Raw genomic sequence first — 1,034,077 nt, 5'->3', positions numbered from 1 at the left:
AGCTCCAGTGGTAGCCAAAGGTAGCCAAAGATGCCAAAAAGGGGTCTCCCAGTGGTTCAGCTCCAGCAAACGAGAGCAAAGCAGCTCCTCTTGGCCATGTCCACAAGACCTTCTGACTGGCCAAGACCAGCGTGCTGACCATGACCATGTGCTACTGCTTGGCTCAGATCCTGGCTTCATTGACATGAAAGCTGCCACAGAGATGTCATTGGAAGAGCCTGCAGAGGAAAGTTTGGTCTAGAGCAGTCGGTGCAGAAGTGCCAGCCAGAGAACACAGGACCCAGGAACCGATAGCACCTGTGCAGAGACATGACATTAAAGGCCGTCAAGGAGCACCGGCTGTGGGGCCAAAGCACCTTTCCAGAGCAGGGCCAGCGTGATTTGCCTCTGCTCTTGCACGTGTTCAGGGCATGTGGGGCTGGACCCCAACACAGACCCTTACAGACTAAAGTCCAGTTCATCCTGGAAAGCAGACCTGGGGCACCCTGCTGGAGCCGGCCAAGCCAGGGCTCCTCAGTGCCTCTGTGGGGCAGCCTGCATGCTCATGAGCAGGCAAACGGCCACGTTCCTACCATGCCCCCTGATCAGGACTACAGACACATCCCATGTTGGTCAGGACTTTCTGCATGGCTTAGTATCGCACATGACCCCAATACTGAGCAAAAGCTGTAAAATGCAGCTTGCCCCACTCCAAAAGCTCAGCTCTGATCAACTAGGATCCCTTACGGGGCCCTTTTGGTGACCTGACCCCATCCAGAGCCCTGCATGCCCTAACCAGTTAATTGAAATTGCAGCAGAATGACCAGTTTCTATGTTTGCTTGCCAAATTTGTCTCATCTGCATGGGCTGCAGAGCATTGAGCTCATTTAGATGTGCCACGTTCCCTTCCTGTCTTTGCCCTATAAATAGGCCACTCAGTGCAGCATGTGATGGAGAAGAGAGGAGATGTTCACCAGGTAAAAAGAGAATATTGCCTGAAATGTACCCATCTCTGCAAAGGCTCTGGGATGGAAAGAGGAGGAGATCTGCTTCATGGCATGACACCAAGATAGCTCTGGCTAAGCTGTGCTACTGGTAGGGTGACTCCCTGGAGCACAAGAGCTGCCTCTTCACCCCAGTAGGGGCAAGAATAGGTGCGCCTGCAGACCTAGAGGGTATCTGCAGTCACAAGACTGTCAGGCATGATCCTTCATGACATGGCTTCCACGCGTTATGAGCCTTCTCCAAAGGGATGACCTTGCTTGCAATTTTCTGTGCATTTTACTGTGCTGGGCAGTTCCCACGCAGTGTGAAGGGGCGCAAGCCAAAACTTTTCTATGCTCTGAGCAAGGAAATAAGGACAGAAGCATGAAACGTGAAGGATTTTGATTGGAAAGTTCTGCCAGTCTAAATAAAACCATTTTTCAAGGATCACACCTTTTCATCGGGATTTGTGGCTGGCAATAACAGAATCTGCTGCCAACCAGCCAGCACTCTGCAGATCTACCCAGGTGGGCCTTCTGCATCTCTCATTTGTGTTTCATCAAGGGAGGTTCAGAGCACTGTATCAATCCTCTGCCCATCAGATAAGAGTGTGAAGTACTCAGCTAATGCAAATGTATAGTAAATCAATAACATGCCACTACTAATACACTTTAATTAAAGCACAACAGACTGCAGCTCCTCTGCAATTACAAGGAAGGGGAATTGGCTGATGTGGCATCAGGAAAAGGCAGCTCAGAGATTTGAGGATAAAAGAAAACCTGTCCTAGAAGTGGACCAGGGAGTGGGAGGGATCTAAACAAGGAATGGTGGAGTTCAAAGGGAAAAGACAAGGGCTGGAAAACAACAGTGTGAGTGGCACTGCCATGGCATATGCAGATAATAGAAATATCCTGTGGGCTGATGGGGCAGAAGTGCAATGGGAAGAGCAGTGCCCATGGATGATGACTCACAGCTACTGGAGTTGAGACCCTGAATGGCTCACTAAAATCTCTCTTCACACAGCGAGGTTCAGTAAAATTAACACAAATGATGAGTGAGGCGCACAAGAGGCAAAACTGAAAGAGAATAAGTCAGGAGCTAAAGAGATGTGTTGGAAAATGTGGACCATGCCTCTCCAACAGGGAGAGCAGGACGGGTATTAAAGACCTCCCTGCTCTGCTAGCAAGTGCAAAATTTAATCTGGAGGAAATCCTACACTGAGAGTGGCGAAGAATATTGAGCATCCCTGTTCTGACACTGCTGAAACCTGTCCCTTGGGCTAAAGTCATGGTGTCACCATAGGGCAGAAACCCAGGGCAAGCCTGTGTACCCTCCTGGAGTGAGGGCAGGACCAGGGTGGTGCCACCACTGTACCACGCCGTATGGACAGCATCGCCCGAGATGCTCTCCCAGGCAGAGAGGTCTCTGGTGGGTCCATGGCCCTTTTCACAGTTCCTACCACGTCTGCCCTCGCCAGCCTGCTGCAGAGCACAGCGCCGCGGGGAATGGCCCTGCCTTTCAGAGCAAACTGAGGTTTTGATATGGCCACACAGTCCCAGAAGCGAGTGCCTCTGGGGTGAGCTGCTCATGTTTGTACTTTAATCCAGCCCTCCTAGAGACTTCGTAGCATATAACATTTTGCTCAGATATGTTAATTGAAATTTAATTGAAACAGGTTGGGTAGGAGCTCTCAGAGGGCTTAAGATCTGGAGAAACGACAGTCAACCAAGGAGAGTGTTACACTTCAAGGCAACAATTTGGGCTCATTAGGGCCTGGGCTAGGTCTTAAAATAGCTGTCAATTCTCTGACAGCAAACACAGCAGGAATGTTTGTGGGTTGCACTTAATTTGGAAGAGGAACAAGCATGAATGGACAGAGAAGGGATTTGAAAGGTTCGAGAGAGAGAGAGAGGGCTTGTGCTGATTTTTTCCCAGTGAATTTGAGGGGATCGGGTGAGAGTAACATGCTGCCTGGGAGGGAGAAATCAGGAGGCAGAGTCATGGGAAGGTCTGAAAGCATGGAGGGATATGATGGGAAGGTGAAGATGAGTTTGCAGAGTGAAATGGTTACAGAAAGGCTGGCACAATTTGGGAGGACATCTCAAAAAGCCAGAAGAGAGAGATGGCTGTCCATCAAGGGAATCAGCTCTACCAGAAATATCCCACCAGGTAGGAATTTTTGGGAACTGGCTTATATTTATCCATGCTAGCAATATTGGATCTATTAGACCTGAACCCTCTGAAGCCCCTCAGAAGCTTTCTGTTGTTCTCCATGGGCTTCTGATTCAATCCTGGAGGTGATACCTCTCACCATGCAGCCCTGGATGAGTCCATTCCAGCCAGCATTGTCCCTTCCCTTGTGTGGGTCTCACATCTCAGCCCGTATCCTTGTAATCCCCAGCCGGCTAAATGCATGTGGAAGGTTACCTGCTATTGATATGCTATTCCTGACATGTTTGAATGAAGTACCCTTGTCCCTGGCTGCCTGCATAAATGATATACAGTATTACACCTACTGCATGAAATGTGAAGTAAATAAATAGAGCACTTACGCAGCAGGATTACCCTGAAATTTGTTTCCATCCTATCACTGTGATTTGGTCGTCTATGGGCATCAGCTCTGCAATATAATAAGCAAAACCTCTGAAATACCTTCATGAGAATTAGGGTTCTATAAATTAACTGATTACTGATAAAGCCTAATTATAAATTAGGTCTTATTATCAGAAGCTTCTGAACTACACTGAATGAATTAAAGCTGTAGGAGCAGAAATATTTCAGTTAACCATGTGAACTCTGATAAATGTCTGAAGAGAGACTGCTTTGCAGTGCTCCCTGCCCTGGCCCAGGGCATTAGTGTCAACTTTTACACTAGTATGCAGGACTGTACCCTGAGACAGCCCTCCTGTACCCCTGCATTCAGCTGTAAACTGTTCTTTGCTCCTTTCTCTGCCATTTTCCCACGGATCAAGGTGACTTCTCCCTAGAGGTGAGATCATTTCTCCTCTGGTTACAAAAGCCCCCAACTGGCCCATGGCTGAGAGCAAAGACATTCAAGGGAGGAAGTGTGGGGCTGCAGGAGGCAGGGGGTCAGAGTGCTCAGATTTAGCTCTCCTCTCTCTTTCCTTGGAAAAAAAAAAATCCTAATTGTCATGAGCTACTTGCTAACCCTTGTCCTGCAGAGTCCTTGTTCTGACCTCAGTGGCAGTCTGCACACAAACACAGGGGCTGCAGGGCTAGAGGTGAAAAGAGGTTTTGTTTGGTGACTTAGTCTCAGCTGAACACTCTTTTTCTTACTGTAAAAGCAGCATTTCTCTGCCTGCTTCCAGCTGATCTGTGTCAAGACATCTTCATTTTTCAGGAAGTGCTCAAACCTGAAGAAATTTCAAAATATCCTAAGATTTTCTTGGTAAAACTAGTAAATCTGGCTACTTTTAAGACACTGGAATGCATGTCCTTTCATAAACACCTTTACAGCATTTCTCCCGTGCTATGTAGGTGTGTGTGGGAAACAGAGAGAGCTCAGATCAAACACAAGAATATCGTCAGCACCAGGAACCAGGGTTCAAGGAGCAGGAGGAGCATTGCTGCAGGGGCAGTCCTGCGAGGGCAGGTTGCTGACAGCCCCACCAGCAGCGGGTACCTCCTTGAACTGTTTCTTATGGCTCACACTTTCCTGGAAGTGTTGAAATAGCTGGCTTCAGGACTGGTTTCTCTGTAATATTTTTTTTTCCTGATTCTGACTCACCCTTAGGTTTTGGAGCTGCATGTTTTTTGTTTCTCCTTTACTGGTTGTTCTGCTATTGCTCTGTATTGAAGTAGGAAATCCTTTGCTTTATGGAAGATTTCTCTTTGTTAATGGGAACTGGGAAATTTAAGAATGGAGTACACAAAAGCGAAGGACCTTTAACACGTGTCTCTGAATGTAAAAGCTGTCCTATGTTGATGACTGTCTTGCTCAGAAATATTTTCATCTCCATCTGGAAAACAGTTTGGTGTCTTGCCTGTCCTTCCAGAAACCCAGTTGTCTGGGGGTTTGGATTTTTCTAGGTCACAACCTCCATTTGCCTATGGCCAAGGCAGCAGTGCCACCACAGGTTTGTAGCTGAAAGAGCTCCTCTCCCTCTCTGATGTTCCCCAGGCTCGTTTACAAATGGTAGCCTTTATTTTGCTGTCCTGCTCAGGCCTGGGTTGTTAGCTCATTCCTGTAAGAAAGGTTCCCTGTTCCCTGTCACCTGACTTTTGGTTCTTGTACATGAGCAAGCAGATCTGCACGTAGTCCAGTTCAATAAACTGGAGCCCAAGAGCTGGATCATACACTGTTCAAGACATTTTTTCCATCACTTTAAGTCCTGTTCTTTATGCCCTATCCATGGTTTTTAAAAATCCTCCGGTCTCCTGAGTGCTGGCCCCAGAGCAGCAGAAGGACAAAGGCAACTCATGGCCCACCCCATCTCCAGGCAGCACCCAGCAATTGTGTGCATCCTGGTGCAGTCTGGAACGTGCTGTGGCACCTGGAGGGACATTTGTGAAAAAAACTATTCTGCATTGATCTCCCTAACTGGATGTATGGCTGTCAATCCTTCAGTTCAGCTGCCTCCAACCCTAATAATTAGCAGAGTAATTCAGGACAGTGCTCAAGAGGTATGATTCAGAAGATGTGGGTACTCTCATCATTAGAATGAAAAAAGATGCTGAAAGGCAAAGAGTTATGTACTTCAGGCCATAAAGGATCATCACAACTGCTGAGCAGACCTTCTGCCTAACAGAGCCCAAAGACTCCCACCAATAACTTATAGTTCAAACCCATAATTTCAATTTAACATCTTTGAAAAGATAGCAAGACACCATCATCCAATTGATGAAAAAATCCACTGTGTCCCCAGGCATGCTATTCCCATGATCAATTACCTCACTATTAAAAATTGCACTTTATTTCTGGCCTGAACATGTCTACCTTCATTTTCAAGCTGTTGGCTCTCAGTCTGCCTTTTCGTACTCTCAGAGAATCACCCACTCTTTGAGCTGCTTTCCCCATGGAAGATATTGAAATCTGGGAGTTATATCTTTTGGACTGATAAAAAATATATATATATATATATATTTAATTGTAATACTATTTTCCAGCCTTTGAATCGTTGTTATTCTCTTGTACCTACCCAAAGTGTCAACAACTTGTTGACACAGGAGCACCCGTATGAGATATGGTTACCAGTTGTGAGCTCACCAACCTCAGACCCTCAGCTCTGGGAACACTTCCTTTTTCTCACTCTGGAGTAGTCCTTCACTAAAGGAAAAGTTTGGACTATAAGTGAAAGCAGAAAATGCCACAGCAGTTGTGCCCCTGAGGAAAGAGGTGTTGCATAATCCCTGTGGGAATCCTACAAAATATGATGGTGTCTTTTTAGGAAAAAGGTAACACCTGGGAGACAGCTTTTTCTCAAGGTATTTTGTGGTCTCCTGGGCAGCTTTGTTGCCCAGAGGAGGCAGTCACCTGCCTTTGTCAAGGGCTTTGGTGGTCCATACATTTCACTCATGGGAGCAACAGAAGTGTGTCCCCGTCCCCCTGTGCAGCTGTAACAAGCAGGACATGGCTTGGTCCCTGTGACCACCATGCTGCTTCTCACTCACCACCTCCTCGCAGCTCTCCTTTACGTTCAGGAGTGGTGGTTTCTGGAGGTGTTTAGCCAGTCCTGGTGCTGTAGCAGAACTCTGTCCAGCAGTGCAGGAAAATGTACAATTACCTCAGAAAGTGCATGATTCTCAGGCAGGTGATTGTTGGGTACTGGCTGGGGAGCAGCATGAAATGCCTGTGAGTGCACTGAGAAAATAAGACCCATCTGCTTCTCCAGTATGGAAAAATCATCATCTGGCTTTTTAAGGAGAAGTTCCCTGTAAAGCTGTTTTCATTCTTCCCCAGCAGAGCATACAGATGGGATAGGATTGTTTTCATGATGACAAGGATTTGCTTCTTCTATTTGCCAGTGCAACCAAACATTTAATTATAAAAGCTCCTGAAATTAAGTAGATGCGAAAATTAAGATGAATATGCTCATTTTTGCCAATACTGTGAAATGCTTTTACTCTGAAAGACTCGTTTCATTACAATATACTGTAACGGAACGTTAACACTCACATAATGACCTTAAAACCTGCTTAGAATGCACAAACAGGTCATTGCTGTTCACTCTCTAAAGAAAAGTTATAAATCCCTAAAAACTGAGTTTACAATGGAAACACTGACAGACCTTTAATTGTCAGAGAACAACACCTGACACCATAATACTATGGCTCAGTATACAGCCTCTCCTTGATTACAGACTATACAGGATATACATCTGTCTGAAAGTCTCCAAGATGTATTGGTTTCCTTACTTTGCTCTGCTCAGAAACATTTGAAGAAACAAAAATTCTCATTCAGGTAGAGTTAGGTTGTTTCAGGGCTAGGCTGAGCCGCCGGGCTGTGCGTGCCGCTCGAGTCCTGCGAGGGAGAGAGCCACAAGGCCCACTACTGCCTGCAGTGCGTCCTCCCTGCACTCCCCCATCTCTTGCACCGAACACTCTGGGTGTGCACATCTGGAGCCTCTGTGGAGTCACATCTCACACACGCCTGCCCAGGATGATGGGCATTCACCTGGTGTCCCATAGAGAGGAGGACAGAGCAGCCGAGAGCATCTCCTGTGCTGAAGCCCGGGTCAGTAGTGGGAGGAAATGCGGTCCCTGAATTGAAGTATTCTGGCTCCCCAAATCCTGCAGGGGGGCCGGGGGTAAGGGCCTTACCTAAAAGGGCTGTGCATCTCCATTGACCACCTTCTCCACTGAGACACCAATGATTAGACATAATATGGACCGATTCCTCCCCAGACCTGAGAGGCTAAGGGCAACAGCTCAGCTGAAATTGCCTTGTCTTTTTGGAGGGAAAACCCTCCCTGTTGGAAAGCATCAAACTGCTGTCATTTTGACCCAGATGGAGTCTCCTTGCTCACCCAGGACTGTGATGCCATTCTGCTGCCTTGGTTTGGCAGGGGGAAATGAGAGGCCATGCTGGTGACAACTCCATTGTGACTGGGGGAAGGTGTGGAAGTGATGAAACATGGGGTCACCAAGACTGTGAGACCTGCTGAGACATATCTGGGCTACTCAGAAGTCAGTCAGATTGTCCTGGGGGACTTGGCTCATCCATCCAAATACCCTGGGGACATGCTGGCTTCACCTGCACTGCACGTTGGCACGTGACGTGCATGCAGACCCAATCTTCTCCCAGCCTGGCAAAAAGAGTTGGTGGGCGCACCCTGAAATAGAGACCTACAGCAAGGGGTAACAGTGGGCAAGGGTTCTCGGACGTCCCTCTAATATACCTATGTGCACACCCATTGCCACTGTATGATTGCAATGATAGCAACAGAAATATCACCCATTGTGTTCTGTTCCCACTCCCAGACCTGCCTCTTTTTGTAGATGGGGGCTCAGAATGCACATGTTGGTCTTGGATGCGGATTAATTTTCTATTTTAATAGGAGTTTGTTCAACTGTGTGGTGCATGCATGGGCATAGGTCCCTGGCCGTTATCACTTTTGCTGCTCTGCTTTGCCATCTCTTTACTGGGATGGAGTTGCTTTTTAAAACAGTCCACATAAAGTTAGAGCCAACAGGGCCAGAACACCAATTTCTTGGGCATTCTTGGGCTCTAAGACACACCACATGTTTGTTTTTAAGATGTTTATAATTTTTCATGAAATTTAGGTGAGGAAGAATGATTTCCTATGAATGGCATTGCCATCTCTGTTCATCTTGTTTCTGGCTTTTGGTTTGGTTCTTTTGGAAACTAATGTTTTATGATCCTGGGAAACTACCATGCAAACAGCATGCCTTGGTAGCTTTAGCTGTCATGCTCCTCAGTCATCAAGACCTGTTGTTTCTAGACAATTTATAATTTAATTTGAATGCAACATTATTTGTAAGAGAGCAGCAGAAGGACCCAGCCAGGTACCAGCCAGCTCCTCACTACTACAGCTCTGAGCCCCTCCTGCTCTGGTAGCCAGGGCAAAGTCAAGCAGCTCTAGACCCCATGGTAGGTACACATGAGCCTTTTTTGCTTAACATTTATGTTTAATACATCCAGAGATTACCATGGTCCAGCTGAAAGAAGTGGCAAAGGAACTGAAGTGCTCATCTGTGTCAGTATGAAGGATGGATGCCTGCAAGGCCAGCATGGAGCACCTCCATTTCTTCAGCCCCCCTGAATCTGGAAACCTGCTCGTGCCACTTGATGGCAGGTCAGAGTCCGTGCCAGGGAAGCTGCCTGGTGTTTTCCCTTTGCAGCTTTCCTCAGCCGAGCTTCAGGAACTGCAGGAGGGAAATGTCACCAGCTGGCTGGAAAACCCATCAGAAGCTACGGCAAAGGGAACTCTGAACCTTGCTGTGAAAATCCCTTGTTAAATAATGAATTTCCTGGCAGCAGTGTCTCAGGATGAAGGCTTAGTGTGGGAGTGCCAGAAAAGTGACCCTATGTGACAAAGCAGCTGGAAAATGACAGAAGAATTTGATCAATCAATCTTCTTAATTCTCCAATGAAAAATTGAGCCTTTACAACAGCACAGTGAGGATGCCAAGCCACCTTGTTTTATCCTGATCTTAAAAAGACATCCTCACATACTTCTTAAGGAAGGAAAACCCATGTGAATAAATGATTCACAGGAGATTGTGGTTCACCTTACAGTGAGGTGCAGAGAGATGATCCTGGCTCAGAAAGCACAGGAGGGCAGAGCTCATCCAGCATCAAAGAGCCAACTAATTCAGAAATATCTTATGCTCTCTTCCTTTGCTGTGGCAGATTGCCTGTGGAGCTGTCAGGCAGCTGGGGTGTGCCAGGCAAGGTGGAAGGGAAAAGTGCAGCCAGCAGAGTGAAGACCCAGGAGCCATCAGTGATGCTTACTTGAGGGTTTTCTTAGAGGCAATGAAGATAGGGCACAAAGCTGGTCAGAGCAGCTATTGAACATTTCTTCACCTCTTTCTCTTCTTTTTAGATATATTGTGGCTTTTATCACCCTCAAGCAGCAAAATATTGGTATTAGAGCCCATAAGGTATGGAGAAAGTAGGACCATCTGTGAGGGCAATCAGGATACCGATACCTTGCCCTTCTAACCTCCTGTTTCCAAGCCTTGTAGCTAGACAGAGCTGAAAACCTTTTGGATTTGTATTTTCTCGGCTCCATCTCTGCTCTCAGGTGGGTTTCTCCTGAGAATATTACAAAAATAGTGCAGCTGGCATCAAGTGTCAGGAGGAAACATTGTCTCTCTGCCCATCAAACAAGTCCTGATGACCTTGCCTGAAGCTGAAAGCGCAGAAACAAGCTGCAAGTTGAATGCTGGGCTGAAGATCCAGGGCCTGTGTGCTGTAGAAAATTTGTGTCAGATGCATTGAACTTCCAGTAAGTCTCTACAAACTGTTGTCAGAATGAACTGTTGACGTTTCTCAGCTATTTGGCAGAACAGGTGGAAGGGGTACAGCAGCCATGGCCTCGCTACAGTCTGCATGGGGTAGACGTGAGAAGTTTTCTCAGGGCTGTCAGGATTTTAGCTTGTTGCTAACAGAAGTGAGGCAAGTCTGGAAAAATGCAAACTGAGGTCCCCTTATAGGCTGTTCCCATCAGGTTTCTGCCTCCTGAACTGCACTGGGGTCACTTGCTACAAACGCGCTTGCAGGCACTTGGCCAGCCTGGGGCCGGGGTGCTGAGCGGTGCTGAGCCACGCTGGGGTTTGCTCTTTCCAGTGGCTCATGTTTGCCAGCCATTCCCTTTTGTAAAGGGTCAAGCTTTCCATTTTCTCCTTCAGACGGTAATTGTTGTCAGTCCTGAGTATGCCTGGTGCTAAGACAGGAAGACAGATACCAGTGCTTGTAGCAGGAGAAATCAGTCTGTGAGCCCCCTGTTGTCCGGTGGCCACAGTAGGTATCGAGCTGGTCACGTCACTGCAGCTTTATGCCCTGTTCATGTGGAGCTGCTTTTCCTTCAGTATAGGCCATTTAAGTAAAAGCAGGAGTTAAGGCAGTCACTTTGCACAGATGGTGCTGTCATCATCCTATGATGATCTCACAGTCTGTTTAAACTGTTTAAAAGTAAGATTTCTAGCACCGGGATGGGATCTTGAGAGCCCAGACTCGAAACGACACTCCTTTTTGAGCCAGGCTTGAGGGAAGCACCCAGGTTGGAGTAGGGTCCCCTCCACCTTCCGACCGCTGACCCACCAGCAATTGCAGAAGAGCACAGACACAGAGCACGTGGAGCGAGGGCTCAGTGAAGGGCAGAGCAAGACCCCGTGGATGGAGAAACTCAGCAGGTGTGCAGTGCCCATGCACAGGGTGGTCTTTACCTTCTGCTTTCCGTTTTGCTTTCAGCATCAATTAAACAACCCAGATTTACCAACCAAAATGGCTGGGTGTAGGATGGGCTTGTGCCCAGGTCTGTGTGACACTGAGACTTCCTGCCACCATTTTCTGGAGAGCAGGAAAAGAGACCCCAGCACAGCCAACCCCCGTTAGGTAGTGGGGGGCATTTTTCTGTTCCCATGCTGTGCCCTTATCCTCAATACAGATCCAGGGCCATTGCATAAGGAGCACTTATCTGAGGAACATGGAGGATATTTGTCATTTTTCCATATTTCTAGGCAGTGCTGCAGCCAGTTTGGTCTTGTCATTGACCACTAAGTGTAAATATTACCCTCAGCTCTCATAGCTGCTGAGGTCTGGAAAAGGATCACCCAGGAAAAGCGGGGTGTCCTCACACTCGCCCAGCCCAAGTGGAACTTGAAGCTGGCTGGGTCTGCTTGGTGCCCCAGGACCAAGGACTGTGTTATCCTCTGATCCAACAGTGTACATTGTACATGCCATGAATCTGTTGTACTTACCCTCGTGTTTGTAGTAAAATAACACTGCATCTTTGCATGTGGGCTGCCAGGCACCAGCGTTCCTTTGGTGCTGTCATTACAGGAGAAACGCAACACCAACAATATACTGTTATCACTACAAAGTGACAGGACTGTAGCTATATCTGTGCTAATGTGCCGCACTGTATGATAATTACAAATGCTTTTCATACATGCTTTTTTGTAAAAAGGAGAGAGAGAAGTCTGAAGAGAGTCTGAGCCAGTAGCACTGCATGAAACCCTTATTCTGCAGGAGATGCTGGCCCAAGAACCAGCAAGTCATTTTGTAGTTTCAGCCCCCCCCCCCCCCCCCTTCACATGAGCCTGTCTAACACACTGCCATGCACTCAGCCCTGCTGACCTTGCTTTATAAATAAAGGAGTAAAAAAATGCTGTGTAGGAAGACTCCACTTAGCCATCTTCCTTTCCACATGCCCAGACTGAATATGCCTTTGAACTTCAAAAGGACACTCAGATGGCATGAGTGAACACTTAGTGTCTCAACACAAATGTATGTCAAGGCAAGCAGATGTATTTTTTTCTGTCTGTTAGTATTCCAGGATAATATTAAGCAACATCTGTTAGATCTGAACATTTTATCATCAGCATATCTCTCACTTTATACTTCAGCATCCTAAAAGAGCAGATGTCTTGTACTCCAGTGTTGATTTTGTAAGACATTGCAGTGATGGTGGGTTGATATTCAAGCAGTGGCAGCAGGATAACATGAGTAGTTCTAAGCCAGTAAGCCTGGCACAGGTCCCAGGCAAAATAATGGAACCACCACAGATTGAAAATGAACACCTGAAAATCAACAAATGTTGGTCCACATGGTTTTATAGCAATTAGATCCTGTCACACCAGCCTGATTTCCTTTCTTGCTGGAACTGGAGGTTGTTTGAGAAACATATTGCGTAGATGCAGCAGCTGTTTGTAGTGCCTCTGACAGGGCAGTAATAGAGAGATTGGCATCACATGGGCACATTCACGTGCATTAGTGTGAAGCCAAGTGCAACTTGTGCATCTAAAGGCAAAAAGGACATCCTGGAAAACAGAGGCTCCAAAAATGGATTGAGGAGCACTGTGGGCAAGTGAGCCCATATAAGCTGCCAGAGCACAGAGTTAAGGTAGGCTGCTGCATACTGACGTGGGGTGAGGTAGAGCAGGGAAAGGTTTCTTCTCTCCACTTACAAGTGCTCACATCAAGCCTGGATCACGAGTCACCAATCTGATGTACACACTTGTAAAAGGGAGATGGAGAAGCTACAGAAAAGAGCCACAAAATAATTTGAGGACTGAGGAAAAAAGAAAAGAAAAGAAAAGAAAAGAAAAGAAAAGAAAAGAAAAGAAAAGAAAAGAAAAGAAAAGAAAAGAAAAGAAAAGAAAAGAAAAGAAAAGAAAAGAAAAGAAAAGAAAAAGAAAAGAAAAGAAAAGAAAAGAAAAGAAAAGAAAAGAAAAGAAAAGAAAAGAAAAGAAAAGAAAAGAAAAAGAAAAGAAAAGAAAAGAAAAGAAAAGAAAAGAAAAGAAAAGAAAAGAAAAGAAAAGAAAAGAAAAGAAAAGAAAAGAAAAGAAAAGAAAAAGAAAGGAAAGGAAAGGAAAGGAAAGGAAAGGAAAGGAAAGGAAAGGAAAGGAAAGGAAAGGAAAGGAAAGGAAAGGAAAGGAAAGGAAAGGAAAGGAAAGGAAAGGAAAGGAAAGGAAAGGAAAGGAAAGGAAAGGAAAGGAAAGGAAAGGAAAGGAAAGGAAAGGAAAGGAAAGGAAAGGAAAGGAAAGGAAAGGAAAGGAAAGGAAAGGAAAGGAAAGGAAAGGAAAGGAAAGGAAAGGAAAGGAAAGGAAAGGAAAGGAAAGGAAAGGAAAGGAAAGGAAAGGAAAGGAAAGGAAAGGAAAGGAAAGGAAAGGAAAGGAAAGGAAAGGAAAGGAAAGGAAAGGAAAGGAAAGGAAAGGAAAGGAAAGGAAAGGAAAGGAAAGGAAAGGAAAGGAAAGGAAAGGAAAGGAAAGGAAAGGAAAGGAAAGGAAAGGAAAGGAAAGGAAAGGAAAGGAAAGGAAAGGAAAGGAAAGGAAAGGAAAGGAAAGGAAAGGAAAGGAAAGGAAAGGAAAGGAAAGGAAAGGAAAGGAAAGGAAAGGAAAGGAAAGAAAAAAGCCCTACAGTCAATGATTTAAAAAGAACAATCTGTTTAGATTGTAGAAAGGACAAGTGAGAGGTGACTTGATTAGTGTGTAAGTACCTTCGTGGGGAGAAAATACCAGGTACTAAAGGGCTCTTTAATTTAATGGAGAAAAGCATAATAAGAATTAATGGCTGGGAGCTGAAGCTGGGGAAATTCAGACTAATAAGCCACAAGGTTTTAACAATGGAGATGATTAAATGCTGGAATAAAGTCCTGAGGAAAGGAGAGCATCCTCTGCCTCCTGATGGCTTCTGTTCAGGACCCAGGTTTCTTTTCTGGAAGACATGCTGTGCCCAAACACCAAGGATTTGCCTTTTTGCTGGAGTGAAGCCCTCTCTGATAAAGCAGCCAGTCTCAACAAGGCAATGAGACCTTCTGGCTGAAAATTACTGTGGAAAATTGCCTTCCTACCTGGATGTGCCAAGGGTAAAGGGACCTCTCCTCATGAAAGATATTTCAATATGCACGTTTGGGTCCACGGGGCTTTCAGAGATGGCTGCAGAGCTGCCAACACTGGGTCTTGGGTGGAGTGATGCATTTCAGCATCCGAGGTCACTCACTTAGCATCAGTGCCCTCTGGGGCCATTATAATTTCATTCCCCATCCTTTCTCTGGCTCAGATATTCCCTCTGCATTGACAGAGCTGTCAGGGCCTACAGAGAGTTTTATCCTCTTTCACCCCAGAGCATTTAGTGATGCTCAAGTCATACCTCTCCCTGAGCCCTGTAACAACGTGCATAAGTCCTTCCCAAGGTCACATCCCAGCTGTGAGAACCACCACGAGTCCAGCCACGCAGCCATGGGCTGACTAGTGCGTATTCACACAAAAGGGAGATCCAGCTTCCATCCCTTTCACAGTTTTCTTTGGTGACCTCTTCTAATTCCACACAGGTTAATGCTGAAATTGTCACTATTGAAAAGAAGCTTTTACTGCCCAAGTTGTCCACAGGAAGTTATCTTTGTTGTGTTGTAAGATTTATTTATTGTAGTTGCCTTTGTTCATTTTCAGTGTATTTCCAGTTCCTTTAGCAGCAATGTTTTCATGACTCCCTTTGCAATACACGTGCACTGGTATTTATTCTGCATGTGGGTGCTTGGCCAGCTTGAAACTACTCTGCTATCCCTCTGCCTATCTATAAACATTTCAGTCACTCAGTCATGGAGCCAAAGCAATACCAGGTGACTTATGTGACAGCTTATTCACCATAAATAATGAGCAATGGAAGAAAACTACCACTCTGAATATTTCACAAGCCATCAGTAGACAGAAATATGTTCCCATTATAAGTACATTTGTAATAACAGAGCACATTCATACAAAACAAACAGTTCACAGTTAATTTCTGAGATAAAAAGAAATACAGCATTAATGGAACAAATGGCTAATCATGTGTCACTCCAACTGGTTTAGGGAACTACCACAAGTCTTGCATATTTCCGCAGAAAACCAGTAATGTATCACAGTGTTTAACCACTAGACTGAGCTATTGCAACAGACCACTGGTGCCAGCAGAAGGGCCAGGGCAGCACACATATTTTAAGAAGATTTTTTAACCAAGACAGATATTTTAAGAGGCAACCTCCCACCTGTTTAAGTCTGACCATTTCTGTTCCTGACAGCATGCCTGGGGCATTCATTTTGTGTATATGTACCTTCATTTGTAAAAATTTTCCATTTAAATCTTATCGGTTTATCACTTAAAAGCATTACATCTTATTTCTTCACCTCACTGGGAATCTAATCCCTCCCCCATCTCCACTTTACCTGGGTCTCCTGTGGTCTTTAGTCTCAGGAGTAAGTCATCTGAACACCGACTAGTTTTTGCTACTTGGTCTCCAGATTTATTTCTTTTACTCCTTGGAGATTGTGGTCAGCTAAGCCAATAGTTGATTTCCTAATATTAAAAAATAGAGACACAAGAAAAGAGTGTTTTCCCTGGTAGACCTGGATCTGTTATTCACAAAACAGTTAGAAATAGCACTGAGTTTTGTAGAGTGGTTTGGCTCAATTTCTAAATTATCTTTTGCTGGAGAAAAAATATTGGCAGGACTTCAAAATTCTCAAGCAATCTTTATCAAACGCTTTTGAGAAAGCTGCAGTTTGTTGTTTTAGGGGATTAATTTGGATTTGTTGCTTTCATCCCCAATAATATTTAACAAATCCAACCTAAGAAGAACATACATATCACCTTCTTTATTTCAATACCTAAGATTTGAACATCTGTTTGGTTATCATCATCTGAGAGAGGTATGTTGAAATCCAGAAGAGGGACACCTACCTAATGAACACCACAAAATGTCAGCCATAGGATACAATGTCCTTCATGGAGGATGCAGTGGGGAGGATCCTGCTGTTGGACTTTTGGATATCTGCTCTGGGAGGATCACAGGTTGAGACACTATGGTGCAGGCTTCATAAGATGTCTCGCTAGTCTCCTTGTGCTGAGAAAAGCTAATGGTGGTTACCTGTGTGAGTACCATTGGCCCGAGGAGGAACAAGAAGGAAGTTTTAGACATAAAGCTTAATTTGATAATGAAGATTTTAAATAGCAAGATCTTGACAGTGTAATAATGCTCTCAGAATAATGTATGCAGCAGACAAAGAAGCAGAAAGAAAATGTCTCAGGGCATGTATGAGAAAAATATGTATGTTATTGGGATCTGGAATTGATAGAAATTCAGCATTTTTTTTTGGTATTGATAGAATGTGCCCTTGAGACTTGGGTTCCTACATGGCCAAAACAAACCTCAGCTGGAAATGGCCTTTAAGAATTAGGGTTAAAAAACAACAGCTAAGCCAAGACTAAATATTTGCATGTACCTATCTGAATGCTAAAATTAAGCTAGGTGAACAGGAAACTCAATTCTAAAGGAGGGTATTGACTTAACAGGCCTTCCAGATACCTGTTGGACAGCACTGACTAGGGTGTAATTAATAAAGAAACGTATCAGGGTGTAATTCATACCAGGGTGTAGTTCATACAGTAACAACGGAGTAAGTGGCAGCAGTGGAGAAGAGACATTAGGGAAATCTTAAAGGTAAATAAAAAGTTTGTTGTATCAAGAAGTAACACACAGTTCCTGTGGACTGAAGTTTTATGTGTATGTGGAAAGAACTGTGGCTGGAGGCTTTGGTCTATGCATAAGAGACAACACCATGCTGGTGAACGGGGTCATCAAGCACAGAGTAATATTCGTCAGTCGGGGCAGAAAACATGAAAATCGAAGTAGACTTCAGTTACCCCCGTGGTGATTAGTGACTGCTACAAAGGGGTGAGGTGCTGAAACTACATTTTCAAGCAGCGTAAGTGGCTGTTTCTTCAGAGAATACGAAAGAGAAGAAGCAACTTTTGATTTAGTGTGCAGAAGTCCAGGAGACCAGGAGTCCAGGTTCAAGGTCTAACCATCAAAATGCAGCTCCGCAAGAGTGACCATAATAGACTGAAGTTCAATTCTCTATAGGAGTGTGGGGGAAAAAAAAGCAGAAATCACTCTGGTAAAGTTTAAAGGGAAATTTTTTTTTTTAAAAAAAGAGGAGACTAGTTAAAAAGGAATTTAAAAGAATGGCTAGAAGGGTAAAATGATTGAAAGTGGTGGGGATACTTATGAAAAACATCACATTAGAGGCCCTGGAACATTATTAAAAACTTTAAATGGACAAAAATAATTCTGGCCATGGTTATACAGCAGCAATAAAAGAAGTGACTAGAACTAAAAAGATAAGTTTCAAATGAGGAAAATAAACTCTAGCAAGTTAATGTAAAACCATTAACATGGGCCAAAATTTTTATGCTTAAGGAAGAACTTGCTAAATACATAAAAATTAGCAATTACATTTTTTTCAAGAATTAGAAGGTGAGCACACACCATAGGGCTCGTGCAGCCTATGGAAGATCAAAAGTCAGTGGGACAGCTATGGATGGAAAAGGCCAACGGTAAAGTTAAATAAACAGAGGAATTTAGTAGTCTTCCCACATGGGAAATTTTCATTACAAGGGATGAGTATAAGGAACTGTTTTATATTTTAGAGTTGAAATTTAAAATTGAATAATAAAAATTCATCAAGACCAGATGATATTTTCCGAAGACTGAAGAAATCAAAAAATGAAATTCCAGTCTATTAACTGTCACTTCTATCTACATAAGCACCAGAAAATAGAAGATGGAAAATTTCTTGCTGACTTATTAAAAAGACTTGAAGAAGAAATATGGAAAGCTACAAAATGGGAAGAGTATTTTTTTTTTTGTAAGGAAAGCTGGTAGACACTATAATAAAGGACAAGATAAGCAGGCACACAAAACAGAACAAGATGGTGTCTGATCCAAAATTGATCAGTAGAGCATTCCTAGATCCTGAAGATGAGGACAGATGTAGCCATGAGTACTTGGATTTCCAAAAAGCTTTCAACAAAGTTTGCCTCAAAAGAAGTCATGGGATAAAAAGAAAGGACTTTCTACAGTCTAATGGACACTTAAATGTTATGGAAAAAAGAGGGGAATCACAGTCAGAGAGTTTTATGTCTCAAGAGAGTATTGCTGGAGTTGGGGGAATCTGCCTACGACAGTACATTAAACAGTGCCAGGGAACCTTCTTGGGCAGTGCAAGTCAATAATTACAACATAATGCTGTCAAATTTTATGCCTGGCCTCTAGGTTTTTTTGGTTTTGTTTGTTTATTTGTTTGTTTTCCCAGCCAATGTACACCGTACTGAACAAATCATCTGGCAGTTGGCAGAGCCCAGGGATAATATCCAATTATCAGTGTGGATACAACCACTCTTTGCCAGAGAGCAGACCAGTACTAATGTAAGGTATGGGCACTTGTCACACCATGCCAAACGTGGTATAAAAGTATAATATGAAAATGTATAAAGATTGCTGAGCCACTATCCATCATATTTGAAAAGTCATGGCAGTCCAATGAAGTTCCCAGTGACTGGAGGAGAGGAAACATAACCCCCATTTTTAAAAAAGAAAAAAAGGAAGACCTGGGGAACTGCAGGCTAGTTAGTCTTATCTCTGGGCCTGTCAAGGAAACGGAGCAGATCCTCCTGATAACCATGCTAAGAGACCTGGAAAATAAGGAGGTGATTTCCGACAGCCAACATGGCTTCACTATGGACAGATTGTGCCTGACAAATCTGGTGGCCTTCTGTGATGGGACCACAGCATTGGTGGTCTAGGGAAGAGCAACTAGTGTCATCTACCTGGACCTGTGCAAAGCTTTTGACATTGTCCCACACAACATCCTTTTCTCTAAGGTAGAGAGACATGGATTTGAAGGATTTCACAGATTTCACAGATTTCTCTAGGTTGGAAGAGACCTCAAGATCATCGAGTCCAACCTCCGACCTAACACTAAGTACTCCACTAAACCATATCCCTAAGCTCTACATCTAAACGTCTTTTAAAGACCTCCAGGGATGGTGACTCCACCACCTCCCTGGGCAGCCTGTTCCAATGCTTAATAACCCTTTCGGTAAAGAAGTACTTCCTAACATCCAACCTAAAACTCCCCTGTCGCAACTTTAGCCCATTCCCCCTCGTCCTGTCACTAGGCACGTGGGAGAATAGACCAACCCCCACCTCTCTACAGCCTCCTTTCAGGTAACTGTAGAGAGCGATGAGGTCGCCCCTGAGCCTCCTCTTCTCCAGGCTGAACAAGCCCAGCTCCCTCAGCCGCTCCTCGTAAGACTTGTTCTCCAGACCCCTCACCAGCTTGGTCGCCCTTCTCTGGACTCGCTCGAGCACGTCCATGTCCTTCCTGTAGCGAGGGGCCCAAAACTGAACACAGTACTCGAGGTGCGGCCTCACCAGAGCCGAGTACAGGGGCAAAATCACTTCCCTCGACCTGCTGGCCACACTGCTTCTTATACAGGCCAGGATGCCGTTGGCCTTCTTGGCCACCTGAGCACACTGCTGGCTCATATTCAGCCGACTATCCACCAATACTCCCAGGTCCTTCTCGGCCAGGCAGCTTTCCAGCCACTCATCTCCCAGCCTGTAGCTCTGCTTGGGGTTGTTGCAGCCCAGGTGCAGGACCCGGCACTTGGCCTTGTTGAACTTCATGCAGTTAACCAATGGATGGACCACTCAGTGGGTAAGGAACTGGCTGGATGGCTGCGTCCAAAGAGTTGTAGTCAACCATTTGATGTACAGGTGGAGACTACTGACAAGTAGTGTTCCTCAGGGATCCATACTGGGACCAGTGTTATCTAACCTTTGTTGGTGACATGGACAGCAGGATTGAGTGCATCCTCAGCAAGTTTGCCAATAACAGCAAGCTGTGTGGTGTGGCCAACACGCTGGAGGGAAGGGATGCTATTCAGAGGGACCTGGCCAGGCCTAAGAGGTGGGCCTGTGCGAACCTCATGAGGTTCAACAAAGACAAGTGCAAGGTCCTGCACCTGGGCTGAGGCAATCCCAAACAGGAATAGAAGCTAGACAGAGAATGGATCAAGACCAGCCCTGAGGAGGACCTGGGGGAGTGGTAGATGAGAAGCTTGACACGAGCCGGCAATGTTCACTTGCAGTCCAGAAAGCCAGCTGTACCCTGGGCTGCACCAAAAGCAGCATGGCCACCAGGGCGAGGGAGGTGATTTTCCCGCTCTGCTCTGCTTTCATGAGATCTGACCTGGAGCCCTGCATTCAGCTCTGGGACCCCAGCACAAGAAGGACATGGAATTATTAGAACAAGTCCAGAGGGAGGCCATTAAGATGATCAAGGGGCTGGAGCACCTCTGCTATGGAGACAGGCTGAGGGAGCTGGGGTTGTTCAGCCTGAAGAAGAGAAGGCTCCGGGGAGACCTTACAGCAGCCTGCCAGTGCCTAAAGGAGGCTACAGGAAAGGTGGGGAAAGACTCTTTGTCAGGGAGTGGAGTGATAGGACATGGGGTAGCAGTTTTTAAATTAAGAGTGTTTAGATTTGATATCCAAAAGAAATTCTTCACAGTGGGGGTGGTGAGGCCCTGGCCCAGGCTGCCCAGAGGAGCTGTGGGTGCCCCATCCCTGGCAGTGCCCAAGGCCAGGCTGGATGGGGCTGGGGGCAGCCTGGGCTGGTGGGAGGGGTCCCTGCCCATGGCAGGGGTTGGAACCAGATGGGCTCTAAGGTCCCTTCCACTCCAAACCATCCTATAATTCTCTGGTTTAATCTTTATAGAGAGTTCTTGGGAACATCAGCCCAATCCTTGATAATGCTCGTAAAGAAAATGTTAGAAAATAAAACAAAACAAACAAACAAACAAACAAACAAACAAAAGGAGTGAGCAGAAAACAGCATGATTGCATGTACAAATCTGTGGAATGACATTATTTTGAAATATTATACATTCCTATTGAAACTGTTCCACAAAGCTTTCGGCAAGCTAGTAAAGTTTCAAAGAAGGGCAGGAAGGATAACCAGAGATTTAGACCAACTTCTGTTGTGGGTTTTAGAAGGCTACCACTACTCACCTTGGAAAAAAGATGGTTGCAGAAGACAGAGAAAGATTGTGGTGGACAAAGTCCTACTAACATAGAAACAGTGAGTAGAGAACAGTCGGTCCCTATTTTCCTAAACTCTGTGGTCACCATATCGAGTTACGAGGCAAGTGGTTTAAAAGCAGGAAAGATCATCTGCATAATTACACTTCTTAATGTCTGAATGTGTCTGAGCACATTGTTGAGCCCAAAGGTACAAATAGGATCAGAAATAGGATCAGAAAGCAGTGAAACAGACTCATGCATAAGAAGGATGGAATCTGAAACACGATGACACAGAATAATGCTCAGTGAAAAGTCCTTGAGGCACTCTGCTGGAAGCTGGGAGACTCACCAGGGAAAAGCCATTCCACATTGGTCCTGTTTCTCTGGTTCTCCTGAGCATTCTCTGGTGACCACTGGCAGGGACAGGTAATGGGGCAGATGGAGCTGACCAGGGATGTCTGTTCCTTCATTCTTACTACACCTTGATGCAAAATTAGTCACTTCCACAGTATACGGATTCTTAGTCGGGTGTTTGGGGGATTTTTTAATAAAAACACTAATAACAGGAGTGGACAGCAGTGAATTAGAAATTCTGACAACAAAGGAAAGAGCTGATATTTATTCTGCTTAGAGAACTAAAAATACGATCAGTCTTTTAAAAAACTGGGACACGTATTTGTCAACAGTTATTTGGAATTAAAAAATGCACTTCTTAAAATGTATGCTGGTGTCACATCTGATTCAACAGTGACATGAGTGTATTTCTTGGTTTGGAGGATATTTTTTTCCAGTAACTCCATGTTCTAATGAGCTTATCATGAATCACTGAACAAGCATCATTGACACAAGCTTTGAGGATAGGACCAGCCCTTGACAGTATCTGCACAGTCACTTGGCTTTCCTCTTTATTTCTCACACTGTTTGTTGCATTGAGAGCTCCTTCTGCTAGGCTGTTTGATCCTGGTGAGCATGTAGCTAGTTCTGGTCATGAAAACAGTATGTCTTGCATAAGTATATTGTGTTTTGTTGTGTTTTGTTTTATTTTATTTTTATTTTATTTTATTTTACTTTATTTTTTAATTTTAAGAGCTTGCCACAATGAACTGAAACAAATTTGATATAGTAAGACACCAGAACTCCAAAAAATCCAAACCCACTTGAACTAAAAAATAATGAGTCCAATACTTGCACAGTGAGTTAGTCATCTGTGACTCTTGGAGGCATCAAAATCTCACTTGATGAATTGTCTGTGACATTCCCAACAGTCTACTAGATGTAGATGGATGAAGGTCCTTTGTTGAGCAGGTGGCCCATCTTCCACATGTGCAGAGCTGTGCCCCTCACCACCTCTAGCTGTAACCAGACCATCTTCCACTCTGCTTTCCTTCCACTAAATGTCTAAGTTGTGCCTCCCCCAGCTGTAAGGCCTCCAAAGTCATTATGCATTGGGGTGAAAAATGAGATTTGGTGGGGGTGTGAGCTCAAAAATTGCTGGGACTGGACCAGAAGGATGGAGAGACAACAGAGTCCAATGAACCAGGGTGAATGAAGAACTGGAGAGGGAAGGTCAGGCAAGATGAGTATGGGTATGGAGGGTTGAGCAGGGAGATGCTGCTGAATCCAGGGACTTGATGCTCAAAGTCCAGGCTGGTCTGCCTTATGAAGCTGGCTTTCGGTAGCCCTTCTTGTCTCATCTGTCATCCAAAGGGACCTCCTTTAAGAGCAGATGATGACAGAGCACACTGCGAGTGTCACTGCTCCTTCCCTGTCTATGAATGTATGAACTGTCAGGCTGTACAGGAGACTCATCTGTCCCAGAGCTTGTCTCTGACAGCCTAAGAAAGAGTGACAACTGGGCAAATATACCGGGTACATTTCCCTAAGAATCTCTTGGCTTATAAATGTTTTCAGTTTATCAATAGTTTGAACTAGATGTGGCTTCTGTATTTCACAGAGGATGAACCACTTAATGAGCTATTCTGGTCTCCTGCTGAACCTCTGTAAACTCTAATCACCCACAACATGCTTTGGCAAGGCAGCTTGCAGGTGTATTGCCCCTTGGTGAAGGCCCTCTCTTTTTATTTGTTTCAAAACTGGTTCCTGCTGGGTTTTCTTGATAGCCCTAGTGGAGCTGGGAAGAGTGAACTTGTCTGACTTCTCCAGGGCTGCTTGCAGTTTTGCAGGCATCTGCCACAGCCCCCTCAGTTGTCTTCTCTCTAGGTTGAAGAGTCCTGCTCTGCTTAGTTGTTCCTCACAATGGGGCTTTCTCAGACCCTTGACCATAACTGATGTCTTCTCCAAAGCTTCTTCAGGTCTAGTCTAATCTCTTTGAGAGGAAGGGACTTGCAAAGGAAGCTGGCACACAGGCTTCTGACTCCTTTGCTGTATGACATCTTGAAAAATATCAGCTAGTCCAGAGCTACCAGGACCGTTGGGAAATCAACTGAAATATTTTTTAGATGTGGAATAATTAGTTGACCTCCTCATGGGCCAGAAGCCAGTACAAAAGGAATCCATTTTCCCCAAAGGAGATGTTAATTTTGATTAAACATGGGATTTTTAGAATGAAAAAAAAAAATAAATCATTTGGAACTACCATTCTGAAGCAAGACAAAAGAATCTTTGTTTTGATTTGAAATAAAAAATAACATTTTAAACTTGGAAATGAATAGTGAAAGGCTAAATTTGCTTTTGAAAGTTCCTTTGGGGTGGATGGGAATTTTTTTGCCACACTCTTCCTTAAAATGCCACACTTCTAGGCCACTTATATATTTTTTTTCTTTGCTCCAGAACAGAGAATTCATCAGTCAGTGATCAGCCTCTAAAAGTCATGAGCCACCAGGAGGAATATGAAACATGCTTGGTCGTGAGCTATCTTTCCCCAAATCCATCATGCTGCTCTTGGCAGCTTGCAGAGGAAAGCCTTCTTCAGGTTCCTGAGGGAACGAGCATCTTGAATACTGGTAGAAAAGGGGAAAAAGAAGGCAGCTGGGAATCTCCGTTCCTTCACAGGGTTGGTCACCTTCACCCAGAAGTTTCCTCCACCCTTATCTCTTCCCTCTATCTCTGATGGAGCTGGGTCAGCCGCTTCCGGACCGGGGAAGATCTCTGGTCCTCAACGATGGGAACTGCGCTGTGCCAAGAGCCCCACTGCTCCCTTCCCCTTGCAGCCTGCTTGGGAGCACCAGTGCTAAATTAAACCAGATTGCGCTTTTCCCACTTTAGTAATTTAGATAAAAGTAACATTTTGTTTGAGAGCAGCAGCAATTATACCCTGGGGTTTGGGATTAACGTGATTAATACTTTCTTCATCTCCAAGTGGCCCTCCCACCCCCTCTTCTGCTGCAATCAGAGTCTTGTCTTTCAATGGCGCTACAGTGGATAGCGTTACCCAAAAAAGGGGCTTTGTGCATAAATCCTTATTAGGGAGTATTGCAAGTGTTTAGCAATGAGCATCTTGGAAAAAAATAAAAGAGAACTGTATCGCAATGCATTAGTGTCTGTATCACATGAAAAGCCTGTCACTTCACCACCCAGGGAACTAATGAAGATCCCAATTATACAGCAATAAAATATACATATGCAGTACAGAGGGACTTATACATTTTTAATTTTTTTCCAAAGCCAAATGCAGAAAGAAAATTCTAATTAGCAATTTTGTCATTTTTAAATAGAAAGGTATGCAGTCATGGGAAACGCCCAGGAGCTGCATTTCATCCCCAGCAAACCCCAGCGAAGCCAGCCCCACCACCCGGCACTGAGCCCCGTCCTGCCCTGCCTCCTTCTGGCAGGAAAAACCAGGATTTTGGGGTCCCTCCACAACACATCACTGTCTAAGCTCTAGAGCTTAAAGCTCTCATCCTGCTCTAAGGACAATCTGGATGGGCAAGGAAGGGTGTGTTCAGCTCCAAGCTCTCTGCTGTGCTCAGCTCTCCAACCAGCTCCACATTGCTAATGAAGATTCCACCTTTCTCGGGGAGACCAGAGATGTGAAGACCCAGAGGACGCTGTCTGGGGGTTTCCAAGTCCCACAGGAGCAAAACAGTGTGCTGGGCCACCCCGTGATGGCAGGATGGCAGCAGACATCTGAGCCTCCAGCTGCACCCTCCAGCTTACATTTGTTTTTCTCTTGTGGTTGTCAAAGCTGGAGGGATGGCTGTGATCTCCCAACCCCTCCCTGGCCTTGAGAGAGAAGACCCCGTCATCAGCTGCATGATATCACAGAGAAAAATTGGATGGAGCTTTATCAGCAAAACCAGCCAAACCCCCTCCTTTCTCCCTAGACCACAGCCCTGGAGATACTGGGGACTGCTGAATAGTGCCCCTACCCAGAAATCCCAAGCAAATGGTATTGTGGAGCAACAGAAGAGAAAACCTGCCCTTTTTTCCCACTCCTTCTGCAGAAGACCAGCATAACCTGATAGTTCACTCTTATTTTCCTGATGCTCCTGCCCGCATGCCCTGGGAACGCAGTGAGCCTGCAAGGAGGAGCTGCACGTTTGTCCCCACTGCGGGCTCCTGTCCTGGCTGCTCCCCCACTGCCCCACTGCCACCCACCAGTCCCACCACCCTGGTGGGAGCACAGGGACACTGCGGGGATGCCCAGCATCCCCTCCATGCCCCCTGCAGCACCTGGAGGTGAGATTTGCAATCACAGACCTCAGCCCAGCTCTGCAGACAGCACGTACGGCACAGATGGACTTCCAGACAGTTTAGCTGCAGCCTCATGAACTTGTAAAAAAACAGTTTTTTTCTTTCCTGTGGTACATAGTACATATTCATCTGGTTGCTGTCCATAGGAACAATAAAAGACTTACCTAGCCAGACTGCCATCCCTCCCAATCAAGAGTTGCTCCAAACCAAGAAGCTATCAGAGCTATCCAGCACACATACACATACAAGAAAACCCTCAAGAGCTGTTAAACATTAGCATAGCAATATATTTCCCTTAATTGCATCCAAAGAAATGATTGACCTATTTGAGTTTCCAAAAACTATATATATGTAAAAACATCAATCTGAGACAGGAACTCAACTTGGAAAGTTTCTGACAAAATGCTCAAGATCTGGCAAGGTTTTAAGCAATTCAGAACAATGTTTTAAAACGGAGTTGTCAGGCAACCTGAAGCATAAAGCAGTTCTGCCAGCTCCTCTTGTAATAAAAATAAATGATCATTTGTTGCTTTCTGAATTCTAGTATGCAGAGTGAATATATTATACAATGTCCTATGTCCCAAACTCCATCTTCATTTAAATTTTAAAGTCACTGTAATATGTTGCATAAATATAAGGGGAAAAATAATTACTGATGATAGCATAGTTCTGAAAAGTTTTCAAGCATGCAAAAAGCACAGAAATTGTTATTTTGACATTAATCAGTGAGCAGGCCCTGAGCATGTCAGAGTTGTGACAGACAGGATCATTATCACCAGACATGGCAGGAACTTTCACCTAGCACAGAATTATTGGGGGAAAAAAAAGAAACCTTTCTGGTTTTTTTTTTTGTTGTTGTTTTGTTTTTTCATTTACAGAAAAATTGAAAATGTTTCAAACGTGTATCGTAATAATAGTGGTTGAATTCTTTTGCTTATGGAACTGATTACAAGATATCCAGGAACCATTTCAGCATAAAACCCACCCTCCCGTAGCCCCCATAACGGGCCGCCTCGTTCTGGCTGTGAAGGTGCAGGTGATGCACAGATCCCCTGGGGGTTCAGCCAGGGCGCCCAGCCCTTTGCTGGGTAACGGTCCCACTGCTCATCATCTGCTTTGCCAGGCTTCCCTGCTCTGACGTGCTCTGCTGAGTCTTTGCAGAAAGGCAGATATGGTCCCCTCTCTGTCTAGCCTTCAGGTGCTTTAACACCACTTGAGCCCCAGTAAGAAGAAAGAAATGACTCAGATAAAGTAGACGAGGGCCTCTGGTTTATTTTTTTCTCTAAGTTAAAAATTTCTTCCTGAAATCCAGCTATATACATAACTGTCTTATTAATTACTGCTATCTTATCTACCGTGATAGTTTTGAACTGCAAGTTTAACTGGAATAAAAAGCAAAGTTTAATTAATTGGTTAATTATTTCTCCCTCTTATAATAAGAAGATAATGTTCACAGAGACAAAACAGAGGCACAGATATACCCTGCAGCTGGTTTGTCACCGCTGCATGTTCCTCAATGCCGGGAGCAGCCTGCAGTGGTGTCCCCCTGAAATCAGGGGCTCTCCTCCAGGTTCCCTCTCCTTCATCCTCCTGCTCCTTGAAGGAGTTGTTAACCAAGCAACTAGAGTTGCTTCTGAGTTGTCTAAAGGGTTTCAGAAGGCTAGTCCTGATAGAAAGTTTGGGAGAAAACTATCCTAGTGGGAGAAATAAAAAACAGGATGACTTTTTTTTTTGATTGTTTCTCAAACGTCTGAAAGCAGAACTCCTTTTGGAAATGTGAAAGTAATTAAATCAGTGATACCCAAGGGGAGAGTCACTCCTGGCAGGCAGTATGTGAGTAATGGCCTCATCCAGGCAGTGTGGCAAAAGCTACAAAGGCAATTCTGAAATCTTCCCAGCATGGGGCAGAGGGACGTTCAGAGCTTCGATTAACTGTCTGCGTCCCTTGCCAGTGCTCCAGCAGCAACATTTGGGGTGAGTAGGAAGTGTCTGTAAGAAATTCTGCCAGCAGGATGCTGCCCTAACCCCCTAACCTCAGAGCTATTAAATGAAGCAATGATCAATGAATATGGGGTAGATTCTGCCCACCTTAAAGATAAAATAAAATAGATAAACCAAGGGAGAAGGCTATATAACTGTACTGCAGCTAGCTGAGCTATCTAGGGAGTTATTCCAGTCTTTAGAAGACAAAGTATTTGCAACACTGATATCCAGAGGCTGAACATGACAGATTTAGAAATAGAAATTTTTTTCCATCCAGGTGAATTATCAGCACAGAAACTTCTGCAGCAATGTAATTTTTCACATGGAGACATACAGCAAAATACGTTATCAACATTTTCTTGCAACACTATTCATAAATACTGCATTTGGCATGCTAGACTTACATCAGCATCACATAAAGAGATTCACAAAACTTAGTCACTGTGATGAACATATCAAGATAGTCTCGATATATGAGTGCAGAAGACTATTCAGTAGGTGGATGTAATTCAGAGCTTTTCGGAGAGGTCCTTCCATGACCTTTTAGGGAAGAGCTGAAGATTGCATGGGGAGGGCAGGGTCTCGGCTGAGGACATGCTGAACAGGTGGGTGAGCAGGCACAGAGCGTCTTGATGAGAAAGGACAGTGAAACAGTGTTAGTGCAAGCAGAAAAAACATTCTATGGTGAGCAAATGAGAGGAACCTGCTGAGAAAGTCTGAGATGTAGGTTTGTGACAAGGAGGTGTATTGGTGGGCCTACAGCAAGGCTGGACCCCCCAGAGCATGGCATTTGCTGAATTAACAAGTGCCAGTTCAGTTTTAGTGGAGGGCTAAAGCACGATGAAAGTGTGGAGTAAATGGTCTGAGGTCTGTAAGGGCTCTGGAAACTGGGCAGGGGGCACATAGCCTCTGTGCTGCCCATTCCCCTGGGGCCAGGCTTGAAGCACCCTCCTTGCAGGACAAAACTTTTTCCAACACACAGCTGAGAAATATTTCCCTGACTTACACTCATCTGCTCCCATTGTCCCAGTTGTCCCTTACTGTAGTTTAAATAATAAATCCCTATATGATGCAGAATCAGAAGATTTCCTCCAGTGTGACTGGTTAGAGAAACAACATTATTTCTTATCAAGAAAAGCACATTTTTATTCAAAGCATTCAAAGTTAGTCTTGCACCATCTAGTTTAATAAATCCATTTTGAGTTCTACTCTCCTTTCACTGATCCCACTTCTTTCATTTTTCTGTGTCCAAATTGGCTCCAACAGCTCAGATACCACAGGGATCAAACTAGCTGGCTGATAGGTGCTGGGTTCCTCTTTTCTTTTGCCCTGGGAACTCCCCCGCCTACTCTTCATAGCTCCAATGCCACCCTCAACTTAGTAAATTTATATGAAATAATCACTACTGGGACTAGAAATTGATGTTCTGGATATTTTTAGAAGTCCAAGATTATCTGGCCCCCTGGCTACTCAGCATTGAGTTGCTCAGAAGTTTCTCCTCCATGGAGATGATCGACTCCGTTTTCATGCCTTCATTCACAGCAGCATCCTGGTGTTGCTTCTGCATTCAATGTTTTCTTCATTTGTGATAAATGACGCAAAATATATGTGGAGTTTTGGGGCTATATCCAAAAAATCTTTAATCTTCACTATCATTGATCAGCAAATGCCTTTCTTTCTCTCTCTCTCTCTCTCTCTCTTTCTTTTTTTCTTCCTTCCTTCCTTCCTGTCTTTCTTTCTTTTTTGTCTTCCTTTTTTCTTTTTTCTTTCTCTCTTTCTCTCTCTCTCTTTCTCTCATCTCTTTTTATTCATAACAAGAACAAATCTTTTACAATTTGCTTCGATTCAGTTTTAACTCAGCTCAACTTTTATCAATTCTCACTTTTTTTTATGCACTTTCTGAGATTTAAGACATAAGTTTATTTGCTGCTCAGTTCTTTCTTCTTGTCCTTGCAGCCTGTCTGCTTGATCCTAACAGACTTTTGGATGAGGTTATTCATTGTGTTAAACCTGGAGCCCAGTCTTCCAGGATTTTTCCACTTGCTTTGGAAGCCTGTTCCAGACACTGTTGCATATTTGATTTCAATATATTCCCACTGCTTTCTCACTTATGTCTCTGAGCTGCTCAGGTCAGTTATCTTAGTTCATTTGGCTTATCATTTGCCCTTTAAAATCAAGAGCCATACTTGCAGACTAATAAAGTGAGTCCTCCATTTGTCAGAAAAAAAAAATAATTCAACATAAAGTTATTTATTAGTAACTGGCTCTGCCAGCCAAATCCAAATGTAAAGCAGTATCACTCCCAGTTGGTAGAAGAATTTTGGAGAAGGTGTACCTGCCACAGGCAGGAACATCTGGGGTGGGCCAGCCTGTAGAAGACAGTGTGTCACGAACCAATTCTCACCTGCCAGAATGTGATGCTGGCTCCAGTGGAAGATGAGCAACTTCTGCTCCAGCAAAACAGCTCCAGTGTCAGGAGGAAGAAATGTCATTTCCTTTTGGTGCTTTCCAAGCAGAACCTGATTTAAGAGGCCCAGAGAAAGGACAGTCACTTGGAAGGGCCTCAGAGGTGTACCTAACTTTTCTCAGAAATACATTTTATGACATTTCAAGAGGCTCACTGTTTTTCTGCAAATAGCAGAGTTAGACCTAAATTAGGCAATGTTCATCATTGGGAGAAAGTGTTACTAACTTCTGTATGACTTAGGGCAGGAGTGGACATCAGTGTAGTATCTTAGCAATGCCAACAGAGTAGAAAAACTCCTGTATGAACTAACTGGCCACAAAAATCACAGCCAAACCCTATCTCATAAGAGTTTGTTTTCCTGTGTGCCATCACTGCATCTCCACAGCTGGTTCCCATGGGTACCACTGCACTATTTGCCCTAGAACCAGCTTAAACCATACTACCTGAATCAACTCATCTCTGCATAAACCAGCAACTCAGGAATATGAAACACCACTAGCCATTTATCTTAAAATACATTTGTCTCAGGAATTTACCTGTGCTTTTTCTATGTTTCTTTAGTGAGAAATTAATCTGTCTGTCAATGTGTCCTTCCATTAAACCTGCACTTGTTTATTTTAAAATAAAAGCTGCCACACTGAGGATAAAAACATGCAATGTTTTATGTGGGAATCTGAAAGAATATTATATTAAAACGCACATTCTTTGCTTGTTTCTGAATCCCATGAGACTCTCTTTCAGGGAAATTCAGCTGGGAAATTCATTCTTCTGCATTAAGATGAATTAAACCTTTTCAGTTATAAAAGTTTCTTCGTGTAATGCACACACCTCTAGTGAAATTTGCTTTAAAACAAACAATAAATAGTACTTTGACCCAACTGCTCCTCTGTTCCTGCAGTAAAAACTGCAGCCACATACCCTGGTCCATCAAGACAACTCTGCAGAGATGTGGCTGAGTGCAATACACTTACCCCTAGCTGGAGATCCCTGATCCCTGGAGTAGCCCCACAGCTGGAGGGCATCTCTGGGAGAGGACAATGAGGAGGATCCCACAGACTCCACTGTTCCTTTGCATTCCGACTACGGGGTTAGGTGGCTAAGGGACAAGTCCTGGACTCTCTCCAAGATCCACCTGTGCTGGGGTGGTGTTTTGAAACGTCATAGGTATCATCCACCATCCTGCCCCACTCAGACAGCCCCACACAAGGCTCTCCAAAACTCCAGTTTCAGAACCACTGCATGTGGAGCCTGAGTGGGGACATTCTGTATCTGAGGATCCTGCCCACAAGATCACCCCATGCATGGTCCTGCTGGGTCTGCAGGGAAAAGACCTGTGGGTCTTCAAGGGCTTTTGTACACAGAACAGATGAAAAGACTTCTTGGGCCTTTTTTTTTTTTTTTTTTTTTTTTTGGTTTGTTTCCCTGCAAAGTAAAATATCAACTTTATACTGATGCACACTTTGCCTTATCCAGGTCACCATCTCCAAATCCTTCTCCTGTGCAAATCGGACTCAAGTGGAAGAAGAGGATGGCAGGAGCTCAGGCACGCAGTAGTTCTCCTCGGAGAATGAAACGTGGGCGCTGCCTTGTCAGAAAACAGCTGTGATATGGATGTGTGTGTTCAGCCTGTGAGGCTGCTATAATTAAAAGTCCTCGCTGGGATTCTGACTGACCCTTAGCTTTATACACACACGGATGTCAAATGTCAAACTGTCTCCCCAGCTCCAGCAAAACTGGCCTGATGAGACAGCCGCTAGTGAAAGTGGAGCAGTCTATTGGGACATCTGGCATTCAGCATAATTGTTTATGAGACAAAACTTGCCAGAAGCAGCAGCAGGCCAAATTGGAAAGAACTAATGGCTAAATATTGGGGAATTATCTGGCTGGAGCAGTATGGCCCAGCCTGGTTAATTAGGAGCTAGCAATGAATATAGAATTGCTGTTAATTTTAACCCACCATGCCTTTCCTGAGGCGAAATAGTGAGAGTATCTGTATTACGTGTTTTGGTAAATGGTGGAAGGGAATGTTTAACAATGGTGGATTTTCTTCTTTATCTTAAGTGCTACACCCTTCGTCTTGCAGACACACACCTGCGCTAGCAAGCCAGCTAAGCTGATGGCAGCAATCACACTGGCATTTGACCCTGGGTGCCTTTTCAGTGCCTTCTACAACTATTTCCTTCAGTGGCAGCAGCACTCTGGTGCCTGCACACTGCAGACAGAGCGGCTCTGCCTGCTGCCGAAGGCCCCCAATTTCCCTCGTTCTTGGTGCCGGTGACTGCTGGGTGTCCCCGCAGGGCAGGAGCCAAAGCTCTGCTGCTGCAGGGTGAGCTGGACAGGGGGACGTGGGGCAGGGTGCGTCCCAAAAGCTTTCCTGTTTGTGTCAGGATTTAGACTGATCAGGGTTGTGGCACTGGAGATATCAGCCTATGAAGAAATGAACTTGTTTGGCTCTAACAGTCAGACAATGACTGACCTGATGAGTGAAAGCCCACTTAGCCTCAGCAGTCCCTTCTGAGGCATCTTGGGCTTCTGCATTGTGTGTTCAGCCTGGCCATCACTTGGGAGGGTCTGCTTGTGTGGCAACTTGATGACAACTCAAAGAAGGTTGCTTTGAGTATAATCTTACTACTTGCTGAGGAGGTAACATTTCCACCCTCAGATGTATTAATCCACAAAAGGTACCAATTCCCAAAGAGCAGAAATGATTTTGGTAAATGTCTGTGATAAGACAAAAAACATCTCCAGCTACTGTAAATAAGAAACCATCACAGTCTGGAAGTTCATTCCCTCAACAAGACAAATGAAATCAGTTTGAATTTTGGACCACTGCCTCTGGATACTTTCCATGGAAACATTCAAGCTTTCAGCAGGGCCTGGGGCATATCTTGGCAAGAAAAACCTGCACTTACAATTCTCTCTATATATTAACACTGATTTGGGCAATCAGGCTTACATCTTGGCTAACGCTCCCACTTAAGTGTTTCATATCTCAGATTTCAATGTTCTCAAAGTGCACCTAGTGTTCTCAAACTGTAGCTTTGATTTCTCCAGAAATGTGGGAATGACATTTACTCTAGTACTAGAGAGTGATGTGCATCAATGAAATATCCCAAGAAGATGACCCTGATTGTTTTTTGCCTTAACTCAGGCATAAGATTTTCCAAATATGTGCGAAAATTCCCTAAGTTGCTCAACAAATTCATCTTCTATTGAACTCATGATCAAAATGTCCAAATATGGCACAATGCATGGAATTATGGAAAGCAGAGCTACTCTGAAGGGTTGAAAATTTCCCCAAATGACAGAAATGTCAATTCAGGATTGGAATAGTATGCTGAGCCTCAAGACTGTGCAGCTGCAGCATCTTTGATATGCCCAAGGAAGATCTGATTCTGTGAGATCTTCCAACAACAGCAACAAATTATTTATTAAAGGCAAGCATGAGATACAGCTGCTCTTGGTACCTCGTTCATGACTCATTTGTCATGAAAGCCACAATTGCCATTTGGTCTGTGTATAGGCACCACTAGTTCAAACCACTTGAACTCAATTGCCCTAGCTGCTCAATGAGTTGCCCAGTGTCTGTTTCTGTCCTTGTCCATAAAACAAAGTGATACCATGGGCCGTCATTTTAGCAGTATGACTTTCAGATCCAGTAGAATGATATCAGGCTGGCTTTATAGACTCCTAACTCTTCAGAACACCTTTGAGGGGATCCTCCAACAGTCCTTCTTAGCCATCCTTCTCTGATAATGGACTCTTTGAACACCAATTCCCTTTTCTCACAAATGAGGCTTTTGTGCTCACTCGTACTCTTCCTCAGAGTCAGAGCAGACTTCCAGCAGGCAGGTGCTGGTGATGTGAATGGCAAGACCATTCTGGTTTCAGAGATTACGTCGTGAAATGGCGAGGTTTGGGTGCCAGAAAGAAATGGCTGAAGGTGTCCTCACAGAAGACCATCAGAGCAGGGCCAGAGCTCATTCTGTTTTGCATTTCTGGTCATTTCTAGTAAGAAGAAAGATTTTGGAACGGTTCAGAGGCCTGAGATAGGAGGAGATTTACATGAGGGACCAGGTCTTCTACCCCACCATGTGGCATCTTTCATGTGCTAACATACATCCTCCATCTGTTTTCATTCCACTGCTGTGTCTGAACCTGGCCATTCTCAAAAACAAGCATGTGCTTTGAACCACTCGAGTAATTCTTAATTTTTATCTAAGAAAATAGAAAATAAGGATGTCTCAGCACTCAGCACTAGGAAGCAAGCCCTACCTCTGTGCAGCTTCCAGCCTGATTCCTCAACCTGCCCCGTTCTCCTTTCCTCACTTACTTCTTCTCTCACAGGATCCTCTTGCCATGATCCAGGAGAAACGAACAGAAATATTTTAGGAAGGAACACTTTTTCTGGGAGGGGTTCCAAATGACCTTTCTTCCTTAATTTAAACTTAATTTTATCCCACATTTTAAAAGCTGATTGCACCAGGTTGTATAGCATTTATACAGACAACAGAAAATAGAGTCTGAGTGTTGTGATGAACTGCACTTTCCATATTATTTGTGACAATATATTTTTACTGGAAATTTCAAAACATGTCTGGTGGGATATCACTTGGCTCCTGTATCTGCTGAAGTGAAATAAAATCCTGTGTTTTTGCTAATAGCTGTGAAAATTCTTAGCAGGCGTTAATAAATAGGAGAAAAAAAACTTCTCTCTCTCTCTTTTTTTTTCCTCAAAAATATAGATTATTAGATTGGACTTGGAAAAAAATCATGAACGAAAAATGCAGAAAGTAACTGGATGGGATCTACAAGAACACCTAGGGAAGAAATATACCTTTTCTCCCCTTGAAATGCATTTCTTGCTGGAGCAGCGGTACAGATGCATACATTTTATCCAATTTATACAATGTTATATTTCTTCTCAAATGTTTAAAAACCTGTTACACGGTTTTTAGAGCTCACTCAGGGGTATGTCATTTTAGCTTTTCATCAAGCTCCAATGCATGTATTTCTTGGTATATATTCTAAAAGAAGCAAGCATTCTTCATTCACCTGGTATCAATTAAAGATGCAGAATTTTTAGCTTTCCATCCTGAGTGGAGCACTCTCAGAGAGCCACCACTGCTGGGTTCCTGGTGACTTAGGTCAGGGTGAGATGTACAAGCAGCATTTTCTGCTCCCACCTTACGAACAGCGGAGGCTGAGAAGAGGAGCAATGCCTCTGTGTAAAGCTGGGCAGAGTTTAGAGCCAAAACAATATTCTTGTCTGTTTGCACCCTTAAATGCAAAGACACCTGGCCAACACTGTGCAGGATGGACATGCCCCAGGACCTGATTTTAGATGGGGGAGGCACACCAGTTCCTTTAGCAATTAAGGATGAAGAAGACTCAGTATGCCTGGAAGGATGCTCCACATGTGTTTACATACTCTCTCATCCTCACCCTGGTGTTACATGGATCCAGATCACTGACACTGGTAAACCACCAGCAATCTCTGATTCAGAGAGAAAAACTGGTGAAGAAAACTGCCTACCATCTGAAGGAGGTGCAGGGTTAGAGCCCCTGAGCCCCTGAGACCCGCTGTCTGCCTCCTTGTTCCCCTGGCTCTTCCCACCCTGCCCTCCAGGTTCCTCGTGCTGTTTTCTCCCCTCTACAGCCAAGATGGGCCTTGCCAAGATAGAGGGATATGTGTTTGGATGTCCTCGGTGAGGGCAGGCCAAGGGAAAGGCTTGCCTGGGTGAGGGTGGTTGGTTTATGAAACCCTTCAGGAATTAAACAAATTAATACCCGTGCACAGAAAATGGGAAGATGCCATAAAATTAAGGCTAGTGGTGTGGGTAAAGCTGAGCACTGGAGGATCTGAACATGCCCAGCTTTTTGTACGAAGATCACCAGGACATTTTAAGTCCTTATATTAAAACCAGGTATTTCTGTTTTAAAGGTATGCTCCGGGTTAACCAGACGTCACAGCTGAGGGGGCCAGAAGCCCTGGCTGTGACAGCTGTGGCCAGGTCACAAATATGAACTCTGCTGGTTCTGTCTACCCTCAGTGCTTGGGAACACTCGTGGGGTCCTGCTACGTGTCCAAGGCATGGGGCACCACCAGGGCTGAAGAAGGCAGAGGTTCAGAACAGACCATCAGGCTGATATGGCACGTGTCCCTAAATGCAGGCAGGCACTGCGCTGTTGAGTACAGGTTTCATCAATTACTTTTGCTGTTGGCGTTTGTGCTTTTTTTCAGACAATTTTTAATGACCTTCAGCTCTGTGATGTTGAGCTGCGGGTCATACCCCACCCACAGCCACCTGTGTCACTGGTGTGCCCCTGTGTAGATGGGGACAGACGTCCTGCACGGCTGCAGAGAACGTGTCTCCAGCTCATTTTCCACTGCATCGGTGTCATGGAGCCTGGTGTGGTTCAAATAACTGTGATTACAGCCTTACATTTTCTGTGATTCAATTAACAGCCTGATTAGTAAGATACTATTCCATTTTATAATTAGATTAATGGGAGCATTCATTCAGAAGTTGTTATCTCACTTAATAATGACCTCACTGATTATTCTATCTCCTTTAACTGACTGATTTTGATTAAAATAAATATAGCTCACAGCACCTGGAAATTCATTCTTCTATTCAGAAGGAATCTGATAGAAAGAGATTCCCTTTTAAGAATTTCTTGAGAGTGATTAAATATTTTGGTCCTCCTGAGGCTGAATTTTCATGTTTTTAAAGATGACATTTTTGAAATATTTGATAATAAAATATTTATCAAGCGCTGTATTTATATTTTCAATACATCTGTTTCTACTTTGACTGTTTGAACATAATTTCAGCAGAAATATATATTTGCATGCTGTGCTGATTTAAAAAAAAAAAAACACCCGCAAGTGTTTATGCACACACATACATTTTCACACACACATAGACAACGTACTGCTGAACATTACCATTCATGCAATCCTGTACCTCACACACAGATTTCTGCTTTAGGAAGAAACACAGCCATCAGTCATTTAGCCAACTGAATTTATCAGATTCCCTGCTGCTTATGATGTTATTTTGTATATTAATCTATTTTCTAAAAGCAGTAAGAATTAGCAAGAACAACTGCTAAACATTTTAATATGGAAAAAAAAAGGCAAAAAGCCAGGAAAATTAAGTTAGTAGGCTTGTCAGAACAAGCAAAGCACACCTGATTATCATGACACAATTAGTGGCAATCACCAAATCTGTGCTGTTTTAGGCAATTTCAGTTTTGTCACCAGGGGGGTGAATGTGATCATGACCATTGACAGCACCTGTTTTGTGAGGTATTGAGGGAACTTTACAAGGCCTTTTTATCAAAAAAATATATAGCTTTTTTTTCAGAATCTCAGGTCTAGGGACAAGCAGCCCCTGGTGGACGGTGACCAGGGTGACCTGCTCTTGCTCCTATGGGAAGGGCTCAGCTGTAACCCAATTTTCCTGGGGTTCCAAGGAGACTCTACACCCCCCATTTGCAGATGCAGTGGTGAGGTGCAGAGCACAATGTGTTTCCTCCATATTTCAACACTAAATGCTGAGGACCAAGAACTACACGGCTTTGCTCTGGTTAAAAGGAAAAAAGAAATCCCATTGGAGCAGGGCTGGCTCTGCTTACAGAGTTCATTGCCTCACTGGAGTGGATGGGGGGACACAGACTTTTGCTGGAGCGGGGCACAGGCTGGTAAAGATACAGGAACCACTGATGGCCAAACACAACTTGGGTTGGTATTTAATGAATTGATGCAGCTGGTTTTCTCCAAAGGCAGCCAACCAGCCACTATCAGCCTGATGCTGACCCAACAGCAGCATCAAAATTCACTGCTGATAAAGGAAGAAAAGCTATCGGGAAAAGCTGCAGCTAACAGCAGGGTCTGGACTCATGCAGCTGGTGAAATGAGAAACTGCTGAAATTACCCCTCTTCTCAGGCCCTGAATAACCTGACAAACAGAACCCATAGCCTGGTCTGCTAGGAGCAGGTCACTTCCCATCACACCCTAATCCACTCTTAAATACTTCCAGCCCAGCCAATCCACCTGCGTCCCCAAATCCTACTCGTGTCGCTTGACCTGGCTGCCACAGCACCTTCCTGCAGCTCCAAGGCAGAAGGGAAAAGATGCTGCCAGAGATGAAGAGAGGCAGTGGAGCTCCTCCCTTGGGTCACTGCCTTGCTAGCTCTAGAAAGCCAAACAACTAAAAGAGGAGCAGAGCAGCTGCAGAAGATGAAAGCCCCTGATTTGATCCAAAATGCCCATGCCAACAAAGTGGGGAGTGCAGTAGAAACTTCAAGGTGAGAGTCAGGATCAGCAGGATCTCTACTTGCTTCAAGACCTTTCACTTACTGTGTTAAAGCATCTCCCTTCTGAATTTCTCCCTTCTGGGCTCCTTGGCATGCTTTCTCTGGCTGCACTTCTCACCTCTGCTCCCTGTCCCCAGCAACCCAAGCCCCTGCACCACCAAACCACGGGACACCCTCACCTTTCCCAGCCCACACCTTGGGACACAGGGTCCAGCCAGCAACTCTGGAGGATTTGCTCTGAGCTGTGTGATGGTCTCAGGGCAAAGTTTCACTTTCTGGAGGAGCTGGTGGCAGAATCTGTTTAAAACACTCTGGTTCCCACTCTGTGCCCTAGATTTCTGCTTCAAAAGTTTTTTCCCCCATAGCTTTTCTTCCTTATGTGTAGAAAAATGTTTACTTAAAGGTTAAAAAGCCATTGCCTGTGAGTCAGCAGAAGAATCTGATGTGCGTGGAGCTAAGGTGCTGTCTAGACAAAGACACTATAATGAGGACCTAATTAAATGAAAGGTGCCTAAGAAAATCAGGGTGGACAAGAATTTTCTGCCAGGTGTCAAACTCCAGCACCTCTCTGAGTGCATAGGGCAGACCCACAGAGGTTGATGAAAAGATGACAGTCCAGAAACGTGGACATTTGTGATCATCTATAAATAGAAATTCTGAGAATCCTGCAGAGCAGAGGGACATCGGAGAGGACTCTTCTAATATGAGGCAAACAGCCTTAAAACAAGAAGTCCTAAACCAGACTTGTCCCACACCAAGCCTGGCCCATGGTTGTACAGCTTTTCCCAGACTGTATTTCTTTGCATGACACCGTGCTTGGACTCCACTCACTGGGGAACATCACCCCCTCTGCTCCTTGACAGGCAGTCTAACTAAGTAAGGGCACAGCCTCCAGCACCAGAGAAGACCTTCCTGGTCCAGCCCAGGTTTCTGTGCTATTGATTCACCCATGAAAATGACTCCAGAGAATCTCATATAGATCTTAGAGACATTATCCTGTGCATTTGCTCTTATTTAGTTTTCTGAAGCTTCCCAGGGCCCGTCTGTTACCTCTGTAGAAGCAACGGGCTGGTGCTTGGTGGACAGAGGGTGGGCACTCAGGTCCATGGACATAGCAGAATGCAAATGAACCAGGAGGACACGAAAATGACCCAGTGCAGCTGTATTCTGACAGCAGCCACCACCACGTGCTGTAGCGCCTGCACAAGCCCAGCACTGTGGGAAGGTGTGTGCTGCACCGCACCGGCTAGGCAGCGTGAGTGTATGTAGCTGAGAAAGAACAGAGCACCATATTTCCCTTGTTGTCTGAAGAAGTGTTACCGTTCTGTTCCTCGCATGGTGTGTGAAGTCTGTCTTCTATTTTTCATTTTATTTTTTGGCGTATTTCTTGAGGAGAAAATGTTGTGCATTTGTTTTTCTAACATTTCAGGCTGGAGGTCCTGAAATGGATCTGACTGAAATAACGTCAGCCACATTTGACTCATATCAGAAACACAACTTGCAAATCCTTCAACCCATACATGTAATCACAGGTTCTGAGGTCTAAAGGTTTGTCAAGAAAAATAAATCCAAAGAGTAGCACTGATGGGCTACGTCTCCTTCTGAACTATGCTCCTGAAGTCTTTAGTCTGTTTTAAAGTTAGCAGTTTCTCAGAAAAATCCCAAGTCAGGGAGGTACTGTAGTCCTTGGCCTTATAATCTGGGGAGCGGCTTGTTCAGGCTGCTGAGTGCCACCTTCATACTGCACGCAGCATGATCTTTTCTCCTCTCAGACCATCACAAGGTGCTCTCCCACCCGAATTGTCTCCTTGGAGCACCTAATGACTTTGCAGGTCTAACAGCCAGCCAGTCAAATGTTTCTAACTATATATCAAACAGAAAAATAGTCTGGAAAGGCATCTCCTGCCCAAGGCAAGTGATGAGCAGAGGAATTTCCAAAGCACTGTGATCAATGAGAATGTGTGTTCAGGAGTACCTCTCAAACCTCCCAATCCCAAACATGAGGAACAAGAACTTGTTCTGTTCAGCAAACACAAGTGAAGAGATTCAGCTTCCATCCACAAACACCATGGGGCCAAACTCCCAAGTTATATCTAAGTAAGGGTAACAGCAGGGAGTGCAGGGAGAAATGGTTTCACTGCAAAAGGCTGAGCATGGCAGCCTTTGACAATGACAGAAAATGAACCCAGTCCTTATTTGATTAGTAATTAATAGGAGCAATAACTGATAGCAATATTCTTTGAATGCTCTCACTTGGGCAATAAGAAAGCTCACCCAGCCCAGGCACTTGTGCCTCACTACAGTTTCACTGGTGGCCGGGTGGTGACAGGTACTTAGGAGTTGTCTAAACTCCAGAATTTACTGTCCTTTTCATACCAATACAAAGTGTTGACTTTGTTAAAGTACTGTACCTGTCCTTACGGAATCTGTGCAACGCTCACACACCCAGCTGTGGGGGTCCAGCCGTGCTCCCCAGGTTGCTGCCAGGCACACCGTCGCACTTAGGTATGTCTCTGTGTCCCATTTCCAAGCACAGACTGGCGCTTCTCAGCCTTTGAGTCTTGAAGGACCACTTAGCCTGACAAAACAATAAATAAAATAAATAATAATAATAATAATAATAATAATAATAATAATAATAAAATATCCACAAAAATATTTTTTGCAGTGCCATCATGTGATTTTTATTTACAACCCACCAAAAATGAGATTAAATTCTGAAAGTTCACTTAAAGTTTTTATTTTCTTGTAGGATTTTTAAATCCACTCACTGACTTTGGAACTCAGTTTGGAACTCACACAAGTGACTCCTACACCCTCTTCACAATGACTTTGCAGAATATTCTCTAAGCTGATATCTGTAGAGATATGAAATTTAATGTATTTTCAAAGCCAAAAACTATTGGCTAATTGATCCACACAAAGAAGCAGTGTTTAATCACAGATAAAAAAGCTTTGGGTTGATTTTTTTTTCTTTTTTTTCTTTTTTTTTTTTTTATTGTACTTAAATGTAAAGTTTCCTCTTGTGTGATCTCATGGTTTAGTGCACAGTTTGGTCTATTTGCAGATCTACAGAAAAGCATTTTCACCGTAGCTTTCTCTTTGTGACCACTCAACTTCCATTCTCCAGGTCATTACACCTATGTATCTACTTCCAAAGGTCAAAGAAGTTTTTGTGGACTAAATAGGACTTTATTTTATATTAAATCCAAACAGAGGCATTAGAAGAGGCAGAACCTAAGAACCACCAAAAAAAAGAATCCATAAACATTTATTTCCCTTTGCAGGTCTCCTTTGAATAGCCAAGGAACTGCTGTATGGATGCTCATCTACAGTAGATATCCCCAGTTTCCAATGTGGTTTTTAGGAGTAGAGCCATAAAAATACTCACAGAGCTGGATTGCACCAAGCTATAAAGCTCAGAAACAGGAAGATTATTATTTTTTCCTGACTGGATAACAACAATTCTGAACATTTTGAATTGAAGTGACACAGTGACGTGGCAGAGTCTGTCAGTTTCCCAAAAAGAACATGAGTATTTCTAAAGGAGCACAAGTACTTCTAAAGAAGGTTGCAGAATGTTAATTGCCTATGGATACTGTAAAATAAGAACTAAAATACCAAAGGTTACTAGGTCCCCATCAGTCATTTTTTTTTAACGAGAATTCAGGCTGCAGCTCAGACTTGCTGTAAAGGTAAAAGCCTTTTTCTTATGTACCTGCAGATGCAGGATGAGACTTGTCCATGTCTTTCTCTCCCAGACTCAGGTCATAAAACACTATCTCCATCTACAGAATCCGTGCAAGATTGACATTCTCCTATGCACATTTCTGACATGCAACCTTTAGAGGCTTTACCAGAGAGGAAAATTAGAATGAATGCCCTAAACCTATAAAATAAGAAACATGAGATAAAACAACTGTCTCTACATGGAAACCTCAATATCTCCCTGTATCTGCCCCCTCCGGATAGCATCTGAGGGGTCAAACACTGCCCCAGTTACACCAGTATAATCTTCTGAATTCTACAGGTGCAGCTAGTGCCAAGATTCAGCCCTGTCTGTTGAGTTTTGCTGCAGAAAATTTGGAGGATGAGTTTAATCTTAAGTCTTTTTTTTTTTTCCCAAGAGCTGGGTAAATATTTGTTTTCAGCATGTGCGATGACTCCAGTGACCACAACAAAACAAAGTTTCCAGCTGAGCAGGCATGACATAATGTATCTGACGCTGCAGCCTGAACCACCCCAAAGTCCCCACTATCACCAGACCCTCCTCTGGATGGCACCAGGCCACACAGACAGACCGTACCTACAGACAGACCGTACCTGCAGACAGACCGTACCTACAGACATACCCAGCCCTGCAAAGAACAAGATAAAGATGTAACAAGCAAGTTGTCAGGTGTACTGGGCTGATGAACCAAGCTCACTAATTCAGAGTGGGGTGTATTCCATTTCCACTGCGTTCCTCTGCCAGCTCCTGGTTTGGCTTCTCCAAAGTTAGGCTGGCTCTTTGCATGGTCTGGCACAACCTCCCCTGGGAGGCGGGGCCGTTAATTACCTGTGGGTGCTCAATGAGGAACAACATGTCATTATTCACAGCTGGTCTTGCTTTACCAAGTGATGATCAGATGAGTGCTAGGTGAGGTCTAAGCGCACCAAAGGTGAAGGGCATGGTGAATTTCTCGGGCAGTCTGAGGATGTGTGAAGCACTCGTGACACAAAGATGTAAGCCTGATACAGATGCTCAGTAAGAGAAAGTTGTAACTTCTATTACAATAATTTATCATAGAATCTTGGAATGGTTTGGGTTGGAAAGGAACCTTAAAGCCCATCTGGTTCCAAACCCTGCCATGGGCAGGGACCCCTCCCACCAGCCCAGGCTGCCCCCAGCCCCATCCAGCCTGGCCTTGGGCACTGCCAGGGATGGGGCACCCACAGCTCCTCTGGGCAGCCTGAGCCAGGGCCTCACTGTCCTCCAAGTAAAGAATTTCTTCCTCATATTTAATATAAACCTACCCTCATTTAGTTTAAGGCCAATACCCCTTGTCCTGTCACAGTACCCCTGACACAGAGTCCCTCCCCAGCTTTCTTGCAGCCTTCTTTAGGCACTGGCAGGCTGCTATAAAGTCACCCCAGAGCCTTCTCTCCTCCAGTCTGAACAACCCCAACTTCCTCAGGCTGTCTTCACAAGACAGGTGGCCCAACCCTCTGAGCATCCTTATGGTCCTCCTGTGGGCCCAACACTGACTCCATCAGTCACAGGAAAGGCTTTAGCCTCTCTGCCCCCCAAAACAGAATGAGGAAGACAACAGCTCTGGATGTGTTTTCATGTATTTCACTGTTCATGTTAGCAGGAGAGAGAGAGGTCAGCTCAAGGTAAATACGAAATGAAAAACTTCCAGCTCAGCATCAGTATCGGTCTCTAAGAATAAGGAGAAATACTCAGGTTTCTGAAACAGTCAGACCTAAATAATAAATGTGAGTAAAGAATGGGTCATTAAAAATGCCTTAAATTCTGCATCTGAAATATTTCAGTGTCCTTATTCTATGAAGGATGTTGAGCCTGGCCTATTTGCACATTGCAAGAAATACAAGACTTTCTGGAAACGTGTAGGGTTCTTTCAAAAGTCTCAGTGCTGCTGAATTGTAGCTCAGTGTTCCCCTGAACACCAAGAGTGCAATCTCACAGTGGGACAACAGGACTGGCCTATCTCCTGCATCATTCTGACCTTTCTTCATAGCCCTGTTGCTGCTGAGCAGATGCCACATCTCTGATAGCTGACCTCACAGGTGTTTCTGCTGGCAGAGATTGCACAGAGCCAAACACTTGAGCCACATACCCAAAGGTGATTATCTATGAATACAGCAATGCACAGAGATAGGAGGCTAAAATTCGTGTTAGCGGGCTGTAGTAATCAACTGAGTGCTTCACAATTACCGTCAGAAGTTCTCCAGGGTCCTCGTGGACCTGCCTGGTCCATCCTCTCCACTAGGACTGGATGAGCTCAGTCGATGTGAACCGCAAGAGAAGTCTGTCTTTCTGTAAGATCGTCAAAGACAGAATTAACAGCTTTCAACGCTAGCAGTTTACATGCTTAGTTTTCAGCCTTCCTTCTGACTGTACGAAACCATGCCTGGAGTGACTGCAGCCCCTGTTTCTCATCCTCCCTCTCTGAAGATGCCCTCAGCACTGCTCGTTCTGTCCCCACCTTCTCACCCCTCTTACTGCAGCTTAAACAACTCACAGCTTTCTGGACTTATTACCTTCCTCATTCTCCTCTGGACCTATGCAAACTCTCCCACATTTTTCCTGAAGTGCAGAGCCCAAGCCTGGATCCCAGATCCTGCTGAGGCCTCTCCAGCACTGAGAAGAGCATCGGTTGTAGTCCTCATCCAGCAGGATGAAACACCCATTTGTAGACTCCTGTAGCTTGGTCCTTTTGTAGTAGCAGAATATCCCTGCTCATGTATCCCTCCATCTCTTCTGAAATCCTTTTCTCTAACCAGCACTGTTCCTTTATTATTATTATTATTATTTTATTTTTCCTTTCTAGGCTGTTTCTCACATTTACCAATAAATTTTTGATTCAACCTTGTCTTCTGACATTTTAACAGAGCCTTTGGGCTTGGTGTCTTCCATGGCTTTAAAATGTGCATTCTCCCACCATCATCCAGTTCCCAGGAGAGATGTATGTGGAGACCCCCTCTGCATCTCTCTGGGTAGCTCATGACAATGTCCTCAGTACTCAGCAGTGCAGCCACCTGTTGTGGATTCACTCAGATTTTTTTTTCCCCTCACTTCTTCAAGAGCATGTGAGCACTTAAAAATCGTGTTCTTAAAGTACAATTGCCCACAAAACTCTTTTCCTAATTTTGGAACTAAATTAATTAAACAGCAGATAATTTGCTTTTGTTGAATCCAAATATGTATCTTGTCTTCTTTCTAGTCCTTGCAAATAATTTGACTGAACAGGAGCAAAGTTAGTGAGTTAGTGATTCTTGGACTCAAACTTTACTTTTTACATTCCTGACGTGCTGCTGCTTTTCTCCAGTATTTCAGCACCTTGCCCATCCTTCATGGATGCCTGAAGACTGAAATTTCATTAATCAACTCTTGTAGAAAGCTGAGATGAAGTTGTTCAGGCCTGGCCAATTTGTGAATGTCTGTTTAGGAACATGTTCTCTGTTCCACCCTTATTCAAGTCTGAGAACCTTCCATTTAACACTATTTTTAATTGTGACCTCTCTCTGACTACATTTGACTTTTTTAGTGAATGCCAAAAAGACATTAAATGTTTTGGTCACCTTCCTGTCACCTATTGATATCTCACTCTACTTGAATAGTGGATCAAACCTTTGCTTGATCTTTCTCTTCTGACTAATGTACAAAGAGAATGCCTTCCTGTTAGATACCATTGACAGTCTTATTTGTCCTCCCACAACCTACACATCTTCTCTAATACAGATACTCCTAACAGCCCAGCCTTCAGAGCAACTATCTAACAGCCACCATCAAAAGTAAATTGAAAATTTGCCACTGTTTCATTTCCTTTCCTTTTGATGTTGTTGTTGTTCATATATGCTCTGACCTTTTTTCTGTGACGTGGCTGCAACCCAGGAAAACGTTAAAAATTCCTGCCTTAGTATAATATTTGAAGTCCAACCCCTCACTTTCTGTCAAAGCCATGAATAAACAATGTTTACAAAGGGAAAAAAAACCCTAAGATCAGCAGTGTAAGTCTCCATTTACCAAAATTTTAGACTTCAGTCCATCATGATTGACATCAGTTGAAATGAGGCAGATTTGAAGGAGAAGGGGATGTCTGCAAACATAAGGATATTAAGGAAGTTCTACTAACCTCTGCATGTTTATTGATGTGTCCAGAAACACAAATGCTTATTCCATTCACATTTACTCCCCAAAGACCCCTTGATTGTCTTTATTTTTTTAAGGTAGTTTCTAGTCCCTTTTCAGTCTGCTGTTCCCATGGCCTCAGTGATACTTGGAGGCAGTAGGCTGCATAGGAGAGTTTGTCCTTCACTGTCACCGTGCACACCCTAATTTTCAGATTGTTTTGGGAGCTGGCAAACAGAACTGCTGTACTGGCTTACCTAAAGCACTGTTTGGAAGTCCCCCAACAGCCTTGCTATAGAACATGGTGGCAGCTCAGCTGCAGAGCTGCAGCCACCTTTCTGCTATGGCATAAGACCAACACGCCAGCAATTCCATATAGTCAGGTTCATGGGAAAGCCATAATTCATCTCCCATTTAAAATTACAAGGAGGTTATGTAAACATGGCTCCTTTAGGATTTCCAGTCTTCTGCTTGAGTTGGCCAAAACTCTTGCCTCGAAAGTTACGGAGTTTGCCTTGGGATGAACAAGCCCTACCTTGTGTGTTGTGTGATTAATGCAGCATTGCCTGGAGCCGTGTCAACAAGAATATGAATGCAAGAGAAGAACAGTGAAGGCTGCCCAATAATCAATCTTGTACTAATGATACCACCTAAGCATGAGTTCATAGAGGAGCGCAGCTGGCAGCTACTGACCAAGTTCAGATCCCAAAGTCATTGCTTTTTGCCTACAAATTAATGCTGCTCCTGAGGAAAAACCTGTCCCTGCAGGCAGGGTGATGAAGCTGTGGCGTCGCACTGCTGCTAAGACAGGACACGCTACCTCTGACGCTGTTCCTTGCACTCTTTCTCCTCCCAGCACTTTTCTGGAACAAACTGCTGGTAGCAGAATTGAAATCAGATCCTTTGTAGGAGTAGGGCTGGTCCATTAAAGCTAAAACTGCTAAATACAGGGAGGTTTTTGAGCAAATCACTTTCATTCAAATCAGCCATAAACACTTCAGGTTTTAGAAAGAGTCTCGCCCCCTGAGGGCAGCATTAGCCAACACAGTTGTGAGCAAAGGACTTGACATCCTTTCGCTCTCTGCTGCTGAACAATCAAGTACCAGAATCTTTTGTAATTTTAAATGGTATTCACCTAGCAAATGGTAAATGTACCACAGCTACTATTATATCCTACTGCTAATGAGGAGGCAGTGCTGGTTCCTGGTTTCTGGGGGGCTAAATTCTGCAGGTTTTATTCAGTTTTCTGGGAAGAAATTTGTTTGGATGAAAACTGGGGGCTGTAAGTCCGGCCATTATGGTACAGCATTGAATGGCACCTCACTAAGCAGAGCTCACGCCATAGGAAACTGTCATTTTTTCTTAGCTTAAGTGCTTGCAGTTGTGCCGAGGCTGCTATTTAATTCAATCACTGGTTACATTGTCCAAATTAACTTCTAGGATCAAGTTGTAAATATTGAAAATAACCATAATTCTGCTTCCCAGAGCAGCCTATGCCTTAGAAAGGGCCCAACCTTCAGCTAGTATGTATAAGAGGATCTCAGCTGAAGTCAGTGGAGATGTGCTGATTTATACCAAGGGACTTTAGCAGCTCATTAATTTTGCAAATCAAGCATTTGGACACTGGAAAATGCCTCTAGGAAATGTAGCCAGGTTTCTGGTGCACCTTAATTGCCTATGTTCATTATGTTGATTGGTGAACAGAGACGCCACTAGAGTAAAGGCTGAGGCTTACATACTGTTTAACAAATGAGTTCTTCTGAAGTCTGTTTTATATGGAAAATTGATCAGGATAATTATACCACCGTTATAATTTTACCAGTACGACTCCCACTCACGTTCCTTCCTACAGATGCTTTTTCCAGTTTAGTGTCTTTGCTTTACTTTGAATGCAATGCAAGATAAAACAAAACAAAACAAAACAAAACAGTGCTGCATACAAGTATTCATGTGAGGACTCTTGCTTGTAGGAGTATAATTACTCTGGCAGAGTTAAGTTGCTGAATTTTCCTTTGCAGGCAGACTGAATCCATGTGCCTAAATCAATCTGCTTCCTTGGATTCCTTTGAAATTTGCAGCAGGAGTGCTGAGATTTCTTTGGTTTTGTTCATGCTAAGAGCAGGCGTTTCTAGGATTTAGCACCCTCTAACAACCCTTCTAATAGTTATGGTTAGTTACTGGGGGAGCAGTTTTGGAGCACACCTTGAACCTGCGTACCAGTTTGTGCTTCTCTAATGGAGAAGACCTGCTTGTAAAGTGCCTCAGCTAGGTCTTTGGAGGTCAGCAACCCTCTGAAGAATAAATTAGAAAATTTAGCTGAGGAAAAGTGGGATCTGCAATGAAACTTCATCTAAAAATACATGCCAGGTAAAGGTAATACTCACATCATCAGCAGGACTGGAGCTCTTCTGCAGATGAAATCACTGTCAGACAGCTCAACATGATTAAAAAGGGCCAAATCTTGCCACTATTGACCCAAACAACGCCCAAATATGGAACAATAGAATGGAGATAAAAGTGTGTCACGTGAGCTCCACCCACATCTGCACTATGGGACTGTGTGCAAAAAGAAACAAGCTGAAAATCTCAGCAAGGTCAGCCCGTTATTTAATGCCTTTTTGAGCATCACAAAGTTCTGTTCCAAAGACTAACCTAAAATCAAATTTAGATCGTATTATCCCACAATCCTGTCATCTAACTCCAGCATATGCCTTTCATAAAAACATTAAATTTCACGAGAATTCATCCAGTCTATGTAAAATAAGGGATCTCACTCATCATTTCACTCTTCAATGGGATGTAGGCTTTCAGAAAACAGGAATCTGAAATAACTGTGAATTATCACAGAATCGCTGATGTTGGAAGGACCTCTGGATATCTCCCAGTCCTGCTAGAGTGGGTTGCTCAGGTCCAGATTCCATTGGGTCTTGGATGTCTCGAAGGATGGACACCCTGCACCCTGCCTGAGCAGCCCACTCCAGAGCTGGATGGTAGCCAAAAAGGAGGGTTCCAATCTGGCCATCCACTGTACCCAGCAAAAGCCAAAGCCATTGAGCGGCACCAAAAGCATCTCTGACTTTTCTCTTCCTGACCAGTAAATGTTTTGTTCAGTGTGGGAGACAAAAAAAGCATGTCCACATCAGTCTGTTCACACTAGGACACCCTCTAGATACATAACACACTAGTTTAGCTCTCTCTGCTGGAATGCAGAGACATATTAGGTCCAGGGTCTCCCTGTGGCTCTCACGTGTCAGGGTTGGGAAAGCTCTGAGCACATGTCTGAATCAAACGGAGAGTTTAACCCAGGATTCGGCCAGAAGCAGACTGAATTCAGGTTCAGAAGAAGAGAGGTAGTGCCAGGACTTGGGCAGGAACATAAAGGAAGGAGAAGATGAGGCTAAGAAGGACATTAGTAAGTGTTACAGGAGCCTGTGGGTTGGATTTAAACAGCTGAAGAGATATTTAGGCACCAAAAGCTATTTGTGGATGTAAGTGACGACCCTCACTGAAATAGTCATAACAAACCTGTAATGGGAGATTCTCTCCACTGCTGAAGCTATGCACAAACAGCAATAAATATTTCAAGTGAAATTGTAATGTGAAAGTCATATTTTACGGATCTTTTTTTCTCCCAGACTAAAATGGAAAATCTAGTATTATATGGTATTATAATCTCTTGACTTCTTGCAATGATATTATACAACCACTCTGCCTGGCAGGCAAGCTGGGGCTCTTGGACCATATGGCCAACAGATCAGGGCAAAAGACTGACATTTTCAAATTCTTTGGTGCTCCCCTTTAGAGCTTCACTTTCCTTTTAATGTAATACTTGGATGAGTTTCCTGATTTTTAAAACATTTTGGAGGAAAAGAACCTGGAATCATTTTGGACCCTTGCATAGGCTGCTGTCAGAGCCAGGGCTTATAAATTCATAGACCCCCACCCCTAGTTCTGATCCATATCAGAAAGTTTTCAAACCCGGTCTAAGCAGACCCTGGTTGGAAGAGTGCAGCCGAAGTGAATAAAAGTAGCAAAGTTATCAAAAAGTGAGAACTGAGTCTCATAATAGGAAGTGTCAGCACATTTATGCATTACTACCTGTATTTATTGTTTTTTTCTACCCCAAAACTTGTTCACCTGGATTACATTTATTGCTAGGTCACTCTGCTCTTTGTTTAGTGAATTTTCTTTAGCTGTCTGCCAAGACAAAAACACTTATCTGCACTATATGATTATTTTTTTTGCAATGAAATATATTTCTAATACACTCCGCTGTAACTTACTGTCCAATACACCAAACATTTAAAGAGTAGATTGAATTATTTTTAAAGCAATTTTCCTGTTGCATGGAGTCTCATTTTCCACCATACCTCTACTATTTCTTTCCTACCAGCTCATTCTAAAGCTTGAACTCTACAGAGATGGCAGTAACACCTTCTTGCTCCAGCATTTCCCCACCACCACAACCACCACCTTGTGCATAAATTTAATATTCACCTGTTCATGTGCACTGTCCCCCACTTCAGAGTCATTGCACATCCTTAGTGGGCTTCAGATTTCTTACAACAATTTTTCTGGAGTTGGAGAGTAGACAATGCCTTAGCTTCTCAGTTCTCTTAAACGGGTGGTTGGGCTGAGTCTGTGAAGACTGTCTCAGTTCCCAGCTCCCCAGGTATTTCAGTGGCACTTTACCAGCTTGAGGAGGCATCTGGAGCCAAGCACATTTGCAACCCTGGTCTTTTGCACTTAGGTTGGGTGTTGGGACATGTTATTGAGCTGCTAGAGCTGTGAGAGACCTCTTCTTTGGATCAGGTACACACTTTTGATCCATGTACCCCAAACGGTCTCGCGAAGAGGACTGGGATAGTATTTGACTCTGCCAAGACAACTGCTTTGAACCACTGTAAATTTCATAAATTAAGCAACCTAAATCCCAACATGCCAGTATGCCCAGGCATACTTAGGGTGACTTTTAAAGGCTCTTAATTTAGCCAATAATAGTGTCAGGAAACTGTACAGGAATAGAAACTGTAATACAGCTCACTGTACTGCAGAAATCTGATTTTCCTAGCATAGTGATCATGGACTGGAAAAAAGCTCTGCCATTATTTCATTGAAGAAACCTGATCAAGCAATATGTCTGAAGACATCCTGAACTACTCACAGATGTTGCAAGAGAGAAAAAGACACCAAAACTGGGGAATAAATCATTTGCCCAACTCTGCTGGCAATGTGACACCAGATCACTTGGAAGTCTTGGGATGTTTCCAGGAAGGAAAAACTGGTTCATTTTATTTGAGATTCCAGCCTCAGTTTGAACTGACAGCACTTCACAGGAAAAACAAAGCATTCAACCATCCCTCCAATCACAACTGCTGTGGCTGTGTTTGTATCTTGCTTTTATTTTGTCTATTTCGTCTCTTTTCAGAATGTTAACAAATTTGCCTATGTTCTACAAGGGCATTTTGACAAGGTGAGCTTTTAACTTGTTTGCAGAGATCTGGGCAATGGATCATCCCATGTGTTTTCATAACAGCTAAAAGGAATGGATGATAGGTGCCCCATAGAGTGATCAGGCTTTCTGCCAAGTGTTCTCGTAGGACCTTGTCCTAAGTTGATGGAGGTCTGAAGGTAATAGGATGCAGCTGCAGAATGTTTGTTGCTTATTCTCTTCAAGGCAGCTGAGGACTACTGTAATGCTCAGTGATTTTGTTTCAGTAAAGCAATAGTTTTGCTCTAACTGGATTTCCAGGTGAGTAACATCTCTGAGGCTGTGTCTAGTAGTGCACCTGTGCAATCTCGTCTCACCACTCAGCTCAAGTTTGGTTCAGATCAAGCATGAGCACTGTAAACAGTCTCAAAGAAATTTGACCTAGCAAATTATTTTGTGCCAATTCAGTGCTTTGCATGAACTGTTACTACGCATTTTGATATAGAGGCAGGTGACTTACCATCTCTTGGACACTGTTGTAATGAGCTAACCTTCTCCTGCCGTAGAGACTGCTGTTATGATCATTTTACAAACTGGGGATGGATCTTAGAGCAACTTGATGGTTTGATCTCAGCATATTAGCTCATTTATGCCAGGTGGCAGGAAAAGAAGAAGGCCTGGGATGAAGAGAGAAGAGAAGGAAAGAGAGCAAGTACATAGGATAATAGAATCACAGAAATGTTGAGGTTGGAAGGATCTCTGGAGTCCAGCTGGTCCAACTCACAGTAGAGCCAGCTAGTGCAGATTCCTGAGACCTTCTAGACTCAAACACTGGAAAGGCTCATATGGAAAGAAGATGGTCCAAAAGGCCCTTCTGTAGCCTTTGCTCCATTTCAAAGCCTCTTTGACCTCCTCTGAATTTCCAGAGCACGTGGAGTGAAGGGCACCAGAGGTACTTGCAAGTCCCATTTATTTTGCTTGTTTTGCAAGACATTAAGCACTCCTGCAGTTATGAGTAAAGTGATCACCTAGATGAGATTTTTTAGACAGCAATGACAAAATGTATGCTGACTATTCCCCACAGCAATGGTCCCAAGAGGAATCCCAAACAACAACCAAACTAACAGGGTGGCAACAAAGAAAAAGTAAGGTTTGATAAATCACAATACAAATGGATCAGAACAAGGTACATCCAAAATAAATACCTTAAAGGTCTCAGCTCATCCAGTGTGATGCATAGGTACACTTCTGCAAGCTAATGGCTCATGTTTACTGAAGGTGGAAGCAGCCTGTTTGAGCAAGTTCCTAATCTTCCTTTAATACTGATCACTGGCATTAATCACTGCATTAATACATTTTTTTTTATTTTAAAGGAACACCAGGTGAGTACACTCCCAATGGCAATAGTTTCCATGCTGCTCCTTCCCATTGCCCTCAATCAAAAGGCTGTTGGTGAAGGGAAGCTTGAGACCTGGTTGGATTCAGCCCTTCGGATTTGATTATTTTGGGACTGGCAGTTTCAGTCTGTCCTCACAGTGGGATACGGGCTGTAGTATAAAACTGGCTTGAATTAAAAGGTGAGGTACAGAGCTGTTCATAGGTCAAGGCAGGAATTTCCGTTTTCTGACTTGCTAAATCTTGGAGACTAACACTGTCATTCCAGCTGTGTTATTTTATGGCAGAAGTCCTCCTCACCCTGCATGCAGCAGGGGGACATCCTCAATCTCACCAAAACATGAAATACCATTCACTAATTATGTCTCATTCTTGGCACTACCTCTGTGGTCCTGCTTGCAGGCTGGACTGACCCAGCAGGAGCTCCCTCTCACAGCTGGCCAAAATTTACAGTTCATTTGATGTTTCAACATTTTGCTCACGTTCTGAATTGGAACAAAACCAAATTCTCAGATTTCCCCTGTGAACTGGTAACGTCACTTTTTTTTTGTTGTTTGTAACATTAGCAGGATGACTCTGAGACAGAGTCCAAGCAGGACAAAATCAAAGAGGTCCTAGCCTCACCTCTATCACATCAGGACAGCTCTACTGCAGGACACTTTCTACAAGCCCATTGCTACCATGAAAGGTGGATGAAGCTCCCAAACACCATCTCTAGGCTAAAATACCATATCCTTGTCCCAGCATGTTTTGACCTCTGTTATTGGTGGGTTTTGTTGCATGCAGAGTTGACCACTCTAATGAAAGACGCTTTTATAGAGTTTGGGGTAAATTTATGCAATTTTTACAGACACTCAAATAGTTTTCAGCATTCTTTATGATAATTTGAGTGTCTTTTACAGATGCCAAAGTGACAGAGGAAAATTGAAGATGATGACAGTGTCTACTCAGACTTGCAAACTGTTTTGCCTGGTGGAGCTTCTGACTGCAAACACCACCTGATCTTAGAGCAAGGCACTGGGAGCTACACACTCAACTGCCGAGGGTGCCAGCTTGTCCTGAGGTGGTGCCACCTAAAAGAGAGTGGGTTAACTCCCTTTGAAGTCAGGGCCAGATTCAATTCAATAGGTCAGGACCAGAAAATCTACAGGTTAGGTGAAAGTTTATGTTTTTATTAACCTACATAGTCGATATCTTCAGTCAGCACAGTTCAATGTGGCACTTAAATGCACCCTTGCTACAGCTGTTGCAGCAAAGCCACCATTAGCAGCAAGTGTATCCTGACTATGCAACAGGAAGCAAGGAGTCAGCAATTAAACATCTAGAGACTCAGTATTGTCTGGTGGCTCTTGTGCATCATCACTCTTGTTCTGATTAGACAAAAGACTGCTTCATCCAGTTGGCTTTTCAAGCTGGGAATTACCCATTGTATCATGCTGTCATTGATGTCAAATATAAATTCTGATCTACTTCCAAAATCTGAGCAGACAATTCTGCAGCAGATCATTTAAACAATGTTTTAAGAGAGTGGTACTTGATCCCATCCTCGCATATCTGTGGGAGGCTGATGATGTAGATCTATGAAAGCTCATAGGACTCTAATTCTTTAACTTCTTTCACTGCTTGTGTTTGGATTGACATACTGAGCACAGAATCTACACTGTGATATGGCTGTATTCATTTAAATATTTCGATGTAATTAGTGCTTTCAATTTTTCCTGAAGAAAAAATCCCTCCAAAGTGTTTTCCTCCCTCTGTTTTTCTGTTTCTCTTCCTTGCAGAGTTTTGTCCTGAGCAATTTGTGTTTTGACTTTCATTACAAACAGATTGAAAAAGATTGAAAAAAAGGAGAGGAGAGGAGAGGAGAGGAGAGGAGAGGAGAGGAGAGGAGAGGAGAGGAGAGGAGAGGAGAGGAGAGGAGAGGAGAGGAGAGGAGAGGAGAGGAGAGGAGAGGAGAGGAGAGGAGAGGAGAGGAGAGGAGAGGAGAGGAGAGGAGAGGAGAGGAGAGGAGAGGAGAGGAGAGGAGAGGAGAGGAGAGGAGAGGAGAGGAGAGGAGAGGAGAGGAGAGGAGAGGAGAGGAGAGGAGAGGAGAGGAGAGGAGAGGAGAGGAGAGGAGAGGAGAGGAGAGGAGAGGAGAGGAGAGTAATCATAGTAACTGAACCACACAGCAAAAGTCATCAGGTTTTCCTGGCATGATTTGTTGTTTAGTAGGCCTGCTGTTTATTTCTTCTTGATGTTGGATGCTGCATTATACTCTCCTCCTCTCTCTCCTGCAGTCAGTCCTGCGGACAACAACCCTGCTGATGTTACGGTGATACTACTCAGGAGAGTATTTTTACCATTGCATGAGGCCAGGGGATAGACTTAGGATACTGGTTTGTATTCTCTGGAAGGGATACCTCAGCAATGAGACATCACAAAAAGAAGAGGGGCTCATTGCATCTGCACTGCCTGGAGACAACCACGCACATGCTTATTTTCCAAGAGATTGCCCAGAAGTGATACTTTGAAAATACCTATTACTTTGGCAGTTATTTGCTGTCAAGAGGTTATTTAAAATGGGAATAGCTATATGCAATATATATTTGTAGTATACTTGGAAAGACAAAGGTTGATGTATTTTTCCCATGTAAACAAAGTATTTACAAAATCATCAATAACCAAAGATAAAACATTAAGCTACATCTGCTGTGCAAGAACATTTTAAGATCAGCAGTCTTGGATAGCTTGTAGCAGAAGTCCTAAGAGAACTGACTGAGAAGGTCTCTGGCTTACAGATGTTCCTTTTTTACTCATCCGGGAGTTCAAGGCAAAAATCTAGAAAACAGGAGTGGTAACTGTATACCAAGAGGGCAGGCAGAATACCTGATGAAACTGCAAACCAACATCAGTCCTGACAAAATAATGGAAAAGGCAGAAACAGCTCCAGCTGTTAATGAAAGCAAGGGTAGTAACATGGTGAATGTCAATCAACAGGATTTTATGGAAAAATAGACCATTTCAAACAAACCTGATTTCCTCCTTTTCTCACATTGCAGATGTGATTGCAGCTGACATAATGGATGCACTGTAGTGTGCCAGTGTCTACTCTGCAACCCAAGGGAGCGATGGAGCTAGTGTAGTCAAAGCTAAGCTAATTTGAATTAAGCAGATGAAGAATTGATAGTGAAGCTCAGCTTGGAAGACTTACGAACATTTCCCCAGGTTTCCAAGCAGATTTCACAGCTTAGTTCCTGTTCTGGTTACACTGCTCTCTCATGATGTGAGATTAAGGCTGCTCTGAGTGCAGCTACTCAAATTGTGCTCACTGCTTGCAGTGCTGCACTCAGGGATATCAACAGTACATGTATTAAAAGGCTCACTAATGCCGAGCAATATGAAAGATAACAGTAATGAGGTGGCCATGATAACCTGGGAATGGCAGAGGGTTAAGGTTCATGCTGAGTGGTTGCTGGCAGTGACAGTGAAAGATCCAGAGAACAGGCTTCTGAACATTTACAGTCTTAAAGCTTTGGCACCTCAAATTTTTGTTTCAAATTTGGGTTGCATTTTTTGATGTTATCAGCTCCTTTAATAAAAGATCAGATACAGTAAGTGCCAGTGAGGAACAGCACCAAAGGCAAACGCTTCCAGTAGGATGCTGGTGGCTTTACGGTCTCCACTTATAAAAGATTATGAAGTGACTTAACTACGCTGTTCATAGGGAGAAATGCTGCATAACTGAGCAAGGTGCTAATAACCTGGAAGATGTAACAGCTTGAACCAGTGGCTAGAAGATGAAAATGGACGTACTGAAATGAGAAGTAAAGCCCAAGTTTCTAACAGTGTGGCACATAAGCTACTGAAGCAAGCCACCAAGGTGATTCTCCTGATGTCTGCAAGCTGGGGTTTCCTCCCTGGAAAATCATCTTTGGCCGATGACAAGCTGCTGGCATCAATGCGTGTGTACTTGGTCCCAATTTCCAGGAGCAGGGTGCATGTCAGGGGCCCTCCCTTACATTCACGGGAGCTGGAGATCTGCATATGAGACCTCAGGCAGCAAGTTCCAACCAAACATGCACTGTTCTCCTCTAGGAAGTGCTCAGTACCTCTCCCCGATATTCCAGCAGTGGTTGTACAGTCTTTCTAGATAATCTAGTCTAACACAAAATTATCCCAACATCATATCTTAAAGATAGTGTAACTTTTTCCTCAAATCATTCCAAAGCAGCTTGAAAAACAATTGACTGTTCCATGTTTCTTGACTAGAGAAACCCAGTTCTTTTAATCTGTCTTCAGAGGTCATGTTTTCCAATCTCTTATTGGTTTTACCATTCTTGTCTGAATTCTGTCCAACATTTTTTATGTGGTGCCCAAAACTGGACAGAGACTCCAGCTGGGGCCTCATGAATGCCAAGTAGAGTGAAATAACTACCTCCCATATCATAATCCCATGTGAGACTCCTGCTATATCAGCCCAGAATAGACTGTGGCTTTGGCTATTATTTGAGACAAACTGGGCAGCTATTCTCCATTTGTATGCAAGCATTTAATTTTCTTTTCCTGCACATGTCCTTACTCGGTTTCACACTGTTGACACCCTTTGTCCAGCCTCTCAAGATCACTGTGCATGTTAACAGTGTCTCACAGCTCTCTGATGCCTTGCACAGAAATGGGTTTCACAGGTATACTTTGAGTGGTGCCATATGCATTATGAAAGAAATCTTGATGACTGTCACTTCGGTAGTTGAGGATCCTCTGTGAGCTTTCTTGTAAGTTTTGTGTAAGGAAGGGAAGAGCTCATCATTGTTCGCAGTATGTGAAAGGAACCACCGCTTTCTCTAGCACAGCAATTTCCTCCACAATGCCAGGAATTACCCCTGGCTGCGTGTGGCCAGCACCACATTGCTCACAGCCAGCCCCTCCTCTGCTCTTGATGAAGCTGGTGAGCACCCACAGAAGGAGTTACTCCGTACTGTTATTTTACATGCAGACTCTCCTATGTCACTCTGCTCGCCACCTGGACCTGCTGCCACCCACAAAGTGCTGCCTGGGCACGGGAGCAGTGGAGAGCCCGCAGTTGAGCACAGCCCACGTCAAGGTGGACATCAGCACTTGGCAGGTCGGTTTGTGCTCTTCACCCTCGTGCTTACACCAAATGCAAAAATATTTCTGCTCATTGCAGCTCTGAGATTTTGTGGCCCTCAAGAAACTCTTCCATGAATTTGAACACATTTGTATGAGACTGGATGAAGATGAAAATTCTGAAGGAGTTAAATTAGATCGTTACCAATATAAAACAAATGGGTAGATTAAATCTTAAGGAACTTGGTTATCTGGTGGGTCTAGTACTCTGTATTCCTTCTTGCAGTATTGCAAATAAGAATATTCAGCTCCTTGAGTGCATGGAAATATGCCAACAAGCGGCACAAGAATATCAGAGTACATTAAAATCAAAATAAGTAAACATCAGAATGAGTTAAAATCCAAGTGAGCTATTGCTAATGGCTTTCAACCTTCAGTTTAGTTTTTCTTTAAAAATAACTATAAATTTAGAAGCTTTACAGGAAACTAAGTGAATATGAAACTAATCCCCTGAGATTGGTTTCAGATTTCAGCTCTATCAATCTCTTTTCTCTTTCTGTGTGAAATAAAGAAAAAAGAGTAAGAAACAGTGGATATAGTATGTGTGGTTTTTTTCACCATGAACATAGAAATATTAAGAGTAGATGTAACTTGATTAGAATTGTGTTTAATATCAAAGCACCCAGTAAACAGACTGAGATATTTCAGAATTTGGGGGGTTTCAATCATATTTTTATTTCTTTTTAGCAGTAAAATATTGAGTTTTAATATATTTTTTCCTTTGAATGATTCATGACTTGTGATGTAAAATCCCTATGGCCATATCACCTAGTCTTTCAACTACACAGCGTGCAAACATTTGTTGTCAAACATGGATCCCAGAACAAAGGAACTGGTCTCTGGCTGAATTTTCAGGGGAGGAGCTGCTCCCACGAGATTTTGACACAACACAGCACTTACCAACACAATTGGCTGATTGCGTGACTTTTTCACTGTTCAAAATAATGACAGTTTTGTGATAGCTGGTTATCCTGAATGGCCAACTGGTCAGAAAGACCCAAAAGTATTGCTGGTGACGTTTAAACTCTTATACATATGCTTTTAATAGGAATTTATGAGCAAATAACCTACATCTTGAATGCATGAGCATCTTTCAAATTCTAGTCCAAAGTAGTTTGTAAAAGTAAATTCTTTTGAAATGTTACTCTTGATGCCTGCTAGATATGGAATTATTCGTGGTCGTATCACAGTACTGTTATAGAGTATGTATTTTTTTTTGGCCATGAAACCATGAGAAAATATGGAACTAAACCAGACCAAAAGTAACTAAAGAAGAAATTGGGCTAAACCATGCCAAGATATTCATGTTTTGAAAATGACTTTGTTGAATTACACACAGATCTGTACCTGTCATTCATCCCCTACTAATACATCCTGTGCAGACCCATAAAATACAGTGGGTGTAGAAAAAGATGATGATGCTACTCATTGTGCAAGAATAAGAATTAAGGCTTTGCAAATAATTGAGCTATTCTTTCAGTTTCAATTTGATGGATTTCATATTTTTATTGCTTTTTATCTAAAACTAAAATATATTTTCTGTGCCCTTTTGGCTACAGCAACAAAGCAGTCCATATGCAAAATTGTCAAAACATTTCACCCAAAGTTGTTTTGGCTTGATTTCTAAGATATTTCTTCTTTTCAGTAAAAATTCCCATACAGCTAGATTTCTAACTGAACCACTTGACAATGCATATCAGAAATGCACATTTTTTTCCACACATTTTCACCCATTTTTCTTTTAACAATAATTCACCCCCAGCCTTAAGATTTTTGGATTAATAAAAGCCAAATACAATCAACACCCTAAATTTCAAGAGAGTTCTAGGTATGTCTTTTCATGTTCTTCCTCTGCTACCTACTGTATGCAAGGAAGTGCTGTTTCTGTGGAAATGGTGGCTGAAGTTTATTTTAAAGCAATTATAGGACACGTATCCTCAAAACTGTCTAGAAAAATATGTGTGCTCACAGCCAGTCCGATTTCTCCAAGGGTTTTAGACTTCAGAATAAATCTAAGAATCACCATCAAAAGCAGCTCAGATATTTTTAAGATCTTGGCTTATCAAAACTGTGTTTTTCTTTGAATTTTCCAGCTCTAGGTTTATATTTGGCTTGTCATGTTGGGTAACATCAGTTGCAGTAGTTTATTATTGGATGTAACACAATTTGACTGATGCAATGTGATGTGATAGGTCACAGTCTGATGTTTCATTTCAGTTATTAAAAATGGTTTGTGAAGCTGCAGCAAAGGAAAGCCTGGTCTGAAAACAAGGAATGTTGTCTGGCATTAGCCTGCTCAATTTTTATTTTTAAAATCTGTAACTTGATACAGATTCAAGTCATGTTTTACCTTACATCAAGCAGAAAGCGCCCAACAGTAGGACATGGCATGTTTCAACCTTCTCAGTGGCAGAAGACACTAAATCAGGGCCACAACACATCCAATATTCAGGACATTTCCAACTCCTTTCTGAACATGACTGTTTAGTCACATCTCTTGGTACCAGTGGTGGGCATTTCACAAAATAATCCCCCCCACCTGCATTATTCCATCCGTCCGCATCCCTGTACCCAGAGACACTGGTGGGGAGTGGATATCACGCAGAAGGTCCACAAGCACTTCACTCCTGGGAAGGGGCCGCTTGCCAGCCCTGCTGTGGGGTGGCAGGGGAGTCACTGACCCCATGGACCCCATGCTCAGCCCAGCCTCCCTGCAGCCCTGGGCCTTTGGTCCCAGTCCCATCCGTCCCATGTGCCCAGTGCCCCTGGCCAGGAGGATGCCCTTGGCAGTGAGAGATTTTGCCATTTGCCAGCAAAGCAAAATCCACAGGAAAGAATGCTAGTAGAGGAAGAGATTTATACAAGATTTATACAAGAAAGTATTCCTTTATTTGCCTGTACCTCCCTGACTTCCTTTCCTTTCCTTTCCTTTCCTTTCCTTTCCTTTCCTTTCCTTTCCTTTCCTTTCCTTTCCTTTCCTTTCCTTTCCTTTCCTTTCCTTTCCTTTCCTTTCCTTTCCTTTCCTTTCCTTTCCTTTCCTTTCCTTTCCTTTCCTTTCCTTTCCTTTCCTTTCCTTTCCTTTCCTTTCCTTTCCTTTCCTTTCCTTTCCTTTCCTTTCCTTTCCTTTCCTTTCCTTTCCTTTCCTTTCCTTTCCTTTCCTTTCCTTTCCTTTCCTTTCCTTTCCTTTCCTTTCCTTTCCTTTCCTTTCCTTTCCTTTCCTTTCCTTTCCCTTTCCTTTCCTTTCCTTTCCTTTCCTTTCCTTTCCTTTCCTTTCCTTTCCTTTCCTTTCCTTTCCTTTCCTTTCCTTTCCTTTCCTTTCCTTTCCTTTCCTTTCCTTTCCTTTCGTCTCGTCTCTTCTCGTCTCTTCTCGTCTCTTCTCGTCTCTTCTCCTTTCTTTTCTTTTCTTTTTTAACACAATTTCCGGCTTTAAGCACTGTGGAAGCAGGGATTTACCATTTGGAAATCTGTATATTTTGCAGAGGTTTCCTAGGACCAAGTCAGCAAAAGGAACCAGGATTCCTACGTAATTAGGAGGAGTGGTGCCTTCTTGCTCAGATAAAGAAACTCCAGGTTTCCTTTCTTGTACGGGTGCAGTTCACTTCACAGTCCTGCACCTCTAGGTTTGTTTTAACACAGTCTTGCAGTGACACAATAGGTGTGATTTTTTTTTCCCATCTTTTTGGCTGCCTGTTTTGGATTATTTGGGGTTAGTCACTTATCAGGGACACACAGTAAGCTGTGTACTGTATAAATGTACATATTATATATATATATATATATAGCCAGCCAAATCCAGTTCTTGTTGGCACTGTACTACTATGGACCACAAGAGAGTTCGGGTTTTAAAAGTGAGTCAAACTTCTCTGCCTCTGACAAATTTAGAAGTCAAATCAGATGACTGGAATGATCCAAACAAGAAGAGGGAAAATTGGGAGCTGGAAAACTTATTTGAGGACAATGGGGTATTTCAACACGGATATCTGGGTCCATAGGTCAGTGAGGCAGCAGTGCTCACGATTGCTCACAAGTGCTTACTTGCTCAGCAGCAAATGTCTTGTTTGCCTGGAGAGTATCATTTATCACTTTGTGTGCAGATTCTCTGGGTTTGGTCAACTTTTTTGATTTTTAAGTAAAATAATATTTCACAATAACATTCTCACACAGCTTTTCAAATGAAATTACGGATGCACTTTGAAAGCATGTTCAAATTGACTCAGAAATTTTCTATAAATGGATTCTGAGTGATTTTTTGGAACAAGTGAAAAAAATATCCAAACGACATCCTAAAACCATTGCCCAGATTGTCTGCATGTCATCCCTGAGGCTGCATTCAGTTCTGCTCAGAGCTGGGTTTTCAAATGCATCTAATGTAGAAGTACAAGCCCCAGCTTTTCAAAAGCATTTAGAAACCTCATTCCCTCCAATTTCTGTGGAATTTAGATGTATAAACATCTTTGAGGATCACCCTTAGGCATCTCTGTATAGCAGAACTCCATCTCAAAACAGATATTACAGAAAGACAAGGTCTCTTTTGTGAAAACAGACTTCAAAGATGGGCGGTATTAATTTTGAATTATTATGTATTAGTTTTGAAGGAGACAAAAAAAGTGGGAACTAGGTACAGTAATAGGAAATAATGTATGATTTAGATGAAGGAAATCATTTTATGATTCATTATCTTCATATCTTGAACACCAGAATCCTATGAAGTTGAATGACATGAAACTTAAAAATACTGAGGGAATATTCAGTAAGAGATCACTCTGAGGAGCTCAGTGTCACAATTCAGCCTTCAGGCCAGAATTTTAGCAGGCCACACCAAAAGAAGTAGATTTTTTTTTTCTTTTTGTCTTTTTCCCTAAGAGAGAGAAAGGCCCCAAGAGATTATCCAAAATGAGGAAGTGGGGAAAACATTCTTTTTACCTGGAAGATCTGTAAAATTTTCTTTTGAACACTAGTGAACATTGTCAGCTCTGGAGCAGAACCACCGATGGAATATCCAGATTGCTACTGACATTTCTAAGTGCAAGCTGAGGCATAGGTTCAGGAACCCATCCTCTCTCCATCATCCCTGTACACCACAAGGAACATTAGGGAAATCCCAGTGAAATGCTATGGGGCTGAACTGACCTTCCCAAAGGTGTTTCCAGAAGCTCTGCACACATTCTGTGCACAGAAGTGACTTTGTTCATGCTGGAATATGCTACTTATCAACCACTGCCGGCAGTGCCAGAAGTGACAGCAGTCAGAGAGCGAGTTCTCTATCAGGATATCCTAAACCCAAGAGACACTCATGTGTTTGTTATCTTGTGTGTTTTAAATTTTCTCTCATGACAATGAACAGATGGGTGCAGTGTCCTCTTCAAGGCAGGGATGTTAGAAGATGTCCTACCATTTGGAAAGAGGCAGAAACAAAGTGCTTAAGGCGGCATATTCAACAATTTTCCCAAAAGAGTCAATTTATCCTGAAATCTGTGTAGCTGCTATTTTTCTTTTGCTCTGTCCAAGCACCCAGCTCAAGACAACACACTAACTAGCCCAGAATTTCACTTTTCCCCTGAGACCATCCTCATACCTTTAGGGACAGCCCTGCAAACCAATCCATCCCCTTACGCTCTTCAGAAGTTCAGGAGGCAACACCCCAGTTCCCTACTGATGTTATCTTTCAGTGCAAGGGCGATGAGCCCTTGGTTGCATCTCATCTACTCAAAATGCTCGGATGTGCTACCAGGAATCACTCCTGGAGATTTCTACTTTGACTTCTTCACGTTGTAACTAGAGCCTGTAGCATCTGGCTACAGCAGTGTCTTTGTCAAGACTGAACACCAAGGACAACCATCAGCTGGTGGAAATATGCCCACTGATGTTTATAACTCCACTAACTGGACCATCTACAATGTCCACAAATCTGTGGAGAGACAAAAGCTCCCTGGAGAAAGTTCAGCCCCCACCTCCAGATGAGGCAGATTCCCCACTGAGGGTGCCCAAGTCTCTAGGCTGACTACAGAGACACCCAGCACAGACATCCAAAGCAAGAGGAGAGGAATCCTAATGCGACATCATGCATGCTCTGCCAGAAGGCCCTGAATAATGTGTGCTTTGTGAAGCTGAACCCATTTCTGTAAATAACAGCAGAAAAAACCTCTGCAACTCAGGTGAAAGACTCGAGATCACCAAACTTCAGCAAGGTGCATCGAGCTCCTTTGAGAGCCACGGTGTAGCAAAGTGGCACAGATATTTTCAGAAGCAGTTTCATGACAGCAGAATGGGGTTTTGTATGGCATGTCCCAATATGCTGGACTTTGGAAATAATTGGCTTTTACATCGCGATCAGGAAATTGTGTCATTTAGACATATCCTAAAAATGCGTAAAAGAAATGCTTGCGTCCCAAATTCAGCTGCTACAGTATGTTAGTACGTTTGCTACACACATTTTTCACAAGTAATAATGAGTGACAAAAATAACTGACCTACTTATAACTCTGCAAATACCTGTACCTCACATTTGGAGGCAGTGAAATCAGCATGGAGACATTTAGAACAAGTCTATTCTTGAATACCCTTTTTTAACTCTCTGTAAATTATTCCAATTTGGACAGTTTTTAATGTAATTTTTTTGTACACCTTGCAACTCCCTGGAGCTGTTTTTGTAGTTCCAGGCACGTCTGTACCAAGTACAAAACCCTGACGATCATTAATATTACAAGAGTTGGGCTCCCTCCATAGAGGAGAGTCCACTCCTGCTGTGATACCCTGCTTGATGGAGCCCATGGTCCTGTGCCATGCATCAGACGGAGCCTAACCTTTCTGTTAAAGGCTTTTTTTTTTTTCCCCAGGCTGAAATGACCATTCTCTCCTCACTGGGAAAGTGACCCTTGAATCTTTGTAGTGCAAAGATGCAGCTCCATTCTGAGGACTTTCAGGGTCTGAGTTGTTTCTGGCCTTCTCCAGCACATTGGCTTTTGCTCTGCAGATGGTGAGAGGTAAGTGCACAACCTCCTGATGTCCTCTTGTATGGGTCCAACCTCAGCAGGTCAGCAACCTCCTCCTGTGTGACTGGAGCAGGACCTATCAAGCAGAGCATGGACCAAGCCTTGAATTACCCCACTCCTACGCCACATGACGCCCACCAACTTGTATGAGACATGGAGAACTTCTCATCAGCTGCCCCATCTCCTCTTTCCTCCACCACAGGATCCTTTTCAGCTTCCCCACATTTCTTCTTGGCTTCATCAGTCTTCCATAAGAAAAGCAACTATACAATTTTTTTCTCTCTCTCTTTTTTTTTTTTTCCTTGAGGACAGCAGTTCCCCCTCCCTGGTTCCTCTGTGGATACAGTGACACGGAGTGCCTATTGCTAAACATTCCTTAGGCCTTTTAGCAGGATTATCCCAAGCCTGCAGATTGCTACAGACAGAACTGAAATGCTTCAAGTTTGTTATTGTTTTCTCACACAGATGAGTCCCAGCTCCCACATTAATTATCATGGCTAGGTTCTTCCAGTCTCCATCCTACTTAAAATTCTTACACAGCTGCAAAGTAACTGTAATGAAATGCAGCTGGACAATAGTTATAAAACTGATTTCCCTCAAAAATCACTGATGTTTGCTGCTCCCACACCTTCCTGGTAGCAGTGGCCAGCTATTCTGTGGTCCACTATAGAAGTGATTCCCCACAGGTCTAAATCTCTGTGGAATGGCAAAAAAAATAATAATTATAATTATAATTTAAAAAAAAAATAATCCACTTATTGAATCTGAGTCATCTGATCTGGCGTGATTTGGCCCAAGCAAACTCCCTGTGGATGTTTCAGTACTCAGTGCACAGGGACAGACTTTGCATTTCTCCATATTTATCTCTAGGGATCACATCTTCCTGGGGGATGTTCTGGGGACACAACAACAGAGTCCACCAGGTCTGGATACATTAACTAAAATCTTAGTGAGAATGGACAAATCTACTCCTCCTTGTATGATAATATTCTATTTTAAACTTCTAGTGGTTCTTACCACTAGAATGCTAAATAGGTATGCCAGTGCTTCCAATACTATTCAAGGATAGTTGGAAGAGGAAAAAATACCACCAACATCATTCTTAAAGGTAAATGCTGAAGTGAGGGTTTTCTCTTCCTATTTTGATAGAATTTAGCATCGTATAAAAAAGGTAATTTGCAGCAATTTGGTTTGATTTCTCTGGAAAGTCAGACTAAAGTTATGCCGATCTGACTTCCCTTTCTTTGTCCAAACTATTCTGGAATTTGGGTTTTCATTCTTCTGACAAAAGTGAGAATTGCCCTCAAATATGTTTTCCTTCTTCACATTTTTCTGACAAAATCTTCTATTTTTTGACAATCTGTCTGAAACAGCAGGTCTTTGATGCTTGGACCATAATCACATTTTAAAGGAATAAATATTGAATATGTCTAACACTGAAAGCAAACCCTTCAAAACTCATGTAGCATGTTTCAAAAATTTAAGAGCAAGATTTTTTAATATGTTTGTGGACAGCTCTGCTCTTGAGTCCATATTTTCACAAGAGCTCAGCACTTGCAACTCCAGCTGAAATAAATGCCAGGTCCTCTGTTCAAAGGATGTTATTGATGTGTGAACTGAATTTAAAATCATTGTTTAAATGCTGAACGGCAGAAATCTTTTCAGATGCTGCATTTTTAAGTCACTGCCTGGCGGTTTCCAAAGGAAAGTTATATTGGAGTCTGTGTTGTTAATATTCCTTCCAATATCGTCTTAGCTTTGGCATATGAGCCTGGAAGTGTTCTTCTCAGCCATCCTGGCTTGACACACTGCCTCTCCGCAGCCAGCCTTCGCCAGGAGATACTTCACTGCAGCACCTCACAGAAGCTCGTTCCACATGCTGATCTACATTTGTGCATGTGTACAGGTGCAGATACATTAACACAGAGGTTTGGGGAGATGCTAAGGGGCAAGTTAGTGTAAGCCGAGGTTCGTTACCATTCCTGCAATCCTCAGCTGCAACAATCAGCTCAACTCAACTGCAGGTTTCTGCAGTCCATGCCAGTGCAGGTGCCAAAAATGCTCTCCTGCATATGGCCATTTCTGCCCACATTTAGAGGAATTGGGGAAATTGGAGGAAAAGGAAAAATCAGATGTCTTTTTTTAGCCTTGTACTCTAAAAATGTTAGCAAAAGTTGTGGAGACTTTTTCTAATGGACAGAAGGGTCAGCACTGCCCAGCAGGTTTGCTCATCATATAGTCAATGGGAGGAAACAAGAATCTTGGTTTCTTTGGCCTGACGTGCTCCTTGTTGGTGTTGACTGTTGCAAACTCAGCTCTGTTGCATGGCACTTTAGAAGTACACTGCCTTTGCGTGGGTACCAGAAGTACATCCAGAAGGTGCCGCATAGCACAGAAGGAGAGCAGGGCAGAGATGCCGCAGACAAGTTCATCAACATTTTCAAGCTAAGTGACTTTCACCAGAAACTGGTTTCCTTCTATAAATGTCATTTTTCCCCAAAGTCTCTTGACTTTGCAGGATACATGACAAAAATGGCATGCTAGTGATATTTCTATGGCAATAGTATCCCAGTGGTTACTGAAAATGTGGTTTTTAAAAAGCTGTTTTAGTTTGGTTTGGTTTTGTGCTTTTTTAGTTTAGTTTTGTTTTAAATACCCAATTTGTTAATAAACCCTTCAGAATGGATACAAAATTTTTGCACAAGTGAGAGACACCTACTTAGAAACTATTAACAAATTCCTTCAACGCCACAGGGCAGAGAGCTCAGGTTCTTTTGTATTTCGGATGAACAAAGATTGGATACTTTGCATTACGAGGGGCTTTGGGGGGAAGATAACTTTACAGAAAGTATACAAAAAAAAAAAATCAAGCCTCTGTCTTTGTCAGCATCCCACCTCTCTCAGGCAGACCTCGCCTGGGACGGGAAGGAGCCTTGTGCAGCGTGTCAGGACCATTCCGCAGCAGGAGTGCCCATGGCAGTGATAAAGATCAGCTCACAGATCGCACCCCTATCCTCCTGGCTCATCAATTCCACTTTCATACACAAAACTGTTCAAGCAAACACTATCATAAAAAATCCAAGATGTCACCACCATCAAGCATTTCAAGCCCAATGCTCTCTTCACATCTCAAAGGAGGAAGACTTGCAAACATCTAATACAAGTAGGAACGATGAATAATAAATGAAAGAAAAAGCAAAAACCAGGAAACAGTCAGAAGTCTGAGCAGCTAATTGCCGTACATTCTCCACAACAAAGTGACAGACAAGGAAAGGCATCCTGAAGCTGGGCAGGGGTGGATGTGACAGCAGAGGTAACACGTGAGATCAGCACCTGAGCAGCGGGAGACGTGGTGTTTCCCTCTGTGTTTCCATCCCTGCACCTCTGTGCACACACATTGGCAGTGACACCATCCCACACAAGGGGTGTGGTGCCCAGCCCAGCACCTGCAACAAAAACAAGCTCATGAGCATGCAAAGTCCAGGAGGACCAAGTACAAGTGTGGGTGGATACACATCTGTACAGGCAGTTTGATAAAAGTGGGGGGCAGATACCACAACAAAAAGCATGCAGCCAATTCATTCCACATTGCAGTTTCAAAATCTGAGACTCATTTTCCATAACAAAACACCCCAAAGGCCTCTCCATGGCCCATCTAACCCTGCAGCCCCCTTTTCCCTTCCTCCCTTGTCTTTCTCAGCTTTGATGCACTGATGGCCTGAGAAATGCAATTGCCCAGAGCATTTTTGGGCACATGCTGCAGGGTGAGGTTCCCCCTTACCAAAATGAAACTGAACAAGACCCACCCAGGCCTATGGCCCATTTGCTCTCCATAGTTGTCCCATAGCCCTCTGCTGCCCCACAGGCCCACCCTGCAGCTTAGGAGATGGCTTTGTTGTGACATCTTGGGGAACACAGAAAGCCCAAACCCTGGTATTCAGAGGAGTCTCTATGCTCCAGACCAGACACCAGACCAAGAGTGGAATGTGCAGAGTACGTGTTTCTGGTGATTTGACACATTTTCTACTTAAAAACCATCTTCCTTTCCATCTATTTTTGTGGCACGCTCTTCCCCAGCTCCTTTCACACCATAACATAACAACAGATCTGCTCCCGCAGCCTTACATTCTCATGCAATTCCTCCAATAGCTCTCCATACCATCAGCAGCATATTTGTTAGTTGACAGTTTTTATTTTATATTTCATTTGCTATTTGTCAGCCCAGTAACACAGATTCAAATTCCTTTTTGATGTTTTCATGTTATTTACAAATGCTTTAAAGTCGCAGGGAGCTCGCATCAGCATGGGCACCTCCCTCTAGTGGTCCAAAGGCAACTCAGATTTTTCTTGCAAAAGAAAAAGCTTTCAGGCAAAACATTTTCCTGGAGTTTTGTGTCTGTCCAGCACAAAACACGGTGTGTGGGGCTGATGGGTGAGCAGCACAGTCCATGAAAATGCCTACACCTCCACCCCAGCACAGCAGGGAGATGTGGTACAGCCCCATCCCATCCGACAACCAAGACCGCTGTGGGGAGACTGTCATGCTGTCTGCCACAAATATTGTTTCTTTCCTTAGAAAATAATAGGGAAATGTGCAGACAAGGTCCTGTGATGAAGCTGGACTCAATCCCTGCTTTGTGATTTTGAGACCATAAGGCTCAGTAAGCATGGAATAATAATCTAGTTCTGCTTTGTACTCTGTGGTTATAGAAATCACTAGGCTGTAAAGTTAAAGTGATTTAAAATACTGTTAAGCTGCGAAAACTGAAATTAAGAGTCTATTAAAATTTCACAGTCATGGTCACTGTACCCAAACTTTACCTTCCCCTGCTACTGCTGTTAATAAATGCCATATTTCAAGACATTGCACCAGCAGAGGCCAGGGGCCAGTTCCTGCCTGGCTGCATGTGCTGTCCTTCGTGTACTACCACACTGCATTCTCCTGGACATGGTGTCCAACAAAAGACAATATGGGCAAGTTTAGTTTAAGCACTGTACTGGAAAATGACTACAATTCAGAATCTAAGATAATGGCTTATAATTTTTCAAAGCTATTGACAGATGAATTTTCTTCCCAGATAAGCTCATCTGTAACCTTCTATCTCATTGCAAAGCTACAATATTGGAAACATTATTTGAGTATGTTTGAACATATTTTTTAGTAGTTTTCTGGTATGAATATTAAATAGCAATAGTAGCTCTACTTGTTTTTCCTAATAGCTGTTTTCAAAGCCTGGAACAGTATTTTAAAATGTAAAAGTAAAATAAAGGATGTGGTGCATCTATCAAGCAGTATCTTTGCTTTATCCAGCTCCTTTGCCTAGGTAAGTTATAAGATAAGAAGATAGCCTCAGTGCTGGAACCAGATCTGATACCAAGACACAGAATCCCACTGCAGTAGCTCCTTAAAGCAGCCTTCCTATGTACCTAGAGTAAACATAAAATCCACTCAAGTCTCTCTGTAAAGACAATTACAGAGCTCATCTTGACAGCTGTAAAGTCTGATAGCAAGAATATAGCCGTATGCATCATCTTATAGGCTATAGATTGAAGAAAAAATGGCCCTATTAATAGAAGAATGCAGGTATTCCTGGTGGAACAGTGACCACTTTCTTCATCAATTAGTCATGGAAACAATGAGAAGTGGATGCTATTTTTGACATGGTTTTGACAAGTGATAAAGACTTTTAGAAGATCTGGTAATAGAAAATAACCTTGGATTGCATGATCAGGAGTTGATTTAATTTGAATCAAAGTGAAGGGGGAAAAAACCTGCAAGTTGGGTTTTAGTTTAAAAAATGGCAAACTAGGAGAAACCACAAAAACTATTTAGGGAGGTCAAGTGAACACAGATGCTCAGGGAGCCAAATGTGGAAGAGGCATGGGACTTCTGTAAGTCAAAGGTCCAAAAGCATATGGAATTTGCAACCCTCTGGAGTGGGGAGGAAGCAGCAGGGGAGACTCCCAGGCCAGCTCCATGAACAGCAGCCTCAGGAAGGATGTGAGCAGCAAATGCTGGGGTCTGAGGACAGGAGAAAGGGGCTGAGCAGCAAAGGTGGTTCCATGGGAGAGGTGAGGAGCGCAGACAGAAAAGGAAGATGGTGTCGTACCGTGGTGCTGTGGGATCCTAATAGAAGAGGTTTAGACAGGTTTATAAATAACAGGAGGATGAGGCAAGAAGTGGGGCTACTAGACCGTAAGGTTGGAGCAAGGCTTAAAATAATGAGTTGTAACAGTTCCACACTGATATATTGACTTTCGGCTAGAAAAGGCTGATGAACGAGAGTTTTGAAATGGACATTCCTGTGCCTGAGGAGAAAGCCTACATCAGAACACTAAATGCACTGCATTTCTGCTCTGAACTAACCGAAGTAGTAAGGAACCTGTGGAGCAGCACTGTTTGTCCGCCATGATACATGGGAGTTTAAAAAATGTTTTGAAGGAAAGATGGAGAACAGGAAAGTAAATATAGACTACGAGGAAAAGGGACACTGATTCATCCACATTAGCCCAGGACGGACTAAGCCAGTACCCTCTTTCAATTCAATACTGGATATTCTAGGCAAAGGAAATGCAGATCTAATCTACATGGACTTCAGTAACATATATCAAAGACTCTCAGAGTCCCTCTCCAGCTTTCTTTTTTTTCTGTCTCCCATAACATCCTGCTAACAAAGATGAGAAAGTGTGGGATAGATGAGTAGATAGTAAGGTGGGTTGAGAACTGGCTGACTGGCCGAGCTCAGAGGGTGGTGACTGGTGGCTCAGAGTCCAGCTGGAGACCTGTGACTAGTGGTGTTCACCAGGGGTCGGTGCTGGGTCCGGTCTTGTTCAACATCTTCATTGACTACCTTGATGAGGGAATAGTGTCCGACCTCAGCAGGTACACCAATGATACAAAGCTGGAAGGAGTGGTCAACATGCCAGAAGGCTGTGCTGCCATTCAGCGAGACCTGGACAGGCTGGAGAGCTGGGCAGGAAGAAACCAAATGAAGTTTACCAAGAGCAAGTGTAGAGTCCTGCACCTGGGAAGGAACAACCGCACGTATCAGTACAGGCTGGGGGATGACCTGCTGGAGAGGAGCTCTGTGGAGAAGGACCTGGGGGTCCGGTGGACGACAGATTGACCATGAGCCAGCAGTGTGCCCTGGTGGCCAAGAAGGCCAAGGGGATCCTGGCATGCATTAAAAGGAGCATGGCCAGCAGGCCAAGGGAGGTGATCCTCCCCCTCTACTCTGCCCTGGTCAGGTCTCCCCTAGAGTACTGTGTCCAGTTCTGGGCTCCGCAGTACAAAAAAGACAGGGATCTCCTTGAAAGAGTCCAGCGGAGGGCCACAAAGATGATATGGGGCCTGGAGCATCCTCCCTATGAGGAAAGGCTGAGAGACCTGGGTCTGTTCAGCCTTGAGAAAAGAAGACTGAGAGGGGATCTTATTAATGTTTACAAATACCTGAAGTGTGGGAGACGGAGGGGTTTGGCCAATCTCTTTTCAGTGGTTTGTGGGGATAGGACAAAGGGCAATGGCCACAACACAGATCACAGGAAATTCTGCACCAACATGCGAAAGAACTTCTGCATGGTGAGGGTGACGGAGCACTGGAACAGGCTGCCCAGGGAGGTTGTGGCGTCTCCTTCTCTGGAGATATTCAAGGCCCATCTCGACACCTACCTGGGCAACCTGCTCTAGGGAACCTGCTTTGGCAGAGGGGTCTGACCTGATGATCTCTTGAGGTCCCTTCAAACCCCTACAATTCAGTGATTCTGTGATTCAGAATCACAGTCCCAGGCAATGCTGACTTTCCCTACAGCTCTCGTGGCCAAGGAGTGTTCACCTGCCCCAAAAAGCTCCACGGAGGAGGAGGAGGGGGTCCATGCCACTGTGGTGCCATCTGGTCCAGAGCTCCTTCATCCCCACCGTCAGGGTCATTCTCATATGTTACAGCAAGGAAAAACTGAGCCAAATGCTCACTGCACCCAGCATGAAGGCACCAGAGGCCAAAGCAGCTCAGCTGCTGTATCACACTCGGGAGGGCTGAATGTGGATGTGGACAGAAGATAGTAACCCTCTAAAGATGGTTGCAATACTTCACCCACCCCTCATATTTTTCAGATGCTCTACCAACACCTCTGGCTGTTCAGGGTCAGCAGCGGTGCTCAGATCCCTGTGCCAATCCCTACTCATTGCTTTGTTCTTTTTGCAGGAGTCCTTCCAAACTCCTCTCAAGCACGGACTCCCTTGTGGAGAGTTGTGGTCTGGTGTGAGCTGGGAGTAGGTTTAACATGATTACTGTGGTCCTGAGCAGCTTGAGCTAATGGTTTACCAGCCAGGCCCCTGGTTCCCATCACTCTTTGTTGTTTAGTGCGTGGATGCCCTGCACATCTCATTTCTTTTTAGCCTCAGTCTACAGAAATTTGCACCCATCTCCAATGAGGGCCTTCACACCAACGCAGCAGTGCATCCCCGGGTGCGGGTACAGCTACGGGGTGCTGCTGTCAGGGCAACATCACCCTGGGAAGAGCCCAAGCAGGAGGAGCAGCTCTCACAGATCCATGCTTCGGTAACTTTGTCTTCATAGAATCATGGAAAAATTAGAGACCTTCAAGACCTTCAAGATTATCTGGTCCAACCATCACCCTACCACCAATGTCACCCACTAAACCACGCCCTTACGAACCAGGTCCAACCTTTCCTTGAACACCCCCAGGGACAGTGACTCGAATACTTCCCAGGTCAGCCTGTTCCAATGCCTGACCACTCTTTATGAGAAGAAAAGTCTCCTGATTGTTTTAATTGTTGAAGAGTAGTGCTCTTTGATCAATTCTTTGTTTTAATCGTTGATGAGTAGGGGCATGATGTTTCCATTTTTCCACTCACCAGGGACATCGCCCAAATGAAAGGACTTTTCAACTGTGATGGAGAGAGGCTTGGCAACTACATCAGCCAGTTCCCTCAGGACCCTGGGATTCATGTCATCAGGTCCTGTGGACTTGTACCTGTTTAGATTCATCAGGTGGTGTCGAACCTGCTCTTCACTTACAGTGGGTGGGACTTTGATCCCCCAGCCTCCATCTATGGGTTCAGGGAAATGAAGGACTTGGGAAGCCCATCTACCAGTGCAGACAGAGGCAAAGAAGTTGTTCAGTACCTCAGCCTTCTCCATGGCTGTCGTTACCAATTACTCAGATATAGAAACTCACTCCAAATATAAGAAATCAGCCACCTGTAATTGCTTACACACTACAATTTGCACCCCTCAGTCTATTTTCACAAATTTTAAAGGTGCATGGTGGCCCTCGGGGACTCCTCCTGTCACCCCAGCGCAGCAGCCCGAAGGGAGCTGGGTCCTCTCTTGTGCTCTTCCTCGAGGCTCTGTGCAGAAGGGATGCCACCTCTTGCACAAGGGCTTGGTGGATGGGAAAGAAGCACTCACACAACCCCTGAGAATTGGTAACAGATTTCTTTATTGCCGGGACATCTTGCAGGTAAGCCTGCGGGATGTCCGTGGTGTTTGGTGGCTCCAAGCTAATGCTTGGGATGGAGCCTGAGCATCGAGCAGGGAGCTGGCCGGGCACTCCTGCGACGCTGTTGGTGCTCTCGGATGGAAGAGAGCAACGACATGCTGCGGTAGTCCCAGGTCTGTTCTGGTGGAGATAGATCCACTTCCATTTGTTCCTCCACATCTTCTGGTGGATTCGTCTCCATGGGCTCCACAGTGTTTGGCAGAAGGATAAGCCAGTCTTTGCCCAGGACTGCCCAAACAGGATGCCTTCCATCCCGAATGTTTTCAGGCCAGGGTGCCGAACCAGGGGGTCATCCAGTTCCACCCTGAGGTCCCATGCCACCGTCAGCTTGATTTTCACGCATGGGTTCGATGCTGCCATCTGTTTTCCAGCCATGGCTGGGTCCCACGCTCCGTTCCGGACTATGGGCACGCCTCTGCTCCCCACGTCTGTCTGCCTGATGCTCCCGATTTTGCCCCACGCCACCGTTGCGCCTACGGGAAGGCCCAGGCCCCCTGTCGCTGGATGTTAGAGGGGGCGGCCTGTTCCCCGCATCGTTGTGGTACCAGTGGTACCACTTGTACGTGTGTGTGGGCTGCGCGCCAGAGGTCTCTCGAGCACTGGTGTCTCTTGTGCTGCCGGCGCTATCCCTCCGCCCATGACACTTCTCCTTCTTGTTAGCTGCATTCCTTCTTGGTGCTTCTTTGGACGGCATTGCTGTCCTCGCACACCAAGCAGGGCTGCTTCTCGCCGTGCCGCTTCTAGTCTCCTTCCTGCCGCGTACGCCGGCTGTCAGAGGACCTAGTCGCTGAGCGAGTGGTGGGCCAGCTGCAGGGGGGCCTGTTTTATAGGGCCCGCAGCACATGCGGGGCACTGGTGGCCACTGTGACCTCAGCAAGCCTCTGCGATGCAGTGGCCCATGCGTGGCCAAAGGCGGCTGTGTTGGGAGCGGCCTGGAAGATGGAAGAAGGAGGAGGGTTGGGGGGCTGAGGGCCCCTTTTCTGGGGCTGGCTCCCCCGGGCCATTTGGCTTGCCAGAGAGAAAGGCTGCCCCTTGACCACAGGGACTGCCCTGCACCTCCCATCCTGTGCCCTGGGTTTATTTTTAACACTGTTTTTTAGGTAATTAAAATTACTTTACAGAAAAGAACAGAAGCAAGGTGCATCTTCAGGCCTAATTCCCATGTGCGCTTTGTGCTCTGAGTGAGGAATTTCTACCTCACGTCACACCCAAGCTAAATCTCCCCTCCATTTGTTCAAAGCCATTATTCCTGGTTCCATGGCTACACTCCCTGACAGAGTCTCTCTCCAGCTTTCTTTAAGCCACTTTTATGGGTTAGGTTAGGTGGCAAAACTGCAGGACCTTGCAAATTGCAGCCTGATAAGACCTTGTTCCACATGTTCCACGTGACCTTTTCCAGCTCAGGCTCTAGTCTCTCGTCAGTGTAACACAGAATCACAGAAACATTAAGGTTGGAAAAGACCATATATGATACAGTGCCTCCTGGGAAATTATTATTTAATCTGAAAATGATGGGGATTAGTGCAAGAATTGTGAGGAGCTAAAAACTTAGCTGAAAAAAACCACAAACAATACTGAAAGGGGAGCTATCAGGCTTGGGAGGGGAGCGGTGAGGTTTCACAACTCAACCTCGGAGCAGATCAGACTGGTCTTTTACTTAGTGACCTTGGCTGAGAAGGTAGGAATGAGGTCAAGAAATTACTGCTGATGCAGAAGTGGAAGGCAAGGGCAGCCCAGTGGAGGATCTGAAGAATTCAGTGACTTTGAGGACCAGAGCACTGGAAATGTAATGAAATTCCCAAGTAAGGCTTCGGCTCATGCATTTTTGAGCTCAGTACCAGAGTTTTTGCTATACTATAAGGACTGCAGCTGGAAGCAAGAAGAGGAAGAGAAATACTTGAATAGAGTTGTTGTATTGCAACTACCGTGATGTAACTGTGAAAACTCTGAGAGATATGAGGCAAGAACAGATAAAGTGTTTCCAAAGGAGATATCGCATGTTAATATTGCTGCACAAGCTGTTGATCAAACCTCATCTGAAACACCGTGTACAGCTGCAGTTCAAAAAGGTGAGCAGAAATTGGAGCAAGTACAACAAAGGGGCATGAAGTCTGTTCTCCAGGAGGAGATGAAAAGCTTGACTCAGGAAGCCAGGCTGGTAAAGGAGTGATTGATCTTTATAAATTAAACAGCAGAGTAAACTTCAGGGAAGTAAAAGCTCTCTAAAGAGCAATGCTTAGCACAAGAACAGAGCTGCACAGACAGTTGTGAGCAGCTTTGGTGGAAAGTTAGAAGAAGGTTCAGAACAGCAGGAGTCAAGTCTTTATGATAGGACACACTGTTGCTTTCAAACACATCTATTAAAGGGATTATCCAAGGTGATTGCCAGAGAGAGAACAGGTAGGACAACGCAAGCAGGACCCTCTTATTCTATAAATCACTGTGAAAAGTATATGCGTTCACTCCAAAAAAGGCAAACTGAAGTTTTACCGAAACTCCAATCTCTGAATTTTCCGCAAGGAATGACCAATTTTAAATTGATTTTTTGTTGTTGTTGAATGGCAAGAAAAAATGTTTGTTCTCCTTCTTGAGGATCCAATTCCAATGGTCTGTGTATGTTGGGACCTAGAGATCAGCTTTAGCTGACTCCAAATGAAAGAGGCTTCCATTGGCTCTTGCAGGTTTTTATCTGATTGCTTGCTTCAATTGTTACATTAACATTGTTGGTATATCACAAGAGATGCAAAATGGCCCGCAAAGGCGAGGCAGTGTGGCCCTGGGGCTGCAGCATGGTGCCTGGCCCCTGGAGCGCAGCAATTTTTCCTGGGTCACAGCCGTGTTCACATGGCTCTACCTCCAGCACAGCTGGCCCAGGGTTTATCTCTTCAGGCTTCTTGTTGCTCTCCAGAGAACATACCCTGGTCCATAAAGACACACTCCATAAGCCGCTTCTCTTCTTTTCCCAAGGAAATCAGCTGCCCTTCATGAAGGAACTTGCTATTTCTGTACCCAGATCCATGTCTCTCAGGAGAATGAGACATTAACTGCTATCGCATAACCTGAAAATGTTCCTTCCTCTAATTAAGCAATAATTAATAGCCCCAAAGTACTGTGTGGATTCTCAAATTCTCAACTCTATACAATAAGTATCTAGTCTGTTTTCTGCTTTTCAGTTTCAATTTAAAAAGCTAATATTTCCTTCTAGTGTCCTTGTGCCCGTGGTCACAGTACTCATCACACTACTATCACAGTACTCTTATTTGTTCCTCACATGGAACTATACCAAAAACAAACCAAAAAAAGCTCTTCCTCATTTATTTTCTTCTTTTTGTCTTTTGTTAACAGCTCCATGCCTTGACTCAGGTAAGAACACTATTTTCACAGGCATTGCAACCACTGTTGACATCCCCACCTGCAGCCCACTGCAAGCACCTTGCTCCATCATGCCTTTTTCCTGATCAGTCCCGGAGGTCTTCTGCCCAGTCCTCACAACACAGCCAGAATTAAGGTGGATTCTGCGTTGCATAGAAAATACTATATTTAATCTACATTTTTTTGTTTTCTAATGATTCCTAACAATACAAGACTTCTTACAGAGGGAACTTAGTTCATTATTTCTGGGTGCCTGTGATGCATGGGCTGTGTTTTGTTGCAATTCTAACAATTAGGTTCTGGCAGGCACAATGTGTGATGCCTTTAAGTGAGCATTCCTTCCTGGGTTGATATTTTACACCTTCGGGCAAGGCAGAAGGAAGAGGAAGGCCAAGCACCTGATTTCACCTTTACTGCTGCCCTGACAAGTCTTCCACTGGAGTGAAAGGCCAGAACCTCCTTCTCTTTTGGTGTGTGTGAAACATCTCCTGTTGTCTCTCTAACTCTCTTCTCCATCCAGCCCCGGTTCTCCAGTGCTGCAAACACTCATGGAGCAACATCAGCTGCCAGCAGCAAAGCCTATTCCCCCCAGAGCAAGCATTTGTGAAGGTTTTGTCCTGGTCACCCCCACAGAGCTTAGGACAGCCCCAGATCTGCTGAGAAAGACCCACTGGGACTAAACCAGAGGCACGAGCTACTGCTCAGCCAGACAGCCCTGGGTGGAAACCAGAGATCCCTGGAGAGATACAGGCTTCAGGCTGTTTTTTGTTGGTGCCTTTGAATGCCCATTACAAACCACAAACCACCCAGGGACAATGCGGCTGCAGTTCAGCAGAGCCTCCCCGTGACATTCTGCTCCCTGGAGAGCCAGCACTGAAGCTGTTACTGCCTTACCGCTCTGCAGGACTTGCCATGGGTGTTTCCAGCTGGTGACTTGGCTCCATGGGTTGCCGGAGCACTTGGTTTTCTCTGTAGCCCCATTATTCTTTGTGTCTTGAGTGTGTCTACCTCAAGGCGATTTGAGGCAGGTCTATTCCTGGACACTCTTGTCCAAGTGGATAGGAAAATCTCCATTCATGGGGCTGGTGAGAACCCTGTGATGGGTTGATACAGTCCACATGCTTCTGCTGAGCTGGTAAGCACTAATATGTTATTTTAGAAAATAGTGGTTATTAGCTTTTACCATGGAAAACTTACATTTGTGGGACTCTATTTTTACCACTCCATGCCACCACTATTTCTACCACTAATTTATTGACTAGGCTAAGAAAAATGTTGTTCCATGAATTGTAACTGTTTTTATGCCAGCACCAAGTTCATCATGGCTCCAGCAGTCTCTTAATATGGAGCAACTGTGTCCTGTTTTAACTGGATATTGTCTATAAAACAGCACAGGCAGCTGAGCTGAGTAAACAGTTAAGGTGACTGGCTGGTCAATGGTTTTTAATGGAAACAAAAGGGCTCAGTTTGCTTGTGGTTTGTATGTGGGAAATTCTGAGAGTTCATCATATTTGCTAAAACCATTTCAGCAATGGCTGAAAACATCCCAGCAATGAGTGAGCTGTCATGGAAATGATAGAGAATTCCAAAAGTTACACAAAATTTTGGCTTGAATGATTATCCAGACTGAAAAGTTCGTTATTTATTACTTTCTAATCTGTCATTTGAAAGCATTTCATTTATTCTTCCCAGTCATGGAGCAGAAGCAGCCCTTGTGCGGCAGGTCTCCTACCCTCCCCAGCTCAGACCCTGCTCACAGGTATTCCCCAGCCTGGAAGCAAACAGGTAAATGCTATCAGAGATCGGGCAGTGCGAGGGCCTACTTGAAATGTGCCCAACAGAAAACTGGAAATAAATCTTAATTGAAACTAAAGCTTGGCCTACTTTTTTGCAAAGAAGTTGTTGATGCCATTCATGATGGCTTAGGATTTCAGTTATCCAGCTTCTCTCTTCTCAGACTTTGGTCTCTGGTTGTCTCCTTAGGGTCCTTGTGCAGGGAAGAGAAGACAGATGTACCCTCAGAGAGCTGTTGGTCCATCCTGCCACAGGAACAAGTGGTCTGAACGACCAGCAGAAGGAGCTGCTCTCCCACAGTTGATTGCAAAGGCCTCTGGGCAGCCACTACAGAAGACTCCAGGCTGTCAGGCAGGGACATGCAGATGATGCTAATCCTTAACATTAGCACTCTCTGGTGCTCTTACTTTCTGCTTTGTAAAGGAAAGGACTTAGGTATGATGTGGACACAGCCCATGCTTGCTGGACCTAAGTCTGCATGTCCAGGAGGTGACTTATAGCCCACCACAAGGTGACCCTACACATCTGTATTACCCCCCATGAGATGCCCATGGCTCAGGCTGTGTGTGCCCACCCTATAAGAACCCAAGCTGCAGACTCCAGCAACCACAAGGTTGCATTGCTCGTGCTGCAGGACATGTGGTGATGGCTGTGCCAGGCACAGCGTGTTCAGCTCACACGCACTGCAGTGGATGAGCTTAGCACCAGCGGCCAACATGGGACCTCGATGATTTTTGGTGAGTTTGGACTCCTGCAGGGGCTGGGCACTTGCAGTGCATGTGCAGATTACATTCCCATGGCAGCCTGGCCAACCAACCTGCCTCCTTCCCTTCCCAAGGTTTCGACTGGAGGTCAACACAGGTCTGATGCACAGGGTGGGAAACAAGTTGTTGCTTTTTCATACCGATGTCCTCCAAGGACATGTGAGCTCTTTGCACAGGATTGGAAAGGACAATGTTGGGAGAAGGCGGTCAAGTACGTCACTGCTTTCCTACCCTACTGTTTTCAAGGCTTTGTACTATGTTCCCAAATGGAGTGACATTTCTCATGTGCAGCATGAGTTGCTGCTGGCTTCTGTGCTGGATACAGCCTGTTGCCTCCTTCTGCCAGCTTCATAGCACACTGTGGTGCAGTGAGAGCCTAAATGGGGAACAAGCACCAACAGTCATGCTCAGCACAGCACTGTGTTGAGCTTTTTATCTTCAGGTTGCTCTTCTGTAGAGCATTAGATCAAATTCTCATGGACAATTAGAACTGGAAGAATATTAACAAAGGAGAAAATTATGCATTGAACATTTTGCTTGCAAAATTCACTGAATAAATTATTCAGATTTAATGTGGAAGAATAATGGAGGAAATAATTGAATAATGAAATATCATAAAATTAATGAACTATTCTATTAATAATTTTACATCTTGGTCCAATACAATAGAGTGGAAAACAACAAAAAAAAAATAGAAGAAATAATCTGGGCATGTTTTCATGAAAGCAGAGCAATGAGTCTGTTTATAAAACCACATGCAGCATTGTCAGCACTCATGAATTTATCATGACTCCTGTGATGTACACTACTACTCTTAAAGCCCCTGCACTGAGCATTGAGAGTCGCAGACTTTCACTTCTGTGCTGACACTAAAAAAATCAAAATGACTACCTGAATTTGGGCCTGAAAAAGCCCATATCCTTACATGATACCTGGTGATTTTTAGGGCAATCTTCTGATCTTTCAAAGTCTACTTGCCATGTGTTTTTGGATCACAGTGGTAAAACCTCAGGAAGGTATGAAACTGCCAGAGAAGCTGCTGACTGCCCCTGGGTGGCAAGTGTAGGGAAAATGCCCATAAACATTGTCAGAAGATGGTGAGCCCCATGCACATAATGGATTATTTCCAATTATATCAGAACTAGATCTTGTGGACTATATTCAGCTCAGAAATCTATATTCTGTGTGGTCTTGTATACAATTAAATTTTGTTTTCATCCAAATAAGGAAAAAAACATTCCCAGTGATTTTATTATGCCCAAAATCCTTCCTTCAGCACAGCTCAGGTTAGGTGGAGGATCTGTGTGTTACTACATCAATGTCCTGGTGTTTTGCTCTCAATTGCAAAACTGTACTCCCCCATGACTGCTGCTTTACTGCAGTTCCTTTTGGCTTCCACATCCTTTTCACATGGTGGAGGAGAAAAGGTGATTTTTAGGCAGTAGTTTGCTGCCTTCTACCTCCGTGTGTGATACACCAGGAGCACTGGTTTCTCTACTGGCCAGACTGGAAATAGTTGTCTAGGGGGTGTTCAGCTCCAGACTGCTGATAGTTACATTCAAGTATCTTCACAGAAACACCTCCAGGTGTTCTGTCAGTGTCCAAGCTCCCAAAATAGTCACTGGAGAGTTCAATGATAGTGGAGCTGGACCCAACAAGTTCACTCTAATGTAGACACCAGTATCTGTCCAGCTGAACCACTGGGCTCCAGTGACAAGATCTACATCAGCTACTGAGGGAATATAGACAACAGCTCTTAGGAAGATGTTTCAGTTTAGGTGTCCACAAATCTGCCTGTATTCTGAGGCCTCCTCCCCAGAAATCTAGATCGAGCTGAGATGAAACTTCAGGAAGACTCAGTGTCTTAGCACGGTCCTTCAGGACAGCTGAGGCAAATCTAATCGCTGAACTACCCATCCTCCGTGGGTCCTGGGCATCCACAGCTTTTTGTTTTGTCCAGAAATGCATTGCAGAAGCTTCATTTCACATTGTTTACCCCAGAGCACACAGGGTTCAGGTGAATCTCCCTCTTCATGCAGCTCAAGGGTAGTCTTGCTGTAGGCCCACGTAGCAAGGCTTACGTTTCATTTCATTAGTTACCATAACTGATGAACCCGCAGAGGGTCAGTATGTTCTTTAGCAATTAACTGAGCTCCAGAGACTGTAATTTGTCTTGTTCATGTTACAGCACCAAATGAATTTTGCTGTGTTTAATAATCATTCTAAAAGCAGATCACAGAGCCGGGAGGGAGGAGAGATCGTATCAATCATTTGTTTTCTAACTCTTTCAAGGAATTTCCTACTGTGTTTAATTTCTTGCTGGTAAGTCCTACACGAGCCTCAGGAAGGCAGGCACCGCTATTATTATTCATTTTTTAATCACCAGAGGAAACTATTTAGCTGCTATAGAAAATTAACATGCTCCCAAATTCAGGAGGAGCCAACAATTGGGAAAATGCAATTTTCACGGATGCTGTCACATTAGTCTAAATGGTATAATTTAGGGCAGCTTCATTTAGGGATTTCTGAAGGAAATTTAGCTAAAGCCCTTGGAACATTGCTGCAGAGAATCACTTTTGGACTATGAGACTGGGCTATTAGCCCACTATGCAAATGAGGTGGAGAGAGAGAAATTGGCTCACCCAGCCTCTCACATCCCTAATATCCCTAATCCCAGGCTGGGACCTGAGGTGGTGGCTTCCTGGGTGAGAGCACAGGTTTTGCTGCTGTGATTACTGCATCTGTCCCGTCTTGGCTGGATGTGGAGGGGTATGGGAAGTAGCCAGACAGAAAAAACAGCTCACAAAATAAAGAGCAGAGCAGAAGGGGGGGGGGGGGGAGTAGGAAAAAAGAGGAGAGGAGAGAGGAGAGGAGAGGAGAGGAGAGGAGAGGAGAGGAGAGGAGAGGAGAGGAGAGGAGAGGAGAGGAGAGGAGAGGAGAGGAGAGGAGAGGAGAGGAGAGGAGAGGAGAGGAGAGGAGAGGAGAGGAGAGGAGAGGAGAGGAGAGGAGAGGAGAGGAGAGGAGAGGAGAGGAGAGGAGAGGAGAGGAGAGGAGAGGAGAGGAGAGGAGAGGAGAGGAGAGGAGAGGAGAGGAGAGGAGAGGAGAGGAGAGGAGAGGAGAGGAGAGGAGAGGAGAGGAGAGGAGAGGAGAGGAGAGGAGAGGAGAGGAGAGGAGAGGAGAGGAGAGGAGAGGAGAGGAGAGGAGAGGAGAGGAGAGGAGAGGAGAGGACATTGTGTTTGTCCTGAAATCCATCTCAGTTCGAAGGAATTGTCAAAAACCAGTGTAGACAAATCATCTGTATTCTGTGGGAAAAAGATGCTTTTACCTCTTTCCACCTGAACTCATCCACTGGCACCATTCTGAGGTCAGCCTCCAGGGCTCAGAGGAAAATAGCTTCAGATAGATCCTCTCGAGGCAAAGCAGTTCCCTTCAGCCTGCCTGCCTTGGTCATGCTTTTTAAAGCCTTCCCTTTCCATTAACTAGCAGCATTGCAGCACCTCAGCTAGATGTTTTCTAAGAACAGCTCTCCAGGATGCTCGGGATTTAGCTCAAGGAAGAAATGATGCCCAGCCTATAAAAGCCTGGAAGTTGCAACTGTAAAACACCTTGGAATTAGAATGGCAAAACAAACAAACAAACACTAACAACAAAACAGAAAGCCCCCAGAATCCCTTGATGATGCCCATTAGTACTTGTCCTTTCCCTCCAGGGAAGCCTTCCAATAAAAGCTGGGGTCTCCTTGGTGGGAGTTTGTCCTTCAGGAGAAACCCTTCATCTGGTTTTCTGCTATGACATCCTGCAGGTGGGACGTTTCAGTTTCACTTAGCTCTCAGTGCCACCCCAGGGGAGACATTTCTCACCTGGTTTTCTTCTCAGGTGTCAAGTGTGCAAAATTTGAAATGAAGTGTCAGAAAGGAAGTTTCCATAACAATATTAAAATTTTACAGTTATTTAAAATGAATTAATCTGAACTATTTTTTAAGCATTGGAAAACTTTTAAAACAGCGATTTTCTTTTCATCTTCTTTCTTGCCATTCCCATGGCAAAGACATCACCAGCTCGGCCTGTTTACGTTGACCAAGAGGAATAACTTTACTAGAAGGCGTGGGGATCAGGTCTGGGGCTTTCCTTGGGGGACGTGCACCAAGGTTGGGGTGATGGAGAGCGAGCTCCGGGTCTGCACTAGAGGGCACTCTTGCCATGCAAACGTGTCGATGCTTTCCAGAAAGACTTAAGATATTTCCAAGCCTGCAGTCGATCCAGAGTACAGAGGGGAGACAGACAGCTACTGCATGAGGAGGGGCTGCAATGGAGAAGCCCCTGTACACCCTCCTGCCTTCCACCCCCTGCCAAAATCTCCTTCTGGCACCACCACTCTTCTCATAGTCCTTGGAAAGGCAGCCCTGTCTTCAGGAGAGGTTTCAAACAGAGCTAGGAGTTTGCTATCTCCGGGGTTGCTTCAGGCTCTCTGATCTGCTAGAGAGGGGGCACAGGGGCCAAGCAGGGATGGTCAACCCCATGGCGTGCTTGTTCATTTATACCAGCAGGTTATCACTCTGGGGTTGCCAGCTGTGTGCTGGGAGGAGACCACAGACATCCTATGATGCTGGTGTTGAGTGTGTGCCTCAAGCACGGCTGGGTCATGGTCCCCTCTCTCTTGCGCTGGAGCAGAAGTTCCTCACAGTCTCCAGCAGGAGCAGGCACACCATCACCCTCCCCCCCCATGCCAGCAACTACCATTTCAACCCCATGACACTCAGTGCTTGCCACACACATGGAGCCTGGTCTTGCCTCTGCTGCCAAAACCCAGTCCCACGGGGATCAGATTCCTCTGTGTAATGTTTACTTGCTGTCAGGGTTTAGTTCAGATGATATGAAATATGCATGGCAAATACAATCCCCATATCACATCTACTGTAGGGCACTGCTGAGCTTTAGACAACAACTTTCCTGTCTGCAGTCAGTTTATTTATTAAGGTGACCAATCTGTCTGGGAGCCTGGTGCTGCTGCCTGAAAATTCTGCTTTAATCACCTCTGCCCTGCCCTTGCTTTAGGGATTGAATAATAAATCCTTGTGGTGCCTTAATAATGAAGAAAAAGAAGGATCACATTTTAGTTTCCCAAGGAGCTGAAAGCTGTGTTGACTGAATGGCTTCATTATTAACTTTTCTTGCATTAACTGGGCAAACGAGCTTCAGCAAAGGGGCTGTGCTTATGCTGGGGATAGGTGTGGGATTTGGTTCCTGCTTGGATAAGCAGCAGGGGGTTGGGTGTGCATCAGGCAGACAGGTCCTTTTGGCAGACCAATATACGAAGGTTCATATACTTACAGTCAAAACAGACCCTGGATGGTGTAGGAAGGACTGGGTAAACTTTGAGTTCATATGCTCAAGTGCTTCTCCCTGCAGGGATTTTAGCACTGTTGTTGGTCTGTTACTTCCCTGTCTCTAAGCCCAAGCCTGACTGGGTTCAAGGATCAACTGGAAGGTCCTTCCAATCCCTAATATTGTGTGATTTTGTGATCAGCAACCCCTGGTGGAGCTGCAAACCCCCCTTTCTGGGCTTTTGCAAATGTTCCTTTCATTAAGACTGCTGCCAGTCTCATTTCCCATGGCTGATTTCTACCTTTGGATGATAGGAAATCCATCTCTTCTGAGGAGCTCTGCCCCACGCAGGCTGTGGAGATACGCATTGTGCTGAGCTGGCACAAACTGACCAATGAGAGATTTAATATCAAAACCTGCTCAGAGAGGACAGAAAAAAAGATGGTCTTGGCTGATAGTCCCAAGAACGGGAACATGTAGCTTTGCATGTGCATTTTTTCTCTCTGGTATATCAGCTCTTCTCTTCTAATAGTTATTTTTCCTTGCTAAAGGTTTAACCTTAAAACCTAGAGGTGTCTTCTGTCCATCCCTCAAGCCCTGAACTCTCTATTTGTTGTCCTTTCAAGCCGTGGGGGAAGAGCTCTAGGGGACCTTCCTCCATCCAGATAGGTGCCTGCTTCTGGTCTCTCAGTTACAGGACACAGATGTACAGGCTGGATGCTTACAGCACAAGCCAGCCTCCTGCCTGAACCACCAGACATTTCCTGGGATGTTCTGGAGTCTCTTTTGAGAAAGCAGAAGTTGGGATGGTAAAGATGAGATCAGAGTTGCAGAAACAATGCCACAACCATGAGGACTTCCCTTCCTACCCAGTCAGCTTGCAGAGTGCTCGCCCATGTTGGCCTCAGCTTTTGCTTGTGACCTCTGTATTCCCCACCATGTCCAAGGGGGATGAGTGGAGAAGAGGGTTAGTCCCATCACACCCGAAGGATGCAGGCACCCTTCGGCAGGCTGATGGTACAACACAGCCAACCCAACCTTTAGCCCCAAGGCCAAGGGTTAAAACATGCCAGGGGGCAGTGTCTCTGACACCCAGCCTTGCTTGGTACTAAGAGAGGCTTGGGCACTTTTGACCGGGTGGGAAGGGGTAAATACTAAGGATTTTCGCTCAGTAGCAGAGTATCCAAGGGCTGCTCAGGATTCTGCTCCATCAAGCATGTTCTCAGGCCATGAGCAACATACAGAGGTGAAGGATTGCCCATTACAGAGGGCATGCAAGAGTGTCCTAAGAAAAGCAGTAGGGCCCCTGAACTTGGAGAGTGCACAGTGGGTCAGAACATGGCCTAGACACCCAGGTCCCCTTGGCTTGGCCAGCCCCTCACTGCTCCTAGCTGGGTGGCTCTGTCCTTTGCTACCAGATCTTCTTTCACAAGGAACCGTATGACATGGCTCCCACACAAGAAGTATCAGTGGTGCCCAGTGACAGGACAAGGGGCAGTGTGCACAAACACAAGAAGTTCTGTCTGAACACCAGGCAGCCCTTCTGTGCTGTGCAGATGACAGGGCACTAGCACAGGTGAGGCCCAGAGAGATTGTGGAGTCTCCTTCTTGGAGATCTTCTCCAGCCGCCTGGACATGGTGCTGGGCACCTTGCTCTGGGTGGCCCTGCTGGGGCAGGGCTTGGGCCAGAGGTGTTTTCCAGACTCAACCAGTCTGTGATTCTGTGATTAGTTTCCTGTTTAGTCACCTGGATAGGAGGAAGGTAGTTCTTGCGAAGCAGAAAAGCCCAGGACTGAGCAAAGGCAGGGCGGCAGGCCTTCCAGTCCCTGGCGCCAGGCCACCAGAGGCCTGCTGATGGCACCACTGCTATCTCAGTCAGCATGGAGAGCTCTGACATCTTCTGAATGGGGGCAGACTAGTGCAAGATGCTATTTCCTTCACAAAGGGGATCAGCACAAAGTGACAGGTCTGAGATCCAGCTGTATTTTAATGAGCTTGCCATGCCAATGACTGCTGTGTCTGGAGGGGACTGGTTCTGCCTCAGTAGCACAAGGGGCTCGTAGCTTGCTGGATCCTGCCCATCCAACAAGAAAAGGGGGAACTTCCATCTCATCTGCATTTAATGAGCAAAGCACGCATATAGCTGCCATCCGTGTCAGCCAGACCCCAGCTCTTGGAGCCTGGAGGGCTGGAAGAACAAAACACCATTGGCTTTTCAAGACCCATTAAAGGGCAAACTGGATTCAGAAAGTCTGTCTTTCTTCCTTTGAAGACTTATTTCATAAATGAGAGACAAAATAATAAAGGTCTGGAATGAAAATAAAGGACCGGACCACATGTAATTAAAATGGAATTTTTTTAATTACTGCTCAAATAAGTAATTCTAATAGAGCAATACTGCTCTGTATGCAGTTAGAAAGTTACTGCCCTCCTCTGCCTCATTATAGCTCAGGGGCCAAATGGTTTTAGGGTCTGCAGATCTGCCCCCAGACCACGTTTCTATGAGCACTGAAACCAATGCACTGCGATGAGGCTGTGGCAGCCAGATAGGGCCGCCCAAGAAGACAAAGCACCCCAACAGCAGCGTGCTGTCGGGGAGATGGGAGCCTGCACAGAGCCCTATTCTCAGTTGCAATCAGACAAGCTGCATCCCCAGTTGTGTGACCGCAGCCTGGTTTACTTGGCTGGAGCTGCCTTCACCTGCTTTTCTGGGACCTGGTAGCAGCTTGCCACTCAGCACATACTGCTGTGATGTCCAAAAGCTCCTTCTCAGACCAAGGTTGGACACAGACTTTGGAAGACAATGGTGCACACACACACACACACTGTAATATTTGGGACCTGTATAAAACCCCTGCCTCTAACTCAGATTTTGCATTCATGCTACTGCAGTTTCTAAGTCATCCCACAATAACCTGCTGCAGAAATGAAACATTTCTGTCCCATAACACAGTTAATAGACCCACCCTAGCAGGCAACTCAACAGAAAAGTTCTCTGTGGAAGCTGGTATGGGAACCCAATGATACATTCCCTAAAGCTCCAGCACCTTCCAGCTACACAACATTTAAGTGCACCCTACCCGCCTTTCCAAGGCATGAGGAACAAAATGACAAGCCTGACGCACCAAGTCCACACACTGACTGTAAAGCGTGTGACACTCTCTCCACCCTCCTCTGTCTCTGCAGAGAAGCCTTTATCTCATGCAGTCATCTGGAAGACCTTCTGGAAGGGCTCAACTGCAAGTGTAGGCCACAGCTGACCTAAGCTCATCTTGCACAAGGCAACATATTGAATCTCAGCTGTTAGAATGATCGGCGTTTCAGAGGTCATCCAAATAGAGATATTAAGACCCCTGCAATCCCATCACCTTGTCCTTTGAACAATAGGCGAACACCCCTAAGTACCTTGTAATTGGTTTAGACACCATCTGCTTCTTCACATGTGTGAAGAGTTATTGATTTCAGGTTAGTCCCTAGAGTGTTTATTTTGTAGCTGGCTTATTGTAAGCTTGGTCATTTGTGCTAAAATTACCCTGTCTATTCACTGGTGGCTGCACCCACAAAAAGAGAGATCACAGATCACCATGCTCTTTCTGGTTTAGAGAACAACCTTTGCTCTTAGCTTGCCCCGGGTAACCCTACTCAAGTCAGAAGGACTGCAAGGGCACATCCCAGAGAGCAATATCTGATACTTGACTTTTCTCATGAAAAGTGCCTTGTCTCTTCCCCACAATTTAAGCCTGATGAGTTTGAGCAAGACACATTTCATTTGCTGTCATGCTTTGCTCATTAAATCCCCTAAAATACTTTTATTTATTAACATATTTCTAAATGATTTTATTACTTAACTAAATTTATTTATTTACAAGGGATTGTGGAAGAGAAAGACAGATGCAGTGGTTCCTTGCTAACAGTCACCCAAACCACAACGTGATATTGACAAAGAAAAAGCACTGGATTTTGGGCACTTCCAGCATGTTGCATAAACTTTGGACAAAGCAGCTAATGTATCTCTCAGAAAGACATTTCCCCAAACTCAAGGGCAGATATTCAGATGACTTAATTGTCCCCAGATGTTGCTTGTCCACATGAATACAAGCCAGACCCCCTCAAGCACAGATTTAATGGTGTGAACAGCACACATTAAACCATGGAAAGTCTGGGGTTCTTCTTGCAACGTGTTATCTTCTAATTGACAGGATTAACAATGGATTCAGTTGCAAACCACTGAACTCTGAGCAAGCAATTAAACAAATAGAGTCAAAGCAAATGCTCCTTTAGCTTTTTCATTCCTACCAGTCATTCAGGTGTGCTGAAGTTTTTTGCTTATTTTGTTTTTAATAGGCTCATTAGAATGGTCCAAACATGAAGAAAAGGAAACGTGCTGGTGGTTCTTTTTAATGTCCTGAAAGATAATGAATGACAGCTTTTCCAAGAGACCCAGAGAGAGTTTTGCTCAGTATAAGACCAGAAATGAGGCTGTATACTGTCAGAGGGGTTGATAGGAAAGAGATTTCAGGGGCCGTTTCCTGAGGGCACCCAGAAGACATCCTCTACATGACTCTGGTCATTCTGGATGAACATCAGTTTCCTGAATCCTACTAGGACAGGTGATACCTTCAGGAACTTCAATAATCCAGAGTGCAGATATTTGTTCAGGAATCAATTGTTCTACATCTGGTTGATATGGAGTAATAAGAGCATTACCCAAGGGTCCATACTGAGGCCCAGTGAATTATAACTTCAGCCACAGCAGCATGTGAGTCATGGACCTGCTCTTTTCCATGAGTATTGAGTCAAGCTCACCCAGCACTACTTGCACATCCTTTCTGTTGAAGCTCTCTCCTACCTTGCAACAACATCAGCATTGCCCAGGCAGCAATCAACATGCAACAATGAATGAACCTGACCAAGGCACAACAAAGGGTACCTTGTCTGGTGGTCTCATGGTGCAGTTTGTATCAAACAAATTCCTGTTTTCACATCCCATTCCTTTGGTCACTAAACTGTTCTCAGCTGCCCTCTGTGAACCAGATCTGAGCCAATGTGCTCAGGGCAACACCACTGCATTCCAACGAGATTCTTACAATACAGTTTTAAGTACCCTCTTGAAATTACTTTAATTTTGCAAACTTGCCATGTGATGCTGTTACAGTAACACTCTAGAGCGAGTCTTCTGGAAATGAAACAGTATGAGAGATCCCCACTGTCAGGCAGCTGGAGGTGTGCGGGATCACCCCTAACACAGTGTAAATCTCACAGCACATTACAGTGTGTAGCTTTGAATTAGACCATCTGTGCTGGTTTCCTGCTTTACATTGTCTTTTGTAGAGCAGCAATGTGAAGGTCACCAGAGCAAGTGGGAGACTTTGCCATTGCCTTCAGCTTCACCTCTGCAGTTTTACAGGGAGAGTTATCCAGCCACAGGGCCAAGAGTTTCCTGCAGGACCCAGGGACTGCTGAGCTCCCCATCCCCTTGTTCTTATTTCTTACAGGCTTATATTTGCAAGAAAGCAGACAGTTTGCTGGATCCAGACAAAGGATATTTTATCATAACACGCTCCTTACTGACATTTAGTCTTCCCATTTGCTTTATTTTATTTTTTTCCCTACAGAGATGTGATGAGTATTTGAACTATCAGTGGTACGGTGCTTTCCCGTCTGAGCCTCAGCAAGCAGAGTTGTTGAAGAAGAGATGAATGGGGATGGAATACAGATGCTGCCAGGGACCAGCATGGAAGTCTCACCATGTTCCAGTTTGTATGATTTACACTGATGGGTCTCATTTGTGACACAGTGGCAATATTTGCTTATTTTCTCACTGAAATACTGTGCTTTGCAGCCGTAAAGCAGTACAGCTTGTACATCTGCATCTGCTAAAGTAGTTACATCAGAACAGAAGTGTAAATCCGTATTTTTATGCACTTCCATTATTAACCTATCCTAGCAATTACTGCTTGAAAGGCTGTGATATACTGCGTCCCTTATCCCGAGGACAGGAAACTGCTATTATTTCTTCTGTTATGATTAACATGTAGATGAGCACCGAGACTTACTCAATAAACTGAAGTCATTTTTCTTCGGCAGCTAACAGGAGCACTGGGGGATTTGTCGTGGCTCAGAAATGGTTAAGTGCCTGTAGCTTAGCAACTCATCTGTAATTAAGGGCATCTGTCTATAAAACATCCTCCTCTATTATGGGCTGTTGTGCTGACAGGTGCTAATGGCTGCCATTAGCTGAGGTTTTGTTCCCAGACAATGACAGAACTCGTTAGAGGCGGTGGCTCTGCCAACCCCCCCGGGACCAGGGGGCCATCAGGCCCTTTGTGTGTTGGGCACCATCTGCCCAGAGTGGTGGCCCTGGGCTCACTGCAGGCCCTTGGCATGACGGGGTTTGGGGTGCCCTTGGACAGAGCTGGGGGTGCCCATGGAGAGAGCAGGGGTTGCCCACGGAGTGGGATCGAGCTGAGGGACCTGTTAAATGCAGATGGCTTGCAGAAGGTGCCAGCTAGAGCACAAACCCCTGTCCTTCTGGGGGGGCTGGAAGTGGTTAATATGATACTAAGAAATATATTTTTTTAAGTTTCGAAAGTGTTCTTGACAATTCTTGGAAAGGCAGCATTTGACTGGTGCTTGCTAATCTCTCTAGGCCTAACCGGCACTAACGGCTACATTAAGTTCTCCGAAAAAGTCAGATTTTACTCTTTGCTAATCTGAAGTGGGTCAAGGGTAAAATTTCGGCCAGCTTTGTATTCCAAGGGGGACTCCAGGGAGACGTTACAGCAGCCTGAGAGGGGCAGCTGCATTCCAGAAATGACTCTTGTTCTCTCAGCACGGGGAACAGAACGGGCACCCTTGCAGCAAGATGTTTATTCCAAACATCAGACAATTTTTGCAGAGCTTGAACTCTTACTCAATCCAAACAAAACAAAAAAGCAACAAACAAACAAAAAAAAACTTTTACAAGGGTACATTAAAGGAAACCAGCAACTTTAAGGAAATGGTTGCATCTCGGCTCCTCACAGGCACCAGCAGGCAGGGCAAGTGCAGGAGAGTAAACCCAAACGTCAAGGTTCATTTTAAGGCCAGGAGCAGCTCCGTGCCCATGTAATATTGCATTAACTTTTTCAGCTTTCACTTAGCTAGCTTCATCTTCCTATTGTCAGAATGATCTAAAACAAAACAAAGCAACAACAACAACAACAACAACAAAAACTCTTTCAGCTGTGGCTCCAAGTACAAGAGCAAAACGTGTTTTTTCTTCTCCATGCATCAGATCAAATATGCTGCTGAAAATTGATGGGTTTCTTATAATTGATTGTATATACAACTTACCAGCTTTTGATAGAATGATTACTGGGGTCTGTACATGCCATTTACAGAGTCCGTCACATTTTCAAGCCTTTGTTTGCATGATGAGGTGGTCTCTCATCAACAGTATCGCAAGATTTGAGTTGAAAGCTGGGCTCCAGTAGGCTGTTATTGTTGGTTTGCCAGAAAAATCAACGTGATGTAACAATTTCTTTTGCTGTAGATAAATAGCCCTGTAAATAATGTTACCAAAGCATGCTGTTACTTCAGGATGGATCTTTCCAGCTGTGGAAAACAAACATCTGAGCTTTGTTTTGTTGCTTTATTGCAAGAGATGCTGCCCATTACTGAGCTTTCGCCTTTACATAGCAGCAGGAGGTCACTGTCCTGTGATTCCCTTTATATGACTTTTTTAAAGAATATATTTTTGAAGATTGCTAAAATTATCCATGATCCATGCCAATAAGGTCTAATTTGTCATACACAAACATTTCCACTTTGTAGCAATTTCCCTGATCTCTGGGTAAAAGCAAAGAACACAGTGGAAGCTTTTATTTTCCATGAAAAGCAGAAGCATTCTAACTGCCGTGTTTTACTTTTCATACTCCGCATCTCGTAGGTAAAACTAGGACAACTCAACAGCAATATCAGACAGTCTGGATCATAAAAAAACAGGCATGCAGACAGGAACCATCTAATAGGAGAAATAACCTGAAAGATTTTTTTCCAGTGCTTGGAATCTGCAACAAGCATTGGGGATCTATCCTTAGACTGCTATTGCCAAAACAGTCAGGTGATATTTAATTTTGTTGCAGCTAGAAAGATAAAGTTTAAGTTAAAACAGTCAATATGGGTAACTGCAATGCATAATGCTCCCCGAGCAAACAGTAGCCAGCATGACAGGGTTGACCAGGGCAAAAATCAGTCATGAGAACCGGAGGAGCCAACTGTATTAGATAAACATCTCAGCCAGAAGGGGGTTGCTGGCATACAGAGAGAATAAGAAATAAACATTTTAACCCCAAATTGTGCAATTGTGTTAAGTTTCCAAACCCCACCCTGCTGAATTCCTCAACCATCACAGTTGCCACCATGTTACCATCTTGCACTAAATTATATTTATCCTAATTTAATAGCTAACAATAGCCGGACAAGGTGGGCTGCGTGTCAGAGCCCAAGCAACCAGCTTCACCAAGACTGCTCCTAGGTACGTGACAAATCCTGCCTGACAGCAGGATGGCTTCTACATCTTGCTGCATGAAGGAGACAAAGAATCTATTCCAGAAGAAAAGTAGAGCTATGTCAACAGCCCAACTGAGCATTGTGCTCACACAGAATCACAGTATCATAAGAATCCTAGAATGGTTTGGGTTGGAAGGGGCCTTAAAGCCCATCCTGTTCCAACCCCTGCCATGGGCAGGGACCCCTCCCACCAGCCCAGGCTGCCCCCAGCCCCATCCAGCCTGGCCTTGGGCACTGCCAGGGATGGGGCACCCACAGCTCCTCTGGGCAGCCTGGGCCAGGGCCTCACCTCCCACAGAGTAAAGAAATTCCTCCTTAGATCTAATCTAAACCTACCTTCTTTTAGTTTAAAATCATCACCCCTTGTCCTATCACTCCACACCCTGAAAATAGTCCCTCCCCAGCTTTCTGCAGCCCCCTTTAGGCCCTGGCAGGCCGCTGTAAGGTCTCCCCAGAGCCTTCTCTTCTCCAGGCTGAACAAACCCAACACGCTCAGCCTGTTGCTATAGCAGAGGTGCTCCAGCCCCTTGATCATCCTCATGGCCTCCTCTGGACTCGCTCTAATAATTCCATGTCCTTCTTGTGCTGGGGGCCCCAGAGGTGAACACAGGGCTCCAGGTGGGGTCTCACAAGAGCAGAGCAGAGTGGGAAAATCACCTCCCTCGCCCTGCTGGCCATGCTACTTTTAGTGCAGCCCAGCATACAGATGTTTTTCTGGGCTGCAGGCACACATTGCTGGCTCTTGTGGAGCTTCTCATCAACCAACACCCCCAGGTCCTTCTCATTAGGGCTGCTTTCAATCCATTCTCTGCCCAGCCTGTATTTGTGCTTGACACTAATATAATCTATTAGTGCTGATTTTGAACTGAAGAAACATCTCCTGCAGAAATGCTGGGGAAGAACTTTATATCTTTTTGATAATCAAGTGCTTCTTAGAGTTGAAGCCAAACCGTAAATGCAGCTTAGATTCAGGCAGTCCATCACACAGACAACAAAACACAAATCCAGAGACAGTTTCTCATTAACATAACTCACACTGAACAAGAAAATCCCGCACTGATGCCTCCATTAATAGTCTTTTCATAATCACCCTGGACAATCCTTTCAGAAGGACTTGGCCAAGGCACTGTGTGGAAGGGCTTAGGGGCCAGATATTTCAGATCCTTCGGACTCCACCAGCAGAAAATTCCTTTATCACCAAGCCTGCTGGCAGCAGTGGCTGTCTGCACAGCAGGAACCTACCAGACAGATTAACATTTATGTCTCTTTTAGCAATTATTATTCCTTCTAGTATTCTTTACTTTCCACAGCAGCAGTCCCATCAGAGGCCCTCAGAAGAACCCTTCCAGCAGTGCAGGAGACACAGAAATAAATAAGTCTTGCTTCAGTTCACACAGCCTGCGCAGTAAGGCAGATGCTCATGTGTGCTTTGCTACTGATCCTAGCTGCACCACCACAGTACAGCTGGCAATCTCTTACTAGCTGGTAGAGGATTATCACAGTTTTCCAACAAGGAGAAAGCCTGGGATGGAGTAACATTACTTGTCCAACAGGAGCAAAATCCGCTGAATCTATGAAAGAGGCAGATTTTCCTACAGGCCATGGAAAATAAGCTACTTGCAGAAGTGTTCGTGGTAAAAAAGAAGCAGCTGCAAGTCTTGCATCCTCCAGACACTTTATCTGAGGATGTAGGTATAATCCTGTGGGGAGCACTGCCCCAAGGTGAGCTGCAAACACCGTGCGTGGCCTGGGGCAGGCCTCAGCAGCCCCCCGTTACCTGCTGGAGCTGGCGCAGAGCAGGAGCTGCGCCAGGGGAGGCTCCCGGAGGGGTGGCAGAGATCACACGGGCACTGAACCAGGAGACAGCCCCAGCTGCTCGGGCACAGCACCAGCATGTCTGGTGCCTGGTGCTGATGGGAGCTGAAGCACAGGGGTGGCAGCGGCAGCCCCTGCTGTGCCAGCGACCCATGTGTAAGTCAGCCAGCAGTGGTGACTGCTTTCCAGAACAGCTCATGGCCCTGCAAGGGCCTAGCACCAAGGTAAAAATATCAAAGTATCTCAGGGAACACTGATTTTGAGAAATGCAGTTGGAGTGGGAAAGCAATGAAGCAGCCTTTCCAACAGTGCTACACCAGCAAGCCTTTCTCGTTCACACCACTCCAGCACTTTTTATTACCAGAAGCATTTATTTCTCATCAAAGTGCTCCCAGCATCTGTACACATTCAAACCATATTATTGTTCAAAGCAGTGTCTGAAACAGCCTGTACCAAACTGTTTCCCCTATTTCCTTATTCCAGCCAGTGTCTCTCATGGCTCAGCCATGTGTTCCCATGCTACGAGCCCAGCTGCTCTTGTAAACCGTGCTCCAAGCACATGTTCCTGCATGGGAAGTTCAGAATTATTTTATTGGTGTTATGTCCTCACTGTATCCCTCAAAGGGTTGCTTTCGGCAGGGTTTGTACAAAGTTATTTGATTGGCTTCAAGCTTCTTTTTGTGCTTACCCAATGCCAAGCTCAGGCGCTGAACCCATGCCAGGTAATTCGTCATTTCTCCCTAGATGCTATAGACAGAGTCGTGCTCTTAGCTTGTCGGATAAAGGCCCGAGAATTGCTTTTCAGCCCACCTAATGAGGGTTTGTGTTTTTCTATGCTTGGGAGGATGGACAGTCTTAATTTCCGATTTCTTTCAAAGAGAGCAATTTTCTTCCACAAAAAGACCAGGAATAATAGATACAATGTGGCTTTTTCTGAGTCACCCTTTAACCCTTTGTACTGATGTTTTTCTTTGTGCGTCTTCCAACTAAGACCCTGAAACTCAGCATCCTCTTTCATTGCTGCTGTACATTTCCCCCAGCCATGAGACCTTTTGGTGCCTAAGGGCTTCATGGACCACGAGCATCCTCTCCCTGGTTTCCCCCAGGCTGACAGCCTCCATAAGCACTGCTCTTAAATTCCAGGTACCCCAGACAGGGCTTTTCTACCCCAGCTCTGCAGGACTTGCCTCTTTGACGTGAAGACCCCAAGGCGTGGTGCGCAAGTGGCTCTGTGGGGAAGGGACTTGCTTTCTCCTCTGCCTGGGAATCCTCCAAGTGACAGCCGAGTGCACAGCACTGAGGTGGAGGCTGGATGTGAGGTCTCCCAGCCAGCCTGGGACGGCTCATATTTACCACTTTTACACTAGTACGTGTGGGGATGTTAGGGTTTCTTGTTATCCAATGTTTGATCAAATGCTACACACTAAGCTCTGTTTCACTCCCTTTGCTTCTTGTTCTCTCCACATTTACTCCATTTTTGCCAGTATTTCATCCCCAGCTTGAAGCTTAGACTTTGAAAAGTGGTCAGTCACACACAGACCATTCAAACCAGTCTGTTTCTTTGAATTGGTATCCTGAGGGCTTACCAAGAGATGACCTTTTGCTTAATAAAGCATCAAAACAGCATCTCATTCATGCAAGGGCTTGGTAAAAAGCTACTCTACAGCAAGAAATGGCTCCACTTTCACTTTTATTAATTTATTTATTTATTATGCTGGGGCAGACATCAGCTGGATTTTTCCATGCAGCAGGGTGGCCTGCACAGACTTGTGAAGGTGCAGACACCATCCAGCTCCCTGGCAAGACCCCACCAACCAGCCCAGATGTTGCCTTCAGCTTCCATTATCTGGACCCAACTTCGTTTACAGGTTTATCCCTCAGATGCTTAAGGATTTGCTGCTGACTAGCTGAGCTTCAACACACTCATGTAACTTCAGTGCACCTTGCTTCTTGCCAGGCATATCTGCATTAGCCTGCCCTACCTTTGTGCTGTTGTTTCTATCCTTGCTATCACTGACTGACAGGGGCTCTGCTGCCAGGATTTGTATTTCAGGTCTGCATTCCCATCATCTCATTTGATTAAACACTACTTAATTACTCTGTTAATAACTTAAAGTCTATAAATCCCTCCATTTTAATTGATTGTCTCTGCTCATTTCCATAAGCACCTGGAAGTTCTGTTTTGCCTACAGCCAGAGAGGATGCAGTCTCTGCCCATGGATAAAGCAACAGTCAAATCACTGTTTTCTCCATTTATCATTGGAGAGATTGAAACTTTTCTGCACTGACTGACCACAGCTGCCACACTACTTTAGTATCTGGGCAAAGGATCCCTCCAGTTTGCTACCCAAAACCTCTATAGCCAGGATAAAGGGTCCATGAAAGCACAAAACACAGAAGGAGAGAAGCAGTTTAGGAGAAAAAGTAGATAGGAAAGAAGCCCCAAATTAAGTCAGATAATGGCAAAAGCCCCAGATTGGCTTAGAACCTCTCTTCTGCGGGCTAAATGATCATCACATGCCTTTGGGGCATGTATGGATAAGCAGCACTGGCTTCAGATGCTGCAGTGCAGCTCTCCCAGCTCTGACCTTGCCTCTGAGCACATCCTCATGCAAACAGCTCCCCTTCCATGCCTTTGCTGTGTTATGCATTTTAGAAATGAAAATTCAGGCTGGTGCATCAGGTTGCTGTCCTGCTTGGCCAGAGTTCTGCAGGTGGTTCATGATCAGCCCCACTGCTCCCATGCTCCTGAGCTGTTTTGTAACTCTGGCAGCTTTTGCAGCTCTGCAGCTCAGGCACTGTCTCCAATGGCTCAGCAAGCTGCATGGTGGCTCCTGCTGTTTGCTGTGCTTTGATTTGTATTTGGGACCCCTTAATTAAGGGGCTGAAGGGATGCACCAACTTCTTGCAAACGTCAGATATATGCAGACCATAGCAGGTCCTGCAGTTTTCTGAACCCACCTGAAATGATAACATCCTCCTCTATCCCCAAACATAGCTTCACCCTTGCAGCATCCTCCGTACTGCCTCTTTTGGGTGGACAGGTCCAGTGACAGATAAGGGGGGCAAATTTGGAGCCACAGCCTCATTAGAGAAAAAGGTCACAGTGGCCTTGATAAAGATGCAAAAGAAAAGGCTCAGGAGACATGGAGATGTCCAGGGTAGGAGATGGTGAGTGTCAGGTGGGAGAGCAATAGCACAGGGACCAGCAGGGAGAGTAGGGGAGGAGGAACAGCGAGGCAGCTAATGAACATCACACAGCACAAGTGAGGCTTTAGCTGCTCTGTGAGAGGATTTTCAGACATAAGGAGGAAAGAAAGGTTTCAAAAGTGGAATTCACACAGTTTGATTTCCCACCATGCAGGCCATCACATTTGTTTTCCATCTTCAGCTCTGGCCGGTGCTGCACAAACGAAGGTTTGTTTAAAGTCTGACTCACCCAAGGCACTCTGGTACATCCGCATTGTCAAAAATCCATCACAGCAGAGCTGCAGAGGAAATTAAACCACTTGGAAAAATATAAAAAATGTTTGGTTACTATGGAACCTGGCTTTGAACTAACAGACACAAGGAAAATTGGAGGCAAGACTTGAGCCTGATGCTCATTTGGCCTCGTGCACTAAGTGTGGCTGCAGCCACGGGATCCGTTTGCCCAGAGCTGAGCACTGCTGTGCAGGGAGCAGCGTGCATCCAGCCACTTGCAGCTCAGCCTCCTTCGTAAGGCCGCTGTCCTGGCCATGCCTGAGCACAACCGGCCTCTTCAGGATGGTGCTTCCACTGCCTGGAAAGACTTGATGCAGATGTTATCCCCCTTTGAAGGGAATTTCTTTTCTGATTTAATTGCCTTTGGTTTTAACAGAGAAAGCCATCATGTCGAATGACTGGCTGTAAAGCTGCAAAGCTGTAGCTTAGAGCACAGGACATGTGAAAGGTCAGGATGCTGAGGATAGAGGAGGCAGAAAATGCACGCTGTATTTGCAAAATTCTTGGCATTGAACATCCCCTTTCCCCCCAATTCAAGCACCTGCTGGACCTTCGTGATGGTGCATGATGCAAACATGCTGAACAACAACGTGATGACCAGGACCCCAATGACTGACAGCCATCATGGTTCTGAAAATCAGCAGTGAGTCCAAAGCCAAAGTGAGTCCAAAGAATTCTCTAGCAAAAAGAAAAAAATAAAGCATTCACACATCCCAGCAGGCTGTGACTTCTGCGTTGTGTTGCCACAAATGGAACAAGTCCAGACTCCATAGAAGTAAGAGAAGTAAGAAAGAGGCACGAGATACCTGTTACCACTGCTGTGTGTGCTCACTTTGGAGGATTCTCCAAAGAAATGACACATCCCAATGAAATATCATCCAGTAACTTTGGATGTGTGAAGCAGTTTTGTTGAGGAATCTCACTCCCTGGTTAAATCCAATCCAACCAGTCCTTTGTCAAAAAGTCCAGACAAGGGTTGGACAGAAGCACAGAGCTGTGCCATGCAAATGTAAACCAACAGAAAAACTCTCCTTGTTGATAGCAACACTGAACTAGTGGCACCTGAGGCTCTTGATGTCTAATTGGAAAATTAATGAGGGAGGAAAGGGAATGAAGGGTGGGAGTGGTTTTTTTTTTATGTTCTGACTGCCTTCAGTGAGGAATGAAACTACAGGAAGGAGGAAAACACCGAAAATTCAGATGCCAAAGAATAACTTAGAAATGTGAAAGTGCACACATCAGCCACAGTGCTTGAAGCACATCCTGGACTCCAAAGAAAGCACTGACATGTTTGAAGGGCAGAGAGGAGAAAAGCAAACACAAAGCCAATTTCCAAAGGAAAGTAGTGGGATACAAAGAATCCCACTTCTATTTTTTAGAAGCTTAACTTCCCAGTTTGATAACTTAGTGCAACAACTGCGAAGAGGGAAAATATTATTGCTTATTGTTTGTTAATCAAAAGTAAACTTTTCCCAAGCTACTTGGCTGGGGTGAGACATATATGGCTCTTGATGTCCTTGCTGGGATGAGCTGAAGAAGAGTAAAAAACAGGTATGGGTTGACATGGTATGTTACTACTTTTGTGACTGATTTCTGCTAGAGCCATTTGGAAAGAGATGAGAGAATCCTTGGAACAGCTCTTCCTGGCAAAGCAGGTTTTGCTTATGCTCCAGAATTAACCGAGAAAATTATTATATGAAATGTTTGGAAGGGAAAAATCACAGATGGCCCAGAGGCTCCATAGCTCAGGGGTTAGAGCACTGGTCTAGTAAACCAGGGGTCGTGAGTTCAAATCTCACTGGAGCCTAGGGCGGGTCTGTGCCTCCTGAAGATCTAGCAGCTTTACCTTTCTGCTTTTTCCCAAAACACTGCTCACATCATTTTCATCAGCATCCATTCCAGCCTAAGTGAAATGCAAACATCATAGAGCACCTACACCAAATAACAAGCGGAGAGAAATAGCAATGGTCAGATCTAAATCCTTGGATATTCAAATGTTACTAAAGTACAAGAATTGGAGATAGGAAAAAGGTAATAATGAGATATAAAGCCATACGAATCGCACAAACACTGCAAAGCTCATTGATGAGTGAGTCTGAGATGGCTGCTGGATACTCAGTCAGCTCTGGTTCATCTCTGCATACTTCAGCACAACAATGAAATTATGTTTCCAGAGTTCAGTAATTACAGAGTTCGCTGAGAAATAATAAATACGGTTTGTGGAGGAAGAGTAACACTGGTCATCTGCAGAGGTTTTTGGAGAAGAGTGGGCTAGAACATTCCCATTTTTTATGGAAAAAGGAAAGGCTGGGAATTTAACTTATTTTTGCACCTTGAGTTCAATGAATTGCAGTTTAGATTTATGGGATTTCATACTCTACATTTAGACTTTTCCCATATTTTTTGCTCATTTTCAAGTAGGTTTTCTATTTTGTTCCATCAAAATGATCCAAAACATCAACGTAAAAGGACATTTCTGGATTTGAAAAGGAGATTTTCCATCCACAGGTGGGAAAAGAAAAAGCTCAAAGGTCTGAAACATTTTTATCTTGTGGAGGTGGACATGGCCCTTGGTGGCTCCCCTTCATTCTGTTTCCTTACAGCTCTGATTTCCCCAAGCAAGGAGCATGTTCCACTGCTGGTGGGATGATGCATTTTCTCCACATGAGAAGTGACCTGCAGGAATTTCCTAGCTTCCTTCTGTATATGTCACAGTGAGGCTAAAGAAACAAAAACCAGCAGGGTTCCCATTAATCTGCAGCCTAATAAACTAGCACAAGTTATTGTTATTTTAACCGAAGATACTGGAAAATGGAAAGATGTGATAGTGTTTTACTAAAAGAGTTTGTCTCTAGACTGTTGTGGCTATATGCCTGTTTACCCTGCCCCTCTTTCCAGCTTATCTCTTTATTTTGCTTTTATGTGACACCACTGAGCAATATCCAAAAAGATCTTTGTGGTTCAAGTTCATTTCTGCGATCAGACTCGTGGTTTCAGCTTAGCTGAGGCTGATAATGTTGGAAATGTTCCTTTGAAAAATTAATGTCTTTCGTCTCTGCAAAGATGACAAATGTTCAGGATATGTTTTGCTGAATTCTTAATCTACACTGTACTGAATATTAATGTAAAAAATCCTCTTCCAGAAGCCCCGTTGTAACACATAACACCAAACATGCTGATGCTATTTGTTAAAAATGGGCTTGATGTGAAGATGGCTTTTAACAGCAGTCCTTGGACCGGTCCTAGCTAAATCCCTTCACATCAATCACCTGACATCTCTTTTTCTGCTGAAGATAAAGCTTTTCAAAGATAGAGTTTGGCAGGAAGGGTGAAGATGCCAAAGACCTTTAGACCAAAATCTTGAAGCCCATGTAAATGTGGGAGGGAGGAAGACTGGCTCTTCATCTTCATTGACCTGTGAAATGGAAATGTTCACACGAGTTCAGAATTGCAGACAAGGTTGTGTGGCTCTGCCGCAAGGATATAACAAGGCTGGTCCCCGTATGTGTTTACTTGGGAAGAACTTCCACTCTTTAAACTCATGACCCACTCTAATCTAGACCGAGACAGTCTTTCATTGCTTTGTTTAGAGAGGTTTAAATACATCTTCCTGTATATCCTAGAAAACTTGGTTTTCATACTTTCCTGAAAACTTCAGAATACCACTTCTATTAAAAAAATAAAATAAAATAAAGTATCTTAGATACTTTTCATTTCTCTGGCATGTTTTTCATTCCTGGGTCTCCCTCCACGGGTTGTATCAAGCTGGACAGAAAAATCATTTATTCTAATATAAGCAACATTGAACTTTGAGGCACAGCAGCCTGGATCATTGAGGTGCCCACAGTCCTTCCCTGAATCCACGGACCATCTGTGTTTCTGTCTCAGCATGCCTGAGCATGGGTCTAGAGTCAGCAGTTCAGCCTATATGGTGTGGAAAAAGCCTGCCCTTATTGCTCTGGCTCGGTTGTACACAGCTACACTTTCCATTTTCATTTATTTCCCCTTCAGGGCTGAAAAGTTCCCTGTTACCTCAGAGGAGTTCTTGGTGTTGAGCTTTCTTCAAGACAAAATCCCATGTCCTTCTTACCATTCCTCTTACTTAAGTGTTCGGAAGTTAAGTAAATTCTAGTGAAGGCCTCATATGTCTCAACTAAGCTATTTCTTAAGCCATATGGGAAACAACTGATAAATCATTTAATCCAGAGAGGGAAACTTTGAGCAAGAGCCAGTGAAAATGTTCCCCTGTTTACAGACTTTTTAGATTTAGAAATACAATTTAGGCTAATGTTGATTAAAATCTAACATACAAGAGTATCAAATGACAGCCTTGTAGCCTCACCCCAGATGAAAAAAAAATATATAAATAATAAAATCAGCAGAGCTACAGAATTCAGGGTGGGGAAAAATCACCCAAGGATATCTGTTTTCCAGTTCTCCTATAATGAATGTGATCAGTCCCTTATTTCAAGAAAAAGAAAAAGAAAAGAAAGAAAAAAAAGAAAAAGAAAAAGAAACAGAAACAGAAACAGAAACAGAAACAGAAACAGAAAAAGAAACAGAAACAGAAACAGAAAAAGAAAAAGAAAAAGAAAAAGAAAAAGAAAAAGAAAAAGAAAAAGAAAAAGAAAAAGAAAAAGAAAAAGAAAAAGAAAAAGAAAAAGAAAAAGAAAAAGAAAAAGAAAAAGAAAAAGAAAAAGAAAAAGAAAAAGAAAAAGAAAAAGAAAAAGAAAAAGAAAAAGAAAAAGAAAAAGAAAAAGAAAAAGAAAAAGAAAAAAAAAAGAAAGATATTGTGGTTTTAACAGAAAGACAGAAAGACAGAAAAAGTAAGAAAGAAAGAAAGAAAGAAAGAAAGAAAGAAAGAAAGAAAGAAAGAAAGAAAAGAAAGAAAAAGAAAGAAAGAAAGAAAGAAAGAAAGAAAGAAAGAAAGAAAGAAAGAAAGAAAGAAAGAAAGAAAGAAAGAAAGAAAGAAAGAAAGAAAAGAAAGAAAGAAAGAAAGATAGATGTTTTGTTTGCATCCTAGAGAAATGGTAATTGGTTATTTGATGGCTCCTGCTTAGCTGCACCAGCCTATGCTGTTAGCCTGCCACTGCTGTACTTCTCACCCCATCCCATGCTCCTGAGCTGCCCCTCAGCAGCTTTTCCACAGACCCTGAACTATACATCTATATAAGGTCAGATAAATTGCACAGTGAAATGCATTATCAGTGCAAGGAGGTGCTAAGCATCTTGCTCAGCTGGAGATATTTCTACTGTGGCCATTTCAGTGGGAGGAAACACACCTGCTGGTGTCCCAGTCCTTCTGCCGACATCTCTGGGAAAGCCAAACTGGCATTTGGGAGAAAATCAAATGCAAACCCTAACAAAAAATAATTCATACCAAATAGCTAGTATAAAATTAAGAATGAGAAATGCTGACAAGTTCATCCATGCTTTGCAGCAGCCATGCACAAAGGTAACTGCAGCATCCCAGCCTCTTACTGTCTGTGGTGCTCACCCTCACAATTTCTGTACCTATCAAACAAATTAGACTAGGAGACCTTGTATTCTAAACTGCAGGTCCTGCGGTATTTAATTGTGGCATTATTGCTCTTCTGGACTCCACCAGTGAGATACCATTGACCCGATCAGTGCAGGCTGAATATGAGGCTACCTTGTGTTCTTCCCAGCAAACACACTTATTACAGTAGTCGATACCTCCATGAAAGACCTGGAAAAAAAAATTGTTGTAGTTACAGCAAATTTAACTAAGCTATAAAAAGCCAACCACATCCGCTTCCACCCAGGCACCTTGCCATGCAAATAAGTACTTCAAGGCAGACCCAGGACAGGAATAGGAGTCGCACATTACGTGTATGAAGACACAGCAGAGGAACGGAGGGTCTACCGTAGGTGAGGAGTTTTAAGGAGTTTGTTGTGTTTAGTCTCGCAACAGGAAGGCTGAAAGCAGACATGACCAGCCTGTATAAACACCGCAGGTGTAAACAACTAGAAAGAGAAAGAACTATTTGAATTAAATGATAACATTGGTATGAATGAATACATTAGGCTGGAATTCGAAAGGATATTTCTAGCAAGCAGAGGAGTAATATTTTCAAATGGCCTCAGCAACAGGAGGAGCAAACACCCTGAGAGGTCAGAAGGAGCTCCAGCAAGTCCTGGAGGAGCCGGATAACAAAGCTAGACTCCATGAGCCAAGAGCTCTCATCCTGTACCCTGCTCATTGGAGACACAACCTTGTTTAAATTCAGCAGTGTGCTCACTTGAGCGAATACATGTGTGTGTCCATGTGTATTTTTATCAGTAACTTGTTTCTTCAAATGCTTCTGCCATTCCCAGAAGCAGGAGGTAATGCATTTAAAGACTGTTTTCTCCTCCACCCTGGGGAGCTTGTGATGTACCTGTTGATTGCCTTGCCTCCCCCCTGCCTGTTAGGGAAACTGTTCAGTGAGCCTAGTTAGAGAGCTCAGTTGCTCTAATAATGGTCATCTATTTATAGCCTTTCATAATTTGTTTTATGACAAAGGGTTTCTGCAAGATGCTCCTTGATTCTTGCAAGTTTGTAATGATTTTTCCCTACCTGTGTTATTGAAAGTAGCTTTTGTGCTCAGAAAAATGACTGTAATAAAGGCCATTTCATGTGCTCGGAGTAAATGATAGGGACTTTAATAGGTTTTTGATGAAAGCTTAGAATTTCTCTTTGTTTTCCTTCAGTTCTTTTCAATCTTCTGGGTCAGTTGAACCTGGCTCACACTAAAACTTGTTATGACAGAACAGGGATGGAGTAAAATGATCTGGATGCAGTACAGCCTTGCCCATTGCTAGCACAGCAGCTCAGTCCCCTGCCCAGAGCCTCTGGCTATGGCACATTGCAAAGAGCAGAAGGGCAAATTCTGCAGACCACACTGGCTGTGCTTAATTTGCTCATTCCATAGCTGTCTCTCACCAGATTTGACAATTTAACTATGCTTGTTAGGCCAGCTATTAAATTTTGTTGGAACTGCTACAACTGGCCTGACGAAATACTCTGCAACATTTTCCTCCCATAGAGCTCCATATTGTCATTAGCTGCCACTGCATCTCTATTGTCTCTGTGGCCTCTACTGCAGTACTGCATCATTTTTCCTTCAGAAGAAGATCTTCAGGCTTTCTACATTTTCTACAGCGTTTTTAATCTGAAGAACTTTTCTCTTGGGGTAGCTCCAGGTGAAATCACTGGTGGTCTGTACTGCCTTCATGGCTGCTGGGGGAGCATCAGAGTCTTCTGTTGTCTGTCTGTCTGTCCGGACTCGGACTTTTCACAGCCCCCTTCTTTTTGGAGGCAAACCCGACAGGGAGAGCTGAGTCCTGCAGCCACAGCCATAACAGTGCTCTGTTCAAGACTGAGTGGGGCCTCATAAACAGCCAGCTGTGAATCAGGCTTCAGGTTCACATTTCTTTGTTTGTCCTCTTCTTACCTGGTAAAAAGCAGCCCGCAGCTGTCTGGGTTTTCTTCACAGCTGAAGCTTTCGGTGGTTCTCTGACAGGCTCCAGCTTTGTTGTTCCTCCGTGGCCAGGCCTTGGCCCTGTGCCACCCCTCTGCCGTTCCCCTTTTCTCGTTTCCTGACCTTTGCCGTTTGCCTTCATGCTTTGACTCCCCACTTCTGTGCATTCCCACTCGGTGTCCAGGCCTCAAGGAGAGCTGCAGTTATGGGATGTTCCTGGTACCGGCCAGGACTTCCCCAAGCATCCCAGCAGCCAGATCTGGCTCACGTTGGAAGGCGCGCTGGACAGCATCTGTGCCATCAGTGAGATGTGTCTGGGACCACCAGGAGGCATTAGTCCTCCACTGAGGGCAGGCAGGTGCTGGGAACGCCATGCAGGCCTGCTCTGCTCCAGAAGTCTTGTTCCTGCTTGGCTATAGTGCCCAGCAATGCCTTCAAGATAACCGTGGTGATGGAAAAGACGGAGCATTATAACCAGTGTCAAACTTTGTGTCTTGAAAAGTCAAACACAATTTGATCTGGCCTCTTTTCCATTAAATCAGCTTTGGGGCTTGCTCCCTTGCCATGAGAGGGCAGCACCTGGACTTTCTGGAATAGTTCCTGGGTATTGAGCTTCCAGCAGAGATGTACCAGGCTCCTTGAAAACATTCAGCAAACCTACAGGGAATATTTTTTCATCAAGTTATGCAGATAATGGGTCTACACCAAACCCTTCACATAGCTTTTCTTCACAGTTGGACTGTTTGCTTTTTTTATTATCAGTTTTACAAAAGGATCTCAAATTGCCAAGAAATTCTCCTACTTCCACTCAGGATGGAGGTGAATTGTGTTTTGTTTTGTTTTCTCAGCTGTTGTAACCAAAGCGTTTCAAGAATTTGTGGGGACCAGACAGGGATTATGAGTCTTAGCCTCCAGCCAGGCCTTTGGGTTTCCTATACACCCACGGCTGTAATTCCTGAGCTCGTCACCAGCACCAAACGTGAATGCACAATTAGGGAACCTGATGTTTGCTTTCTGTCACGAGTGAGCCTTGTGTTTCCTTTCTCAGGAAGGCAAAGCTGCCTGAGATGCACATTTGCTTTTATTTTACCTTGTTTCTTTCCTTCCCCCACTGAGGCGGTGGGAGCAGCAGGATCCAATTTGCAGAGGAACAGTGCAGTACTGAGTAGCTCAGCACACACTGGAGTGCAGAGAATGCTTTCATGGAGCTGAACACAAACAAGCTGCTCTCTATATTTGGGTCGCTCTGGCTGGAAACCAAAATAGCAATTTCGGCAGACACTATGCATCACATGGATGTCCATCTGAATGCTTCCAGGGGGTGGCACATTCACTTTTGAAGAAAACCATGCTCTAGGAGTTACCCTGTTTTTGTTTGTAGAGGTAATTTTCCTGGGAACCAGGCAAGAGCTTCCTGATTCAAATACAAATGACTGTTTGCAGCTGTGACAATGCTGTCGGAAAGCACAATCATTTTATTGTCATTGATGTTCCACTGATAACATCAGCTAAGAATCCATCCCATGTTCTTTTCAGGGATCAGACCAGGAGAAGTTCATGTCAAGGCTGAGACCAGGTGAAGCTCATCACATATCTACAACATGTGAACGTGAGGGTTTGAGACATTAAGGATTAGTTCCAAGGAGTTCATTTTCCGCCATGAAATTCAGAGACTGAGCATAAACCAAAGAAGATGAATATCCCCAAAGAGAACAGAATGAACCTTTTCAGATGGTTTCATTGGCAATGAACTTTTTTCACAATAACTGGTTGTCTCGGTTGATTTTGGAATGAGCAGTCAGAACTGAAACAAAGCTGTTGGGTTTTTCTGAGTGGGAACTGAAATGTTAGATTCTCTGCTGACTTGTGCTGGCCCCATAGTCAAATGTGATATTCCCCCTGGCATTTCAATGTGTTAATGAAGTCCAGAGACGACCTCAACTCTTGTTTTATATTTCACAAAACACTAATGGCAAATTCAGCCCCCTGGCCCCAGCCAACCAGATGGCCAAAATGTAGCCTTGGCTCTGTTTCAACACCTTTTATAGCCTCAGGGCAGAGCCTCAGCTGGCGCACACCATCACAACTTGAGACGCTCCAGCCATTTCCCTCAGCTGGAGATCTGCTTTTCCAAGTGTAAATATTGTATATTCTGAGTCTTTACCCCAAGGTAAAGTTTATCCTCATTTCAGTCCTGAGCCCAGTCCTGGACCTAGTCCAGAGCCTGGATGCTGTCCAGAGTCTTCTCCGTGCTGGAATCATCCCTGATTCAAGTAACACCTTTTTCCATGCTGTATACTGCCATGCCCCATAGGTCCATTGGTGCCATATACCATTAGATATGATGCTGGTGTTGCGACTCCAAACTTGCAATTGTGTGGGAGGATGTTCCCGTGGGAGCATCTGGTATAATTCAGGGAAAATTTTGCCTGCCTTGATGGATACTATCACCTTTCCACAGGCACTGGGACAAGGGTATGCCCTTTCTGCAAGGTGAGCAGAATGAGCTCTGAAATTATATATTCTGATGGCAGCAAAAGGTTTATGTCCTTTCCTTCTGGCCTCACTAATTTAAGCTACACTGTTCTACAGCTTCTATTTTCTCTCGTACCACAGCTTTCCTCTGGGGCTTCTAACCACTTAGTTTCTTCAGAGATTCAGAAGTAGAGAATTAATCAGGCACTGAGGTAGTGACTCATATTGAAAGAAGGGAAGTACTAATTTTACACCGCTCCCCACCTAGAATACAAACAAGATCTCCTTGGGATCTCATGGGGGAAGATGTCGGTGTCAAATGCAAAACAATCAAAGGCAGGAGCATGGTTTTGGGTCCAAGGTGCACTTGCACAAAGCAAAGCAAGGGCAAACAGTGAAGGGGCAAATGGCACCCAGTTGGCATCCCCTACTGGTTCCATGTGCTGGAGGCTTAGGTCAAGAAAATCCTGGCTATTTCTCACCTGGACAGCCACTGGTCTTCCCCCCATCTACAGATAGACCCACAGTTCAGCATTAAAGCAGCCTGAGACTGAGGAAATGCCAGGCAGTAAGTGACCCAGGAGAAGGACCCAAGGACAGATGTCAGCAGGGTGCAATTTGTAAGCGGTCCCACTGCAGAGACACAGGTACCATTCCCACACTTCTCCCGAGCCCCTGCGAACAAGACCCTGGTGGATGTGCTTGGAGTGAGGATGGCACCAAGATTTGGGTTCACACAGGTGTTTAGGAATTGAGGTACTGATTCAGAGACTTGTATAAAATGCCTGAGGCTGTAAAATCATATAGGAGTGACTGGGAACAGGTTTTCTTCTGGTCTGCAAGCTCTTACAGCAGGTAACCAAGACTACAGCAAAGCTGTGCCCATAGCACGTGGGAGGCTTGGAGGTGAACCTGCAGCAAACAAGCCCAACTTTGGGGTTGATTCATGCTGAGCATCAAATGGGTAAAAGAAAAAATTTGTGAGCTGTAGACAGGAAAATAGTTGCCCAGTAACTCTGCAGTGCCCATAGGGTTTTCCTCTTCGTTTCCCTGGTACGTGGCTCCTGAGCACAATGTCCTCACAGAACCAGTTCAGCTGGAAATGGCTCACATTTCTCTGCCGACCACAGATTGCTCACAGGCATTTAGGATTTCACTTGCTCACCTTCGGTTCACCTCTGACACCACATTCCCTGCTCACATCTAAAGCTGAGCTAAAAATGTCCAGGATCTCAGTGCTGGAAGGGGCAGGCAGTGCCTTCACTGCATCCCTCAAGCTCCCTGTGCAATGCTGGGATTCTGGGGACACAGAGCACAACAGAGAGAAACCAAGCTCATCAGCTGCATGTTTCAACAACACAGGATGAACACATAACACAACTGCATAGAGTAAGGAAAAAAAAAAAAAAAGTGTTTCACTGAACAAATACAAAGTTGTCCTGATTATGAGCATCCACTTGTGCCAGGATGCCTGTGGGAGCTGCAGTGGGTATCTCAAACAGCCATCAAGGCACAAAGCATGCCATATAAATGACCACCCTGAGGTCAACACTCAAACTGGAGGATAGTCAATGCTTCCTTTCCCAAGCACTGTTCATAATGCTATTTACACAGCTTAAATCCTGTCACAGTGGTAAAGGGATGCCCCCAAGAGGCTCAGATGCTTTCAGAGAAAGCTCCACCTGCCTCATCTGTAGGTGGTTAGGAGAGGTTCCCATCTGAAAATCCTGCACAGGGCAGAGGGAACACGGGCGAGCAGCCCCTGTGGAAACCAGCATGGGCATTGCTGGCCCTTGCCCCTGAGCACAAAGCAATGGAAACAATAAGAAATACTTAAAGTTTCTGCCCACACGTAGCAGCTTGCAGGAAGCTCAGGACATAGGTGAGGGCTGTGTAAGGAAGAGGTGCAGCAGGGCCAGGAGGGGGATGCAGAGGCCTGGGGGCAGTAGGAGAGGCAGCGTGGGCTTTGGGTATTATGACTGGTGGAAGTCATGAGTCAGGTAGCGGGAAGCCTCATTTCCTGGCATTACAGCCTGAAAATCCCCGTGTTGTTGTTTCCTGCTGCTCAGCTATTCAGGCTGATGCAGCCACCTGCTGCCCTTCCCCACATTGTGCTGGGTGGCCGATGGGAGATGTCACTGACCAAGAATCCCTCAGCCAGCGAGAAAATGACGTTAGGATTTCAGTTCTTTCGCATGCTGTTGTGCAGCTCCAAAGGCAGAATAATGAGTGGGAGAGAATTTGCCAGATGCATCCTGCAGATCAAGAGATATGCCAAAGCCAGATACGGGTGGCAAGACCCAGTCACTTGGAGTGCTCTGTAGTGGGAGCTCAGCAGGACCAGCACCCAGATGTCAGCTCAGAGGTGACCAGTCCCAAGGCTTGGCCAGGGAAACATCTGTGAGGTTGCTGTGTTGGATCCTTGAAGCTGTCCTGCTCCACCAGGCCAGCACTGAAGCCCTCCTGATGTCCTTGCCACCTGTGGTCGCTCAGTGGTGCTGTGATTTACTGAAGCAAATCCATGAGTGGCAAGGAGCTGCCCAGTGCCATGTCCACAAGACAGAAGGTGTGCTGTAGTGACAGCACACTAGTGTCCAAATCCTGGTGGATTTACTCTCAAATTTCAGAGTATGTTCAAACAGCACTGAGGTATCTACCAAATCAGCCTACAAACCACCCATGTCTCACATTTTCCCTCTCACTTGGAATACTTTTCATAGAGGCACGTTTCCTCTGATGGTGAGTGGTGATGGTAAGAGCAGGTCTCTTCTCCAACCCATCCTCCTCTGAGCTCAGAAGCCCCCACTTAGCCTCTACACATGCCCATAAGGCCCAACAGCATCTTCAGCAGCTCCTGCATGCTCTTCCTCTGGGAGTTTGGCCATAACCTCTCCCGTCCCCTCCTCCCCTGCATTTTTTGGTCCTTTTCCCTTCCTTTCTGCAGACTGGCTACAATGGAGAGCCCCAGGAGGCCAGCAGCCTTCCACCTGTGCTGACAGAAGGGCCCTGCGGCACCCTGCTCTGATTGCACCAGCAGCTCCCTTTCTCGCCAGTGCTGTCAACAGCATTGACACATCGGAGGACAGGTGCCAGGAAGGCCCAGCTATCCCCTCTGAGACACAACGAAATGCAACCAACAGCTGCAGGCAGGTCAAGGAGGGGATACCCCGTGGCTCTAGGAGATCCCAGCCATGAATCAGTGCCAAACTAGATTAGTGTCAATTGAAATTTTAGCTGATTCCTGGGTACCCACAAAGGTTGCTTTGTTCCCTGCAGTTGGGCCCCAGCCCTACCCAACACAGCGGTGCTGGGCTTCCTGCCCCATCAGTGCTGGCATGCAGCTGGCCCCCACCTGGGGGGGATGGAGGCTGGAGAACCTCTGCTGTCCGTGGGGTAAAAGGAAGGAAGCAGTGGAAGAAAGGAGCTGCTCAGGGTGGTCTTCTCTGAAATGTGGTCAACTGATGAACAGGGATAACGAGGAGAGAGACAGAAACCACTGGCCACATGCACAACTCCTTTTCCAAGACTGCAGTAAACCATCAGAGGAGATTTTGATGCCTTTTGGGGCAGCAGTGTTAAGAAAGCCTTGAGTGGTTTTGTCAAGCACTGCCGCAAGTACAGTTTTAGCAGGAGAAGGGCTTTGTCTGAGCAATTCCACAAGAGCAAAGGAAGCACAAAAAGAGCAAATGGATGTGGACCAGCTTTTCCTACTTGGACTCATTTGTTACAGAAGCATCAGAAATGCTGGAAGCTGGAAAGCTTCAAAAAGTAAAGGTTGCTGCCAAGGCTTATGTTTTCCTGCATTGTTTGAGCTTTTGTTTAAGTCCCGTCCTCCAAGAGTCATGGAATTACATAAGGTTCCTCATTTCTGCTAACTAAAAATATTCTCTTAATAGAGAAAGAACCTTTCACAGAAAATATGACGTTAGCAGGAACCTGAAAACACAGAAAGTGGAAGGTGAAGAAAAAATCAAAACAATAGGATTTCTTCTCCCAAGAGGTGACACAGTACTAAAGCCAAAGTTATGGTTGGGGGAATATGTCATGATTTTGAATCATGTCATTGTTGGCACAGTGAATACTAGCACTATTTGCAACTCCACACAGCACCCTTGAAGTCCAACCATCAAAACAAGATTTTTCCCGAGCATCTTTTCTTTTTCTTCACAGCAGATCTCTTTTATCCTTAAAAACACCAGCTTGAGAACTGTGTCCCTCCATCATACTGGTGTTGTGCAAGTGTTGCTGTCTTCGGACAGGCTGATTCTCCCTGTGCTATGAACCTACACAATAAACATAAAAGCAGCCGGTGCATGGCATACATCTGTTCCCAGCCCTCCCTTGGGGCTCACTTCAGCTCTTTTGAGTTCTCCTTCAGGCTCCAAAAGCCCCAAGTTGTAGTGACCCCGAGTTATAATGACACTGAGGTGGGCTATGATCCCATCAAGGACCCAGTGTCACAAATGAGGTCTGGCATTTGTAATCCATTGAGTCCAGCTGGCTCTGCTTGGGTCCTGTGAAACCCATGCGTGTGTCCCAGGCTGGCTCTGCAGAGCTCAAACTGCTCCATCCACAGCCCTGTGCTGCCCCAGATCACAAGCTGCTGGACCACATGGTTCCCGTTAGCACTGAAAGGATGAGCAGCACTCAGAGCCCTTCAAACCCCCACCACGCTCTTACATGACTTCAAAAAAATTCCCTGCAGGCACTTCACAAAAAAAAAGAGAAGCAAATAGAGGGCAGCTGCAGCCAGGACAAGGCGTCCTGTGCTGAAAACAGGAGACTTGAGGAGAGTTGAGGGCTATCAGGAGCAGTATCTGCCCATCTGACATTCCTAAGCTCAAATGAAGCAAGCAGGGAAATAAGTGACATTCCTCAGAAAGGAACCATCTTTTCACCCCACTCGACACCTGTGTTTGCTCCTGTGACCAGCTGGCAGCCAAGCCCTCGGTGGCACACAGCAGTGGTGCCATCCCTGCTCTGCTCCGCAGGGACCTTCGGGAGAGGGGATGGGGCAGCGGAGAGCTGCAGAGCCTGTGCTGGGTGGGGGGGACACCCCCAGCCCCTCTTCCCCCAGCTCTGCTTGGAAGAGCTGGTGAGCACATGTGCCTCTCTGCACTGAAACGCCTCAGCTTGCTCCCACGCCTGAGCACTGGAAAATGAGAATGTGGAGCTGAAGAATGAGGAGCTGAAGAGCAGACTTTGGCAAACCAGGAAAATGAAGCTCACATTAGAAACCACAATGCGCTAGAAAGCGGTCCCCCACCATGACTGTGAACATCAGCATAGCTGCATTAAATATTACCCTATGGTGTCTGTGGGTGGCATTCTACACACTCCTTTCTAACAGGAAACGAGAGCAAGCCAAAAGAAGTATACCTGCAGCGAAGAATATTATTTCAACAAATTGCTGAATGTCACCTTGTTTTTTCCTCAAAAAAATCAGGTCACCAGCAAATGACAATTCAATTTTTTTCATTTCTTTGGTAGGATTTCTTGCCAGTCTCTTCCCAGCTGTTATCCTGAAAGGATACAGAATTAAAATCTGCTTGGGAGCCTCCAAGTCTCTTGTGGTCTATCACATCGCACCCGGGTGGCTTCCATGTGGGTGAGGACCAGCAGCACCCAAAAGCAGCCACTAACCCGTCACAGCTGCTGGGGGCTTTGCTGCGGATGCACACCCACCCCAGCTGCTGGGGGCTGGTGGGAAGGGGGTTTTCCTTCCAACGGTGCCACGATGCAAATGAACATGGTGGGAAGGCCATGAATGTGATCCCAAAAGGAGGCTGGTGACGGCTGTGATATTGGTATCTCTTGGTCAGACTGTAATTCAACAAAGTAAGAGCCAGGAGGACTTTGAAGGCTGGTCATACTTTCTATTCCAGCAAAGCTGGCAGAAAATCAATGTAAAAAATGACACATCTCACTTATACATCTGGCCACACTGGTGCCCTCAGCCCACGGTGCCTGACCAGGGGTTGTTCCCATCCTGCTGAGCACTTCCCCACCACCCCAAAAAAGACTGAGTGCAGGAACAGGGTGCCCAGGTGAACCAGGGAGGGACAGGAGGTGAGATGGATGCTTTTTGGCGATGAGAGAGGTTTTGCTCGTGGATTTGGGCACACCTCTGCAGAGGGCAGCCAAGACCAAGTGCTAACAGTCAGAGGGCCAACAGGAACCCTCAAGCAGCTACAGGTGCAGTGGCTATAAACAGCTCCAAAAACAGGTTCATTTTGTGTACCAAAGATTTTTCAAAGATTTTTTTTTTATACAATATGATATCATATGCTTAAAAACATATAATGTACATTAAAATGCAATAATATGTGTTCAGACATGCCCATACAACATCCTAACTGGTGGCCTGGCCACCTCTACTGTCCCACCCAGCTGGAACCAGCTGATACAGTAGCTGAGCTTGAATATAATCAAAATTAGGACTATTATTTGCTACAAACACCGTGATTCCTGATCAGAGGAGATATGAGGATTTGCATCAGTTTCTCGTACTCTCTGCAGCTGCATTTCCAGCTGATGCCACTGTTTCTGTGCTCACTGTGATGGTGGGAGAGCCCGGCCCATCTGCCAGCTCCTGCTGTTCAGCCTGCGGCACAAGAACGCCCAAATCCCTGTGCTCACGCAGAGGGATGCTGCTCCCCTACCCCATCTGCAGCATTCACCCAGCTGGGTGCTCTTTGCCCACATGATGCCAACTCCAAGGGTGGCAGAAGACTAGATGGGAGGAGGACCAGAAGATCTCTTTCATCTCCATTCCCAGCTCCTGGCCGAGCATAGGGGCTCCTGGGAGAAGCCCCCTCCCCACCTCATCACCCATGGGCAGAGCTCCTCAGAGGGTCCCCAGCCAGAAGACATCTTCCCACCATGTGCATGGACCTGCCTATGGAAACCAAGAGAGATCTCCAAAACAAAGGCACAATTTTATGCGCACTTAAAACAAATGGCTCAAAACCAGGAGCTGCTGGCTCTTAGTGTAGAGATATGAAATCCCTGACGCCTTCAGGCCAAAAGCAGTTTGGAGTTATGCTGGATGTAAGATTACAAATACAGATGACGTTTTGGTTGCAATCCATATTTTTGTTACATGAGGCACACAAAGTATAAGTGAAGCGTGGTTTTGTTTATAACGTGTTGACACTTTCCCAGGTTTCCAGCCATTCAAAGCAAGTCAGGGGAAATATCTGATCATTTAAATCTATTTTCCATTCCAAGCCTAAGCCTTTATGAATAAAACTAACAATAGTGATTCAGAAATAACTCTCTCTTCCATATATAACTATAATTTTTCTGTGAAAAAAAAAAGAAGAAAAGAACCCTCTTGATGTTCAGGCAGTGCTATTTTATTCAGTTGCAGTAAAAACACAGAAGAGAAGGCTCAGGAGACTGCTTATTATAATGGATGTTGTTTTTTGTACTTTACAGGATGCATTTTCTATCAGAATTTGTAAAATATTAATCAAACAAACAGAAAACAGCACAGGAACTACAACTTGAAATGAAGGTGATTTCACAGCAACACTGAATCAGTAATGGCACATTCCCCATCTTTTTTCTGTCAACTGTGCCACCTAAATGCTTCATTTACAGGAGGTTTGCTTTTGTTTTGGTGTTTCTTGACATTTTATTGTCTCAGTTTCATTGAAATAAGAACAAAGGGAAGAAAGTCTCTGTGAATAACAATGTTAAGAAGCAATTAGCCAGTAGAAATCAAAATACATGATCATGCGATTAAAGTATGTGACAATTCTCATGCACAAGAGGGATGAGCTACACTCCAGTAGACTATATTTACACCAGTGTATTTCATATACAGCTTGTCATGCTCATTGCACAGGCTGCGATTCTTACAGCACGAGGGAAACAACAGTTGGGAAGTTGTCTGTATGGTGCCACTTCGCTGTCTCCCCCATACCTCACCCCCCTGACTGTTGCCCCAGAACCATCTCAAGCTGTCCAAAGGAGGGCCACCCACATGAGCTTGGTTTCCACCAGAAACCAGTGTTAAATGAGCACAGAGCCTGAGTTTTGTGCTTGCCTGCCTGTCAGCCCTCTCTAAATATTTCTTTTGAATCCACTGGCAATTTCAGCTGGATATGATGGGAGAAAATGAATTCAGAGTTTCTGGGTTTGGTCAGTCTTTATGACAATTAACAACTGATGAAGGAAGTAAATCCAAACTGATTCCCCCCTCCAAAGGGATATCCGGGTTGCTCAGCATCATGTGATGGGCAGCACATGCCTGGTTCCCATCTCTGGCTCCTGACAAACATGATGTGAAGGTAGGCTGGGTCCAGGGAAGAAGCTGGGGACACTGCCAAGAGACCCAGTGACACAAGAAGAGCCTGGGAGGGCTGCAGTGGGGTTTTTAAGGAGAATGTGGAAAATAAAGTATTAGGAGATGTGCAGAGCATGGCTTTTAGACAAGATGAATTCCACCTCAGACAGCTACACACTGCTTCCACAAAGCACCTTAGTGAAAGCTCTTTCTTTTTTAAATAAGAAACTTGAAGTGACTGGTCTTATGATGATATTTGAAAGCCAACTCAGCCCCAGTCTAAAAAAATTCTTTAGGAAACAGGTTGCTTTCTGGGCCTTGCCCTAAAATGTGCCTTGTCATCTCCTAACAGCTCACTGCAGGCAGGCAGGATGGGATACACTTAGAAATCACCCAAAGTGTTTATTCTTTCTCTTGCTGGATGATCAGGGCATGTGCCAAATTGCTTGTATCAAAGCCTGCCTGAAGCCCTTTTGACATTCAAAAATGTCCGATATAAGTAAAATTCACTAATAAGTACATTATTCTCCGTCTGTTTTGACCAGTAGCAGTGGGGATCTATGCAAACGGCAGTGCAACTCCGCTAGAGAAATAACTAAACACTCAGATACAACGCACAGCGAAAGCAGCCTTTACAAGCAATTGCCGCTCTCATCACAATTGGTCTTTTCATGATTTCATCCTCAGTTCCATTCTTCCAGATACAGAACTATAAAGGAAGATAACAAAAAATATATAACTAAACCATGGGGCAGTGGCTGCACCCCCAGCCTGAGAGCCAGCAGGGCAGGGAGGGACATGGTGCCTACAGGGTGGCACAGATGGGCGGGTGGGATGGCCATCCTGGTCAGAAGGAATGAAAAGAAAAGAAAGCCAACAACAGCGGGTAAGGAAGGAAATCAGCTGGGTAGAGACAACAAGGAAAAGTGTAAAGCAAAGGTGAATATACCAGAGCCTGTCCTAAAAGTTTCTGGGAGCTGTAGCTGTGGGCAAGAGGTTTGCTCTGGCAGATCATGGCCTGAATGATCTAATGGGTCTTTTCCAGCTGAGCCTTTCAGCCTCCACAAAGCTGCTGCAGTCACTTTACGTAATCCATTGGAACAAGAGGCATTCCAGAAATAGTTTTCCAAAAGAAAAGTACTGAGTTAGTTCAACTTTTTCTTAAATCAGTAGTGAAGGAGGGGGAGAATTTTCACAGGGGCCCCAGAGGGAGCATAGTTAGTATCAGAGTGTTTTTATTGCCACATGAAGTTTTTTTCTGGCTCTATTTATACTTTTAATTTGAAGTGGAGTACATTCCTGATGAGAAAAAGACAAGAACATGTTTATTTTATGCAGAAAGCAATCTCCTTTTGCATTGCAAAAACTGTGCACTGGAACAGGATGGGATCATTTCTCTCCAACTTTTTCTTGGTAGTCCTTAACATTTGATCCAGTCCCTTCACTGGTAGGGGATGTCCAGAGCAATGTCCCTGAAGGGGATTGAGAGAAAGAGAGCGGTGGCTCATACCCTGCACTCTCTTGTACTGATGTTCTTTCCTTCCAGAGAGTTCAGATCCAGAGTGATGCTGTCCTATTCCCATCACAGATGCACGATCTCCCCAAGCCTAGACTGAATATTACAGTAACCTCATGACACTTTCTTTCCCCAAGCCCCTCTGCTGTTTGAGAACACACTTGTACATCACTAGCCAACAGCTCTTGGGGGAGGAAATCCTGCTTTTTATACAGCTATTTAAAGATTTTTACATGAGTTTGAGAATTTGTTTAGCATCAGCCCAGTGCTTACTGCAGTACAGGACACAGAAGGATCTCCAAAAACTCACTGAAGACAACGCAAGGCAAAAAAGGCTGAGAATGATGGGGTATGGCAGGATGGTGTGGGGTAGGAGGGCCTTGTGCCCTCCAGGACAGCACGTCCAAGGACAGGTCAATGAGAATCTGCCCTTAGCCTTCATTTTCCTAGTGACTGAAGATGTGAGGTTGTGTGCTGGGGACTAGTTCAGCTCACTTCTCCAGCCTCCTTCCATGGCACCTTCACACAGCAGCTCCTCTGAAATGTCCCCAGTCAAGGAATGATCACTCTGCTCTTGAAATTGTTCTTCGTCTTGTTCCCTAAGCATGCGCCATTGAGGCAGGGTACTGAGCTGGAAAAGAACCTGCTGTGGCTGCTTTTACCCCAGCCTATCCTGTTTTCCATCAAGCATCAACTCTGCAAAAGGAAGGAGCAGTGATGCTTTGAGAAGTGTCAATAAAATAAAATAATAATAATAAAATAAATATTATTGATAATAAAATAATAATAAAATAAATAAACTTTGAACAGTGGAAAGGTCTCAATTCCTACGGACAGTACCTGAAATCTCCCCATTTGTATTATGAAGTCCCAGCCCTGTACAAAGCAGCAGAGACTGCTCTGGCCTCCCAGCCAGCCCCAGGGTGCTAATCAGTCCCAGGCCTTGCCATTAGCAGAGGTGAAGATGCAGCACCTGTTGCCCACTCCGCTCAGAAAAGCAGCAGCCTGGTGGACTTTGGGACCATACTGTCCTTCATCCCATCCTGCTCTCCCCTCAGCTCCAACCCACAGGGATTGGGTGCAGCTTGCAAGCAGCACAGAACAAATCTCCCGTGGCCTCAGCGCACTGGAGAGAGGTCAGGAACCATGGTTGCTCTGCCAGGTCCTGCAAAAGCTGTTGCTACAATTGAGTACCGTTAGCTGTTGACAGGCCAGCTGGAAGGAGTCAGTTTTAAATGATGCTGGAAGATCCCCATGGCTGAGATCTCCATAGCCGAGGCACTGAGATCACTTCTTGATGCTCACAAGCCGTGCACAGCCTTTGGCAGGGCTGGGGCAGCAGCACTTCCCGGGTCGCCTGATGCTCACGCTGCCTTTATAAGGCCTTGCAGGAGCAGGAGGACAGCGCTCTGAACACCCGAAGAGCCTTGCACCTCTGCTGATGGCATATACCCAAAGTCATTCAAAATTCAGAGCTTTGCTTTGCTGCTGAGCCCTTAGATGGCAAGGAATGGCCAAGCAGGTGGTGTTGCTGCCTGGAAACTCGCACCCAAGGCTTCAAGACCTGGCTGGGCTCAGGGGGCTCAATGTAGCAGCAAGGAGCCTGCAGTGACCTCCTGCTCAATGCAGCAGACACAGCCCTGCTTCCCAGCTCATCTCTACCTCGGAAGATAAAGGCCAGGGTTAAAATGCCCTGTGAGACTCACCCTCTGGCCACCTCTGATACACAGGGCTCTGGACCCACCTGAAAAGTGTTGGAGCCTGTCTCTGATCTCAGTGAGTGGTGTAAATTTTTAATTTCTTGCTAACAGCTGGAGCTGGAGCTCCAAACATCTTTTTACTCCCTACCCTAGAAATAACTACTAATTAAAGTATCATGGAGAGCTAGTGTTTGTTCCCACCAAGACAATTCTAACCCACAAATATTTTGCCAATGTTTTTCCATTTTAACAGTCCCAAAAACTGAGCAAGGGTCTTAATCATGAGGCCATCTCAGGCCCGTGTACTCATAATAAATCCTGAAGAGAATGACATGCCTGCATTAAAAACATTTATTTCTCTGCGAGTTTGGTTGTGCATTTCATGCCTGGATGCAGGAGTGATAACGTGGCTCTATTTCTGTCCCATCAGCGCAGCTGGATCCCCATTCCTTTCAACGGTAAATATCCGTTAAAAAGAACATCTGCGACACAGAAATCAAAACATTGTGGCCGTAAATAGCAGCAGGAGGGGAGGCTTGTTAGACTAACATGATTGTGTAGAAAACACTGGGAGTGAAAAAGAAACAAGGGGTTTAAAGGGAAGGTGAAAGATCAAGGAGGGTTAAGGTCAGGGAGTTTCAAAGGGTGGAGGTACACCTCTAAAAGGGCAGGCAGAATAAGAGCGCTTACAGTGCAGTAGGACGGGGTCTAGTAGGAATCTGGTTGTGATCACTCGTGTCCCAGGTGGTGTGCGGGGTGGTGCTCACCTGGCTACCCCTCAGATTACTGACATCCCCTTGGGAAACGTGTTCCTCTAGGAAATGAGCTGCTAAATAACAAAGAGTCTTTCAGACCACAGAGGACTCCATCAATGCAAGGCTAATAACAGAAAAGGGCCTAAAGAAGTGGAAACAGTTTATAATTCTTATCAACCTCCTAACAGTATCCTTGTTGGCAACAGAGCCCAGCAAGAGAAGCCATCTGCTCCTAGAGCACACCAACAGCTTACAGGGAAATTTCTTCAGGAGCCTGGGAACAGCAGCACACCTTATCTACAGCCAACCTGAACATGCAGCGGTATCATATGTTTCTCCATCCACTACTGAAATGTGTTCAAAGAGTGGCTCTCTCTGACAACCTGACAAATATTGGTGCTGAGCAGAGAGAGACCAAGAACAAAAGTGGGCAGATCCCCATAGACCTGACCAGCTGCACCTTTCCTGCTGCTCTGGCCCCACTCAGACACCAAGAAAAGGCTGATGCACACAGCACAAACTATGGCAGGAATGTGTAAACATAATTAATTATTGCTACGAAAAAATCAGTATATATATTCTGTTTTCAGAACATAAAAATATAGATTTCAACATTAGCATCTCGACTTTTGTGGAATGTAAATAGTTGAAAAGAATAAATCAGGTCCCAAAAGTTTTGTCCTTTGCAGAATGCATTCTCCTCACCCCACTCCAGCATTTCAGGAACTGACTCAGTATGTCAGAATGACGATTCTGAGAAAGGGACTGAGATTTTTATCTTCATCTGGATTTCAGATTAAAATCATAGAATTGTAGAATCATTGAGGTTGGAAAACACCTCCAAAATCACCTGGTCCAACCATCCCCCTGCCACCAATGTCACCCATTAAACCTTGTCCCCAAGCACCATGTCCAGCCTTTCCTTGAACATGCCCAAGGGATGGTGACACCACCACTTCCCTGGGCAACCTGTCCCAACACCTGACTGCTCTTTCTGAGAAGAAATGTCTCCTAATTTTCAGCCTGAACCTCCCCTGGCACAACTTGAGGCCATTCCCTCCAGTCCTATCACTAGTTACCTGTGAGAGAGGCCGACCCCCAGCTCCCCACACCTTCCTTTCAGGCAGTTGCAGAGAGCAATAAGGTCTCCCCTGAGCCTCCTCTTCTCCAGACCAAACACCCCCAGTTCCCTCAGCCGCTCCTCACAGGACTTGTGTCCCAGGCCCTTCACCAGCTCCGTAGCCCTTCTCTGGACACGCTCCAGGGCCTCGATGTCCTTCTCGTAGTGAGGGGCCCAAAGCTGAACCCAGCACTCGAGGTGCGGCCTCACCAGAGCAGAGAACAGGGGGACAATCACCTCCCTGGCCCTGCTGGCTGCACTACTCCTGATACAAGCCAGGATGCTGTTGGCTCATGCTCACAAGTCTATGCAATAGGATGACTGTTTTCTTTCTGCAAACCTGATTATTACGGTGTTAGAGATAGGACTGGTACCTAAAACCTGAAGCCTGCTCAGTAGACAGCATTGAGGTGTTGGAAATGTGGTTTTGGGTGCCCAGGGAAATATCTGGACCTTTCTTTACAGATGTTTTTCTCAAACATTTCCACCTTGTTTCCTTGACTGAGGAAAGCCAGGCTTATACAAAGAGAAGATATGCGAAGGTAAGACCCCACTGTGTGACAAGAGCAGCAGAGGAGTGCACACAGTTCCTGCAGGGCAGAGCTGGGCAGTCAGGGGGGAAAAACACATCCAAGTCCCCAGCACAGAATAAACTTCTACCACTTGTCATCTTGGGCAAACTGCTGCTTTCAGATGGATTTCAACCTTCCCAAAAATTTCACAAGGAGCCGAGCACCTCTATACAATTAAGGATATGGGCCCTGGCCTGCAGCTGTAGCATGACCATTCTGCGTTTAAGCCTTCAGGTGGGACAGGCCACCACCTGGTCCATCACACACACAGAGGGCAGCTGCAGAGACCAGCCAAGCACCTCGAGCACTCGTGCCAACATGCCATTTGGACAGCGATGCCAACAGCAGAGACACTGGGATGTCTACGTTTCCTTTCTGAGCACTAGAGGGGGAATGCATTGCTATTTGTTCTACACCATGAGTTTATGTGCAAAGAATTTCTCTCTTCTACTGATCAAATTCCTGACTTTGACAATAGATACTTGATAGTTCTCTACATCTCTAATTTTATCACTCTTTTAAGATGTTATTTTAATATGTAGGTCAACAACACGCTCAAGCCCAATATACAGAGAGTGCCTTCTTTGGAAATGTCTGGCAATCAGGGTGCAAATACCTTCAAAACTAACAGTCCTGGATATCAGCCCCACTGCGCCCAGGCCAGTCAGTATTGTAAATGGGAATTTTTGGATCAGCAATTTGCATTTCACTTCACGTAAACATTTAGATTTAGGGAAGCTCAGAGTAAATATTGCCTTTAACTTTCCACTGGTCAATATTTACTTCTTCTGTCAATAAAACCTGATGTTCATTTCAGCAGAAGGCTATGCTAGTTTGAACAACACAGATTCCTCTCTCAAACAGGTGCCTGCATGAACAGGAGGCAGAATGGTTGGTTTAGTAGCATCTGCAGTAACATTCAGTAACAACCTCAGCAACCAGGCTGGCAAAGCAAGGAAGATGGTCATTTTCAGAGAAAACTCCCCCAAAACCACCTGAATGTGAGCTTTGCTCAAAGCTGAGCAAAACACCAGCACCTCCGAGCCCTGCTGACTGCTGACAATCCAACTGTGCTCCTCTGGTCTCCCCCGGCTGTACAAGCTGCTGCAGACCCAGACTGTGGCTGAACGAGGCAGAGGTGTCCCTTGGCAGCTCAGGAAAGGAGCCACACTTCCCAGGATTGCTTGGTGACCTGCCTGCCTCAGTGGAGATGAGTTTGCGTTGCCCGTGGTTGTGGTCTGGTGCCAGCTTCTGTGGTGCTCCTCTCTATGCCCAGGTGCTGTCACAGAAATGCCATCGAGGAGGAACTCCTGGAGGCGCGCATCCTGCTCAGAGCAGCTGTCCCTTGCCAGCTCCAGACAAGACCAGCACGGTTTATGCAGCCCCACCCTGAAGACCTGATCCAGCAGTGCACTGCCCCTTCCTTTGTGCCATGTGAGTGGCAGTCTGCCACACAACAGCCGCATTGATCCCAGGAGGCAGACCAAGCAGGTAGATGTTCCTGCTGTGGCCTTGGCTGTCCCCTGGCTGAGCTCTCTGACCAGGGCCAGAAGAATAATGCCCTAAATCCTGAAGGTCTGAGCTCACAAATCCCTTTGCCAAAACAGAAAAGCTGTGGAGAGGCAGGAGTGCAATCTAAGAAGATGCTTGTGGAATGGCATGCCTCTTCATCTACATTCGTGGCAAGTGCAGCAACAATTGGGCACGTAGTGGGGATGAGGCAATGGGTTCAGGTGCCAGCACACGTGTTTCTGTGCAGATTCAAACACCACTTCTGATAGCTACACTCACGTTCTGCACTGCTTCGCCAATAGGCTGCCACTATAAAAGGCCAAAATTCAGGATCAAATATGTGGCTCTAAGACATCACCATGGGCAATAAGATTGCTTACAAAAACAAAGGGTCATTGGTTTTCCAATAGATGGGTTTTTCATACAGAGCCAGGAAGGATCTGACTCACAACCTCATTTATAAAGCCAGCACTCTGCGCTGAAGCCTTGTAAAACAAACCAGTCCTCTCTGTGTCTACTAATAATAATTTTTCTTGAAGAGGCTTGTTACAGACACAGGCAAGGGCTGCAGACTCCAACTGTGTTATTGTGTTATTTAATCAGTTCCCACAAGGAGCAGAGCACAGAAAGCAGCAAGGCGGAGGCAGGAGCTTGGACTGGTGCCAGTGCCAGAGGACTGGGGAACTTCTCCAACAGCTCTGTGTGCCCCGTTCGGAGAAGGGGTGGCTCTCTGAAGGCCTCCACCAAGGGTTCAAAGTAACAGGAGTGCAGCTCCGTCACTACTTGACTAACACCAAGAAGTGTGGCAGCTGAATGTGGGGGATCACCAGGTCCAGTTGCACGCAGAAACAAGGGAAAATGAAATGGCACTGCTGCTCAGGGGGATAAACAGATGCTCCTTCAGCGAACGGGGAATGACACCGCAACTAATTGCTTCTTTCTCAGTATGAAGCTGTAACTGTTCCTGGTCCTCGCTTGTGGTTTCTGTCTGAGACACTTCTCAGGCTCTGCTGTTCTTTCCTCTGGGTCTGGAGACCTGTCTGGCCCAAGGCTACGTGCTGTGGTCACCGCTCACCCCACCACATGAGCCACCTGCTCCTAACTTTTAGGCCTTGATATGATGACTTTCTCTCTCCCACTTAACCTCACACTTCTCTGCAAGCACAGTGCCTCCAAACGTCACTGCGGAATGGCACGCGTGCCGTGCTTGGTTAGAAATGTGCTGGCATGTTTCGGGCCAGAACTTCAGACCCTCTGGGTCATGGCCACTGTAATCCTGCTAAATCCCCAGGCTTTGCCTGGCGGGGCAAGTTCCCTTTGCTGCTTTGGGGAAGCATGTGCCTGAAGCTGTTCACCATTTCTGCTTTGTACAGCCATCCTCAGAAGCTGCTTGCTTTCCCTCACCACCACAGCACATCTTAATTCCCCCATGTAGCTGACATGCAGACCATCACACTGCTGTTTGGAAACAGGAGACAAAATAGGTCGCATGAAGGATAAACGCAGCTGGGACCAGAATAAAAGCACTCACACAGTGAGGTGGGGGGGGCAAGTGAGTGGGGAAAAAATCACAAAGAAAGTTGAAGACTTGCAGCTGGGAAACACATGGGCAGTCAAGAAAATTAAGACAAAGAGAGATCAAAGCAAAGCCCTGAATGTACTGTTGGCCCTGGGGGGTGGCAGCTGCAGAGATGCAGGTGATGAAAATCAAGGAGCCAGGTCCCAGCTCAAAGACATCAGTGAACGGGATGAGGGGTGCATTAGCTGCCTTCCAATGCACCCCTTGAGTTATTCAGCTGCCCAAAATGCAGAGCTGCTGACTGTCACTGTTCTGGCCAGATCATTACTGCTAGATGCTCATGTACTGAAGGTGGTAGCATCACTGCATGCACAATGCCCAGCTCTGCAGAAAATCAGTCTGTATGACAGCAGAGGCTGGACTGTGGAGCATTAATTTGCATCTATTTGAAATTTAAATTAAAGTTGAGGCAAGTTTAGTGAAAATCTTTCTTCTGCTCTGAAGAACATGAGCTGTCTGAGCTCAAGAGGGAGGGCCAGAAGTGCCTTTTTTTTCTTATTTTGGAGATGAGTTTCTTTGATCTCAAGCTGAGCATGCCAAACCTATGAACTACACTAACTCATTGGAGTTAGCAGCAAAGAACCTGAGCATCCTGTTCTATTTCTCTTTTGTTTAGTTCCCACTACACAGGATAAGAGCAGAGCAGAGCCCTTCCTCCCTGCAATGCATCAATCCGTGCCGGTGGCGGCTCTCCTTTACAGATTTTCCTGCTGTAAGTGAATGTGCTGATATCTAGATTTGTTTTTCTTGTTAAAATGCTGCTCTATTTAACTAACACAATAAGAAAGCCTACACCAGGTGTGGCTGATGAAAAGTGTAATGCTCTGCCAATTCCAGCTAGGAGAGCCCCAGAACATTGCCCCGTATTGTGACCAGCAGTCACGTGTGGATCAGCTCGGCTGAGCCCGCTAACAGCAGCCAACGCTGGCATCCTCCACCACAGCAACTCCAGGCAATCTTACTCCAGTGCAACAACCCAGCACCTAGGTCCTGTTGCCTCCTGTGAAGAAAAGCGAGCCAGGACCAGGCAGCCCCAGGGCACCAGCAAGGCCACCACCGGAGCTCCAGGGCAGCAGCAGCACTGTCGCAGCGGGGGCAAGCTGGTGGCACACTTCCAAGGGGGGAGCCTCCGCAGCCTGCAGGCAGAGGATGGGGTAATCCTTGTGAAGCTAGAAAAAAGAGGAGTTTTCATGAGAGTAGTTGCATTAATAGGGATGCCTGGGTGCAGACCTGCTGACCTGTCTGCCACATGGCCCCTCACGCTGGTGCATGTCACTGAGGTGCGATGCAGTGGGCACACCGCCGCAGCCTCAGGCCAGCCTGTCCAGAAACTGCATCTCCTGAAGGGCCACCTCTATTGTGAGCTGTTTGGGCAGCTTCCCAACGGCTGAGACTGCTAATTGTGCCTGTGTTTTAGTGAGCTTTGGGCTTTTTGAGGGGTTTGGACAGCTGTCTGATTGCCATGACTTGCAGAATGGTTCCCAGTGCAGGGAGAGCTTTGAAGCTGTGGGATTGCAGGAAGCTGCAGGAAGCAGATGGATTCAACTGACAAATTGAAGCTCACTGAATTTTCTTTTAATTAACTTTTAATTGGCAAATTTGGGGCTCATGCATTTTTAGTATAATTAGCTGCTTAAATTAGCTTTTAACAGAGTTTTAAATTTAGAAGCATGCTTTTTATATCCCATGTCTGGTTTTACACTGTATCCGTGCTGTGATTTTTTTTAAGTGGACTGCTTTAACTATGGTGCCAATGGACAAGGAGATTTGGAAGCTGCTACAGGGACCTGGGGCAGGAAGAATCAGATGCACAATCCCACAGGGATTATCCCTACTCTTCCTTGTTGTGTGAGGTTTCCAGCCACTTTGCACTGTCAGAAATACAGGATCAAAGGAAGACCCGAATTTAAAAGACCGTGGGAAGTCATCTTCACACTCCCTGTCCCAATGAACATGAGATTGAGCAGACTGTCAAGATCTACACAAGGGACACACAACCATGGAAGCCACTGCTGCAGGTTTGCAGAGCTGACAAGTCCCGTGTCACCACGAGACAGGAGACTGCAGCTGGAGCAGACACAGGTGAGATGTCTCTGAGTGCAGCTTTTCTTGTTGAAGTCAAGGTGTTGAGGGATTCTGATGCTGAGGGAAGTTCAGCTAGTGCAGCCTCAGATGTTTGCCTGGGGAAGAACAGCAGGACTGAACAAATCTTTCACCTCTCTGGGCTTGCTGCTCAGTGTTTAATACCACCAGCAGCATATCTCTGCCTCTCTTTCTGACCAGATCATTGCTAGGGGAAGCTTTTTTTCCCATCTGTCCATTCCAACTCCTGTAGAGAGGGGGAATTGAGAAGGTCCCCTTGCCACAGGCAGGAAGACAGCAGAACACAATGCATTGCTGTCATCACCAAGGATCTTCATGGCATTTCTTGTGACCACAACTCCTCCTGTCAGACCTAAAAACCTATGTGCCTGCCCCAGACCTGTGCACCCCGATGAAGCTTTTGAAGTTGGTAAATGGGTCCCTGTCACCCCATTTAGTGGCCAGGAGGAGACAGGCATGCAGAGAGAGAGAGATTCAGGCCACCTGGAGAGGTTGCCCTTGGATGTGCTCTCCAAGGAGCCATGAGCTACTAAGTTCCTAAGCAAAGATGCCTCCATAGATTGGGATGGATTTGGTCCAAAGGATGGGAAGACAGGTGTCCCGCAGCGGGGTGTACAAGGGTGGGTCAACAAGTCCCAGCAAAGGACAGAAACCTTTGAGTGTCCCAGCTGAAATCATTACTAAAGAAAACCCAGCACAAGGTGTCAAGAAAGTGACCATACATCCATGACCTGCCCCTCTTTCCAAGACTATACCTATATATAAAGGAAGTAAATTCACAACCTGGCAGTTCCATTCTGGTCTCAATCCGCCAGGGATAAGGGCAGCAGCGAGGACAGAGCAACACAGCCCATAGCGAGGGCTGCTGCAGTGTGCAAGCTCCTGTGTGCTTGGGCAGCAAGTCTGTGTCGAGCAGTTATCGGGGTGGTTATTGGGGCAGCTGAACAAAACCCATGCTGGGAAGGGCTGAATACAGTGTGAGTACAGCTACACAGGCATGAGCATAGCGGGGGTAAGGCCAGTCTGAGCAAGGGCTGCAATATGTAAATCTTTTTTATCCTTGGGATGAGTAAACTCTACATTTTTCTCCTTTTTCCTAAGTTCTATATAAATAGAAAGAGAAATATGTTGGGGAAGAATGACCTTTACCCAAACTGAACAAGAAAGGCATTGTTGGGTGTCTTTTCTTTCCTGGTAAAAAGGTCAAAAAATATTTTAAGAACTGCTGAAAGAATGGAAATGTGGGTAAGTGGAAATCCAAGTGGAGTAGGAAACAATAGTGTGGATTAAGTCATTCCCAGCAAGAACGCAAGGACAGAAAATTGTCAGGGATTCAAGCAGTCTGCACCCCGTTTTTTTCTCCTGTTATGGCTGAAGGGACGACCGAGCTCAAGACCGGCATATCCTGGAGAGAACGAGTGGGTGGGGAAGCCACAGCAACCGTGACACTGTCCCAGGGTGGCTCCTCCAGGCTAAAGCACATCCCTGGGAGGTGGACGAGCCAGAAGGGCCCTCACCTTTGGGGAGCTTCTCCCCACCGGGCTGGGAGCCTTGGGGACTTTCACCCCCCTCTCTGTCAATGACTGCATGTTTAATGATGGCATATTAAATGGTTGCGCATTTTCGGTAGCCTCTGGTTATCATCTGTCCCCAGCACTCACTCAAGTATTTAGGTTCATGCACACCCAACAGAGAGAGTGCAACTATCCGGAAGCCTCCCACACAAACCTTTTGCCAGGGAAAAAGCTGGATTTACACAAAATAAAAATAATTAAAAAAGAAAAAAAGAAGAAACAACAACTAATTCCTGGAAGAGGTCAGATTTCTGCAGAAATGCTGGGGAATATGGAGGGGAGGTGAAAGAGGGGACAGTTTTCCACTGATGCTATGACCAAAGCAAAAAAGAGGTAGGTACTTTCACTGTGATTTTCTTCAGAAATTTCTACCAGCATTCCTGACGCCTTTCAAAAAACATTTTGCTTTGCCTTGGGGACTGTGGGGCCATGGTTTCTCCTGCCAAACAGGCCTAGGGAGTGCAGCTGGAATCAGGAGCCAAAATTGCAGAGCAGAGCAATGAACTTGTTCCCTGTCAAATCAGGGCATCCCCACTTTCCCTGTGCATGACAGCCAGGGGCTATTCCCCCATTGTCTCCTCCCCATGTAGATTTTGGCTGGAGACCCCACTACCCTGCAGAGGTCCCACTCTGCTCCCCACCCTGCTCCAGAGCAGCCCCAGCTCTTGTGCTCTTGTTTCATCCTCTCAATTTACTTGCCTGGGGGCTTTGTGACCTCCCAGCTGTCCATCCATTCTCTCCCAATATTCAAGAATCCAGCTGTCCTTTTAATCTGCAGGAAGGGAAGTTTAGGATTCAGTGAGCTGGAGAGCAGATGGGCAGACACTAGGATGAATGGAAACCATTGCCTGAGCAGAGATGAGAAATAACACATCCATACCACCACAGGGCTGCATCGAGGGCAGTGATTTACCCGGTGGCAGGAAAGCGAGCAGGGGGCTGGAGCAAGCTGGAACATGTGAGAAATCCTCCTTGTCAAGAGGGGGTGAGGAGAGCTCCAGCTGTTTTCAGGGAACCTCTGCACCTGGCCAACCTAATAAATCTGTCATGAATTCAGCAGCCGCCGACGGCCGTCACTGCAGAATGGCTCCTATCGTGCTTTTTTGCACATCCTGCCTAGAGGAAATGTGCCCGAAAGTATTAAAGCATGCTTAACAAACTGATCACATCCTGAGCCTTTCAGCCCTGCAGCGAGTTAGCATCAAATACCCAAAGGGATATTTCCTCAGAACACCAAAAGGGAATAAACTGACAAGTTAAAACGCTAGGTTTATCAAATTGGGGTAGAGGCTTCCCTGCTTCCTAGGTGATTTCAAATAAATTAGAAGCCCATCTGTTGTGCTTGGTTCCAAGAAATTAATTACTTCCAAGGGTGATGATTTTTTTTACAATGAAGTAATTATCAAGCTAATCATAAAGACAAAGGTGGAAGCCTCAACAAGAGCAAATTGCCATAACTCCAGCCTGTAGCTGGGCGCTCCTGAGACTCCCCTGGGACTATTGGGCTCCAGGAGATTGATACGGTTTAATAAATAATGGTCACACCATGTATTGGCCATGCTCAGAGGCACACAGGAATGGGCTCAAGAGTCTTAACATGTACAATTTTGGAATTAGCACTGCATTTTGCCGGGAAGTTGGGAAGCTCTTGCTATTTTGGCAAGAAAAAATGATTGTGTTGAGCACAGCATGGCTTGGTGGACATTTGGCCTTCAGGAAATGATTTAGAAAGTGCCTTAAATGTTCTGGCAAAGCTGGGCTTATCACTTCGGGACTTACCGAAAACCAAAAGGAATTAAGACATGCTTTTTAAAAACTATTTAATTGATAAAGATGTAAACAGCCACTTAAAGAGGCTTTCCAATGTAGAGCTCATGTTGGAAATAAACGTAAACTTGGGATCAGTTTAACTGAGAGAAATGCTTCCTTTGGTGCAGCAGCGAACATCAGTAAATAATTCTCTGTGTACAGGACTGGTAGAGCAGCCCTGATATACAGTTTTGTCTGAAAAGGGACACCAACTGGAGCAGCAAAAACCCTGAGTTTGGCAGAAAGCATGCCTGGGGATGGGACAGGAGGGCTTTCTATTCAGCCCTCTCCAGCCTCTGCCCATGGGATAGAAACCAGCCTGCTCCCTTTCCTAGTGTTATTGTCATGCGGAGCTTCTCAGACCACACAGAAAGGGCCCAGCCGGTTTTACACCAACTCACAGGTTCACCTGCTAAATATCTGCTGAGCAAAAGCACAGTACTGGCTCAGAAACCAGGTCTTCCTCCATTTCATTCTTTTTCTTTGCCTTGATGGCCATCCCGAGCTTGATCTCTTCTCCACAGTTACTCTAGAGAAAAGAGAAGACAAATAAAGACAAGTCTTGTATCTAGCCAACTGATTTTAGTATTTAAAACAAGAACAACAGCAACAACAACAAAATTAATTACAGCAACTGGTGAAAAAATTAATATAGTATATCCAAAAACGGTGATGATTTAGTGACGAAAAAAAAGGGAACCCAGCTGACATCAAGGATAAAAAAAGACAGGCTTAAGCTCTTCTGGAATACATATAAGCAGGAATATAGGGTCCCCAGGGACAGGGAGAAGGGCTTCCTTGCCTGCCTTCCAGAAAATTATGGAGGAAAATATAATTTTTCTTAATGGGAAAAGGTGTTTCCAGGAAATTATGCAGGCAAACCTCTCAAACATGCAACGCTCCTGTTCCCTCTACGTGTCTGCTTGAGCTGCAGCTTCGCCCAGCGCTGCTGCAGCTGCCTTGAGTCAGGCAGTGGAGGAACAAGGAGAGGTTTCTGCAGCATCCATGCAATATCCCTGCCACTTCTAAAAATATCCAGCACTGTGGAGACGAGCTTCGGCTTCACACAATTGAATGTTTCAGTGTTGGCTCAAACTTTTCTTCTAAGCTACGTCATTGTTAAAGACACAGTGTTATTCATGTGGAGGCCAAAGACTTTTTTCCCACATAGCAAAGTGCCAAATAAGTGATGAATCAGGACTTCGGGGTGATTTATCTGTTTCAGCCGCTCCTTAACTGTATTTTCTATTTCTAGCACCCGCTGTCATTCAGGAAAATCTTGTAGGTATCAACAGCAACCATGACTCACTCTCTGGCTCTCCCAGCTGTTAGGAACAATTTTCACTGTGATGCAGATTTTGGCATACTGTCTTGCAACGAGCTGCTATATGGGACTGGTACCATGACTGTGGAGAGGGAAAATGTTTGACATCATATGAGTCAACCTAACTCTTGTGGCCTTGTTTGTAGTCATTATTAACAAGTCTATTTAGTTGGAGGTATTTTAATAAACTTGACGGTGATAATAGTTTTAATAATGGTTTTAGCTGTTAATAGCACTGTTACCTGCCTACATCTCCCATCCTCCAGGGAGTTTCTTCCTTTTATTTGTGAAGGCCAAGTGAAACCCAGACCCCTGGAAGCCAATAGCAAGCTTTCCTTTGAGGAGAACCAGTGTTTCAGGTCACACATGTACTTTTCCTTTCTGAGATGTTCCCTCCTGTACCTCACACATCTGTGTTAGGAAGGTTGATGGTCAGGTTTGGGAGAGCCAGCAAATGCACCAGAAATATCAAGAACAGCAGAGTAAACCCAGATCCACACTGGAAGGAAACTGCGTGGCTGGAAAGCAGGAAGACATTTATCTAGTTATCCCATTTCAAGGACACCTTCATCCTCATGCACTGCAAGGTACTCCTGAATTCAGGGCTCCAGATCAGATCCTTGTACGTGTGCCCACTAACAAGTCCCCCCCCCACACACACACACATGTTCACAGGTCAGCTCCCTCCAGCTCCCAGCCCTGGAGGGAAGGAGATGCTTTACAAAAGGCCCAGATGCATCTGAGGTTGGCACCCAGGCATCTGGTCCTAAGGCAGGGTCTTTAATCCAGATATCTTCCTCTCCAACCAAATGTACAATAGCCTGCTGCTCCTGACTTCATGAATTAAAAAGACCTGGCATCTCTTGGCCCTCATCACACCCAGAAGGTCACACTGGGGAGAGAGGTGCTGCAGAGGACAGGTTCTGTCTCACACTTTTGAGACAGGTTTCTTGCTGTCTTTTGGAAGATTCAGGCTTTGGGGAAAACAATCATAAATAGCTCATTGTGTAGCTGAACTTCAGCGGAGCACAAAGTGCTTGAACCAGGAAGCTCTCATTTCAAACAGATCCTGGAAAAAAAAAAAAAAAAAAGGAGGCAAATTTAACCTGGCAGCAGCTCCCAGTTTGCAGAGTCAGAAAGTTGCAACATTACAGAGACGATTGCTTTCCGTGCTGGACACCTTCAGCAACTGTTTCTGATCCCACATTCACCATTGTCCAGACTCAGGCAGCCTTGCCCAGCACCTGCTCAGATTCATGCACCTGAAGCCAAAAAGGGGCTGTGGGCTCCAAATTGCATCTCAGGGACTGTAGGCTCCAAATTGCATCCCAGGGACTGCTGGCTGGAGAATGAGGTCCATCTCTTGGTGCAGATGGGCTAGGCACGAGGGTCTGAATCTGGCCAGGGATGGTGCCTCAGCCTCATGGCTGGTCCTTCCTCCCTGCAGTCCTACACACACCCTGCAGGAGCACTTGGGCAGATGTCATTGTACCTGCTATCATGGCATGAGGGAGATAAAATGTGCAATATCCACTTTGTGCAGTTAAGACTGAGGAAACAGCTGCTTTCTGCAGTCACCCTGGTCTTGCTGGAATGTTTCTTCAGTAATGAAGGAAAAACACCTCTTCTTCCTGCTAGACTTGTACTAAATCCCCAATATGCTGCTCTGTAGGGATGAGGCAGCACTTTTGTGTATCTGTCATGGTAAATATCCAGCATGCACAGAGGGATGGATGGGGCCACTGGGAATGGAAGCAGGGCATGTTCCACTGCCCACCCACAGCCTGCAGTGCCTGTAAATAAATTGCACAGTGGTCAGAATCAAAATAAGCAGTTCAGGTCTGCAAGAAACTTTTCTTGCCAGCTCTGGCAACTTCTTGTGTTTTCTTTTGCTGTAACTTCCAGAAAGACATGTCATCCTGAGCGTGGAAATGTGAACAGAGGGGTGACCTTGGGAACGCAACCAAAAATCTCCCAAGGCCTTATCCCACTTGGAGGCTCAGGTGGATGAAATTCTTCAGCAGGCATGCAACAACGCTGGAACAACAAAGTTCAACAAATATGACAAAGTTCAGTGCAAGACTGTTTAGACAGGCAGGCGGATTTTATCCCTTATTCTGTCATATCCACTAGTTCACCAGCACCAGGACACTTTTGTGCTTCACTGACAGAAACACAGAATACAAGAGACAGCAGCTATTGAAGCCTTGTCATATATCTTCTAGTTTGATTCAGCTGGCAAGCACATGCTGGTTTTGGATGTGTCTTTCATAGCCTTTCGGAGCTGACAGTGACTCTGATCTTCTGGGTCTCCATCTTGACCCACCTTTGTGAGCCAGGAGGTGACATTGTTCTTTTGTTCACTGCCTTTCCCATCCATACCTGTGCTTCCTACTGCTCCATTCCTGCTGTTTATGTTCCAACCTGCTGATGGCTTCAGTCTGTCCCTTGGTTCAGCCTGTCCTTCATTTTCATGGTCTGAATGTAATGAGGAACTGCATGTAGCTGTGCCAGTATCTTGATAATTGCTGATTTGAGTGCCATCAGCCCATGTCTTCACCTTCTTCTGGTGCTTCTGCACACAAATGGTCCCACCATATTCTGTTCATGCCAGCTTTGGAGTTTTTAGTAGAAAAATAAATCTCTATGGACAAAGCTCAAATGGCACCTGTTTGCAGGCTCCTAGCAGAAGGCATTGGATGGCCAGAGATCTGGGATGAAAGAAGCGGGGAAGACCCTGACTCTGTGCCTGGCTGTCTGCTGTCTGTATGCACAGACATCCATGTCTGGGAAACTGTGATGGAGACCTTCTCTATTGCTCCTGACAGTGCTGAGAAGAAAGTGGCTGAGCAAGCTGTAAAGAGAAGTTGTCGCATGGTCACAGCCATGATGGGCTTGGGAATGCTACACAGGGAGATTGCCAAACCTGCACTATTAAAACATTCAATTAATGGCTAACCTTGTGGTGTTCTCAGATCTCCTTTGAGGCCCTCTGTACAAAGCAGTATAACCATCCCTCAGAGAGAATGGATCAACACAGAGAAGTCCAGCATGGGCAGCAGAACCAGTCATGGAGAGGGCTGGGCAAGCAGAGACAAGCTCTGGAATGGAGCAGAAGGGCTCCTGCCAGCTCAGAGAAAGCCTCAATGGGAGGATCTGGTTTCCACATGAATAAACAGTTGGCATTGAGCATGAAAGAGCTGTGAACGGGGCTTGGGGAGAGGCTGTGGGCACTGAGAGGGAGATCATTGATGGGGAAGGTCAGATTTATGGCAATCAGAGCAGCCACCAGTATTCATGTGGTTGGGGGTTGCAGCTCTGGAAGCAGGACTTCCTCAGGCTCCCACGCTCCGCTCCATCCCAAGGGCTTGCTCTGGGGGACGGGTGCTGGCAGCCGCGGCCACATGCAGGCCCCAGCGAGGGTGACGGCACAAACCAGGCCCAGCAGGCAGCGGCACCGGGGAACAGGCCGACGCTCGGCGCTGGCTGCAGGCCAGCCCCCTGCTTCACTTTCACTCACCATGGGACATCACAGGAGACACTTTCCACCTCTGAGACCAGTCTTCCTCCTACCAGAGGACTGTGGGGCAGCCCATGGTTTCACCACAGGACTGGAAATCACCGGAGTCACTGGGGGCTAACAGGTCAGCCAGCAGTGCCAGGTGGCTGTGGGCACCATGAGGCACATCCCATCAGCCTGCCTTGCTGCAGGGTCAGGCCTTGCTCTCTACGCTGACGAAAGAACAGAGGCTTTCCTGGAGACCGGTTGCACATGGCAGAGGAAAGGGCTGTTGCCTATGTGGCAGGGAGAGCAGCAGCAGGAAAGTTGGAGGTCTGCCTGTGGGGGGAGGCCACGGGATGGGTTTGGAGGGCACGGTGCTTTCTGGAGAGGCAGACTGGGATTTCTACACATAGAAATGCCTCTTCCTGTGTGTATCATTTTTTTGCCCAGGGAAATACAATTTTGTGTACTAATGAGACAGCACAAAACAAGCAGAACAAAACAAACAACAATTCAAAACAGGAGAGCGCAGCTGACTTGGGTGATTCATTTATTCTTCTGATGGAAGAAAATTAGCAAGGTCCCACCAGCAGACAAACCGCTCAGGCTGCAGAGAGGCAACAGTCTCCCACTCAAATTAAACTGACTTGTCATATTAATTCCAGATATTATCTTGGCAGAAGTGGTGCTGCTGTACGCAGCTTGCAGCAGCAAAAAACACTTGTGGCACTGCTGGGATTTTTGAAGAAGTTGCTGTGCCAGCTTGGACCAAGGTTTCATCCTACCCAGTGCCTTGTGCCCATCTCTGGCCCATAGCAGCTGCCCAGGACACTGCTCAGGTCTGTAGCTCTGACCTCCAACAACACCTCCAATCCTTCCTCAGGGACACCACCAGTATCTCCACCACCTGAGGGGCTCTCACTGTTTCGGGGCAGCTGCTCACGGGTGGGCATGAAGAGAGCTCACCTGCAAGTATGTGTCTCTCCCTGCCCCTTGGTTATTTCTGCCTGCATAGTGGGACGATGCCTTCTCGCCCCCTCCCCAGGCCAGCCGGGCACATTGGCCCCATGCAGGCCAGGGAGCGGCTGCCAGGTCTAAATCCCATTGTGGGAATGGAGCAATTTCTGCTGCATCATTGCAGAAACAGCCAGATTAAGGTACAAGCCAGTACTGAACGATGATTTTGTCCCTAAACACAGTGCAAACGGTCTTTTTATGAGTAAAGAATGTGTAAGTACCTCTTAGACCGATGGAGTCCCTTCTGAAAGTGTTTCCCAGGGCACAGATGATGTGAAGTGAGGCCATTTCTTCCTTTAAGAGCTGGGAAGAAACTCAGTGCAGGACAGTAGATGTTCTTGGAGATCCTCTGCTGAAGGGCATCGCCCTTCCACAGTGGGATTCAGCCACTAGGTTGCCAATGGCAAATCACCTCCAGGTGTCCACCAGGGTGCCTCAAGGCCAATGCCCACATCTGCTCCTCACAGGTCCAGTTCTACTCTTAAATGGTAAAGGATTCACTAATGCAGAGAAATGGCAGAAGACAAAGAACTCTTTCAAATTGTCATTGGGGCAGGAAAAAAAAAAAGGAGGTCACATCAGCCAGCTTGCCATCCTAGTATCCCCTACAGCCCTTACCTGCTCACAACACACATATAATTAGGTCACCTGGTGGGAGCAGGAGGGATGGAGCAGGTCCCCGAGTGGATGGGGATGACTGATGTGTGTTCCCTGTGGAGCCTGGAGCCACGGTGAAGAGATGGATGGAGGAGGATGTGGAGGGGAAAGTGTCCTGATTGAAGAACTTACACAAAACTAGGTCATACCTCAAAACACTTTTCAAGGAGTTTTTGGGAGGAGTTTGACTTTGAAATTCCTTTATAAAAATAAGAAGTGTCCTACATAGGACTGAGTAAAAACTGATACAAGCATCCCTTGGTAATGTATACAGCAGTAGTAAACTCCAGAATAGCATCAATGTGGGATTTGTGCCATCAGCAGAGAGCCAGCAGAGACCAGCAGCAACTGAGAAACAAAACTTCTCTGGAAAACTGCTGTGTTGGGTCAGTGTGAGGGGACAGTCTTCTGCCACCCTGTCAAGACAGCTGGGACAACTGCACAAAGAGCTGGGACATTTGGGGACATGAGTTAGAGATCTTCTGCAGAGCAGGGCCTTGGCCATGCTGAGGTACAGCTGAGGTCCAGAAGGAGAGGCACCTGCTGCCTGCTACCTGCTCCTACAGTAGGACCAAACAGTCTGTGCTCAGACTCTGCAGTGCCACAGATGTGGAGCACACCAAGGTGATGCAGCATGTCTAACCACCTTGCTGCAAGGGAGGATGGCCAAGCATGGCTGGAAGGTTGTCTTGCCCCAACATCCAAGGGAAGGTTGAGTGAAGGAGCTGGCCAAGGGCTGATGTCCATCCAGGCAGGATTATATAGAAAACCATCCAGTGCCTGCAGCTGGCAGCAGTAGGGTCAGATGTTGCCCACAGGTAGAGCATCCTGGAGGAGCTTCTTGGAGGAGCATCCTCAGCTTGTCAAGAGCCTGTATGAGCACCATCATCAAGCTGTGGGCCTGCCCTGTACCCAGGCACCAGGCCCAGCACTGGGGCAGAAATTGCTTTGGCCTGGGGTCTGTACCCTCCCTTCTATTTATGTTGCCCTGAGGGGAATCTCCCACCTGACGGCACTGACTACAAGTTTCTGTCTCATCCTCCAAAAGCCTCTCTTCATTGCCCTGGACAGGACTTCTGGGCACTACATCTCCCAAAACTGTGCGTGAAACAGCCAAAGTGTAGAGGTGACGGAGGCGCTGTGAAGACAGATATGTCCCTTACTTGGGATGTTTAGGGAAAAAAAATATATATAGCAGCTCTCAAGCACACCTACTCTTCCTCAAAACAATATGTCCTGCTATTTCTGTCCACAGCACAAACCCTGATGGCACGTGGAGACCAGAGCTCAGCTTTCTTTAGGTTGGTACCACTTAGGAAGTAAATCTGTGCAGAGCATCTGTGCTGACCATTGCAGAGCCTGTCTAATGCTGTGTATACTACTGTGCTGCACTGATCCAACATTCACTGGGGCCTTGGGCTTGTCCAAGCCAAGCAGGTGCCAACTGTGTGCTAAAAAGAAGCTACGTGGATGCTCTGCAAGCAGCAGTGTGGGTGACAGTGCTGAGCATTGCCTCTGTGCCTCTGTGCACAGTCCCCAGCTGCCCTGGGCCTGCCTACAGTTGTAGCATCAGCTCTTCCTTCCTGGCTCTTCCAGCATTGCCTTCTCACTGCAAATGTGCTTGTGCACCTCAGTGGTTGCCTGGTTTTTCCCAGGACTGTTATCATGTCTGCTCCTTGTCCTCTGGCTTCTCTCCAGGGCCACGTACAAATACAGGGCAAATGCTCTATAATTTTCCAGATCCTGCATGGAGGTATTTGAGCTGTGTTCTCTGCTCAGCCCTGCAAAGTCTCAGCGGGCTTGTGCCAACATCCCACAGAACCTTGCCACTTTCGTGCACTGTCATGTCACTGTGTCTCAGTACATGTTTCTCTGTAAAGGTCAGCAAAGGATCCTGAAGAAATTTCAGAGCCAGTGCTTTACCAAAAGTCAAAACCTATCTGCTGTGTTGCTATTCCCATGACTTTTGTCATTGTATGTAAATAAGTGGTTTATGTTTGCTAGTAGGATTTATTGCTGCTGTATTTTTCTCAGGGAGTGATCATTGTTGTATTGCCTCCCTAGTTCTCTTTTGGAAAAATGGTGAACACCTGCAGAAGTGATCTGGTTTGTGTGAATGTGGTCCTGAAGCCCAGGGACAAGGACAGGACAGGATACCACACTTCTGCAGTCACAGATCACAGCAGTGTTCCTGTCAGTCTGGCACAACTCCACCTGGGTCAGCAGTTCTGGGTGTAAGCCTGCTCAGCCAAAAGCTAAACTGGCTCCAAGTCCCTTGCAGGTGGCTGAATGAGGTGTTCAAGAGCCTAAATCCAGATGTCCTGGCCTGAAACATCCAAGGAGGATATTTCACTCCCTGCTCCTTCCCAGTGGAAGGGAGGATGAGATTGAAGAGGAAGCCAACCAAGGAACATGGAGATGAGCTCCTAGCATTTCAGCCACTCTTTCAAACTCAGGTTTGGGCTAATGCTCAGATCCAGCTGAACGTTGGCTGGCTTCTCAATGCAGAGCTGGGCGTTGGGTGCTGGGTCTTCCAGCCCCATGTAGATACCTCAGGTACCTTGGAACATGATCACCTCCATTTAAGCACACAAATGCCCCAGTGCTGCTCCATGCCCCGTACCAGCACATTCAGGAGCCTGAAGCTCCAAGCAAGTCACTGGGACAACCTCGTGACAGGCACTGGCTCACAGCCACATCACGCAGAAATAGGCTGAAATTTTGGCTCTGCTGCAAGCAATGGCAACATTCCCACCAGTTTTCATGGGGCCTTAATTCCCCCCAGCTCACAAGTGATGATCCCAGTGTTTTGGCCACAGCCACGTTGGCCCCACCATGGTGTGATGCCAAAGGGCAGCACTGGTGCCCGCAGGGACATCAGGCACGGGTCCCCAGCCTCTGCCCTCATGGGAGACCTGGGGCATGTCCAAAAGCCACGGCCATCCTGGCTGCCTGCTGTCCCTGCCAGCCCCATGAGAATCAGCCCCTGGCCCACCTCCGTCACCCTCAGTCCCCAGCGGCTGAAGTTGTGCTGTACCATATGAAAAAAAGCAAAAACTGACCCCAAAATCTCCTTCAACCCATTAGATGCTCTGGAAAGAAAACCAAAGGTGCATTTTTAACCCAGTTTATTTTCACCACCTGCACTTCTGGTGATCTCAGACTTGAGATGAACATGCCTAAAGGATGGGGCAAGGCTACACGCCATTGCACTGTACCCCCTCCTGCCTTGTACTTCTTATAAAATCCACCTGGAAAAATAATCCCGGAGGCTGTGCTGACAAATGACTAAGTCTTCCTGGTGCAGCAGTTTGCCCCTCCACTTTCCACGTGTGTGCTTTGGAAACCAAACAGAGAGAAACTCTTGGGGTGGCCAAAGAAAACACAGCCCTTTCTGGGCAAGTGCTCTGCTTATAAATAAACTGATGTATGGACAAATTACCAAGAAGCATAAATACAAACCCTGCCATCGGCCAGGCGTTTCCAGACTGCAGAGCCAACGAGGGGCTCTTTTGGCACTGTCAGATGTTATTGCTGCTGCTGGGTTGATTTACAGCAGCTCTTTGTGCATTGCTGGCTCCGGTGGGGGAGAGGCACTCACAGGAGACCGTCCTTCGCCATCCTTCATCCTCTGGATGTAAACCCAGCAGAGGAAACCCCAAATCTCCTCTTGTAGCCATTCTCTCTCTCTCTCTCTCTCTCTCTCTCTATATATATATATATATATATAAAATTACCATCATGATGTGATTTCTTCGCTTAACAGATGTTTATGAAGAATTTCTGAGGCTGTGAGGAGGAGCAGCCACAGTCTGCAAAACAGATCAGGACCAGGGCTACTTTCTGCCTCTCTGAGTGAGGGACAGGGATATTTTGGGAACTTTTAGCCTGGAAAGGCAGGAAGGGAGGAGTCAGGATGGAAACAGGGGGCCAGGTCTTCAGCAGACACAGAGCTCCAACAGAGGTAAGGGAGCCCTGCAGCGCTTCTCCCCAAAATCTGTGAGCAGAGGCATTACCCCTGGGAAGCCAATGCTGTGCCCTGGAGAGCGGGGTACCCGTGGTGCAGAGGGTCTGGATCAGGCCCCGTGGGATGGGGCTGTTTGTAGGAAGGATGTGTCTGGAACAAGAATCGCTGTGACCTTCTCCAGCTGGAATGTGGGAGATTTACGGAGTAAACGGTTTTCCAGCCATGCGTGAAAGCCTGAGAGCAACGTCTATACATTTCTGGGTAAAACAACAGGCAGGCAACTGGTCAGATCACAGCAGGGATTTCAGGGGTCCTCAGAGTCATCAGGGTAGAAAAACCTCTCAGAACAGTTTTTTTCCCGGGGGGGGGCGGGGGGGGGGGGGAGAATGTTTTGACTGACATTACCACAGGAAATGTCGCATTTAAATATATGTATATATATATAGTTTATATAGTTAATATTCTTGATTGATCGAGGGTCTGGATCACCTCTGGATCACCTACAAGGACAGGCTGAGAAAGTTGGGGTTGTTCAGCCTGGAGAAGAGAAGGCTCCGGGTTGACCTTATAGCGGCCTGCCAGTGCCTAAAGGGGGGTACAGGAAAGCTGGGGAGGGACTCTGTGTCAGGGGTACTGTGACAGGACAAGGGGTAGTGGCCTTAAACTAAATGAGGGTAGGTTTAGATTAAATATGAGGAAGAAATTCTTTACTCAGAGGGCAGTGAGGCCCTGGCCCAGGCTGCCCAGAGGAGCTGTGGGTGCCCCATCCCTGGCAGTGCCCAAGGCCAGGCTGGATGGGGCTGGGGGCAGCCTGGGCTGGTGGGAGGGGTCCCTGCCCATGGCAGGGGTTGGAACAGGATGGGCTTTAAGGTCCCTTCCAACCCAAACTATTCAGTGATTCTGTGATTGAAAATAAGTGTGTGTTGTTTTTTTTTTTATCCACTGAACATGGCTGCTGGTCGCTGCCCTAGAGACAGCACTCCTAATTCAAACCTAAGTGTTTGGGGTACACGAAAAAAAAAAGTTTCTAAATTTTTTATCAAAAACTTCTATTTATTATACTGAGCCAAAGGCCCAGATTAGATCAAAAAGCTAGAAATGTCCAATAGATGCATTTCCGTGACTCAGTGGCCCAGCAGACATCTGAGCTGCAGGACTACCCAACAGGACTACCCAAGCCTGAGCAGAACGGCAGCTGAAGCTCCTGCAGCGTTACACAGCACAGGTGGAAGAGGGGGTTCCAGGCAGGATTACACAGAGGGGGTTCCGTCGGTTCTTCATGCAGCGCATGACCAAAAGCAGTGTTAAACACTGCTTAGGCAGCTGGACCTGGCCAGGTGATGGTCTCGTGTACATGAGACTTATACTGTGACTGACTACAAGGGGGATTTTCAATCTGCATATTTAGGTCTTGAATGTAGTGTTGCATTTTCTGTGGGAATAGAGAAGAGATTGCACAAGGCTGAGTACAGACAGTGGTAGTAGACAAAAGACATTTTGCAGTATGAGCAAAGGAAATTTCTCAGATGCTCATTGTGCACTGTCAAGTGTAAAAGAGGGTCATAAAAACAGTTCTGGTGTAATTGTTAAGAAGAAAAGCTCTTCAAACTTCCTTTTGTTGCTAAGATATAGCAAAACATAAAAATAAGCAAATGATCGCTGCAGAAGACACAGATGTATACCACAGTGGTGCTCATAATCATTCACGGAGAAACTCAGTTGTGACAGCAAATTAAATACAGTTGTTTTCCATGGCTACAATGCTACTTTGTGGTAGGACAAAAGCTTCGTGTATTACCAATAATGTATTAGCTACTCTTTGGAGAAAATAATTCAAGACTTGGCTAAAATGTTCATACTTTTCTTTGTGGTTACTGAAGTCTTGAACCATGAGGATTTCAAAGCCTTTCAGATAGGTTAGCACCACTCAATTAAAAGGGTAATAATCTGCTGTCTGATTATCTTCAAGGATGAAACAGCACGAGGAATATTTGAAAATGTGAAAAGAATTTCAATCATAAGGTTTGAGTTCTGAGGATGAATCATCATTTGCCACCGAAATTTTGATTTTCAAAGTCACCACTTTATCCAGATTTTTTTTTTTAAAAAAGGCTGAATATTTGCTTCTCATTGCTCAACTCACATATGCAAAACATAGCAAAATATGGAGTGAATTCATTGTGTGTTCTTGAATGCTGAGTAATAAGTTTATGAGCTCCTTCCCCTATCAAAGGGCTTAAGAATTGCAGAGGGGTTGGGATCTCTCTCATATTAAATACAAGGAAATGTTGAGGCAGCCCCTCGTAAAATGGCCCTCTCTTCATACAAAAGTTATTCCAGCATGTTCCAGAGAAATAGCACAGCTGAAGTCTTTATATCCTTTAATACAATACAGATGGCCAGGGAGATGGAAAGTACTTTGTGCACGAGTGTTATGGGTTTGCAATGATAATTTTAAAATGCATAATAATACTTTTAAAATGAGACTACATCAATCCTTTCATGCCAAAATTTAAGACATGCATTCACTGAAGTGTAAATTACAGCCAAGGACTGACAACAAATTCCTTGGCTGTAAGCGATGGCCCCTCTGAAAGAAATGTAACAACAGAATAAGAGCAGAATAAGTAGCAAAGGGTTTTCTTTAGCTGTGTGCAGAAGCTTTCAAACAACTGGCTTCACAGTGATTTCAGCAAATGAAATTCACTTAACCTGATTCAGTCATCTTCCCCAAAACAAATGCTGACTTTTCTGGAAATCATAAACATCACCAAAGTGTTGAAATTTGAGAGCAGGTTTGTGGGACGCTTCTGTGTATCAGGAGTTAGTAAGCACGTGTATGAGCACTCTTGAATTAGAGAAGGGTCTAATTAGGAAACTGAAAATCTCATTTCTCTCTGTTCCAAAAAATGACAGGGATCTCATGCCATCACTATGGATGTCTCAGCGTGTGCCCTGTATAAGAAGGTCTGGACTGCAACAACTTGCTAAATATCAGTTCAGCTAGAGGAAACTTCTAAAGAACAAGTCTCATGAGGATCAGCTGAGGGAGCTTGGGTGTTTAGCTTGGAGTTAGAAGTCTCAGGACAGATCTTACTGTATTTTACAATAACCTTAAAGGAGGTTGTAGTGAGGTGGGGACCAGGCTCTTCACCCAAGCACCAGATGATAAGACAAGGAGAAATGGCCTCAAGTTGCACCAGGAGAGGTTTAGGTCAGATATTAGGGGAAAATTCTTTACTGAAAGGGTTGTGTGGCATTGGAATAGGCTTCCCAGGGAAGTGGCTGAGTGGCTGATCCCTGGAGGTCTTCAAGAAACATGTAGAAGTAGAACTTAGTAGCAAGGTTTAGTGGTAGACTTTAGTACTAGGTTAAAGGTTGGACTGTATGATCTTAGAGGTCTTCTCCAACCTGAATGATTCAGTGATTCTATGACAAGTCTTGAATTAACCTCATTTATCCATATAAAGTGTTTTGTGGATGAATTACAAAAAAAAAAAAAAAAAAATGAGTGGAAACCTCATTGTCATCCTTTCTATAAACAATAATAACCTCTTAAATAAGGCAGGGTTGGCAAGGCCATCTTCATCTTTTTGAGAAAAGATGCCTACACTCCCCAGAGACTCCCTCCAGATGCCTCCATTACAGAAAGCCATAACCTCCCAAAAGCTTTTTTGACCCCAACACCATTTTGCAGTGGGAGAAGTAACCCCAGTGGGATGAGGGGGACCCCAATGCCCTCCCCTTTTCCTGAGCAGCTGCCACCAGCAGGGACAGCTGGGGCATGCTGGCTGCATGAAATGGAGACCCCACCACAGAAATAAAAAAATAAAAATAATAAATAATAATAATAATAAAAAAAACACTCCAGCATTTGAGACAACCAAAAAGCTATGCTCCAATTTGCAAATTGTCCTGTTTGTGCTCCTGGGAGCTGCCGGCTTCAGGGCAAAGCTCTGGCAGTGCCATTGTGTGCAGCTAAATTTGCAGCTGCCGCCTGGTTTTGCTGCATCTGCGGTGAGCTTCCTGCACCAGGCGTTGCAGCTCGACGGAGGTGTCCCACTGTCTGGCTCATGTTTTGGGGCTGATGGGCACAAATCAGAAACAAAGGCTGCTAGGAAAGCTGGTGCGCAGGGCTCCGTGCTCCTGTGTTCTGGAGTCACGGTGGGTAATTTAATAACAGCCTAGGCTGGAAGGGAGCCAAGAGGCACAGTGAAGCGAGACAGTCTCCATTTGGCTTATTAACTTCTTTCTTCATCCCAATGAGTTTTTCCCAAGAAAAAATAAAAAATCCTCTCTCTTATGGACCAGCATGGGGTAAGCAGATTGGAGGGCAGGCCAAGACCCACATGTCATGTTTCCTTTTGCTCAGAGAAACCCAAGCACCAGTGCTGGGGCTCCTTGGCCTCGTGCCCACAAGCACCAGCTGACCCTTAAGCTCTCCATAGGGACGTGTAGCTCTGGCCTGTCTCCTGCCTGCCTTTGGGAAGGGGAAATCAAGTACTACCTAAATAAAGCAAATGCTAATGAGTTAAAAGGGCTTAAATGGATTGTTTTCCTTTGCTTTCTATTTTGGTGCTCTTTTCTTGGAGAAACCGAGGATGCAGCAGCCTGGAGGTCTCCATCTGAGCAGTCTGCCCCCAGGTACTCAGACCTCATCTCATTAAAAGGGACCTTGGGAAAAGAAATAATAACTGCAGCATTCTAGATGGAGGATGTATGGAATCATCTAGAACACGGTGAAATAAACTTTACTTAAATCACTTGCCCAAAATTTCTGTAAGTTAATTAGATACTGGGTATCCTCTGCTCAAAGATAAATTCCCACAATGCCAAGCAAAGCACTGATGTTCATGACATCAACCCATGGGCATGAGCTGTCTGGGGATCTCTGGTATGCCCTATCGGCAGCTATAACCTTTGTACAGGAGATGATGTTTAGTGGTTGTATTTTCTGGCTGTTTCTGGAAAGCGAATGGCATAATCCTCAACTCGGATATGACTGCTTCCAGCATAAACAAATCCAGGCCGGTTTTGGATTACAGATCTAGAGTCTGAAAGTATCATCATGCAGGATGTTTATTTGACTGTTTCCAACTTTTTTTATTTTTTTGATTTGTTTTCAGTATCTACATTCATCTGAAGCAGGACAATACAGTCTAATTCACCATTTTTTAAATACTTTTTTCAAGCTAAATGTCTGTCCCCTACTATTTCAGCATTTTTTGCTTCAGAAGTTGAGAAACAACCAACTTACTTAGAAATAACTAGTTTCCATTTAGGACATGACATTCTTCCAAGTTGTAATAAAGCCTAAGTATTCTATATACAGCAACCAGCACTGAGAGCATCTGTTATCTTTGGCACAGGTAGTCACACATTATAGCTGCTGTAACAATAGTCCACGTCCATCCTCAGGCTGGAAACATTTTCTTAAATGTGTTTACACATAGAGCATCTGACTTCAGTGTTTGGTTAGCTTCTCATCACTTAGGTGACGTTTCTCAGAGCGTGTAGGACAGTTGGATTCTATGAACTTGATTTCACATTGTACTGGCAGTTTCCCAGTGCTGTTGTGGGATTGCTGGTTGTGACAGCATATTGTCCTCTGACAGCATAGACTCCCCTGAGGATACGCAGGGACAGACTCATCATTCTGACTGCAAACATATCGCGTGCAGATATCTCCATCTGAGCTACGCATCCAGGCTCCCCTTAAAAACAGTGGAGAGGAAACCAGCTCAATGCCATAAATTCAAGGTATAAGATGATGGAACAGAAACGATTGCAGGAGATATTTGGCTTCAGCTGGAGTCTGTCTGTGGGCAATGGGTAAGATCAGTCCCATTTTGCCAAGTGTGAGGGCTCAAAAGCCCACGTGTGCTTACAGCCATTGACGCTCTAGGTGTCCTTGCTCCAAGACTGGATGTTGCTGGACATAGCTGAGTCTGGTCTGGGGCAGGACATTGTAGGAAATGTATTGTGAGAAAAGAAGAGTACGTTTTCCATACAGACTGATTTACTTCTGGGTATTTTCACCTCCTGAGATACATGGGATATTGGAGTCCTTTCCTGGCCATGCTGCATAGGGCAGCCTGGGAATCCCCATGGCTGCTTCTCTGTGGAGGGCCTGAGGACTCATCTCCAGCCCCCAGAGAAACCCATTGCATGGTACACACGCCAGCAAATAGGTAAAGCATCTGCTAGGTGACTCATCACACTTAACAGATAGAGGCACTCAGTGCATTTTCCTTCTGGCCCCTTGTTGCCAGTGGCTTCTCTTGTTGATGGGATGAAATTTTCCAGGTGGGAACAGTTTAGATAAGCACACAGTCCTGGAAGGCACTTATGGCGGAGGTGAATCACTACTGCCACTTCACAACACCCAGCCCTGAAGACCAGTGCAGGCCATCAAGTGTACCATCAGCCACCCAGGGGAGGCCTCGGGAGAAGCACTTCAGCTCCCCTTGCTTTGCTCCGCTCCCAACTTGGGAGAAAACCCCCATACTACAGACCCCTAGCCAGAAGACCCTGGAAATCAGAGCTGAGAGCCATCTTTGAAATATGTAAGTGTTTTTTCCACCCTCCTCCCCCATGAAAAAAAGCAGCTTTCTCAAAATATCTACTACAAACCTCTATGTCTGCTCAGATCTGCTTTCACTAACAAACCTACAGGGAGCGAAGCACCAGAATAGGGAACAAGTTAATTCAGTGCGTGCCCTCCTCAGCCCAGCATTACGGCAGCGGATAAGTGTATTTTTGTCCTCTTCCTCTGAGATATTTTTAGCCGCTCAAGTGACTTGTGGCAGTTCCCTGAGGCCAGAGTGATTCATATAGTTTGGAAGAAGGGCTGCAGAGACAGAGCTGGATCTCTCTTTGGGAAGGGAGAGTCATCCCAATAAAATCAAGAGCTAGTTTCAAAGGCATACAGACTTTGAAAAATGGAGCGATATTTCCAGAATGAGTTTTTTTGGCTCTGGCTAAACTGGAGCTGTTGAATTTTCTGATTATTATATCATGGGGGGAGGGATTTACTTTTTCTGATGTTGGTGAAAGCGAGTGATTAATATCCCAGGCTGAGCACAGGCAGTGTGCAGTGCAAGACTGCACCGTGGAAACACCCCCTCTCCCCAGTCATAAGCATCTTTTAACCTTCATATGTCATTTTTGTCCTGCCTCCCTCCCCTGCAGTCCATCCATACAGATCAATACTCCTCCTCCAGACCTGTGACATGTCAGTGCCTATATAGGGCTTGCAGAGGCTTTTTCAGGCTCTCCTTTGCAGCAAGTGGACTTTTCTAATATTTGTGAAGTTCAGATATCAAAGGGAGGTGGAGAACAGAACAGCTCTCCTGCTCCTCCAAATCTGTTTTCCCCTTTCCACAGGCACCCCCTAAGATCCTGTTCAAGAACTGCTTCCCTCTAGACTGATGAAAACCAAAGCAAGGAATTTCACATTAATCCATGGGAGATGAGATGAGGTTGGTTCAGAAGAGAAGTCCTTCCTCTAGTCCTTCTTATTCCTGTACTTGGGAATGGGTAACTCCCCAGATGGACATAGGCCTCCCATTGAGCCCCAGTGAGGTGAGCTGAGTGTGGGCTGGAAGAGTATTTTGATGTTTTTCTGCTACCTGGAAGAACATTAGGAGGGAAGGTTGTCTGCCCAGCGTGTCACGGGAAGGGCAGTAGATAGCAAGCCTGTCCAACAGCTCATTGCAAGAGAGGGCAACTAATGGGACCACAGTGAAGAAAAGAAAAGATCAGAGAGGGGAGCAGCAGCACAGGAAACAACCAGAACAAACTACCTTCAGCATCAGGAGTGCAGCTGATGACTGCTGCGAGATCTGAGGGCTGTGGGAAGAAGGCCTCCTGGCAGGAAGCATCTACAGAAGGTGGATAAGATCTTGAAGCCAAAAGGAGGATGAGAAAGCAAGGAAAGGAGACCCTTGGCCAGTGTTTGCTGTTTGGCGTAAGGGTCTGAAAGTTTTGTCTTTGGGATGCTCCTTGGGGCTGAAGCAGAAGCCCAGCTTCCAGCCTCAGTTCTCAGTTTCCTTGATCATGTGGATTCTTCTGGACTCCAAACCTCCCTCAGCAGCAGTGCTTTGTGGCCAGATAATTCCTGGCTGCTCTTGTATGTACATTGTTAGAGACTGTAAGTGACCCAGCTACACAGGGCAGTTCTTGATCAATGGGTCCTTCACGAGGTATTTTTGCGATGGACAGGAGCCAGCGAGATCATGTGCCCAGAAGTCGATTATCATCTTTTGCCGTCACAGGCTGGGACACGACAGTCAGGCTCCAGAAGTTATTTACAGCAAACCAGCCAAGCCCTTTGGCAAAGCAGCTGGTGAACTCCACCACCAAAGACTGAGTCCGGGATCTTTCTCCCCATGACCAGCACTGTAACAAAAAGAGCTTCTTCGAGTCTCATCTTGCCTGGGAATCAGCATGAGCCCACCCTTGCTGTGCAGAGAAGAGGCAGGTCTAAGGTGTCCACACTCGCTTGGTCTGCTCCTGCTGCCAGCCCACACCACTGACTGCTCGTCTCAGCCACGAAAGGCAGGGTGGGATGACGATAATGTGGGAAGATTGTCCTGACTTCTGCAGCCAGAAGAAAAGGCTGGTACCTGACAAATTTAGCTGTCACCAAGGAAGGGCAGGCACTTGCTCTGTGTCTTTACTGCAAAGGTTTCTCCTCCACAGATCAGGAACACATGGAAAAAAATAATCTGTTTTTCAGGTTTTACCCCAGAATAGCAATGAGCAGTGAAAGGTGACCATGAACTAAGACAATATTGATCAAACCCTGGGGACGTGCCAAGCTCTGCAGAGGAGGCACATGGTGCTTAGCCACGTGTTATTAGGCACACAAACGTCTTCCAAGTGCAGCTGAGCCAGGACTAGAGAGTGAACCAGGCTGAGACCCTCCCCGAGGCCCAGGAGGAGCCACAAAGCAGGAAATGGAGCACATGGGAAAATTCAGCATAAAACCTCGCCACAGAGCTGTTCTGGGAGCGAGTTTCCCACTGGAGAGTGTGGTCACACTGGAACCAAAACTTTTCATAAGAGCAGGCCAAAATGAAATGTCTGATTTCTAATTTCATGCTTCTGCCAGGGCAGTTTCATTTGTAGTTTACAGGCTGTGCATTTCATTGATTTAAATTAATGGTTTAATAATAATGTCCTAATTCAAAAGTAATGCAGCATATTAAATTTGATGCTCTGGACAGATGCTAAACAGTCTTGTGATTATATTAATGTTTATATTCTGACGTTAACAGAAAGAAACACCTCAGTGTTACAGAGTGGAAATCTGTTATCTGTTCTGGGGCGAATGCCGACATTTTGGGTTTTCCTTCAGATTTAGAACTTCACTCCGTCTTTGACTTATTCACATTTTCTGCTGTACAGAAGAGAGTAACTGAGGTTGGAAGGGATCTCTGCAGGTCTCTAGTCCACCTCCCTGCTCCAAGCAGGGCTGTATCCAAAGATGGATGAAGAAAATCCACAAAGATGGGATTTCCACATCTGCAGGACACTCTTCCAACCTCCTCCCTATTCCCTGTGGCAGCTTGTGCAAGAGATCTACAGAGAGCAAGCAAAGGGCACATTCAAGCAGCAGAGATCTGCTGGGAATGAGAGGAAGAGCTCATTTCCTGAAACATCAGTGTCTTGTGCCAGCCTGGATGCTGCAGGAACATTCCCATGGGATGGCATGTATGGCATAGAAGCTGTAGGACGCTGACATCCCTTGGAGATGGTTGGAGCAAGGTGGGATATCCATAGCATCCAAAAGTGTTGGACACATCTGCCCAGGAGGTTGAATTGCTTCTTAATTGTCCTAATAAAGCAACTGAAAACATCTCTTTGCCTTCCCCCACTCACAGGTGGTCTCAGCCCCAGGAAGTCTCTGCACACAGATGGGATCCTGCACACTTCTCCAGGGTGCAGTGGGCAGAATTTCATGGTGATTTTTGGTGCTTATAGACCACTGAGATTTATGAAGCTGTAATTACCATCAAGTGCCATCCAAGTATTGATGGTATTTTTGAAGCCTGCTGCAGGAGGCATGAGAGCACTGTGAGCCAGGGCTATTACTCCAGGCCATCATCTACAATCCGAAGGATTCAGGTGTCCAGTCTTGAAGAATTTCTCTCTTCTGGTTTAAACAGGGCTAATCAGGTTCATCATCTATGCAGTTTCAGGGACAAGCTAATTAAAACAAAATGCACTGGCATGCACTCTTGCCCACAAGATTCCTCTAGATAAAACAATGTGCAACGTGCCTGGGTTTAATGCTTCAGGCTGAAAGACACAAAACAAGTCATCACGTTGCTACAGGTAGGCAATGCACAGCATCAGAAAAATTGGCAGTTTAGATGCATTTTGAAGGGAAAATAGCTAACTTTTATTTGTGCTCCTCATGCTCTTGCAGAAAGATGCAGTGAAGAAAGATTTCTTACATTTATTTTCATTCATTGTGCCATGATTTTCCCTCCTTTTCTGATTGTTGTTTCTAAAGAGAAAATGGGTTAAAATCAAAATCATATCTTGGCTTAAAAAGAAACAATGAGACGGGGGACACTCCCGTCTACTGTCTACTCCCCAGCTTGGAGCCAAGCAGCTTTTCCGAACATCGTGATTTATGTAAGGCAACAAGAAGCCCAAACCACAAACCAGTCTCCTGGAATAAATTGCGAAGAGGATGAAGAGTAAGAGTCATTTGGAGGAAGAGCAAGATGGGCTGCCAGCACTCGGAAAAGGCAGAAGATAGCAAAAATGGACCCAGAAATGCCATGGGCTGCCCACAACGGGTTGAGCACCCATCAGGGTGGTGGCCTCAGAGCTGCTGGCAGGGCAGGGGGACCGTCCCCTCCTCTGGAAGACAGGCCAAGGCTGATCACAAACACCATTCAAGGGCATCGTGTCAAGATTTGGAGCAAACACTGCTTGGCACAGTCCACAATCACAGCTAGTGTGCTTGCATCTAGGGCTGGCAAGATCTGGTTGAAAATCAACCTTTATTTTTGGCTGATGTTTATCGACAGTTATCATTTCTGGTCAGGTTCAGCTTCTTCCTGCTTTTCCAAGCTCCCAGACCTCAGATCCACCCCTTTGCCTCTGCTCCAGAGACTTATGGGATCGTTTGGGTCCATTTCACACCCCTTTTCTCTCTCCAAATCCCTCTTTCTCCTTTATCTCAGCCCCTAGATTTCAGTGAAGGAAAGAGGCTGAAACTTGAAACAGTGGAAAAGAGGTAGAAATTTCACTGATGAAGTCCACAGCGTGAGATGTGCCCAGGGAAGCAGAGCAGCATAAAATCTACATTTATTTTTTAGAAGTAAATGCTGCCAGCAGTCTGAGACATCATCTTCCTAAATACAGTACAAAGTATTGTTTGCATCCTCATGCATGCCCTACCTTTGCTCTTGCACCAAGCTCTGAGTTTAGAAAGCAGCAAACATCTCGCTCCCACCCTGAGTCTGCAGTGTGTTAGCAGAACCACCACGGCCAGCCCTGCATCCTACTCTCCGGAATAAGAGATGCTCATCTCTGAGGCACTTGTCTTCTCCTCCACAGCCCAATAATTTTGAAGAAATAACACCTGTAAAGAGCAGGGGTTGAATTTGTAGTCCTGGTGTGTCAATGTCCTTTCCTTTCCACTGTAATGTAATTTATTGCTTTATATTATTGTTTTATATTGAATTATTATTATCGCCACTATAATGTTTATATTATGAAAGCTAAGTAGTTTAGGTGTTTATTATCTCAGCATTATCAGTAGTTTTTAGGCATGTTCTGGACCATTCATCAGGAAAAAAAATGGTAGAAGTGCCTATCTTGCTTGTGTAGAAAGCAGTCAGGGGCTATGTAAGAGGGGAATCATGATTTGCAATGATATAATGTTTAGGAAAAACGACATACTACTGTTGAAATACATAAATGTTTAGAATTTGTTTATCAAATAAACCGTGGAATTATAGTTGTTTGCTTTTAAAAGAAATAGAAAAGATTCCCACATCAAAAAAAAGTAATAATTCAGAATCATGGTAGGAAATACGCTGTGGATCATTAGTTAGCATCATGAAAAGCAGTGTAATTATATAAGAATTACAAGTAGTTTTGCTGAGAGAGATTGATTACTTACTTGCACCGAGAGGAAATGATTTCATAATTCCTCCTCTGGATGTTTCCCAGATTTTAAGGCATTATGGTTTTCATTTAGTTTTAATTGGCAGAGGAGCGGTAAGTGAGCAAAGATGTACGAAAGGGGCTTTCTCCACGCGTTAGCGGTCCTGTGCTTGGAAAGTCAGCTCCAGGCACCGCCGAGAGCACCGCACAGCTCTGAGCACACAGGGCTGAGCAACATCCTGGCAAGGCAGGCAGCTTGCTACGGCAGCCCCAAACCCGGGATTACTCACATATCACCACTGGTGCCTTACAATATGCATCATTCAAGTTCTTTTCGGGGGTATTTTATTTTTTTTTAATGGGAATTGAAGTATCCAGTGGAATCCTTGGCATTCATGTCTAAGTAATTTATGCCTCCATCTTTATGTGGAGAAAAAGGCACTGATGGGAGCACAAGTTGTGACATTGGAGCGTCAGCTTGATCCCTCATCAGAGATGCTGTTTCCAGTTTCGTGATGGCAGAGGAAGATTTGCCCTCATGATACATGGGATGCAGGAAGAAAACATGAAATTGCAGAATTATATTGCTGCTAAAATGGTCTCCTTGATTATAAAATAAAGGATTGGGGTAAGGTACTGGGAAGTCTGCAGCTTCACAAACACGCTGGAGTGGTACAAGATGCCTAAAACTGGGATCCTTACAGGAACTGGCTGCTTTGGCATCACGTCCCATGCTCCTGGGATGCCTCGCCAGTCCCCCCATTCCCTATGGGACAACACCTTCAGAAGCAGGGTTTGGGAACTGGGCTAGATATTTGTCACCTCCTCCTGCCTGGGGCCTATATTCACCCAGCCCTGTGGCCACTGGGACATCCACGGGCCGCATCGGTCACGCAGCATCACCTGTGCATTGCACAGGGTGCTCAGCTGGAACCAGTGACATGGAGCAAGTGGCTCCCTTCTCACTCCTGCACCTCTGAGCAGCCCCATGAAATGTGCCCAGCACCAGGCAGGATGAGGCCAAGCAGCAATAGGCTCCGTGCACCACTGCGGGGACCCATGGGGACAGCAGCAACAGCCTCAGCCCCACCGCCACCCACTTGTTGCTGCCACCCACATGCTTACACCTGAGCTGAAGGATTTCCAAAAGCCTTTCACAGAAGGAATCCAATATCCTGAGCAAGACCAAAATATCCATCTGCTCTGCTCAGCACCACAGTGCAGCTGATGCCCACCAAGAGCTCCCATGGAAGCAGGGTGGTTGCAAAGTGGAAGTCAGGCAGGGTACGTGCCTCTCTGCTCTGGCCTGCTGGGGCTGCAGGAGAGGCTCAGTCCCTGGTTTTTGCGTCTGCTGTGGCCAGAAAGATGCAATGACTCACAGTCTAGCAGCCAGCTGGGAAATTACCATCAACACAAGCCAGGGTTATGGTGTAAGCAAGCAAGCATCTATTATTCCCAAGAGTCAAATAGGAGCAACACATTCAGAAACGGTATAAAAGAGAGAGCAGAAATTAAAGGAAAACAGGCTTGGCTCTACCAAGATGAGCCAAAGGTTTCTTTCATTCTCCTCTGGGCTGCTGTGCACCAGCACGTGGCCAGGGCTCCTGTGCAGACTTTCTGCTTTCACGCTTGTGGATGCTGAGCAGGATTAAGATTGTTTGTTTGCCTTTATATAAAGTCCCTTTTCTGAGATGAGTGAATAAAGACTTAGGAAATGTCTTCCCACATCCCCTAGGGATAACTTGTTTCCTTGATTAATTAGGAGATGTTTCAAGCACTGCTCCCTGCCTTCAGGCATCCAGCTATGCTTCACTAGACACATCAACAAGCTGGCTGGAAACATCCCTCTCCACCTGAGTGACCATGTTCATGCTCCACTTCCAGCCTTTCCCCACCTTTCACACACAAAAATTGTAACTCAGCAACCACACTTCGTGCACTCCTGCTGATAGGACTAAACCTGAGAGCTCCTACAGTCCGGAGGTCAGCCCTGAAAGCACTCGCTCACTCTGGGGACCTGGGGTGACAGCTCTGACTCTTAGCCCCCCTCTGGCGGGTGCCATGGTGCTGGCACTTCATTATTTCAGGGCAATGGCATTTCACTGTGCATCCAGTTAGCCAGGACTGCAGGGCTCCCAGGGCCACCTCTTCCCCCAGTCCTGAGCAGGAGACGAATTAACCCTGTGGGAGCCCCTGAGACCAGCAGCGTAGCATTAAAGGCTCCAGCCTCCTTTCCAATCCAAAGATGACATCCATCACTGCCCGCCCCCCCCCCCCCCCCCCCCCCCGCAGTGAATTCCTCAGGCTCTGCACATGCTGAGGGAAGAAATATTTCCTCTTGTGTGTTTTAAATTTATTGCCCATTCATTCCAGGAGAGCCCTTCTGCTCCTGTCAGAAGCAGGATGGCGGGATGGACCAAGCCACCTCCAGACTCTGACCTGCCTCAATAACAACTTCTCCAGCTTTCCCTGTTGTCAAACAAAGGACACTGTATGGCAGCACCCACAGCCCAGCAACCTGGAGTGGGGGTCAAGTGCTTGGACTTGGGAACCAAGTTCTGTTTGAGACATGTTAGAGTACCTAAACAGCCATGACCCAGCCCGGGGCTCCTGCAGTCCTGATCTGAAGATGGAAGTCAGGTAGGACAAGCCAGGCCATCTCTGAAGGCACTAGATGCCAGCGTCCATGTGCACGAACCACAAGCTGAGCCCCAGCTATATGGCAGGAAGGGCAGAAACATAGACCCCGGCCTGGACACAGCTCCCCAGATGACCATTGCCAAGATCTGTACCTAATGTAGGCAGACCAGATGTAGAGTGATCATCAAGGAGCTGCTGAAGCCTCGCTATGCGGGAGCCCAGCCTCTGCAACCATTGATCCCTTCCAGCCTGTGGGCTGCAGGAGGAGCAGGCGATGTGGCATTCAGATCCCAGGGAAGACCCTGCCCTGTGAGGGCGGCCACCTCAGGCACAGGGAGCAGCGCCCGAGCCATTCGCCTTAACTGCGGGGTGGCTGATCTCCGGTGGCTCTATCGCCACCCCAGGTCTCACCCTGGACGTTTTCCTTTCTGCAGAAGCGGCCTCTCGCCAGGGCCTCCAAGGAAGGAGCGCGTTACTCTGCTCCCCCAAGGACAGAGCAGGGGTGGTTTTCCTATCCCGGCCTTACTTCCCACCTGTTATTTGCCATTTCGCGGCGCAGCTTCTTCCCCAGCCTGGTGTGAAGGTCAACTGGTGAGGTAGAAAGCAGCACAGAAACATCCACCAGGCAAAACAGCCTGGTGCAGGGGCACCTCCAGGCACAAATATCCCCGGCTGAGGGCAAAACATGGCAAAAGCAGGCTGCCCCTATCCTGATGGCCACAGATCACCTCACAACTGACAGAAGATAGCTTAGTACGGCCTATTCTGGCCATCAAACCAACCAGAAACCTCCAGGAAGGAGAATGGCCAAAATCAGAGCCCCAAGGGTGGGGATGAGCTGGGCTTCCCCCGGCTCACACCCAGCACCAGGTTCAGATCAGGGGACACTGGAGCTGGAACCTGGAGGAAAGACTGTCCCAGAGAAGCACCCCAACCTCTGAGGGGAAACATCTGCTCTTCTGGGGACAAGCAGCCACAAGGCAGGTGCTGTGGGGCTGTGGTCTCACGGACCCCTGGGCTCAGACCCCTTGCACCAAGGCAACATCACCAGCCACGTCCCTGAAAGCCATCAAGCCATTCATCATCCCTTCCAGAGAAAAGCAGACCAACAAACAAAAAACTCCCTTCCCTCCAGAGCTAACCTATCAACCCTGGGCCCAACAGGGATACTTCTGTGGATTTTACTGGTAGGGTCAGATCTGGGTTCAGCTGGAACTTGGACAACAGCGTGATGGTGCTGGGACCTGCTGAGCCAGTAGAGCACAATGACAGGATCTCTTTGTCTGCTGGAGCATTGCTGGAATCAAAGGATGTTTACCCAGCTTGTGGGGGATCACTTGATTGGAAAGTACATCCCCAGAGCTCCAGTCATGCTTGTCTGCCTGCCAGCTCTCCCCACCTCCTCCAGAGCCAGAGCCCTGACCACATCTAAGCCTCCCAGAATAGTGCAAGACTAAGCAGATTCATACAGATAACAGCTCAGGCAATACTTTAATTTTTTTTCTGCTCTTTTGTTCCTCCAGCCACTGTGGCGGACCCCAGCTTTCAGTGGAGATGTCATACAGACATCTCGTGGAAGGAAGTCACCACTGGAGGAGCAGTCACTCACCAAAACTGTTCATAGCAGGAGCAGGTTTACCAGCACACAGAAAATGTGGGGAGAAGTTGGATGGCACAGCTGGGAACTCATGAGAGGTGGTCTCATGCTGCCACGTGGCGTACCTGAGAATCCAGGGTCAACCTGTTCCTCCAGCAAAGAGGCCAAGTCTATGTTAAATCAACTTGACCACGAGCCCATACAGCCCAAACACCCACTGCTCCATTTCTGACTTGTAAATAAAAGCAAAACCTGCTTTTATCATCCTGTCAGTCTGCCTTTCTTGCTCCAAGGTGCATGCTTTCCCAGGAAAGTCATCTCTCCTGACACCACTGCTGAATGGAGGTTGCAAGGAAGGGGCTGGTTGCTGCAATGTGTTGTTACTGCTGCAGGAGATTTTACATACGTCCTTCTGACTGCAATGGTCTGCTGTCACAGCAATCAAAATGAATTGGAAAGCTCCACATGGCAGAGTAAATTGGGCTGTATATCAGACAAAAGGTTAATGCATCTATGAGAAGACCATGCTTTGCAATTTAATAGCCCCTTTCATCTGCAGAGTTCAGAGTACTTGAAAGTGTTTATAAATAAGCCTGCCACATCTCTCCAGAGGAGACTTAATTCTTTTTTAAGGTTGGCCAACTGCACGGGAGAGAGTTGAGAAACTCAGCAGAGATCTGAGTGTGATGCTGGGAGCAGAGACCCCATCTCCTGCTGCTCCGGCCCCTGTGGCAGAGCCAGTGCCCCATGTCACCTCATCGCCAGACTGGGGACTGACAAAAAGGGCATCTCCCAAGGACTTTCATGAGGACCACACAGCCTGGTTCCAGAAGGTATATTCCTCACCTTAAAGTACGTTTATGGGATTTATGGGATATCCGTATCTCATGTTTTCTGCATGCCCCTTTCCCAGTGAACCAGCCTCCCTCGTGGAGCAGCACAGAAAACAAAACCACAGGGTACCCAAAAGTCTCCAGACAACCAAGGCCAGCAAGCACAGAGACAAGGTGATTTTGCCTGCTCTGAGCATGGCTGCGGTCCTGTTTTCCAGGATGCTGCCTGATTCGACAGAAATGCCAGGAAATAATTTTTAGCTGCCCCAGTGTTTAAGGGCACAACAAGCGTGGGAGCTGCAGGGTCCCGCGGGAGGCAGCGGTGTGGGACGTCCTGTGCTGGGCCAGCCTTCTCCTGGACGTGTCCCTGTGCCACCCACAGCAGGCGCCCAGATGCCTTTGGCTGCTCTCACTGCAGAGAAAATCTCCCAAATCACGGCCCAGGGGCTGCAGAAGACACAGGTCCCTCCTGCCCTGCAGGACTCCAAAAGCAACCAGGGTGGGATGGTGCAGCCCCAGCTGGTAGAGGGGCTTGGGGAAGTGCCGGCTCTGTCCCCTAAGGACTTTGGGGTGTAGGTAGAAAGGAAGAAGAGAGAAACTGCTGCTTTTCCCACCCTTGGGACCAGCCAGGGATCAAACCAGGACATGCACATTGATTTGAAATCCCAAAAGCAAGCTGCAGAGACCTGACCTGACACCCTTCCACACCTCACACCAGCTGGTGGCCCAGGTCCCCAGCACGGTGTGCCATCACCAGAGGGCACCCCCAGCTCCTTTTGCCACTGCCCACACCACTGCTGTAGAGCTGTGCTCAAGGAAACATCAGCAGGAAAGGCTGCAGATTCCAGCTCCCTCACCCACACGTTGTGAGACCCTTGGTTTAGAGGGACTAAGAGAGCCCTGCCAGGCCCCACCAGTCAAGTCCAGGGTGCCCACACCCACCGCATGCAGCACTCAAGGGGCAGCAGAGAGGGGGTATGCCTTCTGCAGCCTCCAAAAAAACCCACCATCCCTCACCAGGCTTGGCTGTTGGGCCCTTCCTGCATTTCAGGTCCTTCTGCCTCCCACCACAGGTTGCTACAAGACATCCCAAGGGGCAAGCACCCAGATGTGGCCCCAGGTCTGGGCAGGGAGCGAGGTCTGGCCAAGCCAGGAAAGAGGCTCCAAAGGGCTCTCCAAACCTACAACCACCCCTGAAGGAAGCACGGGATGGCTGAGCCCCTCCAGAGGGGCTGGACATCTCCTCAAGGAAAAGACTAGGCAGTGGTGGGTGGGTGGGCTCCAACCCACCAGCGTCCACAGCTCTGCCCTCTCCCAGCTGGCCACAGAGGCAGCACCAGCGGATGGGAACAGACCCGGGGACAGCAACCGGTGGAGAGGAAACCACCTCCCGTCCCAGCAGCCTTTCCTGCCCTTCCCAGAATAGCTCTGTTGTTCTGCAGCCCCTTCTCTGCTTAGTCAACTGAGCTCCCATTAGCTCCTTTTCTGCAGCCTCGTTAGTGCAGGGGATAAATGGACCGATTGTTTCCCCTTTGCCTTGAATGAAGGGGTATTTTGTTTATTAAGAAGTTATGCTGTTAATAAGGATCTTCTCATAGCCAAAAATAACCAAGGCCACAATTGTTTCCTCCCTGCCTCCTTATCTGTGCTGGAGGACTCACAAGGAGAGCCGCGGCCAGAGCATATGCAGCTCCTTGCTAAAAATATGCCTTGGAGCAAGGAAAAAAAAATGAGACATCGCAAGAGTAGCAAAGGGCATTAGCAAAGTTCTCAGACATGCAGTATCAAAAGACCGTGTTTCAAGAACATCTCCAGATGTTTGCTAAGGATGTCAGGTCTAGGGTGGTGTGTCTATGGGGGAGAAGACCCTCTGCTCGGAAGGGCAGTCTCACACCCCACACCCGGCAGCACATTTTGGCTCCCCCAAGGACAGTCACTTCAGGTTTCCCATGCAGAGCCCTGCCTTCATCTGCCTCTGGGTGGGTCCTGGTGTTTTGGGGAATGCTCAGCTCTCCCCGCAGAGGTGGAGAACAGCCCAACCAAACCTAGCCGTGTGGCAGTAACAGCCTCCAGCCAAGCAGCCACCAGCTGCTCTGGTTCAGTTGGCCATCCCAGTGCACTCAGACAAAGCATCTGTGCCTCCCAAACAGCCCAAGTATCTTTTCTGCTGCTTGGATGCAGGATGGACCTTGGGAGACCAAACTGGCTGTGCAGGACACACGGCCACCCTCCTTGTAACCACCTTCTCCATCTGCCACAGTGCTCAGACCCTGGGGTCCTCACCACTCCCCAGAGAACCTCCGAGCATAAGGTCCAACATCTCCTAACCACAGGAGGGCCTTCAGCCCTCACAGTACCCGTGCAGGGAGCCAGCCCTGCTCCATACCTGGTGCTAGGGAGACCAAGGAACCAGGTCAGCATTAGGAGTGTCTAGGAAGGTCTCAGAGGTTCCCTTCAATACCTCTCCAGTTCAAGGAGATGCACACTACAACCGTGTGAACCTACAAACAGTGCCCGCTACAACTCTGGCCTCACATCAGCAACTCCTAACTCTCCCTCTTTCCCCAGCTGTTCCTTTACACTGTTTAGCTGCATGTAATTAAAGGTCATCACTTCACATGGCCAGAAGTCTCTGAATTGCTCCAAACCCTGTCGTGGTGGGCAGAGGTTGCCCCAGGTCACGGTGCTAGTGCTGCTCTGACCTGGCCAGACCCCAAGACTGAGGGGCGAACCCTTCACGGTGACCTGGGAGACCAAGGGTGAAACTTCCTTCCCCAGAACAGCTCCACCAGAGCATCCTGGCCCCTCTTCCGCAGGGACAGGCTCTCACCAAGCCTCCACATCCCACAGCCACCCATCATGGCCAGCTTCAGCCCCTCTGGGCAGCCCTGGCTCCAGGAACATCTCCCATGGGCATGCAGCTGGGGCTTTACTGCGGGAGCGTTGCACGGGCCAGGCTGGGGGAAACTCTGCATCGAAGTACACAGCAGCTTTGGAACCACCTTGTGTTCCTTTTCCAAGAGCCTGATTTTTGCTTTCTGGCCCAAGCACTGCTCATTTTTCTACAGCAATGAAGATAAATGGCGATAAATCTTCCACACTCATTTCACAGAGCCAAGAGTGATCTCAGCCCTGAAGCATTTTAGTATCCTGCAGTCTGTGCTACACCCTAAGGCCCTGATCCAGCAAACAGCGTACAGGGGTCCGTAGCCTCAAACACATAAGCACCTCCTTTAAGGAGGTGAGCAGCCCCTCTGAACTCAATGGTACCTCTGTGCTCAAGAGTTTTGCTGGATCAGCTCCTAAATAAGCAGCCTGCACGCACGAGAAAGCGCCGCCAGCACCAAAGCCCCATGCACCACCCCTGCAGGACCACTCGCGGGGACCCAGGTGTTCCCTCTGTGGCTGCCACCAGCAGCAGGGTGGGACCCAGCCTGCACAGCCTCCTGCGTGGAGGCCTGCTTGCTCAGCAGGTCAAGGCGCCTACCATCTCCTCACTTTCCCCTTTGGCAAACACATGAGGTATTTGGGATGAGTGTGACTGCCTGCCTTCTTCTAACAAGACCTCTTTCCCACCAAGCAGCCCATCCTCTGGGGATGCAAAGGCCCTTCTCAGCTCAATGAGCAGGTATGAGGGGTGGAAGCCACATTTTCCAGGCAGCAATAGGCCCAGCTGCTTGATAGTTTTCAACCACCAGTATTTTTCCAGCACCTTTCAATGCTACCACAGCACAGGAGGTGGTGCAAGACCCTGACGTGTCCTGCTCGTCCTGCCTGCCCTGGCCTCTCCCTTCTGCATCTGGTAGCAGGAGGAATTGTCCTGCCATACCCAGCCTAGAGATCTCCTGACACTCACCACATCTCGTCCTGATATCACAGCCATCGCAGTGCTCTGCGCGAGTCGTCTGCCCCATGAAACCCAACAGAAAGCACAGAGCAATCAGCTGGGCTGTGAAACAGAGCTGAATGCAACAAGGGCATCCTGAAGTTGCTCCAATTTAAGGAAATTGAGGCAGTTTGCTGGGCTGAGCCAAATCACACAGGGCCATCACACTGATACGGCACACTGAGCTGGAAGCAGGGTTATTGATCTGCAGCCGGTGGCAGGCAGCCAGCTCTGCTCAGATATAGCCTGGTTTCTCGCCCTGCTCAGGTGAGGAGGCTCGCTCCCCTGATGAGGATGCAAATGCTGGGTTTGGTCACAAAATGGTGGGGGAAGCACTGCTTCTCCGCAGTTTCCAAATTCTAATCAAACCTAAAGCCAGAAGATGATGCTCTTCACTGGAGATGGTACTCCAGACACGGAGGCATTTCTGCTGGCCAGGGTGGGCAACACAAACCCATCAGGTAGCGGTCCCTTCCCACCGCAGAGGGACAGCATATGCATCTCAGTCTGCAGCTTCAGGTCTCCTAATGCCCTTCCCCTCCTTGCTTCTCCTGGGTGAGCAGGATCTGCATGTTTCTTAACCCACAAGTGGGGGGTCTGTGCCCTGCCGTGAGGCGCAGGGTCTGCTGTGCCACAGCCTTGCTCCCCACCATTATTTCAGTCTGTTCAGCGTAAGCGCAGGGTGGTCCTTGCTAGATGACTTGACCTTGCATAGTACCCATGAAAAACGACTGTTTCTAACATCCTGGGGCAGGCTTTGTCAGGGCTCTTATCAGAAAATGAGGTTAGAAATTCCTGAGCTCCCAGAGCTGGTGCCAGGTCACAGCTCTTATCTCCAGCAGTCTCTGAGGAAGGAGGGAACATCCAGTGTGTTCAGGAGAAATGTAGAATTAAATGTCCTGGCTGGTTCCTGTGAATCCTTATAGGTTGGGATGGAGCCCAAAGACATTGAGGGATTTTTTTTTAAACTCCCCTGAGTTTCTGGTGTTAAAAATTCATAATCATTCCTTTCCAGTGGTTCTCTGGTTCCAGCTTACACACAGGCTCACATCACAGACAAGTACCTCTTTGAGATGCAGCTATTAGAATATTTCCACCCTCGCAAAGTATCTGAGGAATCTTCCTCTGAAAGTGGCTGCGGATAGCACGTCCGTTCCTCCCTCCGCACCCCCTGACGTACATCCCGCTTGCTGCCCATGCAGGTTGGCGTTGCTGAGGACTTTTTCTACCACCAGAAATGTTGCTCTTTGAAGGCCAGCAAAGGGAGACTGTGCCCCAGGGAACTGGCCTGGCCACACAGCACGTTTTTCTGGAGCAGCCCCAGAGATGGGACAGTGCAGGCAGGGCGTGCAGCTCAGCCCTCCTCCCGCTCAGTGTGCAGCATGGAGACAGCCATCCTGCAGGGATTTTTCTCCCCAGCCCAACAGGGGTTACACACCCCTGCTTGCTTTGCAAGCCAGGAACCAGCCCCATCTCCTGGGGTCATCCACGGAAGTTCTGAGGCAGCCCAGATCTGTGGGACCACTGGGGAGGTCTCCACTGGCACAGGACAGACAGTGCTTTACAGAGCCAGTCCCACCCTGGCATCCCCATCACGGGCAAGCCTCAGCAGCTCGTGGCATGTGTTTTAAATCGCTTCCACATTGTTGGGAACTGCAATGGCAAAGGAACGGGGCTGTCCCTGCCCTGCAGACACAGGACACACAGGCATGGGACCAATCTCTGCATGTGCACAGTGGCCTGTGCTGCTTGCAGGCTCTTTTTGAAACCTTAACTGCAGGGAACTTCCCCCACAAAGCCCAGATGCAAACGGACCCAGACTCACAGTGCCACTTCCCAGTCATCTCCCTTGCGCAAGCATCAGAGGATGCTCTTGAGCCTCGTGCTGGCCTCTTGCCCAGTCATGACTCCCATTTCATGCCCAGCTGGAGCTTAGCTGCAGAGCTCAAGGCTATTTCTTTTGGAAACTGCTGCAAATGCAGCATCAAGGTCCTGAGGAAGGACTGACGAGGAAGTCCAGATGGCTGCTACAAGACGCTGAGCCAACTGCACGTAAGGTCTGCGCAGCAGCTCTGCTGTGACCAGCTTTTGGGTCAGGCCATCCAAGACCAGCACTTCCCTGCTCCCTTTGCCTGTGCCTAGGTAGAGTTGAGTTCAGCTTTTTTTTCAGTAAACTCACTTTCCAGAGCCTGTGGCAAACCCTAGGGCAGATGGGGAACCAAATACTCAGGCCATCTGCTGGCTCCCCAACCAGGTATCATCCCTCTGAAGGGAGCCCTGCAGAGCAGAACCCCATGCTGCAGCCCAGACCAATCCTCGGGTACCGACCCCCCAGGAACAGAGAGCGAACAGATGCAGCCACAGACAAACAACACCCTCAGCTGCTTTATAAACACTCAAACACAAACCTCACCCCTGAAGGCTTTAAAACTTGCCATCAGCAAGAGAAAATGATGTGCTATAGTCTTCACCCTGCAGAAACAACCTGGAAGCCTCCAGCCTGGTTTGTATTTGCCAAAAAAAAAAAAAAAAAGAAACCAAGGTGTTGGCAGCAGAGACTGCTATGGGGCAAGAAGTCCGTGGGCTGAAGAAAAGAGCATGAGGCAGCAGCACCACCAAAAATCAGTGGAAAGTGAAGGAAGGATCAGCTGAACAGATGGTGGCAAGAGCAGGCCGTCACCGGAGGTGGGCTCAGGTCTCACTCATGCTGCTGGGTCCAAGGAGGATTGCCCTGGAAGGAAACCTGCACAGCAGCTTACAGCATCACCGCAGCCTGCTGCTCCGGTGCAGCTCAGACGGGGTCCCCTGGGACCACACCGCTCTCCCCTGGGTTGTGCTGTGCAGATCCCAGCAGCGTTCCTCACACACTTGTCAGGGCCGTCTAGGTTCTCTCAGGACCGCTGACCTTGAGCCCAGCCCCTGCACTACTTTCTTGCTAAGCAGCTGCTGCATCACCCCCAGGCTACACCTTGTCGTTTTAAGGCAAAACAGCACCCGATCAGTGCTTTCCATTGAAGCCTGGTCAGGTGCTGACCTCCAATATGATTCACCTGAGAGCATTGTTTGCTTGGGCAGGCAACGACAGGAAAAGGGCGGACAGCTTTAAGCTGAAAGATGGGATTTAGATTAGCTGTGCCCCATCCCTGGAGGTGTTTAATGCCAGGCTGGACAAGGCCATGGGCAACCTGATCTGGTGGGAGGTGTCCCTGCTATGGCAGGGGGGTTGGAGGTGGATGGGCTTTAAGGTCCTTTCCAACCTGAGCCATTCTGTGATTCTGCAATTCCGTGATTCTGTGATTCTGTCCATGCCCCACTGGGAGCCTGGTGCATGTCCTTGCCCCCAGCCCTGCTAGGTGCCCATCCTGCAGGCACCACCCAAGCCTTTTGTCTCTCTGAGCCTGACTGGCATGAACAAAGACCTAAATGCTGAGTGCAGGGAAGCCAAGGGACATGGGTTTCCATTTGCCTGCTGCGAGGGGCTCGCTCAGCAGCAGCTGTGCAGGGAAGCTTTCCCAGGGCTCTGCTAGCAGACACACGGACGCAGCTCTCCTGTCCTGCTGAGTGGTCCAGACCCAGGGAGAATTAGGAACTCTGTCATGTGGTCAGTGGAGGTAAGTGCCTCCAAGTCATGCTGGGGTCAACTGGGGGTGCCCGCCAGACACACTCAGGGCTGGATTAGATCCAGGAGTGCTACAAGTGTCTGCCAACACCCTCTCCCTCAGCCTTCTTCTGTCCAACCAGCCTACACTGGACATCAAAAGGGATGTTTTAGGAAAATCCCATTGCTCCTGCGAGGAAGGACAGCAGGCTGCCCTGTCTGCTTGGTGTCTTCATGGGCCATGGCCTATCCATCACACAAGCACATGCCCTGGTAGATGCTCTAAAGCTCCTCTCTTCACACCATGCCCTGGAAACACTTGCAGGACCACCCGGGCTGGCCCAGGCAATACCAGTGCAGACCAGGGTTATCCTCCTGGGATGTGCAAATGTAGCCAGCCCTCCTTCTTTGAGGGGCCCTGGTTGGGTAGAAGCTTCTTTGGGGTCTGCTTTCTCCAGCTCTGGTACACAGGAGCCCTGGGTCCTGCGAGTCTGACCCATCCTGCAGAGGAGCTCAGAGCCCATCCCTGGGAGGCAGCATGCACACACTCCACATGCAGAGGAGCTGCTCGAGGACAGGGAGGAGCTGAAGGACAGGTCTGTCTTTCTCAGCATCCTCACATGCCCCTCAGAGGGTATGTGCACAAAACACACCCTGTCCTGCCCATCCTTAGACAACACAACCCCCACAGCTGCAGGAGAGGGGACCTTGCCCTCCTGCACCCAGGCTGTTTGCTGTGACCCAAGGGACAAGTTCCCCCCAGCCACAAGCTCCTGGCCCATGCTATAGAAATCCTGTTTCTGAACCATTTTGGCCATGGTTTCTGCGATGTCCTCCTTAGCTGAATCACCAAACCCCACAGATGTGGGCATGCCGCGCCACTCCTGACTCACCCCACAGTGCCACTACGTAGGACATAACAGGGCTGCCACTCCCTTCCCCTCCCAGCGCTGGGCGATAGCAGCTATGCCTCACAGCAATATTAACCTGGACCTTTTTCCACATTTGGAGGAATCCTGCCACAGACCAGCCACCCCAAGGGCAGGGTCAAAGGATGGGAAGGGTTAGGGCAGCAGGTGAGCTCACCTTCCATCGTGCGCAGGAGGTGCCTCATCACCCTGGGGACAGGAGCACTGGAGGAGAGCATGGGTAAAGCCCTTTACTCTCACATTCCTGGCTAATACCCCGTTCTGTTGTTTTTCCTCACCCACGCACCAGCCTGTTGTGTAGCTATTGCAAGAGCAGAAGAGCTCACGGCTTGCAAAAATGAGAGTGTGTGTGAAATGAAAATAGTCCCGTGGCAGGAGCTGGGCTGGAAGGCGGGAGCGAAGCAGCCAGGGAAATGACTAAAACAGAAGCTCAGTCAATTTCTAAGAAACAACACTGCAACAAACTGGATTCAGTCCCAAACTGGAGACTGCTCCCAGGAGGACCACGAGCGCTTCAGAAGGCTCGGGGCATGAATGGAGGGGCAGGGGAGCCGTGTCCTCGCGCTGGCAGGGGACAGAGCCACCCAGATCTCCTCCCCGTGGCCACCCAGGCAAGCACCCCCAGAGGGGGTCAGCTGTGATAAACACAGCTGGTTCTCCTGCCTTTTGTTGAGAAACATAACTGGCAGAGAAGTGGAGTCCCCAGCGCTGCTTCTGTGGCTCCTCAGCCCCAAATGAGCAGCGAGCCCTCTGGCCCGTGGCCATGTGCCCTGTTCTCCCAAAGACCTTGGCCAGAGGACAGGAAAAGACATGGGTGGCCTGCCCAAAACCTGCTGCGGAAGGATGTGTGCTAAGGGCCTCGGTGCTGGCAGTGATGAGACATCTGGGTTGGAGCAACTCAGGCTCAGAAGTTCCAAACTCACCCCGCTGCTGCCGTGATGCTGTTTGGGGCTGCAGGACCCTCTGCGGGGTGAGAAGGGGGCAGGAAAGGACCAGGCAGAGGGGCCAGGGAGCGCAGAGGTGCTGCAGCTGGCCAGGGCTGGTGTTCAGCCCCCTCAGGGTGAGGACTCCCAAAACACAAGGGTGTCCTTGCACGGGATGGCTGGGGCAAAGCCTTCTCTATCCACTCCACTTCCCAGTACTTTTGGGGTTTCCCTAGTGTCTGGAAGAGGTACGTCCATTCCTGCCCACGTGCCGGCTTCCCAGTTACACGGGTCAGCAGAGAATATTGGAAAAGGTGACCCACAGACACTCAAATTAAAATGAAGCCAGCCTCTGCAGCAAACTCAGCAATTTGATGCTCTGGGGAGCAGTACCCCTGCCTTTGGAAGGTCTTGAGGCAGCAACACTCGACCCCAACCCCTCTGCCCACAGACTGTGCTTCCTCCAAAGCTTGCTCCTCGCAGAGCTGCCCTCCCAGCTGGCTGCGGGATGGGGATGGGAAAAGCCGAGCTGAGGAGTGAGCACTGATAAGCTGCTGGGGCAGGCAGCAGAGAGGCGGAGAAGCGCCAGCACACCGCGATTGATGTGAGCCTGCACTGCTGATAGCAGCAGGGTTCTGTTGCAAAAGCCCTGGCAGAGCTCAGTCATTTCAAAGGAAATCCAAGCCATGCCCGGCAGCCACTGTGGCCCCGAACCAAGGCATCGTCCCCGGAGAGGCTGGTCTTGAATCTGTATTTTTGGAGGATTTTTGTGGTTTATTGCAAAATATGTCCAGAGTGGTCCCCACAAAACATATCTGTGGCTGTGCAAGAGCTGGCGGTGAGGCCAGGCGGGAGGGGAGGATAAGGGCTGGAGCCATCCCCAGTTCAGTGCTTGGGGTTCTCACGCTTGCTGCCACCGTGGGACAAGGCCACCACATGGTGAGAAAGGCCCTGAAAGCCCCTGAGATGCAGCAGGCGGCTGCAGGCAGGGGGTCCCCATGGACTTGGCACCCAGGTGGAACAGCAAGCAGAAGAGAGCCCTGCTCATGCAGCACATCTCCAGAAGAAAGGCTGCAGACCTGAGCCACCACAAAAGAGCATTTTCCAGGAGGGTCATTGCAAGGTAGGAGGGTACTTTTACCATCCATCAGCAGGACAGCTCTCCCTTTCCTCTCCCCTCCACTGTCAGGGAGGTTTGACACTAATCCTGGTACCTCCACTGAGGATGGGACCTCTGGGACCACCTGCTTTGGCTCTGCCCTCACTGCAACGCCCAGAGAGGGGTGCAGGGATGGGCTTGCGGGTGTCCTTGGGGACACCAATGCCCCAGCTCCGGTGCCCAGGATAACTCCAGAGCTCCTGCTGGCTCCTGATCAATGGTGGCCAACAGAGAGTGTCAGAGGCCACCAGGAGATGCTGAGGTTCCTGCTCTGAATCAGCGTCTGGAGAGCTGTTGTCCACAGAGACAGCAGGAGATTAGGAAAAGATCTGTGAAAAGGGCTTAAAAAAGCTATTTAAGGGATTTCCAACATGGAGTGCCATGACTGTTCATTTTCCTGACCTGGAACATCCAGATCTTCATCTCTCCCATGTCCAAATTAGTCTGGGCATTGTTTAACCCCAGCTTAACCAGTGGCTGTATGAAGACTTGCTGTGCTTGCTGGGATGGGCAAACAGCAAACACCCCCAGCCCCAGCACAGCCCTGGGATGTGCAAAGCCGCCGTGAAAGCATCGGCCGTCCCAGTGTTGCATCTGGTTCATGCCAGCCGTGGAGATGTGAGCAGGACTGCTCCTGCAGAGGTTTGCAACCCCGAGCAGGGTCTGCAACACATCAGGCTGATGAGATGCAAATGAGCAAATCTCCCAGGGCTTTATTTCCATGAACAACTGCAGTTATTTTAGGAGCGCAGCACAGTGGGGAGTGCATTTGCAGGGCCAGTCTGGTCCAGGAAGAAAACAGATATGTTTTTTTTTTTTAAAAAAAAGAAAACAAAAAAAAACACCCACCACTGTAGCTAGATTGGAAAAATGTTGTGTTTTGTTTTTCTGTTTTCTGTTTTCCTTTAGCCTGCCATTCTTCTGACACTCTGGAGCACTCTAAGGTTTTCCAGAAAATGAAGAGGAGCCGCCAGAGCTAAAAGTGGCGAAGGCGCCGAACGTTTCCAGAAGCCGCAGCTGGAAAGAACCGAGCGCTGCGCTGCACAGCTTCCAGCCCGGGAAACACGTCCCTCACCTGGCCTGGCACCGTGGGGGCTGCGCTGTGCGGACATGGGGGGGCAGGGGAAGATTTTTGCCTGTCCTTGTGCTTGGGGAGCTGACACACGCATCGGTGACCCCGTGCAGCTGCGGGCAGGCAGCACCGCAGGAGGCTGGCTGCAGAGAGGAGCAGATGGGGCCCAGGCAGCAGAGGGCTTCAAAGCTGGGGTGCCTGGGGATGATCAGCCTCAGACCAGATGAAGAAGGACTTCTGAGGCCTTCCTGTCTGGCCCAGATGATTTTTGCTTTTCCTGAACTCCACCTGAAATTTGGCTGTGATTTTTGTGCAAAGACAAACTGTGCAGCCAAAAAGTTGGTGGCACAGTTTCAGCAGTGTCCCCATCCCACCCAGCACCCAGAGAATATCCACCAGATGCAAAGCCACATAAGGAGGCTTTGCCAACATGACATGTCCCAGGATTTGCCAGCTTTTACTTTTATTGTCTTTTTTTTGTTTACTTTTATTGATTGGAGGCTGGGAGCCCATATGTGTGGGCAAAGACGGAGGAAGAGGTGCGCAGGGGAACCACCGGGTCCTGGGCAGTGGGAAGAGGAGCAGGAGGAGGAAGAAGAGGACAAGCACTGGCAGCCACATGGCAGCCAGGCCAGCCCCGGTGGAGACCTGTATGTTCTGGACAAGGGGAGTGTGTCTGAATGAGGCCTGCTACTTTTCCCAGCACACTTTCGTCCCTCCACAACTCTCCTCTGCAGAGGGACCAGTTCCCCTGAAGCCTTTTTAGCTGTGGTGATGGACCAGGAGGTCCAAGCTGGGCCCTATTTGGCTCTTCAAGCAGTGACCCTAAAACTGCTCCTCAGCCTCTGCGCTGCATGGAGGACAGAAACAGATTGCCTCCTGCGAGATCTGTCTGTAAGCACACTTCAAAGCTCCCACACATCCAGAAAACACCCACAGGACCTAGAACAACATCCCGATTTGAACCCCCTGGTTTGACACTCAGCCGGTGGGAAGCACACTCAGCGCGGTGCTGAGCGCTCCTGGGAAATAACTTCCCCGACACGCGGACACCTGGCAGCAGATGGGTGCTGGTACAGCAGAACCCGCTATGCTCGCTGCCGGAGTCAATTCCTGGGCTGTAATGAAGCTGCAGTAATGAGTGTGTCTATAATTCTCATCTAATTAATGCTGTGCCAGTGCTTCAGTAACTACTACTTTATGGCTTAGTGATAAAAGTTGACACTGCGTTGAAACGTGACTTGCAAGGGCTCCCATTCTGCTTCCTTCCTTTCTATTTATCTTAGAAAAGGAAAGATTGTCTGCATTACCTTATCAGGCTTCCCACCTGTAACAACCTTTTGGTTTCCTGAAAAATAATCTAGTTAATTAAGTCAATTGTTTGCGTTCAAATGACAGATTAAATGAAATATGTTGGGTAGTAGCTGCAAGAGCCCTCCAGGATCCCCATCCAGGATCTCCATCCCGTGTCTGGTTCCTGCACAGGTATCAGGATGCTGCTCAGGTGTTATCTGGTCGGCACATCTGTGGGGCCAAAAATATTTTTAAAATTAGTACTGGAAAACAGGGTAATCTGGGGATTGAAATTTTGTAGTCTTATCATTTATGGAAATGAGTTTGCCCAGCTAGTGGACAGGGCAGAAACCTGTGCTCCATGTGACCATCCTACAGCCCAACTCAGGCCCTCAGCAGGCTGATCTTTGGCACCCAGCCCCCTTTTTCTACCCAGAACAAAACAGATTCAGAGCCGGTCAGATGGCAAAGGAAGGAGCTCTTGCCTCAACTCAGTCCCATTCGGATCTTGGCCTTCTACATCTCCATCCCACACCTCCTGTGTGCGCATGTCCTGGAAGACATTGCCCACATTCACCAGTGAAGTGAGGGGCAGACTCGGTGTGCCAGGGGAACACATCCCCAGGGGTCTCCAGCCCAGCCCCTCACCAACACTCAGTCAGGTCAGGGATGAATTTGTCTGGACAAGTCTTGACCACAGCCAACGATGGAGACCCCTGCGTCTCTGGAGACCTGCTTCTCTGCTGTTTCAGTGTTATCATGGAAATATTTTTCATGATGTCCAACCTGAAGGTCTGAAAGTTGTTACACATTGTGACTTGCCTCTTGTTTTGTCACCTGGTGCTACCAAGGAGAGTTCAGGTCTATCACCTTTGTAATGGTCCTTCCCCAGGCAGCAGGGTGCTGCCAGATGTACCCTTTGCCTCCTTGTCCCCCAGCTGGAGCAGCCCAGCTTCCTCCATCCCTCCACACAGGTCCTGTGCCCAAGTCCATGTCCACCTCGGTAGCCTCTGCAGGAACTTCTCCAATTCTCCACCTCCCTCTTGAGCTGCTTGCAGGGAACAGGCCACAAAATCAGACACACCAGTCCAAACACCTGGGGACATGCATGGGAGATACATCAAAGAGCAGACCAGTGCTTGTCCTGCTTTGCCAGCCAGCTTGTGCCACGTGAGCCTGTTTGCTGCAGAACTGGGCCAGGAGGTTGGTCTGGTGCTTTGGTCTGGTGCTCGGTGACCGGTCACTGCCATCGCCGGTCCAATGAGCAGGAGGTTTCACCCATTTGTCTTTGCCTAGAAGTGCTGCAAGGCATCGGGGAGAACAGGGCTGCTGCACCAACAAACTGACGCACAGCCTGCGTGGAACTTTCCATTAGAAACACGTGCACGCTTCTAAAATAATTACCCTATTAGTTCAGGAAGGGACAAGAAATGACTTACACATGGCTCCTGTGCAAACACTCCGTCCCTGGTCCCCACCTGCTCCCGCTTGGTTCTTCCCCCTCTCCCACCTTCCTCTTCCTCTGCCCAAGGATGAAGGCAGGGAAGGGGCGGGGGGGGGTGCTGGGTGCTCCCGTGATGGGGATCCCATTTGCCACCTCCAGCTCTGCCCACACCCCCTGCACAGCTCCCCAGAGGGCAGCAGCGGATGCTGGTGGCGGGTCACCCTGCGGGGAAGGTTCCTCCTGTCCTCTCCACGTCACGTCCCTGCAGAGCGCTCGGCCGCAAAGGGAAGCCTCGTTCATCCTTCGTCCTCTTCTCCTGCCTTCCGCAGCGCCTCCGGGCAAGCTGAGAGTCGGCATTGTTGGCCTTCCTCCCCCCACGCCAGGGAATGTGTGAGCTGGATGGTCTGAGTAAAAATGACCTAATGCAGAGAAGAATCAGAAAATGAGCAATGAGAGGGTCATAACAATGCTTCCCGAATGAGTTAGCAGCACCCAGGGGACTCTTACCGCCGCTGGATTTCCTGTCCTGGCAGCAGCCCAGCCGGGCTTATTTTATTTCCTTGACAGACAGCATCTGAGTCTGTTTTTATTTTTACTTCAGGAGTGTGCTATTTTCTCCTTTTTTGCTCCCCCAGATTTTTGCAGGATCAGCACTGTGAGTGCCAGCCCCAGAGCTTGGTGGCCCTTGTCCTTCCAGCCCCAAATCCAAGGATGCACCTGGAGGGTGCTCCCCTGGGCAGGATGAGGCCCCAGGCAGGGCAGCACTGAGCCCCCCAGGGTCACAGCTGGGAAGGGCACAAACTTCACGATGCTCCCCTGCAGCCCCTGGCCCTTAGCAATCCCAGGGGAAGCAAAAGTCCCCAGACAAACCCAGAGACCCCATTTCCAGCGCCATCACGCAGGCAATCCTAGGCTGGGTGCTCCTGCAGCAGGTCACCAGACACCTTCCGGGGAGCTCAGACACCCAAAAAAGACTTCATCGTGCTCCTGACCACCTAAATAACTTGCTGAGCATGGCTAAGTGGCTCACACAGAAAGTCAGCTGTTTCACCGGGGCAGGGGAATTCTTGTGTCTGCAGTTTCAGTATCTAGCTATTGAGTTGTGTTTAGTCTATGACTATAAAGTAGCCTTGTTTCTATTCTGAGAATATTTGTCTAATCAGGGGTCCAAGGAATTATTTTGCTCAGTAGAAAGCTATGTTTGTTTGGATAAGTTTTTGCCTCAGGATGGGTGCCTTGGAATAGCCCAAGAAAGTCTGTGTGGTGCTGGAGTGTCTTGGGACACAGTGCACACCTGTAAAAAGAGGCAAATTCTTCACTGATTTTGCACAAATAAGAGAAAGGCTTTATGCTCATGGCTGCTGGAAGCTCTGACGTGATGCTGACATGCTGAACCTGAGCGCACAAAGCGCTGCACGTCCCCACGTGCTGCGGCTGCTCCTTTGCACGCAGACGAGGAGCGGTGCTGACCGCGCCTGGCCCCGCTGTTGTGGGATGGCCACGCTGCTTGTTACCTTCTCCCAACAAACCTTCATCCACAACGTGCTCAGCAACTAAAAATATTTTAATTTTCTATTTTCAGAACTTAATTTTTTTTCTGTAAATCACAGATGACCCCAGCACCCTTCTCCGGCCGCTTCAGCTGATGAAGTCCTGATCTGAGGGACACGTGAAGACCTGCTAAACCTGACTTATCAGCCTCCCAAGCCCTTTTGGTTCACCCCAGCCTCCTCACCGCTGAGAGTGTGGGAAAACCATGGTGACAAACCCACGGCCTCAGGACATTTTTACCAGCAGTCTTCACCTTTTTCACCTTTGGGGTCATTGCATTTTTTGAACCAGCCCTTCAGGACTTCTGGATCATTTTTCCCCTTTTTCCCCTTTAAAGCATTTCCTCGGAGCCCTTTGCCCCCTGGCTGCCGTCCCCTTGGTGAGCTTCATCCCGCGAGCACGCCGAGGGCACCCGCGCCTGGCGGACTTTACCCTGCGTGCACACAGCAAACAGAGCAGAGCTGTGACTACCAGCAGCTGCGCAACCACGGGGTTTTAGCCCCAGGATAAATCCCTGCTATCTGCCGAGATAAGGCCTGCTCCAGCATCCCTCCTTTTTGGGAGGCAGAGATTCCCCGATGGGGATTCGCCTGAAGCAGCGATTTTTCACAGCATCCACGGTGCCACCACACGTCTTGGGCACAGGTAATGTTTTTTTCTCTGTGAAAGGCTGCTCTTTCCTCCCCAGGGCCACCCCAAACCAGGTGACCCCCGCAACAACCCCATCCGTGACCCGATGTCCCCCAACCATCTCCCACCCAGCTGTTCCAAGTTCCTCACACCCTTCACACCAGAGCATGAGGCCTTGAAGAAAATGGGGCAGCTCATCTGCTTTGTACCACGGAGGGGACAAAGCTGGAGCTCCGGCGTCACTGCAGGGTGTGTGATGGGACACATCCTGCTGCCGTGGGCCAGCAAGGGGCAGTGCCAGTCCCCGAACAAGGGACACACACCTGATGTCTCCGCCTCCCACCCCAGCCTCACCTTTCCGACAGATCAGAGCATCTCCGAAGCACGTGGGGATGGTGTTTGCAGAATGACTCACGCTAACCTGAGCTGCTGGCAATAAATTCTGTTACAGCAATAACCAAACCTCCGTCGCTAATGCGGGGCTATTTCCGTCTTCTCCAGGGAGCGACCCTGAGCGCCCCTATCTTCGTCTTTCACACACGCCGGTGCCTCAGTCCCTGAGGGGACTGTCTGTGGGCAGCTCAGTGGTGGTGATGCAAAGCTGGGCACCAGATTCCTGCTCCAAGTGTCCCAGAGTAGCTCCAGCCCTTGCTACCCGCCCTGACAGATGGGTTCAGACAATTCACACAAGCAAGCGTGGTTGGGGCACGTGCTCCTGGGCATCACCCAGCCTCAGGAGGGGGCGCATGGCAGCCAGAGGTGGCACAAGGCACTGAGCTGTGCACGCTGTCCCCACGCAGCCCCCCGCAAGCAGGGCAGCCCCAGGGGGGAGGAGAAGGGCTGAAGGCTCTCAGGGATGGGGACAGTGAGAGAGTTCGGAGGAGCCAGCCAGGGCAGCCCTGCCCCACAGGAGACATGGGCACAGGGTGGTTCATGGGGCTATGGGGACATCCTGGGGCAACGGGGTTGTCCTGGGCCACGTGTTGGGGCTCAAAACAGCCGGGATGCCAGGACCGTTGGCACTGTTGCCCTGGGGAGGAGAGCTCTGCCTGGGCGATGGGGACCAGGGGACATCCCTACACCAGCCAGGGCCAGCAGTGCTTGCAAGGAGGCTGCACCAGCAACGGTGGCCAGGTCACAGCTGGGGGCCATAGCAGGGGTGTCAAAAGCAGCCCCAGGAGAGCCCCGCAGGCATTCTGCAGCCTGGAGGCATTCTGGAGGCGTTCTGCTTTCAGTCGTCCCTGGAGGGTCCCTCAGCCCTGCCTCAGTTTCCCCACCTGGGCATCACCCACTGGCTGGATAAGGAGGGAGGCGCGGATGGATCCCCAGAAGGGACTGTGCATGTTGGGGGAGCTGTGCCCACAGGACACAGGGGCACCACGCCACCTCCACCCCCAGGCATCCTCAGCAGCCCCTCCACACCACGAAAGGGACGGCCCCCTGAGCCACAGCCCCGCGATGCCACGGGCACATCGAGCCACCCGAGCCTGACCGCAAGCGGCTGCAGCGACGGGCACGAGACATTTTAACTATGGGACGCGCCGTGACCGGCCCCTGCAGAACGTCCCCATCACGGACCCCAGCTGTGCTGGGGGGGAGCAGCCCTGCCGAGGCACGCAGCCCGGACCTGAAATAGTGATGCCAGGCTTTCCGTTGCTGCTTTTGGTGTGTCCCCAGAGGGACCTGGTGCTACACGAGGTCACTTACGTTTCTGGGCATTTCCTCACTCAGAGGCTCGTGCCCCGCTGTGTATACACAGCAAATGCTGTCCCTGGGAACAGACTCATTTTGGGCAAAACTTTCTGTTTCTGGCCTCAGCCTTTAACCCAGGAGCATCTGGCAGCTGCTGCATCATAAAAAGCAGCTCAGAAATTCATGGAACTAGCTTTTTCCCATCTTTAGCTATGCAATAACAGGATTTTACGCTCCTTGGTGAAACAGAGCAAGCCTGGCTCCACCAGCACTGAGAAACATGCCATGAAGAAAAGGCTACAAGAAATTATATTCTCCTTTTATTTACCTATGACCATGACAATGTATTTTTGCTAGCTGCAGAGATGCTTCGCACTGTAAACTGGGCACCCGGACGCATGCAGTCCGTCCAGCTCCGCCAGGTTCAGCAACAACCCCCGCGTCTCAAAACGCAATATTTTTATCCAGAGTAGGGAGAGCATCTGATTCACAGAGCTGCTTATCTCCATCAGCAAACCCTCTGTCGTCAGGGCAGGATATGTACACCCAGGCTCCCCCAGCGGCCCGCTGCTAGGGAATGTTTTTTTTCCTTTTTTTTCCTTTTTTTTTTTCAGATAAAACCTGCAAACTTAGAAAATGTTGCACGCACTCATAAAAGAGAAGGCTTCCGCTCCATGGGAGAACTCCGCCGCGACACGCACAAATATTGCACTTGTAATTTCGGAACGGGAAAGGACACGAGGATTTCCTATTATACAGCAATGCGTCCAGCTACAGGAGGTCAATAAATAAACCAGGAGGCGAGGGGTGGGAGCAGGAGGGTCGGCTGCACCCCTGAGGCGCAGGGCAAGGACCTGCCACGAGCGAAGGAAGCGCCAGGCCCCTGCGAGTCGGCTGCTCCGGGGTAGCCAGGAGGCACCTCTGGCAGGAGAAGCGCAGCAGCACCGCGGGGACGCTCCAGTTCAGAAGTCTTTTGTCCAGGGATGGTGCTCGCTTCGGTGATGTTTTCCCCTTGCCGGAGCCCTGCACAAAAGTCTTCCTCCTCCCTCCTCCTTGCCGAGTCGGGATCTCTCATCGCCTTCCAGCGATGCTCACAGCTCAGGCTTCACAGTAGTCTTGTGGGAGCTTCCCTCCTGGCTAAAATCCATGCCGGAGCCACCCCGAAGGCGTCGTACCAGCGATGGTGAGATGGGGTGGGTGACGGAGCAGTACCAGACTGCTTGGCTTGTTGGTCCCCTCAGCCTCGTGCTCGGTGCCTTCGGCTGCCCCACGCCCGTCGGCCGCAGGGGTATGGCTCGGGGGCACGACCAGCAGCAGGAAGGCACGCTCCCGCCGTCCCCCCGGTGAGGCCACCACCGCCGGTTCCATGTAAACACGCAGCTCCCAGTCTGCCCCGAGAGAGTCCTTGGGTCTACAGCGGGGAGCTGGCTTTCTTCTGGTTAATTATGTCTAAGTACAAGTCAGAGCGCAGGAAGCGGGGGTACGAGTCCTTCTCCATCAGCCCGTAAATCCTCTTCTGCGCGAGGTCGAAGCAGCCGCGGGTGATGTTCTGCAGGTTCTCCTTGGTGTGCTCCCGCGTGTATGAGTCCAGGTTCACCTGTGGGAAGGGAGAGCAGCACTGTGAGCAGCTCTGCACGGCCACGAGGCACGGAGCCACGCGCCAGGGCAGGAGCCAGCCTCACCTCCTTGCAGGACTGGATGGCGATGTACTCCGCAAAGATCTTCTTGGCCTTGGAGACCATCTTGGACTGGGATTTGATCTTCTTGTACTCCTCGCACGCCAGCCAGAACTCCAGGTTCTCCTCGCTGAACTCGGTGCGCAGGAAGGCCCTGAAGGCTGCGAGCCCATCTGCGGGACAGACACACGGCTCTACTCCCGGACAGACACACGGCTCTACTCACAGAGGTGCAACCTAAAATCCCTCCCTGCGTCACCCCCTAAAAAAATCCCTCTCAAATTCCTGTGCAAAGCAGAGGGTGCAGGCAGCGCTGCCTGGCCTGGCAGCACCAATGTGAGCCACACGAGTGCTGAATGCCCAGGTCTCAGCCCAGCGGCGTGCACACAGAGCCGAGAAGCAGAGGCTCGGTGGGGAGCGGGGGCAGCGATGGGGACAGGACCCCCCTGCCATCCCTGCGGGGATGTCAGCGTGATGTGGGGTGCCGCAGCTGCGATGCGTGGTAGGGCAAGAAGGGGAAAGGGTCTAAAGCAGCTCCTGCTCTGCAGACCCCAACCTTGCATGCGAATCAGAGCCTTTCCCTCCCCAAGAACCTCCCCCCCCCCCCCAACTCCTATAGCAAAGTCCCCCCCAGCCTGGGAGGAGAAAAATGGGTACAGGAAAAGGGCAGCTCATTGCCAACCCCCTGCTCCCCCCCAGGCACAGGAGGGATTAACAGAGGAAATCGCAGCTTTCCCCATGCACATGCCTGGACATCCCCTGGTGGCAAAGGCAAACGAGAGGGGCAAACACTCACATTTGTGCAGCAGCAGCTTCTCCAGGGACTCCCCCCACTTGAGAGCTTCCTCGGGCGCAGGCCTGCAGGAGAAGGGCCGTGCGTTGGCAAAGCTGCGGCTGCTGCCTGCCACACGCTGCCCCCACTGCCCGGGGGCAAAAACCTTTCCAGCAGCAGCAGTATCACCGCGCGCCCTGCTACGGCCGGCACCGGCACCCGCAGCACACGAGCAGCCGCAGGCAGCAGCTCTGCAGGAAGGCAAGCTCTGCCTTTTGAGTGGCAGGAAGAAAATCTGATATACAGAGGGCTGGCTGGGCAGCCGTGGCTGAGCGAGCACTGGAAAAGCTCGGGGCAATGCTCAGGAGCTGCGTGACAGCAGGGATTTCAGACACCCCATTCAAGCCGCCAGGCACGAGGCCGGGCAGGGCTCGTCTCCGGCTGCTGGAGCACCTCCAGAGCCAAGCGGTTTCCCAAAGCATCCTCCAGCCAGTTGAAAGTTTCACGTACTGGGCAAAAGCAGGGAAATTTCCAGCCCAAGCTGCTGCTGTGCTACTGGCACAGGGCAAGGACCTCCCCGCTGCCTGAGGGGGTTTTTCAGCCAAAAAAATGCTTTTAACACAGCTCTGGCTACACGAGCTGTTTGCCCGCAGCCTCCCCCCAGCCGGGGTGACCACCCCGGAGGTGACACTCAGCCCAGCCAGGGCTTGTCCCCAGCCCCCGTGCACCTGGGTGCTCCCCGGTGCCGTGCCCCACGCCGCCCACCCGCGGCACCTACTTGAGCGACTTGAGCACTTTGTCCAGCTTGCCGGAGGGGTTGGCTCCTGGGGACTCGTTTCTCCGCCGGAAAATCCCCAGCCGGTTCTTCATGTCCTTGGCTCTAGAGAAGAAGAGCGAGTGTTAGGAGGCGGGCAAGGTGGGACGCACACAGCACCCAAGGGTGCCGGGACCCGCTGGCAGCCTCGTCTCGCCCGCCACCTACTCCTTCATGGTGTGCCGGCGCTGCAGGCTGCCGTTGTGCGGCCGCTGCACGCCCAGCAGCATCTCGGCGTGAAACTCCAACGGCTGCGGCTTGGAAAGGTCACGGAAAAAGGGCATGGCTGTCGGGACGGCGGCTCCCGGCGTGACCGGCCCGGCCAAGCGCTCGGGCGCTCTGACGCCGGCTCGGGGCCGTGCTCCTGCCCGGGGCAGCGGGTGCGGAAGTGGGAGGGCTCAGCGCGGGCGCTGCGAGCGCTGCGTGGCGTGGACGAGGCGTGGGTGAGCAAGGGCTGTGTCAGCCCCGCCGCTGCTTCGGGCGGCCCCGCCGTTGCTGGGGAAACTCTAGGAAAGGTGGAAAAAGCAGCGCCGAGGGCGGAGAGTTGGGGCCTTTCAAGGGATGGCGGGGAAAATAATCGCGGCGGGGATTTACGAGCGCTATTTATAGAGCACGGGCGTCCTGGGGAATGCGGCGGGGCCGGCGGCGGGGCTGAGTAGGGTTCGGAGCTGAGCGGGGACAGCGGCGCTTTGCCGTGTCCCCTCTGCGGGGCTGGAACCCTCTGGTGCTCACACTTGTCTGGTGCCAGCCTGGGGTGGGCACGGCCATGGGGACGTCTCTGTAACGGGGTGGCTGGGACATGCTGGTGACCCACAGCACTGCCACCCTCCTTGGGTCCCCGTACTGCTGTCCCTGGAGAGGCAGACACACGTGCACCTGGGCACGGAGCTCCCCGTTTCCCCAGGAAGCTGCCACCAGCACGAAGCAGCAAATTTTGGCAGCTGCCATGGGAAAGGGCCCAGCCCTGCCAAGGCTCCCAGCGGGCAGCGGAAGGTGGCAGAGGTGACGGGGCCAGGACGGGCGCGGACGATGCTGTCCCCTCGTGGCACAGCTCCTGCATGACACCACAGCATGCTGGGGACACGCAGGGGACACACAGGGTGACACAGGGCACAGGGTGTTTGTCCCGCACAGAGGGCACTGAGGCCACCAGGGTGGATGGAGCCTCAGGGGGGCACGGCCGGGCCACCCCAGCCACCTCCCACGGGTCCCACATCGCTGTGTGCCCGGAGGAGCCACCCCTGAATGTGGCCTGAGCCCCACAATGTGCCCAGGGCTGGCTGGGGACACACAGGACACAGGAGGGTTTAAGTTGCCCCACTCTGACTGATGCTGTCTGAACCCACAGCTGTCCCCAGCTGCTGCCAGGCACCATCACAGCCCTAACACGGGACAAATGGATCCAGGCGAGGAGCCTCACACTCCAAACCCCATCTGCATCCCATCACCGCCCCACCAGCAAGCCACCGCGCGGGACGAGCCACCCCACACAGCTCTGAGCAACAATTTCAGCACTGTTCCCAGTTTAGCAACACGGCCACCGCAGCTGGGAGCCTGGCAGGGCTCGCAAAGCACTGAGGAGCCCTTGTGTGCGCACATCCGTGCGAGGGAGCAGCGCACGTGGGCTGCCCGCTCCGCACAGCCCTCTGCAAGGCGCCGGCCACCCGCAGCGGGCAGCCCCGCAGCGCGCCGGGCTGCAGGTGCTCACCGGCAGATCTGCCAGCTGCAACAGGCCAGGAAGCAACACCCAGAGGAGTTCCCACGTTTAAAACCTGCAAGACACCGCTCTCTCACTGCTCCCCTTGCAGATGCTTGTAAATAAATAGCAAACAGCTCAAAACCTGGTAGCACCAGCTGTGGGCATGCACAGCGCCCAGGTGCAGCCAACCTGCAGCATAAGGTGCCACAGCGAAAATAACATTTCATAAGGAATTGCCGGTTTATGTCTGCAGTCACCCCTACACAGTGATCTGCCCCCAGCACAGCTGCGAGGCCCCGTCCAGCCCTGCCTCCCCGTGCCACATCCAGCCCTGTCCCTGCCAAGCGCATCGCCCGTCCCCGTGGGGAGCTCCGCTCCTACCTTTCCAGGTATTTCTCGGAAAAGTCCACCATGGTGTGGTACATCGGGGAGCGCCCGCCTGCGAGCAGAGACGGTGCCAGAGAGGCGAGTGCCGAACCCCGGCCACTTGCACCATAAATACTCCTGGTGGCCAGCTGGCCACCCGGCCGCGCAGCCAATAGCCGGGCGGTGCGATGCGCCGCGCTCCCCGCGTCCGCGGCTGCCTCAAGGTGAGCACAAAACCCTCCCTGCACCCGCCCCCGCCCCCCCCCCGCCCCGATTCCCCCAGCTCACATGGGGGATGTCCCTGCTGCAGATGGCAAGGGATTTATTTTAATTTCAAGTGTCTGGAGTAAAGGGGGGGGGGGGGGGGTGTGGATAATGAAAAGAGCTAAAAATAGCCAGCTGCAGCGGTGCGTGGGAGCGCGCGGGACAACAGTGCCGCTCGCTGGCAGGCTGCGCGGCCGTGAAGCCGTCGAGCCGGCGCGTGCAGCCGCCCGCCTGCACAGCCAGGGCAGCTGCAAACACGTGTGGCTGCTCCACCTGCCCCAGCCACGTGCAGCGGGGACGGCCCCGGGCCCCGGCACCCTGCGGCAGCGATGCCCCGACGCATCCTGCCTTGCAAAACCGGAGGCAGCTCGTTCCAAAACAGCCCTGCCAGCACTCCAGCCTCCAGCAAGCTGCAGTTGTGATCGTGGGAAGCAAAGGCCACGGCTTCCTTGCCCTCGCCCAGACCAGCTCCGGGGCATCCCAAATCCTTACCGGCAGTGGCAGGGCTGTGGGTGTCCCTTGGTGGCCCCCATGCTCGGGGCTGCCCCCACCATGCTGCCAGCGTGCTGCGATGCACACGCCCCACAGCCTGTCCCTGCAGGGCGAAACCTCCTCCCGGCATGGGGCCAGCAGGAAGGAGGCCCCCAGGTCACGTTTCACAACTCACACGTCCTCTCACCGAACCCGGCGTGGCGGGAGAGGAGCTTTGCTGACCCCGGGGAGCTGCATCCCCATCCCCCCAGCTCCTTCGTCCCATCCGTCAAAGTAACACCAAGCCACGGATGCTCCCCACTGGGCTGGGCAATGTCCCCGGAGCGCATCCCACCTCCTCCCCGAATATCACAACTATGTGAAACCATAGCTCATGCCCATCTTTGCTGCTTTCCTCCTGGCAAAGCTTGGGTGAAGGAGATGGGGGGGGGACCCCAAAGGTTTCCCACATGAGCAGGGCTCAGCCCGACTATCTGACCATGGGAAGCAGCCATGGCACAGTCCGATGCCACCACAGCGTGACACTTACAGGCTCCTGCTCCTTTTCTTGCGGGAGGTCTCGTCCCCTTCATCGCAGCTGCATTCGGGGTCACCTCCGCTCAGCTGTAGGGAAGAGAAAAACAGCGTCTGCATCACCGTACTGGTGCATGACCGTGTAGGTGCCAAGTGCCACCAAAAAGCCCTGCCAGCATCTCCTACGGGTCCCCGTGCCCACACAGCAGCCACGTGGCTCCTTCCCCCCGCCACATCTGGCTGCAGCAAAGTGAGGGAAGCCAAGCTCCTCTCCCCTCCACCACGGGAACCTGCGTCCTCCTGCCTGTCCCACGGCACCCCCAGCCCACAGTGGACACCTCACAGGTGGTGGCCCGGGTTCCCCTCTAGTGCTGACAGCAGCACCTCCTGCAAGGACACCCACATCCCCCTTCCCGAAGCTTCTATCCCAGCTGGGCTGGGCACCCAAAAGAAACTCAGGGTCCCCCGGAGAGGCTCAGCCAGAACTGAACCACATCATGGCAGCTTTGGGGAGCACCCAGGGGTTCCTCTCCCTGACCACCACCCTGGGGTGGCCTGGGCAAGGTGGGCGAGGTGGCAGCACCTCGGAGGTGCTGCAAGGTTGGGGTGCCACCAGTGCAGCCTCTGAGCTGTGAAGCCCAGGGCCAGGCATGGGGAACCCTTGGACCACCTTAGCTCAGGGGCTTTGCTACTTCACCCGTTACTGAGCACGGCTGGAAGGGGCTCACGGCCAGCCCCACACCCACACCCAGCCCCACATCCAGCCCAGCCCCACGCCGCTTGCTCAGGGCGCTTTCCAGGATCGCCGTCCCGCAGCCGTGCCGTGGGAACCAGCTGCGCAGCCCAGCGGCCCTGGGCTCGAGACTTTTGACACTTCCTTCCATTCTGCGCCCGGGTTTCCGGAGTTTATCAGCCCCAAACAATGCGGCCCCTGCAAAGCGCCTTCCCCCCGCAGATAGGGCCCGGCGGGCGGGCCGGCCAGGGCGACGTGCAGCCGGGGCACGCTTCCTGCCATTGTCCGGAGAGGCCCCGCCGCGCTCAGGGACAAAAGGCAGCAGTGGCAGACCTCGGCCCGAGGGGTCCCAGCGCTCCCGGCCACAATGTGCTCCTAGAACAACAGGGCCCCGACCGCGGGAAGGAGGGGAGCAGGGATCCGTGGGCATGATGGTGTTAAAAGGGACAACAACATGAGCCCCTCTGCAGTGCTGCCGGGGAATAAAACACGGTCTGGTGGACATAGCAAGGCCACTGGGTGCCGTAGTCCTGCAGGCATTGCTGGGGCTCGGTGCTGCCGCGGGAGGGGATGCAAAGGGGAACTGTACATTGTACGCAGCGTCCTGGTCTCGGAGGGTTTCATTGGACTCCTCAAAATGCACAGAGCTCCAAAAGTCCCTCCCAAGGGTAGGCGGGGGAATGGCCGTGGCCGAAGCCCTGTGCACGGAGAGGCAGCGCGGTGGGAGCAGGCTGGAGGACCCAGGGGGAGGCGGGTTGAGGCAGCAGCCACCCGGAGCCGGACAGAGCCACTGTAGGAACAGGGACAGCCAGAGGTTCCCTTGCCAGCACTGTCTGTCCCCGTCCCTGCTCTGAAAAAGCCAGGTCTGGTAGGCAACGGGGCTGTTTCTTTTGGGGGAGCTCAGCTTGCAGCCTGGTGGCAGCCGGCGCTGCAGCAGCCCCTCGCTGCCGAGCTGTGTGCTCGCGGGCTGCACACACAGCGGCACCGTGAAACCTGCCTCGTGCCATGCCGGCACCTCAGGCGCCCCGCCACCGCCACCACCTCCAAGAGGGTCTGGGCTTCCCTTTTGCACAGCAGCCCCATCTGGCTGCTCTGTCAGCCCTGTAAGGGCTCTCACCTGCTGGCCAGGGCCTCCGAGCCCAAATCACGCTCCAGGAGACAGCCTCAGAGGTGGCTTTTGAAGCAGCAGGTGGCTGGCATGGGGAGGGTTAACCCCATCAAGGGTTTAACCCCATCGTGCTGCTGTGCTTGGTGGCGTGCGGGGCTCGGCACCAGCACCTCCTGCCAAGGAGCCAGCCGAGGTGAAGCAGCATGCAATGTGGTCCTGAGCACTGCACGGTGCTCTCAAGCAGTGTGACGTGGTCCTGAGCTGTGCAGCAAGGTCCCAAGCCAGGTGGCAGGGTCCCAAGCCATGCAACACGGTCCTGAGCCATGCAATGAGATCCCAAGCTGTGTAACAAGGTCCCAAGCCACGCAACGCGGCCTTAAGCCATGCAGCGCAGTGCCAGGCAGCACAACACGGCCTCAAACCACGCGATGCAGCCCTGAGCAGGGCCCTACCCACGGCCGCTGGCAGGGGCTCAGGCAGGCAGGACAGCACGCGGCCGCTCTCAGCGCTTTCACCCAGGGGGACTGAGTGTGGCGGTCTGGCTGGGATGTTACCTTTCCCTGCAGCAGCCCATACGGGGCTGTGCTCTGCGCTTGTAGCTAGAACAGCACTGTCCTGGCCCTGCCACTGTGAGCAGCATTTCACATGTGCAAACACCCGTGTGAGCCTCTCTCTGTGGATCTCAGCAGATGGTAGCTCTTGTGGGGCCCTGTGGGCTCTGGTGACACCATGGGGATGCCCACCCCAGCACCAGCACATGGTGACATCCCCAGGGTGCTGAGTGTCCCCCAGAGCTGGCACTGGGGACCTCCCTGGCCTGTCGGACACCAGCTTTGCCACGGTCATGGAAAGAGGGGCCCCACACAGGGACAGCTCCACCCTGGGGACATCACCCATCCCCAGGGCCAAGCAGGACCCAGCCGCCCCGCGGAGCCAGCACCTTCCACGTACCTTCCTGTGACCCGAGAACAGCAGGGTGAGCTGGTGGATGGAGCCGCCGTTCTTGGTGAGCTCCTTCTTGAGGGTCCTGGGGGAGGGCAGGGCCCAGTGGCCCTTGGTGCCCTGGCTGTCCGAGCAGTTGAGGGTGGTGTCGGAGGTGAAGCAGTGGCTCTTGGCCTCCTGCAGCAGGCTGCCCTCGCTGTGGGTCCGGCGCCGCAGGGAGTTCTGCACGCTCAGCGTGTAGACGGGCTGACAGCCCGACGTCTCGATCATGCTGCTGCGCTTCGCCTCGCTCCTCTCCAGGTAGTTCTCGTCGCTGTCGTCGTCCTCCTCTTCCTCCTCGTCCTCGTCCTCATCCTCCTCCTCGTCTTCCTCGTCCTCACCGTCCGTGGTGCCACCGGCTGTGCCCGTCGCGCTCTGGCTGAAGGTGCTGTCGAGCCGCACCTCGGGGATGACGAAGGCCGGCAGGGCGCCGTGCCGCTCCTCTCCCTGCTCCGGCTGCTTCTCTGCCGGGAGAGGCCCCTGGGCGGCTGCCGGTGCCTCGGCCGGAGCCGGGGCCTCTGCGGCCGGAGGAGCTTCGCCTGCAGCCGCCTTCCCGTCCTCTGAGTGCATCTGCCCCGGCTTCTCAGCGTCCGTCTCCAGCATCTGCCCAGGAGATAAAGAAGGATGAAGGCAGGAGCATCCCAGATCTCTCGCTGGCCACCCTCCCACGCAGCCTCTCCACTCCCAACATCCCAACCACAAGGCTGGCCCCAAACCCTACAGCCCTAACAGTGCTCCAGTGGGGTGGGACGGCATTGTCGCCTTGTCCCCCCCAGCACCCAGTCCCACTCCTGCTCCCCAGAGCACCACGTCCCCGCTGTGGCTATGGGGTGGCAGCAGAACGGAGCCACCCAGCTCTGTGCTCCAGCAGCACCGTGGGCGAGCGGGTTTGAAGGAAACCAGAGGTCATGGGGTCGGTGGTTCCACCACGGAGGCAGAGCTCAGAGCAGCCTCCTTACCCCGACAGCTCCCTCCTCCCTTTGGGAGCAGCTGAGGGGCTCAGCAGAGGCAGGAAAACCCAGAAACACTCACCCAACAGCTCCAGCCCCTCCTGCCTTGCATTATTAAGGGCAGGAGGGAAGTGCTGGGCTCTGCTCATCGGCCGATTGCCCAAGGCTCAGCCTGGCCACAGCCCTAAGCAGTTCGGCCCCCCCCGGCCGCGGGGTGCCCCATGGCCACGCGCTGTGTCCTTGCAAAACCACAGCCGCTCCTACCAGCTCTGGTCAGTTTTTTAAGCCTTTGGGGCCGTCTTCTTCCAGCAAGCGTTGCCCTTTCAAAGGGAAAAGCCTGGGGTAGCCCAAGGGAAAAAACCCCAAGGATTTTTCATGAGCCGGGGGGAGCCTGTGACGAGCTTCCCTGCCAGAGCTGATCCTGTCCCCCCCGAATTTCCCTTGGCACGGATGCTGGGTGAGCCAAAGGGGCAGCAACAGCTCGGCAGGGGAGATGGGGTGAAGCAGATAGAAAGCCCCACCCCAGAAAGCGCTGCCCACGCTGGTGTGCTGGGGCAGGTGTTGTTATACAGAACCCCAGGTAACAAGTCGCACAGCAAAAACCATTACCGTACCCCAGACAAAATCCGGGCATTTTCAAGATCCCAATGGAAAGCAGAAAGTCAGAGTTAGCAAAGCCACCATCCCCATATAAATCAGGTTTACTCCAAAAGGAGTTGGGAATTAGCCCGTCCAGCCTCACATCCCAGTACAAAGAGAGGTGAGGGTGCAAAGACCATGCAGCACCCAACAGCACCCACAGGGACCTCCTAAAGGGCCCCAAAAACGGGCCAGGTTTCCAAAAACTGCTCAGGTTCAGCTGCCCACAGCCAGCTGCCACCTGGGCAGCACACAGGGCAGCTCGCCCACGGCTGCCCGTGCCTTGGTCATCCCCAGAGGTGCCCCCTTACACCAGTGACCATGGAGAGGACCCAGCTCCATCCCCTGCAGCCTGGCGTGCAGCAGCCAGCAATTTGGCATCATCCGACCTGCCCCAGAACAGCTGGATGTGGTGGGAGGCACAAAGCAAACGCTGGGTTCAGCCCATCCCTGGGGCTCTTTCACTCCCCCAGTGTAATTTCTTGCAAAAGGGGATGTTTCCAGACCTGCCGTGCAAGGATGCTATTTGCACCAGTGTGTGTTTTACTGATGTTGTTTACGTCTTATTTGTATTGCAATCACTGTCATCATTATTTCATGAAATAATTAGAGGAGAAACCCACGCAGCCCTCAGTTCACCCCTGCAAAGCCCTCCCTGTCCCTGACAGCTCCCTATCTGTCCTGTCCTTCTGCTGAACGTTTCTGGTTGCCCACATCTGATAAGGCCCTAGAAGGAAACGAACAGGCTCCTTTAAAATGAGAGACATTTGGGGATTAAATTAAATCCCTTCGCTAATTCAATCAGAGAATCTGCAGCTCTTCAGCGGCACAGAGGATGTGAGCAGGAGACTTGCCACCGAGCGAAGGTTTCATCTTGGGTTGAAAGCATCACCGGGGCTGTGAAATCCTGTCCTTGCAGAAGAGCCATGGATGAGCTCTGCTGGATGTCACCTGGTGGTGGGGAAAGGCAGGGAAGGATGGGACAGGCACGTGGTCGTGGTTGGTCAATGAGCCCAGCCAGGGCTGGAGGCACCAGGGACTTCATCAGCACGGAGCCAAGGGACACCTTGCTAGGCAAGGCCAATTTGGGCCAGTGAGGACAGGGCTACGACCAGGTTTCCTTCCCACCATCATCGTAGCCAAGGGGCTCCAGGAGGAGGCAGGAGACGGAGGCAGTGTTGCTGCTGCCTCAGCAGGGAGGTGAAGGGGACTTCTGTCCTTACAACTTAAGGACTCTGCTGAAGCACTTGGCCTCTGCTCAGCAACTTGGCCTCACTGCCCTCAACATCTGGGTCTTCCATCCTTAAGGTCTGCATCCTCCTGTCCTCCGTATCTGGGTCTCCCTGTCCTGAGCCAGGGAGGCTGAGGAGCTTCCCTGCCTCCTCCCCAGGGGGCCTCACACATCACTCTTTCAGTTTCTGCTTCAGACTTCGTTGCCAAGGCAGCACGTCCCAAGAAGGGGAAGAGAAAGTAGAAGAAAGAGCTGTCTCCAACCCCAGCACAGCTTTCTGGGGTAGCGTTAGGGAAGAAGAAGGCTTGCTTTGAGATCTACTGAGTCCCTAATATTGATTACCCCATTGACCAAACCTCAACACACCTCAAAAAAGCCAGACTTTGTCCTGCCTACTCCAGCATCTTCACCTCTACCCGCTGCCTGGACTCCCTCTGCCTTTGGGCAGCTCATCAGTCACTGCCACGAAGGTTTTCCTGATGCCAAGACGGAGGAGAACGACTGCAAACCTCTGCTCTTCGGTCTGCAATTTGATCCAGTTTTTCTGGTTGCTGCTGCTCTGACGCCAGCAGAGCAACCTTCAACCAGCAGATGTGGGTTTGTCAGCGCGGCCTCGACTTCTCCAGCACTTCTTTAAATAACATGCCCTTTGTGGTGGCCCATGGCTGGGACTTCCAGCTGGGAAAATACCGGCCACAGTGACAGCACAGCTGTGAGATGAAGCCTGTGCTGGCCTTCCCCTTGTGCTGCCTGTTCTCACACGTTGCCAGAAGTGCCGTGATATCTGACAGCCCTAAATCCACGGCTATGGGAGGTCAGGGGATTTTTTTGAGGGTCTCAGCTTCTTATTTCAAACCCTTGTGCTCCTCCTGACGATGGAGATGCTGTGGCTCAAGCAAAGCCTGGACACAAGAAAACTGAATTCAGCCTTTCCTCATTTGTGACGTGGATGCTCAGATTTTGCGATGTGCATCTTTCTCTTGTGATGATACTGGGGAAGAGGAGGCTGAATGTGCCCGTAACTGCACTGCCCTGTGCCCAGGCAGCTCCTCAGCAAAAATAGGGCTGGGAAAATAGGGAGGTCCCTGCAGGTACTACACTGTTGGACATTGAGCAGAGCAGGAGAGCACAGAACATGCTGCTCCAACTGCGCTGGAGCTCCCGAGGTACTGCTGGAGGAGCTGCTCCCGTGGGCTGCCCCTGGTCTGCAGCATCCCTGTCCTCCTCCAGTCCCATGGAAGAACTGCTCTGGTTCCTGCTCCCCCTAATCCTACCCTTGTTCAAAGGTGCCCCCAGCTCACCCATCCCTAAAAGCATTTAACCCCATGGCAATGAGACCACATCTCTCTCCAGGGAGATTTTGGGGAGGACACAGTGCATTCCCTGTGCAGTGGAACACCCCTCCCCAGGGCAGATGGGATGCAGGAGCAGCACCTACATCCCCCAGGGAAACACCAATGTTTCCAAAACACATTTTTCCCAAAGTAGTAGGGAAAAGAAAAAAAAGAATTTCAGGGGTCGTAGCAAGGGACAGACTGTGTGCAGAGCCATCAGATCAGAAACTTCTAACTGGCCCTCTGCAACGCTACCAAAATCATTGATGATGAGCTCCTTAAAACTTAAAAAGAGGCCATTAAAGACCAATCAAACACATAGCTATGGGAAGCAGCATCTAAAGACACAGCACGGGATTGACAGGAACGAAATGAAGCCAGAAACTTGAAGCAGAACTACCAAAACTTGAGTAAATTTTCTTTGGTCATTCTGAAAGTGCTCCCGAGCATCAGCCCCCAGCAGCGCCGCTCCTCGTCCCTGAGCTGCAGAGGCTCAGCGCAGCGTGGCCGGAGGCCAAGGGCACATCGCACAGCAGGGTTCTCTACCCATTCGCTGCTTCATTACTGCATCGATGAATAATTGATACAGAGCAATTAACGTAACAGCAGAAGCAAGCAGGGATGTATAATCCCAAACAGCAGGATCCAACAGCGTGCTGTGGCGGGGTGGCGAGGGTGGATGTATGCCTCCAGTGAGACACCCACGGGGGTGTGAGTGCCCGTAATGCCCAAAAAAACTGGGCTTGAAACGTTTCAGAGTCCTGGAAGGAGAAGCTGCCCTCCGTGGGAGGAAATGATCCCACGCCAGCAGCCTGCACTAATCCCATTACCCCATTACCGCCATCCCCAATTGATGGCTCTGGAAATGGGCCCTGACTGGGGCATTGCCCAGCCCTGCGGCCGCACTCTGCGCCTCTCCCTGAGCCACCCGCTCCCTGCATCGCGGCAGGGGACAGGAGCTGCTGCCGTGCCAAGGGCAGCAGCCTGGCACGTGGCGGGGGCCGGGATTTACATTGCAGGGGTCAGGTCCCGCTACACACAGGATGGAGCCAGGTCGGGTGGCTCTTGCACTCTGCATTTTGGGATCAGATGGCTGAAGGTGTTGGCAAACGACATGGGACAAAACCTCCCTGTGCCACGTGCTCCAGTTAATGTAGGTTTAATGCCAGTGCAGCACCGACTGCTTGGCCCCCGGACAGCCTCGGCCACCCCAGCCCCCGACCTGTCCCCAGCCCAGTGCCTCCCTCCCCACCGAGGCTACGAACACGCACCCAGCTCTGAATTTAGAGGCAAGGTCTGAATTTGTTCTCTTGTCCCCAGTGCCAGTAAACGGAAAGTTTCCAAAAGGTTGCAAAAGCCCTGGGGCAGAAGGTGCGTTGTCGCGCTGCGATGCTGCTCTCTGCAGCGAGAGCCAGCCGACGTGGAGCCGACGGCACAGCCACACACAGCCCAGATTTGCAAGGGAACCTCAGAAAGTCCCCATCACTGCAAACACCCCCTTGTGCCCACCAGTGCTGCTCTTTACCAGCCCTTCCAAAGCTGCCACAAACAAAGCCGGGCGGCAGCAGCAGGTTCCCCAGGAGACTGCCAGGAACAGCCCGCGGGGACCGGGACCTGTTATTTAAAAGGACACCAGCGCTCCCGAGGCACGGCACAGCTTCCCCGACCTGCCAGATCCCGCCCAACCAAGGCTACAGCCCTCAGGCTGCAAACTTGGCAAGCAAAACATACCAAACGCGGGCTCTCAGATGCATCCCAGCTGGAGCAGCATCTCCCTCCAGCCCCGACGTGTGCCCGCGGCCGCGGTCTGGCGGACGCTGGCGCAGCGCGGCTCTGCCCCTGCCGTTATTAATGTCTGTGTCAAGCAGCAGCTGAAGCCGCCCCAGCCTCTCCCAGACACCGCTCCCTCGTGCCCCGCGTGCTATTTACGGCTCTGCGAGCCATCCCTGGGGGCACCATTACCTGCTGGTAGGAGTGGACGTCCGCTCTGCCTGGAGGGAGAGCCATGCATCACACCGAAACCCGCCGCCTCGGCTTCCGCAGCTCTCCCCTTCTCCTGCCCTGTCCTGCCCCTGAGCAACGCTGAGCCGCAGACCAATTTCGGTGCTGCTAATGAAACCCTGCTGCAGGTGGGCGGTTGGGTTTTTTCCAAAGTACTTTCTATGGAAAAGGGGCAGCTCTGAAGAGGGGGATGCTCTGCGGCGCGGTGTGCCAGGGTTTATCTGCACCACCGCCACCGTTCACTGATGGGTGCCCACGGCCGCGGGGGCACGCCGTGCTCAGCTCCCCTTCATCAGGGGTGCACAGCCCAGGGTGTCACCATGCCAGGGGTGCCTCCTGGGATTCAGAGCACCCCCAGTCCCGTACTTGGAGATACGGCTCCAGTCTGCCCAAGCTGGGCACCAGCCTTGGTCTGCAGCCTCCCCGACCCAGGTAACCCAGCGCAGGAAGGCAGTGAGATGATGTCTGGGTCATAAATATCCCTGGCAGTAAGAAAGCAGCAGGGTGGGGAAGGGGAAAGAAGGAGCAGATCCCAGCAGCAGCAGCAGCACAGCGGGGCTCGGAGAGGGGCACGGATCAGCACACAGACTTGAGCAGGCCCTGTAGCATCCAATCTTCAGTCCTGTCCTGGCCCTGAGCAAGATCCCAACTCTTTCCCTTATCCGTGTGATCCCAGAGGTCACAGCTTGCCCGGGGAGAGCCCAACCACTGCTGCCACCCCTAGCGTGTCCCCAGGAGAGCCCCACAGCTCGACAGGGATGGCTGTGGGGGCCGGCATCCCCACCATGGGTACAGGTGAGCCACCTGACGGCCACGCAGAGCCATCTCCCGCACCCAGCGCAGCCAGGCTGAAACCCAGTTTGTCAAAATGTGTCCCCACATCCCGAGGGCTGAGCCCTCAGCATCCCTCCCCTGCTGGGGCAACAGGCAGATGTTACACGGTGTGGTGCTGGCTGGAGGGGAACCTCTCCGTGGTGTTATCAGCAGGGGCAGAGCACTGTCCCCCTGCGCAGGATGAGGGAGGTGACGGCAGGAGCCTGAGCTGCTGCACTCAGCCACCGCAGAGCTGTCGCAAAGGTCTCGTCCCAGTGGCGCTCACAACAGGACCACAAGGTTGGCGCTGAAAGCCACTGCTGCTGCTGGCATGGATGGTGGCAAGGAAACGACCGCCTTAGAGAAGGGATCTGGCAGAGCTGCTCTGGCTGTGACCAGCACCGACAGGGCCATGTCTGAAGGTATCCCGATGGTGCCAACGACCCCAAGGGTGGCTACAAAGCCTAACACAACCCACCTGCGGTCACCAAACCTTCCCCTGCAGCTGCATCAGGAGGTGCCTGTTATGGGGCAGGATGCTGAGGCTCCCGGAGGGAGCAGGATGAAGCTGTCTCCAACTCCTGCGCCACTCTGGGCATCACCACCCAGAGCCCCCCAGCACTTCAAACATAACATCCTTCAGCTGTGCAAAAATTTCAGGGTTCAAGTAACTATTGCAATGGCATCGGTGACCCCCCTCCTCCTCCCCAGGGCCACCTTGTTTCCCTGGGGCACCAGTGGGTCCCCGAGGGTGCTGGTGCGAAACCACCCCAATATCCCCCATCAACGTCTTGGCACTGCATGGACATGATGCCTTAGGGAGCTGTGCAGCACGGGGCACAGACACCAGCAGCTTCAGAGCCAGCCTGGCTGTGCATTCACAGCCCCCTGCTAGAAGGAAAGAGCAGCTTCCCGAACCAGGAGCTGTTTGGGTGCAGGAGAGCAGCGCTCCAGCCCAGCAGACGGTGCCAGCCCTGCCTTGCACAGCCAGCATCCCCCCGCCACAGGCAGCGCTGCGCCAAAGCACTTCCAGCGCCTTCATTAAATCACATCAGCGCTGGCTTCAACCACTTAGTCTGTGCCTTTGACAACCCCGTGCAAATGATCTCAACGATGCTCAACCCCCCCTGGGCTGCTGGCACTGCTCCCTCCAGCATGCTCGCTGTTACGAGTCCTTCTGGGGATTCACGAGAAACAACCTTCAAGGGTTTAAAAATGCCCCTGGCTGCGATAGAGGTGCCGGCGGCTGCTTCAGCCCACACTCCACCACCACGTCCTCCTGTTCGGGGGGACGTGGCATTGCACGCAGGAGCACATTGCACACAGAAGCACATTGCATGGCGCCAGAGAAACAGGAGCTGGTGTTTGCTGGAGGGGAGAGGTCTGCTCGTCTAATGGCTTTGGAGTCCAGCTAAGCAAACGAACAAATAAAGCTGGAGCCAGGGCTTTCAGCTGGCCCCATCTGCTCTGCCGCCCCTCCTGGTACGCGCGTGCCTTGGGAGCCTGCAAGCGGCTGTCCCGAGCTGGTGGCCCCAATCGCATCTCCGTGCCACCATCAAGTGGTGGACACTGAGCATGATGGAGCCAGGGCTTGGTGCGGGGGGAAATGCTGAAAAGCCTGCCCAGGTGAACCCTTGCCGCCCTGCGCTTTTCACCACATCCTTGTGCTTGGGAGCGGAAGCCAACTGTTGTGCACGAAGGGGTCAGGGGGATGGAGGAGCCCCAGGAGCCCTCAGCACCCACATGGGCTCGCCTGCACTGCAGGGAGCTCACAGCCAGGTCAGGACAAGACCCTGCATAAAGAGCACCCCTATGTTCATAAAGGGATGTTTGGGACATGCTTTGAAGCACCACAGGGAGCTGAAGCATCCCCCCACATAGCCTTCAATGGTCTGGTTGTGTCTGGGGCTTGCTCCTGTGGAAGAGGGCTACCAGCCTCCCGGGAGAGCTGACCACAAAAGGGAGCACACTAAACACGGGATGGCTCGACCTGGGTGGCTCAAGCTGCAGCTACTTCTTCTATGGTCACATTCACACACATTGCTATCTATTTAACTCCTATCGCAGCTGAATTAGAGTCAACGTGTTGTCCTCCTGGCCCAGCGGGTGCCGAGGGCGAGCTCCCCATGTCAGCGTGCATCGAGGTCACCAGCGTGGATTCAGGGCCCCGCTCGCTCTGGTGGCACAGGGGCCTCCGGCAGAGATGTTTTCCTCCAGACTCCTCAGTGGTCGGAGCTGAGCTGGACCCTGCTGGCAGGGGGACAGGGTCTCCGTTCCTGCAGCCTCCCAATTCACGGTGTTACCAGAGCAGCCTTTGGCTGTCCTTAATAACAAGTTTTTCCGGCCCAGGGCGAGACTGGGCTGTGCTCGCTGGCTTGGAACAACACAATTATTTGCTTTACTTTTGTAACCTGGCTCATAAGCGCTGCCAGCTGAGGCTTTAACCCTTACTGAGGCAGAATAAACCCCGATGTTTTCTCCTCCATTTGAGCAGCCTGACAGCAGGAGCAGGGGGCTGGGAGGGCGCGTGGCAGGGGCCGGGCTGGCCCTGTGGGTACTGCGTGATGCGGACTGAAACCTTGGTCCAAAAGCAGCGCAAGGTGCAGATTCCTCCCCTCCTTCCTCCTCAGAGAGCTGATGGTGCTGACCATGCCCCCGCTGAGCACAGTGCCCCATGAGTGCTGGGTCGGGGAGAGCATCTCCCCCGTGTCCCCCAGCCGAGTGCTTGTCCCAGCCACCCCAACACCTTGGCCGCACCAGCTCAAGGGCGCACACGGGGAGCCTCCAAAGGGATGGGGAAGAAAGAGAAACAGGTTGCTGAGGGCAGCGAGCTGCTGGGCATGGGGAGGGCAGAGGGATGCAGGCACACAGCAAGGGGCACGCCGGGGGCCCGGGGGGTGAGGAAGAGGAGGCAGGGCAGGCATGGGGGACAGGGGAGGGGTTGCCCCCACCTCCAGGAGCCTCTCCCTGCAGTGCAGGCGCCTGGGGAGTGCGGCCGCCCCTCTGTCTGCGGATCCACCGCCTCGGCACGGAGCCCTCCCGCACCCGCTCCGGCCCTGGTTTCAATCATCCCTCAGTTACACGCTGTTTGCTTTTGTTGACAGCACATTTACTTGCACTTGTCAAGCACGCTGTGAATAGTGAGAGAATCAGCCCTGCCCTTCCTGATCAGAGGAAGGGGCAGGATGGGGCCGGCCCGGCCCTCCCGCGGGCGGCTCAGCCCCAGAGCCGGGGCGCAGGATCGGTCCTTGCCTGCTCGCACCGTCGGCAGCCACGGGACAGAGAGCGGCGGCCGGGATCTGAAAAGTGCTGCGGATCCACCACCTCCCACGGGAAACAAGGGGAGCGCCCGTCCTGGGCTCCCACGGCCCAAAGTCCACACCACAAAGTGTCCGTAATTATTTAGCTTAAGGATAATCTACATCTTTCAGATACAGCCAGCCATCATCTCCGAGGTAATCTCAGGTCACGGAGTCAGAAGGAAGAGTAATCAGCCGTTCTGAGTGTGGAAGACACAAAGAAACAAGCAGTGAGAATCAGACGGTCGTAGCAGGTTCGTTATCATCAGGGTGTTGTGCCACTAATTTCAGCCCCGGCAGCCAAAGCAGCTGGAGCAGCTCCAGCCCTGGTGCCTTGTCCTCACCCCTGCTCTGCAGATTGCCCTCTCATCAGTCCTGCTAATGTGGAAACTGGACCAGTGCAGCAATGCAGGGTTAAAAAAAGCACCGTGCTCTGCACAGATGGCCATTATTTGGCCCAAGGAGGCAGCCTGGCTAACTCGATTAATTCATAAAGCTGCTTTTGCTGTAATCACATTGCCGTGGCTGTGGTTCCTCACCAGCACTGGCCCACCTCCCGGCTCCGCACCTCCCTGTTTGGGGATGTTTGTCACCAAATGGGATCCCCCCAGTGATGTGTTTTACAGGGCAGGTCCACAAATCCCTGTCCAGCACAACCACGGGGCAGGGAGCAGCTGCCCAGGGCAGACCCGGATCTGATTACAAAGGTTGGGAAGGGTTTGTGGATGGAGAAAATACCAACAAAACAACTCCTGGGAGCTGCTGCAGCCCACAGGACAGGCTCGCCACTCAAGGAAGTTCAGCCAAGTCCTACAGTGGCAGCAGAGAAGCCACCAGAGCCCCACTTCCACCCACATCCCATCACCTCTGCAGGAGCCACCAAGGGACTGGCCAGCAGGACCACACATTCAGCCTGCAATGACTGGCAGGAAAAGCTCATCAGGACCACGGCTGGAGCTGGTTTATCCCTCAGGGATTTCTCTCCCTACACCTCCAGAGCTGGATGCACCAAGTGCTGGTGGCTCCCAGAACGCAGCAGCTTCGCCTCCCAGGAGATGCTCCCCGAGGTGGTGATGGCAGCTGCGCAGAGCCATGTCCCTGAGCCAGAAGAACATGGCCCCGGGGGCCTTGAAAACCAAGAAGTGCCATCCCAAAGTGCAAAATCTGTCTGAATTCCCACACCACCACGCAGCTTTACTCAGACAGTCCAGCCCCTGCTCTCCAGATGGGACCGTCCTGCAGGAGCGTCTTTGCCCCACCACACACCATGTGCTCGGTGCAGGACTAGTAGCAGCATTACCGTGTTGGGGGGAGAAGCCGTTCCCTCCGTGGGGGCTGCGGAGGAGCCGCTCCCTGCCCGAGCAGTGTCCCCTCCTCTGGCAGCAGCACGCAGCTGGCACAGCGCGCGGCTCTGCCTGGCACCGAGGCCACGCCGGCTCTTGGCTCCCGACGCCCAGCAAAGCCCACGTCCCCAGACAAGCTGCCTCTCGCCAAGCTGGAGCAGTTTCGAAGGCTTTGAAAATCAGATTTCCATTTGGAGTAGAAATCAGCCATGCAGAAGCTGATATTCCCAGCCTAATTTTCCTGTTCACAGAGCACAGACACCAGCCGATTTCCCTAAATAGCCCTAATATCAAATGGCTTGCAAGCAACAAGCAAAAGCTAATGGACCACTTCTCCATTTCAAGAAGCAACCGATTTTAGAATCACAGAATCACAGAGTCATTTGGGTTGGAAGAGACCTCTAAGATCATCGAGTCCAACCCTTGACGTAGCACTGCCAAGTCCACAACTAAGTCATGTCCCTAAGCACCACATCTACACACATTTTGAATACCTCCAGTTATGGTGACTCAGCCACTTCCATGGGCAGCCCGTTCCAATGCCTCACAGCCCTTTCAGTGAAGAAATGTTCCCTAATTTCCAACCTACACCTCCCCTGGCACAACTTGAGGCCATTTCCTCATCCTACCGCTTGTTGATCAGGAGAAGAGACCGACCCCAACCCCGCCACAAGCCCCTTTGCAGTAGTAGTAGACATAAGACTTGGTCTCTAGAACATGTTCTCCATGTCCTCTGGCACATTTTCCCAGCTCCTGCCCCCCGCACACCTCCCGCAGTGCCGGTGTCCCCAGGGATGCCCACCCTGACGCAGACCACTCGCGGCAGCCCTGGCTGCAGCCCGGCCACGTGCGCGGGCACTTAGCGTGCTCTGATGCCACACTGAGCATCCTCGTCTTGCTGCTCAGGAGCTGCTCCCCGCGCTGTTTCCTCTCGCCCTTCAGGACCATGTTTGTTTTAAACTTGTAGACAGGGCAGTTTCTACCTTGCTGGGATGGAAAATGGCGCTATGGACTCCGTTAAGCACCAGGCAGTTGCTCCCACTGCTTCTTTTCTCCCTTCTAGCCCTATATCCTACCAGTGGGATTTCCAACAGCTTCAGCAAGTGTAGACAAATTCCCATTGTCACAAACCCGGAGGGCTCACCCTGGCTGTCCTCCACTCTCCAAAGCTTTCCCTCTTCCACAGAGGCACAGAAAAGCCTTAGAAAGGTTTGTGCCCTCTCTTACAGCCTTTTTTCACCTGTCTGGTGGCCAGGCCCCTGAAATAGCCCAGGAAGCAGGCACTCCCCAGAGCTTTGCTCTGAGCCACGGGGCTTGTAGGTCCAGCAGAGTGCCAGAACTGAGGCATAACCCCACACCCTGCCTTGGACACAGAGCCTGGGGTGGGGAGGGAGAGAGAGCTCATATTGTGATGGAGAGCTGACAACATCTCCCCCATTGGAGAAGCTCAGATTTAATGAGACCCTGCAGGGCTTCATCTCGGATGGCCTCCCAGCCCAGGCTGGATTGCACCCAGGCCGGGGCAGAGCCACGGCACCGCGTCATGCCTGCAAGCCACAGCACGGGCAAGCGAGAGAGGTGGCAGAGCCTTGTCACCGGACTGAGCTGCCCGGGGCTCTTCGCATGGCTACAGCTTTGGTTGTTAACCACGTTCTCAGGCTTTTTGCGTTGTTGCTATTTTGGTAGGTCTGGAACAGGCAGGAAAAGGAATCCGGAGGCTCCGTCTCCTGCAGAGCTGATGTTTGGGCTGACCCAGCGTGGGACGCTGCGGGGCACAAGCCGCATTGCTCTGGCAGCAGCGCAGCTCACATGGCGAGAGTGAAAGCCGCCTGCCCCCGAGCCCGACCAGACCCAGCACCAAGGCTGCACCCACACTTCCCCTGGGCACGGGAGCTGCTCATCACCAGGCACAGGGAGGTATTTGGGTGTTTTGCCCCCAAGATTCGCATTTGCATCACTTAAAGCACTTTAACTGCTCAGCACAGTGTGTTTCCCTAGTCCCACAGCTGTGGGTCACCCACCAGCCATCCGAACCCAACCCCTGGGGGACCAGAGGAGCCCAGCACAGACTGCCGCTGTCACATACCTCCCCTTAGAGGCATCCCCGGCCACGAAGCAAGTGGACAGAGGTGTTAACCACATCCACACCAGGCACACATGCCCGACAGTGCTTCAAACCCACTCCACGCACACATTTCTCGTGCCAGCACTGCCGAGACCACACTCCCAGGCCAGGCTGAATCTCTTCAGTGTGGGAAAGTGCTGGTGCAGCCGTGCTAGGTAGGAAAACCAGCGCTCAGAGGGCCTTTCTGTGCTTCGAGGCCGTCAGTGGGGGCCGGACCAAGCCTCAGAGTCCACCTGAGTGCACAGAAGGGACACGTCTCCGCACCACTGCTCCCATGACCCGAGCCTTTTAATCAGGACCCAGAGATCACGGCCTCGACCTCTCCCTCTGGACTGAGTCCTGCCCTACAGCCAGGCTCTCCAGAGAGGCTGTACACTGGGTTGCACGGTCTCAGCTGTCCAAATACAGATGCTAGGAGGCGTCAGGAGCTGGCAGCTCCCTGAAGTCTGCCTCGACTCGGGTCAGCGGATGCAGATGCAGCCACTGCTTCCCCGAGCAGGGCAGGAAGCTGCAGACGCAGCAGCGCCTGAATGCAGACTCACTCCTCACCTGGCAAAAACCAGCCCCCGGAGCGAGCCGCCTGGCAGGAGCATCACCAGAGGAAAGCCCCCACCGCAGGCAGAGCCCCGTGATGCTCTGAGCAGGGATCTCGAGCAGCAGGGCTGCGTCCGCACGGGTCGCTTACCTTGTTCTCTGTAGGAGCCGATGCCGGATGTTGCTGCTTGGTGATGTTCTCAGCCAGACACCAGCAGATCCTCTTCTTCTGCTCCTGGGAGTAAGCCTCCAAACTTAATAAGCACTCCGACTTCTGACGTAAAGGAAACACAGGCAGAGAGAAGGTCATTAGCTGTGTGTCGCAGGCCCCAGCTTTGTTTGCAAACTACTCGCTTCCAACACACTGTCAGATGAACGCGAGTGTAACGGGAGAGCGCGCACCAGCGTCCGGCGCTCTGGGCATGAGAAAGTAAAACAGATGGGAAATCAGCCGCACAGTGGCATCTCCTCCAGACAGAGGGAGAAAGGCTGCTGCGGTGCAGAGCAGCAGATTTCTGCTATAATAAGTGGGAGCAGAGCAGTACGGCACGGGCAGAGCACCAGCAATTCTGCACCCTGTGCCATCACAGTGCAAACTTGCTAATTCAGCTAAATTAGATGATGGAAATTGCTCTTTGCTGTATGCAAACATCAGTGAGGGGCTGTAGCGCGAACTGATGAAAACAAGTGCCTTTGGGCTGGGCAGGGCTGGGAGGGGTGCAGGGGCAGGCCAGGCTCTCCCTCGCTCCTTCATTAAGGCACGCATCGGGGTCGTTTGGAGGAGGATGCTCCAGCTCTGGTCACGCGCCGCCTGTAAGCAACGTGCAGCAAGGGAGGAATGGAGAGAAAGGACAGGAACCCACCCCAGCTGAGCCCATCGCAAGCCTCAGAGCCTGCCCACCGCCCCAGCCCCTTCCCTACACAGCCCTGTTGTGATATGGACCTGTTCGTCTTTGACATATTTTCTTTGGGCCAGGTCCCTCTCATTTAAGAAAGCTTCTGACCAAATTCTCTTACAAATGTCTCCCAGTGCTTAAAATACTCATCTCTTGTGCTAAAAAAAAAAATAAATCAGGCTTTAGTAGCAACTGGTGCCCGTTAGGATTTTGCAGGTCTCGCTTTAAAAAGGGTCCAGAAATGCCCACGGCTGGGTTACCACCTTGTGTGGTCAGATGTGAAAAAGAGCAGAACTTTGGGACAGAACCGCAAAGGAAGAAAAAAGTCACACACTAAAAGGGGATAAAAAAGGCCTTTCATTTCCCCCTAGGATTTCCTTGCAAAGGGGCAGGACTCTGCTAGCCTGTTTTTCCCAGAAAGGTCAGACAGAACTAAGGAACTTGCACTTTGTGACTCCAGAGACAACACAACCAAAAGGGGAAATGCCATTTAGTCACACCATTTAAGACTCTGTTTGCATTGGATGCTAACTCGTTCACGTGTAATTCAAAATTCCTGCTAAAGAGGTAAACAAACCAGCCTCCTATGTAAGCTCTAGAAAAACAGATCTCTAGTCCAGCTCTTTGCCCCACCAAGGAGACTTCCAGAGAGACAAGATTTGATTTTTCTTACGTCTGTGCATCACAACATCTATTCCTGGAGCAGAAATGGGCTTAAATATTGAAAATGCATACTCGGGCTTGCTTATAAACCATCAAAATCAAACAGAGGTTTGTGATTCAGGGACACAAGGTGCTGTGTCTCCCCTTGCCCCGTATCCCAACTGCTCTGATGCCCTGTGCACCCGCTGGCGCAGCACAGTGCTCTTTCCCACATGTCTTGGTTCCTCCCAGTCCCGTGCCGGCAGATCACCAGGCTGTACCCCTGACACCCACTGGTCCCTCAAAAGGCACTTAATTGGTTCTGCTTTCAGAGGAGGGGATGGGTGCCCATCTGCCGTGCTGGAAATCCAGGCTGGCACTTACCCACCCTGCTCTTGGGGCAGAAGCAAACAATGGCAAGGACTCAATGGAGCCTAAAAAATATCAGCACAGCTGCTAAGAGTCGAGCGCCACAATGATGCTGTAACTAATGTACGCTCCGCTCCCTACCAAGCTTTTGCAATTCCCCGGGCGCAAGGTTTAAAGCGATTCCAAGGGCGTCTCATCTCCCCTTGCTCATGATGGATGCACAGCTCACCTACCCCTGCTGTGCAGCCCCTCGCTGATTTGATTACAGTCCCCATCTCTCTGATTGAATTTGGCATAAAGCGATGCTCAGCCGCCACCGGCTGCCGAGAGCAAAGTGCCCCTCTGCCTCCCACTGAGCCTCAGCAAGCCGGCGAGGCTGCCCGGCCCCAGCCCGGTGGTATTAAGGCCAGCAGAGGAGATCACCCTTTTGCCCGGTCCAAGAAGTCAGATGGGGAAGCCAACTGCTCCCCCTTTTTTTTTTCCAAGCTGTATTTCAGTTTTATCCAACCCGGGAGCACAGGCTGATTGATCCCTGAGGCACCGTGGGCAGGGCTGAGGTGCGATGTGAATTGCCAAAATTGCATTTGCCCGATCTGTACACATTTTGCTATCATTTCTACTCTACAGCTGTGAGGTCTCAGCACCTTTACAGTGATCTTAAACCTCTCCAACACATTTTCAAAGAGAAGAACCATGTCTCACCATCTCTCATCAAACTGCTCCCCCCAGACAAGGTGCACCTGTGTTGGGGAAGGACGCAGCCCAAACCTCAGGGCTGAGCACTCCCAGCTGCTAAAGCACAGGCTCCGGCTTGCAAAGTGCTTTGGGATCCGGCCAGACGGAGAACAGACCGACTGCTACGTGGGACAGAGCTCTACCTAACGGCACATGTCCCCAGAGGCCAGCCCCAGCCTAGGGACCAAGCTGAGCAGCTCAGCACAGCCCAGAGCAGGGAAGCAGGGCTGCAGCACGAGCCGCCGCGCTCGGGAGCCGCTCTGGGAACCGGCCTCCCCGCTATTGTTTTCATTCAGGGAGGCTGCCGCTTCGCCTGCCAATATTTACAAAGAGAAAACAGGGTTTAATCTCACAGTGCTGGGAAAGGAGGATGCAGATGGCGTGAAGGGGGCGTTTGTGACCAGATAAAGTGAGCGACTGAAGTGGCTGCCAGTTGCTTTCTGACTGCGCTCACCCCAGTGTTTCGAAAAACATGTTATTGCAGGTGCCACACGGGAGCCTCCGGTGAGCCCCCGGCTCTGGGGCAGTGCCGGACCCTGCACCAGGGCAAGGCCCCATGGGAGAGCAGAAGTAAAACACGTGTAGGTGGAGGAGGACCCAGACTGGTCAACACAAGCCCCAGATGTGCCGTTTTTCGGCCAGGGATTGCCCAAAGGACGATTCCCATTTGCTACATGGGAAAAGCTCTCTGCTGCCGGTGTCCCCGGGCTGAGCCCCAGCCCCACTGCGGGGAGACGGCAGGACTGGGGTCAGGGCAGGCAGAGCTCCCGGGTGCCCCGGCGGACACCGGCTCCACAGCCCATAGATCAGCCGAGGGCCTCCTGGAGAGCAGCACCATGTCGCAGGAGGGGCCCCCAGACCCTACACACCAAGCCCCTGTGCTGCAGACACGTCCCTCGGTGCAGGACCCAGCACAACAGCATCGTGTGCACAAGCACGGCTCTACACATCGCTGCAAAGCAAAGATGCAATAATAACGAGCCAGCCTCAGCCTAACACCTTCAAAGCCTTGAGCTCAGCAACCGGCCCGGCCCAGGGGCTGAGTCCATTCATTGCCACCACCCCTCACACCAGCAGATGCAATCCCAGGGCAGCCAGGTCCCTGTTTTCCCCAGCAGATCAGGGGATGTGCTCGGCTCCCCTCCCCAGCCCCATAAACCCCCTGCAAGGTTCATGGCAAGGTGCTGGGGGGCCACGGCTCACAGCCCAGCTCAGCTCTGCCCGGCCCCTGGCCTCGATCGTTCTGAGCCTTGGTCCATGGCCAAAGCCAGCAGAGATCCCAGAGGGGAAGTACCTCGGAAATGGGCTCCAGACTACAATAGCTTTCAAATCACAGAGCAAACCCTCCACCGGCGAAACAGCAAGCCCTGGGAATATCCTGTGCACAAAACACGGGCAACTGCTGGCTGGTTACTTCATGACCCGCAGACCTAGGTCTGATGAGAAAGTTCAGTCTGCTCCTGTGCTGGGGGGGCCATGGGGGCCATTCTCTTCCTGTGGTTTTTGGACTGCTGGGCACACCGGTGGTGCCCAAAAATCAAACACTGGTGATAAGAGCACGGGTCCTGTTGACAGCCAGGATAACCAAAGGAGCTCACGGGTGCTTGAGCAGAAGACGTGCATGGAGCAGCCATTCATGGAGCACAGCCATCTCTGCAGAGAAGAGCAGCTTGTGGCTGTGCGGCTTATTTTTCGGCCAGGGAGGCTCTATAGCTGAAGGTAAAGAACAGAAGCATCCCATCCTTGCTTGCAACACCAAGGGCTGGCTCCTTGGAAATGGGTTTTCGTTGTCCTACAGCCACCCATGGACAGTGAGCGGTGCCAGCATTAAGGCAGCACTGCCACTGCACGCTGCAGAGCCACCCGTGCAGGGCCACCCGTGACCCCAGCTCCCCCCGGGCCGGTCTCCGGCACAGCGATGCTGCTGTCAAGCATGTGGGGAGGAATGATGCCGCAGGGACACCGCATAGGGGCAGAGCCTGGAGGATGCTAAGCCTCCAGGAGGATAAGATAATACAAAGCACCTTTTTTTCACCCATGTTCAGAACAGCCAATGAAGACAGGGCTCGATTTGTTTTTGCAGAGCAGCAGGCTGCCCTTAAGTGGTTCATGGTGAAGGTGACAGCCTTCGCGGGAATCCCCAGCCCCAAGATTAGCTAGATACTGAGCTCCCCATGCAAACACTGCTTGGGCAAACAGAGATCAGGTCCAGCACCTTCCTGCTCTGCAAGCACCCTTCCCTCTCAGGCAGGAAGGGAGGCTAGTGCCTGAGCCTTTTTTAAAATCTCTCCGAGACTTTAACCACATCATATCAGCTGCTCTTTTTGCCAACTTGTAGGAATTAGACCACAGAATTAGCACCAGGATAAAAAAATTAAGAACTTCTCCTAACAGTACATTTTGTGGTCATCTCAAAACTCAGGTTCACGTTGAACAGCAGAAAGACTCACAGAACCAAGGAAGCAAAGTTCCCCTGCTTATCTGTTTCTCCAAGAGAAACATGAGCCCTCCCTGCTCTGCCCTGAACTGGGAGCTGTCCTAACATCTGGCCATGCATTATGCCAACCCAGAGCTTCTGCCACTGGTGTCACTTCATATCATCTAACCTGGCTGAACACGCACTGGCAGAAGAGACAGAGCCCAGGGTTCTGTCTGCACAGAGGAGCAGCCTGGCCACCAGCTCCAGAGCCATGGCTTTGCGTGCTCTGGCCCAGAGTAAATGCCAGGAGAGTGCTGGCTTGAAGCAAACGAACGTTATTTGAAGGAGAGACCCTCTAATACAACTGCAAGCATTCCAGTTGCACTGAAATGTGGGGCACATCCTGGGGATGCAGGGCAGGGCTGTATTTTAGGAATGCATCAGCATTTGGGGTAATCTGTGCATGGGTTCACATCATGACATCCTTAAGAAGCACTTTTCAAGACGTTGGCAGCCTTGCTCTGGTGTTAGATCCCCGTGCCTGCAGTTTGGACTTCTCAGCCCTGTGCCCAGAGAAATCCAGCGACTGAGACCTGCCATCCTTTGGGTGGAGGAAAATGGAAATTTCCGTTCAGGAAAGAGTTAAGCTGTTGCTGCAGGCGTGAGACGGCAGAGATTCAGCCTGTGCAGATCGAGCATCCAGCTTTCACGTGAGCTGGGTGACTCAAGGTGATGCACGCCACAGCCCCGCTTGGTGTGCGGCTCCGGCAGCCCAGAAATGAGCCACCACTTGCAAGACACGCAGGAATCAAAGGAAATGTCAAAGAGCAGGAAGGGATTTTTCATCTGGCAACATCTCCTGAGAAGGACCAGCTCGGTGGGTAGGGGAGGGAATCATCCTTTTTGCCAAACAGGACTGGGAGCAGGAAGGGGGAGGCAGAGGAGCACACCACATCTTCTCTAAATGTGATTCAAATTAATGTAATAAAACTGACAGGAGCAGGCAGCAAGGAGTGTGCCTGGATTTTTGTTAATGAAGCCCTTAAGTGTGACCTATTCCAACATTTCTAGCCTTGGCTGAGGTGTATGCTCCATTGCAGCCCCTTGGATAAATGAACTTTGAAATCCCAGGGGATCTTCCACCTCACTGCAGCACAACAAGCCCCAGCCACGAGCTCATCTGACAAATAACACTGCCCACAAATCTGACAAACGTCTCTTTTCCTATTACAAATTTGAGAGAATGAGATACAACTTGAACTGAGCACATAATCCACCCCACAGATAACCGCTAATCTCCCACCTTCTCCCTTCCTGCATGCAGCACCCGGTGCCAGCAGACGCCTGACTTTCTTTTTCCAGGCACCAGAACCCCAACTACCTCCACCCCGCGTCGCTCCAGCATCAGGAGGACACCACAGCACAAAGCTCAGGATTTCGTGTTTAGCTGAGGCTGAGGGACTCCTAAATCACTGCTATTTTTTGTCCAGCAGCTGCAGTTAAAGCCCTCCCGCAGGGAGTTGTGCTGGGGGCTCACACACCGGGCCCTCCGGCTGCCTTGGAGTCAGGGCCGGGCACAGCCTTGAGGTTTTCTGAGCCCATCTCTTTAAGCTGGCCTTTTTGGCGTTGAGTTGGAGCCATTTGTGGGTGTTTTCTTGTATTAAACACCAGAAGTAGAAATGGAGCACTTCAGAAGGAGGGACCAAGACATCGTGGAGGCTGCTCAAGCCTCGTCAGGGAGCAGAGGAACCAGGAGGGGCAATCACACTGCAGAGCCCAACCCAGGGTACCAGGTCTTCTAAAATGCCAGGAAAAAGGAAAAGGGAAACGAGTTCGTTGGCTTTGACTGCCAAAAACATCCTGTTTGGAGTGGAAACAAATTCATCCCAAAATGCAATTCTTCTGGCCGTTACTTTTGGGTCAGAGAAGAGAGGAATGGGGAAAATCCCAAACTGAATCACAAACTTTTATCATTACTGATTCCATCTTTACACTGCAGGAGCTTGTGGCTGCTGATTACCCTTTCTTTCCCCAACAAACCTTCCTCAGTCACTTCTTACCACTGCAGACCTGTGTGTACAGTCCTCTCACCCTCCTGATTTGTGAAAGCAGCATTAGCTTTGACCCACCTTAACAACTAAGCCCACTGCTCTGTCACTTAACTACCCTCTTTATCACCTCCTACTTCCCCAAATTTTGAGTCATACACACACGTTATCAGGCATGATTTGCTCTTTTCTACCATGTCAACAACTATTCTGGAGGCAATAAAGTAAGAGCCAGGCTTCCCGAGCTCTCCCAGAGAGAGCAATGCTCACAAATGATGCTGTTGAGGTTTGAGACCAGGGTTTTTAACTATTTATTAGGTACCACAGCAATTTCCTGTCTTTCTAGGTTTCCAGGCCGTGTTGCGTCATGGCAAACCAAGTGCCTCTGAGGGCATCTGCTCCAGTATCTACCACGTTGGAGTGTGTCCCTGAGCCTTTAAGGCCTCTGTACCACAAGTAAACTGCTTTTCTAGGTTCAGATTCCCTGCATGGAGACTGGGGCCTACAGTGATTTAAATTTAGCAAAGCCCTGTTCCTGGGAGGAACAGAGGACACCATGGGGAAAATTAATTATCCTATGGAGCAAGCCGGGATATCTCCAGGAAGGCCACGGAGGTGTGCACGTTACACAAGGCACAGTATCGGCCCTCACTGCAGCAGTGGCTCAGGTTAAGGAGCATTTGTTCAAGGGGTGCCCTTGCCAGCAGCTGGGACACAGCTCCATCCCCGCCGGGGGATGCGAACAGGAGCAGCGCCCACAGGACCACACGGGAGCAGGGATGTGGCCGCAGAGACCCAGGACTGAGGGGACGGTGTCAGTTCTCTGAGGCTTGCCTAGAGGATCTCCCGTGCGGACGATGCAGATCTCTGAAGCAGAACGAGATCAAGCACAGATCCACAGCATTAATTTGCTCGGGTCTGTAAGCGTGCTCAGCGCAGCAGGCCAAGGAGCTGCTACTGGAAAGATTTTCTGTCAGAGCAATTTCCCCAGAGAAACACCAGTGTCTGCAGATGAAAACTTCCAGAGAAAAAGATCGATTTTGCTAGCGCTGCTACAATGAAAAACTTAACGAGCTATTTGATTTTAAGTCAGTTTGGTCTGAACATGTTGGGTTTGAATCAAAAAATTCTAACAATGCAATAAAACACTGATCTGCGGTTTCCTATCAGTGGGATATTTCCGGAGCGGGAAAGGGTGTGAATATGGTCCTGGACCACGCTCACGTCTCTGGACCAGCTCCCCGGGAGGCGATCCATTCCCACCGCACAATAGGTGCTTTCTCTGACAGGTTTTACACGTGTCATCACAGGGGCTGTTTGTGCCCTGCAGGAAGGGGGCGATGGGGCCAGTCACCCACACGCAGAGTCCTGTGGGGTGGAGAAATGGGGCCCACACTGACTCAGCCCAAAGCTTTTGCCAGCAGGGGCTGCACAACTGACTTTAAACCATTTCATTTGGATTTAAAATACTGACACAGAACTGGGTTTGTATGTGTTGATAGCACATTCATATAACAGCTGGCAATTAGAGAAGTTACACAAGCTTCCAGGTCTACCTGACCAAAAGGTACCGTCCTCACTACCCAAATCCTGCCTTGCTGGGACCACCACAGCTACCCCACGACCACCACAAGGAGCCAAGAGCGGACAGCTCAGTGCAGGACCCTCCTCTGGTCCTGCACCCTTTCCAGCACCAACCTACATTCAGCATTTCCCACCCAGGAGGCCATGTGCTCCACCGGGATCGGGGCCGTTTGCACAAGGACTTCCAAACACCACAGTTCACACCCTGAAGAGCCTGTAAAATAAACACTGCTCCTGCTGTAACCTACACAGGGCTATAAAGATCGCAGTTTACCATAAGCCTGCAAATGCCTATAATGCACAGGATTTAAGCCCTGTGAGTGTCTTATTGACACGTGGTTAGGCAGGATGACTAACAGCAGCTTTTCCATGACACACCAGTTTCCCTGAAGTTTTCTTTCTTGTTGAAAGTTAATTAGGCAACCCCTAGACATTTTGAAACATACTTTCATTTCAGATCGCACTGGATCCAAACGCGCAAATGCCACCTTTTGGGGCAAAACATCACCCACAACATCACCCCTCTGGGTGAGAAAGGAGCAGGAGGTGCGCAGGCTGCTCAAGGCCTCAGCAAAGCAATATTCCTGTGGCAAATGTTAAGTCGGCCCGGCCCCGTGGGCTCCCTTTCAACTCACAGCAGCACTAAGTACATTACAGCTCGTTGCGGGTGATTTGTGGGTAAGGAACAGCAGTACGAGTGCTTCCACCCACCCGCAGGCCCTGTCACGGCAGCGCAGGGACCTGTCTGCCCAGGTCTCGGTGACGGAGGAGCTGGGACCAACCCTAATGCCCCAGCCAGGCCCCCACAGAGCGGAGCCCACGGATAGCTCCCAGCAGGACAAGGCCCTGCTGACCAGCCCAGGGACGGGGCATCGGCTGCAAAGGGCAGGCCGGGAGCAGGTCAGGAGGGAGAAACACCCCTCGTGGGTGACACGGGACAGAAGAGCCACATCCACACGAGTGTCCTTTCCTTCTGCACCCTTCCTCAGAGCTTTCTAGCTGCCAAGGGTTGTCGCAGGGGTGGGCAGCAGGACAGAAGCATCTGCCAGCAGGACGCAGGCTCAGGGCACTGCTGCACCACAGTGCTGGGACCCTGAGGGTGCCGGGAGTGTGCCAGGGCCACCACCACACTGGGGACACCCTCGTGAGCCTCCCACTGCCCCGAGTGCAGCCTCGAAGCAGAGCCAGCCGCTCTCTGCAGGCAGCCATCCTTGCAGATGGAAACCATCTCATTATCCAGACAAGGATGCTGAGCTTTGCACCAGCACAACAGGAGGTCACACACAGGAGCCTGGCACCCAGCAGACCCCACGTCCGTCAGGCAATGGGGCTGGGCTGGCCTGGAGACCCCCAGCGCAGCCCCCTTGTGCCACTGCGACACAGGAGTGCTACGGTGGGTCCCGGTCACTGCTTTTATTTAACAGCAGGCCATGTCTCAAACACAGCCCTCCACAGAAATACCCTCAACAGGACAAACCAATGCCCCCACCAGCCCAGCAAAGCGTCCAAGCCCATGCAATGCCTCCATGCACAGCCATCCCACAGGAATGCCTTTAAAAAGGACCATTCCCTCCCTCTCAGGGGCTACCAAGTCTTAAAGCCTCCAGATGACAACCCCAGGTCCCTGCAACTAAAGCTTCACTGCTGGGAAGCGAATGTGGGGGAAAAAAGAGGGGTGACCTGATTGTGACATTCTTCCTAGCTCTCCTGCAGGAAGATGCTTGGACACCCCCAGGCTGGTGCCCAGAACAGCATCCCATCACTTAGCAAGAGCCCATCTCCATCCACCTGAGGTCCCCTTCCACTGAGGACGGTTCAGTGAGCCACAAGAAAAGCCTTTTTCTCCTGTCTTTGCAGGAAAGACCCAACAAAGGCCATGGGGTTGGGGGATCCCCACACATACCCCGCAGGCTAGGGCACATCAAACCCAATCTCCCCACCTTGGTGAGACCACTGGGACCCAAAGCAACCCCAGGGGTCCAGGAGGAGGCCTTTGGGTGGCACAGGGCATCTCCTGCTCAGCAGGATGCCACCTTCAAGCTACGGGCTGCCCTGAAGACAGCCAAAAGCTGGGGCTTGCACAGTGCAGGGTGCAAGCACCCACTGCTGGCTACAGGCACAAGGCTGCCTGCTCCAAAATACCATGGGCGGACAGGAGGAACAAGAAGGGTTTTGCAGAGACCCATAAGCGTGGCCTGTCCAGATGTACTGTCCTCTACAGGGGAGCATGCCTGGAGGAAGGCGAATGCTTCACATTTTCTATGCAACTGCAATGCTCCAAATGCAATGGGAGCATCTCAGCAGAGCCCTGAGAGCCAGGGCCACCTAAGCCCAGCAGAAGGTGAAAGCTAAGCCCTTGCTGCATCTCAAAGATGAGCCTCACAGGGCCACATGAAACGCAGCCATCTCTTGTTCAGTTACTCCTACTTAGGAGCCTGGAGCTCTGAATTAAACTCCAAGATCCGCAGGCATTTTTCCAAGCACACAAGAGAAGGCAGGAGCGCCCCATCGCCCAGCCGGGACGGCACCGGCAGGCAGCCGCCGCAGCGTTTGAGTCACAGCATGGGGGCAGCTGGGCACAGAGACATCACCCGCGCCGAGCAAGGCCCTGAGGAGTCAGGTCGTGCCCGACCGCCCGGAGAAGAAATAAAGACGGGGAAGGGACAAGAGGGGGACCTAAGAGAGAGCTCGACAGCCCACGGTTGCGCAGCAAGTCAGGCTTTGGCCCAAGTCCCAGCCGCTCAAGGTGAACAACTTCCATCCTGGACATTTTCATCCAACTTTCACAATAGCTTATTATTTCGTGGTGCTGCTGAGCAATGTTTGCTTTTCTCCTCAGCGCCCTGGGGATCTTTCCCAGACCCAAACTTCCACGCTGAAAACACAAGGCCTTGAAACCAGGAACACGCTAAAGTCAGTTGAAAGGAAAAAAAATAACAGCTGCAGCATTTAGTGATTAGGCAGGACCAGTCACTGTGAACCAATTTTGCAGTCTCCTTGGCTGCTTCACGACACAAAAGTAACCGTGCCAACGTCTGAGCGATCTCAAATCTGTTTAGAGCATTTAGCCGTGCACCAGCCACGCGCATTTTTAGAGCTATGATTGTGTCTGTCTTACACTGAGCTTCCTTATTTTATTAGAGGGCTTCAAACCTGGGCGCTTGAAAACGAGAAAAGCAAGATCCCTGAAAAATAAAGTAAACACAGCTGGCAAGGAATCCCCGGGTGAAAGAACCCCAGGAGAAATCAAAGGTGAGATGCAGCGAGGAAGGTCCACCTGCAGAGCACAGGGGGGGAAAGAAAGCCTGTCTCGGTGCCGCCCAGCCTCTCCCAGCTCTCAGATTCCTTTTAGCAGCTTCTTACTAATATATTCTGGCTACAGCCATTATGTTTCCTTTCCAGACCTCTGGCAAACAAATTAAAAAGGAAGTTAAATACAACCCGTCCTGTGCTTCTTGCCCCAGCAGACAGAAGCAGAGTTGTTAGTACGTGTTCAGCTCCCACTGGAAAGTTAATTTGGAAACCAGCAACACTCACCTCTGCAAGGTAAAGGATGCAGAACTTCCGATCTTCCAAACCTGTAAAGAAGAGAAAACAGGATCAAAATTAAGCTACAACTGCATTTCTGCAAGCAGAGACACTGACAGAGGAATTGGCTAAGAGACAGCGTTTAATGAATATTTATTGTTGTCATCCTACAGTACCAGGCTGTGATCTGGGAGTGATGTATGCTGCATCTGCGGGGCCATGCACCGGGCAGGCTGCGCCTGCATGGTTTCTTGCATCAACTCACTGCGCTATCACAGATTCTCCTTTGGGCTTGTCCTTTTGGGAAAAGGGTTGATTCATTCAGAGGCCACGTGTGCACTCTCCTGCCTGGTGTGCCACGGCACGTGCAGCTCGATTCATTTTGGGTGCCTGTCCTGGGCACCAGGGTCGGGTCTCTCCACATTTCCACAAATGCTTTGCTCCCAGGAGGACTCACCAGAGCAGCTCTCGTTCTTATGTCCTTGCTCATTCCCAGCTTCTCCCCCCGCAAGAGCCCCCAGAAAGGGCAGCTCTGCCTAGTGCTGCCTGTCCCAGCCTCCATCAGAGCCAGGAGCTGGGGTCGGTGCTTCTCCAAGGAGTTGGAGCCAAACCCCAGAGCACAGGGAAGCGACTGAGATGGGGCAGTGGCAAGAGCCCACCCTGCTCCACCAGGCTGAGGGCAGCTCCCCAGGGTCCTGCCAGCAAGGTGCCACTCAGGAGACATGTCCAAGGGACCTCCCCTTCCACAGCTTTGGGAAGGGAGAAGGTGCTGGAGGCAATGCAATGGCCAATGCTGCAACCCGTGTCGTGCTAAATCACAGAGCAGCCCGGTCTCCTCCCCGCCTCGCCGCCAGCTGTCCCTGGGGACGAATGTGTCATGCTCCGGCTGCTCCACCAGGCTCCTGCAGGCCCAGCCTTCCCTGTCCCCAGCACAAAGGCTTTGCTGAGGGTTTCCCTGGTCTTTGATCCCCACTGGTGGGACACAAGTCTGCCCAGCCCAGGGGAAGCCAGCTCCAGGCACACATCAGCCTCGCAGGAGGAGGACATGAAGCCACCACGCAACTGGGTCCCCTCGGCTCTGAAGCAGGACACCCACCTCCCAGAGCCGCTGTGTCACCGCGCTTCCCACCAGCGTGCCCTGCCAAGGCTTTGTCCTCGCTAGCGTGCAGCACTGCTGGGCAGCAGCTTTCATAACCCTTTTAACAACGTTATCTCTGCCGTGAGATCAGCTCCGCAGTCTGGGCACGGCTGCAGATCCTTTCCAAAGCAGCATCAGCGCAGGCTCTGCTTCGTTTCAACAGCCCGTGCTGTGCCCACGACGGGAACAGGCTCCGCACAGCGGTGGAAACGCCCCGCTCCCAGAGGGCAGCGATTCTCCTGCCTGCACAGGCAGCAGCCCAGAGGTACAGATACGGGCTGCGACCCACTGAAGGGCTCAGATGTCACTTGAGTCCCTCTGCAGGCAACAAGAAGCCCGTGAACAAGCGCAACAGCCTGGAATCGTTTGCTGGATGTCTCTTCCAGCTGCCTTTTGGGGGACGGCAGGCTTGCCTCCGCTGCCAGCTTTGCTTTTAGAGCACATTGCAGCAAACAGGCTGGAAAGTCACTAAAGGGATACTGTGCCATAACACGCTGCTGGAACCCAGCCCCAACAGTACCGGTGCCAAGGACCTCCTGTATGAGGAGCTCCTGGGTGTTTCCGTGGGGGTCCCCCCCTGCTCCAGCCTGGCCAAGAGGCTCCAGCACCGCCCCGCTGCATCCTCACCTCCAGGAGGGCAGTGGTGACGGAGCACCTGCCCACCTCTGTATTATGCAAAACCCATCCACCGCTCTCCACAGCTCTGCCCAAGCTCTCCCAGCACCCACAAAGCCCAGCAGGACCATCAGGGAGCGTTTTCCTTGCTAAGCCACAGCCTTCGATGGGAGCCCCTCAGCCGGAGTTTTTCCCACGGAGGGAGGGTTTGGACACAGGATCCGAGCCTCCTGCTGGCACACATCAACCCTTTCTGCTGCTTCTGCTTCCCATGGTGGCCAACAGCACCAGACGTCCCATCTTCTCAGCTGGGCTCTGCACAGCATCAGCCATGAGCAAATTCACCACAGAGGCGAGAGGCCCAAAGGGGAAGCATCCAGGCAGCAAGCAGAGAGCAGCTCCTGAGCTCTCCAGCCCATCTTGCAAAGCAGCTTGCAGGAGAAGCAATGGCCCAGCCACTTGTCCTCAGGAGCTTTAACCCTGTCTGACCCGAGGAAGAGGCCACCCCCAGAGATGTGCACCCTTGGCAGGGAAAGGTGATGCTGGAGTGCAACAGCCTGGGGTAAGACCCCGCTCTTTGAGCCCCTATTTATTCCTTCTGGCTTTCCACAGTAAGAATTGAATCCAACAAAGCCCAAAACCACCAGAATTAAGTTCTGTTCTGTTCCCTTCTGTGTATCTCAGTGCTAGTGACCTCCGCAGCCAGCAGGTCCTGTCCCCATCCCTGAGGCTCGCCACCTCATAATCCACGTGGCCAGGCAGCACAGCGCCTATCGGACACGCAGAGCAGGAAGCCAGCCTAGACTCGGGAGCTGCCACAATCCCATTCTTCCATGAAGAATTGCCTTCAGCTGGGAAAAACTAGGAACTAACAGACTCCTCCTCACGCTGCCCAGCCCCACAGCTGGGCTCCAGCTGATGCCGATCCCCAGCAAGGCATGACAGGAGGCAGGAGAGCAACGGCAGTGCCAGGAAGGACAGACCCGAGCGCAGATTTCAACACAAACCAGGTTTGCTGGGATTCTTTCCCTGGGGATTCTCCAGTCTCCGCAGGGCCAGGCGGGAGCTGCCCAGCTCGTGCTGCTCGTCCCCTGCCCTGCAGCCCACCAAGGCCACGAAGGACAAGGGGGCAGCCTCAGCCCCGCGCAGGGCTCCGTCCCCACCCGACACTGTGCCTTTTTTTGACAGCCGAACAGTGTGAACACCTTCAGCCAAATACCCTGAAATGCTAAAAGGAAATAAGCAGGAGGAAAAAAAAAACTCACTTTAAGATATTTCCGTTTCTTCGTGACGCGTTGTGACAGGGACTGGCTTGTCTTTCACTCGACCCATCCCTGCCCCGGGGCTGGGCTGCTGCACAGGCTCAGCGCAGGCAAGAGGAGCACGCGAGGTTTGCGGGGACACGTCCCTGTCCCTGGCTAAGCCCCGTGTGCCCGTGCTGATGTGGGGCAGGCATTTATGCAGCTCCCGGCACAGCAGCAGCCTCCAGCGCCACCCTGCCTCTGCCCACCTCCCCTGTGCAACCCAAGGAGAACACGCGCCGCTCGTGGGATTCGGGTGGTGCACACCAGGTATTGGGTCAAGAAGATGGGAGAAAATGGAAAAAAAAATGGTCCTGCTCCTTTCCACAGCCTCTGCGTGGCACAGGGGACAGTGACAATGGCCACAACAAGGGCACCCTGCTCCCCAGCCATCGTATCTGCCCAGCGAGGGCAGGGCTGCATCCAGTACCCTAAGAGGAGCTCACAGGGTGCTGGGGGGCCCTGGGTGTGTGGCGAGAGAGAAAGGCTGCTGTGCACATCCAGACCAAGCACTTGAGAGCGGACAAGCGTGTCACCCTCTGTGGCATGTGTCCCCAGGGAGGTGTAGTTGGGTGTGAGCCCATAAGGCATGCCAAAAACCTCAAAAATCAGAGTCTGGGCCTCTGGATATCATGAAGCTGTTGGCTGCAAGACAGAGTGCATTGGGATGTTGGGGAGAGCAACGGGATCCGGCCTAGGGATGGGGCTCACGGGTGGGGGTCCTCATTCGGGTTGCTAAATGGGATCACTCTTCTGTCCCCAAGCCAAGCACACACCCCCGGGGGGGGCAGGATCCCAGCAAGGCAGCAGTGGTAGCATGGAAATTCCCACAGTATCTAGTGAGGAAGCCAGCCCTGTCGCACTGGAAACATTGGCCGGCGTGGTGCTCATCAGCCATGTTCAGCTTCTAAAGCAGGAAGACAGAGCATTGTAAAGCAGATTATACTGATTTGCTTTCGCACAGTGCAGCGAGCGGCAGAAACAGGAAACATCACAATGGTCTTCAGTGTACCGGAGATGTCTCAATTGTTATACTCAGCAATACGCCTGTTCCTATTAATGTGCCATTCAGTTATTTAGGAGACCAACAGAAAATCTCTGGCAAAAGGGACAGGCATCTTTTCGCTTGTTCCACCCACCTTTGAAGCAGCCCTACCCAAACCAGGAGGGCGAGCTGCCTGAAAACTGACTGCGCTGGATTCCGGGCGTACGGGGGGCGGTCCAGCACGGCGGACACAAACATCCCCTTCGGAGAGGCTCCCTAAGCTGCTCCAGATGTGATCTAGCCAAGTTATTATGGTAACAAGGAAATAAGTGGCAGAAAACTGCTCACGAAATCCAACTGCTGTGCCTGAGGTTAGGAGGCACATTCCTGTGCCGAGCTGCAAACAGACCTTGGTGCATGGAGCCGCCGCTGCGCTGCCGGGACGAGCAGCACGAAGGTGATTTCTTCAAGGAGGAGAACAAGAGCAGGGCTGTTCAGCAGCCTTTGAGAGCAGCCAGGAACCGCACGTGCAACGAAGCAGACGCTGACCGACAAGTGCTTCAGTAAGGAACAATTTCTTTTGTCCTTTTCTTAGAAACAAACGCTGCTGAGAACAAACTCAACAAATCCCAGAGAAGCTCAATGGCTTTTCTAACCAGCTGGTGCCCTCCGTGTCCCTCTTCCTCCTCACTGTTTCTGCCCCCACTAAACAGGTCAGTGAATGAATCTGGGCACAGAAAAGTTGTTGGAAATGGGAAATAAGAGATGGGCAGCCCGCAGTGCCATTGCAGATCCCCAGCACCAAGGCTCACGCATCGCGGGGCAGGTGGAGAGCCGCAGCTCAACACCAGAGCTCCCTGTGCGGCTGGAGAAAATCATGGGAAGTGACAAAAGTCATCCTGAAAATTATTTCTTTTGGAGGAGCAGCCACGCTCTGGATTAATCCCTCTTGTTCAGAGCCACAGAAAAACGCAGAGATGTCTGCTCACACAACTACAGAGTAAGTCTGGGCTGGAAGCAGCCTCCGGCCATCTCCGTTCCGCACCCCTGCCCAAAGCACCCAGGTCAGGGTGCTCAGTGCTGTGTCCATTCGAGTCCCGAACACCTCCAAGGATGGAGGTCCCACAGCCTCTCTGGGCATTTGACCACCCTCATCACATGAAAGCTGTTCCTCACACCTAACCCCAGTTTTCCACAAGCCCCATCCAGCAAAACCCACTGCCTGGGGCTGCCAGAGCCCTGCGCGGCCAGAGGCGGGCGGCCATGCACAAGAGGAGCCCGTGGCCAAACAGCGACCACACCAAAGAAGGAACAAGGTGGGACTGGGCCTGTGGCCAAGAAGTGGCTCCACTGTAGGAAATAGGATGTGGTAGAGCAATTTGCTCATTCCTCTTTTGACCCCGAGTAGCTACGGCCATCATAGCCACACAGCCTCAAAATTTCATCTCAAAATAACTCATTTCAAGACATGCCCCTGCCCTAAAAGCCCTCCGTGAACCCTCAACTGCATGTGAAAGCCCAACCAAGGTGAAGTGAGCAAGGGCACAGCCCACAGCCGCCCACCAAAGCCAGGGTTTGCTCTTTCCTCCCTGACGGGGTGTGCGGGGGGAGCGATGCTAGCAGAGGGAAACCGTGGGCGGCCGAAGGGAGAAGTAGCGAAGCAAAGGTCAGTAGGGCTCAGCCAGCCTCTCCTAGAGACAACTTCTGAGCTCTCTCGAGGCACCGCTGGTGAAAACCTCAAAACTTCGTTTCCTTTCTCAGCAAGCCCCCGCTGTAGGCAGGGTAACAGCGGTGAGGGAAGCAGCCCAGCAGAGCAAGACCCCAGGGAGCGCCAGTCCCGAATTGCTCAGGCAGGGCTCCGAAGCTGTGCCACCCAAGTGTCCCCAGGGCATGCCAGGGGATGGAGCTCCCTGGGACTGGGTTAATGCAGGGCTGGGAAGGGTGCTGCTGTACCTGCACCCCAACAAAGGACAATCTGGCAGCATGAGCTGGCCAGCACTGCTGCGTACTGGAAGTAATGGGACAGGGGGGTGCTATCCTGTTGCTGGCCAGGTGGCTTTGCAGCTAGCAGCCCAGAAAATGACCCGAACACCTCCAGCTGCTGCCGCAGACACTCACCCTCCTGAAGCTTCACACTCTGCAGGTAGAGAGGGTTCCTCAGCACGTTGCAGCGCCCGGGCTCGTCCTCCTTGGTGAAGAGCAGCAGGTCCGAGTACACGAAGAGAGTCACCTGGATGGCACAAGAGCAGTAAAGAAGGTATCAGGAACTCATCTCTTGGCACTCAGTGTCTTGGAAGGGTCCTCCACCCCGAGGAGACGCACCAGCCATGAGAGGCAGCCCGGACACCCCTGCCTTAAGGGTCTGGTTGCTGCTACACCCCTCGGGGTGCTGCAAGCAAGCCTCAGACAAGGCTCCCCCAGCTTGGCAGCCACGTACCGAGGCTTGTGGAGTCCCGTGACAGAAGGGATAAACCTGCCCGACAGTGCAGCGCCGCGCAAACACACCCTCTCTGCTCTCTCATGTCACTTCCCATTTACATAAGTTATAAATCAGGGGAGCAGGAGGAGAGAATGAGTTACCAACTAATCCCAGCACACTGCAGAATTTGCAGCCTAAAAGCAAATGTGGTCTCCCTGAACACACTCTCGGAGGAGCCTCTCCCTGTTTTCACTCTTCGCATGCCCTCTTTTGTTCCCTTTGAGGGGGGGAAAAAAAAAAAACTTTTTTTTTTTTTTTTTAACAAAAGCAGAATCCACAAGAGCAGTTGCAGGGAGCAAACTTGATACCTTTTAAACACCACTGACAGGTAGAAAGCAAACACTGAACTGCACGTCTGCCCAGCTCTGTGCTTGAACAGCCACTCAAGTGTCCTAGAAGCTGGGAGCTACTCCAGAGCAGTAGTATGTGCTCACAACTCAAAAGGCAGATTTTGTTCTGTTTCTGGCTCTTGCCTGAGGTTGCTCGTTCAATCAGTACAGATTATTGTGTTTTTTAAAATGGAAGAATCAGCTCCTCCGCTGTACTGGAGATCCTTGACCCAGAAGCCTGGTTGGGGTGAGTGGCCTGGTGCAATCGCTGTGCCAGGAGCTGAGGTTTGAGCCTGTCCAGCTCTTCAGCAGAAGGTGGGGGCATGCGGCAAAGCTTAGAAGATGCCAGGAAGGGGCTGCAACATGCCAGGGGGCACACTGATGCTGGACCCTCTGCATAATGCCGAACCATGCTCTGCTCTGGTCTCAGGACACAGCACATGAGCACACGGCTGCTTTTAGCTACTCCTCAGGATGCTCCCAAATGCCTCCCAGCACAAAAGGAGAGCACTTTGCAACACCGAGCAGCAGCAAGGAGGGTTTTGTGGCCTTTTAGCAACTCATTTGCAAAAGCAGAAAACAACCCAGCATCCCAGGGGCTGGCACCACTGCCACCACCAAGTCACCCTCTGAAAGGTGACTTTGCCCAGGACAGGGTCTGAGTCACTGTTTATGGGGACGCATTCCCGGTACAGTTTGTCTCCGTGCCCGGCGGCTGACGGGCACATGTCAGGAGGGGGACGAGCTGGGCAGCAATTTATCACACGGCGCTGAGTCGCGTGTCAGGACAGCGCATCTGACTTTGCAACCAAAATCAGGCCCTTCCCACATGATTTCTCCTTGCTGTGCAAATTTGTTTTTGTGGGATTCTTAATAAGCAGAAAGCTACCAGCATAGCTTTAATGGACAATTAAACCAGGGAGTGTCTGTTTCTCTCTGTATTATTTGGAAAATCCCTTCCCCTTGCTCTCAACACAGCGTTGGCCTAGTGCCCACATTTCCCCTCTTCATTACTTCTGACATTATTATTACTAATACAAGGAACAACAAAGTACAAACCACACTATAAACTTTCTCCCATGCCTCTCTTGCTCCACGCAGTACCCTTTCTGGGGCATGCCTCAGGGCCACCCCAGGACCCTCGGTCTCAATGAGATGGTCAGGCATTCTGAGAAGAGCAGCTCAGCAAAGCCAAGGAAGTAAAAGCATGACCAGCAAGCGATAAGAGTAGAAATGGAGGAAAGAAAACGCACACCTAACACACAAGGAATTTTAAAGGGAAAGAAAAAGGGACAGAAGAACTAGCAGGGAAAAAATACTACTTTGAAACCAAACGGATTTAAATGGGGAATCATGGCAACACAAACACATGCAAAGTGTTCGCGGGTACCATTGTGCTTTTACGGGAAGATGGGACTGATAGAATTCAGGATGCAGAGGAGATAAAAGCACAGTTGGTGCTGGTTAAGTAAGAGCATCTCTATTAGATGCTGCTTCCAGGAAGACATTTGATATCAAAGCGGCTCCGCACAGCAGGGAGGTTTACAGAAGTTGGGGGGGGACACAATGCGAGGGTGCCCCTCGCAGGCACGCACAGCACAAAGCCCACCAACAGCACCCCAGTGCTGCAAGGCAGGGCTCCGGCTGGCCCCGCTGGTGGAGGTGGGAGCGAGACCCCACTGCAGGGCTGAGCACGGAGCCTGGAGCCCTGGCGACCCTTGGGCAGCAGCCGGGAGGTGGGAGAAGAGGCGAGGGCTGGAGGCAGCCGGCCAGGGATGCACCCAGGGCTGCCCCCACGCCGCCACCGAGGTGCAGCGTGCCCCTAACAGCCCCTTGCAGACAGGTCTGGTACCTGCCACAATGCACCACGGGGCTCAAAAAACCCAAAGAGCAAACAAAATAAACACAGCGCCTGCACTCATCCAGGCATGGCACAGAATCCACCAGAGCTGCTCCTCAGAGAGTTCGAGTATCTTTGTCTGTTTTCCAGAACTAACTTCACACTCTAAAATGAGAAAGAAAACGAATGGGATGATGAAAGGACTCCTCTGAAGGCGGAGACAGGCACACCTGTGTTATTACTAGAGCGGAGCATGGCCACATGGCAGTCATCACACCAACATTTCAGTGGGAGTGAGTAGATTTCTCAGGAAAAAACGTTTGGAGAGGCTGACACTGATGTCTCAGAAACCGTGCATCAGTGTGTGCTTGCTCCACAGCAAGCAGCAAAGACCCTTCTGCGGATAGATTTGACTAACTACAGAACTTAACTAGCAAAACATTGTTACAGAAGGAAGAGGTACGTTTAAAGAGTTTCATAAAAGAAAACATGAGAAAATGAAAGCCAGGAGGAGAGGTGGGAAGTGCTGGGTTATGTGCTTCCCCAGGAGGGGAACAGGGGACCAGCGCCGCACCGCCGCAGAGCCCTGCCGCAGGAAGGGGGAAGCAATGGCCGTGCCTCGTCAAGCAAAACATGGTAAAAAAACATAAAAAGGTGCTCAGGAATTAAGCCTTGCAGCCAAAGCACCCTCCCAGTTAGGCTTAAGAGCTTTCCTCCTAAGCCTGTCCTCTTCTGCATACCTACGCACGGCCGCTGCTGTTTGGGGTAGGGCAGGGAGGGGTCTGCAGCCGGTCACTGCAGCGGTGCATCAGCACGGCCCCGGCAGGACGGGTCAGTGCCAACCCTGCCTGCTGACACAGCTCCCCCTCTCCAGCAGCAGTTTCACAGCCATGCCCAGCAAAGCAGAGGGAGCTGAGGAAGCGAAGTGAAGCAGAGGCAAAGCGAAGAAGAGATCTTCCATGACAGAGCTCTCAGATGCTGATCACACAGTGGTGATCGCCTGCATCTCTGGCCAGAGATTGCTGTCTGCAGTTGGCTAGAGCAAGCCCAGGTACCTCGATCACACATCTTTCCCTAGGACTGATCCACACATATTTTATATCCCTTTACTAGTACTGGATTCTTCTCCAAAAGAAATGGGTGCAACCTCAAAGTCCAGTTAGAACAGCAGGAGGGTTGTATCTGCAAGGCTCACGTGTCCCCAGTCACTGGGATGGCCTAAATGAATGAAGCTTTCTTAATCTTCCTCAAATTTTCCAAATCTAGAGTTATCCTCGGGGCTGTCTGGGGGGCCCATGCAAATCTCATGTACTCTAGGAAGCAGACATGACTGGTGGACTCACCAGACCACAAATAACGCTGCTCCCTGCATATAGGCTGCTAACACCCACTCACTTCTATTTGCTGCTCCCCGATCACATGCTTCAAAGTCACAGCTTTCTGGGCTCTGCACAGCTCTGCACAGCCAGTAATTCACTTGGTTTTCACAGAGACCACAGGAACGGGAGCACACAAACAAAAATAATCAAGTTTCCACAGCTTAGTACATCGGCATCAGTCAGCTGAGCCCCAGTCTAAGTACAGAAGCGGTCTAAGTTTGTGGGCAGGGTAGGTGCACACACACTGGGCACGGTGCTTTGGAGATGGGCAGGAACTTCCCAGGTCAGGGAAACTTTATCAGGTTCAGTATATGCTAAAGCCTTTGAGACGCTGTTTGCCATGCTACAGCCCTAGCCCTCTAATCCTGGATTTTGACTTCCGAATGGGCCCGTACTAAATAGATGATCTCCTACCAAGACATCCCAAGCCTTTCAGCCCACAATGCATTTACCCTTTTACAACCTCACACATTTTTTCTGTCAAGATTATTGGCAAGGGGGCTATATACTCAGCAAGGAGTTTATACGCTCAGCTAGACTTTGATGAAGACACAACACCACACTTGCCCAAAGCAGATCCATGGTGATGATTTCACCTGTCAATCTTGAGCCTCACCTTGGCTTACTGGAATCAAACCCTTTTCTACTGTGAGCATTTGGGGAGAGCAAGCACTGAAGGCTTCAAAGGGTTGTGCACCTATGCTCAAGCACAAGTATAAGCAGTGGCCGAGCAGATGGGGAAATGGTGTCACCCAAATCAGAAATGATGAAGATGAGGACATAAAGAGGCAGTGGAGAAGAAGGAATGGAGTGTGTAGGACTAATGTGGTGGAGGGAGGAGGTGAACACAAGCTTCTGATATTGTCAGCCAAATGAAGCTGTCTAAAAAAAGACTGAAAATAGGATCTTGAAACATCTGTGCCAGGGAGTAGGGTTTTAGTCAATCCATTGTGTTGACCAAACCCAGCCACCCACTGAAACAAGGAACTGGCAACTCCATCAACGGCCAGGAGGGCCAAGAATTTGCATTCAACACCTAGGAAAAACAACAAAAGGCCCTTGCCTTGCAGAGAAGGGCCTAAAGCCTGGGTGTGCTGGTCTCCGTTCACCAGACTCCTGGCAGAGCTGGGGTTTTCGGGGTTCAGGGGAGGACCATCCTGACCTGCAGACCCTGCCAGGATGGCAGAGAGCTGAGAAGGGGCTGAGTGTGGTCTGTGTTGTGAAAGTACCACAGGGCATTGGGAAATTGCCTCCAGGTATGTTAGAAAGGCACCAAGAAGGACAAAACCCACATTCAACACCTTGAGCGCAGTCGCCTGCATCACGCAGGTTCCTCTGGCACTCCGCAGGCTGGAGGGATTTCAGAAGACTGTAAAAGCGGGAATTGCAACAAAGTCTAGACAGGATGTGATTAAGGCCTGAACAAGGATTGCCGCAGAGGTAAGGTCAGGGAAAGGACAGATTCTGGCAAGCCTCCAGAGAGATAGGTTGACTCCTTTAGGAGATGGGAGAGAGCTTGCTCAGTGACAAGGATGCATTGCCAGGCATGGAAACTGCCAAGGGGAAAAGATTCTGGTGTAAAGAATAAAAATGAGACGCAATCTCCATTTCCAGCCCCTTCACCTGGGCTCTCTTCTCTCAAGCCACTCAAGCAAAGCAGAATAACACGCAGTCCTGCAAACCACAGGAGCAGTGGTCCAGTTTGAGAGAGGCTGCATGGGAGAAGCAATGGAAAAATGGGAAGATACAAGGCACAAGGTAGAAAGGACCCGTCAGAAACAAGACAGCCTCTGCTGAGGCAGCAGAGAAGCCTGGAACGGGAGTGAGCTCAAGTGAAGAGAGAAGTCGGAGCCCTTCTGAACCAGGGAATCTCCATTGTGGCCAGGCTACTTTAGGTCCTGCTGGCCTCAGAAGTTTCTCTCACAGCCTGTCAGGACTAAAGCAGACACCCTTGCCTTGCTCCACCAGAGAAGGGAGGTCTCTGGCCTTCCAGAAAAGTACACACCGATTCCTTGAAGCTCTGCAAAGCCCTGCTGTGACGCTGTAAGTGACGCACTGCAGACATTCCCAGGGATGTGGCTGATGTCCCGGGGTCCTACCTACAGCTGCTGGCTCCTGACAGTACCAGGCTCATCACCACACCCCAGTTCATGCTGAGGGAAATGCTCCTGCCTTCCAAAGCAGATGCTGCCACATGCTTGTTCCCATTCAGTGCTTCTATTTTTTTATTCTGCGCTTAGTCACAGCTTCTTGCCTTGCCCCTCTGCCAGGCGTTCACAGACACTACAGCCTCAAGGCACCATCATTCTCAAAGGCTGTCTCACGTTCCTGGCCAGTGTACAGCATCCTGCCCTTTCCTGGCAGCAGCTCCAATTGGGAAATCCTCTTCCAGCCTCACGCTCATCCTTAGGGTATCATAAGCAAACAGAGTCATTTCCCTGAGACAACCTCCTCCTAATCCCGTCCGCAAATAGGTCTCCAAAATGGCTAAGGTGGCCATTTGGTGACCAAGCAGCACACCTCCTTCAAACATGCTTGTCCTGAGACTCTCCATCATCTAAATACGGACATCCTCATGCACATATGCTTCACCCCAGCTAAAAAATGATGTGAGTTACTCATAATTATTTTACATGTGGCTGCTTTTTCAGACCTCTGAGTCTGACCAGAAGGCAAGTAACTCCAAACCATCCAGGAAAAGCATCCCGACTTCAAGCTAGCCACCACATTTCCAAGCCATCGCAGCACAGCTGTGCTGCATAGCCATGCGTTTATCTGACTTTTCATTCAGGCAGGTGCCCAGAAGACCCTGAACAGCAAAGAACAGCAGGACAGACAGGGGAAGAGTTTTATTTACAAATGAGTGACAAGTTCCCTAATGGGTGATACAATTTTTCACAGAGCTTGGCAGGAAAAAAAAAATAAAAAAAGAATCAAGTCAAAATAAGAGATGAATTACATGTTGAAAACCAGAGGGACAGTGAGAGAAGTCACTCAATGCAATCTTGAACGGTTTTGTACTGTTCAAGCAAATCATTTCTGGGATTCTGCCACCCAAACGGTGTTACACAGAAACTAAGATTACTCAAGTAAAAGTTCCTCTGTGGTTCTGTGAAGATGACACATTGTTCAGTCCAACTAAATTCAAAATATTCTGTACAGTAGTGAGATTCACTGAAAAGGCCCCAAAAGAATCTGTAGTTTCTTTCAGCACTTGTGAGCAGTGCACGAGTGGGTTGTCCCGGCTGCACTGTTCACTGAGACACCTTCTCTGTCCCACGTTGCACAGTTTGCAGACTTTACAGCTAGAAGCGAGCAAAGCCAACAGAAAATGTACTCAACATTTCCAAACTCTGCCAGTTTGGATGCTGAGAGCTGTCAAATACATGGGTTCAGCATGCAACCAAAACTTAGTTGTTTCCCCAGATTTTTAATAGCTTTCTAATAATGTTGCAGAAAAGAAGCTGAAATAACACAAAGGAGAGGATTTTGGAAAGGACACGAGACCTGCTTCATGAACTAAATTTCTAAGAAGCCCTGTGGTGTGTTCTATGGCTAGATCTCTAAACTGGCACAAAATATTCTTGAACTCCCTCTTCCTGAGTCTGAGACTGGCATCAGTTTGCCCTGCACAGTTTCTCCTTCATGAGTGTGAAGGAAGACAAGAAAGAGCTGATTTCTACCAAAAAGGACATATCAACATTTAGTTTATCCCATGGTAAACTGACTACAAGTTTTTCCAAATATCATGGTAATAGAAGTACCGCACAGTAGACCATTTCCCTTCTCAATCTACTACATGTGTGCAGAAAAGCGAGTTTAGAAAGCTCAGACAGCATGGAAAGTGTCTTACCTGTATAGTCCTGCTTCTGCTCTCATGAAGAAGCAGCTCCTCTGACAGAAGCAGAGTCCGGGCTGGGTTGCAAAGATCTAAGGGCTACATTTGAAAGGAAAATGAAAAAAAAAAAGAAAAAAGAAAAAGAAAGAAACAGTCAAACCTTCCACTGGAAGTGTGGTTTGCCAGAAAAACTTTCCACCCACCAAACCCACTTTGTCTTCACTTCAAGCTGTAACTCATTCAGGGAGAGCCGCCCCACGCTGCCCTCAAAAGGACAGAAAGCCAGCAGTCCAGTGCCACGACAGAAGAGAAAACCTTACACCTAACACCTACGTCAGGCTCATCTATAAAAAGACAATAATCAGCTGCTCGCTGCTTTGTACTTTAACAGCTCTGCACCACGCAGGCTGGGTTATGGGTGCTCTTCAGCAGGAAGCACAACCACAGCAGCAGCACGTTAGGTTCCCACCTCCCTCAGACGTTTGCTACACGATTTTATGGATGCCTTTCACGTAAGTTTAAGCGCCTTTAAGACGACTGGCCTTCCCATGCCACATCCAGCTCGCAGGTCAGCGCCTCCAGCTCGTCTCGGTTTCACACCGGAGCAGAGCAGGAGAGGTTGAGCTGTCCCGGCTGCTGCCCAGCCCGGGCAGCCCAGCGCAGCCCTCGGAGGATCCTCCGGAGCCGCATGGCCAGCAGGCGGGGGCAAGGGAACCCTGCACGGGGGCTGTGTAGGACGAGACCGTGCAAAGCATAAAAACCACTTCCTGAAGTGGCAGAAACGGCCCAGACTCAACCTAAGACAAATTTTGGCCGGATGAGTAAATAGCCAGGAGTGCTAACTGTGTTCCTACCCAACACCAAACGGAGCACGCAGCCGTGGCTGGTGGTAAGGTCAGCGGCCACCCAGGTGCTGCTGGGGAGGACAGAGGTGAGCACGAGGCCAGCCCCCAACACCAGCCCGTCTGCCCCAGAGGAGTTCCTCATCTCAGGCCAGAGTCACAGACAACAGAGATCATGGGTTTGAGCCCAAAGCAGATGGCCTGAGCTGACACGATAGTATCGCTGCTAACAGGAGGATCGATGGCTTCCCACAGCCTCAGAGATGCTGCATCCATCAGCAATGTCCCCAAATATACAGACCTTCTGGGGTTTTGGCCATATGAAGGGCAAAAATGGAAGGCACGGAAGTAGTTACAGCTACCACCACCACATTTAGGGTGTGATTTCATGAAAGTCATTTGTGGAACTGGGGAGCAAGAACATCCTCTGCCAAGACACTACTGCTCTGGATCCTTGTCAATTATTTTAGTGCTGGCCACCAACTGGACGACAAAACCTTTGTCCACACACTAATAACAGCACGAAGAACCCACACTGATCTTCAGTTGCGCCAAGCTGGTTGCTGAAGCCTGAACACTGGTATACCTTCTCCTGTTTCAAGCAAGCACCCAAGGGCCTGACTTGAAAGCTGAAAAGGGAAAGTCCAGCTCGGGCAGGACACAGCTCCCTCAGAGAAAGTACCTGGCACCGTGCTGAACACAGCCAGCTCTGGGGAAGAGAGCTGAGGCTGACAGGGGATCCACGCATTGGTATATTGGTACGTACTTCCAGTGTACTTCCAGCCACGCTCACCTGCACGAAGACGGGGAATACCAGCACTTTGGGAGCCAGCGTCACGTACGTGCCGTAGCTGGAGTGCGGGATGTGTGGCCTCACTATGGTACAGTTCTGGTAGTTCCCATAGCTCTTCATTGTCTGCACAGTCTTCATCAGCCTGGATTTTCTCCCAGAGCCCATGTGTGACTTCCCTTTGCATCCATTTCCTGGACCAAGAGAGGAAGCAGAAGCGCACAGAAAATCAGAAGAGAGCTCTCGCAGAGTTACCGCACGTCGCTGGCGCGGCTCCTGCTCTCGCAGGCTGGAGGATGGCACAAAATCTAATGGGAATAGCTGGAGCCTGGAGCTGCAGGGACATTCATCACTCTGCTGTCAAAGTCTCTTGGGGTTTCATGAAATAACAGCGCTGACTTCATTTTTCCTAATGCAAAATGAGATGCCCCATCACGTTTACGCACAATCAAGAGCTACGTTCTTGCTGGACCAGGACTCCACTGGGCTACCCCTCAGCACCAACACGTCCGTGTGCACACAAACACGAACCCAAAGTCACAGCCACCCCAGCTGCAGGCCAGCACATCTTCCTGCGTTTGGGTGTATGCTGTCTTCTGCACAGTTTATGAATACAGTGCTTCAGAGAAAGAGATGTGGTGCAATTATATATACCTCCCTATGCAGTAGCAAGAGCACAACATAAAAAATAAAGAAAAAGAACAACCCCAAACACGACCTGAATCACACAAGCACCGAGGAGGTTCCCCTTTCCCCCCATCAGGAAATAGCTGCCTGCACCACCAAACTACAGCCATTCCCTTTCCAGTGGGGGAAAATCATCTATGATTAACTCTGGGTGGGGAAAGAACACTGGAAATGTAAGCCCTGGGACATTTTTATGCACAGAAGTCCTGCCTGTGCTGAATTCAGGGTATGGCAGTTAGAAAAGTACGGGAATTTCACATCATGGGGTGGGGTTGATGCTTTTTATCACAGCTTTTAGAAGACATTCAGATTAGAGAAAGGGACAGAAGCGATGAACGCATTCATGCACAAGGGATCAAGCCATGTCTTTCCAAATCATTCTGGGATGTGATGGTTACTCAGATATGGGGGTGACTTTGAAAAGGATGACCCCAATTTGCATGAGGCTGGCACAACATCATCCACTGTCTTTCAGCATCACATTTTGGTGCTGGAAGAAGTCCGAGCAGCCTGACTGGCTTTTCGCTCTGTCCCACTTTACCACAAAAAGCCATCACCCTCACTTAATAGAGGGATTACACAGAAGCGGTGTAACCCAGCCTCAGCTGGGCGAGCACAGCTACGACTTCTCCCAGCAAGCCAACTCCAGCTCCCACGGCCACTCCACGCCTGCAGCCTGCATCGCTCAAGGCCAGCAGACATTAGGTGATATGCCACACCAGTCCCAGAATCTCTAAAATAATTGCTAACTCTCTGATTAAAAGCACTATGGATTATTCTTGTTCCATACTACCTGCTGCTTGAGTGAGCCCTTCCTCCCCCTATTGCTGGGTAATGGTTGCTGTATAGGATTTCTAAACCGTTTCCTCCCGGCCTTTGAATACATCCAGCCAGCTCCCAGCAGCATTTTGCCTCGTGAGTGCAGGCACAGGACACGGAGTGCCCTGAGGATGCTGTCCCTGGGCAGAAACTACCTCTGCGTTGAGGTGAGAGCATCACAGGCTGTTGGGAGCTGGTGCCTCTACTCACAAGCACCTATGAGCACCAAAACAGTTCAGTGGGCAGCAGTGCTGAGGATGCCTTTACATATCTCCTCTTCCCCAGACCCATTAGATGGAGACAAGGGGAGACCAACAGACAGGACCAGAACCAGATGGGAGGTGCCCAGCAGCCCTCTGTGCTGCTCTGCTCTCTGGTGCACCAGGACAGCACGGCTGCCAGCAGGGAGCAGCTCTGCAACATTTCCTCCTGAGAGCACAAGATCCATCAGGTCCCAGAGCCTTAGCACCCTCTGGTCAACCCTGCTCTGTCCTAAAACTCACAGGCAACAGCTCCCATGGGAAATGAGTGTGTCTCTAACCAAAAATTCAAGCTTTCTTCTGAAGAAGCCCCTCTGAAAACTTACAGCATCTCCTCCCTCCAACAGCTGATGAGCCAGAGCAGCTCAGGTCCAGCAGGTAGACCAGGCAAGAAGCTGGAGCATTAGCCCAGGACCCTCACCCACGGCAATGTCTCAGGACCATGAGGAGCAAATCCTCCTGCAGCCCACACTAGAGGGGTGCCGCAGAAGAGACCCCCGAGCAGCCCCGTGCCCTTCCTCCCATCACAGCAGCTTTCAGCGTGGTGGCTTCTGCCTCTGCACCACAACAAACACCCATAGCCTTCCTGAGCAGAAATGGGCCAAAACGCTTCTGAACGTGGCTCAGAGTAGATAGGGTCTGGTCCAAAGCAAACATATGAACCTACCCAACATATATTCCACTAAGTATTAGGAAGTAGTGTGTTTACTTTCGGATAAATGCCAGCAGAGCCAGACCACGCTCTGCTGGCAATCCAAACCCGCTGTTTACTGTTTGCTTTAACAGCCTGCCTTTGCAGGGGGGCAGTTCTCGTGACCCAGGGGTTGTTTCCACCTCTGAGTACAATAATTCTGACATTTTCTCCTTCCTTTTCTCATGGTTGCACTGCCAGATAAAAATCAAAGCACAAGAGACAGCCCAACACAGGACAGATATAAACTGTCTGGGCCACTCATGGTTTGCTTTTCCACTTATCCCTAAATCACCTCATTTCATTTGAGGCATTCATCACCTGCACAGGTCCCGTTTTCTGCACGCTGGCACAGAAACACATCCAGCCTGCCCGAAGCATCAGCTCCTGTCTCAGTGTGACTGGTGGCCACCTCCGCACTGCCACGCTTAATCATCGCTCAGGATAACTACTGCGTTCTTCTCTCTGAAGACTTAGAGTTAAATAAACCGAAAATAATCATTAAAAATTACTATGGGAAGAAGCCTGAGTCTTTCAAATTCCACTCTGCTGTGAGAACAAGTCCCCGCGGCTCAGCTCGTCTTCGCACAGGCTCCCCAAACGGCAGGGAAGAGCTGCAGTTATCCCCGGTGCAGAACAGCCCCTGCAGCTCCGCCGTGGGAAATTCTTCCAGCTGCAGAGCCCCAAGGATGGGGGCATTCAAACACCAGCGCTCGCTCCTGCTCCCCAGCGTCCCCATCACAGCTTTGCCAGCCCCACACCTCACCATCCTGGGGCACTGCCCAACCTTTATAGGCAGCACAAGCTTTTCTAGCTGGAAATTGCACTGACAGCAGTGCCCGCACCAGGGAGGGACAGCTGAGTCAAAAACTCCTGCAAGATCATACTTAGGAGGTCGGCTCTGCTACAGACACACAGATAACCCTCGGGCATCCGAACAGAGCAGAGCGCATGTGCTGCCTCCCAAAGTTCCTGAATCAAGCAGCAGGCAAAAGGTGTTTTTGCAAGGAGCTGAGCATGCTGAAAACTGCAATTTCGTTAATAAAGTCAACAGCACCCAGTGAACACACTGGGGAGTATCCCCAGAACTCACTACTCTTGGGTTGCTTGTGACCCTGGTCTCCCACGCCAAGTGACAGTCACCTGTTGCTGTCCTGCTCAGGAAGACCTCCTGTTGGCCCCCGCTCCCTCTTTCGCAGCCCAGGATTCATGCAGTCCCCCCAGCCCTGACGCACACCCCACCCTACTCTCCCTGCAAGCCCAGCCATGCATGGTTCTCCAGCAGATCCATTGCAAAAAGTGAGTTTATGCTTCAAAGGTTTTCAAGGAGAGCTGGTCCAGAGACTGCCAGCAACCTTGCAGCAGCCCAGGAAATGAATATTCCCTAAACCTGGCCCTTCAGCCTGCACTGCTGTCTGCACAAATCCAGCTCATGGCCATCCTCACTCCCCTAGAGATAAAATGAACTGCAAAGCAGGGCGACACTATTAGCACCCCCAGGTACAGTATCGTGCCTGAGAAGGGAAACACGTCACGGATAGACCCACAGACGCCTGGGGAACTGCCGTATCATAAATATTTAGCACTTTCACACTTCGTGCTTTCATCATCCCCCAGCGGAAAGCCCCTGCCACCAGCCTCCCTTCTTCAGCCGCGCTGTGAGCACCCACAGAGCCCTTCTCACCATGAGGCTCACTCAGTCACATCAGCAGCTGTGCTCTCCTCTGGGCTTGGTGGAAGGGTTCTTGCTTTTATGTTTGACCCAAAGAATGGGAAGATGCCGCAGCCAAGAGCCTCAGGCTCCTGCCACTGTCCTCAAAATGCGAGGGACTCCAATGCGGGGCTAAGAGCAAGAGCTAGCACTGGAAAGACTGGATCTAGCTCTGCTGGGTGCTCTGAGCAGTTTCCAGCACATCAGCAACTTACCCACAGTAGCATTGTTCTCTTGGTAGACAGGCCTCAGCAGCTGTAAGACACAACCCGGAAAGGAGACCGTCACCTGAAGTGGGCTCAAGGCAGACTTCACAACAACAAACAGCAAATTTCAGCATGCCCAACCCAGCAAAGCCAAAGCACTCCAGAGAGGTGAAAATCTTTTATGCCCACCAGAAAATGAGAGCAATGTTCTGTGCTGTGGCCTGCACAGTGGAAGCACTTCCCATACCCCTGTCCTCTGAGGGAGCCCTGAGAAGAGGCAGCAGGTCACTGGCCTCGGCTCTACAGTCCTAGTGGTAAATGCTTTAGGAGCAGAGCGGAAGGTTCCCCAAGGTAGCTCTGGCTTAGAAACATGGCAAGTGCTCCAGCAGACATGTAGAGGAGATGCCCCATAAGTGTGGGCCAAGCGAGAACCCAGCAAGCACAGCCAACAGCCGCGTGCAGTAACTCGAGCGCGGGGCTGGAAGGCCGCCCTACCTGGCTCCCGGGGTTCAAGGGTGCTAAGATGATGTAGTTCTGGTCAGCAGCAGAGGGCACCCGGGACAGGGGCGGCATGGTGTTTGGGCTCGGCTTGCCAATCTCCGTGTACCTCTCCCAGCCGTTGAGCACCAGCCCGTCGCTCCCGTTGTACAGTACGTGGCAGCTCCGGCGCTGCTCGGCCCGCGGGGGCATGGTGCTGTTTTTCTCCCGCTTGTTGGGCGGTGACTGCAGGTCGTAGGCAGACTTGCAGGAGGATCTGCGGATCATGCCATCGTGCCCTGATTTGACCTGCGGGACGAGCCTCCAGACCAGCAGAATGATCTCAGTGGGGCAGTTCCTGAAAGAGACGGCACGAGGCGAGTCAGAGACGGAGCAGTGGACGGAGTGAGGCACCCCGAGGCACAGCCGGACAGCCACAAGCCCTTCCTCCCTGCAATGCCTCTGCCCTTCCCTCCCCAGCCCCTGCATCCTTTCTTCTTCCCCTTCAAGGAGTCCTTTCCCAGACCCCTGCATCCCTCAAAGCCTTCCCCTTCCCACAGCCACCCAAAGCTCCTGCTCCCCTGCCCCGGGCTTCCTCGAGCTCTCTCCCCATAGTCCCACACTGATGCTCACCGGATTTCATGTGCCAGCTCCACACATTTCCAGTGCTCCACGGGCTGCTCGTTCAACTGCAGCACCGTGTCGAGCTGCTGCAGACCGGCCTTTTCGGCTGGGCCACCTGCGGAGGGAAGGGATGTGTGGGTGTCAGTCACCTGCCAGACACGGAGCTGAGCGTGCTGGGGCAGGGGGTGCCCTGGGGTGAGGGGACACCCACGTAGCACAGCTTCACAGCTTGCACCACGCACTGCAACAAAACTAATCTGCTTCCCCTAACAGAGCTAAGGTTGTTTTTCAGTTTTATGCATTGTATTTTTTGAGTGTTAAATATATCACCGAGGAACTGATAGAAATCTGTTGAAGTTCATGAATTTCACAGCGCTTGGGCACAATGCTCTCCTCGGCAGTTTGCTATGTTAAATACGCATTATATGTTAACATTAGGAATTAGGAAAAGAATATGAATGCATTGTTTTTATGTTGAAACTCCAGGACATGAACAGATGGGTCTCTGTTTCTAGTTTGTGGCCAGAGACACTGTTCCTCATGGACAGGGTGTTGCCAATAGTCCGACACGGGAAGCCAGGGGGATTTCCTGGTGTGCAGTGGGGAGCACCAGGGGGACGCTGAGTCCTGGAGACTCACACCAGGAGGATCCATTCAGGCAACCAAGGGCTCCTGCAGTCCTGCTCCTTCTGTGCTGATCTGGCTCCCCCCGACAGACGCTTCCCACACGTCTCCCAACCACCCAGACAGTTCTCAGGTTGGAGAGGGAACAAAATGTCTACACATTACAGCAACTCACTGCCAAAATAGTAACCCAGTGGCCTCTGTCCTCATTAGAGGCAACAGAGAATTCAGTAAGTGAAATTTCTTCAAGGTAGCCAGAGTCCTGCAAAGCATGGGAGCTTCTGAGCCACAGCCTGCTCTGGGAAGCAAAAAGGAGCAAAGTCATTCAAATCAAGAGGGATGAAAATGAGCCAATCTCTTACCAGAGTCCACTGCCTGCACACGGACTGGGGAGTCACAGCAGATTGTGAAGCCAAACCCATCGCTTCCTCGAGGGATCGTAATCTGAAAAGAGACACCAGAGTCACCCTTTTAAATAGGAAAGCACCCACTGTATGTGATCAGCGAGCATCCCTCACTCCAGCCACACGCTGCTTTCAGAAACACAGACACACGGCATTTCCAGAAGCAGCTGCAGAGCCCAAAGGAACTGCCGTGAGGAATGCTGTCACTCTGTGACCCCACACGGACAGTGGGTCTCTCCCCCGCTGCAGCCGAGGGGATGGAAAGAGCACTAAAAAGCAATGTGAAATCAAGTCCAAAGACCAATGGAGATGAGCAACGCAAAGCAAGTGTTTACTGAGCACATGCAAGTCTCCGTTCATGGCTTTTGCAAGCGTAAGGAAAGGTCAGACAAGCCACTGGAAAGGAAAACCTGGCAGTCTGACTCTGACACTGATTTCTAACACAGCTTCTCCAAGCAAGTCACTTAAACATTTCATTTCCAGCTGGGCAATACACAAACAGCAGCACTCCTCCAGAGGAAGCCGTGAGGATCAGTGCACTCCTGTCTGCAAGGCATCTGTGCTGGAGCGGGCTCTCGTGTACTACCCCATTAGCTGGGGTATGTTTTCTCTTGCTGAGTTTGAATAGGATGGATGCTGTGTTGACTTAGGTTCATTTCTCCTCCTGATTCTAGAAACAATGAGCTTATTAATAAAATTATATTTATTTTTTCATGTTGGCTTCCAGCAGCAGCTCAACACGATGGTTCCTGTAAATACCTGATTATCCCCAAGACATTTGTCAAGATTCTTGTTTTACGGACAGAGAAAAGAAAAAATCCAACATCTCTGCCCCGTGTTATTTAGAGAACAAGCGGTCAGAGAGAAGAGAAGGAATCCAGTGAAGCAGCCAAGGAGAACTGCTTCCACACTCTTTTACCGCGGGAGGGCAAATCCAGCAAGCTTTCATTTCTTTGCACCTTTCCCCTGCCTAATTGCTCAGCACGTACACACACACACACACAAAAGGGGGTGGGCAGGAGGCTTCAAAAGAGAAACTGTCTTTCTCTGACAAGATCATAAAATAGGTCCAGTCCCACTACGCTGAATATTTTTTTCTCTCTGGAGCTTGGTGGATTCTCAAATAGCAAAGCGACTGCTTTTGGCTCTGTGCCTCCAAACCAACCTCACACCTTAAATGCAAAGCTTGGGGGATCTGAGTTCTGCAGAAGCATCACCACCAGCACCGTGGGAGCCAGCCCAGCATCTCCCCTCCACATCCACTTCCCAGCCCAAAGCTTTCCGCGTGCCGAGAGCTCTCCCACCCCTCCGCGAGCTGGCTGGCTCTTGCCCACCACCAACAGAGACACCTTCCCTGTGTTCCCTACACAGCAGCTTCTCACCGCTGATCTTCGCTTTCCTCAGCTCCCACCACCATGCCCAATAACAGCGAGCTGAACATCCACTGTTGCCGCTGCACAGAGCTAAGAAATATGAGTGCCTGACACAAGCTGCAGGGTGGGCAACAGGATGGTGCAGACTCCAGGACCACGGCTGGCACAGACTCGCTGTGCCCAAAACTTCATCAAAAGGTGCAGAAGAAATTGCCAGAACAGCGAAATGAGGAGGTCCAAGACACAAATCACTGTTGTCACTAATACAAACAGAGCAGCATTCCTGCATGAGGCAGTCACTATAGCCCCAATAAGAAGTGGTCATTTTTAATTAAGCTAATTTTTCGTGCAATCCCCACTGAGCTAAACCATGACACGGAAGATTAACACGGGAGCACAGAGAAAAGCCGACCACGAGCTGGGAGCCCCAGCCCAGACTGCAGTGGAAAAACTGTTTGAAAGTGCAAGAGACTGGGACCTGCGCAAGCAAAACCAGCACCAGCGTCGAGCACGGAGTGGGTCCGAGAGAACTCACAGCAGCTTCTGCAGGGCGCAGAGACCTGCCTCTCACACAGCAGGTCGCCACTGGCTGCAGCCAGCTTCACGCAACGCTTCGTTCCCGTACGCATTCATGCTAAAGCACCTTTTAAAAGAGAGAGCAGCAGCCTGGCAGAGACTTGGCTGCGTGTGTGCCTCTATAAGCATTAAATTAAGGCAACACCTCTCAGGTTAGCACCTTCATAGTCAGCGTGCTAAGTCAGACCCTTAAGTTACACGGTGAACGCTCCCTGCATCTACCCCCACTGCACACTGCAGCAATGCGCAGAGATAAGCCAGAGCTGCCCGGCCAAAGACGTTTTCCTTCTGTTCCTAATATTACCATTTACAAACGAGAGCAAATCAACAAGTAGCAGCAGCACACACGCAGCCCCTAAGGGGGAGAAAGCCCCCAGACAGCCGTGAACTCAAGCGAGAGCTGCAGCAGTGCGTGCACGCCGTGGCACACGGATCTCCGCGCGGGCGCGGGGCCGCACAGACCTGTCTGTATCTCCGCTCCGAGCACACCTTGCAGAGTCCATTGAAGCGGTTCATGGCTGGGAACCCTAAACTCGCCGCTAGCCCATGAAAATCCAGTCCCCCGCAGCAGCCGTGATCCCGATCTCCTCGTGTCGCACCAGTGTGGAACAAACCACAGTCAAACTGGCATGACCGCCCATGGGAACCCAGCTCCAGAGAAGAATGGCAGGAAGCCACCTTTCACCTCCCCAGCCCCTGTCTGCGCTGTATGCCGCTTTACGATAAGCCAGAGGGCTTCCTGAAAACCCTAAGTGACAAGGAAGAGAGAGAGTTTTATATTAAAATTCCTGTCAACTATTTAGTATTCCCTAGTCCCCGCTCTGTTGATGTGGCTTTTGTTCCCGCGGCATTCTTCAGCCGCACGGAGCACTTTGTTATTGCAATGTTCTCACAAACACTCTGAGGATGTTTAAGCGGCGTTTCACAGGCACCGGCTGTGCGAGCTTCACTTCATTAAAAAGACAGCTTGCACTCCTTACACTCACAGAGGACAACAGAGAGGATTTTTTTTTTTTAATTTTTAAAAAAAGAAAAAAAGAAAAAGTTTGGTTTTGGAAGCACAGACCCAAAGGACACGCACGTCCCAATGTTTTGTGCTCACAGAGTCACAGAGGGGGAGCAGAGAGGTCAGCTGAATTGTACCTACGGGGTAATTTCAAAATTAAAGACAAAGAGAAACTCCGAGCCCAGCCAGCAGCAGGGCACAAAGCAGGACACACCGAGTCTGCATGGCACAGCCCCAACTGGCAGCGCTGCAGCACAACCTTCTACACCCCTACGTGGGGATGGAAAAGGAGAGGAAAGGCTCGAGGAAACCCAAACCCTGGACTCCCCTGCCCAGCAGCCAGGGTGGCAGAGCTGAGGGCGGCTGGGATGGGTGTGCAAGGAGCTCCGGTGCTCCCAGGGGACCCGGCAGCGTGGCGGAGCTGCCGGAGGCGCTCCCGGAGCCGCTCGGGGCGCATTGTCCCAGCCGCCGGGCTGGAGCTGGAAGGAGGATCGGTCTTCCTTCCCAGCCACCATCTTTCAAGTCCGCGGCGACTGCCGGAGAGGAAGGGAGGAGAGGGGCGCTGGCTTTGTTTGTCTTGCTCAGTCCTACGCTTTAAAACAAATAACTGAAAACGCAGCTGAGGGAAGCAGCAAAGCGGAATTCAGCACAGATAAATCACGGGGCCGGCTGAGCCCCATTTCCGATGCAGGCCATGTGTTCGCGTTCCCATTTCCCATCCTCGCCTCTCCTATAAATCACTGAGGCTCCACCGTGGGCCTTTCCCTTCCCAGAGCAAACGGCCCCGGGAGGAGGAGGGGAGCAGACGCACCCGTCCGTGGAGCCCTGGAGCCGGCCAGGGGCCGAGGCTGTGCTGCCGGCAGCCAGCCAGCCCTGTCCTCATCGCTCCTGGTTCCCGTCACTCCCAGTACACGGCTGGTACTTTGTTTCTGTGGTGATACATTGGAAAACAAGGAGGTCCTTATATAGCAACAGGGAGCGAGTGTGGGGTTACCAGCCCCATTGCCCACCTCCGCCAATTGGTGCTTGACTGGGAACACTAATTGCCTACAAAAACCATGGTGTCGACGGGGGATGACGCAGCTCCCTCCTCAGCACCATCCTCAATAATACGCCAACCCTCCAGCTCATTCGAAAGCCCCACACATGGGCTCTGCTCCCGGCAGCTCCCAGCCCCACATCCCCATGCACCTCGTGGGTCAGAGCTCTGCCACACCTACCGTCAGCTGCTTCATGTTGGCGGTGTCCTGGCTTTCGCACGTTGCGCCCTGACTTCCCGGCACTGGCTCTTAAGGAAAATAATAATAATGATAATAATAATAATAATAAAGCCACATCAACCCAACAGCACACAGCTCCTGACAGCCCCTCTCCCCCCATGCCACATCCACACACCATAAATAAGATCTTTATGTGCTAGGGGGACATCTCTGGGCCAGGGCAGGCCTGAACGGAAGCCCCAGGGGGTCTGCACTTGTGGAACAGGCGATGCCCCCTCACCCTGCTCTGTCCAGCCCTGGCAGCATGTCAAGGAGACCAAGGCAGGAGAGAAAGCTCCCCACGAGCCTGCACGGACCCCAAGAGCCAGAGCCCAGCCCCAAGTCCCCGTGGGAGACGCACCTCTGCTCTGCTTCAGCCGCCGCACAGCTACCTTCAGGTGCTTGGTCCTGCCCAGGTCCTCCCCGAGGAGGTAGTACCAGCCGCTGATCTCCTGGGCGGGAGGAGAGAAGCTGCTTGATGCAGGTACTCCAGCCCCGTTTAATTCAATCTGGTTGCCCAAAGCTCCAGAAGGGTCCTGCTGCTGGAGCTGCCCTGGCCAGAGCCGTGAGGCCGCCCGGACACGCTCCTGCATGGAGGCGCAGCCTGGAGCCCTTCTCTTAGGAGACGTGGACCGCTAAACTCCCATGCCCGTGCAGGAGGGACCAACCAGCACAACAGTAATGAGATCCTAGGGTGTTATGGAGAGACAGGGGGCAGGCAAGCTGCTGGTCCCAAGTAAACCACCCACATCGTGTTTGCAGCTGCTGGCAGCCTCGCAGGGAGCCCACGGCTCCGGCCTCATCACCAGAGCTGGGTGCCCAGACCAACCTGCAGCAGAGCTGGGTGCCCTGCACCGGAGCTCCCCCTGCCCCTGCCCCATGTTTGTGCTGTGGGGGCGCAGCGCTGGCCTTGGGGACCCCTCATATCTCTGCCAGGGAGCCACCGCAGCCTCCCACTGCCCCCCTGGCAGCCAGCAGAAAACAGAGGACAAAACAGCCCGGCCCAAGCCTCGGAGTCAGATGGGGTTGCAGGACCCACGCTCCCAGAGGCCAGAGGAGAGGGATCTGTCTAAAAAAGTCTGACAAGGAGGGGACATCTTGCAGGGGACAAACATGACCAGAGCAGAGGCTGCTCCTGGGGACAGCTGCAGTTCAGAGCTGCTCTAATTATCTGCACTGCTGGGAGAGAAAGAAAAAAGAAAAAAAAAACACCCTGCATCTCATTTGTTCAGCCTACCTCTTATCCTTGTCTCAGGTAATTGCAACAAATAGCTCCTTTTTAACCTCTTGCTAAGGAGCACATTTCCACACCTCGGGGGATGAATTAACACTTCCACAAAGCCCTTGCAGCCTCCCTAGGTCCTCTCGGATGTGCCAGCACCAGGCCTGGGCTGCCCAGGGATGAAAACCCTAACCGCTGGTGGCTAGGATGAAACATTTCAGTGTTTCGAGGGGTCAGCAGGAGCCTTGCAGGCTTCGTTAGGAAGGCAAAGCCGCGCGGTGTGAAAGCTGTATTAGCAGGCGGCAGCCAGGCTGGGGCAGCAGCAGTGGTCGCAGCGGGGACACAGACCAGCACGGGCGCCTGGCAGCACCGCTGCCTCCAGGAACATCTCGAGATGCGGCCACCTCTACGTTCGCCCTCCCCAGCACCACCTCAGCTGGTGAAGCCCCTGGTTGCTGTGTCCCCACAGAAAGGAGCGACTGTCCCACTGTCCCCTGCCTCGGACCCCTCCTCCAGCAGCCTCCCCATCCCTGCCTCCGGCCGTCACACCGATACCAGTCTCCCAGTGGCCGTCCATACTGGCAGTGGGACCACGGAGCTCCTGGGCACCTTCCGAGCACCTTTGCCCCACGGTGCGAGGAGCCGGCTCCTCCCTGCTCCTGCCCCAAAGGTGCACCACGTCCAGCCACCGGCCTGCAAGGGTCAGCCCCAGCCCAACACGCGGCACTCCAGCACAGCGGTACCTTGTCCAGGGCCAGGAGGGACTTCACGCCGAAGCTCATGCACCCGATCAGTTCACTCTGTCTGCAGAGAGTCAGAGACCATCAGTGAGTGCTTGCTGAAACCTCCCCGCGGACCATCTCCCCCATGCCCATCTCTGCAGGGACCCCGCAGGTACCCCTGCCCACACCAGCAGCTGGGCAGTGCCCAGGACGTGCCCCTCTCCCCGTGCTTTGAGCAAACGTGGTGTAAGCACACGGCTTGGCTGCAGCAGGGGCAGGGAGGAGCTGGGCAGCAGCATCCTGATGATCACCTCCAGCCTCCCTGCTGCTGGCAAGAGCCTGGCCAAGGAGGCAGAGGCAGCCTGCAGGGTGCCAGGCCCCTTGCTGCTGCGCTTTCCTCCTCCCTGCGTCGCCCCAGGAGGGAGGGAAGGTCCCTGGCCCAGTCCCCAGCCCCACTTGGCTTTACCCAGTGGTGCAGCCAGGATGTTTAAATGCTGGCCCCGGTAACAGCCACCGAGCAGCCGCAATGTGGACAGAGAATGCCGAGGGCAGGACTCCCTCTCCCCAGCCTGCACGTGCTGCACTGACGTCAGGGACAGCGCTCGAGGCCCGAGGCACCAGAGGAGCTCATGTGGGGTGGCCAGAGCAGATGATGGGTTCACCGTGGTGCCGGCCCCGTTTTAAAGAGACCAAAATGCACCTCGGAGCCCCATACCTGGAATTTCTCTCTCGGTTCCAGACTGTGACCAGGAGACGTTTCTGCTCATCCTCCTCTTGCACTGGGCTGTAACAAGCAGAGGGGACAGCCCATGAGCACTGCTCTGCACAGGAGCGCTCAGCAAGGGCTGCCCCCATGTTCGTGGCCCCCTCGGAGCTGGGTCTTCTCTGCTCCCTGCACGGAGCACTGCAGCATCACCCCGGGTGGCAATCTCCCCACATGAGCCACTGCTGCCCTGATTTACTCATCCCTGAAAAAACAGCCACAAAGGGACGCAACCTCTTCTGGGCAGGTGCTGGGGACACTGCTCAGGTGGTTTAGGGAGAAAAAAAGCGTCATGCAGAAAGACACACATCCACCATTGAAGAGCAAGTACAAGGAACAGTTCATGCTCTGAAATAACTGTTCTGACCCAGATTAGATGTTGCACTAGGACAGAGGACTGACAGACTGGTCTGCTAGCAATAACAAGCTCTACCGAAACATTATGTGCCATACAGCTCCTTTCCCATGCAGAAACATGCTGTAGCTATAGCAAATCCTTTTACCTTCTTCCTTCGTACCAGTGCCCATACTACTGCAGAGGTGCAAAGTCTAGGAAATGGAGTGTGTTTGCCCAAATCCTGCCCACCAAGAAAGTCCAACCGTGCGGGAGCGCCACTGCCATGCTGTGTGCTGACAGCTTTACGAGCCTCCACAAAGCTCTGCCCAAAAGTTCAAGGCATTTCAGCTACAAAAAACAGCAGAATAACGTCTGTCACTCCTCATCTCAGCAGCAGACCTGCTCATGCATGATGCATGTTTATTACAGACCATAATGCAAAAGCAAACACAGAGTCTTGGTGTCGCGAGGGTGCCCAGGACAGCAGCCACACGGGTCCCCCACCACTCAGTGGGAACAGAGTTGGGCGATGAGCCGGAGCTGCCGCTGCCCCGTCATACTCACAAAAGAAAGTGCTCGTGGAAGACGGGATTTTTGCTGTCTGGCACAGTCTTCGTCTTCTGCCTGCATTTCCAGTCGGCATCTGGCACGATCGACATCTTTACGCAAGGAAACAAGCAGCACATCAGCCACCTCAAAGCAAGCACGCGGCTGGCAGCCCTGCTGCTGCGGTGGCAGGAGATGGCACAGCCACTTTTACGGGTGGCTAAGCCTCAAAGATCCAACTGAGCCCGTGCTAACGGGTGGCTTAGATCGCTCTACCCTATGTATGCCAAGCAATTGCACTACAAAACTCCTTAGAGTGCAGGGGAAGGAGAAAAGCAGAAAATCAGGGGCGGACGTGTGCAGATGCTGCTGGCTGATCTCCGACCCGCAGCCCCCGCGCAGGGCGGATGGTCCCTGCGCTGCGTGCCCTGTGGTGGGAGCAGCCTCCCAGGAGAGCCTGGGGCCACGCGGTGCTGGCCACGCGCTTCTCCCTCGGTCACCCAGCGCGAGGCTCTTGCACCGAATGGCTACCACAGCCCTTACCAGGGTGTGTTCTGCTTTCCTTCTCTGCTGTGCCAACAAACCCCACGAGGTTGGGAAGAGGCCAGCCACCTCCCTGCACGCTGCGGGTGCTCAGCCAGAGCAGGACAGAGAAGCCCAAGGAGGAAAGAGAAGAGACAGGCAGCCCAGAGCACGCTTGGAGGAGCCAACCCCAAAACCCCAAGAGAGCGCGAAGCGCCCCACACAGAGCCCCAGCAGAACCTACCTTCACGTAGGAGTTGCACGGCCGGCACTCCTTCCCCAGCAGACCTTTCGCTTCCATGACTGGAAAGGAAACGAGGCAGTCAAGGCCCAAAGCACCGGGGAAGGCATCTCCCGGCACCGCAGCGCTCTGCTCTGCGGGGCCGAACCTGCCTCACACTGCCGGACCCCGCACAGCTCCCCACAGCCCGGCCTCGCCAGGCACCCACAGACAGGCAGGCGTTGTGCTGTAATTTTTCTTTAACACAGCCGTGTTCTGCTGGCACCTGTGGTGAGGATGGCAGCAGATTTAGTTCAGCGTCCGGATGGCAAGCTGTATTTCATTTGCCGGACCTCTGTGCTCCCTGCCCTGGAGCCAAACGCCCCATCAGGTTAAATACCAAGGGCTGCATCCCAAGGCAGCCGTGCCAGCAGGGACTCAGCACCATCCTGCTGCCAACAGTGGGGAGCCCTGCCCTTCCCCAACGTAGCTGGAGGCAATATCTGAGCTGCAGAGCCCCGATAGCCCAGGACAGGCTCCCGGGGCGATGCTAAGCTCGCTCCTAACATCCCCAGCAAGGCAATGGTGCCTTTGTCAGGAAGAGAGATGTGCTCCTAAGAAACATGGTAGTCCGGGCAGAAAGCCCCGTGCACAAGGGGAAAGGGGCTCTGCAAGACCCTCTGGTGCCTTCTGAAGCAGTTTGCAAGGTTTGCCAGGACAGGCTCCACCAGGAGCCTCCTGCTCCAGACAGACCTGCTTTGGGGTTAAAGGTGTTGGGGTGGAGAATGAAGAAATAGGATGGATCACCCCGCCGTCACACAGCTTCCTCCTGCACACGCTGACTACCCTGAGCACCCAGTGCATGCGGCAGGATGTTGGGTCCCAGGCCTTGGGCCGCACTTCTGCCTCTGCTCAACCATTTCTCAGCTCCAGGCCCCCACTTTGGGGGACAACATCCAGAATAAGACAGTGACTTGCATCCATGCTGAGCCTGCTCCAGATGGAGGGATTTGGGGTGAAGCTGGTGTCAGAACTGGGCTGGTGGGAGCCAAAAAACATTTTCCTGCTGTTGTGTCTTTACAAAGCTTCCGTGCACAGCTGGAAAAGGGCAGCAAGTGGAGAAGAACAGGGGCTGAGCATGGCTCAGCCGGTCCTCGTGGCCCCACCAGTCTCAAAACATCCTCTACCCCCATTTCATTACAAGCAGGCAGGGGTAAGGCTGGCCGTAAGTTGGCTGTTGCCAATATTTTTGGCTAATATAAAGGACATTTCAGAGGAGACAAAACATTTCAGATTTTCTCTTCCAGTTTTTTTTTTTTGGTCTTTTTATGTCTTCATACAGAGCAAAGTAAAAACTTTATATAACTGGAACACAAAACACACTGTGGTCACCTGAAAATGAAAGTTTCCAGAAATTTTGGTTTGGCCACTAAACCAAAGAACTGCTGTGCTGTGGAGCTGTTCCTGACAGGCACCACAAATCCCTCCAGGCCTGAAAGAGCTCAAAGGCAGGGCATGGCAGTGCTGTCCCCACCGCTAGTCCCCCATGGCTCTGGGGCCACCTCCCCACACGCCCTAGGGTGACACTCACCATGCAGTGCTAGGATCCGGCCCCGCAGCTCGATGGACAGCTTCAGCTGGCCTGGAGGAAGGAGAGGGGAGACAGTGAGGGAGACAGAGCTCGCACCAGCGCTCAGCAGGATGGAGACTTCACAGCCCCAAGGCTTGTGCAGGGCCAAAGGCGTCCTGCTCTGCCCTGGGCACAGGGCATCGCTCAGGGAGCCAGGGAAAAGAGGTGAGAACATCTGCTATCAAAAAACTCTTACACCTTCAGATGCAAAAAGCATTCAACAAAAACTGAATACCGTTTTCTCAGCACAGAGTAAGCTGCTGGCATGAGGCAGGAGTCATGGCAGAAAGGAAGGCAGAGCATCAAGGCGAATAGTTGGATTTAGCAGAGGGTGAGCTTAGCCTTGCCAATGGATGCAGCGTGCTCAAATCCTCCCCCTGCCCGCATTCAACTTCCCCTGCACCTCTCTCCTGAGCTTCTGTGTGGTCACGGGGCTGTCACCTCCGCAGAGGTGCCAGCAGGCCAAGCTGCAGATGGCCTGGACGAAGGCCAAGGACAACCAGTGGCTTTTGGTGGCAGGAAGGTGCCTGCACAGGGTCAGCCGAGGCACTAACCCGGTGTCATGCCTCCGCTGCTGCGGGACCGCGCTCCTCGCACACCTCCCCCCTGCTTGCCCTGCTGCACGCCTCACCCAGCCGGGTGGTGCGGGGGAAATGGGGAAGCTTTAAAAGCCCTTCAGTGGCTGTCACATCCAGAAACAGCTCGTTATCATGGGTACTGTCGAGCAGAGAGGACATGGTGACAAGGGCCAGCACAACACAGCTCGCAGCACAAGCCCAGCCGCCGGGCAGCAAAGCATGGGGAGGGCACCCACACCGCAGCCTCCCCGCGGGGCTGCGTCCCATGGGGATCCCAGCCAGCTGGGGCTGGTAGCAGACAGGTAATCTCCTAAAACCAAGAGTCAATGCCTGCTTTAATCTAGGATTAAACAAGAATGGTTTCGGACGTGTTTTGACACTGAATAGTTGTCAGGTGGCCAACGAGGCCAGCAGCTGCCAACCCCAGGCCGAGCAGCGCCGCGCTGTCCTGCAGCCCAGGGCTTTTGATCAGGGAGGTCGGGGAGAGCCTCGAGGAGCTACATGAACACAACGTGACTTTGCAGCAGGACTGGACGGAGATACCCTTAGCCCCAATGCCCTGGCTCGGCTGCAGCCCCCTGCCAGGCTGTGGGCCCGGTGCCCCTCATCGCCGTGAGCAGAGCGAGGAGCGGCCAAGAGATCCCAGGCAGGACGGCTCTGGCAGCCTGGCGGTGAGACGTGACCACCACAACGCCAAAGCGAGAGTCGTACTTTCCAAGTCCAACACCGTTTCTAAAAAGCTGACCCTGGGCTCTGAGGGTCTGCACCAGGAGCAGAATCGGACTGACCAAAAGATGGAAGTTAGGGAGCAAACCAGGGAGACGGCACCGGCTGGACCATCGGGACCCCCCCAACCTGCTAAAACCACCGCAGCCGGGACCGAGTCTGTGGCAGGAGTCACACAGCAGTGCCTGACGCTGTGCAGAGGGGTGGGGAGAGCAAGCAGGGGACAAACCAGACACCCACCGAGCACCTCTGGCCGTGGATGACAAAAACAAGGGAGGAAGTTTCAAGCTGCATTACTGCAGGGCTTGGAGACCAGAGCAGGGAGGAGATCGTGCTTCCAACCCACCGACAAGATATGGGGCCAAGTGAGCCGCATAACACACGGCGGACCTGCTCCCTCCTGTGGGACTGCCTCCCTTCTCCCACAGGGGGAGAGCAGCGGGTCTGCCCGGAGGTGGGACACGTCAGAACCAGATCCGGGCACGGCCCCAGGAGCCCTGGCAAGGATAAAAAAGCAAAGGGGGTTGGCAGGGCCGAGGCCAGGGCGGCCATGCCTGCCCTTAGCGGTAGGTAGTGAGCCAAGGGAGCAGATCTTGGTGAGGGCAGAGTGAGAGCACTTCTGAGAGCATTTCTGCCCCCCTGCAGGTGGAGAAATAAACTAGAAGAGAGCTCAAAGTCTGTCAGGGACAGGGCTGGCTGAAACCCAAGTGCAAAGGCTGGAGGACCCAGGCCGGCCTCTGAATCCAGAAAGCCTTCTGCAGAGACACAAGGACCAGATGGGAGAACTATTTCTAAAGAACAAACCAACAAAGGAGAATCCCAAATACACCTTTGGCTGGCAGTAAAGTCACCATCTGCAAACACAGCATCCACACCTGGAGAACACACTGCTACAGCCCGCTCGGCATGCAGGTGATGGCCCTTCAGCAGAGCTGAGAATAAAATCCAGCTCTTTCACGGCTGTGAAGCCAACCTGCAGTTCCTGCTGCCTTTCACAACACCCATGCCAGATCCCCAAGCTCCCGCTTCTTATCTGGAGCTGCAATTTGTGATTTTTGGCACTGCCTGGACCTGTCCGCAGGCAGCTGATTCCCAGCATTGAACAGCCAAGCGGTCACAGCCCCAGCGCCTGGGAGGGCCACGCACGCAACCCCCCCTGGCTGAGCAAGGGCTTGGGTCTGCGGGCAGCAGCTCTGCTCCGCCATCTCACCCCTACATGTCCTTATTCCCACACACCAACAACTCTGCATCAGCCCCAAAGCCTGCCCACAGCACCCGGACTGGCACGAAGGCTCAGCTGGCAGCGCTTGCTGGGGTCTAGGTAAAACGCTGCCGGTGTTGGGAGCAGGCTCTGCCCCCCAAGAGGCTTCCTGAAAAAGCTCCCAAGGGAGGTGCTGCCCGCCGCCGTGCCAGCCTGGGTGCGAGGTGCAGATTTTGGGGGTGATGCAGGGTCTGACATCTGTGTAATTGCTCTGGACCAACCCAAAACCAAACATTCTCAAACACTCCTGGAGAATCAAACAGACGGAAAATATCTCTGGTGCAACATCTTATGTAGTCCAAAGCAAAATAGCCCAGATACGCTTCTTTTCCCTGGCATACAAAAAACAAACAAACAAACAAACACACAAAACTAACTTGCAGACATCATTTGCACACATCTAGACATCATTTCAACTTAAAAAACAAAACAAAACAAAACAAAACCATTTTGTAAAAGACACACCGAAGGAGTGCATTTACTGGGGTGGGGATATCTTATCTTACGGGATTGTTTAACCTGAAACAATTAACAGAACTTGTACCTCATTTTTCACTCAATAAAAGAATGTTGACAGAAATTTTTCAAATCTCTCTCCAGCTCACGTGTGTGTACGTGTTTGAGAGTGCACACCTATGTGTGCATGTGGAAATGTATGCCTGTGTACACGTGCAAGTGAAAGCAAGGCGAGAAATAAAGACAGGACACAGACTTCCTCAGGTGGGGTAAATCAGGGCAGTTCTATCTCATATCAACTTATGACAATGAGAATATCGCCTCCAGTTTCATGCCACCAGAGCCACCTCAGCCTTTTAAGATTTTAACCCTTCTGCTATCTCCAGATCTCCAGCGCGGTGGGAACCATCTCGCTGTTCCTCTATTAGCATTTAACAGCCACTGCAGCGCAAAAGCAGAACGCCCTGTCTAACCAAGCATGACGAGGAGTCAGGCCAGTAATGAATAAGCCCTGGGGAGGAGAAAGGAAGCTTTTGTGCTGGGTAATTCGGGGGGAGGAAGCTCCTATGCCCAGCCCTGGCCTGAGAGTGGCTGGGGCCACTCAGATCCGGGGGCAGCCCCCAGGGCCAAGGAATGAGGGATTGGGTCAGATGGGACTGTGGCCTTGGGCATCGGGTGCATTGCCGCTGCTTCTGGTTTTAGCTGTGCAGGGGCAGTGCCTGTGGCCCCTCTGTTGCTGGTGACACCAGCACCAAATTGAAGAGAGCAGGGAGAAAATGAGCAAGTTTGCCTCACCAGAAGTACCAAATATTGGCCCGCAGTAGGTGAGGATGTGGAACAGTCAGTGGGAAAGGTCCTCTCCTTCCCATGAGGGGCAGGAAATGTTTCTCTCAATGCCTTTGCTACCAAGCATCTCTAAAGCCACAAAGGGCAAATCGCACACCCCATGCACATGCCCCAGCCAGCCTGCCTGACCCCAAGGGTGTCCCAGCCCACTCATGCAGGGGAAGCACTCCTGGGTTTGCAGCAATTCCGGTGCTTCTATGGGGCCAGGATGGGACAGCAAAGCTGCTGTTGAAGAAGCCGGCCCAGCCTGAGCTGGTGGAGAGGATTTGCTGCACCAACTCATGCACTTGGACAGATCGGCTCAGTGGCAGCAGTCACATTTTCTGAGATGCACAGAGCAGTAACCTTCCTCCAGGACTGGGTGAGCAGAAACACAACCCCTGTCTAGGCAAGCTCTTAGGCTGCATTTCCACCACTCACCAAAAGGAAAAGGTCAGAAAAAGATTTTCCCCTGGTTTACCTTTTTCAGCGCACCCCTAAGATGAGCCAAGGGAAACAGTTTTAGCAGGGGGGCCCAGCACAGCTCACCCAAGTCGCCTGGATCAATAAGGTTAGTATAAATAAAAATAGGTGCAGTGAAAAGCCAGAGGAAGGGGAAAGAGCAGGCAGCTCATCCCGCATCAGGACCCGCACGCAGCTCCTGGCTGCACGCCCCATCACAGGGAGCAGGGCTCAGCCAGGCTCGCAGCACCGCTGCTGAGAGGGCACCCAGCACCCGTCCTTCTGGCCCCCAGGAGCTGGCAAAGAGGCGATTCAAGCTGAAGAACAAAGCCGGCACAAGGAGAACAGGGATAAAGCAGGTAGGAACAAGCGGAGCTGGTAACTGAACAAGTTCCCACCCATGAGAGAAGTTTGCTGGGCTAAAGGAGGGCACACACGAATGGCATCTGTCTGGAGCAGATTCAGCAGGAGGGAAAATCTTGTCCTTGTTGGTCATCTCTGGTGAATGGAAAAATGAGGTTTCTGCTCCTTAAAGTGGTTTTCTGGCTTCATTGAGGGAAAATGCAGGTGTTGCCTAGGCCAGGACAGATGAGAACCACAGGACACGAGCAGGGTGTCCTACCCAAAAGGGGGCCTTCTCAGGAGGGGAAAGCGGTGTCTGTGCGGGAGGTCCCCATGGGCACAAGGCAGAGCACCCCAAGGCCTTAGGCCCTGCCACCAGCCCTTTTGAAGTGACCTCGGTGACCCACAGAGTGGGGCTGTGCTGGCCCTGCCCTGCCTGGGTGCTCCTGCTCGCAGCACCACGTCTCGCCAGCCCTGGTCAGCCTGCAACGGGAGCTGTGGCTGCAAAGACGATGCTTGGCCCCAGCTCAGTTACAGGTGCAAAAGGCACCACAAAACTCACAACATTGGGCATGGATAAAGTCTTTGGCTCAAAAACAAGAGGATTTCAGCTTCCATGCTGTCCTGAGAAGTTTGACACTTAAAATCCAAAAGGGGAAGGAGCAGCAGCCCTGGCTGCCCAAGGCCTCTCACGTAACCCTCTCCACACCCCCATGGCTCTTTCATGTGACTGTGTGCACTGCTCATTTACAGAAACAAGCAGCAGCTCTGAAAGAAAACTTCTGCTTTAGAAGGTGGTGTAGGGCACCCAGCTTCCTTCTCTGACAAGCTGCCACACACCACGAGCAAAGGCCGTGACACCTGCTGCCGCAGTCACCCGCTCAGGGTGGCCGTACAGGGCTCGCCGCCAGGCCGGCTGCAGGCCACAGAGCCCACCGCAGCCCGCGGGCTTCTTCAGCCCACACGGCAGCACCAGGACGGCCACAGAAACACCCACACATAGCAAGGAAGGAAATAGGGGCTCTGTGGCGGCTCTGGCCGGCCCCACAGAGCAATCCCAGCTTGTGCCCATCCAGGGGGCGAAACGACCCGGGTGTTCAGCCTCTGGCCGAGCGCTACGGCACTGCTCGGCGGCTGCAGCCAGGCTTCAGGGCGCTGCCCGGCGTGCCTGCTCGATCGAGCCACACATTATTCCAGCTCAGCGAGGCAGAAGCGAGCGGGCTGCTCAGCGTTAACGCCTTGGGGGAGCAGCGCCTGCCATTCCTACAGCCACAGGGGCTTCGGCCACAGGCTGCTGCGGCTCCCTGTGCTGTGCCACCCAGGGCCACAGCCACGGCCCCCCCGGCACCGCGAGCACCCCGGGGGCTCACCGCTTACCGAAGGTGCTGAGGTAGAAAGAAGCTCCCAGGGGTTCAGCCCGGCGGGTGCAGAGCGAGACCCTGCGGACATTGCCGGGCTCCATGGCAGGACACCTCTAATTAGCCAGCAATTGGAGCCCCCCCGGCTCGCCTGGGAAAGCCGTGCAGCCGTTTCAGCCAGGAGGGCCAGGCGGGCGTGCAGCCGGGTTTCCAAGGGACGCGGTCCAACCGCCGGGCGTTTGAGCGGCGCAGCTCCCATTGGCCCCGCGGATTTGAATGGAGACCGCACCTGGGTGAACAAACAGGCCCAGGCCCCAGCACTGGGCTGCGAGCAGCCTCTGCCCTCCCCGGCCAGCCCCGGCCCACGCGCCGAGAACAAACTGCTGGGAAAAGGGAAAACCTCGCAACGTTTCTTCTCCCGTTCGCCGTGCCAGGCTGTAATTCTGCTGGTTGCCATCGGGCTGGCGAGCGTGAGCTCAGGACAGCGGCATTCACAGTGCCCTGGGGAAATTTCCACAGGCAAGGAAGGGGTGCAGGAGAATTCACCTCTGGGGGGTTAACCAAGGAGGGAAGGGGCGGCAGGGCAGGGGTTAAGCGCGTGCTGTCGTGTCACAGGGAAAGAGGCACACAGCCCTGCAGGGGACAGGTCTGCAGACCCCAGAGCAGCCCTTCCCAGCCCCTGGGGGCTGGCAACGCGCCCACCAGTTGCAGGCACTGGTTACACAGCTTACTGGGAGGCACCCAGAGGTGGGCACAAGCTCTGCAGCGTGTGGAGAAAAGGTGGAGGTGGTTTCTCTGAGCAAAACCTCTCCCCGGTGCCTGGGCTGCCCCAGAGCTCTCTGCTTCCCACCCACAGCTCCATGCAGCCCTGCTCCCACAGAGCAGGACCCCACGGGGGGGGGGGGCGATCTCCAGAAGTCCAGACACCATCTCCTGCACAGTCCAGGACGCTGGACACACGCACCCTGCCCTCCACCCCACGCGCCCAGCCAGGGCTGAGCCCCAGGCTCACCTGCAGACGCGCTCACACCCCCATCACTTACCTTTCCCTTTCACCCGTGCGTGGCTGATCTTCCTCCTGCTCCCCGATGGCCCCCTCTGCCTCCTTGGGGAGGAAGGTGCAGCCCCACGTCGCCCCTCCAGCAGCGCCGCCACGTGCTCTGGCCCCAGCATCCAGGGGCTCTGCCCCGTCCCTGCCAGAGAAAAGAGGAGATGGGAATAGGCAGGGCCAGGACACGGAGCGGGGACACAGGGGACGTCGCAGGCTCTGCAGTACCCCTTGTTTTAACAGCCACAAGGGTGTGCCCCCCTTGCCCCCAGCTTTCTCCAGGACACCACGCTGCCAGGTCTGTGCCGAGCTTCCCCTGGCCAGCTCCACGCAAGTGCCGGCAGCGCTGCCCCTCTCCCACACCATTACCCCCTGCCCAGGAAGGGTGGAGAGGAGAGACAGCGATATGCCACAGCCAGTGCTGCACCAGTGCAGAGCCCCATGCTCAGAGGGAGTCACCCCCATGCACGTCTCAGCTGCAGCCTCAGCCCTCACCGTGCCGCGCACCAAGTGCATCCCAGAGGCTTTGGTCAACACCAAAGCCTCTTTGGTCAATTGTTACCTTCAATTATATTTAAAACAGGCTACTGGCCCCATCAGGTTTTATTAGCCCATGGGCAGCTCTCCAGGACGCTGGAGATGCTGCCGTGACACTGCTTGGTGTTCAGGACTGTTTTGCAAGGTGCCAGCTTGGACTCAGCACCCAGCCCACAACCTGCTGAAGAGCTCAGGCTCCAAGCAGCAGGGAGGCTCCATGCAAGGAGGCATCGGGGGGTTTGCTTGTGGCCAGCACCCTGCGCATGGCACAGCGGCCCCAGCCTGCCCCTCCTTGGTCACAGCCGTCACACCACCAAAGGGCAAAGACCCAGAAATGGGAGCCTTGATGGAGAGGTACCTCCCAAACGCAGCTCACAGCAGAGGAACCACCACAGCCCAGTTTAACTACTCAAAGTCATAAATATCCACCTATGTGTCTCCCACAGATTTGAGCAGCACGGGACTAGTGCAGCACAACCGTCTTACGCTGCCCTTACGCAGAGGCAGTGCTAACGTCCCGTGGGATGTCCTGAGCTGCAGAGTCACAGGTTAATTCCCCCACCAGGGAATTTCCCCTCTGGCAGGGGTGCTGGGCAGGTCCAGCTGGATTTACACCAGTAAAACTGTCTGAAACTGCAGGAAAAGCAACAGAAGGAACAGAGTGAGCAAGGGAGGGATGCTCTCTGGACAGCCCAATTTATCACTGCCAACAGACACCTATTGTACCACTGCCATAAATCACAGCCCCTTTGGGCATCAGGAGGAGACAGATAACTGCCCGGAGTCTCCAAAGGCCCCAGACAAAGAGCTCAGCCCCGTTTGAGCTGCCTGCCCCCCACAGCGCTCAGCCCAAACCTTGGCAATCTGCACAGGCCTTGAGAAGGCGCATGGCCAAGCAGCCAGCTAACGCCGCCCACCGCTTTACTTGCCTCCTAAGATATTTAGAGCCTGCAAGGTCCTGGACTTTCTGCGGGCAGCTCCCGTGCAGAGATCCTGCCCCACAGTGGCAGGGTGCCAGGTGCCTCCTTATCCCTTCTGCACACAGCAGCACAAGCCACAAGCATGGCACCAGCCCCAGAGCCGAGTCCACACGGGCTGCGTGGGAGCCACTGACCTGCTCAGGGATCCACATCCATCCCCACTGACAGAGGAAGAGGCACCAGGCACCATCCACAGATGATCTGCTGGCATGGCACAGCACGGCATGGCACAGCACAGCACCTGAGCAGCCCTCCTGCACTCAGTAGGCTCCAGGTCTGTCCCCTGTCCCCTCCACAGGGACCCAGAGATCAGAGTGGGATGAAGAAGAGGACCCTAAAAAGATGTGTTTTCTTCTTTAGTTGCTACCCTACATAAAACGCAGAGGGTGCACAAGCAGCAGAGGTTATTTCAGCGAGCAGAAACCCCGTGGGACAGGCAGAGCCACAGCACCAGGAGCTCCCACATGCTCCATGGTTTCTCTGCAGCTCCCCCACACCTATCCTTTCCCATGACACTGCAGGATGTGAGCGCAGAGGAAAGCCAGATCCCTGTTTCCCAGTGAGGCTGACGCTGTCAGACGTAAGTGAGGGGAGCAGGAGATGCAGCCCAGTGACACAGGTCCAGGCCCTGCAGCCTGGGCCACCAATTTAACTCCTTTGGCTACCTGGAGGCCCCACAGCTCCCCGTGCTACCTGCAGCCTCTGGAGCTCCCCAGTCCTTCAGGACCCTGTGACCTGGGGACGCATGGGGGAGCCGGCACTGTTGGCTCCTGCCTCTCCTACAGGCACCTGAAGCAGCGAGCTCGGACCTGGGCCAGGTCTGGTGGAGCACAGTGGGTGCAGGTGGAGAAAGGCCTAACCCAGCTCCTGGGGCTCAGCGATTAAAGCATCTCTGCCCTAGCAAGTACCTGGATTCCCACATCTGGCACGGCTGCTTTGCGTGGGTAGGGATTAAAGCAGACAAGCTGGGGGGATGAACCCCTTCAGTCCTCGCAGGCAGCACCTGGGAGAGGAACCAAGTCAGATGTCTCGACGTTACGGAGCATTACAGGAGCTCTCCCTTCCTCCCCACAGGGAGGGTCCGGGGACTCCTCATCATCCCAGCCGCAGGGGGTGCAGACAGACCTCGTGAAGACTCAAAGCCCCTTTCTTACAGCTCCAACAGCAAGGTCACAGATGGAGGTCCCCAGAAGACAGCCTCCCGATTGCCTTGGGTCACAGGCAGAGCTGCTGTCACCCCCTGGGACGGGAGGCTTGAAGAAGGACCCTGCCACCAGCCCCAGCATCCATCCCTCACCGCGTCCCCCAGAAGCCTTGTTGATGCTGGAGCACCACACGCAGTTCACAGGTAAATGGTGTCAAGGCTCTGTCCTGGGCAATCAGGAACCAGCAATCAGGTTGGACGGGCACTGCTCAGGGATACAGAGCGATTTCTAAGGGGAACAGGCACTTCAGAACATTTCTCCCTTCACACTTATAAAAACTCTTCCCCTCATTTTGTTCAGCTGAACCCGTTTGCTGACATTCCTGGTGATCTCCATCTGCGAACCATCCAAATTGAGAATTTATCCCAACAAATGTACTAGTCCTTTGAAAAAAGACACGTGGGATTGCATGTTTCAGGGAACAGCATCCCAGCTATCAGTGACCAGCACAGCACATCTCAACCCACAGAACACACAACACCAAGCAGTCCCACTGGGGAGACAAGCAAGGGACCCACTCCACAGCCCCAGCGATCTCCCTGAATCTCTGTTAACACAAGCAGAGCGCGCACCAGCCCCAGTTTTGCCCTGTCCTTGCCTACTTCACATCCCCACGGCAGTACCAAGACCGCAGCTTACATTGCTCCTCTCCAGCACCGCCAAGCCTGCAGCAGTCCCTGGCACAGGGCCACACGCAGCTGGAGGTGTCTCACGGGGCCATCCTGTCTCCTAGGAGCTCCCCAGGCTCACACAAAGTCTCCCCTCTCCCTGTATTTATTGCAAAATGCTGTTAAAAGGCCAAAGGAAAGACAAACAGGACAGTAAAAAAATAAATGCACAGTTTCTCTAAAGCAGCCGGTCTCACAGATTTGGGTAAAAGAATCCCATTAGAGAGGTTTTTTCCCATCCAAACAAAATAACAGAAGAGGTGAAGAGTCCCTGTGGGACTCTGAGGGCTCAAAGCCATGGGAGCCCCACACATGCAGAGGGATTGAGGTTCATCAGCTGCAAAAATCAGTCCTAATTCTCAAACCCAGCAGGCTCAAACCCACTCCATCCTGCAGCGCATGGCACTAACAGAAAGCCCCACGGTCTGCCGCTGGCAAACGCAGTCCCACAAGGAGCTGGGCATCTCCGACACCCCACCAAGGGCCTGCGGGAGATACGGTTCCTCGTCTCCTCCACGCACCGGGATGTGGTTCGGCGGTGATAACCAGGCACCTGCCCGCTTGTAACGCACGCTTCGCACAGCAGGCAGAGCAGCACCGCGCGCTCCGCGGAGGAACCACCCGAGCACTCACTTGCCAGCAGCGGCGCTCCCAGCTGCTCCATCGCTCCCACGCAGGACGGTCCCTCGCCCCAGCAACGTCCGAGCACCAGCACCCGGCGCTCACGCTGTGATTTAGCTGCCACGAGCCTTTGACCTTGGCACTGCTGAAAAGGAGGGGGAAAAAACAGCACAGAAATGTCCAAAGGGAGCAGAGGTTGTGACTTAGAAGTCACAAATTAAATTGCGTGCCAGGAAGAGACAGTGGAGACGTGCCCCGCTCTTTGCAGGCTCCCAACAGTGAGTTACCAACTCTTTCTAACTTCCCTCTTAACATTCAGACCCCTGGAGACTGACCTTAACCTGCATTTCTATTACAGTCCCGAGCAAACTGCACATTCAGCTGGTTGGCTTGGGAGTTAATGACTTTCTTTTAAAATTTAACACAGTTCTCCGTCACAAACTTCAGTTTGTCAGCACTAGGATCTGCCTTTGGCTGGATATTCAAATCCAAACATGTGCTCGCACAGTTATGCCAGGCAAAACGGTGCTACACACTCACAGAAAACTTCCAAGGTTAAAGCTGGCTTTGAAACAACAAAACTAAATCAGGCTGGGAAAATTACCTGCCTTCCCAGATGACAAGAGGATTTTTAGGAACAGAAAGGCTATTTCTGGGTAATCCTGCTGGGATTGCCAAAGTCTGCCATAACGGGCGGACGCAAAACCTCAGCACTCTCCCAGCAGTGGAACTGCTGCAACCCTCTCTCCCTGGGGTCTGCAGCAGACATCGAGTCCAGGGCGTAGCAGGGGTTCCCCGACACCATCTCTGCAGCAAGCACAGCAGTCTTTCCCTGAAAAATGCCAGTGAGGAACCAGCAGAGCCACAGACTGGCTGATTACTAAATCCTTTTCCAATCTGGGACCAAGAGACAGGTTTCCCCTGCTGCAAGGGTATCTTTAGAAACACCTCACCGGCTCTGCTCGCATCCTGGAGCCTGCGTGTCCCACTGGAGCTCAAATCCGTGAGCCAGCCACGGCACCAGCACCGCATCCCCACGTGGTCCTTGCTGCTGCCTTTGCCAAGCTGCTGCCGTGTCCGCTCACACCGTAGGCAGGATGCACTCAAGGCACCATGCTCCTGCAAATCTGCACCTCTCAGCAGGGGAGAATCCTTATCACACTAGGGATTAAACTTAACATTCACAGCTAGTATATAGCTACAGCATAATTAGACACTTCTAGAGGTATGTTTTTCTGAGCCAATTCTGAGCCTGCAGTGTTGCTGTGGATTACTGGCTTTGGACAAATGCTAAGTACTAAGCTGTTGCTTATTCAGTTTAATGCAATAAAAATGATATAACGATCGACCTCAGTCTTTAAAACATTTCTCATAAAAGATAAGTTTTAATCTAGTAAAAGGTCCACGGGAATTATGATTTTTGCCTTGGTGTGGTCACACGGACCAAAGCAATTAAGCCGAAACAGCTTAAAAAGTTACTGCCCGTCTCCTGAGCTGAATTGTGTGCAGAGCCCGACGCTGTGCTCACATTCGGCGGCTGAGCTGCTCTGCCAGCTGGCAGGCACTGGGCACCTGGGCTCTGCTTCGTGCTGCTTCGCCCAGCGTCTGGCACTACCCGACCCCTCCGTGAGCCAGCTTAGCTCACTGATCCAGCGGAAAATGAACTCTTTCTGGCCTGGAAACCGAACCCCAGGAATGAAGGTGTGTGTTACTGCCAGGCAGGTCCAACAGCTTACTGTCACCGAAAACTGTCCCATTTGGGTGGTGACATACCATTAGTTCAGCCTTAACGTGGCCACCTTAAGCCACCTCTCTAGATTCATTTGCCTTCTGGATCAATTAGCAGAGCATAGCCTGATTATTACATACCTCACTTCGTGACAGCTCTGTTCTCTGTAGTCAGCAAGGGGTTCTTCCTTCCCCCAGGCTGAAAACATTCACTTTTCCAATGCTATTAAAGAGCACGAGGTTCATCTGTCTAGGTGAGATAATGTCTGACCCTGCTGCAGAGTTCAGGCCTGGAAAAATAGGTCTTTCTGAGCTGCAGTACAAACAGAAGCAAGATTCATGGCGAAACAAATGCAAGCAAGCAGTATGAAAGGCAAATCAGAGGTTACCCTACAGGTTTCCTCTTTGAAAGGAAAGTGAATTAACCTTCCAAAGTGAATTAACAAAGTTACCATTAATGTAATAATTGGTACATGCAGCTGAAAATAGCTCCTTAGCTTGTACACATAATTTGTCCAAATATCTTTCTTCGGTCAGATAGGAACATCTATTCAATCAGCAGAACTTCAGGCTGGTCATTTTTCAAAGTCAAAACCACTGAATTGGCTTATGGTAAAAGAGGATCCCTGAATGATATCTCAGGGATGAAAGAACTGGATCTGAGAACCTTAATCAGAGGTGATCTACCCTTACAAGACCTGAGGTTGGAAGAGAAGTGTGTGAGTGGCACCTACGTGCTAGCACGCTGCACTGGGAACTGGGCTCCTCTTCGCGGTAGCTATTTTTTCTATAGGAAATGGAGAAAAAGGAATGATTGGAAACATTGGAATCAAATTTCAGGACTGTTATACTTGACAATTTGGAAGATATTAAAAATAAAAATAATAAACTTACTTGCTTTCAAAACCAAAAACGAACAAACGAAAAAAGCAGAGCAGCCAGGGACAGTCTCTAAGATAAGACAAATTTAAACTAGAAACTAGTAAAAACAAATGCCTGTAACAATATCCCATACCACTGAAGTCACTCTGATCTGAGCTGTGTGCCTGCCTTCAGCTTTGTGAACATTTGGTCTCCTCTTTGTTACAAGCACCAACAGAGGCAATAAGACATGGGCTTGGGTTCGTGTCATTGAGGGGGAAGGGGTGTGAATTGGTTCACAAGCCTACCGGGGTAGGAATACACTCAACAATTTGCAGGCTCAGGGACTAACAGAGCCTTACGTACACCTACCTTGCAGCCTGAGAGCAACCCTGGCAGAACCAGCGGGGCTGTGCTCAGCGCACAGAGCGAAGGTTGCATGGATCGGAGCTTCGGCGGGTACGTGAACCACTTTACAGCATATTTCCTCCCCAGTTTTGAGGAGGGGAAAAGGTTAAACTAGACGTAATTTGAGTCACTGACAGCCTCAATATTACAGGACCTGCATTCCTTGTATCACATCTATCACAGCAGGGCTTCAACAATAATGGAAATTATATATTTGTTCCCCAGTAACTACTCTACATGAGAATAGTCTGTAATTTTTTAAAATCATTTATTTGGTCACGATGACACTGAAGTATCATTTTCACAGAAGTTAAGCAAGATTCAAGACCATCTATACTAACAGTGTGCTCCGCACAGTACAGAAGGCACTCGGTAAGCTCTGTATCCACTGCAACAGAAACATAGACGTGATATTTCTGTGAAATTCTGAGAAAAACAAGCAGGCTACCAGCCTCCTGCCCACCCTTACCACAGGCTTAAAACTCACAGAAGGTGGGTGTTCAGAGTAATTCACCTGACATTAGTGTTTTCTTCTGAGCTTTTTTAGAAGCTCAGAGGTGCAGCAGAGGTGGAAAGAGCCCTGTGACATTTGGAACATCTGCTCTATCTCCTCGAAGACTGGCTCAGGGAGATGTTCACAAGTTCTGGTGACAGAAATTAATCTGAGAAAAGTAAAGCAAACCTAAGATGAGCACTGGGGACCGAATGGTTAAAGACTATGGAGTGTACTGCCACAGCAGTTCTGTTGGTGTACTGACCCCATTTATACAGCAGCCAGCATTTCCAGCTAGGCAAACAAGAATTCACCTGATAGCAGCTGTAATTTTTCTTTATGCAGACCACACTCCCAGGGCCTACATGCTAGAAAAGCAAGAAATTGCTATCTCCCACACCACGGTGTTTGCTGAGCCATGCAGGAGACCTGCAGGCCCTCAGCCCTTCCAAGAGCACGAAGGTTACTGCAACCACAACAGCCAGACTCCTGTGCACAGCGCTACCTTGAGAAATTACAGAAGGCAAGCACAGCAATTCCTTCTTCTTGATTATTTGTCAGTGGTGATCCAATTCTTGAGGACAGCCAGAAGAAAACCCTTTAAGGACAGAACCACAAGATTTGTCTAATACTGATGAATCACTTGGTTAAATGGGAGATCACACCTACAGGCAATCACTAGGAAAGCGGTGATCAATGAGTTCGTAAAGCAAGTTCCTGGTAGTCTGATATACAGAACTCATTTACAAAGACCTAACCAAAGCAAGTTGCTGAGGTTCTCACGTAGAATTAAATCATTAATGAGTGAGGTTTTATGTATATAAATGAGGAAAAAAATCATGTTGAAAATTGAGCGCCTAAACTTCACAACAAGTCATTGAAACCACCTGCCAAGAAAAGCAATAAATGATCTTCTCCTTGAGGTCAGGAGTCAAGTTTACCTTACCAAAGAGATTCTTTATTTGAACAAGCTATTGAGATAAATTCTGGTGGAGACACCTGTTATATAGGTCAGACTGGGCAACCTAATGATCGTTTCCATCTTAAAAAATAAACCAAAATAATCTGGGAGAAGTGTTCAACTCGACCAACTATCTCACGTGAAAAACAAGAACTGCCTTAACTTCACGAGGATTCCAAGTTAGTTCTTCCAAGAGTAAGAATGCTCTTTTCCTTCCTTCAGTGAATTTAAGAATTTAACTATAACTTTATTTTCTCTTTAAGGCTGTAAAACCTGAATCAGTTTTCTAAACAGATCTAAGCACGTTCCTCTCCAATTCTCTTCAGTGTATCCCAGCACTGCGGATATTTTCAAGTAACCATGCCACAAATGGCTTCACCCCACTGGCTCACACCTGCAGGCATCATCTTTGCAACCACACCTGGTAGGGAGAGCAGGAAGATGGTATCATCTGTTTCAACAGTCTGCAGAACAGAAAATTTGTGCAAATTAATTTAGCGGGAAACATAAATAAATAAATAAAGAGGATATATACAGTATAAAATAAAGTTAACAGCACAAAACTGTAGAGAATCAGATTGTGGGTTCTCCTCAGGTATACCCATCCTAGGCCACCACAGGCTGACAAGCTGGCATCACATCCCACAGCTCCAGAGCTTTCATACTCAAATACCTTTTCTGGTCTCATCACGTATAAAACATATAAAACATGACTTACAGCTCATGAAGTTTCATTCACAGCTTACAGTGAAGCACGCACACTCTTGTTATTCTGCTAGTGACCATTGCATCCAAGAAAGAGGGTCCGTCGTAACAAGCCTTGCTCACGAGCAGAGGAGCCTTGGGTCGTGCCCCTGGCTTTGGGCCAGCATCATCTCCGTTTTAACTCCAGCCTACCCCCTCCGCCACACAATAACACAACTCTGCCTTGCTTTGTTCTTAAATTAGGCATATAGGAAACAACCTCGCCCTCTGGCAAAACAGAAAACAAACCAAGCTTCTGATGACTCTTCTAACAACAGCAAGTCGACAGCCTGTCCAAGGCCGGCATTAGCACCATCTGTTACAGTTACAAACGGACCAGCTCAATCAGTTGTTATTTCATTAAAAAGTAATGCAACACCTGCTGCAGCACCTCACCTCCGAGAGCCACAGGGTGACCGTAGAGTTAACAGCAGAACAAAGCGTGCTGGAAATGAGACTCGAGAGACGTGATTTGAATGTACAGTGATAGCCTTTTATTAATTCAATCACTATAAGTGGAAAAGTAATCAAGTTGTCACGCACACAAGCCTTCCTTCAGGTCTGACCTCTGTGTGCTCCAAATGCCACGCGCTATCCGCAGCATGCTATTACACGGAATGCAAGCTATAACCGTTACCTATAAACTTGTCTCACGAACGCCCACAAACTGTCCCCATTACGATACTGCCCCTGCCACAGGAAAATGCATGCTTTCTGGGGAAAAAGGCTGCACTGCCAATTACCGCTCCCAGCTTCAAGCACCACCCCAACACAGCGCGGTGCTACGACCAACCTATTACCCTCTCGCACTGTGAGTTTACTTAATTACCTCATCAGGTTATCGAAAGAGGGAAAATCCCGTGAAATTAACAGAACAGAAGTTGAGGCCAGGCACGACAGTTACGGGGCAGGGGTCTGCCAGGCGGCACGGCCTCACTGAAAGCAGTGCATGTGCCCTGCACGCCCCGACACCCGCGCTGTGGTGAATGGAGCCAAATCCAGTTGGAGGCCGGTCACTAGTGGAGTCCCCCAGGGCTCAGTGCTGGGGCCGGTCCTCTTTAATATCCTTATCGATGACCTGGATGAGGGGATCAAGGGCACCCTCAGTAAGTTTGCAGATGACACCAAGTTAGGTGCGTGTGTCGATCTGCTCGAGGGAAGGAAGGCTCTGCAGGAGGATCTGGATAGGCTGGAGCGATGGGCTGAGGTCAACTGTATGAAGTTCAACAAGGCCAAGTGCCAGGTCCTGCATCTGGGGCGCAACAACCCCAAGCAGCGCTACAGGCTGGGAGATGAGTGGCTGGAAAGCTGCCTGGCGGAGAAGGACCTGGGAGTATTGGTTGATAGTCAGCTGAATATGAGCCAGCAGTGTGCTCAGGTGGCCAAGAAAGCCAACAGCATCCTGGCTTGCATAAGAAGCAGTGTGGCCAGCAGGTCTAGGGAGGTGATTGTCCCCCTGTACTCGGCTCTGGTGAGGCCGCACCTCGAGTACTGCGTTCAGCTTTGGGCCCCTCGCTACAAGAAGGACATGGAGGTGCTCGAGAGAGTCCAGAGAAGGGCAACAAAGCTGGTGAGGGGTCTGGAGAACAAGTCTTACGAGGGGCGGCTGAGGGAGCTGGGGTTGTTCAGCCTGGAGAAGAGGAGGCTCAGGGGAGACCTCACCGCTCTCTATAGGTACCTTAAAGGAGGCGTAGAGAGGTGGGGGTTGGTCTGTTCTCCCACGTGCCTGGTGACAGGACGAGGGGGAATGGGCTAAAGTTGTGCCAGGGGAGGCTTAGGTTGGGTGTTAGGAAGAACTTCTTTACCGAAAGGGTTGTTAGGCATTGGAATGGGCTGCCCAGGGAAGTGGTTGGGTCGCCACCCCTGGAGGTCTTTAAAAGATGTTTAGATGTAGCCCTTAGTGATATGGTTTAGTGGAGGACTTGTTAGTGTTAGGTTAGAGGTTGGACTAGATGATCTTGGAGGTCTCTTCCAACCTAGACGATTCTGTGATTCTGTGCCAGGTCCAGGTGCCAGCACAGGAATTGCTCCCGCCGGAGGCTCCTCACCGTTGCTGCTGGCGGCCGCAAGGCGAAGGCCCAGGGGGTGAGGCCGGGGGTGCCCCGGGGGTGCCGCGGAGGCCCAGTGGGGGCTCCTGCTGCAGGGAGAGGCAGGGAGCCATGGAGGGGGCGAGGCACCTGTCCTGCCCCACGGCCACCAGCCCTGCCCCACGGGCACTAATCCTGTCCCACGGGCACCCATCCCTGTCCCATGGGCACCTGTTTGCCCCACAGGCACCATCTTGTCCCATGGGCCCTGTCTGCCCCACAGGCACCAACCCTGTCCCATAGACACCAGCCCTGCCCCACAGGCACCAGACCCACGCTCTCTCGCCCCCCCGGCCCCCATCGGGTCAGGCTCCCACCAACTCCCTCAGCCCCCCCCGGGCCCCCTCCAGTTCCCCCCCCCCAGGTTCCTTCAGGCCGCCACGGCTCCGCCTTGCCCCGCCCAGCTCCGTCCCCTCACAGCCCCCCCCCCCAGCCCCGCCCCGCCCCTCCGGCGCCTCCTCGTCGCCAGGCAGCGGCGGGCGCGGGGCAGGACGGGACGGGAGGGGCGGGCCGCGGGGCACGCCGGGACGGGGCGGAGGTGAGCGGCAGCGCGGGGCCGGGGCCGGGCCGGGCCGGGCCTGGGTCGGGCCTGGGTCGGGCTCGGTTCGGCCCGGCCCGGCTGGGCTCGCCCCGCGCTCCCCGTGACGCCGTCCTTGCCTTGCAGGGGGGGGTCCCAGGATGGCGGAGAGACCGGAGGACCTGAACCTGCCCAACGCCGTCATCACGCGCATCATCAAGGAGGCGGTGGGTGCCGGCCGGGGGGCTGCGGGCGGACAGGCGGACGGACAAACAGACGGACAGACCGACACACACACACACACACACACAGACGGACATGCACACAGCCCGCCCGCCCCCGCCGGGGCTCCCCGTGCCGCGGGTTTGCCGCCCAAAGGCCCGGGGAGGTCCGGCCCTGTCGGGCAGAGGGCAGAGGCCGCGCCCTGCCTGGGCAGGGGCCTTCCCCACGTCGGTCACTTAGCGGGGGGTGTTCGGTTTGGGGCCGTCAGCGAGCAGCTCGGGGGCTCGCAGGGTATCGGGAGCGTGGCGGTCACCAGGTGAGGTGGTGGCCGCCTCCACTGCTGAGGCCGAAGTGTCTTTGCCTCTGCGCGGCTTATTGTGCCTGAGAGAAAACAGTCGCGTTTCTGGGGGCCTTCAGCTGGCATCAAACTTCCTGCGGTAGCGTCTGAGATCAGCACACAGTTTCTAGTCCTGCTCAGTGCTCTGAATGCTGTCAAAGAACCAACACATGTGTTAGGCAAGTTTAAGTCACTTACAGCAGCTGCTGATAAAACTTGAATTTGCTTTCTAGCTTCCTGATGGAGTGAACATTTCCAAAGAAGCTCGGAGCGCGATATCTCGAGCAGCAAGCGTGTTCGTGCTCTATGCAACATCCTGGTAAGAATTTATTGCATCGCATAACTGGAGCACTTGGTTTTTAACTCACCTCTATGCTGGCTGTCCTGGAGATCTGTTTCAGTCTGTGTGTTGGTACTGTCAGACTAAATAAAATAATCTTTAGCATAACCCACACCACCAGATTGCCATAGTTTGGTTTGGATTGCCTTTTACAGCTTGATGAAGGCAAGAACCCTTGGCTGACTTTCCAGGCTCGCCATGTGGCTGCATTTGGGCAGATGTGAGCCAGCAGAGTCAGCCTTGGAGCTGGCCACGTGGATACAGCAACATCTTTGGGGGGTGGGGAGCATGCGGGTGGGCGTCTGCCCAGAAAATGCTCTGCCAGCAGTTGCTTTTCTGGTGTTGAGTACTCATGGCTTTCTGGAATTACCGCCTTGTAGCCCGTATTCAGACTTTCTCCTTCTTTCCCCCGGCTATTCATAGAAAAGATTCATGGAAGCAGAAAACTTAAAGATGTGGGAAAGCAATGCAACTAGATGAAAACACTAACAGGCAGTGTAAGCGAGAGGGCATCTTAAACTATTATAGTAAGTGATTTAAAAGCCCTGAATATTTAGGAGATTTTCTTTCTTGAAGTTGTTTGTGTCTTTGATAAACAAGAATAAATTGATGACAGTTATCAATTATCTGTCTTCTTCTTGTTTTTGCCTAGTGCAAATAACTTTGCCATGAAGGGGAAGAGGAAAACCCTGAATGCTGGCGATGTTCTCTCTGCCATGGAGGAAATGGAGTTTCAGCGATTTGTAGGCCCTCTGAAAGAATCCCTGGAAGGTATCGTCCTCAGCTCGTGTCGAGGGAAATGAAGCAGCAGCAAGTCCTGTTTTCCTTGAACATTGGACAAGCAACACTTACTTGCCTGTCTTGTTTCTCTTTTCTTTGCCCAGCATCCTACACTGCAGGTTGCCTGGGGATTAATAATGTGCACCTTAGCAGAACTGGGATAACATTATTTCACAACTGATGAGGATTGAGAAAGTCTCATCTGGTATCAATCCCCTATTATGTTACCTAAGGAAATTCTTAGGTGCTGCCTGTAAATGTGAACTCCTGCGACCTTTTCAGCATTTTTCTGCTGAAACTTAACGTGATTTCCTATGGAGCTGGTCAGCACAGCTCAAATAATAGGGTGAGTTGCTGCTCTGAGCTCATTGCTCCTGCTTTAAGCCTGGAGAGCTAGTGGACGTTGGACTTGAGCTACTGTAATGTTCATGCAGTGGCTGGCTTGCAGTTTTTCACTGTTTTCTTTTTAGTTTACAGACGTGAACAGAAAGGAAAGAAAGAAGCAAGAAAAGATAAAGACAAAAAGACAGATTCAGAGGAACAAGATAAGAGCCGAGAGGAAGAGAATGATGATGATGATGAAAGGATGGAGGAAGAAGAACAAAACGAGGAGGAGGAGGTGGACAACTGAGCTTGCTGATGAGACGTGCAGGGGTTGGGTTTTTGTAGGGATATAAACACTGTAAAGAAATCTTGCTGTGTCCCCTCTTGTTTCCAGTAGAGCATTGTACTGTTCTTTTGGGGTCCATCTCTTTTTGACTTTAGCTTGTATATAAAGGATTTGGCTAAAACATTTTTAGTGGGTGGACCACCTCATCCCTGCGCACAGGGGGCTTGGCAGCCTCCCCAGGTTCTGAGCCGGCAGCAATGGGCTATTTGTGCTGGGTTGGCTCTGAAATAGAATGAAAAAAAAAAATCGAAGCTGCCCAGGAGAACCTGAGAGAATTGTTGAATAAGCTCGTTAAGCCAAGTCAGAGGCTGAATCTTTGTTAACCCATTGGGGCTTAGAGACTACACGATGATCTTAAGAGCCTTAGAAGCTGACCGCTTAAGCTTTTTGTCTATGTAACATTTTTTTCTTTAGTTTCTTGCATTCTGCCTGTGCCTTCTATTTTTTGCTCTTTGACAGTGATGCGTGTCTTTCAGCCTTACTAGCTGTGTGCAGCAATGCAGCACAGCTGTACAAGGGCCAGCGAACTGAGCTGGTTTTCTCCCCTAAACGAATCTAAATCAAAAAACCTCACCGTACTTACAATGCAAACTAAATACCAGAAGTGCTTGTTTTGTGTCTTTAAAACCCTTGGAGATGAAGAGGGTTTACTTTTTTTTTTTATGAAAAATCTGAAGCAAAACTAACTGGAAAAGTGTGTATGAGGAATAGTAAAAGGAAGGCTGGCTCACGTGGGACGTTTGCAGGGCAGCAGTGGATCTGGTGGTCTCACCTCCCTCCTCCGCAGAGCTGCAGTTCCTGCAGGCAGGTCGGTGGTTTTTCTGCAAGTCTAAATGTAGTGTTAGAATAGCAGTGTGTTGTTTTTTTTTTTCCTCCTGAACTGGAGTGGACTAATTACTTCAGAAGACATTCAGGGTGTGCAGCCTACCTCCAGGAGTGCAGCGAGGGCAGTGCAGTCCTACGTAGGAAGGCCAGCCTCAAGTCTGTGAATTTTTTTACGTATCCCCATCGAGAAAATGGGGTCAAACCAGCAGAATTAGCTGTTAGAATAAGCTTCTTTTGGACGCAGTGCTTTATTATTTGACCGATCTTTTTTCAAGACTAATAAACCTAATGTTTCAACTTAACTGAGAGCTAGCAAAGGAAATGAACATTTTAGGTACATTTACGTAAACCTCCCGGTTTTGCTGATGTGCAGCTTAAACAGGAGCACGTGGGAGGAGTAGTACGTCCTGTGTTTTATAAAGTTGATGCAGAACCCCCCTGAGAGCTCCCCAGCCTTGCCAGTTTTATGGCACAGTGACAACACGCAGAGACCCAGCTCCCGGAGAGAGCTGAATCACCAGCGATCTTCTGCCATCCAGTTTCCACTGGCACACAGTCAGTAACAGGAGACAAGGCCGCACTGACAACGTCTTCCCGAGGTCTACCAACGAAGGGGTGCTTCTAGCTTTTTTTTATATTCTCGTACCTGTGTGGGACGCGTGCTCTGGCGGGACCGACAGTTAAATAAAAGCCAGACTTTTTGCAGCCGCTGCCTCCTTCATTTCCACAGGACGGGCTGGGCTCAGGGCCGAGGGCGGGGATGGGGAGGGAGCCGTATGCAGGACGGAACGGGAGCGCGCACGGGGCCGGGAGCGCGCACGGGGCCGCGGCCGCCGCCTTCCCGCGCCCCGCCGCGCGAGACTTCCCGCCTCTTCCCCGGGAAGGCGGGGCGGGGGCGGGGCTATGCAAATCAGGGGGCGGGGCCAGGCGAATTCCGCGCGGCAGGAGCGGCGGCAGCAGGTGGGCGCGGGCCGGGGCGGCGGGGAGGGGAGGGGAGCCCGCGGGCGGCGGCACCGGGCCGGTGGCGGTGCCGGTGCCCCCCCCCGCTGTGCCCGGGGCTGCTGCAGCGCTCCGCGGCCGGGAAGCGCCCTCCCGGCTCGGCCCGGCCCGGCCCGGCCCGGCCCGGCCCGGCGCCCGGCGGTTTTCCCGTCCGCGTCCCCCTGCAGCGTTCCCCGAGCAGGGCTGCAGGGGTGGCCGAGGGGCTGGGGGCGCGGTGCGGCCGGGGGGGGCTCGGTTTGTGCGGCCCGGAGCAGAGCAGGCTGAGGGGAGGCCTCCTGGCGGCCTGCAGCCTCCTCCCGAGGGGAGCGGAGGGGCAGGCGCTGAGCTCTGCTCCCTGGGGACGGCGACAGGACCCGAGGGGACGGCACGGAGCTGGGACAGGGGTGGTCAGGGTGGTGTTAGGGAGAGGTTCTGCACCCACAGGTGGTCCGGGGCTGGCACAGGCTGCCCGGGGACGTGGGCACGGCACCGGGCTGCTGGAGCTCAAGGAGCGTTTGGACAAAGCTCCAAGACACAGGGGCTGGTGTGGGGTGGTCCCGTGTGGAGCCAGGAGATGGACTCGGTGGCCCCTGTGGGTCCCTTCCAGCTCGGGCCGTTCCGTGGCTGTGCTTCATGACGAAGCCGGTGGCAGGCACCCAGCTGGCACGCGGTGCTGAGCCCGCTGCTGGTGCCAGGACCCCGGCACTGAGGCACTGTGAGAGCTCGAGCCCGGCTGTGCCCCGCAGGGACCTGTACCGGGTTTTGGGGCCGTGGGGAAGGTGCAAAGCAGCGAGTGGTGGCACCCTGCCGATTCCCACATGGGTGCTCCCTCGGCATCTCAGAGTGCACTGGTTTCCAGACGGAAGATGAAAACTTTCCTAATGCCTTGACCTTTGTTAGTGGCTGTTAATTAAGCTGCAGCAGGGTGGGAGCCGTGCGGGGATCTGCGTGGCTCTGGGGCCGTCAGCACATGGGGACACATCTCCCGGCCGGGCCGCACCTCGCAGCCGCTCGCGCTGCCCTTCCTTTGCCCGCCGCAGCCCTGCCCTGGCTTTCGGGCAGTTTTGGGGCATGCAGCGGCTCAGCTTCTGCCAAAGGGGGCCCCAGGCAGCGGGGTACCCCCAGCTGCGGCTGTTATCCCCGCTCCGCAGGCCCTTGGGACCTTCCCCACCGAGGGTGGTGGCCTCTATCTGTCCCGTACAGCACAGCCGCGGCCGGCTGCCTCCCATCCCACCCCGTCCCCCTCCCCTGCCTCCCACGGGATTAACTGCCGGAGCATTTTCTGGATTCTCGAGGTGCATTTTGCTCACTGAACCCTTTGTTCCCGGTGGCTGCCCGCTGCCAGCCTGCCTGGAGCCCTGCCCGAGCGGCGCCCGGGGGCTCTCGGCGAGCAGGGACGGGCTGCAGCAGCCCCGGTCTCTCAGTTATTTCCTAAGGGGCGCCGTGACGCTGCCAGCGCGCTGTCAGCTCGTCTGCATCCCACGCAAACACCGCTGTAATTTTTTATAGTGCTTTTATGTATGTAAGCTGGCAAGTAAGCGAGAGGTGCCCTTTCTGTATCCCCAAGCTAGGAATGCGAGGGCTCGGTTCAAGCCCGGCCTGAACGTGATGCCCCTGTTACAAGTGGGGCGGTCTGCTGCAGACTGGGAACTTGGCTCTGCGTGGGAATGTTTGAAGGGTCTTGAGCTTATACCAGTGTAGCACAGGTGAACACCTCAAATTAAAGGTTTTGCAGAGGAACGGAGCCATCTCCTGACCGGCTCTGTCGCTGCCTGCTGTAGCAAGTGCCCGTGTAAGACGTCTTTCCCTGGACCACGGTCCTGGAGGGCAGACCCAGAGGTTTCTGTGTCCTGCAGAGAGCCGGGCACGGTGGGCATGGGTAGAGAGAGGATCAGTGAGGCTTATTGCTGGGGAAATCCCTCCTGGTTCCTGGATTTACGGCAGAAAACAGGAGGGCCGTGGTGGGACTGGGGACGGGGGCTGCTCCCGGGGTGGGTCCCGCAGTCAGCCCAGGGCCGCCAGGCTGAGGAGGAACCTCTGCTGCTTGCAGAAGCCAGTCCCCAGCTCTCTGCCCTCAAGCTCTCAAAACAAAGTCCGTGCTGTGCGGTTGGTTTGTTTCCTGAAGCTGAACCTCGGCTCCTGGGCAGAGGCAGAGCTGGGGGAGGCCGTAACCTCTGCCCGGGAGCTGGCCGGGCCCCACGCCCTCACCGTGCTCTGGGGGCCCTAAATCCTGCGCTGCTGCCCCGGGGCCAGCACTGCCGCCCCTCCGGCTCCTCTACTCGAGGCTCCTCCGCTCGGGGTGGTTGCAGGACCTTGCCTGGATGAGGTGCTGGCGCTGCTGGGGTTATCCCATGGCTCACAGCAGCTGCGCTCAGCCAGAAGTGCTCGAAGCCGCCCCGAAGGAGCGGCCTGCCCCTCGGCTGTGCTTTCCAGGCCGTCCTGGCCGCAGCAGCCGCTCCTGTGCCGCGCCGAGCGCCTCGTCCCCGGGGAACGCCAGCTCCTTCCCCCGGCTCTGGGTGCGCTGGTGCCAGCCCTGTGGTACCCCCCAGGTTTTTCTGTGGGCAAAAGGCAGCGGGGTTTAAGCAAAGCAAAGGATTTATTGTTGTGAAGCTTAAATCTGACTTACCTAGTCACAGCTGTTATTAGTGAGACCTAGTTATTGCAGGGAAAAAAAAGAAAAAGAAAGCATTAAAGGAAGAAGTTTTAACGATAACACAGCTAGAATTCGGCTTGTGCATGCTGAATACTTGCCCTTTGTTACCCCGTAAGCACCTCTGCCCAACTCCCACGTTTGCATTTCTTTATCAGGCGGTACGTAAGTGGGCATTGGGGTTGTGTAACCGCGGCGTTCATAGCCTCGTGGCTCCAGCGCCATCCCGTGCCTCTCTTCTTCACCCAGCGCCCATACGTTCCTGTAACTGCCCCTTTCCCACTGTGGCCGTGACTACTTTGTGCTACACAGACCAATTTTCGACCGCTGTCTGTATGTCACACAGCTGTATCGCACAATCGCACAGAGCTAAGCAAAAGTAGAATGAATTAAGCAAAGACCATCTCATCATAGAAGATCGCTGTTCCAGCTCCACAAGCTGAAACGGAGCTCCAGGCAGCGCTGGGCAAGTCCTGAGGCCGTGCAGAGGTGGTACAGAGCCCGCGGCTGGGCACCGACAAGGTGTTACGGTATTTACTGGGTTACAGGGGGAGAGGCTCCTGCTTCACCCCCGCAGCCTGGGAAGCAGATGCCCTGGGGAATTCGCTGCTGCTGCCCCGCTGCAGCTCACCAGATACCGACCAGAACCACGCTGGGCTGCCACGCTCTCTCTTAACTCACCTCGCAGTCACCGGCCTCAGCCCCCTCCTCCTCCTTACCAGCACCCGGCCACTAACCTGATGTTTTTGGCGTTTCAGAGTCTCCTTTCTCGGCTTCCTCGTGAATTCCCAAGATGCAGGCGGACTCACTCCTTCACAGCGGCTACTTCCACCCCGTGCTGCGCTCTTGGCAGTGCACAGCAACCACCTTCGATGCCTCCAACCTCATCTACCCAATTTTTGTCACGTGAGTGAGCCCTGGTCTCTGGGTTAGGGACAAACCAAGCTCAGCTTGACCGCACATAGAGCTACAGGCTTGGGCGCCCCCTGAGCGCTTGGATGGGTTCAGACACCCCAAAAGATTCCCTGTAGACAAGCCTGGGATGGGGGCTGGGTTCTCTGGGCACTGCACACCTCCGATCTTCCTTCTCACACCAAGTGCTCACATCTCTGTCCCATCCGACTTCTGCAGTGACAGCCCTGATGCGGTAGAGCCGATCGCCAGCCTCCCTGGACAAGCCAGGTAAGAGCACAGACACGCAGCACCGCGTGCCCCCTGCCACGAGCAGGGCTGACATGGGCCCGAGATGAGCACAGGCCAGGGGTGACCCTCCCAGCCCCCCGTATTCCCTGTGTTGGGGACCCCCCAGCAGCTGGAGGGGTGGGAGCATCCCTCTGCTTCAGGAGAGAAAGAAATCAGATCGGGATGTTTGGAAAATACCGACACTGGCAGGGAGGGTGCCAGGGCCCCGCGACGTCGCAGAGCACTCGCACGGTGTGGGCTGGGCACGCAGAGAAGTTGGGAGAGAACGGGGAGCCCAGAGGCAGCTGGACACGGCTCCTGTCCTGCGTTGGGTCCTGTTGCTCCGTCAGCTCCTGTCCTCACTCGCTGCGGCGTTGGCAAGGCTTGGTCGGAGGCCAGAGGGGGATGTTCCCGTCGGGAGTCGGGAGGTGGGCAGGATCTCCCTTGTGTAGGGCAGAATTTCCAAATCTGTCCTTGCTGCGGGGCGGCAGGAGGTGGGTCGGCGTGGGAGGGGCACCGGGCACCTCAGCCAAGTCGTACAAAGCACCTCGCTGCTCACGGCTCTGCTCTGCTGGCCCTGGGCCCGTGGCCACGGTTGTGCAAGCAGAGTGCGTGGCGGAGCGCGTGCTCTGAGCCGCGCCAGGCACTGCGCCTGCTGCCCAGCTCACCGTGCTGAGCCCAGACTCGGCTTTCGGGGCTGCAACAGGAAAGCGGAGATAAGGGATTCAAGGGCAGGGCGTGCTTGTCCTTTCAGAGCAGAGACAGAGCAGAGCTCAGCCCCCTCTGTGTCCCTGCCGGGTAGATAACTGTCCTGTAGCCCCAGATAAGGTCCTGCATTGTTCCTCCCAGCACCAGCTCCCCTCTATCTCCTGCTGCTGCTTGCGGAGTGGCGCTGCTCACAGACCAGCACCCGAGTTAGTGATGAGCCCAGGTCCATCGGAGCGGCCCCGCAGGCAGGGCCCTGCGAACGGCCGGCTGGGTGGCCGAGCACTGTTAGGCCGGGGGGGTTGTGCTGTCCCTGGGGGCACTCGTGGTGTCTTTGCTGGTGCCTGGCAGCCTCCCTTTATGGAGCCAGAGAATCACAGAATGGCTTGGGTCGGAAGGGACCTTAAAGTCCATCTGTTCCAACCCCTGCCATGGGCAGGGACCCCTCCCACCAGCCCAGGCTGCCCCCAGCCCCATCCAGCCTGGCCTTGGGCACTGCCAGGGATGGGGCACCCACAGCTCCTCTGGGCAGCCTGGGCCAGGGCCTCACCGCCCTCATGGTAAAGAATTTCTTCCTCGTGTCTAATCTAAACCTACCCTCTTTTAATTTAAAGCCATTACCCCTTGTCCTATCACTCTACTCCCTGACACAGAGTCCCTCCCCAGCTTTCTGCAGCCCCCTTTAGGCACTGGCAGGCTGCTGTAAGGTCTCCCCAGAGCCTTCTTTTCTCCAGGCTGAACAACCCCAACTCCCTCAGCCTGTCTCCATAGCAGAGGTGCTCCAGCCCCTCATGGCCCTCCTATGGCCTTGTTCTAATATTTCCCTGTCCTTCTTGTGCTGGGGGCCCCAATCTGAACACAGGGCTCCAGGTCAGGTCTTACGAGAGCAGAGGGGGACAGTCCCCTCCCTCGCCCTGCTGGCTGTGCTGCTTTGATGCAGCCCAGGACACAGCTGGCTTTCTGGGCAGTAAGCGCACGATGCTGGCTCACGTTGAGCTTCTCATCCACCAACACCCTTCTCAGAGCTGCTCTCATTCCATTCCCCACCCAGCCTGTATTTGTGCTTGGGATTGCCCCAGCCCAGGTGCAGGACCTTGCACTTGGCCTTGTTGAACTTCCATTTGCTCTTTTTAGGTACGGAGTCAACAAGCTGGAAGGGATGCTGCGGCCCCTTGTCGAGGACGGCCTGAAGTGTGTGCTTATCTTCGGGGTGCCCAGCAAGGTCCCCAAGGTCAGTGTGTGTGAGCAGGTGGTGGCAGGGAGCTTGGGGTGGCCACAGGGGTGGGGGGGAGAGCGGTGTGGGACTGGAGGGGGGTCTCCATATCAAACACAGGCAGCTCAGGGGCTGTGGCATGCTGGTACCCCGCTGTGCAGAGCAGGATGGGGATGGGAGACCACAGCAACACCTGAAATGCTCCCGGAAACCCTGGGTGCCTCTGCTCTGTCCCTGTAAACACGTGGTGCGACACTGCAGGGTGGAGGAGAGCAGAGAGCTCTGCACTGCCGCAAGCAGGATGGGTGGCTCGAGAGGAGCGCGTCCTGTGCTCCCTCTCCTGGCCCTGCCTGGCACTGGGAGCTGCTGCAGGGTGGCCCCAAGACCTGCGCTCACCTTGGTGTCACTGCTCCGTCGCCCTTTTCCACCACTGGTGATCTCACCGCTCTGTGGTACACGGCCTCGCTGTTCAAAGCGTGTTTCTTGGGCAGGTCTGCTGCCATGGAGGGGCTGGTGGGAGGCCCTCAGCTCTGTGTCCTGAGGCATTTCTCTTCTCACAGGATGAGAGAGGCTCTGCCGCTGATGCGGAGGACACACCTGCCATCCAGGCCATCAAGAAGATCCGCTCCACCTTCCCAGAGCTGCTCATTGCCTGCGATGTCTGCTTGTGCCCTTACACCTCCCACGGGCACTGCGGTGAGCACTCAGCCTGGGTCCCAGGGCGCTGCTCAGGCACCGTCCCGCAGCAGCACCTTCCCCTGACTGGGACGCCGGGGATTTGCTGCTTTCTGCTGAAGAGCTCTGGGTGCTGGTGGGGCCAGGCCAGCTCCTGCCTCAAGACTTCCCAGTGCTTGCATTAAGTCTGGGAGACCTCCTGGATTCTGGCAGCAGCTGGACAGGGTGGGAGGCGCATGTGGATAAAGAACCCGCTCCCTGTCCCTGAATCTGTCTGAGCACCCACCCAGGTCCCCCATCGCTGCCTTCCTTGCCCTGGAGCACCCACACGTTGAGTCCAGCTCCCGGGGGCTGTGCCGTTGGCCTCCTGCTCACCGCCCCTCCTTACCCAGCTCTCTAACGGATTCCCCGCTGTTGCTCTGAGCATCTCGAGAGCTTCCTCCGAGAGCCGTGCTCCCACCCTGGGGGTTGAGGCAGTCGCCCAGCTGTGCTGCCCAGTGCCCGACTCCAGGTTTGTCCCCTAGGCATCCTGCGTGAAGACGGCACCATCCAGAACGAGATCAGTTGCCAGCGGCTAGCAGAAGTGGCACTGGCTTACGCCAAAGCAGGTGAGCAGTCTCCCGGCAGCAGCACCCACGCTTGGCTCTTGCAAACTTGCCCCCTCTCACTTAGAGCTGGCCCAAAAGCAAACCCTGCCCTGGCTCCAGTGGGAGTGCTTTCACTCGGGGCTGCAGAAGCCTCCACCTGCCCTCCACATGCCACCCCTGAGGAAGTTGCAGGGACCCCAGACCCTTCGCTTTGGCCCTAAGAAGGAGATGTCTGGGTCGCCTCCTGCAGGCAGTTAGAGCCCTGGGCGGGTCTCGGTATCTCCGGCCTTTTCCCGCAGGCTGCCACATCGTTGCCCCCTCGGACATGATGGATGGGCGCATCGCGGCCATAAAGCAGGCGCTGATCTCCAGTGACATGGGCAACAAGGTGAGCGTGGGACCTGTCAGGAGCAACACCAACAGGGGGGCCGCGCCACGAAGTGACCTGGGCAAAGGGTGGAAGAAGTGAACCCCCCCACCGTGCTCGTGACACGCCGCAGGCGTTTTCCTGCCCCAGTGCTGCGTGCAGGATGGGAAGGTCCTCGGCCAGACACACGGGCAAGCGAGGTGCCAGGCCTGCGGCAGCGGAAGGAGGATGTGGGGCAGGGTATAAACCAGCCGTAGGAGGGAATCGCTACTGCCCCAGAGCTGGGATGCAGCACAGAGCTTCTGGCCCTCATGGCTCCATTCTCCGCAGGTCTCGGTGATGAGCTACAGCGCCAAGTTTGCTTCATGCTTCTACGGTCCCTTCAGGTGAGGCTCTGCAGGGAACGGCCCCAGCCAGCACCAGGCTGGCCAGGTGTGTCCCAGCTCGTTACCTGGGAATGGGGCTCAGCCAGAGCCGGGGCTGGAGCCTACCTGGTTGCTTTGGAGCACCTACTTCCTACTTCCTCGGTGTAAGAAGGAACAAACGTACCTTGCCCAGGAGAGGCCGGCTGGTGGGAAAGTGCTGGGTGAATTCCTGGGTGATCTCCTGTCCCACCCCTGCATCTGCTCATCCTGGCAGGCAGAGGGAGCTGCCTGCAGCTGCCAGGAGCAGCAAGGAGGGGGGTCACAGGAGCCAGTGTTGCCCCAAAGGGTGCATTTCGGGACAAGCCTCAGCTCATCCAGCTAGTAGACGTCCCAAGAAAGGCATGGCCCCAAGAGAGTCCCTGAGGGACCTGGCCCGGAAAAGAGCAAAAGGGAAATGTCTGAAGTAACTTCACCCCAGCCCTCTGGGTTTGGAAGCACGGCTCCTGCACTTGCTGGGGCTGTCCCCACGTCCTGGTGTGGATGGGGAAGAAGGAGCAGCTGCTCTGGCTGTTGACCCAGCCCGTCCTCACACACGAAGCCATGCAGGGTGAGAGGCAGAGGGAGCCGTGCTGGCACCGATCTCTGCCCTCTGCCTTGTTCCCAGGGATGCTGCGCAATCCAAACCCGCCTTCGGAGACCGGCGATGCTACCAGCTGCCGCCAGGCGCCAGGGGCCTGGCGCTGCGAGCTGTGGTGAGTCAAACCTCACGGTTCTGTCGCTGTGGGGACTGGAAAACCCTCACACGGCGCCCAGGCAAGAAACCTTACACCCAGCACTGCAGAGGGGCTTGGGACAAGCTGGAGGCAGTAGGGGGGAGGCGCGCCAGCTGAAAAGGCTGAGGGGCTTCGCCCTCCACAAGCGAGAGCTGTGGTGCCCACCAGCTCACCAGAGAGCTGGTGCACAGCAGGGACCCGAGGACTGCGTGTTCGGAGCCATGGAGCTGGGTGTGCTGTTCCTGCTGAGGCTTGGGGGGACAAGGACATGTCCCTGGACAAGGAACACGCAGCCCTGGCTTTCCCCAGGCAGCTGGCGAGGGCAGCGCCAGCTCCTCCATCGCAGCCTGTCCATGGGCTCCTGCGGCCTTCAGGGGCTCACCCAACCCTTCTGTGGCCCTGGGCCCCTGCGGAAAGCAAACACTGGGTCAAAACTGCTGGGAAAACCAACGGGGCGCTTGCTGGTGTCGTGAGCTGCAGGGATCGCGCGCGTGCTCTCCTCGCAGGACCGGGACGTGCGTGAGGGAGCAGACATGCTGATGGTGAAGCCCGGGATGCCCTACCTGGACCTCGTGCGGGACGTCAAGGACAGAGTAAGGCCTGCACGCTTCCTGCAGGCACGGGGGGCTCGGGGTAACCCCCGAGGAAGGGGAGCAGGTTGGGGGGTGGCCAGCATCATCATTTCAAAACCTACGGGGATGCGACTTGGCGTGGCAGCTGGGTGCTCGGGGAGGGGACGCCGCCCCTCCGTGCCCTGGGTGGCCGAAGGGCCCCCGGCGGGCGTCCCCCGCTGACCTCCCCGCCCGCAGCACGCCACGCACCCGCTGGCGGTGTACCACGTCTCGGGGGAGTTCGCCATGCTGTGGCACGGCGCCCAGGCCGGGGCCTTCGGCCTCAAGGCCGCGGTGCTGGAGGCGATGGCCGCCTTCAGGCGAGCAGGTGAGAACCGGCCGGGATGGGGCCGGGTGGGAGGGGGGCGTCGGGCTCCGGTTCCATGCTCGGCTGCCGGCCCCTCTCCTCCTCCTCCCTCAGGGGCCGACGCCATCATCACGTACTTCGCGCCGCAGCTGCTGCGCTGGCTGAAGGAGGAGGCGGCGGCGGGGCGGGCCTGAGCGCGGCGGGCGGGACCGGGGGGGGGGGCCGGGGCCGGGCTCCCGGGGCCGGGCGGTTCCCGGCGGGGCGGAGCCGGCCCCGGGCAGCGCGGAGGAGGTAGGTGCGGGCCCGGCCCGGCTCCCCCCCAGCCCCCCCCCCCCGCGCACCTCGGCCCTGCCGCCGCCTCCCCGGGGCCGCGCTTCTCCCCCCCCCCCCGGGCGATGCGGGCGGGAGGCGGTGCCCGCGGCCCCCCGGTGCGCGCTGCCGGCCCCCGGCTGCCGGCCGCCGCCGCCGTGTTTGCGTAGGGTCGCCCTTAGTCGTGGCTCGCAGCGGGGGCGATGCTTGGGCTGCGCTTGGTGACGTGGGACGTGAAGGACACGCTGCTGCGGCTCCGGCAGCCCGTGGGGCAGAGTTACTGCGCCGAGGCCCGGGCTCACGGCGTGCGGCTGCAGCCCGAGGCGCTCGGCGAGGCGTTCCGGGAGGCGTACGGCGCCCAGAGCAGGCGCTTCCCCAACTACGGCCAGGGCCAGGGCCTGAGCTCCAAGCGCTGGTGGCTGGACGTGGTGAAACAAACCTTCAGGCTCGCGGGCGTGCACGAAGACCGAGTCCTCTCGCTGATGGCCGAAAACCTTTACCGGGACTTCTGCAGCGCGCGCAACTGGGAGCTGCTGCCGGGAGCCAGCGAGACCTTGAGCCGGTGCCGCCGGCGCGGCTTGCGCATGGGGGTGGTCTCCAACTTCGACAACCGGCTCGAAGACATCCTGGCACAGTGCGACCTGCGGCGCCACTTTGAGTTCGTGCTCACCTCGGAGGCCGCGGGCTTCGCCAAGCCGGACGGGAGGATCTTTGAGCAAGCCCTGCGCCTCGCCGGGGTCCTGCCCGAGCAGGCGGCTCACATCGGGGACGACTACGCCAGGGACTACAGGGCCGCCCGAGAGGTGGGCATGCACAGCTTTCTGCTCCGCACCGCCGGGCAGGGTGGGCAGCCAGAGGTGCCCCCGGGGCACGTCCTGCCCACGCTGAGCCACCTGCTGGCCCTCATCGAGAAGGGGTAGCTGCAACAGCTGCGTTTTGGGGAAGGACCGGTGCTGCTGCTGAGTAGTGAACCACTCATAGCTGTGATTTCTTGCTGCAGTTTGGGACAAGGAAAAGAAACAAACACTTCTGAGTGCAGGGAGAAGCATTGCCCACAGAGCAATAGTGTCGTTAATACAATAAAGTATACTTGGCACGCTCAGCACTCCTGCTGTGTTCTTTCAAAATGCTGTATGGGAGAGGGTCAGTGGTGGTGTCTTCCCCTGCTGGAGCTGGGGACTGGACTGGGAGCAGCACAGGATGCATTTCACCCAGAGTCCTTCATCTCTACACTCCAGAAAGCCAATTCTGTCCAGAGGGATGGAGGCAGACATCAACATTTATCCCTCCCAGTCATCCCCTGCTCACGCAGAGCTGTGGCCGCTCCTGTCCTGGTGACAGGCAGCCAGCAGAGTCCACCCAGAGGACACTGTGACCCTCCACACCCCGGTGGCCCTCAGGTTTGTCACCTCACCAGCGCCTCCCTCCCCTGGAACCATGGCAGGAGGCAGTCACAGCCCTCCTGCAGGCAAAGCACTCTGGAGTTGGGGATGTCTCCTCAGTTTAACGTATTGCCAAAAAAAAAAAAAACAAACTTTTAATTATTAATTTGGACATTGAGAAATAGATGACAAATTTTAAACACCAAGAAAACACCTCCCTTCCCCTTCACCCAACAGTGGCGTCAGTCCAGCACCTCTCTCCCCTCCTAATAGCAACCACCCGTTTTCACTGCGTTACACACAGCCTTCCCCACCCCTGTGGTGAGCAACACGCAGCTCAGTTTAGGTCAGTGCTAATGGTTATTTTCTACTCCTCTGCTCTGGCACGGGAACCTCCATGGGCCACAGTCCTCTTGGGGTGTCTCTGCTCCCATGTGGGTCCCCCATGGGTGACAGCCCCACCTGGTGGCATCCTTCCTGCAGCACGGAGCGCCTCCTTCCAAGTGTGTCCCCAACAGTATCCCTTGCTATGTGCCTCCTCCCTGTTGTTTCTTCATACTTACCTCATTTCCCTGATTTTCATTTTTATTTTTTAACCCCACCATCAAATTTAAACCTTTACAAAAGGTTTTTCATTCCTGCAGCATGAATTGCCCCCTGCCTGTGCTCCTCCCCCTGCCAGGGTTGGAAAGAAGCCCTTGTTCTGCAGAGGAATTAAATGATTCACCTGAAAAGGGCTGGCAGAGCCAGGCGTTACGCTGACCCCATGCTGCAGCACAGCTGCTTTCACAATTTGGCTCTCCCCCACTTGCACTCCTAGCTCCACACCGAGCAAAATGCAGTGTTGGGACCAAGGTCCCCCCCTAATGAGCTGGGCTCAGCAGGAGCTCTGCACCACCCAGCTCCTCTCCCAGCCCTGCAGCCCAGCCAGCAGCGCTGAAGCTAAGGGGAGATCACAAAAGCCTTTGGCCCAAGCAGTGCCGTCAGCAGCACGTTACAGCGGCAGCGCAGTCTGCTCCCAGCACAGGGGGGTTGTGGCTGAGCTGCAACGCTCAGGGCCGTCGGCTCACACACCTGCACGCACCAGTGGCATCCCCCAGGGCTCAGGAAGGCTGGCACTGTGTGGAGAGGACACAGGGACCGATGCTCGTTTTCCCCAAAGGTCCCTGCTACAGGGTAATAGTGGGGTCCCGGAGGGCACGCATCAGGTGTGGGGTAGCCTCGAGGAAGAGGAAAGCTGTTGTAAAACAAGAGAACAGAGAGGTTGAAGGCAGGTCTTTTCTGACCGCTGTACGCGAGCTGGTAGCCCAGCCTGGGCACCTTTCACCACATGAAGGCACTGTGTGTTGCATATACCATCCCTGCACATACAATCATCTATTCATGCCCCGCCAGCGAGCGCAACGCTTCGCTCACTGGACGAGCGAGATGCTGTGGTGCGCCACCGCAAAGACGGGATAGAGCGGTGCCGCAAAGGTCTCCCTGTGGGAGAAGAGGATGGCACAGGAGTCGGGGTCGTAGAAGAGCACCTCCCCTCCTGCAAAGTCAACCAGCACGCCGATCTCGGCCGGGGACTTGATCAGCTCCACAGGCTGGGGCTGACCTGCGTGCAAGAACCTGAACTCCTTGTCGTAGCGTGAGAAAACCCAGGAGGCAGCGTTGAAGCCCAGGCGGACCTCGTTGCCAGACCCCTTCCGCGGCAGCGAGCCGTAGCAAACCCCCAGCTTGTAGGCGCAGCTCTTCTCCACGCTGATCTTCCATGCGTGGAGCCCTGTCTGGAAAGCTGCGGTAGCCAAAGCGTTGGGCCAGTGGTCAAATCGGTCGGGGCAGTCCAAGTCCAGCTTTGCTTTCTTGGGGCTGAAGGTCAGGGTTTTCTTGTCTTCCGACAGGCTCAGGTGGGGGCTGACAGTTTTCTCGTCAATGTGAATTTCTTGAGAGCCTGGGAGAGAAGCGAGCAGTGAGCACAGAGCGGGCTGCCCCTGCCCAAACCCCCCAGAGCAGTCACAGCCAGAGCCATCAGCATCGCCCCTGCAGATCCGTCTGCTCCCGCAGGGTGACAGGGTGACAAGGACAGCACTCATATTGCCACTTCTCGTGGCCTGGGAAAGGATGGAAGGAGCCAGCTGGGAGCCAGGGACCAAACCCAGAGAGGAATTAGCACTCGTTAAACCCAACAAATATGCCCGAGGCAACAGCCTGGGGGCCCTGCCCCATCCGGCCAGGCTGCCAAAGCCACCTCTGTGGCTCTGCCGCGTTCAGATTTCCCCAGCTGCCTCTCCATCCCTGCGCTAAATGTTTCGCAGTCGCACACATTTATCTTATCCTGTCACAAAAGACAATTCAGCAGCGTGGCCAAGCCGTGGTTTGGGTCATCCCAACGAAGAACAGTGATCCGAGCAGAGGCTGGGAGCAGTTTCCACGCGTGGCAAGGGGCAACCCAAACCTCAGCCCTGTTCCCTGCAGTGCCCCTGCCCGGGTGCTGAGTGGGGGCCGGCTCCTCCCCGAGCCAGGTGCGTCAGGGCCGCCTGCTGCTTGGGAAAACTTGCAAAGCCAGTACCACAGGAACAAGGAGGGCTGGGCGGGGAAATCCCTTCCCTCCTCCAAAGCACACTCAGCCCAAGCTGTTCATCCACCCAGCACTGCCCGTCGGCCCTAACTGCGTTCGGAGCAGCCTCAGGAAGTGGCACCAGGCATTAGAGATGAGCCGGGCTGCGACTTGCCTCAGTTTTGCTGTGACGCGAGGACAGGTCCTTAATTCACAGGACAAAAGCAGCGATTCGCACCCTCAGGGTCAGCACCCAGCACCACTCGCCCTGCCTGGGCCACACGCTTCCCCCTGCGCCACCCCTCCCCACGGGACGCGCAGCAGTCTGCGAGCAGGGTGTGAGCACTGAACAACTGCTCCAATATCCCCCCTGCCCCATAAAATCCCGAAGCAAAGGGAAAAGGCTGATGCCCAGGTGACTCACCCCTGCCCACTCCCGGGGAGATGGAGTTTCGCTGCAGGTGCCCCTCCTCGCCCTGCCTTCCCCACCCTCACTCATTCGTTTTTATGTCCTCAACTGCCACAGAAGCAGGGCTGGAGCCGGTGAGTCATTCGCCCTCCCAACCGTCCCGCTGGGTTGGGCTGCAGGAAGATCTCGACCACGCGAAGCCTGTTCCTGCCGTTTCCTCATCACCCTCTGCCTGGCGCTCAGCAGCCGGCAGGATGAGGCCCTCAGAGACCCAAACCACCGGGCTGCACCCTGAACGCGGCCGTCCCAGAGCCCGACCTGCACACCAGGGACGTGCCACGCACCCGCAATGTGAGAGGCCTGCCCCTTAGGCGGGAGCTATCACAGGTAACGGGGAGCAGGAAGAGGAGCTAAGGCAGCACCCCCTCCAGCTGAAGCACACAGCCTCGCTTGCTCACAGCTTGTTCCACCGAGCGCCAGCCAAACGCTTTGCAGCACGCCTGCCCGCCACCCTGCGCTCAGCGCAGGTTTCCGCAGCTCACGCTGTGCCCGCGCTGCCTGCTCGAAGGCTGGCTTTCCAGGAAGCCAGGCGCTGCTGCGAATTCACAGAAAAGGGAGCAGCACCAAACTTCAGCTCCCGCTGAGAGAAGGGCACTAAACCTGGTGCTGTGCAACGCACATCCATCCTCGTACAGCGTTGCCTTCTGGTGCTCATCCACCCAGGGCAGGGCTGCCCTGATCACACCCGCGTAACTTCGCTGCAGAGACGTGGTTCCAGAGGAGCACCTGAGGGAGGGAAAGCGCTGGCCTAGCAGCAGAATAATTCAGATCAGTGAATTTTCCTCCTTCAAAGTGTTTTGTCACCATTAAAACTGCCCTCTGGATACTCCTGCATATTCTGACAAACAACTTCCCCAGGAAGTCATCTCACCTCAAAATCTACTTTCTTTGTGTCACCCCCTCAGCACGGTACCCTCAGAGTGGCCTTGCCACTTCCGAGAAGCGATGGACGCTGAGTAGGTAAGTTCACGTCTGTTAAGTAGTTACGTGTTAGTTGCAGCACATTTTACTATGTTTAAAAATCAAAATTCCTATTTCCAAACTCACCCACCTGCAACCCAAACCCTCGTGCCCAGATGCAGGCAGCACGGTGAACGCAGAGCCCCCAGGCCGCAGAACGTCACCGCACAAGAGCCCGGCACCTCAGCCAGCAGGACGGCTGCAGCCTGCGACTTTTGAAGGCAGAGAGGGGCGAGATGTCTCACCTCCGGAGGGCTCGCTGCTCGTGGCCGGCCTCACCATTCAGTGCCTGCCCCGGAAGGACCGGGGTTGCTGGCTGCGAGCCCAGACCCCTCCTCAAACAGTGCCAGGGGCTTTATGTGAGCTCCACGTTGAAGGCAGAAGCTGCCAAGCCCAAACGTCAGCGATAAAGGCCTGGCTGCCACGTGAAGGCATCAAAGGACTCGCTTTTATTTCTGAAAAAGTGAAATGGAGGTTCTGGTACCTTCTGGGTCCCGAGCTTTTGAGAGCCTACAGGGACAAACTGCCAAGGCTTGGGATTAACCTTTTTAAAGCAGATAAACAGGATGGTCACTAATTCAACTGTCTCTGGGAGGAGGGAGCACTAAGTAAAACGTAACATTACGGTGTCTTCATGAAAGCTAGGACCACCGCAGTTAATGTTAAATTTTTAAGGCTATGTCCTGGGTGGACTATGGACTAGCGAGACAGCAACAATAAGGCAGACACCCTCAACATATGACAGTGACTTGTTACACCTAACCACACAAAAAAAAAGGCATCAGAGTGAAATTTCCATGTAATAAGTGCACCAACAGTGCACCCGCTGCTAGGACCTAGTGACTTTAGGTCACTACATCTGACAAGGACATTACTGGGAAAGGAATCCATAACAAAATCACGTCACAACAAAGGGGTTAGGGGAAGGTTCCCTGCTTCCCTTGACAGCTCTGGACATCTGCTGAGAACCTGCTTAGCTCTGGCAACGTACAGCTGCAGGATTTTGCATGAATGCCAGTAATCAAAGACTCAAAACAGAGCAAACTGAATTAACTGCAAAGGGAGAACACCACCAGAGTTTGCAGTGGAAGAAAAATGCTGGCATTGTCTGGTGTGCACAGATTCCCAAGCCAATACTTAAAAGCCCTAGAGCAATACCAGTTGGAAGCACACACATTTAAAGGGATCTGAAAAGAGGGAAAAACTGGGAACCACTCATTGACGTCAAGGGCAAGGTCAGCAAAAAATCAAAAGTTATCACTTAAGCTTTGGGAAGATCACCCAAAGGATTGCTGACGGGGAGACACACGGGACAAAACTGTTCACATTCTGAAGGCTGTCACCTCCTTTGAGGAACAAAAAAAACAAACATTTGAAACGCTCTACTGATGTCCTGTAAATAATACTAGAAGCAAACATTTCACAATCAGCAATTCAAGCAGATCGCTGGTGAAGAAGACTGTCTCTGACTGCTCAGAGCTGGCAGCACCTTGGTAAAACTGTACGCAGAGCACATCACTGGCCTGGCAAACGCCTCTGACGCCACGTCGGCTGTACAGCGAGAGCTGAGCCAGACCACAGACCCCAAACGTTCCTAGCAAACCACCAGCTTGTGCACAGCCACAGGGTCTGCTTATGATCAGAAAGCTACTGCATTTGCTCTATTCTCGCTCCTGCATGTTATAGAGTGCCTTACAAACACCGCACAGGTGATTTCAACCCCTTTTAAAACCACCAGTAGGGCAATGCTGAAAGCAGTAAAGGCCAAGTTCCTTATGGCAGCAGGAGTTTAACTGGTGTCACCAAGTGATCCAGGAAAATGGGAAACGAAACCAAGTGAGGTTGTGCAATGGAGACGATAAAAGACATGGTCTTTTCAAACTCCACTACTCCTCTTCGCCACCAGCAGCTGCTCTGAGCCACTGTCCCCCTCTCCTGAACCCCCTACAGCTGCTGCTGCTGCCCACCTGGCTGGGGAGCGCCAAGCAACCTGCAGGGCCTGGGTCAGCAGAGGGGGCAGGAGGCACCAGGTCCTCCACCTGCCAGGGCAGGACGCAGCATCAGGATGTTTCTACAGGCAAAAATCGAATGAGCTTGCAGAAATCCAGATCTCCAGAGAGGACGACACCTGAGCAAGACACTGACCTGTGATGCAGGAGAGAACAGCAGAGGCCCACAGCCGGTGCAGCAGTGGACTCTGAACGCACTGCTGATTAAAGTTTAACTTCACAGACTCCTGCGGCTCCAAGATTCCCTCCGCCACCTCTGTCCTAGCAAAGAAACGCAAGAGTTATTTTGAAGTCTAGTGATTAATTGACAGTCTGAGAGGTCTTTATAGAGATCACTGGGAAGCAGTTCAGAAATATGAGCTGGAGCAGTTGCAAGGGCGGCACTTGCTGCAGAGAAACTACAGTGGGGGTTTCTAGACAAGCTCTCCTCCTCAGCGATACTTTCGGTTGGCTTTGATCACAGTCCCTTCTGAAAGGACTTCAGTGTTTTAAAACACAGCACCATTAGCCTGAGTCAACAGCTTCCTCGCTCAGCACACACAGATTAAATGCCTCTGAGACCAGCCATCGAGATACAAGAGAAAAATAATGAACAGGCTGTAGGGAGGGAATCAGGTTTCCCTGTGAGTTTTTTTGTGGACAAAGCCTGACTGTTAGAGCAGAGCGAGCCGGGACTCCAGAACTCACGCACCGTATCAAGGAGGTTAAGGATCTGCTGGGTTCCTGTGGCTTCCAGCACCACATGAATTCATGTTTGCGAGCGAAGGCTGAGGCTCTGGCACTGGCTGCCGGTGATGTGCTGCAGCAGGTTTATTGTTCTCTACAGGCCGGCTCCAGGCAGAAATACTCCCGGAGCACGCCAGCTCTTCGGGTGGACAACCCAATCCTACCTCCTGCCACCAGGCCAGGGACCGGCTTGCTCCATCTCGCTAGGAGCCCCGTGTTGTTTGCTGAGGAGCTGGAGGTCTCCTGTGAGCAAGTGCCAGGGCATCTGCCGGTGCCTCTGGAGAGCCATCGCACATCCTGGTGTCCAGTGTTTCTGGTGCAGTGCAGCATGTGAAGCAAAGACCAGAGGACACGTTGGCATCTCTGTGCTCTGTCCTTGTCCTCAGCAAAAGCAGCACAAGGGAGGAAAGAAGGGGTGTCACCGCTGGCAGAGCTATGGCACGCTGCTCACACCAGGAACACAGAAGGTGCAGGCAAGCTTGGAGAAGGGGTGAGGAAAAGGCCCAGGAGCGGCCAGGTACTAACCTCTCGAAGATCTCTTTTTCTGCACGCTGGGGACAAGGAGAGAAAGAGTCAACACAGCTGAAATTAATTAACCCCACAGATTAATCCCAAACACAGGCTGGGACATAGCAAACCTGGGCCCCAGGGAGCACCGTTCTCCTTCCTGACCCACATAAAACACCCCTCACCCCAGCCCTGACCTCAGGGAGTGTCCAATATCCATTTTCTTTGGCTGCAGCACTTTTCACTCCTTGACTCAGAAAATGAGTGGGAATGGCTGACAGTGATGCACCTTCCCTCTATCTACAGCTCTGTTCTGCTGAGCCAGGGACTGGGCAGGTGACAGAGGCTCCAGCGGGGCGTGGGAGCTTCCAGACAGCCTGCCCTGGCTCTGCTGAGCATGCAGGCTGCAGTGAGCAGAAGACTGAACGCAGCTGGTTCATCTGGTGCAAGGGAAACCCAGGGGAGACCTATGACAGGTAGAAGGTCCCTGGAACCACAAAGAACCAGATCAGACCCCGGACCCATTGGTATACACCAGGCTGTCTGCATCTGGGAGACTCTTAGTGCTGTGCCCTGCCCCAGGTGTGAAAACCCCAGCCCCACCTGTGTGTCAGGCCCTCTTCTGCATCCCTCCTTCCTCCCCACCCTGCTGGGGCACTGCAAGAACATCCAGTGCTTGCAGCCAACAACCCTGAAAGCTTTCAGTAGATGGCAAAAGTGCAGCAAGGGATAGAGAACCAAAGCCAAGACACAAGTAACCTTGTGAGCAATCCCACTTGTTTCTACGCCTGCTGACAATGGTCCATTCCCCAGGTTCAGCCCAAATATCAGAGGAGAAGAATTTTTGAGCCCTGCTAAAACAGAGAGCTGCAGGGCACGCTACGTGCCTTTTCATTTTCCTGTGAGATGACACGTATCTACTCCTGATGGACACAACTGCCAACACCAATAACCCAAGGTGGAGAATGTATTAGCTCTATTTCCCCTCCATTTTGTGGTAAAAGGAGAAAGAAGAGGGCCTCATGATTTTCTCCCATCGATACCTGATGGACCTTGCGTTCCAGCCTCCACCGTCGACAGTGAGGCCACAACGCAGCCACCAGATGCCGAGGCAGGACAGACATCGTGTTTACCACTGAAGGGACAGTCATCTACCTTCTGTCCCCGGATCAGTTCTGTCTTCCAGGCAGAACTTCTGCCACCCTCTTCGCAAAGTTAGATGTGAAAAGCAGCAGCTAAGAGCAAGGAGGAGGAGGTAAAATGCCTGCCTGCTTGCATCTAACCTGAGAGGAGTCACCTAGTAAAGCACGACAACTTAATAGCCAGAAAAGCAACCGAGCAAAGGCAAGCACAGGCTGCTTTGTATGATAAATACCCCACACAGAGGTATGCCAGACAACAGGTCGGGCTTTGAAGAAGAGCTGCAGGAGCTCCCAAGGATCACATTTTTATTAAAACTAGACAGAACACTAGAAAGCTGATGGCCCAGTCTAACTGCTCCGGCTGTCCTGGCTGTCAAGCCTGGAAGGCACCTGAGTGGGCAGCATCAAGCCAATAGCTTGGAGATCCAAGCCTTAATGGTCCTGACAGCTAAACCTCGCTGCAAAGGTGGGGGAAAAAAAAAACTCAAAGCAGAGGTGAAACCAGGCAGAGCAGACACTCAGGAACCACTAAGAAAACAAGGGGGCTTCTCTTGAACAGTTGAAAAAGCTTCTTTGAGCTAGACCTGCAAACGTAGGTCGTGCCCAATCCCATCTCCTGCTGTCACTGCAGCAAGCTACTGAACACCGTATTTAAGTCTCACAATACCCAGGTCATTGTCTAGGTCGTTTCTGGGCTGACGGACCTGTCCCTCGGTATGAGGAGGGGTACTCACCACCAAGCCCTGGTCATCCAGGTTGGTGATCATGTCCACCAGGTAGGTTCGGAGGGCATCCAGCTTCTGCAGAGCCTCAGTCCAGTGCGCCTGCTGAGTCAGGATGCTCTGGTGCACCCGCTCCTCCTCTGCGTGCACGTTCTCCAGCAACCGCTGTTCTTCATTTTCACACACCTTCCCTACAAACATCAGCCTCTGGATGACCAACTCCCGTGCCCCATTGGCCGCAGTCTGCCAGAGCAAGGAGAGAGGAGAAATATCAGTCTTGCTTCAACCCAAACAAGAGCACCAACAGCAGCTTTCTGTAGGCTCAGCTTTTAAGATTACCCTGTTAATGAGCCCATGCCACAGTAACCATCGTGATGCAAACGGAGGTGAGTGGGATAACCAGGCCCAAACCTGCTGACTGCCTCCAGGCCCAACCAGCCACCAGAGTAAATGTGCAGTAACCACTAATCACTGTGGCATGTAATGACAACCTCTGCCAGGGACGAAAGTGCCATCCCTCCTCCGAACTTCCAGGACTCACTACTAGCAAGAAACAGGAGCTGACCACGAGAACTGTCTTTGTCCTCAGTGACAGCGAGGCACAAACAGAAACAGGGCTCTGAGACACTGGTCCTAGTTCAATGTGAGACGGCAGCACACCAGCACAAATACATTTCTTCTATTTTTTTGGCAAATGAAGAAGGAATCGCTGGCGCGTTCTGGCTTTTTTAAAACTTCAAATAACAGAAACAGATCTTGAAGCCTGCAAAATTACCCCAGGCGGGAGCGCAGACCAGAGGCGCATTCAGCAGTGCTATCTCAGCACTGCCCAAAGGGAAGGCATTCGCGGAGCAGACACGACGTGGGGCACTGAGATGGAAAGTGCTTGGCGACACAGCGCAGCTCCCCGGAAAAGCAGGCCTGAGCCACTGGGCGGGCACACACCCGCACCACCTTTCCGTGCCTGGACAGCCAGCACGCTCGTGCCGCCTGCTCCACACATGCCGCGGCGCTCGGCCTCCACGTGCAGCAGCGAAGCAGCTGTAAGAGGAGGAGGAGGAGAAGCCCCAGGAGCAGAGGAGCCCCCCGGGGACCACCGCGCCGGGGCGAAGGGAAGGGAAGAGAAGGGATTTACCAGGACGCTCTGGCTCTTGGCGGGCAGCACCTCGGCCATGTGCTTGGCGATGGCAGCGCTCTGCAGCTGCAGCCGCTCGCACTGGTCCACGAGTTTGTTCTGAAACACAGAGCCACGGGCTGTGCTCGGGGCCGGCCACCACCCCCCGCACCCCCACGCCCCCGGCACCCCCACACCCTGCCAGGGTCCCCGCACCCCTCCCGGGCCCCCCGCACCCCGCCGGAGCCCCCGCGGCCGACCCCGGGCAGCGCCGGGGTGGGACCGGATCCCCCCGGGCCTCGGCCGGGCCCAGGCCGGAGCCGCGGCGCCCCGGGCCCCGCTCGCCGCCTGTCCGCGGGGCCCGGCACTGCAGCTCGGCGGGGCCGTGCCGAGCCCTGACCCGAGCCGAGCCCTGACCCGAGCCGAGCCGTGCCCCCGGCGCTTACCCGCAGCTCCGCCGCCCTCTCGGCCGGCGCCCCCCCGGCCCGCTGGGCCATGTTGCGCGGCTGCGGCCGCCGCCGGCACCTGCGGCAGGTGCGGGGGGGCGGGAGGCCGCGGGGCCGGGCCGGGGCGGGCGCTGCCGATCCCGACCCCGCCCGGCCCGGCCCCTCCCGGCCCGGCGCGGCCCCGGGGGGGTGACCCCGAGCTCCCAGCGCAGCCCCCCCGGGCCCGGCCCGCGGCGGGGCGCGGCCCCACGGCCCCTCCTGGCAGGCGGGGCCGCCGCTCGCCCGGCCCCGGCCGTCGCCAAGGAGCCGCCGGAGCGGGGGGCCCGGCCCCGGTGGGCGAGCCTCGGCCCCGGCACCTCCTCGGGGAAGCGGCCCCCGGCTCGGTGCGGGCTCTGCCCCGAGGTGTCCGCGCCCCGTCGCCGGCTTTGGCAGCGGGGTGAACGCGTGAGGCGGCCGTGGGGGCGCGGAGCCTGCCGCCGGCTGGCCTCGCCGCACGGGGAGCCGAGGGTTTGTGCCACACCGGCCGGGATTTCACCCGAATCGGCCGCTCCTACGGCTGCCCGGTGTTGGCAGTCACCTCTCGGTAAGGCTCTTCTCAGGGGCCGCCTAACGCCCCGCGGGGATGGGGCGAGCGGCCCTGCCGTGCCTGCTGCTGGGGGTGTCGCAGCGCCCTTGGGCCGTGGGGATGTCACCGCGGTGTCGGAGCAGCCTCAGGTATGGGGTATTTAGGGGAGGGAAAAAAAAAAAGTAGAAAATGTTTTTGATTTCTTTTAAGCAGTGCATGTAGAGGGAAGGGAGGACGGGAGATTCGCCGGTGCAAAATGTGGTCCTTTGAGGCGTAGCGTTGTACGAACCCCCTGCTGCAGGGCCCCTGAACGCAGCGCTGCGTGCTACAAAGATTTGCGACTGACCAAGTTCATGATAAGCTCCTAGGAAAGCCTGCCAAGTAATAAAACCTGACACGTGCGTCCTGCCAAAGAACTACCGTTCGTTCGTTCAGGAGTCCGAAAAACCTGCTCGTTCCTGCAGCGGGCAGGACGCGGTGAGGCACCACGCAGCTCCCGCTGCCCTCGGAGCCCCCCGGGGTCTCCGTCAGCTTCTCTGCTCCGAACCCCTGAAGTCCGGGTCGGGAGGGCCGTGCGCCTGGAAAGCTGACCGCAGGTGTGGGGAAAGATTCCCCGGCCCGGTGCGAGTGCAACGATGGGAGTCGGTGGGGTTGTTACAGCAGGCTAACGAACCAAATCTGACTTCTCAGACTTCCGGAATCGTTGCGCGTTATTATTGCTGCTGTTAGGCACCGAGCTGGGGTGCCTCACGTGAGGCAAACCTAGTAAAAAAAAAAAAAAAGGCAGCTCATGAATCAAAGCATTTGCAGTTGTTCTCTTGTGGAAATATGCTGCATTTGCATGCAAATCATGGTAAAAGGCACTTCTGATGCTGTGTCTTTCCTGCTGGGTTACACAGCTGATTCTATTGTCTTGCAATATCAGCATAACTTTAAAAAAATCAGAATTTAAGTCTTAGCTTTTTCCTGAAATTTTATTTTGCAGGAGAAACAAATTCCCATGTTTTCCTATTATCACAGAAAAATCATGTTTGTTCTTAATGTACTGTAACGCTCCAGAAACTCAATCTGATCAGAAGAAGAAAATTATCAAATTAACGCTGCCCCTGAGCTGTGAGATTTATTGTTCTGTGACATTTATTGTTCTTTGCATCTTTTGATGCGAACCCATGGATAGAACAGGCGGAGATTAACTGGATATTACTAATTGCTAATCACAAAGGCTGTCAGGATAAAATTAGAAAGGGAATGTATTGTAGAAAACCAGCCCCTCTTGCTTAGTGCTTCCAGTATTTGGTTCTCAAGATTTTGTGGGAGAGACTTGAAGCATGTGTTTTCTTCACTAGCTCAAGTAGGTAGGGTGTTTTTTTTCTCATATTTTATTCGCAAAATACTACTTGTCCAGAAGATGGGAGTGTTAGCGTACACCTAGTGCAGACTAAATCCCATTAATACGTCTTGATCTAAGAGAATCCAATTACTGTACATGGCAATTCACTGTCATTGAAACAGGTTCGCTGGTGACTGCCCTTCATCTGTGACCGTAGCCGGTGTCTTTAATCAGTGGGGGTTGTGTCACACCCAAGCCAGCCAATTTCCCAGAACATGACCCTTGAGGATAAGTTGTGGAGACTGGGATCTCCCAGGAATATGGAAGTCCCTGTACTGGAGTAAGAGGAGCAGTAAGGCGCAAAAAGAAGTATAGGCAGCAGCTCCGTCTCTGTTGTGGCCTCACCATGCTTGGGTATTCTTAAAGCTCAGCTGAAAGGCCCCAGTAACCACATCTCTGCAGCTGGCCCTGCTCTAAGCAAAAGGTTGGACTGGGGAGCTCCAGACATCCCTTACGCTGAGATTTTTTTCTCTTATTCTAAGCAAAGTTAAGATGTAGATACCATGTTACCTGCACTTTATCCTGTGTATGCAAGAAGCAAAAATCTCTCTGTATTCCTGGTAATGCTGTGTCTCCTCACCCTCAGGTCACGTCCCAGCAGCAAGCACCTGAGATGATGTAGTGACGCTCAGTGCTGCTGGCCGTAGTTGAAGCCGTGCTCTTCAGCAGTGGGATGGGGAAACTGCAGAGTAAAATCAGCTTCCACAGCACCAAATACAGGTAAAGCAACGTCAGATGATCATGTCTTAATAAACCATGTATATGAATGGAGAATATAGCAAGCGTGTGGTTCATCAGCTTCATTATTGAACTTATGAATTAGAATTTATTTTTGACCCTTGCTTCTAAATTCTGCCTAGCTTATTTGGGGGACTAAAATCTAAAATACAGCTCACAGGAGTGGCTGAACGTGTAAATGTGACCAGTGGTTATGCTCTGTGATTGCTAAGGCAGAGCTCTCTCTGAAGGCTAAAAGGTCTAGGAGTGGCTGTTTAGCCCAAATATCCAAACTGCTTCATCATCTCTTCAGACTGCCATCAGTTTTCATCGGTAAGATGCAATAATTATCTGGCAGCAAAAGTGACGATCTTTGCCTGGAGGATCAGCCGAGAGCGCAGGGTGGCGGGGGACTAGAAGCACCTGGCAAGGCTGGTTTGGAAGAGCCGAAAGTGCTGGGCCTGCCAGGACAGCAGCAAAGCCTGAAAGGCGTTCATGGAAGTGGAGACTGGAAAAATTGAAATGCGGTGTTCTTCTGTTCTTTGCGCTGGTGTGGAGTGAGCAAACACACAAATATTTAGCAACTCGAGATATAGAATAGACACGCTCCATCTCACCTAGTCCAGGAGACACATTTGTCTGTTGACAGCTTCCCTTCAGCTTTTTAAAGTCAGATGTTGTCATTCTGCAGTCCAGTCAGTGGCACAATCTCCTAAAGCTCAGTCCAAGCGGGTAACATCACCCTGACTTTGCCTTAAAATGCACTGCAGCTCCTGCCACTGTCCCTCTGCCTGTTGCAGGGCTGATGGCTCCGTGGAAAAGACAGGACCTGGCAGAGGTGTTCAGCAGCACAACCCCGTGCACGCCGATGCAGTCACTTCTGTGGCTGCTCTCAAAGCAGACCTGTGTGTGTCAGGAGGAAAGGATAAGGTATGGTACTGGCCCACCACAGGGCACAAAACGCAGTCACGGGCAGGAAAATACATTGGCAGAGACATTAGAAAAATAAGGGGATGTGGTTTAAATGTGAGTTTTACATGTTTCTGTGATTGCTACCAACTTTGTCAGTGATCTGTCTGAATTGAGAAAGAAAAGATGAGCTTAGAGTAAGGGCACACACTGAAGCACACTGGGTCAAATTTCATAACGTACTCCAGAGGTCAGGTCATGTCAAATACTTTCACCCAAGCTTAGAACCAATGAGCTAACCCTTCTCTGATGTTACCTGACAAAAGACAGGCTCCAAAGGGAGTTGTATTGGCTGTAGGAGCTCAAAACCAAAAGTATCTGTTCCCTCTTCAGTCTTGGTCTGTGCACAGGTCTGAGTATAAAATAAACCAAGATTGTGCATGAGCCTTCTTTGTCCTGCTTTGCTGATGATGATTTCCTTCCCCTGGTTCTCTGCAGAGCGTGGTTGTTTGTAACTGGAGATCTGGAGCTGTGCTGAGGCGGTTCGTTGGCCATGAGCATGAAGTCACCAAGGTGAGCATCAACTGAGTCTGGCTGGGGTCTTCTGCACCTGCCAGAAACTGGGAAAACAGGAATGATGGAGAACGGTTTGTCATCCACAGAGGGTTCACTTTGCTCTGTCAGAGTTACCTGGGTATCAGGATGTGTTAGGTGTTTTTCCCAAGCTCCCAGCTGATACTTTGCTGTCCAGAAAAAAAGCACTGGTTGCAGCCAGAGCAAACAGGGCACCAGGACACTTGGCTATTTGCTTATCTTCCCTTCAAGAGACTGCGTGGCAAAAACTCAGAATTAATTACTAGGTCAAGTGTTTGATTCAGAGATGCTCTTCTCTTTTCTTCAGGTTTCATCCCACTAAACTTGTTATTCTACAAAACAGCTGTGCCCAGAAACAACGGGGCTTTAATTTTCCATCCAGCATCCTGATTACAAAACCAAATATGCTACTCTGAGAGCAAACATGCAGGGGTGCATATGTGCTGTGCATGGCTTGGCCGGTGCGCCTCCCAGCTGGGAGTAGCCAGGTATTCCCTTGTGCTCTGGGACGCTGAAGGGATGAAGAGGGCTGGTGGTGCTGCCCTAGGAAGAACTCAGAATTCACATTTCATTCGTCCCACTGTTCAAAGTGACTGTGCACTGGGCTTATTTGGTTGTTTTTTTGTGTTTTGTGTTTTTTTTAAGGAAGTTTTTCCCATAAAATTAATTGTTTCTGAAAACAGGATGGGGGAAAAGGCTTATTTTGCAGCATTACATTGATTCCAACGTCTTCTTTCAGAAGCTTTAGCACACGTGAGCTTCAAAGCTGGAATTCAAATTTAGCAGCGAGGTGCCTTTGTGCCAGGAATGTGCTTTTGCTTACTCCTGTGAGAATACATCCAAAATTGGAGCAATTTTTTGCTCCAACAACAATTTGTATATGTTGATAGCATGCCCCCCTCCTCCAGTTGGTGTCTGTGCAGGTGCCCTTCCCGCAGAGCAGAGCTGACACGATCTGCTGGAGTCAGGCTTTCCTGGTAATTGCACCGTTCCATCAGGTGCCAGAACCCAAGTCAGAAAATCGGTCTTCAGCATTTCCTTTTCTCCCTGTGCTCACCAGGAGGCTCCTTCATTGCCCAGCTCAAGTGGCTGTGGAGGCTGGGAACCCCCTTTGCCACTCAAGGCGGAGGAGAATGGGTGTGAGGCTGTTAACCCAGCAGATCTCACCATCACTCACAGTTTGATTGTGGAAAGATGAAGAAGAAACCAAGAAAACGACAAAGACGCATTTGTTACCACCCTGCCTACTCACAAAGGCACTGCGCAGAAATGCCTGGCTCAGCCTCCAGTTTCTTTCCTTACTATAACAACCTGAAAAGGAAGCTAACCCGCCGCAGCCAGCGACTGCCACAGAGCCTGTCTGCAGCCTGGGCTTGTCCCCATGTCATCCCTGACCTCCCGCTGTGCAGGAGCTGGGGAGTTCAGCCAGCTTCTGCACTTGCTTTGGGGAAAGCAGGTTAATACGTGTGTTGCCTGTAGCTGTGGTCACAGGGAAGGTGATCAGAAACTGTCCAGGTTCGGTACAGAGCCAACAACCTGCGCTGTTCCCCGGGACTTGCCCTTGTGCTGAAGAAGGTAGCAGGAGGAGAGGAGGCATTTAGCAGTCGTGGAACAAGTGCCTCCAGACAGCATGCAGCTGAGCTCCATGATCTCTAACCAACCTCAGCACCAATCACTTCTTTTCAGGAGCATCTGTTGTCACTGTGCTATAGGGGTCAGGAAAACAGATTGTCCTCAAGGACAGGAGAGGTTTTCTCCTCCGTCAGCCGTGGATTTTCCTTGGCAATGCTCCTGTTGCTCAGTGTAACATCACTCTGTTTGTCTCTGTGGCTCCGCTGCACCTTTGGGGCCTAAGAATCCATTCTCGGTGCTTCACTGCTTCTTTCCCCTCTGAAGTTTTGGCTGATGTTTGGCTGGAAGCCTTCTTCAGCCACTTCCTGGGACAGTCCTGCACCCTTGTCTGCTTCTGGTGAGTCTGTCTGGGAGATGAAGCCCACTCAGGTACACAGCCTGTGGAGTGCCAGGTGGGCAGAGTGACCCTGAGCACCTTGGGAGTTTTATCCCCTCACAAGTGGGAGAAGCTGGGGTCCATCATGAAAACAGTTCTCCTGCAACTCCTGGGAGCGAAATTTATACCTGTGAACCCAAGAGCCGGTGTGTATTCAGTCTTTCTCATCTAAGACAGCCCTTCAGTGCTACACAAGGGATCTGCACCGAGCTGGGATCTGGCATTCATCTGCCTGGGCCAAGAACAGGCAAGCATTTTTCCTTTTAAGTGTCACAGGTGAGTACCAAGATGTTCTCCAGCCCATGTCTCCAGTTCAGGGCATCCCTGAGGACAAGGGGGGATGCTGAGGGCTTTTCCTTCCACAGATCTTATTAAATCCTGATGTCTCGTGACTACTGTCTGTGCGGAAAGCGCGAGTAGTGATAGCTCTGTAGAGGTCTGATGGTATTCATGAAGGTGCTAGTTCAGAGTGGGAAGGGAGATGATGAATCAAGTTAGTGATCTAACCTCTTCTTGAAAAATTCCTTTTGAAGGGGAGGGGGATGCAAAACAGAGACCTTCTCTGAGCTTTCAGGGCAAGAGAGACGCAGCCTTTCAGTATCATTATTGCCCCAGAACTAAAGATGAAAAATAGCCAAGTGCTATTGACGTTCTTCTTGTACCAGAAATCTAAAACAAGGTCCATCATGGGGTAAAGTCCTCATTCCTCTGCTGCATGTTGTTGGGAGCTGCAGCTGCTGCCTGCCCTCTCTGGTCTGGGGCTCACAGCAAGGCAAGGCAGAGCCCCAGGCCCCGCCACACTGGGCTTTGCCTGTGGCCAGGATCTAGCAGAGCAGGAGCAAGCAGGAGTCACAGGTCCTCCGTGTGAGCACTGAGCAATGCAGCATTTGCAAAACAGCATGAAGGTGAGGCTCTTCCCTATCACATCTATGCATGTCTTAGACTTTGACGTGATGGTGCAGCATTGTGCTTTCCCTGCACACGGCTGGGCTGGGCAGAAGGCTAACCTACTTCTCCCATCTGGTCCGCGACAGGTCACCTGTGCCCTCGACTCAAATAGAATCTTCAGTGCGTCCCGGGACAAGACAGTAATGATGTGGGAGCTTCACAGGACTTCAGGGCCAAGCCAGCACTTCCCAGGACATGACCTGGTTGTTACTGGACTGGCTGTGAGCCCAGGTGAGGACCAGCATACTCCTATTCCCCAAACAATTATTTCTTCACAGTTTATCATCTTGACAATTTTCCTATGTTTACGCGTGGTTGCAGATGCCACTCAGCTGTGCACAGGCTCGCGAGACAACACCGTTTGCAAGTGGGACGTAGAGACCGGAGGGTGTCTGGGCAGAGCTGCTGTCTCCAGGAACCTGGTAGGAGCCGCTGGTTGCTTGCGTCCTGTAATAGCAACTCGCTGCCTACTCGGGTACTTTACGAGTAAACCCACGTAAAGTGAATTTGCCTTGAGCTTGGCACTACAATAAGCCCTCGAGGCACTGCACAGATTGCCTTTATGTTTGGGAAGATCAAAGCTTGGGGCTAGTTACCCTCTCCTCCAGGAAACAGCACCTCTCATAGCACAAAGATACCAAGAGACATGTGGCTATTTATTGATTCCCTCTTGTACCAGCTAGGGAGTGGAGTTGTATCTTCTGGTGCCTGTGGTACCCTTATTTCCATGGCACCGTGCCCCGTTGAGCTGCTGGTGCCTCTCTGCCTGCTAATAAACCCCAGCCACCTCTCTAGGGTCAGACCAGCATTGGTCCCAACAGCACTGGTGGGAAACAGAAAAACCTTCATCCATCATTTCCTGCTCACTACCCAGCAGGAGGAGAGCGAGGACGGGAGAGCTTTGTGGTTGTGTACCTACAGGCAGATGTCAGCCTGGGCTGCACGCAGAGGTGGGGCGCATGCTGCTCATCCCTTCCCCTCCACAGGTAACACATCTGTGCTGGGTTCCTGGGGAGCCCTACGTCATCCAGACATCAGAGGATAAAACTGTCAAGTAAGTCTTACAGGTGGCCACAGAGAAGGGAGTTACAACCTGGGGCACATGGCAATGGATTATAGAAAATGTCGGTACACAAGGGGTTGGTTGGTTGCTTTTCATAAAGTCCTGGTGTAGCCAGAAGCCACCTCCAGCTCACCTGGGTCTTGGAGGGTGGTCTCTTGCCAGGAAGGACGGCATGGGGACACCCGTGGCCGTAAGCAGCACTGGGCAGCAACTACGGGTAAAAAGAAAAATGGTTCAGAGTTCCACGGAGCTGCTCTGGCTAAATATTGATTCAGGACTCAGGGCGTGGGACAGACAAATGCAAGTATGCGGTGACAGCATTGGGAGGAAGGAGGGAGACTGCCCCGTGGTGGATGAGATCGAAGGCAAAGTGAGGGCACCGAGGGAAGCCCTTCGTGGCAGTAATGCCCCGTCCTCCTTCCCCGCTCTCCTTGCTTCCAGGATGTGGGACAGCCGGGAGCTGCGGGTGGCACACACGTTTCCAGGCAAGCAGCACATCCAGACGTGCTGCGACGTGAGCCAGGACGGGCGGTACGTCCTCAGCAGCAGCAGCGGCTTCGCTGGGGAGGGCTGCGAAGCAACCGTGAGTTGGCTGGGCAGCAAGTCCTGCTTTTTTCTGATTTTTCTCTAATCTCCACCGCACACAGCAGAGGGCAGCAGATCAGTGCTCCAAGGGTCTGCCTGCAGCAGAGCACACATCCCACTGCTTTGGCCTTATTCTGCTGTCACCAGCAAGGCCTGAGCTTAGTTCCTTCCTGCCTGTCTCTTTGGTGAGTCTTCTGCAATAAGAGGTCTTTTTCCTCATTAAAGCACTGGGATTTTGTTTCAGTTTGCAGGGACGTGTTTGAATAGACAAATGGTGAAAATCCTTTGGGGTCTGAAGTGCTCTAGGACTGTGAGCATAAGCAGGGGATAGAGGCAGTAGGTGTTGCACTCTGAGGATTGGCAAGGAGCTCTTTAGCCTCATCCCTTTCTTCATAAAGCAGCTCCATGTTGGCAAGTGACAGTAACGGAGCCTGAGCTCTAAGCACTGCCTGTTGCCTTGCAGCTGTGGGACCTGCGGCAGACGAGGAGCCGAGTACGTGAGTACAAAGGGCATTTCCAGACCACAACCTCATGTGTCTTCCTTCCACGGGGCCCTGCTCTCGCCCCCAGCATTGCCACATCCTCGTACGACAGCAAAGTGAAGGTCTGGGACCAAGCCACTGCAGGTGAGGAAGGGTGCTGCCCACTGACTGTGTGCTAGCTACCCTGGGAAAACAAAACTGCTTCCTTGGTTTCTGTCTCCCTGGGGTGATGAGAACACACCTGTGTGTGCCTGTAACCTCTGGATTTTAATCAAATGCAGCCACGGGGCAGGGCGGAGATAAGCAGCAGAGCAACCGGTGTTGTGCCAGGGGCTTCTGTCTGCCCTCCGGCACAGGAGGGCATTTGGGTGCATGAGGTTGGAGGTGGTGGGTGTCCTCCTCTAACCAAAAGGAAGCAATGACAAGCTGGTTTTGAAAGGTGTCCAAGTTCAACAATGAAATGCAAATGATAAAAATGAAAAAGGGCAGTGGAACTCCAGGGCTTTCCTCAGATACAGGTGGAAAGTTGCAAAGCACAGACTGCGCTGCATTGCTGGGGGCTGGTCAGCAGCTGCCCTCGCTGTGATCACCCTCTGAGTGGGAACTGCAGGCATTTCGGGGTTAGCATGCTTGCTGGAGGATTTGGTGAGGGCTAAGTCCTCACGTAAGCTGGACACAAAGGCTGGTTACCTGCCAAGCCCCGACACAGCAGCAGGTTTGTTATCTAATGCCTTGCGCAGAGGGCAGAGACAGTCCCTTTCGGGAAGCTGTTTGGGTTCACAGACGTGCTGTGTGCTGGGTCCAGCAAAAATCATTAGCATTAGGCACTGTGCTAAGCACCTCTTCACTCACACTTATTTAAAATAGAATAAAAGTAGAAACCTGATGTTGTCCCACAGTAAAACTCTCACCTTCTCTTTTCACTCACCTCGCCTTTTACCCTGGTGCCTGTGCACGCTGAGACAGCCGTGGGGTCAGCAGCAGCTCTGTGCTTCGATTCTTTTGACCTTCAGCTGTCAGCTGTAGTTCAGGTGCTGTCTGACAGGCGTACGTCGCTGCAAAGGGCCGTTGCCTGTATGTCCTTGTCACACGGCTCTGCAACCAGCTCAGCATGGGGCTGGTGCCTGCATAAATACCACGTCAGGATTTCTTAATAATGGACACAAACAGAAAGGCTGATGTGGCTCTGAATACTCTAAATCTTACTTTCTTTTCCCCTCTTTTAGAGGTTTATCAAAACTGCGTGAGGGGTTCATCAAAACCCTTGGAAAAAATTTTTCTTGATCATAAGCAATCTGGGAGAAAAAGGCACGTTGTAATGCCTCCACGTGAGCCCTGCAGCTCTGTCTGTCCGTCCGTATTGGTTTTCTCTCCGGGGAGGTGCCCGGCCTCAGCCTGGATCCCTGTTCTGGCCACTGCCCGGCAGAGCCCGCAGGGACCCCATGGGGGCTCACCCGGCACAACGGGGTGTGCACGCGTGGCTCACCTCCCTCGCTGCCGACCGAGGGGCGAGCAGACGGGCAGATGGCCACACGTGGACAGAGCCAGGAGGTGGGAGCTCGGGGTGGTTGTTCTCTATCTTGGAAAACAGCATGTCCTGAGTGACTTCTCTCTTGCCTCCCCAGCCTGCCTGGCCACTGCGTGCCTCGAGGGAGCGGGACCGCTGGCCTCGCTGGCCGTCTGCGACAGCTCCACGCTGCTCTGCGCCACTTTTAACTCAGGGATCCACTCACTGCGGATGAGAAACGGTGCCGACCTGGAGGAGCTGGCAGTATTTTGACCATAAGAACCTTTCCAGCAGACTGCCCCACAGGGAGCCAGTTCCCCGTCAGCTTCCCCTGATTGCAGGCACAAGACAACGCCGCACCTGCAGAGCTGGGGGGGGCAGCTTGGGGGGTGTTCTGCTTACAGCTTGTAGGTGGTGGGAAGCAATTAGAGCTGTCTAGAAGAAAAGCCAAATCGTAGATGCATTCAGGCCAAGTTCTCACTCCTGCAAGAGCGCTGGGTGCTTGATTTGCAAAACCTCCATGCAGACATGAAGTGGGCTAGCAGAAGAGGACCGAGGCACTATGAGAAAGCGTGTACCATCCCTGCAGTGTTTCTCAGGTCTCATCAGAGCACTGCTGCCCTACAGCAGGAAAGCTGTTTTTAATGGGAGGAAAAAGAACAACCACCTTGGCCTTTATCAGTCAGCATGAGAAATCAGGGATCTCCGTCTTCTTCCCTGGATGAGATTTAAATCAGCATCGCTGTTCTGTTTCGCTGAGCCCACTCATGGCAGCGCCTCCAGAGGCTGAATAATCTACATATTTACATTGCTGTGATGCAGCAGGCTCTCAGGGCACATCTGGCTCCTGTTTGTGGAGCAGGTTGTTCACATGTGGCCAGTTTGGTTCCTGGCTAAGCCAACGGGCAGCACCGCAGGCTGCCAGGGCATCAAGCAGGGAATGCGTCGTCCTTCTCATTGCTCCAGCTCGTTGTCCTGTGTAGTGGAGCCAAACACTGTGTGACAGAAATCTTGCACTGGCATTTATACCCCAAGGACAGTGTGTGTGTAAATGCAAATCGTTCATTGGTGTCCAAAATTTCATCCTAAGCCAGCCAGAAACATGCTGCTGCCTCAAGGGGGAGCAGGCTGGCTAAGTGCTGGGCAAAGGCTGTCCCATGAATGACAACCTGATGAGGTACGCCCTTGGGGAGCTTGTCCTTATGGACAGGGAGATCCCTGGCTCTGCAGCTGGGAGATCGTGCTTCTGGGCTCGGACAGTCCCTTTAGCAGACTCTTCAAGAGGTGCTTGAGCACACAGAGCCATGTATCTAGGCTTATACAAGGAGAGATTTCAATTAAATATTTTTCTGTGCTATTTCCTGGCCTCCAGCCTGTTAACATGTTCGCTGGGAGCAAACGAGAGTACCCAGCACATGGCAGGTGCCACCACATTGCTGGAAGGAGAAGGCACACAGCTCTGCTAGAAAAATAACCCATGAGTAGTTTGCTGTTGGTGTTGAAACAGCACGGTCCCAAGTACACTGCAAATATTGAAAACAATGGGGTGTCTGCTTTCCCGAGGAACAGGGACAGCTCCAGGTGACAGAGGGGAGATGAATGTCCGCTCTTTTCATCTGAAGCTCTTTACAGGGGTCAGGGTGCACATGCAAATTATCTTTTGATTTTTCCAGACCACATTTGCAAAACTTCAGTTTAAGGAACAAACAACAACTAGGAAGTTTCCTCACAGTGTAAGTTAGATCAAGACAATCCTGCACTGAAGTAGCCTTCTTTGTATCATACCTCGTGAGACACAGCAAAAACTTCAGCAGGAGATAACGTCCATGGATTTGAAAGACCCAATTTGTGAGACAGCTCCAGGAGCTAGGACATCAGATAGCTTGGGATGGCGTATGGAAAAGAAAAATCCTCGGCCTTTAACATCTACTGCAAGTGCAATAGCAAAGCACATACAGGCCTCTATGTTCAAACTACCTTGCAGAGGCAGAGGCACATCTTTCCTCCAACAACTGACAGCTAACTCTTTTTATTTTTTGAATGCAAATTAACTTTGAAGCCACAGACTCCTATCAAAGCATCCTGGAAAACAGAAGGTAAGAACGGTATCGAGGCTGTACAGCACACCATCCATGAAGTGCTGTGTGGCTACCTACAGGTGTGGAAAACAGACTGGAGAAAACTTGTGAGCCTAGCTTGGAAGCAGGTTCATCTCCAGATGGAGATGGAAGCAGATGGTTCATCTCCAAATTACGTCAGAGAAACAGTATCTGCAGCATAAAACAAGAGTCCTGAAAAGTAGAAGAACATCATCCAAGCTTTGACTCCAACCAAGCCCTGACAAACAGATGCTTCAAAACCACCTCAACCAGGAAACAAAGACACAGCCAGTGACTACAGCCATTGTAATGCATGTTACAATAGCCTTTTTTTTAAATTTAATATAAAAAAAACAAGTCTTAGTTCAAAGCCATTAACATCTCTGTCCCAGCTGACCATCAGCACCTGAGCTACTCTGCTGTCCACAACTTGAAGGTTCTGTCGTAGGAGCATGTCGCTATCAGCTGACCATCAAGGGAGATATCCAGTCCCATCACCTTTCCCTCATGACCCGCCAGCGTCTTCAAAGGGGACCAGCCAGGGTGAGTCCAGATCTTCGCCGTGTTATCGTAAGCGCCGGTCAGCAGGAAGTTGCCATGATTGGCTGCAGTTAAGGATGAGAAAAAGGGAGAAGTGAGATTTGCAAAGAAAACCGTGACAGATCATCTAGCACTAACCAGTACAAACCCTCCTGATCTGAGGATGTGGTTCGGAACTGCCCCATCCCCTGCCGCCTCAGCTCAGGGAAGGCAGGGATGAGGAACAGACAGGAGGTACTTACGTTCAAATTTCACCCCAGTCACCAGGTTCTGATGGGCAGGAATGGTGTAGATGCACTTCCTCTGGCGGAGGTCCCATACCTTGCAAGTATTGTCACCACTGCCAGTTGCGACATGGTAGCTGCCAAGGTCCCAAGTAGGAAAGCGTTGAAAGCTAAGCTTTGTACTCAGAGCTCCCACGTAAACCACGCAAACTCCTTTCTTACCCATTTGGGGAGAAATTAAGTCCATAGATCTCCTTCAGGTGACCTTCCAGAAACATGATACAGCGTCCCGTGCGCAAGTCCCACACGCGACCAAAAGCATCCAGTCCACTGAAAAGAGAGAACCCGACCAACATCACCCATCAGATTCAGCAACTGCCAGAACACACTCAGCCTCACCAGCAGCGGGGCACTTGTTATCAGTCAGCACCAAAACCTCGACAGTGCTTCGCATACGGTCTTGATTCAAAGCAAACTCACCCAGTCCCAGCAAGAGACCCATCCGTGTGAAAGGCGATGTCATAGACCCCTTTGCTGTGTCCCTCCTGATGGAGAATCTCTTCCTGAGCTTCCAAGTCCCACAAGCGCCACGAGTGATCATAGCTACAAAAACAAAGCATTTCTCCAAATAAATATTTTTCCATACTCCCGATCTGCGCACATAATCCTGTTTGAACTGGGCACGCGCATAACAGCTGTCGGCACATTCACACTGGCTGGTTCAAAACCGTTTCTTGCACATAGGAAAACATGCCAGGAATGAGACTGTCCACACCAAAACCTCAGAAATCCCCAGCACAACCCTGGGGGAGCAGGGGGCTTCCCTAGGTCCAAGTAAATGTGGCATTCTTCAACCCCAAAGGGATCACACAATGGGCAATGCTGATCTGTTGGGTTAGGAGATGCAGTGTACAAAAACCACATGCCCTGCTCAGATGCTGTTGCTTTCTGAGTTGACAGCGTGGAGTCCAGGTGGCCTCAGAAAGCCACACAAAAGGGAAGAGGAAAAAACAGTTATTAGTAACTGCCACAGGATGATTAATAAAAGAACAGGGAATGTTTGGTTAACTTTGTAAAGCCTTTAAAGCTGAATTTGAAGGAAGAGAGAATAGAGCGGAACAGCGTTGCTTAGAAGGATCATCCCGACTGCCAGAACACAGGTACCTCACTGAAATCCCCCTAGCAGTAGTATCCATTTCTGCCTCTGGAATTAGCTTTTCAGATAACCTGTGCACCATTCAGCTCCAGGGCAGCACAGTCTCCCTCTCCCTCAGCAGTGTTCGTGTCTGCCCACCACATCTCCCATCCCACGCTCACGAGTCAGCAGCAGCCAGTGGGCTGCTTCTCTGGCAGTTGGAAGTCTCCAAGGAGAACAACGGGATATTTCACTAACTTTGTGGATGCTTTATTTCCAACTGGAGACCAACTGGGTCTCAAGTGAGAAAGGAGGTCTTTCAGGAATCTCACTGACAGCAAATAGTAATATCTTAAAGCAAAAAAAACAAAAAAAAAAACAAATCTCCATACCAGGTAGTACCCAGGAACCTCCCAGAGGGGTGCCACATCACACGTGCCACTCTCATGCTGTGACCTTCAATATCTGCCACTGGCTCATCACTGGAAAAGAGAAACAGAAGTCATCAGATGCTGGTCAGGGTGGCTGGCTCTAGCCAGGCCTTTGCAGCTACGATGTCAAGAAAGCTGCTACTTAAGCACTGCCCAGATAGGAAAAGTCAAGAGTTTTGACTACAGTGACTCTAAATTCTGCCTTTTGTTCACCCAGCTAAAGCTCTAAGTCTAACCCCTTTATACACACTCATATCCTCAGTTATAAGTTCTCCTGGGATAACTGGTTTCAAAAATTATCAAGGTCCTTGTTATTAGCAATTTGAAAGTCTCAACAGCAGAAACGAAGCTCAGAGTGCACAGCAGGGAGCTTTACTGTGACTACACAGAACACATCCCGTACCACCTCATCCCAACCCTGCTATTCTGATGAAACCCAGGGCAGGCAGGAGAGAGCAAACATTTATTTTCCCAGAATTACAGCAGCAGCTCAGCAGCCTTTAGCGGAAGATCTGAACAGCATTAAGAGCGTCTTTCCAACAGACCAAATAGAGATGTGGTCACATGGGATTAAGAAACAGCTGTTGCTTGGCACCAGTATGCTTCTGCAATTAGAAACCGTGGCTCTCAGGTAAAGATAACAAAGTAAGGACCTCAGAGCTGCCTTCCTCTTCCTGAGGCACTGCAGGGCTCCACTTTTCAAACACAGCAGATGCTACGGCTCACACTTTTCTCTTCTCAGGCTTGAGATAGATGCTCCACGTTTTCTAAAACTACACTGTGCAACGGCACAGAGCCAAAGGTTTTTCTTACAGGATGAATCTTTGTGCATGGTTACGTATTTGGCTAGTAACTCTCCGCATATGGGTGCTTTCCAATAACCCAGAAGTTCATTTAATATCAAAGAGGAGAAATTCCCTCCCAAATGAAAGGTTAGAATGAAAAACACTCCAGATCTTCCATCCATCACCCGAAGCAGTTTGCTAATGCCCAACAGCCATTCTGACTTGATTCTTTCCAGACAATTTCCCCTCACCTTGATTCCCCTATCAGGGTGATCTCTTTTTCTGCCACAGAAGATGGCATATACCAAGGCCAGGGATTGCACTGGTATAACTACAAGAAAAGGTTATATTTGCAGGAGGATGGTAAATGACCAATGTTTAATAACTCAACCCCCAAAGCACCAATGCTGCAACTGTGCATGTCCAGTGTCATTCTAACCTTTCAAGGCTCCAGAGTTTGACAGAACCATCAGCTGCACACGAGGCCAGGTTAACGTCCTTCTTGTCTAGGGAGACGGTGGCTTTGGGGTGGAAGACTATTGCTCCTACATTGGTGTTATGTCCTTAACAGAAAGGAAAATCAAAATTCAGAATCTGCCACAGGATCTTGTTAGGCAGGTACCAGAGCGTACTTTCACTGTGTCCTCCCATTTTGGGTGAAGTCACACAGCTAAACTGCAGTTCCAGCAGCGCCCACTTAAAGAATATCAGACACCAAGATTTGCAACCCTCAAAATGCAGTGAAAATTCAACATATGAATGAAGAGATTGTATTTACTCAAACCTCTGTTCACTGTTCAAAGAACCTCACTCTTACTACATTGTCTGGCCAAGAATGCTAGTACTTGGCTCAAAATAATTCAAACCAGGTTTTTAAACAAGGTAAAACAAAAACATCATCCAGAAAGAGAAATAACAAACTGGTCTTTTCTCTAAGAGAAGGGTCAGGACTTCCTCTGGATTATCTGACACGTGTCCATGCTCTGCAAGCCTGAGTAAAGCTCTCGTTAGAATAAAATATGCCCAAGGAACACAACTTTTTGAGTTACAAAACAATACAGGTATGGGGATTTGGCCCAGAGAGGAACAGAACTAAGCAAAGAATTTCAATGAAAGTTGCTCTACCTCGCAAGGTGTGAACAAGGTTGCAGTCAGGCACAGACCAGAGCTTACAAAGTCCGCTCCTGGTGAACACAAGAAATAGAAGTCAGTGTAGACAGGAATATCAAACAAATTTTCTAACACAGAGCTGCAAGAACACAATGAGAGGTTCTGCACTGGGTAAAACACCAGCGTGCTTTGGGACTAATGGGCTCAGATTCAAATTCTTGCAAAGCTCTGAAGTGGAGTGAAGATGCAGCTCTGAGTAGGAAGAAAATGCATTTCTGAACTCACACAATGTACAGGCCTACAGTAACATCCCTCTCCTGCGCTCCTGCTGTGCTGCTTCATCCCCTAAAGTACATGTGCTTTTTTTTTTTAAAAAAAAAAAAAAAAACACTTACCAACAGGCAGTAGCCAAGAATTTGGAATTGGGGCTGAAGTGGCAGTAGGACAGTGGGCGATCATCTCCAATCTGACTGCAGAAGTTATTCAAGGACTGCAACCAAATGCAAAGAAAACAATAAGTAAGTAAACTACAAACGACCTAGGGAAAGCCCTGGCCAAAAACTGAGGGGAAGACGAGAGACATACAAAGGAACAGACAGGGCACTTTGGAAAGTCACTTCCAAAAGGAGGAGCTACCTCAGAGCCACTCCGGCTTCAAGCAGGAGGGCCACGGAGACAGTCTGACCGATGGAAGCGAGCACGGCTCGGTGGCACAGCTTAGTGCTCACCGTGTCACCCACTGCACTCGCCACTAATAACCCTGCAGGCCTGCTTTGCGACTACAGCTTTGACGGGGACCTCACTGCAGTTTGGGCCTCTTTCTACACCTCAGCCAAGGAACATAACCAGAAAAAGTAGGGCAGGCAGTGCGGTGCTCACAGGGGAGAGGCAAATCCTCTGGCAGCTAATGCATCTGGGGATAAACAGGATTAGAGCAGCAACACACTGCGTGCTTGAGCCATTCTGTTAAGTTAGGAATCGAACTTAACATGCTTGAAAAGGACGTCTCAGAGTCGTTCTAAAAGACATTTTCCGTTACCGTGTTGGTTATTATTTTCCATGTTTTTATGGAATAATGACCATGGCACAGGAAGAATTAAACAAGCAGTCCCTTCCTAGCCAGCTGAACCTGTGACAAACCCAGGAAGCAATCTCTTTAGCTTCACAGGCAAGTGACAAGGCAACACAGGGGTGTCTGTTCATCCCTCTGCAACATGGGGGAACAACAAAAGTAGGTCTCTGAATCGCTGAACAGAGGTAGAACATGCATATCATCAGAAAAGAGAGTAAATGCAGAGACCTACAACAGAGACAGGCAAAGCACAGCAAACTACATGCATGTGGACAGCACCTCCAGGCAGCTGATCTTTCTCTGACCTCCTTAGAGGTCAGCACAAAGTCTTAAAAATGGCAGCAGAGTAGATGCCAAACCTACTCGCAGGGATTTGTGCAGCTCCTGTCTCTGTGATGTCCTGGTTGCTTCTGGAATCTCTTTGAGCAGTCGCGCTTCTTCTAGCCGCTTCACTGCCCTGGGAAGAGCAAAGATGGAGTAACAAGTCCCTAAGTTTTCCCTGCCCTGCTGCTGGAAACCCTCACTTCCCCCATACTGGGCTAACAAAGTCAGTCACTATTAAGATTTGTCTACCAGAGTCTGTTCCCCACTCTTTTGATCTCAAATTTCCTGCACTACCCACAGCGGGATTAGCAGTTAGATCTTACAAAAGGCTGTATCTCTCCTTCATTCACGTTGTTTTTCTTTACCTGGGAAGTGAGTAGTTAGCAAGCCACAGCCTTGCTGTTTTCAGACTGCGTGGTCCTTCATGGTACCAGGTTTGCTGATACTGTAAGACAAGGAACAAAGCCAAAGAAAAAGCTACCATGATACTGCTCTTCCAGTCAGTTGATGTGACTTCTGCTTACATCAACCTCCCAAAACAGTAAGGGAAAAATGGACTCAGGAAGGAGAAAGGAGAAGCAGAAAGACAAGTCAAAGCCAGAAACAGATGCAGTATATCAGAAAGTTTTTTCTCCCCGAGTAGGAAGACAAACAATAACAGACTTGCTATACTATGTAACAGTCCAAACATCTAATCTCCTGATTCATATGCTGTACACAACATAGAGTTTGGTCTGGAGTGCAAGCCAGAGTTCACGTTCCCTATTCAGATAATACATCGCCAGTTTTGCTAGAATGGGCGACACAGAAGAAGGAGCAAGAAGGGATGACGTGAGAATCCACAGACCGACCAAACCCAAAAGCTTTGGACATATTGGAGACCATCAGAACAAGGTATCCAAAAGGTTATCATACACATCTCCCTCAGCACTGAGAACACGTTACCTCTTCTTTGGATTTTTTTGACCTGTCGTCATCTTTTCTAGTCTTTTTTAACGCATCTGTGCCAACCACCGAAAGGATATTTCTTAATCTGAAAAGAAAGATATTAGGTCACATTCACTCGGCGAATTCTCATCTAATCTCACAAACACTCACTGAGTGCCATTCTTTCCTCACAACTCTTGCCAGGTAGGAATGTAACATCACTGACTGGCAGCGCTCATCGCATGCCGACTATAAGGAAAACATCAGGAATTAGATAAACTGGGTACAGCCGAGTGCTCCCTGTTTGCAACAGACAAGGGTGGGCACAGCACCTCTCCCTCCTTTCAGCAGGACCTTCTCCGAAGAGCGTGATGGGCTCCCCGAGTGCTCGCAGGCAGGCTTTCACTTCAGAGTCGTCGGTGGACACGTTGATTTGCCGGGCTCTCTTCCTGCGCTCAAACTCAGCCAACACTTCTGCCTGCCGCTCGCTCATATGATCTTCCAGATCAAAAACCTCACCTGAACCAAAAACAAAACCATCAGATTGAAAACAGCAGCCGGACAAGGGATCTCTCTCCAAGAGGCAGACCCAAACAAAAAGACAGTCAAGGCTGAGGTCTCACCTTCACAACCCTAAATTACGCTCAAACTTGATCAGAGAGACTTCTGGCTATATCAAGTTCAAGAGCAAGGGGAAAAAAAGTGTTTAAGCATTCTCACCGCTACTTATGTTAATGTTGCCAGCCTCGATCGCAGCTTTCATCCCTTCTTTCCCCAGCAGACCCGATTCTCCTTTCGCCAGACGCTCCCTCTCCTTCTCCTCCAAGCTGCCATAGAAGATGGGCGCTTTCTTGGCGGGCAGCGCATCGCTCTCTTCCGACGGTTTGCTCTTTGTGGCCTGCAAGGGAAAGGCAGAGTTTTAGGGCCCCTTCGGCACATTTTGGCTGAGCAGCAGGCGGGGAGCAGCACGGGGAGCTCTGCCGGAGGCCGTGAGCGCCCCGAGGAGCCCCTGGCACCGCTCGAGGGGCTGGGTGCGGGCAGTCAGGCCGAGGCCGTGCCTCAGGCGCCGGGATCAGAAGCGGAACACCACGAGGCACAGCTCGCTCGGGCCGCATCGCGCCCCCTTTTTTCTCCCCAGGACCTCCCCGGACCAAGCCTTTGAGGCTCCGTTTTTTGTGTTTTTAACTTCAGACGCGAAGCTCTCCCTTCCCCTGCCCCGGCCGAGACGGGGGAGCCACCGCTGCCCAGCGCCCTCCCGGGGGAGCAGCGGGCGGCGGCGCGGCCCCGGCCCCAGCCCCGCGGTTACGGGGCCAGGGATGCGGCCAGGACACGGCGCAGACACGCGGGGAGCCGCGGGGAGCCGCGGAGGGCCCCGGCCCGATCCCGGCCCCGGCCCCCACCTCGGGCGGTGCAGGTGGCCGTGCCGGGGGCCGCGCTCCGCCTCTCGCCGCCGGTGCCCGCGCGGAGGCCATGGCGGCGGCGGCGGCGCCTCACGGCGGCTTCCGGGCGGGGCGGGCCGGGCGCTGGAGGCGGTGGCGGAGGCCGGGGCGGGGCGGGGCGGGGCGGGGCGGGCGGCGCGGGGCAGGCCGGGAGGAGCGGCGGCGGCGGGGCGGTGGCGGCGGCGGGGCGGCCATGCTGCGGCGGAAGCCGACGCGGCTGGAGCTGAAGCTGGACGACATCGAGGAGTTCGAGGGCGTCCGGAAGGACCTGGAGGTGCGAGCGGGGCCGCGCCGGGGGCGGCCGCCACGGGACGGGCCCGGGTCCCTGATCCCGGCCCCCGGGTCCCTGATCCCGGCCCCCGGCCCGCCCTGACGCGCCCCCCCCCCCCCCCGCAGGGCCGCAAGAAGCAGCGGGAGGAGGCGGAGGCGGCGGCCGGCGAGGAGGCGGCGGCGGCGGCCACGGCGCTGGCGCTGGGCACGGAGCACAAGAGCCGCGAGCAGCTCATCAACGACCGCATCGGCTACAAGCCCCAGCCCAAGGCCGGCGGCCGCGCCGCGCACTTCGGCACCTTCGAGTTCTAGCGGCCGGCGCCGAGCCGGGGGGGGGCTGCCCGGGGCCCTCCTCAGCGCGCCCGTGAGCGCCCCTCGGCTGCTTTGTGTTAAATAAATGTCTTTGGTTTTTTTTATTAGTAGGCCAACAAGTCACGCACGCCGCTGGGGAGGCCGGGCAGGCTGGGCCGGAGGCACCGGGAATGCGGCCCCGGGGTGGCGCGGCCCTTCCCGCACCGGGCCGGTGGGACCCGGACCTCGGTGCCCGACCCCTTCAGCCCCGCTGGGGGCGCGGGGCAGCCTCTGGCGTCTGACGGTCTCTGAATAAAGGCCCTGGGTGTCGCAGATCTGGGTCCCCCAGGCAAAGGGTCTCGTAGACGCTGCCCTGTTTTTTACTGCGAAGGCCGGGGAGGCAGCCCCCGGTCTGTGAAACGCCGCTCGGCCCAAATGACCCCGTGCCACGGCCGGGCCCTTGGAGGGGCATCCTGCATCTGCTGCTGGGATGATGTTAGCACTAACTTCACACTTCCCATGTTGTAGGTGTGCCAAATTTCAGGCCAGGCTGGGGAAACGTACAGAGCCTCAAACTTTTCACACTGTTCCTCAGACTGGCAAGTCACAATCCGGACTAGCAGTCCTAACACCACGTAGAATTACCAGGGATTACTCTGCCATTCAAACATCCTTTGGTTGCAGTGGGGAAGAAAAACCAACCCAGAACCTCATTTCTCATGAGTGGATGAAAACAGTCAACAATAATACTGTGGGTGGGGGACTGCTATTCCTTGCTGTCTACAGACACCTGCTATACACCAAGCAGGCTCGTTTTTACAGCTCCCTAAAGTTCACATCCTTTGACTCCCTCTGCACCAGAAAGCAGATAAAAGGGGCATCAATTCCCACTTTCTAGCTCAGCTTTCTCCACACTCTGCTAAGTTTAACTGGACTGGAACAACTGGATTACCCTCACACCAGTAGCTTCCCACGTTGCCATTCTAGCACCTTCAGGTCTTCCTGATCATGGCAGGGGCAGGCTCAGAGGATGCTGCTCCTTACTTTGCTCCCCAGCCACAGGAAGATGGGCACTTGTCCCCTGCTGCTCACTCGCACTGTCACAGCAGGCACAGAAGAGTCGTGCCAGAGAAAAGGGGCTGGGGCAGTCCAGGCCACAGTTTTCTGGCGCTGGTAAAGCAGACGCTTACTCTTGGAGCTGCGTTCTGAATGTTTCAGTAAAAGCTGCTGGCCTTCACCTCAGCTGTAGTCTCTGCACTGAAGATTGTTTCTAAAGCACACATCCACCACAGTAAAATGCAATCTATTTTATTGGTTAATTATATACAGGAGACTTGATAACACAGTAACATTAGACAAGTTACCTCCACAAAAAGCAAGAGTAAAATCAAAAGTGACAGTCCACTGTAAACAAAACTATACATCCTGTTGGATCTGTTGGGACTGGCTCCAGACCAACTGAAAAGGCACTCCAAGAAAAACAACGGAAGCCAGCTGATGAACGCAGCCTGGATACTTTGTGCACTTCTTCCAAGATGATAATCCAGAGGCACAGCGTGTGGAGACTGAATATCAGGGTGCGATCAAAGACAGACACAGGACATCACATTCTAAGCATGCTACATGTGTTGACATATGAATTTAATTTACTCAAGTCTAATAATCATTAGAGTCCTCACCTCCCTCCAAGCACTGCTCGATGCGAGTTTAGTGTTAACATCAGGACAACTTAAATACAGCCAGCATAAAGGCTGGGACTGCAGCAAAAGCAGTCAGCGCAAGTCATCGCCGGGAGGCCGGGTTTTGCTCAGTCTGGGAAGGCAAACACCAGCCTGGGCCAAGAGCACGGCAGCTGGTGGCAGCTGGAGGACCAGAGGGAGGCTGGGACACGGGGAGGTAGGTGGCTTGTCTGGATTGTCAACATTTAACCAAAGAAAGCATGGCCAGAGCTGGGATTACAGATGTCTCTCTCCCAGTTGTGCCTCCCTGCATCAGCAAGCTCAGCAGCACAGAGGGCACAGCTCTCCACTGGGTGCCAAGGGGGCAGAGCTACGGGCAAGAGTCCCCACTGCAGACAGCACATTCTGTAAGAGTGCCATCTTCTCTCCTGAACCCCCTCCTCTTCGGGCCTTCCCTTGTGCACCTCTCCCCAAAGCCCCTGATGTTCATGCTGTGACGCTCACGAGCTGCTGGAAGGCAGCTGGGGCACCTGCTGGGCTTCGGAGACTTCAGCCCAGTTTCCTGCTAAGTCAGCGTCACCTCCCTCTGCGCGCTGGAGAAAGCCATGTACGGGGTGGGCAGGGATGACTCTTCGAAAACAGAGGTGTTCATCCACAAGGGAGAAACAATTCAAGGGAGGTTACATGTACAGTGATGCAGAACTGAATTTGTATCGTAAAAGCCACAGCAATTGCATGATCCTCAAGTCACCTGTCTGATCGTTTCAATCAGAGAATTCACATCTGGTCACTTGAATGCGAAAGGTGGCTAAAAAGCTCCAGTGACAGCAAGATCAGGCCAAGCACAGGCTTTATTTTAGAGAAAGACATAGCAAGAGGTATATGAATTACCTAGCGTCAACACACAAAGCCACTGTACCCTATAACCACACATCCCTGTAACAGCAACAGCTCCAGCTTGTTCCAGAGACCAAATGTAGAGGTGTTGGGAACATCGGCTCTGAAACCCTTCAGGGATGAGGTCTCTGCAGCGTAAAGCTTTCAAAACACATACAGCCAACTCCAGCACGTAACTGCTTCACGTTTCTCTGACAAGCACTAAGATGTCCTCGCAGCTCTCCCATAGGGACTGGAAGGGTCTGTCTTCCCCTCTCACAGAGAAACATGACTCCCAAAGGGCACAGAAGATCTTCACTTCGTGACTGATGCAGAGAGAGGGCATCAGTCTACCTGTGACTTCTGCAGCCTGCTACAGACAAAACTCCCTTCAAAGACCTGACCAGGGAAGAGCTTAGCCTGTCTCTCATCAGGAGATTGCCACAATTTTTCCATGAAAATAGCTTTACTTCTTTCACCCAGAAGCAAATTTGTTACTGAAAGAAGCTATTTAGAAGCCTGAGCTTGCTTTTAATTCATCTCCTTCTGCTCTATATTTGCACTGCCCAAAGAAAACAAGATGACCAAATAAACACCTGGCGTCATCCACAGGAAGGTTGACTTTAGGTGGTGCAATTCAAGACCCGGCAGGACGCCAGGCAGCAGCAGTAACAGGCTTCCTGCTGCCATTCGGAGGGCGAGCTCTGCTGGCGGTAGCATCAGCACAGAGAAGAATCCACACATACAGGAAAGGGCTGTGCTCCCTAAGGCATACAGGCCAGAGGAACGTCTTCACAAAGATCAGCTTTCCTTACGTACCTACTCTTAACAGCGCGACTAGTAGCGTCTTTGGAGGGGAAAAAAAAACAACAAACTGCTACTGAGTGTGCCCAGACACTTTCAACTCAAAAGCATTCCCTGTTCATGTGGCACATCCTAGTCATCAGCCTGAAAATGGTGTCTGTTTTTCAGTGGCCTTCTGGAAATCTCACCACCTTCCCTTCAGCCAGTTACAGGCAAGAAGAGAGCATCCTGGGCAGAACAGGCTCCAGCTCTGCGCCATATTCTAACTGCACAACATTCCCTACAACAAGGAGCAGGGTAATAAAAGTGCTAAACCAAAACTGCTCCTTGGAAAACCCAAAGTGTTTTCTGCACATCACCCATCCAGGAAGCTATCCTGTTTTGCCCATGAAATGTGTAAAGCTCATAGCACCGAATGGGAAGTTCTTTACTGCGCTACATGTATCCACCGCTGGCACTCTCAACTCCTGCACTTCCAAGTTAACAAAGTCACAGCATGATTATTAAGACAAAGAGGAGTCATTTGCATTAGGAATATTTTTTGAATCAGCCCAAGCTGCTCCAAATTTCACCTGAGAATTAACTGAAGGCTGCAGTAATCCTATCTTTTCTTTCTTCACTTTCCTAAATCTCTCTTTCACAGAAACAAGGTTGTTTTCTTTTTTCATTTCACTCAAGGAACAACCTTTCAGACATGTTAGCCTTTAGTGTCAAGAAATCATTTAGCTCTTGCTTCATTAACAGAATTAGTTTTAGTAAGCCAGAAGTCTAGCTCTAGACCCATCCAACATGAAATCAGTATGGGTTCATTGGTCTATTTAAAATCTTTTTGCCCCGTGAATACACAATTCTTGTTCTGCATCTACTCCACACATTTCCATGATTGGGAAGTGAAAGCAGCCAAACTGAAATGTTATCACTTGAAGCTGAGTAAAACCACTGGATGTATCAGAAGACTAGCAACACTCGTCATACTCTGATGGGCTTGGAGGACAGACTCACCTGGACCCCTGAAGCACTGGGGTCAAGGTACTCTCTTGCCAGGACAGACCTGAGTGTGTCTGATGTGCAGCACCAAGTCTTCCTCAGAGGCTGAGTCCTATGGAACTCTGCATTAGAAGGTGCCATTGGCCCCAAAAGCCACAATGCCAGGAAGATCTCCTCCCCTGGCATTATGTACATATTAAAAAAAAAAAAAAAATTAGAATAGCCATTCACACATGTAGGCTCCATTGGAAACTCTGATCTTTACCTACTGTTCATAAAACCTTCACAGATGTGCATTTACAATTTAAAAACAAAATGTTTAAAAAAAAAAGAAAAGAATAACCTCTACATTTCTGTCAGCCAACTAATTTCAATCATGGCAAAATCTAAGACTACAGCAAATCCTAGCCAACGGCTGCCACGGGACCCTCAAGAGTCAAACCAGCTGCCTGCCTGCAGCATGGGGGAGCAGCATATTCCAGCTCCTCACATCCCTGCACCCCAGCTAGGAACTTGTGGTGAACTCCAGTTGATTTTCTTTGTATCTTTTCTTTCAGCTTAGGAATGATCCAGTCTTCATGATGGCTGCATTTCAAGAGAGCAGTGGGATGGAGGGGCATCTGGGCAGCGTCCAGTGTTAATGGCAGTGCTCAGTGATATCCACAACAACTGCCTTTTTCCAGCTGAAGAAGAAATAGCCCATCCCTGCCCCTGCTGCCACAGCTATGCAGAGGTATCCGTTGTACGTCATAAAGATCAGCATAAGGAAGTAACTGACCACGACTTGAATGATGTGCAGTACTGTCTGCAGGAGGTGAGGGAAGCTCAGCATCTGCTGCCTGACAACACAAAACCCAAAGAACAGTCAGCATCCGTGAGACGCGGATGGGAAAATGCACATTCCTTACAGGAAAACATAGCTCAGGCTGATGAGATGCCAAGGTGGGTATGAAATGGTGGAGGAGATAAAGCAGGCTGGACATAAACTTTTGCATGCATTTGTCATTTGGAACTCTTTTTCCCCACAGAGCTGACTGACAGTGAATGAAATACGGTACTTGCTGGGAAGACAAAAGTTTTAGATGAGAAATAAAACTAAAGTTTATTTTAACCCCATTAATAAGCAAAATGGCCTTTTTTTTCTTTCCTTTTTTTTTTTTTTCCTCTGAGAAGAGGCTTTGACTAGCTGTCAACAGGATGATTCTAAGGATTTTGTGTCAGGGTGGCTGGCGATAACACCCAAATTTTGTTTCTGGGAGCTCCCCAGATGTGTTCTTTACTGCTTTGGAAAGAAATAATAATAATAAAAGCTCATCTGCCTCCTTGCTGCTTTCTCTCTTTTGTCCTCCATCCTGAAGGCTGGCCAAGTGATTCAACTGTCAAGCAACGTCCAAGTCTGCAATTAATATACTTTACAAAGAGTTATACTGACTGGAGAAAGTTTATTCTGTCCCAGTTTTTGCCTTTCTCAGGTGCTGCAGAGATTTGTCTCATAATGAAGCGAGATTCTTACCCAACAGTTTTGTGCGTCTCCATCAAGATAGTGCCATTGGGACCTGGCACTGGCATGGAGTTGTAGCGAATGCTGACTTGGGATTTACGAAGCAGACATTCTCGGGCAATCTTAAGGCCTTCATAAAACATGGCTAGGAAGAAGACAGCCACAAAAGCACCAGCCATTTCTGACAAAAGAGGAAATGTTATTCTATCTGTGGAACACAAGATGTTTGCTTTAAAACATGTCAGAAGAGACATCGTGTGATTTAACAACGCCACCCTGCATGGCCTCCAGCAGGGCACTTGTGCACACACATACAGGTGGTAAATGTGAATTTAACTCACACACCAACTGGAATTTCATACATGAAATGAAACCATCAGTCACTTTAGCTAGTAAGACTAGTAAAACTCAAACTACATGAACATCTTCCTCCTTCTTTCACCCCACAGATGCCATTTAAAACAGATTTGCTGTGGCGTGTCTGGATATTTTTGGCATAATAAAAGGTAATACCAGCAACATTCATCAACCACAAACATTTTATTTGGAATGGACGAGACAGCATTACTAACCTCCAGGAGTATTGATTGTAAGTCCAGAAAACAGCAACGGCACATTCTCATAGCTGAAGTGGAAAGTCATTGCCTGTCCAAGACATAAAAAACATCAAAATGAGCCTGAATAGTCCACGCTGAGATGGAGCTCACAAAAGATTTATCAAAGGCTGTTGTATTATACCAAGAATTTAGATCATTTCAGTCGTTCACAAGATAGACACAAAAAACCTCTGTAGTTGATCTAGTTTAACTGACACAAGTTAGCCATGGCTGAAGATGCTCCAGTTTCCATCTCTAGCTCTTTTAGGTAGTGCCCCTAGTCAAAAGGCATATTCCTTCAAGGTCCTGCAGAGGAAACGTGCCTTCTCTTTGCTTTTGGAGCTCGTTTTCTCCTCAGCATCAGTATCAGTAGTAGTCAGGGATTGGGGATGTCTCTGTGGAGCTCACCCTTGTCTCCCCGTGACTACTCATGGATTGGGGTACAGGGCACTTACTTCTCCTTCCCAACCTCGTATGAGCTCACACGGGGAAGGGCTTGTATAGCTGAATCCTCTGGCCCAATCCTGCACTGTGCCAGCATACTATCGTCTCCCTGCAGAACCCCCTAATACTCTATGGGAGAAGGAGAGGCCTAAATACATGTACAATAACTAGTATTATACAGAGAGAAGGAACAGAGCTCCCCCTGGGTGAAAACAAGGGCTTCTGGACCGAGACAGTGAATGCTGTGGGAGACACCAGTGATCCCAGCCCAGCTGCAGTACATGTCATCTTCCCATCCAGGTAAGCACATTGCAGCTTAGCATGTTTTGAGCACAACAAACATTCACGGCCCCAGAGCAGAGTGACTATAAAACACCAGTTTTTAAAATTAATTTAGTATCTTTACATTTAAGCCAAAAATCCCACAAATCAAAGAGTGTTACAGCCTAATTCCATAAACCACAGCTGAAACAGGTATTGATACTTGGTGCAAGTGAGGATGGGAATATGCATTCATTAGCATGTGTCCAGTTTATTACCCAGGATGCTTTACCTATTTACTTCCTTCCCTGATCATTGTACAAGCAATGTCAACTCAAAATGTCGTGCACTTAATCAGACTTCTCAGCTGCAGGATAAGGCATGGTCCTGTAATTATCCGTTAAGATAAGCAAGTGACACTTGTAAAGAAATGGTAATTATACAGAAAGTAACAAATTGGAGAATGTCACTACTTAGCTGTAAGATTATATGGAGAGCTTCATGAGGAGCTCTTGAGACCCTTTTCCAGAGATGTCATCAGTGATGATGCAGGACTGTAAGCTCCACCGGCACTCCTGGGCTCTGTACAGGGCCATGTTCAGAAGGGGAAGGGTTCTCTAATCCTCTCCTCTCCTGCTGTGATACTGTTTGCAATAGAAGTAGCAGCAGTGCTGCTATTTGGGGCGTATGGCTGCCAGGCAAACTTTAACTGAAGGCTTACAAAATGCATTTCTGAGTACATCCCCATTTTAGATTGAAATGCACACTCTCCCCCCTCCCTTAAAAGCTTAAGCTATATTTTAATAATCTCAAACTCACTCCAAAAGTATTTAGACAAGGGAGGAAGAGCTGATAAAGGCCCTAGAAGGAGGCTACACACAATGACACAGATCCTACGGTCATCATGGGAACTACAAAGCTTCAGTGATGCCAGCGTGCACAAGCCTGAACTTGCTTAAATCAAAGCCAGCTGGCGCAGCAGGACTCAGGACCAGCCCACCCTTACTGCCAGTGTGGCAAAGAGCCCTGGTAGCAGTTTGCTCCCCAAACCCAGCGCGTGCCTAAAGTTCAGGAGAAAAAGGGCACCGAGTTTGCTTGCCTGCAGGTCAGCACAACCCACTGTAATAGCGTGCAATCCTCTCAGTGCCCGTTACGGTTTTAGCTAACAACCCAGGCAAACTGCATCCGCCTCTTTTTCTTGCAGGAAAATACTCACTTTGAATTTCTGCCATTAGCTTGCCAGAGACTGGCCTGGCTGCTAGAAACGCCTGGCTGGCTGCTAGAAAGGTTTTTGCAGGGAAGACCACTTTCCCGTAGGATCCCCAGCTCTGAAATACATTTCATGTTGCTTATCACCTCCTACCACTCTCACCACAGGAGAGCACAGTAGGGCCTGGGTTTAACTGGACTGATTCATGCCTTCTAAAGCTAAGCTAAATTTCCAGTTCTGAAGACCACAGTCTTCAAGATGACAAGTTACTCTGAACCACAGACAAGGAAAAACACTCCAGTTCATGCTGACTGTGCTACTCACCATCATCATCATCCCAGATCCATGATCATGTCCCGAGGCTGCTGTAGTGTGGTGATGATCAGGATGCATGGTTGGCAACATGGAGCTGTTCATGTGGGAATCGTGAGACATCTTTACTACAGAGATAATCAAAAAGACATGTGGAAAAATGAGACAAACAAAGGGGAAAAATTATATGAAGCACTTTTCTAAACAGAGGATGGTTTCTCTACTGCTGCTGCAAGAGAAAATACTCTAAGCCGCCAAGGTATCGCCTGAGAATAACTGTCTCTGGATAAACTTCTGGAGCATCCTCATGGTCCTGCACTCTGACTGCAAAGAACATACAGCAAAGCAAGCAGGAACATTTAAAGGAGGTGTGTCCCTCTCAGCTTTACATCATTGTGTTGCTGCACCATCCTCAACATTCTTGCCAGAAGGGCAGCCTAATGTGATTGAGGTAGCACATGGAGACAAGTGCTCAGCATAAAGGCACATTTCTTATCTGTAAGAGGAAGAAGTCTCTTCTCAATTGCAGTCATGCAAGAGGCAAAAATATCTGGTGCCCCTTTTAAAATTGCATATACTAAAGGATCAGATTACAGTATTTCTCTTAATTGACAGTTATGCATTTTATTGGGAACATGTTTAACCAAGAAACGACGTTAGGTGGTACAAGACCTATCGCCAGGCAAAGGTCTACAATAGCCACAGGCGATCCAATTTCATTTCCATGAGCTTTACTTTGTCACATCTCCCCTCTAATCACATTACACACAATGAGAAAAACATTGAGAAGGCTGCCAGTCTAAATCCCTAATCAGGTTACTGAAAATGAGGTACGTCTGGCCATGCCACGTTAAAAATAAAAATGCACCTAGTGGTTAGATGTGCCCAAGGCCTCTGCACTCTGCACCCAGCACAACCTGGGATGGAACCAGAAACAATTCTTGGTGTGCACTGAAAGTTCACCAAGCGGAAACAGCAACAGGAGTGAAAACAACCCGGGAATACCAGTCAGTCCTGAAACAACAGGATTCATCAGAGTGATGATCCCGGCAAAGACAGCCCCAGCACCGTCCAGGTGAGATACCACTGAAGATAAGCACTGATGCTGCTGTGCTAGATCCTGCCTGGAGCACTCCGTACCCTCCTGGTCCAGTCCACAAGTAAAATAAACTGAAATCAAATCAAAATACAGACACTTTATCTGATTAAATTATTTTAAAAAAAAAAGAGAAGAGGAGGACTTCCTGCTAGACAAATCATCAGGAACATTTATAACAGAGAAAAGAGCTTAAAAAGCTCTGAAAAAATAAACTATTAAAAAGCTCTAAAAAACTAAACTAACTATTTTAGTTTAGAAAACTAAAATACATTTGGTGTTTGAACAGATAGGTGTGAATATATTTAGACCGGAAATCAGAAGTGAAACTCTAGACAAGCTCTCCAAGCTGAAAGCAGAACTAGCACGCAAACACCCAAACGGCAGCCAGCTGACGGTGGAGCTGGTTCGGTCTGTGACAGTGACCTTACGGCAGGGCTGTGCAGGGACCACTGGTGGCCCGGGACATGACGGTCGGTGTGTCCTTGTGGACATCAGTGACAGGAGGTGGTCTCAGAAGGCTTCGGAGTTAAAGCAGAAGGGCAACGAGAGAAGTTAAAGATTTGTGGGAGATAAGGAAGCTAAGTTAGCAGTGCTGGGGAGGAAAGCAAGAGAAAGAATTAAAACTCCTGCAAACACTGAAATTAATGAATGCGAGTAAGCACCCGTATGCGCTCCAGTCAGCTGGTATCAGCCATACAGCAACACACAGCTCAGGTGTTTTCTGCTTCTCTGTGCAGAGAAAGTTTGCAGCATACCTCTCACTGCATCAGACTCCTTCACAATAACTTGCTTGGAAAATAACTCATAGTATAAGCTACTGGCACTGGCTAAAAGCAGAACGTATTCCCTGCCCACAGTTCTAGTATTTCGTGGCTATTCCACTTACCTCCCCCTCCAATCTGTGCTTAAATACTGAGGCCAGAAAAAGAGCTCCGAAAAATGTTCAGGGAAGAAAAAAAAAAAAAAAGAGAGAGACTAATGCAAGAAGCAGCTCACCTGACACGGACAGGCATTACTGAAGGAAGCCTGCAGAGCAAACAGAGTGATTTTCACATAGTATAGCTTTAAAGCTCACTGTTTCTGAGAGTAAATGTTCAAGAGCTAGAACTGAAGTCCCAAAATACAAACGCTTGCAAAGGAATCCTCTGCCAAGGCACACAAGCTTCAAAATATCTTTTGCAGCAGAGAAGGAAGAGCAGCCAAGGTGGTTTATACCATGGGATCAAAGATAAGCGTGCCACAAGAGGAATGAAGTAATGTAAGAACCGCCCCTCTCCCCCGGCCAAAATCTCGTCTCCTCCTTCTTTTAGCTGACTGCTCCATAACTTTTGCTCTGGCATTCTCACCGGTGACTGCAGCCCAATCTCACCGCTCATTCACTTCAGAACATTACGCTGCCACCAGACTCCGCAGGTCCCAGCGCACTCCACGGAAGCCCTGGCTCCTTCCCAGGTTAAAACTCCCTTCGTGGTTGGTTTGGGTCCAATTTTTCACTGATTTACTGCCACCGGTCTTCACAAAGAGTGAAATAGCGTACGTCTTCTCTAGGTATTTACAGTGTATTACCCTTGCAAACGACAAGGCCAGTACTTCAAGCAGCTGCACGTGGCTGGGCAGCCGCTGCACGACGTACGGAGCGTGCTGGCTGCTCACCTGCGTGGCTCCTTGCCCCCAGTCCCCCCGGTGCTCTGACACCGAGCCCGCCCCCCACCGCGGTTACCCAGCCCTGAAAGATGTTTTGTGAGATCCTGAAAAGCGTGGGGGATTAAGTTACTCAAGAGAAAATAGCCAAGACCGACCCTTCAGCCGTCTTTCTGTTACTAAAGATAACCAATGTGCGGACACAACGCTGTTTAAAAATAAATCACTTCCAGCAGAACAACCCGGTACAGTAAGCCTCTGGGTTTTACATCTTAACAGGTCTATTTACGCTTGTCTCAGGGTAAAAAGCAGTATCTGGACAGCGGGAGCAATAGATTAATGCTAATATTTCAAGCTGCAAATCTCTGGTTTGCTTTTGCAGGCTCCAAGAAACAGGCTAAGTGACATGAGCTGTGCCTGTCACGAAAAGAAGGTCACCCTTTTTAACAAGCCTGGTGCCATACCTAGGAAAAAAACAAACACACCCTGGTTTCTGTTACAGCAAACTCTCTAAATAGGTTTAGCCTTGAACAAACGCGGCATTTCAGCAGCAGGTATTTTTGTCTGAATGGGTGACTTGATCTCCCAGCCGGTGCCTGCTCCACATGTTTGCACAGAGGGAAAGGGAGGCGCTGGGGCGCGTTCCTGAGCACGCCCTGGGCAGGGGACCAGGAACGGACAGCGGCTGCCCCAGGCCCCGGCACTGCTCGGTGTTTGCACACCTGAAGACCTCTCGGTGTACCTGCCTCCACGCTGCTCTGTTACCAGGGACGCGCACATGCGAGGATTTTTTTTTCCCCTCTGCAGTCATCTACCACATAAGAAAACAAATAGGGTGGAACGGGGCAGAGGAATGAGGAAGTTCTTTCCCGGGGCTTCATTCTTTCCCTCGAGGTGCTGCTGTCCCAGGTCAGAGAAGCCACAGCCTCCATTTCACGACCCCTTAAATTCTTAGGGAAAACAGCAAGGCCCAGAGCTACGTGCAGCACCTCTCTTGCTTCGAGCTGTCATCTCAGAGCAGGACGGAGCTCAGCACGCAGGCAGGCTCTGTTCGCACAGAGGTTTGTACCCCTCCACTGCAGTGCCGCTGGGGCAGCTCAGCAAACCAGGCTGGTTCCGGGGAACCACAGAAACCTACAGGCAGGAACAGGACCTGGCAACAACAAACTGTTCGCTCAGGTTCAGCACTGGGATTTACTTTATCCCTCTGCCAACATTTCACCAGCGCTGCCTCACCTCACGCACAGAGGGAAGCCATGGCAGTGGCTCCGGGGCACGCAGAAGGGAAGGAAGACGGGTAGTGCCAGTGCACAACAGAAAGAGTGGGAAAAGGAGCTGAACCTGGTGAGAAGCCAAACACAAAGCAGGCTTCTCAAGCAGATCTCAGCCACAAGACAACTGCCGTTATAACCTCTACAATAGTTTCTCAATCTCTTGTGGCTCTGCTCTGGAAACAGTTAATCCAGAATCCTGTCAATTCATAGGAAATCATGGTTTTCTGCGGCAAACAGCCTTCCAGACACCCAAGGGAGACACACCTTTTCACACAGAGGACACAACAACATACAGGATACACGAACAGGACAGGCTATGGGAAGGAAGGATCTGCCAAGCTCCCAGAAAGCGCTGTGCAAGTCAGCTCAGTCTGAAACGCGGAGCATGAACAGAGCTTCCTCAGTCACATTCAAAAGGAATGAAGCCACTTTCCAAATCAGAAGTCTAACAGGATTAATGACGGAGCCCTGAATGAACACCCCTTCCAGCAGCAAACTCTTCCCTTCAAAACAGTGCCCCATCTTTCCCATGCCAGTTCAGAAAAAGCAAGAAATAAAACTAATTCCCCTGATTTTGCCCAAAAGCCTTGAAATACACCTCTTCAGTTTTCTTTACACTAATTATTTGTTCAATAGAGGCTGCTCTGGCTGCTGGGACCCAGTGCAGCAAGCACGCCAGCCCTGCCTACAGGGCTAGCTCCTGCACAGCACCCCCGGATTTCTGCCCGAGCACAGCTGCGTGGTTCTTACCTAAGTGTCTCCAACAGCGTTTCTGATAGCGAGAACAGGGTCAGGGGTTCCTTCTCTCCTCCTGAACAAGAGGTGAAAAACATTTGGTAAGATTTACTGGCAATTAAAACGAAAGAACCCGAGAGAAAGCCAAGGGAAAAAGATTAAAAACAGCAAGTTGAAAAGGCAAAGGTCTCTTGCTTGCACATCATGTACAGCCCCGTCCTGCATGACACAAAGGAACGCTACATACGAAAGACGTGAGTCATGCAAAAGGCAACCCAAATTTCAGTGCTCTACTCACGGCACTCCAGCTGGCAGACTGTGAGTTACACTGGCTCTGAGCTCGTGGCCTCAAGCCCAATCTTTTCCTTTTCGTTTTTTTTTTCCTCCCAAGTGCTGTAACTGGAGGTGGGATGGGAAGCCGAGCGTCTGCACACGCTCCAGCACCACTCCCTGGCTCCAGCCGTGGTCACCACCGAATGGTCTGAGCTAGTCAGCATAGGACCCGCGCGCTGCTTCCACTTCATTCGGTTTCCTGGCAAACTTGACAACTTTAACTGCTTCCTTTCCAAACTTGTGGACTTACTGCTCTTCCTCCAGGATCCCAGGCTTAGCTTCAGAGCTGCTTAAAGGGACAGGGGGACAGCCACGGGACAGCCAAATTCCACCTGTTCCTACTACAAGAGCAACCAGCAACGCCAGCCAGAGCCCTCCTGTGCCAAGCTGTATGGGCACACTTTAAAGACAGGGGGATCAAACAGATTGGTCTGCAATTTACTGCAATGTGCTTTACAAATACACACCGCTGCTCTCCAAAGCCAAAACTCCCCTCGGAGCTCTCCTAGTTGCAGTTTCAGCAACCCCAGGCTGAACTCGGATGCCCGAGGAGGGGCTGAGCCCCCACCTCCCCCAGCTGCGTTTGACCCCCATACCTACATACCATACTGCACGCCTCTTTCCCCTTGCACAACTCCAGCAGAATGAGCTCTTACTTGTGCATTAAGAATGTAAGCGATGTTCACAAGGTCACAGCAAAAATGCGTAGCTTGGCCTGGAGCCGTGTCACTACCCCAGAGTCCCACCCAGGAGCTTTCACCAGAAGTTTAGGGCTTCCTAAAAGCTCAACACGCTAGAAGGGGTCCAGACAAGGAGCAAGGAAGAGAAGGGAACAGCTTCAGGAGGCGAGCTCCGATATGAAGGTTAGCTTGCCAGGCTGCCTTAGCTTGGATTTCCTGGGTTCTGTCCAGGACAGGAGAAGCTTGCGGATTGAATCAGCGGAGTCAAGCAGAAAGACACTCGCTGCGTGACAGAGCGCACCTTCCACCTGCAAGCACCAGGCCCGTGGCCGAGCTGTTGGTGCAGATGGGTTTCATTAGGCTTAGAAGGAAGAAGACAGGCACTCTGGAGGATGTCCAGCTCGAGATACCAGAGGGTGGAGTGCAGGATGTGATGGGCAGAAGAAGAGCTCCACCAGAAGCACGCCGCGTGCAGCTTCAGGAGGAGACGGCGCCTGGGCAGCACGACACGCAGAGGCTGGAAGCAGTCAGCAAGGGCGTGAGGAGGGAGATGCAGCAGACCAGCAGCACGTGGAGAGCAGTTCTTCAGCAGACACCAAGCACAAGTGGAAGAAAGGACTTTTAAAAATAACCTTGGGGGCTGTTAGATTGCAGCGAGGGGAGAAAGCCACGTGGGAGAACTGATCCTCCGCCACCACCTCCACCAAGGACCCCAGCTGGAACCACTTCAGCACAGCACCCAGCACCCCAAAATCACTCCGTTGTTCACGAACCGTGCCTGAGACAGACGGCTTGCCCAGGCTGAGGTGGAACCTTTCTCAGACCACCCCGACAAACTCCTTGACTAAGGCAGGTTATGCAGGGAGAGCGAAGCAAAACCTTGTGCCACCCACGCAGGGAGCTTCGAGGGTGAACAATTAATCCAGCATTCAGCTCAGGCTCTCTGCAGAACAGCCAGATCCCATGGCTGGGGGCAATGATTACGCTCTGCAAGTACACGCCCCTTCCTCAGTGCCTGAGGGGACTCGGGGGGGGGTCTTTGCAAAGCCCCCAAAGAGCCATGCCTAAAGCGCAGTCGTTTTGCCGTTTTTAATTTTCTCACACTTCATCTGAGCTGCAAAGCTCTATCCTTCAGGGCTCCTGGCTGCCACCGTTTGTCTGGTTTTTTCTTTCCAACTCTTAAGTTTCTTTGCCACATTCCACACTTATACCAATACCTATTTGTCGCTCTCGTTTTAGGGCTGCTCTTTCCCCAAGAGACAGAGGCTGCACCCTCCTGATGAAGCTGTCACGTTACTGTCCTGCACATCACAAAAACGAGTGGTCCAACACTGGAGCACGGATTCCCGCTGGGATGCTGGCTCACACAGACTTCCTGGAGCTGCAAATCAGTTGGCAGCTCAGAGCACCTATATACATCAGTCAACTTTTAATTAAAATTGAGATTAGCAGAAGCTGATGAAGTATCAGTGTTGGTGCTCTGTGTTGAACCAAAGCAAGACCCACACATACAGCGAAGGTAAAAACTGACTGCCTTCCCCCAGCATGATCCCTGTTACTGAAGGAGGGGCCACAGCTCTTCCTCTTAACATGGCCCCAGCCACGTCCCTCTCAGGGAGTTTATTTTCATAGCAAACTTGTCTGATCACCTTCTGTTAGAGACCCTGCTTGATCTGCCTCCCTGCAAGGGGAAGGTCAGTCCTAAGCTCTCAGCTTATGCAGACTCCCCAGGAAATCTCTAAATCTTTGAACACGAAAAAAAAAAAATGATCTGAGGACAAGCTGTTCTTTACAGGACAATGCACCAGACTGCATGAAGCAGAGTATCAGTCTGCCCATGCCATTACTAATGGGCCCAGTGAAGTGGAAGGCAGCAGAAACAATCCTGCATAGCAAAAACACTGACTGTAAAACCCACAACAGTGGAGGAAAAGCTAAGAAATGCTAGCAAGGGATCTGTACAGATGGAGAAAATAACGTTGTGTTAGGCAGCCTGAGCAACAGAGGGACTCCTCCCCAGACAAACGTGTTGCTCAGCCACACCGAAACTGCGAGAGATGGAAAAGCGATAAATGGTGGACAACCGCAGGCAGCGCGGCAGAACTGAGGAGTCCTTGCCAACGTTCTCCTGGCTGCAGCCTCGCTTCTGCTACCCAAATCTGCCGGTTACGGCCCCGTTCACGCACCTGGAGCACGCACACCTCGCGTCAGGACCAGCAGCGGTCCTCTGGTGCCTCACAGCGAAGCCCCAAACCCCACCAGGCTGAAGTTCTGCTGGTGCTGGCCACCTCTCAGCCCCATCAGCAGAGCAGGTAAGCTTCCTTCCACTAAGATCTCAGCCATGTTTAGCACGAGGCAACAGCACTAATGCTGCCACTCCTGGCTTTGTGCCTTGTTCTCACAAACCTAGGTCAGCAATGCAGGGGGGCCCATCAGCACAGGGAGCAGCAGGAACTCCCCGCACCTACAGGAGAATCCAGGACACACTCTCACACGGACTAACCTGCATTAAGGTTTCTTTTGAACGCAGGACTGCAATCTTAGAGAACTCTCCATGCTAGGCCCAACCTGGGGGTCACCACCTCCACCTGCTCCCCGCCACCCCGCTCTTTGCGGGACACAGGGAAGATCGCCGCCTCTTCAGCACAGCAGCTCCCTGCGGTCCCCTGCGCCGTGCGACACGTGAAAACATTTCTGAAGGTGTGCGACAGGCTTTTGGACTCAGGAGACAGCAGCGGGTACTCCTGCCTAGACCACAGTCATGCAGCTGAAAATAGAGCATCGTCCTGGCACTGAGAAATGCAAAAGCTTAGGAAGGGCACGACAGCGGGAGAGCCGCTGGAGTTGCACTTGGCAGCTCCTGCGAGCACCACGGGATGAAGGCTTGCAAAACACGGCACAGTACTTGCCTTGTCTACAGGTGCTGGTTTTGCAGACACCGCTGAGCACACATCTGCCCCAAAACACTGGCTCGAGGGAGCTATTTTTGGGTGATGGACAGATGCTGAAACCATCACGGTGCTGCCGATGGTTGGCGAGCTGTGCGCACACGCATGCACGGCTCTTAGCCACACAAAGGACAGCCAGGCAGGAGGCAGTGACAAGTTTTGGAGAAAAAGACATGAGAAACAGTATCAACTGAAGCATTCTAGTATACCAGCAACCTTCTACCTTCCTGATAAAGCACCAGTACTTTCAACCTGAGTGATCCCAAATTAATGTGGAGCCCCTGGTGGGACAGTTTAAAGGATCCGAGCACATCCCAGCCTTGGCCTTCTTTGGCAACCCCAGCCAGCGGGACTATTATAAGCTGACCAAATCAAAAGTGCAGCTCAGGAAACAAAGCCCGGCCGCCTTGGCCCAGAGCCGCTCACCCACTGACCAGAAGCAGAGGCCAGGGACAGAGCTGTCAGCGGCGCGTTGTTTTTTCACTGCTAACACACGCCAACAAACATCTCAGTCGGCATTCAGAAAAGGGGAGATGCCGCACCAGGGGGCGGCGACTCGGTGACAGAGGTGGCCAGATTTAAAGGCAGCCAGAATCTCTTCAGTAGCTCAAAATCTGCCTGCTCACCTCTGAGGGCGCCGAGCCTTCCCCTTCCCTCACGGTACCGCTCCAGCCCCGGCAGAGCCGCAGCTCCTCCGGCCAGCCCAAAGCGAGGAGGTGCAAGTGCCGTCGGGTGCCAGCAGAGCTTTCGCGCCCCTCCCGAGCAGCTTCTTCCCTTCTGTACGTAGGCAGCACCGACCCACACCCATTTTCATTTCTCTATTTCTTCCATCACCGACCTTTCATGTCCTGTATTCGCTCTGCACTGTTTACTCCTCTCCTTTTTGCCAAGCTGCACGGGGCAGTCGCCCCCCTTTTCTGGTCCCCAAGAGCAGAGACGTGCCCGGAGAACAGCAGGAACATGCCCCCGAGAGCAGAGACGTGCCTGAGACCGAGGCACCTCACAGACACAGGGCCTGGGGAGTCAGCGCCAGCCCCACGGCTCCCGGAGCAGGGCAGCCGCCTTACCAAGGCTGTCTCGCTCATCTGGGTGTGCCACGGGATCACAAGTGCCAAAAACTGACAGAGGATGCTACGTTACCGTTTCTTCATAAAACTGCCAGGCTAAAGGGCTCCTCCACCAGGATTCCTTACAGCCAGCACCGGCACCAACGCAGAGCTAGTACCAACAAGTTTCCATCAAAGGCTGTTCCCAGGAGGCATCTGCCGAAGAACCTCTTCAGCACTCCCTGTGCATGCCGAAGGCTTCTGAAGCAATTATCCCGAGACTGCAGTCTGGCAGGCCACTTTATCACAGCTCCATCTCTCCTCCTCAGATCATCAAGGCTACGAAACAGCAGCGCAGAAACACGTCCCCATCTCACAAAACGCCCAACACCCAGGGAACAGAAACCTGGAGGCCTCCCCTCGCCCCAGGGACCGAGCTGTGTTTAAGCAGAGATAAGGCAGAGAGGTTAAATCCCAGGGGTTTAACAGGCCTTGGTGGGACGCCAGCAGAGCTGAGCGCCTTCTCACTGTGCCTGACGTTCAGGCAGGACCCTTCTGCTAGAAACTTCTCGGTGCTTGCTGTCAGCCAAAGCGAGCGGCCCAGCCCTCCTTGGAGCCAGCGGAGGGCAACAAGACGGCAGCAGGGAAGAAGAAAGAAGAGCGGTGCCACATGACCCGCACTTTCCAACATTGCACAACTTCTTGAATAAATAGACACTTCCTTATCCTCGGCAGCGGTTTCTGCAGAGATGTTACACAACCGAGCACGGGAACGGTGAGCAGTGAGATGCGATCCACGCAGCTTGAGAGCCGGACACATCCTGCTGCTTCGCCCCGTGCTCAGGGACTGAAGCAGGGCCCGTGCCTCGCGATACACTTCAAACACTTTTTAGTCTAAAAAACCACAATCTACATTTGAAAACTTATTCTGGCAGAGATATTAAATAACTTCTGCTTCCTGATCCCAGCTCTGAAGAAGCTGACATTCAACCCCTCTTCCTATTTTATACGTCCTAATCAAGGACAGCTTCTAGCATGGATTCTTCTATTTACAAGAGACTTTTTTATTTTTTTTAATTTAATGATGGCAAAACTCACATCTGAAAAAAGAAATAACAAAAAAACCTTTTGTGTGCAACTTTCTCCATTGTGTTCACTAATTTAGCAATCAGATTCCTGCAGGTTCATGCCACCTGCAGCACTGGTATGTATGAAAAGGAGAGAGCTTGCCTCACACAAAAAGGGTGTCCCTGCCCAGAGGGTAAGGAATTGTATCATTGTTTGTGACCATTCAGTGGCCACACGCGGATGCAATCAATCCCTAACAAACACTGGACAAGGTACAGCTTGCAAGCTGATATCTGATAAAGCACTGCTACATGGTTTGCTGAAGTGGGAATACACACACCAGTATAAACACTATTAGCAGCTCTGACCAGACCCAGCTAAAATGGTGCCTTCTAGTCTTAAATCCTGTACAATGGTAAAATAATCTCAGGAGACACACAATGAAACTAGGAGCCAGCAAGCACATTCTCAAGTAAGCAAGCAAAATTTTCTGCAGTTGCAAAAATGCCGTGTGACTCACCGTGCCCTAAAAGTGCACTAGCTGGCCTTTAATACAGGTGAAAGATTACAGATGTTATCTAGCGAGATCATAAATACCTTTGTCTCATGCAGATAGAACTAATGCACAAGGTAATAAAACGAATAGCATCATAAAAGGAAGCCAAAAGTCCGTCAACGCAATTCAGAAGATTCACAGATCTTCCTCTACTTGACCTTACTGTTCCTGATGAGACATCAGGAGCGCCTGTGGTTGAAATTTTTCATCACAGAACCGCTGAGGCCTAGGAGACCTCCTGAGATCATCTCATCTAACTTCCCTGCTCAGCTAGAGCAGCTTGCCTGGTCAGCACCTCATCACCACCTAGGCGCTACAGCAACGTGTGTGGTTTAGTGCCCTGTACGTGCCAAGGACTTAGCAGGTCTCGCAGAGATGGTGAGGAGCTGCTGCATGCTCTGGAGAGCGAAGGCTCTCCGACTGATGGACATGGATCCAGATCAGCAGTCTAACTAAAAAGCTCCTGCTCTTGAACATTTCGTCCTGGGAATCCTTCGGCAGAAAAATCTTCCCTCCAGTCAGCTCAGGCCATGTCTAAGGCACTGCAGTGGGAACAAAGACACTTTTAAGTGAATGGATCAGCTGACAACAACTTAGCCATAGACACAAACCTGCACACACGGAAAACGGGCTTGGTTTTCACCTTTGGATATTTTTCACCATCACAGCCCGTCTTAAGCCAGAAAGAGCCAGCAGCCACACAAGTTCTAAATTGACTTTCAGGCTATGTTTTGAGAATCTGGACAAGAAGGAAAGCACGCTCCAGAAGTCCTCATAAATCCGGTTTTAGGAATCCATTCCACACATATGACATGAGATATACCCATGTAAGCAATTCATGCTTGTTTTTCCATCTCCAGTACAGCCACACACTCATCGCAGGGCAACACCTTCACCGAGCATTAGCTTCTACCACATGTGAAAGCTTCCTTGAATAAAAATCCCAGGAGCACATTTCGCCCTAATTTCTCCTCCCTTTCTTCTCACACTTAAATGGCTGTTTGCCTGCAGTTGCTCCTCAGGTGCGTGTCTGTATGCAGACACAGCATTTTAAGGCGGCCACTCAGCCGTCCGCCTCCCCTGGAGCTGTCATGCTGCAGCCTGTGCCAGACCTTGCCGCAACAGCCACGCGTGGTTGATGTCAGCTCACACGGGAACACGCTTGGGTTTCCGAGTCCTGGTCTGGCATGTCAGGGTCACCTTTTCATGGCAGACTTTTCACTAAACAACTAACAGTTTGCAAAACAGACTTTTAGAAAAATATTTAGTTTTCCCTGCTTACAGAAGCGCAACGCATGCCTGCTCGTTTCACTCTGTGTCACCGTCTATGACTCTGCCTCCAAACAAAAGCTCACTCTACCAGAGCCGAGGAACAAATTATTTGGGGCTTCAATTGTCCAAAACACTGGTTTGTTTTGAGAAGCCTGAAGCTGTTTTTCAGCAAAATGCAAGGTGGAATATATGTCACCATAAGCAAAATCCATGCTACTATGCTTTTAATTAAGCCCAGGATGTCGATCTCTGATCCAGCGGATGGTTAAGACCAAAATAAAATATACATCTCCAGAGGCACTTTCCTACTCTTGCTCTCTCATCTCAGATACAAGCAAGAAGATGGAACGTGTGACATACAAACAGTCACGCCAATCCTTGTAAGAGTTAGGGAAACAGATTCATAGCCCTAGTCCATAGAACAGAGCACCTCCACGTTTTGACTTTGGGGGATGCAAAAATACAATCCCACCTTGAAGCTTTGTCACCTCAGCAGGGAAAAAGATCTGCGATATCAAGAAACAGGAAAGGGCCGTCAAACCAAGCCGTGCTCTGGGAAGGGACTTGCCTTTGGAAGAGTCAAGTAGTCTTGGTCTCATGACACTCTTCTGACAGGATTACCTCTAGGGTATAGAAAGCTAGAAGTAATAGCGATCAACAGATTTTTGATCCTAGCTCTGAGTGACAATAAACCACCCTGGGAATAAGCCTTAACACTGCCTTTTTCATCTAGCTCTCAAATCCTTGGGCTGCCACAGAGCTGCTAATCCAAAGTAGAAATGATTCAGAGCTTAAAAAAAAAAGAATCTGAGTACTTACTATTCCAGGGACAGATTTTCCATCTACTGCCTCCAGGAGACCAGTCTTCTCCAAATGGGCTACAATCCTGAGATGGATCAAAGTTTCCAAACTTTCAGATAATGCTGACAAGCAGAATGCATATCATTATCTACAAGAAGGCTAATCATTAACTACTTGCTTGGATTTAACTATGATCACTTTTACTCCGCTTTAAACCTGTTTATTGCCTGATCCACAGCCAATTTCAAGCCAGACCTATTACCTGCAATCTGGTCAGTGGGGAATTCAGCTTCTCCTACGTAGGCAAAAGCAGGGATAAAGGCTGAAGCAGCAGGGATTTGGGCTACATTCTACTCTGGGTGAAACCATCTCTCACAAAATATTGACAATCCCTATTGTTACAGCCAAAGATTTCATATGACCCAAGATAAATATTTACTGCTCAGCCTATGCAGCCCACAGAAGGCAGAAGTCAATCATGTCAGGACCAGATGAAGGGCTGGGATGCTCACAGAAAGCTCCACGATAGCTAAAGTAACTCCCGAGTTTTCCTCACAAGACCTTTGCAAAAATGCACCGAGATTTTAGAACTCTGCCCTTCTAAGACTGATTAAATGTGCTGTAGAGATGATTTTCAAACACACTGCACAAAACATGTTTCAGATTTTAATTTGCCAGAGAAATTAGTGCTTTGCTTGCTTTTGGATATCGTAACAGAACAAGCTTAGGTTCATTTAGTAGCTATTCCACAAAGAAGAAATGTGAAGTTTTCAGGGGTATAGGTCAGTTTCTAGGGGTTTAGAGGGGTGGCAAAAGATGACAATGAGGCAGATACATGATAAAATGTGCAGAAAGTCTCCGATGACATGTCCTAGTCAAACACCAACTCTCTGACCTCTCTGATTAGTAGCTGGCATCAGCAATTGCGATGGAAGAATAAATGTGACAAAGAAGAAAAAGTTCAAGAAGCTCTACTGGGCTCTGCAATACAAATGCCTGTATTGTAGGCACAGTGGTTTCAAGAGCCGCATGAAAAGGAATCAGCTGGCAAGCAGCGCACATGATCCTACAATGGTGATGCACTGGAAAGTTTTACTTAATTCAGCAAACTAAGGAAAGTTGTATGACTGCCAAAAGGCGTTTTTAAGCTATTTTGTATTCTGCCCGTTTTGCTTCTCCACTAAAAAAGAGTATTAGACTTTATTATGCACAGAGCACGATATTTTATAACTAAGGACATCACTTTGCGTTTATGCTCTGTATGAAGAAGAAGGCTACACAGAAATGGCTTTACAAGTACAACCAAACACACAGCAGGAACACGAGGAACTCTTTCCTTTAAATTGCGTAGGCTTCAGTTTGACAGTTTCTGTAGCTTATTTCTCTGGCCTTCTTCAGTCTCACCTGACATCACCTTAAACATTAAGGTTCAGTACTTCCTTGTGAGATAATGTCTTATCCCAAGTTCATGAGGGCCACCAAAGCTAATGGTAACCTGATTTGTATAAAACTCTCCTGGCAGAGAACCCAGAAATCATGACTCAGTCTCTCATGAAGTCCATTAGACCAGGAGCTCAGATAAACATGGGAGCCATAAAAGAGGCGACCAAGAGAACCAGACCAATGCTCTAAGTTGCATTTCGCTTCCATAATATTCCATGGCTGGGTGTGTTCCTCAGGAGCTTGAGCTGCTACTTCCCTTATCACTTTGATGTCCAAAGGTTGACTTACCATATCGGAAAACCCGCAGGGTATCTTGCTGCCCTCCCACGGAGCACTGCACTGACAGCAGCCGCTGCTGTCACGTCCTGAGGGCTGAAGGAGAATGAGCTGGGATCGCCTGCCTGCGGGGAGCACTGCCTTTGAGCCTGCTCCATTTGTTAGTGTTTTTCTTTCCCAAGTAAAGGATGCAAGCTGGAAAACGCAGGCAAGCTGTGACAATACGTTGTCAAATCTCTATAGCACAAAGCCTTTCAGAGCAGGAAAAGTTAACTGAGGTAGTAACTGATTAATCAGATGCCTGGCTCTCAGCACTGCCTCTGTCCAGACACAACACGGAGAAACCCAGCCGGGAGCTGCGAGGAGCTGCCGGGCTGCACCGTGCACTGAGGCCGGGCACTCACGACACCAAGCCCGCAACGGGCTGCTCAGCTATCCCACACAGAGCGTGTTCAGTGTCTGAAAGAAATCATACAAGAAGCAGGCCGGGTCACAGGGACAAGCACCTCCTTCAGCAGCCTGAAGCCACTCGCCATGAGGTTCTGCTTTTCAAACAGCTGCTTCTCCAAGCTCACAAAGCAGCAGGCTAGCCGGCAGGCTACCGAGCATCAGCCTGTAAGATGAGGAAGTGCACTGCATCTTGGAGGTGGCCTGAAAGTACCTAATCCTAAAAATCCAAGTCCAATTAAATTACCTATAACAAAGAAAAGCCTGTAAGTTTAAGTGTACGCACACCTTCCACCAAGAGGAGACACATTAAGTCTTCCAAAAAGAAAAAAGCTAACACCGTCAAGCTTTCTCTTGGGTAAGTTAGCCAAAAGATCAGCTCAACATATCAAAAAGCTCATTTTCCAAGCTCATGCTCCTTGAGCACAGGAATGAGATTTGAATCTTTGATCCCTACTGAGCGTGCATGGGAAAAGATGGCTTTGTGAAGCAAAGCAGCTCCCTGAAGTCACCGGAGAGCACTTGGTGCTCTCGCTCTTCGCTGTACAACAGCTGTATCTTCTTCCTGGCGTTCTCCCAGCTTCGCAGGCCCGATATCGGGATGTGCTGAGCATCCAGTAAGAACAGAAGAAGCTCAATCACTTGCAACATTTTGGTCCGTTATCCAGAAATACCATGGTCAGCTATATTAATTTACACCAATATTAGAGCGAACGGATTGTATGCACGTAGACCTTTTTAAACAGATTATAAACGGCTTCCACACCTGTGGTAAAACGACTGTGGGATTTGGTAATTTTATATGCGTGCACAGTGAAAGAGCAAAAAAAATTAGATTTAAATTTAAAATATTTTTTCATATAAGCAATTATTCCAGCTATCAATCAGTTGCTCAAATGGAAAGGACTCTTGCAGATATGAACTGGTGAGAGAGAGGGAGGAAAAGACATCTTGTGAAATCCTTGCTGAGACGATGGCAACCACGACTGGAGCAACAGAGAAGGAAAGACATAAGAAAATATTTTATCACAGCCTCCCCCATCTAGATTGGCTTCTAGACCAGAAAAGTCAAGTTCCAGGACCAAAAAATGAAAGGCTTTAGAAAGTTAATTTGTAGTGCAACAAAACAGCAGTTTAATTTGTCTGCAATAACTAGTTCCATTATTCTCTGCATTAGCAGATTCCAGCTTTCAGCTGAAGAAAAGGTTAATGAAAAAATCATTGGTCTCGAGTCCCCTGGGACTTGACTGGGAATATTTCCAGAAACTAGGATTGAAACAAAAGGCAATAGTACTCTATTAACTAAGATTTGATTTTCTTGAAAAAACAAACAAACAACAACAAAAAAACATTAACTAGATTGAGTCTTTTTCATCCTTCCCTAAGAAAAATTGCCAAGACTCCAGCAATTTCCTGGCAGATTCCTGGAGAAGTTCATGCTGGCAGTCTGCTTCAGCTCAACTTCGCAAAATTCTGAGGCAGATTACTGCTAACTTTCAGGGTGACCTTCAGTCAAGTGTGGAGAAGGCAGGTCTCAGAGACATGAAATTTTCCTGCTGGGCAGAGGAGTCTTTATAGCAAATACAGAAGCCAAAAAGGAAAGGAAAAAGTATGTTTTAGTTCAAAGAATAAAAAACTTTTGTCTTCCCTCTGACCTAACGTCTGACTGAAAAACAAGATAGCTGAAAGGAAGCTCCTTAGGGCACTGACTAAAGACTTACTGTGCGAATACGGCAGGTCTTCTCATTTATTTGTACTAGAAGACTGTTAAAGATTAGTATTCTCAGTGCCTTCCCTTCTCGAGAGTAAAACTCTCATCCAGGGATAGGGTGTCTCACTCATCCAAAACTTGGAAGTTGCTCTGTAGAAGTGGGAGTGAGAGAAGAATCCTTCCAAACCTTTTTTTGAGAGAGAAGAGAAGAGAAGAGAAGAGAAGAGAGAGAGAAGAGAAGAGAAGAGAAGAGAAGAGAAGAGAAGAGAAGAGAAGAGAAGAGAAGAGAAGAGAAGAGAAGAGAAGAGAAGAGAAGAGAAGAGAAGAGAAGAGAAGAGAAGAGAAGAGAAGAGAAGAGAAGAGAAGAGAAGAGAAGAGAAGAGAAGAGAAGACCTTCTTGTCCTTGCACCACTGCAAGCCGGAATAACTGTCAGGGACCACACCTTTAAAACAAAAAAGCACACATGCAGAAGTGACCTGAAAAGCTTACTTAATTCTTCATCTTTACTGTAGCCTGGAGAAATTATTGTAATTATCCACCTATCTCAAAAGCTGCTCTAGATTAGAAATCCAGTAAGAAATAAGAATAATTCTCTGTAACTTCCAACAATTGGCAAAATTTCAGTAGAGAACAGCTGTATAAAATCTAGCAGTTCATAAGACAAAGTTGCGTGGGAGTGTACAGCCCCTCTGGGAATATTGTTCTTTTCTATTTTTTTTTTTTGGGGGGGGGGGGGGGGGGGGGGGAAGCAGGGAATGAAGTAAAAATGCATAGCGCAGATTTCAATCTACCTAACAGAAAGCATCACTTTAATTTTGTGTCATGCAGCAGAGCCGCCGCAGCTGGCTTCACCAAGGTATTCACGCTGCTCTGAAGCCAACACGCATTTAAACACTAATATTTACACATCATTCTCAATGCCCCACGTTTTAAGGAAGGCTGAGGAAAAGTAACACATAGTCCAAACCCTGCAGAAAGTCTCAGAAAATGTTACATCAGAAGTAGTAAGAATCGGAGCAATTAAATTAAATCCTAACTTAGCCTACACGATCCCATATTGTTACGCACAAAAATACTGCAGAAGCTTTACTTACTTCAGGCTCTAGCAGAGGCAAGTGAAGATCAAACAGATTAAAAGAAACTAATAAATACTTGCGAAGAGAGTTTAGTCCACCCTTGCACAAAATACAACACTAGTAAGCATTCTGAAGCTTAGTATTTGAGCATGGACAGGAAAAATTGGTCTATGATTGTGAATTTGTGTGCAGCCACAAGCCCGCTGGAAACTCATTTGCTGAAGAGGGCGATGAACAAAGCTTAAATTAAAAAAAAATGGTAAGTGGTTAAGGTTAGGCTTAGAAATGAGGCTTGCCTTAGTGCTGCAGTACGCATTTCTACCAGAGACTTTCCCCCGCTTCGCTGGAATTAAGACTCTGTGCCGAATCCCAGTTTGGGAAAGCACGTTGGATTCTCAGCTCAGGGGTTGTTCGCGGGACAGAAATCCTTGATTGTACCGGAACTGTTATGTTTTACATTCCTAAGTCTTCCTGCTATCTAAATTAAGCCCTGTACTAAAAAAAAATAATAATATATTTTCAACAGGACTTAATAACACCAGTATTCTTAAGTCACTTGAAAATTAAATGCTAGTGCATCACTAGGCCTTATCCATACAGGCCTTCACTGTTTAAAAAATACATCCTGACTACAAACTTGACAGAAACAAAGGAGGCAAAGCACCAAATTCTCCTTTCACTTCAGAAACGCAAGAAGCCCACCCACCTGAAGTTCCGCTTCTATTAGCGATTAACACCAAACTATTTATAAGATATCTATCACGTGCGTGTGTGTGTTTTTTAAATAGAAGCATAGTTTGTCCCTTTGCAGGTTTCACTCTAAAATAATCACACGTCCCTCAGCGAGAAGGGCATTTAATGCTCCTGCGGGTCTTCTCCCCTAGAGCTGAAGTGGCCGCCACCCCCGGTCCCGCCGCACTCCCACCACGAACAAACCCCCGTTGGGATCTGGGTTTCGGACACCTGGCTTTGGGGTTTCTGCCTTTGGGGTTTCTGGCGTTGGGGGATCTGGGTTTGGGGTTTCTGGCTTTGGGGGACCCGGCGCCCCCCGAGCGGCCCCCCCAGCGGCGCCGACAGCCGCGGGGCCCCCGGGGCCGCCGCGCCCGGTCTGCGGGCACCGCCTGGGCGCACACCGGGGCTCGGTGCCCGCTGCAGGGCCCGGTCCGGGCGGCTCCGGCAGGGGCGGGCGGCTCCGAGACCCGGCACCCGCCGCGGGATCGCCAAGAGCCCTCCCCGCCGCCCCCCGTACCGCCCCCACCGGGACCCCCCAGGACCCCCAGGACCCCCCGGACCCCGACCGAGCCCCCCCCGGGCGGCGATACCGCCGCCCCCCCCCGTGGCCCGCCCACCCCCCTGAGGGGAGCTAAGGTGGGGGGGGGGGGCGCGCGCGGAACCCCGTCACTCACCGCGCGACCGCCACGAGGACGCGGCTGCCTCGCCCCGCCCCCTGCCCGGACTCGTCCGCTAAGCCCCGCCCCCTCCCTCTCCCCCCGCCCGCGGTACCGGAGCGCCCCGCCCCCTCCTCAGCGCCGGCCGTAAAGCGCCGCGCTGGCCCCAGCCCCCTTTACGACACCGGCTGGGCCGCAGCTGTAGCCGCCGCCGCCGCCATGTTCGGTGCGGCCGAGGAGGACGACGCCGATTTTCTGGCGCCCGGCGGCGGGTGGGTGGCGGGGGGGGGGGCCGGGGGGGCCTGAGGCGGCTCGGGGCTGCCAGGACCAGCGGGACCGGGGGGCTGGGGGCGGGCGGCAGCTCCCGGGAGGGGCCCGGGGAGCGGCGGCGGTGTGCCCGGTGCTGTTACAGTAACGTGACAGCGACCTGCTGAATATAAAGGCAGTCCTACTCGTTACTTTGAAGTAAACTATTATTTGTTTTTTGGTGTTGCTTCGTTCCTTATTTGTCCCTTACGTTGGTTTTTGGGGAAACGAAACGCAGTGGTGCTGCTTCGCCCGGCCTCTTCACCTAAAAGTTCTGCTTTTTTCCAAAATGCGGTGGTTGCTATTGAGCCGCTTAACGTGCGTCGGTTTTTTATGCCTAAAGTGATGGCAAGCGCCTTGTGTGCGATGTAACTTCCAACTAATGGCGGTCCTTACCTACAAAGCCTGGGTTAATAAGGTGAATTTAGTTCGTTTTTTACTTCTAGTGCCAGATTGGCCTCTCTCTTTGGGCTGGACCAGACAGTCTCAAGCCAGGGAAATGAATTCTTCCAGTACACGGCACCGAAGCAGCCCAAGAAGGGGCAAGCAGCAGCTGGTGAGTAGCGGGGCTCGGTCCCCGGGAAGGGCAGGGAGCTGCACAGTATGGGTCATGCGGGCTGAACGCATCCTTGTGGGGAGCAGCAGTGCAAGCAGCTCACTGAGCTGTTGTTTAATGGTGTTATCTTCCTGTAGTGCTCTCTGTACACCTGGGTTACTGGTGTCCTGCAGTGACATTGGACAACCATTCTTTGTTTGTTTCAAATTCTCTTCTGGAGTTACGTTTCCTTGGCGGGAGGAATGTTTAGTGGCGTTGTCAGTGGCCAGTAAATGTGGCAGTTCTGTGTCACCAAGAAAGGTTCCTTCTTGCTCTTCAGCAGGTCAGGCGGCCCAGAAGGCACCCGTGGCCCCAGCAGCTTCAGGAGCGCCGTCGGTCTTCGTGGCCACTGCGGTTCATGCTTATCGATAGTAAGTGCGGCACTGGCTTTCTGCAGTGCCTCTTAGAGCCTGTGTCTCTGGGGGCCTGGGACCTAATCATAAGGGAAGATATTTTTGGATGAGCAGGAAGAGGCATCTCATGGACGTAGCGTTTACATCTCACAGACACACAAGTCAATGAAAATTTCTGCTCAGGAAAGTTCAGTTATTGTGCTGCAGTTCAGGGTTATGTAGTTAAATAAACAGCAAGCATTCTGTCTCTGCCTTACAGAGAACTGCAGCCTGGGGTGCTGGCCTGATGTCTGGACCATTTCTGGCCAGCTCTGTCAGATGCTTGTGTCTCATTGCTTGTGGAAAACTGAGGCATGAGCATAGAATGACAGCAGTAAACTTCTGTTTGTCTGGGAGTGCTGTTGTGGAAAGGCTTACTTGTCCCGGGTCCGTGCAAAGAGCAATTTTCAACTCAAACTGCACAATGTGTGTTCCTGTAGTCTGTGGGCAAGCGAGGAAGCTGTAGTTTCTTCAAGCTAAGAAAGGTTGCCTAACGTTTGAGCGTGGGGAAAGGGACTTGAACTCTAAAGAGGAAAAGCTTGGTGACGGTAGAGAGAGACCTGAGGCAGGGACAGTTCTGCAGCTGAATATCTCACTTGTCTTCCAGTACAAATGGGCAGTACTTGAAGCAAGGCAAGTATGGAGCAGCTGTAGTGGGGAACCATGCCACTAAAGAGGTGAGAAACGCTTCACTGTAATATTTTTCATGTGAAGAGTACGCTGGTGTGAGGCAATGTTTCTCTGAGCCCACCAGAATGTTGCTTTTGATGTTGGAGGTCTTTAGTTCCACTGCAGCTTATGCCTGCCTTCTCTCCTGGGATTATTTATGGCTCAGTCGTTTACCTCGCTGACATCTTTCTTTTTTACAATTCTTCCCACTTAAGCCCAAAATGTTTTGCAGTGACTTGGGCATTGCGTGTGTTTTTGGAAGTGATTTTCGGTATTTGCTTGGAACCTCTTTGACAATGGGATCATAAATCTGTGCACATGGAAACTGATATGAAGCAAGACCTTTTAGTAGTACAGAGATGCTTTGGTGAAGTCCTGTTATTTTGGTAGCAAAAATCTCTCTTCCCCACTCCTTCCTTCCCAAGTACTCCTGTAAGAGCATGGCACTGGAGTGCCCAGGAAAGGGATGTATTTAAAGCATACACTGGATATTCTGATCCATCCTTGACGTCGCTATTTATAGCGCGTTTCCTATCCCCATTGTCTCACAAAGTTCCTTCTGCTTTGGCAAGATGGAAAAAAAGTGTTTTGGTGCGCTACTACCCGAGCAGCTTTCAGGTGTGCCGTTCATGGGGGAGTTAGGAAAGATGGAGACAGCAGAACGAGGGCAAGGCAGCCCTTCAAGGCAGCCCTTGTGCTACTGCAACCTGCGCAGCTGTGAGCAGGTCGCTGGTTACTGCCAGGTCTCTGGCAGTGGTGCTGTTGAGTGAAGAAGCCTTGCTACATGTGCAGAAAGGGAAGTAGAGCCAAACATGTCAATGCAGCGTTACCTCTGCATTCCTTAGCGCTTGGAAAACTCCAACTTACTATTACTCCGTCTTTTACATCATATTATTCCTGCGCATCATGCACTTCTTATTGAAGGGTTAGTTTACCATCTTTTTACGCAGCAACGGGGGGAAAATGTGGAATTAGTTGAAGCATCTTGCTTAATGCACAAGAATTATTTTTGAACCACTTTGTTTATCTGCAGGAATAAAGCTCGCATGTTTTCAAGCATCTTTAATAGGTGTTACAACATTATGTTAAGTACAGCGTTAAGTACTTTTGCTGTGAAGATTGATGCTACAAGCTGTATTTGGCAATACTGTAGTGCTAGGCTCAGAATATGACGAAGCACTGAAATCTAGAATTGAAAGCATTGAGTTTGTCTGCTTTTTTTTTTTCCTGCACAATTCTTTATGGAATCCAGTACAGGATTCTCCTTTACATCAGTCAGCAGCAACAGATCGCATCTGCAAGGATCCATCCAGGCTTCGTGCTCACGGTAAGACCCTGGATTAGAAAAGCATCCAGTGCTTTGTGGTGTTCAGAATCAAATTCTGTTTGGTGTGAAATGTTTTCTGAAGTCTTAGATTATAGCCTTTGGGATCAAACACCTCACTGACATAGCAAGAGGTGTCACGGTGGCAGGGAGTACTGCTCTCCTAATATGCGTTGCACAAGAGGCTTACGTCTGCCTTTTGCAGAGCCCTATGAAATCAGTGGATTTCCAAAGGGAAGTACGAATGCTCTAGGAGCTGTATTAGTGCCTCTAGATCATTGAAATGTTTTGAGTTTTGCAGTTCTACAACAGAACAAAATTCATCTTGCTAATAATTTATAGTTAAGTGGCTGAGAGAATACAGCTGAGCAAGCAGATGGAAATGATGGTGAGGAAGTGCTTCCTCTCTGAAACCTGATACTCAGCATTTTCCTGATAAGAGCAACTTAGAACACTGTAAGCCTTAAAATGTAAATTCTCAGGAAGTTCTGTTTTCTTCTGGTTTTACATAAAAATGGTGTTTTGATTTGCTGCTGTTAGCTTGTCGTTAGGCGATACAGAATTTCCTGGTTGATAGGTAGAAATTCTGCTCTGAAATAGTAGAACTTCAGTCCAAATTTCTGAGCAGGATTCTAGCTTGCTCTTTAGTTCTATCAGTGTGTTTTAAAAGATTAATGGGTTATGTAGCCAACTAATGGTAAAATGAATTTTTTAGGATTAAGTACTGAGTGACTCTTCTGGTTGAATATGGAAGTCTAAATGTAATCAAAGCTTATGAAAAGGAGATTTCTTGCAGGTAATGTCAGTATAGTAGAGCCTAGCTTCAAAGAACCGTCACATTAAAGCTGCAGCAACTATGAAGAACGTAATGCTTGCTCAAGTATTTCAGTTATAACAATTCTTCCATTATAACGAGCACAGAAATAATCTGCATTCTCAACTTGGGTGGTAATGTGGCAGGATTCTTCTTTTACCTCTACTTCATCTCATTAGCTTTTATTTTAAGCTTCTGTTGGATGCAGTTTTTTTTAATGATGTTCTATTTTAATTGAATACATCTTTCATGTATAACGTAGGACTGATTTCCTTTCCCACAGGTTCAACCCAACAATTACAGTACCTTCTATGATGATCAGAGACAAAACTGGTCAATCATGTTTGAGTCAGAAAAGGCAGCGATGGATTTCGGTAAACAGGTAACTGCTCGCTCTGTGCGAGGTATGACTTGCTGCCTGCTGTTTGAACTACAGGCAAATGAAGATGTACCTCTAAGAGCACGTTATTGCTGAAAGGTGAAAAAGTTTTACTTTTCCATTGAAGTTCAGCTTTGAGCATCTGCATAATGGTGACTGAGGCAGGTTTGTGAAGAGCCTGGCTGAGGTTTGTTCATCAGCTACAGGCCTTCTGGAGACAGGGAGCCTGTTATTTCTGGTAGATTTTCTGCTCAAGTTTGCTTTAAAACCACCAGTTCTATAGAGCATAGAGGAGGGTATTTCCTTCTTACATAGCTCAGCAAAATTCAGCACAAGGGAGCATGAAACACCTCTTGAATGCAGCTATAATCTGGGCTTGATCAGTATGGTAAGAAATGCATCAGATTTGTAGTGAGTCACAGTGGAAACTGCCTGTCTTTTAATGGCCAGAGATGCTGATAAGCCTTCCTTTTGCAGGTGTGCATTGCTAAGTGCAACAGCTCCCCAGTGCTCGATTCAGTCCTCTACCAGGATCTCCTTCTTGGAGAAGGGCAGGGAGTCGAAGGAGGGGACTCTCTGGAGGTTGCCTATACAGGCTGGCTGTTCCAGAACAATGGGCTTGGACAGGTAAAGATGTTTCTGCCACCTACTAATGTGTGTGTGTGTGATTTGTCTCAGGAAGGAACCTGCCACCTCTGTCATAGTATTGGTGCTTTAAAGGTTTTTTAGTCATTTATGGCAACTTTTTGAGGTCAAGTGTATTACCTGTAGAATAATAAGGGATTCCATTACCGTTCAGGTGATTGAAATGCTTTTAACTTCATAGGTGCTCTGACATTAATACTAAACAAAGCGCTGACAAGGGCCAGTGAAGCTACTTATGCTCCTTTGGAAACAGCTTGGTGAAGGGATAAGAAGAGGACTGTATGTCATAAAGCACATCTGCAAATGATAAATAGATTGTTTTTGTGACCTCTGCATCTGTGTCCTATCCGGTTCCTTTGTAAAGAAAGGCAAAAGATATACTTCGATATTCCAAAGCACTACCTTTTTTAAAACACTTCTGGTTTAACTGTTACTATGATTTGTAGCAAAGGGTTTTTCATTTGCATCCACCTTCAGTTGTATCTTTTAGCAGTTAAAAAAAGGCTTTCTATTTTTCATCTTTGGGGTACTTTGTTTCTTTTTCTTGGCCTGCTTTTCAGAGATTGGCATGCTTATCTCCATAAACCCAGTGATACACATGGCAGAGCTTACTTCTAATCTCCTGTAGGAGTTATTCAGCCACCCATGTCTGAGTTCAATGTACGAAATGTCTAGACAGTTCTGTTTGCATAGTGTGTTTTAGTTGGACCAGTCCTGTACTGACCATCAAGCTGGAAGCAATTTTAAAGTCAGTCTCCAGCTGTCATTCACTTCAAGAAATTGTACTGTGCAATAGACTAGAAACTCTAGCCATGCTCTGTTTTCTGTTTTGAGTTAATTTTGGAAGGTAGCAGGAAGGGAAATAGTACATAAGAAATCATAGAAGCTTATGAAGTGTGTGAAGTAGTGTTCAGAATCTTTCAAGAGTTGGGAAATCCATGTGATTTTTGTTTGTTCTTCAACTCTCTAGGTATTTGACTCAAACATTAACAAGGACAAGTTGTTGCGCCTTAAGCTGGGATCTGGAAAGGTCATCAAGGTAGAACTTCTGGAATTTCATTATAATAAAATTGTCTCAAATCTTTGAATTACTGAAGACCTTGATCAGGATTCTTATATGCTCTTTCTGTTACATGTTTCATTTGGTAGGAAACACTAATGGTGACTCACTCAAAGTGGTGTGTTTTCTTAATTTGCACAGGATAGCCAGGTCTCCTTCTCCGTGGCAATGCTGGGAAGTTGTCCAGCTTTGAAAATAGGAAGCTTCCCATTTTCAAGAGCAGGTTTTGGTGTGGGGTGTGTTTGTTTTGTTTTCTAGACGTAACTTAATTACTTAGAAACAGGGTCCACTGAGACCAAAGAGGAAAATTTAAGTTTGAGAAAAAAATTAGTTCTCCCCACTCATTGTGCCTCAGAAGCAGAATCATAGAATAGAATCATAGAATATCCTGAGTTGGAAGGGGACCCATAAGGATCATCAAGTCCAACTCCTGGTTCCACACAGATCTACCCAAAAATTCAGACCATATGACTAAGAAGGTCAAATAACTCCTCTATCCTGTCTGGAAGAAGGGCATGGAAAGGTCAAGACAACTGACAAATAGTAGAATGGTTTCAGAAAAGATAATACCACTGCCTAGAATGGTTTTTTTCCAACTATAAGTCAAAGTGCAAGTATACTGACCATGTAACAACTTTTCAGCCCAGGTACTCCCTTTTGTTTTTCAGTAAAATCAGGTTGTGAATCAGAGATGTTCTTGTTCAGGTCACTTCCATCACCTGAATAATTCATATTTGACTTATAATAAGTTGTTCTTTAGAGGTGTGCTATTTTTCTATTTATTTTTTTTACTATGCCTCTTGTTATTAATGTTGTCTGGCTGCGGTAGTCACCCTGTTAAATGCTTGCATCTATTTAATAATTTGCATTGCTCTGACTTCTAAACCTCCTTGCCTGTAACTGTTTTCTGTGGGTGCTTTCTAATTCTAACCATAGCAATTAGGAATTGATCTCTCAACAGCTTAGAATCCTGTTCTTTCCCTGAATTTTGAGAGAAATTGCCGCTGTATCCCCTGCCAGCTACATGCAACTGCAGAATTTCTGCATGCAGTGTGTAGTTCTTTTTTCCAAGATAGTGTGATCTGTGGTAGCTGCTTAAGTTATGGCATGTAAAATTTGAACCAGGGTTCTGGAACTGTATGGAGACCTGGAAGCCTACAGCCTTCATGTTAGAGATTGCTATATCTGTTTGGTTTTATTATGAACATGTCAGAGTCTGCATCTTCATGCTTCATTTAATGTTGTAACTTGTAATAGGCCTCTATGACCCAACACAAGATACAGTTTTAATGCTGCCACTATAATGAGTAAGATTTTACAAGCAGTTCTTCATATGTCTTCTGAAATCTCCTATAACCGGAGGAGTAGTCTTAATCAGTGTAATTAAAAGAAACTGTAATGTCACTAATCAAGCTGTTTGCTTTCTATTTTCTGGTGTCTCTGAATACCGAAGGGCTGGGAAGAAGGAATGGTGGGGATGAAGAAAGGAGGACGACGGTATCTCATTATTCCTCCAGCCTGGGCCTATGGGACTCAGGGAGTGTCTGGCCGTGTCCCTCCAGACTCTACTTTAGTTTTTGAGGTGGAGGTTAGGCGGGTGAGTGTCTCCTCTCAAGTACTTATTTTACATCTACTTTGTGGTTGTTGGGTGGCGGCATCTGTCTGCAAGGTAAAAACCAGCTGTTGGCATGAGATCTATAGCTCAGAAACTGTTATAAACCAAATACCTCAGGAAGATGCATATCTTTTTAAAATTAAAATTTAAAAAAAAATCAACACAAATCCGTCTAGGCTGTTTACTAAGACGTGTCTGTTCTAACTGTTCTGGGATCTCTTCATTGTCTTATTTATGGGTCAATTTTTTCAAAAATCTCTAAATTGTGAGGAATGACAAATTATAAAGACTCAGCTCTTCCAGTTCCAACTCAGTTTTATGTTCTTACTTGAAGTGAATAAACTTGACAAAGGAGTAGTCATCAGAAGTCAGTAAGTTGCTGAAAACCCCTTTGGGGAGCCCGGAATAAGTCTTATTTATGTGCTTCTTAAGGTGAAGCTGGTAAAGGAAGGCTCTGGTTCAGATGGACAGAGTGTTAGCTCAAGGGATTCTCCTGCACCTTCTCCAGTACCCAATTCAGATGGCTTCTCTGCAGATACTGCTTTATTGCCTCCATCTACGATACCTCCAAAGCCTGGGTAAGCAGGAGCATGGTTAAAAACAACTTGCTGCATTAAAAGATGGTAATGCTCTTAAACATCAGAGACAATGCTGTACTAACACATCACTTGGCAAACGTGGGTCCTCTATGTGCAAACTTAGTGCCATCAGTGTGGCAGAGGAATGCTCGCCAATGAGTATTGTGTGATGAGTATTGCGGGAGGGTTTCTGCTCGAATGCTGACTTCCAGACTTAAAGAAATCGAAATGGGCACACAGGAAAGATGTTAGTGATCTACAGTATAACTGAGATCTAGCATTATTAAGCTGTATAGGTACTGTTACAACAGCTTTCTCATCTCAGGTGGCAGTATAGTTATAAGTTTGTTTTGGGTCATGGCTAACTTGTTTAATTACAAATTTTACACTGACACTTGTTTCTTTAACTAAATGGGCCAGTTGTCCTTTTTAGGCAATAGTTTTCAAGTTTAACTGCTTGTTGTTTTCTTGACACAAATAAGTAGTTTGTTGTTTGACTTGGATACAATTGTTTGTACAAGCACGTGGCCCTTACTGGAACTGACAAAATCGTTTTTCTGTAATCAGATATTCCACAGCTGTACAACTTCCTTATAATAACATTCTGAAATCTACAGGTAATGTTGCAAAGTATCTCCAAAAGTAAGCTAAAGAAATGTAAGAAAACAGTTCTGCAGGGGGAGCTGTATTTGACCTTATTTATAAATGCAGAATACTAAATCCTAAATTGCATCTTGATTGATCTCTAATATTAACACATCTGTTTGACTTTTCAGGGAGCCAGCTGTTCGAGCCAAGTCAAACTCCATCAGTGAACAGTTAGCAGTAAGTGTTTTATTTCCTGACTAATTTGAAGCCTTACATAGGGAAGCTTAGTTAATTTCAACTTTGAATTCAGTATTGCTGAAGATAAAGTGAGCGTCATGCAAGGTATTTTCAATGTTCGCATTATTAGCAGTAGATTAATATCTTGTTTTTGAAGGGGTTAGCAGAACATGAATCTCAGCCCCAGTTCTGAGTCCCAGTTCCTACTCTTGAGTACAAAGTTACTTTGCCCATGTGGATACTCACAAAGCCAGTTGTCTTCTCAGATAAATGGACAAATTTAAAATGGTTAGTAAAGAGTAATTGGGACACTTAACATAAGTTTATTTAGCTACATGAAAATAAGATTGTGTCTGAGGATAGAAAGGACTGCTGAACATCTTGCTTAATTTAGAAAAAACTGTTCTTAACAGAAAACACTTTTCCACATCACTTCCTTACTATTGCTGTGTTTTGTGCAGGGATGGATTTTCTATGTAATGGCAGTAATGTCAGCCCAGAAGGAGAGTATATGAAGTAATCCAGATTAACAAATCTGTAGTGTTATCTTGCATGTTTGTCAGTGATTGGGTGGAAAAAAACTTTCTGGTTGAAAGAACCAGGTTTGTATAGGCGAGCTTTAAGTGTGAAGTCAGTGCCTTTAAGCATTTAGCAGGATTAGACTCCTCTATTTTGTCTGGAAATACTGGGCTAAGAGGCAAAGGAAAAGTAACTGTAAACATTTTCTTTCAGAATCCAAATGTAGCAAAGGCGAAGTTAATTTCTCGGATGGCTAAAATGGGACAGCCCATGCTGCCTTTCCTTGCCGGGACGGCAGGTAGTCAGCTTGACTCCAGTGACTCAGAAATAGAGGTACATTAATGACTTCAGTGTGACTTCTTTTTTAATATTTGCTATGTGACTTCCTTAAAGTAGAATCCATAGCAATGTCTATTTACGCAGGGAATGCATGTTCTATTTCTATGGCAAAAGATTTTAACAATTCCAGTATTCCTGTCTCGTTCAAATGGGTTAATTGGATAACACCTAGTCTCAAGTGGTCTTGAGTTCAAAATGTTAATTTGTTCTTTAACATTCATTTTAATACGTAGAAATGTTTTTAGGATCCAAATACACAGAGAGGGGCATCGCAGCCAGTAGCTTCATCTTCCATGAGACCATCACAGCCAGCTCATGCTGTACTGCCTACAGTGTCACCACAAGGTAATATGCTGGCGAGGCTGGGTTTTGTATAGAGAAATTTATCTTTGTTGCAGGCTTCAAATACAAGGGCTGTTTGAGTAGAGGATTGCTGTCAGGAACTGCAGTAGGAACTGATAGATAGCTTCTAGTAAGAGTTGCTGATCCAAAGCTTCACTGGTAGACTAATTCATAAAGCATGATACCAAAGCCCTTGGAGTGCATCTGCATTGTCATCTTGTGTACGCTGCTTGAGGAAAAGCAGCCACGCTGCAAAGTGTGTGAGCTGCCCTGTCATCCCGTCACTGTGTGTACTGGGGTGGCACTGAGATTTCTAGGACATCTGAGATTTCTATGGATTGTAAATGAAACAGTTATAAATCATTTTCCATTAGACAGAAAAATCTTCTGTTTGAAAATGATGGAAATCATAGCAAAGAGCATTAGAAGGCTAGCAGTCCTGGCATGGACTTGACCTGTCTCTCCATGATAAAGTAGTAATGTCAGCTACTGGTCAGCTGAGCAGTCTTCAGAGTCAACCTGAGTAACATCTTGTGTCAGTCAATTCAGAGCATCTTTGAGTGGAAAAAGTTTACCTAAATGGAATTTGTGGTTAGGAGTGAAATTTCTGTGAAAGACAACTCTCTTCTTTGGCTGCATTTGATTTTTCACAAGACTGCAGATGGGATTGTGTTAAATTTTTGTCTTTTTAGTGATATTAACCATGAGAAGGTAAACTATCTCTAGCTACTTTCTGATGTCCTGGATTTCTTTGTTCCCTTTCAGTACCTCAAGCATCTGGTTCTGTGCCTCCAGTATCTTCTGCTGCTTTAATACCTGCAACAATCCAACCCCATTCAGTTCTGCCTGGCGGATCACAGGGCTTTCAGGTACCAAAATCGAATCGAGGAGAATATTAGCACTTCCGTCTCTTCTCAGAAGTCCTTCTTGTCCTCTCCATTGCTGGGAGCAAGGACTCTGTAGCAACACGTAAGGATGAGAATCCTAGGCTGCTTCCTGAGACTATTTGGCATTCTCAAATTTCAGTCACGTGCCTCTTAGATTTTGATTAGAAAGGGTTTTTGTATGCTGATGGCTTCTTAAAGATGAACTAAGAATTAACTAGCCTTTTTCAATATCAGCTTTTGTAGTGACTAAAACAAACTTCCAAGTACTTGTAGGGCAGGTGAAAACTGCAGTATTTTAGTTAAGGTTTTCCTCAGTCATGGTCTGTTTCTCTGTGAGAGCTCACTTGCACACTTAACATGTTTGCAGGTCACTTTTCATCCAGCAAAAGAATAATCCTTTTAAAAGGCTTGTGGTGTGACCTGCTTGCTAACAAGGAAACTTCTTAGGGGCTTAACACACACTAGGTGTGGTTTTTTTAGAACAGATAGTGAAGACTTGGAACAAAGCCATTGTACAGATAGTTCTATGAAGTATAAATCCAGGCTTATTATCATACACTTTTTTAGTTATTTAACCTATTTTCAGGAGGTTCTGGAAATCAAACAGTGGTCTATACCATGTAGAAGCACTATTTATTTTGGAAAGGTACAGATTGAGAAAACATTTGATAATGAATAAAAACAGTATGTAAAGAAAAACTGGCGTGTTGCTTTGGCTTTGTTTTCCTCATGTTGAAATTGCAGGAGCTGTGGCAAGTAAGTAGAAAAAAATGAACTTTTCTGAGTAAATAGAAACAAGTCATTAAAGTGAAGTTTTAGCTTCACAGTGATTTGGATGTATTTTTTTATTTTATTTGAAAGTTTAACCCTGTTTTGAAATCTTAATATAACTTGTTCCAAGTTTCAAGATACTTTTTTTGCTTTCCTGAGAGAGTAAACTGATAGGTGTTTAATGTGTTAATGAGTGAAGTACTCCTAGCATTTTTCGATCTATTTAGCTGCTTCTGACGAGCACTGAGAAGGGAAGTTGCAGTCAAATTGTGTTGCACTTTGTGAGCCTTACCTAGAAATACTCTCATGTTCAAGTTAGCACAACTTCAAAGTACCCCACATCCAGTGAGCTGTTTCTGTGCCGGTCTTTGCCTGCCACAAACACAGGGTAACATGCTTTGGCTTAAGCTTCAGTGAAGAAGGTAACTTACTAAGCTGTAATATGAACACATACCTAAGCCTTTAAAGAAGAGTGCCTTTGTTTTTTTCCTTTACTATGACTGTTGTGTAATTTGACTTTCTGCTCCATACTCTTATTTTTTTCTTTCCAAATATCATCCTTGTTTTGGGGTTAAAAAAGACATGAAGACCTCTTAAGTATGAGGGGGAGAAAATATCACAATATATTCTTATCTGTTGAATTTGTTCTGCAAGCCATATCCAGGAATGCCACTTGCTTACCCCCAAACTGCTACATCTGCTTCTCAGCTCCAGCCTGTAGGCCAGCTGTATCCCACACCTTACCAAGGTATGTTTAAAAAGTACATGCTTTACAGAGGCTTTTAATACCAATAGTGAGCTCTTTATAATGGTGATCTGGGCAGTAATGGTCACATACGCTTTTACTGTCTGTAATGCTGTACTGTTTCACAAGTCCTTATTTTTAATACCAATGAGGGGGAAATACTTCCCAGTAAATATACTTTTTCTTAGCTAAAGGAACTTTGAGCAGTGTGAAAGGGGAGGCAATATCTAGGTGTATTCCCAAGATTATGTATTATTAAAGGTGTTTTATAGCTGATGCTTCCAGTTGTGAATATAACTGTAAAAACAACAGTAACTGTTTAGTTTCTAATAACTATCTAGAAATGTTAGGCTGACGGGGGAGTGGGGAGGGCAGGTGTGTGGGGCAGTGAGGGAAAAATAGTGGTCATCCGATCTGATAGGCGGCAAACTGCTAAACATTGCTTTTGGTACATCTGTATGCAGAAAATTCTCCCTTGTGACTGTAGTTCTCTCTCTCCTTTCCATTCAAGCACCTGGGGATGTTACTTCCTTTTTGATGACAGAAGCTCGGCAACATAACACTGAAATCCGAATGGCTGTTAGCAAAGTAGTAGATAAAATGGATCATCTGGCTGCAAAGGTAATGTGTGACATAGACAGGCTTGTTAACAAAGTTGGTGCAATGTCCTCTCCAAACGTAGTCTGGGGAGTTGGCTCTGTTTAAATGCCTACATTAAGCTTGTAAGCATGTCCTAACTTAATGAAAATTCCAGTACCCAGTATTATCAGACCTTAAAGTGGTAGCAATTCAGCTACTATGCAAAAGTTAATACTAGCTTTGGGGAAGGTGTTTTGCTTATTTTTTTAAATGTCATATGCATTTTGTTTGGAGAGCTTCAGTGCCCTTCAGGAGATGTCACAGTTGATGTCGTAGCATGTGCCCTAGAGCTCATCAGACAGAAAGGTGAATTGGCAGATGTCTGACTCTTACCTACATCCATAAATTCATTTCATCTGGCTTGATTTATCCCTACAGGTGGAGGAGTTGAAGAAACAAAATGCTGGTAACACTTCACTACTGCCTGGTATTTCCTCTGTTACTATGGAAGCCTCTATGATCATGAGCAACATCCAACGTATAATCCAGGTAAGTGTAGGCAGCCTTACTTGACTGTTTACTCCATGAACTGGAGCCCACTGTATTATTCCTAATGAGGATACCTATATGGGTTTGGCCCAAATGTACATCCATCATTGCGTTCTATTTCTGTGCGGCCAAAAACAGCTGATTAGGGAAAAGCATGTGGTATACAACAATTTCCATCACAGCACACATGTAGGCACACAAACATGCTATTCTGGCCTCCCAACAGTTAGTTTGGGGACTTTAGGAGCCAGAGTTTATATGTTTGTATTTAATAGCCCTTGATAGAGAATTCATGTGAAAGAAACTCAGTCTCTTTTTAAACTGGTAAACATTTAACCCACCACATCTTGCAGAAGTGAGTTTCACAGTGGAAGTACCATGTTGCAAGAACCATCTACTTCTATTCGTTGCTACCTGTCTTCTGCTTTGTAGTTTTTCTAGGCAGCAGCTTTACAATCTTTTTTTTCTTGAGGGTGAAAAAGTCAACCAGATGCAATATTACCAAGTACATGGCTTGGCAACCACTGTCTTGTTCCAGGATTCCTGCTGAATTTAGCATGGTGCCTTTTTGTGATGGCCTGTGATTGCCACAGGAGGTGATAAGCCTCACCACTGTACTCCATTTGTACAGGACAAAGATTTAGGCAGTGTTATAAGGAAGTCTAAGTTGAATATTCATGTTAAGCTGTACTTTAGGAGAATGAGAGACTGAAGCAAGAAATATTTGAGAAGAGCAGTCGGATTGAGGAGCAGAACGAGAAGATCAGCGAGCTGATTGAGCGAAATCAGAGGTAAGGAGTAAAGGATATGGTGTGTCTGCATTTGCAAAGGGTATCTAGCTTACACATACTTAGGCATAACTGGGGGGCGTCCTTTCTCTAGGATGGAGATGTTCTGATTTTTTTTTGTACTGATGTTGTTTTTAGCCCTCTCTGTCCTTGCATGGTTTATTTTTTGTGGGGTATATCTCCAAAGTTAGGATTTACAGTAAATGTGAATATATAAAAGGGAAAGATCTTGAGCCATCTTCTTTGAGTGTGCTTTCTCTGTTCCTAGGAGTTATTTTGCTTTTGCTAGCCTTTTAGTAAAATGGAAAGAGTTGTACAGGAAGCTGTGTTCCTAGTTCCAGTGTTGTATTCCATTAAGTTTAAGAAGGGGAATAATTTCTTCAGGGAAATAGCAGAGGCCAGTGGTTACCAGATTTTCAAAAATCTTGACTCTATGGTAGGAACATTAAACTAGTATCAGAGAGGTGGAGCACATATCTGAACAGATATAATCTGGGCTGAAAGCCAGGCACACCCATTCCACTTTAAGATAACTTCCTGGTGCAGGACGTTGTGCAGAATCATCTGGGACTTCTCATTAATGAAAGCTGGTTTGAAGTACTGCCTTTTGTCTGATCACCTTTTGCTCCGTGTCCTTACTTACATAAATGCTCATTCCATCTACAACTGTTCACAGATACGTCGAACAAAGTAACTTGCTAATGGAGCAGAGGAACCATTCACTGCAAACAACGAATGAAAACACACAGGCAAGAGTGTTGCATGCAGAGCAAGAGAAGGTAAAACCATGGTGACAGCATAGATTTGTCAGCAGCCAGGAAGGGGGCTTGTTGCAGTAAAACCGGCTGAAATCTCTTTAGTCAGATCTTCTGCAAGGCCACTGCAGTTCTCAAATGATGTTCTGAAAGCAGTTTTGAAAAAAATTTGGGATGTTCTAATGGCTTTCATGATAAAAGCAGCACAGAGTATTTAGATCTTTGTGCTTTCACAGCTTAAATATTCTTAGTTTAAGAACAGTGTCTTTTAACTTCATAGGTATATGGCCAACATGTTGAGGTATTGTGTGTGCCGTGGGGCTTTGGCTGAAAATGCACATCACTTACTTAGTTGTGCTGAGAGTTTCTGAGGAGTTTTTTCTTCTATTTAACTGACATAAAGATTGAGCGTAGCTATAAGAAAAATAATTTCCTACTAGGGCTTCTTCATTCTGGTTTTGATACACATTTTATAGCAATCAAAAGATACTGTCTTTAGCATAAAGTATTGTGTTTTTGAGTAAGAGGCTACTGAGAGAGAGCTTCTTAAACCAGTTAAATCGACTTTTTATCCTGTGAAGTGCACTCATAACAGCCTAACCCTGGTATGCCAGCTTTGAGATCTGTAATTGCATGGTGTCTTCTATGCTTTCTCTAGCAGCTTAAAATTATACTAGGCTGAGCCTTGCACTGTGCTCCCCTGCTGAGCTGTGCATCTCTCCAGTACAAATAAAATTGTTTGCTCTGCATGAGAACCATGACTTGGTGCACCTAAGTGTGATGGAAACAGCTGCTCTCAAAAGTGTGCTAGCAAGTCTGTCTGTAGGGTAAAAATAAAGTAATATATGGCTGATGCACATCTGCTGATATGAGCAGATGAAGGTCGACTATATTTTTCCACTGAGAGCCCAGGTTGCATACCTATAACTGGGAGCGTAAGAGATTCTAACCAAGTCAGACTGAAACAAATACAATTCTTTTCTGTCAATGAGCACAACATCCTGCTTGCATGAAAAGTAGAAAAGTAACTTGGGGAGAGAACGTCTTCTAGAAGTATAAGATAAAATCTTCAGGAATCTTTTGGACATCATCTGCAGTAGGACTCCACTTGACTGAGCAGACACTGCCTAGGTGACAATACTATTACATGAAGAGACTTCAGGCTAGACTAGGCTAGAAAAGCCGTGACTTGCACTAGAGAAACTTTTCCCTAGCTTTGAGGGAGGATTGACTGTAAATCTGAAGCTTGGTGTTCCTTCCTCTGTCTTTTATCTAACATAGTGTATTCTGTGACTGCTGCTGTGGACAGTTGCACGTGTAGTTTTTGGTAAGAGAAACAAGGAAGAGAATTTTAAACTGTTTTATCTGTTCTTTACGTAAAAATTGGGACTTGCCATTTATTTCATAATAAAGGCCAGGCATCTGTAGACAGGGTCTCTGTGAAAAATATTAGTAACTTGCTGCTTTGGGGTTACAGATCTTTGACCCTGGCAGAGCACATCACAGCTTTCAATCTAGGCTTATGTTCCGTAACGATTGGTAGTGCTCCGCACTCTCTACTGCAACAAAATAGTAGTCACGTGTAGGACCTGCTGACTGCCAGTCTGCTGACTGCTCCTCTGTAATCCACGTGGTGTGCGATGTATCTGTAAGGATCTCTTTAGATTCTTTCTTTTTAAGCAAGGCTTTTCTAAGTTTTTACAGTCCTTGGAAAAATTTAAGTGCTTATCTGGCATGTATCAGGCTCCTGTAATGAAGCATTTAGCTTTTCTGATGATGATGAATGTCTCTGCCTTTCAAGTTGTGTTCTTAACTCTTCCTGTTTCCTGTCACTGCTTTCTCTTCCTAGCACATGCTGCCAGTGGATCGGGGCTGGGACCAGGTGAGGCAGTGTCTGCTGACTGTGTAGATGATAGCTGATTGTGCCCTAGATAGTGCCAGCCCAGCTTCCTCTTGAACTGACTAGAAGAATTGCCTCAGATCTTAAATTAGCACAGATCTTCCACTCAGAGAAAGGCTTTATAGCTGGCAGCGTAGCCACTGGCCCCCTCGTTCTTGGGGAGCCCTTTTGAAGAACATTGTCGCATTGCTGCTCATTTCACCTCCTCTGTGGGAGAAATAGGATGTGATCATATCAGATCAGGTATGGATCACACATTTTCACTACTTGAAAGTTGGAGGCTGGAGCTGAGCTAGTATAGACATGAAGTGTTCCCTGCAGAAATGTAAATCTAATAATAGTTCCTGGCATAGAATTTCCTCTTTACTTTTCTTTGCGTGCCCTTAAAAATAATAGCAGGTGTCAAAATAACCTTTAGATATGCTGTGGGGTTTTATTTTGTTTTTAGCATGCTAGAAGTCAATATCCTGAAATGTGATGAGATGTTTATGGAAGCAAAAGAAGAAAGCAGATCTGTCTTTAGACAGTCTCTGTCAAAATGGTTCTTAAAAATTAATGGTGTAGAATCCCAGCTCTTGAAGTCAGCACGTATTCATCTTTGCCATGTTTGGAAACACTTTGCTTACGGCTCTTCTCTGCCAGAAGGTGGTGGTCATAGTCTGTAGTTTTCTCATGGAGATGTCTCTGAGAGAAGCTCCAGTTCAGGAGAACTTACTGGTTTCAAAAACCATGAAAGCCTGTTAGGAACCCAAATGTAAGCATAGATATACAATCTGTTCAGGTGTTCCCTGCAGCAAGAGAGATTTTCTGACAGATGTAGTTCTGTCTCTGCAGAGCATCCTCCAAATCTTGTGTATCCCACACAATAAGAACGGGAACATAGCTTTTGCGTCTGTCTTGATGACTTGAGCCTCTCCTAACATGTTGCTTGCAAGTAGTCTAACAAGCTCTATCAGTACCTGGTTTTCCATGAGTCACTGACTTTGAGCAATACTAAATTTAAACAGGTTAACAAATTACTGTGAGAACCATGCTCCAAAATGGCAGCATTACACATGCAGGTACCTCAAGGTGACTACATGCTGTGTGCTTGGGAGAGAAGGTGCTTATTTAGCTGGAACAAGCCTGTGTTGTGGGGCTTTTCAATGATTTGTAAGCTTATTGAGAATAATTAGATCTTACAGTCCAGGCTTTTACTTGCATAGATACTGTCATAGCATGACAACTCTGAGCAGAGCCACCAGCACTGGTAATAGTCTTAAAAATATGTTTAAGCTTTCCTGGGAACTCCCTGACGTAAGTTAATATGATGAGGTTATTGGTGGCCTAATGTAACTCTCTAGTCAGTCTGGACAGGTTACAGCTGAACGACTCTTGGTAACACGGCTAAAGGTTATTAGTACCTCTTCAACAGGGAGGTGTCTTCTAGGAGCTGGATCTCAGCACTTGCCCTGATAAGGTCTTCTGTACCTTATCAGTTCTTCCTGTGAGAACAGTTCTGGCGCCTCCTCATGCTTTTTTACCCTGTTATTTTCTTTCTTCCCCCTTTTTCCATGCTCTGTGATACAGGCCAAAGTTGCGGAGGAGTTAGCAGCTGCCACAGCACAGGTTTCCCAACTGCAACTGGAGCTGACTGCCCACAAAAAGAAGGAAATGGACCTGCGGAAACAGCTCTCTGCTGCTCTGCAGGAGGCAGAGCGACATGAGACACAGCTCAACAAACTGCAAGCACAGTTAGCAGGTAAGACTTGTGCTTGTTCTGTGAGAGCTCCTTAATGTCATTCTTCTTCCACTTCTGTAAGTCATAGGGTTTTTTTCTTCTGGGGTGTTTATTCCTGCTTTCCCTAGGGTCAGTCACAAGGGTATCAAAGAATATAAATGCACTAAATTGTCTGAAGGGTATGTGCATCCTTGCTGCTGCTAACAGGACAGTGGGCTGAATTGATGAACAAAGTCGGTGTGTCACAGGGGTTCCTTTTGTAGAAGCAAGCTCTTGGCCTTACTGTCTTAACATTTTAGAGAGGAGCTAAATTTTCTATTGGTTTGAAAAGTTCGGACAGAGGCTGAGGTATAAACAGTCCCGTTTCACAGAAAAAGCTCTTAATAAATTCAGGCTCCTGCTGTACCTGCTGCAGATAGAAACCGTAGGTTTTCTCATTGTGCAAGAGATGCACTGTTCATTTCTATCAGTCTTAATCTGAAACATAATCTGAAACATGTAGTGCTGAAACCCACGGTAAAGCGTGTTTTTTGCAGAGCTCCAAGAAGCCTCTGAGGACACTCAGACTAGGTTCAAAGCTGAGAAGCAGAGTCGTAAACACCTGGACATGAAGATTACTGCACTGGAAGAAGAGCTGGCAGACCTAAAAGTAGAAAAGGAGACTCTTGAAAGGGTATGTCCTGTGCCAGCCTTGCAGAGAGGTTCACAATTTCAGCTCTCTACTTAAAAAATAAATAAATAAATAAAACAAAACTTGATCTTGCTTGTAAATGCGTAGGTTAAGTGAATCATCTGCAGACAAGGATCCCTGTGCTGGTGGATCCTCTGTGTTTACATGTCCTTTTGTTTTCTTACCTGATAGTATGCTAACCTTCCTATCTATAAAATACAATTCAGCTTTGTTTTGAAACATGATTCTCTCTTCAAACAAGCTCTTTAAGCAAAAGGAAGAGAAGCTACTTTTGTGCAGTCTGGCCTATGCCTGAGTCCTGTTCTATATTGCAGAATCTTGCTGAGAGGAAAAAGAAATCCCTTTCAGAGAGAGCTCAAGCAGAGGAAGAGATGGAAGAAATACGCAGGTCGTATCAGCAGGAACTGGACAAGCTTCGACAGCTGCTGAAAAAGGCGAGGACTTCGACTGACCAGGCAGCAGCAGAGCAGGTGAGGAGTTGTGGGAGCTTCTCCAATGGGTGTCTAGAAAACTTGAAGGAATCTATAGGTAGAAAATAGTCACGAAAACTGCTCAGGTAGTGAAAGAATGAAAACATTAGCCACTTGCTTTTAAGGGTGAACTTTAACATAGGGTTCACTTTTTTGTCTTTCTGAAATATCCTTGGTGTGTGACACTACTTCTGACTCCAGGATTTACACTGATGTCTCTCTAAGGAAGGGCATGATTTGAGTAGCCTGCTGGGTCCCAGTCATTCTCTGACTTGAGTCACAGGCTTCTGACTTTGCTGCAAATTTTGATGCAGCGGTGATGCAGACTGGCACACAGCATCTTTAGACTGTCTTAAAGAGAATGTCAATCTGAGGAAAGGAGAGACCTCAAATTCACCTCCCAGTAGAGAGATGAACACATCACTGCTGATGTGTGGAAGACTGCTTAGAAATACGCCAAGAGACCTGAAGTCTGGGCCAGCCCTTTAGGCCAGCCTGCAGAATTGTGGCTGGCATTGAACTCTGAGAGGTGTGGGCAGGAGCTGATGATGGCTGCTGTCTTTGTGTAGGCATTGCAGCCTAGGGCAGGAGATGTTGCTTTCCCACCTCTTGTTTGGGCCCTAAGCTTTCAGGCAGCTATGCAAATACCAATCAAATGTGTTTGTTTCTAATGATCTCTTACGTGATGGGCAGCTATCGCTCATACAGGCAGAGCTGGAATCCCAGTGGGAAGCCAGATGTGAACGTACGTTGGCCTCGGCCAAGGAGCAGCACGCCAGGCAGTACCAGGAGGTGTGTGAGCAGAGAGACTCCCTGCAGCAGCAGGTGTCCCAGCTGGAAGAGAAGGTAAAGGGCTGTTCCTTACTGCCGGAATACAGCGCTGAGTAACCAGTGACTGTAACCAAGTCTTCTGCCACCCAATTGTGGCTTGACTTCGAACTTCTTGACTGCTTGCGGAATTTGATCTAGTCCACAGGATGTGTCCAGACTTGCATCTGTTACACTGGGTTGGTGGGTGGGTGAGCTGGCTATTGCAACCCTTGAGTGAGCTAGGCCTGAGATGTCAACGCTGACAAACTAAAGCAACAGCTGTAGTCTCTTCTGCTTGTCTATACAGTTATATTTCTGCTCAAAACCAGTTATTGAAATAGTCTTGAATTTGGTGACATTGAAAAGGGCTGTAAACTGATGGGCTCTAGTTCTTGTCTTTCAGATTGGGGCTCTAAAACACTTGAAAAAAGCAGAGGAGCAAAAATTGTCCGACCTTCAGCAACGTTTGGAACAACTGGAGTCTATCAAAGAGAAGGTGAAGGGAATAACACAGCTGAATGAAAATTGTAGTGCAGTAATGATTGGCCTCAGGACATGTGTCCTAAATAACAAGAACATGAGTTCAGGAATATGAGAGGGAAGGAAAAACTCCGTGTTGCTTCCAGCAAACCAGAACAGGCCAAATGATGAGACCTAGCCCTTCTTTCACTGGCATCTTAATAATGCCATGGCCATTCTTGGTATTATGTGAACTGGAAGAGTTAATTACATGGTTGGTTGTGCATCTCCAAGGATTTGGCTGTGTCTGTCTGTGCTTGGCTATATTTGGATTTCTTTACTTTGCTGGTGTTACTTTCAGTAAAGTCTTCTGCAACTCTATAAAAGCCCTGCTTTTGAGTCCACACTCAGCAATTCGCACCTCGCTTTAAAAAAAAAGTTTACCAGGTTTACTATTGAATTGAATTTCATTATGGAGCTGTTCTAACTTTTGTTTCTCTTTGGCAGTATTCAGCCTTGCAGTCTGATGTAGCAGTACTGAAGGCTCACTATGAAGAACGCATCCAAGAACTGGAGAAGGATCAGGACAGATCTTCACCTGCAGACTTCACAGAAGAAGTGAGTTTGACTATAAAAATTTTCTCCTTTCTGAGCAGATATATTTACCCCCAAATTATTTCTCTTTGAGCAGAGATGAGAAGGAAAAACAGATAAAAACAGCCTTACCATTTTCTTTGCATTTTTCTCCATTAAAAAAAGCACCATGGCTCTGGTAACAGGGTCCATAGAGGAGCAAAGGACATCTTCCTGATGACCACTGTTGCTCTTTTTAGTTTAAAACCTTAAGTCTTAAGTTTAGATTGAAAATCTGAAGTAATAACTCGAAGTAGTAAGGGAGAAGTGCCTGCCTTGGGTTTGTACAACCTGCTTCCATTTTGGAGGAATGGGTTTGCTGTGTAGGTAATGGTTCTGAATTAAATGATGTGATGCGTTCTGCTTTGTTGTTGGAATTCCTGATTTGAAAAGTAGTGGATTGTTTGAAACAGCATGTGTTTGCTTGGGTTTATTGCTCTTCTGCCTGGAGAAGTATCTGTTCTTGAATCAAGTGCTTCACATGTTAGTGAATTGTATCTCTTTCCCTCTTACTCTTTTCCAGGTAAAGAAAATAATGAATGGGGTATTTCAGTCTCTTCGGGGTGAATTTGAACTGGAAGAGACCTACAGTGGCAGGACAGTTCTGGGTGTTGTCATGAACACTATTAAGGTATAACAGCAGTAAGGGATATGAGGTGGTAAATGTGAGAAATTAAGGCTTTGGCTAAAACAAAAAAGTGTTGTGAATCTGAAACAGCTGAAGCAGAAGTTTGTGGGTGGCGAAGCAGCCCGGCAGTAGGAGAACATACAGGGATCTGTGATGGCTTGTCTGTCTAGTGTATAACCTACACTCTTTCTGTTCAATTTCTTAGACTGTAACACTGCAGCTACTCAACAAGCAGCAGGAGAAATCAGAGCATGACAGTAAAACAGAAGAACCTGGAGCAGGGAGGCCGGAGGGATCGCTTGGAGCAAAGAAAGACCACGAAGAGTCTGTGCAGCACAGCCCTGCACAGGGTCACTGCTTGCCCAGCTGGTCCTGGAGAAGTGAGCACAGGCTCCCCGGTGTGTGACCAGAAAGGTGAATCTGCACCTCTGGTTGCCGGGGCCAGGATGCCTGAGGAGCAGCAGACAGCACAGAGCAACGGGGTGTCGGAACAGGAGGAGGTCCCTCAGGAGTCCCTCTCTTCCAGAGCAGAGTCCTGCCTAAATCCCGATAAGCAGCCTGAGCTTGCAGAACAGGCTGTTCCCAAGGTGGATGAGGACTTTGTCCTAGCTGGGCAGAGGCAGGAGAGCAGCCCCATCAAGAAAGCTGAGACTGAACGCAGTCCCTCCAGAGTGTCTTTGCAGGCAGAAGTTGCGGAACCTTCTGTTCTAGAAACCGGGTCTGGAGAAGTGGATGTGGCTGTGCCTCCAGAGGAGCCATCTGCAGAGCAGAAGGCAGAGGAGCTTGTGGGAGGCTTAGAGCCCCCTCCCTTAAGTAGTGAAGGAGGAAACTGCACAGACCTGTCAGATGGAGCTAGTTCTGACCAGGAGCCTGCTTCAGTATCCACAGCAGAGGAAAGCTCAGCTGCCATCAGAGAAATCCCACAACAGCAGGAACTGGGCTCCAGCCCCAGGCAAAAAGATTCCAGGTAAGGTATGACTGCGGGGGTCACCACAGTCCTGTCTTCCTGCTGATCAGCTTGGACTGGTGTGGCAGCACCGAGGGAGGGGTTCAGCCCCACCAGTGGCTGGCACAGCATGCGTGCAGGGCTGCAGTGCCATCACGGTGCTAGTCCTGGGAGGCACAACCGGCTGCTGGCGGAGCGCAGGCTGTCCTGGGCACCCTCTGCGGGGAGGCAGTTGCAGAACCAGCTGGTAGCTGGGTGGAGGTGGTGTTGCCATTGTCCCTTGTGAACGATTCCCAGCTGAGTGCGGGGTGTGTGCCGTTCCTCTGGGATCTGCTATAGATGGCTGCCAGGCCCCGTTACTGAACTGTCCTGCACTGGCAAGTAGCACGTGCCTCAAAACCCTAAGCAGTTTGTCTGATGACGAGGCTTTTACATCATTCTTAATATAACATGGAAAAGGAAGCTAAGATCCCATAGTCTGCAAGTAAACTGTTCTTTCTTTGTAAACTGTTCTTTCTTTGTCTTCTAGCCTCTTTGAGGATGACAACTTCTTTAAAACAACATCTCGTAAACCACTGAAGCCTCAAGTTCCCTCTGAAGAGGAGGATGAGGAGGAAGTGGTATGTATTTGTCTTTCCACTACACTAAACTAATTCATTTTCCCTGAAAAATCCTTCCTGTGGCAGCAGGTGCTCACTGGCTCCTGCCTGCTGAGCTTGGAGCTTCGATGCATTCTCTGTATAAATTTTCAGAGTCTGGATTTGTTTCTTGTTGAGCTTGGAGTTGCATGGGCTGAGGTAGTGACAACAAACTCCTGCTGGCATGACATTAGGAACTCTTCACAGGTTAACTGAAAGGTTTTTAGTCTTCCTCTCTCCTATCCCTTTAGCCTGTAGGAATCTCCTAGAAGATTTGTATGAGAAATACAAAAACATCGATAATGAGGCTCCATAAAGTTGATGAGATCTCAGAGCCTGGGTTGCATAGCAATTACTAATTACTGGGAAGCTGTTAAGACTGACAAATTTCTCCCTGTTTTGACTTCCAGAGCATGAAGGGGCGTCCCCCCTCCTGCTCCGCTCTTTGCTGATGACGATGATGATGATCTGGACTGGCTGGGATGAAGAGCTGGCTGGTGAGCCTATGTGCCCTCTCCTCTGGGCACGGTCTCTTCCCGTGCACTTAGCACTTAACAAGCTGCAGATATGGGACAGTTGTGAACAACCAGGGACTTCCCAGGCTATTGTACTGCAAGCTGACAGGGCCTGAGAGCAAGTGTCTCTGGTTTGCACTCTTGGGCACTCAGACCCGTCGTTCTGACCCGACAGACATGCGCAGAGGGTGGGACAAGCTGCAGGAGCTGACCAGTCTCGCTGCATGTTTGTATTGCTGTCCTACTTCTGCGAACCGTTGATTCATTAATCTGAAACGTTATGCAAATATGAGCTATGTAAAGTGCTTCCGAAGAACGAGTTTGGCAGGACCCTGCAGTAGGTAACTATTTTCATAAAAGTCAGACTAAAATTTCCTCTCCTTCCCCAGTGATGATCTTGGAATTTTCCTGTTAGTCCCCAGCGTTAGGCTCTACGCCTCTGCACCACCTCACCTCCATAGGCTTAGAGTGCTGTGGGATCTCCAGCTGAGATGCAGGCGGATGCTTCCTGGAGGCTGAAGGCTCTGCACAGGCAGCTTCTGGAAACCCCAGGGGCTGACAGGTTCAGGTTGGTGCTGTTGTACGTTCAGTGCTGCAGCACACGTGGGCTCGCTGGCCTGCAGCCTGCTGGGGGGAGGCACCCTTTAGTGGTACTGGAGGTCGGGCTCTGTTGGGCCGCTGCTCCCAGCCCACAGGTAGCACCTGGTAATTGCTGTTGTGAGGAGCCAGATCCCCAGCTGTGGCTTACGGAGGAGCTTGAGGCTCACCAAGGCCTCACGAAAGTGATTCAGTGCGCAGCCTGTGCGGACAGCTCATCTCTTCTCTGTCTGCATGCAGAGGTGAGGTTTTCTCTGCTGGGTTGTGCAGCACTGCCAGAGAAAGCAGCAACACAGATGTGTAACGTGCTCTTTTTCAGAGAAAAGCTACTGTAGGCAGCCAAACCCCTCTCCTGTGCCTTTTTCTCTGCTGCTTTAGGTGTGATGAGCATAGCACAAGTTAACCTGATGGTGGCTGGACACGTATAAAGCAGCCTGACCTGGGCTCTGCTGTGCAGCCAGGGCTTGGGGTGTAAATTCCTGTAACTTCTCTGTCTAGGTGGAGCTAGAGGGGAGAGCAGTGAGGACAGACAGCTGGGCAGCCAAGTTGGATTTCTCATGGCACTCTTATTTCTAGGCTCACTGGCACCTGATGCAACTTAGTAGAAGTAGTTCATACAGTGTCTCTAAAACAAATAGCACCACCACCCTCTTCCGTTAATAAAAATCGAAGTTTTTAAAATAATCCTGCCACCATTTAGTTTCCACTGCCTTCTCTTGTCCTCTCCAAAGTGAGTTTGATCTCTGCCCTCTTAAATGCCATTGTCTTGGGGAAAAAAGAGTAAAAGTACTGGGTGTTCCTTTGTGTCAGGATAGCAGTCTGGCAGGTCCCTGTCCCTGCTTTGCCCATTGTATGTGGCAAATGGCCAAGCACAGAGCCCAAAGCCTGTGAGACAGCCAGCCACGGGGCCGCTTGTGTCACAGGGTGAACTTTAGCTTAAGTTTCCTTGAAAGCTGCTCCAGGAATCAAAGAACAGAATAATTATTCAGTGCTGAACCGTGACAGGGTGTGAAACCCTGACCTTCTGGGCCTCCTTCCCTTCTGGGGCTTCCCCCTTCTGGGGCTCCCTTCCCATGTGCAGGTCTGAGCATAAATACTGATGGGGCCTCTGGAAGCCCTCTCTGGGGCAGTGTCCTAGTGCAGGTCCTGACTAGTACTAATACATTCCACTTCTTGTTTTCTGATACAGATAAACAACCTGAAGGATTTGCATTTCACTTCTTGAAAAATAAAGTGCAATTAAACCTGTATCTTTTGTTTGCCTGGACTTTACTTGAGTCAGGATGCATCTATCTGTACGCACTTGAATACTGACTTACATGGGATTCAAGTTTGGTCTAAAAACTCTTCCTTTGGGACCGTTCTTACTGTTAAACCTTTCTCATGGGGGACAAAAGGAGTTTCCTTTGTGCTCTGGCTGCAGCTCCTCAGGCTGTCACATTGTAGGGACTGGGGTGCAGAAACTGAGGCTTAAAGCAGGTGCAAGCGTTTCTATGTGGTGGCAATTTCCTGTGCCTTCACCCATACCTACCCCTTTTTTTTTTTCCTGCTGAAGCCTTAGCACCTAAGCTGAGTTGTGTTTGTCCTCTGTACCTTCCTCTAGTGTGAGGTGCTGGAGCAGTGAATGGGAGAAATCTCTGGGCTCCCTGTAGGGGCAGCAGGCTCTTGGGTCGCTTGCCCAGTCCTGAGCTGGGGCCAAATACCTTCACGAGGGACTCGGAAGGGCCTGGTTTGGCTTCTGGGTGCTGGTCTGGGGCCAGAGGTGCGTGTCCCAGGGAGGGTGAGTGAGAGCGGAGGGACAGGATGGGCTCCAGTCCTTGGTGCTGGGTGGAGATGGGGCTTGACCCTGGGGGCAGGTGGGGACACCCCTCTCCTTTCCTGGGCCCTGCTCATCACCTCCAGTCCTCACTTCTGGGAGTGGGACAGCGCCTTGTGCTCCTGAACACCCTTGGTGCAAAGTGCTCTGCCTCAGACAGGTGGATAAATGACCGGAGACTGCTCTGGACCAACCTTTAGTACATCTTTAATGTTTCATCTCTCCTGGGCAGTGCCCTTCCCCAGGTTCCGCCTCTCTCTGCGTACACCCGCACCAACCAGGCTTTGTGGCTCCACTCTGTGCACCATGAGGAGAAGCATTGAAAAACTGCTTTTTAACAAAGTCTTACCAACAGAAAGCAACGCAGGACCTTTCCCATCCCCTCTCACATTGTCCTGAAGTCCTTGACGGGATGGATGGCAGCCAGCTCTGACGGCTGAAGTGCACCAAGGTATCCACCAGCTGCCTATGGATTGTCCTCACCACCTTGCAGAGCGCACACGCTCAAAGCACCCCCATGGGGACAATTGCCCGCAGGCCGTGGGCTCTCTCTCAGGTCCCCAGTGTGGATGCAGCCGGTGTTTTCCAGTCCTGGGGACTGTCACAGCAGGCAGCCGTGACTCCTGCTGAGCTGTGACCAGTGTGTCCAGAGGCTCCAGGAAAGTCGTAAGCACAACACAAGCTCGGCCAGACCCCAGGGGGTGAAGGCAAGCTCTGACAGAAGTTAATTTTTAAAGAGGCTGATGCCTTGGGGCCCATGGCGGTGCTGCTAGTGGCCACGGCTGAGTGCACTGCAGCCCCCCCACAGCTGAGCTGGCTCCTGGGGGAAGCTGAGCCCATCCTCCATCCTCTCCCTTCCTGTCTCACTGAGATCCAAAGCGCACGATGGGGCTAAGCCTGAAGCCCCTGTCCCACCTGGGTCTGTCCTGGCTGCCTGGAGGCGAGTTGGGACCCCAGCAGGGGCTGCGGTGCCGGACAAGAGCCCCCTCTCCCGCTCCAGACCTACTTGAGGAAGACAAGCAGGAAGAAAGTGGCAACGATGAGGACGAGGATGCCGGCAGCAAAGCCGAGGCGCAGGTTCTCCATGGAGGCGAGGGGTGGCTGCGTGTCCAGCAGCAGCCCCCGCCCCGGCAGCCCCAGCACGAAGGCTCCCGGCGCCTCAGGGCTGCGGCGGAAGCCGCAGGGGGACACCATGCCGCTCACCGTGAAGACGGGCGCGTGGGCCGCACACGCCACCTCCATGGCCACCGAGCGCCCCGGGGCCCGGTGGGCACCTGCGGGGGCACCGCTGCCTTCTTCCTCCTCCTCCTCCCTGGGCGGCAGCTGGGCGCCACGCGGGGTCCCCAGGGCCGGTGTCGCTCCACAGCCACCCAAGGCCAGCTCCGGCACCAGCGTCACCATCCTGCAGAAGGGGCAGCTGACGAAGGCGACGGCGGCGGCGCGGCACACCAGCTTGCGCAGGCAGCTCTGGCAGAGGGAATGGCGGCAGGGCAGCAGCTGGGGCGCCCGGGCCCCCCCGGCCCCCCGGTACGCCTCGTAGCAGATCCCGCACTCCCCGCTGGCCTCCGTCCCCGCCGCCATGGCGCTCCCAGGCAGCGCGACGCGGCCACACCTGCTTTTGAAGGCTGGAGGCGGGTGACGGCCGTGCCCCACGAGGCGGGGGCTGAGCGTGGCTGAACTTCAGCCCGGCCCCGGGGTGCCCGGCGGCACTGGAGCGGCGCGCTCCTCCTCCAGCACCCGCAGCCGCCCCCGGGGCAGGGGCTCGGTGGGGGCCTGGGGCTGCCCCAGCAGCTCCAAATGCCCCGGTGATCCCAAAAGCAGGGCTGGACCCCGAAGGTCCCACCAGGTGTGCGCAGTGGATGGGTTATCAACCCCAATGCACGACCACGCAGCATTTGGGGGTGGCTGCATGTTCTGCCCATGGCCCTGTGACTCGCGAGACAGAACGCTTTTTTTTTTAAATTCCTTTTCCTTTACAGAGCCGTGATACTGTAATTATTTCCTAAATGCAATGTGTTGGGCATTTCATTATCATCATTTTGGTTTAGGCCGAGCTCACCAGGAGGAAGCAGCCCCTGTGCACCCCGCCCGGAGCTGTTTGTGCTCAGCCTCATTTCACGCCTGACCTGGGGCACGTCGCTCACGTTTGCCAGGGGCTGCTCCGGCCATGGCGGTGTCCCCGCACGCAGCTGAGCGGGGTTGGCGCTGCACCGCATGGGGCTGTGGTGGCCCTGGGGACGAAGGGCAGCTTGGCCCTGCCGGTGCCCCAGGGACAAGCAGCTGCACTATGGCCGGAGGGGGTTCTTGTGGCTCTGGGAGTTACTGGGAAAGACCCACAGCAAGCAAAAGCCAGAAAGGCCAGCAGAGCCCCAGCGAGCCCAGCCCTGCACGGCCTCAGGTGCCTGGCACGCCCTGAAGGTGTACATGGGGAGGGCTGGGCTGGTTCTGGGGAAGGGGCTGAACCCAGCTCGTTATGAGCTCCGGCACTGCCCACACCCACCGACTCCAGCTGCAAGCAGTGTGCCCCTGCCCCAGTCCCTGCCCCAGCCCAGCAGAACCCAGGTGGTTTTCTGGGGTCCGTGGCCAAGGCTGGCGGCACCAGCAAGGAATTGGCCAGGTGGCCCCAGCACGGGTGGGCAGAGGAGGGCAGCCGAGCCCCGCGGTGCCCCAGCATCCTGCCTGCATCGGGGCACAAGGGTGGGCAGCTCCTCCTGCCCCCCCGGCTTCCCAGGCATGTCCAGCACAGGTTGTTTATGGGCAGGCAGCGAACCTTGCCCCAGAGCTTGTCACTGATTACCGCTGCCTTGGGGACATGGGCGTCCACCTCTGCGAGACCAGCTGGACGGTGGGGCTGCACCATCGCTGCTGCCCTCCCCTCCCTGCCTGGATGCAGCACCGGGTCTCTCACCCCTCTGCAGCCAGACACAGGGGCCTGGCGTGGTCCTGGCCGCCCTGGGGGACCGGGGCAGGAGGGAGGCTCCCTGCAGCGCTGTGCCTGCTGGAGAGGACAGTCAGGACCTGCCGGCCTTCCTGCTGCCTCGTTGAGCCTCATCCAGGCAGGCTGGCACCTGACTCCTCTTGGGACACACTGAGCACCTGCACCCGTCCTTCTGTGCCCCAAACACCATAGCTACAAGAAGCCCAAAGAGGGGCAAGCTCCCCCTAGAAGGGACGTGCCAGCTCCTGCCAGCTGTGTGGCCGCAGCTCAACGCGAGCACAGAGGCTGCAGCAAGGACACGGCTGTGCCCAGACAGCGAGGGCCACGCGGCCCCAGCGGCTCTGCCCCTGCTGGGCTATCCTGGCACACGTGGCTGTGGCCGCCCGGCCCCTCTGCCAGGCCGCACATGTGCCGCGGGTGCTGCACAGGGACGGTCTGCCCCGGCACAGCAAACACAACGTGATCCCTGCAGAGGTGTCCGAGGTCTCCGGCTGCCTGGAAGTCATCAGAGCTGCTCCAAGATCCTCAAATTCTTCCCCGTTTTGACGTGGGACAGGAGGAGGTGACACTGGGACAGCCAGGCATGTGACAGGAAAAAGGGAGCACACAACCAGCAGAAACCAGCTGCCTTTTAATAGCTTCTCCTGGGGGAAGGGCTGCAGTGGGACCAGGCTTATCTCTGCATTTTATACGTCAAGGTCAAGAGACAAGAGACTTACTGGGACTGTTACTTATTAATGACAATGGCGAACTATCCGAATGCCAACAGACAGACGTGAGGCAGAGCTCTGCCAGGCCCAGCCCCAGCCCACCCGGACTCGTGCTGGCTCTCAGGGGGCAGGACCGCTTCCTGCTTGCAGCGCGTTTTCAACAGGGAATCCCACTGGGCTCCTCTGGCCAGAGCGGGTCCCTCGAGTCCTGGTTCTGGGGCTGCTGCAGACTCCCCTCCCATGGGAGCATGACTTCGGGGACGGGGAGCGCCTCACTCTGCCCCGTCACCCGCTGCACGTGGCTGCAGCCCACCAGCTGCCCCAGACACACTCCCACAGGTTGCCCGTGCAGAAACCCCAGGCCTTTGGCAATGACATAGGTGCAAGGCACTGTTAGCATCCCAGAGCATTGCAGACCCCTGGCCGAGTCCTCCTGCAGGAGAATTCACCCACCTTCGGGCAACAGTGCTTGACACAGGAGCACAGCAGTGCCGCGGCCACAGCAGGGGAGTGCAGAGTCCCAGGGGCTTCAGAGGCAGCACTAACTGCATCCCTGCCGAGCAAGAGGCATTTCTGAAGGCAAATCTATCAGCCGGAGAGGAGGGGGCACCAGTTTGCCCGGTTTCATCACCCAGTGATGAACCATCAGGGAATGTGGACAGCAGCTGAGGCCCGGGGTGCAGCCAGCAGCCAGCCCAGGGCTGCGTGCAGGGAGAGGGCAGTGCTGGCTATGCTGTGCGAGTGTATTTAATACTGATACAGAGGAGCATGGTCCTGAGAAGGGGTGATGAAGGTGGTGCCGGGCAGCCTTGCCTTACTCCGTCCTGCCTAGTGGCTGTAGAAGATGCGGACGTGCTGCGTGATGTCCTTGCGGCACAGGGGGCAAGCGCGCAGCTGCTTGCCGCAGGTCTGGCAGCAGCACACATGGCCACAAGGTAGGAAAACTGTCTGGGCCTGTGGGAAGAGAGAGCAGAAAGGACACAGAGAGTGCTGCTGCCCCATAACACTCATCCCAGCACCACCGCACCGCAGCAAAGCACAGGAGGAAACGGTCCTGGAGGAGCTGGGCATCACCCACGGGTGTTACAGGGTGGGAGCCAGAGCCAGCACCCTGCGCTCCGTCCCTGGGCACAGCCCAGCGCTGTTTGTGCACAAACACCTGTGCTGTGCAAAGAAAGCACTGGTGACATGAAGGGAAGAACGCCGCCAAGCGCTGCATCTGGGCCGGCCCCCCCCTCCACCCCTGCTCTGGCCCCACGCATGTGCCGGGGCCTCACCTCCTGCTCCATGCAGACAACGCACTCGGACTTCTCATCCCACCGCAGCGGGGGAGCAGTCGGGGCCACGGTGCTCGGAGCCTCCTCCTCGGGGGCGCTGGGCTCTGGGGCTGCAGGCACCTCGGCATCCACCGTCTTCAGCAGCTCTGCAAGCACCAGCAGGAGGTCTGAGCACCAGAAGCACTTCCACCTCCCACCCACTGCGCACTCATGGGGACAGCTGCAAGCTGATGGGAGCTCAGGGCTCTGAGTACGAGAGCCGAGGGGGCCGGCTTGGTGGTGCTGCGCTTCCTGCCTCTCCCGCTCGCACACAGGCCTCGCAGGGCTCTGCTCCCCACAGCAGGCACCTGGCCCTGCGCATCTCCAGGTTCAAGGATCGGGGGCCTGCTGCTACCACACAACACGCCAAGGACCAGGCAGAAAAGAGCCGGTGTTACCTGGGATCGTCTTTGCCACAGCCAGGATGTCCTGAGCTCGCCTGAGGATGGCACGCTGCAGGCCAGTCTCTGTAACACCCACCTGCAGTGCGAGAGGAGGGCTGTTAGCACTCGGACGGGAAAGCACGGAGGGGGCTGAGAAAGGAGACATCCCCAGGAGGACACTGCAAACTCTGAGGGACATATACTGAAAGACAGAGCTAAGTTACAGCTCACCCTGCCAGTGCTCTGGGAGAGCTTTCACCTACTTGGACAGGGCACAGGGCAGCACTGGCACCTCTCCCTGCATGGATGTGACACCTGAGGAGCGCTCACGTTCCCACCTGCAGGACCTGCTGTGGGCACAGCCCTGAGCACAGCCATGCTCGGCGTAAAGGCAGGTTCTGTCCCAGTGCAGAGTCAGTGTCGCCCTGTGCCGTGTATCTGCTGTCTCGTACCTTTTCCAGGTCACTGGCAGTCATGGTGCTGAGCACTTGCAAAGATATTCGATGGTGTGCAAAGACAGGCACGTACTGTTCAGCTGACAGCTCGATTAAAAGGTTCACCAGCTGCTTCTCCAAGCCCTCCTCCTGCAAAACACAAGGCAAGCTCCCAGACTTCGCTGTGGAGAAAAGGCGTGGGGACACTGCTGCCTGTCACCACGCAAGGCTGGCAGCAAGGACAGGCAACGTGCACGTTCCTGCTCTCGGGAACAAGGCCCAGCTCGCAGCATTTTGCTTCCCCAGAGACTCTAAAGCTCAAAAACCCAACAGCTGGAGGGGCTCTGGCCCCAGATGTTTTATAAGTACAACTCAAAACACCGTGTTTTAGGAAGAATGAAGCAACCATTTCGCCAGCTGATGTCTGCAGCACCAGCTGCTTTGCAAACTCCAGCTGGTCTGCACAATGGGCAGAGCTCAGATCAACCTCCTTGGGGCCACCCCTGCAGCTATTTTCACAGCACAAGGTCCCCGGCTCAGTACCAGAAACCAAGATGAGCTGTAGTGCTTAGATGGATTTGCATGTGAGTTCGGGGAGCCCAGTGGAGCTGTTTGGGGGTTTAGTTGAAACAGAACTTTACTTGCTCTGCTCCCTTATGAGCAGAGCACCATGTTAGTTGTGCACAGCTACAGTGGCAATATTAAATGCAGAAGCAACCTGGAGTTTCAGGGAGAGTGGCTTCTGGTTCAGCAGGCGCTGGTACTGGATCAGCCAGTAGTTCTCCTGTTTGGTTTCACTCTTTGCCTCCATTTCCAGCTGAAAAACAAACTCGTTCATTCAACAGCCTGAGATAAGAAAGAAGCGGTATTTAGAGCAGCCTGACCTGTATGTGTGGGGGGAAAGCAGCAGCCTGGGCTGCGCAGAGCTGGTTCGGAGCATTGCTGTGGGCACCAGTAAGGTAAGACAGGCACCAGTAGGGTAAGATGGGCCTTCTGCAGGCTGGTCCCACTTTGATCCCCACATCCAGCCTAGGATTCTGCATCCCTCTTTGGGGTGCAGAATTTTGCCCTGGTCTCCTGAAGCTCAGGAGAGTCTGGAGGTCCTCAAAATCACAAGGCCCCATGCAGACACCTTGCAGGATTGTGCTCATCCTCCCCTGTGATTTCCTTTCCAGATGGGGTAGATTTCTGATGGCAGTACCTCATGCTGCACCAGGGACTGGGGCTAACTGTGCCCCAAGAGCTTACATCATCACTTTGTGAAGTAAAAGAGGTCTCTGGATCTGAACACGGCCCCTTGGAGCCCTCCCCTGTTCTTCTTTACCCCCATGCTGACCCACGGATTCTCTCCCTGCAGCCAGCCCACGTGCTTCCTTGCCTACAGCACATAACTAGGGGCCTTCGTTACCAGTATTTGTTGCAATTCTTCTTCCCTTTGCTTCTTTTCTTTGAGCAGCTGCTGCAGCAGGTAACCAAGTGCTTGCCGTTGCTCCATGATCACCCCCTGCAACAGAAGGACTCTGGCATCCACACCTCCAGACCACAACACTGCGAGCAACCTCCCGGCCCTGACTGCCAGCAAAGCACTCACCATGCCCAGAACAGTCACAGCAAATGTTAAAGCCCTGCACTCCGGGGGCCCTCAGCATAGCTGAGCAGATGGCCTCAATCCTCTCGTAGGGGTTGGCACGGCAGACCCATTTCTTCTGGCCCTGCACTGCCCACCAGCCAGCAGTGCCAACCCTCAGCGCACCCAGGACAGCCCCAGACCGTGCTGGCCTGCAGCACACCACTGAAAGTTCATCACTCTGCTAGAAGTTCATTCAGTGGTGCTCATCAGAATTGTTCATGGTTCCCTTCAGGTCTAGGAGCCTGCAGGTAAGCAGCACAGGCAAGGTCGCAACCTCTCCGTGTGCCAGGGAAGGGGAAGCCATTACTGCAGCCACGCTACTGAGACCCGAGGAGAGGGGAATTGACTCAGGAGCCTCAGACACCCTCATGGCCATGGGGTGTCTCTGCACGGTTCAGTCCAAGTAAACTCACACCTGCAGAGAAGATCACTGACTGAGCAGAGGCCAATAGGCATCAGCCACAAGGACTTCAGAAGTCCGCGGGCAAAGGGACGAGGATGCTGTTAAGAAGGCTGACCTCCAGAAGGAGTGGTCTGGGGAAACCTTGGCTGATCAGCAACTGAAATAAGACTTCTACCTGTACCCCACACAGGGGCCTGGCTCTCTGTTTGAGTAGGAGACACAAACACCTGCCTCTCATGGCTGATCAGAGATGTTTTGCCCTGGTAGAGGCAGGAAAGCTCTGCTGAGCGGGGACCTCTGCAGAGGGAGCAGGAGCAGCAGCAGGCAGCACCGCTCGCCACATGCTCACCTCTCCCAGCCAGGAGCAGCAGCTGCCCAGCTCACCTGCGCTGGTGGAAACCCACCAGAGCTCTGCTCTTGAGGCAGCAAGTTTTTTACCCCAAAGTGGTAGTTTAGCTTCAAAAGCAGTAAGATGTACAGCAGTGCAAAGCACTGCACTATTTCAGGGCTTCGCCTTCAGAGACGAGTGCAGTTGCTCAGCCTCCCCAGGAACCCGGACACGTGCTGAGCGCTGCAGTTCACTTCTCAGGAGGAGGAGGAAGCGAACTGTTCTTCCCTGGAGCTGGCTAATGACAAGTGGGAGCTGCTCCAGAAGAAAAACCCAGGCAGGTTCAGCTAATCTTGAGAATAACTCTCCCACCCACCCGTGCTGCGGACACCCCATCAGGATTGCTCTCTCCCAAACTGACCTTGCAAGAGAACAGTGCAAACACCTTCCTTTCTCAGGTTGTTTACGGTTCTTCCTGCTTTTAAATGATTTATCAAGCTCATTACTAAAGCACCTGTATCTTAGAGGAGGAGCAACAGTCTGCTGCACAGCAGGTATCGAACGTGACTGCAGAAATGCTTCTGCCGAGGCACTTTGTGGGCACTGCCTGAGCAGTAAGGGTTCAATCACAGCAGGAGCTTTTGGGCTGTAGACTGCCAAATGGCAAAGGGGATGCAGACAGATGAAGCTGTCCCATGCCTTATTTCCTGGTGTCTGGTGCTGAAGCAGCAAACATACTGTGCTGCCCTCCAACCGACATGCAGGTGGGTACTAGGACAGATCCTCCTTTTCTCAGGCTGACCAAAAAGGTGACCTAGCCTGGCAGAAAGTCCACACAACACAAAAACTGATGCAAAGGCATAGTAACAAAATCTAAAGCCAAGCTGCTTAAGCCAAACTTGAGATTTCTTAATGAGTGACTGGGGAGGAATTCAACCCATTGAACAGTGGGATGGTGAGGTGGAACAGCCTGAGAGGCATGGCTTAGAAATGAAGGGGAAGAGCTGACAGCCACTATCGGCGGGTATTGAAAACCAAAACACCACACAGCTATGTGAGAAGACATGGGATGCTCAGCAGGCATGTGTTTCTGGGACAGCCAACAACTGGATCACAAAATCCTTCCCCACCCAGCAAACCTAGAACTGTCCACTTCTATCGGGGCAGGTTATTTGTTCCCTGAAAATTCGCCAAGATGTTTAAGAGCAGCAGCAATGCTTCCATGTTACCAAGACAAAGAGAGATTTTTGGTGTCCTGTGGGTAAGTGCCCATCTGACTAAGCATAAAACCATCTCGAAACTGCAAGGAGCAAGAGAAGCAAGTTGAGCTTTTGCGATCCCAGAGCAGAGAGAGGGTGGTGGGGCAGCCCCAGAGCCCTACATACCTGCAGCGTCTCTGTGTCCAGTTCTTGCCTCTTTAACTCCAGCTGTGTCAACTGCAATAACTCTGTTTCTATTAATTTAATCTAAACAGAAGATGAAACATTTTTACTGACATTTGAAATGACTTTAATTTATGCCCTTTCAAGATGAGGTCTAACTACTGCCCTCGGAAGGACAACACTGCAGAGCTGCCCAGAAGTTCGGGAAACCTGCTAGTCCCCTTCCATGACACATGCTCTAGGGCTGCTCTTCATCCCGTGCCTGAAGAGCTATGTCCCCCACTCTCTAATTGCCTCTCTGCTCTAAACACCTTCTGTTCAAGTCTAGAAGCACACTGCAACCAGCTTGTTCAGCCAAACCTTGCAGCCACTCTGGAAAGCAGCAACCGGTTATCAAAATCCTCACAGCACCACTGATCAAACTGCAGATGGACTGGGGGCAGGGTCCTGGTTTTTAGATGCTTCAGCAAATCCCGTCATGATACATGCTCTTTCAGTCAGGGCAACTGAGACACAGAGAGGTGAAGTGAGTTGCCCCAGACCCCACAGCAAAGCCAAGAAGAGAGCCCAGCTCACCTAGCTGCCAGGCTATCTGCTCTCCCCAGGCCATGCTGCTTCATGTGCGCCACCTACCACGAAATTCCTGCTGACACTGGGGCTCTGCAGCAGGCAGCACCCAAGGCTCCTGCCCTTTCCCTGGCTGTGCAGGATGTTGGTGGGATGGGACGTGTTTTAATAGCAAAAGGCCTGCCCTGTGGTATCAAGGCACAAACGCCCTTTGTTTCCAAAGCAAGTGCAAGCAAACTGCTGGGCTCTTATGGAACTCATGCCATGGAGAGTTGTTAGAATCATCTCCTGGATCGTCTGTGCACAATCCACAGGCTTCTAGCACAATGCAAAGATCGGTCACTGAATGACTGAATATACCAAAGCTCTTAAGCTTATCTACCAACTCCAGACCTGAGACTTTTCTCCTAGTGTCAGATCAAGAGAGGGAAGACTCCTGGAGCACTGTGTCAGAAACCAGCTTCCCATCTCCACGCATCAACCACTGCTACTTTCCCCACCAGCTCTTGCTCTTCCCCCTGACTATTGCATTTCACCTTCTGCAGAATGGAGCTCAGAAAGGCAGGCTGAGAATGGGAAAGAAAAGGTGAACTTATGGCTGAAGGTGCAGTTCCCATGTGCTGGATGGAGATGCAGTGGACTCATGTGGAGACAGCAGCCCTGCTAAGGCTACGGAAACCGGAAGGAAATTGTAATTGCAATTGCAGACCATCCCTACGGAGCCAAGGCAGGTCTGTCCTCTAGTGACCCCTCTCCAGCATTTCATCCACATTAGTGCTGAGATGACTGAAGCAATGGCGATTCCACTACCTCCCCAACTGTAAAATCTGCCTTTATACTATCTCCTATGGAAGTGGGAAACTGTAGTTTAGCCAACACTGCCCAATGCTTTGTTACAGAGCTCTTAGAAATACAAGAGCTCATTTCCTTCAGACCCTGCTCTGTGCTCACAGCACTTCGATCTTCCTCAGAAGGATCTCATCAAATGATGGTATGAGCTGAGTAGCTGTTTGTTCTTCCCTCTGTTGCTGACTCACCTGGTTCCTGATCTGTCTATGCATAAGATCCTTCTTCAGCTGGAGAGCTTCAAAGGCAGCTTTCTGCATCTCACTCTAAGGGACAGACAACATCCTGCTTAGTGAGGGTTGTTCATTCAGCTGCAGATGTGCTAAGAAACTCTGCTACCTTGCAGTGGCTCACATACATCTAAATAGCGCTTACTCTGCATTGACAGTATCCAGATTGCACCATGACAGACCTCACAGTCCCAAAAGGTAAAACCCTCTTTACAGCTGGACAAAGAAGTCATAGTCATGTTCTTCAAACACACAAGCTGAATGCTGCACAAGAACCTCACCTCTCATTTTCAGCAGCACTCAGCAGCCAGGCTGCTAGGTCTGTGTAATAGGCCGTGGCTTGCCAGCTCTTCTGAAAAATGAGCTGAAGTGGTCTTATGTTCAAAAGGAAGTATTCAAAAGCAGCAAATGCTTTGTAAATGCCTCAACAGGCATAGGCAGCTTGTCTAAAGTCACACAAGAAATCTGCCATAAAGACAGGACTTCTGTATCAAAATCCTCTACATTAATCATCAGACCAGCTTTGCTTCCCATGACTAATGTGCCGCTGTCCTTTATGAAAAGTTGCTGTCTGGTTAAAGAATAAATACATTTTTCTCTCAACCAACAAAGTCAGTTTGTTAGAATATCAGACAGTCTCAAAGTTTAGCAAATAGTGTCTGTCCTATAAAACAACTTCTGCAAGCAGCCCAGTCCTGCCACCATTGCTCCTATGCCTGCCACTCAATCCTGCTTTTGCGTGCAGTTGCTTTCCTTCGAGCCCCCCTGCAAACAATTTGCTCTCTTGCCTACCTGCTGCAAGATCTGACTAACAGCCTTGTTCTGATCCAGCTGTTGCCAAGCCAGGATTTGCTGGAACTTCTGATCCATCTCAGCCAGGCTGCAAGAAGATGTATTTGTCATGGAGTTACTGCGTCTGTAACTGGAGTTACTGGGTCTGAGACTCTTGATACAAACAAGAGGAAAAGTGGGTAACAGAGAATCTAGAAATGGAGGAATTTGTTACAGAACAAGGGTGAACAGCCATGACTCGGCACAGCTGAATGCTCTGATATAAAACCTTCCCTATAACCAAAGCAAACCTGCACGACAGCCTTAGCCAGAGCAGAAGCACCACTGCCTGCATATGCACAGCTCGAAGTGCAAACAGGGGCTGCAGCTGCCCCAGCAAGCTGCTCAGATGGTGAATTTGCACATCAGCATTCTGCACTGGAAAGGGTGTGCTGATGAAGGAGACCCAGACGATGTGGTCATGTATTGCTGCACTTGCATGCAGGACTGTGCCTGCCCACTGCCCTCTGCTGGGCAGGACACAGGTGTATGAGGTTATTTCTGTTCAGTGTTTGCCAGAAACTGCCAGATTAAAATTTCTCACATTCTTACAAATAGAAAGAGCCAGAATGTTCTCTGCACCTATAGCAATGAAAAGTGATCCACATATATACAAACATCCTCCATGTAATGCTTAAAGTCAAGAGGACTTTTTAATATTCTGTGCCTTTTCCACATATTGCGAAGTGTGAGATTTTTAGGTATCCTGTTGTAACACTGCTCAATTCCACCTGCCATTTCATTGCTGATGGGAATGGAAATCAGGGCATTTACACAGTGATTTCCTGAAGTGACATGTCTCAACTTTCATGTGTCAGTGGACTCAAGGTCTCATAGCTTTGTGGGTGATAAACTCCACTAGTTCAAAAATTTTTCCCCCAAAATTCTTTATTTGTTTCACTTCCCCAAAGACCCTGCAAGGAACACCACATTTTAGAACAGAGTCAAGTTTTTAAGAAACAGAAGGTGACTCTGTAATTGACCATGAAAAAATCTCAGCTCTCTTGTCTCAGAGGAACTGGACTTGGATCTGAAGAAAAGACAATCCCAATTTTCTCTGTAATTTGTCCAGGAGAACTATCAAAACGCCACACTAAGTGCAACAAATGAAAGGCTCTGGCTGCTGCTAACAGAAGTCCTGCACCGTAATTCTTATCTTCTCCATGAGAAGTTATTAAATGCAATGAAAACAGGAACATTATCCTGTAGACAATCCTGGGAAGTGACAAAAGGATTTCTGTACCACAGTTTGACACTGACCTAGCTAACAAAAAAGACCTCCATATTTAGCAGAATGTATAAGGTAAAATAAACAGTGCAAAAATGTGATAGTTAATTCAAAGTATGATTGACAGGCATTTTCTTGTGGTTAAAAGGTGGTTCATTCAATCAAGTTTGACAGTTTCTTTAAATTGTATTGTCACCTGCTCACGTACAGCTGTCCTGCTGCATTCCAGCAGCTGCAGAAATTCCTGGCTGTTTATATGGGAATTACACCAGGGACTGTTGGCAAGAAAGGGACTTTACAACAACATTACCTCCAGCCCCAGAGATCTGCCACTGTACCTGGAGCAGGCCTGGTTGACAAGGTCTTGCCGACGAGACTCGTAGGTCATTTGGATGAGCTTGTTCTTGTAGCTCTCGGCCAGCATTTGTTGCATGGCAGCTGGGAGACAGAAGTGCTGTCAGTCTGAAACAGGAGCTGGTGTCTAGAACAGACACTAATCTGCCACTGCTGCTACAATAACCTGCAATTAACAGTGCCTTCTCTCTCATTTCAACCTCTCCTAGTTTTTTCCATTTCATTCACTTACAAGCAGATTCATTCAGCTACCAGAATCGTAGCTATTTACTGGGAAATTAGATGAGCGAACTCCACTCTGCCTGTGCTTGCATCTCTTCAGTGCTCGGAGGAGCCAAGTCACTGCCACTGACCCTCAGATGGGCTGCAGCCCTGCCTGTCCCACCACGAACAATCCGTCCCTTGGTGTGATAACACACACACCATTTCCCTTGTAACCCCACCAGATCTGTTCCTGTTCATAAGGAGCAGAAATGGTTCCCTTGTTCCATTGTTGCTTACCTCCTGGTAAACCTCCTGCCTCATGAACCTGAACAGTTAACATCCGTTTGGTACCTCTAAAATATGAAGCACTTTGCGTGCACATGGGATGGCTTACATTCAGTCTCAGACTGCTCGTGCAACACGCTCTGGCTACGCCAGGAGCATAGCTCACATCTCGGAGACCCAGCAGTGAGCTGCAGGTGGAAGCACTGGATCAGCTATGGTAAACGTGCTGCCCCCTGCCACTCTGCCCTGCTGCACCAAGCAACATCCCAGGACGTGTGTGTAACAGAGCATCTCCCATCTGGTTATCACCTATTCAGTGCACCTCCAAAGGAACCGGGTCTTTCTAGTACCTTTTACCACCCCAAAGAGTTATCCACACTTACAGGCCACTTCCCTTCTGCGCAGTTGCTCCGTCTCCTCCTGTGTTATTGCCATCAGCTGTTCCATCCTTATTCTAGCAAGTAAACAAGAACAATTCAGCCTGTCCTTCAAACAAGCACTATCTCACTCCTCCTCTGCCCACCCGGCTCAGAGCCCAAAGGCTGGGCAGATTCAGCAAGCAACCTGTGCAGGAAAGCCACACGCCCATCAGAGACTCAAAGTGTTCTTGGTAAAGGTCCTCTAAGTCTATGGGAGAAATCATAAATCGTGGGAACAATTGCTTTTTATACTGGAAAGCTGATCCCAGAAGACCTAGCAAGGGTCTGGAAAGTCAACAAAGAGAAAAAGAACATCAGTGCAACGTGCACACACCGTCACCAAGCACAGTGCCAGCCCCTTGTTTGGCTTTCTTTTCCCTTGAGGCTTGACGGTCACTTCAAAGCTGACTTATGTGAGTAATGACACCGAAAGCAGGAGCCTGGCCTCCATCCCCACCTCCTCATTCTTATTCCAGCACAATTATACATAACACCACTTAATAGATCAGGAACTGGTTTGACTGAAAAACTATCTGCCATACAATGAGATTATTTTTCAGCCAGGTCAGTTTACTGTGTCATAGCACAAACACTTGGCTGAAGGGAGGGGACAACATATAGGCGGGGGAGAGTTGGGGAAAACCAGTATTGGAGGCAAAGCTAGCTCAAAGTGTTGGCTGAATGGGAGCATTGGCTTTGGTGTATTCCTCCCAGCCTGTACACATTTTTGGGCCACCTTTGTAGATGCTTTGCTTTCCAACAGATACAAGATTTCTGTTGGTCCGTGATAGTGGAATATAGGGGCTTGTTCCCAAACTACTTAGCTAGGACCTTTTTGAGATGAAAAGAAGGTGCAATCACCATCTCATGGGGTTTGCCAAACTGAGTGAACTCAGGCACATCTAGTCCAGAATCTTGCCTCCAGCAGTGATCAGAACCAGCTGCTTCAGCCAAAGCAGCAGGAAACCTTTCAGATAGCAGGTCTGAAATGAACTTCCCCTAGCTTAAAGTGAATTCATACTGGTGGCTCTGCAACAAAATCTCAACCCTCCTTCTAGCTCCTCATCCCTTTTCTGGAAAATTTTATTTCAAGATACTTACCTCTCATTCTCCAATGATTTCAGAATGTCTGAACTTTGTTTTTGCCTAAAAAAAGATAAAACAAAAGATTTTCATCTGGCTGAGCAGCACACCCTGTTCCCCCCAAGGGGCAGAAAACAACTTTGCTTCTGCACAAAGAGCAGCCTTAAGCAGGCTGGTAACCTTGTGTCAGCACTAGCACAATGGGAGATTCAGCATATCTAGGTCAGTGGTACCTAAGAACCAGTGTTCAAATAAGTACATTCCGTGAGGAATTTTTCCACAGCACTGCAAAAATTCAGCAGCACAGATATCATAGAAGCATAGAACAGCTCAGGTTGGAAGGAACCTTAAAGACCACCTAGCTCCAACCCCGCTGCCATGGGCAGGGATGCCACCCACTAGGTCAGATATGTGTGACACATTTTTTTGTGATGCTAAATTCCACTTTCTTTAAGTGGGATTTTGTCAGTTCAGCAACACACCATCTATAGATATTGATCCTGGTATTTTTATTTGCAAACCTGTGAGCACAGACCCCAGTGCAAACAGCCAAAACCAGTGTAGCTAATCCATCTGAGAAGGGAAAGAAACATAACTGTATCCACAGCAAGGACATCAGAGAGGTCCCTACAACTTCACTGGGTTTGTCTGTCCAACACAGGCTCGCCGGGACAGCCTGGCTCTGTAGCCAAGCCTGCAGGCCCTTTGGGAAGGTCTGTCCAAAGGCTGCAGGCTGGATGGTGAATGCAGAAAGAGAACATCCCATATCAGGGATTTACCCTCAATTCTTCACCAATCTCCTAAGTACCAGGACCGATCAGTTCTGTTAAAACTCAGAAAGGTTGGAATGAACACCTCTGAGTGGGACAAAATAACATGAGCCCCCATGGGCCAGAGTTCACTGCAGGACACCCTGGGGCTGCCTTACCTCTGATTGTCCTCTATCAGCTTCTGGATACGGCTGGCAATGCCTTGCTCTGCTTGTTTCAACTGCTGCAGCAGTTTCAGGCGCTCCTCCTCCAAATGGCGCTGGTGCTGTGTCAGACCCTTCTCCAGCCTCATCTGATCCTAGGCCAAAGCAAAAAATAAAAATAAAAAAAATGCAAAGGTGGTCAGTTTAGGAAGGGCAGTGTCTTGTACAAGGCCAGATAATGGACAATTTGGTTGCAGTGACCCAGGCAGATCCTGGGAGATCTTATGAAAAGGAGAACTCTCATCAGCTGGGACAGCCTAATCCCAAATGAAATGAGGAATCATTTCAAGGTGCATTCAAGGAGATGCAGAGAACCTGTGAAGCCAAAGAACTATAGATGGGAAAGATGAAAAATGGAAGTACTCCAATCTGTACAGCCAAACATCACTGCTCCCACCTGTCAAGTAACTGTTAGAGTGTCCCTAACAACCTGAGAGAGAAAGTGGAAGAAAAATACTGAATACAGTGAATTAGCTGCTGTCTCTAGAGGGTAAGTTTCTGCATGCTTGGACACTTGGAACACCACTCCACTTTGAGTCTCTCTATGGCAACAAGCACAGCCCTGCCTCAGCAAGTGGCAGGGCCAGAGTGCCTGCCCTGAAGAGACCTACCTCTCTCACTGTCTGCAGTATCTCATCCTTTTGACTGTTGATCTGCTGAACAAGCAGAGCATGTTCTCTTTGCCCCATGTTCAGGCGCCGCTCAAATTCAAGCTTCTCCTGCATTTTTTTTTCCTGAGAAGAGTAAGAAGAAAGATGAATGCCAGAAACCAGAAGACTGCTGGCTTTGCTCCTTCTCAAACAAGAACAAATTCTGGCAATGTAAAACAACACACAGGAATCCTCTCAACTACGAGAGAGAAAGACAAATGGCAAAACAGGAGGCTTGAGTAGGTGATAGAAATATTCTGTCCTCAGGAACCCAAAAATTGTGAAGCAGAGATTGCTGTTCTTTTTATGACAGTCTCCAAACTCCCCACAACTCATTTGATAGTCACAAAGCCAACATCCCAGGGCACCAACCCGTACAACAGAAACAGAGAGAACTGGAACTGCTCGCTCATGAGAGACTCTGCAGCTCACTGGCGGTATTTGTCAGACAATTCAGTCACAGATTTCCCCACACTACTGCCTGTGTTCTGCAGTGAGGAGTGAGCAGGTCTGGGGGGAGTTCTGCAAGATCTCAGTTCTCAAAACATTGTTTTGGCTGAAAAAACAGATAAAGAAATGGAAAACAAGACATAGAGGTGGCCCTACTCTGCAGACAAAGTACTTGCAAGGGTTCTTCCTTACCTTCCTCTTCTCATAGTCCAAGAATTTGTTCTGAAAAATAAACAGCAGATATTTACTCCCAGGAGCAAATTTTTGTAGGTATTATTAGCCCACTTTATATCTTCCCCTAACTGAGTAAAGACATCAACCAAAGGCACAAGAAGATTAACATATCCACAAAGCCCAGTCATTTATGTTTCTCCAGGGGCACAGAAATTTACTCTGTAGTTGACAAATAGCACAGGAATTAACACAGCTTGTCAAAATTAGAGGCCTAGCCTCATCTTTCCCAGGAAGGGCTGGCAATATCCAGCACTTGGCTGCGAATCACAAGGTGCTTCTGCAGTTTGCTGTCCCTCAAGACATTATTAAAAACGTGTTACCATGCTGCACACACTGTATCACACTGTCATTACTGTCCCTTGGATGCGTCATTTTCAAGATAATGATTAAAACTGACATAGCTCAGAAAATATGCACAATCACAGAAAAAAATGGGTCAGAAGAGACCTCTGGAGGTCTGTACTACAACCTTCTGCTCACAACAGCACTGAATTCAAAGTCGGAGCAGATTCCTCCAGGCCTTGCCCTGGCAAGTTCTGATTATCTCCAAGGATGGAGACAGTTCTCTGCAGAGAGCCTCACCTGCCACTTGCTCTCCTCCTCCAAGTACTTTTGCACTGTCCTGTCCACCCCATCCACGGACGTTTCTCCTCCATCGCTCTCCAGCGCAGGGAGCACGTACTGTGAGGGAGGGTAGTATGCAATTCCGCACTCTGGAAGAGATCAGACACAAAACAAGACATTTGGTGCCTAAAGACCTTGGCAGCATGACTGAGGGCTGGCCTATGTGTGAGACAGCTTCCAGCTGCGCTCCCTCTCCCCCAGCATCGATGGGTAGCTACAAGAGCTTTCAGCTCAGGTCTAGCAACAAGAAGCTGGGAGAGGAGATAGTGCCATCCCATTCCCACCGGGAAGGCAATTAAACAACAGCACGCAGGAGGTTGTGGAGAAGGGAAGCACAGAAGCTGGGAATGCTGTTCCCACTTCTAAAATCAGAGGACAGAACTCCCTCCAGAAACAGACTGAGCACTTGGAGCTGGGCCAGTGCTCTGCTGACCTACTTGGAGAGAAAAGCTTCCTTTACACAGGTACAGGCATGTTCACTTTGATGGAGCTGCAAAAGAGAGTTTGCTGCCCACACTATAATAAGTTCTGACCATCCTTTTATGTCAAGGATTAGGACAATGTCTGACAAAGCATTTCTCCTGCACAAAATCTCTGCCAGACCTTCCTGCCTGTATTAAATACAGTGTTTTATAAACTCACAGTACATTGTCTTTGTCCTCTGAGTTTTCCATCTGCTTCCATCTTTCTTTTAGGAACACATCAGCCCACAGGCCCCCACGCCCTTTCTCACAGAAAATGAGGGTACAAGGGACCTCAACTGACTGCTGAGTCTACCTCCTTGTCCCAAGGCAGGGTCAGCTGTATCTGTGCAATGCCTAACCCTCCCACTGGAGAAAATACAAACGAGAAAACAAAAGCACAGAGAGATGCAATGACTTTGTACGGTCACTCAGAAAGTCCATGACCCAACTGTTCTGATGTTTTAACAAAACCATCATAAATTTCAGTTTGCAAGTGAGAAGCAAGCCTCAGTGAAGGACTCCGGTTTTGCTGTCTGCCATCAAGGACTTACATGTAACTCCTTGACCTGCCTGCCCCATGTGCAGAGCATCAGAAAACACCTGAAGCAGAGCTAACCTGATATTTGTGCTTTGTAAACACAACCTTTGAATATGCCACAACACCTAATTAGAGCACAGCACAGTCCCCCAAGTTCTCACCAGCATCCACAGACTTTTCTTGCTTACCTTTGCAGAGGAACTGCTGAATGGACTCTGTACCTGCACTGCAAATATCAGCTGATGGGTAGGTCATGGAAGAAGCGTCCAGGGTCAGCATCTCCAAAACAGAACACACAGAGCTCCAGTTTATTCTCACAGCCCAGCCGGAGTCCAACTGCTTCAAGGCTGGGGACCCAGGAAAGTGAACTGCAAGATTTGACTTGTACCCAGTAACAACCAAACCACAGAACATTTGTCTCAGCGTGTTAACAGTGCTAGTGTTTTCCTCTGCAAAGCTTTAAGACTTCTCAAAGAACATGGAGCAGCAGATGGAATATTTAATGTCATATCCGGTTGAATGCCTAGATTTATTAAAAGGGAAAGGAAATCTGCCAGATCACCTTTTCTGCTGGTAGCGGAACCAGTTTGCCTTGCAAGTCCCCAGAATTTCACTTACGAAGTGATAATTTCACATTACCCCAAAAACTGACATAAATGCAAGGTTATATTGAACTTTTGCTGGGTGTTTAACAACTTTCAGAGCAGTGGTGATTCCGCTGTCCCCTGATTTAGGAAATTCTGAGCTGGTTCTTCAGTGGAACATCCGCCTCATGCAGACATGTCTATTTTGTCTTTAAGCACAAAAAAGCACAGCGCTTCTCAATTACATGCATTTTCTACTACATTGCTGTGTGCCGGAGCCCTTAAGCATGACACACAGGAAGAATGGTGATGCAAAAAGGGCACTGGGAGAAGAGGAGCACCAGTAAGAACCAGTGGAAGGACCATCTTCTGTTTTGTTCTCCTGTGGCCAACAAAAGGACCTAATGTTGCCTCCTGTTGAGCAGAGTTTAGCAGGACAGCCCAAAAAGGAACTCCTTTATCATCAAACACAGGGAAGCAAGCTGAACAGATCCCTAATCTCAAAGACTGCCTACAGCAGAAGTGAAGCCTGATGTGTGCTCAAGACAGGACAGCACTCCTACCCTCAGTGCTGGTGTCTGAGTCAGCCCTGTTGCCTGACATTTGCACAGTTTAGTGCTGACAAGTTTGGCAACCAGAAGGTAACAAATCCATAAAAATCCTGATGCTTGTATCATTTTGAATGTGCTCTCCAGGGATCCAGAAACCTATGGAGGCTGACAGTGAGTCAGAGATCTATCATGGCAACAGAGGCAAAAACCTCATCAGAAACATCTCAGAAAATCTGCTCAGTCAGAATCAGCCTCGGTGGAAAGTGCCTGAGTCAATCTGAGTCCACACGCACAGTCTGTGCTCTCGGAGGCAGCTGTGGCAGAAAATACTTGGAGGCTTATTCCCTATGGATTACTTTTGCCATGGTTAAGCCATGGCAAGAAGTGATCAGAAAAAAACAAAGCAAGAAGAATATGCAAAACTAACTTTGGACACCATGAACCACATATAGCCAAGTTACAATCCCCTACAATGAGTGCTGCCCAAGCCCTAAAAATTTATTCTCTATGCTAAATTTATTGTTGTATAGAGCAAGGACGAAGGAAGGCAGCCTGAAGCAGAACAAACAGCTGGGAAGGGGAGACACAGAGACAGCTGGCTGGGTGCATACCTCCAGCGTGCGGATGTGAGCCAGCACCCGGGGCAGTTCTTGCAGGAGGTTCTCGCTGATATCCAGAGAGCGCAAACTCCGCAAGCCACTCACAGTTGCAGGCAGCTCCTTCAGCTTATTGCCTACGGGGGGAAAAGTCATTTAGTGCCATGCAACCTTGCCAAAGCTGCATCCAGCATGTTCATCTACTGGAACACCAAACTGTATCTGTAAGAGACACCTGTGAGCCGCTTTCTGTACTCTGCTACAGGGATGGGGTTGTCACAGGGCACACCAGGACTCCAAATACCGCCACTGACAACCAAGGTAAATGGGATCGACTTGTACACAGCCCAATTGCACAGATCCAGCAGCACTTCCACAAGCCAAAACGGCCTTCTCGGCTGAGGTCACTGCGACAGACTCCACCTGTGCTCTTTATTAGGAGAATATTCATAATATGGAGCCTTCCCTCCTTCAGTGTAAATCCCAGAGACAAGAGAAAGGGAACTGAATGTGGGACTGCAAATTTAGAGGTCAGAGGCCAGATGCTGCAGATAGATACAGCAATAAGCTGAGCCACACCTCCAAGTTCCTTGCCCTCCATCTTCTTCCCTGTTTCAGCAACAACTCCCTGTAACAAAGGCTCCTTTTTCTCCCAGATTTATGGCATGGTGTATCAGGAAAATGTCCAAGAGTCTTAAAAAAAAGATACAATTGTGACCTTAGTTTTAGGGTTGTGCAAACCTGGAAGGTTACACAGGCTCACAGGAGTGAGCTCTGGGTGCCCAGCTCTGTATAGGTCTCATGCTTCTGAAGGAAGACGTGTGCCTTGAGCCCTCTTAGCAGCCCTCATCGCAGAAATGAGTTAGCTTGGACGTTAAAGTGCTGGCAACATGCAGGCACACACAGAAGCTTTTGGCTCTTGAGATCAGGCATGATGACCGAACAAACTCTCCTTTGAAAAAAGGCAGTGGGATGAATGAAATTATCATCTGATGATAATTGGCTGACCCAAGAGCCATGAATTGAACCATACGCCACGAAATCAAGGCAGATAGTGTGTATATTTGTTAAGAAGCAGTCAAACAACCATAGTTACTCCTACTAACTCACAGAAATTTTTGAATTGAAATCTGTCTCATGTTCTTCCTTAACATTCATAATGTAAACCATTTGGTTCCTGCCTTGGTTCAAAAGTATAATTCCTAATGCAGCTCAACACAACCCAGAAAATAAATGGTGCTTTGCCCAGAGCACCAAGAAGAAACATGCCATACCTTTCACATTGAGGATCTGGAGCTGGGCAAGATCTCCTATAGATTGTGGAAGACATTTTAAGAGATTCCGTTCAAGGTTTAGGACCTAAGGTATTAACAGAAAAGATATTCAAGATATTCTTTATACAGTTCTCAGGTTTTCTATACATCTATGCTGTTGGGACTACCTTCAGGCCCAGAAGGCCAATGTGAAAGTCATTTTAGATACTGCCTTCTAGGTTATAAGAATGAAAAAGCTATTAGAATGAACCCTTAATCATCTGACAAGGAAAAACGCATGTCTATTAATACTGCTTAGATCCGTAGGCTGAAAACCCAGAGAGTTTTTTCTGATTTTCTAGAACCCTGGATACAGATACATCTAGCTACTGCATTATTGTTGGCTGTATTAACAGCCAACAGCCAAAGTAGGTGCTGAATGCAGATGCAGGAAGTGGAAATCTGAGTGTCCCTTCCTCCCAGGCCACACTCCCCCAGCCCAGTGCACACAGGAGAGCAAGTGGTGATGCCATGCATCCAAAGGTGCGCCCTCAAACAGAGGGGATCCTCAGAGGTGCACTGTGACACACCGTGCTGAGTTCTCAACATAATCACACCAGGGAGAATGGTAAAATCTGAATATTTTAGGAATCCAACTGGATTGGAAACTCCAGCTCCACTTGCTCACAGCCCTGGCTTGGCACAGTGTGAGCTATTCGGACTAACAGCCCTTGCACTAAGCAGGGGCTATATAATTCAGCATGCTCTTCTCCTGGTCTCCCTCTCCAACAAGCCAGTTCAACACAGTGACAATAAAGTCAATGACACAGATCTGACACATTGAGGATCACCATTTAAATTGTAGCTAATTATAAAACAAATAGCAGTGGAACCCCATATTCATGCTGTCCCTTAATGTGCCTTTTACAGACACTTGGGATACAGCAAATCTTTTACCTGAAGAGATGTTAGCTGACCAATATCAACAGGAAGTGATGCCAGTTGGTTATCATGCAGATCTAGAACCTGGAAGAGCAGATAATTTCACCAGACAATGTTGGGGAAAGACGCTAAGGTGCTAGAATGAAAGGTCATGAATTATCAAGCAATGAAAGTTATTTTCTTCCAATAGGGCTTCAAAAAGTGGCTTTAGTTTTCAACGAGACACACGCACTTAACTCTTAATTCTTGCAGATCTTATGAAAACTCCAGCCTCCATACATTGATAAAAAGAAACAGATGATTAGGGAGAGGAGTGACACCAAGGGAACTGTTCCACAAAATTGGATGAGCCAAGTGGCTAAATTATCCCCATGAAACCAGCCCGGCAGGAAAAAAAAAAAAATGTTTTCTGCAGGGTCAGTGAGCTGAACTGCTCTATGGAAAGACCAGCACATGGAAATACCAACACTAGCACTGGCACAGGGAAAGAGCAGGACTACTGCTGAAGATATCCTACTCTGGGGGGCAGTGATCTGCTGGAATGACCTTGCCTCTTGTGGAACCACAGCACAGGGGTGGTGGAGCTGGAAGCCCTCACCATTTATATGACAGGAACAGCGACGCTGCCCTGTCACACACTGTCCCCCTTCATCAGTTTTGTTCACATTCAAGTGACCCACCAGTGAAGGAAAGAGAGGGATCCACCCCACAACACACTCCACCCTTGGCTCTTCCACCAAGACGGACCACCGCTGTGAGAGGCTGCTGAGGGGGGAAGCGTGAGGTAGTGCAGAGGATAACTGAAGCCCGGGACTGCCTATGATTTTAGACAAAGCACTCAGCTACCACTATCTGTTTACTTTGGAGGTGGCTGATCTGTAAACCCACGAAAGGAAGGTTTCACATTTTGTTACCAGTTTCTGGGAACAACAGTCAGACAGGAAGATTTTGGGGGGGGGGGGGGGGGGGGGGTTAATGCAGCCAGAATGCAAGGAAAAGAGGTTGCAAATTAACAGTTAAGAGTTACAATTACCTTCACAGTTATGAGACTCAGAAGGCTACAGGACTTTGGAACTAAAGATGTAAGATTATTTGTATGAATAATCAGCACCTGAGGAGGAAAAATCCCATTGAAACATGAGCACAAGAGACACCACAGTCTAGGACAAGCACATTTGTTAAGATTTAATTGCAGAGGTTGCATAAGAGTTCAGTATCTTATTCTGTATCATCTAAAATATTAAAATAGTAAAATAGCAAATGCATTTTCACAGGTCAAACATTTAACGTGAGATCTAAACAAGAGCTTAGTTATTTTCATGAGAAACATCATTAGGTAGGCTAAGATAGAACTAATCATCTCATCTTTCATGAATGAAAGAAATTATATCTAAAACACACACAGAGGATTAGTTCTGCCCAAATTGCTCTTGATTTAGTATCGTACAAATGGCCAAATGCATCACAAGCAAACTTCTTCTGAAACAACATAAAAAACTAAATACAGTTATTTCAAATATAACAGTAATACTCAAGCATAAGAACAGAACTATCTAACAATACTGGGTTGTAACATTACCTTTTTTTGCAAGACTTTACAAGTTGCAAAGGCCCCGTAAGGAACCTGAAAACAATTAAAAAATAGTCCCATCAGACTTCACAAGATACTATATTTCTAAGCACTTCTACAGTATTCACCTGTAAAGTCTGAATAATTAACTTTAATGAAAATGCGCATGATACTTAAGATTTTTTGCCATCTGTTTTGGCCCAGGATGCCAGTGCTTGCTGGTTAGCTTCCATTTAAGCAGCTTGCAGTGGCTCTCCACAACATGACAGCGTGGCGCAGAGCGCAGAACAGACTGAGGCTTAGGCAGGAGTCCAGGTCCTGCATGACTTAATATTCAGTGTACAGATGACTCAAGAGTTCAGGCATATTTTCCCTTAGTCATCACATAAATGTATTCTATGGTTTTGTAACCTTGGCAAACACGCTGCAGTGGGCTAAGTGACAAAGGTGAGCAACATCAGGACTGAGTGTCTTCATGTGTGCTAGGCTCTGCAGGAGAGGGGCAACCAGAAAAGTGATATTCCAGCAAATTCTGCCAGTGCCAGCCAGGGCTGTGAGCACTGTCACCTGCTCTGCAGAATGGAACTGCTATTGGCTAAATCATTGCCTTGGCTCTAATTTCAGAGTTAATTTTAAGGCCAAACTCATGGCTTGCTTTATTTATTAAACTACAAAGGCTAAAAGAAACAGCAAGACAGCGTTTTAGGGTACCAATCCAAAAGAAGCAGCTTGGGATCCAACACCAGCTGCAGCTATGAATGGAGCTAATTCAGTACACGTGCTGTCTGCCACCCTTTTACCCAGACTGGCTTACAGACTGTCCCACACAGCTCACAAACCTACACACAAGATGCCATTGGCTTCTGATCTTGGAACAAAACATCCCAAAGACAGCAAAGCCATTTCATGCTGCACAGTAGACAGCTATACTCTCCTGGATGATCCCAAATCTCTCCTCAAAGAGCAATACAATAACCATTAGCTTGCTTGGCAAAGGCATCCTGTGACAAAAGGGTGTACAGGTACAAACGTTTTAGAAACACAGGACAATAAACAAAAATTGAGAGTCAAATAGCAATGGGCTTCTGCTTAACAGGATTGCCTAGCTGCCAGAATACAAAACTGTACCTCCACTGAAGGCCTGGCAATCTGTCACTAACCACTCACACTCCAGCAGCCAGCTCGTTTCTAATTTAGTTGGCTACAATAACAGAAGCCAAACTGGAAGTGAGATTTCCATCCTCAACTAGCAACCTGGAACCAGGGATTTGCACTTACAGAGAAAATAAGTGCAAGTGGCAGACTTCGTAGCTCTAACTTAGAAATAGTTAGCTTTTTGCAAAAAAAAGTCCCTTGTGACTAGCATAATTTGTCATACCAAAGAGGGTTTGAGACTGCTCTGCCCTTCCCATTTTGTCAAATGAAAAAGGATTCCCAACACAGAATTAGTGTGGAAACATCAAATAGGATAGGACAAAAAAGAGGAGGAAGCCCATGCCTGAAAGACAGAACTCAACACACATAGTAAGAAATGAAGCAGGCCCAAGGTCATTTCTGTCTCGAAGCTCGTAGACATAATACAAAATCTGATGTCTGGTAACAAGGAGTAGACTGAGAAATCAGACCTGTTAGCTAGTATCGGAAGTTGTAGAGAACATACCTCTGAAAGTTCACACTTAGATATGTCAAGAACATCATCGGCACCAGCCTCTTTTGCCTGGAAAGAGAAGATGTGTATCCAGAGAGTCAGAACATGCAGATAAATGGCTTCTTCCTGCATATTGACAGAACTACTCAACTGGCCCCTCCCTACAAAATGTAATTACAGTTCTCTGCTGCAAATATGCAACCTGATGAAACCACCAGGAGCAAAGGGGGTGCTGCTACAACTGCAGCAATCAAAAGCAACCAGGAAGCCAAACTGCAGGAAAAAAAAAACTCTTGGTGCTATGAATGAATTTCTGCATGAAGAACCAAATCACACCCTAATTCTGCAATTTTAACTGAAAGCACACAGAAAGGAAATGGTGGGTTCTCAAGCACCAGTGACGCACTCGCTACGAGCAACAGCGGTGCCCTCCTAGCCTGTGAAGAGCCTTTTGTGTCATTGGCGTGTCTCACCCCAATGATGGACCTTCCACACTGCATGGAGAAACAAAATAACCGCTGTTGCCTTCCTGCTTCCAGTAGACTTGCAGAGCCAACTTTGCTGTTTAAGAAGAAGCAAGGATTCACTGCTTCTGGACAAAAGTGGCTTTCCATGTTCTTATCAGACAGACCCAACGCAGCTGCTAACAGCAATGAAATTGGACAAATCTAGCTGTGAGCAGCATTACATCTCTGGAGTTATTCCTAGAACACAAGATGCTGTATGAGGCAATAAAACCTGCTTGTGGTAGTGCCTCCAGTAGGTTTTCAGAACTTGATATTCTGACCCAAGACTACGTTTGTGCAATACAGAACTCATCCTAGAATAGACAGTTGAAGTTATCCCTCTCCATTCCCACAGGAGCTGGACAGAAACCCTACAAACTGAATAAATACAGTAAAACTGTTTTAATTATTGGTATGTAACAGAGCTTTCCTTTCCAAACTACCTTACTGACATCCAACAGGAATAATTTTGTCGTTCCTAAAATAGAGCTGCCTCTGGGGTAGAACACAGCACTGGTCTGTGCAATGTTCCTATGGCAGAATAGGGATAATAATTCAAAAGAAGATTGCTTTAAACCTGTGGCTGCTGTCAGACAGGTAGTTCTGCTGACCTGACTGGCATGACAGCAACCTGCTGAGGATCCACCCCAGAGAATCCTGGCCAAATGCTAGTCCAGGAAAAAACTTTGTGTTTGTCTGTCTTTGAGACCTTACATTGAACTCATAACTTCTCTTACTAGATGTGGACCACATGTGGACCACTCCAAATTTCATGTATCAGCGGACAAATCTCTAGGGATTCAGAGACACCAGAAAACCAGGAAAGAGCAACAGAGAATGGAGACTTGTACCTTATCAGTAAGTACATCTGCAATCGTCCAGTTAGTGAACTCACTGATGACACCAACTGAAAACTGTCAGTATAACCAGAACTGTCTTTGAGCTGCGCTTCTCCCCAGCTGTGTCTAACAAGTTAGTCCTCTGAACGACAGGTAGAAATAATAATGAAAAGCAAAAGAGGGGCACAAGAAAAGCCAAGCATGGCGGGAAAGCAGATGGCACAGGCTCCTTGCTAGGAAAAGCAAACTGGGAGATCTGTCATGGTGAAGTGGCATGGAGGAGAAAGGATGAGGTCCTGGATGGTTACAAGGCATGCGGTGTGGTGGACGTTACATAGAACCACACGGGCAGAGAGGGAAAGAAGTAGCACAGTGGGAACATGTGGAGGGGAAGGCACGAGCAGACCAGGAAAGCAGGAACTCTCTGACATATGCTAGGAACACGACCTGCAGACCTGGTGGGATCAGTAATATGATTACTGGTAATGTGGGGGGCCTACCGACTCACCAGGACTAGGTGCAGAGAGCAGAAGAGACGTCGACATTGCTTACCAGGCACATTTGGTATTCAAGGCGCTTCCGAGCATCATCACTTGGTTTCTTCTTACGGAAGAAGAGTGGCATCTTTAGCTGTGACTACAGCTCCGTCTCAACGGCACAAACTATCAGCACAAATAAAGGCCGGTGGTTCCTGAAGCACGTGTTTGCAGGGAACCTGGACTACAGAACTGCGCTCTAGTAAGTGAAGAAAAAAAAAAAAAAAAGAGAGAAAATCACCACCCAGCAATTGTCCTTGTTTAGGCCTTTCTTTGGTCTGATCAAACAGGCAGAGCCATCACACCTCCACAGCAGAAGTGTTAACGTGAGTCACAAAAATAATAAGCAATTGCAAAATAATATAGAATAAAGCTAGGTTAGAAACGTGAACAATTCCTAATTGAGAGCAACGTGGCTGCCTTCACCTTCCAGGGCAGGTGAGACGAGGCAAGACCCTAACACAGACCAGAATACAGGCAGCTGTTGGAAGGGGACTTCACGACCACTGGCTACAGCAGGGCCCCCTCTGGCACATCACGCAGCTGGTTCCCTGGGGCTCCGAACAGACGCAGGAGTCAGGACACCCAAGCTAAGCTTGCTTTGCTTCTCAGCTCCACTGTAAGAGGCCAGGACATTAAACTTTAGGGCAGGGGTTATCCCGAGTTAACAAAACACTTCGTTCATTTGCTTTCTGCACAGAAGCAGTTGCACAGCAACACTTTTCCTATTTTAGTCACCCAGGGAGGTGAGGAGATGCTGCCTAAATACCTAACAACTTAATGTCACATTTTTAATAGGCTTATAAAGCAAAATTAATTTCCAATAGTCTAAGAGCTGCCTGTAAAGCCAAAATAACCTAACTTCAGAAAAACTCTGACTACACACCAGAGCCGATCGCTGTCTCCCAGACGTGCTGGGGTGAGCCATCTGCCTCCCCTGGACTCGCACGCATCACCCAGGCTGCGTGTCTCCAGCACCCCGCTGGGCTCCTCCTGCCCTTTGCAGCCCTACCCGTGACCAAATTGCCGCCCCTGGCCAGGGCTTACAGGGCAGTCAGATCTTCCCCAAAATGGGTCACCATGGGACTGAGAGCTGGAGAATGTTTTTCTGTTAACTCAGCCAGACTATATGCAAAGACGCGGGCTGATGCAAGTGTGAAGGAAAGAGAAATTGAACCAGGAGAGGAAAGAGCAGATTGCGGTAAGATGCCTCCTGAAATCACAACTGGGGGTGGATGAAGGGGTAACAGAAACCAGAGTCGATTCTGGAAAAAAGCTCTGACTCAGCAGGGGAGAAATAGGGAGTGTGCTGGCTGATTTTGAAGGAACAGCAGAAACATAAGGCTGGACAAAAAATGGGGAGACTGGGCAGAAACCAGCAATGCAGAAAGTTAGAGTTGGGAGTGCTGCTGGACAAGGGCTTCACAAAGAGCTGACACAGGTGGGACTGAATCCGGCTTGGGAGTAAGAGTGGGATAGGGCAGAGCAGAGCAGAACTGCAGCAGTGAGCCCAGAAGGGGGGAGCTACCGGCTGGGCAGGAAGCCCCGGGGTACGTGGGGATCAGCACTGCACGGCCGAGGCAGGAGCTACAGCTGCCAAAAGCCCAAGTCGAGACACACTCTACGAAACTTGCACTGAAAGGCTTTTTTTATTTTTTTTTAATAACTTTTTTAAACATCATTTTAAAATCAATACAATAGAGTCAATATTTCACCAATACATTCCCCAAATGTTCACCAGCAAATGGCACAGCTTCACAATGGAGCTGGTTTAGTGTTCACTAAAGCTCGTGTTACACATAAAAAAGATTGTTCTCTGCCAGCTCAGCAGCTACAAATTGGTCTCAAACTACACTGAAAAGCATGTAGCCACAGGATACAGAGCTGTTCCTCACACAAGGGGAGCCTTACCAAAAACTAAGAGTTTTACGTAGATAAATCCTTATTGTTAAAGCAAGATATAACTTTAGCCTACATGCCTTCAAGGAACTATCCACCATTTCATTCCAGAAACAAGGAGGCAAAGATCTGCCCTGTTTCACTGTACTGCTGTCATACCTGTCTACCACAACAAGCCAAGAGATGCAGCAGAAGGTGGCAAAAAATTACTTCAGCGTGCTAGAATCAGACTCCAGCAGTTTCACGATTCTTTCCCTGACATCCCACTTTGCTACCTTCTTAATAAGCTTGGACTACTGAAATGCCCAAATTAGGAGCTGGACTCGATGACCCTTGCGGGTCCCTTCCAATGCTACGATTCTGTGGAACGCTCACTGGGGCCCACTCGCCTCTCCCACTGTCTCACCATGAAGTCAACAGGCTCACCAGTCAAGGCAAGCCAGAAGGGATGGGTAAGAGCAAAAAATCAGAAGATTAAGCAAGAAAGGAAGATAACTGTCAGGAGATGCAGTTAGGAAATCCAGGAATGCAATCAAGAGCCACAAACAAAGGTCCGACATCACAGACGGAAACAAAAGAAGGAAATTTAAAGATGAGAAACCAGGACAAGGGTACATGCAGCAAGGTAACAATAACATTGCTGAAGAACACTTTGCTGAGGACTTATACATCTCTTTGACCCTTCTTACCTTTCTCTGTTACAGCTAGGTATCTTTTATTAATCCTACAGACCGTGGAAAATCACTATTTAATTTTCACCCAAGAAAACGCAAAGAGATGAAGGCTGAAGGATACATAGTCCAACAGGGAAAGAACCGCTTTGGGCAGAAGAGGAAGGATCAGAGACTTATTAGATGGATTAAACGTCAAAACTTGCTTCAATGAAAAGACACATCAAATCTGCAGGCAGCAAAGCTGTTCCTCCCTGTGACACTGGCCCTGCAGACCGGTGAGACAGGCACTTGTCAGTCAATGAAGAGAAGCTGGCATGCGACTACAACTTATGCACTGCAGTTTTATTTATTTTAGTCATGGAAAGAAAACTACCCACAGGTGCCTGGACAGCACCCACCCTGCAGCAGGCGAGCATCCGCGAACTGCAGCCCTAAGGCCGCCAGCAGCCGGGCTCTGCAGGCACAGCTCTGCCTAGGCACAGGCAGGAGACAGGGCTGGGGAATGCCCACCGTGCGTTTTACAGCCCGCAGCTGCTTGGACGTCGAGAGCAAAACGACAACAAAATTGTAATTTTTTTTTAAAAAAAGCAACCGAATAGCAGCACGGCTCTACGAAAAGGTCCAATCCAAACCCTGACTTTTAAAGCGCTCCGGGCCCCACAGAGGCGGCATGGCGCTGTGCCACAGCGGGGGCCGGCAGGCAGCTGAAGGCACGCAGGCTGCGTCCTCCGGGGGCAGAACCGCCGGGGCTGTGCGGGGCCGCCTGCCCCAGCTCCGGGCACCCTCCGTGCCTCCGCCCGCTGCCCCTGCATCCTTCGTCCTCCTCCTCCTTCATCCTCCTCTCCTCAGCGCCGGCCCCAAGCCGCGGACAGCAGCAGCAGCGGGCAGCAGCCGCCCCTCAGGCACCCCATCCCCACCCTGAGAGGTGTCCCTCACCCGCCGCCGAGACCCGGGGGACCGACGACCCCGCGCCCCCCGGCCCGGCCCCGCTCACCGCTCCCCTCCGCCATGACGCGCCCCGCCCCGCCCCGCCCCGCCTCCCCCGCCATGACGCCCCTCCCACCGCCCACCCCCGCCATGGCACCGCCCCCGCCGCCATGTTGCGGGCGGGCGGCGCCTCTCGCGAGAGCCCGGCGGGTATATCCACCGCCCCCGCGCCTCCCGCCGCCTTTCTGCCGCTGCTGCCCCGTCAGGATCCGGCTCCATCCGCCGCCATCCTCGCCCCGGCGCCGCCGCCATGCCGCCCAAGTTCGACCCCACGGAGGTGAAAGTCGGTACGTGCCGGGCCGGGGGGCGGCGGGCGGGGGGGAGGAGGCGCGGCCCGGTCTGACGAGGCGTTGCTGTGCCCGCAGTGTACCTGCGCTGCACCGGCGGGGAGGTCGGCGCCACCTCCGCTCTGGCCCCCAAGATCGGACCCCTCGGGCTGGTACGTGACGGGGACAGGGGGACGGGGGGGATCGGGGGGCTGTGAGGCGCGGGGAGCTGCGGGCATGGCGGCTGGGTGAGGTGCGGTGCTCCCCGCCGCTATCCAAGCTTTATTTTTGTGTCCCTAACGTCTCCGTTCTTCGCAGTCCCCCAAAAAAGTCGGCGATGACATTGCCAAGGCCACGGGCGACTGGAAGGGGCTGAGGATCACGGTGAAGCTCACCATCCAGAACAGGCAAGCTCAGGTACTCGATGCCACGAGGGATGGCTTCGTGGTGCAAGCGCTGAGCAGGAAGGAGCTCTGCTTGCCCGAACCACAAGCGTAAATCCCGGCAGGGTCGACTCAGCCCTTCATCCTTCCGAGGTAGATAAAATGAGTTCCACATGGCGAGCTGTGTGGGGGTCTTCTGGGGAAGACCTTGGCAGAAATGCAGCTGTCTGATCCTTCTGAGTGCTCCTGGCCTTAGTGACGCAGCAGTTCTGTATGCATATAAAGCATTTGACCTAGAAAAACGTGTCAAGCAGCACAGAAATAATAATAAAAAAAATCCTGAACTCATCCTGCAGCCACCCGCCACTATACCTGTCTTGAATTCAGTGGCTGGTATATTCCAGTGGTGAGCTGAGAGGAAGCCCCAGCCCAGGAAGCAGTTCTCTTCTGGTTGTGGAGAGGCCTGTGCCGAACGGCTGGGAACAAGCCTCTGCTTCACGGGAGGAGGCCACGTGCTGGCTGGTACACCCGGCTGCGTGCTAACCACTGAGCTAACTGAAATGCAGTGCTCTGGGCAGCTAGCTCTTCAGACACTGACTGCTAGGTCAAGTATTTGCGTTATTTACCTACTGAGATAAGGGGAAAAAAGAATTAATCTCTTTTCATTCAGATAGAAGTTGTTCCTTCTGCCTCTGCCTTGATTATCAAAGCTCTGAAGGAGCCTCCCCGTGACAGGAAGAAGCAGAAAAACAGTAAGTTTTCTTCTGGTTTTAGTTCTGAATGTCATTTGGTGCTAAGAGGGAGCATATACCTGCCTCTAGATTGTTTGGCATAAACTGGCCGACAAGTGCCAGGGAACTATCTTGGGCAGCAGGGTACACTTGTGTACAGTCAAGTTTGTATACCTTCAAGACAACTAGAATAGCCACCCGCCACTGTACCTGCCTTGTAATGCAGTGATAGTACAGTCCAGAGGTGAGCTGATAGTAAATGCCAACCTAGGAAACAGAGTTATTCTTGTGGGTAACTTTGTGCCGAAGGCTGGGAACAGGAGTGTTTATGGCAGTGCCACTGTACCTAGTAACCTCTGGTCTCTGTGTGTCTGAGTGCTGGAATGGTGCTTCTCTAACAGTGTGGGGAGCTGGAAGTGTGCTGTGCTTCAGTGAGCTTACTGTGCCATTGCTTTGCTTCACAGTAAAGCACAGTGGCAGTGTCAGCTTCGATGAGATAGTGAACATTGCTCGGCAGATGAGGCACAGATCCCTGGCTCGAGAGCTGTCAGGTAAGTGCTGGTCTTAGGGGTTTGTACTGAGTCCTGCTGCTTGATCTGAGTGTCTCAGGCTCTGGTTTGATTCCTGGGATGGCCCCGTGGCTCTGGTGTTAAAGCTCCTTGTACACATTGTTTGCTCTGACACTGAACTGTCGGCTCTAGCACATGAACAGCCTCACAGCCAACCTCCTACCTCCTGATGGAGGCAGTGCAGGGTATGGGTGTGTGTCAGGACTCACCTCAGCATTCCTGACCTGGCTACAGCACCTGCTCTCATCACTGTATGAGGCTGAGTAGTAGGCAGCAACCAGCTGGGCGCCAAGCTTGCTTGTAACAGACATAAAGGGCTTTTCTGGATGCTTCTGGAAATGAGCACACCAGAACTGGCTTCAGCTGCCTGCTGTCCCGTTCTGAACCCTGTGGCTGCAGACCTCCAAGGGAAGGAGTGTGAGACAGCTGAGGGTGTTAGAATTGAGTTCTCTACTGTTTTTTTTTTTTCCTGTGTTTTAAAGCACTGATGAGCTTTCTTCTAACTACAGGGACAATTAAGGAGATTCTTGGAACTGCCCAGTCTGTGGGCTGTAGCATTGATGGCAGGCACCCACATGATGTTATTGATGACATCAATAACGGGGTGATTGAGTGCCCAGCTGTAAGTATCCATCTCTAGCTGAAACTGCTGTATTAATTTATTTACTAAAGGGCTCTTTACTAATGAGCTGTATTTGCTTTTCTCAACAGAGCTAAGAGTGCAGAAAAGTTGCCGAATGAAGGTTCCTTAAGGTTTTTTTGTGACACCTTAAATGCTTAATAAAACACCAAGCTGTCTGTAAACAGTGTGACTGGCTTAATTTGTCCTTGTCCCATGCTGTGCGTAGCGGGTCTGGGCCAGGGTCTGCCTGCCCTGTGCGGAGGTACCAAGGTGACGGTTCTTGCACAAACTGGAAGCTGTAGGGTGCTCATTTCCGAGATCATTTCCTTGCAGCAACACAGAGCTTACAGAAGTAGAGTTGCCTTGAGCAAACATTCCCATGTGGTGTAGAGGGCAAACACTGCTAACTTGTCCCGTGTGAAGTGTGAGCTCTTGCAGTGCCAGATGCATGGCTCCAGCAGCTACAGGTAGTGCCCTTCATCAGGGTAAGCGGGGTTGTAACGGGGCCCTCTTCCCCTGAGCCAGCACAGCCGGGTGTGCTGCTGTGCCTAAGGCTGCCTGTCCACATAACTGAGTTAAGAGTAGCTGTGTGCGCTTGTGGGATGAAAATGCTCTGTCCCTGTTAGAAATAAAATCCTACATGTGGCTGGATGTCCGGGCCTGTCCTTGTTAAGTCCATAGCTCCTTGCTCAGCATTTGTGCCTGATGGTGTGGAGCGTGGCCTGGCATTTAGCCAACACTAGGAACATCTGGCTTAGGTGAATTTGTGAGTTTTTCTGTTGCAGACAGATGGGATCCTTTGCTCAGCTTTTTCTTCTGCCTTGGAGCAGAGGCAGGATTTTTTTGGTGACCAGGACAAGTACACGATAGAATGACATGAACTTTTATGCATTCCTCACCATAGAAGAGGAGCAAGCCCTTTGATTAGGAGTGGAATCCTGTGGTTCTCTCCATTTCAAAGAGTTGTAAAAGGGCCGGTTTCGTGTCTCTTGGGTCTCCTGACTCCCTGAATGGTGATGCTGGGGGAGCTGGGTAAGCAAGCTCGGTAGCCCCTCTCTACATCATATGCTCCAGGTCCTGGTGTCTCTGAAAGAAAAATAAGCAGTTTGTGTTGGTATTTCCCTTTGTATGAGTGTTCTGTAAATCCAGTTTACTGCCTGCCAAGGAACAACCTGAAACCTGGCTGAAAACCGGGGGTGGAGGAGAGGTATGCTGTAAAACCTGAGGGAAGTGAAAGGTTTAGCCTTGCTTATTCAAAATGACATGTACTTTTTGGCAAAACTAAGGAGGAAGGCCTTGCAAACACCCCCCGGGGGGGCTGATCCAAACCACCCCATCTGATGAGGTGTTAAGAACCTCTTCGAAGCTCAGCTATAATGTAATTTAACCACGGTTTTCTGGAGAGGTTCCTGTGTTTCAGGCTTGATGCTAGAAGTCATTGTACTTTGCAGAATTTGATACTTGGCTCTCACACCTGAAAACTGCAGAGCTGTTACTGTGGTACTGCTGGAGGGTGTGGGTGAAACCAAAATTCTCCAAAGATGCTGGGGAAGCCTTGTTCTGTTTCCAGCAAAGGATGGTTTTCCTTTGGAGTGGCACAGCATGAGGGATGATGCATGATCTTTCAGGCTGTAGAAAGCTCTTTTAGAAGTGAAGTGAATTCATCCTGGTAACAAAGCTTTAGCTGACTCTGGGGTATTATGACTGCACTTCACTTCAGCCCTAACAGCATCCTGGGGGGCCGGGGGGGAGTCCTGTTAATTTAGATCCGTTTTTCTGGAGAGAAAGGGAATCAAATTCTTCCCAGAGTGCTGAGCTGGAAGGGCCTTGTTCTCAGAAAAGTGTTCTGGAAGGTACATTTCCCTCCTCCACAAAGCAGTGTTGGTACTTGATCAGCTTTTCTCTTGCCACTGGCTTTTCACTTCTGCAAATAACTCTTAAGTTATAGAGCGCTTAAAGCCCAAGAAGAAAACTTTCTGGCTGGAGCTCTACTATGGCAAGCAGAGCTGTATGAAGCGTGTTTTGTGGTGACTGTGGGAGGGGATGACTTCTTGGGGTGTCTGGGAGCGAGCGTGGTGTATGTACTGGCTGGGCTGCTAAAAAGCATCGAATGACATCTCGAGCACCAGGAGCTGCCCAAGTCCCTTGGGAGCAGCCAGTGCTGCAGGAGGGAGAAATCGGCTGCACCAGGGAAGTGGCTGCAGCTGCATCACGCACCAGGTGCTGAGACCTGGAGCCTCTGAAAAAGGGAGGAAAACTTAAGAAACTGAAGCCTCCAAACGAATCCCAGCCCAAACCGGATGGGAGAAGGTGTGTGGTGGCAGCTAGCTTAGACTTCTGGGAAGCTCCTGTGCTGCGTGCACTGAGCCACTGCTGTTGTAATGCTTGTTTCTGAACTATGTGCAAGCACCGTGTTACCTTCCAGTATAGGAAACATTGCACAATTCCTAAGCAGCTGTAGTTTAAGGCTACTTGGGTGCAGAGCAACTGTGAGCTGATTTGGAGAAACTAAACCTTTGTGTTTGCTCTGGTTTAAATGCAGCTTCTTGGCCACGCTGCCTCTTGGCATGCAGCAGTCATGCCCTAGGAATGCATCTCGTGCTGCTTGTGCAGCATAAAATGTTAGCATATGTACATAATAGCATATATACATAAATAACAGTATGTTAGCAGTGGGATCTTCAGAAATCACGTTTGTGCATAATTCAACAACAAACTAACTGCTACTTCGACAAGACCTCTTATCTGCTCTGCTTCTGTGTTAAAGCACCTGGTAGCAAAGCAGGTAAAGCTTCACAAAGTGGACCCTGAGAAAGGAGGAGTCTGCCTGCCTGTCCTTGCAAGATCCAGAATGCCAGGTCAGCATCAAGGCCAGCCAAAAGAAACTGCTAATCATGTCCATTTTCCACCATAGTTCTGCTGCCTGAAATGTTTAATGGAGCAACAGCTCTGTAATTTTACATTGAGCTCGTGGGCAGAAGTGGGATGGGGAGCAGCAACAAGGGAGGTGCCAGGATCTTTGGAGACAGGCTGGGCTGGCAGTTTAGCAGAGGGGAGGCGGTTGCTGGAGGGAGGATGTGCGGGTGGAGGAATCTGGGCTGACCGACGTATTTACGGTTCCTGAGAAGATCCAGCTTTGTCCGCTGTTCCCTGATGAAATGCGGGTACATCGCTCCAGCGACTTGGGGGCTGCAGATATTGCAGACAGGCTGTAGCGAAATGGGGAAAGACATGACAAAAATAAATAAATAAAATAACTTCTGTCAAGTCAAACACTCATGGCAGGTATCAACTTAAACTGCACATCCCAACCCGTGGCTGTCAGCGTGCAGGATTTTTTGCAGCCTCTTCAGCTGACAGAAGCAGAAAGCAGGAGAGCTTGTGCCTTTGCTCTTTCTTCTGCTCCTTCTCCAGCTGGTTGTAGGGCCTTTTTCTGAGGCAACCAGGGAGTAAAGTAGAAACAAGGCTGAAAACCCAGACACTCGCTATCTTTAATTTCTTGGCTTGGGGATTCCAAGCAAGGAGCACAGCCTTGGTGCTCTCTGAAGTGAGGTGTGATTCCTCATGGTCTGTAACCCTGCGTGTTCCCCGCCTCTCTAGGGACACAGCTTCCAAAAAATCTCAGTTAGGTATGAGGAAAAAAAATCTCTGAGTGGCTGCAGACTGCACTGGGGATGTGGTGGGGTCTCCGTCCTTGGTGATGTGGGGAGCTCAGCTGGGCACGCGCTGGGCAGGCTGGCTGCACGCTCAGCAGACGGCTGGGTCCCTTCCAGCCGCAGCTTGCAGCAGTTCCATGACAAAGCTGCACAAACACATTGCTGGAGAGGAGGACAGCCTGGCAGAGGACTGCAGCACCCCTTTCAGGAGCAATTTTAGTTTAAACAGGTTTGAAATGTTTGCTGATCCTGGTGTTAGTGGAGCTGCCACTGGTGTGAAGCTTGAGAGCTTCAGGAGTGCCCTGGCCTGTCCAGTGTCGCAGCGCACACACTGCTGGCTTTCCCTCAGTTGACAGTCCTGGAAATGATTGGAAAAAGGACTTTTTTGCTGAAGGGAAATTCTCTTGGGGGCAGGATGTGTAACCTTTCCCATGCTACCTTAGGGCACGTGCTCTGGTAGAAGCCACGCAGCACTTGGAAGCAGGGCACTACCCTGCCAATAATTCATCTTTTCCCAACCCAGGCTTCTTAGAAAGGAGGCAAAGGGTTTGTTAAAGATAGTAACAACCTACATTAGCTCCATATTTTAAATCCATTTTCCCAATAACTGGGTCTGTGCTCTGACGCCAGGGTCTCTTCCCACTGTAGTGATCTGCACCTTCACAAGAAAAGAGGGAAAGGGACGTTGAGAAGCCCTGAGCCCTTCCCAGGAGACCTTCACTATGGTGGCACAAGAGCTTTGAGCAGTTTAAGGAGAATTGAGTGTTATTTCCCTGAGATAAAATGGGCCCTGAAGAGCCAAATCTTTGGAATTCACATCTTCCTGCTTTGTAAAATGTTAGGATGGAAAATCTGAATTTCGTTACGTCTCAGTGTGGGGTGCTGAAGCCCTGTGGGGCAGCTTCTGCCTGTGGCATGTGCCGTACCAGTGTGCACGGTGAAAGTGAGAGCTCATTACTGTGGGCATGGGGGCGGAGGGGGGCCGCATCCAGGATCGCCTGTGGGGAGGACGGGAGCCATGGGCCTGTGCACAGGGGGGTGCGGGTCCCATCCGAGCAGCACGGCGGTGTCCTGGTGGCTCTCCCTTTTCCAAACCAGGAGGTGGTCTCCATCCATCACCTCCTGCCACATCTCCTGGGGCCTTGGGGTCACTGTGTCCTTCTGCCATGTCCCTGAGGGCAAGGAACTGTGCCAATGGGGTGATGTGGGAAGTGTCAAAAGGGGCAAAAAGAGCCTCAACGAGAAAGTGAGCTTTTTCCAGCACGAAGGAAAGGAGGAGCCTGCTTTTCAAGGAGCTGCAGACAGAACCCTGGATGGAAATGGGGCTTGGGCAGCTCGTGCCCACAGCTCACCTCTGAGCAGAGCAGCACCCCGCGCTTCACTGAGGGCTCAGGCAGGCTGGCATCCGCGCAGAAGATAAATGCAAGCACTACTGACAGCAAACCTCCAAAATGGAGCTAGTCCTACCAGCCCTGTGGGTATTTTGGGGGGAGAGGAAGCCACATAGCATCCCCCATGCTGAAGTCATGAACCCAACTGCTGTAACCCCCTCTCATGCACCCAAAATTACTCACAGAGCTGGGCATGAAACGTCGGCTGCCACTCACTCCTGCAGTAGCTGGCCAAGTATCTGATCATTTGCTGGTGGCTCTCCATCGCGGGGCTGCCCGTGGGGAGCCCTTCGCCTGTGGGCGACCTCACAGCCGTGTTCTGTGAGGGCTGCGCTCCCCCAGCTCTCCTGATGCTGCTTGGGTGCTGCAGCCCCCACACGGGGCCCCTCGTCTCATTACCCACCCCCTGGCAAACCTCAGAGAAATTGTCATCACCAGCACCGCTCTGATCTCCCGGCACGACCTCTTCTCCCCTTCTGGTGAATGAGAACCCACGTGACCATCAGCAGCATGGTCACAATCATCAAAACTCACAATCATCAGTAATGAAGTCACCCCCCGATAAACCAACCGGTGTGTTCATTAATTCACTGCACGTGTTCTTTTCCTTTCTAGCTAACAGAGTACTTCATCGTGGATTTTACTAACTTTTCTCCCTTACAGATTCTTTAAAAAGCAAAATATTCTTTTTACCGTGCATTTTGCTTCAAATCCAATGTCCTGCTTGGCTCTCTCATTAACCACAAAGACTTTGGCACGTCGTACTTTGAAGGTTCGTGTGTCCGGTTAGCCGTCACGACGAAGGCGGTCGAGGTGGTCCCAACCGAGGGGCTGCAGTCAGGTTCTCCCAGCATCTCGTGGGCCAAGCAGCTAGTGACGGACTGCTCCATGCACCTTTGTCTGTCTGATTTCTTGGGTCCATCCTCACCGTCTCGAGGCATCTGTGGGACCGCTCCACCACAGGAACGAAGGACTCATTTTTTTTCCCCAAGACTTGCCTTTAGATGTAACGTTTGTCTCCCGGGGACGGTCGGGTCACCGGCCGCAGCCTTGCTCGTGTGCTCAGGGCACGGCGGTCCCGTCCTGCCCGAAGGCGACCGCATGGCAGACGGCCCGTCCCCGCCTGCTTCACGCGTTTATTTGCGTTTTGACCCAGCATTTTGGGGGGCAGGCACCCTGCAGCGGCTTCCCTCAGCTTGTGAAACCGGGACCGGGCTTTCGGCCCTGGCCAGCGTCCCTGCGGCCGGGTGCGGGTGGCGGCGGGGGCAGCGCGGCCACGGCGGGCTGGGGCCGCGGCGGCGCCGAGGCCTGGGCGCTGCCGGGAGCCGGGCGGCCGAGGAGCCCCGAGGCGAGGGGAGGTGGCCCCGGGAGCCCCCGCGGTGAGGAGAAGTTCCCCCGGGAGCCCCCCGAAACGAGGGGAGATGGCCCTGGGAGATGCCCTGCGGGCGGTGAGCGCGCTCCAGCACGGGGCTGTGGTGGTTTGGGTTTATTTTGGGGGTGTTTCGGGGTTATTTATTTATTTTTAACATCAGGCAACGGCCCCGGGTGGCCGCCTGTCAGAGGCGGGCAGCAGCCGCCGCCCCCTCGGCGCGCGGCCCCTTTAAGGCCCCCCCCGCCCCGCGCTCTCGCCCCTGTTGGCGGCACAAAGCTTCCCGCGAACGTGACGTCAGCGCCCGCGTCCCCTTTCCCCCGCCCCCTCCCTCTCCCTCCTCTCCCGCGCGCTCCCCGCACCTCCCTCCCTCCCTTCCCCCTCCCTCCCCACGCGATCCCGCGCCGCGCCGCCCGCCCATTGGACGAGGCGGCGGCGTCGCGAGAGCGACGCGGAGGCGTCGCGGCCTCCTATTGGCCGGGCTGCCGCGGGGGGGCGGGGTCGCGGCGCCCCGCCCCCCGGGTGTGCGCGAGGCGGCGGCGCGTGGCAGCGGCGCGGCGGGGCCCGCTCCGGGCGGAGAGCGCGGGGGGGGGGGGCGCGGAGGCGGCGGCGGCCCCGGCCCGGCCATGACCGACTTCAAGCTGGGCATCGTGCGGCTCGGCCGGGTGGCCGGCAAGGTGCGAGCCTGGCCGCGGCCTGCGGGCACCGGGAGGGGGCGGGGACCGGGAGCGGGGACCGGGAGCGGGACCGGGAGCGGGGACCGGGATCGGGATCGGCCGCGGGGGGAGGGCACCGGGAGCGGGGCCGGGGAGGACCGGGAGGGACCGGAGGGGACCGGGCGGGACCGGGCACGGCGGTGGCGGTGGCCGCGGGAGGGGCGGGGAGGCCGGGCCCGGCGGCCTGGCTGAGGGCGCGCTGTGTGTTGCAGACCAAGTACACGCTGATCGACGAGCAGGACATCCCGCTGGTGGAGAGCTACTCCTTCGAGGTGAGCACCGGGCGCGGGTGGCTCCCGGGGCCCCTCCGCTGTCCCCCCGACCCCCCGTATTCCCCCCCCCCGGTGTCCCCCCGAGGCCCCCCGGCCGGTCCCGGCGGCAGCCCCGTTTGCAGCCTTTTGTCGCCCCCAGCCCGCTCCCCGCGCACCTTTCACGAAGCCCTCGCTGCCCTGCCGGAGCCGGGAGGTTTCCCTCTCCCGTAGCTCTGGGCGGGGAGCGTCTCCTGGGGTAACGCGTGGTGGGGCCGGGGAACTTTTTCTGATGTCTGTAGACAGAGGGAAGCGTCCTCTGCTGAGACTTAGTAAGGGAAAGGGCTCACGACTGCGAAGCCCCCCGAAACCACGGCCCTGTCGGAGCAGGGCGCGCCCCGTGCTCAGCGCCCGGTGCTCAGCAGCCCGAGTGCTGCGGCAGTGCCGCTGCCAGAAACCACCGAGCTCACCCGTTCCTCTCTGGGGGTGATTCACTGCCAGCACGTATCACCGCAACGAGTGCGCTAACGGGGTCTGGTCCTTAGCACGGCTCAGTCCGTGAGCGTTAGCGCTAGCACGAGGAAGGAGGGCAGGACCGCTGCTTGCACCAGCAGCCCCTAATGAGGTTGGTGTAGGGCAGCACCAGGCACGAAGCCGTGGCAGTTTGCTGGTGCGGAGGACTGATGACGGCCCCACGGGCTCACCACTAAGTTCCCACTGGTCTTAGCCCAAGCGGGACTCCTGCTGTGCAGAGCCTCCGTCCTCCCCTTCCCTTTACGTCTTCCCAAACCGCAGTAGTAGAGGTTTGTTTCTGCTGGAGGTCCAAAACAGCTGGGATTCCATGGCGGTCAAGTGATCTGTAGGAGACGAGTGTGAAATGTTGGGTCCTTCCCTTATCCCTGTCCCAAAAGAGCCCGTGCTCCTCTGCTTAGCATTGGATGTTCTCACAGCCTTTCCCTTTTCTCTAGGCTCGCATGGAGGTAGATGCTGATGGAAACGGTGCTAAAATATTTGCTTATGCATTTGATAAAAACCGTGGAAGGGGATCCGGCCGCCTGCTGCATGAGCTGCTTTGGTGGGTATCGTGAGGAGAGCCAACCACGGGGTGCAGCTTGCTGCCCCCGTCGTGTATGTGGGGTCTTTCTCTGCTTTTGGTATTTCAAGTCTTCTCAGGAGGCTTGCAGCTGCTCTCTGTTAGAACCAAGCGCAGTGGGTGCTGTTAGATCTTGATACAGTCTTATTGAGGCTCTGTAAAAACAGTATTGCCAGGGAAAACGGTTACAGGTGAGTATTATTCAGAGGGACCCTTGCTCAGACCTGAGAAATGCTTCAGTTGGAGGTGGACAGGAGACTGGCTCCATTTAAATTAACGGGCGGAGACCTATCTTCTGGGCTTCTTTTGTCCTGTGAGAAGCAGGTAAGTCTGAGAAGTGACAGGCCACTGGAGAGAGGGAACCTCTGATAAGCTAAAACTTTAGGGATTTTTGTTAGTTTTTCTGTTTCCTGTCAGCTGCTGTGTCTTATTTCCCATGTTCCAAGAGTCATTGCTTGTAATCCTTTGTAGCTGCCGTTGAGATTGAGAGGCCGACTGTCATCCAGTGAGCTGTTACGGTGCACTAAGCGTGTTCTTCGTGGCTTTGTAGAAAAGACGGGATATGCTAAAGAGATCTGTTATTTGTCTTAAAAAGTCTTTTCTGAGAAAATAAGCATGCTTTCTATTAAGTTCTGTAAACTACAACTAGAAGTCACAGTGCCCAAGATTTAGCTGTGCTTTCCTCGTTGTTCCAGGTTATTTCTTCTTCCCCGACTTAGTCCCCGTACAAGAGGGAGGGAGTCGGGAAGACTGTCGGGGACTATTATTATTATTTTTAATCTGCTCATTAAATAAGGATTTTAACCTGCATCTGTTAATGTTTAATCTTGTTGTACACATAACTTTGGTGAAAATTACTAGGAGGTTGGCTACAGTATGCGGGATAAATCAGACTGTCAGCTTCTGCTAACTGTGAACCTCATACAGTAATAATTGCAGTCTGCAAGTAGCACTAACAGTACCTGAAAATTATTCCAGCTGACTGTTGCAGGCTGTGTAGGTGATGACAGTCCAGCAGTTTGCTTATTACACAGCCCAGTCATTGCCTCTTCTGGTTAGTTTTACTTACATTAGGAAATAAACCTAACGTGTTCAGTTAGGTAATTAAAATTATGTGCGTGCTTCAGCATATGCTGGTGTGTTAAAAAACAGAGATTTTGTGCAGTAGGGATTTCTTGTAAGTCAGAGAGGCAGGGTGTAACTGTCGTGCAAGCAGATCTGCAGGTCTGAAGCTGCAAAGTCAGACTCGTTCGCTAGGAAATACTGAGTATTTCAACTGTTTCTGTAAGTCAGTTTGATCCCTTTGAGGATCTACGTTTTGCTGTGATCTTTAATTACAAGGTAACGCAAGGCAGCTTAGTATTCCTTGTATCTTTAGAAAGCCTTTTGGCTACGGGTGCTGTGTAGTTACCGGCCCTCCTAAACAGAACACACACGCTGTTCGGTTTTACTTACCTGTGCTGGGGGCTGTTCTGAAAGCAAACCTGAAGTGTTTTAGTGGAAGGTCCTTCCCTTTGTGAGCTGGAGCAGTGATCAAGGTTTTGGAGGCCTCCAAAAGGCAGGAGAGATGGGCAGTAGTGGTGCGCTCTGCTGGTGCCAGCCTGGCTTTCTGGGTAAAAGCAAAGAAACTGAGTTACTGCAGGTAGAAGAGTTTGACTGTGTAACTTAAGTGTTTCCCCCACCAATCCCATGTGTGTCCCATGTTCACTGCCTCCCTGCCCCCCCCCAAAAAAATGTGCTTGCTCTGAAAGCCTGATTCTGTCCTTTGGCTTGAGATACAATGAGTGTGCATGTGTTGGATACTTTTGCAAGTAAAGCTGTTTTCTTTATTTCAGTTTAGTTAAGCAGCTGTTATTGTTCATGTAGTAAGGCCTCCACATTTGGAAGCTTGTTGCTACCAAAGCTGCAGCGGTGATGGGGACTTTCACCCACTCTTCCCCCAGAGCTCTCCTGCCAACCCGTGCAGAGTGACCTGCAGTATGAGATGGGAGCCACTCTCTGAAATGCACCCATATTTGCTACAAATATTCGTTCAGGAAGAACTTTCTGCAGCCTCTCTTGTGCTTGTTTTGTTTTCAGGGTGCGCGTTCAGCCCCTCTGAAGCACGATTTGAATGTCTCTGGCTGGGTACCTGCAGAGTTGGCCTGTCGCCTTCTCGCCCTGCTCCCTGGTTAGCGATCCTAGCTTGCCATCTTTTGTCTGGGTGTAGTAATGTTCCCTGGGGAATGGAAGTGTTAGGAGATTAGTCAGACATATCACTAGCTGTGTCCAAAAAAATCCAAGACTTTTTATATATATATATATATGTGTGTGTGTGTGTGTACTTACAGTTATAGCGCCTGAAACCTCCGCAGTTAGGGCTCCCGTTGACTCGAGTTGCTGTTGCCTGTGCTTGGCACTTCTGTTACAGGCCTCAGCTCTCCAGTTAGCGAGGGGGAAGAAGAACTGCAGTGTGTGGTTAATTCTCTGAAAAGTTTTGCTTTAAGTGGCTTTGCTGATATCCTGTAGGCACTTGAGTGTGCTGGGGAGGCAGAAGCTGTGGCCCTGGCAGAGGTGGCTGCCTGATGAACCCATCTTCTGTGTTCCCATCCACAAGGGAGAAGGCAGGGTTCTTCCATCGGCCTGTCCTGCACTGCACATTTCTGGTTAACTTCGGAGGTAGTCCATACTGCACGCTTGTGAAGCACAGTTTGAGGGAGAGGAGTGACACGTGCTTGTGCATCCAGAGGTTGCTCAGTTGTGCACAGAGAAAAGGGACTGTCCTGAATTTGCTAGTGCTAATTGTGGCATCTCAGTCAAGTGCTATTGGGCTAACGCTTTTCCTGGTCATCGGCAAGGCCAATTTCTGCTTTCCCTTTGAGACTTTTGCCACTTGAGGTAGTAGAAGAACTGACAGCGATGTAGATGTGGATTTATACAAAGAGGAAGACAGGCTCTGCTTGTGGATCTTACTGGTATTTACTTTGGGGGTGTGGGGGGGTCATGGGTGCAGATGCAGGCGTTGGAGGAGCAGGGGTAGGCACAGGGCGTACTGGTGTCCCTGACAATCTCTTGTAACCCTCTCCTTCCCCAGCTTGGACCTTTCTTAAACTCTTGTTCTCCAATCCATTTCAAAAAAGTTTCTGAACTTGGTCTTGGTCTCCCCCCTTCCTTCTTCCAGTTTGCTCTTTCTCTGTGCTAGTCTCTTCCTCCCAGATTTCTCATTTGTATCTATCCCGTCTCTTGTTGGCACTCTGTCCTAGTCTTGGTCTAACGAACATTAACTCCTTCCCCGTCTCTGTATCCGATCAGTGGTTACCTTCATCTGTCTGAGCTGGTGTGCTTTCATGCTTCTCACTTCGAGCTTTTGGGGCTTCTGATCTCCTTTGCCAGATCCTCCTGTAGCATTCGACAACTCAAAAGTAGCTCTCCCTCCTCTAGGGCCTTTCAGCGGACTCCTTTCCACAGTGCACACTTTTTTCCCAAATGAAGGATTTTATTCCTTTTAACTTCAAACAGGAGAGCTCCTCCTGGTTTATATTCCAGCACTGAGCTGGAAGCAGCATCCGAATTAGGCTTGGGTAAAGTTGTCGGTGGCTGTTGGAGCGGTCTCCTCGAAGGAAATGCTGGGTAACCTTCAGAGAGTGCTGTCAGTTTGACGTTACCCTTCTTGATAGCCGCTGGTTATGTTCTCGTTGTGCTGTAAAGTTAGTTGTGGCGTAGCAGATGTACCAGGGCGCAATTTCTGTGCAGACCTTGTATTTGGATGGGGATCCCCACAAGAAGCAGTATGGGGGCTGGCCTAAGCACGAGAGCATTTGACAGGGGGCTTGAAACTTAAATAGGGAGAGGAGAGCTGAGAAGTAGGTGGATTGGGAAATGAAATCTGTTACAAGGCAATAGGGAAAAATTGGTATGACTTAATGTGCAGCTGTCCTGCTTTGGTTTGGGTAAGTTTCAGTAGATGTCTCCTGGTCAATTGTGGATTCATTGCAGGCTTTCTGTGTGTTGTGCATAATTAGTCTGAAGAAGGAACATTTGCCTACCCACTGGTGAAACCCCTGTCCTGTTGCTTAAGAGACATCCTTAGTAAATGAAAAACTGACTCACACCTGTGCCAAACTTGCATGTAAACGTCTGATAGAAAATCCTATTAAAATAATAAAACTATTAGCTCCTTTCAAGTCTGCGCTGTTGAAACAAGTACGTAGGTGCTGTTGCATAAACTTGAACGGTAGTTTCTGGAACTTCTGTTGCAATATTCTTACAATTAAAATTGATTGTCTTGACATGATTGTCTTGACAGAATCAACTCATTTATAATGGAAATAATCTCCTGGAACAAATCTCGTTCTTGTGGGAGCTGATACATGTGAAATAGCCACTGCAGTCTGTTGACAACCTGAGTTTTACTGTTCCTATTTCAGTGACACCAGGCAGCAGCCTAGAAGGCAGCATGTCTTCTGGAATTGGTATCATTCTTTACTTTTGGTTGTGGAGTCTTCTTCGTCACTGAGCTTCAAGCTGGTTTTGTTTCCTCCAGGGAGAGACACCGGGGAGGCATTGCTCCAGGATTTCAGGTGGTACATCTGAACTCAGTGACCGTGGACAACCGCCTAGACAATCTGCGCCTAGTTCCTTGGGGGTGGAAACCCAAAGCTGAAGATATCTCTAGTAAACAAAGGTATGTCAATATTTGGCAGGGGGACACCATCGAAAAAATAATAATAAAAAATAAATTATTTTGTCTCTTTCATGTAGCGGTGTTCATCTTGGCAGAGCCTCTTTGTTTGACCTTGGGCTGCCTATGCATCACTGTCTCAGCGTTCTTACTGGGGACCAGAGTTAATGCTGACCATGCTAGCTATGAAGAGATAATCTAACCCCATGGTGTTACGTGGAGGTCCTGCTCTGCCAGATGTCACCGCAGTAAAATAGTAAACCTGCATTCCCTTCTGCTTGAGTGGTGGCATTTGGGCATGCTGAATTCAGTCTGCAGTTTTTACTGGCTCGTATGTCTCATCCTCAGGCACTGACATACTAGCGCAGCCTGTAAAAACCAGCAGCTGCAAAATGCTTATATTTGGAATAGTTTAGTTAGGTTAAAACTAAAATGAGTTCCTTGGAACAGCTTCTGTCATCGTTCGCTGTAGATCATGGGAACTTCCTACGTGTTGCACTGCACTGTGATGTTACTCACAGTGCATCAAACTAATGGTAGGGTGGGTTTGTTTCACCTGTGGTGATACAACCCAGCTATGTTCTTTTTTGGTGAGAGGCCCAGACCATACTAGAAACTTCTGTGCTGTACTAGAAGCTTCTCTTGAAACACCTCTAGTGCCCGTAAGAGCTTGTTACAATGCTTTTAAGAATATGTAGTGAATGGTACTGAATAGCAGTGATGCTATCCTCACCTGGTTCTGGGGGTTCAAGAGCACAGAACAGACCTAGAGCCATTTACCCAGAAACAATGTTGCTTGATACAAATTTCTTGGTGTAAGTTTCATGAGATACTTTTAAATATTTTTTTTAGGTTAGAGTAACCGTCAAAGGATTTGTGTTAACCTTACCTACTCTGTTAACGAAATCGGAATTATTTTCCCCGTATGCTTATTATGAATGTATGGACTGAATGTGGACTTGTTTTTTTTAAAGGGAACAAAGTCTGTATTGGCTGGCAATCCAACAGCTTCCTACAGATCCTATAGAAGAGCAATTTCCTGTACTGAATGTAACACGATATTACAACGCTAACGGGGATGTTGTGGAGGAGGAAGAGAACTCATGCACATATTATGAATGTCACTACCCCCCATGCACAATGATTGAAAAACAGGTGTGTTCAAAAATGTTGGAAGTAAGCATGTAGTGGCTCAGGCTACCTCGTGCATCCAGGGGCTTATTCCTTAAAATATAACGCTTTGCGTAGTCCATTGAGTTGCTAAAGACAATAGTTCTCTTTAGGTCAGGTTTTCTTTGGCATGAATCTTTTCTGGTATGATTAAGGTTCTTACAAGTTCTTCGTGAATATGCAATAAAGAAGTACTTTATCAAGGCTTTGTGGAGGAAAGATGAGACTTTAATTGTCAGTTTGAGAGAACGTTGTTTGGAACTGGAACAAGAAATGACCTAGCGGTTTACTGGGAGGAGTATAATTGCTGCAATGTGTATGAAGAGACAGGTGGAAGCATTCCAGGTGTCTAGTGACCTGGAACTTGAAGGAGCTGTATGAGGCTCCTTTCTCCTATGAGGAGAAAGCATTGTAAGGCTTTGGGCAGTAGTAGAATCGAAAAAAAAAAAAAAAAAACCACCACCCATGCTTGGCCCTTCATAAGAAGAGGATAAGTTGCATGGCATTTATTCAGTGGGAGGAAAGCTGGTTCTGCTACTTTTCTGTAGGTAGATGAGATGAAGCATCATAAGGTCTTGTTCAAGGCTTGTACAGAATGAGGTGTCTGAGGGCTGTACCTCTGTCAGACACGCATCCTTATCTATGTATAAGAAGGGCTTTGCTTTTGTGATAATGATTTTGGCCTGCTCAGCATTTGTTGAGTGCTCAGTTAGGCTCACTAACACTGTGTTGTTTTTCCTAGTTACGTGAATTCAACATTTGTGGCCGATGCCAGGTAGCAAGGTACTGCGGGTCACAATGCCAGCAGAAGGACTGGCCTGCTCACAAGAAACACTGTCGGGAGAAGAAGCGGACCTTCCAGCAAGAGCTCGGACCGGAGCGATGACCGGGTGGCACAGGCCTCTTAGCAGCAGGATTCCTTCTCAAAGGCATTGGACTCTTGCTTTTGCACAGTAATGACAGACTGCTTATTGAAGCCAGAGGCACTGAAGAAGAAAATCCCTGTGATGCTTGAGCAGAACAGCTGACTGGACTAAGCCGGCTCTGACTGGTGCTGTGGAAAGGGATTGGGTCTACCCTTCCAGTATTATATTCTCAAGCAAAAAGACTACTGTGGAGGCTCCAGGCAGGAAGCTTCTCATTATTTATATGTTAATACGTTTGTAAACTCATGTACAGTTTTTGTTAGAAATTCTTGATAGGACTCATTAACTGTAATGTGCAGATGAGAACACATTGTTGGCCTAAAAGTTTTAAAAAAAGTCATGTAGCAAAAGCTTTTCCTCCCATGTGGCTAGAAGTATCTGTGGCTGTGCCAAGGCCAGGAGGCAGGCTCCAACATCAGCACTTGCTCTGGAGAACTCTGCATGGAAGCTATATTTAAAAAAAAAAAAAAAAGGCAAACAAAGTAAAGGCTGGAATGAATCACTGTCTACTCTCTAGTCTTCTCCTGTTCCCTTCCAGTTGCTTTCAGAGCACAGTCACACTTGGATGTTGCAGATACCTACTCAGTAGGAACCAGCGCACCAGAAACTGGAACACGGTGTAGGGACCATCTGGGATCCCGGCGTGCAGGCGAGCTGTAGTGCCGCTCCCGTCGGAGAAGGGTGCTGCAGATCGTGCTGTAAGCGGCCGGTATTTTTAGAAAGCTGAATTGGCTTTCTTGTTACAAAACCTTTGTATATAGAGTAGCTGTAGGGGAGCTCAGGTTGTCAGCCGTGTGTGGATGTGGTTGCCTTCGTGGCTTCCCTGTAAGCATAGCAAATAGTGATGTGCAGATACGCTTAAATGATCTAATATTTGGTGATTTGAGTTATTTATTTGTTTTTAAAGAGATACCATCAAACCAAGAATCACTTTGATTTTTTTTATGAAGTAATAAGTAAAATAATATGGGAGGAGGATTTGAGTTGCAGAGTACATGCCTGTTTTTCTTTCCAGATGTTTTGTCGTGTATAATCTGATTTCTTTTCTCATTTTTCCTTAAGGAGTGTCAAGTGATTTTCCTGCAGAACTAAGTGGATAAGTTAGTACCAGGTGTTAGTCTTGCTTTGCAGTTGGAAGAATGTGAGCTGCTGAGTTCTTAATGCAGAGCATTTCTCCAAATGCTTATTGAAATAGGTGTTCAAAAGTTTGTTTGTTTTTTTTTTTGTGAAAGCTGATAAATTTGTTTTCCAATCAAGATTCACTTTGCCACTTTGTGTCGCAGTGCTGGTCTTGCTTGTATGCCATCTGTTAGACAACCAGGCTGCTGTGGACTTGCATTATTCTGTTTCTAATATCTGCACAGGAAGCTCTTAATTATGAGTATTTGGGTGGGTTTTTGTACTTTGCCTTTAAGCATCTTAGTAAATAACCTCTGAAGTTCCTTGCTGGCAGTGCACTTGGTAGATACCTTGTAAGGTTGCAACTGTTGATTCCTGGTTATACCGTAACTTTTCTGTTTAGGCAGCCTAAAATGCCCCAAAGTATGAAGAAGTTGAGCAGGACCTAATCAAACTTTTCTATAGCAGATGATTTTTTTAAGGAAACGTTCAATTAGTTAAATGAACTGTACAGTTTTTAAATATAAAAAGGGACAAAAGGAATAGGTTGTTTTTATTCAGGGTAATCCTCTGAAAAGGGCATTGACTCTTGCCTTTCTAACAAGCTGGTATTTGACACGCCAGTTTTTCGTTGTACTGGCAGTAATTATGATTAGCAAAATGAAGTGCGGTCTTGGAGCATTTAAACACTTCTGCAGCACGTAGCAGGGAAAATGGCCATGGTTAGTTGTAAGTGGAGAAACAAAAGGCAAACACTGGATGAAGTCTTGATGAGGCAAAGTGTAAATTTCTCTTGAGCAGCAGATGAAGGAAGGGTGGGACTCATGCTAAGGAGCGCAAAAATAGGGTGGTGGGTGGGTGCTTGGGGCAATCCTGATCCTGGTGAATGGGGGAGGGAGTGTGGTCACTGGGTTAGGTCTGTCAGACCATCAACCAGGTAATGAGTTGCCTGGATGAGACAGTACTGCCTGAGCACCTTGGAAGGCTGGATGAGATAAGAGGTACTAAACTGAGTGCAGCCGTTGACTCCAAACCCGCCTTGTGTCAAAGGATGGAAGTGGCTACAGGGATTTTGACGTCTTTAAGCTGTGATGCCTGGCAAGTTGTTTGAGGATCTGATGATTGGTGTGGTCTTTAGGAGGCAGAAGGTTGTGGTCCAGGTGCACACAGTCCTTTGCCACCAGCCGTGTTGCCTGCTACTCGCAGGCCCTTGCGAATGCATGTGGCATCTTGTGCAGCTCATCCATGGCCGGCAGGTCTCCTGCTGGTGGGTCGCCCTGGTCTGCCTCAAGTCCCAGGAAAGGGTGAGTGTCTCTGGCGGCCAGCTCCAGGAGCCATGGGCTCTGGGGCCCTTTAAGAGAGTCCAAAGAAAGATTTTTGTCACAGTTGTAAAGTGGCAAATCCAGCGCATGTCAGGAGCCTGCGGAGTTGCTGATAACAGCAACATAACGGTGTACACACGTGTAAGCACACCAAATGTTGATACTTCCCACCCCAGGTATTCTTCGTATCAAGGTAGGGTGGTACTGCCTATCTGTCCCAAACACTCAAAAGTCACAATTCAGACTGATAGAAATGACACCTGGCTTAAGGAACACAGAGTCTGAAATAACATATTGCAGGCAGTGTTCACCTTCTGATATTTGACCCTTTAATACACCCATGGGGTTATACTTTTAAGTTTTCCTCTGTGGTGATGACGTATTTTTAAATGAAACTGGTGAAGGAAAAAGGGAGTTCAAAGAATTAACTACTCGCAGGTGGCATGGAAATGGTGTAAGACATTGCCTTGGGGCTGGGAACCAATGTTTACCACCTATCAAAACAGGCTTGAGAGAGGACAAGAGGAGGCTGGTGTGATTAAACAGCAGAGCGTGGGATGCTCTCAGAGCAAGAAGAAATCCTTTATAAACTGAACTTGTGTCCAAGTGCAGAAGATGGGAAGAATAACATTTGGCAGGTTGAATGTGGAGAAAAAAATAACACAAAGGAAAATGGAACTTGAAGAATGTTCAAATTCTAAAACACACAAGTAATTTTGAAACATCAAGAGCAGGGAGACTGCCTGAGTCAGACATGATGCACGGTAAAGGGAAGGTCTGGCCTGAAGATCAAGCAGGCAAAAACAAGTGAATTGTTTGCAGGTGTGTTCACTGTGTAAGAGCTGAGGGAATTCACACAGGAATGCTTCCATATGGGGAGCTCATCAGAGAATCTGCTTAAAACTGAAGTGCTTTTCAGAGAGATTGAAGTTTGGATGAAATGAGCAGTAGCGAGTTGCCAGGACCAGACAATGCCACCTACGAGCTCTAAGGGAACTCAAGGATGGATAAGCTGAGTTACCATCTGCAATGTGCAACCTTGTCCGTGGTACCAGCCACAAGTGTGATAACAGCTTCTGAGAAGACTTTTGGGGCAGGTGAGGCAAAATACAGCTGGAAAGTGCAGCACTTTCCCTTAGCAAATTCACGGATGCTACAAGGCAGCATCAATGGCTAAATACTGGGGAGGAATCAGCACAGATTTGTACAGGCAAGTCCTGCTCCAAAAGCCTCTTTGGATTATTTTAAGGGCATCAACAAGCAGGGGATAAAGAGGATTTGGCTGCTGTGCTTGGGCTCCCCAACTGCGCTTGACCATCAACCTTGCTCAAGGCACTTAAAGGAAGAAAAGAAGGAAAGGGGGAGGGTCCTCACATGGGCAAACAGTGGGTTAAAAGACAGGAAAGAAAGAGTTAAAGGGACTTTTTTTCTTTCTGAAGCCAATAGTTGTATGCTCAATGTATTAGAAAATAATTGTGAAAAAGTAATGAATCAGGAAGGTGATAACATCTGCTCACAAGGTTCTTCAGGGTAATAGCAATACTAGAGGCTGAGTGAAGAACTGTGGAAAGACCGTATGAGGCCGACTGGTAGACAGACAAAATCTGGCATCAATAAAAGTATTACTTTTGGGGAAGCACCGCAGGATGAGCCGAGTGCTTTGGGAGCGAGCCCTTTGGCTGGTGGAACAGGCCCACAGGGACATCTGTTGGGCGAAGAACCCAGCGGGGTGGTGTGCGGCCGTGTGGGCCTCACGCGTGTCTCAGGACCGTAGGGACAGGGGAGAGGCTCAGAGGACAACGGGATGCAGCCGGGGCCTGCAGCAGCTGAGGAACGTCCGAGCACAGATGGGCAAAGGGGTGAGGAGGGAGGTCCTGAGGGGCGCTGGAGCGGCCGAGAGGACGAAGCGGGGTAGCGCCGGCTTCCCCTCGGCGTTAGGGACGAGAGCCCTTCGCGCACGGCCCTCGGAGCCCTGCCAAGGGCCGCGCCGTGCTGGGAGCCCCGCGGGCGCAGAAGGAGCCCGGGGCCGCTCTCGGCGCCCCTCGGAGGGCGGCGGGGCCCGGGGCTCCCCTCCCGGGGCCGGTCCCGCCCCGCTGACCGGGAAGCAGACGGGCGGCGGATCCTCCCCGTCCCGCTCCGCCCCGCCCCGCCGCGGCGCCGGGGCCGGCCGGGCGCAGCATGCGGGCGGCCTGAGATGGCGGCGCCGTGCCGGACGAGGACGCTGCAGGTGGTGGACACGGAGTTCAGCGCCGACGCCGTGGAGTGGTGCCCGGTGGAGGGCTGGCACAGCATCCTGGCCTGCGGCACCTACCACCTCCGCCCGCCCGCCGCGGTGAGCCCGCCGGGGGGTCGGGGGGGGGGCACCCGCCTCAGCCGGGCCCCGCTCGGGCTCGGGGGGCCGCGGGGAGCGGGCGCCGTGTGGGGAGCGGGGGCCCGGCGGCGCTGCGCGGTCCTCAGGAGGGGGCTTCAAAGCGGGAGCCCTGTGCCGTGCTCTTCCTACCAGCGGTCCCGGTCCTGGTGCGCGGAGGTGTGGAGGAGGTAGAGGTGCCGCTAAGCACGGTTCTTTCTTCCTAACTCTTGGCGTAGAGTGATTCCAGAGGAAGCAACGAGGCCTGCGACCGGACAGGGCGCCTCTACCTGTACCACTACAACGAGGAGCAGCCTTACATCCCGCTGACCGAAATCCAAAGGATAGACACCGCCGCCATCCTAGATATCAAGTGGTAAGGCTGGCCCGGCAAGGCTTGGAGCTCGCAGCAGCTGGCGACCACAGTGGGGTCTGCTGCTTTGGGGTCCCTTTTTGGCCATTGGCATGGCAGCAAAGTTCATATTTATTAGTTAAACTGTCCCTGGCTTCTCGGAGGGAAGCAGTTCACTTCAGTGAGCAAAGACTCTGCTCGTTTCTTTGTTAAATTATTTGGATTGCTTATGAGCAGCTTGTCAGAGACTTTGGACGTCGTTTGTCTATATAATGATATATCTTAGATTTCCCCCATATGTATAATATTTTCCCCCTGGTACAGGCTTGTGGGAACTTTGAGCCGCAGATTTTCTTCATGAAATTTTTTGATCAAGTACCACTTTCTGCATCCTGGGATAAATATTATGACTCTGCTATCTTGCTTAAACTCAAGACAGATGTACACTCAAGACTTGTTGAACTGTTGGATCTTTTAGGTGCCATGTTCCAGTTGCAGAACATCCCATGGTTGGCATTGCAAACTCAACAGGGGCCGTGGAGTTCTGCCACCTGACTGGAAGCGAGGTAGGTGGCTGTAACGCCTGCTGATGCTGAACCTGTTTTTAACTCAGATTTAATACGGCTCTAGATTTATTAGCAATGCTCAGGGACTTTGCAGGGAAGGTATATGGTTTTCAGGGCTTTCTCAGTGGCCTTAGTTTTGTTGTTGTTGTTGTTTGTTTATTAATGTTTCTTTTGTCTTCTGCTAACATTTCTCATAAATGTCACAAACTTGTTCATGGCACCAAGAAAGACTGACCGGGCTCTACCACATGCAGGGTGTGGGAGGTGAAGGCATGGGGAGAGCAACAGCAGGACTTGGAAACTGTTACCAGTTAGTCCATCTTTACTCTCCAGCAGGGAAAGCAGAAGGTGCAACGTTGTTAAAAGCTGGGAAGAGTTTTGGAGAAGGGTTTTTCTGAGTTGCTGGGAAAAGGGACTAATTGAGGGAGCCATTTCCACAGGGTGAAGAAAGGGAAAACCAGTCTGTAAGGGAATTCAGCAGCCAGATAATCAGTTCTGAACTTGATCACTCACCAAGAGGAAGCAAAATTTAAGGGGGATTTGGTGGGATGTGGAAAGCAAAGGGGTGGGCGTGCTGTGTATGCATAATGTTTGTCTTTTAGCTAGTGATGAGCAATTGTACATTGCTTCGGGACATTTCATCTCTTCCGTTGTGTGGGACCCTAATGTACTTCTCTGTCTCTGGCAGACACCCACCGTACGTGCAGGCAGCACACATGTTATGTACTTGCTGTCTTCTCAGTCTTAACCCCTTCCTTTTCTTTCCAGTAGAAGAACAGCTGCATGTTGGAGCCATGCTTCAGGGTCGATCTTGGTGCACAGCGTCTGGCCTTGTCTTTAGACTGGTCCACGGGACGAGAGCAATGGTGAGGATGGGAAATGGAGGCTGCTGTCAAGGTTTTTTTGTGCGTGACAGTTCACAGATATAAGCTGAGGCTTTAGTTGAATGAAACTGGTGTCTTTTTTTGGGGAAGGGGCTTAAGGCATTCTTGCAGCCAACTGCATTCCTTTACCTTCTCTAGAAGTTACTGTTTCCAGAGCAAGGGTAACAAAGGAACAAGAAAGTATACTGTGGCAACTGTAACAAGAGCAGAGCCTAATCAAACCACAAATCTGGGGTTGTGCAATGGTGAAAGGCTGCAGGTGAGCCAGAGACATCTCTTACGAAAGACCACAGTGGGATGCAACTCGATCCACTGGATTCAACTTGGTTTCTCCATCTAATAAACAGTTGACATTTCAGTGTGAAGTTCTGCTTAAAAAGGGAGATTAAGGAAATAGTCCACGTAAAAAATTTAGCTGCGGTTTCATGAAAAACAGAAGAGATTTGGTTTGGAAGTGGCTCCTTCCTCTCATAGATTTGATTTCAGAAATGGCATCACTGCATTAAATAACATGAATTAGCTGTCCCCTGGAAGGGGTAGGGTGTGTGTTTTCTGTAAGTTATGTGCAAAGCAAAGGGCAGTGCTTTCAGTGTAAGGCTGGAAAGCAGGGGGGCCCAGGCAGTACTGTGCTTAATGTTGAAGGGCTGGCATTCGGTTGCTTTTGCTAATTAAAGCTGTTTATGTGCATGTGTTTTGTGTGTTGTTTAATGAATAAGTAGAATTTCCAGTTCTACTTTCTTCTTTACATCTCACCTTCCTCTTGCTTCTGCCCTTCAAGATGAATGATGTTTGCCATGATGAAAAGCCCCTTTGAAGCCTGTCACTGTTGTCTGTTGAGAGACGAGTAACCCCCTCTGCAAGCTGAATGTGCAGCCTTTGCCTCTCTGTAGAACTAGTGGGAAAGCAGGGCTAGGGGGTGACCCCGTAGCTCTTGTGTGGAAATTTGGGAAATTCAATATGATTCAGTAAGTAGTGTATGATGTAGAACTAGAAAGAAGCCCCGAGTCACCAAAATCAGTACTTGCAATTGCAGGTAACCAGTCAGAAGGTATCGAGTTCACATCAGGGAATGTCCTAAAATCTGTGCGCTGTGATCTGCAAAACTTTTGCTGGTGTTTTAAGTACGTTGTGTCCAGAAAATGCAGCAGTAGTGTCCCATGGGAAAAGAGCAGGAATGGTCAGGATCTGCTAGCGCTTTGGATGCCTCTGATAGCAGTGAAGTAAGCCACTTATTTGTACTCCAGAGGGGGGAAGAGACTCTCAGAGGTCCTTGTCAATCTGGTGTGGAGGGGAAAAATCCCTCTTCACATGGAATTAATTAATTTTAATATCAAGCACATGAGAAGTCAGGTTAAGCACGTAGGGGAAAGAAAGACCCAAGGTGTTTTTCTTGCACTCAAATGAACGTGAGTAGATTGCTCCCTCTGAGAGATCAGGGAATGGGCACCACCACCAACATAGATGATTTAAAGATGGAAAGCTGAAAATAACTGTGTAAATGCATGCATCCCTCCACTGCAGTACCAGTTTCTCCTAATGTTCAGTTGAATCAAACATGCTATCTGTCTGTACTCTGGCTGCTAATTTTTACTCTAGCAACCTCCTGGGACATCAGTTTCAGTAATTTCTAATGTTTGCTCTGTGTTCCACTGCAGTGGGTGTCCTCTGCGAGTGATCAGCAGTGATTCAGAGGGGAAGCTGAATCTGTTCTCCATAGATGAATCTGCGCCTTCTGTGCATGTCCTGAACCAGTGGGAAGCTCACAAATTTGAGGCCTGGATTGCTGCTTTCAATTACTGGAACACTGATATTGTGTATTCAGGTTTGTAAGTACTGGGAATCTCAATTAAGGTGTGTTTTAAGGGCACGCCTTGTTTAGGGATGTGTGTTCCTTGGGATTTTACTGTCCAGGATTGGGTATGCTGCTTCCACCACACCTCCTGAAAGAGCTGGGGCCTCTGCTAGGGTCAAAAATCTTCTTGCTTGTGGGAAGCAATTGGGGGTAATTAGGAGAAACCTTGCTTTTTAAAATGTGCTTTGGCTGGCTATTGGCAAAAAAGATGGTGATGTGTTGGGGTGTGCAAGAGAGCCAGAGAGATTCTAGAGTCCAGTCTTTTTTGCTTCTATTTTTTTTTTTTTGCTTAGCAAAGTGAGGGTATTGTTACTGCATGTCTCTTCTCTTCTCTGGTGAGGGTACTGTGAGCCTCAAAGGATAGTTGGTGTGTCTGTTAAATGCTCTGACATCCTAGGGCCGAAAAGCATTAGCTCTGTGTTAACTGTTTTGCTTCTGTGCCTTGTTCTGGTTATTTGGGTGGTGTTTAGGGTACCTGTATTTCGTCTTTGTGCAGGAGGAGATGACAACCTGCTAAAAGGCTGGGACACCAGGTGCAGTCCAGAGGCTCCCGTCTTCACCAGCAGGAGGTAAACAAGCTATGCCTGCAGCTGGACCCCAAAGCTGTCGTGTCCCTTCCCAAGCTATGCATGCAGAGATGAACAAGGACCGTGGAGTCTTGTTTGTGCCTCCTATGGGACGTGGAGAGAGAAATCAGATTTTTCATCAGGATAGCTTCAGGTTGAAGCTTTCTTTCCATGTCCTTCAAAACAATCGATGAATCGCTTCCAAACAGGAAGATGGTGATGGCTTCTTTGTAAAAGAAGCGTCATGATTTATGCTCCTATTTTGGGGATTTTTGTGTGTGTCAAATTTGGATATATTATTGTGGAAGTTTTTCTTAAAAAAAAATTCTCCACTGTTCAATCATTTAAAGTATTTTTTTTTTCTGGTGATATATGTATTTTGTAGAATATGATTAAAACAGTATGTACAGCTTTCCAGTGAAATTTTATATGTAGCCTTAAAACACTCTGGATTATGGAAATATTAATGTTGAGAGTAAAGTCTTCTGGGAATTGAGTTGTTTTGCTGAATTTCTGAAGAATCTCAGCAAAACTGCTCTGAAGAGCAATTTATGTTACAAATATTACTAGAAAATATTCATGCCAAGAGACTGTATGGGTAGAAGTTTTGCTTTGGAAAAGCTGTTGGACTGTGTAGATGGAACTCTGCCTGGGCGCTTGTTGTGGTTTAACCCGGCTGGCAGCTAAACACCACACAGCCGTTCGCTCACCCTCCCCCCTCCCTCTCTGGGATGGGGGAGAGAAACGGGAAAGTGAAGCCTGTGAGTTGAGATAAAGACAGTTTATTAAGACAGAAATATAATAATAACAATAATAATAATAGTGATAATGATAATAGTATTAATAATAATAATGTGTAAGAAACAAGTGATGCACGATGCAATTGCTCACCACCCGCTGACCGATGCCCAGCCTATCCCCAAGCAGCCGCGCCCCACCCCGGCCAGCCACCCCTATATATTGTTTAGCATGACGACAGATGGTATGGAATACCCCTTTGGGCAGTTTGGGTCAGCTGTCCTGGGTCTGTCCCCTCCCAGCTCCTGCTGCACCCCCAGCCTGCTCGCTGGCAGGACAGAGCGAGAAGCCGAAAAGTCCTTGGCCTGGTGTAAACACTGCTCTGCAACAATTAAAACATCAGCATGTTATCAGCGCTCTTCTCATCCTAATCCAAAACATAGCACCCTACCAGCTACTAGGAGGAAAATTAACTCTGTCCTAACTGGAACCAGGACAGCGCTTCATTGGGCTGAAATTTGAGTTCACCTTACTCTCCTTTCTTGAGACACCTTGATGCAGTAAATTGCACTCCAAATCCTTTAAATTCAAGGAAGAACCCCTTCTCAAATCACGTATCATTTTCTGTTCCCTCTGCTGTATGTTGCTCTTTTGCAGACATTCAATGGGTGTGTGCAGCATTCAGTGCAGTCCCCACCGGGAGAATCTTCTGGCTACTGGCAGGTAAATCCCTCCTGGCTGCTCTTCACTAGTGTGATTATCCTCCTCGGTTACCTTGAATGCGCTACTGCTTTCCAAGCTGTGGCTTCTTTAGAAATTCAGTGAGGTGAAGAGCATGTGATATTTCCTAATTTTCTTCTGAACTTGTTGCACTGAATCAGCTATGCTGCTCGTCCACATGTTAATTTGTGATGCATCTGCAGCTACGACGAGCACGTGCTGTTGTGGGACACCAGGAACATGAAGCAGCCGCTGGCAGACACCCATGTTGAAGGTGGAGTTTGGAGGCTAAAGTGGCACCCAACTTGTGATTTTGTGCTGTTAGCAGCCTGCATGCAGAGCGGATTCAAAATCCTGGACTGCCGTGGAAGCATGGGTGAGTGTTCAGTGGAAGAGAGATGCTCTTGCACTGCTCTGCTGCTCTCCTCTCCTGCCTCCAAGTTAATGGGGAAGCTCCAGCTCTGAGCCTGCTAGAAAGATCCAGATGTTGTTAATAGCTTGAAACATTTATTCCAACTTAAAGTAACTCTTCCAGCTTTCCCAGACCTACGCTCACTGTTGGCATGATAGGCTGCGCCAAGGCACTGTCATTATTCATGCGTAAATCTCTCATAACTTCTCATGGGAGCAAGGCCTGTTTGCCTTGGCGTAAAAGCACTACCTGTTGACGTGACCATTCCGGTTTGTGTTCATCTTGGTGGTTCAAAGAGGTTCTTGTGAGTATCAGGTGATGCTTTACTGTCAGCAGAAGTTACTGACCTGCTGGTGAATTGGTTATTGCCTCAGAAAGGAAGTGCTGTGCAGTCTGGTTCATCTAGAATAGCATGAATAAGCTCTCCGCATGAATCAGAAGGTATTTATGTGATTAAAAAGCTGTTTGCATTTACATTACAAATACAATCCGCATAAAATGGTTGCATTGCTGGGCTTCTTCAGGCCTTGGGCAGATCCACAGCTTCTGAAATGAGGATGACATTTCTTCTGTATAGGGAAGGGAGGAACTTGATGTCCACTTAATATCAGAGTCAAATGCTGAAAGCACCTGGGAAGAACACATCTGCAATCTATTAATAACCAGAACCTGGTCTACCAATCTTATCTGTTATATTTGTGGCTAATTGGAGATCGCTGTATGATCTGTCTTGTCTTTCTTGAGCCTGTTTAGGTATTTTGAATAATGAAGCTCTTAAACGTCACGCACATTAAACCCTCTTCTCCTGTCTGCTCACTGAACTGGGGAAAATCAAGGCTAGTGAGAGGTGACTGAAGAACTGTCAGGAGAGCCAGTACCTTGTTCCTCCTAGGGTACTTAACTCTTGTCAAGAAGGCCTTAACCAGTTCTGTGGGGCAGGACAACAATTCTTGTATGACACTGGGACAGGCTCCCCAGGGCGGTCACAGCACCAAGCCTGTCGGAGCTCAACGCGCTCAGACATAAGGGTCGATTTTTGGGTGGTCCTGTGTGGGCCAGGAGTTGGCCTTGATGATCCTTGCGGGTCCCTTCCAACTCAGGATGTTCTGATTCTGTGCCAAAGTCAGTATTAGAATGGCTTGCAAGCAGTCTGCAACAAACTGTTTCACAACTTGACTTCTGCTCATTTCGTTATTATTATTATTTTTTTTAAAGCGGAGAACATGGAGGAATGTATCATCCTGTCATCCTACGTCTTGCACAATTCCTTGGCCTATGGGGCTGACTGGTCAAGACTCTGCCCCAGGGATTCCTTGTCTGCAGCCCAGGACTCTGCTGCTACATGCCAGTCTTCGGGGGAGCTTGTGGCAAGACCAGAGGATGGAGACGAGAGACTGAATTTGCAGGTTCGAAACCTGAAGATAATTTACGAGTCTCCTACAGCTACTTTTGATGTAATATTGGATGAGGAGAGCGAGGGCCCTGCCTTGCCGCTCAAAGACGAGGCGCGTCCTAAGCCGTCTGGGGATCCCGACCTGGGTAGGGAGCCTGGTTTAAGGGAGAGTTCGGGCACTGACCGAGGGGGAGACCCTGAGTCAGTTGGCAGCTCTGACCCGGGAGTTAAGAGACCCAACGGGATGAGCCTGGACAGAAGCGATGATTCAGCCAGCTCTTCAGACAGTCCAAAAGAAATGAGCATTGTAGCAACCTGTTCTTTCTATGATAATATCCTACACATCTGGAAGTGGGAAATGAGCCTGGCCACCCCTTCAGAGATGGCCAGTACTAGATCTCCACCTGAAAGAACGGTTGAAAGTTTGCATTGACAGTCCCAAGGGAAAAGGGTAGGAAAATTTCTGCACTGACAGTAACATCTAAGCTTATGCCCTAATTTCTTTTGGGTTTTCCAGTTCTTATGGTTGAGTTTGTGAGTCTTTAGAAGTCAATACTGATGGAGTTATTTCCTGATGGTTTTATTTTCAGCACTGAGGAAAATTTTTGTTTTGAGAAGTGTGGTCGAGCACAGACACGTTTATTCAGTTTTCCCTTCATGTACAAATTCAAAGTAGTACACTCACAGCCTTCCTCTCAGAGGCTACCCATTTGTACGTTATGTTGGAATCCCTTCAAGGCTGGTTTGCATTTGTACGACTGGAGCCTGTTCTCCTCCTTCCAAAACAAACCGAACTCATCTGTGCTCCTCCATGTAGCCAAACACACACATTGCGATCAGAGGTTTCCATGCATTTCTCAAAAAAGTCCATGAGTAGAGGCTTAGACGTGCACGTAGCTTGTCGTGTGATCCGTAAACTAGCATGTTCTTTGAGAAGACACTCAAAGGCAGTCCAGATACTGACAGCGCATTGTGCTTATGGTGATACTTAGTAAAAAGAAATTCCTTTTATGGAAGGAAATCCAAACTGACTAGTGTGACAGAAAGCAGCTCAGCAACAGGAAGCTTTGTTCCAATTAGGGCCTTTCTTGTAAGGATTCTGGTATATCTGCACACTCAAACTTTACATCAGACCCATCACCTGGATGCAATCTCACTCTATCACTCTCCAAGCTAAGCAGGAGCTGGCTTAGCAGAACCTGTGTAGGGAGCACTGCTTGTGTTTTAGTGCCACACTTAACCAACCCCCTCCCCACCCTGTAGGCATCAAACTGTTGTGTTTTTTTTTTCTCCATACTGAGATGTACCTTTAGGTCCAAAGTCAAGATCTTACAGGTTTTTTTTAAAGGTGAACAGCTTTAAAATCAAAACCTCCAAAAAGTATAGGCAATGTTTCCTGACATTTTTTAAGTTCAAAGTACAGAAACCAAAATCTTAACAGCATTGCCCTAACTACCTCCAGGAATGGCTGCAGAATTTCTCATGGTTACTCCATTAGCTTTCTTTTTTCACTGTGAAATATCAGCAAAACACCGTTTCTGGAACACTTTCTCTGTTTTTAATTTCCTTCTAGAAACAAAAAAAGCTTAGACTAGGTAGGTAATTTCTAGCTTGCATGGTTTCTCTTTGAGAGTCCTAAAGAATTAGTTGCCTGGAGGGAAAGAAACACCAGCAACAACTTTCTGTAACAGTGCCGCATCTAAAACGAGGTACAGTAGATAAGAATTTTACTGCTTTGAAACTCTTTTTTCAAAGGTGAATGTGTATTTTAAAAAACTCTCGAGCGCTGTTACATTAAGATTCATATTAGTATTGTGAACAAGAGCTTTTGTTAAAAAAACGCCCTATTTTTGGATGTTTCTAAAATAAAATCAATACAAGTGATTTATCTTTCTTGGTTGTTCTGACTTTTTAAAAAAGCCTTTCACACTTTGGTTGGATTGTTGCTACATTTATAATCGCTAAACAACATAAAGCCAGTGTTGCTACACTCCATACTGATCTAAGACAAAAGAATTTGTTACTAAGAAGAGTGATTCACTGTCTTCAGTTGTGTGTCTTATTCCAGGACAAACTCCTGCAGAACACTACCGCTGGCATCATTCCACCACAAAAATCAGCTAGTTTCTCTTCCTGTTTCCCATCTTTAGCGAGTTAGCCCACCTGAGGACCTCCATTCCTGTCATGTAACAGCTCGGTTTCTTTAAGGGTGATTGGTGGTGTGCTTGTTCTTCAGGAGACCAAGTAGACAAGTATTTGGGGTTTTCAGCCCTGAATGCAGTCCTGCCAAGTGGAAGCAAACACAGAATCCCTCCCCGTCATCACAGCTCTATCCAGACTTGATGGTTTTGTTTTTACAAAACACTTTCAGGACTTATCTGTCAGTCTTCACTACAGACTGGATGCTCACAGAGAACATAGGTAACATGCATCTTTTCTCCAAACGTGAAAAATTTCATTTTAATTAAATTAGCTGATACTCAAGCTTTGCAGTACTTTGTATTTGGAAAGCCTCATAAAAAAAAAAAAAGTACCTTTGGGCAGTGCTACAGCCTCCACACAGATCTGTTGCATAGAACCATTTTATCAAAAACTAAGTACTTAAGTGCCAGGGGAAAAACCATGTTATCTCCAGCAATTTACTTAGAATTTAGCTATTTTTACTTCATAAGCAGTTCCACACAACTCTTAAGTGCTGCTTGTATACGTTGCATTTTATGAGTTGTAGGGCATTGCTCTTTCAGGAATCTATGTCAAAGACAGTTCTTGAGATGTATTTCAAATTTAAGCATCTATCTTCAAAGGTCAAGCACCTGCACTGCTAAGGAACAGTCACTGTAACAATTAACTGTATCTTGATTTACTTCAAAAGTGTAGTTTTAAGGCTTGGGAAAGCCTGGAATAATTGTGCCATTCAATATAAGCTACGGCTCCTGCTCAGAGAGCTTAGGGTAAAGCTTTGTTGGAGGTCTTATCCCTGTTTTAGGGGAACATTTCCCTTTACCTAGGGAGAAATTTATTTGAGCATTCCGCTTTTGGCTGTGCTTGCAACTTGCAGCAGAGCTGTGGCAGTGCTGACCAGGGACACTTCAATTGGAAGTGGCTCATTCCACAGCTCCAGACACTCCCGGAGGCAGAGGAGCCCTCCCTCGTTCCTGGAGGTCAGGCACATTTGTTTCTGCAGCCTGGAGAGAAACTCCCTCCTGCTATTACCAGCGTGTGGTCAATCAGCTCTTGTCTGACAGCAGGACACCCACACGTGCCGCTACACACGCGGTGCAAGCCAGCTAACGCCTTCCCTGCTCGCTGATGGGGAACAAGCTGCCAGTTCCCCCACCGCGATTTAAATCACACATTGCAGAAAGACAAAGCGGAAGGATCGGCTTTTAATACCCACTGAAAGAAACAGTCCCGGATTTGCGGGTGCAGGCCAAGTCTCTCCCACCACTGCTCACGGCAGCAGCTCCCTAGCGCACGTAGTTCTTGGGGAAGAGCTGGAAGAGCTTGCCTTCCTGCGTGGGCTCGAAGCCGTACTTCTGCAGGTCGTTGGGGTCGAAGGCGCCTTCCTTCACGTCCTTCTCGATGCGGGGCGCCACCACCTCGCTGAAGAGCAGCTTGGCCGTCAGCGGCGGCTCGGAGCCCTCGGGGGCGCGGTACGAGACGTAGGGCTTGAGCTTGAAGCCCGCCAGGTCGGGGACGACGAACTGCGGCACCATCTCCTTGACGAGGAGGAACTTCTTGCTGGAGGTCAGCACGCCCAGCTTCTTGGCCCCGCGGCCCTTGTTGTGGCTCCGGGGGCCGCGCTTGCTGGTGAACGGCGACATGCGGTCGGCGCCCCGCACCAGCCCGCGGGCCAGCTGGGCCAGCAGCCCCATGCCGGGCTCCTGCGGCCCCTCAGGAAGCGGCGGGACAGGGGAAGGCGGCGCCGGGCTGAGGGCTCCGAGCTGAGGGCTCTGTCTCCCGCCGCCGCCGTCTCCCGTCAGTGCTCGGCTCCCCTCACACAACCCGCACCCCGCAGCACCGCCCGCTCCCACTGGTCGGAAGGCACCGGCCAATCCGCGACGCCTATCTTAGCCTGCTCTCGGCGCGGGGCTGGAGGGGGCCAACCAGCAGCGAGGAGGCCGGCTGGGTGGGCGGGGCTTGCCGCTCCCCTCAGCGGCGGGGGCGGTGGCGACGGGCGAGGGGGCGGGGCCGGGTGAGGGGGCGGGGCCGGGCCTGGCTTCGGCCCCGTTCGGCCCCGTTCGCAGCGCGGGGGCTCCGGGCGGTGCCGGTACCGGTACCGGTGCTGAGCCCCCCGGCTGCTGCCGCCTGCCTGCAGCGAGGCTTTCCGTTTGGGAGCGTAGCGGAGAAGCGGAGCTTTCACAAAAAGCAGCCCGGGCCTGGGGGAGGTGGGCGCTGCGCGGCCCCCGCCCGCGGTTTCGGTTTTTTTTTGCCCCAAAACGAGTGCGGGGCCGGGGGCGGGGCGCGGTCCCTCCCGTCGCTGAGCTCGCCTTCGTCCCTCGGGGGCCCCGGCACCGGCAGGCATGGCCGAAGAGGAGGGCAACAGCAGCAGCCTGGAGGTACGGGGGGCTCCTGTGGGCTTTTGGCGTTTTTCTCTCTCGGCGTCGCCAGGACCCGGAGCGACGCCCGAGCACCGTCGCTCCGTGCGGTGCTGTTTGGGAAGAGCTTTCCCTCACGGGGGCTTTAACCCTCCGGACGTTTCGGGATCGGTCCCGCTCCCGGCGGATTGTACTTTACCGTTTTCCGATTTGTTTTGCCCACGAGCCGCTCGCTCTCGGCTCCCTCTTCCCAGCCGCCGGCAGCATGGCGCGGTTTCTACGTGCCCTGTGCCTGATCCTAAGCCGGCAGCTCGCGGCCCGGCGGGGCACTTGTCGCCCTTCCCGTAATGACACACAGGGCCCGCGATAGGAAATGGTCATTGCTGGAACTCAAAGCTACGTACGGCGTGCTCGTAGGCAGGTAAAAGGCGTTTTCTCGTGAAAATCCTGTATCTGTAGTCAAGCCGTAGGCATGCGGCCAGGTGTGCCCGTGAGCCACAAGGAAGTCTGGTGTTCAGAGGAATTCGGATTTAAGGTCCTGCTTTCTGCGCCGGCGGAGGCTTTGCACCCCTCCCTGTGCGGGGCACGGCTCCCTCCCTGCTTACCTTTGATTGCAATGCAAAGTTCCTAAGTTCTCGCTGGAGCTGCTTGCTCTGTGCTCGGTACTCTGGATGGGCGTGAGCGTTACTTACGTAGCTCTGTGTTTTTATCTACCGTGAAGTTTTCATTAAGAAAATGAGAATTAAACCTCGGGGAAAAAGCAGACAAATTATTTTCACGTCAACGCACACTCGTAGCCTATCGCCGCTTTATTTTCCCGTGAAGTGCCGGTCTTCTCAGGGATGTTCAAAACAAGTTTTGTGTCCGAGGGTTGTCTGAAGGCTTCTGAGGACTACGTGAGGTCCTTGAACACAGGTGCTGGTAGTGGAGGCTGCGTCCTGCAGCCGTGGGATGTTGTGGCTGTGCAGGGCTGGGGATTTAACAATTTCACAGCTGTCCCAGGGGCTGTCTTCTTATGAAGAACTGCTTACATGGCTCGGGTGCCTGTGAGGTCACATCCTGCTTGTTGGCTTTCCGTGCTGTTCCCAAAGGTTCACCAGTGCTTGAAAGTCTCCCCATGCTGTGGGGGGAATGTTGTTCACGCTGCTGTTGGTAATAAACCATGTACGAGCCTCTCAGTTTCTCCTGGAGGTCTGAATTTTTTCTTTCCCGTGCTGACTTTCTGTACTGTGATGGGAGGGCTCTGCGTGTGCGTGTTTTGGTTTGTCGTGACTTTGTTTCTTCTCACGTAGCAGCAATGTGACTGTCAGTTGGCAACTCCTGTTTTCCGTGTTATTTGAGCTCGTACAGGCCTGGATAGTAGCAGAACAGTGCGTAACCCTGACGCTGTCAAGGAGAAACAAACTAGGTGACCACAATGACTAATATTGCGAACTCACTGGGCTGTGCCACTCTGTATTGGTGGCTAACAGCTTTTCAACATTTTTTTTTTTTATTGTGACCTTTCACTGCCATCCCACTAATAACAGTCCGGCACCGATAACAGCGGTAGTTCGAGGATGTTGGGAACGTTGTTGGTACGCTGCGTTAAAGCAGTCTCAGAAGATAAAATCTCATCTGCAAGCATCGGCTGGTCAGGCACTGCAAACCCGGAATGAACTTTGATGAGGGAGACTCTCGTGGTTTGGTGACTCTCAGCGTGCACTTGCAGTTTACTTTTGGTTGCAAAGCTAAATTAAGACATCATCCGAATCTGGAACTGAGGGCAAAAATTGGCACCAAAAAATAAGATTCAAGTACTTGAAAGGTTTGAGTCAGACTTAAGACTTGCTGGCTGGTGTGTTCTTATACTCTTTTTAGTTTCCTACTTGTTCCTAATGTTTGGTTTGCTTTTTACCTCCGCTCAGGTAAGTTCTGAGCTGTAAAACTTACAGCTTTTATAACTTCCACATTTTTTCCCCAGAATAACAACAGTCAGGATAGGTTCCAGGACTGTATACCTGAGTTAGAGCTTTTACCCACGTGCATATCTTCCTGGTTTAAGCTGAATTTCATCTGCCACATGATTGCTTATTTTCTTAGTCTCATAAAAACGTAAAGTTCCACTCTTGTCCGTATTGCTCTGAGTAACATAGTCATCAAAAAAAAAAAAAAAAAGCTATCACCTCACTGTTTGACCCTGTTTTAGCATGGTTTAGGAACTGACACCAATATAGAACTCCAGTACTGGCCCCTCCTCACTGAATGTGTTGTGTTTCAAAGTGGATGATGGTTGAAAGAAAGACATTGGAAAATATAATCAAGTTGTACTGTGTATGGCAGAGCAGACACTGAGATGTTTTTATGGAGGCTTTTTGCCTGTTGTGGGAAACTAATTTCACTTTCCTTTTGGTGCTAGGCTGTGTTACCAGCAGGTGGAACGCGAATTCTTCAATTCGTAGAAGACAGAATACAGACTACTATGGTAATGTACAGCTTTAATCAACTGGATGAAAGATTGTGTGTGCATAAATAGTGTGCACTTGCTTGTAAGCTCCAAGAACTCTGCTTTGTCGAAGTTGCAGTCTGAGTAGACTGAGAGGAGTTTTTGTTCCTTATTGTTGCTGTGCATGAGGCAGGAATTAATTCCTCTTATTTCATCCCATGTATATTTAGCTCATCAGCTCATAGATCTTTGGGGGAAGAATGCTGAATACTTTGCATATAAGCTTATGAAGCACGGATATAACTTAAATTTAAACTTCTTGCACATGTGATGTTTTAGTTAAAACTGAAATATTTATGAATGTGCTTGATATTCAGGCCACTTACTGAGCTAAGTGTTCTCCAAAACATAAAATAACTTTCAACTACAAAAGTCATTAATTTGTTTCCCCTGTAACTTCTTCCCACAGCTGACTGGAATTGCAATCGGAGCTGCAGTTGCTTTGCTCCTGATAGGGATTGTTGTGATCGTCATCTATAGAAGAGTGAAACAGTCTAGTAAGTACTCAACAACAACGTTGCAAAACAATTTTCTCAGTATTTTTTCTCAGTAACCTTCAGTATTTTTGTAGCATTATGTGGTAAATTCTGGGTCAATTTGCAATAACTGCTTGCTGCGAAGGTAGTGGCTTCTGCAGAAAAAAAGCTTTAACAGGATAAAGAACTTGTGTTGATACACTTACTCAGCTCTGAATGTCAAATTCATAACTGTCTTGTGGAAGATACTGGAGACTTTTGTTTCTCTAGTGTGTGGTAGCCTTAATGTCCCTTGGCTTACAAATAATTTCAAGCCTGCTGTGATTTCACTGTTAAAATAATGAGACAAGCGAACTGGAGGTTTCCTTTTGTGATATTAAAGTCCCCTGATCTCTCTACCTGTTTAGAGAGCCTTTTTACCTCCCCTAGTGATTAGGTGGAGCCTTAAGCTAGCTCATCCCTAGGCTGGCTTGGCTAACCGGAGCTGAATCGTGAGGTGTCTTGTGCTGGTTTGAATTCGAAGTGCTGGCCACAATAGTTTGCTTCTTAGCAGACAGGAACTGTAGCTATTATGGAAGTAACAAAGCTGACAACTCGTGCTTAGTCTTCTTTCTGCCTGTAACGTAAAGCTGCACATGGTTTCTGATGGGAAACTTCTCTGTTTTAGAACAACTTCAACCACACGTGCCTCAATACAGATTTCGCAAGCGAGACAAAGTGATGTTCTATGGGCGGAAGATCATGAGAAAGGTAAGAACGTTTGGCACGGTTGGAGGGACGTAAAGATTAAAATCCAGTTTAGGAGGTCTGGTAAATTTTGAAATATTTCACTTGCTTAGTCTGGCTCAGGATCTTTGACCTATTAAACTTCCCTGAAATTTTGGGGATGTGTCAGAATTCCTGGAATTTTGCCAGAATTGCGAACGGAACAGTACAGGCTTCTCTTTCTGATTAAACCTTACCTCCTTCAGGAATATTTTCAGACATCAAGGATAGTGGTGAATCAAAGAATACTCCTCTATGGAATTGATGGTTGATTATCTATAATAATCTACCTATCTTTTTCTATATTTAGAATTATATTCAAGATATTCAGTGTCTATATTCAGGATTGTCCTTTTCAGATAACAACTTCTAGTGCGGTCCTTATGTTCAAAGCTGACACTGTCTTTCCCATGTTAGGAGACGGCCAGTCTATTTGGGGAGCATGTACTTAGATTTATCTTTCTGCAGTCTACCTATGAAGAGCGCTAACCACTTCAATGTATGAGCCCTTGTTTTCTTGAATTGCAAATAAGACTTTCAAACTATAATTACAGACTATTCCAGAGGGCTTTATCCAGTGATTGAACTTTGCCTTAGATTGCAGCAAGGAATGTTACGTGTGCCCTAGGTTTCCTGTCCTGATGTTCTTTGTGCCCTATTATTCTAAAATGTCTCCTTGAATTTTCTGTCACTCAGAAGTCAGTTCCTGCATGGGATCTAGTTTGACTCTGGCTGATCAGTTGGTTAAATCCTTAAAGTCTATGCCTGCCTTTCTGATACTTAGTTCTCTCTTTTTTTTTTTTTTGTCTTTACAGTTTCACTTTGTCTTTTTCACTTGTAACAAGAAGGTTTGAACAGACATTTCCTGTGACTAACTAGGCTAGCCTTGGTAGGCATCCTAGGTTTTCACCACTGATGGTCTGGTTTTCAGTTAACTGAGGAGGTTAATGTTCCTGCCTTGCTTCCCTTGAAGCTGTTTAGTGTGTGCTGAACGTGAGATTCTTTTTTCCCCCGATCGACAGTACCACCATGGCCAAAAGAACTAATCTTTCCAGAGGAGGAATGAATGGCTATGTCAGTGCAGAGATGTGCAAGCTTGTAAGAAAACCAAACGCGATAGGACCTGGGTGTCGAGGTGACTTCCTTGCTCAATGCTATCTGTGCCAAAGTCTATGTAGCAACTTCTTGGAGTTTTAGTACATACAATGTTATTGAGAGAGCCCGACTTTGGAAAGCTGCATCTTACTCAGATGGTGTTGTGGTTTAACCCGGCTGGCAGCTAAACACCACACAGCCGTTTGCTCACCCTCCCCCCTCCCTCTCTGGGATGGGGGAGAGAAATGGGAAAGTGAAGCCTGTGAGTTGAGATAAAGACAGTTTATTAAGACAGGAATATAATAATAATAGTGATAATGATAATAGTATTAATAATAATAATGTGTAAGAAACAAGTGATGCACGATGCAATTGCTCACCACCCGCTGACCGATGCCCAGCCTATCCCCGAGCAGCCGGCCCCCCACCCCGGCCAGCCACCCCTATATATTGTTTAGCATGACGTCAGATGGTATGGAATACCCCTTTGGGCAGTTTGGGTCAGCTGTCCTGGGTCTGTCCCCTCCCAGCTCCTGCTGCACCCCCAGCCTGCTCGCTGGCAGGACAGAGCGAGAAGCCGAAAAGTCCTTGGCCTGGTGTAAACACTGCTCTGCAACAATTAAAACATCAGCATGTTATCAGCGCTCTTCTCATCCTAATCCAAAACATAGCACCCTACCAGCTACTAGGAGGAAAATTAACTCTGTCCTAACTGGAACCAGGACAGATGGGGACTCTGAACTCTTCTCAGAGTAGCAAACGGTTATTGTCTGCTTGTAGTCAGATACAAATGGCTGGTGGAAGAAAAAGGCAACTTAGTCCTGCCTGCGATGTGTGCTCCCTGCCCACCGTCCTGCAGAGTCAGATCCAGGGTGCGGGTCTGGGGGGGTCCCTGGCCCGTGGGACCTGCGAGGCAGGAGGGGGCTGGAGCGGCCCCATCAGGACCACCGGCAGAGTGGGGCTGCAGGCGTCCTTGCTGCCTGTGGGACAGCCTGCTCGAGTCCAGCTGTTTGCTCACACAGACACTGCTTAACAATGCGTAGAGAAATAAGGTAGGGATAAACAACCTTGCTTTGTCAGACACCGCTTGTGGGGGAACGCTTCCTCTTGTGGGCTGCCGCAGCCCTCCGCCTCATGCGCTTTGCTCAGATGAATTCAGATGTTTGGGCTTGATGACAGGCACTGCTGTTTTTAAAACTGAGCATTGTTCTTGGACTGTGCTTCTGAAATTTGTAACTTCGTAATTTTCATATTGTCTGACACGTTTATATAAAGCTGCCTAGAATTTCACATGGTAAAATCATTTTTGTTTCGTTGGGGGTTGGAGGGGTTTAGACCTTGCCTTTTGCTTTTGCTCCCGAATGAGATATATAGAATATTGCAGACTGCTGTTTGGAGTGAAATACTTCATGCATTTTTGGTAAAATGCCAAGCTTTTACTCATATAAAAAAAAAAAAAAGAAAAAGGAAAAAAGTCTCCAAACTAATTGAAGATTTTTTTATTACTTTTTTTTTTTTTTGGTGAGGAAAGTAGTAATACTTTGGTTATTCATGAGGTTATTTTCTTGGTCTTGCAGTTGTTGCAATTCTCCAGGAGGTGGCACTTAGTTACTGTGAAAAGGAAGCAAAAGACCGGCTGCATGTCTGTGGTGCTGTTTGTCACCAGTTGAAAAATGAGTCAGTCCCTGGTGTGTTAACATCAGACTGCCAGAGGAATACTGGAACTTCAAATGTTACTTCTCAGCCTGACGTTGGGTGTTCCTAAGTGAGAATTGTATAGCTAAGGGTTTCTTTTTCTTCACTGCCATCCATTACCACTGTAGTGGTTGCTTTTCAAGATCAAAATATACTCTGCTTTATGTCTAGAAAGAAAGTGATCCTGAAGTAGGTGTTGTTCCAGTCCTCAAAGCCTTATATTATTGCCTCACTCTACCCATGTTCTAATGACCTGGTAGGTAAGTCGGATCTTTTGCAGGGTTGGAGCTAAGGTTTTGGTTTTTAGTAAATGTTTCTGGTTTTGTTACTTCCTCCTAGGTTACAACCCTTCCAAACTCTCTGGTTGGGAACACTGTGCCTCGCCAAAGGATGCGGAAACGGGCAAAAGTTTTAAATTTGGCAAAAAGGTACTTGGGCTCTTGGGAAGGGGAGAATTCATGCGATGGGTGCTGTTGTGTGTTTGTTGTGTTGCGTGTGGTGGCGGTGTTTTGTTTTGTTTGTGTGTGGGGGGTGTGGAACCAATCCCTAGCACAGTGTTTTTCCATTGCTGTTGTTTTTCACAATCCTTTGGTCTCCCAGCTGGGCATTGGCCTTGCATTCTGCTGGGAAGTTTGTTGAAATGGAGTGGGTGTGCCTGCAGCATTGTCTGCAGCTTTGCTGAAGAAGGCAAGAAGGGAGCAGTTGGAGAGTGGAACACTGCTGTTTTATCTGTTTGATAATGTGTCACTTGGTATAGTGTGCTTTTGGTATTGCACTCAGCCTATGGTGCCCGTGTACAGCTGGCTGCTAAGACAGATGAGATGCCACCCTGACCTTCTGGTGTTTTGATTTGTAGGATTCTGCGTATCAAGAAAGAGTGTCCAACTCTGCAGCCCAAGGAACCACCTCCCTCTCTGCTAGAGGCAGATCTGACAGAATTTGATGTAAAGAATTCCCATTTGCCATCGGAAGTCCTATACATGCTTAAAAACGTTAGGTAACGTTAAATGGAAAGATTATTTTGCTTTTAACAGATATTCAAGTGCTATAAATATTCTTGCTGCCTCATTTAGAGCCTTAAAATTTATCTCTGTGTGGTCAGAGTATTTAATCAGTATTTAAATTAATAATTTAATTTAACTTCACCTGAGCATGATGAAAAAGTTAAGTAGTTTCCAAATTTCTAGAAACTAAGAAAATATTGGAGTGCATTAAAAAGAAAACAGAGTGGGATGGGGGAGACAGTTTAGTGCCTAAATTTGGAGATAGTAAGATTTTTCTGATGTGAACAGATTTCTGTTTGCATTTTTAAAATTCCCTTTGGACCGTATCTGACCATTTTTTGTGCAAACTTTGTCATAATTAGTAAATACTAATTGGCTGCCATATTGACAACTTGCTAAACTGCGGGATTTTTTACTTGTCTAGCTAAAAAGGTTACAAATAAAATCAAAGCCAACTTAATCCCCCCAGCCCTCTGAAGGGGTGATAGGAAGGTCATTGTGCCAATTCAGTTAAGTGTTGATATTGCTGCCAAAGCAAAAAAGAAGAGTTTCAGATCTGGAACTTTGGTTTTGTTTGTATATGTTAATTTTTTCCCTATTACAATCTAATTTAGTCCCGAAGGTCATACATAATAGATGTTTTGGTACTCTAATAAAATTACTTTGGTACTGTAGTAAAAGTACTATTTAAGTCATCTAAGCTTTCTCCTGTGGAATTCTGACGTCCTATGACTAATTGATGTTGCAGAAGAATTAGATTGATCGTGTTAAGTGTGAGCTAATGGAGCTATATGGAAGGCCCTTCTGGTGCTGTGCACAGAATGCTTAGGTTTAAGGTGGAGATTTCCGTCTGCCTGGTGGTGTCTAACTAGTTTCAGTGTCACAGGAGTCCAGTTGCACGTTGCCTGCAGGAGGTAGTACAAATTTACAAGGATACGATGATGGGATTTTTTTTTTCCTTCAGTATTTCTCATGTGTTCTGGTTACACTGGGGTAGCTGTACTACAAGGGAAAGTTACAAAGGGTAGCTTTTGTCATACAATGTGTAAATCTGTTGTGGGGTTTTATATTTCTTCCCCTTGAAAAGCCATGCTAGCATTTGCTTGACGAAGACTAGGTCTACTTCCTTTTGAGCCTGTTGGCATTGTTTGGTGTGATGTTCAAAAAGGAACTCCAGTATTTACATTTTTCAGCATTTTACAGCAGTCCTGCATTTCTGTCTTGGTGACTTATGCACTAGGAAATGCCAGACCATTGTCCTGCTGTGCTACAACTTCCTCTAAGGTCTTTTGTGAGGGCTTTGGTGATTTAGGAAGGATTTTCCAAGGGTGGTGACAGCTTTAGGTTTCCCTTTGCATAGAAGGGGGGAAAAAGCTAATATTTCATTTTCTTTCCTGCAGGGTCCTTGGTCACTTTGAGAAGCCTCTTTTCCTGGAACTGTGCAAGCACATGTTTTTTGTGCAGTTGCACGAAGGTGAATACATCTTCCGTCCTGGGCAGCTTGATAACAGCATCTATGTTGTGCAAGATGGAAAGTTGGAAGTTTGCATTCAAGAAAACGTAAGAATAAACTAAGTCATGGTTCTTGAGATAAATCTCTTGGTATAGCATGTGTGTTGGCATGAATTATTAAGCATTGATTAAACTTATGTTTGAATCATACTGATTTTAGTAAAGACTGCTTCCAACCCATCAGGGCCATGATATTTCAAGGTGAAGGTTTTGAGCTGTGGTCCACCATGTGTTAGAAGAGCGAGCTAAATGCAGCAGTTATGGGGCATTCTGAAATAACATCACATACTCTGGTCACATAGTTACTGCGGGAGATTGGGGTGCAAGACTGGCTTTGCATACTGTTGGAAACATCCTCATTTTGGATGATGGTTATATAAATTAGGGGTACAGAATAGGACAGTGTCAGTAGAAGAGGCCAAGTGATGCTGTGCTCCAGAATATTTTAGGCTGCTAGTTAAGGGGCTTGCCTGGAAGATGGCAGATCCAGATTCACTTTTGGGTAGACAAGGAAAAGAAATGATAGCTTGTATTGTGGGTGAGTCTTAAAACATTAAGTGCGATCCATTGCAATCCATTCTGCCAATCTGGATTACTTTTTTGTTTATTATTATTCTTGACTGAACTTTTCAAGTTTAATTCAGTTTTGGTGGCTGAAAATGCATTTGCTAGGGTTTCTAATGACCTAAAATTTTCTGATTTCTATGTATACTTTTGTGGTGGTTTTACTCGGGTGGGCAGTCGAGCTCAACTCGCTTGACTGCTCTCTCTCCCCCTCCTCAAAGGGGAGGGGGAGAAAATACGATGCAAAGGGCTCGAAGGTTGAGATAAGGATGGGGAGATCCCTCAACAATTATCGTGATGGGCAAAACAGACTCAGAGTAAGGAGACAGTAAGATTTATTGCCTATTATTAACAAACTAGAGAAGTGAGAAACAAAGGAAAGAAACCAAAAACGCCTTTTCCCCATCCACCCTTTTCCACCTCCTCCACCTGAGTGGCACAGGGGAAGGGGGGAACGGTCTGTGGTCAGTCTATAGCGCTTCGTCTCTGCCGCTCCTTCTTGGTCACTCTCTGCCCCTGCTCCATGGGGGGTCCCTCCCACGGGATGCCGTCCTTGCTGACCTGATCCTGCGTGGGCTTCCCACAGGCGGCAGCTCTTCAAGAACTGCTCCCCTATAGGTCCGTACCACGGGGTCCATCCATCCCTCAGGAGCAAACTGCTCCAACCTGGGTCCCCCACAGGCGGCAGCTCCCCCCAGACCCCTGCTCCTGCGTGGGCTCCTCTCCATGGGCTGCAGCTCCGGCCTGGGGCCTGCTCCTGCGGGGGCTCTCCATGGGCCGCAGCCTCCTCCAGGCCACATCCACCTGCTCCACCGGGGGCTCCTCCACGGGCTGCAGCGTGGAGATCTGCTCCATGTGGGACCCGTGGGCTGCAGGGGGACAGCCTGCTCCACCAGGGGCTTCCCCACAGGCCGCAGGGGAACTGCTGCTGCCTGCCTGGAGCCCCTCCTGCCCTCCTGCTGCACTGACCCTGGGGGCTGCAGGGCTGGTGCTCACTCCTCTCTCTCCCAGCTGCTGTTCCCCAGCAGTTTTTTTCCCCCTTTCTTAAATCTGCCTCACAGAGGCGCATACAATGTTGCTTGTTGGCCTGGCTCTGGCCAGCAGTGGGGCCCTTACCTAACATGGGGCAGCTTCTGGATGCTTCTGGATTCTTCTCGCAGAATCCAGCCATATGCCCCCCCTCCCGCTACCAAAACCTTGCCACATAAACTCACTACAGCTTTTCCCTTTTTTCTGTTTTACTGCTTATTGATATGTAATCCTTTAATAAAGGGAGCTAATTCTGTTTCAGAGTGAAGAAAGCTTTTTTGGTTTTCTTTGTTACGTAGCAAAGACAAGTGGGTGACATCTACCCCTAGACAAAAGAGGCTTGTAGTTTCCTTTAATTTATCACTTCCTGAACTGCACTGGAGTGTCTTTGAATGTCTTGTGGTTTTCCTGCTGTCTATTAGAACGGTGGTTTACAATCTGGGTGATGTGAATTAGCACACTTCCATCAGAGCAAAGACTAGCATCCAAGTTCTAATGGGGGACCATTTCTGTTAGGGCTGTTCAGACTATCTGGGAGAATGACAGCAAGTTAAGCTTTCTAAAACACTCTGTATATGCCATATATACGCATCTATGAGCCTATAGTAATCTTCTATCCTACACTTGCAGGATGGAACAGAAGTGGTTGTTAAGGAGGTGCTGGCAGGAGACAGTGTCCACAGCCTTCTCAGCATTCTAGATGTTATCACGGTAAGTTCTTGAATGTGCAGGTTTCCTGCAGTGCTGTCTTATGTCACTGAGCCTGGTGTGGGGAGAGAAGTAAACTTTCAGCATTACTAGGAAAGAATTGCAGTGGCTAAAGTTTCTTTAACCAGTCCTTTTTCTCCTTTACAGCTGTAAAGTGGTTGTGAAAAACGTATGCTTAACAGTGTAACACTGGCTATTTCTCAGCAACTTTTCTGCTAAACATCAGGGTTTGAATCTTTCATTTATGTCTGGAAAAACTGAGGTATAGTTTTTGATTTGCTCAAGGTCACAAAGAAGTCAGGAGAAGGACCAGGTTAGGGCCCAGAATTCCTGGATTTTATATGGTTTGACTTATTACTTAACAAATTTATTTTTATTTAGTCCAATGAAAATAATGTGACGGTTGTTATTACTGTAATTATACTGTGAAACCACTTGATGGATTTAATTTTTTCCTAATATGTTGATGTTGCTAGTGGCCATCTGAAGGTTGTGCTCTGTAGCAAGCGATAGGATGAGCTAAGTGCTAGCTCGTTGCACAAATTAGCAGTGTGGATTTTGTTTCAGGTGGAATTACAGAGATGGGTTTTCTGAAACTGTCCCAGCATATCTTATTTAGGAATGCCTAAACTGAAGGTGGTGGATTCATCATCTTCAATAACATGCAAGCACTTGAGTGCTTACTTGGAGGGTGTTGATAGCTGAGATTAAGATGAAAATCTAATCAATAAGTTGTTCATATTTGACATCGATTCTCTTATATTTGTCTGTTTCCTTTCATTAAATAGTATCCTTATCATACATGTGAGTTTTAATGATTCTGTAGTGTTCTTTGCCACTTCTAGATGAAAGCAGATACTCCATATTTATGTGTGTGTGTATAAATAAAAATTTCCATTAAACCTATTGAAAGTAATAACAATTTTTAAGCTAGGACACGCTTTCTTCTGTAGAAAGCAATGGCAAGTAAATAATTTGGACTGTGCAAGTCTGCTTCTTGCTGTCAAATCCATACTAATAGCAGATTCAGAGGTATCTTTGCCATTGATGCTTCCAACAGTAAATTGTCTTAAGGACAGTATCCTAAAGAGCAGGACCACCATGGAGAACCTGAATACTAATCATACTCTTTTCCTGTATTCTTATACAAAAAGAATTTAATGTTCTCTTCAATGTTGATTTTCTGTTGCACTTTTTTATCAGGATGGTTGTCATTCATTTCTCTTTTTATTTTCATTCTATCGTTTTTTCTTCATTCTTATTAGTTACACCAGTAGTGAATCAGAATAGAAGAATTATTGAAAGTCTGATTAAAAGGCGCTGTTAGTGTGCAGAAGAGTATAAAACCAAGAACCTTGCACACTTCCTTTCTAAAGTAACTTGTTCTAATTTATTTTGTGCTACTCCCTCTTTTCTTTCTTGTTTCTCTGCTTTGTGAACTGACTTATTTTTGTTTTTCCTTCTCGTTATGCTTCTTATTCACTTGGGTATAGGAGTAGCATGAAAATGGGCAAGGAGCGGGAAAGTACTATTGATCAAAATAGAGGAGGTTTCTCTGTGGCGTTTGGAGGTATTGGATGAGTCTTAGAACTTCCTGCAGATACCATACCCTTAACGAAGTTTTACTGTACCACCAAACAGGTGGACCTGAATTGAAGAAAAAATGCTTTCAGAGAGACTTTGAATTGTTTGAGCTGGATTGGTGATTTCTTTGTCTGGTTTTGTGACATATGACATCAGGCTTGTCTCGTACTTGGTTGAGAGATGCGCAAAAAAGTTGAGGTGGTTGTTGGAAGTGCTGCCATTTGTTGTAGGACCCAAAGGTAGGGCATGTAAGAGGTAATTTTCCTATTTAATTGTCTAATTTTTAAAGTTTCCTTAGATCTACTAAATAGAAATACCATCTCTGAATTAAAAGACTTGTTCTACGTTTCAGTTATTCTGAGAACAGATACATGTTGCTTTCTCAAAACTCAGAGGTGAAACTGGAGAATTTGAATCCAGGTAGATGCCAGCATGAGATTTTGGAACAGTTCAGTGTTGTAGTTTAATCATCTGACTCTGAGTTGATATGGCCTTAAATATTAAAGAAGTCTCTGAACTGGACATTGACGTCCACGCAAGTGTTTTTGGAAGTTGTTGCTGAGTGCTCACCCTACACCTGTCCTTTTTTTCCCCATTTTCTATTTCCTGAATGATGAGTTTTTTCTGAGCTGAATGGGACAAACAAAGGCTGTGTTTGAGGATGGCTGCTGGCACTACGGGTTTTGCTATTCTTTTGTCTTCCATGTGAAGATGGCATTTGGTAAACTGTGAGCAGGTGGCATAGCTGGAAAAAAAGAAATAGTCTTGATCAATTGCCAATGAGTGACTGAGGGGCAAAAAATGATAGGCTGAGGAGTATCACACACAGTATCACAGATTTCTAGGTTGGAAGAGACCTCAAGATCATCTAGTCCAACCTTCGACCTAACACTAAGTACTCCACTAAACCATATCGCTAAGCTCTACATCTAAACGTCTTTTAAAGACCTCCAGGGATGGTGACTCCACCACCTCCCTGGGCAGCCCGTTCCAATGCTTAATAACCCTTTCGGTAAAGAAGTACTTCCTAACATCCAACCTAAAACTCCCCTGGCACAACTTTCGCCCATTCCCCCTCGTCCTGTCACCAGGCACGTAGGAGAACAGACCAACCCCCACCTCTCTACAGCCTCCTTTAAGGTAACTGTAGAGAGCGATGAGGTCGCCCCTGAGCCTCCTCTTCTCCAGGCTGAACAAGCCCAGCTCCCTCAGCCGCTCCTCGTAAGACTTGTTCTCCAGACCCCTCACCAGCTTGGTCGCCCTTCTCTGGACTCGCTCGAGCACGTCCATGTCCTTCCTGTAGCGAGGGGCCCAAAACTGAACACAGTACTCGAGGTGCGGCCTCACCAGAGCCGAGTACAGGGGCACAATCACTTCCCTGGACCTGCTGGCCACACTGCTTCTTATACAGAAGATCGCCTGCTTGCCCTGCAAGTGCCGCGTGATGACCCTCAAGATAATCTGCTCCATGAGCTTTCCTGGCACTGAGGTCAAACTGACAGGCCTATAGTTCCCGGGGTCTGCCCTGCAGCCCTTCTTATAGATGGGCGTCACATTGGCTAGCCGCCAGTCAACTGGGACCTCCCCCGATAGCCAGGACTGCCGATAAATGATGGAAAGCGGCTCGGCCAGCTCCTCCGCCAGTTCTTTCAGTACCCTCGGGTGCATCCCATCCGGCCCCATCGACTTGCGCACATCCAAGCTCCGTAGCAGGTCGCCAACCATTTCCTCATGGATAGCGAAGGCCACATCCTGCTCCCCATCCCCTTCCACCAGCTCAAGGCACTGGGTATCCAGAGAACAACCAGTATTGCTGCTAAAGACTGAGGCAAAGGCAGCATTAAGCACCTCAGCCTTTTCCTCATCCTTAGTAACTAGGTTTCCCCTCGCATCCAGTAAAGGATGGAGATTCTCCTTAGTCCTCCGTTTCGCGTTGATATATTTGTAAAAGGATTTTTTGTTGTCTTTAAGGGCAGTAGCCAGGTTGAGCTCCAGATGAGCTTTGGCCTTTCTAATTTTCTCCCTGCACAGCCTCGCTACATCCTTGTAGTCCTCCTCAGTGGCCCGCCCTTTTTTCCAAAGATTATACACCCTCTTTTTTCTGCTAAGCACAAGCCGCAACTCTCTGTTGAGCCAGGCCGGTCTTCTTCCACGCCGGCTCGTCTTTGGGCACGTGGGGACGGACCGCTCCTGTGCCATCACAATTTCCTTCTTGAGGAGCGCCCAGCCTTCCTGGACTCCTCTGCCCTTCAGAACCGCCTCCCAAGGGACTCGGCCAACCAGCGTCCTGAGCAGCTCAAAGTCAGCCCTCCGGAAGTCCAATACAGCAGTTTTACTGGTCCCCTTCCTGGCCTCGCCAAGAATAGAGAACTCTACCATTTCGTGGTCACTCTGCCCAAGACAGTTTCCGACCACCACATCTCCCACCAGTCCTTCTCTGTTTGTGAAGAGAAGGTCTAGCGGGGCACCACCCCTGGTAGGTTCACTGACCAGCTGCGTCAGGAAGCTATCTCCCACACTCTCCAGAAACCTCCTAGACTGCTTTCTCTGTGCCGTGTTGTGTTTCCAGGATATGTCCGGGAAGTTGAAGTCCCCCACGAGGACAAGCGCCGACGATTTTGCAACTTCTGTCAGTTGCCTATAAAACTCCTCATCCGTCTCCTCATCCTGGTTCGGCGGTCTATAACAGACCCCGACCAGGATGCTAGCCTTGCCAGCCTTCCCGCGGATCCTAACCCACAGGGATTCAACCTTATCATTCCCAGCCTGGAGTTCCACAACATCGAAAGATTCTCTAATGTAGAGAGCCACGCCACCACCCCCTCTGTGCTGCCTGTCCCTCCTGAAGAGCCGATAGCCAGGCATTACAGCACTCCAGTCGTGGGAGCAGTCCCACCACGTCTCCTTGATGGCAACCAAGTCGTAGCCTGCCTGCTGCACGATGCAGCTCCTCCAGCTCCTCCTGTTTGTTACCCATGCTGAATGCATTAGTGTAGATGCACTTCAGCTGGGCCATCGCCTTCTTCCCCGGCCTAGCCATTGTTTCCCCCGGCACAGCTCCAACAAGCCTTGTTTGAGCTCCGTCCCCCTTCTTACCTAGTTTAAAGCGCTCTCTATGAGCCCCGCCAGCTCCTGGCCTAGGATCCGTTTTCCCCTTGGAGATAGAGACCCGTCTGGGGCCATCAGGCCAGGTGCCGAGTAAAGCTCCCCATGGTGAAAAAACCCAAAATTTCTGTGCTGGCACCAGCCTCTGAGCCACCTATTAACCACGCGAGCTTTCCGTGTCCTCTCCGTGCCTCTCTCTTCCCCTGTAGGGATAGACGAAAACACCACCTGCACTCCCGCTCCCTCCACCAATCGTCCCAGCCCCCTATAGTCCTGTTTGATAGCCTTGAGGCTTCTCTTTTCAACATCGTCACTGCCAGCCTGGACTATCAAAAGCGGGTAATAGTCAGAGGGGCGAACCAGGTTTGGAAGCTTCCTGGTAATGTCTCTGACCCTGGCCCCAGGGAGGCAGCAGACTTCCCTATGTGTGGGGTCAGGCCGACAAATAGGGCCCTCCGTTCCCCTGAGGAGGGAGTCGCCCACAACAATCACCCTTCTTTCTTTCTTGGTGGAGGCAGTCCTGAGGCGTGGAGTCAACTTCCTCACCTCAGGCATCCTCCTGGGTAGGCTTCCTACCTCATCCTCACCCACCGGTACCTCATCCTCACCCACCGGAGTAGAAGAAGCTGGGGAAAAAAGTCACCTGGATAAAAAGGGGAGCCTGCAGAGCTCAAGTTCATTTAAGCGGCAGGAGATAAGATGGGCAAAAGTTGCGCCAGGGGAGGTTTAGGTTGGATATTAGGAAGAACTTCTTTACTGAAAGGGTTGTTAGGCATTGGAATGGGCTGCCCAGGGAGGTGGTGGAGTCACCATCCCTGGAGGTCTTTAAAAGACGTTTAGATGTAGAGCTTAGTGATATGGTTTAGTGGAGGACTGATTAGTGTTAGATCAGAGGTTGGACTCGGTGATCTTGGAGGTCTCTTCCAGCCTAGACGATTCTGTGATTCTGTGGGTCATAAGAAGCAATTGATTGTTGCAAGAACGTTGGGTAACATCTTCCTCTGGACTAAACTGGCTCTTCTGAAATCTAAGCAATGGGAATAGGGAGAACGTGCCATAGTTTTGGGTACAAAAAGGAGCTATTGCTCCAAGTTGGAGAATGTAAGGCACCTGTGTCTCTACTAGGAGATTTATTTGGGCCCTTTGCTGTCATCTGGATTCAACTACTACTTTAGCTGTGACATTTGTCACCTACAATATTTAATTACTCTGCAGGTCTTAGAACAAGACAGACGTAAATAGTTATCTGCTTCGAGAACAAAAAGTTCTCTCAAAAAACCCCTAGTTTACTACTGATTATAACTTGTGTTCCTTGTGGCCTCAGTGTGTCATTGTAAAATTGCGTAACTTAAATGTGATATTCTCCGTGCAGCTGATTACATTACATTTGAAAGAACTGACAATTATAGGAACATTTCCTCTTTCCACTCCTCTGACAGCTTTTAGCATGTTCCAACCCTGTTAGACATGGTGGTTGACTCTTTCAAAGGCAGGCTGCTCTCACGCAGGGATTTCGAAAAGGAAAAATTATATGCTGAAAAACTGGAGGGGTGGGCTGTTCTTTGGAGAAAAAGGCTGCTGCATCATTATCCGTTATTATCCTTAAACTGGTTTTCTCAGAGACTGTCAGCACTGCTCTATCCTCCAACAAGCACTGTTCAGGGGGAAGCCTTTTCTAGGTAGAGTGTAGACTATATAAATGTGATATAACAGTGCTTATTTTGCCCTTTTGAATAACTGTTACGGAACACTATTAAACTTAATGCTTATCGTTTGTCCAGCAACTAAAGACTTAATAGGCATCTTTAGTTTTTCTTTGTGTATTTCATGTAGAGCTTGGTAGAAAATGCAGTTGATGGAAAGCATAGTGATCTATATTTAAAAACAGAATATATATATATACATATATACATATATATATATCTTTTGTCTATAATGAGAATACCGAAGGATGACTTTGTTTAAAGCTGAGCTTTAAACTGACCTGTAAAAGAGGGATGTTACATTTATTTTGGGTACAGTGAAAGCACAGAATTGTCATTTGTTGATTTCTTTACTTAATTAAAAGAAACTCAGGAAAACTTTGAGAAGGCTTTACACCATAGCTCAAAGATGTTTAAAACTTCAAATCCCTTTGGAACTTGAAAATCAAATCTATTAATATCATCCCCAGATTTTATAAAAAGGTCAGCTGAAGTTAGTGTAATTAAGAAATTGGTTCCAATTAATTAAATTTTATTTTAGAATCTGCTTCATCGTGACTTCCAGACCAGCAAGGCAGACAGAGCTGTAGCTTTATTTTCCAGAGTGGTTACAGTCGTACAAAATGCATGTTATTTGGCATTGCTATATGTTTAAGGCAGAAATTCTTTTGCAATGATTGTGTTTAGCTGTTTAATGTCCTTGAAGACTTGCAGATCTTTTCGTTTGTAATCAGCATTTGTATTTGTGTGCCTAGCGTCTGAAAATTTTGCCTCCTGCTGCTTAGGAGGAATGAAAGCTTCAGAAGCTGTAAGGTGACTGTGAAGTAGAAACTGTATTTCTTCCTTAGTTAATGCTCTAACCCACAAAAGGACTCCTTTTATCTTAAAAATATTGGATAGATAAATGTTTCTAGTATTGGTAAATGAATTCATGGGTGACAGATATTCTTTTCTGCCTTTACTGAGGAGATGCAAGGGATGTTGTATGGAGTTTTTTATGCAAGTGTTTGGCAGTAGATTTTTGTGGATATCTGTTCTGATTCAAGGGGAAAGTCCTGAAACATAGGTTTGTCTTATGGTATAAAAATCTGTATTCTACCACTTAGTTTTATCTTTTTTTGGCTTGTTAATTCTTCATCTATTCTTCTAGCAAGCCAGAATGGTATAGACCTGATTTGTATGAAGTAAAGTGAAGCTGTTTGGCTTTGTCATTTGGAATATTGTATGTACATGGTGTTCTGTTTTTTTTTTTTTTTTTAAGAAAACAAGGAGTCTGCCTGTTTTTTGTCATACTGCGTTTTCTGCATAAGAACTACTCTTTAGTTTTTTTTTTTCTGATTTTGCAAGTCTAGGATTGTTATTGTACTGACGACCAAGTGATTTGCTGCAGATAATAAAATCAGCAAAACCTCTTCTCTGTGATGTTTTGAATAGCTGGGAGTTAAAATACTTTTAAAGCCTGGCTTTGCCTGTAACAAAACTGTAACGGAGTTGACAGACTAGCCAGTTCCCCTTAACCTGATACACCTTCTCATAGCTCTTATTTCCTCTACCTCTGTCTCTGTTTAACGCTACTGAAATTGCCTGTGTGAATTCACCTGACCATGCTGCCCTCATTACACCAGCCTTAGGTCCCGGAGCATAAGTTCAAGGCTATTTGTGGCCAGATGATGTCTTTCAAGTGTATACAATATCAAAGTAGAAATTTGGGAAGCAATTGGGAAGAACCGTGGCAGGTTAACAGTGGAATAAACTTGTGTCTGACGCTTTCTATTAGGGTCACCCTGCTCCGTATAAAACAGTCTCAGCCCGAGCAGCCGTTCCATCCACTATATTGCGACTTCCAGCGAGTGCCTTTCAAGACGTCTTCCAGAAATATCCTGAAACTCTTGTTAGAGTGGTACAGGTAAGCTTCATTGTTAAGCAGAATTAAAAACCAACAGCGACAACACAAACAAACAAAACACAGACAAAATCAAAACAGAAAATCCACTCATTTCAAAGTTATAAAGAAGGCATTTTAAGGTTCGGCAAGCTCATCCTTTTGCAGATATGGAACTGTTCATTGTAGCTTTTTCTCAAGATTTGAGTTAGTTTTGTTATTCCTCCCACTCTTAGAGCCCTAGACTTTCTGGTATCGGCATTAATCATGTATAGTAAGAAATAATTCTTGTATGCTTACATAGAATCACTTTCTGCATGCGATAGCTCCTCACATCAGCCTGACCTGCTCTGTAAGCTCCAGGCGGGGTGAAATGTCCTGGCTTGGTCTCTGCATCATGGTAATGCCCCGATGGATTTCAGAGCATCACAGTAATGCTGCAGCAGGGTTTCAGAACGACTTAGAGCATGGAAAAGACAGCTGAATATTCCTAAAAAGGACTGACATACCCTCAGAAGCTGTTTGTTGAAGGGTGATGCTTTGCCAAACTAATGACATTCAGTCTGATGTGAATTTCTACTTCAGAAGCAAATGTCAACACCTGAGGAAGAGCTATGCTTTGTATTACAGTTGAAGTTCAGCTTCCCTTGCTTTGCAGGAACTTGGTCTTCAAGTGAGTACTGCAGATCCTGCAAGTGGAAGCTAGTGCAGGGACAAGATGGTCTGTACTAATGGTTTCAGTTTGGCGTTTGTTGAGTGGCTCACTGTCCTGCGGGTACAGTAGTCAAATGCATACACGTGACCTGATCAGTCATTCTGATCTGTTCTTTTGATTTACTTTCAATGCTGATTTTTTTTTTTTGTAAACTGTTCTGGTATCCAGATGATTTATGAACGCATTATGATTTATGAATATACACATGAACCTCCTAATATTGGTGGTTGAGGAGAACAGATCGTTATAGCAATTAAACTTGCTCCATGAGAGCTGATACAAACGAGAAGATGGCGTAAGAGTAGGAATAAGCTGCCAGAGCAGAGGAAGGTGAGGCAGCAGTGATGTCTTATGCCAGTTTAGACTGTTTGTAGAGCAGTAGCACAGACTTTATGGGGAATGCTGATTTTTTTTTTTTATGAGAGAAATACAGCAGTGAATGCTTTTATTTCAAGGCATGCTTGTTATTAATGTTTACAGGAAAAACAAAAATTATTTGGTGTTTGGATGTACAATTTTTTTTTCCTCTTTCTGTTAAGTGACTGTAAAGTCTTTGGTAAACCACTTTAATCCATCTTTGCCTCAATTTGTCAACTGCTAAAAAGGAATTTCAGCTTGCATTGTTAAAAGGTGCAGTCTGTGTTCTTTAAAAAGTGCCTTCAAGTACTCTGGTTCATGGCTGTCTTTAAATGCAAGAATGAATGTGAGAGAATGCTGAATCCATTCCTATTGCCCCTTGATTTCTAGATCATCATGGTAAGGCTGCAGAGAGTGACATTCCTTGCTTTGCACAACTACCTTGGTCTGACTACTGAGCTCTTCAACTGTGTAAGTTTGGGGTACATTTTATTTGCTGTTATGCAGCCTGGCAGTGATCAGGCACTGAGAGGTTTTGCTCGTTTCAGAACATTGTAAAGTAAATGTTGCACTTTAGTTTAATCATGACAGTACTTGAGAGGTAAGGTACTTGTAACCAGCCCATAAAATTTCCCCTGTGCTTATGCCTGGGGAATTGAAAGGGTGAGGAGGATAAAATTTAAAGTTTGAAGTGTGTCACTTCTGGTTCTGCACAGGCTTCATTATATTTCAGTAAGTTCTGGCCTGTGTTAATGGCACTGAGACACTTCAATCTGTAGTAGTTCCAAGGATGCTTCTTGGACTGTATCTTGAGAATGAAGTTGCCTTTGAGACTGATGATCTACTATCACCGCATGTCTAGTGCAGAAACTATGTAACTTGCGTTATTTTCAGTGTATCTTGTGACAGCTAATTGTCAAGCAGCAGCTCTAAAGTATGTGAGTGGGTATTTTTGGGAGATTGGAACAAGATTGATCATATATCTGTGAAAGAAAACAAACAAACAAAAACTCCCTCAAATGATACTTGAGCTTTTGACAATGGAATACCGAAATGATTTGGTGTAGTTTTTATCTTGTTTGCACCTTCAGCATATGGACTCAGCCCATAATGTTCACTTTACCTGAAATGTTCAAGGCCGTATTCCTTGTACTTCTTGCCTCATTAACAGTGTTAATATTGCAATGACTGGGAATCTAATAAATTCCTCTGCTCATCTGGTTTAGAGCTATGTTCTTACTAATCTGCCTTCAGAAGCTCTGTCTAGTTAATGGGAATATTGCTTTTGTTGTAAGGTCATGGGATGGTGATTTAAGTAAGAGGGAGATATTTTTTTCTGTGTTGTATGACTAACGAAACTGTGAATGCAGCTTTAAGGCTACTATGAAATAGGTATCTGAAGTAGGAAAGGGTAAAGTATATCCTTAGTATACCTGTAGAACCATAGTAAAGTGTTTTTTTCTCAGAAGATGTTGAAGCAAATGGCTGGGTGTTTGTTTCATGTTTGCATTTTCACCTTGCTTTTTGCAGCAAAGCCAAGCCATCCCACTGATCTCTGTGGCAAGTGTAACATCTGGAGGAAGTTCAAGCAAAGCAATAAAAAGACAAGTGTCTAATGCACCAGAGGAAGAGCGTGGAGAAAAGTTTGAAAAAGCTGGGGAAGCAATGGAAATAGGTATTGTTTCTGGAAATGGGCAGAAACTATCCTTCGTGTCAGTCTTCTGTTGTGCTATTCATCAAAGGACTTTTTATTTTATCAAAACAGTTAGGGATTGTCAACTACCAGTTTCAGGTTTGAAGTCTTTGGACAGTCCTCAGTTTTAATAGATTACTGCTGTGTTGTTAAAGATATCAGGAGTGGGAGGGAGAAATAAAAAGTGGGTCCTAATGTTGACCCCATAGGAGAAGCTGCAAAAATTTCTGCACTCTAGATAATAGCAGAGGAGTCTCTGGATGTGAGTAGGCTTTTGTGCTGAAGTGTCAGTGTGGAAGCTCAGGCTAGGAAAATAGTGTGAGCTGAATTTTTCCTCTGAATCTGGAGAGGGGGAAAAAATTAAAAGCAGGAGGCAAGTGTAAACATTGTTTAATATTGGTATTTTAGAATGCATTAAAGGCTGTATGTAAGGGTTTGAAAGTGGGTAGTGAGAGGTTCTTGCTCTCAGTGAAACTTTATTAGGGGAGTCCCTTGTGTTTGTGTAACTTTTTGTTTCTAAACTTCAGATACATTGAAGATTTCTGGTACAGAAAGCACTGAGCATGTTTTCAGAAGAAGCTTTTCTTCACCTCCCTATGCGGGGTCTGCAGAGACTCCTGGTAAGTAGTGCTCGGGAAAACTGTGGGACATATGTAACGTATCTAATCTTATGGGGTAAGATATCTAGTTATGTTAAATAATCATCATATAGTAGTACTGCTTCCTAACTCATTTGAAACATAAGTTTTAAAAAAATCTGTTTTCTGAAATAACAAATGAGCTTCTATCCAAGAGAGCATTTTCTTGATGTCTTTATTAGCAACTGGGAACATGCAGTCATTTGGCTACTGAGAGACCTGCAAATGAAGGACTTTTATTTGTTCTTGTAACTGAAACCAAGTAAGCTACATATGCTGTCATCTTTCATGCAAAAGATTACATACGGTTCTTGCTTGGCTGATTGTCCCAAAGAGCACATAACATGACTCTGTTGCTTTTAGGAGAGTGTTGTTGGAGTGGATAATAAAGGTGATTTATCACTGAATGCTCTGAGACATTTATGAGGCTGAGCTGTTTTGATGCTGCAGTGTTATTACAGTGAACTTCAGTCATCTGTGCTGTAGCCATCTTTCTCTGAGCCAGTGATTTGGATTTTCTTCATATTCAGGGTAGAGAAACTGGAACTTCTGGGATGAGTCCTAGAAGGAAGGCATCTGTCTTTAGTTAGCTGAATAATAGACTAACCGTCTTGAGAGAGTTGTAAGGTCAGGCTCAGATACTGTAGTGATTATGGAGGTACTGTTAATGTAGAGGTAAAAAAGCTTAATCATCAGAATAAAGGTATTTTGGATACATTACAGGGTATGTGTTGCTTATGTTGGCTATTAAATGGTTTTAGGAGATAAAAAAGCTCATGAGGGGTTAGAGAATAGGGAGGCGGGCTGAGGGGAGCCCTCGGTGTTGAGCCTTTCCCCATTGTAAGGTTTCTTATGCTTCTCGCTAGCTAGTTAATGGTATGTATAGTAGAGAAGAAAGGGTAGTAGGTTTTCTACCATCTTGCTTAATTTTTAACAATAGTGAGTCAATTCACTTCCTCTTCATTTCTGCTATGCACATGTACAATGTCCCAGTTACTATTTTGGATAACTTCTGTGTTACCGTCCAGAGGGATGGAGAAGCAGGATATTGGCTAGTGGCTATTGGCTAGTAGACCATCTCTGGACTAGGGAAACAAAGGGAAAATATTGAAGCGGTTTGTGCAAGATTGGCCTTTATTTTCATGTGTTAGGTTGCTTTGCACTATGCATTTGCAAATGTACCAGCAGACATGATTCGTTGGTAAATTAAGTAATGCTTACTTGAGCCTTGGAACGTAGCCATTTTTCCCCTAAGCAAATACAGTAAAGTGAAATCTGCCCATGCAGCCCAGTAACATTTTTAAGGTGGGGTCCTAGAAGCTTTCACGTGGAAGGATTCCTGCATACTTAACAGTAGTGCTGTCCATTTGTCCTTCCTCTCCCCTTTTGTGTGTCATAAGAGTTATGTCAGGGTACACAGAGCTTAGCAGGGAGACAAAATTAATTTTTACTGACTGAAGAGAATATCTAATTGGGTAATTATGATTCGCTTCAGTTAACGGAGCTGATTTCCGTTCCCTGCATTGAGGTTATGGTCACCGCTTAGTTTGCACTGAAAATATCTTGATGGCTGTAATAAAAAGATTGAGATTCTGTTTCAGATTTTATTCCACTGCCATGCTGTGTATTCAGGCTCCATGGGAATATTGATTATGTTGACTACTGATTCAGAAAAGAGAGAACTGTCTTTTATTAGTCATACAGGTGCTATTATCTCAGTATCTCTTTGATTTGCTTGGCTGATTAGAATTAACAAAAATGCTAAAAATGATTTTGGAGAAAAACATTTTTTGCATCATTTTGCTCCTGGGGCTGGGGTGTGATTTTTCTTTCAATCTTTGGATAGCTATCTAACTTGAAACGTAGCAGTTAATGTAGGTGAGGGTGGTAAGTGGTGAAATACAATCCTGCCAGCTTGTGCTAGTCTTTTTTTTTTTAAGTACACAGATGCTTTATGTGGACAAAGGTGCAATTAGGCCATGTGGAGTATCTAGGCTGGTGGACAGAACAATTAGACGAACTAAAAGCAGTGCGATGTTTTGTAACTGATAGCCTCATCAGTGTTATCGCTCCTGGAAATAAGTGTTCCTGACTTAGCTTTTTAAGGCTAAATAGCAGTTATCTTGTTTTTATTACGCTTTATTTTATCAAGAAGAGAAGCCGATTTTTCTTTCTTCAAAACTGAAACCCTGACCTACAGCGTGAGTGCAGGAGCACAGGACCACCTGTGTTAGGAGAAGCAGGTAGTTGTGAGCGAGTGCTCAGAAGGAAAGAGGCAGCTGAATTGCTGCCAAGGAACATGTCAGTTGCGATTGTTTTTGCAGTGACTTCCATACCAGCAGTGTGTGGGATACCAGTGAGCATGTGTTCATCAAACAGGATCGCATTCCACTCTTGAGTTTCCCACTGCCTTCTGCTCTTTTGAGTCAACAGTTCTAGTTAAAGCTTGTTCTGCTGTATCCTTTCTAACTCCCTTTTGAGCAACAAGACGGTTTAATTAATCACTGTGTGGGAAGCTTGTATCTGTGACTGAGATAAAGGCTTCTGCTTTGAATAGAAGTCTAGTAGACATCCTTTCACTCTTAAAATGCCTCCTCTTTCTCCTCTCTGACTTTTAATATACAGAGCTAAGCAGAGGATGCCCTTCATGCCTACGTGACCGTTATCTGCTTATTTAGGTTTAAAGTGGGAAGTGTGTGTTTAGATTTAAAATGCACTTGATGTATCGGGTCTTAGTAATTACGCTGACGCTGTGCTTTGTTGGGCAGCGTAACTGACGGGCAGTCAAATTAGCCCATATAGACTTCCACGCTGCTATTTCTAATATCCCAGCACATTTTGTTTATAACTAAATTAGGGGCTTAAAAGTTGCACTACAGATCTCTGGTGTGTATGAAACTCAGTAGCATGAAGAGCATGTTTTCTCGTTGTATGATTTGTAAGTTTTGCTGTTGGTAATCTTTGGGCCAACTTACTGTTTTTTTTGTGTTTTTTTTTTTTTTGGAGGTTGACTGTTACTTAATGTTATAACCTCAGTGACCATGTGCATTTCCTACATGCAAAGAGTTGTTCATGTTTGTAGGCAACATGGAAAGGAGTATTCTCAGAGAGGTCTGAATCCCTGGTACTGTTGGAATCTCCTTGTCTGAGCTAGGGCAGAGAGAGGTTGCTTTTCTGAAAACAGTATATCTTTGAGATATTTTTGGACATTGAAATATGACAGAAACAGTTATAGGTTTATTTGTTAGAGGAAACTGCCTTCTCTGCATCTTTCTTAACTATTTCACTGAGCTGAACTTTTGTGTAAATCATGAGGCTGATATGTGGGTAATTAGTTTCCCAGTTACATTTGTTATTGATTATCTGAGATAAGTTCCCAAAAGGTATTTGAGACAGCCAAGGAGCTAATATAATATGTATTAAAAATTAGGAAGTAAGGAATAGAAGTTGTTAGTGACTTCAAATTTATGAATGAAGTAAGTGAAACCCACAAGAGAAGTCCTTATGCATCCCTGAGAATGCAAAGACCACTGAAAGTTTGGACAAGCTGAAGAAAAGATCTGAAGTAGCTTTTAGGCATGATGGGAAACGGGAAATGCTTTTCATTGAGAAACTATGGGGATGTTCATAATGTTCTCTCTATGAAAGCTCTTAGAACATTTTTGTACCCATTATCTTTTTTGGTTTAGAGAAGAGTTTGAAAGCATCGCTTCCTGGAAACCATGAGACAAATTTGTCAATTAAGTGGCGTTTCCTGACAGTCTTCAAATCTGAAATGACTCTCTTTTGTTTAGCCCAAATTAATTACCACACTGCACAAGAATGGATGTGGGAATGTTGGGACATATTGTACATGTGAGCTCAGATGGGAAGCTCTAAATTTCCTACCAGACCTTCCAGGTCAAACAGGAGTAGGAAATAAATTAGAGCATGACGATGCCACTTCCTACTTAGTCCTCAACTTCAGAAACAACAACAAAACGGTTGCTAGAGTTCGTATGCTACTTGGCATTTCTAAGAATAATAGATGTACTTAAAAGAATTTTGTGTTGCTTGTAGGTACCTCCAGCAGTGCTAAGTCAGACATGGACATGGCGTACGAAAGAGCCAGAGTGCACTTTGGCTCGGAGGAGGCTGCTAGCAGTCCTGCTGTGGGCAAGGTAGGTTGTTTCTTTTGGAGATTCCAGCGTGTTTCATGCATTGTGCTTCCTTTGAGCAATTTCATTGTATTCATCTCTGTATGAATTGTGATGCTTGGTCATCTTGTATTGGTTTCCTTTAAGCTTGCAGTTGTTTCAGCAGATTTTTGGTGACTGTTCAGTTTTTTTAGTGAAGATTTTTAGTTAATCTCCTTGACCCTGTGGAGATTCCCTTGGCAAGTAATGCGAAAGGCATTGCTGCAACATCTTGATTTTTAGATTATTACCATCCTTTGACTCATGGAAAGGAAGCCATCGGACCATGTTGTATTTGTGAGACCTACTTAATAGGAAGGAATTAAAAACTTGTATCAACCTGTGAACTTCCTGTCAGGCTTTCAATTGTGATTTATAAACCCATTTTCCTTTTTGTGGTGTACTTTTTTTTTTTTATGAAGGCTGACCTGGAAATTAAGAGCACAGAAATGCTCTTGTATTAAAGAACTCAAACCAAAATCAGAAAAGAAAAAGAACCTGTGACTCAGTTTTACCTCAGTGGATATTTTGTCTTCTCCATCTTTGTATGCTGTGTTGATGGAGTTTTAAGTCTATCAATTTGGCAGCTGCCCAGGTTGTGTAAAGTCTTATCCTTCTTTCTCACAAGCTGTGTTGAGTAACTTTATTTCACTCGAGTGTCAAGCTTTGCAGGAAAAAATACAAAGACTATACAAAAAAAAAAAAAAGTTATTTGCAAACAGTTGCTTTTTTGGAAACCTTTTTTAGGCCACCAGTTGTGGTGGATGGGGGAGCGTAGGTGATGGTCAAAGTATTTGCCGGTTAGGTGCCAATTATAACATTTAAAATGCTACGACTTGTGTATCTGTTCTTTGCAGTCGATATTGAAGAAGACTGTGACAGTGACAGAAACTCCTTCAGCAGTTTTCCATTATATTGATCGTGAGCTTGCTGCGCAAGAATCCTGTAGTAGCAAGCCTATTGATGCCATCTTCGAAGCAGCAAAGAAAGACCTTTCAACCTTGATGAAACTTGATGTAAGTTATTGCATGAAAAAATGGCCTTGTTCTTGCTTTTCATCTCATTCTGCCAGGCATTGAAGAGTAAATTGCCTCCCAAATATGCTTAGAGACTAGCTGAATGTTTTATTCTCCAGTCTGTTGAAGTTATTAGCAGGACTGAAATAAATCAAAATTATTCTGCCATTTGAAAAGCACATACTGAAATGCACTGCATGAATCTTTTCTCACTGTGTACACATTTATGCATGTGAGAAGTAAGCATGCAATTTCTGCTGCACTGTAATTTCATGCTCTTGTATACTGTGTGAAGAAGTTACGTAAAGGCATTCAGGCGATAGTTAAATCTGTTAATCCTGTTGGCATTGCATCTAAGTGCCTCATTTGATTTCAGAATTGAATCTCTGTATTTGGCTAGTGGCTGAGTGCATTTCGCAACAGAGTGACTGTGCAATGCCCATTGCACGTTTTAGGTGTCTGATGCCCTCGCAGTTGTCATTATGGAGTTCAGCCCTTGCTTCTTACCTCTGTGCTGTAAGAATGAACAAAACTGTCTGTTTTCATTGTTCCTGTGATTCCAGCTGCATTTCATTGCATCACTTCAGAGTTGTATCTGTTCATGCAGCTAATCATGCAGTTTGGGAAAATTGTACAGCTGTCTACATCACTCACAGATACCCTAGTTTTATTGCAGTGTATGTTTCAATAACTCAAGTCTATTGATGCTGCCAGAGGCTTTGGCACAGCTGCTGCAACCTCTGCTTCTGGCTTAAGAACTCTCACCAAACAACACCTGCTTTGGTGTTAGCTAGAACTTAAAAGACTTTACTTCTGGATCCTCACATTCCCTGCAGATTTCTAAACTATTTCTTTCACGAGTTCAAAGTCTTGATCATGATCTTCCAGCTACAGGTAGTAAGGCTTGAAAAACGTGCTCTATGTTGTTGCTGATTTAACTAAGGCATGGGGCACTGTCTGTTAGTCTGCAAGCAGATGTGACTGTCTTGTTATGTTCATGTTCAGCTTTTCAAGCATTTATGTCAGCGTGAAAGGCTACAGCCTGTTCCAGAGGAAATTCTTGTTACAGATGGAGTGAAATAGGAATATATACTCTTTCATCTGTTCTATTCATAAAATTATAGAATCCTTTAAGGGTTTGGGTTGGAAGGGACCTTAAAGCCCATCTGGTTCCAACTCCTACCATGGGCAGGGACCCCTCCCACCAGCCCAGGCTGCCCCCAGCCCCATCCAGCCTGGCCTTGGGCACTGCCAGGGATGGGACACCCACAGCTCCTCTGGGCAGCCTGGGCCAGGGCCTCACCTCCCTCATGGTAAAGAATTTCTTCCTCGTGTCTAACCTAATCCTATCCTCTTTTAGTTTAAAGCCATTACCCCTTGTCCTGCCACTCTACTCCCTGACACAGAGTCCCTCCCGAGCTCTCTGCAGCCCCCTTTAGGCCCTGGCAGGCTGCTGTAAGGTCTCCCCAGAGCCTTCTCTTCTCCAGGCTGAACAACCCCAACTCCCTCAGCCTGTCCCCATAGCAGAGGTGCTCCAGCCCCTTGATCATCCTCATGGCCTCCTCTGGACTCGCTCTAATTTAAATTCCGTGTCCTTCTTGTGCTGGGGGCCCCAGAGCTGAACGCAGGGCTCCAGGTGGGGTCCTAGAAGAGTGGAGCAGAGGGGGAGAATCCCCTCCCTCACCCTGCTGGCCACGCTGCTTTTGGTGAAGCCCATGGTACGGGAGGCTTTCTGTTCATGGTAAGGCTGACCTCAGACTCCGCTTATGAAAAAAGTTTGTGTCCTGTGTACAGGTGATGGCTTCCTGTTTAGCACTATCAGATCACAAGCAAAAATTCCAAAATCACCGAAGCTCCCAAGTGCAACAAATTTGTCTTTGAATCTATATTAAATTTCTCAATAACTGACAAGTAAACAGATTAGAGTTGAAGTTAATTGGAGTAGTATCCTTGAAATGCATCATCTAGCAGGCAATGTTTTAGCATGAAGATGTAAGCAATAATGAAATAAGGTAGGCTTTTCCAACCCTGATACTGTAGCAACAGTTTTTTACATAAGATGGTAAGAATCTGGTGGAATGTAGCTAAATGCTAGAAGCTTCATTTAAAGGTCAGTGTTGATTTTTTTCCTATGCAGTATAGCAAAAGTTGGTTCTACAGGCAATGGAAGAAAAATCTTATTCTGTGTAAAATTTATATTTAATATACTTACGTCAACGAAGACAACTAATTCTGTAAGCTTTTCTTAATTCTCTTAAATTAGCTCAGATCTCTTATTTCTTAGCAGACTAGAGGCATTTTAAGATGTCGTTTTTGAGAGCAGCCAATCACAGTGAATAAAATCAAGATGCTTTGATGGCAGATGGTGCTGTTTTGGTGTGTGTGTGTGTGTGTGTGAGAGAGAGAGAGAGGGAGGAAGGGGTGGGGGTTATTTAATCTAGCAGAGTGGCAGTATTACTTCAAGTGACCCTTAGGTCATCATTCAAATGTTTTTCTTCTGTTTCAGATAGCTTGAATTCCTTGGGACTCTGTCATGAACTGTTTTCAATATGATATAACTCTCATATCAAAACTGTAGATAAAGCTGGAAACATGTGAGAGTTGAGCAATGTTGAAGGGCATATCTTCCGCATGAGTTATATGGGAGTTAATCCATTTCCTTTGACAAAAAAAAAAAAAATCTGTCCCACTTAATTACTGCTTTTGTTTGTAAGTGGTTTGTGCTTTCATTTCTGCATCATAAACCACATCATAAACCTCTGCTAATTTATTATCTACTACAGTAACAGAGAGACAGACCCTTGCTGTGAAATGGATTCTGTTGTGTTAGCAACTTTCTTTATTAAAAGCTCCTGGCTGGGGAGGGTGGTGGGGACCAGTGGAAGAAATGGTGTTTAGCTCAACCTCTGAAACCATGCGATGCTCAGCTTGGATTTGCTGGTCTCGCCTGCTTGAGAGAGAAAATGGATCTTGTCTGTGATCCTTGTTTGTCAACTCCTTTGTTGCTTAATTAATCAGAGTAGTAATGTCACAGAAAAGTAGGATTTCAAGGGCTGCTTGGAGTTCAGTTAGTCTCATCCCATGCCCCAGGCAGAACCAAATATTGCTAAGTCATTCCTGGCAGGTTGTGTCTAAGCTGTTCTTAACGATCTCCAATGACGAGGACTTCACAGCTTTGTATGCGATCTATTTCAATACTTTGTTACAAAGATTTTCTTCATGTCTAAGACTAGCAATTTTTAGAGGTAATGCAGCCAAAAAAAGCCACTGGTGGTTTATAAGGAGAGCTGATTTGGGAGCTCGTGAGTCCTTTCTGTGGGATACTTTCATAATTAAAAACTTTAGGTAATACTACACAGACATAAATGTGTAAATATAGGGGAAAAAAATCAGAAATTAGTTGAGTTGATGTTGCTGAACTGAAATATTTTGACAGGTGCTTGTCAGGTTCTTATATTGGATATGTTCCCATGAAACAGATTGGTTTCAATAAAACTATTTTTTGGTGAAAATCTGTTCTTTTTATCAGCTGTAGGTGTAACAGAAAATTCTGATTGTTTTATTTGCTCTATTTTTCCAACTGAAGATTAAAGAAAAACCTGGCGTAGCAATTACAATGGTAAAATGCTTGCACCTCTGCTGCAATAAGGTTAACGACTGGGGGCAAATTCTGCTGTATGCACGCACCGAACTGCATCTTCCTGGGCTTGTAGCTCTGCTTCTGCAGTGAGGTGCTGCGAAATGTGACTCAAGGGTCGGGATTTGACGCTGTCTATTCTGTTGGTGATACCAAAATGTTGAACTTTTGAAGATTTGCTGGTTTGGGGAGGTTTGAGCACCTTGCTGAAGCAAAGACGGGCTGAAGCATTAAGATTTGGCACTGACTTGGGCGTGGGATACCAAACTGGATGGGCAGCTCCTTGAGGTGAAAGAACCCGGAGCCTGGCTGCTGTCTGTGTTGGGCATTTAGGATCCTGCTGGTGTCCGGCTTTGGAGCTCGGAAGGAAGTTTCTGCTCAGCAGGCATGCTCAGCCCCTTGCCATTGCAAGGGTTTGGGGTTGAGGTCCAAACCAAGGGCAGGGTTTTGGTGACCCTCCTTCCCATGCACTCTTCAGAGTCAGAAGGAAAATTCCTGCTCTCCGGTCAGATTCACGTGAGAATTTTGTAGCTCACGGGAAGCCTTTGGTCCACAATGCACATGGAAGTCTGTTGCATGTGCACAGCACAACTGAGCTGTGTGACAAGGGAAGGGCTGGGATGAAGGCAGTGTTGGCTCATCATGACCAGCTCCTCCGTGAAGTAGACTGTCTCTTCTGGTTTCACCTTCCTTCAAAAATAACATCATATTTTACAATTTTCATGGCAGCTGGTGCAGGTCTCTTTTCATAAAATACTCTTCAAGAGTCTGGGGGGAGAAATGAAAAATATAAAGTCATTTAAGATACAAGTTAGGTCAATTGAAAAGAATTAAACATTTATTTTTCCTCAAAGAAATAATTGGTTAGAGAAATAAAGAAACTTTGTACCATATTTTGAAGAGATATATGTACTTTAAGACAACACCTTTCACTAATTGTTTTTTATTTGCTTTATTTGAATGCTTCCTCACCATGGATTATTACTGGTGCACCAACAATTAAATTGTATCCCTCCCCCCCTTTCTTCTCCAGGATCCTTCGCTGTTGAATGGCAAAGTGACGCTGCATCAGGTTACTGCTGGGACTGTGCTATCAAGGCAAGGAGATCAGGTGAGCAAGTATTCTCTGGGAGCAGAGAGGGGGACAAAAGAGTCTGGTTTGATCTCCAGCCCTGTCGCACGAGGGGAAAGGACACACACGTTGATTAAAAACACTCCACTGCCCTGTCTGCTCCCAAGCCTTCTCTTTTTGTGCTGAACAATCCCAGCCTCTGCCTCTTCTCAGATGCGGAGTAGCAGCATAGCCAGAGCTGCAGAGGAAATCTGGTAGTTCATTTTCAACTTTTTAGGTACCTTCCTGAGAAGGTATGGAGACTAAGCAGCTTTTTTGTATTGGTTTTTTTTTTTCCCTTTTTTTCCAGGCCCTGCACTGCCAGCCTTCAAGATGTCATTCCATGTTATTTGTTTATAGCAAAGTGTATTCAGGATATAATAAGACTTATAATAATATTATGTAAATAGACAAGCTTATGCAAAGCAAGAGGCAGTTCCAAATACAATGCTTCCGTATTCTCCTTTGCTGAACTGTGATATCCCTCCTCATGCTGCAGTGATTACTCCATTATCTGTTTGCAATTTTGTTTTTATTTCTTGATCTTACAGACACAGCCTTTATTTTTCATAACCATGCAAAGAGAAACACATTTTTCAATATTGTGGCTGCTTAGTTTTAAATATTCATAACCTTTTAATAATTCACTGTTGTGTCTTATTTTATCGCCTAATTGTTTAAAAGCTGTAGAGAGCTTTCTGGAAAACAGATTGGTCATGATAGTACTGTCATTGCGATAATTGCTTTTAAAATCTGTGGGGATTTTATTGGGCTCTGTCTCTGTTTTCTCCAGGATGTTAATGTTTGCTTCGTGGTCTCGGGAATGCTTCATGTGTACCAACGGAAGATAGACTCCGAGGAGGACACCTGCCTGTTCATCACCCATCCAGGAGAACTTGTGGGACAGCTTGCTGTCCTGACTGGGGAGCCCCTGATTTTCACTATCAAGGCTAATCGGGACTGCAGCTTCCTATCTATTTCGAAGTCCCATTTCTATGAGTGAGTTCTGCCAAGGAAACGTTTATTTTTATTTTTTAAATCTATTTTATGGCCCTTTTGATTAAATGTGAGTGGTGGATATATGTGCGGTGCAGCACTGCTACCATACATCGTGTTGTAAACCAGATAATGTATGTGAGGATTTTAAGTACTGAGGTGAGCTCTGACCAATCCGTCAGATGGGTTTTTATCTTCAGTATGAGGTAATGCAGGGAACATACTAATATTAAATGGCGATTATATCTTCTTTGTTCCAGGTTTATAGAACACTTAACCCAATGGGGTGTGATTTATGACCTGAGATTCATAGATTTCATAATGCAAATAAGAGAATCTGGCCAGAGTCCGTCTTTTCTGGGTTAAGCATTTCTTTGTCAGGCCATTTCTCTCAAACGCAATATCCTTTTTTGCTGGAGAACCACATTAGTTCTGTTTCTGACCACAGTAATCAGCCCAGGCTGCTGGATATGTTGTGAGTGATAGGTCTTGGTGTAACCGGAGGTTACAATGCTCACTGATGGAACAGGTCAAAGAATAATGCCCCTGTGCGAGATGGGTGGTACCTTTTTGGAAGTAATGCGTGAGTTGACTTACAGCTTACAGGGTGATATAGGCGTTTATTAATTAAGAAAACACCCAGACACGCTCACCACTGCTAAAATGACTGTGGCTAGTCTCATTGTCCAATATTAATGATTAATACTCTTGATTCTGAGCCTATTGTTAAGATTTAGTGCTAGTTCACACGTAATTTGTATCAAATACCTCTATTTCCTTTACTAAACTCCTTTTTCAACTCCTTCTTGAATGTGCTATCGCATAGTCTTGTGTTATACGTAGACTTGTTGACGTGTTTTCTAGGCAACTATTATGTGGTATATTTCTGTGTACTTTTTACTTTCTAAGTAATTTGAATTGTTTGTGTTCCTGATCAGTTCTTGCCCTGCAACTTTGTTTTTCCACCTCAGGCAAAAGGCTGTGTTCTGTAAAACTGAACTTGCTGTTCTCAGCAATGTGCTTGGTTGATTAGGTGTGTTTTTCCAAGCCTGTGCAGTGGATGTCAACTCTTTGACCTAATTTCTGATAGATACTCCCCTCTTGTGCCATTCTGTGCAGCACCAGATAAATTTCATCTAAACTTTTCTTCTTTCTTTCTATTGTTTTCCCACTTGTTCCCAACTTTAAATTTCATTTTGAGTTCTCAGCCAGCCAGCCGGTTTCTACCTTTTTTCCTCCCTCACTCCTTCTGTTCTAATATCTAGTCCTGGACTGGCTCTGTCATGTTCTTGAGCTCGTTTTCATGAGATTTCTCTTTTTAGAGTTGTCTCTTGTTTATTCCAGCTTAAGCTTTTTGCTTCCATTAACTGATCAGTGATCTCTAACGCAACTTGTCACCTTTTCTTCATTTGGGGGATGTTTCCTAGTCCATCTTTTTCTCATTTAAGCCGTCCTTTGCCTATTCAGTGCATTTGTCTGTCTCTGTGATCTTTCAGCATTAAATCATCAAAACTTTTCCAGAAACCAAAGTTTTATATCGTTTCCAGCTCCTGTTCCCATATTTTAAAATGTTGTTACAGAAAATCTTTCAAATGCATGACTTCTTCATCTGTATGTTCTCTTAGTTTTGCTTCAAACTCCGAGAAAGGAAAAGCTTATTGAAAAAATCAGAAGTTTTATTTTTCACTTATCATGCAGAATTCTTTGTGCATAGTCCTACAATCTTAGGCTTTCTCTTTTTTCTCAGAATCTCTCTCTCTGATTTGTTTTTTTTTTTTTTTTTTGATCTTAGTGACCAGAAGAAACTTGACCAGAACCTCCATTATTCTCATTATTTTCCAACAATTCTCTTTTCCTTTCTTGTCACATATATTAGTTTTTTCTTTGAGGTGTCCCAGAACATTGTATGTGTTTTTTCTCATTAGTTAATGAGAAGGTGAAGCAGAAAGAATGTGGTCAACAGTTGCCATCAGGCGAAGAGCACAGAAATGGAAGTAGCCCAGGGTTTAGAATTGCAGGTTGGATGTTGGGCAACAGATTAAATCCTTTTAACTGAAATTTTGGGACAGGAGCCTTTATGTGGTGCTAATATGCCTAAATAACTCTCTGCAAATGTAGAGTTTAAGTATAGGGGTGACACAAGCTAATTATATAGTATATACCTTAAATGCTTTTCTATTTTGCTGAAGTGATGTACTAAGTGTGCAGTGCCTACGCTGCAACTGTTGGTGTCTCCTGACGAAAAATGTAATCAAGTTGTCACCAGGCTCTCTTGAGGGAATATGCTCAGGTTCTGCAGTACGAGGCAGTAGGACTCTGTCACATTTTCTGCTTAAGTAAATTTCACAGTTCAGAGTCTAATCATGTGTGCTTGCCAGAGAAGCAGAAATGCTTTGATTTTGATTTTGTATTGCCAGCCAAGCTGAGTATCAAATTGCATCCACATCCGCAAGAATATCTCTGTAGTTCTCAGTCTTTCACAGGCACCAGGTTAGCCCTTTCATAGCTGTTAGCTTGCTAGTGAGGAATCCTGAGGATCCCTTCAGAAACAGGTTTCTGTGGTAGGGAGCTTTGGCTTTTCATTTTTGTCATGCCAGTCATGTGCCAAATGGATGAGAAATGAAAATTCCCCAGTGAAAGGAAGGAAACCTAGCTGATAATGTAGGAAAAAAAAATCTTTTCTCTTCTTGTGCGTGAGGGTGGGCTTTTACCTTCCATGCTAATACTCTTGAAGCTATATAGCAGTCAGTGAAATAATAGGGAGCTCCAGACTGAAATTAAAAGCAGCCTCTTACTAGTTTACATTTAGAGTGCATTAAGTATTAAGATACATATCTTGAGAGAGGAAAAGGTGTAAATGGCTTATTGATTTCAGCAGACAGCCTACGTGGGTGGAGACTTTGGGAGCTAAATAAGCAAGTAGAGTAAAAAATAATGAGCTAAAGCATTCAGGAGATTTTGGGGGGCTTATTTCTCCTTTAGAGCAGCTTAGAAGGGGAATAGGACTGGGGGTTTTGCGTGTATGTTGAGGGATTAGGGTTTTTTGTTTCCCAGAGTTTATTTTGGGGTGTCGTTTCCAGCTCCTTTGTCCTTTGCCCTGAGTCACATTAGTGTGGTAAAGTTCCCATAAGATAACATGTTGCTTACAAGTGCAATAATAATAGTTCGTCAAAACCAAGGTAGTCTGAGACACCCTGTGTCGGAGATAGCAGGGGGTGTGGAAACCTCAGGGTGAGATAAAAGGGGCAGGAGAGGAAAGCTGCCCTGCGGTTTTGTAATCCTGTTTTGATGGCTGGACTTGAACTGGTGCTGAATGTCAGAGCTGATGCTCAGTTTAACTTGACTAGTAGCACGTATGAATGTGAATGTGGTGAGCTCAGCATGGACTCAGCATGTAGGGATGTACTCCTACAAATCTCTTCTGTTTCAAATTCAGGGATTTCAGTTGAAGAAATCACAAGCTTCATTACCGCAAAAAGAAGTTGAGGCATTGGGTGAGGAAGAATAGAATCGTCACGTGTGATGGACGTGAAAGCTCCCCACAGTACCCTGTGTGATGCACTTGACCCATTGCTGTCAGCTCAGGGTCTCTTGCTGCAGCTGTAGGACTGACTAACGGCAGAACCGACACTTTCAAAACTTCAGGGCAGTATTTCATCCAGGCTGTGAGGAGCTCCTGGAAAGTCTGCTTTTAATATCACATTCTGGGATGATGTATGACTTTCTCTGAATTCTGCCAAGTTACAGTGAGCCACAGCCTTATTGCCGGAGAGGATTGTCAGTGAAGACTGACAGTGCTCCTTCCACATGCTTTTCTCCCCACCTTTCTATTTTTTAGGCTAGGGAGGTTAGATGTGATGCTCGCGTGATTTGTGCTTAGCTGAGAATTCCTACACATGCAGGGGGTCTCATAAGCAGATTGCCTTATGGCAGTTCTTATCTTCATTGTGAAGGGAACATTGATGAAGGATAAGATGTGTATTTCAAATTCTTTTTTGTTTCTGCCCATGTGTGGCTTTAACATAGCTCTGTCATCTCCCTCAGTGTGTGCTTCACCTACTGGGTCTGCATGCACTTCTTGCTTCTTTCTGAATTGTGCTGCCTCTTGTGAAATGCCCGCCTTAAGGTGGTATACCATGGCCCAGCAAGAATTCAGTTGCTATCGATGCTTCACGGGAACAGAAGAGGTACTGTACCAGGTGTACCATCTAGGGAAATGTGCGATCAGCTCACTCCTGTGGAGTAGTACTTCAGTAAGAGTTGGAGTGCTTACTCACAAGATGCTGGGATGCAGTGATTCCTAGTCTAAAAAGAATGAGAAATAAGACATTCGCTGACAGTGATCGGGTGTCTGAGAGGGAGATTTCCCTCAGGCCTAGTGGTGCAGAGTTTGCAGTTATCACTGGCAGAATGTTCCTAAAGTTCTTTGGTTTGGGAAAAGTGCTAGATATCTGATTTCTTTAATATTAGAGACCTTTAAGCATCACTCAAAAGATATGGTATGAAGATCAGAAGCTTTGTTAGAAGACTTTTCTGTTCTTTGTGGTCTTTGCAACAGAAAAAAGGAATTATTTGAAATATTTGAACTTCTGAGCACATTTTTTTTTTTTTTTAGGAGTATCAGGCGTTAGATACAATACGGTTCTGATCTGAAATAAAATCCGTGAGCATGTATGAGAGCAAGAGGTGTAGAATGGCAGGGAGGGACAGTCTTCGGGGCAGTACAAATGTTTTTCTGAGTCATGGGAGACCTGGGTGAATGGTGATTTTGGAGAGTGGTTCATAAACAAGAGCTAGCATGGCTCTCATCCATCCCACTGCATGGGCTTGTTTACCAGTCTGTACCTGTTCCTGCCTTGGGGAACTACCTAAATAACGCTTCTTGTTTTCTAGGATAATGCGGGAGCAGCCGAGTGTTGTGCTTGGTGTGGCTCACACTGTTGTAAAGAGAATGTCCTCATTCGTGAGGCAAATTGACTTTGCCCTGGATTGGATGGAAGTTGAGGCCGGGCGCGCTGTTTACAGGTAAGATGTAGACAAAGTTCTGTGTTGTTGGTTCAGTATTCAAGTTTTCAGTGTTAAGGAGCTGTGCTCCCTCGGTAACATATGGAATAAAAACTCTTTGGAATAAATTTATCAATTCCATCAGGTTTATGTTTGCCTATTTTGAGATTTTTTTTTTCTTCTGCAGTACTCTTCAACGCTGCTTTAGTGAGTTGTCTCCAGTGGTTATTAAAATCCTTTCATACTATTCTTCGTACTTTGTGTTGTCTTAGCAAGCTTTTAAAGTGACATAATAGATTAAGACGTAGACAGTTGTATGTTTGGTGGTAGTTTCTGCATTTTTAAGGGCACGAATATCTTTTGTTCATGAAGTATTTTGGCCTTTCTAAAACAAAGAATGGAACTGAAAAGTAATTTGGATAGGATTATTCAATAGTAGATTGAAAATAGGAATTACACTTTATGTTTAAGGGGTAGAAGTTATCCTTGGGAAAGCTTAATTGTATGGATTTTGTACTAGAATGTAATTGAGGCATTATATGGTTGCATTGGTGGAAGAATAAAAGTCTAATTTAGTGTGTGTACCGTGATTGTAATTTATATGACTATTTCTGCAGCACTAATGCTAATGGAAACTTTTGATTACTGTGTGTATCAAAACAAATGTAGTTGCCAACGTCTTGTTAAAAGCTTTTGGAAGTTTAGTTTTAACTCCACTACCAGAAGTATTGTACTTGGCCTGCGTGCTACGTTACACTGGAAATCTGCTTACCAAATAGCATTCTTAATCATGCAAACATGATCTGGCAAAAACTTCCCAAGCAACTAGCATGAGTGCACTAAAATCAATCTAAACCCCGAGTCACTCAGGGCTTTTTTCCCCTCTTTGACCTGCAGAATCTCTCTATGCAGCCACATCAGCCTTGCAGTGACAGCAAGCCCCTGCTGTAAGCAGTAACGAGCCTGTCATCTCCTCCAGAGATCACTTGTGTCCTGGGCATCTGTGTCCAGACCCAACGCTTACCAGCTGTTCAAAGCCTGTACATTTAAACATTAAAACATATTTCCTAGTCACCTTTTAACAGGTGTTTGTTCAGTTTCTTGTTTTCTTATGTTTAACTGTTAATAAAACATTTTCCTATGGCCTCTAAGGCTGTTAAAGAAAATCGATCAACTTATTAAAAGACTTCAGATGCATCTGCTGAGCGAAGAAATTCATGAATGCTTGTCATTGGCTGTTCTTTCTGTAGGCAGGGTGACAAGTCAGACTGCACGTACATTGTGTTGAACGGTCGGCTCCGCTCTGTCATACGGATGGATGATGGAAAAAAGCACCTGACTGGTGAATACGGCCGAGGAGACTTAATTGGAGTGGTAAGGATCAGTTTCAAAAATGAATGGTTCAGATGAGAATTTGGTATTGGTATTGGCCCTACATAAAACAAACATTCTCACTCTGGTCAGGTGTTAGTCTTAGTTAAGACTTTTGACACATTGTAAAGACAGAAAATCACTTCTACCTGGAATCTCGTATGATAATACATGAATGGGATTATTAGACTTGATTTAAAGACAAAAAAAAAAAACCAACCTCCCTCAGAGATGAGCCAAAAAGCCCATCACGCCACTGTTTTTTTAACGTGGGTTACATTTGTTTCTGTGTTGAGGTAAGTGCAACTGCTAAAATAGTTCAGGAAGAACTGAAGGAATGTGCACTGAATAGTCATATGAAATGCTGTATTGTAGAAAGACTGAGTCTGGGGCCCCTACTGGTGTCAAGTCTAACCTTCATGTTAGCAGAGCTAACTTCAGGTCTGCATCAGGCTGGTCAGAGACTGTGCAGTTATTTAAAAGGTGTTAGTGCAACTTTTGACTTCAAAACTGTGCTATTTATCCATGTTTAACTTCTCTCCGATGTTTGGTTTATTGTTTGTTTCTCAGATCTGGTTGAATAATTGAAACAGGGATCCTGCATCATAAGTGCGCATGACTTGCTTGATTTTTGTGTTAGAAGGCTTCTGAAATGCTGAGATTTGTTCAGGCCCTCTTCTGCTTTCTGAGTTGAAAAGTAAACATTTACTGGTATCTGTTTATAGCCAGAATCAGTGTGCCTCTGAAGAAAGAAAACGTGAGTTGGTAATAGTAATAGAGGAAGAAATTGTTGTTTATAGAGACCAAGAGGGAGAGAATGGACTACAGAGCTCTCTTTCCTCTAGAGAACCAATTCAAGATTATGTTGATTGCAAAAGGTGGTGTTTCTGATCCAGAATTCGAGTGTGCCTAGCGTAGAAGTTCCTGTCTTCTGCTTCCTTATTTCCTCCCCTTGATCGCTGTAACGTCTAATGGAGAACTCTGTCTTCTGTGGCTGCGGCAGGAGTACATCAGCATGTGAGACCTGGTAGTCCCTGATGGCAGGTGGGTTGCAGGCTGTACCTGCATTGTAAAATATTTGCAGCACAGGTCTTTGGTACGTGGAGACCAGCAGCTGACCTAATATCCCAGCTATTTTGTTTGGGAGAAGTAAGAAATTTTCATCTAACAAGGGCAAAGTCTTTGGGCCTTTTTCATATGTGCCCACAGCTGACTGTGACTTGCCTGGTAACTTTAAGTTGTACACAGTGCTGATGTGACTGCAACAGTTACAAGAGACGAGTCTGGTGATGCTCCCTGCAGAACACAGAGGTGTTCTGGACTAGTGACTGTACCATGTCTGTTTTAGCTGCACGTGGACAGCAGTTCAGGATGTCTTCCCAAGGTCAGTGCTACTTCTGGTTTGGGACTGCGTTTGGAGAAACCAGTCTATTTTTGCTGCTAGGCATGCCTGCATTTTTTTTTTTCTTTTGGGGGCATCTCTTTAGGGTACCTCATTAGAGGTAAAAATGATATAGTTTGACAGGAATAAAGGATGTGTGACTTTTGTGACTAACTGTGCTGGTGTGAGTTCTCTTAGTGTGTGAATAAGGCGCTGGCGGTTTTGACACGTACAGGTATTTTCCTGCTCTTGTTCACCAGTTGCAATCAGCAGCCACACTGTCAAGCTTCTGGAGTTTTGCAGAGCTCCCAGGTTAAGATAACCGAGGTGTTCTACTTTCTGAAAGCAGTTTTGGGTGACAGTGGAGCATGTGGTTGAAATTCTCCCTATCTGTATAAGCAGTGGTGCCTTCTTTGGCAGAACATTTCATGCTGGCTCAACTGTTTATCTGGTGAGGAGAGAGGTTGATGCGGTGGATGGACTGGTATGTGCTTGCTGTAACAGTGCCGTGCTCGTGGGTGAGTTCCTGGGCATGGATACAGAAATACCCGTTTAGTTTGTATCTGAACTAAAGTCACTTTTCTGGATCCATGCTATGACATGAATCATCTGAAGACTTTTGTGACTCTGTGGACGTCATCTACTCCTTCCTACCCACGGCTCCCAGGCCCACTGACTCATGCTGCCATTTGTTGAACGAATCTCGATGCTCTGTCTGTCTTTTGAAAAACATGGGGGAGGATTTGTAAAGATTGCCAAGATTAATGTAGTCGTTCTTTGCAGAGGGCATTAGTAAAATGACATTTTTCCTTTTAAAAAGATTTGTTTATCCCGTTCTGCAAGATCTGTTGTAAACCTTTAAAAGCCTGCTATATGTTTATTTTTTTCCTTTGTTCTTCCAGAAGATGAAGGGACTGGAGGGTTCTAGGTGCTTGCAGGAATTAAATTACTGGCTGGTATTAGTAATTGGTAGTGTGGTCAACCTGTGGTGTATTCTTCCCTGAAGTTTCTTCAATACCACTGTGTCATTCTGAACTGTGGACACTAACATGATACAAAAGTCTTGTAATCGATGTATTTTTGTTTATTCCCTTTATCTTAGAACTTTAAAAATGCTGTGTGTCATATGCGTAAGAGATGAGTATCTGTCATTTCTGCTTTCAGAGGAGAAGTCCTGAAAAATGAAGGATTTCAGACAAGATGTTAATTTTTCAAGCGTGTGCAGGCGCTCCCGAGGCTTAACTTGTGGCTCGAACTGTTTTGTTCCGTATACTGACTCAGTGGCATCTGTTCCCGAGGTCTGTCAGTTCAGGGGGAGAAGAACAGATAAGATATTGCAAAGTTTGCTTTCTTCGTGTTGTTACTTGGAGTTGACCAGAGTAGTTATGTGTGGGAAACGTTTGCTGTTCCTCGAGCGCCTTGTAAGAGGGACGATGCCAGCTGCTTGCTGCTGCTGATCCGTTCGATGGGCAGTTCCAGCTGTATCAGGTGATGTCAAAACTCGTTGGAAGGCCTTCCATGTAATTGTCAGAGGACAATGATGGATCTATGCAGTAATTCCCTCATGTATGAAATACAGTTGATGACAGTGCTGTTGTCTAGAGACTCTGGTTTGACCCATTTAGGGGAGAATCTTTTAATTTGTTGGTGACATTTCCCACAGATTCACATGTGGAAAAACGTTGAAGCTTTATCACTCTGTTACGTAATTGTGACTTCATTAAATTGCTGTTTGAGCTAAAGGGTAAAATGAAAGGCACCTCCTCTAGCTTTTTTTTTTTCCATCATGTCCAGGTGTTCTCCAGAAGAAATTAAGGGGGAAAAAAAAAAAAGTAGAACTCTTGCAGAATAATCTCCTGCCAAAGAAAAGTTATTTGTATACTGCCTTCTCCCCTCAGATACCTGGATGGAGACAGAACCTTCAATGTAATTAGCTTTTTATGAGTTAACACTGTGGCTTCAGTGGAAAGGCTGCGGTGTTTCTAAGACAGAACACCAGACAGTTCTTAGGGAAGTTGATGACAGCTGTTGAGCTTATAATATTTTTAAAAGCTGGTCTGTTGCGTACGTCATAGCTAGACTTATCCGTGGCCACCTGCCTCAGAAAACTGCTGTCTTCAGTATCTTACTAGAAAACCAGCTGGCTTTCAAAAGATGTCCTGCTGGGGAAGTAGCAGCGATGTTTTGGTTACTTCAAGATTCTTTCTGCCTCTCTCTTACAACCAGGGCGCCCTTCCTTAGTAGTAGGATGGTACCCATTCATTTGTGGGTAGCAAAACCAGTGCAAGAGGATATTTGTGCTCTACCATTTTCAGTGCAAGGCAGCACAAGTGATAAATTGCAGAGTGCTCATCTGCCAGTGCAGCAGCATACCAGTTCTGCTCTGCAGGAAATCACACTTGGTTTCAGAAATAATGGCTATTTTAAGTTTTTTTTTTTAGATGTTAAGCTCTTTGTCTCATTAATGTTAATATAGTTAAATGTGCATGGCTTTTTTCTGTAAAAAGTTGAAAACCAAGAATAATCTGTAAATGGCTTATGATTTCCTCAGGGGTTTGGAGCATTGTCCGTTTGAAATGTAACACTGCTAGAAATCTTTAATTGCATACTAATCCTCAAAGGAAACACCGGTATCAGGATTACACTTGTTGGGCTTTTGTTCTTTATCAGTATTAATGTTATCATACACTGCCTGCTTTTGACAGTGGCAAAGCTAGCTGAATATCCTTGTGCCCTCAACAGCAGCACTAACACTGGGCAAGTTCTGCTCTGTTTAGGCCATTTTGTTTTGTAATTTTGAAGAGCGTGGATTCTTTTTTATTTTGCCCATTAGTTGCATGTAACTTTTTTCAAGCCATGAGTTCATTTCTAAAGCTTTAAGTTAGTAGATAATCTTAGGTGAATTCAGGTTAGTGCACCTCAGGTGCTCTGCACAGGCTGTATCTATGGAAATTGGAGGCGGATGAGGTCCAAGAAGTCACCTTAGTATTGAGCTGGAACATGTGGTTCTGGAAGGAGGTGTTCTCCTTCCATCTCTTCTGCCGCCTGTCTTGGTAATATGTTACTAAAAATTATTACTTGCCTAGCATCTTAGGTGTGAAATTGTAAAGAAAAAAAATAATGGTATTTACCAGCAGAGAAGTGAGATACGGGAAGACTTGAGAAATGAGTTCATATTTGCACAGCTGAATTAGTGTCAGACTGAAATTAGAAGCTCAGTGTCCTGATTTCCAAACCTGTTCTGGGGGCGTTCTTGCTGGAATGAAGTCACTGCTTTGAGTTTTCTGAACCTTGGCTTCCTAGGGGCTTCCTCACTTAGTGTGAGCTGTTGAGTAGTGTATGTTGTTCAGATTCTCTTATCTACCACAATTTGTTCTCTTATCTACAACAATTTATCTTATATCTTGATTTGTCTCAAGTTCTAACAGCTGATGAAGGTAGGAGACTGTTCATAACTGAAATAACATATAACTGGTGTTAATTTATCTGACATTAATATTATGTGGGTAGGTAATCTGGTTTAGTAGGTGCCACAGATAAAACTGCAGAGAGCTTTATCTCCTTAGCCAAATGCTCTTTAGAGAATATAAGGATCTTTGACAGACAGTGATAGATGTGGTGACCTGCTGGATTTCAAGCAGGTGACTTCATTCATCAGACTGTCACTCCATAAGCTAATTTGTGTCCCTTCTGCTTCCAGCTAAGCTTCCTTTTGATAACATCATTGCTATTGTCCATGTATCAGTTAACTTCTGCTACAGCTTCTGATCCCCACTTCAGGACCATCCCACATTTCACTTTTCTTCTGCTCTTTTCTCCTTCCCATTTTGAGAAATGTTGCATCAAACTAGACTGGCTTGGGAATGGTGAGAGTTAATACCTTGTCCCCTTTGCAAAATGTACGAGTAAGTTATTAGCAAAAATTGTTTTTTTCTTGATTATAAACTTTCTTTTTGGCAAGCAACATTAAGTAGGAGAGAATTGTGATCTCTTTTATCATGAAAATGCTTGGAGGCCTGTGAACAGTGGGACGCAGAGTCCAGCAGAGGTGAAAAAAAGTATTCGTGGAGGAAGAGTCAGCAGTGAAGAATGGGGAAGGATGTTGCTAAAGTTCCAGCCGGGGTTGGTATGCCTGTGATGTCAAGCTGAGTCAAAGGCAATCAGATCTCTCCCTTGTAGGAAAGCATTTGAGCAGGTCACCATGTTCTGTTATCTCTTCTTCCATCGTTGAAATTCAAGCACCATTTCATCATAACAGGAGTGTGCCCGTCAGTGGTATTGCTCTTCAAACAGCTTCAATAAATTTCATGGATTTTTCTTTTTTGGTGGGTGCTCCAGGTAGCATTTGGTATACTTGTGAGGTTTTCTGCTTGTTTGTTTTTCTTTTGTTTCCACTGTCATGTTATATTAGGGGAGTGAAATGTGCATGCAACTTCCCATCTTTTCTACAGTCACATGTAAATAGGAGTGAAATTTAAATACACTAGGGAAGTCTGTTAGCAATTTCCTTTCCCTTTTCTGTCCCTTCATTACATTCACTGCTGCTACAGGACTGTCATTGCACTGGTACAAAATGCAGGCTCAGTCCTCTCAGGAGAACCTGACTTCCACTGCCTTAATTACAAAAGGTAGGAAGCTCAGTCTTAATTTTTGCATATATTCCATGTACGTGTGTCTGTAAGTGTGTATATATGTCTTGTATATCTATGTGTATATATGTGCATGTGTATATAAATCTTATTTATATGCATATAAATAGGAGAGAGGGGTTTGGATTCTTTTTTCTGCACAGCAAAAGTGCTGGATGTCCTCAGTCATGGGGTTAACTTGGCACACAAAGGATTGCAGAAGGTGGTTGTTAGAACAACTTTCAAGAGTACATGGTGTACTGCATTCATCCGCTGGCACTGCTCCCACAAATAGCATCGATTTGCAGCTTGTCTGGTTGCTTTTCCCACTCATTCATTGCTTCCAGCAGTGTCTCCTCCTTTGTCCTTTTCAGATACAAGTGAGTTAACGTTTTAGATCCTTCCTAACTGATGGCTAGAGGAAACATGTTTGAGATGAACACCATGTGTTTGCTGCTTCACGTGCAAATCAGCTCAGGAAGGGCCTTGAGAGCAGCTTGTTTAAACCAGAAAAAAAAACTAAGATCCACGTAGCGTTTGGTTGCCCTTCATGTAACATTTATTATGTTGCATCACTGTCTTCGGTCACAGCAGCCTCGTCTCCTGTCCTAGCCCGGCGAAAGTACCACTGTGACAATCCACGTGTGCGTGGCTTTTGTCTGCCTGCGCTGCTCCGCTGCGTTGGGCTGGCTTTGGAGATGGGAGCGTGCTGCTGGTACCTGTGCATCTGGTTTGGTTTTTCCCCGTTCCTTGAGCATCCGAAACTATCAGCAGGTGTCAGTGTTGATATTTCTTCTTAGGCCTCCGCCAGTGCATCTACACTTCCTTGGGTAGTCTGTTAGTCCCTGTGCCTTGTCTCCTGGTGTCTTGCGGCAGCCCTCCCCTTTCTTCAGGTGCTGCTGTTCCTTTTGCCAGGCGCGGTCAGGGCACGGGGTGGGCGCTGTGTGAGCAGTGAGAGGTGCAGGTTTGGCACATGGGAGCTGTCTGCCTTTCCAGCCGGGAGTCCCTGGGGGCTGTGCCGGGAAGCATCTGGCTGCAGTGCTGCACCACTGCCCACAACAGCCCGTTTCCTCCGCTGGTGATGAGGTTACGTGCATCGTGAAGAGAAGAAAACGCCTCATAACTATTTTGGCTGTTACCAGAGTTCTTGCCCTTGTTTTGTTAGGTGCAGTGCTGCTTTCTTCAAAACACGGGTGGATTTGTCCTGTCCCTTCTCCCCAGCTTCTGTTCTGTAAGAGTGTGCTTGTTTGTGGGCTGCTAACCCTTGCCAAAGTGTCTTGAGCGGGCATGAAAACTGTAAAGCTTACAAATACCAGGCTCACGGGCAGGCAGTGATTGGGGAGTTCACGAATGGGGGTTTGGACAATGAAGATTTTAAGTTGCTTAACTTAATCTTTGGGCTCCTAACCTTGCCAGGGTGTTGTTAGACCTGAGCCTCACGTTTCTGCGGCTGCTGCTGGCTCCTGCTGTGTTGGGCCCGGAGGGTGGCAGTGCAGGGGTGGTGCTCCTCCTGTGCTGGGATGACTGCTGCTTTTTATGAGCTCATAGCAAGGAAAAGATTGCTATGAGAGGAAGAAGTATGATATGTAAGAGAATAAAATATTCTTGGGGTAGGATAGTAGCAATGAAGGAGGAGAAACTGCAACCAGTGTATTATAAACACGGAGGGGAGGGAATGCACAGAAGAGCCACAAGTGTGTAAATTTGCTGCAGGTGGAAGGTCTGGGAGAATGGGCTGGTGAATATAAACACTATCCTGTGGACTTGCGTCACTAATTCAGGCTGGACCCGTGTACTAGCATGCTGGACAGATTTAGAAACTCACGTGGAAAAATAATATAGGCAAGAAATTGTATTTTGAAACTATTTGCATTTTACTGTTTGATTATTGGAGAAGTTGCCCAATAACTTGTTAGAATGAGGCTGAATTTGTTTGGAGAAGTGATATCTTCTATTGGGCCAGCAGATGGATTAACATAAAACAGCCCCAGTGTTGGTGAAGTCCGTCTTGGCATCTCCGAGATGCTCAAGGCTAAGCGTGGGGAATAGCTGTGCGTCTTCTGTTGGCACTATTCACACACTTAGGCAAATATTCAAAGTGGTTTGTTGGATGTAGCACAAAAAGGAATTTGGAGTAATTAGACCAACCTGCAGAAGACGATGCTGCTTGCTGGTTTTTACTTTCCAACTGTAATTTGGAGAGCTGTAAGAAGAGCTGTCAGGAGTGAGTGTTGAAAATAAAGTCAAAAGAGGTCATAAGAATATAAATTGCTTTCTCCCCTTGTTTTAAAGAATTTTTAACGCTTTTTCTTTGTAAGGAACTTGTAAACTTGGGTTGTGAATCATGGGCATTGTACGTGATGTTTTTGTCGCTTTTTAATACTGAATTAGGAGAAGATGAGAAAAACCTGTCAGAATTAACTGAACGAAATGGTAAAAAGAGCATAGGTCTATTTATAGGTTTTGTTTTCTTTCCTTTTTTTTTTTTAATGATAGAAACAACAGAACTGCATTAGTGAAGGGGGGACAACCACCTATGGTAAAACTTGTGATCAGTTACAAGAACCACAGAGTATATAACACTCAATTTACATCTGCTCCTTGATGCAAATTGTTAATAGCACTTGAAGCACTGCTTCAAGCAGCTCTTGAAGGAAATGGAAGTAAAGACAATGATGTACGGACAGATTTGTGAGGATGTGATGGAGGTAGAAGAGAGAAGAGATGTTGATATTTGCTGTAAACGAGGAGGCAAAGGGTAGACCTTGGAGACAGGTGAGCAATGAACAGAACATTTAACGTTTTTGCATAACTGCTAAAATCAGGCAAACTGGTTTCAAAGAGACTGATTTCAAAGCAGAAATAGCACTACCGTGGGTTTGCTGAGTTTACAACATTAAATAATAAGCAGAGGAAAGAATAGCTGGTCCTGATAGCGCAGAAGAGATGGCAGGCTGCAGCCTTCAGTGAACTCCAGAAAAACTAGAGGATTGTTTGAGGGAGAGAGGAAGTACGTGGGTGAATTAAAAATTAAAAGGCAAAGTAAACCCAACACCAGTGAAGGGAAGAACTTGTTCAGAGACTTGTCACTCAGGAGGAAGAATGCATGTTAGGAGAGAAGAACCAGAGGACTGACAGATGTACTATTTGTTTCAAGCAAAATATATCGTGTTGACTTGAATTTGAAAAGAGGTGGGAAAGAGATTTCTGATTCTTTCTTACAGTGGAACAAATGTAGCTGTGTTCATGTTGGAAAGGGGAAATGATGATTTTGGTAGTTTAGGAAGAAGCTGAAAGGGAGCCTTGGGTGGTAGATATACCTACTCACAAGTATAAAAATTACAATATTTCCTCCTCCTCTTTAGGGTCAGACTGAAAAAGATTTGGAAAATAATTAATACTGCTATTTATTTATTTGAAATGTTCATCAGTGTTATGTTGGTGTTGGTTGATTCCTGCAGCTGTGTTGGGTGATCTTGGTATTAAACTTGTTTTTTCTAACTAAAGAAATACTCTTATGAGGTTGCTCTGCTGATCTCAGGTGATTTTATTCATATTAAAGTTTAAGCTAAATCTCTAATTCTTTTATTACTTACAAACCTGAAAAAATAAGTAAGCTTGTTTAAAATGTTCATTGAACAGATGAGCCAGAAGAGTTTGAATGTGCTCTGAGGTTGAAAGGATTTTAAGTAAGTACATGTTGCTCGGAGCTTGTTTTTCTAAAGAAAAAAACCCCACAAAACTACACCTCTTGAATAAATAACATCTCAAACAATTTCTTAATAAAGAAGAAAAGTATTATTGACTAGGGACAGCCTATGACTGTATGGTTAGAACGTGTCTGTCTCCAAAAAAGGGGGAATAGCCAAATGCTGATTTGATGAGGCATGTGCAGAGATTCCCATGTGCAGAGAACTTTGAACTGGTGCAACAAAGGCTTTTTAACCACAGGATGTGAAGAGAGGAGACAGAGAATGTAGTGAAGGTTCAGAATAATCCTACAGATGGTCTGAATGTTGAATGAGAGCTCTTTATCTTCTGGTGAAGAAGAGTTATTATATGAATAGTCTGGGAAAACTAATAAAAATAGATGCTGGTAATGCAGATGATGATATCCAAGGGGAAAGCAAAATTTGAATTTCTTGCTGTAGTGCCTGGGACCCAGATGTTTCCATGCTGCAATACTGGCATGTATTTGCATGAGAATATTAAAGCTGATGGCAAGATTTATATTGTATGTGTGGGCAAGAGTAGTGCAAGATCCATTTTCTGTAGTCAGGTGGGAATTGCATTCAACAAATCTGCTGCATTTGCAGGGGTGCATAGCACTGGTGTTGCAAATACCACTTGCTCTGGAGATTTAAATGGCTCCTTGAAAAGGAGGCTTGAAAAATGTCTCCATCTCCCTTTTGTTCTGCCTGTGGACAAGTTACAATTGAAACAGACAAAGTCACGGTTTGGAGAAAAAAATCCCCGAGGCTTTGTTTTAAAATTTAATTCCCTTTCAGAAAAGATTAGATTTGTAAAAAGACTTGTGACCTGTTTGGAGCATGGTTAATTTTATGCACTTTTATATAACGAAAATAATGGAAAAGGATATTAGACAGTTCGAGTGTTTTTCTTTATATAAATTGAACTTGGGTGATGACTGCTCGAGAAGACAGGGTTTTATTTTAACAATTACAGTTCTTAATCTACTTTCAGGATAAGGAAGCTAAATGGCAGAGCCAAAAACTGTGATCAAAAACTTGTAGTAGGGGGCAGAGATAAACAGAAGACATTACCCAACCATCTGGGGAAGCTGAAGGGGACCTGTAAATGTGTGTACAACGATGGCTTGACATTCCCTCCCACCTTGTGATCTGTGTAACTGGTTTAAAATGTCATTACATGATAAAGCATCCCTGGCGTCGGAACAAAAACCAAAGGCTAGGTCATGCAAAAATGGAGCTACTTCAAATTTACTTGTGCATTTTTTCATGCACGACACAACTTTTGTTGATATAAGCTCTTCTTTACGAGCTATTTTAGGGAGTTAATATTAGCAGGCTGTGATCTCAGCTTTCTAGACTAATTGCAAGTTTCTGAGATCTGAATGTTCTGGCTGTCTGAACTGTCCATTTTGTGCACATGTAGTCTTCCAAGACAGCACTCTCGTTGTAAGGGGGGTCATGGAGTCGTGTGTTTTAAATCAATCTTCTTGTAGTGCAGGCAGAAGTGCATGCCTGGCAGAGCTTAGCCAATGTGCAGTGTATTATATACATTATAGTAACTTCGTGTGTCTGAGCCCGTACTTCAGTAAAGAAGGCATTATTTCTGTTGGAATTTGCTGTTAACATAAGCTTTCAAACGAAATCTGTAAAAAATAATTGCAAACTGATGCATTATTTGTTTCCTTTTCTGCTGGACAACTTAAAGTGACACTTAAAAAGTGCCCATGAACTGCAGCCAGAGCGAGGATTTTTTTGTTGTTTGTGTATTAACCTCAGTAATTACGGCTGCTACAGCGGCCACCATTTTTCTCTGAATGCATGATGTATGGATATTAAACCCGGTAAACATTGCCTAGTGCTAAAACTTGCAAAACTGTGCACCAGGCTGTTACTAAGCAATTAAATGTTGGAGCTCACGCCTGAGCTCCGAGTGACGCCATCTCGCCTAGCAGGCTATCTCATTAAGCATGTGAAAATATTTCACCAGGGAATTTGATTTCTGCATTTCAAAACAAAATAGGAGCTGGTGATGGGCTCAGGGTTCTGCGGATGGTACAGCAGGGGATTCAGCACACAGCTGCATTTCGCGGAGCAGGGCTTTACAGCCCTTTTTTATTTATGTTGTGTCAGTTCTCCCTGTAAAGGAAAATATCTCTGTATTAATTTTCATCGCATGATCATTTTCTTCTTTAAACTTCTATTTTCAATAAATTAAATGTTTCTAAATTAAATAATTGGGCACTATATTCAGGCTGTTGCATACTCATTTTTGTTTACGTAGCACAGATACTCATGCCTGTGTATAAAAACTTGGGGAAAAATGAAGCTCCGGTCTGGCTAAAATGTGCTGATTTGCTCCTCTTCCCTTTTAATGTTTAGAAAGCCTTGGTTTTTGCAATTTTTTTCTGGTATTCAGCTTCTGAGAGTAAAAACTAAAGTATTTCAGGGTTGCATGGGGTGGGGGGAGGAAGGAAAGGAAAAGCAATAGAGAAGTGAGTTTTCTTCTTTCTCTTAGATGGCTTTTTTTTTTTTCACTTAAAAATGAAGGATTGAAAGATACAGCAAAAGCATATAACTTCTGTTGTGATAATTGAGTTCATTGTGTCCCCCTGGTTGCTCTTCTAGCAAGCCTTAAAAATAGTTCTGCTTGCTGCAGAGATTCACTGTGTGTAAGAACTTGCAGAAGCTCAAACAAAACTACTTTAATACTGTCTGTCTTTTGGTGCTATGGATTCCGGTCTGTGGAAAAACTGAAGCTGTCAGATAGCAGAATGTGCATCTGCGAGATTTGGATTGAATAGATACTGATACTTGCTGCAGACAAATGTGCCTTCAGTAAGCTGGCTCTAAGGGCTCTTGGGGGCAAAAATAATGTTCTGTTTTGAATGTATGTCAGCAAAAAGTATGATTGTCCAATCCTTGGGAATTGTTCGGTTTCTTCACCCTGACGTGCTATTTTTACGACATGTTGATTATCTTTAATGTTTTGGCTGTGTTATTTCAGGTAGAGGCATTAACCCATCAACCTAGAGCCACAACAGTTCATGCAGTCAGAGATTCAGAACTTGCCAAACTCCCAGAGGGAGCACTGACATCTATCAAACGCAAATTCCCCCAGGTAAGAAAATTAAAACTCTTTTCTATCCGCATTAAATGATATCTTAGAAGCTAAAACTCTCCATTAAGCACCAAGTCCTTTGGGTTTTTTTGTATGATTGATGCATACAGAGAAAACATTTTGTTCTCTGTGCCTATCTGATCTGATCTATACCAGGCTTTTAGCAGCTTCTCTTTATCTTCTAATCAATGTTGGCATGTTTTGTGTTAGGGCTGTTCTGTATATCTGGAAAAAGTTCACACTAAATGCAGGACATGCGTATTTAGTAAAGTGGAAATCTCTTAGTGGTATTGATAATAAATGGCAGTCTGATTTCTAAAATCACTTTAAAATGTTGTTATTCACTTGTCCTACTCACTAGGACTCAAAGTCAAGGCTTGATTGTATGTACCTTTATTTCCAGACTTGGGAGTTGGTTTTCTTCTTCTTTGCATTCTGTGCTGTCCATCTTGATTCTGCAACTGCCATATTTTTATGTGTCCTGAAGATTATGATTGCTCCCTTGAATCCATCAAATCATCCATCTTCTTTAATTCACTTGACATTATACCTCTCTCCTGCAAATCTAAGAGTTACGGACTTGAAATTTAATTCTTTTTGTCCCTAAGTGCATCAGAGACATTATACTAAGCACTAAATCGTGTTGCTAGCATTAAAGATGATTCTTTAATGCTGTTGCTTCAAATTATTTCTGATTTTTTTTGCTCTGTTTAAAACATGTGCTTATTTTACCAGATTTCTTAAAAAGCTGCCAAAGTGACAAACCTGATTAAAATATTCAATTTTTGCTTTTCGAAGACCATAATAACATTTTTGAGATTTTGGTAACTGTAAAATAGAAATGTGTTCATGATTTCTCACATTACAAAAACTGTGGCGGTTTTGTCTGTGTTACTGCAATGATGAAATTCTCCTAGCAGTAAGTGTGCAGAAGGGATGCACGTCAAGGGAAAATAATCTTCCTGGCTTCCCTGTAAGCATAATTTTTTGCTAAAATGTTTTTGAACTTCTGCTATGGGTTATTAAGGCATTTCTGTTCTCTGAATCTCTCCTGAATACTCCTCTGATTCTATTCTTCTCTATTTAACATAAGAGATTTCTTGCCCAGGTTTATGTACTGTTAGCAATATAGAACTTCTTGTACAAAACTAGCCATAAACTGGGCGACGATGGCGTGCTGTCTTGAGTTGCCCTTCTCGTTATCGCTCCTTGCTGACTGAACGGGAAGCGAGGAAATGAGCCAGGTGGAATTCTCAAACCACCTTTCTCCTCACACTGGATGATTTTAAGTGTTACCAGTAGACATTTAAACCATAAATTACTAGTAAGCACTAAACATTTAACACTTAATAGTGTCTTGAATGCTAATCTGCATGAAGGCTGTGTTCCAATTCTGCATTTTTGTCTCCGGCAATAATTAATGTCTCTTTTTCACTCTTCCCTATTTTATCAATGGGCAGAATCGTTTTTCCCTGGAGGGCACTCTATGTAGAGGTGTGAATCTTTGTGATGGAAGTTGAACTTAAGTGCTACGTCTATAGTATAATTTAAGCACTTATTTATAATAGAATTCAAATAATCTTCCCACATCTAAAGAACACGTTCGGTCAGCCGCGAGCTGCTGACCTTTCTGAGGATGGAGTTAGTTTTCTTTAGACTTGCATATAATTTGGCTAATCGTTCGTAATGAAATATAATGCTAAAGTAGGTTTTAATGAAAAGTTCTCTCAAAAAGGCCGTTAGAGAAACATATTCTTAATTGCTGCTATTTGAGATCTCCAAATTCGAAGATAAATATTTAACTAGTATCAAAACTGAGAATTTGTTTTCATTATAGGGTGATTTTAAGAACAAACATTAGAAGTAGAAAGGAGTGTAAGAGACTTTAAATAGGGGATTTGTGCAGTTAGTGCCTTCAGACTGTCTTAGGAATGTAAGATAAAATATTTATTTATATGAACTCAGAGTTCTTGTCGTCTTTTTTTGTCTGTTAAATCCACTAGACAAAAGAGAGGAAGGAGAGAAGTGAGAGAACTCAAGTGATAGAGGAAAACAATTGGGTAGAAAGTTTGAAATCAAATAAAGTACAAAGTCAAGTGTGAAGTTCAGGGCGTTAAAGTGGAGAGAAATCTTCAAGCTGTTGACTAATAAATTGCATGCAGAGAAGGGACTGGACAGCAGTTTCCTAGAAAAGGAATGATGGAGATCGAAAGCTGAACACGCCTTAACAATGTCATGCAGTTGTGGAAAATAAAAGTGTTATTAAAATGCTTTTGAGTGAAGAAATCTTTGCATTCCTGATGGTTGAAAAGCTTCAGTATCAGCCTGCAGCAGCATGCTTGAAGGAAGAGGCAGGTCACCTGAAGAGAAGCAAGAGGACAAAAAGATGGCTGACTGGTGTTTAGAAATATTAACCTATAAAAGCAAAACGATTGAATGGTTAAGGGAAGAAAAAATAGCTATTTTCAAGTGTATAAAGCTATCTTCTGAAAGAAAGGGCGTGAATTACTCACCATATTGAGACAGAGCAAGTGGTAGTGTACTGAAATTGCAGGAGTTGACTATTAAGGAAAGGGTGATTGTGCTCCCTGGAAAGGCTAAAAGATTTGTATAATATCCTAACAAATCCTTTTGTTTGAGGTGGTGTTCAGTGCTGAGCAGAGGGACAGGCTAACAAACTCTGTCCTATTTTCTCTCCTGCCGTTCTAGTAGAGTTATTTATACACAGGATTTATGATGTTTTCCCTATCCAACCAGAAGTAATAAAGTAATGACCAGATAGCAGGTGCAATAGTTTTGAAATAATTGACTAGGTAGCAAGAGCTAGCTTGTGATTGAGCAGTGGGATATGAAGGATTTCCCTCTTAGTCCTCTGCAAATCAGGAAACTGTACTGCAGAGGAGGAAAAAGCAAACAAACTGTCTCTGTCCAACATAGGCACAGCTGACTGACTGATGAGATTAAGTTCACCTGGGTCGTGCTTGGGGGGATAGAGATGAAACAGTGGTGCTTGTCCCCTGAGCCATGGGAAATGCTCCCTTAGTTCAGAGGAGAGCTGCTTTTGTTTTGGTGCTCTTGGCAGCCTCCAAAGAGCCTACATATCCTGCCTAACAGCTGAGAACTGAGCAGTTAGTGGGGTAGGATTACCACTTCAGTTAGTTACCCTTGAGCTTTGCTATTACGTGTGCAGGATGAAAACCCCTATAGTTCTGGAAGTTAGAAGAGAGACTTCATCCTGCACACCTTTCACCAGCCCTGATGGTTGTCAGTGAGCCAGAAAGGGATCTGACTCTTGAATACGTTATTAGAAAATATTAGGGATGGTTAAGAAAATTGTAAACATGGGTTGTGCTTGCAGATGAGAGTGGTGAGAAATGAGTGAAATAGCACTCTGTTCATCCTTACAGTAATTTGGGTTCCTTGAGCTGTGATGCTCACTGGAAAATTGCACAGCTGATGCTCGGGGAAGCACCATATGCTTGCCTTCTTTTTTGTGTTCTTTCCTGCACATCTGCTTTGGTCCTGTTACAGACAGGATGCTGCTTTGCTGGGATCTTTGATGTGACCTGCTATAGCTGCTGTTATTCTGGGGGATGAAACAGATGGGTGAGCCTGGGGAATCTCATCTGATTTATAAGTAATGGCCGAATTTTCAGAGCACATGCCCAGAAATGACAGATGTTGATTTCTGGATCCTCCTCAGTCAAATCTACATCTTCTAGATTCTCAGGGAAGCATCCCAACCTTAAATCATTCTGGATATGGCAGCCTGGATGTTCCCGTCTGAAAGTGGTAAAGTGGTCCACAGTGCCAAACTTCTCCTTTGGCTTGTCAGGGCTCACACCTGAGGACCACAGCTCTCCAGCATAGCCACTGGGGCACTCAGCCAGGGAGAGCATTTGCTCCTCTGACAGCCTCCGTGCTTGCTTCTGGTGCTACTTGAAGCTTTTCAGAGTTGCAGGAGTGAAATGGAATTGATTCTTTCTATTTTCATCACTGCTTTCAGTTCTGAAAAGTAGGACAGAGAATAAGCTCATGGTTTTTGGCATCATGAAGCAGTTTTGAAGCAGTAGCAAGAGCGCAGAATTTGTTAACAGATTACAGAGATATTCTAACATCAGTGTATAACTTGGATCGCATTTTGGTTTCTTTGCCTCTACTGAGCAAAACTTTTTTTTTTTTAACTTGAAATTCAGACCTGTTGTAGTTGATGGAAATTGCACTGAGAACGTGCTTTGGTGCTGTGGGGAAGTGAACTGTAAGGCAACCTTTTCCATGCTAGAAATGCACACTAGAAGTTACAGAGTTTTTCTGCATCTTTCTTTTAATTCTCTAAGTCTGCCCTTGGGTTTTAAATATATTCAGAACGCATCATCTTTACCAGCAAGTTCTGCTAGTTTTCTATGCCTATTTTAACCAGAGCTTTTCTGAGGTGGACTGAGCTTTCCCTAGGGTTATCTGCCTTACAAAGTGATTCCGTAATGCACGCTCCTCTCAAAGTGCTCCCTTCCAGCATTGTGTACGTTGTGCATCACATTAGCTAAGCTTGATGTGGCACTATGGAAGAGGTCAGGAGAGGCCATTCTTGTGGATTTTTCTGTTTTGTTCTCATGGCCCATTTAAAATAAGTTTTCCTTGACAGTAGGAGAAGTGGATGTGAAAAGGAGAAAAGAGAAACGTTCAGCGGAAGCGTGGTCACTGACTGTAGCTACCCGTCATGAGGAGGGCAGGAGCGAGTGCTTAGTCATCGCGGTGATGCGAGACTGACATTTTTCTTCAAGACACAAATGATCACAGGCATCAGAAGCTCAAATGACCCCAGGATAAAGCTTCAGCTCTTCTGTATGCTTTAGTGGCATTTGTAAAGGTGCCAGGAATCGTTGCGAGTGAGCATTTAAGATTTGCTTTGTCACCACGGTTCTCAAGCCGTTGAGGTTTTAATCTGAGACCCCATGCTAAGCTCCCTGTTCCTGTGGTGAGTGGTGTGTTTTGTTGGTTAACTGATCTGGGATGATAGAAAGTTTCAATAATGCCATGGTTTTATCAAAGCTGATGAGCTGATTTACGTCTCCTCCTCTCTTGTCCCCTGCCACCCCCAAAAAACCTTCAGAAAGCTGGTAGAGAATGATCTCAAGTCCTGGAATGAACTCTACAGAAATGAAACTGCTATTATGTGAATTTGTATAGATAAAATGGCTATTATTACTATTTTACCCCTATTACGTTTACTGTATAGAATAGAAAGCCCTTGGCAGCCCTGTTTTCCACACTGGCTTATTCACATTGGGTCGCTGTGTGGTACAAAGCCCATTTGTTTGTCCTTTATCTCAGATATATGTGAAGGTCTATAGTACCCTGCTATGAAGGCACCAATAAATTGTCGTTTAACATATTTAAACTAAAGGTGGTCTATTAGTTCACTGTTTTGAAATTTTAAAGGCTTAACTGTTAAATATGCTATTTCTAAATTTCTTAGTTGGGTGGCAATGCTCAGCTCAGCTGCAGCCGTTTTATTCCCTGCAAAAACACCGTGCTTTTGGGTGCGGATGATGCTAGAGGATTCACTAGAGAAAATCAGAGTAAACTTGGAAGGAAAACCGTGTTCAGATTTGTAGGGCTATATGTCAGTTGCTTGTACAGGATCCAAACTAGTGTGTCTGGCTTGCTCCCTGGTTACTTTAGCCAAGGCTCGTTTCCTAAACTAGGAACCTGCAAGAAGATGCCGTTGACAAGAGGTTATGCTGTCCTTCTGAAGCACTGTGCCTTTGCTTTCTAGCAAAGGTGCTGTGTACCTTAAGTGTAAAATAACATACAGTTAAACCTGATCCTTAATCCAGATTTTTTTTCTTTAAAAAAAAAAAGCCTTTTAACAATTGCAACAAAATATTAGGAAGCGATGGAAGAGTTTGATTCAATCTATGGTGTTATGGTTGGTTTTGCTTTGCTGCTACAAGGAGAAGCAAATTTCATGATGCTCTAACACACCCCACCTCCTTCCCCACCAAAATACCATCAGCTTCCGAAATTGCTGCTCTAGCAAAAAGCTCTGAAGGCAAGGATCAGCCCATATGGGGGTAGGAGAGGCAGGAGATGAGGATGTGACAGTGAAGGGATGCGTGTCTGATCATAGGACGCCATAACTGGACTAATTCCACAAACGCCTTTTCTTCAATACCCAGGTTAATTATTATTTGCATGCCTTGAAAATGGTGGGTTTGTTGCTTCTTGAGGTGCTGAAACACCTCATGCAAAAATGCAGGCTGGAGCGACCCAACGGTCTTATCTCTGGCGTGTGACTTCTTGGCCTCCTTTGCAGCATGGAGCAGAGTTGATGAGTATCTTGTTTCATTTTGGTTTTTATTTTTATACATTTCTTCTCTTCTAACCAAGATAGATTTGTACTACACAGTGCCTTTTAAATCAATTAGTTGTTACTGGTTATAATAGCCTGTGAATTCAGAAACAGGATATTGGTGCAGATTTTATGCAGTCTTCCCGTGATTTCTCTGGATTGGTATAGTATGAAGTAGGCTGAGACCAGACAAAGAACTTTATTTGGTCCCTTTGTTTCTATTAACAGGTGGTTTGTCAAGCAATCTATACTATTCACAGGAAGAAAATACTTTCCTGTGGACACTTATTTACAACTGAATTCTCGTTGAAGTCACTTTCAGAAGGGCCTATTGTAAAGCCCTAAGCTAGAGTTTCACAGTTGAATAGAAGAAAAAGCTTTAACTAAAATCTACGCTTGGAAAATTAGCTAGGTGTGGACAGCAGGTTGAAATGTTTCAGAGAATTATAGGAAATAGCTGTTACTCCGCAACGAAGTGTTCAAGGGTGGGAATTACAGTAGCTGCGAACAGGTAGTGCTCAGGATAATGCCTATACTTGAGGTGGATGGAGTAATCAGCTGCGCGTGTGTACCGTTGCTAGCAGGTGATGCGATGGTGTAATCCTGCCTGGCCCCATCGCCGAGGGAGGTTTGTTTTGAAACTGAAATTAGTCATCCCAAGGTCGGCAAATACGGTCCCCTCGGGAATGTGGAGTTAGTCCCTGCCCTGCAATGCAGAGGCTGCAGGTCTTCTGAGCAATTTAGCATTAGTTAAGCAGAGGGAAAATTAATGGCTTGCGAGAAGTTTGTAGCAGATGCAGAAGCAGACTTCTCTGCTCGGTGTGAGAGAGCCGGGGGGACTGGAGGCTGCTGTGACAACCTGAGTGGGTCTGACTCGGGATGGAGTTGTTTCAGAAACAGCCAGGAAGACAACATGTTTCTGCGTAGATGAGGTGGTAAGTGGCAAGATAAAAGCTAGGTTGGAGATGGTGAAATTGTACTGAAAAAAGTGCTCTCTAACGCCATTTGAGAAAGAGAAATACTCTTTATTCCATTTTGCCCTGCACAAAAGTGTTCTGATGAGTTAATCTGAAACGGTGAATAGGTGGGAGGAGGAAGAACACTGTCTCCTCTGCAAAATGTGCCTCAACTGAATGCCCTGCTCTGGGACAGGTTTTATGATTTTACAGTTGCAGAGGAGGAGAGGATTCAGGGCTTTTGCAGAATGGTACGGATAAACCTTGTGTCCTGAGTGGCTATCAAGATAGAAAATTGAGTATTTCTCTAGCCCTGTAAAGTAAACTTTCCTCCTTCTGGCCTTTTGCATAAGCTCTGGAGAGTGAATCTGTTTGCTTCTGAGGCTTGTTTTGACAGCTGGCCTAGGCCTCTTTGTGCCCTGGCACCCAGACCCACACTGCGAGACCCTACAGGTCTATACCTGGGTTGCTGGCAAAGCCTTGCCAATGTGAACTTTCGGAATCATTTTGCAGCTTGACATGGTTGCGTTGGGTAGGGTAATGCTCTCCTTGTCACAGGGATGAGTTCATCCTGCAGCATGGCAATTTCATCCGTGTATCTCTCTTCATACCTGGACTTTCAACAGAAGTGCATAATTGACATCTGCTCGTTATTGGTTGAAGTGATTAACTGTGGTGATCTGAGCAGGAGCATGATGATGTGAGCAGGAGCAACTGAGCATGGTTTATAATCATAAGGAATGATAAATTCAACTTCCTCACAAACTAAAACACATTTGGTTCTCTCCATAGTACAAGGGGTCAAAAAGTAGTGTTTACTTTGCAGGCAGTTAATGATTCTGGCATAATTCAGAAGCCTCCCGATGTTCTCTGGTAAGTCTGTGCTCCAGCTAGCTGCCTTCTTTTTTTTTTTTTTTTTTGTTTGGCACAGATTTTGCTTCAAACTCAGTTCAAACCTTAAATCTAAACTGAGCACTTCTGTGCCAGTGGATGTGGAGTATAGGGCAAGTCTTTGAAGATCTGGGTGGATTGGTGCTAGAAGAGACAAAAATCCCAGATTCACTACAGGGATGAGAACCTCACACAAACTGTGCTGGAAAGGCCGTCTGGCCCTACGTGATGGGGCCACAGTGGAAATGAGACAATTTTGCATGCCCAGATGTCTGGGAAGTGCTCAGCGCTCTTCTGGCACTGTGTTTGTGAGAGACTGGCATTGAGATTTGCCTGGGAGTGAGGGTAGGAGTCCTGTCTGCTTCTGAAAAGCGATACCTGAGCCTTTCCCTGGTTCTGCTCTGGGGGCACTGCTGGGGCTGTACGGCACGCTGCGCCGCATGAGTACTGCAAACACAGCGTTTCTTCCAGGTCAGTCCAGTCTTCCCAGCAGCACTGCCAGAGTTCCTGCCTTCCCTTCTACCTGCTCACACTGCCAATTTTTAGTTTTTCCTACAAAGTGCACCAAAACAGGCAGCACAGGAATAACTGCCTGCTGAGTGACTGCCCAGATGTCTGCACCAAGGTATCTACCGGCCAGTGCCCGTGTTATCTGGGTTTCTCCTGCCTGGGCCTCTCCCAGGAGGGTGTTCTCTGGCATGTTTGCAATAACTTGTTTCCCTGATATCTCCTCCTAACCTGGGGGCTAATTTCTGTTTTCTTCTCCCCCACTTCCCTCCCAAAGCCAAACCAGCCCCGCTCCATGCTGCCCAGGTCCTCCCTGGCCCCAGGGCTTCCTTGTCTCTTGGCCAGGGCTGCTTTTGTGTGTGCCTGCACCTTGTTACTGACTGGGGGGGTTAAATAAAGGTGGTTGGAAACCTGATGGGTGACATTTATTTATTTATTATTTTTCCTGTTCGTTTTGAATTCTCCCCACTTCTCCTGAACTTGGTGAGAGCTGCTCTGCAGAGTAATGGCTTCAGGTAAATCATTGAAGCTTGGGTCTGTTGTTGATGAAGAGATGCAATTTATATTGACTTCTCCCTCAGACTGATGGAGAAACCTCTTTTAAGGAAAAACATTTGCCTTTTTGTGAAATAAAATTCAGTGTATGTAATATAAAACTCCAAGGAAACTTGAGGGCAGTTCTCAGCTACGATCCCAAATTGATGTTCCTTCGACGTTGCCATGACTGCGGCAGAGTGACTCATCCTGTTATGGTTAGCAATTTGCTTGTCTTACAAAGTCACTGGGGAAATATTTTTTCCATATCTATATGTACCAAGGCTGTAAGGTTTGCTCTAGCAAACAAGACAAATAATATTTTGTGGTAATACGAGCAGCCAACTGGAAAACGAGACCAATAGGTTCTATTCTTAGTTCTGTCATTAACCTTGGACATTTTCCTCAATTTAACTCAAGCTCTCCTTAGCTGTCTGTAAAGCAGAAAAAGTTATAAATACAGGAGATGGTTTTAGAAAGTAATTAAAATTCTGATGTTTAAAGTGGTCCGGAAGTGTAAAATGTTCATAAATAATACTTCCAAAACTGCTGGAGTAGAGTCACACTACGTGGGTGTGGGTTATCAGGTGAATGCGTGAGGGACGGGTGTGGCAAATGCTCCTGAGGAGCAGGCTGCCTCCTTGAGGGAGGGAAATCGGTCTCACCCACGCTAGTAGGAATTCTGTCTTTCCCTCTTTGGGGCAATTTTCCCTGGCTAAGCCCAGCTCTGCTCATTAAATCCCAGAGCTGCCTGTACTTGTGACACACTCAAGGGTTTCGGGCCTGGTCTGAGGTTCCAGCGCAACGAGCGGCCAAGGCCGGCGGCTCGCCTCAGCACCAGGCTGCTGTGTGCTGGTGGCGGCAACTGCGTCTGTTGCCAGGGCAAATAGAGGAACTGCTCTGAACTTGAGCTTGATGTGGCATCTTTAGGAAGTTGCAGTTATGGCTATGGGAAAGAAATTACTGAAATAACTTTGTTTAGCTTGTCCTCCTTGCTCTGCCATGATTTCTGCGTCGGAAGGTACCTGTTTGATCTCCCTTCCTCCTACAGGCACTGCAGAAATCGGTGCTAATATATTAAAGCTGCAAGGTTTTGTAGTCTGTGGCAATTTTTTTTCTTTTTGCAGTAAGATACATAAAATAATTCTGCTGGGCAGATTGACCCGTCGTGATGGTCTTTTATTTGAAAGATGCATCCTGAAGCCCTTGTTCCTAGGGGAACGGTGTGTCTTTTTGTCCAAAGGCAAGGTAGCCGCTTGCTGCTGCTTGTTTAGCCTGGTACTTTGAAGATGCTTTGTCACTTTCAGTTTTGGTTTTTGTTTTTGTCTTATGAAAGATCAGATCTATTATGACTTCGAATTGTCTGTCTGGGGGGAATATCTAATGATTACTGTGATAATTCTGAATGCATTTAAGTATCTCATTTTCTTATTTGGTAAAACATTTTTGCATAGCTGTTTAGAATAAATAATGCATTTTGCAACCTTGATATTCCTTGATATTACAATTATTAGTCTTCTGCTACACCACTTGTTGGGAAATATTGATTATTGATGTTGGAGGTAGGCTGATCAGTTTTCAGGCTTGCTTGGCTATGGGAGCATTGGTTTATATCAAAGTCCAGTTCAAAATGGCTGAGGGAAGAAAAAAAAATCTGTCCTCTCAAGGGTACCATGAAAGATGATTTGCGGGGGGAACATTTTAATAAGCATTCTGTTCTGATTCTGTGTATTTGTCCCGTTATTCGAGATATTTTAAATTGATTCCTGTGAGCTGACTGGTTCACAAGGGAGGGGGGTGGAAGCAGGGCTGGTGGGGAATCTGAGCGCCGCCCTGAGCCTTTGTTACCTACAGAAGGTGGGGGGGGGTGCAACAGCCTCTCAACAGCGACGGTGACTTTCTGTGCTAGAGGTGCAAGCGCACTGCAGAGAAGAGAATGGAAAATGGGATTCGATGTGTTTCCCCAAATAATTGGATTTTTTTCTTCTGTTCCCAGAGCAAGTTAAATATTGTTTATTTCTAGTAAGACTAAAATAAGGTAAAATAAATCAAGACAAATGATCAGTCACCATACGTTACAGCCAGGAAAGAAGTTATGGTTACAAAACTGTATCTCCTTATTATTCAACTTGAGATAACATCTTACAGAAGTTTGAAAGTATCCATTTAGATGCATTATTTTTAGTGCACTCTGCCTGAATGTTTCCTTTCTTACCCTTTCTCTCTCATTGCTAGGTTGTGACTAGACTTATTCACTTGCTGGGCGAGAAGATTCTTGGCAGTCTTCAGCAGGGAGGTAAGACTCATTCCTGGACTATTCCCATCCATTCTGGTGCTTCCTTGGAACTAGATTTACATCATTAAATTCGGAAACAGAAAGTGCATACTTGACAAGAGATTTTGTCTCTAAATATTTTAGCTGTTGTCACAGCTAATTCATTATATATAAACAATTTTTTTTTGTGGGGAATGGCTGAAGAAGTATGGGAGTGGAATGATTTGCAAATGAGAGAAAAATACTGCATATATGCAGTGAAACTTTCTTGAAATTTCTTGCAAAAGAGGAGCTCAGAGGGAGCACTGGAAATAACTGCTATAACAGACTTGAATCAGATAGTCATGCTGAGTGGCATCTGCACATTGACTGACTTAGTATGTCTGTGTTTGCATTATTTCAATGAATTGTCTGAGAGCAAATGATTTGTTATGCATTGTTTTGTAGGCTTTGTGTATGTGGCAGAGGCAAAGCAAAGTGTATTTACTAATTGAAGGGAGTAGGAGGAAATTTTCCATGCAGGTTGTTGTTCTTGAGCAGCTTTTAAAAGAAAACAGATGTGTGTTAACTACCAATAGTTTTGTGGGGTTCTCTGCTGCTCTGTTTTTTGTTTGTTTTAATACAAAAATTCTATGCTATTACTTATATTGCTGTTTTTACAGTATTCCAGAGAGATTGAAATTAAGTAGTCAGCTCGCATGTTTTGGAGAGTGAATTGTGAAGTCCAGACTTTTATTGAAGTCTGCTCTTTACTGTTCGGGTACACAGTCAGTTTTGTAGGAATCTCTAGTGATAATTGTACTTAAACTTTTGTGCATGCTGAAATGCTTTTGTGGCCTAGGGCAGAATCTGCACTGCTTAGGAATTAGGACGACATGTGATAGGGAGAAGACAGGAGGAAAACTAGTCAATCAGAGCATAGCTATTGAAGTTCTGAGGAAAGAAGGACTGATGGAGATGAAAGAGTGGAACTGTGACATGTAACTTGTTTGAACCTGTAAATATCTTCTTGAAGATCACCTAAAAGAGAGGAAAAACTATTTAATGATCTGTGGAGAGCTATTTTAGAAGACTTGAAATGAATAACTCCACTGTTGAATATATCTGAAAAAGATTTATCTGGTGTTTCTTTCAGTCCAACAGTATACTATTGATCTTGCATATATACTTTGAACGAGTTCTTGCATCAATTACAGTATATCAAGTACTTCTATGTGTCCATATCAAGAATTTATCTTCATGGTACATGTTGCACCTTTGCTGGATGAAATAAGATGAGCAAGATGTTAAGCTTCATACCATCTAAGTTAATATTATACACTTGCAGCTGAGTTGGTAGGTGCTAACAGCAAAGTGAGGTTGTCTGAGAAGGCTTAAGGAGGAAAAGAAATAGTATAAAAATAAAAAGAACAGTTTGTAGAACACACTCAACATTATTCTTTTTTCTGAGCTAAATGATCTAGGAAGATCTCCATCTTACATGTTACATGCATCACATGCTTCTGTCAAAAATGCTTTTCTCTGCCCATAGTCTTTTTCTTTACTCAGTTTACTGTAATATATTGCAGATACTTCCACAGTTGCTTTGTAGCTATTTTAGAGGTTCCATATTTTATTTTAATACTCCTAGATACCTATCTGTAAAGATCCACATTTTCCCATATTGGAGAATAGTAAAAATAGGTGTAGATACATGTTTCCTGTAGGAACTTTGTTGAAAACAGGTATTTATTTCCTTGATCAGGAATACCATAAAAAGTGGAGGTTTATTTTGGGAATATTTCAATACTGACAACAGGTTTTGGGGTTTTGTTATTTCATCTAATTCCTCTTGAGAGGTAAATCAATGCCTATCTCAAAGTTGTGGCTGTTCACAGTCATTATGAGTGTCTTTTTGTCTTTTTCCTAATGGGTCAAGTAAATGCACATTGTATTTTTACCTGTTCTCATCATCTGGATATTTTTAGCTTTGCCTAACTTAACCCACATGCTATGTCTCCAGCAAAATATGATGGAAATCAATCTTTCTCCTGTTGTATGTGAAATATGTGGGATCTTTCCTTCTTTGTGAAATGGAGAATTTTTATTTTTTTTTTTTTCTTTCAAACAGGTCATCCTCTTGGGTTACACAGCTCGAGTAGCAAGTGGGATGCTGGAAATCCTGCCAGCAATCTCTCTACAGTAGCAATTATGCCAGTGTCTGAAGAGGTGCCACTTACTGCTTTTACTCTGGAGCTCAAGCATGCTCTCAGTGCTGTGGGTAAGAAGTGTTTACATGTTACTGCATCATGGAAAATAAATGCCTCTTCTCTTTTTAGAGGTATAGCCAGGTACCTGTCAATTAGTTAAAGGGGGATTCGTGCTGCATTCAGAGGGGTAGCAGCATAGCCGTGCTCAAGATCAGACCTTTTGTAATCTCTTGCTGCGTTTGATTCACTCTTTTCCTGTCCCTAACATTTAATATTAGTGGATGACTTATGACTCAGAAATATTAGCTGATTTGTCTGGCCTGTTGACTTGGCTGTCATCAGCCCTCCTAAGACTGCAGGTGCTTTTGCGGACAAATCCACTACCCATATACTGTTCCTACAGTCCCTTTTGAGAGGCCAATTCTCTCTCTCAAGTGTGAGACTCCTTCAGACTTTCTAAATTGTATGTCTTGATCCAGCAAAGGATTTCTGATGCAGTTTTCTTTTGCAGAGGTAGGTTGTGAGCAGCAAGTCTAACACTTGATAGAGGAGCCTTGTGTAGGAGACCCATCTAGGTTGGTACTGGAATTCCAAACAGTTCTGAATTATGCCTTCCCATACTGGCTTGTGTTACCTTGTTTGTTGCCAGCTTGTCTGTCTTGTACTCACAAAGCCATATATTCAATTCACAATTGATTCATTAATTGCTACATCCATTGGTGAAGTTGTATGTGCAAATTTCAGGTGCTTACAAAACCAAGTATTCAATTCACAAGTCAGTTCCGACTCTGTAGTAGTTTGACGTTTTTCTGAACATCCTCTTTTTATCCTTATACACTATACAGATCTTGAGTAAATCTCCTGTAGTTCTTTAAATTGTTAATTTTCTGTCTCACAGCTTAGTATTGTGAAAAGTACAGGTTACGTGATGCTTGAGGTATAACCAGTTACATTTATTCGTTATTTACTTTCTTGACCTTAAATGTATCTAAAGCTGGCACTTAATATTCTGTTTAAAAATCTAGGTGAGCAGGCAAAGGAAAATGTTGTTGATGCTTGAACTCTTTCACCTTTTGAGATATAAATTTATATGCAGATGATGGTGTAGATGTGTTACTGTGAATACTAATTTGTGGGTGTTTAAAGATTCCTCTTATTTTGAGGTGGCAAAAAAAAAAAATTTGTAACAGAACACAGATTTCAGCCATAGCTATATTGCTAATGGGTACTTATAATGGATTGTTGCCAGCCTGTTTTGATGGGTGACAGCACTAGGAGCCTGTAAATAAAACAAACAAAACTTAAGTATGTAAGAGGACTATTCAGAATAAAAATAACCATTCTAGTTGAAAGCAACTAGAATGTAACAAACTAGGGGTTTTGTTTTGATCGCTTGGCCTTTTCTTGCGCACCCTTTTTCTTTTCTGCATCTAAACTGACGTCTGTGTAGTACTTGGCAGCTATAGATGGTACTATACAACCTTGGCATCTGAAGTTCTTGCCAAAATGGAGCAGACGGCTGCAGTGGGAAGAGGAAAGTGTTGTGTGAAAACACAGCTAGCCATATGGTTCCAAACACAGCTGGTAGACCAAGCTCTCTAGCCTTGATAGCCTCGGTTCAGCAGGTCAGCCTATTGTTTATTCAGCCCCACAACTCTTTGAAACAGTGGTTAACCTCCTGCCAATGGTTTACTGTGTGTGTTTGTATGCTGCATAGTTTTGAGGGGTTCCTTGTGCAGGCTGCATTGTTTTGTGTGTGTGTGTGTGTGTTCGTTTTTTTTTTTTTTTTTAGCAGAAGTAGCATTTTTTTAAGCTTTTCTGTTTTCTCCTTTATGATAAGACTATAAATCGTTTGGATTTATGACATGGCTCATGACAAAGTGGTCTGGGCGAGGTGCTAGGCTTTTGGAATGAGTTTTCTTCTGACTTCTTGCATTAAAAAAAAAAGGCTCTAAGAGTCAGTGTTGTGAAAAAAATTTGAGTTAACTTTTGGATTGTCTTGATGTGCACCTGACCAGTTAGAACTGTGTATATTTTACATGTAGGGAAATTGAAACACTGTGAAAGATTTGGATTAGGACCTTGGTGAACAGCTATTGTCTTGAAACCCCACGCCTCTGTCTGAGTGCTTACCTGCTTCTAACTTTCAAATTGTCAGATTAAGTCTTGGTTTTAGTTGTGAGCTCTGATTAGGCCTTACATTTGATTATGGAAATCATTGGTGGTGTTTAATATGCTTGAGAAGGCTACCTAAATTGTTACAAGATGTCATTTAATACTTAAATTTGATCCGTGTTGCTTCATTGCTCTGGCCTTGAAATATATTCCAGAGCAGCATAGGGTAGCCTTAGTATGTGTGAACTTTTATGGGGCAAAAGCAGTTGGTTTTTAGCTTTCTACTGCAACTTTAGAGAATTCTTTGCTCTTCCTGTTAATAGTATTTTAGATGAATGTTGCAGTGATGCTTAGAATCCCCTTGCTGCAGGGTGGAGACAAGGACAGAAGAAATTAGAACGGTAATACTGAGATCATTGCAAGAGCCCTAATGAGCTGTAATCACAGGAGATGGTCAGGTATTGGTAATTTTTGGGAGGAGTCTGCCATCGTTGCAGGCTGACCTTCATCCTGGAGAGAGTGGTCGGGATGCAGACTGGGTTGAACAAAACCTGCAAAATGAGATTAGCGGATGCTTCTCTTTGCCTGGGACTGGCACCAGAAGGCTATTACCAGTGCTATGAGTTGGAGCTGGTTTCAGCTAAATCTGTTTAACTGATTTGGGATTTTTGTTTGTTTGTTTAATTTTAACTGCTTCCATCTTATTGAAGGAGTTTACTAATAATATCAAACGGAGTATCCAAATCCAATAGCAGAGGCTTTGTGACAGCATTAATTAATATATATACCATCTTCAAGAAGGGAAAAATAATTCAGAAATAATAAGGCGGGGTCTAATAGTTTGGTTATTGATTCTGTTGTGTGGGTAGAATTTCTTAATTTTAAGCTTGCAGTGGGGACGGTCGCACCCGGACTGCACTCCAGCCTGGGCTGTCGGGGCCCCAGAGCCTGCTCCTCGCAGGCTGGCCAGGCTGGGCTCGCATCCTGTACGCAGGGAGCGCTGAGCACGCAGGACTGCCCACAACCCTTTTCACACTGTTTTATCAACCATTTTGTGGTTTCTTTGAGATCTGGTGTTTCTGTGGCTTATGATAATTCAGATGTTGTTTCCAGACTGTGTCATTGTGTCCTAATTAAGTACTGAAAGATGTTCATGTTTCCATGGCGTTTGTTCTGTTAAAAGCTGGGCTGGGAAGCAGTTACTTGGTATCTGATGACAGTAACTCAACATGAATCTGTCTTCATCTCGAGAAAGGTCTGATTGTGAAATATGATCTGAGCACTGAGGAGAGAGCAGGGAAGTCCTGCGGAGCAAGGTGAACCAGCGGCTACTTCATTGCTTCCTCACTTGGTTTGTTTTAATGCTTCATTGTCAAAGCCCTTTCTTTGAACCTTGGTCTCTGGGTCTCCAGAGAAAGAGGATGTAGAATATAAAACCTCCAAAACAAGCAGGGACAGAATTTTCTACTTCAGAACTAGAGTGAAATGGAAGTGGGCAAGTGGTGTACGGCTTTTGGTTTGGTTTGATTTGGGTTTGGGTTTTGCTGTGCAGTTCCAGGTTAGGTTAACCATGTCGATGAATTCTGATCAATGTTCCTTGGATTTATCATATTTATTTCCAGTAATCCTTGTAGAGCTGAGAGCAGCCCATGTCAAAAAGCTCTTCTAAAACATTCAGGTTTGGAAAAACGTATTTGCCTAACTGGTTTTTTATTCTTCTGGTGAGATCTTCTACTGAGAGCAGCTAAATAGTATCATGTGGCTGTGCAAATTCTGATTTTATGTGAGAGCCCTCTGATCATACGAAACTTTAGACCGAAGAAGAGAAGGATTCAAAACCAGCATATATTTCTCTCTTCTTGTTTCTGGCCCTTTTAAAAGCTATGCTCTCTTGTGGTTCCTAAAAAATGTATACTGTAGTGGAAATCTCACTGAAACATCTTAACTAAAATATATTGGAGGTTTAGTGTGCAACCTCACCTGAATTTCCCTTCTTTACACACAAATTAAATTTAAACATTAAGTATTTTCTGTGTTGAAATGAATGTGGTGCCTGGAACCCAGCAGAGGCTGGTACTTTCTGCTGGGCAAAATCTTCTAACGCTGAGACATCAAAACCCTTTATCGGTTCTGTGTCTTTGACAGATAACTTTGTAGACTTTTTGTTAGGTGCGATAAAAATTCTGATTTGATGAAGTCCAGGAAAGTAAGTTAGCTGTAATGAAACTTTTTCCAAAGTGCATTTTGTACTGGGCAGTACCTTTTGTGTCAGTATTTTACCCAGGTTGAAGTGGGTTTGCAACTGTGTCTAAGCATCAGTTACCATTCCTTCCTTCCTTCGTGTGTTTCCCAAGTCATATTTGATCCAACTTTGTTTGATTCAAGTGAGGTGTATGATTTCTCTATTATTAGAGATAGAACTAGGACATCTAAATTGCCACTCCTTCACATCTTGTGAAAGTGCTGTTATATGGAAAAAAAAAAAAAAGTCAGTACCATGCTTATCTTTAGAAAGAAGGGAAGAGGTTTATGTCTCTCATGTGATGCTTACGGCTTTTTACTGGGTCAGGGTTTGAGACTGGAAGCCCTGCTGCAGTGCTGCCTCAACTCCAACCCTGTCCTTTTCTTAAAAGATGATATGAACTAGACCAGTGTTTTGTCAGTGTGTGTTTTTTTTTCTTCTTCTTCTCACTTGTCTTTCATGGGCTTGTAGTTTTGTCCAGAAAACAGATGACTTTGGAGCACCAATTTAGATGCTCCATGAGGTTTCTCAATGAATCATGATCATCTGTGCCTGGGGATTAGGCTGCTGTCAGGAGTCAGACTCCCAATGAGTTGCTGACAGAAAAGTCTCTCAGGGGCTTTTAAAAGTCACTACCCCTGGCTTGGAAATTCATGAACTGCAAATTGCCGGAGGCTTGGAGAATGTCATTAAGTTTTCCTCACTCGAATACTCATGCCCAGCAATCTGTTGCTGGTTGCAGTCAGAGGGACAACAGTGGGCTAGATAAATATTTAACGTTACCTCCTGTCACCTTTCCTAAGCTCTTAACTTTGAAGTGTTAACCCTATGTCTAATCCTATGGAAAGAACAGCCCCTGAAGGGTGCAGGCGGTGGTCGGAGGACGGAGGGATGCTGCCGCGAAGCCAGGGGCAGCTGTAAACCACCTGCGAGGCTGATGTCAGGTGTGGAGAGAGCATCGTGTTATCTCCTGATAACGTGTTGAAGATCCAGGAGCACATCATCTCACACGTTCCTCCCACCGGCGTGGCTGTGTGAAGGGGATATACCTGAGTGGTTTTTATTACTTCATCGTTCTCAGCAGTTTAGTCTAAATAACACTATTGGTCATTCAATTTTATGCACTTGAGAACACACATGTTGATGTTATGATCACATTAATGGAGGGTTATTTAATGGTTGATTAATTGGGAGCTTGCTAGAAATTGGACATGCAGAGCAGATGGTTGTTGCTGCCGAAGCAAAGCAGTCGGTTCGGCTGGAGGCGTCCCCACGTCCTGTGCTGGCTGCGAGTGATGGGCCGCGCGTCGGCGTCCTGCACCGCCGCTGCAGGGTGCTGGGCAGGCCCCCCGAGCTCACAGCTGTGTCTGTACGCACCGGGCGGGTAAGAGGCGGCCCCTTGCCAACCACACCAGCGAGGTGAGTGGATGTGATTTCTTGGCGCCTCTTCAGGGCTCCTTAGAGGCCCCATTCAAGAGTGGTGTCTGTGGGCGAGGTAGCCATCACCCAGGCTGATGTCAAGGTGCATCCCAGCTCTACGGAGTCTGCTTTTGGCTGTGTAGGAGAGGCGTTTGGTTGGCTGGGTCACAGTGTTAAATGGTTTTCTCCTGGGGCAGGTGCCCCCAGGGCCTCAGACCAGTGTGGTGGAGTCTGAGCTCCTTTGACCTTCTTAGATTCGTGACCAGGTGCGGGGAGGTTAATGGCAAATGCGAAGGTGGAGCACTCTGTTCTCTCCTTATCGTTAGTCTCTCTTATTGGACACTTTTATGGCATTCCTCAGCTCATTTTACATTCCTGGCTGTTAGTCCTTGCCTGCTAAACTTCCACCACAGTCATAAAACTTAGTAAGCCGCATATCCTGGACGAATATTTGGTCCACATATCATTTCTGTTTTGCTGAGAACTTTGACATGTTAATGAACACAAATGACAACTCTGATGTTGAATGCTTTTTCAAAATTTACCTGCCCTTTATCCCTTAGTGTCTCCATAGCATGCAATGTCACAAGTATTTCTTCTGGGAAACCTCTCTTAATTCCATTACCCCATCGAGAGTTGTGCTAGCACAACTAGCTGAACGGTGAGCCAGATCAAAGGATCAGCCAACGTTAAAATGCCGTGGTAAAAAAGCCCACGAGCAGTGGGGGCAGATCCCTGCAGACTGTTCAACCAGCGCAAACGGAGGGGACGCACGGGTGTAAGGACCGAAGCGCAGGTTAAACCACTTCTGCTGCTGAAATACTTATGACTTAATTCCCTCTATTGTAGACCTTTTACTTTCAGAGGAATCAGTTGCCATTTCCTCGTCCTACCCTGTTCGAGGATGAAGAAATGAATTTCAATTCTCAAGTCATCTTCCTTTCTGTGATTTCTTACCAGCTTTTACTTTTTATATTTTTTTTAATCTCTACCTATGGAATATTTTTGTCTATTTTTATTTCCTCTTATCACTAGTGTAAAAAAAAAAAAAGGCAAACATTATTTGGATGTTTGAAAATACAAGATGAAAGGTTTGAGCTTTTTGCCATCTCTAACGCTAAACTGTGTTAAAACAGCACGAACCCTAGGCAGGAGGAATTGAGCCTTATAGGGGAAATAGATTACCACTGAAGGTTGGGGTGGCTAGCTGTAGGTACTGTACTTACGGGGGGGTTTTGAGCATCTAAGTGTGGAATTACAATACTGTACCATGTTGTTTATTCATGGGTTCTTGATTTTTACTAAATACATAAAGCCATGCTGCTTTATTACTGCCTCGAGAAACTACACATGATTAAATGTTTTGATATTTCGTACTTGGATTTCAGTTTTTATTAATTGAAGAAATGAAAGATTACATTAGGAGAACACTAATACAAAGAGACTGCTATTTTATATTTGGTAAATGTGAATTTCTTAATATGAGACAGATAATCTCTTTAGGTTTGAGGTTAAATCTTTACATTTTCTTTGGTTTGCTTTTTTGTATTTACCTGCAACTATTCTGCAACTTCCACCATGCATGGCATGTATTACTGCCGAAAAATAGAATTTCTAATAAAAAAAAATGACTTAAGTGCCTGCAAGAAGCAACTTTTCTGGGTACTGAAATTAACTCAGACACTGCTATCGCCAGATGTGTGTGTCTTTATCTCTAGTGGAAGCAGTGTGAATCAGACTGCCCTATGGATTTTGGAGTCTTTCTCCATGGAGGTTGGCAGTGGTATAGATTCCTGTTGGTGTAGTAAATGAGAAGTACTGCTAGAGAGCTTTAGGGTTTAACTGGGGAGTTGTTTCACTGCAGCATAAACAAATCATGTATTTCTATAGGTCAGTGAATTAATAGCTTTTTTTATTTGAAATCAGATTCCTGGGTTTTCTGAGATACGAATATTGTGTTCGTGGCATGAAAATGCAGCTGCAATAGAAACCGTTATTCTGTGTGACAGAGTGGAAAGCGATAAAAGAACTTTTAGGTTGGGACTAATGCATTCACAGCTCTGGGAATGTGGAGAATGGGAAGATGTTATTGTAGATAAGCGTGAAAATTTTTGTGAAGACTTTGTGCTAACTTTCTTCATTGACAACTCTAATCAGTGCACTCAGCCATCATGATCTTCAAAGAAAATACACAAATGCATTTATTATAGTGGTATAACTATACCACTGTACACTTAATACAGTTTGTCAGGAGGTGAATGGCAGATGTTCACATACAGAAAACTCTGTTCTTTTAGGTCCTGCTTTGCTGCTCACAAGTGATAACATCAAACAGCGACTTGGTTCTGCTGCCCTGGATAGGTACGTGCCTTCTTCATTGTTTGTGGAAGAAATGTATTAAGATGATCTTACACCTTAAAGATGGTCTGTGCTGGTCTTACAAATATATGGTGTTTAAGAATAAGATGCTGTGTTTTAACATATAATATGCTACATATATGTAATCAAGCATATTTGATGATCAAGGTGTTTGAGACAATAATGTTTCAAGAGTAGTTGGTTCAAATGTGTGTGTTTTGCTTTTTTCCCCATAGTTACTTTCTCACTTGTGTAATTGGAAAAGCTGAATTAGTCCAAGTGGGTATCATGTACTCCCTAGGGAAGTCATGGAAGCCCTACTGAAGCTAGGCAGCACTGCACCATCTTTTCTCTGTGCGCATATCTAATGTTATAAATAATGGTATAAATAAAAATGCACGGGGCTGGAAATGAGGGTTGATGAGAGAAGTGTTTTGAACTTAGATTGGACAAGCAAGAGATGAAAGTTTCTGATGCCCTTCAAATTTTGTGCATGACGTATAAGGTTTCTCTCCACTCTGGCAGGAGCTATGCCATAAAACAATTTATATTTTTCTTGTTTTCTGTCCCCAGTATTCATGAATATCGACTAACTAGCTGGCTGGGACAACAGGAGGATATTCACCGTATTGTACTCTACCAGTCAGACAGCACTCTTACTCCATGGACTCAACGCTGCATCAGGCAGGCTGACTGCATCTTAATAGTAGGACTGGGAGATCAGGAGCCTACTGTTGGAGAGGTGTGGAAATAGCTTCTTCCCATATTAACAGTGTTAACAGTGGAGATCAAAGAAGGTTGTTTCACAGAAGTGAATTTTGGGGGATTTGATACCCACTGAAGCATAGATAATGAGATGTTCATGAGAAATATAATTACAAGAAGAATTAAAGGAGGATTCTCAGAGATGGCAAGCTTTATGTAAAAGTATTTCCAGCTAAGTTCCAAAGAATCATTTAGGTCAGTGGTAAATCAAAAGCTAAATCTCTTTAAAGTGATAAGTCAGTCCTGTTTCTTTGCAGGATCTCCAGATAAGCAGATAAAATCTCTTCTTCTTGGTTGGATTTCATGGTGTGTGTATGTATGTAGAAAAAACTAGATATAAAATATGTTGTACAAATAATTTAATGTATTTTGTTACAGACTGTAAGCCTTTTTTTTCCCCTACTACCTATTTTTAGCTTTGGTATTTTACTACCAAAGTTTGTTGACCAGGCGTATAAATTCTACAATAATTGGAAAAGTGGGTTTATTAAGATTGTGAAGTGCTGAGTATGACCTCCAAAGAGCCAGGGACCATTAACCATCTGCAGCATTCTTGTGCATCGTTTCGTGTTGGTTCTTTATGACTGCATGTGGGAGGCAGGAAGCACGGTAATGTCAAGTCACCATCAGTTGCCTAAAACAAGAAAATAAGGAAGGCAAGTAGGAAAAAGTGATCTGATTGGAAGGGGGGGGGGGGGGGGGGGGGGGGAGGAAGCAAAATATGCTGAACATTTGTAGGCTTAAGTATGGCATGAGAAGCAACCTCATTCAGCATGAACAGCATGCATCTGTGCTGTGCATTTAATGGTTTATGTTTTAGGTAAAAAGCGTTCATTTTTAAGCATTCAAATTTGAAACCTTGTCTAGTTTTAGAGTTCTCTTTGCTGTGTAAACCCACAGCTATCAGTATAATTGACTAAATCAATCTTGTTTGAGTTAGTGTGCATAGCGGTCTGCAGATTCAGTTATGGGGTCGGGAATATATTTGCATGTGTATTACCCAATACAATATTGTATTAAATCGATAATGGAGCAACCTGACACCCCAATTCCTTTGATGTGTATAATTTGCTGTAGCTGGAGAGGATGCTGGAGAACACAGCGGTCCGAGCCCAGAAGCAACTCATCTTGCTCCATAAAGAAGATGGACCTCTGCCTTCCCGAACTGTGGAATGGCTCAATATGAGGAGCTGGTGTTCTGCTCACCTTCATCTCCACTGTCCCCGCAGGGTCTTTTCCAAAAGAAGCCTGCCAAAGCTGGTAAGAGATACAGCAATTTACTATAGGAAACAGAAATAAGGGGCTCATACCATCCTTACGGATTCATGCTTGACTATTTGATATACTAAACGTTGAGTCAAGGTCACATCAATCAGTAGAAGTATCCTCATTGGCAGGATCCCTGTGCTTGAGAACATAATGCTAAAGCAGAAATGGTGTTTACTGGTAACTAAATCCTTGGTTAAGAAAGAGAAATATATCCACAGAAAATACTGTACTACTCTGAAATTCTCCCAGCTAATATAAAAGTATGGGAGATGTAGCTGATCGCTAGAACTGTTTAGATACTTCATTAACCCTATTTTTGTGTGAAGTACAGCTATCCACTTTTTAATAGTAGGTTGTTAATGTAGGCTCTAACCTGCCTTTGGAATGATCGTCATCTTATTCTCTTCCACAGATAGAGATGTATGAACGTGTATTCCAGAAACCACCAGACCGCCACTCTGACTTCTCTCGCCTGGCTCGTGTTCTGACTGGAAATGCAATCGCTGTGGTCCTTGGGGGCGGAGGAGCCAGGTAGGTCCAAGGACCTTCTCTGGTGTCTACTGCCAGAGGTCCCAACCTATTGGTATGTACCCTGTGGCTTGTCCTGGACATGTGGATGAGTTACTGCAAGGTCCTAGAGCACCACTGTGACTGGGTTGTATCTGCACAGATTCTTCAGAATAGCAGGCATCCTGTAAAATCAACACTGTTCTGTAAATAACATTTTGGAGAGACACCGAAGAGATGCTTTTGTTATGCAAACATAACTGTGTGGATTTCTGTTTGGATTTCTGCAGAAGGAACGCGAGTGTTTATAATGACTTGAGCCCTCTCGTAAGTTGGGCTTAATATCAGGAGATGACCAGGGCGATAAATGTGACTCTTCTTTCTTTTGTTTGCCTGCGCTATGGATTTTTCCCACTGGATTCTTACACTAGAAAATGACTCTCAATATTTCAAAGGCCCTCAAAGTATAGACAGCAAGAGGAATTATGGCCTATATCATAGAATCATAGAATTGCTTGGGTTGAAAGGGACTTTAAAGATCATCTAACTCCAACCCCCCTGCCATAGACAGGGATGCCACCCATTAGATCAGGTTGGCCAAGGCCCCATCCAGCCTGGCCTTGAACACCTACAGGGATTGGGCATCCACAGCTTCTCTGGGCAACTTGTTCCAGTGCCTCACCACCCCTACAGTGAAGAATTTCTTCCTAATGTCTAATCTAAATTTATCCTCTTTTAGTTTAAGACCGTTCTCCCTTGTCCTATCATTATCTACCTGAGTAAAGAGTCCTTCTCCATCCTTTTTATATGACACCTGTAAGTATTGAAAGGCCGCAATGAGGTTTCCCTGGAGCCTTCTCTTCTCCAGGCTGAACATCCCCAGCTCTCTCCTCCTTTCTTCATAGGAGAGGTGCTCCTCTAATCATCTTTGTAGTCCTCCTCTGGACTCATTCTAACAGGTCCACATCTTTCTTGTGCTGGGGGCCCCAAACCTGGACACAGTGCCTGGACACAGGTGGGGCCTCATGAAGGCAGAGTAGGGGGAGGCAATCACCTCCCTTGACCTGCTGGTCACGCCTCTTTTGATGCAGCCCAGGACACACAGATAATGGGAGAGTGTACTCTTCTTTGTGATCACCTGAAACCCCAAGTACCGTTACACTTCTGACAGCCTTACTTTTCAGAAAAACTATGTTTTTGCAGGTGCAACAGCAAGATGTGTGCTGAACACTCCTATTAGAATTCCAACTGAATTCTAAGTGAGCTTTGGAAATAGGTTACTACCGATGGTTTTCTTTGTAGTTCCTTTTTTACTTTGAGAGTTTTCTGTTGAGACAAACACAGAATTCAGTAGCCCTTTTTCTCAAGAGAACACCATCTTCGTTATCTTCATCACCATGTTCTTGAAGCCCTTCTATGAAACAGTGCTTTGAAATACCTCTCATTTATATTTATCTATTTATATATATAAATAAGCATGTAGACCATCTATTTAAATCCATGGAAATACTACATTTTTGTCTTTGGGCCAGTGCATCCTTTGAGGGGAGTATTCACTACAGCAAAGGTTAGAACTCATTTGTGACAGCTTGTTCTGATTAGTCACTTGATGCTGAGAGAGCCAGCGCTTTGGCTGCTTCTCTGAGTGTCTGTAAAGATGCCTTTATCGTGCTTGCTTTCTGGTTCTTCACCTAAGATGATAGCAGTGTTTCATTTCTGAGATAAGTATTATCCTGTGGAGACACAAAATAAAGCAGAGGAAGGGAGCTTGTACTTAATCTGGGTATCTCAGGAGATTTCTGATCAACTGATGTAAAGCACTCGGTTCCTTGGTTTTGTGTTTTGTTTTGTTACAAGCTATCTGATATCTCTCTTTACTGAAGCCTGTGTCATGCTAAAATATGTACACTTCTGTATTTCTGGCAGCACATTTTGCTCATTCCCTTCCTTTCTTCCTTCTGTAAACACTGCTGTAATTTTCACCAAACTATTTATTTATTTTTGTTCTACTACTTAATTGCAAGCTACCACCTGCTGGTTTTCAAGAGCAGAGGTAAGAAAGGGCAGGATTATTAGAGCCTGTTTGTTGGTCCTGTGCATCCTCCTCCACAAATCTGAACCACTGCACAGCTACTGTGTTGTGTATAGGTTTTCTGGATGCTCACCACCCATTTGGCAATGTGACCGTGTCTCATTAGCCATTAATTTGCCCACCTCTGCATTTGTGCAATATGGAAGACTTTAAGAGGATTAAATGGCAGAACAGTGTGTAAATATGATACTTCCTTCTTTCTCTGAAACTCTGTTTGTATCATGGTCCCAAATGCTTTTTCCAGAACGTGGATGGTGGGAGCATTGTGTTTTCAACAGAAAGGTACCTGTGTGCTATTTCTGTAGCTGAATTGTTGTCCAAATTGTGGTTGGATGAAAGATGAGGATTTTTAAAAATTGTTTCCAAAGTGAGAGTATAGTTAATATCCTGGGGAAAGGACAAGGCTATTCTGAGCTCTGTAAAAATCTGCAGCTTTGCAGGTCGAAGTAGGTTCTTAGGTCCCCATCTCTAGTAACAAGGAGACTTTGAGAGACTGTATACTATGATCATCCTGCAATTAAAGCCTATTCTGGATTAAAAACGTCATGATGAGTGGTCACACAGGCTATTGATAGTCTAGCCTTTGGATAATACCCTATGTGAAGTAACCTCTTATCTTGTTCTAGAAGCATGAATCATACTGGTCTCAAAAAAGAGGGAACTGAGAGTTACAGGGTGCTGGCTGATGGTTATTTCTGTTAAAGGTATTGTGTTCTGTGACTAGTAATATCAATTATTTAGTTGTTATTTCTGGCATGTTTGTCTGGCTTCACTGTGATAGTTCAGGAGGTTTTACTGGAGCAGCTTCCTAGTAATTATCTTTGTGGTTTGTCATGACAGAAGGCGCATAGGAACTAAGGGTTTTCTTTCTCTTGTAAGTTTAAAAATACAACAAATCAAAGTGATACAGTTCTGAAATTATAGTATTTTTGCTTTAGTCAAGTGCTAACTTAATTTGAGTTAGAAACATCGAGGAGTTTGAAGGAAGGAATGGGGATTTGACTTTAGAAAAATAATACCTTTGAAACGTAGTTGCAAGAATAGTGACACATCAAACCCTGCAATAGAGGCACGAACCACCCATAAATCATTCTCATGAGCTTTAGCCATCCCACGTACAGCCCACCCTTTCTTGGGTTTTCTATAGTTGTCTCAGCAAAGCCCTTTCAAAACTAAAATTTACGGGGAGTAAATAATTAATAAAGAAGTATCTGGGAATCCCTAGGGCTTTGGAAAAAAAACTTGGTCGTGATGTTTCAGAAGACTGACTGAAACAAAATTGTGATGACAAGCTTTGTTGTTGATTATAATGGTATTATTCTAGGAGTGAATTTGCTCCAATTCCACATGGGCATATTAGGAAAATACAAGGCATTAGATGTATTTGTTTGGGGATTTTGATAAGAAGCTGTATTTCTAGTAACACACATGATATATCTTATGCACATCGTGTATTTATGTTTATTGAGAGGGAAAGAGCTAAAAGAAGTTAGCTGCCTTTTTTGGATGTGCTGTCTGAAGTAAGGCATAGTAATCAGCTGTGTGTTCGTGCCAGGCAGGCACATGGTGCTGGTGACCTTTACCAACCGTGACTCGTGGAGTCTGCACGTCCTGCTGCTGGCTGCGGCTCTGCAGCACTCTGCGCCTCTCCGCTGTGCCTCTCCATTCTCTCCTCTGCCCTTTCAGGCAGAGCATTTCAGCCTCCCCTGAGGAACTGCTGCTGAAGCATATTTGTAGGTATTTCATCAGGACATCTTTTCTTTTGTCCTCTTCCCATTTAGTTTTCTTCTCAGATTTACCGTTTTGCTTCAGCTCTTGATATGTCAAGTATTTTTTTCCCCACTGTTTGTTCTTGCTCCCTCTAAGGCTTTGACTCATTCATGCCTTTTCATTTGAGGTACTTGGCCTGTTTAATCAACTTTTTCTTTCTTTCTGCCTTGTCTTCTTTATTTTCAGGGCTGGCCTTCTGGAAGGGTAGGATAAAAGTAGCAGTTTAAGAGAAGCACATTATGCCTTTCTTGTTATGGACTTGTTTGTGTCTGATGAACCTACTTGTTGCCTTGTCTGTCTGGGTCCCTGAAGTCTGCACTGGGAGCAGGGTGCTCAGACCCCAAGGTTTCAGAGAAGTCCAGATGTGCTGGTACATCTACCACCTGGTAATTTATTGGCTGCTGCTTTGAGTCTGGGAACCCTGAGCTGTGCTGAGCCTGACTTTAAGCCTGGCTTTGTCTTCTGATTCAGTGGCTTTACTCAGTGATAAAAGACTGGAAGGGCGCCTGAGAGGCAGATCCCATAATCATTCTGCTCTTGAGAGATCATGGTTGCCTTTCACTCCCTCGCTGCTTGACTCCAAGATCCCTGACTCTAAAAAGAATAAAATAAGGAGGCTTTGCTGTCTGTGCATTCACTACCTTTGGCAGCAACTCCAGTTCAGTCAGAACTGCAAGTTCTTTAGCAACTGAGATCTGTTCTGGACTGTCATATTTTGCTCCAATAACCCACAAAAGTAGACAGAAGCATTTCCATTCCCTGAAAATAAGGAAGGCCAAACAGAAAATGTCTAAGCTTAGTGGGTCTTGTTGGGCGTAATAAAAGTGAAGGCTCCCAGGTGAGGACCCAGGTTTGCACCCCGTGGGGCAGAGCGGGCTGGCCAGTAGTGCAGTGGTGGAGCTGCCAGGCTATCCCCCAGCCATCGGGGTGAGATGACGTGTCTGTGTATGTGGTGGAGCTGGAATTTGAGTCGGAAGTGATGTTCCAGGAGCAAAGTCCAGCCCTCAGGGTGGACAGTTTGCTCACAAGACACAGACAACCCCCTTTCCATCCAATAACTTCCTTTCCTGTGGTGCAGGTGATGGCAGCATTGTGGTTATGAAACCCTGATGTTCAATTTCAGACAATAAGGGAGTCTTCAGGGGAGACCGCTTGAAATTTTATGGTGCAGGTGCTTTGGATTCAGTTCCAGCGGTTAAGGAAGATTAATAATTCTTATTCCTCAGCTAACACAGTTAACTAATGATAGGAGGCTCTTTACTCGTATCAGTGGAAGGAGCGCGTGTGTGTGGAAATTGTCTTAAAACCACCACTGCAGAGGTGCAGTACTTGAAATGGAGATGTGAGCTCAATAGATAGATTACTGTGCCTCAAATACAAGATAGGAACTGGAAGCCTGAAGAGAGTTGCCTTTTTAAAACTGTTAAGCTTGACCACAAGCACCCAGATGATGTGCTGTTAAAAGAATGTGTGTCTGGGGAGTGATGGGGGGCAGAGGGAAGGAATTTGCTGCCTGAATTCAGTAGCTGCTGCCAGAGGCAGCACTGAAAATACAGTTTTAAAGAGCATAGAGCAGTGGTTTTTTTTCCCCATGGGCTCCTAAACATAGTCAATATAATGGTTACAGAAGGGATGAAAGAAAATCACATGAGCATTTCCTGGATTCTTGATGTTCCTCGTGTACATCAGAACACAGTAAATGCTTTTCTATTCATTTTCTGGGTTCAAAACTTTACACAGACTGAGCCTAATGTGGGGCACCCCTAGGTATAAGGGATGGTGATCTGAGAAACCCAAACGTGCTGGTATTCCTGCTTCCTTCTGCTGCAGAGTGCAAGTCCTGTTCATCTTAATTTGCTTAAGAATGTCTTCTCTATGCTTCTATTCCTACCTAGGTCCACTCACCCTCTTTTTTTTTTTTTTCCTGACTGTGTCTCTGTTAGTCTGTAAGTCTCTGTTTTCCCTTTCTGACATGTCCAAGCCCTGAGATTAACCAGTTTCTTTGTGTCCTTTCATCCAATGTCATTTTGTGCTTGTTTGCTCTACATCTGCCCTTTTTTTCCTTTCCCGGTCTTTGATTTCAAATCCTGTCTCAGAAGAGCTATTGCACACAAAAAAAAGAAAAGAGGTTTGCCAACTGTTCCTGCCATGCTAGCACATATCCTTATATTTCAACTTAACAGAAATGCGCTCAGCTTTGGAATAATTCTCCTTGGTTCATGCAGTGTGCTTCAGGACCGCACTGCATTTTGCAAATAGACTATAGGTAACACTGCTTAAAGTTGCTCTCAGTGGTTTGTAATGGGGCACAGATATCCCCTTCGTCTGTTATCTGTCTCCCAATGCTTAAAATTTACGGTAAGCAGAGGGCTGACAGCTTGAAAAATGTGTAAAAATTATATCACGATTCTTGAAAATATTCAAAAATATATCCTAATAAAAAACAATAGATTTGATGTAAATTCCTGATAAAATCATTTGTTCTTTATTTTGACCTTGTTGAGAATGGTTCCAGAAAGCACCGACAGCCTCTCTGTTTCTCATGGCATCATGAATTACTGCAGCTACTGAGGGCTCAGTCACTGAAGCAAGGGAGGGGCAGTCAGGATTTCACTTTGTGCTTTGTTTCAGCTCCTTTAGCTCCATTGGGCAAATGGCTTAAACACTTGTGGTGTTCTGTAAAATGAGGCTGTTACCAGCTCAGCTTTGGCATCTGTGCAGGTCAACCTTTATAAAATGCTCTGAAGCACTTACATACTAAAGAAGCATAAGCCATTACCACTATGAAATTTGGGGGGTTTTAGGAGGGTTTTGTTCCCATTAAATGGACTTGGATTTATGCTCCTATCTCAGCGAGCTGAATGTGACTGGGGAATTTGCTTGGAACTTGATATCTAGCCCCATTACTGTGATTAAGTTAACTCTTTATTCCAGTGGGCAGTGGTTTAGGAGTAACCAGGCTGTTGGTAATCCTCTCTGTCTTGTCTGGCTACAACACCAAGATACACTCAACGTGTCTGCGAGGGCTGCTGAGATTTGGGAGCACCCTCACCTGTCTTGGGCAGTAAAGAGACCTGCAGTCCCGAGGTAATTCTGGGCAGAGCCCGCTCAGGTGCCCATCCCTGCAGGGTGCTTGCAGAGGTGCTGTAGCAGGGAGGCTCTGAAGTAAGGAGAGAGGTTCCTTGAACCACCGACTCTGAAACTGCGTTTGTAGGATGTGCCAGGTCCAAATCAGTTTGTGTGTGTTTGTTTTGGTTTCCTGGTGTCCTGGAAAGGTTAATTGCTGGGCATGGTGTGATGGTGCAGAGCTAGTGTGGATCCAGCACTGCCCTCAAGTCAGTCAGCCAGCCTGGTGGCACGACAGCCGTGCTGGGCTCTGGGCAAGTTTGACTGAGATCTGTCTCCAGTGTGGTCTCAGCAGTCCTGTACAGAGCCCCACTGGCACGGGCTGGGTGCTTCCACGCTCAATTCTCACAGTGTTTCCTAATTCCTGTGTAGGCAAGATAAAAGTGAGGAGCTTTTTTGCAATTAATGTTTTTACTTTTCCTTTCCCCTTGATGCAGTCAGGCAGTATCTGTGAAATCCATGTTTCATTTCAGATTGCTTGCTGGAGATACTGAGATAGCGTGCAGGGAATCAGCTTTTTTTTTTTTTTTATCGCAAGCCTTGAAGAATATACACCACTAGAAGGATCCCATTCCTCATCCTGGTGCTGCTGCTAAACGAAATTGCATTTTTCAAGTTTCTTTCATATTTCTTCTTTCCCTTTTTTTAAAGCAAAGAATAAAACTTATGGTCCAGCATTAGCAGTCTGTTAGTGGCCAGTAACTGTTTATGAAGCAAGATTTTTACAGTATAGAAGTGTCAAAATGTTATGAAAAAGGCTGACTCTGCTTCGTGTCATGAAAAGAGCTGAATGCCTGAAATATCCTTCCACCAGTTCCCTTTCTTCCAAGTAATCCCTTTGTATACCAAGCCAAATCTCAGCCTTCTGACATTTACAAGGGCAGGAAGTTAGCAGCTCCGAGGTTAATCCTTGTGCCCTTTGCATTTGTCAGCCTGCAGCTCTTGCCCTCCTTCAGACACACTTAGCTTACTGCTGTGGTGGATGTGTTTCTGTGGAAGGGAAGCTATCTGATGACCTGTAATATGCTTGCGTGTCTAGGTATATATCTGTATCTCAGCACGCAGTGGAGTTGTAATTTTTCTTTACCATATCCCTCTTTTTAAGCTCAGATAAATGTATGAGGGCTTCAGAGCTTGCGATTACTCATAAAGGTTTTTGGAGAAATGGCCTGGTGCCCTGTATGTTTGTGCATTTGTAACGTGTAGGGCATCCATTGCCATGGACAAATAAACTGGACCCCAAAAATGAAAACTGAATTCCAGTGTCAGCCATGCAATTAGGCTCCTGGAGTCCCAGCATCTTTCAAACAGCAGGTTTGATTTCAGGGGGATAGCCAGGAGCCAAAATAGCAGTGAAGAATCTAAACTCTTTATCCTTAAAGATAAAATTTTATCTTGGTCTAGGTTTTACTTCTGGTGCTATTTCATAAGTCTGAAGGAGAATGATATGGAGTAGAGGATCTTTCTCGGAAGCGAAGATGATAACTTATGTTTGGACACCTAATTTGAGTCTGACCCAGATCAGCCCATACTTTTTGAACAAACAAAACCCAAGTCCTAAAAATAAAGTGGTGGGATCTGAGTATTTGCCTTTGCTAAGGAAAACCTCTTGAGACGTGGTTGTGAACTTGTACTGAAGGCTTCAGACTTTGTGTGCAGATGGTCGGTAACACGCCGCAGCATAACTGCTCCTAAGAGGCTTTGATTTGATTTCTTTGGGGATGTGGCACCTTGTGTATTGCCGAGTGCTCGGCCATGTGGTTTATGCATCAGTTACAAATTCTGTCTTAAAGTGCAGTTGGCTTACACATGGGCAGAGCCGCGTGGCTGTGATCAGACTTGAATGCTAATTGCTCGGTGAGTTGTGCAATGCTTGGGTCATCACGTGCACATAAAAGCTGTGTTCATGTGGCTTGGCACCCACGTAATGCTCTTCCCATCTGAAGCACCTATGTAATTGCTCGTCTGCTTCCACTTGCCATGAAGGTTAAAGATTGTAGTGGCTTCTATTAAATCCTCCAAGCGGCAGAAACTGGGGAGCCATCTACTTCAAGGTTATGACTGGGGGGGAAAAAAAAAAAAGGGTAAATAATTGCCGGTGGTTTATTTGGACCGTCCTGTCCTGACCTCCAGTCTTCAACCCACCAAGCTCATTAATTCCTAGCAGTACTTTGATATACAGACGAAATTAAACAAGCAGACGGAGGTGTGGTTTTTTCTCTCGTTACTGGTTTTGTATCTGTGTCATCTGAAACAACCGTGTGCCGTGTCACAAAGCTGCAAGTGGAAGAAATCCCCTTTAAGAGAGCTCTTCCCATGTAGCAGCCTTAGCAGTCTGTTGCCAGTTGATGGGCTTTCAGGAGGATAAAGCCCTTGGATTGCTGTGATTTTAGGAATCTGTGTCTAACCTTATCTGGGCAACAAGCTTTTCCCATTAAGAAAGGACACTGGAGTTGTGAGTAAAACCACTCTTAAAAGCACAGCAGTTTAAAGAATTTGTCTGTGTCTGGTGCTGTGCTTCTAAATGCTCAGTACAAGGGGTCGGGCAGCTCTTGTGGCTGGTTTGTCCCGGCCTCGCCCCTCCCTCCCCTGCGGTGCTCTGCCGCTGCCTCTCGGGTCCGTGGATCTTTCCCTGCCGTGCTGCAGCACCCAGACACGTGCTCACAGAGGTTGCTTTGAAATATAAATAACTGTAAGTGGTGGGGGACAGAGCAAGGAGATGTTTGTTTCCCAAAGGAATGATTTTTCTTTGTATGTAATTGTATTGTTTCTTGGCTCAGAATAAGAGATGGAATTTCATTTCCCGAAGCAGGGAGTCATTTGGGACGTGCGGTTTTTTCCACGCAGCATCGCCTCGCCTTTCCCTCTCCTCTCGCCTCCTGCACCCACCTACCAGAACGTGTGACCAGCAGGTGTGATCAGAAAATGCTAACACACTTATATGATTTAATTCTGTTCTGGCTTTCTTTTTTTCCCTCTCCTCCAGTCCTGTGGCTTAGTCACACTTTCACATCTCAGGGCTAAGTAACCTGACAGCCCCTCCGGAAGGTCTGAGCAACTTCTGCTCGTTTCCTTGTGTGTCAGACACAAATCTGTTTAAAGTTTGCTCTGAAGTTGTTATACAGAGTGCAAACAAGGTCGGGAGTAAAAGGAAACATTGTTTGAGTTTTCTCACGAGAAGGTCGTTTCACTGGGGTGCTGATAAACAGGAGGTGCTTTTCCTGACAACCATGCGTGCTTAGTGCTGAGTGTGCAGGAGCATTAAGATTAATTTGCAATCCTTATAATATGGCAAAGGGAAAATGGTTCCTTATCTCAGAATTAAGTAGACAGTGGGAATCTGAGAGCAGAGCTAAATGGGAGGATGAAACAAGGCCGTTGCTAATGGCAGGGAAGATGGGAGGAATTGAGGTCTCTGGATCAATACACATGTAACTGGGGATGGTTTTAAAATCATGAAAGCTTCCTTCAAGGCAGCTGCTGGGAAGGATCATGGTGGTAGGCGGATGTTGGGATGAGAACCAGATAATGAGGGATTATTCTCTCTCTTTAGCTTAGAAATGGGGCTTAATTCTTAAACATTGTCCTGAACAGAAACTTCCTCATAAGTGTGCAAGTAGTACTGCAGGAAGAGAAATGCAGCACTCTGGTTTCTGTCACCTCTTTAAGCTGAAAGCTCCATCACTGTAATTCTGGCAAATTTATGATGCTGGGAAGCCCTATGGTCAGGAAACCTAGGAAATAACATTATTGGAAAGGTACGAGTATGATTAGATTTCAAGGCCTTCTTCGTATGTGGTTTTGCAGCTGCAGAAGACTGGAGGTGCCAAATGAGGGATAATTCTGCTCCCGTGCAGCATGTGGAAGACATGCTTGATTTCTCAGTCTGTGACTGTGCCATTTAACACAGTGATCAACAAAAAACCATTTGTTTCATGCAAAGAGCAAACTTCTCTATCTTAAACATTCATCTGTGCTCTAACAACTGCTCATAAAACAGTTTGAGTCAAGGCTGTTACAGTAAGAACAAACTGTTCTTATATTTATATCTTCGCTTCTTCAGGAGTTTTAAGGTTATGAGAGAGACTTAATTCAGGTTTGTTAGGTTATAGCGCAGCTTAGTATAGTCCCTTTGGCAATTTCCCTGGTTTTCTACCTACTTTGCTACTTAATTACACCAGGAAGTTGATGCAGCAAGCTGTGTATCCCACGTCAGAGGATCTGTGGTTAGAGACACGGTACAGTTCTGCAGCAGCGGTGACCTTAATTCTGCTTTTTCACCAAAAGAAATAGCATCTCTTCAGCGCACTTAGAGATGTCTCCTTCATCCCAATGAGTCTATTAGGAGAAGAGAGAGGTGCTGTGGAGGCTGGGGACCTGAGCTGTGTTTTCCTCTTTCTTTAACTGCGGTGGGCAGCAGTAGGGGCAGCATGATCAGTCTGCAGCCTTGCAGCTCCAGTAGTCATGGTAAGAAAACAGCGTCCCTGCTGTGTGCTCACAGGATCGTGTTTATTCTTCCTGACACTGATGGGCAACAGCCTTTTGATACATTAAATGTTGTTTGTGGGGAAAATATTGGTGTACCGTCTCTGTTTTGTATTAATTGCATTTTCTTCAGCCCCCTGACCTGAGCATGGAGGACAGCATGTATTCCTACTGACAGCTTAATCTGAAATGTCCTGCTACATTTGCTCGCTTTTTCCAGTGGGTCGTATCTAATCTGAGCTCTGGCAGGCACGTGTGGAGCAGACAGATGCACTTCTCTCAGAAGAATTTTTCTTCTATCAGCTGAGCTCTGGCCTCCGTGTATTAGAGTTGCATGCCAGTAACATTTCCCCAGGGGATGAAAGCATGGGCTTGTTTCAGGAGCAGGAATTTTCCTGCCAGACCTGCCAGAAAGACTCTGCTGTCTGACTGCTGGGCTATCTTGTTTGAGGAAGCACGTCTTCAACCCCACAACTCTTCTCCCTGCTTTGTGGTCGTTTATTTGTAATTATTGGTAGAAAAGAAGAAATGGTGCTTGGAATTTAGGAAGTATGTCACTGTTTTTGAAGGCTTTGCAAGAACGAGTTTGGTAAGTCGTACAGTAAGCAGCACTGGAGGAGAGCTGCTGCAGAAAGTAGTCCATAACTTGCCCTGCTCAGATCAGGTTGTGAGGCAGTACCAGGGGGTGAAAGCAGAACGTAGGTCTTATGTCCAGGGTCTTATTTCCAGTTCCTCCTTGAACTGGTTGGTGCCATTGCCACTCTCTACAAAGGGCACTGATTAACCAGGCCTGTCCTAAGGGGTGATATATGATGGAAGAGTTTTTGTTAATATATAGACTCTGTACTTCTCCAGAGCACTGGGCAGATCTTTGGGTTCTGGTACAAATTATTGGAAAGTAATCATCTATGTCACTTGTCCTTGGTGCCAGGAGTCCTTGGCACCAAGGACTTGGGGACAGGCATTAATCCTGGCAGGGGAAATGCTCCATGGAGCTGCACTGGCAGGCAGCTTCAGGCAAAGAACAGCTGCGTGTGCAGCTCCAGCAGCGTAACGTGCATCCCCTACCCGGGACGGTCCTTTCCACTTTCTAGATGGACTCCGCTCTTCCTCCTTACCTTTGGAGTAAGTGACGTTCAGCTCCGGTGGCAGAGATTTCCCAGTCCCTTCCTCCGTTCCACATGAGCGCTCTGGCATTGCTGCACACGTGCAGTACTGCCACAAGCAATCTTGCTTTGTCCTGTGCATGCCAAACACTTGTATTATCATGTTGCCCTAAACCGGGGCAGATCCCATGTGAAATTATTCCTGGTGTTTCAAGAAGCACGCGATCCCTGTTTTTCCTGCCCAAGTGCCCAGACTGTTAGCGGGGACCTACCCCCTGGCTTGAATTTATTTTTATTTTTTCTCCAGCTGTAGTATGAGGGCTGCCCACGCTGGCTGTGCGTGAGGCACCGGCGAGCTGTCAGCGGGATGCGCGCTGCCTGGCAAAGCGCCGGCCCCGGCACACAGCTTCCTTTGGCAGCGCGCCCGTGTTTGCGCATGCTGTGAGCTGAGAAGAAGTGGCCAAGAACGAACCAACGGCGACAAGTTGTTGAAAAGTTTCGTGTAGCATTGTTGCTGTGGGGTAGTGGTGGCCTAAAGGCGTTAAGAGGGGTAAAAACATTTAGGAAGTCATCTTTCAGGAGGCCATCGGCACGTGGAGAAATGGAGAGGGTTTGAGCATCCTTACTTTTCCAGGGGATTTTGGTTTGCACAAATAGGTTTGGTCATGAAGCTGTTGAGGATGCTGGAATTGGAGGAATTGACTTTGTAGTCTTGTATAAATGAAGCATGACTTAGTCTGGCAGTTGATAGGAGATCTCTTTCAGAGCAAGAGAAGTACCTTCATTCCCATCTTACAGGTCAGCACCTTGAAATCAGTGTGTCTTTTGGAGATACGTAACTGTTACGCATTTAGCTGGGAGATGCACGTATTGCCAAGGCACAGAGGTGATGCTTTGCCATTAGAAGCAGTAAGATTTTGTTATTCATTCAAGGACATCATACAGTGAAGTAAAACAAATCCAGAGTGATCACATCAAACCCCTCCTACTTTATGGATGCACGAACCTGTGAATGAAGAAATCCCATTGTGGAAAAGATTAAAGGGAGAGAATCCCGTCTGAAGCTAGTCCTGGCCAGTTTAGACTTGCCCTCCAAGAAGGAAATACTTTATAGTAATTAACGTTAATTACTTGATGTTGTAATGATCCACATGATGTAGGCTTTCTCTGGAAAGCAGGTCCAATAGCGTAAGGTCTGTTCCTTAGTGAAGTATCAGCTAGTTATAACACAGGGACAAGGCAGCAGTAAGTACCAGGCACGAGAAGCAGATTGCAAAAATAGCTGCAATCTACAAACCTATTAACAATGGGCTTCTCTGGCACAGATGGGAAAAATACAGTTCTTTTAACTTAGGGCGTCTTATGGGAAGAAGCGGTAGGAAAGTGGCGGAAGGAGAATTCAGAGACAAAAACTAAATGAGCCACTTTCTGCTCTTGGATTACACCAGTGCAGATCTGTCACTGAAGTCATTTACACCAGGATAATTGAGAACCTGTCTCAAAGCTTTTCGGCAGCTGGAGGGGATTTATTTGGATGGAAAGAATGCGTTTGGCATAGCTTGGCCAAATGACACCTACAGTGGACTTGGCAGCTGTTAACAAGTATTTATAGGATGTAAACAGCAAGGGGAAAAAGGATGGAAATAGAGCAAACCACGGGGGAGCGGAAAAATGGGATGAAAATGGGGAAAGGAAGTTATTACAGCTGTATGGCTTAAACTGCAGAAACATCCATCTGGGTGGGATGAACTGATTTGACATGCCTGATATTAATCGAACAAGGCATTTGAAACTGGAGGCTATAACTCTGCACTGATAAGGTAGATCAGCCTCCACTGCTAATTTCTCTGCTTCTGTGCTGCCTTTACCGAGGGGACAGGGATTCCTCTCCCATTAGGGCGTCATCGCTTGTAAGGCCCACCGTGCCAGTTCAGATCAAATGTTCCACCTCTGCGCTCTTCTGTCTGATGGTCATAGCATGGGCTTGAGAAATGAGCGTAGGTAGCAATGAGCAGCTGCAGAGCTTCCTGAATGCGAGGTTGCACCTAGGTCCTTCGTGCTTAGTAGCCCCTGGCAGCCCGGGATCTCAGACTTGCCCAGCCACCCTTAAATCCATTTGTGATTTGACCTCTTTAGTATGCGCTTACAGGGGGTTCCCCAATTTGTCTTACGTACGTCTGCCTGCGCGTAGATTCTTTTTCTTTCATCAGACTTTCTGTGGAATGACCTGGGTGGCCCCGTGTCTCCTGGCAGTCGCAATCTTCCCCACTCAGAGATTCGAGCCTAGCTTCTTCTCGTGTGCAGTCCTTGCCATACCCTGGGCACTTCCTCGTTCTGCAGCGTTCTCTTAGCGAGACGTTGGAGCTTGTTTGCCTTTTTCAGAATGCCGACGTATTCTGGATTGATGTCCTTATGTTTTCTGTTTTACTCTGGTTTCTTCTGTTTGCTTTTTGACTTTCCCCTGAAAACTGAGTTAATATTTTTCAGTGACCATCAGAGCAGTTCCGAATGTGGTGTGAACTCAGCTAGTTAGGAGCTCGTTGCTGTATGGGCATTGCTACTTTTGTATTTTTTCCTTGTCCTGTCAGCCCTGAGGTTCATGTGTTTTATCACTCAACTCCGTCATTGCTCTGAGATTCTTCTGCACCTCTTGAAGTTGAGGAAGTTTTTAGTTTTACTGTCCTGAAGGAATTTATATTATCCTCAAATGTTGCCTCCTCATCTGCCCCTTTCTGGGTCTGTGTGCTGAACAAAATTCCTTCTTTCTGATGACTGCTTGTCTTCTCTTGCTCTGTTTTCCATCTTCAAGTTAATAATTAATCTGTGCAGTGCTCCATCCCATGATCCCAGGCTGGCTGTTTCTTGAAGAATCACTGGAAAAGAATCTTACTGAAAGGTCTCTGAAATCCAGTCATCCTTGGCTGCTTGAGAGCAGCTCTGGTAGATTTTTGCATTGCTGTCTTAAAGCCACGTTGACCCTTGCACGTCCACTGGTTTCATTCGTGGCTGTTCTTGTATTGCTGAATTTCACACTGAAGTCAGACTGGGCGATCTGCGTTTCCTATGATCATCAGGGAGACTTTTTTGGGAAAATTTCTGCATTCATGACTCCGCTTTTTCTGGCATTGAATCTTGTTTAGCAGTAGATTGGCAGTTCAGCTGATGCACGTTCAGGTTCCTTTAGAAGGCAGCATTCATGTGTTTATGCCTTTTCAATGTCTGTTTGTCTGATAATGTCATTTTTCTTCTCTTCTTGTCACAGGGGATGCTCCCAAGTGGGAGTTATCAGAGCACTGATTGAAGCTGGCATCCCTGTAGATATGATTGGAGGAACATCTATCGGTGCTTTTATGAGTGCCTTGTACGCTGAAGAACGCAGCTACAATCAGATGAGGATCAAAGCTAGGCAGTGGGCAATGGTAAGAATTTGAAATCTTGTATTTCTCCTCTCAGATAGAGTGCAAGAGCTTAAACAGCAGCCTTACTAGGCAGCAGTGCACAAGCAGCCATCCAAGGAAAGTGCAGCCATCTGCACTTCTGTATCTGTATGAAAAAAGGGCCCCTGCCTGGCAGAGAAGGAGTGAATTTTGAAAGCTGCTTGCTATGGTGCTGGCAGGCTGCAGGGATGTGAGCTCCTGAGGAGTGCAAAATTTTGCTCTGTACAAACTCCTAGTCACAGTATGAATGCAGAATGATATTGTTTAAGTGTGTTAGCCTGTGTTTATCTCTGCTTTATCTTCTTTTTTATGTGCTGGAATCTGTTTCCTTTCCAACTCTCAACAAATGTGTTTCTCTTTTGTGTAACTTTCTCTCTTTCGTTCTCACATGCTGTCATTTTTCAGTGGAACTGATTGACAGAGGTAATCCTTCTCTAAACTAAATGCAAAATGTGTAACTCACGTTGTAGCCTGGGAGTTCCAAAGTGGTGGTACTCTGCTGCTGGATAAATTTTTAACTGTAATATTTAATAATTACAAAACCATATACTCGTAGTTAAATCAAGGTTTGGAAGGTTGTTTGAAACAGTGACGTCTGTGTATGAATGTAGGATGTTGGGGGAAAATTGTACTAGCAGCAGGTTCCACTGGTTAAATTGACTAATGGTTAACATCAGCATCATTTCTGAAGTTTGCTAGTAATAAGTATGATTCCAATTTTGTATTGTTTATGTGAAAATCACATTTTCATGTTGGTTTCCTTATTGGAAGGCAAGCAATGTGGGGATTTCTCTAAACTGGATTGAGCTTTGGGTCTGCTTAGATCTTGAGTTTTAGGGGGCAATAAGAAAGAGGCCGTAGTTGGTACGTACACACTGCTTATCTTTCCCAGGTGTCTTCTAACCTGCCATGGCATCAAGGTGAAATCTGCTCTGTGGTTGTAAGACACCCCTTACCCTGCAAGCTAGACAATCCATGGCATTAAAATGCATACTGAGGCCCATGCATGCTTGTGCTGTCGGGATGGGAAGACAGCTGTGGGAGCCAGGCTGTTTCACCTCTCTGTCACTAGGAAAATGGAGATTTCGTGCTTTTTATTTAAGAACTGCCTGTGCCTGGCTGGGTTGAGAAGCACCTGAAATATAAACTGTTTATGATACAGAGCAGTTCACTGAAATCAGAAAGGTGTAGGAGGCTTGAGATTAAGGATATAAAAATAACTTGACTGAATTGTATCTGAGATACATTTAACCTTTCACTCTTTATTTCTCTCGTTGGTCACTATCAAATGCTTACAGGAGAGCATCTGAGGAGGGCAAGCATGTGGCAAGACCTCCCTGCAATAATTTTCCTAGCCTCCAGCAGTTTGTGGCTCACTGCCTTCTATCAGTTGCACTTGTATTTAATGGTTAGATTGGAGCGATGGAATTTTCCTCTGTGCATTTGTCCAGAGGATTATCTCCTCTTGTTTAACGTGTGAGGTCTGTTCTGAAGATATGGTGATGTACAGGTTGAAAATGCTGTTTTCTGGGCTTCTCAGGGATGGGCTGCTATTGAAGCCAGTTTCATTGTATTTCCATTATTGCAGCTCTTCAACTCACCAGCCTCCTCTGGAATCACAGTTGCTTTCACCAGAAATAGTTAAAGGTGAAAGTAAGAAATTTAATCTATTGATTAACTTCTGAACACAAATCGCAAAGCTTAAAGAAGGTTTCACAAAGGAAAGGGCAGGCTTTTGCCCAGCCTCATCTGCTCAGGCTGTTCAGGTATTTGTACCTTGAAATCTGCAAATAAGCAGCTGGAGGAGAGGTTAATTACCTCTGTTAGAGCAAACATTTCTTGTTGTTAATGAAGAATGGATTTACTTGATGTTTTTGTGATTGTTCTGACAAGCTTGCCAAGTCCACATTCAAACCAGAAATTGTTCAAGGGTTCGAGGACAAAAACAGAAAAGGCTGCTCTGTTTGAAGCCCTTTTCCCTGTTAACAGCACACTCTGAAGCCCAGCCCAGCAAAGCGTTTGCATTTTGAACTGAACAAAGCAATGCAAACCCTCTCTCCAAGTTCAGATCACAGCCGATGTACAAAACAGTTCATACAAAATAGATTATAAATCTTTTTAACAGTGGCTATTCTGAGTTATTTTTTGTTGTGTTGCAGCAGCTGCAGGCTGAGCAAGCATTGGGGCTCCTTTCACTAGGCACTAGCTCTGTCTATAACAACAGGGCAGATTTGCTGGCAATTCGTAGAAAATCCACCCAAAGGGCCAGGTATGAGCAAGGCTGCTTCTCTAACTGACGAGCTGAGCAAATCAACCCCAAATTCCCGGTGTCCTGAAGTTACAGGACTGCTCCTCCAGAGCAGCATCCCTGGCAGCGAGGGCTGCTGCAGGAGGCGGCTGCTGTGCAAGAGACACAGAGGAGCTTGGAGGATGCTTTTGTTAAGCCAACGTTATGCAAAAAGGCTCCAGCAGCGCTCCATGCTACAGAAGATGCTGATTGTGCTGCTCTAAAGCCTGCGAGCTTTTGCTGGTGAAGGTTATTGCTGAGTGCTCTTTGTGCAAAACCTTGTAGCCTAGCTTTTTTAGCCTACGGGGGTTTTTGAAATATCTCTGTTGTGATGGATTAGATAACACAGATTTTTCCTTTTTTTTTTTTTTTTTCTTTGGAGCGGTCAAAGTAAATGCTGTTTTTTGTCCTGCAGTCATTTTTCTTCTTGGTATTTTTAGAAATTGGCATCTCTCTAGTAGTACTCTTGGGGCTGAGAGAAGGGAAATTTCTAATGGGATGTGTTTTTTGGATCTAATGAAGCAGCAAAGAAATAAATGACTTTTCTTTTTGTTGCTCAAAATACAGAGGTGTATGAAAATCATCAGTCAGGTTAGTTGCTATATAGTGCCTCTTTATTTCTTCCATACCCGTGTTTAACCAGCAGAACAAAAATTAAACAATCAAAAAAAAAAAACCCAAACTTTCATGTTTTCAGATTGTTGTTTTTAATTGGAGAATGAATATTTCAAAGTATAAATATTTGACAAAGAAATATTCCGTTGTTGGAGGGAATATGACTATAGGAATGCGTAATGTAAAGCTTCCAATAACAAGCACTGCGTTACGAATCGCTGGGTAGGGTGCTGCAGCCATTTGCTGTCTCTGATTTGAGTGTGGTTGCAAGGCAGCTCGACTGGGTCTAAGCTGGGGTTTCTGAGCCTGCAGTCACAAGGTTCTGCCTACCTAATGCTGCTCTGGTTCTTGAGCTCTGGGAGATGCTATGAACTGCCTTGGCCAAGAACTCATGGCTTTATTCTCCTTCTGCCATACTAGTTTTTGGCCAGAGCAGTGCCAGGAGCTGCCTGTTGCAAGGGTAAGCCCTGCTTTGGGTCGGATCAAGCTGCGTCAGTCTGGATCCTGATACTCCTCCTGAACTGTTGCATCTGTTGCTTCAAAGAAGAAAGCTGTTCTCTGCTATCCTGGGGTTATGTCCAAGTCCATAGCCCTTGTAGGACTCAGTGCATGCTGAGGATGCCTTGGGGATGCTGTAGGAGTGACAAACGGCTGCGGAGGAGCCCGGGTGACGGCGTGCAACCACCCTGTGTAGCTAAGTGGGGGCGAGCACAATGCCCATGCATTGGGGACCGCACGCAGGACTCTGTGAAAGTCAGAGGGAGAGCATAATTAGTAGGTGCAGTGTTTTCTAAGTTACACTGCATCCTACACTGTTTTATTTTGTTCATATGCCAAATCTTCCTGTATATAACAACAGCTACAAGGAAAGATCCGTGCAAACAAACTCAAAATCTGAGATGAGTGGGCAAACATTGCCATGCTCAATTGGCACGAGGAGCAGGAAAGATATTAGGGGAAAAATAACTCCTGACCAGAGATCAGAAGAATAAACTGGTCCCAGTTCCCCAGGTGAACGGAGTTGTGGTTATTGTGGCTTAGCACAGGTTCAGGCACAACAAAATGTAATACAAGCTAAAGCAGCTTTAAAGAGCACAGTGCATCCTGAAGAAATAAGAAGTTAGTTACGTATTTCGCCCAAATGAAGGAGTGCACTTTGCCTTCCAAATGGGGTTGGTAAGCTACAGCAGAGAGCTTGCTTCGGGCATCGTCCAGGCTGCTGGTGCTGGCGTTCAGCATGGGCCTGCATGGTACTGCGCGGTGGTTCGCTGCTCTGAAACGGCCTCTTAAAAAACTTTATCAGCTGGTTTAGAAGGCTTTGTTCTGTAGGGTTCTGTGCTTGTAAAAACTAAATCAGATCACTTTTTCCTTTGTAAGCTAACCAAAGTGTTCCCAGTGACACCTAATGATAGGGTAAGGGGCAATGGGTACAAGCTGGAACACAGGAGGTGCCACTTCAATATGAGATGAAACTTTTTCACGGTGAGGGTGACAGAGCACTGGGACAGGCTGCCCGGGGGGGTTGTGGAGTCTCCTCTTCTGGAGACATTCAAAACCCTCTTGGATGTGATCCTGTGTGACCTGATCTAGGTGCTCCTCCTCCGGCAGGGGGATTGGACTAGATGGTCTTTCAAGGTCCTTCCAATCCCTAACATTCGGTGGTTCCCTCTGGTTGCCTTTCAGATACAATTCTGAATTTGAGGCTATTGACAAAAAGACAAAAATGTAGGTTGCTCTTTTGTTAAATCTTTAAAAAAAGAAAAAAAAGAAAAAGTTGTAGCAAGAGATACATAAAGAATCTATTTTCATGTAGTGCAATAGTCATGACAGTTTGTATCTACCATTTTGATCATAACATTTGAGGTGTTGAAGTTAACCCCAAATCAAACATTATTGTCTGTGAAGGTCAGATAAAAGGGTGCACACAAAATCCAGAAATGGCTATTGCTTGGAAACACACAGTTAAGGCACCAAACCGTCCTATTGCTGCCCTGTAAAAGCAGTGTCTGCTAACGCTTATGCAAATTGCATGTTAGTGGTTACCGGACCAGAACATTTCAAAACATGTATTTTTTTCTTTCTCTCTCCTTTACTGGACTCTGAGCTGGCCATGGTTTCTTAAAGGTTCCAAGTAATATATATATTTTTTTCTTCATCTCTTAAGTTTCTTAATAGGTCACCTTTAAATCTGAACTTCTGCTAGCTGTATTTTCTGTCTTTGGGATGAATCTCTGTTGGTGTGAGTTACGTATTTATTTCGTCTTTTAACTTATTTTTCTTTGTGTGTTCTTTTGCTTGTTTCACTGAAACTTTATAGATGAACACTGTAAAGGCAGTAAACAAAATTCTGGACTCCAGCTCTACTAGTTTAAAAAAAAAAAAAAATCATTTAATCATTTAATCTGTTCTGCTGCTTTTAGTTTTTGTCCTTGCAACAAATTCTCCCATACCCTTGCTGCTTTTTTATACTTGGGGACATTGAAAAGCCTTGGGATTATCCTGTTTTTTTGCAGTGATTTGCAACCGTTCTGCAACAAAGAACAAGATAGCCAGATAACAGAGATAATAGCTCAGTTTTCTTTTTGCCCATCATGTATGTTAGCTCTTGTTCTTCTGCTTGTAGGCTTTTACCTTGTCCCTCCCTTGCTGAAGTTGCCTTATTCCATGGGGTAACCTTAAAAAGTACTTTTACGGTTGAAACTCTTATTAGCTGGTTTGAAGCAGAGCTGTAGTAATGAACGTGCGTGAGAAGTTCCCCAAGAACTGCAGAATGCCTGCTCTGAAGAGAGGTGGTAGCGATGCCCCAAGGCTGCGCTTCCCATCGCTGTGCTGTAGGGAGCTGAAGCTGGGTCGGTGTCGGAGATGCCAGCGTTGGCCTTTTCCTGTTGGACAGGAGAGAAGTACAGAGTGGAGCAGAACTGTAGAGGCTCTGGCAGCCTTTCCAAAAGGCACTCCGTAAGTTCATTTCTCTTGGGAATGGTAGGTGGTAGCAGCTATTCTTGGAAGGCTGAGGGAGACGGTTAGCCATCAGCGTCTGCTATAAGGGCGTCTTTCGGTTATGAGAAAGGAGAATATTAGGAAATAACCATTAATTAGAAGGCTTTTGTTCATGTACAAGATGACTGCAAGCATTAATTGCAGGGAAAATGTAGAGGCTCAGCATTATAAAGATCATTTGCAGCAAGGATAGCCTGATGTTATGGCGGTGAGTTTCAAGAGACCTTTCTTCAGTATTAAATAATGGAATTTTGGCAGATTCGTCTTTCCCTGAATTATTTGCTCTAAGTACTGTCAGAGACTAAATCCCTGTTTTAAGTACACAATTAATTCTATTTAACTCTGAAGCTGTAGGTAGCATGTGCATAGTTAGGCTGGCACACTGTCCTCTGCCCATCAAAACCTAAAATGAGGATCTGAATGAAGGTAACAGCTTCATAGCTGCCTTTGTGTTGAGGCTTTTAGCTTCTCCTGATTTTTTTTTTTTTTTTGCTTATGTACTAGTTTTTAAGTCTGCTTTCTCTTTTGTTCTTGGCCATGTTTTCTCTGGGCAGATGCATAATGTATGTTTAAAAGCAGCTGGACATGACAATGTAGGCTAATCCTTCTTTAAATCATTGCTGGAGTAAAGCAAAGGCCAGCTGTTGATCACAGAGCCTTTAATAGATTGCAGTTTTAGAGGCTGTCTCATGCTGTTGGTCTCTAGCTGTGCACAATGCCATGTGGTCTGTTAAGCTGTTTGTTAAACTCTAGAGAAATGTGGAGGGATAAAATATTTCATATAAATGTTGCATCCAGTGAATCCTTATTCATTTGCAAAAGAGTTAATAGTCTTTTTTCTTTGTCTTCTATTGCATTTTAACTGAGTATGGTGTAACATATTCAGGCACCTGATTTTATTAGGATTTATCAAGCTTTGAGACCAATAGCATAGGTACAGGACTAATAATACAGAGGCCGTAGTGCTGCTTGAATTGTCAACTTAGTTTAGGTATTTTCATCATTTTAGCTTGTAGGTTAGTGTACACATGTAACATCGGAAATGGAGAGGAAAAAAATCCATGAAAGCTTAATTACAGTATGTGTGTGTTTAGAAAGGAGACGCTTGACAGTGCCTGCCCACTGCTGTGTAATATAATAGTATCTGTGGTGCTTTAGGAAACCCAATGGGATCTGTTTTACCTGGCTGGCACAGAGTGCCTGGAGCGGTACCTCCGTGCTGGCTACCAAGCAGCAGGTGAAGAGCACAACAACTCACTTGGGGAATGAAAAATAATTGACACTAATACATAGAAAGCGTGTTTAAAGCTCTTTCAAACGTGACTTAATTAAACTTGCTGCAATCCCAGAAAGTCACTTACGTGTTTTATAAGTGCTTACGGAGGTAGATTAAAGACGGTAAGAAAAGCTGTGTGATCCATAAATGAAAAGAATTGTGCAAGTGTTTACATCAATTCCTGCATTACAGAGTTATGATTTCCTTTCCAGGCAGGTGAATTGCAGGTACATTATGGGAAACTTTAAACATGCTGTGGTTTCAAATCAAAAAGGTGATGAAGAGGGAGATAACTACTAATATACTTGTTTATTTAAAATAAGTAATTAAGTTGTGCCATCCATGTGCATTTGTTAAGACCTGGGCCTATGTACACTGCTTTGGAACAAAGTTTGGGTTTATGGCTAGAAGGAAAGGGAAATAAATGTGCAGTCCTACATAGCCTTACTTCAAACTGGCTATGCAATTTGATGCTTTTTATTTGATATTTATGACACCACAAAGGGAGTCACTGCTTGTAGTTCTTGTAGCTGTATTCCTGTCCCATCGACAGCAAATGTACTGGCAATAGCAATGCTTCCAACATTTGCTGTGGGATCTGGAACACAACCTCTCTCAGATACGCATGTGAATAACATTAATATGGGGTCTTAAATATATTTACCTTTGACTTTTTTTTTTTAGGTTATGAATTCAGTGTTTAAGACTATTCTGGACTTGACGTATCCAATAACCTCTATGTTTTCTGGAGCGGCTTTTAACAGTAGCATCAACAACATCTTCAAAGATAAGCAGATAGAGGTAGGTTGTTTACCCACTTTATGTACAGTGGATGACTTCACTGTATTCTGTTGTAACAAATTTCTTTCTGCCTTTCTTCCACTCTAGTATTATGATAGGGCTGTGGGGTGCTTGAAAATGTTTAAACTGAATATACTGTTACATGAATATGGGAGGGAGGATATTCTTTCATTTTGGTGGATGTAGAAAAATACAGGTGGAATAGATTATCTTTAGCTACTTTTGCTCCGTTTGACAAAGGGATCCAGTTGTCTGAGAGCAGAAGTTAGAATTGTGTCACTGAAGTAAAATTGCCGAGATTGTTATATCATTTTTATGCAAGTTGGGTCTAAGAGACACAACCAAAAGAAGGTCTTTAAGAGGGTCTCAACATTATTTTTTTTTTAAGATTGAGTGTTTGTGAACAGCCTATTGAAAACTGAAATAACATCAAAGTTTTCTGTTTTGCATATGGTGACTGTGATCGCTAAATGTTGTATGATATACCTGATCTGATAGCCACTATCCTCTGTTCCCCAGCAATAGCAATTTATGAAGTAAATTATCAGTGGTTGTCTTTCACCAAGCTTAGAGAAGGTTTGAGTAGTCTCACAGCCTTACATCATTTGCAGTTTTAGCCACATTATTCCTGTGTTTGGAATCCTTGTGATAAAAGATTCATAAATATATTTAAAATACAGTGATAACTTGCTGCATAATCCAAAACATTCCCTACTTAAATGCAAGGATGAAAGTAAGTGATTAATCATCACATGGGGCTTAAAATAGCATTTTCCTCTGTGGATGGTGCTGGGAACAAGCAGGTTTTAAAGTGATAAGGCCTTCTGAGACTGGAATTATTTTTGTTTTGTTAGCTGGACAGCACCAACCACACTTACTCCTTCAGTTGTGCGTATCCCTTCCTGAAGCATTCCAGCTTCTATATTTGGCTTCAGCAGTGCCTGATAAGAAAACACGACTGTTGAATGACTAACACAGCTCCTTTCTCCTTGATTTGGTGTAGCTGGGGAGCTGCCTTTGTGCAAAGCACTGAGACCCGGGCAGTCTGGGTAGATTACCCAAGCAGACCCTGGTACCCAGGTAGACCCTGGCTTCTCCCAGTTAACTTGGTGTGACTCGTGGAATGTTGCAGTGTGAGCTTGCAGGAAAATGCCGAGGAAAGCTCTGAGAAGTGACAGAAGGAGGAAGGTCTCCTCTGACCTTGGGTAGCCCTTTCTTCCCATGGCTTACTGGTTTATGATCTCTGCTGTTGATTTCAGCAGTGCCTTGTACTTGCCTTTAAGATGCAGCAGACTTCTTTCCTACACTACGATTTTTATGTAGCGCAGCTGTAATTGTATGATCTGTTCTGACCTTCTGGTCACAGGAAGGAAACTTTGTCCATGAGAAATCCCGTTCTGAGGCATACAACAGCAGCAGCTGTGGGAGTGCGGGGTATCACAGGCTAAAACCCTTCAGTCTGTGACTGAGGATGTCTTTGAGCTGGAAGACTTCCATCAGATAAATAAGGAGAAATGTTGTGTGGCCCTGGAAGGAAGGAGGCATTTACTCTTAATTGCAATTTGTACTGTCAGTATGGGTTAGCCAGGCATGTCAGCAGACAGACGGAAACTGAAAGCTGCCCAAGTGTAAAAAGTAACTTATAAAGTGACAAAAGCATTAAGCCATGAAGAAATCTTTTCTAAAAGCATTATTTCAGGACATCCCAACTTCAAATTTTTGATTTTTTTTCTCAGCAGTTGGGGTGTTTTTGGAGTAGGGTGGGTAGCAATGATTTCCAGCTGCGAATGCACATAGCAAGGGTTGGTTCCAGCCTTACAAACACAGGTGCTGTTTGGATGCCTGGCAGCTACCGCTCCATCCTGGCAGTATTCCTGTTAAACTTAGCAGAACCTGAGCACTTCTGCCCGTGGGGCTAGGCTGGGGACTGGCCAACTGTTATAAAAGCTTAAAATTAAGAGGAACTGGAACAGGTTATCCTTTTTACTTGCCCTGGCTGTGAGGTGTCACTGCTGCACTTCTCATGTGTGCCCTCGTCCCTCTTTTGCATCGCAGCTAGGGAGTGTAGCCGCTTACGTTGAACTGTTATTTCTGTCATCGAAAGGGAGGTTTCCATTTTCTCCAAAACTTGCTCTCGAGCAGCTCTTGTCACGTAGGTGTCTCCAGAATCCCAGCAGTGTTGTTTGTGGGGTAGCCCTGGTTACCAGCAACCCCCGTGATTGCTGCTACAGATTTCAGCCAAAGGCGCTCCAAGAGAAGAAATCAGCCTACGTGAGTCCTTTAAGGAAAGCACACAAAAAACCAGGGCAGGGCGCTTGGAAGATATTTCCTGAAAAATACAGTTACTGTTCCTCTGAAACTACCCATCCTACTGGATGAAGGACGCTCTACGTCTGATAAGAGCATTTCCTGACCTCTGCAGAGAAATGCCGTTTGCTCCTTGCCTGCCAGTTACAGAAGCATCATGTCCACCCAGACAACAAGAACCATCCTTCCGTATAGACACAGAAGCTTCAGTTTGTACTTGGAGAACCACAAGCTTTCTTGCCTCAGTTCAGAGCCTTAGCTTTTCAGCTCTTAGCAGATGACACTGCAGTGCTCCTCTGGAAGGAGCTGGGGGTGCCAGATCAGAGTACGTATCAGAACTGGCACAGGTTGCTCAGAGAGGTTGTGGAGTCTCCTCCTTGGAGATCTTCTAAAGCTACCTGAACGTGGTCCTGGGCACCCTGCTGGAGCAGGGGTTGGACCAGAGGGACGCAGAGGTGCCTTCCAACCTCAGCCATGCTGTGATCCTGTGATATCCCAGGAGAGCACCAGGAATTTTATCCCTCATGCCAGAAACACAAAGTGCTCTTGCAGGTCATCTCAGCTGGAGTTTCTGGTGTGAGGAATCTGAAAAGAAAGCTTTCGTAAATCTTATTTTGGGCTTGAATAACATTCTCTCTTGAAAACAAATGAAACTATGTATGAAATGCCATCTTTATGAGTGTATAATAGGTTGTGGCTTGGTTTCCTTCATGCATGAATATGCAAGGAAGCGTAGCTTAGGCTTCTTTCCCTGTTCCTGTATTTTTGCTTAAAATGTGGTTGATGCACCGAGATCTGTGATCATCAGAATATCTTTAGTGCAGAGAGGCACCCCTAATACTCCTGTAGTCACACTTTATTCGTCCGCCCCTCCTGTGGCATTTATACCAGATGGATTGTAATACTTGTGCAGCATCTGTTAGTCCTCCTCAATTCCACCATCTTTGCAGAGCTGCTTAAGAGATTAAACTCACTAGGAGGAGGAGGAGAAGAAGAAAAAAAAAAAAAAGGAAAAAAAACACTTTGGCAGTTCACAATTTCCTGTTGAACAGCACAAAAAAACTTGCACCAGAAGTGCTAAAGGGGGAGTACTTCTCAGCTTGTGCTGACAGCTGTAGTCCAAAGCCTTGCTTGGCTCATCTGAGCTGTGCCAGGGAAGGTTCGGATGCCTTACCCTGTGAAAAGCATATGAGGCTGGATGGATGGGAAGGTAAGTTTACCTCTTCAGCCTAGATTCAGCTTTGTATGATTGACGGAGAACTATCAGCTGTTGTTCTCTCGGCATAAGTGATGTTTGTTCAAACAAGTCCTCCTCCTTTACCTTTGCAGGCTGCCCTTTTACTAGGCACCACAGAGACTTTCCAAAACTGTCCTCTCTCCAACAAGCTTCTGTGCAGTTGGGAAGCCGCCTCCCATTCCATTTTTCCAGCTAGTGGGGTGTGAGTACAGGCACTGAGACACAAGGGAGAACTCCCCCACGCAGGAACAGGGCTGCTTGGTTTTGTCTAGCTTCTGTTGAACAAGCTAGCCAAGTCCTTTAAAAGTCTGTTCTTTTTGTGTATTATCCTGCTTATTAGGTAGGTTATGTACCACATTCCTCACTGCTATTTTACCCTGCAGTATCTCAAGCAACTTTTGGGGTCGTCTTGAAAATCAGCCTTGCAGGATGTTCCTGTAAATAATCACAGAATCACAGAATCGTCTAGGTTGGAAGAGACCTCCAAGATCATCTAGTCCAACCTCTGTCCTAACACTAACAAGACCTCCACTAAGCCATATCACTAAGCTCTACATCTAAACATCTTTTAAAGACCTCCAGGGATGGTGACTCAACCACCTCCCTGGGCAGCCCATTCCAATGCCTAACAACCCTTTCAGTAAAGAAGTTCTTCCTAACATCCAACCTAAGCCTCCCCTGGCACAACTTTAGCCCATTCCCCCTCGTCCTGTCACCAGGCACGTGGGAGAACAGACCAGCCCCCACCTCTCTACAGCCTCCTTTCAGGCAGTTGCAGAGAGCAATGAGGTCTCCCCTGAGCTTCCTCTTCTCCAGGCTAAACAACCCCAGCTCCCTCAGCTGCTCCTCGTAAGACTTGTTCTCCAGACCCCTCACCAGCTTCGTTGCCCTTCTCTGGACTCTCTCGAGCACCTCCATGTCCTTCTTGTAGCGAGGGGCCCAAAACTGAACACAGTACTCGAGGTGCGGCCTCACCAGAGCCGAGTACAGGGGGACAATCACCTCCCTAGACCTGCTGGCCACACTGCTTCTTATACAAGCCAGGATGCTGTTGGCCTTCTTGGCCACCTGAGCACACTGCTGGCTCATATTCAGCTGCCTATCAACCAATACTCCCAGGTCCTTCTCCGCCAGGCAGCTTTCCAGCCACTCTTCTCCCAGCCTGTAGCGCTGCTTGGGGTTGTTACGCCCCAGATGCAGGACCCGGCACTTGGCCTTGTTGAACTTCGTACAGTTGGCCTCAGCCCATCGCTCCAGCCTGTCCAGATCCTCCTGCAGAGCCTTCCTTCCTCGAGCAGATAATGCTGCAAAGCTTTGTGTTGTTGTCTTTGACTCTTGGCAGCTTTGGGTCCCAGCAGCATTGCTCTGTATCTCCTGCTGAAACGATTTCATCACCATACGGTACAAGGTGAAAGTCATTTACCGTGGAAGAACATTGCTCAAAGAGGGTCAAAACTCATGTTCTTCCCTCGTTTTGTCTTGGGCTCTGGCATTTCAGGAAGTGAAGCAAGGGTGGAAGAAAAAAAAAAAAAAACAACAAACAAACCAAACCCAAAAAACTTCATCTTAAAGAACAGCAGATATCAGAAAAGATAAACTCCTAGTATGAGGTTTCTGTTATGTGCTGTATGATGTACAGTCTTCTGGAACAAGTGTTTTTTGCTATTAAAGTAATTATTTTTCTGCCTTGGTTCTGCCTGAGGTATTTGCATAAGAAACAAATTTATAAACTTAAACCCAAAGCTGATGGATTTTTCTCCACTTGTGTCTACAGCTCTGTCGAGATGCAGAGGTTGTCACTGGCTTCTGTATTAGGCACAGGTTTTAGTTTAAGTGCAAGGTTACAGATTTGGTAAAATGAGGCCCTCCTCTGTTGCAGGATCTGTGGATTCCTTACTTCACCATTACGACCGACATCACTGCCTCAACAATGAGGGTCCACACCGACGGTAAGTGTGCAGGCAGCCTCCTGCAGCACGTCTTAAACAGGGACGTGAGACTGAAGTGCCACCCCTTGTTCCTGCGGTTTTCATCCTCTTTCAGTTTGTCTTTTCTTTTGTTTCCCCCTCCTCTGTTATTTGCTGAGCACCGAACTGTGGCTGTACACATAACAAGGAGCAGAGCTGTGGGGAAGAAATTAACTGAGACGCTGGATTCACTGTTTAGAGAGCAAATGGCTCCGTTGGCACCGTTCTGTTCCCTTAAAGCATTCTGTGAAGTGCAGGTGTCTTAACCATAAATCAGAACTAATGCAATAAACGCATTTTAAGTTTCAAATTCCCTATAAATGAAGATGTATTCCCAATAAAGAGACTCCTGTGGCTGAAGCAGAAGCTCGGTTAGGTTGTCATTTGTGTCCAGGCCTCTGTGTTTCTCTGGTGGAAAACTGTAATTCGCCTTACAGTGACTGAACAGAGGAGAAAGATCTGAGCTGTCTGCTCTGCTTTCTTGATGTGGTGGCAGCCCTGTGGGATACTTGCTTTAGCTTTTGTCTGGCTATTTGGGGTAATGGTGCAGTGACTCAGGCTTCAGTGAAAATGGCACAAGCCTTTGGGCTGCCGCAGATATTTCTGTGGGCAGGTGAAACCTTTGCTGCCATGCCTCTGTTACCTTCTGAGTTGGCTGTCCACCAGGTAGGGCTATCCATTCCTGCAGCCAGGGTGGGGCTCGCAGAACCCTTAAGCTGCTGCTGCTGACCCCGCGGTGTTGTTGTCTTAGGACAACCAAGGGAGCTAAAACAAGCAGAAAAAGATTAACCTTTCTTAGAGGTTGTTTTCTAGTTCTACAGCAGGTCAAGCAAGATGTAGATGAAGAAACTCACTCCACCCATTTGCTTGTCCCTGCTTCCTGCGAACACTTGCAGTAGAACCTGTGAGCAGGAATTGCTCCGACCAAAATGGGTTCAGGCAAAAAACCTCTCCTGAAATCTTAAGTTCCAGGAATGCAGCACGAATGTGAGGGAGTGGGCAGGTGATGCAAAGGGTGGCTGGAGTCAGAGAGGGACGAGAGCAGCCCTGACTTGGATCACAAGCTGCCCTAGAAGCCCCCTTAATGCAATTAAAATCCTAACCACTGCAGCTGCTAAACAGGTTGCTAACTCAGGTGTGTGCCAAAGTGCACAGGGTGCTGGGTAACAGTGTGAATAACGCAACAAGTCAGCATTTTTCTCCTGTAGAAGTTCCAACTCGACTAAAACTATTAATAATAAAAAACAAGCTTGCCAGTATTGACCTATGCTAAGCAGAAGGAGTGTTTAGGTTACAGTTATAAAAAGAACCGTTACATGTTTTTAAAAAGAACAGAAAAAAAGTCAATTCCCAGTTTGCTGGAAAGAGGGGCTTGTTTGAAACATCAAGTAGGTAACTAATGAGAACTGAGCCAACACTACAGTTCTTACTTATTTTGGATATTTTGAAGATTGACTTCTTAAACAAGATTGCTAACTTCTTAAACAAGATTACTAGCATCTTTGGAACTACGGTGTCATCCAAATTCAGCTGTTGCAAATGTTACAAGGAGAAAAATCAGTAAATAAGACCCTTGAAGCAGAATGGTTTCAAAGAAACAGATCCAATCAATTTCTACTTGATTAAACTTTGTTTCTAACAGCTTAAAAGATTTTAACTTCCTTCATTACAGTACTGTTAACAGAAATGTCCTCAGAAGAGATAAGATCGCCATCGTGTACTTGCACTAGTTCTATAAGTGAAAATGTTTGCTTATTGCAGAGCAGGGAAAGCAGAATTTCTGGGCTTCTGCAATCAGTATTTTTCATGTTCAGCTCCTGCTAAACTCCTGCTAAAAGTCTGTTTTCTGTGGATCTTTGTAGAGCATAATGGCTTTAGCTGCACTTCAATCTGCTTATTTCTTCTATTCCTTTGTCCCCAGGAGAAGCCTTTTCCTTGCCGTATCAGTGTAAGCTCAACAACACACTAAAGATGATCCCTGCAGTCAGGCATATGCTGAAATCTCCTTAAAGGCAATGAATATGAGACATGTGCTTAAAACTGTTTCCTAAGGCCTTTGCCTGACTGTAGGTCTGAATGGCCTTTTTTTTTTTCCCCTAGCCAGGATTATGGTATAGAAAATAATAAACTGCTTTAATAACTTTCTAATAGTATTCTCAGGAGAACCTCTATCTCCCGGTTACTGTAACGAGTGTGAAAGCCTACCCCATCGCTGTGGCAGTGCGTTAATGCTGTTGCCATTCGCCCCTCCTTGTTCCTGCAGGCTCTCTGTGGAGGTACATCCGTGCCAGCATGTCTCTCTCCGGGTACATGCCTCCGCTCTGTGACCCGAAGGATGGGCATCTCCTGATGGATGGAGGTTATATCAACAACCTTCCCGGTAGGTGTACGGATCGGGTGGGAAGAAGTTACTGAGAATACATCCTGTCATACAGTCTGCAGAACTTTGCCCTCATGATTATTTTCCAAAAAAAGAAACAAGGAGAAACATTGCAGATGCCTTTAATCTCATGATGGCTACCAGGAGTCATTGTTCTCAGTTTCCTAGGTGTTTGCTTTACCAAGGCTTTATTAAGACTGTTCTTTGTTATGAACTGTTTCCTAATATTCCTATTCCAAAAATATAATTCCAATTTAGTGCTCACTGAAAGGAGAACAGAAATTAAACTGCAGGTATATAGTCTATCTTTGTGCTTCTTTTCAAAAGTATCACTTGAATAGGAACTAATTCAGAGAAAGCAAGAGTATTAATTCTTCATTATTCAGCCTGGTGCCTGTGTTAGTAGAACATGCTGCATCAGAGCACTCGCTGGAGGACTGTTGAAAGTAAATGACTGTTGATATTGAAAACAGCGTAGTAGAATTCTCTTTACTTTATTGTCCAGTTGTGAGTTTTAACTGTAACGTAGGCGCAGAATTGAAGCAGTGAGTATTTTGAGTAGCTTTGTTAAATCAGATGTCTATTCTTGAGAGCAAGTCTGCCAGTGTGCTTCCCTGAAGAGCTGGCAGGATGCACAAACTGTGCTTGGGAGGAAAGAGTGGGCAGCCTCGTGCCAGTGGGGGCTCCTGTGAAAGATGCCAGCTTTGTCCTCCCAGCCCGGAGGGGACAGGGCTAGGGGCTGAGCTCAGTGCCCAGAGCCTGAAGGGTGCAGCTGGGGTCTTGGTTAGCTGCGAGCATGTGGCAGGGGTGGAATCGTGTGGTGTATGAAGGCTGATGCAAGGGCTGATCTGAGGGCTGAACCCAAAAGGGATCAAGGTGCTTGAATTCATTTGTGCTTATCTGGGATGTGTTTCGTGTTAGGGCTGTCACTGCGGTCAGAAAGCATTGGAAGGTAGGTGGGTCAGGGGGATGGCCAAGACGGGAAAGAGTTGTATGGTGCCATTTCAGTTTGTGTACAAATAGAAAGAAATCCAAGTCAGAGACTACATCTGAGCATCCTAAAGCTTTTGCATGTTCAAGACAAACCCAGACTGTATTTTCTCCTCAGGGCTGTATTTGCCTGAAAAACAGAAATAGAAAGAACACAAAATAGACCCCCAAAATCTGCATTTGACATTTGCTGTGTGTGTCTGTAAGCAAAACCATGAATTGAAAACCAAGACACCGTTTTCACCTGTATATATTGGAAGAGTGCACAGAGCACATACAGGTGACACTGGGTGGATGAGATGAATAGGCTGAACCAGCCCAGTAATAGAAGTACAAGTTACAGAACAGATCTGATTTAAATAAGTGTCTAAATTAAGCATCTAAATTGGCTCTTCAGAGCTGTGGTTTTCCTACGCATAACTATTCTGGAAACTGCAACTATCTTGGACTCTGGGGGTGTGGAAGGAGTATAAATTCATTCTGTAAGGTGTGTGTCCTTCTTTTCCCTCCTTTGGCACTTCCCTAAATTCTCACCCATATCCAAAGGCTGTAGCTAGTTCTCTTTCTACTGACCTTGAAGTAGGAAGTGTTGCCTCATTTCTCTCCAACTTCAAATGCAAATCTTTCTCTTGGATCCCAAGGCTTTTTGTAGACTGAAATCCTCCCAGCCTCTCCTTGCTGTTGGGTTCCTTTGCTGCTCCTTTTCTTTGTCTTCTCTCTGCAGGGTTGCACCTCTGCACTGCTGACTCTCCTCTTTAAGGCCATTGCCAATTGTTCTCTCTCCAGGTTCCCCAGGGCTTTGTTCATACGGGACTTGCCATGCTATAACTAGTCTGGTGTAACTGTGGACTTGTGCTGTGTGTGTGTCCTGGCTTCTCTCCTCTGTTCCCTGCCACACAGGTTCGCTGCTTCCTTCACGTTGGTTTTGGTGGCAGTGTGGTGTCAGTGAGTCAGGTCAGCCTGCCCATCTGGGGGAAAGCTTCCCCCATAAGTGATGTTTACCAGCGGTTCAGCAACGTGAACTCACCCTGCTGCTATGTAGGGGCTCACTTTGGTGCACAGTGGGATCTCGTAGTTCAAATAGGGCACGTGGGGTAGGAGCTTCCCCAGGGAAATAGTCTCTCAGCAGAGTTGCTGCAAACATTTATATCTGAAGCTGTTCAAATTGATGCTCGTGGTAGGTATGATGTCAAGTTACATACATACAGCTAGAGAGTATATATAAGTTTAGCTGTGCAGCACCAGAGTTGACATCACTATTGGAAAGTGTACTGATATCACCTTCTTTCCCACTAGCTGATGTTGCAAAGTCCATGGGGGCAAAGGTGGTGATAGCGATCGATGTGGGGAGCCAAGATGAGACCGACCTCACCAACTACGGCGACTGCTTGTCTGGCTGGTGGCTGCTCTGGAAGAGGTGGAATCCCCTGGCTGAGAAAGTCAAGGTATTGCAGACTGCATTGCAATCACAGCTATTTTTACGTGCAGAGCAGGAAGCATTCCTTTGGTTATTCAGAGGGCAAGCCTGGTAACAGGCCATGTTGTTTCGTGGATTTGAGCTCATACTGATGGGTGAAGAAAGCTGGGCAGTGCCCTGACACCAAAGGAAATAGAGCATCAGGGGAGAGGGTAGAGCCCAGCTCTGCAGTGTGGCCTGCAGAAGGTCATACAATTGTTAGAGCACAGAAACCTGTTCTTGTAGGTGCAGTTAGTTTTGATAAAGTCAGAATTTACAGATTTCACCAATAAAAGTAATAACTTAGTCCAGTTCAGTGTTTCTATCCTAATGTCTCTGGATGGCTGACTAGGGAGGTTTTAGTGCTAGCCAGTAATTAACAATACAACTGCTACTCATAAACACTGGGCTGCAGAGTATGATTTTTTTTTCTTGTTGAACGTAGTCAGCCAACTCTATTAAGTATTCTTCTGCGTTTCCTAAGCTATCTGGCTCTGCAGCGCTCCCCAAAGTGAATGCTATTTTTTCCTTTACCCACTGTGATTAATGTGTTCCCATTTTGCAATTGGAAATAAAAACCTTGCTTCCCAAAGTTAGGGGAAATATTACAACCTGTGGGTACTGCTCTGTAATCCCAAGTTATTCCTCTGTAATAAATCCCTTCCCTGAAAAGGTCTCGTCTCCCTGAGAGGTGGCCTGGCATCCTTTCTGGAGCTGGTGCAGCTGAGTGCCCTGCTCGGTCTTGGCAGAGTTGATGGTGCTGCTCCCAGCACGTAGTGGGAATGCCTGGCTGGGGAAATGAAAGACTCTGACTCTCCTCAGTAGTGCCCAGTGAAATACTGCGACTGCCCAGATGGCAGTAGTCACAACTGAAAACACATGGGATTCCATTTTTTTTCGAAATTTATTTTTAGATTTGTGAGGGTGGTGAAACACCAGAAAAGGTTGCCCAGAGAGGTTGTAGGGTCTCTGTGGAGGTGTTCTCACCCAGGTGGACATGGTCCTGGACAGCCTGCTGTAGCTGACCCTGCTTGAGTATAAGGGCCTTGGACCAGAGGGTATCAAAAGGTCCCTGCTAATCTCAATGATTCTGTGGTTCTGCGAAATCTCTGCCCTGGTACAGTAGTGATCATCACCGATTTCTGCCTTGAAGGATCTCTTAGCCCTCTCAGCTAAGCACAGACCTCTTTCTGAAGTTACCACTACATCCTGAAATGGAAGACTCAATTCAACCTTGCGCTACAGCAATGTGTCTGACTTTGGAGACTTGTTGGCTGTCCACACTGCCTGGGAAACAGATGGAGGTGCTGATGTGTGAAGGCTTCAGCAGGCTTCTGTGTGCTTTTGGAATAAGCTTGATGGATAACTTGCTTTCTCTCCACTGTGAATACAGACCATATTCTGAAATGAAATTTCTGAATTAATCATGATCGTTACGTCTGTCCTGGTTGGCAGGTGCTGAATATGGCAGAGATCCAGACACGGCTTGCATACGTGTGCTGCGTGCGGCAGCTGGAGATGGTGAAGAACAGCGAGTACTGCGAGTATATACGGCCACCCATTGACCGATACGGCACCCTGGAATTTGGGAAATTTGATGAAATCTGTGTAAGTGCATCCTGAGGAAGGCAGTTCCCCCATACTGACATTCTGCAGAAGTCTACTGCTTTGTGGTGCTAATTAATACCTAAGCAGTGTAAGAGTAAGAGAAGTCAGTTGGCACAGAGTGAATAATTGACATTAAATAATACCACGGAATGATATCATGACTGTGAGATTGGATTAACAGTAGAAATTGAGTTAATAATTGTGATTATATAATAACCTCTGAACGGATCAGTTGCCTCGCTATCTTATGTCAGTCCTTACTCAGCTGCTTGGTAAAAACTCTTTGGTGTCTGAGCTGCTTTGGGCAGTTGTGGTTTGTCAAATGGTGTCATTTCTCTTCCTTGATTGTGTAGCTTGTTGTCACATGAAAGATTTGAAGAAATCTGTGGGGAGGCTGTGAATCGTTGAAATGGAGGGTAACATGCTAAAATACCTGACTCGGCTGACATTTCAACACTTCTATTAATAAAACATATCGTCCACAATTCCTCCACACCTGATAGCATATCAGGAAAATGGCACCAATGTCAGTGGAAGGACGTAGTAAAAAGGGTAGTACCAGGTTACAAAAACTAAATCCCAAAGATGTGTATCCGAAATCAGCATGGGAAGAACTGACTCCAGATGTGCAGTTGAATTATCTTGGTGACATAATCCAGCATTCAAAACCAAAACATTTCTGCCTGATTTGAGGGAATGATAGCAATTTTGGCTCATTGTCTCTTGTCAAGGAAGTTATTTTACTGTCTTTTTCCGTTCTTTGCTTCAGCTGTGCAAATATCTTCTGTGTTCAGGTGTTTCTGCACGGGTTTGCTCTTCTCCTAGTCTAGGAAAGAGGAGGAGGGAGAAGTGCCAATTTTCCTTTAAGCAGTTCTCCTTTACAGATGTGTTGAGAACCAACAACACTCATTAGGCTGCAGATTGCTTTCTCAACATTGTTCCCTAATGCTGTCGTATAAATACTGAGCAAAAACAGTAATGCAATTAAGCCCTGCAGATTTACATTTGAGAGAGTACTTAGGAACAAAGAGCAGCTATTCAAAGCCACCAGCTGATTTCCCCAGTATAAATATTTTCCCAAGGATATTTGATGTCATAGCTCCTGGGTAAACAGCTCTGTCCCCTCAGCAGGGGACCTGAGGCTTCCCTGTTTAAATAGTGCTCTTCACTGGGAGCAGTGTCCTGGCCCTTTTTAAAACCTTGACAGACAGGTCTGATAGATCATCACAGTAACAGTAAGCTGTCAAATCATTGTTCTGTCTAATTTGCTGTCATTAAAGAGATTTGAAGACACCAGGCAATTTTTTCTCAGTGGAATTAAAAACTTGAGGAAAGTGCAATTTCTCAAAGATGTCACTTTCTTTGAGCAAGTCCTTGGCACAAGATGTTACAGGTACAGAGGGCAGCACCCTCCTGGGTTTTCATTTCCTACAGTGTAGCTAAATAAGCTTTGTCCCGAGGGGAGTTTTACACTGTGCTGACCTTAAAGGGCATTCTAGGCATTCCTTTATCATTACAGGCTATGGAATAGCGTGTGTTTGTTGTTGTTTTTTTAATTTCGGCTATGTACCTGGATGGAAGGGTGTATGCATACACGTACTGAGCTTCATATGGTATTATTCTGTGAACCTGCTTGAAGCTGCTGCTGTAAAAGTAGTTGTCAGGTGGCGCTTTTCTGTACATACTGTGGGGTCAAGGACCCAGTTAGCATTTAGACTTAGAATAGCGCCTTGTTTGCTTAACCATTCCCCCCTAATCATTAGGCTGAGTGGCTTTTCCAGGTAAGGATGGAAGGTACCAAAACATGCATCCTGCCTTTGGGATAGACATCTGGATTTCCTGGATAATGTTTTTTTGTTACTAATTTACTTTTTTGTTTTCTTTTCTCCTGGTTCTCTTTTTCCAGGAAGTGGGATATCAGCACGGGAAAACTGTATTTGGTGTCTGGTGCAGGAGTGGAGTCCTTGACAAAATGCTAAAAGACAGACAAGAGATTTGCAAATCCAAAACTTCTGATGTAAGTGCTCAGTTTAAATGCACTCTTCTGCAAGAGCTACTTGATGCACAACAGGTTGTATACTGCCCAGAAACACTGGGGGTAAGAAGGAGAAAGTTGCCTCAAGTCCTTTCTTGTGAGCCTGCATCTATTAGTTAAAATCTTTTGAGGCCAGAAGAGGTATAATCAGTTTTTCAGCAACTCCTTTCTTTGAGCCTGGATGAATGAGGAGGTCCTGCACTTCTTGGATCATCAGGTACACGTGTGGCCAAGGTGTACTCTACCAGCGTCCCGGTGGTTTTGATAGCCACATTTAAAAAGAAACAACCTCCACCCCCAATGTGTAATGTATGTACCCCTGCAGAGATCCACCCATATCCTCACCAAGTAGGATGCTCTCTGAAACCTCAAGGAACAACGTAGCCCTGTAGGGCAGCTCTCCTTGTTGCTGTTTTGTTCTGCCAGATTGATACCACATTTGTAACCCAAAACCATGCACAGCACAAGTACTTGAGGGAAGGCAGGGTGCTCACCCATAACCAGCGCTTTCTGCGAGACATAGCTGATGCGGAGGTGTTTACGTGCCCACCGTTCTCTTCTTCCCTGTGTGGGTCAGCAGTTAGAGGGCACTGAGTGCTGCTGCCTGTTTTCTCCACCAAGCGTGAGGGTGGAAGGTGTGGCTGTGCCCCCGCAGGTCCCATGGGTGGATGATCTGCGAGAAGGTGATGAGAGAAGGATGATCTGTGGTTTCAGGCAATGGGCCACATTTGTACCCATTGCATGAATGCGTGCGTAGATTGCCTCTCAGAGTAGAGCTGGGTAGGCACAAGTAACTTTAAAACTGCTATTCATTTATTCTTGTGCCACAAAGTCCAGGTGGTGCCTGGGTATTGTTCTTGCTACCAGAAACTGTTCTACCAGGGCAATGGCTCTCTCCCACGCCATCTTTCTGATCTCTCCCAAGCTGCCCAGTGCTTGTCACCGAGGATGTGAGCCGGGATCTCTGGCACTGATCTCCACCATTGCTGGCTTTCCTGATATGACTCAAATAGTTCTCAGATGCTTCCAGAAACCTTGAAATAAATCCTTGCCATGGATGCGTTTTTAGCTAAGAGTTAAAATCTTGCAAGGCCTCAGACTTCTTGTTTTGTTGTTTTTCTTCCTTGCTCCTCTACTAGGAAAGGCATTTCGTAAGGCTCTTATTACAGCTCCATGCAAGCTTGCAGTGTTGTTGAAGTACTTAGAAGTAGGATGAAAATCTCTTGGGTTTACAATTTCAGGATTTAAGTCAGCCTCTAGAGCTGGTCCAGTAACTCTGTGGGCTGCCTGAATTTCTGGGGAAGTTTTAGTTGTTTTTAAGAAAGTTATCACCTTTTTGAGGTCTCGGGTACTATATTATAATATATTGGCTTATTATCCTTAGTTCCTTCAAATTCCTCTGATTTAAAACCCAAGTGCTAAAAAGACTTCATGTTTTACTCGGTAATTCTTCTTTATTGTCTTTTAGAGATAGGGAAATTAGTAGCAATATTTTAAGTGATTGCCAAAATGTATCATAGCTGTAGTAAGCTTCAGTAAGGAAAGTCAGTGGAGGTGAAAAATGACGTTGAGAGTTTGCAGCTCTTCCAGAGATCGGCTCTCCAGCACTTCTCTTAGGAGAGAAATGGTGTGAGCAAGGGGAGAGCAAAGGCAGTCCTTGAAGGGATGGATGCAGCAACAAGAGGTAGTTTTTTTTTTTCCTTTTTTCAAACGCCCACATCTGAGCTCTTTGCCTTTAGACCCCCTTTTGTCACAGGAGAGAGATGAGCGCTTGTAGGGTGTGAGTCACTTGCAGAAATGGAAATGGCTCTACTGGGATAAGAGAGATGGCACCCTCAGCGCCCTCCCTGTGAAGGGAGACAAAGGGGAGCAGTGCTGATGCCTTTGTACCATCAGAAGATGAATCCCACCCAAGCTGACGGGCAGGGTGAGTGGCTGTGGGAGGAGCACAGAGGAACTGAGCTTTGTGGGGAAAAAAAGCTCAGAGTAGCTTGAGGAGCACCAAAACTCATCAGCTTATTATTTTTTACTGGCAAGATGACCTGCAGTAGGAGATGCATGAGCTGCAGAAGAGGGGGTCCCCCATTCTGCCTCTGACACATGATGTTCAGGCTGGTTACGTGCTGGTATGTGTTTGTGTGTGCGTGTTGATAGTCGTAAGGAGAAGTCAAGGGGGAGAAGAGTGAGTGTGTGTGTGTGTGTCAAATGGTCGTGTGTCCAATTTTGTCCTCTAACTTTTATCACCCAGCAGTAACAAGCTTGAACATCTTCACTGCTGTAACAAATGTACCTTTCAAACCAGGCTTCTTTAAGAATTGCCCATTATATGGGATACAATAAGTCAGGCTAATTTCAGTCAGATCACAGTATTACAGCTGTGCATGATGCAGGATTTTGAACATTTATTGTAATCTACCCTGTTTTTTTATGTCACTTCAACTGCCATGGAGATCAAATAGGTCATGTAGTGGTTGTAGACAGAGCTTGTCATTGCGTTTCTGTGTAAGCTCTCCATAACAAGGCAGAAAGTGCTGACTGCTGAGACACCAAGATTATGAAAATAATGGGTGCATGAGAATGTTGTGATAAACCGCCTGGTCAGCTTTGTGTGGTCCCCAAGCCTGAAGCTAAGTTCCAGGCTACATTCCAAGGACCCAGAAAGTCACCTGCTTTTTCCTCCAGCTACTCTGGAGCCTAGTAAAAAGCAAGATATTTTTTCCATATGACTTGTTTTTGTAAGTTTATTTCTACAAAATAACAAGTATTGCAGGCTCTCTCTGAGGTGTTTAGCTTTTTTTCCTTAGTCCATTAAAGTCATTTAAGTCCTTTAGCTGTGCTATCTTCCAGGGATAACAGCTGATATTTTTAACTTGCCTTTCATTAGCAAAGGTTTTGATGATCTGTGTTTTAGTTCTTCAGCTATTTCTGGAGTGTTCAACATCTTGGAGTGTTGGGCTCGGTTTCTTTTCATCTTGTTTCCATGTCGTAAGCGTTGAATTTTTACTTAATCTCCAGATATTTAAGCATTTAGATGTTTCTTCTTTCCTTTCATCATTCAGTTGCTACTTATCTTTTCTTAAAATGCAAATACTGAAGCCATGAACAACAGCAACCTTACATAAAGTTCATTTGAACAACCCTTATTTTTCCCCAATGCAGAGTAATGCAGTACCGTAAATTGGATCTCCTCAGGGAAGTTTTGTCTATTGAAGTGTTATTCATAGTCAAAGCTAAATATAATCTAGCAGACTACAATAGTATCTGTCTTTCTCCTCTCATTTATTTAATAAAGATTATGCTAAAGAGAATACTTTCTTCCTTCTTGGAAAAAATATCAGCAGGAAGGTTTGAGAGTGGGTTTCAAATGAATCTTCTTTTCCTTGTGTTAACTGATGGGAGTGTGGTTTCGTCCTCAAAAGTAGTCAGAGCAAACGCTGAAACATATTAAATGCCTTTTCTGCAAAGCATCAAATGAGCGTGGGAAGACACCTGGTTTCCCACAAGTGGTGTTCCAGTCGGAGTGCTAAGACTTTGGGGTGCAGCTGCCTCTCCAAGCTTCCTCTCGCAGGCTTACCCATGGGATCATGTGTATGTCATATTCCCTAGCATGGGATCATGTGTATGGCAGTGACTGCAACAGATGCTCCCGTGGGCAGGGTCACACTTAGGATTGCCTTTATGCTCATCTGTCCTCCCAGCTTTTCTCTGGGGGCATGTGAGCTGATGCTAGTTTTCCAAGAGCATCTTTTGGCGATGTTCCCTGCAGGCTTTGTTCAGCACTTCATACAGTGCCCTGCTCTTTCCCCTCCAAAGCCAGTCCCTGCTCTGCTGCATCCTCCCCAGGACAGTCTGGCGCGTGTCTGTGCGAGCGCTGAATGCACCCAGTCTGTTTGCTTTATGACAGTCCTCGTTTGTACAGTGCAGGTGATTGCCTCAAACATTGCTGTGTCTGCTTTGTGGCCAGAGTTCGCACATGTCCCTTGCTTAGTCATGTGGCACAAAATGAAGATGTAGCTGCTCTTTTTTTTCCCCCTCCTGTCCTGGGAAATGGCCGCCTGCAGATGCTTCACTGGGACCATTCAGGTTGCGTGTTCACGATGAAGCAGGACTGACTCACTCTTCTGGCTGGTTCCTTAATGGTCAGACCTTATTCTGAGCTTCTCTGCTTCTTTTTATTTTAAAACGTGTGTCCTAAGCTACTGCTGTTTCCTTTCATACAGGTATTTTTTTAATTCCCTTTGGGTCTTTTCTGTCCACTGCTCCCCAGCAGCTGTTTGTCCTGAATCCTTACCCTGCTTAGGCTGTGCTAAATTACATCAAAAGTTAGTTATGGATTAAAGGTCAACTGAGAGCAATCTGCTGCAGCTGTAATGGGCTTCTGCTGTGACCCCTGCAGGGGCTGTATGATTCACAGTATCAGTGCTCCTGCCAGAAGAGCAAAGAATTGCTCGCAAAAACACTGTATGAGGAACCTGCCCTGCCTGGAGGTGTGTGGGCAGGTCTGTCCCAGCAATTCCTGACAGCCCAGTGCCAATAACATGGCCTCTGCAAGCTCTTCCCCTTCACTCTCCTCTGGGGCAGGTTGCTACTGTACTAATTAAAGTGGCTGGTTTGAAAATAGGCAAAGAGTGTTGGAGTTGCTGTCCAGTGACCCTATGTCTGGCCCCAAGGAGGGAGGGAGGCCCACACACCTCACTCGTGGCCAAGCACACAGGAAGGCCAAACCAAATCTTAAATGCCAAAGTTGGGTTTTATTAAAAAGAAAAACTAAAGCAGGCAACTCTTCAAATCCCAGAATGATCAACCTGCTGCTTGGGTGAGACAGAATAAAAATAGAAAGGGTTTGAAAAGAGGAATTACAGTGGGAAATACTTCTCCTTGCAGGCAGACCTCTTGCCTTGGGTTCCTGCTCGCTGCAGCACCTCCAGCCCCTGACTTGCCGAGAGGGCTGGGGTCCCCTGACAGGGCCTGGTCACCCCTGGCTGCTGCCCGCTTGGCTGCATGGCCTCCCAGGGCCTCTGCTGGCTCATGTACGGCACCACGGCCCCTTCTCCCTCCCACCAGGCTACCGAGGGAAGGAGAAATCTCCCTGGGGGCTGCACCTGGCCCAGCTGCTCCCTTTTATAAAGCAACACAGTGCAGTGATAGAGAGCAAGGAAGCAAAAGGAATGCTGTCTGTCAGAGAGTCCAGGCCTGCCAGTTCTTGTCTTTGTCGCCTTTTCTATAGTTTCCTAAATTTTTAATAAGGTCTCATATTGCATGGATGGAGAAGGGCCCGTTAGAGATTGCCCGGTGTCTGCTTGCTCTTCGGAATCCCATCTTTGCAGCCAGGCCATGCATCAGGGTCATTGTTTTGTGAATTGCTCACCGATGAGTAATGAGGGTGAAATCCGTGTCTGGAGCTTTCTCTGTTCAGTATAATTTTTACACAGTCTTGAATTGGATGTTTTGTGTATATTTGGTAACATACCTAAACCTTATTGCTATGTTTCAGAATGTGACCTGTGCCACCACCTCTTTTACGGACCTGGCAGAAATCGTGTCCAGGATCGAGCCAGTGAAAGCCCCCGTGGCAGACGGTGAGTCGAGGGACCCAGCCGGTGCTGCGATGCAGCAGGAAGGGCAGCGCAACGGGGTCGGCAGCTTCATTGCTTTCTTTTACTGGCCTGTGCTGCGAGCTGTGATGTGTTTGAGGGCTGGCTGCTGCTGGCTCCGGCGTCACTTGTGGGCTGCCTCCCCTCTGCTTGGGTGAGGGTGGGACTCGGTGCTCTTGCCGTGGTGAGATATCACTGCCAAGCGTTACTGGCATGGTCTGGTGTGCTTTCCTGGTGGGAGCAATCCTTTTTCCAGTTAGCCTAATTCTGAGTGAAATAGCGCACATGTGTCAGCTCTCACAAAGCTGAGCGCTCATTCCTCCTCGTGCTGCCCGTGTCCCTGTGCTGGCTTCGGTCTTTGGTCCGTGTCCTTTTGAAATGGGAGGAGGGCGATTTAAAGGTTTGACTGAAGGATCTTTTTGTGCTACTTTGAATCAAATCTGGAATGACTCACTGGCTTGATTGCTTTATGTACACTGCTATTACAGGGAGCACTAATGAACTAATGTGGAACAGGAACGGCTCCTGCACTTTTACGTGGCGGCACTTGAGAGCTTTGTGCCTCAGACATGTCCTACGGAGCAGCTCCCTGTAAATATCACAACCGAAGATTCACTTAACAGGATCAAACAGAGCTTTGGAGGCCTGAAATCTCCAAGCATTTTACCAGTGCCGGAGCTTTTTATAAACAGTCTCTCCCCCTCCTCCCGATTCTTGTTCTTGCAGAGGGAAATCTAAAGTTAGCAGTCCTTCCATCTGTGACTGTTTGTAGAGATGTCCCTGTGGTAATTTGAAATGCTAATTGCAATCATATGCCTTATGAAGAAAATATTAATCAAATGTCTGAAACAGCCATTGTGAATAAGATTGAAGAATTCATGTAGCATGGTTATTTAAGGCATCGGCGCCGAGTCCTGCTGAGACTCAACCCGTGTGGTGTGACAGGTCTTCCTCCGTTATAGCTTCTGATTACTCACCCTGTTAGGAAGATTTTCTTTTTGCTAGGTGAGGCCATTAAACACGAATAAGTAACTTTCAAGAAGTGGATATGGCAAATTTTGGCCTAAGGAGGGGCATATGCATGGGGTATTTGGGATGCAAGGGACAGGTGCCCCGTGGTCCCAGGAGACACTGAAATGTTTGTTGTAGGCTCCGGAGGAGGGGGAAGAATGGCAGGAGAGAGCTGTGCATACGGACAGCGGGTCTCGGAGGAGTCTGGTATTCATGCTGGGTGTGACTTCATGTGGTACCTGCAGGATCTGTGCCTGGTTTTGATGGACAGTGGCCATAAAGGCGTTCCCTGAACGTGGCATTGTCCCCGTGCCTCTTGCTGAAGAGGTGACCGGAGCTCGGCAGGAGGGCGACTGCTGCCCTGGCAGCGGCCCAGTGGCTGTCGGGTGGCTCCTCACGCGTGCTGGTGAGCCTTGGGATTTGTCTGCTGGTGAAGATGGTCTGACTGCATTTGTCCTGTGCAAGTTATAACATGGGGTGCTTCTTTGTAGCATGTATATGAACTGGCAGTGTCAAAAAAGGTGAAACTTTTTTTTTTTTCTCCATGGAAATCCCTCCCTGAGTGAGATCTCAGACCTCAGGGACTGTAGAAGGGCTCTGCCTGTCCTGATTGTGTACTGCAGGTCTCAGGCTGGATGAAGAAATTCTGTCGATAATTTTGTTCTAAAAATGAAATGAAGAAAAAACTTCCCTGCCTTTTCTCCTAAAGAAGAGATGGCTTTAGATCTGGAGGCTCTGCCAGCCTGTGCCAGTCCAGGGCCTTTCACCCTTTGTACTGACATTTCCCCCCTTCTCCTGGGCTTTGTAGTCAACCAGAATGTAACAGACGTTCTTTCACTCTTGAACAAACTGAGGAAAATGATTAAAATAGTTTAAAAGGTGGGGGGAGAGGGACGGGGGGACTGTCCATCAGGAAGAGGTGAGGAGAAGGAAGTCACTTAATGCTCTGTGCTGGACCCAGGGTACCTGTGCCCTCTGAGTGAGCATGTGGGGAAACATATGTAGGAGAACAGAAGCTTGTTTTCACGGTTGAGATGCTGCAGTACTTGTGGCTGTGTTTCAGTTCTGCATCACAACACTTCTGCAAATCACTTACTCGACTGGGATTTTTGTCTTTGTTCAGCTGTAATTGCGTTTTGCACAGCTGCGGCCTCGGCCAGCACAGCGCGGATGCCGTCCTCCGAGGGAGGCTCAGCCGCAGCTCTGGTCGTGTCCCCAGCCAGGAGGGTTTGCTGAGGACTGAAGTCACGCACACTCGGGGCGATTTCCACAGCAGGTTTCACTTGCCATTTTCTGAAGCAGTAATCACAAAATCACTTAGGTTGGAAAAGACCTTGAAGATCAAGTCCAACCCTTAACCTAGCACCACCATGTCTGCCACCAAGCCGTGTCCCCAAGCACCACATCTACACGTCTTTTGAAGACTTCCAGTTATGGTGACACAACCACTTCCCTGGGCAGCCTGTTCCGATGCTGCACAACCCTTTCAGTGAAGAACTTCTTTCTAATATCCAACGTAAACCTCCCCTGGCACAACCTGAGGCCATAATGCTTCAGGCCGCCCTCGTGGCCCTGTTCCTTGGTGTGAGGTAGGGTAGCACACTCACTGCATTTGATGGCCAAAAGATACCAAGTGGTGTAACAGAGCAGTTTAACAACAGTCACTTGGAAAAAGTACTTGGGGAAAAAGGAATGTTAATCTTGGTTTGAAACACCTGGTTTTGCAATACAGATGAAGCAGGAGACATCCTAAAACCTCTCAGGGGAGACAGTTATTGGGCTCTAGGTTACCCTCTGTGTATTTACTGCTTAAAAAGTCCTATCGAAAAGCACTCATGCACATCAGATTGCGATGAGCTACCAGATTCCTTGAGTTACATCAAAGCCCATGTGTGTTAGTGAAACAGAAACCCTCCAGACATTCAGCACTGATTTTCTTCAAACGTGGTGCGTTGCCTGCAGAAATCAGGCTAATAAGAAATGCCCAAAGCTACATAATCACAGAGCAATTCATTGGCATGAGAAGTGGTTGTGTGACCTTCCAACCGTAAGCACGCCGTCTACCAGTGGCTTGGGGTACCTCTCCATGGTGTCATCTCTTCGCTGGCTCTTTAAGGTCAGGATTGTCACCTTTTGGTGGTGGCAGCAGCTAGCATGCTACTGAGTGCTTTAAATATAAGGAATGTCAACAGGTGTTGGCTGTTGTGACAGCCTTGCCCATGCGTCTCTCTTTGTGTTTGGTTAGGTTAGCTCCTCTATGGGCTGAAGTGTTTGGGTGACGGCGTGCTGAAAGGGGCAATCAGGCCTCCGTCCTGCCTGATGCTCCTGGGGGGCTTGGCAGTAAATGGGCAAGGCTGCTTGGGGCTGGAGCTGTTGCCCCTTGAGCCCCAGTCTCAAGGGGGACAAAGGAAGATGATGCTCAGGGAGCGCAGGTGAGACCACCACCCGCTGTCCTCGAGTACCTGGAGTTACTGTGAGAGGGACATGAGAAGGGACAACCCTCTCCTGGTCTTAGTATCTGTGTAAAGACCGGTTAGATGCTGAACAGTGCTTGTAAAATCAAGGGATTTGGGTTTAATTGCAGTCAGTTTTATTGGAGCTGTAAACTGCAAACTGTTGTTTGTGCTATCTCTTGCTGTTCAGGTGAGCGTCTGGTTTCTCCAGTGTGTTTTTATCAAAGATTGTCAGCGATGCTTTTAGTATAAACTAATGATGATTCTCTGAACCAAAGGAAAAAAATTGACCAAATGTCTTGAATCCTAATGTTCTAGCAGTTGGGTGTAGTTATCGTGTTTGAAGAAAATGCTGTGGAACAGACTGTGCTGTTGTCTTCAGCATGGAGCAGATGCTATTGACTGTTCCCAAAAGAAATACTTAATCAAGAAGCCAGTTTAAACAGAAACCACTTTTTTCACTACCGAGCCGAAAAACAGGTATTTCTTCAGCAACTGAAAGTGGATGTGAATTAACTCATGAAAATGTCAGAAAACAGTCTAAATGCAAAAAAAATCTGCCATTTTTAATGCATTTAATTGCATTCTGAAGTTGCCAGAACCTGTGCAAATGACAGGTGGCCCTGTGCAGCTTGCTTCGCTTTGCTGTGTGCGCACACTGGCTTCACGCTTGTTTGGGAGGGGGCTCAGCAGCGGCTCCTGGTGCACTGAGAGGTCCATTGGGACTCGTGATGGGCAGCTGCCCCGGTGCCATTCGTTGCTGTCGAGTGTTGAATTGATGTGGGAGAGTCGATCCTGTCAGTGAGTGGCTCTCGGTGTCTGCTGTACAGCCCTGGAGTGATCTCCAGGCTCTGGAAGACGCGGTGACTTTGCGCTGATGTGTCGGGGCTTTGGTGCTCAGGCCTGGGCGCTCGGTGTCGTGTCCTGCTGCTGGCTGCCCTGCCTGTCGGCACGGCGGTGTCCTGCCCGACAGCGGGGGCAAGGGGTGAGAGCTTTGCTGCTGCACGGACGCTGCTCAGGCAACTGCAGCAGAATCCAGGGAGGTGAACGTGTTGGGAGGGGGAAAGCAGGCAGCAAAAGTCAATGAGGACGTTGAAAGTGACAAAGTTCAAAAGTTTATTCCAAGTGAACAGGAATTTGTCTTAAAACTGATATCCTAGTGAGGCTGACAGGAAGGCAAGGAGAGGTGAAGACAGAAATCTGAAGATTCAGCCAGCCGGAGTGAGGGACATAGGTGGCAGGGGCGCTGGTAGCATCGCCGAGCACCTGGCTTTGCCAGAGGTCTCTGCAGGAGGTACGGTTGCATTTAATTTATAGCTGGCACTAGCAGTTCTTGGCGTGACGATGTCTGGCCTCTGAGAGACCAGAAAAGTGATTATCGTGTACTTGGTAAAATTGTGACTGAATGATCGAATCTGCTGCCACCTGTCACCTCACGTCTGAGATCTCCGTGCATCTCTGTGATGCATCATGGAAAAACGCCTGTTGCTGGGTTTCTCCTTTAACCTGACCTTATCCTACTGGCTGTGTGCAGCTCTTCAAACCACGGCAGCCAGGCTGGGGAAAGGATGAAGAGGACCCCACACGTTCAGTCTGCTAGAAACTGCTTGATGTCACTGCAGGCGGTTCGGCCCCCCCTCGCAGCACCCCTTGCTTTTAGGAGTGGTGATGCCATTGCCGAGGTGGTGTTTGGAAGAAAGGTGATGGCTTTTGTTTTTTAACTTGAGCACAGAAGCTGCTGATCAGGACTGAAGTAGAAGCAATGCTGCTCAGAGTTAGATGAAGGCACAGGTCAGGTTTTTGAGCTTCCCTTGATTATGGTAATCCGCGAGATTGCCAGAGAAAGCAGGCGATTGTTCCCTGTGGGGAGGAGGGGAATGTAAATGTCACCGTTCCCTGTGGACCAGACATTGTGAGACACACAATTATCACTCTGCGGTGGCGAGCGTTTGGCACCAGAAGAGCTTGTCGTATGTCTGCAAGTCCGTGTTTCCAGCGGGTCTGCCACAGCCGCGTCCAGGAGTTAGGGTGTGTAGCTCCTAGGCATGTCTTCTGAAGGTATTTCACAGGTCTGGGCTGGGCTGACCAGCAAGAGGCAGTGACTCTGTGAGCAGCATTCCCCAGGGAGCGGGAGCATCTCCCCCCGACAGCGCCCACCAGGCTCACGTGGGCAGTTTGGCTCTCGCTGCTTTTGCTGCAGGCTCTTTAGATCGCGGAGGGCTGCAGGACACAGCTCGCATGCAGGCCATGGCTTGAAGCTTGTTCTGTGATCTGGCTGGAGATGTGATGGATGCTTGGGCAGTCCCAGCTCACCGAGCTGCTCAGGGCTGGCCAGCCGTCACCCTGCCCTGCGGCGGTGCTCAGCACACACAGGTGTCATTCCTCTTCCAGCTTGCTCTGCCTCTCCGAATGCCTATTAACCAGTGTTTTTTCTCTCTCCTGTCTTCAGATGAATCAGACTACCAGACTGAGTATGAGGAAGAAGTTCTGGACAGCCAGAAGGATGATTATGTGAATTTCATAAGCAGCCAGGTTGAAGAAGACTCTGACTCGGTATGCGCTGCCCCGGCAATAGGCTGTGCAGTGGGTACGAGGTCGAGGTGTCAGGAAGGATTGCTCAGAGGAGCACGTACAGGGGTGTGCCGAGGAAGACTGTGCAGAAGTTTTTCTGTGCAGTTCAGGCACTAAAGGACACGTGCTGTTCAGGTGGGCAGTCTGCAGCGGTGCCGTGTGGGGCAAACGTGGCCACGTCGTGTGAAGAGCCCAGGGCTTCGTGGGTTTGGTCTCAGGGTGGGTCAGGGCTGGGGTGCATTGGGCACGAGGAGGCTGAGGGAGCTGCTTCCTTCAGCTTGGAGGAGAAGAGGCCGAGAGAGGACCTGCCTGCTGTCTTCAGCTGTCTGGAACTGGGTGCTTATAGAGAAGATGGTGTCAGAGATGCACTGCAAAAAGACAAGAGGTGGCAGGTGCAGGTTGCAGTAAGGGAAATCCTGACTGCATGCAAGGAAAGGTGTCACAAAAAGCACACCTGGGTGTTGCAGTGGGGTGTGCAGAGATGGTGGAAACTTCAGCCTTGTCGATACCCAAAAACCAAATAGAAAAGGCTCTGAATGACCTGATCTGGCATTCGTTAGCCCTGAGTAGAGCAGGAAATTGTATTATATTTCCCAAAAGTCCCTTACAACCAAAGTTATTTGATTGTGTGGGAGCTCAGGTCCACCCTGAGGAAAATCTGCACTGTGAGGCCAGGCAGTTGATGTTGCCTACAGCCTGAAGGGTCGTACTCCTGCACTTCTTACTCCAGCTAGAGTAGCCAGCAGGTTTAAAAGCTGAAGCTGCCTGTCCTGTTGGAGATGAACTGTTTTTTCAGGGGAAACATGTGAGTAGTTTGGGAAGGCTCCTAGCCTGGGCAGCTGCCAGCGTGAAGATGTGAGGTGGCTTTGGTGTTTTGAGTGGGGAGCTGGAGCGATGGTGTACAGATTTTTGTTTGCTGGGCTGATCTCTAATGGGTAATGCCTGATGGACAAAAGAAGAGATGAGGCAAGAGGACAGGTCTTATCCAGCTCAGGGAGGACACTGAAGAATGAGTTTGTGCTTTTTTTTTTTTTTTTCTCCTTCAGGATGAAGATATGCAGATAAGAAAGCGCAAGAATCTCCCAGACCTGGAGTGCCAGGCAAGAAGCACGGGAGAGCTGGGCTAGCGCTCAGAAGACTGACAGCTACATCCCGTCCATACTGCCACTTTTATTTATATGTATTTAAAAAAAGAAAGCAACTTCTAGTTGACATTAAGTAAGCTTTCATCCTTCTCCAGGCAGGGTATGAGGCATTCAGCTGCCAGCACTAAGCACAAATATCCGCATCATGCCCAAGTCCCTGTGCCACTTGGACCCCCGTGAAGGGTGGCCGCCTTGTGCCGTGCTCCTTTGTACGGGTGCCAGAATGAGCGGCTGTTTGTTAATCACTCTGAGACTGACAAAGTAGAAACGTGGTGGGAACGTGCAGTCAAACGCTGCCTTGATTTTTGCTGCGGTATGTTCCAGTTACTGTTTTTACTGTGAAGGCCCAAAGAATAACTGGACGTCATCCAGCAATGTACTGAAGTCTGTTGCTGAGAAGGCTCCGTGCAGCAGCACTAGAGAGAGGAAGGGATTTTGTGGATCGCAGCATCATTGCTTTCTTTTCATATGAATCAGGTAACTGTGTAATCAACTCCTCAGTGACTTTTGATCAGGTACTTGTGAGCAGTGCTCTGACAGGAGCCAGTCTGAATGTATTTAACTTGAAATCTGAAGCCAAGAAATCAATTGACAAGAACGCTAGCTATCTAGCCTGTATCCTCAAACCATCAGCAGAGCATTTACTGACAAATCATAGTGCTGACATTTGCCAGTGAACTCTGGAGCCACTACTTGGCTGTATTTGCCCTGAAAAAATAAAGGTATTCTACTGGATTGAAATGTCTGCGTGGTGGTTGCCAAGTTTCTTTGTGGGACCCAATGCTGGTAAATTTATGCTGTTTATTTACAACTGGTTTTGAGCACAGAAACCTGCTTGAACTTGAAGGAACTGTAACCACCAACACTGAGACTTCCCCATCCTGTGCTCGGTGTGGGATGTTCTCTCAACTTGTGAGTGAATGCAGAAGTCCTGGGGAATGTAGCAACAGCCTAAAGAACCCAACTTGCCTCTGCTCATGTCTGACTTGCAAAGAAATGTGTGTTGTTTTTCTTAAATTTCTAACTCCAGTGGGAATCACTCGCTATATTAAGTACTGGGAAGAAATCTCCAGTGCTCTCCCCACACCCTCCCCCTGAGGCCTGCAGCAATCGGTGTGAGTTGGGCCGTGTTCAGATGTCCCCTGGTGCTTGCTCTTCTTGTCCCACATCTGTCGTTGCTGATAGCTCCACTTGGCTGGATAAATTAAGCTAATTCTTGCTTTATGTGAACTCTTCGGCTCAGTGCTAGCTGTAGGTGCTGTTGCCTCGAGGGGATTTGTCATCCAACCAGAGCACTAAAGACAGTCCTGAAAGCTGCCTCCTGTGCTGAGCTGTCCCGGCCCTCTGATGTGCATCAGCAGCTGGTGATGCCTCCAGGCATGACCAGAGCTGGACAGCGCAAGCCTGGGGCCAGAAAAGTTTGGTGGCACCACCGAGGACAGCCGTGGTTGTGAGTGCTGTGAGTGTGACCTGTTCTCTGTGCACCCATTCTGCCTCCTGTTCTCCTCCATCACAGCCGTGAGCGTGCAGTGTTTGCCCAGGGAAGCTGTTCCTCTAACACAAACTGGTATTTTCGAGTGTCGGATCCCCAGGTCAGCATTTTGGGCAGAGGGACGTGTCCCCTCTCTTGAAGCCACCCAAAGCGAGCCTGGCTCCACCTCCAGAACCTCTCAGAAGTGGAAGTGAGAGAGACCTTCCCTGCAACGATCGTCCGGGCCTTTCATGCACATTTTGGTTAATGCAATTTTACAGAAAATGTTGCAGTTGACAGAGCTTCTTTCCTGCTATTGAAAGAAATTAATTATTTCAAATAAAACTCTAAAATGGCTTTTGAAGTAGAGGTAACGCTGCCGGCAGCCAGGTTGCCTGTTGAGCTGGAGATACTTAATTTTGGTTGAGATTAGTGGGATGTATCACAGGGAAGGCTTGTGGCAAGCCTTGGGAAGAATGGGAGTGAGTGCCCGTGAGAGCACTTGGAGCTCTTTTAGAAGATGGCGTGTGCTTTATAACTGCAGAGCTGCTCGGAGCAGTGGAAGAGGAGCACGTCTTGCTCAGCAGCAGTAGCAGCACACCTGAGTTCTGTTTTTCTGATGAGGGGATGCAAAACAGATGCGAGAGTCCCTCCAACATCGGTATCTATGGGTGGTTACAGCAGAGGAACCTCTCCCTGGGGAAGAGTGACCAGGGCTGGAGTACAGACTAACCCTCGAGGTGACCGAGGTCCTCTGGTTGCCCCTAACTGAGCCCATCCTGGTCTGCAGCCTTCAAAGGACTCCTTTAAAAACCAAAGTGCCTTCAGCAGAGGTTAGGTCTCTGCGTGGGGCCTTCCCACCCCCTGACATGGGATGGGTGCACTTTGTCGGACACCCGCGTTGTGCTCCCCATAGCAGCGATTGGTTCTGCTTGCCTGGCAGCTGGGGCAAGAGGACCGATCTGGGGCGGGATGCTGTTTTCCAGACAGGTGACTGCTCTGCCAGCCTGAGCGCATCGCTTCTTGCATTGCCCTGTGCTGTACCAGGAGAGCTGTTTCCCTTTGTTCGAACACGCAATTAATTTCCAAGTTCTGAATTCTAACTCCAAACTTCCTGGCAGCCGGTCCTGCTCCTGGAGCCTTGGTGTGAGCCGATGGGCTCGCGTTTGCATGGGCTGAAGGAGTCGTGGAAAACAGAAAAGCACCAGGCTTCCTGGGTATGCTAATTAGAGCCACTGGATTCGCTTTGTGACCTGTTCCATGGGGAGATGGCACTTAGTTCAGATGTACGAAGACAGAAAAAAAACCTTTGATGCGAGACTGAAAGTCTGTTCTAAATAATTTATCACAGCTTTCTTTCCTTGCTGCATTTTCTGTAGCTGAGTCCTGGACACTAAAACAATCTTTCCTTCTGTGCAGAAGAATGTAAAGCAATTATTGTACAATTTTAAAAGCAGATTTTTTTTTTTTTTTCGGCTTGCTTTCCTGCTGGCTGTGGTCTGCCCAGCTCCCCGGTTGGGCAGTGCAGGGTTCTGGCAGTGTTTCAGCTTCGTGTCTCTTTGTCCCATCCCCTTCTTTTTTCCCACAAATCTTTTTTCGCTGCAGAAGAGGGTCACACCCAGGGGCCTCCTAATGCTCCTGTACTTGCATGTGTGTTTCCACAAGGGTTCATCTGGCTGTCTTAACCAGCCCCTGCCCCCTCCAACCCCCAGCCTTGTCCTAAGGAGTTAGCGCTGATCAGCCCCTAATACCCCAGGCTCTGTGCCTACAGTCCCACTGCTGTTTTGCTGGAAATGCAGCAGGAGAGGGGTGGCTTAGAAGAACCCAAGGTTTCACCAAGGTTTCACCTTGGGTGCTGAGAACACAGAGCTTGTTCCCTCAGCCCAGCACCAAGCGGGGAGGGGCAGGATCAGAGCAAGGTCCTGAGGAGTTGGGGCTGCGAGCTGCAGCTGCTGGGTGAACTCCAGGGGTGGCGCGAGAGGTTCCCCTGAAAGCCTTTGGCTTGGACGCCGGTGGTTGTGATTGCTGGGGTTTAGGCCCTTGAGTGAACATCCAGAAACACCTCCCAGTGACGGACGAGCAGCGGGTCGAGCACCAAGCCTGCTTGGTGGCCCAGGCTGAGCCCTTGCAGGCTGCCAGGGTGACAAACAGGTGAGGACAGGTCACGGCTGCAGCCAGTGCTGCCGCGGGGCTCTGCCGGTGCCCCGGCTGCTGCGCTAAGGGGACAGATGTGTCCCGGCTCGGTCACTTGTGAACCAGGCGCACACTGAAGACAGGAAGCCATGGAGGAGGGAAGGTGTTCTGGGGACATGCGTTTGCAGGGCTCTGACTGCGGGCACGGTCCCTGCAGGGGAAGGGCCAGGGGCGCAGCCACCCCTGTGCCGGGTGAGGGGACGCTGCAGCGGGGCGCCCTTCAGCTGGGCAGTGGTGCCCTTGGGGCTGACCGACTGCACGGCTTGCTGCAAGCACAGAGCTCGTCCAGTTGCTCTGTTTCGCTGTTTGACTATCGGAGAAAGCTCCAGCAGGGTTTAGGGAAGAGGAGCGAGCCGCTGTTGCCCGGTGGCAGCTGGAAGCACCTTTTCAAATTTGCTGGGAGGCATCGCCCAGGCAGGAGCAGAGCGCTGATCTCGTGCTGTGCCGCGCTGGCTCGTGTGTGGCTGTTTGTGGTGGCTCCTGCTGCGGCTCCCTGGGTGCGAGCTGTAAGCCTGGAACGAGCTGGTCGTGCTTTGCTCTGTGGACTGGGGGCGGATGGGGGCTGCAGCAGCGCCCTGCGATGCTCCTTCCCTGGCAGACGTCATTTTCTCTGCGTGTTATTCCAAAATTAATCTAATCTTATTTATTCGTGCTCCCCTGACCTCCTCCAATGTGTGATTTTCCTTGCATGCCGCCCGAGTGCTGTGTTTAAGCTGTCAGGATGCGGGGGCTCTGCTGTGCCTCAGGGTTTAATTTACTGTTGCTGTGAGTAAGAGCCAGTAATAAAATCAGCAAACGAGAAATACAGCAAATATTTTCCTCTCCTGCAGGCACTCCACGAGGCTGGACCCGTACCCGCTGTGCTGAACCCGGCCGAAGCACGGTGCCGTGCGCGAGGTCTCACAACGGGACTGCAGCTTCCTGGAGGAGACTGAGCACGAGGCATTGGGGTTTTTAAGATGTTCAGTAAAAGTGACATTATGATGTGGCTTCTGATGGCACCAGGGCACAGACTTCCATTAGCGGTCCCTTCCTGACCCATGGCTGCTTCCTCTCCTGCTGGGTCTGGTGGGGTTTGTCCCTGTGCTCCTTGTCCCCAGCCTCTCCTTGGGTCACGGAGAGTCTGACCCTGTTTTGGCTTTTATTTGTGCTTTGTTATAAGTAGTGCTGTGAGCCCTCAGGGCAGCTGTGCCCATGTCCCCTTCCCATGCCTGGGAGCCACTTTGGGAAGTGAGGATGGGGCACAGCTGCCTGCAGGCGCTGGCTGCAGAAGCTCAATGCAAGGAACCATTTCCTCCTGCACCTGGGGTGCTCCCTGAGAGCAGGGAAATGCTGGCACAGCCTGCCCACCTCAGCCTGGGGCAAGGGGCGCTGTCGCACCCCCTTTCCTGACTTGAGTCGAGATATTTAGGGGAAAATGTGGGACTAGCAATTGCAATAAAATTATTTGCCTGTTGCTATTATATATAAATATATTATATATATATATTATATATATATTATATATTATATATATATATATATATGTGAAAACCAAAAGTGTTATTAGTGTGTATCCTGGTTTTAGAAGTAACTATATACTATAAATCTATTTAATTTTGTATCAGGATTGTTCCTGGAGACACTTTACACCCTGCAGGAGCAGCCCCGGGCAGTGTTTCAAGTGCCGAGAACGCACCTGAGGCCTGAGCGTTTCTGAGAGCAAGCGCGGCGTTTTCACAGGTAATTGGCAGAGCCACCGTCACCGTCCTCCACAACGGCCGGAGCCAGCAGGGACAGCTCTTAATTAAATCTCACGCCATTGGGGGGTGAAGGACAGGAATACACTCTCTGTCACGACGCAGACAGGGTTACCAGCGGGGAGTGATGGCTTTGTCCGATGTGGCCTCGATACAGAAGCGCCCGTGCTGAGCCTTGCTCCCCTGCACAGCGCTGAGCAGGAGTCAGCACCCGTGAGCTGCAAGCACTAACGATGCTCCTGGAAGTACGTGGCTCTGGAAATCTCGTCTTTAGCTGTGGCGTCTGTCAGGGAGGGCAGGCGTAGCAGCACCAGCGGTTGACACTGTCCTTTCAGGGATGAGCACAGCTCTGCATTAGAGCACTTGAGCGCTGTATAATTTGGGATCAAAAAGCACACAAAGTGGGCATTAATTATAAATGTACCATAAATGACACATTTTTTTTCCTCGAAGAAAACACACTAGCTGTGATGCATGGCCCCAGAGGAGCGTGTCAAATAAGGCTGGCGCGTGGTTCGAGCAGCCCTGACCTGCCTGCGTGTCCTCATGCTGCACGGGGCGCGCTCCGAGCAGTGCCCGTGCCCTGTGTATGAGCACAAAGCCACCACAGGGACTGCTGGGGGTGATCGTGGGTGGCCCCAAAAGCTCTGCTTGCCCCTGGTGTCAGTGCCGGGGTGCCCTGCATCCTGCTGTGCCTGGGCAGGCAGAGCGGGGTGCTTTTTGTATCAGCTGGCGCGAGCGGGGTGCTGACTGTGCCCATGGCTATATTTGCACTCTAAATAAACTTTTACTCTATCTTGGGCACGTGTGCACCCACCTCCACGCAGCTGGCATCTAGTGACCCACCTGGTGTGGGTCTGTTCCTCTGGTGTGATTGGGCTGGCCCAAATTAAGCACTGAATTAGCTGGAGGAGGCTGGATGGTGACTGCTCGTCATGCTGCGGAGCTGGGGGATACTCAGGCATCCCCCACACCACTGCCCCATGGCTTAGCCATGGCACCAAGTCTCCTGGTGGCTGTAAAACCCCTCCCTTCTGCTTATTTCCTTGCTGTAAATAGAAAGCTTTTAACAAAGCAAAGATCGGAAAAGCTTTTAGAGCAGCTCTGGTGAAGTGGTGCGCCTGTGGGATTTGGGGGTAATGAGGCGTGAGAGCCACCGCGGCGGCGCAGCCTCGCGGGTCGGTGCCCGGGCTGTGGCTGAGGGCGCTGGCGCGGGGCCACCCAGCCCGGGCAGCTGCAGCTGCTGGTTGAGGCTCCTGCTGCGGGACGTGCTGGGTGGTGAAGATTTTGGTTCCCAAAAGCAGAGGGGAGAGCTGAGCCTTGCAGGAGTGTTAGGGAAGCGTGCCCCTTTTTGGGGCTCTTTTTCCCAGGAGCAGTGCACCTTTCAGTACGCTCCATGGGTCAGAAAGCTTTTCTAGGTGTCTGAGAGCTGCCAAAATTAAATGGAGCTGGTGTCAGCTCTGCAGCCGTTCCCCAGCGCAAAACGGGTAGCAGGAGAGCGCCTCAGCTCCTCTCCCTCGCAGCAAAACAGGAACGGTGAGTGGGGTTCTTTGAGCTGGCAGGTAAAGGATGACTTAAAACATCACCTGGCTGGCATGGCTGTCAGTGCCCTCGAGCGCTGGGATCATGTGGATTTGGGGAGCTGAGCCTGCCACCGAGCTCTCAGCGCAGTGCCTGCCGGGGCTCTGGAGAAGGCCGGAGCGTGGGCACGGGCAGGGCCTGGAACGGCTCCGCTCCCCAGTGCCAGAGTCAGGCTGGACGGGGCGCTGCGGGGAACCAGATGGGCTGGCTGCAGGGTTTGGCCAGCTGTGAAGCTGAGCTGGGGGTTGAAGGCAACTCCTCTTGGGGCCCTGAGCCCGGGCTGTGGCCGTGCTGCTCTGGGAGCTGCTGATGTTGCACAGAAGGCAGGGGTAAAGGTGGGAACACGGAGCCCCAGCAAGAAGCCTGCCAAATCCCCCCAGAGCAGCTCCCACCTGGGGACCCTGCACGCATCCCTGCTGCAGGCAGCCCAGGCTCCTGTGGGACCCTCTCCCTCCTCCCCAAAATCTGGCCCTGGGCTGCGTGTGCTGATGCGCAGGGAGGGAGAGCACCGTGCGGGGGCTGCGGTGCCCCGGGGGAGCCCTTCTCGGGGCCACCCATGTTCTCCCCAACACGCGGCCGAGCCGGGACCCAGCGGGGTGGGTGCCGTGTGAGTGCTCTGCGTTGCCAAACTAGGTCATGCCGTGAACTCGAGCGATGTGGCAGGCAGAGCTAAAAATACAGGCAGAGCCGAGCGTTTCCCCAGCAGCTGTGAAGGGCTGTGGCCCCGCTGGGTCAGACCTTGGCCGCGATCCCGGCCCCATCCAGGAGGGTCACCGGGGCCCTTGGGCTGCTGTAGCAGGGGCTGATTTAGGAGCAGGTAATGGAGAAGTCCCTCTGGGGCTGCAGGTCCAGAATCTGTCCCCCAAAAATGCGTCTCTGCTGGTGGCATCTTTGCCAGGCAACTCGCAGCCTGGCTGTTTGGAGAGACCCTCCTGTGAGCCCTGGGTGTCTCATCCCCAGCGCCCCATCTGCCCCAGAAAGCAGCCTCAGCTTCCCTCTGTTATAAATGTGTAAACCATTAGTTATTAGAAAATAATGCGGAGGAGCAGGAGGAACAACAACGTAACCCAAGCCTGACACAAAATCTCAGCCAGCCAAATTTTGTTCCCTTAGGAGAGTGCCTTTGTTGTAGTGTCACGCTTAGGGAGGGCACCAAGTGGACGGGGACAAGTGGCCTGCGGCGTGCTGCTGGGACGAGCCCGGCTGGGTCCTGCACTGCGCAAGGAAGAGCTGCTGGAAGGCGGCGGGCTCAAGCCCAGCCCCAGGGCTTGCAGTGAGCCCACTTGGCTGCTGCCTGCAGCTCAAGGGTTTTGTCTGTCCCCTCTTGGGGACTTCGGTTGTTCCCTTTGGGACTTCAGCTGTCCCCTCTCTGGCCACCTCTCGTGCTGCAGAAAAGCACGGGCAGCACAGTCCTGCTTTTCTCATCCTCCACCTCTGGTTTCTGTACCTGGGGCCAGAGCTGTGTTGCTGGCGTACTGCAAAAGCAATTCCCTCCCCTAATGATGTCTAGATTTTTTTGCATCATAGCTTTTTTGGATGAAACGTCTCCCTCGTTGCTGTTTGAAAGCTGGCCTATTTTAATACTGCCAAGTGAAAATGGGTTCGTGCACAGAGAAGATCCCAGTTGCTCTATACAACTTCGCTGTTGTAATTATTCACTGCCAGTCCTTCTGCTTCCAGCAGCTGTATAATTCATCAGCTGTGTTTTGTGCTCATTTCTCAATCAATGATGAAAACATTGATTAGTGTCAGGCTGGGACCAAATCCTGCAGAATCCCTCTACATCGTCTCTGTTCACTGATGACTCCTTGTTTGGAGATGGGTTTGCAGCTCTCCATCCATTTAATGAGGGTTTTATCAAGATTGTATAGAGCTAAATTTGTAATTAGGATGTCATATGATATTAAGTCAAACACATTGCCAAAAGCTAAGCAAATAATGGCTACATGGTAACCTTTATCTACAAACTCACAATTTTCTCAAAGGATGAGACGAGGCTCATTTGACAAGACATTTTCCATTAGACCACACGGAGTGTATTTTTAATCCGTGAGTTCGATATTAATTGGATCCTGCATGTCCTCTCCATTTTTCAATCTGAACGTCACGCTGGACCAACCGATTGTTAACCAGGGCGCCCGTCTCACCCGCCGAGCACCACGTTGGTTCCTGCCAAACTCGGCGCGTCCCCAGGCTTTGGGCTTTTCAGAAGCGAGTGAATGGAGGGAGCTCAGCTCAGCACACTGCCCTCAGGTGCAAACAGTGTGGGTCTGCTGATTCAGAAACCCCACGGGTGCCATCTGCGATGCTCTCCGGTGTTGGTAGACCAGAGAGTAGTTCATCATCTTCGTGCCTCACGTTCCCATCCTTACTAAAGGCAGCAGAGAGGCAGTGTGTGCCTTGTCACTGGCAATGCACCTCTTCATCTAGAAATGCCACGGCTCCTCCATGCTCGGGGGCTTTCAAAGTTCGACTGGGTGAGCCCTGAGCGAGGCGGTGTCATGCCAACACCTGCCCTGAGCAGGAAATCAGACTGGAGACACCCAGAGGCTGTTCCTGGCCAAAATCTTCTTATGCTTCTCTAGGTCTATGAAACAGACCTGCAACCTCATTAACGCTTCTCTTGTTTCTACAGAGAACAACTTGTTACTGCTCATGGCTTTGCCAGCCATGGGTTCTGCTCTGTCTACCTTCCTCTACCAATATCTCTGCTTCATAACTCACTCTGGTGACCACTATATATTGATCAGTATCTATTACTTTCTTCCTTTTCATATATATTGTCATTTTGCCTCCAGTGGCTGCTTTCAGGTTACCAACTTTGAGGATTGGCTTTCAGCCAAAGTTACATTTTCTCAACTGTGCAGTACCAGCTTTTTTGCCCTATTGTAAGTTCTTCTGAAACTGCTGATTTTCCACTCAGAAGCTGTTGGTTTTTCCCCTTCAATTTCCCTCATAACTTTCACCGTCATCGTGAAGTTTGCGAAGCTGCTGGTTTCATGGGTACCGACAAGCCGTACCAGTCCATGGCAGAGTTACGTGACTCCGGAGCACCCTGGAGTCAGCAAAGCAGGACGGAGCAGCCGTGCTGAGACATCCAGCCTGCCTGGAGCCCAGGAGAGGCTCTGCTCCCTCCATCGCACCCGACACGGTGCCTGAGCTGCCCTGTCCATGCTGGGATGTCTCTGCCCACCCTGGCAGCCTGGTCCGCTGCTTCACCATCCATAGTGTTAAGCGCTTTTTCTTTTTGTCTAACCTGAATTTCCCTGTGGCAGTTTAATCCCGTTGTTTCTTATCCTGTCCTGCCTTTTATCTAGCTGGAGCATGTTGCTGTGGCTCTCCCCAAGTCTTTACTTCTCTGGGGTGAGTCGTTCCCTCTTTCAGCCTTTGCTCATAGGCTGTGCTTCTGCACCATCTCATCCCTCCTTGTGCTCCCTCTGCGCCGTCTCCAACTGGCCCACGTCCACTCCACTGCCAGAACTAGGCCAGATCCTCCACCTGATGCCACACCAGCCCTGCGCAGGCTGCACACGATGGCACATTTCTGTGCCAGTTCTCATACTGCCACATTCACCTCTTCTGCACGGGCACACCGCTGTCGGCTCCAGTTCAGCTGAAATTTTGCAGTAGCATCCAGCTCCTTTCCTGCAGAACGGTGACAGATTCAGCTGCTGCCCATGACAAGCCCCTGGCCAATCTCTCAGCCCCTCTCTGGTTTCACTGTGAACCACTGGGGCTGCTCTTCTCCCTCCCTGCAAGGCAGCTTGGAAGTGGGGCACGGGCAGAGAGAGCAGAACACGTAACCCCCTCCTACTGCGCGCACACACTGCATCCATTCCTTTCCCATGCCCTGGGCTATTTTATTTGCAAATGTGGAATTTGTTATCCTTGCTAACAGGATCTAACCTACTGGCTCTTTGCTGCCTGCATCTTCGTGTGATGCCCCAGCTGAAGCAGATGGCTCCTATCTTGGTACATCCTTGCCGTGGTCAGGAGCTGCCGACAGCCCTGAATGTGTGCGCAGCTGCTGGGTGAATCTCCCCGTGCTGCCCAGAGCCACTTCTTGTTGTCAGTAAAGATGCAGGTACACACTTTAGGCCAGTAGAGAGCTATGGAAAGCACTGCAAACAAAAACACACACCATGGCACAACACAGCAAAGCCCAGCTCTCCTCTTTTCCTCACCTCCCTTTCAGTTTCTCACTCCTTCTGCCATAACCGTCGCAAGTAGTTCCCTTCCGCCCACCCGGAGGGAAAGGCTAAATGCATCCCTTATCATCCTCCAGCTGAGCTTTCTGAGTCATCTTCCCCGTACGTTTCTGCATGCTTCTCTCTGTGCTCTTTGGCCTCGCTCTGTGCAGGATCAGGCCCCACGTTCTCTGCTGCTCCCTTGCACGGCCTCGTGACAGGCAGAAGTGCCCGTGTCGGAGCAAGGTGGGCTCTGCCGTGCCCTGGGCTGTGCACAATATGGATGCTGCATTTCCAGCTCTGCCTGAATCCTTTTGCCAACAGCAATTGCAAATGTGCAAAACAGCTGGAAATGGTTTCATGTCTGTATGCAGCACCTTTAGATATAGCGAGGGTTGTACGCGGCGCAGGGTGGGATTGGAGCAGAGCTTCTGTATTTAGATGTTTACAGAGACACATGCACACAAACTCTCCTTTAACAGCAACATTTCTTCTTCCATCTTAAACATAACGCAGCCACCTCAGACTTCAGTGTTTCTTCTGCTGTGCTGCACCAAAGTCAGGACAAAGTCAGACTGTTATTTTGCCAAACAGTGAAGTATTGAGATGTGGATGGAGCAAAAACTGAGTAATCACTGAATCATTGAGCAATCAATTACCATCTGGTCTGTTCCTGGAGCTGTTTCGGGAATCCCGACCTTGAGGAACCTCCTTCATTTGGGCCAAGTCCTGCACCTCCACGGCTGCTGAATGGCCCCTGCCGGTGCTGGAGGCCCCTGGGAGCAAGGCCTGTCTCTGGTAGGTGCAAAATTGGCTTCCTTTCACCAGGACAGGTGGCACAACAAGGGAACACATCACCTTGGGAGGGGGTTTCCCATCCAGGACAAGTGTCACAACTTGTCTAAGCAAAGCTGCTCTGGTGTAGGTGAGAGTCATGTCTCAAGGAGGCAGCAAGACCAAAGTCCTCCAGAGGGCCTTTGCTTCCACACTTGAGGGGCTGCATAGGGGAGAGGTTAAGGAATATTTTCCCTGCATGAAACATCCCCCTTGTTGTTTCCTTTGTTATGTTGATTGGCTTTATTTATCGCAGTTTATTCTGAAGGAGTGGTTTATGTCAATGTGAAGGCACTAACTTAACCAACAGGAATGAAATGATGTTACCATCCTGCTCGGATCTTCTCTCATGCTATAGCTGATGCTCTTCTGTTGGGTTTCTTTTATTTATCCCTACCTGCTGTATTACTGTAAGAAAAGAAGATGAAATTATTATTATGCTGCTCTTGAAATGCCCACTGTCTTGCTGGCAGCTCTCCTGGTTCAGAAGTAAGGGGTCTCATCCAAATTGTTTGTCTCCTGGGCAGTGACTTCCCTTGCAGAGCTGTAGGAGCACACCTTTGAAACGATCCCAACCAAGCGACTAATGCAGACTGTAACAATCTCCTGTGCTGCCACTGTAGCCTTTGTTCTGGGTCCTTGGCAGCTCCTCTTACCTGTATTGATTGCATGGTTGCCCGAAACTGTTCAATGCCAATGCTGGCATGAATTCCTCTGGTGGTAGCATTAGCATTAACTGTAGAAACTCACAGACAATGATGCAGTGGGGCACGATGGGGCTCTCATGTTCCTTTGGGCTCCTGACGGGTTAGGCAGTGCGGGGACCTACTGCGTGCTCCCAGCCTGACCCCCGCACAGGCCTGGGAGCTGCTGCGAGGTCAGGCTGCCTCTGAGCACCGCTGCCAGCCCAGCTCGCCCCTCGTGTCCTCGTGCTCTTGGGCTCAGTAAACAGCCAGAAAACTAACTTGGCAGAGAGGAACAAGGGTTTTCTGCTGGCACGAATGGAAAGTGGGAAGGTACGGCCAGGGAGGCAGGGGGTAGGACGGAGCAATGGGAAGCACTCTGACTATGTTCAAGATGGAGTTTGGGAAAGGACAGAGGGAACTGAGAAAAGACGGAAGGGTTTATGTGATGGGATTGGATGTAGTTTTGTCCTCTCTTAAATGCCTGAAGTGCATTATTATTAACATTATTATTACTATTATTATTACTATTATTTTATGAATGGGTCTGCACGTATATCAACAAGGCTACACATGGGACTGAGTCTGCCCGACTCCAGCCTACCTGGCGCCAGGCATGGCTTGTATTTATAACATTATTTTAGCATTCCTGGGCCATGTTTTAAGGCAGGTTTGTTCAGTGCTTCACATTGCAAGCCCTTAGTCCAGACTGGGCGTCTCAGTCTATTGCAATAAAAATGGAGTAAATAAGAGGTATGGCTGAGTGACGAGATTTCTGTGTGGTTCGCATGTGAGCTTTTGTCACCTGGCTGTTGTAATGCCAGTGAGACCTGGATGGAGGCAGCTCAAGATTTCAGCCAGCAGAGTAATAGCTAATTGAGTGTATTTCAATCATGAGATCCACAGAAGGAAAGCAAACTCCACAGAGTAGAAGGAAATTGCATCTTAGAGTAATCTGAATGTGGATAGATAATTAGGCCTATATTTCATGGGAACGTTTGCTGGGCAAGATAATGAAAAGGCGGGCAACATAATTTTCTTTAAGTAGTGTGATGCCTCCCGCTAGGGCCAGGGTGTGCCAGCGCTGGTGCTGCAGTGCAGTGGGAGCCTGGGAAGACATCACCTGGCCAGAGGAGCTGTTCCATGGCACTGCCAAGCTGAAGCCATCCTCCCCACCTCTAATGTCTGCTCAGAGAAAGCTGGTAAGGCTCCTGCACTGCTCTCGAATAAGAAGGCAAACTAAATCCCACAGCCTCGTCATCTTCCTCTCACTCAGAATGGCAGCCACAGCAAAATCTGTTCAGGTTGTGTTTGTCTAGACAGACGCAGGTCAATTCAGTGCTAACATGGGAGACCCCAGTGGGAGGCCAGGCTTGGAAGAACTCCTGCTCTGAGTCACTCCGATCCGGGCTGGAGGACCGGCAGGGGCTGACGAAGCGGCTCTGCAGCTGAGGTTCAAATGAGATGCAGCCTGGTTGTCCATGCTCAGGAAATCCCTCGTGTGAGAAGATGATGCTGGTGCTGAGCATTGCCCTGAGCGCTGGCTCCACATGCTGCTAGTGGGTTGCTGCACCCACCCCAAAACGGTGCACCAGCCCTCAAATCCCCACCTCCAGCTATGGCAAAAACTATGGAAGCAAAGCTCTAAGGCCTTTTTCAGTGTTGCTTTTTCCAAATTTGGGATAGGAAGGTTCTGCTTGTCCACATCCTCCACACCAAGATAAGCATGTATTCTCCCTTCCAAATCTCCACTTAGGAGTAGGGGGGCTCCTGTCTTGGCCTTGCTACAGACCTTGCTGCCTCATGCAGGAGCAGGGAGATAATGTAAAATAATATTTGGCTTCTTCCTAATGCTATCAAAATGAGAAGGTTTGGGCAAGTGCAGTGACTTAGGAGGGTGGAGGAGAGGGTTTCCTCTCTGTAACATGTAATCAGGGTGAGTGATCAAGGTCTAAGAGGGTCTGACTTCCCCTCCTGCCAACACTGCACTCATTAGCGCATCAGGGCTGGTACATGTCACATAACAGAAAGAAAGGCTGAGAGGTTGTATCCAGCCCTGATAATTACTGGGTAGGTCTTTTACTATAAATAGCCAGGAGTAAGTTGGCCTTAAGATGGGTCTGAGTGTTCTGTATCTGAGCTGGTTCAGAGGAGCTGCTCATCCAAAGATCAGAGCTATCTTTGGGACTGTATTTGAACAAGCTCTTATTTTCTAACGCCAAGTGCTTTGCCGTTTAGGAACAGCTCTGTCCAAGTGAATCTGCACAAGGCAAACCCATTCTTGGGTAACTCCAACTTGCTAGCTATTGATACTGCTTCTGTGATGTATTGCCTAATTTTAACTATGCCAGTTTTGGGAAAGTTATTTTCTTATAGTGCCTCATTAGAGTGAGGTTTCTAATCAATGAATTCAAAAGGAACATCTTGAAGTGACTAAATTAGCCAAGTGGGAAGTTAGCTAGGTGATATTTCAGTGACCTCCTGGTACCTGGGAGACTTTGAGCTTCTCATTGCAGTTGGACACAATAAGCATTGTCCTCAAACTCTTTTCATGCACTGCTACACAGATAAACACGGACAGCTCCTCCGGCTCCCCCACCACCATGGATTTATTGCTGTCTCTCAGGACTGTTGTGACTTGTCAGAAGAGCTGAACTGGGACACTGTGTTTATGGACAGTTTGTCTCTTTTCAGGACAGCGCTTTGCCCCTCCATTAACACCATGCTTGGGACAGTTTTGCGCAAAAAAGCAAAAACAGGGGGCTAAAAATGTCCCTGCCTGAGCCAGTCCTCTCTGCACTTCTCTGATCTCAGCACTTCCCCTGCTTGGGAGGCGCCTCCACCTCAGGCTTGCACTGTGCCATTGTGCAACCCTGGGAAATGTCCCTGGGGGTGGGGGTCCCACGCCTCCACGACACTGCTGCCATGTTATTGTGCCCTTTCTGTTAACTAAATAACTGTGTTATCTGCAGGGACCACCAATGTTCATGGTCTCACTTAGGACCAAAGAAATTACAGTCATCTCACATGAGAACAGCGTTAAATATCACGCTTTGTCCTGTTTTTATGCTTACCATACTGCTGAGTCGCTTCCCGTCAGCCTCCTGGGTTTGTACTGCATCCAAAGCAGCAAACAGACTGTGATGCACAAGTGCAGCTTGGGTGGGGACGGTATTCAGCTGAACCTGGGAGAAAAAGAGGCCGTTTCTCACGATAAGGCTTCAGAGCCCAGTGCAGTGCTCTGAAGTTCGGATTGTTTTTCTCCTGTGTGCATATCTTTGTAATTATCTGGACTGGATGTCCTGAGCCATTTTATTACCTAGTTTTTCACTATCATGAGGTCTTTGTATATTCTTCAGTATCTCATGTATTTATGACCCTGAATATCGTAGCATCATCAGCAAGTTTTGTCATTCCTTTTTTTTCAACTCCTTTTCAAGATTATTTACAAATACGCCGAAGAGTGCAGACCCCAACACAGGTCTTGTGGGGCTCCATTCAAGAGCTCCCTCTGTTCAGGAGCCTGACTATTGATAGCTATTTTCTGAGAAATCCTTTAACCAGTTATTTATCCATTTTAAGCCCTTTCTGTTAATCCCATGATAGCTGTGTTTCTGTAAGAAACTCCTGTGACAGACCTTTTGGGAATCTAGGCAGACTATATCTCATGATCATTGACTCCTTTAAGGAACTGTAATAGCTTTATGAGGCATTCCTGTATTCAAGAAAAACCACCTTTTTTTTTCTTTTTTCCCCCCCTCCAATTTCAGATGCATCCAAGTACACACTAATCATATTCTTTACTATAGTTTCTATCAGTTTGTCCAAGCGCAACCTCAGACTTCATGGTCTGTAATAACCCCAAACCCTTCCCATTTGTCACCTGAGAGCTCTCAGACATGGAGGCTGTTATGCACAGTGATTACATGTTACAGTTAAGTAATTAACAGTTTCATCCCCGAGTTCCTCATCCTGAGCACTTAGGTGAATGCCACTTCAGCCTTGTGAATTTTGCACTCTTTGGTTTGGCTATTTACTCCTCAACTTCTGCCGACAACTTGAATGTGAGCTAAATCCTGCGCCACGTCCTTATAAAGATTGCAGGTACAGAAGTTTCTCTGAGCTTGTCCTCACTGGCTACAGCTGCAAAACATTCACTTTGTTCTTTTGTTCTGACCTTATCTCCTTCGAGTGCTCCTGTTGCACCATGGCCAACTTCTGACTCCCCAGCAAGCTTCTCGTGCTTCGTGAGTTTGAAGAATAGTTATTGTTATTTGCCTTTGCCTTTTGCAGCTTGTTCTTATAACTTTTTTTTTTTTAATTATTATTTTTTGCTCACCTTAATTCTCTTTTTGAATTTAACTTGACAGGGTACACATTCTTTTGTTTGTTCAGACAAAAATGACTTTTCTAAACATGAAAAGATTGTATCCTTCCAAGTCTGAGAGTCATCAGACCATCTCAGACCACCTCATCTCAGCTTGATCAAAGGCTTAGACCTAACAAGGTCCAGGACATCGGGGTTTCCTACTAGACAAGTGTGTGGTTTTGTTGTTGTTTTGTTTGAAAGGATTCTGTAACACCAGATTTTTGAAGTGTGACGCGTTTATATAGATAAAAATCATCAGTGGCCAGGATGAATTTTGTCTGTCTTGGGCTTGGGGTATTTCACCTTCGCTGGTACAAAGAGGCGAGCATTTCTCTGACCAGCTACAATTATTTTTGAAGCTGTTTTGGGGTGTGCTCCCTTAGGGTGAAGTGAGCTCAGCAGGGAGCCCCACAAGTAGATGTCTGGGGTCTGGGCAGAGGGACCGTGATGCTCCCTGCCTCCTCGGCCTGCTTGCCTACGTGTGTGCGTCTGGAAGGCCTGTTGCCATGGAGAAGCGATGGGGAGCCGTCTGCCTGGCTCGCCTGACTTTTTTCCTAGCACGAAGCAAAGGCATTTCGCCAGCCTTAATGAGCCGAAGGCGTTTGGCACACTGGCTGCATCCTCATCTTTGTCACACTGGGGTACGCAGACCCCCAAATACTGGGAGAAACTCAAAGGCAGGGAGGAAAACTCAAATGTGGGTGAGGAAGGGAGCAGAGAGCAAGAGAGAAACCGCAGAGATGGGCCAGTGCTTGGGTGGGCTACGGAGTGATGGGGCTGGGCCCTTCTCAGGGGTGCACAGGCTGAGAGGCAGGGGGCGTGAATTGCAACAAGGGAAATTACAATTAGAGACATGGAAAAAAAATCCTTCCCTGTGAAAATGGTATATTTCTGAGACAGGGACAGGAGTGGTGGTGGCATCTCCATCATTGGCGATCTCTAAAATCCATCTGCCCAAGCCCTGAGCCACCAATGTGCCTTTGAAGTGAGCCCTGTGTTGGACTGGACCTTCAGAGAGATGGAAGAAGGAGAATTTCAAAGAGCTCCAGGAGGCACAGATGTGGGAGACAGTGGTCTGAAAATGGGGTGAAGGTGGAGACATCCCTGCTTTTTAATTTGGGGAATTGACACTACTGAACGCTGCTTCCCTCACTGCAACTGATTGTATGGCTCACATTCTCTACAGTTTTGTTTTTATAAGGTGCTCCCTAAAAAACAGGTGTATTCTGTCTTACTTTCTGTTGTAGAAACACTTTGGTGGCATGACTATACAAGAAAGAAGGGGACTGGGGCTTGAGATTGTTAGGAGCAGAAATTTAATGGGAGTCCTCTTCTGCGGGAAGAAATTCAATATATTGATGCTGGGTTCTGTTTTGTACCTGAACAATGTCACCAATAGCAACTTTGGGGTATTTCCAGGTAGATTTGATGGGGATTATGTCAGGGGTAGGGTAGAAAATCTGATGATTTATTGTTTGTTTGCATTTAAAAAAAAAAAAGCCGTTGCAAAAGCTGGCAAAATATTTAAACATATAAAAATATTATGAAATAAAGAACATTTTTCCTATATTTCTGAAAAAGAAAAGGGGCGGAAAGCACAGTTCAAAGGCTTAGGCTGAGTTTATTTATAAAGCATTCCCATGTATTTCTCTTTTCTCCCTTGCTGTGACAGCGTGTGCACCTCTAGATCTGTGTCTCTGTTTTCAGTGGTGTGAAGCAAGGCTGGTCATCAAATTAGATGAGCAGCTCTACCACACTTACTTCCGACACAAAGGACTGAGGCGTACCTGCCCTAAAACCTGTTCTCCAGTATTAGCACATTGGATTGAGACTGCAATGTTTAAAGCTGTCTCATCATTCAGTTCAATGCTGGGTAACAGCTGTGCCCCGTTCATCCTGCTCGGGTTGCAAACCCCCCAGGAGGAGCCTGACCCTTGTCTGCAAGGGCAGCTCTACTGAGCGAACAGGACACGGCGCCCAGCGCTTTTGGTGGCACTGACGGGGAGGCTGATGTCACTTAGTACCTCTCCTTCAGTCAGCTGGTCTAAGCTAAAAAGCATGGTGATGTCTTCATTCTGCACCCAGGGAACTTTTTCTGCTCACCGCTGGTATCTAAGCAAAGATACATTTCTGCAGATTTGTTATTCACATATCGTCTGTACAGGTCCTTGTGTCTGTACACGCCAGAGGAGCTGGGTTTTCTGCTCTCTGTATGAATTGCTTTGTTTTTCAAGTGGTAGGTTAATAGAACCAAATAGTTGCATGAAGACTTGAACAAATTAAGTCTGCTTTCTTGCAGATTTTACTTTGGAGTCTATGGAGAGAGAGAGGGCTGTAGTTGTTTTTTTTTTTTTTTTCCCAAACTTTCAGTCTCTTCCATACAAGGAAGGCTTGCAGAGTCAGTGGGACAGCCCAAGTGCTTTTTCTGCATATACTGTGAATAATAATTAAAAATGAACCGTCCCCACTGACTCAGGTGCCCTGAAAGCAGATTTTTATCTACTCTCTGCAGGAAAAGCACTTTTCCAGACCCTCCTTGGGCTCAAGGCATACATACATGAATTGACAATGTGTCGGGGCTTTGCTGGGGGAGCAGCAGGTCAGAAGGGAAGCTCCTCGCCCTGGGTTTGTTCTCTAGCAGCCGGTGACCCCGAGGAAGGCGTTTGCTGTGGCGGGTGGCAGTGGGGACGAGGAGGACTCCGCCGAGGCCCCTCGTGGCTCTGCTGCCTCTGGTCACCTCTTGTGCCCCCGCGGGCGCTGTTCTGGGCCGGTGGCAAACGTTCCCCGCGAGGCTGAAATTAACAGAGGAGAACGCCTGTTTGCATCGACCCTTCCGAGGTGCAGCCTCACGGCAGGACTCCCGTGGCCAGGCCTGACCCGCGGTCCCCATCTGCTCAGCCCGTGGGGGGCCCAACTCGGGGTCCCCTCACGGCCCCGGCTCGGGGTGCGAGGGCGCTCTGTGGAAACCAAACCCCCCATAAAACCTCCTGCTTTGGCCCAGCGTCCACCTGCGGCCGGGACGGCTCCGCTCCCCTCAGAGCAGGGCGGCGGCCCGAGGTCGAGCCGGCTGCAGGTGACGGAGCCGTTCCCTGCCGGGAGCGCGGGGAAGCGCCCCCCGGCCCCGGCCGCCCTCGGGGGCTGCAAATTCACCTCAGGTCCGAGCAGAAGCCGGCGGGGGCTCGGCTCAGGGCCCCTTCCCGGAGGGCTGCCCAGCCCGAGGCGTCCGCTGCCAGCCGCCGGGAGGAGGCGGGGGCGGAGGAGGGAGCCGGCGGCCAAATATAGCGGCGCTTCCTGGGCGGCGGGCAGCGCCCGGGCCCTCCCTCCTGCCGCAGTCAATGAGGAGGCAGCGGCCGCGGCGGAGCTCCGCACTCGCCGGGGGCAGCGCGGCGGGGCGGGGAGGGTCGGGGGGCGCCGCCGCCGCGCCATGGCGGGGCGCTGAGGGAGCGCCGCCCGGCAGCCGGCCCCGCCGCGGCATGGGCAGCCGCGGGGTCGTGCGATGAGCGCTGCCCCCCGCGCGAATATGGGCACAGCCGTGTCCAAAAGGAAGACGCTGAGGAACGAGGCCATGTCGTCGGTGGCGGCTAAAGTGAGGTGGGTGGCGGCGGGGCGGCGACGACCCCGGGCTCGGCGCGCCGACCCCCGGGCCCCGTCCTTCCCCCGGAGCCCTCGGGGGGCCCCTGCGGCCCCGCTGCGGCTGCCGGGCGCTCCCCGGCCGTGGGCGAGGTGAGCCGGAGCCGGGCTTCGGAGGGGCCGGGGGAGGATTCGGCAGGGCTGGGTGTCGGTGCTCTCAGGGAACCGGGAGCACGGTCAGGTTGCTCGGTGGGTTTCCTCGCCTCGCGTGCCACCCGCGTGTCCGAGGGCAGAGTCGGAGGCTTTCTTCAAGGGGGCTCCTGCCTCTGAGTGGGGACCCACCCGCGTGGAAACCCGGACCCACCGCGTCTGCCCCATCCCGCAGTGTCCTCAGCCGCCACCCCGGCCGGCCAGGAGACCTGGGCTCCTCACTGCGCCTGTCCTGGTTCCGTGCCGTTTGTCCTGCAGCGCTGAATTCCGCTTATTGTCTGGTCCCGGTGCTCTAGCATCGAGCGTAGGAGATCCTGGAAGATGTATCTGGGGCTTGATCATGCTTAAGTTTACAAAGCTACCGCAGACGAGCTTTGTGTCCGTGCCCTTTGCCTGGAAGGACGGCAGCGACCCTTCTGCCACGCTGCGGCGAGCGTCACGGTACCTGGGGCACGGGCTCGGCGGCCAGCCACCCCCCCAGCACGGCCCTGTAACCGGTAGGTCTGTCAGAGCCTGCTACACCCAGGCAGGCTGAGAAAAATGGGAAGAAATAAACTTTTCAGCTGCGTTACGTAACGCCTCCTTTGTGTTAGACAAAATTGCGTTAGAATAACCCAGAGTCGTGTGTAGGACTTGGTGCGTGCTGCTGAGAGATCTCAGTCACCTCGCTGAGGCTTTAACTCAGCATTATGGCATCTCTGCTGTGCCAAAAGGAAGGATATCGTCTCATGGCATGAGGGGAGCACATCCAAAGATGTCTATATGTTGCTGTCTGTTTGCGTTGTAAAGAAATCCGTCGTTCAGAGTCTGGAGTGCATCTGGAGAAAGCTGTCCAGGCAGAACCTGGAACTTTTCCCCACGTAATGCCGCACCGTGTTCGTAACTGCAAACGTGAGTGCTTTCAACGGTGTTCAAAGATTTGGCAGTGAAATTCCCTTTGGCAGATGTCAGCCAAGTGGATGTAAAGAAATGACACAAAATGCACCATAAATGTTGTAATGGGGCTCTGGGAGTAGGATTAGACAGGCAGTCACACAAACAACGTATTCTGTAATAGGCGAGAAGATTTCAAATGGTAGTGTGGGTGTTCGAGAGCAGCGAACGCGTTTTGAATACAAATGCCCGCATCAGGATGGGCAGATACTACTCGTGTAGTGTCTGCTCTGCAGAGTCCAGGAGGTGTCTCGGGGGTTCTGGTCTGCCACGTACCTGCTGCGACTACCGGCATGCTGCTGCTATGTGGGAGCTCGGAGGTGCCTGGTGGTGGTTTGACCAGGAAGGTTGGGTGAGTGGGCTTGGGCTAGGGAATGTAAGGTGTCTGAGGGGTGTCTGGTCACGTAGATTATAGCACAGGACAGGTGCTCCTCTGTCTCCACATTCGTGACCTGCCTTAGAAATGCCTCATGGCAAAAGCCTTCGGGGAGGGCAGAAAACAGGTTGAGAGCTCCCTGGGTTGTAGCTTTGTGTGAAGAGGGTGTTGGTGGGGAGCAGGCGCTGCTCGCTTGCCTCCATCCTGCCGCGCCAGGCATCTCAGCCCCTGGCTTGTGCAGTCCCAGCCACCCTCGGCATTTCTACAGCAGTGACGATCTGCCCGCTGAAGGGTTTCCTCTGGGCTTCCTGGGGCAGGCACATCCTCTCTGCCCTGCCCTGGGTCCTCCTCCATGCATCCTACGTGTCCTTCTTTATCTACGGAGAGGACTCTGCAGGACGGTAGGTAAGGCTACAGGGAGAGGCTACTCCGTCCCTCCCAGGAGGGCTGGGGACTTGGGTTACCTGCGCTGGTAACAGCGCTGCAATGATCGGGTCCCCTGCGCTTTTGTGTAGGCAGCTGTGGGATCCTGCTTTTATGCTGCAGGACACGCTCAGGGATTGTTTCTCTGCACCTTCCGAGCTCTGCCCTGTTAATATTTCACCTGGGGCAGGTGACTTTTTGAAAGGAGAAATCAGATCCTGAAATTTACTCTAAGTCCGAGCGGCCACTGATATATTTTTATTATGCATGGCTGGAGTATGTGTGCGCATTTGCCCGTCTTACCGAGCAGGGAGCATCATTTGTTTGCTGTTGTGAGTAATGCGATTTAAGCAGAAGGTGCAAGCTCCCTAGATTCTTTAATTAAAATCTCTGCAGAGCATCTCAGGGGAGCCTCCTGTCCCAGGAGAATTAATTAAGCTCCATGCAGTTTGTTGTGTGTTAGGTCTTTTAAGTAGCTCTCAGAAATAACGGCGTAGTTGCTCGGTGTTAGCCCTGTTGAGGGCATCCGTGGTGTTGTCATCTTTGGTCTCTGTAGCCTTCTCCTCTCCTGAGAGAGCTGTAGCACAGTGCACTCATCCTGCGGCCGGCGGCGCTGGCCTGGCGGTGGGGCTTTGCTCGGGTTTGAAGTGCGGGGACGTGAGATCTCGCTGTTGCGCTGCTTCCTTCCTGTGGGCTTTCTGGCCTTGCAGCTTCTGGGGCACAACACGGGTGGCAGGGATTGCGTGGTTGTCCTCGAGTCCCGACCTTGGTGCTGCCCATCCACTGGCAGCTCCCCGGCTGCTGCGGTTCTCGTCAGGGTCCTGGCCGAGAAGCATCTGACACGCTCTCCTTGGCTTCCTCAGCACGCTTTCAAGGGCACAGATGAGCCAAAGCCTTTAGAAACAGGCTGCCTCCATCCTTGTAGCCTCAACCCCTACAGAACAGCACTGGCAGCCCAAATGAGGCAATAAACCAAGTCTTTCCCTTCAGGTCCACTTTGCATGGCTCTGGCCTGCAGCTTTCCTTGGGGATGGTGAGATAGCGTGGGTAAGACAGGAGACTTTTGCTGGGTGTTTCAGAAGCACCTCTCCTTGTTACAGTTGGCACGAGAAATACGTGAATTGTGTGTACTTCATCTTACCCAGGACCTTGGTGTCTGGTCCAAGGTACCCCTTGGAGAGAGGAGGATTTGATCACACTTCCCCTCTGCTGACTAGAGGTGTCCAGAGGATGCCTTTAAACAAGGCTGTGAAGATCTAGTTGCTGAGAAAGGGCATACCTTATACCGACAAATGCTGAATGTGTGCCTTGCCTCAGGTTTCTTACCGCGTGAGTAATTTCTTGGCTTAGATCAGGGTTCTCCATGCAGTCTAGATTCCTTTTTTTCTGACTGTGAATTTTCCTGTGAATGGTACGAACTCTTTCATGTTTCAGTTACCTTCTTCTTCATCTTCTTCCCGCTTTGTCCTCGTTCCTCCTGCCAGAGCTTTGTGAACATAAATTCCCCCAAGACTGTGGGGACTTTAAGTTCCATCAGTGACTTCCGATTTCCCTTTCTTGAATGAGGATTTAAAATTTTCCAGGTACGCGGATATGGCAGAAGACTAGTTTTTGTCGGGGTATTGTTACTATCAGGTTTAAACAACGTAGGCATCAACGGTCTGCAATGACTGAGCTGTTTGCAGTGGGCGTGCTGCCGGTGTTCCCCTCCCTGCCTGGTGGTGAGCAGGGCTGCTGCTGTAGGACGTGGGTCCTGCTGGGGCAGGAGGTCTCGCTCCCACGTTCCTGAGGTGCAGCACTGTCAGACACTGCCACAACAGATTCCTGCTCTGGGCAGTAAGTACTTCTGAGGATGCATAAGAGGGTGGTGGATGTTCTTTATTTTCCCATGTAATCCTCCCAAATACTCTAAGTTTTGCTTATCCTGCAGCAGTGCTTGAAATGGAGTTATCACGGGGCTTTCATGTATCGCCGAGTGTTTCAATACACATTTTTTCCTCTCAGTTCAGTGTCAGTTTAGCGGAGTGCATAAATTCGTGTGCATCAATTTCTCATAGCTGCCAGTAGGCATCAAGGCCCCCTCTATCCTGCTGATGTGATTATTTCAGAGACATAAAGGCTATTCCATGCTCATCACGTTGTAATTGATATCTCTGTTATTTGGCTGCTTTCCTCCTTCTAACAAATGTATGTCTAAATTTCTGTGCTTCGTTACAAGCTCTCAGTCTGTTTCTCTTCCAGACCTGAGTCCAGCTTTGGCACCTAGTGCACCGTGAGTACTGAGAAACGCCCACAGAGGGGCAGCTGCTTTTGCTGCCAGCATCGCACTACCCCATCCCACCCTCCGCAGCCTGGAAGTCATTCTGATGGAGAAGCAGCCCGAGAAGATGGTAGTGTTCCCTCTGAGGCAGTTGGCAGTCTTCTTTTTGCTGGTTATGGTCAATAGCGCAGCGTACGAAGGCAGCGGTCCCTGGTTGATGTCCTTCTGCTAATTGACACTGTACTGGCTGTGTTACGTGCAGGTCTGATCTGCCACCAAAATGAAAACCTCCCTCTAGATGAGTCAGGGCTGAACTTGTCATGCCATCAGCTGACTACATCTCAGTATTACCTGCTCATTTGGATGCTGCTTTCGCAGGGTTATAGCTCCTCTGCCGTGTATCTGTAAGGCACCTTGCGCTTCGTGTCACTTGGGTGAAGCAGGTTCCCTTCTTTTCTCTCTTACAAGTTAACTTGACCCAAGGTGTCTCGGCTCTGAGCCCAGCTGGATGGTTTCTGTCCAATCCCACGAGCAGGCTTGATGGGCTTTGGCGGTGGTGGCTGTGATAGCGGTGGCAGAATTGAGCTTAGGGAAAACCGCGATCATGCAGCCTGCGTTAATACTGCGTGTTGATAAAAGAATGGGGTGAATAGAGCAGTTACCGTCTGTCTGGATTTTGCTCTGACTTTATTTCGATCGTGTCAGCAGAGAGATGAGGAGATGGTGTAAGTGGCACACTGATAATACTGGCAAACTGGGGTGACCGAGCGCGGTGAGGCAGGGAAGGAGCACAAAAGGCTTGGCAAAGCAAGGCCAGGCATAAGGAGCAAGCGTGGCCATCAGAGTCCCCCTGGCAAAGGGCACATGCAGACATCTGCGGGAGATCTGCTGAGGCGCAGCCAAGGAGAAGCCGGTGGCACACGGGAGGCAGGAAAGTAGAAGGGAACCACTGAGATAATAGGCAAAAAATTAGTCTGAAGTTTGGAGTGTAATTGGCTGGAAAGCCCCCGATGCACACTGTTCTGTGCTGGCTTCTCTGGCTCATTGGCTGTCACTGGAGAACTGTGATCGAGTGTCCCTGGTCGTTTGCTCGTGGGTTGGCCAGCGACGTGCGAGAGCAGTGGAGCAGCAGGGCCACAGCTGCAGGCTCAGCCTGGCATCAGCAGCAGCGTTTTGAGTAGCTCTGTGCTCCTCGACTGGGCTTCTGCTCTGCTAGGAGAAGTCTGGGCAGTCGCCTGTTGTCAGGGGGGCTCTGGCATGCAGGATTCAACCCTCCTGCCTCTTCTGCCTGGGGAAATGGGAGGCTCCGGAGCACCTTTAAACTCGGGCTCTGGTTCTGAGCGATGCTGTTCTTGCCGTGGAACGAGTGGGAAGGAGGGCAGCAGCACTTCCCTGGCTCCATGTTAGCCACCGGCAGGTCGGGACCCCACAGTCTGCAAGCTAAGGGTGAAGCCTTGGTTCAGATTTTAGGGCAGATGGGTTGGTAGAGATGAATGGAGGATAGCAATAGATGCTCTTGGAGCTTTTGAACTAGCTATAAACTAAGTTTTATCTTCATAGTTCAGAGTATATTTATGCATAAATCCCTGTGCTCTCTCACTGATAATTTGCTCATTATTATTGTTCTCCATGGAGTGATTGCTGATGCACGAGAGAAACTTCAAAGTCTTTTCCAAGGACAGAAGTGTCCCGTTGTCCTCGGTGAAGAGATGTTGGAAGTCCCTAGCCCAGCCTTCCTCTGGAAGCAGAGCTGTTCGCAGTGCTAAGTGAGACCAGCCGTGGCTTTTGGCTGAGCCTTAGCCCCTTTTGAGCTGGAGTGTGGGAGCAGCTCAGGAGGAGAGCCTTGGCCTGGTGGTGCCACGCTCCAGCTCCCAAATTTGCATTTGTCTGTTGTCCCAAGACCAAGTCCTGCGTTTTGCCCTGATGGAAAGGTAACGGGGACAAGGAACAGCCATGAGGTACTTGTCCTCCCAAATGGGTGAACCATGACAGTCATCCCTTCGTGCTTTGTAGATGGCTGCACTAATTGTACAGCTCCTCCGTGTGACACAGCCTGTGCGTGACCGTCTTGGGGGGCGCGTAGGCACTGGGCAAGACAGTTTGGGCAACTGCGACCTCAGGCTGGTGTCTAAAGATACAGCCTGGTACTAGACGGGCAGGAGTCTGGAAACAGAAGAGCCTCAGCTCCGTATGTTAGCCTATAATGACGCAGAGGTTAAACCTCGCTTCTTGCACAGCTCCAGCTGCACCGCTCCAAAGCGTTTTGCACTTGGCTGTGCTGAAATTCAGTCCCAGAGAGATTAAATTGCTCTCTTTCTTCATCGTTCATATCGATCCCCTTTGCTGGCTGTGGATGACAAATGGACTTCCCACTCCTTCCAGCCCTAGTCGCTATGGGAGATGCCTTTTAGCTTTTTTCATCTTTGCCCCTTTGGGAGGGGACGTATAAAAGCAGCAGGAGAAAATCCTGGCTACCCAGACTGGGGTATAGTGCGGCGTTGGGTAGCAGAGCAGAAGGTTGTTTTGGAGGTCAAAGCCCTTCTGCACTTAGGCATTGAGTGGCCTTTCTGAGCATGGCCTTTTGGTGCACCGTGAGCCGGAGGGGGGTTTTCTGTGGCTGAGCACCCCTGAAGGAGGAGGCTGGTGGACGTGATGCTGTGGCACGAAGAGTCTTCCCTATTGCCACGTCTTCATCGCCTCCCCCTGCAAGAGATGCCAGCGTGCTCACAGGCTGAGAGTACTCATCTTGGCTTCCCAAGGAGGGGGGTGCCTGTTTGATCCCGGTGTTATATTGGGGAATGCATGCCTTGACCTTCCCTTTCATGTGTGGGCTGAATGCAGAAAGCTTTTCCCAGGTTGAAATATTCATAGGTTTGCTGCCTTACGTAGGCCTTGATGTGTAATAAGGGTTAAGCTCACCCTGCCTGGTTGAGTATGAATATATTTCAGTAAAATCTGTCATCCGTGGGACCTAAATCCGTCGGAGAACAGGGAACTGCTTTTGTGGAGTCTCTCAAATAAGGTTGTCCAGTAATCCTGACGTAGTTAGTGCTTGAGAATTTAGGGTCAAGGCAGGTGAAATGGGTGTTAAGATGAATATCTGAGCTGTGATTGCTCACAGATGAGAGCATCCAGAACCAGAGTAGAAAGGCAGATGGGGATGATGGTTGGGACGGAGATACCTTCTCCCCTGGGCTGCAGGGAGGAGTTTCACTCGGACAGGGTGGCTAGAGGCAGTGGTCCAGTTCCTAGCTGGGAGATAAAAGGCACCACAGAAATCAGACGAAGTTTAGCACAGGTGCATTTCATCACTTTCAGTCTTAGCAGAGAAATTGAAGGCTAAACCAGTCCTGTCTTTGTAATCCAACTCTGTTTAAGGAAATGCTTTGGCCAGGGGAAAACTGAGGCGCGTTAATGGGGTAGCCTGCACCATTACTGCAGCTTGTTTAAGTTGGTGTCACCTGAAGCTGAGGGAAAGCAGCAGTGTGTATTGAACTGTTCCTTCTTTCTTTGGCATTTAACCATTACTCATCTCTTTTTTTCTCTTCTCATTGCCTTCTGTGGTGCTTGGATGTGCAGAGCGGCAAGGGCTTTTGGAGAATATCTTTCACAAAACCACCCCGAAGGCAGAAATGGCTCAGGTAAGAGTTTGCAGACATGCCTTGTTTGTATCTGTATGTGCATGCACCTATTTATTAATAGGCCTTAGAATTAAAGTACGTTGATTTATCATAAAGGGTTAGCGTGAGATCTCGGCTGCGGAGAGACAGGAGTCACCCTCTGGATCTGTGTGACGCCCTGGAGGAGGAAAGGCAGCTTGGTGACCCAAGTGTTGGGTGGGCTGTGGGGACAAGTTCAGTCTTAGTGGAGCTGTCCCTGTCCCCTGTCATAAACTCGCCCCTAGAGCTGACATCCTTGGAAGAAACTTAAGCTGAAGAACGAAAGACCACACTGCACAAGACTTCTGCACTGGTTTGTCACTCTTAGGTCTTAATTTCACTGGGGAATAAAAAAAAAAAAAGTGATTTCTGGTGTGTTAGCTGACTTGCGTAGTATGTGTTCTGCAATCTGTCTTTGCTGGCAAAGGTAACCTTTGGATTTGTTCCCAGGGTTTGCTTCAGCAGGGGTTAAAAAGCGATTTGCCTTGTCTAGTTGAGGACACCAGCATATGCTAGCTAATGTGTTAATTTCTTAGATACAGAAATTGTCCCTGTCAGCCTATGATGAGTTCTACTTGATGGACGGGGGTCATGAGGGAAACTCACTTGGCTTGTAACGGGGCTGTGCCTTCTCAGCGAGGAAAGAAAATGCTTTGCAGACATTCAATTCACTACAAAAAATCCATTAGAAAATCCTGTGGAATCCATGGAAAATCCTGTGTGAACAGATAATAGCTTGTTCTGTAACATTAACAACTTTATCCCCTGTAAGAGTTTCAGATAGAATGCAATGTAGAGTGACGTTATCATTTTATGTAAACTGTAAATGTGTGTTTATTTAGACCTCTACAGGCAGGAAAAGCTTCTTACTCGGAGAGCAAGAGTAAGGTCACTCTAGTGTGTGACAGCCTGGTGAAGGAGTCCCTGCCTTTTTTCTTGGGTCTGTGCTGATGACCTTCAAGTTGTCCTTGGCTGAGTTGTGCTAGCTTTGTGAATGGAAGGGCTTTTAAACAATGTACTGCTGTTTTCTCTGATATTTTTTTCAGGCTTGGAAAACTCCAGCGACACATTACTTGTTAACAGCATTTGATCTAAGAACAACCTGTGGTGATGGGAGAGGAGAAAGGGTAGGAAAAGGTTGGGGTTTAATGTAGCTGAGATGTGGAGTCTGAGGCAGGGGGAAGGAGAGGGTTGGACAGACTGCAGAGACAGGCCAGGCAGATCTGAGGAGGCTTCCCAGAATGGCAAAGCAGACTTTATGGTGGCCATCTTTGCAGCTGCTTCTGTCAGCTGGAGCCTTTGCTGGTCCTTTCTTGCAGGCAAAACAAGAATTCCTTTTTGAGTGCAAGTGAATTTAGTTGCCATAGTTAAGAAATGAGCAGAGACAGGTACATGTGGATATCCCAAAATTCTTACGGGATCTGTCAGTGTTAAATTGGATATAAATCAGTAAAATTCCCTAGAAATGACTCTGAGTGTTTATAGAAGAAGAAAAAAAATTTTATCACTTCTAAAGGCATCTTTTGAAATTCTGCAGCATATAATTTAACACAGTCTGTAGCATTTCTTTATAAATAACTGTGGTAGGAAGGCTGCTATTCTATAAAAACGTTGAATGTAGAAAATCTGTCTCCCTTTTGTTCATCCCAGTTGTGCAATAAGAGAGAACTCAACTCTTTCCTTCCTGCAGAAATTCCATGCATCTCAGTGTTGCTTTGCAACTTTCTGAACACTTCACCTTTGGCTCAGCTGTACGATTAGCTTCGATCCGGTGACTCCCACGGAACAAATGAAGGATGTCTTTGACACTAGTTGAAGATGTAGCACATATCTAGGAGTACCTGAATCTGCTCCAACTCTCCAGCTGGGCTGAAGGGAGCAGGGAAGAAGCACTGTCGTGGCTGCACACGCCCACTGGTATCCTGTAGTTAATCCCACTTGCATGTGTTGGTGGCTTAGGTCCAGGAAGCTCAGCACACTGAAGAACAGAGCCCTCAGTGCCTGCGTGTCTCTGCTGGTAGTGCTCTGGGCTTCTACTATGAGCGTCTTTACCTGGTGGCACAGGCCTGCGTTCTGCTGCAATAACCCCAGCTGTGTGTGTGGCTGCTGCCTGCACTGTCAGCAGACTGCAGCAGGGATTAAGGCTCTAGCCTAAATGTGAATGGAAGGAGACAGGCTTTGACTTCAGTAGTTTATTGTCCGGAAAGAAAAAAAAACAACTTTTAAGCAGCTACTGAGTGGCGTTTAAAGTCATTGTTGAATGCAGTGAGGGAGAGGGATGGTGGTTTTTGAGGAGGAGGAAGGGCAAGGTGACAGAGCCATCAGTGGGACAGCAGAGAAGGAGGGAAGGGCAGGATCCTCCTCTTCTGCAGATCCAGGAGGTAGAACCCTCTCCCCTCCCTGCAGAGGGGCTGGCAGAGGGACAAGTCCTCATGCGGAAAACGAGGTGGGTGTGAGTCCGGGATGCCACTTCTTTTGCTGCTTTACCTGTTGATTCAGCTCCTAGGCAGAAGGGAGGAGCTCTAACTCCCAGGGCAGATGCAGGAGACCCACCATCTGCGTGGAGATGCCAAGTGTGCAGAGGCTGCCGCAAACTACTCCATTTCTGCTGCACTTTGTTCTCCGAGGATCATCCGTTCTGGTTTGACTTTTGTATCTTCAGAGTCCCTTGAGGAAAAGGGGATAATATAACAGCTTTTGCAGTCCCACCTCTTACTTCGCATTGCCCTACAGATCAAAGAGCTTATTTCTTTGGTGGTAAGTTTTATGCCCCAGAGTCTATCTCTAGTGGCTCCTTTGGAGTGCTTGTGTGTGTGCATGTGGCAGAACGGCTTTGAGAAGTTAGAAACAGAGAACTACAGAGGGATTGTATAGCAGCAGGATGGGCCAGCTGCCATGTCCGAGCATTTTAATGAGGGGTGATTTACTTGCAAGGCTGTTTGACTTCTGTTTTCAATAAAATTGCAGTCTGTCCGTGCTTTACTTCTGTCACTAGGGCGGTGGGTACAGAATTGAACGTCAGTACAAGACAAAGAGGACTGTGGGGTGTACCTGTAGCAAAAAAAGGTTGAGGGAGAGTATTGTTGGTTACGGCTTCTGATTCTTCCCGATGTGAGGCCTGAGAACTTCATGGTTCAGAAATACTGTGTAACTAGCCCTAGGAACTCATTGTCTTATTCTGGAGGAGGTTTTTCCAGGTGACTGGGGAGGAACACTTACCTCTTCTCCTCTGTTGCTTGGCTTGGGGTACTCTGACTGTGTTCCGTCTGGTTATAGCACGGGTGGCAATATACCGTTTTCTTCTCTTCGCTTCCCTTTTGCAGCAGGCCTGGCAGTGGGATATGTGTTGCTGTCAGAGGACTTGGCCCCTGGGGATTGCTCTGTTTTTTTCTTTTTTCCCATTGATCCTTAGGTTATTTTGTGGAACTAGGGGGGGAAAAAAAGAGGGTTGGGCTCTGCCGCAGCCGAAAGGACACGAATCTGTTAAGGGGCTGGTGCAGAGGTGTTAATGCATCTCCTGCCTCTGTTCTTTGCTGCCTTATTCATGCAGACTGAAGGTCTGGAAGGGCTCCCAAGAAGAGCGCTCTCTCACGTTCAGCATTCATTCTGACTACAGGGCTGTTGTCAGAGTCCTCGCTGACTCTTGTAGCTTTCTGGCACCTTCCAAAGACTTTCCATCTTGTCTGTGGAATGACTTTAGTGTAGGAGTGGGTGTCCCTAGGGACAGACCTAGAAGACAGACAGGGAGAAGGATTAAAATGTTGTAAAAGGTGAATGTAAAAAGGCTGGAGATAGTAAAATGTGTGAGAAATAATCACTCAGAGGCTCACCAGTGCTCATGGGGTAAGAAGTTTTTGGAGATACCCAGAGCCTCCTTCTCCCATTGTAGGCATCAGAGACCCCCACACTGAGGTACCAGTTTAAATTCCTTTATACCCATGGACTGGAACTGTGAGGGGAAGCAGATGCCCAGGACGTGGAGCAGTAAAGTTAAAAACGATGGCAAGTGGAGCACTTGAGATACCTCTTCCTGCCTGGGGGGAGCAGTGATGCATCCCCGTGAGGTGGGATTCAGACACAAGGATCCTTTGCAGAGGGAAGGAAAGAGCTGTGCTGGTGCTTCTTAACCAGGCAGCTTCTGTTTTGCTGAGCTGAGTTGTTTGGAGGGCAGCTGCTGCTGCCGGAGCACTGGGGCTGTCTCTGGAGGATACAGCGCTGGGCTGCCCCACTGTAAGCTGCCTGCTATGGGCAAGCCGTATGTGAAAGGCTCTGGGAGCAAGGGAGAGAAAGGTCCCAGCAAGTAAAAGGTGTCCTTAGTGCTGCAGAGGTGATGGGCCTTGGGCCAGAGCTGCCTAGCAGATCTTGACTCAAATTCACTGTGGTTATTAGCAAAACCAGTGTGACTACTCCACGTGCTTTGCATCAGCGCGGACCAAAATGGGTCGTTACCTGAAACTGGAAGAAGCTTCTTTTTAAGTTCAAAGAAGCCATCCTCGCTTCTTACCTTTATTTGTGCACTACGCTTCAGCCAGCAGTGAAAACACTGAAAACATAAGGAGAAATGGGCAGCTCACAGCCTTCCTTGAGCCAGGTAGCAATGGGTAATGATGGCAAAAGAAATCTATGTTTGCTGAGGCTACTGTGCCACATGCATGCACTTCATCGAAGCAAACGTCTGTGTTCACACCTTGATCTTCAGAGGAACGGGTGTGAGCGTGTGCGGAGAGCAGCAGCCGTGTGGCAGAGAGGTTTCATGCTGTCAGGGAAGTGCAGTAGGTTTCTCACACTGCCAGGAATTTACGGTGAGCTTGAGAAGCTCTGGTGTGAGGCTTTGCAGGCGCTTCAGGTCCAGTGAGCACCCTGTGAGCTGTGCTTTCGATGAAGCTGGGGCTGTGGTCTAAGAGGGACCTCCAATGAGCCGATGTTGGGGCCGTGGGGCTGCCAGTGGGGCCTGATTCAGGGTAAGTCTGCCTTTTCCTCCATGGCTTCCCCTGTTCCCCGGATGGGTCCCAGCCATGGGCCTGGCCCTGCAGCCTGACCTGCTGCAGGGGTGGAGTGGGGATGCGAAATCTCATCCCTGCAGGTTTCGGGCTGCTTCTGGCATCAGCCTGCACGGCTGTGGTGTGGATGTGTCCTAAACCTGGCGCAGAATGTGTGGTGCCCGTAAGGTGACTGGGAACGAAGCTCGGGGAGTTTCCATGGAAATGCAGAGGCGCTGGCAGTAGCTGCCTCTTTCTCCCTGGGGTCATGCCTCGCAGGAACCACTTTTGTCTGCTTGTGCTGACGTTACAGGCCGGGCTAGGAAGCTACTGAGAGTGTAACCGTGAGGCAATGTCAGCAGCGTCGGTTTGTTTTCTAGACCCGTTTCAGCTCAGAAGTCTGATTGGAACCATCTTGTCATATTTAAGTGACCGCCAGTTGTCTCAGCTGTTCCCTCGCAGAAGCAGGCCTTGCCTTTTCCTGTGGTTTTGCTGAGAAGTGCGTACAGTCGGGGTCAGAGCGCCCGGTAACATCGTGGTGGGGCTGGCTTGGTCAGGCTCCATAACCCTGTGCTGGGCATTGCCCTTGTCACAGCCATGCTGCTCTTGTCGTACCTAACCAGCAGCTCACCAGCTACCGAGCAGCTAAAATGTTTCTCTGACTTGTTAATAATTGTTGTCTCCATGTTAACCTCCCTGCCTCATGTTTCAATATTTGGAATAAGTTTCCTGCTGTTTTTTCTCTTTCATTTACCACGACTGTTCAGGCCTGCTGTGGGGTGCAGTCGGCTGCCCGTCCGTCCCTGTGCTGGTTGGGCCGCGATGTGGTACGTTAGCAGTTTTGGGAAGGACAGAGCTGACACGGTGGGGAGCTTTGTGTTGCAGCTACAATGCCGCCTCTGTGCCCTGTGAGGAGAAGACCTGACAGTGTCAGAGCAGGCCTGAGGGCAGTGGCAGCCATATGGGATGCATCAGAACTGAAACTGCAGGACAACCTGCTCAGCCTTGCTGGCTGAAAAGCTGTTACCCTATTTGCAGTGCCGTAGGCTCTAGCCAGCTCACCCATCTGCCCTCTCTTTGAAGGTGTCACCTGAACTCCTTCTGGTGTAAAATAAAAATAATAAAAATAAGTGTGTTAATCTCATTTCTCCTGCTGGAAACAATACTGCAAGTCCATATTGTGTACATGTGAAATCTTTCTATTCATCTTCAGTGGCTGCGTATCAGGTGTGGAGGGGTCTAGCTGAGGTGGAGCAGGGAAGAGGGAATTGGCTCTCTGAACTGTATTTTTCTGAGATGACAGATGTATTTTTAATGGAGTTTATCTAGATTCCCCTTTGCCACTCCGCTTCCAGTGCTGGAGCTGAGGTTTTAAATCTAAGGTGCTTTAATCATCAGATTGGCTGCTAAAAACAGTAATAAATTTGGGGCTATTTTTTTAAGCTTCTGTCTATGCCTTGTGGATATATTCTGCCTTGATTTATAAACTTCTCATCCCATGAGGTTACAAGGCAGCCTGCGTCAGATACGAGCTTGGCTCAGTGAGCATCTCCACTGTTGTGAATAGGCATCAGTAAGCTGAGGCTTACCCCAGTGTGTTACCTCTTCTCTAGAAATGCCCTGATAGGGAAAGAAAATGCAAAAGCCTTTTATTGGTTACCTGGGTCAGGGCACGTGCTCGAAATACTCACAATACATTCTTTAGCATTCAGTAACTATCTAATAGTAATTAAGTGCCTACTCATCAGGAACTGCATGCACCAAAAATATGGATTCTTTTTTTCCCCAAGGTATTGCTGACTGCTGTCAGCGGCCGTGTGTTTGGCCATGCATATTCTCTAATGACTGCGTTGGGCAGCGCTGTGTGCAAGACGGAGAAAGAAAGACTATAAAGGAACAAGTGAAGCCTGTGAGAAATGTGTTCAAGTAAATTGCAAGAGGAATGAGAGGTGGGTTGGCTCCCAGGACTGGACTGTTGAGCCCCCAGCCCTGGACAGCCTGTTAGACTTAGCTCAGGTGGGCGTGGAAGCAATGAAAATATGATGCGGATGTTTGCTACCAATAGACACGTGATCAGTAGTGGAAAACGTGTTGGTCTGCTTACCTCCCTGCATCTTGCTGTTAAATATCTCAGGCACAATAAATCCTCGCAGAGCACAAATATGGATGAAAAGAAATCCGCTTAAGAGCCCTGATTTGTCTGCTCCAAGGTAGTGTTGCAGCTGTGCGAGACAAACGTGCTGTTGCTGAAAGCAGTCGGGAGAGCAGTGTTGTTCCTGGGGAGGGCACGGTGCCCTGGGCTGGCGTGGCAGCGTGGGGGAGCAGCTGGCAGTGGGAGAGGTGGCAAGAGCAACGTGCGAGTGAAGTGGAACGGAGCAGCAGTAAGCAGGCAGAGTGTGTTAACAGCAGTCTGCTTCAGCTGGCTCTTGGAAGGCAATTCCAGTTATTGCTGAAGTCCCCTGTTACAGTTTCTCAGTTCTCTTCACTAACCGTCTCTGTGCCTCTGATTTAATTCAGCATTGATTTCTGGACCAGCTGGGCTTCTTCTCTAGCAGAAGCAAACTATTAACCTTAAATGCCATGGTGGAAGCAGTTGCAGTGCTCTGGCACCTGGATCCAGTTCGTTGCAAGGATAGATAAGGGAATCGGTCGCTTTTACCTGGTAACATCTCATGTGCTGGTGCACATGAACACGTGTGAACTCCCTGAAGCAAGTGCATGTTCATTTTGGGAGGCCAAGAGTTGGTTGCGATGCGTGCTTGAAGATCTTTGTTTTTTCCTTTATACTTATTTTTGTAGATAAATTCTTTATTAATAAAGGTCTTGAATAAAGCTTCACGTTCCCTTTACACATGAAGTTGTTTCTCCAGCGTATAGGTATTGAAGGTGCTAAATTCACTGAAAAGAAATAAGTACCCAGTTGTTTGACCCAGAGAAAACATGGGAGTGGTAGTAGATCTTTGTGGTGTTTCACCACGAAAACTCCTGGATAAGAACAAGTGAAAACACCTTGAGAAGGGGACAGGTAGGGTAGGAAGAAAAGATTATCCTCACGTTCTGCAGACTAGATCAGACAGGCAGCTTCTCAAATATATCCAGTGAAGAACTGTAAAACTGCCATGATTTCAGTAAAAAGTTGTCTCTTACTTGAAACCTGTCACGTCCCATTTACATCTGTAAATTTTGTGGAACCCAAACAGCGCTTAGGAAGCTGAGATTGCAGTTGGTCTCTCTGCACTTGCAGTCATCAGCATTTTCAGACCTGCTGTACTCTGGGCACTTTGTTTTCCCCATGATGACTGTGGTGTAAGAACCTCAACAAAAGGCCCCACGTTTCAGACTGTTTGCAGTACCATTTGCTGTCAGATACCAGAGCTCAGAAGTGGCTGGTTCTCAAAGTCAAACACCTGACATGTTTTTAGCACGGGAGGTGTGATGCTGTCAGTGCGTGCATAGAGCGCATAACCCCGTGTCTTTCCTCTTGTGGTGCTGTGCGTCCTCCATAGAAATATTCATTTTAGGAGGAACAGGGCCAGCTGTCAGCCAGTGTTTTGTGGTGTCTTAAGAAATATGTAGCGTCATTATGCCTGCACAGATGGGTAAGTTCGACAAGATGAGATAAGTACCTAGAACTGGCCTTTGTTTTTAATTTAAAAAATGGTGTTCTTGGCACTATTAGTCAGCACAGATATTGGCAGACCCTGAAGAGTTGTATGCCGGTGTTTTCCCAAGACGTGCCCTCTCTAGAGCACAGTTAGATGTGGGACTGGAGAGGGTCTGAGTCACTGGAGGACAAATGTGGTGTCCTGCTGCCTCTTAAGGGGTGAAAAGTAATTGGAGCTACTTTGGAGCCCGTGGCTGCTTACTGCACTGGTTGGTCTGGGACACCATATCACGCAGCTGCCAGCACTCAGTGGCCAAGCTGTTGAGCAACAGCTGGTGGAGCAACTTCTTCCACTTGAATGGTAGGGCTTGAAAATGTTCTGGTGGTGGCCCTTGCAGTCCCTGCGGCTCTCCTCCTGGGGGAAGTACAGATGTCCGTGCTGCCTCTGGGCAGGGGACTAAGGGTGAAGTAGACCCCTGCCCACCTTTCATATTTTACCTGGACAGTATCAGTGAGGTGCATGACTCCTTGCTACACTCAGGCATGCGTTTTGGACTTCATGTGAAGTCTGGAAAGACAGCATCAGCTGTAGGTTCAAGGGCACAGATCTCCCTGTAGGACTCCTACGGGCTCCTTCTCCTGGCCCGCTCAAGTAGAGTCACAGAGCTGCCAGTCGTGTCAGCCTAAACGGTCCTGACAGTCCCTTCTGGAGCAGAGAGGCCAGGGACATATTTATCTCTTTGTGGTGCTGGGGGAAGTTGTATCTCGAACAGAAAAACGAGAGAAGGGTGGCACGCTGTACCAGTACCAGCTACATTCAGTTCGGTCTCAGCTGCAGGTGGAACACCAGGAGAGGCTCTTGGCGATGTGAGCACCACCCAGGCTGGGCTTCAAATTCAAGAGCTGGTTGTGTACGTCCTCAGCTTGGGAGGGCTCTTTTCAGAGCAGCACGGGAGCGCTTTACAGGAAGCATAATGTGGCAGCAGTGCAAGCTCCATGTTGCACATGTGAGAGCAGGCTTGTTCCGAGGTAGCTTGTCTCTTCCTCCCTCATCTCTCCATGGCCAGCCAAAAGGTAGCCAAACCTCAGGTTGTTGTCACGTCCTTCCAGATCATGGCTCAGGAGCTAATGGAAGGATATTCGTTAAATAGCTGGTGAAGTAGAGGCTCGGGTTTGCTTTCTGCTTCTGTTTGCAATGCTGCTGTCTGTGCTGGACGCTAATGATTTTATTTTTTCTGGGGGTAGTAGTCACATGAATAATGCATTCCCTGCTGAGCCTTTTTAACAGTCCCCTAGCTGCTTCCCATCTGAAGGGAAGTGTAAGAGGTAATTAGCAGCCACTTGAAAAAAGGATTAGCAGGTGGGTGGGAGCTACTGTTGGGTTCATGCATGGAATTGCCATGGAAATGCTGAGATTTCCTGGCACTTCATCCACTGTGTGGGCTCCAAAGATAGTTGCACTCATGGGCCTCTCTCCTTTCGATCTCACTACCCTACAAAGGGAGCGGCTGCATTTTCCTTCCGGACAGCTTCTGCAGGCGGTGCTATCGCCATCTGCACGCACGATGAAGCCTGCTATAACCATGGGTGCTGTGGAGAGTGGGGCGCTGTGTTGCAGCTGTCAGCTGAAGTCTTTTTGCATTTCTTTCATGTCAAACCAATTGGCAGAAAAATAGGAAAAAAAAAAAACAAAAAACAGTGGTTTGCCACTTTTAGTTTAAAAAATAATAATAAATTGGTGCACAAAGAACATTCAGCATGTGTGACTTCTTACAGAAAATGATGCTGGCCCTTGTCCTGCAACCCTTCCCCAGCTCAGCAGCCCATCTGTGGCTAAACCCATGAAGTAGACTGGACTGCACAGCTGAACAAGGGTTGTTTTGCACATAAGTCATTTCAGGCTGTGCACCAAGAGCTGCATTTGCTTCTAGCCCCATCTTGTATGGTGGCCACGTACAAGCTTGAAATATTGGGCATATCTGTGAGGAATATCTCTCATTTCAGTACGAGTTCTGGAGTACGAGTTCTGGAGGTCTTCAAGGCTATGGGCACACATTTGTCATAAAAGGTTCCTCGGGGGAGCCTACCATCTCTCTCTCCTTTCCCCTTTCTGTAACAGCCTCCTGAATGTGTCAGTGTCTGGGGTGCTTTGGTGTGAAGCAGTAAAGTGTGCAATTTGTTTCAGATCACCTGTTAGCAGACTCCTATATCGGCCAGGAGGACTCCCCCGAGATGCAGCAGGCAGCACAGAACAAGCGCAGGCTCTCCGTCATCTCCGATGGCAAGTTTGAGAGGAGCTTCTCTGAGGAGCAGACAGAGAAGATGCCAAGCGAGGGACCGAAGCCACGGGTCTACACGATCTCCGGCGAGAGGCCGATGCTGTCAGACCACGAGAACGAAAGCATGGAACTGGTGGTGATGAAGGGGGCTGCCCAAGAGGAATGCCACCACGGCCACCATGCGCACAGCGCTGGCGGCTCTCACGGCGTCAGCAGGCACTGCAAGGGCTGGCCGGGCAGCCGGCAGGGCTCCAAGGAGTGCCCAAACTGCTCGCGGCTTGCTGCCCCTTCCCATCATTCCTTTGACCTGGAGCAGCATCAATCCAGTGAGACTGGGTGGCACAGAAAAAGGCTGGAGAGGATGTACAGTGTCGATCGAGTGTCTGGTAAGTAAAGGCAGGTGCTGGATGCTGGAAGGACACAAAGGGACGTGTCAGCACGTGTGAAGGGTGACACCTGTCTCTTTCCAGCGTGGCGGTGTCATTGCCACGTGCCTTGAGCTGGGCCCCATAGTGTTTCCCCTTCAGCCCCTTGCTGGTACCTTGTACCAGCGTCCACTAAGAGGGATTGTCAGAGGGGGAGTCTACAATGAGCTGAGCTCCATTTGAGGCCAGCTCGTCCAAGCCCCATCGTCTCTGCTCATCAGCAGCACACGAGCTGGGTGCTTTTCCCAGTGGCTTGGTGCACCTTAGTGAGGGCGATCTCTGTGGGCTCCCTTTCTGTTGAGGGAAGAGCAGGAGAGGAGGGGCTGTGTCAAAGCACCTGCGGTTTTTTTGCTCGTCCAGGAGGCCGTTCAGGGCAGGACTCTATCCTTTGCCTCGTTTGGGGGTTGAGGCAAGTGAGACCCTTCTGAATGTGCCAGGGTGCTCAGAGGGAGCCTCAAGCTCAGGTAGATCATTCGGTACCATGTTGCATCCCCAAAATGCTCATCCGTGTGGCTGGAAGCAGTTTAGCAAGGTCCCTCACGTAGTGCCACCTCAGTCTTTCCATAAATAATAGCAAATAATACTGGACTTTTTCCCACACTTACTATCCATTTGCTGAATGTTTTCAGGGACTTTGGATTGTAATTGTTTAATTACATTAAAAAATTCCTGATCATGTTTAAAAACTTAACCATTAATCAAATATTTGTCACAATCTATGCACTTTGAATTATAAGCTAGAACACAGTCCATCTTTGTCAGCTCTATATGTGGCTGGCCAAGTCTGACCAAATTTGTCTGATTTTTTTAACGCCTATATATATTTTTTAGGTAAACACACATCAAGGCTTTTAGAGATGAGCGTCCAGCCAGGAAATGTCATTGTTTTCCCCTTGAAAAGATTTAGGTAGAGTATAAGGACTGTGGAAATCCCACTGTACACCTTTCCTGGGTTCACAGTGATACTTACTGCCGGTAAAATTACAGCAAGCTTGGGTTCTGGACTGTAATTTCGCAGTTGGATGCTTAGAATTACATAACTAAATTCATATATGGGTTAATCCTAAAGAAATAAAATTAAAAAAAAAAAGAATTAAAAAATAACTGATAATCAAATGTACAGAACACCTCGAGTCCAACTAACTTCTGTGTGTAATTTCAACCACTGTTTCTCTGTTTGTACCCTATGATTTTGAGGCTTCACCTCAGACACTACATGTACAGTTTAGAATTTCTTATTTTTATTGCTGAAGTACAGGAAAAATCTTTCTCCTTTTCTTGCATGTTTTACAATCGTATGTGTTTTACCAGTTGAAAGATGGCTCTGCAGATGATGACACAGACAGAATCTTGTCTGAATGTAGAAGAAGAAAGCCCTATCAGTCATAGCCTTTCAGGAAAGAGATCACAATCCCAGGGGCTTGGTCTTGTGGAGGTGAGGGTGCTAAGTTGAATAATTTGCAGCCTCATAACACGTTCTGAATTAAGAACGTGAGTATTTCTGGTTCTGGTGTTGAAAGACTTCTGTTGAAAGCTTTCCTGAATAAATCAAAATTGTACTCTGTGCTGTGGGACCGAAGCAGGTCGCTTGATACAGAGCCAAAGGAAGGCTCCGGATTGCTAATGGAGGACTTTAATTCCTTGTAGCTGAAGCTGAACTTTGCTGGAAAAAACATGATCTAGCAAATGCTACAGAGAGATGCCATGCTGCAGTTCTGAGACTTGGGGTCTATAATATGCATTTTCAACTAGGCAGCAGTTTTCATTAGGGCTGTAGATTGTGTTCTGAAAATACAGCAGAGTAGTTGCTTAAATGGGAACAAAGTAGATAGTGCTGAACCTGCAGATGCCTCCATGAATATTTCACATTTTGTACGGGCAGGCAATGGCCACCCGCTGTGCTTGTCCCCAGCATCTGAGCACTTGCACGTGTGGCAGCACTGGCAGCACTGTGCCTCTGAGACCAAATCCTGTCCTAGCACTGGCATCGCAGGCTGAAAGTTTTCTCGACTTGGTCTCATTTGCTCAGTCTGTCCAAGCAATGTTGCTCAGGGAGCAAAAAGATTGAGAGAATTGAGTTGCACATTTATAGCAGGTCGCGAGAAATGTTTCTTGGAATGTCCTTCATGCATGGCTAGCAAAGAAATCAGAGCAGAGATGAATGGAGCTGAGAGAGAGACTGATTTCCCCCGAGATTTGTTTTCCAATGCTGCTTTCTCCATTTGGATTGACATGACATGTTATTGCTGCAAACCAACACTCATGGCAGTTAGGCCAGATTGGCATCATTTAATATGGATTTTTATGCTGAGTTTATGACGCCTAACACCATTCAAGAAGCACAAGCTGTTGTCTCCTGTGCTGCACCCAGCCTCTGATACAAACACATCCACTCACGGACAGAGGTGCTGAGATTTCCATGCAGCCTGGCAGGTGCTAGAAATGCTGATATGGTGTCATCATTCCTTCAGTCTTACCCGTGGTTCCTTGGCTATTTCATCCCAGCTGATGATAACAAGAAAGGAGAATGAGATGTTCTACTTAGCCAAAAAGGAGCCTCCTACCTGCACCTGGAAGCAGAACAGGTATAATCTTGCAGATGAGCTCTGGAGTTGTGCTCTGCGCCCTAGTCCCCAGCTGGGTGCTTCTCTGCTCCTGCTCCACCTCTGGCTGGTAGAGAGGCACCTCCGAAGGGTCACAAATCCTTTTACTCTCCATTAAATACTGTGGGTAGGGGAGAGACATTTTTATTAGGTTGACTTCCCTCTGTCAGAAGAGGAGAGGAGGCTTCCAGCCATAGTCCAGAGAGCACCTCACGAAGATATTAGCTGCTGCTCATAAGCTCTGCTTTGAATCAAAACTAGTGACTTAAAAGATGTAAAACGTATTAAGAGGTTGTAGTCTTTTGAGATGTGTAGTCCCTGAGAATTCTGTACAGAACTGTTGGCTAAACGAGAATTTGTACTATTTCTCCTCCTTTGCTGCTTTTGTGGGTTTGAGGCTTTAAACAAATAATTCATTTGCATTCTGAGCTGTTTTGCATTTCTTCTCTAGCTGGTTTTTGGAGGAGAGCAAGCAGAGGAATTTCATAATAAGTATTTAACATACTAGAATTCAGACTTCATTTAGAATATTTATTTCCTTAGGGTGCCTTTATACAAGGCTTGACATAAACTGTTAGCTGAGAAGGAGTGTCTGTTACAGCTTCCTGTGTAATTTCTAAGAAGCTCCACTTCAAAGGCAGTCTCCCCACTTACATCTAGGCTTTTTGTGTGTGTGTGTCTGTAATTGCAGCTATTTTGTGGGATTGATTGGGTTTTGGCCATCAAAAGTTAGTTTAAAAACAAAATACTCTAGATAATGCCAGAATATCAGTGACTAAGATACTGTAGTTGCAACTGATCTTAAAACTTGAGTGAGTGAATCTAGACACATGATCAGCGATATGAGGCAAGGCATTAACCAAGGAAACCACAAATTGGGAGTGAAGCAAGATGAAGAATCAGCTAGCTCCAAATCCTGGGGATCCAGCGCAGCAAGATCTCACACAACTGGTGTCAGTGGATTTTAATGTTACCTTTGGTTCCCTGACTGACCGACTCCAGCCTGAGATTTCTCAACAGGAGCTGCTTCTTGATCGAGTTCCTCCTCCTGTGTCACCACCATTCCACAAGCATAATTAGCGACTTATTTTGCTGCCTGCTTTTTGTCTTAGTGGCCATTATGTGAAGATGATGCGGTGTCCTAACGTAATTAGGAAATAATCCTCAGTTGGTTCAGGCAGGTCAGGGTGTAAACATAGAGGACAAATCAGCGCAGTTATCTCCAGATTACACAGCTGATGTTCTGTTTGACTTCTACAACCAGAAAAACTCCCGAAGTCCAGGTCATCAGAAACGACTGTATGAGATGTATATTGGAAAACCTCAGTGGGAGAAATAGAAAGTATATTTCTGGCTTACACTTCTGAATAGAAGAAGCTGAATGCTTTTCATCTTCCACAGGAGGCTGTATCAGAAAGAACTGGATGAATGGGACATTTCAAACTAATGGTACTAAGGAAAAAGCAGAGGCAGGAAAATGCTTTTAATGAAAAATGTTCCCCCCCCCGCCTTTTTTTTTTCCTCTTGTTCAAATGTCTCTTCTGTAGTTCCTAGATTATCCTAGTCTTCTGTGCTTAGGAGAGAGCTTTCATTCTTCATTAGTAGTGTGATAGACAGGCTTAGCATAAATTTACAAAACATTTGGTGGTAGCGTACATACCAAATGAGGGGATGAGACTCTCTTGTTTAACACAGGGCAGGATGCTGAAGAAATGTACTAAGAGAAAGAGCCTGGGAAGTCTTGCTGCCTGAACCGTGGCTCTGCCTGCTGGATTCTCAAGTTTTGCTCTCTCTCTTCCAGATGATGTCCCCATACGAACCTGGTTCCCAAAAGAGAACCTCTTCAGTTTTCAAACTGCTACTACAACTATGCAAGCGTAAGTGAAACTACTTCCTTAACTTTGATCCTGTATCTCAAAGTTTGTGGCCCGCTCAAAGCAGTATCTGAGAGCATGGAGCAAACTAAGTTGTATGTTTGGCACTGCAGTCAGGGGACTCATTTGTGTCTCATTTCTTCTTTTCTGCACTCATAATTTCTCTTTCCTATTATTCCCACGTGTTTGTTATTCCCTTCTCTAAGTCCTTGGGCTACCCAGTTCTCTGCTTCCTTTATTTTCTCTGTGACACTGTACCCTGTCCCTGACTGCCTCTGCAGAGCAAGGGTCTGGTGGGAACACCAGCTGAGACCCTCCACCAGGTACTTCTGCTGCAGCCGCTGCTCTGAGGGAATGTTAATCCAGGCGCCATCCATCGCTCCAGACAAAAATGTCTCTGTATTATGAGATGTAACCCTACGGCTTAATGTGGTTTTCTGGTCATTTGAAGAAGGTGTCAGTAAATAGCTGAGAAGTGTGAGTGGATCTGAGTTAGGAGTAGCCTCTCCCTTCACAATCCATGCAGGATTTGGTGCCACTGTGCACTGGGGGAATGCTGTTCTCAAAGTACAGGAGGGTGTAAAGGAAGCCTCATTTCAAGGTTGTACGCAGTTACCAGGAAATGTCATCTTTCTGGTTTCAAGTATTTCATACCTGGATAAAAACTGAAGGCAGGTGATGAGGGAAATGAGATAATGTCGTGTCTTCTAAGACTTTTCTCCAGCCTTGTCACCTTCTTCCTGTGTCCTTCTTCCTTCCTACATCCATGTCACCCACAGCTCTACTATACCCTTATTTCTCTTTGTCTAATCTGCTCTCTCCATTTTGTAGTCTGTTTCTCTGCCACTTCTTTCCCTCATATGTTGCCCTCCCCAGATCCACCAAAGAAACTCGTGGTTGATCTTGGGATAACCCGGGCTGAATCAACCTGAAAAACCTGTAAGCACTAAGGCCGGGGGGGCTGTATTCAGTGCTGGGGAGAGCGGGCTGCCGAGATATGGAAGGGATCTCTGTCCCCAGAAGAAAACTCTGTTTTCATGCCCTTTCACTCCTCACCATACCACCTCAGCTGGAGGTGCAGCCCACTTCCCAGCCTGGGGAACATTACTGGGGGGCATTTGCTTGGTGCCGGCCTGCAGGCCCTTGTGCTGCTTCTGTTACTTAGCCCCTGTGTCCTTCTGCCTCCTCTTCAAGGACTGTAGGTCTGGTGGCACCCCTGGCTGGTTAATGCTCGTTGGCACCAGACTGACAGGGCCTGTGAGCAGTCTGAGGACAACGTGACGGATTCTTGCTTTGCCCTACAAATATTGGTTGGTAACAGTGACTGGTATTTTACAAGTCTGATCTGGCAAACCAGACCATGTGCAAAACCAGCACTTTTCCTTTGCCTATGGGCACATCCTTTGCTCTCTGAAGTCATCTTTGCTGCATATGGGGTTTGTTGCAGGATGGCGACCCCTATCAGGGCTTGGAGTTCTTGGAGGCCAAAGTCAGGTTGGTTTGGAGAACAGTGCCCTAAGGAAACCCATGAGGAGCAGAGCTCTTGGTTAACGTAGCTCCTCAGTTAACATTTCTACAGAGTGTGCTGCCTCTGGAAGTCATACAGAAACATCTCCAAAAGTTCAGGGTACCTCCCTGAGCTGGTTGGGAGGTTCCCCCAGGTGCCCTTGTCCTCCTGGCCTCTGCTCTAGTGTTTTCAGCCCAGGGCTTGCTTCCTTCATAGACTGGACAGTGTGAGCTGATTTCACGAGTCTTGGTTGCGCCAGGGAGAAGGCCTCCTTGCTCCAGAACCCCCTGGTACTGAGCTGCTCTTGTATCCTGAAGGTCCATGTTCAACTCCCTGCTCCAGAAGCCCGTGGTGCTGAGCTGCTGTTGTATCCTGATGGGCCACATTCAGCTCTCAGTTGTACATCTGCATGCTCTTTGGGTCTACGTGAATCTTAATTTGTGTCCAAGCCACATGCCAACACTGCCTCAGAGAGGTTTTAGCTTGGTCAAGCATGAGTTTCATCACCTACTAACTTAAAAAGCAATTTCCTTCCACCTAACAAGAAACGTTTCTCCCTTCTGGAGTGAGGATTCCCTCAGGATGCTGGCCAGGGCTGAGCACTAATGAATTCCTCTTCTTTCTCTTTTTCCCTGCGTCTCCTGGAATCTCTAGCATCTCGTAAGTATAATCTTCATTTTTTATTTCCTTGTCTGTTGGTGTCTGGGATAAACTGTCCTCTCCTCTCCTGTCTATCATATTCATTCGTGCTTTCCCTATCCTAAGGCTATTTGTCAGCTGGCAAAAGGTTGGTTAGATGGCTACACCTGATAAGCCTACATCACACCACACCCATCCTCATCTTCAAAATGGAGATTATTGAGGCTAGCAAGCTTTTGTCCCTTTTGAAGCTGGTGTTCAGAGGTTTAATGTCTGCAGTCTGGTAGGTCCATTCGTCTGTAGCAGGGATGATGGCTCTTCGCCCCTATTCTTTGGGCTGTATTCTGGCCACTCTTACGCTTTCTTTAGGAGCTTGTCCAGCCACCTAGTCTAGAAAGTTGAGGGCCTTTGGTTTGGTGACTATTGCCCAGCCCCTGACTCGCACCCAGTCCTGCAAGGCCTGGCTGTCTTCTTCAGTCAGCCTAAACTCTTTTTGTTGTCTGGTGAGAGCTTTGCTGTCTGTTTCATGTCCTTTCCAGTTCAAAGCTGCGTAGTTGGTTAATGGCTTAAAATGGTTTCCCAGGGCGTTCAGGGGCTACGCAGAAAGGAAGAGACGGAAACGAGAGAATGATTCTGCAGCTGTTATACAGAGGTAGGGCCCGCTTTCTCCCATAGCCGTAACCTTGCCTGGTGTTGCATGGGCCCTTTGGGTGTCATTAGTGACGCTTGATGACGTTGAGTATGGTTGTCCCTGTCTGTGTTGCTGTTCATAGGGACCCTAGCAGTGGCTGCATTGGAAATGTGGAGGTGAATGATGTACTCGAGATAGCTTATCTCTGTCTTCTTAAAGGAACACTGTCAAGTCTCTTTTAAGCTTCCGAATATACAGAATCTATGTCTCAGGCTGAAGAACATATATATATTAATATATGCAGTTCCCCCAGCCCATTCACAGACAATTTGATTGATGTTATCCGAATACCTAAACAGTGACTTTTATGTGCTGTTGTTGCACCTACATATGTACCTCAAGAAAACGCAAAGGAAGGAAAAGGGGAATTGGATTGATTTCTTGTCCAGTTATTTCAAAAGGGCCCTGGTTACCCTCTGCTGGTTTCACAAGGCACATCACTTGATCACTGTGGTAATCAGAACTGTTCTGTTTTTTTCAGATGTGCCAAGGCTTGTGTATTTTGGCAGCCTACTAGGAAGGATAACATAGCATTTGTGTCATTGGCTAAAAACTGCCATGATCACTTCAGCACTGTTCAAAACAAAGTGGGAGAAAAACATCATTTTTTTCAATGGGGGAATTGCCAGGAAGATTTTTTTTTTAGTAACTTAGGGGCTGTGTGTTTTTTTTCCATTGATAATGAAGACAAATAAGAATCAAAACTGAAGACGTGGTAAATAAATAGACAGTGTATCTTTAAAAAGAAAGAGATTTCTCAGAATTTGCTAGACAGAGATGAGACTGTTAGAAAATGACTTGTTCCTGCAGCTTGCAAGTCAGGAATAGGAGTTGCATACATCGGTGATACTGCATAATCGGGACTAAGGTTGTCGTGCCATCCTCGTGTTATGTGGACAGCTCAGCCTCCTGTGGACACTTAATGTCTAGACAGGATTGTACCGTGGGAGCCAGTCTGCATTTATTGGTGGTAAAGAGGAGGTAGGATTGCAATAATGCTGAAGTCAGTGTGGGTTTTTGGCCGTGCCATGCAAGCAGACCCTGTCGAGCTGTAAGGATTGCCTGGCAGTCAGCACTGAGGCGTGAGATCCCAGCCCCATCTCAGTTCGGATGCTGGTTGTGTAGCCCTTCATGGCCTCAGATATTTTGGAAGTTCGGTGGTTATCACACAACCCTGTCCGTGCACGGTCCTGTGCCTGGTGCACAGGGAGGCTGGTTTGTGTGGCATGGCACGTGTACCGATGTGATAGATGTTGTCTGGAGAGAGCGACGCCCAGTGATTTGCTGAACTAGTGACCACTGCAGGTAGAATTTGGGGAGGAGAAAGTGAGAGGTGTTGTCGGGAGCTCTGCAGAGCACTGATGTACTTCAGCCATTCCATCGCTGTCTCTGACCTCTGTTCAGATAACGAAGGTGCTTCTCTTCAGAGTGGAGATGAGTCACTGCAGCTGGCACTGCAGGACAGGGAGTAATAACGGGATTTTATTACTGTAACTTCAGGGGTGCTTGTTGGATTTCGGTGGGTGAAGAGATCTTGCTAGTGATCAAAAAACACTGGGCTTTTGGGGTGCAAGTGCAGGAGCCAGGCGGGATGGCTGGGCAGGTTTCTGTAGCCTGACTGCTCACGGAGCAGATTGCTGCTCCCCACGTGCTGCTGACTGGGCAGTGTTGTGCCAGTCCTGCCATGCTGACATGCAGGCACAGAGGGGCCTGAGGACCAAAACAGCTGCAAAAAGCTCTCAGAAGGCTGCACGATAGCTGTAAGATGCCCACATTGAAGTAGTCTCAGGCTTGGATCTCTTTTCCTAAGTGCTTTTTTCTAGAAGAGCTGAGCAGACAAAAAGCACTTTTGTCCCATTCTCCAGGTTTTTAGTGCGTTGGTTAGCCCCGAATTCTGCCTGGAGCTGCTTGCAGCAGTTTTTAGAAGATGTGTCTAGAGAGGTGCTCTCAGCCCTCGCTAATGGGAGAGACAAAGCTGTCTAGGTAGCTGGGAGCAGCACTACTTTATGGCAAAGTCTGCTCCCCCCACCTCCAGGGCCTGAAGAAGCTCCTCTGTGGAGAGGACGACTGAGCATATAACGGAGAAATTAATTCTATTCTGAAATGCCAAAAGCCCTGAAGGATGTAATTAATAGTAGCCTTGGCATTTAACATTGGTGCTCAGTGTCTGATGTGAGCTTAGTTTCACAATGGACCACAAAGACTTTCACTCCAGTGGCTTACAACATATTTAAGACCTATCTGATAAAGAACATGCCTGGTTCCCTTAGAACATCGTATTTATTTGATTTGAATCTAACATGCTATAAAATAACCCAGGTTATCAGTCATCATGCACCCCAGAAGGTTTTGCATATAGTTCTGGTCCAGCATATGGCTGAGAAACATCTTGTTTTGGTTGCTTGTTCGGAGAGGCCTGTTGTCTGATCCACAGCAGTGAATCTTCATGTATTCAAGTAGAGCTGAAATAAACCTTTGAAAAATGTCATAAATAGCCAAAGCGCAGGTGGAAATTCGTCACGGAATAGTGCTGCCCCTGGCTTCTCTGTGCACTGCTGGTTTTCCTTCCTGAGTAGCTGAATTTGGATTCTGTTGACTTGATGGGATCCAAGGCCAAAGAGGGCACAGTGCAGACCACGGTGTGGGCTAAGTGCTCTTCCTCTCGCGAGGGCTGTGTTGGTCTCTCTGAATCGGAGTAGGTGCCTCTGACTTGCTCTGAATGCCTCAGTGTCGGTGCTGGAAGTGTCTTCCAGTCCAGTCAGTTTGTTGAAGTGTCTGCATGGTTGTAACACGTCATTACTCATCCCACTAACTCACGTGTGAGCCAGATGACTTGTCATTTCACCTCTTTCACCAGCAGTAGGCTCTGTTGCTTGATGTCTGTGGTGTGTGTCGGTGGGACAGGAGGGAATCTAGGAACGCTCCCCTGCTCCGTGCAGGCCACTGGTACGTGGGCTCACTGACATCCCCCGGGGGCCACGGGGGCTGCGGTGCAGGGTGAAGTCACCCTGGCTGAGCAGAGCTCATGGAGGAGTGAGCCTTTCCTTGCTAGTCCACCTGCTGCTCATTCCCAGTGTCTCTTCTGCTGTCCTGTGTGGTTCCTGTCTCAGTGAGCGATGAGAAACCAAGGGAGAAGAGTCCCTGACTCTCGGAGGGGCTGGACAAAGAGTCCCTCTGCCTCACGCTCTTAGCAGTGGCCAGGATGGTCTGTTTTCCGCAGACCTGAGCACAGGCACGGCTGCATACCGGAGGCTTACCCTCTGGTGGGCTTTCCCCTGGAGCTGTGCACTCTGCAGCCCCCCTGAAATCTGCTTGCAGTCCTGGGCAGGAAAGCACATGGTTAGACAGGCAGCAACAGCAGCCAGCTGGCCCACGAGGACAGTCAGCCCTGCTGAGCAGTGCTTCCAAGAAGGAAGAAGCCACTTTGGTATTTCCCAGCATTTTGCCCCAGAGAGCAATATGGGCTGTGTGGTTGCTAACAGCACTGGTGAGATTTTAGCAGCTGCTACGAACGTGTTTGGGAATGAGCACAGCCCTGAGCTGTGTGAGCACGCTGCCGAGCAGGGCAGAGCCTGGGGCACCCCACTTTCCTGCTGGAGCATGTGTGGAAGAGAGAGGAGAGGGGAGCAGCTCCTGCTGCTTGCCAGGAGAAGAGGGAGTGTTGCCAGCAAGGGCAGCAGCAGTCCCTTCAGCAAAGTTGCAGCACAGGTACCTTAGTCCTAGGAGAGTGGGTGAAGAGCCCAGAGCAGGCCATGGGAATGGGACTGCCAGGTAGAGCCTCCTTGCCCTGTACCACTGGCCTAGAGAGTTCAGGAACAACAACTGCACGCTTGACAGATGTAATGCTCCCCAGCTCCCCAGCTCTGGATAGATGCAGGTTGGGTACCTGGTCTCCAGTGTTCAAATGCCCAGAGGGAAATACGCTGTCTTCCTTTTTTTTTTTTTTTTTTCCTCCCCAGCTTTTTCAGTTCCGCTGGGCCCAGCTTTATAGCACTTTTCTCAGAGATTTTGTTTGGCCTTTCTTTCAGGAATTTTCGGAAGCACCTCCGCATGGTGGGGAGCCGAAGGGTTAAAGCACAAAGTAAGTGACAACCTGTAAGATGTGGCTGTGAGGAGTTGAGCTTTGTGCTGGTGGGACACAGGGAGCCCTATGTTGTGCACACGTGTGGGTAGAAAGGACCTAGCATTGGCTGGAGAAAGGATTTGACTTGCTGATGCTGTTTTACCTTACGAGGAGGAGGCCAGATTGTTGCAAGTCTCCAAGACACACGGATATCTGCAAGCAGCCTTTAAGCTATTCGCACGGACCCTCTGCCTTGGCTGCTGGAGATCTGTGTCCTCAGCACGAGGTGTGGAAGGAGAGCTGCAGCATCCTTGTCCCGTGTTTGCCTGGTATTCAGCAATCACCGATGTAGACACCTGAGAGGAGAATCAGAGCTGAGCAGAGCAAGCGAGGGCTGCCTGGCCTCTTACCGAAGCTGTGTGCCTGCTGTGGCTCCTTGGGGACAGTCAGTGCTTCATGTGCCACGTGGACCGGTGGCTTTCCCTTTTCTCCTCCCCTGTCCCACCACAGTGTCTTCTCTGCAGCAGGACCTGGGGAAAAGCTGCCCAGTGCGGGCTGAGAGGAAGGTGGAGGAGAGAAAGAAGAACATCAAAGAGATTGGAGCAAGGGGTAAATAAGGGGAGCATTATTCCTCGCTGGGGAAGAAATCACCTCTTAGGCTGGGGAAACAGCAGTTCCTTTCCTGAACAAGGCAACGCTTCGCCAGAACTTGGCTGGGATGGCTCCCTTATTGCTGTGGAATGGGCTGAGAGTGGTGTAACCAGCTCCTGAGAGCTGAGGATTGATCCAGAAGAGGAAACAGCTTGTTCTTCCCACCCCCTGGCCAGGCATCGTGTACAGACTGCCCACAGCAGTGTTGCTGGGTTGAATTTGCATTCTTTCGTCTCCATTCTCTTACACTGTGGGAAGTAGACAGCAAACAGCTTTGCCCTTTAAAGTGTCTTTATTGGCATCTGAGTTAGCACTGCCTGAAATGAACAGGGCTCACCTTCCCCTAGAGCTGTCTGGAAGTTCAGGCATGCCTCTCTGCCTTGGTAACTCTCGGGTCATGTTTTCAAAGCTTTCTTCACGTGCACCATAGCTACGTGTGTGGTTTCAAATGAAAGCTGAGGATGGAGATCACCTGAACAACTTACTGTGTGACTTGTCTCCCTGGACACCCACACTTGGACACACTGCAGTGGAGAACAGGTTGCTTCTCAGCTCTTGTAACGCAAATCTGCAGTGAATTCCTGTGCCCCTGACACAAGATGCTGTTACTAGATATATACTGCAGCAAGCTTGATCTGTCCGCTACCAGAAATAGGTATTAGTGGCTATAAGTGGCCATTAATCTAGGTGTAATGACTCTCACAGGGACTTGCCAAATCAGACATTGTGGTTAGCAATTCCCAGGGATTTTCCTGTGGGGCAGCCAGCCTGGGCCAAGCTGTGTGGATTCTGCTTGGGAAATGCCAGTACAAATGCCCCTGGGGGGAGAGAGGGAGAAACAAAAAAAAAAAAAAGAAGGTTGTGGGGGAGAAAAATGCTTATGATACTGTAGACAAGCAAAAACTGAAGGATTTCTTCTTTGGCAACAAAACTCAGAAAGCATGAGCTTTCCAGAGACCCCTTCTGTTTGGTCCAGCTCTGATGGAAACAGAGCAAGAACATGCCCTAAAACAGGGAGAAATGACTGGACAATTGCCTTCTTCTGGTCACAAGTGTTGTTGGCTGTTGAGTGCACCTTCCTGTGAACGCCTTTGAGTCAGAGCATTTACTCTGGGACATTGGAATAGCCCTGATTAATGTGAGGTGTGAGCAGTGTGCATTTAAGGAGAGACCATGAAGTGTCCTCCTTTTTCTGTGTTACGTATCCTGCAGTGGCTATGGTCAGGAAGTGGGCACTTTGCTGCTGTCAGAAGACCCTTGTTTGCTGTGTGGAAAGGACACCCATTTGGCAGGTGGAAGAACAAGCACAGGGGAGATCATGATGTGTAGCTTTGGTGGAATCTACTGGATGTTTTGTTTTGCTGGCAGCAACAGAGGTGGCTGTGGAGTCTGTTAATGTCGTGCTTTGGTTTTATCCTAGCATTTGCCGAACGGCGTGAGAGGAGCTTCAGCAGGTCCTGGAGTGACCCGACTCCCATCAAAGCTGATTCCTTCCATGACTCTCGAGAAAGTGAGTTCTGAGTCCTTTGAGCTTCCTCCTGTGGCCAAACCCTCCAGCTGAGGTGTTGACTGGAGTCCCACTGGAGTAATTTCTCTGTGCCCTTTTGTCCCATCTGTGATCCTTTTAGTTTTGTGAGATCTGAGCAAATAACACTGCAGGTATATGCACATGTTTATCTGTGTGTATCTATATGTAGAGTGCAAGCACATCTAACCTCATGCTATTGTGCAGCGGCCAAAGGATGCCCAGTGGTACAGCTCTCTTATGGTCCTTTATTCCCATCATCCCTTATTTGCTTGGGACCAAACACCCTACCTGGAAGCACACCCGTCCAAGGCTACATTCACCATAGTGGGGCTAACCTGCCCAGCTGCCTGTGCAAGAGCCTCTTCTGAGCTCTTTCCTAGGCTGGAATGACTCAGAGCACAGCTCTAGTGCTCTGAGAGGTGTAATTTTGATTTCCTGGCTGTGCTGGCTGCACAGGTGATAGCTTGGGGCAATCTGATCTTCATTTGGGCTGCCAGGAATTCCTCTGGGAATCCCCAGTAATGCTGCAGTGTTTTGCTTGTGGGGACAGAGATGCTGTTGTGCTAATTTGCAGGAGGAAATGCCAGCATCTTCCCACTGTCTTTTTTTTTTTTCTAAAGGGAATGGCTATTTTACACAGTTTTCATTTGAAATCCAGGCAAGGGACTTTGTGGTAATGAGTTTGTCCATGCTGAAATGGGTTGTATTCATTACATAAATTTCACTAATGAAATCAACTAACGAATTCAATTTCAGGTAAGCATGAGGTCCAGCCCTCCTAGCTATAGAAGGCACCATACCAGGTTGCAGGGGGAGATATATGAAAGGCCAGGTTCAAAACATGACCCGATTGTTCCTGTGCAGTCTGATTCCTCCCCGCTCCCTCAGCTAACTCAGAGGCGAATGGAAAAGACATGATTCAGACAGAAATGTTCGGTGCTCCAGGCACTGCCACTGGTACTTGGACATCCCAAAAGGCACAAGTAGAAGCATCGTGGTTCTCTCTCCTCAGGCTTCAGGGACCACCTCTATTATTAACCTTTAATGGTCAATTATATTCCTTCCAGATGTTTTTTTCCCCAGGAGGCATTGAAGGCCAACAGGTAAGGTGAATTTGGAGAGTGAATTCAAGTATATTGTTGAAATACTACTGTGTTTGCTACGGCTGTCCTCACACTCCGGGATTCTCTGCCAGGATCCATTTGACTAAAAAGGCGGAGTTTCTGTATAAGCACTCAGCAGATGTAGTCCAGTAATTAATACAAGAGACCAGCTTTGAAGTCTCTGGACTTTTGCTCATCAGCTTGGCAATGTTAAAGTGTAGAGAGTCTGTCTGCATTCCATCTCTTCCTCCATTTCTGAAATGACAGGGAATGTTGTGAATTAGCATTTGAAAGCTAAACTTGGTGACTGTGAGAGTGGTGAAATGTTACGTGGTATGTGGTATCAGGCTTTGTGTGTGCACTCTTCGTTTCTTAAGAGTGTTTGTCTGTTTAGAGACGCCAGCCCCAAAGTGTGGTGTCTGTCGCTCTGTTGGAGGAAAGGAGGGCACAAGTCTCATGGCTTGTGCTACTTCTTGCGAGGTAGCTGCTACGTAGGATCGAGTGGGGAAGTCAAGCTGATCTGCCCTCGTAATGCACCTGTGTTCTGACAGGCCATGACCTTCAGGATTCCTGCGGCACTTTGGATGGCGACTTCGACTTGAACTGGGAAGCAGAAAAGGAGCTTGAAGCCATGGCATGCGATGGAGAAGACTTTATTCCACCAAAAATAATGGTGAGGGTTTCCAAGCCAGTTATCTTTATCTGCTCATGCCCTGTCTGTCTTGTAACAGCTGCTAAATTCAGTATCTTCATGTGAATGTGAGGAGTGTCCATCCCTGGACTCTGCACATTGTGCCTCTTCAGGAGTTTTACATTATCTCCCATGTGGCTGAAGCAGCAGTGTGCTGCCTGCCAGGAGGGAGAGCTTTGAAGGCAGCCAAAGCTGGAGCCCAGGCTGTGCTTCCAGGCCCACCTGCTTCACTCTCCCAGTGGTGAACAGAGGTACCTGAAATCACAGCACAGCCGGATCAGCTGTGTTTCAATAGCCCTCTGGCTTGTGCTGAGACAGGCCTATCTGCTTAGACTCTTACAGAGCTGGCTGAATGCTTCAGCCAGAGTTGCCAGGCAACTTGCATCTGCCTGACATCCTACGGCTGTGCACATACCTGTGTCTGATGCCATTTTATCCCTTGGCAACTGCTGAGCTCAGCCCTGGCTCATGTCAGCTCAGGCACGCAGTCATCCCACCACTGGCCAGCTGTGTGTGCAAATTCAAAGTCACAGACCCTCACACAGGGTGATCTTTACTGGGATACAGCCATCTGTGGTGATGCACCAGCTGCTGCATCCTCTGTGCTCACCTGTCTCCTCTTTACAAACTGTTACCTCAGACTCGGTCCTGCTCATTGGGCAGAGCTGTGTGCTCAGTTGCTGGCCGCTGGGGAGACTGTGATGCCTTAGGTGCTCCGTAGGGGACCACAGGCTGGGAGGACCTTCCCCAGCAATGCAGGTGGGCTGGATGAGCTGCTGGTTTGGGTAACACCTGGGAGCAACTGAGCAGGACACTGTTAGCAAGGCCTTTGTGCTTCTGAACGGACTTTATTGGCTTCTCCTTATCCTCTTGCACTTCTTTTTTCCCCTTACAGCTCATTTCTTCCAAGGTGCCCAAAGCTGAGTATGTCCCAACAATTATCCGCAGGGACGATCCCTCTATCATCCCCATTCTCTATGTAAGTATATCGCTTCTGCTGTGTCCAGCAGTGCAGAAGCTGGCTCCACACAAATTTTTTTTTCTTTTGTTATTGTTTTTGTCCTTATCCCTAATTCCTGTTACAGTGATTTGGAAACACTGCTGGACCCAGATTTGGGGTCTTGCACAGTTCTTTGAGGGCTGAGGTCTAGGTGGAAGAGCAAAGTGGAGTGAAAATTGCACGTGTGGGTTGTCAGACTATGTAGGCACAGCCAGGCAGTGTGGGAAGGCTAACAAGGGAAGGCAAGGCAGGCCTGAGCGTATCAGCAAAGCTGTGTATTGCAAGGTTCGGGGCTCCTCCTTATGCTCATACTTAGGCAGTGCAGGACCTCAGAGCTCTGCAGTGGACCATCCCACTATGTGCAGTGGTTAATCCCCAGCAGTCATTAATTTAACCTTGATTTTCGCTAGGAGTCTTGCCTGAGCAGGTGTCTGAAACACCACCAGGGAAGCATGGGTCTCTTTTTCCTAATCACTTCGTATTCACTTAAACTGAAAGGGAAGGGTTGGACTGACAGCCCAGAGAATTCAGTTTCCACGTGCAGCAGACAGTGCTGCTGGAGCTTTGTTACTTTCTCTCTCTGAGAGCTGTACAGTTGTCCTGCTGTCCCTGCCAGAGGCAGGTGTGTTCGGAGTGTGGCTATTTGTTAGCCAGCTTGGACATGTGTAAAGCCATCATTTGGCTACAAAACATGGGCCAAGAGGAAAATACACAATAACATTGACTGCATCTGATGGCACGTGCTTTGCACTTGTCTGTGGGTTTCATCTCCCAGTCTTTAGATGGACTTGGTCTTCATGGACCACTCAGAATTCAGTTTCTTTGAGATGTGTTTTAGGGTGGTAATTCCTGTGATGTTGACTAGAAGCCATCAGCTGTTTTGATCATGCTTTACAGTATGTTTGTCTGGGCATATGACTGTATGCAATATTAGAGATATGTTAGGGGAGCTGGTGTAGTGACCTTGATATGTCTTCTCTCTCTTGGTTTCCAGGACCATGAACACGCCACCTTTGATGACATCTTAGGTATGTTGAGTGTTATTTCTTTTTCTTTACTCCTGCCTGCTGCAAATATAATTATCAGTGTGTTAAAGTCACTGCCCCGTGCCTTACCTGCCACATGCCATGGTGTTTTTATCACTACAGTGATACCTGACGCTCAGTCAACTACTATTGGATGTGCTGCAGCAATAAAACTTCACTTCTGTAGGTGATTTTTTATGCCACGGTCACAGATTATGAAAGGGAAGTTTGAAGCACAGGTCAGCAAAGATACTGGTTTGTGGTATTTAGGTGAGTGGAAGTATTGATGGGGTCAGGACAGTTAGGTCTGGTACAGTGCTGTGGTCACAGCAGAGCAGCGTCTGGTGCTGCACAATACCTTGCCTGTCCTGTGATGTGCCACGTTCTCCTGCTTTCCATGGCATGAAAGCAAAGGGTTTGCTTTGACGTCAGTGTGAATGTAGGTGCTGAGCACCTCTCACAGCTTGGCCTCCTGCCTGCAAGATTAAACTCTGGTGAGAAGAAAAAGATTCTGAGAGATTAATTTTTAACTTCCTCCATGGTTTATCTTTTCCAACGTGTTTGTTTGTTTGTTTGTTTTTGTTTTGTTTTCAGAGGAAATAGAGAAGAAGCTTAACATCTATCGGAAAGGCTGCAAGATCTGGAAGATGCTGATATTTTGCCAGGTACATGAAAGTTCTTAAATGCTTGGGTAGTTTGTTACAAATTCCTCTTTTTCTTTGGGGGAAATTACATGGAGGAACCAATATTCCAAAGTCAGGTTCTGTTAGAGTAAGCGCATGTATACAGCTTTCACATCACATTTCCCCAGACAGTGAGCAGTCACAAGATGCTGCGACAGCAGCAAATAAAATCTGACTTAGTGTAGCCAGCTCCAGAGCTGGGCAGCTTCTCAGCTACTTTCAAGGAAACCCAGGCAAACCTGTATTAGCACAGACCTCAAAAGAAGGCCTTTGGAGAAAGAAAGAAAGAAGCATTTCTGATGTGATGGTTCTAAGTTTTCATAACAGCTTCAGTGTGACACTGACAATGGAGGGTGTTGTTGATCTGACCAGCAGATGGCACAGCTTGGAGCCTCAGTGGAGGGAGAGGAGTCAGGGTACAGACATACCGAGCTGTGGCTGGGACAGATTTAGGCCCTGCTCTGTCTGGGCCTCGCTGGGGATTTCCTTCCCAGAGCTCTTGTTCCTGGGGTGGTCATCTCTGGACTGCCCCGGCATCTGTGCAGGGAACCTTGAAATGGGAAGTGAGGAGACAAACCGACTTGAACTTCCTCGTGCATGCCTAACGCTGCAGAGCAGTAATGTTTCCACCCCACTGAACTGGAGATTGCAGTTTTTAATTTTCCTGGTGTTGTGCTCAATCTTTTTATGTCTGCTACTGCCAAATAGCAGTTCTTCTACAGTGGTATCTTGTCTGCTTATCCCTTCTTGTCTGCCCACCATGGCAAGTCCCCTAACAACCCCAAATGAAATGGACTTTCTTGTTTTCCCTATTGCTCTCCAGTCACCCACAGTGAAGTTTTTTTTTTTTTCTTTTACTGCCTCTTTCTAGAGTGAGGTGGGCACATAACATTAAAAAAAACAGAGAATCCAACCCCCACCATACTCCCTGTATGTGAATATTTTCTGAGTTAGTGCCTACGGTTTCTCCTCTGGAGGTTGTAGCCGCTGTGCCAGCCTGGCGTGTCCGCTCTGCTCCCTTGTGGCACTTCTGGGTATGGCTGTACGGAATAAGAAACGTGTCCAGCGTCTGCTTCTTTAGGTGGTTGGCATCTCTCTGTCTCTCTCTTGCAGGGAGGTCCCGGCCACTTATACTTATTAAAGAACAAAGTTGCCACCTTCGCCAAAGTGGAGAAGGAGGAAGATATGATCCTGTGAGTGATTCTGTTATGTTCTAGACTCGCATAGCGTTTTTCTGATCTCTTTGCTCTGTTTGTAGTAAGTGGCTTAGAAGTAGAGGCACAGGGAGCTAGGATGGTTTAGCCTGGGGAAGAGGAGGACGAGGGGGAATTTAATAGCAGCTTACCCTAACAGTTCTCCCCTTGAGGGAGAGCTGCAAAGATGACAGAGCCAAGCTCGACCCTGGGCTGCTGTTAGCCCTGGGACGAGTCAACAGAAGATTTATGCTCTTATCTGCTGTTTAGTGTGTCTCTGGACTAGTGATTAGCAAAAGAGAAAAAAAGAAGTTCCCTGTCTTAACAAAGGCTTTGCTGACCAGAAAGCAGAACGTGCACCTCGTGCCTCTGGTGCTTGGAAGTGGCTGAGGTAGCTTTTCTAAGCAGGCAAGTAGTGGCAGAAATCCAAGTCATTCCCCCACAGCTGTCTCTGATAACTGCCCTTCTAATTGCAGGGGGGAAATGGAATTTGTCTCTGCAAAGCCTGCTCAAAGTCCAGCACGTTGCTGAGGCAATTCTACTTCTCCTTGCAGAGAGTTAAGCTTTGCCTGTTTTGCTGCCTGCTTCCTTGTGCTGGCTCAAACTTACATGGCTAACAGCGCTTCATTGTGGGGGAGAGCATGTATACCAACCTGTTCCTACACAGCATACTGTTGGCATGAGAGTTGAATATTAAAATCCACATCTGTTCAGCACTCTCATGCTCTGGCACAAACACTGTCAATAAAATTCTTAGGCACGTGTGCACATACATGCTTCTGAATGCACTAGAAGAATAGCTGGTCTGAAGTTGCTAATTCAGGCACCTTCAGAAAGCTGTGAATGTGCAGCTGAAAACTTGGATGCTTGGAAGCGAACGTCTCCATCCAACCTGTACATGCCTGGGAGGCAGTCCTGAGAAGAGCTTATATCACAGACAAACATCTGCTCACAGGCCCAAAGAGTAACTGCTGGGCTTCAGAGCCCACCAAACAGCTGTAACCATTGCCCAAGGAAGGTGGTTGTATTTCATGGCCCTGAGACACAGCACGTCAGTACTGTCACTACTGACATACGGTGTCTGTGACACTACTGACACAGTATGTCAGCAGTGACAAAATGTAAAGCAGGTCTGATTCTGCTGAGCAGCAGCAAGCACTCGCTAACATTGAACAGCCAAGAAAATAATCTCTCTGGCTGCTTTCTGTTGATTTCATGTGCTGGGAATGAACACTGATAACACTCATGCTTAGAAAGGGCAATTCTTGATAGAAACGGGAGAGGGGAGATGGGAAATGGGAGGGAACTGCCACAGAAAGAATGCCTAGTAAAACTGCCAGTTTAAAAACACTCCTGGTGGACTTTGCTCCCTTGTCTTTACCTTGGAGCTCTTTTGACTCAATGGGCAGCTCTTCCTTCTCTACTGTGTGACTTGAACCTGTTCTGCCTGTGCTCTTTGTTTTCTAAGAGCCAATGGCTCTTCCTCGGCAGCTTGCCTCAGGCCCTTGTTTGTGCTCACACATCCATGTGATTATTCATGCATATGAGGAGATACATTTCTAAATGATTTATTTTGTTTCTTCCAGCTTCTGGAAGAGGTTGAGCCGTCTGATGAGTAAAGTCAATCCTGAACCAAATATCATTCACATCATGGGCTGCTATGTTCTCGGAAACCCCAATGGGGAGAAGGTAAGAGCTTCCTGGGTCACCTCTCTGGGAATGTCTGCTGAGTAGCACCAAGCCCAGGGAGGGAGCAGTCACACTATGCAGTCGAAACCTTCCTTCCTCTTCTGCTACGTGGAACATGCTGCGTCCTATCGCATGAGTGGCTGTTAATGGATGAACCGCCTGTGGATTGTGCCGTCCCCAGAGGGCACGGGAGGACTGGTTGGTGACATGCAGGAAGGGACGGGAGCCAAAGCCTCAAGGGGGAACAGTCAGTCAAAGCATTTAGTTTATTTACTGCTGAACTAGATGTTTTAAAAGACATGTAATGGAACGTTTTCTAGAGGTAGGGAAGAAGGATGAGCAATTCTGGATGCCCTAGAGTTCATCCTTGTTTTCAGCTTCTAACTCTTGATACGTTTTCCTTTCAGCTATTTCAGAATCTGAAAAACTTAATGAATCCTTATAGGGTTGCCTTTGAGTCTCCACTTGAACTATCAGCTCAAGGTAATTTCTTTTCTGTACAGAGAAATGCATCTTCCTGATCAGCCTACCTCTTTTAGTGGGCATCTTCATGAAAAAGCAATTTTGAGCTCTGTTAAGCCCTGTTGTGATCTTCCTTTTGCTTGCAGTTTCCTTTAGTGTAGTTCATTTGCTGAGCCTGGTTTTCCCCGTGCAGTTCTGCCACCAGTTTGTTCCTTGCAGTTCTGTTCACAGTTTAGCTATCCTATTGTGCCTGAAGCTGCAGAGCCCAGGCTACTGGAAGTGGCAAAGTATCCTGAATTGTAGGCTGCTTTCCAGTCTGAATTTAGGAGATTCATCATTTCACTAGGGTTGTGAAGTCCTTGGGAGAGATGCACATACGAGCAGAACCTTTTCTGTGACCAAGCATGTGCAGGGGTTTCTTCTCCAGAGGACTCACACCACTGGTACCAAGCAGGTTGTCTCGTCAACAGGTGTCTTGGATGGAGCCCATTATAGCCATTCCACCTCTCAGTCCACTTTGTTGTTTGTTTGTGTTTTTTTTTTTCTTTCCTGTAGTTTAAGATATTTCAAGGGCTATAGAGGTTTTTCCTGTTTTGGTTAATGCAAGTATTCACTGCAAGGTTGCAGTTTCACAAGTGACGTGTAGTTGACTTATTCTGAAGTTGCCCGTGTTAATTTATCTTTGCCATAGTCCTTGGTACTTTCTTCTCTCGGATGAAAACATGCAGCACTAGGCTGCTGCACGTGGATCCTTCCCGTGCTGCTCACAGCTGGCATCAGCACTGACAGGTTATTCATAACTCCCACTTACCACCCCTAGGAATGTACAGTAGCTGAGCACGTTAGTACTGTGCAGTGTTCTCTGCGTGTCCTGCTGAGGTTTGGTTGCACAGATCCCACAGCAAACATGATTGTACATGTATACCAAGAAGCAACTTGCAGGGAAATTCCTGGTTTTATATACAACCCAGCAGGCAAGGCCGTGGAGTCAGTGCGCATGCATTTAAGCAGTTGATCTTCCAGGAGGTTGGGCTGAAGACTACGTCTGAATTTATCCTGTTGATCAATCTGGGACGCGCTAATAGTGTAACCTCTCTAATCCTTCTCAAAGTCATCTGAAACTAATCCTAATCAGGCCTCAAAAGCGAAAATCTCTTCCTTGAGCCCTGAGTCCAGGGTTGTCTGTCCCTTGTGTTTTCAAAGGTAGTTGTTGCCTCTAGTGCCAGCCCTGTGCATGCTGTTCAGCCTGCAAGTGCCTTGTGAGACCCCCTCAGTCAGTGGTGCCAGTGGTGCAGAAGTTGCATTAGAGTGTGCTATTGAGCTTATTGCTGTGAGAAGAAACAAATCTGCAGGACAGAGATAGCTTGTTAATGCTAATTCTCGCCTTCCCCATCTCCCTGCAAAAAAAAAAAAACCACAAATTTTTGAATTTTCAATGTGAATTGTTTTAGTGTTTCCCACACGTTTGTACAATGAGTTTACTCATGGTTTGTAATATTCTAAATTCTCTGTGCAATGTTGCCTCGTGCAGGCTGTTGGAGCTGTTGTCTGATACTCTACAGGTCCCCCCTTCTGCAGTCACTGCAGAGGTCAAAGTCTGGAGCCAGACTCTATGTTCAGCTCCCACCTCCATGGACAGACCTTGCCAGGGGATTATGAGGAGCCTTTCAGGGTTTGAGGATTTCTAAAAAGACATTTGCTTCTCGTGGGCACCTTCACATGCCCTGGGTACATGCTGCATGTCAGTATTCTCCAAATGAGGCATGTAGACAGGTTCTCTTGTGCCCCTACCTGTAGGTGTTTTGGTTTATGGTGCTGTGGCCTGTCTTGTCTCTCCTGTGCTGCAGGGTGTAACTCCTCTGCTTCATCTCTTTTCTCCTAGGTAAGCAAATGATTGAGACTTACTTTGACTTCCGCCTTTACCGCCTCTGGAAGACCCGCCAGCACTCTAAACTTTTGGATTACGATGACATTTTATGAGCTGGAGAAGACTTTGCAAGAAGTTGTTGATCACCAGTGTCCAAGAAGTCATGCTTATTGCAGAGAGACTTTTTTATTGGCACAGGGAGCCCTTCAAAGCCCTACAGGAGGCAGCAGAGCTAAAGGGAGGGAAGAAGGAGCCCTCAGAAGTGTATCGGGAGGAAAGTCTCCTGGGTCAAGAGAGACTGGAGGGAAAGGGTTTGACACCTCACTCGCCTCAGGTCAGAGCCGTGGTGTCTCAGGAGGAGCTGTGTGAAATGAGGACAGGATGGAGTTCCTTGCAGAACTGAGCTGTTTTGGGTCAGAATGGGCCAGATTTGATTCCAGGTCCTTTTAAAGACTTTTAAAGCTCAGGTTTTCTTACAAAAAAAAATAAATAAATTACCCATGCACTACAATGAGGAAGTGACCAGAGCACAGAGGAGGGAGGGTTTGGTACTGATGGGACCTTCTGTGCTTGGGGGATCTCGGAGAGCAAGGACTGCTACACCTACTCCTGCAAGCTTAGATCAAGATGATCCAGTTTCAATGTGAATATATACTGGAATATAGAATTGAAGTCTAACTCTTTTTGTTTTGTTTAATAGAAAATAAGTGCAATTTTTATAGAGAGGGGGGTAAAATCTCTCCCAATATTTAATTAGTTAAAAATAACACACCAGTAACCAATAGATGAGGTATTTTTGGTCTGCTTGAAAATATATTCAAAATGGTAATATATCTTCTGTAGACATATTTAATCACCAGCAAACATGGTTTTAACATAACTTAGCAGACCCTGCATGTCTGCTGCATTGATTAATCTGGTTTGGTTCGTTACTTTCAGAGTAGCTGTGTTGCACTAATTGTATGTGCTCTCACGAATGTATATTTCTCCTCCAGTTAGCCACAACTTTGTTACTTTCTATTTTGCTGCTTGCAAAACTATGTGACTTTAGTTTTGCTGAAATATTTTAGGTTAGGAATACAGTGTCTGACTGGCAAACCTCGGTCAGGTTCTCTATGGTATAAAAATGAATTAGAAATTAATAGCCATGGTAATTACTTGTTCATGCCGGTGTTTTGCTACGTGTTGAGAGATGAGTTCTCTTTCTAGTCTGCTGTGTTGAACAGCGAGGTTACATGACCACCGGAAATCCTCCAAGGAGACTGAGGCATTTGGAAGAAATGCTTCTTGAAGAATACAGCCCGGGTTTGTAGCATGAGTTTGAATCTTCCCTATGTTCACTTGATTGCAAGTTGTTTGTGCATAGATCACCTCTTTTTCCAATGCTATAAAGACCTGTTTGTTGGTCTGAGCTGCTCACATCCCTTCCTGTGTAGGACAAAGTAAACACAGAGCTTTGTCAAAGCAGGTGTGGTTTGAGAACCCAGATTTGTACTTGATATTTGAGGATATATTTTGGAATATATTTACTTCTTGTTTGTTTAGGGTGGGGGTTGATTTCTGTTTTGGGATGGGTTTTGTTTCGTTTTGTTTTTTTCATCTGCAACTCTCCTGTTCAGAGGATAAATACTACTTAGTCTGTGTTGGTCACTAGCTGTTCTGGGAGGTTATACAATTTATTTCTTATATAAGTGAAATGTACTGGGGAATAACAGGGAAGGATTACCTTGTTTTCCTCATTTCCTGCTATCTAAATTATTTCATTGTGAAGTGATGGCAAATACATGTACAAATCTTGTTTTAAATACTTAGAAAAAGAACTAGCTGTTCTGACCTGTAGAGTACTCCTTCCCTCTGTGACATGTCTGTGGTTGTAATTTTGGGGAGCAGGTCCCTGGCTAGAACTGCTGAACCCTGTACATTTATAGCAGTTTTATAGCAAAGCTTTTGAAGAAACATTGTACATATGGTAAGTAAGGAGAGGAATAGGTGGAGAGAGAGGCTGGAGCCATTGGAAGTAACACATTGAACCAAATAGCTGGGAGCTGTTTCCTCCCCCTCTGGTTAGGAGCTGTTAGGAGGCTGCCCCGCGCCTGCTGAGCTGGCGTGACGATGGGGAGGGCTGGTACCTGCACCCCGTCCCTGGCCAGACTCATGTTTTCCAGATCTGTAGTGAAGGGAATAGTCAGCAGAGACCGATGATTTGGGGAAAAAAATGACAGATATTAAAAAAAAAAATAAAAAATTCTGTTATTTAGCATGGTAGCTTCCACCAGCTGTGCTTGTGAGAGGTGGGAGCCGTAGGTACCAGAAAGAAAAGTCATGTGTTGTTTAGACGAGATGGTAGTGGCAGGATGAAAATGCTGAAGCAAAACTCTCTCCCTTTCTAAAACTCTCTCCCTTTCTGACCCTTTTACCTCCTATGGTTATGCTCCTAACTGGAGACAAACAAATTGTTCTTCCTCTTTCTTTTCTAAAGTAAAATCCCAATTCAGTGAACTTGGTAGCATGAATGTAGCATTGTGGAACTATTGAAAATCTTCTATAACTCTGAAAGGGCCCGTTTATATATCCACTTCAGTGATTTATCTGTAGAACTAGTGTATATCTATTATCACTGACCACTTGTAGAACTTGGGTTGCAAAGTAGAAGGGTAGATTGTACAGTTGCATAACTTCTGTAGGAAGATGTATGTTTGAATGAACACTACGACTGTTTTACTGGTGCAGTTGACTGTAGTACAAGTATAATGACAATTAATGCATTTCTCTCTTTTCCAAAGATCTATATTCCACATAGTTTGTGATGTTTATGACATGAGCGTATTATTTCCTTTGTAGCATTCATTTAACTAAAGAGATGAAATACTCTAAAAGCTGTGATGGGAAAGACAATAGAATTTTGGTGTTTAAAGTCTTCTGTGCAAATAGTGTCATTGAAGTGTTAACCGTTTTTGAAAGAGGAAAAGAAGACTTCTTCCTCTTTAACTTGTTGAATTTTTCAAGTGTCTGTTGGGGAAGGAAGGGATCAGCAGAGGATAGGCTGAAAAAAAAAATTGTAAGTATTTAAACTGTAGTATTATAAATAGAGCCTGTAGCTTCCTCAGTTGGACCAGCCTGTAAAAGATGACCTCTGTGCCATCAGTGCACGGCACAGCACAGCCAGCACGTCCCCTCCGCAGAGGTCAGGCACCCGTTCTTGCACGCTGCGCGCCTGTGCAGCGGCTTCTGTTCAGGGCAGCCCCCGGCAGAGCCTGGAAGGCACAGCTTGCCTGCAGGGCGCTCTGCCTGGGGGAACTGTGGCTGCTGAGCACACAGGACAATTTGTCCTTCCACCTCTTCATGCTTTTCCGGCTTTGAGCTATCTGCTGTTCAGATGTGACTGTCGGAAGCCCTAAAACAGGTTTGCTCACACACAGTAATTGCTGTCTAAATTGGAGCTTACCTCTAATAAGGATAATTCTAGTGAGCAGTTTGCGGTTGAGCAGGTGAGCTCATGCTAACCATCCCTGTTAGAGGATCAGCAGCCCTTTTGCTTTGGGCTCTGCACCGTTATGTGCTGCCCCACCACGGTGGGCTGCCTGGTGTTACTGCAGCTCCTGGGCAGTCTGGATTTGCTCTTAGCAAGGGCAGGAGAAACAGGGACACCAGTTTAACCCCGAGAGAAGTAGATTAAATTGGGATGGCTAAATCGTTTCACCCCAACCATGTGTGAGAGCTTCTGCTCTTCTTTCTGTGAGGTAGTGCAGGATGTCACCTCTAACCCTTCTCCTTGCCCGATGAACATCAGCAGAGGGCTCTTCTAGTTGCAGTGCCCTGGGCTGGGATCATCGCTTCCAGGAAAGGAGAAAGGGAAGCCCCAGGTGCGTCAGCTGCCCAGCCTGGTGCTCCTCGGCCAGGCTCAGGCACTGGAAGCAGCTGCTGATGGTGTGGTGCCTGCAGAGAACATTCACTCTGCTGTAGAGGCCTGGGGGGGGAGGCATCTTTTTGGATGTGGCACTTGTTTTACACAAGGTTTCCTCTTGGAAAAGGCTTTTCTCTTTTCACCTCCATTGGCTGGGAAGGAAAGGAAAGAAGAAAATTCAGTTACCTGGGGGACAGAGGAAAACTAATACAGCTTTTGGCACCCCTCCTCGTGCTGCAGCCACCAGCTTCCCTTTGCAGCTGACCTCCAGGCCTGGGATGGGAAACAGGAAGTGGCAGATCAGCCTTTTACTGTGTTAAGTAAACAGAAAAATCCTTATAGCTCTAGTGAAACATCTGACTGCAAAAGGCAGCCAGCCAACTCTCCCTGTCCCTGTGTGAGGACTCTGCTGTCCATAACTGTGGGACCTACCCACTTCTGCCTCTGAGTGCCTCAGGAGCAGCTTGAGCCACATCTCATGGCCTTGGGGAGCTCTGCTCTGCCTCCAAGGAGCACTGCTTTGCTGAGGGGACTCTGGAAACGAATTTGTTCCTTATTCCCCAGCCTGGACTTGTCTGAAGCTCGGCACCGGTTTCCTGCTCCAGTGGCTTCTGGACAGCATGCATGTACGTGCTTTCACACCATCTCTTCACACGCAGTCATGTTCCTCATGCTCTGGGGGAGACTTTCCTCCTCAATTGCCCTCGCTTGTTCTGCCACATGCAGTAAAGCATAAGGCAATGTCACCGTTGTCGTCCATGCGGTGTTAGCGTCTCTCCAGCTCTTGGCATGCATCCATTTTGCAAATAGCTGCTGTTGTTTCAGGACCCGACTGTGTTAGTGACCTGCGGCTGGGAGTTCCTGTTTCCAGGGCTCTGCTGGCAAAGTGACTGCAAATGCTGCTTTGTCACCTTCAGGCAACACAATCGGGGCTAGCTGAAAGAGGGAAGAGCTGATTAAATAGCCTGGTGGGACCTGGAAGGGGGAGTCTGTCCTTAACCCCAGCCCCGCCAGGAGGTGGAACAACAGGCTCGTTCTGCTTTCTTTGTGTCCATGTAAACATTCAACCCATCAAAACCCAGTTTAAGAGTGACACATACATTACTAATGGTCCAGGATGTGGTATGTTACTATGATATAAAAAAATCCTTCCGAGGCTGTTGGCAATTGGCATGAGCTGCCAGAACATCAGAGGATGTGCTGGACTGTGTCATCCTTCCCCGAGCAACCCAACCCCACTGCCAGGAGCAGGAAGCAGATTTGCAGGTACACGTTCAGCTGAATCACTCCATACTCGTGGTTTTGCCATAACGTTCCCTGGAACTGGTGATACAGACAGACCTTCCTCAAGGATGCCAAACAGATATCCTCCCCGGGGATTTCCAAGCCATCTGTAAAAAAAAAAAAAATAATAAAGTTGTGATCCTGTATCTTGTCCCACCGGTCACAGAATATCCGTGTCTTTCGTAAAACTGTTTTTTTTATTTCTCCATTGTGGAAATACAAGCCAAAGTCAACTGGAAACTGTTATAGCCTTGATGAGAAGTCAGCTTGTAAAAATAATTGTTTACTGGAGCTGTGAGTAAATGGGTGGTTTAATGACTATGAACCTGGCTGTAATTGTCATTACTCCCAGGTAATCAGTAAGATATCAGAGTCTGCTGTCTATCTATAATCCCAGTGATAGCTGCTTTGATTCAAAAACAAATTCTGCCCAACATACTGCCAATCAGTGTGGAAAACATGGAAGACTGGAAGTAACAAAATTATGCACATTAAATGTAAATAATCCACCTGAAGGGAATCTAAATTGCATTTTTCCATAAATGTTTAGTAAACTTTAAAGAACATGACCTAGTAAATTTTCACATTACTGTATTGCTTTTAGAGTATCCTTAAAATTAGTCACTCTGGTCTTTCTTATCAGCATCCAGATGAGCTGATGGTTGATCACAGCAGTAGTGGCCCTAGACGTTTTCCCAGGGACCCTCAGGCAGCCAACAAAGCCCAGCTTTTATCCTTCCTAGCGGTGTAGCCCTTCGTTTGAGTCACCGAGTACGTACAGCAATAACCTGCTAGCACCGCACCTCCCCTGCTCCCCGGGTGTCAGTGGGGTTTTTGTGTGTCTGAATGTCCTCTTCCTCTCGTGGCTGTGCGTGGATGTGGCGCCTTGTACACGTGGAGTGTTTCTTACCCGGGGAAGCGGAATTGCAGCAGTGCTAAGAAGGCTGCGGCAACTGGCCAGGGACCGCTCGCCGCTGCGGTCACGCTGGCCCTGGCCCAGGACCAGCACACCTGCGTGCAGGTGGCATTCAAAAAGCTTCAACAGAAAGTGGGAGGTTATTTTATTGGAGTTCCTTTTCTTTTTTTTTTTTTTTTTTAAAGTGCTAAAACTCAGTTGTACTCTGGTATAGTCTCCACTAGAAGGTCCTGCTGGTGCAGAGCTGGGAATTCAAGGGAAGGGGCAGGTATCTTTGCCCTGACATTCGAAATGCCCTAAAAACATCTCAGATATGTACAGCAAAGCAAGGTGCTTTGAGTATGGATCCTGCTCCCCTTGCAGCACTTGCTGAATGAGACGTTACTTTATTAGGTGTTGAGGTGGGGGTACTGAAGAAACTGAGTGAGCTTTGTGTGCCACATCCCAGGGCAACGGGTTGGAGTTGTACCCAAATAAGCAAGAAGGGGCTGTAGTTTTTCCGCTGTGTGTTTCCTGTTGTTTCTGACCAACACTATTCCTGGAACTGGGTGACTTCAGTTGTGATGTCAGGCGACAGCCGCAGCAAAAACTGCGCTCGCAGGGCTGGGAGGTCAGCATGCTTTTAATATCTTCACTATTTCCACTGAGTTCAGACACCAGTTTTCATTTCCAGTTCTTCCCCCCAGCTGCGAGCCCTCACTTTGCTATTGCAGAGCTGCTAGTGAAGGCCGCTCGTCGGTTTTCTGAAAAGAAACCCAAATATGTGAGCAATGAGTGGGAAAGGTAAGCGTGCAGGCTTTGAAAACCTGGAGAAGGATACTTTATGTCCTGCAGTGCTTTTAAGCTCTGAGATACTTGAGCAAATTATGTTCATCCAAATGAGAAAATGAAAGAAATAAGTGTGGTTGTCAAAATAAGGGGGGAAAAAACAACCCCGAGTGTGAATAGTAATTGACCATTTGACAAATCCTGTGCAGATGAAACATTCTGTGGGCTAGCTGCCTTTGCTCTCACCCGTGTTCAGAGGGAGCTGACAGCACCCTACTGCTTTCAAAACCAAGGTGTGTAGGAGCAGTGAAACACCGATGCGTTCATCTGTGCTCCTCTGCACCGCCCCAGGCGAAGCTCCGCGAGAAACCGGCCCCCGGCGTGTCCGAGCAGCCCGCGTGTCCCAGCTCAGCTGGGAGCCAAACAGGACAGGTGCACGAGGGGCTGGAAACGTCGGCCCCTAGAGAGCCTTGAGGCTGGAGAGCTGAGTTTCAGATGTGCTGGTTTGAGGCAAAAACTGTCTGAATGGAGAGGTTTGTACACGAGGATTGTAACCATTGAGCTCTCAGTGGGCCCTGCACCAGCACTCTGGCTCCTTGGGGAGGGCAGAAGAAAGTTACTCCGAGGCACTGCCCCGTTCTAGATGCAGTTTCTGGCTGGCTCTGTGGTGTCTGGGCACGAGGCAGCCCTGGCTGCGATGCAGGAGACCTCTGCCATCTCTGCTGCCACTGTTAACATGTTTCTCTATCTGCTGCTTTGTGTATGATAACCAGGTTTCAAATACATGAATGTTTCTAGGTTTTAAGATGTGATTTAATAAAAAGAGACATGTCTGGGAAAGCAGGTCTTATCTCTCTCTCTTTTTTTTTTTTTTTTTTTTATTTTTGTTGTTGTTCTCTGGCTGAGTTCATAAAACCAGGAAATGCTATTTGGCAAGTGCATTTGCTGTGCCAGCAAATGAGGGAGAAACAGGCGCCAGGCATTTCTGAGTGGCAGCAGCGAGGGAAATGCTGAAAACTAAAGAGCAGAGCTCCGGAGGTGCAAGAGGCCAGGATGAGTGCTGTGCCCCAGGGATCAGCACGGCATAGGGCAGGTATAAGGGGAGAACAGTAAAATCTCCCAGTGCTTTAACAAGGGACCACCTGAGGGAGGCAAATCCCGTGATGGAGATAGGATGGAGAGATTCAGAGCTCCAGCTTCTGAGCTCTGAGGCTTCCAGCTCTGAGGCTTCGTGAGTACAGACTGGAGCTCTGAGTAACTTCCCAAGCATTCAGCACTGCACCTTCTCCTGCAGGAAGGCCGATCTCTGAGCACCATCCCATAAACAGAGGCTTGGAGAAATTCAAGGGAGGCTAAAAATCTGATAGTCCTTCTGGGCAAACCAGCTCAGCTCCAGGAGCTGGTGACTGGCCCTTCTCCACCAGGACATTTTGTGCCCGCAGCACGCCGTCGGGCCGTGCCCTCACAAGGGGAGGCCCTGAGCAGCCGGCATGGCGGGGTAGGAGGGTGCGGGTCCAGGACAGCGGGGCAGCAGCTCTGCAGATTGCTGCAGCCATGGGGTTCGCCTGTGTGACAAGGGAGCAGCACGTGCAGGTGTGCAGCGAGGACGGGTCCCTGCTGCCAGAGGTGCTTCTCCCACGGGGCTGAGGTGGGAAGGACCCACTTGGGCATCGGATCCCAGGCAAACCCTACTGCTCGCTGCGTGTCTCTGAATGAAGCACATCTCCCAGGAGGGCAGAAGACCTTGAATTCACTTAAGTCACTTTGTCCCTGGTCTGCTCAACTTCCAGAGTAAGTAGATCTGGCTTGAACTTCCAGCTACAAGCTTTCCCTTTTTCTCCAATGCTGAAAGTCACCTGCACATTCCCCTTTCGGTAAGCGCTGTAACTGTAGTCCCTCTTAGCACAGAGACAGAATTAAACAGATTGGACCACTCCCATCCTTCACTGCCGTCATTTAAGGCACTTTTCTTCAGTTCTGGGATCTTTCAGTATTCATTTCTGCACCCTCCCCATTTAGAAATGTTGTTCTCCACGTGCTGCCACAACAACGGGTGTGACGTGTGCTTATCTGTCTCATCAGTGTGGCAGATGATAGAAACCACTTCTAACTCCTCACCACCGCCTGCGCAGACAGCTTCTGGCCAGAGACCTGGCCACTATTCTCCTTAACGCCTTCACTGAGTTACTGGTGCCCTGAGTAACCTGGTGGCCAGAAATACAGCCTTTGTTCCTTATTCTGGAAGCATTTCATGTCCATACCATGCTGTTTTGAAATCAGTATCATGGGGTACAAAGTCAAATTTGTTGCAGAAGCCCAGACACAATGGATTATTATCTATCACCTTCTTCCCTCTCTCCTTGTGCTTTGTCACAAATGGTGATGTGTTGGGGACAAACCCAGAGCAGGAGCTGTGCAGGTGGAGTTCTCACTGCAGTTAAGGTGAAATAATGCACGTCTGAGTCCTGCTGGGCCCGCCTTTTTCCCTGTTCCCTCACCACCCGGCTGTACGTGGGGTTGCCCCAGCAGATCCTAATGTGGGGTTGCCCCAGCAGATCCTAACGTGGGGTTGCCCCAGCAGATCCTATCAGTACCAGCCCTGCCCCTGTCGCAGGCAGTGTTGGCCATGCCTGGTAGTGACGTGTCGTACATGCCACATCAGTTGTGCCCTGGTGCCACACCGCTGGGACACCGCAAACTCACGCCTGTGCTGCACGGTGGCAGCCTGCCATCACACGCTCTTGGTCCTGTCCCCTGCTGTTGTCACACCTGGGTTTTGTAATCGAGCGCTTGTTTTTGTGCCAAAATATGAGAGGTGAATGGGATTCCCAGGAGCCTCTTAGAGCACTCAGCTGCTACTCCAGGGTTATCCACGGGTGTAAATACAGTGACACGGGGGATTAGCTCCAGAGCATTCAATAGCCAGCCAAGTTTCACTTTCCAGTCCTTCATGCTGTCTCACTGACTCAGCCTAGAAAAAAAAACAGTTGACAGGAACTATGATAGAAGGCTCTACAACCTTGACTGGCAGGGGAGGACATGAATAATGGCTGGATTTTTTTTTTTTTTATAAAGGCAAGAGGGCATGCAGCAAAACCAGCAGATGTCAGGTTCAATCCCCACATAGGGAGGCGTTTTCTTTGTACCAGGTGCAAGACAAACTGCGTGATTCATTATTTCAGGATTTGTGGGCTTTACATGGGCTCAAAAGCCAACTAGACAAGACCATGAAAGAGAAATCCATTGAGATCTACGAGTACAAAGACACATTGTTGGCTCTGTAAGTGCCTGAGCCATGAGTCACCAGAGGCGGGGAAATGTCACTACCCGTTTGCCCTGTCCTTATTTTCAACCCCGGGCACCCGCTGAGGGCCACTGTGAGGGCCATGATGCAGGACGACGTGCCATGGTCTTGTGCTGTGGTTGAGCACAGTGGGTTGTGTGTAAACTTTAAACTGCCCTTGTGTTATTGAAGCTTAACTGCAAAGAGCTGCCTCCTTCCATTTCGCTCAGGTTTGCCTGCACGCAGACAGGGCAGGCAGCACATGTGGACATTGTACCATTTGTTCCCAGCACACTGGCAACTTTGGCAACAAAATACCACCACCAGCCCACTTCAGGTCTCATTGAAGGAGCACGATTGCTCTGCTTTGGCTCAGGAGTGCAAAGGTAAGAGCCTTACCAGCAAGAGACAGTGCTCCTTCCAGTAAACAGACCTGTATTTTCAGCGAGACGGTGGAGTGAGGCCCTCACGCTGGGGTGCGGCTCGGGGCAGGCCGGGACCTCAGCAAGTTCTGGCCAAAGGTTATTTACGTCACTGTGTGCCAGCAAGCGTGCCATTTTGCCCCGCACCTCATGGGCTGAGGATTTCGGCACACAGTGTTATCTGAGGCATGGAAAGTCCTGAGCTCTCAATTGTTTCCTGATTGCACAGACTTCCCAAAGAAACGTGGTGGCAGTTGATAACAGGCACTGCCTGGAAACAACGTGGTGGCGATACTTTTCTCCGCGCTTTTGTGTGTAATGAGCAGCCATCACAGAATAGCGAAAGCAGTATGAAAAATGTTTTCCTGTGATCCTGTTTGCACGGAGTCAACCTCCCGCAGTGCTCTGCAGGCTCGCCCTCCTCCTGCCTGTGGTCCTGCTCCCCATCGCCCTCCCCCAGCCGTGCCTGCGGCCCTGCAATGCAGAAACCCCGCTGTCTCCTCCAGAGCTTCCCTTAAAGCGCTTCTCTGATGTGCTGCCCACAAGGGGCCTGGCATGACGCTGCTCTGGTGCCTGTTGCTTATTCCTTTATCTTGCTGCCCACTCACATCCAGACATCTGCACTTTCTCAGACCATGGCTGAGCTGACAGTGAGGTGATCCTGACCAGTGTCTCTCATTCCCTTCCTCTGCTGCTGCTGCTTCTTGTTCTGACACTTAATGGGCCTGTCCAGGCTGCTAAACGAGGGGTAAAAAATAACAGATTTTTTTTTTTTCTTTTCTTTTTTTTTTTTTGGTAGGGTTAGTCACTGTAGTTCCTGTCAGACAGCCAGTGCCTGGGGGCAAGACAGCTATGGCACTTGCTGAGGGGAAGACCATGCTGGCACCCCTGTGGCCCCACTGGCCGTCCCCTCGTGAGCTGGTGCGAGGCTTTGGTGGGCAGGGACCTCGGCTGGGTGCCGGCCCCAGGGGAGCTGAGCCAGCCGAGCCCCCTTCCCCTCTGAGCAGGGCACGCTGCCCTTCCTGAAAACAAAGCCTGGGGCCAACAGAGACCCACTTGGTGGGGCCACAGTCTTGTTGGATGGCTTGGGGGTCGCATAGCCCCGACTCTTGGGCTCTCCATCTCCATGATGCCACGGCCACACCACAGCTCGTGCGGGCCCCGTCGGTTCCCTCCCGCGGGGCTCCTGCGGCCCCCTCTCCGCGTGGGGGCCCGCACGGCTGCGATACCCCCGCCGGGTTTAGTACGAAACCGGATCTGCGTGAACCCGGCCCTGACACTCGGGGGTGCCGCAGGGCCCTCAGGGCGCGGCCCTGCCCGCTCCCCGTCATGGCGCCCTCCCCGCCCTCGGGGCCGCCCGCCCCGCTCCGCCCCGCCGAGGGCGGCCCCGGGGGCGGCTCCGCGGCCGGCGGCGGGGCCTGCCCAGGTGCGGCGGGCGGAGGCGGCGGCCGCGGCGCGGCAGTGCCCCCTGTGCCGCCGCCATGAGCAGCGCCGAGCCGCCGCCGCCGCTCGGGGCCGGGCCGCGGGCTCAGCCCGCCTGGAAACGGGAGATCCTGGAGCGCAAGCGGGCCAAGCTGGCCGGGGCGGCCGGCGGCGAGACGGAGCCCCCGGCCGGGCCGGCGGCGCGGGGCTCGACGGCGGCGGCGGCGGCGATGGGCGAGCGGCTGGTGGTGGCCGAGAGCCTGGGCCCGCTCCGGGAGAACCCCTTCATGCGGCTGGAGAGCGAGCGGCGGCGGCTGCGGCAGGGGCTGCCCGGGCACGGCCCCGAGGCGGCGCGGCCGCTGCAGCAGCTGCTGGAGCTGTACAGCGCCGTGCCGGGCATCCGCACCATCCGCGCCGACAACATCCTCATCATCGAGTCGCAGCCCGACGCCGCCGCCGCCTCCTGCTTCGCCGACGGGGACTCGCTGCCGGGACGCCGCCGGGAGCCGGCCGCCGCCTCCCCGCCTCCCCGCCCGGACCCGCTGCGGGAGCTGCTGGCCCGCCAGGGCGCCGCGCTCGCCGAGATCCGCGCCGAGCAGGTCTTCATCTACGAGGCGGCCGAGCCGCCCGAGGCGGCCGAGCCGGGCACCGTCAGCCGCCTCCTGGAGAAGTTCGGGCAGCGACCGCGGGGCCGCCGCCGCCGGGGCGGGGAGGCGCTGCCCGGGCCCGCCGCCGCCGCCGCCACCCCCCGGGCCGGGCCGGTTTCCCCGCCGCCCGTGCCGGGCTCCCCCCGGGCCGCGGCTCCCCCGAAGGCGGGGCCGGGCTCCCCCCGCGCCTCGGCCCCGAAGACGGGACCGGGATCCCTGCCGGCGGCACCGGGCTCCCCCCTGCCCTTGCCGACCTCCCCCCGGGCCGCCGCCCCCCAGCCGCTGCCGGCGCCCCCCCAGCCCCCGGCGTCCCCCCGGGCTGCCGCCCCCCAGCCCCCGGCTCCCCTGGCAGCCCCGGTCTCCCCCAGGGCTGTGGTCCCCCAGGCGGTCCCGGTCTCCCCCAGGGCTGTGGCCCCCCAGGCGGTCCCACTCCCTCCCCAGGCACCGCTGGGTGTCCCCAAGGCCGCGGCTCCCCAGGCCAACTGCTTCCTCCACAAGATTGGCTCCAACTCCTTCACCGTGACCCCGCGGGGTCTGCCCCCCGCCGGCCGTGTCCCTGAGCCTGCTGGCCATGTCCCCGAGCCCCCTGGCTGTGTCCCCAAGCCCATCGACCGTGTCCCTGAGCCCATCAGACCGTGTCCCTGAGCCCCCAGCCGTGTCCCCAAGCCCATCGACCATGTTCCTGAGCCCATCGGCCGTGTCCCCAAGCCCATCGACCATGTTCCTGAGCCCATCGGCCGTGTCCCCAAGCCCATCGACCGTGTTCCTGAGCCCTCCGGCCGGAGCGTGCCGCCCAAGGGGCTGACAGTGCCATCCACCAGCGCTGCCAACGCCAGGAGGCCAAAGCCGGAGGAGGCCGAAGTGGCTGTGTCGCCCCCACCCAGTGCCAGTCTGGCCCCCAGTGCCACCCAGCCGCTCTCTGCGTCTGCCCCCCGGGCTGGGGGCTCCTTTGAGATCCTCCCCGCCCCCAAGCCTGACTTGGCTGCCATCCCTGCCCATGACCTGCAAGCGCAGGCCCTGGCCAAACTGCGCCTGAATTCGCGCAACTCCTTCGTCTTCGTGCCGCGACGGGAGGGCGGCCCGGCTCTGCCTGCGGCACAGAGCACGGGAGCGAGGCCGCCGCTGTCCTCGCAGCAGAAGGTACAGAAAGAGCCCCCGAGGGTTTCCGCTCCGGAGCAGGAAGAGCCTGTCGCTTCCCTGCCGGCGCCTCTGGATCCGTTGGTACCTGTGACTTACATCGATGACATTGTGGAGCCAGACAGCGGGGAGGTCTCCCCCAGGGTCAACTTGGCCACGAGGACGGGGAACTTGGCGGATCAGCCTGGGGGAGCTGGCCCTGACCTGGAGATGGAGTTTTCCTCTGTGCCCCTCTACAGACCTCACTCTGCCTCCCCTGGCCTCCATCAGAGGGGAGGCAACACCTTCACTGTCGTGCCCAAAAGGAAGCCCGTTGCCTCGGGGCCACAGACTCTTACTGATGCTGGTGGAAGGCCTCAGCGGGAGGAAGAGGAGGAGGAGGAGGAAAGCAAAGGAAAGGGCAAAGCTGTGGAGAACGCTGATGGGCCCCAGGCGGGGTTGTCCCATAAAAAGCGCTACCCCACCGTCAACGAGATCGAAGTGATCGGTGGGTACCTGTCCCTGGAGAGGTCCTGCATGAGCAAGACAGGCTCTCGCCGCAAGAAGGTAACTGCCTTGGGTGCCTCTGCTCTGAACAGGGAGGCCAAAAGTAGCTTCCTACTGCTTTTGGCTTGGCTTTTGGCAAGTGCTTTGTTTGTATCTCAAGCAGTCCTGTGAGCTGCTGGGTGGGGAGATGAGCAGCAAGCTTTGTGCTCTGCTCCTTTTGAGAGCCAAAGGCGTGCCTGTGGGGAGCGGGGTTGGTGTTGTCCCACTGAGTAGGTCGGAGTGGGATGTCACCTGTGATAACCACAGGGCTGCCTACCATTGCTTCTTGGAGGTATGATAACGGAAAGGGAGGTATTTGTGGTATTTAGAAAATTGAGATGAGCTGCATGGTTTGAATGGCTGCAGACTGTCCCTCACTCTGTTTTTGCTCATGCGTTGAGGTCCCTCTGATCACTGCCTGGTTACAGAGTGCAACGGGCAGTGTGACGTTGGCGTCTTCCCCAGATTAGTGATCTATTGATAGAGGCTCAAGAATTAGGTCTCTATTAGGCAGAAAGAGATCAGCAACAACTTAGCTCCTCTTGATATGATTATACCACCTGTCTGCTCATGTGCAGTTGCTGCTCATCTCTGAAGAGCCAGGAGACTTCAAGTGCTCCAAGTTTCTCTGAAGGAAATGCCAGGTTTTCTCAGTGCTTGGGATCTAGTTTAGATCCTTGGGAGCCTTAAATTGGGAATTAATCTTTGTGTGGCAGGATGAAATGTGTCTGGATGTGACACAGGCATGTAGAAAGAGCGGGTTATTTTGCTGAACTGAAGAAGTAGGCGTGAATCGTTCTGCTCAGAAAGCAGCACACCGTGGTGACAGGCAGCATAGGCATCGTGTCATTACAAATCCCGATTTCTAGGCTTGCGGCGTGACATGTTTCTCCATAGCGGGAAGTGTTGTTTGACATTCCGTTACCTAAATTCAACTAAATATTTGATGGACTGAATCCACATGGGTGCCTGAGGCACTGAGCATTATAATTCAAGGAAACCCTTTGAATAGGATGCATCTCATTTGGAAACGAGGCAGCAAGTGCTGTTTCTCTTGGCTTAATGTTTTTAAGTTCCTTCATAGGAGCACACTGTGTGTATTAATCTGATCATGACTAAGGCAGGTGGCAAATCTGAAGCACGAGAGCCAGGCATCAGAATAGGCAAATCTGCACAGGTGTGGATTTTTGCTAAGTGCTACTGCAGTTTTTCATTGTCTCCTGCAGGCAAATTCTTAATCAGGCTGGAGCTGTTCTGCTTCCTAAACACCTCCACGCTGCCACTGGTTCCAGCTGTTTTCTTGGCTCTGCTCTGTTCAGTTTGGGGCATCAGTAGGATTTACACCAAATCCTGTGAGACATGCATGGTATAAACTGTGAAAATATCAAGATGTGTTACAGTTACGGGTACTCTGAGGATGGAGCAGAAAATACAGAGGAAACCCTGCAGGGCAAACTCTGAGATATGCCCAACTCGTGATGCTGCCAGAGGGGCTGATTGCTTTGTGCAGGATGCTGCTGCTGGCTCAGCAAGTAGTCTTGCTTGTAAGAAAATTAAGCCTCAAGTAAACAAAACCCGTTAAATATTGTGCAGTGGAAGCCATCCTTAAATATTACAGGAAGGAGGGAGAGAGATAAGGACAAGGCTGGTGCAGCGATGGAATTGTTTAAGGGCAGACAAACGCTGCAACAGAACCCAGAGAAGCAGTGGCATCTCCGTCCTCGGGGCTACCTGAGTCGTGGCTGGGCAGAGCCCTGGGCAGCCTGGTCTGGCTGGGCCTGCCTGGAGCACGGCTTTGGGACAGAGACCTCGAGGGGTCCTTCCCCAGCCTGAAATGCCGTGATCCTTTGCAGTGGGTTGACAGCTGTGTTGTCTGCCGTGTGTTGGATTTGTGTGGTGTCGGGCGGGTCACGGAGCTTCTCTGCCTCTGTTCTTATCGGCATAATAGCATTAACTGTGCCCCGCCGCAGGCGTTTTGAAGATGAAGCGCGGTGAGTACTGACTTGTGTGCAGGGGCTGTCCTGCGGGAGAGCTCGCGTAAAGAGCTGCCTTCTGGTGAAAGAGAGATTAAAGGCAAGGAGCGAACTGCCTGTTACGCTGCAGAGTTCGAGGCTGAAATAAATGGGTAAGGCCTTTAGTAAATAAGGTCCGGCCTAAAGGAGAAGCTGTAAAGAGACTTAAGTTTCTGGGTAAAACGTGGCGATGCAGTGGGAGAAGCACCGGGTTTTCTCTCTGTTCATTTCCCCTCGCTAGAGGTGGCAAGCGTGGGATGTTGTTTGACTTTGTAGCCAGGACTTAGAAGATGCTGTAGCAAATGGAAAGATTTCTGTTTACTCGTAGCCTAGAGGATGTTTGTGGCTTTTACTCTGGATAATCAGGCTGCGTGTTGATGCCTGAAAAGGAAGGAGCTTGTATTAGACCGCATTCCTTGGTTTCTTCCCAAGAGATTGCTGTGTCGTCAAGGCAACCAGCCAAAACCAAGGGTTCTGTTTAAAGATACGCCGGGGTTTGCAGAAACTTGGTTTCGGCCTGGATTGGGCAGAAGCAAACCCTTCTGCGAGCTGGAAGCCGTAGTTTGGTAAAACCGACGTCTCTCCTGCTGCTGGCTGTGGCACGCGGTGCCCCAGGGGCCTTCCGGGGCCGCTCTCCCCGGGCACAGCCGCCTCCTGCCTCAGCAGCTTCGCGTCTGAACCCGGCCGGGGGTTTGCTGGCGGGTCTGTGTGTGCCAGCAAAGCAGCGTTCAGTGAGACTTCGGTTACTTGAAAATCTTCATCCACTTGCTGGTGCGTGGGAGGAATCGGGGCAAAGCAAACATCGGCCTGGGAGTGCCGCGCTCCTGGGGGTGGGCAGGCGGCGGGGCCGGTGGTGTGTGAGCAGGGACGCTGATGCTTCTGGGGAACTCAAGCTCTGTTTTTCTTCAAATGCTGAAATTCAGCCTCCCGGTCTGCAATCCCGTCCCGTTGTGTGGCCACCAAGGTGCCAGCGACGTGGGGCTGGCTCTGTCCATGTCCCTGGGGGTGTTTTGGTGTGTCGGGGCCGGGCAGGAGCGGGTTGAGCGCTGCGGGGGGCTGCGTGCTGGCAGCTCCAGCCCTGGCTCTCGGGGGCACGGTGGCTGTTGCAGGGCCAAGTCCTGCTCGTGGCTTGGCTGCGGCCTGAAGGACGCTGCCTTCTTGCAGCTGGTGCTCAAGGTCTTTTGGAAAACAGCTTTATTGCTCCTTCCAGGCGCTTCAAGCATGTGAAGTAGCTGTTTGCTTTGGGGCTGGAGCTGTCATCCCCAGCTAGATACAGAGCTGATGAAGGGGAGAGAGAAATGCTGTGGCGGTGTTAGGGGGCAAAATAGTTTTCCCAGCTCTTCTGTTCAGGCAACTTGAGTTGCCGTGGTGGGACAGGCATTCCCTGAGGGCTGTGGTGGTGAACATGGGGTTGTGTGAGATGGGCCATGGCCGAGACGTGCAGGAGGAGGGCAGAGCCCTGGTGGTGCTCGTAGTGGGGAGCGGGCTGCCCGTACAGGCAGGGGGTTTGAGCTCTTGTCCTCCTGCAGCCACGGCAAGGCCCTTCAGCTCCATGGCCATTCGAAGAGACCTCGCAATGTGGTTCAGGTACAGCGAGAGGTGTGGCTTCAGCTGGAAAGCCAAGCGAACGTTCGCTGCCCTGAACGGATATGTTTGGTTTCAAGGGGAGCGCTGGGCGGTCGCTGGAAGAGGCTGGCTGAGCTCTGACGGTGAGGACAGGATACGTGCGCGGGGTGGAAGGAGACCTGCTGACCCTTGTTCTAAACAGGGGATGGGAGAGAGGATGCAGAGCGCGGCTGGTGACCTCTGTTCAGCGCTTGTCTTCATCCTCTGTTATCACAGAAGAAATAAAGAAATCTCAGCCTGGCAGCAGTCCCTGGGGAGCACGGCAGCCCCGGGAGGAAGGGAAGGCTTTGCTGCAGGATGTGGGTCTGTTGGATCTCAGCGGATAAAATCTGGCTTGGATGAGCTAACGAGAACCAATCTTTGTTTGGTTACCTGTCAAAATAATGTACGTAGGGTTGTCGGCATGATAGAAATCTGAGTTTCTGTAGAACATGTGACTGGCATGTCGGAGCGAGCGATCGGGAGGGACTACCAGCTGCCAAGCCAGTGGGGTGCTGAGGAGTGGTTGTTGGTCCTCAGGCTTCACGCTCTCAGCCCGACGGAGCTTGGACTCTGCCGTGAAGGTCCCGTGTGTACAGAAGTTGCCCAGACTCTGCTCCTTCCTTAGGTCTTGTCACTCCTCCAGTGCATCCCCTGTCACAGTTTGCCCTCTCCAGGACTTTGGTACCTGTCGAGGACCCTGCAGGAAAGGTGACTTCTAAGCCAGGCAACCCAAATGCTGTAAGTAACAGGGCTTGAGAGCCAACAGGCATCAGATTGGTGATGGTGTTAATGTTTTTTGCTTGTCGGCTGGCAGTTTGCTGACTGCTGGAAGGTGAGCTGTAGCTTTGTATCGATAGGGCTTACAAGAACAGGGTTAGTGGGATCCAAACAGCTGGAACCTAACGCGTCCCTGCTTCTCTGCAAATTGTCTTTGAAGATGGAGTTTCCCAGTTTATGTGCACTGTAGCACAGTCAATTTTCTAACATTTTGAGCAGCTTAAAGCTTGAACGTGGCTTGCAAATGCCCACTTTAATGTCTGTTGAAAAACTACTGTAAACACCCCTCAGCTTTTCAGCATGGGCAGGATTGGGCAGCAGTTTTGTTGGTCTAACCTGCTGAACTTCTTGCTCTGTAGCTTTCCATCTGCTCACTTCTGCTGGAGATGGGCTCCTGTGAGAACCAGATGTAGGCTCAAGATGCTGGCAGGGATGAACACTTCAAGCTGTTGCCCAAACCTGTTTGGAGCAGGTCTGTGCAGTGTGGAATCTCAATACCGGTGACTGCCTGCAGTATTTTTTGCAAGGTATAGCACAAGTAAATTAGCCCGGTGGTGGAAGCAGAAATCTGTCTGCAAAAACCTGGCAGATTCCCTCTCTGTGTTCTGGAGGGCTCAGGTTGAAGATTTGTTTTATTGAACTACTTGGAGAGCCTGTACCTTGCCATTTTCTGTCTTGTGACTGTACTTTGTCATGGAAATACATCTGCTGCCTTTAAGGAGGGACTGCAGTATGTATCTGACATGAATGTATTGAATTTTTGGCAAATGAGGTCAGCAGTCACAAGTGCTGCTCAGAAAATACATGTCTCGGGGGATCAGACTTGGTCCCTCCCCTGTGGAGATGGTTTCCAGCAGCGGTGAGATCTGAGCAGGACACCAGGACAGTGCTACTTCCCTGCCCTTTTCTAATTCTGCTGATTTTAGACTATGATGGTGATGGCTGAAGACTGTAGAAACCAGGATCTCGCTGTGGTTGTAGTCTAAACCACCTCACAAGCTGGACCTGAGGACATCGGTGGGGAGGTATGTTGTTTTTTCTGTTTCCTTGCTGCCTGCCAGCTCCTTCAAGTGCTGGTACCGTGTTGTACCAAAGCACTGGCAGAGCAGATGAGTCATGTTTATCTCCTCTCAGTAGTGGGAAAGTTTCTGCAACTCGAGGTTCTCTGTGGCCTTGCCACTCCCAGGCTTCGCCCCGTGCAGCAGCAACAGCCTGAGCTGCTCCCAAATTCCCGCAGTGCTCTTCCTCCCATCTCCTGCCACTGCCCGCAGCCTGATGAATGGGACTGAAGAGCTAAAATAGAAACTCTTACGCAAATATGAGAGGAGCCTGCCTTTGAAGCTGGGTAGGACGTGCCCAGGGCTTAGCCTGGCCCCAGAGCTCAAGAGGAGATTTGGAGTGCTTTGCGCTCTGAGTTCTGATCATGCGGATTACGGCTAACGTTATCTTAATCAGTTTCCTCAATCTATGGACCAGATGGGAGATAGTTTGTAATTTCCCTCTATCTCAAGTATTCAGCTTGTCTTGGGTTTGGGTTCCCCCCACGCACTCTGTTTTTTCCAGCATGTGGTCATGGTGTTCCTGAGAAAGGGTAGGGAGCACATGCTCAGACCGACTAGGGGAGAAGTCCTGCTTGTCGGCTGCTGTGTGGGAAGTGGCTGCAGAAAAGAAAACACCAAGTTTCCAGGCTCTGTGGCAGTAAAGCAAATCCCAGTAGGAGCTGCAGCAGCATCTCCTCCACCTCTGGGCACCCCAGGGTTGTGCAGCTGCCCAGCTTCAGCACTCATCTGCTGAGGAAAACCTGTGCCATCGTAAAGCCAGTTCCAACGCCAGGCTCTTCCAGCGACCGCAGTGGGTCTGGGTATGCCGTGAGGCTGTCGCGTTATCTCCGTCTGGATGGTTTGTGTAGGAAGTCATGTGAAGTGTCTGTATCATATTGAGATATTTCTGTAAACATCCTGGGAAGATCTGGACTGAAGGAACTCTGCGCTGAAGTTTTCTGAGAAGTGTCCTTCAGCTGATCCTGGGAATTTGGCAGGGATCTGCTGTTTCACCAGCATCTGATGGACTATGAGTAAGCTGAAGGAAAACATCTCAAAGACAGTATGAGAGCAAAACGCTTGTGTGCTTAGGGAAATTGCATAGCTTGCAGCTAGTGAAAACACAGGTGTGAGGACACATCTGTAAGCCCCACGGTGAACTTGCTGCACTTAGTCATTTCTCTTCCAGGAAGTGTCTTTTGCATGTTGTAGTACAGACAGAGGGCAAGAGAGGTGTGAACTCTGACGTGCAGCATATACATGAAGCCTTTGGGCCCTGAAGTCTGGAATAAGCTCCTTGCAAGGGTGGGAATTACTTCTGTTCCCGACTTCCCTGTATTCCTGGAAAATGATGCTCCCTCTGACCCATTCCAGCTGGAGAAGGTTCACTTCCCCCGAAACAGAAGCGTTTGTTCGGACCGCGCTGGTCAGGCTGGGCTGCACAGAAATGTTTGTGGGCGGCCTCTCCCGACACTGCCCTGCTTTGTAGCCACAGGGCTGTCTGCATCGCCTCGGAGCTGCCTCTGGAGCAGGATCCTCTGCTGTGTGCCTCTCGCACGGCGCTCGTGAAGACACCAAGTCTTGGCACCGATTGTATCGTGTTAGTGCCTGCTCTCTTTGTGCATTCAGACGAGACCTGTGCCGTATATGTAGAGAGAGTTGCCCGATTCTTATGGGCTAAGTAATAGCTGAATTGCTTGTTAAGCTGTCGAGGGCTCTGGCTCCTCTGTCTGCAGATGTGCGAAGGAATGAAGGGGTCCTTTGGTGAATGGCTGCTTTGTGCCACGTCAGGCTTGGACGCGGCTGCCCGGCGGGTGGTTGGGCGCTGGGAGCTCTTCTTGGCTGACCCGAGGGAAGAGTTAACCAAGAGCTGTCTGCCCTGCGATGCTCTCCGGGACTGTCCCTACCCTGTCCCTTCTCATCAGGAATTTGAAACTTCCCCGTGTCTTGTACAAGGAGTTTAATATTTCGAATCTCCATGCATTGCTCCTATCTACCATGTGCTTCAGCATATTGATTACACAGAGCTGGCTTTGTGGGTTGCCTTGTAAATGGAGACTTTCCTGTTTTGCCCTGTGGTTTGGGAGCTGGGATGCAGTCCTGGAGGCAATCTCTCCTTTGCCAGCAACACAGCACTGCCTTGATGTGCTACTGCTGTAAATCTTTAGTGTTTCTATCTCTATTCAGTAACTAGCTCTGTTATGCAGTTAATCGTCGAGGAGAACTCAGTGTTGCTCTTAGAAAACACTTCTCAGAAAAGCATGATCAAGTGAACCTCAGGTGGAGCAGCCAACAGAGCTCTTTGGTTTTGTACAGAGTGGCAGAACAGAACCATCTACAATTTTTGAGCGTGTTTAGGGTGCGCCAGCCATAGCGGTATGGGGTTAATGGGATAGAGGAACCAAATCTTGCATCTCCTCCATTCTTAGGCATATCCGTCAAGGCAAAAACCTTTCTTCTTGTGTCAAGGAAAGGTTTTAGATGTACAAAAGCTCCTTATCTTCTCCTAAATGACAGCCAATGCCTTTTTAATATGCTGATGCTACTGCAAAGCTGGTCTGTACGTTGCAGGCCCCGGGGTACTGTTCCAGGCTGCCATGCGTAGATTTTGTGCCTGGAGTTATTCAACAACTTGAGCTGACACGTAACCCGGTTTCAGGTCGCGTACAGGCACATCGATAAGCTCATCACTAACTCATCTGAAATGGCTAGTCTTCCCAAAGATCCTTTATCTAAAAGTTGTAGAGAGAAAAGTGCATCAGGTGGGAGATCACCGAGTGCAGGTCACGATGAAAGCCCCTGCAGAGGGTGCGGCTTTGGGACACCGCCACCTCCTGCTAAATTTGCTGATCTGTGCGAATGCTGAGGCTGGATCAGATGGAAAGGCCAGGGAAAACCCTTTGGGGATCTCTGTCCACTGTCTGCTTCTACCCTCTGTACTCACAGGCAGTTATTTGTACTTGCCCAGCGCCCCCCACGGCAGCACGGAGCTTGGAGGATGTTCCGTGTTACGGCCCTGCCGCCCAAGCCAGCCTGCTGAATGGGTCTTGGCGTGTCAGGAGCTTTGCTGCCCTGCTGGTGACAGCTCTTGTGGATCTCTGTGGGGTGCAGCATATTGGCAGGCCTCCTGATGCACGCCCAGCTGTCTGCTGTTGCAGCCTCAGGTCTCTGGAGCGACGTCCTGTGCTCGTATCATCGGCCAAATCTCTGACTACCAGTGTAGTCAAACAAAGGTTTGAAGGTGCAGTCAAACAAAACTCAATGTAAGGCTATACAGAAGTGCAAGGTGATTTTTTTCTTCAAAACACTGATTTTATTCATGCCTGTTTGAGGTTTCAGTCACTCACTCTTTTGTAATCACGCTGAATTGTCCATGCTCCCAGCAGGTATCAACCGAAACCCTCCTGCTGGTGTTGCTGAGAAAGGAGGAGGCATTTGGTTGACCATGCGTGAAAAGCTGCTAAACCAGCTGCCATAAATCACGCCCAGCAGCTTGTTGGCAGCCCGTGCACGTCCTAGGGCTGTAGGAGACAGTGCAGTTCCTAATCCTGTCATTTCAGGATCATGTTGCTCAGAGAGAGAATGGTTAGGGGGAAGTTAGTACCTGAAAAGCTCTTGATCCCTGATGCTGTGCAAGTGTTGGTGTTTCATGAATACTCGGGTAGCATCTCCGCATCACTGAAAAATTGCCATGTCCCTCCTGTCACCATGCAGCAGCCACTGCCCTATCATGGTCCCTGCGTCAGATGAGTCCACACTGGAATGTGCTTAAAGAAAAGGGTGATTTTTTTTTTCCTTTTAATGCCTAGAACAAATTTCTTCTGTTTTAAGACAAGGATATCAATTTCTGAAGACTTCACAAGGTGTAAAACACCCTGCACTGACATTGCTTTGGCTCTGCCACACCTGCCAAGAAGTGAGTGTGCTAATGGGTGGAGAAAAGCCACAAGAAAGAATTTGCTTCTGGAGCTAATGATGCAGATTAGCCCCGTGGTTTGCTGCGGAGATTTACTCTGATATCCGTGGGTTGTGAGAAGCCATCGGGTGCGTGTGCCCTTTCATCAGCTGCAGAGTCGCGCACGCTTTCCCACCTTGGTGTCTGCCAACCTTTGTTGTTCGTGTAGCACGTTTCTGTAAATTGGCTATTTTTATTTCTAATCTGTTTCTGCACTTGGGGGCTCTTTTGCTGTTGGTCTGGGTGCAGACTGGGTCCTGACAGCATCCCCTGAAGCAAGTCTGCCTTTTTTTCCTTCTTGTTTTCCTAAGCCACGTATAACTACCCAGATTTAGGCTTGTTGGGCAATGTTTACCCTGGCTTCCCTTTCCTGGGTACTCTATTACTCATTACTGCTCAAATCCTAGCAAATAAATAAATGATTTTTGCTATGGCAACAAGAATCTAGTGGCTGAGCCGCACGATATTCCCTGAAAAACCTGCTTCGTTCTTCTCAGCGTGGCCCTGATGGCTGGCCAGACTGTTCCTGTATAGATACACGGCGTGGGGTTGAACTCTGGTTATGCGACACGGTTCTGCGCAAAGCATTCAGTTGAACAAATACTGATTAATCCCTGCAAACATCCACTGCTGAAGGGTGCAGAGTTTGTCCTTTCCGCAGCTGGCAGCTGCTGCCGCAGCAGAGGCGGGGGAGCCGCGCCGAGACGCCGCGAGCGGGCTCCTCCGACGGGGCTCCAGCGTGCTTGGCTCTTCTGGGACGCATTTTTCTTCTAAAGAAAATGACCCCGTCACCTTTTGTGTTTCTGTAAAAGTCTGCACGGTCTCGCAAGGGGCTGCCTGGCTGCTGACTGTACCATTACTGGGTTTCTGGTTTATTTATTTCTAGGTGCTCCTGGGGCCAACCCAGCCCGTGCTCCTTACATGCAGTTTCTGACAGTGCCCAGCTCTGCTCCTTGCTGCTTAGAGGCTTTTTGAGGCAGCCATATAACCACGTTTCGTTTCCTCCTGTTTTCTCTTAATAAGTCTTTCTCCATCTTTTCCTGGCTACGTTGAGCAGCTCTGCGCTGCCCCGGCCGGCTCTCCGCGGGGCCGTGTCTGGTTCTGGGGCCCTTTCCCCTCGGTTCTCCCTCTGCGTGGCCAGGGGTGGACGCGTGTCCCCGGGGCGGCGCGCAGGAGCGGGGAAGGCGGTGGTGCTGGAGTCCGACCCCGTGCCAGCGGGCGGTTGTTCCCCCACTGTTTGCTTTGCCTGGGCGCGTCCTCGAGAGCGTTACTGCAGCCTTGGGGCGGCCGCCGGGCCCTTCCTGCTCCTTGGTGCCGCGCCTTTGGGTGCAGGGGATGGGATGCCAGCACGGGGCAGGCCAGCGAGGTGCTGGGGGGGCTGCACCGTGGTGAATTTGTGCTTGGAGTCAGCCTTCTTGCAGGCTGCGCTGCCTCAGTGGGAGGGCTTGCTGAAGCAGCAAACCCTCCGGGTACGAGCCCTCCCTCGGGCCCTGATGCGTCCGGCTGGCACTGCTGCAGGCAGCGATTGCTTTTCATTTTGAATAACTTCAGCATTGCCTCCTACAGCATCGTGGCCCCTCAGCAGCAGGGACCCGGCAAGCGCGGAGCCTCCTGCGTGGCTGCGGGCGAACCAAGCAGGGCTGCTGTGATTTGGGCTGGGCTGTGGCACGCGGCCTCGGGCGCTGCCAGGGATCTCCTGGTGACTGCTGCTGCTTCCTGCTCCTGCCCTGGCCTCGCTCCGTGGGTGGGGCTGCTTTCTCCCCTTGCTCTACGCACAGCTTTGGTCTAAATTGGTCTCAAAGTCATTTTTCTTAGAGATTTCCTTTTGTTAGCAGAAAACCAGGAAAAACCTACTTGTGTCTCCCAAGCTTGAATTAGAGAAACCAGGTTGATCTGTCCTGTCCCCTGTGCTTGCCATGCTTAGCCATGCGTTGCCCTGCAGCATGTGCTGGCAGTGCCGTGCCTGGTCCTGGGGTGGCCCCGCAGCTTCCAGGAGCACAGGGCAGGGCCGTCCTCACAGCCCCCGGAGCACAGAGGCCACATTGTGAGCACTCGCTGCCTGGCTCGGGTCAGGGAGCATCTAGGGCAGCGGCAGGGGTGAGAAACTCAGCAACCAGGGTGCTCTGATCTTCAGGGCTGTTTTACTGCAGTCCTTTTTCTCTGAACTGTAATCGCGCCCCGTGTCACCTGGGGACAGCTAAAGCGGCCGGGGCAGGGAGCGGGGCGAGGCGGCTGGCTGCCCCCTCTGTTTCCATCCCCTTCTCCTGGGGTGTGGGGAAAGGAGCCAGCCTGTGCCCGGGGCGCATCCTGGGCTCAGGCAGAGCAGCACAACGTGGCAGCCGGCTCCACTGTGTCCGCAGGCTCCCACCCCTGCAATCGTGGGCTCGGCCTGAGCAGGGCACAAGGCAGCAGCAGGGTTGTACCAGGTGAAGGAGTTGCTGCTGTTGCAAGAAGTATGTGTGTCTGAGCGGCACGCTTGGTGTGAGGTTGCCTGAAAGCTGCTTAGGGCCGCGTGCTGTTTCTCGGCCTGTTGTGTATTTTGCACGTGAGGGAAACTGCAAACACGGCACGTGGGGCAGATGTGCTGTACTTTCTTCCTACCGGTCATTACACAGGATCAGAAGAGATCTTCTGAATCGTCCGGCTCCTACTGCCTGTCACAAGCAACCGTGTCTGTTTAATTCTGTTCATAACCCTATTAGCTCAATTTTAAATGCAGTTATAAGTAAAGGGATCTCAGCACCCTTTTAGGCAGCTGGTCCTGAACCTTGATCCAAGTTGGCTAGATACTTCCTTATTTTTGGCTTAAAGTTATTCCTGGCAAGCTTATCCTCCTTGTTTGTCTGTGTTGTATGCTGGCATCAGCAGTTCTTCTCTGCGCCTTGGTGTTTATTTTCTTGGTGCACTTACAAAGAGCCATTATGCTTTTTCTCGACCTTTACTTCTGCTAGCGTGAACAGGCTGAATTTCATCTCCACTTGTTCAGGAATGATGAATTGTAACCAGATCTTCTAAGCAGGACTCTAGGTAATGATTAGGACAGGTAAAGCAGCAGGTGAACAACCCCTGCCCTCAGCTTTTGCTTTGGACTTGGAAGACCACATCTGGAGTTACTGCATCTGGGTTTGGCCTTCCCACTGCAGGGAAGATGTTGAGAAACTGGAGCAAGTCCTTCAGAGGCCACCAAGGGGTTCCCTGGGCTTGGCCAGGAAGCTGAGGAAGCCGTTTTGCTGGCCTGGAGGAGAGAAGGAGGCTCTGATCCCTGCCTCCCACTTCCTGATGGCTGTTAGAGGGAGGTTGGAGCCAGGCAGTCCCAGTTCCCAGTGGAAATTCCTTGCTTCATTCCAGGGTTATTTAAGCAGCATCCTAATGATGATTACAGTCCTGTAACCAATTCAGAATGTGCTTTCTCAGTTATTCACGTGATGAATTTAAAATCCTAAGCAGGCTCTTAGAGCGAGGGCTGGCCTTAAACATCATCCCATGTGTTGCTTTTGAAACAGAACCTTAAGGACCTCCCCTTTGTCCAGTATTTTCACTCTCTAATACCTCCTGTTACCATTTTGCCTTTAGCTGCTTCCATCTTCTTACTTCTGGTGTTTAATTTTTTTTTTATAGAGCATGAATAGCTTTTTGCTGTGATACCCTCCCAAAAACGTGGTCCTAGTCACTGGTATTTCTATTGCCTAGAGCATGGGTACACAAACGAGTCAGCAGGCGTTAGAGACGCCACCTTTTCAACATGAGGACGCTCTCCTCTCCTTGTCAGCGTCCTCCTGAGGGACACGCCGGCAGCTCCCTGGCCGCTGGCATCACGGTGTTAGATGGTGGCAAGGCGTGTGCTGGGGCAAAACACCGGAGCACCTCTGAGCCTCCTGACTCTGTCCCATCTGTTTGGCCATCTGCCTTTGTGGTTTCTGTCAGTGCGCTATGAGGTTCAGCAAGGCATATGGGGAGAGGCGTGGGAAGATGTGATGGCTTCCTTACTGGAGGGCAAAGCCCTGGGATGGGAGGTGGTCTTTGCCAGAAGAAACCTGGGGATCAGTGGTTTCTGATGCTGCTTTGTAACAGTTCTTCTTTGCTGTTGTCTAGATGAAGATCTCCTTCAATGAGACAAGTTTGCAGACCATGTTTGAGTATCCATCAGAGAGCTCGCTGGCAGAAGAAGAGGACGAAGAGGAAGGACACGCTTCTGAAACGGAGGAGGAGAAGTCTCGCACCTTTCACATTCCACGCCCAAATAGCACTTTGCATCCCAGTACACCTAACTCAGGTGAGCGAGGTGCTCTGTTTGCATCATGGGGTTATTGGTGGTGTCTGACACTGTCCATGTTTCCTACAGCCCATTTTGGCGCTCTGCGCAGCTGGAGATGTTAATGGAAGTGATCTTCTGCCAGCTGACAGCAGAATTGGGGCTTAGCAGGGACAGGGCTTGAACCAGATCAGGGAACTCCCAGACCTCTCTTGCCTAAGATGCTATGCGTTGCCCAAAACTTAAAAATATGCTTCATGCTCCTTGCCAGGTTAACTGAGAGGGGTACGTGGTGTGCCATGATGTCTGCTAGGGAGCTGGCAGCCCCTAGAGAGAGCAGGGCATGGGCTTTTACCGGCAAAAGGAACAAGTTCCTTGCCCATCCTGCAGAGGGACAGCTTCCGTCCTGTCCCTGGCCAGGATCCTGACCCTTCTTCCTTTTGGGGTGGTGAGAAATGCTCACGTCAGCTTCGTCCTTCCAGCAGATCTATCCAGCTACACCCCAAAGCACTCTGTGAAGTTCAGTGAGTGGCAGGAGCAGAAGTACGAGGAGATGCCTGCCTCCGAGAGACCCCCCCTGAAGGAAGCTGACTCCCATGGGAACCAAGTCATGGTGAGACCTCAAAGCAGCTTGCGGCTTTGTCCTGTCCCGCTCTTATCCGGCTCTCGGATTAGTCTGGACAGCGGGTGGGACAGGACGTGCCTTCCCCTGAACACCTGCGTGGCACGTCTCCCTGGGCAGGGGAAGCAGAGATCAACACAAGCTTCCACTGCCCCCAGCAGCCCTGCCTCTCCCTGTGTGTGAGGAAGTCTTAAGGCAGTTGGCACGCTTTGTACTGCAGGGCACTTCTGGAGGGGAATTAAATGCGCGCGTTAGCCCCGGGCAAGGTGCCAATGCAGCCTTCACCACCCAGAGGTGTGGATACTGGCTTGCTCTAGATTTGATGAGGCCTCCATTTCGACTCTGCTTTCTCCACAGCTCACCCCAGCGGAGAAGGGCGGACTCTCCGACTTCAGCAGTGAGCCTGCCCTGTACTTCTGATCGCTTCGTCCTGTAGCCTGCAGCAGCAGCTGCTGGACAGAACCCGTCAGTGCACCTCCTGAGACTCCACGCAAGCACCACAGAAATAAGCTTCTGGGTCCCTCCCTCATCACAGTTTTCATAGGATCCTGATGCCAAGGGTGGACTAGATGCCATTGGGTGTCTATGGAGGATATTTGCACTGGATTCTGGGACCTAACTACTACTTTTAGGGCATATGATTTATTCTACCTGTGGCCTTGCATATATTCCTTGTTCAAGATCAGCTGTTGATTAGACAAGCCTCTTAAGAACCCATCTGTAATACAGGATGGATGTAGATTCTCCTAGTGCTTACCCGAGTCCGCTCATCCAAGCACTGTATGGGGTCTGGACAGCTTTTGTAACACTTCCTCGCTGGGGTCCCTAACGAGAGAACAGTTCTGAAGGTTGAGCCCTGGGAATATCTGGGCAGGTAGCTCTTGTGGTTGTGATATGACAGTGGGATGACAGCGGGTGTCAGCTCGGAGAACTGTTGAAGGTTCACGGTTTGTTCCCAACATGTTTCTGGGTCTAGTTTCCCTGAGCTGTCAGGGAATTTATGTGCCAGTTACATTCTTGTGAAGGAAGCTGAATGTGAGGGGTGGGAAGGGGAATAAATGCTTTTAGTTTTAGGTGTCACTTTGCACTGATCTGTAAAGAAGCGTCCAGGCTAGCTTGGCTTGAGCCTCTTGAAGATTCCCAAACATTGGCCATAGCTTTGATCTCTCCGTAACTGCCTCTGCTGTCCAGTCTCTAATAATTGCTAATTGTGCTTGTTTGCCAGTTCCTCTTGTTTTGTTCCAGAATCTAATGAGGCCAGGTCCAAGATGTATTTGTCTTGGCGGGGAGACTTGCTTCTTGCCATGCTCACTCTGCTTCTCTATGCAAAGCACAGAAGGGCTGTTTCACTCCTTTCTTCTGCAGAACTTGAACAAGGAATATGATTTTTTTCTAGTGTTTTTATAGTTCCATTGTAAATGTTTAATGCAGCCAATATGCAAAGGAATCTGCTAGACTCTTCCATTTAAATTCTTTACTACTGTAAACTCAGGGTCAAAATTGCACTCTGGAAAAGACTGAACACTGCTGCTAATGTGATTTGTACTTCTGAGATTAAAAGAGATGCGGTTGGAATAGATATGGCCTCTTTGGGCTTGATGAAATGAGTGGTACCCCAGCATGTGGCTCTATCTAAAGGACCCGGCTGGCATCTTTTACATTTGATGCTTTTATTGGTTTGTCTATTACATATAGACAATGAATGTCTAGTCAAGCTGACACCGATCTAAGAACTGAAAATGTTTTGTGTGCCTTGCACTCGTTTTGGTGTATATTGTAGCAGCAGGAGGAAGTTTGTTCTGCTGAAAAATACAGTTGAGGATAAATGTTAGGCCATACCTACTTCTACCTGTTCTCCTCTTCATCTGCCCTGGTTGCCTGTGTATTTCAGGAAAGATAATCCATAAGAATGAGATACCACTTTGTTAAATGTTGGCTGGAGGTACAAGGAGCACTTTTCTTCTCCTTGCACTTCTAAGACTCGTCCTTTCAAAATTATCTAGAAATGGCAGAAATACAGTGGAAAGAGCAGCGAATCCTATGTGCTGAAGTCTTTTCCCAGTAATGAAACACTTAAAAAGCAAGATGCTAAGACTGCTGGTGATTTAAGGGAAAACTAAGCTATCAGATACGTGAACACTGAGCAGTGCCCACAGCCAGTAGCTACACACAGGGCCAAAGGTGAGCAGAGAGGAAACCATTCTGCACTTTTTTTCTAGTAGAAAAGGTCCCAGTGAGCATCTTTTACTGCAGAAAGCTCAGGCCACGGCCTTATAGCAGCCCTGTCTCTAGAGTTGCAGCCTAACAAAACTGCAAGTGGTGAAGCAAAAGCTGCTTGCAGTTTAAGTTAGGGACAAGCTGTTTGAACTAGTCCTGGCTTCATTCTGCTGTGGATCAAAGTGAACAATATCCTCCAGGTTGCTTCACTGACTTCAGCTGACTGAAATGCTGCTCTGGTACTCTGCGTGATGATCTCAGTGAATGAGCTCTGTGCCTGCACCTTCTCTAGTTAGGACGGGCTCGGTGGAGGCCCGAGAGTGCAGCGTGCATCTCAAGAGGGGCCCATGGTGCTCTGGTGTACTGCTGACCACTCTATTCCCTCTCCCAGTTTGCCCGCTCTGCCTTGTGGCTGTGACTCGCACCTCGCTGAGTGCTGCCTTTGCACTTCCCGGCTTTGTGTGCTAATCCCTGTCTGTACCAGACGAATGCTTAGCTTGTTCTTGGCAAAGCAAGCTGAAGGCTGGCTCAGGGCAGGAGCATTAGCTCATGTGTCACCTCCTCTGATATGCTTTGGTATCACTGTGCCCGAAAGAAAGGGTATTTTTGTAGGATACCTACCCTGATCCCTAGCATGAGGGGATTACATTTAGCAGTCCTCTAACTAATACCAAAGTGCATTTGAAAGGAAAACGTACTCCTGCAAACAAAGACTTTTATTAAATGTGGCATCCTTGTACCAGAACAGCAGCTGTCCCAGACCAACAGGCTTTGCCAGGCTGAAGAACAAGTTTAGGAATGCTTTTGTCCACTTGTTAGTTTTTCTTTTTGTTTTGAAGTGCTTTTCGGCTCACTGGCTTTACTAGCACTCCCAATTTCTCCCTTCAGGACATCTAGCAATGTCTGAGAACTCTCCAGAATCTGGGAAAGAAGGAAATAAAAACAGCTTATTTTTTTACATCAACTAAACAGTTCTCTCTGAATTCACCTGATCTACCTTGGAGCAAGAGGGACTCTCCATCCCTTAGGATGATACACCGCTGAGAATTAGGTATTCTATCTCACTGCAGGAATATCCGTGGAGGAATTTCTCTGGTTTATGCCCATTTTTTGAATAAGAAATAACTTAAGCAATTTATCTGTCTTCGAACACGAGACAGAGAACTTCCTGCTGCAGCAGGCTGTGGACTAAACTTTAGTTTTTAAGAGATGCTGATACTTGGGCTTTTTAAATCAGTATTAGAATTGTACTCAGACACCGTTTCAACTGTCTTCTACTATTAAAACTGCACACTTTAGGTTTCTTGCTTCAAGATGTTACTCAACTCCACAATGACCTTAAGTCAGACTAAATCTTTCTACTTTTATTCATTTTCTTCTGTTTTTAGCTTATGTTTTATATAATTTAGCACTCGCACTTGTGGTGCGTTAGGATACAAGGCTATGCTAGGCTTAGAAAATCTTGTTGCCTGTCCATCTCCCCGTTGTAAAGTTGTAACACGGTGGACAACTGTAACAAAATGTTGTAGCAGGGCTGTAGTCCCAAAGATCATTTTTACACTCCTGTGAACTTGTGGAAATCATTAAGTGGTCAGAGAAGAGATGAAGGCAAGTGCCCCGAAGGCCGACACGCCACTAGAAGTTGGGATCTTGTCGTCTGTGTCCATGGAAGAATGCGGTGGATGGGGACGGAGTCCTGCGACTCATGGGCTGGGGGAAAGGCAAGGAGTATGATTACAGACAAGAGATGGAAATCCACAGGAAAGGAACTTTGTTACTTGTTTCTATTTGCAGGATGTCTGCATTTCCTCTCCTAACCACCTTGGCTTTTTACCTACTGTGACTTTGTCTTCTAATTTCAATAAACATGAATTTGTTTGTAGGATAGGGGGTTGTGACTTGTATCTCAGGGAAGGTTTCTTTTAGAACCTTTGCTGTTGTTTGTGTAGCTTTACAACAAAATTTCTAAGCTGTTACATTTTCTATGTGAGTTCTCCCCTTCACCCTAAACCATCAGGTCGTGAAGCAGGCAGAGAAATCAGCTCCAGCTTCATCTGAAAAACAGCTGCTGCCAGGAAGGCTGGCCAGAAGGTCCTGGCCTGAGGAGATAAGAGGATTCAACACTTATAGCAGTTGTTGCATTCAAAAAAAAAAAAATGGGGAAAAAGGAAAATTTAGGCAACTACCTGGAAAGATTCTTTTACTTTTTTTCAAAAGCTGATTGGAGTTTTATTTTAAAAGCGAGCTCAGCTGTTATCCTGTCAGCGGAATGAAGCAGTCCCTGCCCAACAGAGGTTACAAATCCAGGAAAGCTGAAGGGACTGAGCCATCCCACAACAGAAATGACAGCGATGGTCAGCCCTTGTGCTGTTCGCTTGCCTCCTGCCCCCTTACTGCTCTGACATTCCTGCTCTTTCAGTGACGATATGGCAGATGCTGCCTAATAGAAAGACGGAAGATGAGGTTACTTGAAAGTGAAGCAAAAAGAGCGTAGGCCAGCAAGAGCGGGGCCAACAGTTCTGGCATCGGTTTGTTGTTACCTGCTTGGATTCCTGGTCTTCTGGCCGTGTCTGCTTTCCTCCTTTTCCTTTCCCCTCTCCCCGGATGACAGTGTTGGTGAGGGGGGCCTTTTGTCAGGGTTCGGGGGCCCAGGGACCATTTCCCTCTATTTTCACAGCGTGCTGTGGCTTCCCCCGCCCCTGCTCAGCCGGGGGCAGCCCAGCAGAGCCCGCAGACCGCCCCAAATCCCCTTTCCTCCCTCAGGCAGGGTGTCGGGCCCGGTACCTTGCCGTAAGCCGCCTCCGTTTCGGCGATGCTCCTGTCCAGGTCGCTCCGTGCGGCCAGGTGCCCGGCCAGGCTCTCGTTGGTGCGGGCCAGCCGCTGGCTCAGCGCCCCGAGCCGGGCCTGCAGCCGGCCGCGCTCCGCCTCCTCCTCCCGGATCCGCCCGTTCAGCTCCTCCCGCCGGGCTCGCAGCTCCGCCAGCCCTGCCCGGCACGGCCCGGCCCGGCCCGGCCCGTCAGCGCCCGGCCCGGCCCGGCCCGGCCCCGCTCACCCGCCCGGCCCCGCTCACCCTCCAGCAGCGCCGCGTTGTAGCCCTGCAGCGCCGCGCCCGGCTCGCCCATCGCGGCTCCCGGCCCGGCCCGGCCCTGCCAACGGCCCCGCCGCGCTCCGCCTCTTCCTGCGGCGCTGCCCGCATGGAGCCGCCGGCGGGCGAGGAGCTCTCGGCGGCCTGGCACCAGCTCAGCACCGCCCTGGTGCCGCCCGCGGCCCTGGGGCTGGTGAGCGGGGGGCGGCCGGGGGCGGCCGGGGGGTGCCGGGGGCTCGGGGCGCCGCGGGGGGGGCGCCGCAGCCGCCCTCGTCTTGGGGCCGGGGGGAACCGGGGGGGAGCCGGGGGAGCCGTGGTGCCTGAGGGGGTCCCGGGGTCCGGCCCCGGCCCCTCTACTTTCGGGTCTGGTTTTCTGTTCGCCCTCTCGACGTGGCCCCAAAGCCCTCTGTGATGAGGTGCCATGGCCCCAACGCCCTCCGTGACGAGCTGTGTGGTGGAAAAGCGGCCAGAAAGACCGCTGCTTCCTCCCTCGGTGCTGCAGCTGTCTGCCTGATTGCTCCCTGCGGAAGGCAGTTTTGGGGTTTTGTTCCAGGGCCTTGTGTTTTGGGGTGGCACATGGCACCAGCCTGTGCCTCCTGCAGCAGCCGCCGACGGGGACCGCGGTGGGTGGTGGCGTTTGGGAATGGGGCCTCTGAGGTGGATGGTTGGCTTCCAGCAGTGGTCCGAGACCCTGGCCTGGTGCTGTTCAGCAGACCTGCGTGCATTTGGTCTCCACTCCTCAGGGCCAAGCGGTCTCTTCTGCCACAGATCTACCTACAGAAGTGTGCTTGACTTGCTGTCCCTTCTGCTTTCCAGGCAGCACCAAGGTCTGATCCTGTGGGGCCGCTGAAGGATGCTGACCTGCGGGCTGCCCTGGAGGTGCTGCGCTGTTACGACCTGCACTCGATCGTGGAAGAGTGGTTCATCGAGGTGCTGCAGACGGACCTTCAGGCAAATATAGCTCCTGAGTTCTGGAACTGCATTGGCCAGTATGAAAACACCGCGGAGGAGCCTCAGTGCTCCTCACTCCTCCTGGACGCGTTTTGTCTTCTCAAGTGCCGCCTGGACCCCTACCTAAACAGCCTGGAGCTCCTGGAGAGATGGACCAAGGCGGGCTTGCTGCTGGGGACAGGCGCTCAGATGCTGCAAGAGAAGGTCTACACCATGTTCAAAGCTATCCTTTTTTTCTCCACCACAAAGTCCTTCCAAGAAATGATCCAGCAGTTCTATAGCCGCACTTTCCGGATATACATGCGGCAGTGGAAGAAAGGAGAAGAAGGAATGAACGAGTGTGAGAGCAGCATGAGTGAGAACGAGCAAGAGAGTGATACGGAGGAGGGCGGAGGGGAGAGCCAGGTGTGCGCAGGCTGCGGCAGTAAGAGGGAGCAGTGCTGGTGTCCCAAAGCCATGGAGCAGTTTCAGCAGCTCAATGACATTCTGTACGTACGTTATGGGCTGGTGGTGTCTCACAGAACGAGCAGATAGTCCAGGGAGGGTGGCAGCAGCAGGTCTTGTTGTGTCTGAAAACTGGAGGAGTTGTGCATGGGGTTACGCAGGCAGTGACATAGTACCACCTAGGAAACTTCACACAGAGTTTCTGTGGCTGCTGGCTAGCTGGTGGCTGAACTGGAGCAGATTTTTAGACTGAAGCTGTTTTTACTGGCTGTGGGAATATCACCGTCTTTTTTAAGGCCTTCTGTCCCAAAGAAGCAAACTTCTCTAAATGAAAAAGCTTTTGATAGCTAGAAAATAATGCTTCTGAATAAGATGGGATAGCAGTAGTTTCATCTATCATATATGTAGTGCATCTGTGCAGGCTCTCAGAGCATTTAAATTAAGAGCTGTTCGTACATCCATGGACCACGCAGGGAGGTCGGTGCCTTCAGTTAGTTAGATTTTCTTTATTTGCTTGTACTTTCGCTTTTGGTCACTCTGAAACAGGTCTCTGTCTGTGTCTGCAGCCGCCGGTTGAATTTGCTGGAGAGAGTGAGCGCCGATGCTGTCACAACCATCTTGCACAGGATGATCGAGGAGAGGATGGAGCAGAGATGCAGGGGCGAATATGAGCACTCTTTCCTGAATGAGTTCCAGGAGGTGAGGAAGGTGTGGGGGCAGTCAGGGCCCTTGCTCTGGAGATGTGGAGCTGCTCCTGTTACTGGTGTAGCTGCTCAGGTGAAATTCCTGATTCTCCCTGAAAATGCCTGTTCCTGGGCTGTGACTTCCACTATCCCAGGCAGAAGAGGAGTGGTTAAAACTTTCCATTTTGATTTAATGTTACAGGAGAATGTTTGCTCTGACCTATGCATAGCACACCGCTAGATTTCACCTGGTGATGTCCCTATTAACAAGGGAATTTCTGTGGTTCTGTTCTACAATCTATGTGAACGTGAAGTGCCACCTAACCTGTAGAAGGCCCTCCCTGTGTATAGGTGGGCCCATAACTTCAATTTGTGCAGCTGTTTTCTCTTCACTTTCTAATTTTTCAGCATCCCTTTAAATCAGGAAGCAAGGATGGGAGATAGTGTTCTGGTATTGATTTCTCCAGTGGGCTGCATACAGAATTAAAATCCTTCCTTGCATCTATCCAGTTCTTTTGCTGCTACCTTAAACCGAGTTTGTGTTATTTGCTCTGTATGACCTTAAAATTCTTCTCAGAGTTATGGCTCTTCTGGGATACGGGCTCTGTTCTGCAGGCTTGCTCTGCACTCTTTGTTCCTTGGTGCATGCCCTTGCGTTTGCCTGCGTTGAAGAACAATGCGTGAGGTCAGGTTGCCATGCGAACCAGGCTGCTCTGCGTGGTTGTCCCAGTTTCCTCGCTGTTTGTCATGCTGGCCTTTTTTGTTGTCTGCGAACAGCGGCAGTGATTTGGAATTTTCTTCCCAGTAGTTGCTGCGCAACACTTTCTTTTTTGGCCCTAGTGTAAAATGCTTTCAGGTAACCTGGAGACTGTTTAAGGACACCAGGGAAAATGCAGCTGCGCTCCACTTGTCACACATTGCAGAAGGTCCCCGTGCTCCCACGTCTTCAGAAAAGGCCAGTGTGTTTGGCTGCAGGACATTAGAAGATGTTAGCATTAGGAAGAGACATTAAAGAAAAAAAGGCACAAACCTGGCTAGCTAAAGGTTAAATAGGAGAAAACTGAGAAAGAGCTTGCTAAATGTACAAGTGCTAAGAGCAAACCTCCTTCTCAGACATGTCAGAGGCAGTCCAGAATGTCAGTTGATAATCCAGTTATAACAGGAACACTCAGAGAAGACAAACGCCCAGGATAAAAAATGGGTTGGATTGATAATAATGGTATTCCTTAAAACTGAGTTGCTCTGCATCAGTTACAGTCCTTTCCTTTTGTTCTTTAGCAGAATGCTTTATCAGCTTTTCTACAGTTTTGCCCAGAATTGCTGCCCAGGTGTTCAGTACTTCTCAGGTTTGTACTGCCTTGTAATTATTAGCAGAACTTGTGCATTCCTCACGTCTTCAGTGTTCCCTCAGTCAAACAGATAACTAAAAATTAACATGAGCAAAACAGATCTGGACTTCTTAGCATTTTTGTTTCAGGCTGTCCAAATCTGGTTATCAAAAGATAATATCTAGTAACTATTAATACTCAAATACTACCTCAGATAGTGTTATGCTTTTGTTACCCTAAAGAGAAAATAAAACAATTTGTTTTGAGTATTTGGATATTGTAGCTGAGTACATTTGAAATAACGACAAATGCACATTTATCTGTAGAAAACTAAATCTCCAGTATACAAAGTTAACCTCCTGATGCTCTTTGGCCAGGTTGTAGGATTTAATTATTAAGTGACAAGGTTGGTATTTGTGGTCTTGTCTCAAGTGCCTGAGTTTGGCTGGTATGACTATATCTGCGAGTCTTTGAGGTGGCTTGCTTGTTCTTTATTGATTTCAGGAAGCACAGAAATTCTGGGCCAAAGATGGTGAGATGGGAAATTTACTCAAATTCTCATAAAGAGAATAGTTCTGCAAGTGTGGAATAGAAAAGAACAGAATTTTGCAAGAATTGAATAGTCTGCAAGTTTTTGAATATACCTTGTCCTTTTTTTTTGGAGCCCAGCACCTGTGCACGGTCCTCAGTCACCCCTGATCTTCTCAGAGAAATCTGCAGAGTCTACATCCTGTAGGTCATGGGGTTCAGCTCTTCTTCCAGCTAGGCTTTCCCCAGCTATAACCCCAGCCAGGGTGTGTTTGGAGAGCAGCTAGAGGTGATGCTGTGCTCACCAGCTCTCTGCTCTCCCTCTTCCGTTGCAGTGGATTGAGAAAGTGATTGGCTGGCTCAGCAGAGTTTTCTTGCAAGATGGCCCCTTGGCTCGCTCCACTCCAGAAGCTAGCAGCACCTTGAAACGCTGGCGGTGCCACGTCCAGAGGTTCTTCTACCGCATCTACGCCAGCATGCGCATTGAAGAGCTCTTCAGCATTATTCGAGGTAGGCATGACCCGTTCAGTGTTCATTGACTCCTGGGCTTGGATTCATGATAGATCTGTCACCTCCTGATGTGCCATGCCATCTCCTCTTGCCTCCCCATGGAGCGTGGCGCAGTTTCTAATCACTGCCTGGTCTGTAGATTTCCCAGAGTCAAAGCCTGCTGTGGAGGACCTCAAGTTCTGCCTGGAAAGGACTAATCAGAGGCAGCAGCTGCTCAGCTCCCTAAAAAGTGCTCTGGAAATGCGACTTCTGCATCCTGGTGGGTTTTACATCCCTGTGTATGTCACAACACTGTAAGAAGCCTGGTCATGAGTGGGGATCTGCTGGGAGCTGTCATCCCATTTTGTGTTTGTTGAGCGAGAGGCAGCCAGGCTCTGCACGTCGTGTGCTCCCCGTGTTGGGCACTAGTAGCTGATTACATCCCAGCCCCTTCTTGCCTCATTTTTGGGGTACAGTGAGAAGCCGACCTAGAACTCTAGCTTTTATCCAAGCGGTTAAAGGCTTCTCTGTTAACACACAGCCTGGGCTGAGCTGGTTTATTGTAGTCTCTGAGCCTGTGTTTGTGGTTGGGACTGGTTTCTCAGTCATATGGGTCTGATCTATCCCTGTGGACAGGGCAGAAGGGCAGCAAGCCCTTTGCCTTCAGCTCCATAGATCTAACAGAGGGCTTGGAGCAGCCTGTCTTGCATCCAGACTGTTAGTCTGTGCTCTGGGACTCTGAACTGCCCCCCTGCCCCTCTCTTGTAGGTGTCAACACATCAGACATCATCACTTTGTACATCTCAGCCATCAAAGCCTTGCGGGAGCTTGACCCCTCCATGGTTATTCTGGAGGTTGCCTGCGAGCCCATCAGGAAGTATCTCAGGTAAGAGGCTTGCAGGGCAGTCTTGTGCATTCCTCTTCTCTACCCTCCCCTTCATTTGCTGTTTCTCTTGCCTTTCGGCAGGACTCGGGAAGACACAGTGCGGCAGATTGTGGCCGGCCTTACAGGGGATGCCGAGGGCTCTGGTGATCTTGCAAATGAGCTCTCGAAAGCTGATCCTGTGACGCTGGAGAATGGCCAGGAGAGTGATGATGACATCTCAGAACCAGGGGACTGGGTTCCTGACCCGGTTGATGCAGATCCAGGTTAGATGCCAAGGACAGAAGTCGAGGCACCCCACTCTCTTCCCGTGGCTGTCTGTAGTCCTGAGTCACTCATTAGTCCTCTAGAGCTGACCTGTGCTGGGGCAGGTCTTTGTTAATCTCCCACTGTTGTCTGCTGGATTTCCCTAGGGAAATCAAGTTCCAAGCGTCGGTCCTCAGACATCATCAGCCTGCTGGTGAGCATCTATGGCAGCAAGGACCTGTTTATCAACGAATACCGCACGCTTCTGGCAGACCGGCTGCTCCATCAGTTCAACTACAGTGCTGAGAGGTGAGGTCCCAATGCCCAGCCCCAGGGCTTTCCAGGTAAAATCACCTGACAAAACTGTGCTTCAGACTTGGTCCTACAAAATGGCATTTCTGGAGTCAGGATTATCTTTCTGTCTTCCCTGCAGCTTCGGGTTTGCACCTAGAATTTCATGTGCTCACCTATTCACTGGCTGCTTCCTGCTCAGTGTTGCCCTTGGCTTGCACTAATGTAGGAAACTGGAAGCACAGACACCCTCGTAGCTCCATCCCGTATGTTCTGGTAGCTCTGACAACCTGCAGGGGCTGCTTTGGGTCAGCAGAAAGTGTAAAGGTACAAAAAGGGGATGAAGCGTCAGGAAACCTCAGCCGCAACCCGGTTTGTCTATTGAATCATCAGCTGCAGTGGTTTTCCTTTCCGTGACGTGCAGCCAGCGCGGGCCATGTCTGCAATGAGCAGTCTCCTGCGTGTAGCTCGCCAAATGCTGGGGCTGTACTGTGGAGTCAGGGAGGCTGGCCTGCTGCTGTGCTTGTCCGAGCAAAAGGGGTTGGAGGGTCTTCAAAAAGCTGCTGGCCTACAGAGCAAGTGGCTGTTCCTCACTGAGATGCTGGGAGGCATCCTCTGCAGACAAGAAGCCTTACAAGGCTTCCTAGGAAGAGCGCCCTTATGTCAGGGACTCCTTTTTTTTGGCTGTGTCACAAGGGATAGGGGCCAGGCCAGGCTAGCCTGTCAGAGGAACATGTGTCTGATCCTTTGTTTCTCTTGCCAGGGAAATCCGCAACGTGGAGCTGCTCAAGCTGCGGTTTGGTGAAGCTCAGATGCACTATTGCGAAGTCATGTTAAAGGTAATTTTGTTGTTGTTAATTCAAGTCCTGGGTGTTTGAGCTCACTGGTGAAGGTGAGGGATTTAGTGACCCCAAAAGGGTCTTTTAGGGAAATGGGGTTATGGGAATCCCAGTGAGGGGGCTGAATTGGCAGAATTGCGTTCAATAATGTCTGTTCTTCAAGTCCTGTGGGTAGGATTATTGACTTGGGGGTGGTTGCTCCGGTGCTGTTGTTTCTCCTGCCCTTCTTGCAGTGCAGGGTTCTGGCTGTTGAGGAACTGGACTATTGCAGCTCCTCCAGGGTTGGGGCTATGGAGTTTCATTCACTGGGGGCACAGTGGGAAGAAGACAGGTCTGGAGGGGCTCCGCTGTAGGGCAGTGTTGAGTTGTCAGTCCTTCCCCAGCCTCCCCACAAATGTTTCTGAGTATCTAGTAGCCTGGCTTAGTGGCTAGTAGGCACAAATGTTGATGACTTTTCCAATGTCCCCATCATCTCCTGGACACAATGTTAGGTGCCCTGTTTAAGCTTCTCCTTTCCTAAGGTTTAGCACTGACTTGGAAGAGAAGGAGCTGCCTTAGCTTCCTTTGCCTTTTCCAGGATATGGCTGACTCGAGACGCATTAATGCCAACATTCGTGATGAGGAAGAGAAGCTCCCAGAGGAGGAGAGGCCGCCTTTCAGCCTCGTTGCTGTTATCCTGTCAAGTGAGTTCTGGCCACCGCTGAAAGAGGAGAAGCTAGAGCTTCCAGAGCAGGTCAAGGAAGCCATGGAAGCCTATTCCAAGAAGTATGAGAAATTAAAGGTGAGCCATCCTTAACCCTCCTTAAAAGAGGTTTATGCTGTTACCTCCACTTTATAGCATGGTTTTGCACAGCTTTTCCGAAGTTCCCTTCAACATCCATTAAGGTGTAGCTGCTACAACACTTGCACTGTTATGGTGGAATCCCAAAGCTCTTCAGCTTTGAAACTGGATTAGAAGCTGCAGTAGCTTAGCTATTTCGAAAAGAATGGTTTCTCTCTTTATGGGGTGCCTGACTAGTAGCCTTTATGGGGTTTTCTAAAAGTTCAGAGAGTTTTCTAAGACAAATCAGTGTTAAATGGACAGTGAGGTGGAAGGACTTAGGCATCTGAGTCTGGTCTAAGCTTGTTGGCATAACTGCTATAGTAACAAGAGCCACATCCTGTCCATGCTGGACCTCTCATCTTCAGTACCCTGTCACTTTTCTGTTTGTCCTCTTGAAAAGAAGCTCTTTTCGCATGGTCTCCTTTCCAGCCTGTTGCAGGAGATTCAGTGTCAGACCAGAGCGAGGTGAACATTGTGTCTTCTCTCTGTGTTTTTTCCTGGGATGTTTCATTCATTTCAGGATGGTCCCTCAGCTCCGTGACAGGTGATTTAGGTGCAAGTGGGTTTGGTCACTTTGCAGCTCGGCACTTGGTCCTGGCAGTTAGCCAACATGTTGGAAGCAGGAGCATCTGTCTGGAAGTTATGGAGAGATGTAGGTCACTTCCAGAGCTGTGGTCTTACCTTTATTCCTTGCTTCTCGCCTGGTGGAGCGCAGAGCACGCCTCTGGATCATGGATCACTCAAGGCTGCTTGTCATGCCAGTGTAGAGTCTGTGTGCATGCACAGATGGTTCTTTGCAGCTAACTCAAACACAATTTGGTGTCTCACACTGATGTTTCCATTTGCCTATCCCATTGTTCTCTGACTCCACTTGAGGCTTGGTTTTCCGTATCCTTTCTTGAACTTGTTACATACCAGGTGGTACATGCCGTGAGGCTGGGAGGCTCCTAGCTCTAGATCCTGTATTTTCTCTCCTCCTGCTGCTGCAGCTGTGTGCCAGATGTGGATGCCAACTGATGCTTGTGCCTGCAAAAAGTAGTTAGGGGTGGTACGATAGTGGCCTTTTATTTTTTTTTTATTTTTTATTTTTTTGACTCTGGTACTTGAGAGCATCTTCAGCCTTCAAAACAAGCAATGCTCTTTTCACATTGGTATCAGAAGAGATTGCCTCTCTTCTGAGGAAATCCTGCCCCACATGAGTATTTATATTCTGGTCAGTTTGTCCTGAGTGGTGCAGTTGGAATTTCAGCATTTCCTCAACTTGTGCTGACCCTACCAGAGGTTTTCAGGCAGGAGAGGGGCTTTGGTCTTGGGCAAGGGTGGGACAACAACTTATGCCAAGGATGTTTCCTTTGAGGGTGTGGGGAATGGATGGATGGTGGGATGGAGACTCCTGGGGAGGGGAGCAGCTTTTGTATTTCTTGGAGGTGAATAGAGATCAGCTCACCATGGCAACAGAGGGGCTGGAGGATCTGCTGCTTCCCCCTTTTCCAGGCCATGAGGACCCTGAACTGGAAGTACCACCTGGGCCTGGTGAACTTGGACGTGGAGCTGGCCGATCGCACCCTCTCCCTGTCAGTGTCTCCTGTGCATGCTGCCATCATCCTGCACTTCCAGACCAAGAGTGAGTGACACAGCAGGCACTCCTCGTATCACCCACGGGTGGGTGGGAAGGCCACGTTGCTCTGGTGGCTGTGGGGCATGAGAGGTCTCGCAGAAGGAGGAAGACCTGCTTTGGGCTTGGATCTACTGTAGCTAGGGCTGGGTTTCCAGCTCTGCTGGGAGACAGCACCCAGAAGAGCCACAGCTCAGCACCCAGTCTGCTTTCAGGCAGTCACTGCACATAGCTGCTTGCTCCTGGCCGTGGCTCACCAGCCTTCCCCATCCTCTGATTAAATCCTGGCGTGCTGCAGGGTGGGCAGGTGCCCTGCGCTCCTCTCTGACGGCGGTGGTCTCCGCAGGTACGTGGACGCTGACGGAGCTGAGTGAAGTGCTCAAGGTGCCCGTGACATCGCTGAAGCGTAAGATGACGCTGTGGCTGCAGCAGGGTGTGCTGCGCGAAGAGCCCCCAGGCACCTTCACCGTGATCGAGGAGGAGCAGAAGGACCAGGTGGAGAAGGTTGTTCTGATCGACAGCGACGAGGAGGGGGACTCTGCCATGGCGTCGCAGGCTGACCAGAAGGAGGAAGAGCTGCAGGTACCTGTCCGTGTGTCTTGGGTGCCTGTGCAGACATCCAGTGCTTTTGGCTTTGGGGATCCGATTCGGATGATGGATTTGACTTGCACTTCGGGTTTGCGTTTTCCACTACAGTGACCAAGTCCAGCTTGAGGGGTTTTTGAAGTGATAAATAATTAACATAATTAACAATGACTATGCAGGTATTGTACGGCAGCCTTCACGCCAGAAAAATGCCTGAGCCAGGCAACCATTTGGATGTTTGTAAATGTGTTAATTCGGTTAAAAAAAAAAAAGTAGTAGCCTGAGATTTGATTTCATATTTGAAAATTGACATTACTTGGATTTACCCAAGCAGTATTTATTTGCTCTTAGACTGCTAAGAAGGTTTACCCAGCACTATTGGCTGGACCTTTGTCTGTGTGGGGGCCCTGGACACTTCCAGCACTTTTTGTACCTGTGTGTAATGTTGCACGTGTGCTGTGCCACCTTGCAGCATGAAGGTGTCCTACCTGTGTTTATCCACTAAGGGTCATGCATGTGCTGCAGGCCAGATCCTGCCTTCTAGCTGCGCGTCCTGACACCTGGTGCTCTTCTTGGATATTTCCTGTTTAAAGGCCAGGCCTTCATGGCTGAGAGCAGAACTTACTGCCAGCCACAGCCCTGCTGTGTTTTTGGGGTATGGGATACTAAAGCACTCCTTTTCTTCATGGCACCAATGCGATTGTGATTTACTGTTGTTTGCCTGTCCCCTTGTAGCTGTTTTGGACGTACATCCAGGCAATGCTGACCAACCTCGAGAGCCTCTCCTTGGAGAGGATTCACAGCATGCTGAAGATGTTCGTGATGACAGGCCCAGTGGTCACAGAAATTGATACACAAGAGCTGCAGGGGTTCCTTCAGAAAAAGGTGCGGGACCAGCAACTCATCTACTCCGGAGGTGTCTATCGCCTGCCCAAGAACTGCAACTAGACTGCAAGTGTTCCTCCTTTCCTGTGTGTCACTTCTCTGGGCCTGTGCTCAGCTCCTCAAGTGCCACCCAGCTCCCTGTGTCCTGCCGGGTAACTTTTTTTGCTGGAGGGGGTCTTGCTGTGCCCCCTTCCCAGAAGGGTGTCCTTCTCCACGTGGAGACAGCTCAGCAGAGGCCTGGGCTGTGCACCCCACAGAACTTCTGGCCTGGAGCCGTTGCTCGCATTACTTTCCGCTCATAAATGAATGTCTGGGTCTACTTCAGTGGTTAATAAAAACCAGCAATCCTCTTTTTCAGATGGTACCAACTCTTTTCTTTCCTTTTGGCAGAGTGCTTTTTGCATCAGTTTTCCCACGCTGAAAGGGCCATCAGGAAAGTCCCCAGCCTGCTGGGCACCATCGTCCTTTCCTTGCGTCTCCAGCTGCAGCCCCGGGAGGTTTTGGGAGGGGGCTGTTGGCTGCAGCTGTGTCTGGGTCTCCTTGTGTGGCTCCAGCAGCTTCTTGAGGCTGGTTGTGGTGAGTGAGGCCCTACGTAAAAACAAGTGTGGTGTTCATCCTCTCTCCTTTGGCTCCGAGGAGACTCCAAGGTCCCCTTAGCCTTGTTCAGGACTTTTAAGATGGGTGGAATAATTTCATTGTGGAATGAAGAGTGCTTTAGATGATGACATGCAGCAGTTTTTCAAGGCAAGCTCTTTAGTCCTAGAGGATATAAGCGGACTACCCGGGCACTGGCAGGGCAGCTCCACCATGGCATGAATGCACATCCCCTTTGAAAACCACCACTGTTACAATCAAGTGTGCATCGTTGGCGTGCTTCAGGGTTACTGCCATTGCTGAGATCAGTGAGGCAGTTGGATGGGATAATCCCTGAGCTATGCTTAGACACTGTGTCCCCAGCCTGGATACAAGATGAAGCAATGGATGTGAGCAATGGATGTGTTTTGGGATTGCGTTCGGTCTCTGCTGAATAGCATTCAGGGTTCCAGTCCTGCTTTCCAGGTGGGTTTTGCTTATTGGGAGGAATATGCTGGGGAAATCCGGCTCTTCCTAAAAAATGTGCTTTCTGTGAGGCAAAGAATGAGTTTCCACACCCCGAGAAGTCTTTCCATCCCCTGCTGAATATTTTAGCCCAGGCAGCTGAAACTGCTACCAGCGGCCACACACAGCGTACAGGGGCGGGCGGTCTGTAACCCTGGCTGCTCTGCTGTGGGTCCGGGTGCATGAGAGACTCTTAGAGCAGATAAAACAACCTGTATTTAACATCCAGCCTTGTCTTTCTTACTTAAATTAAAGGCCTGTAAGTCCCCCAATGTGGGCACCCTTAGCGCTGCTGTGGGCTCTCGGCTTATCTCCCTCTCGTGCACATTTGCAGCTCTTCCTCTGTGGGTGAGAGCACGTCTTGTGGCACTTTGCTCCAGGCTCGTGGTCTTGTGGCACTAGGAACTGGTTAACGTGTTTTATTACTAGGCTTCAAATGTTCCCTGTGCTCTAGGGGCTGTTAATAACTAAATAAAACCCTCAAAACCCCTGTGATCAGGCTGCAGCAGGGGTTTCTGTCCCTCTTACAGAGGGGAACAAAAGCCCCGTGTCCTCCTCTCAGGCAGCTGGAGCTGGTGTGGGGGTGCAAGTTTTGGCGATTTGAAGCAGTGCCTGGAGATGCCCTGGGGGCTGTCCTCCAAGCCCCCTGCTCTTCCCCAAGTGGGCAAATCCCAGCTGGGAAAGCCCTAGGACCACCCCGTGCCCTGGTCAGAGCCTGTCCCGTGGTGATCCTCTGTGTCCCAGCCAGCAGATGAGGACGTTCCTTGATGACTTGGACTTGGGCTATCCCCGGTCCAACGCTTCTTGCCGCTCGGAGAAGGACAGCAGGATGTCCTGGGGGGTCTCTCGCTCCGGGTGACAGCTGTTGCTGGCGGACAGGGCTTTGCCCCCTGCCACCCCAGTAGCTGTGCTCGGGTTCGTTGGAAAACCAAGAAGGGTTTGGCTCGGCTGCTGGCGGTGGTGGTGCTGCACTTGGGGTAGTTGAGGCTGTTTTGGTTCCTGAAGCTGAACAAGTGCTGCCCACAAATCCTGTTTTTACTCTCAGCTGTGTTGTCCGGGTTAGAGAAGCTGAGAAGCCCTCAACCCCAGAGCACCTTCGGGGGGTTGTGCCTGTCCGTGGCCTGGGGGCCGTGGTGACGGCTGATGGGCAGGACGGGTGGCAGGAGGGTGGGCGCCTTGTGCAGGGCTGTCTGCGACCAGATGAAGGGGACGGGGACGTTTGGGACATGGGGCACTGCAGGCAGTGGGGTAGGTGCTGGGTGCATGGAGCTGAGGGTTGGTGGCCCAAAGGCGGACATGGGGAGGGACAGCGTGACCGTGGGGTGTATGCAGGTGGGCTTCGGGCGCACACGTGGTGCTGCAAGGAGCAGGAGCCCTGAGCAGGGCAGGAAAATTTGTTTTTAACAGCAAATGCATGGGACGTTGCTCCAGGTAAAGCCAAGAAGGATAGATGGTGGCTAAGTCCCAAAGGGCAGCAGACAGGGAAGGAAATCCGTGCCCAAATGTGCCAGGAGCAAGTGCGGAGCCCAGCAGGCACTGGTAGGACACCCTGCTGGACTTGTCTGGGGCCAAGGAAGGGGAGTGGGGTGGCCAGGGCATGGCGTGGGATGTCCCTGGGAGCCACAGGACAAGGACACGAGACAAAATCTTCCCGCGTCCCAGGCTTTGGTCTCTGCTCCTGGAGCAGGTCCTGGTTTTGGTTACAGGGGACACTTTCTCCCCTGCAGAAAATGCTTCCCCGGGACTTTTCCACCTTCTCTTGAACACCACTCGCCTCCTCGTGCCTTTGTTCACCTCTGGCTTAGCCCCTGCCCCCCCGGATAAATGAAAGCAGCCCCCAGGCACCTGGGCTCCATCCCAACCCCACATGCCCTGCGAGGGCAAGAGGGAGCACAGCGCGGGCATCCCAAGGGGGTACCTGTTTTCTATATGGGCTGTAGGAGCAGAGGCTGTGTTTCACACCTTCTCATCTTCTGATTTTATTTCGTTTGTTTGATTGTTTTTGGGAAATAAAGCCATCTGAGCAAATGGAACAGCAGCAGCCAGACAGCGGCTGCATCGGGTGCATTTGCCATAGTCCCGCTCTGAATGCCAAACATCTGGATGCTCCATGGCTGGGACGGGGAGGGCAGACATATTTCGGTCACACGAGATCAAAGACGCCACCAGCTTTGCAGCGGGGCTGTCCCCAGCCACCACCAGTGATGGAGCAAGAGCTGGCAGCCGGGGCTCGAACGCAGCTGCAAGCGCTGCCGGGGCTGGTTGTGTTTTGCTGATAGCCACAAAAAAAAAAAGTTTCTCGATTGGCGTGCGTATGACACGGGGCACACGGGGCTCTTCCCAGCCTGCACGGAGCTGCAGCGGAGCTCAGCACGGGACGAGCAGCCTGCACCAACCTGACCCTGATGAGTTTGCTGGGGCTGAGCGGCACGGGCAGGAGCTGCGCCCGTCCCCGCCACGTCCCTGACTCAGAGCCACGGGGCGAGTTTTGCTGCGGTAGGTTCAAAGTGCTACAGTAGGAAAAACTCCGGTTTAATGAGTGCTTCAGCTGCGATGGAACGTCAAGGGCTTCAAGTTAATTGAAACAAGCCAGGGAGGGAATTTTTCAGCCTGAGCTGAGGAAGCTAGAAAAAAAAAGAAAAATAAATCAGGGCTATTGGCTCATCCCCGCGCCGTGCAATGGGAGCGCTCCGGCCAGCGGAGGAGACGCCGCATCCCAACCAGACCCCGGCTCAGGCCACGCCGGGAGCCCCAGGTACGTGCCCGTTGCAAATCTCTTCCACTGGCAGAGGAAAGAAAGAAAAACGTAAAGCCTGAAAACGTGTATCGATCCTTCTTTCCTCCTTAGGTGCTTAGAAATGGCTTCAGTCCCTCTGTGGCGCTTTATAAATGCCCCCGCTATAGAACATAAACTATTTTGGCGAATGCTCGTTTACACAGGGAAGTGCTAAGATCACTTTATTTGTCACCGCTTGCGAAACAAGACGTTATTTATGTTATCGGGGGGATGCGAGCGATGTGATGGTGCTTGGGTAACGTGGGAGGGATTGCTGGGGCTGCTCACCTCCCTGTACTTTCCAAATCTTTTTCCTCTTTTTTTTTTTTTCCACCCCTGAATTTCCACATTTTTACTCATGCGAAAAGCTCCCGGTGCCTCCCCCGCTTGCTGTCCCTGCACGGCTGGGACCTCCCTGACCTGGCCGCAGCGTTCCTGCGACGCCACCGAGCCTGGCACGTGAGGGGCTGAAGCCGCCAAAGCCGCTTTGCTTTGTTTTTTCCTTCTCTTATTGTTTTAGCGAGGTAGGGATACAGCTCTGCTCGGGGAGAAACAGTGGCTTCAAACTGGCACTTAAGGGTTTTAATCTGGACTGGTCTGCTCCGAGTTTCTTTAAAAAGAAACTGGGTGGAAATCTTTGCTCTGCTGCGAGAAGAGCGGCGGCAATCATTCACCTTGCTCTATTTATAAACTGTTTAGAAAGCCCACCATAAACCGAGCAGGATGCCTCTTCCCTACAAGGGACATTCCGCAGCCCACACGTAAACTGTTTGGGTTACTCAGGACACGTTAAACCAGGGCTGCTTACGAAAGTTGGAAATTTTTGCTAACAGTGAAACAGGGAACAGCGCGGAGCTGGGGCCAGCTCAGTGGCCCCAGGGCCACATCCTGCCCAGGCAGCCTCTAATCAGCATTTCTGCTGCGTGGTTTTGCATTGAGCTTGCTGCAATTTGTGCTTTTGGCCAAAACGCTGAGTTTTGAGATGCTCCCAGCCTGCTGTGCCCACCGTGGGAAGGATTACAAATTCCTTCTCTTTTTTTTTTTTTTTTTAATTCTTTTATTCTTCCCTTTTTGGGGTCACAGCACCGGCTGCCTCCCATGGCCCAGATATTTCCCAGGAGCATGGGAGCTGCATCCTGGGGTGCTCCTGAGCTCCTGGCAGCATCCTCAGCCCCAGCTGCGCCTGGGGATTCATTGCCCTCACGCTGGGGCAGGATTTGCATGCGCCTGGCTTACAGATGCCACAACGTGGAGGAAAACAACAAAGCTGGTGTGAAAGCAAAGGCAGCAACGGGAACGCGTGGGTGCCCCAAACCGGTGCGCTGGGTACCAACAGGAGGGACGGGGTACCCCACCGGTTCGCTTACCCGCAGTCGATGGGTACCCCATCATTTCCCCTGGGATTTTTCATCCCTTTAATCCCCGGGGAGGCCCTGGCTGGGGCCGAGCCGTGGGAGAGGCCGTGTTTGGGCAGGATTTGCATTCCTGGCCCTGCAGGAAGGGCCGCAGCAGCGCCCGCAGCCGTTGCTCTCGGTTCCCCGTGCGGGCCCCGCGAGCGGCCGCTTCCTTCCCGGGGGGGGCCCAGGCTGGGGCAGGCAGGGAGCGAGGGCAGGGGGCTCGCAGGTGTCCCGAGGTGAGTGGGGGGCTTGGGAGGGGAGGGGGCTGCCCCCAACACCCAGCCCCTGCTCTGCCAACCTGCATGACCCCCATGCCTACAGCCCCCCCTCTGCGCTGCCCCAATACGTGGACTCGCCCCCAAATCGCATTTGCCCCCTTCCCCGCTGCACTGCCCCAAGCACGTGCGTGCTCCCCCCACTGCTCCATCCTTCCCCCCCCTGCATACGCCCCCCACCTTGTTGCACTGCTCCAACACACGTGCATGGCCCCCCCCAGCCACACTGCCCCCCCCCCCCAAGTGCTCCCAAATGCTCGGCCTCCCCCCGCACTGCCTGATGCCCCTACTTGTTCCCCCACTGCATGCCCCCCCATGTACACAGCCCCCCCATTGCACTGCCTGCACATGGGTCCCCCAAAGCACGGCCCCCCCCCAGCACGTCCGTCTGTCCCCTAAGCTTCGGTGGGATGTAGGCGCCCCATAACACCACCAGGCGAGCATCCCTCGGTGCTTTCGCCCTCCTCTCACTCTCCTTCGGCGTTTTGGGGGCTTCCTGCTCCCCTGAGCCACGCGCTGGGGACGCTTCACTCCCCTCCCAAATTATCGCAGCCCATTTTTCCTGGGCTGTTAACATTCCCCAACAGCCTTCAGGCGGTGGCTGGAAGCCTCTTGCCCTCCTAATTGCTGCTTTTAATGAAGTGGGGAATATTGCCTTTTTCTTTTTGATGGTGTTCAGCCACGCTGAGCTCTGCTGGGGAGAAGCTCCCCCATTGCAAACCCCTGAATTAACCAGAAAATGCCTCTTTTTCCACCTGTGAGGGTGGCAGCTCCCAAAATGCCCACCCCAGCTCCTCCGGAGGGGACCTTGCTGCGGCTGCCACCCCAGGTGCCGAGCCCCTGTGCCTTCGTGACTCTGAAATCCCCACGCTTGCAAGGATTTGTTAGGCAAATCCCCCTGGCTGCAGCAGATTCAGCAGCCCCATGCAGGCTTGGAAAAGTTTTAGGATTATTTTTTCCCACCTATTTTTGGTCCTGGGCAGCTGCTCTTGTGGGGACCAGGTGTCAGCTCCCTCTGTCCGCTTCCCCTGGGGTTTCACCCAGAAAAAAAAAAAAAAGACCTTGAAAGAGTGCCCAGGGATGGCTTTGGGGCTGGGCAGGCATTGCCAATTGGTGCTGGTTTTTGGGAAAAGCCCAGCAGGGCCATGCAAGTGCAGGTGAGAATGTGGGGCTGGCAGGGCACGTGCTTGGGGGGACGAGCTGCAGGTGCAGCAGCCTCTGCACCACCAGGGCTGCAAAACCCCACTGCTTTTTGTCTCTCCCTTAATCTTGTGAGTGGAAGAAGCCGTCTGGGGTGAGTTTTTGCATGGAGCTGAGCTCAGTCAGGTCCCCTCTGCAGCGGGCATGGGTGCTGTAGGGGGATAAAGGCATCAGTGGAGCCTGGGGGGGGGGCAAAGCTCCTGCACTGCAAGACCAGGAAGACACAAACCAATGCCTCCCAGCTCACTGTTTTTGGCAGACTCACGACTTTTTTATGGACTCACTCCTTTTTCCTGGTTTCACCCCCTGGCTTTGCCCCAAGCTGCACCGATAACCCCCGAGCACACCGCAACCGCTGTAACCTCTCCGGTGCTGGGCTGGGGTTAATCACACCCCACAGGGTGGGGATGTTTTGCCCAAACTCGGGGCTCTCGAGGCTGATGAGCTCACCTCGGAGCCCCATCCACGCCCGGCAGCCTTCGCACGAAGCGGCTGCACCGGGCTCTGAGCAAGAGAAGGGCGAAAACGGAGCGGCCGGCGGAGCAGAAGGAAGTGCCGCCGGGGCCACTCCTCCGCGCCATTTCCTCCCTGCGCCTGGGTTTTTATACAGATGCGAGGGGCAGCACGGCGGCCGGCCCGTCCGAGGCCTCAGCCTGGGCTGGGGCGACCGAAGGGGAGCGCCGGCGGCCGGCCCCGAGGAGAGGCTGCGGGTCCCTGCGCTCCGTCCGGCCCCGTCCCCTGCATGCCCTGCGGCCTCGCACGCACCGAGCTCTGGTTGGTGAAAACCTGGGGTTGGGTGGACAGCTGGCTTTTGGGGCATCGCGGGTGGGTTTTGCTTTGCTACCATTTTCATGCGGTGTTTTGGGAGATGGAGAGCATGTGCGTGCCCTGAGACACAAAGAGGTTTTGGGGTACGCTCCCAGGCTGGCCCCATGGTGCAGTGATGTGGGTGGCACGTCGACTTGGGTGGCACAGTGAATTGGGTGGCACAGCGATTTGGGCAGCATGGAGCTTTGGGCATCTCGGACTTCCCCAACAGCCAGGGTCTCCCCTCCTGGCCCTTTTGTCCTTGACCCTCTGCACGGGGCCCTTTTGCTCATGTTTCCCCCGGAAATGTTTGGTTGCAGATGGAGGTGGTTGATTTCAGTGCGGTGGGGGTGGGCAATCATCCTTTGGGGTTTTCCAGCTGTTCTCTATTTCCCAGCAGCTTCACCAGCCCCACTTTTCCTCTTCTGCTTCCCAAATTGCCAGGCTCGGGGTGCTGCTCCCTTCTCCCTGGGTGCTCAGAGCCGTGGGGACGTGGCCCCGCAGGCTGGGTCAGGCTGGGCTGGAGCAGGGCGAGAGATGAGCAAGGACTGAGGGACAAGCTGGCGGATGAGATCCCGAGCTTCCTCCAGAGCGTTTCCAAGCTCAGTCCCTTCTGTAGGGCTGAAGCAGTTGGGGGGAAGTGGCTAACTGTGTTTGCACGAGCACTGGGGATGCCGCAGATCTCATTGCTGGTGATTTTGCTTATTATTTTCACCAGACGTCCTAGTAGGGTGCTGAAGGCACGTCTCCGCATGCTGCCGCGGCTGCCTCCCCCATCCCTATTGAGCAAGCAGGGGCCGCTCTTACAAAATTCAAGTCCTCAGTAACAGCAGGTATTAGGCCCTGACTCACGGTATTAGCAGGATTATTTTATGCATGACTGGACGTAGTCATTGCTGGAGACGGGGCTTGGTGCCTCCACCCAGACTCCTTCAGCTCAGCACGGAGGCCTTGCCATCCCGTGCTGGGGGACGGATGGGCTGCTCGGGCTCTCAGCTGCTGGGGAAGGGGCCTGGGGACCCCCGGGCTCCGCTTTCAGGCACCGTGGTGGCAGAGTCGTGGAGCCACACAGCACTTCGCCGGGGCTGCAGGCAGCAGTGGGGCAGCGCATTGCGACCCTGCAGCATCCATTGGGGTGTATTCGGGATGCAGCACTGCTCCTCAAGTTATTGCTCCACTCCCTGAACCCTCGCATTTCCACACCCCTCTATACCTACGGGGATAAGAAAACTTTGTGTGTGTGTGGCAGCACAGAGGGGGGCGGTCCCCAGGCAAAGCTCCATAGTGCAGGGCAGCTCCCAGCAGCTTTTGGGATGGCCACGCCAAGGGGCTGCAGGCAGCGCGTGGGCAAAGACCAAACGAGTTGGGGAGAAGCAAGCGTGTGGCCCCGGGGTGGTGTGGGGACAGCTCAGGGACCCCGGCAGTGGCCCCCAGCTCTGCTGCCCCCACCGCCACTGCACGTCCTCGCAGGAATCTTGCCTGGCTGGTTTTATTGCAGGGCACGGCCAAATCCTGCGCAGGGTCAGCAATTAGCGCTCAGGGCTAATTGCTGCACGGCAGCAGCTCGCACAGCCATTAGCGCGCGGCGAGCCGCCTGCCCTGGCCCGGTTCCCACAAGGAGCTGAGTGCCGGGTTTGGGCACAGCTTCCCTGAAGTAAAACCCTTGCCTGAGCACGACGTTTTGCAGGTTGGCACCTTCCTGCTGCGCCGTGGCGAGCGAGCACCGAGCCCTACGGGGCCACCTCCTCCCCGCAGGCACGAGGCTTTTGCCGGGGGCTGGGGCTGATTTTCCAGGTGGCCGATGGAAGCGGCTCTGCTCGCCTTGCCCGTCCCCGCTTCCTGCTCGCGGGCTTGGCGATGTCACCGCAGCCAACTGTCCCCTTGCGTCAGCGCTGGCGCGGTCTGGAGGCGGCGGGGAAATGCCCTCCCACCGTGACACAGCTCTGCCGGCAGCATCTTCGTGCAGGGCAGGGACGGAGCCGGCACTGGCGCTGCCGCACGTGGAGGTGGCCGCATCCAGACCCGAAGCCCTGCTTCCTCCTGGGGGTTTCCCCGGCAGGTCTGTGCTCCCATCGTCGTGTCCCGCTGCCGGAGCGCATCCTCTTCCTCCCTGCTCACCGACCGAGGTTTGTCCGTGCATTACCCATGCAGCTATAATTTTGGGGAGATGCTTGTGGCCCTGTGCTCCCCTGTGCGGTTCTGGGGTTTCATGTGGGAATTGGGGCAGTGAAGGATGGGGGACAGGAGGGTGATGGGGCTGTGGGGCAGCTCCACTCTGCTCCCTGTGTCTGTCTGCAAAGCCTCAGCACAGCTGGGAATGATCACCCCCAGGGCAGTCGCCGTGCCACGACAATCCGTGCCTGAGCTTTTTGGCAGCGAGTTATCCCGTGCACACTTCCACACCCCAAAAGGTCTCCGTGGAGGACAGGCGAATGTTTCCTTATGGGGGTGTGCGTACGTGCATGTGTGCATATGCTGGGGCAGAGGTGTGGTTTTTGTGTGCTGCTCCTGCCATGCAGATGTTAGGGAAATCAGAGGGGGCAGTTCTGGTCCAGGGCAGGGTCTGCCTGCCCACGGTCCTGCTGCTTCCTCAGCTGGGCTGAGCAGAGGGGTCCCCGCCTGTCCCCAGCCCCAGGTTCCATCCACCAGCACCCATCTGCCCTACAGGAGTCAATATCTGGGCACACCAGGGGGTTGTACGGTGGCATAATGATATTTCCATTTAATTTTCTGTTCCTTTTCCAATCATGCTTAATGTAGCTTTGGGGTTTTTTTGATCCCTGTCGAGGACTGAGCTGATGCACTCCTGGCAGCACACATCATGACTTCTGATCCAGCCAGCTCCGAGTTTTCCTTCTGTGTGTGAGGCCAGGGTTATCTTCTGGGAGAGGCATCGATTTGCATTTATTCACACTGAAGTTCACCTGTAGCCTTGTGTGTCTGGAAGGTCTTCCAGAAAGTTAGCTGAAGTCTGAAAGTCTCCCTCTGCCACCCTCCTGTGGCTGATGGCTACACATAATTGCTCTGCTTGTAAGACAGTGGGATAGCTTCCTCGTTTGTCTGCTATTAGCCACTTTCTGGTCTTACATAGGTTGATTTTATATTGTCCTTTTTTTTTCTTTCAGAAAAAAATATGATGTGAATGTGCTGTAAGAACCAAGTGAGATGAACGGAGAGTTGTCCTGTGAGAAGGCGGATGGAGAAATGCCGGCTGCCATGGGGGATGTGGGAGGAGAAATGCCCAGTACTGAGGGTGATGCAAGAGGAGACATGCCTAGTGCTGAGAGTGATATAAAAGGAGAGATGCCCAGTGCTGAGAGTGATACAAAAGGAGAGATGCCCAGTGCTGAGAGCAACTCAAAAGGCGAGATGTCCTGTGCTGAGAATGATGCGAAAGGAGAGATGCCCGGTGCTGAGAGTGATATAAAAGGAGAGATGTCCAGTGCTGAGAGCAATGCAAAAGGAGATATGCCGAGTGCTGAGAGCGATGCGAAAGTAGAGATGCTGAGTGCCGAGAGTGATGCAAAAGGAGACATGTCCAGTGCTGAGAGTGATGCAGAAGAAGAGGCCCCTTGTGCTGTGGGCAGTGTGGAAGGAGAGATGCCCTACACGGACAGTGACGGGGAGGGAGAGATGCCCCGTGCTGAGACTGATGCAAGAGGAGAGGCATTGTACTATGAGAGCGATGGGGAAGAAGGGCCTGATACTGAAAACCCTGCCTCTTCAAAGAAAATCTCTTTTATTTCTTCTCCCTTGAGGGCAATTGTCCGCCTTCGACGGCGATACCGGGTGCAAAAGAAAAGCCGTCTGCATTTAGAGCTCCCTCGAGAAAAATCGTCAGAGCATGTCCATACGCGGCTGCTCCAGAGGCAGTTTTCCCTGAACCGACCCAGCCTGTACGGCTCTTCCATGTCCTTCTTTAATCAGAGTGGCTTTGAAACGTCACAGTACTTCACCTTTGACACATCTGTGGAGCAGCGTGCAATGAACAAATCCAGGCGGAAAAAGAAACGAAGGAAATCGCGGATAGTCCTGTATCCAGATAAAACAAAAAGATACCTTCCAACAGAGGAGAAGAGCAACGCGAAACGATGCCTCCTCTTGCTCATTGTCATTATCTTCTTCCAGATTCTCAATGCTATAGAGAACCTGGATGACAACCTCCAAAAATACGACCTCGATGGTTTGGAGAAAACAATGCACCGGGAAGTATTTGGGCAGAAGGTTGCTGTGGAAAGTATTATGGAACTGCTGAAAGACTATCTGGCTACCCACATACACAACAAGCCTCTAGTAATTTCTTTAAATGGCCCAACAGGGGTTGGGAAGAGTCACGTTGGCTGGCTGCTGGCCAAACATTTTCGTTCTGTCATGGACAATGACTTCGTGCTTCAGTACTTTGTTATGCATCACTGCCCAAACAGTGCGGCTCCTCTTACTTGCGAAATAGATTTGTCTAAGAAAATTTCTGACATGGTTACAAGAGCTGAAATAGAAGAGAAGATACCGTTGTTTATTCTGGATGAGGTTGAGCTCATGTCTCCAGTCCTGCTGGATACTCTCAGCCGATTCTTTGAACCCAATCAAACCAACGAGTTCCTGAACGCCATCTACATCTTAATAAGCAACATAGGAGGTGGTGAAATAACTCAGTTTGTTATCCAGAACACATCTGCTGAGCTTCTGCGTCAGAAGAGGGGAGCTGAAGAGCTGCTGAGAGTTGTCCAGCCTGTGCTGATCCATGCCCACCCTCTCTGGAAGTCTGCAGATGTCATCCCCTTCGTTCTCCTGGAGAAGAGTCACGTCATCAACTGCTTCCTAGAGGAGATGAGGAGGGAAGGGCTGTATCCTGACCAGGACCATGTTGAGAATTTAGCCAGCCAGCTCAGTTACTACACTACAGGCGACAAGCAGTACTCCAGGATGGGCTGCAAGCAGGTCGTGGCCAAAGTCAACCTGCTGTAGTGACTTGCTGCAGAGACCAAATCCTGTGCTCGGGATTTACAAAATTCTGGGCTTACAGAGGAGTGTTACGGCGGACTGTGGTCCAGGTGGCCTTCTGCCGCCTGCTCGGAGGCTGCCCTGGTCGAGGCAGTGGGACGGCAGCCCAGGCTCCTCTGCAGCACGATCGCTCTTCTCCAGATGCCTCACTCGTTCCTGCTGTGCTGTGAACAAGGCACGGTCAACAAAGCCCAAGCAGCCTCCCAGTAATTTGGAGATGCTTTGTTTGTTTCTCACGTGCTCATTCAGGATACTGGTCATTAAGGAGTTGTGAGATGAGAACAGATGTTGTGGAGAACAAACCAAAGGGAACGAACCATGACCCATTTGGGTTTGCTGTCTTGGCAGCAAAGGGAGCTGCATCTCACTCCTTCTCCAGGCTCAGTCTTCACCCCTTCCCTCTTCTTGGTCCTGGCTGGTGTTGTGCAAGGCGGGTGGCTCTGCAGAGCAGAGGCAATGCTGCCAGCATTGGGGATGCCTTGAGAATGGAGAATTTGTGGCTCCTCACCCCTAAATGCCTGGGCAGTCAGAGCTCTGCCTTCTCCATTTCCTACGTGACCGCACGCTCCTGAGGTTGCTTTGTGTTCTTGGACTGGTTCCTGAGCTGTTGCTCAGCTGAGCTCATACCTGAGCTCACCTTTGGCACCTCCAGCGAGGTTTCTGCCCTGTGCGTCTGTCTGGGCTCGCCTCGAAGGCTGCTCAGCCGTGCCAGCCAGGGCAGAAAGCACTGCCGGAGTGGTTAGGGTCTGGTGCAGGCAACTTGTCCCGAGAGCTCTTCTGCTTTTTGCTCCTGGGTACACTTCACCATGCTCATTATCTAGAAAGCCCAAAATAGCAACTGACAGATATTAAGCAACACACACTGGAAAAGACAATTTGGGCTGTCTGGGCCAAGGATGGTGAGATCTTGAGCCTGTTCCCAGTGCTGCAAGGCCAAAAAGAGGTTCTGTGCCACTGAGACCCCATGGAGAGCATGTGGCCTGGAAGCACTTCAGGAAAAGCACAGATCCCTGTTTTGAGCAGGCAAACGGAGCAGGTATTTATGGCATTGCTTTTTCAGGTTTTGGTTTTGTGCCCAGATCCCCTTCTACAGTTTGCTGTGAATTATCATATACATAATCCTGTGGATGTTTGCACTGGTTGTTTGATTTGCCTCTTTCTAACTGTTGACTCCAAAGACTTCTGTCACAAACTCCTGCTTCCAGAGCTATTGTCAGGAATAAATCCAAACTATCCTGAATAAAATCACTCAAAGTACTTTTCCTCTATTTCACTGAAATGTGGTTTTCCTCTGAAATTTCTCTTCTGCATCAATGCAGCTGACTCAGACTGGGAGCAAAGGCTGCAGCTTTGCTGAGTGCTTTTTGCAGACCACCTCGACGCAGCGTGCGCAGCTCCTGGGGTTTGCCTGTGGTAAGCCAAATGCCCCAAAACACACAATGCAGCGGCAATGAAAGCTGGGTACTGCGCGGCTCCTCCACCCTATGGAGCTGCCTGGGGGAGGATGAGGTCAGAGACCATGGAAATGGGCCCTTGGATTAGACAATGCAGGGCTGGGAAGCCTGTGCGTGGCTTCTCCTCTTGCAGCTACTCCGTGGAGAAGCCTTTTTCTCCTGCAGAATTGCCTGTGAGAGCAGCTGGGCAGAGAGTCCACAGGGCTGGTTGCATGGCTTAGGGGAAGGGTTCTGAACGAAGCTGAGCCACCCTCTAGATACAAGTGCAAGATGGCCGATCTCCACAAAAAGCGATGTGTGTGAGCTGGTTTCCATAGCTTAGCAAGATTTTACCACCAGCACAGTTAATGTGTTTTTATCCTGGATAAGAAACAGAAACAACACAAGGACCAGATTCCCTCCCCATCCAGCTGGGAGAGGGACAGAAGTTATTTCTGTTTTCTTCTGCCACGGTCTCCCTCTTCTGGGAGGAACTCAAAGCTCAAGCGTATGACGGGAGGGGTAAGCATCACCCACGCTGCCTGCACTTGGGAGAGGCAAATGTGACCAGCGGCTATCGTGTTGTGCTCTGGGGTCCTGCTGAAGCAGGCACCCATGGGCATTGGATTGCAGATGGCTTCTGTGGTGGTGTCAGGACAAGCAGCAGTGCTGCCTTCGCAGGGAGCAAAGCAGTCCTGGCTCTGCTGAGCACAAGGCATGAGGTGCGCTCGTGCATTTAACGAACTGCCAAGGCTTTTGCTTCTTGTGAAGCTCCTCTGAGAAGGAGGCGCAGCTTTCTGCTGCATGAAGGCCATCTTGGGGACCACCTCGGTGCTGAAGGGCCAGTGCTGGCCCTCCCCGTGCTCCCAGCACTCCTGGCAGCTTGTACCTCTGGAGGCCTTTGTTGGAAAGCATGGGCACTTCCAGGCTAGAGAGATGACTTTCCCTGCTGGATGACTCTCCAGGCTGTTTCCAGGACTGGGATCCCAACTCAGACAACTTCTCCAGGTTGTCCCAAGTCCCACCCTCTCCCAGCATCCCTGCTCTGATGTCTGTCTGTGCTGCCCTGATCCCCAAGCTGATCCAAGGTCCTCTGCAAAGCCACCAGCCATGCCAGGTGCTCCAAAGGGCAGTGGAGATGGCACACAGGCAATCCACAGCTCTGAGGCCCGGGAGATCTGTGGATCATACCTTGAATGCTGTGTGTAAGGGAAGCTGGTCTAAGGGAAAGGAACCGCTAAAGAGAGTTGAAGCTCATGGTTTTCACTAGTGGTCATGCAGGGTGTCTGTGGCTCTTGGCCTCCACACAACACAGGAGAGCTCTCGTGACCACGGAGAGCTTCTCTGGAGCTGCTCCTCTGAATCACCAGAGCTGCTCCTACACCCACCTGGCACCGAAATGCTGGGTGAGAGGTCTGGATCTAGCAGTAAAGGTCTCCTCTGGTGAGACTTGAATGTGATGACCAAAGAACAGTGGCTTGTCCTTAGTCCTCTTCTGTCTCGAATACTCCTGACACAGGACCCAGGGTGCTCCCAGAGAGATTTCTCTCCATGGCTATGGCTGAGGTGCAACGGTTTCATGTAGATTAACCTCTCTGCATTCCCAGGGACCTGTTGTCCACTTTCCCCCCCCGGCCCTGTTTCTCCACCTAAATGAGCCTCACTGCTCAGTGCAGCTACATCATGCTGGCCCCTGTTCCTCTTAATATCTTTGTTATAGTCAAAAGTTGTGGAAATATGGCTTAGTAGGAGATCCCACTAGGGATAAAGACACTGATGACAGCTGCATCTCTGTCCTGTGCTTTCATCAGTTCCACAGGTGAAAGGTAGCTGCTCTAAATGTGGGAGCCACCGTATATATTTGGTGTAGGTGTGGCTGGGATGGCATCCTGGGTTGGCAGAAGGAGGTGAGAGCTATTGTTCAGCCAGAAACACCTCCTTGTTGAATTTGGAGCCGTGCTTTGCTGTGGGCACAGCACTACGTTTGGCCCCGAAGCAAGGCATAGCTGGCTCGGTAATTAAAGCAGTGCTGTGAGAACTGCTCCCCATCACGGGCTGGTGGGTGCTCGTGGGGACTCTGCACCCCGAAGCCAGAGCTGTGTTTGGGCTGAATTCTCTTTTAGCATTTATCCTGGGGAGAGCACAGAGTGATACCAGGTACACGCTGGTGAGGACGTGGAAACTGCTGACGTTGCTGCCTGTGGAAGAGGCAAAGGATAAAGGAGGGTGAAAGTAAACACGAAATGTTGCTGTCTTGCCCAGCACTGAAGGTATGACCACGTTGGCCTGGTCAGTTCTGGGCTCAGGTCAGGGATGGGGATCCCCACGGCCCCTGGGTACAGGCTGCGTCACCACCACGTGTGGCACTGTCAGACCCCGGCAGTGACAGCTCCAGGAGCATCTTCCAATATCAGAGACACACCTAATTAATGGCAGCTATTAGATCACCAGCAGGGCCTGCCCTGACCAGCCACACCCTGTGCCAAGTCACCCCCAAATCCTATAAAAGCGCGGCTGAGACATCAGTCCCTGCGGGAGCTGTGTCGGAGGAGCGCTGGGGCCCACCTCAGCCCCGTGCCTGGCTCAGCCTGCAGCCCGACATCCTCACCTCATCGCCGCGGACCAGCCCAGCACAACCCTGATCCCTGGGCTGACTTCCCAGCCTCAGCCCGGCCCCACCTCGGCACCATGGCGCTGCTGGATCTGGGCTCTTGGTTCACTCTGGGCTCTCAGCTGGACCTGGCCACCACCTTGGGCCTGCCCTGGTGGCCCATGCAGGTACTGTGGGGGCCAGGGAAGGCCGGCAGGCCATCAGGCCGAGCACGCAGCTGGTGGGGAAGATGGAAGGGAAGGAAGTGGTCAAGGCACCAACCGCCTTCTCCCCGTGGGTGCCTAAATCTAAAGTGGACAGAGACATCCCTCCTTTTGGGGTCAGCGGGGTCTGGGGTGTGACCCGCGTTGGCAGAACCCTTCCCATTTCCCCAGAGGAACCCCCCGAGGTGGGGGACGCCTGGCCTCAGATACCTTCACCCCCTTCCCTGACAAAGCAGCCTGGCTTTGGGTTGTGGGACAAATCCCTGGGGCAAATCCCAATGCAGGCTGTGGGCAGCCCGGCTGGGCTCCGTGCCCCATCCCAAAGTCATCTCATTTCCCTCCAGGTGCAGGAGATGTCCTTGCCAAGCTGTGCAGGGCACCCCTGTCCCAGGGGTGTCCCCAGCCCCCTCCATGCAGTCTGGGCTCTCGGTAGGTGGTTGGGGTTTTCCCTGCATTTCTCCATGAACATGGCCCAGCTCCAGCCCGAGGAAGCGGGGGCACGCACGCATTCTGCGTGGGCTCTGAATAACTTCAGCTGCTTCCAGGAGAAGGGGTTTGTGTTCAAGTGTTCTTAAAAAGGAGCTAATCCGAGCTGGCTCCATCCATCAGAGCCTGCCTAAAGCTGCCTCCGGAGGTGGGTGCTGGCTGATGAGGCTGAGCCCCCCCCCCCCCCCCCCCCCCCCGTTGTTTTTTTTTCACCATGGGACAATGATCCAGTGGTGGTGCTGCACCGCAGAAATGTGCCAGCTGTACCAGTCCCCAAATGCCACCAGTGCCACCAGAGCTGCTCCTCCCGCAGCGTGCACGCCCTCGGTGCCACCCAGAGGGACCTTGTCCTCGCTGGCCGGTGCCTGTGGCCGTGATGGCTCTACAAAGAACTGCAGATGAGGTGTGACATCGGTCTGGAGCACTTGAGCAGTGCTTGCAGATGGATGCAAACTGGGGCACCACTTGTAGGGGGTGCAAGGGCAAGAGTAAGGCAGTCCCCACATATGCTTGTCCTGCACAGAGGAAGGGAAAGCTGATGATGAACCCTAGAAGGTTCAGTGCTTCAAGGTGTTTCCCCCCGTAGTCTTCACTAAACACTGTAGTTGCAGCTGGGAAAGCAAACTTTGCTCATGTGCTGGGCTGCAGTAGGGGAAAAGAAATTGAGAACAGCTCAGCTGGGGTTTCCCAGCAGCTGTGGGTGATGAAATTCATTGGAGGAAATTAATGCAGAGGAAACTGCAACAGCTTGTGAGACTGCACGGAGGTGGGGTGGGATGCCAAGAGGCTGAGGGGAAAGGAGCACCCCCTTGGGAAGGGTGGGAAGGCCCAGGGAAATACAGGAGCAAATATATTAGCAGCAAGCACATAGCAAACAAGGGAGAAATAACACCCAACATCTTCCAAGTTATGACCCCAGAGTTTAATTTTCTCCTTTATTGGGGTATTTGGAGAATATCTGTTAGTAGCTGTTATTGGGATGGACTGGAAGGAGCTTTCCAGAGCTGGGTCCCTGTGGGACGCTGTTTGGATGGGCAACCCGGAGTGAGGTCTGGCAGAAGGAGCAGCAGGGGAGGGCAGGAGTGAGCGAGTGCACGTCGCGGGATGGGAGAGCGAAGGGCTGGAAGGAGAACAGCCCTGGGGCACCGCCACGCCAGCAATAACACCATGGGGCTGCAGGAAAGGCAAGCATCCCATTAAAATGTATAAATAGGTGTGTTGCATATACAAGGGATGAAGTAATGCGGGGCTGCGGCTGGTGTGCGGGGGCCTTATTTGGGCACCCTGGCAGGAGGGAGCCTGGGGCTGCATCGCGCGAGCCATCGTGCCCACAGACATGAACTGTGGCAGGGGGAAAGTTTCAGGTGAAACACGATAAGAGCTTTCAAATATGCAAAAGATGGGAAGGAGACAACGGGGCTCGGTTTGCCAGGCTCTCCTCATACAGGGCGTGGAGTCAGCTCCGGAGAACGTGGGTTAGGTTAAAGTGCAGGAAAATTGCTGCGGCAGCAGAGCACCAAAATGGGTTGATGACTGCAGCTGCAGAATTGGTGCCATTGAGCTGGGGGATGGAAGAGGATGCTTGAGCAGGGCTTGGCCTTGGTGGGCTCACAAGCTCCTGTTTTGCTTGTCTTCTGTCACCCCTTGGTGCCTGCCAATGGCTCAGCTGTAGCTTTGTCCTGCCCAGCAGACAGCTGGTCTCTTCACAGAGATTGCACCAGCTTATTGTTACACCTCTCTAGTGGGTGCATTTGGGTTTGTAAAATACCTGGGTTTAGGTGCAAAGTTTCAGGCACCTGTATCTGAAAAGAGCCAGGCTGGGGAAGTGTGGTGAGATCAGCAACCTTCCCAAAGGGACTGATTTCCCAAGTGGGGTGAATTAGAGGATGAGGGAATCAACCGGCACTAAGAGCAGAGTATGCAGAGTTAATCGTTTAACTAAACCAGGCTAGAACTCCGTTTACTTTCCCTCCACTTTTCCTTAACCTTTCAGTTTATTAATAGTTTTTGGATTTGATTTTACAGGGTACATGTGGAGCCACCTCAGAGGACTGGCAGCAATGCTGCAGAAGGGGCAGCTTTCTGCTGCGCAGTTCCAGACCCTCTTGCTCCCTGGGTCACTGGGCAGATGCAGAGCTCTGCCATGGGGCTTAGCATCAGCTCCTGCTCCTCCTCCTCCTCTGTGGGGATCGCTGAAAAGAGCTGCTCCTGGCCATGTGCTGGATGTGCGCAGTCCGGGGTTTTCAGTGGATGCTGTTCTGAGTTTATTGACATTGAGCTTCCTGGGTAGTTTTTTTTATCAACTGATCCCCGAGGCTGGGATTCAGCTCTCCTAATTATGCATCCTGAGAAAGCAGTGAGTCGGGGCTGGGATTTCCCAAGCCCAGCACTCTGGGAAGAGCCCGTCCCAGAGCCCAGACCTGGGAAGTGCCACCTGGAAACCCTTCCGTGAGCCACGGCTCCTGCTCTGTGCTCCCCGGGCAGGGTCAGGCCCCTGGGGCCATGCGATGCCCATGCAGCCCCCAGGTTACGCCAGCCCAGTGCAGCTCTGCAATCCTTGATGCAGCAATCTCAGTGTGCTGCTGATGGAAGCCACCAGCACCGCATCCAACCCCCGGGTGCCCTGCCATGGTACCCAGCCATCCTCACCCAATATCATCTGCCTAGGACAGCGTGAGTTCCACCAGGCCACCTTGCCCTGCATTCAGCTTTTATTGTTAATCGTGCATCGCCCTACAGGGACTCAACCCTGGGGACAAGCCTGCAGGGACTGTAGTCTTCTTCCCACCGATGTGCTCCAGAGTGGGGCACCTCACCAGTTCTCCACAGTTTTTGTTTTCTTCTAACTTTTGGCATTAGCCCCAGCTTCGCCAGAAGGAAGAGTCCTCAGAAACCCATCCTGCGCTGGATCCCAGCACCTGACCCCTGAGAGACGTGTGTGCTGTGGGCATTTTTGTGGTCAGCAGCTGATATGTAAAGGGAGAGGTAAATCATTAACTGCAGCTGAAAACCTATTTTGCCCCTCTCCTGCTCCTGTAACTTGCCATGCTAGCCAAATGCTCTCACTCAAATCAACCCCATGTGGTGGTGTCTTACCTGGTCTTCTAAGAAAAAACAAAACAAAACAAAACAAAAAAAAACCAAACCAACAAAAACAAATACCACAAACCTGGAGAAAGATACTCTTGGATCTGAATGGTTTCCCTCTTAAACTTCTTAAATAGCAACAGCTGTGTGCAACTACAAAAAGAGTTGCTGACACGACTGTCTGAAATCAGGGGATGCTTGGTGCCATGTTCCCCCAGCTTCCATGTTTTCCCAACTCTTAATTTCCCGGTAACTTTTCTGAGGCTGCAGCCAAAGGCATGGCATGTACCCTGTGTACCCCTGTTATCTGGTGCTCTTTGGCACTACTACAATTTGGCATGCTGTTTCTGATATATCGCAGCAAACCACCTAGTTCTTCCTGAGATGACTTCATATATTTCTTCCCTGTGGGATGAAGGTTTCTGAGTCATGGGCTTGCTTTGCCTTCATCAGGGTCCTGCCATTTCTCCGGGTGCTGCTGGGGCCTTGGAAAGTCAGCGCTGAGCTTTTTCTTTGAGTGTGAGCTGGTCCTTGGCTTCAAGGTTGTTGCTTATCTCTCCGATGCAAAAAAGGGCTCATGTGCCTCAGACCTTGGGTTTATCCCAACTATTTCAGATGATGTAATGAGAGTTTCTGCCCCTCCCTGCAAACTTGCCTAGCACAAACAGCACCGTGATTCTCGGATGTCTTGAGGTCAGAACACAGAACTGAACACTGCGGAACGCCTTGGCCTGACGCGACCCAGTGTCCTCAGCTCGTTCAGTGCTATGGGCTCCATCCTCAGCTGCAAAAGCTGCTCCACACCCGTTCTGTCAGTCCCATTACCCATGCTGGGGCCTTTAGGGTTGCATGCTTATGCCAAGGATCTATCACCTCCACCTCTGAATGCTGCTCCTGATGCATCCAAGGCTCATTTTTTGGCCTTGGTGATCCATTGGTGAAATGCACTAAAGTATCTGGATTAGACGGGATGGATAACGTTCAATTCTTTGGATCCAGTTCAACAAAAATTGTTTTTTCATCTCCTTGCACCTGGTGGGCAGAAGATCTGCTTTGTGCAGTGCTGATTCATCTTAGTTCTTCTCATTTGAGGAGGATCCAGTGACCTGCTTGGACAAGCTCACCTGGGAGTTATAAATACATCCTTGTGTAATCATACTCACATGATAAGCTAATGGGTAATGATGATTGCCAATAAGGAGAGGATTTGTCCCTACAGGTAGGGACCCCTATTTCTGGGGCTCGTTTTGAGGTTGGGTTATTACTCACGTTCCTACAGCTGGGTGCTGGGCAGTGCTGGTGAGATGGGCTAGGTGCACGAGAGGTGCAGGATGTGGAACCTCACTGAGAAACCTCTGGGTGATTAACACAAAGTGATGCCGCTGGTGACAGAACTGGGGACAGCTTCTGGACAGGCTACATTCCTGGCCACTGGGAGCTGCCCATTACCTGCACCGAGATAAACACAGCTCATGGTGGGACAGGGCTGGAAGAAACTACATCGATCTGCCTCTCTGCGTGGGGATGACCCTGGCTGAAACAAAGGGGATTGACTGTACCACCAAATGTTTGATTTGGGCTTTTGACATCCACCATCCAGCCAACGCCCGGGTGCATTTGGTGCCTGGTTTGGGCAGTTGCCTGCACCACTTTGCCCTCCGAGCTGAGTCGAGCAGGCCTGAAGCCCACGTCCCGGCAGCGGGAGGATTCCTTACTAATCCCCAGCCTGACTCATTCGCGTGCGGGGACCAGGGCGGGTCCAAGGGCTCAGGCACCACAGGGCAAAGCAGCAACAACCCCACATGAAAAATGCTTTTATCGCGTGCTTCTTCTAAACCACCTGCATGACTTAGGTGCTTCCTGATGATTTTGCAGGGATTTTGCACCAGCCGTGGGAGGCAGATGCCCGGCAGGGCTAGGATGCTGCTGTGGGGCCCGTGTTTAGCCATCAGGGGAAGGAAGACCCATTTCACCCCGCTCTGACCAGTGTCCATGAGAGGTAATGGCTAAAGAGGCTGCTTGAAAGGATTCCTTACATCTTAGGAGTTGTCCTCCTGTGAACTGACAATGATTAGGTGATTGTGGAGGCAGCGATTTCTGTTTCCCAACCCTCTGTTCTTTGTCTTATAGGGGAAAAATGACCACCAAAGGCCACCAAAATCTGTCTTTACACCCCAGTTGTGTCTCAGGTTTAAACACATGCCTGGGCAGTGTGACTGCCCTCAGGAAGGCATTTTGCAGGTGCAAGTGTCTTGAGGCAAGTCACTGGCTCCGGCATTTGGTTTAAATGGGGTTAGGGTTGATGGCAAAAGCCACAGGCGGTGTTGCCTCATGGAGCTCCTGCATCTGGGTGGCACAGAGACCTGGAAATGGGACTCCACAGGTTGGAGTCTCTGCCTTGGTAGCTAAATTTTGTTTCTGCCCAAGACCTGGTTTCCAGCGGGATCACCCCCATGGGAGTGTTCACATCACCACAGCAGCGACATGATGGTGCTTTATAAGGTAGGAGTTGGATGCCCTGCAACTTAAAGCCAACCACCATTTTGTTCCTCCAAGAAGGGTCAAGCAGGCTATGCTACAGAGCCCAAAACAGTTTTAAAGTGAATTTGTGCCCTTTGGACGTGCTTTTTTGTGGTGACTACAGGCTGCCTGAGAAGACCTTGCAGAGATCAAGTTATATTGGGTTTTACATTGGCTATCCCATAGCTGATTGCCAAAGACATTTTGCAGGAGCCCACTTTTCATTCCCACCTGCGCTGGCAGATGTGAGCGCGTGAGGTACCCCATGCCAACAAACATACATGAAGTTAGCAGATAAATCTTCTAACTTCATCACAAAGATCCCATGGAGAGCTGTGGAGACCTCTCCAGAAGGTTTGTGGGCACCCAGCCCTTTCAGGCTCTGTTTAGTCATCATAAGGCACAAAGAATTTGAACACAAGTGTTATTTTTTCCTTTTCTGGGCATATCTGGGATTGAGCTTGCCAGAGCAAGTGCTGAGGTGCTCATCTTCTGGGGCATAGTGCTGAGATTGCACAGGGTCATAACAGAAACTGGGGTCAAATGCACCCCTCCAGCCATGCTGGCGGATGGATTGGGAAGGCAGCTGAGAGTTTACCTGTCCTCAGACTCCGTTTCTGTTCTTTATAGCAGATTTGTGGAGTTTAATGAAGGCTACGCTCTCAAAAGCACCGAAATGTCTTGAGGCAAAGCCTTGATAGACAGCTGTAACACAGGGGAGCAGAACTGGGAAGGAGAAAATTTGGAGCATGCTCTCAGCCTTCTGTTAGCAGCGTGTGCCCGTGGGCAGGTATGGGGTGCTGGGGGCAGAGACATTCCTGGGCGGTTTGTGAGTCAGCCGAGCTCCTCCCATGACAACTTCACTCATCAAAGTTGGTATTTATAGCACGGGTAGGAGTAGGGAGAGAAATCAAAGAACAGCTCCCCATAAAGAAGCATAAATCACTCCAAGAGTTCAGCTCTGGGGTTCTGCATTATTTGCATTAACGAGAACAAGTAAAAGCGCTGTTGTTATTAATAATATTTCTTAATATTATTTCATCAGTCTGCTTTTTCAACTAAAACCATCTTTAAGCAGAGAGAGATTTCCATACAATTCTCCCAACTTTCTGAGCTACCCCGACAGGCTGCTAAGGACATGCTGTCTTACACGGGAGAAAATATTTTCTCCAGCACAGATCTGCTGAAAAACAATTCAGAAAGTCTGTCTGGGCCGATGCTTGCTGTCCGAGCTGTCGGGAGACCTCCAGGCCTTCCAACAAAGCGAAGCAGGAAAGCCAGGAAGGTGCTGTACCCAGCCCGGGTGAGAAAATATTTGCCACGCCCGGAGAAAGACCTAGTCAAGCGTTGGCTGCTCTTCTGTGTTGGCATCATCCTCGTGCAGGTCCTAACCGAGGAGCCTGAGCAAGAGAGACTGGCTGGGGGAAAAGGTCCTAGGCAGCAGCCGCTCTGCGCACCAGCAGTACCGCCGGCTTCACAGCTCGGGGCAGCAGCAAACAGTTCCAGAGAAGACAGAGCCATTTCAGAGGCCCTGGCGATCACTTTCTCATCGGCTTACGAGCACCAACCTCTCATGCAGACCACAGCAGATGTGCCACAACAAGCCAGGAGACAGCCACACACCTTCTGCAGGCAATGCTTGACTGGTTTCTCCCGTGCAGAGCACTGAGCTGCGTGCGAGAAGCTGTCCTGCTCCTGCTCTTGGACACCAGCTGCTGGGGCACCGTCAGCAGCACAGGTGCCCTTGTGAACTCCTGCACCCCTCAAGGGGACACGAGGACTCTGGATGGTGACACGGGGCCAGCGGTAACCAGAGGAGGCATCGAAGCAAGCCCGGGGCTGCAGCAAGAGCCATGCAGTTTTTAATGCTGATCCATTTGTGACTGCAATTAGAGATGGGACTTCCACAAGCTGTAACAAAAGGCTGCAGGCATTACATTTGTATGCCTGCATCGGGTTTGTACTGTGCTAACCTTTCTGTGACTGTTGTATAACTTCCTTCAGTGCCTCTGTTTGCATGTTGTAATTTGGTGTCAGCTCTCACATATTAGAAGAAAGCTAGGAGAGTGCAAAAATCCTGTGTGATTTTCTCCCTCTGTAATGCTGTAGGAATAAAACTGTTAAGATCAGACTTTCACAACATGTGTCAACTGAAACTTTAACATTAAGAGTTGTCTCCCTGCTGCACCCTCAAATCTGCTGACCATCCTGGGGAAATAAAACTGACAAAACAGCAGAAATAGTGGGGTCAGCACCACAGCAGGGCTTGGGAACAGACTTGCTGGTGCCCAGAACCAGGAGAGGGTTCAGAGACCCAGGTGACAACGAGAACCAGAGCACTGGGGTGAGATATCATCTTGGGAAAAAGCTGGGAGATCCCTGAAGGAAACCATAGAAGCTGCTGGGAAAGAGGGCTGCTCAAGGGGGAGGATGATCCAGAGATCATCAGAGGTCTCTTCTAGCCAACACTTCCACCATGTGTTTATCAAAGTGTTTCTGGGAATATAGCAGTGCAGTGTAGTTCTGTGTGAAGGATGGGATTAGTGACTGGTCCAGGGCAGCATGACCCCAGATTTTTCTGAACAGAGTAAATGTGATTGCATCTGGGGTCCACATAGTGAGGTGCAGCTCAGAGAGGGGCTGCTGCTTCCCAGACATGGACAGGCTCCTTGAGTTAGGAATAAAGAAATTCCAGGCTCAGGACCTGCTTCTTCTCCTTGTCTGGCCATAGGGCTTGTAGCAAAGAGACACTCATATCTCCTTGCTGGAAACGAAGAGCCCAGGACTTTCAGTGGAAGCTGCTCTGAGTATCCTAGTTTGTTTTATCACTCATTCCCTGAGGCTGGGATTCAGCTCCTCTAATTATGCATCTCAAAGAAGTCTGCATAAGTCATGGCTGGGATTTCCCCAGCCCAGCACCCAGAGAAGAGTCTGCCCCGGAGCCCGGACCTGGGAAATGCCACCTGGAAACCCTTCCCCAAGCCACGGCCCATGCTCCAGCCATGTGTATCTTGCGTGGCAGGGCTCGCCCCATGAGGGTCGGTCCCATAAGACCACGCTCTGGTTTTGCAGCCCCAGCCTTGCCCTTCAGACCTCCACCCCAACCTCTCACTCTGCAGGACAACTTCCAAGTTTTGCTGATCTACTCAAAGCTGTGTCTAGACGGACTTTCAAAATCTCCAGGCATGGAGATCCCACCACCTCCTTGGCCAACCTCACCCCATCACCTGGAGCTTAATTCAGATCATTTCCATGACAGCCAGCTGGTGTGACTCACTTGTCTCAGAAAGCAGGTCTTTTCACGGAAATAGCAATTAGTTCCTCAGGCCCTGATAAGAGCAAAACTCAAATGTTTTGTAATGACCTAGAGCAGCTGCACGTGACCCGTGAGTGGAAGGAAGCTGGATTGCATGTGCAGTGATTGCAGAAGAGGTGTGGAAAAGCCAAGAACAGCACTGCAGGCCAAAACACAGTACTGTAGGGTGCTGCAGCTCATGGCACTTACAAAGAGACCTGCTTATCTCAAAAAAAAAAAAAAAAAAAAAGAAAAAGCTGAATCACCAACAGAACTTGGCTACTTAATTTCAAATGGAAAAAAAAAAAAAAAAAAAGAGCAATCGGTCAGTGTGCAGCCAGGGAACTGTCTGGAGAAAGCTGCTGGGACATGATGTCTGTGAGTGGTGGTCCAGGGTCAGTCCTGCAGTGGGGCTCCACATCCCCTGTGAGGTGCTGGGGAAGACGTGCATCACGGGGAATGACAAAATGTGGAGTTTTGTAAGCTCATGAAACAGTAAAGGCTGTTGAAAATGTAAAGGTCGTTCAGCAATGGCGGGCGGGTTGAAATCTTTCCGAGCTGACTGCAAATTGGTGAGCAAGGACTTTCCTGCAGCGCATCCCAAAGGCATCACGAGAGGGCAGCAGAGACAGAACCTGAGCAGGACCCACAAGAGTGGCCTGTGGTGTTTTAGACACCCGAATATGAACCTGCAATGCCGCATCTGCAAGAAATGCTGAAGATGCTATCGCTACCTTGCTGAGAGCTGATTTGGTGGGAAAGCAGAATCTGTCAAAACAAATGAGTGTGCTGGAATGTAAACCAGCAGATATAGAGACCCCTTAAATATATATAAAAAAAAAATCACTGAGTCTTACAGGCAGGGTAGTTCATCGTTCCTTATGTCACGGGACGGTGAGCTGAGATACAGGCGATGCAGATGTAACAGAGGCCATTTTCAACCAACTTCCAGGCCAGCCATCAGCAGCCTAAGCCTATGCAACCAAGGAAAATTCATTTCAGACCTGGTGACTTGAATGAGCTAAATGCAAAAAGGAACATCACAGCCGGTCTGTTGCATGCAGTCCAGCATTTCATGTTGTGGTCAGCCCCTACACCCACCTGGTAAGTTCCTGTTTGCTCCAACACTTGTTTTGGCAGGCTGTAACGTGGACAGGTTCTGCTCAGGCCGAGGGCTGGAGTGAAGGACGCTGCCAGGAGCCCATGTCCTTGCTCTGTGGCATGGTGGTGCGAGTGCTGCTGCGCAGCCGACCCTAACCCAGTCCTCTCGTGGCTGCCCCCAGGCATGCACGTCACCACGTCAGTTCACAGTTACACTCATTAGCTCCAGCCGAGCTGGTGGGGGACAGGGCAGCCCAGAAGGACGGATCTGGGAGCCCTGTGGTGCCCTGGAGGTACAACGTGTCTGCTCCAGTCTCAGAGCAGCATATCCAGACAGGCTCTGCAGCCAGGACATGCCGGGATCCAGTCCTGCACTTTTAGCAGACGCCAGCTGTGTCACCCTGGAGGCCTCCACCTCCCCTTGAAGTCTGTCAGCCTGTGTCACTCTCCATCCCTTCCCACAGCTCCCAGTTCCTTGCTCTGCCCGCTCCAGAGCCTTCCCAATCCACACAACATCCCTAGCCCCTCTATCCTCGAACCTCCCCTTCCTCCAACCTCTCTCTTTATCCAAGGCTCTTTGGACCACCTCAGCCCCCTTCCTGCTGCCCTGGAGCCTCCCAGTCCCGCTGGCACAGGGACCTTTGCTCCAGCACGTGTCCCTGCTGGTAAAATCTCTCGGCCTTTAAAGCAAACAGCAGCCAGATGTCTACTGAGGGCAGTCTCTGGGCATTCCTGCCCTGTGCCTTGCCTGGGAATGTCCCCGGGGAGAGCGATGGATGCGCTATCCCAGCTCAGTTTGACATTACACATAATAACTCTCCTGTGCCCAGCAGTGTCCCCAGGAGCTGTTTCATTAGTGCTATGGATACATCCTTCAGGACCAGGCATGCTGCAAGATGCAGCACACCAAAGCCACTCCAAAAGGGCTTCGCCTGCCCTGTGTCCCCGATCCTACAACACCCTTGTGACTCCCAGTCCGCAAGGCCATCCCAGAGTGGGCACAGTGGCTCATCCCACAGTGACTCAATATTTTTTTTTCTGATGGACACACAAACAGATTGTTCTCAACCTTGCTAGTGGGGACCCAGTCTCCGGCACCATAACAGAGAGATCTGCGTCAGGCTTTCGCCTCTGCCCAAGGCAGGAGCTCCTCTCCTCGCTGGGCGCGAGGGGCAGCAATGCGTGCGGAGGCGTGCCATGGGAACTGTAAACACAGCTGCTTTCATTAGACACATTATTCACCCTCTGGCTCCCTCTAATCCCGCCTGTCACACTGATGGTGTCTCAGGAGTGTAATGGATGAAATATTAAAAAGAGTTTTCGTAGCTGGGTTGCATGGCCTCACCGCAATCCTACGCACTGTGTTGCACAGCTGGATGTCGAGAAAAGGGGAGCCTGAAAAGATTACTGCAAGTACAACTGGAGAAGACAAAAGTGGAGGAAAATGATGTGGAATCAATAAACAAATGAAGGACCTAGTGAAACCACACCCTAGCCCATGCCTCTCCTTGCCTCAGTGTTAAAGAGACATTCTACAGCTAAGATCCATGAAATCGAAAATGGGTCGAAGTTGGGTTTGCTGTTCACTCAGCAAAAAAAAACAACCAACCAACCAAAAAAAAAACAAGAGTGAAAATCATTTACAGGAAACCAAGCACTAGGTGATGAAGACCACAGGGTTACCCTAGTGCAGTGTCTCCTCTTCCAGCCTGGCTAAGGAGTGTGCTGGGGGTGGTGGGGGACATGCTGGCACCAGGGCAGTGATGGGAGCCCTTGGGGACACAGCAGTGACCAGGGGTAGCACGGGGTATGAAGCCGTAGCCCAGGGACATGGCAGGGCCCTGAGATACACGGGTGACCCAGCAGTGCCATGGGATACACGAGGTAACTTAGGCCATGGCAGGCATGTGAGGTGCACCGGGGAAACACAGCTAGACCCTGAGGCGCAAGGGGTCACCAGGGAACATGGCAGCACCCTGAGACATGTGAGGACACAGGAACATGGCGCACCCTGAGGCACATGAGGACACAACAGGGCTGCAAGGCACACAGGGGACACGGGGCTCAGCCCTGAGGTGCGCTGAGGCACATGGGGACACGGTGGTGCCCTGAGGCACACAAGGACACAACAAGGCAGTGAAGCACTTGAGGGACACAGGGCTCAGCTCTGAGGTGCCCTGAGGCACACGGGAGACATGGGGCTCAGCCCTGAGGAGTGCTGAGGGCCATGGGGACACGGTGCTCAGCCCTGGGGTGCACTGAGGGTCATGGGTCCAGCCCTGAGGTGTACTGAGCGACACAGGGCTCAGCACTGAGGTGTCATGAGGGACATGGGGACACAGGGCTCAGCCCTGAGGTGCACTGAGGGACACGGTGCTCAGCCCTGTGGAGCACGGAGGGACACAGTGCTCAGCCCTGAGGTCTGATGGGGGACATGGGGACACAGAGCTCAGCCCTGAGGTCTGATGAGAGACATGGGGACCCAGAGCTCAGCCCTGCGGAGCACAGAGGGACACGAGGCTCAGCCCTGAGGAGCACAGAGGCACGCAGCGCCCCGAGGCACGCAGCAGGCACAGGCACAGGGCACAGCCCGGCCTTATCGAGGCACCGAGAGACGACGCTCCCGGGGGCTCCGAGCCGGCCCCGCTCCGTGCCCCAGCAGCGGCCGCTCCCCCCGTTCCCTCCCTCAGCGCCGCGGCCCCGGCAGCCCCCGCCGCCCGCGGGCTGTCGCTTTAAGAGCGGCGAAGCCGCGGCCGCCCCCGCCCTCGCCCTCCCGGCGGCCGAAAGGGGCCGGGACGCAGCGCGGCCGCCCGCAGCCGCCGGCCGGGCCCTCAGGTAAGCGGCAGCGCCCGGCCCCGCGCCGCCACCACCGGGGGAGGCGCTGCCCGGGGCGGCTCCGCTCCGCCCCCCCCCGCCGGCAGCCCGCGGCGCTCGGTGCGGGGCCCGGGGCGGGGAGCGGCGGCCGAGCCGGGGGCTCGGTGCCCGCCGTAGGCCCCGCTGCGCCCTCCCGGGGCCGGCGGCGGCTCCTGGCGGCCGGTTCCGGGCTCTGGGGCACGGCCGGGGCCCCTCGGAGCGGCCCCGGGGCCTCGGTTGCCTCCCGCCCCCGGAGCCGCGTTCCCCTCGGGGCTGGGGGTGGCACGCACAGGGCTGGCTGCCTTGGCTCCTCGGCTGCCTTGTGGTTTTTTTTCCCCTTTCTGAAAGCATTCCTTTTTTTTTTTTTTCTTTATTTCTTTTTCTTTTCCCCTCCTTAAGTAGGGTTCTGTGGGAAAGCATCGCTTTTAAACTTTTGTTCGGGCTTTTTTTTTTTCTCTGGTTGCCGCTCGGTGTTTGGGTTTCTGGTGATGTTAATGCGTTCCCCTCTGCCTTTCTGCACCGGGTCCCTGGCGTGGTTTTGTTTCTCCGGCTGGTCAGGATTCTCGGGGGGGTTAATTTGGGGCAGAGGGAGATAGAAGCAAAGATAAAATACGAGAGTGTGACCCTGTTTTTTTTGTCTGTTCCTCTGGTGGAATTTTTAAGCGCAAAAGGGAAGAGGAAAGAAAAGAAAGAGTGATAAAGTGGAACTCTGTGTGCTTGGCTTTGTTGGGGTAGAAAGGGGAAAAATGTTACAAGGGAACAACACCGAGACTCCTGTTTCACTGCTTTTTGTGCTCAGAGATTGAAAGATAAATCAGCGCTTTGAAACGCTTCGGTCTCAAATGCTGAGCTCTTCTGTCTCTAATGGACTCCTTTGGAAAAAGAAAAAAAAAATATATTGTAAAAAGCGTAGCAGCGGTTTCCTGCTGGAGCCAGAAGCAGCGGTGTGCGGGCAGGGCCCCGCTCCCCTCCAGCAGCCCCCAGGCCCTGTTAGCAGGGTGCTGCTGCCCGGCCGGCCGAGCGCCCCCAGCCGCGTGGGGCAACGAGGAGCTCCCCGGGAACTAGCTGTGGTGCCTCTCGTGGCTTGTCCTGGCCTCTGGTGTCTAATCGAGGAAAGCAATTGCATTTTGATGAGACCTAATTCTATTACCCCGGTGCGTGCTTGTCCCCCGGGAGACGTCAGGGTGTGCTGGCTTTCTGCTGGCAGCGAGTGCTCCGTGGCCTTCCGATGGCTGCAGGCTGCGGTCAGATCGCTGCCCTGTCTTCAACTTTCAGGAGCCGACCACGAGAGACCCTGAGGCTCGGTTTCCTTTTCCTGCCCTGGGAATTGCCCAGGTGACCTCCTCCTCCCCTGGCGTGGGCTCCGTGCCTTTCCCAGGAGCTTTCTTCTTTCTCATTCACCTCGCTGTCCAAGAAGACTTTTTATTTTTTATATTTTTTTGGCACATCTTCACTGAATTTGGTTTGTACACAGTGACAGCCCCGGCCTTGGAGAGGCCGTGAGATGAGGGAGATGGAGAGGTCTGTGGTGAGGGAGGGAGAGCCAAGAACAACACCTGGGTGTCACTGAAAGCTCTCAGCTTGTGACGGAGGAGGGTGTTCAAAGCACGCGGCTGTCAGCTGGGGCTTGAGGCAGTTCCATGGGTGGAACCGGGTGGAGATTGGATCCTCCAGCCCTGAACGGCCACTACGGAGATGGTGGCAAAAAGTTGCCTTTCTCTCCAAATACCCTGGAGCTGTCTCAGCTGGAGCAGAGATGCTACGGGACCTGGACGGGGTGATTTTTCTGTAGCAGCGCTGCTTGCTGCTGCAGCTCTGTGCCACCCGATGTGGTCGCTGGCTGCCGTTGCTGCAGGTGTCCTCGAGTAACTTCAAAGTGGTTGAAATGTCCAAGAACCGGGGTCTTGGAGCACTCTGCTTGTTCCGTGTTCCTTGCGAGATGGCTCTTTCCTGGGGAGTTTGCCCGCAGTGGGGGCCCTGGCGGGATCAAGGATGTCCTGTGTGAGTGCTTTTGGACTATGGAGTAACAGCCTGGAGCCCCTTTGAGTGAGCGACCGGGGCAGGGAGCAGCATGTCCAGGTGCTGTGCTCTCCCTGTGGATGCTCTCAGCTGGCCTGAGACCATCCAGGGAAGTCAGAGGCATGGAAGAGGCTTGGGCATCCAGAAAGGGGGAGGCGTTGAGAGGAGAGGCAGATCTCACGTGGAGCCAGCGCCCACAGCACAGGGTGGCTGCCTCTGCCAGGCACGCCCTGGCTGGATGGGCTCAAGGCAGGTTCTCTGTGGGCCCGGGGTGGGACTTGCTGCTTGGTTCCCTTATTCCCTAAATGTTCTGCCATCCCCTTGGGCCATTTGTCTCTGCTCCTGTTTGCCAAACACCGCCTGCACTGCTCTTATGCTGCAGCTGTTTTTGCAGGTTCCCGGTTACTGCACAGTTGTTCTTACTGTATTTGTTTTAGTGGTTATAAACTGATTTTTAAAAAGGAGTTGGAACTTGAGCCGGAAAGTCTCCTTCTTCTTTTCCTCCATGATTTGGTTGAGAAGCTGCACTGTGGGGTGCAGCAGCCGAGCCCGGTGGTGTTGCCCCCGCTCTCCCTCCTTACCGCGAGGTGCGTGCCCAGGGACATGGGGGCAGCGGTCCTCTGCTGGGCAGGGCGCTTTGCGTTTAGTAGCTGGCGTACGTTTGGGGGTGTCTGCTCTTAATCTTACAAAATTAGGAACTTGGAGACTTTTTTTTTTTTTTCTCTCACAACACTTTGTGTAGCCTGAATGTTTGCAGTCAAGCAGAGCTAAAGGTCTATTTTTTCCTTAAAGAACCAGTTTCTTTAGGGCAGCGTTTCAAATTCGCGTGAGGCTGAGTCGCGTTTGGAGCTAGAAGGTGCCGCTGTTGACCAGGACGGTCACACTGTGACTCCGTCACCCCGTCCTGTACAGAACAAAGCCCCTCGCAGGGATTCTCATGGTCATTTCTGGAGTGGTTGAATCACCATCCCTGGAGGTGTTTAGAAGTCATGTAGATGTGGTGCCTGGGGACATGGCTTAGCGGTGGACAGCAGGGCTGGGTTCATGGCTGAACTTGATGATCTCAGAGGTCTTTTCCAGTCTAAATGACTCCATGACTTCAAGAACTAGTGATTGTGCCAGAGCTGATCTTTTTAGTACTTAGCGAGTGACTTTAGTGAAGAGACAAACTGAGGGAGATCCCAGCCCCAGCGTGGTTAACTTGATCCTCTGCTCTCATGGTGATTAATGCATTTTACCTTTCCCCTCTGATTTTTGCTTCCTTCTGCTTGTTTCATAACAGTTACTTTTGCGAATTGAATTGAAAATAGGCGCTGGAAGTGGTGAATAATCACTTCCCTTGGAATAATCCCGGGCTGGGAAGAGCCAAGGATTCATTCCTCATGATCTCTTGTTAGAAACAGGCAAACTTTTTTTTTTTTTTTCCTTCCTGTATGCTGTGTAGAACATTGAACAGCGATTTCTATCCAAGAACTTCAAGGAAGAAATTTCCAAGTACTTGAATGACCAGCTGGGGGCAGGTAGGAAAGGGCTGCCTGGGTGTCGGGGCCGAGAGCTGAGGCAGGGTGTAAGCGCTTTCATGGAAAGACGTGAAAAGCAAGGAGGTCTGATCCTCCTGCCTCCCCTTTGGGGTTTCAGAGCAGCAGTCCCTGTTCTCCTGAAAGCTCAGGGGCTGCAGTTCTGCATGTGCAGGCACGAGAGCGGTGCTGCCTGTTCTGCTACCACCATGGTGCTCCTCCTCAGGGAACAAGGCGCAGCTGGCCCCGCAAAGACGGGCAGATAGCAGAGTCTGGGAAGCTGCTGCTGCGCTTCTTCCTTGCTCTTTGCTCTGCTCGCACTTCCCCAAGGCTTTCACCAGGAAGGAAAGCGTGCGTCCCTGTGGGGACGTAGCACAGGGCGGAGCGTAGGGCTTGGGGATGCTCCTGGAGCTTCACCGCAAGCTTGGGGAAAGTTCTTCTGCATCACTTGAATCAGCTTCAGAGTGAAGGTGGCTCTCCAGGAGCTTGTTCCCTTACTTCTCTTCAGAGCTCCCGCTCTGCCGGTGGCTCCTCTCCGTGGGAGCGCCTGGGATCTGCGAGCTGGCTGTGGGAAGTGCTGATACACGTCCAGAATCCAGAAGTGGAGAAAATACTGTCTTACGTCCAGGTTACTGCTCTCACCTCTTTAATGGATTCCTTTTCCGGATGGTGCTCAACTTGCAGCTCAGAGCTTTTTTTTACACTCTTAAGAGCCTGCTTAAAGTGAAAGAGTTTGCACAGAAACGTGAGTGCTCGCAGGCTGCGGAGATTCAAAACGTGATGCTGCAGTGAGGCGCCGGCAAACCGTCCTGGTGTCTGGAGCTGTGTGGGAGGAGAGATGGCTTCTGGGCTGTGTGACCCCAATGGGGAGAAGAGCAGCTGGGGTTTAACAAACTGGTTAAAACCGTGTAGGCCCCCAAATTCTCAGGAGACATCTCTGCTTTCCTAGAAGCTTCCTTTAACAAGCTGATTTCTCAGGCTGATTGCTTGCAGATGAGCTCATGCAGTGTATTTTGTAGGGAAAGAATCTGAGCTTGGGCTGGGGAGCCAGGGAGCTTTAACACACCAGTCACATGCCCAGTGGCCTCATGGCACACGCAAAACACTAGAGGCTGTGAAAGCAGCCGTCTTCAGGACGGCTTTGTGCTCCAAAAAGAGCTCGCTGAATACGAAGCGTGCCAAGGGATGCTCCTGAGCGCTGGGTCCTGTTGCTTGGACAGCAGCAGGAGAGCGAGGAAGTATTTCATCTTTCCTCAGCTCTGTTTCTCTCTTTAGCGTGTGTGGCGCTGGGCTAAGCCCAAGCGAGGGAAAGCTCTCATCTGCCTTAATTCCCCGGCCCTTTTTCTGCTGGCGTCAGCAGAGGAATTTGTGTAGGATTGATGATATTTTTGCTCTTAATGCATCAGAACCTAGTGAGCAGCGAAGCCTTAATGCTAGCGTTGTGCTGCGGGGGATCCCGCAGACCTCTGGGCCCTCTCCAAAGGGATGTTTTCCACCTCTCTCGACAGCAGCCGGGCTGAAGGTGTCCTTACTGGGAAGGCCTGCTCTTCCAGAACCATCCCGGGCACGGTTTAAGGATGTTGAGTTACATAAAGCTTTTGTGGGGTGGTGGTGGGTTGGCGCTCCCAGCGAGCGGAACGAGCTGAGCTTTGTTGCCAGTAGCTTTAAGCACAGCCTGTTCTCACAGGCCAGGTGGGAAGGTAACCCTTCTGATGGGTCTCCTTGTGCCCGGAATGATTCCCTCTTCTGAGTCAAGGACGTATTACTTCCACAAAGCTGTTTGATCTGGGGGGAGTTTCACTGATACTGGTTACGGAAATGGGAGCTGAAGAGCTCCCTGTTTCCAGTCTCTTAAAAATGAAATAAAGTTAGACTAGGCAGGGATAACTTCAAATCAAAACCTGAAATCTGACGGTGGTTTATGTAACGTGAAGGCAGGCGTGTAGAAGGCAAGACGCATTAAACCAGCTGCCTCTGCACCGCGCTGCTCTGCCTGCAGTGCAGTCTGTTCTGTGGGTCGCCTCTGGGAGCTTTTGCTGAAACAAGTGGGAGCAAGTCGGCCCTCCGGGTGGGCACAGACGTGGTGGCGCTGCTCTTGTGTCACTTCTGCACATCTGTTCCTCCGGAGCTCCGTAGACGTTCTCCCCAGGGCATGCCTGCACATGGATATTTCGTAGAGCTGCTTAGGGTTCTCGTGAGCGTGTAGTCCAATGCAAGTTAAAATATCCGCTTTGTGTCATTGTGATTTATTTTCTAGGTAAAATCGTTGTGAACGTGACTTGATTTGGTTCCATTTCCTTATGTACTGCCTAATAATCCCAGGATCATATATTATATTTTTTTCCTAACGAAGACAACTGGTAAAGCACTTGTTGCTCCGGCTGATTGCACTGAGGTTGTTTATTTTTCAGAGCAGCTCGACCGTGTCTTCCTTCACGCTGCTCCTGGACGGGATCCTGCTGGCCTGGTGGCGGGCCGGCTGCCCACCTGGAGACCGTGCACACGCATGGGAGGTGCGGGTCTGTACCCGAGAAGCGCTTCCCAACCCTCGGTTTGCCCGTGGAGCATTAAAACGCCCGCCCGCTCAGAGCTGGTGCTCGCAGAACGCGTGAGCGAGGAATTAACTGGGTGGGGTTGTCCCAAAATCTGGGTTTGGGGCCTGTCTGCTCCGAAGGCAGCAGCTCTCTGGGTGTTTGCTTGGACGGGCTCCCGGCGTGGATGATGCTCTCCTGACCTGGTTTGACTTCCCTTCGTGATGCCTGGGTACCGAGCCCAAATCTGCCTGCAGAGCCGCAGGGTCGGGAGAGCCTGACACGAGGTGGCAGGGAGGTGGCGGTTTTGGATGTGCCATGGGGATGGAGGAGAGGGCGAGGGGAGGGAGGGACAAAGCAAACAGTCATGCTTCTTCCCGAGGATTGTCGTACGTCCCGAGCCTGCCAGCTGCGATTTGGGAGCCAGGAGAAGAGGGCGGGGTATTCTCTTCCAACCAGATGAATTTATGCAGCGCAAATGAAAAGCGAGTTTCTCTGGGAATAGCATTTAAGGTGTAAAAATGTCCCACCCATCAGCAACGGAGAACTGCTGAGGGGCGAGCAGAGGCAGAGCTGCAGAGCACGCTGTCTTTTCAGCCTTTATTTTTCCTTGAAGGATGAGAAGCTGGGCATGTTCTGCTGCGTGTTTCGTTTGGTGCTGGTCTCGGTCACTCGTGCTGTGTTCTTACTGAGAGCTAACGCTAGCCAAGCTTCAGGTTTCATCACCCACCCGTATTACTGTTGTGTTATTTCACTTGTGCTCGTTTGTTTCTGCCTGTCAAAGCGCACTCACAGGCAGAAATAGCTGGGGCACTGGTATGAAAACGTCAGCCTGTGGTGGGTGCCTTTCCCTGCACGCAGGGCTGCCCCGCAGCGAGAAGCCGTCACACCTTCGTGCTGGGGAAGGCGATGGGCCAGGAAGATTTCCTTCGTTCCTGTGTTTGCAGAGGAGCTGAGCTGGGGATGCCTGTGAGCACGGGCGTGTTGTGAGCTGTGATATTGGTGGGGCTGAGGCGCGGGCCACACGCTGCGACCCAGCAGGTGAGAACAGATCTCAGGCTCGCAGCGCCAGGCTCGCGGCCAGCTTCCTCGCTGCCCCCCCACGGGGGTCCCAACGCTCTGAGTCCGTCCCGCGTGCGTTGCTTTGCAGTGGTGAGTTTCGTGTTGGTCCGGATTGTGGTGGGCACTATTAAAGTAACCCCACTCCACAAAGTATCTTTCCTCCCGTCAGCTTGATGCCATCCATCCGCACGGCTGGCAGCGATCTTGCAGCTTCCCCTGCGTGTCAGAGCAACCTGGGCCCGGCTTCATCCCAAGAACAGGAGTGGGCAGCCCCTCGTGCAGGCGTGCTGCCCTCTTCCCGAGGGCTCAGCCCCCCGCCTTTAGCAGTGGCTCGGGCTCCAGGGTGGCATTTTTGGCCTCCTCCCAGCACTGGAAGGACACGGAATAGCAGCAGTGCCTCTGAGACCTCCCTGGAGCACAGACTTAGCGGGAAATCACTTTGCTAAGTTGCTGCAAACTTCTTGCGAGCTCATGGCCGCCTCGCTTTTAACTTGTGTTTGTGAAGTCTTGCGAGCTTTTGCACTTGAATACACAGCTGAAGTTAAATGCCAGGAAGAAATCTCTTATGGCGGGTGCTAATTTGTGCTGGGACAGTCTGACGCAGTGTGCTGACCCCGTCTGAGACCTGTGCGGCGCGTTGAGGCACGGGCACTGGTACTCCAGTATCCCTGCCAGGACGCGGTCAGCCCAGATTGTGTCAGTGCCGACATCTTCGTTAACCGGGCCTTTTAATTTAATCTAGAGAGATCTCTCCGGAGAAACCCGATGCGAGTCTTTCATAAAGCTGCTGGCAGTAATTCCTCTGCCTCTTTGCCGCCGCTATCACAGAGCCGTGGAAATGCTGGTTGGAGAGGACATCTGGAGGCCTTCAGCCTGACCTCCCGCTCGAGGTGGGACCGTCTCCAGCGTGTGATTGACTCAGCCGTGGCTTTGTCTGGCCAAGTCTTGGAGACGTACGGGGATGGAGCTGGGTACTGCGCCGGATCAGCTTTTATTTGCTTTAGCTTGAGAGCCGTACCTACTGAACCGCCCTGCCGCGTGGGTTATGCGTTTAGCTTTGAATTACCTCATCCTGCAGGTTTCAGTGCCTTCAAGTGAGCTGTTCGGAAATGTCCCAGTAGGGCTCGCAGCACAACGAGTAATGAATCTGAATCCTCCTGCCTTTTCCGTGCTAGTACGGGAAACGTGAGCCCATCCTAGCGCTGCTTCCACAGAGAAGAAGCCAGGGCCCCGCGTGCGGTGGTTTTCTCATGTTTGCACGGGCTCCAGCAAGTGAGGCAGCACGTGCAGGATGTGTCCCATTGCTCACAGGAGCACAAGGCTGCTTGCCCCTCGGCACCAGGGGGGCGCTGGGCTCGTAGGAGGTGTGGGCTGAGCGCAGGGCACAACCTCAGCCCCGAGCCGTGCATGGGACCGGGTGCGGGCCAGCTGTGAGCCCGGGCCGAGGCCACACATACACAAGGCGTGTGGTTGCCTTTCATCTGCCCTCCTCAGCCCCTCGAGCTGGGAGGGGAGCGTTTTCCCCCAGGTTCGCATTTATTTCAGAAAAACACCAGGTCATGGGTTGAGCGTGCCTGCTGGAGCGCACATCTGAGTCGCCCGTCGCGCTCCCGAGAGCAGAACGGCTCTCAACATCTGAGGAGTAAACTTGCCTCCAGAAATGCCACAAGCTTCTGGAAGCCGATGAATGGCATGTAGCGAGGCCAACCCAGCGGCCTCCTGTGTCATCTGGGCTGGGCTGGTTTCTTCAGACAGAGCCTGGGGATTGCAACATCCCCGCGCTGGCTGGGGCCGGCGGGCCTCGCTTGGGAGGGGGGTGGCAGAAACGCCGGAGCTGCTGGGGGGGTGAAAGAGCCCCTAGCCGGGGCTGTGCTGCTGGGCTGAAATGTGGCCGTGTCCCTGGGCTCTGCTGTCCCCGCGTGGAGCGGGGCGGTTGTGGAACGGTGCGTGTGCTCACGGCGTGCAGGTGGGGGACCCGTGAGCCGATCGATCTCGGTGGCTGCGATCATCGTGCTGTCCTCTGCTCTGTGCTCACCTGGGGCTCGATGTGGTGCTCCTGCACACGTGAGGAGCACTGCAGCACTGTGCAGCAAGCAGCGGTGAGCTTGGGTGGGTTCGAAGCTCTGTCCCTGCCAGCAGAGAGGCCAAGGGGTGTCCTGCTCGCCGAGAGCCTGCCCGGGCCTCGTCTTGCATACCAGGGGCTGTGGAAAGGGCCGGGAGCGCTGGCGTCTGCTGTCTTCTGGTTGTCTGAAGGTGATGGTCCTTGCTGAGGAATTGCAGAAATGTGGCAGGCGACTGCTGCTGACAGCTGCTCCGTACGGAGCCTTGGGCCAGAAGTGCAGAGGTCAGGCTTTGGCCGCAGGGTCGGGAGCAGCAGCTCTGCAGGCCGTCAGCAAGAGGCTGGCTTCGGCTGACAGCTCGTGTGTGCTGAGCGGCTCAGCCGTACACCGGTAACTCTGGCAGGGGTCTGTCCCTGTGCCTCCTCGCTGGAGCTTAGAGCTGGTGCTTACGGTTTGTGGTGACCTCTGCTTGTCTTCTCCGTGTCCCTGGGAGAAAATCTCCAGTGACGGTGGCTGCGCTGGAGCCAGACGTGATAACATGTTCAAACGTCGGCCTTCCTGGTGAAACCTGCCCAGCGCAGGAAACGTAGAAAACTTCTGGGCGAGAGCAATGGAGGTGGAGCAGCATCGCTGCAGGTGTTAGCAGGGCTTCTCCCCAGCGGTCCTGCGAGCTGTGCGGCCCCCTCTGCTGCCGGCGCTCCCTGCACCTTCCCTGCTCCAACCTCACTGCGGAGCTGGAGGGCAGAAGGAGCTGGCACGCTGTGCGGGGGAAGAACGCATGAGGACAATGCTCGGAACATCGGATACTATCTAGTGCTTAAAGCAGAAAGGTCAGCTTTGAAAGAGGCCTGCTGCCTGCTGAATATATCCGCTGGTTCCAGGGATTAGGTGTCAGAAGCCCGGAGCAGAAGGTTACTGCTCGTACGAGCGAGCTGAGCCCTTCCCTGCAGCAGCAGCGGTTCTCTGCAGCTCTCGCAGGACGCTGGAAGGTACTTGGCTCGTCCCGCAGACGAGAGCGAAGAGGCTGGAGCCTGCTTGGGCAGGTCCCGGTGTCCAGGGATAGGGAGGGGGGTCTGTTTGCAGACAGTGTTTTTTCTCTGCCCCTTTCTGACGGCTCAGTTGGCAAAGAGGGACAGGGAGAGTGTTTACAAGCGTGTCTGTGCTGAGTGCTGCTCTACGCCGGGAGTTTACTCTTCGTCTGGATGACGTCTTCGCTGGGGCTCTGTCCCTACAACTGCAGCAAACTGATCTCGCTCTGCGTGTTCTGACCTGCAGGTGTAAGTACGCACAACTTTCCACATCTGCTCTCACCCCTGTCTTTGAGGCAGCCCAAAAAGTGGCAGCTGGGGCGTGTGCTTAAAGACAGGGCACACGGGAGGCTGCTGGGTGCTGCTGTTTGAATCTTTTGTGGTAGTGTTAAAGCTCCGAGTGTGCCTGGGGAGGGTCTGTCCCGCATCAGGTGTCCACGTCACCACATGCGCTGCCTTGTCCTGTCTGAGCCACCTTCCGTTGTCCTGCAGCGCAGCTCTCAGCGGCATGTTGTATGCTGCAGTGGCTTGTTTTTTTTTTTTTTTTTTGGAGGTATTTTTTTTGGAGGTTGCCTCCCATGCTTCTCTGTGCCAGGTTCTGCTCCTCCTCCCTCTCTTCCCAGGTGGGCGGCAGGTGGTGGCTCTCCTCGCAGCAGAAGGCTGATGCTGGCAGAGCTGGGCTGAACTGAGCGGCCTTTTCCCCTGGGGTCGGACGTGCTCTCGCGATGGAGAGGATATCTGGAGATATTCGAAGCCCGCCTGGTGCTGTCCTGTGCCGTGTGCTCTAGGTGATCCTGCGCGGCCGGGGGTTGGACCTGATGGTCTCCAGAGGTCCCTTCCAACCTTGGCCGTTCTGGGATGCTGTGACAGGCGGGGACGGGGCTGGCTTCCACCACCCCTCGCTGAAAGAATAAGCAGCGCAGCTGCGTGCAGGCCTGACCCCTCGGTGGGGCTGTCCCTCGCTCAATTCCCTTGTCCCTGCTCAGCCTGCAATGGCTCAGGTGAGGCCCTGGTCCCGTCTGACAGGAGGTGCTGGTGCTTGCCGTGGCCTTCTCGGGAAGGGCAGGCAGCGGTCCTGCCAGAGCTGGGCCGGGGGTGGCTCAGAGGCAAGGGACACGAGGGGCCTGGGGCTGTGCCGCTGCAGGAGGGTGGTGCTTTGTGCCCGGCACACAAAGATTTCAGGCTCTACTCCAGTTGGTTTTTTCCTTATTCTCACTTGGACACGTGTTCCTGTCCCACAGCTGGTAACTGTGGCTGCCTTCTGGCCACAGCCATTAAGGTCTGGGGCATCTCTCCTGGCTTCATTTCTGCAGCGTGATTGTGCAGCTCCTCTTCCCGGGGAGCTCTGGGCTCAGTACAGAGTCAGATATTCAACACCATCAGTCTGTCTTTAGCTGTTTAAGTTGCCTTCACTTAGCACCAAAGCGCTCATCAGTGTTCGTCCATTTATTTCCAGCACTACCTGATCAGGCAGTGGCCCTGGGATAAAAACTTTCCGATTTTGGTGCAAACTGCTCACTTGTTCGTCAGCCACAAATTTCAGATTCCTTGCTTTGTTGCTCAGGCTCACCTGAGTATAGCTGGTGTTTTTAAGCACTGGAAGAAAAAGCTGGTTTTAAGCCTGCCGAAACATGTCTGGCTTGTAAATAATTAACGGCACTTTCAAGGCATTTTTTTTTCCATGCTGTGAGACCACCTTTTATCTCTTCTGACAACGCTCTTGAAATATTTCTGGGTTGCAGGATACCACATGGGCACCATGAAAGTAGCTGAATTGTCCCGTATCAGGATAAACAAGCTCTTGTGTCTAAATCTGTGTATGGAATTGAAGTATCTGCTGATCGGTCTTCCTCTGTTAATTGCTCTGATCTTTGCTGAAGCCAAGCACGATCTGCTGGGAGCTGAAAATGCCAGTCCTGGCCTGAGCTGGCTCCGCTTCCTCGCAGCCTGGAAACCTGCTCATGCTGCAGAAAGCTGTTCTGTGCGAAACCAAAACAGGGTCTGTTGATGTTATTTCTAGTCCTTTGAGAAGATGACTTACTGGTCACATGTGCTGCTATGAGGTCATTAGGAAGTCTCTCAAACACACAATTTGAGAGGCGGTGATGCTATTGCAGAAGTATGCTCCCTCTGCGATGCGAGATGCGAAACGCACTGCAGTGCTCCAGTTTGTAATAGCTTTGAGTGGGATCTGTTATCGTGCATTTTTGGGTCTGTTCCAGTGAAGAAGGAAAAAAAAAAGGGGGCTGTTTTCTGCTTTGCTTTATGCCTAGGATTGATTAGGGAGCGCACACGGCGGGATAAAGTTACATTTCAGAGGGCATCCAGCAGGGAGCCTGTTGCTGCGTCGAGGCGCTGAAGGCAGGCGAGGCCAACTGCAAGATCAGCGGATTTCTTTGTGCCTCCGCGGCGCCGTCCTGCCCCTGGGAAAGGAGCTCCTCAAACCCACGGGCAAGCCGGGCCCCTGCTCTTCCCGGGGCTGTGGGGGCGTGGGAAGCTTTTGCCAGCCCCTCGATGCTGGTTCTGGGGTGGGCATCGGCTCCCGTGCTGTTACTGGTGTCCCCCTTGGGTTCCTTGTGCTGGATGCCCCGAGGTGCCCTCTGCCACTGACTGCTCGTGGTCCTGGTGGTCCCGGTGTACCCTGAGGGCCTGTGCCCAGCTCGGGCCACGTGCAGTCATGCCGACAGGGCAGGCATCCGGATTTTGGCAAAACTCATCCGAAGTGTTTTATCTGAATCGGTACCACCCTCTTGGGGTGGGACTTCCCAGGCCCGGAGAGGCCTCGTGTCTGTTCGTCTCCAGCCTACCGCTCACCACGTGCTCCCGTCCCAAGCTGCAGAAGAGCCCTAGGGATTGTCCCCTCATCCGAGCTGATTAGCGCGCTAAAACACGAGAAGAAGAGTAAATAGTTTTCTGTTCTCTGTACAGAGGAGGATTGTGTGGCTGAGCGGGGGCAAGGAGGCAGGGAGGAAGATGGAGCCAGGAGGCATCTGACTTGCCCATATGACCACATCTTTCATCTCGCAGCTGCATTTTCCAGCTCAGATTTGGTGTGGGCACAGTCTGGCTCATGGCTGCTGCTTCTCTTCTCTTTGAATACTCCAAATACCTGCTACTTTTGTTCATGCTTTGCTGTGATTCCTCATTGAAGCCTAATGTAGCGTATAAATCTTGGAAGAATGGGCTGAATCGCTCTGCTGCCATCTGTGCTTCTCAGCCTCCTGCTGTGGAATCCCCGTGAGTGTCACCGCACACAACAGCAGCATCTGCTTCCAGCATCCTGCCCAGCTGCCGCTCGCCCAGAAGGACACCTCCCTCTGCTGGGTGTCTGAGCGGGACATGGTGGCTCTGTCCCTGTCCCTGCCTTGTGGCTTCCTCGCTGGAGGGAGGCCAGCACCCACATTTCCCAACTGACGAGCCAGCCAAGCACTTCTGCTCTTCCACCTCCCTCTGCGGTTGTATCCCTGCTGCTGGCCCCCTGACAGCGGGGTCGTACCGGTGACCCCAGGTGACGTTCCTCTCAAATCCCAGCAGCCTCCGTCACCCAGGTGAGCTTGGGCCCAGCCTGCTGGGGGCTGCCACACTGCGGGGCTGGCCGGTGGCTGCAGCAGTGGCTTTGCAGCTTCGCACCTTGCCCCCCCAGCTCCCAGAATCGATTGCATCTGGAATGGGTTTCTGACCACACGAGTGGCGATGTTATCTCGCTGCGGGACCCCTGTGCTGTTGCTCCGGCCCCCCAGGCCAGCCTCCCGCTGCGGAGGCACCAGCTCCTCGACTTTTTGCTCCAGCTCCTGAATCAAGCCCACGCACCCGCTTGCTCCCACGGTCACCGCGCTGATGCCCTCGTCCCAAAGGACTTGGTACTGCAGACATGCCGTGGCAGGGTGCCACCTGCCTGTTCAGCCTCTGTGCAGTTCCCTCGTTTTGTCCCTGCTTCGAGTCCCAGCAATGCCAGTTCTCCTTGGTGTCTCTGCCCGGGGCCCTCTTTAGTGCAGTCTCCTCTGTCCCTCCTGTTTTCAGCCCCTGCATTTAGAGGTGTCTGATCATATAGCAACAGCAGCACGCTTGGTGCCCCAAAACATGAAATCAGAGCAGCGGCCTTGTGTTCTGTCACCCATCTCCCTGTGCCCCTTACCCTGGGGCTGTGCTGCTGCAGGCCCCGGTCCCGTTGCCTCTCGTGGCAGAGCGCAGGAGTGGCGATGCACTGGCACTGTTGGCACCAAACAGGCTGCGAGGGCACCAAACACAGCAGCTACCTTACAGCCTTTGAGCAGGCGGGGAGCTGTGAATTCCAGGAGAGCAGGCTGTGCTGGCAAGGTTGTCTTTCTCTGAGAAGGAGAGGAGGGGTCTGGGCAGCCCCAAGTCACTGGTGGGGTTTAAGCCTCCTGCTGGCCGTGCCAGGGGGCAGGACCCGGAGATGAGTGCAGCTCCCCGTGCCTCCTCGCACCTCCCCAAAGCCTCGGAGCTGTGGGGCAGAGCCCGGCTGTGGACAGGGGCAGCGGCGCGAGGTGGAGGAGCGATGCTGGGCAGCGTTGGTGATGCCCCCCTCACCAAGTGCCACCTTCTGGTAACTTTATATTTTCTAGCGAGCCCGGTTCTGCGGGATCCCAGCGCTCGCAGGGCCGTAGGGGTGAGCAGCTGTGGCAAAGCTGCCCTGACCCCGGTGTTGGTGCTGGGCTCTCCCTCCTTTGGGGCAGGCTCCAGCAGCAGCAGGCCAGGTGACGGAGAAGCCCCCTGCTCTGCTCTTTACCTGCAATAATCCTGTCGGCCGGGCTTAATGAGTGACTGGCTGTGCCTTTGCTTTTTACCTTTCCCCCTTTCTCCCCAGCGGAGGGTTTTGAGCGCGGGCAGCAGGCTGCGGTGACGTCTGCGCCGGGTTTTTCCAGCGAGCGCAAGCAGCCGTGTTAAACAAGAAGGTGCAAGCTGGCTCTGCGGTGCCGTGCCGGGGCCTGGCTTGCCCCTGGGACTACATGGGCCCTGCTTCCTGAGCAGGAGAGCTGCTTTATGTTGTGGTTTTACTAAACGAATTCAAAGCTTGGCCTCTCTCCAGGCAAAGCCTGGGCCAAGTGCCAGCAGAGCAGCCCCTGGGGAGAGCGCTGGAGCGAGGAGGGGCCAGCGGAGCGGGGAAGAGCGGAGGAATCCAAGGAGGCCGGTTTGCCGAGCAAACAGCTCTGTTTCCATCTGCTCGGCCGGGAGTTGCTATAGGAACTGCGATGATAGAGGCAGGGCCATCTCTTGGGCCTGTCTGCGTCTCGCGGAGGGAGGGAGGAGGGAGGAGTTGCTCAAGTTTGAACATATCATGTGTGCTGGTGGAAAGTTGCAAGGAATGTCGAAACTACAGCCTGGCTGGGTCTGTGGAGCCCAGCAGCCCCGCTGCAGTCGTTCCCCGCGCTCAGCAGCCCCTGAGCGAGGCAGGTAGGGTCCTTCCAGCGTGGCTCGGCTCTGAACTCCCTCCCGCCAGCTCTCCCCCGGCGCCTTTCTGTCCCAAACTGGCGAAACAGCCAGCTTGCTGGGGGCTGTAGGGGTGGCAGAGCTGGGAGCTGAAGGCTTTTGGCTCTGCTGGGAGGGAGGCGGTGGCTCTCCGTGCCCTGTTTCGCTTCCCATGGCTGCGGGGGGATTCGCGGCCCTGCGGGTATTGCCGCAGCGCTGCGTGCCCAGGGCCCTCTGGCATCTGGGCTCTCTTGTGTTTGATTGAAACGGGGAGCTGGCTGGTGCCCTTCCCCGGGACAAACGCCCTTTCTGGGGCTGGGGCTCTCCAGGCGAGCCCGTGGTGTTTGAGCTTTGTCAGTCGTGCCTGCGTGAAGCGCTGCGGGGCGGGCGGCGAGGGGGATGCACAAAAGCCGGGGCTGGCAGCAGCTCGCCCGAGCCCCGCAGCTCCAGCCCCGTGCTCTGCTCCCGGGGAGGTGCAGACCTCCCTGTCCCCTCCTGATGCACCCACTGCATTTTTTTTCTCACTGTAAAACTTTTCAGGCTCACGTTTAGCCTGAGACACAGAAGTGGAAGCATGCAGGAAGCAGCTCCTGCGAATCCTTGTTAGGGTTAAGCACGGGGCTTTCCAGTAGCAGCCGCCCCTGGTAAGTCTGATTATTTCCCCAGTAAACCCCCTTTTTTCAGGTGCTGAGCACTTTCCAAAATAGGCCCGTTCCCACTGGGCCATTCCAGGGTCGCTCTCAGCTCCGTGGGTGTTTGTTTAAGAGCTTTAGCTGAAATTTCATCCACCTCTTTCTGGGTCGTAGAGGATAATCTGTTTAAAAAAAAAAAAAAGCGGACAGCGTTGTTGTCTTTTGAGAGGCCACGCAACCAGCTGCCCAAGACCTCGGTGTGATCTCCGTGCACAGACACAGCTTTCTGAGCTGGGGCAGATCGCAGCCCACCTCCTTGTGCCCAGCCTCGTCTCGGGCAGTGCCTGCCTTATGCCACGAGAGCTCGGCTGCGGCCACGGGCAATAACCTGCCCCTGGAGGAGAGCTTCCTGGTCGCGTTAATTACGGGCCTGCTTCTGCCTGCCTGGATGGAAACTTGCACCCAGCGCACCTTTCCTTTTACTCTGCTAACGTAACTGCAGATGTTCTTATTACAGGGATCCACTTCCAATATTTTACGGAGTTACTGCCACAAAGCGGTGCGGGAGCGTGTCTCGGAGGCTTAATGTGCATGGTCTGCCATGGAATTTCATTTCCTCAACTTTAATTTGTTGTTTTTTAATTTCAGTTCATTTTCAATATGGAAAAGAGGTAAATGGGATTCTTTCTTTGGTCTAGACATCATTATTCTGCATGTTTTATTTTCCTCGTGTGCTCTCGTATTTCTCTCCTCATTGCCTTAAACAATCCCAGGATTTTCAGGTTTCCCTACAGCTACCTGCCTTCTCTGGGTAACTGTGAAACCTTATTACTTCTCCGTGAGCTCCTGTTTCTGGTCCATCTTGAGAAAATTTGATCAGACTCTGCCTCTGTGCCTTTCCATGGCTGTGAAACGCTAGGAGAGCTTTTCCAGTGTTCTTGTATTTTCCTTTGTTTATAAACAAAACATTTGGTTTGATTGCTTGCAATACACTGTGGTGAGCAGAGATCTTCCCTGAGCTGTCTCTGGTCGTGCTAGGTATTTTGTTGGAACACTGAGCTCATTAAAATTCCACGAGAAGTTAAACTTTATCTTTTAGGGTTGCACTAGTAAATAGTAAACCCAGCAGGACACGGTTAGACCTGCCTGAAAATCCTCCCGGGGCTCCGCGGGCTTGCGGCCGGGGTTCGGCTGATCGGTAAGGGCTGCCACTCGCTGCTCCCCCCTTTGCCAGGCACTTTGTAAATGACACTTTAAAAGCACTTTGCGTAGTAAACAGAGCTCGAAGAGCACGGAACAGCCACGTGCACCCAGGCTTCTCGTCCTCGGGAGCGCCGTCAGCCCGGCCCCTGGAGCGTGGGGTGGCAGGAGCCAGACCCTGACCGCTGCTGCCTGCACCTCGGAGTTGTTCTGCTCTGTGCCATCAGTGGTGGTAACGCTCGCTTCTTTCTGACACTGGAAGAGCTTCCTCCAGTTTGGCCTCTTGTTGTAAACGCACGGCTTTGCACGCTTATAAATGTTGTGTGGTAGGGTTACAGCAGAGCTGGTGGTGCTCCTGGAGCTCGGGATGAGGGCAGTGACAGGTGCGTGGGATTTCCTCCTCCTGCATGAAGGGACACTCTACAAAGCTCATAAAACGTAGCTCTTGGTAGTATTAGCATTTCTGCGGTGGTTTGATGGGAAGTAGATTGCCAGCTAAACTCGTCGATGCTCCAACGCAGAGTTTCTGTTTTCATTTTCACTGAACCATCCCTTATGTGTTTGGCTTCCACCCCTGTAAAACCCAGCAGATTCTCAGCGTGGTGTTGGATATTGTGCACTGCTATATGCACTCGCTCGCTTCCCTTCTGGTTTTCCAAAGAGCCCGGCCCGGTGCTCATTTCATCTTTTAATGCAAAGTGCTCTGCCTGGATTCTTGTAAAAAAGTGCAGGTAGGCAGCCGTTGCTGTAAGCTGGGTATTTGGGAAGGCAGCAGTTAATGAAAGCTGAAGATAACCGAAAAAGTACAAATGTAGCTCAGGGCAGTGAGAAATACTTTGATATCTGTGTGACAACAAATTTCATCGGTGGTGTTTATATAGGACTGTTGGCAAAGATTTAAAAAACAAAGAAGACAAATACCCACTGATTACCTCTGTGTTGTTACTAGCAAAGCGTCCCCTCCGTTTGGGGAGAAGCTGGATGCTGTGCTCTCCTTCATAAGGCTGTTGAAATACCTTCTGTTGCACTGGCAACGGGGGAGGCTGTTAAACACCAGATAACGCTTCACAATCTTCGAAACTCGGGCACGACTGGAGCCTGCTTGAAGCAAATTGGCAAAACAACTTTCTGAATCCCGGCTGCTGGGGAACAAGGCTGGGAAGACTGCAGGGCTTCCAGAGTTTGGGAAAACGTTAATGTTGGAGCAGTGCTTTAAAAGAGAGGGGGAGCAGGTGACCGGCAGGCAGCCGGGACTGACTCCAGGCCAGAGCGAGGTCCGGGGGAGCTGATGGGTTAGTAAATGGTTGTCAAATTAAAGAAGGAACCCACTCGGTGATCCACGTGCTCCGATGGAAAGCAGATCCCCTCCGAAAGTGCTCAGATTGTGGTTTTTAATGAGATTCCTGCCCCGGTTGCCAGAAGTAGCTGGGCTGACATGACGTACCTGGACCCAACGAAGCTCTGCGGTGCCGCTCCCGGGAGGCAGCAGAGGCCCCGCGTCGGGACGGCGGTGGCAGCGGGTCCACTCGCCCGGCGAGCTCGGGGCTGTGGTGCTCACGCAGGTGGTGGGCGCTGGGTTGAGAGCCCCTCCTGGGGGGGGCGGTGGTGGTGTCTGCTCTGTGTCCGCCGTTAAGGTGTGCGAAGGTGGCGGCGTCCCAGTTCCCGTGTCGCCGGTCGGTACTGCGTTGAGTAGGCTGATTTATGGTGCCGCACGGTAGCTCTCAGAAATAGCTGGGAGTAGATCCATGCTGGCCATAGCTGGGGCTCCTCCCTGGCTCCGTGTGGGGCGAGCTCTGCTGGTCCCTGCTTTGCTCATGAGGAAACCACTGGGAGATGGAGGGAAATCAAACCAGGGCTGACCTCTCCTGTGGTCACTGGGGAGAAAATATTAATGAGCTTCGCCCTGATAGTGACCTCACTCGGGAGGCTGAGGGAGTGAGGGTGGCTTAGCCGGGGCAAGAGAAGGCTTTGGGGTACCAAGAGGAGGTCATAAAGAGCCTGATCCTCTTCTTGATAGAGGCATGTGGCAGGAGGGCTGGTAGTGATCACAGGTGGAAATAACGGGAAGGTCTGGGTTGCCATAAGGAGCAGAAAGCTTTCCCCCTGGGGACAGCCGAGCAGTGGAGGAGGCTGCCCAGCGAGGCGGGGGAGCCTCCATCCTTGGAGGATTTTAAGACCCAGCCGGCCAAAGCCCCGCGCAGGCTGCTCTGAAATTGGTGCTAACCCTGCTCTGAGCAGGAGGGGGATTAGATGCTCTCCCGAGGATCTCTTCCAGCCCGAATAATTCTGTGCCTTGGTAACCTGATCTCCTTCAGAGTGCGAGTTTGAGCGCAGTTAAATAAAAGGTTATGGTGGAGCCCCTTGAGAACGGGGAGGGAGGAAGGTGGTTTAGATTGAGTGCTCTTAATACTCCATCTGTCATCTGTGTGGTTAACGTGTCATATAAAGGGCTGCTACGTGAGACTCGGAGTGGGAGATGGTGGGTCTGGGGAGGAATACTGCGAGCTTGTAGTTGCTATGTTTTAAGGATTGTTTTAAAAAAAAAGTAAACAACCTCAAAAAAAAGAAAGGAGGAGGAAAAGAACTGGAGAGAGATGCCAGTGTAAAGCACAGAGTAGAAATGTGCATGCCACGTGCTCTCCCGTGCCTGTTCTGCGTGGGAAGGAAGCTCTGATGGGGACCAAGTGATCATTTTGCTTGGCCAAGGGGGAAGGAGATGATCAGAGCTTCGTGTTTGTGCCCATCCTCCGTTATCCTGCCGCTTCTCCGCTCCCAGCACCACCCGACACGCAGAGACCAGAGCCTAGAGGTGGCTCCAGCGTCTTGGGCACCTGCACGTGGACGGGCTCGCTGGGGACACGGGGTGTGCTTGTGTCCCTGGGGCAGGCACGGCTGCGAAGGGGACAGCCAACGGCTGGGGTGTTAGCACAGCGAGTTGCGGGTCCTTATCTTTGGCTCTGCCTCTCTGGTTGTAATTTTGGCCCGGGTACCTCGGCGGATTAAATTGCATTTGTTCCGTTATCCTTAAATCTGGTTTGTGACAAAGCAGTCGCACAAACCGAGGGCACCTCCTGCCCCTGGAACCAGCCCATGGGCAATGGGAGGACTGGTGGGGATCCAACGTGTGCCAGAACGCCTCTCTCCTGGCCGTAGCTGTGGCACTCGTGGGCTTGGGTCTGCGGGCTGAGCCTTCTCCTAGTGCTAAGTAACCATCACGCATGGGTGACTGAAATGTGTTTTTTCTCCTAAAATCTTGCAAGAATGAGGTGTCGCTTTCCTTTTCTGTAATGGCCTCATCAGATACTTGGCTACAGCGTGGAAGTGAGGTTCAGAGCCTCCTCAGCCTCGGAGCAGCCCCGTCTCACCCACCTGGAGGTGCGTGAAGACCTCCACGTCCTGCTCTGCCCCTGCCACGCACCCGGCTCTGGGGTTCCTTCTGGGGGCAGGCCTCCTAACGCCACCTCTGGGGTCACGCTGAGGCTAGTTACTCCTCCCTTTTTCTGTTACTGCCTCTTATTTCTCTCACGCACCTCGTTAACCCAACCCTTTCACCTGAAGTCTGGCTGTTGTCGTCTGTCCGGCAGTGCCCCTGCTCCGGACACCACTTTGTGGGGTCGCTGCTCCTGCCCTGTGTTCCCTGCTGCACTCCCAACCCTGCTGCGGGGTTTTCACCTTCCCGACCGTCTCTGGTACCTGCATCCAAGACCTCCCCTTGGAGCCACACGTGAGGATCGTGCTGGGCCTGCCTGGCTCCCCCGTTAGTGTCCCCATGTTGATTTTGGTCCCCGTTGTGCTCAGCCAGGCCTGGTCCCACCCCACTGTCACAGACCTCTCCTCGCGCTGCCTGCCTGGCTCCAGCCAGGGCCGGCTGCCGGGGCCGCGCTGCGACTTCGCTTAAGGGGAAGCTTGGTGCTTGCTTGCCGGGCAGCCATCTTCTCAGGCCAGGGGTCCCGAGAGCAGCTCTGCCTTCCCCAGCCTCGTGGCAGTTGTTTTAATCAGAAGACGCCGCTTTTCCTTGCGACTGTCGTCCCTGCACGCTCCTGGCTGCAGCCAGCTGGGTGGCAAAGGCACGGTCTTTGTTAGGGGTGAGTAGGGGGGTGTAGGGAGGAGGTGACTGGAGCTTTAAGTCCTCTTAGAAAATCAATACGAGGAGCAAGGAAAAGTATTGGAATTGTAAATCAAGTGAAATGTTCCAGGAGGTGATCAGAATGCTTTCTGCTGAGCATTTTCCTCAGCGTGTTTTGTTTGGTCACACCGGAGCTGTATGGGCTTCAGGTGTGCGCTCCGGAGGCAGACTGCTGGGTTTTGGGTGGCTCAGATTAGTTCTGAGGCAAAGAGGAATAATTCCACTGTTGTTCTGGAGCCACAAAACTGGAAACCACACCTGTTGGCCTTCAGGCTTCAGATATTGCCCCAATTAGTAGCTTTGCTGTTTCCTCCTTAAAGGCCTTTAGGACTTGTGGCTGTAATGTCCAGGTACGTTGGATGGTCCTGGCCATTCCTGAACCTCCTTTGGGGATATTTCGATTTTTGGATAGATCCTCTTGCTGTACAGCACGCATTTCATGCACACCTGTGGGTCTTGGTCGTGACCACAGTGTGTCTTGGCACGGTGCTGGGCATCTCTAATGGGATTCCTACAACAAACCCAAAGGTCCCGCTCCGAGGTAACGATCTGCGAAGGAACCAGTTAATACAAATGCCTGCTTCAGTTGGGATCTAGAGAGGCTTGCAAACATGCCAGAGCTCCGTAATGGATCTCTGGAGGGAGAACAGTACCTGGAGGAGCTCCAAGTCCCACCTTCTTCATGCGGATCACTAAAGAACAGCTCCCTCCTGCGCCCGCTGTGCCGAGGTTTTGCCTGTAAGCCCCACGCTGCGCTGGGGACAGCGCGGGGTCACAGCGAGCTGCTCCTCTGGGGAGGATGGATCGGGTTTTAGACGTGGTATCTGCTGGGTACGCTGGGAATAAACTGCCCTCCCTAGCGTTTCTGAGGGAGTTTTTCGGCAAGAAGATTTTTTTTTTTCCACTCTCACAATGATTGTAACAGGATTTTATTCTCCTGCAGCCAGCTGTTAGCAATTAGCAACTTGATCCATTCAGTCCGGGAACGGAGTTTAACACTTTCTTGCCTCTGTGAGGATGTTGCTAATCCTGTTTGTGCTGGTTTCAGGCTTGTGCTGTAGTGTTGGCACTTCCCGTGTACGTGGGCAGGTCATAAAGCAAAGCAGGGGACTCCAGTGCAGCTGAAGGAGCTAGGAAGAAAAGCGAGCTGTCTAGGCAGAAAAAGTCATTAGGAAGACGATTTCCGAGCAGCTTGTACAGAGGCTGGTAGTTGGTGTACTCCTGTCTGTTCTGGCACGTGGAAGTGTGCAGTTGGGAAACCAAGTCTACTACCAGCTGAGATGTGGACTTAGCAAAAACTCAACGTCAGCAGTTGTTCAAACAGTTTCCAACAGGAAGGGCTCCAGAGCGGGGCTGAGGCTCCTCTAAGTACAGGACAGGATCGAAAAGCGTTCTCGGTGCCCTTGCTCGAGGCAGTGACAGCTGCAGGGCACGAGCAGATGAGAAGTGACGCGGTTTGCTCCCTGCGTGCGGCTCCTCTCCCGGGACTCCCCCACGGCCTCGGTGGTGGGCCAGGACCAGCCACCGAGGCCCAGCTGCTGGGTCCCCGCGTAGGGCTGACCTGCTGGGAGCATTTCTTCACGGCCACGTACAAAGGGGAGGATTCGTCTCACGTAACTGTGACCCCTTGGGGGGTTTGAGGCTGGTCCGAGCCAGCCCTTTGGGTTCCCTCTGCCATCGCTGCAGAAAGCCGCCTCCTGAGAGGGTTCATCTTGCTTGTCGTGGACACCCTTGGGCACGGGACTGGAAGCAGAGGTCTCAGGGCCAAATCCAAAGCCAGCATTCGTGGGCACAGAACTGCACAGGTGAGCTCCGGAGCCAGCTCTGAAGCTTTCCTCGTCCCTCCTGGAGAGCAGCCTGGCTTCTGGCCACATCTTCCAGTTTCAGCTGGCAGCTCCCCCCGGCCACACCACTTGTGTGTGACCTGCGGAGCTCCCCGTGCCTGTCATGTCCTGGGGAAGCCCCAGGCCCACGGGGTGCTGGCCTCAGCCAGCAGGGCAGGATGGGGCCGGCACCGCTGCCGCTCCCGCTGGCTGCTGGCGTGGTGCTTGGGCACTTGTGTGACTTACCTTGTTCTCCCCAGTTCCCTCTTCCCTCCTGTTAATTTTTACATTCTGATTGCTGTATTCAGGTGGCTAAATGACAACGTGATGGCAATACAATGGGTGTGATTTAGAACATGATCTTTGCAGAGATGGGCATTAAATTACGGTGTTTGTTCTGTACCTGGTCGAATGAGATAATGTTGCTGCTTGTCTTGCACGTCGCATCTGTTACGTTGCAGGAATATTGGTGGCTGTTCTCATAACCTGGTAAGAGTTGTGCTAAGTTTGTCATCCTCTTAAAAGGCCAAACCCTTACGCGAAGACCTAGCGCCTCTCCTGCAGCCACTGGAGCCCTGCGGTGGTGGTAGCCTGTCCCAGTGGGGCTGCGGGTGCTGAGCCACAGGATGGGTGCTTCTTCATCCCCACGCTGTACGGCTCCCCCTGGGCGGCTGCCTCCCTGCTGCCGAGCCCTTTGCTGGGCTTTTGGATCAGACAGGAGGCCACGGCATTCGAGCACTTAAATCACACCTGGGGTTGCTCTGATTCCTTTTCTGCATCAGCAGCCGTCTCTTGTCCTCACCTGGCAATGTACGATGACTTTTGCTGCTCTTTGGCCACACTTTCTCTTAACCCTGGCTGACCTACAAGGCACGTTCCCAGAGGGTTTTGCTGGGAGCTGCCTGTGTCTGTACATGTGCCTGCTGCCCTCCTGCTGGCCAGGCCCTTCCTAGGCTCTGAGGGCACGGGGCAGCGGGGTGCTCGTCCTCTGCCGCCTGAGGGCTGCCCCGTATGGCTGCCAGCTGCAAAGCCTCCGTCTGGGAAGTCACTGGGGAGATGTCTCCAGGGCACTTTCCTCCTGCAGGGACCCCCTCAGGAGCTCACAGCTCTGTTCCATGGCTGCTCCAGCCCAGGGCCCCAGGGCAAGACCGTCTCCAGCCCAGGCTGTGCCCACAGAGCCCAGGGCCATGGTCAGGGCACCCCATGCTCTCTCTGCTGGGTTTCCCACCACCTATGTCGGGAAGATGAATAAAGTGAAAGCCTTAAGACCCATGATCTTCTCCTTCCTAAGGCCCTGTGTGAGCACGGTGTCCTCTTGCACACAGCTCTCACCAGTTCCCACTGGGAGCCCTGCGTTGTCAGCTGGGGCACCCTAGCAAACCGCCCGCACAGACGAACATCCAGCTCTGTCTTCAAACTCTGCTGCAAAAACGTCTTCACAAAATCGCCCTCCAGGGAGTTACAGCAAGTCTCTGCTCTATGGCACCTGCAGCTGCACCGTCTGTCGCAGGGTCCCCTCCATGTTGGGGGGAGACCATCACGGATGCACACGCAGCTCGCGAGGGCTCGCCCAGAACCTCTCTCCTGATGGCTGGACCCCACTGCTGAGACATGGGCTACCTCTCCTCGCCTCTGATTTGCTTTTACACAGCCACCACCTCAGGTTGCATGAGGTCTCAGGATCACAGACCCTTGTTATGGCCGTGGCCAAGGTGCTCCCAGGGGTCCCAAGAGGTGGCTGAAGCAGGAGGTGCCCTGGCAATCATAAGGCCTTCTGCCCGTTGTTTGTAGTGTCAGGGTGCTGGGCACAGCACCTCGGGGCAGCACCCGCCTCGTTGGTTCCCCTCCTCCCCGTTTGGTTTTTCCCAAGAAGGCCCTTAGGTCGGCTGTCGGGCTCGGAGGCGTTTTCTCTGACGGAATCCAGCAGGGACAATGGCCGGTAACAAATCCTTAGGAAAGAGCATAAAACCAGGGCAAGCTGCAGTGATTCTAGCCCTGATTTAGCTCCTGGGGGTCCAGCTGGGGGATTTCTGGAGCCAAAGCTTTTACCTTCGGCTTTAAGAACCCGTAGTGCATCTTTGTAGTGAATAAAGCCAATTGTTGTGGTATCCACAGCAACTGAAGGCTGAGACTTGTACAGTTTAATTATGTTGGGTGGAAAAAATACAGCCTTTTGTCACAACTCTGAGCTAATGGCATCTGATGCTCTGTCATTCTTAGATGTGCATTCGCACTGGCATGGTGACGGTCCCTTTCTCTACTGACAAATCCTAACATCCACTTTTGCCTTTTTAATGCCCCTCTGAGGATTTCTAGGCAAATACCTTCTGGCTCTGGCAATTTTTTGTTTATCGTTTTGTTCTGTTTTCTTCTACCATTTCAGTACGAGACAGACCCTCTAGCCTGCCTTCCGTAAAGCAATCTTCCAGGATGGGAACCTCCCGAGGCAGTTTGTAGTGAATGTGGATGCAAAGAATTCGCGTAGCTTCACTGATAACACCTCCAGGAACAGGGGTTGTATCATGGCTTTCCACTGGAATTGCCAGAGTTTAAGCCCTTTGCAGTTTTCCTCATTTCCAAACAGGAAATTAAGTGTACTTGCATGTGTGAGTGCACATGCTTTTTTGGCAGCCACGTAGATGTGAAGGGAGAGATTGTTTTCACCCTGTTTTAGACGTTTATCTTGAGATCGAGTGACAAGTTTCAGAGTGCCTGCTTGGAGCAGGCAGTTGGCGCAGGTGGAAGTGTGTGTTTGGATGGATCAGTGCCACTCGGGGAGCCCGGCTGGGCCATGCAGGTTTGCTGTAGAAGCAGCTGCCGGACTCGTGAATATAACGAGGAAAGCAATCAATAAATGGGGGAGAGATGACTTTTCATTGGACTTGTTTAAGAGCAGTCATTGAGTGTGTCCGCACGGTAGATGTGGCAGCCGAGCTGGGTTACGTTAACAGCACCAGAGGTGATGTGGGTAATCAGGCAGCCGTTCGTTCATCAGCGAGCCTCTGATCAGAAGATGGATCAGAGCAGGGTCAGGACGCTTCTGAAGGCATGAAAAATTGCCCAGCCCATCACGAGGCAATGCCAATATAGCAAGTCCTGCCTTGGGAGGACTCTCATCTCTCTCTGCTTTGTCTTTCAGAAATGTAGACGGCAGCTGCCACCTGTGAAGGACTCGCGCCCATCCGACCCTGTGCAGCGCCTCCGACTGCTACCATGATCTTCTGCATGCTGCTGTTGGCCTCACTGCCCGAGCCCTCTGGCACCGAAGTCAACCCTGGTAGGGAGCTGCCAGGCTGGGAGGGGACCGTGCCCTCCCACCTTTCATGTCTTCATTCGCAGCCTTTTTTTTTTTGCCTCTCATGGTGGATGCACGTAACTGTAATGAACGCACACAGTCACTAATGTAGTCCCTGGGTGCCCGAGATGGGTGGTCTTCCCTGATGGCTGTGCTGGAGAGGAGCACCTGACAGTCCCTGGAGGGCTCAGGCACATGGATATATATTCCTTTCTGCACCCACCTGAGGGTCTGTGCCCTCAGCAAGCCTGCTTGGAGCTCTGGGCCTCTCTTCATCTCTTTGGCCATGTGGCCTGCAGAAGAAACCTGGCTCTAGAGTGGCTCAGAGAGCCTTTGCTTGCTGTGGAAAACAAATTACCAGTTAGCAAACCATAAACCACAGCTCTCCAGCCAGCAAGCAGGGTTCTGGGGACAGAGATGTGGAAGGAAAGGTTTAAAAACCTTACCTGGCTCAAAGCAAGGCTAGAGACAGGGTTACAAGCCTACGAGCCCTTGGGGAGGGAATGCCTTGTTGTCCTACAGCATGGAGCAAGCTGGAAGTCTGACAGAGATGAGTAAGATAACGGTCTGCAATATATTGCGAAAATCACAATAATGAGGTGGTTTCAGCCAGAGACAGTCTGAAATAATGATTGTAGGCCTTTTTCAGCTTGTCCCAAGGTGTGGCGAGACAGCAGTGCTACCCTGAGGGGCTTGGTTTGCCCTGCTGCGTCTGGCTCTGCTTGAAGTCCTGTGACTGTGTCTGGCTCTGGCTGCTCTGGCCTGTAGATGTTCCCGGCAGCTTGAGGTCACTGCCACTGAACAGAAGTGACGCGAAGCCCGTGAGGAAGCTCGGCAGGCATTGCTGTGCCTCCCTCTAATGCCCAGCTTTGAGCAGTGGTTGCCAGCTGGTTCCGATGGTTAAAACTAGTGGAAGAACAGGACAGGGAAGACAGCAGCCAGAGGGTCAATCACGTGCAGATCCCTTTTGGCGGTAGCAAGTGCAGAAGTCAGCGCACCCAAAGGTGCAGGAATAGCTCTCCCACCGCAGGACCTGGCTGGTCGAGTGGGCTCTGAGCACCAGGCTGTGGTACCACCCTCTCGCAGTAATTTCTTTCACTGAGAAATGAGCACGTGGCTTTGCTGGTTCTCAGTTCTGGCTGTGGCTTCCTCCAGCAGCTTTGCTTTCTCAGCTCCCCCAGCTGTTCAGCTGCCTCTGTCCCAAGGGCTGTGCCCTGTTGTTCCCACCCAGACGCACAGCCCAAATGATGCCTCTTCCTTGTGATGCCCTGATCTGTTCCAGGAGCTCTCTGAAGCCCCTCCAGACTGGCTGCAGGCCTGTAAGCGATGCAGGTGCCTTCTGAACCAAAGGGGCTGCTTTGTGGATGATGCCAGACCTGTTTGGGAAGGATCCTGTGTAGTCCTTTTGCCATCAGATGTTTGACCTCACTATAAGAGATGTGAGCTGTGACGTTTTTCTCACCCTCTGGGTGTCTATCTGCATGGCAGGCAGGTGTGTCCCCGGGTGCATAGTAAGGAGTCAGAGAAGTCTGAGCAGGAGTCTGATAGGATGCGCGTTTTGGTGAGAGCTTTCTGCTGCTGTGAATCGCAGCCGCCTGTAGAGCACATCCCTCAATGCCAGGGCCTCTCTGGCTTCCATCTGCCAGCCCAGGATGTGTGAGTGAGTGAGTTTTGTTCAGGACTGCGATAACTCCCAGTCTCCAAGAGTCCCTACCTGGCTCTCCATGTGACATTGGTGTAGGGTCTGCTCTCCTTAACAAAGGTGAGACCAGAGAGGACTCCCACTGCAGAATCACAAAAGCCCTTTCTGCTTTCAGGTGACAATTCTGCCCTTTTGGGAACTCTCTAGGTACTCACCAGTCAGCAGCCTACTAGCTTTCCAGCAACGGATTGGATTGTACTGGTCTATGGTGGGACAGGTCAGAGTTAAGCCAGGTGAGGCCAGGCTGCTTTACTGAACTTACTGTTTAGCATCAGAGCAGGGTCAGCGCCTTGGGTTGGTTTTAGCAGCCACAGTCATCATGCCTGAGTGTAGGGACTGACCGCAGCCAGAGACCAAAACCTTCAAAACCTTCTAGTGATTTCTTCTGTAAACAGGCCTTCTACGAAACCTCAGACAGGTTCAATCATTGATCCTCAGATGGATCGATGTTCAGGGTAGATCAGAGGCCTACCCAGCTCGGTGTCCTGATTCCAGCAGGATCCCATCCTGGCTGGTTCTGGATGAGTGCACAGGGTGCTTCCCCCAGCTACCTTCTCAGCTGACTGCAGCGAGCTGCTTCGGAGCTTTCTGAGCTAGCACCTTGTGCGTTTCCGTTTGGTAGCTGTTAGTGCATGTTGACTCTGAGTTTAGCTGATTTTTGAAGCCATGTGAAACTTTGGCATTCGTAGTGTTTAGCAGATTAAGGGTGCATGGTTTTGAACTCAGCTACCTGATCTTTTGATGCCTCCTAGTTCTGAGATTTTGAGAGGCGGCAAGGAATTGTTCAGGATGTAAATGATCTTTGTCACACTTTAGTAATTTATTCTGTCATGAGTCTGTTGATCCTTCCTTGTGCATCATCTATGTTGCTTTCTTTACCTTTTGATGGGAAAAGGAAGCTATATTCCATAGCTGACCAGCATCTGACCATGCATGCAGACAGCTGTGTAATGGTGTGTTCTGTTTTTTGCGTTCTCTGTTTGATTTTATGTGCATTCAGCTGCTCATAGAATGGTCTCCTTCCTCTGCATGGTAACCCACGTATCCTGAAGGAGCTGTTTTGGAGTCTTAGTTGTGTCTGTACATTTAAGTTGTTCTTCACCTAGTTCTTGCACTGTTTTACTGCAGTCAGACAGTACCCTGGGAGCTTTCTTCTGTCAGTTGGAATCTTCTTATATTAAATAATCTGAGGTCATCAGCAAACATTGTCACCTCACCATCCATCTCCTCTACAAAATTATTTAATAACATATCAAGATTATTGAATAACCGCACACGTGCATTGATGCTGTGCCTGACAGCAGCTGCAGCCCAACCCTATCGCGGTAACCTCTGTGCACAGGCATTTCTGCATTAAATCTGGCAGGTAAATTCAGCCTGCATTTCTTCTGCGTGGTGGTAACGGAAAGGTGGGTTTCAGGCTTGTGTCTTGTCTCGTAGCTTCAGAACCCAGTGAACAGCCCTACCCAGGCTTGGTGTAAGGGCAGCGGTCATGAGAAACGGAAACGAGGACACCCGAGGCAGTGCCCTCCCTGAGGGAAGGGCAGGCAGAGCTGCTGACGTGGCAGCAGGCAGCATGGCCGTGGGGATGTGCTGAGGATGCAGCCAGCACGCGTCCTGCTCTGGAGAGGCTGCAGCACGTGCTGTCACTTGTCTGTGTCACTCCAGGCAAGGGGAAGAGCTGGGGCTGCTGCGAGCTCAGGGCACAAAGGCCAATGATGTATAAGAGAGCGCGTTTCCTTCTCTTCTGGGACTTGTCAGTGACTGTGTTTTTGCCTTTAATTGTTTCATGATTTAATCCCATATAACTTCTTTAATCTACTGTTGATGTCAGTCTGACAAAAATATCTTGCTTGCCTGTTTTGAATACTGAGCCTTAATGAATACATTAAGACTGAGTTTTCCGAAGCATCTCTAATATTCCAAAACATATTTAAAACATGACATCAGAGGGGAGGGCTTGGCCCGCATAGATTTGTGAGCTACGTCTGCACTGTCCTTGGTGGATTGAGCTGTGTTGAGCTTGCAGAACCCTGTGGCTTGAGGCAGTTGTCTGTATACCTCGGAGGCACCAAGTTGAAGTGAGAAGCATGCCTGGAGAGAAATGCTTGCTCCACTCATGGCTAGAGGCAGGGGCAGACCAGTGTGGAGCAGTGTGGATGATCAGGGGCTTCACTCAAATGTAAGCTCTAACCCACAGTGACACAACGGTGCGGATGTTTCCATAAGCTGGAGTTGTTTGGTCACCTGTGATAGGTGCTCTTTAACTTCTCACTTATGGTGAGAATAATAACAGTTGTTCTTATTGATTGCAAGTCAAGCATCTGGGTTATTCCAGAGGAAGCAGCAAAAACTTTAACAATTACTTCCTTTTGATGTTGCACCGTTATTCCTATATAATGTTTCATTGTAGAATAGCTCCATGCAACCAGTAAGACTAGTATGGGTTTGGATTTCTTGTTCTTAAAATGCTTCTTTGTAAAGTTTTTGCTGTGCCAGAACTCTGCTGAATGACACTAACTCTGAGTGTATTTCATTACACATAATTTTAGTTTATAGCAATTATGAAGTATTTCATCCTTTTTATTTGCATTCTCAACTTTATCGTTACCACGTTTATTCCCTAGGCATGATAGTCTTTTAATTAAACTTGTCTGGTGATTTAAAAAGAGTTGGTACTGATTCTTACTTGCTTTTGTTCCCATTTTCAGCTATATGCCGTTACCCTTTGGGAATGCATGAAGGGACGATAAGGGATGAAGACATCACTGCTTCCAGCCAGTGGTATGATTCCACAGGACCCCAGTATGCACGGTAGGTTAATCCCTGACAAAACGTGTAACTTAAAAAAAAATGAAATGTTTTTAGATATCCGATATGATTGAGAAATAAGCTTTTGCTTACCTTCACCCTTAAAGTACTGCATTGCTGCAACTCATGAAATTCTGACTCAATATTAAGAGTTGTCCCCACGAGAGTGAAGTGGTAGAGCTGTCAGAAAGGTATCCAGAGAGGTGGTGATGTCTTGGTGTTTGGAGAATTGCAGGATTTGGCTGTACAAGGCTTTGAGCAGCACAAGGGAGTTAACCCTGCTGTGAGCAGGAGATTGGACTAGATTTCCAAAGGTTGCTTCCAACCCTGGTCTTCCTGTAGTTCTATGAATAAATCTCTAATGGATCTGTGAAGTAAAGGTCAGCTAGGAAGAGTGCTTCTGGGACTCTTCCTGAGCGTTTGAAGCTAAATCATTGGAAATCATTAATGAGGATGGACTTTTCAACTGAATCCTATTGAAGAAATGGGCTGTGTCCACTTTGACCCAAAAACCTGGAAATCGTAGAGTTGGAGAACTGTTAAAAAAGCAGCTTCAGAATTTTCTTTCAAGGTCAAGCAATACTACGGTCTTTTTCATGAAGTCAGCTTTTCGTTTTTGTTGTTTCATTTCTCTCGAAGCTACTAACTGATGATTTTCAAAGTATTTACAAACCGAAGTTTCCTTAGACTTGTTTTTTTTTGATGATATCAAACATTCCTTTAGTTTTTACGCGAGTCAGATAGGAATTTCAGGTAAACTACAATGCGTGCAGTTTTACAAAGAATTTGGGCCATCAAAAATCATAAAACTCTCCTAATGCTTGATTTTGTTGTTAGTCTGTGGTAGATCAAAGATTTACATGTCACGTGTGTTAATGGAGTTCTAACAAGCCCCTGGGCCTGAAACCCAGGAGATACATTTAGTTCTCTGAAGTATGGCTTATCCCTAGCTCTGCAAATACCTGAGGCAGCACTTACCATCTGCTACCATCATCTGTTTGTTAGGGCAGCTGGGCGTCCACAGAGTGCAGACATGAAGACGTCCCGTAGCTGACTTAATTTTGTTAGAGATCATAGCCGTCCTACGCAGATGTCTGCCCCTGTCATTTCACAATCACCTTCATGCCTTTCGTATAACTTGTTTTACTTGCCACATCTTGGAAGAAAGTCTTGCACAAGCAGCACATTGTTGACCAACCTGAGACAAAAGTCTTTGCTCTAGCCTGTACCTTGACCTCCAGTGTCTCCTGCTGGGCACTTCTTTCCTTGATGCATGAGGGCTGACAGCACTCAGCGATCCCGTCAAGTAGAGCTGGGATGGCTGTCAGAAAGACAAGGACCTTTCAAGGGCTTCCCATTTGCTAGAAAATCTGTTGTGGAAGATACCACAGCCGTCTTGTTTCCAGATAAGTTTTCCACATTTAAATCTTTCACCATCGTCTGGCTTGCACAGCTCAGCCTAGAGAAGCCTAGGTAAAGCAGAGTTTTCTTTAGTGGCTCCACCTACTGATTGCTAGAGCACCCTTCTTGGCATGCAGTCTCCAAGGACAAAAACCTGAAGCTCTGCATCTGGTGCCACAATGTTCAACTCCTAACCAGACAGTTCCGCATCATGTCACTGGCAGTGTCCTCTGCTAGCAAGTCTGATGAATGAAAGAAATGTGAAAGACGTTTTGAGATGACCCAGAAAAGTTTGTAAATGGGCAGAGCTTTTCTTTCTAAAATGTTTAAGATAGCTCCTCTTCGTGCTTGTTAGAGCTGTAGCAGGAGGTCGAGCAGAGGTTGAGGCTATACTGTGTAAGATGTAGAAGCAAGGATGCACTTTCCAGGCATGATGCTAAAAAGCAAGCAATATGCAGTTTCCTACTGAGTAACGTAGTTGTTTCTGATCAGCATTAAAGCATTGCTTTTGGGAAAGAAATGACTTTATAGTTAAGGAGACCTAACTACATCCAAGGGAGTTGATCTGAACAGTGCAAAACTGGCTACAGCATTCTGATAAGTCTCAATAGACAATCAGCCCAAAAGGGAGAGGTGTTTGGTAGCCAGCTGTCATCTCACTTGCTAATAGGCCTCTTTCACCCAGTTCTCACAGTTTCAAGGTGTCTCCGAAGCTACTGGGAAGGATGGGTCCTTGGAAGTCAAGTTTTTTTTAATGTGCGTGTTTTCCCCCAGGTTACAAAGGGAAGAGGGGGATGGAGCCTGGTGCCCAGCTGGCTTGCTGCAACCAGAAGACGTACAGTTCCTCCAGATTGACCTGCATAAGCTCTTTTTCATCACCTTGATTGGGACTCAGGGACGGCATGCCCGTGCCACGGGCAAAGAATTCGCCCGTGCTTACCGAATTGACTATAGCCGCAATGGAGAGCGCTGGATCTCCTGGAAGGATCGTCAGGGCAGGAAGGTGGGTGTAGTAGGAATTGAATCGTGGAGCATGCAGAATTCAAGTCAAGTCTCTATGAATTAGACTGCAGAAGGCATGTCCTCTGTTTCTTGCCTGGTGCATCCTACTTTCTTCTGACTCTTCCCTGTTTATCATCAGGCATTCAGTGTCCTCTGTCTTACTTCTGTGTTTGCTATGATGTTGGACTGTTATTCCCCTGACCTGCTTCCCTAAATCACAGCCGTTGCCTTGACTAAAAACTGTGGCTTTTTGCTACCTTTCTGTCCATAGTCAAAACGTTATGTGAATGTCCCTCTGCCAGCTGGACACTCACCTTTAAATTGGAAGCTGCAAAGCAGATTTCTGTTTTGTGATTAAAAAAGAAAGGGAGGTGGCAGAGAAAGGAGATAAGGATCTGGATGTCTGGTAGCAGTGTTTAATGTAGGGAGCTATGGGGAGGAAGAATTATAGAGGGTAGGAAACGTACTCAGCACGCATACCCAAAGGGGCTTCTCTGCAGCAGTCTCCTGCTATCTGCAGACTCAAGCACACGGTGCAGCACTAGCAGCACTCTGGTCATGTTCATAAGCCTTCCTTAAACTTCCTGGGAAGGAATAAGCTTGTCTGAGTTGGATCACCCTGCTTCAAGCTGGCTTGAAAAACCCTGCCTCAGGAGGCTGAAGACCTAAGCCAGATTAGAAAGGTAGCGGGTACAGTGATATTTCTAGCACTGGGGTTGCTTTGGAAGTCACAGCGGGGTCTGTATTTAATGCCAGAGATCGTATTAGGTACTAATACCTAGTAGTATTAGTAAAGACCTTTGGCTTTTAATATTACTTGCCCGTCCCTCAGACTTCGTGTGCTATAAATGCTCTGTTTGTAGGCTGGAAAGAGAAGTTCAAGCGCTGTGGGGGTCACTGTTCTTCACTGGTATGTTGTTAGGTGAAGTCTGCATCTCGAGTAGCACCAGAGTTCAGTTGGTCACAATGTCCACAAGCAGCTAAATGCCCCTTTCTCCCCATCCCAGTCCTGTGAAGGGCAGTGTTCTCAGGCACTCACGTCTGTGTTAGTGTGGTCAGTTATTTGCAAGATCTCCCTCTTAACTCATAATAAGGTAATGAGCATGTATGAGCTGTGAGTGATACTATAATCTAAACTATCCCCTATTCCATTCTGTGTATGTGTAAGTCCACGTATATTCTGTCACTGTGTGCACGTGTTCTCCATCGTGAGACCTAGAAGTTGTCCCTCCTGGTGTCCTTAGAGAAGATGCTTCTGTTCCTCTGCTCCTGTTGTTCTGGGCATGATGTGCACAATGGTGTTTTACTCCTGCCATTTCAGCTCCTCTGAAAAATGACTTTCTGTAAAACATGTACTTTTCAAAATGTGTCAACAGTAAGGGGCATAGTCCATTAGTGAAACCCTTTTTCAAAAGCAGTGTGGTCTGGTCAAATCATTTGGTAAAAATGTCCTGTAAAATCATTCAAGCCTTGCAGTGACATGTAGATGTAGGTGCAAGATCCTGGTATACTTGTTTGTGTGCATTAAAAAGGCCTCTTCCAGTTCTGCAGTTGATAGATGCCCAGTCACTGGGATTTTGGACTGCGATTATGTGAGCCTGTCTTGGCATGTTTCTGTCCAAGGAGGTCAAATGAATGGTTTTGATCTCTAAATAAATAAAAATAAAAATACACGCACACAGAAATACCAACCTTCTCTGGGCTGCTGAGTTTCGGACTTCGCAGGATGTTGGGTCATCAGACATGTAGCATGTGCTGCTCCTCACCAGGAGTCGCTTCCAGCTCTGGTTTGCTCAGTAAAGGCAAACGTTCAAGCTGCTGTCCCCTTGTCTCTGGCACCAGCTAAGGATGGTGCTCTCCAGTGGCACTGATGCTGCAACACTGTGGGGTCCTGGTCCCTCACTGACTTGTGGCATCAGCCACGTGTGGAGGTTTGCCTGCAGCACCGCTCCTTCCCGATACTGTTGGGAGCATTGGTCGGCACCAGCAGCAGCTGGGGCTGGAGACAGGTGCTGAGTTTGTCCACAGGCAGCTTGTCACCGTGTGCTCAGCAACCTAATGGCAGCTTGTGGAGGTACTGTGCAAAATGCATCTTGTCTTCTGTTTCTCTCAGAAGATGTCCATACAGGGCAGGCAAAAATGTCATTTTTTCCCTGCTATGCAGCTGGTTCCTGAAGACAAGGATTATTTATGTCCCTGGTTCATTGGAAGAAGTCATGGGTGTTTCTCCTAGGAAGAGGGATGGTAAGAGGCTGCAGATTCAGAGCCTGTTGAGGAGTCTCAAGAAACAAACTTTTTGACTGTCCTTTACCGAAGAAGAGTTAGTATAGCTCAGTTGGAAGGGACCTACAAAAATCACCAGGTCCCACTGCCTCACCACTTCAGGACTGACCAAAAGTACAAGCGTGTTACCGAGGGCGTTATCCAGCTGCCTCTTGAGCCCCGACAGGCTTGGAGGCCCTGATTGCCTCTCTGGGAAGCCTGTCCGGTGTTTGACCACCCTCACAGTAAATAAACTTGTCCGAGCGTCCAGTCTGACCCTCTCCTGGCACAGCTTTGTGCTGTTCCCACGTGTCCCATCATCGGTGACAGGAGAGCAGGGACCAGCACCTGCCTCTGTGCTTCCCTCAGAGCAGTGAGGCCTCCTCTCGGCCTCCTTTTCTCCAGACTAGATGGCCCAAGTGTCTCAGCCTCTCCTCTTGGGCATGCTTTCCGGCCCTTTTCCCAACTTTGTTGTCCTTTTCTGGATGCATTCAAGTTTCTTAACATCCATTCCGCGTTGTGGAGAACATGTCACGTTGTGCAGACCTGCACTCAGTGTTCAGGCTGAGGCCGCAGCAGTGCTAGGCCTGGTGGGAGTCACCTTGTTTGACCGGCTGGCTAAGCTGTGGTGAATGCACCCCAAAATGCGGTTTGCCTGCTGGCACACTGCCTGCTGGGCACGCTGCTGGCTCACGTTGAGCCTGCTGGCACCAGCACCCCCGCTCCCTTTCTGCAGGGCTGCTCTCCAGCCACTCGTCTCCCAGCCCGTCCCTTTGTCTGGCATTGCTCAGTCCCAGGTGCAGAACCCAGCATTTACCCTTGCCCAATTCCGTGTTGCTGATGATTGCACGATGCTCCAGTCTATCTAGGTGTCTCCTGTCCCTTAAGAGAGTCAGCTTCTGGTTTTGTTTGGTCAGCTGCTGGGACGGTGCAGCTTTGCAGGCCTGTACAACGAGGTGCAGGAAACTTTCCCAGCTCTCCTGGTGCAGTTCAGAGGACCACCAGAGGTGACCTCCTCTCCATTTCAGCAGCCTTTCTGTGCTGTAATCCTGGCTCATCTTCAGAGAGATGCAGCCTTCTGAGCGGCTTCCTTTTGTGGTACCATAAGTTCTCCTGCTTCTCAGTGTGCTCACGAGTCACCCTTATTCTCTGGAGATCTTCCCTGTGAAGGGGAAGCCACTTTTCTGCTCCCTTATTGGCCTCCCTCGTCTTTTAAGTTGCCCGTACACCGGCAGTTGCAATCCATGTAGTCTTCTGAGCAACCTCAGCCTCTGCTTCATCCTTCCCACGAGTAGTATCTTTGGACAGGAGCCCCCACACTTGTTGCTCACTCTTGATGTCAAAAGTGTTTTTATCGTGTCTCCGTAGGTCCAGACCCTTCCAAAATCCCTTAGGCACTTTGTGCCCACCACCAGCAGGGAGGATGGCAGCTTCAGCTGTTTCCACTCGCTGACTGCCAGAATGAGCAGGGGACCCTTCCCAGAACTGCAGTGAGGCTGAGGGGAAGGGGAGGTAAAAGTTCCTGACGTATCAGACCACAGTTCAGCAGGATGGGGTGATTATGGCAGTGCTGTGGGAACTTTCGTCCACCAGCTGCTGCGGCACCTCTGAAATTTTGTTGGCTTGTACAGTGTTTCATAGAGGGTCCTGATGTCCTTTTTCTGCCAGGTAACTAGCGATGAGGGAAAGAGAGGCTATGAACTAGTAACTCTGAAGGTCTCTGCAGCATATGGTCCACATGTGCATTCATCTCCCACCTGCCTTTCTCCTCTCCCCAGAGTACTGCCTGGGTAGGAGAGGGGAGCAGCAGCAGCCGCCCCTCTGCAGGTACTGTGTGGGAAATCTCTCCGGTCTGAAGTGATGGGGTGCAGTTACACCCCTGTACACATGAATCGCACAACAGGGAGAAGTTACTGATAAGGACTTCTCTTCTCCAGGTGATCCAAGGCAACATTGATACGTATGACGTGGTCCTGAAAGATCTTCGGCCTCCCATCATTGCTCGCTTTATCCGGGTGATCCCTGTGACGGAGCTGCCGATGACTGTCTGTATGAGGGTGGAGCTGTACGGCTGTGTCTGGTACGGTAAGTAGCAATTCCCATGCCTGCCACAGGACAGTAGTCCTTGCACAACGCTGACTGGGGCTCACCTGTGTCCCCAAGTATGCAGAGGGAATTCCAGGCCCACCGAACTGCTTCTGTTGGTCCGCATCATAAATGAAAGGATCATGTGGACAGAGATTGATGGAAGGCTGCTGCTGCTGTGTTTCTGAGGTATATGGCCTTCTCTTTTAGATGGTTTGGCATCCTATAGCATTCCTGAAGGAGGGACAATAGCGGCTCCTGGCTTCCCCATCGTTTATCTGAATGACTCGACCTATGATGGCTACCAGGAGCGCAGGTGGGAGAAGTCGTCCTGTTCTCTCTCGGTCACTGTGCAAATTCTCTATTCTTACGTACCTTTTCATTAGTGTCTTGTATCCCCAACTCTTCTTTGGTGAGACCTCTCTGGCTGCAAGCTAGCCTCTTAATTCTCCAAAGCATTTGCTATTTCAGTGGCTTTGTTGTTCCAGGTCCTTTGACATGTTGTTAGTTGCTATTTTAAAGGAGGACATGGGCTCATGATGTGACAGATTCATTCCCCCCAGCTGGCAAGGGCTGGCAGGAAACAAACTTTTGTTTTTGGAAGTTGTTGGTGCTTCTCTTCAAAAGGAAGTCTGTCATTATACAGCTTGGTGCTGTCTTTGTTCATGGCTTCTATTTTTGTGCGGTGTGATGTGATGAGACAGTCCTGATGTATGGGATTGCGGTAAAGCCCTCATCACTCTTGGTCTCTAATTGTGACTATATTCAGTGCACTGATTTCTTTATTGGGTCAGGTGTAGCTTTAAGCTGTCTTTGATACTGCAGATCATAAGGTGCTGCTACTGTTCTGTTGCCCCAGATTGGAGTGGAAGAGCTGGCTGGACCTTCAGCCCATGTAGTCCCAGTGTCCCTGGAGCAGATGAAGGTCCTTCCCCTCTCCATTGCTTTTGTTGCTTCTGGAGTTTGGTATCTGAAGTGCATTCTCCAGCCGACTGCATCTTAAACTGTTGCAGGAGGTCTTCAGGGTAAACTGGGCATCCGAGAAAATGCTCAGCACTTGAACTCTAGGCTTGCACTTGATAACTCTGAGCTTCTGGACAGATTTCAGACACTGTTTTTGAAAAGAAAGCTCTGATGGACTTGAAACAACTTGGAAAGCTGTATCACTCCCTGCAAGAAGCTTCAAGTCAGCAGAGATACCGCTGCCAAAGTGGTCTGAGAGGAAGGTGCCCGATTAATCACTGTAGAGATTTCTTGGGTATGATGCTTTTCCAATTTGGAGTCAAAAAGACTAAAATAACTGGATTTCGACAGCTCATTACAAGGACCATTAATTTTTCATATCATTGAGATTAATTAGATAGGGTGGTGTGTAACTAATGTTTTGAGGTGACTATGGTTTAACCAACAGTTAACTTCTGTGGGAAGAGTTCATTAACAGTCGGAATATGAAATATTAAATAACTTTCAGACATTGTGCAACCACTTTATTTGTTGTAAATGGATTTGAATGTGTTTAGATGGCTTGAAACCTCAGATAGACTTGGGCATGGGTCTCCTCTTGAGGCAGCATATCCCTGCTTGTGCAACAATGTGCCTAATAGGTGACTTCAGTGACCTGTCGTCATCCATTGATTTTTAAGGTGCTTATATTCCAAGTCCTATTTCATATTTCATTAACTTCCATGAAAGTTTTTACTAATGCCTAAAATTCCTTATGCTTAGAGGTAATTTCTAAGTTATTTGTGTTCTATTATGCTTGGGATTAAAATATGGGTTTAAAAAGTACATTCTTCATGAGTGAAGGATGTTGCAAGATACCAAGTAACTACGTTTGAAAGTATCAGATACTAACCCGCACTGAGATAGCAGGAGGTTAGATGTAAAAGAAAAGGTGGGTTTACAGGTGCAGAAAGAAGTAGGTGTTGCACTTAGCTGTCCTGCTCTAACTTAGGAAAATGAGTTTGTTGGGGAATGTCAGGAAGCTCTAAAAGCAGGCACAAAACCCAATGTGCTAAGCGAGGAGTCGTTAGGGCTAGTTGAACTCTAGGTTGCGTGCCTGCCTAGTCTGGAAGCAGGAGTCCACCTTTTCCAACTGTTAGTCCTGCTTTGGAGTTCACAAGGTATGCATGCCTATGCAAATCCCTCTGATTTGAGGGCACACCTGGAATGGGCTTGGGGACCTTCAGCTTATTCAGCTTCAGCATATGCAGCAGCAGCCCAGGTTACAAAGACTGCCCAGAGGAGCTGAATGAAACAAGCCCAAGGAGCGAGCTCGGGCACTAGTACTGCTGAACTCTTTGTGCTTAAGACAAGGGATGTACCAGGAATGACTGCCGAAAGGCAGATGGATCAGGAGTGTTCCACATCTGGCATCTTTTACTCTGTACAGCTTCTCAGCACTGTCCCAGTGGGCTTCGCAATCTCAGATAGGAAGTGAAACGAGGTAGGGTCCTGGGAGAAGAATCTTAATAGCTTTGCAAGTGGGGCCAATAACGCTCTCCTCTTGTACAAGCAGCAATGCCAGAAATAATCCCAGTTACAATTGGCTGTGGCTGGGTGAGCTACCCATGGTCTCATTGCTGTTTTCTGCTTTACTGTGCCTGTCTGCAAAACTTTCCCCCATGGTTTCCCCACGGTAGGGAACTGGTTTCTTCCCATGCAGCTCCATGGTAAAATGCTGCAAGTAAAAGTTGCTGCTTGGAGAACATACGCCATCGCTGTCTGTGGTCTCTGTTTTCCTTCTTGAGAAACTCTGTTTGTAGCTGGGCTTTTCTGTCAGTGCTTGGTATCAGTGCACAGACTCCTGCCTCTTCCAGAGCAGGGGAGGCTTTTAAAAGCCCAGTCTGAACAGAATAAATGTGATGTTGCCTGATAATAGGGAACCAGTTCTTGTCCAGGATGTGTGAAGAGTAAACGAACAAATGTTCTGGTGCCAGCTGAAGGACCCAAGTGCTTTCCCTCTGAGCTCTCCCAGCTGGGGTCTATGTAACTGTTGGCTCTTTCCTGCTAGGCACTTGTACGGCGGCCTGGGCCAGCTGACGGACGGTGTGCTGGGACTGGATGACTTCACGCAGAGCCACCAGTACCGTGTGTGGCCAGGCTATGACTATGTTGGCTGGAAGAACGAGAGCTTCAGCACGGGCTCTGTTGAAATGGAGTTTCAGTTCGACCGACCACGGAACTTCACCTCCATGAAGGTATTCAGCGTTGTCCCTCTGCAGCAGCCTGGGGTGGGCTTTGGGTCTGGGCACTTCCAGGTTACCCCTCTGGGCTCTGTCCCCAAATCCAGAGGATATAAGGTGCCCGACAGACAGCAGAAACTACCAGAGTCAAAATTTGTGCAGGAGATATCCCAGTTTTGCCGGTATAGGTAGGTGAAGCAGTGGAACGCTTGCCTCTCCGGAGCTTGGGCACTCTCCTTTCAGTATTTGGCTTGAATAACTAAGGAATAAAAAGCAGACACCTGAAGCAGTGTTTAGGCAGCCCCTGTTGGCAATTAAGATGAATTTAGGATGCAAGCTGCTTACTGTCTAAGGCCTGCCTGACCCTTGAGGTAAAGGAAGATGGTTGTGTTTCCATTTTCACCAAAAACTTCTCTGGACACCTCGGTCTGCACCTGTGCTGCGAGAACTTACTTAAAACACACAGAGGAGAAGGGTGAGCTGAACTTTTAAAGTCTGTAGTAAACAGCAGAATCTCTTTAAAAGGATCAGTGGCTTTTCTTGTAAAGATTTCAAATGAAGGAGAACCCACCACATCCTTAAGTAAATTGTTTTGGTGGTTACTTACCCTGGTTTTATTTTGTCTATTTTTAACTTGCAACCCCTGGCTCTTAGCCTGCTTTTGCTGGCAAAAAGTAGGAATCCTGCCTTCTCAGAAACTTTTTTGCTTCTATACTGTGACTAAATCACTTTCTTAATATTTGCTTCAGTAAACTAAATTGGCTGAACTTCTCAATGTCCTGTGAGATCCAAGATCACTTTGGTAGCTATCTTCCAATCCTTTGTTTGCCAGTACTCCTTTGGAGGTATAGAAACTGGAACTGGATGCAAGTTTTTCATCAAACTACATAAAAGAATGGTACCAATTTCCTGGCCTTGGACAATTCTTCTTTGTTTATGAATCTTGTGATCATATTAGTCCTCTTAGCCAAAGGGTAAGGAGCCAATGTTCATTAAGACTTTGGTATCGTGCTTAAAGTCAGTTCAAAGTTATTGGCTTCCAGTGCAGAAAGCATTACTTACATTTTGTTCTGGAGTTCACTGCCTTGAAATGAACCAGTCCAGCAAACCCAGACCATTGTTCAATTTAGTTTGAGGAAGCTGTTTGACTTTTGCAATTCTTTTTCTCATTTCACTTATTTGTTGGTGATTGTGCTCTTTCTTTCAGGTCATTCAAAAAAGTAGTGAATAACCTCAAGTGAGGAATACATTGCTACTAGCAAAACACCTAGAAAAGAGTCATTTGTGCCTTTTACATTATAAGACTTACTAGTTGACAAATTTTGGTCAAATTAATATAATTCATGAGTTCATATTATGCTAATTGAAGTCAGGTGTTCTACTGAGTAAATCAGATGCCTTATAAAGATCTTTCATGTAAATGCAGTGATCCTGATCAACCAAACACATAAGCTCATAAAAATAGTTACTTCATTTAATATTTCATTATAAAACTATTGATTAGCATAAATTATTCTTCCTTCATTATTGAATGTGAGCTGTTCAGCTGTGCATTTATTTTGCGCAGACTAGATGGTCTGTAAATGCTTTTTTTTGTGTTATATCTTGATATCTGTTAGCTTCATTCCAGTCTTCTGAACTTCCCCAATATCCAAGAAAGTACTAAAAATAAATGTTAGCAAATATTGCAACTGCATTGCAAACTACTTAGGCTTGCATATTATAAAATTGGACTTCAGTAGGTGGTGTTTGGAATAGAAAGTGTCTCTGTATCAGTCCAAGACATGAACGTATCCAACTCCCATCCAAATATGGCACAGACGGTATATTGCAGACGTCAGGCTTTCCTGCCTCGTTATGGATGACTATATCTCCATATTGAATAATGTTGTCTAAGCTTCATCTGTTCTTAATTATGCTCAAATACCCTTCTTTTGTCTTCTCCCTGCTCACTAGGCCTGTTGTCCTCATTACTGCTTCACTGTTATTCACTGCAAGATTTCAGAGGCCAAGCAATTAATAGGGTTCAGAGCTGCATTCAGTTTGGAAACTGTTGTTGTCGCAGTTGCAAATACTCCACAGTCATTAGGAAATAATTTCTGGAGTCGCTAGGGAGGTTCAGACCACCGTGGCTACGAAAACAGAGGAGCAGGCTGAGGGGCACTGATGGCTTCAAGGATCATCTTATACCTTTGGTTCCTGGTCACTGGCTGCAGTGCCAAATACAGTGGTCCAGGGCTTCAGGATTGCATGGCAGAACTTAAACTGTTGTATTTATGTATTTGAAAAGGGGCAGGGCAATATTTGCATAACGGTTAGGCAGTGTAACAGCGTAAAGGATCCTTACAAGCCTCGTCTCTTTGCAAAGCCCACTTCCTTGGAAGTGCCAGAGACCTGGGAGGGTGCCACGTGTTTGCTGAGTGGTCTGCAGTGCTGCAGCCCGGGGAGGTGGAGATGTCACTTGTGCTGGAGCCTCTTGGTTTGGGTGCAGCCCAGGAGCAGGACAGGGAGAAAGTGCTGCCAGCTCCAGGGAGGGTAAGGCAAACCTCCCAAATACAGATCTGTGAAGTCAGCTCAAAAGCAGTTTGCAAGCTGCTTAGTCTGAAAGCTGAGAGTGTGGAGCCGTAACTCAGAGACAGGAGAGGACGTCTATGTTTCACTGCATTGTTAGCTTGGCAGCACAGTGATGGTGGTTTAAATTCCAGCATCGTTGACTAAACTAGTGGAGTCAGTGCGGCAAGGACAACCTGACGGTGTACTGAGCCACCAGGAGAGGTTGATGGATGCAGGCTTACGTGACGGTATAAAGAAAACGCAGATCCTCAGTTGTCTTCAAGGTGCAACCACAGCAGAAGCCCTGTATGTCAGGGGAACCTTCTTCTCAAGGTTGCACGTATTGCTTGTTTATTTTTTGGAAGAGATTTCTTAGACTGCGGAAGCTGGAGGCTTTCTGAAAGAGGCTCGAGTCCAGGTACATTTTTCTCTTCCCTTGTAGGATCAAGGAGAATTGATCTGATGCTTTAGATGAGTACAGGGTTTGTTTGATCGATTTTTATATGGGCCATTTGAAGAGCATGCCAAAAGGTCACCGTTGTTGTTTTTGTGTGTACAGCTAACAGCTATTTCAGAATCACTTTTTTTGCACAAATGCTCTCATTGCACACTGGGTGGATGGAGCTATGCTGGGACAAGTCACTTACTTTGGGTTAAGAGTATTCATACAGGGGGATGTTAGAAACAGAACGTCTTTGTTAACAGAATCCCTGGGGATTGAATTTGATTTCAATAGATCTTCCTCCTATCTGACCTGTTTTTTTGTTGTTTTGTTTTGTTTTGTTTTGCTAGGTGCATTGCAACAACATGTTTTCCAAGGGGGTGAAGATCTTCCAGAAAGTGGAGTGTCTGTTCAAACCACGCCTGATTGCAGACTGGGAGCCCGAACCTGTTGGAGTGGCAACTGTCTTAGATGACAAAAATCCCAGTGCTAGGTTTGTGACTGTCCCCCTCAATCAGCATGTGGGTAAAGCCATACTTTGCCGCTTCTACTTTGCTGACACCTGGATGATGATGAGCGAGATTTCCTTTCAGTCGGGTGAGTGTTCCTCCAGTCTAGTAGATCTTGGGGAGGGTGGAGAGCAGAAATGACAGTGGGGAGGTGCAGGACCTGTGGGCTTAGTGTAAGACAGTAAGGCACTGTGGGGCTACACAGTGGGGAGAAGGTAGCAGAAACATTGAGAGAGTTGCAAAGGCAGAAAGAAAGGTCCAGCCTACAGAAGATGCTTTTCAAGCTGATACTGATATACATAAGCAAAAATGCAACCAGGGCAACCAAAAATTGGACTGTAGGACATTTCTATTTGAGGCAGTTGCCTGCTGCTCAAGGGGTCGATTTTCACCTGTTTTTACTAAGCATTTTGTTATGAATAATTGAACTACATCTATAGGTAGCAATAAAGTTAGAAGATTGCAGATTTATATATTTAGAAAAACAAACACCACCACCACCACCAACAACAAAAAACCACAAACACAAGAGGCTGAAACTTTTGTTGCTTATGTCTTAACTATAAAACAGAAGTACCATGAGGTGCTTTGAAAAGTTCTGCAAGGGATTCGATAGAGTCTAGGAGAAAACAGCTATCACTGATGCATTAATGTTGTGGCTCTAGCTTTCTGCTCAAAGGTCCATCAGCAGCTATAGTGAGAAGACATTGCTGGAAAGGAGAGCTCTGACTGCAGCTTGTTGCTTATCTTGCTGATAGCAGCCCCTGCTGGCTGCCCTCCCTGTTACATGTGAGATTTAGGCAGGCTCTCAGTCCAGCCCAGGGTGACAATTTTTATAATCGTATTTAAATGAGAAGGAAGGTGGGAGGAAAAAAAAAGCTCTTGATTCAGTCCCCGCTGTCTGGCTGAGCTCAGGGAAGGATGCTGCATGCGCTGGCAGTTTGCTGTGGTCGGGAGGTGTGGGCTGCTCAGTGGAGAGGCTGTGCAGCCTCCTGCAGGCACACTGGGAAGTTCGGAGGGAGCAGATAACTGCTCACGTTGCTCATGATCTGCTATGTGGGTCTCAGCCCAGTCCCACTTGGGAAGGCAGGGGTTATGGTCAGGATTGCACAGACTGCTGGCAGAAGCAGAGAGATTTTGTTGGACTGACACCTTCCCTTCCCTCCCACAGACATGGAGAGCGTAAATCCTATTTTGGTTACGGTAGCCACAAGCACAACAGATCTCCTGGAAACAGCACACAACGTTACCGAGGGCACCTGGGGTAAGGACTTCTGTCACTAAGGTCTCAAGTGTTGGGGGATTTCATAGTAACATCCTAGCTCATGTAGCGTCTCCTTCTCTGGAGACCTGGGTATGGCCTGGTTATTGCCCTTGCACACAGGGCTGAGTCTTGCAGTCCTCCAAGCCTCACCTGTGTCTTCTGGCCTAGGCTGCCTCAGAGCAAGTGGGCCGAATGCGCACATGCAGCCAGTGAAACTCTGAGAGCTGTCTGCCTTAACATGGGTCCATCCAAGGAATCTGTTCCAATGCTAAGAACAGTGTGTGGTTGCAGAAGCCCTCTGCACAGTTCTTAGCTGTGAGCCTCCACAGTGAGAATTTGTGATTAGAGCAAAATGGGAGCAGAGCTAATGTTAATACTCTTCTGTACCAGCCTATAGAAAAGGACGTGGTCTCATGGAAGTCAGCCAGCACGTATAACAACCTGTGCTTTGTTGATGGCAGATTGTTCTTAATTCCTCTGTGATTGCAGAAACCACATCTTCTGTAACCAGCACCTGGATAGGAGAGAAGGCAGATGATTCCAATACCTCCATCCTCGTGGGCTGCCTTGTGGCTATTATTCTTCTGCTCCTGATGATTATAGTCATTATTCTTTGGAAGCAGTATGTTCAGAAAAGGTTGGAAAAGGTAATACAATGGGGCTACTTTGCAGGCACAAGTTTAGTTCTAAGTATTAACCCAAAAGAGCTCTGAATTATGCGGGAAAGTACAGGGTTTTCCCTGCTCCATCTAGTAGCTAAATCTCTGTTCCCACAGCAGGGGAAGATGCAGGTCCTATCCAAGACATTACTGGAAATTGCTGCAGTTGCAGCCAGTACATTACTCAACAACTGAGCATCACCTCAGCAGTTTTTTCTCTTTTTTGGAAGGCCCCACGCCGAATCCTGGAGGAAGATGCCACAGTTCGCCTCTCCTTCTATAGCTACACCATCGCCAACAACCAGACACAGATCCACCAGTCAAATCCCACCTATGAACGTGCTTTTCCACTGGATTTGGAATATCACCAGCCAGCTACACTGCTCCATAAGCTTCCAGAGCTCTCCCAAAGTGCAGAGGATTCAGGTAATATAATCATCAGTTACCAGAAGTTAGGTATTTATTCTTTTATTATTTCCCTCACCTGTGAGTATGTGCCAGTTTCCAGTGTCTGACTAATGTTCTCTGACTACAATGCAGTACTAACCCAGGGACATAAGACAGTATTCTGAAGTTCTGAAACTTTTTAGTATGTAACCTCGGTAGATGAAGCACCAGCCCCACTAGAGGGTGGTGGCCTTTTATTATTCTCTTTAAAAATTGTTTATACGTTAGCCAGGTCATCTTCTAGGAGCTGGTTTTGGCGAGTACAGCAGCAAGTCATCGTTTGTCTCAGCCCCTTGGCAGTGGAATCACTGCCTGCAGCACTCCCAGGCTGCCCAGACTGGCTGGTGGAAGAGGCGAAGGCCTTTAGCACCTCTCCCTGCAGCAAAGGCTCTTTGAAATTCCCATAGAAAAAGCAGAGGCAAATGCAGCAGGGGGTTGTCAGTGGTGCACTGGCTTCCAGCCCCTGGGGAGCTTTTGGATGCACACAGAAGGGAACACGTCCAAGAGGCTTTTGTACTCAGTGATGGCACTGCTGATTAACGAGTGTAAGGGCAGTGCTGCATTCCTCAAGCACCAACAATGTGCTAAGGTCCAGCATTATGCTACAGAAGGAGATTGATTTGGACTGAGTCAGGATGTGAATTTAAAGCAGAACGATAGTTCTGGGTATTACTGACCATACAGGGAGTTAATTATAAAGAGTTATCCCATGGTGGTTATGTGAATAAGCTGTAAGAGGTATAGGGTAGCATGATAACAGAGTACGTAGAAAATGGAGACTTCAATCTCCAGAGAGGAATCTAGAGCAAGTTTGATGTTGCAAGCAACATTCCGTACGTCAGGTAAAAGGAACAGATCAAATTTAGGATGAATCAGAAACAAGTAACTACTTCAGACTCATGCCTCCATGTCTGGACAAGAATTTTAGCTCTCTGGATAGATCAGGGAGCTGATTAACACAAATTCACTCAACTCACAGGCATTTGTTCTGGAGTTGGAAGAAGTGCAGCTCGTCCTGGTTTAAGCCCTAGTTAAAACAAAGTGCAGTCTTCCATCTCGATGTACGCTGCTGTAAGGTTAACAGGCGTGCAGCTGGGCTTGGTTCCCAGAGGTCTGCAGGGTTCAGAGGAGTGGAAGCCAGGCTATACTGGTTTTAAGGGAGCGAGAGTGTCTGACTCCCCATCTTTGTTTTTTTCCTCAGTGTGCAGCGGGGACTATGCTGAGCCTGACCTGACCAAGTCTACGCCTCACCAAGGCTTTCAGAACAATGTTCCTCACTACGCTGAAACAGATATTGTCCACCTCCAAGGCGTGACAGGCAACAACATGTATGCAGTCCCAGCCCTCACTGTGGATTCACTTACCAAGAAGGACATCTCAGTAGGCGAATTCCCACGGCAGCAGCTACGACTCAAGGAGAAGCTGGGAGAAGGACAGTTTGGAGAGGTACAGCCATTCTCTTCCGTGCTTTCTCTAACAGGAAGGAATTGAGTGGCACAGTGAATCCTCTCAGCTGCCTTTCTGGCACAGCTGCACACATGGATGGGGACCGGGGGGCCTGCATCCCAGTATTGTATTTAGTACATGTCCTAGCTCTAGAGTCGTAGAACGGTTTGGGTAGGAAGGGACCTCTAAAGATCATCGAGTTCTAACCCCCCCGCCATGGGCTGGGACACCTTCCCCTAGACCAGGTCGCTCAATTACACTGATGTCCTTTAAGGGCAGGCTTCATAGAGCCCAGTTCTGCACCTCTGAGGCTACTGCCCGGTGCCGTGTGTGAGTCTTTCATAGCAGATGAGCTTTACAAACACGAGCTGTTTGCTGCCTCTATCCCTATTTATGGCCCTATAGAAAAGGCCTGGGAGTGTGAGTTCAGACTGTTTCATGCTCTACCACGGACACCTCAAACGTGTGATTAATGTCAGCTCTAGCAGTGATTCCAGCCAAGGCAGACTCATCCTGGGTGTAAAAAGAGCTTTCACATTAACAGGTGGAGGTTCTGATGGGGCTCTGCACGTTGGCCCTGGCCAAGACAGACACTGCCCAGGCATTGTGGTGCCCTTGCATATTTTCTGGCATCACTGCTTGCTCAAGCCCCAGTCTGTGTCAGAAGCCTCAGGCAGCATGATACACGCATCTGTCTCCTGCCAAGCTCTCTCTTTACTCCTTGGGCCTCTTCTGAGCTGTGAATGTTTTCCCCTCTCTTTTTCTTCACTCCCTGCTTTGTGTCCACGCATTACTGAGCCAGATTTTCCCCTCGTTTGCTCCCTCTTCCTCTCTCTTTTATCCTCCCCAGCTTTTCCTCAAACACAACCTTAAAAATTCTGTTTGCTCCATTTTGGCAAAGCACAGCTCTTTACTGACTGCTTTCTCATCTGTGGATGTCCATACTTTTCATTCAATACTTTTAGTTTCTTGTTCTACTGACAGCACACTTTCCCTGTCCCCCCTGTCACTTCTTTCTGGATCAATCAGAGTAGTGGAAAGGTGCTAACATCCTCAATCTCTTCACCTGGCTGTCAGTGCAGTCCCTTTTGTGGTGTGAATCCTGCTGTCTTGGTTTGTACTCCAAAAATGAGTTGTTTTTTTTTCTCACTGTTTTGCTTCTGTTTTTTCTTTCCTACTCATTCCTTTCCTTCTAATAACTGTCAAAGCTTTCTCCTCCTCCTCCTTTGTGTTGTTAAACAGCAGCAGACAGGCTCTCCATTCCCGTTTTCCTTGGAGTTTGATTCATGGCCTGCATCTTTCCTTGCGTCACAGGCTCTTTTCCTCATTTTTGCAAATCTGCTGCGTCACTGTGCTTCCTTCTCTGCTTCTCACCTTTGTAGTCTCACCAAACTGGTCATCATCCTACGCTCTGCTCCTCTGCTCTGGCTTAGCATGCAATTTTGCTTCTAGCAACATGGCTCATCCATGCTTTTTTCACCTCTCACCCAGGGCTTCCATAACTTTCAAGGCATTTTTTCTGCTCCTAACTTTCTGCTTTCTGGACTCAGTGATACACTGTGAGCACTTACAATACAAGCTCTCAGCACCATGGCTCTCTTTCTTATTCCTGGCTTATGCAGCTGGTCTGTACTTGATGTTGTTGCTAGACTTCCAGAATTTAAGGAGAGTGAGTCTCGTGACTGTACTTTCACCCCAGCAGATTTCATTCTCCATGTAACTGCAGCAGCCTTTTTGTACTTCTGTTTCTGAATTGTAGCTTTATCCATTTTCTATGCTGTCTCCTCTTTCTCTTCACCATGTTTCTTGCATAAGTTCTTGGTGCATTGTAAAATATATAAACAATATAACATATATAAGCGATATGAAATTAAGCTCCCATTATGTTCACCTTTCTGCTAGCACATCTGGTCTGCTCCCCTCCTTCAGTCCTTTTTCCTATCCTGCACACTCAGTTTGTCTGTTTTACCTACTCCAGCATTTCTTGCCCAGTTCTCCTCTTAAACGTGCATTCTGATAACTTCTTAAGCAAATGTTTTATTGCATCCCTTCCCCCACCTTCTCTTTTATACAACCCTGGCAGTAATTTCATGTCTTTACTGTTTGTTTTTTTTTTTTGATCTGAAGAAACTTTGAATTCTGTGCTTTCCTAAGAGCATTCACCTCTTCACCTTTGAGTACATTCGCAGGTGAGGTGTTCACACCACACACACACATGCACTGCTCCCCTTTTTTTCTGGAATTTATTTGGAAAGCTGTCTGTAATTTCTGGACGCTCCTCAGTTAAGTCTGAGCAGTGACTCAAGCCAGGCTAGGCTGCAGGACAGTTCTGTACGTGTACAGCTGTTGTGATGTGCTGTATATATGCCAAATGTGCTGCAGCCACGTTGTCTGCATGCACATGCATCGTAACGCAGACAGCTCCAGGCACAGTGGCCTTCCTGAATATCTCCAGTGCTTGCTGGGCAAGTTGGACCCCCCCAGTCATGTACTGAGCCGTTGATACGCATGTGGAGTAAATTCAATGCCGTGGGGAAACATTAGGCTGCAATCCATGTCTGTTTCTACATTGTGGGCTAAATAGTGTACACACACAGTCTTGTCCAGGATTTTTGGCCGATCTGTGGGCTATTTGTCATCAGAACGATGTCACTTCCATTAGATCATTCACTTGGCCATTCTGCCAGTGCTGACCAAATTGATGACCTCAGTGTGTCGTCGTTTTGCTCTGGCTTTCTGCGTGTGCACGCTCTCATAGCTGCCATTGCTTTCTGCAGGTGCACCTCTGTGAAGCTGATGGCCTGCTGGAGTTCCTGGGGGTCTCTTCTTCAGAATTCACTCACCAGCCGGTTCTAGTAGCAGTGAAGATGCTAAGATCAGATGTCAACAAAACAGCCAGGTAAGTACATCCCCTATGCCAACCACCTGAGAAGGAAAGCAAATACTCCCCAGGCAACAGTTTCACATGGTTTAACACCATTGACTCTGTAAGAGAGAAGCCTCGGAGGGTGCTGAGTGTTTGTGTAAGGAACAGGATGTAAGCAGAGAGCTGACAGTAGGAACAGACGACGTCAAACTGAAATGCTGTATTAGTCCTGTTTTCTGGGGAAGGGGTAGATGCTGCACACAAGCCCAGAACCATCTCTCAAACTCACTGTATGCAGATGTGTAAAAGTCTCTGTGGTCAGGGACTTTCCTACATGCTGCTTCTGCTTTCTTTAAACCAAGGAATAGTTTAGGACTCAAACCTCCGTTTTCTATTTTACAAGAAATGATTTCCTGAAAGAGATCAAAATCATGTCACGGCTGAAGAACCCAAATATCATCCGGCTTCTGGGGGTGTGCGTGCGTGATGACCCACTGTGCATGATAACAGAGTACATGGAGAATGGAGACCTCAATCAGTTCCTGTCGCAGAGGGAGATCTACAGTAAATTTGCAATTTCAAACAACATTCCCTGTGTCAGGTAAGAGGAGCTGCCCATGTTTAGGATGAATTGGTGATACAGAGCTGCCGGTTTCTTGTGCTGTGCTTTCCAGGCAGTGACCTTCCAGCCTGGCCACTGCCACAGCACATACTGTGGGTACTAGTCCCACTTTGCGTGGGACATTGTTCTTGAGGCCTCCAGAGATGCATGTTCCTGTGAAGTGTCCCTGGCTGGGGGCTGTTCTGGTCACAGTGACCATCTGACATACGTTGTTTACTGATGTACCCATCCGTTTACATTAGTGGGCTTGCATCAAATACTTCATTAAGTGGCAAACCAGATGCATTACAGCTAGAGTTTTGGGATGAAAATCAAGAATTTCTCTTAGGCTTTTGAGATGTTTTGTACATTCTCTGGATGCCTAAAAAATATTACATAAGGGAAGCTGAGTGTGGAGCTTCATTGAAGGAAAGATTTCATCAGCTGACAGAAGGAGAGTATTTCACTGGCAAACACAAATGTTTTCTGTCTGCAGTGGCGCTTATCTCCCTCCTCCGTGGAAGGATTAAATCTAACATGAAAACATCTCTACTGTTGCAGAAATTCGTTCCTCACAGATGAGAGTTGCACATACAGCTATCATGTACTCAGCTTGATTAAAGAAAACTGACCAGAAATCACTGCATTGCTTAGCCTTTGGCATGTACGCCCACAAAGAAATTAATTTATTTTTAGTTAAAGAGCTAGGCAGTTAGGCAGAGCAAGTTCTGTTGATGGACTGGACAAGAGATGTCTTACCATGTCTAGACAACACCCCTGCTTCTGCCAGTAGCTGGCAGTGGTTAGTGGTCCTGTCTGGGAACGTCAGGCAACAGAGTCATGACACACCAGGAGCTGCTGTAGGATGGGAGAGGATTTACATCTGAGTTGATGCGTGTTCCAGCTCTCTCCAGTCTCCTGTCTCTTCCACACAATAGAAAGAGCTTTCACATCTAGACTCGGTTTCTCTTTTTTTTTCCTGGCCATAGCTTCGGACTATCTTTTTTCTTCTCCTCCTCACCCCTCATCTGACTTCAGCACTGGCATTCACGGGGTTCTTCCCTGCTTTCCATTACTTGGCCCTACCCATAAGTTTTCCTTTCTCTTCCAGCTGCTCTTTCAGCCTCTCCTTTTGTCCCTCCCAACCAGATAGAGTTTCACGTTAAAGGAAGCCTGTGTGGCTGGCTCAGATATCTGTCTGTGTAGGAGTTAGTTACTGATATTGAAATGAATGCCCCTGCCAAAAGTGCAGCTTGTCTCTCTGCCAGTTCCTATGGGTGTCTGATTGATGTGGCAAGGTCCAGCTGTCCGTACAGCTCTTCGGTGTTTGAAATGCATCTCCCACTGCCTCTCTGGCTATGTAGCAAGTCATGAAGATGAGTCTGCTGAGAAGTGTCTGCTCCTCCATACGCAGAGCTACATGCTCTGGGCACTGGGAGCCAGAAGAGAGCTGCTGGCAAGGCCTGCCAGAATGCAGAGGGGATGGGGTGGACTGGGCATCTTGGGTTGGAAGAGGAGCATCGCCAAGCAGGGAGACAAGGCGGCAGCTGATCAGGGGGAAGGGAGAAGGTAGGACCTGGAGGCTAAGCCCCCTCTAAAGGAGAAAGCCAACAGCCAGGTTAACAAGGTAAAAGTGGGTGCCGGAGTTCCTTCTCTGGGGACACGATGGCTCCATGCAGATCAGGAGAAGCATTGAGCTAACAATGGGACAGGGCTGAGTGTCACCTGCCTGAGCCGTGGGGGTCACAGCCAGGAGGGAAGTGGTGCCCAGACCCCCCGGCTGGTGCTGTGTCAGGGGAAAGGGGCTGCCTCTGAAGCTCTGTAGCAGCAGCTTAGCTGTTGATTAGAACAGGTAGATTGGATATGTTATCATTAGATATGTCATTTAATTTAGATAAAATGATAAAGCTTCTGTCATTGCTACCAGAACACTGAGTAAGGCTTTTTTTTTCTTGAGCTTTACAGAGAAATACTAACTGTGAACAGTTCATTAGATTTGTTTTGACAAGTGCTTGTTTATATGAAGTGTTTGAGCATGCACAGTGGGAAAGAAGCTGAGCATCACAAAATAATGGTGTGTGAAGAATGCTGAAAGTCAGGTGGTCCAAATTCTGTCTGTGTATTATGCAACTTTTTATTAAAACTATCTTCATTTTGGTAATGGGAAAATTGAAATTTTAACAAATGGAAAATACATCAGTTTACATATTTAGTTATATTAAACGTAAAAAGTAAGCTCTCTTTAATGTTATGTCACATGTTTACTAATACAAGTATGTGATAATGACTGTTTGAAATACTAAACTAAGCAATTTTTAAGACTTGAAATTCTGAGATTGTACAGCTTCATTTTTCCTGGCTTTCTATGAAAAGTTGGTGCTTTGTTGCATGATCTCTTTGAAAATCTTGATATTAATGCTTGATATTAAATACCTAAGGGATGTCAAATCCTAAAGGCCCTGAATTTCAGGGACAGGTTGTCTGTTCTTGCTTCTGCAGCTCAAGAACTTGGCCTAGCCTGGCAGGTTGGGATGTTAGTGCCCTAGACAGTTTAGTTTCACTGTTAGGGCAAAAAAAATAAAATGTCAGGTCACTGTAGTACATCAAATGCAAGATAAAGCAGTAAGAAATGCCAAGGAAGAGTTGAGTGCCAAGAAATGTACTGACTTTGTTTTGTCATCTTTCAATGCAGCTACTCTAACCTGCTGTACATGGCCACCCAGATTGCCTCTGGAATGAAGTATTTAGCATCTCTGAACTTCGTGCACAGAGACCTGGCAACTCGCAACTGCCTGGTGGGGAACAACTACACCATCAAGATCGCAGACTTTGGCATGAGCAGGAATCTTTACAGTGGGGATTACTACCGTATCCAGGGCAGAGCGGTGCTGCCGATACGTTGGATGGCCTGGGAAAGCATCCTCCTGGTAGGCACTGCACAAAACCATTCTGTCTCCCTTCCTCTGGTTCTCACTATACCCCCGAACTTGTAACGTGTATGTGTAACGGTCTTTACAGCTACAGATGGCCTCTGGTGAGTTGTCTGTTGGGTTGTGTTGGACGTATCTAAATCTAATAGCCTGGAAAAGGAGGGTGCCCTTGCAAATACAGCACAGATTATCTGGAGCCTAATTTGTGTTCTGTTTCTGACATTCAGGATTCCTGCTGGAATCATAAGCAACTCGTCTTTCTGAGCTTGCTTCCCCAGCTGTGAAGCCTAGAGGGGCAGGAACAAAACTTGATGAGCATCAAGTGCCAAGTCTGGGCTTGAGGTTGGGGTTTTGTTTTGTGTTTAAGGGTCCTGCTGGCTCCCCTCAGGAGATTGTTCAACAACCCAAACACACCCAATCCAGAGGCGATTCCTAGTATTCATCCCAATATTTCTTTCTCAAACAAGTTGTTAGGTCATGTAGTTATACTTCCTTACAATTCTTCTATGTACTTGGAGGGGGTATTGTAATTATGGCTGCCATAAAGGCTGATGGGCCTAAACTTTTCTAAGTTCACCCTCTTTTCATGGCTACAGCTTCATCTAGACTATAAATCACTCCTCTCCTTTCTTGTGTGAATATCTTCCAAACCTTTGCAGGCTACCAGGGTTGCCAGATAAGCCTGGACAATCCGTGTCTGGGCTGTTTTCTGACAAAACAAGCCCTCCAGCCCCCGATTGTTGTGTGCTATTTTGTGAGCAATCTTTAGCTTCTTTTTCCTTCAGAAACATATTGTTCCAAACACATCCAGTTTGGGCGCATTTTTTTAAAGACAGAAAGCAGGGCAGAGAGCTGACTGTCACCAACTTTGTCATGTGCAAAGATCTAAATTATTCTGGCCTTCCTCTAAGAGTCTGCTTCAGCTCTGCTTTCACCCCTAGGGCTTTGCTCCTTGTTCAAAGGTTTTTCTGTGCTGCACTGCTGTGCTTTGGGTGGAGGTATGCAGCAGCTCTCCACCCCGCTGCCACAGCCCACAGCATTGTGCTACTGCTGGAGGCAAATGCAGACTTCCTCAGGAGGGATGGTAGTCTCTAGCTTTCTCTGACACTTTCCCCCTGTTTCAAGAGGTTTGCCCCAGTGAAAGCTGCACTTTATCAGGGACCGTGGGTCCACAAAGACATGGTGCTCCTGCCCTGCAAAGCAGCAGTGTCGTGCTTTGGTCCCTTTGTGCATTGCTCAGAGCAGGTCACCTGCTCTACTGTCTTTACGGAGAGCGTTTTCCCAGGTGTGAATCCTTGTGTTTAGAGAGAGAAGACTGAAATAGCCTTTGCCAAATATGCACTGTGAGCAAACCAGGCTTACAACATCCTTTCTGTTCACAGGGCAAGTTCACCACTGCCAGTGATGTCTGGGCATTTGGGGTCACCCTCTGGGAGATGTTCATACTGTGTAAGGAGCAACCTTACAGCCTCCTCTCAGATGAGCAAGTCATCGAGAACACGGGAGAGTTCTTCCGGAGCCAGGGAAGGCAGGTAAGAAAGCAAATGTGACTTCTTCCTTCACTTGACCTTGATTGCATCCAAACTGATCTCCTTGGGACCCTTCTGCTGGCCTTACATCATCTGCAAAAGTCCCTGCTTCTATTACTCGTCTTTTCAAATGTGTCCCACCTCTCTTGCCCTTCGTCCAGGCTCATTGGACTGGCTTTCCTCTCTTGGAGTCCCACTGGAAGAGCCTCCTGGCTTGTCCAGTGCTTCTTCCATGTTATAAGCTATTCTGTTTCAATCTGCCTTTGCACTGTCCTCCTTAGCTTTTCTGGGCTGTCCTACGCAAACCTTTTGCTCTTTTGCTTTGTCAGTTTTCTCTGCCCTTAGTGTTTCCTCTAAAAGACAAGGAGGCACTCACTGAGGTGGGGAAGGAGGAATTGCTAGTACCCAGGGGTTAGATACTCCCTGTGATATCTCTGTCTATGCTGAGGAGCTTTTGGCCATCCCTAGTTGCTGAAAGGCTTTTCTGTCTCATTATCCTCTGTTGCTCCAGGCAGGAGTGTACAGTTCACTGTTGTTGCCTTCGTATCTTTCGTAACAGAAATATCAGTGACGATGGTAAATAGAGCATGACAATCCAGCACCACTGAGGATCGATGTGCCCCAAGAGTGGATGTCCAGTTGTTACTCTTCTCCCCGCATTGACATTTAGTACCAAATAAGTTAAAGGATTAAGGGAAATAAAATAATGCAAGGTTTTATTCATTGTCTCCCAGATATTAATGATCTAGTGAAGAGTCTAAAAGATCAGTGTATTGAAATGAGAGGAAAGAAAAAAAAATTGCCAACCTGTGCTGTAGATAAGCTCTAAAAGGTGTTTTTTCTGTCTCTGCTAACAAGCTGTCACGATGCTTAGAAAGCCTCATGGGTTGTCTACGGTGAGTGAAAGTATTTGGATTTTATTGTGGTAAATTTGGTTTTGGTTTGTGTTTTTCTGTCACTTGGAACACAAATCTCTCTGAAGCATTCATGTTTCCTGCGGGACAAAGGACTGTTTTATGACCGGCTCATCAAACAAGTTGGCAAAGTGTCTGCAGTGCCATCTGAGGTGGTGTCGCAGCTCCATGCAGGCTTCGCTGCCAGATTCACGCTTAATGGATTTCAAACATTGCATGACTGCTGTGTCTTGTAACGCCTAGACTGAAGCTGTCCTGTGGTTTTCATTTAGTCAAGGTTTGATTCTTTTAAAGAGCAAACACTGAACTTGCTGTATTCTTCTTTTCAGATCTATCTCTCCCAGACTCCTCTGTGCCCTAACCCTGTGTTTGACCTGATGCTGAAATGCTGGAGCAGGGATATAAAAGATCGTCCCACTTTTGACATGATTCACCACTTCCTGCTAGAACAAATGGAATCAAACATTTGACTCCAGAAAAAGAGACAAACTGTTGAGAACAGAGTGACTCTGGTGTCTCTTTGCCTGTACCTCATAGGAAGATGGTCAGGCCACCTTGCTCTCCTCCCTTGACTGTACCGTATTTAATTGAGACGTCCATGGCAGCTGCTCGTTCTATTGGCCATGGTCTGACGCGCAGGACCAGAGGATCTCATTTGGTTGAAAAATCATCTCCTCTTCTGAATCATTTCCTGGGAATACTGTGAGAGGGGTTTTGTTAGATACCCACACACCTTTGGGAAAGACGAATGAGTAAAACTTTACAAGGGACTTGGAGCTCTCTCCTGGTTGGAACAGAAAGGTGCCAGCCTGAGTGAGAGCCACAATTCAAGAACAGATTTGTAGAAGTAAAGACTTCAGTCTTCTAAAACTATTCCATTAAATCAAATGGAAGTCTTGTGCACATTAGCAAGTGTTTCTGTAGGCTCTTGCTAGAGATGATATGTATAGTAAGAAACTAGAACTGACTAGAGCTAGGAAATGGTTTAACAGACTTGAGAACTGACGGAGCTGGATTTAGCAACCCTTTGGAATTAATGCTACCAGGGTCTACGGAGGATGCTGATAGAGTCCAAGATCATGTTCTTTTTTCCTGTGGTTGTTAAGCACTGCTTTTGTTATATATGTGCATTTTCCCCACACTGGATTTTTTTTTTCTAGAAAAAAGAAAATTAAAAAAATGAATGTTAAAGGTCATAGGAAGGTCACTACAGAAGATCTTCTCTTGACCTGCAAATTAAGGCTAGGGTAGGGAGTTTGTATTGAAAAGTAGCTGATACTGTACTACTGTCACTACGTAGATTTATTAGCCTAATGAACTTGTAGCCACAATGGACTGATGTGCAATTAATCCTGTATAAGTACCCATTAATATGAGATCTCTAAGTCGATGCTGTTAAGTGTGCAGGGGGAACTTAGATTTGGTGAAAGCGAATGGCTGAGAGCAGCACCCGCTATGTCACTTGTCATAGCTCACGTGAGAGGAGAAGGAACAGGGCACGTGCCATCGCCGGCACGCACCTGCGCACACACTCGGATTTATTTCTAGCATCTGCAGTCCCTCTTCAGGTCTGCAGCAGGTTTAGCGCTGTCAGCCAGGCAGATGCACTTCGGCCCAGGCTCTGTTACTGCTGTGATCAAATCTGGCATCAGGGTGGGACTGCCACATCCCGCCAGTTCTGATCAGGGTGGCTTTGCGTCTGATTTTGGATGCTTCCTGTACAACACGAGACAACTCATTCCTTGAACCGGGGTTGTCTTTTTGTTTGTTGTGTCACAAATGGCTCGTTCTCTGGAATATTTTATAGGGCTCTGAAATACCCTTGGAGTGGGTCAGAGAATTCAGCTTGTTTCTACAGTACATCCATTGTGGATTTATCAGGTGCCTGGGGAATACTCTGCTGTTCCCTTTGTAACTGTTTAGCAAGATATTACGGACCAAACTGAGTATTTCATAAGCTGGGAGGTTAAAGTTCAGCACTTTTTGTTTTGTTTTGTTTTATTTTTATTTTTCCAAACAGCATCCAGTATAACATGTATTTCCAGTAAAGGTTATAAAGATAATTCCTATCTTGGCCAGAAGCATAGTGTTCACTGTGCTACGAGCTACATAGTGTCTGTGCTACGAGCTCTGTAAGCGGACACCGCTGACGGAGGGAATGCCAAAACAGCTCTAATAAGAGGGTAATTATGGCTGTTACGTTGAAGGAGAAAACCTGCCCCTGCGTTGGCAGACGCCAGGACTGAGTGTGCTGTGTCTGCTCCCCAGGCAGAACAAAGCTGGTCCTGAAGCTTCCCAGCTGCCGCCGGTTGTCCTGCTGCAGGTCGGTGTGGGAGTCCCCGGACTGCATGTAGGCATCGTGGGCTGGGCTGGTCCTCTGAGCAGCCTTCACGTGATGGAGCACGAGGCATCTCACGCCCTGCGAGGGCTGCACGGGCTCAGGTGGCTCTCACCGCAAAGCAGGTGTTTGTCCCCTTCAACCTGAAGGGGCCCCGGGTGGGCTGCTGCTGCCACACGTGTGCCATAAGTGCCTGGCGTGGGTGACAGGAGTCAAAGCTGTTGTGGTCATGTATGCAGCCGTGCGCTGGTGGCTGGTGAGCCACGCGTTGGTGTTATTGCTGGAGAGTTTCCATCCTGTCCTGGAAAACAGACCCGAGTAATACACAGCCATGTGCGTGATCTCCTGTGTTTTGGAGCTCAGAGGTACCAGAACGCTGTAATGTCACCTGGGTGGGCTTTGTCCTTCTGTTATGTCAGGACGTGCTGTTCCTCCACTGACATACTGACATACGAAGTTTCTCTCATATCAATAAATTCTAATGATAACCTTGACAAAAGTGAATTTCTGCTTATTTTTTTTATTTTACTTAGGTCTAGGTGTCTGCACTGAGGGCAGATATTTTGGTGTGACTGTTCAATAACTTTGGTAAGTCTGCGACCCCAGGTTTGGAAGGAGCAGCCAGTGCAATGCAGCTGCTGTTCCGACAGGAGCGGACTTTGGAGAAACTTTTTGAAAGCGTTGGCAGGGCGGCCTGAGCCCCAGGGAGCCGAGAGGGCTAGTGGGACCCAGAGTGGCCTGGGGTCACTGTTCAGTGCTGTGAATATGGTGCTGTGTTTCCTTAAGCATTTTTTTCATATTCTTATTAAATTCTAAGGATGATCTGGGTTGGGAGAGACCTTTGTAGGTCTCTAACCCAATCAGCCTCTAAAAACAGTTAACTTCAAAGCTGCGTTGGGCTGCTCAGCGCCGTGCACAGCTGGGCTTCGAAGGTCCCCAAGGATGGAGATGTGGGTACCTGCTCTGACCCTGCCCCAGGGCTGCACTGCTCCTGTGGGGAAGAATTTTCTCCTTACGTCCAGTCGGCCTTCCCCTCGGGGCAACTTGAGCCTCTTGCCCCTCATCTTCCACTGAGAAGAGTCATCGTACCCCTCACGGCCCCATCCACCCTGCGGAGCTGGGGATGCTGTGCAGTTCTGTCCCCACAGAGTTCAGGTACTGGGGCAAACTCATAAGGTCTGGAAACTCCAGATCTCCCAAAATGTTGAGGTGCCAAGAGCAGGAGTCAAAGCAGCACATCTGTCTTCTCAGGTGCAATTTTGGGTAGAGTACTGGCACCTAAACAGGTGAGAACAATGCTGGAATAATCCAATTTCTGGTTAGTATCTCTGAGGTCTTGAAATGATTGTGCTGGCCACGTGGCCGGAGTTCTTCGAGACCACAGAGGGACGCTGGCAATGAGCCAGGCTCACTCCTGGTGTTGCAGTTTGTGGAAGTGGTGCTGGTGCCAACAGGTGGGATGACCTTGAAGGTAAGGACATAGCGCGCCCAACAGCAGCTCAGCACTCAGAAGAGCTGGGCAGAGAGGGGCTGAACCACCCCACAGCAGGCACCGTGACTATGCCGCGTTGAGGACGGGAGCTCCTTTGCCCTGTTTGTAGCGAGGCAGTGAAGGTTTGCGTCCTCCTGCAGCCGGGGCAAGGAGCAGGCAGAGCAGGGCACATGCATCCAGTGGCAGCGCTGCCCTCGCCGTGCGTGTGCTGTGCGGTGACCTGGGCGTGCACAGCACAGTGCTCCCCGTCTGCACGTGTGGGACGTGCACAGCAGTGTGAACACGGACACGTGCCGGGGCTGCTTACAGGGAACATCTGCTGCTGTCCCAAGGGTGCTGAGCCTGCAGGAAATCTGACAAACTCTATGAAGTTTCCATGCTCATCCAAGATTTCCAGATCTTTCCTTTCTGGGAAAAGAAAGACTCGTCCAGAAAAACCTGAAGAGCCGCGTGGTGTGGCTGGAAGCACCACGGTACCCGGCAGCATCACAGAGGTTTCCCGGGTGACTGCTGCATCTCCTCCCTGCCGCCGGAGCTGCCACTGTGCCATGACGGCCCCCAGGGAGAGCAGCCTCTTCCCTCCCCATCCTCACCATGTCCCCGGGTAAGTTCTGAAGTTCATCCAAAAAGTCTGGCCATTTCCAACGCAAATACCTCTGGTTGGGATAGGATACCACTTGTGGTTCATGATTTTTTTAAAGACACTGATAAAAGTGCCATCTAACAGTGCAGCGAGGAGACGTGGCTCCAGGGGGAAAACAGCACCTTATGGCAGGTGTAATTAAAGACCATGACACAGGGCATTGAGGGGAACTTCAAAACTATTTTTTTCCCCCTTTTTTCCATTTATTCTAAGCTGCCAAATGTTTCCAGAGCTTCTGCGTTTTGGTTCCAAACTGAAATAATTTTTGCACCAAGGATGTCTGAAGATCTTTGAATAAATATTTGCATGAACATGATTATGTCGTCGATGAATTGGGTAGAGCACAGTCCTCTGAAGTCTGTGGCTGTGGGTAATTGTGATCTGGCTGATATGTAGCTGAGTTTTTCTTCAAAAAAAGCTTTCTGCAAAGTCCTCTGAAGGCCTTTGAAAGGAACAAAGCCATGGTTGGTGAGAGGTGGGTTCCCCATGAACGAGCTACTGGTTGAAACACAAACACTGAAGGCAGAAATATGAGGACAAGCTTTGTGGTGAAGCAGAGGTGGTGCGTGGGGTCCCCTGGTGATCTGCCCTGGTGTGTGTGGTCCCCCGCACACGTGGGTGACCTGGAAAGGGCTGGACGGCCACCGAAACAGAGCAGGCAGCTGTTGGTACAAAGTCACTTGGGTCAGCGAAGTCTGAGGGCACCTTGGGAGCCCTCCCTGGGCAGGAGCCGGTGGCAGAAGAGGCAGCGAAACAGCACAGAGGGAACCAGCCCGAGTCCCGCATGGCCATGGGCAAGAGGGGAGGCTGAACCCGAGCTGCAGATGAAGGCTGGAGCGTGTGTTTCCTTCCTCAGCAGTTGTCTGGTAGCGAAGATGAAATTGGTCCTTCCCATTACAGCAAGGTGCAGGATTTTCCCATTCCTGACCTCTGTGCCTTCAGAGCTTACCTAAGCGCTGGGGTTGGGTTTTTCCCTTACTCTTGCACTGCTGCAGTTGTCCAAACGGTGTGCGTGCTGCTGTGAGCTGTCACCCTGCGTGCTGACAGCAGCAAGGAGGGAGCTGTGCTGGGCTTGCACCTCCCTTTTGGAGCCAAAAGCCTCAAAATCCTCACTAGCTCCCTCCTGCCTAAGAACAACCCTTGCAAGAGGCAGATTTGAGCCCTAATACCAACACTGCAGCTGCACTGCTCCTCTCGGGCTGCTGCTTCAGCTGCAGAAGGCAGGAGGAGGCACCAGCTCCTGCTGCTTGAGGCTTCCTTCCTCCCGTGCCCAGGGTCCTGCCGGGCTGGGTGTCTGCACGCAAGGAGGAGCTGCCTGCTGGGCATCGCTGCAGCCCAGTTCTGCTGCCGATGTCGCAGCCTGCAGATGTTGGGAGGTGCCCGCAGGAGGAGGAGGAGGAGGAGGAAGCTGACTCGTTGCAGCACCTCTCCAGCTGTCCCACGTGTGGGGCCTGCCCATGCTGGTGAATCCCCAGCACGACGCAGGCATCCAAACCGCTCCGGCACCAGGCAGCAGTCACCCCCGCAGTGCTCGGAGGCGTTGGGAAGTGAAACGCAATGTTAGAACGGTTTGGCAAGGACTTGGCACGGGGAGAAGGTGAAGCTCCACGTTGTGGGCCTGTCCTGGGAATGGCCCTGCCTGTCCCGGCGGAGCTGGGAGCGGTGCAGAGCGGTGCAGGGCCGGGCACGGGGCCAGGGCTGCTCCCTGTTCTGTGACGCAGCCCTGGGAGCAGGCACTGAAGGTAGGATTGAGCAAGAGAAAGGGAAATTGGGCACAGCCTCCAGAAAGCCACTGACTTGCTGCTTGCGAAGGGGTTTTAAGATCAATGGCTGCAACGGTGAACTACAGAAACGAGGGATTTCTCTGGTTTCTTAATGAGAATACCACGAAGAGAAAGTCAAACAGCCTGCAGGAGTCCTGATCTCTTCACAAAGCACCACAGCTTCTATCAGCAGCTCTTGTGATTCACTTACGTGGCAGATCCATTCCCCGTAAACCCAGACTGACTCGCCTGAGCTCCTCGGATTACCTCGCTTTTAATTGCTTATGAATTGAATCCTTTCTCAGCCCTACCATTATTTTGTTCATGATCAAAATCCCTTCAGCTGGCCTGTAATTATTTAGGCTGTGTCATTTTTTTCTCCCGCTCAGCTTTATCGTCCCTGCGTAGTTCCTCTGTGTTGCAAGACCCATTGAAAATCAATGGGAAGGGGCCACCAAGCTCCTCCAGCAGCTGCCGGTAAAAGAACCTGCATGCAAAATAGGACAACTTGCCAAGTGCAAATGCATTGCTCTGCTGGCTGTTGTTTAAAGTATTTGGAAGGGAAAGTACTTACTCAACATCTTATGATCCTCATGCATCATCTGCCTTTATCCCCAAATACACAGCGGGATCATTGATCGAGTATTTCTGTCTATACGTTGTGACTGGCAGCTCTACCTTCTGCGCTGATGGAATAATGTCGCTGTTGGGAAACTTGGTGCTGGGAAGAGCTGGAGTTTGTGGCCTGTGTGGTGGCCTTGGGGACGGAGCCAGAGTTGGGCCAGGCCCCTTGTCCCCAGAACCACTGCAAAGTCACCTGAGGGAAGGAAGGGAAAGGAAGGGAAGGAGCAGTGCAGGTTGCTTTGGGTCGTGAGCCCATCCTGCTCCTCGCTATGAGGGCTCAGAGGTTACAAGTCACAATTCTCAGTTCTGCAGTTTGTGCTGAACAAGGGGCACTGGGAAATGCCCAGGCACAAACGTGCGGGTCAGGTGTCCCTGTGCCCACTGATGCGGTGCTGCGTGCCTGGCCCTGCTCTGCCCGGTGCACGGCGGCTCTCACGCCAATCCTCCAGCACAGGCCGCGACAGTGACTGCTCTGTTTCGGTTTCCTCCCCAGCTATGAGGGCTTTGTCCCTCAGTACAACTATCAGTTTGGAGAAACCTACGGCAAAACCACTTACCGTCTGCTGACGGACCCCCACGTCCGTAAGAGCCCTCGCTCCGTGCTGGCGCCGCTGTGCAAGCAAAGATTCATCGAGGACTTCAGCGGGACGCAGGGCGGCCTCCAGCCCTACCTCCCCGGGCACCCAGGTGAGCGGCCTCTCATCTGCACCAGAATGAGCGCAGGTTTGGTCACGGTGCAGCTGGTGCCTGTCCACCATGGGATCTGGGGGAAGGGGAAGTTTTCCACAGAGCCCCCGTAGGCCTGGTGTAGGGGCAGCTGGAGAGCAACACCAGCGTGAAGCTGAAGCATGGCCTCAGCAGAGGGGCAACACTGGGCTTCTGGCGTTGGCATCTGGTGGAGCAGGGAGAATCGTAGACCCCTGATTATCTTCAGTTAGATGAAGAGAAATGATTTTATGGTATTTATGAACTTGCCACCCAACTCCTTATTCCAAAGACTGTAGGCCCCTCTCTTTCTGGCTCTTTGGGGAAGATTGGCTCGTAGCACTCCTGCCTCAGCTCTGCAAGAGGGCTCGTGTCTGCCCCCTCCTTTCCGTGTCCCCTTCTGTTAACCAGCCCCATCGCTTCCATCGGCTGCTTTGAGATGTGCTCACGGAGATTCCCAACACCGGGAATTTGCAGGAACCTCCTACCCAGCCCCTCTGAGCAGGGTGCCTGATGCCAGCTGAACAGGCCCCAAGTGACAGCCATGCTCTGGTCCATATCGGCCCCTCTCAGGGCCTTGCCCGTTCATCATGTATTGTGCTGTGAGCCTCGGCCGTAGCTGTTGTGGGGCCCTGTTCAGCAAGAGCAGCTCCGTGCAAGGTCTACGTGTGCCTGGACAGGATCTGGGCCCTGCTTCCCCGGAGGCAGCCCCACTGAAGTGACGTTTCCTGCTTCACGCTGGGAATCGCGCCACGTAGCTTCTTGCAAGCTTTTGGTGTTTCTGCTCTTCCCAGCCGTGTTTTGCAGGATCCAGGTCTGCACCACGCAGGTGTCGCTCACAGGCTTTGTTCCTGGATGTTTCCATTTGCATTTCCTTGGACTAAAATGTAGTTTGAATGGACCCAACTAACCAGTTGGCCTGGTTGCTCTCCATCATTATCCTGTCTTTGTTATTGTCCTCCCCTCGCCAGCCTTTACGTCACCCACAAACGTTTGCAGCCGGGAGCTTGCCTCTGCTTCTCGCTGGTGAAATGCTGAAGAACCTGGCCCCAAGAAGCACCTTGTGCTGATAACTCTTCCTCCTGCTGTAGGGCTGTCCAACCCTCAAATCCTTCATTGCAAACTTCCACGAGTACTGTGTGGCATTCTTTAAGCACAACATTTCACCCAACCGAGGTCAAAGAGCTCCCAGCAGTGCTGCATCTGTGGGTTTGCCCTTAGTGAACTCAGAGCCTGAAGGCTGTTTCTCAAGGTCTATTTTTGATAAAATCCTGTTGATGGGCACAAAGTACGTTGCTGGTTCCTCTCAGCTGAGTCCTGTGTTGGATATTTCCTGGAAGTGAGGCTGCACTCGGCTGACGGGGATGTGAACCATGGAGCTGCAGGGTGGCTGTGGCCATGGTGAGGGGTTATGGCACAGGCTGATAACAAAGAGCTAGTAAGGATTTCTCAAGTACAAAATGACTTAATTTTTTTCCTTTGATGGAATAACTGGTTTGTTGGATGAAAAAAGTGTAGGTACAATATTTTCATTAATAATGTAAGAAATATAAAGACAAACCTGCTTTAAAATTTGCACAATAGATCGAAAAATCAATTCCATCAAGGATTTATTTTTAGTCTGTTGCTAGCCTGGGCAGCACTTGATAGTACTGTTATATAGAGAGTGTGCATATGTATATAAAATTTTATGAAGTTATATACCATATATATGCTTTATAACAAGATTAGAAGCAGATTGCAAACCCAAGCACCAGTCAAAAGCCTTACACCTGTGCAGAAAGGGGCAAAATCTGCTCCTTGCTAAGAGCTGGGACCGGCGGCTTCCCACGGGGGCCTCTGCAGCCGCAGCCAGCGCTGGCCGAGCGTCTCTGCGGGCTTTGCAGATGTCCCCGGAACAGGGCAGTGGTGGTCAGAGGGCTGAGAGGAATGACCTATAGGAACAAAAATGGAAAGAATTTGGTTTGTTTAAAAACAAACAAACAAAAGTCAGGCATAGTAGCAGTTTTCCAATTAGGAAGAGGTTGTTGTGGGGTGTAAGAGCAATCATCACGAAGGAGGGAGAAAGAGGCATGGCACTGAGCAAAGCGTGCTACGCAGCGCTGGGGCTGGAGGTGTCTGACAGGCCGGGGGAGCCACGTCACGGGATATTTTTAAGGGAAAGCCAGACAAAAGCTGCCAACTCGGCCATCCCTGGTTCATCGCGCAGACGCTCAGCACACAGTGGCCGTGGGATTTTTTCCAGCCAGCGTCAGCAGCCCCGTCCTGGCCGAGCAGCCCCGATGCCAGTGCAGGAATTCCTTGTCGGGCACGGGGGCTGTTAGGGGTGCACGGGCACAGTGAAGGATGTGGGCTTTTTTCCTTGCTATTTATAGCTTGGCTGGTGATATTTTGCAGCTTGGGCATGGTCTAGATCAAACATTAAACAACTGAACCGATCCTTGCGTAGTCTGTGCGCAGCAGTTTGTCGGCTGGGGCTGATGGGTTTGTGCGTTGGAGCCTGGGATGCTTTGGGTCCCCGTTCCCCTCCCCTGCTCCAGAGGAGCTGGTTGGGGCCAAGGGCAGGCGCTATGGCGATGCCCTGGCCTCTCCTTCCCCACGCTCTGGCTCTGCCCCGCAGGGTACTTTCGCCACGAGAGAGCTGGGGCCATGACGAACTTTCCTGAACCGGTGTTTGGACCAAAGCCTCCCCCGCCAGGGCCGGCAGAGGAGCAGCTGCTGCTGACGCACGTGGATCCTATGCCCTCTCACGGCCCCAGCGAGCGTGCCCTAAGCGTGCAGCTGGAATACGGGTACCCACCGAGGGTGGCATGCTGTCCTGCCGTGCCGTGGAGGCCGTCGGAGGGGCAGGAGTGGCGATTACCTGAGCTGACCACATCTCGTGGGCTCGGCAGCACGCCGGCAGGACTCAGGCAGGTGAGCGGCTCTGGGGGGGTGGGAGGCATGGGGAGGGCTGGGGGGGCTCGGGCTTGCTGTGCTAGGAGGACAGGGAGCCGACAGGGAGCACACATAGCAGGGATGGTGACGACCAAACGTTGAAATTGTTGGGAAATATCAAACTTGCAAGAGCATTTCTAGCAGTAGCAAATCTACATCATCGTGAAATTGTTGTAATGGATAATTACTCCTAATCACAAAGGCTTAATTTCTCACTCATGTGCATTTTAGCTTCAAATCCCAGTTGTCAGATCTTGTGCCACGCAAACCAGCCCTCCTGCACTGGGCTCGTGGACCTCCTCCCGCAGAGCAGTGCGCGCTCAGGGCACCTTTGGCCAGTGCCATCTTCCTGATCCCCTGCCTTCCCCAGCTCACCCAAATTTCCTACCTTCATTCCTCTCTTTGAAACACGGGCATTAGGATTTGACTTAATTACTCTGGGACAACGGGTTTGGTCCCCTTCCTGCTGCTGGAGCAGGAGATGCTATTTGTCATGGGGCAGTCAGCCAGGGCTGCGCAAATCCCCTGAGGGCAGAGATTAGAGATTTGACGTATCAAAGTCAAAAGCTGCCTCGGATATAAAGCCCGAGAAGGTTCCTCCCAGTGCCTTGCTCTGAGAGGCAGCCCGAGGAACAGGTTTCCAAAGGAGCTCAGCCCCGAAAGCCCCCCTTGGTCTCCCGTGGGTATTTTGCAAACCCTGCGCACGCGGAGCGCGCCTGGTAATTTGGCAGCAGCAGAAATTCTCGCAGTAGCTCTTAGTGGAAAGCCAGGGAGCAATGGAAATGGCAGCTGTGATTACTGGGTTCTGGCAGCGATTTAAGTACTAGAGTCAAAGGAGGAAGCAGGTTTTACTGGTGTTTATTTTATTTCTGCTTTTATTTTGAGCCTGTAAAAATCGAAGGTGTGACTCTGCCAGGAGTGACTGAAGCTGCGGATGTAGAGAGAAATGGTCGGCTACCAAAGCTGGATGTACCGAATGTGATCCAGCAGAAAGTCATTTCAGGTAAAAGAGAGGGCGGCTGTGTGCAGCACGAGTCCCCGGCAGGAGGAATCGCATCGCCTTTAGCCCCTGTGGGAAACAGGAGCTGCGTTGGCCACTTGTCCCCATGTGTCTGAACGCTTCAGGGTGGAAAATGCCCCCACTCCCCTGCTCCTCTCAGCACAAAGGTGTTTCTTTGGGACGTGCAGGACGTGGGCTCTGCGCTCTCTGCAGCAGCCTGACCGGTGTCTGCTACCCCCGAGGTAGTGATTTCTCTCCTAGAAGCGTAAGAGGCTTTCCTGAATAACCAAAGCAACGAATAGTGTTGCACTGCACCTCACAAAGGTACAGCGCTCTTTCTGACAAGGCGTTGTGCTCCCTAACTTCTCACGGACCACAGCGACTACCATGAACGCATGGCGAAATATTTCAGACGGGGCGAAAGAGGGAAGGCCAAGCACTGCTAGTCTAGGATGCGGTAGGCAAAAACTTCTCTCTCCAAAGCACTCCCCTGAAAAGAGGGAATTCTGGCTTCTTTTAGGTTGCACTTCTCTCTCCACTTCACCTCATTTTAACATTTTATGTAGTTTCTCTTTTATAACTGGTGAAAAATTGTTGGATAGGAAGGGTAAATGAGGAAGAGAGGTTGGAGACCTGGTTGTTAGTCCTTGCATATGTATGAAACTGGGTGAGAACATGGCAGCGCTGCTGTTTTAAAGAAAAGACTGCAAGAAAATGAAATGTTTTCATTTCATGAAGATCCCTGAATGGTTTAGCCCATTGAGTTTTCCCAGGGGATCATAACAATGACTGTCTCAGAATAAATCTTACGTCCAATTTAAATGGATGAATTTAAGTGAAATTCTTCCTTCCTATACTCTGCCAAGATTTTATATTTGTCCTAGCTTCTTCCACTTCCAGCGTGATGGATACTTACACGATTATGTATGTTCTCTCGTCTTCATCCAAAGGGTACACCGGATACATACCCCGCTTCACCTGGTTTACTGGTGTTAACTACTTGCAGGGCGTGAAGGAAGCCATGGCTGAATTTGACAGACATCAGGTAGATTGCATGCACAAACCTTGTTTCAATGATATAATGTTGGTCTTGAGTCATCTGCAGCACCACAAGCAGTTGCATTTGCTGTAGCAGTATTTGAGCTGGGGTTATAAGTACAACCAAAATAAAACGCTATTAGGTAACACGTTGAAAAAGTCATGAGCAATTAAATTCTGTAACTTAATGTCCCAAGGAAACAAGGGAGGATAAATGAGTTCATAAAAGGATTAAGCAAATCTATTGAGGGTTGGTTTAAGGGTGGCTATTAAAAATGCTGCTCTGGGTGCACAAATGCAGGATCCAGCTATCTGCACTCCCCTTATGCAATATATCCTCTGGTACCTGGCTGGCAGTGCTGGACGGCTTCCTGGGTTTCTTGGATGGATATTCCTCCCTTTCAAGTGTTGTAGAGATTTTTCCTTTACTAACGGAACTTGTCTTAAAAGGATTTAGATCTTGTCATTTTCTGTGTCCGTCCCAAAAAGCGGAGAAATATCCCTATTGAAAAAAAAATCTCCTATTTTGCCCCCTTGCTGTAAGATACCCCCCCTACAAAGCCATATGACCCTCCTACATGGGAAAACGAGATCCCTCCCACCCCAATTAGCAGATTGCATCCAAAGCCACACGTTTCTTCCTGCTACCAGAATGGTGCAAGAGCCCTGGGATGCTGCAGCACTGATGGGCGAGTGCCGGTGAGCACTGATGGGCTCGGTGACAGCTCCTTTTAAAAGCAGGCTGCAAAATTTTTCACCCTTTCTGGTGACCAGGATTCACTGTGGTGCCTTTGTCCCAGAGTGCGGGGGTCAGATGGAGGAAGAAGTCCAAGCCCGAAGGATCCCCTGGCTGGGCTCTGTGGGGACAGCAGTGGGGCTGTCAGGATCAGGATGCTCGGTAGCATCCTGATGCTTTGGCTGAAATGTGTTTCCTTATCCTTTCCGTCTGCAGTTAATATAAATAGAAATAAAGCAAAGAGAACAAAAAGCAGACGTTATCAAAACTGAAAGTGCTGCTTGCAAATCCCTTCTGCCCTGATTTTTTTAAGAAATATGTGCCAGTGAAGGAGGTGGATGGTGTTTCTCCATTGCAGGAGCCAGAAAAATTCAGGCTTGCAGAGGTTTTTTGCAGTGCAGGAGGCACTGAAGGAATGAATGTAAGCACACCAAAAAAAAAATCACACCACATTTCTATCTAAGATGGCTTCTGCCTTCAAGCCACTAATCTTCTGCCCTAAATCTCTGTTGCCCTAGGTTACGTGCTAGGATGCGCCACGGATCGTTTCTTACTGGCTGCATCGGGCAAAATAATGTAATCCTCTCGCTTCAGCGCTGCTCTGGGGAGGCAGGAGGATTGCACCGCTGCAATCTGTATGGTCACAGAAGGGTTCGATGGCCCCAGCCGCTCACGTGGCTCCGTGAACCCTCCCTTTACCACCGAGCAGGGTCCACGCTAACGAGGGCAGCGGGGCTTTAGCGAGAGCTTTTGGGGCTTTGTCACCCCAGGGATGTGAGACCCGCGCTGTCCTTCGGCGCAGCGTTAGCACGGTCTGACCTCTGGGGCAGGTGACGGAGCCGGAGGAAGATTTCACTCTCCCTTCAGTTAACGCGCCCTAAGCCTTCCTCTTCCTCCTAGGCTGGGAATTACGGGCTAATCGCCGTCAGTGGGACGCACGGAAAAACAAAACCAGTTCAGGGGGGGTCACACCAAAACACCGATGTGCAGTGGTAGCAGAGGAGCGGACGAGGCACATCCCACTGCAGCAGGCACTGCTGGCTCTCGGTGCATCAGCTCTATGAGCAGAATGCATTCGGGACTTGCGGCCCAAGCCCAGATGTGATGGCCGCAGCGATCCTCAGCACCAGGAGCTGCTCTGGGTGGGTGGTGGGGGTGTACTGGCAGGTCCGGGGCAGTAGAGGGGCTCCTGCCAGCACCAGTGGAAAGAGAACTTGATAGAGGGAAGCTGCAATGTAGCTTTAAAGTAGAAGAAAAGGGAACTGGTAAGAGAATTGCTTCTCATTATCTCAAGTATTTCCTTTAATAAGGAGTCAAAGCACACGACTTGGGTAGCAGTGGTTTACAACTCATGGTGCCGGGTTTTGTTTTCCAGTTCCTGCAGAGACACCCGATTCACAGCTTTGGCAAGAGATTTCCCCAAACTTACTGGCCTAACAACAGAATTTACACGGGTGCTGGACTGATACCTTCCTACACGGGCTTCGTACCACGTAAGTTCATCAGCTGAATGAAAATGAAAGTCACTAATTACCATCGTTAAGCAGTGCTGTTGATAGCTGCAGTGTCATAGTAGAGACCTGGAATGTTCCACAGGGGAAGTAAACGTGCCGGGCTGGTGGAGCCGTGCCCTCAGCTGTCCCCCCGCAGCAGCACCCGCAGGGGGCTCCCACGGCTGTGTGGCAGCTTCTTCATCAAGGAAGTGATTCTGTTCCCAAAAAGCTTGCAGGGTGCTTAAAAAAAGCAAAAGGTAGATGATGCAAAGGGGTGGAGACTGCACCAAAAGAAGCTGTGAATTGGCAGGAGCCATCGCAGGTGGTGGTGGCCCCGTTCTGGCTGCCAGGCTTTGGGGGTACCAAAAAGGAGAGGTGTGAAGGGCGGCGTGGGGTCTGGGGTCTGCCCCCGAACCACGACGAGCGGCGTTCAGTTGCTGAGCTAGCAACCAGAGTGCCAAAGGGACAAATACGAGGAGTTGTATTCTAACGGGAGGTTCCAGCGGGACTAAATGCTTAAGCACTGCTGATCCAGTTATCAGTGTGAGGGCTGCCCAAGCACCCGATGGCCTGGAACTGAATCCCACAGCTGCCTCCTGGCCCCTCCAACAGGGCCCTGGGGACAAGCGGATGCCGCCTGCAGGGCTGTGCGCACACCCTCACCGCGCGTTACACGCTGTACACGGGAAAAGAGGAAAAAATACTTACTGCTCCTCTTGGCTTCTGCCTCCACCCCCTGCTCTGGGAAAGGGGAGGTCGAGCACAGCAGCTGCTGTCCCCAGCGCAGGGCACCTACCTGTCCCTGTCCCTGTCCCCATCCAAGCGCGGGGCTCTCGAGGCACTGCGCTGGTGTTTCCAGATGATCTCTTCCTCCGCACAGGGCTAGCGGGTAGGGCTGTGCTCACGCTGGAGGCCCTCAGGTTAGAGCCCCCCGGAGCAAGGCTTCTACAAGCCCCCAAGCAAACCAGACTCCGTGTTGGTACTGCCCGGGCGGTTTGTCCTCTGCCAACATCAGAAACGAGGGGAACAGCCACAGCCCTGCAGGAGCAGGGCCACCACTGCCTGGAGGGCTTTGGGGGAAAACCCCGAGGCCAGGGAATGCGTAAGCACCAACTGCTGTAAGCGTTACCTCATGCTTTAAAAATCTTTTGTCATCTTTTCACCTACAACAGCAGTCTCCTGCGTAGGTCTGAAGCCGGCCACCTGGTTCTCGACAGGCTGATTTCCACCCCTGCTCGGGGCCATTTCAAATACTACTCCAGAAGAGAAACTTAGTTTTTAATCCTTAGATTTGCTTTGCTAATAGCATTTTTCTTGACAGACAGTAGTGCTATTTAGTAGCAGGTAGGTTATTCATGGTCACCTCTGAAGTGGGAAAAGGGGCTATACTAACTTCTGAGTATTTTCATAACTTATTGATTTAAAAAAAAAGCCCATCAAGCTCTTTAGCTGCATAAACTGGAGCTCTTCAGCATAATTTGTCTGCAGCAGTAGACGCAGCATGGCTTGCTACAGCTATCTGAAGCCGTGACTCGCCCTGAGCTCCTGAGCTGACTCGCCCTGCTCCAGGCTGGGTTGGTGCTGCTGCCTAGGTGCAGCCTGGGTGAGGGCAGCTCCCTTCCTTCAGAACCACCCACCTGCATCTGAAAGGCAAATTGCAGGCACCATTTTATTAGCCAGGCAGCCCAAGCAAGCTGTAGCTTCCAGCCACCTCCCTCTGAGCCTGCGCTTTCCTTCTGGCCAGAAGAGCTGCCCAGCTCCTGCTGAGACTGCAGCCCAGCCAGCTGACCCCGCACCTGTAATAGGAATCCATGGGCAGGTACCTAAATTTAGACGCAGGCTGGAGCCGGATTTCAGCTTCCATGTTAAGGGTATTCCCCCTCTGCAAGTACACTTCGTTACAAAGCAGCATCAGAGCATTTCTTCAGTAGAGGAGCAAGTAGGACTGTCACCATATCCAGTGACACAAGCAACTGGTGTCCAGGCCAGCAGACAGCAGGGAGAAGCGTGGCCGCCATCAGCGGGAGGGCCAGTGCTCATGCCCCATCCTGCTTTTTTTTTTCCAGACCTCCGTCAGACCTATGCACTTACTTTTGGAAACAGCACCCGAAAAGCTTACCGAAAGGAACAAAGGAGACGAGCCTGTGCACTGTGAAAAATGCTTTAATGGTGCCTGTACAGCATCTGAAGTGACTTTAAGACAGGAAGAGGAACACAACACAGACAAGGAAGTATTGAATGAAAGAGTTCATACAGCTTTAAACAAAATTTACAGGTGTTCATATGCATAGCTTTTACTCTGCCTCTTCCTCAGCCTCCTCCTCAAACTCCCCCTCCTCCTCAGCTGTAGCGTCCTGGTACTGCTGGTACTCAGACACCAGGTCGTTCATGTTGCTCTCAGCCTCTGTGAATTCCATCTCATCCATGCCCTCGCCTGTGTACCAGTGCAGGAAAGCCTTTCGGCGGAACATAGCAGTGAACTGTTCAGAGATGCGTTTGAACAGCTCCTGGATAGCTGTGCTGTTACCAATGAACGTGGCAGACATTTTCAGGCCACGAGGTGGAATGTCACAGACCGCTGTTTTAACGTTATTAGGAATCCATTCAACAAAGTAGCTGCTATTTTTGTTCTGAACGTTCAGCATTTGCTCATCGACCTCTTTCATTGACATACGGCCCCTAAACACAGCAGCTACAGTCAGATAGCGGCCGTGACGTGGGTCGCACGCAGCCATCATGTTCTTTGCATCAAACATCTGCTGCGTTAGCTCTGGTACGGTCAGAGCACGGTATTGCTGGCTCCCACGGCTTGTGAGCGGGGCAAAACCAGGCATGAAAAAGTGCAAACGGGGGAAGGGAACCATGTTGACTGCCAGCTTCCGCAGGTCAGCATTAAGCTGGCCTGGGAAACGCAGGCAGGTGGTAACACCACTCATGGTCGCTGACACTAAATGGTTCAGATCACCGTATGTTGGCGTAGTTAACTTCAGTGTTCTGAAGCATATGTCATAGAGTGCTTCGTTATCAATACAGTATGTTTCATCTGTGTTCTCCACAAGCTGGTGCACCGACAGCGTGGCATTGTAGGGCTCTACTACAGTATCTGAGACTTTAGGGGAAGGTACAACACTGAACGTATTCATAATTCGGTCTGGGTACTCTTCACGAATTTTGCTGATTAGGAGGGTACCCATACCAGAGCCAGTACCACCACCAAGAGAGTGAGTCAGCTGAAAGCCCTGGAGGCAATCACAGCTTTCTGCCTCCTTTCTTACAACATCTAATACGGAATCAACTAATTCAGCACCTTCCGTATAATGGCCCTTTGCCCAGTTGTTTCCTGCTCCGCTCTGACCTGGAAGAGAGCCATTTTCATATTAGATTACGGTCACTGCTTCCTGCTTGCAAGCAAAGCTTAAGAGCATCAGGCTACAGCAACCTCCCACAAAAGCTTTCATTTTATCATGCCTTGAGCTGCGGTTTCACAGAAGCACCTCTAAAATGACTCGGTACACCTACACAGAAAGCATTCAGTGCCTGGCGATGCGTCAACCCTTTCATTTCCCGATATTCCCGAGGAATAATAGGACTCGGAAGACCAACGACCTCTTGTGCCTTCTCGGACCTGCCCTCCCGGCAGCTGCCACCGTGCACCATCCGCAGCCCGCCGGTGACTCCACGCCCGTCACCAAGCGCCAGGATTAACCCCCCCCTCCCGGGGCCGCGCTCGCCTTGGGAGCATGTGCGGCGGGGAAGCCCGCAGTGCAGCGTCCCTGCCCGCCCCACCCCACCCCGAGCCGGTTACACGGCAGGGCCCTCCCCCGCTCCCGGCGCACTCACCGAACACGAAGTTGTCCGGCCTGAAGATCTGCCCGAAGGGCCCGGAGCGCACCGAGTCCATGGTGCCGGGCTCCAGGTCCACCAGGACGGCGCGGGGCACGTACTTGCCACCTGCAAGACAGGGACGAGCCGTGACTGCGGCGCCGGGGGGCGGCCGGGGGGGGATGGGGGGGACGTTGGGCGGCGGCCGGGCCCTACCTGTGGCCTCGTTGTAGTACACGTTGATGCGCTCCAGCTGCAGGTCGCTGTCGCCGTGGTAGGTGCCGGTGGGGTCGATGCCATGCTCGTCGCTGATCACCTCCCAGAACTGCCGGGGAGAATCGCGTCAGGGCCGGCCCCGCCCGCCCGCCGCAGCCCTGCCGCCCGCCGCCGCCTCCCCCCCGGCCCCAGCCGCGGTTCCGGCCCCTGCCCGCACCTTGGCCCCGATCTGGTTGCCGCACTGCCCGGCCTGCAGGTGCACGATCTCCCTCATGATGGCGGCGGCACAGCGCACCCTCGACCAACGCCACTCGTCCCCCAACTGACTGGCTGCGTGAGGCAACCGCCAACCCTTATATAGCAGCGGAGTGCGCGCGCAGCATTCTATTCCCCGCCCGAGCGGCCGTCCGCGGCGGCCATTGGCTGATGATAGCGAGGCTCTGCAAATAGGGAGTCCTGATTGGTCGAGGCGCCGTCACTCAAACCCGCGTTCTTCTTCGTTCCGCCCGTTTGTCTGTTGATTTTACTGTTAGGCAACGGGCTGCCACGAGCTCCCGCCCTGCTCGCCCAGCGCATGCCCCCATTGGCTGAATTGAATGATTGATGTCGGCCGTGATTGGCCGCCGGCCTCAGCGATGAGCTCACGCCATCTGATTGGACGACGACCAAGTGCCCTAGTAACCGTCGCAATGACTCCGCAGCGGGCCCTGGGCGGTGGCTGGCGCAGCCGCCTATTCCCGAAGCCCCCTGCGCACTTTGCGCAGCGTGGGCGGCCGCTCCCCCTCTCCACCGGGGGGGGGGGGGCGGTTGCCGCGGCAACCTCCGCGGGCCGTTCCCGCCGCGGGCCCCGCGCACTCCCCCCCGCCGCCCCCCCCCCCTCGCGGCCGGGCCTCCCTCGCCCCCCGCCCTCCTCAGGCCCCGGGGCGCCGCAGCGGCGCTGTGGGGGCAGGGAGGCGGAGTGCGCAGGCGCGGGCTGCGGCGCCTTTCTAGCACTTTCTGGCGCGCAGCCGCCTGAGGCGGCGGGGGCCGGGCGGGCGTTGTCATGGCAACGGCGCCTCACGCCCGGCGGCGGGAAGGAGCCGGGGGGGGCTCGCTCCGTGAGGGGGCGCCATGGCCGCGGCCCCGCTCCGAGCCCCGCGAGCAGCCGCAGGAAGGGCCGGGCGGCGTGTGGCACGGCCCTGCTGTGTTTCGCGTTCGGTGCGCAGGGTGCCGGCGCACCGGTGGACGTGATAAATAAATCGATGCAGAACCGTGTGGGTTTCCCCACGGCACAGCTGAAATGGCGTCTGAGGAGAGCTGCGTTAGGCGACACCTTTATCCTGAGCTGGCTGTTTGCGGCCCAGCCCTGTCATTAGGCAGCCAAACGTCCCGAGCCGAATAAATGTCTCCCTCACTTACCCTTTCTCTGTCTCATTCTGCGGCGCTGTCGCCTTCCACCGCCCGACTTAGTTAGCACATTCTTGCATGGGCGGTTCATCTGTTGGTCAGGGCTTCTACACAGCATACTTTGACTGTTGTTTTAGCAGAGCCTTTTTATGATTATACACATTCATTAAGGGTGCCAGCAAGGTCTACAAGTCCTAGCATCTCTTCTTGTTTCATAATGGAGCTAGAACTTGAAAGAGGCTCCTAATTGGGTGCTCCAAACCTAGCTAGTCGCAAACTGGTGCCTTGATGTGGGGGTGGATTGAGGCAAAAGCAGCAGTTGACCTCGATTCTTTCTACACAAACAGCACTCTGCGTGTCGTTCAGGTGTTCATATAAGACAGAGCTACATTATGACTTGTATACATATCACGATCTACGCTTGGATAACAATAACCCAACTGTTTCTGTGACAGGGTCAGGTGAGGAGGTGAGCAGGAGAAGAGTATCATGAAGACTTTTGCAGGAGATAAAATAGCCTCTGGTAGTTGGCTTAATGCAAGGGTGTGTGTGAATGATATTTCTGGCATGTAAACAACATACACCCGCAGAGATGCTGGAAGGAGCCCAGGAGCACTTGGAGCAGCCCCAGAAGCACCTGGACAGCCCCCGGAGACCCTGGAGCATCTGGGGTAAGCTGAGAGCAGCTCCGGCAGCCCCGAGAAGCCCTGTGAGAGCCCTCTAGATAGCCCCAGAGGTGCCCAGGCAGGACTAGGAAGACACAGATACTGCTCATCCTCCACATTCAAAGCCAGAAGGTAGGAGGTTTATGTAGTTTACTTAAAGATAGCTGAGTAATGCAAAGGTATTAGGGCCCAGATCCATCCCACATAATTACAGACACTGAATTGAATTGCTCTCTCTGGGCTGCGTTCACACCAGAGCCCGTGGAAGGGGATGGCTCAGCCCGCTCCAGCTCTGAAAAGTCCTCTGACAACACCTCTCTGTGGTCCATAAGGGTGTTTGTAGTAGCCAAATCCAAAATGTCTGTATCTCATTTTACGTACCAAAGGCAGCAAGGATCAGTCTGGACCAGGTTTGCTCAAGATTTCATACGCGTGTGCAATACTCAGTAAAGACTGCTTTTCATCCAGGATGTCATGCCATATCTTCAGAGTAACAAAGAACAAATGCCAGCTTCTTTCTGATTAAAAAGATAGAAGGGAGTTTTATCGTGCCTGTGTTTTGCTGCTTGCAGTGTTCTGCTGTCTAGGAAAGTACATTCAGCACAAATTAAATTATTATCAAGGCCTGCTCAGATCAGCGTTAGCAAGCATCTGTGGTCATGAAGCCCTAGAAAACTCTCCCTAAAAGCAGAGCAGAGGGAGACACTGCAGGGCCAGCAGGAGGTTTGCTGGTACAAGTGCTGCTGTATTTCGTGAAGATACAGGGCTTTTTTTTTTTTTTAATTCCAGCCAGAAAGCAGAGGACTGCGTAGCAGTGCCAAAGATGTATTTCCTCACTTCATTTGAAATGATGAGACTTTGTAGCCTATGCTTCTGCCAGCTTGTGCTTGTGGTTCAGCCCTTGCTGCCTTTAGTGTTGGGGAAGCTGTTCTGTAATGTGTAGAGTGAGAAATGGTTGCCATCCCCAACATCCCCAGTGGTAGCAAAAAATGGAAATACTCTGCTCAGTTATGATGTCCGATATCTGGCTCCTAAATGGTAGCAGGATCATACCCAGCAGAGTAGTGATAATACCCTGTGGGGTAGCTAAAACTTTGCTCCTGTGATTGAGACTTCAGAGGTTTCCCTGGGAGATTCAGCTACCTAAAGATCTATGGACCGGGAAGCATTTCAAATTATACATGCAAAATTTATTTTTGCTATTTCTATTCCAGTCAGTCAGTACTTCTGTTCCTAGCTACATGCAGATCCACAGGAAATGACAATGCCATTTTAAATACTTTTGCATTTTTTAAATTAAAGTAAAATACCATTATTTCTAAGCTCTCTGTGAGGAGGAACACAGCCAAGCTGCCAGGAGTCTCTATGGAGAGCTGCTGGAGCTGCAGACCATCTTAGCCCTGTGACTTCGAGTGCTGTGGCAGCCCAGCAGCAGCTAATTTGTGTTACCAGAAGGTGAGCTGGCAAGTAGTGAGGCACATTTCTGCCAGAACCTTGTCTCAGATAAAGCATTCCTTCAAAGGCAAACCATCTGCACAAAACTGACAATTCAGCAAGGTCTGGGAGAAAAAAAAAATTGCAAATTCTATGGCCCTGCATGAACAAAACGATAAAGCATGTTTCTAAATGTCGTCCGTTTAGTGGACAGTCTGCAGAGAGGAGCCGCTGTGGATTCCCAGGGCAGGGAAGCAGGGGCAGTTGGAAAGCAATCACCACAGAAGGGAACAGCTAGAGCAAGCTAGGGAGAAACATGTCTCCTACATCGTTTCTTCTATTGAAAACATCTGCTTTAAATGGTATTTGATTTCTTTGGAAGCTCTCCTCAAACCTTGCTGCAAGTGACAAGAAAGGAGGCCTTACCTCATTTAGATGCTTCTGAATTTCCCATCTGTAAGTGTGCTGTATGAATTAATGGCTGTAACAGGGACACTAGAAAACATTAGGGGCTGCTATTACCAGGCCAACGTCCCTGGGTTTAATCCAGAAGAAGACATGTTAGTGAAGTTAAAAGTAAGCTGGAATTTGTGTTTCTATTTAATTATATATTAGTTATTTTCTAACTCTTAATTGTTCTTATGAACTTTTTCTGCTGCTTTCAGCATGGAAACATATTTTGCTGTGAATACAGTTGGTTTGAGTAGAGTGGAGAGATACCTTTGTTAACCTTTGAGTAGTGCCTCCCCCTTTTACTGAACCACTGTTGTTTGTGTGTCATGGGGTACTTAGAGATGATCCCTCCACTCAGCCAACCAGCAGGCAATGGCTGTAATTCTTGTTTTTACACTTAACCAGCGAGACAGCAGTCTGTCTCTGAAATAGTGTTCTTGTCTAAACTGAGCCTAGTATCTGGGGTGGGGTTGGGGATGGGGCTGGCAGGAGCCCAAACAGAAATCACAGAACTAATTCTGTCCATGTAGGTAAAAATCTGAAGCTCAGAGTTCAAGAGAGGGGCACTGCAGAATAAATGTGAGTGGAAGCCCTCTTCCCAAACTGAAAAGCTTTCAGTGGTGGCGTTCCAGGTTTATAGTAAAACTGACGTATGGCATGGGTATGGGCGCACATTTGTCATTCTGGTCCTTCTGATTGTTATTTCTAAAGATAAACAATACTTTGTTGTCTAGAAATTACTGCTCTCGAGAGATTCTACCTCAGATGGATCTTCCAAGGAAGCAGCTATTAAAGGTGAGGGGCTACTTCCAGAGACTGGTGAGTGAGAGGTGCAGCTGCAGGATTCCTGACTGAGAGGACTAGGAACAGTTGGCTGGGATCAAACCGCTAGTCCATTCAGGCTAGTATCTTGTCTCTAGTGATCAGCAGCCAAAGAAGAACAGGGCAGACATATTCGGATGTTGGGGTGGTTCCAGCAATTCTTTAGCCATAAGCAAGCATCTTTTTGTTTTATAGCCCCAGTGGATTGTTTTCTTATGAATTTATCTAATCACCTTTTGGAGTCAAATAAACTTGGCATAAGCAACCTCCCGTCATGATGAGCCCCATGGTTTAACCACAAGCTGTGTGGAAGAAGAGCTCCTTCCATTTGGCTTCGTGATTTCTACGGAGCTCCTCAGTTCAGAATAATCCTGTGGGCTTATTACTTCAAAGCTTGCACTTGAGAGTCAAACATTGTCAGTGATTACCATAAAATCAAATGTAATGCTAAAGCATCTTTTACTTGACATAAATATCAGTATTAACTGGCAGTTTATATCTCCTGCACGTTTAAAACCAGTGAACTTTGAACATTGCTCCCGTGTTTTCCTCATTCGGTTACACAGTTTCACTGCTGTACATTGTCCAGAGATAAGCACTGTAAGTATCACCTCCTTTCACTCAGGAGATCTGTTCCTCCAGAGAATTTCCACTGAGAAGTGGTGACTAATTCGATCATGAGGTAGGCATATGGTAACACCCCCTGCTGTGAACAAAAATAAACTTTCCTTCACACAAAAGTTGATTTTATCATTCCTCTTTGTCTCTCCCATCTCCTCTACTTCATTCCCAGTGCAGTCCTCTTCCTATTAGGGCTTATTCATTCTCCTTCTCATTTCCAAGAGACCCTTCATCCGTACTCCATGCTAGTGCCCATCTCCCTGCACAGAAACCTTCTCCCACTGATGCCGCAGTTTCTTAATTCACTGATTAGAACTGCTTTCGCCTCCCACATACAGAGAACCTCCATACTGCAACGAGTCTTTCATCTGTGTCCACATCAGGAGTCTCCTCGTCATGTTTCCAGACAAGCCTGCTTGCTAATTTATTTGATTTGTGGTGGGACCAGCGACTGGCTACAGTGGAGGTTTCCTGACGCTTAAGGCGCTGTCCTGCTAGCCTCCCTCTTGTGACTAATCCTCGTCATTACAACTGAGGGGAACAAGAGCTTACGCTATCAGTGTTTATCTTTCTAAGATCATCCTATTGCAAGAAGACTCTTTAATATCTCATATAGAGGGCGTAGTGGAAGCCAAGTCAAAGACTCCTCATCTGCCTAGTCTCCATGCGTACTGGTACACAGTGGAGAAATTGGCTATGCTACGCTTTAAAAACCTCAGAACACTTGAATTCAAGCATCCACTAGCCTGGGTTTGATAGCATTGTAAAAGGACTTTTATTTTAAGATAGCTGTGGCAAAAATTGGTGTTTTGCTTATCCCAATCTTAATTTGGGCTTGTTCTACTAATAGCGTTTTCATCTACTTCAGTGTGTTCTGAATTAGCTCTTGAAGTAGGAGTGATAGTCCATGAGGTAGGATATAAACATCATATGGCTTTCTACTTCTCTGGAAGATAGTCAGATACATGATCATAGGCATGGCATAAGAAAAAAATGTACAAAGTACTGACCCGTCTCCAAATTCAGCCATCATGAAAGTCATTGTTCAGCTGGATTCACTCCACCAGTGGTCTTGGTTTTCAAGTGATTTCATTACTGGCTGTTAAAAAAGCCACAAACAACTGAAATGAGTGCAAGCACTGCAGTACTTGGTGCTGTACATCGTTTATAGACCTTCTCCTAACCACTGATCTGGAAATCTTCACAGGCAGGACAGTATCTGAAAGAGAGGAAGAGTCACGATCGCTGCTTTAATAATGGGAAGCTGGAGCTCAGCCAGTAGGACAAGTTTTGCAAAGCTCATGCAGCATGCCGTTCTCCCTGACCTTCTCATGACTTGCCAAGATCACCTATGGGTAGGGAGTCCGTCTCTGTGAAATCCTGATGCGTTGGTTCATCCATAGGCACCATACAAGACACATGTATCTCAAAAAGCAGAACTTGGCTACGGCCTTGGATACAGTCAGGTACCGAGAGAGAGGTTAGGACTCCGTTTAGGTTTCTCTCCTACAACCCCAGGGAACGTGGGTTCATCAAAACAGGAAGAAGAGAGCAACTCTGGTCCTGTGGTGGTGGACTTGGTACTGCACAACTGCACTGCAGGCAATAAACCATTATTCATCTCAATCTGTGGGGTAATTCATTGGTACCAAGTGGATGGAATCTGCTGGCGGGGAATCCACGATACTTTGGAAATGATTCAAACTGGAAGAAAGACAAGGAGCTAATATACTCCTACAAGCATGCTGAAGTGAAATTTACACTAATAGTCATCAGGAGGTCAGCTAAGTTACTGTATTTCTGGAGCTAAAGTAGACAAACCTCTTCCTGGTGTTTAATACTTTTGATTTTGTTCTTATTGATACTTGCTGACAGCAGCAGAACTGCAATTGCATGTGAGCAGACATCACCTGCCGGAAGAGCTCTCCCATCACTCGGCCCAGAGTGAGAAGGGAGGGAGCTATGCATAAACATACGGAATTTATGAACAGTTAGAAAATCCTCATTATTAATCATTTCCGCAGTTAAATATCACACTGTAACTAAAGGCTGCAAATGTCTTTGTTTCAAAGTGAGTGAGTAGATCTGGAATCTCCTTTTAAGTAGATTTCTGCTGTCCAGGTAATCTGGGGATTAGTTCTGCAAATTTACGTAGTGCTGAGATGGTGGAGCTGCTTCTGTAGGAAGCTGGGAGAAAGGAGTAGGTTACTTTTATTAGTTTCCATTGTCCCTGTAGGTTCCCAATTTTGCTTTTTTTTTTTTAATTATTCTTTTTATGACTAAACCCCCACCTTAGGGCTTTTAAAATACCAGTCTAGCTCAGTGTCTAACGAATAGATCTGTAAATGTTTTTTTTGTTTGTTTCTTTTTTTTTTATTATTGCCAGGTAGAAAGAGAATGTTATGCACTTGCAATACTGCCCATCTGAAGCCCAGTTCACCTGCTAACCCTGGCTGCTGGGGGCTGCCTGCTGGAATGGGCATAATCATTACAGGAAAACAAATTTGCCTGCCCACGACTAGTACCACAACGGGCAGGCAGTAGGCCTGCAGCTGGACACAGCAGTGGCTGTGTTTGGAAGAGGAGCGGTGGCAAAGGAGGGAGCGGAGCTGCCACATGTGGTGTGGGGACCACTGAGGGGAAGAACTTGAGCCGTCAAAATATTCTTCTTGTGCCTTTGTTAAGAACAGCAGCTTTTAGCTCAAGCGTTTCAGAATCTGCTCCAAATCAAGCAGTTGTGGTTGTCTTCATGTTGCAAAGTCGTAGTTTGATGTCAGCTGGTGGCTGAGGTGTCATGGATTTAATGTGGAAAGTCAGGTCCTCTGTGTGGGCCCTCACTCAGTGCAGGTCCATGGCATCTGTGAGGCAAGAGCGAAATGTCAGGAGGACACGCCGAGCTTCTTGCCTTATTATTCACTTGTTATCTGCATGGAAGTACCAAAGCGTCTGAACAAGAGCTTGGGGAAGTTCCCTGCAGAGTTCTTTCTCTTGGAACCTGTCATCTAGCATTCAAAATCAAGAATGAGCATAATGACTGAGCAGGCCAGAACACCTGCGTTGCTGGTGTTCCTGGCATCTCACCTCCTTATTTCCATTTCTGACAGTGCTACCACGGGATTCTTTCTGGGCAGCTTGCAAATCTCAGCCTGGAATCCCACGGTTGTCCTATGTGCTGACAGGTCACAGAGCTGGAGAGCAGTTTTAAAATTGCATTTCCAGAAACAGGAGGAATGAAGTCGCAGGAATTTCCCCCCGTCACTGTCTACCTCATAACGTCATTTTTTTTTTTCAATGCAGGCCTTTCTGAATCCCTCCTGCCTTATTCAGGCGGTTTGAGCAAAGAACACATCAAAGATGTTGACACATCTCTCATCAGCTAAATACCAGAAGCCAGGTTATCTAAAGTCATTTTCTGCCTGCCTGCCACTGGGAAGAAAGTGCCTTCAGGGGTTCTCGTTGTGTACCCCGAAAGTACACAGCACAACAGCTCTTGAGTAAACAGTGGCAAAATCAGCATCCCCCATCCTGCTCTCTGAAACACTTTGTATTCACAATAAAAACCCTGCTTTGATCTCTTGCCAAGAATAACACAGACAGTGTATTAAAACATCTTTAATAACATGATATAATTAAAAATATCTAACGTGCAACTCAAAGAAATGAATATGAAGCTTGTTTCGATCTGTTTCCACACCCCTCCAAACTTGACTGACAGGTTACAACCCTTCATTAGTTGACCTGAAAATTTATGAATACACCAATATTAAGAATCAGGAGGGTGATATATATGAGTTAGGAGCACAAAGGATTAATAACTGGGTTCGAAAGGATTTGGGTGCCGTGGTAGCTTTAAATATCCTGCAAGGCACATCATTGCATCTGTGAGCATTTAAATTTCTGTTTAAAGTGGTCTGAAATGAGTTGGAGGCACTTGTGCCTCGGGCTTTTAACAGCTTGTGTGTTTAAGTCTCTGAAGCAATATGAGAGGTGAACTCTAAATGCTGTAGTCAAAGGACATTTGTCTAAATCCATCCCCTTTTTCACGATAACATGGGGAATTTGTATAGTGCCTCGTGTTAGAAGAGCAGAGCAGACCAGAGGAGCTGGAATGACTGCCAAGTCCCAGAGGAATCCTAAGTATTGGATTATAAAGTAATTTTGGTCACAGTGTAACATGAAAGTCATTGGACTGACAGTTGGGAAAGCTTCTGTTCCTGGGTCTGCTCTCGTCTGAAGGACAGTATTACACATCACATTCTAGAGGCAGTGAGACAAGCAGTTCAGTGCAAATGAATGAGCTGGGGAACCTCAGGCCAGCATGCACCCGATTTTAACACATGAGATTAGATGTGTTAATTTAAATCCTGATTAAAGTGTTTAAATTGACAATTTTAACCCTGAGATGCCAAGACTTAGCTGAAAGACAGGAACTCAGCTGCATGTCTGTGCCCTCTGTTTCTCCTTTGATGTTGTGTATGTTTTGTGCGGACCAAGACCAAAACCCATTGTTTTTGAAGGATTCTCAGTCAGCTGGAGCATTCGGTGGAAGGGACGCGTGGGTACTGTCACTAACATGGAAGGACAGGTCAGTAGTAGCAGGAAGAAAATAGAAGCTTTCTTCTCTGGAACATGCAAGCAAGTTGGCTGCTGTATTCTGATTGTATTTTAAGTCTGTTCCAGTCTTCGTTAGTGGAGACATTGCAGATATCTTCTCTCTTGTGGCCAGAGAAGACAGCGCATCTATTCCAGTTATCACCTCTTCTAATTAGGTAGGATTATTCAATATTAACTTTGCGACAGTGCTCAGGGCCTGCCTCCTCAAGGGCATGTTTTCATTAGGTTGACACTAGTAATCTCAGTTGCAGCCCAAGCAAGATCTGCACAAACTGGTCTCATCTGGAGAACATATAGCTTGCCTTCCACTGGGAATCTCGGACTTCCTGCAGAGCAGGATCTATTTTCTCAATGTACAGTAGTGCAAATGGTAGCAGGCTGAAGTAAGGCACTGAGGCTCTTGAGTCCTGAAGGAAAATGGCTTGCATCCTCCAGTGAATTACACCGAGGTGATTTCTGTATGTACCCTGTTAACTGCCCTCTGGCAAGAGTCCTGGAATAAGAGTCAGTTGTCGTCAAAAACACTGCTGTTCCTGTTACTGAAGCTGTTTTCCTTGACCATCACTCGGTATGAGATGCGCATGAAAGAGCCGGTGAGCAGCACAACGAAGAGGATAAGGAGCAAAGACCAGACACCTGGTTCGATCCCCTTGAGGAAGCTTGGGCTGTCCTGGGGGAGGGTGTTGGTGAGACTCAGCAGGTACCCAAGAGTCCAGCCAGATGATGTATCGCCAATCTATTGAAGTAAAAAGGAGGAGAGATCGGAAGAGAAGCAGACAGTGTGGAGCCCAGCTGTGTTTCTGTAAACAGGCCCATGGCCTTACATACTTTATTTGAGACTGACACAAGGATTAGGCTGGAAGTGAGCGGCTCTTCCTCTCTTAGAGCACACTGACAGGCCTTAACTGCCCTGCCCAGCCTCATCTGGGGCTTCCTCCCACCCCCTGCCTGCTGGCCTTGGAGCTCTATTTAAACTCTGGCCTGGGCAGCCAGCTCTCCCCTGAGTGATGCTGTAGGTGCATCTGTGTGCTGTTCTTTCTCCTGCTTGCTGACTGGTTTTCCCAGATAGGCCTCTGCTGTAAGCACCTTTGCTTGTGGTCCTATTGCCTGGCTGAATTTTAGGGTGGTGGTGTCAGTAGCTTGTCTTTGGCTTTCCAGTCTGAGCTTGCTGGATGGATCCTGGACCTAACTCGTTACCTTGCCTTTGGCTGACACCTTCCATGTGGCTGATTGAGCTGCTGTCGCTGATGCTCCCCTGCTCAGGTACTAGGGAACGTGCCTTTGTCAATGAGCTGAGGTCTTTTGGCTCAGGAAATATTATCAGCAGTTTGTCCTAAGCATTAAGTGGTGATGGAGCATCTCCCTTCCCCTGTTTATTAGATGTGGATTCTTAAAGATGATACTGCTTCAAATAAGGTGTTGGCCCTTCTGTTTTTCAGTGGGGGCAAGTGGAATCTTTAGCTCTCTGACATTCTTTCCTGCTTCTAAAAACTGTGAACTTATTTTGCAAAACTATGTTGCTGGAGAAATCTTGTTGGTTAGGGCTTGTGGGACTGGGAGCAGACTGGCTTTACTGAAAGCATCCCTCCCTTGTAATTGGACATACCACACTTAGGTAACTGACCTCTCGGAACGCAGTCTGAACAGACTTATCGAAGTCCAGCGTGTATCCCTTTGTGCTGAGATGAAAGATGAAGGCGGATACAAGGCAGTAATCAGCAACTGCATCCAGGCTTGTCTGGGACTCCTGGACTAGCTGGTGTCATTTCCAGAAGAAGAATGGAGGAAAAAAAGTAAATATTCAGTAGCTGAATTTCAGGCTTGCTAAACCCCCCCCTGCTTCCTGCTCTGGGACTGACTGCAGGACTGGAGGAAGGGGTTGTGTCCTGCGCAGTCTGAAGACGTGCTTCCTGCACCCACTGGGCTGTGGTCTGGGGATCAGTGCTACCTCTTGGAGCCTCTGTTCCCGTCTTGTTAAAAGATCTGGCAGTTCAAAGAGCATCAGTACTGGCAGTCAGGTCTCAGGTCAACTGCTCGGTGTGATTTTCTGCTCTCTAATTAGGCCAAGCTAATGCTGCAGCCTTTCAGCAGGAGTATTAACAAGGCCTTTCCCTTCTATCCAGAAGAGAGAACTTCAGGGAACTGCTAATGGGACTTGCAAAACCCGTAGGAACTGGCCAGTTTAGATGTTGCTGTGGAAGGGACACTTGGTTGGTGTATGCTCAAATGAGGGTGGTGTCATAAGACACCACCTGAGGAAGAGAACTTCCAAATACCCCATGGCTTGGGCTGTGTGAGCCCAGGTGAAATGGGATATTCCCCGGAGTGTAAGCAGATGTGTCCCCTGCACTGAATGAGTGGAGGATAACAGGAAGACCAAGGTGATGTGCAGGAGTGAGTAGATGGGCTTCCTGTTTACTCCTTAATATGCAGTAGAAGGTATTTGTGACTTCTCATGGAATTAAGTACAGGTGTTGCCAGGAGTAGCAGCTGAGATATGAGAGGAAGGAAAATAATGGAGCCTGTTTCCTCAAAGTGTAAAAAAAATATTTTCCCTGAGGAAGCCAATGACTTATGGCTCTGTTAGTCTGACCCATGTGGGCTTTTATAACATTGTCCCTTGCTTCCCACTATCCCTGTATGCTAAATTATTCTACAGTTACCTCTTTGACAGACATCCCACAAAGCTTGTTGACTGCCTGACCCAAGTCAGGAGAGGGTACAGATTTTCTCAGGAAGTCCATGGCCTCAGAAATCACCTGCAAAGGCAGCAAAAATAATCATCAGGTTGGACTGTGCATCCTTGCCTGCAGCGTCTGTAGGAAGTAAGTGGCAGTAGGCATGGGGCACGTTGCCCAGGTGCCCTCCCTATGCACTTGTGTTTGGTGGTTACAGTGCCTCTATGGGTGTGAGGGAAACAAGAAAGATCTGTTGCTGTCTGGAGAAGGAAACAGGGCTGAGTTTAGCTTGCACTCGGCAGCCTTCCTGGCCCTTTGGATAAGTAGGCTAGTCCTTGTGCTCCTTGGCACTCTGTCTATTGGAGATGCAGCAGCAGGGAACTGGGGAGACTTCTCTGATTCCTCCCTCTGGGTGCCTTCTCTGAAATGCAGTCAGTGTGTCTTAGGATCTTGCACTGGTCCTTGCTTAACAACTTAGTGACTCTGGACACTAGATCCAAGATCTCAGGTATAAGCACGCTTGTGATGGAACATGGCTGGATGTTTGCTCAAAGTGAGAGAGGAACTTTAGTTTCACCAGGGACTTGATGTGGGAAGACCCGAGCATGCAGCCCTAGCCCTGCGGGATCATGCGAGCTCCCTTATGGTTCTGTGGAGCCCCCCACGTTTGTCTCACAAGCAGACATTGCCGAGACATGGGATGGAAAAGCCTTACCAGAGTTGTTGGTGGGAAGCCTGTGGTCCATTTTTGAACACCTTTGCCCCAACAGGAGTGCATGTGTGGCACTGGCCCTCTTGGCTAGCAGAGGACGCACCGTGGCTGTTCCCACTGTACTTGTTAATGACCAAACTGGTCCCATTTCACGGGTTCCCAGTTCTAATTGCTTACCCCACTGTCAATGAGAACCCACCAGAAACCTGGTCCGCAAGGGCTTGACAGCACTGCTGAGGGAACGCGTGAGGAAGCTGCAGGAGGAGGAGGAGTTGAGCAGGCTGTGCACGAGGGTCACGCAGGCAGACGGGTTGCTGGAGCCGGTGATGTTGAAGACCTCGTCAGGGCCAGGGACGTCCGATGCGTCGTCACTGACAGCACAAGGCCCTGCATGCACTGAATGCCACCGCACTTCCTGGGAATAGGTGAGGGGCCAGCAGGGATTAGACACAGTTTTGGCACTTCTCTGATCCTAGGGAGAGAATAAAACAAGGGTAGAGGCAGCAAGAGAGGAGGTTGGCATCCCAAGGCTTTATAGGCGAAGACAGTACAATACAATAAGGAACAGCTGAGTTTTTTTTCCAACACCACAGTGTTGTAATGGAGCAGGCAGGCTGGAAAAGGTTTGCCAAACTTTGTCTCAGTTATTCTACTGCGAGACCCAGATGCCACAGGGTCCCAGCTCCTGCTGAGTTCAGGGCAAGCTGCAATGACTGGGTCTGCTGTGGGAGGCTGAGGAGCCACAGCCACGGCCCTACCTGCTCTCAGGCCAGAAATACCATTTCAATGAATAAGGTATTCTTTCCACTTAAAAGAAAGGCTGTTCTGGTCTGCCTTCCAAACACGTTCAATTCCTCTTTTGTCCACGCTCACGAGTCTGGTCGCTGAAACCCTGGGTAATCCTGCTCGCATCAGGCAGTCAGCCAGGCCTGGGCAATTCACTGTTTCATGATGCTTTGGCCCTTGTGCTCCCCATTAGCAAAGGTGACCTGGATGGCATGTGAATTCCCAATGCCAGTTAGCTGCTTGCCCATGCGGGGCTGTGGAAACCCCTTGAGGATCAGTGTTTTTCATCTCTAGGAGTTCCCCAGTACGTTTGTGGTAAATGGGGCCCTCTGTGGGGCATCCAGGTCTCATATCAGGGTCTGCTCCCCAGAGGGAGGTGTGGCAGGGCACTGAGTAGCTTGTTTATGAAAAATTCAGTTTTGCTGGGGACAAGAATGATTCCTGAATTTGCATCAGATTGTGCCACCAGTCCCTGCAAGTGGGGAAAAATGTTTGGAAGAATCAAAACAGCTGCATGTTTTTAAAATGAAATATTGCTCCTTTAAAAAGTGCTGCAGAGTTGGTCAGCAGGACAGCAATATCCCAAACAGAAGGTCCCTGGTGGTTCCCAGGGGCTCCCCTTCTAGGATGGGGATCCAAGGGAAGTCTTTGCCTCTCCCCACCCTGAATGTGACCTTAGCACCTCTGGAGAGCAGCTTTGTGCTCGTGTATTAAGTAGGGAGCCAAGGAGTCTGCAGGTAGGAAACCCTGAACTGTGTGTCTGCTTGGAGGGCATCGGTTCAGGCATGGAGACAAATGCACTGGGCTTTTTTTTTTTTTTTTTAGATGATTGTGAACACACTCTGCAAAAGACTGGCTGACGTTTTGCCCATTAGCAGCTACAACCTATGCAACTGTCACCCAGTGCAAAGGGTTGATATTATATCCGGGAGCCTCGCAACAGCCCTTCTGGCAGGTACCCACCTGTATGAGCATAGAGAGCAGCCTCCTGCGGAGCTGGTCTGTGCCATGGCAGGGGCAGTGATGGGTGTACACGCTGTGTGTCCGCCCGTACAGCTGCAGCCTCACTCCCTCCTTTGGCGCCTGGTTCCCTTCTTCTATCTTGGAGGTGAGCTGTGTTGAGGTTCCTCCCATGGACAGGACTCCCGCCATCCCCTTTCCGGAAGGGACCAAGTGTCCTCGCCAGTCATACTGACCCCAAAAGAACCGGAGAGGTTGGTTATTAGGACTTCTACATCTGGGTCATGGTCAGATATAAGCACTAGTGCACAGAGAAAGCAGCTTCCTGGTGCAGTAGAGCTGCCCCCCTCCACCCCCAGGACGTAAGGATGCTGAACTGCAGGCTTTGGAGGGAACAGAGGTGCCATTGCAGAACCACAGCCGTCTGCACAGAGCTTTCCACAGCCACCGAGAGCAAACGGCTCACAGCCTTGGATGGCTGCTCAAGGCAGTGGTCTCAGAAGGTAGAAGCAGGGGAGAGGATGGTGGTGGGGAATGAGAGGGAGGTTTCCAGGTGGGCAGTTACGGGCTTCAAGTGCTGCCTAGATGCTGAAGTGTTCCTCCTGTCAGAAGAACGCTGTGGTTTCATCTCCTGCGGTCTTGCAGGACTCATTTTGGCAATGCTGAAGTTAGCAGTGCAGGCAGGAAAGCTCACACTGCAGGCAGTGCTCTGTCCCTGGCCTGGGGAGGCTGTGTTGCTGCCAGCAGGGCTAGCAATTCCCAAGCTAGTGCACGCTTGCTGCTGGTTTTCAGAACTCTGTTTCACTTCCCTGCTGTGGAGTTACTCAGCTGCTGTCTGGCCTGCCTTTGTTTTGCACTTTGAGTCTTTCTTGGGAGCCACTGGATTGAGAAGCCATGGAGGGAGCAAGGAAAATTAAATGCACTTTTTAGTTCAGTGTGTGCCTTCTGAATACAGACCAGGCGCCTATGCTGGGGACACCCAGCTGTACTCGTGCTGGCTTCTCAATGAGAGGGACATTTATGGGCTCTTCCCTTGCTTCTCTGTCCCCACGCTGTCCCCTGAGACAGATGGATCCTGGTGACAATGGCACAGCACCCTGCAGACATAGCAGCAATGCCTGTTCAGCAGTGGCTCTGAGCTAGGACTGAAGGTCCCTGAACAGGGCAGTGGAGTTCTTGTTCACACGCAGGACCAGGCTGTGTAAGGTTGTCTTTGTGAATGTCCTGGATGCGTTGTCCAAAAGCCTCACATCAGGGCAAGAACGTGAGCACATCCAGGCAAGGCTATGACAGAGGCTTGGTCCCTCAGCCTGGTTTTAACCATCTCACATCACGTCCCCCCAGCCAGCTGGTGTTAGATATAACCTGCCTTCTCTAAAAGACAGTGCAAGCTGTGCTCAAGCATTGTTTCAAGTACAGGGATTTTTAACGGTCCCTCCTCTTGTCTCTGTTGCTGTTTGTTAATGGGAATTGCTTGGCTCAGTTCTGTACTTCCCAGGCAGGATCATCCTTTACCTTGAAGAAGTTCTCCAGGACGTAGTTAACAGCAATCCAATTGAATGCTTCCTTGTCTAGACTGGACAGGATTTGTGCCCCCTGAAAGTCAAAGGGCGTTGACTTCAGGGCCACGGTCAGGGCTGCGAGGAGATCGTCAGAGAGGGTGGGATGGCTGAGGCTAGACAGAAAAGAAAAAAAGCAGGTGCAATTGTTGTTACGGGGCTTTGCAGGGGCAGCCCACAGAGTGCACAGCTGCAGGACATCTGCTGCGCTCCCTACTTTGGGTAGCAGCACCGTGAGGCACAACAATAATCCTCCTCCTGCTGCTACTTCCCTCTGCCCTCGCACAGTGCTGGTGGCAGCAACAGCCTGCACAACGAAAATGCAGAGGGAAGGTTTGAGCAGCTGTGCCACCCGTCAAGAATCTGGGAGCTGCTACTGAGGGATCCTGTGGCCTTGCCACCAGACTCCAGACTTTACTTTTCCCCGATGTCTAAAAGGAGACAGAGGTCCCAGTAAGGTGACTGAGAACAGGTGCAGTATGTATTATAGTGAGGCGGACCTTCCCACCACTGCTCCCAACCTGCTGCCAAGAAGCACCACTACAGGCTCATGTGGATTGCCATTTAAACTAAAAAAACCTTCAGCTTCCAGACTGACAGACGTTTCCCCCAGCCCTGATTGTGAAGGTGACCAGTGGCAGTAGCAAGACTGTCGTCTTCATGGCTGCGTGGGGGAACAGGCTATGGACACAGCCATGGCATGCTCCCCTCGAGTACATGGGGAGCTGAAGAAGGTTTACCTGACCAGCAGATTAGGGATGAAACACTGCAGAGCAGACAGGGTGAGATTCATTTACAGACTGATCCACATGACGTGTGCTGATCTCTGGGTGTGGGTTTGCAACATGCACTCACTTCAGCTGCCTCGTGCTGGTGGTTGCTCCCAGGTAGAGGGGAGTTTGGCTGTGCTGCTCTGCCGGGATCATTTTCTGGGCCCAGTTCAAACATGTATCCAAGCTCTTCCCTACTTTCTGAGGAGAATCTGAGTAGTTGGAGATTCCTGGACCTGAGGATCAGGGGAAAGAATGGAGTTTTCTGTGGGAAGATGTGGGAGAAGTGAGAGCTGTTACTAGAGAGCGTGCTGTCCTTCAGGACATGCACAAAGCCGGGACCTGTCACAGGTGGAACAAAGGAGCTCTCCCACTTCTTCCATCTCATTCTTCTGGGAGCAAAATGGTGAATATGTAAATAGCAAATTACATTAATCTAACCCCAGCTGTGCTGCTAAGATACCCTGTAAATGACCGTGCGCCAGCCACATGACTGCTGCAACAGCTGAGGCTGTCTCAGCTCAGAGGGAAAAATTTAACTGCTATAAAAGATAAGCAAAGGGCACGCTGCCACGCAGGCAGCATCGAAACTGATGTCATCTCCTTCCTCCATCCACTTCCTTCTGTGTTGGCGGCGGTGGCTTCTGAACCAGATATCTACAAACAGGACACCTCTGCTCTAGAGGAAGCTGGTGCAGTGCAGACAGAAGCTGTGTGCAAGCCTTGACTCATCTTTCCAGCGAGATTCAATGTGGTCTGAAATGTTGGTTTTGAACAACCACCCAGGAAAAGCCTTGCTTCCCCATCCTCTGGCCCTCTTGCCATGCTGGCTGTGTGACTCCCTCCCCAGGGGCTTTGCTCTCCCAGGCCCCGTATGGAGCTGAGCTGCAGCCTGCCTGTGGCCACTCAGACAGCGACCATGCTGCCACACAGACCAAGGGCTGCCTCTCACCTGTGGAAAGAGACCTGCAGACAAGGAATTCTTGCTGCTGCTGACACCCTGCTGCAGCAGCTTCAAGTAAGTGTTCAAGCATGGAGCTACGGTTGGTTTTTTAACCCAGCCTGTGACTGTGGCAGCAGTCAAGACAAACACAAGGTTTCAGGGAGCCCTTAGTGCATCGTCTGTATGCGGTTTGTTTTGCTAGCAGTCTGCAAGAGCATCCCTTCCCTGCTTGTTGCGAGGTTGCCCTGCTACAGAGAGTTCAGGGCTTCCCAGCATCTTGCTGTAATCGTGCTTCAACATCAAAGCAAGATTTAGAGATAGGGATGAAAAAACCCAAGCGCATTAAGGCAAAAAACTCTCTTAGGTGGCACCTGTGGGGTTTAAGCAACCCAAACTACTGAGGAATACCCCAGTATTCTCCAAAATGTGACATCTAAAGCCAAGCTGAACTCATACTTTTGGTATCAAAGGGGTTGGAGCCGTCATGCCTCTTGTTGTGGGGCTACACCACTCACTGCCCAGAGTACAGCTGGGAGGAGGAAGAAGTTACCAGGAGTCGCCCTGCAGCCAGACTTGTCTCCATTGCTGCTCACCATATCCTCCAGGTGAGGACCTCAGCAACCTTGGCTCGTCCACTGACCCACGTGGATGTCGGAACCACCCCTCGGTGTGCTCCCCCAGCTGCAGCAGGCCACCAAAGCTGTCACCTGCTACTGCAGAGTGCTCTGACACCCACCTCTGTATGGATAAATCTGCCCACGCTGAAGAAGACCCATGCTGAAAATAAGCAGCCTGCGCTTCACTGTTGCCAACATCTCAGTGTTCAGCTAGATGATACAGGAGCTGAGGAAATTGCAGCAGTGGACCACGTGCAGACCTCTCTGTTTTGTTCCATCCCGTGCTAATCCCAGAGCCCAGCATTCATGGATCGGGCATCTTACCTTGCACGACACAGGAACTGCATTCTGTGATCACCCCGGTCTTGTTTGCCATGGTAGTGGTCCACTGGTAGATGAACAGGATGGTGCGGGATGGGCCAGCATCCAGAACAATGCCATACTGGAAAACCCCAAAAGCATTCTAGATAAACACTGAATACACACTTCTTTGTTATTGTAGGGCCGCTCATTGTTTTGTAGGTACTCTGGGTCACCCATGGGCCTACACTGCAGTATTTGATTTAGCTTTTTACATTCAAAGAAAGAGTGAAGGCAGAAGATGATGTTCATTTAGAGTGAAGCATCTGCATTTCTGAATGTATACACAAGGAGCAGCAGAAGTGGAGAAACACCCAGAAATACATGATTTCTATAGTGGCATGCTCTGTAGTTGTTCCTGAAACCAGGCAGAGGGCTTCCATGGCAAGCTGAGCCATCTGGAGCTCGGGAGAAACAGGTCCTAGTGCAGTGGGAGACAGAACTACACAGTGTCTCAGCTGAATCTGAGACTCAGGCTGCTGCTGGGTTACTATGTTAGAGGGAGAAGGTTTTCATGCAGAACTCAGAGGGCTGTGGCTTTCTGCTGCTTCTAAGGAACCCGAGACTCACTTCCCTACTGGAGATAGTGCAGCATGGGTTGGGTTTGCCCTGATGTGTGCCAGATCTGTTGGAGCTGCAGCGTACTCGGACTAACTATCTCATGCACTGTCCGACGCAGCCGTCCCATGGAGGCTGAGATGATGTCTTGGCAAAAACAGCAGCAGCCAGCATGAGATTTTCAATTGTCATATTTCTCCTATTGCCTAGTAGTGTGGCTGAGGGTTTTCTTAGTCTCTTTGCAGCCCAGGGTCTGGTCTGTTTGCCACGAATTGAACTTTACTGAGCTGCACCTTGTACGTGCGGATTAGGAAAGGAGAGACCACAGGGGTACCCTGCAGTGCAGCTCTCAAAATGCCCTTAAAATAGCGCTCGTGCTAGCCTAGGGTATCGCTTCCCCATTCCAGTCTGGGACATCTACACAGGAAAGCAGTGTAGGAGATCTGGGAGGTATGCTGTAGTGCGTGGTCTAAGCTGCATCTTCTGCAGAAATATTCATAGCTGTGACTGAGTGGGAGGAGAAAGCTCTGGAGAGGCCTCTAGAGAGGCTGGTGCTTGCACCGTCGGAAGGGTTTCAGCAGAAGATGGAGCCTGGCTCAGCCCTGCGTGCTGCCAGCCGCCTGCACCCTTCCTGGGAGCTCCCGGGCTCGGCGCCGGGGCTGGAGCTGGTGCTGCTGGAGCCCGAGCAGAATGCGGAAGGGGGACGCAGCTCCCTGCCCGAGCCTGCTGGCATCCTCCCACACGAGTGACAGCTCGTATTTCTGGCAGGGACATGTCAGCTGCCGCAGGAGAGGAGGAAACAAATGGTCTCGGTGGAGAAGCCGGGATTTTTCCTCCCTCACAAAATGAGAGAGCGCTGCTGGGAGCGCAAGGCCGGGGAGAGGATTGCTGCATTAGTGCCACAGCTCAACATCAGGGAAGGAAAGAGCTGCTGGCAAAGCACGGAGTAACAGGGTTTTTTAAATCCAGTTTTGTTTGAGAAGCCTGGGGGAGGATAGTGTCTCTAAACTTGTAGGTTAGGCTAGTTCTGAATAAACCACAGAGTGTGACTAAGCACACCTCAGCAGCTTTGCATCAAGAAGCACAGGCAGATCTGTCTGCTATGTATGTCAGGCTGGATCTTCAGTTGAAATCAAGAGGGGAAGGGACAGAAGAGAAGTAGGAGAGAAAACCCTACCGACTTCCAAGAGGGACCCAGCTCTTTCCCTCCACTGAAACCATGGCCCCTTGCTGCTGTGGGGTGGCTCCTGCCACGGGGCATCTCTGCTGGCTGATGGACGATGCTCAGCCGGCACCTCCCCTCACCAGCTGGGCACCTGGACCCAAGGGCTCGGTTTGGTTTTGGTTGCAAAAGCTACACTATGCTGAAGGATGCTCTGCCATCCTCACAGCCTTGTTCTGGTCCATGCTTTGTTGTTCCATGCTAGGAATTTAGTAGCACAATGAATGTAAAAAGCAACAAAACACCAGTTTGTAGTTTAAATGCCTGGCTTGCACCAGGGAGAGACACAAGGAAACAGGCAGGTTCTCCTTAAGCAGCAGCCCCGTAGCCAAGGATAGCATCCTCTGCTTATTGCCCTGCTTGACCCCTGGTTTCGTCAACCCTGCCGGAGCCGTTCTCCCTTACCTTGGTCCTGAGCGGGGTGACGGGCACGTCTTTGGTGGAGACGCAGAGCAGCACGATGCCCGTCAGTCCTGCTACGATCACCAGCCAGGGGGGAAGGAGCTCACGCCAAGACATGAAGCACTTTTCGTCGGAGAGTCAAAGAGGAAGCAGAGGAGCCACGAACACGAGCCCACATCTGACAGCGGCTGCTTTCTACGGGCTTTAAAAAGAGGAGAAAGGCGGGGCCAGGGCCAGGCTCTGGCTTCAGCCCAGCCCCAAGCCACAGGGACCACGAGGAGCGCGTGGGCCAGGCTGCGACGGGCCGGGCAGCGTGCCCTTCCGCCGGCCACGCACGCAGTAAGTGCAACCACAGCTTCGTGCGATTCCAGTGCTCGCTTGGCAGAGGCATCGCCACAATCTCGAAACCGCCCCGGGTGATGGTGTTGAGGGTAAACAGAAATGCGGGGTGAACTCTCCTGTTTAATAAGCAGAAAGCAGGCAAACTCATGGCTTTGGTATTCTGCGCCTGGCAGTGCTAGCAGGAGCTGCCAAAATTAGAAATGGGGAAACTCCTCGTGGCTGGGTTTCCTTTTCATCTGAGGGCCGTGCTTGGCTCTGGTGTGGACCTGAGGCACTCCCTGCAAGGATGCCTTCATCTGCAATGGGGCAGAGCACTGGCATGCTGCCTCCAGACTTCTCGTGGTGCCTCATCTGCACCCAGGTGGCAGCTGAGACAGGAAAACATCTGCATTTTTGGGTTTCCACACACAGGAGGCTCTGGCTGGCTTGCTCCTTGCTGTGGGTGGGAGGAAGCCGGGGCTGCTCAGGCCGTTTGGCCTTCAGGCCAGTATCAGCATCAGCGCCTGCATGCCCCTTCCCAACGTCTCCATCAGAAAGACAGCCCCCAGACTTTATAAAACATACCCACACTTCTCTGTTCTTGTGTCACAAAGACACATCCCCGAAACCAGCGTTTCTGAAGGAGGATCTCTTAGCCACAGGAGAGGTGTTTCTTTCGAGCTGTTCTGCTCTGCTTCCCAGTGATTGGGTCAGTAATAAAACTGCATCTGCTTCAAAAGAAATGTTTTGGCTTCTTCAAAAGAAATGTTTGGGCTTGTGCAAACTGGGCTGTTTATTGGCAAGGCCATCTTGTCTCCGTGGCCACCAGAAGCCTTCACCAGCCGGGCCTCTACCTGCAGAATGACTGGAAGAATGACACCATCAGGGTGTATCTGGAGACACATCTCTTGGTCTGAAAGTTGTTTTAAGCCTTTATCTTCCTGCAGAGCTCAGACTCCAGTTGAGATTTTTGCTGGTGCATAACTGGAAGGCATATGCTGGTGTTTTGTCTACATAAATGCTTCAATTTGCAACGGGGACACGGATTAAATCACCAGAGCGCTGACGTTCCCATGCTTTCATGTCTGCCCAGAAGGACAGGCAAGCTTTCACACGGCTCGCTGGGAAAGATCCGTACCGCAGTTCAGCTTGCTGCAGCGTAGCAAGCAAACGAGGTGCCCCAGGCATCCTCCTGTCTCAAAGAAATGCTGTGCACACAGGTGGGGTGCGTGCAGCAGCTGCTTGCACCAGGGTGGCTGTCTGAGGGCTTACGGAGGCGGGCTGGTCACAGTAGTTTAGACTGACTTTGGAGTACTGATAAAAAAGCACCCTTGAGACGCAGGACTCTTAGTCCTGCCCTTGCTACTAGTCGTTTGGGGGCTCTAAATCACGTAGGTTTTGCTTTGATTGTTCTGCTAACTGCTGGGCAATTGCCAAAGGGCTTTCTGCGATGACTTGGACTTGAACTCCTGCAAACTCTAGATATGTAAATATCCTGATGCAGCCAAGAGAGAAAGTAATGCAACCTGCTCCTGTGCCCCATGGCTGGATAATTTACTTAAGGTATGAGGTGTCCGTGTAAAAACTCACACAAACTTTGGATTCCAGCCAGGAAGGGAAGAGCACAGCCCTGGTGCCCGGCTGCGGAGCTCACGGAGGACGAAGTAAGAAAGCAGGCTTGTTTGGTTTTTATCCCCACTTTGTATCGACTATCCTGAAACTTCGCGCTGGCGGCGGCCAAACGACGGACGGGGAAAGGCCTCTTCCCCGCTGCGTGCCGTTTTTGGTCGCGTTTCCTGATTTCACCACTTGCTGCCGGGGAAGAAAAGCTGCTGTCGGCCGGGCGGCCGCAGGCGGCCCGGAACCTTTGGTGCGGCGCAGCGGGTTCCGCGGGAGGGGAAGGGCGGCGGGCCGCGCTGCGCTGGGGGACCCGGCAGCGGGACGGACCGCGGCGGGGCCGTGGCGGGAGCGGGCCGGGGGGGGGGGCGGCGGGGCCGCCATGTACGCGGGGCTGCAGGAGCTGGGGGTGGCCAACGGCGAGGACCTGAAGGAGACGCTGACCAACTGCACGGAGCCGCTCAAGGCCATCGAGCAGTTCCAGGTGAGGCGGGTCGCCATGGAGACGCCCGGCCTGCACCGGGCCTCGGCGGGAGCCCCCCGGGGACCGGGGCTGTGTGTGGGGAGGGGGCGACAAGACCCGGGGGGGGGGGGGGGGGTCTGTGCTTTGTTTTGTGTGTTGGTTTCTTTTTTTTTTTTCCTTTTTTTCTTTCTTTTAAAACCAGCACGGCTTTAGCAGTCCTCGCTGTCGCTCCCTGACCGCCCCCTGTCCCGTGTTTGTGTTGGCAGACAGAAAATGGAGTCCTGCTGCCCTCCCTGCAGTCGGCGCTGCCCTTCCTGGACCTGCACGGCACCCCCCGGCTGGAGTTCCACCAGTCGGTGTTCGACGAGCTGAGGGAGAAGCTGCTGGAGCGGGTCTCAGCCATCGCTTTGGAAGGGAAAGTTGAGGAAAGGTTTGTCGGTAGGCTTGTTGGTTGTTCGGAGTGAGCTGGGAGTTAAACGTGAAAGCTACAACAAACGAGAAAAGGAGAAAACTCTCTGCAAAGGAGAGTTGACTTTTCTAGGGGTTCAAATTCCAGCGTTTGAGATGAGCCGCTTTGGTCTTTGCTGTTAAATGGTAGGTAGAGCATCTTGCTCTTCTGTGTTTTCAGGTACAAGAAGCTGGAAGATCTCCTGGAGAAAAGCTTTTCCTTGGTCAAGATGCCTTCCATACAGCCCGTGGTAATGTGTGTCATGAAGCACTTGCCCAAGGTAAAACTGTTGCTCCGGTTGGCCTGTTCTGTTACATCTCTGTTATACGGCTTCTCTTAGCTGGGCTGGGCTGCAAGCTCTGGCTGCAGACCCTCTGCAAGTGTTAGGAACTGACTGGAAAACTTACTTGATTCTCATGGCTTTTAACATTCAGTACTGAGATGTTAATTCAAAAAGCATTTTACTTCAAAATCAGGTGGGACAGTTGCCCTGTTTTATTTAATATGTGCACCTTTCTAAAAGAAGTCAAGTTCACTGATATGTGAATTTTTCTATAGCTGACTGAAAATCCATAGCAAGCAGAAAGTAAAACTTGAAGAATGCATTTAGAAGCAGGCAGGATTGAGATTCAGATTTGTGAAACAAAAATCTCCATGAATAGCGTTATTAAAAGTATCATATTGTACTTAAAGTAATGGATTTCAGAACTTTTATAAGCCACTGAATTTTGAATCATCACTCCAAATCTTACTGTCATAGACTTAAAGAAAGTCTTTTGTGCTCTTTGAAAGAAAAAAGGAAAAACTTGATGTGTAACCTGCTTGTCTAAGAATTTAAGTGTCTTAGAACTAGCTTACTGCTACTGGAGTAGGGAAGGCAAAAGATGAGACTGTGATATTTTGTTTAATTGCATTGTTTTGTAAATTACCAGACTGCCTGGGATGGTGCTTTAGATGTCTCCTGCAGTCAGTTACCTATTACTTGGACAGTCAGCCAGGTGAGGTTCTCTACAGTTAGGTAACTGCTCTGTTGATCATAGGTCCCTGAGAAGAAGCTGAAGTTGGTAATGGCTGATAAGGATTTGTATAAAGCATGTGCAGTGGAGGTGAAGCGCCAGATTTGGCAGGATAACCAGGCTCTGTTTGGTGATGAGGTATCTCCACTGCTGAAGCAATATATCCTGGAGAAAGAAAACATTCTCTTCAGCAACGAAATTTCTGTCTTGAACAATTTCTTCAGTCCGTCTCCCAAAGCAAGACGTCAGGGAGAGGTAAGGACAAGGAAACTTCTTACAACATGCTTGCGAATGTTGTTTGTCACCTTTCAGTCAACCTCATCAAACAGTGAGGTGTTGGTTTCAACCACCCAACTTTTCTAGCAAATTTGCAAAGTATTTTGCAACAAAATACTTTGGCTGGACAAAGTATTTGCAAGAAATACATTCCATTACGTCTTACACATCTTGATCAAAGCAGCAGGAATTACTTTAATAGTTACTTGAGGCAGTGTAATTGATTAATGTTCTGAGCTGTTTATGAACTTTAAATGTTTTTCTGTATTGCTCAGTTTGGCTTTAATATCCCGCTGTTCTGAAGACAGAGCTTTTCTTATCAAATCAATTTTCTTTTTCTTTTCCTTTTCCCCTTTTCCTTTCCCTTTTCAAGCAGGACAGAGAGAGACCAACTTTTTTATTTCTTAGTTGGAAAGGAACATTGAAAGTTCTATCCTAAGCTTCAGAAAAGTTGCTCTTTGGATGGAATTACATGAGGGGGCAGAGCTGATCTAACACTGCTGCTGGAGAGGCAGGTGGTGCTCTTCCCCTCTCTTCCTCCCTCCCTCCGGCTCTGGTGATATCAGACCCTTCCACGAGCTGATTCAGCTCAGTAGGTGCTACAGAATCTTCAGCAAATAAAACCAGTAAGTGGGTTTCCAAGACAGTGAGTTAAATCCGCTCAAAGAAGAGATCATCTGGGACCAAACCCTTTGCAAAGTGCCTGCCTGTGTGAGCCATCCTTGATGTGTCAGGGAACAGTGGCATAGATGTTATGAGTGGATCTCTCTTTTTGGCAACAGCAGGCTATTAGATTGGATCAGCAGCAATGCGTCACTTCAGGGGACTTTTTCTCCAAAAGGGAAATACCAGAGTTTCTGTAAGGACCTTGCTATTGAGAATGCTGAGGAATACCAGTGATAAGGAAGTATAAAGCTTTCATTTCAAAGAGTGTACCACGTCTGTTCTGTGGGGGATGTGGTTTGGATCTGTTTTGCTTTCAAAAGCCCACTTCTAGTACAGGTACTGTGGTGCGATTGGCTTCAGGTTTATACTGCAGACTTCACCACTTCACCTTCACTCTCATGTCCACAGCCTAAAAATAGATAGAAATACAAGTCTTTCAAAGAAAACTGAGTTGCTTTCCATGTTACAGTAATTGTAGTTAACATTATTTGATACCAGGTAGCTGAGCACCTTTACTTTGCAAATGCTGCTGTTTTGTTTTTTTTTTTTTTTTTTTTCCCCCGAGAGAGCCTGTTTTCAAAATGCCTGGCTTCCTGGCTCTCTCATGGCTGTGAAAGATTTGCTGAGCATCTCTTAAAGAAGCACTTTGTCAAATCCTGGTTTGAAATAATTGCTTTTAAGGAGCTCAGGTCAATGCAGATGTTTCAGATTTGATAAATCACTTAGGAGAAATAACTTACATTTTGCGTGTGTGTTGTGGTCATGGTATTTCCTGGTACTGAGTGCACATTTTTCCCCTTTGGGTTTAGGTGGTTCAGAAGCTGACTCAGATGATTGGGAAGAACGTGAAGCTCTACGATATGGTGTTGCAGTTTCTGAGAACCTTGTTCCTTCGGACAAGGAATGTTCATTACTGCACTCTACGGGCAGAGCTCCTGATGTCGCTGCATGACCTGGAAATCAGTGAAATCTGCACCGTTGACCCCTGTCATAAGGTATTAATCATGTGGGACAGATGGGAGTATTACTGGAGAATTTTCTGTTTCGCCCACTCCTGTGCATACCTGCTGCCCTGCAGGACTTCAGACCAGAGAAGATGAGTCCTCTCTGTGAAGAGAGTTCAGGCCTTGAATCCAAAAGTCATCTTATAGTCCTTGGAACTTCAGGTGAAAATTTCATCTTGGTTAACCGGCAGCTTGCTTTCATTTCATAACCCATAAATCATTCAAATTTATGATACTTGTGGAGCGTTAAAAATAGCATCTAATCTGACCTATGTAGATGCTGCAAAAAATAAGCGAAAACATTAGCTAGCCCCAGGTTCTTAATCAAAGCTTGCTTTCCTTCCTGTTGTGCTGGTGTGATACACTCCATCTGTCAGTAAACTGTGTGTGTAACATTAAATACTTGGGATCCCGAATTATAAAAACTATTAGAATACTGGGGCGTGGTGGGCCTGGTGTTACTGTCACATCAGGATTTTGTTACTGGTCCTTTGTCCATGGTCGGCATCATTCTGATCTACAAGAAGACTTTTTTTTCAAAGTAATACTGCCAAGTTTTATGTGTATTCTGCTTATAGGCAGTATGTCCTCGAGTGATGATCAATATTGCCGCATGCTCTTTAACCTCTTCAGATCAAGAGTCTCAAAATCAGTATACAGACAGTGACCGAATAGAAAAGGGCAATTCTTGTTCAAATTACGGATTGTTTTCAGGTGACTGCATTTTGCCACCATATAATGCAGTGACTGGTGTGAGGAAAGTAAACCACGATGAAAACAGCTCAGAAAATTGAGCAAGTTTTTTCTGTCTTGACAGCTGAAATGTTGAGAAAAATGTGTGTTGTTTTCGTAAAGGGGAAAAAAAACCAACAGTTTTAGGCCAGATAAAATGTCTTATTCAACTGTCTTTTCCATTTGATATGAAAGCAGAGACAGCTCCAGAAGGTAACCCCTTCTTACAAGGTGCGAGTTGTAGTGCCATGGCTAAAATATCCCACGTTATTGCTGCTAATTGATACAGCTTCAGTGTGAGCCTCAATTGCCAGGGAATGCCTGTCTTAGGAGGGGAGAAAGTGACAACAGTTTAACTTACATCGGTATCTCTGACCTCTTCTTGGGATGTTTGTACGTTTGACCTCCTCTGTATTTGTGATCAGCTTGCTACCATACCCAAGTGTATTAACAAAGCTTATTAACTCCAGAGATTTGGAGGTCATTCCAAGCCTGTTTTCTCCGATGTTGTGTTTTCTATTGCCAGTTTAATGACCTCTGTCATTGTTGTTAAGCTTTCTTCTTGTTTTTTTTTTGAACAGTTCACCTGGTGCCTTGATGCCTGCATTCGGGAGAAGTTTGTGGACAACAAGAGAGCTCGGGAATTGCAAGGATTTTTGGATGGAGTGAAGAAGGGACAAGAACAAGTTTTGGGGTAAGCTACTTAGGCTGTTTATTGAGAAACTGAAAATAGGTTCCCAGCAGTCACAACATCTAGCTTGTATTTTCGGTGTTAATTCTTCCGTAAAGATAGGTAGCAGCTAGTAGTTCTTCTGCCTGGTCAAATGCCGTGAATTCATCAGCATTACTGCAGACGTGTTCTGGTGAAAAAGCTTGTACTGCTTAAGTTACTACTACCCTTGAGTGATTGTTGCAGTCTCCTTTATGGCCTGGTAATGGGCTGGGTGAGGTCTCCTGTTTGATTTCATCACAAAAGGTCTTTAGTAATTATTTTCATTGACATGAAGGAGCATGTTATCTGAAGAAACATTCACAGCTTTTTTACAAAGGCAGGATAAGCTTCATGGGGGGACACCTGTAGGAAATAAGGGACAGAAATTCAGGTTTTCCTTTATATATTGTTGCAGTAATTGCCTTGTGTCTCTCCTCTTTAACAGCAGTTTCCATGTGTTTTTTGTGTTTATTTCTTTTTTAAAAAAAATGTACAGAAATGCATGTACTGCTTTGATATCAGATGTGATAGTTCACAGGGTTACAAGAACAGGGTCAAACATCTTACTCCAGTGAGACACATTTTCTTAAGAAGCTAGTGTCCTACGGTGGGATGTGGAACTGGGCCGCAGGGGTGATTGTTATGTATGACATGTATTTGATTTTTTCTTCTTCTCTCAGGGACTTATCAATGATCTTGTGTGATCCCTTTGCCATTAACACCTTAGCCTTGAGTACCATAAGGCACCTGCAGGACCTGGTTGGGCAGGACACGTTACCCAGGGTGAGTGTCACAGCACGTGTACCTGGTGTGAATCTCTCTTAATTGAATAGCATTCATCAGCAAAAGACTGGCAATACAGAAGAAGTATGATTAAGTTCTCAAATGTGTGTGCACATTGAAATAAGAGAAATGTAATACCGGCTTCCCATTTATAGCACATGCCTTAGAGCTCTGCAGGAGCACTATTTGGAGATGAGCATTTTGGAGCTCTGAACCGACAACAAATTCTTTGCATGGCTCATTCTTTCCTAACAGCTATGCATATACATACATCCCTGCTTTGTCCTTGCATCATTTTACCTAACAGCAGCAGCCTTTGTTCCCTGTGTGAGGCATTTGCTGTTTTTATCCTGGAGTCGTTAAATTTTGTTGTTGGATGAAATAACTTCTTCATGGCAGTTTGACTGAAAATTGTTTTGGTTTTAGGGCACAATATAAATGAAAAACTCTTGCTCTTCCCATTTCTTACTTCTGCTGAAATGACTTGATTCATCCTGTCACATTGTATTTCAGTATGCTAATTTGGCTGGACACATTTAAAAGCAGTGTCCTGATCACACTGGCTGCATACTTCTTGGCACATTATAAAATGTTACAAAAAACAGCTCTCAGGTGTGCCTGTTGTTCTTGTGGCGGTTTGATTCCCATTTGAGGAATCAGCTATTGATTAAATTTGAGAACTGAATGCCTGTAGCAATATTTGAGAAGACTGTTAGTCCAGGAGTGCTTTGACTGTAAACCACTGCTTCCAAAGAAATATCTGTAAGTGCAAATTGTGGAATATCAAACTATCTGTTTTTTTTTCCCCACTCCTTAAAAATCGAGGAAAGTCCAGATCTACTACTGCTCCTTAGGATGCTGTCTTTGGGACAGGGGGCCTGGGACATGATTGACAGTCAAGTCTTCAAGGAACCAAAAATGGTGAGCTTCTTTAGATTTGATTCTTATTTGATTTGCGTTATGAGTCCCTGATTTAATCTTCAAGTCAGCTTCCTGCATTCCCCTCATCAGTGATTTAGCAAAAGGCATGCAAGGGGTCACAGAGCAGCAGCTCAAATGGACACGCTGTAAGCTCCGTTTACCTGCTTCCTCATTTACATGGATGTCTGGCCTTTACTGTTTCTAAATTGAACTGCTCTGCTATTAAATTCTGTAGCCTTCCATTCCGTGTATCTGATAGAACACGGGTTGTCTGCCTTGTGTGGAGAGAAGATGCACATAAACTTTCTATTGCTACTCTAGTTACACATTGATCCCTGTCAGTTAAGGCAATGAAGAAAATGATCTGTAATATCTGAAAAAGTGATGGTAGCGTCCTTAACATGCAGTACTTGCAGATTGGAAAAGGTCTCTTGGAAGAGAAGCTACGTAATTGTCCAGAGAAATAGCTGTGCTCAAATTCTCTCCGCAGGTTAGGTGAAATACAGCTTTCCTCATTACCAGTAGATCATGTGGAAGTGAATTTTTCAAGAAGTTCGAAGGGAACTGGATGTCTGAAAGCTTGCTTTCCTAGGTGTAGGGTGGGGCTATTGATGTTGCCTTAATATGTTACAATGCTGTCGGACTATTAGGTGGCATGAACTGATTGATGAAAACATTGTTCTTTCCCCTCTCTTCAATCCCTCCAAGGAAGTTGAGCTGATCACTAAGTTCTTGCCTATGCTGATGTCTTTTGTGGTGGATGACCACACGTTCAATGTAGATCAGAAACTGCCCTCGGAGGAGAAGGGGCCAATTCCCTACCCCAGCACCATTCCAGAAGCTTTCACCAAGTACGTAATCTGCCTTACAAAACTTTTACGTATTAGTCTTGTTGATAAAGCAAACCATCAAGGAGCCAAGCAACACTGACAGGAGAAAATACTGCATGTGGTAAAATGAAGACTTTTTTGGGTAAGATTTAGTCCTGGTTAATCAAGCTTGAACTTTACCTCCTGCAGAACAGGTTTGCACCACAATTCCTCAAATAAAATACATCTACATAAAATACCACTTCTTGCTATGACCATTTTTTCAGCAGGGTGAATACGAAAGTACTTGGTATTACTCCTTTCAAATGCGCTGATTGTAACTTCCCAAGCAGTGAATGATGAGTATTTGAGTGATACAATTTCATCTGGGTGCAGCTGGAAAAGTGCCCATGCTTGCCATCTGGAGAGTGCTATTGTAAATCATAAGTTCTGCATTTTTGTTACACAGACACTCTCTGTAGACAACCTGTCACTCTGGGGGCTTCAAAGAGATAATTAAAAATCCTCATTGTGCTCTGTCATATTCAGATGTTGCACTAATTTCCAGCACAATTCTTGTTTGTATGCTAGAACATAGAGTACTACATCCGAGTACTTGTACTTAAAATTGCTCTATGACAGTGCTGATATTTGACCTTTGGGAAACTTTAAAACAAAACACTCTTGTGCTTTGTATCATTTTTGAATACTAGGACTTCTTTTAAAATCCATTTTGGATGATCACTTATCATTAATACTATTTAAAAAGTGCACGATCAAATCCAATTGTTTGATTGTAAGGCAATGCAATGCTGGCTGAACAGTAAATTTTTCTGGACCATGCCAGTGGACTTAGTGATGATCATCTATCTGCTCAGTCAGTGAGCAGCTGCTTTCAGTCGGTTTGCGGTTAGTCATTCCTGTAACTGCTTGATTCCTGTCCATCACTGTTCTAAACTCTCTTAAAGAAAAAAAATGTTTTATTGATTAAGAATCTTTGCTTCTCTTGTGACAGATTCTTGCAGGACAACAGAATAGCTTGTGAGATTGGGCTATACTACATCCTTCACATCACTAAACAGAGGAACAAGAATGCTTTCCTCAGGCTTCTGCCAGCACTAGGTGCGTTTTGGTCTTGTCTTCTATTCTGTAGCTGTTTGCCTTGTGTTGGAGACCCAGGAGGCAAGTAACAATCTGAAATGAAACTGGTTTCAGAGACAAAGACGTATGTTCAGCTTTTGGCTCTTCTGGTAACTTAATTGTAAAGCCCTGCAGAATGACATGGTTGTTTTTGTCTGCAATTAGGATACTTTTCTCCTGATCCAAGAATTTAGGAGTAGTGGCTGAAAGTCAGTAGTTCCATACATCAAAGGCTGTATTAACAATGGGATTAGCTGAGAGCTATTTGGAATGAATGAAAGATAAAAAGCAGGTGGCTTAATTCTGCTGCTGCTCACAGTAACTGCATATGACCAGAAATTCTTGGGACTTGGCTTTGTGTGGTGAAAAAACCTGTAACAAAACAGGGCTGAACACAGCCCTAAATTCTTCTCTGACTTACCTGACTTCTCCGGGTTAAGTTGCATGAGAGCTCTGAAGCAATCTTAGGAATTGCTGCTCCCAATAATGGGGGGCTCACTTCCCACTCTCTCCCTCACTGGTGTTCTTTGGACCCTTTGCTTAACTACCAGCTCGTTTACATGGGCGACTTTTTCCACTGGTAAGTGATTTGCATCTATTCACTTCGAGGTCTGAGAAGTGCAGGGAGGTGGATGTGGCTGTAAGCAGAGGACTACGGAGAAGTATAGCAGAGGGACCCTGTGATTTTGGCAGCAGCAAGCTGCTCTGTTTGACCTCAGTCTTGATGATATCACGAGTTTTCTGCATACGTTTCTCAGACCTCTGCTCCTTATGTGGATGGATGGTCATAGCCACCTTCCTGGACTACCTGTTGTAAAAGCCAATAAGGAAAAGTTTTTGCAAAGTTCTCAACAAGAACATCTGCTTATGTAGTCAAGGTTTGGCACATCCTTGCGAGTCTCAGTCTCTTTTTTCGTGTTGTACAGTTGAGACATTCAGTGACCTGGCCTTCAGTGACATATTTCTGCATCTGCTCACTGGTAACCTCACACTGCTGGGTGATGAATTTGCACTCGAGGAGTTCTGCACCAGTCTCTTTGATGGCTTCTTTCTCACTGCTTGCTCAAGGTAAATCTGATTTTCCTCAGATGTGTTTACGAGATAGCTGAGAGAGCCTGTACTTCTCTGAACTGTTGTTTAATATTTCAGCAAATTATTCATGCATAATTGAAATCAGCCTGATACTGTTTTCTGTTTTTCTTTTAGGAAAGGCTTATGTTTTGTTTAAAAAAATAAAAAATAATAAAAAAAAATTGTTAGTTGTTAATTGTAAATTATTGCCTAAAATGTAATTCATTGTTCTCAAGTTGGAGTTGCAAAAGATAATATCCTTCGTGTTTTGTGATAGCTGTGACTTTGACGCACTAACTGCAGCTCTTTCCAGTATCAGCGGCACACAGCAAACCTGTTTGTTAGTTCTTTTAAGTCAGTGTGGTTCAGCTGGTGGCCAGATCTGGGAGGCTTCCCCAGATGTGACTAGAGCTGCTGTTCAGGCACGGCAGTATTCGGTGCTGCTGCTGCCACCGCCATTTCCTCCGCATGCACTGAGGGCCAAACGTCCCCCTGTATGTGCACGTGGCCTATTCGGTGCAGCTGAGAGACAAAAATATCTGCCCTGTGCTGTAGTCTGTGCTTAAAATCCACCTCTATTTCCCCCATGGTTGCTACAGTTGGTCCACCCTTGTTGAATTAATTACATGAATTGCTTGGAAGTCTAAGGCAGGGATAGCACTTTGGCATGCAGGCAATTCTCAGTTATTTGGGGAGATTACAACAAAGCTGGCAGTCTGTGGCTGTGTTAGGTATTCTTCTGGTAGTGTTGCTATAGGCTTCTCATTCTTTGAAACTGTGATTGTTTATATCAGCTACTCTGCTTTAAAATTGCTTTTTGCAGAAAGGACAATGTACATAGACATGTGCTGAGACTGCTGCTTCATCTGCATCACAAAGTGGCGCCTGCCAAATTAGAGTCTCTCCAGAAGGCTTTGGAACCCACCAAACAGGTAAGAAGGGAAACATGAGAAAGGGAAAATTAATTGCAAATGAAAGCAGCTGCCTTTCCAGACGTTGCTTAATGGAACGCGTGCTCTGCTCAGATAGCAGCTTTCCAAGTTGTCTTAATTACCTTGTAACTTCCTCTTTCTGTGTTGGTTTGTGTTAAAACATTGAGGGTAATTGCATATTTAGTGCTGTAGCTAGTAGTAGCAAGAATGAAGTCTGACTCTCCTGTTTTTCCCCTTCTCTAAATCTCTTTCTGCAGAGTGGGGAAGCTGTGAAGGAGCTTTATAACCAACTCAGTGAGAAACTGGAGCTTCGCAAGCCTAGTCCAGCCGAAGTGACTGAGACTCCCTCCATGGAACTGCCCTTGCCCACTGTGCCCACACCAGCCTCACGCTGAGCTATGTTTGTAGTGCAAGAGTGAGACATGAGAAAAACTAACCTAGTGCTCAGCAGCGTGAAGGCACTGTACTGCCTTGTCAAGTGTCTCTGCCTACAGGGTGGAAACAAACAAAAAAAAGCCACTGAAGCTCTTTCAGGAAACACTGCAGTTTACCCAACTCACTGGCCCTTGCTGGTTAGAAAACTCTGTATGCAGTGCATTGCAGAGGTTTACTTTTCATAAAGATAGCTGAGTGTCTTCTTGTAGATCACTTAAAACCGACTGTACAATTTTTTTTTTTCAAAAACAAAAGGCGTATTTTTAAGCTTTGCATCTTGTATTCTTAAACTCTATTTCAAGAACTGATAAATGAGTGTCTAACTTAGGGTTGAGCAGATAGTGTGAGCTCCTGAAGGCTAAGCAAGACTTTTTCCCTGGCTGTTAGTGTGCTCCTCTGGGTCTTTAGATCAGATGCTCAGCAGATGGAAATGTCAGAGGAAATAAGCTCCACTGATAGGATTTCCTGTTTGAGGTTCTAGCTCTTCGCTACGTGGTAAGACATGCTGCGTTACTCAGAGATGTCTACCACTGTCAGTAGACCAAGAAGCAACGAGCAGCCATCTTATGAAGAAGGCCAGAAATTGAGTCTGGCTCTTGCTTGCCTTTTCTCCCCACTTTTCTTCAGAGGAGTAGCTTTGAGTGAATCTTGGAGCCAGTGAGGTAAAACCAGAACTACTATGTTCCCAAATGGCAGTGGGGTTTGAGTGTAGGTTTTGAGTGACATTCTAACTGAAAAAATAGCCTGTGTCTTCATGGCTTATCTGTGTTGCTGTCTGTACTGATACTGTTAATTCCTGTTCTGCTTTTACTGCTGCCTCAGTGTAAATGTCAGGCAGAGTGTGCAGGAAGGTGAGCATGGGAAAAGAATAAGCTGTGTGAGTTTACAAGTGACTTTGCATTGATTTCAGCAGGTACAATATATCTGAAAAGAATCTCACCAGTCCTCTAAGCAGGAAGCTGTCTGTATGAATTGTTCCGAATTGCAGAATAACTCAGGTATTGAAGGCACCTCTGAGGGTCTTTGGTTCACCCTCAGACTAGTGCCTACCTAGATGACGTTGCTCAGGAGCAGGACTTTGTATTTACCTCTTAATTTCTTAAGGTTTCTGTCAGGCCATTTCTCCAGCCTGTTGAGTTCCCTCTGAACAGGAGCTCTGCCCAGTGCGTCAGCCATTCTCACAACTTGATACCATTTGCAAACTTGCTGAGGGTGTGTTCTGTCTTTAGGTTACAAATAGAGGCATTAAATAATATTAGCCCTATTACTGACCCCTGAGGAATGTTACGTGTAACTGGCTGCCAGTTGGACTTTGTGCTGTTGGTCACAACCCTCTGGACCTGGTGTCTTGCCAGTTTTCCACGTGGCAATCTGCACCACAGCAAAGGGATTTGACTGTATGTGTTCTTCAGACGGTTGTGTCCAAAGCCCTTTAAGGTCAAGGTAAACTCTGCTGCTCTCCCCTCGTCTACCAAGCCAGGTATCCCTTCTTAGAAGGTTGTCAGGTTTGTCAGGCACAATTAACCCTCGGAGCCCACCCATGCTGGCTGTGCCCAGTTACTTTCTTGCCCTTTTATTTTCCCATCACCCTTTTTTTTTTCTTGGAACTTGAGCACTCCCAATGCCAAGTCATATTCATGAGACTTCTCCATTTCCTGAAGCTGTGTACAAAAAAACCAAAAAGGTGCTCATTAAGCAGAGATGGAAATCCCTCCCCAAAGCTGCCGACTCCCTCTTTGTGTCACTTTCTTTCTCCTGAGATTGGGTTCTGCATGAGGAAAGTGAGCACCATCTCTCTTTATTGCCTCCGTGCCTCCTTGTTTTTCCATTTATGCAGGGACTTGCCTGTATCTCATGGGAAAACTGGGAAGGCAGGTTGGGTTTGTGTACAGACAAGGGTGCTGCCCTCTAGTCCAAGCTGCCTTTGTGCACCTCGTCTCCACTCTGACTCCTGGGGTCAGTATTGCTTTTGGCAGACTCTCGGCAGTTCTTGGCATCGAACTTGCTGGAAACAGGAACTGGTTATTACAATCAATCCTTTCTTGCAAAGCTTTGTTTTTAAACCGTTTAAACTGTCATGTAACTTACACAAAGCAACATCCCACACTGCTGGTGAACCTTTCGCAATGAACCTTCTCAAGTCCATGTTCTGTTCAGGCTCTGAGTTTCTTTTAGGTTTGTGTTAGGGATTCTTTCTGTCACTAAAGGCTTCCCATGTACAGCAGGCTGACTTGCTCTGCTCCTGAAGCATGAACTTCTTTTAATCCAGTCTGACTGTGCTACTTACTGCTAGGCAGAAAGGCCTCTTGTGTTTTAGCCCGTATCCACAGTGCTGATTTTTTTTTTCCCCTGTTTTTTCAGATGGTGCAAAGACATTGAAGCCCAGAGCCCAAACTCTGCAGGTTGTTGCTTCAGCTGAGGAGGGAAAATCTGGGGCAGGGGAGAATTGGAATGGCTGCCAGTCCGTGCTCTCTTGGCCAGCTTTCTTGCAAAAAGATGTGATAAGTTAGAGGAAACAATTTTCAGAAAATATTTTCAGAAGTGAGCATCGAAGTCTGTTACCGTTCTTTGAGGTGAAGATAGTTTTGCTCCAGAAATTAAACAGACTGATGCTTTTGTGTCAGATTGCCCAGCGGCACACTGCCAGGTGCAGTACCACTGGGCTGTTAATGGGAATTGTATTTTCTTTTTCCCTCTTCAAGTAGCCCTTTGCAATTGATGCGGAGATGCAGCGAGGTTGCAAGCAGCGTGCAGTGCTGCGGATGCTCGCTGGAGGGCAGCGCGCCACCGACTGCCCTTCCCTGCCGCCCGAAATCCCTCCCAGCTTGGCATGGAGCAGGGAGCTGGAGCTGCTCCCTGTTTGCACTCATGTTACAGTTTGTCTTTACGACGGGGATGCGATACCTGCGGTACGGAAAAATAGTGCATTCTCTCCAAACCTGCTGCGCCTGACTGGGGAATGAATTTTTGCAATGAATTCTAATTAGCTTGAGCAATCTGGTCCTCTCTGTGTGCTTTTCCAGGGAGATCATAGTAACTAATAGCCCAGAGAGGTTCTTCAGGCTTTTTGGATGGTTAACATTTAACTGAAATTTTATGTTGAGCTGTGAAACAAGTCATTTGGATTGAGCTACATTAGCAGGTTGATAGAGCACTGTAACTGCAATATTGCAGTTGATAAAAGCAGCTCTGAAATTCAGTTACTGAGGCCTCCACTGGCAGAAGAACTGGGTCTACTTTATACAAAATTAGTGGAAAAGATGGTTACTATATACCTTCCTGTGACATACTGACTTGATGCAGGAAAGCTCTTTGTGGACCCAAGCTCTAAGGAGACAGAACAAATCTACTTGAACAGAAGGACTGTGAAGACCCCCCCCTGGGTACCCATCAGCTGCTGAGGGTCTCCTCTGTTTTGTCCGAACTGAGGTTTTTAGGTGATTCCTGGCCACCTCTCTATATAAAAGTAAAAAGGAAACCTGCCATAGGTTTAACTTTGAAGAACTGAGTTAGAAGATGTTGGCCTGCTTGTGTAGTGCACATGGGGCCTGTTCTTGCAGAGGGGAAGCTCGGGCTGTCCTGAACTTCCCCCTTGAGGTCCCTGGATGTCTAGCTCAGGACACAGGTCGGCCAGCAGGTGAGGATGGCGTGGATGAGGAGGCTCCTGCTGCCAGCTTCCTCGCTGCTCCTTACGTGAGGCAGTTCTGCCTTGCTAGTGGAGCAGCCGGTTCCTCGCACCTGGACAGCTGTCAGCACTTGCCAGGGACCAGCCTTCATCTTTCAAGGCTGGCCAGCCCTTGGTGTATGGCCCTTCACAGGGAAAATGATGCTCTACCATCGTCATCTCCCCTGCCTTAAACTGAGCTACGTGACTTGGTCTCGTCATGTCTCTTACCTGTAACGCTCTAGCAAACAGCAATCTCCTCTTGTTCTAATTTCATGCCTCAGCCCACTGTGCTGCCTCAGGTAAAGCTCAATTTTGGGACAAAGCAAGGAGCTGGGCATCAGGCTTACAAGTGACTGGTCCTCTGCTCTGTCCCATCAGGACTCTACAGTGGCAGGGAGGTTCCTGCAGGGGAGGCTCTGTGCCACCCCAAACACTGCCCCAGCACGGTCCTCACCAGTGTCACTTTGGGGAACAGGTATGAAAATTCACCAAAGTGAGCCTGGTAAGTGTTACCGACGTACAAACATCGCAGCATTCCCTTTCTCAAGCATTTAAAGCTTCAAAACCCAAGTAATCAGGTTTTCTGGTCTTAATAATTTCAGCAGCCACAGAACCACAGGGAAGCATCTGTTGTGTTTTCACATGATGTGTTCTTCGCTACCTCCTCTGCTGTACCGGTGCATCACCAGACAATGAACAGAGGTCCCTGGGTCAACAGACAATGAATAGAGGTCCCGAGCAGTTCCCTGGGAAGGAGCAGAGGTTGTCAGCCCCAGACAGCACAGAGCCCTCCGGATCTCTCTCTGTACTGCTGAAGTGCTTGGAAAGCCACCAAATTGTTCTTGCTATGATTTCCAAGATTGGCTGCTGGGGTGTGTGTTGTTGAAGCAGATATATGCATCTTTACGTGCATTTTCTCAGCCTGATGAGGTTTGTGCCATGGAGAAGTGCAAAACTGCACCGGAGGTACCAAGGCTTGATGCGCCCCTTTGGTGGGAGTGGAAGGTCACAGCAGGGAAGGGTAGGAGGTCAAATCTGGGTACGAGGTCAGATCCTGGGTGCTCTGTGCTGGTAGGCGGTCCTGCTCATCTTGGCTTTGTCTGCAGTTCAGTGAGTTTGTTGCTGAATTTCCCCTTCTCAGCAAGTCTTTGGGTGGTGTCAACTCCTGTGGTGGTTTTCTTATTTGGCACAAGGAGCGTGGTCCTTTGCTGGCCTTCTCCTACTGACTTTGCCCTGAGCAGCCTGCAGCACCTGATGTTAGGCTGGACCCGTACCCCTGCTTCTGCATGTGCCTTCACCTTGCCTTCACCTCCTTCTGGTGCCCTGCTTCCCTGGAGCTCCCTGGGGCTGGGGTAATATCTCTGATTTACTGCTCCCTTTTGGGGAAGGGCTTGTCCTTCGCTTGGCAGATGCCTCACCAACACTAGTTTGCAGACCTGGCAGTTAGGAGGAAAACGTGGTTCTTGCTGATGCTGTTTCAGTGCCTTGGCAGCATCTACCAAAGTCCTGCTGGGCTCAGGAAGAACCTGAGCACGTTATTCTAGTATGTCCTCACTGTTAAAGCTCCTGATTTTCCACTGAGATCCATCCATTTCAGGGACTTAAACCTTGACCTTTTGATGAGGGACCATGTGTGTCCACCCAGTGCCTTTAGCTCTAAAATTTAGACAGGAGCCACTCTCACACCTCCTTTGCGCAGAAGCAGTGGAAGGACAGCAAGGAAAGGGGTGAGCTTGACAGACGGGATGGTTACTGTTGTGACAGAGTACTCAGGAGCCTTTTTCTCTAGAAGAACCTCCAGTTATGCTACGGCCACAGTGTCTCAATAGAGTCATTAGGGGTGCAACAAGAAACCCCGTTGCACCAATTTCCTCCCATAGAAGGAAGCTTATTGTTCAAAAAGGGCTGGATCCTGACAGCTGTAATTCCTGCACTTCTCCGGATTAAACCTAAATTGGTGGAAAAGAACAGTTATGAAATCAACCTCCTAGAGAGCGCTGATTGCCGGCTTTGGATTTCCAACCCGTTGACAGTATTTCCCACATAATCCCACAAAATTCACAGCTGGGACCGTTGTAAGGGTGGGCTCCACCAATCTGTAACTTCAAGGATAAAAAGAGGTGGGGACCCAGCAATTTGAAGGCATTGTTGTGCATCTTCACATGTCTGAATGCTCCCGAGCATCTGCTTGTTGGCAGAACACCCTGTTCCCCCTTACTGCTGTGGGCAGGGAGCTGTTTGAAAAGTGGTCAGGAACAATGGGTTGCGATGCAGATGGCCGGAAGGAAGCTGGGCATTTAAAAGGAGTGTCACAAAGTCTGGAGCAGATGTCACACAACAGAAAACTGAATTATCCCTCCCCAAGATACTCTTCTGGGGGAGCTGCTACATAGTTTAGGCATCGCAGTCACCTACAGCTTAGTTCTGGTAAGTGGGAGACCTCCACTGTAAGCGAGGATCCCCTTATCCAGCTTCCCTGGCGATGGAGGTCTTGCTTATATTTTGGAAAAGCATCTAGTCCAGAAAATGAAGAGATGAAAAATCTTGTTAATTCCTTTTTCAGAATAATTCAGCCATTTCAGGATGGAGAACGACAAAGATGTTACCTGTAGGTGTATAAACAGGTACTTCTGGATGCTCTAAATGCTATTTTAGATCCCCTTACGCTGGGGTTGTCTTGGTCCAAGGGAAGTGGTGGCGAGAGGTAACCAGCAGCAGTACTGGCTGCGTGGGGCAGGAGCCGTGCTGCAGCCTGCGCCTTCTGGAGCTCTTCTGTCAGCAGGGAGGAGACTGAACGATGCAGGGTGACTTGGGCAGTTTCTGGCCTTTCTTGCAGTTTTGACAGATGGTACACGTGCTGCTTTATGTTTTCTTTTATACAGTGGTAAAAAGCTATGGAATAGAAATGCCATTATTAATAAGCTGTCTCTCTGGAGAGACATCTCAGTGGAGCAGCTTTTCAGGAGGAGTGAGTATTTCCACAAAGTTGTCTTCACAGCTCTGTTAGATCCTACTGTGCCCAGAAGAGGTGTCTGCTCTCCAGCTTGCTTTGTATCTCATCAGGCCACACTATTAATAAGGGCTGATCCCTGCAGGGCTCGTGGACTCATCCAAGCTCCGTTGCCCTGGCTTGGAGCCCACAAACGAGTTCTGGGCATCCTTGCCAGCACCCTCCCTCCTCCAGAGCCAGGCTCGGTGGCACAAACAAGGGGCAAGTCAGCTTCCTGGAGCTCCAGGTGGGTGTAAGGCAGGGATCAAGGGCAGCTCCTCCCAAGTACAGGTCACGGTGTTGAGGATACCTTGGGCAGGGTTTCAGCTCTGTGGGTGCTCCAGTCTTACCACCCTGCATTCACTGCTTCTCCAGTTCCTCTCCTCTCTGCCTCTTGCCCCGGGGCACCTGGCACTCACTACCTTGTCTTCTGTCCGTTGCCTTCAGCACCATTCTCTCCCTTATGTGATCCCAGCAAACAATGTGGTGTAAATGGCAAGGATCTTTCCCATCTAGGCGAGGGCAGAAGCTTTCCCCCTTTCCTTCGGAGACGTTCCCGAGGGACACATCATGTCTGTCTGCCAGGGCAGCGGGGGGGGGGGGTTCTGCTGTGTGTTGCTTGGCTGGGTGGGGGGCTCATGTCCCAGCCCCAGCTCAGGGTGCTGACAAGGGTGTAAGCAGCTGGTATTTGCCTCTTCTAATTCTTTACTGCAAGCTCTATTAAAAACTGCCTTTACTTCTGTGCTGGGTTTGTAAGTCAGCACCTAGAAAGATTCTTGTTGGGTTGGGAAGTTCCTTACTTCCTAGGGGAATCAGCTTTTAAACCTGGCTAATGCCAGCTTCCAGCATGCAAGAAGGACCAAGAGTGAAGAGAGGAGTGCCCATTGGCTTTTAGAGACCTTCTTAAAGATAATGAGGTCAGTCCAACTTGAAGAATAACTGCACAGAAAGCAACGAAACAATCTGTGAATCTGTGTGGGCAGGCTTTGGCCTGCTGGACCTGCAGGGGGGGGTTGGTGAGAAGGACACGAAGCAGCTGGATGCAGCAAAACCAGCTTCCTTTTCTTGCAAAACAATTGCACAATGGGCAAAGGTGTCTTACCTGGGCCTATAAACAGCTACTCAGAGAGGAGCTGTGTTGCTGCTTCTCCTGATCAGTGCTTGAAGAGGAAAAGCAGCAGCATTAGACCACAGCACCTGCACCTGCTTGCGTTAAAAGCAGCTGCCCAGAAGTGAGCAGCGGTGTCTTTCTTGTTCTCCACGTGCTGTGGATGTCAGCTCTGTGGTAAGGGAGTAAGTAAGAAAATGCCTGTAACCATATATGCAGCCTGAGTCAAACGAATCGCTTTCTGGTTCCCGTGGTGTTGTCAGAGAAAAAAGTCCAGAACCCAGGAGGCAATTATTTCGGAGTTTTGTGTTTTGTTTTGTTTTTCTTTCCTGTAGCATCAAGTTGCTGTGCCAAAGCTCTGTTGGCTGATCAGGGTTAACAGAATTAGAAAGTGATGAAATGTTGATTAAAATCCTGGTGATGAGTCATTAGCATACAAAGCAATCTGGTGACTAAGAACACAAGTTTTGTATTCCCATTTTTCAAGCACATGTATAGGTAGGAGCAATTAAAAATCCTCAGAAGAAATCTGTCTCAGAGCAGATTCTTTGCCTTTGATTAGTGCTGTGGAAGGTGCTGACGAATCGTGCAGTGCTTGTTTTTCCATTGTAACTGAAAATCCTGTTGCCTACCCACTTGTGAAGGCTGGGTTCTGCTCTCTCCTGGCTCTGTGGCCAGTTGTATTTCCACATCAACCCCTGCTTCCAAATCTGTTGGATGTCCTCTGAGCTCAGGAAGGAAACTCTGCATGTGCTTGAGAAAGGGGGGAGCCAGAGGCAGGTGAAGTTTATTCCCCCGAATTGCTCTTGAAGGCTCATTCAAGATGTCAGGGTCACTGGGCCTGCGTCATTGGTGACTCACAAAACGATGCCAGTGGAGCAACAGCAAAGCATCCGATTCCGTAGGTCACGGCCAGATCTGTTACCAGCCCGTGGCCCACTCCAAACAGGCACCATGTTCTGTCTAATCTCTAGTGAGCAATCATATAATTACAAAGGACTTCCTACAAACAGGTTCCTTGAGGAGAGGCCAAAGGGCAGAGAAGGGAATCTGTTTTCCATCTCACCTCTCCCAGCACCACCGCATTCATGGACTTTGTACAGAGGTGCAGGAAGCAACACTGTCGCTAATAGGGTGCTGTCTGGGATATTTGAAGACCTGAGATCCACTTTTATGTGCACTATACCGAAAAGGTGGTACTTCCACCAGTCAGCTCTGACTGCTAGCTGCGGGGATCACTGTGTCTTCTGCAACCCACAGGGGTTCTGGACCAGAACCCCACAACTCGTTGTAGGAGCTGTTTGTCCTGACCTTTCCGTTTGGCCTGTCTGAGGGAAGTTCAGTGTTTCCAGTCCTTGACTAGTGTGTTAACTGGATTTACTGCCCCAGAACAATACTTGCTGCCTTTCTGTGATGCAGTTTAGAGACTGCGTGAATTCTGTGAACTTTAGGAAGGGTGGGTTTTCCAGGTCGTTAGTCAGTTGTGCCACCTCCCACGTGGAGAAATGGGGTGATGAGTGCTTCCAAGAAGCTGAAGGAAGGTGATCTGCAGGTGTTGCAGTGTGCCCTTGGGGCTGTAATGAATGTAAATACTGACATCTACCAATTCTCTTTTAAAAATCTCATTAATGCTAAAGAGGCCCAAACTGTCATCCAACAAAGAGGGAAATAGGCCCTGAGCAGGCCCGGAGTGACACAGCCCTGTTCCTCAGTCCCTTGGCTCGTAAGAATGGGAACAGTGGGGCCAGTGGAGATGCTTTGTGCTGCTTGCAGGTGGCTCAGGTATCCTGGATTTTTCTTCCAGCCCAACTAGCTGGGTCAGGTGTCTCGGACAGAGGAGCCTGGCCTCATTTCCATCATGCTTTCACAAAGGAATCACAAGCCTTGGTGTGCGGCTGCTTCTGCTGCTGGAGCATCAGATTTCATCAGTGCACTAGTGGCTCAGCTATGTCACAGTTTGTTTGCTGGCTGCTTAAACCATGAGCTGAAAGCACTGACCTCGGCATGGATTTCTGTCCCACCAAAACCTGGGCACGTCGCGCCATGTCCCAGAGCCTGCTCCTCATTTCCTTCAGTTTTTCTGAGCCTGCCTGAGTCCAGGCTCGCTGCTGTTCCCGCTGCCCTGCTTCCAGCCTTGGAGAAATCTTCTTCTGTGCCAGTTCTTTCACACAGCCTTTATCCATATTTGACCTATTTGTCATTTTTGTACAGAGTTGTCTGGAAACGGCAGGAGAGGAAGAGGGATGATGGATCTGAGGGGTGCTGGCTCTTAATTAAAAATATTTGCAGAACAGTGGACAACTCAAGCAAATCAAGGCTGTGTTCTGCAGGTAAGGTGTGTTTCAGCATGCAGATGTCTGTTACGTGGTAGCCTTGTATCCATGCTTTATTGCCATGCTTGTTTCGTAAAGCTGACTACCAACGTGTGCAACAGCCCAGTTAATATTTGCTTCATACCCTTAGGAGTCCCCAGCATGCTTGCGAGCTGCTTCTGGACCTCTGCTTGGGGGCTACTGGCATGACTGGAAGCCGGGCTCATGCACATGGTTCCACAAGGCTGGGCCCTTGGCCCGAACCCCAGCTCAGGCTGGGGCAGAGGGAAGGTGGCCACGGGGCTGTGCACTGCCCCCCGGCCCGGGGCACGGTGCCTCTGCCTCCAGGAGAGCAGCCGGGCCCTTTCAGCTCCCTCACGGCTGCAGCAGATTTCTGAAAACACCGACCCGAATTGGCACCGGCACGCTTCAGTCAGGCGTGGCGCTTCCCTCTGCACGCTCCCTGGTGTGTTTAGCAATGGGAATTCACACCCAGTCCCACGCATAATCCCTTAGCAAACATTAACTCGCCGCTCCTAGTGGCGGGGTGCAGCAGACCAAAGCAGAAAATATTTCAATTTCCTGGCACATTTCTTTGGTATAAGAGTAACCTTGATTTTCGGTAGAGTTGATCAGATTGCTCATAGCAAGTATTTTTCACTGTAACTTTTTTTGACTCCTTTGAGAAGAACTTGGAGCTTTTGACAAGTCACTAAGCTGTCTGGAAACAAAAAAAATGCCTTAATAAGAGCTGTGGGCTCTGGCAATAACTCGGGGTTTATTGGCTTTCTGCCTTGCATATCATTGACTGAATTGGTGACATTTTTAACTGGAGACTAAAATTGTATGGTAAAGCTCAGGTAACTTTTTAAAGACTTAAGAAGAATTTCAGACGTAGGCAGCATTTGCTTGAATATAGAGGATGGCAAAAGAGCAGAAGCAAGGCATTTAAGTCTACAGTCTGCTGGGATTTTCAATAGTATTAAATGAGCATTAGTCAATCAAGGTGTAATATACAGCAACAAGAAGATTTTTTTTTTTTTTTTACAATTGTGTATTCATAAGTAGGAGCACCTAATACAAAACTAGGAGTAAGTTGTAATGTGCTATCCTGCCAGTCTTTTTCCCCCGTAATTTCTCTCTTGAATTTCATGTAAAACGCTGCTGTCCCCTGGAACAAAGGAGTCACGTTGCCTTTGTTCATTAAAAATTGCATATGTATAAAATATCAGTGTTGTCTAAAACCCCTCACTGTATGACTTGTGCCGTACATCAGAACCCATCTCCTGCAGCCTGGCAACTCTCTCTGTTGCTATAGGGACGCGGCTCCGCCACCCTGTCACGGAGAACCTCGAGCATTCCCGTTTTCGGAGCTGCTACAACACCTCCAGCCCTCGTGTGTTTCATTCACTTGCTCGCTCCCATCCAGGAGTGCTTCTCCTCCGAATCTGGAGTTACTCAGCACTTCTGAACTCGTAAATGAAACAGCGTTCGTTAGCTGAAGAAACGCCACACGATACTTTGAGGCACGCATTTGGCTGGGATGTTGTTACTGCCCCTGGGCTTGTTTCACGTGCAGACACACAGTGTAATTAGCATCCCCTGCTGTGCATTATATTTGTCTTGGCATACTTAAAACTATCATAATTCCTGGCTTCTGTGCACCTGTCTGCAGCTGTATACCAAAGGGCAAAAGTTTCTGAGAGAAACATCCTGCCTTGAGTGCTAGGCCCAAGGGTAAGGCAATCCGTTAGCAGAGAAGAAACATCCCCATGGTGAGTTTGTTGCAAGGCTGGGTGCAATGTGGCTGTCGTGCTTCTTGGCAGATTGTGCTGTCCACAGTGCCAGACCCCACACCACGGCCAGCACAAGCCCAGAGGCGCGTGCACTCTTGCAGGTGCTGCGCGGATCTCGGGGGCCGCTGCGTTTGCCCCTCGTCTGGCACGGCCCCACCGAGCAAAGGCAGGGTGCTCGACCTGCCTTCTTGCTTCCAGGTAATCCTGGTAGTGAACTAATTGCTGAGGGCTTACTGTTTCTCCCGTGGAACGATTCCACTGGAATAATGTAAATTTTGTGTAAGGTGCACTTGGAAATACAAGGCAGGTATTGATACGGCTTGATTTTAAATGATGAAAAAAAGGGCTTTTTTTTTTTTCTTTTTTTTTCCCCTTCCTTATAGACAAGTGTCCGAACAAGACTGAGCTATGATTTTGCCTTGCTGGAAATGCCAGGTGTGTGTATTGCGTGGTGTCCTGGGGCTCTGTGCGGCAGGAATGGAGAGGCCCTGGGGCCCCGGTGTCACAGGCACCTCAGCTGAACAGGATCGTACACTGCCAGGCAGGAAGAGATCCAGGGGCCGGGAGAGGAGCTCTGGTGTGGAAAAGGCTGGGAGCTGTGGCTGCAGGGTTTTTCTGCCCATCGGGAACACCCCGAGGGTTTTACTACAGTGGGAATAGCAGCTAAAGATTTAAGCGAGGGCTAATAACAAGGAGAATAAAATAAGAGTGCGAGAATAGCAAGCAGAAAAGCTTTCTCAGCTGCAAAACACTCCGTAACGCTGCAAAACGCCCCGTAATGCTGCAAAACAACATTGGCTCACTGCAGACCAAAATCCTGAGTGCTGGGAAGAGACGGCTCGGAGATTCCCCAGTCATTGACTGGTTTTAATGTATTCCTCGCAGCCAGCCAGCGCTCCCGCTCCCGGCTTGCGGGCACGGCAGCCAACTCGCCCCCGCCGCAGCCAATCACCGCCGCTGAGCCGGGCTGCTCCTGCCATGAACGTGAAGGAAGGCGATGGCTGCGGAGTAATGCAGACAAAGCAGGAGTGAGAGGCAGACAAAAGGGATGGAGTCCCAGGAGATGTGATCCACCCCGTTAAAGGAGGCGTCCGGAGCCTCTGCAGCTGTGTTGATGCTGCTTCGCGCAAGAGGCACCAGCCTCTCGTCCCCCCCGGGAGATCGTTACGGCGTTAATTGCCTCTGCACGAAACCCGGCCGTGAGGCTGCTCCTCGGCAGCCACCCGCTCCTGCCTCCAGCCCTCGCCGGTTCCGAGAGCCCGGCCAGAAGGAGCGGCGCCCCTCCAGCTGGCCCCCCTGGATCAGATGTCACCTGTACCCAATGAAGCAGATCCCGAAGTGCCACGAATGGATCCCAGGATTCTTATTTTCCTCCTCTACGTGATGATCCTTCACGAGCTGGTGAGTGGCTGGATGGAGTACCAGAAGCAGATAGCCAAGCCGAAGAAGCAGGCAGGTCCGGTTTGGTCTTCTAGGTGAGTTGCTGTTGTTGTGATTTCGAAGGGTGAGCGGCTCGGTCCTGAAGCGGGGGTGTTCTGGTGGGGAAGCTTGCCTTTTGTGTGCCTACCTCACTCCCTGTAGATGTGTGCATGTGCCTGTCAGTTGTGTGTCAATGCGCACAGGTAGGATTAGGTCCGTTAATCTTTTGAGCCTGTGTTGTCTGAGCACGCCGTGCGTTTGACACAGAGGTACGGATTTGTTTTCGTGTGGCATTTTTTTGTGATTTGTTTTTCTGTGGCAATGTGCTGCAGCTCAGCATGTTCCCCATGACTCAGGTTCCTGACCAACAAGCCTTGAAGATTAAAATGTGGGTACCACTTTAGGCAAGATGCTCATCAATGAGACACAAACCTCTAGGGACTTTGTAATCAGAGTATTTCTTGCTAAATCACCAGCGTGCATGTCACTATCTCTCCGTCTCCTCCCACCCTCTGGGCTGTGCCCACTACACAAATCCCTTTCTTGTTTTCTGCCCAACAACAAAAATAGGCTTTAGAAATAAGGCCATAACAGGAAAACCTTGTGAACCTTTAAAATACATATATGTTTCTGCAAACAGTGTATGGTGTGCTTGGGGTAATCATGGTCTTAGTACTGTCTTATAAAGAAAAATATCTCGGCAGTTCTGTGTCGACTGCATGGTTAGAGACTCACACCCTGGGATCCAAAATTCACCTCCTGCTGGGTCTCGGGCCGTGGCACCAACGTGCTGTGGCTTTGGACCTAAGATGATGCCCGTGACCCAGTTTGCTCTCGGTCTGGCAGCCGCAGCACAGCGAGCAGAGCTGGCGGCTCACCGTTAATCCTAATCCCGTGACGTGCAGCATCCCAGCCGCAGCGACAGCCCCGTGCTGCACGCGCTGACGGTGCCTCCACGGAGGGGAAGGCAGTGGTGCGAGCTTGTCCCCGGTTGTCCCCAGATCCTGCTGGCAGACGCTAGCCAGGAGACGCCAGACTCTTCATCTGCAGCTCAGGGATAAATTTGCTGGCTGAATTTCCTGACCAGCAAAGCTGAACTGCACCTTGTGCTGTGCAGTTGTACGAGTAACGTGATTTGCACTAGGAATGCAGCCATGGGTGGAGGCAGCTCCAGTGGAGAAATAGCTTGAAAGCGATGGACTGGCTGGGTTATAACTGAGGACAGAGACAGATTGCCTCGCTGGCTTCAGGGAAGGGCACAGGGAGGTATTGGAGAATAACTCGCCTGGGTATGAGGCAACCCAGTGCTAGCAAACGGATGTGATGCGGAAAAATCTAATGAATATTTTATTTACCAGCAGCCACCAAACAACCTGCATTCAGCAGGAAGGATAATGTTGTAGGATGGAGCTTTCGAAGAGAACCTAAGGGAACAAGGCACCCCACCAGAAACAAAAACATCCCTGGGGGCTGGCATCTGACCCAGCCTCTGCTGGGGGGCTGGGACCGGGCAGGAGGGTTTGTGCAGGGCCCCGCACCCTGGGCACGTCCCTGCCTTTCCCATCCAAGCCCAGCCCAGCCCTTGTGCCTGTCCCTGTTGTACCTGGCCTGGACTAGTCACTGCGGTGACTCGTGGCGATGCTCAGGACGTTTGGCTGTGGCTGCAGGATGGATGCAAGGGCTCGTGCTGGAGCACAAGGCAGAAGGTGGGTGGGGAGGCTGTAGGCACCTGCTGGTCCCTTTTGTGGCTGGGCTGTGGCACAGCTGGGGAAAGGGCATCTCTGGGCACCCTGTGTCCCTGTAGAGGTGCTGGCCACGGCATCATTTTGCTCTTTTAGCTGACTCCAGCCAGCCTGGGAAAGCAGAGCCGCCAGCTCTGCGTGCGTCACTCAGAGCCTTCACAGGCTGCACCCTCAGCAGGAGTAGCTCTGCAGTGGGGAGAAGTGAAATTATGGCATGAACTGGGATCCTTTTAGTGGAAGTAAGATTGTCCCGGGGAGGGGCTGAGCAGATTTAAAACCAGCTCAGTGTCGGTAGGGGAGGGAGAGCGTGTGCAGGGGCTGGGCTCGTGGTAGCCACTACACGCTGCCGCGATGAGGCAGCGCCTGGTGAAGCTTTCTCGGGTGATGAGCCCTTGTAGCCAGGTTTCCCAGTGCTCAGAGAGCACAGTTGGTGCCAGACGTTCACCCTTCAGTATATTCTTGGGTTTAGGAAGTGCTCAGAAATGGTTTTCACATCTGTAGAGCTCCATCGGCAGGGCAGGGGCAGCGCCAGCCAGCTCAGAGGTGGCTTTCCCACCGCGCGGCTCAGCGCCGGGCCAGGCACCATCTGCCCACAGCAGCCTGCTGCCAGCCCCGGTCACCCGTCTGCTGGCAGCTGATGCAGCCCTGGCACCAAGAAAACCATGGCATCTGCGTTGGTTTAGGGGATAGAAAGTGGCCGTACGCCCACACCTGCACGGGGCTGAGTGTGCATAGCTCGGTGCCTGGGCGAGCTCGGCCGACGGGTCCCAGCGCGGGCAGCCACGGAGCTGCATCCCGCCCTGAATGCCTCCGCGCTGCTCGTTTCCACCTCCTGCCAGGGGCAACGTGAGCAAGGGGCTGGTGCCATCCAAGATTCAGGGATTATTGAATTTTAGGATTTGCAGGCGTTGCCAAGAAAGTCACCCAAAGCCTTCCTGTAAGAGCTCAGCCCCAGAAGCCAGACCTCCCTGGGAGAGGAGGCCGGCACTGTCAGGTGAAGCTTCGCCTCCTGCCACCTCCCCAGCCTGCTAGTTTAAAGTAATTAATCTGAAAACCAATTAGGAAATGAAGTTATAAACCAGCAAGCTAATTAGGACACGACAGAGCTGTCTCTTGGCTGCACTTGCAGCACAGGCAGGGATTTCAGGGCTCGTCCTCCTTTTGTGGATGGCGTATAGTAACGAGCTCTGGCGTAAAGCAGCTTTTTCTCCCGCTCACAGCATTTCTCCAGCTCTGTTTTCCTCGGCCCCAGAAGGGGTCACGGCTCCACCAGCCCCCTCTACTGCTTGTGGGCACGGTGGGGAGTTATTGGGGATCACAGGAGGCGTGGTGCTGAGCAGGCTCTAGAAAGAGGGGAAATTTCTACTCGCCAGCCCCAGAGATCACCCCCATGCCCCCCTTTTTGCAGGGAATTTCAGTGCATACCCCTGCAGCTGCCACCCCTTGGTCTCTGAGGTCCGGGCATAGATGCAGGGGACATGTTCCCTGGCTCCGACCCACGCCTCTGACGCTGTCTCACTTTTCTCCTCACCAGCAGCGCCACCAGACCGAACCACTCCAGCTTCTCCAGGCCCCTGGTCCACTCGGTGCGCAGGGAGCGGTACCGGGACTGGAGGAAACCGGGACGGATCATCAGGAAGGCGTGAGGATGCCCCGAGGTCTGTCGGGGAGCATGGGGAGAGCCTCCCGAGCCCGAAGACACCACCCCTCGTGCGGCCCGCACCGACTACTGTGAAGCAGCCGGTGGGAGAGTGTCTCATAGGCACCGTGAGCTGTGCCCTGTAGCTTTCTCCTTGCCCTGAGCCTGGTGTGGCCGAGAAGGAAAGAGCCCCTTCCTCGCAGGGACCCGGCGCTGCGTGGCGAGGGGCTGGGGAGGTGCCCCCAGCCAGCAGCAGTGGCCCCAGATGAGGTTTTTGCACCCAGCGCAGCGAGGTGACTTTTCTTTCTTCTTCCCAAAGGGCTAAGTAGATGGAGAGCAGATTGCTTTGGGGCAGAATGAAATTAATGAAATTTGCTCCTTGGGCAACCATGGGAAGCCTCCAAAGGGTTTCAGTCTCCTCTCGCCCACCCGAGGGCTGCGTGGCTGGTGAGCAGCGTTGCCCAAAGTGATGGAAGGCTTTGGTGTCCCGCTGGTGACCCGTCCCCAGAGCCCCAGAGGGACGTGCTTCCACAGCAGCACCCAAAGAGATGACACTCATTGCTGCGGAAATGCTGGCTCCCTGTTAAGTCTCAGCCACGGGGGTCTGTACGTTCTTTCTGCTTTTCGTCACCACCGTTGAGTGGGTGGCTCTGGGCTGGAGGAAGGAAAGCACCCTGAACTGGTGACTCAGAGCTATGCCACTGAAGGCAATTTGCTGCAATGACCTTGTAATTAGATTTCTTTGCAGCATTCCCAGCAGTCGAGGCAAATGTAAAAGTGACTTTCTAATGAGCAGATAGATGGCAAAAGAATACAATATTGCTCTTTTATTAGTCTGTGATTTAGACATAAAATTAGATTTTAGAGGCAAGAGTCAGTCCTCGCGTCCTGCCACCCTGCTTACAGTCATGTGCAGAACTGGGAATCTCTGAGCGCTGGCAGGATTCTGACACCAGGCTCCTAACAGCAAATGTTCAGGGCAAAACTGACTGCCTTGTTTGCTGAACATAAAGTCTGGCTCAAACACAGCCTGTTTTTCTCGTTGCCAACCATTTATAAGCCTGACTCAGGCTCGCAGACGCGTTATCCAGCAGTAGATAGGGAAGGGACTCAGAACCAGGCATTCCTTATGCCGAAGTAGCCACCTGCTGCATTTGCATGTCCGTCTGCTTCCCGGCTGTGTGCGAGGCGCTCCTGCGGTGGGGGCTGCGTTTGCTGAAGCTTGCAGGAAGCGCCTGGGCGAGGGCAGAGATCTGTGCCTGAGTGGGGCACCCGGAGCCCGAGCAGGAGGAAGCTGGAGGCACCCTGCTCCTGAGATGCCCGGGCAAGCTGGAAAGTAGCTTGGATGCAGACCTCTGCTCCTACAGGAGATGAACTTCTGGCCTTGTGAGGTGGAGTTTGTCTTCAGTTCTGAGATTTTTTTGAGAAAGGAGCTAGAAGTAGCAAGGAACCCGCTTTCTGCACATCCCAAAGGATAAACTTGCAAAGATGTGCCTCAGCTCTGGGTCACTGCGGCTATCCCCGAGGCATCCACTGCCTGTCCCAGTACACACAGGTGCGTCCACAAAGAACAGGACAACAAACGAAGAGAAGATGTCGGGGGGGGGGGGAAAACAGTGGGAAAGCATTTCTGGGTGGTGGGGGCTTTGCTTTCCTGGCGTTCAGCCTGCCCCCAGCCTGTGGGGGACGTGGCTGGGTGCTCTGCCTGCCCTTCTGCTGGTCTGGGGGAATCTGCTGGGAGCGATCAGCATGCAGAGGTGTGTACCTTAACTCCTGGAGTGGTGCGGGACATGGCTGGGCTCCCAGCCTCAGCAGAGCAGGCGGCCCCAAATGGGACCGAGATGTCCAAACGGCCGCACCCTTGGGAAGGGACAGGAATGCCTTGCTTTGCTGATCACATGCTGGATTTATCCCTGTAAATACCCTCCTGTTTCCTTCCAATAAACTCTTTTACATACATCTTGTTTACATCATCTCCTTTCTCGTTCAGCCCTTACATGTCTCTTCACGGCTTTCGCAGCCTGGGAGCCAGCACAGGCAGTGGCTGCTGGCAGCGTAAGCGGTGACTCAGTAGGGCTAAAAGCATCTTCGAATACTGAACTTGTAACACAAATGCTTGTTTTCTTGTCTTTTCCGCAGAGGAACACGTGGCTGCAATCCAGAGTCTTGTTTTGGATGGTTGTAGGCTTTGCTTTGTTCTTTTCCCCCTTTTTTTTTTTTTTTCCCTTCTCACACAAATATCCAGGTTGCTCTGCAGCTGTGTCGGGGAAGCTCCTGCCCGAGGAGCGCTCCTGCGGTGGGAGCTGATGATGGCAAAGAGCTCAGAGGCGGTGGGCTCCACAGAGACCAGAGCCAGCCCGGAGGCAGCCCCGCGGCCACGTTCTGTGCTTTAAAAGAAAAAGAATAAAATAAGAAACGAACAAAGTACTTACTGTAAGCCACGCCGCAGCCCTCGCTCAAGGCTTCTCGTGGGGCGCTGCAGAGTGCTGCAGGTGGAAGTCCCCGCGTGCAGCTCAGACTGCGGTCGATGCTGTCCCACTGCTATGATTAGGCTCCGTGGGCTGCAGGCTGTGCTCCAAACCACCGCTTTCTTAGAAACTTCCCTTTTGCCTTGAAATGGCTCAGAGAAGTCCTGCCCCTCCATGTCAAGCCAGAGAAATCCCCGGGTGGCTGGGCGCAGGGAGGGATCCAAGTACCGCGGTGCCACCAGCCCTGGCGTGACCCGTGGGGACCGCTCCCCTCTGGCCCCAAAGAGCTCTCTGGGGTGGAGCAGCAGGAGTTCGCCTTTGGGTGACGGGCTAAACCAGGGGAATTTTGTACATAAAGAAGGAGCAAAATCCCTGCTGTGCTGAGAGGCAGGGCTGGGTGCTGCTCTGCATTCCTCCTCTCCAGGTCCTGCTCTGATCCTTAGCGCTGTTTTTGAGGTAAGTGTATGGTTAATGGCTTGTGTGATTCACCTTCAAGGTAAGTGAAAATTCATTTTTTTTCTGCCTTTCCTTGGTAAGTCAATTCTGATTTTTTTCTTTCTTTCTTTCTTTCTTTTTTTTTTTTTTTTTTTTTTGAGTAATTCTTAGTTGTTTTCTTCTTACTGCTTTTAATTTCTCCTCTTACTCAGAGGAGGGAGGCTCTGTTTCTTTCATGAAGAAATTACTGCCTATATGTAAACTCACTTTCTAGAGGGCAGGGTGAACCCAGGCATCAATCCCAGCCCTCACTAGCACAGGGAAAGTGAGGCCGAGGAGCCTGAGGGGTGTTTGCTACCCCCAGAGCCAGGCTGGTCACTGCAGCTGCAGTGGTTCTGCTCCGGGAAGGAAGGAAAGGCTCTGCTTGTCGCCAGCTCTCTGCAACGGGGCAGCCCTGGTTTGGGTTTTCTGGATCGGTTGCAAATCCTTGTGGATGATAGCAGCAACAAAAACTGATTTAAAAACAATGCTTAATTTTGGAAAGCTTCACTTCTAGGGCAAAAAAGACAGAGGTGAGCAAACTGTTAATGCAACGGTGTGTCTGCGATAGCCATACACACTTCTGCATTAGAAGGCACTGTCTTTAGGTGTTGGCTAAACCAGGGGAGTGCTGGTTATTAACCCATAGTGCCCATGGGTTTAAACTCCTGTTTTCACCAAAAGGAGAGTTAAAGGCTGCAGTGAGGAGGTGGCACCCTGTGGGCGGCTGGTTCTCAGCCCTTTCTGAGCCTCTCAGGCCATATCCATCACCCACCACATCCAGCCAGTCCTGAGCAAACAGAAAGGTCTGGTTTAATCGCAGGTTTCTCTGGACGACAGAATCCAAGAGAGACCAAAGGTGCCTTTGCCTGAAAATGCATCAGCTGTGAAAACACCTTCACGCCCCATTTCTCCCTGTGGTCCATCCCTGGGCACAGGGGCTGCATCCCAGAGCGGTGCTGAGCACCGGGGGATGCTCAGGAGTGGTGGGCTCATACCCTAAATGCAGCGTGAGCGACGGCTCCCAGAGAGCCAGGCTTTAAAGCCAAGTGCTTAAACTTAGGCAAAGAAAAGCGTCTGACTTCAGGCTCATCCAGGTAAGGATTGAGGCTCCCAAGCGGCTGGGGAAAGTTTTCCTGCTGGTGAGACCCCAAAGGGCTCGGAGGCTGCGTGCCAAAAAGGAGCAGGCTCGGCACTGCTGTGGTGGTCCTGCTCCTCGCCCCACCATCGCTGCTGCCGAGGAGCGGGACAGCAGTGCGGGTCACCCCGCGGTGGTGAGTGCCATCGGCTGAAAGCGCAGCCCCGGGAATGGCATCGGGCAGCCCCCAGCTCCTTGTGCAGTAAATAACGAGACCTAAAAGGCACAAACCCAGCGGGGTGGAGAGCAGCAGAAGCAGCAGCCCCATGGTCCTCCCTCCTGGAGGCAGACACCGGAGCTGCTCCCTGGGCCAGGTTGTGCAGCGCCCTGCACCCGCTGGGGTGTCCCGCTGTGCTTGGCGGGCAGTGTGAGGATTTCGGATGCGGCAGCTGAGCGGGGTGGGTGTGCGGGAGCTGCTCTGTCTGCCGGGCGGTGAAGGCTGGCAGCAGAAGGTGGGGTAATTCAGTCGGCCGCTTGCCAGTTGCGCTGTAACAAAACCTGCTAAATGATTGTAGTGTGGGTGATGCTGGGCTCTTGCAAGGGATTTTAAATGCAGAGGCTTTTGGAGCCAGGCAGTGACAGCATCATTCATTTCATCTTCTCTTGTGAGCAGTTAGTAGCGGTGAACTTGTGAGCTGCTCCTGTGGTTCCTTTGTTGCCTTTTCTCTTTCTTTTGCAGCACAAGCAGAGGAAGCCAAGCTGAGCGTGGCGGGGTCAGGTCCGATTACCACGAGGTCGTGCTTGCTTGTGAAGAGCAGGACGTGGCCCCTTGCACCTGCCAGGCCTCCTCTGTGGTGCCTGTGGTAATTAATAGTCATTGTTTGGCCACAGATCTTCAGCCTCAGCGACAGTGTTTGAAAACCCGCCTCTGATGCAGCTCAGCCTTTGTGTGCAAGAAGATGAGCTCGGGTGGTTTCACTGCTTTCTCTCTTCCACCCCAACCCTTGCAGGTCAGCACGGAGGTGTCCGAGGAGCTGCTGGCCTCGCTCGCCTTCATGAACACCAGCTCGGACTGCTTGCCCCAGGGGCTGCACCCCGCCATCCCCGCCCTGGGGACCCTTCTCCTGCTGGGCTGCATCCTGCTGAACGGCGTGAGCTTCTGGGTCTTCTGCTTCCACATCAAGCAGTGGGATTCGGGCATGATCCTCCAGTTCAGCCTGGTCCTGGCAGACATCGCCGTCATCCCTGTTGCTCCACTCCGGATTTCCTACCTCAGCCTTGGCAACCAGTGGCCATTTGGCCAATTTCTCTGCCAGCTTGAAGTCTTCCTGCACAGCACCCACATGTACGGCAGCATCTATTTCCTGACGCTCATCTGCATCCACCGGTACTTTGTGGTTGTTCGGTACAAGAGCAAGTCCCTCTGGAAGAAGAAAACCTTCTTGAGAAAGCTGTGCTTGTTCGTCTGGCTCGTCCTCTTTGTCCAAGGGCTCCCTTTTTTCTTCGTCCTTAAAACTTCAGTTATTGATGGCTCAGAAAGATGCCTGAATATTCACCAGTCGGAGTTGTCCTCTGTTTACTTAGTCTACAACATGGTTGTGGTTGTGTTCTCTTTCCTTCTGCCCTTTGCTGTTTCCTTGACCTGCGGTGCTCTGCTAGCAGCTGCCATTGCTAAAGCAGCCAAGAGAAGCTCCAGAGGTAAGAAGATGAAGAACAGGTCTCTGCAGATGATAACGGTGTCTCTGGTGATTTTTGCCATCTGCTTTGGTCCTCTGCACGTCTGCAGGACCATAGGCGTCGTTGTGAAGTACTACGACATGTCTTGCAAGCTCCTGCACCAAGTGGAAGTTGCCTACTACATCAGCTGGGTCTTCACCATGGCAAACACCTGCCTGGATCCCCTGATCTATGTGTTTGCCAATGACAAGTTTAAGAAGAGCTTTGCTGACTCCTTCCGCAAACACTGGGGCACCAAGTGAGTGTGGCAGGGAGCTGGGAGCTCCCCGAGGGCAGATGCTGAAGAACTGAACCCTGAGCTTCTCCCTCCTTTTTTCTGTCCCAGGTCCCCAGAGCTACCAGCAGCAGTTCAGCCTGGCAACATTGCAGGACCTGGGGGTTTCTCTGTGTTCCCCCAGTGACACCAAGGGGTTGTTCCTGCAGGCAGGGGCTCCCTGGGCTGTAAGGAAGCTCTGACTATGCACAGCTCCTGGCTGTACCCCAGCTGGTTGGACCTCTCGTACATGAGTTTCTTGAGAGTGCTGAAAGAGCCAAGCCCTGCTGGGTACAAGGGGGGAATAGGGAGCGAATTTGCACCTCAAGTCATAAATCAGGAGAAAGTCCAGTGAAAACTGTTGTGAATTCCTGACTGTGAATGTTTTTGTGCTTTTTTGGGGAGGAGGGTCTGCGTGTGCGCGGAGCTGAGGAGGGTGCAGGTCCCAGCACCCACAGAATGCCCCCTGTCCAGGCACCCTTGGGCACCAGCATCTCCCCAGCCCCATGCACCACCGGGCTGGGGCCAGGCTCCCCCTTACCCATGCATTTTCTCTTTCCAGATGGAAGGACAAAGTGGCAGATATTGAGCCACGGATAAGGGGTACAGGCCGGAGGTGTGTGGATGGGGAAAGGTGCTTCATCAGCCTGGTAGGAAATCTGGACTCAGTCTGTTGGAAGGTCTTCAGGAACAGGATTGTGTGCGCCCCTCTCGTCAGTCTGCCCTTGTCCCACAAAGGCTGGGCTGAAAGCCTGCGAGGAACTTGCTTCACCCCCCTCTGAGTGGCAGCAAGGGAGAACAAAAGTGTTGGGTAAAGGGTGCAGAAACCTGGAGCCTGAACGCAAAGGCCGTGCTTGTCCTGTTCGGGCATGTTGCCTGGCCAGCCCCCAGCCCTGTGGCTGCTCTCATCCTTGGCACCTTTACCTTGCGGCAGGGAACTGTGCTTCATGGTCTTCGCCTTCTTCCATCGCGCCATGCAGATGGGTGCCTGTGCTCTGGGAGCATGGCAGCCCCAGGGCAGTGGCTTCTCCCTCAGGGTGGTGGGAAGTGGCTGCTCTCTGCTGCAGGAGCAGGGGGAGTGGAAGAGCCTGAGCTCGTGGGGGCAGAACTGCTGAGCTGGCTGCTGGGTCAGCCGAGGTGGAGGAGCCGGCAGTTCTTGGGCTGCTCAGGGTTTCTGCAGATTAGAAATACAGTATAACTTTTAAAATGTATATAATTTTGTGGGGGAGCGGGCTTCTTTTAAACCGGGTTTCACACTGGAGGATGTGAGAGTGTTGGAGGCTCTGACTGCCACAGCTCCAAACTCATAATGGAAAGTGAGGTGCAAAAATAGCACTTAAAAGAGTGGGCAGAGCTGTAACGTCACTTCCCCTAGGGTCATGTGCTCCAGCCCTTCCCTGTGCCCTGGCTCAATTCACCTCTCTGTAAAACAGACCCAGCCAAGCAGAGTTGTGCTGAATAAACAGAGCTGCACACTTGATCACATTTTTGTGTTATAGGGTGGCAAAACACGGTAAAGAAGGAGGCAGAGAGAGGAGAGGCTGGCTGGGTATAAGGCAATGGCTTGAATATTCAGGGTTTATTTTTAGGCTTTGCTATACACTTTGTGAGCATGAGAGTGGATCCAAATTTCACTTCTCCATCTCTGAAATGCATCTAATTGCCCTTCCTTTTTCTGTCTTGCCTCTTTCAACTGAAAACCTACAGCCGCAGATCATGCCCACAGTTTACTTTCTGTATGAGCAAAGCCAGGCACAGAGATCTCGATTTTGTCTGGATTTCCTGGAAGATGCTGTAGTGTCTGCTGCTGGTAGGACAACAGGGAGCAAGACCTCATCACCTAAGAGGAACCAGGCTGTGGTTGGAATTTTCATCAAGGTTTTGGTTCCCAGTACCCCACTTCAGGTTGGATTTGGATGTCTCAGCTGTTGGATCTGCCTCCATGCCTCCTCCTTCCCTTCTGGTCCATCAGCGGAGCTGTGGCCAGCTGACTGCCCGCAGAACCCAATAAATAATGCAGTCATCCTGGAAACTGCTACCAAGGGCACCCAGAAGTGACCAGGAGACTCATTTTCTAACTTTGCTTCTCTCTCCTAATTAATTCTTTGGCTAATCCCTGCCTGCCTGCCTTCCAGGGGGGAGTTGTGCAGCTTAATTTGATTTGTGACTATAATGATAGTCAATCCCTTGCGTGATCAGATGGAAGGTGTTGTTCCTTACTGTTAGTAATGCTGCTCTTGGATGGGTCCTATTGCAACATCCAGGCAAGCTTCATAGTCCTGCCTTGCATGGGCATGTGGGTGGCAGCGAGCAGCAGCTTGGTTTCGGGCTCCTGCTTGAAGGAGGAAATATTTTTGTGTTGAGCTGATACATAAATGAGGAGGCATTTGTATGTGCCTGTGGAAAGGGTGACTTTCCCTGTCCCCGATCACAGCATTTGCCAAAGTGGCCAACAGAAAGCTGAAGACTCATATTCAAAACCCAGGCGAGCAAGTGATGGGGAGGAACCACATCAGGATAATCCCTTTTTGTTCCACCAGGGAGCATAGCTTGAATAATTTTGATGCAAAATGCTTTCCTGGTCAACATTCACCTTCCTGCTCTTAATGAACTGGCAGTCAGTAATTCAGCCAGGACAGCTGGCTTGAATACCAGCAGCTGTTCAGGCATGTACAGCTACAGCCAATGCTTGGGCACCAAAACATGTCTGCAGTCTTGCATGTGACTCTATCTCATCCTACATTTAAAAACCCAACTCTACCATAAGCATGATCACAAATCCTCTTTTCTGGGTTTGAGCTGTTAGTATTTGGTAACTGCAGTGAAAGCATCCCATTTCACATAGTCACAGCACGACTGGGTCCCTCTGGTCCAACCCCTGCTCCAGCAGGGCCATCCCGAGCAGGGTGCCCAGGACCACATCCAGGTGCCTTTAGAAGATCTCCAGGGAGGGGACTCCACAAGCTCTCTGAGCAACCTGTGACAGTGCTCCATCACCTGCACAGCGAATAAATGCTCCCTGATGACCAGGGGAATCTCTTGTGTTCCAGTTTCTGCCCAGTACCTCTTGGAGTTGGACTCGACAATCCTTGTGTGTCCCTTCCAACTTGGGATAGTCTATGATGCTTGTCCTGGCACTTGGCACCATGGAAAAGAGCCTGGCTCCCTCTTTGTTGCGCCTTCCTTCAGGTATTTATAGATGTTGATGAGATCCCCCCTGAGCCCCCGCTTCTCCCGGCCGAGCAGTCCCAGCTCTCAGCCTCCCCTTGCAGTAGAGGGGCTCCAAGCCCTTCCACATCGTGGTGGCCCTCTGCTGGGCTCCTTCCAGCACGTCCAGGTCTTTCTTGTTCTGTGGGGCCCAGAGCTGGCCCCAGCGCTCCAGGTGTGGCCTAGAGTACTGTGTCCTGTTCTCGAGTACTGTGTCCGTTTCAGGCGTGTTTGATCTTACGGAATCTTTTGGGATCATGGTCCCTATTCGCTTGCTATAAGGAGACTGCCTTTAAGCTTTTGATGTTTTAAGATGATTCTTACACCTTTCTGAGATGAGCTTGTGCACTTATGAGGCGCACAACCACACTATTACTTAGTTAAATGCAGGTTATCACTGCGTGATAGCTGCACCTTTACCGGATCTGAAGCCTCACCCAAATGCCGCACCAGGCACCTGGTTCGCAAGTCAGACACCGTTTGTTTCTAGCTTTGAGCAAAGGTGAAGATGCTGATGGTTTCGGACCATCGATTTCTACCACTTTCAGGTTTCAGGATCTTGATGCCATCTCCTTCACTCCAGTCTAAGCTCATGTTGGTTCCCCCCAGCTCTGAGCTCTGCTTCACCCCTGAAATGTGGCCAAGGGCTGGGGGCAGCAAATGGGGGTTTCCTTCCACCAACTCTCTGTCGCTGGGCTGAAGGGGAGAGGGGAACCGAAGCCCAGCAGGAGTGTGACAGGCTGTGACCAGCAATGAACGCCTGTGTCCAGGTTGGGACGTGGCCCTGGGTGAAGGCTGCGGCCCTGCCTGGCCCAGCCTTTGCAGGCCCAGCTGAGTGGCCTGCTCTAGCCCTGTCTTTGCAGACTGGCCCCAGCATGAACCTCTCATAAGGCCATTTGTTAAACGTGCACAGAAGCAGCTTGTGATTAACAATCGTGTTTTTTTTTGTTTTTTTGTTTTTATTTTTGTTTTTTTAAGGCAGGGAAGAGCTATCAGGTCCTACTCCCTGTGCACATGGCAGAGCATCACTGGGCCAGGATGAACAGTGTAAAGGGTTCAGTTACTGACTGAGCTCATGTGAACAGTGGTGACCAAAGGAGCAGGCTCTGTAATCCTATTACTGGTCTCCCAAATCCTTTTGACCATTTAACGAACAGCCACAGGCAGTTCTGTGGTGGCTTTTAGCTGAGCTCAGGCCTGGAGCCCGCTGCAGGCGGTCTTGTTTCAGCATCCCGCAACCTCCAAACAACCTTCCCGTGCTCAGCACAGCTTTGGAGTCCTTGCACTCAAGGGTAAAAGGTGGGCACAAGAACAAAAGGCTGACTGGAGCACCACTGCTGATTTTCTGTAGAGCATGATGGTCTTCTGGACAAGCCCTGGTGAACCCAAGCCCAGAAAACCACCATGGCACCAAGTCCCTCTGTACAACCTGGAGGCATAGAGACCCTGGTCCCATGCAGATCCACCAGCCTTTAATTTATCTTTTTGTATTTAGGCTCGCTGAGCAGCACAGCAAAGTGGGTGAGGAGTTTGCTAAAGCACTAAAACCCACAGAAATGTCTTGGAGCATGGGTGGATGGTGCCTTTCCACAGTGCAGCTGAGTTTAACCTCTGGATTAAACCAGTGGTTTCTTCCCAGCTGACACCAAACCCAAACCATGTGTCAGTCTTTGCAAAGCACGGTGCTCAGCGTGGTGCTGAGGTTTGCATTGCAGTTTGATTGCATGGTTTCGCCTTGTATGCTGTGTTGTATGGCACATTGCACTGAGGTTTGCAATGCGTGGTGCTGCAGCAGCAAATTGTGTGCATGGGAGCGGGGTTGCTACAGATGGGCTCTGCCCTGGAGAGCCAAACAGCAAAGTTTTCAGCGGAAGGCAGTCGCTTCAGGTGCAAACACTTCATTCCGCAGACTCCCCAGTTTTGCTTCGACCCCTCCCTCCCCTGGGGAGATACCAGCCCATCAGCACGTTAAACGGTGCCAGCCCACGACGAGCCACAGTGAGGTGTTCCCGTGACGTGGGAGCCCTCCTGCGCCATCCCGGCAGGCACAGTGGGAGGAAGGACACTGCTGACGTGGGCTGGGGAAAGCCCTTGGCCTCGCCTGCCACACGGGGCTGGGACATGCTGCCTGCGTTGCGTTAGGAGCCCAGCAGCTCCGAGCTGGCGTGTGGGCAACCAGCGCTGCCAGAACCTGCTCACCCGGCAGCGCCGATGGCCGCTTCCCCACATTTTTAGTAGTTGACTTGCAAGCAGGCTTCCTGTTTGTGAGATGATAACGCACAACCACAGCCTGGATGAACACACCATGCCAAAGCCCAGCTCATCCCCGCCACGGCATTTACTGGATGCTGTCTTGGCTTGGTGCTGTTGTGAAAGCTTGCTTCCTCTTCCAGCAGCTCAGAAACCAAGAGCTGGGGCTGTAAATCACTAAATCAGCTTTAGAACAGTTGCAGGGGTTGCAGTCTCTGCTCTCATCACTAATTTGGGGCGTTCCAGGAGGGAATGAGGTGCTTTTTCAAGTTTATTTCTGAACACAAAACAGAAAATGGAAAATCTGCAGACTGGGCATTGGGGGTGATTGCATGGAGCCAGGGGCAAGAGACTTAAATGCTGTGTGTCCCTCGAGCCCTGCAAACAGGGAGCTTTGCAGTGCCTTCTGCTGCTTCCAACACAAACAAAGCTGGGCCCAAAGCTGCGGTCCTGGTGAGAGGGCTCTGAGCACTTTGGGGCTGATCGCCAACGGGTGCTTATGTGGAAGAAATGTTTACAAGAGGGATTTGTGTGGAGAGTGGCCTTTAGATGTCCCTGGCACCATTTCTGGTTAACAAAAGCCATTCACTGAATCCTGTCCCGCTGCCCAGCCACACGCCGAGCTGGCTCGTGGTGTCCACCAGGCTGGGGAGACCACAACAGAACTAAGACAAAACCCACCCAGATCCACACCTGCTGGGAAAGGAATGCTCGCTGGTGGCCCCTAGAAGACGACAACATTTATTTTCTCCTCATTGTGAAGCCTTTCCAAACCCAGTCCAGCTAAAAAGGATTAGTCAAAACTATCAGTGCCACCGTTGGTGCCCACAGGTCCCTGGAACACAGGGATGTCCCCTCCGAGCATCAGCACGGAGAAGCCTGGGTTGTGGGGCAGGTGCGTGGCTGCTTGCCTGCACTGAGGATCAGGCAAGGGCATCCCCCACCAGTGCAATCTCATCCCTGCTCCTGCACCCACACAGCTGGGAAAACACAGCTCAGGGCAGCAGGAAAGGAAAGCAGAGGAAGGAGAACAGCGTTGTGTGAGACTGGAGGCAGGCTCCTATTTTCAAGGAGGAAAAAACAAAGAACCACACACCTCCTCCAGCCGGCTGCGAGACCCCAGTGTGCTGTGCCTCGGCTTCCCTTCCTGCCTGACTGCTGAGGGTTGTCACCTGTCCTGGGGATGGACAGCGGGGGGGTTTGAAGTGAAGAGCTGAATTCACAGGGTTCACACAGGAGGAGGAAAAAAAGGATGTGGGAACACCCCAGCAACAACACGTAAGGCTTGAGTTTGGGGCCATAAACCCACACATGCAGCTCTATCCATCCATCCATCCATCCATCCATCCATCCATCCATCCATCCATCCTTCATTCCTTCCATCATTCCTTCCTTCCATCCATCTGTCCATCCACACGCAGCTCCATCCATCCACCCGTCCTTTGTTCCTTCTAGTGATGAAGAATCAACAGTGGAGCTTCCAAAAGTCCCAAAGCTCTGAGTTTTAGCCCCCCAGATCATCACGTCCCAGCCACCCAGCACCCTTCCCCGACATCCCCCACTCCTGAAGGCTGCAGCAAACCTCAGGCAGCTGGGGCAGGTGTGGGATGGGGGTGATCATGTCCCACAGCTGGGGGTGGGAGGTACTGCCCCAGGGCACAAAGCTGGGGAGAGGGAGCAGGGATCCTGATGGTGCCGGGGGCTATGAAGGGCTGCAGGACTCAGCCGTCATGGTGCTAGCCCTGGGCTCAGCTTGGTAAGGGCTGCATGTGGTGTTATTTTGGCTTTTTGCAGAGGTGGCAATGTGGGGAGGGTTGTGGGGGGTGCTGGTGGGGCTCAGCTGGCGGTACCCTGGGGACTGTCGCTGGTGCCCTGTGCTGCTCCTTCACAAGCGGTGCAGGGAGGGCAGGGGAGCTGGAAGGGGACGTATGTGTTCAAGGCAGGATGGGGCCGAAGCCCTTGAAGATGATTTGGGATGTCCCCAGGTCTGGGGCAGGGAGGATGCAGAAGGAGATGGGCCGCTCCTGGTGCAGCAGCATGGCCGAGCTCCCCAGGGGCTGCTCCATGGGGTCATTAGCAGAGGGGGCAGGGAGCGGTGGTGGGGTCTGGCTGCAAGGAGCAGAGAAGGACATGGAGGGTTTGAAGTTTTTTGGTGACTTACCCTGATACCTTGTGGCCCTGTAGCTTTAGACCCAGCACGAGAAGGCAGCACCCATTTCAGCAGCAGTTTGAACGCACGCACAGCACAAAATGACACCAGTAATTAGGCTTGGAGGCACGCAGCCTGTTACAGAGCCTGGCCGGTCCTGGACCGTTTGTCTTTGGTGCTTGTGAGCCAGGAGCAATTACTGAGCCAGCAGCTGGAGGTGGAATCGAGGAGTGATTCACTGCAGAGCCCCGCTACGGCCGGGCAGGAGGCAATGCAACGGCCGTGCAGGCACCGAAGGAGGAGAGGGAGCAGTGATGCTGCCTGCTCTGCTCCCTTGCAGCTGGAAATGCAACGTGCTGCTAATCAGCCAGGTTGGGGTAAGTGCACGGGCACCATAACTTGTGCCATGTGCTCCAGCAGCAGAAGTCCCGAAGGGCAGGTGGCAACTGATGGCTGCGTCACCAGCGTGCCCTTGGGTGATGCTGGGCAGTGCTCCCTAGGTTTGGGTAATGGAATAAGCTTCGCTTTGGGCTTCATAGTGATCAGGGGAAGTTTGGGCTGAAGGCATAGGATGGGCACCCAAGGGGGCAGGGAGCTCCGGGCCAAGCGCTGCTATTGCAGCAAAGCAAACCACCAGCAGCATCTCCCGTTGGGAATAAAGCCAACGTGGATGGAGACGCTGTGCTAGGGAACAACAGAAACGCCTTTCAAACACAACTGCTTGTAAAATGGGCTGAACCAGGCCAAAATAAAGTTCTTAGTGAGCCTTTTCCCCTAGAACAAGGGAGTTTGTAGGGTTGGCACGTTTGTTTTAAATTGGGCAGGGCGGGCACCCCACAAGAAGCGAGCTGCAGCCTCGGCAGGTTCAACGCCCACAAGCCCAAAGCACTCATGCACACCAGGCTGCTTTCCTCCGGGCTAATTCAAAGCCAACTTTTGGCAAAAGCAACGTGTTTGTGCAAAGGGCTGCAGTGAGGTGGCCTTCAGTGGTAAGAAGAAACAAAATAAAGCTTTTGCCAAAGAAATTTCTCCCCTGCTGCACTAATGGCCCCAGAGCACTACAGGGCACCTCCTCAAGGTTCTGTGTATCTAAGGCCAAATCCTACAGGCTGCAAGAATTGCCTTTAAAGTGCTTAATTAACTTTACAGAAAAAAAAAAAATTCCAGCTCCTGAAATCACATAGTTGCAAAGAGATAATGTTACTTCTGCAGAGAAAAGCACCATTTTGGGGTCAACACCACCACCACCAAAAACAGCAACTAAATACCTGCTCCTGTTTTCTCTTGAAGTCTGTCCGTCCCCCCCCCGACCCTGGCAAACCAAGTCACGCTGCTGTGAGTGCAGGGGCTGACATCAGCAAAGGCTCAGCGCAAGCGGCGAGGGAAGTGAAAAAGCTTTGCATCTGTGTAAGGCTGTAAATTTGGGTTGCCAAACAGGATACGGGCTGGGAAGGCAGCTGGGCGAGGAGGCTGCGGGTGCTACTCACCCTTGTGCTTGGGTGCGTTGCTTGCTGTTGATCATAACTAAAGTGGGGTATAGAGGGTTAACGTGCTTGTTTGGCAGCTGTGCTCAGAGCACTTCGTTGTTATGGGGGCTTTGGTGAGCCTTGAGGTTTGGTTTTGCTAAAATGAATGCCGATGGTTTAAAAATAATAATAAAAAAATAAAACATGGTTATGTATGCTGGGGATGTTTTTTACAGGGCAGCGGTGGTCCCATCCCTGCAGAAAAAGCTGGGATCTGGGCGAGCCCCCAGCTCGTGTTCAGCTATCGACCAGGCTCGGTGCTGCTTCGTGTTCCCCGTGTCGGCAACGTGCAACTCCCCGTGTTCTGCTGGAGATCAGACCCTGTCACCTCAGCTCTCTGAGGCTGTGCCAGTGCCATGTCTACCTTTTTCCTCCAGTTTCTTTCCCTTTAGCCTAAAGTCACTGCCGTAGGATTAAAAAGGAAAATTCAAAAAAAAAAAATGCTGCTGAAGGAGGGCGGTTGGGTTTGTTCCAGGCACCCGGGCTGGAGGAGCCAGCGGCTTTGCAGGGGCCCCGGGGACTTTGCAAAAGCTCTGCGTCCTGTTGGGAGCAACCCTACTGAAACAAGTGCCCGCGTGTCCCTGGAGCTGGGAATAACCCCCAAAACCATCTACAGAAGCTTCCTGCAAACCACCCCCAGCGTGAGGAGTGGGAGCCGGGGCTCTCACTGAGGCTGACTCACTCACATGAGGCTGGTGATGAATCGCTGCCTCTGCAGTTGGGTCCTGCTGCGATCTTGAGCACATCTCTGGCTCATCGCAGTCAGTCGGTGTTGCAAGGCGTTATCTCCTGGTCACCTGCGGTTGGAGGGCATTCTCCAAAACCTGCTGGGCATGGAGCTGCCCCAGCCAGCCCGGACAATGCACAGGGAAGGGACACGGCTTGGCTGTGCTGGCATCCAGCTGGTGCCAGAGAAAGCACGTATCTGGAGGTGGAGAGGCTCATCCCGTGCCAAAATTAGCCCTTGCCTGCACTTGGAGCTTGTAGGACAGCATGGACCTGGTCAAAATCCATCCTTGCTTGGTTCAGAGCAGGGCTTGATGAGAGGAAAAGTGGGAAAATCCCAATTTGGGGTCTCTCAATTTCCATCAGGGTGAGAGTGAGTTGGGGTGAGCCTGAGCAGGAGGCTCATGGACCCAGGGAGAGCCCAGGCTGGGAGCTGGGCTACCAGAATAGGGCTGGTGGCTGCCAAAGTGCCATTTGAGTTGGGACTGTGGGTTGCCCAGTTGTGCTTTGGTGCGACAGAGTTATCTGTGAGTTATCTAAGGAGTTATCTGTGTGTGTGTGTGCGCGTTTGTGTATAGGAAAAGGTGTAACTGCTGCTTGAATGAAGAGAAAGTGGTTTGGGTGCAAACATCCAGGCATAACGAGATTTGTGTTGCTTAAATGTGTGTTAACTGTGAATGCAAACTGTCACTTCAGATGTTTTGTAGGAAAAGTGTAAAAGTGAGTGTGTGGCGGAGGCAGAAATGCTGCTTCACCCCCCCCCCCGAGGAGACATCGCCCAGCGATGCTCGTGCGTGGTGCCGCAGCACAGCCACACAAACAGGGTGAGCTCCACGGGACAGCCGGATCAGCCGTGTCCCTCAGCACCAGAGCGGGCTCACCCCTGCTAAACCCTTCGGGGCTGACCTGGCCCACCCTGGCCGCATCCTGCCACGTCCCAGCAGCAGCCCCAGGAAGTTATTGCAAACCTGCTGGGGAGCGCACACCCACCTCCAGCATCCCGCAGCATCCCCCTCGTGTTTCCCTACCTGTAGATATCCGCCCCTTCCCCAGTGGTGCGCAGGAAAATCCCCGCACACCCCCAGCCCCCTGCCCTCTAATCCCTTTATGGTGTTTGTGCCGGGCTCCCCCACGCCGACCCTGCTCTTTGCCTTCCCTCTAATCTCCCCGTCAAACAGTTTGGGCAGGGGACAGAGCAGCACGTGCTGTTTGGAGCGGGCAGAGGGAGCGCTCCTGCCTGGGGCTGCAGGCGGTGCTTTGGAGATTTCACCCATGAAACCAGGGCACCCCTCATTTCAGAGCAGCGCCCTGATTCCTGGAGGATAATTTTGAATAAAAACCCAATTCTCCATCCTGCTAGCTCTGCTTTGTGCTGTGTCTGGGCGCTGGGGGCTGACCACTGCCCAAGGCTGCAGCACCCCCAGCCCCAGGTGCCCACCCCGCTGCTTGTGGCTGGGGAAGGTGTGGGCAGCGATGGGTCCTTTGCCCAAAGTCACCCCAGCTTGTATCTGTTTAACCCATTCTTCATAGAGCGTGTTGTGTTCCTGAAGTTTTTCAACTTGGAAAATTTGCTAAGGCTTTTATTGTTAATAAAGCAAAGGTTTTAATAATATCTTTGGTGTATCTTGGCAAGGCTGGGAAACGCTCAGGCTGATAAAGCCTCAAAGTCAGGGAGATAAAACCTGGAAGAGTTTCAGCCTCGGCCAGAGCTCCCCAGGGGTTGCTGACTGTGGCTTAACCCAAAACCCAGGTGCTGGGGAGGGGGCCCAGCATGGAGCCGTGTGCGACCCCTGCCAAGCCCGTGCTCACCTCCGAGCTTCACAGCCACCATGAGGGAGGTGATGGCTCATCCATACCAGGGATCTGCTCCTCCTGCAGTCCTCTAGCTGGAGAAAACCCTCCCCAAACAGTCTTCTGCAAAGTCCTCTGGAGATTTAATGTGTGACCGTTCACAGACACAAGGACATCCCTGCTCCTGCCTCCATCCCTCCGACGCGCTGACCTTGGGCGGCTCACGCATCCCTTGCCTGGCGGTGGCTGATGTTTGCTGTGCCTGTCGCGGAGCGGGCGGGCAGGAGCCCGCTGTTTGCAAAGAGCCCAGAGCTCGTTGGCTGGAGGGTAAAAGGTGGTTCAAGAGGCTCAGGGATCCAGGTCGGAATTGTGCTCGTTGCTATTAGCGTACCGTCGAGTTTATGCTATGGAAATGGCTGGAATTAGACTGTGGTGAGATAAGACTTGATCCCAGGGTGGACAGCAAAATGCAAATAACCAGGCGTTAACACTGTGTGGCAGGAATACCTTGCTAAAATCCCTAGCAGGCTTTTGTGGCTAAACAACGCTGTGGTATCCATCAAATATTTGGTGAGCTGCCCCGTTGGCGGTGTTTGGGGCAGGCGTGGGACCCTGCGCTTGCAGGCTGGAGCCGTCCCTGCTGCCCCAAGCCATAAACGCGCCCTGTTTGCCCTGCCTGGCTGGGCTTTGACCAGGGAAGGGATTACCGGGGATTACCCCTGCAACTATTTTGGTGCTCGGCACTTCCAGCTGCCCAAAAATGAGTTTTCCTCCCTGAACCATACAGTTACTACTGTACTTTAGTGCAGTTGGCGTTTTGTTCTGTTTCTCTGTATTTTTGAGCTTGCTGTGTATGCACTTTTGGGGTGTTTCTGGGCACATTCAGGAGGGAAAACCAGAGCTTTTGTTGGGCATAAAGTGAGGACGCGTGGATCTTGGCTGAACCCTGGCATTGCACAGCTCACCTGAAAGCATCACCACTGTGTTAGACCCATGCAACACGTGGGGGGCTCAGTGCTGGCTGCTCCTGGGGCCAGGTTTGTGTTGTTTTCCCAGGATGGGGGCTGTGGGTTCTTCCTCCTCGCCCCCAGCCGTGGAAGCGCAGCACCAGCCCCTTGCATCCCCCGTGGGCTCCAGTTCCCGTGCGGGAGCCTCGGCGCAGCCCAGCGTGGGCAGGGGAGCAGTGACACGGCCAGCACGCCCACGGCCACGCAGCCGCCTCGGGAACACCTCCGGGACCCCGCCTGGGCCGCACACCCAGGCACACGCTTCCTCCTGGGCTGCCGCCCTGTTCGTGACAATTTCCAGCCAGGAACGAGGAAACGTTTGGGCTTCGCAGCCAGATTTATGGATGTGTCCCCAAAGCACCCCGCCGAGGGAGGTGGCTGGTTTGGAGCCGCGTGCTTTGAGGGGCTCCTGCACAAAGTCCCTGCGTGTCACCCAGCACGGAGGGTGACACCGAGGAGCCCCGTGCCCTCTGCCACCGCCGCTCGGGTAACCTCGGGCACATCCCTGGGCGCTGACCTCCTTCCCCCGGGGCAGCACCCGCAGGTGGCGGGACGGGTGACGTCCAGGTGCCGCTGATGTCACAACCTGGGGACCAAAATTGCTAATTAGGTTTTGCCTCTGTGTCTGTCGATCTCATTTCCTGGTGCTTGTGCAATCGCAGATGCTTTTGTGTGCCTTCCTGGTTGTTTATCTGCCTGCGGGAGCAAAACACCTCCAGAAGAAAACCAGAGCTGCGGGTGGGTGCCCGGCGAGGACGCGCAGGGGAGGGTTTGCTGCAAGAGGGCTTTTTAGCTGCCCTGGTGGCATGGAGATGTTTCACTGTTTTGCACAGAAACATTCCTGGGGGTGAGTCAGACAGCCGAAAGCATGAATCTGCCTGAGGTAGCAAAGCCCCGCACTGCTTCGGAGCCCGGGCATGTTTTAAAGCATTTTCTCCTCTTTTAAAATGGAAAAACAAGGAAGAGTATGGGGTTGTGGTGTGCTCCTGCAGCTCTGGCAGCTGGGACTTTTGGGGGTTTATTTGAAATCCTTCCCCTCCTCCCCCCAAAAAACACTATCGGGATTTGAGATAACGCCCGTGAGCTGCCAGCGCTGGCTGTTTGCGCCGCGGCCGGCTTGTGCCGTCGGTGCGCTGGGGCGGTTTTGTTCTGCCTGCCGGGACAACGGGGAGCCCTGCAACGCCGTATCTTCGGCGAAGTAAAAAGGCAGCGGCCTGTTTGATTAATCTAATTGAGATTTGGTTTCAGCTCGATAGCTGGAAGTCGCCGCTGTGTTGGAGCAGTCGGCTCCAGCTCCCACCTGTTTGCTGGGTTCTTGCAGCTGACTGCGAGTCGGAGCAGAGCCACTGCTGCAGGCGGGCGGGTTTTGCTTCTGAAGGTCCTTAACGACTCTCTGGTGCTTGAAAATGTAGAATATTGTGTTTTAGCACAATGGTTTGTCCATGCAAGGGGCAGGACAGGATTCCTGGGGGGTATGGTCCTGGGGGGGCCGGGGAGGAGCGTGGCACCCACCGGGGCCCTCTGTCACAGCCTCCTGCCCTGGAGCGGGGCTGTGGGGCAAAGTGCCGTCGGGACGACCCTACAGAAACAAACTGCCAGAAGGGAGGTGGTAGAAAAGAGTTTGAATAAAGAGGATGCGTTATTTTTAAGGACGTAGAGCTGTCAAGAGAGCACCCAAGGGAATGCTAGGGGGATGGCGAGGGCTCCGGAGGGGAAGATGGGTGAGGAGCGGAGGGGCAGGCGCTGAGCTCTGCTCCCTGGGGACAGCGACAGGACCCGAGGGGACGGCACGGGGCTGGGACAGGGGTGGTCAGGGTGGTGTTAGGGAGAGGTTCTGCACCCACAGGTGGTCCGGGGCTGGCACAGGCTGCCCGGGGACGTGGGCACGGCACCGGGCTGCTGGAGCTCAAGGAGCGTTTGGACAAAGCTCCAAGACACAGGGGTTGGTGTGGGGGGGTGCTGAGCAGAACCGGGGGCTGCACTCGGTGGTCCCGGGGCCGTTCTGTGCCCCACGGCTCCTCACCCAGCGCCCCCCGCCCCCCGAGCACCTCCCACACCCCGGAGCACCCCCCAAAGCACCCCCCGGCCCTGCCCGCCTTCCCGGCAGGGGCCGGGTCCCCGCTCGGTGCCGCCCCCCCCGGGCGGAGCCGCCCCCGCGCCGCCCCCCCCCGCCTATAAAGCGCGGCGGGCGCGGCCGGGGGCAGCGCCGGGGCCGGTGAGCGGCGGGGCCGCGGGTTCGAGTCCCGCGGGTTCGAGTCCCGCGGGGGGCGGCAGCGCTGCGGGTGCAGCGCCGAGCACGGCGGGGAGATTTGGGGGGGGGGGGGGGACATTTGGGGGGGGGGACACGGGGAGCGAGGGGACCGGCTGGGGGTGACGGACAGCGGGGGGGCGCTTTGGCGGAGGGGCCGGCTGGAAAGTAAGAGAGGGCAAGGGGGGAAGAGGGGCAAAAGAAGGGGAAGAGGGGCGGAGGGGTGACGGCGCGCTCCCGTCCCGCAGGGCCGTCGCCATGTCGGTGTCGCACAGCTCCAGGCTGAACAAGCTGGTGCGGGAGCAGTACATGCGGCTGCCCCAGGGCGGGCAGGTGCAGGTCACCTACGTCTGGATCGACGGCAGCGGCGAGGGCGTGCGCTGCAAGAGCAGGACCCTCGACAAGGAGCCCAAGAGCATCGAAGGTAACGCCGCCGCCGCTCCCTCCTGACGGCGCCGAGCATCGCCGGGATAAAGTTTTGGGGCGCTTCGGGCGGTGGGAGGCAGTGCTCGCCTTCCTTGGTTGCGTGGCACCGGTGATACCCGCTGCAGCCGTCTCACGGGGTTATATAAAGTGGCAGTGTAAATATCCGGCTGCGAGGCTGCCGTTTGCCTAATCTGTAATCTGTCATCAGCGCTGGGTGGGAAGGGGAACGTGAGATCCTCGCCCCTGTCCACCGGGCAAACAGGCGTGGAGCCGGGCTGGCACCCAGCGCGGTGCGCGCCAGGCGTTGGCAGAGGGTGGCCGGCGGGGAGGAAAAGCTCCGGGGCTGATCCTGCCTGCGCCCCGATGGCACTGGGGTGGGTGAATGCACCGCTGCTCAGGGTTGTGCATGAAAACCTCGGTGGCTGTCATGGCACGGCGCTTGGTGCCCTCTTGTGTGCTCCATGCCGGGTCTAAGCCAGCAGCACCTCGCGCTATCCGTACGTGAGATACCTCCTCCCAACCCCGCTCTCCCCTTTGTCCCTCTCCCACCCCACAGATGTCCCCGAGTGGAATTTTGATGGCTCCAGCACAGCGCAGGCGGAGGGCTCCAACAGCGACATGTTCCTGGTGCCCGTCTGCATGTTCAGGGACCCTTTTTGCCTGGACCCCAACAAGCTGGTGCTGTGCGAAGTGCTCAAGTACAACAGGAAGCCTGCAGGTGAGCACCGGTATCGTTAATAACTACTAATCCCAGCCACCCCGCTATAACTCGGGGTGCCTCTCTCCAAGAAGACCGCTGGCACTGACGCTGCTCCTCGCCAACCTGCGCTGAGCTCTTGGCCTAAGGCTCTGAAATGCGAGCACTGGCAGAGGCGGGTGCGTGCAGGGACCTGTTGCAGCAGCTGCTGCGAAGGGCGAGGAGCAGAGCAGCGAGAGGCGGCTGCCGTCCTGCTCCCGTGCGGATAGGTGGCATGGGGTGGCCCAGGGTTTAATCCTGAGCTCTCCCAGCCCTGCGGGGCCGTGCAAAGCATCAGTGCTCTGGCTTGTAAATAAGGGGAAACTGTAGGTGAGAAGCGGTGTTCAAAGCGCTCGGGGAGGGGAACAGCAGCTCGCTGTAATGCGCCGGCTTGGTGGCTGCTCGCCTTGTTGATGGCCGCAGGAAAGGAATGCGAAGGTGCTGGCGTGGCTCGGGGCGTCCTTTTGCAAACGCAAGGGCTTATCGCCAAGGGCAGAAGTCTGCAGTCCCGGTGTCTGTCTGTCCATCTGATAAAGCCCAGGATGGAGGAGGGGATGCCTGGGGGGAAGGGTTTGGGTTGGGATCCTTGCCCGGCAGTGCTGCCTCTGCCGGAGCAAGGCTTAAAGCCAGCCCTGGGTGCTGGAGCTGTGCAGCTTCCAGTCCTCCAGCTCCTCCGGGAGCAGGGCTGCGTTGCCATTAAGGACCTCATGTGGCACGTTGTTCTGCTCCTGAGCCAGCCCAGCTGCTCCCAAAACCATGGGGCTGGAGGGAGATGAGGAATAAGCTGGGGATGGGAGCAGAGAAGCGGTGGGAGGTGGTCAGTCCCTGCTCCTAGATGTGCCGGGTGCCCGGGGGACAGGGCTGGGGATGTGTCCTGATGTCTCGGGAGGAAGACATCATGGGGCGGAGGCAGTGGTTTTGGGGGTAGTTTAATGAAACCTCCTGGGCCTGTGGCCTGATGCTGTGGGCATGCAGTGGCTCTGCAAGGAGGAACCTGGTGAGCAGAAGGCCCTGCAGGAAGGGGGATTCGCTCACCGCTTTCCCTGAGGCTTCTGCGGGAAATGCTCTGGGAGGTGGCTGAGACTTGAGTGGGATGGAGCTGAGCACGGTGGGCGCATGCCCACGGCGTGGGTCTGACCGGGACCTCCCTGCCCGCAGAGACCAACCTGAGGCACACCTGCAAGAAAGTCATGGACCTGGTGAAGGACAGCCACCCCTGGTTCGGGATGGAGCAGGAGTACACGCTGCTGGGCATCAACGGCCACCCCTACGGCTGGCCCGACAACGGCTTCCCCGGCCCGCAGGGTAAGTGCCTTCCTGCGAACCCCAGCCCAAATGCTCACCGGGGGCTGCTGCTGCTGATGTCCCTACCGGGGCAGCATCCCATCCTATCCCCATCCCATCCCACTGCTGGTGCTTGGGCACGTTTCCCCTTGTGGGAGCCAGGAGAAGGAGGGCTGGAGCTGTTTTGCCGACTGCCCCGTGGCTCACGTGAGCCGGCCGGCAGCGCCGCTCCCGCCAGAGCCCATTGCACAAACAGCTCTGGGCTGCACGACTTGTTTGTCAAGGGCTGGAGAACTCGGCCGGAAAAATCTCCCCGCGGCTGTTGGTGAAAGGACCGGCCGGGCGCTGCAGCGCACGAGGCTGAGCACCTCCTGGGAGAGGGCCAGGGGTTTCCCAACCTGACTTCTTCGCGTCGCAGGGACGGGCTGTTTGCAACATCTCCTTTCCCCTAAGCGGGGAGAAGATATCTTCTTCCTCTGATCTGCGTGAATGAGGAAGAGCGCTGTGAAACCACAGCCAGCTGACTGTTGTGGGCACGAACAATGCCAGCTGTTGGCAGAACAATCTCCAGAGCTTGAAGTGCTCAGAGGGTCAATGGGGTGCCCCGGGGCAGACCCAGCCAAGCTCTCCTTATCTCCTGGCTGCCTCCCAGTTGGCGTTACAAGTCCTGTTGAGCTGCAGAGATAAGGCCCAGGTTGCGCAGATGGTCGCTCACTGCTCCCCTGAGTTGGGGTTGGTGGCCCGATGCGCCACGGATCCCCATTTGATCTCCGTAAATCCTCTGCAGCCGATGCTGGTCCCATTGCCTGGGGGTGGTGGGGGCACACTGCCGTTCCTCCCCAAAGCCTTATTTGTGTGGTGCCTTCTGTTTCCTTCCCAGGCCCCTATTACTGTGGGGTTGGAGCGGATAAGGTGTACGGGCGGGACATCGTGGAGTCCCACTACAAGGCTTGTCTCTACGCGGGGGTGAAGATCTGTGGCACCAACGCGGAGGTGATGCCCTCCCAGGTAGGTGCCTGTGGGGCTCAGAGGTGCTGACCACGAGGATGCTCCAGGTCTGCTTCTCCCAGACTTGTGCTCCCTATTTCTCCTTGGGGCTTCTCTGCTGTTGGGTCCCCAGTGATGGAAAGCGGTCAGTGGGGCTGAGCCAACCCTGCGGTGCCCAGCACAGCATCAGCGTGAGCCAGGGTGGGCTGCGGGAGCAGCAAGTGGAGCTGAGAGTGTCTGCGTCCTGCTCCTCTGCCCTAAGTGCTGGGAACCTCCTGTAGGACACAGCCTTGGGGTGGCTGGAGGGGATTTGGGTTTTTTAGGAGTTGACACAAGGGAGCCTCTGATTGCTTTATGCAGGCGGCCAGACTGGCCGACAGCAATTTGATTCTCCCGCTGATAAGCGGGGGTTTATCAGCAGCGGGGCTGAGGCAGGCTTTTAAAGCCCCTGCTGTTTGCCCTGATCTTTTCAGGGTCCTCCTCGGCTGCCCCCAGCACCCCGCGCTCCGGCCGGGCCATGCCAGCAGCTGCGGATGCGTCATCCCAGCTTAGTCACCAAGGGTGGCGCAACCCTGTCCCCAGGAAGGACTCGTGGGGACATCTTTAGTCCCGTGCCCAACTTGCAGGAGGATCTTACATGCCAGCAGCTCGAGCGCCAGCCTTGGAGCAGGGCGTGATACTTGTTTACTTCCATTTTGAGAAAAGCCCTCCGATTTTCTCTCCTTCGTTGTGAGCAGTTTATTCCCTTTTTTTTTTGGCGTGCAAAATCTGTCCTGCTGCTTAACTCAATGCTCCCCATCTGGTCGCTGATTCCTGATGGGTGAATTATAAAGCTCAGCCATTCCCCACGCTGGCAGCTCTTGCGGGGGGGGTGACAGGGACATGAGCTGCCCCACAGCTGAGGCACAAATCTCTCCCGTCCCCCCAACACATCTACTCTCCCCTTCCAGTGGGAATTTCAAGTGGGTCCGTGCGAAGGCATCGAGATGGGCGATCACCTCTGGATGGCTCGCTTCATCCTGCACCGCGTCTGCGAGGACTTCGGGGTGGTGGCCACGCTGGACCCCAAACCGATGACGGGCAACTGGAACGGGGCCGGCTGCCACACCAACTACAGCACCGAGGAGATGCGGAGGGACGGGGGTCTCAAGTGAGTCCCTGGGGGAGCCCTGGGCTGCACGCGGGAGGGTTGGGGCCACGCGCCGAGCCGGGGGGATTGACTGATTTTAAAAGCACGTTGCCATGTGTGGTGGCCTGAGAGTGCCCCTGGGCTCTGCTGGTCCCTGTGCCAAACCTGACCCTGTCCTGGTCCCCCACAGACACATCGAAGCGGCCATCGAGAAGCTGAGCAAGCGGCACGACTACCACATCTGCGTCTACGACCCGCGGGGCGGCAGGGACAACTCCCGGCGGCTCACCGGCCACCACGAGACCTCCAACATCTTCGAGTTCTCCGCCGGCGTGGCCAACCGGGGTGCCAGCATCCGCATCCCGCGCCAGGTGGGCCAGGATGGCTTCGGCTACTTCGAGGACCGGCGGCCGGCGGCCAACTGCGACCCCTACGCGGTCACCGAGGCCATCATGAGGACCACGGTGCTCAACGAGACCGGCGTGGAGACCAAGGACTATGCCGACCACTGAGGCCGCGGGGTGGGTGGAGGTTTTCGTGTCGAGGCGAGCCGTGCCCGCACGGTGCCGTCGGCTGTCAGCTCAGACTCTTTAGGAAGCTCGCTTCTGGTTTTGTGAAATGTCGCCTTAGAAATTATATATATTTTATAGTGAGAGGGAGGGGCCCAACCTATTTTCTCAACCACTTTTTCTGGTTCCTGGTTTTAGGTCATCCTTGGGGAGTTTTTTAAGACTTGGATGGAATTTTTTTTTCCGATGGACTTTACACTGTGATGTACATAGATTCCTACGTGGAAGCTGCAGCTGCTGCTGTTTGCACCTGGGGTGGGTGGGTGCTTTTTTTCCCTGTATCTCTGTTGCAAGGAAAAGATAATAAATAATTTTCCTGGCTGTGTGGCAGCCGGGTTACGCTGCGGCGGGTGCATTTTTCTGTGGCTCCTCGAGCTCCGTGCAGGATTTAATTGGGGTCTTGCTGATGAGTTGCTGCTTCTGGGGCCGGGGAGCGCAGGAGCTGAGATGCTGGAGGCACCTTGGGCAGGTTTTAGCCCTGAAACGGGGAGGGTCTCCCCCAGCTGCCGGGGCCGCCCTGCCCCATTTGCCGGCGGCCGAAAGGCCATCTCCCTGCGTCGTGATCCCCGCAAGGCAAACAGAGCGGCGCAGCCTGAGCAAACAGCGGCCGGGGCAGCAGCTGGCGGGCGTTTACACAGGGCGTGCGCCGCTGAGTCAGCACCGGGCACGGCGGGTGGGCGGCCAGCACGGGCGGGGGGATTTTGAACCTGGTTTTGCCTTTACCTATGCAGGGATGAGCCCCAGCTGAGGACCCCAGGTCCCTCCTGCTGGTCACGGTGCTGCCAGGGTGAGCTGGGGGTGCTGCTGCGACCTGGACACATGAGCAGCTGGGTGCCCTTGGTGTCTCTGAGCCACTCACGATTAATGTAGCCCGGTCCCCACACTAAGAGGGACAAATTTTCCTTCCAGAAATTGCCAGTCACAGCTTTTAGTCGTCTTCATCAAAATCACAATGCTGCCTCGTTTTCCTCTCGTTTCTGTGGTGTCTTTAACGGGCGATGTGAGCACTGGGACAGCGACTGCTGCCCGCAGCTGGAAAATCAATGAAGAGCTAAATGTGGAGCAGGAAGATGCTCGTGTTCCTTTCCCTGGCTGTACCAGCGCCTCTAAGTGCAGTGCCGCGCAGCTAAATCTGGGGAAGCGCATCAATCCGCATTGCCAAGCGCCTTTAGCACAGCGCCGCGTGGGACCCGGCCCGGCGCTTTGTGCCTGTTCCAGGTCTCAGCTGCGGGTCTCACGCTGCGATTCCCCTCTGCTGGAGCAGCCTCCCCTGGGGTAGGACTGGGGGGGCTCCAGGGACTCCCCGAGCCACAGCCGGGGCTGTTCCCGGAGCTGGGGCCAGCCCTGGCCGCTGCTCGCAGGGGTTGCTGCAGCTGCTGTGTGCGCCGATGGTGCTCCAATGCCTTCTTGCTCTCCTTTGCCAAAACACAGATCTCGCTGGTCCTTTTTGAGGTCAAAATGGGTCAAAACCCGTATTTATTTTTTTTTCCTAAAGCAGGAGAATTTCCACCCACAGGGCCAGCACCAAAGGGGAAACAAGGACACGTGCGTGTTCCCACAAGAGCCGTTGTTACAGTTCGCTGTGCCTGCTGCTGTTGGAGGCGAGCTGTGGGGCTCGGCTGGCGGGGCAGGCACTGGGGACGGATCCAGCCCTGGGACTGGGCCGGGACGCACCCAGCACCACCCAGTGCTCCCCAACAGACCACGATAGGTGGCGGCAATGGGGGACCCCAAGGCAAAACCCAACCCAGGATAGGGCTGCTGGGGCTGCCGGGGTTTTCCAGGGGCTCGGCTTTGCTTCGGGGGGATCTTCACCCTCCGGGGCTTTCCCCAAAAAGCCGGGCCGGGCCTCATCCTGCACAGCCCGCGGCCGGGCGTTAGCGCTGCCTGGGGGTTTGCTGCCCTCAGCAGGCTCCGGGGCGAACGGCAGCGAGAGCAGCCCCGGGACAGCCCCAAAAGCCCACCAGCACCCAAGCCGGCATTTCCACCCCAGCGGCCAAAAAAAGCACAAAAGCAAAAAACAACCCCAAAACCAGAAAAACAGCCCCCCAAAACAAAGCAACAAACAACAAAACCCCCAAAACAAAACCACCCCCCTTTGGGGCTCATCCCATACACGTCCCAGGAGCCGGGCGCTGCCCAGGGCTCTGCGGGGTCACCCCAGCAGCCCGCACCCGGCAGCACTGCCCAGGGGACCCTGCAGCTCCCAGCTTTCCATGGCTGCCGAGGCCGTTAGGCTGATCTCAGGCGAGGCCTTCAGGGTTGTTTTTTATTCCGGTAATAAAAAGGACATCAGAACCGCAATTCCGACCCTAACAATCGCGTTACTCAAAGCCGCTGGGCAGAAGCGGGGAGTTCTGGGTAGAACGAAGACCTAAACCGAAATGTCAATAATAACTTTTTTCCCTCTCCTTGTCTTCCAGCCTGCACAATCCGCTTGAGTCTCTCTATCTTAATGAGCATTAAAATGGTTTCAAATTAGATCTATGGAAAATTGAACTTTATTCCCTCGGAACTTCAGTCTGGCCTTTAAAAGCCGGCGTTAATAGTTGGGTTTTGTGTAAGAGCATCTCTGATCTCAGAAGCTCTCAGCCTGGGTGGGAGGCACCAGCACCAGCAATTCTCTGCTGCGGAAACGCAGTCACAAGCCGAGGGGGACGCACAGCACCCAGTGGCACCCAGCACACCACGAGATGAAATTGGGCAGGGGCTTGGCTGGGGATGTTTGGTCCCAGCCCCACGCTTGTTACGGTGCAAGCCCCGCTCCTTCTGGCTGGCTTTGCACCAAGCTTTTGGCTCTGTTTGGTCCCTAAAATAGGGAAGAGGATGAAGAGCCCTCAGGGTGTGCCTCATTCGGGGAGGTGCCCCCTTGGGGACACCCCGGGTTGTGTCTGGCCACAATGGCGATGCAGTCCTGCACAGCTTGTCCAGCCTGTGACCCACTGCGTGGCCCTGTCACTGTTAAAAACCGAGTGGGGAAGGGGCGGCGGTGGCTGCTGGAGACCTGACGTGCCCTCGCTGCTGGGAAGATTCAGCACTCAGGCTTTCCAGGCTGTTCCCACGGCAGGGCACCACCAGATAGGTGTCCCCCAAAGCAAGGGGGGCTCAGCACTGGGAGGGGGGGGCGATAGACATATATGCCGCAAATGCACCTTCCGTCTGCTCTGTGCTCATGGGGTGTCCACGGAGCAGCCTCCACAAATGGGCCCTCAGCGAGCTGCTGCTGCTCACCCCAGCACCCCCCAGGCACCCGGTGCTAGCGGAGGGTCTGCGGGGCCAGGTGAGCTGCCCAAAGCCCCCTGCGAGCTGCAGGCTGGGGGCTGCAGGGGTGCTGGGTGGGGGCAGGAGCTGCATAAGGCCACTAATGGGCTTTGGTGGCCCCAACCAGCCTCAGCTGGGACCCCAACCAGCCTCAGCTGGGACCCCCACCCACAGGGGCTCCATTTAAGCTCAGCCAGGGGCACTGATCCTTGCCTGAGCTGCTTTGGGGGTGTGCTGGTCTTTGGATGAAGCCTTGGTCATCCAGACCCTGACCTGTAGGTTGGGTTCCCAGCCTGACCTTGGGCCTGTCTCGTCCCTAGACCTGCCAGAAGGTCTCCAGGCTGTGCCCGACCCTGGCTGCCTTTGCCGGGCCTGGGTTGCAGATTGGCTTCAATTTGGATTTGTGTTTTTGTGGGGAATTTGCTGATGGTCTGGGCTCTCGGTTGGATGTTTCTAGCATCTCTGGGCCTACCACATCTGCAGGCAGACACCTAGGACCACGGCTGGGAGACCCTGCCCTGAGGCTGTGGTGTCCCTGATGGACCTTGCTGTGCCCCAATAGGTGGGGTGGAGGGCTGGGGGGGCTCTGCAAGGGGCTGTAGAAGGAAGCACAGTGCTGGAAGAGGTGGGCTGTGGGGTACGGGTGTCCCTGGGTGGTGCCCCCTGGGGTGGGGTAGGAGGATCCCCTCCATGGTGCCCCTTGCAGTGCTCCCTGATGCCTCTCCATGGTGAGGTCCCCGGAGGGTGGAGGCACCCCCAGCTGGGTGCCTGGTGTGTGTGAGGAGCGCTGTGCTGTGCAGGGGTTTGCTTGTGTGCTCGGGCTGGGACCCTGCTGCTGGTTTCTCAGGCTCTGCTCGCTGTGGGGACCCTGCACCCATGGGTGTCAGGCTCCTGACCGACAGCGGTCTCTGTTTTGCTGCCAGGTCTGTGTCTGGCTGAAGGCTGCTGTGGTTGTGGCTGTGGTGTCTGCTGAGCTTAGGAGAGGGAAATGAGAACCTGAACTTCCCCTCACTGCCACAAGTATGTGGCTTGGGGCCAGTGCAGTGACCATCACTGTAGGGCTGGGGTGCGATGCATGGTGACACCTCACACCAGTACCCATGTGAGGAGCTGGGGACACCACGGTGTGTCTCCACCAGAGAAGTCCTTTCCCCATGCATGGGGACAGGCAGTGGCAGGCTGGGGCCAGAGTCCAATTTCTTTTTCAGTCCTCATTTCCTGCAGAGATGCAAGGCTGGTAATGGGATGCTGTGAGCAGGAACACATCTCAAGGGGACAACGAGATGCAAATGCCGTATTTTATTTTTTTTTAAGCCCATTTCATTTATGCAGTTTATGCAGGTGCTGGGGTTGCAGTAAGGAAGGCAAGTGGTGGGATTTTAACACTTGCCAAGGGAGGGGAGCTGTAGTGGTCTGTAGACAGGCAGGTGGCTGCTGGAGACAGGGTTCAAACCCAAATGAAGTGACTTCGGGTGCTGCTCTAGGCCTGGGCACCGTGATGCTGTGAATCCAACACTCTTGTTGGCCTTGATTCCCCCCTGCAGCAGGTGTGTGGGCTGGCTTGGCTGCACCAGTGGCTGAAATGTGAACGCACACTGGGCCGGAGGAGGACTTAATCTAGGACACGGACCCAAGTCATGCTTGGGGTGTTTCCACCTCGCCCACGTGCTCCCGGGCCATGCTGTTACCTGGCTCCTGGCTGCTCTGACCCAGGCACACAACATCCTTCCCTCCCTGCCCTCAGCCAAGGGTGCCAGGGCTCATCACACGAGCCCTGCAGTGCCCAGGGGTTCCTCTTTCCATGTTCCCACCCTTCTAGGGAAGGGACAGGCTACGAGGCCCCGCACGGAGATCACCGCTGGTCTGCTCCAAGCTGCCTTTCCGGGGGACTGGTTGTTCAAGGAGCTGGTTCCTTGAGGCATCTGAGCGGTGTCTCTCCCTAGAGCTGTCATGCACTGCTCTGTCCTCTGCTTGTGCCCCCCCAGGGCAGGGGCTCTGGTTTTCCCCATACAGCCCAACAAAAGGGGCCACGAAGCTGCTGGCTGCAGAAGCATCCGTGCTGCCTGCTCGCTCGGTGAAGGTGGGCTGCGGGCCTCAGCGGCTTGTCGAGGTGGGACCTCACCTCCTCACCGGTGGGACCGAGCCGCCAGCTCGTCTGGCAGCGTCATGGGCTGGCAGGGGATGTCCCTTGTCATGGCTGCAGCAAGGTGGAGCAGTGCTGGGAGGGGCGGCTGGGACAGGCCCTGGGGGCACGTGCCTGGTGATGCTCAGGCTGGGGCAGGTTTCTCAGAGGTGACTCACCTGCTCCTGACGTTTCCGCTGGCATCAGACCAGCGGCCTTTGAGCTCATGGAAACACAGATCAATGATGACTGACGGAAGGGACGTACCCTGCGTGGAACGGCCCCGCTGTGGGCAGGAGGAGAGGAGTAGGGGCAGGAGCAGCAGGGTGCAAGGGGGGATGCCCATGCCCTCCTGCTCCCCCCTTCCAGCATCCGCCCCAATGCAGAGCAAAACTTGTTCGGAAAGCATTACTTCATGCTGAAAAATGTTCAGTGGCTGATGGTGCCCTCCAGCAGCAGCGTGTCTGAGGTGACTCCTGTCTGCTTGGGCCTGGGGGGCTCCCTGCTCCGTGGGGCTGCACTGCTGATGTCCCTCAGCCAGCCCTGCGAGGGGGCTGTGGGGTGTCCCCTCCCCAAAAGCTCTCGGTGTGGGATGCTGACATGACCCTGGTGCCCACCCTCCTCTCCCCAGGCACTTCCTCCTGGCCTGCGGAGAGGGTTGGGGGAATTTCTGGGTGACTTGTGTTTTTAGCTCTGTCCCCGGTATCTAGGGCAGGGTGCATCCCACAGCTTTTAGCAGCCAGAAGGGGGACAGCTGGGCTGGTTAAATTAATCCTCATGGGGGGCTGCTGAGAGGTGCAGGGATCACTCCTCTGGCTGGCAGCTGGGGTGGGCTCAGATACACCACTGCTGCCTTCTGCCCCTGGGTAAGGCCTCTGCTGGAGGTCATCTCTACCTCTGTCAGCAGCACGGGAGCGAAGGAGAAATGTAAAACACGTGTAAAAGTCCAGCCCTTAATTTTAACATGGCCCTTGTCTCAGGAAAGGTCCTGCTGGGGTCTGAGAGCAGGGGACAGTCCTCCTGTCCCTGGAGCCTGTAGGTGACAGCAAACAGGCTGCAGTCCTCGCTCTGCCTGGGCTGCGACGCGGAGCCCATGGGGAAGGGACATCCCTCCTGATCCTCCTGTCCAGCCCCACTCTGAGCAACAGAAGCTCCTCCAGTGAGGGAAGAGATCACAAATCCCATCAGTGAGATTAGAATAATAACAATAGTAATTAACACCTTGCTGCTCTCTAAGGATTTTCTAGCAAGGCTCACCAGGTGCTGGCTGGGTGTTAGGCAATTAAAGCAGCAGCACCCACGTAATGGAGACAGGTGACAGCTGTGCCACCGGCTTGCAGTGCCTCTGCTGGGGTCTTGCTCTGTCCTTCGATTTTTCAATTAAATGAAAAAATGGGGTGAAATCAAATGGGAGGAGCTGGCTTAGGAGGGGTGACCCTGAATCAGCCTCTTCCCACAACGGTGAGGGTTATGGGGGGGGGAAAAGCAGGTCAGGAGCACCTGGTGTTGCCCATGGATGCTCATCTGGTCCCTAGCAAAGAGACACAAATGCCCCCGCGTGAGCTTAAGGGCTTGCAATACCTCTGCGTGCATTTGGGGACAAAATCCAATGCATCAGCTCCTGCATGCGTGTCGACGGAAATCTGCAGGAGCAGCCTCCCCCATAGAGACACAAATGCCAGTACGTGGGCTTGCGTAGACACAAACCAGCACGATAACATGGAGGCTGGAGAAAATGCTTTGTGGGGAGAGACCTGAAGAGCTCAAATTGCTCGGTTTATCAGGGAAATTGAGATGTGTCTTGATTTCAGCATGTAAGTACCATCACAGGGAGAAACTACTTAGCACCAGAGTACTCCTTAATGTCAGGGAAAGGCAGAACAAGAACCAGTGGCTGAAACAGAAGCCTGCCAAAGAGGGACTAGAAAGCAGATGTGTATGTTAGCAGCGGGAGAGGTGAGGAGTGGAAGCAGACTGCCAAGGCCTGTGGCAGGACTTTTTCCTCTCTTGGTAAAGGATAGTTTTGTCTCTCTGGTGGAGATTCCTCAGCTGAATCATCACCCTATTATATCTCTTAGTTGTCTGCCCACCCCCCTCCTTGCATGGGGGCCTGCTAGAAAGCCCTGGGACATCGAGATCCTAGAGGCCTGTATGCCTGGGGTGGGACACTTAGCTGGAATGCCACCGTGTGCCCTTGGGTGAGCTGTCTGGCAGAGCACCCACCGAGCACAGAGGGGGTCCACGGCAGCGATGTGTTGCCGGTGGAGAAGGAAGGTGTGCAGGAGGTGTGGCAGAACGGTGCTAAGCACGGTGTGAAGTGATGAAAGGTGTCAGCCCAACACAAATGGATAATCGGTGTTGCTGCTGTCAGTATCAGGTGGCATGGTTGGCTGGCCAGGGAGCCGGCTGAGAAGCAGTGAGATACTGAGCAAAGCAGGGCAAGGGATTTGGAAAGGTTATAAACCTTTATATTATATTATAAATATGTCAGTATTGTGGGTTCTATATATATGTGTAAAGAAAAAAAAGTTATGAGTGATATATACAGTACAAATACATCAGTAGTGAGCCCTCCAGGGGCTCCATGCTCAAATGTGTAGTTTTAGCCCAAGGGAGGTTTAAGATGCAATGGACAATTTCCTCGGTTGTGCCGCTGCTGCTTTCTCTCCTCCTCAGTCACAGCAGCTCCAGTGCCTGATGTCTCGGGGTGTGCTGGGGTGTCCCCAGCCAGAAGCTGAGCCCCCACCCCATTGTCCAGTAGGATGGGGAGAGCACTGGAAGAGCAAGGGTGATTGAGAAGAAGACTCCTCATCTCTTTCTAGCAGGACTGGAGAGGAAGAGAGGCCAAGAGGCCAGGCTTGCCCCTCTCCCCAGTCCTTACGCACCCTGAAGTGACAGAGCAGGTGACGATGACCTTGCAAGCTACAAACTGGCCCAGAGATAACGCTAATGCCTCACCCAGGAGTGCTCACCTCGTTAAAGCCTGTGCCAGTCACTGCTCTGGTATCTCCGGTGCTTCCACGCTGCCTCTCCCGGAGGCTTCCTGGTCCTGCTGGGGCGATGATGGCCGTGGGGCAGGGGAAGCTGAGGCACGGCCAGGTGCTGGGTCATCGTGTGTGGCTGGGGGACAGCCTTGGGAATGCCAGAAGGGGACACATTTAGTTACAAGAAATTGCCCATGATTTAACCATGAAGCCTTCTGCATATATCATATATATATACATCATACATATATAGGTAGCACAAGACTTGCAGCTACAGCTGTCCCTTCTTGGGCATATTTTGTTCCCAGCCACTTTCCCAGGCCCGTGGCAGAAGCTCAGCTGTGCTGTGGGCAGAGCACGGCTCAGGCGCCATGGGTGTGTGTTGGTGCTTGTTTTGTTTTGTTTTGTTTACTACTACATTATTCGTCAAGAAGTTTCGTGTTCCTTAAAGTTAGTGGAATGTGATGACATCTGAAAGGAAGATGCTATTCTAAAGCTGGGGCTAGCATTTTTTTATTTTTCTCTCTTTAGATTTTTCCCTTTTATTACGGGAAAAAAGAGGAAGGGAGAAATGAGGGCAAAGAGGAAGTGAGAGTTCCCACTAGCAGAACAAATTCTTCAAAACAATTTTAAGCAAAACAACAGGCCAGAATAGCAGGAAAGGGAATCTTCTTCAGTTTATCAAACATCCTTACCTCTTTTTTTTTCCCCCATCTACTCTGAATTTCAGTGCCTGTGAATCTGCAGGCAATTAGACAACATCGGTGACTCCAGGGCACATGCAGATGAGCAGGGAGGCAGGAATGCAAACAGGCATTTGACTCTAATGAGCAAAACCCTCCTGAACTGAGCACCATCGTGCCACGTATAGGGAATGGCAGGTGCCCTGGCACTGCAGGGCTCATAATTGTGCCCATCTCATTACGTTTTATGGACAGCTAAGCACTGGGGAAGGATCAGTGCCATGGCATCGCTGCCGGCCGTGTCACAAGAAGAGCTCCTGTGTTTGTCAGAGCGCTCAGCGACTGTCTTGCAGGGCTGTAGCTGTGCACAGCGAGCATGTCGCTGGAGCCAGGATGCCTTTGTTCAGCTCTTAGCACAGGAATCCTTTTTATTCTTGTTATGACCTTGGGCAAGTAACTTTACCATGCTTAAAATTACTTTTCTGCAAACAAGGAGTATAAATATCTTTGCATCAAGAGAGTTGCAGTGCAGCGTAAGGGGCTCTGTTTTGGCTCGTCAAAGGATTTTTTTTTAACTGTTCAGCGTCCCTCTGGGTGAGGGTGGTGGTGCTGCCCTGGTGATGGGGACGGAGAGGGTATGACCGCTGGGTAGCTCTGTGGCAAAGCCCTGGGTCTTCAGAGACTTTCCATGGGGGAAACAGGTTCAGTAAAATCTGCTGTGGCACAGGGTGCTTCTGCCACCCCTCATTTGTTTGTTTTCTGCTGGCAGTGCCACCTGGGGTGGCTGAAAAGGAACCGAGTTGCAGAGGCTGATGAAAGAGGCTGCAGGCTCATCTTACAGAAGGAGACTGGTGCGTGTAGCCTGGCAAAACAAAAGCTAAGGGCAGAGCAAGGAGAGTGGTGTATGGAAGCCTCCGAGGGTATGCACCGCAGGAGGAGATGAGCTACTTAAAGCGTTGGCACAAGCCCATTGGGGTGTATGTTGCCTGTGACGACGCTCAGGCTGGAAAGAAGAGGTAGCTTTTAAGCAGCGGAGGAGCGAGGGCCTGGAAGAGCTCCCCAGCAGGAGCCCGGTGCGCTGCGGATATACAAACTACTTCTCAAGTAGCACTCAAACCCCTTTACGTGGGGTTTGACATTGTGATGGCCACCCTAAGGTGACCCTGGAGGCTCCTGCAGCTCGGGCTGGTGTCGCTGCGGGTCCTGCTGGGTCTGCGCTGGGTGTGCTCTGCAGATAAATGGATAAACATGGATAAACAGCCCTCCTCGCACTTATTCATTCTGCCCGTGTATGCAGCCTGCTTGTCATCAGCCGGGAGGCCTCTCCGGGAGGTGCCTTTCCCCAGCGCTGTGTTTGCTGTTTGATGTGAAATAAAGAAATAGCAAAATGCCTTTTTTACTGATTTTTTTTTTTTTTAATTGAGCCATGGAGTTAAAAGCAGCTCTGAGAGGGGGCGCACGGCAAGTGCGAGCCAGGGCGGCCGGCTGCTCGCCCCCAGCTCCCCGGGATGCCCCAGCTGGGGTGCTGGCCTTCACCCCACTGCTCTGTGGGGGCCCGTAGGGGCTGTTTGGATCCGTGGGGCAGCTGTTTGGATCCATAGGGCAGCTGTTTGGATCCGTGGGGCGGCTGTTTGGATCCGTGGGGCGGCTGTTTGGATCCGTGGGGCGGCTGTTTGGATCCGTGGGGCGGCTGTTTGGATCCATAGGGCAGCTGTTTGGATCCGTGGGGCGGCTGTTTGGATCCGTGGGGCGGCTGTTTGGATCCGTAGGGCGGCTGTTTGGATCCATGGGGCGGCTGTTTGGATCCGTGGGGCAGCTGTTTACCAGCCCTGGCCCCACGCTGTGTCTGTACAACTCCCACCGGCCGCTTCAAGCGACTGGGGACGTAAGAACAAGCAGGGGGCAAGGTGACAGCTGGGCAGGGGGAATTACAAGGTCAGCTGCTTAGGGGGAGCACCGGGAGGCAAGATGGCCCCGGGACGGCCGGCTCCTTCCCCCCGAGCCCTGCCCCAGAGCCGGGCCTTTCCCCCAGGGCCCGGCCCCTCAGGGCCCCGGCCCCTCCGCCCGCCCCTTCCCTCAGGGCCCGCCCCGGCCCCACAGCGCGGGCCGGGCCGGGCGGAGGCGGGGCAGGGCGGAGCCGCCCGGCCGGGGCAGAGGCGTCGGGGCCGGCACGGCTCGGCACGGCTCGGCACGGCTCGGCACGGCAGGTACCGCTGCCGGCAGAGCGGAGCGGCGCGGCCATGGGGAAGGTGCAGCTCTTCGAGATCCGCCTGGGCGAGAGCCGCGTCATCTACAGCCCCGGCGAGCCGCTGGCCGGCACCGTCACCGTGCGGCTCTCGGGCTCGCTGCAGTACCGAGGTGAGCCCGCGGCCTGCCCGGCCTCGGCCGCGGCCCCCCGCCGCCCCCCGCCGCCCCCCGCCCCGGCCGGCTCCGGGCACGGCGGGGGCGCCCCCCCCGGGCGGAGGGCGAGCGGCCGGGGGGTGCCGGCGGGGGGTCCCGGGGGGTCCCGGGGGGAGCCGGGGGTCCGTGCCCCGGCCGCTCGCTGAGCTGGGGGGTGGCCGAGCTGCTCTGGGCACCCCCTGCCCTGCCCGAGAGGAGCCGGGCACGGTTACGGGTGCTGGAGGCCGGGAGGCGCAGGCTGGTTTCCGGGTGGTTACCGAGGCTGTCCTGCTCGCTTCGCCCGGGTGTGTGCCTCGTCCTTCGTGACGAGTTGTGTGTGTGTGTGAGGGGGGGAAGGCTGGAGGGGTTAAAATGCGAAGTCTCCCGAACAGGCAGTGGGTGATGGTGCTCGCGCTGCCTCGGCCGGGATGTTCGTGCTTTCACCAGCGCCTCTCCCAGCTGCCTGCGATAGCTTTCGGAGGCTTCCTCGGGGAAAGAAAATGCCTTGGACAAGTGCAGACTTGTAGGCTGTTTAACTCCTCCTGGAGCAGAACAGGGCACGTATCTCCTTGGAGCCTTCTCCCAGCAACGCTCCTTCCAGCTCCAGCGAAGGCATTCGTACCCAAGCGTGTGCCGACTTCCCCCCACGGCTCCCACCCCTGTTCTGGACGCACCCCGTGGGTGCGAGGGGGGCGTTTGGTCTCGGTGGGCTCAGGTGTGATTTCGCTAACGAGCCTGGGGCGGCAGAGCAGGGCTTTCGGAGAGCTGCTGGGTGCTTCGAACCCGAACCTGAGCTGTTCCTTCGCCTTCTGTTGGAAGCGTCACAAGGGGCTGGTTTGGGTTGAGGTCCCGAATCGGCTCTACCAGCGGGGGCGGCAGCTTGCTGTAACGGGTGTCCGCGCCTGCCCAGGTAACCGGCGCGCCTGAGGACGGGGTGCCTACGTCTGCAGAGCGCGAGGTGACCCTCTGCTGGGCGTCCTCCCTGCTGGACGTGTCTCACCTCCAGGAACAGGGGAGGAGGCTCAGGTGGCTGCCGAAACATCCTGCTTGGTGCGACAGGAGGTCTTCGGGGAGGGCCTGGGGCCAGTCGGCCCTGCTGGGGCTCACGGGCCCGACGGCAGAGGGATCGGACGATCTCCGCCACGCTGCGGCTTCTGCTGGGCTGTGGGGAGAGGTGGGCGAAGGCCTCGCAGCCGTGCGGGTCGGTGTTGCAAGGCCCATCCACCCACACCTCCTGTGACCAGCTAGGACTCCTCAGAGGAATAAACAGCTCCCTGGAGAAGACGTGAGGTGCTCGCCCTTTGCAGGTCAGGCCCACGGCACCCAGGTGTGATACTTTCCATTTCCTGAGCTGGACCAGTCTGACGTGTGTGGTTGTGTGTTGTGTTGTTTTTTTTTTTTTGAAACCACAGACAAGCTCACGCACGATTACTTCACACCGTGCCTCATTTTATGGCTGTTGGAGATTGCGCCTATCAGGAGGTGGACAATAGAAGCGAACAAAGCTCGTTCTGCCTTGCTAGACATGCTGGAAGTCCTGGGTCACAGAAAAGCCTAACTGGAGACACACCTTTCAGGATCATAAATACTCCCACCTCCTCTGGCTTCCTTGCCAGCCCTGCTGACTAGCAATAATGGCTGTTCAGTAACACGCCGTCCTTGGCTGGCCGTGCGGCCGTGTTACGAGCGGTGACTCGCCTTTGTGGTGACCCGCGCGGACCTTCGCAGCCCCGCGAACGGGGACGCGCTTCCCCCGTGGCCCTGCCAGGATGGAGGTGGTCCTCTGACAGCTGGGCCTCTGGGGAGAGCACTAATGGCACTGCAGGTCCCTAATCGTTGTGCCTAACTTGCTGGGTAAATCATCAAGCGCCTGTGTACAAAGAATAATTAGTCTAACAGGAAGCTGGTGCTGGGACGGCTGGGTGTAGAGTTAGTTTGGGGGGAGGGAAAGAAGTCGCTGCGGAGCTGGGGACAGCCCTGGAACAAAGCTGCTGCTGCTCGGGGGTGCTGGAGCGCTTTCCTCTCTGCTCTGCAGCTTCCAGGACCGCACCGATTATTTCAGTCTTGCTGCCTACTGCTCATCCGGGCTTCTCGCGGGCGGAAGCGTAATGATAAAATAACAGCCCTCTCTCCCAGGTCACCGAGAGTAAAGAACCTTGAAAGCACTTTCTGGAGCAGATTTCAGCACTGTGCTCTTCTGCACTCTATTATTTAGCTGTCCAGGTTTATGCAGTGATGACTTTCAAATCAGTCCCTTGAACTACAAGGCTCCAGACAGAAGTACCGATGTCTGCTCGTGTTCTAGAAGTACCTAGGTACATAATTTCCATTTCTGCAGAGCCTGCGAATCATAATTTTCCACTCTAATCTTAAATGCAGTAAAAGGTTTCACTTCTCATAAGGAAAACCGAGAAAGTTGGTGGTGAAGGAGGAGTTGAAAGCAGGTCACTCGGATCCTGAGCCATGCTAAGATTCTTGTACTGACTAAAAGGTCACTTCTGTTTTTGTGGAGGGGCAGCATGAGGAAGTTTGGTTTTGGCCAGTGCATAAGGTGGTTCTGATATTCGTGTAGCCTGCCCTCTTGCTGGGGGGAAGAGGTGACATCTGGGGGCTCTGTGTTAGCCAGGACCCTCTGTACCACTTGACCTCTGCAACAGGGAAGTGTTGTTCCTGCAGGAGGGCTGCGGCTTGGGCTGCTCTGCAAAGTGCCGGTGGAAGGATGGGTTGAATCCCCAGGAAGCAGCCCAAAGCATGCTCTGCCCTGCGACAGCAGTTTGTGAAGGTGGATTTCAGATTCCTGTGCTTGGCAGTAGAGGTCAGCTCCCCTTGTCTAACCCCAAATCGGCGGGGCAGGAGGGTCCTGGGGCCCGGCTCTGCTCCAGGTGCAGTCCGGTGAGGGAGCGCGATGCCTGCGGCGCAGAACCAAGCGAGGTCCTGGTGCAAGGCAGGGACGGCCCCAAAGCTGCAGGGGTACCGGCAGTGCCCGGGGAGGCCGACGGGTCGCATGGCATCCGCTCGTGGGCACGAGGGCGAGGCAAGGCTGGCACTGATGCACGGGAACGCTCGCGTATCGTCCTGCAGCATCGCTCTGGCAGGCTGGATGGCTCCGGCTCTGGTGGCAGTGGATTAACTTTCTTTTCTCATTGTCTGGAGCGAGACAGCAGTGAGCTGTGTGGCCAAGCCTGTCTGAGACTGGGGAACAAAAGAGGGATTTTTGCTATCCTGGCTGGCTTGCTGCTGGAACTGAAACTCCTCTGGAGTCAATAACTAATCACAGGATTGTTTTGTGTCTCTTGTCTCCGCAGTGTGCGCCGCTCTCCGCTTCTCCCCCGCCCGCGCACCACTTGTGCTCATCTTGAGAAACTGTTTGCCGCTTTCTTTGGCGAGGAGACGTGCTGCGGCCTTCCCTCTTGTTTAACAAAACGAGGGAACAAGTGGAGTGGAGCCCTGTCTGTCTGATTCGCTTCCAAGCGTGACAAACGGGGTGTGATTGCATATTCTTTCCCTGGAGCAGCGCAGAGCGGGCAGAGGCGCAGCTTGTCTTTCTGGGCTTGTCTTTCTGGGCTGGGCTTCTTCTGAGGAAGAAGCCCGTGGTTTTCTGTGCGTCCCTTCTGGGGGCAGCTCCCTGACCCTAGCAGGGGCCCCGCAAACAGGCACAAAAGGGAGTGAGTAGGGTGGGTGCCGGCTCCAGCATCTGCCGGGGCGGTGCGGGCGGCAGTGCAGGCGGACGTGCTCCGCTCCGCTTGCAGCCTGCTGTGGAGCGCTTTCTGCTAAGGTCACCCCTCGGAGGAGAGGGGAAGAGGAGGAAGTACGCGTGGAGGAGCCCCATAGCCATCGGCTGACGTGGCGAAGTCTTGCCAGAGGCTGTCGCAGCCAGGAGGAGCAGGACAGACCTGCCGCCTGTCCTCTGCTGCCTGGAGAAGGGGATGCTCGGGGGCCTTCCGAGAGCAGAAGGGCCACGAGGTGGCTGGGCTGTGATGCAAGGCTCCTGCAGCCGTGACCTGTGGAAAAGCACGGCAAAAGGCGTTCTGCGGGGAATCAGGGCAAGCCTTTTTCTCCTCCCGCTCAGGGCAGCTGCTCCTGAAACAGCCTGACAAGCACACCGGGGCTGGGGTTTCTGCTCGGTGCCTGCTGACTCGAGGGCTGATCAGAGATGTCCCACGTGCAGCCTCTAGGCTGCTGCTGTGACCTCCGAGGATGGCCACTGCCGTGGAAGTTAGCGATCTCTTTGTGCCCTTAAAACGTGGAAGCGCGAAGTGCTTTGAAGGGGAGGAAAGGTGCGAAGGGCCCGGATGGCTGTAGGGCTGTGGGGTTGTGTCTGGCGCGCAGGTGTGCCCGCGTGGGCTCTGTTTCGTGTCTGGGAGCTGAAACTGGAGGTGGAACGGCTTCAGACCACGAAGATGTGCAGGTTTCTGTCTGCTCACGGTGGCTTGTAAAAACCAACGTCCCATCCCCCAGCACTCTGTGATGGCCAGTTAAAAATAGCCGATGGCGTGCAGGTGTCAAGTGCGAGCTAGATTTTTTTTTTATTTCTTATTTATTTTGCTGTGAATAAGCTCGTGAGGGGAGGCTTTTCCCCAGAAAGGGCTTAGCCCTGGCCGGGTACTGCTTTGTCCAGGATTGTGTGCTGCTTTGAGAAGGAGGCTTGGTGCCACGTGGTTGAACTGAATGGGCGAGTGAACTCTGGCAGGCGTGTTGGGACAGGGAGGTGCTGGGTGACTGCAGAGGACAGAGGGGTGTCCCGAGGTACGGACAGACCCCCTCAGCAAGGTGGGGGTGACAAGTTAGTGCCAGGCTGGAATCGTTTAGAGACCTAGTTTAGTTTAAAAACACCCTGACCTTTGAGCACCTTACCCTTGATTAAAAACTGGAGCTTATCAGATATCCGCAGCAAAAAGGCTGCTTCCGAGAAACGTGAATCATTTCTGGAGCATTAATGCGTGTAACTTCCAATCCTTTGTTCTTGCTGAGGGAGCTGCTGCTGCTGCTTGGCCGTTCTGGCTCCAGCTGGAGGTAACGATGCTGCAGCTTGCTCTTCAGCCCCGCTACGTACGCACCCGCCTTAACCCCACATGTTCCCTGCAATAAGGCGCGGATAAAAAGGGCTTGGAAGGCAGCATCCCCGGGGAGGGAAGCTCAGCGTGTGCGTTTGACTTGGTGCCTTTTTGACGGGGGTTGTCAGCGCGGGACTGGATGTCGGGGCCGGAGGTTTAGCTCCGAGTCCCGAATGCTGTTTTCTGTCTGCTCGGACACCTGCAGGTGTCTGGCCTGACCGTGAGGGTTGTCGTGCGATCCTGCACCCCTCCGAGCACAGCGGGGATTTGTTATGGATCTGGTGCTCTGGTAATAACAAGAACATAAGTCGTCTTTCCAAACTGATGATCGGGCTATAAATAGAGAATCCAGCTGCTTGCGCTGAATGGCATCAAAGGAAATCATAGGAGCAGCTCTTATGCAGAATGAAGTGGATTCTGGCTGCTTTCTCCCAAGTCGCTGGGGCTGCTTCTTGACAGCTGAGACGTGTGAAAGCAATGCTTGAGAGCTCAGCGTGGCGTGAGAAATCCTCAGCGGGGAGCACGCGGCCCCGGGGGCTGCGCTCCCGTCGCCGTCCCACCTCCCGGGCACAGAACCGGGCTGCGCAGGTACCCGGCTGCGTCGGGGGGGTCAGCGGATGCAGGGCGGCTCTATTGCTCGTAAATAACGCTCTCCAGGAAAGGGCACTTGAAACATGCCCTGCTAGGAGGGGTGGGCCGGCTCTGGGCTGGTGCCTGGGAACTGTGTGAAGGCCTCGCGGTGTCTCGGTGGGCCGTAGTGCAGAGCTGTGGGAGGTGCCTGTCCCCATGCTGCTGTCTGCTTTCCTCCTAGATGGGCTCCCACCCCTCACCCCAAAACTGTCGTGTCTGGGATATCCGAGCGGGTGTGAGCTCGCTGCTTTGGTCCTTCTCAGCAGTGCCGTGGTGCGCGCAGGAGGCTGGTTATGGCAGCGGTGTCCGCGCTGCGTCCTTTCGGCCCGAAGTGTGCGTGGCAGGGGGTGTTCAGCCTCTAACAGGCCTTTTTCCAGCTGGCCGAGTATCAAGATGACTTTGCAACTGCTCCTCTCCCTGATGCTGAAGGATGAGGCGTGGAGAGTCCGTGCCCAGGAGCGTCCCTTGGGCCCCGGGAGGGCACAGAGCAGCGACCCCTCCTCTCCTCGGCGTCGGCGCTGTGCCTGCGGCGCTGCCTGGTGCCGAGCAGCCCTGGAGCCCTGCGTCAGGCGGCGATCTGGGTGGCGGCGAGGGTCTGCCGAAGAGCACCAGGCAGCAGGAGCTGCTTGAGCCACGGCTCCCCGGACCAGTGACTCAGTCCCGCAGCAGTCTGGCCCAAAGGAGCCGTTGTGCCGTGGCATTCCGGTAAGCCTGTTAAGCACGAATTTCCAGAACCCTTTGAAGCCTTTATTTAGAGAGAGCCTGAAAAGGGAGTAGTCTCGGTGAATCAACCTCTCCGTGGTAAGCAGAGAAACCTGATCAGTCGGCCCTTTATCTGCCCGCCGTGGCTTTTGCACCCAGCGCGGAGGGGCGAGGGCAGAGAGGCCGTCACGGGAGCGGTCGCTCAACCTGCCGGGCTGTAGGAAGAGCAGAGCTGGCGGTGGTCACGGACAGGCGTGTTCCCAGGACATCAGAGAGCTCGGCCTCCCCGGCCGCTCCTCGTGTCGGCTGCACGGCCGGCTGGTTCTGCCAGCAAGATGGGGTACGGTGTCCTGGCAGGGAAGGAGCAATTGCTTTTGTTAATGAGTTTACAGGGGCAGTTTGTTACAGCACGAGCCCGACCTGTCTGCAAGCACCTACCGAACGCCTCCCGGGACCTGCAGTGTGCTCAGCTGGTGGGGTTTCTTGCCTGGCTCCTCTTCCATTTTGAGACAAGGAAGTCAACTGTACTGGAATATCCGAACTGCCTTGGCCTAAAGCAGTGCTAAGTGCTGGGTGGAAACCTATTTTGCTTTGGGCAAGCTATAAAAAAAAAAAAGTGTTTCCCCTCTTCAGTTTCAGCAGTGCTCAGCCCAAGGAAACGCGGCTGCGGCCAGGCTGGCTGAGGCGTTGAGTGCTGGCAGGTCCTGGCACCTGGCAGCTTGCCTGGGCGAGCTGCCGGCTCCGCTCTGCTGCCTGGCTGCACCTCAGCCATGTGGGACTTGCATTCTCCCCCCCCACAGCTCTGTTTTCAGGTCCTAACCCTGAAGATTGAGATGCTCTGACTGTTCATGTACAGCCTTGTTTCGCTTTGGAGAGCGTGGTTTGTGTAAATCCAGCTCGCCCAGCGCTTGCAAAAGCAACTGGAAGCTCCCGGTGTCCCCTGAGCAGGATGACTGTGGGTTAGGATCTGCCTTGTCGGGGGATCGTGACTAAACCTTGTCTGGGCCTCGCTGGGATCCTAAATACTGAATCCCTGTGCTCCTGACCACGCCGGCAGCGTGTGTGGCCGGGAGGTGTCCGTGTGCCGGCAGGCAGCACGTGGCTCGGCAGGGCTGGCTGTGAGGCTGCCGGGCTGCACCGAGCTCTGCGCAGGAAGGAAGGCGAGCACAGAGCGCAGGCACTGGCAGCGGTCGTGTTTGCTGAGATCTGCTGGGCGAGGAGCTGAGCCGCTCCTGGCTGGTGCGTGGCTCTTTTCCTAAGCCCTGCTTGGAGCCGGGTGCTGTCCGAGGGAAACCGCAGCCCGCTCTCTCGTGGAGCAGCCGGGAGGAGTGAATTTGGAGAGCAGCTGCAGAAGGAGGGCAGGCACAGCCACCTCCAGACAGGTCAGAATTTCCCTCCCTGAACTTCTGTCTAGGGAAGCAGAAAGGGAAGAGGTTTTCCGAAACCGAAAGCTGGCTGTGCACGCCAGAGCCGAGAAGGCCCACGCGAAATGACTCCGCGATCCCCTCCAGCCTTCTGTTCCTCTGCAGCCCCTCTGCGCTTCTGGTAGATGCTGGGAGAGGAGGCTGAGTGCTGGCAGTGCAGCCGAGGTGGGTGGCTGGCATGAAGATTTCCATGGTGAGCGTAAGATCTGCCTCTCTCTGCCAGATACTGAGTCTCCTGCAGTGCCTCCTGTGCTGCTGCCCGCTCCGGCTGTTCGCAGCGCCCAGGGGTGCCCGCACCTGCTGTCCCAGCGCGGGGAGAGGCTGTCCCTCGGCGTGCGGCTGATGCTGCTCCACGTTGCACAGAGCAGTGCTGATGGAGTGAGTTTGGGCTTCCAAAACCGGTCTGAGGTACAGCTTTCCTCCTTCCCCGCTCTCCTGGAGCCCCAGGCAGGTCCCGCAGGAAGCCCACGAGCTTGCAGGTCGGCCGTGACGCTGCAGCCGGCGCTGCCCTTGCAGGATCCAGGCAGAGTCCCCCCGTCCCTCCCCGCCTCTCTTCCCAGCCTTGGTGCCGCAGCACCCGGGCCTGCACCAGCCTGAAGCTCGGGGAAAACTCCTTTTTTCGCAAGAGGTGGTTTTGAGGAAAAGGGGTGCTGGGGGAGCTCTTTCTGGGGGGTAGCTTGGTAGCGAGGCAGCAGCACTCCGGGATCCGGGGCGAAGGCTGAAGCGCAGCCGGTGCTGGGCTCGGCGTGCCGATGCTGCAGCATTTGTGCCCGTCACCGAGGAGCCCTGTGGCACTGAGAGGTTTTCTCCCGCAGGCTGGCGTGGGTGCAGACAGGCTCGTTAAACGTGCTCAACCGGGGATGTTGTTCCAGATGTTCGAGATGACCCCTTTCCTCCCAGGGCAGCCGGAGCGCTGATAGAAGTCTGGGACGCCAGAAATAAACCTGGCAGCTCTGCAAGGGAGCAAAGCCTGGGCTCTGAACAGGAGGTTGTCCAACAGTTCGCTTTCTTCCTTCGGGATGTCTTGTAGGCTCCTGATTTTGGGGAGGGGCTGGAAAAGACAAGCTTCCCTGCGCTCAGCCTGTGAGGGAGAAAAGCGCTCGCAAAGCGGAGAGGATTGACCTTGGCTGAGAGGGGACGTGGCTGTCATAGCTCTGCGCTTACAGGCATGCGCCTGCACGGTCTGTCGTCGGAGACTTCTGCGTTTCCAGATGACAGCACCCGCAGTGGGTTGGTAGCACCCGGGATGGATTCTGGATAAAACAAATTGGCCTTAGCCAAAAGAATGGCTCACTTCAGCCGTATAACGGGGCTGTCACCGCCCTGGTGTTGCTGCAGGTGGGGTTTGTACAGGCTGGGTGCAGGAGCTGCTCCAGGCTTCCTGCAGGTGGGTGTAGCAGGGGGGTGAGGACGTGTGAGGCCCCGCTGGGACCCCCTGGCTCGCGCGGCAAACGCAGCCCTGCCACCGCCACAGGGGGAGCGGGCGGCCTGGCCCTCGGTGGGTTTTGGTGAGCTGCTGCTGCCCTGCGAGTGGGCTCGCCGTGGGTCAGGAAAGCCTGAGCAACTCTCTTAGATGACTCCTGAGCGCACAGGGCTGTCCTCCTTCCACAGCTGGAGGCCGAATCCCCTTCCTGCCCCTGTGCTGAGCCCTGGGGAAGGAGACGGAAACCTCTCCAGACAGTCCTTCGCTCTGTGCCAGACACGCCGCTGCCTCTGGCTTTCAGTGTGAGCTCCGCTCTCGCCTCACTGGCTCGTGAAATGCCCGGGACTGTTTGTGTCTCAGGAACTGACAGGAAGGACCCAGAAGGATGGGGACAGCTGAGAGTTAATTAGGAGCTGTTGGTTTAATTAGCGCTGTCTCGGTATATTTGCACACGAGGGCTGGGAGCCGGGGGAGCAGCGTACCTCGTGCGCTTCCAGCCGTCCTGCGCAGAGGAGGACGTGAGCCCTTTCTGCCTGAGCTTGTGCTGCTGTGCCTGTGCAAGGCCTCGGCGTGCCGCTCGTTGTGGTCTCGGCTTCCTCGGTGCATGTTTTTCAGGGAGCTTTTCTTGGAATTGCCCGGTCTCTACCAACTGCTTGAGAGCAACTTGTCCTGCGTGCCGGTCTCGCTGCCTCCCAGGCTTCCCACCTTCCCAGCACCATCCGGCCCCGCTGCGCTGGGAGCGGGATAACCCCAAAACTTCACCTGGCCTGGGGCAGGGGCTTCGCAGGGCCAGGAGACCTCGGGGCACTCCCGGACTCGTGCTGCTTGTCACTTGAAGCTGCGGCACTGTGTGTTGAGGTGGCTCGGCCCCCTCGTGTCTGGGCAGGTGGCCCTAGGAGTTGCATTGCTGGCTTGCTGAGGTTGCCTGTGACGAGACCTGCTCTCCTTGGGGCCCAGCCTCGCTCTCCCAAAGCCTCTCGAGTCCCCAGAACCGGCACCGGTGGGGACGGCAGCGGCGCCATCCGTCCCCTCCCTCTCCCTGGGCCTGGACCGTGACTGTGCCTGGCTGCTGGGGCTGGGAGAGGCGGCTCTGTCCTCATGCACAGCTGGAGAAAAACTAATTAAAACGTGGTGGTACAGCCTGCTGCGGCTCTGGTGAGAGGGGTGAGGAGAGGGCTCCTCTTGGCCGGTTTCTGTGAAATGAAGACTTGTCTGACGCATGCTCGCTGGTCTCTCGCAGCCCTCTCCCCCCTCTGCTCCCCCGTTCTCAGGACCCAGGCACCCGCCGGCCCTCCTGCCAGCACCTTCTGGGAAGTGCTGGGGTGCTGGCACCTCCGTCCCCCATCTCTTTTAGGGGTGTTGTGTGCTGTCACCTTGGGTTTGGTGCTGTATTCGCCTTCTCTAGGAGCGGGGCTGTCCCCAGCAAGGTGTAGGAGCAGCTCTCCTTGCCCTTTATGGACGTGTGCCCAGTCCCTCGTGCTGTGCGGCTGTGGGTGCTTCGGGGCGGCTTTGCAGCCCGTTGAGCCCTGCGCTTGCGGGTACGGGCTCCCCATCCCGGCTGAAGCCTCTGGGTCAGCCGCAGGCCAGGAACTGGCTTGTTTGGGCTTCAGCTGGCAGAAATCCAGGGCTGCCCATAGCTGTCCTTCAGAGCCCGGCACTCACCTCCTCGTCCATCCTTGCAGGAGAAGAAAGGAAAGCCCCAGGACACCAGCAGCGACGTGCCAGCAGGACGGCGCGTTTGTCCCGCCTGAGCCGCTGCCAAATGCAACAGCCGCCGCCCCGCCTGCTGTCGCTTTTTGTTGCTTCCCCGTGGTGAGAGGCGCTGTGCTTGGGCTGAGCGGGTGCAGCACCCCGGGGGCCGCCTTCCCTCCCCGCCTCAGCAAGCCGAAAGCAGCCAAACCGTTGCCATCTTCCCCTCTGTTGCCCGTACCTGTTGCAGGGGTGCGTGGCGCAGAAGGGACCTGAAGCCACTTGGGACCGGCTGCAGTTCAGGGAGGGCTGTGCCGGTGGCCAGCGTGACTCTGCTTGCTCAGCACAACTGGATTTTGGAAATCGAGGAGGGGGACATCCTTGAGCAGAGGAGCACATCCTCTGCTCTCCCCTCGCCCGCGTCGCGGTACCAGCTCCCCTGGGAGGGCAGCTCCCTGGATCGACCGAAGGAGACATTTGAGGTGTCCGGCTGCTCTCCTTAAATCACCCTGGGAGCAGGCAGACGTGCCCAGCTCCTGGCCTCTCTATTTTTACTTAGGGCAGAGATGGATATGGCTGAGCTGTCTCCTTATATTTCCAGCGTTTGGCGAGTGCTGCGGTGCCTTGCTAAAGACGTGTCTGGCTGGATGCAAAGCTGCTGCTGCTGCTTCTCTGAGTGCCGGGGGACTGCAGGGGCGGAGGGCCCTCGCCGTCTGCATGGCTCCGTAATTCCCTTCTCTTCTTGCTGCTTTTTGTCTTGCCCCTCCGCTTCCTTTACAGATACTTGACTTTTTCCCCCCACCGTGTTTATTTAAAGCAACCCAGGAGCCTGGTAACTGGGGCCGCTGGTAGCACTGGATTCCGGAGGCATTTTTATGGGTTTCTAACAACGGCAATTGGCCTGTTCCGAAGCAGAAACTCTTCTTATTTGCTATACCCGCAACTTGGCACAGAGACTGCCTGCAGGGGAGGCCTTGGAAAGTCTGACTGTGCATTTAGCGTCCTGGCAGTCGGGCTGACGAGCTTTGCACCTCGGGTGGCTCTGGTGGCAGCAGCTCAGACGGCGCTGGGTTGCCGGACCTGTCCCCCCGACTCCGTTTTTAGCTCGCAGCTGCCCCCAGCACCACGGCTCTGCCCGGCAGCTGTGAACAGGATCCCTGACGCCACAGCCAGGCGCGTCCCCAGCTTCTTCCTCTCCTTGGGTCACGAGATTGTTGCCTGGGGTTTGGCGTCGTAGCTGGTTGCTCCAAAACCCGGTGAGGTTGCTGTGAAACTGCCTTGGAGCTTTTCTGCTCGGTGTGTTGCGTGTTGCCCCTTTGGTTACCCTAACGCAACACGCAGGCAGAAACACGGCAGCCGGGGTGTCCTGCCAGGCCTCCGGCGCTGTTCCAAAAGAGCTCGGGGACTGGTTTGGGGTCAGATCGCTCCCCTCCAGCCAGCGTGTGAAGGAGCAGGGGCGAAACCTTCTCCATGGTGTAGGGGAGGATGCTGTGGGCCCATAGCCGTTTCCGCTGATAATCTCCTCAACAAGAGCCCGGGACAAGGAATGCTCCACGTGCCAACCCATGGTCACAGCTGTGGTCATGGCCTGCCCCAGGAGGAGCGACCGTTGGGACTGGGGCTGGATTGGGCTGCCCTTGGGGGTGACCCAGGACCCCAGGATCTCCCTCCATGGGCCGAGGCCTTCCCTCCTTCTCAGGCTGGCAGTGCCAAGCCGGTTTGGGTTCTCAGTGGTTAATTGAGAAGCCCTGGAACTGACAGCCCTGTGTCCAAGATGGAAAACCATAAGTAGGGCTTTCCGACGAGGGCCGGCACAGCCCTGAGGTACGTTGCAGGGGAGCCCGGCATCACAGCAGGGGGCACCAGCCAAGGGCCAGCTCCGGGTGCCGGGCTGCAGAGCCGCTGCCTGCGGTCCCCGAGTCCCTGCCTCCCATGGGAAGGGAGCTGGGGCCCTGGTGTCTGTGTCGGAGCGCGCCCACCCGCCTGCCTCGCAGGGACGGGAGCGCCGCAGTGCAGCGGGCTGGGATGAAAGGCTGCCTGCCCGTCCCTTATCTGGGTGTTGCGACAGATGGTGGTTAGCTGTGAGCTTTTCACGGTCGGTCGTTATCTGTGAACTGGCTGAGGGAGGCTGTGGGGAGCCTGTTCGGGGGCCGTCCCTCCTGGAGGGTGTAAACCTTCTCCAGTTCTCCCTTGGGCTTTTCTCTCCTTTCCCGTGTGAAAACCTGGGAGCGGCGTGGCTGAGCCCGGGCTTGGTCTCACCGGAGCTGGCCGAGTTGTCTGGGCTGACTCGGACAGGGGCAGGCTCCTTGTGGCCCCGGGGCTCAGCGGCGTCCCCGAGGTGGGACAAGAGCTGGCGCCAAGGCTGCTAAAAGTGCTGCCATCCGATGGGAGAGGAGTGGGCTCGGCTCCGTGTGGGGTCCTGGGTGTGCTCCGTGCTCCAGGAGAGGACCCGTGGCTCCGTGCTGCGGCACGGTGCTGGCCCCGCTCCCCTCTTTGTCCTGGGCCTTGGAAGTGCCAGTGTGTGCGGCAGTCCAGGACGGAGAGCCAGAGCGTGTGGCAGTGCTCAATTAATGAGAGCCGGCATCTAGAGCTCTTCATCCCGTGCCTTTGGGTATGAAACAGCGCTCAGACTGCAGCGGGCTCAGGGGCTGGAGGTCGCAGTGAGGCTGGGACCGGGGAGGCTGTTCCTCCTGGTGGGGCTGGAGGCTGTAAGCCCAGAGGAGCTTGGGTGGGTGGAGGTGGGCAGGCTGGCATGGCGGAGACACCTCAAGTGGAGCAGGGAGCACAAACTGGCCGCCCGCCTCCCACAGAGGCTTCCTGCGAGACGCCGCCTGGATGCGGGGAAGCAGATGGGTGAGATGGGAGAAGCCGGGTAGTTCCCATCACCTTCCTGCACGCAGAAACGTTCACCTGCCAAACCCAGCGAGGGAGCTCAGTGGGATCTCCTAAAGCTGTTGCAGAACCTGCTGGGAACCAGGACAGGAGATGTTTGGGCTGGGGCCGCCCCGAAGTCCCACCGTGTGCTGGGATGGGTCTGTCTGCATCCTCCCTGCGCGGGGGAAGCGCCGCGGATGTCTCTTGGTGTGTGACAACAAGCAGGGAGAGCTCAGGGATGACCTTCCCAAGGCAAGGCACAAGCATAGCTCAAATTCTCTTTGGGCTGGGAGGGTCGGATGGCATCTCAAATGCTTCCAGACCCTTCCAGACGCTGCTTCCAGTGTGGCTTTGCTGTGAGCTGGAGGAGGGCGGTGTTGCCACAAAGGTTTCTGCTCTCAACCTGAGCGCAGGGGCTGACGTGGGTGTTGGGAGGGGATGCTGGTTTGTTTGGGGGAGAGCCAGGGAGAGGGTTGCCTTTTGGGGAGCTGAAGGCGCTGCTGTTAAGGCCTTTCGCACTGCACGGAGGCCAGCACAAGGACTTTGGTGGCGCTGACAGCTGGGAATGGCGCTGGGGGAGCAGAGCAAGTGCAGCAGTGCTGTGAGTAAGGGGAAAATGTGCTTCCGAGCTGAAGGTGTGACCGAATTCCCCTGCTCCCTTTTTCCACCCTGCGCGTGTCGGTGAGGTTCTGCTCCTGTACCAGTCCCCGTAGAGTCCCTGAAGCAAGTCTGAAGCTGTGGTTTTGCTTTCTCCTGGTGCTTATGTGCGTGGTTTCTGTTAACAGCCATCAAGGTGAGCTGCGTTGGATTCTGCGGGGTGTCCAACAAGATCAACGACACCGCCTGGACTGTGGAGGAGCAGTACTTCAACACCACGCTGTCTCTGGCAGACAAAGGTAAGGTCCACAAGCACGTGGTGGAGATTTGCCACTGTGTGGTTTCTTGCGGGGAGATGGGGTGGTTCTGGGCTGCAGCGGTGCGTCACCAAGACCTCAGCATCTCGTTGATGTGAAATGCCCCTTCACAGGCTGCTTTGGCCTGTGCACAAAGGATGTGAGCCAATATTAGACTGCAAGAACTGTGCAGGGAGGCATCCTGAATAGCTGCAGAACTTGGCAGCCCCCTTTAAACATTGCTCGTGTCCTCTGGTGCTGGTCTGTCTGGAACGGGGCTGTCAACAGCCACTTCCCCGCTGCTGGTGGTTGTCTACAAGTGCAGCAGCTGTGAAGTCCCTGTGGGTTCACCCTGCTCTGCTTTCCACGTGTGTTGTCTGTGGAAGTCACAAAACACTCATCAAAGCTGGTCAACAGAAGCTGGTTGCAGGGCGGGAGTGGTTTGATTACAGCAGCAGGGAGGTGGAGGTGTCGCCAGTCCTCCCTGAGGAACACCGAGAGCGCACCGTGAGCAGCCCCCCGCCGTTCCCAGCGCACTGCACGCCGAGATGCCTGGAGATAGCGGCGGGGCTGCACTGTCCCGCGGGGTAAAGTGACACCTGTAGCCTCTGGGGGAATCTGGGCTCGAGTGAATGCTGGCTTTCTGCTATTAAGTAGGTCAACCTTACCACAATTAATTTATGCCGGGCTCTGGCTCCCATGGAAATCAAGAGGTACCCGTATTCACCTGCTGAAGGCAGCGGCTGTGGCAGTAATTGCAGCGTGGCAGTAGGCCAAGCCAGCAGCAGTTCAGCCCTCTGATGCTGTTTTATCTAATAACAGGAAATGGGTAAAACTAACACGGCAGCTCCTGCTATCTCAGCAATTCTTCAAGCGGAGCTTTTAGCACCGAGGGGAGGCTGACCTCATCCTCGCAGCGCTCGGAGACAGCGCTGCCTGCTCAGGTCCCGGGGAAGGGAGGCAGCTGGCTGGCTCGCCGCTTGGGTTGGCTCCCAGCCCAGGGGCTGCAGGGGGAGGTAAACTGCCGGGGAGGGCGATGAGAAATGTTCCTGCCTGCTTTTGGAAGCGGTGCTGATCGCAGCCGGAGAGCCCAGCTGTGAATGTCAGGGTAGCAAAATCCTGGAGGCTTGAGGAGGGGCTCGAGGGAATTGAGCGTAGGTGAGCTGGAGACTGAACAACTGCGGGCTCCTGGCGAGGTTTAAACCTGCAACTGTGCTGAAAGCGAACTTCCAAATTTGTGTCTCGTATTTAATGATTCATGAGGGAACTGTGATGCTGTGGATGGTTCTCTTCTGGTAGAGCTGAGCTGTGGCAAAAGCCAGCCATGAGGCAGGGGGAGGAGGTGGGGCTGCTGTTCCCCAGCTTTGCAGCCCCTGAGGAATTTTGACAGCCAGTTCAGCAGTCGGTTATTGCAGGGCTGCCCTTGGGAGCTAACGCCGTGACATCTGGGACAAGTGTGGGCTGGGGAGGATGGAAGGAAAATGTGTCGATAGCCACACACTCTCACTCTAATTTGACATCTTTGAATACCTGCATTCCAGAAAGCCTCCGAAGTTTGGTACTGCCAGCTCTTAAAGTCATCATGGAAAGCCCTAGGCTTGTGCTCTTGATTTCCTGGGACCCAAACCTTTGTGTGCTGCTCAGTTCAGTGTGGCTGTTTGTCTGCCCAAGCGGCCCAAGCCCTGTGCCAGTGTTGGGGCCGGGCTGCTCTGCGCCAGGCGCTGCTCGTGGAGCTGGCGGCCGCCCCGCTGCCAGCCGCATGAGGCCGTCCAGCGCCTTCCAGCCAGTGCAGCTCCCGGCAGGCGGGAGCGAGCATCAGCGGAGCGTGGCTTACCTGAGAAGTCGTGAAGGCAGTGAGGGGAAAATCTGCTGGGTAGGACCACCGAGCTTGGAGCCCAGGTGCGTTGCGGTGCTCTTACTGCCCTGTCCGGCCCCAGTGCAGAGCAGCATGGTGCGGGCTCGTGGTGGAGGCCCGGTGCCCTCTGATCTGTACAGTCTCCGTGCTTTGTACGAGCACCAGGCGGTGGAGCACAGCCGGGGCCCCCCAGGATGGCTCCCTGGTGCTGGGGAGGTAGGTACGGAGAGGGCAGGTCGCTCCTGAGCGCTGCTTACCTCTCCTCTCTGAACCTGGGCATAAAAAAACAGGGGGTGGTCCTGCGCAGGGCTGGGTGCAAGGGGACGCCTGGCTCCCCACTGGCACCATCCCCAGCGCTCTGCCGGAGGGCTTGTGCAGCCAGACCGTGCTGGTGCTGGCGCGGGAGGAGCCAGGTGTCCCCAGGACGCTGCCGGTGTGTCTCGAGCTCCACTGGCCTTGGGCGAGCAGGGCCATGGCGGTGCTGGTGCCTGGGGGGACAGGGCAGGGAGGGAAGCTCAGCCTGAAAAATGAGATGCTTGCGTGCTCTCTTCCCACATCCCGAGCAACAAAATAAATAACAATAATGAAAAAAAAAAAGCGACCCGTGCTCTTTGAGGACACACACGTAGGGAAAAGGGGAGACGAGGTTTGCGTAACTGTTGAGATGTGGATCGCTCTTTAAATATCTGCGGGTGACTCTGCACCTCTCCGCCCACGCACCTTTGCACTGAACTAGGGGAGGGGGCGGCTAGTCCTACGTGGCATCAGTTGTCACTCGTATTACACACTTTTTAATATATATTTTTTTAAGGGTGTACATTGTGTGAGAAAGGAGGCCGGCCCCGAAATACCCCGTGAGCCTTCTTGGCAGCGTAAGGCACTTATTTAAGGCGCTGGCCTTAACTTCTCTTCTTGCTTCCTCCCCTCGGAGCGGCGTCAGGGTGCTCAGGCTCCCTCCAGGGACCGCAGCAGCTCATGACTGTGCTGCACAGGACCCCGCTTGCTGCCCTGCTCGTCCCTGCTCGAGTGTCTCAGCCCCGCGTTCCCAGGCAGCCCCCGGCCGGGCTGGCAGCAGCAGCAGCAGTCAGGGCTGGGGATTGCGCAGGGGCCGTGCTGTAGCCTTGGCAATGACCCGCAGGCCAGCGGTTCAGCGAACTCGGGCTTCTTACGCAGAAGCTGTAGGCAGGGGCCTCCTGCTCCGTTTGCTGCAGGGCGCGGAGCAGCGCTGGGGGGCCGCTAGCCCACGGGGGCACTCGGTATTTGCCTCCCGGTGGGGAGGATTTGCCTTTCCCACTTGGTCTGGGTGTTTGGCGCGGACCCTCGCTCGCTGGTTCGTCCCAGGTCATCTCCTCGCAAGGAGGGAAACCAAAGAAACGCGGTGACGGGGGGAGCCCTGCAGGCGCGAGCGGTGCTGGGCTGCTCTGGGCGTCCGCAGCGCAGGAGATCGAGCGCACCAGTGGCAGCCAGCACGAAACAGCAGCGCTCGTCCCCGCCGCTCGCAGACAGAGGGGTGTTTCTCCTGACCCGATATAATGGAGTAATTCAGCTCTGCGGAGGGCTCGCGCTCCTCTCCCCTCCCCTATGGCATCTCTGGCCTCGTTCAGCCCAGAGGAGCGGGTCCTGTGCCTGGACCTGCACGGGGCTGTTCTCCTCGGCCACCCTGTGTCTCTGAGCGCGCGCACAGCTTGCCCTGCGTGCGCAAAGGCAGTGTTTTCCTTTTTCCTTTTAATCCTCCTTGTACCTGAGCTGAATGTGTGCAGAGAGCCGGCTGTAATTTCCAGCTGACCTTACTTTTGGCAGCTTGTTAGCTAGCTAGCAGGCGCTGCGGGGAATTCCTGGCTGCTACACCTGCTTCCTCTGCTGGCATATTTCTTGCACAAAGTGCTAAAAGGGGGCAGCTGCGCATCGCTTCTTCCCTGGGTGGTTCTCTGCCGGCCTGGCACGCCGCCTCCCCAGGCACAGGATGACGATCCTGTGCCAGTTGAATTAAAAATCACAATGACTGGAGCGAACAGGCACTGAAGGACCTAGGGGTCTTGGTCTGATCTCAGGAGCCGCGGTGCAAGCAGGACGGGCCGTGAGGAGCCGTAAGGACTCGCTGGTGCCAGCCCCCGCCCACGCAGGGGTTGTGGAGCAGTAACGGCACCTTCAGCCCAGGAAAACCACGTGGAAGGAGCCGCAGTCGCCGTGGGTCGCAGCAGCTTTCTCAGCACTTCCCAGTTTCTTGCCTCAATAGATCGCTGTTAATCCTCAGAAATTTCTGCAGCGTTGCCGTGCTGCCAGATCCTACTAATTCTTTGAAAATGTCACTGAAAGCTGCTGATACAGAGATCCGTGAGCAGCGGAGCCTTTCCTGCAGCCTCACTGCTGGGCACTCCGGTGTGCCTTCTTCCTGTGTGTGCGCCTCCTGCCTTACAGAAAGGTCGGCCTGGGCAGCGCCAGCCACGTGGGAGCACCGCAGGTTGTTCCCGCTGTGTGTTTGCATGCACGCAGACCTGGCGTGAGCACGTTGCTGCTTCAAATGGGAGCCTGGAACTGCTCACACCATCTCTGCCCACCGAGGGGCTGAGCCGAACGCCGGGCCCTTCCCCGGCAGGTCTGGCTGCGCTGGCTGCCAGGGCTGTTCCCTCCGAGGGACTGCTGCGGGGCCGCTGCCAGCGAATGGGCGCGTTCACCCTCGTTTGTTGAGGTTTGTAATCCCATGTATTAGCTTAATCCGCCAGAGACCGAGTTGGAGTCCTCGTGCTAATGCTGCGCCGGCCCAGCGTTGCCTGGAGTGCCCTGGCGCAGGCGGGATTAGCGCTTCCCGGCTGACGCCTCCGATGCAGCCTCTGAGAGCAAGAGGAGCCCTGGTCTCGTGCGCGCCTCGTTCGCAGTGTGCTGGGCCGCGAGCAGGGCAGGGGCGTGGGGGGTGCCGGCGGGCAGGGCTGCAGGGCTCCGCGTCCTGCCGCGCAGCGCGGGGCTGCCTTCTGCTCCTCGCGCAAATATCAGGCGCCGACCTGCGCCTTTCCCGGCCTCCACCCGGACGCCGACCCCGTCAGCTTCAGGAGGGATCCCGAGCTGTGCATTTTCAGTGCTGCCACCAGCTGAACTCTCCTTGCCCGGGGGCGTTGGGGGGCTGGCCGCGGGCAGCAGGGGCTCGCATCACCACGAGCAGGGGAATGGGGGGCACCGGGCACCAGTCTGTGCTGCGTGGCTTGGCCAGCACCGTTAATGCATCGCTCAGTAAGTAGCCAGAGAGGAATTGCCATATGGCCAGGCCTGCTGCTCCTCTGTTAGAAGAACCAAGAAATACGCGCGGGCCAAAAGCTCGGCTTGTTGCTGCTCTGGAGCAGCGGTGGCTGCTGGCCTCTGGTGCCAGCCGGGAGCTGGTGGTCGGGGCAGGAACTGGCTCCTGCACCCGGGGTGGAGGACATCTACCTCCTGGTCACGGCTGCAGAGCAGGCAGCACCCTCCTCCCTGGGGAGCAGAGGGAGCGATGCACCGAGTATTCCTGCTTTTAGCCCTTGTCGAGCTGTGGACAAAGCCTGGCGAGGCAGGGCGAGGTGCATTGTACCCTGCGCTGCCGCTCCAGTTGTCTGGCCCCGCAGGCTCCCGCGTGCTCAGACGTCTGGGCTGTCCCTCCCGGTGCATCGGAGCGTGAGATTTCAGTGGGGTGAGTAACAAGGCTCGACTGAGGCTGTGTGTGTGTGTGTGTCGGTGGCCGAGGCATCTCCCTGCCCTCTGCTGGCTTCTCTCCAGCTCCATGCCCCGCTGGCAGCAGCCCGGCGGCGCTGGCTTTGTCCCGGTGGCGGTCAGCCTGCTCGGAAGCAGGCAGGCCGCTGCTGAGGTGCAGGAGGTGCTTTGCTGTGAGGCGCAGAACTCCTTGGTCCTGCGGGGAACTTGGATGGAATTACTGGGGCTGGGGGAGCAAAGCTGGGAGGAGGCGTTTGGCCGATGTCTCTGTGGCAGCGCTGGTTTGAACTCGTAGCCCAGGCAGGTCTGGCTCCACCTGTAGGGTAAGAGCAGCTTGCCCGCATGGGCTGCCAGTGGAAAAGCTGCAGAAAAACCCATGGAGAGCCGGCTTCCTCGTTCCTGAGCCCCAGCCCTGGCTGATGCCGCTTCTCCCTGCATGGCATGGGGCACAGCGCTGCCCTCGCCCGCATCGCTGCCAGCACCGGGCGCACCTGAGCTTGGCAGGGGGACCTTGGCTCGGATCACTTGTTCAGCAGTGTAAATACCGGCGTGCTGCGGTTTCTCCCCCTCCCACGGTTAAAATAGCGTCCTGCTTTCTCAGCGGCCGTGCCTTGAGCAGGATGGAGGCAGCGTGCTGGCTTACAGGGGGCACGGGCAAACCTTCATGTGTCAGTCCAGAGCTGTCTGCGGGTGCGTCCGGCTCCGGGGCTGGCTCAGGAGTACGCTCGGCTCGAGTTTTGCATGGGAGTGCTGCGTGGCCCTGGGGAGAGCCCGTTAACCTCTGTCCCTCCACGGCACATCGGGGAGCCGAGCTGCACCCCAGTCACCTCCTGGGCACCAGGGAGAGGGCTCGCTGTGGATGGAGGAGATTCCTTTCTGCACACGATGGACCAAGCCCTTCCTCATCTCCTCCTGACAAGCGAACGGCCCATGTCCAAACGTGGAAGGGGACCGGCAGGGCCGTGAAAGGGAGAGTCCTGAGGCCAGACAAATCCCTGCTGGCAGCAGAAGCAAGGAGGGAAATCTCCAAGGTCATTCTGTGCTCTCCATGCCGTTAGCGTGTCCCTGCTGCTCCAGGTTTGTTGTTTTCCCAGCTGTGGCAGCCTGTCGGGGCAGCAGCTCCTTTCTCTCCAGGAATTTTTAGGGAGGATGTTTCCAGCGTGGGAGCAGCCCAGCCCCCTGGCTCAGCTCCTATCGGAGGAAAGGTACGGCCCCGTGTCGGAGCCCTGCTAATCCGGCTGCCTCCACTGCCTAGTGACTTTCTCAAGGTATTTTTAGCTGTACGTAAACTTCAGGAAAAGCTTCTGCGTCTGAACACACAGCGGCCTTTGTTTGGGCTTCGGGGAACATCGAGGTAATGGCTGCGGTGGCCTGCACGGCCCTTTCCCCTCGCTTTGTGCATTTAAAAGCTGCCCGGGAGCCCTTGGGCGTGCTGTGCGCTGCCAGGGCCGCCCCGGTCTCTTGCTGGAGCGTGTCCTTAGCGCAGCTCCTGCTCCCGAGGCAGCCCTCTGCCTTCCCAAAGGGCTGGGGCAGTGTTTGCATGCCGGGGCGGCCACCAGAGGAAACCTTTGGACCTCTGTCAGCTGCCAGCAGCGGTCTCTGTCGCGAAGCCAGCCTGGGTGTCCCGCTGCCGCTGTAGGGCCGTGGTGCACGAGGACAGCCTGGCCGTGCTGCCTCCAACCCGTGCCAGAGGGAGGGCAAGCGCTGCGTGTCCCTTGCAGGGTGCCAGGGTGGCTTTCGGTGCTGATTTCCGGGTGAGAGGAGCCAGGGTGGCTGGGGCAAGGGCAGCTGCAGATTGTCCCCTTTGTAACAAACCGTGCCGGCGTTTGGGAATGGGAGCTCAGCCTGTGGGGCAGAGCTGCCGGCTGGAGAGTTCAGGGGTGGTTGTCACCTCCCTGTCCCAGTACAGGGGGGACCGCGCACCGGGCTCGCCAGCTTCCCCTCTGCCAAAGCCACCCGACACGTGGCAAAATCCCCAAATGGCTCGGTGATCCCAGGCGAGGCAGGCGCGGAGCTACCTCTGTGCCCGTGCCGGGGGGATCCCTGCCAGCAGAGATGAGCGGGAGCCCTGGGAGCAGCTCGGCGTGGGGCTGCTGCCAAATGTCTGCCCCTGTCCTGCTGGACCCGGGCTTCCCAGCAGCCCTGCCGCTCCGCCAGGCGCCCGAACACACCTGTGCTTTTGTGGGAGCCTCCCATTTGGCCAGGATCTTCTGTTTTTCTTCTACTTTTATTAGCCCTTGTCCCAGGAACGGCTCTGGCACTGAGTTGTTGTGCTCGTCCCGCCGTGCAGGCTCCTGGATGCTGCTGCGTGCACCCGGGCTGGTGCTCACAGCCCGCCTGCTCCAGCAGCCCCCGCCCTGGCACCACGGGCAAGAAACTCGGGTGTCTGGGGGGGAGCTGGGGCTCTGCGAGCACCCAGCCCTTGTTACCTGGGCACAGCACGCCTCAGGGCTGGCACAGAGCTGCTCCGTGCTGCCGGGGTGGCGGGGGAAGGAGGGTGTGCGATGGGAAGGCTCAGGCCTGAAAACCAGGGCTGCTGCTAATTGCCTGCAGCGTCTCTCCGCTTAATGGAGCTGAGGGCAGGGCTCGTGGCATTCCCCTGGCTCGTTGTGGCTCTCAGTTAACGCTGGTGCTTGGGCTTGGTGTGCGCTGTTGGGTGCTCTGTGCTGAACTCCGCTGGAGGCTGGGGAATGGCATCGGTGCCACCAAGTCAGTTGCTGGCGGCTCCCAGAGCCCAGCCGCATCCTCTGTGAGCGGCGTGGGCCTGGCAGCCTGCCCCTGCCTGGTGCTGCACGGGGTGGGCTTCATCTCTCGCCCCGTGCAATTTTAAGGACCCCTGGTTTTCCACTAGGGGTTGGAAACTGAGGGCGTGAAGCGCTGGCAGCTTCACTTCCAGCCCGGCTTTGTTTGGTGGACGTGGGCTGGGCAGGAGCTGGGCCTGCAGAGAGCGAGGGCCCGGCTGTGAGGCCGCAGCGTTGCATGGAGCCCCAGAAACTCTTGGAGCAGTGACCAAGCACCGGGTTAGTTAGCAAGGCTTTGCCCTGTAACCAGAAAAGACGCCCGTCTCCCAGACTGCTGCCTTTCACCCAGCGAGACTTTCCCGAGAAGGGAACAGAAGCCTGGGGTGGCCGGAGGCTGGCAGCGCGGGCTTTGCCTTGCTTTATGCCTCCACCTTGTGACAAGCCGGCACGTTGCATTTCAGCCTACGTAGCCTGGTTCTGTCTGGGGGACGGGGAGGGCGATCACCGGGGGGGTGTTTTAGTGGGGTGCTGGGAGTGAGCAGACCGTCCCCTTCCATCCCACACGGACAGCTCTCGCTTCTCCTTGGCTCCCTCTGCAGCGGCCCCAGCCCAGACGTGTTGGGGCTGTGCCGGAGGCGGGCTGCCAGCAGCGAGGGCAGCGCTGCCTGACGTGAGAAGGGGACGGGGCCGAACACCGCCTTGTCTGCCTGGAACCACGCTGCAAATGGGGGCAATTCCCCCCAGATTCTTCCCCCCCTTCCCCGGCCCTGTGATCCGCTCAGTCCCCTGGCGCTGGGACCGTTCCTGTCAGCTCTGCGGAGCCAGCACTGCGGACAGGCAAGCTGCCTCCTTGCACCAACCCAGCAGCTAGCCAAATCCCGAGCCTCGGCACCTCCAGCAGCGATCCTACAAAGGGGAACAAATGCAGCGTGAGTTACTCGGTGTCCAGGTCCGCTGTTAGCACAGCCAAGCTGGAAACAAACCCTCCCATGTTTACACACGTTCAGCAAACGTGGAAGGCCCTCTGCGTCTCGGGGCTCGTCTGACGGCAGGCGGCCTGCGGAGCTGCCCGATGCTGCCGGGTCACGCTGTGGGCCTGGTTTGGGGTCGCCGCTGCCCTGGGAGGGGTGTGGGACCCGGCTGGGCGCTGGGGAGGGCGGGTTGGGGGATCCTGGGCTTGTAGCTGTGGTTTTAGCCGTGTCTTGGCTCCGCTCTGTGCCCTCGAGGCTGCTGTTGGGGAGTGAGATCGCTGAAGAAAACCAGCGCCGAGGTTTGAGCTTCCAGCGCTGGGCTGCAGCCAGGGGCCGGGAGCCCGCAGCCTGCCCCGAAGTGCTCGGTGCCGTGGGGGGGAATTCACGGCCTCGGTTTGCTCGCAGGCTCCTCTCCCCGCTCAGCCTGCGCGGCCTCTTGCTGCCGGTGCGTGGCTCTGCACGGAGAGCAGGGGTCTCCTCTGGAAGAGAGGCCCAAAGCTGGGACTGGGGGTGAATTCTCCATCAGGCTTGGCCAGGGGCATCGCTGCTGGTGGCACAGGGACCAGGAGCCACCCACGTCACAGCCGAGGCACAGAGCGTGGCATAGCCTCTGCAGGAGCTCACCCGCACCGCGGCACGGCTCTGCCCAAGGGAAGGACTCGGGGACGTTGTGGAAGCTTCTCCTTGGCCCCTGTCATCCAGGCAGACGGGCTGAGGTGCTGCAGGTCCCATCTTGGGACCAGGCTCTGCAGGGGCGGATTTAGGCCTGGGAGTTGGGCCTCTGGTTCCAGCTCGGTGCCCACCAGCCCAGTACCGGGGCTTCCTCACCTTCCCGGCCGGCTGCAGCCTGCCGGAGGGACATAAACACGCAGCATCCCCTCTTGGTGCCCTGTGTCGGCGGGCGGGGGTGAACTACCCCGGGAAGCGTTCTCTGGCACCGGCATCCCTTCAGCTGTGCCCCAGGTGACTTTATTTCCAGAGTATCTTAACCTAGAACTCGTTGGGCACGGGGATGTCTCCTGACCCCACGAGAGGTGGGCAGCAGTGGATGTGAAACTCATTGGGCCTGGAGGATGAGCGTGGTGGTGTCCGGTGGGGTGAAGGCAGCTGAATGAGTTGCGTGGCCTTCCCCAGGCAGCGGCCTCTCTCACCAGAAGCTCGTGCTCCAAAAATGCCGTTCCAAGGCACCTGTCCCTCACCTCTTCCTCTTGTTTCCCACAGGAGTCCTTTCAGCTGGGGAGCACAACTTTTCCTTCCAGTTCCTGCTGCCAGGTACGATGCAGACGACCAGCTGAAGGCCCTGCCATGCGAGCCGTGGCTCTCCCCGCCTTGGGAGCTGAGCTGAGCCCTGGGCTGGCTGGTAGGGTGGGCTGGCGGCGAGGCCCAGAGGTGCTGGGGGAGTGTAAGGCTGGCCGCACACAGCGGAGGAGCTTAGGCAAGCAAACGCCTCCTGCCTGGTGCAAAACCAGGCCTGCGCTGTCGCTGACAGCTCTGAACATCTCTGCGGGCTCTCAGGTGAGCTCCTGGCCGTCCGTCCTGCCTGCAGCACGCTCTGCTGTGGTGTGGCGGTGCCTCCTGCAAGGAGGTCGCAGCACAGTCACTGGGTGACCCGAGTGTTCAGCCCCAAGCCTTTTTTGGGAATTCTGCGCTGAGATACTTGCAGGACTCTTGAGGTGAAGAGGAAAGTTTTTTCATGTTTGGACATACTTGGCTTGACTCAGTCTCACAGTGCCTGTTCTTTCTCTCTCTCTTGACTCCAGCCTCTGCTCCTACATCATTTGAAGGCCCTTTTGGCAAGGTCCTCCATCAGGTGAAAGCTGTGATAGACACGCCTCGCTTCTCCAAGGACTACAAGTGCAACAAGATCTTCTATGTCCTCTGCCCTCTCAACTTGAATGACATCCCTGATATTGAGGTAAGAACAAGGCTTCAGTGCTTGTCCCTGTCATGTGTGAGAGGTGGGAATAACTGCGTGGTTGGACACCTCTGACTGCATGTCCTGCTGTGCAAGAGCACGATGGGGACTCCTGCTTCTGCTCTGTCCTGTCTTGCTTTCTGTCCCTGCTCTCTGTGATTTCTGGCTCCTCCACACATTACACACGTTACTTTGGATGGTGTAGGTGAATTTTCAGTGTCCTGAGAGAGGTGTCTGCTAATAGTCCCAGGTACTTGTAGGGACCTGGGTTTGGGGAACTTTTTCTGAAGGGAAGAGACGCTGATAGGACAGCAAAACTGGGGGGATGGAGGAGTGAGACCTGTTGTCTGTGGCGGTGCTGTGTGAGTGGTTCTTTGTGGCCTCTTAGACCAGTATTTCTGCTTGCTTGTTTTGAACCTGAGTGTTTTCCTGGAGGTGCTCTGACTCCCTTGGGTCAACATCTCTGTGTCTCTGTTGTTCTGCAGCAGCCCAACACGATGTCAGTCACCAAGAAGTTCAGCTACAAGCTTGTGAAAAGTGGCAACGTTATCCTGACCGCCACCTCAGATCTGAAAGGGTACGTCGTGGGGCAGGTGATCCAGCTCCGCACAGACATAGAGAACAAATCGGGCCGGGACACCGGGGCTGTGGTAGCCAGCCTGCTCCAGGTAAGCATCCAAAAGGACGATCCCTCAGCTGGGCTGTACTCCACCTCCTTGAGGCCGACGTGAATCTGGTGCAGTTCTCACCACAGTGCACATCTCTTCGCACGTTGCTGAGAGGTGGCAGTGAGGAGTGCAGACCTCTGGTTAACTTTGTTTCTCTCCCTTTTCCTGGGGAAGGAGGTGGTAGAACATGTCGTGCTTATACCAACTCAGCCCGTCGTGTAACGATGGGTTATCCTGCCCTGTAACGTGCACGTTAGGTTTGTACTGCTGCTTATTTGACAAAGCAGTTGGGTGGTTTTGTGTCCTGCCTTGCACTTGAGGGAGACAGAAGAACATCTGCAGTCTTCCTGTTAGCTCTTTTTAATTCTGTCTGCGCAGAAAGTGGCTTACAAATCCAAGCGCTGGATTTACGACCTGAGGACCATCGCGGAGGTGGAAGGCTCAGGAGTGAAGGCCTGGAAACACGCGGAATGGAAGGAGCAGATCCTCGTCCCGGCACTGCCCCAGTCCATTTTGCAGGGCTGTAGCCTCATACACATCGACTACTACATCCAGGTGAGTACCTTGATGCTTGATCACTTGAGCTCAGCAGATGTGTGGAGCGGGGGGCCCTTGCATCAGGTGAGGCTGGCTGTGCCCTGCGCAATGTACAACAGAGGATGCCACTGTTTTTCCTTCTTTTCCAGGTTTCCCTCAAGTCACCAGAGGTTTCAGTCACCCTTCCCATCTATATTGGTAACATCGCGGTGAACAGGGTCCCCCTGAGCCCCTCCCGATCTGTGCAGCACCTACCATCTGCAGTGGTACCCAGTGCCCCCCCGGAGGAGGAGGAGGCTGCCAGCGGCTATCACCCGATGGACAATGTCTTGATCCCCACCAAAAGCCATTCCCAGCAGCAGCCGTTCAGCTACGCCCCAGGACTGAGCTTCCAGGAAGCGGACTCTGAGCAGACGGGCTCCCCAAACCACCCCACGCTCTGCCTCTCGACGGGAGCCACCGTCCCTTACTACGCCGAGGGAAACGTGGTGCCCGTGCCCACTGCCAGCTCTCTCATTTTGCCTCCGGAGTACAGCACGTGGGGCTACCCGTACGGTGAGCATCCTGCTCCTGGGGCCTGAACAGGCTGGCGGTGCCACAGCAAATGTCTGCTATGACGAGAGTCTCTTTGCTAGCTGAAAAGGCTGGAGTATGGGGATGTCAGCCCACCGGGGGCTGGACTCAGAGGGGATCGTGAGATCTCCCTGCCTGCCTTCTCCAGAGGCGTCCCCTCCCGTGGCTGTGACAGCCTGCTGTCCGTTCCCACGTCTACGCTCGTGCTGCCCTAGGCTCATCGTGAGAGGATCTCCCTGTTCTGAAATGAGCTTTCAGCCTCCCACAGATATAAAAACTTCTTGGCTTGTGGCGAGGCTGGCGGGAGCAGAGCCAGGAAAGTGATGTAACTGAAATCTTATGTCTGCCTTGGAGTGGGCCTGCATCTGGTCTGGAGACAGAAGCTGTGGGGGCGGGCGCCGAGAGACTGTCCAGGACAGAAAAGCTTGGGGAAATCCCAGCACGCTGCATTCCTCGAGCGGTGCTTGTCTGGGGTGGCAGAGAACAGCGCTGTGGCATGGTCCTGGCCAAATAAACCAGTCTGTTAGCGCTGGGCTGACAAGAGGCACTCGGATGTGTCGCTCGTGGGGCAGGCTTTAGGGTGCTGGAGAGATTGCCTGCATGCATGTGTTAGCAGCTTGCTTTGCTAACACTGAGTTACACAGAATGGGGTGCAGGGAGCCTCCCAAACACCCACTATAACCACTCTTGTTCTGTCTTTCCCCTGCAGAGGCGCCTCCGTCCTACGAGCAGAGCTGCAGCAGTGCCAACTCCAGCATCAGCAACGGCAACTAGCCTCCCCTGCTTCGCGTCCCGTTGGCGCGATGGTTCACCTGCCTACTGCGAAGTCTGGTACAGCACAAGGCGTCTTTTTATCTCTGTGGCTGCTTGGCAGGGTAAATGGCACATCCCAGCCTGGGCTTTTTGAGTCACTTTCTTGGGAGGGGAAAAAAAAACAAAGGGCAGCCAGAGCAGCCCGCGCTTGTGTGCGCGTTTGTGTAGGAGAAGTCTGAACCGTCTCCTGCTGCATCAGGTGCTGGAGAATTGGTTTTGCCCCAGGGATGCCCTCTGCAGCAGCCTGTGTTTAAAGTACTGTAGTCAACACTAACTGCTTTACTATCAAAGCACCTGCGATGCCTTATCTGAAATGCTCCTGACTTGGCACGTCTCCGCTGTAGGTTGAAGGCTGGGCTGTGTGAACTTTCTTTTGAGGGCCATGTGCTCTCCGGAAACGCTTCAGACAGCCCTCCCTCCCTGTCCTCGGGGGTCTCAAGCGTAGCTGAAACAGGTTTCTTGGAGTAAGCAGGGTTGGAAGGCCAGGGACTCTTACAGAGCCAGAAGCACAAGCCCTCGCTGTACCGGTGTGGTGGGGTGAGGGACTGGCAGCCTTTGGTCCCCTGGCAGTGGGCTGGACCGCTGCCTGCTTGCGGTGAGTGGAGAACAGGCCCTGGCAGCGGGGAGCCTTTTCAGCAAGGATAATTTTTCAGAAGCCCTGCAGGAGACAGACCGTCCTTGCTTGCTGCGAGGACGACCAGTGCTAGTCAGGTCCCACGTCCCAACTCCTGCTCCTGCAGGATACCCTCTCCATCCCTGCTGCTGCTGCCTTAGGCAGGCCAGAATTACACGACAATCAAGTTACAAAAGTCTGCCTGATGCTACCTCTGCGTCTGCCCGAGGACCCCATCCGTGGAAGCCCAGTCTTCTGGGATCAGCCTCCCTCAAGGCTCAGCCTGCGGCCTCTCTGTCCATGGTGCCCCACCAGTGCACGTGGCCTGGGGACGGCGCTCTCTGCGAGCTGGTACTGGTTTGCTGCTCGCCTCCTGAGCCACCTCGAGCCACAGCAGGATGCAGAAACGAGTGAGTGGGAACACCGACTGCTACGCTTCATTTGCAGCCTCTGCTGGACCTGGCAGGTCGGGGGAAGAAGCTGGTGTACTGAAAACAACATTTTTTCTTTTGTGCTTTTATTTTTTTCCCTTATTGTCTAGCTTTTTAGTATTGACTGCCCGAGCTGAGGAAACCACAAACCAGACACTCAGCTCAGAGCTGTAGGCACCCAGCCAAGGCTGAAATTGCAGACTGCACCTTTGGCACCTCTGAGAATTGGTCCCCACGCTTCCTCGTGCTGGGCAGGCAATATGTAACAAACCTGTTGTGAGCGCCACAGCCTCTGCCTCCTCACAGCCCTGGCAGGCAGCTGGGGACAAGCCCCGCTTTGCACTCTTCCTTTGCAAATGCTTTTTATTTTGTTTTATTTTATTTTAAAAGTGTTGAACTGCTTTAAGGATGGTGCAGAGAAGGTGCCGTTCTGAGCAGTGCTGGCACAACATGCACCAATGTTGAAAGAATGATTGTCATTGTCCCTAAATATATATATATATGAGATAAAGTTTTGTTTTTAATGATTGAATTCATAAATACAAATTTTAATGCTGTATTTAATAAATTATTCGAAGAGAACTGCTGTGCTTTTTCATCCATTTCTGACGCTTACCCATATGCCTGTTCATGCCAAATCCAGGAATGCACCTTGCTGATTTCTTACAAAACGAAGCAAGCTTTTTGCTCTCACCGGGAAGATGGTGACTTCTGCCAAGGCAGCTCTGGGAAAACAGCCTGGGCGCCGTGCTATGCTCCCAGCTCCAGCGGGCAGAGGGGGTTTGGCTCCGCATGGGCTCAGCTCTGGAGAGAGCCCCTACTGCCCCGCAGCAGCGTGCGGTTCCCCGGCACCGTGCCCTGAAGCCGTGGCTGGCCCCCCAGGTCTTACTCAGCGCTCTGCAGAGTTCAGGTCAAAAAGGAGGAGGTGGAGTGCTGGGGAGGAAGGGGAGAGGGGACTCCTCCTTCAGGAGGATGGAGGTGGAACAGCCAAGGTCAGGCTGCTAGGGCTGGACACCGCCAGCCTGTGCCCTCTCCTGAACAGTCACTAGGAAGAAACTTACTCAAAATGGAAAGGAAGGCTCCCCCACACCCACGGAGTTTGGTGATACCATGTCTGAAGCATGTAGGTGTTGTCTGGATGTTGTCCCTGCCAGCAGCCTGAGGCATGACCTGTCTCATACACAAGGCTCCCTGTTCGGCCTCTGCCCAACCTGGGCTTCTGCCCAGCTTTCATTGTTTAGGACTCTCCCCTTTGCCTGGTGTCTGTGCCTGGCATGAGAAACGTTCTTGATGGGCAGGGCCTCGAGCTTGGCTGCCAAGCTTGCTCACCTGACTTACATTTGCTAGCAGCTGGCTGGTCCTTCAGCACCTCGTGCTTTCCGTGGTGGCCCCTTTGCAAAGCAAGGAGCAGGCGGCACGCTGCTCTGGGGAGGGGTGCCTGCGGGTATGGAGGGCACAGGATGGAGTTGGGCAAGGCCCTGGGGGCTGCTGCTGCTTTTGGGTGCTAGGGCTGGGCATGCGCAGCTCCTGCAGGGAGAAGCCTCCCTGAGCCCCGTGAGCCGGCTCTGGCCAGGCTGCAGGAGGGTGGCACCCGAGGGTGGCACCCTGACTTTGTGAGAGCCGTGCTCTTGTGCAAATGCACAGAAATTACTGGCAAAGCGCTGTGGTTTCCAACATTCCCATCCCAGCCCTGCGGCAGGGGTTGAAGCTTGATGCAAAGAGCCTTGTTTGTGTTTCATGGACAGTGGTCCGGGACTGCAGGAGGAAAAGTCGTCCTCTTCCTAAAGCTACCTGCGGTTGTGACCGAGTGCTGTGGCAGCAGGGTCCTCAGGGTCTGTGAGTACTTTGAGCAGTACTTTTGGGGGCAGAAAAGCAATCGCTGGGTGTATGTGCCCCTCTGGAAGGGGCGAGAGCTCCGTCCCTCCTGTCCTCTGCCTCGCTGCTGCCCCTTCTCTGCAGCCTCTCTGGTTTCAACCTCTTCAAGTCACAGGGAGCTCCTGGAGGCCCCTCATTCCTGACTCCTCTTTCTTTCTGAAGAGGAGTTGGGAATTTCTTTTTTCTACAAGAAAGACCAGAAAAGCCTGGCTTCTGAACCCAGCTCTGGGTAGAAAACGTTAGTACGTAGGAATTCATTTAAATTCCTGGCTCAATTTTTTTAAGCAATTGTTTGTTCGTTTTGTTTGAAATGGGGAGGGGAAGCGGTGGGGTGTGAGCAAAGCTTGTGAGATAATTGTTTCCAAACTCAGCATTCAATGGAAAATACCAAAAATATCTTCACTCCTTTCTAATGCCGCCGTTTTTCGTCCTGCATGTCTTTGTCCTCGTCCCGCTCTCCGCATGTGCAGCCTCCATAGTTTTGGCTTTCTCAGCGCTGTTTGTGTCCCACCCGGCTCCGCTTTGGCACCTGCTGCTTCCCCGCCAGTGCGCGATGGGGCCGGGGGGAGGCCGCTGCCTCTGCCCCGCTCTCATCCGTCTTCATCAAGCTGTCCGCTGGCTCCGGGCGCGCTTCCCCCACCACGCTGCTGCCCTGCTGCCTCCCTTTGTCTGCAGCCTCTCGGCCGGCTCCTGCCCTGCCGGGGCCGTGTTTCAGGGGACGCACCGGGGCGCTGAGCTGAGCTAACGGGGCGCGCGGCGGCGGGAGGGCCACAAGGGCTTTGCCTCGACACCTTCTCCGGTTCTTTTCGGTGGACGTTGGGTTCTTTTTCAGCTTTCCACTGAACTTTCGGTAGTTTTGTACAAGTACTTTCTGCTAGTGCCCGGGGAAGGAAGTTTTCTAAGACACAAGATGAAGGGTGCTCTGGGGGCTGTTTGGTTTTTATTTCTGTATTTTAATTTATTTCCAACTGTCTGCAACAGGACCACGTCCCATCCCTCCTCCCCGGGAGGGACTGCTGGGGTCGAACGCCCAACACGTGCGCCCTTCCTCGTCCCGCCGCGCGTGGCTGTAATTCCTGTCGGGGTTCTCCTTACAGGCCTCGGGCTTTTATACGGCAACGTTTCTGACGGCTCTGTACAACCGAACGCTTCTGCGCGATTTATTACACGGTTTTAAATACAAACGAAGAGTTTTACATGTTTACCAGGGTGTCGGGGGAGTGTTTTTGTCCGGGGGTTTTTAACCACCAAATGTAAAGGGCAGAAAACGTAAATAAAGTTCTGCTTTTGTAAGGCCACGTCTGCCGTTGCTCGGGGGGGGGAACTTGGGCCGGGCCTTTCGGGGGCCCCCGCTCGCACCTCAGGGGCTCGGGGCCCCCTCCCCAGCCCCGGGCAAGGCCCGGCCGGGGGGAGCCGCTCCCCCCCCCGGCCCCAGGAGGCCCGGCCGGGCTCCGAGCGGGGCCCAGCGGCCTGAGGGGGCTCGGCCTCCCCGGGACGGTGCCGGCTCCCCCCCGGGGCCGGGCTCCCCCCGCCGCGCCCCTCGTTGTAAGCGCGGCGCGGCCGGGCGGGGGCAGCAGCGGCCGGCACCGGGCAGCGCTCGGAGGCCGGGCTGGGCCCCGGGGCTGGGCCCCGGCCCCTCCGCCCGCAGGGCCCCGGCGTGCCTCAGGCAGCGGCTGCGAGCGCCCTGGCGTGGGGGGGGCCGGCCTGAGGGGACGTGGCCGTGAGGGGAGGTGGCCACGAGGGGACACGGCCACCCCCGCCGTGGGTGCTCAGGGCCTAAAGGCCGCGGGCATGGGACGAGGTGCCCGAGGGGCCGCTCCCCGGGGGCGACGCCGTGGCATAACGCTGCTGTCTGGCCCCGGGCAGCCCCGGTGGCACTGCTGGGCACCCAGGCTGGGAAATGCCGGTTATCCGCTAAACGAGGCAGCGGCGGTGCCCTGCGCCCAGCTGGGCGCGGTGCCGCGGGTAACGCTCAGAGCTCCCCTGTGCTCCCCAGGGCCGAGGCGGTGGCACCGAGGGGACCCGGCACAGCGCAGCCCTGCCTCCGGGTTTGTCGCTGTGTCCCCAAGTCCCCCCCTCTGCTGAGCGCTGTGTTTCCACGCGGATCGTTATCTTAACGAGGGCAAGGGCGAGAAGTGTCCCTGCTTGCCCTGGTGGGGACCAGGATGTGTCGGGGACCCGCTGGCAGTGCTGGAGCCCCTGCTTTGGACATGGCGCCTGTGGGGCGGCCGCGTCGCTCCCCTCCTGTCTGCGCCCACCAGACAGTGCCAGCACCTGGTGGTTGAGGCCACCATCCCTGTCCCTGTTCCTGTCCCTGTCCTGTTCTATCCCCATCCCATCCCCACCTCACCCTTGTTCCTGTCCCCATCCCACCCTCGTTCCCGTCCTTGTCCCCATCCTGTCCCCATCCCACCCTGTCCCCCTCCTACCCCCATTCCTGTGTCCCCATCCTACCCTGTCCCCATCCCACCCCCGTTGCTGCCCCTGTCTCCATCCCATCCATTCCCGTCCCTGTCCCCATCCTGTCCCCATCCCACCCCTGTTCCTGTTCCTGTCACCATACTGTCCCCGTCCCACCCCGTCCCCATCCCACCCCCATTCCTGTCCATGTCCCCATCCTGTCCCCATCCCATCCTGTCCCCGTTTCACCCCAATTGCTCCCCCTCCGTCCTGTCCCCCTCCACCCCACCCCCGCCCCTGTTGCTGTCCCTGTCTCCATCCCACCCGTTCCTGTCCCTGTCCCCATCCTATCCCTCTCCCACCTTGTCCCCATCCCGTCCCCGTTCCTGTCCCTGTCCCCATTACCGCCCCCCTTCCCCGTCCCACCCCATTCCTGTCCCTGTCCCCACCCCGCTGCTCTCCCCGTCCCCATCCCGCCCCGAGCCGTACGGCCCCCTCCCCATGGGCGCCGCCATGTCTCCGTACGGCGCCAGCGCCGCGCTGGGGGCCGCCATGCCGCGGCGCGCACGCGCCCTGCTGGGCGGAGCGTCTCCATTGAGAAGAACGAGGGGAGAGGGGCGGAGCCGGGGCGCGAGGAGCCGCCGCGGGGGCGGGGCTACGCTCCGGGGCTCCGGCCATGGCCACAGCGGATGCCGAGGTGAGTGCGGGCGGCGGCGTCCATCTGCCCGGGCGGGGGGGGGGAGGGGGGGGGGTTGGGGGAAGGCGGCCGGGGGGGGGGGGAGGGGGGGCGCAGTGGTACGGCCCGGCGCCGGCCGCCTCGTGCCGCGGGCCGGGAGGGGGCCGTGCCCCCGCCGCGCCGTGGTTCGGTCCGGCCCCTCCGGGGGGAAGAATGTGGGCGCCGCTGCCATTGTGTGCGGGGGGGGGGGGGGGGCGGCCCGGGACTCTGTATAAGTAACACCCCTCCGCGGCCGGGCGGTGGTATGGGCCATGCAGGGTCCGGGGTTCCCCCCCTGACGGCGGCGGGGAGCGGCGCCGGCGCCATGCGCGGTCCGGGGCCGCCCCCCCCCCTCACCCCCCCCCCTCCTCCGCCGGCCGGGCTCGGGGCGGCGCTGGCGCGGCGCCATCCAGGGTCCGGGGCTCGGCGGGGCCCGGCGGCGGGCGGGCCGCTGCTGGGCGCCATGCAGGGGCCGGGGCGGCGGGGCGGGGGCAGCCGCTGCCATGCAGGGTCCCGGGCCCGGCCTCGGCCGCGGTCCCCGGGCCCGAACGGCCTCGGGGATGCTCCGAGCCCCCCGCGTAACCCGGCGGTCACCGGCCCCGAGCCCCGCGCTTCGGCAGGGGGCGCGGGACCCGCGCGGGGCTGCCGGGCCCGGTGCCGGGCCGCGGGGCTGCGCGGTGCCGAGCGGTGCCGCGCGGAGCTGCGCGGAGCTGCCCGCCGGGCCTCGGCTCGCACAAAGCCCTGGGGCTGCCACACGAGGGCACGGCCACGTGTCGGGGGCACGGCCACACGCTGCTGGCACGGCCGCACACCGGCCCCGCACGGGCCGCAGCGGGCACCCCCCGGCCGCTCGGCTGCTCCTGGCCCGGCCCTGTCCCAACCAAGAACGGCCTCGGGTTGCGCCGGGGGAGGCCCAGGCTGGAAATGAGGAGACGTTTCTGCTCGGAAAGAGCAGTCAGGCACTGGGACGGGTTGCCCAGGAGGTGGTGGGGTCACCGTCCCTGGGGGTGTTCAAGGAAAGGTTGGACGTGGTGCCTGGGGACAGGGCTCGGTGGGGACAGTGGTGGTAGGGGGTGGTTGGACCAGAAAGCCGCCAAGGTCTCTTCCAGCCCTAACGACCGCGGGACTCGGACACCGCGCTCCAAGGGCCGTGCTGCGGCTGGGGGCCCTGCCTGGATGCGGCCGTGCCGGCGGCAGCCGTTCTCTGGGAAGCGCCACAGGGCCGGTGTGCGTTTATTAAAGGAGCGAGGCTCCCCTTGTCCGAGTTTTGTCCGAGCCTTTTTTCCTTCTGCTCTCGGTTCCGTCACAACCGCGTCGCAGGGCCTGGTCCCGCTGCCTCGCTTTGGGCTCTGGCGATGGCCAGGCGCGAGTGCTGTGGTGCGGTAGAAGAACGAGCCCGCGGGTGGTCCCGTTGCTCCGTGGCCTGGTGTCGCCTTCAGCTCCCTCAGCGGGCTGCGTGCAGGACGATGCACGGCCACAGCCGGGGCAGGACTGGGCCCGTAGCTCCGCAGCTCCTAATGCCCAGGTTTGTCTTAGAAACGCAGACACCCACCTTTTGTCGGGGGGCTTCTCCCAGGAGACCCGGCTGGGTCTGCTGCGTGGGGAGCGTTAGGAAGTGTTGGTCTTAGGGCCAGGCTTAATACCCACAGATGTTGCCGTGGCTTATGGGGAGGGAACGGTGACTCCTTTGGAGTTTAATTCCTCCCCTCCCCCTTACGTTGAGTTAAATCTGGGGCCAGATCTGGCTTTGCTTATACCCCTCTGAGGCCGGAGGGGAGGAAGCTGGTCGCTGTAAATCCAGCTGGGATTTAGAGCCTGCACTAGGTGCTCTGTGCAGGGGAAAGCAAGGACTGGCGTCCCACGGCTGCAGCGTGAGACGGAGCAGTAGCGAGGGGCTGTTTGACTCAGGGGCGAGGGGTGCAGAGGCGCGGTCCTGGGGGAAGATGTGAGCCTGGAGCTGGGGGCACTGGGGGGCTGGAAGGGCCCCGCTGTGTGCCTGCGGCGAGCCCCCGCGCCAGCCTGTGCGGGCAGAGCTCCGGCAGCCCGTGGGCTGAAGATAAAACCTTGCGGGACAGACCAGCTCCTGGCCAAGCCGCGGGGCTGGGGCGTGAGGGAGAAGCTCTGCGGGCACCGAGGCTTCACCTGCTCTCAGAGGAGAGCTGCAGCGGCGGTGTCTTGTGGCCGCCCCGCGGCTGAGCTGCCAGGTGGGTGGCTGAGCTGCAGTCACTGACCGCACCGCTGCAGAGACTGGTTCTGCTGCTGACTTCCTTTGGCAGGTCTCTCGTATCCCGTCTGGTTTGGTGCTTTTACATGTTTTAGACCTACGGTGAATGCAGGACTAAAATTAAAGTTTGAGGGATTGAGTTTACCTCGCTCAGCAAGTTTTATGGTAGCACAAGTTCATTGAGTTTGACGCTGCTACTCCAGTTCGTGTCAGTTCTAGTGTAAAGAGAATCATCTGACTGTGTGTCTCCCGAAACGATCATTCGGTGTGAGCTTGAAAACACAGACTTCAAGCCACGATGTTTTTCCTCAGGCTCGTGCTAACCTCAGGAAGGCTGGTGCCTGCATGCTGAGCAGGAAGCAAGGTGCGCGTGTGGCTTTGAATGAAGTGGTTCTCCTCAGAAGTTACACTGCATTTTTCATCATTTTTTTTTCCTATCTGTTCAGATCTGTAACATCTTTTTTTTTCTGGAGATGCAGCTTTGATCTTTAAAGCGAAGAGACGGCGTGCAAGCCACATAGAGGACAGATTTCCCCAGTGTTCAGCACCCTGAGCTGAGAGCAGAGCTTCGGTGAGTTCAGCACCTGGCCGCTCCCCACGTTTTGAAGGCGAGGGCTCGCCAGCCCGAGCGGTTTTGAAAATCAGGCTCGCGATGCTGCGGCTTCGCCCCGGCTTTGATCCTTGCTCTCATCCCCTTAGCCAGCTGGTGCTGGGAGCACGCTGTAGGCAGTCCTCCGCCTGTGCAATGAACTCCCTACTGGATTAAGGGGCAACATTCACTCATGTCAAAGAGCTTCCTATTCATGGGTCCCTGGCTGGAAGGAGGTTGCTGTAATAGGCCACCGAGTGCAGGAGTGATAATAGGAAAAGCCAGGACCTAATGAGCAGTGCCTTTGAGCAGCCAGCACGCAGGCGATTTCTTCGGTTTCCCGCTTTCTGTTTTGCAGGTGACGCGAAATCCAGGGCCTCTTTCAGGCCTGCCCTGCCCTTCCTCCTCTCTCATTTACTCCTGCCAGCTGGTGTCACAGGCGAGGAGAGGGCTCCGCTTTGCTTTCCCAGGGCCGCTGCCTTCAGCACGCAGTCTGTGTCCGTGAGCCGCCTCAGGAAAACTCGGTGCACTTTAAACCCTGTCTTCTTCTCCTTCGTGAGCTGCCTGGGAGCCTCCATGCCTTATGGCTGCTGGACGGAAGTTCTCTGCGGCCTCATTAGGGCGGTGGGGATGATGATACTATGTTGATGTGAGACCCCCCCACGGGATAAATGTGTGTGTTTCAGTTGGGTCAGCTTTAACACGGCGTGAAACATTTTAGCAGCGATTTGTGTGCGGAGAGGAGTTCCTTCCCTGCTTCAGACACTAAGCGCCTGGTAAGGGCAGGAAAGTTTGTAACTGCTTTAGAGGCTTTTACCTTAGGGTTACTTTGCTAATATGTTAAAATTGCACCCTGCCTTGGCCCCTGACAAAGTTTTACCACCCCAAATAGCTGCTAACATCGCCTGCCCTAGCGGGAGTTCTCCCAGCGGTGCTTGGGCTGTGCTGAGCTAGCTGACAGCTGACAGAGGCTGCTTGGGAAACCGTCCTTTCCTTCCATGGGCACAAACTTTAAATAACAACAGGTCGGGCAAATGCGGCTCCTGAAGTTTTAAGAAAACAACTGAAGGGCTCGTTTGAGGCTAAGCCGATGTGGCTGAGCCAACGTGACTGAAGGAAGCGTCTGAAGAACAGTTTGTCAAGTCAAGGCAGAATCAAAGGCCTGGTTTGTACTTTGAAAGAGCCCTTCCAGTGTAATTATGCTGGCTGGACAGGATGATGTTTCTTTTTCTTTGCTGAAGTAGCAACACTAATAAAAGTCTTTGCTGTGGACGTAGCTCTATTAGTGTAGAGGTGATTTTAGACCAGGGTAGCTCTTTTTGCTTTCTAAAGCAGAGGCTTGGTGTACGTTTGAGAAGTTTTGCAGGCTTAGTTGTCTGTCTGCAACTGCGAAGAAGTTGCTCTCCCCTCTGCCATAGCTGTGTCAGCAGAAGGCCTCGCAGAGATGCAGTTAGCAGCAGAAGAACAAGAAGGAAAGCAGCTCTTCCATGGCGGGGCCGCTCCGAGCCGCGCAGGCAGGTAGCGGGGTGGGTGCTCACCCCGTGACCGGCACCAGCACCCCGTAGCAGTGAGTGCAGCGCCCGCACCCTGGGGTTTTGCACTTCCACGTGTGCCTGAGAGCAGCCGATATCAGAACGACGAGGGGCTGAGGCTGTTGCACTGTCCCTGCTCTGAAACCCTTGTCTGGGGCCTCGCTCTGCGTGACTTGTCCTGGCGTTTTGTGATCTGGAGCTGGGGCAATGCCACCTCACGGCCTCTGCTCCAGAAGCGGGGCTGTGGGGGGGTTGGAAGCAGCCTGCGGTCCTCTTGCCTTTCCCTCGCAAAGTGCTGAAGCAGCACACTGCTGCTGTGTGTTTTGGGCCTCTGGGGCCCAGAAAAGGAGGAGGTGGCAGGGGGTTGTTCCCACAGAGGCAGAGGTTTTACAGGAGGGTGAGCAAGAGGCGCTGCCACCTCTGCTCCGCCACCCGCATTGAGAGAAGGGCTTGCAGGGACAGTTCCTGCTCCTTTCGGTGAGGCCGGATCCCCTGGGGAGGGGGGTTACGTTTCCCCAGGCTCTGCTGGCCTGGCTCCTGTTCTGGGGGCATGCTTTGTGCAGGACTGCGAGGGGTTCGGGGGACCCTTTGAGTGCCCCAAGCCGTGCTTTGCTGGAGATTCCCCCTCCGTGTCTGTCTGAAGGCTCACCGAGCTGTCCGTGCCCTGGGGTCGGGCTAGGGAGAAGATGTGGGAGCTGTCCCCGCTCCTCCCGTGGGCAGGCACCTGGTGCCGTGACGGATGGGGACTGGCTCAAGTGGCAAAGTAAATCCGACAGGGAGGGGAAGAGTTTGCCGGCTTAGCTTGGCTGCCAAGCTCTGTGAAATGCATATAAACCCAGAATAAACTGCTTATAAAAGCTCTTGACGCTAGTATCACTGTGTCTAAAATAGAAAGGCTTTCCTGCTTTTAATTAAAAATTTCTAGCATAGGCAAAGTACCAAGGACGTGCCATGTATCCGCTTTTCGAGCAGGAAGCGCTCTTCCAAGAGGATTCCTGTTTCCCACCTGATCCTCGCCACTGTCCGGCCGTCTCCCACCGGGCAGTATTGCCCGAGTTTGCGTTTCAGCTGGTTTGGCTCCACGCAGCAGTCGCTGTTCAAAAATGCAGGCCGGCATGTCGAGCAGCCAGCTGCCGAGCAAGGTGAGCCGACACGGTGCGGGGCTGAGCTGCCCGGCTGCGGAAGGGACTGGCCTGGGGCTGGAGGCGCGTTATTAAATATTAAATCCATCCTTTTCAGTGTCATATCCCCTTCTCGAGGGAGAGCTCTCGGAGGCAGCGGTGAGCAGTGTCAGCTCAGGACAGGGAGGCAGTGAGTGGGATGGACTGGTAGAGCAGAAAATTCAGGTCCACTTCTGTTTGCATACGGCTCATCATCCTGCTGAGCGCAGGGAAAGGGAGGAAATCTGCAGGTGGCACAGCTGGGGAGGAAGTAAATAGAGAGCGAGATAACCAGGCCGACATGGCTAAACTCAAAATAAGGCCAGGTAAGTGACATATCCCATTTGCTACAGGGAAATGCAAAATTATGCAAACAGGGATGAAAATATCCAGAGAGATTAGAGCTTCTTGGGTCAGAAGGGCCAGTGCGTGAGCCAGGAGATGGTTACGAGCTGCTGTCACTAAGAATTCAAAACCAGCAGCAGGGAGCTGGAGAGCTGAGCAAATTGAGGTAAGTGGAAATAACAGTGAAGCCCAAAGACTACAGCAATCCCTTACCTGTGATGTGGGACGAAGTATTTGAGCCAAGTCCAGCAAGCTCATGATTCTGCAGGAAAACGTGCCCGCTCGTGCTCGTCTTCTTAAAACGAGGAGGGACGTGGAGCTTATTTCTTCTGAGGGCAGCCAGGGTGACTGTGACGGCTTTTGCCACCCACAGAGCCTGAGGAAAGAGCCCGAGCATCGCCATGAAGAGAGCTTTGCAGCCTGGGGGGCTGAAGTGGAATATTCTGTACTTTGGCCTTGCTTCGGTTAAGAGAAAAAGTCCGTGTGTCGTTCAGAGTGCTACTTCGGCTTTCTAACTCATCTCAGAACTTGAGTGTAGACGTGAACAGATGTGTTTCAGCATGTTGGCTGGCCAAAGGGAGCCCTGGTCTCACTAGGACTGTTGACCAGGATCTGCTGATGCCTTGAACACAGCCCTGAGCGTTGTGAAACACTGCGTTTTTTTGTTTGTTTGTTTTTTCTCTCTTTTCTTTCTTTTTAAGCGTGAGCTCCTGGGTTCTCGAGAATCTCAGCTGCCTTCCTCCTCTGCAGTTGTTTCTAATCTTTGCAGTTTCAGAGGAAGCTTTAATAGGTAATTTCTCCCAAGGGCTCAAAGCCAGAAGGCAAATTACCCAGATGTTTTAACCAATTTCAGCAGAAATTGGGGATGTTTCATACTGCTGACCGAAGGCATTCGGAAGCTATAGTCAGGTCCTCTCAAAAATCATAATATTGTTTCAAGAAGTGGGAAATTCAACGTGCACGTGGTAGAGGACTTGGAAAGGACGAAAGGGTTTCCGAAATCATGCAGTTCGTCCAGCTGCTGAGTTGGGAAGGTGCACGGGGAGGTGGTTGTTGGAAGGTGGTGTTTGGTGGTGCCTCGTGCACGTAGCTGCCCAAACACCTCTGGCTTCAGAGCCGTGCCGTGCCGCAGAACTGAGGGAAGGTTTCTTATGTCCAAGGTGCATTTCTTATGTCAAAGGGGGTAGGCAGCAAGTTTACACCCCATCAACTAGGGTTTTGTCGATGTAAAACAGCCCATACCGGCATTCAGGAGAGCACGGGCTGCTAGCTGGTTTATAGGATTCCATCTCATATCCTACTGGCCTGTGAGTTTGAATATAAAACTCCAGATTACAAGCACATAAAGCACGAGTCTAAGTGTTTTGTTAATTGAGGAGCACGATTAATATTTGATAAATTAAATCAACATCCAGGAGGCTTTGCAAAAGTCACCAGACAGCTGCTGAAGTGGTAACCAAACATTAGGTGGTTTTTATTGCAAACTTGCATGTAATAGCTTTTGTCAGCTTGTCTGTGTTCTGCGCGTTAAGGATCTGTGAATCCCATATGCTTGAAAGCCTCGTGGTCTGTAGGATGTGCATTTTTTAGTACTCTTAGGATGCATCATTTTAAACTGGTGCTTTACTACCTCTTTAATACGCGGAGGTGATTGTTTATAAGCAGATGTCCTACAGGATCTGCAGACAATCGTCTCTGCCAAACTTTGAGGATAGATGAAGAATGCTCCTTTAAGGATGGCCTTCGGATGAGACGTAATATTTACTCTTGCTGTGGTGCCAGATCCTGTAGCTTCCAGCGCGTGTGGAGAGGCGAGGTGAGGAGCCCTGCTGTCTTTTAATCAACTTCCCCCTTTGCCAGGGAGACGCCACCAGTGAGCAAACAAACTGCTACCGAGCACGTTGGCTGGAGATGTGTCTGCTTTGACTTGTAAGAATTTACAGTGGAGAGAGGTTAGCACAGCCTCCGGCTTGCGTCGTTTCAAAAGATCAGCGAGGGTGGATCGTATTCTGCCTTGGTTATTTCCACTGTGTTTTCCAGTTACTGCAAGCTGTATTTCCCCTGCTTTTTGGGATTTAGGTTGTCTGCCACACACTCTGCGCCTGACTCCCAGGTTTTTGGAATTACTTTGTGCTTTTATAGTCCTCATCCCTACTGGAAGCACCCCTCGTACGGGTGATGTGGTTACGCAGTTGGGTTTCTAACGGTTTAGCGCCTCTTCTCACGAAGCTGTATGTTGATAGCACGTTGCTTTTAATTGCTTATGGCTTTTCTTAAAAGCTGCTTGCTTTGATATCATCTCCAATCCATGCCTGTGGATTCACCTCACAGAGGCTCTTCGGAGACATATTTTATCTCCTCCCGCTCCCATGTGCCAGCAGACTCGGATGTCACCGACTGCTGCAGATGCCCTGCTGCTGCTGCATGCCGATCCAAGGTGTGTGTTACATTGCTGCTGCCGCTTGCCCAGGATCCTGCCGTGTGGCGCGGATCCTGCTCGCCCCGGCCAGCCTTGCAGCGGCCCTAAGGACAGCACCCGGCGTGGCAGGGCCATGGAGGACAAGGGCACGGGGTGGTCGGGAGCGGGCGGCCACGTCGGGTCCGAGGCTCGGCCAGTTTTAGCAGCCCACCTGCCTTTCCTCGCTGGACCTTTGTTTCCAACCTTCTTCACAATGAAAGGCAGAGACAGTGGCTTTTCCAGCGGCTGAAAGAAACCTCTGCGCTGCACAGCCCTTGATGAGGATGCGCTGTGGCCTCGTACTGGCGTGGATGCGCTCCGGTGGCACGGCTGTGCGGGCAGCTGCGTGCCCTGGGCTCCTGCTCACAGCCTCTGCCAGCTCAGCCTCCTGCCCTGGGAGGCAGCCCCGGCAGGAGCAGCTGGGAGAGGGGATTTCCAGCATCTTGCCTCAAAACATGCCCAGCCTGGCCACTGCTGGACTGGGCACGGCGAGGGCGGGCGGGCCCCTGGGAGAGGGCTTGGGTATTCTCAGTGAGAATATTCCTGGGGCAGGGAGGCTCCGTGCCGCTCCCCCCGGCGTGCTCGCGGTCCGCTTGTGTCGGCAGCTTGAAGCCCGTGCAGGCTCTGGCAGCAGGACCACGTGTTTTTTGCAGACGTGGCCAAAGAGCCAACTGCAGGAGGCCCCTCCGCCTATGGGTATTTACACATCGGATGCCCGGAGATAGTCAAAATTCTTTTTTAAATGACAAAAACTCCCCGAGTGGAAGTCGGCGTGCGGCTGCCAAGAGCCGCTCCTGATGCAACAGTGTCTGCTTTTAAAGAGAAATGTAAATTGTGACAGGCAGCCCCTGGCTGCTGCGCGGTCCCGGATGAGTCAGATTCTTCCTTGCGCTGGGACGGGAGCGCCGATGCAGTTGCTGATTGCTGCCAAAGCAAGGAGTCCGCACAAGGAGATTAGGCAGCAGTCCTTTTCCCTGCTGGGTGCTCATTAACGTTTTCTTGCTGATGTATTATTAATTAAGCTAATTTTTATTGCTCTGTAAGTATAGATGGTGCTTTGCAAGCACAGGACAGAAGCAGCTTGTTTCCCAGAGTTTCTGGAGTGCGTGGTGTGCAATGTGCAAAACGGGAGCATTGGAAAAACTGACGGTGCTGTTGAATACTGAAGTAAGGTAAATCTCTGGGTTTTGTTTTCTTTTTTCCCTCTTGGTTAGCAGATGCCCGGCTTCATTGCTGCCTGGGGCTGGGGAATGGGGAGCCGTACAAACAGAGAGCTGAGGACCTGTAAATGCCCCGTATGCAGCATTAGTGCAGGCAGATAATAGGAATTACGTGCCAGAAGAGTTTGCAACATCGACCCTCCGTAAGACTACACAGACCAAAATAGAGTATTACATTAAAAGGGTCTTGGGAGCCGATCCAGAACCACAGAAACGGGAGGGGGGAGGCTTGCCGTCAGCCTCGGGAGAGCACATTGCTCCCACGTACCCAGGCACTGGGCCGTCAGCACTTCAGGCAAAGGGGGTCACAGAACTGTCCAAGCGAGGCTGGCTGGCGGGCTCTGCTGCTGAGCTTTGGGACGTGTCCCTGCTGCAGCGCCACTGCGCCCCGAACGACTCGGGAGCCTTGTTAAGCGCCAGCGAGTCCAAACGGTGCTAATTGGCCTGGCACCACCTTTGTGGTGCTTCCTCTACCACAACCACGGTCTGTCCTTGCCGTCTGCAGCCCCGCAGGACTTTGGGGTGCAGGGGTGCGCTGGTGCCTTGGGATCGGCGAATCCCCACCAGTTTGGGGCCGTGTGCTCGGAAGCCACTGGGGCCTGCGGAGCTCTGGTGGGTGTCTGCGTGTGCTGCTTTCTCACTGGGTCCGTGGGGTGGCCTCCTAGCCCGACGCCTCCCTTGATCCTCTCGTGCCGGGGGTGACCCCCGGGGGGAGCAGAGACCCCAACCGAACGCGGTGCTCAGCTCCCCAGCCCCTGCTGCTCGCCCTGGGACAGCTGGGGCACCTCGCGGGGCGTGCGGCTCCCGGTGATGCTGTTCCCAGCTGTGAGATGGAGGCAACGGAGCACAGCTATGTGGGTGACTTGGTGTTAGAAGCCTTTGGTTGGGAGTGGTGTAGAAATGGTGAGTGTAAATTTTGAGCTGTACGTGTAATCTTCACTGGGTAAGAGATGGCAAGTAACACAGGTCAAACTTTTCCCTATTTTACAAGCTCTGGTTCTGGGTTCTGGTTCCTGGCTTCCTTCCTCGAGGTCATGGCTGACCCTGAGTAAGAGAAATGGAAAACTTAAAAAACACTCTGTAACACATGAAGCATTTGTGAATAAAGCAAGTACAACTCCAGCACCTCTCCTTTGGATTTCAGGTAACAACACTGGGCTGGAAAAATGTGATCCATAAAAATCTGGAAAATGCGACCCATAATTTTCTCATGTCCTCTTAATACATTCCTAAATTAGGAATAGGCCCTGCCTATTCCAGCCTAGTATTTCTTGCAGAGATACTGAGGAGTAGTTGGCTTGGGTTGCAGATAGCTTTGACGGTGACAAGAACTTATTTGTGATAAGAACTTGTAGCGGTGTCTTAAACCCAAACAAATCTGTGCAGTTGTGGCATCTGCTACAGAGCCATTCTCTGGCCATGCTAGGAAACGAAAAGAAAGTGGCACTTTGGTGAACTTTCCTGTATGTTTGTTCACATCTGTTTTTTTTGTTTGTTTGTTTTTTTAACGTGGTTTTCAAGGAGCACAGCAGTGGCAGCTGGAGATCCAGGCCTAGGCGTGCAGTGCAGGTGAGTGGGGAGAGGACAGAGGGGACACACGGGTGCGCAGTCCCCGTTTTTGTCCCCGCCGCGGCTGGCACGGCCCCGGAGCGCCTGTCCCTGCAGGTTCCTCCCCGCCGCCGGCTGGCACGGCTGCATCTGACCTTGCAAAAGCACAAGGAAAAGCTCCGCTCTCTTGGTTTTTTTCAGCTGCTTTATTTTTATTTATTTATTTATTTAGAATGAGGAAAAGCCCTTGATATTTTGGCATGAATTCACAATACTTCCTTTTATTCTGTGCGTGACAAAACCATGTGGTTGCAGTCTCTTGCTCAGCCTGGGCAGGATCCACTCCTTAGTGGACTGCCATCAGAAGTTCAAGGCTATCGTAAATCCCACTTAAAACACCTGCAGTGGGTTCGCTTTTGTTTGGCACTGGGCACAGGACTGGGAAGGAGTGTGTTCTACCGAGTACTGCAAGTTAAATTGCATGGAAGGAAAGCCAACCAGGACTGGTTTTGCACTGCATTACCAGAGCTTTGCAAAGGTTTGGCCAACGTGAGCTACGTTTTCTGTTGTCTGTGAGCATCCCTGAGCGTTGCATCGCCCGAGCAGTGAAGGCAGGAGCAGAGGGCTTCCAGCCCCAGCCTGCAGCACAACCAGGCCGTGGGTCTTCAGCCAAACGTCTCAGCACATCGCTCTTCCAGGGACTGCTGGATGCACGCCACCTCTGCAAACGAATCTCCAGGAACACGGTCGCTTCCCTGCTTCTTTCTCTGGGAATACTTGAGTCGAAGGTTTTGTTATTCATCATGTGAACTCAGGTGCTGTTCTGCACAGCTTGGTTGCAGAGCTAACCGTCCGCAGCTGCTGCTGTTTTCTGGGTGCTGTCCCCTCCCTTACCTCACCAGCTGCACTGCGATAGGAAGCACAGAAAGCACGTCTGTGGTGGAAAGAACAGAAAGCACAGCTGTCCTTCCTGACCTGGGAGCGCTGCTTCGTGCCGCTGCCTCCTGGGCTGGGCAGCGGGTGGGAGGAGCCGTTAAAATCTTTGTAGTTAATGGGAGGAGTCATTAAAATCTTTGTCTTTTCTAGTAGATCCTCATGTGCCAGTATCAGCTTCTCCAGGGACGTGGAGGCCAAAATCACAGAAGAGCCCCTTCCTGTCCTGGCAGCCCAGCGTGACGCCCCGCGGGCGTGCCGAATGGTTGGACGAGGCGATCTTGGAGGTCTCCTCCAACCTAAAGGATTCCGTGGTTCTGAGCGGTGTGTGCCGTCGGTTGGTTGTTGAAAGGCAGCTCGAGGTGGGAGCGAGCCCAGGGTGCCTCTCGTCGCGGTGCGCTGCGGGTCCGAGTGGGGTGGAGGAGGAACAGAAGCGCGTGCGGCAGTGCTCTGCTCTGTAATTACGTGCTGTGCACAGACAGGTAGGTTTTGATCTTGCAAACATTTACACATCTGAGTAATAATTAGTAATGTGCCGTAGTATTCAGAGTTACGGGAAGAGCTGTTCTCAGTGACGGAACGGCAGGGTGCTGGCTGCTCCTTGGCCGTAGGCTGCACCCCTGTGCCCCAGGTGTAGGGCAGGCAGGAGCCGTGCCTCCATCCAGCAACGCTTCCCTGCTGGGGCTGTGCAGCTGCGTTGTGCTGCTCGAGTGTGGGTGCCGTTTTGCTGGCAAAAAGCCCCGTGGGTGAAGCATGCTCCTGCCGCGGGATCCGGACCTCTTGGCGAGGGCTCCGGCAGATGAGGGTGTCACAGCCCTCAGCAGGGCAGGAGGCAGGAGCTGGCGGTGGGCTCCCTTAGACGGCAGCTGCTGGTTTTGGGAGCTGTTGGGTTTGTAGAAGTAACCATTGACTGGAGATCTTGATGGTTCCTTTGCATGTTGAAAGCTGCGGCTGTTAATTAAGACTGTACTGTGAGAGCTCATTTACATAGAGACTGAACCTCTACAAATCCCCACTAACAGACAGGTAAGGTTAGCACTTCTGTATGGGTACGGCTGATTTACGTGAGGGCACCGGGCTCGGCCACGTGGGTGTGCGCACGTTTACACTGCTGTGCGTGTGGCCGTGCCGCACGTCATGCGTGCGGAGCAAGGCCGTGTTGACAGAAGCACGGTTGTTGGCATAACTCTGGACATGCCTTGAGCTGTCCCGGCAGCAGTCTCATGCTGTAAAGGCTGCCTCTAGCAGGGGTAGCTACAAAGATACAGAAATTGTGGCTGGGCCAGTAATCAGATCCTTGAATTAGTCGGCTTTTTTACATGATATTGTTTCAGTCCTTGTCATTGCATGGGTTTGTATTTCTCTTTGTGTGTGTACTGTGTTTTTTTTTGTTTTGTTTTTTGTTTTAATGGGTCAAATGGGGAACAAGCTATTTTGGAAACATGCAAATGAAAAACTGGAATGTGGATCCCAGAGGAGGGGGTGCTGGACCCTGTCCCACTGCCCGCTGTCTCGGCATGCTGCGGGACGGGTCCATCACCGAGCGGGGCCAGCAATGGGGTGCAGGTGATGCTTCTGCAGTGGTGAGCCGGTGCGCTGGGAGGCAGCTGGGCATCGGTACCTGCCTGCTCCAGGAGGCTGTGTCCAGATCCTTGTGCTGCCGTTGGATCAAGGTGCAGGAAAATCCTTGTTTAACCAAGGTCTGGGATCTCGCCCAGTTCCCTGCGCGTTACGGCAGGCTTGGGAGCGCGGGGCTTGGCCATCTGCTTCCAGGGCACGGCAGCCTCTTGGCGCTGCCATCCTCAGCAGTGCAGGTAACTTCTCCACTTTTGAACATTAATCCAGAGAGGGGAAAAATTATGTTCATTTTATTCTCGGTGTGTCTTGTAACCCATACAGGGTCACAGCACGGGTGTTACGAACATGAGGCATGGCCAGCTCAGCCAGGCTTTGAGCCTTACTTCCTTGAAGCCGGCGCTGCCTTTGTTAGCCATCACGCTCGTTTTCATAAACCAGCACGGGAATTTCTGTCTTTGTCAGCTTCATGAAACCATTTGCTTAAGCTCTGAAAAAAAAAAATTTACTACTACTAATTTTTGCCTTTTATATTTAAAGCCAGACGCTTCCAGGACTTCCTTTCTGCTACTTCTGCTTGGTTTGTCTGAGTGGTTTTTAATCCTGTGCCAGCAGGGCGTAAATATCTGTGCAACAAATATGGCTCCTGAAAGTGGCTTGCTTTTCTTGGCTACTTTTCAGAGCCTTCTGGAGGTGCCTGTCAGATCAGAGGTTGTAACTTCTGATGTAGGTGATAGGAAGACCAGGCGTGGAGGGACAGTTTCTGCTAACAGTTCTGAATGAGAAAGAATCACCTTGAACCATGTTTGTTTATTTTGGGAGACAAATCAGGATTAGATTGATCCTTGTGAACAGCGTGGGGCAAAATGAATCCATGCGAACTGAGGTATGGGGATCCTCCGAGCTCCTCCGAGGTTCTCCAGTATCGAAGCTGATGCCGCAGCGAACAGGAGCCTCCATCACACAGAAGCAGCCCGCTGTTGGGTAATGCTTGCAGTTCGAGCACCCCGCACACATCTTTGGTGCAGTGTCTTCATCCTGAAGGTGCTGGAAGGGCCAGAGGGAAGTCCCTGAATCCGTCTGCTCGGAGGATTATGTTATGAAGCACCCACGTTCATTGCAACCGTGCGGGCCACGCAGATGAGATGATTGGACTATGCTGAGGTCCCGTTACGGATCTAATTTTGTCTTCCCTGCCCAATGAACCTCTGGAATTTAACCCAAATTGGGTTTGTTCAGTGAGATGTAACTGACCAGGTGCTGAGCACGCGGGTAGGGATCGACTCTGGCCTTGCAGGAACATCTGTCCTCTGGTTCCTGTCTCTGCCCAAAGCCAGCAGTAAGGTCCCAGGGCGTAACGGCACCTCCGTGCTGGGCATGAAACGAAGGCTCGTCAGGAGGAGCAAAGCCTCGCTCAGGCATGGGGCTCCTGATAGCGAGGAGCCACGGGGCGCCGCTGTCATTTCTCGCTGCGGTGACGGACCGGCTGAGTGATCGCTCTGCCCACCAGAAGTGGTGGCGATGGCAGCTCCCTGCCCTACGGGAAGCGTCTCAGTCCCATTTTGTGTTCTTCTCTCGCAGAGATGACATCCTTGGTGGGGCCATGGCACCCTTCTGTTCTCAGTTTCTAGACTTTGCTGCTGTCCCAGCAAAGTCAGCCCGAGCAGCAGGGTCCTGGGGCGAAGACAACGTGGTGCTGCAAAAAGGAAGCCGAGCACAACAGGTCGGCGTCAACTTCTGTGTGAAATGGTCATGCCTTGAGATGGGGGCGTGGGTGACAGGTCCTGATGCCTCTTCGTTTTGCAGCTGCCGTTGCTTTTATCAGAAAAGATCAGGAATGCTCTTCTGTTGCTGCCTTGCTTATGGTTTGTTAATTGCTGTATTATTTTGGATGCTGACAGCATGGGTTAGACTGCGGCCATGCATCCAGCAAAGCCAGGCAGAATGGCCTCTACTTTTGGGGAAAAAAGTACCTATTGCAGTAGCCAACATCTCCAGGAGTTTTTTTTTAGGCTTCTCTCCAGGGCTGTGCTGCCACTGTGTGGTCCTCTCAGCGTGGATGCACCAACCTGCCGTCCGTCTGTCTGTCCGTGGGGGAGAGGAGGAGTGTTTTGTACCAGGGAAATGCAGGTGGGGTGTGAAAATTGTTCCGGTAGGCTGTAAGGCTTAGGAGCCCGCTGTCACTCTGCAGTGCGGTTTGTGGGATCCTGTCAGCTGGTTTGGCATTTTGTGGCTGTACTATAAACGGTGACAGTGATGCAGCCTTGTGAGTTAACACTTTTTTTTTTCTGAGTGCTCTTCCATGCTTTGCCACGATGTCATATGCGAGGCTGACAGTGTAAAAGCCACCCGCAGGTGCTCTGTGGGTAAGAAGAAGAGGAAAAATCCTTTTCAGATTTTGGGCATGCATTCCCACAGCTTCCTGCTGTCCCGGCCACCGCTGAACAAAAGAAGCAAGCGCGCTGCCAGTAGCTAAAGATGAAAACCTCGGGAGGCTCCTGCGGGAGCCTGGCCCACCTGGTGAGTGCCAGCCGTGGGCTGATCCTGCTTCCAAGAGGGTCACCCTTCTCCTCTGGGGCTCAGGCTCAGCATCATCTCTTGTTTTCTTGCGAGCTAGCTTGATTGGCGATTCTCAGCCTGCGCAGTTTGGTCGTGATGTTGTCCAAATGCGTTCCTTCCTGGGACCAAATGAAGTGAGAAGCCTCTGCCCTCTGCGTGCTTTGGGGCTGCCAGTCCCCCGTACTCAGAGATACCACGTTCCCAAGTCGTGCCTTATTCTTCTCTTGACTGCATTATGCACTTGGTATTGTTCAGACCTCTGGCAGCCTTTCTGCAAGGGCTGTCTTCACAGGCTCTGAGGGTCTTGGATTTACTGTGCTGGTACCTCGTGTACCTCCTGTGTCAGCAGCTAATACCCAATGTGGAGAATACAGCGTCCTGTAGGTCACCTTCCTCTTCTAGCAACAGAAGCAGAGTTACTTACTGAGCATTGCTCTGTTTTGTTGGTACTTCGAGGCCTTTCCCATGACTTACATGAGAACTTGGGGCTAAGCAGTGAAGTTCTCAGAGCTTCTAGGTTCTGCGGTACCAGACAGAAGGTTCCCCTTGCATCAGGCTCATGGTCCGGATTCATGGTCTCCTGCAAGTTATATAGGTGATTCTCAGTTCTTTTCAAACAATTGGCTCTTTAAAGGCAATCTGCACTGGGAGCACAAAATGTCTACGTGAGATTTCGGCAAGGCACTGCGGTGGCACCACTGGATGTGACAGCATCGCTTCTGGCTCACACTCAAGTGCACGAGAGGAGACGTGGGCTCATGCACTTGTATGTATCATGCTTAGTCTGTGGAAGAGCAGACTAGAAGGAAGTGCCTTTCTTGGGATGAAACCTGCTGTCCCAGTTAAACGCGTTTACAGTGGTGTTTGGGATGCTCCCGGCAAACGGCGGGGAGAGTCCAGGTGAGCCGAGTCCGGGGATGGGGAGCACCTGAGGAAGGCTGCCCGGCTCTGCTGCCTCCCTGCAGGCACCTGCCTGAAGGAGAAGGGTTTGCTTCCCCCTCTCCTCTTCATCCAGCTGGAACTTGCATGCTCCTCTTGACAAACGAGGAGTGTCAGAGGTGGATTTCACCACATGGCGTCCTGTCTGCCACTCGGTAAATTAGTCACACGCCACTGTCCTGTGCTGCGGGGAGCTCTCTGTCCCGGCTGCTTTTTCAGCCAGGTTGAAGGCTGGGTGGGTTTTGAAATGATGATATTTAAAAATTGAGAGCAGCTTTGATTTATTGACCTGCTGCCTCTATGAATCGAGCTGTCTGGGCTGGCATCTGGAGATAAGAGGCTGTCGAGTAATTGCTTATTATTGACTGATTGCCAGCTTGGGCTGTTTGCTTGAAGAAGAATCAATAGCAGTCAATCTTCAAAGTCTGAGCTCGGGGAGTATGACTCGTTTCCAAATGGGGAATGACAGGTCAGGGTAACTCCGTATCTCACATCCCAACTTCGTGTTCGGGTGTAATCCCACGCTGGAGGAAGAAATGCAGAACATAATCTTCCTGCATCAAGGCTTTCACGTCTGCCTGCCTTAGAGCCTGGGATTTTTCTTTGCAGGGATTTTCAGGGACAAGTCCCAGCGGGGCTCCAAACCCTTCTCCAGGAAGCTGGAGCAGCCTGAGCACCACCTGAGCTGAGTGGGAGGCGAGGAGGGTGCGCAGGATGAGTGAAGGCATCTTTCATTAAAGTCCCCAGAGGATGGGGCAGGGAAGGGTGGACGAGCAGCCTTGTGCTGTGACACATCCAAACCAACCAGTTTGGATGCTTTATAAATAAAACAAAGCGTCTATTTTAATGCATGGTAACAGAGGTTTCCTTTCTGTGGGTGAATCTAGTTAGGTGACAGCAGAACAAAATATCCAGTGTCACCAGGACGTTTTATCATCCCTTATAGAGACGGTCGCTATGGTGAGCATTCATTTTAAAAGGCAGACGTAGCCCTTATTTAACACTATCGTGACGTCTTCTCTTGTTCGTGGTTCACGTGTAGGGCTGAAAACATAACAGGGGACTCATGGCATCGAAGACATTCAAGGCTTTAAAAAAATAAATAAAACCCAAACATGTTTAGGTCTTTGTAAGGACGTGGGTGAAGCCTGGCGTGGGTTGGGATGCAACGTTGAGCTTTTGGCTTCATCCTGCTCCGGTTTTTGCTGGTGCTCAGGGGCTGCGGTCTGGTCCCTGTGGAGCTGGGCACAGAGGCTGTCCTGGGGCAGGGGGAGCAGGGAGGGAGCAGGTGTGAAGCTGAGAAATGGGAAAGGGAACGCCAGGTAACGGGGGAAGCAGCTGAAAATGGAAGCAGCTCTTCCTAAAATAGAAATATCTGTCTTTAATTTTGGAGCTTTGTTTCCACCAGGAAAGCTCCGCTTCACCGTGCACTGTTTGGGGTGAGGGGGAGATACCCCCAGTGGGGCAGTTTAATTATAACCCCCAGTGGTCTGGGAATGAATGGACGAGATTACCTGGGCAGCCTAGTTTAGGTACTGGATTTGTCGTCTACTCGCAAATCCTCATTTGCATGGGTCCTTAATCTATGGAGTTAAATGTGTCTCGGGCTCTGCTGTCTCCTGTGCTGCAGTTGAGAACGGGATTTTTCAAGCTGTTCCTTTTCATCTGAACGCTTCTCCCTCCCCCGTGCCCTAAATTATCTCCCTTAGTTTCCAAAAAAGCAGAGATGGCCAACAAGTGCTACAAAAGGCAGAGCTCCAGGGAGGAGAGGCTGCTTGTGCCCTGGGACGCCGTGGACAAATTGTCCACCAGCTTGTAGAGAGAAGTCAAGATCGGGCGTTTAAAAGGGGTCTGGCAGAGAAGCCACCGCCCCCCCTTCCCCAGAGGGCACCGGGATGTGAAAGCTCGAAAGCGCCCGGAGGTGGAGGGTTGGGCACGGAGCCCTCCTGGAAGCCCAGCAGGGGATGAGCGCTGGCTTTTGGGGCTGGTTGCCGTTGCCTGTCGTCCTGAAATGGCATTTCCTCATGTCTGCAGCAGCCCTCATTTCATGAAATGGATGCAACTGCTGAAAAAAGATCTCGCGTGAGCATGCTCACTGGAAGATTAATCCTTTAGAGGGAGTTGGAGAGTTAAGCTACTGTAATTTCTCTGCAGTTGGCTGCAGTAAACAACTGCTCTAAAGACACGAGGAAAAAAATTGACGGAGGTATATGGGATTAACGTACATATCTTTTTGTGTTTCTCCTTTAAGGTTGAGGGTTTGGTAAGGATTTTCTCTAGGAGAGCCGGGGAAGAGGGAGCTGTGTAATGATTTTGTGGGTGACCTTCATGTCGTGGTTTCTTTTTTCCCTCCAGGCCAAAGCAATCCTCTTGCAGTGCAAGGCCAAGCCGAGGCCCCGGCTGCCTTCCTAGAGCGGGGGCAGGCTCCCGGCCGACCCGGTGCTGAGTTAAACGATGATTTGAGGTGAGGCCTGATGGTTTGAGGTGAGGCCTGCTGCACGATGGGCGGCGTTGGTGGCTGGAAACACCCGGTCCTTCAGAGGGGCAATCAGGACCCAGCGGGGCTTGGTGCATCCTGCGTCTGTTGGAGAGGAGATGCGTAAGGGGATTAGCTTTGATTGGAAAAAGGCCTCTTTTTTTTTTTTTTTTTGAACGTGCTCCCCACTCCTCTCCGTGCCTGAGGGGGCTGCAAACCTGTGTCAGAAGGGGGGGAAAAAACCCAACCATTGAGCAATTTTGGCTTTGCTGTAAAGGATACGTGGTCCTGAGGGTGAGGTAAGTGCGGCAGCTCGTGGCTGCACCCCGCGGAACTGAGCGCTCAATGCCCAGGGGAAGGAGGGTTCCTGGTGAGCGAACACCAGGTCGGAGGAGGATGGGACCTGCCTGGTGCCCTACGTCTGCTTCGGCCAAATTCTTGAAGTGCAAGCGATGTAGAGCCAGCCTGCGGGCTGCTGGCAGTGGTACCTGCCTGGCTTGGTGTGTTTGGGGCTGCTCCAGTGCGGTGCTGGAGCTGGTGGAGCTCCCTAACCACGGCTCGGGTCTTCTCCACTTAGAAACCTCAAACTAATCGTGCTGGGTGAGGAGGAGATCGAGGTGAACTGTTGGCAAAACACGCCTGGCTTTAGGGGGTGCACAGGCGTAGTTCTGGGTGTTGAGCACCTCGCTGGAGGAAATCCCTTCCCTTGAAGCTCGAGGTGTTCGGGATCAATCCTGGAGACCTGCTCAAAGGAGGGCACACCCTGCCTCCTTCGAGCAGCGAGTAATACAGGGTGCAACCCTTGTGCTACCAGAAATCTGGGTATTGCATGGCTGTGATGGTCATTCCAGCATCACCCGCTGTTACCTTCATGTCCGACAGCAGCAGGATCTGCATGCGGTGCTGTGCCTTGGAGAATGGCACGGCGCTTCCTTGGCGCGGTGCGAAGAAGGGAATAATAACTCAATAATTGTGCAGGTGTCAGCAGCTCCCCCCGGGTTCATCCTGTGGTGGCTGTCAGCTCGCAGGTGGATGGTGAAGCTGTCGGATGAGTTCAGGAGGGCTGTCCTGCCCTGCGCTTTGCTGCGCTAGGGATGCTGCGTGTTCCGAGGAAATATTGCCCGCCCAGCGTTGAGGTTTTTCGCTCGGTCCCTCCTTTTCCCCTCCTTTCCAGAAGCTGTGGCTAGCACAGATTGTCTGCCCTCTGAGGATGGTTTTAGGGAACATTGATGGGTGTGCGCGTAGGGGGAATAATTAGCTACCAAATGCAAATGGATTGTTTCTTGCTGTTTCACAATCATTGTAATTTCTATTGAGGATGAGTTAATTATATCTTCATTCTGATGGGTGTGAGGAAAATGATAGAGATATAGCAATATAAATATCTATGGGGAGGGTCGCTGCTTTCAGAACAGCCTTTCGGAAGTCGTGAGGACAAAGACTCGTCCTCTCGGAGCACCGAGGTTCTGCAGGGGTCGGCGGTGCTACGTGTTCCTCTGTGGTTCGGTGTTTTCTGGTGTGGCCTTTTACCTTACGCCAGTGACATAATTATCACCAGGAGAAGAGATTTTGAGTTGTGAGGAAAGCAGTGCCATCCTGGCGGAAGCGTGCTTGGTTGAAGGGCTGGAAAATAATGTTTTCAAAAAGGGGAAAGCAAGAACATGGAAATAAACCTTAAAACTTACTTCTGAGCAGGATGTAACAAAACTACTTCATTAACCCGAGGTGTGCAGGTGGGGGCCTGCTGTACAAGCACAGGACCAAGTGCCTGGGTGGCACCAGGGCTTTAAACTCCTTCCTCTGGTCTCTGGTACGGCCCCATTTGCTTGCCTGGTGCAAGGTCACCCAGCGCGGGCACCAGGAGACAGGGAAGAAGTTTAGCGAAAGGAGAAATGTGGCACTGTTCCCTTATGCCATGCCTTGTGGCTCAAAGCCAAAGAGTAGAGCCTTCCTCCTCTTCTTGTTTTGGAGGAAAATAGGGAAAAGGAGCTATTTTCAGAGGGAGCCCCTAGAAGGAGTGCAGCTCTTAGGAAGCTTTCAGTGTCCCGGGTATGCTGTGCCTCCGGCTCGAAGCAGGGCTCCTCTGCTCTGCCAAGAAGACCTTCAGCTCCGGCAGGACCCGCGGCAGCAAAGTCTGAAGGGGAAAAAAAAAAAAAAAAAAAAAAAAAAAAGGAAAAGCTACATCCACATTTAATTTCCGTCCAGTTTAAAACTTTGCAGATGCGATCTGGAGCTCCACAGGACGCAGCCACCAGCCTAGCACCATGCGGGTGGTACGGGCACTGCCACGAGCTGTGGGGCCGGCGGAAGCAGCATCCTTGGGGACAGGGGGTGTCTGTGGGAGGTGCTGGCCAGTGCTCGGGCTGAGCTGAAGTACTCCAGGCAGAACGGGAACGTCAGCCCAGCCCCAAATAGTACCTGGGGTGTTTTGATCGTGTGGAGCCCAGGTGGGGCTGCCAGGATTGCGGTGCGTGCAGGGGGTGCATCCGTGCGGCTTTTATTGAGATGTGAAACGTGGCATTTTGGGGTTCGTTGCCTCAACGTCCTGGATTTCTGTGGAAAAACCTGTCCATGTGGCCAGTTGTGTCTCTTTTCCATTGGCATAACCTTGCTCAGTGGAGGAACTGAAACACGAATTTGGGACTTTGGTAGCAGCCAAGGCCAGTGTTTGGCACAAGAAAATGGGACTGAATCTCACAGGCGTGTCTGAAGAAGCCTGGCACAACCGCAGCGATCGCAGGAAGGAGAAAGTTACTGCTGGGGGATACATCGCACCAAGTCCCAGTCTCTAATAATCAAATAACGACCACTTCAAAGGCTGTTGCCTTTGCTTCTCTTCATTCTAACTGCTTCAGCCAACCTGCAGTCAATTGGTAACGACTTTAAAACCAGACGTTGTGGTATCAGCCTTGTCATTAGTTGCTGTGATGGATCCTCTCTCTGCCAAGCAGCTCAGCACCTCTGTGTTTGTGCCTTACCGAGGCTCACTTCGGACGAGCTGTTTTACCTCCTGCCTTCCCAGCCACTTCCAAATCCAGGGTACGGCCGCATTTCGGCTTCCTTCGCACCTTGTGCTGCCTCCTTGCTGCTTCGTGCCCTGCGCATGTCCCGGGTGAAGCGGGGAAGGGCTGCGCAGCATCTCCTCGCCGGGCACGGAGATCTGTGCCTGGGGAGCCCTGCCTGGAGAGGGGACCTGATCGGCTGGGAGCAGAGGATTCCCACCCCTTTATCCCCAGGGGTTGTTGTAAGCGAAGTGGCAGGCTCAGGGGAAGGAGCAGCATTTCTTAACCTGGCTGTGAAATTAGTAGGATAACCCCATTCCCATGGTGGATGAAGCTTAATGAATTGATCAGCGCGGAAGGCATATGTTCAGGCTTCAGAGTGCTGGAGGAGCAATGCAACGTGCTTACGACTTCTCTGTTGTGCTTGGAAAAATTTGGTCTGCAGTGAAAACCCTGCTGTAGGGCCGTGTGCCCGGTGGCCGGGAGATACGGGGTGCAGCGGGGCAGGGAGGCAGCCCCTCACTGCACTGCCACAGCCGGAGGAGGAGAGGACAGGAGGGACGGCGGGGCCGTGCTGGGTCCCAAGGGTGGCAGTGCAGGGATGGAAGCGCCTTGGTGGCTCCTAAAAGAAGAGGAAGTGAACAGCAGGTGATGCTTCGAGCGCCGTCTCGCCCGTGACCTACTTGCTGCCGTGGCGGCTTGCAGCTAAAAAGCAAACAGAGGAGAGGGCTGCGCCCTGCGGTGCCGGTGCCTGCAGGAGCTCATCCAGCTGCTGCCTTCTCCAGCTGCTGCCACGTGCCCATGGGCACCTGGGGCTGTGCAGAGGCTGCTTTAGAAAGCCAGGGTGTGTTGGCACAGTGCTGGGAGCCCGGATCCAGGCTTGGGTTTGTGCAAGGCGTGAGGCAGCCCATTCACCAGCAGCGCACGGCGCTGCTTGCTGGTCCCAGCTGGGGACCCGGCTCACCAGGATGTGCAACCGACATCAGAAATTATTCATCCCTAACCTCCTCCACAATCCACTGCGAGCCACGAGTCTGCTTTTTCCTGCGTCTGCTCCTTCAGGAGCCCCCACTAACCTGATCGTTCTTAATCTTGTCTTATTTTCCAGATCATCAATTTGATTTCTCAGTACTTTTACAGTCCTTAGTGTTCCCAGGAATCTGTGCCTCCATCAATTACCTCTCTATCTTCTTCGAGGCTGTAGCAACCTTGAACCAGAGGTTCCACGCTATTTTTATACCTCACACTGCTTATTGGAGAAGGCTTTCAGAAACAACGGTACGCTTCTTACCAGGTATCCCAACATTTCTCAGTGGATAACAACTGCATCTCATGCTAACATGCACCTGAAGGCTGCCTTGTCCTTTTATTCATTTCTACCGCTGGGTTTGGGAGTTAAATGCATTCTCTCTGGCTTAATTCACGTCTGCAGGCATGCATGCAGGTCACAGGGTATCCGATACTCCTTCAGCCATGTTAGTGGTGATGCTGAGCTGCCATCAGATAGCGGCACTGATGAGACCTCTCCCCTTGGAACTCATCTGCAAGCATTAGCATACAGCCCTCCCCTGATTGATTTTGAAACCCCTTCTAATACCCCCTTCGGTGTCTGAAATCCAGATAAATCCATTAATTTCAATGGACTTGATGTGGATTTACTGGGTGCAGAAGCATGGGTGGGAGGGGACCCTAAAATGCCGTTTTCACTGCCCGGTCTGTGGCTGCCGGTGTTGTTGTGGTGCTGCCGTGAAGCCTTTCCTGCTCAGATAAGGGCTGCCTGTAGCTGGGGGCTCCTCCACCTGTGCAAAAGGAGAATTAGCCTTGGCATCTTTTTTTTTTTTTTCCTGGTGTTTGAAGTTGCTAAATAACAGCAGAAATAAAGAAGTGGCTCTGAAGGTGTCTGAAATGACAGCCTTCCTCCTGTTGATGGCACACAGGGGGTTGTGAGTTAGCAGTCCAAGGTTATTTAGTTCCAAAACTTCTGCTCTTGCCTTGCAAACTCCATCCAAGAACATCTTTCCTTTGGAAATAAGAATGGAAAAAAAAAAGTCCTCTGTTTTTCGTAAGTTGCAAATTGTGTTTTTATCTAAGCTGATTATTTTATTTATTCCAATAATCCTCTTCCAGAATAAAAGAAAATTAATTGTCTTCCTATTTCCATAATGATTTGCCCTTCAGACAGTTGCCAGGCAAAGTGCTTAAAACCTGAAATGAAAAGATGGTGAATATTTAAAATCAGTGAGCTACTGTAGGAACATGTTTGTATTTTAATGGGGTGGTATTCAAGTAGTCCCAGAGAGTGCTATTTGCTCTGTGTTCTGTAGGATTATGAGTTTTTTTTTCTTTTTTTTTTTTCTTCTGCATATTAAAATGGGGTCAAGCCTGCTGTGGTAGATAGTGCAAGTCTTATGTAGGATTTTCCTTGCAATATGGACTGCCTGCAATTGAAGCCCTATAATTATCTGGCATTAATGGGGAGCGTTGTCCTTGGGTTTCGTTGCGCATTTGCCGGGGAGGTGGCTTCGCTGCCTTTCAGTGCCCGCGGATGGACAAGGGCCTGTTTCCTTGCGGCCGTGATGGGACGAGGTTTTCCCTGCAGGAGCTTCTCGCTGAGCCCCCACTCTTGGTTATTTTTAACTTTGTCCGACCGCAGAGCGTTACCTGGTTAATTTGGGAAGATGCTGGAGCGCTTCCTTAAAAGGCTCAGAAGTGATGGAATACGCAGTGATGCACCCGAGAGCTAAATTAGAGCTTTTGTGGGTGCGTTGGTTGAGGAAGGGAATTTCATATTTTATCTCCTGGCACATTTATTTTTTCCTCCCAGCCGTGCATCCATGCCCTCGCCAGCTGTGGGCAGAGGTGGTGGCACAGCCCTGGCACAGCCCGGGCTTGGTCCAGAGTGAGGGGGGCACTGAGGCTGCCCTCCGGCTGGCTCCTCGGTTTCCTTCCGACAGGCTTTGGGAAACAGCTAAAAATGTTGGCTTGGGGATCGATGGGCAATTGGTCTTGGGGCCGGTGAAGAGAAGGTGCGAGGTGCTTTAACATCTGGTGTGACAGGGAGGGTTTGTTGCCCTGCCGTGATGTCCCCTTCGTTGTCTCCCCAGGGCACAGCAGAGGTGGGGACCAGGGACTGGCACCAGACCTGAGCCCGGCCCTGGCTTTCCTCGGCTCAGTGCAGGAACTAGGGACAGTTTCAGGGCTGTTTCAACACAAGAAACCCTACAGCAATAAATTCCTCACGTCTGTCATGTTTGCCCCTTCCCTTATGTGAAATTGCTCCAAAGGAGCAGAGTGTGACCATCACGGAGGAGAGCAGGGTAGGAGTTTGTTATGTTTGTGATCTTTGTGTGGCACCCAGCTGGGGGGTGGTGGGGATGTGGTGATGCTCAGCTCCCAGCCTTAGCAGTGGGGAGGGAGGGAGGGAGCCTCTTGGCCACAGTGCGAGCTTGGGGACCACCAGACTGGGCATGTGGGTATGCTCCTGAAGGTCCACCTGCTGTGCCTCTCAGTCTTCTGTTTGCCTTTAACCATCACAAACCTGGCAGGGGAATTCATTAATGCCACTCCCGACAAACTTTGATTCTGCCATGGATTGATTCAGGATCGCTCCCTGTGCTTACACACCAGCGACCCCTTCGCTTCCTGTGCAGAAGTCCTGGGGGGGCTGCAGCAGGAAACCAGCCCCTTCGCTTTGTTCTTGAGCTGATAGGGACGATTATTGCTTGCTGACAATGTGCTGGGGTCATTGTGCACGGCATGGAAGAAGTTATTCCAGTCACAGAACGTGGGTGGCCATCTCCTCTCCATAGAAAGCTGCTGTTGATTTTGGCATTTTAGGATCCATTGCTAAAGTCACCGATGGAGCAGCATGTCCAGCTAGTGCAGGTTTCTATCTAGTTTGCTGCACTGGGTGTAAATCACTGACCGGTTATGGTCCTGTTCTGCGGGAAGCATTTGCTACGTATGCACAGTGTGGAGGAAGAGTCTGAACTTCAGTCACATTGAGTTTTTGTAGAAGAGCCCTGTGCTTGCTGGCGTGTCTGTCAGGAGGGTTGTGAAATGGCAGAGGCTGTGCGATCGGTGGCAAGGGCAGTGAGAGGACGGGAACTGGCCGGGCAGTACACCGAAGGGTGGAAGAAATGGGCGTTCACGGCTTTGTTCTGCACAGCACCTCACTCGTTCTCAAGGCTTTTTGTGTGCCAATGACCTGCCGGCCTGTTCCAACTAAGTGTTTTTTGGATGTAACCTTTCCTATCATCCAGCTGGTTATTGCTGACATCGGCTGTGTTATGCCTTATGGCACTCATGGAGGGGATGAGCCATTGCCCTGCCAGAGGAGCAGTGTGTGAGTGCTTTCATAGAGTCACAGAACCACAGAATGGCCTGAGTTGGAAGGGACCCACAAGGATGATTGAGTCCAACCCCTGGCTCCACTCAGGACCACCCAAAACCCAGACCCTATGTCTTGGAGCCTTGTCCAAATACTCTTTGAGCTCCGCCAGGCTCGGTGCCATGACCTTATCCCTGGGCAGCCTGCTCCAGTGCCCGACCACCTCTCGGTGAAGAACCTTTTCCTAACACCCAGCCTGAGCCTCCCCTCTGCTTGGGCTGCGGGTGCCCAAGGCTCCCCTCTGCATGCCCACAGCCTAGCTGAAGGACGAGAAGTTTGCCATATGCAGGTCCTTGAGAACGTCTTCTCTTGGTCCTGTGGTTGGGATTGAGTGTTGTGTGGCATCAGTGGCAAGAGTCCTTTCATGTTCCTCCAGGACACGATCCACCTGAAAGGAGGCTGCAGTGGGGAGGGTGCTGGTCTCTTCTCAGGTGATAATTCGTAGAATGTGAGGAAATGGTCTTAAGTTGCACCAGGGAGGTTTCGTTTTGTCATTGGGAAGAATTCCTTCGTGGAGAGGGTGGTTGAGCACCAGAACAGGCTTCATGGGGCAGTGGCGGAGTCCCCACCCCGTGAGGTATTTAAGGGACGTGAAGGTGTCACCAAGGGACATGGCCCAGCAATGGGACTGGTGGGTCAGGCTGATGGTTGGGCTTGGTGGTCCTGAGCGGCCTTTCCATCATGAGTGATTCCGTGGCTCTGTCAGCAGCCTCGCCATCCTCACAGCCCAGAGCGTCAGGCCCTGTGTCAGACGTGCACAGGGCAGAGTGAGGGAGCTCACAGACGTGGGGTCACTAACACTGGGCCTGTGAACAAACGGTTGGTGCGGGGGGCAGCCGTGCGCCACCCGGCCTGCCGTCCTCTGGGGCTGCCGGGCCCAGCGCCGGGCCTGAGCTGCGGGTGGGAGAGGAGTTTGTGGCGACCGCACGCTTGGGAGGCCATGTCTGTGTGAAGGGACAAAAACAAAAGGAAAGGTACGAGCGAGGCCATATTGTTTGCTTCAGATGTTTTACTTTGCTGACTCACGGCTGTGGGTTTGTCTCCGTGCACCTCGAGCACCCTGGCTCCCAGCTCAAGCGTTAAGTCCGAAATTGGAGCCAGCTGCGAGGGCAGGGGTGGGGAGGAGGGGAGGTGGTGCCGCAAAACCTGGTTAAAGCTCAGCCCGTGGGCTTTGGGGGGATGGCTTGGGCCTGGTCTCTGGTGTTTTTACTTGGGAGCGGGAGACGGGTATGGGCCCTGCTGGCTGTGGCAGGGATGGGGCCATGGGTTTGTCTGGCTGTGCTCGGTTATCGTGGTGGGGCTGGGGCCGGGGCTGCGGAGCTGCTGGTGGGAGAGGTGCCGGTGGATGGTTGGCATTGATTCTTTCTGGAGAGAGATCTCTATAAATATATATATGTATATAAATATATATATGTGTCTGTTTATATGTATATATTTATGTGTTGGTTTAACTGGACAAACTTTCTGCTTCTTTTACTGAGTACTGCTTTATTTTGAAGCAGGTGGAAAAGCTGCCACTGGAGAGGTGGTGGTTATTGGGCCTTGTTGAGGTTTCCTCAAAAAAAAAAAAAATAAATGAATGATTAAGACGGGGCAGAGGGAACAAACCAACCCAAAAAAAAACAACCCGCCCCAAACAAAAAATCTTTATCACATTTTAAATCTTTCTTCTCCCCCCACTTCCAAATGTGCTTTTTAAAGAGTTACAAATGCTCGTTGGCATAGAAACTACAGGATCTGACTGAGGCATGCGAATGGGGAAGGAGCCATTCTGCGTGAGCGCCATGCGCTGAGCCTCCGCGGGGCTGGCGGGAGTCTTTTACGAGGCGAAGAAAATTGTCCAGATGTTGCTTGAATTAGAATGGCACTAAATATTTAGGTTTTTCAATTTGCACTTAAATCCCCCCAAACTTGAAATGTAGGGAATGCAGATACATTACCAGTGGGCTTTCTTTTCTTATGAAAGAATTTGTAGTCCAAAAATATTGCTAAAATCTGTTTGGCTCTGAGGAGTGCCAAATCCTCATTAAAACATGTGGATATTTCTGTGGTTTAATCTGTTAGAAATTCATTCAGGATCCAGTTATGTTAAATTAAGCAACAATATTGGCCTGGATGTTGCTCGAAATATTAAATGTGGCAGTCGGAACACGAGGCAAAATGTTTGCACATTCTAATAGCTCAATGAGTAATTTTTAATTTTTTTTAAAATTTTATTTCCGAGGAATGATTGAGAGCGCTTAAAACCCATCCCTGCTCTCCTTGCTCCACCAAGGAGCCACGCGTGTCCTGGACACGCCATGAGGATGCTGATCCCTTAGAGCCTCCTTGGGGTGCAGGGGAGGCTGGGGTTTGCCTTGGCACGGCATCTTGCTTGTGCCTATTTATTTCTCTTAATTCTTCATTGCCTCGTGGTGAGGCCAGGCCCCTTGTGCTTTACTTTGGCAGGGCTTCGCTGCCGTGGATGTGCAAAGGCACTGTGGCGCTGGGGAATACATTCGTGTTGTGTAGCAGGTGGGAGGCATCATTGCTGGGCAGCTGGGAACTGTTCTTTTTTAAATTTGACACATTTTGTAAGTTCTGTATTTTAGCCTTTTTTTTATCATTTAAGGTTAAAAATGTTTTGAGGCCTTTTTAATTGCGCTGTATTAAAAGGATACCTCGCTGCGAAGCAGTAGGCAGCGGGATCGTGCTGCTGTGGCTCCGGAGTGCATCGCCTCTTTGCGTGAGACGTAAAAAGGGCAGAACGGCAGCTTGGCGGGCTCAAAAGTCAGCTGTGCTTTACTTCATCTGCTAAAAAGGAAGAAAAAGCGCGTGCTTTCCTGTGAGGTAGTTTGTCTCTCTTAAAACCTGAAGCTTAGTGCAATTTTCTTAATTATTTTAATGTAGAGAATAATAATTGTGTGATGATAAATGGGGATCGTTAACGATTCAAGGTAGAAGAAAGTAAGTGGCAATGTAAGGCATAATGTAGCGGAGGCCGTCACCATAAACCTTCCCTGCAAAGCCAGTGGGCCTGCTGGGGAGGGGAGGCAGAGATCTGGAGTCGGAAGAGAAAGGAGCATCGACCCCTTCCTTGGCCACCCCCTGGCTGTGCCCTCGGAGCCTGACGGAGGTCCCAGCCTCGATGAGGTCCTTGGGAGGACATCTGGCTGCTTGCTCACGCATCCCGTTGTGCCTCTCTTGGCTTCGCAGCTTTGCTGTAGGGACCCCGGAGCACAGATTAACTTCAGCAGAGGTGAGGACAGGGCTGGTGTTGTGCAGCCTGCATTGGGAGGATAGTGGGAGGACTAGAACAGGAGCAGTGGGATGGAAAATAAATCAGAAACGGAGGAGAAATTAAAAACGGGAATTACAAATAGGGGAATAGAGTTCAAAACGGAAGGAAAAAAAATGACACAATGAAACTTTGAAGCATGCAGACATGGGCACGTGTGTTTGCGAACAGCTGAAAACAGAAAAATCCCTGATCCCAAAGTAAATGAGGAAAGACACCTCAATATGTAGGCAGGAAGGTGGAAAGTGGTTGAAGATGGCAAACAAAATGAGGGATTTGGAGGCAAGTTCCGATCATTGTCTCTGTAGCAGCTTTGTCCTTTATACTGGTGTTCAAAAAATGATTAAAAAAATTCCCCCAAGTCCCTGAATCATGATGGAGTGATGAATGGGAAGAGCTGGCCCCACTTCTCTCCTTGGGCATGGCAGGGGGGCTCCAATTCTTGTTGCTTAAGAGGCTGGGGAAGGCAGTGCTCTGCGGGTTCTGATTTTGGAGGCCTCCCCCCAGACCCCTGCAGATGGGTAACTGGGAAGAGAAGGTAGCTCAGCCGGACACGGATAACGAACAAAGAGCTCGTGTTGGTCGCGTGTCCCAAGGTACGGCCCTGACACGCCTGTCTTCTGTGGCTGTGCCGCAGTCACGCGCTGTCCACGATGCCGAAAGCGCTGTGCTGGCATCCAGGTGGTGGCTGCTCCTGCAGCCTGGCGGAGGCAAAGCATGTTTTTATTTGGCTAATTGAAGTCAACTTGGTATTTTATATGCTTACAAGGTGATAAAGTTTCAACCTCCATGCAACCTACCTTCAGGTAGCCCTTTTAACACAGAAGCGCACTGGCTTTTGCAGTGCAGGCAGATGCTGCGCTTAATTAACTACACATGGAGAGAAAAACGAATCGTGTCACCAGCAGGCATCGCCAGTCAGAAGGCGTGAGCTCAGTGGAGCTTGCTTCTTACCAAAAGGCTCGGCTTTCACCTCTAGCAGTGCATTATACAACTACGGGACGAAACACTTGGTGAGTTTTTATGGTGGGACGCAGGCTGAGATGGCCGCGGTTCTGCGAGCAGCCCGCTGTACTGCAGCTGCGCAAATCATCGGGGCGGGAGCCGCCGGGACATGGCCCTTGTGAAGCGAAACGATGGCAGCAACCGTCCTCCTTCCCGAGGAGCCTCGTGGACTCCTGAAGCTGAGGTTAGCTGGCAGCGCAGGGCAGCGTTACAGGGATCAGAAATGAGGTGTGAGCACCTGACAAAAATAAACGGATCCCTCAGGCTGCTGGGCTCGGTCACTTCATCTACACACTGGTGTCCTGCATCGGTGTTGGTGTCCTCCCTCTGTTGCTTAGACCCACGCAGGAGCTCCCACATGCTCACATCCCTCCCCGCGGGTTGCCTTGCTGTGCGGGCGGCCCAGCCTGGCACTTACCCATGGGTAGGTCCGTGTGAGCTACACTGCTGCAGGAGAATTTGCATTTACTGTGGCTTTTATGAACCACGTTTCTCTTCCTTTCGTCTGCGTATCGCAATGGGTGCAGCCTGTTTTGCATTTTTATAGTTTAAAGTTAAACTTTGCTTTATGGCATCCGTTCAGCCTCCTTGGGAACGGGTGCGTTTAAGTGGGAAGGGGGATAGGTGGGGCGCTGCGGGAATCCTGCAGGGCTCTGCTCGCTGCAGAGAGGAAGAAGGGTGTTAAATACGGTTCGAAATGGCAAGCATCTCGGGTTGCTTTACAGCTCGTCCTTTACTCTGCTCCTTCTACAGAAGGATTTAGAAAAAGGAAAAAATAGGGGTGCTGCAGGCGTGCCACCGTCTTGGCCTGTGAATATCCCCGTGCAGGTTCTCACACTGATATCCGAGGCATGTAATGAAAGGGGAATACCAAAAATATTGTCGTGATGATGGCAACACCCAGGGGATGTTCCCCTTGTGGCCATCTCAGCTGGCACAGCGCTCACCCGGGGCCGAGCGGGCGTTCACCCCCTTCCAGAGGCAGAGGGGAAGGAGCTGTGCGGGTGCGCTGCTCGGGGCCGGCAGCAGGGCCGGTGCTGCAGAGAAAATGTTGGGCAGAGCGCTGGAGGAGCCGGCTGACCTCGGCCGTCCTCAAGTTTGTTTCACTGAGGCCTGAGGGCGAGCAGGCGGCTGCCGACGGCCGATGTTTGGCTTCCTGTCTCAGAAGGGGAAAAAACTCAGGATTTGTCTTCTCCTGTTGCCTGTGCACTATTCTTTTGGTGTGCTGCCAACCCAGAGCAGCAGCAGTTCTGCTTGCCTCTTCTCCGGGACACGAGAGCGGAGGAGAAGCTTCCAGGGGTCTGTGGGGCTTTGGATGCAGATCTCACAGCAGGAGGCAGAGCCTGAGCTTTGTGCAGGGCAGGGGCAGGGCTGGAGCCCTTTCCCCCTATAACAAAAGTGTGCAGAAGTTCCCCCCAGTAGCCTCCTGCCTTCTGCTTTGCCTCCAGAACGTTTTGGCTGCAGTGGCCAAGAGCGGGCAGCCCGAGGCTGGGCTGCAGCCGTTCTGCAACCTTCAGCGTTCCCCTTCCCCTGGCTTGGGGCTCTGCGAGCTGGTTGCATCGCCGCAGCGTCTGGTGCGGGCGCTGTTCTTCTAGTGCTCTGCTCTATTCCGAGCACTTTAAAATGTTAACACAATGATGCCTCCCTGAGAGGCAAATAAGCGTGTTGCACGTGGAGGGAAAAGGTGGGAGAATTGGAAGGAAGGCTTTTTTTTTTTTTTTTTTGCAATAGTGATTTAATTTTTGATGTGAAACTGGTGCTTTATTGTCAAGTGCACCGAGTGCTGCACCTTGCTGTAGGAGATGCAGGCTTGAAAGGCGCTGTCCAGGCTGGCCACCCGAGATCAGTGAGCGGTTCTTGATTTGAAATTTGCTCTTTCTACAGAGCTTTCATGTGGGAAAGTATCAGTGAGCTCATCAGTCTTCGAGCTGAGCTTTGAGTCTCAGCCTCGCATGTGTTTGCTGTAATACAGCAAGTCTTTATCAGCGCAGCTCTGGGAACCCAATCAAAGAGGATGGTTTAATGATTTGGGCATTAAAATAAATCCTGTGACTATCTTCCCGAATTTAAATCTGTGTTCGGAAATCTCCAGGAATACGTGGGGCCCCAGGCGCTGGCGCCGTGCCCTCGGATGTCTGCGAGCGGCGCGGCAGCGCCTGCCAGGCTGGAGGGGAAGAGAAGGGAAGGGAAGCAAGTCTCAAGTTTGCTGGTAAGCGGCGTACCCTCGCCCTGTATCCATGTCGGCGTTGGTTTCCATACAGCGTTGTCACCTAAACGTTTGCCAGGTGTTGAACACATCTGCATAAAAAAAATAGCTAAGCGAGCTCGTTGTCCTTGCCTCGGATGCTTTGACGTGCACCCGCTTATCTGACAGGAAATTTCTGCGAAGTGACTAATCTGAATTTATTGCTCCCCTTGCTCAGTTCGGATCTGACCTCCCTCCTGCGTGAGTCTGGGCTGCATCCTGCTGTCACGGAGTCGCCCCCGTGGCACCCTCCTGCCTCGGACCTCAGCAGTGGGCATGGAGAGCTTCTCAGGGTTGAAAGCTTGCTGTTTTGGATGAATATTTCCCCTCCCCTCCAAAAATCATATTCGTTACAGGGAATCCGATACAGAGGGAGAAAATACTGAGACATTTGTTATTACATTGATGCATTTTGTTTTAATTAATTTATTTTATTTTTAAATAATGGAAGATGAGATTTTCAAAGGAGCTTAAAATGCCCGAACTTCGCTGAGGCGCAAGGTGAAGCTGTCCCGCGCTGGCTGTCCCAGCACCTCCTTTGGATCTTGCCCCAGCTCAGCCACCCGATGCGACTCGGCAGGAGAGCAGCAGAGCAGGCCCTCGGGTCCAGGTCACCTGTCCCACGTTCCTCTGTCCCATACATGTATGTAGGACCACTCCAGAAACTTCTAGCAGTTACTTCTCCAAGCCTCAGGTTTTCCGTCTGTAAAATGGAGACAGTCATGTTATCTACTACTCACATCTCTTGTTATGAATTCCTTTATAAAGAAGCCATAACTATTTGTACTGTTGCGATATATTTAAGCAAATCACAGTGCATCTGCCTGGTTCTTTTTTACATGGTGGTGTTTAGGTGCTTTTTTTTCAGGATATGTTCTGCTTTTGATTGGAAAGAGCTAGATCATTTTCCTTGCTCTTCCCCCAGAATTCATGGTGGCTACAGCACAAAGCCCTAAGACTGGCATGGGTGGGGATAAAACTAAGTCATTTTAATACCTACCTATACTCGGTGTAGGGTGCTCCCATTTGCAGAGTGGGGGATTTGCTTCCAGGGTTGCTCGATTGCAGCAGGGATGGAAGCGTGTTGCTGCTGTTGGGTGCTGTTCGTCCGCACCGAAGGGCAGGGTAGCGGAGGTTCGGTTCTCAGGCTCTAGGGTGAGACACTGAGCAGTTCTGCCTGACATTTTGGAGGTAGTTTTTGGTGCTTTTTGTCTACAGCTGAGTGCAGTGGTTGGTCCTGCTGTGAGCAGGTTCAAGAGGACAGCGAGGTTGCTCTGTCAGTGAAGAGGCATTTGCAAGCTTGGAGCCTCCTTGGCGGATGGGGTGCGTTGGAGTCCGAGCCCTGACCTTCAGAAGTGCCGGAGCATCTGGGGTTGGTGGTGGGTGCTGATGGCTCTGGTGGTGAAACTGGGCCTCCAGGGGCAGGGAATCGCGAGGCTTTGTCCTTGATGTGGGGGAAGGAGTCTGCTCTTGCTCCACCAGCTCCTGTTGGTGCAGCTGAAGAGCCAGGCTCTGCTCCCTCGGACGTTCGGGTCCCCAAGCTGAGGTTGCAGCTGGAGCCCTGGCGTGCTGGGAAGCGAGCTCTGTGCCAGGTCAGCCTCCGGGACAGCGTGTTCAAGGAGCCGATTTTATTTGCTGTCCTCATGTGTGTCCATGTTACTCTTTATCTGACAGGTTTTTGAAAGGTGCTGAGCACCTGTGATTCCCAGTGAAGGCTCTGGAAGGTGCAGGTGCCTTGCAAAGCAGGCTGCGGATAGCGCACCTCTGACACTTATTGCCCTCCCTCCCTTCTTGCCCACACAGAGGTTGTGTGTCATCGCCGCGGGATTTACTGCCTTCAGCGTGAGGACCTTTGATGTGAGCAGGCTCTGTCTGGGAGAAGAGTTATGGCTGCACGGAAAGGCTGACTCCCCACTTAAGCCCTAATGCATGCCCTTGCCGAGAAAAAGTTGGGCTTAAAACTGGCCGAACACATCTAGGAGATGTTGCTGCTTTCCTCTTTATTGAGCTTGTGCTGGCTCTTCAGCCTGCGTTAAGCAGGTGTGCTCTGAGCACTGCTGGTGCAGCTTTCGGAGCGGTGTTAGGAGCAATACAGGATTTCCCTCTTAGATTGTTCCTCCGCTGGAACCCGTGTACCTAGCCTAGGGTAAGCAAATGAATCTGGCTTTCCTTCTTTTTCCTCTTTCTCCCCAAGGAGACAATATAAATGCCGTGCCTTGAGTGTGCATCTATTGAAGGGAAAAAGGGATTTTTAAATAGCGATGAACTGTGGTTTTCCCTTAGTGCAGCAAGCCAATTGTTCATTAGTGAAATGTATTAATAATTCTCTTATGGACTTTGTTGGTACGTGAATCAGCTTTAATTCCTTTGTATCAACAACAGCTGCAGGTATGTCTTCATTATATTTAAGGGGGAAAAAAATGAAGGAAGAAAGCAATGCTTGCAAATTGGCCTTTGTTTCCAAGGAAACAAACTTGACATGCTTGAGCTGTGCTAGATGCAAACACTGCTAGATTCAGCAGACATGCCTCAGGATCCCATGGTCTGAATATTATTTTTAAACCACCTCCAATTTAAAGGCAGGCGAGAGGACGAGAATAGAATTTGTCGGCTGCGTTTGCCAGTCTGTGCTTGGTGCGCGGTGTGGTACCTCGGCGTTCCCAGCGCGGTGCCGGGGGGTGGCATCCTGCTCTGGAAATGGTGTCCCTAACGAGTGTCCCCAGAGAAGGGGCGCCGAGGGACCCAATGCTCCTGCCGGGCTGAGCCCCGGTGCTTTGCTGAAATGCTGCAGCAGAGGTGGGGGCCCGGGGGCAGCTAAGCACGCACGCTTTATTCCAAATTACCGTGGTTCATCCTGGGTCACTTTACCAAATGCTTTGTGCTCTGAAAATGTTTTCGTAAAACGCAACTTGCCAGCGCTTGGCGCGGAAGGCTGCCTTGCATCCAGAAGTCAAATGTGAATGCCAGGACTTTGCTATCATGAATAATTGCTAAAAAGCTCCAGCTTGGTGTTCAGCTGGAGTTTAACGGGGAAGAGAGCTCTCTCTCAACTGGAAGAACAAAATGCAGAGCTGTTCGCATAGCGCATCTGACATGAGTGTGCTGGGCGCTGCTGACAGTCAGACATTTAACTTGGCTTACTGCATTTTACAGAATCTCTTAGTATTTTTGTGATTACCTTGGAAGCATAGTTCAGGCAAAGAGCCCGTTTCTGGCGTTCATCTATCACCGTGATTTTTTTCTGAAGTGCAGCGTTGATTAAGGTTTTGATTATTATTATTATTTGTTAATCTTCCTTTGGAGCAGCAAACCGGCGGCTCCGAAGCAGACCCTATACGTCCACGACAGGAATATTAGCCATGAGTGCGCAGGAAGCGAGGATCGCTCGGCATTGTGCACAGACAATTCACGGATTTGAACACCCCGAGTTGGCTTTGGCTCGGGCCCAACAGGAGGGTTGGGGCACGCATTGAAACCTGTGTGGGATTAGTGGCCAGTTTTTGCCCTGGCCTGCAAAGCTTGACTTCTGCAGGAGCTATCTTTTGTCTTTGCGTATTTTGTTGTTTGGAAGACTGGAGAGGAGAAAAAAAATTCTCTACGTATTCTGCTGTGAAACTCCTGTTGTATTAGAGAGACAAAATGCAGCGATGGCGGAGTTTCAGGGCTAAAACCAAACCTCTTAAAATTCCTGTTCTTAGGAAAGCACAGCATGATGTGTATGTGCTGTAGGCTTTTCCCCCTTCTTCTGGCGTGCTTTTTGAGTTTCTTGTAAATGGAGTTGAAATTGCCCAGGTTACATGGGATGGGGAGCTGTGGGTTTAGCTCTAGGACGGACGGGAAGCGCTATTTGCACTGCGGGCTGAAAGCGTCAGGTGAAGCCTGTTGTGGGGGGGGGAAATATTAATGGCATTTTGTGAAAAACACTAATTTGTGGAAGGCCCAGAGTGAAAAATATGCTGGCTCGAGAGTCTGTAGGCACTACTACTTTCTGCACAAGGCTTGCCTGAGCCAGGACTTGCCTTGCCTTTGTTCTGAAGCGAGATGCTCGCAGCCTCATCCCTCCTGCGAGCCCTGCAGCCAGAGCCTGGCCTGGCTGGTGGGAGCAGGAAGGTCTCCTGGATCCCCGTGAATCCCTCACCTTCCCTTTCTTTTTTCTTTTCTTTTTTTTCCCCCCCTTCTGCTAATGACACTTTCTTACGCTCACATTTCATCAAAGCTCTGAAATGGCTGAAGATCAGCCCGCACTGAGCATGCTCCGGGGTGGAAGCTGCACCCATAGAGGGAGATAGATAGATGGATTTGTGGCTGGAGGAGGAATTGGCCTGCAGTCGGGACGTGGGAGGACGTGGCCGCGGCGCCCAGGTAGGGCGGCTGCGTGCCCCTGCCCTGCCCGGGGCCGCGGTGGCTCCGGGAGCGCGGCTCTGGGCAGCGATTCAGGCGCAGCACAGTTCAACCACCGCCACCGGCCGGCTTCGTGCTGCTTCCCGCGGAGCAGCGGGGAGGATTTGAAAACCCTGACCTTGGCTGCCCTCGAGCCTCTCCCAGGCAGGGGCCTGGCGAGCAGGGTGGTGCCCCGAGGGGCAGGGCCGGCAGCCAGGGCTGCGGGGACCCGCTGGGCTGCGCCTTCCCCATGGAAGGCGTGCGAGCGCGGCCCCACCGCTCAGGTGCTAATTGTTATTAATGGGAGGCCTCGCGGGGCACCGACCTGCTCTGCGCTCCGAGGCCAGGTTCGTCCCTGATCGTGGGAGGGCGAAGGAATGTCAAACTCCAGCTCCCGTCCTCGGTCTTGTTTTGCATTCCAAGGGTTGCAAACAAACCTTGCCAAATCGGCCCTTCCAGATTTGCAAGGGAAGGAAGGAATACGAGTGTCTGTTCCTCTGGCTGGGATGATGATGATGATGATTGTTATTTTTCCTGTGCGTTGCTTTCTGGGTTTCATGTGTTGGCGAGGCTGGGGAAGGAATGGGAGCGTGTGCGAGGCTGGGCTCGTGCAGCGTGCGTGCGCTTGCCGGCTCTCACAGATGGAAGGCACCAGCAGCTCCGTGCTGCTGAGCTGGTTGACCCCTCCTGCCCCACAAGCAGGCCCCGTGGTGACACTGGGACACTCGGGCGGGCTCCCAGGCTTGTGTCAGCGAGGGGCAGGGGAGATGGGGCTTTGTGTGGGGCAGGAGGGGCTGGCCGCCTCTGCGCCCCCTGGGAGCGGTGCTGCTGGGTGTCCATGGTGGCGTCGGTCAGGTCTGAGCAAAGGTCGACTCGATGATCCTTGTGGGTCCCTTTGGACTCGATGATCCTTGTGGGTCCCTTTGGACTCGATGATCCTTGTGGGTTCCTTTGGACTCGATGATCCTTGTGGGTCCCTTTGGACTCGGGATATTCTGTGATTCTGAAGTTAAGGCTTGCTGCGTCAGGGCCTCAGGAAGACTTTGGTATTGCAAAGTTTCCGTGGTTAACTTTTACTAGCAGGAATCTCTGAGGTTACAGTCTTCAGCCTGCATGCTGTGAGCAGGGCGGCTCGCTCTTCAGGGCCACTCTTGCTGCTTTCCATCACGCAGTTCAGCTTGTGATGAAGAGCAACACGTACATCTTTGTGTTACTGCTCCCTCCCGGGTGATGGTCTCGCACACTTTGGTCAGTCTGCGTGACGAGTCCCTTTGCCACCTAAAGTTACTTGCGTATTTGCTGCCCAGTTCTGCATTTCTGGCATACCCAACGCTTCCACCTCCTTCTCTGAGCCGCAAGAGATGGGGCAGGGCAGGATCCAGCCTCTGCGTGACCCGGGCCACGGGGCAGCTCCGTGCCGAGCTCGAAGGCGTTGGTTGTGCAGTCCCTGCAGAAAGCCAGCTCGAGTCCCAGCTTCCCAGCGATGCAAGCTTCGCTATTTTTTAATGGATGCTGGCTTGTTTGTGGTTGGATGAATGCACAAAGAGAAGTGTTTATGTAAAATAAACGGCATTGTAATTGTACGCTGAAAGTAAAAGGTTTTGATTTCCTTTGGCTCGGATCGGGGCTGCATTTACAGCTTTTCCAAACTGATCCCGGTGGCTTTTTCTCCTCGTGTGACTCTGGCACTGAAACGATCTTGGGCCCAAGTTTTCATGTATGGTCTGGCTCCCTTGATGAGGAAATTTGATTAAACAGTTTCAGATGCTGAAAACCACTGGTGTGATAATTTCCTATTGTGCTTGTGCGGAAGGTGTAAGGTAGCCTTAAAGACCCACTGCCACCTTATGGCAGCTGCTGAAAAGCAGCCTCTTCAGAGCCAGTTCTGTACACACATCATGCTTGCTTTATTCCTCCGCTCTTCTTAACTAGTGATATTTGCGTGAAGGCAGGAGCTTTGTGTTTAAGGAGTTCATCTGCTCCTTCTGCTCCTCGCAGAAGCGCGTGATGTCAGCGGAATCGTTCATAGAGCCATTGACTGCAGTACTCGCGATTTTGGGGGAGAAAAGCACCATGAAGCTCCGATTCCCTCCCAGTGAAGAGCTCTCCTGTTTTCACGTGAATGCCCTAATGCTGAAAAAAAAATAGGTGTGAGGTCAAAGAACAGGGAACCGCTGAACACGTGAGGCTCGCGGGCAGGATCCGCACCGAGCCCTGGTGTTTGAGCTGAGCGTTGCAGCACAAGCGAGGTTGAAAGCGAGCGGCCATTTTCGCTGCCAGGAAAGCAGGCAGAAGACTGCTAATAAGCAGGACGGCTTTGTGCTGCTCCCACCCCACCTCCTGGCCCCAAAATAACCCCATAAACCGTTTGTCCGTTGAGCAAATGGTGAGATGGGGTGTGCAAGGGGTGCTGTTTAGTACCGTTCTCGAGCAAGGCTGTTTTTGTTGTGGTGGGAGCTCTTGGTGTGCAAGAGCTGAGCGAAGGAGAGGAACGGTGTTTGCACATTTCCAGAACAGAAGGAGCCGTGGTTACTATAAGTTAAAGCTGAGGGAGTTTATAACTGGGAACTGTTAGGACTACAGCATGCTCTGAATTACAGCTGTCTGGCCAATATGCTTCTAAATAAAGTTCTAGGATTGCCCTATAAATGAAATACTCAATGCGTATTCTTATCAAAACATAGCAACGTCTTCCAGAGAGCTTACATCTCAACATCTGTCGCAGCAGCATCTTTTTTTTTCTTTTTTTCCTCCTTTTGGTGTGTGTGATGTATTCAACACAGCGTCCCAGGGAACATTTTGTGTTTCTTATTAGCTAAAGGCAGTTTTCTAAAACTAAAAGCAGGAGGGAAGGAGGTGGCTTGAAAATCTTTTTTTTGGGAGAAGAAAAAAAAAAAAGAGGTTTCAAAAAGTGAAGAAAATTGTGATTCCAGAAGTGTGCATTGATGAGTGACTGCTCCTTCAGAGCTGTTACCTGAGCCTGGACGTGGGCATTTCGGTTCTCCTGGAGGATGCTGAGGACACTTGCTGTGTCTTGGGAATGGGCATTCCGGCGAGGAAATGTTGTAAATAATCACTGAGGAGGCAAGGAGGCATTTTAAGAGCTTGTGGCTGAGCTGAGGAGCGGTTCTTAGCAAGGCAGAAGCAAATCAGGATTCCAGCAGAAATGTTCTTCTTATACTGAAAGCCCCCCGAGTGGTGGTGGTTTGTTTCGTTGTGTTTATGGGATCGCTTCTGAGGAGGCTGAAAGCGAGCTTTGGATCTGAGCAAGTGGAGGGGCTGAAGCGAGAGAGGAGCCTGATGGAAATGAGGAGAAACCCCTGCATTTTGCAGAGCTAAATATTGTTCTTCCTAGAGAAAAGCAACGTCTCCCCTTGCCTCCCACTTGTGTTTCCGCTGCAAGGGAGCTGTGAAAATGCCGTGTGTAATGGTGTAATTAAGCAAAAGCCCCGAGGAACCCAGTGTCCTTTGTGTTGTGCTGCTGCCTTCCTCTTGGAAACGTGAGATTTCTGAAAGGGATTTTCAAGCTTTCAATGGGAGAACCAAGGCCAGGGAGGCTCGGTGTCAGAATACCGGGTACTGTGCTGGTCCCTGGCAGGACGTGGTTTGAAATGCGGAGGGCTGCGCTGTCCCCCCCGTGGGCATGCTTAGGTGGGGAAACTGCTGGGGTAAATAAAGGGGGAGCTGCTTGGGGTAAATAAAGGGGAAAGCTTTGTGGGGTGTGGGCTGTTGTGTGAGCAACCCCCCTTCCCCAGCCATTTTGGAGACGGATTTCATTTCCCAGGATAGGGGAGCGCAGTCCAGCGGGCTTCTGCATATGGTCCCTGAACGATTAAACTGCTCATCCCTCCCGACATGCCACATGCATCTCGTGTGTCCTGCAGGGACTTGTCAGGAGGGAGCCCAGAGCTCTGCAACGTGGGGAGACAGGGCTGGGACAGGAGGTGCTGGGCTGATGTGGATCGCTTGTTTGGCTTGGGTTGGTTGTTGAAGCATCTGCACTAGCCTGAGCCGCTTCCTCTTTTTTTTTTTTAATTTTTTTTTAATGTCTTTAATACTTTCAAGGATGAACATGAGATGTGAAAAGTGTCTCTGGTCGCTTCTGCTCTCAGTATATTTTTAACCTCAGCAGTGAAAACATCTCTAGCGCTGAGATGCAGTGGGGAGCGCCACGGCCCTGGGCATGCAGGAGGACCGAGCGCTGCAGCGTGGGTCTCCGGCCTCCTCTGCTCTCTGCAAAGGGATGTGGATGGTGGTAGCTCGCTGACTTTGCACGTAGTAATATCTTCGCTTCTGTTTCTGTGTTTTTGATGAAAGCTTGGTAATTTCATGCTGCAAGGAAGGGTGACACATCGACAAAGCCATCTTTGGTTTGAACTACAGTAATCTCTCGATGCAGTGGATAATACAGCTCCAGTCTGCTTTTGTTTTGGGCTTTTTGGGATTGTCTTAAATTAGTTACTTCTCTACCTTTCAGGGATTGATAGAAAGGCCAGCAAAATCTCATTTTATGTATGTTAAAACTTAAAATTTACATCAAACAAAAACCCAGTGGGTGAGAGACCCTTGCTTTGTACTGTCATCCCAAATATTCATTCTCTACGAATTTCAGTCATCTCAGTTCAGCCTTGTGTGCTTTAACTGTTTAGGAGTGAAACTTCTCCAGAGTGCGGAGAGAAAAATAATGTCATTGCAGCCGAGGCAGACCCACGGCAGGCTCTTCTGCTGCTTTAACTGTTGCCGCTTTGCAAATGTGCGTGGACGCAGTGGTGAAGTAGCTGCTTGGTCTGGGGAAAACGTGGCTTGTTGATGCTTCCAGGCTGCGATAATGCAACAGCAGGACACGCTGGCGACGCTCAGCAGAGCAGAGCAGGGGATGGGTAGAGCAGAGCAGCCGATGGCTTCATGCTTGTGCTGAAGGCGTCGGTTTGAATGCCTGCTTTTCATGCAAGGTGCAAGGCAAATAAAATCACTGGGCTTCTCGAAACCTCTCCATGGTTTCTGTGGCTTTTCCTCCCACCGTGCAGCCTGTTCCCTGCCCCCTCCCCCCCAAGCCCACTGCAACGCACTACGCCAAGCTCCTCTTCACTTTAACACTTAGCCTTAAAGACAATTGTCCTCTGTGCTCTGATTTCGTGGAGGAATTGCTTTGCTTTGGCCAAGAGCAGCCGGGAGGTGCCACAGCCCGTTTCTGAGCTTCCTCTTCCTCCTCGCCTCTCCTCGCCGTGGCCGCCCTCCCCCTGCCGGGCGGGCGGTCCCGGGGGGCCGCGGGCACCCCGCTGCGCTGCCTCCCCGCCAGGGCCGGCCGGGCGCTCGCCTCCCTCCCAGCCCAGCTCTGCTCGCAGATGTTCCTGCACGTTTTACCGGGAGCTTGAGCAGCTACGAAGGTTGCCAAGAGTTTGTGCTTAATTGTTCAGAGGAACAGAGACAAACAACTTTTATTTTGAAGCTAAAATTTCCTTCTTTTATCTAGCTGGCTGGGCCAGCTGTATCATATGGTTTGACATAGGCTGAGCTCAGAGCTACTGCACCTCACAGTGCACTCACTATCTCTTCATTATGTTTTCCCCTCTCTTTTTAATGACTGTGCCTGTGATACGCTTTTAAGGTTGGTTGTACCAGGTCATGTTGTATTATAAATCCCCGCAGTGGAAACCAGCACCCCTTCAGCTCAGCAGATCACATCTCAAATTCACTTGCAGTTGGACACTGCACACTTAACCAGTTTAACCCGTGTGCCTTCATCCCCCTCCTCGCAGGACAGGCACCCGATTAAGCAAAACAAAATCAGCACAGGGATGTCCCCAAGCCACGCAGCATCCCTCCCCATCCCTGCTCCCCTTCCCTTTTTTTTTGTGGGCAAGGGCTACTCTTGAAGGCCACTGAAACTGAACACATTCTGGGCTTAAAAGGCTTTTTTTTTTTCAGGCGAGCGATCAGTTTGAGGCCTGGCACCCTGTCAGAAAGTTGACAGATGATCTGCATTACCGGGGCGTCCCCGGGATGCCCGGGCTGATCGCCGCTCCAATGGACGCTGGAGCCTGCAGGTTCTCTGTGAAATGGCTGCAGCTTGGAGGGAGCAGTGAAATGGTCTCCTCTGGGCATGCTCACTCTGTAGAGGGAGCTTTTATCACATGAGCAGAAACTGAATCACTGCTCATGAGGATCTGGAATATGCAACTCTTTGAGTCTTCCCCAGGAGAAGACCACAGATGTCTGCAGGTACAGTAGCTCGCAGTGTCCATCTCCCATGCCTCATAAATAGCAGCTTCCCTCCGGTTGTGGCCGCAGGCAGCCTGGCGCCAGGTGGGAAAGGAGAAGCCTCGGAGAGGAGGAAGACAGTTCAGATAATCATGGCTGGATTATTTTTTGTCAATCCTTTCTTTTTTTCCTGCCCCGTGCGAGGGAGGGAGCGCGGCAGGAAGGCAGCCACGTGGGGCAGGGCGCAGGGGCGGTTTGGGGAGCAGCCTGGAGCCTGCCTTGTCAGCCTTTGACTGCTCTTTTGTGTTGTTATGATTGTGACTTTGTTCTGTTCCATGGCCTTGCACGTACATCTGGAATTACCTGGCTCTGGGAAAGCTTGGGCTTTGTATCCAAGCAGTCTTTTATTTGTCTTCTGGAGTGGGGAGGCTTGTTTGGGGGTATCATTTTTTTTTTTTTTTAATTTTGTTGGTGCTTTTTATTTATTTATTTATTTATTTATTTATTTTAAAAGCATGAAGTCTCTGGAAAATTTGGTTCTACCAGCAGCCCTCCCTGCTTGCAGCAGCCGTGGGCAAGAGGAGCGGAGGGAGGCTGGGGTCTCTGGGCTGCTCCAAGGGGAAGGAGAGAAGGAGAGGACCCCGGCTGCTGGATCGGGGCTGGAAGCCCTCAGTTGGGTCCAGCCAGGCCTACAGCTCTCTGCTGAGGCTGGTGGGAAGAACAAATATTATTTTACCAGGAAAAAAACAAATTTTTGGGTGTTCCCTCCTCCCCCTCCCCCCCTTCTTTTGGTAGTAGCTTGCAATCCAAGCAGCTGATTAAAATGAAACGTCCGTGGTTGGTCTCATGGCAGGAGGCCCAGGCCTGCAGCTTATTTAGCTAAAATTCAGCCCCCTGGCCCTGCCATGTTGGCATTTTTTTGCTGTTTGTGTTAAACGCAGATGCTCTCTGGTGTGCTGGGCGGGCCTGGGGCAGCCACCCGGCTCCGAGCCTGCGTGAGGAGAGCCCCGGGCATGGAGGCGCCGGCCCTGCTGTGGGGCTCGGCATCCAGGAGCACGCCTGGGGGTGTGAGGGGGCCCGCGGGCAGGCGGCGGTGCCCCCTCTGAGCATCTAGCCTGTCTCCTTTCTAGCAGCATGCTCCCCGTTTGTCGTTTAACGTGTGGAAGGAAAGGGCGTTGGAAGAAGTCATGAGGAGAGGTTTCTTGCTAGAAGCGACGAGCGAAGGCCTGGGAGTGGCCTGGTCGGCTCGTGCCCCGGAGAGCCGCTGTGCTGGCGGGGTGAAGGCCGAGGAGCCGCGCCACCAGAGGCTGCGTGACCAACTGCCGAAAGCACCTCGTGCTCCGGTGCCACTGGCTGGTGCCTTCTGAAAGCGTTGGCAAAACCGTGCTGGAAAGCCTGACCTACTTTTTGGAGGGAGGAGAGCAAGCCCAGGTCTGGACTTCCATGCTGCCCTTCTGTAAGGGTTAATAGCCCTAAAAATGGGCCTTTTATTTTTATTTTTTTTATTTCCCCTTTGCCTACTGAACCAACTTTGAAGTTCCTTTAACTCCAACATTAGCAGCCTCCACCAGCCTTTCAAAATAACCATGAGGCCTCCCGAGCCCAGGCGCTTTCTTTGCCCACCCGTGGTGGTCACCTCTGGGAAAAAAAAACAACGCCCTTCTCCCACCCTTCACCTTATTTTTTTTATCACCCCTCTTTGCAAGAAGATTTTGGATTTTCCTATGGGATGTATTTTCAGCTGGTCAGCCCCCCCCCCGTTATCCAAACGTCTCCCTGTAGGCCTGGCAGAGGGGGGCTGCTCGTGCCCCCAGGCATCCTCGGCGCGGGCCGTGCTGCAGCCACCGCTCCCCTCCAGCACGGGGGCCGGATCCTGCTGCGGGGTGTGCACGGGGGTGCTGGAGCCACCTCCTCCGCCCGGTGCCATCTCTGGATCGTGTGCTGCTTGTACAATGGCAGGGAGCTATTTCGTTCAGGTAAACAAGGACTTTTAAGGAGCTTCGCTGTCATGGCCAGCTGCTTTGTGGATGGCTGGGGGAGGGATGGATGACTCGATTCCTGGTGTGGCTTTTTGTTGTGCTTTTCTCTTTTTCCCCTTAATTTTTTCCTTCTGCCCATCCTGCTCCTGGAGCTGCTAAAGGTCAAGGAAGTGCTGCAGCGACCGCCCTGCAATGGGAGAAATCTCTTGCTTTTGGTTCAGCCCAAAGACTTGGGGCTCTGGCAGCGTGCGCTCCCTGCTCTCGAGGCTCGGAGGACCATATGTTCCTGCAGCGAACTGCAATGTCAGTGATTTGGAAGCAAATCTTGAATTTATAACCTTTAACTACCACTTTCAGACGGTTCTTTTCAACTACTGTAAATTAAATGAGTTTTGAAATCAAACCCTCTTCGCAGAGGAGACCCCAGCAGCCGTAACGTGATCTCCCCTGACGTCCCGTCTCGGCCCTCTGCAGATTCGTCCGTCCGTCCCTCCTCCCCTCCCGGTGCCTGTTTGAAGTCCTTGGTCTGTTCTGCGGCGTAGGAAATGTCTGGCTCTGCTCTCTGGTGGCGTTGGACCTGGAGGGGGGCAGCGGAGGAGGACGGGCAGCACAGCTCTGCCTGGCGGGGTTTACAGTAGTCAGTAAAGCAGCGGGAGAGAAGCTCATGCACTGTATAAGCTTAATTGGAATGTGTGTTTAAAAAAAAAAAAAGGGCAAAAAAAATAATATTGGTAGGGAAAAAAAATACAGAGCAAGCTCTTAAAAATATTCTGGGATCCAAAATACGAGCTTGCTTCCCCCAAAGCTGGTAATTATACTTTTTCCCTTCAGTCCCCTCAGGAGGGGGAAGCCTGGTGGAAGTGGTGGAGAAGGGGAGAGGCGGTGGGGGTTAAGAAGATCTGATGTGCGAGCGTCTTCCCTGCAACGCTGCCATACTGTGTCGGAGCAGCACAGTGCCTCTTGTAAAGGAAGCTTTGCACAAATTGTCCTTGTTCCAAGGATGAGGAAACCTCCAGCTCTTCTGGCATTTTCTCTCCAGCATAACTCAGAGCTGCTTTCACCTGGGAAGTGTGATAAGCACAGACGGGGAGAGGACTGGAACAGAGAGGGACTGGGAGCAACCTTACAAGGCTTTTCATGGAGCTCTTGGTGTTAAATGAGGAACTTTTCCCCTCCTCCTCTCCTCATTTTCCTGTGTGCCTGCAAAAATACTCTGGTTTGCATTTAAAGGAGAAAACTGTATGTGCTGGGACTAAGCCAACTTGTTTATTCAAGGGAAATACCATATTTCCAACCCTTTCTTTCTCAGAGGAAGGCTTGACGGAGGATGGCAGACCGTGCTGAGCATTATATTTTTAGGTGACATCGAAGCACAGTTGTGATTTGAAGAAGCTGAAATCATGGCTGGCATTCTGCACTGAGCTGGACGAGACCTGTGCTCCCCTCGCCCCAGAGAGGGGTTAACTTCTTCCTCCTAGACTGCGCCTTCAGAGCAGGTGGATTTTGACCTAAATCAAGGCGAAAAACAACAAGAACAATAGCCTGCGACTTTCCACACTTTGCAATTTCCCTTCTCCAAATTGGATTTTTATTGCGAGGCAGGAGCCCGCCTGCGCCCCGGCGGTGGCGAGGAGCAGGGGCTGCGAGCGACCGTGGTTGCAAACACCAGCTCCTCTCTTACTGTCAAAAAATGGCAGGTCAGTGTGCGTCTGTAAACAATGCAGTTATGAAATGGCAGCGCCAGGCCGAGCTGAGCATGCTCGGGAGCTGCCTGTAGGGGGAGGTGAGCCGAGAAAGATGATCTAATTCAGTGCAATTCTTGGGATTGAAGGAAAAGACCAGGCTCCACTCTTAATGACAGAGCAGAAAAAAAGCCCCACGAAGGACGAAGCCCGTAGGCCATGGAGGCGAGGTGGTGAGGAGCTGCCACCTCTAGGACTTCGGGTGCTGGGCAGCGCTGCGTGCCTTTCTCACCCTCCAGGAGAGTAAAGTCTTGGTGAGGTTTTGCTGTAGCTATTAGAGGGACAGGCCCTAGGGTGCAACTTTTGTGTTGTTTTTTGCCTTTTTTTCCTCTCCCTGTCTGCTTTCCCGGCTCGCAGGCGTCGCTGTGGCTGCAGGTGGCACGGAAGAGGTGGTGTGCGCGGGGTGAGGGCCTTCCCAAGGAAGTGCCTGGGCTGGGGCCACCTCCTTCGGCTCCGGCCTGGAGCAGGAGCCCCTTCGCCCGGCGTCCCCGGGCCGGGCAGGGGCGAGGGAGCTGCTCCTCTGGCTGCGGTGGTTTGGGGGAGGGAGGAAGAGGAGCGTGGAGGCCGAAGAGGTGCCTGGGTGCTGTTGATGGGGTGATTGCTGCGCCCCAGTGCGCCAGGGTGCTGCAGACTGCTCGCTCCAGGCTCTTCTTGGTGCTATGGTTTCATCCTTGCTGAGCCTTCCTGGCGACTTGGTGTTTCTGAAATGGCTGGTTTGCTTCTGCTAGAGAGGACGAGGAATCTTTGGCTCCGTTTTAGGGTTCCCTGCTCCCCCTCCCTGGTGCTAAGAGAAGGCAGGCGGCAGCTGTACTTCTTGCTAACCTCAGCCGGTGGAAGGAGGAGATGCCTTTGTCTGCTCTGGATTTACACTTGTCTGCACATACAAGTCGTACTGGTTTTAACTCTACTGGGACACAGTTAGATGGGCGCAACGCTTCCCAGCATGGAAGCAGCGAGACGGCGGCGCTGCGGCCTCGCCAGAGCTGCTGCCCTGCTCGTGGCCTCGCCGCTGCAGGAGCTCCGTGGAGCTCAGGCTCTGCAAACCCCCCTGCCAGAAGCCTGAGCACCACTGTGGGCTGCCTTGTGCGATACGAGGTCCTGTTGCCTTTCATGCAAGTGTCTCCTTGTTCCCAGCTTTTGCATGCAGGGACTTGCGCCTCGTTTCTACCCTTCCCCCTGTCTGGGGAGTTGATTTGCGCGGCTGGAGTAGGAGGGAGCCATGGGGGCAGAGAAGGAAATGTTTCTGTCCTTTTAGGAAGAGCCTGGAAGGGAGGGATTCGGGAGACAAAAGAACTGCAGGTCTTGTTTGATGTGGGGACAAACTTCGGGCTGAGAGGAGTGCTTGTTGTGAGCTGCAGATAAAATTCCATGTTCACATGATTGCATGAGGCTTATAAGGAAGTGGCCTTAACCTAGAAAAGGAGCTTTGAGACTGGTGACTGCTTTGTAGGCCAGGTACATTGGCGTTACGTTTCCTTCCTTCTCCAAATCAAATGCTTCTCCTGCTGCTTCTAACGACGGGCCTGCGGTCAGCGTCCCCCACCAGCGGTGATCCCAGACCTTGCCCATGCGCGGCAGGACCTGAGTGGTGCTGGAGTCTGAAATCGGCCATCTCCTCCTGCCTACAAGAGGAACGCTGCCTTTCCACGAGTGTTTTCTTAATCAGTGCCTCCCCTATAACTAGCTACAAAACGCTCGCCTTCTCTTTAAGGCAAAGGTTACTATGAGCAAGTTGGGTTTGTTGGTTTTCTTTCGGGAGGGAAAAACGAGAGTGAACGGGGATGTGCTGCTGCTGGAGTTGCATCATTTCTCGGGAGCTTTGCCTCCCTTTCGGCTGCAGTGCGTTCCGCAGACCTCGCCGCCGCCGTGCTGGGGGTGAAATCCTGCCCCGTGGCTGGCGGGTGGGAGCTGGCGGGGTCTGTGGCTCGTGGGGACCCGTGTGCTGGCGGCGTCACCCCTGGGGGGTCGGTGTCCCCTGGGTGCCGGCCTCTTGGTCTGGGGCTTGCAGGCCCCAGGGCTTGCAGGGTCGGCGCCGTCCCTCTCGCCCAGCGCGTTGGTGCTCCCGCACGCGGCTCTGTGCGGCGGAGCTGGAGCGGGGTCGCTCGTCCTGCCGGCAGCCCGCTCTCAGGGCGACCTGCATTAACTGCCTGTCTCAGATCAGAACAACGTTGCTGCGAAGTTTCGGGTTCCTAGAAGGTTGGTTTTTAAGGGGGGGAAAAAAAAAAAAAAGAGGGACTCTGGTGAAGGTGGACATCTTAGCACATCCACCTCCGCTCCTTCCTGGTGTGCTGTCAGGGAGCGCTGGGTCACGATGCAGCTAGCTGCTCTCTTGGGCTTGGTAAGCTGCGGTGTGCTGGGGCTGTGCTGTGCGTGTTTTGTCTTTGCCTGTAAAACCTGCTCGGACCCTTGCGAAGGGCACGCGGATGGCTGCTGAAAATGCCAAGGAGGAGGCTGAGATGAGAAGGCTCTTTCTGTGCTTCCCAGCTCTGCCCTTTTTGTTGTTGTTTTTTGTTTTAAAGGCACCAGCGTCGTTTGTAGTTGCCTGCCTGGGAGCGCTGCAGACCCTTTCCTTGGTCTGACCTCTCTTCCATCCCCTCCAAAGACCTCGTGGAGGAAGGGGAGCCTCATTTTTTGCAAGCAGAGCTGGAGAGGAAAGACTAAAAACAGCGCTTGCTTCTCTGCTTGGGTCCTCATGGCTTCTAAAGCCTTTTCAAACACCTTTCTTAAGACGCAGCCATTTTTCTTTCCTTCAAAACCTACAAATAAAAGGTCGTGGTGGGGGGAATAACGCTTCGTTGGTCGTGGCACGTAACCTTTGGGGAGGCTCTCCAGTGGCTGGAGGTTAACAATCAGCCCGGGGTCAGCCGGGGAATGGAGGCAGCCGGCTGCAGGAAAAGGGGGGAAAAAAAAAATAAATAATAAAAAAAGGAGAGTGCGAGACTTTTATTGTGAAGCAGCCCGAGCTTGGCAGTTGGCTTTTGTTGGGACTGCTGCAAGAGCCGACACTTCTGGCGGGGAGGGTGGGTATAGGATTTCCCTGCCAATCAGGAGCCGACGGATTGGGCCATGGGGTGTGAGCAGAAGGGGAAGTTTGCTCTGAATTTAAGGGGGGAAAAGCAAGCCACCCAAACATGGAGGTATTGACACTTGCAGCGAAGTTGCTGCTGACTCGGCTGGGTGGAGCCGTGGGCCGGTGGGAATGGATGGGCAGCCCTGCCGTGGGCCGGTGGGCGGCGGGCACCCATGGGTGCTGCCTCCCGCCCGCCGTGGGTAATGGAGCACGGGTGGGAGAGCGCCTGGCCTCGGGGAAGAGGCTTCGAGGGCTTTGCAGTGGTTTTCTGTAGTCTCCTTTTGATGAGAGTGCTTCCAAATCCACAGCCATCTTTTTTTTTTTATTGGCCTAATTTTCTTTTCTTTTTTTTTTTCCTGCCTCCGCGCAGGGCTGCGAAGGCGCAGTGGCGGTGTGCGCCGCGCTGCTGGGTTTTCATTTGATCCAGAGCGGTGCCTGGAGGTTGTAAAGCTGCTGCTGGCCGGGGCCGCTTGGCTGGGGCTCTGCCCTACAAGAGCCCCTTGGAAGCCACCTCGGGTGGCCTTGCCTTGGCACCGAGCTCTTTTACTCCAGCGTGAAGAAGCAATGGCTTCTCCCTGGCGCCTCTCGGCGCTGGGAACGCTGCTTCGAGAGCTCCGGCCGGGGTCCGGGGCGGCTCCGTGCTCCTCTTCACTGCAGAGAGGAGGGAGCGTGTTCCTTAGCTGCTCCGCTCCGGGGTTCCTGCAGCGGCTTCTCTTCAGGCCTCGTGGTCTGAGCAGCGGCAACGTCCCCCTGGGAGGGAGAGCGTGAATTCTGTGTGGAGCGGGGATGCTGCTTGGAAAACAAGGATTCGGATGGATGAGAACGGCCTGCTGGAAATCCCGAGGCTTTCAGCAGGAGTCAGTCCAACAGCGGGGATGCCCAGACCTCTCTTTGTCGTAACAAAGGCCGGGGAGGCCGGCTGCTCCCCGTGACATGAGCTGAGGCTCCGTCTTTCTGGCCAGGGCCGGGTGCTCGTGCCCACGGGTGAGCTGCGGGTCTGAGCTCCCGACAGCGCTGCGGCCTGTCACAGCTCCCCACGTTGCTCTAGCACCAGGGTAAATCCAGCAGGGAAACGGAGTTGTTCCCAGTTTACAAGAAGTCTGGGCGGAGGAGAGGAAGGATTTACTTGTCGATGCTCGCAGCAGGGACGCGTGTCACCGGCTTAGCAAAGAACGGCTGACCTGTGCCCAAGCGCGAGGCTGTGCTTCCGTGGCCGGTTCTCGGTGGAAGCTGTTGGAAGCGTGCTTTGTGTCAGGCTGCCCGATCCTTTGGCTGAGCCGAGGTTTCAAATGCTCACACCCTGAGCTTGCTTTTTGTCTCTCTGTTAAAGCCTGAAGGCCGCGTGCTTGTTGCCCGAGCTCCTCCTGCCGTGGCCACGTGCGGTGTTAGTCCCGGTGCCGGCCGCCCACAGCTTCCTGCTCGCGAGAGGAGCAATCCTTCGGGGTGCCAGCTCCGTGCACCCCGCGGGCGCCCCGAGCTCCCCTTGCAGGGCTCTCGCTGCCCGCCCCGGGATCCCCCTGGCGAGGAGCCCGCACTGCAGCGCGGCTGGCCCCTGAGCTCACGCGCAGGCCAAAATCACGCGCTGGCTCCTGCCGGCGGCCCCGAGGCCCGTGCCCCCGGTAGCTTCAAGCAGCGAGTGGTGCTGGGGAAGGGCTCGCTGCAGAGCCCGCTTTGCCTGGCGGTGCTTTGGAGGCCGATGGGCCTTCGTGCGTATTTCTTATCTCCTGCTTGCTTTGTGGGAGATGGGCAGGCTCGTTGGTTTTGTTGTTGTTTTTTTTTCCCCCCTTTATCGCTCAGCGCGCCTTAAACCTTTTGATTTGCATGGCTGCAGGCACCATCTGCTCTCCGTGCCGGCCTGCGACAGTTGGCTTGACCGGGGGCTTATTCTCCTCCTGCGCCGCACGCAGCGAGCCCTTGGCGGCCTCACCCGGCCCCGGGGCTGGCACCGCGCCTTCCCCGGGCTCCTCTGCTGAACCAGAGAGCTGCGGCAAAGGACCCCTTCTTCTCTGTGTTTTGTTTTGTTTTATTTAATACCTTTTTCCTTTGTTTCGGTGGCTTTTTTGTCTGGTCACCCCCCCCCTCCAAGAAAAAGGCGACAGGAGAGGTATTAGGGCTGCAAACCTGATCCAGCAATGCGACGCCAGGCGTGTGAAAGGCGGAGGAGAGAGCAGCTGTTCCCTTTCCGCACAAAAAGAGAAGGGGGGAAAAAAAAGAAAAATTGCTTTCTATGGAATTAAAAAACGAGCTCGTGAGCTTTAATAAACATGGATGTAGGAATGACGAGTTAGGTGTAGCTCGCTGGCGGCTTGCACTTTGTAAGTTACGTGTGGACGAACCACGGAGAGCAGAGGTACAGGCGCGTACTTTGGCCCGCTGGTGGATAGATGGTGCGCAGTGAGAAACGCGGTCCCTCTGCCTCCTCCTCCCCACGACCGAAGCGGTCTGGGGGAGTGAGGGTCACTTCCTCGGGATGCCGTTCGCGACCTTCTCAGCGTACAGACACGCTGGGCTGGGTTCCCGGACCCTTTGCGTTCAGAACTGCCTGGCTGCCTCTTACCCGGGGACCCGAAGTCTCGGCCGAGCGCGGGTCCGGCCCCGCTGCCCCTGGGGCGGGCTGGGCTCGGCTGGGACAGGCCTTCCAGCCCTTTATCTGTGACCTGCGCCTTGGCAGTTTCCTGGCAGCGTTATTTGGCAGAATGAGGTTTGCCCGTGCTATAAACAGGATATGTCCATGACCGTCTGTTGGTTTAAACGCAGCGTGTGTATGGGCACGGAGCTAAACCTCGAAATCTCTTTTTCTCCCCCATCCCTTCTCTCCCCACCCTTAGCGAACAGTGCTGAATAAGGGAGAGACAAGGAAAGACGCCTGCATGAAGACTGAGCTGCTGAAAGACATCACCAACAACAAGGAGGAAGGTGAGCACCTGCCTGGGCGGGGGGCCAGACCTCAGCCTGGCTCCTGGGGTCGGCACGTGGCGAGCTGGGAACGAGAGCTGGGGCTCGGCGATGCGCTCTGTGCCCCAGGGGTCTCGGATGTGCTCTCACGGAAAGAGTGGCTCTGTTCTCCTCCTGTGTTACCCTGAGCAGGGCTTTTCCCTGGCGGATGCAAAGTTGCTTTGCAGTCCATCCATCTCCACCCACCTACGGACGTATATCTGATTTTCACTTCTGCTTTGGTGTGGCTGTGAAACGCAAAGGAGGCTTGAGTTGCTTTGAACCTCCTCTGTGTGGCTGGTTTTAACTGAACTCTGAGCCACACGGTGACCTAGCCCTTCTCCTCTCTATTAACGTTAACTTTCTGTTTTCCTTTGAGTTTCTCTGTTGCTCTGGAGGCACCAGTCGCTGCAGGATAGCTGGTGGGGGGAGACTCTCGGCACCTGGTGCCCTTCAGGGTTGCTTCGTGGCTTCTGCGTTGTCTCTGCTTGCTTTTACTTTGCAGGCTGCAGTGCGTGTGTTAGTTTGGTGAAGTCTTTCCTATGTGGCTGTGTGTGAGAGGCGCACACACAGATCTGAGGGCTTAATAAATGTCAATGGGATTAGGGAGAAATGAAACACACAACCCTTTTATCTTTTTTCCCCCCTTTTCATGGCTCCGTTGTTCCTTGAGTATCTACTTCTCATTGATCTGTAGGGATTTGGTGTTATTTTTGTTCTCCTCTCCGTAAGAGAACACTAGAATAGCACTGGACTGACCCCATCAAAATACCCAGCCTTAGCTAGAAACAAAGTTTTGTACTTATTTTAGACCCGTGTGAGTACAGCATTGCCTTTTTGTTCTCTTCTGTCCAGCATAATGTTTTGTCAAGTTGCTCTGGTTAGAAAGTAAAGCTCAGAACAAGCAGAATATTGAATGCTCTGTCAGATGTGGCCACGGTGTTTGCGTATTAACTGGAAGCACGTGAGAGTTGCTGCTGACGCCAGCCACGTGTGGACCTCTGATCTGGGAAGACCAGAAATGAAGTCTGAGATGTCGGTGTGGGGGTGCGTTGCTCTGGCCAGAGACTCGAGCTTTGATCCCTTGCCTTGCTTGGCTCAGGAGCATCATGCGAGTTTATTTAGCTCTAGGATGATCTCAAGGTAAGTGTCAAGAGTCCAGGGAGGTGAAAAAGCAGGATGAGGGTTGGAATAGAGAAACTTTATGCCTTGTATGTCTTGACCGATTTTGACTAAAAGCAAATGACTCTGTGTGAAAAAGAAGCTGAGACCCCTCCCTGTGCAGGAGCAGTCCTGAGACTCCACAAGGTGCTCAACTTTCAGGCGCTTCAGCTTGCTGTACGGTTCTGTTACCAGGGCAGAAAGGGTCCTAAATTCTGAACTGCGTAGTTTCCATTCTTGTGGTAACAGTCGGATTGTGTCCTTTTTCTTCCCAAACATACCACATGTGTAAAAGACAATGGTTTGCTTGGTCACTGCGCTGTACGCATTGTTCTTAGCTGACCTTCGTTAACCAGCTGTGATCGTCATAGGGGTTCAATTAGCCAACGGTCCGAAAGCCCGCTAGTAACAGCGTTCAGCGTTTGCATGGGAATTTACATTTCGGAGCGTGATGTGAACGTGAAGTCATTACAGCAGACTTGCAAGTTGGAACGAAACGTTTTCTTTGAGCCCAGTTTCCGAACTGCGGGATGGAAGCAGTTGGTGGAGATGGGCTGTGCGGACTGGATGAGGACCCCCCCGCCTGAGATTTGTCTTTTAAACTTCTCTCTCCTCTGCAGAGGAGGATGCCTGGAACTGGGCATCCCCACAAGGCTACTGCTGCTTTCGGGTCCTGGTTTAGGCTGAGCAGATCAATTTTTGTTTGGTAGGAACTGTCGCCTGTAACACGAAGCTAGATCTCTCCTGGGTTTTGTTCCCTTTGGGAAAATTCCCTTGGCAGGCTATCTGTGGATATTGAATCTGAGATCTAAAACTTCCAGAGGCTGGAACTTGCAAACCCAAAGGCTGACTAAAGGTGCTAGTTGGGTTAAAGATTTAGTGTGAATTGCTGTGTTTAACCCCCTTTTTACTCTCCCTTGACTCAGAACGGTACCGATACTGAGGTTGGTATCAGATCCCCATTCGAACTGTGGCAGCATGTGTCTCAGCTCTGCTACTGCCACACCAAATATTTTTTGTGTGTGTGTTACCCATCTGCATACAAAGTTCTGTTCTCTCCGTGCCAGGGAATTCAGGTAGCTTGCAACTTTAAATGAGATTTAGCAGCCTGCCCCACAAGCAAGGCACGTTGGCCCTGCTGCAGCAGCGCCTGCAGCTGCCAGCCCAAACCCTTCGGTGGCTTTATGATTCTGCGAGCTGCTGTCTGGCACCGCCACTGTCCCTGAAGGTCGTCTCTTGCAGGGAAGGCTCCAGCGCTTGTGCAGCGATAGCTGAACTGCCCAGTTTGCAGTCGGGCGTTGTGAGGCCCTGTGCCCCCTATCTCGGCCACCCTCGGCGTGCCAGCCTGCCTTTTGGGATGGCTGGGACGTGGCTGCACGGGAACGAGCCCTCGGGGGGTGCTCGGGGAGCAGCCTGGAGGTCGGGGCTCCGGGGGGGAGCTGGAGCTGGGATGCAGTCGTGGTGTTTCCTTCTTTGTTCCTCGAGGGAAAGGTATTGCAGCAATGCGCCGTTGCTGTCAGCTGGCACGTCCTCTGCTAGCCTCATCCTGGCACTGATGAAGAGAAGTAATTGAACTATAAATTTCACATACATCTATAGGAACGAGATCTTCAGGTGTTCTTGGTGCTTTAATTTCCGATTCTGGGATTGATTCCCAGCCTGTGTAAAGCTCAGGTTAAGCTGCTCATTAGGCTTAATGTCTCCTTCTGTGTAAAATTGCTCAATGCGGATAGGAAAAAAAGCTGTGGATGAGACTGCATTTTGTCATCCGTGGGGAAACATTGCAGTTTGGTTTTATGTGTGGGTAAAAGTTTAGGTCTCTCTTCCCCTTTGACAGGCAAAAGGGGCAGGGAGTTGGAAGAGATGAGCGGAAACGGTTTTATTAGACTGTACTGTATGTAGTCTGACTCAGAAACTAGTTAAAGAGAGGTTTCCCGAAAGAAGTGCAAGGGATTTCAGTTCTCCTGAAGTCTGTAGCTCCCATCTCCGTGGCGCGTCTTGCTGGAGTTTTCAAGGCCAACTGCTCCTTTTACTCCTCAGCCCCAGAGGTGGGAAGCCCCACTCCAGCCGCAGCAGGGCGAGCAGGGAGGGAGGGCAGCCGGTAACGAAGTTCTCCATTACGCTCAGCCTTTCCCAGACTTCACCCGAGGCAGCTGCTTACAAGAGCAGCGCTGCTGGATGAGACATGCACAGTCACTTTGCTCTCAAATAAACTTAAAACTGCTTTTAGAGAGCATCAGGGTTTTAAATTCCTGGAGGGGCCGTTTCTCTTTCTTCTTCTTTTTTTTTTTTTCCTCTCCCTCTTACTGCAGATAGGAAGCTGCCGAGGGTGAGGAACGTGCTGCTCTCCACTGAGCCGCTGCAACCTTTGCATTCCCAGGTGTAGAGATGGCTGCTCTAAAAGGAGGAAAAGAATAATCTCCTTGCCTTGACCTGCTCAGCACTGGGATTCCCTGCTGAGACCGGCAGCCAGGAGTGCAGATAAAACAAAACGATGCTCATTAGACACTCGACGTGTTCACCCAAGCCCTGACAGCCCGTCAGGTGCTCGCCGTGCTCGGGTCTGCAGCTGCGGGGAGCGGGAGCGCTGCGATCACCGGGCATGGCCAGGTTGGGGCCTTGCGGCCCCATGACACTGTGGACCCCATCCCAGAGCAAAGGAACAAATTAATTTCATGCAGGACATTAAACAGCCTTCAGTCCACCAGTATTCGTGGGTGGCTCATCGGCAAGAACCTGAATCCCACTTGTTCAACCTGTGTAAGCTCAGTGTGGAGCATATAACAGCAGAAGACATTTTTTTGCTGTTGTTTTTCCCTGTTTTGGCTATTGGTAGGTCGTGCAGGAGATGGGAGGCGGGCTCCCACAGGTGCCTGTGTACTCCAGGACAGTAGGAGGGGTGGCACTTGCATCATGGAAATACAGAGCCAAGCTCTCAGATGGATGTCATCTGCTTGCACAGATGTAAACAGGGGGAAAAAAAACACCAGACCATCAATAACTCACTCCAGAGAGGAACTTTGGCCTGAAACTTATAATTCTCTTCATTTCTTGGCTTCAAAACACTCAGCTTTTTGGCTTGAATGACAGAGGTGGGGTTTTCCTTTCCAATGGAGCAGAGGATCTCAGTCTCTCATTTCTTACTGGTCTGTACTGTTTCAGCTTGCATCTCTTCGGCAACCTTTTTATTTCAGCTGGGCTTTTCTCTGCTTCACAATTTTGTTTCACTTTGAGAAGGAAGGGGCAGGAGGAACTGCAACCCAAGGAGCAAGCAGGTGTGTTTCTCGCTTTTGAAAGTTTTTTCCAGCAGGACAGTTGGATAGCAGATAAATGCCTGTGCTATCTGTGGTGTTTTAAAGGTGACCTGCAAGTGCTTAGGATAAAAATCTGTGAAATGTGTGTGTTATAAACATAAATGTTTGCAGTACTCACCTATCACCTACTCACTGTTGCCTACTGGAGTTCCAAATCATGAGTTTTCGTTTAAGTCCTGCCTGTGCTTCGCTCAGCGTGGCACTGCCCCTGCAGCACCTGAAGGCTGCCCTGCCCTCCTTCCACTGTGAGCACGCAAGAAGCGCGTTGGAAATGCCTCGCCGGATGTGAGCAGCCGTGTGTCTCGCCTCCACCGGTGCTCAGTACCAAGATGCTCAGGAAAATGTGTTAAAGTTCCAGATCAGATAATTTTGCATTCACTTGTAGGATCTTTTTTCTTTTCCCCTCAAACCTAGCAATGACTGCCGTTTGGCTTGGAGTAACGCTCATAACACTTGCATATTTTTCTTGTTTTGTCTCACGGAGCAGAGATATGAGTTTAAAAAAACATATTTAAGACTTTTATTTTTTTTTTGGAGGGTTCTGAGGTTACTACAGAGCTTTGAGCCGGTCACCTGGCTGCTTGCACAGGGGAAGTTTCTGGTGGGTACCAGTCCCCTGCTGTACCTGCAGTGGTGATTCGGTTCCCTCCGGCTGCCGGTGGCCGAGCATCTGTCCTGCTGTGCTCGAGGGCAGGCGCTGGCACCGTCCGGGGCAGGACAGGAGCCAAGCCTGGCTCTGCCGGATGGACGGATGGCAGGTGAAGGCAGCGGAGAGGAGTCTGGGCTGGGATTTCAGAGATGGGTTTCGTTTTGCCTAATTCAGGTATTTTTATTTTACCGTTCTAATTCTGAACTAGTCCACCTCATTTCTGCCTACACGTGGTAGATGCATCCAGGCGGTGATTTACCCGAGGACAGATGTCTACGGTTAAGTCAGACCGTGCTGTCTGAGCTTTCTTCTCTCTGTTGGTGGCAATGGTGGCTTAGTGGCACCCCCCTTTTGAGATATTTTAGACATCTTAGTTTAGATGAAATGTCCTCAGCCTATCTGTCTTAGCCTCTCCTCTCCTTTCTCAAGATTCTGCTCTCTTCATCGGAGTCTTAATTTAATTTTGAGTAGCTGTGTTTGATATTGAGAAGAAAGCTTCAGACGGAAGCTGCTGCAAAGGGTCTGTGTGAGCCTGTGGAGGTGGGAGGGTGTGAACTCCTCATTGCTCTCAATGAGCTGTTAATTCAGAGCGCCCATTTAAATATATTACTGATTATTCTTTGCTTGTGGAGTTGCAGGGGTCATATATCTGCATACTTCTCTAAGCCTTGAATTCCTTCTGTTACTAAAAGGTAGCTAACTCCTAGAAGGTGCACATTGACTGAACTTTGCTTCAGCTTGGTATCAGCTTCTGACACCTCGCGGGTGAGCGCGTGGCCGAACAGGTCAACCTCTGGGAGTGTTACCAGTCCCACACCTTGCTGATTTAAAATGAATTGGGAATGCTTGTGTCGGGGTGCAGGGGGCATTGTAGACAATGTGACTGGCTTTTACTGCTGAATATGGCATGGGGTGTGCATAAGGCATCTCTGGAGATACCAGGATGCTTCTAGAAACGGAGGTTACACATCTGGGGAAATGGGCTGTGTCTTTCTATCTTCAGTTTTGGTTAAAGAACAAAGAGGGAGTTGGAGAAAGAGGAGAATACAGATGAAATGTAGTCTAGGTCTGTTTAGAACAAAATGAGTGTTGTCAAGTTGTAAAGTTTTAGAGAAGTAATTGATTTTAGGGTTTTATTCACTTGCATTCCCAGCATGAGCAGAAAAGGCTTCAGTTGAAGCCTTCATTTCAAGAAAAACTTGTGATTGACCCATGGAACTCATTTCCATGAAGTATATTTGACAAGATTTTAGCAGGTTTGCAATTAAACCTTTTTTTTGGAAAATGAGAAAAGGGGAGATGAAAAAGTCTTGTAAGGAACAAGCATTTCTTCAGCTGCATGGTGCTGTTGAAGAGCTCCTGTAGGCTTTTATCCAGCATTTATCCCAGGTGAGATTCCTGCTCTCTGTAGTTTGTGTTCCCATCCCCTTCTGTAGGCCCCCGTTCAGCAGAAATGTAAATACAAGTTGAATTACGTCTGTTCGGCAGCGCCTGCAGACGTGCGCTGCTGGAAGCGTGTGCCCAAGACTTGCTGGCCGTGGTCAGACGTGCGAACGCGCCTAGGGAGCCGAGGCCGGAGCCCCGGGCTCCTTGTGTCCCTGTCACCACACGGCTGCTCTGGCTGTGTGGCCTGACTGGGTTAGCACATATTAATTAGCAACGTAGCTCCTGACGAGCCGGTTGTTAGTGGGGGTGGCTGTAGGCCGATGCCCAGGTGAGGCCCTGGGTTGATCTCCTGGAGGCCGGCCCAGGCTGGTGGGCTCACCGAGCTGGGCACCGTGCGGGCTCAGTCTGTCGGAAACAGCGTTACCCTGAAGTAACCAAGTCATGAAATTGTTTCAGTGCTGCCAGAACAGGGAGCAGGAGGAAGGGGCCGAGCTTCCCCAGCCCAGCAGCCGCAGGACGGGCCTGCCCGAGGCCTGTGGTAGCTGCCGCTGCCGTGCGGCCGGCGTGGCTGGCCTGGGCTGGGGCTGGAGGCGGTGTGGCCTTGCTTTGCCCTGCGGTCCTTTACGGTAGGGCAGCGCGTGTGCGCGGTCCTCTTAAACCATGCCGATACCCCTGCCAACTGCTGTCAAGTTCTCCGCTTCTGTGCGCCTTTAGGGATGGTGAAATTTCATGTCTTTGTTTTGTCAAGTTTCTAGTAATGCAGATTTGGAGGTGTGGTGTCTGTTTGTAGAGATTTTTGGCACTGCCACAGTCAGTCAGATTGCGTTTTGGACACTTACTAAGAGTGTGAGGGGTAAGCTGTATGTGGGATTTTAATTTTAGCCTCATGGATTCATAAAGTCCGTTACGCTTTCAGGGGTAATGCAGTTATTCTTTTCCCTAGGGCAGTGCTCTAATTTACCTTGTTTTGGTTGCCTTCCTGGCAGGTAGAGCAATTTTAGCGCTCTGCTTATTCTGTTTATCAAATGCTCAGCCACTGAAGTTGTTTGACTGTTCTGGTGGGAGTGCACAGCCTTTGAATCAACAAATACTGAAGGCCTCACTCGGCCAGGTGCCTGCTGCTGAGCACTAGAAACCTCCAGCTGTGATTAGGGAGCCCATTTTTTGCTTTGTTTTGGTGCTGACTTTGCTGAAAGAATTGTTTAAATGGCACTAGCGTGGTCTTCTAAAGACACTTGATACAGGATGAGAAATAAGGGTTGAAAGAGTAGGTGCACAGCTGTTTGCTGCCCCTGCCCAAGATTTCTCAAATAGACAAATAACAGTGAAAGAACACATAGTAGCACTTTACCTTCTCCTAATCAGAGTCGTCGCTACCCAAAGCAAACCCTTGTGCGCCTTATCAGAGCTTTCAGTACACAGAAGGTGGTCTGGGAGCCGTGAGACGGCAGCAGACAGGGCTGCTGACTTGGAGTCGTGCTTGGAGAGCCACTAAATTCCTGCGTGCCGGAGGGGTTGTGCCCCTGCTCTCTTCAGAGCTCACCCAGCTCTGCCTTGCAGCGCCCACGTGGGAGATGACGGCAGCCTGGCTGGGTTTGGTGGGGAACGGTCTGCGTAGCACAAGCGTCCCCTCAGCACACATTGCCCACATTGAACCTCAGGGAGGAGCTACCAAACATTGTCAGGCTTTGAAGACACCTTACAATAAGGTGTTTAGTGCCCAAAACAAGGGGCAGAGTTTTACAAGGCAGGGTCGAGGCTGTCTCCACTTAATCTGTGGTTAGGGTGAGGCTGGGCAGGTCGAGGGCTGAAGGAGGTCATGGAGACCCACCTGGGCCAGCTCTGAGCGCCTGGCTGCAGTTCAGTGTTGGCTGTGCTTTGAGCTGGAGGTCGGATTGGATGGTCTGAGTGTATTGACTGAGTCAAGGCTCTGAAGCTGATGTTGGAAATGTTTGTCTTCAAGTCCCAGATGAGCGTCTAAAAGCAGGTTTGGGGACTAATATAGTAGTTTCAGGTACTAGAATGCATTGGTTTTAGAGGTGACATCTGTGGGTGCTGTTTGTACAGGAATTGGTATCAAAACAGATCTTTGAGGTCAACCGAAGGGTAAGAAAATGAACTGAATGGATGCTTTTAAAAGGGAAAAGTGGAAGCAGTGGTGCAGTGCTGCTGCTCTGCACTCCCCCAGCCCTGCTGGTGTTTGCCTTGATCTGCCCGTACACTCGGAGGCAGGCAGCAAAGTCTGGCACAGCGTGGCTTCAAACCAGGAGCCCAGGAATGTCGGGTTTGACATCCCAAGATCCAGAATCTGGGCTCCTCTTCATGCTTCAGCCTTGCGTAGGGTATTTGCCAGATCAGCAGAGATGTTCAGGATATCGACCTCCGTGAGTGTTTGGGCTTCAAGAGCAGCGTGGAGCGAGATGCTGATACCAGCTTGCTGGTCTGGTGTGCAGAGCTGGCCTTCGGTTTGCCTTCTGGGCTCTGCTATGGGCTAAAATAACTTTGATTCGAGCTGGCTGTAAATCAGTCCTGCCTGCTCTGACAGCCCACCCTGACAAAGCTCTAGCTGGTGGTACTTCTGATGCTTTTCATAACTGTCTGGCCTCTGGAAGGAAAACAGTACGAGGAATCCCTAACAGCAGGTTGATTTAATCATTTTGCTGAACATGCCAGTGAATTGTTATCATCCCTGGTTGCCTGGGGAGCTGCTAGTTTGTCATGCTGGAAACCTTTCTGCAAGTACATGGTGTTCATACTTGGATTCTGTCAGCTCGGGCCTGAAATCTGGTGGGACAAAAGTATTGGAGGGGGAGCATGGGAATATTTGGAAGGGAGAAAAAAAACCTCTTTGCATGGACACTCCAGTTTTATCTGCGAGCGAGCTTTTAATCTGTGAAGACCTTGCTACATTTTAATCATGTAATTGTTTTAGGCTAGAATTGCATTTAACGTGCTTCCCCCCCGTGTTTAATCCGGCTGTTGCCTCTGAAATGACACTGGGAGTCCTGCTCCTGTGCTGCTGCTTCCTGTGAAAGAGTGGTTTTGGGTGGGCAATGGTGCCTGCAGAGCTGTGTCTGCGAGGCAGTTATTCCCTGTGGCCCCTGAGCTGTGCCTGTGCCACAGAAGCGTCCCCGACCAGCTCCACCGGCAGGCCTTCCTTGTGTCAGTCTGGTACTGTGAAGAGCCTTGCCAGAGATGTGAGCGCAAGATCGGGCAGCGTTTTGTTTGACGTGTGAGGTGTTGACATACGGTCCAATAAATGTAGTTATTAGAAAAGCTAAAGATAATATTTACCTTGAAAAATCCATAGTTGGGAATAGAGGGCCACATTGGCAGCTGAGGCAAGTGAGATTGAGTGCCCTGCTTTCAGCTGAGCTGCCCCACTTTTCCCCACCTGAGGATCCAGCCAGGCCAGTCAGGTAGGTAAGTAGGCATCCTGAAAGGATATATGTAGCAGGCGGTGGTTTGGGGAGCCGTTTCCTCTCTGTTAGCCGCTCGAAGTGTGTTTCGATGACCCTTGTGACCCTTTTCTTTCTCCTCCCTTCTCCTTACCCTCCCTCTTTCTCCAGGGTTCAATGCCATGGCTGCAGATGAAAGTGCTACAGAAAAGCAAGTGGGGGAACCAAAAATGGCTGTAGACGGTGAAACCAACGGTTCCTGTGAGCACAGCGAAGCTGGTAGCCACCCAAACCCAGCAAAAAACACTCAGGACAATACGAAAGTGAGCCAGCAGGACTCTAGTACTAAATTAAATAGGATAGCAGAAAATGGCATTTCGGAACGAGATGGTGAGACTGGGAAGCAAAACCATATGAAAGCTAATGACTTCACGCAGACTTCTGTAACAGGGAGCAATGGATATATCCTAACCAAGCAGATGGCACAGGAGCAACCTCTAAGGACTACCAGCACCTTTGCTTCTCTCACCGGCCATGCTGCAAAAACCCTTCCAGGAGGAGCAAGCAAAGGGAGGACTGTGGGCACCTTTTCTCAGATGCAAGCCACGATGCCAGCCAAGCTTGGGGAGGGCAGTAAGGACATGGATGCTAAAAAAGCCACCGCTGCTAACACTGAAGTCAAGGTCCACAGAGCACGGAAGACAATGCCTAAACCCACCCCTAGCCTGGTAATGTATACGCCCAGACGTCAGCGCTGCTGCTGCGATCGGTCTTGGCTTTCTCTGAGCGCGTGAGAGGGATACCTTGCTGCATGGGAGCGCGTGTGATTCCGAGGTGTCCCACTGAGAGGATTGATTTTTTTTTTTTATTCTTTTTATTTTTCTATTTTTATTTTTTCTCTTCCTGCAGAGAGACAGAGGTGTTAAAATAGTCACATGGCCACAATCAGCTCTCTTCCCCATTGTGTTGCTAAATATATAATTGATCAATTACCTTCTCCAGCAGATCTATGAGAGACACTAAATGGCCTTTCTCTCTTGGCTGTGTTGCTCATCAGCCGTTTGCTGAAATCCAGAGCTGCTTGTGAAGCAAATTAGATTTTTTGTAAGTTTGACCCAAAGGAAATTAAGCATAGCGTGTTAACTTGAGGCTTCTCCTAAGCTTGGAAGCTGTCAAGAAGCTGATATGTTAGGCAACTTGATTGCATTGCTTATCATTAAAGTAGTAAACCAGATGATGTTTTCTCCCTCCGTATGTGTTGCCTACAGTAACGCACCTTGTCAGAAACCTTCCCTCCACAACCCTTGGGGGTGGATTTACCATCACTTAATAAAAGAGACATCTGTCTGTTGTTTAGGAGGCAAAAGGAGATTTGAAGTCATCTGGTGCCTGCAAGTAATAGTGGGGGTGAGCAGAAATGGGCCTTCGTTTGTCGTAAACATTGGCCAAGTTGTTCTTTTTTTGGCCGAAGGTAGGGAGGTAGGGAATAGATGCTGGGAACAAGCAGATCTCTTCTGCGAGCACTTGGTCTCCAGCCCTGTGACACTTTATATTTAGCTCCGATGAGCTAGATCCTTCCATCATGCTGTGTCTAACGATGGAGAGAGACCATCATGTACCTAGGTCAAGGAGAGGATTGCTGCGAGCCCTTCTTGGCAGCCTGAGGGGCGCCCAGAAATAAATGGGAAGCTGCTGCAGCTCTGTAAAAGCGGCTGTAACGGGTTGCTGTTAGCTACCAGCATCTTGTGGACAAGCAAAAGGCAAATTATCCTCAGATGTCACCCACATGTTGCAGCACAGCAGTAGTACGATGTAAAGGTCTCAAGAGCTGTGAATCACTGTGGTCTGGAGCAGGGGAAGGGGGAACAACAACAAAAAAAAAAAAGGTTGGTGGCACCTAGCCAGACACAGATGGAGAAAGGTGCCCTCGGCTGCCGCACCACCTGGGACTCCGGAAGCAGGTGGGAGTCCAAAGAGCACATCGAGCCTGCAAACCTCGTGGGCACGCAGCCTCGAGAGCAGGGCAGAAACCACGCCTGCCATGATTTCCCAACCATTCTCCCAAACCGCTAATTTCCCCTCTGACTTCCCCTGATTGCATTTGAATTCTCTCGCTCGCGCGCCCCTGCTGTGTTTTTTGGCTAGCGGCTGGGGAGGCCTCGACGCAGCACACGCGGCCTGATGAAAGTCCTGCGTAAGGCTTCCTCGTCCGAACAAGGCTTTGCAACTGAAACGGCCTCGCAGCTTTCCTCCAGCAGCCTGTTGTGCGCTTAAACGAGGCAGGGCAAAACCCCAAACCCTGGTGGAATTTGACAGGGAGAGATCTCGCGGGGCTGAGCATTTGAAAAAGGCAATTCCCTTCTAAAAGACGACAGCTAGGTTAGGAAGGAGTGTTTTCATCATTCATATTTTATGATACATCAAAAGAATATTTTTGTGCAACCCCTTGGGCTTTAAGGCCTCTCTCTAGAAGGTTGCGTGCAGCGTTGGGGAGTGTTTTGGCATCGCTCCGTTACGCGAGGTGCTGTGGTTGTGGTGGTGATCGCTATTTGCTCGCACAGTAGCAGCGGCTTCAAAAGCCAAAGCCTGCAGTTGTTCAGGCCACTGTAACAAGTGCAGAGCCCGTCCTGTGCAGCCCCAGCCATTTTCCGTGGGGTTAAAATAGGGAAAGAAACAAAGTTCACAAGGAGGTGGTGAGAAGAGGCTGTTCACATGTTTCCCACTCAAGCCTCTGCGTCTGAACCCACTGGGCTCCAAGAATTGATCTCATTCTGCAAGACAATAAAACAGCTGCTTTGTTCAGCCTTCCCGATAATTAGTCCCTAATTTTTCCCTCATTGTCTTTTGAATTTACATATTATTTTCTTTTGAGTAGCGGAGTCCTTCCTCACTGTCATTTTTCTGTCCCGATTATTTCTTTGCTGAGCAGCTTACAAGGGGCTCGTCAGCACGGCGCTGCAATAACTTTCCGTGCACCAGCCTCCACATTCACACCTTTTCCCCTTCAAAAACACTACGAGAGCAGGTGGGTGTACTGCAGGAAGTAAGTTGTGGAAACCACCCAGAATTTCATGTTACAGGACACATGAGTTTTCCTCGTTAATTTTTTGAGAGCATTGCTCTTTTCTTGGTAGACTTCTCTTGCAGACGTGCTGCCTAAGAGAAGGAGAGGAGGGAAAAGGTGTTTTAGTGCCTGCAAAGCATAAACATTTGTTCCCCCTGGCTCATGTAGAAACCCACTGGGGCCAAAAAATTGTTTTCTTCAACCTGATAGCTGCCAGGGGACCTCAGTCGCCTTTTCTGCACATGCAGATTGGCCTTTGAAAGGAAGCAAATAATTTTTTCACGAATTTAACCAGCTTTTTCTCTGTTTAGGATTTGCTTCCTGAACTGGGATCGAAGCTGAATCTGAAACAGGTGACAATTTTAATTGATGTTGTCGCATGTTAAGGGGGTTTTAGAACAGAGATCTCAGAAGGGGTTGAAGCATTGGCTCTGCCCCCTTTCTGATCAGTTGGTGCACTAGCACAAACTGCACCTTTGGACGAATTTCTTCCATTCCTTCTTAATCCGTTTACAACTCTGTTAAGAAAGCAAAAGTTTCCAGGATGAGACAGCAGACTGAAAGGGAAGTGTGCGTGTGTGTCCTGAGCTTTGCGGAGGCCCCTCCTGCTCAGAAACTGCAGTTGCTGCATTTATCTTCACTGAGACGTGTCTGGGAGGAATGAATAAAGGATCTAGGCGGTGAAAGCATCCCATAGTTGTCTCTTGAGATAGGAGGAGCAGCTGAGTTGGGAATCCCAGGTTCTGTTCCCAGTCATTGCGTGGTGACCACGAGGCCGTAGCCAGAGGTGCGTCTTTGGTGGTATTTTTCCTGTGCTGTGTGGAGAACCAGGTCGGGGGGACCGAGCTCCCAGAAGAAAGAGTGAAATTAATCCGTTTCACAACGTGAGCCCAAACTGCGGGTACCAGTTCAACTGGGGGCCTGGGCAGGAAGGAGGAGCACGGAGTAGAAGCTGCTGGGCTTATGTGGGTTATTTCTGCTGTCTGCCACTTCTGGGGCTGATCCTGGGGCTGGTCGGCTGCTTGCTCTCTGTGCACACAGGTGTTGCTGTCGTTGTAAGGCCTGGTTTTCTGCGTCCGTGCCCAGCAGCGCCGCGCTGACGTGGGCTGTGGGCTGCCAGCAGGGCTCCTGGCCTCAGAACCTCTTCTCTCGGGGCCAGGCAGGTGGCAGCTGGTGGTCTGCAAGCACCTGGGACTGCTCAGCGGGCTCCAACCCTCTAAACAAAGGGCAGGTCCTAACCGAGATGGTGTTGGGGTATTGCCTCCTTGAGAGACGATAAAAAAAAATAAGAAAAAGAAGAGTAAAGGGGCACAGTGAAATAACGCTCTCCATCTGATTTGAAGAGCTGCTGTTGGCTCTTCTGGACCTGGAAGGAGCTCCCATGGAAGGTCCTCTCCTGGCGCTCAGGGCGGTGTGTATGTGCTGGAGGTGTGAGGTCCAGGAGTGTGAGCCTGGCCGTGCTCAGATGTCCCGTGCAGGGAATCTTTTAGGAGTGAAGAGGCCGCAGGCTGCCGCTGACGTAGGGCTTCTTACTTAGATGGGTTACCGCGGGGAGCTAGAAAGTGGATTTGTGCAGTGCTTTTGCCTCGTTTTCAGCTGGATGTGCTGGTGCTGTGCCTGCACTGCTGGCTGCTGCCGTCGCGGTCAAGTCACAGCGGGGTCGCGCTTCCAGTGGGTGCGTGCTCAACCTGCAGCTGAAAGGGCGTTACGGGGTGGATCGGTCGTGCATCTTGTCTGATCAATGTTCTTGGTGCTCCACGGCGAGGCTTAGGCAGCTGTCAGGATTCCCCAGCAGCGGCTGTAAGACTCTGTGCTGAAAACTGCAACTCCGCAGCACCGGTGGAGGGAGCGGAAAGCAGCGCTGCCACAGCTCCTCCAGGCGCTGTCATCTGCTTGTGAGACATTTTTTATAGCGGACACCGGTGTTTCTTGCTTAAATATCGTCCCCCGGGCTGTGAGAGCCCCTGGGACGCCGGTGCTTTGCGGAGTTCAAAGGCAGCGCGTGGGTGCGCGGCTCGTTCCCCTCCGCTGACGGATGCAGAGGCGCTCGCGCCCTGACAGCTGCCTCGCTGCCCCGTGGCAGCGGTGCTGAGTGCAGTCCTCCAGCTATTTGGCTTCGGCTGCAAGCTCGTGCCGTGCTGGAGATGAGAGGGGAAATACGACAGCTCCCACGGGCGCGCAGGGGCCGGCGCTGGGTGCCGAGCGCGAGCGGCAGCCTGGGGAGCGCGCCGGTGGCGTCGCAGCAGCGCGTGGCCGTGCTCCCAGCCCAGCTCCTCCTCGGTCGCTGCTCGCTCGCTTCGGGAACGAAAGAGCCCCTAATTGCGGGGCTGTGGGAAGAATGCCGCGTGCGGTCTGTCGAAGCAACACGGGCTTTAATTAGGAAGGGTTTGTTTGTTCTTATTTTTTTGCTTCTGGGGAAGACAAAGCAGGATATTCCGTCTTTGCCATTTTTAGTAACTTCTCCCGACTGCTGGAGGGGATTTCTGCGCCAGTGATAGAAACGTGGTTGATCACATTACAGTGTAGAAATCACTTGGATATGATTTTCATCAACACACAAAATGATGTGTTCTTGTCCCAATTTAAGCAGATTTCTTGACCGTTTTTCTCACAGTGGCATCAAATATATTTGTGGTCCCTTTTTTTTTTTTTTTTTTTTTCTTCCCTGTTTCCAGAGACAGACATCTCTGGAAACGTTGCCCTGAGCCCCGGGATAGCTGCTGCTGTTTCTTGCCTATCCCTTGCGATGCCCAGCAAGAAATAGTGACTTCACAGCCTGTTGCACGGGATCGGCTGATGCCACGTGAGAAGCTGCAAGAAACACAGGCGGTAGCAACACACCCAGTTTCTTTCCTTCTCGTTTTTGGTCCTTTCTTGCCTGTTGGTGGCATACACACGTGTGGTGCCTTCGACAGCGTGGGGACCGTGGAGATCAAACCGTGGCCTGGGGCTGCCTGCCACTGTCCTCCGAGAGGTGATGGGAAGCTGAAAGCAGAACTCCGCTCACCCGTTAAAAAATTCAGTGTAATTGGGGAAAAGAAAGAAAAACACCCCGGCCTTATTGGGCAGGGATAACAGAGCAGTGGAGTAAGTTTAGTGTCAGCAGTCGTGTTTCTTGCCTGGAGTTCGGCTGTCTGCAGTGCAGCCCACGCGGGGGTTAGGTGAAGGCACCTCTGCTCTCGAGCGCTGGTTGGTTTAAGTGAAAGCAGCTGATCTTCATCCAGTTTCAGAGCGTAGTGGTTTATTTTGCTAAAAATGCGTCTGGAAGCGTGCGCACCCACGTTGGTGCTCTCAGCAGGTCAGGCGGTGCCCAGCAGCCCCTGGAAGCCAGGCGTCGCTTTGCTGGCACGCTCGCTGCTGGTGCGGGCTGCAGGGCGGCCAGCCGGGCGTTTTCCGCCCTGAGCAGGGAGACACGAAGAGGAGGAGCCGGGATCTTCAGCAGTCGAAGCGGGAACGTGTTAGGATTTGTCATGGCAAACTGGATGAGGAGATGCTGACTGCGATCAGCTCGGAGGGGCTAACTGAAGTGCTCTTTGCAGCCCCCGTGTTTGTACTCGGCTGCCGTTAGCCTCACTCTCACCTCCTCTGCCAGGCTGGGAAAAGGTAAGAGAAGCTCTAAGCCAAGAGGCAAGAGTTGGCTTGGGTGGCTGCTGGGCTGCAAGCAGTTTTATGGACCCCTGCTTGGTGCTCTGCCTCGTGCTAGGAGCAGGGAGGGTGGGGGGAACCCGTCCGTCCGTTGTGACAGTGGAAGAAAGCAGCACGTGGCAGGAGCGTGAATTGCAGTCAGCTGTGGCAGTGACCAAGTAGCTCATGGGGCTGGAGCTGGGGCTTGCCAGCCCTGGGCTGGGCCAGCAGGAGCTGCTCTGCCTTGTCCCCCTGTTCCCCAGGGGAAACCTTCACCTGGGGGCTGCCTCCGACAGCCTTTCCCTAGCAGAAACCATGTCGGAGCAGTTGCAGAAGTCCTCTGGTCGTGCTGGGGGCGTGCAGGCAGACCTGTGAGCTTTGCCTTCCAGTGGATCGCTGTAATATTTTGCTTCTGTTTTGCTTTGAAGGGACTCTGCTGTGCCCCCAGTAGCCCAGCATCCCAGCTCCCAGGCCCAGGGTCTGTCTTCTGCCTTCGCCTCTTTTATTTGCACCTTCCAGCTCTCCTCTGCTGCGAGGGGCCGGGGTGTAAATGCCGGTGAAGGATACAGAACAAGGAAGGGCCCGCTGAACCCGCTGTCCGCCAGCCTGCTGTGGTTTTAAGGAAGAAGAGATTTCCCAGCGGAGCAGCGCTAGATTAGCAAAGCTTCTTTTCTGGGAGTGTTCAGATCTGGAGCAGACAGAGCAGAGCAGTGTTAAGGGCTTGGTGTAAGAGAGCGGGAGGGACTGTGCCTACAGGCTGGAGCTAGGGAACTGGCAGAATGCAGAGACTTGAGAAACAGGAAAAGAATAAAGTTGAATCCACTAAACACTCTTAATAATAGTGCTGGAAGGTGAAAATTTAATGAGAACAGCAAAGATACAGCTGTTCCATCTGGTGAAGAACGAAGGAAGATGGTGAGAAAGCTGAGTATGTACTGAGCATGAATGCATTCAAATCTTTGCTGACCTTTTTTATTACAGTCCTTAGGTCTAGGATCTGATTTGTTTCTATATAAAACATATATATAATGTATGTTTTACTGCTGGCCTGCTCAGCTTCCTGTGCTGTCAGGCTTCCTGAGAGATCTGGTCACCTCTCTGCAGAAATTCTCCTTCTGTCACGTTGCTGCATATGGCTCCAAGCAATGATGCAGATCGCACAAGGCTTAATTTGGTTTTTAGAACTGTTTTACCAGAATTGCCACGAAAAAGTCGCATTGAACAGTTGTCACGCAGCCCCATTGAAGATGCGTAATTTATTTCCATATTCTAATTACAGGGAGAGAGAAAAACCCCAAGCTAATAACATGCTACTTCTTCATTTCAAACTTGCTTGTGTTCTGCCAAAGCAGTCTGGTGTGGTTTGGATGTGAATTCTTAATGTTTGGGGGTAACAGCAGGCTTCTGAGACCAGCTGCAAGAACCTGCACTTAAAGGACAAAGAGTGCGGCTCTTGTGTACGCTCCTTTAGCTGCAGGCAGCTCCGCGTCAGATCTGCCTCTCCCAAGCTCATTTTTCTAATTTTAAGTTAAATATGGAAAGCAGTGGATGTTCCGGGGGACTTGGGAATTCTCAGAATAATCCCGTATCCAAGAGTTAACGTTAACCTTTCGATCTATAAACTAGGGACTTTGAAGAGGTATAAATAGTATTGTTGAGACTATTATTGGCACGCTGTGCCCAGCACTCCTGACGTACTCGTTGTAAGGGGCAGAACAACTGGGAGCAGTCTTAGGAGTGATCCAATGTCCAGAAAATGATCCTACAGGCACTTCACTTGCTCGTTCTTTTAAACTTACTGAAGAGAAAGTTTAAAAAAAATTTACATGATCATGGTCTATAAGTGTCTTCTTGGAGTGAGAGTTTCTGATGATACAGGGTTTTTTAATTTAGTGGGAAAAGGGTAATGCATGTAATTATTTGACAGTGAGAGCAATTAAGCATTGGGACAGCGTATCAAAGGATATGGTGGATTTGTCGTCTCTGAAATCGTTAATCCAGGACTAGATGCCTTTCAAGAAAAGCCGTGGTAATTCAGCCAGAAGTTATGGGCTTGATGCAGGAATCATTGGAACTTTGATGGCCTCTCTTTATTCAGGCCCTTTTTGATGATCGTTATAGCTCTGCTGGCTGTGAGCAGTCCCTTGCTCTCTGCCAGCAGTGCGCCCGTGGCAGAGCCATGGTTAGGAGCATCGGTCGCTTCCCCATTTGTTCACAAGGTCACGCGTTACTTGAAAGCGGTGTCTGGGAGTACCTATATGAACCTGAACTGTAAAAAGTGGGTTTTTTTTTTTGCTTGCTGCTTCTTTTCTTCCTTTTCTTTTGCGTGGCTTCCTCTTTCTGTTTTGGCATTTCGGCTGTTTCTTCAGAAGTCCCGTAGGAGAAGCGTTTTCCTGCAGGAGGAGCAGCACTACAGCATTGCCATCGCAGTGCCTGTCATCTGCTAACCCTGCCCTTGGCTTTCTGGAGCACCTCCTCCAAACCTGCCTTCTGCTCGACAGTTGCGTGGACAGGCGTAGGGAGGGACATGGATGTGGCTATAGGTCATCTGTTAAGTATGGAGGAGGGCAAATGCAGTGTGAAATGGGAAAGGAGTGGCAGCGCTTACCCCTGGCTGCCGTTGGGGGCCCGGTGGACACGCAGCCGTAGCCGTCCTGGGTGCTTTGTTTGAGTGTGAGCTCAGATCAGAGTGTGCGCAAGCTGCCCTGGGGCCTGGGAGCCCGCGGTGATGTGGGGTATGGGAACAACTCCAGAATCCTCTCGAGCCTTGCCAGCTCTCCGCAGGAGCTTATAACTTGCTCGGCGTTTTGTGTCGCAACAGCCAGACCGGCCCTGCCCGAGCTGGCCTCCCTAATTCAGGGGAAGCTTGGGCAGGTCTTGGCTAGGGCAGTGCTGTGGCTGGACGTGCGGTGTCAGGCCAGTCCTTCCTTGCCTTTGTTTCGCTCTGTGCTCGGCTAGCGGGTGTGAGCCCGTGGCTTTGCTGAGGCTTTAGTAGCGTGCCAGGTGGTGGCCAGGAGGACGGGTCCCTTCCCGTGCTGCCCGCTCCTCCACATCATCTCTGCAAGGCTCAGATCCTGGTACCTGCAGGGATGTGCCAGCCACGCTCCGGCTGTGTTTCAGGGAATGGGCGTCTTTGTTGCGTTTGTTCGTCTTCTCCAGAGCCAACCAAACGCCTGCGCAAACAGTGTCTGGTGCTTGTCGTCATCTGCGCTGTGCAGAGAGCTGCCGTCTCTGCGATGCAGTCCTTCACCTTCGCAGGGAACAGCCTTCACCGAGCGAAGGAGCAGCAGCCTGAGTGTGTTTTGCAGTCTTTAGGCAAAGTAAAGTTGTTTGCTAGAGGAGGGGCCGAGTGCTTTTGCTTTGAGTGCATGGTCAAATGCAGGTGGTTATGCTAGAAAGAAAGGGATTAAATTTGTCTTTCTAATTTCTTTAAATACAGAGGCTCAGTGTAACTTCATTTTGTTTTTCAGCATGCAAGTAAAGACCCCAAAGATGGGAGAGACAGCAGAGATCAAAAAGAATCTAAGGAGGAAGGCAACAAAAATGTTCTGGAGTTTGGGAAGCCGTTGCCCTTGCCCTCTCTCCCGGGCCTTCACCAGTCACTACCTCAGAACCAGAGCTATGTGGCCACCACGAAGTCGCAGACGGGTAAAAAGGACAGAGTTAAAATCCCTGGCAGCACCCGCCTCCCAGACGTGTGTGTGAGTCCGAGTGCGTGGGCTGAGGCAGGTTAGCAAGGACGGACACCCCTGTTAGTCCTTCTCAGTGCTGAATATCCTTGAGGGTTTCCTTGCCCGCTGGCACCAGTAGGGCTGTAGCTGGGGGCCGTGTTTTAACAGACGCCTTTCATCTGTCCACCTGTGTGCAGCTGGCCCTGGCACTGCATGATGCGTGTGTCCTCTGGACTCCATGTAGTCGCCCGTGGGTGTTGCACATGCGGGGTTTATCCTTGCAGACCCCTGTTGAAGTGGGCTCGGAAGTGAAGCTCGCTCCCTGGGGAGCGCTGTGCTGTCCTTCTTGGGACCCGGTCACCGGGTGCAGGTCCGTGGAGGGATGGGGTGGAAGGCAGCGGTAGTTCTGATCAAGGGGCTGAGCCTCAGGTTGGTGGGCGAGCTCGCCAGGGTCCGGCACCTTGTGCTTCTGCTCCCTGTGGGGAGGTGGTTGGGCTGCGACAGGCACCGCCAGGCCAGGGATCGCCGCTGCTGAAACCTCACTGCGATGCTCTGCAGCTGTTTCTGAGGGACTTTGTCAATGTGAGAGCTGCTCCCCGTGAGGTACAGTAGTGTAGATAACGTGCTTTGGCTTAGCGGAAAGTTTTTGAAAGGATTCTTCATAGCTTTTGGTGAAACTTCATCACAGTGAGAGACGAGGAAATGTTTGCAAGGAGCAGCCTGTACGGCTGCCGGTACTGGTGCCGGAGCTGGCTGGTTCCTGCTGTCTGCTGTTAAAAGAGCTGGTGCTAGGCGAGCTTCTGATGTGCATCCACCAAAGACAGCAGCAGGAGGAGAGGAGCGATGGCTGGCTTCATTAGAAGGCCAGGAGGGAGACTCAACAAATTAAGACCCGATCAAAGCAGTGAAAGGAATCAAACAAACTTCCATGGCAGGTGTGAAATGAGGTTAAACGGCAAACAGCTCTTTATTTAAGATTCCTTTTCCCTCTGTGTTCTTTAGTTATTATTTGATCGCTTTTGTTGTAAGTCAGTATTATTAGCCTTGCAGTATCTATTTGAGCAAGTTGGATTCTATTCAGCCTCCTACGGCATCAGCAATACTGCCAAACGCAGGCTAATTTAAGGATTTGATGTTATGTGTGGTGATGTAGGGGCCAGAAGGAACATGGAGAGGATACTCAGAATTTGGGTGAGTTTGCAGCACTGGCAAAAAGCTCTTTGTGTGTTTGCACGTATGCGTGTGTCATCATTTAGTTGAATTGTAAACAAATTAGTTGGAGTGGGAAGCCTTTTTTCTCAGATCATGCCCTCAAATATGGTTTCCCACATTACAGCCTCCACTTTCTTCCCCTTCTTTTCATTTCTGAACGAACTTTGGGTTTATTTTGCTTTTTTTGCAGCTGCTGCAGTATCTCGGAAGAAAAAACGGAGAATGGGAACCTATAGCCTGGTTCCCAAGAAAAAGACCAAAGTGTTAAAACAGAGAACAATGATTGAGATGTTTAAGAGCATAACTCATTCCTCTGCGGGTGCCAAGGTGAGGGGTGCGCTGAGCCTTCTGGGCACTTGTCCTGGCCCCTTGTCCTGGCACACCAACCCCATGGGTAGGTGTGGGAACATGCTGGCTCGTTGCCGCCAGCATCTTCTGTTCTGAGACTGCATCTCTCTGGTGACAGCATCCTGCTCGCAGCAGCCTCGCTGCTTTGAAAATGGCTTTTTGAGGGTGGCTGTTCAGATACCAGCTCTTAAACATTTCCAGTGAATGTTTCCTTTCTGTCCTGTGAGTGCTGTGGAACTGGAGAGTTTTCAAGCCTACGCTGTGCGGTAACCTTTCTGTTTTGGAGTCCTCAAGGTTGCTGCCTAGCGTTGCTTGAGGCCGGAAGGCAAAACAAGCAGTTACTTAAAAACAGACCTTAGACTAGGATTCCCTCCTGATCAGCTTCTGCTTTTGCTGCAGTTTGGGCCCTGAAGTTTTGGTCTTTGAGCACTACGGGTTCATGGAGCGGGGTAAAAAATTCCTCGCTCTGGTTTAACGTCCCTTTGCATTCCCTAGAAACCTTCTTTGCGCCCTTGGTATTCCACGGCGGAGCTGCCCTCCCATGTTTAAATGAGGCTGCGTGGGCCGGCCGAAAGCTCCTGACCAGCAGCCCTCCCCGTAACGCCTCGTGCAGCCACATGAGGCTAGAATGACTCCTCGTGGTGTCTCGTTCCCCAGATTGACAGGGTTAGGTGGCACATGGCAGGCGCTGGGGCTGGCTTTGCTGGCAGCGTTTAAGAGCTCTGGAGGGACATCAAGCCAGCTTTCCCCTGGCAGCTGTAACCCTTCTAACACAGAGGCGGTCTGGGATGGGTTCAGCTGCTCTGTGCTATGAATTGATGTTGTCTTTGTGGCTCATGTGCTTGGACAACTTCCAGAGTGAAAAGGACCTAGGTGATGTCAGCCCTCATGTGAATGGGGAAAGCATAGATGTAGACTCTGAAGAGGAAGACTCTGATGAGTTAGAAGAGGAGGATGATCACGGAGCAGAACAGGCAGCTGCATTTCCTGCAGATGATAACAGGACCTCTAAAGACAGCGCGTCTGACGCAGACAATGCCAGAAAGGTATTCACATGCCCCGTGCAGGACTTAGAGCGGGACGGGACACTGCTTACACCCATGGGATAGGAGTGGCGTCAGTTGAGGCAATTTCTAGGATTTTTTTAGTCTGCAAGGTGGCAGAAAGCTCAGCGGTGGAAGTGAGGCTTTTGATGACCACTTCCTGCTCCCTCTTTCCCCCGTGAGAGTCTCTCACCTACCCTCCTGTTTCAGCCTTGCTATGTAATGCGCTGTGGTCTGGTGCATGTGCAGGACCCCCACGACACTTAGTTATGTTACTCACCAAACCAGTAAGAGATGTCTTCCTACCCTTGCTTGTTACAGGCCGGTAAAGCACTAAAATTGGTTTAGTTAACTTCTCCCAAATCACGCTGCGTAGTGTAGGTATGAGGCTGTTTCTCGATAATCAGAGAAATTGAGATTTGGTTTGAAAACTTTCTTCTGGAGTTGGATTTTTTTTTTTTCTCTTGTACTATCCTGATGGGTGAACCATGATGTGCATTAACAGCCTTGGAGGTCTTGTCCTGGAGAGGAAACGGTGTTAGTGCACACATGGGCGGCAGGGTGATGGGGGGTGCTGTGCTCTGGGGGGCCTGACGTGACTGACTCTTTCTGTTCTTGGGCAAATGGTGGCTGCAGATGGATGATGGCGAGTCTGAGGAGGAGCAAGAGTCTGGAGAATCTGTGGAGGAGGAGGAAGATGGAGATGAGTCTGACTTGGTAAGCCGGGCTGCTGATTGCATCTGAAAGCCTTTGTCCTGCTGATAATAATTTCCCCTTTGCACTGCTGCCAGAAAGAGAGAGCAGCGGTGTAGTTTCAGGTCTCTTTGACAAAACTCACTCGCTGGAGCCACCCACACACACAGTATTGTTTTCCACAAGGTGCTTAACCATGATCTGTGATACAATTAATTGCTTTCTGATGCTAATTAATGGGCTTTTATTTGTTGTTTTCAACAAGGTGTTGACTGCTTTTAATCGTTTGAATGTTAGTAGAAATATTTAAGGGTGCTTACATTCTTTGGAGGCAGACTTGGCAAGTGGTGGGAGCCGGCAGTGTTTTCTTAGCAAGCTGAAGCTCAGCCTGCATCTTCAGAGTCCAGGTGGAGTTCTTCACAAATCCGATGGGCCAGCCACTGCCCAAATTCACGCCTATCTGACATGTCACCTCACTACCACATGAGCTGGCAGCCCTTACCGGGGAGGTGTACAAACAGCACACAGACAGACAGTGCTAAAGCAAGATTTTCACCAGCTGGTGGTGATTTTTACTTTTTGTTTTTCAGATGGCTGGTGAAGGTAACCTGATACTTTCTTGTTTTTGAAATTGCTGTTCACTGGTTGTCTGTCTCCCCACCCTCCCTTTTACTTTAAAAATTGTGCTCCCTTTTCGCAGCATCTCATGTTGAGGAGCCAGCATTTAAGGCACCCCACTTCTTCAGTCACCTTGAGAAAATTATTGACTTCATTGTCTTGATGGTTTGGGCTGAAGGTAGAAGTAACTATACCAGATGAATTGGTGAAACTCTGAAGAATCTTGTTCCTTCTTCTCTGACACTCCGAGAGCCAGAGAGGACTAGGCAGGAGGAACTGTGTGGCCTGTGCCCTTCACGGGGCAGCCAAGGCACGTTTGCAGTGCTGGCTCAAGCCAAGGGTTGAGCTTGCATTCAAGTCTGAACACCCGAGTCATATCTACACATCCTAGACTGTGGCTTTTGCTGTGCTCATATCTGGTGAGTCAGTCAGCAACCCAGACAGGGACTGGCTCAAACGCAAACCTCTCACCCACGAGCGGTGTGACGCAACCGCTGTAAGCCACGTGGCGAGGCAAAGGCGAGCCCGTGCTCGGGCACGGGTATCCTCAGGGCAGTGCAGACAGCGCCGCGGAGCTGCCCGGGAGCCAGCGCTCAGCACCACCTTTGCCCGGCTGTACTCACCGTGCAGCACCGGTTTCCTGTTGAAGTAGGCCATGAAGGTAGGGCCTGATCCAGCCTCCGCTGAAGGCAGCAGCAGCTTTTTTATAGGCTTTGGTGGGAGACGGTTAGCTCTCAGGAGCCGGCTGTTTCAGTCTGAACACGAATTTTATGGCTGGAGCTTTGAACATGGGTTACAGGGTTGGGGTGCCCGGTTCCCTGTTCTGATGTTGACTTTGAAAACCCACCCCAGGCAACTGTATTTCCTGCATTTAAAAGAAACATACAAAAACCCCAAACCCTGTCTAGATTCATACATGCCTGAAGATTGCTGCATGATTAGGCTATGCTGACGTGATACCCAGTACCTTGCTCAGGGAGGGGGCCTGTCTGCTGTTGTAGGGTTAAACTCCCCAAGGTCTGTCCCAACCCTGTTAAGCTGGCTCTTTTAGGTACAAGACAGGGGTTTTTTTGTTTGTTTGTTTGTTTTTTTCTAGCACAACCGTGGGGCAATGTGAACATTTTAGTTTGAAAAAAACTTCTCTGGGGAGAAGCTAAAAGTGTGTGTGTAACTGCATACTTACCCTGCTGCACAGGGGTGCTCAGCTACTCCTGTGATGAGTGTGGCGTAAGAGCCTACATGGAAGAGAAAGTGAAGCATGCACTATTGAAATGACAGGAAATACACCCACATGTGCGCCTGTGTTTCCTTTTCGGCGCTATAAAGGCATTTTTGCACCACTTGATTTCAAACCCCCAGTCCTTAAGGCCTTTTCACACAACTCAAGCTGTGTGGGGGCTCTTCCACATGGGTGCAAAGGACTGCTGGGATGCTGGTACCAACATGCCTGACATGCCCGTGGCCTCTCTGGTTATTCAGAGCTCGGAGTCCAGCATCAAGAAGAAGCTGCTGAAGAGGAAAGGAAAGACGGACAGCCCATGGCTGAAACCCACCCGCAAGAGGAGACGGAGGAATAAAAAGAAACAAGCCAGTGTACTAGGTAACTGATTGTGTTTTGTTCTTTAATTGCACAGAAAGTAGCCTTCCAGGTGGGGGTAAGGACCTGAGGCCCATAAGGCAGGGGCTGTAGGCAGAGCTCTTTGATCCTTTTGAGGGTAGGCTGCATAGTGAACCAGGGCCTGAGCTTGTATCTCACTCATGCTCATGTGAGGCTCACGTCCACGCTTTTACAGCAGTTTAAATACAAGGCGACCTTATCCTTGGCATGCTGGAGAAATGTTTTTTTGTTCATGTGCTCCCCTTATTTCAGAACATCAAACAAAGACCGCGTGGTTCATGTAAATGTGACCTTGGGGGGCTTGGTTAGATGCAGAAGGAAAAGGAAGAGCCGTCCCAGAGTGGTGCTCTGTTGCTTTTTGTGGATGTTTGTCTAGCTGAAGGCAGTGCGCAGGCTGTTGCTTATTCTGAAAGCACCACACCGTGTAATTTAGCAACCTCTGGCCCATCTCATGGTGTGGACGTAGTGCAGGCGGCCATTCTGGTTTGACCTGGCACTCAGAAGTTACCCAGCACTCCAGATTAGTTTTCAGTGCCCTTTGTCTTCTGAAAGCTGTGGGATGGGGAGAGTCGGGATACAGGCTGGATCTGATTCTTCATCTTCAGGAAAAGTACCAAGACAGGTTTAAAAAAAAAAAAATGTTCATTCTCTGAAGTGAAGTTGTGCCTTCAGCGTCTTTATTAAGGCTTCACACATCCATAGCCATCAAAGAGTTTATTCTGTGTTTGTTAATTCTTTGCAAACAGGCCACTTTTTATCATCAGATTTGTTGGTGCCTCTTTTCTAAATGACCACGTTTCAGCCTCTGGGCTGTGCCTGGCGTTTGTCACTCATCTGACGTGCTCCTGTTCCTCCTGAGGCAAACCCCTTCTAAAAAGGAAGCGGGGGCCATTGATCCCTTTCAGAGCAAATAGCTAATTCTTCATTTCAGATGCAGACTGGTTTTCTGTCCCTTAAATAAAGGTGGCAGCCAGTCTTTCAGGCTAATACAAGTCTCTTGGCCAAGCCTGAGTGGGAGAAGCAAACCAGGAGAGAGAGCTGAAGCCAAGGGAATGCGAAGAGATGACAATTCCCACGAAGGCTGCGAGGGATCCCCCACGTGATCCCTTTCCAGCAGCCGCTTTGTTCGCCTAGAGCCAGGACTTGGCTTTTATGTTTTCCCCTCCCGTGAAGCCGAATGTCACCTGTCTCGTCCTCCTCACCCCGCGCCTTGTCACCGGCTCGCCCTGCCTGGCTGGAGCGTACCTGGAGCCCTTGGCAGCAGGTTGGAGACAGGAGAATGTGCCGAGCCCTGGTTTCGTCCCTTCCTCGTGCCATTTAAGCTTCTGCTGCTGTAGCAGTACGGCAGCAGGCAGATGTGCCTTTCAGAGGCAGAACTTACTGGTCTCATTTCTTCTTTTCTTTGTTACCTACCTAAGTGGAAGTGGAAAATCTGTCTGATCAGACAGGGAAGGAGATAAGAGATGAGAGATCAATTGTGCCATATATGCCCAGATGTCACATTTTCATAATTCTATGTGCATCTGTGCTCCCAGCCGCTCTGAGGAGCCTGCAGCCAGCCTGCGTGGTTAAATATGGCCTTTCCACACGCGCGCATTTTTTTATTTATTTTTTAGCTGCGTAAATATGCGTGTTTTAATCTAGGTGCTGAAGCCTATAAATCATCTTTGGGAGGCAGAGAGGGGTCAGGCCAGGACAACAGCATGGAGTACATGGAGGTGTCTCTGGATTCCTTGGATCTCCGGGTGAAGGGAATTCTCTCCTCGCAGGCGGAAGGTGAGTGCGCGCTCCGACGCCGGCCATGGCCCATGTTGGTCTTTGTTCGCTGGCTCAGCCCGAGCAGCGAGCGGAGCCCCGGATGCCCCCTGGTGGCTGCCAGCACCCCGAGCCGAAAGGCGGCCTCGCCGGAGAGGCACCCGGCCGCTGGGCAAGGGTGTGAGGGTGTCCTCGCCCCCGGGAGCCGGCTTGGGGTGGGAGCGGTGGAGTTGAGTGGCTTGAGAACCCTGCTGAGGAGGGAGGCGTCAGTCTGTCTGCCCCCCTCTCCTGTCCTTGGGCAATGCGTAGTTAGCCTCTCCCCAAATCCCCTCGTTTGGGTGCCCGCCGTATCCCCTCGTTCAGCCCCAGGACCATGGGGAAGGGACCGGCCGTGGTGGCTGGGGAGCAGAGCAGGGGAGCGGTGGCTGGGGGTGTCTGGGTGCTCGGCCCCGGGTCGAGCAGCCGCTGTTCCCAGTGCTGAACCTGGGCTCCAGCACGTCCTCGCTGGCCTCGATCTGTCCGCCCGTCCCCTGCTGCTCTTTTGCTTCTTTTGCTTTCAAAGGTTGTCTGGCTCTTTTGATAGAGGCGTGTCAAAGAACGGGTGGGAGTGTTTACCACCAAGGGAGGGTCAGGATGGACAAGGGATGCTTTCACCGGAGCCTCTGGATGTCAAAAAGATCATGAAAGTGACAGCTTGGAAGGCGAGGAATGAGCTTTGTGATTTGTGGTCATAGAAAAAGCTCTTGAACGTTTAATATCTGGGCAGGATTTTACATGAAAACTACAAGGCCTTTCCTTCTGCTTACATGTCTTGAAATATCCCCTCTCAGGGCTTGGTCGTGCAACTTGTCTGCCAAAGGAAACTCCTTACAAGATGAAAGGAGTTTCTGCTCAGCTGATAGGGCCGCAGCCACGGGCAGGAACAGGGGGGAGCGCTGCCTTTGCCAGGACAGCTACAGAGGGATCTCCCTCAGGAGTGGTGTTAGTTTCTGAAATTGTGCAGCAAAATAACTGTCCTTTGAAGAATAAATAGCGGCACGCTTCCTTCTGACTGGGACTCTCAAACCCATAGCAAGCTTGGGTAGAGGAACCTTGGGACACTTCAGGGTGAACCGCAGGTAAATATTTGAGGGTTTAAAACCTTGCAAGAGATGTTACAACTATGCAGGATTAAAGTAGGTGTGCAGGACAAGAAGCAAGCCCTGTGTCATTAGATCAGTGTTTTGCAGTCGCAGGTAACCAAGTCGCTGAGCTGAATTCAGAGGGGCCACAAGAACATTCACACTGTGCCCCCATACCCGGCCCTGTGTCCCCTTCACAGCCTTTATCCACCTTTGTAGAGGCTTGGAAATGTTAAAAATCTGAAAGAAAGAGATGAGGAGGAAGCAAGAACATCTGACCGTTTTGCCGTTTTCTTTTCTCGGGCTTGTTCTCTTTCCAAAAAAAATAATTTTTGGTTGGCTGAGACCAAATAGGCCCAGGAATTGTGTTTTCCCGTCTGTGTAATAAGCTCCTGCAAATAGAAGTTTGTGCTTTCCTGATCTTCTCCATTTATCACTCCACTAACTATACAAATTTCCAACTCCAGGTGGTTTCCTACAAATTTGCTGGTGCCAGAGCACGGCGTTGTGGAGTAGGTGTGGAGGAGAGACAGACTGATAAAAATCTGTATCTCGTCGTTGCTTTACATGTTGGGGTTTTCTCAGAATAAGCTGTTCTTAACTTACTGTCCTGAATTCAGCACTGTCATCTGTAGCGTGGCTGGACTTGGAAAAGTGCGGTGTGCTTCTGCAAACTCCATCTGGTGTAAGAAGGGGTCTGTCCTACAGGGTTTAGATGATGCCTTCAAAGCGTTTCAGGGTGTGGAGTGGGAAGATGCTACAGGACATGGGTGGTGTTGATAAGACGGCTGCGTCCTTTCTCCTGGAAGGTGACTTCAGAGTTTGTTTACCAGTCTTCTGTACCCTAGGTCTTTCCAACGGCCCTGAAGCAATGGAAGTAGATGGTCTCCAGGAAGTCCCCCTCTGTAGCTGTCGAATGGAAACCCCCAAAAGCAGGGAGATCACCACGCTAGCCAACAACCAGTGCATGGCCACGGAGAGCGTGGATAACGAGGTAGGAGCCTGTCTTTCAGCTTCTCGCAGACTTTTCTCCTGAGGACAGAGACAGAAAGAAAACAAAGCCGTGCCAGGAGCATGCGTCAGGGTCACGCAGAGGCTCCGCAGCCTGCTAGATTGGGAGCCTGCTGGTGTGCTGGAATGGCAGGGCAAACATCTCACTCCAACACTCTGCATTTGTCACACATTTGGGGTAAAGCCACTCTAAAGGGAGCAGGTGCAGTCTGCAGGGCTAACTGGAGAGGCGCTGGGTGGATCTCCTGCTTGTCCTGGCCTGTGTAGCTGGAGCGAGTTGATGTAACAGACACACTTCAGGCCAAGTGGGCTAAAATACATCAGCATGCATCAAAGTGAGAGAATCCAATCAGGGGAAGCTTGGAGCTGGTTTCCCTTGACTACGAAGGAGCTGATGCAAACCTTTCCATGGCCAGCTCTTGAGTTTCTGGAACTTGGCATGCTGTCCACCAGCTCAGTCTCCCCTGGCCCTCCTCTTTCCTCCTCCCCCCAAGAGGCTTCTGTTACAAAGCTTCCTATGTCCTGGCAGCCCCGCACAGCCTCCAGGTCTGTCTGGCTGGAAATGGTTGCACTTGATGCCTCTCTGTCATCACAGCTGGGCTAGTTGGGCTCGGGTGGTTCCAGGAGGCTTGGAAGTAAGTGGCAGAAGTGACTCCCTCCCACTGTCTGAAAAGTAAGACTGCGGGACGGAAACAAACCCAGTAGATGCTCCTTTTTCTGGGAGGCACTTGGGTTTCTTGGAAGTTTCGGCTGAAATGCAGCCGTGCTGCAGTGCTCTGACACTTAACTGGTAGTAGGACAAGGAGTCAGAGTACTCCTGGTTCTTCTCGAGGATCCCAGGATGGAGGGAGGAAGGGATAATCAAATTTACAGCCCAGCTCTACTACTGTTAGTATGTGCTAGTACCTGTAGAGAAAGGAATTTCAATAGCATGACAAAGTTGATTAGGATTAAGGAGAGAATGCCCTGGAGATTTATGGGAGAGAGGGGGGCTCCAGCGTTTCTAAATAAACACAAAGTATACAGAAGAGTTTCTATGGTTGTTTGACAGTTCTTTCCCCAGATAAATCAGAGAAAGGAATAACAAAGGCCATGCTTTATGTCAGATTCTTTTTCATAATGGGATAAGTGACTCATAGATGTTGTAAGGATATTATATGTATGAATAGTGGGTTCTTAAGACTGTCGTGTCCTTGGATAATGTTATAAATAGTTATGAGCACCGTGCTGCACTCTCTAATGGCTGGAAAATAGCAATTAATCATTTTGTACTTTTTAGACTTTTCTAACAAATAATATAGTGTGACACAATAACGCAGGGACTTCCTTGCAGAGACAGTGCAGCTTTTTCCGTCTTAATCAAATTTCCTCCCCTCATAAGTAAAAATCAATGGAACAGTGCTGTCCTGCAGCCCCTGGGGTCTGTGTGTTAGCAGTGGTCGCTCTGCCAAGGTGTCACAAGCACAGGTAGACATTGCAGCTGGAATCTGGGTAAGCTGGATGAGATGCTAAGGGGGAAACAAGAGCTCAGGTTAAAACCTGTTCTTTTTTTTCTGTAGGGATGTTGATTGTAGGAGAAGTGTAGATTTTTTAAAAAAAAAAAAAAAAGAGAAGAAGTCTAGTTTTGCTGAGAAAAAGCAGCAAATCAATCCTCAGGTAGACAGTCTGTTAGTGATGAGCACGCACTGTGTTCCTTACCGACCTGTCTGGTCATGGTGGCAGTACACAATAAACCGTGCCCAGATTTCGGTAGGGCTGTTCCCTTGTAAGAGCCTTACATGTTTTTATTTCTAGCTCCGAAATGTCTTCTGCCAAACATCTGGGGTAAGCAAGGTTATTATTAGAGGAAGTTAGAGAACCCAAACCCTGCCACATCATGCTGGCAGGTGGCAACTAGGATGTGAAAATGTCATAGACGTGTGCACCGGGGTAGCAGAAGGGAGGAAGCACCGGTCCTTCTGACACAGCAGTGAGTAACTCCGGTGGGAAAAGCCCCAGCTACGGAGCCTGCTGTCATTAACAGAACAAGGTGTGGTATAAGAGAAGACAGCTTGTAAGCCCAGAGTTGTACGTTGGTAAAATATTTTGGAAAACATGCTCGAAATCTGACTTTAGCTGAGCTCTCATGAAAGCCTGGCTGTTCATCCCTGTGGTCTGGGCAGGGGCCAGTGCTGGAACCAGTACAGACGATAACTTAGCTGGCAACGAAGAGCAATTATTTTTCCCTTTATCTTCCTGTGACTTATACTTTTGAACAGTAACAAGATTTAGTGCGTATGGTCTTGTTCTCTTGGTCACCGACACCCGCTCTCCCTGGCAAAACAAGAGCGTGTGTTGTGTGAGTCAGGCCCCTGGGACTGCCCCTTCTGTGGCTGCTTGGCTGGTGCGTATTTCCAGTTACGATTTTTCTTGCAAGGAACAAACGACTCTGGTCCACATGCATGTTAGTTAGTAAATGATGCATTTCTTCCTGTGAGAGCAGCTTTCACAGCTTCCTGCTGCACTGCTAATGCTATCTGGCACACATCTGAATTACTGTGAAAAAGCCAGGGCTCATCAAGGCAGTGTGCAAAATCTTCCTCCGCACAAGCACAGAGAGTGTTTTGGTCTCCAGTAATTTCATTTCCTTTAATTTCTCCTGTTCCAGCTGGGCCGATGCACAAACAGTGTGGTTAAGTATGAACTGATGCGCCCGTCTAACAAAGTCCAGCTTTTGGTGCTGTGTGAGGACCATAGAGGGAGGATGGTGAAACACCAGTGTTGCCCTGGCTGTGGATACTTTTGCACTGCAGTAAGTCCGTGCTCTCAATCTAGGGAACGGGGTACGTGTCGCAGTAGCTGGAAGAGCTGAAGGTGGAGATGTACCTAAAGGGGTTTACTGACTTCCTGGCATAAGCTCCACCTCGTTCCACAGCACGTCAGATGGTGTTTTCAACAGCAACGTGTGTGAGGGTAGCTGCAATTGTCACCTTTAACTTCCTGGAGACCCCGAGGGGTGTTACCGAAGGGGTGGAAGTCTCTCGCCTTAGGAATTTTTTGGAAGAAGGGTTCTTTCTTCCTCTGTACACTCAATCACATCAAAAACGGTATTGGCCTGGTTTGTGAATGAGTCTGCGTACACAAGAAGTGGTTCTGTCCCCCAGCCCGCTCATGAAGGCTTAGGTGGAGAACCTGAGTGACGGCACCTGAACAAGACAGTGTTTGAGATCTCCAGCTGCTTCTTCCACCTCTGCCACTGAGGCTTTTAATAGCATTGGTCCAGTCCTTTAAGATGTCAGTGTCCTATTTCCCTGTTGGTAAAACACCAGTCGAGGGCCTCCCGGGGTGATGGGGCAGCTTAATTGTCTGATGTTAGAGTTCTTTAAGATAACTCAATGAAAGATGCTACAGTAGTGTCAACATTATAGTAAGTGTAATAAATGGAGCCATCCTGAGTTTTCATGCTGAGTCAAAGATCATTTAAAAGATAAAATCCTCAAAACCCTTAAAGACATTTTACAAAGCTGAAATAGAGTTAATTAGATTTCTTGGGAGGACCATGAATTCAGGAGAAGAGTGGGCTTTGGCTAACCTTTCCTTAAATGCTCTTGCATCTCTGAGTGACATGTCGTAGTTCATAAAGGAGAACCTGGGAGTGTTTGTCTGGGTTATCAGTCACTAATAACACAGCACGGTAGGGCTTTAGGTAGCACTAACAGGATAGAGCGATGAATTCTAGGGTACCGTCAGTTCAGCTCGGAGGACTTCGCTGGAAAGAGAAAACAATTTTAGGAAAGGTTGCTCACATCTGTTGAATGAGCAGTCAGCCACGTTATTGGGGTTAAACAGCATAAAACCAGGGCTGGTCCAAGCAGAGAAGTCGCATGCTTTGGGTTTCATTGGGATTAACAGCTGGTTTAATTACGTTAATGTAGTTCCTTGAAAGGTTTGCGTGGAGGTTTGTTAGGTAGTTTTAACGCTGGCTCAGCACACAGGTTTGAAGTTTTCTTTTCCAGTTTTGGGGGCATCCTTACAGTACACTGGCACTTCTAGAAACGTAAGCAAGAACTTACAAGTGTTAGAGGAAAGAGCTGGAAAATGGGACTTTCTGGTTCTGTTTGCCAAGTGCAATTAAAAACTTGCTTTGCAGTTCCTAACCAAGTGAGTTTTTTCCCATTACCTTGGTTTTGTTCTCTTCTAAAGTGGCAGTGCTTGCTTACTGTACTGGAAGCGCAAGGGACAAGAGTGGTGATGAATGAAGTATTTAAGAGCTCTGCGGATGAAGCATGTAGAAGGGGTAAGGCACGTAGTGACCAAGGTGTGAATATCTCCTCTGTGGTTTTTTTAGGGCACTTTCATGGAGTGTCAGCCTGAGAGCAGCATCTCCCACCGTTTCCACAAGAGCTGTGCCTCCCAGGTCAACGACACGAGCTACTGCCCACACTGCGGGGAAGAGGCCTCCAAGGCAAAGGAGGTGACAATAGCAAAAGCAGACACGACCTCAACAGTGTCGCTGACCTACGAGCAGCAGAAACCAGCAGCTGTGGAGGGAAGGGCTGACACCACGACAGGGAGGTGAGCTTGGGAGCATGTGGCAACCTCAACCCTTGTGCCAGACCATGCTTTGCATCTGAATGCTTGTGCTCCTCCTGGCAGAGGAAAGCATTTTCTGGTCCTGCTCTGATAAGCCAAGCTCCAATACAGGAATTTACAAGCGTATTCTGTGCTCTTCGCTGTGCCAGAGAGGAGCCCAGCAACCACAGGGTGAGCTGGGGCAGAGGCTGTGAAGATAGAAAGGGTTTAGGAGTTAATACGATTCCTTCCTCTTATTGTTAGCAAAGAAATAATAGTGAAATGAGTTGATGTTGCCAGGTTTGGTGAATGAGAGGGAAATTCATATGGTGTATCTAGCCTCAGCTGCTGACTTACAGCAATGGAGACAGGTATGAAGAATCAAAAATCAAACCAGAACCAAATACAAACAGAGCCATCCCTGTGATGAGCAGTGCTCTGAGTTCCCACGTGTTCTGATCTTGTTCTGATGGCTTTCGTGGCTTGCAGGAGCAGGGCAGTGCACTCAGCCCCGTGTTCTTCTGTTTGTTATTGCACAGAGTACATCAAAATGTAATCATAGGGCAATGAAACTACTTTTCAGGGCAAGTTCTTACCAAAAAGGCTGTAAAATATATTGGTTTGTATTTCAATTTTGCTTACACTATCTGTCGATTTAAAATCCATTCCCTTCCCTTCTTTGGCATAAGATACACGTAATGTTGTATATTTTTAATGGTTGTGCTTTGGCTGTCTCTTGTTTTTCTCTTCAGTGGCACTGGAACGCGATTGTCAGAGGAAGACAAGCCAGAAAGTTCGGCTGCTGAGGGGTTTGACTTAGCTGGGTCTTCAGTTTTTCCAAAGCCTACTACTAGCCTGACCCAGGGACCAGTTAAAGAAACTCTGGAAAGTGCCCTGATTGCCCTGGACTCAGAAAAGTAAGAAAAAGGCCTCTGTGTCTTCCAGTTCCCAGAGGAGTTGCTTAATGTAGAGAATACTGAGATTTAGCTTCTCTGGATTTTGTTGCCACTGATACCTTGCGCATTGTTATTCACTCCAATCAATTGTTAGTCCCAACAGATCACCGATTCAAGAGAGCAGCTATAGCTCTAAATGTCGTAGTGATTTGTCTGGAAGATTCAGTTTTTCTTTGGCCCTCTAACTTCAGCTGTCACTACTAGGAGTTCCCATTTACAGTAGTAGGATCCAGGATTTTTGATTAGCATCATGAAAATAGGTATGGCCGTTGTTACAACAAGGCTGGCTGTGGTTGGAGCTGGAAGTTTGAATATCTCCTCCTTCTGGAGTGTTGATATTCTTGGTTATTCCTGGCACTCGAGCTGTTCTCTAGGGACAGACTTTGTCATGCCCATGGTGTGGGTTGGGGTAAAATGCTGGGGATGTTCTTCAGTGAGTACTAATTCTGCCTCTCTCCCCACTCCTGCAGACCCAAGAAGTTACGGTTCCATCCAAAGCAGTTATACTTCTCTGCAAGGCAAGGAGAGCTGCAAAAGGTCCTGCTTATGTTGGGTAGGTGGCTCTTTCCCAGGATATTGCGTGTCTGGCAGTACTCCCAGCTCCTGCCAGGCAGTTGCCAGAGTCCAGTTCCCAGCATGGCAGCACGTCATATTCCCCACTGCCCCTTGTGAGTGGTGTTGGAGGAGAAAGCCACTTTTGCAAGTAATGTGTCATCAGAAATGGCTGTGAAAATGTGGACTTGCTCCCGGCTCGCTTCTGCATTTGGACATGGTTTTATCCAGAGAAGTTGTTCCTGCCCCCATATGACCTATGTGTGATTTTTCCAGTCCAGCAGAACTTTGCCTCTCCATGCAGTGGGTAACTGTTTATTTGCATCCAGGGGAGAGGTAAAAAGATGGGAGTATGTTTAAGTTAAGACCAATCAGCAAGAGAGCAGAAAGGAAGAGACCTTCAATACATGGGGCTTTGCTCTGGGGGTACATAACTGTCTGTCACCAGCTGACTTAGATCTGGCTGGGGTTGTTTTTACCAACAAATATTCCAGAGGAATCTCCCCCTGTGAAGGACACAGTGTTTCACTTGGGATCATTTCCTTTCCACTCCAGTACTTTGCAGTACATTTTTGGATGCTCTCTGTTCTTTTGCGTTATCAGACTCTTCTCTTTTCTCCTAGCAAGGGTTAGCTTCATTGTTCATGTCTTCAATAGCACCAAAATGTTATTCATTGATATTTAACTATGGCCTCATCATATGCAACATGTTATCATGCCCAGACATCTTTGTCTGGCTGTCATCATCATCTGTCAGTCTTTGCACAGCTGTGAGAATCTCTGGCCAGATCCTGAGCTCGTGTTCGTTGGAGGAGCTCCATCCACTTTGCAGCTTGTGCTTACAGGGATGCAAAGAGGATCACTAATAGCAAGTGCAGTTAGTAGTGGTCCTGAGACAAAAAAGCTGGGTAGTACTGACTCTGTTGTTTACAACAGCAGCATTTTTTTTTCCTTTTTATCCTGGTGTGGTTCTGATGGTATTTGTTGCAGTGAGAGATGGGGAATTGTGAATCTGAGGGAGATGGCCTGTGTAGAAATTGGAGTGCTTTAAGGGTATTACATTCCATGGTGTTTCTGAAGCGCCTGGTTTGAGGGCTGTTGCATATCGAATGTCCATGGGACTACCCTGAGAGCTTTCTGGCTTGTGTGCGTAGTGAGACATGAGAAGGGCTGAGGATGGGCTGGGGACGCTCTTGTTACACTTTTCTCTAATCTCTGAATTGTGGTTGAAAGCATGTCTGCTCTGTTTTTCAGTGGATGGAATTGACCCTAATTTTAAAATGGAGCATCAGAGTAAGAGAACCCCTCTCCATGCTGCCGCTGAGTCTGGCCACGTGGACATCTGCCATATGCTGATTCAGGTCTGTCTCCACTTACGTTTTTCTGTACAAGCAATTTTCTGTGGTTTTTGGTCTCCTGCCCCACACAGCTAAAGCACGCTTGAAAATCAGCACTGAAACACCTCCTGATTTTCAGGGTTTGCTGCAGGAGGAGTGGCGGAGAGTAGTGTGAACACTCAGATGACACGACTGAAGCTGACTTTCTAGGCCGTTCTCCAGACAAGCTTTGCTGTCTGGGCAGTGAGCAAGTGAAGCTTTGATGTAGGGCACCGTGGAGCAGGTGGGAGCCCGTGTGCCTGAGCACACCCGGCAGCGTAGTGCGTTGCCAGATGTGCCAGCACAGGCTGACCACTGGCAGTCTGCGGGAGAGCTGCGAGCTGCTGCCAAGTTTCTCTCTGTAAGGATGGTGGGTAGGCTCTAGAGCCTGCGAGCTAGCAGACCCTGTCTTCCCTTCTGTCAAAAACTGAGAAACTGCAGCAGGGTTTTCCTTTGCAGTGCAAATGCCAAGTATGTGAAAAGAAGAGGAGGAAAGATGCAAGTTTCACCTGTTGTCTGAGATTTAGGCTGTGATGAATTTGAGTGAGGGAAGATGGTGGAAGGCATAGCAGTTCAGTGAGAGTAACCCTGTAATATGATGTGAAGGAAACAGAAGCCTTTAAAGAGCTGTAGCTTTCATTTTTAGTACTGGCATACATCGTCCTGAGCGCCTGGTTGTGTTTTGGTTACCCTTTGTGACTAGTAAACCTTAAAAAGCTTTTGAGAAAGTGTCAATGCCACGTCTTTGAAAATGAGCCCGCTGAGATGTTGGGTCTCAGTATGCACAGTGCTGTTTGAAGGTGCAGCTTCACTCGAGTTACTGCAAGTGAAGACAACAGAATGACTCATAGGAGTAAAAGGAGCAAAATTTGCAAGATATTAGAAACAATTCGAATCAAGTATCAGAAGGGCTGGTTTGTTTCCAGGATCCTTCACATTTTTGTCTGTTCCCTGAAGTCTGGCTATTGCAGTAGTGCAGTGTTTGGCTGGGACTGTCCCCAGCATGTTAAACTTAAAATACCTCTTCTTTGGTCTGAGTCGCTCTCACTATTTAAAAGTAAGCAAAACAAATACGTTCAGTGGGAAGCACCTAGAAGCAGTGGGGCCATCTTGTGCCAGGTGAAGCTGAGTCAGTGTGATGCTGCTGTAAGCAGCTCTTAGCTTCGTGCATATATGCATGCGTGATCTGCCAAGAGTTGTGCTGTTTCCCAAATTTTCTTTTGGTTTTAAGTATTGGGTGGATTACTGAGCTAAACCGAAGAGTTAAAATAGGCAAGATGCATGAGACGGTAGAGTTCTGGAAAAGAAGATGATTTTGGTCCAAGGCACTGTGTGTTGGACTTAATGAATTCGTAGAGACATCTGTAGAAATGTTACCATTGACTTCAACAGAAACAGCCAGTCTCCAGAATTTTTGACATCTCCCACCTCTGTTGCAATCAGCAAATTGTTCCTACTGCTTAGGGTGCTGGGAAGCACTGTCTGCCTGTTCATCGTGTCTGGAGAAATGATAGAGCAGGGAGGACAAAGCTTCTGGAAAAAGAAGCGTACTGATTTTTTTCAGAATTGTTACCCAGGCTATCCAAGAAGCATCAGGACAAAAAGCATTAGCGACAAGAGTTGTTTAACAGCAGCTCATTGCTTCCTTATGCCCTGGTTGGTGGCTGTAGAAGGCAGGAGAGAGGGCAAGCAGTGTGTGCTGCTTTCCGTAACAGGTGAAGTTTGACTGCTTTCTTTCCTTTTTTTTTTTTTTTTCCCTCAAGCTTAATATGGCCAAATTTCAGGAACAACTTGCTACTAAATCTCTACTCCCACATCCTTCCTCTGCTAACTAGTAACGATTACAGTTGTCCTTGTATTTGCCTTGGCTTCTTAACAGGCTGGTGCGAATATAGACAGCTGCTCTGAAGACCAGAGAACCCCACTGATGGAAGCAGCGGAAAACAACCACCTGGAAACTGTGAAATACCTTATCAAGGCTGGAGCACTAGTAGATCCTAAGGTAGCAATTTATTCCTTATCCTTTTCTCCTGAAGAAGCCTCTGTCCGTTATTTCTTTCATGACGGGTTTTAAGACTTGGGTGGAAGTGCCCAGGAAGAGGGAAATGGACTTGTTTGCCCGGGGCTCAAAGGCTTGGAAAGGCTGTGGTTGGTGGTGGTGGTATTTTAATGATGCAGTGTCATGGCTCTGTGCACGTGGGGAAATGCTGTTGTTACTACATCACTTCACGTCACCAAATGTGGGGGTGTTTGGTTAGATACGAGACCACTGAGTATTACTGTCAGAAGCCCACTGCAGTGCGTTTGGAGTTCGATTTCAGCGTTTCCTTCTCTACAGGCAATTAATAATGAGATTTTGGGGGTGACATTTTAAAATGGGTTGGTAATTAGGTGCTTGCAAAGCCAGCAAAAATGACAGAGGAAGCTTTGATTTCCAAAGGCCTGATGTGTGCTTTCTCGCAGTCACGCAGCAGTGGCAAAATTGGACCCCATCTTTAAACTCTCTACCCCTTAATTTCAACAAATACAATAAAATGCAGCTGTCTGTTCATCTTTAGCATGCTCTGGTTGCTTTGCAATCTTGGAAAATACACAGATCGTTTATCAAACCCTTAAATCAGATTCTGCTTGGAGCACGGGAACCCTCCCCATGTGAACTTCTTATTGTTACAGCCTGCAGCCGTTGGCTCGCTCCTGTCCTGCTGCTGGGGAGTACGGCAGGGCTGGGGTGCTCTTTTTGTGAAGCAGCTAGCTAGGCTGGGTGGATTGCACAAGATAAGAACGGCAGTCCGTCATGAGCCTTTAAATGGCTCCTTGGGAGGCTGGTTCTGAGCTGGGAACGGGGAAAGGGCAGGGGAGGCTCCTGCGTGTTCATGGTGGCCGCTGTCCCGAGCACCTTGCAGCAGTCTAAATGTCTCTCACCTGATTTATTCATGTCAGAGAGGAAAGAGGTTTCCTGCTCCTAAAGGTAAAAGGAAGGAAAACATCCCGAGCTTGCAAAAGCAAATTAGAAGCCTGAGATCATGTCTGAAGTCTAGACTAGTTTATTATGTTAATTAGTTTCTTGCACTAAATTAAGTCATCTTCTGAAAGTGGCAACATTGCAGTTGGAAATCAGCTCCAGCCATTTCACTGCAGAATCAAGAAGTAGCTGGTGAGGGGGTGCCCCAGCGTGCCCGGCCTGCAGGGCGAGGGGTGGGGGCTTCTCAGACCCCGGGTTGAAGCTGCCGATCCTGGTAATGGAAGGTACCAGCCCCACTCCAAAACTGCAGAAAATCTATATTAGAACATGCTGGCTCTCTGCAGAGAGCTTCTCCATGGAGAAGCTGCACTTGGCTCATACTGATTTAAGGGGAAGGCTGTGGCGTTATTCGGATGTGTCAGGCTTTTAGGGGAGAGTGCAAACCCCTCCTTTGCCCCAGGGAGCCCCCTCGGTACAGTCCCTGACCCGAGGCTTCCCATCCTTGCTCCCCATCCCTGTGCTGTGTTCTCTGTTCAGGGCAAATCCTCCATCAGAAGACTCCGTAGTAGGAAGGAATCGTTCTGCTTGTCAGGTTTTCATTTCCTCCTCTTTATTTCCTGCTCTCCAGGCCTTGCTGTGTGCTAAGCTCTTGGGATGTAAGCGTCTGATAAAAATCAGACTCCAGACGAGATTTTCGGTGTTGGTGTGGGAGTGTCTCCATCATGACTCACAGCCCCAGCCTGCCCATCTACACCAGACCCTGTATTCTCAGCTCCCAGAAGCATTTCTCCTTTCAACAATCGCTGATGTTTTTTATCCCCTGTCTCGGTACATGGCTGTGGGCACGCTGGGTCTCGGTCACTGTGGAGGCTCTCAGCTCCTTTTGCCCTGCTGCCAAGTGTTGGGTTAAGCCCTGTACTAATAGAAAAAGAAAAAAAAAAAAAAAAAAAGTATAAACAGAATATTTTGGGTTGAAACAAGACTACTTTTCAGGGGGTGTTCCCTGAGTGCTTGTTCTGTGCTTGTGTCCAGGATGCGGAGGGCTCCACGTGTCTGCACTTGGCTGCCAAGAAGGGGCACTACGATGTTGTTCAGTACCTCCTGTCCAACGGGAAGATGGATGTCAACTGCCAGGTGAGGTCTTTCTGCAAGGTGCAGAAGCTGCTCTTCTCCGGGCAGGGCCAAGAGTCTTGCCAGCGTGCTGTCTGGTCGCTGGAAGGCAGCCCTGCTGCTGGGGAGGATGTGAGAAAGGTGACAGGGTGGCAGTGCCGTGGGCATTTCCTTCTGCCCTGCTGCAGAAACCTTCGCCCCGCTGACCTCATGGAAACTTTTCCTCTGTGTATCTCCATTTGCAATTTCTCCTTGACCCTGAATTTGCTGGAGGAGCCTGTTCCCCAAGGGTGCAACTGTGCTCCTCTAAGAGAGAGGTGGGATTGTGGTCTTGCTGTGGGACAGGTCTAGCCTAGCACTCGCCATTGCAGAGCTTCTGTGAGCTTTTGCAAGAGCTTTCACAGACGCTCGGCATTCATCGTGCCTTTTGGACAGTCATCTGGGTTTGAACCCCCTGAGATCCATCAGCATTGTGCTGAGCTGCAAATAAACTGGAGTTTGCTGAGGCAGATTGGTTCAAATCCTGCCGGGCTCTGCAGGACCCTGAGGGACCTTTCCCTGCAGCAGCATAGACTGAAGGAGTGCAGTGAGGCTTACGTGGGGAGGGAAGGGGTCTGTGGCTCCCAGGCAGTGCACCCTGCTGTGGCTGCCAGGGCGCATGTGAACGTCAGCAGGAGACAGTCCTGCCCCTTCTGCATGTCTCACCCTTTCCGTTCCCTCCCCAGGATGATGGAGGCTGGACGCCGATGATCTGGGCCACTGAGTACAAGCATATCGAGCTGGTGAAGCTGCTGCTGGCAAAGGGGTCGGACATCAACATTCGAGACAACGTGAGGTTCCTTCTGGACAATCGGTTTTAGAATTAATTCACAATCTCTGCTTAAAAACTAAACGAGCCCAAGAACACAGATTTCAGGCTCAGTGCAGGAAGGCACAGTGATCCCTTGACACAGGTGGAGGCGAGTGCCTGGTGGGAGAATATTCTTCCGTGCTGTAGAAGAAGCTTTACAAGCGGGCAAGCAGTCCTCCTCCGGCTCCTCTGATGTAGCCTGTAAGGATGCTGTACGTGGTGCTGCAGGGCGTAGTTAGCTCTGTGCATCACTGCCTCTGGTCTGCCTGGGTCTGTCCTGCTGTCGCCTGGATGCTGTGCCGGGACAATCGCCCTCAGGACCAGACTTGACTGCTCCTTGTTGTTCATGGGCCACTGCGTGTTGAGGGCATCTTGCGTGCTTTTTGTGGGGCACAAGCTCATGCTCGTGCTCTGCAGATGGATTGGGCAGATGCTGCAGCAACTCTGCCAGCAAATATTGCACGTCTGGCTTTTCCTAGGCACAACAAACCCCTAGCCACCAACGTGGACGGAGTGTGCCAGCGTGCCAGAGCTTGCTCTTGGCCTGCTTCACCTCTGTAAAACCTGCCTGAGTGGGAAGGGCTCCACTGCTCAGCGCCTCAGGTGGGCGCTCTGGGGGCCCCGTGTGTCTGTCAGCTGTTTTCGTGGGGATTTTCAACTAAAAAGACAAAAGGAGAGGGAGATGACTGAAGGGGGAAAAGGAGACTACATCCACACTTCTGCTCGGAGCTTGTTAATCAGCACAACTCCTTTTTTTCTTACTAATGTATTCCTTACTTTTTCCCATCTCTCTTTAGCGTATTGAAACCCCACAAGTGCCTGCAAGGCAAGCTTGGGTATGAACCAGGGTGTGATGAGCTCCTTCAGGCTTTGGTCTGTAGGAGACGTGAGATAGTTTAGTAACTGAGGGGCAACTGGCTTCACTGCTTCCTGCACGCACAGAGGTTACAACGAAGTACTTACCCTGCCGTCAGCTCACTCTCTAGCATACCTCATGGTGATACGTTTTGTTGTCCAAGGCTGCTAGCGCTTTTCTGGTTCCAATGGATATAAGCACTGTTTTGTATTTGTCTTCCCAAACACATCTTCTAGCGCCTGTTGGGTGCTGGCAGGGGTAGGTGCAGGCACGGTTGTCTCATGGAGCGCAGAATGACCCCAGCTGTTCTCAGGGTGTCGCCTTCCCCAGTCTGAAAGTCCCTTCTCAGTAGGAGTCTCCATTTCCTCGGTAACTGAAATCGTTCCAGGCAGGTCCAGACTTGGTACTGTTCCTAAGAGCAGGAATCGAGGTGGGAGCGGTGACTTTTTGGGTTGTTGCATGGCCTCAGAGCCCTAGCACAGACTCCGAATAGAACTGTCTCTTGTCTGAGCTGTCACAGAAGCCTTTGGCTGCCAGCTACAAGATCACACATTAAATGATGAAAATCAAATCGTCTCAGTCAACAATTTACTTAAAAGAAAAATATCCCCTCAGCAGATGTATGCATGGCATATCCGTTACAGTACCTCCAGCGCGGAGTCTCCTGATTGCAGCCATTAAGAAGCACTGTCGCTTGTGCTGGGAAACATCATCCTTGGCGAGAAACGCTTTTGATTGTAATTACGCTGCTGTTAGGCAGTAGCCGGTGCGAAGCAGCAAATCTAGGTGTCTGTAATGTGTCTGAGCGGCAGCGTGTGGTGTGCAGCGACAGGATTAATTTTTTCGTAGATCGGTGTGTTGTGCTGAGGAGTTTTCCTATATGTTTTACCCATGGTGGGAGGCAGAAGCCGTGCAGAAAGAGGCCTCCCCACTCCCTGGTGTATGTTAATAGCCTCCTCGTTTTAGAGAACATCTAAGTTAAGTTGCAATGACTAAAAGATGTGCTTTATTTTTACTTGAAAAAAAGAAGTTCGGTGATCATTACTATCATTGCACTGTTGTATTCGGCATCTTTAGAGCCTGTCAGGGGGAAGGACTCTAAAGTGTGCTGCAAATTGCACTGTAACAGAAAACAGTATCATCGCTTAAAATACCTCCATCAAAAAGATGAGTGTTCAGCTATTTCTAGTGCAGCTAGTGAGCGATGAGTACATACAGTATTTAAGAGATGCCTGAAGTCGGATTGATTGCTTTCCGTGTGCCTCCTGGTTCTCTTTCTAGCACCTTCATATACCCTACAGCCTGTGCTCTGCTCTGGCTCGGCAGACACTTCTTCTCTCTCATTTTATAACCCTGGGAGACATGCTAGTTTTGCTGCGTGTCTGGGCTGGGGAAGCTCAGCTTCTAGCCTTTTCCAGTGTGCTTGTTCGTGTCTGTCACCTCTCTTGTGGATTGATCCAGATTGTTTTGTGGCTTAGAGACAGACGATTTGTCTGCGTGCACAGGGAAGGCGATGGGCCGCTTTGCGTGCAGCCTCCCCATCTTCGGCGTGTGGAGGCGGCTGGAGTGAGAACTCCCTGCTCGTCTCCGCAGAGATTCCCCTGCCTGCCTCGGGACTCCCAGCCAGAATGAGCAGTGCAGGGGAGGAGAAAGGAACTACGTGTTGAATGCCCCAGGTGCAGAGCTGAGGATGGTGAAGTCCCAAAGCAATAGGATTGTAATGTGCTAAACAGCCTCTCTGCTCTGTTTTCTTCCCCTCCAGGAGGAAAATATTTGTTTGCACTGGGCTGCTTTCTCTGGCTGCGTTGACATTGCGGAGATACTGCTGGCTGCTAAGTGTGATCTACACGCGGTGAATATTCACGGAGACTCCCCCCTGCACATCGCAGCCAGAGAGAACCGCTACGAGTGTGTGGTGTAAGTACGGCTCCAGCCCCGCCACTTCTCCCCCTTCCCCTGGTCGCTCCTTTCTGCCCGGGTGCTGGCTGGAAGCTCGGGACAGCCTTTGGCTTTTACACACAGACCAAATTTGGGATGGAGGGCTTGTTTCTCTGGTGCCCTGCTCCTAGGCATGGTGGGTCTGAAATACTAGCTGCTGCCAGAGCTGTTGTAAAAAAGGTCACAAAAGATGGGGTAGTCCTGGAGTCTTGGGCAGAAGGCTTGAAGGGCTTTGCTCAGCATGGGCTTCTCAGCACAAAGGGGTTGGGCATCCTCGATCAAAGCTTTTTTTTGTGGCATAATAGAGTAACGGGGCTTTTGTTTCGTTTAGGCGCTGCTAGGAATAAATTCAGTATGTGTCCTCACCAAAAGCTGGTGAATGTAAACAGGGGCCGAGTCCAATACCAGTTTCCCATGGGACTCTTCCATTTCCATCCTACTCTTCCCTCCCCTTGTCTTTCCCTGCCAGAGAGAGTTTCCAGCCTGCCTGAAGTCAGGCTGGCTACCAGCAAGGCACTTGTCATGCCTGGAGCAAGGCAAGATTTGCCCAGAGCTCCAGTCTGTGGCTTCTGCCAGCGCCTTCGTGTAGAAGGATTCACTGAACCATGCTTAATAAAGAAAACTCAGGTGATTATTCACTGCTACAGATTCTACCTTGTCCCTTAAGGGCTGGCTGGAGACGTGATTCAGTTCCTTTTCCCTTTGCGCAGTTTCTCTGGGGGATGCTTATCCTTTCTTGCTGTTTTGCAGTCTATTTCTTTCCCGTGGCTCGGATGTCACTTTAAAGAACAAGGAGGGTGAGACTCCACTCCAGTGCTCCAGCCTTAACTCTCAGGTCTGGGTGGCTCTACAGATGAACAAGACTCTTAGAGAATCGTCGACTGACAAGCCTGCCCAGATAGAGAAGGTAGTGAGCAGGTGAGAATCTGGCTGGCTTTGCTTGGTGGTTGTGAAATACAGCCCTGGCGAGGGGGAGGCTGGAGGCCTGGTTTGAGAAAGGACTCTAAGTGCATGCTTAGCTTTCTAAACTGGTGCGAAGGTCAGTTTGAGCTTAGCGGGAATTAAACACATGCTGATTCAGGCTTGTAAATTCATTCTTCCAAATGGAAATATTTGCACGCACAAAGAACAATCTGTAAGGGAGAGCGGAAAGAAATGAACTCTGTTCTAGTCTGAATTGCGTTCAGGCTTTGAATGCTCAGTGATCAAAGACAGTAATTCTGCCCCAGGATGTCATTTGAATGTCCCCTTGTTCGGGGGAGCTTTTCTTCTGTGACAATTCTTTCTGCCTCTGACAGAGACATTGCCCGGGGTTACGAGAGGATCCTGATTCCCTGCGTCAATTCAGTGGACAGTGAGCCTTGTCCTAGCAACTACAAATACGTTTCGCAGAACTGTGTCACATCCCCAATGGACATCGATAGAAACATCACTCATTTACAGGTGAGGGACTGTATGTATCCCTGTGTTTTTTCCTGTCCTGGTGTGTGCGCTTAGAGACGTTGCAGTGCGCTGCGCCACAGCACAGGTTTTGCATTCAGAATGGGAATATCTCATCCTACCGTTGTCATCAAATCCAAGCTAAGGCTGTAGTCCTGGATTCCAGCTCTTGCTCTAGGGGACAGGATTCTGCTTTTTGTCCTTTCCTAGACTTACTCTAACCTCTGCGTTTGGCTGTGCATTGCAGCATCAGCCATCTGGTGCTGCCTGATGCAGCTCCCCTTTAGCCATTGCCTCTGTTCTGGCTCTGGAGAGGCAGTGAAGCTGTTGGGAGCCCTTCCTCGTGCTGTCTTCTAGTGACTGCAGCACCCAGGCCAAGGCCTTCAATTGTGATACTGGATCTCCTCAAAAGGCTGGCTTGTGAAGCAGAGGAGGGGAAGCATTGAGAGAGGGTGACTCCTCTCCAGGTGCAGCTCGGGGATGGTTGAAGGGAACTTCCCCAGGCCAAGCCCCGCTGTGCAGCAGCCGGTGGTGGGACCACGCTGGCTGGGGGCGTGCTGGGGAAGCAGCCAGCTGGAGCACCCGTGTGGGGAGAGGCATGCAGCAGGGGAGGACTGAGAAATATCATCGTGTCATCCCCAGCTCTGGTCCCTTCTCAGAGCTTTCCTTGTCCTCAAGCGTGGAGTACAGCTCATAAGGTCCAGAGGAAGGTTAGTAACATGGCTCATTATGGGATCTTCTGCAAGCCAGAGTCCTTTGTTGTTCGTTGTACTTAGAAATAAGGAACTGAGTAAACATTCCACTGAACTGATGAGTCTGGTTATCATTCTGGCTAACGAGCTGCAGCAAGGGCCTCTTTTGGAAGTGCTTGGGAGGCACTCCAGCAACAGGCAGGAGGTGAAGCCTTGTGGTTTCCTCTCTGGCCCAGCTACAGAAGTTGCTCTTTCACTTACACAAGAGTGGCTTGGAGTTGACCCCTTTTGCTTCTCTTTCAGTATTGTGTATGTATAGACGACTGCTCCTCCAGTAACTGCATGTGTGGCCAACTCAGTATGCGCTGCTGGTATGATAAGGTGAGGACACAGAACTTCGTATCTGGTTAGATGAGTGTTGGCTAGCTGAATTTGGCAAAATTCAGAATTTCTGATAGTACCTAAAAACAGTTTCTTGCACAGCTCCTCTAATTTTTACTTTAAAATGCCTAAAGTTGCAGTTTCAGCTTTGAGGCATATGTGATAATAACAAAATGTGTACTCAGGGAAGCTTTTCCATTGTTATTTGTTTGTGTTGCTGTCATGCCAGCTGAGCCATTAATTATACCCATGTGATAGAGAGCATTTAGAAATCCATGCGTGAAATCAGCTTCCATCTCAGAGCAACATAGAAAATGCTGTAATATGTAAACAGGGGGAGGGTAGTAGAGGGATTTTGCCTGCCTTTATTTATCGCGATCCTTCTGGATGAAGGCAAAGTAAATATGTTTTAACTTCAGCATTGCCAGAAGCTTGGTTTGTTTTGGGTAAGTATGCTTCAATCCTCCAGGGAGGTGTTGAGGTTAATATTTGGACAGGTTCTGCTAAGATCAGAAGTTCTGCGAATCTCTGCAAGTTTCTCCCAGGGGGAATATTGGCATCTTTCTTTGCTTTGTAGCCATTTTATTTACACATTAATAGGTGATTACATCTTTAAAGCCATAAAAGCTAAATTTGTTAAATATGATGAACTGCCTCTATCGCTTTCTTAATCCTATATGGTTGGTAGATAATTGAATTGTAGCTTTTTTGGGAGAGTTATTTGGGAAGATAATGTGGTTTAGAACTTGGGTGTACTGGCCTTATAATCTGGATGCTTAGGCTTTATTCCAGAGATAGACAAAGCATCTGCTTCTCCCCTCCAGCACTGCAAAATGATGATAATGATGATGCACACCATTTTTTGCAAAGCACTGTAAAATAGTTTTTTGTTGGTGGTGCATAGGGTGATGCCAGGCAGTAAAAATCTAGGTGTTTTTTTGCTGTTCGTCAGCTGTTTGTGATAGCGGCTTGTGTGCCACTCTCAGGGAGGAGGAGAGCCTCTGCAGAAGTTGAGGTCTGAGGTTATTTTGGGGGAGGTCGGGGCATACCTCCGTGCTGGGGTTGTCTGGCCCATTTTGTACTCGGGGAAATTCTGCTCTGGGCCTGCCTCTGGTTTGGAGGGGTCACAGAAACAGAAAACTAACCCAGTCTTCAATGCATCTCCTCTTCAGGACGGCCGACTCCTGCCTGAGTTCAACATGGCCGAGCCACCGCTGATCTTTGAGTGTAACCACGCGTGCTCGTGCTGGCGGACCTGTAGGAACCGGGTGGTGCAGAATGGGCTCAGGTGAGAAGGAGGATCCACACGCAGCTGTCACGGCAAAAACACCCCCAAACCACAGAGCCCCCCCAGCCTCAGCTCCGCCTGCGAACCCACAAAAGCCAGGGCTTCCAGGGGTGAAAGAGAGGTGGGGCAGGTGCCACCACGCGGTGGTGGGAGGCACAGTGGGTTCCTCCACGCTGCCGGTGGGAATGAAGCAGCAGCAGGCTGGTTTGTGCCCTGCCTCTGCCCCGTCATGTGGGAACTGCGCTGTTCTTTCATCAGCCTGACCATAAAACATACAAATTGCTTGTGCATGAGCAGCCTGCATGTATCTTCTCAGGTAGAGAGCTCTGAAAAAAAAAACAGCAACAGAAAACGCAAAGCCTGCGTTCAGAAGAACTTGTAAGCTAGCTGTTTACATTACAGATACAGGCCAGTATGCACAAACTTGGCTGCTTAAGGTTTCCCAGTTATTGGCCTGACTCCCCCTGAACTGGATATTTGAATACCTGTTGGCTTCAGTGCTGCAGATTAGGCTGTTATGGCTTTGGTGCCAGACTAAATATTAAAATGTTTTGCATTGCACCTCTGCTTTGGAGAAGTTCGCCACTGTACTGAATGTATCGGGACAAACTTCTAAGGAATGCCACTGGAAAAAAACTTCTGCATTTTTGTTATGCTACTGATAACACTTTTTGTGGGCTTCGTATGTCCAAGGACATCTTGCAACATTAAAAATAAGCAAGGAAAAGGCTGGATGCGTTTCCACAGAACTTTACTCCTCTGTGGTTTTCCCTGCCAAACTCCAGAGCTCCAGTGTCTATGTGGGTGTTTACTTAGGAGCTATACAGCTAGATCTGATGCTGCTGCTTTCTTGCATGCTCAAGCGTTTCTCTGAAAGACAGGAAGGGTTGGAAACACGACCAGGAGCCTGGGAGCGTGGCTCTGTTGGGAAGCTATGGCGAGGTCAGGTGCTTGGCAGAGCTGTGCTTGAGGTCCCTGCGGAGAAAATGTGTAAAACTCCTGCTGTTTGGTCTTCAGCTTGGCATGTGGGTGCTCCCCTTTCATTTTAAGCATTTCCTTATCAGTTTTGCTCCAAGTGAACTCTGCAAGGCAGTACGTATGTTCCTGTCTGGCAGGCTGACCCAGCTCAGAGGGAAGCCGTGGTCCCACTGCTGCTGGCATTGGCCCCAGCAGCAGATACCAAACCTGAGCTCAGCTCTGTCGTACCATGATGAACGAGGCAACACAGAGGGGATCTTCCTCAAGCCTGCAATGCAGCGCTATAGCCAGTTTATGAGAGCAGTTGTCCTCTTGACGTCCTGTTTTGCTCCTGGTTAAGGCTCCAGGAGCTGTGAACAAATACGAGAAAATGATCGGCCCTGGAGAGGAAGCGTGGTTTGAGCTGACGCTGCAAAGAGGGGATGGGTGGGGGGAAGAGGAGAGAAATACTGGAAAAAGCAACAGGGTGAAGTTAAGGTGAGCATCGGATTTCTCTTTATTCCGATAACAGCATTGCTGAGAGTGGGGTTTGGTTCCCTCGGGGGGAGAGAGAGCGTTCCCTAGCCCTGGAGATCGTTCATCCTGCACTTAACTCAAGTTCTGGCTGAGCAGGAGGCAGAATGACTTACAGCATTGTTTCTCTGCCTATAAACTCCATCAGTAAAATTCCACAGAGCAGCTATTACACCAAGAAGTTTCAGGTTGCAGCGTTTTCTTCCTTGTCTTTCATCCAGGGAGTTGGATATGATGGAGCAGCTAAATGCACTGGCCTCAGCAGAGGGCAAAGGGATCAGAGCACTTAGCTCAGGGTGTTCTTAATTCACTGTAAGCTCCCTGCCTCCCCCTGCAGCACCCCTCCCTTCAGAACCTTAAGTCCCTTTCCAGCTTCCCTGCCTTCCCCCAAGTGCCAGGTGTGTGCGTGAAAGGGAAAGAAATTCAGGTGGTGGGATTCTGGGGTCCCGCATGCGAATCCTCAGCGGTGTAACCACGCAGAGCATCCAGCCCCGTGCCCTCCTCCCCAGTCCTGAATGCGTCCAGGCACCAGGTGTGCGCCTCACCAGCTACAGCTGGGCAGGGAGAGGGGGTGGTGGGCACCCGTTCCTGGTCCCCAGGCAGTGCCCCCCCGGTGTCTGTCCTCTGGCTTGGAGCAGCACTGGGAGCGGAGCACGTGCGTAGTGGCACCAGCGTGAGAACGGGGGGATCAAACACCAAAACCATCGTTGAGTTGCTGCTGATTGAAGGTTGCAATTTTTTTTTTGTTCTTCCCTCTGCAAAAAAAAAAATCTGTTGCCTTTCTGCTCCGTGCTGCCATTGATACGGTTTTGTTTCTTCTTCTCCAGGACTCGGTTGCAGCTCTACCGGACACAAAAAATGGGCTGGGGTGTGCGAACGATGCAAGACATTCCACTGGGAACCTTTGTGTGCGAGTAAGTTATTCGCTCAGCTTTCATTAGCTCACGCAAACGCGTCACTTCCCAAGGGCTGGCATGGCTTGCACTCGCTCCTCTTTTGGGGAGAGGTTTTCATGCAAATCAAATTGGCACAGAGCAGAATTGCTCACCCTCACTATGAGGCTTCCTGATCCCATTTCCTGCTCCGTTTGTCCTTTTCCTTGCAGCATGGAGCTTTTCCTACCCCTCTACATCGTGCTGGGATCTGTGGTGAGCTTGTTGTCAGGGGCTCTGTTATCCCTGTGACACATGAGCAATGGGGAAAAAACAGATTTGGGTCATGCTGCAGGTGCATCGCCTGTTCATATGGGACGTATATATAGGATGTTTAAGGTTGTGGGAATTCGGAACAACTTTTAAATCGGATCATTTTCCGTTTCAGTACTGACTTCCCAAGAGGTTTCCCAGGGTCACAGCTCTGGCTTTAGTCTGATTCAGCAGAACAGTAAGGCACTTGGCGTCAAGTATAAGTTTAGGCCCTGATTCAATAAAAGTACTTGGGAACAAAAAAGTTGAGATTTATGGCAAGTGAAAAAACTGCTGCTGAACCCCACAGTTTTTAGACTCTAAAGTGATACATGTACTTTATTAAATATTTTGGAAAGTGTTTTTTTCATTATGGTACTAGTGAGCTAAGATCTTCTAAATAAGACTGGACTCTTGACCTTCATGAAAATGCTTGCTAGGGTTTTTTAGAGCTAGTTGTTGATGCTGTATAGGATCGGGCAGGGGATTGATGAAGATTATTGCAGAATTTAAACAAATAAAGGAAAAGAAAAATCTGCAGTAAATCAGCAAAGTGTTTCATCCAGGTAGACTCCAGGCATCCAGGAGCTGCCAAATGCTGAAATGTTTTTTTGCTTTTTTTCAGAGTTTTTTTCTTTTTTTTTTCTCCAGAGTTTCTTAAAACTCTGCTGTTTGTGGGGGAGTGTTTCAAGTCTGTCCTCAGGTGGGGCTTCCTGTTGAGTCCCACAGGTCTCTTTGTTTTGGTTAAGCACCCAGAGATGATCCACAGCCTGCGAGCAAATTTCTAAAGAATAAAGGCACCGACTTTACCAAATCCTGCTGGAATGTTAATCCACGAGAGAAAAAAGCAGTGGTAAACAGGCAGCCCGGGGAGACGGGGCAGCTCTGCGCAGCGGTGTAATTATAATTAACACAGACAGGTGCAATGGGGAGCGCGTCAGAGCTGGTGGGGTTCAGATACCACAGTCGCACTTAACTCTTCCTCCACACTTGCCAGGAGCTGCTGGGGCTGTTTCAGTGGTAGGCACTATCTTCTTCGTTATCTAAATGAGCTGCATACTAAACAGCTGAACTAATTCACGTCTTGCCCATGCAAGTTCCGCCTTGTCCCCATCACTCTCTCTCTCACACACGTTATTTGCACAACTCACCAACTCCAGTCTCTTCCATTGCCCTTCCTCAAGCCAGCTGCCCTAATCTCCTCTTCTCTAATTCTGCGTGTGCAGCCCTTTAGGCTTTGTTCCTTCTTTTCCTCACCTCTGGCCAAGAAGCCCCGGTGCCTGCGGTGCTCGGGGGCTGCTTGCACACAGCAGCTCCCTGGATGAGCTCAGTGGAAGAGCATTTTGCATTTTGCATCGGCTGCCTGGAGCAGTGCCCTGACTGGGTGGTCAATTTGTGCTGGTCTTATTCCTCCGCTTTGGAAGGTTGCTAATTGTATTGGCATGAGAATGACTTTTATTCCATATTTTTTCACGTATGCCCACACGGGGAGCATGGAATAGTTCTCCCAGTGGTTTTATTTTGCAAAACTCTTCCAGGCTCTGGTGCCGTGCAGACTCTTTCTGCGTGTAAATGCCCTTCTTACACACACACATACTAGTTTGCAGCCTGCTCTGTGCTTTCTGCTTTTCTGTGTGACCACTCAAAACATGATTTCCCTTCCCGTTTCTGCTTGCAGACTCTGGCAGCACGCAGCACTCGCTTCTGTAGGAAGCACTCAGCAGCGTTCGGAAGCAGCTGGGAGCAAGGCTCTGCCAGCGCGGTGACCAGCCAGCCCCTCCGCAGTCACCTCGGGGTGGCAGCTGGGGAGCAGCTGCTGCAGACCCTGCTGCTGCTGCCCTCCAGCCCCCTCGGTACCTTCAGCGAGGTCCTGCAAGCAGCAGCCTGGCGAGGGAGATGCGGCAGAGCCGCCCTGTGCCTGCCCTGCTGGGTTCCAGGGCAGAGGGGGCGCGCTCTGGGCTCTTCCACGCCTGTAAGCTGGGGAAGTCCACCACGTGCTCCATGCAGATTCCTCCCGAACCCCAGAATTTGCTGCTCCTCAGAACCTGCTGCTGCTAGTAGAGTCGCTGTGGGTTGTTTTGAAGCTGCTCTGTTCAGGCTTCTTTGTTCAGTAGCGTGACTGCTCACGCTGGAGGTGGCACGGTGGGTTAAGGACTTCCCTTGGAGAGGTTTGGAATTAGTGGGATGCAGAAACCAGAGGTTTTTCCAAGGTTCTGGTGTTTTCCTTTTGGCGTATGTCCATTATGTGGTTTCCAAATACTTAATTCCTGTACAAAACATGATGGTCTAATAAGATGTTATCTGAATCGAGCCAGGTATGGCAGCCACACCTTCAGCCAGAGGCGCCCCAGGCGCCCCGTCCCATCTCCCACACCCCTGGAAACGCCGCAGCTTGTGCTGGGGACTCATTGTTGCTCGTGGTTTTTGCACGGTGTGCTCTGATCTTGTGGCGAGGAGTGGCGGCGTGCAGCTCTGAGATGTGGTTACTTGCCATCAGCATGTTAAACGTCTTTGTTTAGACCAGGGAAATTAGGGAACAGTTTGTATTGGTGAGCAGTCCTGCAAAGGAGAGGAGTTACAGGAATGGCTGTAAAGGAACATGGAAACAGCAGTTTTTAATTAGATTGGTTTTTATTTTGTTTCACTGACTTGTAAACCTGAAGTGGCTGCCACTGAGCACAGTTCCTCTCCGTGCAGCATTATTCAGCTCTTTCTTAGCTGCTGCTGGCTACTGTGCCACGCTACAGCAATTTCTCTCCTTCCCTGGCCATAATCTTCCTATTGCTTCAGGTCACCGGTGAGTGTGTGGTTTCCAGTAATGCTGCAGCCTTGTGGGAGCGCTTAATAAATAACAAGATGCAGCGGGGGCGAACAACAGGAGCACACATGGCCGCAGCAGCCTCCTGGTCTGGCAGAGCGGCTTCGCCAGGCTGCTCAGATTTGGGAACGGCAGCCAAAGGCTCCCTTGTCACCGAGCGCGTGGGTCCGCCCCGGGTTAATGTTTCGTGGCTTTCCTCTTCCCGAGCCCAGGAGTTAAATGCTGCCTCGAGCCACAGGGGGAAATGGATATGGTTGGTTAACATTTCTAAAATGCCTTGAAAGCTGCGGAGGAAAGCCGTTAGAGTGCCGATCGTGGAAGCGTCTGTTGATGCTACGACGAATGTTTGTTTTGTGAGTCCTTAGCTTATAACTCCGTGGTGTTGTGGTAAAGGCTGTGAAGGCTTTGGTACCAGAATCTACTGTGCTGCTGATTTCTTGTATTCCTTCCTCTGGCTCAATTTCTCTCCTCTGGGGTCTCTTGTTTTGACTGCAAGCTGCTCAGGTCAGGAAGTGTCACGGGTTGGAAGACGGATGAGCGAACACACGGGCAGCAGGGGCTGCTGTGACTCGGGATTTTGCATCAAAACCAGCATCTGGCCAGAGCGTGGAAGGTGGCGTGGATGTTGAGTCCTTCTCAGCAAGCCAGGCCAAGGAGCATGTGTTTTGTGGTGCTTGGAGGGCCTGACTGAAAGCTGCCTTGTGCCTGTTTTTACAACATGTGGTTGTTACTGAGATCGTAGCTCTGGTTTATCCTAGTCTGAGAAGGATGAGAAAGAAGCCTACATCCTTCCAGGGATTCTGCCAGGTTAGGTTAGACCTAAGGCTCTTAAAACAAGACTTTCACAGGTATGTAGCATATGTAATCAGCCAAAATACCCTGGAAAATGAAGAACAGAAACAAACCTTTTACACTGGGATGTAAACAACACACACATTACAGTATTGTACAGGAGAGCCAGGACGTGTGTCTGACAGTGAACATAAGGAGAGTTGGATTAATGTCTTGATCTTGGCCAACAAAGGAGATTGCAAAACAAAACATGGTCCTTGGGAAAGTAAATTTAGTTGGAAACAGAACTCCATTTTTATTATTAAAAGTGTTGCCCTGAAAAGACTGGGCTTGGAGCCAGATTTTAGCTGCTTTCAGTTGTTAAAGCTCCTTTCGCCTGAGTGGATCTGAAATGACCCTGGGGCTATGGGTTGTGATCAGTGCTGGGCTGCATCCCTTCCTCCTTCCCCTCCTACCACAAAGAGGTGGTGAAACCAAGCTTATGGTTGCACGAGCGTCTTATTCCTGCCTTGCTGTTTGCCTGCAGGTATGTTGGTGAGCTGATATCCGACTCCGAGGCAGACGTCCGTGAAGAGGACTCCTACCTCTTCGACCTTGATAACAAGGTACTGTATCTGAAGGGGCCTCGTGAGGCAAGCCCAAGGTCTTGCTCCTCCAAAAGAGCAGAGGGATTACTCGTCTCTGTCTTGATGTACAGCACGGTCTGAAAGCCTGCAAAGAGGAGGGCTGCTTCCTCCCTGGGTTTTGTTCAGAATATAAGGCGTAAGGCTTTAGGGTTCATTAAAATGGTAACAGAGCCCAGCAGTTCCAGGCCACCGTGTTACGTGCCGCCCGCAGGGGTTGTTAATGCAAGATGCTCCCCTGTTAAAACTTCGGACGTCCTGAGTTCAGCTGTGCGGCTGTTAGTATGCAGGTGTGTGCACAGGAGTGTGCAGGCTTGCAGCAGGGTTGATTGGCAGCTCTGTAAGCTCTTCATAAAAAGATGTTGATGCATGAGCTGGAAGGCTGAAAAAGGTGCCATTCACTTACAAAGGGATCCGTCAGATCCCCTGGCAGGGACCTGAGGCTTGTTCTGCTGCTGGTTGTCCTGCACTGCTCTGCAGAGGGCTCATAGCAGAAATCTTGTTCTGAAAAGTGCGATCTAAAGCTTTTAAGCAAGACTGTCACTTCAGACTTCCCTTGGGAAAGGAGAGGAAGAGAAAGGTAAGCTCAGGAGAGTGGGGTGGCTCCCAAGGAAAGTTGTAAAATAGCCTTTGTCTTGTGCCTATCGTCACCTAGTGACAAAGAAATTTGGCTTTATTATTATTTTTAAAAAGTGACAGACATTCAACAGCTGAAAAAAGGTAAGTGTGAATCTTGTAGTTTGTCTGAAAACATAGGGGTCGAATCGTAATTAAAAAATGAAAGAGCAGTGGGGACTTAATGCTGCTTTGTGCGTTTATGAGCATGAGACTGCCTGGGCCTTGCCTGGCCTCGAGGTTAGCCCCTGGCTGGCAGCCTCGAGGGAGAACAACTGGATTTTATCTTTGTAAAGCAAGGAGGGAGACTTAAGTACAGGAACAAGCATGGGGTCTTTTTTCAGAGACCACATCTTCAGAGTGGAGCGTCTGTGTTACAGGCACCGCTCGTGAGGGATCGCTCAAAGAACCCTGAGGCAGAGCAGGGAGGGCAGGGCAGAGCCCGGCCGGTCCCGTTGCCTCCCGAGCACTGGGACGTGCTACGGGTGCAAGCCCTGGGAGGGCAGCCCCGGGGTCCCGTTGTGCCCTGGAGGAGTGGCCTGGGTGGGGCACGAGCTGAAGTGGAAGAGCGGGATGGGGACATCGTTTCTGATGTCCTTGTTCTTGAGTTGTCACTTGTGCGAGGTGAATCATGCAGCGTGCCAGGCCCTGCAGTCACGTCCCTCCCCCTGTCTGACAGAGGGCAGGGATCGAACAGCCAAACCTTGCTGCCATTTCGGGGCTTCCAGGGAGGAAGACGGCACAATGGGTGCTCTCTGGGTTTCCACAGATGAAAGAGGGAGCTTTCTTTGTGCTAGAGAGCTGGAAGAGACATGCTCTTTGTGGGAAAGATGAGGCCGAGTTTTAGCTGCTGTGGTCGCTTTCTGTTGGGGTTAAGCCGCCCCTTCCCACGGGCAGGCCCACCTTCTGCAGTCCCGTGCGTGTGCTGAGCCCTGCTGCACTCCACCTGGGAGAGGCTGCGGTCAGAGCTGAGCCCTGCTGCAGGCGAGAAGGGCTTTCCCAGGGCTTAGCCCCTCTGAGAAACCCCAGAGCCTCCCCGTTCACCGTGCCTGAGTTGCCTTTCGACACAACTGCTGACCCCGCTCCTGGTGACACCGACACACCGGTGGGATCGCTGCCCTGAGGTGCACCAGGTGCCTCACCTGGCCGCTGAGCGAGCCAGCAAAAAGCCACGTGTGGACTCGTGCCCGACTGGGAACCTTTTGCATCGCTGCTGACAGTCACTGAAAGCCATTTGAAATCAAAACGCCCTTCCGCTTTAAGCACTGAAGATCTTGTAAGAGGCGAACACAGACTTCTGCACGGCCCTACAGTCTGCCTGCTCTGTTGACAAGGAGCCCCATCCCCCCGAGCAGGTCACGATTCTGCTTTTCCTCTCTACCTGCCACCATGCGACTCCGACACCCGTGTAACTTGTAGCGAGGTGGGACACGGTTTGCTCTGGGACTTGTCCCCCTCAGCAGCGCCGCAGTGAGGATGCCGCCTGTGCTGCTCGGGGCAGCTGGCTCCGTTCTCGAGCAACACATCTCGCCTCGTGTGGCGGAGAGCTCAGATCTTTCCAGACGGTCACTCAGGGTAGCAGTGGGTGATGTTGTCCTTGCCAAAGGAAGGTGGCGTTTCCGTGGATGAAAGCAGTGCTGAGAATTACTTGTGACTGAAATCAGAGCTTGGAGCACTCCGTGTGGTGTGGGACCGTGTGGGTGACGCCTCTCCAGGCACTGGGACATCTTCCCTGGGCTCCTGCACCAGTCGGGCGGTATGATCTGACCCAGCTCATCCATTAAAGATTGCAAGGTGCTTGCCCAAAAGGGAGTTTGAGCACTGCTAATGGATCCTTTTGCTTTTGGCCTCTTTGCAACTGAAATTAGCTCCTGTAATTAAAGTATCTGCTTTGCACAGTCATTCTCTGCTGGAATAAAAAAGCCCGGAGGGGGGTTCTTTTATTTTCATGGAAAACAAAATATTACTGCTGTCTGGGCCCTATGGAAAGGGGATTTGTGTTCTCACTTTCACTTTTATCTGCAAAAAACTATTTTCTCTAGGCTCTGGCTTTGTGTTTCCTCGCTGTCACATTCAATTAGGGGACAGAACAGATGCCTGTTCCCCTGTCCAGTGGCTTTTACCCATAAGTTGTTTGTCTGCACAGAGCATAAACCCCACCGCACCAAACTGGGGCTTCAGCAGAGCAGCTCTGTGCAGAGCCGATGTGCCAGCCAGTGTCAGGAGCATTTTTAGAAGGTCTTTGGGCTTGTCGGGGCACAGTGCTGTGCAGAAAACTATTTTCAGGGTACCGTTAATGCAAAAGGATGCGTTTAGTCCTTTTGAGCCTTCCTTGGTCATTCTTCTTGAAGCTCTCCAGAGTATCAGTGGACGGACCAGGGCTTTGGTCATTGGTTAAGCAAGCAGCAGGAATAATGCCAAACCCAACATCACCTAACAGAACGTGCAACCTTTCTCCCTCCAGGATGGAGAGGTGTACTGCATAGATGCCCGTTTCTACGGCAATATCAGCCGCTTCATAAACCACCTCTGCGAGCCAAACCTCATCCCGGTGCGGGTCTTCATGTCGCATCAGGACCTCCGCTTTCCCAGGATCGCCTTCTTCAGCACGAGGCACATAGAAGCCGGAGAAGAAATCGGGTAGGTACCGCCCGGGGGGGGCTGCCCGAGGGACAGAGCTGCCCGAAGAGCCGCAGCTCAGCCCAGGGGCTGGGGCATATTGCACGTGGGTTTAAAAGGGTTCAGAGTACTGGCACTGGTCACGCGTGTCGGTCTGAAGGAGGCAGGGAGGGGGGTCCTCTCTTGGACATCTCCATTGCCTCTTGCAGTACGTCCCTGGCTTCCCACCTACGTGGATTTTGGAGCACTGTACAGGCCAGCAGTGAGTGTAACTCCTCCAGCGGGAGGTCGCTGGGCTTGTTGCCTTTAGGAGGGAGGAATGCAGCCCTCCCTAGGCTGGTCCTTTGCTGCCTCTGTCCTGGCAGGATGGGAAAGATGCTGCCCTGGTGCCAAGCACTGGGACTGTGCCAAAGAATATGTGGTGGCCCAAGCTGCCGGTCTTGTGAAGCTGCTGCTCCCCATGTGTGTGTGCCCTGGAGTCCTAGGAGCTGTGCTGAGATGGCACAGACACCCACAAGGTGTCCTGACCGGTGTTCTGAGCACTAGGGTTTCCTCCAAATTAAGTGACATCAGTCACTGTGCTCTGTACTCTTCCCGTTTCTTCTGCTGTTTTGGTGATACCTAGTAACTGCCCTTCCCACAGCATTTCTCTTTGATTGTGACCTTCGGAGGGAGAAGCAGAAGAGGGGCTGAAGGCTCCGTCTGCGCCCCACGGGCAGGGATGGTTCAGAGGTGATGGTGCACGGTGGGGCTGTGCTCAGAGCCCAGACCCCTCTGCTTCTCCTGTTTCCATGTGTGGGAGGATGAACGCAGTGTATTAACAGGCCTCACAGGCCCTTTTTGCAGCGTTTCCCCCAGGGACAGACCCCACAGCCTGCCTGTCCCCATCTTGCTCACCATTCTGGTCTTCACTGTGGGAATTTCCCCGCGTTTTTGGCTAGGCAGCGTTGTGGTCAGCTCTGCTCAGTAAACAGGCCCTGGGTGGCTTTATCCAGCAGTGGGACTGAAACAGAGAACAGAACTCCGTGGATTTGGCCCAGGGTAGTCTCTGGGTGTGATGGGGAGGTTCTGCACAGTGCTAGGCACCTGAATTTTTCCCTCTCAAACCCCTTCCTCTGCAGAGGGCCAAAAGCTCTGCTGCTCCAGTGTTTGCTTGTCCAGCCATGTCCCCAGGGTCCCTGGGGTCCTGCAGTGCAGCATCCCCTGCCACTGAATTGCCCCAGGTGCTGCCAACCCCAGCTTCTGGGGCAGGTGCACGACCCCTTTTGCTGCCGATCGTTCCTTCACTGCACATTGCAGTGACCCCGTTTTCTGTGTCTCTCTTGCAGCTTCGACTACGGCGACAGGTTCTGGGACATCAAAGGCAAGTTCTTCAGCTGTCAGTGCGGTTCACCCAAGTGCAAACACTCGAGCTCAGCGCTGGCCCAGCGGCAGGCGAGCACCTCGTCCCAGGACACGCAGGAAAACGGGCTCCCCGACACCAGCTCTGCCACAGCAGCCGGCCCCTTTTGAGGCTCCGCTCCCCAGAGACTGACTTGTTTTAACCCTATAGATTCACATACTGTCTGAATTTCCATTTAAAGAGAGAAAACCCGCTCAAGGAAAGCCAAGGGTTCGTGACACTTAGGGCTGTGCCACCGACTGTTACTTGAGGAATAAGTGAAAGCAAATCCCACCTCCGTGGCGTTGTTCTCCCCTCCCCGGTCCTGGAAAGCTGCTGGTTTTTACAGTGCGTGCCGAGGGGTGGCTGTTGCGTTTTTTTTCCATGCAAGCTGTCCCGGCCTCCGTCTCTTAATGTGCTAAGTGTTGTCAGAGCCAAGGGAGAGCTGCCCGTCCTCCGAATATTGTTAATTGAATGGATCGCTCATGCCAAGTCATCTCCAGTTCACTTGTAATAAACTTTGAGTACTTGATGGGACTTTCTTTCTAAAAGCCGGGGGGAGCGGGGAGGGGGAGGGAGGTGCTGGCGGCCGCTTGTCTTGGCACAGCCCCGGGGCAGGGTCTGCTGCTTGGTTTCGTTGGTTAGTTTGGGGTTTATTTTTGTTTTTTAAAAAAAACACCTCGAATTTCTGCCGCATCTCGCAGGACGTTGCGGTGGGGCCTTTCCCTTGGAGCTAGAGGGCATTTCTAACCCATGCCTCCTTGTTACCAAATCCACCGGCTTTTTTTTTTTTTTTCCTCTTCTGATGAGACGAAATCCACAGTACTTAACCCCCTTCGGTCCCCGTCTCTCCCGAGCCGACCAGAGACGTCCCTCAGGCCCTGCTCCCGTTCAGGCTGTCTCCGTTAGAACCAGCTCCCGGCTGCGCCCTTGGCCGCGTTACAGTTTCAGTGTTCGCTTCGTCGGTGGAAGGATCTCCCTCTCCTGCCGCATTAACAGTTGTGGAGAGGGAAGGTTGAAGGCGATTGTACAAGACACTAACTTCTTAAGAAAATCAGTTTTCTTTTTTAAAGATAAAGCGGATGATATATATATTATAGAGAACCTCGACTCGCGTCTGCCGGCTGGGGCGAGCAGCAGACAGGACATGTCGCAGCGAGAAGATCCCGGATGCCACCAGCTCGTCTGTTCCCATCACTTTTCTCAACGCTGGGCACCTTCGATTAATTTTTAAGCCACATGCTATGAGGTTTCAATAAACTGATTTATTTTTTACCATTACTGAAACATCGGGGACTAGCATTAAAAAAAGAAAAAAAAAAACACAAAAAAAAACACACAAAAAAAACACAAAAAACACAAAACAACAAAAAGAAACCACAAAACAAAACGGTGCTGATTCTGGTGTGATTTTTGCTCACCACGTGAATATAAACTATCAATTGTATAAAAAGAACAAAGTGATTTTAGTATAAAATGCAGGAAAAAACACAAAACTTTTTTTAAATTGTTAGTATTGTAGTGTGAATAAATTTGCCATCACCTTTTGTGTGGTGGCTGGGCAGGTCATTATCTTAATTTTTTTTTTTGCATATATCTTTAAATACTGTAATTAGTGCAGTAACAGTTTTTTTTTTGTTCATCTCTTCTAGAACATTCATAATGCCGTCATGTTTATTATTATTATTTTTTTCTGTTAATGTTTTTGACAGTTTTAAAGGAGCAGCCTTTTGGCTCTGATCATTTTCTTGTTCTGTTTTCAATGAAATCAATAAAAAAAAAAAAAAGTGCTTTAAAATGAGTTCGGCCTCTGTTTGCCTGCAGCGCTGCCAGCACGTGGGGGCTTGTCCCGGAGTGTGGGGCTGGGGGTCCTGAGCCCTTGGTGCTGGGGCTGCATTTCCCATCCTTGAGCCTGAAAGGGAAAAGAAGAAAGCGAGTGAAAAAAAAAAAAAAGATACTCTCAGAAAAAAGGTAGTAAAAAAGTAAGCTGGTAAAAAGTAAGCTCAGCTGCCTGGGTGGCTTGGTTGGTTGGTTGGTTTGTTTTTAAATTTTTCGTTATCTTGAAATCCTAAAATCTTGAAATCCCAAGGTGCTGGGGATCCTGGGCTCTCCCTGGGGGTGGGCAGTGCCGCCCCCTCCTCCTGCCCTGGCCCACGGTAGCAGAGCCCCAGCAGCACCGTCAGCTCAGGTGGGAGCCAGTGTGCGCCAGCCTTTGCTTTGGGTTTAGTTTGGGGACTTTCTGGCTTTGCGTGGCCTCTCGGGGCTGTTTCTGGAAGGTTTGGCCATCCTGCGGTGCCAGCGGGTGCCCCGTGGTCCGTGGGATGCTGCCCCTGAGCCCGGTGGCAGCTCGCCAGGTGCCTTAGCACAGCCACCGCGCTCTGCCTCCCCAAATCTGCGGCTTCAAAAGGTACTGAGCCCTCCAAGCGCCGCGCACTCGATGGCTCATAGAAACATCCATCAAAGTGTTTGTTCCACCTGGGGACAGGGAGGAGTGTGTGTGTGTGTGGGGGCTGCTTTTGGGGCTGCTTTAGATGGGAGATGGAGCAGGGCTGCACCCCGGGGCGAGGCGGGGTGCTGCTGTGCCCATTTCTCACCTTCCAAATTTTGCCCCCCACCCCGGGACGTGGCTTTGCCAAGCACCGTGTCCAAGCAGCGAGCAGGGCTGTTTGGGGCTGTTGGGTTAGGATGCACTGTGAGGGTTTCTCGCAGGGTTTCGCTTGCACCCAGGTCCCGTGGTAAAGCCCTTCCCGAGGTGTGGACCAGGAGAGGGAGCTCCCACAGCGCTTTTCCCCGCGTTGCACCAAGACTTTGGGGATGTCTCCAGTGGCTCCGACCTCCCCCGGCTCCGTCCCAACGCTCCTGCTTCGCCGTTATCCCCATTTCTCCGGGCGGTTTTGCTTGCTTGTGGAAAAGGTAAAATCCCCAAATCATCAAAGTCTGGAGGCTGGAGGGCGGTTGGTCAATAAAACGCGTCCTCCGTGGGCTTTGCTGGACAAGAAGTCCTGGGTTTGCAGTGTTGGACTTCCAGGGCTGCCGCGGGAGCTGGCCGCAGCTCCCAGGGGAGCCGGGCAGGACCCCGCAGATGCCGACGTGCCCAGTGCGGAGCCCGTTTAATTGTGGGCCAACACTAATTACAATAACACGTTCTGATATTGTATAATTAAACATAATGAAAATAATTGGCTTTAATTGAAGGTGAGAGCTGGAAAAACCCTGGAGAAAACCAGTCTCTGAGCATTACATCCCCAAATCCGTTATCTTCCTGGGGAAGGGCGTGGGGAATGCCGGCGTTCGGGGGCTCCGCCTGTCCCGGAGCCTGCACAGGGCTCCACACGGTAAATGCAGGCATTTGACGCCCGTCAGGGCAGCAGTGGCTGGGATTTTAGTAGGAATTTTTCCTGGTTTTGTCACGCCACTGGGGCCTAAGCCGGCGATGCCTGTGGGCACGGGGATGTGGAAGGGCCAGTTCCATCCTCGTCGGATTTATTGGGGATTTATTGGGTTCCTGCAGCAATTCCAAATTTTGAATTTCCACCTTTTGCCAAAAATAGGCATTTGTTTACAAAGCCAAAAAAAAAGGGCTTTCTTTGGGTTAACCTGACCGTTTGGGATTAAAAAGCTGAAAAACATCGGCTTTGCAAAACGTGCTCCCAGGCAGAACGGGGCTGTGTGGGGCTGGGCCTGTTGGTGGGTGCTTCGTTTGGAGGGACGCAACGATTTTCATGTTAATACCTTGCCGTGCAGCCTGCAGCTAAGCTTTGGAGTTAATCGATGGCTCCTTCCGAACCACTGGTACAAAGCCTTCGCTGTGCACGCCCTGGGCTGCCCGAGGAATTGTCTGCAGCTCTGGTTTTGCTGCTGTTTAAGAGCAAGATCTCTTTTCTTTTCAGGCAGAGAGCATCTGATCCAGGCTTTGCTCTCAAGCTGCCGTGTGCGGCGTTGCTTGTGGCGTTTGCTGGCACCGGAGGATTTCTTTTCCTTTTCACTCACCGCCAACACTCCCCTTGGCTCCACTTAACACACAAAGAAAACTCCAGTGATTCATTTGCTGTTTCCTGGGGCTTTCGGCACCTGGTGTGTGGTGCTTTGGGGCATCCCCAGGGTCATGCAGCTGCCCTGGGGCCAGGTGCTGGATGTGGGCCCTGAGCTCAGGTGGGAAGGGGGACGTGGGACCTGCTGATGGGGACGTGGAGAGGTTGTGCGTCCCACAGCATCCCGCAGCATCCCGCAGCATCCCGCAGCATCCCGCAGCATCCTGTGTTGTCCATGCAGCCAAGAGGAGGGGAATGGGGTAGGAAGTTTGATCTCACTGAGCTGCTGGGGACGCTGCTCTCCATCCCTGTGTGGGACATCTCTGGGGGCCCCCATGCAGGCTCAGGACCCTCCGGTCACCCAGCTGGGACCTCTGCACAGCGCTGGCTCTGGGGACGGGCTGCAAACTCGAGTGGCCAGAAGCACGGGGAGCTCAGGGAGCTGCGACTCCTGCAAACCATTCAACCGTCTAAGAACTACATGGGGGTCAGCGTAACGAGCCCACAGGGCCGATGGAGGGGAGCTGCCCAGGCTGCGAGCTGCTGCTTTTGGTCCAGCCCCAGCGAGACACCTGCAGCTGAGCTGTCCTGATGGACCCAGAGGCTGTAACATCACCGCAGGATCCTGGGGCTGGGGCTTTGCCTTGTCGCAGGCTCCCTGTGCCCGCAGCGCTGACCGCCCGCCCCCAGGCGACCCGAGCGAGGGCGATGGTTACCCTGGAGCAGGTGGGAGTTACCGACATCAGTGCGAGCTGTCACCCCACGCCTCACTCCTGAGCCTCTGCCAGGGCTGGAAGGGATATTAGTTTATCTACTGATAGCACAGAATATTCCCTTGGCTGCCGAACGAGCTCCCTTATCGCCCCGCTCATTTCCTATCCAGTGTGAGGGCTGCGACGAGAAGCTGTGGTCCCTGGCCTGGCCCCAGAGGCTGGGGAAGGCCTCAGGAGCTTTGCGTGAGGCTCGGGCTGAAGGACTGCACATGTGTGGGGCAGGGGGGGCTCTGGGACAGCCCTCCCTCCCCCAGGTGACGGCGCTGAAGGACCGGCTGCCCAGAAGGGCACTTTGCTGAACGCTGCCTCGTGCCCACCCGCGTCCTGCAAGAGCTGTGCGCCGTCTGTTCCTAACCCTCAAGGGGAGCCCAGCAGCCCCTAGCAGCAAGGAAATGCTCCCCACGCTCAGAAAGTTGGCGTTTCTGCTACATAACTGCCCTCTGGGATGGGTGGGGAGGTGGAAGGGAGGAAACGCAGGCAGCAAGTGGGTCCCAGCCACGTCGCACCCTGAGCAGGATGAGCTCAGTGCCAGCAAAGCTCCCTGCCACCGGGGGCTGTTAGGTAGCTCTTGGCCACCCTGGGGGCCTTGCAGGTCCCCGAGGGGAAAGCCCAGCCTTAGCCTTTGCCCCCTCCCAGGGATTCCTGGGTCTGGGATATTCATGCCCTAAGGCTGCTACCCGTTATCGAGCCCCATGTTTGGCTGGGACGAAATTCATCCTTACAGCAAACCTCCCCATCTGACCCGGTAGGAGCAGGGCATCAACGAAGGAAGCCAAAGCTTTGTTTAAATACTTGGAGCTCTGCTATCTAACAAGAATGACAAGAGATTACATTACGACAAGGGCCGGCTATTTTAGGAGGGAGCCATTTGCCAACTTTCCTGCAGAAGTCTTTAATGCTGCTGCAGGAATAGAAAGCGTTGGACACATATGGATCCTACACGCCCAGTTAACCACCGAGGATGGGTTTACAAGAGAAATGAAATGCCTCTAACCTCAGGCAGAGCAGGGTGCGTTTTGGGCTGATTTTAAGGACGAGGGTAGTGAGAGGGACTGGAGCAGGGGCAAGGAGCTGTAGGGACTCCAAGAAGGGGGGAAAAGCCCCAGCTGCATTTAGCTTTTGGGATGTTTCTCCCATAGCATTACCAGCTGGCCCTCTTTAGATGCAAATTAATTCTCATCCCACCCTGCTGCCACCCTCCTGGGGATGCTTTTAAATAGAGGTGCTGGGGGAGCTGTATGTTGTTGTGTGGTGGTGGCTGGTCCAGGCTGGGCTCTGCTCTGGGAATGTGGGGTCTGTGGGAAGCCCTACGGCTGAACTAGAGGTAAGATGAGGATGTATAGCGCTGATAAGGTGAAAATATGCAGATTTGAGGCTAGAAGTCATTTTTGCTCATGGGTTGCTTGCTGCATCATGTGCATCCCTTGAGGGCGCCGGTAGGTGGGTGGCTGGAGCCCACCGTGCTGGGGATGGAAAACACCCGATTATGGGTTGCCTCCTTGTCCTCTGGAGGAGCCTCCATCTGTATCCTCTGAGCGAGATTGATTTAAATGTTGATGTATCTGTCTGTTGTCTGTAATGAGCTTTTTTTAAAAAAAAAATAAATAAAAAATCAGCAATCTTTGCCTGAAAAAGGCAAAGCAATAAGCGAGAAATCACTGAGGTTTTTCTTCCTTTTATTTTTATAAAATATAGTAGGAATGAAATAGTGGTGGTGGTTAAACAATAAACGCCTTCTGTGTGGCTCACTTATATTAGATAAGTCCCACATCAGCGGGGCTTCATATTTTAGGGTGGACAGAAGATATTCCACCTGAGCAACAGCAATTAGTGCACTTGGCTTTGTCGTTGTGCTTTGTAAATATAATTCAGAGCAGCAGCTAAGCAGATAAGCTTTACCCAGACATAATAAGATGAACATCCTTCTCTTCTGCCTCTGCCGGGATGAGAATTTCTCTCTAGTTGTGAATCTGCTGGGGGAAAATAGCTGGAATAAATTGCTGAGAAACTTGTGAGCAGCAAGCATGGACTGCAACATTAGCAAAATTGCTGTGTAAATGAGTTTAAAAAAAAAAAAACACTTGGGAGGGTGTTCTCATTTATACCTTGAGCATCCCTTTGAGACAGACTTGGGCAGGGAGAGGCCTGGGGAGTTGCGTGGCTGTGGGGGCAGAGGGTGATGTCCTTGCCTCAGCCCCCCCCCCCCCAGTAAAATGGGGCCTGGGGGGTCCTTTGCTGGTACGAGGCCTTGCTGCTGGGTTTGGGTTCGTAAAGTCAGGAGGCCAAGGCTTTGGGGCCAAACTCCTGGAGAGGTTGGGGTTGAAAAAGGAAAGGAAGTTTGGTGACATTGGGTTCTAAGAGGACCAAGTTTTTTTGTTGTTTTTTTTTTTTCTTACTGTAAAACTAGCCTTGAAAGCACACCCCAATTGTTTGGGTTGGAATATATATCCATATTTTTCTCCACCTGTGAAAGTATTATTGCAAACTTCATCAGCTTCTTGCAGAGAAGGGAAGAGAGAACCAAATTTTCTGAACTTTCCATCCTTGTCTCTCCATGCGGCATGCCCACAGGTAGGCACGGTGCCGATCCCCTGGGCTGGGTGCTCGCTGAGTCCCACGGGGGGCTGCTGCACCCCCACCTCTGTGGCTCCCTGCAGGCTGCTGCCCTGGGCACCCCGGGGGGCTCCAGAGGGCTGTCCCGGCGGGACCCCCAGTATCAGCACCTGCCCTTTCAGGTGAGCAGCCTCCCCGCCTGCTTTGACATCTGTTTCAGGGCTGCTCCAGGTGTTTCCTCTGTGCAGAACTCCAGTTTCTATGGACCGATGCACCTCTTTCTCTGCAGAAGCATGGCCCTTGTGCCTGGATGATGACAGCCCCTGCCCCGCCAGCAGGTGCTTGCCAGACCCGCTGCTCCTGCAGGGCTGTGCTTGCTGCTCCTCGTCTGCTCTGGCTCTGTGTAGAAAGCTTCCCTTTGGTAAGAAGGCATGTTGTTCCAGATGCGGGCTCAAGGTTTGAATAAAGCTCTACAATTAAATTACAATAGCTATTAAAAAGAAAGAGCAGGACTCTAATTCTCCCTGTGCTCTGAGCATCCGGTTTCTTTAAACAAAAAATTGAAACCCCAGGGGAGGGCAGTCAGGAACTGGTTACCTAAGGCACGCGAAGACACTGAGCTGACTTCTGTGTGTGCGTCCCCGTCCTCAGAAGTCACGGCAGGCAGCGGCTGCAACGCGAGGGTTTGTGCTGAGGACAGCGAATGCATCCTGCAAAGTTCTGCAGTGGGAGACCTGGCTGGTGCTCGAGGTGCTGGGAGAAGCCCTGGTGCTCAGGGGAGGTGAGGGGAGCGCTCTGTGCCCTTGCACCCAACGGCTGCTACGAGATGCAGAGGAGTGAGGCAGGGATGTAGCTGAAATGGTGGGAGCGAAGCTGATGTGCAGGTTGGAGGGGACAGATGGACAGCATGTGGATAGAGCTGATTCTCTGCTCACCCGGACCTGATGTGAAGCTTGTGGGCAAATCCTTGGGCAGCCATGGAGAACGTGTTTGCTTCTTGTAGAAACATCACTGCCCCCCCGGTCCTCAGTGAAACAGCTCGGAGCACGTGGAAGCTGCTCTGCAGCTCTGGCTTGGAGCCGTCTCTGCTGGGGCAGTGCTTTGTGCAGGCTTGGATGGGCTGCCCGGAGAGGTTGTGGTGTCACCTCCTTGGGGACCTTCAGGGGCCACCTGGATGTGGTGCTGGGCACCCTGCTTGACGTGGCACAGCTGGAGAAGGAGTTGGGCCAGTGGGACCTGGAGTGCCCCCAGTCTCAGCTGTGCTGTGAAAGGAGAGGGGAGGAGAAGCCCTCCTTGGGAGGAGGATGAAGAATGGGATGGGAATTTGGGGCCAGAGCTGCCAGCCAGGTAATGCTGTATTGCGCAGTAATGTACAGCAGTCCCCACAGCACTCTTCTCAAATTACATGCAGGAAAACCACCAGGCCAGCACCCCGGGTTGGTTAAGCTCTGATTTCCCCAGCCTTCCCGCACGGCAAGGACGCAGCAGCTGCCAGATGGAGGCTCCAGGGAAGCTCCTGGTGCTGAGCCCCGTGTGCCCCTTGGTTCATCGCTGCCCCACGGACCAGCCCAAAGGGGATGCAGTGCCCGGCCCTGCTGGAGCTGGGCAGGGGATGGGGATGGCAAAGGGGTCACCAGGAGCTGCTGCCTCCCTGCGCCGCGGGGGAGGCGATGAGCCAGACCCGAAATGTTACGTTTCTCTGGAACAACAGTTTTGCTGCATATTGGATTCTGTTAAAGGAATTCAATTTAGAAAACATTATGCCGGGGAGAGGAGGAGAAGGGCAAAACATTATGGCTAAATAATTTCAATTAACCATTCCAGACCTTTCTTGCTAATTCAGTTGAAATAAGTGCTGCCTGCTCTACGGGGCTGCAGAAGGGAGATGGGGCAGCTCCAGCGACGTCCCTCGGCTGGTGGAAGTGGGACTTGAGGCCGTGTTGTTCTGACATTACCAAGCCTTCCTTCTTGAAGAAAAACAGAAAAATCTGGACTGTGAAGTAGAGCTCGAGTGCACTTCATGCAGTCAGTCCTTGCTGCCACTTAACTTGGCGCATATGAAAATTTTCGAGCTAATTCTTAGATCAGTGTAAACATCCAAGTACTGCCTGAAACCAGACAAATTATTTTGCTCAGCTCTGCTTTGGAAAAACAACTCAGAGCCAAATATGAAGCTTTACCAGACGTTTTTGGCAATCAACCATGCTTTTGAAAGCTAGTAGTTACTCACAGCAAAAGTTAAACTTGCTGCTCAGATTGATTATTCTTCATTGACCTTTTAGGCAGCTGCCCTTGGTATTTAGAGACAAACAACTGCCAGGCAGGTCCCCTGACCCAGCTGTGCTTCAGTCCGGTGCTCAGGTTTGGGTGACAAATATTTACATACGCTGAGAATTCCTGGGATTTCAGCTCAGAAATCAAAGGAAGCTGAGTACACATGACAGTGTGGGAAGTGCTGTCAGGCCTTGATCTCCTTCTCTGGGCTTGTCCCAGGCTTCAGTGCCACCATTTCTCTGCCAGCTCAAATTCCTGTAGGGAACTTCTTGCCAGCCAGTCCTTTTCTGTGATGTCCTGAAGAAACGAGACTGACCGGTTGGAAATAGCTCTTCTCAGAACGCTTATGTCTCCCCTACTCACTTGTGTAATAAGTCTTCCTCCAGTTGTTTTCCTTTCTTGTGCAAAGACCATGTGGCTTTGTAAGTTCATGAACTTAGAGCACGAGTGAGCCTCAGCCCTGGTTACTGACGCAAATAACCATGGGGGATGTGGTGCAAACTCAGATCTTTTGGTGTCCTTCTCTTATAGCCCTGTGGAAAATGCCAATTTTCTGCTTGTTCTCTTCAATCTATCAGCTTTCTACTCTTCCATTTTTCTGTCTTTCCATTTTTCAACCTCGGATATGCTTCACTGCTCTCACTTATGAGGCTTCCTCCTGTAGCTGCTTATGGAGGAAGTTCTGGATTTACTCTTACTGGGAGTGTGGGGTTTTCTGACCCTGTGCTGCTTGGGATCTGCAGGAGCTCAGTATTTAAGGACAAAATGCCACTGCTCTTTTGCAAAGAGGCTAACAAATGGCATTGTCTCTAGGGATTTTGCTCTTCTCACCCCTTAAATTCCCATCACCTTCCCCACCATCTACCCAAACCCAGATGGGTTTCCTGATGGGCTGTGCAGTTTTCTCTCCTCTGGTTTGAATGACCCAGGGCTCTTGATGCTGGTTTGTGCATCTTTGCCAGGGAGATGCGGCCTGGGAGCTGTCAGGGAGGCTCTTTCAAGAGCACTTTAAAGCAGAGATGAAGCTGGTGCCTAAAGAGTAGATAGGACTAATGAAGCTGTTTTATCTTTGCTGGCTGCGTGTATATGGGGTGGGGGTAAGGGGTATCCTACTGTGTGTAGCAAACACATGTAGGGCAAAGCAGTTAATAGGATGAAAATGAAATCAATACCCAGGACTTAATTAAGAAGCTGTTTTTATTCACATCCCAGGAGAAAGAACCCCCAGATCAGAGATGCTGAACAATTACCAGGTCGCTGTCATACACAGGCTGTGTTTCTGCAGGCCACTGACAACCCAGCAGCCTTACTGAATGTAATTTTCAACGGTCTTCAGTAGATAACAATGGGAGAAAGCAGTGAGGGAGGAAAAAAGGATGCAGTCTGGTGTGGCACCCAGCTCTGGGAGCTGCTGTTTTGAGTTACAGAGAGATTTGGGTTTAGTCTGTGCCCCCCAAGCCCTATCCGTGGTGTTTGCAGGATTCCTGCAGGGAGAGCATCGCCCTGGGTGAAGGGAGAGTTCAGAGGGCTTCAAGGTGGGATGAGGAGAGAACAGCAAGAGTGCATAATGCTTGTCTTGGAAACCATGAGCTCTCTTGCAAAGGAAAATGAGCCTGATGTTTATTTCTCAGTGAAGTGAAAAATGAAGCCATGCCCGAGAACTAATCCTTTATTAAACTGTCTGAAATAGGAGCTGTAAAGACCTCAGTGAAGAGAAATATTCTAAACAGTGAATGGGGCTGCTTGGTTTTTGCATGTTATTGGATGTTATAGAATCAAGAAAACAAGAAATTTGATCAAAATAAATGGTTTTTTTTGAGGGGGTTCTACTTGGTTATAAACAAGCAAGGCAGTTGGAATGGTTGGGAATACGGATAGATGAAGAGCATGCCCAAGAGAGGTGTTTAGAGAGGGTCGTGGTCCTGGCAGCACTGCGAGCATGAGGATGTGCCATCCCCCTCTGCTGCTGCTCAGCTCAGGCTGCTAATGCTAGTGGTGATCCTACCAAGGATGCTTTGAAGCCACTGCCAGACCTCATCTCACCGCACAGGAGGTGCCACCAGCCTCACCAGGCTCAAATACCCAATGAGTCAAGTCCTGCTCCCACAGCAGCTCCTGTTTGACTCCTTCCCAGTCAAAAAGAGCGAGCTGGCTGCTGTGCACTGAGCCCTGCTGCCACCAGACAGCTCCTGGTCCTGGTGGGCTCAGCTCAGCTCTTGGGGGCTTTGGGAAATGGCCTCGTGGGGAGGCAAGGTGACAGCAGTGCTGGTGGCTCAGCTGACTGCCCTGCACGTTTCTGTTCCACCCCAGCGATGAGCCTTCTGGTTTTCACTTACTGGGAGATGTCAAGCGGGCACTGAGTCCCCGTTCCCTGGCAGAGCAACGTACCCTCCCCTGAATGCTAGCGTGCTGTAATTACTGTGTTTAGTTTGAAGAGATGCCAGTACCGAGGAAGCTGGCTGTACATTGTCCTTCACAGTGGATAAATTTGAACAGTGGACACCCCCATTTGACAGGAACGCGGGGCCTCGCCTCCTCCCCAGGGAGGGAGCAGAGCCCATGGCGGTGCCGTGCCTGTGGAGGAGCGCTGAGCAGTCCCTGCTGCATCTGGCGGAAAGGTCCCGGGCCAGGTAACTGCTGAGAAGAAGCTCTCAGGATGTTAAAGGAAACATCAAGCAGCTGGACGTGAAAGGCAGATGGCTCATGCTGGATGCCCTGCCTCCACCCAGCCTGCCTTCCTCAGCTGGGCATTGAGCCCCACTTGCTCCTCAGTTTTCTTTCTCCAGGAAAAGTCCAAGTTCCACAGCACACTGAGGTGGGGTAACTTCCAATGAGAGCAGGACGGTGGGGTTTGCATTTTTTTTTTTTCCAAATCATGAAAGATTTTCTATCATTTTAAGACCTGGTCAATTTCTCTGCTTCCAGAAAACCAAGTGATGGCCCAGGAGTGTTTTCCCGCAAGGAGCAAAAAAGCCATGAGCTCAGACCTAACTTTTTGAAATACATCTGACCTCCTTTTGGATTCCCATGGGTTTTCCTAATGACACCATTTTTTTTCAGTCTTGCAAAGAATTTTACCTTCACTCAGGGAAAAAAGGTGCAGAGCTCTGCGTTAGTCCAAGCAGTGACCTCCCAGGGAAGGAAGCAAACCAAAGCATTCGAGGGGTCGTTGTCATCCTTGGTCTTGTGTGTTTGGGGAGGGGGCATCACCTTCCTGTCTGGCAGCCATGGGCCCCGGGTGTGTTGGATGGTGCCCATCACCATGTCCTTGGTGTCACTGTCACCACTGGGAGCTACAGCAACGGCAGCAGGGTTGCCCCACGGTGCGCCCAGAGATGCAGAGCGCTGCAGTAAGCAGGGGCTGACTTCTCAGCAACAGGCACACAGCTCCTGGAGGTGTTCGTGAGAATTCAAAGACCTCTTCTGACCACCAGCCTTCACTCGCTGCCAAAACTCAGGCAAGAAAATGGGCCTCCTGGTCCTAACTCAGTTTTGCTTTTTTTTTTTTATTTTTTATCTGCTATTCTTGCCAGTTCTTATGATGCGAAATTATTAGCTGCCGTTTTTCCTCTAATTACTTTTTTTTGGCGATGCTGGGCCTTTTCTGCGGCACTACCCACTGAAAAGCTTGATCAGCTTTGCTGCAATTAGGCACTTTCCCTCATTTATGGGTCAGTCCGTGCAGTTCAGGCACACGCAGCTGTATGCAGTGGGGTTCGGAAATACCAACTCTTCAGACATCTGACTTTCCTTGTGATAAATGTTTGGTTGTGGCATGTGCTCTGTTTGCTGATTGAAATTATTTTCTCTGTAATAGAAGCTCTCAGTGTCTCTTCTAATGTGAGGAGGAATAATTAAGTCCTCTTGGTAATGCAAATAAATAATGCCATTGGAGAGTCTTGAGTGCATCATAAATCATCAGCGCTGTGTTCCTGAGATGCCACATCCTTGTGTCCTGGTGCTGAGTGATTGCAGCGGGGTTTTATCACACGTCGTGTACCGATCACCCGCTGGCCCCTAATGCCACCTCTAATGTCACTGCCTGAGGAGGTCGGTGGTGCTGTGGTGTCCCCGAGGCCTGGCTGCAGCCTGTGGCAGTTTGTAACCCCTCCAGAACAGCGATGGAGCACCTCAGGGGGTGTGACCACATTTCTTTTCCAAACAGCCCTGTGATGGAGAGAAGCTGCCATTGCTCCATCTGCACTGAGGTGTTGGCGCTGAAGGCCTGGCCTGGCAGAATCCAGTCCTATGTTATAACTATAACATATGTTTATATACATGTTTATATGCAGAGAGATGTATTTAAAAATATATAGCAACATCTGATTATTTTTTTTTAAGAGTCTTGGAAATCCATACTGAGCATCTGGGCATGGGATCTGTTTCTGCTGTGCTTATTCCTCAAGTCGTAGCCTACGTGCTCTCCCCTTGGGGCAGGTCTTCTCCGGGGGCTGGAGGAGGTGCTGCTGGGCCTCTGGGATGCAGCAACCCGGTGCTGAGAGCATCAGGAGCGCCTTGCGGAGTGCGGTAAGTGGGAAGGGAAGTGCCTCATCTGCAAAGCTTCTTGCTTGGAAGTGAGCGTGTGGTTCCTTCCTGCAGCACTGTGCAGGCTTGGGTTAGTCCAGACATGCCCAGAGGTGGGTGTTTGGAGCCACAGGGAGAGTTCCTGGTGGAAACTCAGAGCCTTAAAGGCTTGAGGCCTCTCTGAGGCTAGGGAGCAGCTGGGAAGGGGAGATGATCACTACTGCAGGCACCTGGGGCCGTGCAGGTGTCTCCGAGCAAGTGGCTTCACCCTCATGCACTGCCAGGAGCTGTTCCAAACAGAGCTAGACACTTTCCTTACATTTTAAAATGTCTCTTTTTGCACATGACTGTCTCCAATCACCTACAGCAGCTCTGTGGCTGGAAGCCAGAACGTGGATGAAAACCTCAGCTCGTCCCTGTGGGTGACCAAGAGGCAAAACCTCTGCTCCCCTCTGCTGAGGGGAAACCTCTCCGTGCAAAGCACCGGTGACTTGTTGCTGCTCAGAAAAGTTGCAGGTTTTTCTGAATGAACGCTAGCAGCTTCCTTCTGCTGAGACAGCCTAGCTTGTTTAGTCTGGCCCTTCCACGGAGTCTGGCACGTGAGCTTGGAAAGCAGCTGCAGGAGCAGCTCAGTGCTGCAGGAGCAGCCGTCTGGCACGCGGGCTGGCTTCTGCATTGCCCAGCCCTGGGAAGGATTTCCTGGGTTGTGGTGGGGAAGCTGGACCCATCCGTGGGGATGAGAGCCCCGGCTTCCCTGAGGTCAGCGTCGCAGGAAGGAGAGCGCACAGGGGGCAGTGACTGCTCTGTCCCTGCCTGCTCCTAGCACTTGTGGGAATCAGCAAGGAGTGGCCAAATGGCTGGGCATACACCTGAAGAGGCCTCTGTTCATTCTGAGGATGCAGAACTCAGCACCAGCCCTGAGGCCCTGTCTTGTGCTCCTGATGGAGCTGTAACCAGAGCTCTCCAGAGATGTTCCCAATGCCCAGGAGAGCTGAGGTCTCTGCACCACGCAGGTCGTTGCAAATGTCCCCCAGCAATTTCCCTTGCAAATCATCCATGTCTTGAAGCACTGCATAAGCCAGAAACTGATTCTGTTCTGAAGGCCACCATGCTGTGTGCTGGGGTTGTGCTGGCTGCTCAGCACAGGGAGAGGAGACAAACCCGACGCTTCCCCTTGTGGGATGTCCTCGCCCCTGGCTGTGGGATGGTGGCCGCAGAGCAGGGCGAGAGGAGCTTCAGTTCTGTCCGTGCTGGAGCAGAGGGCGCTGGAGCCTGAGGAAAATCCCAAGGCTGCAGCCAGCAGCCCCAAGGACAGACCCTGGGCTCCGTGTCTGGGGCAGCTTCTGCAGGATGTGTCTGCTTGTTGTACTCGTTGTGACGGGCAGTTTTCCCCCTAGTGAGGCCGGTGGCTGTGATACCAGGCTGGGCAGCATTTTTCCTCCAAGACAGATCCCCGCCTGCTTCCCTGCAGCTCTGGGTTTCTGGCCTCCCTCCCCTGGCATCCTGCATCAGCTCAGAGCAGCTGGTACTTCCTTGCCAAAGGGAACAGCACCTTAAATAAAACTCAAGTGGCTGCATCTATTTGTTGTACTCAGGGCTGACACTGGGTAGCACCCTCTCAGCCCCTCTGCGCTGGCTCTGTCACGTGAATAAAATCTTCAAATTGCTTGTTTCCCTCTTGAATGCCATAATCTTGGTCTGCTGACTGTTTTTCTCCTGTTTTTTGACCTTCTGGTTTTGTTTTCAGGCTTCACCGTGTTCCTCCTTGGCTGCATGATGTCCCCATTGCTCCAGCTGCGGGGGGCTCTGATACCTCCATCACGATGGTCCCACACCCGCCGTGAGCAGAAATGTGGCCCCTGTGTGGGCCTTGACCCTCTGCTGCTCCTGGCAAGGACACGGCCCCACTGGGGATGGGGACAGGTCCTGCTGGTCCCCTGCTGCTGCCATGGGCACCGGGCCCTGGGGCTCAGCCTGCGTGGCTGCCTTATAGGCTCGTGGTGAGCACAGCCCCGTTAGCTCAGCGACTCCCTGGTCAAAGGCAAAGCTTCCCTTCCCTTCCCCAAGGAACAGTACTGGTGGGATTTGCCCTGTCCCCTGGGCGAGGAGCCAATGTCATGAGCGATTCTGGGGCCTCGTAACCCAAATGTGTCCCACCAGGGAAGAGAGGGAGCAGCCCCCTGCTTTATTTAATGCTTGTGCCGTGGGGATAAGTGATGCCTTTAAAGGATTAACTCTTCCTTTCCCTTCCCTGGTCTTCTCTTTACCTTGACAGCCAACAGAGTGAGATAGAGATTGCTCTATCTTCTGTGTGACCACAAGAGATTAATTAAACAGTAAGCCCTAATTACCGAGGCTAAGGCTGGCCGACTTACCGTGCCTTGTAAAATAGCTGAATACTTAATTTACGCTTGAATGTGGACATAACTTTGCCCATTAGCTGAATAAACAACGAGCACCCAAGCTAGACGGATGGGTCGCCTAAGAGGTGCCCGTTATAAATAGAGCCATCTCCTGGCACGGCGCTGCCTGCCAGCTGCCAGCGGGGCTTTCGTGGTGAGGGGGAGCTGCCTTGCAAACACCACCCTGCCTTGAGCCTGGGGGATTCCCTGCCTGTCAACCTTCTCCGGCTTTCAGGCTGCTTATCAAAGTCGTTGCCATTTGCATTTCACTGCAGGTTGGGGAAAAAAAAAAAAAAGGGAAGATACTGAAAGGCATGAAACAAAAAATCCCAACTCCCAGTGCAAGGCGGTGGAAGTAGGGCATCTAGCTCCTCTTTATTTTTTTTTTCTCCCGCCTTTCAATATCTGCCTTAATAACAATAATAGATTCTGAGAAGTGCAAGTTAATCTCTAGCTCCAGAGCTTTTTATTGTGTTTCTCCCTTTTTGTGTGCATTAACCTTTCAAGTCTTAGAAGGCTGCAGAGTGTGCATTGCTTTTTTAATTCCTATTATTCTTGCTTGCTGCATGGTTCTCAGTTTGGTCCTAGACAGAGTAACAGCACATCCACCCATTAACTGTGTCTCATCGAGCACTTCACCAAACCTTCAGTCTGTCTCTGAAATTTGTGTGTTATGTGTATTGGAGGTCCCAAGTGAATTTAAGGCTTCGTTGAGCTGAGCACTCTGCAAAGGAGGAGGGAGCATCACAGGACTCTGGAGATAACTGAAACAGGGAAAAGGTAAGCAAAGGACATCTTGATGCCTGTTTCCAGAAGGGGGAAATTCAGGGATTTAAAGGCCTTACGTGTGTTCACATGCCCACAGTCACCGAGAGAGCCCAAAGCAAAGCCTTTGTGGACCCCATGTCTCCTGGGTCTAGCCCAGCCACGCTGCCCATTAGCCAAAGTAACTCCTGCAGTTTCTGGCTTTTGGGAAAGGGGGAGAACTGATTTCTGCCTGCATATCAGGTAACTATCTACGATCTCTTCCTCTCAATGCTCAATTTTTAAGACAATTTCTGTCTGCATCTTCGTATGCTTTATCTCTTTTATTTTGTGCCACGTGAACTGAAGACCACATATAGGAAACTAACCCTTGTTTTCTGTCACCTGACCAGCTGTTACTAAAACCTGTTTAATTTCCTAGGTTAAAAGGTCCCAAATCACCTTGAAACTGGGAAGACCTAGGATGTGAAAGGATTCAAAGATACTCTGAGGAACGTTGCAGTAGCGTTCTGCAAGGCGACGTGATGCGTGAGGTTAGTGACACCGGCATGGTTCAGGCTTCACCTGGCTTTCCCAAATCTGTATCAAGGGATGAGGCTTAAATCCCACTTACTGCAGTTGCAGCTCTTCAGATACTGTCTCTACTCCTTACTGCTTTGTTCATGCATAGTGATGCCTTCTGGGAGATAAGCTTGCTCAGACAGCTGTTCCCAGCTGTTCCGGAGCAAAGGCTCTATAATAGTGCGTGAAAATACTGTAGAGGTTATCGGTTCCCCCTGCCTCTGTTCCTCCCTCAGACACACTGCACACACAAGTGCTCAGTTAAGGATGTGGTAAGTGCAACTGGCAAATTTTTGCTGACATTAGGTGTAGAAACAGCTACTGAAGCTGCAGGTATCCAAAATCAAACTGTCATCTTCCTTGCTGTTAGAATATGGACTGTCAGCACAACTGCCATCCTGCATCTGGGGAAGGAGAGGGTGTTCCTCTCCTTGTGCAATGTTGCATTTCAGTCCCCGAGCTCTTCAAAGCCTCAGTGGACCTTGGGAGTCTGGGTTCTCCTCTGCCTTGTCCCTGGGCATCTCATAGCAAACCTGGAGCCATTTCCCTGTGTAGTCCCTATTCATTTTTCCATCTTTTCTCTCTTTATGCCTGAATAGTTCTGCTTGCCCATCATGGAGACGATGACAAACCCTTGGTCCTTGATCAATCTGTATTCAGTAAGAACACAGAAGATAATCCAGGCAAAGTGTGATTCGTTTTGCAGTGTGATTTGACATGCACATGATGTGCTGGGAGCTTTACAAAATATACAGCAGGCATCTGTGGGGGCCAAATACACCCTGCTGGTTCCGTGCAGAAAGGAACCTGGGAGCAGGTCTTCAACTTGCACTGACCTTTGGGTAAGTGACTGATAAAATTCCTTCTTAGTAAATTTCTCTGTCTTTCCTTTGCCAACCCTTGTAGCTCCTGATCAGGACCAGAAGAGTCCTGGTTGCTCTTACAGTTCTTATGATGCTCCTGACTCTTGGATTTCGAGAGTGACTCTCACCCAGAGCTGGGCCTACACATTACTCTATTTAGTCTGAAAAGTTGTTTTGACATCTAGATATATTGAGAAGCAACTGGGCAGATTTTCAGAAGAGCATAAGCAGAGGCCAGACCTGAATCTTAATGAGGATTAGATGTCTAATCAGTTTTGTGCCACAGACAGATATA

At 50.1% G+C, this 1,034,077-nt stretch overlaps 31 protein-coding genes, 6 long non-coding RNA genes and 3 other non-coding genes across 101 annotated transcripts; 29 read left to right on the top strand and 11 right to left on the bottom strand.

The window, feature by feature from the left end:
• Positions 1–102,103: 102,103 nt before the first annotated feature.
• Positions 102,104–102,176, top strand: TRNAT-AGU (transfer RNA threonine (anticodon AGU)). The gene has a single exon. It is a non-coding gene; the product is annotated as a tRNA-Thr (tRNA).
• Positions 102,177–143,135: 40,959 nt separating this feature from the next.
• Positions 143,136–163,147, top strand: LOC136786694 (uncharacterized). The gene is made up of 2 exons (XR_010826080.1): positions 143,136–143,325; positions 159,624–163,147. It is a non-coding gene; the product is annotated as an uncharacterized lncRNA (long non-coding RNA).
• On the top strand, positions 145,519–155,311 carry LOC136786695 (uncharacterized). The gene is made up of 2 exons (XR_010826081.1): positions 145,519–149,894; positions 150,715–155,311. It is a non-coding gene; the product is annotated as an uncharacterized lncRNA (long non-coding RNA).
• A 15,858-nt stretch (positions 163,148–179,005) lies between the features above and the next one.
• On the bottom strand, positions 179,006–258,035 carry RGS3 (regulator of G protein signaling 3). 6 transcript variants are annotated; one of them, XM_048054866.2, is made up of 24 exons: positions 257,910–258,035; positions 253,882–254,031; positions 246,792–246,842; positions 245,225–245,283; positions 244,477–244,571; positions 243,528–243,596; positions 242,834–242,894; positions 241,230–241,320; positions 240,830–240,897; positions 236,613–236,694; positions 235,636–235,741; positions 235,021–235,360; positions 234,535–234,574; positions 230,155–230,345; positions 228,535–228,618; positions 220,773–220,884; positions 214,625–214,665; positions 202,546–202,668; positions 188,096–188,728; positions 185,320–185,393; positions 181,934–182,035; positions 181,180–181,241; positions 180,390–180,556; positions 179,006–180,304 (listed from the first exon to the last, which is right to left on the bottom strand). In XM_048054866.2, exons 1-24 carry the CDS (start codon positions 257,938–257,940, stop codon positions 180,119–180,121), a joined length of 3,018 nt encoding a protein of 1,005 aa, XP_047910823.1. In that variant the 5' UTR covers positions 257,941–258,035; the 3' UTR covers positions 179,006–180,118. The 6 variants fall into 6 exon arrangements, with proteins under 6 accessions (XP_047910823.1, XP_047910834.1, XP_047910845.1 ...); XM_048054877.2 differs by lacking the exons at positions 253,882–254,031; positions 257,910–258,035 and adding an exon at positions 252,858–252,968; XM_048054888.2 differs by lacking the exons at positions 240,830–240,897; positions 241,230–241,320; positions 242,834–242,894; ... (4 more) ...; positions 253,882–254,031; positions 257,910–258,035 and adding an exon at positions 239,066–239,242.
• A 7,581-nt stretch (positions 258,036–265,616) lies between these two features.
• POLE3 (DNA polymerase epsilon 3, accessory subunit) lies at positions 265,617–269,575 on the top strand. Of its 3 annotated transcripts, none has more exons than XM_066980564.1 (5): positions 265,617–265,717; positions 265,844–265,923; positions 266,489–266,574; positions 267,248–267,366; positions 267,846–269,575. In XM_066980564.1, the coding sequence occupies exons 2-5, from the start codon at positions 265,858–265,860 to the stop codon at positions 268,004–268,006; spliced, it is 432 nt and encodes a 143-aa protein (XP_066836665.1). In that variant the 5' UTR covers positions 265,617–265,717; positions 265,844–265,857; the 3' UTR covers positions 268,007–269,575. The 3 variants fall into 3 exon arrangements, 2 of the variants coding, with proteins under 2 accessions (XP_066836665.1, XP_047911091.1); XR_007160204.2 differs by lacking the exon at positions 265,617–265,717 and adding an exon at positions 267,480–267,721 and having other exon boundaries at positions 265,724–265,923; XM_048055134.2 differs by lacking the exon at positions 265,617–265,717 and having other exon boundaries at positions 265,727–265,923.
• A 112-nt stretch (positions 269,576–269,687) lies between these two features.
• On the top strand, positions 269,688–279,552 carry ALAD (aminolevulinate dehydratase). Its single transcript, XM_066980556.1, has 12 exons — positions 269,688–269,830; positions 273,257–273,404; positions 273,630–273,680; positions 275,520–275,616; positions 276,159–276,294; positions 276,798–276,881; positions 277,160–277,248; positions 277,558–277,613; positions 278,257–278,344; positions 278,872–278,958; positions 279,175–279,304; positions 279,398–279,552. Exons 2-12 carry the CDS (start codon positions 273,292–273,294, stop codon positions 279,475–279,477), a joined length of 1,011 nt encoding a protein of 336 aa, XP_066836657.1. The 5' UTR covers positions 269,688–269,830; positions 273,257–273,291; the 3' UTR covers positions 279,478–279,552.
• Positions 279,553–279,655: 103 nt separating this feature from the next.
• HDHD3 (haloacid dehalogenase like hydrolase domain containing 3) lies at positions 279,656–280,697 on the top strand. The gene has a single exon (XM_066980557.1). It carries the CDS (start codon positions 279,796–279,798, stop codon positions 280,510–280,512), a length of 717 nt encoding a protein of 238 aa, XP_066836658.1. The 5' UTR covers positions 279,656–279,795; the 3' UTR covers positions 280,513–280,697.
• A 1,537-nt stretch (positions 280,698–282,234) lies between these two features.
• Positions 282,235–291,808, bottom strand: BSPRY (B-box and SPRY domain containing). Of its 6 annotated transcripts, XM_066980548.1 has the most exons (7): positions 291,615–291,808; positions 291,190–291,288; positions 290,067–290,297; positions 288,209–288,234; positions 287,848–287,996; positions 287,094–287,213; positions 282,235–282,913 (listed from the first exon to the last, which is right to left on the bottom strand). In XM_066980548.1, exons 1-7 carry the CDS (start codon positions 291,663–291,665, stop codon positions 282,387–282,389), a joined length of 1,203 nt encoding a protein of 400 aa, XP_066836649.1. In that variant the 5' UTR covers positions 291,666–291,808; the 3' UTR covers positions 282,235–282,386. The 6 variants fall into 6 exon arrangements, with proteins under 6 accessions (XP_066836649.1, XP_066836651.1, XP_066836650.1 ...); XM_066980550.1 differs by lacking the exon at positions 287,848–287,996 and having other exon boundaries at positions 287,094–287,218; XM_066980549.1 differs by lacking the exons at positions 291,190–291,288; positions 291,615–291,808 and adding an exon at positions 290,830–291,075.
• A 110-nt stretch (positions 291,809–291,918) lies between these two features.
• Positions 291,919–309,074, top strand: WDR31 (WD repeat domain 31). Of its 3 annotated transcripts, none has more exons than XM_066980554.1 (11): positions 291,919–292,197; positions 294,156–294,289; positions 295,087–295,216; positions 295,694–295,768; positions 298,832–298,976; positions 299,067–299,167; positions 299,732–299,799; positions 300,250–300,391; positions 300,638–300,703; positions 300,857–301,019; positions 302,501–309,074. In XM_066980554.1, exons 2-11 carry the CDS (start codon positions 294,243–294,245, stop codon positions 302,653–302,655), a joined length of 1,092 nt encoding a protein of 363 aa, XP_066836655.1. In that variant the 5' UTR covers positions 291,919–292,197; positions 294,156–294,242; the 3' UTR covers positions 302,656–309,074. The 3 variants fall into 3 exon arrangements, with proteins under 3 accessions (XP_066836655.1, XP_047910521.1, XP_047910529.1); XM_048054564.2 differs by having other exon boundaries at positions 291,920–292,328; XM_048054572.2 differs by lacking the exon at positions 300,638–300,703 and having other exon boundaries at positions 291,930–292,328.
• On the bottom strand, positions 304,769–312,586 carry PRPF4 (pre-mRNA splicing tri-snRNP complex factor PRPF4). Its single transcript, XM_066980547.1, has 14 exons — positions 312,430–312,586; positions 311,750–311,927; positions 311,362–311,548; positions 311,048–311,135; positions 310,468–310,547; positions 310,142–310,235; positions 309,102–309,196; positions 308,722–308,780; positions 308,036–308,159; positions 306,773–306,862; positions 305,726–305,848; positions 305,468–305,575; positions 305,264–305,382; positions 304,769–305,086 (listed from the first exon to the last, which is right to left on the bottom strand). The coding sequence occupies exons 1-14, from the start codon at positions 312,499–312,501 to the stop codon at positions 304,893–304,895; spliced, it is 1,611 nt and encodes a 536-aa protein (XP_066836648.1). The 5' UTR covers positions 312,502–312,586; the 3' UTR covers positions 304,769–304,892.
• On the top strand, positions 312,586–313,154 carry CDC26 (cell division cycle 26). The gene is made up of 2 exons (XM_048054620.2): positions 312,586–312,742; positions 312,865–313,154. Exons 1-2 carry the CDS (start codon positions 312,662–312,664, stop codon positions 313,048–313,050), a joined length of 267 nt encoding a protein of 88 aa, XP_047910577.2. The 5' UTR covers positions 312,586–312,661; the 3' UTR covers positions 313,051–313,154.
• A 1,167-nt stretch (positions 313,155–314,321) lies between these two features.
• On the bottom strand, positions 314,322–341,589 carry SLC31A1 (solute carrier family 31 member 1). Of its 8 annotated transcripts, none has more exons than XM_066980558.1 (6): positions 341,513–341,589; positions 326,464–326,524; positions 321,712–321,827; positions 319,449–319,521; positions 318,889–319,057; positions 314,322–318,214 (listed from the first exon to the last, which is right to left on the bottom strand). In XM_066980558.1, the coding sequence occupies exons 3-6, from the start codon at positions 321,820–321,822 to the stop codon at positions 318,013–318,015; spliced, it is 555 nt and encodes a 184-aa protein (XP_066836659.1). In that variant the 5' UTR covers positions 321,823–321,827; positions 326,464–326,524; positions 341,513–341,589; the 3' UTR covers positions 314,322–318,012. The 8 variants fall into 8 exon arrangements, with proteins under 8 accessions (XP_066836659.1, XP_066836663.1, XP_013038315.1 ...); XM_066980562.1 differs by having other exon boundaries at positions 321,712–321,822; positions 341,513–341,581; XM_013182861.3 differs by lacking the exon at positions 341,513–341,589 and adding an exon at positions 335,171–335,237.
• A 31-nt stretch (positions 341,590–341,620) lies between these two features.
• Positions 341,621–368,225, top strand: FKBP15 (FKBP prolyl isomerase family member 15). The gene is given in 32 exon segments (XM_066980522.1): positions 341,621–341,766; positions 342,247–342,356; positions 342,676–342,766; positions 343,395–343,464; positions 344,709–344,783; positions 345,878–345,976; positions 346,451–346,600; positions 347,589–347,657; positions 349,132–349,275; positions 349,726–349,871; positions 350,648–350,696; positions 351,429–351,548; positions 351,800–351,899; positions 352,662–352,765; positions 354,209–354,302; positions 354,811–354,920; positions 355,317–355,427; positions 356,124–356,218; positions 356,892–356,994; positions 358,820–358,852; positions 360,440–360,611; positions 361,127–361,263; positions 361,596–361,751; positions 362,445–362,597; positions 362,965–363,057; positions 363,528–363,638; positions 364,177–364,284; positions 364,487–364,633; positions 364,635–365,248; positions 365,757–365,847; positions 366,276–366,290; positions 366,292–368,225. Coding segments are annotated over 32 exon segments (3,783 nt in total). The 5' UTR covers positions 341,621–341,713; the 3' UTR covers positions 366,352–368,225.
• Positions 368,226–368,984: 759 nt separating this feature from the next.
• LRSAM1 (leucine rich repeat and sterile alpha motif containing 1) lies at positions 368,985–400,937 on the bottom strand. Of its 6 annotated transcripts, XR_010826015.1 has the most exons (26): positions 400,890–400,937; positions 397,339–397,521; positions 395,454–395,510; positions 393,803–393,847; positions 393,257–393,334; positions 392,239–392,307; positions 391,303–391,387; positions 390,044–390,165; positions 388,486–388,576; positions 387,254–387,384; positions 386,630–386,659; positions 385,949–386,071; positions 385,293–385,432; positions 384,383–384,427; positions 383,246–383,316; positions 382,358–382,457; positions 380,753–380,840; positions 379,922–379,996; positions 378,321–378,401; positions 375,983–376,078; positions 375,293–375,391; positions 374,593–374,724; positions 374,156–374,237; positions 373,719–373,864; positions 369,997–373,395; positions 368,985–369,795 (listed from the first exon to the last, which is right to left on the bottom strand). XR_010826015.1 is itself a non-coding variant. In XM_048054481.2 (25 exons), exons 2-25 carry the CDS (start codon positions 397,408–397,410, stop codon positions 373,270–373,272), a joined length of 2,184 nt encoding a protein of 727 aa, XP_047910438.2. In that variant the 5' UTR covers positions 397,411–397,521; positions 400,890–400,937; the 3' UTR covers positions 368,985–373,269. The 6 variants fall into 6 exon arrangements, 5 of the variants coding, with proteins under 5 accessions (XP_047910438.2, XP_047910444.2, XP_047910432.2 ...); XM_048054481.2 differs by having other exon boundaries at positions 368,985–373,395; XM_048054487.2 differs by having other exon boundaries at positions 368,985–373,395; positions 400,832–400,909.
• Positions 400,938–401,010: 73 nt separating this feature from the next.
• RPL12 (ribosomal protein L12) lies at positions 401,011–403,635 on the top strand. Its single transcript, XM_066980543.1, has 7 exons — positions 401,011–401,169; positions 401,248–401,321; positions 401,467–401,565; positions 402,202–402,283; positions 402,727–402,813; positions 403,341–403,453; positions 403,543–403,635. The coding sequence occupies exons 1-7, from the start codon at positions 401,133–401,135 to the stop codon at positions 403,546–403,548; spliced, it is 498 nt and encodes a 165-aa protein (XP_066836644.1). The 5' UTR covers positions 401,011–401,132; the 3' UTR covers positions 403,549–403,635.
• On the bottom strand, positions 401,338–409,114 carry STPG3 (sperm-tail PG-rich repeat containing 3). The gene is made up of 4 exons (XM_013182953.3): positions 408,684–409,114; positions 407,682–407,767; positions 406,557–406,662; positions 401,338–404,539 (listed from the first exon to the last, which is right to left on the bottom strand). Exons 1-4 carry the CDS (start codon positions 408,763–408,765, stop codon positions 404,409–404,411), a joined length of 405 nt encoding a protein of 134 aa, XP_013038407.3. The 5' UTR covers positions 408,766–409,114; the 3' UTR covers positions 401,338–404,408.
• LOC125181932 (small nucleolar RNA SNORA65) lies at positions 401,891–402,019 on the top strand. Its single transcript, XR_007160607.1, has one exon. It is a non-coding gene; the product is annotated as a small nucleolar RNA SNORA65 (small nucleolar RNA).
• Positions 402,460–402,584, top strand: LOC125181931 (small nucleolar RNA SNORA65). Its single transcript, XR_007160606.1, has one exon. It is a non-coding gene; the product is annotated as a small nucleolar RNA SNORA65 (small nucleolar RNA).
• Positions 409,115–410,391: 1,277 nt separating the features above from the next.
• ZMYND19 (zinc finger MYND-type containing 19) lies at positions 410,392–419,181 on the top strand. Its single transcript, XM_066980542.1, has 6 exons — positions 410,392–410,546; positions 410,798–410,857; positions 411,802–411,908; positions 416,449–416,589; positions 417,561–417,741; positions 418,499–419,181. The coding sequence occupies exons 1-6, from the start codon at positions 410,496–410,498 to the stop codon at positions 418,640–418,642; spliced, it is 684 nt and encodes a 227-aa protein (XP_066836643.1). The 5' UTR covers positions 410,392–410,495; the 3' UTR covers positions 418,643–419,181.
• A 4,070-nt stretch (positions 419,182–423,251) lies between these two features.
• On the top strand, positions 423,252–432,846 carry DPH7 (diphthamide biosynthesis 7). The gene is made up of 9 exons (XM_048056375.2): positions 423,252–423,455; positions 423,710–423,846; positions 424,301–424,388; positions 425,160–425,254; positions 426,928–427,094; positions 427,621–427,693; positions 429,086–429,151; positions 429,352–429,524; positions 430,776–432,846. Exons 1-9 carry the CDS (start codon positions 423,318–423,320, stop codon positions 431,384–431,386), a joined length of 1,548 nt encoding a protein of 515 aa, XP_047912332.1. The 5' UTR covers positions 423,252–423,317; the 3' UTR covers positions 431,387–432,846.
• Positions 432,847–434,319: 1,473 nt separating this feature from the next.
• On the bottom strand, positions 434,320–434,973 carry MRPL41 (mitochondrial ribosomal protein L41). Its single transcript, XM_066980544.1, has one exon. The coding sequence runs from the start codon at positions 434,826–434,828 to the stop codon at positions 434,421–434,423; it is 408 nt and encodes a 135-aa protein (XP_066836645.1). The 5' UTR covers positions 434,829–434,973; the 3' UTR covers positions 434,320–434,420.
• A 140-nt stretch (positions 434,974–435,113) lies between these two features.
• PNPLA7 (patatin like phospholipase domain containing 7) lies at positions 435,114–564,511 on the top strand. 4 transcript variants are annotated; one of them, XM_048056282.2, is made up of 35 exons: positions 435,114–435,512; positions 437,890–437,955; positions 438,386–438,473; positions 439,120–439,202; positions 442,347–442,435; positions 442,864–443,004; positions 444,412–444,571; positions 446,747–446,827; positions 454,994–455,122; positions 456,561–456,641; positions 457,701–457,845; positions 458,391–458,483; positions 462,561–462,661; positions 463,534–463,692; positions 468,363–468,440; positions 469,234–469,439; positions 474,330–474,461; positions 475,691–475,814; positions 488,538–488,651; positions 500,127–500,187; positions 502,277–502,426; positions 510,429–510,492; positions 511,063–511,231; positions 512,332–512,514; positions 512,936–513,054; positions 528,872–529,028; positions 536,906–537,022; positions 542,446–542,515; positions 544,797–544,913; positions 547,200–547,348; positions 548,815–548,967; positions 550,874–550,984; positions 556,497–556,581; positions 562,510–562,613; positions 563,678–564,511. In XM_048056282.2, the coding sequence occupies exons 1-35, from the start codon at positions 435,477–435,479 to the stop codon at positions 563,756–563,758; spliced, it is 3,996 nt and encodes a 1,331-aa protein (XP_047912239.2). In that variant the 5' UTR covers positions 435,114–435,476; the 3' UTR covers positions 563,759–564,511. The 4 variants fall into 4 exon arrangements, with proteins under 4 accessions (XP_047912239.2, XP_066836622.1, XP_047912243.2 ...); XM_066980521.1 differs by lacking the exon at positions 435,114–435,512 and adding an exon at positions 435,562–436,682; XM_048056286.2 differs by lacking the exon at positions 435,114–435,512 and adding an exon at positions 437,354–437,398.
• Positions 562,608–584,120, bottom strand: LOC125181567 (uncharacterized). 2 transcript variants are annotated; one of them, XR_007160456.2, is made up of 5 exons: positions 583,984–584,120; positions 583,391–583,625; positions 579,539–579,649; positions 569,119–569,549; positions 562,608–562,999 (listed from the first exon to the last, which is right to left on the bottom strand). It is a non-coding gene; the product is annotated as an uncharacterized lncRNA (long non-coding RNA). The 2 variants fall into 2 exon arrangements; XR_007160454.2 differs by lacking the exon at positions 562,608–562,999 and having other exon boundaries at positions 568,177–569,549; positions 583,984–584,118.
• Positions 584,121–584,182: 62 nt separating this feature from the next.
• Positions 584,183–632,162, top strand: NSMF (NMDA receptor synaptonuclear signaling and neuronal migration factor). Of its 7 annotated transcripts, none has more exons than XM_066980532.1 (15): positions 584,183–584,424; positions 592,185–592,246; positions 603,045–603,512; positions 607,956–608,031; positions 610,758–610,826; positions 614,894–614,946; positions 617,000–617,089; positions 618,762–618,883; positions 619,797–619,880; positions 620,896–620,929; positions 621,521–621,591; positions 622,723–622,802; positions 624,389–624,491; positions 624,899–624,974; positions 626,836–632,162. In XM_066980532.1, exons 1-15 carry the CDS (start codon positions 584,330–584,332, stop codon positions 626,931–626,933), a joined length of 1,581 nt encoding a protein of 526 aa, XP_066836633.1. In that variant the 5' UTR covers positions 584,183–584,329; the 3' UTR covers positions 626,934–632,162. The 7 variants fall into 7 exon arrangements, with proteins under 7 accessions (XP_066836633.1, XP_047912263.1, XP_047912287.1 ...); XM_048056306.2 differs by having other exon boundaries at positions 603,033–603,512; XM_048056330.2 differs by lacking the exon at positions 610,758–610,826 and having other exon boundaries at positions 603,033–603,512.
• A 6,672-nt stretch (positions 632,163–638,834) lies between these two features.
• Positions 638,835–659,493, top strand: TPRN (taperin). The gene is made up of 5 exons (XM_066980545.1): positions 638,835–640,039; positions 640,238–641,149; positions 654,613–654,793; positions 655,255–655,385; positions 655,752–659,493. The coding sequence occupies exons 1-5, from the start codon at positions 638,879–638,881 to the stop codon at positions 655,812–655,814; spliced, it is 2,448 nt and encodes an 815-aa protein (XP_066836646.1). The 5' UTR covers positions 638,835–638,878; the 3' UTR covers positions 655,815–659,493.
• Positions 658,310–660,810, bottom strand: SSNA1 (SS nuclear autoantigen 1). The gene is made up of 3 exons (XM_048053421.2): positions 660,682–660,810; positions 660,396–660,595; positions 658,310–658,532 (listed from the first exon to the last, which is right to left on the bottom strand). The coding sequence occupies exons 1-3, from the start codon at positions 660,731–660,733 to the stop codon at positions 658,404–658,406; spliced, it is 381 nt and encodes a 126-aa protein (XP_047909378.2). The 5' UTR covers positions 660,734–660,810; the 3' UTR covers positions 658,310–658,403.
• ANAPC2 (anaphase promoting complex subunit 2) lies at positions 660,597–671,643 on the top strand. The gene is made up of 13 exons (XM_066980525.1): positions 660,597–660,889; positions 661,513–662,135; positions 662,658–662,790; positions 664,966–665,140; positions 665,280–665,399; positions 665,888–666,005; positions 666,087–666,268; positions 666,416–666,557; positions 667,303–667,378; positions 667,956–668,159; positions 669,696–669,825; positions 670,163–670,398; positions 671,137–671,643. The coding sequence occupies exons 1-13, from the start codon at positions 660,806–660,808 to the stop codon at positions 671,347–671,349; spliced, it is 2,436 nt and encodes an 811-aa protein (XP_066836626.1). The 5' UTR covers positions 660,597–660,805; the 3' UTR covers positions 671,350–671,643.
• A 2,974-nt stretch (positions 671,644–674,617) lies between these two features.
• Positions 674,618–685,097, top strand: TOR4A (torsin family 4 member A). Of its 6 annotated transcripts, XM_066980529.1 has the most exons (3): positions 677,895–678,806; positions 680,793–680,965; positions 681,965–685,097. In XM_066980529.1, exon 3 carries the CDS (start codon positions 682,005–682,007, stop codon positions 683,802–683,804), a length of 1,800 nt encoding a protein of 599 aa, XP_066836630.1. In that variant the 5' UTR covers positions 677,895–678,806; positions 680,793–680,965; positions 681,965–682,004; the 3' UTR covers positions 683,805–685,097. The 6 variants fall into 6 exon arrangements, with proteins under 6 accessions (XP_013038375.1, XP_047911636.1, XP_066836630.1 ...); XM_013182921.3 differs by lacking the exons at positions 677,895–678,806; positions 680,793–680,965 and adding an exon at positions 674,618–675,139; XM_048055679.2 differs by lacking the exons at positions 677,895–678,806; positions 680,793–680,965 and adding an exon at positions 676,610–676,793.
• Positions 685,098–701,258: 16,161 nt separating this feature from the next.
• On the top strand, positions 701,259–761,602 carry LOC106037098 (discoidin domain-containing receptor 2-like). 3 transcript variants are annotated; one of them, XM_048050674.2, is made up of 17 exons: positions 701,259–701,411; positions 727,997–728,134; positions 732,566–732,668; positions 734,841–735,069; positions 739,268–739,415; positions 739,626–739,731; positions 742,429–742,615; positions 745,946–746,192; positions 747,276–747,368; positions 747,858–748,015; positions 748,258–748,453; positions 749,676–749,920; positions 752,698–752,819; positions 753,190–753,387; positions 756,080–756,314; positions 757,700–757,849; positions 759,090–761,602. In XM_048050674.2, the coding sequence occupies exons 2-17, from the start codon at positions 728,071–728,073 to the stop codon at positions 759,228–759,230; spliced, it is 2,622 nt and encodes an 873-aa protein (XP_047906631.1). In that variant the 5' UTR covers positions 701,259–701,411; positions 727,997–728,070; the 3' UTR covers positions 759,231–761,602. The 3 variants fall into 3 exon arrangements, with proteins under 3 accessions (XP_047906631.1, XP_066836625.1, XP_013038295.1); XM_066980524.1 differs by lacking the exon at positions 701,259–701,411 and adding an exon at positions 711,690–711,895; XM_013182841.3 differs by lacking the exon at positions 701,259–701,411 and adding an exon at positions 716,900–717,061.
• Positions 761,603–761,741: 139 nt separating this feature from the next.
• On the top strand, positions 761,742–776,085 carry CIMIP2A (ciliary microtubule inner protein 2A). Of its 2 annotated transcripts, XM_048050689.2 has the most exons (8): positions 761,742–763,194; positions 766,114–766,307; positions 768,946–769,241; positions 770,148–770,265; positions 771,213–771,307; positions 772,350–772,457; positions 773,412–773,529; positions 775,596–776,085. In XM_048050689.2, the coding sequence occupies exons 1-8, from the start codon at positions 762,761–762,763 to the stop codon at positions 775,682–775,684; spliced, it is 1,452 nt and encodes a 483-aa protein (XP_047906646.2). In that variant the 5' UTR covers positions 761,742–762,760; the 3' UTR covers positions 775,685–776,085. The 2 variants fall into 2 exon arrangements, with proteins under 2 accessions (XP_047906646.2, XP_047906654.2); XM_048050697.2 differs by lacking the exon at positions 772,350–772,457.
• On the bottom strand, positions 775,675–777,943 carry TUBB4B (tubulin beta 4B class IVb). The gene is made up of 4 exons (XM_048050706.2): positions 777,785–777,943; positions 777,568–777,676; positions 777,370–777,480; positions 775,675–776,884 (listed from the first exon to the last, which is right to left on the bottom strand). The coding sequence occupies exons 1-4, from the start codon at positions 777,839–777,841 to the stop codon at positions 775,824–775,826; spliced, it is 1,338 nt and encodes a 445-aa protein (XP_047906663.1). The 5' UTR covers positions 777,842–777,943; the 3' UTR covers positions 775,675–775,823.
• Positions 777,944–778,193: 250 nt separating this feature from the next.
• LOC125180457 (uncharacterized) lies at positions 778,194–786,433 on the top strand. 4 transcript variants are annotated; one of them, XR_010826017.1, is made up of 3 exons: positions 778,194–779,750; positions 782,240–782,300; positions 786,246–786,433. It is a non-coding gene; the product is annotated as an uncharacterized lncRNA (long non-coding RNA). The 4 variants fall into 4 exon arrangements; XR_010826018.1 differs by lacking the exon at positions 786,246–786,433 and adding an exon at positions 785,335–785,562; XR_010826020.1 differs by lacking the exon at positions 786,246–786,433 and adding an exon at positions 784,156–784,944.
• Positions 786,434–786,545: 112 nt separating this feature from the next.
• LOC106037092 (ectonucleoside triphosphate diphosphohydrolase 2-like) lies at positions 786,546–799,345 on the bottom strand. Its single transcript, XM_048050715.2, has 9 exons — positions 799,133–799,345; positions 796,912–797,029; positions 795,113–795,263; positions 794,214–794,373; positions 792,702–792,929; positions 791,152–791,424; positions 790,226–790,321; positions 789,187–789,318; positions 786,546–788,298 (listed from the first exon to the last, which is right to left on the bottom strand). Exons 1-9 carry the CDS (start codon positions 799,244–799,246, stop codon positions 788,068–788,070), a joined length of 1,503 nt encoding a protein of 500 aa, XP_047906672.2. The 5' UTR covers positions 799,247–799,345; the 3' UTR covers positions 786,546–788,067.
• A 2,039-nt stretch (positions 799,346–801,384) lies between these two features.
• Positions 801,385–812,747, top strand: NELFB (negative elongation factor complex member B). The gene is made up of 13 exons (XM_066980530.1): positions 801,385–801,551; positions 801,797–801,960; positions 802,159–802,258; positions 803,019–803,249; positions 804,746–804,931; positions 806,254–806,366; positions 807,065–807,167; positions 807,993–808,088; positions 808,797–808,939; positions 809,913–810,019; positions 810,964–811,105; positions 811,932–812,040; positions 812,298–812,747. Exons 1-13 carry the CDS (start codon positions 801,450–801,452, stop codon positions 812,433–812,435), a joined length of 1,734 nt encoding a protein of 577 aa, XP_066836631.1. The 5' UTR covers positions 801,385–801,449; the 3' UTR covers positions 812,436–812,747.
• Positions 812,748–823,659: 10,912 nt separating this feature from the next.
• LOC136786679 (uncharacterized) lies at positions 823,660–830,753 on the top strand. The gene is made up of 2 exons (XR_010826016.1): positions 823,660–825,822; positions 829,043–830,753. It is a non-coding gene; the product is annotated as an uncharacterized lncRNA (long non-coding RNA).
• A 1,431-nt stretch (positions 830,754–832,184) lies between these two features.
• On the top strand, positions 832,185–836,637 carry LOC106037090 (P2Y purinoceptor 2-like). Its single transcript, XM_048050734.2, has one exon. It carries the CDS (start codon positions 834,127–834,129, stop codon positions 835,144–835,146), a length of 1,020 nt encoding a protein of 339 aa, XP_047906691.2. The 5' UTR covers positions 832,185–834,126; the 3' UTR covers positions 835,147–836,637.
• Positions 836,638–842,329: 5,692 nt separating this feature from the next.
• Positions 842,330–855,536, top strand: LOC106037044 (glutamine synthetase). 5 transcript variants are annotated; one of them, XM_066980537.1, is made up of 7 exons: positions 842,330–842,370; positions 850,310–850,485; positions 851,044–851,205; positions 852,382–852,528; positions 853,388–853,515; positions 854,445–854,644; positions 854,814–855,536. In XM_066980537.1, the coding sequence occupies exons 1-7, from the start codon at positions 842,345–842,347 to the stop codon at positions 855,133–855,135; spliced, it is 1,161 nt and encodes a 386-aa protein (XP_066836638.1). In that variant the 5' UTR covers positions 842,330–842,344; the 3' UTR covers positions 855,136–855,536. The 5 variants fall into 5 exon arrangements, with proteins under 5 accessions (XP_066836638.1, XP_047906681.1, XP_066836641.1 ...); XM_048050724.2 differs by lacking the exon at positions 842,330–842,370 and adding an exon at positions 848,529–848,551; XM_066980540.1 differs by lacking the exon at positions 842,330–842,370 and adding an exon at positions 850,005–850,028.
• A 10,846-nt stretch (positions 855,537–866,382) lies between these two features.
• Positions 866,383–896,684, top strand: ARRDC1 (arrestin domain containing 1). The gene is made up of 8 exons (XM_066980962.1): positions 866,383–866,600; positions 881,203–881,313; positions 891,774–891,824; positions 892,313–892,467; positions 892,953–893,135; positions 893,514–893,690; positions 893,822–894,227; positions 894,955–896,684. Exons 1-8 carry the CDS (start codon positions 866,483–866,485, stop codon positions 895,017–895,019), a joined length of 1,266 nt encoding a protein of 421 aa, XP_066837063.1. The 5' UTR covers positions 866,383–866,482; the 3' UTR covers positions 895,020–896,684.
• A 4,247-nt stretch (positions 896,685–900,931) lies between these two features.
• Positions 900,932–1,016,533, top strand: EHMT1 (euchromatic histone lysine methyltransferase 1). Of its 11 annotated transcripts, XM_066980957.1 has the most exons (29): positions 920,235–920,380; positions 920,530–920,638; positions 954,770–954,857; positions 964,955–965,511; positions 968,159–968,200; positions 974,942–975,119; positions 976,545–976,681; positions 977,560–977,748; positions 978,382–978,462; positions 980,536–980,656; positions 982,319–982,450; positions 984,399–984,544; positions 987,209–987,352; positions 988,889–989,115; positions 989,865–990,029; positions 990,539–990,621; positions 991,875–991,981; positions 993,876–993,998; positions 995,991–996,092; positions 996,794–996,898; positions 999,537–999,691; positions 1,000,463–1,000,630; positions 1,001,011–1,001,155; positions 1,002,148–1,002,225; positions 1,003,398–1,003,513; positions 1,005,832–1,005,918; positions 1,010,325–1,010,403; positions 1,013,501–1,013,676; positions 1,014,984–1,016,533. In XM_066980957.1, exons 3-29 carry the CDS (start codon positions 954,812–954,814, stop codon positions 1,015,165–1,015,167), a joined length of 3,873 nt encoding a protein of 1,290 aa, XP_066837058.1. In that variant the 5' UTR covers positions 920,235–920,380; positions 920,530–920,638; positions 954,770–954,811; the 3' UTR covers positions 1,015,168–1,016,533. The 11 variants fall into 11 exon arrangements, with proteins under 11 accessions (XP_066837055.1, XP_066837060.1, XP_066837058.1 ...); XM_066980954.1 differs by lacking the exons at positions 920,235–920,380; positions 920,530–920,638 and adding an exon at positions 900,932–901,074; XM_066980959.1 differs by lacking the exons at positions 920,235–920,380; positions 920,530–920,638 and adding an exon at positions 913,285–913,583.
• Positions 1,016,534–1,019,715: 3,182 nt separating this feature from the next.
• LOC106037082 (uncharacterized) lies at positions 1,019,716–1,030,624 on the top strand. The gene is made up of 3 exons (XR_001207822.3): positions 1,019,716–1,021,164; positions 1,029,009–1,029,194; positions 1,029,559–1,030,624. It is a non-coding gene; the product is annotated as an uncharacterized lncRNA (long non-coding RNA).
• The last annotated feature ends 3,453 nt before the right edge of the window (positions 1,030,625–1,034,077 follow it).

The sequence above is a fragment of the Anser cygnoides genome, chromosome 20, assembly GCF_040182565.1.
Source record: "Anser cygnoides isolate HZ-2024a breed goose chromosome 20, Taihu_goose_T2T_genome, whole genome shotgun sequence".
Lineage (NCBI taxonomy): Eukaryota > Metazoa > Chordata > Aves > Anseriformes > Anatidae > Anser > Anser cygnoides.
Note: the sequence above shows the minus strand (reverse complement) of the source record. Positions and strands in the feature narration are given on the sequence as shown.

Excerpts from the sequence above, each read along its gene's own strand:
- RGS3 (XM_048054866.2), bottom strand. The coding sequence starts at position 257,940 with ATGGAGCAGCTGGGAGCGCCGCTGCTGGCAA. Across the intron at positions 245,284-246,791 it reads CCGGATCCTAGCACTGCATG|TCATGGAAGCGAAAGGTCTG; the intron begins GTGAGTGTCACC and ends TTTCCTTTCCAG. Across the intron at positions 181,242-181,933 it reads AAAGTGCTCAAGTCGCTCAA|GCCTGCGCCCGAGGAAGCTC; the intron begins GTAGGTGCCGCG and ends CTTCTCCTGCAG.
- POLE3 (XM_066980564.1), top strand. The coding sequence starts at position 265,858 with ATGGCGGAGAGACCGGAGGACCTGAACCTGCCCAACGCCGTCATCACG. Across the intron at positions 265,924-266,488 it reads CGCGCATCATCAAGGAGGCG|CTTCCTGATGGAGTGAACAT; the intron begins GTGGGTGCCGGC and ends TTTGCTTTCTAG. Across the intron at positions 266,575-267,247 it reads GTGCTCTATGCAACATCCTG|TGCAAATAACTTTGCCATGA; the intron begins GTAAGAATTTAT and ends GTTTTTGCCTAG.
- ALAD (XM_066980556.1), top strand. The coding sequence starts at position 273,292 with ATGCAGGCGGACTCACTCCTTCACAGCGGCTACTTCCACCCCGTGCTG. Across the intron at positions 273,405-273,629 it reads ATCTACCCAATTTTTGTCAC|TGACAGCCCTGATGCGGTAG; the intron begins GTGAGTGAGCCC and ends CGACTTCTGCAG. Across the intron at positions 278,959-279,174 it reads TGCGGGACGTCAAGGACAGA|CACGCCACGCACCCGCTGGC; the intron begins GTAAGGCCTGCA and ends CCCCGCCCGCAG.
- HDHD3 (XM_066980557.1), top strand. The coding sequence starts at position 279,796 with ATGCTTGGGCTGCGCTTGGTGACGTGGGACGTGAAGGACACGCTGCTG.
- BSPRY (XM_066980548.1), bottom strand. The coding sequence starts at position 291,665 with ATGGCCCAGCGGGCCGGGGGGGCGCCGGCCGAGAGGGCGGCGGAGCTG. Across the intron at positions 290,298-291,189 it reads CCAAGAGCCAGAGCGTCCTG|ACTGCGGCCAATGGGGCACG; the intron begins GTAAATCCCTTC and ends TTGCTCTGGCAG. Across the intron at positions 287,997-288,208 it reads GAAAAAGAGATCTTCGAGAG|AAACACTGGACACCAGGATG; the intron begins GTTAGTACCTGG and ends GCACTGCACCAG.
- WDR31 (XM_066980554.1), top strand. The coding sequence starts at position 294,243 with ATGGGGAAACTGCAGAGTAAAATCAGCTTCCACAGCACCAAATACAG. Across the intron at positions 294,290-295,086 it reads TTCCACAGCACCAAATACAG|GGCTGATGGCTCCGTGGAAA; the intron begins GTAAAGCAACGT and ends TGCCTGTTGCAG. Across the intron at positions 301,020-302,500 it reads CTGGGACCAAGCCACTGCAG|CCTGCCTGGCCACTGCGTGC; the intron begins GTGAGGAAGGGT and ends TTGCCTCCCCAG.
- PRPF4 (XM_066980547.1), bottom strand. The coding sequence starts at position 312,501 with ATGGCCTCCGCGCGGGCACCGGCGGCGAGAGGCGGAGCGCGGCCCCCG. Across the intron at positions 310,236-310,467 it reads GCTAACTACTCACTTCCCAG|GGCAGTGAAGCGGCTAGAAG; the intron begins GTAAAGAAAAAC and ends TGCTCTTCCCAG. Across the intron at positions 305,087-305,263 it reads GACTGGGGTGAAATTTGAAC|CCAATCATGGCAACTTCCTG; the intron begins GTAAGTACCTCC and ends CCTTAACTGCAG.
- CDC26 (XM_048054620.2), top strand. The coding sequence starts at position 312,662 with ATGCTGCGGCGGAAGCCGACGCGGCTGGAGCTGAAGCTGGACGACATC. Across the intron at positions 312,743-312,864 it reads GCGTCCGGAAGGACCTGGAG|GGCCGCAAGAAGCAGCGGGA; the intron begins GTGCGAGCGGGG and ends CCCCCCCCGCAG.
- SLC31A1 (XM_066980558.1), bottom strand. The coding sequence starts at position 321,822 with ATGTCTCACGATTCCCACATGAACAGCTCCATGTTGCCAACCATGCAT. Across the intron at positions 319,058-319,448 it reads TACAATCAATACTCCTGGAG|AAATGGCTGGTGCTTTTGTG; the intron begins GTTAGTAATGCT and ends CTCTTTTGTCAG. Across the intron at positions 318,215-318,888 it reads GAGACGCACAAAACTGTTGG|GCAGCAGATGCTGAGCTTCC; the intron begins GTAAGAATCTCG and ends TTGTGTTGTCAG.
- LRSAM1 (XM_048054481.2), bottom strand. The coding sequence starts at position 397,410 with ATGCCACTCTTCTTCCGTAAGAAGAAACCAAGTGATGATGCTCGGAAG. Across the intron at positions 386,660-387,253 it reads AGGAGGAGAGCAAGTGGCAG|AACAAATTCTTGGACTATGA; the intron begins GTGAGGCTCTCT and ends TTTATTTTTCAG. Across the intron at positions 373,396-373,718 it reads TTGTCTGCATGGAGCAGGAG|GCCCAGACAGTTTTCCTACC; the intron begins GTGAGGCCCCGG and ends CTCTTCCCACAG.
- RPL12 (XM_066980543.1), top strand. The coding sequence starts at position 401,133 with ATGCCGCCCAAGTTCGACCCCACGGAGGTGAAAGTCG. Across the intron at positions 402,284-402,726 it reads CAGGAAGAAGCAGAAAAACA|TAAAGCACAGTGGCAGTGTC; the intron begins GTAAGTTTTCTT and ends TTTGCTTCACAG. Across the intron at positions 402,814-403,340 it reads CCTGGCTCGAGAGCTGTCAG|GGACAATTAAGGAGATTCTT; the intron begins GTAAGTGCTGGT and ends TTCTAACTACAG.
- STPG3 (XM_013182953.3), bottom strand. The coding sequence starts at position 408,765 with ATGGAGAGCCACCAGCAAATGATCAGATACTTGGCCAGCTACTGCAGG. Across the intron at positions 407,768-408,683 it reads GACGTTTCATGCCCAGCTCT|GTGCAGATCACTACAGTGGG; the intron begins GTGAGTAATTTT and ends TTTCTTGTGAAG. Across the intron at positions 404,540-406,556 it reads CAGGAACCGTAAATACGTCG|AGACACCAGGACCTGGAGCA; the intron begins GTCAGCCCAGAT and ends TTTTTCTTTCAG.
- ZMYND19 (XM_066980542.1), top strand. The coding sequence starts at position 410,496 with ATGACCGACTTCAAGCTGGGCATCGTGCGGCTCGGCCGGGTGGCCGGC. Across the intron at positions 410,547-410,797 it reads TCGGCCGGGTGGCCGGCAAG|ACCAAGTACACGCTGATCGA; the intron begins GTGCGAGCCTGG and ends TGTGTGTTGCAG. Across the intron at positions 417,742-418,498 it reads GCACAATGATTGAAAAACAG|TTACGTGAATTCAACATTTG; the intron begins GTGTGTTCAAAA and ends TGTTTTTCCTAG.
- DPH7 (XM_048056375.2), top strand. The coding sequence starts at position 423,318 with ATGGCGGCGCCGTGCCGGACGAGGACGCTGCAGGTGGTGGACACGGAG. Across the intron at positions 427,095-427,620 it reads CACTGATATTGTGTATTCAG|GAGGAGATGACAACCTGCTA; the intron begins GTTTGTAAGTAC and ends GTCTTTGTGCAG. Across the intron at positions 429,525-430,775 it reads GGACTGCCGTGGAAGCATGG|CGGAGAACATGGAGGAATGT; the intron begins GTGAGTGTTCAG and ends TTTTTTTTAAAG.
- MRPL41 (XM_066980544.1), bottom strand. The coding sequence starts at position 434,828 with ATGGGGCTGCTGGCCCAGCTGGCCCGCGGGCTGGTGCGGGGCGCCGAC.
- PNPLA7 (XM_066980521.1), top strand. The coding sequence starts at position 436,623 with ATGTTGTTCACGCTGCTGTTGGTAATAAACCATGTACGAGCCTCTCAG. Across the intron at positions 444,572-446,746 it reads AAGTTTGCATTCAAGAAAAC|GATGGAACAGAAGTGGTTGT; the intron begins GTAAGAATAAAC and ends CTACACTTGCAG. Across the intron at positions 455,123-456,560 it reads CTCTTGTTAGAGTGGTACAG|ATCATCATGGTAAGGCTGCA; the intron begins GTAAGCTTCATT and ends CTTGATTTCTAG.
- NSMF (XM_048056306.2), top strand. The coding sequence starts at position 584,330 with ATGAGCGCTGCCCCCCGCGCGAATATGGGCACAGCCGTGTCCAAAAGG. Across the intron at positions 603,513-607,955 it reads CAGTGTCGATCGAGTGTCTG|ATGATGTCCCCATACGAACC; the intron begins GTAAGTAAAGGC and ends TCTCTCTTCCAG. Across the intron at positions 608,032-610,757 it reads GCTACTACAACTATGCAAGC|GGCGTTCAGGGGCTACGCAG; the intron begins GTAAGTGAAACT and ends ATGGTTTCCCAG.
- TPRN (XM_066980545.1), top strand. The coding sequence starts at position 638,879 with ATGAGCAGCGCCGAGCCGCCGCCGCCGCTCGGGGCCGGGCCGCGGGCT. Across the intron at positions 641,150-654,612 it reads CAGGCTCTCGCCGCAAGAAG|ATGAAGATCTCCTTCAATGA; the intron begins GTAACTGCCTTG and ends GCTGTTGTCTAG. Across the intron at positions 655,386-655,751 it reads CCCATGGGAACCAAGTCATG|CTCACCCCAGCGGAGAAGGG; the intron begins GTGAGACCTCAA and ends CTTTCTCCACAG.
- SSNA1 (XM_048053421.2), bottom strand. The coding sequence starts at position 660,733 with ATGGGCGAGCCGGGCGCGGCGCTGCAGGGCTACAACGCGGCGCTGCTG. Across the intron at positions 660,596-660,681 it reads CAACGCGGCGCTGCTGGAGG|GGCTGGCGGAGCTGCGAGCC; the intron begins GTGAGCGGGGCC and ends CGTGCCGGGCAG. Across the intron at positions 658,533-660,395 it reads CGGAGGCGGCTTACGGCAAG|ATTCTGGAGAGTTCTCAGAC; the intron begins GTACCGGGCCCG and ends CTTCTTTCCCAG.
- ANAPC2 (XM_066980525.1), top strand. The coding sequence starts at position 660,806 with ATGGAGCCGCCGGCGGGCGAGGAGCTCTCGGCGGCCTGGCACCAGCTC. Across the intron at positions 667,379-667,955 it reads ATTGCGAAGTCATGTTAAAG|GATATGGCTGACTCGAGACG; the intron begins GTAATTTTGTTG and ends TGCCTTTTCCAG. Across the intron at positions 669,826-670,162 it reads CCTGCACTTCCAGACCAAGA|GTACGTGGACGCTGACGGAG; the intron begins GTGAGTGACACA and ends TGGTCTCCGCAG.
- TOR4A (XM_013182921.3), top strand. The coding sequence starts at position 682,005 with ATGAACGGAGAGTTGTCCTGTGAGAAGGCGGATGGAGAAATGCCGGCT.
- LOC106037098 (XM_048050674.2), top strand. The coding sequence starts at position 728,071 with ATGATCTTCTGCATGCTGCTGTTGGCCTCACTGCCCGAGCCCTCTGGC. Across the intron at positions 746,193-747,275 it reads CGAGATTTCCTTTCAGTCGG|ACATGGAGAGCGTAAATCCT; the intron begins GTGAGTGTTCCT and ends TCCCTCCCACAG. Across the intron at positions 749,921-752,697 it reads GAGAAGGACAGTTTGGAGAG|GTGCACCTCTGTGAAGCTGA; the intron begins GTACAGCCATTC and ends TGCTTTCTGCAG.
- CIMIP2A (XM_048050689.2), top strand. The coding sequence starts at position 762,761 with ATGCATCCAGTGGCAGCGCTGCCCTCGCCGTGCGTGTGCTGTGCGGTG. Across the intron at positions 763,195-766,113 it reads CATCCTCACCATGTCCCCGG|CTATGAGGGCTTTGTCCCTC; the intron begins GTAAGTTCTGAA and ends TTTCCTCCCCAG. Across the intron at positions 770,266-771,212 it reads CCAGCAGAAAGTCATTTCAG|GGTACACCGGATACATACCC; the intron begins GTAAAAGAGAGG and ends CTTCATCCAAAG.
- TUBB4B (XM_048050706.2), bottom strand. The coding sequence starts at position 777,841 with ATGAGGGAGATCGTGCACCTGCAGGCCGGGCAGTGCGGCAACCAGATC. Across the intron at positions 777,677-777,784 it reads GCAACCAGATCGGGGCCAAG|TTCTGGGAGGTGATCAGCGA; the intron begins GTGCGGGCAGGG and ends TCTCCCCGGCAG. Across the intron at positions 776,885-777,369 it reads GCCGGACAACTTCGTGTTCG|GTCAGAGCGGAGCAGGAAAC; the intron begins GTGAGTGCGCCG and ends GCTCTCTTCCAG.
- LOC106037092 (XM_048050715.2), bottom strand. The coding sequence starts at position 799,246 with ATGTCTTGGCGTGAGCTCCTTCCCCCCTGGCTGGTGATCGTAGCAGGA. Across the intron at positions 791,425-792,701 it reads TGCTCTCTATGCTCATACAG|GATCAGAGAAGTGCCAAAAC; the intron begins GTGGGTACCTGC and ends TTCTCTCCCTAG. Across the intron at positions 790,322-791,151 it reads CCTTGCGGACCAGGTTTCTG|GTGATTTCTGAGGCCATGGA; the intron begins GTGGGTTCTCAT and ends CTGCCTTTGCAG.
- NELFB (XM_066980530.1), top strand. The coding sequence starts at position 801,450 with ATGTACGCGGGGCTGCAGGAGCTGGGGGTGGCCAACGGCGAGGACCTG. Across the intron at positions 801,961-802,158 it reads GAAGGGAAAGTTGAGGAAAG|GTACAAGAAGCTGGAAGATC; the intron begins GTTTGTCGGTAG and ends CTGTGTTTTCAG. Across the intron at positions 812,041-812,297 it reads CTTTGGAACCCACCAAACAG|AGTGGGGAAGCTGTGAAGGA; the intron begins GTAAGAAGGGAA and ends CTCTTTCTGCAG.
- LOC106037090 (XM_048050734.2), top strand. The coding sequence starts at position 834,127 with ATGAGCTCGGGTGGTTTCACTGCTTTCTCTCTTCCACCCCAACCCTTG.
- LOC106037044 (XM_066980537.1), top strand. The coding sequence starts at position 842,345 with ATGGTGCTAGCCCTGGGCTCAGCTTG. Across the intron at positions 853,516-854,444 it reads CGGAGGTGATGCCCTCCCAG|TGGGAATTTCAAGTGGGTCC; the intron begins GTAGGTGCCTGT and ends CTCCCCTTCCAG. Across the intron at positions 854,645-854,813 it reads CGGAGGGACGGGGGTCTCAA|ACACATCGAAGCGGCCATCG; the intron begins GTGAGTCCCTGG and ends GGTCCCCCACAG.
- ARRDC1 (XM_066980962.1), top strand. The coding sequence starts at position 866,483 with ATGGGGAAGGTGCAGCTCTTCGAGATCCGCCTGGGCGAGAGCCGCGTC. Across the intron at positions 893,691-893,821 it reads ACATCGACTACTACATCCAG|GTTTCCCTCAAGTCACCAGA; the intron begins GTGAGTACCTTG and ends CTTCTTTTCCAG. Across the intron at positions 894,228-894,954 it reads CACGTGGGGCTACCCGTACG|AGGCGCCTCCGTCCTACGAG; the intron begins GTGAGCATCCTG and ends TTTCCCCTGCAG.
- EHMT1 (XM_013182798.3), top strand. The coding sequence starts at position 945,109 with ATGAGGATCTGGAATATGCAACTCTTTGAGTCTTCCCCAGGAGAAGAC. Across the intron at positions 991,982-993,875 it reads TCTGCCATATGCTGATTCAG|GCTGGTGCGAATATAGACAG; the intron begins GTCTGTCTCCAC and ends GCTTCTTAACAG. Across the intron at positions 993,999-995,990 it reads GAGCACTAGTAGATCCTAAG|GATGCGGAGGGCTCCACGTG; the intron begins GTAGCAATTTAT and ends GCTTGTGTCCAG.